Source organism: Bubalus bubalis, chromosome 23 (genome assembly GCF_019923935.1).
Source record: "Bubalus bubalis isolate 160015118507 breed Murrah chromosome 23, NDDB_SH_1, whole genome shotgun sequence".
NCBI lineage: Eukaryota > Metazoa > Chordata > Mammalia > Artiodactyla > Bovidae > Bubalus > Bubalus bubalis.
The window spans coordinates 13509160-14662592 of record NC_059179.1 but is presented as its reverse complement, the minus strand read 5'-3'; the positions used below and the strand labels follow the sequence as shown (position 1 = coordinate 14662592).

General features: G+C 39.9%; 10 protein-coding genes, 3 long non-coding RNA genes and 3 other non-coding genes across 46 annotated transcripts in view; 5 read left to right on the top strand and 11 right to left on the bottom strand.

Annotated features, from left to right (window-relative positions):
• Positions 1 to 118970, bottom strand: part of EXOC6 (exocyst complex component 6) — a 191561-nt gene extending 72591 nt beyond the window's left edge. The window contains exons 1-18 of one of the 8 annotated variants that reach the window (XM_025274102.3): positions 118768 to 118967; positions 66963 to 67134; positions 65653 to 65700; positions 65474 to 65564; positions 62758 to 62803; positions 57758 to 57962; positions 55227 to 55379; positions 52523 to 52591; positions 50579 to 50662; positions 44732 to 44778; positions 44491 to 44611; positions 42941 to 43012; positions 37949 to 38046; positions 35319 to 35424; positions 29584 to 29693; positions 20823 to 20934; positions 20161 to 20295; positions 9197 to 9376 (exon numbers count right to left, since the gene is read on the bottom strand). In XM_025274102.3, the coding sequence (XP_025129887.3) occupies positions 9197 to 9376; positions 20161 to 20295; positions 20823 to 20934; positions 29584 to 29693; positions 35319 to 35424; positions 37949 to 38046; positions 42941 to 43012; positions 44491 to 44611; positions 44732 to 44778; positions 50579 to 50662; positions 52523 to 52591; positions 55227 to 55379; positions 57758 to 57962; positions 62758 to 62803; positions 65474 to 65564; positions 65653 to 65700; positions 66963 to 67134; positions 118768 to 118883 (1965 nt within the window). In that variant the 5' untranslated portion in view covers positions 118884 to 118967. Of the gene's footprint in view, positions 1 to 9196; positions 9377 to 20160; positions 20296 to 20822; positions 20935 to 29583; positions 29694 to 35318; positions 35425 to 37948; positions 38047 to 42940; positions 43013 to 44490; positions 44612 to 44731; positions 44779 to 50578; positions 50663 to 52522; positions 52592 to 55226; positions 55380 to 57757; positions 57963 to 62757; positions 62804 to 65473; positions 65565 to 65652; positions 65701 to 66962; positions 67135 to 85584; positions 85729 to 105039; positions 105214 to 105514; positions 105667 to 118767 lie in introns of those variants that run through there. The other 7 variants (XM_006073686.4, XM_025274103.3, XM_006073685.4 and 4 more) reach the window with 7 other exon arrangements.
• Positions 118971 to 179256: 60286 nt separating this feature from the next.
• On the bottom strand, positions 179257 to 208234 carry LOC112581555. The gene is made up of 5 exons (XR_006547969.2): positions 207874 to 208234; positions 205847 to 205993; positions 201154 to 201284; positions 180411 to 180552; positions 179257 to 179710 (listed from the first exon to the last, which is right to left on the bottom strand). It is a non-coding gene; the product is annotated as an uncharacterized LOC112581555 (long non-coding RNA).
• Positions 208235 to 250465: 42231 nt separating this feature from the next.
• HHEX (hematopoietically expressed homeobox) lies at positions 250466 to 256335 on the bottom strand. The gene is made up of 4 exons (XM_006073688.4): positions 255899 to 256335; positions 253575 to 253753; positions 253369 to 253419; positions 250466 to 251564 (listed from the first exon to the last, which is right to left on the bottom strand). Exons 1-4 carry the CDS (start codon positions 256263 to 256265, stop codon positions 251346 to 251348), a joined length of 816 nt encoding a protein of 271 aa, XP_006073750.1. The 5' UTR covers positions 256266 to 256335; the 3' UTR covers positions 250466 to 251345.
• A 20221-nt stretch (positions 256336 to 276556) lies between these two features.
• On the bottom strand, positions 276557 to 323359 carry KIF11 (kinesin family member 11). The gene is made up of 22 exons (XM_006073689.4): positions 323011 to 323359; positions 316358 to 316490; positions 316031 to 316128; positions 315865 to 315943; positions 314603 to 314788; positions 314353 to 314477; positions 311723 to 311813; positions 310899 to 311141; positions 309502 to 309597; positions 303411 to 303499; positions 301863 to 301950; positions 300932 to 301120; positions 299790 to 299997; positions 298294 to 298466; positions 296299 to 296424; positions 294821 to 294979; positions 292342 to 292448; positions 285090 to 285369; positions 282364 to 282586; positions 280889 to 281037; positions 279906 to 280022; positions 276557 to 278008 (listed from the first exon to the last, which is right to left on the bottom strand). Exons 1-22 carry the CDS (start codon positions 323085 to 323087, stop codon positions 277877 to 277879), a joined length of 3168 nt encoding a protein of 1055 aa, XP_006073751.2. The 5' UTR covers positions 323088 to 323359; the 3' UTR covers positions 276557 to 277876.
• Positions 323360 to 349910: 26551 nt separating this feature from the next.
• IDE (insulin degrading enzyme) lies at positions 349911 to 445587 on the top strand. 9 transcript variants are annotated; one of them, XM_044935322.2, is made up of 27 exons: positions 349911 to 350050; positions 368289 to 368474; positions 374526 to 374704; positions 381087 to 381271; positions 383095 to 383302; positions 386389 to 386558; positions 399987 to 400109; positions 404993 to 405105; positions 405661 to 405823; positions 406530 to 406622; positions 407050 to 407141; positions 408062 to 408142; positions 409884 to 409987; positions 414721 to 414823; positions 416770 to 416892; positions 418776 to 418858; positions 422684 to 422828; positions 425289 to 425399; positions 426338 to 426458; positions 430640 to 430731; positions 431698 to 431809; positions 433449 to 433616; positions 435357 to 435629; positions 436602 to 436663; positions 441817 to 441889; positions 442592 to 442659; positions 443311 to 445587. In XM_044935322.2, exons 4-27 carry the CDS (start codon positions 381112 to 381114, stop codon positions 443404 to 443406), a joined length of 2937 nt encoding a protein of 978 aa, XP_044791257.1. In that variant the 5' UTR covers positions 349911 to 350050; positions 368289 to 368474; positions 374526 to 374704; positions 381087 to 381111; the 3' UTR covers positions 443407 to 445587. The 9 variants fall into 9 exon arrangements, with proteins under 9 accessions (XP_044791257.1, XP_044791258.1, XP_006073754.1 ...); XM_044935323.2 differs by lacking the exon at positions 374526 to 374704 and adding an exon at positions 369186 to 369248; XM_006073692.4 differs by lacking the exon at positions 374526 to 374704.
• Positions 445588 to 463180: 17593 nt separating this feature from the next.
• TRNAP-GGG lies at positions 463181 to 463252 on the bottom strand. The gene has a single exon. It is a non-coding gene; the product is annotated as a tRNA-Pro (tRNA).
• Positions 463253 to 496280: 33028 nt separating this feature from the next.
• Positions 496281 to 549257, bottom strand: MARCHF5 (membrane associated ring-CH-type finger 5). The gene is made up of 6 exons (XM_006073694.4): positions 549057 to 549257; positions 531605 to 531807; positions 504336 to 504466; positions 500451 to 500634; positions 500162 to 500328; positions 496281 to 499181 (listed from the first exon to the last, which is right to left on the bottom strand). Exons 1-6 carry the CDS (start codon positions 549089 to 549091, stop codon positions 499065 to 499067), a joined length of 837 nt encoding a protein of 278 aa, XP_006073756.1. The 5' UTR covers positions 549092 to 549257; the 3' UTR covers positions 496281 to 499064.
• A 31-nt stretch (positions 549258 to 549288) lies between these two features.
• Positions 549289 to 751419, top strand: CPEB3 (cytoplasmic polyadenylation element binding protein 3). 8 transcript variants are annotated; one of them, XM_025273915.3, is made up of 11 exons: positions 549289 to 549414; positions 600018 to 601030; positions 635090 to 635249; positions 642324 to 642380; positions 660516 to 660539; positions 673114 to 673281; positions 675013 to 675102; positions 695666 to 695784; positions 709465 to 709579; positions 718416 to 718597; positions 745696 to 751419. In XM_025273915.3, the coding sequence occupies exons 2-11, from the start codon at positions 600029 to 600031 to the stop codon at positions 745921 to 745923; spliced, it is 2145 nt and encodes a 714-aa protein (XP_025129700.1). In that variant the 5' UTR covers positions 549289 to 549414; positions 600018 to 600028; the 3' UTR covers positions 745924 to 751419. The 8 variants fall into 8 exon arrangements, with proteins under 8 accessions (XP_025129700.1, XP_006073759.1, XP_006073758.1 ...); XM_006073697.4 differs by lacking the exon at positions 549289 to 549414 and adding an exon at positions 549469 to 549657; XM_006073696.4 differs by lacking the exon at positions 549289 to 549414 and adding an exon at positions 596748 to 597184.
• Positions 672841 to 672913, top strand: TRNAG-CCC. Its single transcript has one exon. It is a non-coding gene; the product is annotated as a tRNA-Gly (tRNA).
• Positions 751420 to 751551: 132 nt separating the features above from the next.
• Positions 751552 to 891511, top strand: FGFBP3 (fibroblast growth factor binding protein 3). 5 transcript variants are annotated; one of them, XR_003106109.2, is made up of 3 exons: positions 752123 to 752259; positions 772197 to 772268; positions 777083 to 777446. XR_003106109.2 is itself a non-coding variant. In XM_044935423.1 (2 exons), the coding sequence occupies exons 1-2, from the start codon at positions 751979 to 751981 to the stop codon at positions 891296 to 891298; spliced, it is 969 nt and encodes a 322-aa protein (XP_044791358.1). In that variant the 5' UTR covers positions 751552 to 751978; the 3' UTR covers positions 891299 to 891440. The 5 variants fall into 5 exon arrangements, 2 of the variants coding, with proteins under 2 accessions (XP_044791358.1, XP_044791359.1); XR_006548107.1 differs by lacking the exon at positions 777083 to 777446 and adding an exon at positions 776337 to 776393; XR_006548106.1 differs by lacking the exon at positions 777083 to 777446 and adding an exon at positions 776334 to 776390.
• BTAF1 (B-TFIID TATA-box binding protein associated factor 1) lies at positions 785319 to 873781 on the bottom strand. 4 transcript variants are annotated; one of them, XM_044935419.1, is made up of 39 exons: positions 872569 to 873065; positions 859281 to 859404; positions 852765 to 852879; positions 850930 to 851076; positions 842559 to 842722; positions 839755 to 839891; positions 838072 to 838201; positions 837744 to 837812; positions 836637 to 836726; positions 835633 to 835728; positions 835319 to 835495; positions 834483 to 834623; positions 833530 to 833654; positions 830886 to 831006; positions 822383 to 822487; positions 820530 to 820679; positions 820106 to 820245; positions 819362 to 819536; positions 817839 to 818042; positions 811954 to 812380; positions 810497 to 810687; positions 808482 to 808635; positions 807956 to 808065; positions 806389 to 806590; positions 805126 to 805274; positions 801191 to 801343; positions 800853 to 800974; positions 800595 to 800762; positions 798794 to 798871; positions 798530 to 798659; positions 797248 to 797389; positions 796971 to 797101; positions 794551 to 794586; positions 794299 to 794424; positions 792767 to 792919; positions 790483 to 790694; positions 789117 to 789276; positions 788186 to 788356; positions 785319 to 786849 (listed from the first exon to the last, which is right to left on the bottom strand). In XM_044935419.1, exons 1-39 carry the CDS (start codon positions 872856 to 872858, stop codon positions 786706 to 786708), a joined length of 5859 nt encoding a protein of 1952 aa, XP_044791354.1. In that variant the 5' UTR covers positions 872859 to 873065; the 3' UTR covers positions 785319 to 786705. The 4 variants fall into 4 exon arrangements, 3 of the variants coding, with proteins under 3 accessions (XP_044791354.1, XP_025129942.2, XP_044791355.1); XM_025274157.2 differs by having other exon boundaries at positions 872691 to 872855; XM_044935420.1 differs by lacking the exon at positions 794551 to 794586 and having other exon boundaries at positions 872569 to 873062.
• Positions 891512 to 917017: 25506 nt separating the features above from the next.
• TNKS2 (tankyrase 2) lies at positions 917018 to 983581 on the bottom strand. 2 transcript variants are annotated; one of them, XM_025274180.3, is made up of 27 exons: positions 983069 to 983580; positions 965965 to 966189; positions 963149 to 963244; positions 961260 to 961296; positions 961018 to 961093; positions 960553 to 960647; positions 958968 to 959034; positions 957499 to 957685; positions 956345 to 956466; positions 953819 to 953910; positions 953652 to 953730; positions 950628 to 950799; positions 948529 to 948608; positions 945357 to 945502; positions 944486 to 944651; positions 943739 to 943958; positions 940944 to 941053; positions 940072 to 940260; positions 937763 to 938015; positions 936803 to 936885; positions 935285 to 935405; positions 931718 to 931815; positions 930803 to 930877; positions 928493 to 928598; positions 924219 to 924405; positions 920178 to 920334; positions 917018 to 919324 (listed from the first exon to the last, which is right to left on the bottom strand). In XM_025274180.3, exons 1-27 carry the CDS (start codon positions 983265 to 983267, stop codon positions 919262 to 919264), a joined length of 3501 nt encoding a protein of 1166 aa, XP_025129965.1. In that variant the 5' UTR covers positions 983268 to 983580; the 3' UTR covers positions 917018 to 919261. The 2 variants fall into 2 exon arrangements, with proteins under 2 accessions (XP_025129965.1, XP_025129966.1); XM_025274181.3 differs by lacking the exon at positions 940072 to 940260 and having other exon boundaries at positions 983069 to 983581.
• Positions 924495 to 924637, bottom strand: LOC112581687. Its single transcript, XR_003106306.1, has one exon. It is a non-coding gene; the product is annotated as a small nucleolar RNA SNORA79 (small nucleolar RNA).
• Positions 983582 to 1065310: 81729 nt separating the features above from the next.
• Positions 1065311 to 1070144, bottom strand: LOC123331357. Its single transcript, XR_006547938.2, has 3 exons — positions 1069988 to 1070144; positions 1068991 to 1069062; positions 1065311 to 1065798 (listed from the first exon to the last, which is right to left on the bottom strand). It is a non-coding gene; the product is annotated as an uncharacterized LOC123331357 (long non-coding RNA).
• Positions 1070145 to 1071112: 968 nt separating this feature from the next.
• On the bottom strand, positions 1071113 to 1078967 carry LOC123331356. Its single transcript, XR_006547937.2, has 2 exons — positions 1076851 to 1078967; positions 1071113 to 1073775 (listed from the first exon to the last, which is right to left on the bottom strand). It is a non-coding gene; the product is annotated as an uncharacterized LOC123331356 (long non-coding RNA).
• A 28933-nt stretch (positions 1078968 to 1107900) lies between these two features.
• PPP1R3C (protein phosphatase 1 regulatory subunit 3C) lies at positions 1107901 to 1112834 on the top strand. Its single transcript, XM_006053471.4, has 2 exons — positions 1107901 to 1108058; positions 1110363 to 1112834. The coding sequence occupies exons 1-2, from the start codon at positions 1108045 to 1108047 to the stop codon at positions 1111303 to 1111305; spliced, it is 957 nt and encodes a 318-aa protein (XP_006053533.4). The 5' UTR covers positions 1107901 to 1108044; the 3' UTR covers positions 1111306 to 1112834.
• Positions 1112835 to 1153433: the final 40599 nt, after the last annotated feature.

Here is a 1153433-nt window from a genome sequence, read left to right as displayed (position 1 = left end):
AAAACATGGTGAAATGGTAGTCTGGGGTGGGGGAGATGGGAAGGCTATTTTCCATCCCAAAGTCTTCTGGGATACCTGACCTACTACCATGTATGCATATTAACTGAAGCAAATTTAAAAAATAAACTTTATTTTTAAAATATTTTTTAAAAAACAATCTTCATTTTTAGTTCTATGAAATGAAATATATTAATTCTGTGAACTTCCAGATGTTCAAGCTGGTTTTAGAAAAGGCAGAGGAACCAGAGATCAAATTGCCAACATCCGCTGGATCATCGAAAAAGCAAGAGAGTTCCAGAAAAACATCTATTTCTGCTTTATTAACTATGCCAAAGCCTTGACTGTGTGGATCACAATAAACTGTGGAAAATTCTGAAAGAGATGGGAATACCAGACCACCTGACCTGCCTCTTGAGAAACCTGTACGCAGGTCAGGAAGCAACAGTTAGAACTGGACATGGAACAACACACTGGTTCCAAATACGAAAAGGAGTACATCAAGGCTGTATATTGTCACCCTGCTTATTTAACTTATATGCAGAGTACATCATGAGAAACGCTGGGCTGGAAGAAGCACAAGCTGGAATCAAGATTACCAGAAGAAATATCAATAACCTCAGATATGCAGATGACACCACCCTTATGGCAGAAAGTGAAGAGGAACTAAAAAGCCTCTTGATGAAAGTGGAAGAGGAGAGTGAAAAAGTTGGCTTAAAGCTCAACATTCAGAAAACGAAGATCATGGCATCTGGTCCCATCACTTCATGGGAAATAGATGGGGAAACAGTGGAAACTATGTCAGACTTTATTTTTCTGGGCTCCAAAATCACTGCAGATGGTGACTGCAGCCATGAAAATAAAAGACACTTACTCCTTGGAAGGAAAGTTATGACGAACCTAGACAGCATATTCAAAAGCAGAGACATTACTTTGCCAACAAAGGTCCGTCTAGTCAAGGCTATGGTTTTTCCAGTAGTCATGTATGGATGTGAGAGTTGGACTGTGAAGAAAGCAGAGCGCCGAAGAATTGATGCTTTTGAACTGCGGTGTTGGAGAAGACTCTTAAGAGTCCCTTGGACTGCAAGGAGATCCAACCAGTCCATTCTAAAGGAGATCAGTCCTGGGTGTTCTTTTGAAGGAATGATGCTAAAGCTGAAACTCCAGTACTTGGGACACCTCATGTGAAGAGTTGACTCATTGAAAAAGACTCTGATGCTGGGAGGGATTGGGGGCAGGAGGAAAAGGGGACGACAGAGGATGAGATGCCTGGATGGCATCACCGACTCTATGGACGTGAGTTTGAGGGAACTCTGGGAGTTGGTGATGGGCAGGGAGGCCTGGTGTGCTGCAATTCATGGGGTTGCAAAGAGTCGGACACAACTGAGCGACTGAATTGAAATGAACTGAATTAGCAAATTAATTCAGAGTCTGAATGATTTGTCAACTTACATAATGTTGGTTAACTGGAATAATCAGGCCTAGACTGTGAATCTCAGGATTTTCAATATAGTACTGCATCTCCAGAAAAAAATGCTTTAGAGTATGGTTTTAAAAGTTAGACACTATCCATTTCTATCTAAATCATGCACTTTCGTTCACTGGATATATATACTTATTTCTCACTTACAGAAAGCATAATGTTTTTTAAACTATTTATGGAAATTAAAAGTGCAAATTAAAAAGTTAGTGGCACCAGGTTCATTATTTACATATATCCCTTAGTGGTTGTAAATCAATAAAACATCTTTATTTTAACAAACACATCACTAGCATACATGAAAGAAAGAAATGGTAACTACTGTTTCCAGCGGATCACCGCTGGGTCTTTAGGTGGTACTGTATTCACAGTAAAAGATTACTGAGTTCCACTTGGCAGTCATGAATTACTAAATAACTGCAAGCTGTTCAACAATATCTTGTATTTATAGACTTGTAAGTGGTGAATGAATGCTGAATGCTTTTAAAAATTTAACACTGAATGGTTTTCAAATTTTCTAGCTAATATAAAATCTTATTTAAAAAACACAAAGCTTGCTTACAAGTTAGGCTTAAAAATAAGTGTTATAAATGCATTAGAAAAAGATGACTTGTAGAACACATGTCAAAAGGTTAACAGTAACTTTTCTTTTAAAAGATAAAAGAAGATAACTTTTTTTAAAAATTTTCTTCTTTACTGAGCAATAGTTTTTAACTGTCAGGAAAAAATTATCAGAAACAAGAAAGTTCACTTACATGTTTGAAACAGTAAACGTTGCTCATTTCAAGAGTACTGATTTGGGGATAAAATAATATTTATATCATTCAATAATCACACTTCACTGACATCAGCCAGCATCTGACCATCAGTCACTGTAATCACTGTAAGCAGTCAAGCTGTAACAATTATTCAAATAAATATACTTTATAGTGAGCATCTTTAACAATTAATGAAGAAGCTTTTAAAATGCTATATAATGCAAAAGCACAGAACTCAAAACTAAATAATACAAGCCAAAAATACAGGCATAAATACAAGAGAAAAAAAACTGTAATAATACTGAACTAAAACTAATACTATAAAAGGCCTTAAAACAACAGAGGAAGAAGGGAGAAGGAAAGATAAAATATTTATTAATAGGTGCTACTTTATGTCAAGCACCCTGCCAGCCGACTATTCTACACAAGATTTTATTTCATCCTCTGATAGTGCTATGGGTGACTGTGTTGAAGCTGAAACTCCAATACTTTGGCCACCTGATGCGAAGAGCTGACTCATTTGAAAAGACCCTGATGCTGGGAAAGCTTGAGGGCAGGAGGAGAAGGAGACGACAGAAGATGAGATGGTTGGACTGTGTCACCAACTCAAGGGACATGAGTTTGGGTGGGCTCCTGGAGTTGGTGATGGACAGGGAAGCCTGGCGTGCTGCAGTTCATGGGGTTGCAAAGAGTTGGACACAACTGAGCGACTGAACTGAACGGAACTGAACTAAAGTCCTATGGAGAAAATGGATTATGTCTATTTTGCAGAAGTAAAGGAGTTCAGAGAAGTTAAGCAACTTGCCAGGACTCCACAGCCAGGAAGTTAAAAATCTCAGGTTCAAACATAAGTCCTTCTAACTCTAAAGGCCACCCTGTGCTCTCTTCCCTTCATCACTCTGGTCCCTAAGAACAGTAACATATAAGGGGGCTTGACTCTGAGTCATTAAATGGTACGTTTCCTGAAGACAATATATTTAGCAGGGCAGTTTAACATTCTGGGTATGGGGAAATACCTGTCATTATTATAAATATTGATTTTTAAGTTACTGTTAATTCCTGTGGCCAGCAGAGAGCCTGGATTCTCTGCTAGAGCACAGGGAAATGCAGATGAGGAGATAATCTAACATGGAAGCAAGGCAACTCTTTACTTTTAGTCCTCCGCATAGGCTTGCTGGCTGATTCTTAAGAGAAACAGGTGAAGAAAGTAATATACCAGTTCTCTCAGCCATTCAACCACAGAGACTGGAGGCATTTAAAGTAGACATTATTGGTGACCTTCCAAATTCTACAGCTTCCTACCACAACCACAGGGTAGTAGAAAAGAGAAAAACAATAAAGTTCTTTCTCTGGGCTCCATCAGAACCATTATCATCCATTAAGTTCTATTGTTCTCATACCCTGTGAGAAGAGAACAAAATCCTATCGGGTGGATTATAACCCTTCTAGAATCAATGAAACCTTTACTAGGCAATGTGGTCAGCAACTACAAGTCATGACTCTCTTTGATGGGGAAAATATTATTTTCCCCATTGTTATGATGCAACAATCATAGGGACTGACAGAAAGTAAATAGGCAGTGAAGTTAAGAATGGAGCTTTTAAACTGACAGTCTTAGGTACATTTCAGAGATGGGGCGAGACAGTTATCTTTATCCTACAGGATCTACTTGTCTGTCCAATTACTTGCAATACTGGCCAATACTTGCACTATTTGAAAGAGTGACCCTTGGCTTCACAGCTCCCATTGACTCTAACTCATGGCACTGTTTATTAACCCTGTCAAAATCAAGAATCATGGAGCCAGAGCCAGCTCCCCCACATAATTTTTCATGGATAAATAATTCTACGTAAGCTGGTTGACTTTGGACTGACTGATTGTGAAGAACAAATACATTATGAAGATTCTTTTAGTTTGAGAGAGTCCAAAACTGGGCCCTCTCTCTATCTGGGTCCAAAGGTAACCTGAAGATGAGGAATTATTTTTAGCTTAAAACATTTAAATCAAAATGGCAGCTTATACATTGCCATATATTGCTTAGAAAAATAATGCATTTAATAACACTGTTTTTTGCTTGAAAGAACACAAACTGAATATTTTATACAATTTCAGCGTTTCAGAGAATTAATATACTCAGCCATAATAATCAATCTTGCTAAAATTTACCATAGCCAACCACTTAATATTTTTGCTTGGGAATTATGCTTTCAGCTCATCCCTTGAATAAGAATATACTGTTATTAGTACCATTTTTTCTTTTCCTAACTGTAAACCATAATTTTCTTATTTGGTCATGTCCTATATATTGTTGTTGTTGAATTTGTTGGTCTACATTTTATAAAAGTGAACTTTCCTTGCAGAAAAACCCATGTTAGATGACATAAAAATCCCAAATGGCACACACTCACCTAAAACTAGACAAAATATTGTAATAGATCAGGTGAGTGACAGGAGTCTGTCATTCTCAATGTCAGCAGAGTCTGTCCTATGAAAAAGCAGGATTTCCCTCTAGATGTCAGCCACCTGAGGCAAGGCATTTACCCCAAACATTTCTAATATATAATCTCTCTTAATCTCACCTGAGCTAGGCACAAAATCCTTACCCATCATCTCATGTCAACCTGTGAAGCACATGCTGCAACACAGAAACATGATGTGTATCTGTGTATATGTGCACACACGAACAACGTGTTTACTTGTGAGAACTGGTTTTGGCTGGAAGCACAGAGATTTGTACTGACAAGGTGAATTCAAATTAATTCAGTAACTATTTAATGCATACTTTTTTGAAATTGCTGTAATACTGTTTAGTTGCTCAGTCGTGTTCAATTCTTTGTGACCTCATGGACTGTAGCCCACAGGCTCCTCTGTTCATGGGATTCACCAGGCAAGAATACTGGCGTGGGTTGCCATTCCCTTCCCCAGGGGATCTTCCTGACCCAGGGATTGAACCCGGGTCTTCCACACTGCAAGCAGATCCTTTACCAACTGAGCTACTAGGGAGGTGGTATTAAAATTATATATATAATACACAGGTTCCCTTTTTCAACTCAAGAAATAGTGAGGAATATAGTATCAACCCTGGGTAAGCTTCTAAAAGCTCTTTGACACAGATCCACCATAAAAATCTCTTTAAGAAATTCTTCTATTTTTAAGCAATATCTTCCTTCAAATATTCTAACTGGCCCTTTGATAGAGAAAGAGATGGAGAGAATAACATCTTTTTTTTCTTTTCATTTTAAACAAGGAGATGGTTAGAGGCAGTTGGGTAGGCTTCAGATTTAACTTTTTTGTGTCCACCTATATCTTATTATGATATTAAAAAGGTCAAAATTTCTTCCTACTTTTTTTGTACAAAACTATTCCATTCACATTTTAACAGTAATTCTGTTAGTTTAGAGTATAACTAAAGAGAAAATGTGGATCACAACAAACTGTGGAAAATTTTGAAAGAGATGGGCATACCAGACCACCTGACCTGCCTCTTGAGAAACCTGTATGCAGGTCAGGAAGCAACAGTTAGAACTGGACATGGAACAACACACTGGTTCCAAATACGAAAAGGAGTATGTCAAGGCTGTATATTGTCCCCCTGCTTATTTAACTTATATGCAGAGTACATCATGAGAAATGCTGGGCTGGAAGAAGCACAAGCTGGAATCAAGATTACCAGAAGAAATATCAATAACCTCAGATACGCAGATGACACCACCCTTATGGCAGAAAGTGAAGAGGAACTAAAAAGCCTCTTGATGAAAGTGAAAGAGGAGAGTGAAAAAGTTGGCTTAAAGCTCAACATTCAGAAAACGAAGATCATGGCATCTGGTCCCATCACTTCATGGGAAATAGATGGGGAAACAGTGGAAACTGTGTCAGACTTTATTTTTCTGGGCTCCAAAATCACTGCAGATGGTGACTGCAGCCATGAAATTAAAGGACACTTACTCCTTGGAAGGAAAGTTATGACCAACCTAGATAGCATATTCAAAAGCAGAGACATTACTTTGCCGATAAAGTTCCATCTAGTCAAGGTTATGGTTTTTCCAGTGGTCATGTATGGATGTGAGATTTAGACTGTGAAGAAAGCTGAGTGCTGAAGAATTGATGCTTTTGAACTGTGGTGCTGGAGAAGACTCTTGAGAGTCCCTTGGACTGCAAGGAGATCCAACTAGTCCATCCTAAAGGAGACAAGTCCTGGATGTTCATTGGAAGAACTGATGCTGAGGCTGAAACTCCAATACTTTGGCCACCTCCTGTGAAGAGCTGACTCATTGGAAAAGACTGATGCTGGGAGGGATTGGAGGCAGGAGGAGAAGGGGACGACAGAGGATGTGATGGCTGGATGGCATCACCGACTGGATGCACATGAGTTTGGGTGAACTCCGGGAGTTGGTGATGGGCAGGGAGGCCTGGCATGCTGCAGTTCATGGGGTCACAAGAGTCGGACACGACTGAGTGACTGAACTGAACTGAATGAGAAAATGTGCATCCCACCATCATCTGTTTGGTCTTGTCTTTCTTTTTCTTTCTTTGGTAGTGCCACTAGTCTTGTGGGATCTTAGTTCTTCAACCAGTGATTGAACTGGCCCCACGGCAGTGAAAGCATGGACTCTTAAACACTGGATTGCCAGGGAATTCCCTTTGGATCCCTCACAGGAAGAATCCAGTGTTTCAGCCTACTCATACTCAAATGTCCCTGTCGTATCTTCTTAAGAAACATTTCATCAACATATTATTCAAGATGTAACTGAACTATGACTACATAATAGGATGGAGCAATGCTCCTATTTTAGTCTCTGGTCTACAAATACCCAATAATTTCTTGGCCTTTTCTAAAAGAAAAGTCACTGATCATACTGAAGTAGTTTCATGAAAACTATTTCTATTAGAGTTTATTTCTAGTTAAGAATATGTTGTCAGTTTCAGTGCTTTGTTTTGGCTTTGGTGGGAAGTGAGTTTTAAGTTATCTGGCTTAAAAAGTAAAACAAATTAAAGTTTCAAACAATTGACTAAAGAGGTATCATGATTCCTGATTTCAAACTATACTACAAAGCCACACTAATCAAAACATGGCATTGGTATAAAAATAGACACACAGAACAGTGGAGCAAAGTAGAGTCCAGGAATAAACCCACACATACATGGACAACTAATTTATAGCAAAGAAGCCAAGAATACACAATGGGGAAAGGAGAATCTCTTCAATAAACAGGGTTGGGAAAACTGGGCAGCCACATGCAAAAATATGGAACTAGACCACCATCATATACTACACATAAAAATTAACTCAAATCGATTAAAAACTTGAAATTGGACTTCCCTGGTGGTACAGTGGATGGGAGTCTGTCTGCCAAGGCAGGGGACACAGGTTTGATCTCTAGTGGGAAGATTCCACATGCCACAGAGCAACTACAGCCTGTACACCACAACTACTGAGCCCACACTCCAGATCCCATGAGCCACAACTACTGAGCCCATGTGTTGCAGCTACTAAAGCCTGAGTGCCTAGAGCCTATGCTCCACAACAAGAGAAGCCACCTCGATGAGAAGCCTGTGTACCACAAGGAAGAGTAGCCCCCACTCACGGCAACTAGAGAAAGCCCATGAGTAGCAACAAAGACGCAGCACAACCAAAAATACATAAATTAAAAAACTTAAAAAGACTTGAAATTATAAAGTTCCTATAAGAAAACATAGGAGGTAACCTCCCTGACATTGGTCTTAGCCACGTTTTTTTTTTTAGATCTGACTCCAAAGGTAAGAGAAATGAAAGCAAAAATAAACAAATGGGACTCCATGAAACTAAAAAACGTTTTCTGCACGGTGAAGGAAACCATCAACAAAATGAAAAAGCACCCCACCAAACAGGAATAGATTTTTTCAAATCATATACAATAGCAGTTAACATCCAAGCTGTATAATGAACTCAGATAATTCAACAACAAAAAACCAAAACAACTCAAGAACTGGGCAGAAGATCTGAACAGCCATTTCTCTAAAGACATTTTGCTGGCCATACAGATGGCCAGCAGGCACATGAAAAGATGTTCAACATCACTAACCATGAGGAAAATGCAAATCAAAACTTCAATGAGATATCACCTCATATCTATTAGAATGGCTATTATAAAAAACAAACAAACCAAAAACCCAGAAATAATAAGTACTGGAGAGAATGTGGAGAAAAGGGAACCCTCATATGCTGTTGGTGAGAATGTAAACTGGTGTAACCACTATGGAAAACAATATGGAGATTCCTCAAAAAATTAAGAGTAGAACTGCCATATGATCTAGCTATTTCAGTTGTGTATATTTATTTGAAGAAAAAGGAAAAATACTAATTTGAAAGTATATACACCACTATGATCACTGAAGCATAATTTACAATAGCCAAGATATGAGAACAACCTAAGTGTCCATGAATGGATAATGAAAATGTGCCATATATATGTATATATACAACAGAATGCTACATAGCTATAAAAAAAGGAAGGAAATCTTGCCATTTGCGACAACATGGATGGACCAGGAGGGTATTATGCTAAGTGAAATAAGTCAGATTGAGAAAGACAAATACCATAGGATTTCACTTTTATGTAGAATCAAACAAAACAAAAACAAACTCACAGATACACAGAACAGACTGGTGGTTACCAGAGGGTTAGGAGCTGGGGGAGGGTGAAGTAGATGGTAATTCGATCTATGATAGTGGTCACTGTAGTGTTCACAAATACCAATTAAATATAATGTTATACACCTGAAATTTATATGATGTTATATACCAATTTTAACTCAATAAAAAAAATAGCTAAATTAACATTTTTCACAAATTGATTTACAGAAAAGGAAATATTCAAACTAGGAAGTGGTTTAAACAAGTAAGCCTCCAACTAAAACTGAATTCTAAAATATATTTTAGTAAGCAAAATTATAACAATTTTTGGACATTTTTTATACTCACAGGCAAATGAGTAAACACTTGAAAGATGCTTCTCAAAAAATTAATAAGATCCATTAAATAACCACTAGCTCTTCCATCTGGCTCAGACATTGTCCAGTCATAATCAGCAAGCTGAACAAATTCATCAATTTTTTGATTAAGCTTGGTATATATTTCTCCCTCTGCTGCATGTCGGGCATCCTGACAGGATACAACAAAACAAAAAGTAAAAAACAAGTTACAGAATCAGGTGAAAAACAAAAGTTTTCTTAAAATTCCAAATTTTATTTTTTATATTTCTTTGGTTTAATATTTTAAACATTTATTCAAAATCCAACAAAACTGTAGGATTTCTGGTTGAAAGTACTCTATTTGACATCACTTTTTCCCCTAACTTCACTTTTACCTTTTTTGTCTTTATTTGGTAGTATAACTTATTAATTATCAATTCTGAACTGTTCTCACACCTCTAAGATCCTTAGGAGAAACAGAAACGGAAAACAAAAGTTGTTAAGAATGCAGACGACTTATATCCACTGACCCACTGAGGGAAACTAAGTTGGACTATCACATAAGAAATGAAATCATTACTGGTGTTTCAAGTAGAAGAGGCCCACCCCCCCACCCACTGCTCCCAAAAAGGTTAACTTCTCAAAACAAAAGAAATGGAGTGACCAAAAAAAGCAGAGTAAGAATACTCAAACATTTTCTGATGCATTAAAGCAACAAGAAAACTAGCAAAAATAGTCAAATCAATTTTTCCGGAGGTCTGGAAATTAATTCAAAACCTGCAGCAATTCAAGCAGCATCTACTCAAGAAAAACTGCTGAACCTTGGTATGGAAATAACTCTGTGATGTTTTAATGTACCCCTTTTCACTTTTCCTCACTAGCTCCAGGTTCACAGTATCCTTGAAAATCAATATCCCACAGTCAGTCAGTCAGTTCAGTCGCTCAGTCATGTCCGACTCTTTGCGACCCCATGAATCACAGCACGCCAGGCCTCCCTGTCCACCACCAATTCCTGGAGTCCACCTAAACCCATGTCCATCGAGTCGGTGACGCTATCCAACCATCTCATCTTCTGTCATCCCCTTCTCCTCCTGCCCTCATCTTTCCCAGCATCAGGGTCTTTTCAAATGAGTCACCTCTTCGCATCAGGTGGCCAAAGTACTGGAGTTTCAGCTTCAACATCAGTCCTTCCAATGAACAACCAGGACTGATCTCCTTTAGAATGGACTGGTTGGATCTCACTGGAGTCCAAGGGACTCTCAAGAGTCTTCTCCAACACCACAGTTCAAAAGCATCAATTCTTCAGCACTCAGCTTTCTTCACAGTCCAACTCTCACATCCACACATGACCACTGGAAAAACCATAGCCTTGACTAGACGGACCTTTGTTGGCAAAGTAATGTCTCTGCTTTTGAATATGCTATCTAGGTTGGTCATAACTTTCCTTCCAAGGAGTAAGCGTCTTTTAATTTCATGGCTGCAGTCACCATCTGCAGTGATTTGGGAGCCCCCCAAAATAAAGTCACCACTGTTTCCACATCTATTTGCCATGAAGTGATGGGACCGGATGCCATGATCTTAGTTTTCTGAATGTTGAGCTTTAAGCCAACTTTTTCACTCTCCTCTTTCACTTTCATCAAGAGGCTCTTTAGTTCTTCTTCACTATCTGCCATAAGGGTGGTGTCATCTGCATATCTGAGGTTATTGATATTTCTCCCGGCAATCTTGATTCCAGCTTGTGCTTCCTCCAGCCCAGCATTTCTCATGATGTACTCTGCATATAAGTTAAATAATCAGGGTGACAATATACAGCCTTGACGTACTCCTTTTCCTATTTGGAACCAGTGTGTTGTTCCATGTCCAGTTCTAACTGTTGCTTCCTGACCTGCGTACAGGTTTCTCAAGAGGCAGGTCAGGTGGTCTGGTATTCTCATCTCTTTCAGAATTTTCCACAGTTTATTGTGATCCACACAGTCAAAGGCTTGGGCATAGTCAATAAAGCAGAAATAGATGTTTTTCTGGAACTCTCTTGCTTTTTTGATGATCCACCGGATGTTGGCAATTTGGTCTCTGGTTCCTCTGCCTTTTCTAAAACCATCTTGAACATCTGGAAGTTCACGGTTCACATATTGCTGAAACCTGGCTTGGAGAATTTTGAGCATTACTTTCCTAGCCTGTGAGATGAGTGCAATTGTACGGTAGTTTGAGCGTTCCTTGGCATTGCCTTTCTTTGGGATTGGAATGAAAACTGACCTTTTCCAGTCCTGTGGCCACTGCTGAGTTTTCCAAATTTGCTGGCATACTGAGTGCAGCACTTTCACAGCATCATCTTTCAGGATTTGAAATAGCTCAACTGGAATTCCATCACCTCCACTACCTTTGTTCGTAGTGATGCTTTCTAAGGCCCACTTGACTTCACATTCCAGGCTGTCTGGCTCTAGGTGAGTGATCACACCATCATGATTATCTGGGTCATGAAGATCTTTTTTGTACAGTTCTTCTGTGTATGCTTGCCACCTCTTCTTAAGATCTTCTGCTTCTGTTAGGTCCATACCATTTCTGTCCTTTATTGAGCCCATCTTTGCATGAAATGTTCCCTTGGTATCTTTAATTTTCTTGAAGAGATCTCTAGTCTTTGCATTCTGTTGTTTTCCTCTATTTCTTTGCATTGATCACTGAGGAAGGCTTTCTTATCTCTCCTTGCTATTCTCTGGAACTCTGCATTCAAACGGGTATATCTTTCCTTTTCTCCTTTGCTTTTCACGTCCCTTCTTTTCACAGCTATTTGTAAGGCCTCCTCAGACAGCCATTTTGCTTTTTTGCATTTCTTTTTCTTGGGGGTGTTGTTGATTCCTGTCTCCTGTACAATGTCACGAACCTCATTCCATAGTTCATCAGGCACTCTGTCTATCAGATCTAGTCCCTTAAATCTATTTCTCACTTCCACTGTAAGGCATTTGATTTAGGTCATACCCGAATGGTCTAGTGGTTTCCCCCACTTTCTTCAATTTCAGTCTGAATTTGGCAATAAGGAGTTCATGATCCAAGCCACAGTCAGTTCCCAGTCTTGTTTTTGCTGACTGTATAGAGCTTCTCCATCTTTGGCTGCAAAGAATATAATCAATCTGATTTCACTTCTGACCATCTGGTGATGTCCATGTGTAGGGTCTTCTCTTGTGTTGTTGGAAGAGGGTGTTTGCTACGACCAGTGTGTTCTCTTGGCAGAACTCTATTAGCCTTTGCCCTGCTTCATTCTGTACTCCAAGGCCAAATTTGCCTGTTATTCCAGGTGTTTCTTGACATCCTACTTTTGTATTCCAGTCCCTTATAATGAAAATGACATCTTTTTGGGTGTTAGTTCTAGAAGGTTTTGTAGGGTTCATAGAACTGTTCAGCTTCTTCAGCATTACTGGTCAGGGCATAGACTTGGATTACCATGATATTGAATGACTTGCCTTGGAAACAAACAGAGATCATTCTGTCATTTTTGAGATTGCATCCAAGTACTGCATTTCGAACTCTTTTGTTGACTATGATGGCTACTCCATTTCTTCTAAGGGAACCTGCCCACTGTAGTAGATATAATGGTCATCTGAGTTAAATTCACCCATTCAAGTCCATCTTGATTCCTAGAATGTTCAGTTCACTGATTTCTAGAATGTTGATGTTCACCCTTGTCATCTCCTGTTTGACCCACATCAGTGGTAAAAACCTGTGTTGGCCTGTCAGCGGACACAGCAGGGGCAGAATGAGTTGGCACTCCTTTAAAGCCATATTCCCAGAGAATTATCATTATTTGATCTATCTGGTGATTCCCTGGAAGACTCCACTTGCAGAGATGTCTTTTACATGACCTAAAAACAGGATTGTTGAGAGCAAAAAGCCTTTTTCCTGGGAGCATCTGTTAAAAACAATTAGAGGCAATTGTGTAACATCACAGACACTTTAGGTGGCAGGTAACAACTAGGGTACACACTAAGTGAACCAAAAAGCTTAAAAGGAAAAACTGGGGAATGAAATGTCCATAGATGGGTTTGAAAAGCTCTGACATATTCCTGGGAAGCTAGAAGACTGTGTACATGTATAGGGCTGTGAACATACTCCAGAAAGACCTGAGAAAGCTCTAAGCTCTCATTTATAGCTGACCCTGAAGTTCTGTGCAAGAAGGATGTGAAGGTTAACGCAGAGGTGTCAAATGCCTGATTGCTGAAGGCATGCCCCAATAAATACAGAGAGTCCCTCAAAAAGACTGGGAGACTGATTGGTTCCAGATTTTTATGGAAATCTGTGTCCAATCATTAGCTGGTCACTAAGCTAACTAAGCAGAGACTTCAGTGGCCACAGATGACAAAAAATACAGACTTTACAGAATTAATTCAGAAAAGTCATGAAACAACCAACCACCTACCAGGAAGAAACAACAAACCTTGGAGAGAAAGGAGAATCTGATTATCAGAATTGCCACATTACAATATGACTTTATTTTTAATTTTCTTTGGCATATAATTGATTTGCAATGTTGTGTTAGTTTCAGATGTACAGCAAAGTAAATCAGTTATACATACATATCCACTTTTTTTTAAGATTCTTTTCCCATATAGGGCATTACAGAGTATTGAGTAGAGTTCCCTATGCTATAGAGTAGGTTCTAATTAGTTATCTATCGGAGTGTGCATATGTCAATCTCAATCAATATGTCAGTCTCAATCTCCCAGTTTTTCTCTCCCCCACTTATCCCCTGATAACCATAAGTTTGTTTTCCACATCTGTGATTCAACTTCTGTTTTGTAAATAAGTTCATTTGTACCCGCTTTTAAGGTTTCACATATATGTGATATCGTATGGTATTTATCTGTGTCTGACTTACTTCACTCAGTATGACAATCTCTAGATCCATCCATGTTACATTATTTTAAATGTCCAGATTTCAATAAAATTTGAAAGTTGCACAAAGAAACAAGAAAGTATGAGACACTGGACTTATAAGACAAAGGTTTTAAATCAGTCTTTAAAATAATCAAAGAACTAAAGGAAAATATGAGAACAATACCTGACAAAATTAACTATAAAGAGATACAAACTACTTGAAAATAAAGAACCTAATAGAAATTCTGTAGTTGAAAAATACAATAAATGAAACAAACAAAAAAAATCACTCCAGGAGTTCAACAGCACATCTGAGCAGGCAGAAGACAAAGACAATTTGATCAACAATATAAACCAACTAGGCCTAACAGACATCTACTGAACATTCAACATTAGCAGACCGTGCGTTAGTCTCAAATGAACATGGGACACTATCCACAACAGAGCAAATGTTAGGTCATAAAACAAACCTTTAAAGCAAGGTTCCCCAACCAGGCCATCTAGCAGGAAGTGAACAGCTGTGACCCTAAAATCGTCCACCTCCCACTTCACCCCATCCCCACCTGTGGAAAAGCTGTCTTTCATGAAAAAAGTCCCTGGTGCCAAAAAGCTAGGACTGGGGCTTTAAAAGACTGATATCATACAAAGTATGTTCTCTGACTACAATGGAATGGATATTTCTGGCAAAACTAATACTTATTGGAAATCCCCTGGTGGTCCAATGGTTGAGACTCCATGCTTTCACTGCTGAGGACACAGGTTCAATTTCTGGTCAGGGAACTAATATCCCACAAACCATACATCACGGCCAAAAAGCAAAACACACACACACAAAAACCTAATACTATTTAAATTCATGTCTTGACTAAGAGGAGACCTAAGTATCACTCACCATTATCAGTCACATACATTTGAACACAACTTAACCTAAGGTATCATTTGTATCATGTCCTATGAATTAAAGTGGTATAAAGACACTGAGACATCTTTCACCCTCAAGGATCTCACAATTCAGGAAGAGAATCAATATTACAAAACATGATCAGTGCTGCTGCTGCTGCTAAGTCGCGTCAGTCGTGTCCGACCCTGTGCGACCCCATAGATGGCAGCCCACCAGGCTCCGCCATCCCTGGGATTCTCCAGGCAAGAACACTGGAGTGGGCTGCCATTTCCTCTGCACGCTACTGAAGTTCAATCCCTTGGGTTGGGAAGATCCCCTGAAGAAGGGAATGGCTACCCACTCCAGTATTCTTGCGTGGAGAACTCCATGGAGAGAGGAGCTTGGCAGCCTACAGTCCACAGGGTTGTGAAGAGTCGGACACAACTGAGTGAAGAACATTTTCACTTTTATCAGAGGAATAAAACAAAGCAGGCTGAGGGACTTCCCTGGTGGTCCAATGGTTAAAACTCTGAGCTCCCCAAGCAGAGGCCTGAGTTCGATACATGGTTGGGGAACTAAGATCCCACATGCCTCTGGCCAAAAAACCAAAACATAAAACAGAAGCAGTATTGTTACAAATTCAGTAAAGGCTTTTTTTTAAAAAAAAAAGTCTGCATCAAAAAAATCTCAAAAAAAAAAAAAAAAAGAATAGAAGGAAAGAAGCACACAAAAAGATTTCATTATATCTTTTTTTTTGTATTTATACACTAGAATACACTGAGTTATTTGGTAAGATATTTCTAAAAAAATGATCACTAATGATCACTTACGAGAGTGTTAGGAAAATCAGTTTGGACTTCCTAGAGAGTAGTACTACAGTTGAAACCAAAACACTCTCAATCCTTATGATCTGATTAGAAAGTCAAGAACACATCAACTAACTCCTAAATTAAATTTTAAATGAATCAGCTTATAAACAAAGCAACTAATTTCTTCTTTGCTTCTTAAGGGACTTCCCAGGTAGCACAGTACTAAAGAATCTGCCTGCCAATGCAGGAGGTGTTAAGAGATGCAGGTATGATCCCTGGGTCAGGAAGATTCCCTGGAGTAGGAAATGACAACCTACTCCAGTATTCTTGCCTGGGGAATTTCATGGACAGAGGAGCCTGGCGGGGGTCCCAAAGAGTTGGACGTGAATGAGTGCACGCAGGCACATGTGTGTATGCGCGCACACACACACACACACACACACACACACACTGCTTGTTAAAGAAATAGTGCCCTCTGGAGGCAGAAACATATCTCACATAACTTTAGAACTTTTTAATTTCAATGTACAAAAATTAAGTGGTATCATACTATCAGCGGTTCTTGACCACAGATGTGTAACAAAATCACTCAAAGAACTGTTTTAAACATATATATGCACAAACTCCATGCTAGTCCTCATAGACTATAAGCATATGTGTTTTAAATAAAAGATAAGTAGTAATATCACTGAAAATTTTAGTAAACATCTATGATTTATCGTCTACTATCTTTTCTCCCTTCTTGGAAAAGTCTGCAAATATATTTTGGAAAAATCACTCTGCCCCCATTCACAGCTCTATTTGGTCTGGAGAGAACTGAATCTCTATCTAGTGCCAAGGATGGATACTGATGAGCTGATCATCCTCTTAACTCACAGGGAGTTCCACAGCAGCTAGCTATCTGCTTTTAGATGGATAGAGCATGAGGATATAAGGTTTAAAATTGTGACCTCGCAGCCGTTTTGCTACTAAAGAAGAAAACCTACAGCTGCCATTATAGGCTGAACACAAGGCCCAAACTACAAAAAGCGGAGTTAAAAATTAAAAGATGGAGGGACTCTGGACACTCAATTATACTTTAGGTTTTCCTAAGTTGTCATTCTCTGTATTTGCCTATTACCTATTACTCCAATTTTGGTGGCAGCAGTGTGGTCTGTGATTTCACTTCTCTGAAAGATCAAGGAAGAGTTGTTGATATTTTCACAATCTTCTCAGCTTTTCACTTGTCGGGACATAGCTCTTTACATGCCAGACTGGAAAAATGGAAGTCTGTGTTCATTTTTTAATTGAGCTATATCTATTTATAATTAGTGTCTGTATAAATTGTATATGTTTATATATGAATATTATTTTTTTAAGTGTTTTTTAGAATCCATGTACCATGCCCTTGCTCCACAGGAGGAAAATTTCAAGTCCTTAATCAAAGATAATTTACCACTATCACTGTAGCCATAATAAAAAAAAAAATTTGCTACATGCTCATCAACAGATTAAAAAAGGCAAACTGATGAAGATCACAAGCATATACCTTCTAGGCACTTACACCTGCAATCACTGCCAGGACTCAAAAGGAAAGAACTCTTCAGGGCGGCAGGTTGGAAATGCTTCATGGAGCAAAGTTAAAGAGCTCCGATGCCAAAGAAAAAGAATTGGGCCATTCCTCTACTACACAGATTAAAAGGGAACACTATTCCCGCTTTCCCCTCTGTTCTGATGCAAATCTTTCTAGTTAGAAGTCTTATATTAGCTTCAAGTAACTCTCAGTGTGGGTCCACGTTAATTTAAAAAAACTGCAGTACTGCTGAAGGGCAGGAACCGTTTATTTTATCACTCACAGATTTAGTACAATGAAAGGCAAGCTAACGAGACAGTCTACACAGTATTTCATAAAGTAAACAAATATATAAAATCACGCACTTTGTATATACATATGTGGGATTCTGGAGTATGGGTAATGGATGTATGGGTAAAAGGACCATGCATACAAGTGCTTATTTCTATAATCATTAAGTAACATAATAGGAATATGCTTGATCAGGCCATTGGACTGAAAAGAATTAGGCTGAAGAGGTTAACTAAGCAATCCAGCTAATGTCTGTAATCAAAACTGTACTTTAATCATCTACAGACTACTCACTATGAATGGAAATTCCCCCAATCTCCCTCAGGAATTCACTTTAATATTGATTTAACAATTCTCCCTGTTGAATTGCTTTCTTGTATCACAGTTTAAGATAAATAATTCCTCTTGAAACAGATCAAAGGCAGAACTGAAAACACTTAATCTTCACATATTGCGCTTGAAATAGCTCTTGCTTTTATATCATCAAACAGAAACGGTTTCCTAAGTTCTATGTGAAAATAAAAAATAAACAATAAAAAATAAGGATGCTCTACTATTTGTACAAGCTGAACTTGATTTCCTGATTTCCAAGAAAAGTCAAGGAGTATATCTTATGACAGTTGTACTTTCAGCTAAATATCTACAACTTAAGAACCACCGGCAATATGGACCAGAGCTAACACTTCTAAATTTCCTCCCAACAGGATGATTCTGAGAAGTATATGTAGTTCCAGGATTCCTTAATCTAAAGCATCATGTTCCAGTATCTGTAGCATTCTGACTTACAACTGGTAAGAAAAATTGCTTGACGATCCCTTGATCAATGCATTTCATGTTTTAATCAGAGTATAGGGTTAGCCTATTAAATATAATGCCAATCGTTAAATATGCTTACAATTCCAGTCCCCAGTAAATCCCTTCTTGACAGCATATGAGTAACACATGGACGTAAAGACAGAAAACAATAAAGAAAAAGGACTGTATAAAATCTAACATTGAAGCAAAGAATCAATCAGTCTGTGGATAAATAAATGTTCATAAACTTGTGGAATCTCCTTCTATATTATGGTACTTATTATATCATATTTTCAGGTGTATTTTTACAGTTTTCCCTCCTGAGCTCCTTGAAGGCAGGGATTTATTTCTCTATTTTCAGCACCTAACAGAGCGCTCAGAGCACAACAAATGGCACTGCGCTAAGTATCCCCTTTAATCCTCATAATAACTGTGTGACACAGATAATATATTACTACTCTAACTTTATAGATAATAAACCCAGGAGTCATTAAAATGAAAGAATGTGGCAAAGTCACACAGTAGTCTAACTCCAGAGTATATGCTTGCAATTACTGTACTATTTGCTGCTGTTCACTCAGTTATGTCCAACTCTTTGTGACCCCATGGACTGCAGCATCCCAGGCTTCCCTGTCCTTCACCTTCTTCTGGAGCTTGCTCAAACTCATGTCCATTGAGTCGGTGATGCCATCCAGCCATCTCATCCTCTGTCATCCCTTTCTCCTCCTACCTTCACCCTTTCCCAGAATCAGGGGCTTTTCCAGTGAGTCAGTTCTTAGTATCACGTAGCCAAAGTATTGGAGCTTCAGCGTCGGCATCAGTCCCTCCAATGAATATTTAGGATTGATTTCCTTTAGGATTGACTGGTTTGCTCTCCTTACAGTCCAAGGGACTCTCAAGAGCCTTCTCCAACACCACAGTTCAAAACTGAATAAATGAATGCCTGTTTTGTCCAGCTTCTATCTCAGTTGTAATAAATAATTTTATTAATTTGTCCACTCAGATATCATCTGCATTTGTGTCTTATGGATCAGGATGACTACATGTGCTTAAGAATCATCAGAGGAGCAAATTTGGGGCTCAGGCTGCTAATTTTAGGAAACTAAGGGTCTTCTCTTGACTTAACACTTTCAAAGTCTGATTACTGTTAACGTTAGTTATATCTAAATACAAGTATTCTGAATTTCTAAAATATAAGTGATTATACTATGATCTTAAGGGATAAACTGGGTAACTTATCATGACTTCCCAGGTGGCACAGTGGTAAAGAATCCACATGCCAATGAAGGAGATGCAAGGGACATGGGTTTGATCCCTGCATCTGGAAGATTCCCTGGAGAAGGAAATGGCAACCCACTCCAGTATTCTTGCCTGGGAAATCCCATGGAGAGAGGAGCCTGGCTGGCTATGGTCCATGGGGTCACAAAAAAGTCGGATATGACCAAGCGACTGCTGCTGCTGCTGCTAAATCGCTTCAGTCATGTCCAACTCTGTGCGACCCCATAGACGGAAGCCCACCAGGTTCCCCTGTCCCTGGGATTCTCCAGGCAAGAACACCAGAGTGGGTTGCCATTTCCTTCTCCAATGCATGAAACTGACAAGTGAAAGTGAAGTCGCTCAGTCGTGTCCAACTCCTAGCGACCCCATGGACTGCAGCCCACCAGGCTCCTCCGTCCATGGGATTTTCCAGGCAAGACTACTGGAGTGGGGTGCCATTGCCGTCTCCAAAATGTCTGCTTACAGTGACTGAAATAAAAACTTTTGGTCAGATTTTTACATACCTTAAAAGTAGAAAGTCCATAAAGTCTTGTGGTATGGACAGTTTCTTGAGAAATATTTGTAATGTTAGTTATAAAGTCCTCAAGGTATTTGCAGGCTTGTTCTAGGTGTGTGGTATTTATGATGATTTGCACTAGCTAGAAAATAGAAAATATCTTCAGTAAAATGCAGGTTACATGTATATACAAAGTCATTACATTTTTAAAAATAGGATTATTACTTTCAGCAACTGCACCATTTCTGCATAATTATAGCAGTATAGAATACAACTGATTATCTGATATCAAAAGCCTGCTACAAATACTGCTTATGAATGCTATCATTAAAAAAAATAGTCTATCAATTAAAAATAACTTTTCAAGATACTTTTTCAAATTTTATACATTCACAAAGTTAAAAAAGAGTATTTTCACTTCATGTAAAGTCTGACAAATATAAATCTCCATTTATCTTCTAACATCTTCAACTATCCACTATTCTCCATGTAAACCCTTTTCCCTCATATCACTTGAATTTACAAAGAGACTTTTGTTTTAAAACAAATCCACTTCTATCAATAAATTTACAATGAAAAGTTAGTTTTATAGGATGATGTTCAGCAATAAATTTATAATAACTGTTTCGTACAATGAAACATTTAGCTATAAATATCTTTTTAACCTACCTCTGTCAAACCTATATGAGGTTTTTTAATAAGATTCAGTAAACAGCTACTCAAAGTTCTGGTCAGCAGCAGATTTGTAGATTTTCTAAGCATATCATCTATTTCTGTTGAGCTAAAAACAAAGGTTGATATCATTAAGCTTTCCACAAGGGTTATAGTTAGTTAGTTTCCTAAATAATTTAATGCAATTTACTAAAGTAACTTGCTTCAATTTTTTAATATTGTTATATGAATTACAATCATTCATATTTATCAACTCACATATTTCAATTCAATTTAGTTTCATAAAAAGGATACTTGCCATAAATGAAAATGTTCATTTATAGAAAAATTTAATTGTATTCAATTAACTGTTACAGTAAAACCATAGGGTACTTAGTATAAGGAAATAAAACTATTCTTAAATTATGACTCCACTGTGTGACAGCCAATGACACTTTATATATGTGTATATAAAGACACTTTATATACACTATAGTTAAAATTATTTTTAAAATACAAATTGATGTGAACTGTCTGGATATAATTAATTGCTAGATTCAATTTTAATATAACTAAGCTATCCATTTCCACTGAGTTTCTTTTTTAAAGATTTAAAGAAATTAACTGCCTTACACTAGTTTTAATTTGGGAGAGGGGGGAACTAACCTTATGTTTCTTAGCATCCTAAACATTGCTAAAAAAGGACTAAAAAGACTATTTTCTTCTAACCACTAGGCCTTTAATTTAAGTAAATAATGATATATTTTTTTGGTATACAGCCTCATAACCAAAACAATTAAGCTGTGTCCTAGATCAAGTTTTCACAGTTTATGTACTACTGACATACATACAGGCTAGACAATTCTTTGTTGTAGGGCTGTCTTGTACCATTGAAAGATGTGTAGCAGCATCCCTGGCCTCCATCCGCCTGATGCAGGTAGCATTCTTTCCCCTAGTTGTGACAACCCAAAATGTCTCTAGATGGTATCAGATATACCTTGGGGGAAAAAACTGCCCCAACTGAGACTCACTGACTCAAATACAGTCTAACATTTTAATTTTAGCACCCTTTTACTTTTTATTAAAATATTACTCTTACAAATCTATGAAGCACAAATATTTACTAGTTTATATTAATATTTATTTTAAATATGCAAATAGAGCATGATTTGATAAATCACAGGTAATTTTCACTACTATCCTAATGTTCTCCATTTTAATGCAGGTATTCTTCAATTTCTGCCAACCCTAATTCTGGCAAACCTGAGGAGACTATGTCTCTCTGATTCTTTGTATCTAAAGTCAAGACTGCCCAGGCAATGTATATAATTTCAGTAGGGTTTCAGGGTTACACAGCAGCAAACTAACAGAAAACTCTAATCTATCAATAGTGTCCCTAGAACAAGCAACATACTCACGCTGATAAAAAGGAGGTGGTTGCCAACTCCTCTGGTTTCTTTTCTGACACACTCAAAATTATGCTTAAAGACACCCTGTATAGCATCCTTTTCAGATGAAAAGTTATCCATGACAGATAATGTCTTTTATTTCCCCTGAACTTCCTTGAATGCTGAATCAATACGTCTTTTTCTTCCATAAGTAAAAGCAGAGAAAGAAAACCTATCAGCACCTATGTCCTATTGGTACTGGTAAGATTTACCCAACAATCACCAGGATTTCCCCCACAAGGCTTTTATCCTAACTGAGCCAATTTTTCCCTTAACTTCATGTCTTTTGAGATTATAACTTGTACTCTTCCTAATTTTTAAATAGCATTTCACAGTAATTAAATCTTAATATACAATAAATCTCCTAAATTATGTTACAGCTTAACCTTTTATGAAAGCTGAAAATTTCTTAAAGGTCATATTAGATCCAGATGTTTCCTCTGCAACCAAATAATGGAGACTTTGGAGTTTCTTCATGAAGTCATTTCATTCACTGGCCCTGCTTTTATTCACATATAAAAAGAAACCCAAACATTTTTACTGTAAGAGCTCTAAAGCATCTTCTTGTTCTAAAAATTTAACTGCAAAATGTTTAAACATAATAAAAGAGCTTTAAACACACAAAGTTATTTTCCATAACTCTTTTACTGACAAATTAAAAAAAAAAGCAACTCCAGTAGCTCAATTTTAGGTCACAGATATAAATTTTTTAATAAAAATACATGTCAGAAAGCTGATAATCAAGAATAAATTTATATACTTTCATATTAACTATGCTGTTTCTGTATTCTAAGGTAGTTATTACTTCATTAACAAAATGAAAATAGACAATGTACTTAGTAAAGCTAATTTTTTAAAAACGTAAGCATAAATGCCTTGCAAGATGAATAACACAGTATCAGAGTTAATGAGAACTGAATACTGAAGTAACAAAATGACAATATTTTTATCAAGAGAAGGAAAAACTAGACAATGTTTCCTGCTGTAGCATTTATATACAACATTTACCTTTTAGAATACTAGGAGTTCATACATAAAAAGAATCAGAACTGAGGGGGAAGTAGGGAAGCTTTTGGGAAAATGACACATAATATTGTGACTAATGGCTTTTATCTTTGGTATTACAAATGCTGTAAAAAAATCAAATAACAATAGAAATCCACTGCCTCTCCTCTGTAAAGAAACAAAATAAAAGTTAATTCTACGATGCTAAATTTCTATACTTCCTACCAATTAACAATATCTTAACTAAGTATCAGTCCTGTATTTCAGGAATCAACAGATTAGATTAGATAATAAAAAATACTTGTCAGGATATACATATTATACATGATACCCAGTGTTAAAGTAATCTATATTTAAAGGAAAAATGAGGGGGACCAGTTTATAGATTCAGGATTGCAGCTTCAAGAATAATTCTACAATATAACATTTGAGCCAAGGTGTAGGATGACTGTTGAGATACTCCTTTTTTCTCCTTTTCACTTGCATACTTTACCCCAAAGTAAAAAATGAATGTATGCATCATTGTTTTCAAAGGTAACTATAACCAGAATCAATTTGAGTGTATATAAACAAAGTTAAGTCCACCCAAGTGTAAGTCAAATTCTTTTTTGTCCCTTAACTTTGTCATCTAATTATTCATAAATACTCTGATTTTAGGGCTCCTAAACACTTTTTTGAGTGTGTGGGTATGTGTGTGTGCCATGCCTTTCTATTAATTATACTGAATGAGTTTTACTAGATAATTCTTATATGGATAATTTCATATATGCATTTAAGATAAAGACAAATCTGATAAGCACAGATTTATCATAAATACCACAAAAGCGCCATCTACCAAGAGCATGATTAAAATAACAAAAAACCCAAAGAATATCTAAAATCATGATATTAAATTGATAAAAATTCACTTTATACATGGAAAATTATTCATATGAAACAATTCAGGTGAATCAAAGACAGTTATAAATTGTGCCAACTCAGGAGTGCAATAAAAATCTCTGAATCAAATAATGTAGCTGATGGCATTCAATTAATGAATATAAAATAATGCTAAACAGTTCATCTAAAGTCAATCTGGAATCATGATCTGTTGTTATGGTATCAGTGAAAATGAAAGTGAAAAGTCACTCAGTTGTGTCTGACTCTTTGTGACTCCATGAACTTACACAGTCCTGGGGACTATACAGTCCCCATGGACTATATATCTCCTCCTGGAGAAGGGAAAGGCTACCCATTCCAATCTTCTGGCCTGGAGAATGGACTATACAGTCCATGGAATTCTCCAGGCCAGAAGACTGGAATGGGTAGCCTTTCCCTTCTCCAGGAGATCTTCCCAACCCAGGGATTGAATCCAGGTCTCCCGCATTGCAGGTGGATTCTTTAACAGCTGAGCCACAAGGGAAGCCCCATGGTATCAGAATCACTACCAAATTGATTATATATTTCTAAAAATAGCTTGTTAACTACACTGATTCATAAAATGTGTGACTTCTGATATTGACGAGAGAAATTTGCATGGATAACTATCTTTTATAGCATGAAACATTTCTCATTGACATTCTGAATCTCTACTACAAAGTGATGTGGGGGAAAAAAAGACATATCATCAAATGATATGACAAAAACAAGGAAATCACTAGATATGAAAGAATCATTTGATTTGAGCAATCAAAAGATATGTTTTGTAATACACTTTGTGTTTTGAATTAAAATAGTAAATGCAAACATTTAATTGTGTTTATATTCTCTATGTTAGCATTTTGTTATATGAAGTTCTTTCTATCCCCAAATAGTGAATTGGGAGTTGAAATGCAAGTTTTTTATAGTCTTCATTCTGGAACAAATTCACATGACATACAGTAAAGCTAACAGGTGATTTAGTTATTATAATTTAGGTTTTCAAGTTCAAAAGATAGCACAAAAAAACCTGAGAATGTAACACTGTATTGTTTTAGTCGCTAAGTCGTGTCCACCTCTTTGCGACCCCATGGACCGTAGCCTACCAGGCTTCTCTGTTCATGGAATTTCCCAGGCAAGAGTACTGGAGTGGGCCACCATTTCCTTTTCCATGGGATCTTCCTGACCCAGGGATCGAACCCGCATCTCCTGTGGCTCCTGCACTGGCAGGCAGATTCTTTACCACTGAGCTACCAGGGAAACCCAGTGGTCTTTTTAGATATTTTAGATATTTAGATATATAGTGTATATAAGTCAGATGGTTCAGTGGTAAACAATCTGCCTGCCAATGCAGGAGCTGAAGGAGATGTAGGTTCGACCCCTGGGTTGGGAAGATCCCCTGGAAAAGGAAATGGCAACCCACTCCAGAATTCTTGCTTGGATAATCCCATGGACAGAGAAGCCTGGCAGGCTACAGTCCATGTGGTAGGTAGCAAGAGTCAGACAAGACTGAGTGACTGAACATACATGCAGGTATATATGTCAATCCCAATCTCCCAATTCATCCCACCCCCGACTTCTGCCCATGGTAACCATAACTTTGTTTTGTAATCTGTGCCTGTATTTCGGCTTTGCAAGTAAGCTCATCTGAATTATTTTTCTAGATTCCATATATAAGCAGTGTTGTATGGTATCTGTCTTTCTTTTTCTGACTTACTTCACTCTGTATGACAGTTTCTAGGTCCATCCATGTTGCTGCAAATGCCACTGTTTTCTTCCTTTTATGGCTGAGTAATATTTCATTATATATATGCACCATATCTTCTTTATCCACTCCTCTGTTGATGGACATTTAGGTTGCTTCCATGTCCTGACTATTGTAAATAATATTCCTAAACACTTTTTATATGTTTGTTCCTTTTCATCACTACTGATTCTACTTCAAGTCTTTCTTCATCTGTCTTGAGCCACTGCCTTTATCAATTCAACATGACTATTTCTTCATCCCCTCCAAACTACCATCCACATTGAGGCCAGAGTAAACTTTCTAAAGTATTCCTCCAATCATGTCATTTTTTAGTTTAAAATACTTCAACAGTTCCCCAAAGCCTGCAAATAAAATATAAACACTCCCAGCTCTAGTCCCACATCTGATACTGTAGTAATCCATCCTGTTTTATGCCTTATGTGCCTACCATGCGCCAAGCTACACTGAGTGCTCTATATACCTACATCACTTCATTTAATTCTTAAAATAAACTATGAGTTATTTCTCTCATTTTATAAATGAGGAAACTACAATTTGATTGCCCAAGGTCCTACTACAGTGTGAGTGTCAGCATCAAGACTCAAACTAAGATGTAAGTCTGAAGCTTATGTTCTTAACTACTACATTATACTGCCTGTTTTAGATTAGAACTTTTAAATGGAAAAAAAAAAAAAAGGAAAAAAAAATAGGTATAAATTTTGGCAGCTCTCAGACCATTAGAGCTCCACTATTGAAAACTACCATTGTAAAAAAGTTTGTAAAAAGTTTGTCATTCTGTTTCAATGAATACTCATTTGTATCCATTGTTTTCCAATGCTGAATGATAACAGTGTGTTATATTGTACAGTTCAGAGAATACGTTACTTCTAGTTAGTTTTATGATTGCGGTTATAAGCTAATGTCTTTAAAATATATCTTTAGAAACTACAGTATAAGAGGCTAGTAGAGTATAATGAGGCAGTGGTTCTTAGAGTACATCAGAATCCCCCAGAGAACTTGAGTAAAGCCAAGGGTCCCATCCTCAGTTTCTAATTCAGTAGGTCTGCTGCTGCTGCTGCTGCTAAGTCACTTCAGTCGTGTCCGACTCTGTGCGACCCCATGGACAGCAGCCCACCAGGCTCCCCCGTTCCTGGGATTCTCCAGGCAAGAACACTGGAGTGGGCTGCCATTTCCTTCTCCAATGCATGAAAGTGAAAAGTGAAAGTGAAGTCGCTCAGTCGTGTCCAAATCTTAGCGACCCCATGGACTGCAGCCCACCAGGCTCCTCTGTCCATGGGATTTTCCAGTCAAGAGTACTGGAGTGGGGTGTCATTGCCTTCTCCATCAGTAGGTCTAAGGCTGCATTTCCAGCATTTTCCCATGTGATGCTAAGGCTGCTGGTCTGGGGACTATACTTTGAGAGTCATTGGCTTGTGAGAAACACACACTACAGAGTGCTATGTATTAGGTATTTGTATTCCTTTCCTTTCCTTTGCTCTCTAACTCATATTCTCTCAGAACAAAAATTAAGAAATCTTTTAAAGAATCCCTATGCACAAAAAAAAAAAAGCAGTATAAGACCTAAAATCAGGTAACTCTTTTACCCTGGCAAAACACACATTTTATTTACTGTTTATTTACACATTGTTTAAATTCAAAATAGTGGTAGCTTACCATAAGAGACACACATACAACAAGAAAAAAACAACTGTCATTGACCTCACTGTTTTGGCCTGAAAAATAACCTATTTATTTGAACTGCCTTCATGCCTTTTTATGACTTAAAATTCAGAAGAGGTCCATACTGAAAATGATTATTGCTATTAAGTATATGAATTCAGAAAAGTGGATTTCAAAAAGGAAGACATGAAAGCTAGCATCACCACTCTCTCCTCCAGAGCATTCCCAATTACAAATATATTATATGACTATAATGCAGGGTCCATCTAGGTAGCCAGATATTTTCACTAATTTGGGAGTCAGAAGAACTGCTCCTTTATGACACATCTCATACTAGCTGGGTCGTTCTGGATGAGGATGATATAGCCTCTTTGAGTCTCAGTTTCCTTATGTGCAAAACAAGGATATCGCATTTCCCATATCTATAAATGTTGGGTATTGCCTTCATCACACCAGTTAAACGGTATTCTCTTTCCTATATAATTAATTTGGTTATAGGAACCAATAGATGCTTGTTGCTCTCCATTACTGAGCATGATACCAATTTGCTATTGCATTCTTTAGGTAGATACAGTGGCTCAGATGGTAAAGAATCTGCCTACAATGCAGGAGAACAGGTTCGATCTCTGGGTCAGGAAGATCCTCTGGAGAAGGGAATGACAACTCACTACAGTATTCTCACCTGGAGAACCCCATGGACACAGGACCCTGCTGGGCTACAGTACATGGGGTCACAAAGATTTGGACACGACTTAGTAACACTTTCATAGCATTATTTATTAATTCTCACTGATTTTGTTTGAATCTTAACTTTAAGCCTACTCAAGTAAAAACTATTAAGAATATTAGCTTTTTGACAAGTCAGTGAAATAAAGGAATATTATTTAGCCATTGGTAACCTGAGCAATAGAGAAACTAAAATAATTAAGATCTAAACAACTAGAGAAAAAATAGAAGAGATACTGGTAAAACAGATTTAACAACAAACATAAGGTGAGAACTTTATTTAGTCCCTGATTCAAACATACTAGCTAAAAACAGACATTTGGGTGACAATTTAGAAAATACTGATATGGGCTAGAGAACAGATACTATGGAATAGTATTAATTTTGTTAAGTGTGTTAAACAATAAAATGTCCTTATTGTTTTTAGAAACACTTAAGTAGTGAGAGATAAAATGCCATTATTTCTAGAGTTTGATTTAAAATAATTCAGCAAATAAAACAGCTTATTATGGAAAAAGCATTTATTATGGTTAAATCAAAATGCTGAAAATACAGGAGTTTCTTTTCCTATTACCTCTACTTTTATATATATTTGAAGATTTACATAATGAAATGTCCAAAAATATGTAGCATCAAATTTATATCAACCTAACCCTAAATGTCCAGAGAAGGCAATGGCACCCCACCCTAGTACTCTTGCCTAGAAAATCCCATGAACAGAGGAGCCTGCTAGGCTGCAGTCCATGAGGTCGCTAAGAGTCGGACACGACTGAGCGACTTAACTTTCATGCATTGGAGAAGGAAATGGCAACCCACTCCAGTGTTCTTGCCTGGAGAATCCCAGGGACGGGGGAGCCTGGTGGGCTGCCATCTATGGGGTCGCACAGAGTCGGACACGACTGAAGCGACTAAAAAAAAAAAACAAAAAAAAACCCCTAAATGCCACTAAAATGGGCTTGCCTGATGGCTTAGATGATTAAGAATCTGCATGCAATGTGGGAGACCTGGGTTCAATCCCTGGGTTGGGAACATCCCCGGGAGAAGGAAATGGCAACCCATTCCAGTATTCTTGCCTGGAGAATTCCATGGACAGAGGAGCCTGGCGGGCTACAGTCCATGGGGTCAGACACAACTGAACAACTAAAATTTTCCTTCTACTAAAATATATAAGCCTTCCAACATGGTACTAGTCCAATAAAGAGTCATGGCCTATAAACCAAATAATGTTTCACAAAAATAGCTTTGAAAAAGATACATTTCTCATTAGTAAACTTACCTCCGGTGTAGTGACTCTGAAAATTTAAGGCTGGCATAAATAAATTCTTTAACTTGAATATAAATATGAGGCACTGACTGAGACATGGGCAATTTCTTTGGGAAAGGTTGCTGTTGAAAGAAAAAAGAAGTTGATATTATTTCTGAAATTTTAGAAAAAGATATCCTAAACACCTCAAAAATGTAAAAATTAAATTTACTTCACATCTGAATTAATAGTTAATACCTGCATTTTAAAGTCTACTGTTATATTTCAATGTTATTTTTGAGATTTTAAGGAGAACCAAAATATTTCTGAAGAAAAAAATACGGCAATTTATCTGTTTCTTAAATCATATTATCAGACTTCTAACAAGCACAGAAAGCAGATAACAATACCTCTATGTGTTCTGATGATAAGTATCCTACAGAAGATACATAACTACCTGTTTCTTTGCAGCCATAACACAAGAGTCAGTTTGTTGTGAAAGTTATGGGCCAGGTTCCTGGCTTAGTGTCATCAAATAATTCTAAGACTCCCTTCATTTGTTTGAATTGATGTCAATTCAAGAAGATACCCATTTCATTCCATAACTCTTAGAATACCTTACAGCAGCTTTCTGACCTGTATACCATCAAACACCAGAATGCAGCTAATGGTTTACAGTGTGCTTCTTGGTTAAAATGCCTTAACAGCCAACATCCACTAGCAAATTCTCAGCCCTAAAAGGTAAAACTCTTGAGGATTTTTACTAAGAGCCCTCTATTTACACTTTATGAAATCTAATCTTTACTTTTATCTTCACATGAATTGCAACTTAGTTTACATCACTGAAAGTACTCTCACCAAGGTCACCAATGACCTGGTAAATGTTAAATCCATGTGAAATGCCGGGCTGGATGAAGCACAAGCTGGAATCAAGACTGCCAGGAGATATATCAATAACCTCAGATATGCAGATGACACCACCCTTATGGCAGAAGGTGAAGAAGAGCTAACAAGCCTCTTGATGAAAGTGAAAGAGGAAAGTGAAAAAGTTGTCTTAAAACTCAACATTCAGAAAACTAAGATCATCTGGTCCCATCACTTCATGGCAAATAGATGGGGAAACAATGGAAACAGTGAGAGACTTTATTTTGGGGGGCTCCAAAATCACTGCAGGTGGCAACTGCATCCATGAAATTAAAAGACACTTGCCACTGGGACGACCCAGAGGGATGGTATGGGGAGGGAGGAGGGTTCAGGATGGGAACACATGTATACCTGTGGCAGATTCATTTTGATATTTGGCAAAACTAATACAATTATGTAAAATTTAAAAATAAAATAAAATTAAAAAAAAATAATAATAATAATAAAAACATAAAAAAAAAAAAATAAAAGACACTTGCTCCTTGGAGGGAAAGCTATGATCAACCTAGACAGCATATTAAAAAGCAGAGACATTACTTTGCCAACAAAGGTCCATCTAGTCAAAGCTATGGCTTTCCAGTAGTCAGGTACGGATGTGAGATTTGAACTATAAAGGCTGAGCGCTGAAGAATCGATGCTTTTGAACTGCAGTGTTGGAGAAGACTCTTCAGAGTCCCTTGGACTGTAAGGAGATCCAACCAGTCCATCCTAAAGAAAATCAGTCCTGAACATTCACTGAAAGAACTGATGCTGAAGCTGAAACTCCTAATACTTTGGCCTTGGAAAAGCCCCTGATGCTGGAAAAGATTGAAAGCAGGAGGAGAAGGGGACGACACAGGATGAGATGGTTGGATGGCATCACCGGCTTGATGGACATGAGTTTGAGCAAGCTCCGGGAGTTGGTGATGGACAGGGAGGCCTGGCATGCTGCAGTCCATGGGGTCGCAAAGAGTTGGATATGACTGAGTGAACTGAACTGAATTGAACGAACTTTTTGTGTTAACTGATTTATCTGAAGAGTCTGACACAATGGGCCTCCTGCTTCTTAAATGACCTTTCCTTTTTTGGTATCTGTGACCTATACTGGTTTTCCTTTTATTTCTCTACCTTCTCTATATCTCCTCCTCTAGGTATGGTTCTATCCTATACCTTCTTTTCTTCTTCTTCTTTTATTTTATTTTATTTATTTATTTATATTTATTTATTTTTTTATTTTTTTTTTTTAAATTTACATAATTGTATTAGTTTTGCCAAATATCAAAATGAATCCGCCACAGGTATACATGTGTTCCCCATCCTGAACCCTCCTCCCTCCTCCCTCCCCATACCATCCCTCCCATACATACTGCCTTTGGATAATCTCACCTACTCTCATCATGTGAGAGCCAATATCTCCCAAACCCACAATCTCGGCCCAATCTTTCTCCTGAAGTCCAAATGTGTGTATTAAGATACCACTGAACACGTCCATTTAGCTGTAACATTTGAGACATTCTCAACAGATCTCAAAGTGAAATAATCATCCCTTCTTTCTAAATCTGCTACTCTTTTATTTCCTATATTAGTGAATGCTTCCACCATCCAATGCAGAACCCTGGCTAGCATACTTGCCCCTCTATCTTCATCATCCCAAATAAGCAAATGATAATCAACTTCTGTCATTCTTATCTCTTAAATATCTCAAATCAAATTCCACAGCTATAACTCCCACTCAGGTCACCAATTTCCCTTGCCAAAATTACCAAAACAATCTCCAAGCTAGTCTCCCCACCCTACTCTTCTCCTATCCATTCTCCACACATTAGTCACAGAGATCTTTCTAAAACACAAATCTGATTAAATATTTACTACTTGAAGACTGGTGGTGACTTACTATAGCTGTCAGAGTAAAGGCTAAACTTCCTAACACTGTATATAAGGTCTATTTATAGTCTGGCTGTTTCTACTTCATTTTTTGATCTTTATCTCTTGTACTTTATTACCTTGCCACTGATACTTTATACTACAGAATTACAGCTTTTTTCCCATTCTACTTCTCTTATCCTTAGCATGGTCAACTTCTATGAATTGTAATTTCCCGTTTATTTTATCTATTCCTTTCTTGGCTACAAGTTCCTTGACAGCAGAGATGGAAAAACTAGCACATGGCACAGTGTCCATTAAATAGGAGGTAAATGATAAACCCATAAATGAACATATGTATTCTTAGGTACCTCCAGCAGAAAGCAGCTTACAAAAAGTTGGTAGTAAAGACATTTGCAGAGAGCAGTCTCTCTCTAAAACTGGTAGGTTCAACCTTTCCAAATGTAGGGACTGAATTAGGAGGACTACAAAAATCAACTAAACAGCTGCCATTCTTTAAAGTCACTTTATAAACATGGAAGAGATAACTCACTTTCAATTAATGCTTTGCATAATAATGAACAATATTAACTATTTCAAAGACATTTCAACAAGAATTTATTTTAATGACATTAAAGATAAAATGAATATGTTCTTATTTTAGCCAAAGGGTACTAGTTAAATTAGCACAGCTATCTGCAAAAATAGATATTTTTGCATGTATGTTCAGTCTTACTTTTCTCACTTGGTATTTCCACTGAAAACAGTAACTCAAGTTATTTGAAAGATAATTTTATATCTTTTTAAACTATTTTAATTGAAAATTATACTTAAGTTAGGAAAAAATAAGTATATACACAAACAACCAAGAGACTACTACAAAATAAGTTATGGGATTTCTAAGTTATCACATTTAAATTTTCCATGTGGCTTCTGCCTTAGTGATAGTTGTTTTAATGACAAATAATACACAAACCAATGAATACAATTCCTAACAAATTTAATCCTAAAATACCGTGGGATGTACCCTACAAGCAAAGCCAAATATCCTTTTAACTATGAATCCATTTAAAATAGTTTAGTGTAATTAGTAGAGATATTAGAGATTATTTAATTCAAAATTCTCATTAGACAGATAAGGCACAAATGCCCAAACAGGGTAAGTCACTCGCCCATAGTAAGCCACAGACAGATCCGGCACATGAATCCAGACCAAATCCAGTGCTATTTTTGCTGTTGTTTAGTCACTAAGCCATGTCCGAATCTTTTGTGACCCCATGGGCTGCAGCCTGCCAGGCTCCCCTGTCCATTGGATTTCCCAGGCAAGAATCCTGGAGTAGATTGCATTTTCCTTCTCCATAGGATCTTCCTAACCCAGGGAACAGACCTGTGTCTCCTGCATTGGCAGGTGGATTCTTTATCACTGAGCCACCAGAGAAGCCTAGTATTCTCTTTACAGATGCTATATCCTGAACACATTTATTACCAATAACTAAAACTAAACCAAGCCATGAGATAGAGCATATTCTTATAATATTTCCTGACAAGGAACTTTGATTGGGGCTTCAAAAATACAGAAATAGAATAATTAATCTGCTCTTCTGTGTGTATTTAGAATACAATTAGGTATATGCAATGGCAGCATTAGCTATAATCTAAAAGCTATGCATTTAATTAATTGGTCCTATATTTAGTGACTATTACACATAATTTGGAACCAGTCTGTTGTTCCATGTCCAGTTCTAACCGTTTTATAGGGTCGCAGAGTTGGACACAACTGAGCGACTGAACTGAACACATAATTTGAAGCTGGAGCTCCAATACTCCGGCCACCTGATGCGAAGAAGTGACTCACTGGAAAAGACTCTGAAGCTGGAAAAGACTGAAGGCAAGAGGAGAAGGGGATGACAGAGGATGAGATGCTTGGATGGCATCACTGACTAGAGGGACATGAGTTTGAGCAAGCTCCAGGAGCTGATGATAGACAGGGAAGCCTGATGTGCTGCAGTCCCTGGAGTCACAAAGAGTCAGACACAACTGAGCAATTGAACTGAAATGACACATAATTTGCTTTGTCTATGTATAAATGAATATAACATAGAATTTTAATAAAAATTTATTATATTTACATAAAAATTTACAGTCACAATTCACACAACTCACTGAGAATTCACTCTTGTTCATTATGAAGGGATAAAAATATAGAAAAGAACTAAATTATAAAGTGTTGGAAAAATAACAAAAAAGATTAAGGGAAAATATCAAGAATGAAGAGAACTAAAAAGGTGATATGAGCAGGAAATATGATATCCTTTTCTCATAATATTTAATTCTACCCAGAGATACTGGATTGGTACAAGCATGTGTGTTTTTGCATGCATGCACACACACGGGCAATCAGGTATATTTACAGAATATTCTAATGCTGGAAGAAATTTCAGTATTTCAGCATTTCAGCAAAAGAAATTTCCTTTCTCTATCCTATCTTTTGTTCACATCCTGATTCCAAAAATATACATTCTTACTTCAGAAAAAAATCCAGATGACTATTACCTTCATACACCTCTTACTGAACCAAGACAAACTTTTTTATATGAGTACATTTCTAGAAAAAAAAATTAAAATTAAGATCTTTCACAGTAATGCAAATTTCATAGAAATTCTCTCTTTCCCTACAAAATTCTCTTATTCCTATAATCTACTCAACATGTTTAATTTGGAACCCACCCAACATTTGTAACACCTGCTCTGGGAATCCACCTAACATTTGGGACAACTGCTCCTAGTAGCCCCAGGAAAAGTCCCTTCTTAACCTCACTAAAATAACAGTAGTGGTAACATAATCTTTAAAAGTTAAAAAAAACATAATTAATTTTCTCAAATAACACAACAATAACAACAAAAGCCTCAAAAGAAGCTATTCTCACAATGTCAGGTTAATATAATATATTACTGATTAATTTATTTTGAAGAAAATTCTTGAAGTAAGAACAAAGTTGTACCTTTTCAAGGTCTGGATCTTGAAAGGGAAATTTACTTATGATTGCTCTATATTCCTCTTCACTAACAATAGGGATGGGGCTATAATTATCTTCTTCAAAAATGTCCCTGTTAAGAAAGAAGACAGAATTGAAAATTTAATATTAGAAAATACACCAAAAGAGTGCTATAGGACAATAAGAAAACCCAATAATTACAAAATAATTTTTTGTTTGTCAGTTAAGGGTATAAATAGGAAAACAGTGCCTAATCACTCAGAATTCTAAAATCCAGTATCAAATAAGTGTCTTTCAAAATTAACGTGTGATCCTCTTTCTACCTGTTTATTTTACATCCTTCAGTACTTCAATTCCTTAGAACAGTTCCCAACATGATATAGTCTGAATGAACTAACTACAACTAAAAACGAGATGAAGAGTATCCCAGTCATATTTCTTAACAGGAACAACTCTCAAGTTCCATGTCTTTTGTGTTCTCTTTCCAACTAGATCATAAGCTCCTTGAAGATGAAAACAATGTCTTTCATTTGTCTGTCTCTCACAATGCTGTACTTAGAAAAGCAGCTTTTACACTTAGTAAGGCAGACACATTTACTACTCACCAAACATCCATGTGCTTTCCTTGCAAACAGGCAGTCATATGACTAGTTTCAGCCACTGGACTGTGAACACAAGCTACATGTGTTGCTTTAAGTCTAAAGTATTTATGAGCTAACTGTGTGATCCTCTGTCCCATGGTGACAGGACAGACCCCCATGTTGAGAAAGTAGAATCACAAATGGCAAAAGCCTGAGTCGTGGACTACTAGACCCACTATAAACTTCTGTGTAAGTGAGAAATAAAATGCCTATGTTTATCCAATGAGATTTTGTGTACTTTTGTTAGTAGCTTAACTCAGCCTTACTAATATACCTGCTGTCCAATCAACTTCTTTATAATCAATAATTCAGTCTGATTAGTATTTCTTGAGCACCTATTATGTGCTAGTCTCTGGGCTAACTATAATGAAAACTCTCTACCCCCATGAAGATAAAAGCAAGATCTTCGTTCTCAAGCCTAATAGGAGAGAGAGATATGCAAATAGATTATGTTTATAATGATGTTATGCAGACAATAAATGAGGTACAAGTTTCAGATATAGGACAAAGGAAAAAAGCAACTAACTTTAACAGACTAGGTGGGGGATATCTCATGAGAAGTTTTACAGAGAAGCTATGGGCTGTGTAGGGGTTTTACAGATAAAACGAAACACTTCTAATGAGATTATGGGAGAATAGCATTTCCAAAGGATGGACCATAACGTGCAAAAACATAAGGCATGAAAAAGTACGACTGTGGGGAGGGGCTGAATAAAACCACAAGTATGCAGTATTACTGGAGTATAAAGTATGCAAGGGACATGGTTTAAAATAAGGCTGGGCAGGTGGACAAACTGAGACCCAGATTTTATCCTATAGGCAATGGAATATCATCTGAGGTTTTAGGCGGAGGAATATCATAGGAAGAATTTCACATAGTTGGAGGAAAAACAAAGAAAAAGACAATAATGAACAGAGAGAGGCCAGGTAGAAAGACTGAATGATCCAAATAAAGAGCGATGAGGATTTGAATTAAAGCTGTATTTGTGGAGGCAGAAAGGGAGTGGCAGAAACAGTTTTTAAGAAGTAGAATATATGGGACTTACAAATTAAATGAGGATTATGAGGGAAAGTATAATCCTAACGAATCTGTGGTTTCTAGATAAGGAAAATGGACAAATGATATATATCTCACCTCATCACAGACATCTGCAGAGGTAAGGAACATAAGAGAAGGATATGGTTTGGGCAGTACATAATGAATATCTAATTGATAAATGGCTCTGGCATCTTAATGAGAGGCTGGAAATAAGTCATGTACCTGTGGTGCAGCCATTGTGGAAAACAGAATAGAGGTTCCTCAAAATTATTTACCATATAATCCAGCAATTCCACTTCTGGGTATATGCCCAAAAGAACTGAAACAGGGACCCAAACAGGTAACTGTTTGTCAGAGTTCACAGTGGCATTATTCATTAATTGTCAAAAGGTGAAAACAACCCAAATATCCATAAGTAGATGAATGGATAAATAAAACATGATACACACAACGGAGTATTATTTAGCCTTAAAAAAGGAATGATATTCTGACACATACTACTACACCATGGATAAACCTTGAAGACATTATGCTTAGTGAAATAAACCAGACCAAAAAAACCAAACAAATTCAGACACAAAACCCAAACAATGTACAAACTACTTATATAAAGTAACTAGAGCAGTCAAATTCAAAGACAAAGTAGAATGGTGATTTCCAGGGATGGACCAGAAGAAAAAGAGGTTGGGAGGTACTGTTAAATTGGTACAGAGTTTCAGTTTAGGAAGATAAGAAAGTTCTGGAGATGAACAGTAGTGATGGTTTCAACAGTGTGAACATACTTAATGTCACTGAACTATACATTCATAAAAGGTTAAAATGGTCAATTTTAAGTTACACATATTTTACCACAATAAAAATATAATTATAAGCAATTTTACTGCTAAATGCAAAAACAATTACTTCATAATTCGGCAATTTTTTTCTTACATTAAGGTACCATGGCTTAGACTAACCTGAAAACTCCAGCCCATTTCTTAAGCAATGTTTCATTGTATTGATCTCTTATTTCAAATAAAAGGTCAAAAAGTCGATTCACTGGAAAACCATAACCCTAAAACACACACACACAAAGCAGATAAACAAGTAAAATAATTAAAGATATTCATTTTTAAAAGTTCAGAATACTAGAGAACTGTTGGAAGTGATCACTATATCAAATTGTATGCCATCTCAACAGTATGAGAAAAAGACGTCCTTTTGCCTTTCTACTAAGTTGCGCCAGTTAAAAAAAGAGTCTAGAAAGTTTTATGAAGCTGGAATTATTTTTCCATTTCTTCTCTCTCTTTTCAGTCTGGATTACATTGTTAACCTTAAAAAGTATTACAAGTCAGAATTGAAGGAAAAGTTCAAGATTACTGATCCACATAACTGCATCTTGGGAAGCAGTCTCTAAATAAGATAGAAGAAAAAAAGAGAATACATGCTATCTGAAACACTGTACTTTCAATTCAACGCTGACTTTGTAGTACAGGGAAAAATTATCAAATAGACACTCCAAAATTTTATTCCTTTGCAACTCCAAATCCACTGAAATCAAACCCATATTAGGACCAAACATTTCTGCTCACATCAGAGTTGTCCCTCTTCCCCTTCAAGGCTCACCTCTTCATCTTTGGTCTTAATACTATCTCCTCCTGAAGGAACTCTCCATGGATCAGCTACTCACTCTACTGCATTTTTAACTTCCACTACCTCCTTTCTCTTCACTAAATAAACTTGCTAAATTGCCTCCCATCTTTAAAACAAGAACAACTAAAGGAAACAAAAAAGCCCTCCTACAATTTTCTGTGCCCTGCAGCTGCCTCCTCTGTCCTTCCCTAGCCAAACCCACTACAATCTAATTCCCACCCCTATTCCTTTGTTGAAACTGCTGTCAATAATATCACGGAGTATCTCCTAAATAATTCTATGATCTCTCATTCTATCTTAGTTCTGTTTCTTCTGCTTTGAATTCTAACACCACTCTCTCTTTGTTCTCCTTTTATCTATGAGTAATCCTTCTGGATTCTTTTTCCTTCTATCTCCATTCTTCAATTTTTTCTTCTAGCTCTCTAGGGCAATTGTAAGTCAATTGACTTCAAACACTACATTCACTGACTATTCTCAATCTGTATCTCTAGCTAGACCTCTATAAATTCTAAATATTTAATTCCAACAGCTATTAGACATCTCCAGTCCACCAACAAGCACATTAAACTCATATCTTCCTACTAAACCAAGTGTTCTTCCTACTTCCTATTCCTGTTAATAGGTCTATCATCAATCCAATTTCTCAGGAAAGAAAACTAAATGTCATCTGCTGCTGCTGCTAAGTCGCTTCAGTCGTGTCTGACTCTGTGCGACCCCAGAGACGGCAGCCCACCAGGCTCCTCTGTCCCTGGGATTCTCCAGGCAAGAACACTGGAGTGGGTTGCCATTTCCTTCTCCAACGCATGAAAGTGAAAAGTGAAAGTGAAGTCGCTCAGTTGTCTAAATGCCCCCAAAACAAGTATCTAACCACTCATCAGATTCTTTTGATTTTACCTCCTTTACAAATTTCATTCAAACCTATCATTTTTCTCCATCATCTACTCCCTTTCTTTCTTCAGAAATCTTTCCAGTACCACTGTTTTATTTTAGGTCCTTAACATCCCCTGCCTAGATCACTGTAAAAGCTTTCTAAACTGAAATTCCAACCATCTGTCTCTCTCAACTCACTCTATTGCCAACTCATAAAATTATCATCTAAAAGTGCAAAGCTGATCATACCATTCCCCTAGAGGAGGCTTACTAAAGCCTCACAAAACATGCCACAATCTGGCTAAAACTACCTAATCAGTTTTTATTACCACTCTCTACCCTTCTTTGCTTACATTTAAACATTACAATTTCTAACATCACCAAGCTGGTCAGCCAGTTTCATGCCCATCATACTATTTGTTGTTGTCATTCAGTTGCCAAGTCACGTCCGACTCTTTGTGACCCTATGGACTGCAGCACACCAGGCTTCCCTATCCTTCACCATCTCTCGGAGTTTACCTAAGTTCATGTCCACTGAATCAGTGATGTCATCCAACCATCTCATTCCCTGTCGCCCTCTTCTCCTTCTGCCTTCAATCCTTCCCAGCATCAGGGTCTTTTCCAATGAGTCAGCTGTTTGCATCAGGGGGCCAAAGTACACCATACTATACTATGGTGAGACAGTATAGTCAGTTACCTATAACTGACACACGCTATTTGCCTGTCATTAATGCCTCTTCCTTCATATCTACTTGCTGAACTCACATTTCCTTCAAAATCCAGCTCACATTTCAACTTTCCATATAACCCTTCCCAACTCCTGGAATCAAAGTTATCATTCTATCTTCCAAGAGCCCAAAGTTCTTTAATATATTACTAAATTAGTATGTCTTATTATACATCTTATTTGTTTACAACTGAATTTCTTAAATCCAAGAATCTTTATGTCCCTATTGTTATACTGATTTATATATCTATATTATCTAGCTGTTAGCACATAGCAGGTGCTCAAAAAAGGTTAATGAATGAATTGATAAATGCTTGCTTTTCATTTGCTTAATAGGCAATAAGCAGAACTATGAACATGCTACGTTGTGTTTTGATTTTTCACTTTATTGTTTAGTTAGCTTTGTTTTAGGTGATGAAATAGTAACATTTTAAAAAGAAAAATTCCCTTAGGATGGTAAAGTGCCAATTTTTAAAATGAAATATTGTGCAATATGCTTTAAGATTAATTAGAAAAGATCATTCTTAATTCTCTCAACTTTTCAATTACTAAGTACAACTCAAAAAGCCAGCATTTATTTAATTCAATGTAAAATCTACCTAATAATCAGCTTGTCAATTTACAGTGAAATGAAAATAGGGCACGATTTCTAAATAAGCAAGAACTGATTTGTTTTCCTCAACTTTATTTCAAAGCAGTAAGATCAGAAAGGTATATTTACAATCCATCAATGTTACTTTTTTAATGCCTCTGTAACCTGAATATTGCCTACTACTCTTTGATTCTCTGCAGAGTTCCATGGAACCATACCAAATACTTAATCTAAAACCGAAATCTACAGTTGTACTCAAAATGCCAATTCAAGAACAGTTTGTATGGTTTTTAAAAGAGAGATAAAGAGTTTACACCAGAATATAAATCAATGCTGCTACTGATATCAATCAATGCTGCTATTGTTATCAAAAACAAAAACCAACTGAGCTAAATTTTGTACTTTAGTGACGTAGTTGATCTACATTCTGACAGAAATTTCTTTTCATTATTGATCCATAACAAACAATTTGTTGACCTGGGGTCCCCAGACCATATTTTGAGTAGCAATGCTTTGAGTAAATGAGGACAGCAAAACTCCAAGTTACTTAAAAATAGGCCCCAAATATTAAGGCAGTCTTTAATAAAACTTACTAAAGTTTTTTTGCAGAGAGATCAGTATTACAGGTACATTAGTCACAAAATTTATGAAAGAAAAAAAGTCCCAAATTATTCTGGTTTTATAATATAAGCTGTAAAAACTAATGAAGATATAAGGGAATAAAATAATTTACTAAATGAGCTTGTGGTATTATCTCCTTAGGTTTAAGAATAAAATAGATAACTATTATTCTAGGATAGACTCCTGTGATAAAACAAATAGTTTAGCATTTCCTAAAAGTAAAGGTCACTCAGTTGTATCCAACTCTTTGCGACCCCATGGATTATACAGTCCATGGAATTCTCCAGGACAGCATACTGGAGTGGGTAGCCTTTCCCTTCTCCAGGGGGATCTTCCTAACCCAGGGATCGAACCCAGGTCTCCGACATTACAGGCAGATTCTTTACCAACTAAGCCACAAGGGAAGCCCCAGCATTTCCTAAAGCACTTTATATGAACCTCTAGATCGAAAAGATACTCTAAGGGAAAAAAAAGATTTAAGAGTCAGATATGTTGGGAAAATGCTACATAATCACCTTACCTTTGGAAATGTATGCTATAAACTTGCTTCTAGTAGAAAAATCTCTTTTACTTCACTCCGCATTTTGTAAACATTTTTGACCATACAACTAGTATCACACTTTGGAAAACGTTGGTCTATATTTCACAAAAAGTTATTCCAGCTGTAACAATCCCGTAAATTTAAGCATGGTTGAAAACTTATCAACCAATCAAACATCTATCAATCAATCAAACATCAAAAATCCCATAAGTTTAAGCATGAAAACTTAATCAATTCTTTATTATCTGTGATCAAAAATGAGGGACAAGTTCAAAACTTTGATATTGATAACCACAAAGACAATGAGTTTTCAGACAATTCAGTTTTAATCTTATTTTAAAAAGAAAAAAACTCCAAAATGCAAAGTAAAGTGATCTGCTTACAGTCATAGCACACTTGAAACTAGGAAGGAAATGAGTACATACAGCTTTCAAACTAGCGTTTATTTTCATATACCGTATCACATTTAAAACTCAAAACACTTCTGAAAACTAGTAATTAATAAATTCACTTTCACAAATGAGGATCTGAAGTTCAGAAAACTTGTAAGCATACAATTAATCAACAGCAAAAGCTGAACATAAACTCGGGTCTTTGTGATTCCACAGCTCACGTTCACTATCCTCAGGCAGAACTTTAATATTCTAATTTCTAGTTCAGGGTTTTTCCCATTACATTGCGTACTTTTTTTTAACTGCAAAAATACTATATCTACTCCAACAGAATGACCAATATTTTAAAAGATGGTAATATTCCCTGATCTCTGTCCAAGCTTCATAATCAGGAAAGCAGTAGTATGAAAAGTTCTGCGTGATAGGAGAATATCAATACATAAGTAAACATTTGATTATTGCTAATTTACTACCATTAAGCCACAATACAAGAAATGAGTATGGTCTACACTATATTTTGAATAGTTTTATGTGCTCAAATAGCCATTAACTGAATATCAGATTATCACCCACCTGTAGAGTATCTGCAAATATTACAATGAGATTCTTCAGCTCCAGAACAAGATCAGGATCGGTGCAATAAGACTGGGAGAATGAAGGGTAAGTGGGGGTAGAAACAAACAAACACACACACACCAGAGTCACTTCGTTAAAAATTAAGAAATAAAACTTGAAAATTTTTCCTTAAATTTGCTTGACTTACAATAAATTTAAAGTCTTGATTATCAGATTCACATTTGACTTCCTCTATTCACTAAACAATTATTAGGGAAAGATCATGACATGACAAACCACTTTAGGTACTATATGAAAAGAAATTTTCCTGAGATTTGCACACACTTACTTTGGTCAAAGCAATGATGCTTGTATTTCCAAAAAAGTCTTTAGATTTTAAAGAACTAGTTATTTCAAATTGAAAAAATGGTTTATATTTCTACTTTTCAATTATTTATTTATTCTATTATAAAAGAGATGCAATCAATTATATTTTTCTAAGTGACAATTTAAGTATTTTCTTAGTAATCCATCAAAGGAAAATAATTTCAAAAGGATAGTGAAATTCACTCGTGTTCCCTTAATAGCATTTAGTAAGATTTTAAATATGATATATTGCATTTAATATAATATGATTTCATACACGATGTCATGAAATCAATAGGGAGCATACTACAATATTACATATTCATAGCTGGTCTGAATATAAACCATGATAAAATATACTGTTCTTTATTATATATGATAGAAAAAGTTGTAGTTCATTGGACAAATAGTGTACCCAGAATCTATGTCCCTGATAAGTAAAAATAAAATGTATTTATAATCTAAGTATCACTTAAACTAATAATATTTCTTCAAAATATTTTCAATCTCTATTCTCAATAATAAAATTTTAAATAACAGATTATAAAATTTTAAGTTTGGGGAGATTTTACTGAAGGCAAACTTCCAAAACTATCTTAAGAAAAAGTGCACACTAAGAAATTATTAATTTCACTAGTCCTTATAACATAATTTTTACTTCCACAAAAGGCATATTATAAAAATATTTTATCATTTTACCCTTCTTCAAAAAAAAGTTTGCATTACCTAAAGATTCACTACTCCAAATGAGTTTAAATTTTGACAACTGCACATTATTTTTAGGACATTTATAAGTGTACTACTGCAAATAAGCTATAAACATTGAAGAACAAGTTCTATTGAGTTTTAATGGTGGAGTTTATTTTGGAAACAAAGAATGTGGAATGATAATTAAAAACCCTTTCTTCATGGTGCTTTTCAGTGATCTAATGAAGAGGTCAGTTGAGACTAATGAGAACAGCATAATTCTCCATCTTCTATAATGCTGGACTTGAAAGTGTCTTCAGAAGCCCCAGTCAGTTGCAAAATCACAGCTCAATATTACCACACAAACAAAAGCCTAACATTACTGCCTCCAAATCTGACAATTTTCAAAAAAATGTAGAACTAATGAAGGTACAACTTTCTTTTGACACTATCCAATTCATAAGTTCTTGAAGTAACTGAATTAAAAATTTAGTAACATAAATTATCTAACTTACTGAATGAGCTCTAAGGACAGCAATTATCTTTGAGAGGGCCATGTTCCAAAGTTCATCAGTGTATGCCCTGGTTACTAATCCTTGGGTCACATGTAAAATGTGATCTTCCACCACAAAGAACCTAAAAACAGCAATTGCAAAATAACGAGTTGAAACAAAATTCAAACCTAAATAGAAAATAATTAGTTTTGACATTTAACACAGTATCAAAATAATATTTGTTGCCATATTAGATACATACCCTACAATTTGAGTGAAATATCTTCTATAGCCATCAACTGTTTCATGCTGTAAATGAAAAATAAAAATCAATTTAAAACAATAGATATCAGTAACATAAAAGTAGTTGCAAATCAGTACATTTGTTAACAAATATTTATTGAGAGTCTACTATAAGCATATATTTTAAGGCACAAGGGATACACTGGTAAATAACAAAAAGTCCTTACCCTCATGGAATTTGCATTCGAAAAGAGACAAAATAAGCAAATTAAAAAGTCAGAACCTTCGTCTCAGTAGGCTAATTCAATCCACTATCATCTCTCACTACGCCTATTACATCATTCTCATACCTAGCCTTCCAAGCTTTCAGGCTTGTTTCCTCAGTCTATTCTCCAGACAGCTGCCAGAACAATACTTTTCAAAATTAATCAAATAAATATATCGTTTCCTAAACACCTTCTAATGATTTTTTATCTGATTCATAATAAAAGTCAAATTCCTCTGAAATGGTCTACAATTTCCTATTGTTCATAATTTTAACAAAAAGAAAATATTTGATTATTTGAATTTCATAAAATATTTCAATTAAGTTCAAATATTGTATTTTATTTCATGAAAGTGATCAAAATTTTCAAACATCTGGATTTTTTTCAGGGAGGAGACTGTTACTACACTTTTGGCTTAAAAATACTATGATCAGGGAAGAGAGTCTACATGACACTAAAGTTGGATATGTCTTGATACCTGCTTTATAACATAGTATGTTGTCACATTTTACAGTGTTCAATATGTACTCTTAAAAAGTGTTTTTACAGGTGTGAAACAGAATTCTTTTTTTTTTTTTTGGCTGTGCTGCATGGCTTCTGGGATCTTAGTTCCTCAATCAGGGATCAACCTGGGCCCATGGCAGTGAAAGTACTGAGTCTTAACCACCGGACCACCAGTCTATTCAGTTCAGTTCAGGTCAGTCGCTCAGTCAGGTCCAACTCTTTGCGACCCCATGAACCGCAGCATGTCAGGCCTCCCTGTCCATCACCAACTCCCAGAGTTCACCCAAACTCATGTACATTGAGTCGGTGATGCCATCCAACCATCTCATCCTCTGTCGTCCCCTTCTCCTCCTGCCCTTAATCTTTCCCAGCATCAGGGTCTTTTCAAATGAGTCACCTCTTAGCATGAGGTGGCCAAAGTCCTGGAGTTTCAGCTTCAACGTCAGTCCTTCCAATGAACACCCAGGCCTGATCTCCTTTAGGATGGACTAGTCGGATCTCTTTGCAGTCCAAGGGACTCTCAAGAGTCTTCTCCAACACCACAGTTCAAAAGCATCAATTCTTCCACACTCAGCTTTCTTTATAGTCCAACTCTCACATCCATACATGACCACTGGAAAAACCATAGCCTTGACTAGACGGACCTTTGTAGACAAAGTAATGTCTCTGCTTTTGAATATGCTGTCTAGATTGGTCATAACTTTCCTTCCAAGGAGTAAGTGTCTTTTAATTTCATGGTTGCAATCACCATCTGCAGTGATTTTGGAGCCCCAAAAGATAAAGTCTGCCACTGTTTCCCCATCTATTTGCCATGAAGTGATGGGACCAGATGCCATGATCTTAGTTTCCTGAATGTTGAGCTTTAAGTCTATTAGATAAGCCTATTATTAAACATGTTCTGTATTCTTACTGCTATCCTGTCTAATGGCTTATAAGATACTGAAGCATCCACAATGCTTATGGATTTTTTAATTTACCCTTTTAGTTGCAGCAATTTTGCTTTAAATACTTTGAGTCAATGTTATCAAGTACTTATAGATTCAAATTAACATTTTTTATCAGCTCTAAGATGAATTTTTTATAACTTAAGCTTTTTAAATTATATTTAACTATATACTGTTTCTATTCTTCTAATTGTTACAGAAATTACATTATGCATACTTAAATAATCAAACTCTAAAATTAATTAATAACTTTATTCTTTTCTGGATAATTCCAAAACAGTTCAGTTTCAATAACTTCCTAATATTTATTCTATTCACCCTAATATTTATGCTATTGTTATTGTGCATTTTGACTCTATCTCGTTTTAAAGATAAGATTCTATCTTGTTTTAAATTCTATCCATAATACTGTATTAATATTATTTTCTATAGTCAACACAGGTTTATCCTCATATTTATACTTTCTTTGCTATTCATTTCTTTTAGAATCTCATTTTTTCCATTTGGCATCACTTTCTTTTTGACTACAGTCTTTTCTTTCCTTCTAAGGGCGTCTCGGTAACAAACTCTCCTCCTCTTTGTCTGAAAATGTCTTTGTCCTTGTTCCACTGAATAGAGAATCTCGGGTAGAAAGTTCTTTTCCTTCAGCATTGAAAATACTCCACTGTCTTGTTTACTTGAAAATAACCTCTTCTCTCTGGGTATTTTTAAGGTCTTCTCTTATCTTTGTTTTTAAAGTTAAATTTATTGTTATAATTTACATAAAGCAAATTTTACATATGAGAGTCCAATGAGTTTCAACAAATGTAGACATTTGTGAAACCACACCAAAATCAAGATAGAGAATATTTCTACCTCATAACAAAGTTCCCCTTATGCCCCTTTGTAGTGAATCACTCTGCCCAATCCCTAACCCTTCACCACTGATCCCATTCTATCTTATAGTTTTGCCTTTTCAAAAATGTCATATAACACAAATTACACTATATGTAATTTTTTTGTATCTGCATTTTTTCACTTCCAGTAATGCTTTTAAGATTTATCCATGTCAAGAGGATCCTGAGATACACCAAATATGGACTGTGAACCAGGCAAATCAAAATGACTGGTCAAAGGAAACCCAGAAGAAATGCCTGATATAAGTGATTTCAATTGCCATGAGACAGTGACTCAGGGACCCTCTCTGTGAGCTCACCTGTGTATCTATCCACACATACTATACTCCTTTTCCTCCTAATAAACACTTTACTTGTTTCAAAAAAAAAAAAAAAGATTTATCCATGTTATTGCATGTATCAGTTCCCTTTCTACTGCTAAGTATATAACATTCCATTAAGTAGAGATACAACAATTTGTTTATCTATTCACTACCTCATAGACATTTGGAATGTTTCTAGTTTCTGGTATTTATGAATAAAGTTACCATGCTGCTAAATCGCGTCAGTCGTGTCCAACTCTGTGCGACCCCACAGAAGGCAGCCCAACAGGTTCCCTCATCCCTGGGATTCTCCAGGCAAGAACACTGGAGTGGGCTGCCATTTCCTTCTCCAATGCATGAAAGTGAAAAGTGAAAGTGAAGTCACTCAGTCGTGCCCGACTCCCAGCAACCTCATGGACTGTAGTCCATCAGGCTCCTCCATCCATGGGATTCTCCAGGCAAGAGTACTGGAGTGGGAATAAGCCACTATGTAGATACATTTTCAATTCTTATGAGTAAAAACTTAGGAGTGGGATTTCTGGGCCATATGATAAGTATTTGCTTAACATTATAACAAATTGTCTAACTATTTTCCAAATAGTTACAATAGGTACAATAGTCATATCTATCAGAAGCATATGAGAGTTCAAGTTGCTCTCTGTGATATCGTCTAGATAATTTCTTCAGGTCAACTAAGAATTCATCAACTGTTAAAAGTTGTTCACAAATTTTTCATTTTGGCTCATATATCTTTACTAGGTGTTCTACTTGATTTTTTTCACATTTTTTTGGTAATTTCTTTATAGTTTATGGCTCCCTATTGAGAAAGGCAAGCTTTTCTTTCTTTAAATATAATAGTTATTTTATATAAAATACTGTTATTTTATATTCTATGCCTAATAACTCAAATATTGAAAGTCTTTTACAATTTATTTCTGTTGTCAATATTTCTAAAGATTCTCACTTGTTCAGTAATTAGTTCTGAGTATGAGTTGTTAATTTTCCTATTGAAACTTTAACTGTGGATATTCTTAACTTGGTATGAAGGTTCAGAGAAGATCTGCATTTGCTTCTAACAGACACCTGGAGACAACATCAAAATGCAACGACTTTAAATTTTCAGCCTGAGATTTTTTTGACGATCCAAGTAGAATGAAATTGGATTGCAAACACATGTTAAGAACTGCTTCTTATGAATTATTAGGGATTTTTTTCTTTGTTCACTCAGCACCAGGATTTGGGATAGGCAATTTTCTTTAGTATGTTTGGCAGAAGGACCTGAGAGATTTTGCAAGATGGCTTTCTCTCTAGGTCATTCCAATAATGAGCTATAATTCTTTGGAGTCTCAGCCTTGCAAAGGAGAGAATCTCTCATCACCCTCTTTGGGTGACTCTGGGCTTATGCCTCTATACTTCTACATCCTTAAAACTCATGCTTTCCCATTTAGCAGATTCCCCTTAGGGAAAAAGCTACATTTAGTGCTTCATTGGGGCTTTACCCCAGGGTTCAGTGGTAAAGAATCCACCTGCAATACAGGAACCACAGGAAACGCAGATTCAATCCCTGGGTCTGGAAGATCCCCTGGAGGAGGGCAAGGCAACCCACTCCAGTGTTCTTGCCTTGGAGAACCCCATGGACAGAGGAGCCTGGCAGGCTACAGTCCTTAGGATCGGACATGACTGAAGTGACTTAGAACCCACGCACAATGTTTCATTATGCCTGTCTGGATTTGTCTTCACTTAAGTTTTCCTGTTTTGTTTATCACAGAAGGCAATGGCACCCCACTCCAGTACTCTTGCCTGGAAAAACCCCATGGATGGAGGAGCCTGGTACGCTGCAGTCCATGGGGTCGCTAAGAGTCGGGCACGACTGAGCAACTTCACTTTCACTTTTCACTTTCATGCATTGGAGAAGGAAATGGCAACCCACTTCAGTGTTCTTGCCTGGAGAATCCCAGGGACAGAGGAGCTTAGTGGGCTGCCGTCTATATCTTACATTTAGGTGTACTGGGGTGTAAGTTACATCAGTAAAGCTCTTTTTCATGTGCTGCTTTTATGAGCTTCCACAAATGTATCTAGTCACATACGTATCACCATAACCAACATATAGAACAGTTTCACATTGACTTAGTAGTTTTTTTACATTATGGATTATTTTATTTCACTTTTTCCTTATTTTTCTACAGCAAATATGTCACAATTTTATAGCCAAAAAATACATGTATTCTTAAGAATGACTGATAAAAATCCCACAAACATAGCCCCTTCAGATTACTTATTTAGTCTCTGTCAGGACTATACTTTCCTATATGATCCTCAGTGCATGTAAAAGAATTTAAGATTTAAAAAAAAGTTTTATCCAGCATCTTTAGTTGTTTTTTTCAGTAGAATACTTAATTAAGGTACTCAGTCTACCATTGGAGAAGGCAACGGCACCCCACTCCAGTACTCTTGCCTGGAAAATCCCATGGACGGAGGAGCTCAGTAAGCTGCAGTACATGGGGTCGCTAAGAGTCGGACACGACTGAGTGACTTTACTTTCACTTTTCACTTTCATGCATTGGAGAAGGAAATGGCAACCCACTCTAGTATTCTTGCCTGGGAATCCCAGGGACAGAGGAGCCTAGTGGGCTGCCATCTATGGGGTCGCACAGAGTCGGACACGACTGAAGCGACTTAGCAGCAGCAGCAGTCTACCATACTGTCAGAAACTAATTACCACTCCCTGACATTTTATATTTATTGACTTTTCTTATTTATTTATAGTCTGTCTTCCCTATAGAATGTAAGCTCATGAGAGAAGGGACTCATCCATTTGAACTACTGCAACCTTCACACCTAAACCAATTACTGGAAGTGGTAGGTATTCAATAAATATTTTCAGTGGAATCCATGCTCTGAAGAAATTAAAGGGGTTAAAAACTGACAACAATTCAAAATTTCCATATACTTACCATATTTGACTGGGGTTGCAATACCAGTCTTGCCTGTTTCTTTCTTTGTTTTCGGTAATAATTTTCAAATGTTTCCTCATCACCCTAAAATAAAATCAGTAGCGTAATAAAAACACACATAACACAAACACATTTCTAAACAGATAACTTCTTTATTCCGTAAGGGTCATTTTTCAGTTTCTAACAACTAGAATTAAATGCGGAATGGTATTTCACATTGAATACCAAGAACAAGATTTTGGCATTATAGTTCATAGGCAGTTACCTTGTTTGGAGTCATGACAATTAAGAAAACTAAAGCCAAGTTCCCACTCCAGTACTCTTGCCTGGAGAATCCCATGGACGGAAGAGGCTGGGGGGCTACAGTCCACAGGGTCGCAAAGAGTCAGACACGACTGAGCGACTTCACTCACTCAAAGCCAAATTCAAACAATTTGATAGTTGCCCAACTTATCACTTAGGCTTTATACATTTTTGACTGACCAAAGAAAATACGGCTGTCAGTGAAGAAAACTAAGTAGGAAAATTAGGTATCAAGCCTCAACTTCTGAACATGTTGTATAAGAACTATGCCCTTAGGAGCCTATATATTTGGGAAACAGCTCTAGTGAATAACCTGTAAATGGGACTCCTTTGTGGTCTTAGATTGAATCTAATTATTTACTGACCAATAAGAAGAGTTTTTCTTGTAAGGAACCAAAACATTAAAAAATGATCAAACATGCATGAAGACCATACAAAATTAGGATTTAAGTAAAAAAAATAAAAAAACTATGCATAGCTCACCACAGGACAATATATTGTTTCTAACATGGTTTACCATTAATCTGCATCCAACAACAGCCAGGTATACATTATTCTTAAGTTTATATGGAACATTCTCCAAGATAAAGCATTGTGATGCCATAAAGACAAGCCTCAATAAATTTAAAAGGACTAGAATCATATAAAATATGATCTCTGATTTAATCAATGTGATTAAATTAGGAATCAGTAACAGAAGAACTTTATGGAAATTCACCAACATGAAGATTAAACTCCATCTTGGTGTTTAGTTATTTAAGCTAAATTAGTTATTTAACTCCATTAAATAACTAGTGAGTTAAAGAAGAAATCATAGGAAATTAGAAAATACTTTGAGATAAATGGAAACAAAAACACAATACATCAAAACTCAGAGACTGCAGCTAAATCAGAGGTTAGGAGGAAATTTACAGCTTTAAATGTCTAGGTTAAAAAAGAAGAGTAATTTCAATTAATATCTTAAACTTCTACCCACATGAAAGAAGTTGAACACAAAAGGCCACATATATGATGATTCCATTTATATGAAATACCCAGAATAGGCAAATTCACAGAGACAGAAAGTAAATTAGTGCTTGTTAGGGACTGAGGTGAGGGGAGAGTAAGGAGTGACTGCTAACACGTAAGGGGTTTCTTTTTGTACTAATAAAACGTCCGGAAACTATTTGTAATGGTTGCACATCCATGTGAATATGCTAAAATCACTAAACTATATATCTTAGAAAGGTAAATGTTTTGGTATATGAATTATATTAAAATAAAAGGATAATTGTTCAACCAAAAATGAAAACAATGTAGTCTGGCATAACAAATACATAAGTAACATATTTAAAAGTAACTGTGATACAACTGTACAGAGCCAAGAAGGAAGAAATGGAAAGTTCTTTTAAGTATACATGAAAAGTATACTTCAAAGTACATCATAAGTTAAAGAAAGAAGTAAATGCCTCACATGCAGTGGATACTTCACAAATAAACACTGCATGTAGATCTACAGCTCAATGAACTTGTAGTCAGCCTTTAGAAAAGCAGGCCTAAAATGCATACATGTCTTTTTAATAATATAAGTATATGCACCCACATGTGGGCACACACACACATGTACACATACACATATACACGTATATAAAAGATACTTACCAGAACAGAATAAATATGCAAACATTGGTAAACAGGGGAAAAATCAACAAGATCTTGTACAGTTAAGACCTGAAAAAATAAAACAAATTTTTAAAATTATAGGTCAAACTACTAGTCTACTGTTGAATAATACAAAGTTAAAATTAGACAAGAAGATTCATAGATTTCATGTAATAACATTTAGCAACCATACAAAGCATATAATAGAAACACAATGCCTTTTTATTATGTTTTGGCACCTGTTCATACCTTATTCTTTATATATTTATTATCATTGTTGATTATTTTAGGTTATAGGTCAATAAAGCAGGGACCCTATATATCTTTAACATGCTTAATAGATTATCAGAAAACTGCTATGGATAACTAGATATATAACTGCTGCTTCTGAAGAAGACAGTGCACAAATGTACAACTTAGTTACAGGTGAAGCTCCTTCGCTTATGCATCACTTAGCATTATTTCATCAAATTTAAGATATTATCACTTTTATTTTATGGAACACTAAAAAAGGAAAAAACACTACCACTTGAAACTATAATATCATCAATTTGAAGATGTATCCTGATTCTGAGACGTTAATATTTTTAAAGTACACTTTACAATGAAAGAAACAAAGTAACATAAAGTTTCCCAAACTTGTGAAATAAACTCTTTTTAAAGGAACACGTTTCTAGTCTTACAAATACTCCGAGTGAACTTAAATTATTTTTATTACAGTTACTTATTTGTGAAAATGAAAGAAATAAAATGTAGTAATAATTAAATAGATCTGAAAGAACAGGGAAACAACCAAGTTTCTCTTAGAGTATGGATTACGGGAAGGGGAAGATGGCAATGCTTCCAACAGTTGAAAGATACACAAAACAGATCCAGGAAAACTGAGATACAAAGACTAGACGGTTCATTTTCACCATTCTGAATTTCAAGGGAGAAAGGACAGAGATTCTTTGAATATTGATTAAGAAGAACAAAAAATCAGATTTTAAAAATGTTTATTTTATTCCAAGGGACCATTCAGGTCACATTAATTCCATATTAGAAAGACATTAAACCCTTTAAGGCAATTTATTTGTCTGTATATCAGACATCCACTATATATATAAATATATGTATATACATACATAAAATATTAACATACATATACACACACACTCATAAATACATACAGATTCACTTATCCTCAAGGCATATAATGCAAATGTACACATTGAACACTCAGTGGTTCCCACAACCACAGAGAAGCCATGCTATGCTATGCTAAGTCGCTTCAGTCATGTCCGACTCTGTGTGACCCCATAGACGGCAGCCCACCAGGCTCCCCCGTCCCTGGGATTCTCCAGGCAAGAACACTGGAGTCAGTTGCCATTTCCTTCTCCAATGCAGGAAAGTGAAAAGTGAAAGTGAAGTTGCTCAGTCATGTCCGACTCTTAGCGACCCCATGGACTGCAGCCTACCAGGCTCCTCCATCCATGGAATTTTCCAGGCAAGAGTACTGGAGTGGGGTGCCATTGCCTTCTCCGCAGAGAAGCCATGGACACATATATTTATATGGTTCCTTTTTAATCAATCAATTAAAAGTTCTTACTATACCCTAACAGAGTCCTTAAAAAAAGAATTTAAAATCTCATTGACAAGGCAAAACTTATAAACAATTGGGAATACTAGACTTCTTATGGTATTAACTAATTCAAAAGGAATTCAATGGAAAAGATAAAAAGTAGGCTCAACAGATGACTTTGTAGAAAGAATAAAAGAAGCACTAGACAAGGAATGAATTTGAACATACAGAATAAAAGAAAGAAAATATTTACAGACAATTTCAAGGTTTCTAGACTTAATAAAACTTTTTTAAGAAATTAAAAATTTAACTTTAATCATACTAAAATTTCTTTGTACTATCTCAGCACCAAACAAAGAAAAAAAGGTAGGGCATCCAGAATTAGTCTAACTGGCAAGGTTAAGCCCTCATGCAATTAAATGTTTGCCACAGGTAATTAAATTATGAGTGATCACTACAAAAAAAATTAAATTTATACTTTTACTGTTAATTATTGCAGAACACCTAGGTTAAACTATCTGTAGCCTACAAATATAATCTATATCTTATTTATGTTATATATAAGACATATGCTATGCTAATGCTAAATCACTTTAGTCGTGTCTGACTCTGTGCGACCCCACAGACGGCAGGCCACCAGGCTCCCCCGTCCCTGGGATTCTCCAGGCAAGAACACTGGAGTGGGTTGCCATTTCCTTCTCCAATGCATGAAAGTGAAAAGTGAAAGTGAAGTCACTCAGTCGTGTCCAACTCTTTGCGACCCCATGGACTGCAGCCTACCAGGCTCCTCCGTCCATGGGATTTTCCAGGCAAGAGTACTGGAGTGGGGTGCCATTGCCTTCTCCGATATAAGACATAATCTATATTTTATTATCCATATATTATATAGATAATCTATATCTGCCCACTATGCAATCTAACATTTTCAATGATTCTTTTGTTCTAATATCATTACAAACTGATCTACTTAAGTTCACATTACACATGGCAGGACTCACAGAGACATTACAACTCAAGCAGAAAAAAACCACCCAATAACAGATGAGGGAGGGACAAAGAAAAGAAAGTAAAAAGGGAAGAAAAGAAAGGAATGAAGGAACAGATAAAAACAAAAAAACAGAAAAAGAAACAAATTCCCATCACCTCCTCTTCATTCTCATCCTCTTCCTCAAATGCATGTTTCAATACAATTTCATTCCTTTCTTCTGGAATTCTATCATTTATATACATAGTCTTCCCAAATTTTACATTATTTTGCTTCTGCAGAGTAACAGTGAAGATTTTCTGCTGCTGTGCCTATTTGGGGAAAAGAAAAGTTCAGGTTATTTGAAAAAATATTGTGGTCAAAACTGGTTTAAGAATTTCTTCGTACTTTTTCATCTTTTTAATGTCTGGAGGTACAGGCTCCGGAATGATCTCCCATTTTTTATTCATGATTTATTTGTACCCTCCTTCTTTTTTCAAGAGTCTTGCAGGGGGTTATCAATTTTATTTGAAAAGGTTAAGAACCAATTTTCATCTTTGTTGATCCTCCCTACTGTACTTTGTTTTCTATTATACTGATTTCTTCTCTTGATTATTTCCTTTCACTTTCTTTTTTTCAATTCTACTTTATTATGGTAAGCACATTTAACATGAGATCTACTCTCTTAAATTTTTAAGTGTACATATTCAACGTGTATATCAATAATTTAATACATTATTGCTGATAGGTATAATAGTTACAGAAGACCTCTATAGCTTGTTCATCTTTTCTTTTTTAATGGGCACCCCATGCATCTTGTGGGACCTCAGTTCCCCGACCAGGGATAGAGGCCAGGCCCACAGCAGTGAAAGCCCAGAGTCCTAACCACTGGACCACCAGGGAATTCCCTAGACCATGTTCATTTCATTCTGAAACTATGTCTGTAGATGAGTAACTCATTCCCCTCTGGCAACCACCATCCCGCTCTTTGATTCAATGAATCTGACTAATGTATGCGCATGCATGCTCAGTTGTGTCTGACTCTTTGCAACCCCATGGATTGTAGCCCGCCAGGCTCTGCTGTCCATGATATTTCCCATGCACAAATGCTGGAGTGGGTTGCCATTTCCTACTACAGGAGGTCTTCTCAACTCAGGGATCAAACCTGTGTCTTGCATCTCCTGCATTGGCAGGCGGATACTTTACCACTGAGCCACTTAGGAAGCCTCAGGTCAACTAGTGATTCAATTATTTTAATGACCTTTGGTTTGGAGCACTGTCAAGATTTTATAAAAGAATTACCACTAATTCTTTTTTAAGAGGAAAACTAAAGACATAAACTTAACAACGCTAGAAAAATTTAAAAGATATGATATCATACTGGAACATACATAAAATATGCTGCCTTAACTCCAATGGATTATTTGTAGGAAAAAAAAATGTCTACTAACCTCACAGAAAACTATGATATCAAGTTGCAAGCTTATTTCATTTTCCACAGAAAGCATCCACAGTTTATGAACACTTGAAAGGCAGAAACTGTTATCCTACAACTGACTTACTTATTGACAAAAATGAGTATTCATACAGATTAATTGAGAAACCTTGTATTTTCTTTTATGCATTTTAGTGATACTTCACTATCAGAGCCTCATTATCAGAGATTGAAAAAACTATAGGATTAATTCCAGCATTTTTATCTCACTATTTAATGCCTAATTAATGTTTTGGTAGCTCTGACTGTAAAGAATCCAGCTGCAGTGCAGGAGACCCAGGTCTGATGCCTGGGTCAGGAAGATCCCCTGAGGAAGGAAATGGTACTTGATGCATATTAGTGGAACATTCCCTCTGTTGGGAGAGGTCAGACTGTAGCTACTCTGTTCCGTTAGCATGTAGAAAGTTTACCCACTGCCTCTTTATGGTGAATTTCCTCTAAGAGCTATGCTACTGTTACTCAGGCCTTTCTACTGTGATGCCCATGTACATCATGACCATGTACATCATGACCATGTACATCACAGAAATCTAGCTCTACCCTCACCTAAACCTGATGCTGGCTCTAGAGGCTTATGCTTAAGAAAATCATTGTCCCTTCTCACCCATTAACATCATTAACCTATCACTGGGGAAAAAAAAAATCAGAATTCTCTTTCTCCCTCTGTGCCCGAACTTATTTTGTCTATGATATTCAATTTTTGTAGTAAAAAATCATTTATTTAGAACATTGCTTCCAAACTCTGATGGCTCAGATGGTAAAAAGCGTCTGCCTACAATGCGGGAAGCCCGGGTTCAATCCCTGGGAAGATCCCCTGGAGAGGGATACGGCAACCCAATCCAGCATTCTTGCCTGGAAAATCCCATGGACTGAGGAGCCTGGTAGGCTACAGTCCATGGGGTCGCAAAGAGTTGGACATGACAGAGGAGCCTGGTGGGCTATAGTCCATGGGGTCATAATAGGCTTGTACACAACTTAGTGACTAAACAAAGTAAAGGATAAAATTGAAACAAGCATTTTATGTAAGTAAAAAAAAAAAGTAAATTTTGGATATATTCTATAACCTAGATTATTAAATACCATTAAATTAAAGTTTTCCTTTTAAAAAATGTACATATCTCCATAACTGAGTTACTTTGTTGAACAGCAGAGATTGACACAACATTGTAAATCAATTATATTTCAGTAAATAAATAAAGTTCTCTATATTCTCACCTGTTTCATTGCTGTTTCACCTATTTTGTCAGAATGTTTTCGAATGCTTTCCAAAAAGTCTTTGAGGTCAGACATGGAGATTTCTTTAATATCTTCACGGAGCTTAGGAAGATTTTCTATCATTAGCTGACAAAACCGGTACTGACTAACCCGGGGAAAATACACATTCTCTAATTGTTCCATAGTCTTTAGAGCTGAATAATATCTGTGAGAAGTTAAAAAGAACAATCTGTAAAGGTTCTTATTATATTTATTTTACAAGTAAGACCAAATAATCATTCCATCACTTCCATCCAAAAGGATACTGTTATAGCTAAGGTAAAGAAAATAACATTTACTTCTACATACTAATGACAAACTATAAACCATATGAAAAAGTTGCAGGAAGAAAATTCACTAACAAACAATTCTTTACTTCATTTCATCTAAATCTACAACATCCCAAGCATTATCATAGTCATAATATACATATCATATTAAATCATATCATATACATATATTAAATATATATGGATAATAGTTCCAAATTTTTAATTAAATTATTTGATATATGATTTCATGATATCTCTCTCATCCACATCTCCTACCATCAAAAAAGTACATAGTACAGACTTAAAGTAAAATACATTTAAGGAAATTAGAAGTATCACCTCACACTGTCAGAATGACCATCATCAACAATTCTACAAACAATAAATGCTGTAGAGGGTGTGGATAAAAGGGAACCTTCCCACATTGTTGGTGGGTTTGTAAACTGGTACAGACACTATGGAGAACAGTACAGAGGTTCCTTTAAAAACTAAAAATAGAGCTACCATATGATCCTGTAATCCCACTCCTGGGCATATATCCAGAGAACACCAAAACTTGAAAAGATACATGCACCCCAGTGTTCACAGTGGCACTATTCACAACAGCCAAGATGTGAAAGCAACCTAAATACTCATCAACAGAGGAATGGATAAAGAACATGTGGTACATATATAAAATGGAATATTACTCAGCTATTAAAAAGAATGAAATAATGCCATTTTCAGCAACATGGAGGAACCTAGAGTGTGTCACACTGAGTGAAGTATGTCAGACAAAGAAGAGAAATATTGTAGGACATCCCTTGTATGTGGAATCTAAAAAGAAATGATACAAATGAACTTATTTACACAATAGAACAGATTATCCACAGACATAGATAACAAACTTACAGTTGCCAGGGGAGAAGGGTGGGGGTAAGGGATAGTTAGGGAGTTTGGGACTGACATGTATACGCTGCTATATTTAAAATGGATAACCAACAAGGTCCTACTTTATATAGCACAGGGAACTCTGCACAACATTATAAGGCAGGATGGATGGGAGGGGAGTTTGGGGGAGAATGGATACATGTGTACATATGGCTAAGTCCCTTTGCTGAAACTACCGCAACACTGTTAATCGGCTGTATTCCAATATGGCAAGTAGATGGGGAAACAATGCAAACAGTGACAGATTTTATTTTCTTGGGCCCCAAAATCATCACAGATGGTGACTGCAGCCATGAAATTAAAAGACGCTTGCTCCTTGGAAGAAAAGCTATGACCAACCTAGACAGCGTATTAAAAAGCAGAGACATTACTTTGCCAACAAAGGTCCGTCTAGTCAAAGCTATGGTTTTTCCAGTAGTCATGTATGGATGTGAAAGTTGGACCATAAAGAAAGCTGAGTGCCAAAGAATTGATGCTTTTGAACTGTGGTGCTGAGGAAGACTCTTGAGAGTCCCTTGGACCGTAAGAAGACCAAACCATTCAATCCTAAAGAAAATCAATCCTGAATATTCATTGGAAGGGCTGATATTGAAGCTGAAGTTCCAACACTTTGGCCATCTGATGCGAAGAATGACTCATTAGAAAAGACCCTGATGCTGTGAAAGATTGAAGGTAGGAGGAGAAGGGGACGACAGAGGATGAGATGGCTGGATGGCATCACCGATTTGAAGGACATGAGTTTGAACAAGCTCTGGGAGTTGATGATGGACAGGGAGGCCTGGCATGCTGCAGTCCATGGGGTGGCAAAGAGTTGGACATGACTGAGCGACTGAACTGAACTGAACTGATAGCCCAATATAAAATAAAAAGCTTTAAAAAAAAAAAAGAATCAGAGATATTACACTAGAGCTTAAGATTTGAGATTCAATTTGGGAGTCACCCAAATATAAATCCAGATATTTTTTAAACAAATGTGAAGTGACAGTAACTAATAAAAAAACAATATTCATCACACCAAATACAACTGTGTGCTAGCTTGATTCTGTAGGTCACTTAATTTGCAACCTCCAGCTGATCAGTAGGAATAACATCTGCCTGTACCCAGTGTTTCATTACCCCATGTGGACACCCGTACTTATAAAAACATATGGCAGGGCACCATAAGCCCAAAAAAAGAGAAGTAGGGACTAAGTATCTAGTGAGATGACATACTGAATACATGTTTTCCGCTTTACTCCTTTTTGAAACACCAATAAAAAGATAATGAAGGGATTTTTTAAAAAGCATAAACCCACACAGATGAAGAGATAAGGAAAAGAGTACAATGAAATTTTAGAATCTGGAAAGTTGATAGACCTGAGACCTGAGAAAATGAATTCTAACTCAATAGAGGAAAACCAAGAATAACCTAATTTATCCCACAAAAACTCCAAAAGTATAGGAAGTGACAGGAATTTCACTATTTATGGATGCACAAGTGTCCAATAGAAAGGCTATTGTAAGGAATAGCCCTTACAAAACCCCCAAAAGAGGGCTAAAGTAAGGAGTACTGGTTAAAATGTGTTTAAGAAGCAGACCCTAGATTTTCTTCCTGACAAGCATCTAAACAACTGCCTTTTTCCATCTTGGCAAAATGCTAAACAGATCAAACCAAATAATTTCTAAAATGGGGGACACTACTCAAGGTTGAGGGCAATAATATGTTGCTGCTTAGTCTCTTAAGTCTTGTCCGATTCTTTTGCAACCTCATATACTGTAGCCCACCAGGTTCCTCTCTCCACTGGATTTCCCAGGCAAGAACATGGGAGCGGGTCACCATTTCCTTCTCCAGGGGATCATCTTGACCCAGGGATTGAACCTGTGTCTCTTGCATTGCAGACAGATTCTCTACCACTGAGCCACCTGGGAAAAGGATTAGTTGAGCCCATATATAGTAGATGCCCTCTTCTCCAATTCACAACCCAGAATACCAGAAGTCAGATCTTTACCCTTCAGAGAGGAGACAGGAGAAGTCTCCTCTAGAAAATCTAACCAGTCCTAGAAGAAACAACTCCAGATTCTAACATCACAAACTCCCCAACTAAAAGGGCCCGCTCCAGATAACTTTACAGTGAAACTCACAATAAACCAGTCCCACCCATATACCCAGAGCTTCCAATCAGTTTTTTATGTCCATTGCACTAGGCTCAGCTGTAAAGAATTTGTCTGCAATGCAGAAGACTCAGGAGTTGCAGTCTCAATCCCTGGGTCAGGAAGATCCCACGGAGGAGGAAATGGCAACCCACTCAAGTATTCTTGCCTAGAAAATCTCATGGACACAGGACCCTGGCAGGCTACAGTCTATAGGGTCGCACAGAGTTGGACATGACTGAGCACTCACACACACCATGCACTAAATATGAGCACTCACCAGGGAATCACCAGACATCTACTTAATAGCTGCAAAGAGAAAAACATACCTTTTCTTAAGCCATCCCCTTAAGCAAATGATCAAATTTAGGATAATCTAGAAATAATCTGATAGCACATGACTTCTGTTGCTTTAATATCATTTATGTTGTACTCTTACCAAAAACATTTAATCTGAATCTAAACATGATAAAATAAACAAATCCAAAATGCCCTGGTCTAAAACTAATCTGAACTCTTTCATGAAAAACAAAGCAAAGTGGGAAGGCTGTTCTAGATTACAGGGACAAAAAATATATAAAAGACATTTGGGGGACAAATGGGGAAATTTACATATAAGTATTAGATTATGAAATATCTGAAGAAATACATAATGCCCCAAGCTTGAAAATAGTGAAGCAACAGTAAATTTAGTTATTTAAAGACATAAATGTAAACACCAAAATAATTTCTTAAAAAATGGAAAAGTTTTTGACCCTAGGAAGAAGGACTAGTGAATGGCATGAAGGGAAGGTGATGTCTGGTCTTTCTTTTTTTGCAACAAACACACAGAACTATTAACTATTATTTAAAATAGGAGGATGTACAACTTTGATAGATAATATATAATATATTAATAATATATACATAAAAGACTCTTTCAGAATAGTTTGTGGGTCATGTATTAGGAAGGAATAAAATCATTCTACTAATTAGTACCAATTGATAAAGTCCAATAAAGTTCAATGCAAAGCATTACACAAAGCAGTACATATACAAATCTCTTGAGTATATATTTGCATATAATGTGCTGTGATAATTAAGTAGCTATTAATAAACAAGAAGTGATTATTTCTCTGTTTCAAGCATGTCTGATTCTGATTTTTCTACACAATTTAAAATTGTTCATCTTTAAAACATTTTAAACATAATTATATCTAATGCTCCTATGGCGATCCATAAACTAGTTTAAATCATCTTTCATCTGTCATGTATTCATGTGTATTATAAAACAGAACATGAACTACACAGTCCAGATTGTTAATATGTAACTACCCACACTTTGCTTTCACAAAATACACACTTAGCCTTTGACTGTATGCAACATTAACATGTTAATATTTTTGCATTCTTGTTCAGCTATCTGTCTTTCATCAGTATTATCAACCTTTGATATGTAAGGGCAAGCATCCAAAAATAAATGGCTAAGGATTGCTGTATTGAAAGACCCTGATTGGTAAATCGCATTAACAAAGAACAGTTAAACACAGAAAGCAAAACTTCAGATTATTCACTATAATTTACAGTCATTTTCTTTATGCTTTCAGTAATAGGAAAAAACCTCTTATTAAAAACAGGAAAGAAACTCACCTTTTTGTACTCATCTGTTCTTTTAGCTTACTGTACATTTCCAGCACTGCATTAAAAAAGAAAACTTATTTTAGCTTTCCAAATTAAAAAAGTTTGAAAGATGAAAATAAAGCAGGGAAGAGCATACTGTAAATTCAATAATTTTCTCTGTACTTTGATTTAGGCTTATATTTTCAAATAAAATTTTATACTTCAAGTAAATGAAAGCATTTTAATTTCTGCTTATATTGAACACTCTATTACATAAATTAATACATTATATCGAACTGGCAACACTTGCATAGGCTGACACCTAAAACTGAGACATCAACCTAGTAACAATTATCCTAATCAAAAACTTACTAATATTTCTTGCTGCAGTGGAAGGAGAAGTGTGGTCTTAGTTACTTGAGAGAGAAAGTTGAGCAATAGTGAGATTAACTGATTTTGATTCAATATACTAAATAAATAAGGTAACTGCTGTAGCTCATGAAACAAAATTTTACACCCAAATTCACAGAGAAAGAAAAATCTCAAAAGTTTACAGCACAGAGTAAATTATAATAAAGGCATAAAGAAACATAACAAAGTATCTTTGTTTATCATTTCCATCAAAGGCTCAGAAATGTAATTATTCAATAAAATTGTTATAAGCTTCAGCAAGAAGACACACTGCCACCAAAAAGGTCTCAATGCAACTATGCAGAGTACCACTCATCCTTAGTAGAATTTCGAGGTATAAAGCAGGTGAATTACTGTTAGATCATTAAGCTAGCTCACATTTTCCTAGACACGAGAGATAGACACATTTTTTTCCAGATTTTTTACACTCTTATGGCTACTCCCTAGGGGGTTTCAAGTTCACAAAAGATATTGTTTAATTGTCTGAAAAACCATAAAAACTGCAGTGGTGGCTATAATGAACCAGCCCTAACTCTGCAGACCCCATGTATATCTCTATCGAAGTCCCTTTATTGCAATGCAATATATCTCACATTTTCCATCCAAAGCATTAGAGTGAACACATAACCTAGGAAAAAGCCTAAAACTGCTGCTACAACTATAAACTTGCTTTGAAGTCTATTTTATCTCAACAATTCATGTAAATTTCACATCTACCTTATATTATTTCCATATTGTTTTCACATAAAAATAATACTTTCCCCAAAATAACTAACTACAACACCAGGAAAATTCATTGTTTACCCTGTGACTTCTTATATCCTCTCTTACCCCTCTTAATCTAAGGAGGAAGTTAGGCAATTATACAGTAATGGTTTGTTTGTCTTTATTCACATTAGATGGTAGGATCCTTCAGAGCTGGGACAACATCATTTTCAACTTTATATTTCTAATATCTACCATAATGCCTGACACAGAAAAGTATGTACGAGTGAATAATTAGATAGAAGGATGGATGGAGGGAAAGTGGTGGTTCTGGATGTGGCTATTAAGAACACAATGTTTACATGAACTCAGATTTCCTGTTCAGCCTTGAGAGTAAAGACAGTAGCAGTAAAAAACTCTTAACTTCTACTTCCCTTTATTTCTCTATTTCAAACAGCTCATTAGGGTTGAATAAGCTGAATTTACTCTTCCTCATTCCATGAGCACCCAATTTTTTTAGGCTTACTTCTTACAGTTCAAGGACAAAGCATTCAAACTTAAGAGGCTGCGTTCATGACTATTTCAGTGTATATGATGGTGGCAAAGAGGTATTATTAAGCATTATTATAAGGAACTAAGTTTCCAACCCTAAAATCTAACATAATAAGTAGATATTTTATTTACTCAAAGTTAATGTGCACATATCCCTGGTCCATCAGAAATTAAGATGAGCAGAACTTCAGTGACAATAAAAAAAAGAAACTTTATTCTTACAAGTCAGCAAATAATTTTTGTTTAGCTAATACAATATGCTAACAGATTATGTAATGTGTAGTCTAAGCTAAATTTACATTATGTGAATATTATACAAAGCACCTTATTCTATCTCCCTGGATATGGAGGTTCAGGTTCCTTCCTTACAAAAAAAAAGTTAAAAAATAGGACTCTGAGATGGATTTAGCTTACTATATTAAGAAAAAGAAGTCATCTACCTGTTTCCTTTTTTTGAACAGGGTATATGCAGGTAAAGAAAATACTGGCTAGTTTATTCAGAATTTATTTGCAATGTCGCAGTAGTATATGAGTCCTAACAGAGAGACCAGAAAACTCAGAAACCTAGTAAGTCAGTCTTCCCAAAACTTAGGAGGGAAAGGCAAGACTGAAAAAGGGAGAATATCTGGCACTTCTGTATGTTATCTAATAGTAAAATGAAATTGGGAGCAAAGACCAACTGCTTAAGTGACAAAAAGAAAACAGTGGAAAACTAGAGGTTTAAAAAAGTAGGCAAATTAGGAAAATGAAAGAAAATGGAATCAAAAGACACTCTCCATGGGAAAGTATTCTGCGGGGGGAAAGGAGGGGTTGGGGAGGGACAAAGGGCAAACTAGGCTGAAAGGGAATGAAAAGGTAGAGGCTGTTCTAGGAGACTGATGTGATAGACCATCAAATAGGCGCCTTATAATACGGAAAAAGATGAAAATGCAGGGAGTAAAGTAGATAGGAAGGAAAACCATGGGCATTGGGGGAATAAACACCACGTAATCTATAATTCCTATAATGAAGAATGATTAAACACCATTAAATTACAGTTTCACCAGGCTGAATGTTACACTGCAGATGTCTAGCTCACCTGGAAGGCATAACTGTAATTTTTCTACTACAGTTGTAATATTCCTCTGCTGAATTCTACATCGAATAATATCTTCTGTTTGGACTATCACCTTAAAGAGAAGAAATGCCCGTATTTAAAATGAACAGTTAAATTGCATCCACATATTGAATACACAAAAAAATAAATCATTTTCTCACCTCCTTTCCAGCATCTTGAAATCTTCGGTTGGTATCAGTAACTTGCACCTTAAAAATAATTTCACCTTAGTTAGACAAATATGCATAAAACTGCCCTGATGTAACTGCTCACCCTTGTAATCAGATCATGCTTCATGAGAAACTTAGAACAAAGAAATGCAAATTCAAATTAACTCTACAGCTTGAACTTGAACTTTTGATTGAAAAGGGCTTTTGTTAACTTCAATTACTTATGACAGTTCTTTTTAACAGATTCTGTGGCAAACTTCTCAAATTTAATCTAGATTTTTGAACTTTACTTGCTTCTCTAAGTCTGTCAAACAATTCAAATCACTGACCCAATTGACCAGTGGTCCCTTTTTGATAACTTCAATGAGGTCTATGTGCCATTCATTGTCTGTAGGAAATGGTGATTGCATTTTATGGTAATTAAACATTCATACTTTGCTGAATGCAAACACTGGGTGGTTGATTAACATCAAACACGGAAATCTCAATCCACAGCAACATTTTAATGCTGCAGGTGCAGGCAAAGCTCAACCTCAAATTTTCCCACATATTAAGTGACTCATTAGGTCATCATAGTAAGGAAGCACATTCTGGTTTATTAAAAATCTCATTAATTTCTGAACAATGATGCTCAGTGACCTCATTGATGCCGTATTTGGTCTCTTGTTATCTGAATATCCTTTATATAATGGTTTTCTAATCATAACCTTTGGTGAACCAGTGTCGTTCTGTCTGCTAAGCTCTCCAAATGTAAAGAAAGATAAATAGGACAATTCTTATAACTAAATACTTTATATTCTGACAGAACAAATCCAGGTCTTATTTCATAAATAATGTTTTAGCTGTGTGGTAGAAAAGGCAGACCAACTTGCTTTAAGAAAATTACACATTGCTATGAAGTGAAGAAAAAAAAAGTTTCACTATTATTAAATAATTTTGAAAACACAATCACTTATCATAAGTTTTTACAAATTTTCAGAAAATAGTTTTTTATCAAAAAATTGTACTCATTGTCACTTGAGAACTCTAAAACCCCAAATGAGGTCTTTCACTGTGCGAATTTTTTTAGTTTATTTCTTGTAAGGAAAGAAATCCTGTTAAGTCAATGCATTACCAAAAAAAGAGAGAGAGTGAGAGGTAACTCCTGTCATCAGCATAACAACTTTATTAATAAAGCATTCCCAAATATGTACACTAATCCACTTAAAAACAGTACATTTAATAATAATTTGTAAATATGCACTATAAATATGTAAGTGATTTGAGAGCAAAGGTAAATAGAATTTTAACATATTTCTTACCTTAAGTTTCTCTGCATCAGTCCTTACTTTAAGGAGTTCTGTTATAGCATCTACAAAACCCTGATGATGAAAATTACACATCTTTTCAATTTCCTTGTCATGATTACGGATACAAGCATCTAACTTTTCCATAAACTTCTTGTGTGCATTTGGTTGGTCATCATACACAGACCTGTAGAGACACAAAAAGAAAGCTATCATTAATTTCCCAGTTCACCAAAATTTCTTCATTAAGCTCAATCTCTACAAGAGCTGATACTTTAAAATAAAATCTCTGAACAAACAAACTAGGTTGTTAGTAATAACATCAGTAGAAACAGTTTGGAGAAGGCAATGGCACCCCACTCTAGTATTCCTGCCTGGAAAATCCCATGGATGGAGGAGCATGGAAGGCTGCAGTCCATGGGGTCGCTAAGGGTCGGACATGACTGAGCGACTTCACTTTCACTTTTCACTTTCACGCACTGGAGAAGGAAATGGCAACCCACTCCAGTGTTCTTGCCTGGAGAATCCCAGGGACGGGGGAGCCTGGTGGGCTTCCGTCTAATGGGGTCGCACAGAGTCGTACACGACTGAAGCGACTTAGCAGCAGCAGTAGCAGAAACAGTTTGGGTGAAAAATACTTAATTCCTTTTGAACATGTTAGTATTTAAAGAGCCACAAGCCCTCTAGATATATCACTAAATATCTGGAATTAAAGGTCTGAGATTTAAGAGATGAGCCTTCAACACACTAGTGCTCAAAAAAGAATCACTAACTGAATGATTAAGGAATGAATAAACAAACTTCTGCTTTCTACAGCATTTATTATGTGTCAGGACATATTCTGAGTGCTTTATATATTAACTCTTTAATCCTCACAACAAGCCTATAACATAGAAACTGTTATTACCCTCACTGACTTACAGATAAGTTACAGATTATGTAAACTGTCATAGATTCCACAACTAGCAAGTGACGGCTAGTTGCTAGTTGTGGAATGAACATGAACACCCACTCTGAATCCTGGTAATGTGGCTCCAGAGTTCATATTCTTTTTTTTTCTATTTTTTGGCCATGCCTCATGACTTGTGGGCTTCCCTGATAGCTCAGTTGGTCAAGAATCTGCCTGCAATGCAGGAGACCTCTGTTCAATTCCTGGGTCAGGAAGATCCCCTGGAGAAGGGATAGGCTACCCACTCCAGTATCACTGGGCTTTCCTTGTGGCTCAGCTGGTAAAATATCCACCTGCAATGCAGGAGACCTGAGTTCAATCCCTGGGTTGGAAAGATACCCTGGAGAAGAGAAAGGCTACCCACTTTAGTATTCTAACCTGGAGATTTACATGGACTATCCATGAGGTCTCAAAAAGTCTGACACAACTAAGTGACTTTCACATGACTTGTGGGATCTTAGCTCTCCAACCAGGGATCGAACTGGTGTCCTCTGCCATGGAAGTATGGTGTTTTAACCACTGGACCACCAGGGAAGTCAACAGAGTCCATACTCTTAAGTACAAGGCCACACTGCAGTCACCACAATGTTCTCTAAACACTGTGTTTACACTCCTACTGTATCTCAGGTCCTGTGGTCTTGACACCAAGGGACTTCCCCATCCACTATGCACAAAAGGATTAACCTTATCCAAAGAAACATTTGGGTCTTGCTCCCAACTCCTGGGCAGTTTAGCCTTCAGAATGTCCTGCCTGATAGATGCCTCTGTTTACTTGGACAATGCAAAATGGTCTAAGTGCTGGGAAAGACTGAAGGCAAAAGGAGAAGGGGGTGGCAGAGGATGAGAAGATTAGATAGTATCACCAACCAATGGACACAAATTTGAGCAAACTCCGGGAGACAGTGGAGGACAGAGGAGGCTGGCATGCTATAGTCCATGGGGCCGCAAAGAGTCAGAAATGGTTTAGCAATTGAACAACAATATGACTTACAATGTGATTTACAGTTAATGGGGGCAAGGGGCCACATGCGATGAGTTCTGGAGGGGCTGAAGACTAAGGTCAGCAATTCAAGCAGTCAGCCGTGTCTATGGAATCAACCCCCAGGAAAAACCCTGGACACCATAGCTTGGGAGAGCTTCTCTGGTTAATAATACTCCATATGTGTTACCATGCATCATCACTGGGGGAAATTAGTGCTGTCCACATGACTCCCGGAGGAAAAGACAACTGGAGCTCCCCGCTGGAACTCTCCTAGACCCCGCCTGACCTGCCTTTGCTTGTTGTTAATCTATATCCTTTTGTCATAGGAAATAGTAACTGTGAGTGTAACAGCTTTGCTAAATTCTATGAGTCCTCCTAGAAAATTAATGAACCTGAAAGCAATCTTGGGGACCTTCCAAAAATGTGCCCCCCATCTATTGCCCATTGTTGAGGTTCAGTTCAAGTCCCATTTCCTCCAGCAGGTCTTTTGCAATTATTTCCATGCCAAGTGAAGAAATGAGCTAGAACTAGGCTCTGATCTTGGATGTCTTCTCTTTTTTACCTATGCCAGTCTAAATCTCTTCTAGGCTTAACTTTAAATTCTATAAACATGGAAGGTGAAAGTGAAAGTCACTCAGTCCTGTCTGACTCTTTGCGACCCCATGGATTATAAGTCCATGGAATTCTCTTGGCCAGAATACTGGAGTGGGTAGCCTTTCCCTTCTCGAGAGCATCTTCCCAACCCAGGGATTGACCCCAGGTCTCCCAGATTGCAGGTGGATTCTTTACCAGCTGAGCCACAAGGGAAGCCCAAGAATACTGGAGTGGATAGCCTACCCCTTCTCCAGGGGCTCTTCCCAACCCAGGAATCGAACAAGGGTCTCCTGCGCTGCAGACGTATTCTTTACCGACTGAGCTATCAGGGAAGCCCAAACACTATATAAACACTGACACTTTCCAAATTTGTATTTCTGGTCCTGACCTCTCCTTCGACCTTCATACTCATGCATCTCTCCAATCAGATGTATGATAAGCATATCAACTATGGCCAAAATGAATTCCTATCTTCTTTCCCAAACCCTGGTCCTCCCATGGCCTTCCCTCATCTTAGTAAACTCCATTCTTCTAGTTGTTGAGGCAAAAAACCTTGAAATCACTCTTGACTCTTCTTTCTCTCGCCTCCCCACTAAAACAATCCAAACACATCTCACTGCTTCCCCACTGGTATCACCCTGGACTAAGCCATCAATGTGTGTTCCCTAGATTATTCCAGACAGCTTCCTAACCGGTCTCCTTGATTCCACCCTTATTTCCCTTCAGTCTGTACTCAACAAAGTAGACAAAATAATCCCACTAAAAATAAAGTCAAACCCCGTATCTTTCTTCTGCTCAAAACCCTTTTTCTTACAACAGCCTGTAAAGCCCTATGTAATCCTCCCCATGTTATCACAGTGACCTCATCTCCTAGTACTTACTCCACGCCAGCAGCACTGGCCTCCTTGTGTTCTGAAATGCACCAAGCACGCTCCTGTCCTGTCCTTTGCACATGCTGTTTCCTCTTCTGATCACATTTCTCACACATGGCTGCCTCCCTCAGGTTTTCTGGTCTCCTTGATGAAGCCCTTTCTGGCTACAATATCCACATTATAAACACACACACACACACACTATTCCCTTTCCTGCTTTTTTTTTTTTTCTAAAATGAAGGAATTCACTTTGTTACTGCATCACTCTTACCACTATTTAATATACTCTACTTCACACTTCTAGTTTTTATTTTTGCTCACTGGAATGTAAGCTGCAGGAAGGCAGACAGTTTTTGTCTGTTTTGCTCCCTGCTGTACAACCAGCCCTAGAATAGAGTCCCTAATGTAGCAGATGCTAAGAACTGATAGACAGACAGATGGACGAATGGATAGATGGAATTAAAAACATCACTTAGTAGCTGTTCAACCTCAGATAAGCCACACAAATTCTCTGAATCCAAATTCTCTCAAAAATAAAACAGATTAAAAAAGTATCTACATCAGAGAGTTATAAGGATTAAATTAGCAAACATATGAAAAATTCTTAGCACAATAACTGACACATAGCAAGTACTCAAAATACACAGGCTACTATCACAGAATGCACGTAAGAGTCAAACAAATCCCTGTTAAATAAGTGAACCATCTGCCGAACAATTAAGTATGGATAGCAATATCAAATACCTAACACTCAATTATCCATGCTGTAGGGGCTGACTACCAGTAACACCTGGCAATTGTATAGCGACTTTTGTAATTTTAAGGTCTAATGTTTCATTTGTTTCTTACACTGTACCACAGAAAATATCATTGCCTCCTTTTCACAAATGAGGAAGTAGGCCCAGAAATACTAAATGACTTGTTCAATGTCATTCCCAACTCATGCTTTTCCTACAATGAATATACATAGCTAACAAGAACTCTTAATTAAACTAACAACATTATCCCAAAGAAAAATTCGCGTTAGCTGACCTGCGTGCATGCTAAGTCGCTTCAGTATTGTCCTACTCTTTGCAACCCTATGGACTGTAGCGCACCAGGCTCCTCTGTTCATGGGATTCTCCAGGCAAGAATACTGGAGGGGGCTGCTGTGCCCTCCTTCAGGGGATCCTCCCCATCCAGAAATCAAATCCAAACCCAAGTCTTACGTCCCCTGCATTGGCAGGTGGGTTCTTTACCACTAGAACCACCTGAGAAGCCCCCAACTGACCTTGGTATGCTATAAACAAATTTTTATCTCATAATTGTGAACATGTGTTACATTTCTTTAAGTAATATATATATATTATATATATAAGCTTATACATATATAAGCTTTTCTAAGATTATTTTTTACGTATTTTAATAAAAGCTTGATATTTATCTGAATCAAAATATCAGTTAATAAACAGAATATGCAGAAAAAACTGGCTCTTTTTTTTTTTCCCCTATCACTGCTGTAGCAGTGTAGCAAAAAACTAGCAAGAGACATTTCAGGACTGCCCTGCTACAATGTCCCTCCAAAGGAAAGTTTGTGAGGTGATACTGTTACCTCTTTTAAAAAATGACAATAATATATAAATGGAAGAGAAACAATGGTTATTTCCCAGAAGTCTATTTTATTTTAGAAAGGTCTTTAAATGTACCCTTTAGTGTATTTTTCCAATTTAATCTCTAGAGTTTTAAAAACAAAACTACTGTCATTTTATAGTAATTCAGGACACTACCTGTGCATCTCTTATAGCATCTATTTATATATATGTATACACACACACACACACAAATGGTTATATATGCTGATATATGATATTTATATACATATATATGGGTATGCTGAAGCCGAAGCTCCAACACTTTGGCCACCTGACGAGACAAGCCGATTCATCAGAAAAGACCCTGATGCTGGGAGGAGAAGGGGTCGACAGAGGACAAGATGGCTGGATGGCATCATCAACTCCATGGACATGAGTCTGAGCAAGCTCTGGGAGTGACGGACAGAGAAGCCTTGAGTGCTGCAGTCCATGGGGTCGCAAAGAGCTGGACAGGACTGACAGGACTGAGCGACTGAACAACAACAATGGGTAAAATACATGTATTACAGCATATATATTAATATATTTAATAGCAGTATAATTATTATAGCAGGTGAACACTTTTTTTCCTACTGATGTTATTAGAATGTAGAAAAACAGTATCAGGACATATGTTATACCTATTCTCCATTAACAGAAAATCAAAGCCTGAAATGGGTGCACTATTCACATTCCATGCTTTGCGCTATTAGAATAGAACTGTAAATCCCAATACAGGAAATTAAAAAAAATTAAACAATTAGTATTGTGAATGAGAAGAGTAGGTCTCGATCTGCCTACTGATAAGTCTTAATCTTTCCTGATCCTTGGTAACTATCTACTCCTGAATACAAACTGCATCCCAAGCTGATACAACCACTTGTATCAACCACAATCCGTATCAATGAGATCATTCTGAGCAGAGTACACAGAAATCAGAAGTCAAGATAAAGAAATGTTCTAAATCACAGAAATCCGTTACATTTAAAGAAAGTATTGAGGGATCAAGCAAGTGCCAGAATGCAAACTTCATCCGAGTTCTCAGGTCTTTGATATTCTCAGGTCCTGAAAAGAACCCTAGAAAGTTCATAGTTCTGTCTTTCTCAATTTAATAGTTGCAGCACAAACCTAACCAAACACAAGTACTCACAAAGGCATTAATCAATACATGTAGTTGATTTAACTCTCTACCCACTGTGATGAATAGTAAGAAATAACTACTCTGACAGTAAAAAAGTGAAAGTGAAGTCGCTCAGTCGTGTCCGACTCTTAGTGACCCCATGGACTGCAGCCTACCAGGCTCCTCCGTCCATGGGATTTTCCAGGCAAGAGTACTGGAGTGGGGTGCCATTTCCTTCTCCAGAGGATCTTCCCAACCCAGGGATTGATCCCAGGTCTCCCGCATGGCAGGCAGATGCTTTACCATCTGAGCCACCAGGGAACTGCTCTAAACGTGTGCTAATAAAGCCAATAACAAATAGCTAAGTGAATAGAGACAGGAAGGGAGAAAAGGTGGATATGTATAAGAACACTGGGAAAAGGAAGAAAAGAAAAGCAATTTTTACTTTAAGAATTTTCACACAGCAAGAATTACCACTCTTTTCTCTGAAGGAATCTATGCTTAATTACAGATAATCTGGAAAGAAGGTGTAGGAGACAGATATGGAGAGAAGCAGCAGCAATTTCCCCCAGAGACTTGGTGGACTAACTGCTGCTGCTGCTGCTGCTGCTGCTAAGTCGTTTCAGTCGTGTCCGACTCTGTGCGACCCCATAGACGGAAGCCCACCAGGCTCCCCCGTCCCTGGGATTCTCCAGGCAAGAACACTGGAGTGGGTTGCCATTTCCTTTTTCAATGCGTGAAAGTGAAAAGTGAAAGTGAAGTCGCTCAGTCGTGTCCGACTCTTAGCAACCCCATGGACTACAGCCTACCAGGCTCCTCCATCCATGGGATTTTCCAGGCAAGAGTACTGGAGTGGGGTGCCATGCCTTCTCCGTAGTGGACTAAAGAGGAGTCATATTCCGCTTCTGGCTTAAGGTGGTAAAGATAGCCAAAAAAAAAAAAAAAAAACAGTTACACACGACCATGTTCTCACTATTAAGTGATTTACTACAGCTTAATGATGCTATAGATACTGTCAGCATCCCATTTTACAAATGTAGTTTGGAAATATTAAGATTTTAAGTCCAAAATCACAGAGTAGTGGGATCAATATTTAACCTTAGGTCTGCTGCTGCTGCTGCTAAGTCGCCTCAGTTGTGTCCGACTCTGTGCAACCCCATAGACGGCAGCCTACCAGGGTCTGCCGTCCCTGGGATTCTCCAGAAGCCCAGTGCTCTTAACCATTGTTTTAGACAGCCTCTCCAGTCAGAAATGGTGATAAGCACCATGAGAATGCAGAGAAGTTAGCAGCATAGAAACTAACCAGATCACCTTTGAAGATCAACAATTGAGAACGACTCAGTAGGGAATCCCTGATGTGCACTGGTGCACCCATCAGGTAAAATCATCTGATGAACAGAAAAAGGGGATGAGAAGTGAGGCATAGCTAATTGTTAGGCAGTATTAAATTACAAACGCAAGAAAATAAGGAGGAACAAAGTATGAAGAGAAAACTGAGGGCCCGGTACTTGGCTGACCTCAGCTGAAGGGGCTCTGAAAAACATATTTTTCTTTTTCCTTTTTATGTTTTTGAATGATAGTTACCATTCTTTGAAATTTTCACTTACAGGGCAAGAAGGAAATACCATTCAGCATTATTCATTCTCCAAATCCTAAACTGGTTAAGCAGTTGTATCCATCTAATGAGTGTGCTAGATATACTGCTGTTCTAAATTTTCAAGCAGTATACAATGTTAATGAAAATAAGCTTTTCTTCTTTCAAAATGTCTCCAGGATTTTATAATGTCTCTTGGCAAACCTAATCAAGTTCCTATAAATAAATACAGATATGACAAACCCAGAAAGAGTGAACATTAGAAAGTCAGTAAATTTTCCACTACCCTCATCCACTACGGTTGCAACTTAGTGCTCCATATATAGATAATGACTTCAGTATAAGAGTCCTGTCATCACTTCCAAAAGCTTAGCACAATAAAATCTAACTTCTGACAAAATGTAATGCTAGTCAGACAAAAATGCAGATATGAAATCAATTTAAAAGAGATGACTTTAAAACTTTGCGAAGAAAAACAAAGATAGACTCTGCTACACTATGATTTTATTTACATATTTTTAACTAGCAACTAGGAATGCATAAAAGCATTCCTATATATGTCATTTTTAAAAAGCTATGTTTTAAAAACATAGCTGAAAAACAATTTTTTGGTACACACTTTCCATCTTCATTATATCTAACCTATACCAAAGTGTGGAAATATGAGTTATCTCTTAGTATTTGATCACCCGATTTATTAGACTTATAGAATTTAAACAAGTAAATAAATGATACTTCTGAAATGTCTTCTTGAATTGTATGTATAGGGCTCCACCTAGTGGTAATAAAATAAATATAAGAAAACATGTCATTTAAATGTTAAAACTAGTTCTTTGAAAATTAACATTTGTATCATCAAATCAAATGTCCTAACAGAGGCATTCAAGCTACTTTGATTTTTTGGATAGATGTTACATTCTGTTATCAATTCACTATTTTTTTAGGAAAACATCTTTCTGAAGAAAAACAACAGTCACAAGGTACTGTGTGAAAAAGAACTCTTCTTATTACTAGTAACATTAGGGGTTTTTTGTCAAAAAGCATAAAAAAAGACCCTTATACTGTTCTCAGTATCTTTTCCTTTCATTGTATCTTCACTGAAAAAAAGATTATATCACTAACTGTAAAGGAAATCTATTTGTTTCCTGAGAAATGATTTTTTAAAATTTCTAGTAATAAAAAATTGCTTTTGCATACTTTTGACCATTCTATATTTTTCCAGTCCACAGGCATTTTTCTGTTCTCGCACCAATGTTTCAAATGGCATATCAAGTTTAATTTCTAAAATATGAGTCAATTTTGTATTTCTAGTAATTAGTATTCAAGATTTGGCATTTCATATTAATGAGATTATTTATGATACTTTTTCAGCAATTTCATATTTATATTGAATGTTTTTCATGTTCTAAGTACCAACCAAACTGATTAGTACTGAAATTTTGGTTACTATTAATAACTATAAAATATACTTTTCTAATATTAAACATATTTATGAAAATTAACCACCTTATGATTATCAGCTTTGGACAAATTAAGCATTCCTAAAAATGCTGCTGTGAAGACAATGGTAAACATAATACAGAAAAACTGACCAGAAATTTTCAAAAGCTATTAAAACCATCCTATCCAATTCCTATCCAATACAAGTTACTTGCTATCAATCTCAAAAATAGTTTTAAAAACAGGTTTTTGGTATATCAGCAAATTTGGTAAATTCAGCAATTGGTCATGCAACACACCAATCATCTGGCAATTAATTTCAGGCCAAGATTCAAAAATATTTCTTTTATAGAAGCACATGCTGAATTACTAGTGTAGGTTCTTTCAGAATGGGGTATATGTAAGCCCCAAGTATAAAAGGGCGGTTAAACACCAGTGAGATTTGACTTTGTCTCATCAGCAGTTCTGTGTGTCCACTGTATGGATCCTGGAAACTAGGAGAAGATACACTGAAGTACTCTTACCCAAAGGGCATGGTTTTGGTAATCTTAGGCTATGTAAATTGGAAATGTAATCTTATTTTTCAGTGGAGCAGTCTCTTCAAAGCCAGTTTATAACCCACTTGAAAAACCTGCAGCCAGAGTCAGAAATGCGGACTTGAAACACTGCAACTCTCTTCAACAGCCTTTAGAAACATTTAAGGTACCCAAAATTCCAGTAATATCCATTTGAGAAACAATGAGCTAAAATATTCCACAATAGCAAGTGAGTTATCATTGAGGAGAAAAGCCTCTTTTACACAAAGTCACATGATCTGGAATTCTTTTTTCAAAAAAAACAACGAATAGCAAAGACACCATGTCCCTATCTTAAATACAAAAAAGGATTGCTCAAAGTACCACTCTATCTTGGGGGAAAAAAATTTATACTACAGTCACTTAGCAATTTAGAACAGCAAGAAAGAAAATAGTCAATATAAGGTACCATGCTAAATGTTAGCACTCAACATTTTTCCAACCATTTCATCAAATATATCTAACATGAATAACAACTTTCCCATAACTTTCCCTGATTCTTTGTAATCCAGGTGGAATTAAGAAGGGAAACAGATAAAAAAACATTAACAGCAGGATAAAGATAAAGGAGAATTCTAATAATATTCATCAAACACCAGCCATGTACAACAGAAACTGAAAACTAAGTGCACAAAACAGGCATGGCACAGGTAACATTAATACAGAGGGCAGCTGCTCCCTAAATCATTAACATTTATCTGCACTGAGCCTAACTCTCCAAGGGGGCAGGAAAGGAAATATAGTTTTATAACATGGTTCCAAAATTCTTTAACACACCTTCCATTGAGAGGTAGGGTCTATATCCCCTTCCTTTGAATTTGGACAGGTTTATGATAACTTCAACCAATAGAACATAACTCAGGTAATAATATGTGATTCCAGAAGCTAGAAAGAAGCCATGCAACTTGCACACACACTCTGGAGAAAACTATCCATCACGTAAGAAATCTAACAATCCTAACAATGACATTCTGAAGGGGCCACATGTGGGCATGCCCAAATGACAGCCACCCCAACCGCCAGCAGCGTGAGCGAGCCAACACAGCTGTCTAGCCCAGCTGGGCCTCAGCTGATTTTGGCCCAACTAGCAACCAATATCTGACTGCAGCCACATTAAAGGCCCCAAGACACAACTGTAGAGGAATCTGTCTTCAGTCTTTTACAAAAGTTTTCAAGTACAAGAACAATCTGTTTGGACATCTGTATAAAGTATCTAAAACAGAATTAAATTCAAATATTTTCTAGAATAATTCCTTTTTTCACTATTTCTTTTTTCCTTTTGGCACTAATCCTTTTTGGCACTGTCCTTAACTTCTTTTTCCAACCCAGGATGCTTCTCCCTACAATATGCCTCAATCTTAAACTTCCTTCAAAATTCACCTCAAGCTAGTTCCTCTGGGATACTTTCATGAATACTGAATAATAACTGTCCCATGACCTCCTGCTTCCCTGGTGGCTCAGATGGTAAAGTGTCTGCCTGCAGTGCAGGAGACCTGGGTTTGATCCCTGGGTTGGGAAGATCCCCTGGAGAAGGAAAAGGCAACCGACTCCAGTACTCTTGCCTGGAAAATCCCATGGACAGAGGAGGCTGGTAGGTTACGGTCCATTGGATAGCAAAGAGTCAGATACAATGGAGCGACTTCACTTTCCATGACCTAGAATTTTCCCAGCGCTATTATATACAGTCTATAATACACTTTTATTTACTTGTATAATATATCAAATTTATTCTCCAATAACTTATTGCATGTTTTATTTTCTAAATTCCTTGAGAACTGAAGGTGTCTTCCACTTCCATACTCAGTTCATAAGTGCTGTGAGGATGCAAAGAACTGCATCTTAATGAACAGAAAAGGTTCACTAGAGGGCACTCTTCACCTAAAAGTAATCTCTAGAAATCCAATATATTTCTTTTCACTGTTGCATCAAAATATGGTATGAATCTAACATTCAACTTAATTAACAACTAAGTACTATGAAATCAAAATAAAAATAATATTTCCTCCTTTTCTGAATCTACTTTATCCTGTTATCTACTGCTTTAATATAATGGTTCAAAACAGAAGAACAAAAACAGACAAATGAATAGAGAGGCAAGAAATAAACCCACACACCTACAATCAATTAATCTATGATAAAGGAGGCAAGAATATACAATGGAAAAAAAAGCAGTCTCTTTAGCAAATAGTGTTGGGAAAGCGGGACAGCCACATGTAAATCAATTAAATTAGAACAAAGACTCCCTCACATCACATATAAAAATAAACTCACAATGGTTTAAAACCTAACTATAAGACACGATACTCATAAATCTCCTAGAAGAAAACTCAGGGAAAATATTCTCACATTTAAAACGTAGCAGTATTTTCTTGGATCAGCCTTTCAAGGCAAAAGAAATAAAAATAAATATAAACAAATGCTGCTGCTGCTAAGTCGCTTCAGTCGTGTCCGACTCTGTGTGACCCCATAGACGGCAGCCCATCACGCTCCACCGTCCCTGGGATTCTCCAGGCAGGAACACTGGAGTGGGTTGCCATTTCCTTCTCCAATGCATGAAAGTGAAAAGTGCAAGTGAAGTTGCTCAGTCGTGTCTGACTCTCCGCGACCCCATGGACTGCAGCCTACCAGGCTCCGTCGTCCATGGGATTTTCCAGGCAAGAGTACTGGAGTGGGGTGCCATTGCCTTCTCCGATAAACAAATGGAACCTAATCAAACTTAAAAGCTTCTGCACAGCAAAGGAAACCATCAGCAAAATGAAAAGACAAACTATGAAATGGGAGAAGATATTTGCAAATGATGCAATCGACAAGGGGCTAGTATCTAAAATATACAACTCAATATAAAAAAAAAAACAACCTTGTATACGAGACAGCAAAAGAGACACTGATGTATAGAACAGTCTTTGGACTCTGTGGGAGAGGGAGAGGGTGGGATGATTTGGGAGAATGGCATTGAAACATGTATAATATCATATATGAAACGAGTCGCCAGTCCAGGTTCGATGCACGATACTGGATGCTTGGGGCTGGTGCACTGGGACGACCCAGAGGGATGGTATAGGGAGGGAGGAGGGAGGAGGGTTCAGGATGGGGAACATGTGTATACCTGTGGCGGATGCATGTTGATATATGGCAAAACCAATACAATATTATAAAGTTAAAAATAAAATTAAATTTTTTAAAAAATGAAAAAAAAAAAAAACAATCAAAAAACGGGCAAAAGACCCAAATAAGTATTTCTCCAAAGAAGAAATACAGATGGCCAATAATCACATGAAAAAAATGTTCAACACTGCTAACTATTAGAGAAATGCACATCAAAACCACAATGAAGTATATCACTAGTCAGAATGTCTGTCATCAAAATGTCTACAAACAATAAATGCTGGAGAGGGTGTGGAAAAAAGGGAACCCTCTTACACTGTTGATGGTAATGTAAATTGGGAGCAACCACTATGGAGAACATTATGGAGACTGCTTAAAGAATGAAAATAGAAAAAAAAAAAAAAACAAAAACTAAAATAGAGCTACCAAGTGATCTAGCAATCCCACTCCTGGGCATACAGCCAGAAAAGACAGAAAACTCTAATTCAAAAGATACACGCACCTCAATGTTCACAGCAGCATTATTTACAATAGCCAAAACATGGGAACAACCCAAGTGCCCATCAACAGACCACTGGTTTAAGATGTTGTGTATATAACATATACAATGAAATATTAGTCATAAGAATGAAATATTGCCATTTCCAGCAACATGAATGGACCTAGAGGTTATCACACTAAATGAAGATAGAGAAAGATAAATAGTATATATCACTTATATGTGGAATCTAAAAAAAAACAAATGAATCTATATACAAAACAAATAAAGTCACAGACATAGAAAACAAACGTAAGGTTACTAAAAGGGAAAAGGAAGGGGGAGAAAGATAAATTTGGAGTATGGAATTGAAGATACAAACTATTATATATAAAACAGGTAAGAAACAAGGATTTACTGTATAACACAGAGAACTATATTCAATATCTGATAATAACATATAATGGAAAATAATGTGAAAATATATATATATAACTAATCACTTTATTATATACCTGAAACTTAACACAATATTGGAAATCAATTATACTTGAATTTTAAAACTGTTTAATTTTAAAAATAACAGAACAGAACCATAACCACCATAAAAATTTTCTGGCAACTCCAAGTTCCTATGGGAAGTATGGACAATCTAGTGTAGGATAAACTTTTATAGATTATATGGTGCCTGATATATCATAGGCACTCGGATATTAAAAGAACACACAGAAATTAAAGGTCACCTTAAAGTCACTGTTTGCATTTGTAGTAAATACGTAAGAATTTATATATTATATTGAAAACTGATGGGAAATTAGCACTGATTCATAAGTTAAGATCTAAAAAAACTAAGTATCAGTCAAATATAAATGAAAATTTATTTCACTTATCTTCTCCACCAGATTTGGAAAAATCCACAAATAGACAATTTTTATTATTTTCTCATGATAAACAAGTGTCTTATATATGAGGATAATGCTAAAATTACTGAATGAAAAACAATCGAAAATTTCTAACAGATTTGAGTTTTTAAAACTACCTCTGAACTATACAACATAAGTATTTTATGGGAAAAAACATGTCAAGTCAAGTTAATGTTTAAAAAATAAGTTTTGGAGGTCCTGGAAAAGATGTAAGTATATCCTGAAGTAAAAAAAAGAACTTTACCAAACTGCAGAAAATATTAAAAATGAAAGTCTGATGCAAATGAATTTCATGTGAGCTATCGAAGAAAGGATTCCAAAATTATGCACTTTAAAAATAAATATATTAATACATACTTAATTTTTATAATGCATTTTTCAAAAGACACTGTGCCAAATAAATGCAATTGAGAAATAATGTGGAAGAAAAGATAAAGATGGTAATCCTGATACAAGCCTGATCTTAACCCCTACTATTTATCCTGACCACAAAGTCCACTTCTGCTGGTCATTTCACAGCTTAGAAGAAAAAATGGAGAGAAGAGGTTGAGAAGAGCAATTCTGTGTCCACTCAAAAGCAGAATATAAATTAACAAAATTAAAAATAAAAATAATCTTTTACATTTGTACTGGTGCTTTGCAATCCACAAAGCAATTTTGCATACATCTTGTATTTGATCCCAAGAACCCTAGGGAAGCAGACAGGGCAACTGGTTTTATCTCTGCCTCACAGATGAAGGAAATGAGGCTCAGAGAAACTAAAGGATTTGCTCAACAGCAGGTGCTACAAAAGGCCAGAGCCAAGTATACAATTCAAGTCTTGAACTCACAAGGAGTGTTAGAGGATATTGCACAAAACAGAAAAGGAGCTCACTGCAAAAAAAAAATCACCATTCAGTAGATGAAATTCTTTATCTTAAATATGTCAGTAACATATTCATTACACATTTCCAGACTTTCTTTCTTATTACTATGGCAATGCCTCTATTAATGAATTCTCTTGAAATTAAGCTCCTTTAAAATGAAGTTGGCAATACTCAAACAACAACAACACATACACACACTCTCTTCACAAACCACACAAAGAATAGTGGCCTGCGTTCACATCCAGGCATGCAAAAACAGAAAACAAAACAACAAACAAACCATTATGCATGGATTCTATTAGGCCTAGTCTACCAAACTGAAAAGAACTAGCCCTTCTACTAAGAAAGGCTAAAAACAAACCTGATTTATGTTCTTTTTACTACAGGAATGAATGAATGAGGATAGAAATGATGAAAAAAGAGAAGGCAGAGAAAGATGGTGTCTTGTTTTTTCATCATTCAGAACTGAAAAAGGGCCTGACAAGGGTAAAAAGGTCAGTAATCTTTCTTGCATCAAGTGGTTTCCAGTCCTGGAGAGAACAAACCAGAAACTAGTCTTACTAAAGCTACTGGAGGCCTGTATTTTGGAACACAGAGGAATAAAGAACCTATATCTGACTCAGTACAAGTTTAAGAGAGAGGATCCTCCCTTCCTGAGTATAGTTCTGGTCACATTCCATACTGTTTCCAATCTTAATATAAACCTTCTTCCCTTTTTCCCCTTCTTCCCTTCTAAACATTTTTTAGTTAAAATTTAATTGTTTTTATATTGCAGCTTTCATTATTTGATAATCTAAGCCAGAAGGCAAAGGTTCAGAAGCCAAATAGCCTATGTTCTATATCTAGCTCACCACTTACTAAGTACCTAGAGTAAATGACCTAATCTATCTCTACCTCAGTTTCTTCATCTGCAAAATGGGTACCTCATTTGCTTCTTATGAAGATTAAATGAAATAACATAAACAAGTTTTTTAAACAGTGGCATATAGTAAATACTCAAAAATGTTAGCTGTTACATATTATTTGTGTGTGTCTGTGTGCTCAGTCATTCAGTCGTGCTTTCCAGGCAAGAATACTGGAACAGGTTGCCATTTCCTACTCCAGAGGATCTTCCTGACCCAGGGATCGAATCTGTATCCCCTGCATCTCCTTTACTGGCAGGTGCATTCTTTACCACTGAGCCATCTGGGAAGCCCTATTACCTATTATTTACTACTTGATTATTTTCACTTCCAGGAACAAAGATCCTAAGAAATTATTTTATTTCACAAAAAAATAAGAACCACCTAAATGTGCAACAATTAGAAGACAATCAAACAGAGAATTAAACTTCATTATCAACCATTTAATAAAATTCAACATTTAAAATGCTGAATATCATAACCAATAAATATTCAACAAGTAGCATGTTGTTTCTAATATTAAAAATGACTAGAGTTTTGATTATCCTTAAGCAGTAGGGAAAAAGTGATTTTTTTCTCCTATTCTATATATTCAAGTTTTCTATAATGAAGGTTCTTGTTTTTCATTAATTCAATGCAAAAAGTATTTACTGAGAGTCTATTGTACCCATGGCATTATGCTATGTAACAGAGTTGGAACTAATCAGGGATGCACGACAATAACAGGCCTCACCGACTATTAGATTAGGCCTAAATTTAAGACATTTACTTAAAGTATACAGGGAATTCCCTATGGTCCAGCAGTTAGGGCTGAATACTTTTGACTAGATGGCCCAGATTCAACCCCTGGTTGGGGAACTAAGATCCTGAAAGCTGTGCAACACAGCCATACAAGAAAGAAATAAAATATACATATTAAGACATACAACTAAATAACACGGTGTAGCATTCTTAAAAATCCATGCTATAAGAATTCAGACACAGAAAATAAACATATATGTGTGTATGTGTGTGTGTATATATAGTTATATACCTCCACAAAGAATGCAGTGCTCTGAGATGCCAAGATTTCATAAAGGAAATATGACCTAAGAAGGGAATTCCGTGATAGGTAGGAAATTGAGTAAGTGGAGAAATAAGGAGGAAGGAATTCAATCATGATAGACACAGCCAGGAAAAAAAGACAGCCTTGTGAAAAAGACAAACAGTTTAACTGATACAAAGGATACCTGCTGAACACGGTGGGAATTCTATTCTAACTCTTAGGAGTAGTTATTAATTTTTCTCTAGGCAGGGGTCTGGAAGTAGCAAGACCCTTCTCTGATTTTAATAAAAGTTAACAGATCTTCTCCTAGAAAAGTGCACAAACACAACTGCATGTATTCTTTGTCTCTGAAAACTACTGAGCATTCGCAAGGCTGGACGAGCAGTACAACCTCTTCTCATCACACTGCACTGCACCAGAGGTGAACTGAGTTAGTTCAGTCAGACACGTTCTTTCAGGAATTTTGAAGCAGAATTCAGAAACAGTCAGCTTATGACATACGGAAGCTGTATGTGGTCATCCTCCTGAAGGGCAAAGAGAAGCAGAGAAGGCCAGACCTCAGAGAATAAGGAAGACAGAGTGAAGCATGGAGAAACAGAAAGAAATATGGTCTTTTACTTCTTTGTTCCAGTCTTGTGAGAAGTATTTCTGTGGGATCCCCAGTAACTTTCTATTTTTTTTCTTTTCATTCTTTTTAAGTTAATTCAAGTTGGTTTGGTACTTAAAACTAAAACAAAAAATCCTTAACTAAGACATACATGCAGGTACACACCTACACACACAACTTCTTACAGTTACGAGGAGTTGACAAACCCCCTTATCTGACTAACATATTAGAGCATCTCCCAAATGAATAGGTTACAGGCATACCACAATAACAGTCATCTCAACCCTCATTCTAACTTTCTATTTGTGCCATGATATATAAAATGCTGGGAAGAGTATTTATTTCAAAATAATTCAGAAATAAAGGCGCAGTTTAAGTAAACAGATGTTTGTGGAAAAGAAAATGTCAAACAGGCCTCTAGAGTAAGAATAAAAAAACAATAATAATATAATGCCATCTAGCTTTTATACAACACTTTTAATTTCTTTAAAACTTCCACAATATTACATGGCCAAGCAAAGAACTCAGGATAAGTTAAATATCCTAAAATACCACTGTTGGGTATCTAAATCAAGTAGGTATCTTGTAGCTACAGAGTAACAGAACTTTAAGCAACTCCAGGAGTGTATAAACATAGAAATATATAAACAGAATTTAACTTCTTTCACCAAAGAATGCTAAAAAAGATTTCTTGTTCACAAAATATTCACTTTTCCCATTAAATATTTTATCTAGTTTGCTACATGCGCTCTTAGAACACTTTAGTAAATAATGTCCAGGTGCTTCCTTTAATTCAGTTGAAAGTATTCTGTCAAACAGTATTTTAAATGACAGAGCTGACATATCCTAATTTTTTTAAAAAAAGGACACACTCATATTTTAAAGGATCATACAACCAATCAAAGCATCAAGATCAAACACAGGCAAAAAATAAAGATGATTTTCTCTATATTTTTGATGTTATATTTTACTTGCCTTGTTTTCCTCTATGTGCAATTTCTCGAACTTGCTCTCACTAATAGTATCCTGTTTCCATGCTTAGGAAAGGGCCTAGTGCAGTCTGTTCCTTAACATTACTTCCTATAACTAGGACTGACATTCTGTAATACTGACATTAACACTCACTGAAATTCTGGTTAACAACACAGCACAACGATGATCGTTAATGGACATCCTTTATGGTGAAATCTGAATTGATAATCAGCTAACACAGATTTGCAATACACTTCCTCCTTCCTGTTTTTACACTCCTGACCAAGATGTCTCTTCCTGTTGACTTTTGTGCTACTTGGTAAAAAGCTAAAGATGAGAAATGGAAAACACCTGATACATATAAATTAAACTTCTCCTCTAGGGTAACAAACTGAATTGCTAAGTAATTTAATTCAAAAAGCTTAAGCAAGTAAGCAGATTAATGTATGCAGAGGTAGACTATTTCCCTAGAAAAATTTAGAAAATTCAACAAAAATATCAAACTGTCTATAGCAGATCTAAAGTGCAGTTTGCCTAATAACCTAAGATCTCTCATCTATATATGCTACCAAAGTCCTTTACAGCAGTTTTAATCTATGATTAAGGAGAAATTCACTTAAGACTGACTTCTCAGCAAAACAGCCAAAAACAAAACAACAAAAACCACCATTCATCATGGAAAACAAAACAGAAAATAAATTGAGCTTTATTCTTATAACCTGTATACTCTATGCTAAAAACTACAGTTCAAGATATAGATATAATATATATTATACCCAAAATATAATACCCAAAACTTTAGCAACAAATGTTCATAAAACAGAAACTCTAAGAGATATAAGAAGTGAGAGTAACAAATTAATAAAATGGGACAGTAACACAGTTCTCTCAGTTCAAGAAAGAAAGAAGACAGAACCGACCTATTTAATAGTCTGTGTAAAAATGAGAACTCAAATATAAAAAAGAATATGCTTTATATTTAAGAGTACATGAAACACTCATGAAAACTAACCATATATTAAGCCACAAATAGTAAAACCTCAATGAATTCCAAAGAATAGGATTAGTGAAAACAGATTTGCCTAACTGTAGTGAAATAAAATTAAAAGCCTTTTTTTTTTAAATAAAAAAGACTTCACATCTGGAAATTTTTAAAAAACATACTATTAAAAAAGCTGTTGGATCAAACTGAAAATATAACAATAAAGCAGAATTTCTTTAAAATAGCAATGAGGAAAAATATCAGAATATATGAAATACAGCAGGCACCAGAGAAAAATTAATAGCATTAAATAATTATCTCAATAAAACAAATGAATCAAGTACAAAACACAAAAAGCTAAAAAAAAATAAATCAGAAGAAATAAATCATTACATATAAAGGCAGAAAGGAATGACTTAGAAAATAAACTACTGAACTGAATAAATTCTGAGACAGATTTTTCTTTTTTTAAGTCAACAAAATAGATTAACTACTAACAAACCTAATTGAGGAAAAAAATGAGTGAAATCACAAATACTGTATTCTAAATCAGAACTGACAAGGGGGATAAAACAAGCCATCAAAAACTGAAGGAAATTTTAACATGAGACTACATTACACAACTCTACTCAAATAAATTTGAAGAGATGGATAATTCAAAAGAATACAATTTACTGACTCTCTAGACAAAGTGTAACACAAAACCAACTGTAACAGAAAAAACAAGAGAAATGAGTTAAGATGCTCATACAAGGAAAAAAAAGAGGCACCAGACCCAGTTGATTTCATCATGTAATTCTAACAAACCTTTAAAGATTAAATAATAATCAATGCTAATTATACTATTCTAAAGCACAGAAAAAGAAAGAAAACTTCTAATTTTATTTAATGAGATGAGCACAACATTGATTCAATGATGTGAGGAAAAGTGAAAGTCAAGTTGTTCAGTCGTGTCCCACTCTTTGAGACCCCATGGACTGTAGCCCACCAGGCTTCTCCGTCCATGGGATTTTCCAGGCCAAGAGTACCAGAGTGGGGAAACCGCACCAAAAAAACTAGACCATCTCACTTACGAATATCAGTGCAAAAAAAAAAAATCTTGAAAAGCATACGCACAAACAGAATTCAACGGCACACTAAAAGAGCAATTCACTATGACACAAATGTGATTTATTCTATGAAGACAAGACTATTTCAAAAACAATGCATTAATAAATTCAAGCATATTAATGTTATAATGGTATACAGCACATGAATAAACATGTAGACAACGAACAGGATAAAAAAAATCTGAGATAGACCCACTACATATAAAAATTTAGTAAATGATACCAGCAGCATCTGAAATCAATGTGAAAAAGATATACTTTTCAATAAGAAATGTTAAGATAGCTAGCTGGTTTGCCATATTAAAAAAAAGACAAAGGCACATCATACTCCAGGAAAATTCAAAAAGGATCAGAAATGTGAAAGTAAAAAATAAAATCATATGATTACCAAAAGAAAACATGAGTGGATTTCCCTATAACCTAGTAGCATGGAAAACTTTCAAGCAAAAAGGAAAGATTGATGAATTTTATTTTCATAAAAACTTTTGCAAGGCAAAAAAAAGACATTAGCATAGTAAAAGAGAAAACTTAAAAATATTTCCAACTAGTGGCAAGAATTGGAAAATATTTTGAATAATTTTGAAAATTTTGAAATATTTTGAATAATAGAAAACAATCACTAAATGTTCCATCCAGCACACCCTTCTAGATTATCTGTGGCTTTCACTGTCTTTGAACTATTTTACATTTCTGTAAATTGCTGGAAACTGATAGTGATGCAAGTTACTTTTGCCCATAGAAATGTAACACACTTTTATCAGTGGAATGCAATTGATTATTGCCCTGCAGATACTGACCAATTATATGCCTATTGATAAATCTATTTCAGCATTCTCATAGGCCAATATCATTCTTTTGCCATTGCCTTTGAAACATTTGTAACATATTACTGGTTCCCTCATTATTTAATAAGTTAAATAAAATCTTTGGAATGTATTAATTTACTACCTGTATGACTTCCCTGGTGGCTCAGACGGTAAAGCGTCTGCCTACAATGCAAGAGACCCAGGTTCAATCCCTGGATTGGGAAGATCTCCTGGAGAAGGAAATGGCAACCCACTCCAGTATTCTTGCCTGGAAAATCCCATGGACAGAGGAGCCTGGTAGGCTACAGTCCATGGGGTTGCAAAGAGTCGGACACGACTGAGCGACTTCACTTTCTTTCTTTCTTTCTTTCTTTCTTTCTTTCTTTCTTTCACTATCTGCATGCAGGGCATAATTTGATCATTTTTTAAAATTATCTTGTAATAGTTTCGGAGAGTTCATCAAAATTCCCAGTGGGCTCACCGGGCAGAAACAGGAAACTGCATTGCCAGAGATCTTCACCTCTGTGTGAGGTTTTTGGTGTTTTTTTTGGTTCCACAACCAGGGATCGATTTTGCAGTGAAAGTGCAGAATTCTAACTACTAGGCCACCAGGGAACTCTTCCTTTTTCTTTTTAGATATTTATTTATTTTGGCTGCACTGGGTCCTGGTTGCAGAACTCAGGCTCTTCACTGCCCCACAGCATGAGGGATCACTGAACTGGCATCCCCTGCATTGCAAAGCAGATTTTTAACCACTGGACCTCCAAAGAAGTCCTCCTGCTTTCGTTTTTAAAGGTCTCCTAGGAGGAAAACCCAAGTGGCAACATACATGTAACTTGACTGACTCCCTGTTTCTCTGAATTTGGTCTCATTTTCCTCTCTACAGACCATGGCATCGGGTCCCTTCAATTCATGGCAAAGAGAAGAGGAAAAAGTATGAAGTGTTGATAGATATTATTTTCTTGGGCTAAAAAATCACTGCGGACAGAAACTACAGCCATGAAATTAAAAGACGCTTGCTCCTCGGAAGGAAAGCTATGACACATCTATGTTTTTGTTTAGTCACCAAGTCATGTCCAGCTCTTCGTGTTCCCATAGACTGTGGCCTGCCAGGTCCCTCTATCCATGGGATTTCCCAGATTCAAACCCACATCTCTTGCTTGGCAGGTGGAGTTTTTCCACTGAGCCACCAGGGAAGGCCATGACAAACCTGGACAGCATATATTAAAAAGCAAAGACATCACTTTGCCAACAAAGGTCTGTACGATGAGTCAAAGCTGCTATTTTTCTAATAGTTATGTACAGATATGAGAGTTGGACCATAAAGAAGGCTGAATGCCAAAGAATTGATGCTTTTGAACTGTGGTGCTGGAGAAGACTCTTGAGAGTCCCTTGGACTGCAAGCATATCCAACCAGTCTATTCTGAAGGAGATCAACCCTGAATATTCATTGGAAGGATTGATGCTCCAATACTTTGGCCACCTGATGCAAAGAGGCAACTCATTAGAAAAGACCCTGATGCTGGGAAAAATTGAAGGCAGGAGAAGAAGGGGGACGACAGAGGATGAGATGGTTGGATGATATCACTGACTCAACGGACACGAGTTTGAGCAACCTCTAGGAGATGGTGAAGGACAGGGAAGCCTGATGTGCTGCAGTCCACGACAGAGCTAATGAACAACAGCAACGTTGAGTGGGAGGATTAGTCAAACTATTTTAGGGAAGGGGTGGAGATTTCCAGGCGCTGGGCCACCACCCATCTTCTGGTCTTTTGATAGTGCCCTAGAACTGTCATCCTGTTTATTTAACTTATATGCAGAATACATCGTGAGAAATGCTGGGCTGGAAGAAGCACAAGCTGGAATCAAGATTGCCAGGAGAAATATCAATAACCTCAGATATGCAGATGACACCACTCTTATGGCAGAAAGTGAAGAGGAACTCAAAAGCCTCTTGATGAAAGTGAAAGAGGAGAGTGAAAAAGTTGGCTTAAAGCTCAATATTCAGAAAACGAAGATCATGGCATCTGGTTCCATCACTTCATGGGAAATAGATGGGGAAACAGTGGAAACAGTGTCAGACTTTATTTTTTGGGGCTCCAAAATCACTGCAGATGGTGACTGCAGCCATGAAATTAAAAGACGCTTACTCCTTGGAAGAAAAGTTATGACCAACCTAGATAGCATATTCAAAAGCAGAGACATTACTTTGCCAACAAAGGTCCATCTAGTCAAGGCTATGGTTTTTCCTGTGGTCATGTATGGATGTGAGAGTTGGACTGTGAAGAAGGCTGAGCACCGAAAAATTGATGCTTTTGAACTGTGGTGTTGGAGACGACTCTTGAGAGTCCCTTGGACTGCAAGGAGATCCAACCAGTCCATTCTAAAGGAGATCAGTCCTGGGTGTTCTTTGGAAAGAACGATGCTAAAGCTGAAACTCCAGTACTTTGCCCACCTCATGCGAAGAGTTGACTCATTGGAAACGACTCTGATGCTGGGAGGGATTGGGGGCAGGAGGAAGAGGGGACGACAGAGGATGAGATGGCTGGATGGCATCGCCAACTCAATGGACGTGAGTTTGAGTGAACTCCGGGAGATGGTGATGGACAGGGAGGCCTGGGGTGCTGCAATTCATGGGGTCGCAAAGAGTCGGACATGACTGACCGACTGAACTGAACTGAACTGAACTAGAACCGTCATGGCACCTCTGGATGTGTCATTTAGCTTGCTAATTGAGGATCAAGGTCTAGTCAAAGTGACTTGTCTACCATCTTGGACCCCTTTGATTCTAATCAGCTTATGTTGTATCCTTGGGCTATGTCATGCTTTCAAAAGCTGTGTCCCGCCTCCTTCCCTCCTAGTTCAAAACTATGACCAAAGAAAATGAAAAATGACTTTTGACTGCGTGGCCACAGTATTCTTTAGACTCCAAAGAAAATAAATTAAAACTTTTTGGAAACTGTCCGACTAAGAGAAAATGCTTTTCTCCCCCTGTGCCTCGAGACCACGGCTCTCTGGGTCACTTATTTAGACCATCTCTAATTCCTGAAATTGAGGAGAGAAAAAAAAAGAAAAACAAGAAAAGAAGGCTTTAAAATTTTTTACTTATTCCAAATGTTATTATAAACTAATGAGTTTTATACTGTGATTACTGACTCATGACTAAGTCTGGGAAATGAAGCCATGAGATTTCATGATGTGTATGTTTGGGTGATAGTAGTTTAGTCTCTAAGTTGTGTCCAACTCTTGTGACCCCATGGATTTAGACCGCTGGGTTCTTCTGTCCATGGGATTTTTCAGGCAAGAATATTGGAGTGGGTTGCCATTGTCTTCTCAGAGGGATCTTCTCAACCCAGCAATCGAACCCAGGTCTCCTGCATTGCAGGTGATCTCTTGCCCTGCAGGCGGGTTCTTTACAGACTGAGCCACCAGGGAAGCCTTGTGTCTGTTTGGATATATGTATGTCTCAGAATGTGTCTTTGCCTTTGGACACTGTTGCATTTACATTAATTTGTAAAACAGCTCTATTTAATTGGCTTAAAGAAAAGCAGGCACTTAAAAATCAAACAATTCTAAATGCAAGAGACACTGAGCTATATGGTTTAACGTTTGCTTGTTGATATATGTGTATCAGTACTTTTGACCAGTCGTGCTAAGTCACTTCAGTTGTGTCTAATTCTTTGTGACCCTCTGGACTATAGCCCACCAGGCTCCTCTGTCTGTGGGATTCTCCAGGCAAGAATACTGGCCTGGGTTGCAATGCCCTCCTCCAGGGGATCTTCCCAACCCAGGGATAAACCCAAGACTTGCTTGGCAGGCAGGTTCTTTACCACTACAGAGCTCACATGAACAAAACCAGGGAAAGAAAGAAAGAAAGAGAAGTCGCTCAGTTGTGTCCAACTCTTTGCGACCCCATGGACTGTAGCCCACCAGGCTCCTCTGTCCATGGGATCCTCCAGGCAAGAATACTGGAGTGGGTTGCCATTTACTTCTCCAGGGGATCTTCCCAATCCAGGGATCAAACCCAGGTCTCCCACATGGCAGGCAGATGCTTTATCCTCTGAGCCACCAGGGAAGGGTTCCTTCCCTAAACCAAGGAATCCTTCCCTATTGCCTCAGGCTCTGCCTGTGGCACAATGTTAACTGAGATTCTGCCTTTTAGACTAGCCTTGTTACAGGTAAGCTCTATTTCATCTTCTGGGCTTCACTGGTGGCTCAGCTGGTAAAGAATCCACCTGCAATGCAGGAGAACTGGGTTTGATCCCTGGGTTGGGAAGATCCTGTGGTGAAGGGGTAAGGCTACCCACTCCAGTATTCTGGCCTGGAGAATTCCACGGACTCTACAGGCCATGGGGTCGCAGAGACACAGTGAGCAAATTTCACTTTCATCTTGTAACCAGGAGAAAGAGAAAGAATGGCTTTATTACTTTGCCAGGCAAATGGGGAACACAGCACCTCAAGAACTGTGCCCTCCTCCCTGGTGAATAGGGAGAGGTTATATAATCAGTCAGTTTACCAAGAAGAACCACAGAAAATGTGAAGAGTCCTCCTGTGATCAGAACAAACCTCAGAGACTGGCCTGAAAAACTAACACTGCACTCAAACACATATTTGTACATCATGTTCACAGCAGCATTCACAACAGTCAAAAGTTGGAAGCGATCTGAGCAAACAAATAATAGTTGAACAAAAAGTAGTATATATAAATACAATGAAACATTATCCAGCCTCAAAAAGGAAGGAAATTCTGACACAGCTACAACATGCATGCATGGACCTTGATGACATAACGTTAAGTGAGACAAGCCAGTCACAGAAGGACAATTATGATTCCACTTATATGAGGTATCTAAAGCAATCATATTCTAGAAAGTATGATGGTAGCTACAAGGGGCTGGTAGGAAGGGACAATGGGGAGTTACCATTTAAACGTGTACAGTTTCAGTTTGGAAAGATGAAAAAGTTCTGGAGATGGATGGTGGTGATGGTTGCAGAGCAATGTGAATGTACTTTATGACATGAATTGTACATTTAAAAAGATAAATTTTATGTTACATATATTTTACCACAATTTTTAAGTAACATTTAAAAGTCAAGACTGGGGAGATCAGGGGATTTAATTCACTAGAAAAATCATTAAGAAACTCCCCAGGCCAGAATACCGGAGTGGGTAGCCTTTCCCTCCTCCAGGGGATCGTCCTAACCCAGGGATCAAACCTAGGTCTCCCACATTACCGGTAGATTCTTTACCAGCTGAGCCACAAGGGAAGCTCATGAAATAGAAAGATAAATGAAAATTTTGTCCATTTATTCCTTCAAATTTACTATGTGTGATCTAATGTGTTCTAGCTGCTGGAGTGTATAGTAGATCCCTGGTGGTGCTATTCACCTCCCAACAGCTAAGGGCTCATAGCTACCCTCTTCTCTGGAGAAGCGGGAGGCACTCTGCCCAATAACGCCTGGGAAGGCATGTCCCCGCTGCCAGCACACACACTCTTGGGGCAGCCTGTAGCCAATGAAAGATTGCTGGAGGTGGGAGTAAAAGTTCAGCTTCAGTGCCTCAAAGTGCAACAACTTTGTGATATCATTCTAACTCCAGAGCTTCTCCTGGAATCAGGCTGAGGCTACACTTAAGCTTAACCCACAGATTTACTGATCTCTTCCCTATCCTACTTTCCTCACTCCTGCAAGTTTCACCCAAACATACTGCCTCAACAAATCACTTGTATAAGGGGGGCGGAAATCTACCACTGGAAAAGGGACCAAATTTAACTAAATCAGACTGTGAAACAACTTATGCCCCTGGATATTGTTGAAAACAATAAAGCAACCAGTCAGCAATTACTGGAGTCTAATATCTGAGTGTGACACCAAGATAGACAGACAACTTAACAGAGAGATCAGGGAAAGAGACAAAGAGAATTTTGCTAAAAACACTGTCATTCCAGAGTGACTATGTGCCAAGACTGTGCCCTCTGAGGAGCCACAGCAGAGACTTCACATTGTGAGGAAAATAAATACACTTTATTAAAATAGTACAGCCAAGCCATTAATTAACAAGCACAAAAATAAGCCCCAGAGGGTGGTAGGGTGGTGGTGGGTTTAAGTATCCAGAGTTAATATAATATACTGTCTATACTGTCTGAATTTTCCAGTTTTCAACCACAACAACAAATTATGAGATAGGCAAAGAAATAGGAGACTCTGACCTACACACAGGAAAAGAAACAGGCCCTGTGAGAGGGCCTAGCTGGTGGAGTTAACAAAGACTTCAAAGTACTATGTTCACAGAACTAAAGAACACCATGCTCAAAGCAGTGAAAGAAGGTATGATGGCAGTGTCTAATAAAATATTTGTGACACAGAGAGAGAAATTATAAAAACAACGAAGTTGAAATTCTGCAGTTGAAAAGTCAACAACAGAAAAGAAAACTCATCAAAGGATCTCAGCAGCAGATATAAATTGACAGAGGACAGACTACTTAAACACAGACCAACAGAAAAATGTAATCCAAGCAAGAGAGAAAAAAGCATGAAGGAAATGCACAGAGCTTCAGAAAAATGTGAACACCACTACACACACCAACATACACGTGATGGGAGTACCAAAGAAGAGAAAGAAGAAAGAATATTTAAAAAACAATGGCTAAAATTTCCCTAATTTGATGAAAAACATTAATTTAAACATCCAAGATAATCAATAAACTACAAGAAGAATAAACACAAAGAAATCCATTCCCAGACACAACACAGTAAAATAATGAAAGACAAAAGGAAAATCTTGGAAGCAACAAGGGGGTCGGATGGGGGGAAACCACACACAAGGGGATCCCACTGAGATTAACAGCTGACTTATCATCAGCAAAAATGCAGGCCAAAAGGCAATGGGATGATACATTCAAAGTGCTAAAAGAAAAAACTGCCAACCAAGAATCTTATAACAAAGCTCTCTCTAGAAAAATGACAGTAAAATAAGGACACTTGCAGATAAACAAAAGCTGAGAGAATTATTAACAGCAGACCAGTCCTAAAAGAAATATGAATGGAAGTCCTCCATAAGAGTGTGCCCAGATGGCAATGTGAACACACACACACACACAAACACCAGTAAGGATAACTATGTAACTATAAAAGACACTATAGTGACTTCCCTGGTGGTCTAATGGCTAAGACTCCACTTTTCACAATGGAGGGGGCCCAGGTTCTATCCCTAGTCAGGAAACTAGATCCTACATGCCACAATTAAAGATTTCACATATCAGGGCAAGTAAGACCTGCCACAGTCAAATACAAGATTTTTTTTAAGACAGTATAAATGCATCTTTCTTCCTTTACTGATTTAAAAAGCAACTGCAGAAGACAACATGTACATAACTTTACTGATAACAATATATATTTCAACTATAGAAATATATTTGAAAATAACAGCACAAATGTGGGAGCAAAGCTGTACTGGAATAAGAAAACAACACAACCAAAAACTCAGCATCAAATGAAGAGATTTATAAATGGTAAATAAGGCTAACATAACAAACTCTATAAATATACTTGTTCTCCTTCCCTCAGCTTCTTTGGAAAATAAAAAACTATATGTAGTAAGAATTATAACAATGTATTGTTGGATTTGTAACATATATAGATGTAAGATATAATAATAATAGCACAAAAGTGGGACTAGAGCTATGTTGTTACTGTTCAGTCACCCAGTTGTGCCCGACTCTTTGTGACTCCATGGACGCAGCAGGCCAGGCTTCCCTGTCCCTCACCATCTCCTGGAGTTTGCCCAAGTTCATGTCCATTACATCAATGAGGCCATCCAGTCACATCTCTTCCTCTGACGCCCTCTTCTTCTTCCCTCAGTCTTTCCCAGCATCAGGGACTTTTCCAATGAGTCAGCTGTCCACATCAGGTGACCAAAATACTGGAGCTTCAGCTTCAGTATCAGTCCTTCCAATGAGTATTCAGGGTTGATTTTTTTTTTAAGACTGACTGACTGGTTTGATCTTCCTGCTGTCAAGGGACTCTCAGCACCATAGTTCAAAGGCATCAATTCTTTGGCGCTCTACCATCTTTACAATCCAGCTCTCACACCTGTACATGTCTACTGAGAAGACCATAGCCTTGACTATATGGACATTTGTCAGCAGAGTGATGTCTCTGCTTTTCAACACACTGTCTAGGTGTGTCACGGCCTTCCTGCCAAGAAGCAATCATCTTCTGATTTCATGGCTGTAGTCACCATCTGCAGTGATTTTAGACCCCGCAGAAGAGGAAATCTGTCACTGCTTCCACCTTTTCCCCTTCCATCTGCCATGAAGTAATGGGGCCAGATGCCATGATCTTAGTTTTTTAATATTTGGTTTTAAGTTGCCTTTTTCACTCTCCTCCTTCATTCTCATCAAGAGGTTCTTTAGTTCCTCTCCACTTTCTGTCAACAGAGTGGTATCATCCACATATCTGAGGTTGTTGATGCTTCTCCCGCATATCTTGATTCCAGCTTATAACTCACCCAGTCTGGCATTTCTCATGATGTGTTCAGTGTATAAGTTAAACAAACAGGGTAACAACAGATAGCCCTATCATACTCCTTTCTCAGTCCTGAACCAATCAGTTGTTCCATACAGGGTTCTAACTGTTGCTTCCTGACCCACATACAGATTTCTCAGGAGGCAGGTAAGATGGTCTACATACCCATCTCTTTAAGAGCTTTCCACAGTTTGTTATGATCCACAAGGTCAAAGGTTTTAGCATAATTGAAACAGAGGTAGATGTTTTTCTGGAATTCCATTGCTTTCTCTGTGATCTAGAAAGTGTTGGCAATTTGATCTCTGATTCCTCTGCCTTTTCTAAACCCAGATGGGCCATCTCAAGGTTCTCGGTTCATATAGTGCTGAAGCCTAGCATGCAAGATTTTAAGTATGACTTTACTAGCATGGGAGACAAGTTCAACTGTCTGATGGTTTGAACATCCTTAAGTAATGCTTTCTTGGGAACTGGGATGAGAATTTACTTTTTCCAGTCCTGTGGCCACTGCTGGGTCTTCCAGATTTGCTGACATATTGAGTGCAACACTCTGACAGCATCATCTTTTAGAGTTTTGAATAGCTCCACTGAAATTCCATTGCATCCACTAGTTTTATTCACAGTAATGCTTCCTAAGGCCCACCTGACTCCACACTTCAGAATGTCTGGCTCTGGGTGACTGACCATACCATCACAGTTATCTGGTTCATTAAGATCTTTTTTGTACAGTTCCTCTGTGTATTCTTTCCATCTCTTCTTGATCTCTTCTGTTTCTACTAGGTCTCAACCGTTTCTGTCCTTTATTGTGCCCATCTTTACATGAAATGTTCCCTTGGTATTTCCAATTTCCCTGAAAGGATCTCTGGTCTTTCCCCTTCTATTGTTTTCCTCTATTTTTACTCATTGTTCATTGAAGAAGGCCTCTGAAATTAATTTAGAATTAATCTGAAACTGATTCTGAGAGCAACCACTAAGAAATCAATTGTTTAAATACTGGAAAAAATCATTAAAGTAACTAAAATATTACACTATAAAATATTCATTTAACAAAAAATAGAAAAAAAGGAACAGAGGAGAAAAAAAAAAAAACCAAGACATACAGTAAACAAAAAGTAAAATGACAGATACAAATCCAACTATATAAATATTAACATTCAACATGAATAGATGAAATAGTACAGACAAAAGTTAGAGATTATGGGCTTCCTTGGTAATTCAGTGATAAAGAATCCACCTGCCAATGCAGGAGACATGGGTTCAATCCCGAACCCAGGAAGATCCTACGTGCTGTGGAGCAACTATGCCCATGTGCCACAACCACGGAGCCTGTGCTCTAGAGGCCAGAACTGCAACTGCTGAGCCCACACACGCCCTAGAGCCTGTGCTCTGCAACAAGAGAAGCCACCACAGTGAGCAGCCTGCACACTTACAACTAGAGAGGAGCCCTCACTTGCCACAACTAGAGAAAAGCCTGTGAGGCAACGAATATCCAGCAGTCAAAAATAATAAAATAAATAAAGTTATATTTTTAAAAAGTCAGGTTATGAAACTGGATAAACAATATGCTCCAACAATATGCTATCTACAGGAGATACACTTTGGATTCAAGCACAAAAATAGGTTGAAAGTAAAAAGATAAAAAGAGACATACCATACAAAGAGCAACCAAAAGAAAGCTAGAGTAGATTTACTAATATCAGACAAAACAAACTTAAAAACAAGTCTAGAAGACTTTCCTGGTTGTCCAGTGGTTAAGACTTCACCTTCCAACGCAGGGGGTGAGGGTTCAATCCCTGGTCAGGTAGCTAAGATCCCACATGCCTCAGGGCCAAAAAAAAAAAACATAAAAAAACCAGAAGAAACACTGTAACAAATTCAATACAGACTTTAAAAACCAATTAAAAAATAAAATAAGTGTAGAGATAAAGAGGAACATTTTATAATGTAAAAGAGTCAATCAATCAAAAATATATAACAAGTATCACTATGAACAAAGCTAGTGCAGGTGATGGAATTCCAGTTAAGCTATTTCAAATCCTAAAAGATGATGCTATGAAAGTGATGCACTCAATATGCCAGCAAATTTGAAAAACTCAGTAGTGGCCACAGGACTGGAAAAGGTCTGTTTTCATTCCAATCCCAAAGAAAGGCAATGCCAAAGAATGCTCAAACTACCACACAATTGCACTCATCTCACACGCTAGTAAAGTAATGCTCAAAATTCTCCAAGCTAGGCTTTAACAGTATGTGAACAAAGAACTTCCAGATGTTCACTCTGGATTTAGAAAAGGCAGAGGAACCAGAGATCAAATTGCCAACATCTGCTGGATCATAGAAAAAGCAAGGGAATTCCAGAAAAACATCTACTTCTACTTCATTGACTATGCTAAATCCTTTGACTGTGTGAATCACAACAAACTGTATAAAATTCTTAAAGAGATGAGAATACCAGACCACCTGACCTGCCTCCTGAGTAACCTGTATGTAGATCAAGAAGTAACAATTAGAACCAGACATGGAACAATGAACTGGTTCCAAGCTGGGAAAGGAGTACATCAAGAGTGTATATTGTCACCCTGCTTATTTAACTTATATGCAGAATACATCATGTGAAATGCCGGGCTGGATAAAGCACAAGCTGAATCAAGATTGCCAGGAGAAATATCAATAACCTCAGATATGCAGATGATACCAACCCATGGCAGAAAGCAAAGAGGAGCTAAAGAGCCTCTTGATGAAAGAGGAGAGTGAGAAAGTTGGCTTAAAACTAAACATTAAAAAAACTAAGATCATGGCATCCAGTCCCATCACTACATGGCAAACAGATGGGGAAATAATGGAAACAGCGACACACTTTATTTTCTTGGGCTCCAAAATCACTCTGAATGGTGACTGCAGCCATGAAATTAAGACACTTTCTCCTTGAAAGTAAAGTTATGACAAACCTAGACAGCATATTCAAAAGCAGAGACATTACTTTGTCAACAAAGGTCTGTCTAGTCAAGGCTATGGTTTTTCCAGTAGTCATGTATGGATGTGACAGTTGGACCATAAAGAAGACTGCGCACTGAAGAATTGATGCCTTTGAACTGTGGTGTTGAAGAAGACCCTTGTGAGTCCCCTGGACTGCAAGGAGATCAAACCAGTCAATCCTGAAGGAAACCAACCCTGAATATTCATTAGAAGGACTAATGCTAAAGCTGAAGATCCAATACTTGGCCACCTGATGCAAAGAACTGACTCCTTAGAAAAGACCCTGGTGCTGGGAAAGACTGAAGGCAGGAGGAGAAGGGGGCAACAGAGGATGAGATGGTTGGATGGTATCACTGACTCAATGGATATGAGTTTGAGCAAGCTCAGGGAGATGGTGAAGGACAGGGAAGCCTGGCATGCTGCAGTCCTCAAAGCATCAGACACAAATGGGCGACTGAACAACAACAAATACACATTTATGGGCTTCCCCAATGCCTCAGCAGTAAAGAATCTACCTGCAATGCAGGAGACTCAGGAGATGCAGGTATGATCCCTGGGTAGGGAAGTTCCCCTGAGGAAGGAAATGGCAACCTACTCCAATATTCTTGTGTGAAAATCCCCATGGACAGAGGAGCCTAGTGGGCTAAGTCCAAAGGAGCACAAAGAGTCAGACACACTGAGCAAACACATGCACCTAAAAACAGAGCCCAAAATACATGAAGCAAAAACTACCCATTGCCCAATAATGGGCAGAACAACAAGTAGACGATCAAAAGGGAAGTAGAAGACCTGAACAACTATAACCTAATGAGACCTAAGAGACATCTATAGCATCTTCCACCCAATAACATCAGTATACACATTCTTCTGAAGTGAACATGTAACATTCTCCAGGACAGACCACATGTTAGGCTGTAAAACAAGCCTCAGTGAATTTAAAAGGATTGAAATCATACAAAATATGATCTCTGACCAAATACAACGAAATTACGCATTAGTAACAGAAAGGCATTTGAGAAATTCACAAATATGTTGAAATTTAACAACATACTTCTAAATAACCAATGACTCAAAGAACAAATCACAAAGGAAATTTAAAAAATACTTTGAAATGAATAAAAACAAAAACACACAATACCAAGACTTATGAGATCATGTTAAAGTTGATAAAATTGACAAACTTTTAGCTGGACTGACTAAGAAAAAGAGAGACACAAATTACTAAAATCAAGAGTAAAAAAGGGACTTTCCTGATGGTCCAGTGGTTAAGACTCTGATTCCCAATGCAAGAGGCCCAGGTTCAATCCCTAGTCAGGGAACTAGATTCCATATGCCACAACTAAGTCTCTCACAGCCAAAAAAAAATAATAAATAGAAAAGAGTAAAAAAAAAAAGTCAGTACCACCAGTCTTACAGAAATAAAAAAGGTTATAAGGGGATGCTATGAACAATTCTGTGATTCCTAGGTGGTTCAGTGTTAAAGAATCTGCCTGGCAAGCAAGAAATGTGGATTTGACCCCTGAGTCAGGAAGATCTCCTGGAGAAGGAAATGGCAACCCACTTCAGTATTCTTGCCTGGGAAATCCCATGGACAGAGAAGACTGGTGGGCTACAGTCCATGGGGTCACAAAAGACTCAGACTGAACACACACACACATGAACCATTTTATACTAACAACCTGATAACCTAGACAAAATGTACAAATTTCTAAAATGACACAAACTACCAAAACTGATGCAGTAAGAAGAGAAAATCAAAACAGACTTGTTATAACAAGAGACTGATCAATAATCAGAAACCTTCCAAGAAAGAAAAGCTAGATGGTTTTAGTGACAAATTCTACCATCTATTTAAAGAAAAATTAACACTATTCTTACACAAAGTCTTCCAAAAAGTGGGAGAATAGGGACACTCCTCACTCATTCTATCAGGCCAGCTTTACTCTGATATCAAAGCCAGCTGAAGACATCACAAAAAAAGAAAATTAGGTACCAATATCCCCTGTGAATACAGATGTAAAAACACTCAATAAAATATTAGCGAGCTGAATCCAACATGTTAAAAAGATTATACTCTATGACCATATGGGATTTATTACAGGAATGTAAGAGTGATTCAACATTACACACATATATACATAAATATGGTACACCACATATAGAGAAATAAAAACACATTCATCTCAATTGAGGAACACTAACCAATAATAAGGTATTACTCTCATACCAAAACTAAAGACGTCACCAGAAAATAAAAGACAAATAGCTCTTATGAATATACATGCAAAAATCCTAAACAAGATACTAACAAATGGAATCTGAGAAGACTCTTGAGAGTCCCTTGGACTGCAAGGAGATCCAACCAGTCCATTCTAAAGGAAATCAGTCCTGGGTGTTCATTGGAAGGACTGATGCTAAAGCTGAAACTCCAATACTTTGGCCACCTCATGCAAAGAGTTGACTCATTGGAAAAGACCCTGATCCTGAGAGGTATTGGGGGCAGGAGAAGGGGATGACAGAGGATGAGATGGCTGGATGGCATCACCGACTTGATTGACATGAGTTTGAGTAAACTCCGGGAGTTGGTGATGGACAGGGAGGCCTGGCGTGCTGCGATTCATGGGGTCACAAAGAGTCGGACACGACTGAGTGACTGAACTGAACATATAAAAAATGATTATACACTATGACCAAGTGGGATTAATTCCAAAAATGCAAGGTTGATTTATATCTGAAAATCAATTAATATAAAACACCATTGTGATACAATAAGGAACAAAATCCACACGATCATAATGGATGCAGAAAAAGCATCCGAAAAATTCAACACTCCTTCATAGTAAAAACACTTGACAAACTAGAAGGGAATAACCTCAACCTGAAAAACAGCATCTATGAAATTCCCACTGCAGTATACACAGAATGCAAGTTGTTTCACAACTTCACCAACACGTCGTATGGTCAGTCTTTTTAATCTTTATTTTTTACTTTTATTTTTATTTTTGACTGCACTTAGAGGCTTGCAGGGTCTAAGTTCCCTGACCAGGGACTGAACCCGGCCCAGCAGTGAAAGCACACAGTCCTAACCTCCAGACCACCAGGGAATTCCCTACATTTTTTTTTTTTTTACATTCTTGAAACATTTAAATTTTCCCATAATAAGTTTTTTTTTTTAATTTTAGTGTTAGCATTTCACTCAGTGAAACCTCAGGAATAAAAGAGCATTGGCTTAAACTCTGTTCAAGAGAAAGGACTGCTAGCAGTGCCTTACACGGGTGTGTGCAGGGCCTGCTTGCAAATGAGAGATGACAAGAGTATATATAGAGTAAGTATGAGTCAGTGTAGTTCACTAAAGAAACGAGTGTGGGTTTCAACAAAGTGAGTAGGTGATACAAATGTCACCAGCGAAACAGAATGATACCACCACCAATACATATATTCTATTTGTGTTACAAAAATCTCAGTGTACAGTTGACCCTGAAACAATGAGGGGATCGGGGCCGAGGACCTTTCATGAAGTGAAAAATCCACATATAACTTATTGTCCATAAAATGGGTTCTTCTATACCCCAGGTTCGGCATTTCCAGACGCAACCAACTGCGGATCCTGTAGTATCACAAAAATACGTTAAGTATGTATTTTTTCTATTTGGCCGAGCCACGAGGCTTTCCGGATCTTAGTTCCCCACACCAGGGGTCAACCGGGCCCCCAACTCCTCCCCCAGCGGTGAGAGTACAGAAGTTCCCACAGTTGTTGCTGTTTAGTCGCTAAGTTGTGTCTGACTCTTTTGTGACCCCATAGACTGTAGCCCACCAGGCTCCTCTGTCCACGGGATTTCCCAAGCAAGAATACTGGAGTGTGCTGTCATTTCCTTCTCGGGGATCATTTAGACCCAGGATCTTCCTCAACCGAGTCTCTTGCGTCTCCTGCATTGGCAGGCAGATTCTTTACCACTGTATTTACTATTAAAAAATTACAGGTATAAGTGAATTCACACAGTTCAAATCCATATTGTTCAAGTCAGCTGTAGTTAAAATTTTTTCTTCTAAATTAATTTCACCTGCTTTCAATGATCCCGCCTAGTACACTTTCTCAAGAAGAAGCACCTCTTTCCTAATCAATACTATTTTCAAAAATGGACTGTTGTAGTAAGTATACCACACACTATACTCCTTCAGTTTCACCATGCAGTGAGGAAAACAAAGCTTCCTTTAAATGTATGAGTTCAACTTTCATTAGCAAATGCAGTTTTTATAAAAAGTGTTATACTGAAAAATTAAGGAAATGCACTAATCATATTTATATCATAGAGGGACCTTCATGTGACAAAAATGTATCATGTACCTACTACATGCTTAGGCATACAGGAGTGAACAAATAGGCAAGGTCTCTAAATTCCCGGGCTTTCTGGGTATCTAAACACGTACCCCTCCCCTGTCTACAAATAAAAAAATCGAGGTCCAGAGAAGTTAAATGATTTGCCCACGACCGCACACTTCATCAGTGCTAAGACTAGTGTAAACCAAGAATCCAGTTCTCTGTAGTCTCAGGGCAAGGTGGATTTACTTTGTACTACAACCACAGGTCCACATAATGACAATAGCACAGTGAGTCCCAAGTTCCCTAAGTGAATAATAATTTCATTATCATCACACCGAAAAATGAAGCCTTATATTTAAAGAGCAGTCATTCTTGAAGAAAGTGGCTAACACTCTAATGGATCACTAGAGTGCCTGTAGGGCAATAGATAGTCTGGAATAGTCATTGTTCTTGTACTATTTTTAAACGGTGGAGATTCTTTTTAAAATAAACGGGGAAATGCATGCTAAATTAAACATTCGCAAATAAATAAAAGCTTCCCCGACTCCAGAGAGGCTTGCCGGGCGAGCGCACGGTCACGATCAGTCACATCAGCGCGTTCCTGAGCGCCAGCTCCTCCCCTCCCGCCCACGCTCCCTCCTCGCCCACTCTGGCGGCGCGGGAGTATAGAGAATGGTGCCGGCGACTCCCGCTCAATTTCAAGTCTCCCACGCCCTCAGCAGCCCAGCGCGCCAGCGTTTCGACCTGCGCGCGAGTCGGCACCTCTGTCCCGCCTTCTGCCGGCACTTCACCTTCGTCCCGGGCACGCCCGAGGCGGATCCGCCCTCAGCCCCGGAGCGTCGCGCGAGCCGGGAAGCCCCAAGCGCGTTCTCGAGACCCCAGGCCCCTGCCGGGGCAGGGCGGGGCGGGGCGTCGAAAACGGGGCGGTGCCTCGACTCCCGGGGTCACAGGCACCTTGGCAGCCACACCCTCCAGCTGCGCAGTGACAGCTCCCGCGGCTGAGGCGGGCCGCGCGGACAGGTGCAGTCGCCCGTGCCGCCCCGCCCCGGTCCCGGCTCAGGTCCTGGCCCGCTGCGCCTCGGCCCCCGCCCGGCCGCCCGCCTCCTCACGCACCACCTGTCGGGCCGCTTCGCGCGCGGCCGACGGCGGAAAACCCGCCAGCTTCCTGACGAGCGGCCGAAGGGGGCAGCCAGAGATCCCGAGAGGATGAGAGCTTTACCGGAGGGTGGGCCCCACGCAGGCGGTGTCTGTGCTCTGGATCTCCTGCAAGATCCGCTCGTGCTCTGGGACGGTGCCCGGACCTTCGCCGATCTCCGCCATCTTGGCTGGAAGCGGAGGAGCCGGCGAGGCGCGGCGCCGCGCGGACCGCGGGGGCGAGCAACCTGTGGCGCGAGCGCGAGGAGGCGGGGAAAGGGGCGGGGCGATCGGGGAAAGGGGCGGGGCGGGCGGCGCTGGGGCGCGTGGAAGGCCGCGCACGGGCGCGCGACCGGGTCACTGTCCCCACACCTGGGGGAGGCCCAGGTGCTGCCGGCCGCTGTGCGGAGTGGAAACGGGCCACCTCCAACTCTCGCCCGGTACTGGCCCCCCAGTTGCTGTCTAGTAATTGACCCTGCTTTAAAAGCATAGATCCCTGTATTCTGTGTTCAGACCCTGTTCTAGCATATGGGATTATTTCGTAATGAGGCAGATCGACAATAAAGGCTACGGGAATGTTTAACGAGGAGGCATTGGTGGTGGAGGGTCAGAGAAAGGAAAACTCAAGAAAAGCAAAATGGTATGTGGGAGTAAGATTTGTTTTAGGAATGAACCTAGAAGAACCCAGCTGGCGAACAAGGACGACCGCTCTGAGTGGATTCCTGTTCCTGCCCGCGGAAAGTTCACAGAGGCCAGTCTACTTGGAAATAAATTATAAGCGCCAGAAAAACTAAATGACGTAAAACAAAGACATTTTATGGCAAAGATACAAGAAATACCCAGTGCAGTGTGTGATTTCATGCCAAAGTCCTTGAATCCAAGTGCCCCCAAGTTGCTGTGGCTGGGATGAAGTGGGGAAGCCCTTGAGAGAAGTGGGCTTCAGAGAGATGGGAAGGACAAGCAGGTGCTTGGAAGAGTCTCGTTTATGGGACTGCTGAGTAAACCAGTTTGTCATGATCAAATCAGCGACTGAGGAAGATTAACCAGAAAGAGAGTACATAACCTAGCCCTGAGGGACAACTATTTTCTGGTCTCCGTTAATCCAGAGCTCAGCATGTCCCTTTGAATCAACCAAGCTCTTTATTATACAGCTGTGTAATTCACTCCAGAGAGCTTTTTCTAGAAGCTTTTACTACTTCCATCCTCCTTCTACAAAAATCCCGCCGAACAGTTAAAAGCATGACTTCCGAAGATGAGTGTGCTCAATTTAATCCCCTAGTCGTTCACTCTACAGCGGGTGACATTGTCAGAACCTAGTCCCTTTATAGTTAAGTTTCCCCATCTGAAAATGACCATGGTAGTGTCTACCTCATTTTGCTGTCCCATGTTGTGTTAGCTTTCTATGACTGCTGTAACAAATTATCACAAACTTAGCTTAAAACAATTCAAATTTATTATGGTTCTGTAGGCTAGAAGTCCAATACAGGTCTCACTGGGCTAAAAATAAGGTGGCAGCACAACAGTGTTCTTTCCAGAGGCACTAGGGCAGAATTTATTTGCTTATGCAATTCAGCTTCCAGAGGCCACCCACATTCTTTGGCTCATGGCCCCCTTCCTCAGTCTTTCAAGTCAGAAATTTTGCATCTCTCTGACCATTTTCCTATAGTCATATTTCCCTCTGACTCTGACCTAAGCCAGAAAAGATTTTCTGCTTTTAAGGACCCATGGCATTAGGTTTGACACAACTATAATTCTGGATAATCTTCTATCTCAAGGTCTTAACATTAGTCATACCTGCAATATCCCTTTTGTCATGTAAGGTAATATATTTACAGATTCCAAGGATTAGATTGTGGACATTTAGGGGGAACCATTATTCTGCCTATTGGGACCATAGTAAGGTCCCAATAAACTTTACTATCATATAAAAATGTCCTTCTTCCTATTAATCTGAAATTTCTGTCCTCCTTGGAAATTTCAACTCAAATTTAATCTCCTTCATAAAGATTTCCCTAAGGAATCAGGCGGCTCAGGGGTAAAGAATCCACCTGTCAATACAGGAGATGCAGGTTCGATCCCTGGGTCAGGAAGATCCCCTGGAAACAGAAATGGCTACCCACTCCAGTGTTCTTGCCTAGAGAATTCCATGGACAGAGGAGTCTGGCAGGCTATAGTCCATGGGGGTCACAAAAGAGCCAGATACAACTTAGCTACTAAGCAACAGCAACAAGAACTATTCCTTCTTGTTGCTGTTGCTTAGTTTAATTAATCCACAAAACCTTCTCACTGACTCTAGGTTGAAGTTAGCCCATTTACCCACTCTACCAACAACTGTTTTAATAGTGAGCACTTGTTTTGATTGGTTCTTTCTTATAATTTGAATTTTGTTTGTTTTTGTACAGTTGACACAGAACAGAAATACATGGCTGACTTCAGTGCAGGCTAACTTGAAAGACCAAAAAAGCTCTGCTACATCCACATGTTTATTCTACCAAGAAACCCTATCACAAGCCTGTTTCCACTGTCTTTTTTTTTTTTTTTTTTTTGACCATACTGGGCAGCATGTAGGATCTTAGTTCCCTAATCAGAGATCTAACTGACACCCCCGGCAGAGTCTCTTAACCACTGGACAGCCAGGGAAGTCCCTATTTCCACTGTCTTGATAGTACAAGAGAACCCAGATCTTCCCTGGGAAATCTCACTTCCTCAAGCTGTGAAAACATACAGAAAAAAAAATTTCCCAAGTCCACCAGCACTTTCATATCATGTTAAGGTCCTTAAGTTCAGAGATGCCCCCCTTTTGTTTTAGCTTTCCAATTTCTTATAGTTCCTCCTAGAGTTCTGCACGTGACTGAGAGAAAGCTGGAGGGGTCTTAAAACCAGACAATGCTGAAGTTCTGAAGCCACTGAAAAGAGTTCAGGATGACTTAGAAAGGGGTTCCAAACAGATCTGAGCCTAAGGCCAGAGTTTAATTAATCCATTATTGGTAACAATTAGAAATTAGAACAATATCAAATTGTAAAAAGTTAATTTCTTCAAACTTGATCTTTATACAGTTGACATTAAATATCACATCTTATAATGTGGTATATTCAGTTGCCTTGATAGAAATCTGCAACACAAACAGAAAAGGTTACCTCAAATTCCCTGAGGTTCACCATCAGAGTTTCACTGCAAGAAACTATACTTACGGGCTTTTGTTAGAGGGTATATAGTTTATATATATACATAAACTTCACCCATTCCTCTGGTTATTTAAAATTTTACTCTTGGGTCAAGTCAAATCCCTGTACCCAGACCCCAGCATTTTGGCCCTTCCCCCAATTGCTTTTTATTGAGTAGTAAGAAAAAAGAAACAAATTTTTTTCTTGGTAGACTGAGTCCTCAATTGCTGAGGCACCATCACCCAGTATTAGCACATCTGAGATGCAGGTTCAGCTCTTGAGAGGGAAAAATAAACCTTTTGAAAACTGAACCTGAAGCCAAACATAAGATCTGAGGACAAATTTTATGGTGTCCTACAAAGAGAACAGAGAGCCAGTTCTCTCTGCAGGAAAAGGCAGGCTATCTTAGATGATGAGCACGACCAGAATTCATTGCTCTAAAGAGTAAAGCAAGGTGAGGAGAGTGGGACATATGACAGAAGCCAGCTTCTTAACTTGGCGATCAGCTTCTAATGGGGCGTTTCATTTCAGTGTTCATTATCCAGACCTTTCCCTCTTCTCTTCTCCAACCCTGATGCAATCTATCCAAACCCAGCTCTAAATGCCCTTGCCCTGGGAAGCCAACCCTACTTACATACTCCTCACTCCTGACCTGTTTCAACACCTGCCCATAGGGATTACCTCAGCATTGAGTAGCAGTCTCTTCCCCTTAATTCAAGATGAAAGGAAGTCCATTTACCACGTCTTCTAAAACAGCTCTAGCTGGTTCCCTCTGTGACTTCTGGTAGATCCGTTAGTACTTGAAGTTTTTGGGTAAGAATTTAAAGTTTAATGTCCTAAATAGCTCAGTATGTAAATTTTAATTATGGACATAGATATAACATGCACATTAATGTGAAAAAAGGCCTAAAGTGCTACATATCTAGGGACTTCTCTGGTGGTCTAGTCAATGGATAAGAATCTGCCTTCCAGCGCAGGGGGTGTGAGTTTGATCCCTGGTTCGGGGAACTAAGATTCCATGTGCCACAGAGCAACCAAGTCTGCATATGGCAACTACTGAGCCCTGATGTCACAACTGGAGAGTCCATGCAACGAAAGACCCTGCATGATACCACAAAGAGCCTACACACCACAACTAAGACCTGATGCAGCCAAATAAATACATATTTTAAAAAATAAAGTGCTACATTTCTAAAAGTCTCCGAAATACAGAATTTCAGCTATAAACCAAAATAATCTTAATAGCTATTTACTGAGCACTATTTTCTAAGCCTTTTATATTATCTAATTTAACCCTTACTAATTCATAATTGTATTGGTAATTAAGTTAGTACTAATTTTACTAAAATCTAATTTCAGCCTTTGGGGTACTCTTGCTATTTCCAATTGAATTTGGAGAAACTGAGACTTAGAGAGATTAAATCACTTGTCCAAGGCCACATAGCTAGTGAGTTGGAGAAGATAGAGCTAATAAGCTGTTCTTGCTTTTCCTGTTAATAAAAAAGTCAGATAAGAAGACTGTTCTGATATTGTTTTACCCAAGGAATAAATGACTGTCAGTCTGGTCTGAGGAGGCTGGGGATAGTAGGGCACATTGGAAGACTGCACATGTTTGGTGAGTTATTTGGGGAGCAGTGGACATTGATTTCCAGAAATCCACCCAAAATTTCTCTTCAGGACTCCTGGGAGGGAAAAAATACCAGGAAGACTGACAGGGCAGGAGACGTACTCTGTGTCCAGTAGGAAACTAATCAGCAAAGTAAAGGTTTAATCTGTAAATAAAATCTTAGTCACTAAGAACTTATACTTTGAGCCACTTGTCTACAGACTAATAACCAACCTCGGGAAAGCCCCTCCCTCAGAAGGAGGCTATAGAATGTTGCTCCCCTGGTCTGGCATTTAAATGGGTTCAAATTCCGATTCATATCTTACTAAATGTGGGACCCTCTGTAAAAGAACTTAACTTGTCTTTGCTTCAGTTTCTTCAAGTGTGAATTGGGAGCAATAAAAGTCCCTGGATTACCAAGTGGTGTGGGGATTAAAGAAGATGTGCTCGTGTGTGCTTAGTCGCTCAGTTGCATCCAATTCCTTGTGATCCCACAGACTATAGCCCGCCAGGCTTCTCTGTCCATGGGATTCTCCAGGCAAGAATATTGGAGTAGGTTGCCATTTCCTCCTCCAGGGAAGCTTTGCAACCTAGAGACAAACCCACATTTCCTGCATCTCCTGCATTGGCAGGCAGATTCTTTACCATTGCATAATATAATATATCCTTTACCATCTATTAAGCAATCCACTCCGGTACTATTGCCTGGAAGATCCCATGGACAGAGGAGCCTGGTAGGCTACAGTCCAGGGGGTCGCAAAGAGTCGAACACGACTGAGCGACTTCACTTTCTTTCTTTCACCATCTATTATATTAAAGAAGATAATATATGTATAATGTTTAGTCCAGAGCTCATCCAACATGAAGCATTGGAGGTGAGGATTATCTGACATTTGTTATTCAACCAAAAAGCCCAGAATTTAGCTTCCTCTTTGGTAAAATAAAAATAAAAAACAGACACAATAATGTTCCTTTTTCTCTAATCATTAACAAAATAGCCTAATTTTTTATCAGAGCTCTCTGAACCTGAACTTCATTTTTTCTCTGAATTCTTGATTGGTGGAAACTGTCTGAAAGTTATTCTTATTGTGGAGAGGGAGCCAGGACCTTGTCTTTAGGTTAGACTCTTGGTTCTGGATCCACTTTAGTGAGCCTTCTGGATCTTGCTTCTAAGTCAAGTGCCTCTTTGTCGTCCTTGGAGACGATGCTCATCTTCTGAGACACACACCATGGTGGCCAACAAATCGTTGAGTCTGTCTTCATTTCCAGGCACAGGGACAATGTCTGTATTGTTCACCACCAGCCCAGTTACTATTTGTTAAATGAATAATCCACATGCAAATACTACTTCTCATGTTATAGTGTTGTAAAAGCATGTCTCATGAGGTAGGGTATATCTCCACAGAGAGTCCCTTCCTCATTCCTAGGAACCCCATATCAGACTTCCTGATCTTTAACCTCTTGAGAATTTGCTATTATCATTGAGATGTTTCTTAAAGAGTTTAAGAGCCTTTGCTACATAACTGCCGAACTTTATCAAAATGCAGAACACAGGGTAGTCTTTCTTGGCTCTAATCAATTAAGCCTTCCCTTTTAGCCACTCTTTGGAGAATGCCTTGACAACGTTCCTCCAGCGTCTACCTTGGTACAGTGACCCCAAGTGGCCACAGTCTGTAAGTGCAAGAGAATGTGAACAAAGCCCTGCCAGGTCTGGGAGGATTCCTTCCTGCTGCAAAACTGTGTCCAGGAATCTGTTCCATATCCCACAGGGGAGAACAATAGAAGGAAACCTGAAATTGAAGCCAAATAAAATCAGTTTTTATGAAATATGGGCTGGTCCTCAAAGAAGTTCAAAAGTAATTAGCCCCAGGTTCTCTTCATTCAACAGCTGCTTTTCTTCAAAGCTTGCTGTGTGCCAGGATCTGTGCTAAGCTTTCAGACAGAGCTGGCTCATCCGTGCGGGGCTGAAGAAGTTGCTCTTGGGTTAATACTCTGCCATCACCATCCTTTGGACAAGGGGGACTCCATCTTCATTTCGCATTGGTCCTGTAAATTATGTTACTAGTCCTGCCCTCAGAATGATGTCCAGAAAGCACCATTAACTTGCTCATCCCAAAGCTAAACATTTTAAAGTCCACTGAGCAATTAAAGAGCAATAATATTTCCTCTGAATTCCACTCTCTCTCTCTTTCGTCTTTTCCCAACAACCCCCAGCACTGGCTTATAATACCAACTATTTTCTCTTCTCTTTCCTCCTCATTGTTGCATGTTTTTTTAATTATTATTCCTCATCCTGTTCAGTGCAACATCTCCATTCCTCACTCTTTCCTCATTTAGCTTTCCTTCATTGCCTGTTGCCCTTTCTGCTTCTCCTCTCACTTGTCCTATTTTTTTTTCTCCTCTCAGCAAAAAGGATTTAGAAATGTAACTAATGTAATGAAATGATAATAACAGCTGATATTTACTCCCTGGCCACTTTTGTAAAATAGCATCCCTGGACCTCCCTATCCTTCACTCTGATTTGTTATTCTTCATAGAGTTTATTACTGGCTTTTAATTTATTTTTAGCTCTCTTCACTAAAATGTCAGCTCCCTGGGAGCAGGGAATTCCCTGATAGAGCAGGGACCATCTTTGACCACTGTCTGCCACATCGGAGATGCTCCATAAATATTTATTTACTGAATGAAGGACTGAGCATTGTATGGCTCATGTATGAGCCGCTACATTAAATACACTGTAAGCCTTCTAATAGTTCTATCTATAAGTATAGAGGCAAAATTTGAACTGGCTCCAGAGCCCATTCATTTAACTGTAAATAAATGAAACTGTCTCCCTGCTAGGAATACTTTGTTCTCAAAAAAAAAAAAAAAAAAAAATTTAACTTCTCTCTAGTGTTTCCCTGAAGATCAAGCCGCTAACAGAATCATTTAAGTATTCAGTGAAAATTTGGCAACTACATAGCCCACCGTCATCAGGAACCCCAGGCTTTCCTGGGGTGCTGCAGACATAGCAGCCCTCAGTCATAATTAGGCCCTCAGTTATTCCTAAACCGTTTCTTTGGATTCCATTTTATATCCACAACATTCGGCACACTACCCCACTCCCATAAGACAATTAGATGAGGTCATGATATTATATTAGCATCAAATATAAGCCTTAGTAAATAGGATTTTGAAAAAGGGATATCTCTCTCCCTTAAATATTTGCAACCAAAATAAAATTTACATTATTCAGTATTTCCCACCTGCCCAGAATTTCAAAATGTCATGAATGCTCATTTACTTCAACACTCAAAAGTATATATTACATTATGCTGAAATGTATATCCCAGTGTAAATTAAATATAATAATAATAATTGCTAACATTTATCAAGCATTTACAATGTGCTAGGCTGGTCTTGTGCTAAGCACTTCATATACATTAATCATTTGATATAGGTTTTATTATAATCCCCATTTTGTAGTTTTAGAAACTAAGGCCAAAATCAAACAACTAATAAATGTTATACCTTTGATCTTAATCAATGTATTTAATGAAATAAGACTTCTATGAAATCTTACGTTTCTGAAGATAAAAACAGCAAGAGCATCCTAGAATTCTACAGCTGAATATAACCAGTTATATTTTTTAGTGTGTCATCCTAAGATTTTATTGTGTTTAGGTTGTTGGTGTTTTGTTGTTGTTGTTGCTTTAATATTTCCTTTCCTAAAAGCATGTTATCTTCATTCTTAAAAACATTAAAGTCAAAGAAACTACAATATCCTGTTTGCTCTTAAACTGGTAAAACTCCACGCTCAGCTTTTGGAAAAGAGCCCAAGAGAGTCTGTGAGTACAAGTGTAAAACAATTATGTTATCATAAAACAATTGCAAAAATTTCTTCTGGTACGTCATCATGTACAATTCCCTTTTCCTCCTATTTTTCCCAGCCCTCAGCAGGGCTTTCTTTGGATACCTGCTCTTTTTCTACCTCCCACTAACATTGCACTTCTCTTCAATCTCGTTAATCTCAGTCTCAGCTCTCGCAAAAAATTTCTGAACTCAAATCGGTTCAGACATGTTACAATTTTAGGACCTGTTCTAGGAGGCTAACAACAGACGTGCAGGACCCCATGAGGCATCATGAGCCCAGGCTATATCCAGGTATGAGAGGATATCCATGGTGGGAGCAGGTCTGGCAGCTGGAAGTTCTAGCATAAATATGTCAGGGTCCTGCTACTGTGCTGTCCTAAACCACCCTCAACATGAGGATTCATATAACCACTACCAATGCACTGGAATTGATATACTAGTTGAAAACTATTAACTGTGCTCGTGCAGGGCAGCTGGTAATACTGGATAAGGCCCAACAAAGTACTAGACTTGTAGATTCTTAAAGCATGGCTCCAGACAGCCATTAAGCCTACCAGGGACACGCATGCCCCCTAGAGGGAGCAGCTGGCAAGGAGCTGGGCATGTCTAGGCCAAATGGAGCAACTGGAGTAAAAATCATAAAACCCAATGAGAAAATCTAGTGGAAATTACGATATGGTGGTAACATGATAAAAAACAGTGATGCCCAGGGCAAAAAGGATTAGGACAGCAAAACTAATTTCAGACCCCACCTGCTCATGAGTTTCAGCCTACCAAGAATCTGTCAGCCAGGAGATTTTGAATGCCCAAAGCAAAGCCAAGCTAGGACAACCCAGGCACTAGATGTAGATCTTTCTTTACATTTCTCTCTTCTCTTTGAAATTCAATCACTATCTGCATGTCTAACATCAAATACTGCTTCTCCACCAATTCAATTATTAGAGCTGCCTGATATGTCTTTATTGGGTATTTCATTGGCAATACAAATAAACCATGGAAAAATATAATGTCAGCTCCCCCTAAAACTATCTCTCCTTTAAACTTAATACTTCAGGCAGTGGTCTCATTTCACACATAGATGAAAACAAACACAGGATCTCAGGATCATCTGATCCTTTTCCACTTTTCCACCAAAACAGAAAGAAGACCAAAGGAGCTGACCCAAGAGCCCAGTGGGGAAGTCAGGCAGGAGATAGGATGGGCCACCTGGAGAAGCCTGCTCTTGGAGCAGCCTTGTATGAAATCAGGAGGTAGGGGGAAGGAAGCCTGGGCAGGTGGAAGAGATGATGGGCACTGACAGTGCTGGATGACTTGAGTCCCAGCCTCAGCAACTCGCTCACGACTGCTCAGTGGAGGAGACCCATTCTCTCAGATGATGGTGAGGCTGAGAGTGACCGGAAGGGCTGTGGAGCCATTTTTAAATGACACTAGTAGAACTCTTCTACGGGTTTGGAGTCCCTGAGGTCTCTGAGCTCACCCTGTTAGAGAAACAAACCCCTGATCTAACCCTGATCTGAACACTGACCTCAGAAACAAGGTGGGCAGGGAGATGAAGCTAACTAACAGTTTGGAATTTTACAACAGAAAATGTCTGTGGGAAAATGCCTTTCTTTTGTGACACGGAAAAAAAACTAGGAGAGCTCTAGGGTATTTTCTCTCCCTCAGTTTCCACGTACAGGGTTTCTCCCCTGCATTCCCAGCCCCATCTTCTCAATATCCTAACCTTCCCTTCACTGTCGCTCCACAAGGCCTCAGAGTAGGTCCTGTGAGTAGGTCAGAGTAGCCCTCCTGGTCAGTCTCCTTCCAGCCAAGCTCTTTTTCCACCCTCTCTGCCTTTAGAACTTGTAACTATTCAAATCTATTCAAATACTTCTGCCTTTTCTTATTCCCTGAAATGATGACTCTCTCTGGACTACCTTTTTTCCTTTGTCTTGTTAAGACTATCATTAGCTCAGAAGCTCATACAAATTAGTTCAATAAATATTTATCTAGCTACTGTGTGTCAAGTATGGTAGAAGCTTCTGCAGAGGATACTAAGATATAAATATATAGTGCCCTCAGGAATCTTTAGCCTGAAAATGGTTATAGCACAAAATACATGTGAGCCTACATACACCCAAATGAGTCAGAATAAATGCCCTGAATTCTTTGGGGCTTCAAAGGATGAAGCACTCACCTGTGGTTGATGAATCAGAGAGACTTCACAGAAGAAAGAATATTTGAGCTGTGCCTTGCAAGATGGGGCTGGATTTTGGCAGACAGAAGTAAGAGTGCAATTTAATAAAGAAATGGAACCATAAGAACCAGAAGGAAGAAAATCTCAGGGCATATTATCAAACAGTAAACACTCCAGTTTGGCCAAAATGGAAGTCCTGTCTTTATTTCCCAACCCTCATATTTGGCCACATGAGCTGACACGTTCTGTAAGAGGAGTGGACCAGAATAGTTGACATTGGAATATCAATAACATACATAGGGAAGTGCTGAAAGGCAAATGCCAGCCCAAGAAGTCTTCATCTCATCAATGATTACAGCAATTGTTTAGGAAAAGTAATTTTGGTGAATATTGTCTCAATTAAAGGTTTGTTGGGGGACTTCCCTGGCGGTCCAGTGGCTAAGACTCCATGCTCCCAATGCAGGGGGCCCAAGTTCGACCTCTGGTCAGGGACTAGATCCCACATGCCGCAACTAAAGATCCTGCGTGCCACAACGGAGACTGACGATCCCGCATGCCACAACTAAGACTCAGTACACAAGGTGGCTCAGATGGTAAATATCCACCTGCAGTGCAAGAGACATGGGTTCGATCCCTGGGTTGGAAAGCTCTCCTGCAGAAGAAAAGGCAACCCACTCCAGTATTCTTGCCTGGAGAATCCCATGGATAGAGAAGCCTGATGGGCCACAGTCCGTGAGGTCCCATAGAGTCAGAGCTCTTTGTGAAGCTAACAGTGGGCAGTCTAGATCCACTGGTGGTGACAGGCAGCACCTGGACAAAATATGTTTGCAGTGTCTGCTCTTGTGATGATGGGAGAGTGCTGTGACTGCCAGATCTAAACTGACCCTTTCCTTTAGGAGACCTAGTACAAGACCCAGGACATTTACCCTCAGAACAGAAGGTAGGACACATCCAAGAACCAAAACAGGAAGTCAGGTCCGGTACCACAGCAAGACTAGCTGATAGTTTCAAGGACGGATGAAGCCTGTAGATATTGGCCAGGGTTGAGAGACCAGGGGAGAGATGTAGAGAGGATCAGGGGTTGAAGACTAAGGGCTCTGAAGCAACAATGGCAGAGAGGCCACAGTAATTAACACATGCCCGGGCTTCCCTGGTGCCTCAGATGGTAAAGAGTCCACCTGCAATGCAAGAGACCCGGGTTCAAACCCTGGATCTGGAAGATCCCCTGGAGAAGGGAAAGGCTACTTACTCCAGTATTCTTGCCTGGAGAATTTCATGGACAGAGGAGCCTGGTGGGCTACAGTCCATGGGGTCACATAGAGTCAGTCACAGCTAACACTTTCACTTTTTCAGCCTCCCTTTATTCCCCTCTTGTGTTTCCCTTTGACTTCTGACCTAGCCACCAGGCAGATGCACAAGTTTTAGAAGGCGCTGGAACAGTATAAAGTATGTTCCACTTGGAAAAATTACCAAGTTTCCCATTAGCGAAAAGCTTTGGTTTTTTCTACCTGTTGAATAGGATAAAAAGCACCTGCCCTTATTCATGGATGTTCATGATGCTCAGATAAAGTGAAGGTATAAGTAACAGTTATAAATGGAGTTGTAATTATTTTTCTACTGTACCTACATATTGATAATTCAAGAATCAACCAATAAATACCAATAGCTTCCAATACCCCCAACCCTACCCTAGGCCCTTTGGAAAGATTCAGGATACATTTAATGCAAAATCAAATTTAAATTCAGATTTAAACCTATCTGCTCCTGGATCTTTCTGAGACTAAAAAGACAACACCAAAAAAATATCCTTTCACTTAATCTACAAATATTAGTCCACAAATATTTATTGGCTGTCCCTATCACAGTCAGAGATTGCCATCCTGTTCCCATACTGATAAGTGTCAGATATAAGCAGACAGTCAAAAAGAATGAAACTTTTTAAACTGCACATTTAACACAGAGGTATATAGTCTTTCATTTTAATTCTGTCCTTGAACTATGCAAATTAATCCCCATCTTACCAAAGACACTATTTTTTAAACTTATGTAGAAATAAAAAATACACCTCCGAGAGCACCCCATATACCCAAGAGCAGCAACAACACAAATAAGTATTCTGTGTTTTTTCCTACAACTCACATCCACATCCACTCAAATATAAATGAGTTTCAATGATACGACTAATCGTTCTCTGTATTTTTCACTAAGCAGTATTTTAGAGAAAACAAGTGAAACCTGATGTAAATAAGATGGGATATCTATTTGGAGTTGGCATGCAGCCCTTTTTGATCACTTGAAAGTCATTTCTATTTTTTAACCTTGTGGTGATGAATCATGAAACAAATATAATACAAACAATGTGGATAATTTATTCACCGTCATTTCTCTAAGGATAAAACTTTGAGATTAGGTGTATATAGAATTGCAATCATTTCTCAAAAATTATTTTTTACTGTTATAGAGAAAAGTATAAAAAGACATGAATAAGACTACTTTATCACCACCAAAGAAGAAACAGCAAAATATAAAGGAGCCCTACCTTAAAGTAGCTTCAATGGGCAGCTCAAAAGACTGAATCTCAGCCAGCACATTCTCATAGGTTTGATCTGGGTCTTCTTCCAACATTGCTCCTGATTTTCCAGCTGCAGACATCATATTTTTTTAATGTAAGACAGTACTTTATAAGAGAAATGTAGTTGTATTATAATTACGACAGGGTCTCTCTGTCCAACCAGAGTAGCAGCAAAAACTGAGCTCACTGTCTGACTTCATGCTATCAAAATCCTTGCTTCCAAGAATGTTGCACAGCTGTTGCTGTCTTGTCTCTACTTATAACATTTTACTTATTATTAACCTTGACACAGTTCAGAAAGTTCCTGCCTGATGCCTGCTGTATTTATTTACTTGTTTCTCAAATACAGTAACCGCAAACTTTGATAGGAATTAGAACAATTACACTCTAAAAAGTTATGAAAGACAATTGACTTGTTGGGGCACATATTTTAATGTTGTTTATGCTAAGTATGTGGAGAAGGAAATGGCAACCCACTCCAGTATTCTTGCCTGGAGAATCTCAGGGACAGAGGAGCCTGGTGGGCTGCCGTCTATGGGGTCACACAGAGTCTGACACGACTGAAGCGACTTAGCAGCAGCAGCAGCAGCATGCTAAGTATGTGATTAAAGTTATACTCTCAGTTATTCCTGCAACTCTACCCTTGTTCCCACGAACTCAAAAAAATAACAACAACAAGAAGAAAAAACAGTCCTCTCGGATCTGATTTTGAGGTCACTGGGCAAGCACTTTGGTCCCCCATCTCTTTCATTTCTCCACACTCTTCACTGCTGGGTGAAGTTCGACCATGATGGATCCATTCTTTTTTTTTTTTTTTTTTTGTCTCCTGTTCTAATACAAATGCTTCTGGAAGTGGTTGTATTTGATCCTTATCAGTTCCTTAGGCCTGACTGCGAGTGAGTTTGCTACATCCTTTTGATGGGAAGGGCACAAGCATGAAGATACCAGGAGGTTGAAGAGGGCTGGTTGCTGCTGAGAGGAAGAATGCATGCAAGAAGTAGAGGCCTAAAATATCAAGGGAAAATGTGGACAACAGATAGCCCCAGGTAGGCCTAAAAAAGTAAATAGGTACAAATTTCCCATTACACTTTGTGCCAGATCATCTTCAGTTCTGAGTTTAACCTCATGATTTCTTGTCCAGTACCACAGACTGAATATTTAAAAGAATGAACAGGTACTTTTCTAGTGGTTCAGTGGTTGAGTCCATGCTTCCACTGCAGGCAGCATGGGTTCACTCCCTGCTCAGGAAACCAAGATCCCGCATTCCACATGCCATGCAGCCAAAATAAATAAAGGGATGAGTCGTGACATTCTTCCATATGTGTCTATTTTTTTTTAAGTTTTTGTCAGATGTGAAAAGAAATTGAAATTCTTTCTCCTCAGAATGTACTGTTCATGTAATCACAAAGCATGTGTTATAAATTGCATCAGTTTTTCACTTCTCCCTACATCCATACCCTTGCCAGTGCCTCACCAAGTGTCCCTTAATGCTCCAAGACTTTGGGCCTAGCCCTGCAACTCCTGCTGGCCAATGATATATGAGCCGAAGTGGCAGTACTTGAGCTCTAAGCCTAGGCTTTGCAAACATGTTTCTCTTTGCCCTCTTACACCTCTGCTATTGCCTGAGAAAAACACGTCCTGGCTGGCTTGCTGGTCCAAGGAGGAGGAGAGGCACATGAAGCAGAGCCATCCCCATGGATCCACACAACTGCAGGAAGAAGTACATTTTCCCATCCAGCTGCAGCATCTGATACAGAGCTGCTCACCCCAGCCTGGGCCAGATCAGCCGTGCCCCACATCCCCACAGACACAGGAAGAACAACGAATGATGGGTCTTTGCAGCCACTAAATGATGGATTATATGAAGCAATAGCAAACCAATGCAGCATTCTTCACATCAATCCCACCAACAGGCTCAACTCTTAAACCCTAGTTTTCCTCCTTGGCAGAGTGGAAGAAATGCACCAGGAATATGTCATACACCATTTCCTCCAAGAGGAAGTAATCATGGCCTTCTTCAAGACTGACACAAAACAGTAACTTTCTGTCTGTGTTAAAATCATTTATACGGGGAGAATGGCATTGAAACATGTATAATATTATATATGAAACGAATCGCCAGTCCAGCTTCAATGCATGATACAGGATGCTTGGGGCTGGTGCACTGGGATGACCCAGAGGGATGGTATGGGGAGGGAGATGGGAGGGGGGTTCAGGATGGGGAACACGTGTATACCCGTGGTGGATTCATGTTGATGTATGGCAAAACCAATACAATATTGTAAAGTAATTAGCATCCAATTAAAATAAATAAATTTATATTTAAAAAAAAAGAAAAGAAAAGGAACAGAGCTTCTTAGGAAAAAAAAATCTTTATGTGCAAGGTTTTAAATTTATGGACTTCCCTGGTGGCTGACAGTAAAGCGTCTGCCTACAATGTAGGAGACTCGGGTTCGATCCCTGAATTAGGAAGATCCCCTGGAGAAGGAAATGGCACCCCACTCCAGTACTCTTGCCTGGAGAATCCCATGGATGGAGGAGCCTGGTAGGCTACAGTCCATGGGGTTGCAAAGAGTCGGACACGACTGAGCGACTTCACTTTCACTTTTCACTTTAAATTTATACCAGATTATCAGATTATCTAAAAGAAGAATGTCTATTTGATTTGTATTTGTATTTTTCATAACACTTAATGCATTACCCTGTAGGTGCTCAAGAAACGCTCACTGAATGAATGAAAGATGGACAGCAAAACTACAGGCTGAGAGGTAGTTCTGCCTTATGAGGATGTGTTTGGTCCAAATGATGCAAAAAGATGAGACTTCCAGATAGAATTGATCAGACTGTGAGAATACATAAACTCATGATGGGAAATCATTCTTGTCATGAGAATGTTGGTCATCACTTTATTATATTGTAGAGAATAAACACATAGGTAAGGCCACATACTCATGAACATATACCCATGATGACCTACCCAGCCTTAAGTATAGCATAGTTTAAAAATTGACTTTTATCCCCACATAATGCAAATTTTTATTTTTAAAATTTTCAAACTTACAGAAGAATTACAAGAAGAATATCATGAACAGTCAGATAACCTTCATCTGATTCATCCATTGTTAACATTTTGCTACATTTGCTTTCTCCTTTTCTCTTTGTTTACTCAAGGGGATTCGGTAATGTGGGCATATGCTTTTAATACAAATAGTGATAAAAGTGTGTTAATTTAAATAGAGTATTTTTAGAACAGTGTTACACTGTAAAGTAGTATAATTAACAAACCACAATAGCTTTGACTCATAGTTACTGCCCGACCCTGTTCCTACTGCATAGCGCTGTTATTCTCTTCCTGTAGAGCCAACCCCACCAGGAGACTCAACGTCTTCCTGGTTGCCTCCATCCGCCCTTCAGCTCTCCCCATACCTCCTCGACTCCCACCCGGCTCTCTTCTGCTCCTCCCACTTCGGTTAAGTGAATTTTTTCTCTGCCTCTTACTTTCTTGTAAGCCTTGTAAGACGTAGGCTACAACTTCCTGTTTCCACTGACTAAACCAGCATCTTCCTTTTATTCAAAACTTTCCTTGAGTGCCATTTCCTGCCGGAAGTCAGCACAGATTGAATGAACAGAAGAGAATCTCCTCCCAAGAGAAACAGTCAGGAAAACAACCTCCCCTATCCCATAGTGCTAACAACAAATTCACCAAATAAGGAAAAGAAAGGGAGGTAATGGAAAAATTTTAAACAGCCATATTCCAAGATACCCATAAAAGAGAATGGGGAGTATGACTGGAATGTTCCCAGTCTCAACCTTTAGCCCCACCTCCCAGCTGCAGCTCAGACTCTTCTACTACTCTCTGGAGTCAAGTCTGACCACTGACGGGAGACAAGTACGTAGCTCTACGCCAGTGACTCTCACTGGGTGATCCTGTCTTCTCCCAACCATAGGGTAATGCCTGCAGACATTTTTGACTGTCTCAAGCTGAAGGTGGGTTGGAATCCAGTGAGCAGAGGCTAGAGTTTCTGCTAAATGCACAGTACAGTCCCCTACAACAAAGAATTATCTAGCCCCAAATGCCAGTAGTGCTGAGGTTGGGAAATCAAGCTCCAACTGGATCTTGGGGACACACCACCAAGCTATGCCCTGATCCTGGGCCCCTTTGTAAGTATTTTTTTTCTTCTCTGTGACTGAGTCTTTGTTTTATTAATCTGCTAGGAACACTCTAGAATTAGAAACTGAGTCTTCTTTAAAAAGTAAGTTTATTATTAAAAAAGAAAAATCTCGGTCAGTTTTTTGCATCCCTCCCTAACCAAAACTGGAATCCCACCTCCTAACTCTGCATTGGAACCACCAATGGGAAACATTATGCTCATGGGTGTCATTGGCACAGGTGCCCCTTTTGCAATTTGCAGTCTCTCGGAAATACCTGGTAGCCTGGGGGCAAGGCAGGGGTGGCCGAAAGGTAGAAGGTACCCAAAAGAGGTGGACTAGCCTGACAATTCTCACCAAGAGAAATGGTTCTCAGTTCTCTTCAGAGCTGAAATCTGAGTTCCACCCTTTCACTCCTACTCCATTCTTTCCTGAAGAGGTAGTTTCCTCACCTTTATAGGTAATTCTTACACCTCTGTATGTTTTGATGGGTCCAGAAAAAAAAAAAGACTTGGCTACCTAGGAATAGAAGAGAATTTCATAATATAATAAAAGGAGTCTATCTAAAAAAAAAACCAACCCTGACCAGACTTCCCTGGTGGTGCAGTGTATAAGAATCTGCCTACCAATGCAAGGGACACAGATTCCATCCCTGGTCCGAGAAGATCCCACATGTGGTGGTACAACTCAGCCCATGTGCCACAACTACTGAGCCTCTGCTCTAGAGCCTAGGAGCCACAACTAGTGAGGCTCATGCACCTGGAGCCTGTGCTCTGCAGCAAGAGAAGTCCAGGCACTGAAACTAGAGAGCAGCCCCAGTTTGCAGCAACTAGAGAAAAGCCGGAGCAGCAACGAAGACCCAGCACAGCCAAAAATTAAATAAAACAAACAAGTCTCTTGGATTGCAAGGAGATCAAACCAGTCAATCCTAGAGGAAATCAACCCTGAATATCATTGGAGGGACTGATGCTGAGGCTAAAGCTCCAATACTTGGACCACATGATGGGAAGAGCCAACTCATTGGAAAAGTTCCTGATGCTGGGAAAGATGGAAGGCAGGAAGAGAAGGGGATGATAGAAGATGAGATGGTTGGATGGCATCACTGACTCAATGGACATGAGTTTGAGCAAGCTCTAGGAGATGGTGAAGGACAGGGAAGTCTGGCATGCTGCAGTCCATGGAGTACACGACTGAGTAACTGAAAACAGCAACAATACAAACAAACCTCGTTAACATCTTACTTGGTGACAAAATGTTAAACATTGGACTCCTCAGTTCAGGGAAACAACAATCATTAGCTCTATTTGAAACTGACCTGGAAGTCCTAGTGATAAGGCAAGATAAAGAAATAAAAGATATAAAGATTGGTAAGAAAGAAGAAAAACTGACATTTGCAGAATCCACGGTTGTATTATATAAATACAATAAATATCTAGGAAGCTGATGTGCTAACTAGGACTTGAGAGTCTATTGGGCCGCAACTGAAAGTGCTAACAGGATTTTAAAATATTAGGGAATGACACGGCCCAAGATTTCAGAAAGGCAGAATGAGGATTTCCGATCCCAGTGGAGCCAGAGGTCAGGATTGAGTTAGGGATCTATAAGATGAGCAAAAGCACAAGAAAATCTAGAGCAGCCTGGATGGGTGGGAACGCCTGAATGGTTACCTAGGATGACCTTTAGCTTTTGCAGGTACTTTATAAACTCGTCTGGCGTGGTGAGTGGATGGGCTAGCTTTTAGGGTCGGGGTGATGCCATAAGCTGCAGCAGCTCTTTGTATGTCATATACCACATAACTGACTTTCGCATCGGACTTGCTGCCTTACCATACACGTCTGACAGTGTAACTTGAAACACAGGAACACTGCCTAGGCATAAGACCTGTGCACAAGAATTTCCACTTCCTCCCCCATAAAACGCAACATGTGAGCGTCTAAACTCCACAACAGTGACTTGTGTTTATCTGTTCCTCCCTTCCCCTACCTGGTATCTTCTCTGCCCAGCAAAACATTCGTTCAATTTTAAAACTTCAAAAAAAAAAAACAAAACAAAACTTTAGCACTATTATTTTCAGGAGACTCTGAGCAACACGTTTTGTTACTTGAAAGGTAGTTTTTTAAGGAAAAATCTATGCCATCCAAAATAGTGTTTCCAGAAAGCCGTTCTACATATTTTTTCCTGCCATCTTCAAAATTCAGGATGTAAAATTTCATTACAAAAGGGATTTTGGTCCTTTAATGAATCTGTGTTTTCTCAATAAACTGTACTGGCTACTGTTCTTTAAAGGATAGTTTTTATCCTGGCTGTGCTGCACAGCTTACAGGATCTTAGTTCCCCAAGCAGGGATTGAACCGCAACCCTCAGCAGTGAGAACATGGAGTCCTAACCACAGGCCCTCCAGGGGATTTCCAAGAATAAAATTTCTGAGTAATTAAAAAAATTTTTTTAAATATTTTATAAATTTCTGATATAACTCATCATATTTTTCTGTTTATAAACTCATAGAAGAGACGGTGTTTCCATGAATATTGTATCATTACTGTTATCTGAACTTCTAACCCCTGGAACATGCCCTGGTTCTCTACATTTCAGAAACTTTATTGATACATGCTGCTTCCTTTATCTAGAATACCCTCCCTTTCTTCTATGGAACATGGAAATAATAACAGTATCACTGACCTCATATGGTTGTTGTAAAGATTACAAGGACCTTTTGAGCATGTTGACCTTTTGAGCATAGACTTTTGGGCCTTTATTAGGGAGAGCACTCTGGAGAGTGTTTGGCACATGAGTATCAGTATCAGCTGTTCCTGTCAGTACTCTTTCAAGGCCTTGTTCAAATGCCACCTGGTTGTGTAGAATGGTTGGCTACTTTCTCCCATAAGCCTTTTGAACATATTTTTCTGTTAAACACTTATCAACCTTATTGGACTATAAGCTCCACAAAAGCAAGGAATGTGCCTTATGGTTCTTTATATTCTGAGCATCTAGCAAGGTGTATGATGGTCCGGTATGAATGGAAGACTACAGTGGGAATGATGAATATAAACATGAGTAGCGTTTACTGCTTAATTAAATTGACGTTTTTCAATTTGACAAGGAAATTCTGGATTAATTGTTGTAACTAACTGTGATTATTCCTTTTCCTTTTCTTTATGCAAATCTGGGATTTCGTTAAGAAAAGGGAAAGCTAAAATCTCTCCTACCACCATTTTTCTGAGTTCTCAGTAAACATACTTGCAATGGTAGAAATAGTTTCCCCAAGTAAATACTTGAACCTTATACCTCTTATATTTGTTATGTGAGGGTGTTCTGATTGCAAAATTTTAGGGCACCGGTGTTGATCTTTTCCGGAGTACATCTTAAACGTTTTCATCCGGGCCGATAGAGAATCAACATCAGCAGTCCCTTTGTCACAGAGCTGAATTATGGCGCTACCTAGTGGTCAAATTTTGGCACAGATTTCGCTGAAACTGGCTCAGGCTCTTCTAGGTTTTAATTTTAGTTTTTACATTGGCAATTGTTAAATGTCATCAGAAATCACTAACTATCTTGCTCTGTTTTTCCTGGTGTTTCTGAAAACTGTTCTACCTGTCTTTTATCCTCCGTTCTTCTAGTTCAAACCTCTTCAGCAGAACTAAGAAAACATTCGGCAAGGTCGGTTATCAAGCTGCCAAAGTTAGCCCCTTTCTCCCTCAGAAAAACCTGGATCTTGACCGTCAGAATTCAGGACACAACTTTTCTGGGCTGTGATGTGAGAGGATAGGTCACCGTGTGCCCCGTCTGAGTCTACGCACGTCTGGCAGGCAGCCCGTGGCAAGTACACCCTTCTTGCACACATTCTTCTAAACAATCATCTCTTTTCCCTCTTTTGAAACCAAACAATTCCCTCAAAAATACGGTTTGAGGTATAAAATAGGAAATAGTACTGAGCAAGAGGAAATGTTTTGCTTTAAATACCAAAGCCATTTGTTTACATTAAGAAATAGTCTGCATTCAAAGCCCATAATTGAAAAGAAACATGAATCATCAATCACAAGGAGACTTCATAGATAAGAAATAGGTGCTGGCCTGAACAATTGTATTAAATATGAACAACACTTCTTGGCAGCTTTTGCTGAGTCATTTTTCAGGAAGTGGGCTGTCCAGAAAGATTTCTACAAGAGGAACAATTGACAATATTTTCATATTAATAACCTGCAGTGACTTTATTGTTCTCAAAACTTTTGTTAATAAATATTTTCCTGTTCAGCCAAAAAAAAAAAAATGAATCAAAAGACAAAGTTTAATCTGATTTATTTTTATATGTTTGGAATTCTTTTCTTCTGTAAGTGATATTAAATATATTTAAATAAGAGTTATAAAACATCCTCATTCATATAATATCAGGAAATATTTTATTCTGAATCTTTTTTTTTTTTAAAGCATACGTGCTGTAGTATATACTGGGCTCATTCCTTAGACTGATTCCAAATAATCATTTTGGATTCAAATTCCTTTCAAGGCAGTGGCCATGAAAGGTTTGAAGACTGAGAGTTCTCTCGGTTACCCTCCTCAGATAAGGGACAATCAGGGTGGGCTCCTGGAAGCCAACTAAAAGATTGGGCCATTCAAACAAAGTCCCCTCAGAAAACTCCAGTAAGACCAGAGAAGACAGACAGGGTCAGTGCATTCCCTGGAGACTCCCAAATATTTGTTGGTCCTGTGCGCCAGCACTGAGACTCTCTCTCTTAGTCTGTGACAAAGGGCTGAGGTCATCTGCCCACCAAGGGGACAGTAAATTGAAAAATAAGATCATTGTATGATTATGATTTTTTAGTATAAAAAATTATCATGCTTGTGGCCCTGACTTAACACAAATATATCTCCCGCAACCTGCCCCCACTCTTCCTGCCCCCACAGAAGCTCTGCTGAGAAAGCCTCCTCCCTTCACACGTGCAGTGTAGATTTCCTTCCATACTAGGTGATACACAAAGTGGTCCAGTAGCAGAACCAAAGCAGGTTTCTGTGTAGCCTAACAGTTGCATGCCCAGACTCCAGATCTGGATTTCCTGGGTTCAAATCCTACCTCTGCTAATTATCAACTATGTGACCTTGGGAACCTTCTGTGTCTTGAGTTTCCTTATAACCATAATAGACAAGCCCTTATTTCATAGATTTGCTGGAAAAATTAAATTAAATAATGCAAATAAGTTCTTCAGTACAGTGTTAGGAAAGTAAAAAAATTTAAAAAGCATTGTGGAAGCGTTAGTATTATGCCATTGCTTAATGAGGAACCATATTATAAACCACTGAAGATCATTTGTTTTTTTAAGTCAACTGTTTTATAATTTTGCTATAGTGAGTAGTATTGTTCTCCTATTTCCTTTATAATGGACAGGGGTAGATTTTCTCTGATGCTCAATGGTCAGAGTTTTGAAAATATCAGTGACCCATAAAGATGTTAGCAGACTACAATACTCTCGCCTGCTAAGTCATTTCATGCGACTTAGAGCTGTGTCTGACTTTTTACAACCCTATGGACTGTAGGCCGCCAGGCTCCTCTGTCCATGGGATTCGCCAGGCAAGAATATTGGAGTGGGTTGCCATGCCCCACTCCAGGGGATCTTCCCGACCCAGGGATCAAACCTGCATCTTACATCTCCTGCATTGGCAGATGGTTTCTTTACCAATAGCACCACTTGGGAAGCCCACAATACCCATATACCTAAATAAAGTTATTTCTTGTGTATTGATCTTTATGTTCTGTTAGTTTGCTCAGTTGCTCAGTCGTGCCCAACTCTTTAAGATCCTATGGACTATAGTCTAGGCTTCCCAAGTGGCGCTAGTGGTAAAGAACCCGCCTGACAATGCAGGAGACATAAGAGACATGGGTTGGATCCTTGGGTCAGGAAGATCCCCTGGAGAAGGACACGGCAACCCATTCCAGGATTCTTGCCTAGAGAATCCCATGGACAGAGGAGCCTGGTGGGCTGTGATCTATAAGATTGCAAAGAGTTGGACATGAATGAAGCAACTTAACACTCACACATGGACTGTAGCCCACCAGGCTCCTCTGTCCATGGGATTTTCCCTATCAAGAATACTGGAGTGGGTTGCCATTTCCTCCTCCAGGGGATCTTCCTGACCCAGAGACCAAAGCTGCATCTCCTGTGTCTCCTGCACTGAAGGTGAATTTTTTACTGCTGAGCCACTGGAAAAGCTCTCTGTTAATTTACTGATTATTAAAAAGAAAACTATATATTTAAGAACCTACTCTATACTAACCCCCTGAGAACTCCACAAGGAGTGGAGAAATTTCTCCTTTATTACAACCAGACTGAGAGTAGGGGTCTGGGAGTGAGATACCTCAGTCCACACCCAGGATGGCATGCACATCTGCTGGGAGAATTCCCCTTGGGGTTTCAGTGTCAGGCTTTGAATGCAGATGCTAGGCACTCCTAGACACTCAACTAGAGCCAGACATCCTGGATTATGAAGTCAAGTGGGCTGTAGGAAGCATCACTATGAACAAAGCTAGTGGAGGTGATGGAATTCCAGCTGAGTTATTTCAAATCCTAAAAATGATGCTGTTAAAGTGCTGCCCTCAATATGTCAGCAAATTTGGAAAACTCAGCAGTGGCCACAGGACTGGAAAAGGTCAGCTGTCATTCCAATCCCAAAGAAGGGCAATGCCAAAGTATGTTCAAACTTCCATACAATTGTGTTCCTTTCACATGCTAGCAAGGTAATGCTCAAAATCCTTCAAGCTAGGCTTCAGCAGTACGTCAACCAAGAACTTCCAGATGGACAAGTTTGGATTTAGAATAGGCAGAGAAACCAGAGATCAAATTGCCAACATACACTGGATCATAGAAAAAGCAAGGGAATTCAAGAAAAACATCTACTTCTGCTTCATTGTGTGAATCACAACAAACCATTAAAAAACTCTTAAAGAGATGGGACTATAGACCACCTTATCTTCCTAAGAAATCTCTATCAGGTCAAGAAGCAACAGTTAGAGCTAGACATGGAACAATGAACTGGTTCAAAATTGGGAAAGGACTTCATCAAGGCTGTATATTTTCACCCTGGTTGTTTAACTTACAGGCAGAGTATATCACATGAAATGCCGAGCTGGATCAAGCTGGAATCAAGATTGCTGGGAGAAATATCAACAACCTCAGATATGCACATGATACCACTCTAATGGCAGAAAGCAAAGAGGAACTAAAGAGTCTTTTGATGAAGGTGAAAGAGGAGAGTGAAAAAGCTGGTTTAAAACTTAACATTCAAAAAACTAAGATCATGGCATCTGGTCCCATCACTTCATGGAAAATAGGGAAAAATGGAAACAGTGACAGACTTTATTTTCTTGGGCTCCAAAATTACTGCAGACAGTGAGTGCAGGCATGGAATTAAAAGATACTTGCTCCTTAGAAGAAAAGCTATGACAAAAGCTAGAAAGCGTATTATAGGCAGAGCCATCACTTTGCCAACAAAGGTCCATATAGTTAAAGCTATGGTCTTTCCAGTAATAATGTACAGATGTGAGAGTTGGACCACAAAGAAGGCTGAGTGCTAAAGAATTGATGCTTTTGAACTGTGATGCTGCAGAAGACTCTTGAGAGTCCCTTGGATAACAAGGAGATCAAACCAATCAATCATCCTAAAGGAAATCAACCCTGAATATTCATTGGAAGGACTGATGCTGAAACTGAAGCTCCAGTACTTTGGCCTGATGTTACTCATTGGAAAAACCCTGATGCTAGTAAAGATTAAGGGCAGGAGGAGAAGGAGGCAATTGAGGATGAGATAGTTGAATGGCATCACTGACTCAATGGACATTAGTTTGGGCAAACTCTGGGAGATGGTGAAGCACAGGGAAGCCTGGTGTGCTGCAGTCCATGGGGTCGCAAAGAGTCTGACATGACTTAGTGACTGAACAACAACTGTCTATCTCCAGAGCTCATAACCACTATATGATACTGTCTTCCTTGCTCATTGAAGCTTCACAACCCAGGACCATCCCGTTTACCTGAATCTTAGAACCTTCCATTCTGTGGGCAGCCCCAGAGTTGATCACCTATTTGGTCTACCTTAGGCTCCTGGAGTTTATTTTTAGAGATAAAGAAATGAATCAAGATTAGAAAAAAAGAGAATTCCCAGCATCAGGGCAGTCCAGTGGTTAGGACTCCGAGCTTCTGCTGCTGAAGATCCAGGTTCAATCCCTGGTCAGAGAACTAAGATTCTGTGAGCCACATGGAACAGTCAAAAAAAAAAAAATTAGAAAAAGAACCCCAAATCCCAGGAAAGAATCTCAAAAGAAAAAGGACTAGATTAAATGCAATTTTACTGTTTCCTTTTCCACTTTGACATTCCCTAATGACCACTAAAGAAGGACTTCACTGCGAAGAAAGGGGAAAGCTGCCATTTTCTTGTGGTCTTCCTTCACACATCCCTGGCTTCTCCTTCTCAGCCTCCTTCTTAGGTTTCTTTTTGTCAGTCTGCCCCATAAATGTAGCTGTTTCGCAGGAATCTGTCATCAACTACATTTTCTTCATACACTAGACTCCAAGAGTTCATCTTCTGCTTGTATGTTGACAAATCCTAAATCTGAAGTCTTCAATTGCACATCTCTCCTAAGTTCCAAACTTCACTTCTAAAAACCTACATAACATCTCCACCAGAATATCGTGTCTCACTGGCATTTGACATTCAGCATGTCCCAAACTGAGCATACTAAACTTCTCTATCTTAGCCTATTTGAGCTGCTATAACAGAATACCATAGATTATGTGGCTTACACAACAAACATTTCTCCCAGTTTTAACGTCTGAGAAGTCCAAGATCAAAGCTAGCCTATCTTTGGGGTCTGGTAAGAGGTTACTTCCTGGTGCACTATGGCTGTCTTCTCTGTCTTCTCACCATGTCCTCATATGGTGGAGGGGAATAGGGAGCCCTCTGGAGTCTCTTTTGTAAGGATGCTAATCAAATTCCTGCAGGCTCCACTTTCATGATCTACTCTCTTCCCAAAACCCATGACATTGAGGATTAGGTTTCAACATATGAATTCTGACGGGACGCAAACATTTAGTCTACAGCACTCTCCTCCCACTGTAAGCCAATCTCCATACATCACACACCCATCTACTAATAACGATATTCTCAAAACAGATATTTTCAACCTACTCTTGCTCTCCAATCTTCGCCTATCTCTGATCCATTAGCTCTGAGCCTGGTAACCTCAGTTCCTTTGTATATATTGTTTCTTCTGTCTGGAATGCCTTTCCATCTGTCTACGTGGTGAAAAAATTTTTAAATATTCTCTAAGACTCAACATAAATAGCCCCCTTCTCAAAGCCATCCCAGGTCTCAGATTGTACTTCATATGGGACATAATTTGGACCCAGGAGACATACAGATTTTATGTCCAATATAAACTGTAAATTCTTTGAAGACCATCTCTGGCCTTATTTCCCTTGGTCCTATTCATGTTTGTAGTTCTCAGAGCACTTAGTTACAGGACCTCATACCCAGAATCCTCAACATATGTTTGCTAAAATAATCGATCAATGAATGCAGTAAAAAGGAATCATTGTGTTTTAAAGTGGTGAGCCATTTCCTCCTACACTCAATTCTTTGTCTTCAAATTTCCCATTACCTACTATCACTTTTCTGAATTGGTCACCACTCAGAAATTTTAATGTTGTAAACAGTCTACCTTGCAAAACATTTTGGAGTATATTTGGTTTATACGGCCTGACGCTATCTGGCCCCTTACAAGGACATCTATTGTAGAGTAAAAACCGAGCGAATGACTAATGTGAATTCCTTCACTTCAAACACACTATGATAAAAAGAAAAGTTTCCATTTATACCAGGTTTTGCAGGGCTGTGGTTCAGTAGGTGATCTGTATGCTTCCTTTTTACTTCCAAACACATGTGTTCCTTTGTTTCTCAGGAAGTAATCATCGTGTAGCCATGGAAATCAACGAGTGCAGAGGAAATGTTGCAGGGGAATAATGAAGCCAACTAACTCAACTCCACAAAAGCTGGTCACATCCTAAAATAATTAAAGTACAGCCATCCAAATGCTCTTAGAGGAAGTGTTAATCGGTGCTTGGTATTTTGACAATAACCTGTACAGTGTGTGAAAGCATTTCAAAAATTCTAAAGCATTTATAAAATGTAATATATTATCAAGATGAATGAACAAATATTAATTGAGTGACTACTATGAACTAGGCCCTTTCACAATATTCCTTCATTTTACCATCTCAACAGCTCTATGGAATAGCTATTTTGGATATTATTTCCATCTGTAGATTAAATAATAATAAAAAAATGTAGACTCTAAGAGGTTAAACGACCTGCCCAGAGACTTGTAAGAGACAGCACTTGAAGAAGCATGCTCTTTCCACCAATCAGAATTTATCTTAGAGATGACCAATCAGAATTCACCATAGAATGAATACTGTTCCAGCCCATGGCCTGAATCCTAAGATGGACTCAGCACGGAACAAATCACTTCCCAACCGATTTTGCACACTTGTGAGTAATATTCAACAGTTTCTTTCTCTTCTTAACGAGGCCTGGAATTCAGGCCTCAGAGGCCTTGGAGGTGGATTGTGATTTGGAGGTTTAAGACCTTTCAATAACAGGAAAGAACAAGACTATAAATTGCTTTCTTTTAAGGCATTTATAAGCCGACCAACATCTCAGAGGGCGGCAGAGGGTGAGATGGTTAGATAGCATCACTGACTCAAAGGATATGAATTTGAGCAACCTCCAGGAGATAGTGAAGGACAGAGAAGCCTGGCATGCTGCAGTCCATGGGGTCACAAAGAGTTAGACATGACTTAGCTGCTGAACAACACCAACCAGCACCTCAGCAGTAACATTCCAACACAATGGATGATTACTACTGCTTTTCTTATAGTAGATTTTGTAATGTCATAATCTTTTTAAAGATCCAAAGTTTGTGTTATACAGAAATTTGTCTTGAAATGATGTTTCAGAGGAAGGCATTGAGAATGCTAACAGTATTTTATTTATTTATTGCTAACAATATTTTAATCTTTATTTAAAATCTTAAAGTAATGGAACTTAGGGAAAACTTATGGACTCAGTCTCATAAGCCATACCTTGTAATTTATGCAAATTATATTATTAATTTAAGCCCTATACTGTATAGTATAAGTCTGTCATATTACTTAGGCTTCCTAGGTGGCTCAGTGGTAAAGAATCCACTTGCCAATGCAGGAGACGCAGAAGACTTGGGTTCAATCCCTGGGTCAGAAGATTCCCTGGAGAAGGAAATGGCAACCCACTCCAGTATTCATACCTAGAAAATTCTCACTCATTTTAAGACCAACCTATATAGTTCCCTGGAGAAGGAAATGGCAACCCACTCCAGTACTCTTACCTGGAGATTTCTATGGACAGAGGAGCCTGGCGGGCTATATAGTCCATGAGATCGCAAAGAATCAGACACAACTGTGTGACTTTCACTTTTCATATATATTTCAACACAGAAAAAATTCCCTCAGAAGTGCCAGAGGTACAACTCAATTCCAAAGCTTTAATCATGTCATTACTGATAGTGGTAGGAATGTGTTAGTTAAAACTTGGAGAAATTTTGCTTTATCATAAGCAGTCAATCACTGTCATTTACTGAGGGCCAGTTTTGTGCTTAGCACTGTTCTGCTGCTGAGAAGTCGCTTCAGTCGTGTCCGACTCTGTGCGACCCCATAGACGGCAGCCCACCAGGCTCCCCTGTCCCTGGGATTCTCCAGGCAAGAACACTGGAGTGGGTTGCCATTTGCTTCTCCAATGCATGAAAGTGAAAAGTGAAAGGGAAGTCGCTCAGTCGTCTGACTCTTCGAGACCCCATGGACTGCAGCCCACCAGGCTCCTCCATCCGTGGGATTCTCCAGGCAAGAGCACTGTGCTAGGTTCTGTAAAAGATACAGAAGAAATATGTGGCTGCCACTTATGACAGGATGAATTGGTAGAAATTATGTTGTTTCAAGTCACAGAAAAAGAGCCTTTTTCTGTGGCCTTTGTTCTCTTGTGTAAATGAGTCCAGAGAAGGACTAGGACAGTCCAGGGCTAGTGTGTGCATTTATCTGCATGATGTTGGGAAAGACAGAACAAAAGATATTTGCTCACAGTGCCATTTTGAAGGTAGTTATGATTCCATTAGAATGGAAAGAATGAGAATGGAGAGAGAGAAGGTATCTACATTAGCAGCCACCAAAGGCAACCAGGCAGAGGGACAGTAGAGCCCAGGCAAAAAGATCAAGGTCTTCAAAATGAAAGAACAGTTGAGTTTGAATCTCTGCTTTGCTACTTACTAGATACAATAGAAGCAGCAGGATCAACTAAAAGCTGGTTTGAACCAGCAAAGTAGTAGGGAGATGGGAGAAGTAGTCAGATTTTGAATCCATCTGAAGGTAGAACACATGGGATTTGCTAATGGATTAGAATGTGACATATTAGATAAAAAGGGAGTCAAGGGTGATGCCAGGATTATTTTTATTTAAGCATCTAGGAAAATGGAATTGGCACTTACTGAGAAGGGGAACTGGAGAAGGCAACGGCACCCCACTCCAGTACTGTTGCCTGGAAAATCCCATGGACTGAGGAGCCTGGTGGGCTGCAGTCCATGGAGTCGCGAAGAGTCAGACACGACTGAGCCACTTCCTTTCACTTTTCACTTTCATGCATTGGAGAAGGAAATGGCAACCCACTCCAGTGTTCTTGCCTGGAGAATCCCAGGGACAGGGGAGCCTGGTGGGCTGCCGTCTATGGGGTCACAGAGTCAGACACGACTGAAGTGACTTAGCAGCAGCAGCAGCAGCAGCAGAGAAGGGAAACAGTCTGGGAGGAGCAGTTTCCTGATGGCAGTGGCAGATCAGATGCTCAGATATTTATTAGACATCCTAGTGGAGATGTTAAGCTGGAAGTTGGGCATATGACCTGGAGCACAGGGAAGTATAGTATAGACTGGGGCTGCTGCTGCTAAGTCGCTTCAGTCGTGTCCGACTCTGTGCAACCCCATAGACGGCAGCCCACCAGGCTCCCCCGTCCCTGGGATTCTCCAGACAAGAACACTGGAGTGGGTTGCCATTTCCTTCTCCAATGCATGAAAGTGAAAAGTGAAAGTGAAGTCGCTCAGTCGTGTCCGACTCTTAGCAACCCCATGGACTGCAGCCTAATCAATATATGTGAGTGCTAAATTGCTTCAGTCGTGTCTGAGTCTTTGCAACCCTGTGGACTGTAGCCTGCCAGGCTCCTCTGTCCTTGGGATTTCCCAGGCAAGAATACTGGAGTGGGTTGCCATGCCATCCTCCAGGGAATCTTCCCGATCGGGGGATCAAACCTGCATCTCCTGCATTAGCAGGCTGGTTCTTTACTGCTAGCGCCACCTAGATACAGGGAGTATTTAAAGCCCTGAGATTAGATGAGATCATCAAGGCAATAAGTGTAGATGGAAAACAGAAGAGATCCTAGGATAGAATCCCTGGGCACTTCAACACAGAATGATCAACACTGGAGATCAAGAGATCTCCAACATTCAGTGATCTAGGAAACGGAAAGAATCAGCAAAGAGAATGAGAAGCAATGAAGTAAATGGGAAACCAGGAGTGTAGCGTGAAGCCCTATGATGGTGATATTTATTTGAGAAGGGAATGATTGTTTAAGATGTTGCTCATAGTTTAATTAAGATGAGCACTGAAAATCAACCACTGCATTTGCTGTGGTTGCCTTGTAAGAGTAGGCAGTCTCGTGCATTCATCAGTTATTAAGGCTAAAAGCCACATGTGTTTGGAATCTCATTAAGACTGTTTGTTACACAAGCAGCAAGGCTGCTCTCGCTCGAGTCCCACTCTTGCCTTGGGTATGGAAGGGAACCATCCGTCAGTACCTCTCCAGCCAGGCTCTTTAAACAAGAGCAACGAAGAACGATGGACTGTGCAAGAAATAAAAGAAAAAAAAAGCCCCAAATCAAACTTCTCAAGAGAATCATTCTTTTCTAGGGGGATGCCAGGACCCACTTTTTCCAGCCAGTATACGACAAATATATTCCCAAGCATCTTCATATCATTGGCTAACTTCACAAAAACATTGTGGAATCAAAAGAGCATTTAAACAAGTGCTGCTGAAATTCTCCTTTCTCTTTCCCTGCCAGTCACTGAAAACCAAGGTTTCTCTTAGTATCTAAATTGATGACTCCATAGTTAGGCATCTTCAACTTCCCTTATACAAGTCTCTTGTCAGGAGTTTAGAATTTTTAAACCTTATGTTTACTGAGCAATACAGGCCTGGAAAAGAAGAAATCATTAATCAATAGCCTTTTTTTTTTTTTCAATTTCTTTTTAAAAAAATCTCCCAGGACCAAATATGGGATCAGGAACAGGAATTCTGGGTAAATGTGAGTTTACTTGATTATAACAAAACCAGCAAGTATTGTGTTTTTCTTTCTTGAAACTTTTTTAAGGTCGTTGGAAAAGTTTAATCACCAAATGCTACTCCTTTTCTCCTTTTAAGTCGAGTCCTACAATACTTACAACACTTGCCACCCTTCACAAATCCCAGATCCTATAAAAGGTTGAACTTAGATTGTAAGGTAAAGATTTGCCATCAGAGAATGGAACTAAAATCAGAATGTCCCACTTCTGTGAGTTTAAGAAAAAGCCTTTAATGGTTCTTTTTAGTGTGGAGTTTGGGGTTGAGGAGTATTTAAAGCACTAAACTGTCTCTCCAGTATTTGAGGGGATTAGGTTTAGAGTTCATTGTGTTGACTGTCTTTTGAAAGATTAGATAGTTTAGTTAGGCTCCTACAGACCATGGAAATGTCTCAGTGTTTATTGACTGTCTGCAGTCATTATCAAAGACTCTAAAGACAATCGACACCTTGTAAACAGAAATCCCATTATTTTTGTGGTCCTGATAAGATTTACTGAGGATTTAATTTTTTTATGATTGACTGGCCAGTTAAAGATATTAATACAGTACAGGGAACTATGATAAATGAGTATGAATTCAGTCAACAGATTTGCCCTTTTATTTTGTTTGGAAACTACAATCTCCTCTTACTTGTATATCGTAGAAATAGTTTTCTGTATAGTGCTATGTTTAAAACTACTTAGGTATATTTGAATATGTTTTATGTATTTCTACTAATCCTTCAGTGATCTACAAGTGGATTTATGGTTTTAGAAAGATGACCCAAATCTTCCAGTATGTAGAAGAATTCCATGGATAGTGTATTAATTTAGTTTGGCTTATGTGTTGGAAGGTTTTGACCTGCATTTTTAAATGCTTTAATCAGAGACTTCTCTGGTGTTCCAGTGGTTAAAATCTGCCTTGCAATTAGGGGACATGGGTTTGATTTAAGATCTCACATGCAAGGGGGCAACTAAATCAGTCTGCCCCGACTAGACAGAAGCCCGAGTGCCCCAGTGAAGATCCTGCATGCCACAACTAAGACCCAAGGCAGAGAAAAAAATTTTAATAAATAAATATTAAAAAAAAATAAAGTGTTTTTTTATTTTATTAAAAAATAAAATGTGAGAAGTCAGGCAATATACATGTTGCATTTGACCACGGGTAAAAATCCATGGGATCAGCATTATTTTGATCTCTGATGGGCGAGGGGAGAACTCCTGTTCAAGCTTCCCTCCCCGCCCTCCAGTAAGATGTGTGCAAGATGGGAAAGGGTAAGAGAAGTAGGGTCTTCCTGGGGACCCATATGCAAGACTTCAAGAAAAGATGACTTCTACAACATTCGGCATTTAATGAAAGCAAGAAGGAGGCCAGTTGCAGGAAGTGTTGGAAGAAGGGTAAAGTTCAAGAAGAAAGCAGAAAGACAACTGTGATTAGACAGTTTTGCCTGGGAGCAGTGGAAAGTGTTCCCCGCCCCCCACCACCTTTGATTACTTCAGAATGAAACATAAATTACTTAACGCAGGACACAAAACCCTGACGATGAAACCCCAACACACCTTCACAGCCACAGCCCCAGCCTTTGATTCCAGCCGTCATGTCCCAGCCTTTGCTTTCACTGCACCCTGCTTCCTCACCTCTTCACCCTGAACACCCAAATGTCAGCTCTCCTGCCCTGCCTTTGCAGACTCCTGCAGACACCTCTCTCACTTGTTCCACTATATTCATGGATTTTTCTTTATTCCTTTGTGTGTCCAGCTTCCCCACATCTGTAAGCTGCGTGGGCAGGACTCATTCTTTCTTTACAACCCCAGAGTCCAGCATATATAGTATATGCTTAATACATGTGTAAGGAAGGAAGAAGGGAGACCTCTATCTATGCCTTTGCTTACACACCCGCCCCATTCTCTCTTCCAGTAGGAAGCTCATCCATCAGTCAAAAACCAACTGCTTTTTGAAGAGCCCCCTAACCAATGATCTCTCACTTCTTTAAACTCCCATAGCACCTCTGTGAGAATTACACAGTTGACACTCTACAAACTTGTGTCCTCAGCTTAGTTGTGTTTTTATATATATATGCCATTTCCCCAAGCATAATCAAAGAGCTCTTTGCAAGTCTTTAACTGCCTTGCATTATCCACAGCGCCTAGCGGTACCCTGCTTAGGGTCGCTTCCTACTTCGTGTTTGTTGAATAAGGAGGAGAGGGGAAAGGTCTGAAAAGTAGCCCAGGAGGGTGATTTTGAGAGGCACAGTGAAGGAGAAGCATACACGGGACAGCCCATGCCAAGACAGACGTCAAGCATAAGGAGCAGCAGGCAGACTGCCCCCCAATCCTCAAGGACCTCAAAAAGGAGACAAAGAAAGTCTACCAAGTGTTTAAGAAGGAGTGGGGGAGGGTAGGTATGCACTTAAGCCATGGCACTACAAATAGGAACAAATGTTCACTATTGATTGCTGGAGACAAACCAGGCAAGGAGAATGTTAGAACAACGAGAACTCACTGAGCACCAATTATGTGCTAAGTGTGTAACATGCATTTTTTTAAAACTTTTTTTTTTTTTTGGCCATCCTTCTAGGTTTGTGGGAACTTAGCTCCCTGACCAGAAATTGAACTCAGGCCACGCCACCACAGTGAAATCGCCAAGTCCTAAAAACTGGACGGTCAGGTAATTCCCTAAAACATCTTTATTGAGATAAAGTTCGCATAGCATATAACCCACCAATTTAAAGTGTATGATTTAATGGTTTTTAGTGTATCCATTGGAGAAGACAATGGCACCCCACTCCAGTACTCTTGCCTGGAAAATCCCATGGATGGAGGAGCCTGGTAGGCTTCAGACCATGGGGTCGCGAAGAGGCGGACACGACTGAGCAACTTCACTTTCACTTTTCTCTTTCATGCATTGGAGAAGGAAATGGCAACCCACTCCAGTGTTCTTGCCTGGAGAATCCCAGGGACAGGGGAGCCTGGTGGGCTGCCGTCTATGGGGTCGCACAGAGTCGGACACGACTGAAGCGACTTAGCAGCAGCAGTGTATCCACAGAGTTGTGCAACCAACAGCAAAATCAATTTTAGAAAATACACATCACCCCCAAAAGAAACACGGTTCCTATTAGTGGTCACTCCCCATTTCTCTTATACTGTCACCCCTTACTCCCATCCCAAATCCAGCCCTTGGCGACTGCTAATCTACATGCTCTTTCTATAGATTTGTCTGTTCTGGACATTTCGTGTATATGGATCATACTACATGTGGTGTTCTATGACTGACTTGTTTCACTTAGCCTGATGTTTTCAAGGTTCATCCCTGTTGCAGAGGATATGAGAACTTCATTGTTTTTATTGCCAAATAGTATTCCACTGGGTGGGTTTATGACATTTTATTTACCCATTCATTAGTTGATGGGTAGTTCAGTTGGTTCTCGACATACTTTCTTTCATTTATTCTTCCCAATACTCCTGGGAGGTAGGTATTAATGTCCTCATTTCACAGAGGAGTAAACTGTGGCTCAGAAAGGTCAAATACTCTGCCCCTTCATGTAATAATGGCACTGAGATTGAACTGAATCTGCCTGAGTCCAAAGCATCTATGCTTAATCACCACCTAGGGCAAACATTGTCAACAGAGGCAATTAACCATGCCAAATTCCAAAGACTCATAGAGATCACTGATGTTCCCCACCTTTCAAGCTCTCTCTCTCTCTCTCTCTCTCTCTATATATATATATATATATATATGTAGGTATGTACATATGTATCTAGCTATAAATTTTCAATGTGTTAATTGGGTGAAACAGCAGAAAGAATATGAGTTCTAGAGCTAGAAAACCTTGATTTTTGAATCCCACATACTAGATTTGGGACAGATTGTTTAAATTCTCTGAGCCTCAGTTTCCTCACCTCTAAAAATGCAGTTAATTTCTACTTTCTAGGGTAGTTGTGAAGATTAGATGAGCTGACAAATATAAAGTGCCTGACATGTAGTAGATAATCAAAATATGGTAGCTATTATTATCATTACTGTTTGCAGTGGTACCAAGAGCAAGTAAAATACACACCACACCATACTTACACACACACACACACACACACACACACACACACACAGACTTCCTTCATAGAGAGGAATCTGAGGAGACTGGGATATTTAGTAGTGAGAAATCCAGGCAGGAGTCTCCAGTGGTAGGCACACAAAGATAAGGGGTAAGAGCTCAGGTGAGAGGTCAGGGCTACAGATTTGGGGGTTATCAGCATGACGGTGAGGGTTGAAGCTGTGACAATTATTCAGGTAGAACTAGGCAGAAAATAAAAAAATGAGTCTAGTGTCTGAGCCTTGAGATGCCCACAATTATCTCCAGGAAAAGGAATAAGTAGTAGTATAGGGTATAGAAATAAGTGTTTGGAGGGGTTGTGGTTATACCAGAATTGCATTTAATTTTGAGAGCCAAAGGAGAAAATACATTTGAGGAAGGGATTCTTATAGAGGGAAGAAAGTTGAGAAGGTTACACTGTAGAAAGATTTGCAGTAATGAGATTAGGCAGTCAGGAAATCAGTGGTGACCTTCAGTGCTGAGCATCTGTCCATCTATCCATTCCTTCGTTGAGCATTCATTGACCACTCACAGTGCACCAGGCATGTTCTACACCCTTAAGAAACACATGGATACAACACAATCCCTTGCTGCACTGAGTGTGACACAAAACAGAAGGAAAGTTCAATGTTCTGTGACCCCTTTTGTCTATGAGTTGGGCCCAGCAGGGGAAGCTAGGTCTTCAGGGGACGAAGGTGATGGCTGGATAGAGAATTTAGCAAATCAGGAGGAAACTTAAGGGCATGTTAAAGGCAGGCTGGATGAAGGAGGGGGCTTTTTAAAGAAGGAATTTAAGGAGGCTAAAGAAGCAACCTTTGGGTTTACATAATTGACAAAAATGTTATCTGGAGGCTTCTCCTTCTCTCATTGGCTTAGAGTTGAGATATTGCTATACTGAATCTATCAATTTTTGAAACCCAGAGTGAATTTTTTAAAATTGACAGCACATTTCCAGTGCATGTATTAACAATTTTCCTCCAAAGATCTTCAAGGATCTCGAATGTTTTTCATCCCTGAACTTTTAATAAAATGGATCCTTCAGAAAAATGCTCTGTCTTTATCATTCAGTTCCAGTACCTTTTATCTGTTACAGAAACTGTAGACTCCTCCCCCTCCACACCCCCCAGCATCCAGTCCAAGTACCCTCATCTGTGGCCACACTTGTTATTTACCATTAAAACAAATAGACAAAGAACAGTGTATAAAAATCAATTCAAAAGTTATGAATAGGAAACAAAAAGCAAGCAGAATAAAAACAGAAATACTCAACTTAAGAAATAGTACCAGAAACCCAAAAATCAAAAGGAGAAAACCATGACATATTTATTATTACAGTAAAACAAGTTAATATGGAAAAAGTTAAATAAAAAAGTTTAAGGGTGAACTTAAATTTTTAAAAATGGAACAAACTGATACCACAAGAGTCAAGAAGCTTAATTATTGACAAGCTGAAGTAACAATAAAACTTAAAACTGGATAAGAAAACATTAGTAACATTAAAACAAAAAGACAATAGATTTTTTAAAATATAAGCAAAGGAAATAAAATTATAAGAATAAGCATAGAAAATGAGTGTAAGTTAAAATAGCAAAGAAGAGACCAAATTAAGAACCAAAATCTCAGACATAAAATCATATCAAAGGTAAAGTAGGTAAAATTAGTGAAAAGTAAAGAGAACTATAAATCAGAATGAAAAAATACACTGTAACTAAAAAATACAAATATTTTTAAGGCTAAGGTGTTAAAAATAAATGTTTATTAAGAATGAAACACTCATTTAAAGGGAAAAATTGACAATAATGTTCAATTCTAATGTAATCCTCTGGGTTAAAGGAAGCTACCTTCATGCTGGTTCCTGCTGAAGGGTGAAGGCAGAATCAACAGAATAAAAGCACAACAGGGTCTCTGTCCTCCACTGATGGTAACACAAATGCCATGTTCTTGGTTCCAAGGCAGCTGGAAGTGGTTAGGTCCCCAGGGACTCGCTGTTGTTCAGTCACTAGATCATGTCTGACTCTTTGCAACCCCATGGACCACAGCATGAAAGGCTTCCCTGTCCTTCACTATCTCTTGGAGTTTGCTCAAACTTATGTCTATTGAGTGGGTGATGCCATCCAACCATCTCCTCTTCCTTTCCTCCTGCTCTCAATCTTTCCCAGCATCAGGGTCTTTTCCAGTGAGTCAGATCTTCCAATCAGGTGGTCAAAGAATTAGAGCTTCAGCTTCAGATCAGTCCTTTCAATGAATATTCAGGCTTGATTCCCTTTAGGACTGACTGCTTTGATCTCCTTGCTGTCCAAGGGACTCTCAAGAATCTTCTCCAGCACCACAGTTCAAAAGCATCAAATCTTCGGTGCTCAGCCTTCTTTATGGTCCAACTCTTGCATCCATACATGACTACTGGAAAAATAATAGCTTTGACTATACAGACCTTTGTTGGCAAAATGATGTCTCTTGACTTTTAATATGCTGTCTAGGTTTGTCATAACTTTTCTCCCAAGGAGCAAGCATCTTTTAATTTCATGGTTTCTGTCACCATCTGAAGTGATTTTGGAGCCCAAGAAAATAAAATCCGTCACTGTTTCCACTTTTCCTTCATCTATTTGCCATGAAGTGATGGGACTGGATGCCAAGATCTTAGATTTTTGACTGCTGAGCCAGCTTTTTCACTTTCCTCTTGTCACCCTCATCAAGAGGCTCTTTAGTCTCTCTTCACTTTCTGCTATTAAAGTGGTATCTTGTGCATATCTGAGATTGTTGATATCCTCCCAACAATCTTGATTATAGCTTGTGATTCATCCAGCCCAGCATTTTGCATAATGTACTCTGCATATAAGTTAAATAAGCAGGGTGACAATATACAGCCTTGATATACTCCTTTCCCAATTTTGAACCAATCCATTGTACCATGTCCAGTTCTATTTTTTCCTTCTTGATCTGCATACAGGTTTTAGGTAAGGTGATCGGGTATTCCTTTCTCTTTAAGAATTTTCCACAGTTTGCTGTGATTCACACAGTCAAAGGCTGCAGCATAGTCAATGAATTAGAAGTAGATGTTTTTCTGGAACTCCCTTGCTTTTTCTATGATCCAGCGGATGTTGGCAATTTGATCTCTGGTTCCTTTGTCTTTTCGAAATCCAGCTTGTACATCTGGAAGTTCTCAGTTCACATACTGCTGAAGCCTAGCTTGAAGGATTTTGAGCATGACCTTGCTAGCATGTGAAAGGAGCACAATTGTACAGCATTTGGAACATTCTTTGGCAGTGTCTATCTTTGGGATTGGAATGAAAACAGACCTTTTCCAGTCCTGTCGCCACTGCTGAGTTTTCCAAATTTGCTGACATATTGAGGGCAGCACTTTAACAGCATCATCTTTTAGGATTTGAAAGAGCTCAGGTGGAATTCTATCACCTCCACTAGCTTTGTTTGTAGTAAAGCTTTCTAAGGCCCACTTTGTCTTCACACTCCCGGATGTCTGGCTCTAGGTGAGGAACCACACCATCATGGTTATCCAGGTCACTAAGACCTTTTTTGTATATTTCTTCTGTGTATTCTTGCCACCTCTTCTTAATCTCTTCCACTTTTTTAGGTCCTTGCCGTTTCTGTCCTTTATTGTGCCCATCTTTCCATGAAATATTCCCTTAGGATCTTCAATTTTCTTGAAGAAATTTCTGGTCTGCCATTCTATTGCTTTCCTCTATTTCTTTGCATTGTTCATTTAAGAAGGTTTTGTTACCTCTCCTTGCTATTGTCTGGAACTCTGCATTCAGTTGGGTATATCTTTCCCTTTCTCCTTTGCCTTTTGCTTCTCTGTTATTTGTAAGGCCTCCTTAGACAACCACTTTGCCTTCTTGCATTTCTTTTTCTTTGTGATGGTTTTGGTCACCACCTCCTGTACAATGTTAGGAACCTCCATCCATAGTTTTTCAGGCACTCTGTCTACCAGAGCTAATCCCTTAAATCTATTTGTCACCTCCACTGTGGATCAAATCAAATCATAAAGGACTTGATTTAGATCATATCTGAATGATCTAGCAGTTTTCCCTACTTTCTTCAATTTAAGCCTGAATTTTTTTTTAAGCCTTCAGTTCAGTTCAGCTCAGTCGCTCAGTCATGTCCGACTCTTTGCGACCCCGTGAACCGCAGCACGCCAGGCCTCCCTGTCCATCACCAACTCCCGGAGTCCACCCAAACCCATGTCCATTGTGTTGGTGATGCCATCCAGCCATCTCATCCTCTGTCGTCCCCTTCTCCTCCTGCCCTCAATCTTTCCCAGCATCAGGGTCTTTTCCAGTGAGCCAGCTCTCTGCATCAGGTGGCCAAAGTATTGGAGTTTCGGCTTCAACATCAGGCCCTCCGGTGAACACCCAGGACTGATCTCCTTTAGGATGGACTGGCTGGATCTCCTTGCAGTCCAAGGGACTCTTAAGAGTCTTTTCCAACACCACAGTTCAAAAACATCAATTCTTCTGCACTCAGCTTTCTTTATAGTCTAACTCTCACATCCATACATGACTACTGGAAAAACCATAGCCTTGACTAGATGGACCTTTGTTGGCAAAGTAATATCTCTGCTTTTTAATATGCAGTCTAGGTTGGTCATAACTTTCCTTCCAAGGAGCAAGCACCTTTTAATTTCATGGCTGCAATCACCATCCACAGTGATTTTGGAGCCCAGAAAAATAAAGTGAGCCACTGTTTCCACTGTTTCCCCATCTATTTGCCATAAAGTGATGGGACCAGATGCCATGATCTTCGTTTTCTGAATGTTGAGCTTTAAGCCAACTTTTTCACTCTCCTCTTTCACTTTCATCAAGAGGCTCTTTAGTTCCTCTTCACTTTCTGCCATAAGGGTGGTGTCATCTTTTAAGCCTTAATTTTGTAATAAAGAGCCGATAATCTGAGCCACAGTCAGCATCCGGTCTTGTTTTTGCTGACTCTATAGAGCTTCTCCATCTTTGGCTGCAAAGAATATAATCAATCTGATTTCAATATTGACCATCTGGGGATGTCCGTGTGTACAGTCATCTCTTGTGTTGTTGGAAGAGAATATTTGCTATGACCAGTTTTTTCTTTTGGCAAAACTCTGTTAGCCTTTGCCCTGATTCATTTTGTACTCCACAGCCAAACTTGCCTGTTACTCCAGGTATCTTGACTTCCTTCTTTTGCATTCCAATCCTCATATGATGAAAAGGACATCTTTTTTTGGTGTTAGTTCTAGAAGGTCTTGTAGGCCTTCATAGAATCATTCAACTTCAGCTTCTTCAGCATTCGTGGTTGGGGCATAAACTTGGATTGCTGTGATGTTGAGTGGTTTTCCTCGGAAACAAACTGAGATTATTCTGCTGTTTTTGAGATTGCATCCAAGTACTGCATTTCGGACTCTTGTTGACTATGAGGGCTACTCCATTTCTTCTAAGGGATTCTTGCCCAGTTAAATTGGCCTATTCCCATCCATTTTAGATCACCAATTCCTAAAATGTCAATGTTCACTCTTGCCATATCCTGCTTGACCACGTCGAATTTACATTGATTATGGACCTTGAGTCATGTATGGATGTGAGAGCTGGACCATAAAGAAAACTGAGAACCAGAGAATTGATTCTTTTGAACTGTGGTGTTGGAGAAGACTCTTGAGAGTTCCTTGGACTGTAAGGAGATAAAACCAGTCAATCCTAAAGGAAATCAGTCCTGAATATTCATTGGAAGGACTCATGCTGAAGCTGAAGCTCCAATACTTTGGCCACCTGATGCGAAGAGCTGACTCATTGGAAAAGACCCCGATCTGGGAAAGATTGAAGGCAGGAGGAGAAGGGGACGACAGAGGGTGAGATGGTTGGATGGCATCACCGACTTGGTGGACATGAGTTTGAGCAAGCTCTAGGAATTGGTGATGGACAGGGAAGCCTGGCGTGCTGCAGTCCATGGGGTTGCAAAGAGTCAGACATGACTGAGCGGCTAAACTGAACTGATGGACCTAACATTCCAGGTTCCTATGCAATGTTGTTCTTTACAACATTGGACTTCACTCTCACCACCAGACACATCCTCAACTGAGCATCATTTCCACTTGGCCCAGCCTCTTCATTCTTTCTGAAGCTATCTCTGATCTTCCCCAGTAGCATATTGGACTGTATCTTTGCTCTTCCCCAGTAGCATACTGGACACTTACCAACCCAGGGAGCTCATCTTCTGGTGTCATATCTTTCTGCCTTTTCATACTGTTCATGGGGTTCTTCTTACTAAATTATCTGTTGTTTTGGAAATGTATTTATTTTTCATGAGGTACATATGTTAACATGTAATGGCATTATTATTGTTATTTTTAAATAGATTAATAAACATTTAATTTTTTAAACAAAAAACAATCAGAATCCAAGCCTTTCAAACCTCCCACCCCACCATTACTGCCACCATCTCTACCACCAAGAATATTTCTGGTTGAGTAGGAATGAGGCTAGGAGTGCTCATTCTTAATAATTCTCTTGGGATGATTCTGATCCAGGTAGGTAGTCCTCAGACTATACTTTGGATAGGAGCTCTCTATAGTCCTTCATTCCCCAAAATATAAACAGGAAAAAAGGGAAGAGAAATACATTATTATAGAGTCAAGAAAGAGATTTCCAAATGGCATTTTGGTCTCTTCTGAGTAGATTTCAGAGTCAGTCAGGTGACCTCTCCAAAGACAAGTGTTTCAAGTTAATGCCTCAAAGTGTCATGGCTTCCTCACCTGTCCTTAAACCTGCCCCTCTGGCCGGGCATTTAGCTATGTTTGAACTCAGTGTTTCCTCTGGTAAAGCTTTCCCCCATTACAGTCACTTCTCAGAGGATTTATAACCTTCAAGGTAAAGGTCCCTGAAACAAACCCCGGAGGATGTTCCCCACCATAGACTCATTAAGAGCACTTCAGGTACCTTAATGTCCCCAGTCCTTGGATTTATTACAACATGATAAAGCCTCTTTTTAGAAAGCATACTCTTAGTTCCATTTATCCAGCAGGCTTTTCCAGAAGAGAGATTAGAAGTAAAATGATTTGAGATGGAATCAAAGAATTTTATCTTTTTAATTAGTATGTTAAACACAGGAACACCTAATACAAATATTTGACTCTGTGGTTGAGCGTTCGCTCTGAGGTCACCAAGGGAAATTTATAGGGAACTCTAAAGGCCTTCACAATAATTGTCTTGGGTTATGACTTCTCGAATTGCTCTTCATTGCCAATAGCACTGCATTTGGACATAAATAAAATTTGCTGAATTAGGGCACTGTTCTGGTTACAATGTTTAATCTTCACTTTAAATGAGCTGTGGTCATTGAAGGCTTTTTGTTTCATGGAAGAGGGTACCTTTACACTGGGTAAGCTCTTTTTATACAGCCTAATGACTCACTAATTTAAAATCCTTTCTGGATCAATGCCAGGCTGGTCTGGTCAACTTGGAGAGGGGAGGAAGCAGAAAACTGTTAAAAAAATATTTTAGGCTGGGAACTATAGTCAGTATTTTGTAATAACCTATATGAATCACTTTGCTATATAACTGAAACTAATACAACATTGTAAATCGACTATACTTCAATAACAAAATTTAATTTTAATCGACTACAATAACAAAATTTAATTTTAGAAATAAAAAACCAAGACAAAACAAAATTTTAGGTTAGTAAAATTCTACAATGCATCATTTATCATTAAACATTATGCAAATGATTCATTAACTGCTTTGGTGGGGAGGAAGAAATTACCAATCCCATACTCAAACAGTATCTGCTTTGCATGGAAATCCATGTCAAAAATGAGATTTACTACTTCATCACATGATGTGTTACACTGTGGGCTCCGGACTGTCTGTCTCTGATGTCCCAAATTTGTTCTTGCCTGAGGTGAGAGGCAGCCGTGCTGTGGAGAGAGCACAGGCAGAGGAACCTCCAAAACCAGGATAGGAAAGGGGACAAAAAGGAGAGAGGGAAAATCCCAGGAACAAGGAATAGGGTGTATGAGTGTATGGTCCATTTTAGAACACCTTTAAATGAACTTTTGCCTCTCTACTCAGTTTTTACTTAGGGCTATCTTTAAAGCCTGTGTTGGACAGAACCCTGAAACGGCTCCCTTTTACAACACACTCCTCCCGTATCACTCCAAAGATTACTGTCCCCCTGCACAGTATGTGAAAGTCTTTATTTCATCTTTGCATCTCCAACCTAAAACCCAGAGCCTGGTACATGGTCTATATTCATTAAAAGTTTGTTGAATGATGGACAGATGGATGGAGAGAATACAGAATCATCAATTTAACACATCTTTAAAGTATATATCTTCTTATGAAGGTATAGAGGACTGTTGGGCAATGTCATTAACATGTAAGGATTAAGTTAATTAAATACCTTGGAAGGAATTAAAGTGACAAAGAATTTGAGCAGAAAAGAGAGGAGAAGGCAGGCCTGGCTCAGGACATCAAAGAGCAGTCAGAAGCAAAATGAGAATTTCGTACACCTGGTGAACTGGAGTGAGGATGTAAAGAATCCCAGTGAATTTTCCAAACTGGAATCACACCAGTGTTCTGGCTGGAGGCTTTGTCTCTCTTGAACTTTAGGGAAATAATTTCCTTTCTATTCATCCTCCGCTCCAGTTTCAAGTCCCTGAAAAGCCTAACTATCCTCAAAGCAAATAGCCTAACTATTCTAGCAAAGAAACGTTTGTCAGACTTATTTTGAGCATATAGGGAGGGAGGATATGGGATGGTGTATCTCTGAGAGAGGGCTGGAAACAATCAAGACAGGCATCAGCAGTGGCCCTCAGCCATACAATGTGAACAACTTATTTGATTTCCCAGTTTCTGATAGACATGCCATCTTCGTCTCTGAAAATGATGCTACTTCACCACCATAAAGGTGACCATTGCAGGAATTCCATGGTGGTCCAGTGGTTACGACTCCGTGTTTCCACTGCAGGGGTCACAGTTTCAATGCCTGGCTGAGGAACTAAGATCCATGGGCTTCCCTGGAGGCTCAGCTGGTAAAGAATCTGCCTGCAGTTCAGGAGACCTGGGTTCGATCCCTGGGTTGGGAAGATCTCCTGGAGAAGGGAACGGCTACCCACTCCTGTATTCTGGCCTGGAGAATTTCATGGACTGTCCATGAATTTCATGGAATTCCATGGGGTTGCAAAGACTTAGACACAACTGAGCAACTTTTGCTTTCATACTGAGAGGAGCAGCCAAAAAAAAAAAGACCTTTGCAGTTATTGTTTCTCTAATAAAAACAACAGTAATTTAGAGCCTGTTCATTAATGGAGAAATGGTTAAATACATTATAGACTACTATACAACACTTTAAAATGAGGTTGATAAGTCTACCGATATGAAAAGTTCTCAAAACCATATTGTTAAATGAGAAAAGCTAATCTGGGTGGCCCCTTTACCTGGTTTTCCATTTTCAGCTTCCCTGGTTGCTCAGTCAGTAAAGTGTGGGAGACTTGGGTTCAGTCCCTGGGTCAGGAAGATCCTCTGGAGAAGGAAATGGCAACCCATTCCAGTAATCTTGCCTGGAGAATTCCATGGACAGAGGAGCCTGGTTGGGCTACAGTCCATGGGGTCCCAAAGAGTTGGACATGACTGAGTTACTAACACTTTCACTTTTCAATTGGGAAAAAGTATGCTGTTTCACCCATTTTTAAAAACCACACATGTCAACAATATATTTTGGATGTGTGCATATTTGTAAAATCAAACAAATAGACCTAGCAGTACCTCACTGCTCATGGTAGTTGATCCTGGAAAGGGGATTAGGACCAGTCAGAGGCAAATGGATCAAAGGTGACTTTTGCTTTATCTATATGGGTGCTGGGGGCAAAAGAAAAAAACCTCAAATTATGGCCTTCCCTCACATCTGGTGGGCCTCGCCTACTCCTGGCCTACTGGGTCATTATCTTCAAAGGCTAGAATCAGTGTATTTGCACTTTACAGAGTCTAACTCTCTGTTGTCCAGTACAGTTGCTACATGTGGTTATGAGCACTTGAAATGTGGTTAGTCCCAATCGCAATAGGTTGTAAGTCTAAAAATACAGGGATTGAACCCAGGTCTCTTGCACTGTAGGCAGATTCTTTACTATCTGAGCCACCAGGGAAGCCAAAAATATACACCAGGATTCAAAGACCTAGTACAGAAAAAAAAGTAAAATAGCTCCTTAATAATTTTGCATATTGATTATATGTTGAGATCATATGCTAAATATATTATTTAAATTAATTTTCTTGTTTCTTTTACTTTTAAAAATGTGACGACTTAAATTATACCATATGGCTTAATGTTACATTTCTATTGGACGGTGCTAGTCTAGGTGATGAAAATTTTAAACATGCCAATTACATGAATAAATTTATATTTGAAACATTTTTTTCTATCAAAGAAAACTTAGATCTATATTTTAGCAACTTTGAATCCATTTTGACTAGTTTGCATTCAAAAAGTACACCGAGTAGATATCTCCAGAACGTCATACTTCAGTTTCTCATTCTGTAAAAGAATCTACTTGTAAGATGACAGTGAGAATTAAAAGGGACTCCCTTTTTAAGATCCTTCATCTGACAATGCCTATATGTGAAGTCATCTTTAGGAGGAGGCCTAAACCAAATTATCCTCTTACTCCTCCCAGCTATTCAATGACCCTTGTAAGACCCAATAAATGTGAGTGCTCTTCTCCTCCTTCCTCAATTCAGCACTAAAAAGGCACTCATTCAACTATCAATTGCACCACGCAGATTTCTTAAATGATTTTTTTTTGAAGTTAACTCCACTTAATACATTATCTCTTTCAGGGTTTTTTCCTTCTGGATTTGTTTAAGCTTTTTCATCATACTCTTTCAAAATTAACACCTCATTCTCCAAGCAACCTCCTCCAAGCACCCGTCTCCTCCCCTCTGCCCACCCACTGTGTTGGCTGCAAATACAGGCTTCCTAGAAAACTAACTGCTTTATCCAGCTTTAGTGATTTGGACATAGCTGTTCATATTTGAATCACCATTTCCTTATATGTTCTAATTTCACTTTCAAGTTCTTTTTCCTTGGTTACTTGGTTCTCAAATTACAGATCACTTTTTTCCAGAACGATGGTAAAAGTAATTTTAGTACACGTTGTAGCAGTGAAGTATTTTCCCCGTCCTTTTTTATACAAGTAAGACTGCATGCTAAGTCATTTCAGTCATGTCTGACTCTGCAATCCTATGGACTGTAGCCCTTCAGGCTCCTCTGTCCATAGGATTTCTCCAGGCAAGAATACTGGAGTGGGTTGCCATTTCCTTCTCCAGAGGATCTTCCTGACCCAGGGACTGAACCCGTGTCTCTCTTGCATTGGCAGGCAGGTTCTTTACTACTAGTGCCACCAGGGAAGCCCAAGTAGTTATATACAAGTAGTTGAGCTTAAACTGTACATGCAAGATCTGTTCAATTCCCTTCAGGCAAATTAATCTTCTTTTTTTTCTAAAAAAAGTAATTGAGCCAGACTTTTTTTTCTTCTCTCTAACATAAACAAAAGTTTCTCCCTAACTCTCGGTTGATAGGGGACCTTAACAAAATAATGAAAAGTAACATTTACTTAGTCCTTATTATAAGCCATGCACTGTTCCCTGCACTTGACATTTAATATTTTTAACAATGATTCCCCAGCCTGTTCAAGAGGAAATCGCTGGGCAAAAGTACTAGTTCATTATCTTGTCTTTCTATTTGTTTTTTTTTTCTTTTGTGTACCCAGGCAAAACTCTGTCCCAGGTTTCACAATCCTTGGTTTTGAATATTCACACCCAAAGTCACTAATCTTTCTTGTTAACACCTTATAGTTTGGCCCTTGATTAATTCAATCAGTGATTCGCACTTCTACAATAAGTGTTAATCTCTCTTTTAAAATACCTCAAAGCTGGGCCCTTTGCTGAGGCTTTCTGCCCTAACCACATTATACAGGACAGGATTTCCCTATTGTGAGCGATATCTAGAAAGCATTTCCCATGCACACCACCAGCTTGGGAAAGGCCTGCTTCAAAGTCTGCTGGTACAGCTGAAGCCTGGAATTATAGGCTCAGGTTTGCATCCATCACATGCACTAAACTCCAACTGTGTATGACTCTTAAGTCTGTTCAAAGCAGCTGGCCAGATACTTCAACATCAAAAGTGAATAAACCTCCAGAGGGCACCCTCAGGATTCTGGGCCTGACAGAGCCCTGCTAGGCAGAGCTCTCTGTTTCCTAGCCGCCCAGATGTGTGAGACATAGAGCCTTCACAGAGCAGCCAGCACAGCCCCAAAGCCTCAGAGGGCAGGTGTGAAGGCTTCCAGCTCCCCAAGAGCAGTTCTCTCCCTGAATGGATGCGAACTAACAAGTAATTTGGGTGATTCACCCTATGCTGTCCTTTCTATTTCACAAGTGAGGATATGGGTTTACCTTAGAAAGTATCTGTCTGGTAAGTAGCAAGGCCTGGGAAGGGACCCCACGTGAAGAAGGACAAACAGAACAAGCTCACTTCTTCTTTTCCATGTAAAGGACAACAGCTTTGATCTTGGTTTCCTGGTGGGTGGTCACTTTCATTGGAGTGCTGCATTTTCAACACTTCATATGAAGGCAAACTTCTCCATGCTCCCCGCTACTTATAGACTCATAGGGGGTTTCTCTGAACTTGAAAGAGTGTTCTAAGAGATCTTTCCAACTAATTTGAATATTTTCCTTTATAGCAAAACAGCATTATAAAGCACAAAGATCAAGTGTAGTTTGGGGGCTGCTCAGGTGGCACAGTGGTAAAGAATCTGCCTGCTACTGCAGGAGACGTAAGAGGCACAAGATCGATCCCTGGGTCATGAAGATCCCCTGGAGTGGGAAATAGCAACCTGCTCCAGTATTCTTGCCTGAAAAATTTGATTAACAGAGGAGCCTGGTGGGCTACAGTCCATGGGGTTGCAAAGAGTCAGACACAACTGAAGTCACACCTTTAGGATACATTTGTGCATCGTTGGAGAAGACTCTTGAGAGTCCCTTGGACTGCAAGGAGATCCAACCAGTCCATTCTGAAGGAGATCAGCCCTGGGATTTCTTTGGAAGGAATGATGCTAAAGCTGAAACTCCAGTACTTTGGCCACCTCATGCAAAGAGTTGACTCATTGGAAAAGACTCTGATGCTGGGAGGGATTGGGGGCAGGAGGAGAAGGGGACGACAGAGGATGAGATGGCTGGATGGCATCACTGACTCAATGGACGTGAGTCTGGGTAAACTCTGGGAGTTGGTGATGGACAGGGAGGCCTGGTGTGCTGTGATTCATGCGGTCACAAAGAGTCAGACATGACCGAGCGACTGAACTGAACTGAACTGAACTGAACCCAATATTCCTACTCATGAACTCTTTGACATAGATGAAGCAAATACCTTCATTCCATTTCACAGATAAGGAGGTGGAAGCCAAAAGAGATCCACTGTCTGACCTAAACCACACAGCCACATTATTGAGTGGAAAGTGAAAGTGAAAGTCGCTCAGTCATGTCCAACTCTTTGTGACCCCATGGACCATACAGTCCAAGGAATTCTCCAGGCCAGAATACTGGAGTGGGTAGCCTTTCCCTTCTCCAGGGGATCTTCCCAACCCAGGGATCAAACCCAGGTCTCCCACATTGCAGGCGGATTCTTTACCAGCTGAGCCACAAGGGTGGAGTTGAGACCTAAACTCAGGTCTGCCCAGTTTACATGACAAGAACATAATCATTGAGTTTTACTGAGTTCTTCCTTAATCCATGGGATCAGATTTTGGTGTGAGGTAGTTATTAGCAGCAGACCAATGGTTAGAGTAAACAAATAGGTAAACAGTATAGCTGCTCTGGCATAAAGGGAGCATGTACTTCTCCATGGTCAAGTCAGGGGGTTGTGGGCAGCCGCCAGTAATGCAAAGACCCTTTGAACTGGGGTAGAGAGAGGTGAGAATCCCAAAGGAGCAGCCAAGGGCAATCATGAGTGAGAGTGTGTTCTCATTATGCTTTACCCTCACATTCTTGAGCCACTGAATAGTTCTTGAGCTTTAAATATGGGGTAGTGAAGGGCTTAATAAAACACAAGATTCCTTGTCCTACATATTCCTATGAATCAAAATCCATGAGAGTGACACCAGGGGATGCACATTTGAACAAGCTTCCCAGGGATGCTGAGCACGCTTGGAGAAGCAAGGGCAGACTGCAGGGCAGATCTGCAGGTGTGTGTGGCTTCCTGCAGCAAAGACAGCTCAGAATTGATTGAGAGCATATGGGCAATAAGAAAGCTTTTTCATGAGCTGAAACAGGAAAAGACAGGAATAAGAAGTATGAAAGTGCAAGGAACAAGTGTCCTGAGTTCTCCCAGAGATGGCTCCAGCACCACAGAGGTGCAGGCAAGGTCAGAGAGAGGACCTGGCTACCTGGGCATCTACTACCAAACTGAGACGGTGGAACAACTAACAGAGTCCTGCTGTGGTGGGCAGAGGAAGTGGACAAGAGAGGGCAACATCAAGGAAGAGACTTTTTTATATATTTTGTACCAAGTCTTTCATTCTAACTACCACCTACAAAGACACACAAAACATCAAAAAATATTTTTTTTTAACAGGAGCAATAGAAGTCTTTATACTTTAGGAAAAGGCGACTTCAGAAAGGATGTGCATACGTGATCATTTGTTGAGACAGGTAAGAGATGACAAGGCTCAGTATTATGCACTAAAGGAAGACATTTGTCAGAGGCAGACTGGAGACACTGGGGGTTATTTTGGAGGGCTATTAGGAAGACAAGACTACAGTTGATATCTTATATGCCCTCATGAAATCTCAGATCCCTCATCTGTAAAATGGGGATATACATTACTTCTGACATGGGACTGTTGAGAGAATTAAATGAGATAATGTATATAATAATGTGTATGATGAGTTTAACAGGCATATAGTAAGTGCTACTATTACAGCTTATGTCATAGGATTGTCAAGTAAACTAAGTGAAATAATGATTGCAAAACTCATGACAGAGCACCAGCATCTAGTAAATGTTCCATTAATGGTAACTAAAAATAGTAGTTTAAATTTTAAAATAACATTAGATAGTATAAGACAAAACTAGGAACAAAGAAAAGAGCAAGGACTAGAAAACAGTAACAAAGTGATCCAACTATATCAATAATCCCTTTAAAATGTCATTGGTATAAATACACCAATGAAAGCACAGAGAGATTGTCAGCGCAGATCAAAAAACAAGACCCAACTATATGCTGTCGACAAGAAATACACTTTAAAGACACAAATAGAATTAAAGTAAATGGATGGAGGAAGAACATACCACACTAATACTAATCATAAGAAAGAGTAGGCATATTGATTTCAGACAGAGCAAACTTCAAATTCAATCTGCTGGCAATGCAGGAGACTTGGGTTTGATCCCTGGGTCAGGAAGATCCTCTAGAGAAGGAAATGGCAGTCCACTCCAGTAATCTTGCCTGGAAAATCCCATGGACAGAAGAGCCTGGCTGGCTACAGGCCATGAGGTCGCAAAAGAGTTGGCACAACAGAGCGGCTAAACAATAGACTTCCAAGCAAGGACAGTTACGGGAGATAAAGAAAGGTATTACATAATGATAAAGGGGTCACTTCTCCAGGAAAACATAACGATCTTTAATGTGTGCGCATCTAACAATAGAGCATCCATCTACAAGACACAAACACTAACAGAACTGCAAGGAGAAATGGATGAATCCACAGTGATAGTTGGAAAGTTGAATGCCTCTATCAGAAATGGACAGATCCAGCAGGCAGAAAACCAATAAGCACATTCTGAACTCAACAATACCATCAACCAGCTGGATATACTCAACATCTATAGACAACTTCACCCAGCAATAACAGAACATACATTCTTCTCAAGCTCCATTGTGACATTTACCAAGATAGACCACATTCTGGGCCATAAAACAGACTTTAAAAAATTTAAAAGAAGGACTTTCCTGGTGATCCAGTGGCTAAGACTCCACACTCTCCATGCAGGGGACCCAGGTTTGATCCCTGGTTGGGGAACTAGATTCCACATGCCAAAACTAAAGATCCTGCATGTGGCAAGGGTCTGGGTGCCACAACTGAGACTTGGCAGTTGTAAGTCTTTATTTTAAAAAATAAATATTTATTTTTAATTTAAAAGGAGAAAAATCATACAATGTCTGCTCTTAGACACAATGGAAAGGAATTAGATTAGAAATAAATAACAAAAAGATAACTGGAAAATTCCAAAATACCTGCAGATTAAACAACACAATTATAAATTACACATGGGTCAAAGAAGAAATCTTAGAAGAAATTAATTTTTTAACTGAATGAAAATTAAAATACAACTTAGAATTTGTGAGATGCCATGAAAGCAGTGCTTAGTGGGAAACTTATAGCATTAAAAATACTAGAAAAGAAAATCTAAAATCAATAATCTAAGCTACCACCTTACAAAACTAGAAAAAGAAGAGCAAATTCAAATTAACTAGAAGAAAATAAGAATAAGAGAAGAAATCAATTAAATTGAAAATAGGAAATCAATAGAGAAAATCAATAAACCCAAAAGCTAGTTCTTTAAAAAGATCAATAAAATCCATAAATCATTAGCCAGGCTAAGAAAAAAAAAAAAAGACACAAGTTGTTAATCTAGAAATCGAGGATGTCACTACAAACCTCATGGGCATTGAAAGGATAATAAATGAATATTATGAACAATTCTTTGCCCACAAATCTGAGCCCATGTGCCACAACTAAGACCCAACACACCCAAAGAAAGACAGAACCTGATTTTAAAATGAGTAAAAGTCTAACGATACCTCCCTACAGAAGATACGGCAAATAACCGTACCTATGAAAAGATGCTCTTGCCTGGAGAATCCCAGGGACGGGGGAGCCTGGTGGGCTGCCGTCTGTGGGGTCGCATAGAGTCGGACACGACTGAAGCGACTTAGCAGCAGCAGCAGCAGCAGCATGAACATATGCTCAAAATAATGTATCACTTGCGAGCTGCAAATTAAAACAATGAGACGCTACTACAAACCTGTTTGAAAGGTCACAATCTAAAACTCTAGTGACATTAAATGCTGGTGAGGATACGGAGCAACAAGAACTCTCATTCGCTGCTGGTGGGAATGCAAAATGGTACAGACACTCTGGAGGACAGTTTGGCAGTTTCTTAACAAAACTAAATATATTCTTACCGTATGATCAAGCAGTTGTGTTCTTTGGTATTTGCCCAAATGAACTGAAAACTTATGTCCATACAAAAACCTGCCCATGAATGTTTATAGCAGCTTTATTCATAATTGCCAAAATGGAAGCCACCAGATTACCTTCACTAGGTGAATGGATAAACTGTGGTGCATGCAGATAATGAAATAGTATTCAGCACTAAAAAGAAATGAGCAGCTGAGGAGGCTATGCTTGTGTAGGGGCAGAGGGTATGAGAGATCTCCATACTTGCCACTCAGTGTTTTTGTGAACCTAAAACTGCTCTAAAATATAAAATCTATTTTCTTTTAAAAATAACAACATTAGATAAACAAAATGTCATAACACTTGGCCTTCTAAAATGGTTTCAAATTCCTACTGAAGATTTAAAAAAAATCCACGAGGACTTCCCTGGTGGTCCAGTGGTTAAGAATCCGCCTGCCAATGCAAGGGACACAGGTTCCATTCCTGGTCCAGGAAGATCTTCCATGCCACAGAGCAGCTGAGCCCATGCACCACAGCTACTGAGACCTCGCCTTCTAGAGCCTGTGCTCTGCAACAAGAGAAGCCACTGCAACGCGAACACCACTCACTGCAACTACAGCAACGAGAGAAAGCCCACGCGTAGTACCAATAAAGACCCTGCTGCTGCTGCTGCTGCTGCTAAGTCACTTCAGTCGTGTCCGACTCTGTGCGACCCCGTAGACGGCAGCCCACCAGGCTCCCCCATCCCTGGGATTCTCCAGGCAAGAACACTGGAGTGGGTTGCCATTGCCTTCTCCAAATAAAGACCCAGCACAGCCAAAACTAAAGAAATAAAAATAGAAACTTCTTTTAAAAAATTAAATAAAAAGATCCACATGGTGACCATGTTATAAAAGGAAAAAATTTAAGACCAATATTCCTAACTTTCGTGTCTAAAGGAATACTGGGGGGTAAAAACTAAAAGAAACAACTTTCAAAGCCCACAAGAGAACAGAGCACATGACACTGATTTTATTGAGAAAATGCTGGTCAAGCTAAGAAGAGAGATGATAAAGAGCAGCAGCAGCGGAGCAGAATCAATCTAGGTAATTATCGTGAGGCTGTGAGACTTTGCCCCACATCTTTGAGTTTTCTAAAAGGTCAAGAAACAGCAGTTCAGTAACATTGTTCTTGGTTGGAAAGGCAGATTCTCATAAAGTTAAGGAACGGAGGAGAGCTTTGAGAGGTCAGTCCTGAGTCTGGTGGTATTCAAAGGGCCTACTGGGGAAGAGTCTTCAATACAGAAAGAAGGGTTCTACCAAGGCTGTGGAGAGGTCAGAGGGGAGAGGAAGTTCCCCGAGGACTTCTCTTGGAAGAAGTTTTATTTTAATCTGTCTTGGAAGAAGAGAATATTTCTCCTCTCCCAGCCGGAGAAATATTGGTCTGAATGTTCTGACCTTGTTGAAGTAAGAGGCAGGAGAAAGAGAAACAAAGACTAGATGGGTACTTCTCCTCTTGTTTCCCTGAATATACTTTCATTTTCTCTTTTCTTCAGCCATTTATATTATAGAGTGCCTACCATGAGCTGGGGCTTCCCTGGTGGCTCAGACAGTAAAGAATCCACCTGCAGTGCAGAAGACCCAGCTTTGATCCCCAGGTCAGGAAGATCCCCTGCAGAAGGCAATGGCAACCCACTCCAGTATTCTTGGCTGGAGAATCTCATGGACAGAGGAACCCGGTGGGCTCCAGTGCATGGGACATGACTGAGCAACCAACACTTTCACTTCTTTACCATGAGCTAGGCTGTGTGGGCTAGGTGCTGGGAATGCAGCAATAAATGAAGTCCTTGCTCTCATAGAGGAAAACAATAATATAATAAATAGAAATGTATAATATATCAGGATATGAGAGGTGCTGTGAAGGAAAACCGGCGATGGAAATGGCAACCTATTCCAGTATCCTTGCCGGGATAATCCCATGGATAGAGGAGCCTGGTGGGCTAAGTCCATGGGGTAGCAAAGAGTCAGACACAACTATGTGACTGAGCACATGAAGGAAAATAAGGCAGGTAAATGATGGTGACTTCAGCCATGAAATTAAAAGCCACTTGCTCCTTGGAAGAAAAGCTATGACCAACCTAGACAGCATTTTGAAAAGCAGAGACATTGCCAACAAAGGTCTGTATAATCAAAGTTATGATTTCTCCAGTAGGTATGTATGGATGTGAGAGGTGGACCATAAAGAAGGCTGAGCGCAGAAGAATTGATGCTTTTGAACTGTGGTGCTGGAGAAGACTCTTGAGAGTCCCTTGGACTGCAAGGAGATCAAACCAGTCAATCCTAAAGAAATCAACTTGAATATTCATTGGAAGGACTGATGATGAAGCTGAAGCTCCAATACTTTGGCCACCTGATGCGAAGAGCTGACTCATTAGAAATGACCCTGATGCTGGGAGGAGAAGGGGACGACAGAGGATGAGATGGTTGGATGGCATCACCAACTCAATGGACATGAGTTTGAGCAAGCTATAGGAAATGGTGAAGGACGGGGAAGCCTGGTGTGCTGTGGTCCATGGGATTGCAAAGAGTCAGACACAGCTGAGTGACTGAACAACAACAACAAATGAATAGACAGTGATAAAGTACTGGGGTGCTGTTCTATATGAAGGAAGGTTTCTCTGAGAGGGTGGAGTCTGAGAGAGACTGACTGAAGGGGTTCGCAAATAGACTCAGCCATACCATTAATAGGAATGTGGTAAAATGTTTCTTGTGGTGCTGAATCTTCAAATATTATTGCACTGAAAAAGCGAAAATGTGGTACCCAACTGGAAAAGATAAAACTGGGGACAGGGAGACCAGGAAGTGACAAGCAGAAGAGGATGGTGAGTTTTGGTATCAGAAAAATGTGGGTTTGAATCCCTACCCTGCGGTGTGACCTTTATGAAGTTATTTAACCTCTTTAAGTCAGCCTCACTTTCCTCAGTCTGCAAAACAGGACAACTAAGGTGTCAACTTTCCCGGGTCATTATAAGAATCATAAGAATTCAATGAGATGATATATATGTATGTATACATGAATATATATTGACTATTAAGCCCAATGCCTTGTCATGTTGTAAACGTTTTTTAAATGATAGCTATTATTATTGACCAGGTGTTACAAATTGGTTAGTGTGTCATTTTCTTACTCAAAATAATTTTGGAACAAAGATTGACATACCTAAAAGGAAAGAAGGGTTTTAATCTAAGATTCGTGGATCTCTATGTCAAAAGTGTCCATGGATTGGCTTTTAAGAGGTCTGTGAATCCCTAAAACTGTGTAAAATTTGGGGAATATAAGTGTATTTTTCTGAAGAGTGTAGCTAGCTTTCATTACATTCTCACAGTAGACTAGTTTGACAAGCCACCATTTCCCTGTCTTTGTTGTTTGCCAGCTTTTTCTGTTTCAGATTATTCTAATTGTCTGATTACAGTGTGGTGGTTTTTTTGTTTTTTTTTTGTTTGTTGTTGTTTTTTTTTTTCCAGAATAATACAAGTTTGTAAAATGAACAAAATATATTTAAAGGTCTCTCTCCTTATTTTCTTATTAATTTAAAAACATTGTCTATTGGTGCTAACATTGTCTTTCATTCTACATTTTACTTGTTAGAGCTGGAAAGTGAGTTCTGATTCACTCTGAAATGTCTTAAAAGCTGCACTTTCTCCTTGGTTTGATTTTCTGATTCTGTGCTTAAAAGTCAGTGCTGCTTTGTCATATTCCTTATTATCTATACAATCTAATTTCCATTTTTCAGTGGAATTTTCTCTTATCTATCATTTGCTAGTACAGCTGAAACCCAGGTTATATGAGTAATACAACCTTTGAAAAAAAAGAAAGGAAATGAAACTATGCAGTTTGAGCCTAGTAACTGACAGCTTCACAATTGCAGGCAAGATTTAGAACTTACAAAATATTACTCTAAAATTTACATATTTATCAAAAACTACTACTACTACTAAGTCACTTCAGTCATGTCCGACTCTGTGCGACCCCATAGACGGCAGCCCAACAGGCTCCCCCATCCCTGGGATTCTCCAGGAAAGAACACTGGAGTGGGTTGCTATTTCCTTCTCCAATGCATGAAAGTGAAAAGTGAAAGTGAAGTCACTCAGTCGTATCCGACTCTTAGCGACCCCATGGACTGCAGCCCACCAGGCTCCTCTGTCCATGGGATTTTCCAGGCAAAAGTACTGGAGTGGGGTGCCAAACTGGTACACGTCAATTGCAACTTGAGGGAATGACACATTGTATTTTTATCTGCACACTGTTGGTTAGCTCATTTAATACATTGTCCATATAATGGACTGTCACTGGCTCCCTCAGGTTGTCTTCAAAGAGAAGATGACAATATTTGGTGTCTGATCCTCCTAAGAAAAGTGACTTAGTCAATATGTGTGCATGCGTGCTGAGTTGCTTTAGTTGTGTCTCTTTGCAACCCTATGGACTGTAGCCTTTCAGGCTCCTCTGTCCATGGGATTCTGGAGTGGGTTGCCATTTCCTTTTCCAAGGGATCTTCTCAACCCAGGTCTGAACCCGCATCTTTTACATCTTCTTCATTGGCAGGTGGGTTCTTTACCACTAGCGCCACCTTAAGACTCTTGATAGCAAAAACCACATCTACCTTTAATTGGACTATGCACAGAGAGAGAATTCATAAGCTCAAGCAACTAAAAAGTCTAGGAATCAATCTCTAGATTTAGACCCAGTTCAACCAGGGTCCCACACTATCAGGCCCTCTCTCCATCTGACTATTGCATCTCAGCAAGCCCCACACATGTGGGTATCCTGGTAGATCAAGACTTATGTTTCCGTATAGCCAGGACTCCCAGGCAAGGTTTCACTTCCTCAATAAGTCCAACGGAAGCTCTTGCAGGAATTAAGGGTGTCTTGTCCATCCTGCCTACACATGGCTTGTGAATGGGGATGCTCTAACCAATCTGCATGGGCTGAATATGGGAGAGACTGGATTTCCCTTGCCACTCAACATACATTTTCCCCAGCTGCCCACACAGAATTCTAATTACTCAGAAAGAACAGAGATCCTTTGATCTTAGGAAGAGCTTGCTGTTATCCTGACCTCTGGGGTTAATTATGATTAAAAATGTCACTCCTTTAGCCCTATTATTGGTCTAGGAGTAGCCATGATATCCAGTTCCAACCAATGAGAAATAAGCAGAAGCAAGCTGGGCGGAGCATTTTAGAAAGATTTGCTTTTCTAGAAAAAAGAGCTGGCATGATTCTTTTGCTCCTTTGCCCTTTACCCTTCTTTCTTCTTGGATTATGGATGCAATGCCAGGGAGGCAGCAACCATTTTGTGACTGTGAGAACAGCAATATGAGAATGCATACAAATACCCCCTAAGGGTGATAAGCCAGAAAAATAGAAATTTCCTGAGTCCTTGGTAGCTCCAGTGAACCCGTGGACTACCCCTGACTGTCAATCTCCAGACTTACTGTATGACACAAGAAACCCTTGTTTGTTTAAGCTACTGTTAGGTATATTTCCAATTACTTGTAATCAAACACAATTCTAACTGTTGCAGATGCTATGACCAGAAAAATAAATAGATGCTGGGCAGATAAAAATAATGAATTTTCACCAGAGATACTGAGACAGTGATAACCCAAGGCTGGACTTTTCCCTTTCTTCAAACAGGTAACAGGAAATCACTTCCTAAATGAAAAAAAGAGCAAGAAGAGGTAGAAAGACAATGCAGAAAGGAATATGGAAGGACCTCTCAGACTAAATTAGTCTTCCTTCCTTCTTCACTGAGAGTAGATAGGGTGACCTAGAGCGAATTGTAGTCAACTAGGTCTCAGTTTCCTCCTATGAAAAATGGGGACAGTGACTTCTACCTTTAGAATTAGGGTTTTTTTTTAAATTCCATACTTGCTTTTCAAAAGAGTTTATTAAAGCATAATGTAATATATATCACTAAAGAGGTGGTTCTTGTACCTATGAATCAGTGCAACTTGAACTTTTACACCTAGAAACCACACTCCTGATCACTAGTTACCAGCAGGAAACCTACAATATATTTCCTAACCACTATGTATACTCAATAGATAACACCTACCAGATGCTAAGTGTCAACTTCCCACATGATATCACTTTCATTCCAGGTTGGGATTTTTGTTGTTTTTTTTTCTTCCAATTTATCCCCAGCATATATAATAATTCTTAGTGTATACTGAGCACTCAATAAATAATTGTTGAACAGTTGAATGAATCTCTTACCTCATTAGGTTCTAGACTTTCTTCCTATTTGACCTTGCTATTTCCCTAAGCATGCTGAAATCTGTTCATTCCCTGAGGTTCACAGGAGGCGTAAAATTGTGAAATAAAGGGAAGGATGCTGACCTGAGTCACTTCAAGAGACGTGGTGACACACAGAAGTGGCACAGATGCCAGTTCAGCCCAGGTCACGTCAAAGGGACATGAGCCGAAGATTCAGCCATTCTGAATTGCCACATCTTTTTAAAACAGCACATAATAATAGCCTGCCACTGTGCTAATGGCATTACAGATATGATCTCATTTACTCTTTCCAACAATCCTCAAGGACAAGTACAGTGCACCCAGGAGTGCTCAGTCGTGTCCGACACTTTGCGACCCCATGGGCTGTAGCCCACCAGGCTCCTCTGTCCATGGAATTTCCCAGGCAAGAACACTGGAGTAGGTGGCCAATATTCCTACTCCAGGGGATCTTCCCCACCGAGGAATCCAACCCCTGTCTCCTGAGTCTCCTGCATTAGCGGGCGGATTTTTTACCACTGTGCCACCTGGGAAGCCAAGTGCTAAATTGCTTCAGTTGTGTCCACCTGTGCTGGAGTGGGCTGTCGTGTCTTCCTCCAGCAGATCTTCCTGATCCAGGGATCAAACTTGCATCCCTTACGTCTACCTGCATTGCAGGCAGGTTCTTAACCACTAGCGCCACCTGGGAAGCCAAGGACAGGTATAATCACTCCTATTTACAGATGAAGAAACTGGGATTTAGCGAAGATCCATCACCCAGATAGTGAGTAATGGAGCCAGCATTTAAATTCAAATCTGTCCAACTCCCAGAAAAATTCTCTGAATCATTGTGCCACATGACATTATCTGAAAGCCAAAGCCCCTGAATAAGAAATATGTCTGTACAGATGGGTCATGAAGTGCAAAACCAGCCAAATCTTCTAATCTTAGAGTAATCTTGGTGTGTAGGAGATAGCCAAGTTCCAAAGTTCATATCATTATTGATAGATGTCCAATACCATTGGTAACAGGCCTCCATTCAAAAAAAGGGACAGATGTTCCCCACTGACCTGTTATTTATTTTAAATATCACCCCTGTGAATAGCTTTTAGTCACATAATATCATAGTAGGTCATTGGAAATCAATAACATTCTACTTGGTTTTGGTTTATCCAAACATGGCAGGCAATTCAAATTTATTTCATATGATGTTCTTTGAAGAGAAAATGTTATTGAGTAAATTGGTGAGTGTGTCTTTGCCCAAAACCATAATGTTGAAAAAGCACTTCTTATGGTGTATCTGCAGAGAAGGCAATGGCACCCCACTCCAGTACTCTTGCCTGGAAAATCCCATGGACGGAGGAGCCTAGAAGGCTGCAGTCCATGGGATCGCTGAGGGTCAGACATGACTGAGCGACTTCACTTTCACTTTTCACTTTCATGCATTGGAGAAGGAAATGGCAACCCACTCCAGTGTTCTTGCCTGGAGAATCCCAGGGACGGGGGAGCCTGGTGGGCTGCAGTCTATGGGGTCGCACAGAGTTGGACACGACTGAAGCGACTTAGCAGCAGCAGCAGCATGGTGTATCTGGGCTTCCCAGGTGGTGCAGTGGTAAAGAATCCACCTGTCAATGCAGGAGATGCAGCCTTGATCTCTGGATCAGGAAGATGCCCCAGAGAAGGAAATGGCAACCCTCTCCAGTATTCTTGCCTGGGAAATCCCATGGACAGAGGAGCCTGGCGGGTTACAAGTCCATGGGGTCTCAAAAGAGTCGGACACAACTCAAGGACTAAATGACAACATGGTGTATTTATTTAGAGTACGTTGGAATGACGAGTCATTATACCAAAAGATAAAGAGTCATTGCCCATAAAGTGGTTCAACTTTTCAAGAGCTTTTATGATGAAAAGTCATTAATTGGGTGATCATTGTAGAACTCTGTACAATGAGCCTGCATGCTTCAAGTCCCCGGTTCAACTATGGGCCCATGGTCAATCTTGTTTCATCTATCCCCTCTCCCAGTTTTTCCCAGATTATTTTTGAAGCAAGTCTAGATCATATTTCATTTATAAGCCAGAATTATTTTTGGAAAAGAAAAATCCTAAGCTTTTAATATGTTACATGCAAATCATGGTGGAGTGAAGTTCCACAAGTATTCCCCAATATTACATAAACGTCCTGATAAAAAAAAGCTTTTCAAAAAAACAAAACAAAACAAAATCTTTCATAATAAGCATTCATAATTTAGACACAGTTTCAAAGTTCAACTCTTTCATATTAGCTTTGTGACTTTTGGCAAATTATATAACTTTTCTATAAGCCTCTGTTCCTTCATTCAAAAAATGGGGGCTGGGGACTTCCCTGGCAGTCCAGTGGTTAAGACTCTGCATTTCCACTGCAGGGGGCACAGGTTTGATCCCTGTTTGGGGAACTAAGATCCTATATGCTGCATGGTACAGCCAAAGAAAGAAAGTGGGAAGGGCTGGTAAAGATATTTCATAATGTGGTACTAAGCAAATAATACGTAATACACTTGGCACAGGCATAGTCTCATAAATACATAATAAAGGAAACTCTTTTCTTTTTTCAATGTCTGGCACAGAGCAAATGCTCAATAAAGTATTGCTTGCTGCTGCTGCTAAGTCACTTCAGTCATGTCCGACTCTGTGCGACCCCAGAGACGGCAGCCCACCAGGCTCCCCCATCCCTGGGATTCTCCAGGCAAGAACACTGGAGTGGGTTGCCATTGCCTTCTCCAATGCATGAAAGTGAAAGGTGAAAGTGAAGTCGCCCAGTCATGTCCGACTCCTAGCGACCCTGTGGACTGCAGCCTACCGGGCTCCTCCGGCCATGGGATTTGCCAGGCAAGTGTACTGCTTCAGTTCAGTTCAGTTGCTCAGTCGTGTCCGACTCTTTGCGACCCCATGAATCGCAGCACACCAGGCCTCCCTGTCCATCACCAACTCCTGGAGTTCACTGAGACTCACGTCCATCGAATTGGTGATGCCATCCAGCCATCTCATCCTCTGTCGCCCCCTTCTCCTCCTGCCCCCAATCCCTCCCAGCATCAGACTCTTTTCCAATGAGTCCACTCTTCACATGAGGTGGCCAAAGTACTGGAGTTTCAGCTTTAGCATCATTCCTTCCAAAGAAATCCCAGGGCTGATCTCCTTCAGAATGGACTGGTTGGATCTCCGTGCAGTCCAAAGGACTCTCAAGCATCTTCTCCAACACCACAGTTCAAAAGCATCAATTCTTTGGTGCTCAGCTTTCTTCATAGTCCAACTCTCACATCCATACATGACCACAGGAAAAACCATAGCCTTGACTAGACAGACCTTTGTTGGCAAAGTAATGTCTCTGCTTTTCAATATGCTATCTAGGTTGGTCATAACTTTTCTTCCAAGGAGTAAGCGTCTTTTAATTTCATGGCTACAGTCACCATCTGCAGTAATTTTGGAGCCCCAAAAAATAAAGTCTGACACTGTTTCCACTGTTTCCCCATCTATTTCCCATGAAGTGATGGGACCGGATACCATGATCTTCATTTTCTGAATGTTGAGCTTTAAGCCAACTTTTTCACTCTCCACTTTCACTTTCATCAAGAGGCTTTTTAGTTCCTCTTCCCCATACAGTTATTCATGACTGTGAGGGACTCCTGTGACATCTGATGGGCTTGCTGGTTTGGTTACCCATGCTTGGTAATACTGATGAGATTGTCTGACTCTAAATCTAGAAGTTTTTCCCAGGGATGGAACTTCCCTGGGCACAGCTAAGATGAACAATCCATTTCCTTCCCCTCATACCTTCAAGCTAGTTAAAAGTAGATAGAGCACAAAACCTAGGATAGAAAAACAGATTGAAGAAGAAAGAAGAATTCACCCAACTATATTCAAGCAAATGGAAGATCTAGAAATAGCTTCACATATTAAGCATGAGCAAGATTTTCAGAAACAGTATGGCAGCTATGCAAATATGTTGCAACAAAGAAATGAGGAAAAGTGCTCAATAAAACTGGAGCCTATTATACAGAGTGATGTAAGCCAGAAAGAAAAACACCAATACAGTATACTAACACATATATATGGAATTTAGAAAGATGGTAACAATAACCCTGTGTACGAGACAGCAAAAGAGACACTGATGTATAGAACAGTCTTATGGACTCTGTGGGAGAGGGAGAGGGTGGGAAGATTTGGGAGAATGGCATTGAAACATGTAAAATATCATGTATGAAACGAGTTGCCAGTCCAGGTTCGATGCACAATACTGGATGCTTGGGGCTAGTGCACTGGGACGACCCAGAGGGATGGTTATGGGGAGGGAGGAGGGAGGAGGGTTCAGGATGGGGAACACATGTATACCTGTGGTGGATTCATTTTGATATTTGACAAAACTAATACAATTATGTAAAGTTTAAAAATAAAATAAAATTTAAAAAAAAGATAGTGAAAAAAATAATGAGATTAAAAGGGAGGTGGAAGTTAAGGAAACAAATCAAAGGCTAAAATAATACTACTGAAGAACTATTAAGTAAATATAAACCATAGGTGAAATAATAGGCATTTGCTGAAAATTGAATCATTAATGCAATAAATAGGCTTCGGTTTTGTTTCTTAATGACTATGGTTAATAATTCAAAGACACTAAAGTAAATAGAAAGAAGATAATAGAAATGGAAGACAGATGAAACTGTCCAAATTAAAGATAACAGATGTCCCTGAAGTAGTAAACCTAACAAATCATACAGACATATTGTTTCAAGTTCTCAAAGAAAAAAATTTCCCCTAAATGAAGGAAAAATTAAGTCTGCATATTAAAGGAACTCACAAATTACAAGGGAAAAAAACCATATAGTACAAACAACACTGAGAACTGAACTTTAAGGATAAACAATTCTTAAGGAAAATAAGCAAGAAAAACAAGTCATTTGTAAGACTTTTGTTTTGTTTCCATAAGCCAAACAAGCTTCAAACCTTCCCTGGCCTTATTCATGCACGAATTACTGGAACATGCTTATAAAGATAAATTGTAATGCACCAGTAAAGGGAACAAGTTAACATCTCAAATGTGAAAGTAAGTTCAGGGAAAATAATACATGTAAATCCTTTTTGAAAAAAAAAATTCCAATGATGACTCAAAGGAGATAAATAGAGAAACCATGGCAAAAGACCTATGTCAAAAGACAAGGGAGCAATATCTACTAAATTATGAGAAAAAGAAAGTGTACCTGAAAATTTTTATATCAAGCCAGGCTATTTTTCAAGGTAACAAAATGGCATTCTCAAGACTACATACATTCAAGAGCTACTATACAGTCTTCTTGGCAGAGAGAAACGGTGGCAGGGAGGCTACTTGGTGATGAAATACACATGAGCCAGAGAGGAATTAAAATAAAGAACTCAAGGATGGAGAAGATATGATCAAAGACTGGTGCAGAGCATTGAATTCACTTACACACAGAACTAAGATTAAACAACTGTGGAAATTATGGTTACAAAACAATATAAATACTAAAAACCTTAACCACTAAAAAATAAAATGAATTAACTAAATTCAGCAGGGGAAAGGTGAGATAGAGGAATTTTCCTGTACTAATGTCCTCAGTTCTTCTGGGAGTACACCAAAGATGCTCTCAAAAATTGCAGCATGAAAGTGAAAAAAAAAAACCATAATGATGCAAAACTCTTAATGCTCATTTTAATCTTAGGAGTATCTTTAAAAACTTAATTTTCCTTGTGATAAACATTTATTTAAAGTTCAGCTGTTCCTTCAGTTTAATTTATTTTTCTTTTGTCAAATTGAAATAGGATTGGACTTAATATTGTTATCTAAAAATAGCACATCGGGAATGATCCCATTCCTAACTAGCAGTCTTTTTCTCGACCTGTACATAAGATGTGTGAAGTAATATTCTTTTATAACAAGGGTTAACGTCAGGTTTGAGGGTAATTTTTTACTTTTACCCTGTTCTTTGCTATCTTCATCTCCTTCCTCTACCTCCTCCTTCTTTTTGGAAATGAACTTGAATTCTCTTTACAAAAAAGCAATCAGTATTCTAAAAAGTAAAAGTGAACAGGGAAGATAGTTGGTCAATGCACAGACTCTCTGTCATGATTCACCTGCTTATGAGACCATAGATAAGATCTTAACAAACTTTGGTCACATTACACCTTGTAAATGGGAAACACCAGTTCCAGAGAAAATGCCAAGCAAGCAAATGATAGCAAAGATGATGATGGACAAAGACATGAGAAGGCAACTTGAGGAAGTGGACAAGCTTTGGTTTGGAATCAGAAGACCTGAGTTCTTTCTGTGGTTCAGACACTTCTGTGTTACTTTGGATAATCTCCATGCCATCTTGGTTATATTACTGAACTTTTCTAAGCACCAGGCCCAACATTACAATATATTCCCATTTTTCATGAAAAGGTGGGAATATGTGTTTTTAAGTACAATCAGATCAGATCAGTCGCTCAGTCATGTCCGACGCTTTGCGACCCATGAATCGCAGCACGCCAGGCCTCCCTGTCCATCACCAACCCCCGGAGTTCACTGAGACTCACGTCCATCGAGTCAGTGATGCCATCCAGCCATCTCATCCTCTGTCATCCCCTTCTCCTCTTGCCCCCAATCCCTCCCAGCATCAGAGTCTTTTCCAATGAACCAGCTCTTCGCATGAGGTGGACAAAGTTATGGAGTTTCAGCTTTAGCCTCATTCCTTCCAAAGAAATCCCAGGGCTGATCTCCTTCAGAATGGACTGGTTGGATCTCCTTGCAGTCCAAGGGACTCGCAAGCGTCTTCTCCAACACCACAGTTCAAAAGCATCAATTCTTCGGTGCTCAGCCTTCTTCACAGTCCAACTCTCACATCCATACATGACCACAGGAAAAACCATAGCCTTGACTAGACGAACCTTTGTTGGCAAAGTAATGTCTCTGCTTTTGAATATGCTATCTAGGTTGGTCATAACTTTCCTTCCAAGGAGTAAGCGTCTTTTAATTTCATGGCTGCAGTCACCATCTGTAGTGATTTTGGAGCCCAGAAAAATAAAGTCTGACACTGTTTCCACTGTTTCCCCACCTATTTCCCATGAAGTGGTGGGACTGGATGCCATGATCTTCGTTTTCTGAATGTTGAGGTTTAAGCCAACTTTTTCACTCTCCTCTTTCACTTTCTGCCATAAGGGTGGTGTCATCTGCATATCTGAGGTTATTGATATTTCTCCCGGCAATCTGGATTCCAGCTTGTGTTTCTTCCAGTCCAGCGTTTCTCATGATGTACTCTGCATGGAAGTTAAATAAGCAGAATGACAATATACAGCCTTGACGTACTCCTTTTCCTATTTGGAACCAGTCTGTTGTTCCATGTCCAGTTCTAACTCTTGCTTCCTGACCTGCATACAAATTTCTCAAGAGGCAGATCAGGTGGTCTGGTATTCCCATCTCTTTCAGAATTTTCCACAGTTTATTGTGATCCACACAGTCAAAGGCTTTGGCGTAGTCAATAAAGCAGAAATAGATGTTTTTCTGGAACTCTCTTGCTTTTTCCATGATCCAGCGGATGTTGGCAATTTGATCTCTGGTTCCTCTGCCTTTTCTAAAACCAGCTTGAACATCAGGAAGTTCATGGTTCACATATTGCTGAAGCCTGGCTTGGAGAATTTTGAGCATTCCTTTACTAGTGTGTGAGATGAGTACGATTGTGCGGTAGTTTGAGCATTCTTTGGCATTGCCTTTCTTTGGGATTGGAATGAAAACGGACCTTTTCCGGTCCTGTGGCCACTGCTGAGTTTTCCAAATTTGCTGGCATATTGAGTACAATATCATGATATTAAACACTGAAAACTAACCAAAATATTTTAAACACTTTTAGATTAAACAGAGTACATCTGAGGCCATATTTAACCCTGTGGGCTTACCAGTTGGTGACTAACAGTCACTGTTTACGTACTCGTCAGTGGACAAAGCTGGACCTAATGGAAGTGGTCCTACACACTTGTAAGAGCCAACTGTGTGATTCTTCCCAACTCTGTCAAGCTACCAGTGACATCACATTGGGGGCCTGAAATCAGCCATGGCTGCAGTATTTACACCATGGAAATAATAAAATGCTATAAATTTGTCCCCTTGCCCCTCACCATAGCTGGTTCTGAAACAGAATACCACTGCAGCTATCCGTCCCAGCTGATCCCATGGTTATTGTACTGTACATTAGAACTAGAAGAGGTTGAAGATGGCCTGCAAGAAAGGAAAAGTCAATCAAACTAGTTAAAGCTAACAGGAAGAATTTAATTTTTTTTAAAAAGGGTTAGGGTTGAATTGGAGAAGGAAATGGCAACCCACTCCAGTATTCTTGCCTGGAGAATCCCAGGGACGGAGGAGCCTGGTGGGCTGCCATCTATGGGGTCGCACAGAGTCGGACACGACTGAAGCGACTTAGCAGCAGGGTCAAACTACCACATCTTAGGGAAGCAAGGGTATGGTCTCCTGATTAAGAAAAGAGGAAACACAGATTTCCCTGGTGGTTAAGACCCCATGCTCCCAATTCAGGGGGCCTAGGTTTGATCCCTGGCCAGGGAACTGGATCCCACATGCACAACTAAGAGTTTGCATGCTGCAATGAAGATTGAAGATCTGGCATGCTTCAATAAGATCCGGCACAGCCAAATAAATCAAAATTTTTTAAAAAGAGGAAACAGGACTGGATGCCACAGAGTCCCTCTCTCTCCATCACTAGTTTTGGCCTCTTTCTTGGTGTTAGTTTCATTGTCTCTTAAAGCTTCTCCTTTCTGGCAAGAATCAAGGCTAGGGGTGGAAAAGAGAAGCACTTGCTCCCCAAAGGGCACAGGTCTGCTACTGGCACATGGGGCACCTTCTTCCTCTAGGGTGAGGGAGACCGACACCAGGGTGCACAGCAGCTTGGTAGGGAACAGAGGGTGGCTTACAGTCTTTGTGGGCCCTGGTCTAGGTGCCTGTGTACAGCGAACAACTTACACAGCTGTACATAATGGCCCCATATGAGCACATTCTCCAAAAGTGGTGCCTTTCAATAAACTTTAGCAAAGATGTTGATGTAACGGTGTTAAGTATGTGATGAAAAGGCAACAGGGAAGCAAGGATCATTTGGTTCAAAATAAAGTCAAAACCATTCATAATTAAACTTGGAAATCCATGAGAAGGAGGCTCCCCTCTCCTTCCCCCCTTTTTTAAAATAAACTTTCTCTTTGGGGATAATTTTATATTTAATAAAAATTGCAAAGATAGAGAGTTGCCTTCCCAAGAAATAGGTGACCCAGATGAAATGTATTTGTAAACTTTCTGAAACTTACAAAAGTATACACATATGATATTTACTTTCTATTTACTCCATTAGTTTTTTTTAAAAGGGTGGAAGTTAGCTTTAAAGTTCAGAATCTTATGCTAAGTTCGTTCAAAATTTATTTTGAAATATTTACTATGTGTGGATGTCTCCATTCATATCTCTACATAGGATCTTATATTGAAAATAAAGCCAAAGGAATAAAAAAAACTTAATTATGACAAAGACAGTTCAGTCATGGTCTTCTTTCATTGGACAAGGATTTCTTGATATGTCCCAAGCATATTAAGACAGAAAACATACAGTGATATGGGAAACAAGCTCCATCCTTACCCTAATGGACCTTCTAGATTAGTGGAGGAGACAGACAAAAGAAACAAAAGTCTAGAGGACACAGGAAAGGGACATAAGTCTGTGAAATGGCATGAATTGGTAGGACCTGTAACAAACTAAAAAGAGGGTGCACCGACTAAAAGTTTTTCAAGTTTAATTTTTTTTTTTTTTTTTTAAGTCAAAGCCAAAAAATCTACATGGGCCATTGAATGCATGTTTAGGTACATTAGGCTTATAGAGCATCTGAAACATTAAATGAGTATTTACACAAATAATTAAGAAGGAGAAGTAAAGAATGTTAAAAAAAAAAAAAAAAAATCTACAAGGGCCATGAGGAAGCATAGTAATGGCCCTTGACTACAATTCCTGAGGAAGTGTAACTTCCTGAAAGTTTAATAGGCGTGAGCTAGGCAGTAAGTACTGGGGGGAAATGATTTGTGATAAATGGAAGAATAGTAAGAGGGCACAGGATATTTGAGAGTTCAATGTGACTGAAGGCCAGAAAATGAGTGAGGGAAGTAGCAAGAGATGAGCTGAAGTTTCAGGGGTCAGATAATGAAAGACTGAATAGCCTGTGTTGGGAATTTTGAACTTATTCTAAAACTAACAGATCACTTATATGTGGAATCTAATAAAAAAAAAAAAAAGAAGGGGTACAAACGAACTTATTTACAAAACAGAAGTAGAGTCACAGTTTAGAAAACAAACTTATGGTTACCAAGGAGTAAGGTGGGGAGGGATAAATTGGAAGATTGGGATTGACATACACACACTACTATATATAAAATAGATAACTAATAAGGACCTGCTGTATCATATAGGGAAATCTACTCAGTACTCTGTAATGGCCTATATGGGAAAAGAATCTAAAAAATAAAAAAATAATGTGTATATGTATAATTGATTCACCTTGTTGTACACCTGAAATTAATACAACACTGTAAATCAACTATACTCCAATAAATTTTTTAAAATAAAAATAAATTTAGAAAAAGAAACTAATGGAATTTCACTAAAAGGTTGGAAACGAGACTGATTTGTTCTTGTTTGTATGGTTAAAAGGATACTCTGGTTGGAGTGTGCAGAACTGAATGGAGAGGGAGGTTAAGATTGGATGTAGTGGGGACAATCAGGATGATGTTGCAGTAGCTCAGGTAAGATAGGCTGGGCTTGGGCTAAGGGGTTGAAGCTTGGAATATAGACATTTTATCAGATGGGATTAGGAGCATCTGTGACAGAAAACTCCAAATTACAGTAACAAGGACACATAGATATTTATTTCTCTCTCACATAATTGAATACTGTACATCAGATCAGATCAGTCACTCAGTCATGTCCAACTCTTTGCGACCCCATGAATCGCAGCACCCCAGGCCTCCCTGTCCATCACCAACCCCCGGAGTTCACTCAACCTCACGTCCATCGAGTCAGTGATGCCATCCAGCCATCTCATCCTCTGTGTCCCCTTCTCCTCCTGCCCCCAATCCCTCCCAGCATCAGAGTCTTTTCCAATGAGTCAACTCTTCACATGAGGTGGACAAAGTACTGGAGTTTCAGCTTTAGCATCATTCCTTCCAAAGAAATCCCAGGGCTGATCTCCTTCAGAATGGACTGGTTGGATCTCCTTGCAGTCCAAGGGACTCGCAAGAGTTCTCCAACACCACAGTTCAAAAGCATCAATTCTTCGGTGCTCAGCCTTCTTCACAGTCCAACTCTCACATCCATACATGACCACAGGAAAAACCATAGCCTTGACTAGACAGACCTTTGTTGGCAAAGTAATGTCTCTGCTTTTGAATATGCTATCTAGGTTGGTCATAACTTTCCTTCCAAGGAGTAAGCGTCTTTTAATTTCATGGCTGCAGTCACCATCTGTAGTGATTTTGGAGCCCAGAAAAATGAAGTCTGACACTGTTTCCACTGTTTCCCCATCTATTTCCCATGAAGTGGTGGGACTGGATGCCATGATCTTCGTTTTCTGAATGTTGAGCTTTAAGCCAAGTTTTTCACTCTCCACTTTTACTTTCATCAAGAGGCTTTTGAGTTCCTCTTCACTTTCTGCCATAAGGGTGGTGTCATCTGCATATCTGAGGTTATTGATATTTCTCCCGGCAATCTGGATTCCAGCTTGTGTTTCTTCCAGTCCAGCATTTCTCATGATGTACTCTGCATGGAAGTTAAATAAGCAGAGTGACAATATACAGCCTTGACGTACTCCTTTTCCTATTTGGAACCAGTCTGTTGTTCCATGTCCAGTTCTAACTCTTGCTTCCTGACCTGCATACAAATTTCTCAAGAGGCAGATCAGGTGGTCTGGTATTCCCATCTCTTTCAGAATTTTCCACAGTTTATTGTGATCCACACAGTCAAAGGCTTTGGCATAGTCAATAAAGCAGAAATAGATGTTTTTCTGGAACTCTCTTGCTTTTTCCATGATCCAGCGGATGTTGGCAATTTGATCTCTGGTTCCTCTGCCTTTTCTAAAACCAGCTTGAACATCAGGAAGTTCATGGTTCACATATTGCTGAAGCCTGGCTTGGAGAATTTTGAGCATTACTTTACTAGCATGTGAGATGAGTGCAATCGTGCGGTAGTTTGAGGATTCTTTGGCATTGCCTTTCTTTGGGATTGGAATGAAAACTGACCTTTTCCAGTCCTGTGGCCACTGCTGAGTTCTTAAAATTAGATTGGTGGCTCCAAAATTAACAAGGACCAGATTCCTTCTATCATGCTTCTCAACATGATTTTCATCTCCTGATTCAAGACAGTTGCTCTAATTCCAGCCATTTTGCTATCATTCCAACCAACATAAATGAATAAGGGAGGAAAAATGGCATGTCCCCTCCCTTTAAGATCATTTCTAAAAATGATGTGACTCTTTTAGTTACAACTCAACATAGAACTTAGTCACATGACCCCATCCGGTTGCAAGGGGTACTTGAAATAAAATTATTATTCTAGAGACTACAGCCCATCTGAAAATCAAGTGTTCTATGACCAAGGATGAAAGGAACAACAAGCACTGGGGGATATTCAACATCTTCTGCAATAAAAGTAGGTAAAGGTGAGATATATTTTAGAAATAAAATTAACAGGATTTAAAGATAGATTTAATGGACGGGGGTGAGGAAAAGAGAAGAAACAAACCTAATTCCCATCTTTCTGACATAATCAGCTGGGTAAGTGGCAGCACCTTTCTGGAAGTAGAGAAATGAAAAAAGCAGCAGATTTGAAATAAAGAACAAGAATTAGCTGCTGGGACCATTACCACTCAGCCCTCAAAATTATTAAAGAAACAACCTAACAGTTACCTTGTATACCCTTTCAGAGATGTTCTATGTCCATACAGCCGCATGCATGTATAAGGGTGAATAATCTGTTTACTAACACACACATGTATGTTTACACATACTGTTTCCCCCCAAAATGATAGGTTTCAATCGCACCATTATATATTTTTAATTTTTTGCTTCATGCACCAACATAGATTTACAAATTTTTTTTTTGCATTTATCTTAAGTATGAAACTAAAAGTAGACTTAGAAGTTAAAACATACAATAATATTGAATTTTGTATTTACCTGTGTAGTTATCTTTACTGAAAATCTTTATCTCTTGGAAGGGCTTCAAGGTGGACCTGAGGAGTCCCTTTAACATTTCGTGTAAGGCAGGTGTTCTGTTAACAAATTCCCTCAGCTTTTGTTTTCCAGAACATCTTAATTTCTCCTCTAATCTTTAGGAGTAATTTTGGCAGACACAGAATTCTTGATTGACAGGTTTTTTCCCTCACCACTTCAAATATTGCCTCCCATTGCCTCTGTCTGAGATATTTGGCTATTAATCTTATTGAGAACCCTTTAAACATAATGAGTTTCTTTTCTCTTACTGTTTCCAAATTCTCTTTGTCTTTTGAAGTCTAATTATAGTGTATTTTGGTATCAACTTCTTTGGGTTTATCATACTTGGATTTAGTTGAGATTCTTGGATGTGTAGAGTCATCAAATTTGGAAAGTTTGTTGTCATTATTTCTTTAAGTAATATCTCTGCCCCCTTTCTCTCATCTCCTTCTGGGACTCTCAAAATGCCTATGTTGGTTGGCTTGATTTTACCCACAAATACCTTAGGCTCTGTTCACTTTTCTCTTTTTTTCTTTCTGTTCCTCAGTATGGATAATTTTAATTGTCTTATCTTTAAGTTCATGATTCTTTCTTCTCTCTGCTCAAATCGTCTATTGATTCCTCTAGGGAATTTTTCATCTTATTGTACTTTTCAGGTGCAGAATCTCTAGTCCATTTCTTTTTATAGTTTCTATCTATTGGTGTTTGTCATTGTGTTTGTATATCATTTTCCTGGTTTCTTTTAATTCTTTGTACATGATTTCCTTTAACTCTGAACACATTTAAGACTGTCAGTTTAAAGTCTTTGTCTAGGAACTCCTATGCTTGGTCTTCTTCATGGATGCTGCTGCTACTGCTGCTAAGTCGCTTCAGTCGTGTCCGACTCTGTGCAACCCCATAGACGCCAGCCCACCAGGCTCCCCCGTCCCTGGGATTCTCCAGGCAAGAACACTGGAGTGGGTTGCCATTTCCTTCTCCAATGCATGAAAGTGAAAAAATAAAGTGAAGTCGCTCAGTCGTGTCCGACTCCTAGCGACCCCATGGACTGCAGCCCACCAGGCCCCTCCATCCATGGGATTTTCCAGGCAAGAGTACTGGAGTGGGTTGCCATTGCCTTCTCCATCTTCGTGGAGAGTTTCTGTCAATTTATTTTTATCCTTTGAATGGGCCAGATTTCCTTGTATCTTTGTATAATTTGTGAGTTTTGTTGACAATTGTATATTTAAATTTTATAAATTGAGAAATCATATATTCTTTCTTCTCCAGGGTTTGCTGTTCTGATCGCTGAAGGCTGCAGTTGTCCATTTGTTTACTGACTTTTCAATTTATTGAAAAGTCCATTTATTTACTGAGAAGTAAATAAATTTCTATTTATTGACAAGTCCATTTATTTACTGATTTTTGTAGAGGCCATATTTCTTGTTGTGTATAGTTACTGAAGTCTCAGTTCCTTTGGCCATGTTCGTTAGTGCCTTGAAGAGATTTCCTTGATTCCAGGAGCTAAAACAAACAAACAAAAAATGAACACCTCTCCCCTTCTTTGTAGATTGGCTGTGTTGGGGCACTATTTTAACACTTAGTCAGGCTTCAAACAACTTTGCCATAGCTTTCACTTGCTACTTGCACTGAGCCTAAAGATATCCAGAAGTGATAGCTGAGGGTTTTCCAGGTCTTTGCTGAGGATGTGCCCTGCCTTGTACATATGTGTGGCCTTCTAAATTTATCAGTATATATGGGCTTCTTTGGAGAAGGCAACGGCACCCCACTCCAGTGCTCTTGCCTGGAAAATCCCATGGACGGAGGAGCCTGGTGGGCTGCAGTCCATGGGGTCGCGAAGAGTCAGACACAACTGAGCGACTTCACTTTGACTTTTCACTTTCATGCATTGGAGAAGGAAATGGCAGCCCACTCCAGTGTTCTTGCCTGGAGAATCCCAGGTGGGCTGCCGTCTATGGGGTCGTGGAGTCGGACACGACTGAGGCGACTTAGCAGCAGCATGGGCTTCTTTGAATATCCTAACTTCCCACAATAAGTCTCTCCTCAGCTTTTTCTCCCAGGCTTTAGGCAGTCTACTGTATGCCCCAATCACAGTCTTTTGTCTTAGGTAGCTGAGGGGTTTTTCTTCACCTTACATTGTTATAAGCAATATCCACCACCTTTCTGCCCCAAGTATGTTCTGAGTTAGGTGAAATAGACGTACCTTGTGTTGGTCCTCCAGGTAGCCTCCAGACAAGTTAGAACACATAAACATAATGATTTGAGTAAGGTCTGCTCTGCCTTCTTCAGAACCAGGGCCAAGTCTCCCACTGGAAACTCAGGTTGCTATCTTCAAGACTGCCACCCTATGAAGGAGGGAGTGGGGCAAGGGCAAGTAAAAATGCCACAAAAGTTTTCTACCACTTTTAAGTTAACTTTCTCTTGATTCAGCATTTACTTGGTTGCTCTGAAAATTTTTTTTACTATTTTCCAGAGTTCTGAAAAGGTTGGCTTTTAGTTTCTAAATGTTTTTGCTTCTGTGGAGGGATGGGTATTTGGAGCCTACACCATTTTGATGTTGTCATCTTTTAGTAAGCTTTTAAATTTTGAAATAATTTTAGACTTTAAAAACATTGCAAAAATAATACAAAGAATTCCTCTCTACAAGAGTGCTCTCATAGCTTCCCCAAATGTTAATATTGTTTATGATCACAGAACAATGATCAAAACCAAACCAAATTAATATTAATACAATATTAGCAAATCTACAGATCTTATACAAAGGTTTCCAATACCTCACTAATGATCTTTTCTAGATCCAGGATGGACTCCAGGATCATACATTATATTTTGTTTTCACGTCTTCCAAGTTTCCCCAGTCTAGGAGAGTTCCTTAATCTTTCTTTTTCTTTCATGACCTTGATATTTTTGAAAGGCACTTTCTAGTTACTCATAGACTGTCTTTCAGTGATTCTTCCCCCTGGCTAAATGTAGGTACCATCAGCCCTCTTTACCCTCAGGTTCTGTAACCATGGATTCAACCAATTATGGATCAAAAATATTTGAAAAAAATTCCAGAAAGTTCTGAACAGCAACTTTGCCATACACCAGCAATTGTTTAAATTGTATTACATATTATAAGTAATCTAGAGATGATTTATAGAATAGAGGAGGATGTGTGTAGGTACCATGCAAATATCACATCATTTTATATAAGGGGCTTAAGCATCCAAGGATTTTTATAACTATGGGAGATTTCCAGAACCAATCTCAAGCAGATACCAAGGGATGACTGTATGTACTTTCTAAAAGAACAACACAGAAGTGATGCTGTGCCCTTCTCATCACATGATATCAGGAAACACACGATGTCACTTGATATTGCAAAAATAGTTACAGAGTTTAGAGAGTTCCCCAGCTTCCCTTAATGTTAACATCTTACATAGCCAGGACATCTTTGTTAAATCTAAAATATTAACATCGGTACAATACTATTAACCGCTATTTACTTGGATTACCAGTTTTTCCACTGTCCTCTTTCTGTTCTAGGATATAATCCAGGAAACCACACTGCATTTAAAGGTAGCTCCTTTTTTATGTGATTACGCCCACACTAACTCACAGCACAAGAGTCCCACCCCTTCATTCGCCACATTAGAACCTTGATACACTAACAATATATGGTTACCAATGGCTACCAAGTTTCACTTCTCACATTCCCTCACCACAAGAGAGGAACTGCCCACATTTCTGTGGTTCAGATTCAAAAAACCTAAAGAAGAATTTTGATTGGATTGACTTATGATAAATGGCTTCCACTAATAGCCATGACTGAGAGAGGAGGGTCTCATGACACAACACAAGGTTGCTAGAGGCCCACCTTCATGAAGCAGAGCTGTTCTTGCAGAATGGGAACCATTGTAAACTGGGCAGTGACCTCAACTAGAATCCACCACATTAATTCGTTAACTGGTTCTAGTGACTAAATAGAACTAACTAGTGACTAACTTGGAGAAGGCAATGGCACCCCACTCCAGTACTCTTGCCTGGAAAATCCCATGGACGGAGGAGCCTGGTGGGCTGCAGTCCATGGGGTTGCAACTGAGTGACTTCACTTTCCCTTTTCACTTTCATGCATTGGAGAAGGAAATGGAAACCCACTCCAGTGTTCTTGCCTGGAGAATCCCAGGGACGGTGGAGCCTGGTGGGCTGCCGTCTATGGGGTTGCACAGAGTCGGACACGACGGAAGCAACTTAGCAGCAGCAGCAGCAGTGACTGACTAGTTCATTCAACTTGTTTCACAGATGAGGAAACTTAGTCTGAAAAGGTAAGTAACTTTCAGAGTCCCAGAGCTAGTCCTTGGTAAAAGGAGGGCTAATCCCAGGCCTCCTAACTCCTAGTTCTAGACTTAGTTTCTGTGTCTGTACAGTTACCATGATTTGGGTATTAATACCAAGAATCAAAGAATCTAAAATTAGAAGCAACCTCAAAGTTTATCAAACTCTTACTGATGCACCCATTTTCCAGTGTATCCAAGCAGGGATCCCAGGGAAACAAAAGCCTTTCCTATTTATTTTTCTCCAATATTGGGATTTCAAAGTAATATACATTCAGCAGCTTAGGATATAAACTGTTTTACTTATCAAAGAGTTGAGTGGGAAAGAGTACAAGGGAGAATGTTCATCAGCAGGCTTTGTTAAAAAACATGGGCTAAAACCATATAATGAAACACCATACAATCCATAAAATAAAACAAAAAGCTCTCTATATGTCAACACAGGAAGCTGTTTCATATACAGCATAAAGTGGAAAACCAAATTCAAGTAAAAGGTGTGAACAGTGCAAACCTATTTATGCAGGAGACAACAGGAACAGCAACTGTCAGCCTATTGTTAGCAGTTTCACCAATGATGGTGGAATTACAGAATATTTTTTATTTTCTTCACTATACTTTCCTATAGGTTTGAATTTCTGAACAATGAGCATGAACTTTTTCAGTTCCGAAAATATTATGCTAAGTGAAAGAAGTCAGACACCAAAAGTCATGTGGTGTACTATTTCATTTATATGAAATATCCAGAATAGACAAATCCACAGAGGCAGAAAGCAGATTAGTGGTTTCCAGAGGCTAGGGTGAGGGAAGATGGGAAGTGGTTGCTTAATGAATATGGGGTGATGGAAATGTTTTGGAACTAGATAAAAGTTGTGGTACTAACTGCTACTGATATGTAAACTTTTAAATGGTTATGTTATGTGAATTTTGCCTCAGCTTTTTTTTTTAATTCATTTTCTGAAGTGAGGAAATCTCAGTATTCATGTATTCTCTATTATGGGCTTTAAGTAAATAGCTTATCTATGCTATATCACTTATGCATTCATGCTGCATGCTAGATCCCTAAGTTTTGTCCAACTCTTTGCCACCCCATGGACTGTAGCCCAGCAAGCCCCTCTGTCCACAGGACTCTCCAGGCAAGAATACTAGAGTAGGTTGCCATTTTCTTCTCCATGGGATCTTTCCAACCCAGGGATGGAATCCGAGTCTGCTGCATTGGTAGGTGGATTCTTTACTTAATACTGAGCCAACTGGGAAGCCGCTATATCACTTAGTTATCTGTTAAATAGGAAGAGTTTATTCCTAGTTCCTTAAAAAACTAGGAATAAAACCACCATATGACCCAGAAATCCCACTCCCAGACACATACCCTGAGGAAACCCAAACTGAAAAAGACATGTATCCCGTTGTTCACTGCAGCACTGTTTACAATGGCTAAAGCACAAGAGCAACCTAGATGTCCATCGACAGATGAATGGATAAAGAAGCTGTCGTACATGTACACAATGGAAGCAGTCCTAATGAGGTGGATGAACCTAGAACCAATTATACAGAGTGAATTAAGTCAGAAAGAGAAAGATAAATATCGTATTCTAACGCATATATACAGAATCTAGAAAAATGGTACTGAAGAATTTATTTACAGGGCAGCCCTGGAGAAACAGACATAGAGAGTAGACTTATGGACATGGGGAGAGGGGAGGAGAGGGTGAGATATATGGAAAGAGTAACATGGAAACTTACCATATGTAAAATAGATAGCCAATGGGAATTTGCTGTATGGCTCAGGAAACTCAAACAGGGGCTCTGTATCAACCTAGAGGGGTGGGATGGGGAGGGAGATGGGAGGGAGGTTTAAAAGGGAGGGGATATATGTATACTTATGACTGATTCATGTTGAGGTTTGACAGAAAACAACATAAGTCTGTAAAGCAATTATCCTTCAATAAAAAATAAACAAATTAAAAAAAAAAAAGAGTTGAAGCAGCTGGTCTCTAAAACCCACTTAGGCTCTAACATGATGACTCTGGACACATCTAACTTACACGCATTCTCTTATAATTCAGAATAAGACTGCACAAGCTATTTTTTGGCAGATACATCACATTGTTGACCTAATATTAAGAGGAAAGAAGAGGCAAGCCATTACTTTCAAAGACTGTAAATGTAGAGATCATCCAGGTCTAATCATGACTAGCAAGAGATTACAAGAGGAGTGAAGGAGGGAGAAAGCCAGAGTGTAAAGGTAATGCCTTTACCTTTACATGTGTTAAGTATGTTTCATGGACTAGATGCCTTATGAATATGTTTATGTTTTCAAAGGCAATCCTCAGAAGAAAAAAATGAAGCTCAGAAAGGACAAATAAGTCACCCAGACCCACAACTAGTAACGGGCAGTGTGGTGTTGAAACTCAGGTCTATTTATACTCCAAAGTCTGTTTTCCTTCCACTTACTCTTGCTGTTTTACAAAAAGAAAAAGGACTCAAGGAAAATGACCTAGTGCTGCAGGCAAGGAAATGCAAAAGCAGACCAGAAAGAAAAGTGAAAAGGAAACAATTAATAAAAATCAAGGATTATCCCTGCGCTTGAGAGCGAATCTTTCTTGGGCCAGTTTCCATCCTGATATTTTGTCCAACTATAACAAACTATATTGTTTCATCATAATCTGCTAAAAATAAAGTTCTTCTGAATTTAAAGAATCTTCTACCTATATTTCCATGAAGGAAGTCTAAAGATATTATGCTGGATATTACTGGCTGGATATTATTTTGTCCTTTTATTTTATCAAAGAAAGGAGGTAATCAGAAAAAAAAAAAAGAGGTAAGCTCCAAACAGATAAAGGAGAGATAAAGAAAAAATCATAAGAATCAGTTAAAAGAATAAATGAAATTTGGAGCATAAAATATTTAAACAAAGCAAGTGTGCAAGTTATTAATCAAAGGCACTATCAAGTAATTTGAAGAAGCTGAGACTGTGAGGAAGCAGTAGAGACCGACTGTGGTCTTCCCAGCATAAGAAGTTGCTTGATAAAGGAAATTTAAAGCTTTGGGAAGTGGGAGCAAAACAAGTGTCAGACCCTCATTTGGAAAGGACACCAGACCACTTGCTGGTGAACAGTCACTTGGCAAAAATCAGGGAAGAGACAGTGGACAATCTGGCTGGTGAGTATGGAGGAAATAAATGCAACGGCTTCATAGGAAACCAAAGGAAGAAATGGAAAAGGGAAATGGAAAAGCCTGTTGGGATTCCCTGGTGGATCAGAGGGTAAAGCGTCTGCCTGCGATGCAGGAGACCCGAGTTCGATCTCTGGGTCAGGAAGATCCCCTGGAGAAGGAAATGGCAATCCACTCCAGTACTCTTGCCTGGAAAATTCCATGGAGGGAGGAGCCTGGTGGGCTACAGTCCATGGGGTTGCAAAGAGTCGGACACGACTGAATGACTTCACATCCAAGATACACTGTCAAAGAAAACATGTGAATTTCTGAAGAATAGGTAGGCATTCCATTCTCTTTTTTTTTTTTAAGTACAATACTTTAGATATGCACTAAAATAAATCTGGAATAGTATATAATAAAGAAATATTACTAAGAGGTTGATACAAGGGCCTTTAGTTTTAAACTTCATACATTTCTGTGTTTATAGGGTGTGTGTGTGTGCACGCATTTACTGCTTTTGCAATTAGAAAATTTTTTATTTTTAATCTTATCAATCTACAGAAGGGGCTGGTGTCCATTTGGCATTCACAACTATCCTAAGAGGGTTGTAGCCAAACATCCCAACTCTCCTCCTGGATAAAGGGGAGCCCAAGATGCTGAATCCAGCTTGAATTGTCTCCTGTAGGGGGCTTGAAGATGAAGTGGAACTGGCCCTATGGCTTCTAAGAGGAGTTCTGAGAGACAGCATCCAGGGACAAAAGCTAAAGAAACAGCCCAAGAGCTCACTCCAAGGGCCCAGACATGGAGGCAAAATCCACTGGATGGGAACCTTTGACACCTTCTCAAAGCCAGCCGCCCTGGCAACCCTGAAGTGATCCTCTAAACAACTGAGGCAAAATGTGGCTCACGGCATATTTTGCCAACTCAGGAGCTAAAAGGGAGGAAGCTATGAAGATAGGGAGACATCTGGGAATAACCAGAATGTAAAGCAGCAATAAAGCATTAGGCTTGATTCAATTTCATATTTAAAATGGTTTCAGATTTGTTAAAAGAAAAACACTCACTTTCTTCAAGTATAGCATTTTTTAGGTGTAAAGAAAAGAAAAGTAAGTGAAGTCGCTCAGTCGTGTCTGACTCTTTGCGGCCCCATGGACTGTAGCCTACCAGGCTCCTCTGTCCATGGGATTTTCCAGGTAAGAGTACTGGAGTGGGGTGCCATTTCCTTCTCCAAGGGATCTTCCTGACCCAGGGATCAAACCCAGGTCTCCCGCATTGTAGGCAGATGCTTTACCATCTGAGCCCCAGGGAAGTTTTAGGTGTAACTTAATTTCTTTCTAGTCATAGACCTGTGAAAATTTGCTTACTGCCTTGATGCAAATAACTTCAACAGTGCCTCATTATATTCCACTGACTTGGAGAGATTTTATAGTATCAAGGCCTGTCTCTTCCTTTGACATCTGATTTTGATAAACAAGCATCAAATTGGAGAGTGACTACAAAATGGTACCCCCAAACTTCTGAAGCATTGAGCTGGGGAAAAGAAGTTCACTTCATCATTTCCATCCCCCGAAAGCTGTTTGTCTGAAGCCTTTGGGGTAGTCAGCCATTTCTCAGCCCAGCAGAGCCAGGTGAGAAGACCTTTTTAGGCAAGGCATTAAAAGGAGTTGGCTGAGCAGATCTCAAAAACCTTGGTCAACAGGGCGGAGCCAACCCTGGGGGAGAAGTATTACTTCACAGTTGCATTGGCTTCCTGTGGCTGCCAATAGAGGCAGCATCTGGCAGCCAGCCCACCGCAGAGAAGAGGGAACTCCACGGAGAAGAAAATAGCAACAAGGCCCCAGAGGTGGAAGTGCAGCCTGAGAAACTTCAGCCAGCCCAGGACAGCTTTGCCAGCCCTGGCCATTCAGCAGGGCATGGCATACCCCTCCAGCTTTAAAATATGCACACCCTTCCTATGGGGACACATCCCACAAGTACTTTTCACATATTATTTAAATCAGGTCATTTATTCCATACCAAAAGGCTATTATTATCTGCATTTTTCAAATGGGAAAACCAAGGCTCAGAGAAGTAAAATAACCTGCCACAGGATGCACAACCAGGAAGTGGAGGAGACAGGATTCAAACTCCCCACATGGCGCACACCAAAGCCCAGACTCTGATGGTCACGATTTTAGAAGTCAAGTGAAAATCGAGATAGTAAGGTTAGTGCTGCCTCCAGCTGAATGGGAGCTATCTTGTCCTCCCTGGTAGGTAATATTTTGGGTTTTCCTTCCTTGCATACAACCAGGCAAATGACTGCAATTCTAAAAAGAGATAAATATAAAAACAAGAAGTGAAACCGTGCAGACACCTGAAACTCAACCATTTCTGCAAGCTTGAGCTAGGGGAGCTGCCACACAACAGAAATAGTTCTGTCCTGTTAGATAGGCTTTGTTTTGCTACATGGCTGCATATGCAGTGAAGTGATATCAAGTCCTGAGGGTCCACTCCTTTGATGAGTTAAACACACAAAGGCCTACATTTTGATGTAATCTGATAGCATGTAGTTAAGTCCTAGACAAACTGCAACTGTGAGGAAGTGATAAACCCAACTTCCTGCACAAAGCTGCCTGAGATAACACTTTCCATGGACTAGAAGAAAAAAAAGAGAGAGGCATGATTGCTACAGAATTTTAAAGGAACTCGTCCGTTCTTAACAAATAACCCCTTTTTCATATGGTCCCAGCAACATCTAAGCAAAACTGATTGCAGTCAGGTGACTGTGTAGTAATTTCACACATGACTTAACTCTGACTATTATTCATAGGCAAAAATCAATCACTAAAAATTCATTTGATTTTCTCTCTTAAGGATACTTTAGTTCAAACTTGAAATCTCAGGTCTTTTCTTGGCCAGGAGAATTTCCCTGCAGTTTAGCAAGAACTCAGATTGAGAAAATTGAGGTTGCATTAACTGGCTGGATGGTGTTCCCACTGAGTCATTAAAGAGGCCGATTCAGCTTGAATAAACATACACTGGGACAGTTGCCAACTTAGAAGGACCAATAACTAGTTCCACAATGCCAAAACAGGGTCAAAGTGACAGTTTTGCTAAGTGTTCTCATAGTGTGTCATATACAAACAACCAGAAAGAGCTGACGGTGCTGGGAATTTTCTGTGAGTGCATTCTTTCATTCACTAATTTTGCAAATATTTATTGAGTGCCTACCAGGTGCTAGGGAATACAACAGTGAACAACATAAACAGATAGCCCCTGCCTTCAAGGACTTTCCAGTCTAGTTAGGGAAGCAGATATTGAAGAAAACACACAAGTATAGACAAGTCACAAAGTATACTGAGTGCTCGGAAGAAAAATAGGGCACATTGATTTCAATTCAGATGATGAGGTCGGCAAAGACCGCCCTGGTGATGGGATATCTAGTCTTGAATCATCGAAGCAGACCAAGAGTGAATGAAGAGAGCTCCGGTAGAGAAAACAACCTATACAAGGGCTGGAAGAAAACAGCCTTCCTGAGCTGGGACACAGGCTGGTGTCTCTGGGGAACTAGGGGACGGCCTGTACGTCCAGAGTAAATCAAATGGGGAGAGAGAAGCCGTGATGCAACCCAGGAAAGTAAAGAGGACCCAGATCAGGTGGAGTGTTGTAGGGTATGTGAAAAAAAATTGGCTTTATTCTGAACACGTTGGGGAACATGCAGCGACACTTCTGGGCTCTAATAGTTGTCTGCTTCTGTCCTGTTTTGTTGGCGAGGATCTCAAAGAGAATGTAGCAGTAACATCCTTTAGGAAGAAAAATCAAGATAAAATTCTTACAAGTAATTTGGGGTATCAAAGCTATTCCCACAGGTTCATGCTGTTCACCAAGCCACAAACTGGGATGAAAAAAATATCAAGATGATAAAAAAAATTAACAAGTTATTGAATCACCTTTTGCTTTTTTTTATGATTTTAATATGACTGTGGAGTCACAGAGTTCTTACATATAGATAGGACCTTGGCAGTCATGTGGATCAGATCTCTTATTTCACAATGGAAGAAGCTAAAGCCTAAAAACTGACTTTGGAGAAATTCCTATGTTGAAGTCCTTGGGATGGGAACACTCAAGGACTCTTGAGAACCTCACCAGCCTGTTACCGCGGTTGTTGGATCTGGAATCCTCAGCTTCCAAAATGTAAAACCACTTTCAAGTTTTCCTTCTTGAAGTCTTCTCTTTTTTAAAAAAGTGATTATTTTATTTTTGGTTGCACTGGGTCTTTATTGCTGCTCACGGGCTTTTTCTAGTTGTGACGAGCAGGGGCTAGTTTTGGTGTGTGGGCTTCTCATGGTGGTGGCTTCTCTTGTTGTGGAGCACAGGCTCTAGGCACATGGGCTTTCAGAGTTGTACCACACAGGCTTAGTTGCTCCACAGCATGTGGGACCTTCCTGGACCAGGGATCATGTCCCCTGCATTGGCAGGTGGATGCTTATCCACTGTACCACCAGGGAAGTTGAAGTCTTCTTAATGTGTTGGTCCTCTTCTACACAGAATCAAGTGACTTAAAGAGTTTTAAGGCACAGATTAATAAAAGTACTGTTTCCTCCTCTCATGTGTATTTCCAAACCCTAACTCCTTGTGTCTATCTCTAAGCCCTTGGCTACATGACCCTCACCACCAGGGTTTTTGAAGTGCTGGATATGGTTAGAGATTTTCTTTTCATTATGAGGCTCCTGGTGAAGGATCCTGGTCTCCTTCAGGGGAAGGGGAAGAATTTGCTGATTTGAGACTGAATTAAGTAATTAAGAAAAGGATGTTCCCCCCAACACACCCCCCAGACAAGCAGACATTGTCTTTGCTCTTCTGACACCTTTCCAGGTTGGGGTTGATTGGACTCCTGCTACGTAGTATCTTGGGTTTCCCAGATGGCTCAGTGGTAAAGAATCCACTTATTAATGCAGGAGGCACAGAAGACACTGGTTCGATCCCTGGGCCAGGAGGATCCCCTAGAGGAGGAAAAGGCAACACGCTCCAGTATTCTTGCCTGGAAAATTCCATGGACAGAGAAGTCTGGCAGGCTACAGTCCACGGGGTCGCAAAGAGTCAGACACAACTGAGCACACATCATGAAGTAGCTTTCTGACCTTGGTAGAATTTCACTTAGTTGATCTCAGATAAAATCCTTTACCTCTTTGGGCCTCTACTGCCCTTCTGATGACCCCTGAGGCCCATGTATTTTCAATATTCTACACATTCAAGATAAATCAAAAAGAGTTTGGACTCTTGACAGAAAATGTCCTTAACACCTCCCTTTCTATAATAGGGTAGAAGGAAGGAAGGGGCAGGGGGCAGGGAGAGATGAGAGGCAATGAAGGAAGGGAGAGGAGGAAAAGAGGAAGGAAGAGAGGAATGAAATCATCAGTAAACAATTAAGGAAGGAAACAATATTCTGTGATGACCTATATGAGAAAAGAATCTTAAGAAGAATGAACATATGTATAACAATCACTTTGCTGTACACCTGAAATTAACACAACATTGTAAATCAACTATACTCCAATAAAATTAAAAAATAAACTTTTACAAAGCTCTGCTTTCCAAACCTCTCTGCATTCTTAATAGAAACATACTGGGCTTGAGTTGTGACTAGCTGTCAAAACAGAGCCCACTGGAGTTTACTAGGAGTCTCAGGCAGACTTTGACTCTGGATGTGGAGAATGTTTTGTGCGGCAGCAACTTCTGTTTAAGAAAGCAAATGAAGTTTCAGGAAAAAATATCATTAGAGGAGAATGATGGGTTTTTTCTTTTAAATGTGTAATATTTTACACTGTAAGGATTTTATGAACTGTTGACATTTATGAAAAGCATTTAGGCCAGAACCTGCTGCTGTTGTTCAGTCGCTTAAGCTGTGTCTGACACTTTGCAACCCCATGGACTGCAGCACACCAGGCTTCCCTGTCCTTCACTATTTCCTGGAGTTTGCTTAAATGCATGTTCATTGAGTTGGTGATGCCATCCAAACATCTCATCCTCTGTCGTTCCCTTCTCCTCCTGCCCTCACTCTTTCCCAGCATCGGAGTCTTTTCTAATGAGCCGGCTTTTTGCATCAGGTGGACAAAGTATTAGAGCTTCAGCTTCAGCATCAGTCCTTCCAATGAATATTCAGGATTGATTTCCTTTCGGATTGATTGGTTTTATATCCCTGCTGTCCAAGGGACTTTCAAGAGTCTTTTCAAAAAAAAAAAAAAAAAAAAGTGTCTTCTCCAACCACAGTTCAAAAGCATCCATTCTTTGGCCTTCAGTCATCTTTATGACCCAACTCTCATATCCATACGTGACTACTGGAAAAACCATAGTTTGATTATACAGACATTTGTCAGCAAAGTGATGTCTCTGATTTTTAACATGCTGTCTAGGTTTTTCATAGCTTTTCTTCCAAGGAGAAAGGATCTTTTAATTTCATGGCTGCAGTCACCATTTGCAGTGATTTTGGAGCCCAAGAAGGTAAAATCTGCCATTGTTGCCATTGTTTCCTCATCTATTTGCCATGAAGTGATGGGACTGGATGCCCTGATCTTAGTTTTCTGAATGCTGAGTTTTAAGACAGCTTTTTCACTCTCCTCTTTCACCCTCATTAAGAGGCTCTTTAGTTTCTTTTCACTTTCTGCCATTAGAGTGGTATCTTCTGCATATCTGAGGTTATTGATATTTCTCTTGGCAATCTTGATTCCAGCTTGTGAGTCATCCAGCTTGTCATTTTGCATGATGTACTCTACATATAGGTTAAATAAACAGGGTGACAATATACAGCCTTGACGTACTTCTTTCCCAATTTTGAACCAGTATTTGTTCCATGTCTGATTCTAATTGTTGCTTCTTATCCTGCATACAGGTTTCTCAGGAGACAGGTGAGATGGTCTGGTATTCCCATTTCTTTAAGAATATTTTTTTAAAAAGAATTTTGCACAGTTTGTTGTAATCCACAGAGTCAAAGTCTTTAGCATAGTCAATGAAGCAGAAGTAGATGTTTTCTTTCGAAATTCCCTCGCTTTTACTATGATCCAGTGGATGTTGGCAATTTGATCTCTGGTCCCTCTGTCTTTTCTAAATCCAGCTTGTACAACTGGAAGTTCTCAATTCACATATTGCTGAAGCCTAACTTGAAGGATTTGGAGCATCACCTTGCTAGTGTGTGAAATAATCACAATTGTTTCAACATTCTTGGGCATTGCCCTTCTTTTGGAATGGAATGAAAACTGAACTTTTCCTGTCCTGTGGCCACTGCTGAGTTTTCCAAATTTGCTGACATATTGAGGGCAGCACTTTAACAGCATCATCTTTTAGGATGTGAAATAGCTCAGCTAGAATTCCATCACCTCCACTAGCTTTGTTCATAGTAATGCTTCCTAAGGCCCACTTGACTTCACACTCCAGGATGTCTGGCTCTGGTGAGTGATCACACCATTGTGGTTATCCAGGTCAGTAAGACTTTTTGTGTAATTCTTCTGTGTGTTCTTGCCACCTCTTCTTAATCTCTTCCGCTTTTTTAGGTCCTTGCCTTTTTTAGGTCCTTTCTGTCCTTTATTGTGCCCATCTTTGCGTGTTCCCTTGGTATCTCCAATTTTCTTGAAGAGATCTCTAGTCTTTGCCATTCTATTGTTTTCCTCTATTTCTTTGCATTGTTCACTTAAGAAGGCTTTCTTATCTCTCCTTGTCTGGAACTCTGCATTCGGTTGGGTATATTTTTCCCTTTCTCCTTTGCCTTTTGCTTCTCAGCTGTTTGTAAGACCTCCTTAGACAACCAGTTTGCCTTCTTGCATTTCTTTTTCTTTGAGATGGTTTTGGTCGCCAACTTCTGTACAAAGTTAGGAACCTTCATCCATAGTTCTTCAGGCACTCTGTCTACCAGATCTAGTTCAGATCCTAGCACACAGCAAATGCTTGGTAAGTGTTGACCATAATTCATACGAAGAACAATTGCTGGTCCAGACATCAGAAAGTCATAGTCATGTGACCTTAAGGAAGTATCTCTGCCTCTCTAAGTTTGTTTTCTAACTTGTGAGACAAGTGGATAGGATTGAATTCAGTGGTTTATTGGGCTTCTCCAACTGGTATTCTCTAATTCCACTTTTAATGCCTCCCAGTCTGAACTGGGCATTGGTAACATTTTAATAAAAAGAACTTTTTTCTCACATCATATTATAAAGTACTTACATAACTTCACAGAACACTTCTCTTTCCTTCCCTAAGTTGGTGTTTTGGAGCATTAAAGTTAGAAAAGTAAATGAGATTAACATTTGCCTAAAGCAGCAGTCCCCAGCCTTTTCGGCACCAGGGACCAGTTTCGTAGAAGACAATTTTTCCCGTGGTCTAAGCGTGGACAGGGCAGTGGGGGCTGTTTTGTGACCATTCACGCACATTGCATTTCTCATGCACTTTATTTCTAGTATTATTACATCAGCACCACCCCAGGTCATCAGGCGTTAGATCCCGGAGGCTGGGGACTCTTGGCCTAAAGGACCATCAGGAGCAAATTTTAAGCAAATAATTAAAATATAAATCCTCTTAAGAAATGTCAAGTTAGGGAGATTGTTCCTATTACTGCACTGTGATATTTGGAAGACTATCAGTTTGCCCAAACTCTGTTGGCTCTTAACCCAATTATAATGTTCACTAAAGACTAAGTATTTCCTAAAACTGGATTCAAACACCCCTGGGAGGCTGTCATTTCCCTGAGGGCTTCTCTTCAAGTAAAACTATTTTTGCCTTTCCAAACTGAGTCAACACATCTGTTCTTACCTATCTTAAAAGCTTCATCAACTCAACAATTGTCCAAAAGGAAGACAGAAAAAAAAACCTATTGTGTAATGAAAATTTTTGGCAAATATTATGAAAACACATTCTTAAAACATCTCTCATTTCTGAGAAACAAAGTAAAACGTATGAATTGTTTTTTTTGTTTCATGACTAATAAAATGATTCATTGCTACAATGAGGTATTTCAACCATATCTACATAAAACAAGTGTGAATGTTCAATTGAAAAAATAACTCAATTAGAAAAATAAACTTTAAGTACCTCCTCTCTAAAAGGCATTGAACTTGGCCCCCCAAAATTAGGCAAGTTGGTCATATGCAATTTTAAGCTATTCGAGTGTCACTTGTAGATGCTGAACATTGGAAGTGTCTTTACAACACTTATCTATACTGTCCAATACAGTAATCACTAGCCATATATGGCTACTGAACACTTAAAGCATGGCTAGTCTTGAGATGGGCTTCCCTGGTGGCTCAGCTGGTAAAGAACCCATCTGCCAACACAGGAGACAAAAGAGATGAGGGTTCAGTGGAAACAGCAACACACTCCACTATTCTTGCCTGGAAAATCCCATGGACAGAGGAGCCTGGCTGACTACCGTCCTGGGGTTGCAAACAGTTGGGCACAACTGAACACACACACATGTAGTCTTAAGATGTGCTGTATGTATACAATTGACAGATTTAGAAGACTCAGGACAGAAACTTCCATGGTAGTGCAGTGGTTGAGTCAGTTTGCCAATGTACGGGACATGGGTTCAATCCCTGGTCCAGGAAGATCCTAAATATCATCGAGCAACTAAAAGCTCACAGGCCCCAGTTACTGAGCCACACTTCTAGAGCCTGCCGGCCTAGAGCCCGTGTTCCGCAGCAAGAGAAGCCGCCACAATGAGAAGCCTCCACACCACAAGAAGAGTAGCCCCTGCTCCCCACAGCTGGAGAAAGCCCAGGCAGCCGTGAAGACCCAGTGCAGCCAAAGTAATAATAAATAAACATAAATCAAAAACTTAGAACAAAAAAATTTTTACTGATTACTTATACAACAATTTTATACTGATGACTTATTGAAATGATACTATTTTGCATATATTAGGTGAAAAGAATACTGAATTAATCTCCCCTGTTTCTTTTTACCTTTTAGTGTGTCTATTAGAAAAATCTAAAATTATGTATAGAACATGTGTTTTTAGTTTACATTATATTTCTCTGAGTTGCTGCTGGCTTAGACTCTTGGCTTATTGTTTATTCTGAGGCTTAGAATCCACCTAAGAATTCTTAGTCATCAACGTTTCATTCTTATCCCAAGAAAGACTCTATCTAGTGTGGTCTTATGGGTGTGTTAACTAGAAGCTAAGTGCCTAAAAGTTCATCTGGAGAGATGCATATTTATTTAAATGAAAATATCTTCCTGTAAGGGACTGTGCGGTGCGGTGCCACCGCAATGGTTAAGAACCCATGCCTCCACTGAAGTGGGCAGGGGTATGATCCCTAGTCAGGGAACTAAGATCCCACATGCTGCACAGCACGGCCAAAGAAAAGAAACTATATTCATGTTAAATCAAGTAGGGGTAAAATGTTAAAAATAAACTAATATGATTAATGAAAAATATTATGTTACAATGAAAAGCGAATCATAATTAAAGAAATATATTATGAAAAGCACAGCAAATATTTTAAAGCTTTGTAATACTCAATATTGGTGCTGAGGAGAGGAAATCGGCATTTTCATATGCTATCTGTGGAAGTATAAATCGGCACAAGGTCTCTGGAGGGCAACCTAGCAACAGCTATCAAAATTTAAATGTGTATAACCTTCAATCCAGTATTTCCATCTCAAAAATTTTACCCTGCACTTATATTGACACATTTATGCAAATATGTATCACAAAGATTTCATAATAGCAAAAGACGGCAAATGATCTAAAGGTTCATAAACAGGGAACTGAATCAAAGCTTTAGTACATTCATATTTTGGAATACTGTGCTGCCAAAAAAAAATGATGGCAGTCTCAAAAGTAGTAGTAGTTGTTGTATAGTAGCAGTAAAAATTATAATATTAAGAAAGAGTAAATGCAACAGCACAATGCAAGAATTACTTATTTACTCAGAATTATCTGAGATTATATGTTCTGCCATCAGACAGTATGAAATTTTAAAATTTTAAAATAATTCATTAAATTGATTTATAGGAAAAAAGTTCTTTTTCTTGATCATCTGGATTTGAGGGACTAAGCATTTATACCTGCTCCATGTGCGTTTATAGCAGTCTTCCTGGAATCAGGATGGACGGGAGAGGTATAAGACTAGGAAGGCGTCTTATGAAAGAGACTGGCACATACATGTAATAAATGCTTATTACTGTCATCATTAATCATAATAATTGAAGTTAGAAGAGACGCAAACTAAACCAAGGAAATGATAGCAAGGGAAAAAAAAACAAGAAAATTAGCCATGCAGGGAGCTAGGAAAGAAGCAGAATTGGCAGGACTTGGAGACTGAACGTCTGTAAGCTAGAGCAAGCCTCCAGGATAATTTCCAGGGTAGGCCAGAGGAATCAGGTGGATGATGGAGCCCACCTCTGAGACAGGAAACTCAGAAGGAGCAGCTTTGAGGAAAAGATAAATTTAGTTGGGGATATTATAAATGTATGGTGCTGCTGCTAAGTCGCTTCAGTCGTGTCTGACTCTGTGCGACCCCATAGACGGCAGCCCACCAGGCTCCCCCGTCCCTGGGATTCTCCAGGCAAGAGTACAGGAGTGGGTTGCCATTTCCTTCTCCAATGCGTGAAAGTGAAAAGCGAAAGTGAAGTCACTCAGTCGTGTCCGACTCTTAGCAACCCCATGGACTGCAGCCTACCAGGCTCCTCTGTCCACGGGATTTTCCAGGCAAGAGTACTGGAGTGAGGTGCCATAAATCCCCAAACATGTCCACTGGGTAATTGGATCTGTCCTTCCATAATTAGTGGGAGAGGATTATTCTAGAGAATCACTGTTGGGTATCCTCACTGTAGTAATTAAAGCCGTGGGTTTGGATGGAGCTTCTCAGAGAGAGCTAAGGATGAGACCAAGGGATAACAATACTTAGAAGGTGTTATGAATTGAACTGTGTCTCCCCCCGCCCAACTCATCTATTGAAGTCTTAACCCCCAGTACCTCAGAGTATGACCTTATTTGGAACTAGGATCATTATAAATGTAATTAGTTAAGATGAGATCACTGGAGAGAAAAAAGCTAATCCAATATGACTGGTGTCCTTATAAAAAGGAGAAATCTGGATACAGAGCCATGCACACAGGGAGAATGCCACAAGACAGCAAAGGCAGAGATCAGGGTGATGTTTTCACAAGCCAAAGAACCAAATTTGTCAATGTATTGATCTCTGACTTCAAGCTGCTGGAAAACTGAGACAATGATTTTCTGTTGCTTAAGCCATCTAGTTCGCAATACTTTGTTTTGACAGCCCTAGAGAGTAAACACAGAGGTGAACGGAATGAAAAGCCTACAAAGGATACTAAGACAGTGAGGTCCAAAAAAGGAGGAAAACCAGGAAAGGACGGCCTTACCAAGCCAAGAACAGGAAAGAATTTCAAATGGAGATCTTGGTCAACAAAATTGAATGTTCCCAAGTCAAGCAGGGGGACAGAAAAGATGATGCCCAGCAAGACAACATGGAGGTCATTGGCAACCTTGGAAAGAACCATTCCAGTGGAGTAAAAGAGATGGAAGCCGGACTGTAGTGGAGTGAATAAGAAGTGAGGAAGAAATACAGATTTTCCCAAAGTTTGGGGAAGGAAAGAAGAGGATAGAAAGGAAGTTAAAGAGAGATCATTGGGTCACATTTTTTTTTTTTTTAGCTAACACACAAACTTTATGTCAATTCTACAGTTGACTTCTGCTGATTAATTCATCCCTTGTCATGTTACCAATGGGTAATTTCCTAATTAAAATGAGTTTATTTTTGAATGTGAAATGTGATCAACATTTTAATCCAAACTCAACATATTTTGACACACATATTTGAACCATTTACTACATCGTGCAAGATAGAAAGTTGATTAGAGCATCTTTACAGTCCTATGAAGAAAGTAAAGTACAATTCAGAAAAGTTATATCTTTACATTAACCAACAAAAGTTCAGCACTTGTACTTCACTGTCTTAGATCACTACAGGGTTTAGGGGTGATCTCTGTAGAAACAGATAATAAAAATGTCTTCTGCAATTGTGATTTTGTCCTTCACTGTTCAAGTAACATCATGTGTAATCCAGTCGCAAAATCTTTTTATTGGCAACATGTACATAAACCACTGCAAATTAAAAAAAAAAAATTGTACCCAGTCAGGCCTGACAAATTTTATAGACACTTCTAATCATTTCATTTTTACTAGTAAGTAACATTATTATTTTCTACTTCTATTCCTTTGTCAATGAGTAGAAAGAGTACATTCATACTTACAAACACACACAACATGATAAACCAGGATAAATGGCATTTGAAAAACTGTTACAAAAGGACTTGCCTGAAGTCATTTCATTCAATACAAATTAAAAAGATTTGGTACAGCTATTTGACAAGGACAGTGAGCCAGCAGAGAGGGAATAGATAGAAGGAGAAACAGAGATAGAGGTGAGGAGATGAGAGAGACAGGAGGAGGAGAAGGAGGAGGGACAGGTGGGAAGAGAGGAAGGGAGAGAGGGGAAGGGAGGACAGGAGAGGAGGAACAGGAAGGTGGGTGGAGAGAGAGAGATGATGGAGTAGCAGATAAAGAGGAGAGAGACAGAGAGGAAGGAAGAAGAGGAAGAGGAAAAGAAGGAGGGGGAATGAGAGAGAAGGAGAAGTAAAATGGGATGAGGGGAGGAGAGGGGGAAAGGAGAAAAGATCTTGAGGACTGCAGAGAAGCCATCCTGCTGCCTGGGCTGGCGCGGTTAGGGATAACCACATCACATGTCTAGATAACAGTGGCAGCAGGCCAGGGGCAGGGTCTGAGGTCCACGACTGGGAATGGTATTGTCAGAGGCAGTGGGACATGCCTTGGCATCCAGTGAGCAAGAGAAGCAGCAGCAGTGTCCTCATCTGCCTGATTTTGTAGCATGATTTTAACTACAGCCCTGGCTGCTACCCTTGTTTCTGCTTTTCTGAGCTCCTTTCCCAGCCTCTCTGGGAATTCTGGGAGCTGCCAGCTGTCTTTTGTGATCAATTTTTTTCCTATTTCAATCAACCTGAGTCAGCTTCTGTTGCTTATGACTAAGAACTTTGCCTGACTCCATTATGCATGATGCTGAGCACTCTGTAAGAATGAACCTATTTAATCCTCCCAACAAATCTCAGAGATAGAAGTATGTTAACATCTCCATCTGCCCAATGGGGAAACCAAGAAACTAAGAGTTTAAGATATTTGCCCTAAATCACTAAGCTACTAGACAGCACAGCCAGGCTCAAACCCAGACCTATTTGCTGCCAAAGCACTTAACCACTGCACTCTGCTGTCCTTTATTTATGCAAGCTCCATAATTACCACAACCACATGCCCTCTACACCATCTTGGAATGGTCAGATCCTCCAGGATGCTGAGATTGAGTTAGAAGTGCATGAGTTTACTGGGGAGAGGGAGGTGCCTATGAGAGTTAAAGGAGGAAGATGCAGAACAGGACAGGGAGAGCCTCAGATCACAACACAGGTCTAACAGAGTCTCAGCCCACTCCATGTGGAGTTTTGGAGCACAAAGACTACTCACTGGAGAAATTCCACATTTCTCAATCCCACAGAAAGAGCTAGGTCTGCCCCCACCATGCTCTGTCATTGGCTTGGGGCTGCTGAAATATATCGCAGCCCCAACTTGAAACTAGAGTGGATGCCAGGGGTGCAGCACTGGCTGCACTCCTCCCAGTGGAAAGTCAGGCTTTTGAAAAAAGAACTAATATCACCTCACACCGGTCAGAATGGCCATCATCAAAAAGTCTACAAACAATAAATCCTGAAGAGGGTGTGGAGAAAAGGGAATGCTCTTGCACTATTGGTGGGAATTTAAATTGATACAGCCACTATGGAAGATGGTATGGAGATTCCTTTAAAAAACTAGGAATAAAAGCAGACATAGAGAACACTTATGGACATGGGGAGAGGGGAGGAGAGGGTGAGATGTATGGAGAGAGTAACATGGAAACTTACATTACCATATGTAAAATAGATAGCCAAGGGGAATTTGCTGTATGTCTCAGGAAACTCAAAACAGGGGCTCTGTGTCAACCTAGAAGGGTGGGATAGAGAGGGAGATGGGAGGGAGGTTCAAAAGGGAGGGGATATGTGTATACCTATGGCTGACTCATGTTGACGTTTGACAAAAAAACAACAAAATTCTGTAAGCAATTATCCTACAATTAAAAAATAAATACATTTTAAAAATAAAAAGAACAGAGCAGCACACATACATTGTTGCCACACCTCCCACTCACTCCTTTTCTCTTGGAAATTTTCAAGGATTTAAAAACCTGTATTAAAGAACCTCATTCTGCTTTCCTTCCACATGGTTTGTATGGGGTTCAGGCTCCCATAGCACCCACTCTGACCTGAATCTACTTAATCTTAAATACATCAGAGATCCCAAGTCTTTAAATAAATATAAAGTAGCTGATCCTCAAATAATAATAAAATAGAAGTCCTTATTATTAGTTCACTAGCAAAACTTACCTGTTAGGTACCTCCGAGACCACATATCTCTTCTTCCAGTTTTGTACCAATTCTGGAAGAACCCCAGCAGTCCACACGTTGTGTGAATGGCCAGACAACTTCTCAAAATGGCCCTTTGCTGATGGGATAACCTAGCAGAATACAGTGAAACTGAGGCTTCAAGCGGCCATTCCTCAGTGTGACTGCCTGCCTTAGTGCCGGCGTGTCCGTGCTAGTGACTCCAAGTTTAAAGTAGAAAATAATCATTCCTTTTACAAATCTTTATTAATCACCTGTTAGGTGTCAGGCACTGTACTGGTGCTGATGGTACAGTGGTTGCAGTGATTTTAAAATGTGTCTAAAATTTTTTTTTCCAATCCTCACTTCAAATGATAGAGCTTAACTCTCCTTCCCTTGAGTATGAACCAGACTTGGTGACTCACTTCTAAGAAACAGAATGTGGTAACAGTGACCGTATGACTTCCGAGACCAGGTCATAAAAAGCAGTGGCTTCCTCCTTGCTCTCACTTGGGTCACTCACTCGGGGGAAAACCAGCTGCCGTTTCACGAGGACACTCAAGCAGCTCTATGGAAAGTTCCACATGGTGAGGAACTTGGGCCTCCAGCCAAAAGCCATGTGAGGGAGCCATCTTGGAAGTGGATCCTCCGGCGTCAATCAAGCCTCAGATGATTTAGCAACATCAGGATTGCAACTTCATGAGAGACCCCATAGTCTTCACAGACCTTCATAGCCACCCAGTAAGTCTACCCTGTAGTTCCCGATCCGTAGAAACTATGAAATAATAACTATTATTGTTCTAAGTCATCAAATTTTAGGGTGACTTGCATGCATCCTCAGTTGCTCAGTCATGTCTGACTCTTGGAGACCCCATGAAGTGTAGCCCACCAGACTCCCCTGTCCATGGAATTCTCCAGGCAAGAATACTGGAGTGGGTTGCCATTTCCTCCTCCAGGGGATCTTCCTAACCCAGGGATCGAACTTGCACCACCTGCATTGGCAGATGGATTCTTTACCACTGAGCCACTTGGCAAGCCCCTTCTGATTTGCTGTACAGAAATATACAGTGTAGACAAGACAAAATGATCCCTGTTCTCATTCTGGGAGCAGATGACAAACTATTTTTTCTTTCTTTTTTTAAAACTAAACTAATCGGAATATAGCCAATTAACAAAGTTGTGATAGCTTCAGGTGAACAGCAAAGGGACTCAGCCATACATATACATGTATCCATTCTCCCCCAAATTCCCCTCCCATCCAGGATTCCGCATAACATCAAGCAGTTCCCTGTGCTATACAGTAGGTCTTCACTGGTCATCCATTTTAAATATAGCAGTGTGTACATGTCCATGCCAAACTGCTTAACTATACCTTCCCTCCACCCTTTCCCCACATCCGGCAACCATAAGTTCGTTCTCTAAGTCTGTGAGTCTGTTTTGTAAATAAGCTTTCTTGTCTTTTTAGATTTCACATATAAGGGATGTCATACGATATTTATTCTTCTCTGACTTAATTCAATATGACAACCTCTAGGTCCATCCATGTTGCTGCAAATGACATTATTCTGATAACCCGTTATCACACAAATGTAGAAACAGTAGGAGGCACATCATGCCCAGCAAATCCACACAGGTGCTATGATTTCCCACCATATGCAACATGGGAAGATTTGTTATATTATCGTATTGATGGTGACTGGGATATCAATTTGGAGTCTATTTTGTCACCCAAAGGTATAGAACGTCTTCAATGCCATGGTCATCATAGATACTGTAGTAAAAACTGGAGGGGTCTGGAGCTATAACATATAGTGTGGATTCAGGTCAGAGAGAGTCTCACGGCAACCAAAACCCCACGCAAACCGTGGTGCAGAAGCCAAGACCCTCACAGAGAAAGCTTGTCTGAAAAAACTCCAAGAGATCTGAGAGAAGCAAAGAACTCCAGGAAGAGAGAGGCACAGAGAGAGCCTGACAACCACCCATCTCCTGGAAAGCAACTGGACTTCTCGATTACCTTCCAGGAGGTTTTCATATTTTTTTCAATAAATCTCCTTTAAAGCTAATGAGCTGAGTAGGTTCAGTCATAAGTTCAAACACTCTCCACCTCAGCCTCCTGGCCGGTGTCCCCTTTTCCGGTACCTGATTTCTCCAGTGCACCCTGCATGGAAAGCCAGAGGCATGATTATTGTTTCAACCCCTCAGCCTCGGGTCTTCCCCGGGGTCCAGTGGTTAAGAATCTGCCTTGCTACACAAGGGATGAGGTTTCCATCCCTGGTCCAGGAATAAGACCTGCTGCAGGGCCACAAAGCCTGCAGGCAACAACTAGAGAGCCCATGTGCCAAAGTGAAAGATCCCACGTGTCTTAACGAAGATTCTGTGTGCCACAACTAAGACCCGATGCAGCCAAATAAATAAATATTTTTTAAAATTGTTTATCAAAAAACAACAACAACAACAACACATAATCATCTCTTCAACATGCACACAAACCTTAGCCAGGTCTGCGCTCCTACAGTAAATCAGATTGGCATTTACTACCTTCCTCAATCTGGCTCCAACTCACCTTTTCATGGCTCCCCTACTTACACCCCCTCTCTAGAAAAACGGAACCCCTTGGAGCTCCCTCTTTGTGCATTGCTTTTCAGCCTCCAAACTTTCGGCCAGTCACCCTCTCCACCCAGAAGAAAGCCCATCCCTTCCGTCATGTACCTCACTCTATCCTGCTGCTAAGTCACTTCAGTCATTTCTGACTCTGTGCGACCCTGTAAACGGCAGCCCACCAGGCTCACCCATACCTGGGATTCTCCAGGCAAGAACACTGGAGTGGGTTGCCATTTCCTTCTCCAGTGCATGAAAATGAAAAGTGAAAGTGAAGTCACTCAGTCGTGTCCAACTCTTCACGACCCCATGGACTGCAGCCTACCAGGCTCCTCCGCCCATGGGATTTTCCAGGCAAGAGTACTGGAATGGGGTGCTGTTCTTAAATCCTCCGTGAAACAGTCTCTGATCCCTTCAGGTATACAGTGTTTCCTTTCCTCCTCTGAATACTTCATTTATGCCATTGGTAGGATACAAATCCTTTCCTGTCTATAATTATACATGTACGTAGCTCATCACCTCTATCACGTTATAAGCTTCCTGAGGATGAGAACAAGGTTATTTATCTTTATATCACATTGGTCCTGAGCCCCCTTCTCCTCTCCCTCTGTCCTCTCTTCTTCAATGATCTTATGATCTATAACTTCATCCACCATTTACATGCTGATGCCTCCAGCCCAGACCTTTCCTCACACTTGCCTATGTGACGTACCCATATGGTTATCTCAAGATCCCTCACATGCAACATGTTGGGGGAAAACTCATCACAATGTACCCCTCCCAACTCAAGCCTCCTTTAGGTTTCCTTTCTCAGCAAATGCCACCTACACCCAACCAACCATCAAATTCTGCAAGTCAGAATCTAGGAGTCTTCCTTGCAATCTTCCACCTGTCAATTTCTGTGTCAAACCCATCACCAGGTCTCATTGACTTTACTTCTCAAAGGTATTTAAATCCCACAGCTTTCCTTCATCTTCACTGCTATCCCCTAAATCCAAGCTATCTTTTACCTTACTCACCATCTTCCATCTGGTATCCTAACCAAACTCCCCACATTAACTACAGCCTCATATCACCAATTTATTCTAAGTCAAACAGATAGAACAGCATTTGAGTTTTTAAAGTTGAATCTGGACAGGTCATATTTAAAGGCTTAGGATGTCCAATGACTTTCCACTGTTCTTAGAGTAAAGACCAAGTCTGTAATTTAAGTGACAACAGGGCCCTGCATTATCTAGCCCATTTACCTCTCCAGCCTAATTTTGTGCTATTCTCTTCCTTTTTCTCAATATTTCAGTCACAGGGTACTACTTTCAGTTCCTCAAAAGGTGCCTTGCTCTCTGCAGCCCTGGGGCCTTTCCACTTGCTGTTTCTTTTTCTCACTCCATCTACCACCTTCGCCTAATAAACCCTTGAAAAGCCTTCTAGTCTCAGCTCAGACCTCAGCTGCTCAGAGAAGCCTCCCCAGACCAGATGTAGTCTCACATTCATATGTTCTCACTGTTCTCTGTATCTCCTTTCATTGTATCTAGATTGTTTTATAATTACAGATTTGTGTGATTATCTGAGGGCAGAAATCATGCCTGTTCTGCCCACTGTGACATTTCCAGCCCATAGACTGTAGAGAAGCTATTCAACAAAATTTGTTTTGAAAGGAAAGGAGGAAGGGAGAGATTCAAGTAAACACTGACAAAATCTGAAGAGACCAAAGCTTGGCAAAATATATTTATGATCTGGTACATTTGATTGCCAATATCTTTAAGATATGTTAAGTTTTTCTTGAAGCCTAAAAATTTCATATTTTAATCTTTTATATTTGCATCAGTTAGGATTTCATGAGGCTGAAAATAACTGACTATAGTACTTAACCAAATAGAGGTTTTCTTTTTCTCTCATAATAGAAGTTTTGAGGTAAGGCTGAGGTAGCTGTTTCAGGAAGTCAGCAAGGTCTCACACTCCTTTTAGCTTCTTTCTCTGACACTCCTGACTTTCTTCCTCAGAACTGAAAGCTAGGCTGCTTCCCTTCCAACATGGTATCCATACTCTAGGCAGAAAGAAGAAAAGTCAAAGACAAAATGCCTGTGCCAGTTGGACTCACCTCTTTTTATCAGGAGAACAATGGCTTCCTGGAAGCTCCGCACAGGAAAGTCCTACCTATGTCTCTGGTCAGACCTGGGTTGTGGCCACTGTAGCTTCAGAGGAGTCTTACAGAAGGTGCATGTTCTCCAACGGGCACACTGCTGCCCTAAACAGTACAGGAGATCTGTTAGTGAAGAATCTAGCTGGAGACTGGAGATTGTGAAGCCAACCAGGAGTGTCTGCCATACTACTGCCACAAACATCAAGATCACCTGGATTCCAAGGCTCTGACTCAGCCTCAGAATCCTAGATGAGAGCCATCTTTTTCAATTTAGAATTTTGAGCCAAGAGAAGCAGACTCTGCATATATGGCGCTAAGCCCTGCGGGGGAAAAAGTGAAAAATTCCATCAAATACAAGTTGTTTTATCTATTTAATCCTAAACGTGGAATAATCTTTCCTCCTTGAAATGTTATTCCATTTTAGAGACAAAGACTGTGTGTGTGTGTGTATATAATTTTAAAAATCAAATTTCATGAATTTCCTGATGGTTCAGTGGTTGAGACCCCGCACTTTCACTGCCGAGGGCCCAGGTTTGATCCCCAGTCGGGGAACTGGGAGCCCACAGGCCACACAGTGTGGACAACAACAACAAAATCAAAATCAAATCGTGATTAGTCAGTCATGTCCGACTCTGTGCAACCCCAGGACTGAAGCCCACCAGGCTCCTCTGTCCATGGGATTCTCCAGGCAAGAATGCTGGAGTGCGTTGCCATGCCCTTCTCCAGGGAATCTTCCCGACCCAGAGACTGAACCCAGGTCTCCTGAACTGAAGGCAATGCAGTCAAAATTTGAGCCTTCAGTTAAAGCCTGTTGCCACTAGGTGTTGCTCCTTCAGTCATAGAGTTTCATTCACACCCTTCAGGCAGATACTTGTTCAGCTACAGCAGGAGTAAATGAGACTCTCCACACAGCTACTAAGTGAAAAGTGTAGAATATGCATATAGTCAATATAGCTGTAGTTAAGAATTAGGAGATCAACAGTGGGGGAAGGAGAGGGTGGGATGAATTGAGAAAGTAGCATTGACATACATACACTGCCATGTGTAAAATAGCTGGTGGGATGCTGCTATATATCACAGGGAGTTAAGCCTGGTGCTCTGTGATGACCTAGAGGGGTGGGATGGGGAGGGGGATTGAAAGGGAGGCTCAAGAGGGAGGGGATAGTTATGACTGATTCACTTTGTTGTATGGCAGAAACCAACACAACATTCAAAGCAATTATCCTCCAATTAAAAAATTGTTTAATATATTTAAAAATTTTTTTTAAGAATTAGGAGATCAGAAGGCTATGTAAGAAGAATTAACAATACCAGGAATGCACAGAGTGATTGATCCATCATAGACAGAGTTCGGAATGAAGGTACCAGGGTGATTTGTGGGGACAGGTTTCCTCAACAAGGAAATGACAAGTTTGATGACTCAGAGGCAAAAAGAGATGACATATGGAACACAGGCAACAAGAATATTGCAAACAAGACATGCCTACTATATGGGCAACTATACGGGCATGTTTTTCAATTAGTTTCATTGCCTACTAATGCTTTTCAATTAGTTTCATTGCCTTTAATTAGTTAAATTCAACAAACATTTACTGACCATCATCTACATGCCAGAAATTCTGGGAAAGGCTAGTATTCTTCCCTACAAGAGAAGACAAAAGATTATTACTGTTCAGTGGATCTTTGGAGGGCACATATTCGACTTCCCCACTTAGAGATAGCGATATTAAGGTCCAGAAATATTAAGTGACTCCTTGTTGACACCTGTTAGTTAACAGAAAGCCATGGAAAGATCCAGGGTCCTTAGAACCTCACCCAAACAAAATTCTCAAGACCTGGAGGTCATGCCCTCACCACGGCAGTTTCTTACTTTCAGAGAGGATAAGGTTTTGTTATCGCTGATGTTGTTTTGTTTCTTTCTCACAACTGACTTACCATGTGCAAAGGAAAGCAATTCAAAACTTTTCCCTTATTCTCGAACTTACGTTATTTTTCTTCACCATCATCCAGCATATATCAGCTGAAACCTAGTTAAAAAGTCGTCTCTAGGAAGTCTGGGTGAACCCACCTCAGATCACTCTACTCTGCCCTGTCTTTCCCCCACATAGCTCTTCCTCTGGTTTCCCTCCCAGCCATTCAGCACTTCCATTCACACCAACCAGGTTAATCTGCATTTGCTAATTAATGATTTCAAGATGCTCTGATGTCATTTCAGAGGCTATGTTTTCCAATTACCTTTGTAAGCTCCAGAAAAGCAGAGGCAGTACTTCTCAAAAGCTAAAGGTTTGAAAAAAGAAAAACCTGGCTTACAACTGGAGCTCTGCCACTTACTCCGTACACTTTGGAAAATTAATTAACATCAATGAACCTCAAAGTCCCTGTGTGTTCAGGGAGGAAATATGCAAGGATTTAATGAGATAATGCACCACAAAGCACTGAGTGGTATAAACTGTACCCTGGTATAAAACCAGGGATCAATACATGTCTATTACCATTTTAAAAATGTGTTCCCACTCTCTCGTCTCTTCGAGGAATGCCTAACCTGTGTCATTTGTTAAATGTGGTTTCAAATCCTACCTCTTCCACTAATAGACTATATAACCTTGAGCAATTCCCATTACCTCTCTGAGCCTCCTGGAACAAAACCTGGCCTATGGGCCATATTCAGTATTTATTGACTGAATATGATAGTTTCCTTATTAATAACAGTGATAATAAATCCCACCTCACATGACTGTTACAGGAGTTAAATGAGATTACGTAAGAAAAATATCGGCTGTGTTCTCCTTCTTAAGTTTAACTGATGAACTGGTTACCTTGGAAGTTCAGTTCAGTCGCTCAGTCGTGTCTGACTCTTTGTGACCCCATGAACCGCAGCACACCAGGCCTCCCTGTCCATCACCAACTCCCAGAGTCCAACCAAACCCATGTCCATCGAGTCGGTGATGCCATCCAACCATCTCATCCTCTGTCATCCCCTTCTCCTCCTGCCCTCAATCTTTCCCACCCAGCATCAGGGTCTTTTCCAGTGAGTCAGCTCTTCGCATCAGGTGGCAAATACTGGAGTTTCAGCTTCAACATCAGTCCTTCCAGTGAACACCCAGGAGTGATCTCCTTTAGGATGGACTGGTTGGATCTCCTTGCAGTCCAAGGGACTCTCAAGAGTCTTCTCGAACATCACAGTTCAAAAGCATCAATTCTTCGGTGCTCAGCTTTCTTCACAGTCCAACTCTCACATCCATACATGACCACAGGAAAAACCATAGCCTTGACTAGACGAATCTTTGTTGGCAAAGTAATGTCTCTGCTTTTCAATATGCTGCTAGGTTGGTCATAACTTTCCTTTCAAGGAGCAAGCATCTTTTAATTTCATGGCTATAATCACCATCTGCAGTAATTTTGGAGCCCAGAAAAATAAAGTCAGCCACTGTTTCCATTGTTTCCCCATATTTGCCATGAAGTGATGGGACCGGATACCACGATCTTAGTTTTCTGAATGTTGGGCTTTAAGCCAACTTTTTCACTCTCCTCTTTCACTTTCATCAAGAGGCTTTTTAGTTCCTCTTCACTTTCTGCCATAAGGGTGGTGTCATCTGCCTATCTGAGGTTATTGATATTTCTCCCAGCAATCTTGATTCCAGCTTGTGCTTCTTCCAGCCTAGCGTTTCTCATGATGTACACTGCATATAAGTTAAATAAGCAGGGTGACAATACACAGCCTCGATGTACTCCTTTTCCTATTTGGAACCAGTCTGTTGTTCCATGTCCAGTTCTAACTGTTGCTTCCTGACCTGCATACAGGTTTCTCAAGAGGTGGGTCAGGTGCTCCAGTATTCCTAACCCTTTCAGAATTTTCCACTTTATTGTGATCCACACAGTCAAAGGCTTTGGCATAGTCAATAAAGCAGAAATAGATGTTTTTCTGGAACTCTCTTGCTTTTTCCATGATCCAGCAGATGTTGGCAATTTGATCTCTGGTTCCTCTGCCTTTTCTAAAACCAGCTTGAACATCTGGAAGTTCACGGTTCACGTATTGCTGAAGCCTGGCTTGGAGAATTTTGAGCATTACTTTACTAGCATGTGAGATGAGTGTAATTGTGCGGTAGTTTGAGCATTCTTTGGCATTGCCTTTCTTTGGGATTGGAATGAAAACTGACCTTTTGCAGTCCTGTGGCCACTGCTGAGTTTTCCAAATGTGCTGGCATATCAAGTGCAGCACTTTCACAGCATCATCTTTGAGGATTTGAAATAGCTCAACTGGAATTCCATCACCTCCACTAGCTTTGTTTGTAGTGATGCTTCCTAAGGCCCACCTGACTTCACATTCCAGGATGTCCAGCTCTAGGTGAGTGTGAGTGATCACACCATCATGATTATCTGGGTCGTGAAGATCTTTTTTGTACAGTTCTTCTGTGTATTCTTGCCTCCTCTTCTTAATATCTTCTGCTTCTGTTGCTGCTGCTGCTGCTAAGTCACTTCAGTCGTGTCCGACTCTGTATGACCCCATAGACGTCAGCCCAGCAGGCTCCCCCGTCCCTGGGATTCTCCAGGCAAGAACACTGGAGTGGGTTGCCATTTCCTTCTCCAATGCATGAAAGTGAAAAAGTGAAAGTGAAAGTGAAGTCGTGTCCGACTCTTAGCAACCCCATGGACTGCAGCCCACCAGGCTCCTCCATCCATGGGATTTTCCAGGCAAGAATACTGGAGAGGGGTGCCATTGCCTTCTCCACTGCTTCTGTTAGGTCCCTACCATTTCTGTCCTTTATTGAGCCCATCTTTGCATGACATGTTCCCTTGGTATCTCTAATTTTCTTGACGAGATCTCTAATCTTTCCCATTCTATTGTTTTCCTCTATTTCTTTGCAATGATCACTGAGGAAGGCTTTCTTATCTCTCCTTGCTATTCTTTGGAACTCTGCATTCAAATGCCTTGGAAGGGGACGGATTAATTGAGTGTTAGATCAAGAGTCTTTCATTTATGTGATGTTTTCTTACTTATCTATATTTTTAAATTTATTTCCCTGCTCTTGGAGGAGATGCAGTGAGGATACATAATACCTCTCCTATCCATCCAGGCCAACTGAGAAAGAAGACAAAGGTATAATCAAATGAGGTTCAAAGTATCCTGTTTGCTAAGCTAATATAGAGACTGTGACTTATATGGAACAAGGGGCCTCCTCATACTGAAACCCAAAGTTAGGCAGACCTCTATACCACTGGAGCACTGGACCACTGAAGGCCTCCCCACCCCCACCCCCCACAGGGAGCAGCTCAAACTGTGTAGAGTCTCCATGGGCAGGCTGCACCCCAAGGAAGGAATGTGAGAAAGAAGATGGGCCCTGCAGGTCCCTTCTCTCTCCTACTCAGGAAACTCGCTCCATTTCCCCAGGGGAGGAATGAAGGTGAAACAGAGACCAAGAGTGCTCTGGGAAAACCCCTCACCTTGGAAACAAAATGTAGGCAAGAAGTATTCTAAGCACTTGCTATTAACATGCTCTATATGCAAAATGGATTGTATCATCATCCTTAATTCCCCAGCAAGAATTTAGATGGTATATGAACAGTGGTTAAGAGGCAGGCTGCCTGATTTTGAATCCAGCCTCCGCTGCTTACTAGTTTTATGATCTTGAGCAAGTTATTTACCATCCTGAACCTCTGTCTTGTCATCTCTGAAATGCCAGCAAAATGGTACCTCCCTCACAGGATGGCCGTGATGATTAAATGAAAGTCTATAAAGGGCCTATAACAGTCAAAGGTGGGGACTTCCCTGGTGGTGCGGTGGTCAAGCATCCAACTTGCAACACAAGGGATGTGATAGCCATCCCTGGTTAGAGAACTAAAATCCCACAAGCTGCAGAGCAACTAAGCCCATGAGCTACAACTACCGAGCCCTCACGCCACAACTAGAGAGTCCATGCACCTCAATGAAAGATCCTACGTGATGCAACAAAATAAATATTAAAACAAAAACAGCAAGCATAAATGCAAAATAAATGTGAGTTATTATCACTGGTGAGTTTGTCTTATAAAAACTATGATTAAAAGTCCCTTAGATTAAAAGGTGAAATGAGATACCATGCTAGCCAACTGCAAATCAATTATCTTATTTGAACCCAAAGCAAAAAAATAATTGCAATCAACTCCTGATCATATTTGTGATCTTAGGACTATGAAAACCATCTCTCAGTGCCATTGTCTCCTGCTCACTTCCTATAGAATTACATTCTTCATCCTGTTAAACTGATTTCTTTGACTTCCTCAAATTCCATTACATACAACTTTCTTATCTTAGTCCTTATAAATTAATGTCCTTTCTTACGAACAACTATGAGGAAATTGTCAAAGAGAAAAATCCTCATGAGATGTTGCATACTCGTGTCAGGAGTTCTGCTGAGCAAAAAGGTTGGCAGAGATAAAAGGCCAGGGTTGGTTCAGGGCTCGTGGCGCAAGTGTGATTTGTGGTTATAACAACTAAGAAGAGTGGTCAGTGTGCAGTACTACCCAAGAAGGATCCCTGGTCGTCAGTTATGCATTATGAGGGTTGCAAGTATAAGGAAAACTGAGAAAGGCGTCTCCTCCAGTCTCCAACTTGGAGGAGACTGGAATATTTTATAGAAGTCTGAAATTTGTACAGTGGGTACCCAGGTCAGGATAGAGACCTCAAAGCTGATTAAACATCTCTTCTTCCACAACAAAGGAGTCGAAAAGATTGTGGTTATCTGTGCAGGTCTTGGAGTCAAATAGACCAGGGTCCAAGCTCCACTTTCACCACTTCTGTGCTATGTAACTTGGGTAACTCAAATGTCAGTGTTCTGGGCCCCACTGCTGGCTCAGTGGTAAAGAATCCGTCTGCCAATGCAAAAGACATGGGTTCAATCCCTGGTCTGGGAGGATCCCACATGCTCCAGAGCAACTAAGCCTGTGTGCCACAATTATTGAGCCTGTGCTCTAGAGCCCAGGAACTGCAACTTCTCAGCCCACGTGCTGCAACTATGGAAGCTCGCCTGCCTAGAGCCCGTGCTCCCCAACAAGAGAAGCCACCACGGTGAGAAGCACACCGCACCTACAGAGCGGCCCCTGTCTCTACAAACAGAGAAACTCCTGAGCAGCAGCGAAGACCCAGCACAGCCAAAAATAAATAAATAACATTATTTGTTTAAATATCAGTGTCCCTGTGTATAAAAATGAGATAATAATACCTACATTATTACATACATACCTCTGAAGAGAATTCAATAAAGCAACATATGTTAAATTCTTGGCAGATGACCTGCACATATCTGTGCTCACTAAAGTAAAGTTTTTAATACTATTATACACAACAGTAAAAAAGACGCTTACTCCTTGGAAGGAAAGTTATGACCAACCTAGATAGCATATTCAAAAGCAGAGACATTACTTTGTCAACAAAGGTCCATCTAGTCAAGGCTATGGATTTTCCAGTGGTCATGTATGGATGTGAGTGTTGGACTGTGAAGAAAGCTGAGCACCGAAGAATTGATGCTTTTGAACTGTGGTGTTGGAGAAGATTCTTGAGAGTCCCTTGGACTGCAAGGAGATCCAACCAGTCCATCCTAAAGGAGATCACTCCTGGGTGTTCTTTCGAAGGAATGATGCTAAAGCTCAAACTCAAGTACTTTGGCCACCTGATGCGAAGAGTTGACTCATTGGAAAAGACTCTGATGGGAAGGATTGGGGGCAGGAGGAAAAGGGGACGACAGAGGATGAGATGGCTGGATGGCATCACTGACTTGACGGACGTGAGTTTGAGTGAACTCCGGGAGTTGGTGATGGACAGGGAGGCCTGGCGTGCTGCAATTCATGGGCTCGCAAAGAGTCGGACATGACTGAGCGACTGAACTGAACTGAACCGAAACACAGATGGGGGTTAATATCCAAAATATATAAAGAACTCATACAATTCAATTAACAACAAAAAGCAAAAAAAAAAAAAAAAAAATCACAGTTTGATTAAAAATGAGCAGAGAAACTAAATAGACATTTTTCCAAAAAAGACATCCAAATGGCCAACAGACACATGAAAAATGCTGAATGTCTCTAATCATCAGGGAAATATGAATTAAAATTACAATATCACCCCAAACAAGCCAGTCTCCTAAAAACAGAAAGGATATGGCAGTTTTATTATTTTTTTCATCATTAGGATGAGACAATCAAGTTAATTCTAGAAATTAAGTACAAGAAAGAAACCACCTAAGGAATTCTCTGGTGGTCCAGTGCTTAGGCCTCAGCGCTTTCACTGTGGTGGCCTGGGTTCAATAGCTCCATGGGCATGGCCAAAAAAAGAAGAAGAAAGAAGGCACCTAAAAAGTATTACTAATTTTCCCATTATGTCCAGTTACATCTACAGGAAATAGTTTTTTTTTTTTCTTAATTGAAGGATCATTACTTTACAATGTTGTGTTGGATTCTGCTGTACAACAATGCAAATCAGCCATAATTTTACATATATCCCCTCCCTCTTGAGCCTCTCATAGAAGGAAATGGCAACCCACTCCAGTACTCTTGCCTGGAGAATCCCATGGACAGAGGAGCCTGGTGGGCTGCAGTCCATGGGGTCGCTAAGAGTCAGACACGACTGAGCGACTTCACCTTGACTTTTCACTTTCATGCATTGGAGAAGGAAATGGCAACCCACTCCAGTGTTCTTGCCTGGAGAATCCCAGGGACGGGGGAGCCTGGTGGGCTGCCGTCTCTGGGGTCGCACAGAGTCGGACACGACTGAAGCGACTTAGCAGCAGCAGGTCTAAATCAGAAAGAGAAAAGACAGGAAGTTTCTTAAGTCACAACATGTACCCTGCTAAGCTTTGCTTTTAACCAGTATGCACTTTTCCTACGTTGAACCAATACTTGCATTCTTTTCTGCCATCAAAACCTAAGGACTTTGGGTGAAATGGCGTGGTCAATATAGGCTCATCACATATACCACTCTGCTGGAGGATGTTGACAGTTCAGGAAACTATGCATATATGGGGACAGAGCGTATATAGGAAATCTCTACGACCTTCAGCTCAATTTTGCTGTGAATCTAAAATTGCTGTAAACAATAAAGTTTATTAAAAGAAAAAAACTAAAAGCACTTATAATTACATCAACTGAGTCAAGGGGGACATGGAAGACACAAACAGTGAATTTCACACAACATAAATTTGAAACAGCAGTTTCAACCATATCCCTTTCCATTCTTTTTCCAGTTCTACCAAGAAAACCACCTCGAGCTTATAAGCTGCCTTTCTGTGTCTGCAGAGGAGAAGCCTGGGAGAAGAAAAAGGCATCTCTTCCCCAGGACTGTGCAGCCTCAGGCCAGGGCCACTGCAAGGCAAGTAGGTCTCAGGCTAAATTCAGCTCCAACTGGCTTCCTCAATCAGGCACCTTTACACAGGGTACCAACTGTGCAACAGTCCACAGCATCCCTGATTAGCTATCAGAGAAATTGTGAACTACGTATCTCTCCCCTTCCTCTGTCGAGTCAGAGATGAGAGCAGTATCGCTTTAGATAGTCATGAAGCAGAAGGAAAGTCAAAAAGTGAAAGAGGATCCCAGAGCAGGAACCTCTGAATAATGGAGTTGACTCTTGAACTCTCCGCATCAGCTGCTCCATCTTACTTCTCTCATTCTAAACCCACAGCCTCAGTTGAAAACCAAGAGTGTATTTACATAGGATGGGTTCAACCACAAACTATTTGAATTAATGTTGAAGGACCTGACTTGACTCTGCTCCATGAGACCAGGGCCAGTATTTATTTTTTCTCACTATTGTCTCCCCAGCTTTTAACATGGTGCTTGGTAAATAAAAAAGGGCTCAATAAATATTTATTGGCAGAATTGCTGTTTTTTATAGGGGAATAATAAAGCCAATTGCTGCACTCCTTTCACATGCATGAGAGCATTTCCCTTACAGCTGAAGCACAATAAAAATGCTTTGAACATTTTTAAAGTCTATAGGTATGAAGAAGAAGAAAAGCAGGTGGGAGACAAGTGCATTGATGAAGTCTGCATCAGGCAGTTCGTGAGTTGAGAACCTGGGTTTTAGAGTCCCAGGTTAGAATCCCAGGTTTTCCATCTATTAAATAAGGGACCCTGCACAAAATGACTCAAACTGTCTCAACTTCTTCATCTCTGAAATAATGGGAATAATAATGCCCACCCAGCAGGGCTGTTGAGCAGATTAAAAGTCAGTGTATGTAAGAAACATCTAACCTGGTTACTGACACATAGTAAATGCTCAATAAATGGCAGTTATCATTAATTTTTTTGTGCCTTCAGAAAGCTAGGGGAAAAAAGAAAGTAAAAGGGAAAAATTATGCAAATGTGGCAAAATCTTGACAGCTGGTGAATCTAGGTGACGTGTACATAGGGGTTCAACATATCAGTCTTCCTACTTCTATGTAAGGGCTTCCTTGGTGGCTCGGTCAGTAAAGAATAGGCCTGCAATGTAGAAGACCAGAGTTCAATCCCTGGGTTCAGGGGGGACGATCCCCTGGAGAAGGAAATCGCAACCCACTCATCTGGAAAATTCCACGGGGTCGCAGGAGTCGGACATGACTTAGCGACTAAACCATCACCACTATTAGGTACATTTGACATTTTCCACAAATTTTTTTAAGTTAAAAAGCACAGGGGAGGTGGAGGGACAGGGGAAAAAAGCGGAAAGCACACAAAAGCACAACTGCTTCCAAACAAACCAAATATTCAGTCAAGACTTCATTTATCCCCTCAATAACTTGAGCACTGTGTGTGGGATATCAGGCACCCTCGTTGTGTGGGACGCTGGGGTCCCTGCCTTTCAGGGAGCTCATGGTCTAGCTGCAGGTGGACACTAAACACATAGTCACATAAACAGATATAGAAGCACAAGTTAAGAAAATGCTCCAAAGTGATCTAGCTGTGCTGAGAGGACAGTGAAGGACTCAGTTTAAAGAAGGAAGTCAGGAAGGCCCCTCTGAGGAAGTGGTATGTAAACGAAGACCTGAAGGAGCTTGGCTGGGCAAAACAAGGGGAGAGAAAAACCCAGGTGGAGTGGCCAGGTCAGAGGTCCCCAAACCATAAAGAAAGGTCCTGAGGCAGGCGTGGAGGCCAGTGTGACTGGAGCACAGAGCAAGAGCTTTCCTCAAGAGGAGACTGCAGAGCTGGGTGGGGCCTCGGATGACCTGTTAGAGCTTTGGGTCTCAGTTCTGCAAATCCTTGAAAGGGAATGACAGACTCAGCTCTCCGTTAAAAATATTCACCCTGGCCTCATGGAACAGAACAAAGGGGCCATATTTGTACACGCATGGAATCTCTCCAGATGAATACACCAGATGAAATCAGTGGTGGTGGCTATTTCTGGGGAAGGGAACTGAGAGATTAAAGAGGCTGAAGGGAGACAGTTTTTACCGTATGTGCCCTTTTGAACTATGGATGAATTTTCTATTAAAAAAGAAATCACACCAGTCAGATTGGAGATCATTAAAAAAAAGTCTACAAATAATAAATGCTAGAGACGGTGAGAACAGAACCCTCCTATGCTGTTGGTGGGAATGTAAATTAGCATGGCCACTACAGAGAACAGTGCAGAGGTCCCTTAAAAAAAACTAAAAATAGAGCTACCATGTGATCCAGCAATCCCACTCCAGGGCATATATCTGGAAAAGAGGAAAATTCTAATTTGAAAAGATATACGGCACCCCCAATGCTCACAGCAGCACTATTTACAACAGCCAAGACATGGAAGCAACCTAAATATCCATTAATGGATGAATGGATAAAGAAGATATATAGATATGTGTATATATATATATGTATGTATCTCCTACATCATTTATATCTAATCCATATTTCACAATGGAATATTCAGTTACTCAGCCATAAAAAAGAATGAAATAATGTCACTTGTAGCAACATGGGTGGACCTAGAGTTTATCACACTAAGTGAAGTAAGTCAGACAGAGAAAGATAAATATCATACACTATCACTTATATATGGAATCTAAAAAAAAAAGATACAATGATCTTATTTACAAGACAAACAGACTCACAGACACAGAAAACAAACTTATGGCTACCAAAGGAGAGAGGTACAGGGGAGGGATAAATTAGAAGTTTGGAATTAACAGATACACAGTACTATATATAAAGTGGATAAACAAAAAGCTACTGTACAGACAGGGAACTACATTTAATATCTTGCAATAACCTATAATGGAAACAAAATCTGAAAAAGAATACATATATATACATTAAAAAAAAAAAGGAAACACTTTGCTATACACCTAAAACTAAATCAACTATACTTCCATAAAAAAGTAATAATAAATAAAATGTTATAGGCTTATAAAAAGCACATCACACAATCATTTTAGGAGAAAAGCAGTTCCCACCCTCAAAAGGAAGACACATCTAAATCACACATCCTGGCACAGACACAGAGCATCACACACACATAGACACACAGCATCGGGTCACATGGGATTGGAGGGGAAGGCAGGCTGACAGCAGATTTCAGACCAAACAGGAGCTTTCCCAATGATGGTGTGACTTTATCTTTCCTCAGGCCTTCCAGTGGTGCAGGCTGTCAGAAGGCCCAGGAGGGGTAATTTCTAGCGAGAACCCTAGCGTTTAGAGAGTCTTTTCAGGCTGTGGTTCTTGAAGCACTACTCAGGAGAGACGGCCAGGTAAGCATGTTCAGGAATGCACGCACAGATGACTGGCTCCTGGAGCAGCCTCTGTAGGGGATGCAGGGTTATCAAAGGTCCTTGAGGGGCTTTGCTCCAGGCATGAGCAGAGTGTTTAGAGCGAGGCAGAGACGATGCCGGTAGTAAGTGGTAAAGTTAGGAGCTGACATTCTGCTCCCTGCAGGCTTATTAAAGCAGGCCCATGGCTGATACAAGAGGGTTGATTCAGTTAACTCTGGCGTTTACCATGGCCCCTCTTTTCCTCCCTCCTTCCCATCTTGTTCATCCCATCATTTGATTACAACTCACTTGAAGACTTGCTTTGCAACCTGCAAGAGTATGGTTCACAGTATGTAAACAGTGGATTCTGCTATGTGATGGGATTGTTGGCTATTTTTACAGTTTTCTCTCTTGTTTCTAATTTTTCTCCAGTAAACATGTTTACTTCTGTAGCATACAAGGGCGTGGGGATATCTTTTTCAATGTTTGCATACAATCTTACCCCCAGGACATTGGAAACTACAACTACCTCTTTGTGCTTTTCTATCAGAACTACAAAGTGAGCAAAAACAGACTTTGTAGGCCAGGTCCAGCGGTAGGTACTGCCAAGGCTCTGGACCTCTGTCTACACTTTCTTTTCTTTTTCATTTTTCTCACATTCTTCAAGGGTCAAAGGTTCAACTTATTTCTCGATTCTCCAACCCAGCATTCCCTGCCCCCACCCTATTCACCTAACACCTGCTAGCTGGGCACTCTCTTGAACCATATTCTTCACTTCAGCTGCATTTTTAAATTAACTTTCTAAACTGGGAAAGCAATACTCCACACCGCTAAGCAGAGGCAGTTTCACTAAGACAGATGGAAACAAAGAAATGGGACCACATTCACTTCATTATTTGCATAGGCCCAGACGCTGAAAGCTGGGGCCTCTAGAATCGGCCAAGTTGTTCTTACAACTCCTGAAAAGTCACCCCTCCTCCTGGTCCCCAGCCCCGTTCAGTGATCCTTCACCTGTCTGGGGCTGCAGCTGTATGACGAGGGGCCGAGTACCTGCCCCAGAGTCAGTCTGCCTAGGTTCAAACCCTCCTGCTTGCTGGTTCAGCTCCGGTTCAAGTAACTTGAACAAATCACTTCACTAAACCTCTATTTCCTCATCTGCAAAATGGGAACAACATCTGAGCTAAATAAGGTAGTGCGTGTGGTACCTAGGAAGCACTTAATAGTAGTGAATTATGTTTAATTTCAGCAATTTTACCACTTACTCCTGCTGCTTCTCAACCCATTTAAATTGCTACCATTTAGATGCCTATTTTTAATTAAAGAATATTCATTTCATCTCTGAATAACTGGGGGGATTTTTATCTCGATAGCCTCTGAGGCTTCACAAACCTAGGGGGAGAAAGAATTCCCTGGTTATTTGGCATGCTGTTACTGGACAGTTGCTCAGTGCAGGCTTCTGTGTGTGGAAGGAGGAGGAGGAAGAAGAGGAAAAGGGTGTGGGAGGAGGAGACATTGTAGACTGAAGGTCTTAGTGGATAGAGAACAGATGAAGGAACAGTCCAGGTGAAAAAGGGCCCCAGGAAGAATTCAGTGTTTCGTTGTGCCTTAAATAATATGATGAAACGAGGTCAGCAGAGTCAAAAGAGGTTATGTTCAAATTGTACATCTAGGACAATGGCTCTTAACTAAGGGCAGTTTTGTCCCCCAGGGGACATTGGGTAATGTCTGAAGACCTTTTTGATTGCCAAAAAGGAATGAGGGGACAGCTACTGGCACCTACTAGGTAGAGGCTAAACAACCCACAATTCACAGGACAGCTTCCACAACAAAGAATTTTCCAACCCAAAATGTCAACAGTACTGAGGTGGAAAAACCCAGATTGAGATTTCCACTTCTTGAGAGAAAAGCAGACTTGTCTTCCTCTATCTTTAAAAGATGAGTGCTCATTGAAGTCCTTACTCATGTTTTCAAATATTTTTATTCCTGAGGATAAGTCAGTGCTCTCAGGTTCAGCTCATCATAGCATCCTCCTTTCCTTTCATTGCTTCTGGGGCTCATCCTTGCTTACCTGTTGCCCTTACTCTACAAACCCTTCCTTCATTCCAAGAAAGGAAGCAAATATGCAGGAAGGCAGTAGCCACATGCGTTAATGATTACATGATATCACAATAAAATTCTGGGCCTGGTAGCCTTCTCATCAAGGCTTCTTTAGATAAGTCAAGACACTTCACCAGAATGGCTGCTGTCCAAGCAGATTACATTAAAAAGCTAGTAGCACATTACAAAAAAAAACCCAACTTATCAACATGATTAATCAGAAAGACTTTTACTGGCTGTTTGTTAATGCATTTCACCAAACAACTGAGGAATGTGACTGCTGGCTGTTGACCCTGGTAACCCAACACCACTATGCTGCGTTAAATTGATAAATTAGTTTAAAAGAATGTTTACCTCCCTTTACTGTATGACTCTACTCAGCGTCCTTTTATAAGAGGATGAGCCAGCTTCCAAGAGTCTAGTGTATAAGGCAAAGAAAGGACCACACAAACGAACTGAACTTATTGTGAATATATTGCCTAGTAGGCAGGAGGACTCAGCCACTCCAAAGCCCCTCGAAAAGGGGCCATATCCCTTCTTAGAAGCTGCCCCTCTACACATGTCCACTGAAGGAGAAAAACAAAGGTCTCCCCAGGAAGCCTTGAGCCTCTCAAGGGAAACTATGGCATGCCCTCCAATCACACTCCTTTTCTAGCTACTCAACTTTGGTGGCTAATTGAGATCTGAGAGGTACCATGCAAACACAAATGACATTCCAGACAATCAACCATCGCTGACCAGAAGTTTAAATAAACCGATCACTTGTTGGCATTTGTTAGAGTCAGCGAATGTGTGCAGCAAGGACTAAAGGCGTGGCTTAAGAGCTGAGGGTCTGAAAGTAGTTGGCACTAAGACTTAATGTCTTGATGGCTAACGAGAGTTGCTTATCGGTCATTTATTATGGCCATGTGCAAGGTACTTTCTCACCACTGGATCATTTAATCCTTGCAGCTAGGATTATTATATTCCCTTGATTTGCAGATGAGGAAATGGAGGATCTGAGAGGCTACACAGTCAGCCTTTGTCGGAAATATTTGGAGGCAGGGGTGAGAAAGACCTTTACCCTGGGGAGGGTCTTCAATGGGCAAAATTTGCCTTAGCACAGACTTGAATGAATGGCAGATGAGGCAAGGTGTAAAGGTCCAAGAGACTTGGAGAAGAGCCCTGGGAGAGAATGCAAGACATCTAAAGCTAACAAGGGAGCGGCTGGCTTGGGCTGGTTCAGGCCAGGATAGAACCAGTAGTCTGATTAGAAGACCCTCTGCAAGAGTCCAGAGCTCCAAAGTATGGGATGTAACCACTTGTGGCAAAAGGGTTCATTGTTAAATGTAAATCACTTTAAGAGAAGAATATTAGCTTTTCAGTTCAAGATGCATCATTTGGGTTGAAATCAAATGAGAAAAATCTGTTTGGTGCCCAGATCTGAGTTCAAGGGGCAATGTATGACTTTCTTCCTCCAATAAAACGCCCTCGCCAGTCTCTCTGCTCACAAGCATGGGTCTGACATACATGCTGTTTGGCTTACGAATAGAAGCAGGAATTGAAATTAAATCACATCAGGCCTTCATAACCTCAGGTCAGTCCCACAATAAGCCTGGGAGCCCTGGAAAAACAAGTCCTTGAGGAAGGGAGGCTCTGGATGGCTGAAGAACTTGAAAACAAGTAGAGTAGGGTGTAGAGGCGAAATCCCAACAGGAATTGAGGAGACATCACACATCTGGAGGACCACTGAATGCCATCTTGCCTGTTTCCCCATTTTTATCAGGGTCATGCCAGCTGTGATCCAATCAGCTGGCATTTGCAAATGATAGCTTAGCTTGTTGTTGTTAAATATTTCAAAAGCACAAGAAATTTAAGGAATACTCTAACAACCATGTATGCAACTGAACAAATATTGACGTTTTTTAGCCTAATTCCACAAGCTGTTTTTGTAAAAAGTGTTGGAAATGTGACTCCTCAGGGGGCTCTGGGGTAAATCGTTTAGAGAACAAGACCTTAGATGTCTTCCAAGGCAGTTCCACTGTACAAGTGAGGGGAAAAAAAGGAGGCCGGGGTGGTCACATGATTTAACCAAGCTCTGACATGTGCTCAGAGCCAAGCCTAGAACCAAGTCTCCTGACTCCCAGTCAGCACTCTTTCCCCTCTACCCACAGCCCACAGTCCTCCAGCTGTCTGCCTGCACCTCCCTCGGCCTTTTCAGAAGTCTCAGGCCCCACTCAAAATCTAGCTGCTCCTTTTTCCTTTTATTTATTTATTTAAAGTCAGTATAAAATTTATTGGCCTCTCATAAAGACTCTTTGAGGGTTTCCCTGGTGTCTCCAGTGGTAAAGAACCCACCTGCCAATGCAGGAGACACGGGTTCCATCATTGGTCTGGGAAGATCCTACATGCCGAGAAGAACTAAGCCCATGGGCTACAACTGAGCCTACAACTGTGCTCTAGAGCCCAGGAGCCACAAGTATGACGCCCTATGAGACCCTAGAGCCTATGCTCTGCAGCAAGAGAAGCCATAACAATGAGAAGCCTGAGCACCGCATCTAGAGAGTAGCCCCTGCTCACCACAACAAGAGAAAATTCCATGCAGCAACAGAGACCCGGCACAGTCAAAAATAAATAAATCAGTAAGATTATTTTTTTTTTTAATTTATAGAAAGACTCTTTGGAATAAGGTGAATTCATGACACACAAGTCAGAGAACAGTCAAGCTTCTTTCAGAAGTTATAACACAGTAACAATATCAACAACTAACACTTCCTAAGTGCTCACTCTGCCAAGCCCTCGGCCAACTGCTCGGTAGATACTGTCTATTTAACCTTCACATTAATACTCTGGGGTCATTGCCATGATTCTCATATTAGAGATGTGATAACTAAGGCTCTGAGATGTTAACTCACCCACAGGCACAGCTAGAAGCAGCTGGGACGCTAAAAACTGCCCACGCCACTGGGGCATGGGTGGAGCTGATGTGTTTTTCCAACCAGACTCCCCTAATCTTCTCTATTCCCCCATGACCTAAACCAACAGGATTCCCAAGCCCAATTGTGCACAAGAACCCCCTGGGAAATTTGTTAAAAATAATATGCACAGGCCCACCGCTCACCTACTGAATCAGAGTTCTAGTCTACAGCCCACAAATCTGTCTTACAACAACCTCCTCAGGTGCTGTTGCTGCTGGCACACACGGGGCTTGGGAAACTCTGCTGAAGGCTGTTGACTTTTCCAGCCAGTTGGAGCCAAAGAGTCTAGGCTGCAAGACCTCCTGCCCTTCTCTTCCCTTCACAGTGGGCTGCTTCTAGAGTTCCATGAGAGTGGGGCCGCTGTGTTGGGACAAGAGTCCTGGAAGGTGTCTGTTTGCTTTAGAAAATGTAGACATCTGGGCCCCCCTGCCACTTGCCTGCTGCCCAAAGGGAGAACTATTACATGCAAACAGAGATCAGGTGGCCAGGAAAGGAAGGGAGACAGCCATCACCAGCTGGCCCCATTCTCCTCTTTCTGAGGAGTCATTCAGGAGAAACCCTGGTTAGGCAGCTGTCCTCCTGCTGGGAGAGAAAGTTTTTCCCTTTGTATCCATCAGCTCATCTAATCGGTTGGTATCCAGCAGAGCCAGGGGTCAGGAAGTTCCCAAAAGCTTGGACGATATTGCTGAACTGACTTCACAGCATCCCAAGGAGGGTAGAGCAATGGAAGGCTGGCCACAGAAGGGGTGAGAGGCTGTCTGGTCACTTACCAAATGGGAAACTGAGGCCCAGGGAGGGAAACAGAGAGGAGATATCTGTATTTTGACCTGTGTTTATCTATGAGAAGATTCAACCTTAAAGAGATGTTGAGAGGCTCACCCTGAGTCAAACTGTCTTGCACTGGCAAGCAGGTGAGTCAATTCGTTAGTTAACTTCCCAAACAAGAACAGAATGGTGCCCTGGTTGATCGAACTAGCTTTCTGAACTATGAGCATTTCTCTCTTTGCCTGTCCCTCTGGTATAAATGATTAGGTAGGTTTGCAAAATATGACATTTATTTAACTTATATGCAGAGTACATCATGAGAAATGCTGGGCTGGAGGAAGCACAAGCTGGAATCAAGATTGCCGGGAGAAATATCAATAACCTCAGATATGCAGATGACACCACTCTTATGGCAGAAAGTGAAGAAGAACTAAAGAGCCTCTTGATGAAAGTGAAAGAGGAGAGTGAAAAAGTTGGCTTAAAGCTCAACATTCAGAAAACGAAGATCATGACATCTGGTCCCATCACTTCATGGCAAATAGATGGGGGGACAGTGGAAACAGTGGCTGATTTTATTTTTGGGGGCTCCAAAATCACTGTGATTTTGGATGGTGATTGCAGCCATGAAATTAAAAGACACTTCCTCCTTGGAAAGAAAGTTATGTCCAACCTAGACAGCATATTAGAAAGCAGAGACATTACTTTGTCAACAAAGATCCGTCTAGTCAAGGCTATGGTTTTTCCAGTGGTCATGTATGGATGTGAGAGTTGGACTGTGAAGAAAGCTGAGCGCCAAAGAATTGATGCTTTTGAACTGTGGTGCTGGAGAAGACTCTTGAGAGTCCCTTGGACTGCAAGGAGATCCAACCAGTCCATCCTAAAAGAGATCAGTCCTGGGTGTTCATTGGAAGAACGGATGTTAAAGCTGAAACTCCAGTACATTGGCCACCTGATGCAAAGAGCTGGATCATTGGAAAAGACCCTGATGCTGGGAAAGATTGAGGGCAGGAGGAGAAGGGGACGACAAAGGATGAGATGGCTGGATGGCATCACTGACTCGATGGACGTGAGTCTGAGTGAACTCCGGGAGTTGGTGATGGACAGGGAGGCCTGGCGAGCTGCGGTTCATGGGGTTGCAAAGAGTCGGACATGACTGAGCAACTGAATTGAACTGAACTGAACTTATGTCAGAGGAAAGTCATTGTCAGAACCCATTCTACATATATTCTACACTTCTTTCCTACATAAATCTTAGGCCTACATCTTGGATCGCAACTGGAGTACATGGTTGGGTCCCAGCACATGATGAATCCAAGGCCTGCCAAAACCTGGGACTTTGTAATCATTTCTCTTTTGGTCATTATCAGGTCCTTCAGGTCTGTTAGTTCCATCATCATGCAATCCAATCCCCCTTTCTTTTCCATTTTAAAATTGTGGACAAATCAAGTGCCACATAATTTCTTGCTATGCTGCAAAATCTTCAGTTTTCATAAAAATAATAACTGAACATTTTCTGTATACCAGGCACTGCCCCAAGCACTATACATGCCATATTTTATTGAAACTTGGTAACAACATTTTGAAGTACGTATTATCATTATTCTTACTTTATATGCCGAGAAACCCGAAATTCAGAGAAGCTCTGTGACTTGCCTTAGGTCGTTCAGCTGGGATTCAGATCAGGGAGATTTCCTACAGGACCCGCCCCTTCCCCATAGTGTTTCTCATAATTCTGGAAACAGGATTTGATATGTTAAGATCCATCTACTTTATAAACATTTCAATGGACATTTATTGAGTATCTTTGACAGGCACGGTCCCACGGTGTTTACAAAGGTGATCTGAGAGCTAGCCCTTCCTCTCACAGGTATTCAATTAATACAATCAAAGGTAGAAAGTCCTAAGGGCTACATTGGAAGCACAGATAAAGTGCAATAAAAATACACTAAGAAGGACAGTCAACAAGCAGGCAATAAGCAAGGACTTCCTGGAGGAGGTGGCTTAGGTAACCTCCTTGAAGGACAAATAATGTGTGATGTAGTGAGTGGTTTCAAATGCAACTTACTAGCTGCTCAGCTTCACCTATGGGCCCTGGTTTCCTCATCTGGCCGGGTGGAGGTAGTCGCATGGATCTCTCGGGGCTGTGCTGATTGTTGTGGGGCTAACGGATACAAAAGTCTAGAACAGCACACAGGAGGGGCTCACTCACGCTCTGTTCCCTTTTGGGTTCACTGAGTCATTTCAGAACTCACAAGCCAGAGGCCACTGTCCAACAAAGCCAAGTCTGTGTTCCTCTGAGAAAGTTCCTCTGTCCCTTCCTCTCACCAAGTCTCTGCTTCAGTCAAATGTTCAAAAGCAGCCACTTCAACTCACAACAGGGTTTGTAAAGGCAATGGGCACTGAAGCTTGACTGCAGTGGTGTGGCTGGGAGCTGCTGTAAGAGAACAAATGGACTGTTTATCAGCTTTCTATCTGTCCCTAACAAAACCATGTGAAATGAGGCATTAAACTCCCGGTTTTTAAAAAGATGACAAACATTGGCTAATTTACTGGAGTAGGACGTAGTGAGCTGAATGTTTAATTTTGCATTAAATCTATATCTAGCATTTTCATTAAAAAAGCAAAATGTAGACTCTATTGATGCTTCAGTGCCCATTTCCAATTAATGCTTAACATTTAAAACTGTGCATGAAATTGCAAATGTATCCGCAAACACATAAGAAGGACCGGACTAAGTGCCATGTGCTTACTCACAGCCAGCCATTTCTGAGGCCGCCAGTGGATTATTGCAGGGGTTATTTGCCCACACCTGCCTGGGCTGTGAATAGTTAATATCCCTGATTACTTAGTTAAATATCATTTTAGACTGAGAGACAGAGACAGGCATGGAAGAAATAGGGGACAATATAACTTGTGTAGTGAACAATGAAGTCATGATAGACTTCTTGATTCATGGTTGATAGTTCTAGGGTAATAAGGCTAGTATCCTGAAAAAGCTGTTAGCTTCCCTAATTATCACTCATGGCCACGTGGCCAAGTGACTAAGGAATAAAAAGGACCAAAGGTTTCAAAGTAAACATCATTATTTTTCAAAAAGAACTGATTTGTGCCATTGCCAGAACTAATAAAAAATGATTTCCCCATTATGAAATGAGAACTTTTACCTATTTTAAAAGTAATCTTAACTTCAATATGTCTTACATGCAGCTATGCAAACAGCTAGGAAGAACCTCTATAATATAAGGTAATTTCACTACTCAGAGTAACAAAAAGTAAATGCCATATAAGTGAAAAGTGATATACTCCAGAACTAGGAAGCAGGATAGTGTAATATTATGGAAGTAGATTTTGGAGTCAGACTTCTTGGGTTTAAATCCCAGTCTTTGCCAGCAATTACCAATTGGCACCACCTGAATAAGGAATGGAGGCGGGTTAATTCTTCAAAGGGAGTGAGTTGGGGCCCCAAAAGGAGAATTAAAAGGGATACATGGAGATGGGAACAACAGATGTCTAGGCTACTTCAAAGAATGATAATATAACTGAGGGGTGGAAAGCAGGGACTCTCAAATCTATAGGACAGACCAGGGTCAAAAAACTAATGTGTGTAAGTTAAGGCTAAAGATTTCATTTCAAACTAGCATGAGGGTCCATAAAATAGATTCCCAGCCAGCCCTACTATATAATAGCAGCTTCATATTCAAGGTGTACCCCCAGCACAGTGGGGATGGTGACTAGAAGCCAACAGAACAAGTTGTATAAATACAGGGTCCAGGAAGAGATTAATGATTGGTTTCAGATAGTGAAGTGGTGTGTGTCAGACTCTTCAGGAGAGCCAGAGGAATGATCTATAGACTTTCAGACATTGATTTTGACTTTGTGATTCATCTTTGTGTTTCATACATTCAGGTATTCCTCTGAAGTCATAGCACACAAGATCAGACACTATGACAGAGACCGATTTTGAGTGCCTCAACACCACTCAGCACCCTGTCAGGATGGCTTTTGGTTTTAGGAATACCCACAAGGACTCTGGCGCTACCTTGAGGAACTCTGCTTTCTATTGGGATTCCAGGTTTCCAGAGAATAAATTATGAATATCTAAGCCACTATTTTCCAAGTTACGTTCACATTATAGTCATTCTAAAGAAAATAATGAGTGCTACACAAGCAAAGTGTTCTCAGACCAAACAAATGTTAAGGATGCTTTGCTAAATAAGATTAAATTTACTTCTTTATTCTTCAGGACTTTTCAGAGCCTTTAAGATGTTAATGGACCATGTAAATATCCAAAAGAGAATAAGACACACTAAAGTTTGCAAGCTTATTTGATCTCAGAATCTTTTCTTCCCCATATCCACACTCTGTGTGGCTGGTATTTTTCTTACAATTGTTTTGGAAACTACTTTTCTAAGCTTGGAACTGAGAATTTCTACTTCTCAGTTAGAAAGCTTCTAGAGAATGTTGCTCCCATAATAACAAAAGGCATAAGCTACAACCCTAAAAATTTTCAGTCCACCAGAGAATGGAGCTGCAGAACAACCAAGGTAACTGAATTCCAAAGGATAACAAGCCCTTCTGAGGAGAGAAAAGACATATCAACTCTTTCTCATGGCAAATAATGGGAAGAATCAGTGATCATAAAATTGGGTAAGAATAAAAATTTTTAAAGGCTGAGTGTGGGCTAGCATGACAGTCAAGAATCTCTAAGCACTCCAGACACAAGAGAAATTCCTGCCAGCTTGTCATCTCTTTTCCATTAGTGTCTACTTGGTACCCATGAGAAAGACTGGAAGCAGACAGTAGACCCAAAAGATCCTTTTTCTTGGTAGTACAGTCCTACAGTATCTGCCAAGGTTTGAGGGCAGAGCAGGAGTACCTGGAGAAGTCCATTCATACCCCAAGCCCTAGTTTGGAGGACAAGGTGATGCTTGTCTGCTCCTGGAGGAGGGGCGAGAGATAGTCTTGTGTCTAGGAGTCAAAGCAGAAATCTGTTGGGTCCAAGATCCCCCACTAATTCAAAGCAGAGTTTAGTTGCTATGAGGGAAAGGGCAAGAAACCTGTCTGCGCTCTGAATCCAGAACTTAGTAGGAGGCGGAGTTCGTCTGTCACTGGGACTGAAATGTTGAAAAATCACTGCCCTGGTCAATTTTTTCATGTCAGTGAAAGGGTCAAGTCAGGGTAGAAGAGGACAGACTGGCTGGTTGGGAGGCTGGGGAGAGATAACAGTTTATCATAGTGGTTACTAAAGTGGTTACAAAGTGGTATACAGTGGTACAAAGTGGTACACAGTGGTTCCTAAAGGAAATCAATATTCATTGGAAGAACTGGTGCTGAAGCTGAAGCTCCAATACTTTGGTCACCTGATTTGAAGAGCTGACTCATTAAAAAAGACCCTGATGCTGGGCAAGATTAAGGACAGAAGTAGAAGGGGACAGCAGAAGATTGAAATGGTTAGATGGCATCACTGATTCAATGGACATGAGTATGAGCAAACTCCGGGAGACAGTGAAGGACAGGGAAGCCTGGTGTGCTGCAGTTCATGGGGTCGCAAGGAGTCGGACATGACTTATTGACTGAACAGCAACAACACAGTGGTTACTAGGCTGGGCTCTGAGGTCAGACGGACCTGGCTTGGGATCCGTGGCTACCATCTCACAGCCATGGGCACGTTATCCAAGGTCACTGAACTTTAGTTTCCTTATGTAATATAAGGATCAGAGTAATAGTATCTTCCCCAGAGAATTGTTGAGAAAACAGGCCACAGTGTCTGGCACAGGGAAAGCAATCCATGAAGGCTAGCTGTTGCTTTGATTACAGGAAGTGTTGGAAACTGATAAAGAGCTGTTGAGTATTAGTCTGCTAGCGCTGCCATAATAAAAATACCATAGACTGGGTGGCTTAAACAACAGATACTATTTTCTCACAGTTCTGGAAGCCAGAAGTGTGAGATCAGGTGCCACTATGGTCAGGCTCTGATGAGAGCCCTCTTCCTGATCTGCAGATGGCCCTCTTTATGCAGTGTCCTCACATGGCAGAGAGAGCAGAGACAGAGAGCTAACTCTCTAATGTCCCTTCTTCTAAGGTCAGTAATCCCATCATGAGGGCCCTACTCTTATGACCTTATCTACACCTATTTATCTCCCAAAGGCCCCATCTTCAAATACTATCACATTAGGGGTAAGAGCTTCAATACAGAAATTGGGGGAGAGGGCACAATTTAGTCCAAAGCAAGCTACAAAGGGCATTTTCTCAGTTGTAGTGGAAAGTCACTTTTACTTGACAATCATCTGGTTCCCTCTTTTCTGTTCACATCTGCCTAGTTTTCTACTAGAAATTCATTTAACCACTCTCAATCCTTGTGATTCAGGTGGGGCTGACCTCTCTCTATCCCTCCCTCTAAGGGCAGGGACAAGACCAAGACCTGGCTATTCCATCTCCAGGCTATGGTGATAAGTTCAGAGATAAATGCATGTTCACCAAGGCAGTCCAATGAGAGAAAGTCCCAGGACTTTTGATGGAACTGTTGGGGAACAGAACTACTTCTATCCCCTGAAGTCACTAAACCTAGAGTCTCTGACCATGAAGAAAGACTGCCTGAGATGGAAGCCTCTGTGTTTAGAGGAAAGAAGAGCTGAAAAATAATGATGGAATCATGAAGACATTGTTTGAATGCTAAACCATCAATTAATTTAACTGAATTAATCTCTTTATAATATGGAGTAAATCCAAGCATTTTTTTCTCAAATCAACTTGATATTAGGCCAAATTGAATCTTTATTATTTCACAACCTAAATGTCCATAGACAGGTGAATGGATAAAGAAGATGTGGTACATATATACAATGGGCTATTCAGTTCAGTTCAGTTCAGTCGCACAGTCGTATCCGACTCTTTGCAACCCCATGAATCACAGCACGCCAGGCCTCTCTGTCCATCACAAACTCCCAGAGTTTACTCAAACTCATGTCCATCGAGTTGGTGATGCCATCCAGCCATCTCATCCTTTGTCGTCCCCTTCTCCTCCTGCCCTCAATCCCTCCCAGCATCAGAGTCTTTTCCAATGAGTCAACTCTTCACATGAGGTGGCCAAAGTACTGGAGTTTCAGCTTTAGCATCAGTCCTTCCAATGAACACCCAGGACTGATCTTCTTTAGAATGGACTGGTTGGATCTCCTTGCAGTCCAAGGGACTCTCAAGAGTCTTCTCCAACACCACAGTTCAAAAGCATCAATTCTTCGGCGCTCAGCTTTCTTCACAGTCCAACTCTCACATCCATACATGACCACTGGAAAAACCATAGCCTTGACTAGACGGACCTTTGTTGGCAAAGTAAATGTCTCTGCTTTTTAATATGCTATCTAGGTTGGTCATAACTTTCCTTCCAAGGAGCAAGCATCTTTTAATTTCATGGCTGCAGTCACCATCTGCACTGATTTTGGAGCCCAGAAAAATAAAGTCTGACACTGTTTCCACTGTTTCCCCATCTATTTCCCATGAAGTGATGGGACCGGATACCATGATCTTCGTTTTCTGAATGTTGAGCTTTAAGCCAACTTTTTCACTCTCCTCTTTCACTTTCATCAAGAGGCTTTTTAGTTTCTCTTCACTTTCTGCCATAAGAGTGGTGTCATCTGCATATCTGAGGTTATTGATATTTCTCCCAGCAATCTTGATTCCAGCCTGTGCTTCTTCCAGCCCCACGTTTCTCATGATGTACTCTGCATATAAGTTAAATAAGCAGGGTGACAATATACAGCCTTGACGTACTCCTTTTCCTGTTTGGAACCATATATTACTCAACTATAAAAATGAATGAAATGGTGCCATTTGCAACAACATGGATGAACATGATTGTCATGCCAGGCAAAGTAAGTCAGAAAGAGAAAGATAAATATCATATTATGTCACTTATGTGGAATCTAAAATGTGACACAAAAGAACGTAGCCACAGAGAAGAAACAGACTCACAGACATAGAGAACAGACTTGTGGTTGTCAAGAGAGATGGGTGGAGAAAAGAAGGATCAAAAGTGTGGGATTAGCAGATGTAAGCCAGTATATATGAGATAATAAACATCCAGGTTCTACTTGTAGTGCAGGGAACTATGTTCAATATTCTGTGATAAACCATAATGGAGAGGAGTATGAAAAAAGAATGTGAGTGCGTCACTTTGCTCTGTAACAGAAGTTAGGATGGCAGTTTCGATAAACAACCCTTCAACTTAAAAAAAAAATTTTTTTTTCCTGCCCACATTGCACTGAATGTGGGATCTTAGTTCCCTGACCAGGGATCAAACCCATGTCCCCTGCAGTGGAAGCCTGGAGGCTTAACCACTGGACCACCAAGGAAGTCCCTTTAAAAATCTTTATTGTTTCAAACACACATCAAGAGAAAGACTTTGTGACCTCGAATTAGGCAGAGTTCTTAGACACAACATCTAAATTGTAAGCCTTAAAAGAAAAAAATTGATAAATTAGACTTTATCAAAATTCTAAAATTCTGTTCTATGAAAAAATACTGTTAAGAAAATGAAAAGACAAGACACAAACTGGGAAAAATATTTGCATGATGATGAAGGATTTCTATCCAAAATATATAAAGAATCTTCAAAGCTCAACACAGAAAAAACAAAGTATTTAAAATGGGGAAAAGATTTGAACTGACACTTCACCAAAAAAGATATACAAATGGAAAATAAGGACATGAAAAGATGTTCAACATTATTAGTCATGACAGAAATGCATATTCAAGCCACAATGAGATAGCACACTATTATAATGGCTCTTCTTTTTTTTTTTTAAACAATAGTAAGTGTTGGTAAGGACTGGGAGCAACAGGAATGCTCACAAACAGGTGGGAATGCAACATGACATAGCCACTATGGTGGACTGAATAAGTGTTTCTTCCTCCACCCACCAAAATTCACATTCACTCTGAACCTCAGAGTGTGACCTTATATGAGTAGGGTCTTTGTAGATAAAATTAGCTAAGATGTGGTTATAACTGATCAGTTGTTCAGTTGCTAAGTTATGTACAACTCTTTGCGAGCCCACGGGACTGCAGCACACCAGGCTTCCTTGTCCTTCATTATCTCCCGGAGTTTGCTCAAACTCGTGTCCATTGAGTTGGTGATACTATCTAACTGTCTCATCCTCCGTTACCTTCTGCCTTCAATTTTTCCCAGCAATAATTGATCAGAGTGGCCCTCTTGAAAAAAGAGGAGAGGACACAGAAAGACACATGAGAGAAGAAGATGATAGGAAGGACTAAGACAGAGATTGAAGTGATATAGCTGAAAGCCAGGGAATGGTCAGGACCACCAGGAGCTAGGAAGAGGCAAAGAAGGATTCTCCCCTAGAGTCTTCAAAAGGAGTATGGCCCTGCCAACCAATTTCAGGCTTCCAGGCTCCAGAACTGTGAAATAATCCATTTCTGTTGTTTTAGGCCACCAAGTTTGTGGTAATTCGTTACAACAGCTCTCAGAAAGTGAAAAACAGTTTGGCAGTTTCTCATTAAGTTAAACTCGCATTTATTATGTAACTCCAGAATTAAATTTACAATCACATAAAACCTTTTATGTGAACTGTTTATAGAAGCTTTACTTGTAAGTTCCCCAAACTGGAAACAATCCAAACATCCTTCAGGTGGTAAATGGATATGGCACATCCATACCATGGAATATCACTCAGCAGTAAGAGGAGCTAACTATTTCTAAAAGTTAAGAACATGGATGAATCAAAACTGCATTATGCTAAGTGAAAAAAGCCCCACTCAAAAGGCAACACACTATATGATTCCATTTATATGACATTCTAGAAAAGGAAAAACTATACAGAGAGCAAATTAGTGGATACCAGGGACTGGGGGTGAGAAGTGGGGCAGGAAGAGGAGGGAATTTTGGAGGGTGATGTAAACCCACTCCAGTACTCTTGCCTGGTAAATCCCATAGATGGAGGAGCCTGGAAGGCTGCAGTCCATGGGGTCGAGAAGAGTCGGACACAACTGAGCGACTTCACTTTCACTTTTCACTTTCATGTATTGGAGAAAGAAATGGCAACCCACTCCAGTGTTCTTGCCTGGAGAATCCCAGGGATCGGGGAGCCTGGTGGGCCGCCGTCTACGGGGTCGCACAGAGTCGGACACGACTGAAGCAACTTGGCAGCAGCAGCAGTAACTGTTCTCTATCCTGTGTGCTAGTGGTTATACAATGGTGTATTGTCAAAACACAGATGTATATGGCCAAGAGTGAATAATCTTACTGAATGTAAATAATAAATAAATATTACATCAAAGACATAGAAACAGCCTGCCAATACAGTATGCTTTGTGTATTTACTTTCAATGTCATACACATACATGATGGCAAAATCTTCATATTTGCTTTGACACATCTAAGGAGGCTAAGATTTTTTCAATAGCAATTCAGTTCAAGACACATGACTGAGTATCACCCATACTCAATAGTTTCCTGTCCTGTGAAGGAGAAGGACAGAATCTTAAGTATTGACAGTGTGGAAGGGTTTCAACAGGAACCACTTCTGAGCTGTTGTGGTAATAAATCAGATTTGTGTAATTTTCTCAAAATAGAAAATAACCTCACAACATCCATCTGAAAAAATAAGATCACAAAAAGAGGAAGACAGAGGAAGATGCAAAACTGAGCAGTTACAAACCTTAAAAATTAATTACTAAATATAAAAAAGAATAATGGATTTCAGTATATCTGTCCCATATAACCAGGCTAGCCTGACTGTGAGTTACCAAATGAGAAATGTTCATAGGACAGACAGATTTCTAGCCTTTTACTGAAAGAAAACAACGTCACTAAGCTACAGTGATCTTTCATCTTTGGCAGAAACAGTATGTGTAGTTCTTAAGAAAGTAGGCTCTGGAGTTCATTTTAGTTTTAATCCTATAACTACCACCAAATCTGTAGTCTTGGCCAAATCACTTAACCTGCAAAACGTGGATACTAATATTTACACTACAAAGTTGTCACAAATTACATAACATAATGTGTGCTAAAGTTTATAAAAGCATCCGGCATATAACAAACTCTCAGCCAAAATGATAATGAAAAAAAGAAAAAAGTTGAAAGAACCACATTTACCATTTTCAAAACTTAGCACAAAGCTACAATTACCAAAACAGTGTGATACCAGCACAAGGACAGACACATAGAAAAACGGAATAGAATTGAGAGCTCAGAAATACACCCATACATCTACGGCCAACTGCCCCTCCATGGGGTGCCAAGGCCACTCAATGGGGAAAGAATAATTTTTTCAACAAGTGGTGCCAGGAAAACTAGGTATCTACCTACAACAGAATGAAGTTGAACCCCTTCCTCACACCACATACAAAAATTAACTCAAAACATTAATGACTAAGATATTAAGAGCTAAAACTGTAAAACTCTTAAGGTAAACATAGAGATAAATCTTTATAACATTGGATTTGGCAATGAATTTTTAGATATGACATCAAAAGCATGAGCAACAAAAGAAAAAAATAGATTTGACTGCATCAAAATTTAAAATTTTTTTCTGCACATAGGACATTATCAAGAAAATGAAAAGACAGCCCACAGAATGGGAGAAAACATCTGCAAATCATACATCTGATAAAAAGCTCTAGTAAATGGCATAATTAGTTCATCCAGAATATGTAAAGAACTCTTACAGCTCAACAACAAAAAGACAAACAACCCAATTTATGGGAAAAGGACTTGAATAGACATTTTTTAAAAATATATAAATTATAAAAAAAAATAAAAATAATAAAAAATAAAAAATATATAAATTACAAACAAGCACATAAAAAGATGCTCAGCATCATCAGTCATTAGAGAAATGCAAATCAAAACCACAAGATGCCACTTCACACCGCAAGGATGGCTATAATAAAAAACAAAAAAGGAAAATAACAAGTACTGGTGAAGATGGAGAAATTGGAATCCTTATACATTGCTGGTGGGAATATAAAATGGTGCGGCCACTACGGTAAACATTTTGGCAGTTCCTTGAATAGTTATAGAATTACCATATGACCTAGAAATTCCACTCCTACATATATACCCAAAAGAATTAAAAGCAAGTACTCAAACAAACACATGAATACACATGTTCATAGTAGCGCCATTCACAATAACCAACAGGTAGAGACAACCCAAATATCTATCAACTGACAACTATAAAGAAATTGCAGTATATACACACAAAGAAATATTATTTAGCTACAAAAAGGAATGACATATTAATATATGTTACAACACAGATGAACCTCAAAAATGTTATTCTAAAGTTTTAGAGGCTAGACAAAAAGATTACATATTGTATTATTCTATTTATGTGAAATATCTACAAGCAATAAACCCACAGAGACAGAAAGCAGACTAGTGGGTACCAGGGGCTGGGGGCAAGGGAGAATAAGTGCTTGCTTAATGGGTACAGAGTTTTATTTCAGAACAATAAAAATGTTTTGGAACAGAATAAAGATGGTGGTTATAAAACACTGGGAATGTACTAAATGGCACTGAATTGTTCACTCTATAAAGATTAACTTCATGTTATGTGTCATTTGCCTCAATAAAAATTTGAGTATGAATTATATCTAGAAAATATTTAACTTTACTGAGAACATTAATGATGATTAGAAAAAAATGGAAAAAAATATAACCCTGCAGTAACTGTTAGCTATTTTCTTAAATCTAAGGTTTTGCCCAATACAACACTGAAATACTATAATTTAAAATATGAGTGGACTGGTAAGCAGGGCATCTGCTCTTCCATGTCAGAGGATTCAGATAGTGAGACACATAGTTCAGTTCAGTTCAGTTCAGTTCAGTCGCTCAGTCGTGTCTGACTCTTTGCGACCCCATGAATCACAGCACGCTAGGCCTCCCTGTCCATCACCAACTCCTGGAGTTCACTCAGACTCACATCCATCGAGTCGGTGATGCCACCCAGCCATCTCATCCTCTGTCGTCCCCTTCTCCTCCTGCCCTCAATCCCTCCCAGCATCAGAGTCTTTTCCAATGAGTCAACTCTTTGCATGAGGTGGCCAAAGTACTGGAGTTTCAGCTTTAGCATCAGTCCTTCCAAAGAAATCCCAGGGCTGATCTCCTTCAGAATGGACTGGTTGGATCTCCTTGCAGTCCCAAGGGACTCTCAAGAGTCTTCTCCAGCACCACAGTTCAAAAGCATCAATTCTTCGGCGCTCAGCCTTCTTCATAGTCCAACTCTCACATCCATACATGACCACAGGAAAAACCATAGCCTTGACTAGACAGACCATTGTTGGCAAAGTAATGTCTCTGCTTTTGAATATGCTATCTAGGTTGGTCATAACTTTCCTTCCAAGGAGTAAGCGTCTTTTAATTTCATGGCTGCAGTCACCATCTGTAGTGATTTTGGAGCCCAGAAAAATAAAGTCTGACACTGTTTCCCCATCTATTTCCCATGAAGTGCTGGGACCAGATGCCATGATCTTCATTTTCTGAATGTTGAGCTTTAAGCCAACTTTTTCACTCTCCTCTTTCACTTTCATCAAGAGGCTTTTTAGTTCCTCTTCACTTTCTGCCATAAGGGTGGTGTCATCTGCATATCTGAGGTTATTGATATTTCTCCCAGCAATCTTGATTCCAGCTTGTGTTTCTTCCAGTCCAGTGTTTCTCATGATGTACTCTGCATATAAGTTAAATAAGCAGGGTGACAATATACAGCCTTGACGTACTCCTTTTCCTATTTGGAACCAGTCTGTTGTTCCATGTCCAGTTCTAACTGTTGCTTCCTGACCTGCATACAGGTTTCTTAAGAGGCAGGTCAGGTGGTCTGGTATGCCCATCTCTTTCAGAATTTTCCACAGTTTATGGTGATCCACACAGTCAAAGGCTTTGGCATAGTCAATAAAGCAGAAATAGATGTTTTTCTGGAACTCTCTTGCTTTTTCAACGATCCAGCACACGTTGGCAATTTGATCTCTGGTTCCTCTGCTTTTCTAAAACCAGCTTGAACATCTGGAAGTTCACGGTTCACGTATTGCTGAAGCCTGGCTTGGAGAATTTTGAGCATTATTTTACTAGCATGTGAGATGAGTGCAATTGTGCGGTAGTTTGAGCATTCTTCGGCATTGCCTTTCTTTGGGATTGGAATGAAAACTGACCTTTTCCAGTCCTGTGGCCACTGCTGAGTTTTCCAAATTTGTTGGCATATTGAGTGCAGCACTTTCACAGCATCGTCTTTCAGGATTTGAAATAGCTCAACTGGAATTCTATCGCCTCCACTAGCTTTGTTCGTAGTGATGCTTCCTAAGGCCACTTGACTTCACATTCCAGGATGTCTGGGTCACACCATTGTGATCATCTGGGTCATGAAGATCTTTTTTGTACAGTTCTTCTGTGTATTCCTGCCACCTCTTCTTAATATCTTCTGCTTCTGTTAGGTCCTTATAAAGATTCCTAATTCTGGGGTTCTTCAATCTGGTGCTTCGTACGTTCTGACAGTCCTTTCATCTGTGGTATAACGGTAATGAGCAGGAAGACCTAGATAGAATTGAATGCTGCTGCTGCTGCTGCTGCTAAGTCGCTTCAGTCATGTCCGACTCTGTGCGACCCCATAGACAGCAGCCCACTAGGCTCCCCCATCCCTGGGATTCTCCAGGCAAGAATACTGGAGTGGGTTGCCATTTCCTTCTCCAATGCATGAAAGTGAAAAGTGAAAGTGAAGTTGCTCAGTTGTGTCCGACTCTTATCGACCTCATGGACTGCAGCCTACAAGGCTCCTCCATCCATGGGATTTTCCAGGCAAGAGTACTGGAGTGGGGTGCTGAATTGAATGCTAGTTATTGTCTATTCAAAAGTTGGACCACACCTTGGAAGGAGAAAGCTGACTATATACAAGGATGAGCAAGAGATCCTCTTCCTTCTGCTGCAAAATGCAAGTTCTATTCCTTATGGCCAGCCACAGATACATAAAGTACAGAAATGAAATTGTAAGAACACTGTATTAGTCCAGAAACCAACATATTTTTAGATATTTAATATAGGAAAAGGGCCAAAAAGCAAGGATTCTTGAATGAATTATTACTAAATATTGGTTAGATATTTGAGGGAAATTTTTAATTTGGTTCCTCATCTCATAGTTAGTGTTAGTTACTTAGTTGTGCCCGACTCTTTGCAACCCCATGGACAGTAACCCACCAGGCTTCTCTGTCCATGAAATTTTCCAGGCAAGAATACTGGCGTGGGTTGTCATTCCCTCCTCCAGCCTCATCTCATATTGTAGGACAAAATAAATTCCAAGTAGATTAAGAATTCAATGTAAAGGGCTTACCTGGTGGTTCAATGATAAAGAATCCTCAATGCAGGAGACACAGGTTCGATCCCTGATCCAGGAGGAGCCTACATGCCATGGAGCAACTAAGCCCGTGGGCCACAACTACTGAGTCTGTGCTCTAGAACCCAGGAGCCACAACTACTGAAACCCATGCACCCTAGAGCCTGTACTCCAACACAAGAGAAGCCACCGCAATGAGAAGCCTGTGTACCTCAACTGAAGAGCACCCCCCACTCTCTGCAACTAGAGAAAAGCCTGTGCAGCAACAGAGACTCAGCACAGTCAAAAAAATAAATAATTTTTTTAAAATAAAAAATAAATAAAAATTTTAAAAAGAATTCAATGTAGAAAGAAAGGGGGGTGGGGGAAGGATGGATAGGAAGAGACTTAGGGAAAATTTTTTTATTGTACTTGGATGCTTATTTGCTCTCTGAATGAGGAAAGACTTTCTAAGTTTAAGTGAAATAAAAGAAATCATAAAGAAGATACTGCTATATTTGACTACACAAAATTTTTCACATCAAAATTACAAGCATGTATTTTAGAAACAGAAACATTTCTGTAATAAATGAGACCAAAAGTCTCATCCTTCAACATAAAGAGTTTGAGTAAATCCATAGGAAAAGGACTAAGCTGCAAAGACTATGCTAAAGAAGAAAAGGAAATAAATAGCATATAAAATAATTTAATTTTTAATACTAAAAAACATAAAATTAATCTACCACTCTCCTCCTGTACTTAAAGATAAGAAAAATAGCACTCCCCCATTGGTGAAGGTGTGGTGAAACGAGCTTTGTTCTCCACTGATGTAAATTAATAGAACTTTCCCAGGAAACAATTTCACAATACTTATCAAATATTCATCCTCTCTATAAACATGCTCTAGAATGAATTAAACTGAAATGGATGTAAATTGAGCTCAACTTGGAAAATGTTATAACAACAAAATAATGTTACACAACCCCAAAACAAAAGAATTAACAAATATGCTGCCGCTGCTGCTGCTAAGTCGTTTCAGTCGTGTCCGACTCTGTGCGACCCCATAGACGGCAGCCCACCAGGCTCCCCCGTCCCTGGGATTCTCCAGGCAAGAACACTGGAGTGGGTTGCCAGTTCCTTCTCCAATGCATGAAAGTGAAAAGTGAAAGTGAAGTCGCTCAGTCATGTCTGACCCTTAGCGACCCCATGGGCTACAGCCTACCAGGCTCCTCCATCCATGGGATTTTTCAGGCAAGAGTACTGGAGTGGGTTGCCATTGCCTTCTCCTAAGAAATATGACATCACCACAAAAACATATACTATATTATGCAATCATTAAAATGACATCTATAAAAGAAAATACTTATATTTACATAAAATATTTTAGACACAAGAATGCCCAGTATAATCTCATTTATGATAGTGAATTGGCATAACTATGCAGATAAAAAATGCACATACCACACAAATCAGCAATTCCAACACTAGAAATTTGTCCTAGGTAATTTACAGCAGAAATTCTATGCATGCAAGGTATTTATTGTAGCATTGTATGTAACAGCAAAAGGCTGAAAACAACTTAATGGTACATCAAATCAGTTAGGATTCAGACATAAAATGAAATATAATCCAACCAGCCAAAAAAGAAAAGTAAAGAAAAGGTCTATGTATACTGATAAAGGACAATATTTAAGATCTTTCGCTGTGGAAAAAAGCAAAATCTAGAAAAGAATGAATAGTACATTAAGATTTGTATTGTACTGAAACAAAGGAGGAGTAGATACTTAACAAATGCGTTTGTATAAAAATATATACCATTGCCAAAGACCACCAAGGAAATCACTAAGAAATTGCCTCTGATAGTCAACTAGATGGCCGGGGCAGGGAGAGAGAGAAAAGGAGGGACACTTACTTTTGACTATATTACCTTTTCTACTATTTACATTTTTAACCATTCAAAAATAATTTTAAGATGAAAGATGTCAAAATTTAAAATTATGAAGCATATAAACTAGTGGGGAAAACGACTAAAGAAATTGTCCTAGAGTTTCCATAGACTTGAATCCCTAAATGGTGGGATCACAGGTGACAATTCTTTTTCTTCTGCACACTTTATTTTTCATTTACTTCACATTGAGAATGGATGGCTTTCATAACCAAGAAAAATTAACGTGGATTCAGATGATAGATTTTAAAAAGATCATATCCTGGTGCAGTCTCCTGAAGCCTATTTAATCCTTATGTAACTGGGAAACAGCCCTTATCTACAAGGCAGATGGTAGAAAACAAAACTGTCACAATTCCAGTAATAAAAACTGAAAGCAAAGTTGAATAAAAACTACTCAGATAACAGTAGAAGGGGTCTATGAAGATCCCAAGGCATTTTTTCAGCACTTTCCCTAATTTTCACTTCAAGAACTCTAATTTTCCTTTTTCTTTAAGAGGCACTTCACTGATCCAATCTGACTCTCCTCAACTGTACTTGAAGGATTTTTTTGGTTCCCAATAAAACAAAAGAAAGAGAAGGGGGAGCAAAGGGAGGAACTGCAGGGTCAGAGGAAGGAGGAGAGCTGGCCAGCCACGGCCCTGGCAGAGGTGGAATCACCTGCCTGATGCCAGGGGAGATGGGAAGGAAGTGGTGAGGAAGAGGTGATAGTTCTGGGTGCGGGGTGCCAGATTTGGCCCTTGTTCAGGACACTTTAATCGTCGTTCAAATCATACTACGTTGCGGGATGAAGTGGGCACAGGAGGCCCTGAATGAAAATGAGAGAAGAGGGCATTGGTGGGGGCAGTTCTGTAAACAGGTCTGCCCTAGTTGGTTATTTGTAAAAATATTATAACTACTGAGAGACTCTATGTCCAGAATTAAAATAAATTTGAGGTTCTTCTTTGCTCATTTGACTTGTTATTAGCTTTCTTATCATGAACAACCATGTGTAATAACATAAACAAATTAATCCTGGAAAGTTGTTTTTAGAAAAAACAATTTTTTTAGTTTAACTTCCCCGAGTGGAAAAACAGGTAGAAGCTTGGTTACTAATATTCCCAGCCCTCCTGATATGCAAAGATTTGCTGTCATTGTTTCTTGACAATGCCCCTGGTCTCTCTGCTTCTTTCCTTCCAATTACCTAGGAGTCTTGGTACTACAAATGGATTGTGTCTTTGGAAAAATAAGTGTCTAGCTATAATATGTGAACAGCATCATTGTTTTTAAGTGTTTGCAAACTTTGCAATTCAATTTTTAAGTTCAGATGAAGTATTTAAAATAGCATAGGGACTTCCCTGGAGGTCTAGCGGTTAAGACTCTGCACATCCAATGCCGGAGACATGGGTTCAATTCCTGGTCAGGGAACTAAGATCCAACATGCTGCATGGCATGGCCAAAGAGTAAAAATTTAAAAGAAAAAAAATTTTTAATTAGCAATAAAATTTTTTCATTAGTTTAAAAAAGCATATTTTATAAACATGATACTTTTTAACTTGTTGAAAAGTAAAACACCCTACAAATGTAAATATATTTTAATGTTCCATGTTCAGATGATAATGAATAATGACTAAAATTCAGAACAATATATTTTCCAGAAATTGCAGACTTAAATTCTCTGGTTACCACTAACATTGTGATTGTGTTTTTCTTAATGCCTGAAATACCATCTAATCAAGGGGCAGGTGCTTCAGGCAAAATCACATTTGGGAGATTTTAAAGCCCTTAATGAGATCAGGTAATTGCTTGGTGAAGCTAAAAATTTTACCTTCAATTAACTAATCAGAAGTACCATACATCATCTTAACTGTCGCACTCCCTTCCACCTACATACCATCAACTCAATATACGGGAGGCAGGTGTCTAAGAAACCACTTCCTCTAGACCTCTAAACCTGCACTCAAAGGCCATTTTTTAAACATTTATTGAATAAGTCTGCCCAATTTACAATTAATGGAAAGTCTGTAGCAATGCAGATTCCAGAAGCAGCTAAGGAAAGCCAAGACCTTGAAGCAGAATATGAAGCAAAAAACATTTTATGTTCCTTCTACATTTGTTTCTTTGCAAGTCATGAACTACTTTAAGAAAACATTTAAAAACATTTGCATTTCTTGCTTCCATTTGCTAAATGGATGATGCTGATAAAAAACAGTAGCAATAACAGACTACCCTCAAATAGTCTCCTTTTTCAGTAAAGGAGGTACATTTTAAATGAAACTCTTGATTGAAACTGAGAAGTGTGAATTGGAAATTGAAATGAAATCGCCAAATCTAAGGGAAGGATGGCCAATATAAACCCACAGAAGCACTTCCTCTTAAAATTCATGTCCGTAACAGGGTGAATATCTTCTTTCAGTGCTTGTTTAAGGCACTAAACAGACCTAAACACGTCCTCCCCAGCCCACGACCAAGCCCAGCAAAGACTCTCTCCTGTACTTGCAGCCCTCACTGTCTTTCTGCTGTGTGCCTGGAGCCATCCAGGGAAGCTATGTTTCTGATGGCCAAGGAATAGGAAATACAATGAGTGTGCAAGGCTTGGGGAGGGGGGCAATGTCTCCCCTTTCCATTGGGGAGGGCACGTGGTTTTCACTTTCATTCTGTAGTACAATATTCATAAAAGCTTACTGCATGAAAAACCCAGTGCTAGATGTTGGGGGCCCCATAGTAAGCCGTTGAGCTGCTCTACGTTCAGAGGCCCTTGTGGGACATGCATCAGTGGATCAGATGGAGAAATATAATGATACTAAACAGGTTATACAATGGGAACACCAAATAAAATGGGCCAGGGGTAGAATTTTAACATTTTGAAAAATATAAAGTGTATTTTACAATGCTCATTTCCCCAGAAAACTAGAAGGTGCTCCAGTTTATTAGCTTCTTGTGTAACAGAAAAATGTGCTATACACACAGAAACTGCACATCCCCTATACTGTGGGGTAATCCCTTCCAGAATTACTGCTGGACTTGAATTAAGGCAGAAAGAGTAAAATAAATGAAAACTCTCAACTATCTTCTTATAGCTAGAATTAGACTTGGCTTGATAGCTTCTCAAGGGTGAAGCAGTGAAGAAAGTCCACACACTGTAACTGCCTGGGGTGAGAAGTGATACCAGCTTGGTTGTTGTTTAGTCTCTAAATCATGTCCAACTCTTTTGCAACCCCATGGACTGTACACCGCCAGGCTCCTCTGCCCATGGGATTTCCCAGACAAGAATACTGGAGTGGGTTGCCATTTTCTTGTCCGAGGCACAACAGATTAAACGAGGAAGTCCACATTACAACACTGATTGGATAATAATTGAGGTCTTGGGCTTAACTTCTCAGTGACAGTTTCCTCATCAGGAAAACAGAGCAACAATAGCATCCACCTCAGAGGATCTTTGTGAGAATTAAATGATATAAGATATGTGAAGGACTCCTATAATATTTATGCTTATTTAGTAAGTGCTCAGTATATGTTCATTCATTCATTCAATCATTGAGCACTTACTACGGAGCACCTATTATGTGTCAGGCTGGAGATCAATAGCAGTAGACAAAACACAAAAATTCCTATGCTTGTGGTAATACCATCTCAATGAGAGACAAATAAGTGATAAATAAGTTGAAATATTATATCCATTTGTAATAAGGGAAATACAGAACAATAAATTGTGAGAGGGGAATAGGGAAGAGGGAGTTGTGATTTTAAATAGAAGGCCAGGGAAGGCCAAGCCTGAGGGAGGTGAGAGAACTAGCCAGGAGACAATCTGAGGAAGGAGAGTTCCAGATGGAACAAAGTGCGAAAGCAAAGAGATTCGTGTGACTGGAAGGGGAGAATGCAGTCCACAATCCCTTTTCCAAAATGCTGGAACCCAAACACCTCCAAAGATTCTAGTCTTACTTATTCCCTGACCTCCTTCCCTTTCAAATCTATGAACATAATTCTCTCTCTCCCTAGACCAGCCCTCCATTTACTTTTCTTTTTTTAATTCATTGATTTTTAACTGAAGGATAGTTGCTTTACAACATTGTATTGGCTTCTGCCGTACATCAACATGAATCAGCCATTAGATATACAGATGTCCCCTCCCTGTTGACCCTCTCTCCTACCTCCCACCCCATCCCACCCCTCTAGGATGTCACAGAGCTCTGGTTTGAGGTGCCTGAGTCATACGGCAAATTCCTACTGGCTATCTATTTAGATGGATGAACCTAGAGCCTATACAGAGTGAAATAAGTCAGAAAAACAAATATCGTATATTAAGCATATACAGGGAATCTAGAAAGATGGTACTGATGAATCTGTTTGCCTGCAGCAATGGAGATGAAAAGAGAGAACAGACTTATGGACCCAGGCGGGGGAAGGAGAGAGTGGGACAAATGGAGAGAGCAGCGTGAAAGCATATTCACTACCTCCATTTACTTTTCTCTGCGTTAGAACCTCTAGAAGCCTCTGCCAGGGCATCCTGTGTCTACACACTTTCTTGCACCATCTCCTGGGCAGCTCCACTGCCCACCCACCCTCCCCCAGGGCACAAATGCCTGACCCCTGAGGACACAAGTATTATCATTTTTTGATTATTATTATCACTATTATGGCTTTTCCTGGCTTAAAAAAAAAAAAAAGCTGAATTAAAACATCTGTCCTTGGAGGGATGAGGGCAATGTATCAGGACTCTGGCAACGATGCCCTAAAACTCAGGATTTCCACCTGAAAGCTGAAATTTTCTGTATTGGAAGAGAATCTTAATCCTGATTGTGAGGTCTGAAGAATTGAGACTGTTAATTTTCTGTTAATGGGGAAATAAACTGAATGAGGAACGGTAATCTTGAGATGGAGGAAGAGGGAATAAATAAAAAGAAGTGGAGGTGGAGAGGTGAGAAGGGATAGAGGACACAAACTGTAAAAGTAAACTGTAAACAAGTTTAATGGAGACAAAACTGAACAGGCATTTCTCAGTTCTGCAAGTTTCTACGAATGGTGGCTGGGGGACGGGGGCGAGGGGGGATACCGTTAATCCTTTCTTGTCCTACTGTTATGGAGTGCTGAGATTTTTTAATTTTTAAGATTGTGAATGATACCAAACTCTTCCAAATTAGAAAAAAAATAATTTTTAAAAAATGTTTTTTAAGTGAGAAATGATCTTACTAGCTGTCATCTGAAAATCGCTTGAAATTGGTAGTGACTTTTTTTTTTAGAAATAGCCACACACACGAGAAAGCGTTCGGACGCTTCCAAAACCTCTTAGCTATTGCCGGATGCGCCAAAGTCAAGATCCTTCGCAGACAGGAAATGCCTTTGCCAGGCCCAAGGTCTCCTCCCTGCGGCCCTCTCTATTGTCTGGAGAGATTTGTGTACATCCGACTGAAGAGGTTTCCCGCCTGCAACTGCGAATCAAAGAGCTGCCTCAAAAGAAGAGACTCAGTGGGGGCTTTCTAGCTTTTCTGGCTGACACCTGACGCCCACTGTGTGCCAGGTACTGATGCCTCCTCTCAGGTGAGCCGCTCACCTCCCCGAGGAACTGAGGCTGCGGATTCAGCCCAAGGCCCCCAGCCAGCAAGGGAGGTGGAGGGGATTCGACTGCCTTACTTCCATTCCTGCTCTTATCCGGTTGGGTAAGATTCCTGAGAAGGGTTCCCCACCGCTACGTCGGAAGGGGTAGACTACATCGGCTCTGTGGAGTTTAGATGTCAGATATTTTGGTAGGTGCGAGGAATTTCCAAAGTGTTTCTCATTTGGATTCAACAACAATATCCACAAAAACATATCAAGGGATAAAAATCAGGTTAGAGAGATTCCAGCTGGAATTTCATGAAACCCAAAGAGATGAAAAGTAAACGTTAGTACAATATCTGGTTGTTTTTACTACAAGATACTGAACTCCTAACTAATTAGAAGCATCCTGAGTGATTGTGTAGTTTTCCAAATTTTGTCCCATGTTGTCAGAATTCACATAAATATCACCTCCAGTCGCACATTTAGAGGATCATTGATCATTAGATTAAAAAAAAAAAATCAAAAGGGTCAGTTTTTGAGTTCCTGCCGCCTTCTACAAGGTAGTATAACTGGAATGGGAATTTGGGTAAGTTTGTTCTGTCCCCAGCTAAATGCATTTCCCCCAAGTCTAGATACATTTTCTTAAGTCTGTGCCCTGCCCCCATTAACTAAAATGAATATTCACAGCAATGAAACCACACACAAAAAAAGGTTGCCAGAAGTGTTGAAAGAGAATAGGTACTTTCACTATCAGAGATGGTTTCCTCTTTTCCCACAAGATGTCTTATCAGCTTTCACCCTGAGAAAACCATAAAAAGTAAGAAAAAGAAACCTTATGCAACAGTTCTCTAAATAAAATACTACACAGCAAGCTAGTCATCCCTAAAAGTGATGTTGTTTAAAGAGTCAAAGTACATCATCCAGCAAAATCAATATCCTATTAAGTTAGGAAGGGTTCTGAATATCAAAGACTGACAAACTGAATAACTTAAAGTATAAGTACATGACCCAGGGGATTAATCACACACTGTCATGATGAAATTAGGGCAATTCTTCCAATCATTAACGTTTTGCTTACAAAATGTGCTTTTCTGTTTGTCTTTCTGCTAAATGATAACCGTTTTCAAGTTGAATCTCCTGATAAAAAGAGTTAAAAACAAGACAGGAGTTGTGCTGTAAAGGTCATACATGCTGCTTCAACATGAAATAGCCAAAAGACAAACAAATGAAAAATGCCTGGATTGTAGGAAGAATTTGTAAATATTCATTGGCAATCTGCAATGGGACACTTTAGAAAATAGTTAATGCCAACCTGTGTCCTGAGAATACTGTACTTCCTTCACGTAACACACACTGGATTGTTAAAGACATACTTAGATTCAGAATAGGAGCAACCTTCAGAGAACTGGGAATAGCTTTAAATTGGAAAACGGCCTGGTTTCAGGGATTGTCTACTTTAAAATGAGTTTCACTTCTCAATTTTTGTAGTGTCAATCAATACATAAGCCTTTATTTCTCGGCTTGATAGTCACGATAGTTCTTCTCAAGAATAAATATTAACCAGAGGTTATCTCCAGGAGCGAAACACACACACACACACACACACTGATTTCAGGACTGCTTTAATTCAATATCAGGCCCACAAGCCTCCTGTTCTCCCCAAACTCTGATACAGTCAGTCCTCTTTTCAAATGAGACTGACTATGACCTTTGAAACTTGGATGAAACCTGTCAGGCAGGGTCAGGGAGCCTGGAACGTGACTGCTGAGGAGAAAAGACCCTCTGGCTGGATGTCTACTCTGGGCTCCAACACTGAGAACTGAGTTGGAAATTGGGAGGGTGGGGAAGGGCTGGTAGAGGTCATGTAGGTCAACTAGACCATCTTCATTCAACAGATGAAGAAACTGAGGCTGAGAACTAAATCTCCCACCGAAATCCTTAAGCTTCCAGGCCAATGCACACCCGTCTGCTTCAGAACCCAGGACAAATTTTCTCAGAAATTAAAATTCACAGGTAATTCCAAGGGCCTTCCTGCAATCTCAGGAGGCAAGAAGGTGTGACATCCCTAAATGCACTGACTTTTTCACTCTTCACCTGAGTGCTCATGTCTGGGGAGCCACAGCCCTGGTCAAGCCAGGCCAGGGGCAGAGTCACTCCTTCACAGGACCTCAGCCCAGAGGCATCCAAGTCCACAAAAACTAGAGACCTCCAAGGAGGATGAGGCTAGAGGAAGAGATTTCTGGCCTCTCCCCTCACAGATCTCTGGTCATCATTTTCCTGGAATGTCCGGAACCTGGTGGCTCAGTTAGGCAAGCAGCTGAACTGGCAATACCTGGGCCAGTGAGAAACCTCTGCTCACTCTTCTTCTCAGCCCCATACCCACCCTCAGCTCAGCACTTCCTTCCACCCCAGCTCACAATACCTCTTCCTCAGCCCTGCTCCTTCACCCTCGAAATGCCTCCCATTTTCCCTTTCCCTGCTCCTCAAAGCTGCCAGTCTCCTGCTCCGCAGGAACTGTCGGGAGGAGGGGAGCTGGAGAAAGGGCGAGGCGGGGATCACGAGTTTCACCTGCTTCTTCTTACAAGAAGTGCCTTAGAACCCCTGACCAGCAGCTTGGACAGCACCTGGGTACTTTTTAGAGGTAAATTTCCTGACCCATCCCCGACCTACTCAAATCAGAAAGTCTGGGGATGGGGTGGGCAATGAGTCCCAACAAGGTCCGCGGGAGATTCTGAAGCTCACTGAAGAGTGAGAACCGTTGTCTTGGCACACACTACTTTTCCCCCATCCCGCCTACCGGCCAAGGCCCCCCAGCCCTCTAAGCGGACCCCCAACCTGGATTCGGCCGCCAAGGGATGACGCATGTTGACTCAGGCCGGTCAAGGACGGCGGCCCCGCCGGCCCCGCGAGCCAAGCCGGCCCCGTGAGCCAAGGTGAATCGATGGTGCTCCGCTGCGGCGGCGGCGCAGCTGCTCTCCCCACCGCCTGGCGCGTCCAGGGCTCGGGTCCGCAGCGGGCCTTCCCTGCTGCTCCAGACACACACACACACACACTCACACTCACACTCAGCCCCCAGCGAACCCAGATGTGGGAAAGGCCCACATCTACCTTTCAGGTGCTTGCCACCGGTCGCCACCCAGAACCGCCTTCCCGAGACGCCAGAAGCCGAGAGACACACCGCCAGACGCTCCAGACGGACGCCCCTGCACCCGACCCCGCCCCAGCCCCAGCGCCCAGCCAAGCACCCCAGGCGCTGTAAGATAAGGGGTTGGGTTTGTTCAAATCCAAGAATGAGAGGTTCAACGAGGTCAGTTGTCCCACCAACGTATTTATTTTATAGACAAGTTACTCATTAAAAAAAAAAAAAACATTTTGGCCATTTTTTTTACAGTGAACAATTATATATACACACATTATACACATTGTTTAATATAAAACATATCTACAATCTACTTACATTTAATTAACCTGCTACTTCTAGTTCATCTGTGATTAAATTTAGTCACTGATGAGTCAGTTTCTCTGCTTGAACTGGACCTTACTATCCCCTTAACACCTCGGTCAAACAGGTACTGATAGCCCAAAACAAGCATTTAAAGATTATCAACTGTGTATATCTTTCTGACAAAAAGATACATACATCCCCCAGACAAGAACTCAGAGATAGCTTTGGATTTAAGGCAATACTATAAAAATGTAATGTATAAGTAAGTAACATTTTCTTTAAAATATTCCAAGACTGCCTGAATTGTGGGCCCCCTTTCCAAGGCATACCTCTGGATCTGGGATGCTCCTTTGCTTTTCCATTCAGTAGGATGTAGAAACCGATTATAGAAAAGTCATTCAAGAAGCTCCTATTAAAATCTTTAAAGTTATAACTTAAAAATTTAACCAAAAAGTTCAAAATTACTTTTTATAAATAGAAAAAACAATTTTTTTTTTTTTAAAAGGGGGTGAATTTAATCAGGGAAGAGTCCCTTTATCATACAATCTAAAATCGGTATATAAAACTATTTAAGTCAAAATTAAGGTTTCAATGTGAGTTTGTTATTTAGTCAGTGCACCGAATATTTTAGATTTCCAGAATACCAGAAAATTGATTCTCTCTCTCATACAGTTTTCAGGTTCATCCAAGGAGATTTCCTGTAGCAAATCCCAGTTTTCCGAACACACCAATGTCAGTGGTCATCATCCAGCATTAAAATAGCCTTTATCGCCCTCGATGTCCACTTCCTGATCAGAATCCTCTGAAATCTCTGATTCAAGGTCTTCCTGGGAGACAGGGGAGGGTGAACACTGAGAGCTATCCAAAGCACCTTTATTCTGTTCACTAGGCAAGTCTTGCCTCTGGTCACAAGAATTGTCCAAACTTTCCAGTTCTTCTTTTTTATTGTTTTGGGGGTTCTCCTAAAAGAAGAGGATGAAAAAGAGATTGGTCGGATGACGAAATATGGAGAAATGAGAGATATAAATCAAATGTTTTTTCATCTTCCATCATCTTTTTTAATTTTTAATTTATCAAGTGCTTTCAGGTATAATATATTTATTCAGAAAATACATATTTATGCTTCTTTCTCACTTGGAAGGTAAAGTTCCTGTCATATCAGAGAACAATTATACTCTTCTTGCCAGATAAAAACAACTAACCACAAATATAACTGAAAATGTGTTGTGTCAAATGAATACTTAACTCCAGCCCAGACCCATGGTATCAAGGTTCTTAAAAGTTTAGGAAGAAAAAGAAATCAGATCACTACAGATACACACTATCTTTATTCTTCAAATATTTAAACCTTGCCAACTGACAAAAGTCTTTTAGACATTTAAAAAATATGAATGCTAAATAATGCATTAAGGATAAAGTTTCAAAATTATTAGACTGAATTGTTTTTTATGCATTTTCTGGACTAAGTTTATAAACATATACACACATAAATATGTATAGCAAGTTACATAATCATGGCTAAGAAAAATGCAGAATTGGAAGAATGTTGCCAATTGAAAAGAGAGCTAACTATAATTTACTTAAAATCTGGAGGAAATTTCTTGAAAATATTCCCTTATTACACAGGAACGACTGTTTTAAAAGTCCCTGATAAACTACCTTTGACCAAGAACTAAATAAGTTAGTAAATTTTTAATCCTGTTTTTGTCTAAAATGCACATAAATACTAAAGAAAACTATGATATACTGCTAAAGTTTTTTTCCCCCTAAAACAAGACTATAGAATAATAGATTTACCAAGCTTACAACTATGTGGTAAGATACAAGGCTCAGATATTGAGAGGAAACTCGAAATTTTAAAAACTGTTTTAGAATAATGAAATTATGGGAATTTTATTTTTGTTTTAAAGTGTTTTTTGTAACATTATTGTTTTTAATGAAAAAGTTATGACTATTAAATTTGAAAATGCATACTGCTTTCAATTTCCCTATTCATTTCAAACAAATTTTATTTATTATAAACTATATAAACTGGTAAGTGAAAACTTCAGCATTTGTCAGATAACTTTGGAGAAAATATCAGATTAGAACATCAAAAACAAATCTTTAGCTCTAAGTCAACAGCTTCTTTAAAAACTGAATTAGCCTTTACTTTTTATCACATATTACGTAACAAGGTCACTGGAAGAAAAGACTGTCAGAAAGTTTAAGCTACTTTTCAAACAGGCTTGGATAGTCTCTTGCTGTTTTTATATTCATTTTAAGAGCTAGAATTAGAAGGAAAATAATTTTTAAACTCTTTGATATTAAATTCTTCTAAAAAACAGTGCAAACAAGACTTAAAGGTGTTTATTTCCTTATATTTACCCTTGAGCTCTGCCTGGTTTTATTATGGCTGTGTAAATAAAAGAAACAATTTTCTCCCAAAGATAACTGCTTAAGTCATTTACTGTCAATTACTTTATCTTTCCTGCGTTAATTAGATAAACAACATATGGGGTTTATAAAACAATTAGCTGGGAGTTTTACTAGCCAGTGTGTGAAAACCCAAGCATAATTGATATAGGAACTGCATTAGGTGCTTTTAGCATTACTGCCGCCTGAACAACTCATCCTGAACTTCAGCAGGACTATTTGCCTTTTTAATCAAGGTGAAGAGGTTAAATAGCCCCTCAAATGACTTTTGCATACAACCTACAACAGGCCCCGCATTGAGATAACATGGTAAAAATATTTATTTCCATAGAAACAGAACCATGTCAATACCTGTTTTAGTCTTCTCCATTTAGCCCGTCGATTCTGAAACCAGGTTTTGACCTACAGAAAAGACAGAAATAAAACTTGCCACAAGTCCAGAATCCCGAGGGACCTGGGAAGGCGGGGAGAAGTTCAGGAGCTTCCGAGTCCAACAGCTGCCGGTGGCCTCACTGTCTCCCTTCTGCCCCGAGACCCCGGCCCGCAGCGAGACTCACCTGCCTCTCACTAAGCTGCAGCATCTTGGCCAGCCGCTTCCTCTCGGGCGGGGAGAGGTATTTCTGGGTCTCAAACTTCTTCTCCAGCTCGATGGTCTGGTCATTGGAGAACCTCACCTGGCCGCCTTTCCTTTTATGCAGAGGTCTCTGCAAGAAAGGGCTCCAGAGCAGGGGTTTGCCTGCGGGCCAGAGCGTCTTGGTTAGAGGCGGCCCTGAAGCAGCCCGGCCCACCCGTAGACCAGCCTGCACTGGGCGAGGGGGTGACAAAGAAGGGGAAGGGAGGCTGCTGGGCACTCAATCAGACACATTCACATATACCCGTTGAGACACGGACCCAACAGGCTCCCACCAGTACACATCACACCTGGAGACACAGGAACATCCAAAGGCATACACCTACACTGCATACGCACGAAGATCACATTCATATGCCCACAGACCCACACAACCATCACACCCAGAGCCAGATACAATCATTTTGATTCCCCAAAGAACACTGACTACAGGCTGAGCTTAAAATACCATAACCTCTTTAACCAGTCGCTCTCAGAATGTATACACAACTAACTTTTTTAGCCTAGAAGACCTGCAGAGGGGTCCTCTCCCTTGGTGAACCAAACTTTCCAAAGAGCCGTGTGTGCGTTATGTTGGGGGGAGAGGGTCTGTCACACTAGCCAAAGCGTCGCTGCCAGGGGCAGGCGACCCGGCGACCAGGGAAGCCCTCCGGCTCAAGCGATGGGTGTCAGTGGAGCTTCCAATCCTGGCCGGAGGGCGCAGGCCCCCCTCTGATTTCACACCCGGCCGGCGGGGGCGGCCAGTTAAAGCCACCCCGTGGGCTATGGCAACATTTCCGTCAATGTGTTTCCTGTTGGTCTATCTCGAAAAACCCTTTGCTTCCTCCTGCGTAGTCCCGAGGAAACCCAGGGCGCGCTCTGTGAAAACGTTTGCCCCCAGGCTCGCCCGGCCGAGGGTCTCCCTCCGGCCCCAGCAGGTGAACAGAGCCACACCAGGCCTGCAGCATCATACCTTCGAGGATGGAATAAAAAAACACAATAACTTAAAAAAAAAAAAACACCACTAAAATATAATTCCCCCGAAAGTCTCTAGAGCGATGAGAAAGAAAGGTGGAGAACTGAGCGAGGGGCCACACCATAATAATGATGACACTAAAAAGTCAATTAATTAAAATGTCAGTTATCTCCAGGGTGCCTACATAAGCTGCCAATAACAGAGAGTAGACGTAAAAGCCTGGTGGGCCAAGGCAAGGAGTCGCGTTTTCTGTACCGGAGGCTTCAGAAGCCCGGAGGCCCCAAGGGCCACTGGGCGCGGATCACAGGTGGCTCATTTCTTAGGGCGCGCACTGAGGGTATATGTCCCTCAAACTTCGTTCGGCCAACGTGTCCGCGCTGCCCTCCCTACTCCAAAGACGGGTGGGTCAGTCAGTCCGTCTGCCCGTCGGTCTGCAGGTCTGCGCTAAACGCTTTGAAAGCGGGCAATGTTTTTTTGCGAGATTTTGCTTACGTCAGGATTCAGACTGGTGCAAAACAGCCTCAAAAAAAAAAAAAAAAAAAAAAAAAAAAAGGAAGCAACTGGTTATTTTAGCTGCCATAAAGTCACATCCCACACAGAGGAAATGAACAATATCAGAAAAACGGATCCCGGCTATCAGAAGTCGAGTGTTTCCTGAATTTGTCTGTATTGAGGATGTCGATAAAATAATCAGCAGCGTGCACTACTCCGGGGGAAGGGTCTGCTTCATGCAGCCAGGAAAACACTTAACAGCTTCTGAAACCAGATTTACTCCTATCGAGAACTCAAGATTTCCTGTATGAACGGAAAGGGTCAGGCTCTTTCACTGCACAAGCTTGTTGAACCAGGTCCAGCTCCGTAACCACCCGGGGCCCGACAGCTATCCCTGCCCCTCAGGGGCGGCCCGGGGCACCTTGGCACTGCCTTCCCGGTCCCTCCAGCTAAGGGAGCCTCCCAACCCCCGGAAGACAAGCGCCCCCAAGGCTCCTTCGGCCGCCGGCCGCCGGCCCCCGCGGCAGCGCCAGCGGTCTAGCTCTGGCCCGCGCGCCCCGACGCCTGCAAGGTGCAGGAAAACCAATCTGAGTCATGGTGCGGTCAGTCTGGGCTGCGCGCCGCCCGGGCCCGCGCCTCCGGTCCCCCGCGCACGCCCGGCAGCCGCTTTTCAATCGCTTTTGCCACAACTTTCTATTGCCTCCCCCTCCGCCCCCGCCGCCTCCAGGGCGCTGCCACCTGCCGAGTGGCGCCTTCCTCACCGCCGTCCCGGCTCGGCCCCGCCATGACCCCGGCCGCCTTACCCAGGGGGTCGTGGCGGAGCAGGGCGTGCGTGTAGTCGTTCACCGACCGCGGGAAGGGGTACAGAGGGCCCCCGAAGCCGCCGGGTCCGTAGGCGGCGGCCAGCGCGGCGGCGGAGTGGTGCGAGAAGGCGGGGTGGATCGGCGTGGGCTCGTACACCGGGGCCCGGTAGGAGGACACGAGGCTGGTGAAGGAGGAGTTGGGGGACGGCAGCGTGGGCGTGGGGGTGGGCGCGGCGGGCCCGCGACCCAGGATGTCCTCGATGTAGAACGGCGTCGGGTGCGCTGGCTGCAGCAGCGGCGTGGGCGCGTACAGCGGCACCCCCACGGCGCCCGCCGCCGTCGCCGGCCCGGGGTGCGGGTACTGCATGGCTGCGCCGCGCTCCGGCCCCTCGGAGAGCTGCCGGCCCGCGCCGCGACGCTACATTTATCCGCGCTCCGCGCTCCCGGCGATAGGCTCCGCCGGCCGCGGGGTGGGGCCGCGCTCTCTGGCCCCTTCCTGCCGCCGGGCCCTGCGGCCAATGGCGCGGAGCCCCGGGAGCCGCCTCCCGCCCCCACCCTTGGCCCGCCCCCGCCGGCCGAGCTCTCCGCCCCCGGGACGCGCTCGCTTGCTAGCCGCCTCTGAGCACCCGGCGCCCCGGTGTCCAGCCGCCGCCGACACTCGGGACTCAAAGCACCCTGGCCCGGGACGCCCTCGACGGAAGCCCAGTGCCGCGTCCGTCGAGCGAGGCGCGAGGCCAGCAGCTGCCTGCAAGGCGGACTCAGGCGGCCCTAGCTTCGGCGGGGAGGCATCTCCGCCGAAACTCGAGGGCACTGGTCTAGGCACGGGCCCGCGGTGGCGGCTACCGGCCCGAGCAAGGGGCTACTGGACTCGGGCCCCGCAGGCGTGGACGCCACTGGTCGGGCCGCGCCTTCGCCGGCTTGAGAGCACCCTCCCTTGTCGGCGCGCTCCCTGGAGTCACGGTAGCACTGGCTGTGGCCCCGGGCGTCTCCAGAGTGCTCGTAGTGGGAGAGTGCCCTGGGTTCCTGGGGGAGCTCCAGGGAGAGAGAGCCATGGCCCTTGCCTGCGTGCCTGTGGGTAAGGACGATTAGACATCAGGTGCTCCGGACTCAGGCCTCTCTAGCCCGCGTCATTCGGGGGCCCCAGAGACTCAACCACTTCCCCGGGGACGCTGGTAGAAGTCCCTTCGGGCAGGAATCAAGGGAAAGTCGGGGTCCTACGGCGCCTGGCAGGAGCTGTGCAGTCTTCTCTGACCTCATGCGGGCTGCTCCATGTCCCCGGTCCCCAGGTCCTGGGGGATCGCAGCTGCGCGCGGTCCCGCTTTCCCGTTTTGCACGTGTTTTCTATTGAAGCGGCGACGCTACCCGGTGTGGCCTCGGCTCTGTGCAGCTCCACTCGCCTGCGGGGCAAGGGGGCATTTTCTTGATTGACGCCCTCCCGCGGTTGTCACACCTCGCGGTGAGCGGTTTCTGCTAAGGTCCTCCGTCAGTCGTGGAATTGGAAGAAAGAAAAAAAAAAACTTCCCGGCTTTTTCTATTAAGAGTTTTTATTTACATCTTGGGATTATTTTTCCGACTGCAGCGGGACAGCACTAGGCAGAGTGGGCTGGAAGCCGGATGGCTTGAGTTCGAGTCTCAGTCCAAACTCTGTGTGTGTGTGTGTGTGTGTGAGCAACTACGGTATGCCAGCAGTGAACAGAACAGATGTGGGTCCAGTCCTCGCAGTGGCAGGAAACAAATTTTAAACAGTGACTTACGTCTGCGCTGGGAGAAGTAAGTGCACGATGACCAGAAACCTTGTAAGAGAGGACATCTCCTCCTTGGGGGAGGAAGATGAATTAAGGAAGGGAAAGGGTTCCCCAAGGAAGTGATGTTTGAAAAATGAGTAGGTGTCAAGGAACCCGGAGAGGAATTAACATTTCCAGTCCAGAGAGTATATTATTTGAGTGTTCTCAGTACAGCTTTTCAAGTCACCGTCCCTGAGTTTTTCTTATCTGAAACATTTAGCATTTAGCCTAAAGGTTTCTAATCTTTTGGGATTGGGATCCTAGGCATCTTTCAAAATCTGATGACAGACAAGAGCTACAATATGATAAAATGATAATCCAAAGTGATAATATGCTATCACTTCAGTTAAAACGTTGACAGAAGAATATTTATCTGCATCTTTGCTCTATTATAGAAACTATCTCTAGAAGGATACACAAAAACCTAGTAACATTGGCTGTCCATGAAGAGAGAGGTAGGGTTGGAGGGAGAATGTACTGTACGCTTTGTGACAGTTTGGAATTGGAGAATTGAACCGTGTAGATGTATATAAGTAGGTCCTTGAAGGAGTGGCTGATTCTAGGTTGGGGCAGGAAAATACAAGGTGAGCTCCAGGCATCTGGTACCAAAAACCACAGAAAGAAAACAGGAACCAGCTTGAAGGGTCTTCCATTGGCCAAATTTGGGGTCATTTAAGCATCAAAACTATGGATTAAAAGAGTTCATAGTATCACTGCCTATAGTGATACTCAAAGAGAGACAGAAAGGGATGGTAGATGGTAAAACTGGAAGAATGCTAGCTAACAAGTGATAAAAATCAGAAAAGTAATAATTCATTCAAGAATCACTGGACACCAAAACCATCAAGGGAAACATTGTTAAGGATGAGGATTTTCACAAGGTCTCAGTGTCACCCCAGATTGATCGGATTCTGGATTTTTTTAAGCTATAAAAGACATTTAGGAGGATAATGGGCAAAAACTGAATAGGAATTGTATGTTAGATGACATCATTAGTGTTCACTGTTTTAGATGTGATATTGGTATCACAGGTGAAATATCCTTATTCTGGGAGGTACAAGCTAAGGTACTGGGGTGTGAAGAGTCATGAAACCTGTAAGTTACTTTCAAATTGATACACAAGCATATATACATATATGTATATGTAAAGATGGAGATAAACCAAATTGAAAAATTATTCATTTGTGAATTTAAGTGAAGAGCATACAGATGTTCATTGTACTAGTTTCAGCTTCTCTGTAAGTTTGACCTTTTTGAATATAAAAAATTCTAAAAAGTATGATTTTTATTTAAAAATGAAAACACTCAAGTCTTTTTAAAAGGTAAAATTATTTAAATTATTTGTTAAATCTGCATACAAGTTTAGGTAGTGCATACCTCCTGGAAACCATCTGTGGAGGGCCATTTGCAAATCATTGGTCTCTCTGGGGTCTGGTTTGATGTTGTGTGCCCCCCAACCCTACCGCACCCCCACCCCACCCCACCCCCAAGTCATATTTCTCCTCCAAAGATGATGGAGAATTCAGGCAGGTGCTGGGAGACTGTGACATGAGGGGTGTGTTCTTCTGTACCAAGGTCAGAGATTGGATTTGGGGACAAAAAAAGAACAGTGGTTATGTTAAAGGACTTCAGAAGTTATGTTTGAGTCTTCAAAGATTGGGACCTCAGGAAACTAACCAGGTGACTGTGATTTAATATTTTGTCACAAAAATTTTCTCCCTCATCTTTGTTTTTCTCCTTTTTCCTGCCCCTTCTACCTAGCACATAATTGAGATTATTATTCCAATTCATTTAATGCCCTTACAGTAAATCACTAGTGAGCCTTCATTCTCCATCTTCATAAATAGTATGAGTTTATAGTTTATTCTGTACATGATTCAGCCACAAGTCAAAAAGATCTAGGTCTACAAGCATTCCAAAAATAAATATTAAAATACTAGGGAAATAATCACTAATATAGGAAAAGGAAGCATCATTCCTTTCTTTGATTTAGCCACAGATCCTGTGAGGTGATGGAGATCTTATAAGGCATTGGTATAACATTCCAACTCAGCTACATAATCCTAACCAGCAAATTGAAGCACTTAATTCTGTTAAGCTATATAACACCACCTCTTCTAAATCCAGTCGTCAGATCCATGTTCATTTCGCTATAGTTAAAAAAAAATTACAACCACATTTGTGAATGTCACATTCATTGAACTACATAATTTTTAATATCACTTGTGTAGGTTTTATAGTTTGTTTTATTGTTTTAAAAGTCATTTGGGGCTCTAAAAGAACTAGATTTTTCCAAAGTTGTCCTTATAATTTTTTTTCTCCCAGTCAGAACCAATAAAACAAAACTGTTGTAGCTATTTAATTCAAAATCTCTTGGAGTTTCAATATTTTTTCTCTGCTGGATACTAAAACCAATAAAGCTACATGAGATTTTAATTATATTCTGAATTTAAAAAGACTCTTTAAAATTTTGGCACCATTTATTTTAGTCACTACTATTGTGTGAGATACCAAACTTTGTAAGAAGAGAAGGTGGTTCTTACCTCTAGTTTATCTAATATCAGCTTTGGTAAAATTTTTGGAACTTATTTTCAATAATTAAATGTACATAGAAGTAAAACTTCAAATTAACTATACCTTGAGGGCACGAATGGATTTTGTATAACAATGTAATCCTGTTTTTGCTTACACTAAAAGTTTTATTATCTTCAGCCATTGAAATGACTAAATCATTTAGTAAGTCACATATTGAATCATTGTATTATATTTTATTTAAAATTTGACAATATCTAATTTGTGTTTTAGGGTTTTACTGACTTAAGAGATGCTACTATGATCAAAAGAAATATTTTGTCCTTGTCATGAGTGGGATCAGAGCTCTGGAATACACAGGCAACAGTCATCACGATGTTGCTTCAGTGGTGGTCACATTTCATACTCTCATGTACTTTACATAACACCATAATGTGGATAAATTTTACCAACCATTGAGCTTTGGGTGGAGCTTATGATATTTATTTGCTCCGTTTAAATAATGATGAATTCAATAACAAGACAGAGATCACTATTTTTTAAACGGGCAAAAGATCTGAATAAACGTTTCTCCAAAGAAGATACACAAATGGTCAATAAGCACTTGAAAAAATGTTCGATATCGTTGGTCATCAGGGAAATGCAAATGAAAACCACAATTAGATACCACTTTGTACGCAGTAGGATAGTTATAGTAATTTCTTTAAAAAAAAATAATGTTGGTAAGAATGTATAGACTTAGAACCCTATACGTTGCTGGTGGCTGTTTAAAATGAAGCCACAGCTGTGGAAAACAATCCGGGAGTTCCTGAAAAGGTTAAACAGAGTTACTGTATGACCCAGGAATTCCACTCCTAGGTATACATCCAAGAAATGAAAATGTCTGTCCATACAAAAACTTGTATACAAATGTTCACAGTAGAAATAGTCATGACAGCCAAAAAGAAACACACCAAATGTCCCCAAATGTCCACATACTGATGGATGAATAAATGCACGTCAAGCAATGGAATATTATTTGGTAATAAAAAGGAATGATGTACTGGTGGATGCTACAACATGGATGAACTTAAACATTTTGCTAAGAAGCCAGACACAAAAGGCCACATTTATGTTTATATGAAATGTCCAGAAAAGGCAAATCTGTACAGACAGAAAGTAGATTAGTGGTTGCCTAGGGCTAAGGAGAAGGCATTGGCACCCCACTCCAGTACTCTTGCCTGGAAAATCCCGTGGAGGGAGGAGCCTGGTAGGCTGCAGTCCATGAGGTCGCTAAGGGTCGGACAGGACTGAGCAACTTCACTTTCACTTTTCACTTTGATGCATTGGAGGAGGAAATGGCAACCCATTCCAGTGTTCTTGCCTGGAGAATCCCAGGGACGGGGGAGCCTGGTGGGCTGCCGTCTATGGGGTCGCACAGAGTCGGACACGACTGAAGCGACTTAGCAGCAGCAGGGCTAAGGAAGTTGGAGGTAAATGAAGGGTGACTGCTAATATGTACAGTTTCTTTTTGAGGTAGTGAAAATGTTCTAGAAGTTATTGTAGTGATAGTTATAAAACTTTGAGAATATCCAGAAAAGAAAATATTTAATGGGTGCATTATATGGTGTGAATTATATCTAAGTAGAGTTGTTGCATTATTTTTTTTTAATGATGAAAGAGTGTCACATGAAAGTCAGTAACGTGCCCTATAATCATTTTAACAAGAGCAATAATATCAGAAGTGACAGTTTGACATGTAATCGAAACTTATAGATATGCAGCTAAGCTCCCAGGCAGTAGTCCTGGAGAAAGAACCAGAAGTGATGAACCAGGACTCATGGTGTGTGGACCACGGGCCCTTTCTATTCAGTGCGCCAACCTTCTCCCCTGGCCCTGTGTTCCTTCATTTGCAGTCTTTCACCAGGCAGGTGCCCTTCTTTCTAATCACACCCTAGAAAGGAGAGAAAGAGGAATTTTATTACCAAGGAACCAAATAATCCAAAGAAAAAGTTAAAGCCATTTCAGACTCTGGTTCTGATTTTTTAAATTTTCATGAAATCATTTGAGATCTAATGGGCACAAAATTCCACTGTCCTTAACTCTAAGGAATACTCTAAAGATTGTTTTCTGAGACAAGGAAAAGGCAACAAATTTCATGATTCCCAGACCACAAAGGAGATGCAGGCCTTATTCAGCAGGACTGTGGGGATCATAGAGAAATCTTCAGTTCAGACAGGTGAAGTGGAAACATTTTGGAAATCCTAAGTGTGAGGATCACTGAGACCTGGGGTGGATGACCTCCTGGAAAATTAAGTGCCTCATGGTCAAGAAACTGTGAGCTGCCTACAGGCACTCATTCTCTTGCTTGGCAATGACCTCGTCTCAGATAAAACTTAATCTGGCTTCCCAAGGACACATTTTTTCCCCAGCTGTGAAATGGGCCTGAAATACTGAGTTGTTTCACACAACTCATCAAAGAAGTCTGAGACTATTAGGAGAGGTGGGGAATATCGATTATGCCAAGGTTTGACCTAAAAGGGAAATTCCTGCCTGAATTTATAGGTCCCAAGAAACTGTAACATCAGTAGCTTCGAAGGCAACTGCATGGTGGTGCAGACGTAGGAGTGGGAGTAAGAATGAGACTGGAAATGGCTTTAGGCTGTACTTTTGTACTTTTTGAATTGTGAACGCAGTTCCTGAAACTGTGTCTGGCATGTAGTAGGTGCTCAATAGATATTTTGAAAAGGGTGAATGGAGTCAAACAAACGTAATTTTTTAATTCGAGCTCTGCCATTTTTACTGTGAACTTTGATAAGTTTCTTAACCATTTTGGGGCTTCCCAGGTGGCAGTAGTGGTGAAGAACTCAGCTGCCAGTTCAGGAGACATGGGTTCGATCCCTGGGTTGGGACGATCCCTTGAAGGAGGGCATGGCAACCCATTCCAGTATTCTTGGCTGGAGAATCCCCATGAACAGAGGAGCCTGATGGGCCACAGTCCATAGGGTTGCAAAGAGTTGGAGACAACTGAAACAACTCAGCACACCCTGACCTGGTGCATTCTCAACCTCCTTCTGTCTGAAAGGAGTAGAATAAATGTTGCCTAGTACAAACACTAAGCAGTGAAGAACTTAGTTTAGCCCATCTTTCCTTCTCCCTCAGTGAACACAAGCGATTTTTGGTTGATTAATTTTTAACCTCATAAATTATGCAAAATACTATTTGCATGGCTTATGTTGAAGAAAAAGGGAATTGATAACAGAGGCAGGGCTATATATTTCCTAAATTGTTGCTAGTTGAGGAAAGATCATTTTGATTTGTTCCTCTTCTGAGTTCAGGATCCTGGTTTTTAGAACCTTGTATCACTCAGCCACTTAAGGTAAAAAGAGAAGAGTCATGTTGGAGACAGGGAAGAGGGAAGAAAAGAGAAGAGGGATTGAATGATTGAAGTGGAAGTAATGTAAGGGAATTCCCTGGCAGTCCAGTGGGTTAGGATTCCACACTTCCACTAAAGACGGCACAGGTTTGGACGTAAGATCCTGTATGCTGTGCAACAGGGCCAAAAATAAATAAATAATAATAATAATAAGTGGAAGTAGTATAAAAGAGGAAACAAGAACATGAATGCCAGGTTGATTTGGGGTACTGAACTTAATGAAATAGGATATAGTCCCCAAGACTGGAGAAGACTAATGGTTCCTAAAGAGCAGAAGCTCTATCTTGGTCATCCCTGTCTCCCGTCAGCATCCATCACTGTCCCTGGCCCCAGGATTGTGTCATCAAATATGGGTCACTGAGCATCACCCCAGCACTTCTAGGAGAAAGAACAGAGTTTGGCAGGCTGATAGCCCAACCTTGAGTACAAAACGGGTTTTCTGGGTTTCTAGGGAGAACAAGCAGAGGAACCAGAGATCAAATTGCCAACATCCGCTGGATTATCGAAAAAGCAAGAGAGTTCCAGAAAAACATTTATTTCTGCTTTATTGACTATGCCAAAGCCTTTGACTGTGTGGATCACAATAAACCGTGGAAAATTCTGAAAGAGATGGGAATGCCAGACCATGTGACCTGCCTCTTGAGAAACATGTATGCAGGTCAGGAAGCAACAGTTAGAACTGGACATGGAACAACAGACTGGTTCCAAATAGGGAAAGGAGTATGTCAAGGCTGTATATTGTCACCCTGCTTATTTAACTTATATGCAGACTACATCATGAGAAATGCTGGGCTGAAAGAAGCACAAGCTGGAATCAAGATTGCCAGGAGAAATATCAATAACGTCAGATATGCAGATGACACCACCCTTATGGCAGAAAGTTAAGAAGACCTAAAAAGCCTCTTGATGAAAGTGAAAGAGGAGAGTGAAAAAGTTGGCTTAAAGCTCATCATTCAGAAACGAAGATCATGGCATCCGGTCCCATCACTTCATGGCAAATAGATGGGGAAGCAGTGGAAACAGTGGCTGACTTTATTTTGGGGGGCTCCCAAATCACTGCAAATGGTTATTGCAGCCATGAAATTAAAAGATGCTTACTTTTTGGAAGGAAAGTTATGACGAACCTAGACAGCATATTAAAAAGCAGAGACATTACTTTGTCAACAAAGGTCTGTCTAGTCAAGGCTATGGTTTTTCCAGTGGTCATGTATGCATGTGAGAGTTGGACTATAAAGAAAGCTGAGTGCCGAAGAATTGATGCTTTTGAACTGTGATGTTGGAGAAGACTCTTGAGTGTCGCTTGGACTGCAAGGAGATCCAACCAGTCCATCCTAAAAGAGATCAGTCCTGGGTGTTCATTGGAAGGACTGATGTTGAAGCCGAAACTCCAGTACTCTGGCCACCTGATGCCAAGAACTGACTCATTGGAAAAGACCCTGATGCTGGGAAAGATTGAGGGCAGGAGGAGAAGGGGACGAAAGAGGATGACATGGTTGGATGGTATCACCAACTCAATAGACATGAATTTGGGTAGACTCTCGGAGTTGGTGATGGACAGGGAGGCCTGGTGTGCTGCGGTTTATGGGGTCATAAAGAGTCGGACACGAACTGAACTGAACTCTTTCAGTTCAGTGACTGAACTGAACTGAGGGAGAACAAACCTATTCTTTCTCTCTCAATAAGGAGGTGACCATCTGGATAGTCCAGAATATTTAGAGGGGATGAAGACAAAGAATACGGACAAGAGCAGCAGTCACAAGGGCAGCAGCAAATGCTGCAGCAGCTCTAGGTCAAGATGAAAAGCAGCATCTCCTAAACGTGGTGGCTCACGGCACTGAGCAGAGTTCGTGAGATCCTTCTCATTCATGGTCTTCAGGAGCGCTCACTGTGAAAGTAGAGCAGGAGGTCATCACACGTGGAGGTCCAGCCTTGAAGCTGATGGAAAACCAGCCACCAAATGACTATAGACTCAGGCTTCCCTGGTGGCTCAGTGGATGAGAATCCCCTGCCAATGTAGGAAACACGAGTTCAATCCCTGATCTGGGAAGATACCCCAAGCTGCGAAGGAACTAAGCCCATGCGCCACAACTACTGAGCCTGTGCTCTAGAGCCTGTGTGCCATGACTACTGAAGGCCGAGTGCCCTAGAACCTGTGCTCCACGACAAGAGAAGCCACCGCAATGAGAAGCTCATGCACTGCGACTAGAGAAAAGCCCGCACAGCAATGAAGACCCAGCACAGGCAAAAAAAAGTAAACATTAAAAAAAAAAATGACTCCAGGCTCATTATTTTCCACCTGATTATCCCTCTAAGGCTGGAAACCCAAGAAACTTTGCTACCTTTTGATAGTCCAGCAGATAGGTCACAACTTCATGTTATGGATGAGTTATTAGGCCCAGAGAAATCAAACAACTTGTCTAAAGGCTCAGAGCTGCTGCTCCTGCTGCTGCTGCTGCTGCTAAGTCGCTTCAGTCGTGTCTGACTCTTTGCGATCCCATAGACGGCAGCTCACCAGGCTCTCCCGTCCCTGGGATTCTCCAGGCAAGAACACTGGAGTGGGTTGCCAGTTCCTTCTCCAATGCATGAAAGTGAAAAGTGAAAGTGAAGTCGCTCAGTCGTGTCCGACTCCTAGCGACCCCATGGACTGCAGCCCACCAGGCTCCTCCGTCCACGGGATTTTCCAGGCAAGAGTACTGGAGTGGGGTGCCATTGCCTTCTCCGAAAGGCTCAGAGCTAATGCATAGCAAAGCAAGGATTTAATCTCAGAAATGATTCTTAAACAGGATCTTTCTGTGGCTCTATTGGTTAAGCAATTGTAGCAGGTGCAAGTACTGTTTTTAAATAAGTCCATAACTATTACTTTATTCCCTGGGTATGCAACCATTCCTGAGTGATCTGGAACATTAAAGTGAAAAACAGTAAGTCTCCTCAAAAGAAAAAAGGAGGGCAAGTTATTTCATTAAATCTAAATGTATAAGCAAGTATATATTGTCTATTATGCTCAAGACATAAGTACATACATATAGTATACACAAAATTATTAACCAGTTAGCTCAAATTTGATTTCTACTCTACTACCTTTTATTTTAAAAATTGCAATAATTGCACTGAGTTCAGTTCAGTCGCTCAGTCGTGTCCGACTCTTTTCGACCCCATGAATTGCAGCACGCCAGGCTTCCCTGTCCATCACCAACTCCCGGAGTTCACTCAGACTCATGTCCATTGAGTCGGTGATGCCATCCAGCCATCTCCTCCTCTGTCGTCCCCTTTTCCTCCTGCCCCCAATCCCTCCCAGCATCAGAGTCTTTTCCAATGAGTCAACTCTTCGCATGAGGTGGCCAAAGTACTGGAGTTTCAGCTGTAGCATTAGTTCTTCCAAAGAACACCCAGGACTGATCTCCTTCAGAATGGACTGGTTGGATCTTCTTGCAGTCCAAGGGACTCTCAAGAGTCTTTTCCAACACCACAGTTCAAAAGCAGCAATTCTTTGGCGCTCAGCTTTCTTCACAGTCCAACTCTCACATCCATACATGACCACAGGAAAAACCATAGCCTTGACTAGATGGACCTTTGTTGGCAAAGTAACGTCTCTGCTTTTGAATATGCTATCTGGTCATAACTTTCCTTTCAAGGAGGAAGCGTCTTTTAATTTCATGGCTGCAATCACCATCTGCAGTGATTTTGGAGCCCCCAAAAATAAAGTCTGACACTGTTTCCACTGTTTCCCCATCTATTTCCCATGAAGTGATGGGACCAGATGCCATGATCTTCATTTTCTGAATGTTGAGCTTTAAGCCAACTTTTTCACTCTCCTCTTTCACTTTCATCAAGAGGCTTTTTAGTTCCTCTTCACTTTCTGCCATAAGGGTGGTGTCATCTGCCTATCTGAGGTTATTGATATTTCTCCTGGCAATCTTGATTCCAGCTTGTGCTTCTTCCAGCCCAGCATTTCTCATGATGTAGTCTGCATATAAGTTAAATAAGCAGGGTGACAATATACAGCCTTGACATACTCCTTTCCCTATTTGGAACCAGTCTGTTGTTCCATGTCCAGTTCTAACTGTTGCTTCCTGACCTGCATACATGTTTCTCAAGAGGCAGGTCACATGGTCTGGCATTCCCATCTCTTTCAGAATTTTCCACAGTTTATTGTGATCCACACAGTCAAAGGCTTTGGCACTAGATTATTTCAAACCCTGGACTTTGAAATAATGGGCTTTCCTGGTGGCTCAGATGGTAAAGAATCTGCCTACAGTGTGGGAGACTGGGGCGTGATTCCTGGGTCGGAAAGATCCCCTGAAGAAAGGAATGCAACCCACTCCAGTATTCTTGCCTGGGGAATTCTGTGGACAGAGGAGCCTGGCAAGCTACAGTCCATGGGGTCGCAAAGAGCTGGACATGACTAAGTGACTTTCACTTAACTTCAAACTCCATATATTAAAAGTGTTTTGATTACATTTTAATTATCCAATATTTTATTTTAAATAAGTGAAAGATACTTTTTCATCCAAAGGATAGAAAACAGGCACATTATTTATCTTTATAGAAACTTCAAGAAAAGCTTATTAGTTTCATCAATTCATGGTCTATTCCCTTTGATAAAAAGAAAAATCAGAGTGATTTTAAAAGTTTATCTAACAAGTTAGAAGACGTTAACAGGAGACTATTGATTTTGCTCCCACCTAGGATGCAGAAAGCTGTAAAGACCATTGTTGTCACTCTAACAGGAAAAAATCTAGACAAACACAATCATAACTTTTCTGCACCAGTCAGAGAGCTGAGGTCTCAGGCCAGCCAAGCACTTTGAGAAAAAAGGACTTCCTATTGAGAGACAGGGAAGAGTGATAGCTGACCTGGGAGAAGGAGACACCAGATATCATGCAAGCAAGTAAGAAGAATTCAGCTAAAACATTTAACAAATTGACAAAGGTTTAAGAAGGCAATGGCACCCCACTCCAGTACTCTTGCCTGGAAAATCTCATGGACGGAGGAGCCTGGTAGGCTGCAGTCCATGGGGTCGCTGAGGGTCGGGCACGACTGAGCGACTTCACTTTCACTTTTCACTTTCATGCACTGGAGAAGGAAATGGCAACAGGCTCCAGTGTTCTTGCCTGGAGAATCCCAGGGACAGGGGAGCCTGTTGGGCTGTCGTCTATGGGGTCGCACAGAGTCGGACACGACTGAAGCGACTTAGCAGCAGCAGCAGCATGAAAGTACAGAACCCCTGGGAGCTGCAGACACAATGGAAATTTGTACCCACTACCAGGCTCTTCACAGACATTACAGGTGCTCAAGAAAAACAGAAACCCAGGGAGGAAATCAGAAGAAGCCTCTATTTGTGATGCAGGCTTGGAAAAGGAAGCAGCCACTACTACAAAAACAGGCATGAAGCTCTGACCAGAGACTTCTTCCTTACAGACCAAAGCCACAGGGAGAAGGGCAGCAAAAGTTGTGGCTCCTAGGGACACATGTGAAGACTGCTGGGCATGGGTGCTAAGTCGCTTCAGTTGTGTCCCACTCTTTGCGACCCTATGAACTGTAGTCTTCTAGGCTCTGCTCTCCATGGGATTCTCCAGGCAAAGATACTGGAGTGGGTTGCCATCCAGGAATTTACTGCTATCTCCTGCAATGGCAGGCGGGTTCTTTACCACTAGGGCCACATGGAAAGCCCACTATGATCAAGGTTTAAAAAAAAATTTTTTTTTACTCATAGAGGAAGGGCAGGAAACTCTCCTGCAAAGAGCCTGCCAAAGTTCCCAGCAGAGTTTGGCTACCCCAGAGAGGGACAGGATCACTGAGAAAGCCCAACTCTCCCAAGACCCAGGACACAGGGCCTGCTAGGACGAAGGCTGGACCTGGACAGCAGAAAACACTTCCCAACCCCCAGCTTCAGGCCAGCGAGACCCAAGAATGAAAAGAGAGTAGCACCTTCCCATGGCAGAAGTGCTCAGAAACCCTACACCGGTTCAGGCACACAGGGAAGGCTGAAAGCTGAGGGTGGAGAAAGAACATTGAGAAAAGCTCTCTAGCAACCTAGCTCCCACCCTAATCCAACCACTGAAAACCAAAGTTAAAGAGAAAACTTTGAAGGCAGCCAGAGAAAGAAGACATTAAATGCAGAAGAACAAAGATAAGAATTGCACATTAGGCTTCTTAACAGAAACTGTGCAAACCTGAGGATAATGCAGTGACATTTTTAATGTGCTGAAAGAAAATAACTGCCAACCCAGAATCACACACACGATGAAATATCTTTCCAAAATGAAGACAAAGAATATTTTAGAAAACAAAAGTGACAGAATTCATTACCAGCAGTCCTATACTGTAAGAAATATTAAAGCAAGCTCTTCAACAAGAGTGTATTAGACAATATGGTATCATACATAAAGGCAGATCTACAAAAATAAAGATCTCTGGAAATGGTTAAAATGAAAATAGACATTCTTTCTCTTATTTTTAATCTCTCCAAAGATTTTGAAGAGATTATTATCCAAATATCCAAAATAATTATCTTTCAAGATGAAATATAGTAACAGTGGATTGTGGTTTTATTGCAAATATAAGAGTAAAATGAAAAACACAGAAAAGATGAGAGAGAATAATTAGAAGTGTGCTGTTGTTAGGTTCTGAAGCTATATATGATTCAGTATAATTTTTTTGAGGGCAGACTATGATTAGTTCTATATATATATAGTAAGCCTTTGGAAAAAACTAAACAAAAGTTTTAATGGAGATAAAATGGACTCATAAAAACATTATTTCTAAAGGAGGTAGAAAAAAAAGAAAAAATAATAATTATTAAAGAAATGCAAATCAAAACTATAGTAAAGTATTACCTCACACTGATCAGAATGGCCATCATCAAAAAGTCTACATCATTAAGAAAGAGAAACCTGGAGTTATAAGTCAACTATACCTCAATTTTTAAATTAATTACTCTTTTAAAAAGGAAATAAAGAAAGCTAGAGTATCTACATTAATATAGAATAAGGAATGGGCTTCCTTGATGGCTCAGATAGTAAAGAATCTGCCTGCAATTCCAGAGACCTGGGTTCGATCCCTGTGTCAGGAAGATTCCCTGGAGAAGGGAATGACTACCCACCCCACTGGGCTTTGCAGGTGGCGATGCAGGAGACATAACAGACATGGGTTCAGTCCCTGGGTTGGGAAGAGCCCCTGGAGGAAGGCATGGTAACCCACTCCAATATTCTTGCCTGGAGAATCCCATGGGCAGAGGAGCCATGGGCTACAGTCCATAGGGTTGCAGAGTCAGACATCACTGAAGGGACTAACTCTTTCACTTTAAGGAATTCACCAAGAATAAAAAGGGACAATACTGATAAAGGTGTTGATTCATCAAGAAGTATAACAATTCTAAATATATATGTACTTCACAGCACAAGCGGCTCAGCTGGTAAAGAATCCACCTGCAATGTGGGAGACCTGGATTCGATCCCTGGGTTGGGAATATCCCCTGGAGAAGGGAAAGGCTACTCACTTCAGTATTCTGGCCTGGAGAATTCCATGGACTGTATTGTCCATGGGGTCGCAAAAAGTCACACACAACTGAGCAACTTTCACTTTCATAGTGCAAGTCCTAGAAGTAGAAAGAAAGAACTGAAAGGAGAAATTTTAAAATTTACGGTTAGAGAGTTCAACATTTTTTGTGTGTGTGAGGGGTGGGGGTGGGGGCTGCACTAAGTGCTTGTGGAATCTTAGTTCCCTGACCAGGTATCAAATCTGGGCCCTTGGCAGTGAAAGCACAGAATCTTAACCACTGGACCACCAGAGAATTTCTGAGACTTTAACATTTTAATTAGCAGAACAACTACACAGAAGATTAGTAATGTTATAGGAGACCTGCAACCCTATCAATCAACTTGGCCCTACTGACATTTACAGAAAAAATTTATCCAATGATAGAATATATTCAAATTTAATATTTAATATTTTCCTTAGACTTTACTTATCAAAGTCTAATATTAGAATCTTTACTACCTCCCTGATAATCAAAGAATCTTTGATTGTTTCAATTCCTCCTTTCTTCCATCTTATGTGTTATTCTTGAGGGTTTTAATTCCATATATATTTTAGACTCATAAAACACTGTTATTGTTTTACAGTGATAATTTACCTTTCTGATGCATTTATATTTTTTATTGTTCTTTATTCTTTCCTACATCTCTGAGATGCCATTTGATACCATTTTCTTTTTGCCTAAAGAACGCCCTTTAGTGTTTCCTTTAGTGCCAGATTGGTGATAACAAAAATCAATTTTCATTTCTTAGACACATAACATGCCTTTAATGCACCATCATTCCTAAAAAGTCTTTTCACTGTGGTGGCAATCACAGTTATTTTGCTTCAGCAGTTTAATTATTGTTTTTACTTCCTTATTTCATTTATCCTTTTAGCAGTTTGCCCGTAGTGTACCTAGGTGTGATTTTGCATTTGTCCTGTTCAGGATTATAAAGCTTCAGTCCTGTTCTCTCTTCTTCCTTGTAAGGCACTAATTATATACATGTTTAATCTCTTCACCATGTCCTGTTTCTTTCGTGTTTCTTATCCTTTCGTCTTGCTATGCTTCAGTGTAATGATTTTCGTCCAACCTATCATCCGCTTTTTTTAAAGTATGTATTTATTTGGCTGCATAATAATAAAGTATATACATTATTTGGGTCTTAGCTGCAGCATGCTGCTGCTACTGCTGCTAAGTTGCTTCAGTCGTGTCCGACTCTGTGTGACCCCATAGATGGCAGTCCACCAGGCTCCCCCGTCCCTGGGATTCTCCAGGCAAGAACACTGGAGTGGGTTGCCATTTCCTTCTCCAATGCATGAAAGTGAAAAGTGAAAGTGAAGTCGCTCAGTCGTGTCCGACTCTTAGCGACCCCATGGACTGCAGCCCACCAGGCTCCTCCATCCATGGGATTTTCCAGGCAAGAGTACTAGAGTGGGTTGCCATTGCCTTCTCCAACATATTGGATCTGATTCCCTGACCGGGGATCAGTCCCAGACCACCTGCACGGGGAGCACTAAGTCCCAGCCATTGGACCATCAGGGAAGTCCCTATCATCTACTTTTAAAAACTCTCTTAACGAGGTCTGTTCAGCAACTAAACCCATTCCCTGTGTTCATAATTTATTATATTTTTTCAGTTCTAGAATTTCTATCGATTCTTTGTAAAATAATTTTCATTCAAAATATTTCACTGTCTATAGATTCTTTAAATGTTAATCTTAAAATTATCTTGTTTGGCAACTCCATTAGCTTTAATTTCTGTAATTTGTTTCTGTTCTCTTTCCTGTTGATGTCCGGTCTCTTTGTATATTGGGCTTCCCTGATAGCTCGGTTGATAAAGAATCTGCCTGCAATGCAAGAGACCCCGGTTCGATTCCTGGGTCATGAGGATCCCCTGGAGAAGGGCTGTGCTACCCACTCCAGTATTCTTGGGCTTTCTTATGGCTCAGCTGGTAAAGAATCCACCTGCAATGCAGGAGACCTGGGTTCGATACCTGGGTATTCTGGCCTGGAGAATTCCATGGGCTGTATAGACCCGCAGAGTTGGACACGACTGAATGACTTTCACTTTTACTCTTTGTATACTGGATTATTTTTTGAAAGTGAAAGTGTTAGTCGCTCAGTCACGGCCAACTCTTTCAGTCGTGTCCAACTCTTTGTAACCCCATGGACTGTATCCCACTAGGCTCCTCTGTCCATGGAATTCTCCAAGTAAGAACACTGGAGTGGGTTGCCATTCCCTTTTCCAGGGGATCTTCCCAACTCAGGGATCAAACCTGGGTCTCCTGCATTGCAGGCAGATTCTTTACGGTTTGAGCCACCAGGGAAGCCCAGTTACTTTTAAAGGAGGGTAAACAGCTGTGTTTTATGGGCACACAATATATACAACATATGTTTAAATTGTCATGTTTCTTTAAGAACATTTTACTATCTGCTAATCAGTTCTACCTACAATATTAATGCCTTTATGATTCAAGTACTTCTTCTTTAATAGATGATAGGACTCGCTTTATATTTTGAATGGCTTTTATTCTCAGGTCAAAATCACATAAAATGAATAATTGTGAGAATTATTGTGGTGATTTTACAATGTATACAAATATCAAATTGTTGTACAATTAAACTAATATGTGCCAATTATACCTCAAAATTTTTAGTTAAAAAAAATAATTCCATGGCATTTAGTATATTCAGTGTTGTACGACCACCACATCTGCCTGGTTCCAACACATTTCCAACATCATAAAAGTCCACATTTGTTAAGCAATCACTCCCTTTCTCCCAAGTCAAAACAACCTTGGCATCTACCAATCTGCTTCTACGAATTTACCTATCCTGGATATTTCATACAAATGTAAACATACAACATATGAATTTTTGCATCTGACTTCTTTCACTTAGCAGCTTTTTTTTCAAGGTTTATCCACACAGTAGCAGGTATCAGCACTTCATTATTTTTATGGCTAATAATCCATTATGTTATTTTATCCATTTTGTTATATTGTTTATAGCATTTATAGTGCTAACATGAACATCTGTGTACAGATGTGTGTGGATAAATTTTTTCTTTTCTCTTGGAGAGCTATCTAGGAGTAGATTTGCTGGGTGAAATGGTAATTCTACGTTTATCTTGTTTAGGAACCACCAAGCTCTTTTTAAACAGTGCTTGACATTTTTCATTCTCACAAGCAGTATATGAGGGTTTCCACTCACCATCTTCACCAGCACTTATTTTGTTTTGGGTCGCACTGTGCATCAGGCAGGATCTTGGGTTCCCCAACCAGGGATCAAACCTGGGGCCCCCTGCAGTGAAAGTGCAGAGTCTTAGCCACTGGACCAACAGGGAAGTTATTTTTGTTGTTTTTGTTTTTGTTTTTTTGTTTTTACTACAGCTATTCTTGTGGATGTGAAGTGATATCTAACTGTGGTTTTAATTTGCATTTTCCTGAAGACTACTCTTGCTGCTTTCAAGATTCTGTTTGCAGTTTTAACAGTTCAGTTATAATGTGTCTTGTGGATCTGAGTTTATACTGTTTGGACTTGTTGAGCATCTTGGATATGCAGCTTTGAGTGTTTTAGCAAATCTAAGTTTTCAGCCATTATTTCTTCAAGTATTCTTTCTGCTCCTTTCTCTATCCTTCTGGTACTTCCTTTTTGCAAATGTTATCTTGTTATGCTCTACAGGTCTCTTAAATTCTATTTGTCCTTCATTCTTTTTCCCTCCTGATTCTCCAACTGGACAATTTCAATTGACTTAGCTTCAAGTTCACTGGCTTTCAATTGCCTGTTCATATATACTATTGGAAGCCTCTAGTGGTTTTTTTTCACTTCAGTTATTTTTCAGCTCCAGATTTGTATGGTTCCTTTTTACAGTTTCTTCACTGATATTTTCTATTTGTGGAGACAACTTAACTGGATTCCTTTAGCTCTGTGAGCATATTTGAGACAGTTGATTGAAAGTCCAAAGTTTATGCTCCCTCAGCAAGTTTGTTATTTTCTTCTGCGAATGAGCCATACTTTGCAAAATTCCCAGTTTGTTGTTGAAAACTGAACATTTGAATATCATGGTAAGTTTGGCAATCAGATTCTTCATGCCTCATGGTTTGTTTTTGTTCCTTGCTGTGGGCTGTAGCAGTTTAGTGACTTTTCTCAACTTTTTTTGTAAAGTCTCACTTGACTTTTCTTTGAAGACTTTTTTGCTTGTATTCAGCTAGTATTGACAGATTTCCTTGAATGCCGGTGGCAAAAATATATATAAGACAAGAATTAAAAGAAAACAAAAGGGGAAAAAACCTCCCCCTAGTCTTTGTAGAGTGGCTATATTGGAGCACTCCTTTAGTGCTTAGCTAGATCATTTTTAAATCTGCTTAGCCTTCACTTCCTACTTGTGCTGAGCTCAGTTCAGCCAGCAGTGAACACTTAAGTCTTCTCTGGTCTTCTCTAAGGATGCAACTTGCCCTAAACATAGATGGCTTTCTCAGTTCCCTAGTATACACTGTTGTTTTTGAATAGCCTGATTTCCCTAGGAAATCCTCTCCCATTATTTCCTCTCAGGCTTTGGGCACACCTTTATTTACCTCAACTGTAATCTTTTGCCAAACGTGGCAGCAGGTTATTTGCTTACAATATTTTCGAGAAATGCCTTCCATTTTTCAACCTGAGTTCAGTGTTAGCTGAAACAAAGGAAAGTCCCTTGCTTCACTCCTTCACGTTGGCCTAAACAGGTTTCAACAACTTTTTGAGATTAAAACTGCTTCAGCTTCTTCGGGACCAGGGAACAAGGTCCCTCTCTGAGAACCCTGGGCTGCTGCCTGCCTTCAAGACTACCACAGTGCTGGGAACGGGGATGGAGCAAGGGCAAGTAGAACACCAAAAGGCTTTCCTAATTCTTAGGTTACTTTGCTCCTGATGCGACATTTGCTTGGTTCTATAAACTTCTGTTTTTCCAAGTTATGACAAAATTATTTCTGAATGTTTTCATCTCTGAGGAGGAATGATGGGCCCTTGAAGCTACCTACTCTATTTTTGCTGAGGGTTACCTTTTGAGTGCTTCACAATGTATATTAAAATGTACCAAGTTAATTTAAGGCTCTAGATGTTAAAATTCTCCTGATTTATTTTGGCTTCTGTAGGCTGTTCAGCCAGCTGCATTAGCATTCCTAGATAAGCTTAAAACAGTTTGGGAATGAGATGGCTTAAAGCTGGACATCAGGCCCTGTGAGGGCTAATCTGTTTCTCATTCATCTCACACTAAGGTGTAGCCCTGTGGGGTGCAACAGAAAGCTGGGACGTTTACCAAGGCCTTTCTTCCTTGCTGGTACCTGTGCAGAAGTCTATTTTAGGAATTCTAATACAACTTGCTTAACTCTGTAAACCCACTGCAAAATAAGAAATAATGAGACAAGGAACTTAATGTAGAAATCAAATTTATTAATCATGGATTTACCAAGGGTAGCTTATTTTTATTAGATATTATTCATAGCTTGTATTGACATCTGATTTTGCAGAGAAATTATATGATCATTTTTATTAAGATAATTAATACTCTGCAAGGCAAATTGAGTTCCTTGAAGTAGCACGTTTTCTAATTCTCCAACAGGGCTTGGTTTTACTTAGTTATCAAAATCAAACCCTGAATTTCTACACTTAACTTGACGTGGGCACAAATTTATTCTTTGCATATATTCTAAGTGCTCTGGTTCTTCATGCTGAAACATCCCAACTTCCAGAAATTTGGCTGCTAGATCAAAAAAATATCAGGGACCTTCAATTAAGGGTTAAGATTTCAGCAGAGAAAAATATATACACACATATTTTATTATATACAAAGAACAACAAAAAGTTTCACCAAGTAAACAAAAGAATATAAATTACACTCATAATCAATAGCTTCAAAAAGCCCTTAAATCAGTGTGACCTTTTGCACAAGACATAGGCCTCAAAATGGGGTCACACAGCCATTAATCAGAACTCAGGGTTTTTCTCCCATAATAGCAATCTATATTCTGGAGAGAATGGCTTTTTGTGAACTCTGTAGGGGCTGATATGTTAGGCCTCAAAAAGGAATGAAATGCTTTTTCACATGTAGGGGTAAACAAAAATATTGATGGGATATTTCCAGGGTTATGTTTACTGTTGACAGTGATTTTAGAGATAACCACAGAAAAGTGTCAAAGATGTCTAGATAAAACTCTGGCTATCTCATAATAATAATGGACAGATACCATTTTCTAGCTCTACAAATGGTTTGGTGACAAATAAAAAGGGAGAAAGTGAGCTGAGAAAGCAGAATAAAAAAGTCTAGGGAAGGAGGCAAGGAAAAATAAACATAATTCAATCATAGTAAGAAAAGAAAGGATATGGCCTTCTAAGACCAAGTGCTGGTGATATTTACCTATATAAGTTCAAGCCTAAAAGAACACTGCAGCATCTATCTATCTGCTATTTAGTAATATACAAGAAAACACTTTTCATTTGTTCTGAAAGAGCTATTTTATATCAAAAGCTAGAAATACATATTTACTCCATGCAAATCCCAAATGAAATCTAACTTAACACAGAGGGAACTACAGCAATGACAGAAAAATAGGTAGTAAATTCAACTACATTTACAGTATTGCCTTGATATTTTCTACTCATTTTTAATCTACACACAAGGCTCAAGTTCTGGGGTTACAGGTTTTATTTTTCATTTTCCTTAAAAAGTAAAATTACCAATCCTCAAGTTAACTAAAAATTGTTCTGGGCTCGTAGAGGTAACCTGCTCTTCGTAACAGATTGCTCTATGATTTCTTCTACTTTAGACTTCTCCAATGGATTAGTGCCTCTGTTTTCTTTGTCTTTTCCATGTGATTTTTTATGCTGTGGATTTAAGGGAGAAAATTAAGTCAATATAAAGTAACATGTGACACATATTAATCATATTCTATTTTCAAAATTCTCTGGGTTATAGGGAAGAAATTAGGTGTGGAAAACTTTAGAAATACTCAGCACAAATTTGAGCCAACACTTTGCCTAGAAAGTAGAAATGAATGCCTTCTTATTTTATCACCAAGTGGGGGGTGTGTTTGAGAAAGAAATTTAACTTTATGTATGGTTTTCCAAAAAAATAATTACAGATTTTACTGTAGGGCCATGGTGATCAACACGGAGACTTTTGCCTCTCGGGACATTTGCTTATGTCTGAAGACATTTTTGGTTGTTAAAGCTAGAGGGGTACTACTGGCTTTCGGTGGATAGAAGCCAGGGAAGCTGCTAATGAATACCACATAATACACAGGGCAGGTCACCACAACAAAGAATTAGCCAGCCAGCTCAAAATGTCAATAGTGCTGCTGCTAGCAATCTTGCTCTAGGGAAACAAAGATGGGCTATTGTACAAAAATGGCAATTCTGGGACTTCCCTGGCAGTCCAGGGGTTCGGACTCTGTGCTTTCACTGCCAGGGCCAGGGTTCAATCCCTGGTCAGGGAGCTAAGATCCCACGGGCTGCAAGATGCAGCGCCCCCCACTCCAAAAAAAGAGGTAATTCTATTTTAAGCATAGATCTATAGGCTATCGCAAGATACTTTTTATTTAACCTATATTTTATCTTTTAAAAAACTTATTTCATGTTTCTCATTTGGGAATACTTCACTGGAATCCTTGTACTTGCCCTTAGAGAGCTTTAGGTAACTGATGACTTTTCTTATAGACCCACTCATCAATTCTTAGACAAATTGTAAAGCAGCTTTAGAGTTTCTAACCTAGAAAACTTCCCCAAATCAGATAGATATCAGAGAAAAAAGTAATTTCTGGACTTTAGCTAAAGGTCTAAAATCCAGTCCCAAGTCTTTTCTGGTACTGTAGGAACTTCCTTGCCGTAACTGAAGCACTAAGCCTGGCCTTCAGAACATCATATGCTGTAATAATGAAAGAATTTTCAAATAGGGATTAAGCAGTCACTTAAGTCCTCTTAACTTTCCCTCTTTTCTTAATTTTATAAGATAGAAGAGAGGGTTGAAAAATAGAAATATATCTAGCATTTTCTAATAGTAAAGAATAAAGCAAAAGGTAGGAAGATTTGGAGGATAAAATTGCCTTGATGCAGAGAGAGAGGAATTTAATGGAATCTGAGCTAGAATAGGAAATTCTTACTTCACAGACTCTGTCTAGGCTTATGCCTTTAAATGAGAGGGAAAGATTAGACAGTTGGGAGTGTCATACTCCCAAAAGGGGTGAAAAGCGGGAAGGAGAGGGCACAGGATGTAAATAAATGCTCAAGATCAAGGCAGGTGAGAAGTGCAGGCTACCTGGGGGAATAGTTAATAGGAGAAAAGCCTAAGGCAGGAGACTCAGTCATTAAACCGGAAAGGCATTCAGTCTCAATTTAAACATCTTAGCCTTCAAAGTCTTATTGTGGGCAGAGATAGGCTCCAGGACATCCACTTCGAAGGTGGAGGGAAGAGAGAAATGACTGCTTTTAGTATCATTCTGAGTATGGAGGAAATAGAAAAGGGGTAAGGATAACAACAGAAGATTACCAGCCAAGGATGGGAATAAGTCAAATTTTGCATTTATTTATCCTACCAAAAAAACCCTAACCAATTATCATACTTGTATAAATTCTTTAAACCAGAAAAGTTAACAAGCCATCCCAAAGGAATGACTAAAATACTTTTCCTGTTCCATCCATCAAGAGCAATGCCTTTATACTGAATAGCAAATAACAGATTTACGTTACATGTGGAAGGGTTATCTAACAAGATACAATCAGGTACCTGGAAAAATGGAACCCCACCACTTGATGAACAATCCAAACTAGTATCTACAGATGGCTCCTGAGTTAGAGGTTCTTCAACAGTGAGCACCAGAACCGCATTCTCTTCATCCAAGTCCTAAAAGAAGAAGCTAGATGAATTGATAAATTCCCAGGGCTCAAAAATCTTCACATGGTGGGGGTGAGGTTACAAAAAATCTTCACACAAGGCAGTTTTCTTCTTTGAAAAATAACACAATGTCCATTACTTAAAAGTTAAACCTCAACAAAATTAGCGGAACATCTACAAAATAATAAAAATAATTCCTGTTATGTTTTCACATAGAGAAGTACCTATAATAAAGTGTTAAATGTGATAATCTCAGAATAAAGAGATTATAGTTTACTTTTTACTTTCTTCTTTGTTACTTTCCAATTTCCCAACTTTTCTATAATTACTATAGGTAAACACACAGATTGTAGAGATTCTCTACATTCTACTTCCAGCTCCATCCTTGTGATTTGGGACAAGGTAATTCTTAGTTTCCTCACCTGTTAAACTGGGGATAGTACTAGCATTCACCTTATGGAGTTACTGAAAGAATTGACTAAGTAAATACATATGTAAAATGCTCAGAACAATGTCGAGCACATAATAAACACAACATAAACATCGTCTAGGGCTTCCCTGGTGGTCCAGTGGCTAGGAGTCTGTCTTGCAATGCAGGGACATGGGTGGATCCCTGGCTCAGGAAGCTCCTACATGCCAAGGAGCAACTAAGCCCACGTGCCCCAACTCTGGGACCACACGCCTAGAGCCCGGCTCTGCGACCAGAGGAGCCACCACCACTAGACAGCCTCTGACTGTCACAGCTAGAGAGAGCCCTCATGCGGCAGCGAAGACCTAGCACAGCCAAAATCAGTGATACAATAATAGATAAAGGTAGATTAAAAACAAAGCTTATGGGAGAATTCTAAAATTATGATGCCTAAAATAAATTTTACCTGACTGGTCTCTTTGTTGTTTTCTGAACAGTTTAGCGTTGTTAACAGCTCAGGCTGTTTCATTTTCAACTGATCAAGGAGCTGTTCACGTGGCTGGGTTCTCACCAGTGTTGATGGGTATACATAATTTTTCCTCTGTGGGGTTGTACCTTTAGTGGATATAAGTGGTAAAAATTGAAATGTGGCTTATGAGTAAGGTTTTTTTTTTAACTGAAAAATAATTGTTTTATAATATTGTGTTGGTTTCTGCCATACATCAACATCAATCAGTCATAGGTATACATATGTCCCCTCCCTCTTGAACTTCTCTCCCAGCATTTTTTTAATGCTAAAACTTATACTTCCCAGTAAGTCTTTGTCTTCCAAAAATATAAGCACTGCCATATATAAGAATCAATTTTGTTATCTGTCAGGCATATGTTGCTTAAAATATTTCCTAAATTGACAACTCAACCAATTGCAAGATCCAACCTATGCCAAAACATGAAATTTTCCCCCTACAGAAGATGTATTATAGGCTCTAAAAGGATTCAGAGTGTTCTGAAAAAGATGGCAACATTATTGGAATAAGATACAATTTTCTAAGCATGATCAGTTAGACAGGAATAATCATTTTACTGTAAATTTGGTGGAAAGTAAATATTAACCCAGTTACATTTCTTTATAATAATTCATGTTCTAATAATTTACATGGGCACTGGCCTTTTCACTTAACATCTATATTTCTAATTTCATTGGAAAATGGATAATAAATATCAAGAGTCTTGGGGGGAAAAATTAACTAGCATCCTTTAGTGCCATCTCCTTTTATAACTGCTAAAAAAAAAAAAAGACTTTAAAGTATAATTTACATACCACAAAATACACTCAATGACTTTTAGTAAATTTACAGTGTCACCACTACCGCAACCTAATGAATAACTCAATTACTCATCCTGTGTTAAACAGTTTTCAACATCCTGTGTTAAACCTTCTTTCATGAAGGCCTCCCTGAATACATTATAGCTTACACTGCCCTGACCTCCCCAAATGGTAATTCCTGATTGCCAATCTAAATGGTCCACGACAAAAGGAGAGGTGCACATAAAAAATGTACAGTGTGGTGAACCTTGCATTGAACTAGATTTATTTAATTACATTCCTCCACTTTTGGTATGAAAATGTCCTTTTATAGACAGTGCTAGATAGATGGTAGGCTTTCTTTTTGTGTTCTCTTAATAAAGCCAGTTGCCTGAATGTTTGTAAACTTTTACTGAATTATGATTGCCCAAGTTTCTGGGAGTATATGCCATGTATATCATCTAATGCTTGATTAAATCTACTTTAGGATTCCAGTTTTTCCATATTTGAATTAATCAGAGTGAGATGGTAAATCAGTGTCAGGGAATGGCAGGACCTAGTTTCTAGGAACAACTAGCACTGTATACAGTTGAATTCAACTTCAAAAATTTAATTCAATTTCCCTTTAAAAGTACCTGTTGAGATATCCAGTTTCAGATCCTGTTGTAGAAAGCAGTTAAGCTTATTCAAACCTATTTTTACTGTTTTATTAAGTTCTTGACTTCGTGTCATTAATTCTTCTTCATCAACAGTTATCTGACTGAGAAAAAAGTTTTGCTGGTTCTCATTAGCTGCTTTATGCCTACTTAATTGTTCAGTAATCTCTAAACTTGAAGTCTCACAGCCTTGGTTTACAACCTGTAAATGATGCAAATGAGATTTCATTACTAAGATCAAAGTTGCCAGTGCTTTATGCAACATTTTAACTTCTTACCTTGAAATTTTCCATAACAAAGGTTTTAGAAACACACATAAAAATATAAATAGTAATACTAATAATCCCTTTATATTCACTACCCAGCCTCACCGTTTATTACTACATGGATATAGATCCATTAAGACTGGCCAGTTCTGAAGCCAAGACAGTTCTGAAGCAATTTCTGTATCATTTTATCCTTTTACATCGGGTACTTCTCCAAGAGTTAAGAACTTTTTAAGACCACTCTCACATCTAAATGGCATCACCGACTCAAGGGACATGAGTTTCGGTACAGGAGTTGGTAATGGACAGGGAGGCCTGTCGTGCTGCAGTCTATGGGGTTGCAAAGAGTCTGACACGACTGAGCAACTGAACTGAACTGAACTCACATCTAAAAAATTTAGCGTTCCTTTTTTTATATCAAATGTCTAGTCTGTTTAAATTTCACAAGTTCTCTCATGTTTTTCAGACTTGTTTGAATCAGAATTCATCATTAGATTTGGTTGATATGTCTTAAGTAAGTGACTATATAATTTCTCATCAAAACTGAGATATTCTAAGAGTAAAAAGGGCCATTAATAATAATTACCCCAGTGCAATAAATATAAACAAGGACTATGGAGAAGGCAATGGCAACCCACTCCAGTACTCTTGCCTGGAAAATCTCATGGATGGAGGAGGAGTCTGGTAGGCTGCAGTCCATGAGGTCTCAAAGAGTCGGACACGACTGAGCTACTTCACTTTCACTTTTCACTTTCATGCATTGGAGAAGGAAATGGCAACCCACTCCAGTGTTCTTGCCTGGAGAATCCCAGGGACGGGGGAGCCTGGTGGGCTGCCGTCTCTGGGGTCGCACAGAGTCAGATATGACTGAAGTGACTTAGCAGCAGCAGCAGCAGCATCCTAGGCAAACCAGGGCTTAAGGCCCTCTAGGTCTGAACTCTCTTTTGATATAGGTTATCCATACTTTCTTCTTTGAAAGAAAATTTCATTGAAGAAACCAGGTATTTGTGCTCTACTGAATATCTCAATTATTAGATATGTTCAATTGCACCTCTGTCATTTTCACATGTTCATTTGTCCTCTGTATCTTCTACAAATTAGTTAGATCTAAAGGCTTGATCTAGACCAGGTTTTAACTTTTTGGCAAGAATATTTCATAGGTGGTACTGAAAGTACATAATGCCTGGTTGTGTCTCTCACGTTAAGATTAATCGGTGTGGGGAATTCCCTGGTCGTCCAGTGGTTAGGATGCAGTGCTTTCACTGGCAAGGGCCGAGGTTCAATCCCTGGTTGGGAAACTAAAATCCCACAAGCTGCATGGAAAAAAATCAGCCAGTGTGTTTGAGTATGGTCACCTTCTTAGTTATAAAGATCTCTCATCAGCTTTTGCTCAAATGGCGTACGCAGTCACTAATGTCCACAAGGATTATTTCACTAGGGTTTTGCAAGATGGTGATATCCTAATTCTATCATTTCTTCTGCATTTTACTAGCTGGAATTCTTCTTTGAAACACTTTTCGTCATCTACTACCCTGCTAAACCAAGACAGAGTTCTTTCAGGAAAGACAGATGACCTTTCAATTGTTTCCCTTCATTTACCACTTCTTAGAGAATAATTTACTGCTTCCCTAGCATGATCCAAAGGAGACTAATGAAATTTCTATGAATTTATCAATTTTAACATATTTGATATATCTTTACTGTAGCAATGGTTGCTCATGATGCTCAAATTGTACCACCTCCAAATAAGGGAGTGTCTCAGGTTGGCTCCTAAGTCTTTTTGAGACAATTCCATTCATCTTTAACAGCATCTTTACTTTCTGGTATGACAAGATCTATAGGCTCATCTGGTATATTTCCTGCTCCAAACCTGAAATTATCTATTTTTCTACTAGTCATGGTTCCTTTTTGTGAAAACAGGTTATATAGCTTAAAACACGTAAGTTCTTTTACCTAATTTCTAAGAATAGTAGTAAAATCCTTTCATTGCACAGAAGGAAAACCAAGGCACAAAGGGTTCATGCAAATGTTAAGTTCAAGCAAACCCACAAATCTATCAGATATCTTCTGAGTAACCAGAACAATATCCTAAATACTTAAAGCAATAGAAGGTTTGAATGTACCCAGACAAAAGTAAAAATCATTTATAAGTGAAAAGTATTATATACCAAAAGACAGCATGCTCTAAACCAAACTAACAAATCAAAAACCAAAGATAGATATAGGACAGATCAGACAAATGTTAAATCATCTGGAGATCTAGAAAACGTATATATGTGAAACAAGATCATGTATAAGCATACCAACTGTTATCCCTACAATTTTAAGTTATTCAGTATACTTTAGCATGTGTTTTGAAGCCAACTCTTAGCCAAGAATATAAAATTTTCTGATTATCACTGTTATCCCCAAAGGAGGTTCCAGTTACAAAGTAATTACCTTCAATAAATTCTGAAGTTCCTCTTGCCTTTTACTTAACCAAGATGCCCACTGTTCAGAAAAACAAAGTGTGCTTGTGTTCAGAGCCTCGCATCTCTGTTCAGTCTCTTTAGAAATTATTTCAAGGTTGCTACTGAGTTTATCACAGTGTTTCTTAGACTCTTCAACCAATTTTGTACCTTCTTGGTTAAAATGTCTGAGTTCCTCTGACAACTCTTCAAAATCAGCACAAAATTTTTCACTGTGAGAAGTTGTTTTGCTAATTATATCTTTAGATTTCCTATAGGAAAAGAGAATAACACTGTTAAAATGAAAAACTAAGACTCAAAGGATACATAACTTGCCCAAGATCACACAGCTCCAAAATGGAATATTCAAACCTCAGTAGTCTTATTCTAGAGTTCAAGTTCTTGTCTTTTCACAGCAGATTGATATCACATCTGTGACTAAATGACTTTTGAAAATATCTCTTTTCTTATAAAACCTTTTTCAGCCCTTTTCCAGATGTGACACTTTACTTCATACCTCTTATAATACTAACTATATGGTTATTAAAATGAACTCTGCCTAAGTATTTTACTCCTTCCAGGTTGCTCAGTGGTAAAGAATCTACCTGCAATGCAGGAGATGAGGGTTCAATCCCTGGGCTGGAAGGATCCCCTAGAGAAGGCAATGGCAACCTACTCCAGTATTCTTACCTGGAAAATCCCATAGACAGAGAAGCCTGGCGGGCTATAGTCCCAGGGGTTGCAAAAAGGCTGGATACAACTTTAGCAACTAAACAACCACTGAATTACGTTACTTAAGAACATCTCCTATTGCCTGTAGTCTCTAGTTTACAGTCCCTAAACTGTCCACAATCAGTTAAGTCATTCTGTTCTTAAGCAGTTTTGCCTTGTCTATGACACAAAATAAATAAAAAATAATAAATACTATAGAACAAAGTCAATTATAAAACTTTCTAATAATTAAAAGACAAGTATATTGAGGTGTGACAAATTATACATATAGAACATATAGTGCAATGTAACATAATGCTGATATGAAACTAATATCAAAATATATATTTAAAATTCATCAATGGCTTCCTTCTCTCCTTAAAGTTCCCTATAATATCAAAAGCATTCAAAGTCATCTCATAGGAGCAGAGTTAAACTTTGGGGAATGAAGGTTACCCTTTGGCAACCCACTCCAGTACTCTTGCCTGGAAAATCCCATGGATGGAGGAGCCTGGTAGGCTGCAGTCCGTGGGGTCGCTAAGAGTCGGACACGACTGAGCGACTTCCCTTTTACTTTTCACTTTCATGCACTGTAGAAGGAAATGGCAACCTGCTCCAGTGTTCTTGCCTGGAGAATCCCAGGGACAGGGGAGCCTGGTAGGCTGCAGTCCATGGGGTCGCTAAGGGTCGAACACGACTGAGTGACTTCACTTTCATCACTAGATGGTACACCATGTGAGCAAATCAAGTGGGGAAGCAAATGTGCCCAAAACCAAAGTTCAGCTACAGATAAAGTGGAAATAATTGAAAAAGGAAAAGAGAATTAAGTGGTAAGCTTACAGGTTATTGACACAAATCCATCCCCTCAAGGAATCACAACCCACTAGAAATAAAAAGTGGGGAAATGCTTCCTAGACTCAGAATCCAGAAAGAAGAGTTCAGAATGGAACATGTAATAATGAATAGGACCAACAACAGAACTGAAAAACTGATGACAGGAGTTAGTAGTAGGAGAGGTGACATCCAGAATTCTAGAGCTGCGTCATTCAATAGAAATATGAGTCATATACACAATTTAAAAATTTCTAGAAGCCATATTAAGAAAGAAAACAGATAAAGCAGAAGAACAATGTACTGGGTAAATATAGCATATGTATAAGTAAAATACATGAAAATAAAGCGTATGCGATAGGAAGGAGGAATTGGGAATATACTGTTAAGGTCCTTTCATTATACACGAAACAGCAAACTATTTGGAGGTGGATTAAAATCATTTTAAAATATATATTATTAATCTTAGGAAAACCAGTTTTAAAAAGTAATTTTAAAAGCATAAATGACAAGTCAATGGGAGATAAAATGAAAACATAAAGATGCTTGACTTAAATTAGGAAAGGAAAAAATGAAAACAAAACACAAATGATGCAACAAATAGAAAATGACAAAATGGTAGGTTTTAATCCAACCATACCAATATTTAAATGAGAATGGTCTAATCACAACAGATAAAAGCCATACATCGTTAGATTTGATTAAAAAAAAATAAGCAAGACCCAATTATATGCTGTTTATAAGAAATCCACTTTAAATATAAAGACTTACTTCAAAAGTAAAGAGATAGAGAAAGCTATATTATGCAAATAGCAGTCAATGGAAAACTGACATTTTTTGTATTGAAAGAAAGTGAAAGTGAAGTTGCTCAGTCCTGTGTGACTTTTTGCAGCCCCACAGACTGTAGCCTGCCAAGCTCCTCCGTCCATGGGATTTTCCAGGCAAGAAAACTGGAGTAGGTAGCCATTTCCTTCTCAGGGGATCTTCCTGACCCAGGAATCGAACCCAGGTCTCCTGCACTGTAGGCAGACTCTTTACCATCTGAGCCAGAAGATTTTGAATTAATTTCAGACAAAGTAGACTTCAGAACAATGAAAACTATCACAGATAAAAAGGGACTCTAGTAATACATAATGATAAAAGGTAAATTCTCCAAGATATATCAACCCTACTGTGTATGCATCTGCAACAGAGTATCACTTAAATGAGGCAAAAACCTGACAGAACTGAGAAGAGAAACAGACAAATCTACAATTAAAATCAATTTCAATACCCCTTTATTAGTAGAACAAGTAAACAGAAACTCAGTAAGGATATAGGTTACCTGAATGGCACTGCCAATTGTCCTAAATGACATGTTTAGAACACTATTCATCAAAAGCAGAATACAGATTTTTCTCATATAGGCAGCACAGGAATGAAGCATGCCATAATAAAACTACTGGGGCTCTGAAAAGTAAATTCTTATTGGAATCACAGCCCCAAAAGGGGGCCAAGACCTTCCCATTTAAAAAAGATTTAAATAGGGTTCTGAATCACCTAACATAATAAACAAAATGCTCAGGAAACAACTGAAAACCGCTCTGGAAAATCACACCTTGAATGTGTAAAGACAATAGGTACCAACACTGAGATAATTCAAATGTTAGAACAATTTCATAAGGATTTTAATCAACCATCATAAAAATGTTTTCAATGAGCAATTAAAATACATCTAGAAAACAGACAAAGAGAATCTTAACAAAGAAATAGAAGAGATTTTTAAAAAGAAGAAAAAGCAAATTATAAAACTGAAAAAAAGCAGTAATTGAAATAAAACATCTCACTGAATGGGTTCAACAGTAGATTAAACAGGACAAAAGAAGGGTCAGTGAGCATAAAGACAGATTATAAAATTTACTCAATCTTATCAAAGAGAAAATAGACTATATATCTATAGTCTCAGAGAACTATGGGACCACAATAAAAAAAGTAAAACTGAACATTTGTGTCATCAAAGTTCTAGAATCAGAGGAGAAAAAAATACAGTGCTGAAAAATGTTCAAAGACATAATGGAGGGAGTTCCCAGGTAGTCAAATGGTTAGGACTTGGTGCTGCCATGGCCTGCGGTTCAATCCCTGGTTGGAGAACTAAGATCCCACAAGCTGTGTGCCAAGGCCAAAAAAATCAATCGATCAATCTTGGTTTAAAAAAAAAAAGGATGAAAATTTCAAAGTCTGATAAAAGACATAAATCTACAGAGTCAAGAAGCTGCTGCTAAGTTGCTTCAGTCGTGTCTGACTTTTTGCAGTCCCATGGACCACAGCCCACCAGGCTCCTCCGTCAATGGGATTATCCAGGCAAGAATACTGAAGTGGATTGCCATGCCCTCTTCCAGGGGATGTTCCTGACCCAGGGATCAAACCCACATCTCTTACCAGTTCTTTACCACTAGCGCCACCTTCAAGATACTGAGCAAACCCAAAGATGATTAAATCAAAGAAATACCTAAGCAAACACAATATAATCAAACGTTTAAAAACTAAGGACAAAGAAAATATCTTGAAAGCAGGTACAGAGAAACTGCCTATACATGAAAAAGATTTGAATAACCGTGGATTTCTCATCTCTTGGAGACCAAAAGGAAATGAAACAACATATTCCAGGTGCTAAAAGAAAAGACTTGTCAACTCTGAATTCTACAGCCAGTGAAAATAAAATACTGTTCAGGAATTAAAGGAAAATCAAGATACTGTTAGACAAAGCAAAACAGCATTTGTGGGCAGCAGACCTACCCTAAAGACTAAAGGAAGTTCTCCAAACAGAAGAAAGCTTGAAACTTCAGGAAGGAACAATTTAATGGGCAAAAATAGGGGTAAATATCAGAATATTCTTATCCTTGTGAGTTTATAATATCTACAGGCAAAAATCTCGACAAACCCCACACCTTACACAAAAAATTAAAAACCAGATCATGAGGAATTCCCTGGCAGTCCAATGGTTAGGACTTGGTACTTTCACTGCCAAGGACTCAGATTTGATCCCTGGTCAGGGAACTAAATTACTGCAAGCCACGTGGTATGGCCAAATTTTTAAAAAAAAAAAACTCATGTATTTAAATCTTATATAAAACTGTAAAACTTCTAAAAGAAAACATAAGTGTGATTGAGCTATATGATAAGGATATGAGACTGGCAAGCAATGAACTATAAAGTAACATTAAACACTAATGCAGGAATCAGCAAACTTTTTCTTTAAAATCCAGATAGCAAATATTTTAGGCTTACAAGTAGTCTTTGATATACTCTTTGCGGTACAAAAGCAGCTAAATACAGCCAAAGGCAACACATAAACAAACTGGCAGATGGAGTAAACAAACATGGGTATGTCAATAAAATTATCTGCAGTAGCAGGCATCCAGCCCAGAGACAGAGTTTGCCAAGATCAGATCAGATCAGATCAGTCGCTCAGTCGTGCCCGGCTTTTTGCAACCCCATGAATTGCAGCATGCCAGGCCTCCCTGTCCATCACCAACTCCCGGAGTTCAATATATATTTACTAATTAGAGCAGGGTTTGGCAAACTACCCTGCTCTAATTAGTAAATATATATTTCATCACGAATATGAGTTAGAAATTGTTAAATTACTTAATGTGTATTCTAAAATTGAGCAAATATGTAAATACATTGTGGATGAAAGCCAAGTTTCTCACAGTCTGAAAAAGCAGCACAAATATGGACTGAAAAGATACTTATGTGCACATATATGCACACATTCACACATGTATTTCCAGCTATGTCCACCTGAGAAGCCTTAGAAGAAATGATACCCCAGTAGCAGTAAGAACATCTAGTGCCCAGATCTTGGTTGCTATTACTGTGACTTAGAGCTGGAGCTGAGAAAGTACAAGATTACTGGAACACCACGCTATGTGTCTGTCTGTCAGTTGCTCAGTTGTGTCTGATTCTTGGCGACCCCTCAAAAGAGACAGATCATATCAAAAGCACACAGAAGACAACTTGAAGAGGCTCTCACTAGTCAAAACTGGGACAGGGAGCTCCCTGACTGCCCAGTAGTTAGGGCTCCATGCTTCTACCGCACGGGACACAGGTTTGATCCCTCTTCAGGGAACTAAGATCTGACATGCCATGCTGCACAGCCAAAAAAAAAAAAAGATAATAACAAAACAAAAACTTGAGATAATTTGAGCATCAAAATGAAAAAAACAGTGGATTATAACCCAGAGGATAAAAGAATCCATGAGTACATGATAACATAAATGAATAAGAATAAATGGCAAGGGAAAGGGAAAGCTCTTCCTCTCAATAGAATGCCAGCTAACACATGTAGAAGGAATGACGGAATTAGAAAAAGATCATTTGACAACCACTATCATAATTATTTCAGATATACATATCAATGGATTCTAAGAAGAACAGGAGACTTATATAGTTTCAAAGTATCTCTCCTTAAGTTCTTTATTAATTGCAAAGGAACTTTACAGGGGAGGAATCTACAGGACAACACTATACCCAAATTATCAAAGTTAAACCTCTTGATATCTGAGATGCACTAAGAACACACTACTTTTGTGTTATTCTTGACAACTCCAACTAACCATGAAGGCCACCCCAAATAAGGGACACTCTACTAAATAAATACTCTATGCTCACGGAAAAAGAAAAGGCCATGAAAGACAAAGACTAAGTGACTGCTCTAGATTAAAGGAGACTCAAAGAGACATGACAAATGCAATGTGTGATTCTGAATTAAATCCTGGACCAGGAGGAAAATCCTTTTTTATTTTTTTCTTATAAAAAACATTAGTGAGAGAATTGGCAAAAATTGAATCAGGTATGTATATTAGATAACAGTAGTTCTCAATATTAATTTTCTAATTTAAAATAATTGTTACAATAGATAATAAGAACCTACTGTATACACAGGGAATTCTAGTTAATATTCTGTAATACTATACATGGGAAAAGACTCTAAAAAGAAATGGGATATAGGTATATGTTTAACTGATTCACTTTGCTGTATACTTGAAACTAACACAACATTGTAAATCAACTATATTCCAATAAAATTTTTAAAAATTTTTAAATAAAATAATTATTATATAAGACAGTATCTTATGTTTTTAGGATATACACTGAAGTATTTGGGGGAAAGTGGAGATTACAAAGACCATACTTATTCAGAAAATTATATATATATAGTATTATATGCTATATAATATATATATATCTGTATCCACTGTCATTCAAAAGATTGTTCATCTACAGGCAATATTATATAATACAACATACTAACTATATGGGCTTCCCTGGTGGCTCAGACGGTAAAGAATCCACCTGCAATGTAGGAGACCTAGGTTCGATCCCTGGGTTGGGAAGTTCCCCTGGAGAAGGGAACAGCTACTCACTCCAGTATTCTGGCCTGGAGAATTCTATGGACAGAGAAGCCTGGTGGGGTCACAAAGAGACATGACTGAGCAACTTTCACTTCACATCACTTCAACGTACTATATAATATTATATAATTATTTAATATAGTATATAATATTACAGAGAAAGGGGGAGAGAGGAAATGAGGATGATAAAATGAACATAATAAAATATATGAGAAAATGGGTTGATAGTATTTGTACTATTTAAACTTTTTATTCAGAAATAATTTCAGGGAGAGAAAAGCTAAAGCAAATTTAAAAACAGCTTACTGCTCTGTATTTTCTTGAACACTGCTAAGTGGTTTCTGGATGTTTTTACACTTTTCCTCCAAATCACAGTATCTCTCCTCCCAAAGATTGATTAACTGGTAAAGTTCCTGTAAGAAAGGTGCGGGGAGGGAAAAGATTGAAATTATAATGGTTAGACTTTTTACTCCATACTGACATAAAGTATTTTCCCATAGGTGAGAATGATTCACATTCCTGATAAGAGATCTTTAACTCCACCTCTCTGACAGAGGAAGGTAGTAGAAGTGATGCTGAAGGAATAATCATACTACAGGCACTTTTTAAAAAAACTAAATAATTAGCAAACTTTTAAATTAGCAAGCTATTTTAACTATAAGTAACAAGTTGCTTTCAGTGTACTTCAGAACTAACCAAACATACCAAAAAGAGAACCATTCTGACAGATACACATAGTTGCTTCTTAACTGATAACACTACTAGAAGGGAAAGTAATGCTGAAAATCTAATGAGTCAAGTAATCCAAAAATATTATCAACCAATATAGCTGAAACATTTTATAGAACCTAGTTGGATCATTTTAATGTTAAAAGAGCTTATCATTTTCTCAATGTGGCATCTTGAAACACATCTCTGAATAACACAACAGCTGACAATACACATTCAACATATTGATTTTGAATAAAATGTCAATATTTCTGCTGATCTCAAAGTAGAGGGAATGCAGGTATTAGATTTATCTACATGTAAACAGGTTTGTCAGTGCTAATCTCAAGTTCTAGAATATCTAAGAAACAGCTCAGTTAGTAAACCTGCTTCTTTTAAGCCAAGGAAGTCAAGTCACTCATGCTAAAATACTTTTCACATCATAGGTGTTCCTCAGAATATATACCTAAAAAGATCTAGGCAGGTTTAAGGCAAACACTCTATGAAGAGGTATAAGAAATTGCTGCAATTTCAAATTTCAAGAATATGTTCTAGAAACATTTAGAAAAGCTCCTTCAAAAATGGATTCCTTTCAGGCAGTATAATCCCCACCATAGCTATAAGGGGATCTAAATATTGTCAGATGTTCCCAAGGACTCAGTTTCCTCATCAGAAAACTGAGCTAGTAATAGAACCTGTATCTATGCTGGTGGGAGGAATAAATACATAGTGAGTTGCTCAATAAATGTTAACTATTACTTGTACGAATTTCAATATTAACCTTTTGTGTGAAAAGTTTTATGCTTATCAGTTAGGGAAACAATCTTATTTTAAAGTTTCTTTCTTTTCATTCCATCCAAGAGGGGTGTATTTGTTTTGGTTGGTTTGGTTTCTTTGGTCACAGTGAGCAGCTTGTGGGATCTTAGTTCCCTGGCCAGGGATAGAACAACCCGGGCCACAACAGTAAAAGCATGGCGTCCTAAGCACTATACACCAAAGAATTCTCTCAAGAGGTTATTAAATGATTACACATGATAATGGATGATTCACAAGCTTCATTCCATCTAGAACTTTACATGGCACCATAATTCAAGTTAGATATATTGCATAGGATGTGCCAACAATCATATTAGTAACCTAAAAACTCCATGACTTTGCTTGGGTGACCTCTTTAGCTGTGAACGCCAGGTCATAACATAGTAACTGTTAGTTCAACTACAATAAGCTTTCTGAAGACAAGGCCTTCTCCGCCCAAGCAGGCTGTAAATAAATTCCGAACCCAGCATCACCCTGAAGGAAATCTGACTTCACAATGTTGGGGTAGTTTACCAAAATGGCTTCAGAGTAGACTGTTTTTAAAAAGACACATTTATTCAGTGTCATGATCAGACTATTACATTTAGCAAACAACAGAATAGGCGCAAAAAAATAAAATCTACATTAAAACCCTCTGCTGGAATGCTTTACACTTTCCACAGAATAGAAACTAAAATAAACTGTTAACACAATTGGTCACAAATATAGTTCTCGAGTTTTTCTGCCCATACACATAAGTATTGTCTAAAACGTGTCTTCTTTGAGGCAGCTAGGCTCTGCCACCACCATTCTTGGCTGAGTTCATAAATCGATTGCATAAATCTAGCTCATGAATCTATCTATGCCTCTCCTGTCACTTCTCTGGCTCCCCTCTCCGGCTAAGCTTTGTCTCCTTCTGCCACTACTGCAGCTACTGTGCTGCTGGACTCACTCGAGGCACCTGGGTTATAACGCAGATACAAGTTCACTTTAAATGCGTTCATCATTTTCTTCTAATTGTATTCCCAATGCAATATTTCTGCAGCTTCAGCGTTCTTCTTGATATGAAGAAAGGACTGTCTTGTCTCACTGTGCTCTGAATGTAGCAAATCATCAAATATTAACTGATCAAGAGAAGTACTCTTATTTCACATTAATTACTGTTATAAGCAAAAGTGCTGACAGTATTTTCAGGTTTCTAATTTAGTTATCTAGCATTCAGTCTGTAACAGGGATCTAAAGATCATAAAGCTTTCTTTTTACACTCAAATCACCTATATACCTGTGATTGGATTTTCTTTGTTTTCTTCATGTCTTCAGTTAAGTTTTCACACAGCTTCTGTGATTCAGCCAAGGAAGAAACTGTATTTTCTTTTAGTTCATGTAGATTGTTACACAATGTACTAAGAAAGCCATCCATTTCCTTCTTCTGATCTTCTATCTTTGAAGAGAAAAAAATAATTTTTTTTCTTTCTTTTCTTAAATTAAAAAAAAATGTCCTAAGGGCTTCCCTGGTGGCTCAGTGGTAAAGAATCCACCTCCCAATGAAGGAAGACACAGATTCGATCCCGGATCCAGGAAGATTCCACAAGCTGCAGAGCAACTAAGCCTACAAGCCACTATTGAGCCTGTGCTCTAGAGCCCAGAAGCACAACTACTGAGCCAACACACTGCAATAACTGAAGCCCATGCACCCTAGAGCGTGTGCTCCAAAGGAAGAGAAGGTGCCATGATGCAAAGTCTACACACCACAACTAGAGCAGCCCTGCTCACTGCAACTAGAGAAAAAAGCTCTTGCAGTAACAAAGACATAGCACAGCCAAAAAAAAAATATTATTTTTTTAATGTTCTAAGTCTATTTTTTATTTTTACTTTTTTGAATACATATAAATTAGAAAAGGTAGAAAACAGTATTGCAGAGAAAAGTCCCTTCCTTTCCCCTCTAGCCCCTAGCACCCCAGTCCCACTCCCACCTCTGAGAGGTGATTATTACCATTTTTAAACACATCTAGAGGAGCCTGGTTGGCTGCAGTCCATGGGGTCGCTAAGAGTCGGATACGACTGAGCAACTTCCCTTTCACCTTTCACTTTCATGCATTGGAGAAGGAAATGGCAACCCACTCCAATGTTCTTGCCTGGAAAATCCCAGGGGCGGTGGATTTGGTGGGCTGCTGTCTATGGGGTCGCACAAAGTCGGACACGACTGCAGCGACTTAGCAGCCGCAGAGGTATTTTGGGGCTTCCCAGGTGGCCCTAGTCATAAAGAACCCAACTGATAATGCAGAAGATGTGAGTTCGATCCCTGGGTCAGGAAGATCCCCTGGAGGAGGGCATGGCAACCCACTCCAGTATTCTTGCCTGGAGAATTCCACTGACAGAGGAGCCTGGTGGGCTACAGTCCATAGGGTCGCCAAGAGCCAGACATGCACGCAGAGGTATTTTATTATCCATATTTAGGCAGGTATGCATACATATGTATATATAACCACATATGTACACACACACACCATATGATAGACTGCTATGTATGCTATGATTCTTGAAGATCACTTCCTCTCGTTTTTCTTAGCCATGATTCTGCAGACCACATCAATGGTCAGCATCCTGACCACAGCATCCTCTCTTCCTCCCTCCTCCAGATTCCTTCTCATAACCCACGGATTCTGCATGTAAACACTTCTCAACTAACAAGTCCTGGGTCCCTTGAATTCATGTGGAGTTTCTTCCTTAACAATTTGAGATAATAAGAATATTCATTACCTTATTAGCCACAATCGACAAAGTCTTGAAAATATTCTTCAGTTGACTATTGATTTCCAGTATAGATGCCACAGTGGGGGATAAAACTGTTCCCAGTGAACTGAGGAGGTCCGTCTGAAGTACATTCTGGTTTGAAAAATACACACACAACTCTTTAAAAAGGATATTTTCACTTACATAAATCTGGATAGTTAAATGATAATATCTTAAATACCCTGTTAACTAAACACATGTATATTAAAATCCTAAGTGTCCATTCTTTTTTTAAATAGTTTAAACACATTCTCTTTTTTATAGCCTACAGAGCCTATTACTAGAATTTATATTCATAAATCACTTAATCCTGCATATAGGAATTAAGAAATGGTCACTTTATGTACGATAAATTCTTAATAGTCTACTGTAACATAAGTCAGAAGAATTCAGAAGAGGGGAAAATGACAGTCATTTGATAAAATTTCAGCAATGCAACCAAAGAAAGGAAAAAAACACCTACAATATTATTTCAAAGAAATAAATTTCAAACAATTTTAGGTTACTAAGTCAAAAGGGCTGAAACCACATAGCCTTGAAAAGTAGGCTTTGGGTTGGAGGCATTTAAGTTTGAAGAACTCGTGACTTACATTCCATTGGATAAGAACTTGTCATGGTTCTGGTTCTTGTCAAGGTATATACAAAAGTTAGAAAGTATTGTAGATTGGAAATTTTTATAAAAAGAAGAAAAAAATTCTGAACTAAGCTCCTATTACTAGGGCAAGGATGAAGAACTATAACGAAATAATTAGTAAATGCTTAAAAGAGTACTGGTTTTCTTTGGAAAGAAGAGCTATCATACTAATTTCAACTCATTCTGTGGGAACAGCAATCACCTCTTCAGACTCAAGCTTGCTTATGACTTGGTAGGAAGACATCAATAAACAGAGACTACCATTTATTTAGTGAGTGAATCAATTTTCATACAGCAGAAACTAACAGAACATTGTAAAGCAATTATACTCCAATTTAAAAAAATTCCCAAAAAGTAAGTACCAGTGAGCATCTTTTAACTTTGTCAAATTTGGGTGACTAAAGAAATCTACCTAATAATGTCATGCAAGCACTGAATTTAGGCAGAATGTTGGCTAACATGAGCAGTATTTACTTGGAAAATGTTCAACAAATATTGTTAAACTCAGAAAGGGAGGCAGAGAGCCTTTACAGAGGGAAAAACCAAAGTAAGTTATATGGCCAAGAACTTCCTAGACAAATGATACAATTACAAAATGAAGGGTATAAAGAAATCAAGTGTGGAGAAGGTAAACAACATTGTGTAATTAGATGACTGGCTTCTAGAGAATTATGGGAAAAAGCCTCACAGTTACAGGCCAGAAGGACTTGATTACACATACTGGACCCCACAAATCGTTTTATAATAATATATAAATTGTTATATATGTTCCCCAAATTCTATAAGTCATTTTTCTTACACGTTTTTCTGTATTTCTGTAGTTTTAAAATTAACTACTTAATATACTTCAGGTTGGGTCAGTGTAACATTAGCATGACTCTTCCAGGACCCTTAAGAAAAGGATAACTGACCAATTTCTGAGCCAGCTAACAAGTCATAGGTCCCCTGAATTCATGTGAAGCTAAACCTACAACTCTTTTAAAAGGCATATGAACTCCTACACTCTATGTTACAGAATATAAGTGAAAAAAGTTTTGAAGGTTCTATATATGCTACTGGAAATTAATCTTTCTGGGAGGAAAAAAACAGTGAAGAGACCTGTCTTTAAAAATATCATTTGGCAAAACTAATACAATTATGTAAAGTTTAAAAATAAAATAAAATAAAAATAAAAAATAAAAGTAATGAAAGATGAAAAAAAAAATACATATAAACCTACTCTATTAAAGTAATCTGTTTACCACTGTGTCTAGTAAAGCTTAAGATGAAAGAAGAGCAGTTAACATTGTTTTTAGAGACTTATCAAATGTAATAAAAGATTTACTAACAATTAATCCCTGAAGTACAGTTTTACTTTCTGCTGCTAATGACTGTTCTTTCAATATCATATTAGAAATCTGAGAAACAAGTGTAGACACATTTTCTGGAATCAATGAGAGAGATCCAAGTGCTGTTGTAGTAATAGAGTCTAATGCAGAGACGCTGGAAGTCAGCAGGTTACCTACACCAAGAAGAAAAAAAGATGTAAATCTGGACATGAATATATTTAAACATAAATACAATCTTAGCAAAATTTATATCCCTGTTGTGGAAATTTGTAACAAATAAGCTTAAAATAATTGACTCACTACATAAGCATGGAATTATTTTAAACATAAATTATGTTCTATAGTATTCAGGAAGCACTTGGCACATCTGTAAGTGTATCAGACCTGAAACTGTACCTTAGTGTAAGAGTCAGAATAATCTAAAAATTAATCTGTAACTAAAAGTAATACACAGTATTACTGAAAATAAAAAAAGGTTAAAGAAGAGAAACTAGAAATCAATCAATAAATTTTTTAGTGGTTAGCTTAGAGTGACTAGACTCTAAGTGACCTTTTAAATTTTTCATGTCTACATCTTCCAAATTTTCTATAGTGAAAATAATACTTTAATATCAGTTTTGAAATTAGTCTCACACTAAACACGGTAAGACTGGAATAAGAAATGCTTGAACTAAAGATGGTACTGATGAATTATTTGCAGGGCAGCAAAGGAGACACAGATGTAGAGAACAGACTTATGGACATGGGTTGGGGGAGGAAGGAGAGGGTGAGATGTATGGAGAGTAACATGGAAAAATATTACCATAGGTAAAAATAAGATAGCCAATGGGAATTTGCTATATGACTCAGGGAACTCAAACAGGCGCTCTACAACAACCTAGAGCGGTGGAATGGGGAGGGAGATGGGAGGGAGGTTCAAGAGGAAGGGGACATATGTATACCGAGGTCTGTCTAGTCAAGGCTATGGTTTTTCCAGTGGTCATGTATGGATGTGAAAGTCGGACTGTGAAGAAAGCTGAGCGCCGAAGAACTGATGCTTTTGAACTGTGGTGTTGGAAAAGACTCTTGAGAGTCCCTTGGACTGCAAGGAGATCCAACCAGTCCATTCTAAAGGAGATCGGTCCTGGGTGTTCTTTGGAAGGACTGATGCTAAAGCTGAAACTCCAGTTCTTTGGCCACCTCATGCGAAGAGTTGACTCATTGGAAAAGACACTGATGCTTGGAGGGATTAGGGGCAGGAGGAGAAGGGGACAGAGGATGAGATGGCTGGATGGCATCATGGACTCGATGGACGTGAGTTTGAGTGAACTCCGGGAGTTGGTGATGGACAGGGAGGCCTGGCGTGCTGCAATTCATGGGGTCGCAAAGAGTTGGACACGACTGAGTGACTGAACTGAACTGATGGCTCATTCATGTTGATGTTTGGCAGAAACTAACAAAATTCTGTAAAGCAACTATCCTTCAATTAAAAAAAAAAAAGAAATGTTTGTACTTACCAAACAAGGTCTTATGAACTTCTAGCATGGCCTTTTGTTTCATGCTGCCATCCTTAATTAATTCTTCCATGTTATTAAATAGACTATTCAAGTTTTTGCCAAAAACATCTTGAGCTTCTGCGTTATGCTGATCAACTGCCTTCTTACGATCCAGTTTAGAATGGAGATCAAATACATCTTTTGTAGTTTCTTCAACTGTGTTAAGCAACTATATATGATTTTTAAAAATAAGTGTTGATAAGATGGATATGACAAAAGCAATCTAATGAAAATATCTGTGCTTCATTAAAGACTTCTAAAAAGAACTAGTAAATTTTATATATAGTATCAGAAGAAAATTTTAAATTCATGCCAATGTTTATTTCTCCTTCGCTAGCCATCTAGACAAGGAAAACTGACTTTCCAATCAATTTTAATAATTATTCTCCCTCACAAATGTTTCCCCAATATGTGTTACTAAGGCAGGAGACCCTGGTTCAATTCCTGGGTCAGGAAGATCCGCTGGAGAAGAGATAGGCTACCCACTCCAGTATTATTGGGCTTCCCTTGTGGCTCAGTTAGTAAAGAATCTGCCTGCAATGTGGGAGACCTGGGTTCGATCCTTGGGTTGGAAAGATCCCCTGCAGAAGGAAAAGGCTACCCACTCCAGTATTCTGGCCTGGAGAATTCCATGGACTGTACAGTCCATGGGGTCGCAAAGAGTTGGACATGATTGAATGACTTTCACTTTCATGTGTTACTAATTTCTGAAGGATACACCTAATAAAAAAGTGAGTACTTTCAACATCGTCCATCATTAGAAGATACTAAATTCTTGATGACTAGTTTCAACCATGACCACAGGTAAAGCAGTAGTACATTCTAAACATTCACAAAATATATTAAAGTCAGGTTCTATTTTCAAAACTTAAGGAATAGATTTTTCTTAAATAAGCATCTCCAGTAAAGAAAATCTAGATGAAATAGTAAAATAATGTTTCTTAAATGGACAGAAGTATCATTTGGAGTGAATAAACAGAATTTCACAATTTCTTAGCTTATGCTAAGAAAGTTACTTCTATGCTTTCTTATGCTTTCTAACTTTCTTATGCTAAGAAAGTTAACTTCTTTAACGCAACTTCAAATAAAAACAAAAGACAAACCCTGTTGGCAGCATCATGAAGTCTCTCCTCAGTAGTTTCCAAAGCCGAGGTGATATATTCTTCTTCAACAAGCTGTAATTTAGTTTCCTGCAAATGTCTTTGAGTGGTTTCAAGTTCCTGTGTCTTACTTTGCAGGTCAGATTTGCACTGGTTAAGTTCATTTTTACTATCCATAAACAATTCTGTAACCTACATATAACACATGAAACATTTTTGTTTTAGAATTAAAAAATGCCGAACTGGTCGCTGACACACCTGGCTAGTTTATAATACTAAAAGAACCAAACAAATTATTTCCATATAAAAGTTGTAACAAGTTACCAGGTAGGTTAGAACATTTCATATGGTAACTGGTTTCTTCCTATAACTGCTACTAGTACTGGTGGTCCAGTGGTTAGGACTCTGCGTGTCCAGTGCTATGGGCACAGGTTTGATCCCTGGTCAGGGAATTAAGATTCCGCAAGTCGTGGGGCACAGCCAACCAAACAAAAACAAGTAACAGGTCTAATGAAATGGTGTTAATTCTTCAGATTCCTTTCGACACTGCCAGTGCGAGGGTGGCACTGAAGGGTCAGGTCTCTCAGCCTTAGTTATTTATCTGGCTTCTCCCAACATCTGCCTTTTGTCACCTGATAAACATGTTGATGAAAATGTCTCAGCATTCACTATACAGCTTTCATATTAAATTATACAATTCAGTTAATTTCTTAAAATGCTGCATTAGTATGTGTCAAATTGAATAGCTTCTTCAAAAACGACTCACTTCTTCATTATCATTAATGATAAAAAAAACTGTGATATAACTTAATTTTAGTTTAGAGGTCAGCAAGAAAAAAAATCTTAAAGAAAAAATATCAGGTGCCTCACATTCTGATATTGCCTTTTAATATTTGCTTTTTACATGACAGTCAGTACAGTTTTGAATGCTTACCCTATTTAGCTCTTCCTCAACAGCAGCGATTTTTTCAACCAATTCTACAATTTGTTCTTCTTGAACAGTTAGTTTTCCACTCATAGCTCTAAAATAAAATTTAAAAGGATTTTAACAGTGAATATTGTTTCCTAATGCCTATAAAATTTACTCTAACACAACTTCGGCAGTTACATATCATCTCTATTATTTATCACTATCATGATAATGATGCCTAAGTATCAATAAGCAATAGATACAAAGTGCAAAAAACAAATATATTCTTTGTCTTAGGTTTATAAACAGACTGTTTTTCTTGTTTTTTCCATTTTGAAACTGAGAATCCCTACCAGTTACAGGGGAAAAAAACATGTATGTATATAAAATTTGAGAAGCTACAAAGGTGACAGAGGACAATAACCCACATAAAGCAGAGGTAGGGGATACTAGGTGTCTATAATCAGGAATATGAAGAATAATAAACCAGACAGGCATAATCCTGAAGAGGCTTGTGGTGTGAAAGCATCAGGTCTCACAGGAGGAAGGGGTAAGGGGCTAAAACCTGGAAAACTAAAGTATGTATACAGAGCAATTAAACCTCCTGGCCCCAGCACACAGACCCCAATACACACCCCAACACACATACCACTATCACACCACCACAAAAGTCCTCATAAGATAAACGATTCTTCTCTGCTGCTGCTGCTAAGTCACATTAGTCGTGTCTGACTCTGTGCAACCCCACAGGCAGCAGCCCACCAGGTTCCTCTGTCCCTGGGATTCTCCAGGCAAGAATACTGGAGTGGGTTGCCATTTCCTTCTCCAGTGCATGAAAGTGAAAAGTGAGAGTGAAGTCGCTCAGTCGTGTCCGACTCTTCGCGACCCCATGGACTGGAGTCTACCAGACTCCTCTGTCCATGGGATTTTCCAGGCAGGAGTACTGGAGTGGGGTGCCACTGCCTTCTCCGGATTCTTCTCTAGAGCACAGCTTCTCAGCTTTAGCACTACTGACATTTTGCACCAGACAATTCTGGTCTGCCCTAATGAGCCTCTGATTTCTTGTCAGTGTCAGAAGCGAGTGCTATCGTTGACATTCCTCTAGTTCCTTCATAACTACCAGCCATTTTCTATTCCACATTGTGCTTAAATGACAAAGAATTTTAAGAATGCAGATTTACTCAAACTATTTGCTAGAGATATTGATTAAAGGAAAAGATAAAGTTGAGGGGGTATAAGAAGAGAGTTCATTCTAACAGTCTTTTGTTAACTATATCAGTTCTTTATTGGAAATAGCTCTTCAAAGTAGATGAGCTATTTGAAATACTTTCCTACATTAAATGTACAAAAGGAATGCAACATTGTTATTAAATGAATGATATAGTTTAGATAAATAATTTTTAATTGACGTATAATTGACTTATAATATTACATTATTTTTGGGTGTACAACATAGTGATTTGACACTCTTATACATTACAAAATGATCACCACAACAACAGTACAATACTACTGACTATACTCCCTATGCTGTACATTCTTAGAAATTAATTTCCATAACCAAGGGCTTACCTAAAATTTTCTTCAGAAATGTACACTCCATTTTTTTCACGAGCTGCAGCAAGATCCCGTTTCAGACGCTCTATCTCTTCTGTATATTCCTATGAAAGAAGAATGTTGTGTCAGTTTAGCACTTCACTTTTTTTTCATTCAGTTTGGGGAAGATTTATAATAAATAAAACAAAATTAGCCCTCTTATCTTTTTTAAAGCATAAAAGTATGTGATTAAAAAGTCACAACCTTACTTTTCATTCAATATTAATATGGTTAGAATAAAGTCAATAGCTTTCATTCATTATAAAAATACAGGCTTCTGAAGAAAAAACAACCCCCAGTAGCCAGGTTGGTCTCCAAATCTCATTTCACACTAAAAGGAACCAGGGTGTCTTAGGGAAGTGTCTGACTCCAGGATTGGGGCAAGAAACATTCAAGAAGATCCTGGAACATCTTGTAAAACAAAATAGAAAGGAAGCTTAGGCCAACAAAAAAGACTCAAGAACCCACTGAAAGGGTACCCAACGGCCAGAGAAGGAACAATTTGAATGTCAGTGAGGTTATTAACTACAATTGTTAGCACAAATATTCTAAATCCATGAGTTTATAATGATGTTAAGAAAGTTGGGAAACCAACCCATTATTTTCCAAACTGTCAAAGGAAATGAATCAAGCATTTCTCCTGTCTTTCCTGAAAGAAGTATAGCCTTCAGGAGCTGAGGGAATATTGCTCTTTACAGAGTTAGTCCAGCAGTCAACTAAGGAAGAACAATTCGAAAATTATTATTATTTTGCAACCCTTAAAGAAGAACTAGTGGATCAGGTCATTTCAATATAATCAATCCCTTAACAAAAAAAGGGAAAGAACCAGATATTATGTGCTTCCAAGTGGGAGAATATGCCACCATTTATCAAGTATTTTGGCCAAAAATATATAAATAAGATAAAACCCGACTCTATCAAGCTTGAAAATCCAACTACTAATTTATGGCAATCCTTATTTGGATCCTAAAACAAAATATTAAAAGTCTACACTGAACAACTGGAATTTTAAACAAGGATTAAATATTTTATCATAATAAATTACTGTTAAATATTTTTAGATTTAATAATAGCAACAGGCTTCAAAAATTCAAGTTTCTAAAATAAAATGAATGCTTATAAAACAGCATGGACTTTAAAAAATCAGATCAGTTGCTTAGTCATGTCTGACTCTTTGCGACCCCATAATCGCAGCACACCAGGCCTCCCTGTCCATCACCAACTACTGGAGTTCACTCAGACTCATATCCATCGAGTCAGTGATGCCATCCAGCCATCTCATCCTCTGTCGTCCCCTTCTCCTCTTGCCCCTAATCCCTCCGAGCATCAGCGTCTTTTCCAATGAGTCAACTCTTCGAATGAGGTGGCCAAAGTACTGGAGTTTCAGCTTTAGCATCATTCCTTCCAAAGAAATCCCAGGGCTGATCTCCTTTAGAATGGACTGGTTGGATCTCCTTGCAGTCCAAGGGACTCTCAAGAGTCTTCTCCAACACCACAGTTCAAAAGCATCAATTCTTTGGCGCTCAGCTTTCTTCACAGTCCAACTCTCACATCCATACATGACCACAGGAAAAACCATAGCCTTGACTAGACGAACCTTTGTTGGCAAAGTAATGTCTCTGCTTTTGAATATGCTCTCTAGGTTGGTCATAACTTTCCTTCCAAGGAGTAAGCGTCTTTTAATTTCATGGCTGCAGTCACCATCTGTAGTGATTTTGGAGCCCAAAAAAATAAAGTCTGACACTGTTTCCACTGCTTCCCCATCTATTTCCCATGAAGTGATGGGACCGGATGCCATGATCTTCGTTTTCTGAATGTTGAGCTTTAAGCCAACTTTTTCACTCTCCACTTTCACTTTCATCAAGAGGCTTTTGAGTTCCTCTTCACTTTCTGCCATAAGGGTGGTGTCATCTGCATATCTGACGTTATTGATATTTCTCCCGGCAATCTTGATTCCAGTTTGTGTTTCTTCCAGTCCGGCGTTTCTCATGATGTACTCTGCATATAAGTTAAATAAGCAGGGTGACAATATACAGCCTCGACGTACTCCTTTTCCTATTTGGAACCAGTCTGTTGTTCCATGTCCAGTTCTAACTGTTGCTTCCTGACCTGCATACAGATTTCTCAATAGGCAGATCAGGTGGTCTGGTATACCCATCTCTTACAGAATTTTCCACAGTTTATTGTGATCCACACAGTCAAAGGCTTTGGCATAGTCAATAAAGCAGAAATAGATGTTTTTCTGGAACTCTCTTGCTTTTTCCATGATCCAGCGGATGTTGGCAATTTGATCTCTAGTTCCTCTGCCTTTTCTAAAACCAGCTTGAACATCAGGAAGTTCACGGGTCACATATTGCTGAAGCCTGGCTTGGAGAACTTTAAGCATTACTTTACCAGTGTGTGAGATGAGTGCAACTGTGTGGTAATTTGAGCATTCTTTGGCATTGCCTTTCTTTAGGATTGGAATGAAAACTGACCTTTTCCAGTCCTGTGGCCACTGCTAAGTTTTCCAAATTTGCTGGCATATTGAGTGCAGCACTTTCACAGCATCATCTTTCAGGATTTGGAATAGCTCAACTGGAATGCCATCACCTCCACTAGCTTTGTTCGTAGTGATGCTTTCTAAGGCCCACTGACTTCACATTCCAGGATGTCTGGCTCTAGGTCAGTGATTACACCATCGTGATTATCTGGGTCGTGAAGATCTTTTTTGTACAGTTCTTCTGTGTATTCTTGCCATCTCTTCTTAATATCTTCTGCTTCTGTTAGGTCTATACCATTTCTGTCCTTTATCGAGCCCATCTTTGCATGAAATGTTCCTTTGGTATCTCTGATTTTCTTGAAGAGATCTCTAGTCTTTCCCATTCTGTTGTTTTCCTCTATTTCTTTGCATTGATCGCTGAAGAAGGCTTTCTTATCTCTTCTTGCTATTCTTTGGAACTCTGCATTCAAATGTTTATATCTTTCCTTTTCTCCTCTGCTTTTCACTTCTCTTCTTTTCACAGCTATTTGTAAGGTCTCCCCAGACAGCCATTTCGCTTTTTTACATTTCTTTTCCATGGGGATGGTCTTGATCCCTGTCTCCTGTACAATGTCACGAACCTCATTCCATAGCTCATCAGGCACTCTATCTATCAGATCTAGGCCCTTAAACCATACTCACAGAAAACTAGTCAATCTAATCACACTAGGACCACAGCCTTGTCTAACTCAATGAAACTAAGCCATGCCCGTGGGGCAACCCAAGACGGGCGGGCGGGTCATGGTGGAGAGATCTGACAGAATGTGGTCCACTGGAGAAGGGAATGGCAAACCACTTCAGTATTCTTGCCTTGAGAACCCCATGAACAGTATGAAAAGGCAAAATGATAGGATACTGAAAGAGGAACTCCCCAGGTCAGTAGGTGCCCAATATGCTACTGGAGATCAGTGGAGAAATAACTCCAGAAAGAATGAAGGGATGGAGCCAAAGCAAAAAGAATACCCAGCTGTGGATGTGACTGGTGATAGAATCAAGGTCCGATGCTGTAAAGAGCAATATTGCATAGGAACCTGGAATGTCAGGTCCATGAATCAAGGCAAATTGGAAGTGGTCAAACAAGAGATGGCAAGAGTGAATGTCGACATTCTAGGAATCAGCGAAATGAAATGGACTGGAATGGGTGAATTTAACTCAGATGACCATTATATCTACTACTGCGGGCAGGAATCCCTCAGAAGAAATGGAGTGGCCATCATGGTCAACAAAAGAGTCCGAAATGCAGTACTGAGATGCAATCTCAAAAACGACAGAATGATCTCTGTTCGTTTCCAAGGGAAACCATTCAATATCACAGTAATCCAAATCTATGCCCCAACCAGTAACGCTGAAGAAGCTGAAGTTGAACGGTTCTATGAAGACCTACAAGACCTTTTAGAACTAACACCCAAAAAAGATGTCCTTTTCATTATAGGGGGCTGGAATGCAAAAGGAGGAAGTCAAGAAACACCTGGAGTAACAGGCAAATTTGGCCTTGGAATACGGAATGAAGCAGGGCAAAGACTAATAGAGTTTTGCCAAGAAAATGCACTGGTCATAACAAACACCCTCTTCCAACAACACAAGAGAAGACTCTATACATGGACATCACCAGATGGTCAACACCGAAATCAGATTGATTATATTCTTTGCAGCCAAAGATGGAGAAGCTCTATACAGTCAGCAAAAACAAGACCAGGAGCTGACTGTGGCTCAGACCATGAACTCCTTATTGCCAAATTCAGACTTAAATGGAAGAAAGTAGGGAAAACCACTAGACCATTCAGGTATGACCTAAATCAAATCCCTTTAAAAAATAATGAATATAAAAATCACTGTAGTGTTTCTCAGATCCTGACAATTTTGACACCCTTTATCAAGAAAGATTTGCTCATATAAGCTTCCTTTTAAATAGTCTTGATTCCAAGAGTTATTATAAAGCTACAGTAACTAAAACTGTGGTTATTAGTGAGCGACAGACATAAATCAATGCAACAGAATAGAAAGCCCAGCCATTTTGGAAAGCAACTTGGCAGTTCCTTAAAAAAAAAAAAAAAAAAAAGGAAACTTATATTCAATTACTATACAACACAACAATTATACTCTTGGGCAATTATCTCAGAAAAATGAAAATTTACATGTACACAAATTGCTATAAACAAATATGATCAAAGCAGTTTTATTTTCAATTGTGAAAAATTGAAATCAGCCCAAATGTCTCTCACAGGTGAATCTGACAACAAACTATGTGTGGTGTATACATGTGCCGTGCTGTGCTGTGCTTAGTCGCTCAGTTGCGTCTGACTCTTTGCTACCCCATGGACTGTAGCCCACCAGGCTCCTCTGTCCTTGGGGATTCTCCAGGCAAGACTACTGGAGTAGGTTGCCATGCCCTCCTCCAGGGGATCTTCCCAACCCAGGTATCGAACCCAGGTCTCCCACATTTCAGGTGAATTATTTAGTCTGAGCCACCAGGGAAGCCCAAGAATACTGGAGTAGGTAGCCTATTCCTTCTCCAGGGCACCTTCCTGACCCATGAATTGAACTGGGGTCTTCTGCACTGCAGGCGGGTGGTATATACATACCAAGGAATATTCCTCAGCATTAAAAAGTAAAGATCTATTGATATGCACCACTCAGGTTAACCTCCAGGGAATTATGCTGAGTGATAAAAGCAATCCCCAAAGTTTACATACTGCATGATTCCATTCAGTAACACTCTTAAAATGACAAACATTTAGAAAGAGAACAGATCATTGGATAACAAAGATTAGGGCGTGAGGTCAGAGTGGGAACGAAGTGATTATAAAAGGGCAATGAGGAATCGTTGCTGAGATGGGACTGTTCGGGACCTTGACTGTGGTAGTGTCTCCATGAACCTACACATAACAAAACTGTATAGAACTAACTAAACACACACATGAGTACCAGGAAAATTGAGGAATAAGACCAATGAATTGCTATTAACAGTGTCCCTACAGTGATTTTACTGTATAGTTTAATAAAATGTACAAAGGATCTCTCTGTATTACTTCTTTCAACTGCATGTGAATCTATAGTTGTCTCTATAGAAACAAAAAAAACCCCACTACCAATAAAAGGAAAAGACAAGCCAGACTGGGAGGAAATATTTACAAATTATTTCATAAAGGATAGTATGTATAAAATATGAACAATCCTTTACAACTTCATAAAAAGACAACCCAATTAAAAACTGGTAATTTAAATAGATATTTCACAAACGAAGATATACATATGGATAATAAGCATGTGAAAAGATGCTGACTATCACTATTAAGGAAATGCTAATTAAAACTGCACTGAAGTACCATTATACACTTAAATTTTACTGACTGGATAGCGCTTGTAAAGTCATCTATTAGTATTAGAAAAAGCATTTTAACACACAGGGCATTTAATTCAAGCCATTAAATGAAAAGCCTTATCAAAGGCAATTTAATAAATTTTTAAAAACAATTATCTATTTCAGTTCCTCATTTTCACATTTGTCAAACAAATTTATATTACTCCATTAAAATTCACAATTACCTTAATCAGAGCTTTCTTGGTGAGTTTCTGGTTAACCTCAGGCTTATTGAGTATGTTCTTTGCTCTATGAGCGTATTCCAATGTACTCAGAGTTTCCTGTGATGAAAAGAAAAGGCCAATTACTGAAGATATGAGAATAATGTAGTTCTGTTACCTAAAATGTACTATACAATAACATAATAATTTTTGGTTATATCTAATATAAACATTTACCCACTAATACTACTATATCCAACCTTTAAAAACAAGGAATGTTCTTGAAGCAACTATACTCCAATTAAGTAAATAAATAAGACAGAGTACTGTTTAAAACATCCTTATTTTTTACTCCTCAAGGTTCAGGGTCTTTAACTTTACTATAATTTAATCTAATAATTTTTTGCTTTAGTCTTAAGCTCTATTAAAAAGAAAACCTCAATGAATTTCATCAACTGATGAATAAACAAAATGTCCTATATCCATATTACTCACCCACAAAAAGGAATGAGTTCTGATACTTGCTGCAACATGGATGAACATTGAAAACATTATGCTAAGTGACAGAAGCCAGTCACAAAAGAACACTTAATGTGTGACTCCATTTATATAAAATATTCAGAATAGGCAAAGGCATAGATTAAAGAAAGTAGATTAATAGTGACCTAGGGCTAGAAATGGAAACTGATGGGGAGTGACTGCTAATAGGTTACAGAGTTTCCTTCTAGGATAAAAATGTTTAGATTTTGGTGACAGTTGCATAGCTCAATGAATATAGTACAATCACCTAATTATATACTTTCAATGGATGAATTTTATAGTATACAAATCATTTCTCAACAAAAATAGTTTTTAAAATGAAAGAGGAATTAAGAGACTTTATAAAAGCTTTTCTAATTCCATTTAAAGAGGATAATCCAGTAAAATTAAAGTAGATTTTACCATCTTTGTTGTTTCTCTTGGTTTTCCTACCTGTACCCCCACATCCAGCCCCATCTTTAGTGATCTCTAAGCAGCCTCTAAAGCACTAGTATTCGCTTAACCCACTTCTAAGGCCTCAATTAAACCATCCACTGCTAATGACCACTGCAATTATCTTTGAAGACTGGAAAAACACAACTAAGTAACTAGCTTTTTAAGATTGAAAACTGCCAGGAAGGAGAAAGACCATTTTTCAGTGGTGTTCTCCTCTGTGTCCACCACATACAATGTCTAGATTATTTTTACTGTAGCATAGAATGAATGAAGCTAATTAGTGAACTCTAAAAATATTACACATGATAGTTAGGGAATTCTCTGGCAGTCTAGTGTTTAGGACTCCAAATTTTCACTGCTAAGGGCCCAGGTTCAATCCCTTGTTGAAAACAAAGATCCCACAAACCACACAGCACAGCCAAAAAAAGTGATGGTTAAGACCTTACCTCCAGATTGAGAGATGCAGGAGAAACTGTTGCAATGATAGATGTTCTTGTACGTCCCCCAAGAGAGTCCTGGAGGATTCTAGTCAGTTTAGATTCTCGATAAGGAACATGAGGTGTTCTTTCTACAAGAGCAGTAATAACCCTTCCCAGAGTCAACAGGGACTGATTGATATTTCCAGCTTCCCGAGCTCTCTTATCAACTGCTCCAGAACGGCCAATGTTCTCACTGCCTGCAAGATCAACCTTGAATTTTAAAAATAAAAATAAGTCCTCAGTCTATGGATTTGGAATAGAAGACTTTCATTCTCATACTGTACATAAAGATATAAAATAGCCAGTAAAATAATTTTCTATTAAGTAACAACCCACTACAAAACCAATAACCCAGTGACTACAAAAGTACTGTCTCTAAATACACAATTTTCAAACTGCTCTATGAGGTGATAAAGAAGAAACAGTGGAACAGAACTACCATTTGACCTAGCAATCCCACTTCTGGGTATGTATGCAAAGAAAATGAAATCATTCTCTCAAAGAAATGTCTGCACTCCCACGTTCACTGCACTGTTAATGACAAACAAGGTATGGAAACAGCCTAAGTACCCACTGACAAATGAATAAAGATGTGACATGATGTGCATGCACACGCGCACACACACACACACACACACACACACACTCGAATATTATTCAGCATGAGAAAGGATATCTTGCTACATTGTACATTTTAAATACATAATTTTATTTGTCAGTTATACCTCAATAAAACTATAAAAAAAAACAAACCTGAAAGAATGAACAGTGGTATTACAGTTGATGCTTACCAAGTTCAACTTTCCAATTTTAACAAGCTCCTCTCCATCAACTGTAGTTTCTTTCATATGTATTGTAACAGAGAAAACTGAGTGGGATCGACTAGAAAACAAGACCAAGTTGCCCAATCATTATAATGCAAAACATTATTTGTTTTCTTTCTGTAACATAATGAAAACATCAAAGAAAGATCTAAATTCATCAGGGTAGAGAAACATAGTATCAGACAGGATATCAGTAAGATTTTGGAAGACAGTGGATAGATAGAATGATGCTAGGTTTTGGCTTTCTTCCTCCTGCTGCCTGCACAGAGGAAACCAATAATAAGCTACCTGAAAACAGCTTAAATGACTTAGAATCCTCAGGCACCTCTGAAAGCTGTATGTGGAATAATGTTTGAACAGCTGCCTGGTGTGTCAGAAGAGATGGCTTGCAACTGATCTAAGAACCACTTGAAATATCATTACCTTAAACTCAAACAGCATCAGGCAAGCCACCAGATCACTCCCCCTCAGTGTCAACTGTCCTAAAAGTACATTGCTCTGCCTTGAGAAGGTCACCAGAGACAGGTAGGTCCTTCCTCTGAACAGCACAAACAGTAAATAGCAGTGTTCACTGAAACATGACAAGTAATCACTGCTAGACTACAAGGTTTTCCAAAGTCCTTCTTAAGCTGTATACTGACACTCAACTTTTATCTTAGTGATATAAAAAACAATACAGACAACCAAAGACAGCATTCCTTTGTGTATCAATATCTGATGAAGAACATTATGTTTGTTAATGTCATTGATGGTTGGAATATGGTAATTTCTAATTTTCTCATTTGTACTTTTCACGTGACTTGGAAAATTTTATAAGTATCATTTTTACAAAATTATTTAAGTTATTTTAAATAACAGAAAAAGGGAGGGACAGAGGGAAAAATATAAACTATAGATTTGAATTATAAAATTAATCTCATGTTTTCCTACCATTATTTGCCCAGGAGATCAGTCCTGGGTGTTCACTGGAGGGACTGATGCTGAAGCTGAAACTCCAATACTTTGGCCACCTCATGCAAAGAGTTGACTCATTGGAAAAGACCCTGATGCTGGGAGGGATTGGGGGCAGGAGGAGAAGGGGACGACAGAGGATGAGATGGCTGGATGGCATCACCAACTCAGTGGACATGAGTTTGAGTAAGCTCTGGGAGTTGGTGATGGACAGGGAGGCCTGGCGTGCTGCGATTCATGGGGTCGCAAAGAGTTGGACACGACTGAGCAACTGAACTGAACTGAACTGAATTTAAGATAATAGGACTAATGCTATTAAGCATAAAAGTCAATTCTGATTTTGGAAAACTGAATCATGTTTCTTTTCTTTATCACATACATTGATAAGAAGATATCTTTACTGCAGCCTTCAGTGAAAATTAGGAAATTTTAAATTATTCAAATTTACAGAATAATGGGAATTTTATATTTCAGAGAAAAGTATTTAGAGAAAGAAAATTTCTTAAATTCCTTCTTCCAAAGTCTAAATCAAATGAAGTTATAAAGCAAACATTTAATTCAAGTGGAAACTTCATTCTATGATTTGTTTATAATTCCATTTTTAATGGAAAGCTATTACAGGAAATTTAATTTAAATTATAAAATCACCCATAATTCCATGATACTGATTACTTTCATGTTATGCTATTTTTCTTCTTTCTTTAAAAACACACATATTTATATACAGCTACAATTATAATTGTTATAGCATATTGTAGAAATGTCCGACTATAAGAGAGCAAGACCTCAAAGTCATTTTGCAGTTCAGGGAAAATGATATTCAAGTAAGTTTAACTACCTAAAGTAACATATTTAGTTAACTGCAGAACTGGAACTAAGCACAAATACCTAACTCCTAATCTACAACTCTTTCAATTACATTCTGATATTTCCTTCAAAGACGAGGAGAAAAAAAAAAAATCACCTCTGATTTGGTAAAGTGCATTTGTAGAGTCTGGGATTCATCTTATAAGGGATACTATCAAATATGCCTCTTTCTCCCCTTGAAAGCCTGTATTAGTGATCATGTGTATTCTATTAGTGACTATGTGTCTTCCTACATTAAAGTGAAGCCATTTGAGAAGAAAGAAGTCATGTTGTACAACCTAAATATATAAAATTTTGTCATTTATACCTTGATTCAGCTGGGGGGGAAAAAACAGGCCATTTGGTTTTCTTCTAATCTTTACTCAAATAAGGGATTTTCAAACTGTATTCTAAGTATCCTTAGGGGCTCCAGAAAAGTACTCTGGGCAAATCTCCTGAAGGCTGAAGAGGTAAGCCCCTGAGTATCCCACTGCCAAATCAACTACCCCAGCCACATTTTAATCAGGGCTCCCATGTATAATTTCATTTGGGAAAAGAAATCTTCTACTTAAAAAACAAGAATTCTGCTCAAGTTTAACTTGTCTTTGTCCTCTTTCCAACATTCTCCCAACACTGGTGCTCTCCTTATAAACCTCAAGCCAAGTGCCAAGGCAAGCAATCCAGCACACAATCTAGCTGTGTGACTCACACATCTTGACATGCCCCAATTTGATTTCCCAAGTTTGGATATTCTTCTTGAAAACCAAATGCAGCAGCAGGGGAAACAAGGGCTTTCTTACCTAGAGTAGGCATTCATCAGAGTTGCTGCGGTTGTCCTTTTTGCTGCCCCCTTCTCCAAAATTTGATAGACTTCATCCTTGTTGTGTACTGTGATTTCCTCTAAACCTTTGATTATCACTCCCCTCTGACCAAATATCAGAAGAGCACCCATTAAATTGGTTAAAAAGAAAAAAAACACATAAATATATATTTCTCAAAATATCACACATTAACATTTGGAGACATTTCATTGTCAAAGACTCAAGTTACCTTGTTACGGGGATCATCAAACATCTGCAGTCTCTCAGAAACATCAGAAGACGGATTAAGGAGATCAAAGAGCTCTTCATTATAGATTTCCAACAGCGACACTTTCACTGAAAATTCAGTACCGTTATCAGTAAGTTTCTCAAAAATTTGATGAAGAGTACGTGGAATTATACCAGCTAAAGGATCCTGAAATTATAATATTAATAAAGACTTAAAGAAAACCATTTACTGAAATAGTTAAAACACATATATAACAAGGGCCTCCTTTATAGTATATTTAAACATAAATATGTCAAAACAGGTTTAAAAAAAAATAAAAAAACTAACCTAATGTTAGAGAAGCCAAATCATTTACAAGCCATTTACAACAATCTGTTCAATAGCAATTATTCTTCCTTACACCTTCCACAAATCTGTCATTCCAGTCAGCTACTTCATGCCTGAGCATTATACAGAAACCAACTGAATCAAGCTCCTTATAAAGCCAAGTTCAATCATCCTTTCCAATTTTTCTCATGAGAACATAGAACCATTCTTTTAATCAGAAAAGTGGCTCATCTAACAGTATATTCCCTAATTCCGACATAAAACAAAGTTGTTTCTCAAATGTCTAATTATCCTTAATAAAACTTATGACTCTAAATTTTGAAACTGTGCTTTAAGCCTAGTCCATATTTTCTATGATTACAATTCCATAACACTATTACCCATGCATAAAGTAAGTTAATGCCCCAACCACTAGAAGAAAGGATCTACCTAAATGTTAGTAATTTGGAAAATATCAGTCATTAAACTCATTTAGGTTTAAACACATTTCTTTGTGAAATGTACTATGTGCTTTCTATAATCTTCAGCAATACAGTGATCTTAATTTTATACTCAAAGTCATCATTAATAAAGTACCACACTGCTCCCATGGTTGTGCTAACTTTACAAGACTCCCTCACTGCAAAGCCTTCCTCTTCAAGTCCTACTCACACTCCACTTTCCCACAATAGTCTGCTCCAACTCTCTGTCCCAAAGAGACCCTTCTCTCATCATCTAAGTGTACCATATGTATTGCTCCTCTCTCCCAGTAAGACTTTATGTTTCTTAAACAGAAGCCATTACATATACTTTAATATCATTATACTAATAGTTTATCCTAAATTCATGTTTGACATGGTACTCTGATCTATTTCAGACAGAGGCGTCCGACCAAGTTTTATTCTGCTGCACTTGAGCCACTTTAGAGACAGAAGTCTGATATAAACAATAAATACCTCCTCCCAAGTATACTCTTCATTAGGGGACCTTTCACCTTCCATTGTAAAGGTTTTTCCAGTGCCGGTTTGGCCATATCTGTCAAAATTAACAGAAGTGTTAAACAAAAAAAAATGATTACATGCATCTAAAACTTTTCATCAATTTGAAAAGTGTTTAACTCACGCAAAAATAGTGCAATTATAGCCCATAATAACTTCATCCAGAATTGGACAAACGACACTTCGGTAAACATCAATTTGTTTAGTATTTGCTCCAAAAACCTAGCCAAAAAACAAAAGGCATTTCTTAAAAAAAAAAAAAAAAAACTTCAAAATTACCTTAATAATTGTTTTTAATATATTAACTTATCCAGCCCACTAGAAACCATTTGACAACTCAAAGGATCAATTGCAATTTCTAACTATACCAGAACCTACAGAAAATATACATACGAGGATAATTTTACATTAGTGGATAATAAGAAGTAGCAGCACTTTAGGAAGTAAGTACCATATCAAAAGTGTATGTTTTCCTTGAGCTTTTGTCTGCCAGTCCTCCAGTTCGAACACTAACTTCTTTCCGCACATGATCACATTCTACTACCGAATGGGCATTAGCTTTCCGCTCTGCCAAATTAAATGGTCTGTAAAATGAAACACACAAGGTTATTCAAGAACTCTTTTTTTTTAAACTTTTTATTTTGTATTGGGGTATATATAACCAATTAAATCTGTTGTTATAGTTTCAGGTCAACAGCTAAGGGACTCAGCCATACATATGCTGCTAAGTCGCTTCAGTCGTGTCCGACTCTATGTGACCCTATAGACGGCAGCCCACCAGGCTCCTCCATCCATGGGATTTTCCAGGCAAGAGTACTGGAGTGGGGTGTCATCGCCCTCTCCGCAGCCATACATATAAATGTATCCATTCTCCCCCAAACTCCTCTCCTATCCAGGCTGCCACTTAACAGTAAGCAGAGTTCTATGTTCTTGTGCTTATCCATTTTAAATATAGCAATGAGTCCATGTCAATCCCCAACTCCCTAACTATCCCTTCTCCCCAGCAACCCTAAGTTTGTTCTCTAAGTCTATGAGTCTGTTTTGTAAGTAAGTTCACTTAAGAATTAAGAACTCTTAATTATCAGGTTACTGATGACATTTTTGTTAATATCTCAGACAAGAACAATGGGAAGTTTTAACCACACTGTTGGTGACAGAGATTAAATGGGGCCTAAATGACACTGCTAAAGCAGACAGCAGAATTTTAAGGGTTTCAATTGCCAGAAATAAAATTAGTTTAAAAAGTTTTGAAAGATATATACAATTCTGACAGTTTCTTGGAGTAGATGCTAAAAGAATTAATTTGTAAAAAAGGTGAAACTTATTTTTCAGAATTCTATTTCCAATGTTCCTAGAATCTGGCCAAGTTAGGTTATGATGTATTAGAAAGAACATGCCAAATTTGCATCCAAAATATTAACCTGCCAAGGGATAACTGGCACAAAATTAAAAATATATTAAAATAATGACTAATACATAGAGCGCTTACTACGTGCCAGGTACTCACTGTTCCAAGTGTTTCACATGTGTTAATTCAATCTGTCCTCAAGACACTGAGGTCTAGTGGGGAACATAAAACAAGTGATTTTAAGAGAGATGATGTTTAGTAAGGGGAAGTAAAAGGTGCTGTAGGAACTTACAGCAGAAACTTAATGGGGCCTTGATTAGGACAGAAAAGGATAGAGGAGGTGTGATGGGAAAGACTCCATGTGAAGTAAAATAAGATAAATGCCTCCTTAGGCATTTCAGTACAATGAGGACTCTTCATCCAGTCTGCCTGGGCAATGAAGCCCTTTGTGCCTGTCTCCTCATTTGAAAATTAAAAGGTTGGTAATAGCACCAACCTCAAAATGTAGGGAAACAAGTCCTATGTAATTTACTGTTTCCCCAGCGTCTACTACTCTGCTTAGCAGACACTCAAATATTAATAATATCTGTTACACTACACTGCTTAATAAATGTCATCCTTAGGGTAACGAAAAGGAAAGCTAAAAAGAACCACAGTCCACAGAGTAACATCCATAAGATACTGACATACTGAGCACAAATCTGAGCCAAAGGGAGAGGTACTCTTGCCCTGAGTTCACTTTTCCCATTCATTATCACATACTGTGACAGGAAATGCTAAATAGGAAGTTATCTTTCCCCTCATCACTAGACTAACCAAACTGCTGTTTATGTTAAGGATACCTCAATGTCCCTGTCATGCCCCACCCCCATGTTTGAAAACCACATTTGTGATCCTGAGAAATCTAACTCAGTAACTTCCAAGTAATATCTTGTCATGTTATCATTTGTTAAATGTACTGAAACCTAACAATGCACAAAACTCACAGTATCCAGAATTGCTCTCCTGTGGTTAAAGCTTTTCCAATTGGTCTAATCTCTCGTCAGGATGTGTGATTAAGTTACCAAATGAATACCATTCAAGTTATTTGGGCAAAGTAGTAGAAATGCCCACAAATCACACACTCCTAAAAGTTATCAAAGCTCCCACAAAGGAGCTTTAGGGACTGTTTTTAACTGCAATAAAGAGTACTGTCAACCAACTATTTTCCTATCCAGACTTCTTTAATTAGAAATTGCAAGGTTGCTGCTGATGACACTAGCAAAACCATCAATTGTAGTTGGCCTTCCCTGGTGGTCCAGACAGTAAAGAATCTGCCTGCAATGCAGGAGACCCGGGTTCAATTTCTGGGTGGGGAAGATACCCTGAAGAAGGGAATGGCTACTCACTCGAGTATTCTTGCCTGGAGATTTCCATGAACAGAGGAGCCTGGCCGGCTACAGTCTATGCAGTTGCAAAGAGTCATACACAACTAAGCGACTAACACTAATGCTTTCACTACAGTCATATTAAAACTCAAACAACCAAAACGGTAAAGAAAGACTGAAGATTAAAAAAAAAGTTCTAACCACTAAATTCATTCATTCACTCCATAAATATTCATATAGCTACTGTACAAGTAAAGAACATCATAAAGATTGTATTCATTGTAATAAAAAAACGAAGTCATCTCTTAAAATTTTGCTGATTTCTTAGGTTATCATAAAGATTGCATTCATTGTAATCAAAAACTGAAGTCATCTCTCTCAAAATTCTGCTGATCTCTTGGTGGTTTAGTTGCTAAGTCGTGTCCAACTCTTGTGACCCCACAGACTATAGCCTGCCAGGCTGCTCTGTCCATGAGATTCTCCAGGCAAGAATACTGGAGTGGGTTGCCATTTCCTTCTCCAGAGGATCTTCCGGACCCAGGGATCAAACCCAGGTCTCCTGCATTTTAGGCAGATTCTTTACCAACTGAGCTACTAAGGAACCCCTTAGGCTGATCTCTTAGGTTATCACAAACTGTTGCCATTAAAAGTTTAAAACTGGGAAAAAAAAAAAACAGACAAGATTATGTGACAGAAACCACATGTAATCTGAAAAGCCTAAAATATTTACTATGTGGGCCCTTTGAGAAAAGATTTAATAACCTTCAAGGCCATAAGTTGTTTATTTAGTAAAGTTTAAGGACACATGCAAAGAGGAAAACAACAGAATGGGAAAGACTAGAGATCTCTTCAAGAGAATTAGAGATCCCAAGGGAACATTTCATGCAAACATGGGCTCGATAAAGGACAGAAATGGTATGGACCTAACAGAAGGAGAAGAGATTAAGAAGAGGTGGCAGGAATACACAGAAGAACTGTACAAAAAAGATCTTCACGACCCAGATAATCACGATGGTGTGATCACTCACCTAGAGCCAGACATCCTGGAATGTGAAGTCAAGTGGGCCTTAGAAAGCATCACTACAAACAAAGCTAGTGGAGGTGGTGGAATTCCAGTTGAGCTATTCCAAATCCTGAAAGATGATGCTGTGAAAGTGCTGCACTCAATATGCCAGTAAACTTGGAAAACTCAGTAGTGGCCACAGGACTGGAAAAGGTCAGTTTTCATTCCAATCCCAAAGAAAGGCAATGCCAAAGAATGCTCAAACTACCGACCGCACAATTGCACTCATCTCACACGCTAGTAAAGTAATGCTCAAAATTCTCCAAGCCAGGCTTCAGCAATACGTGAACCATGAACTTCTGATGTTCAAGCTGGTTTTAGAAAAGGCAGAGGAACCAGAGACCAAATTGCCAATATCTGCTGAATCATCGAAAAAGCAAGAGAGTTCCAGAAAAACATCTATTTCTGCTTTATTGACTATGCCAAAGCCTTTGACTGTGTGGATCACAATAAACTGTGGAAAATTCTGAAAGAGATGAGCATACCAGACCACCTGACCTGCCTCTTGAGAAACCTGTATGCAGGTCAGGAAGCAACAGTTAGAACTGGACATGGAACAACAGACTGGTTCCAAATAGGAAAAGGAGTACATCAAGGCTGTATATTGTCACCCTGCTTATTTAACTTATATGCAGAGTACATCATGAGAAACGCTGGGCTGGAGGAAGCACAAGCTGGAATCAAGATTGGTGGGAGAAATATCAATAACGTCAGATATGCAGATGACACCACCCTTATGGCAGAAAGTGAAGAGGAACTAAAAGCCTCTTGATGAAAGTGAAAGAGGAGAGTGAAAAAGTTGGCTTAAAACTGAACATTCAGAAAACGAAGATCATGGCATCTGGTTCCATCACTTCATGGGAAATAGATGGGGAAACAGTGCAAACAGTGTCAGACTTTACTTTTTTGGGCTCCAAAATCACTGTAGATGGTGACTGCAGCCATGAAATTAAAAGACGCTTACTTCTTGGAAGGAAAGTTATGACCAACCTAGATAGCATATTAAAAAGTAGAGACATTACTTTGCCAACAAAGGTCTGTCTAGTCAAGGCTATGGTTTCTCCAGTAGTCATGTATGGATGTGAGAGTTGGACTGTGAAGAAAGCTGAGCACCGAAAAATTGATGCTTTTGAACTGTGGTGTTGGAGAAGACTCTTGAGAGTCCCTTGGACTGCAAGGAGATCCAACCAGTCCATTCTGAAGGAGATCAGCCCTGGGATTTCTTTGGAAGGACTGATGCTAAAGCTGAAACTCCAGTACTTTGGCCACCTCATTCGAAGAGTTGACTCATTGGAAAAGACTCTGATGCTGGGAGGGATTGGGGGCAGGAGGAAAAGGGGACGACAGAGGATGAGATGGCTGGATGGCATCACTGACTCGATGGACGTCAGTCTGAGTGAACTCCGGAGTTGGTGATGGACAGGGAAGCCTGGCGTGCTGCGATTAATGGGGTCGCAAAGAGATGGACACGACTGAGCGACTGAATTGAACTGAACCGAACTGAACTAAAGGACACATTGGGCTTCCCAGGTGGAGCAGTGGTAAAAGATGGCAGAGACACAGGTTCAATCTCTGGGTCAGGAAGATCCCCTGGAGAAGGAAATGGCAACCCACTCCAGTATTCTAGCCTGGGAAATCCCATGAAAAGAGGAGCCTGGTGGGCTACAGACAATGGGGTCGCAAAGATTCGGACACCATTGAGCACACACACACACCACCACCACACCAAGAACAGAAATCTTTGCAGTAGGAGGGCTATTTGAAAAAGAAAAGACTAATCTGAAGAGAAAAAGATCTTTTTATACTGAAGTTATTGTAAACATTGGACACTAAGCACTTGTCATTAACAATAAAATAAATCTCTTTTAAGTTAAGGCTTTAAATGTATGGAGGTAATAAACATGAAATTCAGGATAATGTTCAACTCTTAAGGTAGAAGAAAGGGATGTGGAGGGATACAGTGGGATTCTAGCTATAATGATTCTTCTGTTTCTAAACAAAGATGCTTGTTATATTCGTTATATTTTTTTTATAGGTCTGACCTATTTTTTAACTCACAATAAAAATGAAATTAAAGAAAATAAAGCCACATAGAAAAGGTAATACTGCCTGACTTAATTAAATGATCAAAATCATATAAAAATTTGTACTTGAATATTGGCTGGTTTTTTTACTCTTCAAGACAAGTAACTATTAACAGAGGCCAGAGAATGCAACCGGTAATTGGCTAGACTTCGGGTTACCACCAAGTGTCTTGTCAGGCACCTACTTTAGAGTTAGCTATTACCTTTGATATATACAACTCAAGCCACCAAAGCTGTGTAGGCAATAACCTAAGAAAGTTTGTTAATACACTTTTAAAATAACCTTTTAATTTTAGAATACGTTTGGATTTACAAAATAGTTTCTGAGAGTTGGTAGTTTTTAATATCACAGCAACAAAAATAGACACACAAAATACACAAATACCAGCAAACTGTGTAGGGTGTCTAAAAAGTCAAATCAATCCAATATTTGGTTAAGCAATAGATTGTACAAGTATGTTCTTCCTCTCCTGAAGTGAACTGAAGTGAAGTCGCTCAGTCGTGTCCGACTCTTTGCGACCCCATGGACTGTAGCCCACCAGGCTCCTCCATCCATGGGATTCTCCAGGCAAGAATACTGGAGTGCGTTGCCATTTCCTTCTGGGAAATGATGCAGAAACTAATCAGGAGACAGCTGAACACCTTCACCCACCCACTGGAAAATGTAGCACAGCTTTAGTTGTCTCCTTGATTTTTTAAAACATAAACTCATTCTACAACTTCAATTTTAAAAACAAAGATGTTTATTTGTTTACTAAGGATTAAGAAAATATTACTTCTAGAACAAAGTGAAGAGGTAAATGATTACTTTTTTAGAGATGATGGAGAGGATGGTAATAACAACTTAAGTGCTAAAACATCTGTTTAGTAGGTGTGCAGTCGTTTCCAAACTGATCAACTGCAAGGAGTGGCATACAGAATGACACCTAAATCTTTGCTGACAGTATTTTAAAAAAAAAAAACACATTTCACTAAAGAACAGCGACGAACTTCTCCTCAATAGCAGTTTAAACTATAAACTCAGATACAAATATCCTTTCTTCTGAAAACAAAACAAAACAAAATACTAATTTACTCCTCACAGAAACCTGGTGTCATTTTCTCGAACAGAACGCAGGAAACTAAGAAACAGGAAGGTCTGGTTCCTTCAGAAAATTGCCAACAAAATCCCTCTTCTCGGACCGCGCAGGAAAGAGCCCGGCAGCAAAGCCCAGGGCTCGGAACCCTGCAAGCTCGCCCTACCTGCATCGCACCACCACTTGGATGTTCTTCCCCTTTTCATCTTTCTTCTTCGCAGATGAATTCGGCTGAGACGCCATGACTGTCCCCTAAGAAGGCCGGGTCACGGACTCGCCTTGGGGCGTGGAGCAGCTCGGCGGCCGGCGCGGACCTAGGTGCCCTCCTCCCCTGCCGGGTGCTGGCGTGCCCGCGGAAACTGCTATCCACCAGTCACGGCCACCGTGACTGGCCGCGGCGTCTGCCCCGCACCAGTCCGAGCCTTGGAATCACAAACCTAGTCTCCGCCCGAAGCCCAGGAAACCGAGCAACGACTCGGCGCCTCAATTTGAAAAAGGAGCCGACCGGCCGGGCCAATGGCAGCGCTGGGGCGCAAAGCACCATGGGACGCGGTGTCGTCACCAGACCCCCGCCCCCGGGGCGTGGCCCGCGGGAAAGTAAATAGCTGGTCCGACGGTGCCAACTCTGGAACGTGTTGTCTTGTGGGAGACTCCCCGTGAGTAGTGTCACACTTCGACGTGGTCTTGCTCAAATTACACAACGTCTCTAGGCCAGAGTTTCCTCACTGTCTCACTGGTGAGGGTAAATAGTTTAGACTAGAACGACCCTGTAAGCGCTCGGGAAACCTAGCGGTTATTGTAAGTGATATTAGAGAATTGTAAGACAGTGCTGTGGAAGCACAGAAAAGAGAGGTCCAAAGCAAGCCCCTTTCTCGGAGGAAGCGTCCAGAATCGTCTTGAAGAATAATTAGGAAATGTTAAGACTAAAAAGGGCTTCCCTGGTAGCTCAGATGGTAAAGCGTCTGCCTACAATGCAGGAGACCCGGGTTCGAAAAGACACTGAATGTTACTTTATTCAGTATGAATTTATTCTTTGATTGATGAGAACTCGTCCTCGCCAAATGATTCCAAGCAAGAAAGCAAGGTCAGATTTGCGTTTTCCAACCACAGTCCTGCAGTAGCTGTTGCAGGCTCAATCTACGTGGCGCAGCATCCCGTAGGCATCTCAAGGAGGTTGCGCAAACGCCCACGGCCGTCAGCCTACAACTCCCGGCAGGCAACGCTACCCGGCTCCTCTGGCGCTCAGTAACCTCCGGCTTCCGTAGGAGTACTTTGGGCGTTTTGGCAGTGTTTGCGGTTACTCGACCAGATTAGATGTGGGTCACAGACCCCTGAAATAAAAGAATCATGGGCCTGTGCTATACTCGGCTCTGGGAACTTCCGTTTGGGACCATCCTTAGCCTACAGGAACCTAGATATCTTTGTAGTTTCCGAAGTGATGATGTGATGATGGCCAGATGGGGTGGAAATTTCGCAGGCCTCCTCAAGTGTTCCTCTGCTTATTAACCTACCTTCTTCCCCCAAGGAATCAACACATCTACAGCTTAGCCTTTCCTGGTGGCTCAGACGGTAAAGTGTCTGTCTACAATGTGAGAGACCTGGGTTCGATCCCTGGGTTAGGAGGATTCCCTGGAGAAGGAAATGGCAACCCACTCCAGTACTCTTGCCTTGAAAATCCCATAAATGGAGGAGCTTGGCGCAGGCTACTATCCGTGGGGTCGCAAAGAGTCGGAAACGACTAAGGACTTCACTTTCACGTTCACAGCTTAGATGAATGGTCATCTTATCCTGCATAGCCAGTTGTCTACGGATATCTCCTCTTAGATGGCTCACCAGCATCTAAATGGACCTATCCAAAATGAAACTCTTCACCCGAACCCCCCCTTACCTCCACCCAGATCTTTCTGGTTTAGACACATGGTTCTAACCAGACCTTTGATTCCTTTGTTCTCCTTGACCAATGCAGACCTGTTGGTTTTATCACTTCTGCCTACCACTCTAGTCCAAGTGTCTTTTATCTCCACCCTGAATAACTGTCCTTAATAACCTCCTTAACTGGTTTCTCTACTTCTGTTCTTTTCCATTCCCATCTGTTTTGCTTAGCAGAGGGCAGGCACTTTTTAAGAACAGAAGAGATCATGCTCTTCGTGTACTTTTAAACCTTATATTAGCTTTTCATTGTACTTGGGATAGAATCCAAACTTCTTACCATGTCCTGTACAGCCCTTGTCAAGAAGGGGGAAATTTTTAGGATAGGTAAACTATTTTGAGTTCTTACTGCTGGACTAATTATGAAATTGACGCAATACAGGTTACTGCTGCTAAGTCACTTAGTCGTGTCCGACTCTGTGCGACCCCATAGACGGCAGACCACCAGGCTCCCCCATCCCTGGGATTCTCCAGGCAAGAACCCTGGAGTGGGTTGCCATTTCCTCCTCCAATGCATGAAAGTGAAAAGTGAAAGTGAAGTCGCTCAGTCGTATCCGACTCTTAACGACCCCATGGATTGCAGCCTACCAGGCTCCTCCGTCCATGGGATTTTCCAGGCAAGAGTACTGGAGTGGGGTGCCGTAACAGGAGAAAAAAAACAACCTAAATTTTAATTGGAACAGAGGGAGGTCTCATAGAAATGGGATCTAGGAAGTGGCGAAGCAGGCAGTTTATAATTTTAGACAAAGAAGCAATAAATCTGTGAAAAATTGACAAGACAAACTCAGTTTTGGGTGCTCAATTAGTGAAGAATCTAAACAGTTTAGGTTTGGGGTAGCAAATTAAAGTAACAAGATTTGTTTAACTAGGCTTCTTGCCTGAATTCCCTGTCTCTGGCCAGAGGGTGTCCTTTTACTTCCAGATGCAGGGAGTGCACCTTTCCTGTGAGAGATTATTTCCTGCTCCTAGGGATACAGAGAGTCAAAGAGTCCCTCTAGCATTGGCCATTTCTTGAGTAACGTTAATTCCAAATTATCAAAATAACATTAAGGGACTGGCTCCTGAGAAATCTGTATGCAGGTCAAGAAGCAACAGTTAGAACTGGACATGGAACAGCCTGGTTCCAAACTGGGAAAGAAGTATGTCAAGGCTGTATATTGTCACCCTGCTTATTTAACTTATATGCAGAGTACATCATGAGAAATGCCAGGTTGGATGAAGCACAAGCTGGAATCAAGATTGCCAGGAGAAATATCAATAACCTCAGATATGCAAATGAGACCACCCTTAGGCAGAAAGCAAGAACTAAAGAGCCTCTTAATGAAAGTGAAAGAGGAGAGTGTAAGAGTTGGCTTAAAACTCAGCATTCGAAAAACTAAAATCATGGCATCGGTCCCATCACTTCATGGCAAATAGATGGGGAAACAATGGAAAGAGTGACAGACTTTAATTTTTTTTGGTGGTGGGGGCGGGCTCCAAAATCACTGCAGATGGTGACTGCAGCCATGAAATCAAAAGATGCTTGCTCCTTGGAAGAAAAGCTATGACCAACCTAGACAGCATATTCAAAAGCAGAGACATTACTTTGCCAACAAAGGTCCATGTAGTCAAAGCTATGGTTTTTCCAGTAGTCATATATGGATGTGACAGTTGGACCATAAAAAAAGCTGAGCACCAAAGACTTGATGCTTTTGAACTGTGGTGTTGGAGAAGACTCTTGAGAATCCCTTGGACTACAAGGAGATCAAACCAGTCAATTGTAAAGGAAATCAGTCCTGAATATTCGTTGGAAGGACTCATGCTGAAGCTAAACTCCAATACTTTGGCCACCTGATGCAAAGAAATGACTCATTGGAAAAGACCCTGATCCTGGGAAAGATTGAAGGCAGGAGGAGAAGGGAACAACAGGATGAGATGATTGGATGGCATCAGTCACTCAATGGTCATGAGTTTGAGTAAGTTCTGGGAGATGGTGAAGAACAGGGAAGCCTGATGTGCTTCAGTCCATGGGGTCACCGAACTTGGTGGTATAGTGATTAAGAATCTGTCTGCCAGTGAGGGGACACAAGTTCAATCCCTGGTCAAGGAAGATCCTGCATGCCTCAGAGCAGATAAGTCTGTAGACCACAACTACTGAAGCCCATGTGCCTAGAGCCTATGCTCCACAAGAGAAACCATCTCAATGAGAAGCCCACACGCTAGAGAGTAGCCCTCACTCCAGGAAACTAGAGAAAGCCTGCACCCTGCATACACCCGTGTATGCACACGTGCCTGCTAAGTTGCTTCAGTCATGTCTGACTCTTTGCGATCCCAAGGACTATAGCCTGCCAGCTTCCTCTGTCCATGGGATTCTCCAGGCAAGAATACTGGAGTGGGTTGCCCTGCCCTCCTCCAGGGGATCTATCCAACCCAGAGATGGAACCCAAGTCTCTCATGCCACCTCTATTGGCAGGCAGGTTCTTTACTACTAGTGCCATCTGGGAAGCCCAACAAAGACTCAGTGCAACCCCAAAAATTAATTAATTGATTGATTAAAAATATGGCACCAAGGTACATTTTGGGGCAGCCTACCATAGGCCCCAGCACCCTCATAATCTGACCTTGGCCTGCACAAACAGCTCCAGCCACTACCATGTTCCAGAGTTTCTAAGTTCTTTCCTCCAGCCATACCTTTGTATTTGTATATCTATACATCCAGACCTGTACCATCTCCCTACAGCCGTCTAGTTTGGCTCCTTGGATGCCTTATCCATTCTTACCTTTCAAATCTCAGCTCAACTTTCTCTTTAAAAAGGCCTTTCTTGACTATCCGATCTAAATATATAAACATTTCTCCTATAATTTTCTCTCAAGACCCTCTTTATTTCCTTCATAACTCTTACTACACTCTATAATTACATTACAGTATATTGTCTATCTACTTTTCTAGAATGTAACTTCTGTGATTGTTTTGTTCAATATTGTTTTCCCAGTATCTTGAATGGAGTCTTACACAAAGTGGTCACTAAATAAATGAGTGTGTGCGTGCATGCTAAGTTACTTCAGTCATGTCCGACTCCATGTGACCCTATGGACTGTAGCCCACCAGGCTCCTCTGTCCAATGGGTACCTGAAGGAAATTGCCTAACTTCTCCCAACCTTGGTTGCCTTATCTGCAAGATGGAGATAATAATGATTACTATTATTATAAGAATTAGAATAATAACATATATAAAGTACGTGGCATATGATAGGCCAAAAACTGTTCATTTCTTTTCCTTTTCTTTCTCATTCAGTCAGTTCAGTTCAGTCGCTCAGTCGTGTCCGACTCTTTGCAATCCCATGAATTGCAGCACATCAGGCCTCCCTGTCCATCACCAACTCCCAGAGTTTACCCAAACTCATGTCCATCGAGTCGGTGATGCCATCCAGCCATCTCATCCTCTGTCGTCCCCTTCTCTTGCCCCCAGTCCCTCCCAGCATCAGGGTCTTTTCCAATGAGTCAGCTCTTCTCATGAGGTGGCCAAAGTACTGGAGTTTCAGCTTCAGCGTCATTCCCTCCAAAGAAATCCCAGGACTGATCTCCTTTAGGATGGACTGGTTGGATCTCCTTGCAGTCCAAGGGACTCTCAAGCATCTTCTCCAACACCACAGTTCAAAAGGTAGACATCTAAACAATATTTAGGGAATTCTTGGTGGTCCAATGGTTGGGACTGGGCATTTTTACCGCTGAGGCCTGGTTAGATACCTGGTCCCAGAACTAAGTTCTCACAAGCTGCCCTGCATGGCCAAAAACAAAAACAGTGTTTATACTAGCAGTCGTTTGAGTTGACTCAAGAAATTAAAGAGTCTCCATTTGGTAATAGTTATAGCTGACATTTATCTAGGGTTCTCATGCGTCACACTATGAAATACTTTGTATGCACCATCTTATTTAATCTTCAGGACAACTTTTTGAAGCAGAAACTAGTATTTCTCACTATTTTATGAAAAAGAAGCCAAGTTAGCATATTTTCTATAGTCTACATCTAATAAGTAACAGAGAAGGACTTCAGAATTCATTCTGAGCCCAAATCCCAGATTGTTAACTGCTATCTCCCTCACCTAATTCACCTAGGTTTTCCATGTGGTCAGTGTGGTTAGTGTCCCTGCACCCCATTTTCACCATATGCTTATTGAGTTGCTTGTTTTGAGCCAGGCATTGTAGAAATAGGTTGAATTGTAGTTCCTGGCCTCAAGACTAAACCTAATGGAGATGGCTGGGATCTTACGGACATTTGTGAGAGTTTTGTTACACTAGGCAGGTTATTTTACACTGTCTCTGTAGAGCTCAACCTACTCAAACTAATCAACGCCTCTCTCTTGAAAATTTGCCCATGTTTAGAAATTATTTTTAATGCTCTTGAGGCCAGGGGCGATGGGCAGAAGGAGCTACCCCACGCCCCTAAGCCCGAGGCCAAGGGCGGCGGCGGGGAGGGGCAACCACAAGACCGAGGCCAGGGGCGGTGGCCGGGAGGACCAACCCCACGTCCAAGGAGCCGTGGCTGCGCGGGCGCAGGAGGGCCTAGAGGAGCTATCCCACGTTGAAGGTCAGGAAGGGCGGCGGTGAGGAGATATCCCTCGTCCAAGGTAAGGAGCAATGGTTGCGCTTTGCTGGAGCAGCCATGAAGAGATACCCCACGCCCAAGGTAAGAGAAACCCAAGTAAAATGGTAGGTGTTGCAAGAGGGCATCAGAGGGCAAACACACTGAAACCATACAGAAAACTAGTCAATCTAATCACACTAAGACCACAGCCTTGTCTAACTCAATGAAACTAAGCCATGCCTGTGGGGCAACCCATGGGAGGGTCATGGTGGAGAGATTTGACAGAATGTGGTCCACTGGAGAAGGGAATGGCAAACCACTTCAGTATTCTTGCCTTGAGAACCCCATGAACAGTATGAAAAGGCAAAATGATAGGATACTGAAAGAGAAACTCCCCAGGTCAGTAGGTGCCCAAAATGCTACCTCTTTACAGGTCCGATGCTGTAAAGAGCAATATTGCATAGGAACCTGGAATGTCAGGTCCATGAATCAAGGCAAATTGGAAGTGGTCAAACAAGAGATGGCAAGAGTGAATGTCGACATTCTAGGAATCAGCGAACTGAAATGGACTGGAATGGGTGAATTTAACTCAGATGACCATTATATCTACTACTGCGGGCAGGAATCCCTCAGAAGAAATGGTGGCCATCATGGTCAACAAAAGAGTCCGAAATGCAGTACTTGGATGCAATCTCAAAAACGACAGAATGATCTCTGTTCGTTTCCAAGGCAAACCATTCAATATCACAGTAATCCAAGTCTATGCCCCAACCAGTAATGCTGAAGAAGCTGAAGTTGAACGGTTCTATGAAGACCTACAAGACCTTTTAGAACTAACACCCAAAAAAGATGTCCTTTTCATTATAGGGGACTGGAATGCAAAAGGAGGAAGTCAAGAAACACCTGGAGTAACAGGCAAATTTGGCCTTGGAATACGGAATGAAGCAGGGCAAAGACTAATAGAGTTTTGCCAAGAAAATGCACTGGTCATAACAAACACCCTCTTCCAACAACACAAGAGAAGACTCTATACATGGACATCACCAGATGGTCAACACCGCAATCAGATTGATTATATTCTCTGCAGCCAAAGATGGAGAAGCTCTATACAGTCAGCAAAAACAAGACCAGGAGCTGACTGTGGCTCAGACCATGAACTCCTTATTGCCAAATTCAGACTTAAATGGAAGAAAGTAGGGAAAACCACTAGACCATTCAGGTATGACCTAAATCAAATCCCTTATGATTATATAGTGGAAGTGAGAAATAGATTTAAGGGCCTAGATCTGATAGATAGAGTGCCTGATGAACTATGGAATGAGGTTCGTGACATTGTACAGGAGACAGGGATCAAGACCATTCCCATAGAAAAGAAATGCAAAAAAAGCGAAATGGCTGTCTGGGGAGGCCTTACAAATAGCTGTGAAAAGAAGAGAAGTGAAAAGCAGAGGAGAAAAGGAAAGATATAAATATTTGAATGCAGAGTTCCAAAGAATAGCAAGAAGAGATAAGAAAGCCTTCTTCAGCGATCAATGCAAAGAAATAGAGGAAAACAACAGAATGGGAAAGACTAGGGATCTCTTCAAGAAAATCAGAGATACCAAAGGAACATTTCATGCAAAGATGGGCTCAGTAAAGGACAGAAATGATATGGACCTAACAGAAGGAGAAGATATTAAGAAGAGATGGCAAGAATACACAGAAGAACTGTACAAAAAAGATCTTCACGACCCAGATAATCACGATAGTGTGATCACTCACCTAGAGCCAGACATCCTGGAGTGTGAAGTCAAGTGGACCTTAGAAAGCATCACTACGAACAAAGCTAGTGGAGGTGATGGAATTCCAGTTGAGCTATTCCAAATCCTGAAAGATGATGCTGTGAAAGTGCTGCACTCCATATGCCAGCAAATTTGGAAAACTCAGCAGTGGCCACAGGACTGGAAAAGGTCAGTTTTCATTCCAATCCCAAAGAAAGGCAATGCCAAAGAATGCTCAAACTACTGACCGCACAACTGCACTCATCTCACACGCTAGTAAAGTAATGCTCAAAATTCTCCAAGCCAGGCTTCAGCAATTTGTGAACCGTGAACTTCCTGATGTTCAAGCTGGTTTTAGAAAAGGCAGAGGAACCAGAGACCAAATTGCCAACATCTGCTGGATCATGGAAAACGCAAGAGAGTTCCAGAAAAACATCTATTTCTGCTTTATTGACTATGCCAAAGCCTTTGACTGTGTGGATCACAATAAACTGTGGAAAATTCTGAAAGAGATGGGAATACCAGACCACCTGATCTGCCTATTGAGAAATCTGTATGCAGGTCAGGAAGCAACAGTTAGAACTGGACATGGAACAACAGACTGGTTCCAAATAGGAAAAGGAGTACATCAAGGCTGTATATTGTCACCCTGCTTATTTAACTTATATGCAGAGTACATCATGAGAAACACTGGGCTGGAAGAAGCACAAGCTGGAATCAAGATTGTCAGGAGAAATATCAATAACGTCAGATATGCAGATGACACCACCCTTATGGCAGAAAGTGAAGAGGAACTAAAAAGCCTCTTGATGAAAGTGAAAGAGGACAGTGAAAAAGTTGGCTTAAAGCTCAACATTCAGAAAACGAAGATCATGGCATCTGGCCCCATCACTTCATGGGAAATAGATGGGGAAACAGTGGAAACAGTGTCAGACTTTATCTTTTTGGGCTCCAAAATCACTGCAGATGGTGACTGCAGCCATGAAATTAAAAGACGCTTACTCCTTGGAAGAAAAGTTATGAACAACCTAGATAGCATATTGAAAAGCAGAGACATTATTTTGCCAACAAAGGTCTGTCTAGTCAAGGCTATGGTTTTTCCATTGATCATGTATGGATGCGCGAGTTGGACTGTGAAGAAAGCTGAGCACTGAAGAATTGATGCTTTTGAACTGTGGTGTTGGAGAAGACTCTTGAGAGTCCCTTGGACTGCAAGGAGATCCAACCAGTCCATTCTAAAGGAGATCAGTCCTGGGTGTTCTTTGGAAGGACTAATGCTAAAGCTGAAACTCCAGTACTTTGGCCACCTCATGTGAAGAGTTGACTCATTGGAAAAGACTCTGATGCTGGGAGGGATTGGGGGCAGGAGGAAAAGCGGATTATAGAGGATGAGATGGCTGGATGGCATCGCCGACTTGATGGACATGAGTTTGAGTGAACTCCGGGAGTTCGTGATGGACAGGGAGGCCTGGCGTACTGCAATTCATGGGGTCGCAAAGAGTCGGACACGACTGAGCGACTGAACTGAACTGAACTGAATTGGTACATAGAATTCCAGATTCTAAGTACTTTTATGTCAAGTTTTTTATTTTTTTGAGGGGGTGTATTAGCTTCCTACAGCTGCTGTAACAATTCACAGCAAACTTGTTGGTTTTAGAACAGAAACATTCTTTCACAGTTCTAGAGGCCAGAAGTCTGAACAGAGTTTCACTGGGTCAAAATCAAGGTGTCAGTAGGGCCAGAGTCTTGCTGGAGGCTCTCCAGGGAGAATCTGTTTCTTGTGCCTTCCAGCCTTCTGGCGGCTGCTAGCTTTCTGTTGCTTGTGGTACATCACTCCAGTACTCCCATGCTTTCTTCTCTATGTTAAATCTCCTTCTGTCTCTCTCTTATAAGGATACATGTGATTATGTTTAGGGACTACTTGAGTAATAGTCCAAAATCCCCTCATCTCAAGTTCCTGAATTTAATCACATCTGCAAAGTCCTTTTTTGTTTCATAAGGTGAGATTCAAAAGAATTAGGATGTGAATATCTTTGGGGATATAGTTATTCAACCTACAACAGGAAGGATATAATATAAGTCCCTTATTTATTCTGATGTTGTTCTGTTAAATGTCTTAGTGCTGATGAGGAATCTGAATTTATATTCTAATGGATTTTTTAAAGAGCTTTGGTTAGCCAATACAAAGATCCCAGGTAAGATTAAATGTAGTTATAGTCTGTGTTCTATCAAAAGTAGATTTCTCTTTCTGTGAGCTGCCATATGGGACTCTCTAGCTGTCAGTGGTTTTATTGTATAACCCATTTATATTCATCACAAACATAATCATCTAGTATTTGTGTAATTGTCTGGGTTGTATAACTTGAGTTATACTTGTGATAAGTCATAAAACATGGGTAGAGTAGGAGATAATGATTATTCATTAATTACATTCTCACTAATCACTTCAGAAGTAACAATGTTGGGCTTTGAAAAGCTCTTTCACTGATTAAAATAATCAATATTTGTTCTACAATCAGTATTTTGTCCACAATCAGTATTTTGTCCACAATCAGTAATTGTTCCACAAATACATTCAAAATCTCAGTGTGGAGCTATTACCTCACATATACTAGGATGGCTATATTTTTTTAGAAATGAATAATAACAACTGTAAGAATGTGGAGAAATAGGAATCCTCATACACTGCTGGCAGAAATGCAAAATGGTGTGGACACTTTGCAAAACAGTCTTGCAGTTCCTCAAAAGTTTACACAGAGTTACTGCATGACCCAGGAATTCCACTTCTAGGTATACACTCAGTAGATTTGAAAACAAATGTCCATGTAAAACTGTACACAAATGTTCAATTGCAGTGTTATTCAAAATAGTAAAAAAAAAAAAAAAAAAGTGGAAATAACCCACATGTCCATCCATTGATGAATGGATTTTTAAAAAATACGGTACATCTAAACAATGGAATATTTACTATTCTACAATAAACAGGAATAAAGTACTGATAGATGTTTCAATACAGATAAACCTTGAAAAGATTATGCTAAGTGAAAGAAGCTGGACACAAAAGACCACATTTTGTATGATTCCATTTATACAAAATGTTCAGAATAAGAAAATCCATAAGGACAGAAGGTATATTAGTGGTTACCAGGGTCTGAGGGAGGAGGACATAGTGGAGTGATGATTGCTGATTGGGTTTCTTCTGGGGGTGATTAAAATATTCTGGAGTTAGATAGTGGCGATGTTTGCACAACCTTGTTAATATACTTGAAACCACTAAATTATACACCTTTAAATGGCAAATGGTATGGTATGTAAATTATATCTCAGTAAAAAAATTCCTCAGCATGATTTTTGGTATTTGCAACAGAAGTACTTCTGCATCTTCTCTGCAGTGATTAATTTTTAAACACAAGATGTGCTTTTGGCAAAAATATAACTCTAGACATAGACTTACATACTTCACAAAGAAAGAATTTGTTGTGGATCACAGATGTAGATCGATTTTTGTTTTGTTTTGTTTTGTTTTGTCTTTTTGGCTGCACTACACAGCTTGTGGGATTCTAGTTCCCAAACCAGGGCTGAACCTGGCCCCCTGGCAGTGAAAGTGTGGAGTCCTAACCACTGGACCGCCAGGGAATTCCTTGTAGACTGATTTTTGATCCGTGGTTTGTTGAATCTAAGGATGTGAAACCCGTTGATATGGAGGACCACCTATATCATACCACTTTGTATCAGGAATGTGAACATCTACAGACTTTTATATCCATGAGAGTCCTGGGACCAACGCGTGTGAGAACTGATGGATGACTGTATATACCCAAAAACATTGAAAACTTACATCTGCACAGAAACCTGCAAGTGTATGTTTATACCAGCTTTATTCAAAACTGTCAGAACTTAGAAGCTGACAAGATGTCCTTTTCATAACTGCTATACCCAAAGATGTTAATACTGTTCAGTGGTAAAAAGAAATGAGCTATCAAGCCATGAGAAGACATCGAGAAAATTTAAATATGTGTTTCTAAAAGAAAGAAACCAATTTGAAAAAGCTTGACACTGAATAATTCCAACTATTTGACATTCTGGAAAGGCAAAACTATGGAGCCAGTAAAAAGATCAGTGTTGGCCAGGGTTTGGGGGAGATAAGGATGAATAGGCAGAGCACAGAGGACTTTTAGGGCCATGAAACTACTTTGTATTATTCTATAATGATGGATACACGTCATTATATTTGTCCAAATCCATAGGTTGTCCAACACCAAAAGTGAATTCTAATGTAAACTATGGACTTTGGGTAGTATTGATGTTTCAACATGGGTTTATCAATTGTAATAAATGTACTTTTCTTTTGGGGGATGTTGATAATAGGGCAAACCATGTACATGTACGGGTGAGGTGTGTTTAGGATAACTCAGAACCTTTCTCTCAATTTTCTTGTGAACCTAAAACTGCTCTCAAAGAATAGTTTTCAAAACCTTTAAAAAAAGTATCTTTGGTCATTTCACAGAGCTTTACTTTTATTGTTAAAATAAAGAAAAGCATATTAAATAGGCATCCTATTGTCCTAGTGCAGAATTATATTTTATTGAAATATAAGTCTGTGTTTTGTTCTCACTGTATTTTCTTCCAAGCAGGGAGCTAGGCCTTTTTGAAGAATAATTTAAGGATGGCAAGTGTTTGCTACTATCTTGGCCTTCCTACGTGAAACCTGTTGGAAGTTATTAGTAATCTGGAGAACTTACAGAGTTTATAAACCACCAGCTCATGAACATCTGGTTTTCCATAGTAATTAGTTTATACCTATGATTATTACTATAATTTTTATGTCCTTAAATTTTACTCTAATAACTATGATAGCAGATATGATTTTACAACCATGATTTTGAGTGGTATAAGAAATATCACATTACTTTATTTAAATGACATTAAATGTGAGTTCTGCTTCCACCTGGAAACGTCAACCTTGATTACTCTTGCAAGTTCTGCCACACAACTCACACTCTGGGATGTGCAAAGGCCCACGGGTTCACACAGAGAAAAACATGTGGGGAGAGCCCTCCACATTTTGGTTTATGAGTTACTTCTGATATGTCTATTGTGCAACTTACCTCTTAAGACTGGGAACTCTGCTGCTTTGGGGCCACCATTATGACAAGGGCATTGTTGCTCCAGAACTTTGAAGATAGTGTTTTCTAGGTTCTGCTACTGTTGAGAAGTCCAAAGTCATTCTGACTCCCGAACATTTGTTGGTGGCTTCTTTTTTCTCTCTCTCTGGAACCTTAATAATCAGCTCTCTCCCTTCAATGTGCTGAAATTCTGCAATAATCTGACTTGGTATGTGTCTATTTTCACCCACCAAACTGAGCATTTGGTGGATCCTTTCAGTCTGGCAATTCATTTCCTTCAGTTCTGGAAAATAATTTTGACGTATTCATTGAACATTTCTACTATGTGTGTGTGTTTTTTTCCCCTGTTCTTTTTCTTTTAATGTTATTATTTTTTAATTTTAATTGGAGGCTAATCACTTTACAATATTATATTGGTTTTGCCATACATCAACGTGAATCCTGTTCTTTTTTTTTTTTCCTGTTCTTTCTTAAATTCCTATATGCATATAATAGATTCTCATTACCTAGTGATAACTATTAGTATTTTTTAATGATGATTTTCTTTCTTTTTAAATATTTATTTACTTTTGGCTGTCATGTGCTGGGTCTTTGTTGCTGCAAGGGCTTTTCTCTAGTTGTGGTGAGTGGGTGAGCCTCTCTAGCTAGGGGGCTCGGGCTTCTCATTGCTGTAGCTTCTCTTGCTGCAGAGCACAGGCTCTAGAGTGCGTGGCCTTCAGTAGTTGTGGAGCATGGCCTTAGTTGCCCTGAGGCATGTGGGATCTTCCTGGACCAGGGATCAAACCTCTGTCTCCTCCACTGGCAGGCAGATTCTTTACCACTGAGCCACCAGGGAAGTCCTACTAATATTTTGATATATTTTTTCCAATATCTATACTTATATTTATAATAATCAAAATCATAGTTAAATATGCAATTTCACATCCTGAATTTTTATTTAACATAACTTGTTCTGCCAAGCTCTAAAAATGTCTTCATAAATATTTTTATTTGTATGACCTTTTAAGGCGCTTGAGCAACATCTATGCTATTCTTTACTGAATAATTTTGGGAGTAATTGACTTTAGCTATCATTTTCAATGGTTGCCAGAATCATGTTAGGGTTTTTATTTTTTTGGTAGCAGACTAGATCTTACCTGAGCCCCTGCAGTGGAAGTACGGAGTCTTAACCACTGGACCACCAGAAAAGGTTTAATTATTGTATGTCTATGGGGTATGAATGCCAAAGAGAACAAGAAAAAAGTCCTGAAGTGCTTAAGTATTGAGTGTCTCCAAACCAAAATTTGGTTACTATTTATAGTGCATTCTAGCAAAGATTAGTTGGAAGAGAAAGGGAAAGAAGTTTCCAGTACTCTTTCTGTCAAATTCCAGAACATTACAGACTCCTTCTTGTCCTGAACCTTTGTGTTTGATGTTTATACTGTCTAGAGTCTTTTCCCTCATCTGTTCCTATAATTGGCTCCCTCTTACCTTTCAAGTCTTAACTTGAATACCACTTCCTCAGAGAGTCTTTCCCCAAACTATTCTGTCTAAAGGAGACCCTTAAGCTCTCTAATGAAACTCCATTTCTTTCTTTCTCCACATAGCAAAAGGAGATGTTGAAATTTTATGCTTCATATTTCCCTTTATCAGCTGTACCTCAGGACTTTTTTCCTGGAGATAGGTGTACCAGAGAATTAGGGAATGCAAAGAGAAAAAACAATATTCAGTCTGTATAATATTCAAGCTAGGCTCTTAAAGGGAGGCCCTAAGAAGAAACCGAAGCAAGGCAGTAACAGAGAGAGAAACAGGTGACTGCCCCTCCACAACTTTCAACTCCTGAGTGGTACATTGGACGGACAGAAAGGGATGTAGAAGGAAGAAGCTAATGGAGGACAGGAACTGTTAAAACATGCACACATGCACACACACAAATCCCAGGAGAAAATCTGGTGGAGAGTTAGCCCAAGAAAAGGGCCACAGAAGCTGGCTCTCCAATGGCAGCTGCCTATGTAGTCCAAACCCTGAACCCCATGCTGTGAGCTTTTGTTGAGCATCCACCTAAACTGTCCCATGTGCACACTCAACAGCCCAGGACATGCATAAACCCCCTTAATATAAATGGTGAGATCTTTGTTACCTTCCTCGACCCAGAGAGGCAGTAGTGATGATGGAGGGAAAGTCCCAGAACTGTGATTTGGGTGGCACTGACAGCATGAAGATCCATCGTAGTTACGCTAACATTATTTTAATCACATTATATAGTTATATAAAGTATTAATTGACTTGTTTATCTCTCTTACTATCGTATCAACCCCAAAAGAATTGAAACCTGCTTGCTCTTTTCTCTGAGGTATCCTCAACATCTAAAGCAAAGCCTGGGCCTATATTTGTTGAATGGATAAATCAAGTACTCTTAACTATATAAAATATGACATAGATTTTTACGTTAATACTTTGAGTACTGTACATAAAGTAACTCAAACTTACCATTAAAGACTAGCAAGTAGGAGTTATTTAGGAAAACTTTTAACAAACTTTTAATTAATAAGCCACTGATCTATAAACATTTTTTAAAATTCATATTGTGTTTAGGTATTTTATTACCATACTACTGCACTTAAGACTAATATACATTATGAAAGTCTTTATGATGGAAAATTTTAAACATATACAGAATCCAAGAGAATAGCATTATTATATCCTCCAGACATCTATTGAGAGAGTCGTTTCCTAGGCAGGTTGATAAGAAGTCTAGGGGTCCCCAAGGAGAGAGGGGTCTGGAATTCTCAAGGACAAAGAAAGGACAAACCTTTTTTCCCCTCTACATTCCTTAGGATTATATAACAATAATGTATCCTGCCTGAGGACAATCTCTGGATTAAACCTTCTGGCCAATTGTTATCTTAAAATGTAAATTATGGGAGTAGGTCTGGTGAGGTCTTTACAACCTCCAGACATTCTTTGGATTCATTGGCGAGTATATAACTCCATTGCTAACACTAGCAAGAGGGTACTCTTTCTGTCCCCTTCTGATGCCTATGTCAGAAGCTTTCTCTATCTCCTTTATACTTTAATAGAACTTTATTACACAAAAGCTCTGAGTGATCAAGCCTTGTCTCTAGCCCCGGATTGAATTCTTCTCCTCTGGAGGCCAAGAATCCCGGCGTCTTTGTGTGGTTCAACAACAACCTTTCATCTTGGGGGCTTGTCCGGGATTCTTCAGGACAAGGTAAGGATGCTTGGAGCTCTAGTTCTGTTTTCCTAGCAAACACATTTTCTGCTGTACTTTACTAACTCTACAGTGTGCTTGTGTGAATGAATGAAACGCCCTGCTTGAAGCAAGTGAGGAGCCTTGCTCTGCAGTTCCGCAGTGACCTCATATGGCTTATGGCAGAAACCTGTCGGGGGTTTATACCGACCTGCCAATGCCAAGAGGCATTCAACATCTCCTTTGGGGACCGACCAGAAATGGGCAAAGCGTGTGGACTGAACTCTCCTTTCTTGGTCAAACTTTTCGGTCTCTTTGACCATTTCATAACTCTTTGGAAATTAGAAGTACAAACCTAATCTGTCACATCATAGACTTTCAAGGGACTTGTGATCTGTGCTGTTACTGTGTACTGTGACTTAGGTCCCAAACTTGGATTGGTAGTCAGGAAGCACCTAGCCTCGCTAAGAATCAAAAGTTCGGAAGTTAGATGGAGCTTTAGCTACAAGAGCATCTTTGAGGTTAAAGGTTACTCAGATTGGAGCTACAATGGGTTTTTTTCCTTTGGTAATGCTGGCTCTTAGTGGACCAGAAGAGGTTCTTATACTGGTGTGGTGATGCTTGGAAGGAACATCTCAGTTTTATGTTAGTATCGGTCTTATTGTGGTCAGGTATATACTCAGGGTTGTGCACAGGAACTCAGGTGACAAATGTTTCCACCAGCAGTCTTAGCCTGGGAGGCATTCTGGAAGGTTACTCTTATCGCACCCTGGGTGGCATCAGAGGCAAGCAAGATTTTGATGGTGAGGAGCTGGATGTCAGAAAGGGATGCCATCAGGTCTACCCCTGGTGCATCTCCACCCCATCTTGGTGGTAGAACCGGGAGGGACAAGTAGGTCGCCTGCGTTGGTAAGGGACAAACGAAAGCCTTGGTGTAAAGTCTGTCTACATCCTCATCTAGAGCAGGGAGGGACGCCTCCAGTAGAAAGATGGTGCTGATCGCTTTTTTTCCTCTCTTATAGATGGGAGCTAACAATTCCAGCCTCACTCGTTTGAACTGTATCCTGAAAAACTGGGATAGATTTGATCCCCAGGGCTTAACGAAGACACACCTGGTCTTCCTATGTGATACTTCGTGGCCACAGTATCCATTGGAGGATGGCGTTGGTGGCCGGTTGGAGGGTCTCTTAAGTATAATACTGTTTTACAATTAGACCGGTTCTGTAGAAAACAAGGGAAATGGGTAGAAGTAGCATATGTGTTGCCCTTTTTCTCTCTGCAAAATATGCCAGACTTGTGTCCTAAGGGTATAGATTTGGGTGTGACTCCTTCAGCTCCCTCCTGTTCTACTTTGCTAATGAGATGAGATGGAGGACAGGAGACAAAGAGATAAAGAAAAGCAGGTTTCTCCAATCTATCCCTGGGATCATACACGCAGAGCAGCCAGAGAGACTGAGGAACAGCCACACAAGCTGTTGCCTCTTCATGAAGCACCCACTGGATGCTATGAGAGTCTATGAAAGTTAATAAGCCTTTTTCTTATTAAGAAATACCAAAAATCAAGGAGGATCTGGGAGACTATTTAAAGGACCCAGAAAAATATATTAGAGCCTTTAAAGGTGTTACTCTGCTTTATGACCTTACTTGGAAGGATGTGATGTATATCTTGGGACAAATACTGACTCCTTTCTCAAAAACTTGAGTTTTGGGAAAAGTGGTTGCTTATGGAGATTAATGGTTTGGTAATGAATCAGTAGGGAAGAGGGAGGACGAGATAACTGCCCTCCCCACTGGGAATCAGGTGGTGCCAACTATAGAACCAGACTGGGAAAGGAAGATGGGATCAGAGTCATTTTGTCCTTTAGACTATGGCAAATTGACAAACATAGAATGAACAGGAGGAGAAGGAAGCTCCTGGTAAATTCCTAGATAGACTGAGAGAAGCCCTTTGCAGATTCACTGAGATTGATCCCGAAAGTGAAGAGGGAAAAGTGATCTTAAAGGATAGATTTCTCACTCAGTCAGCTCCAGATATCCGCCATGAAGTGAGTGAAGTGAAGTGAAGTCACTCATTTGTGTCCAGCTCTTTGCGACCCCATGGACTGTAGCCAACCAGGCTCCTCCGTCCATGGGATTCCGCCGTAAGCTATTAAAATGGGCGTATGGACCAAATCAGTCTTTAGATAATCTGTTAAAATTGGCTCAGACAGTTTATTATGGTAGGGAATATGAGGAAAAGAAAGGCAGAAAAAAGACAAAGGAACAGGCGGAAGCCCTCTCAATGGCTGAGAAATGTTCTTAAACAGCCTGAGAAAAATGCCCAGAGGGACCCAGGTGAAAAGGGATGGGCTTGCTATTACTGTGGAAAGGAGGGGCACTTCAAGCGGAATTGCCTTCAGGCATCTAAGCGCCCCCGGCTCCATGTCTGCAAAGGACCACACTGGAAGAGAGACTGCCCCCAGAGGCGTAGGTTTCAGGGGTCGGACTCTCAAGATAATCAGGACTGAAGGTGCCCAGGGGTCCCCACACAAGCTCCCGTCCTAATTACACCTGAGGAACCCCGGGTATTAATAACTGTGAGGGGTCAATCTGTCGATTTCCTTTTAGATACTGGGGCAACTTATGCCGTGCTTACTGAAGCCCCTGGCCCACTTTCTTCCCGATCTGCTTCCAAATGGCACTGTCTGGATGAGCCAAAAAATGGGCCTGATAATCTTTGTGAGCCTACTTCTGCTGGTTCCAAAAGTCCTGAGCCTGCCCTTTGATCCTCAAGACAATGTCCTCCTGTCTTGGGCTCACTCCTACACTGAATTCCACAATCAGTCTAACTGCTGAGTCTGCGGAGCGCTCCCCTCTTCATCAGTGGAAGGCTTCCCATGCTGGACATCTCCACTTTGAGGAAAAGACTTTCTCCAAGTCTGCGAATACCTTCAACAGCAATCATGTGATGCCTCTTCTTAAACTGATGACATCTAACAACCTTAAGATGGATTGATGTAACTATGGACATAATGTGACATTTCATTTTTATTTTAACTTGGTTTAATGACTATTTTGCCTTATGTCTGTAACTGTATAATGGGGTTTTCTATCTGAATGCAGAGTTCCAAAGAATAGCAAGAAGAGATAAGAAAGCCTTCCTCAGCGATCAATGCAAAGAAATAGAGGAAAACAATAGAATGGGAAAGACTAGAGATCTCTTCAAGAAAATTAGAGATACCAAGGGAACATTTCATGCAAACATGGGCTCGATAAAGGACAGAAATGGTATGGACCTAACAGAAGCAGAAGATATTAAGAAGAGGTGGCAAGAATACACAGAAGAACTTTACAAAAAAGATCTTCACGACCCAGATGACCAGGATGGTGTGATCACTCACCTAAAGCCAGACATCCTGGAATGTGAAGTCAAGTGGGCCTTAGAAAGCATCACTACGATCAAAGCTAGTGGAGGTGATGGAATTCCAATTGAGCTATTCCAAATCCTGAAAGATGATGCTGTGAAAGTGCTGCACTCAATATGCCAGTAAACTTGGAAAACTAAGCAGTGGCCACAGGACTGGAAAAATCAGTTTTCATTCCAATCCCAAAGAAAGGCAATGCCAAAGAATGCTCAAACGACCGCACAATTGCACTCATCTCACACGCTAGTAAAGTAATGCTCAAAATTCTCCAAGCCAGGCTTCAGCAATACGTGAACCGTGAACTTCTGATGTTCAAGCTGGTTTTAGAAAAGGCAGAGGAACCAGAGACCAAATTGCCAACATCTGCTGAATCATCGAAAAAGCAAGAAGAGTTCCAGAAAAACATCTATTTCTGCTTTATTGACTATGCCAAAGCCGTTGACTGTGTGGATCACAATGAACTGTGGAAAATTCTGAAGGAGATGGGAATACCAGACCACCTGATCTGCCTATTGAGAAACCTATATGCAGTCAGGAAGCAACAGTTAAAACTGGACATGGAACAACAGACTGGTTCCAAATAGGAAAAGGAGTACATCAAGGCTGTATATTGTCACCCTGCTTATTTAACTTATATGCAGAGTACATCATGAGAAACGCCGGGCTGGAAGAAGCACAAGCTGGAATCAAGATTGCCGGGAGAAATATCAATAACCTCAGATATGCAGATGACACCACCCTTATGGCAGAAAGTGAAGAGAACTAAAAAGCCTCTTGATGAAAGTGAAAGAGGACAGTGAAAAAGTTGGCTTAAAGCTCAACATTCAGAAAACGAAGCTCATGGCATCTGGTCCCATCACTTCATGGGAAATAGATGGGGAAACAGTGGAAACAGTGTCAGACTTTATCTTTTTGGGGCTCCAAAATCACTGCACATGGTGACTGCAGCCATGAAATTAAAAGACGCTTACTCCTTGGAAGGAAAGTTATGACCAACCTAGATGGCGTATTCAAAAGCAGAGACATTACTTTGCCAACAAAGGTCCATCTAGTCAAGGCTATGGTTTTTCCTGTGGTCATGTATGGATGTGAGAGTTGGACTGTGAAGAAAGCTGAGCGCTGAAGAATTGATGCTTTTGAACTGTGGTGTTGGAGAAGACTCTTGAGAGTCCCTTGGACTGCAAGGAGATCCAACCAGTCCATTCTAAAGGATATCAGTCCTGCGTGTTCTTTGGAAGGAATGATGCTAAAGCTGAAACTCCAGTACTTTGGCCACCTCATGCGAAGAGCTGACTCATTGGAAAAGACTCTGATGCTGGGAGGGATTGCAGGTGGGAGGAGAAGGGGACGACAGAAGATGAGATGGCTGGGTGGCATCACGGACTCGATGGACGTGAGTTTGGGTGAATTCCGGGAGTTTGTGATGGACAGGGAGGCCTGGCGTGCTGCAATTCATGGGGTCGCAAAGAGTCAGACACGACTGAGATTCTGAACTGAACTGAACTGAATTTATCCTGCCTGACGACAGTCTCTGGATTAAACCTTCTGGTTAACTCTGTTATCTTAAAATGTAAATTATGGAAGTAGGTCTGGTGAGGTCTTTACAACCTCCAGACATTCTTTGGATTCACTGGAGAGTATATAACTCCATTGCTAACACTAGCAAGGGGGTACTCCTTCTGCCCCCTTCTGATGCCTATGTCAGAAGCTTTCTCTATCTCCTTTGTACTTTAATAGAACTTTATTATACAAAAGCTCTGAGCAATCAAGCCTCGTGTCTGGCCCCGGATTGAATTCTTTTCCTCCAGAGGCCAAGAATCCTGGCATTTTTGCATGGTTCAGCAACAACCTTTCACTCTTATCTTGTTTCAATAATTATCAGTTCCTGACCGATATTTCCCCACTTCCCTCATCTTTCACTGAAGATGGAATTATTCTGAACCAAATCCTAGGCATGTATTATTTCAGTATGAATCTCAAAGGACTCTATAAAAAAAAAGAGCTGCTGTGACCAGCCACTAACATAGCCCCCAAAGTAAATTATTTAATATCATGAAAAATCTAGTCAGTGTTCTTAATTTTCTGATTATCTCATAAACACTTACTTTTCACAGTGGGTTTGTTCAAATCAGGATTTAAACAAGAACCAAGTATTTCATTTGGTTAATATGCCTCTTCTTGCTTTTCATTTTTAAAAAATTTATTTATTTTTGCTTTTCATTTTTGAAGATTTTATTGAAGTATATAAATCATAAGCTAAATTAATTTTTTAAAACTGAACACACTCATGTAAAACACACCCCACAAGTTCCTAGCATTCTCTTTCAGTCACTGCAGACCCCAGAGCAACCACCAACCTGATTTCTTTCTTTTTTTTTTTTTTTTTTTTTGAGAGTTATGGAATATTTTTATTCAGCAAACATTTGTGGATCTACTATGGGCAGCATGGAGACATTGTTCAAGGGAGCAATTCAAAGGTCAACTTTTCAAGCTTCTAAAGTCCTATCAGTCAGAAAGAAACTCAGGTGCAACCCTGTGAAGTGCACCCTGCTGGATGTGGATTCAGTGACCCTGAAGCACAGAACGTTTAACGTATGAATGGACCAAGCCCTGCTCTGTTGGTCTTATTTTTTCTGCGTGTGGCTGTGTCTTGGCTTCTGGATTAAGGCAGCCAGTGTAAGAGTCCAGTGAGAGTCCATTTACATCAGAAGTCCTCATTTCAAAGACTGGAATCTACCATTAAGCTGCTGCTGCTGCTGCTAAGTCGCTTCAGTCATGTCCGACTCTGTGCGACCCCATAGACGGCAGCCCACTAGGCTCCTCTGTCCCTGGGATTCTCCAGGCAAGAATACTGGAGTGGGCTGCCATTTCCTTCTCCAACAACCTGATTTCTAATATTATAGATTAGTTTTGTCTGGTTTTCAACAGGGCTTGAAAAAGCATGGACTCATATAGTTTATACTCTTTTGGGTCTGACTTCTTTCATCAGGTTTATTGAATTCATTCATATCATCCAGTATTCCAAAGTGTGACTATTCTGCAGTTTATTTTTACTATGCATTTTACTGTTGATGGCACTTGGATTGTTCCCAGTTGGGGACTGTTAATACTTAACGCTACTATGAATATTCTAGTACATGCATCTTCATGGATATATTTTCACATTTCTGATGAATATACAGCTAAAGCTGGAATTGCTGGGTCATAACATACACATATGTATAGCTTTTGTAGATACTAGTAAATGGTTTTCCATGCCTATTTGTCTGCCCTCATACCATTAACATATTATCTCAATTACTAAAGCTTAATAGTAACTTTTAATATTTGGTAGTGGGAATTTCCTGACAGTCCAGACATTAGGACTCTGTACTCTCACTGCTGAGGGCCTGGGTTCAATCCCTGTTCAAAGAACTAAGATTCCACAAGCCTTGTGGTACAGCAGGAAAAAAAAAAAAGGAAAGAAAAAAACAAGAAGAAAAGAAAAAATTTGGTAGTGTAAATGTTCCAGATTCTGTTTCAAGATTGGCTTGGGTATTCCTGGCCCTTTGCATTTTCATTTAAATTTTATAACAGCTTGTCATAGCTCACCAATTCCAACTCCCTTTTAATTCACAGGCTTCTCCTTCCTCTCTTTATTTTGCAATTTATTTGTAGAAGAAATAAATCATTTGTTGTATGATGTTCCGTTCAGTTCAGTTGCTCAGTTGTGTCCAACTCTTTGCCACCCCATGAATCGCAGCACGCCAGGCCTCCCTGTCCATCACCAACTCCCAGAGTTCACTCAGACTCATGTCCATCGAGTCAGTGATGCCATCCAGCCATCTCATCCTCTGTCGTCCCCTTCTCCTCCTGCCCCCAATCCCTCCCAGCATCAGTCTTTTCCAATGAGTTAACTCTTCGCATGAGGTGGCCAAAGTACTGGAGTGTCAGCTTTAGCATCTTTCCTTCCAAAGAAATCCCAGGGCTGATCTCCTTCAGAATGGACTGGTTGGATCTCTTTGCAGTCCAAGGGACTCTCAAGAGTCTTCTCCAACACCACAGTTCAAAAGCATCAATTCTTTGGTGCTCAGCTTTCTTCACAGTCCAACTCTCACATCCATACATGACCACAGGAAAAACCATAGCTTTGACTAGACGGACCTTTGTTGGCAAGGTAATGTCTCTGCTTTTGAATATGCTATCTAGGTTGGTCATAACCTTTCTTCCAAGGAGTAAGCGTCTTTTATTTTCATGGCCGCAATCACCATCTGCAGTGATTTTGGAGCCCCCAAAAATAAAGTCTGACACTTTGTGATGTTGCAAACATTCTAAACTTTGCCAATTATATCTTTATGGTGTGATTTAACAGATTTGTCCCCTGTATTTCGTATAAATTGTAGTTACACCTAGAGGCTTAATAAGATTCAGCAAACATGCATTTGACAAACATTGTGTAAGGATGTGCTTGCTGCCAGGCGAGATACAAAAATGACTAAGAAACCATTCCCAATCTTTTGCTTCTTACACATGTGGAAGATTAAGATTCAAGTAAGTGCCCTTAGGGAGTAGTTATTTCCAGTAGGGTATGTGAAGAATGGAACTGAAGGAAAGTTTTGTAAAGGCATTGCCTTTTCAGCAGGGGTTGAAAGAGCACTGACAAGTTCATATTGTTGTAAGCATCAGTTGGAGGTTTCCCAGGTGACTCAGTGGTAAAGAATCTGTCTGCCAATGCAGGAGATGGGAGTTCGATCCTTGGGTTGGGAAGATCTCCTGGAGAAGGAAATGGCAACAACCCACTCCAGCATTCTTGCCTGGGAAATCCCATGGACAGAGGAGCCTGCTGGGCTGCAGTCCATGTGGCTGCAAAACAGTCGGACACAACTGAGCAACTAAACAACAACAAAGCATCAGTTACCTGTGACAGTTGTGTGATTTGGAGTTGGTGAACAGGCAGGGGTTCTCCTTCCTCTCTTTATTTTGAGGCCAAAAGACATGGCTGTGTCCTAAACCCAGTAGCCTGTAAATGTTAACATTATTTGGAAAAAAGTGTCTTTGCAGATGTAATTAAGTTAAGGATGAGATAGGATCATCCTGGATTACCTTGCTGTGCCCTAAATCCAATGACAAATGTCCTATTAAGAGACCAAAGAAAAGACACACAGAGGAGAAGACAATGTAAAGATGCTTATTGGAGTAACAGGGCCTGAAGCCAAGGAGGTTGAAAGAGGCAAAGAACAGATTCTCCCCTAAGGCTGTAGGGAGTGCCACCCTGCCAACATCTTAATTTTGGCCTTCTGGCCTCCAGACTGTGAAAGAATACATTTCTGTTGTTTTAAGCCACTAAACTGGTGGTAATTTGTTATGGCAGCCACCAGAAACTAAAACAGATGGGCTGGAAGGAGAATGTAACATTGTGAAATTGTACCTTACAGCACTAGGAGGGCTTCCTCCTTTCTGCTACCTCAGTTTTCATCCCTCCCGGGTTTACCTTTAGCTGAAACTATATGGTAAAAAAAGATCCCCAAGAACCTCACTGATGAACTATCCACTTAAGGGATCCTTCTCCCGATTCCCCTTAGAAGCAATAATAGGATTCAGAACACTGTTTTTGGCTGCAGTCTCGGGTCTGCCACATCAGGAACCTAAAAGCACTTAAGTTAGGGAAGTGTCTGTGTTTGTGTTTCAGTCTCTCAGTTGCTTCCAACTCTTTGTGATCCCAAGGACTCTACCCCACTAGGCTCCTCTGTCCATGGAATTTTTCCAGGCAAGAATTCTGGAGCAGGCTATCCTTACCTCCTCCAGGGGATCTTCCCCACCCAGGGGAAGATCCTCCTCACCTCTCCTGCAGCTCCTGAACTGTCAGGATTCTTTCTTTTGCTGGGGGAAGGAGGGTGCGGGGGTCAGGGGGTGCTCTGTGCTGGGTCTTCACAGCTGAGCCAGCTTTTCTCTGGGTGGGGCAGGGGGTGGCGCTACTCTCTAGTTGCCGTCTGCGGTCTTATTGCAGTGGCTTCTCGTTGCAGAGCAAGGGGTCTAGGGCACCGTGGGCTCAGGAGTTGCCATTCCCGGGCTCTAGAGCACAGGCTCAATAGTTGTGACACTAGGGATTAGCTGCGCCCCAATATTCGTGATCCTCTCCCATCAGGGATGGAACCCATTTCTCCTGCATTGGCAGGCGATTCTTTGCCACTGGGTCACCTGGGAAGCCCCAAATTAGGGAATTGCTAGCCTTAATTGCTCTTTTCTTAAAAACACACACACACACACACACACACACACACACACACACACACAACCCTGTAAAATAACGTAAAGGAAAGTTAAATTCATAACAACAATTACCTTGTTCTTGGATGCAAAACATCATAAAGCCATGGAGAAAAAAGTCTTACAAATAGTGCCTGAAATACACCGAATACTAGTAGTACTACCCATACTTTTTTTTTTTTTTTAATGTAGTAGTAGTACAGAGTGGTAGTTTTTATTCTGGATTTGTAAATCCAGGAAGGCCTTGTTTTGCGGTGGCCGGTCCCATGTCCACCTAGGTCTTGAAAAGGTTGCTAGTTTCCCAGGGTGGAAACTCCCCCCAGGTCCCGGCCTCTCTCGGGGACTCTCGCGTTTAATTTCTCCCCAGTCCCCTACCCCACCGTCCACGTCCCCATCGCGCTCTAGAGGGAGCCCGAGGGCCGCGCGCCAGTCGCCGATTCATTTTGTTGGAGGTCGCCTCGCCGGCGGACCTTGTTCCAACACCTGCACCGCCGGGACCGACAGCCAATGGGGGCGCCTTCGCAAACATGGCCCCTTGTGCCCTCACAGTATTCGTGAGTCCCCTGCCCCCGGCTAACACAGACCAGATACACATAGCCGCTCTCACGCGTGAAACCGGCGTGACCCAGGAGGGTCCCTCCTCGCTCGGGGAGGCCTGGTGGCCCGGCTCCCGCAGCTCCCCGGCTACATTCCGTCCCTCCAGTCAGCCGGTGTCTTGGCCGCCCGCGGTTCCACGCCTTGTCGGGCTCCAGAGAAAACCCGGAGAGGCGGCCGCTCGGAGGCTCCCGGGAGGCGGCGCGGCGCGGCAGGCTGAGCATGCGCAGTGAGTGAGGCCGGCTCGGCGCAAGAAGGAAGCGTTCGCTGTGATCCCGGCGGCTTCGCTGGGGTATGCGGTACCGGCTAGCGTGGCTGCTGCACCCCGCGCTGCCCAGCACCTTCCGCTCGGTCCTCGGCGCCCGCCTGCCGCCCTCGGAGCGCCTCTGTGGGTAAGCCGAGCGGAGCGCCCGGGCCCTTGGGGCCCTCAGGTCACGGTGGTTTGGAGCTCGGGTTGCAAAGTGGTGATTCAGCACTTAAAGCCGCCGCTGCCGCCTCCCTTCACGCCGCGGATCCCGGCGGCCTGGGGCCCGGGCGGCCGCGCCAAGGCCGCCCGGGACCCGGAAGGGCGGCTCGCGGGGCGGCAGCGAGGAGCCTTGCCCGGGAGAGAAGGGCGTCCCTCAGGCGGTGAGGACGGACGGAGGCTGTGACCCGGGTCACCCGGCGTGTGTCACAAGTGCGGGGTGAGCGGGGCACGGGCGCGGACAGTCACCTCGGCCCGCTCCCGGGAGCCGCACCGGGCCGGGCCACTCTCGGGGGAAGTCTGCCTGTAAGGGGCCAGGAACCCGAGGCGGACTGTTCCTGGCCCTGGGGTAAAGGATACGAGTCTGGAGACCCCGCTTCTCACCTTCCTCTAAGCTCCGCTTTTTCCTGTGCGGACTGAGTTTCCACTCCCGTTTGGAAATGCCAGCCCTGGGAAGTGTAAAAGTTTGCTTGCCTCCGCCTTAGCGAGCAGCCGAGTGTTGGCTTTCCTGTGGGGGTACTGCGGGAGCCGAGAGACACCCTGGAAGCCTTTACAGTGGCTCCCCCGCTTTACACCTGAGACCACCGAGGCCCAGAGAGATTGTGTGATTTCCCCACAGATGCAGAGCATGTGGCAAAAACCAGGACTGGGACGCAGGTTTCTGCCATCCGGTGGCGTGCTGTCTCCACATGACTGTTCTGTGTATACTAGAAATTTTCAGCGTTGTAGCGAACGCTGAATAATACCCTTTACTGTGAATAAAGGGGAATTGCCAAAGATGGGCAGTATTGTCTTGCCCTACTTAGATACACTATTTGAACTCCTCCTCTGGTTTAAAAAATACCCTGAATCTACTAAATGCAGGGCACATTGATGATCCTCTGTGTAATGAACGTGGCCTGCCTTCAAAGTGATTGGAAAGGATTGAGATGCCACGAGAGTATAGCCAGTAAAAAGGGGTGTACTTGAGAGGGTCAGAAGACTGGGCAGTGTGTTTGAGGAGCACGATTGCGGGGCAAAGATGGGGCGGTCTGGGCTGGCCTTTGAAGGAACGGTGCGTGGGGATGAGTGTAATCTTTCCTGGGCGTGCAGGTTTGTCTGTGTTGGGAGCACAATGAGCAGATTAGTCAGAGCCTTAAAGAATTTCCTTCGGGGAATTAGGAGGAAACAAGTACTGTGCTATAAAAGTAGAATGATGTTAGCCTGGCCTTTGGATTTGAGTTGGGCTCTTTCTAGCGAATAAAAGGTAGGGAGCCCTTAAGAGTTTTTGAGGTGGGAAGGGATCTTCATGAAGACTGCTAGTTTAGGATTTAATTTGGTGGCTGTGTGCAGGATTGTAAGGGAGTTGAAACTGGTTGGGACTTAGTCTTTACTGCCTGAACTAGGAGAGCAATAATGGTTCTAAAGGAGGCCAAATGCAAATGAAGAATCTGTGGAACTTTTCCCTCTTCTGTTTCCCACTACACCACAGATTCCACTACAACATGCAGAAAGATCCCTGAGTTGAGAGAGGGAAGTGGGGATGCTGAACATAGGCAGGGTACCTCCCTGGGCCTCCTACGTGTAAGAACACTTCTTAAAATTATTGCTAATAGGTTCTACAGAATTTGTGATTTTTAAAGAAAGCATCAATTTTAAGTTTACACAACTACAAAGTTTGCAAGTTCTACTTATAATTCGATTTTCTTTGTTTTTTCTCCTCGTGTTCTTCACTTTCACTGATGAAGCCCAGGGCATGGGTTGAAGAACCAGAACTTCAAAATAAAGTGGTTTTCAGAGAGGGAAATTGGAGATTCAAAGCACAATCATTGAGATTATCCATCTAGAAAGCTTTTCACTAAAAATTACTGGCTGAGGCTAGTAAGGAAAATGCAGGTCCAATCAAAGGGGTCATGGTGTAGTTCTAGGAAGGAACATACTAACATCTGAAGTTATCATATATTTAAATCTTAAGAAAGGTAATCAATCCTACTTTGCATAATAGGAATGTGTTAAAAAATATGGTTATATAGCTGTTTCCTGGAAGAACTGGGATTTAACCCATGTCTGTATGGTGCCAGAGCATGAGCTCTGAACTGTTATTTTATTCTGCCTCTGAACTGTTGTAGTATTCGAGAAGACTCTTGAGAGTCCTTTGGACAGCAGGCAGATCAAACCAGTCAGTCCTAAAGGAAATCAACCCTGAATATTCCTTGGAAGGATTGATGCTGAAGCTCCAATACTTTGGCCACCTGATGCGAAGACCTGACTCATTGGAAAAGACCCTGATGCTGGGAAGGATTGAAGGCAGGTGGAGAAGGGGGCGACAGAGGAGGAGATGGTTGGATGGCAGCACTGACTCAATGGACATGAGTTTGACCAAACTCCAGGAGATGGTGAAGGACAGGGAAGCCTGGTGTGCTGCAGTCCTTGGGGTCTCAAAGAGTCGGACACTACTTAGCGACTGAACAACAATTGCCAACGTTTGGCCATTTCTTTTCTGTTCTAACCTCTTTAGAAAGAGGTCGTCTTAAGGCATTTGTATAAGATCAATTCATTTAGAAAGCAGCCTCATTGTTCCTTTTGTAGCCGTATTGGGTAAGTTGGGACTCTGCCAAATCATCTTAACCTGGGGGAACCTGCAGGTCTTAGCCCGGTCACTGGCAACCACTTGAAACACCTGAGCATCAATCATCTCACTTTACCAGTAGCTCTATTTGCATTTCTTTGTTCTACAGGTTTAAGAAACGGTGGTATGCCAGGTGGGACTACCTATTGAGATTCAGACTTTTAAACCACTTTCAACCAAAACAGTGGCTTTTTAACAGTTTAAAAGGACAGGATGCCCTTGAATATCTTTAGCCACACACTTAAAAAGTTACATTCTACTGCCTGCCTTCAAGGTTAGAGTTGGGGATGGTCTCATTAGGTAGTAATGTGGGGAGCAGAAACGCAGTATATGTTTCCTTGAGAATTGGCATCCTTTCCATTTTTTGTTTGGTATTTTAGTCTCCTAAACCAGGTACCACAGGCTCAGCCTACCTTTCAGCCAGGATGATAAGGCTAAAGCACTCTCCTTCCATAGCGTTAGCTCCTTTAAGGTATGCTGGGTTCTGGAGGCTTGGGTAGGGTATTCCTAATTAGCTTGTTTTTGCCCTCACTCTTTTCTGTCTGTTCATTCAGCCTTACTGAAGTATCAGTATTCTGTAGTGATCATTCATTGTGCTCAGTGCTGTGGGGATCCAGGGACAGCTGATAAATTCTGTCCTCAAGGAGCGTTCGGTCAAATTGGATTGAGTAGTTTCACTCCTTCACCTCTGACATTTTACAGAACATCTCTACTTTTGTATTCTGTTCCTTCTTTCAGTTTATTTTGAAAAGCAACTCAGTAATTATAACAGTATTCTTTTAAAATGGTACTTGTAAAATTCTTGTAGAGTTAAAAGCCATAACAGCTTTTATTCCTCCCAAAGAACTATGTATTAAGTATTTTCTCTTTGCCTATTAAGAATATGTTGCTTAAAAAGAAGTGTGACTCAACAAGCTGTTCCCTGAGGGAAGCTATCACACTGCCTGACTTTTATCCCATGAATGAATCAGTGGTCTTCCTTCAAAACTGGTTTTCTCTGTTGATTTTCCTAGTTTTGCATATGTTGGTGTCATCATTTCCCTAGTTTAGCTTGAAAATTGGAGTAATCTTTGAATCTCTTTCCCCTTCACTGCCTATTCCCAAGATCAGACTCTCGAATCTTTCATCCTAAAGTATCTTGGAGTAAACTTTATTATTCATCAGAATCGTAGTTCAGGCCATACTAAATCTTCTGTGACGTCTCACAGCTACGGGTTTTATAACTGATTTTTTTCCCAGCCTCCTGTCTATTAGTTGATCCTTATCGTCATATTAGTCCTACTAATATACCACTTTTCCCATGCTATTGACTTGTTTAGACACCACCAGTGGTTCTGCCCTATTTCAAGATGAAGTCCAAACTTCTTTTTTTTGCTTTAAATCCAAACTTCCTGACCCAGCATTTAAGCATCTCATAGCTGGCTTTAGCCCAACTTTTCCACCTAACTTCACTCGTCTCCAGTCAGACTCACTAATTCACTGATTCTTGGACGTGACATGTTCATAACTATTCTAGAATGCCCTTCCCTCTTTTCTTTATATGACTAAATCTCTCCTCCTTTTTAGACACTATAGAGGTCACATAGTTATCTTTCCTTTTTCTGAACTTAATGATTTTAAGATGTTTTGAAATATTCATTTGACATTTAACCATATACTGCCTCATTTATATACTCTTTTAATTGTTTAATATTATACATGTCAGAGTATATAGGATGAAAAAGAACAACAAAATGAATACTTGTGTACTCACCATCCAGTTAAGGAGATTTCAGTAACTTTGAAGCCCTCTGTGCTCACCTCCCATGAAGAGATGATGTTATCCTATATTTGGATAATCATTCCTTGATTTTTCTTTATTGTTTTAGTAATTTTAATATATCCCTTAACAGTGCATTGTTTTGTTTTGTCTGCTTTTGACCTTTATGGAAAAGTTTCTTCTCTGAGTTACTTCTTTTCGTTTAACTTTGTTTCTGAGATTTATGTGTTCAGTGTTGAAAGACAATCTTACGTGAATATGTCACTAATTATTTTTCTATTCTGTTGTTGATGGAGGTTTGGGTTTCTTTTTTTAAATTTCCTATCACAGTATGCGGTAGGCTTAACCCAGTGCCCAGTCCTCTCTGCCCACATTCACTAGGACGCTCATCCAGTCACACGTGCATGCTTTATCCCATTTGTGGCCGCTAACCGCATGTGCTTATTTAAATGTAAATTAACTAAAATGAACGATTCTGTTCCTTGATCACCCTGTCCACATTTCAAGTCATAAATGTCTTGTGGCTGCCATATGGAGCAGTGCAGATACGGAACATACCCATCATCACAGAAGTTTCATGAAACTGGCCTGATGTGTATTTGGACAATTGTCAAATATATATCTCTAGCCAGAACCTCTCCCCTGAATTTCAGATTGAGGTAATAAATTTCCCACTTGACATTTTCCTTTGGATGTCTGATATACATCCTAAACTGATCATACCCCAAACCTGTCTCCAAATCTTCTACCTCAAAACCTGCTCCTGCCACTGTTCTCTCCCTTATCTCAGTTAAAGACATCTCTGCTCTTCCACTTGTTTAGGACCAGCAACTTGGAATCATCCTAAACTACTTCTTTGTTCCCATGTCCCTTATCCAGTCAGCCTGTATATCCATATTTAGACTCTTCTCACTGCCTGCACCCTTTTACCCGAATTACTATAATAGCCTCTTAACTAGTTTCCTTGCTTCTGCACTTGCCATTCTCCATGTAGCCTGCTCTTGTCACCACTGGCAGCATGATCTTTCTGCCAAGTCATATATCTTTGCTAGGGAATATAGGAAAGTGTGTAGTTGATCCCCATTTTGTTCAGATTTAAAGTCCTTTTAATGGTCAAGAAAGTCCTGTGGGGTCTGGTCTTTCGATACCTCGCTGATCTTTTTCCCAAAATGCTCTCACCTCATCCAGTCACACCAGCCTCCTTGCTTCACTCCATCTTTCTCAGATTATTTGCACTGTTGTCCTGCCCAGAATGCTCGTGTACCAGTGAGATGACAGTGGGCTTCACAGAGAAAAAGGTATTTGAGCAAATGTCTTTGAAGGAAATATAAAATTTGGATGAACACAGAAGGGAAAGAGAGAGAATATTTTAGATAGAAGGAATGGTATTAGCAGAGGCTCAGAAGTATATTGTCCAGTTCACGGTATAATCAAGGGATGATGAGATTTTATCCTAAAGGAAATAGAGAGCTTCAGATCCTTTTGAATAGTAGAGTGACATATGTAAGCTGTGTTTTTGGATGATTAATCTGGCTGTTTTGGGAAGCACAGTTGAAATGCAGGCAGAGATCGACAAAGGATAAAGAAGTAGTGCAAATAACAAGGAAAGGAGAGTGTCTGCAGAAGATACGTGTGAAAGAAGATGCAGCAACTTTGATTGGGTATGGGAGGAGATGGAGGAGTCAAAGAGGCCTAAGAACTTGGGCCTGAGTAACTTTGAAATTAGCTAGGAGGGAGCACCATACATGCTAAGTCACTTCAGTTGTGTCCAGCTCTTTGCGACTCCAACTGTAGCCCGCCAGGCTCCTCTGTCCATGGAATTCTCCAGGCAAGAATACTGGAGTGGATTGCTACACCCTCCTCCAAGGGATCTTCCTGTCCCAGGGATCGAACCCGTGTCTGTTATGTCTCCTGCACTGGCAGCAGGTTCTTTACCACTAGCACCACCTGAGTGGGGCTTCCCAGGTGGCTCAGCGGTAAAGAATCTGCCTGCCAACTAGAAGATGCAGGTTCGATCGTTGTGTCAGGAAGATCCCCTGGAAAAGGAAATGGCAACCCACTCCAGTATTCTTGCCTAGAGAATCCCATGGACAGGGGAACCTGGTGGGCTACAGTCCATGGGGTCCCAAAGAGTCGGACATGACTTAGCAACTAAACAACCATTTATTTGTTGGATGAATTTGACAGGGACCTGGGCTTCTGGAAATAGGAAGCCCTAGTGATAAATGTTGGAGAAGGCAATGGCACCCTACTCCAGTACTCTTGCCTGGAAAATCCCATGGGCAGAGGAGCCTGGTAGGCTGCAGTCCATGGGGTCGCAAAGAGTCAGACACGACTGAGCAACATCACTTTCACTTTTCACTTTCATGCATTAGAGAAGGAAATGGCAACCCACTCCAGTGTTCTTGCCTGGAGAACCCCAGGGACGGGGGAGCCTGGAGGGCTGCCGTCTATGGGGTCGCACAGAGTCAGACACGACTGAAGAGACTTAGCAGCAGCAGCAGCAGTGATAAATGTAATTCAGCTTTTGCTTACAATTCGCCATTTCTGTACTCTAAATGTCAGTGTAGCCGGTAACTAGTATTTGTGTGTGTGTGTGTTTCTTATTATAAAGAAATTAGAGGCTGTAGTGTATTTCCAAGATTTCTTCCTGGTCTGAGTTATTCAAAGGGACAAAGTTGGCTTCAAAAGAAATAGGACATGAGACAGCACTGCTGCTGCTGCTGCTAAGTGGCTTCAGTCGTGTCCGACTCTGTGCGACCCCATAGACGGCAGCCCACCAGGCTCCCCCGTCCCTGGGATTCTCCAGGCAAGAACACTGGAGCGGGTTGCCATTTCCTTTTCCAATGCATGAAAGTGAAAAGTGAAAGTGAAGTCGCTCAGTCATGTCCGACTCCTAGAGACCCCATGGACCGCAAGCCCACCAGGCTCCTCCGTCCAAGGGATTTTCCAGGCAAGAGTACTGGAGTGGGGTGCCATTGCCTTCTCCATGAGACAGCACAGTGTGGTGGAAAAGAGCTCTACTTACAAAGGCTTAATTCAACTGGATTCTAGTCTTGGTTTGCCATGAGCTTGGCTGTGTGATTGTGGGTTGGACCTGATCATCTTTAAAGTTCCTGCTAACTACATGAATCTGAGACCTCATGTTGATAAAGCTCTAATCTCTGTTAGAACCTCAGAAGGAATTTTGCCTTGCTCTCTAGCCGTGCCTTGGAGAAGGCAATGGCAACCCACTCCAGTGTTCTTGCCTGGAGAATCCTAGGGACGGAGGAGCCTGGTGGGCTGCCGTCTATGGGGTCGCACAGAGTCGGACACGACTGAAGGGACTTAGCAGCAGCAGCAGCTAGCTGTGCCTTGGATCTGAGAATAAGCAGGTTCTCATAATCATTTGAAATCATCATGCTGGTATAATTGAATTGCTGGCAGTAGAGATTGTATTGTTTTATGAAGTGATGTATAATAAATAATATTCCTTTGACAACTCATATGTATCAGCATTTGTAATCAATTGGTGCTCTTAATTGTTTTAAAAGTATCTCTAGTTTCCTTTGTAGTATAACAGTAAAGTCTCAAGATCAGTTTATGAGGAAGGTAATAATGCCTTTTTTTGTATGTAATTTATTTTATTTTTAAAATTTTTATTGAAGTGTAGTTGCTTTACAGATAATACTTCTTATTTTGGAGATTTCTGTCACAGAAATCCAAGTTCACTTGCAACAGTAACTGGATAAAAAATGTCCAGCAATTCAGTGGCCAGCATAATGGGCCCTGCAACTCATTTTTTTTTTTTTTTTTTCTGTCTACAAAAGAAAATGGCTTGTGGGGCAAGCCTAGCATATAACTGACTTTCTTAAGGAATGAGCTTCTAGATTCAGTACTTGAACTGTTGATTTCTTTTTCTTTTTGAAGAGCACATGACATACTACATGCATGTTAAACATCAAACATCCTGGCTTTTAAGGAAAAATATAATGAATCTATTTAATAGCTCGTTTAAAAAATTTTATATTTATCGAAGTAATACAGGCAGTTTTTAAGAGTTTGATAGTACTAAAAGGTTTACAGCAAAAATTAGCAGTTCCCTTCTCTTACCCCGTCCCTTAATTTCTGTTCCCCATAGGCAACCACATTCAACTCTTTAAGCTTTTTATTTTGAATTTTATTTTAATATTTTCAAAGAATATGCTAATACTGTTATTCTTTGATTTCTTAATTTTAGAAATTATCTGTTGATTTGTTTTACAATAGATGGAGATTTAATTTTTTTTTTGGCCTCACCCTGAAGCTTGTAGGATCTTAGTTCCCCAACCAGAGATTGAACTTGGGCCCTTGTCAGTGAAAGCGCAGAGTCCTAACCACTGGACGGCCAGGGAATTCCCTAGATCAAGATTTAACTCTCTTCCCTTATCCATCCTTCTCACAAGTTATATCACAAATTTTGGATATAGTAGCCTTCTGTATTTACATTATTATGACTTTGCAAATATTATTCACTACCAGGCTAAATAGTGTTAAATTCTTTTTCTTGTTCATATTCTTTGTCGTTACCTTTTGTCAGTTTTTGTTTACCTATAATATTCCTGCTTCTCAGTTGCTCCCACAGCCACTTAGTACAATTTCCTACATGACCAAACTTATTAAATGATCTATTGATTCCATGTTTTTCCTTTGGAGGCTTTCCTTCTGGACACTGTCCCTTCAGCAGCAGTCTGGACTAGTTTTGCTCCAGGCCTTTAGCAAAGTGGTTGCCTGGAATTTCCCTTTGTTTCTCTCCTGTACGGTATCTATTTCCTGAATCTCATAATTTGTTCTATCTTGGTTTGCTTCTTCATTCAAAAGATACCTGGAGTATTTGAAACATGTATTCTAGTAACTACTTGAGAAAGAGAGCATGTACAAGATAACTTTTTAAAAGATCTAATGATTTCCTAAACTGAAAAGCATAGATCTGAGTTTTAGTATGAATCTACATATCTGTAGAATACATCTACAGAGATGAGAGAGGATCTGAATGGCTTTCACTCTTCCATCTGGCTCTAGAGTTGTAGAATTCTGAATACTTGAGAATTAAATGATTTTACAGATTATTTAGCAAATGATTAAAGCAACAAATTTTTGAAGAGACCCTTTGTGGAACTTTGACAAGAAAAGACGTAAAACTTTTTTTCTCCTTTCTTTCAATTGTTCTTTGCAGACTTCCACTATATTTATTTATTTTTAGCTTTATGAGATATAATTAACATACAGAATGGTGTAAGTCTTAGGTATACAGCATAATGATTTGACTTACATATATCTTTAAATGATTACTACAGTAAGTGTACTGAACATCCATCATTTCATATAAATCCAGAATTAAAGAAATAGGAAAGAATATTTTTCCTGTGATGTGAATGCTTAGGGTTTACTCTTAAAACTTTCACATATAGCAATCACTTCAATTCAGTCGCTCAGTCGTGTCTGACTCTTTGCGACCCCATGAACCGCAGCTTGCCAGGCCTCCCTGTCCATCACCAATTCCCGGAGTCCACCGAAACCCATGTCCATTGTGTTGGTGATGCCATCCAACCCATCTCATCCTCTCTTGTCCCCTTCTCCTCCTGCCTTCAATCTTTCCCAGCATCAGGGTCTTTTCCAATGAGTCAGCTCTCCACATCAGGTGGCCAAAGTATTGGAGTTTCAGCTTCAACATCAGTCCCTCCAATGAACACCCAGGACTGAACTCCTTAAGGATGGACTGGTTGGATCTCCTTGCAGTCCAAGGAACTCTCAAAAGTCTTCTCCAACACCACAGTTCAAAAGCATCAATTCTTTGGTGCTCAGCTTTCTTTATAGTCCAACTCTCACATCCATACATGACTACTGGAAAAACCATAGTCTTGACTAGATGGACCTTTGTTGGCAAAGTAATGTCTCTGCCTTTTAATATGCTGTCTAGGTTGGTCATAACTTTCCTTCCAAGGAGCAAGCGTCTTTTAATTTCATGGCTGCAATCACCATCCTCAGTGATTTTGGAGCCCAGAAAAATAAAATCAGCCACTGTTTCCACTGTTTTCCCATCTATTTGCCATAAAGTGATGGGATTGGATACCATGATCTTAGTTTTCTGAATGTTGAGCTTTAAGCCAGCTTTTTCACTCTCCTCTTTCACTTTCATCAAGAGGCTCTTTAGTTCCTCTTCACTTTCTGCCATAAGGGTGGTGTCATCTGCGTATCAGTTGTTACTGATATTTCTCCCAGCAGTCTTGATTCCAGCTTGTGCTTCCTCCAGCCCAGTGTTCCTCCTGATGTACTCTGCATATACGTTAAATAAGCAGGATGACAATATATAGCCTTAACATACTCCTTTTCCTATTTGGAACCAGTCTGTTGTTCCATGTCCAGTTCTAACTGTTGCTTCCTGACCTGCATACAGGTTTCTCAAGAGGCAGGTCAGGTGGTCTGGTATGCCCATCTCTTTCAGAATTTTCCACCTTTTATTGTGGAAAGGCTTTGGCATAGTCAATAAAGCAGAAATAGATGTTTTCTGGAACTCTCTCGCTTTTTCGATGATCCAGCAGATGTTGGCAATTTGATCTCTGGTTCCTCTGCCGTTTCTAAAACCAGCTTGAACATCTGGAAGTTCACGGTTCACATATTGCTGAAGCCTGGCTTGGAGAATTTTGAGCATTACCTTACTAGCATGTGAGATGAGTGCAATTGTGCGGTAGTTTGAGGATTCTTTGGCATTGCCTTTCTTTGGGATTGGAATGAAAACTGACCTTTTGCAGTCCTGTGGCCACTGCTGAGTTTTCCAAATTTGCTGGCATATTGAGTGCAGCACTTTCACAGCATCATCTTTCAGGATTTGAAATAGCTGAACTGGAATTCCATCACCTCCACTAGCTTTGTTTGCAGTGATATGCTTCCTAAGGCCCACCCGACTTTACATTCCAGGATGTCCGGCTCTAGGTGAGTGTGAGTGATCACACCATCGTGCTTATCTGGGTCGTGAAGATCTTTTTTGTAAAGTTTTTCTGTGTATTCTTGCCACCTCTTCTTAATATCTTCTGCTTCTGTTAGGTCCATACCATTTCTGTCCTTTATTGAGCCCATGTTTGCATGAAATGTTCCTTTGGTATCTCTAATTTTCTTGAAGAGATCTCTAGTCTTTCCCATTCTATTGTTTTCCTCTATTTCTTTGCATTGATAGCTGAGGAAGGCTTTCTTATTTCTCCTTGCTATTCTTTGGAACTCTGCATTCAAATGGGTATATCTTTCCTTTTCTCCTTTGCTTTTCACTTCTCTTCTTTTCACAGCTGTTTGTAGGGCCTCCTCAGACAGCCATTTTGCTTTTTTGTTTCTTTTTCTTGGGGATGGTCTTGCTCCCTGTCTCCTGTACAATGTCATAAACCTCCATCCATAGTTCATCAGGCACTCTGTCTACCAGATCTAGTCCCTTAAATCTATTTCTCACTTCCACTGTATAGTCATAAGGGATTTGATTTAGGTCCTACCTGAATGGTCTAGTGGTTTTCCCCAGTTTCTTAAATTTAAGTCTGAATTTGGCAATAAGGAGTTTATGCTCTGAGCCACAGTTTGCTCCCGGTCTTATTTTTGCTGACTGTGTAGAGCTTCTCCATCTTTGGCTGCAAAGGATATAATCAGTCTGATTTCAGTGTTGACCATCTGGTGATGTTCATGTGTAGCATAGAACAGTGTTAATTATATTTATCATGCTGTAAATTATACTCCTAGTACCCATTTATCTCATAACTGGAATGTGTACCTTTTGACTATCTTCATACAATTCCTCCTTCCCCCATCCCTCTGCCTCTAGTTACCACAAATCTGATCTCCTTATCTATAAGTTTGTTTGTTTTTGAAATGTAATTGATCTCAAACGCTGTTAGTTGCTGTTTCTCAACATTATAAATTGATATTTCTATACATTTTAAATGATCATCACAGTAAGTGTAGTTACCATCTCTCATTATACAAAGATAGTACATAATTATTGAGTATATTCCCCACACTGTACATTACATACCCATGACTCATTTATTTTACAACTGGGAATTTGTGCCTCTTAAATCTCCCTCACTTATCTCTCTTTTCCCCACCGACCTGTTTGTTCTCTATATCTGTGATTCTGTTTCTGATTGTTCATTTGTTTTGTTTTTAAGATTCCACATCCAAATGAGATCATATAGTATTTGTCTTTCTCTCTGACTTATTTTGCTTAATGTAATACTGTCTAGGTCCACCCATGTTGTTGCAAATGACAAGATTTTATTCTTTTTTATATAGTTGAGTGATATTCCATTGTGTGGGATATACACACACATATACATTTATTTCTCATATCTTCTTTATTCATCTATTGATGTGTACTTAGATTACTTCATAACTTGGCTATTGTAAATTGTTTTATAATGAAATGATACATTCAATAAGGGATTACTATCCAAAATGTAGAAAGAACTCATACAACTCAACATCAAAATATACAACCTGATCAAAAAATGGGCAGAGAATCTAATAGATACTTTTCCAAAGAAGACACAAAGATGGCCAACAGGCACATGAAAAGATGCTCATTGTCACTAATCATCAGGAATGCAAATCAGAACCACAATGAGGTATCACCTCAGATCTGTCAAGATGACTGTCATCAAAAAGGCAATAAAAAATGTTAGGATGTGGAGAAAAGACCCCTCATACACCGTTGGTGGAAATTAAATTGGTGTAGCCACTTTTAGCATCCACCAGTGGATCTTTGCAACACGTATTACTGTAGTTAATGGTAATTATTTCCCTCTTTATTTATTAATTAAAATTGTGTGAGAAATAACTTTCTCCCTCCTTCGTTCACTTATTTATTCATTTTTATCAGTATGGATTCAGATATTTGTTCTATTGGTTAACATTCACTGCTCCCATTATTTGTTACACAAATTGTTCTAGCTTTGGCCATTAGGAGCATCTTTGGGTTGGTTACTGTGTACTTTCAATAAGCTGCCATCTTTTTTGAGAACTTCTTTACTTCTGGCTCCACAAGATGTTTCAGGCTCATCTTGTATTTTCTTTGCCCTAGCCCTGAGGTCAACCTCTTGTTTCCTTTTGTTTGAAAATGATGTTTAAGGATCACAATCTGGGCATTAGATGTAGTTACAGTCACTGAGGTGTTACTGCTTTTAGTGGATAGTCTAGCTACCCCCATACATACACGTATTTATATTTCTAAATCTGTTAGTATCCCAAGTCATGAGTTTGTGTTGATATCTTTGATTCTGATTTAGTATTACAAAGCTTATTTTAGTCTTTTCTTTTTCCTTATTTAGAATTTCTTCTTCTGACATTAAGTATACTGAATTTCATTATCTACAATTTGTTTACTTATTTGATCAGTTCTGGTATACATACAAGGTACTTTCATAATTGCTAACCCATACCTCTGTAGGAAACACTTTTGATAACTATATCATAACATTTACATACAGTTCTTTCTATTTGTATCCAATCAAAATACTATTTCCCAATTAGTTGTTAGTTTATTTCTTTCCCACCCTTTTCAGTATAATTATGTTAATTTCTTATACAGCTAGTTTCTCTCTTTAGTATTTTTATTTTATTTTATTTAGTATTATTATTTTGCACATTCACATTGACTGATTTAATGGCTTGTTTTTATTGCAAAATATATATATATTATGACTTACCATTTTAACCATTTTTAAGTGTGCAGTTCAGTGGCACTAACTGTATCACATCAGTGTAATTACTTTGTTTGCAACCATCACAACCCTCCATCTCCAGAACTTTTTCATTTTCCCAAACTGAAACTCTATCCGACAGACTCCCAATTCCCCCTTCCCTTCAGCCCCTGGTGACCAGGATTCTGACTTCTGTCTCTGCCTCTGACTATATCACATGTAAGTGGAATCAGACAGTCTTTGTCTTTTTGTGACTAGTTTGCTTCACTTAACATAACGTCTTCAAGATTCATTCATGTTGAGATTGTGTAAACTGTACTTGTCAGAGTCCCTCTTGATAATATCAAGAGGAAATTCTTGATATTATCACTGCCACTAAGGGGCCCTGAGACGGGGACTCTTGACTTCTCTGCTCCTCTTGAACCAGAATAATTTTGTTTTATGAATTCTATAAGATTTCAGTAGAGGAAAGCATATTTTTTAAAAATAGTTTAAGAATCACATTATGAATAGTATTCAAGCCTCTATTTTAATACTTGGTGATCAGGTACTTCTAACAGGACCTGGTCAGTGAATGAACATGTTCTAACTGTTCATTAGTTACATAAGCGTTGGTAACTGTCCTTAGGCCTTCCACCATTAGACTTAGTTTTGCCTGCTGAGGCAACACAATGTGGGTTCACTCGTTTTCCTAACAGCCTTGAATATTTGAACATTGCTTTTATGGACTGGTGATGGTATTGTGAAAGAGTCCATTCTGATACAGATCCTTTGGGGACTGGGCCAGAATGCAGATAATTATTCTTTGGCTTGTGTTGCTTTTGGGATTCTGGAACCACAAGACCTGGACTCTGCCATTTACCTCTGTGTGACCTGGTAATCATTATTGCCCTATTCAAGCACTTCTCCTCAGCAGCAGAATGAGGACAATAATAATATTTATCTCACAAGTTTGTGGTGAGAATGAAATGAGGAAATGCATGTAGTGTGTATGTCTTCATCATATAGTTAAGTGTTCAGTGCATGCAAACTAATGACAATAACAATGCAACCAGTGCTATGAAGAGCAGAAGTGTTATGTATTTATTTTATTTTTGAATGCAACAGCAGGGCTATAATTTCAAAGTTGTAGGCAGCCACCTAGATGGGGCTTGACGGAGAAGTCTTTTTTTAAGTCTGTATCTAAATAGAATCAGTGTATTAAAAAACAGAGACATCACTTTGCAGACAAAGGTCCATATTGTCAAAGCTATGGTTTTTCCAGTAGTCATGTGTGGATGTGAGGGCTGGGCCATATAAAAGGCTGAGAACTGAAGAATTGATGCTTTCCAATTGTGGTGCCAGAGAAGACTCTTGAGAGTCCCTTGGGCTGCAGGATCAAACCAGTCAATCCTACAGGACGTCAGCCCTGAATATTCATTGGAAGGACTGATGCTGAAGCTCCAATACTTTGGCTACCTGATGTGAAGAGTTGACTCACTGGAAAAGGCCTTGATGCTGGAAAAGATTGATGGCAAAATGAGAAGGAGCGGCAGAGGATAAGATTAGATAGCATCACTGATTCAATGGACATGAATTTGTTCAGACTTCAGGAGATAGTGAAGGACAGGGGAGCCTGCCGGGCTATAGTCCATGGGGTCACAAAGGGTCAGACATGACTTAGCGACTGAACATCCACAGCAAACCCATTCAAGTCCACTGAGTTTTATCTCTTCAAAGATTCTTTCTTTACTGAGCTAAAAGTATTCAATACAAAGAATAAAGACGACTTAATAGTCTACTATCCAGAGATAGGACTTCCCTGGTAGCTCAGATGGTAAAGAATCCACCTGCAATGCAGGAGATGGTTCAATCCCTGGGTTTGGGAAGATGCCCTGGAGGAGGGCATGGCATCCAATCCAGTATTCTTGCCTGGAGAATCCCCATGGATAGAGCAGCCTGGCAGGCTGCAGTCCATGGGGTCGCAGAGTCGGACACGACTGAGACTAAGCACATCCATAGATAACCTTACTGAACGTTTCTGTGGGTATCATTCCAGGGATTTAGTCACTGTACATAAGTTAAGCATTTTAACTTAATGGAGTGGTTGAGAAGAGCATGGTGTTGTGATGTCTAAAGACTTGGGTTTGAATCTTGGTCTTTTTATTTAATGACTGTGTTGCTGCTGCTGTGGCTGCTAAGTCGCTTCAGTTGTGTCCGACTTTGTGCGACCCCATAGATGGCAGCCCACCAGGCTCCCCCATCACTGGGATTCTCCAGGCAAAAACTGTGTGGCCCTAGCCAAATAATGTGAATAATGGGATCTACCTAAGGGGTTTGTTAAAGGTATAATTCCCATAAAGAATTTGTACTGTGTAAAATATTGACTGAGCATCAGGAAGAGACTCCCAGTGCCCTGGCTATGCTTCTTTTAAGGCAGATCCTATTACTTGTGCCTTTTCATAGTGTTCATTGGGTTCAAATCGGGAAAGGAGTACGTCAAGGCTGTATGTTGTCACCCTGCTTATTTAACTTCTGTGCAGAGTGCATCATGTGAAATGCTGGGCTGGATGAAGCACAAGCTGGAATCAAGATTGCTGGGAGAGATATCAGTAACATCAGATATTGCGGATGACACCACCCTTATGGCAGAAAGCAAAGAACTAAAGAGCCTCTTGATGAAAGTGAAAGAGGAGAGTGAAAAAGTTGGCTTAAAGCTCAACATTCAGAAAACTAGATCATGGCATCCCATCCCATCACTTCATAGCAAATAGATGGGGAAACAATGGAAACAGTGAGAGACTTTATTTTGGGGACTCCAAAATCACTGCAGATGATGACTGCAGCCATGAAATTAAAAGACACTTACTCCTTGGACGAAAAGCTATGACCAACCTAGACAGCATATGAAAAAGCAGAGACATTACTTTGCCAACAAAGGTCCGTTTAGTCAAGGCTATGGTTTTTCCAGTAGTCATGTATGGATGTGAGAGTTGGACTATAAAGAAAGCTGAGTGCCGAAGGATTGATGCTTTTGAACTGTGGTGTTGGAGAAGACTCTTGAGAGTCCCTTGGACTGCAAGGAGATCCAACCAGTCCATCCTAAAGGAGATCAGTCCTGAATATTCATGGGAAGGACTGATCTTGAAGCTGAAACTCCAATACTTTGGTCACCTGATGTGAAGAACTGACTCACTGGAAAAGACCCTGATGCTGGGAAAAATTGAAGGTGGGAGGAGAAAGGGATAATAGAGGATAAAATGGCTGGATGGCATCACTGACCCGATGGACATGAGTTTGAGTGAGCTCCGGGAGTTGGTGATGGACAGGGAAGCCTGGTGTGCTGCAGTCCATGGGTTCACAAAGAGTCAGACAACTGAATGACTGAACTGAATTACTTGTACACTGGATTGCTCACTCAAGGACAAGGTTTCTACAGACTTCTCTCTTTCTCCTTCATAATCAGTGCCCCCCCCCCCCCTTCATTTAAGCCCTTTCTGATTTAGACCTTTAAAAATAAGTATGTGAGAGTTTAAGGCATAGAGTTTTTTGTGTTTTGATGAGGTTGTCTCCTGGTTTTAAGTGGATTAAATTGGTTGCAGTTACACATTGTTTTTGGATGATCAGGTCAGAACTATGAACTCGGTCTTTCATCCTTAGCACTGTTGACATTTTGGGTGGGGTAGTTTGGACATGAGCATTATCCTGTACATTGTAGAATACTTGGCAGCATCCCTTGCCATCCCTAGTTGCCAGTTGCAGCCTTCCACTGTGACAGTTCAGTTATGACACATTGCTGAATGTCTCCTTGGTGAGCAAGTGGTTCTGTTGAGAACCATTGATTATAAACAGTGGCTTGCCTATAGTGATTATAAAGGGATAATTATTTACCTGTTTTTCTGGTGGTCTTATAAGGTGACATCCTCTTACCAGGCTGTCAGGGAGATGACAATATACAGCTGGAATTTGCATGAACATCTGTTAAGAATGTTAATAATAACATGGTGGTCTATTAGCTTCTTACCACCCTAGGAACACAATAATGGTGATTATAAGGTTACCGTTTTGGGTGTCTACTATGTACCAGACACTGCCTGAGAGTCGTTTGTTTATATCTGTTGTACAGGAGAAAAGCTCTACAGGCTGTCCAAGGCTGATGCAGCTTTAGGGGCCTCTGTCAAGTTCGTGCACCCACATGAACATTTCACATGACCCTTGACCGGCAGTACCAGATGAGGCCCCGAAGCCCTGTTTGACCAATAAAGTGCAGTCGGATCCAGGATCTGAGCAGCAAAGGGGTCGTTTGGTAAAGGTGAGGGTATATAATTACTGAACACTGTCTGGAAGTGGTCACTGAGTCAGTATAAGCATAGAGAATCATACAGAGGCAGAGGACAGGTGAAGCTTTCTGAACCAGCATTATCTGAAGAAGGCAGGACTGTCTTTCTGTCAGATTCAGGGTGTACATCTTGGTGGAACTGAGTCCCCATGAGATACACCACTCTGTAGAATGTGAGTGTTTGTAGTTTGCTTTCCTCGGAAGGCTGTCTTGAGAGAATTAGTTAGTTACAGGTTATAACTCTTCCTGACTGATTTGAATTAATCTTTAGAGAACATGTAGGGATCTCTGAGCTGTCCGTCCTTTTCTGAGGAGGATGATCCATACGTAAGATTAATTCTGAGTTTGAAGAAGTGTTCACTTTATACAGTATCCTTTTCTGTTTGTTTTAAATTAAAGAACCCATCGAAGTAGTTGTTCAGTATAAATGTTGAAAATTATTGATAAGAGAATTTATTTATTCAAAGTTTAATCATTTTGCTTTTATTTGGATTGCACTTACTGCTTGTCACTATTCATTATTGGGAGTGTCAAATTTTATTTTTAAATCTTCTCTGGGGTCTAAAGTAATTACCAAAAGCTAGCTTTCAAAGCAGACATAGTGAGTAAGCATTTGTTAAAAAATGTAATATATTTTATTGTTGACTCTGTTAACTGATGTTGTGCTTTACCTCGATCTCCTAGTTGTTGTGGCCTAGATGACATCAACAGAAATAATTGTCTCAGGACACACCTGAGAAGGTTTAGGTAATTATTATGTTAATTGAACTATTATTTCTTATGGGCCTTCTTAGTTTAGCACCTGTTCCATACGGATAGCTACTTCTCAGTCTCAAGTGGTACTATTTCCAAGATGACTTTTGGTGATCTTTCCAGCCTTGAGTAATTCATGTATCTCCCTTCTCTTTTATTTTACTGTTTTATGGTATTTTAAAAAATTCTATTTTAGCTTTTAATTGAAATATATCATAAGTGTTCAGCTTGATGAATTTTAACAAACTGAATATACCTGTATAACCACCATGATCAGCATCTCTGAAGCACCACTCATTTTTTCTTCTATTCACTACCCCTTACCCTCAAGGGCAGCCACCATCCTGACATAAAGGCATAGCTTGATTTTACTTCTTGCACTTTAAGTGGGAGAAAAAAGTATTTACTCTTTAGCATCTAACTTAATTCACTCAACTTTGCATTGTGTGCTAGTTGCTCAGTTGTTTCTGACTCTTTACAACCCATGGACTATATGTAACCTGCCAGGCTCCTCTGTCCATGGGATTTTCCAGGCAACAATACTGGAGTAGGTTACCGTTTGCTTCTCCAGAGGATATTCCTGACCCAGGAATGGAATCCATGTCTCCTGTGTCTCCTGCATTGGCAGGTGGACTCTTTACCACTGTGCCATCAGGGAAGCCCAACCTTACATTAGTGAGATTTGTTCTTACTTTTTTGTTCTTCATTCTAGATTATTCGTTTTCACTGTTGTATGCTATTGTGTGAACATACTACAGTTTATCTGTTCATCGCTGATGGACATTTGATCTTTTCCAGTTTTGGCTCTTATAGATAGTATTGCCATGAACGTATACATGCATTTCTTTGGGGGCATATATCGAATACATGAATTGTTAGGTCATATTGTCAGTATATACTACACCATTCTTTGAAAATGGTTGTGCCAATTTGCATCCCCACTGGTAGTGTATAAGAGTTTGGATTACCCTCTGACTTCTCTGTCACTGGTATTTTTTAACCCTTTTCATTTTAGCCATTCTGGTTGGTATGTAGTGTTATCTTCGAAAATTTCCTCTGGCAAAAATCAGCTGTGAATTTGAGGCATCTTGAGGCTTTAATATGTCAAACCAAGCTCACGCACGTCCCAGAGCCTCGTTTGTTTCTCTTCCCCAAGTAGAGTCCTTCTTGAGTCAAGCATGATCTTTAGACTGTCCTCAGAATTAGCGGATACCTCCAGAGAAGAAAGGTGAGGATGCTCTGCTTACCTCAGAGGGCCCTCCCCTCTGGAACTGCAGTTCAGCCAATCCTCCCTGCTTCCACAACTCTCTAACATCTTTGGAAATACGATTTTGTAGTTTTTGTGGCTTTTTGTAGTTACTGAAGCTGAATTAGTTTGCCGTGACCTATTATATCCTACCCAGAAATGGAAATTGTCAGTAGGTTCTTGGGATTTTCTGTGTGCTCAACCATGTCACCTGTAATGTTAGTTTTTTTGCCCCTTCCTTTCTCATCTTTTTTTCCCCCCTTGCATTATCAGACTGGTCATAATTACCGGTACAGTGTTTAATAGATGAGGTGATAGTGGCATCTTATTGTAGGGATGGAAAATGAATACATTATTTTACCATTGAGTATGATAATTACTGTAGTTTTTCTTGATTTTTTTTTTTTTAAGATGAAGGGATTCTCTTCTATTTCTAGTTTGCTGACGTTTTAAAAAAAATATGAATGGCTATTGAATACTTTTTCTGCTTCTACCAAGATGATTACATGATTTTCTCCTTTTTTTCCCCTATTCCCATGGCTGAATGTATGCTTCTGAAAAATAAGTTACCCATAACCTTACCACATCTACTGTAATATTATCTTCATATTCCCTTTCATCCATGAGACAGTTCTATTCAGAGAGACAGCTCTCTTTAAACCTGCTGTACATTTAAGCCTGCCATACATCTTCCATTTTATTTTTCATTAGCAAAGCAGATAACATGGTTCTCAGCCCAGAGACCACTTTGACAGATTGGAAACATTCTTTCAGGCTCCCACCACTACCTATCTCTGTTGTATACAGGGAGGAATGAGTGAAAAACGGAAAATTTTCCTTAAAGCATTATTTTGATCTGTTTTAATTTTTTATTTCCTTGTTTTTATTATTTGGATTTTAAGGGAGGAGAATGCGGTCAGGGAGGGGCTGAGTGGGTGGTAACTGGGAGCTGGGGAAGAAAACTCCTTAGGATTTCCTTAAGCACCACCACCTGCTCCTCCCCTTCCCACGCTCCCTCTTTATAGTTCCAACTTTGCCACAAATCAATTGTGTGAATCCCCTTGGGCAAGTCACTTAATCACTGAGCTTTTGTTTCCTCATCTGGGATTGAAGAGAAAGGTTGTGAACAGCTGCTGTGATCTGCCACTTAGGGAGAAAGGAAAGATTGAATGAGCAGTTTATAAAGCATATAACACTTTCAAAATGCGAGTGGTTGTTAGGATTAGTTTTTTTTTTGTTTTGTTTTGTTTTAGGATTAGTTTTGTACAGTGGCATCTATCTCACATTTTCTAACAACGTGAAAGCTACCTGTTGAAAGAAGGATACTTGTAACACCCTAGGTCCCCAAACTACAACTGTAAGAAACCTGTAGTTCACTGTGGCAAGAGGTATTAAATGGAGGTTTTGTTCATTTGCTTAAACCTTCATAAACTCTCTATTAGCTTGTCACTTTGGGAATGAACAGCCATTGATATGTATGTACCAAAACTTGCTCCTTGTAAGGAAAGGTATGACAAACCTAAACACCATGTGTTAAAAAGCAGAGACATCACTTTGCTCACAAAGGTCCATATAGTCATTTTCTAGTAGTCATGTACAGATGTGGGAGTTGGACCATACAGAAGGCTGAGCACTGAAGAATCGATACTTTCAAATTGTGGTGCTGGAGAAAACTCTTGAGAGTCCCTTGGACTGCAAGGAGATCAAACCAGTCAATCCTAAAGGAAATCAACCCTGAATGTTCACTGGATGGACTGATGCTCGTGCTGAATGAAGCTCCAGTACTTTGGCCACCTGATGCAAAGAGCTGACTCACTGGAAAAGACTGGGATGCTAGGAAAGATTGAAGGCGGAGGGAGAAGGGGATGACAGAGGATGAGATGGTTGGATGGCACCACCAACTCCATGGACATGAGTTTGAGTAAGCTCTGAAAGCTGTTGATGGACAGGGAAGCCTGGAGTGTTGAGATCATGGGGTCGCAGAGTCAGACATGACTGAGCGACTGAACTGAACAAAACTGAAGATTCATTGACAGGATTTTAGTTTATACCCAGGTTTATGATCTCTGTGATGCATGAAGTAAGATACACTGGTCCTGTAACTGAAGAGCCATGGATGGTTCCCTGAGACGTTATTTTTTATATCAAGTAACATGAATAGTGTTGGGGGGGTATGTGGTCTTATAGTGAGACATCAAAGACTCATACCACCACTGGCTTGAAATTCTGTCTTACTAACCTCTGCCTTGAATGGGGAAGAAAGGGTGTTTGTGGGATGGTTCTGATTCCAGACATTTTCTCTCTGGGCACCTCCTTCACATTCAGGAGAGCCAAAGGTAAGCTTCATTTCCGCCTATGGTTTTGATAGTGGGTGGATGGATTCCACAGAAGGGAGGTTTTGATTTATAATCTATTAGCCCAATCATTTACTTGTTCAGGTTTATAGGTCATCCATTTAGAAGTTAGAAATGGATCAGGTCTAATTTTAAATACGTCTGGGTCTATGGGACTGGGTAGGGAGCAAACAGCAAAGTAAAATTGCTCAATCTTCTATTATATTGGCTGTGAAACACATAGAGATATGAGAGAAAAGGCTTTAAAGGGTCATTTGAATAAAAGATTATTTGCATAAAAGTTTTTCTTTTGGTATAGGGATTTTTAATTGATCTATTATATTTGGGAATTTATTTTTTGCAAACCTGCAATTTAGGACTACATAATAGACCATGATCTTGCAATGGAAGTCCTGGTTATAGTTCTGTTAACATCAACAGTTGTTGAATGCCTCACATTTTTTCTTCAGCACCATTCTCTTGCTCAGGTATTCTGTTCCTCTTATTTGGCATGCTTCTACTCACCTCCTCTCTTGCCTGTTTTCCATCCTAGAAAGGGTTAGATGCCCCTTTTATTATTCCCATAGTGCCTGAGGATAACTTAGTCCACACTAAAAAAATAATGACTTGTTTTCATCTTTGTCATAAGTCTGGGTTCCTTTAGAGCAAGGGCTCTTGTATCATCTTTGTAGCCAGCATATATGGTGTGATGTCTGGACCTTAACTGTTTGGACGTCAGGACACTGAGGTGGGAGAGGACTGGGAGTTAAGAGCTAAGTCCTAATTGTAACTTTTTGCCCTATGATCTTGGACAAGTGATCTTCAATTTCCTTACAAGTGGCTCACCTTGTTGTCTTGTTAAGATGCAGATTCTGGCTCAGTAGGTCTCTGGTGGTTTCCAAAATTTTGCATTTTAACAAGCGCCCAAGAAGAGCTAGTGCTGCCAGTTCAAGAACTACAGAAAACTAGACAACATTTAATGGCTTTTCCAGCTTTTACCATCTGTAATTTTAGTCATTGTTTTAAATTCTGAACAGAATTGCTAGATATGCTATAATTATTAAACATCTGTCCATCTCCAGTTTATCAGAATGCAAAACACTGACAATTCTCTGCCTTATTATGAAGTTGTAAGACAATGTCTCTAAAATTGAAGGTAATTTTACTACTCCCAAGATTTTGACTTTGACAGGTTAAAAATCAAATAGATGTCTGGAAAAGCATTTGAGTTAGCACCAGCTTGTCATCTAAATGTCGATACTTGCTTGTTTGCTCTTTGATGCATATTGGAGAACATTTGCAATAAATAAAATGCTAATGAGGGAGCTGAAATGGGTAGACATGTGACCTCCTGAGTATAAATACAGAGACAGGCAAGCTGTTGAGGAATTCATCATAAGAGGAGGAGTTCCTGATCATTTCCTTTAGTTCTCCAGAAGGTGAGGATCAAATTATTTTAAGACATATTGATAGAAATGCTTATAGGTAAAAGGCAGATTGTGTGTATTGAATATGGATTGCTGGGGATGGGGCTTGTTTGAAAACATTGCTACTGTTTCTTTTGAGTGTAACTTCCTCAAGAAGTCAGATATTTGACTTGGGAGCATTGCCAGATTAGAAATTTATAGCTCTGTTGATCTCATGTACAGATGTTGAAAAGTAGTTGGATTAATTTTTATTTTTGATTTACAGAAAAAACTCCACTTCGTCCACACCAGGAGTATTAAACAGGCATAGTTTCAGTGTCCAAATGAGTTATATATGTGCCTGGGATGGACTCTGATCACTTTTTTCCCCCTCTAACAAAATGAAAATCTGGACAAGAGAAATTAAACCCTGAGAAAAGTACAGAATGTAGCATATAATTGAGGGTGGGTATCTTAATTATGATGAAATTTTCACCTCCTACAGAATAAGACAATTTTTCCTACCAAAGTGACTTGTATTTCATTTCCTAACCATGGCTGCGGATTGGACAAAGTTTTAGAGCTTATTTATCACCCTCATCATTGCATTTTAATCATTTGTGACCCTTGGTTCCCCTAAACCTAACTAGCTGGGACAAGCACAGTAGAGGGATTTGGGTGTAAGCGGTGGCAGTGAAACCAAAATGAATAGCCTTTGGTTTTTGCTCCTGGAATTCCAGCCCTCTTCCTCCTCCTGGTGGGGCTTTATAGGAAGGAGCTTAGGCCTTCCCTGTGGTGCACGTGGAGCTTTTTTTACTGTTGCCTTTTAATGCTGTCCTTTTGGCTGGGGGTCTTAATGGAGGTTGCCTCATGGCTTATTTAATCTTAATGTTGCTGCTAGGTTGGAACACATTTTTGAGGTTGTAATGTATGTTGAACCCAAATTGAAGTTTTTGAAGCCAGCTGTGAACCAGAGGCATTTGCTGCAGTCCAAACAGATTGTCTTTTGGGAAATACCTTAACCAGGATTATTATTGTTGTGACCCTCTTTGGAGGCTTTAGATAGAACATTTTTTTTTTACCCTGAGAATTTCTTTTAACAACACAAAACCATTTTTAAAGACTTTACATTTAGACATTTTAATTTGTCTTTGGTATTGAATTTAAATAGCTTATGGCTAATGAAATAGGAGTTATTTAATATTATTATGTAATATATAATGTTAATATGGTATATGTAATATATAATATGTTAATACTGTATAATATATGTAATATATGTTTATATGCAATATATGTTACTATTATATAATATATGTAATATAAATATATAATGTAATATATAATATGATATACTATATGTAATAGATAATATAAATATATTATAATATATTACATATATAATATTATGCCTTTTCACTTCCAAATTGCTTTTGAATTTTTCATGGTGGCCTTATGACTCCAAAATGTTTGTATTATATTTTATGTTTTGTTTTTAAAGAAACTACTTTTTACTGTAAAATACGCAAGATTATTAATACTATAAAGTACTTTAAAAAAATCAGTATTATATATTTTTTAATTAATTTATTTATTTTACTTTACAATATTGTATTGGTTTTGCCATACATTGACTTGAATCCACCATGAGTGTACATGTGTTCCCCATCCTGAACCCCCTTCCCACCTCCCTCCCCATCCCATCCCTCTGGGTCATCTCAGTGCACCAGCCCTTGAGCACCCTGTATCATGCATCAAACCTGGACTGGCAATTCGCTTCACATATGATAATTTACATATTTCAGTGCCATTCTCCCATATCATCCCGCCCTCGCCCTCTCCCACAGAGTCCAAAAGACTGTTCAATACATCTGTGTCTCTTTTGTTGTCTCGCATAAAGGGTTATAGTTACCTTCTTTCTAAATTCCATATATATGCATTAGTATACTGTATTGGTGTTTTTCTTTCTGGCTTACTTCACTCTGTATAATAGGCTCCAGTTTCATCCACCTCATTAGAATTGATTCAAATGTATTCTTTTTAATGGCTGAGTATTAATCAGTATTATATTTTTATATATAAAGTGAAAGAGGAGAGTGAAAAAGTTGGCTTAAAACTCAGCATTCAGAAAACTAAGATCATGCATCCAGTCCCATCACTTCATGGCAAGTAGATGGGGAAACAATGGAAACAGTGAGAGACTTTATTTTGGGGGGCTACAAAATCACTGCAGATGGTGACTGCAGCCATGAAATTAAAAGACGTTTTCTCCTTGGAACAAAAGCTATGACCAACCTAGACAGCATGTGAAAAAGCAGAGACATTACTTTGCCAACAAAGGTTCATCTAGTCAAAGCTATGGTTTTTCCGGTAGTCATGTATGGATGTGAGAGTTGGAATGTAAAGAAAGCTGAGTGACGAAGAATTGATGCTTTTGAACTGTGGTGTTGGAGAAGACTCTTGAAAGTCCCCTGGACTGCAAGGAGATCCAACCTGTCAATCCTAAAGGAAATCAGTCCTGAATATTCATTGGAAAGACTGATGCTGAAGCTGAAACTCCAATACTTTGGCCACCTCACACGAAGAACTGACCCATTGGAAAAGATCCTGACGCTGGGAAAGATTGAAGGTGGGAGGAGAAGGGGACGACAGAGGATGAGATGGTAGATGGCATCACCACATGATGGATATGAGTTTGAGTAGGCTCCGGGAATTGGTGGTGGACAGGAAAGCCTGGTGTGCTGAAGTCCATGGGGTTGCAAAGAGTCAGGCATGACTGAGTGACTAAACTGAACTGAGCTGATGATGTATAGTATTGAGCTCCAGCATTCCAAATAGAAGATCTAGGGGACTTTAAAAAAATTTTTATATTGGAGTATAGTTGATTTGCAGAGACAGCAATGGCACCCCACTCCAGTACTCTTGCCTGGAAAATCCCATGGACGAAGGAGCCTGGTAGGCTGCAGTCCATGGGGTCGCTGAGGGTCGGACACGACTGAGCGACTTCACTTTCACTTTTCACTTTCATGCATTGGAGAAGGAAATGGCAACGCACTCCAGTGTTCTTGCCTGGAGAATCCCAGGGAAGGGGGAGCCTGGTGGGCTGCCGTCTATGGGGTTGCACAGAGTTGGACACGACTGAAGCGACTTAGCAGCAGCAGCATAGTTGATTTCCAGTGTTGTGTTAGTTTCAGGTATACAGCAGTGATTCAGTTATACACATACATATATCTATTCTTTTTCAGATCCTTTTCCCATATAGGTTGTTACAAAGCACTTAGTTCCCTGTGCTATACCATAGGTTAGGGGACATTCTTAATAAGAGTGAACCTCTTTGGTTTATCAGTTGTTACCCAGAAGACTAGTTACTGATGATTTCATAGAAAAAGATATTCTGATAAAAGCAAACTGGATTTTCCCTTCCTTAATCTCCAGAGATTTATAACGCCAAAAAAAAAAAAAAAAAAGAAAGAAATTTTTATCCAAAATTAGTTGCATGCCTGTTTATGTCCCCTTTGCTTTATCTTTATTATTTTTTTAGAAATTTTATTGTTTTTAATTTAGTTTTGGCTGTACTGGGTCATGTTGTGGCTCACAGGTTCTTTGTTGCCACGAGCAGGATTTCTCTAGTTGCAGAGAGTCGGGGCCACTCTCTAGCTGGGGTTCCCTTGTTGTGGAGCACAGTCTCTAGAACATGGGCTCAGTAGTTGTGGCACACAGGCTTAGCTGCCCCAAGGCACGTGGGATCTTCCCGGACCAGGGATCGAACCCAAGTCCCTTGCATTAGCAGGTGGATCCTTAACCACTAGACAAACAGGGAAGTCCTGATTTACCTTTAAATCTGGATGTCTGTCAGTTGTTAAGGGGCAGTTAGATCCATTTCTTTTGTGTTCCAGGTGAAAAGCAAATGTGTTAGCACAGGATCATTTTTTTCCTCTGTAGTTTTGGAAAATTTTTTTGCTTCATCTGATTTGTATTTTGACCTGCTCAATTTTGGTCTCTTAAGCAGTCCCCAGCATAGACAAAAATAGCGTTTATTCTTAATCTCAAAAACGTACATATTGCAAATTTGGAAAACCCCTTCACTGCACTCATACAAACTTGTGGGTGCAGAGAAGGGATGGGTCCCTTCCCATCACTGTAACTCCAGCCTTCGTCTAGAAGAAAGGAGAGGACTAGCAGCGAAAGGGAAGTTCTTTGTAAGAGAAATCATCTAACATGTCTGTTACGATCATTGAACTGTTCCTACTGTGGCATTCAACTCTTCAGCAGATTACAGAAATTTCTTGGGGTCCTTCCAGCTTTTCGTTTGTTTGTTTTTGTGTGTTTACTTTTGCTGCCTTCATAAGACAACCCAGGTCTCTTCTTTTTATTAGGCCTTCAGAGGGTTTTTCCCTCAGTGGTGTTGCTTCCTAGGTTCTGAGCAAGTGAATATCAGACCCGTGAGTTCCAGATCTACCCTGTCTCTGAATATCATAAGTTTGAGCACTGTTTTGGTTGACCCAATAATAATACTTTCTCAATTTATCACCTCACTTACTCTCATAGATACCCCTGAAGTATGTTGGAAAGCAGTTATTGGTATTTTAAAACTCTTCTAGGTCAGCACAGTAATCAACTTATGGCCCAATCCTGTCACAAATCCCCATTGATGTGTTCTAGATACAAATATGGCTCAACAAAAGCAATACTTTTACCATTTATCTGAAAGAATGATGGTTAAGATGGAGGAGACCAATGATTATACTCTATGGCTATAAAAAGTTTCCTCTAGAGTCTGGATCAAATGGCAGAGTAGGAATATCTTGAGCGCACCTCCTCCCATGGACACACCAAAACTGCAACTACATGTGGAACAACTGTCTTGAGAATGACTAAGGACTAGCAAGACAGATTTTCAGATTTGTTATATACTACGACTGAACTGAACTGAACTGAACCCCATGGTAGCCACAAACAAAAACCTATAGTATAATAGATACACAAAAAATAAAGAGAAAGGAATACAAACATAACCCTAAAGAACGTCATCAAATCACAAGGGAAAGGAATATGAGAATAAGAAAGGAACAGAGAAGAATTACAAAAACAACCAGAAAACAGTTAACAAAATGGCCATAAGTATATTGCTAAAAATAATTGCTTTAAATGTAAATGAACTAAATGCTCTAATCAAAAGACATAGGATGGCTAAGTGGATATAAAAAAAGACCCCATTTATATGCTGCCTGCAAGAGACTCACTTCAGATTTATACACACAGACTGAAAGTGAAGGGATGGAAAAAGATTTTATGCAAATAGAAATGTAAGAAAGCTGGATTAGCAAAATTTACAGTAGACAAAATAGGTTTTGAAACAAAGACTGTTACAAAAGACAAAAAAAGGACATTACAGTAAGTCCCCTACATACGAACCTTTAGTTACGTTTCCAACTTTCAAAGATGTGAACGTGCATTCACATATACAATCACGTAAGTTAGCTCACAGGTCTGGCTTACGCTGTCACGTGCTTGTATCCTCTACAAGTGGTTTTGCTTTTGTGTGCTTTACAGTGTGCGTGCTGAGTTGCTTCAGTCATGTCCAGCTCTTAGCAACCCTGTAGACTGTAGCCCACCAGGCTCCTCTGTCTATGGGATTCTCCAGGCAAGAATACTGGAGTGGGTTGCCCTTCCCTTTTCCAGGGGATCTTCCCTACCCAGGGATTGAACCCAAGTCTCTTACGTCTCCTGCACTGGCAGGCAAGTTGTTTACCACTAGCACCACCTGGGAAGCCCATTGTATAGTACTGTATAGAGAAAATAAGAACCACTGTTACTCTAAGTTAAAAAAGCAATTTGAACTTTTTTTTTCTGCATTGAAAGCTAGAATTGTTCATTTTATATTTGGATCTTAGTGTAACTTTTGGAATATGAATTTATAACTGAATCTTGAGATGTGAAACCATGAAATAAGAAATACTAATGAATCAATGTAAGAAGTGCCAATCATCACAAGACAGGTACAAAGAAATGTGAGCAAAAAACAACAACAAACAAGTGTTGGTGAAGATGTGGAGAAAAGGGAATCCTTTGGTGGGCTATAAATTGGAGCATGCACTACGGAGAACAGCATGGAAGTGTCTCAAAAAAATTAAAAGTAGAACTACCATGCAGTCTAGCAAATTCTGGGTATTTATCTAAAGAGTATGAGAACACTGATTTGAAAAATATTGGCAGTCCTATGTTCGTTGTGGCATTATTTTAGTAACTAAGATATGGAAGTAACCTAAGTGTTTGATGGATGAATGGCAAATGGCAAGGTTTCATTATTTTTCATGGCTGAATAATATTCCTGTGTGTGTATGTGTGTGTGAGGTGTGTACAGCATGGATGGACCTACAGGTGTATTATGCTAAGTGAAATAAGTCAGACAGAGAAAGACAGATACCATATGATTTCATTTATATGTGGAATCTAAAAACAAATCAAGTGAACAAACAAAACAGACTCATAGATGCAGAGGGAAAATCCTTGGTTTCTAGCAGAAAGAATGGAGAGGGAGTTGGGCAAAATTGGTGAAGGTGATTAAGAGGTATAAATTTCCAGTCATAAATAAGTCAATGGGAATGTGTGGAATGTAGTCAGTAATATTTAAGAACTTCGTCTTGTGACAGACAGTGACTAGACTTCCTGTGTGATCAGTGTGTAATGAGTCACTGTTGTGCACCTGACACTAGTATTGTATGTCAGGTGTACTTCGTTGCACACATTTTTTACTCTGATAATATATGTGTTTGCTTGTTACTCCTTGATCATTAAAACAAAAAGAAACCACAATCCAACAATTAATAAGTTTTTTTCTTTTCAGTTTCCAAAAAAAGACTTACAGCAAAATGAATAATCCAGCAATCAAGAGAATAGGAAATCATATCATCAAATCTCATGAAGACAAGCGAGAATACCGCGGACTTGAGCTGGCCAATGGGATCAAAGTACTTCTTGTCAGTGATCCAACAACAGATAAATCATCAGCAGCACTTGATGTACACATAGGTACAATTTAAAATTGTGAATTAAGCTTTGTTCAGCTTCATTGACCTCATGTTTACAGTTATTTGGACTCTCCATATTTATGCAGTGGAGACTTGGCAGTTACCAGTTTGATGTATGTGTGTACAGTAGCCCTGTACAGCTCTTGGTAATCTACAGTTGTCTATGTTAAATCACCCTGCCTTTACCAGGCTTCCTTGGTGGCTCACATGGTAAAGAATCCACCTGCAATGCGGAAGACCTGGGTTTGATCGCTAGGCTGGGAAGATCCCCTTAGAGGAGGCTTGACAACCCAGTTCAGTTTTCTTGCCTGGAGAATCCCCATGGACAGAAGAGCCTGATGGGCTACAGTCCACGGGGTCACAAAGAGTCGGACTCTACTGAGCGACTAAGCACACACACACCTTTACCAGGAATGTCATATTAGGTTTCCAGCAAAAGTGACTTAGCAGCAAGGAAATTCATTCCTATCCTTTACGGTAATAGTTCCACTGCCTTTACTTTCACATACACTTGATACACTAGGAGTAGCATATTTCCTAAATTCTTGTGTGCACTTTTCTTCCACATTTAATGCTGCTTTAATCAAGTTACTTCTAATCTATGTGTACATTTAGTTTTTTCCCTCTCTGAAAAACTTTTTTTTAATTCAATGGCATTTTAGAATTGGGGAAATAAGATAGTAACCATCGTTAAGTTGGACAAATGATTATCGTCACGCACAATTCAGTGTGCCTTGCAAATTGTCATCTAATTTGAAGTTGCTCAACTCTTAAGTGAAGTATATATACAAAAAGTGACTGAAACAAAATATTTCGCTCAACGTTTCCCAGCTAGTAGACCTGCTAACTTGTGCTCTTAGCACCACCTTATATTGTCTCCTTCAATAAAATATAAAAGCTAGAATTTTCTAGCTCTTATAAAACAGTGAATTCATCTCTTTCTCTCAGTGTGATGTGTGAGGACACTACTGTCCAGAGAGGCTAAGTATCTGCTGAAAGTCACCAAGTAACTGATGTCAATCTGATGATGACAGATTTTAATTTCCTGGGCTCCAGAATCACTGTGGACGGTGACTGCAGCCATGAAATTGAAAGACACTTGCTTCTTGATAGGAAAGCAATGACAAACCTAGATAGCATATTAAAAAGCAGAGATATCACTTTGCTGACAAAGGTTCATATAGTCCAGATAGTCAAAGCTTTGGTTTTTCCAGTAGTCATGTATGGATATTAGAGTTAGACCATAAAGAAGCCTGAGTGCTGAAGAATTGATGCTTTCGAATTGTGGTGCTGGAGAAGACTCGTGCGAGTCCCTTGGACAGCAAGGAGATCAATCCTAAAGGAAATCAACCCTGAATATTCGTTGGAAGGACTGTTGCTGAAGCTCCAATACTTTGGTTACGTGATGCAAAGAGCCAGCTCATTAGAAAAGACCTGATGCTGGAAAAGATTGAAGGCAAAAGGAGGAGGGGGCATCAGAGGATAAGATGGTTAGATAGCATCACCGACGCAATGGCCATGAATTTGAGCAAACTCTAGGAGATAGTGAAGGGGAGAGGGGAGCCTGGCATGCGTAACCCATAGGGTCGCAAAGAGTCAGACACAACTGAGCAGCTGAACAGCGACAACAAACTGATGTCAAAAGCTAGGGCTAGAATGTAAGTTGTACCATTTAGAGTAGCTTGTACTTAACTTTCTGTAATTATGGTTGGAGTTGCCATTGCTAACAGAAGTTCCAAATCACCTGTGATTCATCTGTCCTTGATATCTTTCAACATACAAAACAAATGATTTATTATATATATATTTTCCCTTCTCTTTCAGGTTCATTGTCAGATCCTCCAAATATTGCTGGCTTAAGTCATTTTTGTGAACATATGTTATTTTTGGGAACAAAGAAATACCCTAAAGAAAATGAATACAGCCAGTTTCTCAGTGAGCATGCAGGAAGTTCAAATGCCTTCACTAGTGGAGAGCATACCAATTACTATTTTGATGTTTCTCATGAACACCTAGAAGGTGCGCTAGACAGGTAATGCTGAAAATACCCTGTGAATTATCTCGCTTTGTTGAATTATCATGTTAATAACAATACTTACTATTTTTACAAAAATGTCTTCACAGCTTTATAGCTTAAACAAGATATTTTAGCCAGTATTTTGTTGTTGTTGTTGTTTTAACCAGTACTTTTTGACCCCTGGGTTTTATAAACAGAAAATAATGAGTGATGTTATATATTTACTTTGTAGTAGAGGAGAAATAATGACATGACTTTAAACCAGCTTTCAGGACTACAAAATGTTTTTTTGACCTATAAAATTTTCACCAGCCTTTCCCATTCTAACTGGTATTGCATATGAGGCATATGATGAAGAATAAACTGTACTCGTGTCATGAATATCTTTTCAAACATATTTCTGTTCCAGAATACAAGAACTTAAATATTCTGTTCTCCTTTATTTCCTCAGTCCTCAAGGATATTTAGTGGATACAGAATGTTTTGACCTGCTGTTTCAACCCTGGGGATATTTTGTGAAAGTATTTTCTGGAGCAGCCTCCATTAGGCTAATTAAATTTCTTGGTCAATTTTCTAAGCGGCTAACAGTATCTAATTTTTCATTATATCAGTGATTTGATTCATTGTTTGTTCAAAGTGTAATTTTTCCCTTGGTGAATTTTTATAGTTCTCTGTGTTACCAAGAAGGTGTAATTCTGCAGTGATTTTGATGGATCTATAATGAAGTTTGATTTCACAGTTTTTAATTCTCAGCTTTAATTGCTTATTTAAATTAATAGTCATTTTTTTTTCCAAACCTAATAGTTTGAATTTGTTCTGTAGCACAAAGAACATTAACAGAAGAACAAAGGCATGGGTTCAGGATACAGGACTGGGTCAGAGTAGTCTGTTTCTTACTTACTCTAGCTTATGTTTCAGTCTTTAGGCAGCAGCTTTGAGATGTAATCATTTTCTGTATGTATTCCCAAAAGACTTCCATTAATGAGTTCCTTGGGATCATACACCGAATTTAATTTCCTGCTTTACAAATGCCTCAGCAGATGTTCATATAATAGATCTCTGTACGATGGAGGATGTCTGTTACTTGGATCAGAGTGAAAAAAAAAAAAAAAAAAGGGCAACTTGTATAGGGCATCTTTTAAAAGTACTGATTGTACTGTGTCAGAACTATGATGTGGCTTTGTCCAGCTATGGTATGTAGCTATTAGGTACTTTTCCCAGCCTGAGTGTATTGAGGTAGGTGAAAGTGGTTAATATGTCCAGAATTATCTGTTTCCGTATATCATTAATTATAGGCTCCAGATAGAGTTTCCCTTCGGGTTGGTATGTGTACAGTACTTAGCACAGGACTGTATTCACTGTGTGCTTAAAATAATACCAAGTAATGGGAACAGCGTCTTTGATGGCTGCCCTGTGAGGTGCAATTGCTGAGACGTTTGTAAACCCAGGAGTCTCTGGGCCCACTGAATAGTAGTCCTGTTCAGACAGTCTCTGCCCTCAGTTTTATCTGAATTCTGGATGTTTTTTTTTTATAAGATGGGGTCTAAATTTAAGAATTACTATATGAAATCATGATTTAAATTGCAACCTGGTGTAAAAGAGTTAATTTATTAACTAAAGGACTCTTAGTTCAGCTTTGGTACTACTATTAAAGAACAACTTCAAGAAAAATATAGGTTACTTATGTTAAAGTTACATGCCATTTTATTTGTCAAACCACTGCTTTTAAATTTTAAAAATTCTCTTAATATTTCATAAAAGTCCTTGATTATATCTTAGTCAAACCACTGTCATATGTTTTTTATACTATTATTTTTTTCACTAATTATAAAGTTCTTAAGAAGGAAAAATATTCAAATAGAGCCTTTTAAATAGGTCACTTAGTTTGTCCTAAAATGCCTGAGTCTTAGTGAAATTGCACTTAAAACTAAATTTAATATTTATTGCCTGAGAACTATCAGCTGCGTTTTCCTTTCTTGGAGAATTAGCCATGTACAACAGAGATGTTTATAAACATCCCAAATTGCAAATCTTAAATAGATAGATTAGATTGCTGTTGTCTTATAAATCTGCCCCACTGTTTTGCAAGTCTGCCCTGACTTTTTATTGTTGTATTGTGATTTATATTAGGAAATATATATTTGGCCTTTGTCCCTTATCCTAGACAGTAGCTCCTGAAACTCTTGGAATTTCCTTAGTGTTGAGAGCCATAAAGTTGCATTTTGTTATTTTAATGAAGTGACTTTAGGAAAGTCCCTTGATAATTTGAGGCTAGGTGTTGGTTGCCAGGGGAACCACCCCTGTATTTAGAAGGTTGGAACTTTCAGTCCACAAGCTGGAGGTTGATTTCAGACACCAATGCCCAGTGATTTACTCAATTCTTTTGAAGTTTGGAGAGCCTACAGATTAGTGAACACGTGAAGATGTGGGGAGAGTGGCCTACCTAGAGGGCATAGAAGCTCCGTACCCTTCCCACATACTTTGCTTTACGCATCTCTTTCATCTAGCTGTTCTTGAATCATATCCTTTTATAATAAATTCAGTAATCTAGTAAGTAAAATGTTTCTCTGAGTCCTGTAGCTGATCTAGAATATTAATTGCACCCAAGGAGGTGGTTGTGGGAACCTCTGATCTATGATCTATGGCGGTTGGTCAGAAGCCCAGGTGACAACCTGGACCTGTGGTTGGTGTTTGAAGTTGGGGACAGAGGGGAAGGGGTGAGAGGGAGGGATGAGTCTTGTAGGACCTGTGAGATCTCATGATATCAATTGAGTTGAATTTTAGGATACCCAACTGGTGAATTGCTTGGTGATATGGTAACAACACATGGGAATTGTCAAAATCAGAGGTTAATCTTTTTATATTTTCACTAATTAGGTGACATATCTGGGGTAGAGTTCTCTGAATTTACATACGTGTAATATTATTTTTTTCTTATATTACTTAGAACTTATGTTCCTTTTCGCTTTGTAGCAGTTTTAGTTTTCTCTGATTCTGTAGAATTCCTATTTCCTAAGTTTCAAACATTTTTTAAAACATTTTTCTGAGGCCACTCTTAAAATAACAGCTTTCAAATTGTTAATTATGTTTCACACCCTTAGATTTGCACAGTTTTTCCTGTGCCCCTTGTTTGATGAGAGCTGCAAAGACAGAGAGGTGAATGCAGTTGATTCAGAACATGAGAAGAATGTGATGAACGATGCCTGGAGACTCTTTCAGCTGGAAAAAGCTACAGGGAATCCCAAACATCCCTTCAGTAAATTTGGAACAGGTTTGTCAGCAACGGCTTTAATGCATTAGTTCTCCTTAACCTCATTTAAACCATGGCCTCTTTGCCCAGTATTGTATTTTACAGTTTAGGATAGAAGATTGCAGAACTCCTTAGAGTTTGGAGCTGATAAGTGGTTGTTATATCATTGTTCCTCCCTGGCCTTTCTTTCTTTTTTTTTTAATAATGGTTTATTTGCTTGTGTCGGGTCTTGGTTGCATCATGCATGAGGATCTTCTGTTGCAGCAAACAGACTTCAGTTGTGGCGAGTCGACTCTGAAGCACAGAGACTTTGTTGCTCTGTGGCACGTGGGGTCTTGGTTCCCTGACCAGGGTCAAGCCTGCGTCCCCTGCATTGCAAGGCAGATTATTAGCCCCTGGGCCACTAGGGAAGTCCTGCCCTGGTATTTCTTAAACCATACCCCTACATGTATGTTGTTTGGCAGGTCTTTGGGGAAACACCTATATTTGACCTAAAAAAAGGGTTAAAGCTTAGGTATTTGAGCTTTGTGCAGAAGGTGATAGGTTAATGATAAGGAAGAGTAACAAAATATGAAACAAGTTTATTGGATAACAAGATATAAAATTAAATTTAGATTTTAGAAATAGTAAGAATGAAGTGGTAATCGTTCTTTTAACGGATGAGTAACATTTTGGCTAGTAGTTCAAAAAAAAAGATGTCAATAAGAGTTGGGCTCTTGGCATTGGATGTTTTTTTTTAATTGAAGTGTAGTCAATGTACAATATTATGTAATTTTCAGGTGTACAACAGAAGGATTCTGGCATTGGACTTTGAATGTAATATATGAAATGATATTCTCAAAATTGTAATAACAGTGGCCTAACCAGTTATTTAGCCCTCTAGAGGGTACCTCTGGCCATCCCATACGAATAGGGGTCTAGCTATTTCAGGAGCAGAGCAGTTAAGAGTTGTGAGTAGATATTAACCAGCATTTCAAGGAGAGGAGATAATAGAGCTCTTTATTCTGAATAAATGGGATGTCTACTTCAAGGGTTATTGAATCCCCTACTCCCATTGCCTCCGCCTCTACTATCTACAGATAGATAAATGCATGGCGTCTGCTTCAGGCCTGACTGTAGAAGACACACAAGGTCCCTGCTGTCAAAGTGCTGCAACATCCTAGTAGAAGATTAGACATGGGATGACAGGGAGTAGCATAAAATAAATTTGAAGATACCTGATTTTGTAATTGTACCCTTTTTCTTTATTCAGTTTTTCATTAAAAAGTACAGCTAAAATATTTAAATAATACAAAAGTATGTTTTAAAAAAACAAAAACTAAAAGTTGCCCTTTTCTTTATTGACTGTTGCCATTCCCACTTTACCAGATGTAATCATTGTGAAAGGTTGCTATGATTTTTAAAACACTGCTTTGGGGATTATAAAATAGCATAAAAAAAAAGATTGTTTAGTGTACTTAAATTTATGCTTATAAGTTTATTTTGGGGACTTTTGAAAAAGACTATGAAGCCAGCCTTCTTTCAGTTTGAATACCATTCCAATATATCCAGCAGCAACCAGGGAATTAGCATAGCAAAATAGGAGTCTATAAAAACTCCAATTAGAAGCAGCGATACTGTATTCTTTAGACTTGTAACACTTGGCACCTTGTATCTTTGCTAAGGTGAATATTGTGGTCCTTAAAATGTCTATGTAATGATTAATTTTCTGAAAAGTGGCTTTTATAGAGGACATGAGCATACATGGTATATCGAGGGAATATGAATTTAAAAACCAAATTTCAAAATCACTACATCCAATGACTGTTGTCCTTTAAATAGTCCCTTTGGCAGGTTAGGTGCTTCCACCAACAATGCTGCTATTGTCAGAACGTGTTAGAACTCTTTTTTGGGAGTTGCCTTCTTTAAAATGGTCTCACTGGTGATAAATCACAGTCAGCATAGTCAGGAAGCAGCCACAGATCTTCCAGAAATAAATCCAGTGAATAAGGTGAGCAGTATTGCCTCTGGTCACAAACACAAAACAATCGTAAGATATCTTAAGGTATCAGGAGTGATAAGTGAAGAAAAACATTGAATGGTCAATTATGTAGAGGTGGAATTTGGGAGCCTATTTGTTTTCATAACCTCTGATAAGGCTAGGCAGTTAGTCAACAAAGTATGAAGTAATATAAACAGCTGAGAGGTGAGTTAGCCAGACTTGGTACAAAAGTACAGAAAGTGTGATGTAAGGAATGCAAACACTAAGTTACCTGTTGATTTTAGAAATATAAACTAATGTTGAGCTTTTTTGGAGTAGAGGTTCTGTCCATTGTTAAGGTCACAGACAAGTTTGAAAATGTGATAAAAGCTGTAATAAATACCCTTACTTAAAGTTATTCTTTTCAGAACAAACCTTGTCAGAAATCATACTTAATTTACTTTTATTATTTTTTAGTAACTTCAGATGATTCTATGAATGTGGCCCATTTTGTCCATCTAGGGAATGTGGTTTATTTTAATATTAATAATACTTTAAAGCTAGGTGTTTTTAAATGAGCAAAGATCAAGCATTGTGTGCTTTTAAGAAAACCTTACAATAAAATGCTTGTCCTTAACAGTACTTTTTCATGTACTGAAAAAGTGGTCAGTGGCTTTCAAACTTTTCTTTATACAACCCACAGTACATTTTATTCATGGCACATGTAAGCCACTGGAACAAAAGTATTATCAAACATTACCTATCTTATATTTTCAGATGTAGTCTGGTACCCTCTGTTATATATATATATATATATATATATATATATATTTTTTTTTTTTTTTTTTTTAATTTAGGTCTTTCAATACGTTAAATTTATTTCCTCACAATCGAGTGGGTTCCACAGTTTAAGTAATTCAAAGTGATAGGCAGTCATTTCAGTAGACTCAAGAAAAGCATTTGTTAAAACACCTTCATGAACAAAGCAACAAAAAAGCACTCATTCATGAACAAAACAACAAAAAAACTCTTTTTGAGTTGATAAAGACTTATGTCAAACATGATTAATTCTGAAGTTTCAAAGAGATTTCTGTTGAAAGACAAAAACAAAGAAGAATACTTTCTAATCATTTTTTTTGTTCAGCTCTGCTATAGGTACCAGTCATTACAGGAAGTCAAGGGAAAAAACAAGTGATAAGTAAGAGGTTGAAAGGAAGAGAGAGAAAACTTCTTGCTTCCATATGATATGATTGCATAAAAAATTCAAGATCTTCAGATTAATCATCAAAAATAAGATAATTCACCACTGTTGTCAAAAGAAGAGAAGCACTAAAATTGCATTCTTGTATTTTGCGTGTGTGCTCAGTTGCTTCAGTTGTGTCTGACTCTTTTGTGACCCCTTGGACTGTAGCCTGCCAGGCTCTTCTGTCCATGGGCTTCTCCAGGCAAAAATACTGGAGTGGGTTACCATGGCCTTCTCCAGATTGAACCTGAGTCTCTTGAGTCTCCTGTATTAGCAGGCAAATTCTTTACCACTAGCGCCACCTGGGTAACCCCTTTTCTTGTATCGATAGTAATCAATTAGAAAAATACTACAGGAAATATTTCGTTCATAATATAAAAATAGCTATAAGGTATTTAGAAATAACACTAACAGAGGAGCAAGAAAAATATAATGGATGTAAAAGAATGCCTGAGTAAATGAGAAGATAAACCATGTTCATGGATGGGTAAACTCAATATTACAAGATACATTTCACCCTGAATTTATCTAAATTCAGTATTGTGCCATTTGAAAGCATGAGGTTTTTTTGTTTTTTTTCTTTTTAATAATCTTATAATCTGATTATAAATTAATATGAAAGAGTAAAGGGCCAAGAATAACTAAGATAATTTTGAAGAACAACAAAGAAGACACTACTTCTACCCGGTACCAAGACTTTAGTTGTTAAAGTAGTGAAATTGATGCAAAAGTATCTGAAGATAACAGTAGAACAGATTATGAACCCTAGAAGCATATCCACAAGTGTTTGGAAACTTAGACATAAGACAGAGGCACATGACAAATGAGTAAGGAAAGGGTGGACCTTTCAATGACTGGTGCAATCATGTAGAGATGAATAAAATTAGATCTCCTCTCACACCATGCACAAAAATAAATTCTAGGTTGATTGGACCTAATTATAGAAAAAAACTTTATATAACTTTTAGAAGAAAATATTTTTTAAAAAATATTAAGCTAGGAAAAGTGTTCTCAAGCATACATATCACAAACCATATTTTTAATGGTAAAGCATATATTTAGATATAAATTTGGTTACATTAAAACTTAAAATTTCTGTTCAGTACAGACACAAAAAAGACAAGCACATACACAGTAAAAATGTTTGCAAAGCAGTATAGCAGATAAGAACGTCTGTAAGTAAGTAAGTAAAAGATAAAAACTTCTGTAAGTAAGTAAGTGAAAGATAAAAGCAGTTCATTAGAGAAAGAGAAATAGGCAAAGGCTATTTAGAGTCAGTTCCTTTGTTTGAAAGTCATTTTTGTAGTTATGTGCTAAATCTGTCTCCACACACGTGTCTTCATTGACTGCCTATGTGATCTCTCTAGCCTCAGACTTCAGCCAGGAATCCCACCTCCCAGTAGCAGATTCCTCTGTGATGTAAAGCTTGTACTCTGATGGCGAGCTGTGCTGAGGTTGAATCATTGTTCTACCACTGAGCAGCCAAGAGTGGGCCAGTTTCTTAACTTCTGTAAGCCTCAGTTTCCTCCCATGTCTGGTTGGTATAAAGTGGTTAGCCAAAAGTCTGGTCCTAATGGTACTCAGTAAATGAGAGGTTCTATAATTACAGTATGATAGAGGATCAGTGACATAGTGGTTAAGAATCCTCCTGCCAATGTAGGAGATGCAGGTTCAATCGCTGGGTCAGGAAGATCCCCTTGGAGGAGGAAATGGCAACCCACTCCAGTAATCTTGCCAAAAAGAATCCCATGGACAGAGGAGCTTGGTGGGCTACAAGTCCATGGGTTCATAAAGAGTCAAACATGACTGAGCAACAGAGCACACACACACAGCTGTGAAAAATAGCAAAATTTTAAAAAAGTCTTTGCCATGAAGTTGTGAGGGGCAGCCACAACTTGATGCAGTGGGTTTGATGCAGTGATTGTAGGACAGTGTTATTAGAGAAATGTACTCCTGTTCTCTTTTTAAGCTGAACCACTGATTGGTGATAACATTCCCTTTGCCCCTTCATTTGTCACTCACATACACCTTTAGTTATAGTTCCACAGTTGCTGATAAATTTTATGCCTTTTCTCTGCCCTGTTGCCTTAAAAAAATTTTTTTTCTCTGCCTCTCCATGAAATAAAAGCAGAAGCAGTTGAATTTTTTAAAGTTGTTTGGAACAGGAAAGGAAAATTTTAGTTCTGATTATTCTTAGTGATCTGTTTTTCTAAACCTAACCCAACAGACACTGTGGGAGCAATTGGGTTTAGTCAGTCAGCAAAGGAAATAGAAAAAAATCAGGATGTGGGTGAGGGAAACAAAACAGGCACTCCTTAATGGAAAGAAAGACAAAGTGGGAGGGCACCTGGAAATAGAGGGTGGGGCTGTACCTAGATACAGGTGATGTTTTTCTGTCTTAATTGTTAAGTGACAATTATGCTTTGTAGCACATACCACAAAGGATTATAGGAATCTGAGTACGGTATTATACATATGCTCAGATTCTCTCTTTCTCTGTTGACAAGTAATTTTTTAAAGGTCTTCTACATGTAAAGTGCATTAGAAAATGCAAAGAAGTGTAAATCAATGTCTTTGCACTAAAGGTACTTTTAGTTTAGTTGGATAGGCAAGTCAAACTCAGAATTTCACTGGAGTATAATCTCTTGATTGATTTTCTCTTCTTATTTCCTCCTTGCCAATTTTTACTGAGTGCTGCACTAAGCACTTTGCCTGGATTATTTAACTTAATTCTCACAATATCCCCAGTAGGTACATGCCCTTATTATTTCTATCTTATAGATGAGTGAACTAAGACTTTAGAGAAGTAATTAAATTGCTTAGGGTCACTCAGCTTTTGATTGCTAGAGCCAGGTCTGGTGCCCTTAACCACTGTACTATTCCTCCTGCTTTATGATTGCCTAGAAATAAATTCTCCAGGATCTCAGAGGAGGTGCAAGTTGAATTTTCCTGAAGGGTGGGTAGGATTGTCTTAAGAAGAGGAAGAGTCACTCTTAGAAGAAAAGGAAAAGGAACTATTATTTATTGTATGAGCATTAAGTGCCACCCACTGGGCAGGCGTTTTACCTAATATGATTTCACTTAACCTTCACCACAGTACTGAAATTTTCATCATCCGTTTGACAGATGCCAAAATTAATGCTGACAGAATAAGTAGACCAAAGTTTCATAGGCTTGTGGGGGATACAGGGCGGAGGGAAAAGAGGGAGGCTGGTAGTAGAAGTGTCTGTAGGTTATGGGATTCAGTATCAGGTCAGCCTGAACTTCAAGTCTGTGTTTCTTGTGATAATGGTAGTGAAAGTGAAAGTCGCTCAGTCGCATCCAGTTCTTGGCGACCCCATGGACTGTACAGTCCATGAAGTTCTCCAGGCCAGAATACTGGAGTGGGTAACCTTTCCCTTCTCCAGGGGGTCTTTGCAACGCAGGGATTGAACCCAGGTCTCCCACATTGCAGATGGATTCTTGACCAGCAGAGCCACAAGGGAAGCCCAAGAATACTGCAGTGGGTAGTCTATCCCTTCTCCAGTGGATCTTCCCAACCCAGGAATCGAGATAATGTTAGGTTGACCCACAAAATCATGATGAGAGGCAAAGACCAAGGAGTGAGCCCAGTGTCATTTGGAGAGCCTGAGTTAGAGAAGTTTGGCCGTAATAAAGGATGCTTTTGTAGGAAGGAGTAGGGAAATGGATTAGAACCAAAAAATATTATGAAATATCAACCAGAAGGTAGTTGAACACCTCATGATACACTGGGATGATGATAATGACACAAAATTTAGACCCCAGTAAAAGTTACTTACTTTTTTCTCCATTTCGTCTCTCCATTCCTTTCTAAGTGAACAATTTGGAACATATAAAAGTAGACAAAATATTGTTAAGAACCCTGCGTATACATCACTTTGCCCCTGACCAGTCCTGTCTGACCCACATTCCCAGTCACCATCTTCCATTATTTTGAAGAGATCCCAGACATCATTTTATTCGCACATATTTCAATATATGTCTGTAAAGATAATGACTTTTTAAAAAACATGGTAAAAGTACCATTATCATTAATATCACCAACTATGCAGGCAGTGTTCAAATTTCTAGTTGTCTAATGAAAGTTTTAATTTTTAAAATTTATTTGAATTAGGATCCACTTAAGTTTCAAATAGTCTATTAGTTTCAAATAGTCATCTCTCTCCTCTACTCCCTCCCTTTGACTCCCTGGAATTTATTTATTGAAAATCAGGATGTTTGTTATGTAGGACTTTTCATAGCCTAGCTTTTGCTGATTGCATTCCCAGGAACATAGTTTAATATATTACTCTTTCTTCTGTATTCCCACAAGTTGGCAGTTGGATATAGAGGCCTGATTAGATTCATGTTTATCTGTTTTTGAAGAAGGCTTCATAGATGGTGATGTGTTCTTTCGTTGGGGGGCATATAATGTCTAGTTTGCTCTCTGTTTATGTTGATAACAACCGTCCTCAAATGCATCACCCCTGTAATTTTAATTCTGTTACTTTTTCTCATATTGATTTGCTTGAGTACTACTATAAAAAGAAAATCTCCTTTTCTGCTATTTGGCTCCCCAGCGGTACAGTTATAGAAAAAAGCAAGATAAATGTTTGATTCATTCCCTTTATTTACCAGTTTGCAAAATATTGAGTTGGTTCCCTGGCATCTTTGAATGATGACTAATTTATTTATTTTTTTTAGTATCATGATAATTCATAGATATAAAAATATTTGATATGGTTTAGACTGCTTAATCATTTATTAGTCTCCAGGTTTTTCCATGGCTTTTGTTAGTACCTTTTTTTTTCCCCTTGCTAGGAAATGTGTCTATGGAAAACTAGAAATTTAAGTGTACAGTTGCTTTATTGTGGCGTTTAAGAGGCTTTCACTTCAAGTCCCCTTTCTTTAGTAACTCATGTCTCACACTTGCATGTCCTTACCCAGATGCAGAAGAATTATCCTTTTTAATTTTTTAGGAAAATTGATAGATATCCAAAGACTTTGGTTTCTTCCAGGATTTTTAGAAGATTTCTATAGCAAGAAGAAAGAGATTTTTTTTAATCTTTAAAAAAAAAAAAGATTATAATAATTCCAAGTAACTAACTGTAGATATATTAAACTAACCTTCAGGATCTTGGGTTTTCAGAGAACAGTTCAGAGTTTCATGGTTATAACTAACAAATAGACTTTTCCTTGAGAACCTATGAGACATATAGTTGGAGACAACTTTGATTTCTCAAGCATATTTCTAAAACTTCAAACTCAGTCTTTCCCACAGAGTGTAAGAATTATTTGGCTGGCTTTAGAATTTTCCAGGAAAATGCATTCTGTTTACTTGAAAATCAGCACTCATATACATTAGTACTGAGTTTGTAAGCCTTTTTTTAAAAAATAGGATTTATAGTTCATGTGAAGAACTGGAGAAGGAAATGGCAACTTACTTCATTATTCTTGCCTGGGAAATCCCATGGACAGAGGAACCTGGTGGGTCATAGTCCATGTAGTTGCAGTCAAACACAACTGAGTGAGTGAGCACACGTAGTTCTTGTAATGAAAATATAGAATAAAATTTACTGATCTTACAATATACAAAACCCTCTTCAATATCCGTTAATCACTTTTCATAAACTTCATAGCAACCCAAGTTCCTGTTAAGTAATTATTGTCTGATAGATGCTATGCTGAGCCGTAGCACAGATAATTCATTTAATCCTCATAGCAATCCTGTGAGATTGGTTCTCATGATTCTTATTTATGAGTAAGAAAAGTGGAGCTTAGAGAGGTAAAGAAACTTGCCTGTGCCTCACAGCTAGTGTCAGGGTTTGACCCTTTTTCTTAACAACTGGGCATGTATCCATGTTGAGATATTTGTAGACTTTTCCAGGGTTGCTTAATTAGAAGATGATGGAGTCAGGATGAGAAACCCTGAATCTCCCAATCTCCAAGCCAGTGCTCTCTCCTAGCAGGCCCAGAGTGGAGGCCCCAGTGAGTCAGCAACCCTGACAGCCTCAGTCTTCTGCTGGAGCTTACTCTTATGGTGACAGAGCCAGAAAGGTAGGATTCAAGATTTATGTAGCAGCATTTTAATTTGATAGAAGTGTCCCTGCTGACTTAGTGCTAAATGAGGACAATATATGTGTAGAGACTGAACTGGTATTTGTTATCCCAGCCATATTCACATTGCTGTCCACATACAGATTCTTAGGCAGAGGAAGGTTATCTGGACCATTTACAGAGCTTTCTTCCCTACTTTAATGACACGGATCCTATGCTGTATTCAGAAGCCAGAACCTCCTACAATTCAAATCATAATAAAAGTAGCTTCAACTGGTTGTCTATTTTGTGCTATACATCAAGTATTATATTCATTTCTTTAATGTTTTTACAGATTTATTATTTGTCATAAAAGAGATTAGTACAAAAGCTTTGCCCAGGTCATTCTTTACACACTACTTGAAGAAACAGAACATTTCAAGTACAGTTTGAGCATCTGTTGCACAATTCCCTAATTGCATTTTCCTCCCTGCTCCCAAGTGATAACATTGCTAAGTCATGCATTTATTTCTAAGCAATGTGTTGTATAGTTTTTTAGTTTTATAAAAACGGTATTTTGTAACTAATCTCTACCACTTGTATTTTTTCATTTAATGTATATTTGTAGGAGTTATCCATATTGGTGAATGTGTTTCTGATAAATTTTTTTTGCTGCTTTCTGAAAAATGTATTGAATACATTACTATTCTTTGTCCTTTTTCCTATTGATTCAATAGTGCTGCTATAAGCATTCTTACACATGTTTTCTTGTACACAGAGTTCTCTAGGGTTATAGGAGTGAAACTCTGGGAGTAGAATTACTGTGTATTAGGATATGTACATCTTTAGATTGCACAGATATTGCCAAATTGTTTCTTACAGTAGTTGATCCAGTTTGCACTCCCTTATGCAGCATCTGAGTTCTCGTTTCACCACACTGCTTGGTATCATCAGACTTTTATTCTATTAATTGGTTGTTAAATATTAGTCTTACACTTTTTTGCACCTTTTCTTTTTTTAATTTGGTGTAAGTCTACCAATGTCTGGACAGCAGATTGAGCCTAAGGAAGTCTTGTTCAAGGTCATGTAACCAGAAGACGATTGACCCTGGATTAGCTGATAGCTCTGCTCACACCAAAGCAGTGCTTGTTCGTCTGCACCCCTGCCTGGGGATGACGGCTCTGATAGCATTAAGTATTCTCTGTGTTATGTCCTGCTTCTCTGTTCATTTCCTCAGCTATTTCTTGAGAACTTCCACTAGCTAGCCTTCTTGTTTTTAAAAAACCTTTTAAAAAGGTTTAATAAAAGGGCTAATCAACTTAATAACTAGCCTGACTCTTTGGCCCATTTACTCCTAGTATTCATGTTTTTCTGTCAATGTATTAAGAGCTGACTGTCTGACCCCAGGAGAGTCATAGTGGAGACCATTTCCTCTTTCTAATTCAGGAGCGTCTTAGGATACAGGACTGGCATTCTGGGCTGTGTTCCCAAATGGACCAGAGTTCCCTTCTATCATTACATAATAGAAAGCCTGGAAACATCTAGGTAGCAAATAAATGAATATGTGGATTTCACAGAATGGAATCTTTGTGGCTAAAAGCCACTCCTCAGAGCAAATGTGATTGAGTCTCTATTTAGCCGTTTGGCCAGAGATGCAGAATCACTAGATTTTTGTGCCTTAGGTGAGCCAGGTTGCTGTTTACAAAATAGCCCCTTTGGCTCATTTTTCTTTTAATTTGTTGTTGAAATATTAATATAATAAATATACTGAAAAGTGTGTGTGGCTCTGATAAATTATTGTGGTTATTTTACTTTTGCTGCTATTTGAAAAATCTATTGAATAAATATACTGCTCTTATTTATATACAGCTCATTGAATTTTCAAAAACCTCAGCAGACCACACCAGTCAAGAAACAGATTACCAACACCTTTTTGTACCCGTCGGTAGTCATTATCCACCTACCCAAGGATCACATCTATTCTGACTTTTTATGGCTAAGATTAGTTCAGCCTGTTTTTATGTTTTATATAAATAATACAGTGTTTCCATGTCTTGTGTCTGGCTTCTCGCATTAAACCTGAAAGTTGTGAAATTCCTCCACACTGTTGCATATTAACAGTGGGTTATTCATTCTTTTTACAGTATAGTATTCTGTTGTGGTCCTCTGGCTCTTTTTACTATGGCATTGTAAGTATTTTTCCAGTGATACATATCTTAGTGTATTCAGGGTATGTTCGCGGTTTATCTTTGTGTTGGTTTTCGTTTTTTTTTAATCTCTGTTTTTATTTTTAAAATATTTATTTATTTGGCTGTTCTGGGTTTCAGTTGTGGCTTGCAGGATCTTAGATCTTCATTGTGGCATGTGGGATCTAGTTCCCTGACCCAGGATTGAACCTAGGCCCCCTGCATTTTGAGCACGGAGTCTTAGCCACTGGACCAACAGGAAAGTCCCTATCTCTGTGTTCTTAAATGAACCTAAAGATAAAGGGTAGGGATTAGAATGGTAAGATATTCAGGTATATTAAAATCAAAGCAGAATGAGCTAGAATCAGTCAACCTGAAAGAATTTTAAGTTCTAGACAGAGGCCATACCCTTTGTCTTTACATATTTTGATTTGAAGTTTTGTTTTAAAAACCAATATATTGACCAGATTGTGAATAGGCACATCAGATCACACTTGACACTGAAAATGTGATTTCTGTCTAACGCTATCACACTTACAGTCTTGAAATAAAACGTGATTTCTCCAAGCTTGGGTGTTCCAGTGTGTTGATTTTAATGCACATATTGTAAGAATCTGTGCTTTGCAGTGTAAATGAGTAATGAAGCTCTAGGGCCTAGTCCCTCTAGAACCTTCATTTTAGTAAAAAAGGGAGGCATATACTCAAATTTCACCTTAATATGAGAGAACTTTTAACCATTACCCAGAAAAGGAGCTTCTTGTTGTTGTTGTTGTTGTCCTTTTCTTTCTGTCTTTCTCTCAGGAGTTAGGACTCTGGATACTTTTTAGATCATCTGGATCCCTGAAGTAGAATAAGGGGATGTTTTAGGACCTCAAGTAGAGCAGATCTGGAGTGGAACTGGATCTTCCTTGAAACTGAGAAGAACCTGTAAATTTGATTTTAGCAGGCTGCTGCCAGTGAATATGAGTACATTTGATTGCTTTCTAACTATGAAAAGGTTACTGAGTACTTGCTGGACTGTTTCTTGCACACTCCACTAGATCTGTTGATTGAAGCATTCAGGACATGAATCTTGGCTAAGAGTACAATGCAGCTCTTCAAGGATAAAGACTGGATCTGAGAACGCCATCTGGTGGCTCTCTCTGGATCCTAGTTTAATGAAAGAGAGATTCTCTAAATGCCAGTTCATCAGCCATTATAATAACCCAAGGAGGGGAAAACATGTCGAGAATATGTTCTGCCAGGAGCCCATTTAGTAGTATAAGTGGGAACAATAGAAGTTACTATACTGGATTTTAAGGTATTTCTAGTCAAGATTCCATTTTTAGAGAGATACCAATTACTGAAATTCCACCTCCCAGCCTTTAAATGGCAAGATCTTTATTAGAAATGTAGTACTTAGAGAGTTTGACTATTTGCTCTTGACATGCACATTTTATCCTAATTGAATTAGTTATTAAATTTCATAATAGATCTCATAGTGGTACTCTGTATACATCGCTTGAGACTTAAAAGAATAGCATTGCATCCTATTTTTACCAGTCTAGATCAAATTCATGAGAATTCACATCACAAATTTAATGCTTCAGCCAAGAATAGTACATTTCTTTCCACAAGTAACTTGGCAAGTTCCGAAAAGATCCCTCCGTGACTATGTTCAATTAATTTTGGAGCTACCTAGGGAATTGGAAATTAAAGTAAGTGTGAATGGAGGCCATGTGGACCTCATTTTTGTCTTATAAGTGCTCATGATACCTACCACCTCATAGGAATTTTAAGAACTATGATTTTTATAAAGCATTTCAAGTTCCAGAGGGAAAGCTCTAAGATAAAATTTAACTAGTTTGTTCTATACTGTCCTGTTTATCCAGGTTATGGTCAAACATACTTGACTAATCATTATGAATGTGTTTGTTTGGACTCTGTTTTTTAAGTTTACCTTAAAGCAATGTTAGTAATAATTATGAAGCTCTAAAATTCACGTATTTTGCTTTTTCTTAGAAATGTTTTTCATTCCTTTTTAGGTAACAAATATACTCTAGAGACTAGACCGAACCAAGAAGGCATTGATGTAAGACAAGAGCTCCTGAAATTCCATTCTACTTATTATTCATCGAACTTAATGGCTATTTGTGTTTTAGGTCGAGGTAAGAAATCTTAAAATTTTTTCATAGAATTGGATTATCTGATTTTCCATTTTGACTTTTTCAAAGTATTGGGAGAAAGATATAAGATGTTTCCTATTATCTGTTTAGAGGCTTTGCAGATGACCTTCTTGGAGAAAATGTGGAGGGGAATTTGTTTTTAACTCACTGTGTTCTAAAAAGAAGCTTGTTCAGTTGCTCAGTTGTGTCTGACTCTTTGCGACCCCATGGATTGCAGCATGCCAGGCTTCCCTGTCCTTCATCTCCCGGAGCTTGCTAAACTCAGTCCATTGAGTCGGTGATGCCATCCAACCATCTCATCCTCTGCCATCCCCATCTTCTCCTGCCTTCAATCTTTCCCAGCAACAGGGTCTTTTCTAATGAATTGGCTCTTCTCATCAGGTGGTCAGAGTATTGGAGCTTCAGCTTAGGAGATTTTAAATGGAGACCTGAGGAAAAAACAGATTAATATCAGTCGTTGGAAGTTGAAGCTTCCCTGGTGACTCAGATGGTGAAGCGCCTGCCTGCAATGCAGGAGTCCCAGGTTTGATCCCTGGGTTGGGAAGATCCCCTGGAGAAGGAAATGGCAACCCACTACAGTACTCTTGCCTGGAAAATCCCATGGACAGAGGAGCCTGGTAGGCTACAGTCCATGGGGTTGCAAAGAGTCAGACGCGACTGAGCGACTTCACTTTCACTTTTTTTGGTGCTCTACACATATAAAGGCAAGAAAAGGAAGTATAAAGGACAAGATTGAGAGATTTGACCTTATAAAATTCAGAAAACTAAAAAATCAAAAGGCAGATGATTATAAACTAGGAAAACTATGAGAAAGCAACAAATATTTGATTCTAAAAGTGCAAATTAATGATAATATGTTGTTTCCTCTATTAAATTACCATAATCTTGGTTTGGATTTTGTTTTAACTAATACCTATTATGAAGAGAGGTATTCTTTTGTGTTTGTTGTGTATACAATTTATGCAATTCCTCCACACTTTACAGAGGAGAATTTAAGATGCATCACCCTTAAAAAATACATTTTTACGTCTAGAAGTGCAGTCTAAGGAAATCATCAGAGTTGTTCAAACAGGTGATGTACAAGGATGTTTCAGTATAGTATTTACTAGTAAAAAGTTAGATGCAAGCTAAATGTTCATTAATAGGAGATTAATAGTGATCTTATAGCTATATCATAGAACATCTTACAGAAAATAGCATCCCTTCTCTCACTTTCTCACCTCCCAGATGCTTTATTGTTCTTTAAAACATTTATCAAACATTTATCTTTAAAAATTATCACACATTTAATATTTAAAGAAATATTAAATATTCTTTATTGTCTGCTGCACCAAGAATATAAGAATATAAGTCACTTGAGAAGAGAAACTGTTTTGTTCACTGATTTGTCTGGGTTAGTGCTTGGTACATCATAGGTACTCAGTAAATAAATATTGAATGAATAAATAGTTTTATGACAGTGTATTAATAGCATGGGAAATATTCTTAATGTATTAAATAGAAAACAAAAGCACTCTATAAAAATGCTATGTGCTATATGATCCCATTTGGGGATTTCTTAAAAACTCTAATAGACATAAATGGGAGACATAAGACAATGTAGAAGAACATACCAGAAATGTAATAATGTGCTATAGTAGTTAAGAGTTCATGCTCTAGAGTCTGAGAGCTTGGGTTTGAATTCCTAACACACCACCTACCCGAGGTGTGGCTGTGAGCTAACAAAATTACTTCTGTTCCCTGCTCTTCAGTTTTTGCATTGTTAAGATGGAAGTGGTACCTCATATCTGTTGTGAGGTTTAATTGAGATAATGCAGAAAAAGTGCATAGTACCTGGTGACACCCCAAATACTCCATATATGGTAGCTGTTTGTAGCATTCCATAATCATGAGATTGTAGGAGACTTTTGTTTTCTTTTTTTTTTCTTCTTTTGTTTTTCTAAGTTTTCTAAATTGGCAACTGTTACTTTTGTAGGTAGAAAATAAGCGCCTATGTTTATTTTAACTTGATAATAGAATGAGGATATAAAATGGGTCCAAGGAAAAGGCTAAAAAAAAAAAGTGTGTGTTCTGTGTTCTTTCTAAAGATAGGTAAGTCTGTGGAGTGTAAAAACAAAAAAATAACTTGGTATTTAGAGCCTAGTCCTGGGAATAGGTTTCTAAGCGTATTTTTGTTCATGTCCTCCTGAGATAAAACATGATTTCAGTAAGCACTTACTGGGCAAGTGATAATGACAACAGATGACTCAGACATGAACCCTGCCCTCAGTGTTCTTGGTTTAGTGGAAGTGACAGAGCCAGCATCTGAAAGAAACAAAGAGTTTCTTTGTTCCAGTTTGGTCTCCCTGTGTGACCTGAGTTCTGTGCTCAGCTGAGTGGATTTGATGACAGGTCTGGGAGAGGTGTCCTTACAGTACAGGGGTGTGTGGAAGAAACAGGATCTCTTAGAGGATTAAGAGATAGTCTGCTCCTTCTTCTAGGAGGAGGGAAGAGGAAGAGTAACCAGGTGGCAGAATCTCTGTCACAAAGGGACAAAAAAGTTTTTCTCTGTTTTCCCATGAGGCCCTCTCTCTAGTTGCTGCTGCTGCTGCTAAGTCGCTTCAGTCGTGTCCGACTCTGTGCGACCCCATGGACTGCAGCCTACCAGGCTTCTCCGTCCATGGGATTCTCCAGGCAAGAACACTGGAGTGGGGTGCCATTTCCTTCTCCATCTCTCTAGTTGTGGCAGCACCAATTACCTGGACACTTGACAAATAGGTAGCTGTCAAGTGGAGACCCTAGGATGGCCAAGTCCTGGGAGTGTAAAGATGAATGGGACTCAGTTCCCTGATTTCTGGTAGCTCACAGCCTAATGGTGAAGACAGACTTTGCTTTATGGTACAATTGCCTTACCTTTAAAAAGCTACACGGTGAATTTGTGCTTTGAAAAGGAAAGGCATTCCCTAGTAGAATCTTGTGTCAAGGGCCCCACTGTCATCAGCATTTCAGGTTGACAAATCATTGTTGGCCACCCTGCTTGTTTCCAGTTACATGTCCCATCTGTCTGTCTCTTTATGTCAGATGTCTCTGACATCTTTCACTCAAGATACACCCACTTCACTCCTGAGTTCACTTGTCATGTAACAGGCAGCCACAGGCTGGGCCTTTTATTTGGCTCTGGACATGTTAAAGTTCTTCATACAAGTCCAAAAAATTGAAGTAAAAATGCATATGTTTTATAAATAAGGTGCACATACCCACATTCATAGACCTAAAAGAGAACTTCACACTATATATATATATATATATACACACACACACACACACACACATACAATTGTCAAATAGTGATTAAGTGTTTTTTACAGAGTTCATGGAGAAGTTCAAAATGGGTCATAGAATATCAAGGGAAATTTCTTATTTGATTCAAATGCTTTCTGACAGTAATAAGTGATGAATGTTTATACCATTTATAAATAACCTATTTTTGAGGAGACAGAATCAAGGTGAGTGGTTATCTTGTTTATAAAAAGATAACCTTTTCCACTTTTTTTCTTTTTAGAATAATAGTAACATGTATGCATAGAAGAAAATTTGTCCCATACAGAAATACATAAAAATGGAAATCAATTCTTCCTCCTCATCTCACTTTATGAGCACTGTGCCCTCTTCAAAGATAGTCAACTAAATCATTTTTTGTTATACTTCCAAAAGTAGAATTTCATTAATAGATTTAGATTGATGTATATCTGTTAAAAATTAAATGAGATTATACTACATGACATTGAAATTTGTAGTTTTCACTTAACAGAAATTTGAGATATTTTCATGTCAGCCCATACACATCTCCCTGTCATTGATGACTACCTAAAATTCCAATGTAGAGATGTCTAATAGCATGTACACATTGATAGATGACTGAAAGTCACTTGCAGTTTTTATTGTTTTTATAAAAACGATACTGCAGTGAACATCTCATCTATATAACTTTATAAACTTTGCAAATACAATTCTCTATAAAAAATATAGATAGATGATAACATAGAAGAATTTCATACACATGGCTGTATAATCTTACCAACAATTACAAATCTTTGCTTGAGTTTGACAGAGTGTGATATAGAATCATATAATGTTAGACCTTGGAAGAGACTTGTGATCACCCTCTCCAGCTTTCATGTTTCATAGAACCTGGAGTGCTTAACCAGTTTGTCTAAATGCTCTTTTGACATAATTTGTTGCTATTAGAGTTGGGTTAGAATCAAAGTCCTCTGATCCCCTCACCCAGGATTCTTCTCACCATTTTATACTATTTTCCCACAAAATCAGTTACTTAAAGATGCTAACATTTGACTTTTAATAATAGGTTTAGACTGTTAAAAAGTTAATGTTATTGTCTATCAGCCAGTGGTTTAGTATGTTTCTGTTGGAAATTGTAGATAAAATAGTCAGTTTCCAAATGCCACTAATTATTCTATTATTGTTTCTAATGTTTATTTTTAAACTATTTCAAGATAATATTTGTAAAATAGTTTTTTAAACTATAAAGAGGCAGACATTTCTGAGGTATAATCGTTATCAATATTTCATAGCTACAGAAGTTATACAGGTTCTGGTAGGGTTTAACTGAATGCTTCAACTTATCAGATGGAGTTTTTAAAGAATTCCTAGGCTTTCCTTTTAGTAATCCTGAAATTTTTCAGGAAATCCTAAGGTCCTCCCCACCAGTGTTACTGAGATATAATTAAAATATAACATTGTATAAATTTAAGGTATACAACATAATGATTTTATATAGGTACATATATAATCCTAAGGTTTTAAATACTACCCACTAGGTGTTATGATTAGTTTAAGTTCTGTTTCTGTTGTCTGTTTTCTTGTAGAATCTTTAGATGACTTGACTAATCTGGTGGTAAAGTTATTTTCTGAAGTAGAGAACAAAAATGTCCCGTTGCCAGAATTTCCTGAACATCCTTTCCAAGAAGAACATCTTAAAGTAAGTGCATGTATTGCTAGTATTTTTTTTTTCTGTTTTAAATTTATGGATATAATATATGCTAGTTTGCCAAAGAGTACATAGAACATTTTAGAGGTTTCATTATTTATATGGTTTTTTATATTTGTCTGGGTAGTCATATGAAATCAGTTTCACATATACTAGAGACATGTATCACCAAAAAGGTAACAATACGTTCTGATCTTTTCATGCTAAAAGTAGTTTTGGGAGCTATAACCTTGGCAGACTGTAGAAGCTGTTAAGCAGTGCCAGAAGGCAAGCATCCAAAAGCACTGAGCCACATGGTCCAGGGGACCAAACATGGACCGCATACCTGTAATGAAATCGCACTAAGAAAGAGCCCGGGTCATTTATTTCTGTTTGGTCAGTGTGATTTTCTCTGGCAATTGATTCTCTCCTCAATTTGGGATTCCTCTGAAAATCAGGGTGGTTGTTGTTTATTTTAAATCAGTATTCTAAATAGTTTGTAAATTTTTTTTTTTCAGTAGGATTTATACATAGCTAATCTTTTGTGGTTTGTTTTTTTCCCCCCAGCAACTTTACAAAATAGTACCCATTAAGGATATTAGGAATCTTTATGTGACATTTCCCATACCTGACCTTCAGAAATACTACAAATCAAATCCCGGTCATTATCTCGGTCATCTCATTGGGCATGAAGGTCCTGGAAGTCTGTTATCAGAACTTAAATCAAAGGGTGAGTCTCTTGGGTCCCAGCTTATGAAGGTAGTACCGCATCTCCATCATTTTTTTTTTTTTTAACTCTGGCTCTCATTTCTCCTAAATATTTCCCTGTGAAGGGATATTTTCAGATGAGACTATTTAGAGTTTATGGGAGAGTGAGGTGATGGTTGTTAATATGCTTTTGTTTTTTCTTTGGGGTTTTTGTTTTTGTCTTTTTTCATAATTTGTTTTACCTTTTTGGTATTGAGCAGTGAAGTTTAAATATTTCAAAAAATATTCTGGCCCATGTTTTAAATAAGATAGAGGTTAAAAAAAGTAAATCTCATATTGTATATTATTTACCATCTCTATGAAATGAGCTGAAACATTTATCTACTCTTATCCATCAAATCCATCAAATGGTGTATTAATACTAGGATCAGTCAGTAGATTTCCAAGGTTCCTCTCCACTTAGACTCTGTATATAGCACTTAAGCACAGTAGTCTACTCTTGATTTGGGAAATGATTTGAGGAGTCCCAAGAAAAACTCCCAACCCCAAAAATTCCTTGAATCTTTTGCAGTGCCTGAAACTGCTTTTCTGAACTGATTTTTGCCCAGTCTTTTCTGCAGAATGCCCTTCTAGTCTCTTGGGAATGTATAGAATTAATTTTTAGAAAAAAATTCCTTGTCTTAAAAGAAGACACAAGCAATCACGTTGATTTCCTTTGAATGTTACAGGCTGGGTAAATACTCTTGTTGGTGGGCAAAAGGAAGGAGCCCGAGGTTTTATGTTTTTTATCATTAATGTGGACTTGACTGAGGAAGGATTATGTAAGTATTGGCCATTTTTGAATGAAAATTGATTTTTTATGATTAACTTTTATTAACTTATTTATGCTCTGGATCTGTTTTTTTGTTGTAAAGCTATAAAGACTTTAATTCATACCGTTTTATCTGTTGTAACTTGGCCTCCATTTCATGGGTGATTTTCCTTCCTTAACAACTAATCATTATGTTGCACTTATAAAATGTGTACTTGACTTTTTAGTTACTCATTTATTACCCCAAAGTCCCTTCTGTCACAAATCCCAGATCTTGGAAGGCCATGTATGTGGGACCCTAAACCTAGTCACAGGGAGGTGAGAAGTCCATTTCTAAGGGGGACCATTTCTCCTTACCTGACTTACCTTAGGAATAAGCTCCTTGCTTTGAAGGATTTGAAGACTGAATGTTTTTTAAGTGTGCACTTTTTTTGCAGTACATGTTGAGGATATAATTTTGCACATGTTTCAATACATTCAGAAGTTACGAGCAGAAGGACCTCAAGAATGGGTTTTCCAAGAGTGCAAGGTACTTTCTTTCACCAAAATTTTTCTTATGGAAAGTTTTCAAGAAACAAGTATATGTGAGTTTAAGGCCCAGTGAAATTTTTTAAGTTCTTATTGTTCCTAATTTAAACTCTAAAATTTTGAAATGCATAGTAGCTTTAGTTAAGGCCTAGTCTTAACTAGTCTGATTGGTTACCTGATGCACAATTAAGGGTTAAGGCATCAAGTAGCCTCTTTTTAGGAGGAAAAGGAAAGAAACAAATAGATTGATTTTCTGTCCCTGAGAAGAAAGCCAGGAGTTTCTTGAGCTTTTATGTATCAGTGTTTACTCCAGTTCTCTGTCTGAAGCTGTATCTAAAATTTGTATTGAACTCTCAAAGAAACAGTGAATTGTTATATATATTATTGTGTTCTTAAAAGTGATTTTATTGTTGTATGTAGGGAAAAGCCTGTCCTTTTCTTGCTTTCTTTCTTTCTTTGCATAAAACAAAAGGTATTTGTCTTTTAAATTTTTAAAGGCTTCTTTTAAGAGTTTTTTTTTTTTTAACATCTGCTTTAAGATCTATTCAAGACTGAAATGTATTTTGTTTAAAGGTATAATCTCTGTGAAACTTAGGACAGTAACTTCTAATCAGGCTACAGTTCTCTGAAAGGGTCAGTAAAATCATCATCTATGCAACTGATGAATCTCACAGGGTTCCTTCACAGTTTTCCTGATTCTTTGACTAATAGTTTCAACAGTTTAGCCTATAGAATCATGTTCTATATTTGTTATTTTCATTCGTGTTCTGTACATTTCTAAATCAAGCATAGCCATTTTTCCAGAAAGTGATAGTTATATATGGAGGAAAATAGGAGGCAAGCCAATCCCCACCGCCAAGGAAAAAAGTATTTCTAAATAACAGGTAACTTATGTCTAATTGGATTAATTTTTCATTTTAGGACTTGAATGCTGTTGCTTTTAGGTTTAAAGATAAAGAGAGACCACGGGGTTATACCTCTAAGATTGCAGGAATATTACATGTAAGTTGATTGTTATTTTACTCTATACTTTGGCACATAGAGTGTTTCAGTGATCCTGTATATGTTACTTTCAGTACTATACAAATCATAAAAATTGAAGCTACAGTGTAAAACTTTAGACTTTGTAGCAACTAGTAAACTCTGATGTGAAGACATATTTAAAATCTTAATTTTCATCATCCTGAAAATCATCATCTGTAATATTTTCATTACATAGACATCATGCTTACTGGTTTTAAATATTTTTCAGTTCTACTATGTGTCATGTGCTACTTATGTAAAAGCTATAAATCACCCACTTTTCCCTGTTTCCATTGCTGTCACCCTAATATGAGCTACCTTCATTTCTTACCTGGATTACCATCATAGACTCTTAGCTGAGTTCGTGTTTGCCGTCTCCCTAGCTTTAGTGTTTTTTCCCTGCCTCAATGATCTTTTGAAAACCCAAATCAGATTATTTCAGTCCTCTGTGTCAAGACTTTCAGTGGTTTCCCGTCAGAGTTGAAATAGATCTAAATTTTTACCTGACCCATAACGACATCTGACTCCAGCCTCTCTCTGACAGAATTCCATATCACTCCCCCTCCCACCTCTCTCATTCCCATTCCACACCAGCTATCCTGGCTCTTTGTCTAATCTTTAAGCGTTTAGTTTTTTCTTCCCTCTCAGGGCCCTGTCATTTGATGTTTTTTTCTGCCTGGAACACTTACAGTCTTTGCATAGCTAGGTTCTTCTCGTTTGGGTCTCCACTCAGATGTCTCTGCTTTAGAGACACCTTCCCTGACCTCTCAATCATGACCTTGCCCCTTTTAAATTTTCTTTATAGCATCTTATCAGTATAATGACAGTATTTGTTTATTGTCCACCTCCCTCCCAGTTAGAGGACTTCCCTGGTAGCTCAGACGGTAAAGCGTCTGCCTACAATGTGGGAAACCTGGGTTCAATCCCTGGGTTGGGAAGATCTCCTGGAGAAGGAAATGGCAACCCGCTCCAGTATTCTTGCCTGGAAAATCCCATAGACAGAGGAGCCTGGTAGGCTGCAGTCCATGGGGTTGCAAAGAGTCGGACAAGACTGAGCGACATCACTTTCCTCCCAGTTAGAACATGAGCTCTTTATAGAACAGGGACGTCATCTGTCTTACCTACCATTGTACCCACAGCAGCACCTAGAACAGTGCCTGGCACAGAGTAGGGTGTTCATTACATACTTGTTGAACGAATGAATCAGTCTGTCTCAGTAAGTTCCCCTTACAAAAAAGCTTCTTCCACATTATTTTTCTTTAGTAACTAAAAATATAAGCCATTTTTCCTCCATAACAACTTTGTAAATGCTTGTCTGATTTCATTCATAGAAGTTAAAGAAAAAATTCTATTAAAATATATATACTTTATATTAAGAATCCTATAGATGCCAGCGTTTAATCACCAAATTTCTTTTAATCGACACTCAATTTTTAGCTAGAGGTATTACTTGTTCCCTGAAAAAATGTACTTTTGTTCTCTGTAATGTAAATTATTTGGGGATTAACTGTAAAATTATCCCACAATATGAAATTGCTTAAAGTGTGGTAAGAGAAAGAAAAGATTCAGAAATCTTTACAATGAAATAAAATTTAATTGGAGGGAAGAGTGGGGTGTAAAATAGAGGATTTTATGTGTTAAAGATCTGTTTGCTTTAATAAGTTAAACTGTATCGTAGCCTTACACATTTTACTTTTGTATTTATTTTCCTTTTAAAAAGTATTATCCCCTAGAAGAAGTGCTCACAGCTGAATATTTACTGGAAGAATTTAGACCAGATTTAATAGAGATGGTTCTCGATAAACTCAGACCAGAAAATGTCCGGTGAGTCACTACAGATTTTACTGTTACATACTAGATTTTCAGTGATAGTTGGAATCTGAAAATTTGAAATTGTGAATAAAATGCTTTTAAACTTTTTATCAAGCATGATTACAAAAGTAGAGAGAATCAGTATAATGAACCAATACCAAACTTCAGCAATCAGTACATGGCTAGCCTTTTTGATCTTTACCCACACTTCTTCATTCACCCTTCCTCCAGTCTTGATTATTTTAAGTCTGTATCTTGAAAACATGAAGATTCTTTAAAAAAAAAAAAATAATAATCATAATTTCATTATGAATAAGATATAATAATAGATTGTCTTAATCTGGCTTCATCCTAACTCTAACTCCCAAAGGGTCAGCTCATTTATCTTGTTTTATAAGCAAGTGAGGACACCCTCTGTTTTTTTAAGTGAAAGTAAGGATTACAGTCTCAATGCTCCTGACTGGCCAGTGGTTAATCAGGAAACCAAAAATTGGAGGAGCTGTTAGGCTAACAAATATTTCTATTAGAGGAGGATCAGCCCTAAAGAGCTTATGAGCTACCACACGATATTTCTGCCTTAAAATTGAATTTCATCTATATTTTCTAAAAGTCAAGAATAAAAGGTATACATTTGATTGGCGCATATTTTGCATTTTTTATTTTTCTCCCCTTTTGAGCACACATTTCCAGAATTCTGGGAACTTGGTGATTGAGTAAACATGTTTTTTGGACCAGTCATTTTATGAGTAAAATCAACAATCTGATAGAACTTTTTGAAAAAATCTAATGACAAAACCGTTCTATCAGTCATTTTCCTAGTTACCATTGTTTGAACTTTTCCAGACATATCCTAGCAACAAACAGTAGAGAGATTAAATTAAAAGAAATATTATTGGTGGTTATACAAAATCGGTACATGTGGTAAAATGACATAAAACTATACACACACATTGTACCAACAACAATTTCCTGGTTTTGATATTATAATAGGTAAAATGTAACCATTGAGGAAAACTGGGTAAAGAGGATACAGGACCTCCCTGTACTATTTTTGCAACTTCCTAACTATAGAAATATGTAACTATATCAAAATAAAACATTAAAAAAATTTTAAAGTATTTACAATAGCAACAAAAGCATAAAATATTTAGGAATTAATTTAATCAAAGATAAACAAGATCTCTGCACAAAAAACTATAAAACAATGCCAAGAGATATTTAAAGACCTTGTTCATAGATTAGGAGACTTGATTTTATTAAAATATCCATCCTCTCCAGTTTGATTCACAGATTCAATGTAATCACAATCAAAGTCTTAGTAGGCTTTTTTCCTTAAGTTATTGGTAAGCTGATTCCAGAATTCATATGGATCTACAAAGGACCTAGATTACTTGGAACACTTCTACACAGAAAAAGAACAGTTGGAGGACTAACACTGCCAGATCTGAAAGCTTACCCTAATGCCATAGTACTTAAGATGCTTATAGTACTGTCATAAAGACAGACACATAAATCATTGATTTTTGTGCCTAGATTTTTGTGCCTTTTTTCTTCCTTTGTTGTGTATCTTTAAAAAATATGATTTAATATCTTGATATTGTAGAATTCTACTAGTAAGAGGATAGAATTTATCTAGTTGAATCCCTTTTAAAAAGTGATGAAACTGAATCCTGGAGACTTGCCTAATTTAGATCTTAACTGTGATTTTGGCAAGATCTCAAAGAGAGTCATGGTATCAACCAGAATTTGTTTCTGATGGCCAGGTCTGTGCAGTTCCTACTAATTCTTTTTTAAATTGGTCACAGTTACCTGTGAAGCCTCTTCTCATTATCGGCTATCTTCCCTCTTTTCTGTCTCAGGGATTATTTGCAAAGGTGTCATGAGAATTCGTCCCTTGGGAATGATATTGCCTTTTAATGTCTATAGATTAATAATGTCAAGATTATTTCTGAATGGGTCCCATCAGCAGTGGCAGCTATTCTTTCCTCTGAACACTTCTAAGTGGCTGACTTGAACTCACCAGTCAGCATTCATTCTAGCCCACTGTTTCTTTTTCTTAGTATTGTAAGTTTCAGTATGAAACTAAAGGATCATTTTCTCTCATATTTCCAAGGATCCTATTAGTACCATGTGCTGTGCTGTGCTGAGTTGCTAAGTTGTGTCCGACTCTTTGGGACTCCATGGTCTGTAGCCCGCCAGGTTCCTCTGTCCATGGGGATTCTCCAGGCAAGAATACTGGAGTGGATTGCCATGCCCCCCTCTGTTAGTACTGTAGCAGTAGCCAATGCTTTGTAGATGAAATTAAAGAATAGCATTGCCCTCCTCCCCCACTAGGAAAAAACTCATCGAGACTAGGTTTGTTTTTATTATTATTAGCATAATTAGGTTTCCAGCAGATAGTCTAAGGTGCTGCAGTGTCCATGCCAGTTTTTCTCAGTTGTCTGCAGTTAAACATACTGTAGCTCTCTGTGGGGTACCTCAGTTACTGTGCCTTTTTTCTCCTAATTGAGGTCCTCTTGTGCTTCCACACTCTGATTTGTAGATTTCTGTATGTTTGACATGTGTCTAATCTGTCTCTTCTGTTATTTCCCCTTCATAATTTGTTTGAAAATATATACATACTCTATCATTTTATTTCAGTTTTTAATTCCTCGATGATACGCTAACTCTTGGTCTCTCTTTTTGTTAGGCCAATATTTGGTATTTACCTAGATTGAGGAGCCTCATGGTAACATTTCACCTGTTACCCATACACTTTACTTTGGTGTCTAACTATGCAAATTTCTCAGGATTGTACCTAGTGAATTGCCCTTCTCCCCCTTTTTTAACTTCCTTGTCAACCTACATTGTCTGCTTCTTTCTGTGTCATATAGTCATCCTCCAGAACATTTGGCAGCTTTCCCTGAGTTTTTTCACTTTCTCTCTCAGAACTGAGTTTAAAGTTTCCTTGTTCCAGAAGGCAAGTCCACTGCTGAATGAATGCTCCAGTCTTCATAAGTTGTAATCAATGCCTTGTTCATTATTCTGATGCATGGGGCTGTCATTCAGGGAAATCACAGCCATCTGTGTAATAAACTTTTCAAAATCAAGCATCTCATGGAAGAGAAGATGGGAATACCACCTCTCTACCATCCAATTCTACTTCCTAACACATATTTTTAGGTGTCTTCCTAAGAATTAATCCATTCATTCTTTGAGAAATCAGCAGGAGTGGAAGCAGTTTCTATGACTGAGTCTTAGCTGGCTCTGTCATGTATTGAGTGAATGTCCTTAAGAAACATGACGTACTCTTCATGTGGCCATGTGAGCTCTATATACATCACACGTACCCCTCATAAGGGATTCTCAAATTGCCAGCATGAATACAGTATCCGAACTCTTTCATCTGTCAGACCCTTGGATTCTTCTGTGTATTTCTGTGGAACATATTCTTATTTAGCATGTTTTCTAGAACAGATAGTGGTCAGTGGCAGCTAGACCAGATCAGGAATACTGTAAACTAGAAGATTAAGTCAGTCATTCTCACAGACAGGTGAGTCAGATTGCTTGTAATATTTACCCTGAAGCAAGTGAGAAGGCCAAGTCCAACTAGGCAGGTAGACTATTTTATCTAGAATGAATAAGAAGTAGACGGTGGTTCTGACGGTCAGGCACTGGAGTTGAGGCAATCCAGTGATGGGCAGGTGTTTAGAACACAGAGACTAGGATTCTGAAAATGAATGGGTGTTCAGTAGAGGGGAGTTTTGATTGAAAGGAGTGGACTTTGAGCCGTGAGACTGACATTCAGAGACTGGAACCTAACCTCTGGGAGGATAAGTGAGAACAAGCAAGAATAGACATGAACCTAGTTGTCTGAACTGGGACATAAAGAAGCGAAACCAATAACAGGACTGACTACATAGCAAGCCTTCCGAGCTGTTGGCCTAGCACTCTACTGACACAGTTCAAAAGCACTGCTCCCAGTCTGGCGTTGAGCCAGCTAGTCAGAGTGAAGTGATTCTAACTTTGATAATTAAAAGGCAGCAGCCTTCCCTAGGACAGGAGCTCCACTGGTACAGAGCTTCTTCTGCTTCTTTGCTTATAATCTTCTGACATTTTACCTCTGCCTTCCCTCCCTAAACTGTTTTTCCCCCTTCTCATTTCTCTTCTGTGAAGTTCCTACTAGCCCATCAGAGAAAGAAATGTTTTTCTTGGTCCTATCCCCATCTACCCTGGCAGCAGGAAGGCCAGTGTAAATGTAATACATACAGTTAATTGATGGTAGTGTCTGGCAGAAAAAAAAACAAAAGAGTACAAATTAGCAAGTTACAATGAAAGAATGTTTTTAGTTTTTTTGGTTTTCTGAATGAGCCAACAAGTTTTCTTAGCCATTTTTGTAACCTTGGGCCTAGGAAGGAGTATTTTGTTGTGCTTTTTCAAAGACTATTTTTCAACTGACCTTTGTTCCTTTTTTTTTTCCCTAGCTACTCTTCTTTTAAGATTCTAGTCAATAGCATTCATAATAAGAATCTTTTTTGCAAGCAGTTTTTCACACCCAAAATGATGGGCTATAATCAAAGGGTAACAGAGACTGTGATCAGAGACTGCTGTACATACATAGCCATTTCACCTAAGCCTCATAGAACTTACTTGGTCTTAGAAGCCCAACACATTCTTGGACATTTATTCATATTTTCATGAGTCAGATTCTATAAATTTATATATACAACATGAATTTATAGATTTTTTTTTCCATCTATTTCTAGGGTTGCAATAGTTTCCAAATCTTTTGAAGGAAAAACTGATTGCACAGAAGAGTGGTACGGAACCCAGTACAAACAAGAAGCTATACCAGATGAAGTCATTAAGGTAGGGTTAGCCCATCTGTGAAGAAGCCCGATGTGTGAGGGACACGCAAGAACATGAGCTCCCTGGATCAACCAATTCCCTGCCCAGAGTGTGGAGAGTCGTGGCCCAGCACTGTCTGTACCCTCCCAAGAGGCGTAAACAGGAAGGTAGAGAGCTGGAGCATAGGATTTACATGAAGAAATGACACTATAGCCATCTTCTCACATGTCTGTCAGACCAGCAGGGCTGTCAGACAGACTTCAGCCTCACGCAGTCAAAGATCATTGGAGTTCAAAGTCCACAGGGATGCACAGGCACCAAGACGGGCAGGAAGAGATGGAAACAGGGAACCTGAAAAACAGATGCGAGGGTTTCTGAGAGCTCATGACCTTGCTCTGAACACACATGGGAAGCAGTTTCTGGGATTCATACTGTCTTCACCTTAGGAGGGGCTATATTTTATGCCTCATATTGTATTATTGCTCTTTTTGTCAACATAGGATCGTCACAGTTTGTTTCAAAACAGGTATGTGTAGTAAATAGTATGTTGCTGGTGTTATACATCAGGAGTCAGGATTTTGTTTGTGAGTCTTACCTACTTGTCTAGTACTTTTTCTTTTTTGGTTTTCATTGGCTATGTAGCTTTGAGATTGTGTCCTTTCTTCATGGGAAGACATCAGAAAGCCTTGCTCTAACTAAATACTAGTTAAACTTTAACAATAGACATTTCTTAAAGGTAGCAGGGTAATGATGAAATAGAAAAAAGAATAAGAAAGAAAGTTGTTACTGATACTTCTCTGACATAGTCACAGTACAGGAGAAAATGAGTGAAAATGTGCATCTTACTAAGCTGTGAGGGTAGCTGATCTCCCAGGGGTTAGTGCTGGGTGTGAACTAACCCCAAAACAAGAGAAAACCCCTGTTCACCAAATTCTGACCATGACAAACCTACCCCAAATGGAAATTAAAACAAATTGATCTGGAAGCTCAGCGGTGAAATTACTTGCTGAGTGCTTACCATTCCCTATGATTCAGCCATTCTGGAGACTTAAGTTGCTACTAATAAATAATGTGGTCAACTTCCTCACCATCACAGTGCCAAAAGATCCAGATGCAGGAACCAAAATAGAACTGCAAGAGCTGCACAGTTCTGCGACATCAACTGGAGACCAGATTACTGAGCCTAGAAGCACTGGCAGTTGGTTGCTTTTTTTTTTTTTTTTTTTCAATAATAAAAAGTCTCTACAAAAAAAAAAATAATAATAATAATAAAAAGTCTTACAAGTCAGAATTCATCAGTTGTGGCCTGATCAGTCTCACTTAGCTTTTGGAAGTAGCCCATGGAACAGACCCAGCCTGCAGGTTGGGACAATCCTATTCTACAGTTAAGCTGACTTAAATCTCAGCTTTGTCATTAACCCTAGGCTTGAAATACTGGTCCACTTGGAAATTCACATGGTCATCGGGGAGAGGAGTTGGCCAGGCTTCAGAAGTGAAGTAAAAGAAACGCTCTTTAACCCAGTTTTCAAGCCACACATGCAAGTAACTTAGTATAGCTGCAAGTTTAACTCTTAGACTAACCACCGGTTGTCTGGCAGTTGTGGAAGTATGTCTCTGTGCAGGTTATTCTCCAGTTCTCTAAAGAGCTAGAGCAGATGTGATCTTCATACGTTAGCCTCTGCGTTCCATAGTCTCTGATTGTTCCTTCATGTCGGCTGATCATTTTAGAGATGTATAAAGAAGAAAGATAGATAAGTGTAAAACCTTGATTAGTTCCAGAGATTCCAACTCAAGTTTCATGAAAAGTCATTGCTAGATTTTGGAAGTAGCCTCTATATAGGGTGGCAAAGAATGCTGACATTTATTCCCTTTATTGTTTGCCTGGATATTAAGCAAAGTGAGTGTTTTAAACCCTTAAATCAGATTCTAATCACTTTTGTTTGTGTATTTTTTCACTCTTCATCCAGAAATGGCAAAATGCTGATCTGAATGGGAAATTTAAACTTCCAACGAAGAACGAATTTATTCCTACAAATTTTGAAATTTTATCATTAGAAAAAGAAGCAACGCCATACCCTTCTCTTATTAAGGTAATATGTTAGAATCAGTGATATTAAAGTTAGGGGACAGACCTATTACTTGGAGGGGACTAGAGCAATGGTTTCTTGCATTTGGTACTATATTGATTTAGGGGGCTCCCACCCCAGAGATAACAGAAGAGTTGCAGAGATAATAACTAAAAAAAATATTAAAAGGCTAAAAATGTCAAAATAAACAAAACTGCTGTAGAGCATAGACTCTAGGGAATTGTTTGCTTTGCAGAAAATAAAGTAGTAAATCTGGACTATAATTCGTGTGTTAAAATATATAACTCAATGTTGAAAGCCCTTTTTCCGTGTTCACTGAAGACCCAATAAGGAAGTAGACTTATGCTGCATCATGAAAGTTAAAGATAAGAAAGAATCTCTAAAGCCTGGAAGAGAGCATATCCAGGGGAAGCTGTTGGATTTCCTGCCCTTATAAACAATTCTTTCTCATTTTGAAAGAGTGGCTGTATGAAGTTGATGGAGTTTAAAGTCCGTGGAATGAATGATTGAGAAGGGGGTTTTCTTTCTCCAGATGTTCTTGTCATGTCATTATTTCACACCTTGGGTAGATTGTGTGGGAAAATGGATCAAATTATTACGGCACATCCTCTTTTCTAAACTTTAAAACTAACTCTTTATAAACTTACTTCCATAGACAAACATCTTTCTTTCCCTTCAAAAGACCTAACATTAAGTCATTGAGACAAAAGTTAGTGTTTAGGACTATGAAATTTATCTCAAGTAACTAGATTATTAGTGAGATAGTCACTTTTCTTTTAAAAATTACATTTTTATGAGTTAAAGGTTGGGTTATTCAAAGAGAAAGCTTATTTACTTTTCCTAATTTTTTGTGTGTTTTAAATAGGCCATCTTAGCATAAAATAAGGAGAACACTAAACCATTTATGTCTCTTCTCAGAGTTTCAAGATAGTTTCAAGTGAACTCGAAGACTATATAATCTGGTATGAATGAGTGAGTGGAGAGTTGAGGGAGTGGCTTATTTATTCATCCTTGGCTGTATTAGTTATCCATTGCTGTATAACAAATTACTCTTAACATTCAGCAGCTTAAAACCACAAACATTTATTTTTTCTCATGCAGCTTCCAAGGGACAGGAATCTGGAAGTAGCTCTGTTGGGTAGTTCTGGCTCAGGGTCTCCCACGAGAGAGATGGTTAAGCTGTTGGATGGAGCTTTGGTCGACTGAAGGCCCAACTAGGGCTGGAGAAGTCTCTTGCAAGTTCAGTTGTGTGGTTTGGGGAAGATCTTAGTTCTTCACTACATGGGCTTCTCCACGGAGTTGCTTGACACAGCAGCTGGCTTCCCCTAAAATGTGAGATCCAAGAGGGAAAATGAGTGATCGAGATGGAAGCCACAGTCTTTTATAATCTAATCCCAGAAGTATCATACCATCACATCTTCCGTATTCTGTTGGTCCGACAGAGACCAGCCCTGGTCTAGTGCAGGAGAGAGGACCACACAAGGGTGTGAATTCCTGCGGGCTGGGATCCATGTGGCCCACGCTGGAGGCTGGCTGCCTCATACCCGCCCCCCAGGGACTCCTGCATCTGCCTCCTAGTTTCGAGAAGGATAGGGGCAGGATAGTTGGTGTTGGTTTCTCCTGTCTGTCTCTTCCTCCACTGGGTCCCCATCTCTTTGACCCAGGGTGAGATAAGAGGGTAATTTCTCTCTGCTGCTAGAGTTACCAGTCATCTTCTCCAGCTTCCCATCCGATGTCTCTTGGAGAGTGCTTCAGAGCCACGGGACAGTAGCCTCTCCAGAACAAAACTCAGCTGTTGCCTCTGTCCTCCTCTTGAAGAGGATTTGATTGAAGATTTTTGTCAAATGTGCCTATATTTCCCTAAATATATTGTGTTTCCATCACAGGATACAGCTATGAGCAAACTCTGGTTCAAACAAGATGATAAGTTTTTCTTGCCCAAGGCCTGTCTCAACTTTGAATTTTTCAGGTATGTAAAATGAATCTAGCTACAAAGCTTCCTATAAAAATCAACATTTCTAAAAGTTTTCTTTGCTTCCTTAAGTACCTATGTCTGGAAATAAAAGGAATTAGAATTATTTAGCATAGACCAGGAAAGGCTGCATCTTCTGTTAAATGGTATTTTAGGAGCCAAGGTTGTTAATTCTTCCTTTCTTTTGAGGAGTACACTCTTCAACTGAAATGATTTATGTTAGCTCTTAGGAGGATCTTCCTAACCTTGAGGATTTTGAATCTGGGAAGGCTGTAGATTCACCAGAAGTTCACTGAAAAAAAATGAAATAATCCAGGGTGGTTTTTTGTTATGGTTTTGGTTTTGTATTCCTAGAGCTTGCCCAGAAAAAGAGGTAGTAGTTATTAAATGATCTTGAGTCCCTTCCAGTCCTTTAATTGTCTGGAGCCCTTAGATATTGCATTCTCTATTTCTGACTTGGTAGAAGATGTTTAGTAAAATTTATGAATAATGCTACTGTTGCAGTGATCCTTCAATATAAATCTTTAGTTCTTCTCTGTCTTCTTTATTTGTGTGATAATATTATCATTCAATTCACATTTTACTCTGAGTCTGTACTCTGTAATTTTATATTTCTAAAATTCAGTGGTCTGTTTATTTTTTTTTTTTAAACCCCTATCATCATCTAATAATGTTCACTATGATGATCAACTTTTTCATTAATTTTTGTTTGATTTGCTTGGCATGAAATTAAAGCTGAGATATGTTTTAAATGTTTCAGAAGAAGGAAAAAGAATCTCTAAGTAGAATGTTAATAGTTCACCAACAAGTATGTTGAGGTTGTAGAGATAGCAGCATTGTTTATTTATAGCGTGAGATTCATAGATTATCTAGAGCTGCACAGAGATTATTGCTTTTTTTTTTTTAATATCAAACCTGGACTTTCTGATTATGGCTTACTATTGGCAGAAAATATTACAAAGCTGGTTTTAGTTTTTGATAGTTAAAAGTGATATTTTTTAACACTCTAAGCAGCTTGCCACACTTTGCCATTTGGCTTCAGAATATCTTTTGAGAGACCATTTGACATTTTTGCATTCTCTAAGGAAATGGCAACCCACTCCAGTGTTCTTGCCTAGAGAATCCCAGGGATAGGGGAGCCTGGTGGGCTGCCGTCTGTGGGGTCGCACAGAGTCGGACACGACTGAGGGAACTTAGCAGCAGTAGCAGCATAGTTCTCAGGATTAAAAATGTCTGCTTCTCACCAATCCGTCTTGGTGTTCTGGTCCCTCTAGAGGTAAACACTGTTAGGTTTCTTGTACATTCTTATAGAAATTTTCTGTTTGTATGTATCCTTTTATTTATTTTTTTTAAAAAAAAAAAAAAAAACAACTAACTTTATTAGCTTTAAAAGCAAAACTGTTACCATTAATCACAAAGATTTCCCCCAAAATTACATTCTGCTTTTGTCACCTTGACAAGACAAGGAATGTTTAAATGTCCTCAAAATACAGAAGAGCTGAAGTTGACAAATAACACAGTACAACACACTACGAATCGCCACTGTAAGCACACTGAAATGTGGAATACACACCTGTGAATTATCGGCCAGTTTTTGGAAGTACAGTAACATCCACTACAGATGATAGTAGCAGAAAGGTAACGTCCCCCAAAATGTAACAGAAGGTCAGACATTTGCAGATAAAATAATAAATCTGACTCCTCGGTTCAGTTAACACAGAAGTGAAATGGTGGAGAAACATTTCTTGAACTTGGAGGCTACGCACAGTATGCTGCTGCTGCTGCTGCTAAGTCGCTTCAGTCGTGTCCGACTCTGTGCGACCCCATAGACGGCAGCCCACCAGGCTCCCCCGTCCCTGGGATTCTCCAGGCAAGAACACTGGAGTGGGTTGCCATTTCCTTCTCCTGTATGTATCCTTTTAATCTTTTCAGAAATAGGATAGTATCATGCATACATATAGTTTTTAAAACTCTGTGACCCATATTTAAGCACACAACATCTGGTTACAAAATAACATGTTTTAAATTAACAAGTGAACCAGGATTTAAGCATTCCACCGGAATCATGTTCTGTTTTAAAAGTTCGTTTAGGACTCTCTCCAGTTCACCAGCAAGGCTGGTGTTTCAGAACACTTCTTGGAATTGTGTTCTGAGCTTTAGCCCTATGGCTTTGAACTCCCAGATCTGGCTTTTCACTTCTACCTATGGGTGGAGGTGGGGACAAGCCCTCTTGAGGATTCTCTCCTGTTTTGGTGCTTTGCTTTTGTGAGTTGTGCCAGTAAGGTTTCTGAACTGCTATTTGCCTAAAGAAGGAAATTGTCATTGTGTATAATAAATACTTAAAAAATGAAATGACAGAGTACTATTTAGATTTGCCAGGTGGAGAATGTTTGTATAGCTTTATGATTTTCTCTTTGGTATTAATTTCTCTGGGGCTAAGCATTTTACCCCTATTTTTACTTCATTATCAGCTTTTGATGAAATTGTTGCTTTGCTCTCAGTGCCTTGGTTATATTTACCGTGCTATGGATAAAATGAAACTTATAATTTGCTGCCAGACAAACTAAGCCAAGAGACTGCCTCGGGTCCTTTGCACTGGCTGTTTCCTCAGACTGGAAAGTTCTCCACTGAGATATCCCCAGAAGCTTGCTCCTTTGCTTCTCAGATACAGATGTCACCTTATCAAAGAGGCCTTGATGAGCAATTTTATAGAAATCAGTAATCTTCCTGTCCTACCTATCACTCCTTTTCCTCTTACCCTGCATAATTTTTCTCCATAACACCATCAGCACCTGATGTATCATATTTAAATGTGTTATTTGCCTCCTCCAACTAGACTCTAAACTCTGTGAGGTCAGGGACTCTGCCTGACTTGTTCCTTCTTTATCTCCAGTACCTAGAGGAGTGTGTAACATCGTAGTAAGAATATAGTACATGTTTGTTGAATGAAGGAACCTTTTACTTGCTTGTCATAAAGGTAAGCAGTGTCACATAGTCAGATGAATAGATCATTTGAGTTAAATCCAAATCCTAACTCTGTTGCTACCAGACCAGGTGACATGAGGAAAATGATCTTTCTTATTTGAGAAATGAAGATTTAAAATTAGGTGGTCTCTGCAGTCTTGCACTCTGTAATTGTTTCCTCTCTCTTGTTGCTGTTTCTCACTTAAAAATTTCCCTGTTTTATATTTTAAAAATTTCCTATGTTAATATTTTTTTCCTGGTTCTGGCTGCAATTATATGATGGATATTATCTATTCCTTTACTGACAGTGTTCTAGTCTGTTGGTTTAGGTGGAAGCTCAGAGATACGCTAACATTTTCACAGGTGTCAGTTTTTCTCTTTCAAGTCTCAGTTTGTCTCTTTGAAGTTTATGTAATCATAGCACAAAGTTCTCAGTCTCATCCTTCTGTCCACCGTGAGTATGTATGGCTTGCTTAGAGGAAGAAAGAGGATGTGCAGATGCTGTGTCAGTCAGCTGTCGGCCATGCCTTTTCCTACCAGCCTAAACGTAGACATGCATTTTGCCCTGTTCCTACTCCTCACCTACCCTGTGTTTCTAACTTGTCAGTTCTACCATGCCATCTGGGGTAATAATTCCTTTTCCCTCTTCACTACTACCAGTACCCATGGCATATTTCAAGCTTCTTTGTTAGACATCTTGTTGTTGTTGTTGTTTTTACTCATGAGAAGAGACAGATTCAAGAATTCAAAGCGTATCTTCAGGAAGTTGTTTTAACCAGTTCCTTGATCCATCTCGAAAGGCCGTATCACATTGGGAAGTAATAAATCAGCTATTTTACTGTCAACATTTTCTTCCAGCCCATTTGCTTATGTGGACCCCTTGCACTGTAACATGGCCTATTTGTACCTTGAGCTCCTCAAAGACTCACTCAACGAGTATGCATATGCAGCAGAGCTAGCAGGCTTGAGCTATGACCTCCAAAATACCATCTATGGGATGTATGTAAGTACCCACGTCTTAGAGCCTTCCACTCATCAACATTTTTTATATTGATTTGATGGAAGCATTTTTGATTGAGGGTATGAGTTTAATTTCTTTTTAAAAAATCTTTGTGGCTAATCATATTTTCTTATCATTTAATTTTTAAGTTAGCTCTTAAGCACTCAGCAATACACCATTCATATTATGCAAATTTTCCTTGATTTCTTTTTTTTTGAACATCTCTCATCAGATCATCATATTTTTCTCCTCAAAACAAAATTGGACCCTGATTTAGGTTTAGATATCACCGATTCTATATCTGAAGTCTTGGTCTTTGACAATAGAGAATGAAGTCTTTGTAAAAGAGAAGGTTGGCTTATACTATTTCCCTAGAAATTCAGATCATGAGGCTGCATATTCATACTCTTCAGTCATGTTTCTTCATTACCATGCCACTGCTTGAGGTATCAAAGCATTTCTTTTGTTTTTCTTTTTGTTAGTCGCTACATTTATGCTGATCCTCTCCATTGCAACATGACATACCTGTTTATCAGGTTATTGAAGGATGATTTAAAAGAGTATACATATGCAGCACGCCTCTCAGGTTTGAGCTATGGCATTGCATCAGGAATGAATGCAATACTTGTAAGTAAAATGAAAACCAAAGAAAAGGCGTCACACCCGTTTAAGCATTATGTTGAGCTTGGGAAAACTATTAACTTCTGCATTTTAAACCAAGAAGATTGATGGTTTTTTCCTTGCACCTTTTTAATGATTGGAGAACTCAAGTTAGTATTAGTTCCACTAACAAACGATTTAGTAGAGTTTAGTGCGTTTTGTGAACATGTATGTATGCTACATTTATTCGCATGCTCTTCTGCTTGAAACATTTAACATATTAAACCTGAAAGCATGTTGTTCTCCCATGTATTTGAGTATATTTTCATCTGTAAGCGGAAGACACCTGTAGTTGCTGTCGTGGTGCTCAGTTTTACTTAAAGCTTCTTTGTTGTTGTTTTTCTTTCTGTTGACAGTAGTAATAAGTCCCTGTGTTCAAACACATCTGACATTTTTATTTAATTTATTTTGTAGCATTAACTACTTTTAAATGTGTTTTAAAATAAGGATTATTAAATGCATCACAAGAAGTAACTAGATCCTTTCTATTGAAATCATTTCTCTTATGTTTCCAAACTTATACCTCATTTCCAAATTAACACCCTTCTCCTGGCACACATTCATCTTCACTTTTCTTGAAAATGTATGCTTCCATAAAAACTAAAATGAGAGCATGTGCTGTGTGCTCTAATTCTATACAGAAGGTCTTAGGTTTTTTAAATTTTATTTGCAGTGACTTTTTTTTCCTTCACACAAGTAACTTTTCTGGTAGTTTCTGTTTAATGTATAAGAATGTATCTAACTTAACCATTCTCAGAGACCAGGGAAATTTGGAGCCCGGAGAACAAAGTAAAATTCAAATAGGGAAGTAGTACTCTGTGGCTTGCTTTTCTGTTGACTTTTAGTAGCATGTTACCATTCAGTTAATCATTTCCATTTGTGACAGATGGGCCTCCTGCTAGTTGTCAGTCTAGTTCCCACAGTTCCTGATGTGCTCTCCATGGTCAGTGACCTTCACTCTTGCTGAGGTTCTTGCCTATCAGTTTTCATCAGGTAGAGACTTGCAGAGATACTCTAGTCGCAGCGTATCCCTACTGCTGTGGGTGCCACCATGTGGCAGCATAACAGTAGGGATTAGGCTTTCCCTACTTTGCAAAATGTTATGGTTTCAGAGACTGTTAAATTGTCCTCAGGCAAAATCCAGGTGGTACATACCGGGTATCCTTACTTCACCTCTGTTTTGCCACTGGCTTTTGGTGCATCAGCAGAACTCCTTAAACAAGCAAGTGGTATGGCATATGGACCCTTATTGGGCAGCTCAGAGCAGGAAAAGTGGCAAAACGCCACATAAGACAAAACTGGGACTGCCTGATTTCTTAAAAGATGATTTTTAAAAAATATTTAACTATAAATGCTTTGGGGGCATATCTCATAGTTTGCTAGATAACATTCCCCTATGATGTTTACCTTCTTAACACACCAATAAAAACCTTAAGCCTGCCATTCCTTAGAAATTCTTTTAGAACGTTAAGCTTGAAATACTTTGTGTAATTAATGTGATTTAATGAGAACTTGAATTTTGATGAGACAGTGCATGCTGCCATAGTTTGGCACCAGGTAAGTTTTCTTGTTATTGTTTTTGTTTAGGAAAAGCAAAAATATGCTTTTGGGTCTTAGTAAATAAAGATGGTTAATGTTATCTTCCTAAATGTTAAGCTATATTTATGAGAAAGGAATTTCATTAAAATTGTTTTATTTTTATTTTGATACACCTGGTTTGGGGACTTCCTAAATGTTTAAAAGTCAAATTTAAGTTGTTTCATGGTATTTTTAGATTTTTAATATCCTGAACTCTTTCTGTAGCTCTCGGTGAAAGGTTACAATGACAAGCAGCCAATTTTGCTAAAGAAGATCATTGAGAAAATGGCTACCTTTGAGATTGATGAAAAAAGATTTGAAATTATCAAAGAGGCAGTAAGTTTTCTGAACTTATTTTTATTTTTTTAATTCATCAGGTAATATTGCCATGTTATGAACATTTTTGAGAAAGAGGTGAGGAGGAAAAGAAGCATTCATAACTCTGTGTCAGTCATTTCATCCTATCTTTGCTAGATCCTATATTTTTCCCAGAAAGAAAGCCTGGGAGAGTCTAGTAAACACCTGGCCCCCTTCTCTGTAGGGCCTAAGAGCTAGGACAGCACTTTCTTTCAGAAGGGAAACTGAGGTAGACCTAGTAGCTTTCAGGGACTCCTTGAAGATTTTAAGATTTCAACCCCTATTTAAGAAGAAACTTGATTCTACAGGCTGGGACTTCAGCGTGACATGATAGCCTTGTCACATTAGGGCAGACTATTTAGGCTTGATGTGTCTTCCACTTAAATTCAACTCATGGCTGGCCCAGTAGTGGATATATGGGATGTATAGCTGCTTTAAAAGCCAAACTATGACCTTCATTGTACACCCAGAGAAATTATCATCAATTTTCAAATGAAGATTCAGTAGTGTGTATATATATATATATACACACACACACACACAGCCATATTTCTTGATTAGGCTTTGGGGGTGACCTTGTAGTGAAGAATTAGAGGATGCCAAGAGATGGAGGCCCTGAAAACTGGGGATAGCTTCTGAGGGATGAATGAGGTCCCACAGTCAAGGCTGTACATGTGAAGGAAGTACATGTCCAATGCTGGGGGTAAGGGAGCAGGCTAGACAAAGGGAAAGCATGCTCTTTAAGGATCAGAGGGGAATTTGTCTAATCACATAACTTCAAAAAGGAGGAAGAAGCCAATATCCCACATCCTAGTAGCACATAATTTATGCAAATTGAAGTTTGATTATAGCTGCTCTTTTGAAATGATTTTAAAAGGATGGGATAAAATTAACAGACCCCTGTCTTCCTTCACTAGTATATGCGATCTCTTAACAATTTCCGAGCTGAACAGCCTCATCAACACGCCATGTACTACCTCCGCTTGCTGATGACTGAAGTGGCCTGGACTAAAGATGAATTAAAAGAAGCCTTGGATGGTGAGACTCTTTCTACTTATAGCTTGATGCTTTCTTCATTGTTTTCTAAAATCAGTTTGGTGTATGCTATTACCTGCTGTTTATGCTTTCTAATAACTTATAGTTCCATTAAAGAAGCCAACTGTGTATACTTTCTTTCTTTTCTTTTTTTTAACAAAAACAGTGGTAGCCTTTGAAGTGGCTTTTGTATTCAGGCAGTTTAACCACATTTGCTGTTTTCAACATGGACCCACAACATTTAGTTACTACTGTTCATAGATTTCTGCAAATGACAGTGTTTTGACCCAAGAATTTACCTTGTTAATATTGAAGTTTTCAGAAAAGGAAAAAAGGACTGAGCTTAAAAGCCTTATCACATAGAAAGAATGCTTCAGCATCTGTAGATCTATTCAGTTTGGTAAAAAATGGAAACTATGTAAATTAGCCTAAAGAGTCTTTTGTTGCTTTTTTTCCTAAAATCTTAAATCTAATTTTCAGAGGTTTTGCCTGAAAGTCCTAGATTCCTCAAGGGCAGTGAATTATGCCTTCCGTTTGTTCTTTTTATTTAGTATTTATATTATGCCCTCAGTGTGTGTCTAATGAATGTCTCTTCAATGGAATGAAATTACTTTCAGGGTTTTACTGGAAAGAATGTAGACTGATATCATCCTTTATTGTTGTTTTATCTTTTCCACTTCTCAGCATTGCTCTACCAATTAATCTTCCTTCCTACATGCTCAGTAATAAGAAAAAAGAATACTGTTGAATTTTTAATTATCTTTTATGACAAATCCTTACTTATTATGTATCACTGTGCCTTTGATGTCTTCAGTGACAAGTCAAGAGCAAAGTATTGAAGGTCATTATTTTATTGGTTGCCTCAGGCACTGGGTAGGCATATAGATTATTAAGTTCATTAACTAGAACAGCATTTACTGACTGCCTGCGCACCAGGTACCAGACTGCAGGTGCTTGAGATTGAAAAATGATCAGTTAGGTGTAGGTGGGGTTTCTTGGATCAAGGCACTCCAGTCTAGTAGCAAAGCATAAATGTAAGCAGGTTATTTTTGTAGAGGCAAAGGGACTGCTGGGAGGGTCTAGTGAAAGGGCCTTCTAGGGCAGTGCAGTGGAGTGGAATGCATATGGACTTTGGAATTAGGCCAAGATTCAAATGCAGCTTTGCCGCTTACTAGCTTAATGACTTTGGACAAGAAATTTAAACTCTCTTAAGTTTAGTATCTTCACCTTTTCCCGCCTTGGCCACTGTGCAGCTTGTGGCCTGACCAGGGATTGAACCTGGGCCCTTGGCAATGAGAGTATGCAATCCTAACTACTCAACTGCCAAGGAATTCCAGTTTTCTCGCTTTTAAAATGGGAATAATAGCATATAATTTACAGTTTATAACATCTATAAAGTGCCTGATGCATACATACATAGTAAGCACTTGTTAATTCCCTTCCTATGTTTGTCTTTAAATTTTAATCACTAGCATTAGCATCCATTGTAGCATTTATTAGCATAGTGTCCTAACGGAAAAGGAACAACTCTTCTTTACTGAAGTTCAGTTCAGTTCAGTCGCTCAGTCGTGTCCGACTCTTTGCGACCCCATGAACTGCAGCACGCCAAAGCCTCCCTATCCATCACCAACTCCTGGAGTTTACCCAAACTCATGTCCATTGTGTCGGTGATGGCCATCTAACCATCTAACGCCAAATTAGTGGATAAAAGTTAAGTAAGGACAAGATATTTCTATAGTCTCGAAGTATTTCCTCCAAAATAAGTATTATAATTATAATGGGAAAAGTAGGCATTGGTGGGGTGGCTTTTCCTAGTTGCTTGAAAAGTATACATTAGTTACTTAATTACAACCAAAAGATTAAAGTGGTTCAGGACTTACAGGACAGACATCTGGCACACAACATCATAATGAGGTGATCAATGTTTTCATCATCTGTATTACAGCATATCAGCATCATGTGCCCCGATGTGAGAAAGACACATTACCTCTCGGGTGTTCTTCTTAGGAGTACATAAATCCAATTTAATAATTGAATTATTAAAGCCCCAATAAAGGTCATTCTGTAAAACGAGCAGTACTGCTCAAAAATCTTAAGGTTGTGAAATACAAAGAGAGACCAAGGCACTGTTAAGGATGGGAGGAAACTAAGGACTCATGACAACTAAATGCAGGGTAGGATCGTGGATTAAATCCTGGAACAGAAAAGGGTTCAGTTCAGTCGCTCAGTCGTGTCCAACTCTTTGCAACCCCATGAACCACAGCACACCAGGCCTCCCTGTCCATCACTAACTCCCGGAGTTCACCCAAACTCATGTCCACTGAGTTGGTGATGCCATCTAATCATCTCATCCTCTGTCGTCCCCTTCTCCTCCTGCCCTCAATCTTTGCCAACATCAGGGTCTTTTTCAATGAGTCAACTCTTCGCATCAGGTGGCCAAAGTATTGGAGTTTCAGCTTCCACATCAGTCCTTCCAATGAACACCCAGGACTGATCTCCTTTAGGATGAACTGGTTGGATCTCCTTGCAGCCCAAGGGACTCTTTAAGAGTCTTTTCCAACACCACTAGTTCAAAAGGGTTCAGTTCCGTTCAGTTCAGTCACTCAGTAGTGTCTGACTCTTTGCGACCCCATGAATCGCAGCACACCAGGCCTCCCTGTCCATCACCAACTCCTGGAGTTCACTCAAACTCATGTCCATCGAGTCAATGATGCCGTCCAGCCATCTCATCCTCTGTTGTCCCCTTCTCCTCCTGCCCCCAGTCCCTCCCAGCATCAGGGTCTTTTCCAATGAGTCAGCTGTTTACATGAGGTGGCCAAAGTACTGGAGTTTCAGCTTTAGCATCATTCCTTCCAAAGAACACCCAGGACTGATCTCCTTTAGAATGGACTGGTTGGATCTCCTTGCAGTCCAAGGAACTCTCAATTGTCTTCTCCAACACCACAGTTCAAAAGCATCAATTCTTCAGTGCTCAGCTTTCTTTATAGTCCAACTCTCACATCCATACATGACTACTGGAAAAACCATAGCCTTGACTAGATGGACCTTTGTTGGCAAAGTAATGTCTCTGCTTTTGAATATGCCATCTAGGTTGGTCATAACTTTCCTTCCAAGGAGTAAGCATCTTGTAATTTCATGGCCACAATCACCATCTGCAGTGAATTTGGAGCCCAAAAAAATAAAATCTGACACTGTTTCCACTGTTTCCCCATCTATTTCCCATGAAGTGATGGGACCAGATGCCATGATCTTCGTTTTCTGAATGTTGAGCTTTAAGCCAACTTTTTCACTCTCCACTTTCACCTTCATCAAGAGGCTTTTGAGTTCCTCTTCACTTTCTGCCATAAGGGTGGTGTCATCTGCATATCTGGGGTTATTGATATTTCTCCCAGCAATCTTGATTCCAGCTTGTGTTTCTTCCAGTCCAGCATTTCTCATGATGTACTCTGCATATAAGCTAAATAAGCAGGGTGACAGTATACAGCCTTGACGTACTCCTTTTCCTATTTGGACCCAGTCTGTTGTTCCATGTCCAGTTTTAACTGTTGCTTCCTGACCTGCATATAGGCTTCTCAAGAGGCAGGTCAGGTGGTCTGGTATTCCCATCTCTTTCAGAATTTTCCACAGTTTTTTGTGATCCACACAGTCAAGGCTTTGGCATAGTCAATAAAGCAGAAATAGATGTTTTTCTGGAACTCTCTTGCCTTTTCTATGATCCAGCAGATGTTAGCAATTTGATCTCTGGTTCCTCTGCCTTTTCTAAAACCAACTTGAACATCTGGAAGTTCACGGTTCACATATTGCTGAAGCCTGGCTTGGAGAATTTTGAGCATTACTTTACTAGCGTGTGAGATGAGTGCAATTGTGTAGTAGTTTGAGCATTCTTTGGCATTGCCTTTCTTTTGGATTGGAATGAAAACTGTTACTAGTGGAAAAACTGAAATCCAAATAAAGTAGATTTTTTAGTTAATAGTATTGTCCTAGTGTTAACTTCTTAGATTTGATCAGCATCCTATGGTAGTGAAAAATGTTAACGTTAGAGAAAACTGGGTGAAGGGTATGTAGGAACTCCCTATACTATTTTTGCAACTCTTCTGTAAGTCTCAAGTTATCTCAGAGTTTTTTTTTTTTTTAAAAAAAAGACCTCATAGGTAGAGCTTACAATTTCTTACGCCTGTTTGCAGATGTCACCCTTCCTCGCCTTAAGGCCTTCATACCTCAACTCCTGTCACGGCTGCATATTGAAGCCCTTCTCCATGGAAATATAACAAAGCAGGTGGGTGATTGAGGTTTTAGCAATGTTTTATAGATCATTGCAACAGAAATTTTACCCTATTTGATTTAAGACTACTGACTAACCACCACAGTATGGCTATATACACATTAGTGTTGACTCGGCCTTCTCTGCCCTCTGCAGGAAGGTAGGGGAGGGTATACAAAGAGTTGAATGATCCTGGTTAACTGTGGACCTACTTTCACGGCTGCCTTCTCTGTTGTCTGCCTCGTGCGGTCACTGGAGGAAATGGGAATAATGGTCCCTACTCTAGAACAGCAGGACTGTATAGTGGATAAGAGCACATAATGTGGAATCAGCCCGGATTCAAATCCTGACTCAGCCAGTTACAAGTTATGTAATCTTCTGAAAGCGTCTTAACCTCTCTATGCTCAGTTTCTTTATCAGTATATTATGTACAAGGATTAAAGTAAATAGTACATTCCAAGTGTTTAGCACATGGAAAGCTAAACAGAATTTAGAATTTCCACGGTAGTCTGTCTCAAGAGCCCATACTCTCTGCCACTCCACTATTTTGTCTCCAGAATAATATGCCAAGGTCAGGTGCTGTTATGTGGCTGAGAAAGGATTCTTCCCTGTGTCAATTTTATTCAGAATAAAGCCTCATGCTTACCTCTTTTGCTTTGCTACAACCCCAAATATCTGTGGTGAGGGCCATTCACTTGAGACCAACTTTTCATCAGCGATACCGCTCCAACATCGAGATTGGTGCCGATGATTGTCTGGGTCTTTCTTTCTCCTCACTACCACCTTACTGACTCTGTTGCAAATCAACAAGTTCAGTTTTTATCTATTTGAGCAGGATCAAATGTACTTAAGGTTTTAAAAATCCACTTTGATAAAGTTGGTTAGTTTATTTCACACACATGTTGTTTTCATATTGCATGGGCTGCTGTCTAGTCAAGATACATTTGTGGTTTTGTAATGTGCCATGACCTGCCTTTCTAGGCTGCATTAGGAATAATGCAGATGGTTGAAGACACCCTTATTGAACATGCTCATACGAAACCACTTCTTCCAAGTCAGCTCGTTCGGTACAGAGAAGTTCAGCTCCCAGACAGTAAGTGGAAATGTTCTATCTTTGGGAATGGACTGCTTTGACATAATATTGTGTGTGATTACAGGTGGGTTGAAGTCACTTGGATGATCAAATATAATTTTATGGTAAAGATCTGCTGGGACTCTCTACTAATTTATAACTAAAAATAGATAATTCTGCAAGAAAATTATCTATAGGAGGGCCAAAGAGGTGAAATTGGAGGCAGGCAATTATTTTGATGAGAATGATCCTGAAAGTGACTGGTAATTGAGTGTAGAAGAGTGAAGAAGTGAAAAATCACAAAACTAAAAAAGTATTGACTGGGAAGCATGTAATAAAATTTATTTATAAAAAATGGAAATTAGAATTAGGAGCCCATAGGAATTGACATAAAGAATTGATGATAATATATGGGAGTTTTCAGTGTTGGGTTACTTTTGCATTAACAGTGGTTTCTTTTGATATAGAACTCATTAAGCATTATTTTCAATGTTGTTCAGAATTGTATAGTGGAAAGTATATTCGACCAGTGATGAGAAGCATTGGGTTTTTTCCCTTAAACTTTTTTCTAAAAGTAATTGCTTCCTCTTCTGACCTCCCAGCACAGGTTTTCTGAACCTTCCTTCTTTAAGCTACTCAGCACTTCTCTCACATTGGGATTGAAGTGCATCTCCATCTCCCTTGGTAGGCTGTACGTTTCTTAAGGCTGGGGTCTGTGTCTGGCTCACTTGAGTAGCTGCTAAAGCATTACCTCAGAATCTCTTTGTTGAATGCTCCAAGACACCTTGAGCACAGTGCTACTATTCTGCATAGCCAGTCGTCACAGACTGGGTAATGGCTCATTTTGAACTTAAGCTTCTTCCTCAGTCACTACAGCATGGCAGAGAGGAAGAGTCAGAAACTGCCGTTCAAAAACCATTGAACGTGGTAATCAGGCAATTACTAAACACTGTATTTGCTTAGTCACATTTACTGCTCATGAAATAGTTATCAGATCATAAAGCATGGCCATCTGTTTATAACTTTGATGAAGTACTTGATCAGCATATCTCAGCTCTCCATCATCCAACTGTATGTCCTTGGATAAGTTGCTCACTTCTCAGGGTCTCAGTTTCTTCATCTCTGAAGTGAGATGTCAGACTGAGGCATCTCTACGCATTGTACACGTATGTATAAATTTGTGAATTGACCTTCAGCGTGGGTGTTGGTAAACAATATTGAATTGAATGCTAAATAGATAATGGCCCAACTAATGGTTTAAACAATTGTTTTGCATGGTTATTAAAACATAGGTTGTATTTCTATTGAGCTTATTGTAGATATTAGCTAGTTCTAATTTAATGTGTACACTGCATTGTAAATTTCATTAACTATGATCTCAATTAGCATTTAATTTTACTTAGTCATAACGTGGGTCTTTTACAAGTGTTTTGCCCTTTAAAGTCATTGAATGTTTATGAGGACCTCCCAAGTACAGATAACTGTATTAGGATTCCCTTGGGTAAGTTGAGTTTCACATTCTTAATGAATTAATTGCAGTTTGGAACTGCCAAAAGACACCAACCAAACTGAACAACTTCATACAGACAAACAAAACAGTAAGTTTGTTTAAAACCTAAAGAAGTTTTGAACATGTTGCTCTCTTATTGAAACTTCCTAGGAGGATGGTTTGTGTATCAGCAGAGGAATGAAGTCCACAATAACTGTGGCATTGAGATATACTACCAAACCGACATGCAGAGCACGTCAGAGAACATGTTTCTGGAGCTCTTCTGTCAGATCATCTCCGAGCCTTGCTTCAACACCCTGCGCACCAAGGAGCAACTGGGTGAGTGGGCAGCGGGGCGCAGCAGGACACCTCACTCCTTGAGGAACAGCTGTCGTCCTCGAGAACATCCGCCACATGTACAGCCCCCTGTCATGATGCCTGTGGGGACTCCACTTCTAGAAGATAAGCAGTTACTATCTCATGGACAGTAGAGCAGTTCTTAAGGAGATGATGTGTGTTTACATCACATACATGTCTATATAGAGGTCATTTTGGGTGGGGGAAAAGGATGCTAAGGGCAGGCTGTTGCGGGTGACAATGTGGGAAGCAAGCCACCAGAGAAGCTTGCTGCTGCTGCTAAGTCACTTCAGTCACGTCCGACTCTGTGCGACCCCATAGACGGCAGCCCACCAGGCTCCCCCGTCCCTGGGATTCTCCAGGCAAGAGCACTGGAGTGGGTTGCCATTTCCTTCTCCAATCCTTGAAAGTGAAAAGTGAAAGTGAAGTTGCTCTGTCGTGCCCGACTCTTAGCGACCCCATGGACTGCAGCCTACCAGGCTCCTCCGTCCCATGGGATTTTCCAGGCAAGAGTACTGGAGTGGGTTGCCATTGCCTTCTCCGCCAGAGAAGCTTAGATTAAAAAAAGATTGTTACTTTAAGAGACTCACCCAAATCCTTTTTCATTGGTTGTTCAAAGCACATTACTGGGGCTTGCTCTTTTTGATCAAATTTTCCAGGATCTCCAAGGCTTTTAACAGTGCCTAAAACTGCCCGAAACATTTCCTCAAAAGACACTTACTTGACTTCTTCTTTGGGTTCCTTAAGAGGTCACGTATTTTTTATTCATCTTTATATCCCAAGCCTGGGGCACATAGAAGATACACATAGAAGAAGTCACAATAAGTGTCTTTTGAGGAAATGTTTCGGGCAGTTTTAGGCACTGTTAAAAGCCTTGGAAATCCTGGAAAATTTGATCAAAAAGAGCAAGCCCCAGTAATGTGCTTTGAACAACCAATGAAAAAGGATTTGGGTGAGTCTCTTAAAGTAACAACCTTTTTTTAAATTACCACCATGATAGATGCTGAACTGCAAAAATGGATAAGTTTTGGATGGTCTTTCCCTTCATGAAACTCACAATCTCATCAGGAAGGCAGACCTGTAAGGAATAATTGTAGTACAGTGTGGCAAATGCTACTAAGAGTGTTCAAACTCTAAAGGCGATGCTGAAGGTAGTGAGGTGTGGTTCAGGGGAGAGCAGAGGAGGCAAGCCACAGGTGCGTTCAGGAAAGATACAGATGGGAGGTAGCAGAGGAGCTCACAGTGGGAGATGACCTTCAGTTACTTGGTCTCTAAAGATTTGCAGCCTGAATGAAGTCGATCCAGGGGTAGGTTATCTAACAAGAAATGCAATAGTGAAGGCAAGTTCACATAAGGAACTTGGATGTGAAAGGAAACCAAGCTAGGTCAATGGTTAGGGGATGAAATGAGTCCAGCATTTCATAGAGATGAGAATAACTTTAACATGGATCGAAGGGAATTAACTGACAGACAGTGAGGCACTTGGGAATGTTGAATAATGAATAGGGGTTTGTGACCTCCAACTCTCCAACTGTTCTTCAGAGAGCTTGTCTGCCCTGTCCTTAGGAACTGAAGATATTTTCATTGCTGATTTCCTCAGAGGTGATTAATATAAAGTCCTAAAGTAGATTGTATTTGCTCTGACAGGATAATTTTTGGAAGATTAAAAGTGACCCACGTCTGAGACGCCATGGTCCTGACTGGCTGGTGTTTGTGTTTCAGGCTATATCGTCTTCAGCGGGCCACGCCGAGCCAACGGCATTCAGGGCTTACGGTTTATCATCCAGTCAGAAAAGCCACCTCACTACCTAGAAAGCAGAGTGGAAGCTTTCTTAATTACCATGGAAAAGTCCATAGAGGACATGACAGAAGAGGCCTTCCAAAAACACATCCAAGCATTAGCAATCCGTCGACTAGACAAACCAAAGAAGCTATCTGCAGAGTGTGCTAAATATTGGGGGGAGATCATCTCCCAGCAGTACAATTTTGACAGAGGTAAGGCATGATCAGGGCCCCCACATTCATGGCATGGAAGTGAAACATTTGAGGGGATTGATGCCATTCTGCAAAATGGTATTCATTTCATAGGTGATGTTTCAGGACAGTTTGGGATGAGGTGGTAGCACTTCCAAAGGACTTATGGTTAATGTAACAACAATTTCCTGTTAGAAACTTTTTTTTCCCTCTCTCTCTCAAACTAGAGCTGAATCTATCTGTATCTCATCACAATGCACTAATAGTAAATCTGATTTCACTTTATTCAGAATGCCTCTGAGACTCTGAGCACAGATATGTAGGCATCTATTTCTCATAGCTCTAAACAGAAAATGTGCAGATTGAACTCTCTTAAGACAAGTGCAGTCCTAGCGGCACCAGGGTTCAAACATCTGCCTTTAAGGATCTCCCCAGATTTGTCAGTGCTTTTAGATTTGGAAGAGCTGTACTCCCCAAAGTCTCCTGCTTCTCAGGGTCCTTTACCTTAGAGCAGAGATTAACTTCAGCTACACTTGAAGTCAGAAGGGTTGGGTCGTGTTCTCATTCTGACACAGACAAGCCAAAGATCTCGGCCAGGTTGCCTTTTTAGGGCCTCCGTTTCCTTACCTGTAATTTTTCTAGCAGTTGGGTTCATTGTTAATGATAATAGTAACTACCAATTACTGAGCATTTGCCCTGGTATTATGTGATTGTCAGTTAGGTGGTTTTTATACCCAATTTCCAGATGAAGAAACTGAGGCTCGGGAAACCTGAAATGACTAGACCAGGAACCAACAGCTCACCCATAGAGAGCCAGGGTATCCTCTTACTTTTTACTTGAAATTTTTTCCCTTACTACTTGCAGGAACAATTGATCACTCAAAAAGATGGATATTTAAGGGTGTTGGAGTGAAGAATATTGTCATTTAGTGTAGTATTCTGGGCTGCTTAAAATGGAAATATTAATAAATTCTTGTTTGATTTCTTTTTCAGATAATATAGAAGTTGCCTATTTGAAGACACTTACCAAGGAAGATATTATCAAATTCTATAAGGTAAATTCACTTTACATATTTGGACTTTGACCAGTAAGAAAATGTTACATGCTTTGTGTTATGTGTTGCCACTTTGAACCCATTCAGGCAGGACTTATGAAGGCATTTTTATGGATTTAAGTATTTTCGAGACATTACTATTAGGAAAAAGAGACAGTCCCTATTGAACTCAGTACTGTTTTCCTCTCCGTCTGGACCAAGGACTATGGTGGCCCTTCCCAGCTTCCAGACCCACCTACTTAGGTCACCCTCGTTTTTTTCTCTCTGTTCCCCACACCAACCCACAGAGAGCGTTGGTGAGCTTATCATGGGAAGAAAGAGCAAAGAAAGAAAGCAAATAGAACTTGAGAATCAGGGTCTTTTCCAGTCTCTGCCAACTAGATCTTCTCCACTGATTTAGGTGTCACTGAGGAGCCTGGTGGGCCACTTTCCATGTGGTCACAAAGAGTCGGAGACAATTGAAGCGACTTAGTATGTACACATGGCTCCTTTTAAAAATAAATGACCACTCGCCTTTTTTTTCCCCAAAGCACTTAATTCCTTTTTTATTTTTTGAAATTTAACTCACATACCACACAATCATTTATGTAAAATGTGTAATTCAATGGTTTTTAGTATATTCATAGTCACCCATTAGTCAAAAGGTATAACCATAATCACCTAACAATTTTGAAACATTTTCTCACCCCAAAAAGAAACCCCAAAGCCTTTAGCAATCGCCTCTCTCCTCTTCTTTGCTTCTGTTAGTTTCAGGTATACAGTAAAGTGATTCAGTTATTCTTTTTCATATTCGTTTACATTACAGGTTAACTGATTATAGTTCCCTCTGCTATACAGTAGGATCTTAATTGTTTGTCTAGTATATATATATAGTAATTTATATCTGCTAATTCCACACTAGAGATCTTGTAAGTTTTAAGTGCCTAATAAAGTTTTTCAGGAGAAAAGAGAGGTACTGCCATTAAAGTTATCCCAGTTCTGCTCTAAGAGGTTTATACCGTCTAAATTTTCCCCACCGTAACAGAATTTATAGAAAAGTAGCATAAATTTTAAATGGGCATAGAATGTGTGTAATAACCATGCTAAGCGCAGAGATTAAAAATTTATGTAGCAGTAGAGCTGTACCTAGGAGAAGGCAGTGGCACCCCACTCCAGTGTTCTTGCCTGGAAAATCCCACGGACAGAGGAGCCTGGTAGGCTGCAGTCCATGGGGTCACTAAGAGTCGGACACGACTGAGCGACTTCATTTTCACTTTTCACTCTCATGCATTGGAGAAGGAAATGGCAACCCACTCCAGTGTTCTTGCCTGGAGAATCCCAGGAACGGGGGAGCCTGGTGGGCTGCCGTCTATGGGGTCTCACAGTCGGACACGACTGAAGTGACTTAGCAGCAGCAGCAGCAGAGCTGTACCTAAAGGGTTACATATAATTGTTTGTAATGTACTGGGGCATCTAATTTATGTAAAATACTTTTACGTCTATTTTTTAGGGCAAGGAACAAAATTCTACTCTGTAATTAGAATAGTGCCTTAGAATTATACCCTACCTAGCATCCTGAGCCACATCTCCTGGTTCATACCTGATTTATTAGACACCACGTTTTTCATCAGGAGTTCAGTCCTGCCTTGTGCTGACATCTCTGGAAAGGATAGTATCTGCTTTTCAAGGTCATTTTTCAGGGGTATATCTTAGCTGTCAATACAAGAGTCGTATTTGCAGTTCTCATGAGAGTGACTTTGTGAAATTAGTTGTGCAGTGAAGGCTAATTATTTCTAATCCCCTGCTGTTGGTGCTGTGTGGGAGAGTAAGGAAAAGCAAACGACTCCTGAGTTGGAAGTGCTGATAGTTCCACAGAGGAAAGGGTGACTTTGCACCATCTACCAGTTATTGTACCTGTTCTCCCCGCCAGAGCCTGTGCAAAACAACAAGGCTCCTGCTCTCTGTATGTGCAAACAGATATTCATACAGCCAGTAACACCTTAGCAAGAAGAAAGAAAGGAGCAATTTTAGGTTCACAATTTGACAGTAAATGATGGTATTCTGAATGTACCTTTCTCAGAATGGGATCTGAGCCATTTTTGACTGTGGAAATGGCTGACTGGTCAAGTTACCATCATCTTTATCTCCCTTGTATTGTGTAGAACAAAACGACTCTCATCTAAATGACTCTTGCTCTTTTGCAGTGATAGTCTTTTAAAAAACATATATTTTGACAAGAGGCTAGGCCTGTAAACGGATAGTACATATCTGGAAAACCTGTGTACCTTCCACTCAGTTTTGCTGTGAACCCAAAGTGCTTTAAAAAACGGATAGTGCATATCTGGAAAACCTGTGTTCCTTCCACTCAGTTTTGCTGTGAACCCAAACTGCTTTTAAAAATAAAATCTATTAAAATATCTGTATATGTGTGTGTGTGTATGTATGTAGTAAAAACACACATAATTAAAAAATAAAAACTATATAAAATAAGATTCTGTTCTGATATATTGGGTTGGCCAAAAAATTTGTATGGATTTTCCCATAACATCTTATGCTTTTCGTCCAACTCAGTATAACCGCAGGTAGTCTTTGTGTCCGTGAAGAGAGGTGCGGTAGGACTGTGAGGGAGAGTTGGGTGTGGGAGCAGGGCTCCGGGACACCTGTCGGCTGCCAGGCAGAAAGCCGTCCCGAGCCCTGCTCAGAACGGCCGGCTTCAGTCCGTGGTCTGTGGGGCAGGAGCAGGAGCATATGGCCCCTGAGCACAGACTCAGGGCTCAGCTCCATCACCAGCTAGCTAGCTTTGTGACCCTGGCCAAATTCTATAAGCTTCCTTATTTATGAAATAGAGATTAATTGGAGTATTCATTGAAATGAGGTATGTAAAGAGATTGGCACTTAGCATTTATTAAATAGTCTCTATTGTTGTTATCACTTTATTAGTAATACTCAACCTTAGGGTTTTTAAATAGTTTAATCAGAATGCTTCAAATGAGAGTATGTTTTCCTCCTTGATGTTATAAAGTAGCTATTGTGATTGACTTACTATTTAAGACTGTTACACTTGGTGAGGTTGGTTACTTGTTCTCATTTTGCCTGTAAAAGAGGGTGCTCCCGTTCAGCACTTTTTGGTTCCTAAGATGTTTATTAGTTACGTGTGTTCAAAAAGCATGATAACCTAATATACTGTGATGTTTCCAAAAGAAATGAAGATTGGTCTTTCCTTCCACAGATTCAATTATTTGAAATTACAAGTGGTACCTCATTATTGATTTTGTGAAAATAAGTTATGACTTTCTTGTCTTAAAAAGTGAGAGTATTTATTACCGAGCTTACACTAAATCCCGAACAAGGTTTCCCTGATACACTTGTGTTCTGTAAGATACTAATGGGGTACCTAGAAAAAGTTTTGTGACCTTATAAGTTTGAGAATGACTCTTCTTTATTCTCATTCTTGGGGAATCACAGAGCATGTTAGCTTTTTAAAAAATTCTAAGAGGGACTTAGAATTTTCCACAAATTCTAGAAGACCACAGGGACTTCCCTGGTGGTCCAGTGGCTAAGATTCTGCACTTCCACTGCATGGGGCATGGGCTCAGTCCCTAGTTGAGGATCTTAAGATCCTGCATACCATGCAATGCAGCAAAAAAAAAAGTTCTAGGAACCCCATAGTAAAGATTTATTTAGCCCAATATTTGTTTAGTTTTGATTAACAAAATATTTCCTAAACTGATTTCACTATGGACACTTTATGTTGTTGTTGTTCAAAATACCTATAAATATCTCTTGGGACTCTAGTGTTCCTTAGAAAAGAGTTTGCAAGAAAATGCAATTGGTTGGTTTTTAGAAAAATGCGGATTGTCCAAAGTTGGTCAGGAAATTGAACAGTCTGAAACTGAAGAGGATGTTCTGTAACCGATATAGGTTAAGAGGGCAATGAGGGTTTGGGTGAAAAGAGATCAAGACTGCATCTTTGGGGTGGGATGGGGTAGGAGTGGAAGGGAGGCTCAGGAGGGAGGGAACATATGCATATACCTATGGCTGATTCATGTTGATGTATGGCAGAAACCAACATGATATTTTAAAGTAATTATCCTCCAATTAAATAAATTTAAATTAAAAAAAGAAAGAATATATCTTTGGAAGCAAACTTTACTCCAGTAAGATGCTCTCAGATGAGACAAACCAGGGCTGAGCTCCTTAAAGAGGCTGTTCTGCCAGCTTTGCTATGCAACTTCAGCAAGGCTTCCATTGCAGCTGCACAGGACCAGGCTTACAATAACTGTTCCGTAAATAACTGTGAGTCAGTCTGACTTTGCTGCTAGTCTCTTCCTCTGAGGATACAAAACATTATTTCTGGCTGAGGCATCAGGGGAAGCTTCATCACAACTTGAGTCTTCCTTTTGGAAAAGACATAAATATGGCCTATCATTAAGGGAAGAGTGAGGAGACACTTCCCCAAAGGATCCTTCTGCCAGCGTACCGTTCCTGGCATTCTTGGTAATGACTGAAGGGAGTCCCTCCAGGCAATGTGGTGGAATTGAGAGAACAAGCATACATACCTCACTTCTGGCCCCGTCTCCTTATGAGTTGTGTGGCTCAGCAAGTTGTTACGCCTGGGTCTTAGAGTCTGAGTCTCTAGAATTGGAATCATGGTGATGCTTAGCTTAAGAAAACCAAGTGGTCTAACATAGGAAAGAGGCTGATACAAGGCGACAGTCAAGAGATGTTAGTTCTCTTCTCTTCTGGTAGGGGAGAAGCTGCAGCAGTGCCCTGGTGCAGAACCTGGGGAGGTTCCTGGGGAGCAGGCATTGTGGTCATCCCTTAACTGAGCTCAGGCCGTTGTCTCTGCACACACCTCAGATCACTGGGTGCAGCCCTGGTCACACCCTGATGAGTACTAGGCTGGGTTTTTAATCCCAGTCCAGGTGCTTATTACCCATAGGAGCATGAGCACTCCAGTTTACTCAATGTACGATGGGGTTAAGAATAATTCCTGCCTGCCCTCCTAATGTTTGTAGAGTTTACATGAAATGCTGTAAGTGAGGGGAAAGAAAGGGACGCAGCTTTTCTGTTTCTGACTATGTGCAGGATGACTCTTTTTGGGCGTAAGACAGCACCTCATTTTAAGTTCCCTGGTGGTGCAAAAGGGTGACCTTGCTCTTCTTTCCACCCAGGAAATGTTGGCGGTAGATGCCCCGAGGAGACATAAGGTATCCGTCCATGTTCTTGCCAGAGAAATGGATTCTTGTAAGTACTGAGAATTGACTTTTTAAAAGGGTGTCTTTAGGCACATGATAGCTATCCCATGCCATAGCCACATCCCTTAGAGAGCACCAGGAAGTAAAGGGGTGCAGAGGGGGAGCTACCTGGAGACAGGGCCTGCTCTATCAAGGCAAAAATAAGGGGAAAAGGGAAACGAGGCCGTGAAGGGGAGAGCCGGCACCAGATGGCACAGTGCTGAGCTGGCCACAGCTGTCGGAGAACACGGCTGTGCTGGTAGGACATCTCCAAAGGAGCGATGTGGAGCCGCTGCAGGTGGGGAGGGAGGTGAGCAGTCCATCTGCTCAGTTCTTCCCATCTCCTGTCTCTGACTGGCTTGGCTGATGACTCCCCCGACTTTCTTGGTGGTTTTACTGGGTCCTTCTGGGTGGCCAGAGCCTCAGAGACCAGTGAGGTCAAAGCTGGGCAGTAAAGCACTACAGCCAAGGCTGTTCAAGCACAGTGAGGTCCTGAACCATGACGGGGGACCTTCTGGACAGGAGGCCGGACAAGCTGTCAGGCCTTGGGAGCACACAGCCTGAAAGGACCTGAGAGGCACATGAACTGGGCCTGAGGCAGTTTTTTAGTGAGCTGAGTCTGGTTTGGTTTGGTTTTGTTTGTTTGCTCTTGTGTACAAATAGCAGTGAGTGCAAAGCAGTAAACCTTTCTTTTTTTTTTTTTTTTAAATAGGTCCTGTGGTTGGAGAGTTCCCATGTCAAAATGATATAAATTTGTCACAAGCACCAGCCTTGCCACAAGTAAGAAACATAAATGTCGTGTTAGCTTGCACTGTTAAAGGACTTCCTACTTAAAAGGAGCTTGTTCACCAGGACACGTAAGACCCAGAGGTTTCAGGCCACCAGGTATCGGGGCATGTACTTCAGGTCCCCTTAAAGGCCAGGCTGCCATTTCTTCACTGTTCATCTGGGAAGACTAGTGACTTTGCCCTTGTCGGCCTCATCTACTAGCTTGAACAGTTGTGTTACTCTGCAGTGAGTCATCTCCAGCCACATTTGTCCCCACATTTTCCTTGGCGCTTGTGCATTTTGATCATTTTGAACAGTTGGCATTTACTTGGAAGAGGAGGAAGCTGGTAGTGTAAGCAGGCCCTTGCCAGGTGGGCACACTGGCCTCTGCCACTCCACCCAGGCCACAGTCCTGAGCCCTTGGTGTGCCTGACCTTGAGCACGTAGGGGAAGCCAGAAGTCTTCCCTCTGACCCAGAGACCCACTGGGAACTCTCACCATAGGTCTGCATAGACCCTCTGACCCTACTGATCCAGGAAGAGAGTCAGCAGATATAATATGCAATACATGGTGCAGAAACTAGTGTGTATATGCAAAAATAAAGTTTATATCCTGTTCAGTCTGTTTAAATACACTAAGAGAAAACTGTTTTTTTTTTTGCAGCCTGAAGTGATTCAGAACATGACTGAGTTCAAGCGTGGTTTGCCACTGTTCCCCCTTGTGAAACCGCATATTAACTTCATGGCTGCAAAACTCTGAAGATTCCCCATGGGCGGGAAAGTGCAAGTGGATGCATTCCTGAGTCTTCCAAGGGCTAGGAAAACCATCTTGGCCACTTGAATAGTTTCTTGTTCACTATTAGAGAGACACAGAGGAAAAAAAGAAAAAAAAAAAAAAAACTTGTCAAATGTCATTATGTAGAAATATTAAAAATCCAGAGTAATTAAATTACAAAATCTTATAGATGTAGAATATTTTTAAAATACATGCCTCTTAAATATTTTAAAAGTTTTCATTACTAAGAGAAATGTCCCTTATATAACTACTTTAAATGATGAATGATATTCCTATAGAATCTTCCTTCCTTATTCTGTAAAATAGTCACTTGTCAGAAGAAAAATATGTTAGCTTTTTTCTAAAAGCCTCCTAAGTTGACAGAAAAGACTTCAAAATATATAGAAAGGTGATACATTTTTAAAAATTGATTCTCAAGTTTGCTTTCTACTTAATAGTTTCATGTAAATAATGGAGAACATTACATTTGGAAGATAATGAACAAAGCAATGTAATTTTCTTTTATTAGTGAAATTGCTGATTAAGGCATGGTTTTAATCTTTTTATAAAATTTGAACATGTTTTTTATTCAAACGAGTAAAATGCTGGAAAACTCTAGAATACCCTACTTATTTACAGTGCTAGAAATACAGACTTACGTGGCATCAATTTTGTCCCAAACTGAATTTCTCAGGATTACTGTGACTTGTTTCTTTCTGATTGAAGCATATTGACATTCTTGTTCATCGTTGGTTTGCAGTGTTCCATCAGTGTCCCTTTTTTCCCCATCAATACATTGCTCTATTTATTTAACTTCAGATCCCACTGAGTGTGTGACATGCTTTTCCAACATCAGCTGCTCTAAATGTCTGTAACTTTTTACTATGGCGAAATCGCAGGCAGTATTCCAACCAAAATATCTGTCCCGTTGTGAATATAAAAGGCAGCGTGTACAAAGACACCTTTTTGGGGGTACAAAAAGGAAAGCCTTGGACTCTTAAATAGTGTGATCTCCAAAGAGACACTAAATCCCCGTTTTGCTCCCAGTCTAATATTGCCTTAAGTGTTAAGTTGTTTTTTGAATATATACATACAAACACACAGATGATGACTGGAGTGAGCTTTTAAAAAATATCTTCTCTTCATGAGATACAATTATAGATGAACTTGTTACTGTATATTTGGCAGCCATTTTGAAGCATTTACTGTTACTAAGACTTCCAGGGAAACTGGAAACACACAGGCACTAGTAGCAGTAAGTGGGCCTGTCGTTGACTAACTCAGGCGAAGGAAGGAGTGGTATTTTCCAGGGACATTTCGCCTCCATGTGGTTGATTTGCCAGGACTGCTTTCTGTAGAGTCACGTCTCTTTCACATCTTAAGTTTCACATTTGCCATTTTTCCAAATAATCTGAATTTGGGGCAAGAATGATCATCACAGTCGTGGAGGCTGCTTTTGAAAGCGGGGCTCCATTTCTCCTGTCAGGTAAATGTGGTGCTGTAGCTGTCTTTTTACCCCTACCTTCAAGAGCTTCCTTGTACGAAGCTTGTCTTTGTGCATCAGAAGGTGTGTGAGTCACCATCACTCCCTTCTGGTTTTATGCATTTGTAGACTATGCAGCTTTTCATCAAACTGCAAATATATATGAGAGGGATCAAAAATGAGTCCTGAGTGTATATATCTACCACTGGAAGAGTAAATAACCCACCTAAACCTTTTCTGTGGAAAATTATGTGCTATTGGGTAACTTAGCTCTTTACAAAAAAAGTAGGGGGTGAAGTTTGAGTGTCATTTTTATGGGAAAGTCACGTGAAGAGCTCTGAAGGGCATCCCAGGGAGTCTCCAGGAAAGTGAGGTTGCTGGTGAGTGTGCTCCAGTGTTGTCTGCTGTCCACGTAGGACCTCCAGCCACTGTTGGCTCACTCAGGCTGACTTACACATTCAGCTAAATAGGTCCAAATTGTAGTCCATGAGCAATAATAGACTACCTGGACGCTGCTCTTTCCTCAGTGTAAAGGAGATTTGTGAAACACATTCAGGTGTCTGTTACCCATGACTTTTTAAAAAGTCTTTTTCACGAGTTGATGTGGAAGAGAGCATGTGACACAGCCAGTAGGTGGTGGAGTGCTAGGGTAATCCTGTTTACAATAAATTGCCTGATTTTCACCTCTGGAGTTTGCATTTGTATTATTTTTACAGTTTTCAGTGGCCGATCCTCAACCTGCCTCTCAACATCCCGATTTGACAATGTTTCTTGCTTTTTCGTTGTTCCTAATGCAAAAAGCAGTGGGTTTGGGGGTTTTCTTTAAAGTGAATCTAGGTAAAAGTGATTTACTGTTACCTCTTGAGTCCATTTCACAGTCTTAAGAGCAGATCACTCTGGTAAAATAGAAATCTTGATGTTAGAGGCTGAACTCCTTGCTGTGAGTGTTGTCATTGACCCCAGATCCAGAAAGATTTGTCCTGGGCATTATAGGGAGGAAAATTTTAAAGGTAGAAAAAAAATCTCTCTCCTCTACAGCTAGGTTTCTGCATCTTCCTGCCACACCTTGTCCGATCCCTGGCTTCTTACTAAATGGTCAAAATAATCTTTCTACTCAGGTGGTTACCAGCTGGCTCAACAGGGCTTTTCAAGAGGAACTCTGCTTGTTAGTCAGTTTCCAACCTAGGACAGTAGAGCATGGCACACAGTTGGCTTTGTGCCCAGGAAGACACGGCTGCAGTATCCGAGGGCTGCAAGCCACCCCAGGCTTTGTGAGTTGGTGCAGTTTCCCCTCTCTCATGATGCAGTGTGTGTAGGGAATCACCTGGTCTCCTCCCCATGATTGCAGAATGTTTATAGTGGAAACCAAGGATTCTCATATACGCACCTTCCCTTGTAAGGGTGTTCCTGCCCTCTAAACCCCATAGGCTCCTGGATCCCTAGTATTCTGTGCTGCCCGTCTGATGTTCATTCATTGACCTTGTCAGCCTGAGCATGGAACACTCCATGGTGTCTTGTGGCAAAGTTTATTAGTGGTATGAATTGCTACTTTTCTCTCTTCAAAGACAACAACAGCATTTTGAATAGTTCATACCCTAAATTAACATTAACTGACATTGTAAAGCACTTTATAGACTATAGACCACCCTCACAGACATCTCCCACAGTCGATCTTCCACAGTAATCTTGTTGAAATGGGAGGATGGTGATTAAAATCATCATCATCCTCATCCCAGGTTTTCAGAGGTGAAAATAGGCTCAGAAAATTTGAACAGTTTGCCCAGGACTGTATGGGAAGCACAGATTCAAACCTCCACTCAGATCTTTAAACGCTAGTTATTGTTCCATGTGGATTTCTTATAATAATAGGTGGGTGGTGTTCAGTTGCTGAGTCACTTCTAACTCTGAAACCCCATGAACTGCAGCACGCCAGGCTTCCCTGTCCTCCACTATCTCCCAGCATTTGCTAAAACTCGGATCTTGAATCACTAGTTCTCATTGTTCTATGGGGATTTCCTGTAATAATAGGTACCAAGTCTATTAAGGTACCTGAGGAACAAAGTAGAAAGGTGGTTACCTTTACACTTGTATGAAGCTTTATTTTTTTCACAGATAACCTCCTTAGTCTCCCAACCTTCGCCTGTTTCGAAGGGAGTAAAACCAGGTCTCAGGGTCTGTGTGGCTGTCCTCCCGTCCAGCCTGTGTCATTTCCCCTCTACTGGGCTCCCCTGTGGCCAGGTAACCACCACAGCATGCAGGGTCTCCCTCCCTCTTGGAGTTAATCCAGACCCACACCTCCTGACCTGCCCTTAACTTAAGTTCTCCTTCCTTTCGCCCCTGGAGTGATGAGAAGACCTGGAATCCTTCAGGAAATTCTGAACAAGGATTATGAAGAAGAGTCAAGTTCACCTGTAATGCACCACTCCAAGACAGCCATGGGTTTTTGGTTTGTTCGTTTTTTTCTTTTTTTTTTTTTTTGCATTGTTACTTTGCAGTCTTTTCCTCGTGCATGTAGACTGGGGTCATATATTCAGTGTTATGACTTTTCCCTTCCATTGTCTATCTATATTGGATAATCTTGGGAAAATTGTGATATCTGTTGTTGTCGTTGTTGAGTTTTTCATGTCTTATACTGTAGCTTGTTTATCTGATCCTCTTTGTGGGATGTTTAGGGTGTTTTCAAACTTTGATCCATGATAAAACTCCTTGTGCAGAGTTTGTGTGTGGTTTTCTGGTTATTTATTTACATCACTGGGTTGTGGAATATGAATATATCATTTAACTTATTTTTGGAAAAATTTTAAATTTAGAGAAAAGTTGAAAAAATAGTACAGTGCCCTCCCTACTGTATTCACCAGTTTAATCACATTTTCTGCACGCATTGCTCCCTCCCTCCCTCTCTTTCATCAGGTTGCAGATGTCATGGCTCCTCACCTAAATACCTGATCAAGTTTCTCCTAGTAACACAGTTGTGTAGTCAGGAACTGGGCCTCACCCAGAGGTAGGTCTGGGTCGTGTCGTCTTTGTTTAGATGTTCAATTCAGTTCAGTTCAGTCGCTCAGTCGTGTCCGACTCTTTGCGAGCCCATGAATTGCAGCACACCAGGCCTCCCTGTCCATCACCAACTCCCGGAGTTCACTCAGACTCACGTCCATTGAGTCGGTGATGCCATCCAGCCATCTCATCCTCTGTCGTCCCCTTCTACTCCTGCCCCCAATCCCTCCCAGCATCAGTGTTTAGATGTTACATACAAGCAAATATGACAACTTAGATGAAAGAAGTACATATCTTGAAAGAGACAAATGACCAAAACAGACATGAAAAGAAATAGAAAATGTGAATATTCCTTTAATCTGTCTTAAAATGAATTAATCCCTTTTCCACGAAGTTCCAAACCCAGATGGCTTCAATGGTAAGTTCTATCAGACATTTAAGGGTGAAATTTTAGTAATCTTATATTTTAGAAAACAAGAGGGAACACTTTTATGAGGTCAGCATTACCCTTCTACCAACCTCAAAAGAAAAAAAAATCCAAAAAAGATATTTCAAGTATAGAAAGCTCCAAACTGATTACCCTTTTAAAAGAGTCCTGAAAGGCTTAAACAAAATGTTAGCAACTTGAATCCAGTGATGTATAAAAGAATATACAGTTGATTTGCAAGTACTATATCAACATTACATGGTAATGGGGTTCTCCCAGGAATGCAAGGTTGGTACAATATTTGAAAATCGATTATGAGTAATAGTAGTTACCATAGTGACACAATTAAGGAGTAAAAACCACATAATCATTTCAATAGGTAGACTAAAAGCATTTTCCTAACATCTCTCATTAAACAGGAATAGAAGGGAACTTCCTCAAGCTAAAGGGAATTTAAAGAGACCTACTGGTGACATAACACGTAAGGATAATATATTGATGAGTACTTTGACCCTAAGAGATGCACCAAGATGAGGATGTGTGTTCTCACTACTTTTTTCAAACTTGTAAATGAGGTTCTGGTCAGCACAACAGAGATTGGGAAGAATGAAGCAAAACCATTCACAGATGGCATGAGCACACACCAAAATAACTCTCAGGACTACAAAGTGCTACTACGAATAACTCAATTAACAAGGTTGCAGGAAATAAATCAACAAGTCAGTTTTATGTCAACAAATCAATTTATGCCATCTACAAAATTGTAAGAGCACCAAAAAAGTATTTAGGGGCAAAATGTTTTTAAATGTGAAGGACCTGTACGCTGAAAGCCTCAAAACATTGCTAAAGGAAAGACCCTAATAAAAGTACAAATGCATCATACTCATGGATTATAGGGCAGTATTTATAAGATACACATTCTCCATTGAGCTATAGATTCTAGAGAAGTGCTTGTCAGAATTCCCACAGGCTTTGGGGGGCAGACATGTACAGGCTGATTTTAAATTTTGCCTGGACATACAAAGAACCCTGAATAGCTAAAGTACATCTAAAGAACAAATTTATCCTTCCTAATTATATGCAACTATAATCCAGCTAGTGAGTCCTGGCCTAAGATTGACATATAGATCAAAGGAAAAGAGTCCAGAGAAAGAGCCCTACGTTGATTTCAAATGATTTTTGACAAAAGCATTGTGGTATTTGATGGGGAAGAGTAGGCTTTTCAACAAATGGATCAAAAACACTGATCCATTTCCCTTATTGGGGGGAAAAAAGTGAACCTTAACCTTTATCTCACAGTATGTACAGAATTAACTCAAAAAGGACTACAGATTTAAAGATTAAAAACTTAAACTGTAAAAGTTCTACAGGGAAACATAGAAAATCTTTTCAAAGTTTGGTAGGCAAACATTTCTTAAGATACAAAAGTCACTAACCATCCAAGGGAAAAAAATGGACATATTGAAGTTTTTCAAGTTTGAAACTGTCTTCAGAAGACACCATTAAGACAAGAAAATTAAAAAATGGCAAGCTGCTGACTGGGAGGAAATACATAAATGAGACAGAGGAGTTCTATGTAAGAATATACGAAAAACCTCATAAGACAAAAATGTTGGGAAAGAGTTCAGTAGATGCTTCATTCAAAGATATGGTCAACAAGCACATGAGATACTCAACATCATGAGTCATCAGGGAAATGCAAACTAAAGCCAACAGGAGGAAGGTCAGCAATTACCTGGAGACGGAGGTCAGGAGATGGGCTCAAAGGACATATGGAAACTTTTTTAGAGAAGACGCAGCCACCTTCTCAGTGATTGGGTAAGTCTGTCCTGTCTTGGTTGATGACTCTTGAGTTTTACTCAGTGGTTGGTAAACTCCTTGCTATATAAGGAGTAGGTTTTTCTTGAACTTAAGATGGTTCGTGAAAGTGGCTCAGTCATGTCCAACTCTTTGTGACCCCGTGGACCATACAATCCATGGAATTCTCCAAACCAGAACACTGGAGTGGGTAGCCTTTCCCTTCTCCAGGGGGTCTTCCCAGCCCGGGGATAGAACTCAGGTCTCCTGCATTGCAGGTGGATTCTTTACTAGCTGAGCCACAAAAAAGGTACCTGAATTCCCAGTTGGAAGACACTGGAAAGGCTGCTCAGTTGAATTGCACTGAGAAAACTGCACAGTTTGCAAGACCTGGAAAGGTTTGGACCGGGTACTTAGGTAAGTTAACCTGGTTTCTTTCCTTGATTGGGTGCTTTGAGTTTATTGGAATAAAAGTGAAGATAACATGAGAACTTTTAGCTCCGAAAATAGAGTCAAAATGCTTCTCCCAGCTGGTTACAGCTTTCTCGGGTTTCCCCACTCCTTAATGAGTGAAGACACGTTCATCTGGGCTCCACAGATAACAATAGGCCCCCCAGTGCTCTGAGCACCCATGTTGGTTTTAGTCTGCTGGAGTTGAGAAACCCAGACACCTTTCCAGGAGGAACTTGCATTATCTCCCTGAGCCTTTAAAACATAAATATCTTATCTGATCTTCTTAGGCATCTTGCTCTATGTTTTGAGAGCTTGGTTTGTTGATCAGTGAGAAAACTCTTCTTGGTCTCTGTAGTCTGGAAGGTACTCCTATGGTGTACATTTGGAAGCCCGTTGAGTAGACTAGGATTCTGAACAGTCTCTGACTGGCCCTTCTAGCTCTCAGGGGAGTTTATCATAAGGGATCCCAATCCATAAAGGGCCTTTATCAGGTCAACTTTCATTGCATCCACCAGTATAATAAGGGCCTTTACTTTGATTATTTTTGCAAATAAACTTTCTAGATCCTGTGAGGGCTGCATCCTTTGCACAATCTTATGAGGACATCTTTCATGCCTTATTTAAGACCCTACTCCTCAATGGCTATGATGGATCCTTTAAACTGGAAAAAACTTAAACTGATAAAATTTTAGAGAACTGTGTTTGTAAACAGCCATTTTATTGGTAGCTATGGAAAGACCATAGATTAATTTTGCCTGCTTTGAGCTTTATATAAATGAAAATTTAAAAATATTCTTTGCTTGTGCCTGACTTAGTGCAAAATTTCATGTTAGATTACCCATTTATCATGTATGTAGCTATAGTTTTTTTCCACTTTCATTGTTATACAGAATTCCATTGTATGACTATATCACCATTTATTCATTCTACTGTTGAAGGACATTTAGGCTTCCAGTTTTTGGTTATTTATAAATAATGCCATAAATGTTCTTAAACATGTCTTTGGGTACACACTTATATGCCTTTCTGGGGGTCAACCTGGGAGTGCAATTGCTGTGTCATAGATATCCATGTGTCTCCAACTTCAGGAGATGCCATCTGTCATACCCCTCCCCCCCCCCCACCAGTGGAGGCATAATTTTGCGAGTTGCAATTTTTCCCCATCACTTAGCGTTGTTAGTCTTTTCAACTTTTACCATTCTGATGGGTGTGGCAGGTGAATACTTTGTAGTTTTAATTTGTATTTCTTTGTATACTTAATGAAGATGAGCTATGTTTTGTATAGTTACTATTTCAATATTCCCTTTTAAGAAGTCTCCTGTTTTGTTTTTTGTACTGCCAGTCTTTTGCTTAGTGAGTCCTAAGAGCTGATCTGAGTTCTTTCGTCAGTTACGTTAATTGCAAATATTATTTATCACTCCCCAGCTTGCCTTTTTACTCTTTCAGGAGCTTGTATTTCCCTAGTTGTTTTTGGTGAGGGTGCAGAACCATCTGGTCAACCATTGTGAGAGGCAGAACTTGATCTTATTTTAATAACTAAAACCAATCTATTGTCAGTGGGAATTTGAGAAAGTTTTTTGGCAAAGATTGCAAGTTGAGAAAGAAGCCAATTCTGGCAATATAAGATTTAATGAGCAAAAAGATGCAGGGAAAATCAGGGTCTGTGTGCCCCTGAGCTACTTACTCTAGGGCTCTGTATTCTTAGGCAAATGTTTGTACTCATGGGAAGGGGGAATACTCATTTTAATAAGTGAATTATGTGAGAAAATATGTGAGAAAGTTTTTGGTAAACACATAGTGTATCAAAATCAGGCTGAAATTACTTGACAGTTTTGCCCTGGGACCAGTCTGAGTGAGTGAGTGAGTGAGAGAGAGAGAGAGAGAGAGAGTGTGTGTGTGTGTGTGTAGCGCGCTGCTGCTGCTGCTAAGTCGCTTCAGTCGTGTCCAACTCTGTGCGACCCCATAGAGGCCGCCCACCAGGCTCCCCCGTCCCTGGGATTCTCCAGGCAAGAACACTAGAGTGGGTTGCCATTTCCTTCTCCAACGCATGAAAGTGAAAAGTGAAAGTGAAGTCGCTCAGTCATGTCTGACTCTTAGCGACCCCATGGACTGCAGCCTACCAGGCTCCTCCATCCATGGGATTTTCCAGGCAAGAGTACTGGAGTGGGGAGCGCGCAGGTTCAGCATATATTGGGATTATTGCACCACTGGACATCCTGAATTAAAACCGGGCCTGAGAATTAACGCTGATGTTGCAAAGATACATTTATCCACCAGAGGGAGACAAAGCACTTGTCTGTGAAAAAGTCCATCCATAAAACCCCAGCTGCATCAGTTCTATTTTTATGCAATGTGCCAAGCAGGCACAAATATGGAAAGACAGGCAAAATTGTCCTCGGTATTGTTGCTTGCCAACCAAAGAAATTCTTGCCAGCACTGGCAAAAATTCTTGGAACTAACTTAAGACATAACATGTGGAGAAAAATGTCTCTTATTCACCCAGAACTAGCATCTATTTAGAAATATTTTCAATTCCTTTTCTAGCTCACTTTTGACATCAAAACTGAAAATAAAAAAGGGTGGGTAATGTCTTTCATATATTACAGAGTGGAAATTTTTGAAATAAGATTACTCTAAGAATTATGCAAATAGAAATCAACATCAGCATAAGTAAATTAGCTTAAGATATGTTCACAGGATTTTAGGAAATATGCAGACATAATGAACACTCATTTCTAAATGTAAAAGACTTGATTGGCAATTCTCAGCTTTCATTTCACCCATCTCCTTCCAAGCTTTATCATAGAAGCTATAAAAGCTACAATCTTGATCTCTGCCCCCTTTTAGGTGCAGGTGGTCAATGAGATGCAGGTAGAAACCACTAGGGAGGACTTCCATTCTGAGATGAAATTGTAAGACTTAGTACAGGAAATTTCTTTTCTCCTTTGTTCCCCCTCCTCCTGCCCCATCTTCCTGGGGACACAAAACTTGGAGGTGGGATAACCATCCCTGTCCACGAGATGACAAGTGTGAGGATAAAGCCAGTGTAACTAATTATGTCAGAGAGGACAGGCAGGAGGAACCTGGATCCCTCCTTGATGAGCATTATCTGAAGCAAAACCTGAAGTCTGACATGTCATTTGGTTATAGAGCGAATATTTTCAACAGACTGGTACTAGGAAAGTCAGGAAGTCCCGTCACCCTACCAGACATAGCCTGTGATTCCTTCAAGGTCAGCACCAGGTTAAAGTACACAGACCCTGCTGTGACTGAACACACGGTCAACAAAACAAATAGTAAACCAAGTAGTGATAGAAAACAGGTATTTGTATCAACACAGGCCTAATTTGGCCTTAAGGACGGACAGACAACAAACAAAGGTATCTAACTGGAAAAGGAAATGGAAAAGAGTAAGATTTCTACATTTTGATTAAGCAGAGTAGCAATTTCCTATTTCATGTCCAGGATATTGAGAATAATTGCTGTTCCATGGTCTGGTGCAGGGAGATTTCATGGAACAGAATTATCTGAAAATCAAGGGTTGTTTAAAGAACTGGGGAGAACAGAGTAGGGTGAGATATTATATGATGTCATATGATGTCTCCCTGGAAAGGTCGTGAAGGTGTGGGTGGCTTCTCCCTGGAACCGTCATACGCCTGCTCCATGAACTGCCAGGGGACAGTGAAGCTGCACTTCCAGACAGCAAGAAGTAGAAGGAAGTAAATCCTTTCAAATGTTGAACTTTATCAGGGCCTGCTCCTAATGCTCTTCTCACTTTCAGGCTTTCATTAAATGCTGGTAACTCTCAAATCCTCATCTCCAAAGCAAATCTTCTGAGTTTCAGACTCATTTCCAACTGCCACCTGGATGTTTGCACAGTCTGTCAAACTCACCATGTCCAAAAAGGAACCCCTTAAAATATCTTTTCTTCCTGTGTATTCCCTTTCCCATTCTGTATATTTTTTGGACAGTTTTTATTCAGTGCTGACTACGTGTCTCTCACTTTGCTACTGCTAGTGGTATAAGGAAGAGCAAAACCAGACATGGTTCTGCTCCACTGCATTTTCAGCCTAGAGAGACAGACCACCACTAAATAAGTAAGCACACAGATAATTACATATTTCAGTCCATCTTGTGATGGCAAAGGAATGGACACCAGAGGAAAGTTAGCAGGGGAACTTCGAATTAGGCAGAAAATAGGGTGACCACCCCGTCACCCGGGGTGTCGTCGTCTCCTTCCCCTCTCTTACCATTCACATACAACCAATCAAAACGTTTTGCCTATTTGACGTCCTAAATATGTCTCAAGCCCATCTCCTCTTTCCCTTCCTCGTTATCCTAGCTGAGACTCTATCTTCCATGTGGTATCATACAGATTACCTTTTTTATTTCAATGGAATAAAACTAGAAATAGAAGAAAAATCGAAAACTCACAAATATTTGGAAATTAAACAACATACACTTAAATAATCGATGGGTCAAGGAAGCAATCACAAGGGAAATGAGACTAGCATGAGAAAAATGGAAATAAAAATACAACATATCAAAAACTATGAGATACAGCCAAAGCAGTGCTAGGCGGGAAACTTATAGCTGTAAAGGCATACAATAATAATTCAGAAAGCTTTCAAATCAATCGTTTACATTAAATGGCTAGAAAAAGAGGAGAAAACTGAACCCAAAGGTAACAGAAAAGAAAAAAAGATTAGAGAAACAATAAAGAATAGAGAAAATGAGCAATATCTAAATTTGGTTTTCTAAAAAGATCAACAGAATTTGTGAGCATGTGTTAATAATACTCGGAGAAGGCAATGGCAAGCCACTCCAGTACTCTTGCCTAGAAAATCCCACGGACGGAGGAGCCTGGTAGGCTGCAGTCCATGGGGTCCCGAAGAGCTGGATCCAACTGAGTGACTTCACTTTCACTTTTCACTTTCACACACTGGAGAAGGAAATGGTATACTCCTCTATTGTTATTTTAATGTCTGTGGGATAAGTAGTGATGGCCCTTATTTCATGTCTGATATTAACAATTTGTGTCTTCTCTTTCTCGGTTAGCCTGGCTAGAGGTTTATCAGTTTTAATGATCTTTCAAAAAACCATTTTTGGTTTCCTTGATTTTCTCTATTGATTTCCTATATCCAGTTTCATTGCTCTTTGCCCTCATTTTTATTCTTTCTTCTATTTAGTTTGGATTTAGTCTTCTAGTTTACTAAGGTGGAGGTTTAGGTTTTAGATCTTTTCTTTTCTTTTTTTTTTTTTAGATCTTTCTTTTCTAATACATGCCTTCAGTGCTATATATTTTCCATATTGTTAGTATCGCTTTTACTGGTCCTACCAGTTTTTATAAGTTGTATTCTCATTTAGTTCATAAAATTTTTTAAAATTTCTCTTGAGACTTGTTTTTTTACTCATGTATCAACTATATTATTTAATTTTCTGCTATTTGGAGGTTTACCAGCTATCTTTCTGTTTTGATTTCTAGTTTAATTCCACTGTGGTGCAGAGTATACTCTATATTTCTGTTGTTTTGAATTTGTTAAAGTCCCTGTTCTGCCCCAGAATGTAGTCTTAGTGAATGTTCCATGCGAGCCTGATAAAGATATATATTCTGCATTTGTTGGGATGAAGTAATCTATAGATGTCGACAGATACAATCGATGATAGTGCTCTTCGTGTCAGCTACATCTTTACTGATTTCGTGCGTGCTGGATCTGTCCATTTCTTATAGAGGGGTGTTGGAATCACAATGGACTGGTTTATTTCTCCTTGTAATTCTATCCATCTTTGCCTCACAAATTTTGACTCTGTTGTTAGGTCCATTCCTATTAAACACTGTTACGGCTTCTTGGGGAATCGACCCTTTTATCATTATGTATGTCCCTTATTTATCCCTGATTATTTTCTTTGCCCGGTTCTGCAGCAGGAAGGCCCGAGCTCACCCTCGGCGGATTCGCCTCTGAAAACTCTCCACCGCTTGTGAAAGGGACCTGCAGCCCCACTGTGTGAGGTTGTTTTAGACGACCTGCTGTTACCTGCAGAAGAACAACCAGAAACTGTCCCGAAATGTCTCGAGTTGCTGTCAGCATCCTGGGCCTTCTCCGTGTCCACATCCTCCCGCTCAATGGCTCTCGCCTTGGTGAACCGTCTCCGGGGTGAAACCCTTTGCTCTTCTCCGAGCTCCTCGCGTTCTGCAGTTTGGTCACAGAGTCGAAGCTCTTCCCACCCTCAGTGGGCAACTTTTAAGTGAATTTGTCGTGGTCATAGTCTCTCCTGGTGCTTCAGTGCCTCCCAAGCTCTGCCGGGCTCCGTGGTCCGAGTCCCTGTAGCTGGGGCTCAAAGCGCGGCCGGCGGACCCGGGTGAGGCCGGAGGGCAGTAAACGCTCGGCCGCTCCGCAGTCCCGCCGCTCGCGCCGTCGGGGCCGTTAAGGATGTTGATTCGTTACCAAACTGCCGGCTGGGAAGCTGGTCACGATTCAAACATCATCAGAGATCATTCAAGCATTGGCAGGAGGAATGGTTCTTACTTTGGTATCCACCTTACAATTCATTTAATGTTTGGGAGAGGGTAATTTTTTTTTTTAAATGTATTCTCTTACCAAAAAGTGAGACTAATTTCTAGGGCTTCAGTCGTGTCTGACTGTGCGATCCTGTAGACGGCAGCCCACCAGGCTCCCTCGTCCCTGGGATTCTCCAGGCAAGAACACTGGAGTGGGTTGCCATTTCCTTCTCCAATGCATGAAAGTGAAAAGTGAAAGTGAAGTCGCTCAGTCGTGTCCGATCCTTAGCGACCCCATGGACTGCAGCCTACCATGCTCCGCTGTCCATGGGATTTTCCAGGCAAGAGTACTGGAATGGGGTGCCATTGTCTGCTTAGACTTTGGGGCCCAGCAAATGGGTTTGAATTATGGTCAGATATTAATCAGTTGTGCGATCTTAACCCCAATTGCTTTCTAAAGGATTGTTCAGTTAAGCCTGCAAAGGACAGTTGGATCTTGGTGAATAACTGGGTTATCAACTTCATCGGAGGGTCACTCAAGTTTAGCTGCTCTTCAACATGTCATTTCTTTGTTGGAGCAAAGCAACACATTCTTTGGGTCTGGTATGTCTGTTGAAAGTAATTTACCTCCTGAATTTAGTTTACATACATAAATAACACATGTCATTGTAAAAAATTCAAAACATGCAATAATGAGCAGAAAGAAGAAGGTAAAGGTAGCCTGAGAGCTGTTCCCTAAATTAACTCCCAGTATTCAGGGATCCCAGTGGGCAAGAGGCTCACACTGTTGGTATATCGATTCTCACTTGTTTCCCTGCTTTCAGCACAGCTTTAGCACCTCCAGGGGAGGCTGGGGCCCCCGAGTCCAGAGCTTTGCTGAATGAGCATCTCCAGGGAGTAAACCTCCAGTCTTCAGCCAGTGGCAAGGGGATATAGAATCCAGCCACTCTGGGTTCAGACTTCCCTTGACTCCCCCAGTTTTCCACCCACCTGATCACGATGGGGGGCCTGACCAGGGATTGAACCCAGGCCACCTTCACTGGGAGGGCAGAGTCTTAGCCACTGGACCATCAGGAAAGTGCCATTCTGTTGGTTCCTGCCATACATCAACATGAATCAGCCATAGGTATATGTATGTCCCCTCCCCCTTGAGGCTCCCTCCCACTGCCAAAATTGCCAGTGGAAATTTGCTGTGTGACACAGGGAGCTCAAATCCAGTGCTCTGAGCTTCTAGACTCTTATTGCTGTTGTCTCCCTGCCGCTTTTATTTTTCTTTACGGTTGAACTTTTAATTGAATCTGTTTACTCTTATTTCAGTGGAGTTATAAGAGGGAGTAGAGATAAGTTTTTTGTTCATTTTTTGATGATTACTGGGAGCTATCATAAAATTCTCACATACATTTTAGGTACTATTTAAATTTAATCTAGTGTCCTAGAATCTGTTGAGCTGAGTAACTGCTTTGTGTGTGTATGTGTGTGTGTGTGTGTGTGTGTGTGTGTATTGAGAATAAGTGCTAGACAAATGTTTAATTGATCCTAGTTTTGTACTATTATCATAATTAATCACAAATGTAATCTTCTTTGCTCCTTTTCCTTCATATTTTATAAATAGTTGTTTTAAAATCTATTCTTTCGCACATTGGCCTTAAATCTATGTCAAAGTTTCTTCCTTTCCAAGAACAAGTAGAACCTGCCTTGCCTGGAATGTAAAAGTTTTTCAAAATACAATAGGACCTTGACCTTTTTTGTTAAATATGCTTTTGTCCCAGGTACACATATTAAGAAAAATTAAACATTAAAAGCTAAGAAAAATTATAAAGAAACTGAAATTTAATAAAGCTTTTGCAGATGAAGGATTATAAAAATCTATGATCATTTCTCCATTTATTTTCTATTTCTTTCTGTTATGAATTAAAAGTACTCTCACATAAGTCCATTTATGTCTATAGTCCAAACAGAATTAACAAATGTTAAGTGCCAATTTCATTCAAATATTTGTTTATCCTAGATTCTCTTGGGTGCAAATGACAGAAACTCATCTCAAACTAACTGGCTGAAAGGTTATTTATTTCTTTGAATACCTGGGAGTTTCAAGGATTTATTCAGCTCCAGTTATAACTGGATCAAATGGGGTGTCAAATGATGTTGTCCGGATTCAAGTGTTATATCTATCACAAACATTGTTTTATAAAAATTTTATCAGGCTGTTGACAATAATATTTAAACAAATATCCAAGCAAGTGTTTCATTTGAGGTGGTTCCCTCAGAAGAGTAATTTTTCTCTTGGGTTTTCCTTCTAGTCGTGTGGATTAGAGCCACAGGGTGAAATCAGTCTGGTAATTTTATAATCAGTTCATTCACTGTTCCCCATCTGATCTACTTTCTCTGTGGACACTTGTGTATTGCACCCTGCAGTCCCTTGAATGTCTGAGCTTTCCCCAGCCTTATCAGCCATAGTGGGGTGGAGAGGTTGCTTCAGCCTGTGGGAGATGAAAATGCCAAACTCTTGCTTTCCTGATAAGACATAAGTCAGCCAATGTCAGTTCTCTGTGAAGACTCCCCCCAAATTCTCCCCATTCTTCTCAGATTAAAAGTTATTTATAGAGAACTAAAGTTTTCCCCCTCAAAACATTCTCTTATTCCTAGGAGAAACTAAGTGCAGGAGGATGCTGGGAGAGGAGGGGCCACTTGCTGGGATCTCCCAGTCCCCACCCCAGTTGGGAACAAAGCGAGGCTTTCTTGGACCCCTCGGAGCAAAAGAGGGAGTGGAGGGAAGGGGAGTGCTTGGTCTAGATAAGGGGTGTGATGCCAGCACCAGCCGGCACCCACAGCCTGCACCCTACACCAGCTGCAGGGGTAGCAAGAGGGGTCCACTCTGCCTAGTCTGTCCCCCAGTCCATGAACAGGCAATACTGCCAGGAAGGGATGGCTGGGAGACAGAGAGATGAGGCAGTGATTGGGAGGAACTAGCTGTGACCCAGATCGCGGTGGACCCAGGGACACGATGGGCAAGAGGGTGGTGGGTAGTGGTGCTTTCAGAGAAAGGCTCTCCTAGATGGAGATGCTCAGTGTCCCTGTCACCAGGGAGGCCCACAGCCCAGGGGACCCCAGGGGGCCCCAAGGTCTCTGCAGCCCTCCACACTCCAGGTCCCAGAGGGTGGTGGGGAAGGCGATGGCACAGACCTGACAAGGGGGACAAACACCCTTGCACAGCACCTTGTGGAGAAACATCTGCTCTGGGGAAGGATGGGGGCTCAGGGCTTAGGGTGGAGGAGGCCAGAGCCCCTACCCTTTACTTCTGCAGCCCGAGGCCCAGGGTCAGTGGGTGGGTGGGGGCAGGTTGCACCGGTGGTTTGCTTGAAGGAGAAGTTGAGGGGAGCAAATAGATTAGAAGTGAGCCTGGGAAGGCTGGACAGAGAACTCTCCAACCCAGTCCAAGCCCCTCCCAGGAAACCCCACAATCAGTCTCCATGGTCCCAGTGGAGCAGAGAGGGGAGGCAGCCACTGGCCACCAGCCTCTAATCCATGCACTCCCAGCCTTCCCTTTCCACCTGGGAGCATGCCCCCGCCCTGCCAGCCTGGGCTCCCCGCCAAACCTGAGTGATAGTGATGACCCCATTGACTGACCAGCTGAGTAAACAGCTGTGTGTTCTCACTGGAGTTGCCCGTGTTCATCTTACAGAGCTTTGCACTCAGTGGAAGAGAAGAGGGGATCATGGCAGGAGCAAGGCTCCAAGGAAACACTGGCTGAGGTTTGGTCCAGGCGTGTGAGCGTGGCCTCAGCTCAGAGCAGCCCTTTCTCTGGTCCCCGGGGGTGGATCTGGAAGCAATGCTCCAGGCAGGCCATGGAGATGCTTCGACTGTACCAGCAGCTACTCCCTTGGAGCAGCGCCCGGCCCGCATCATCTCCTGTCCCTGCATCATCTTCTGTATCTGCATTATTTCCTGTATCCACTTTGTCTCCTGTGCCTGCATTGTCTTCTGTCCCCGCATCATCTCCTCTCTCTCGAAGCAGCTTGTGGTCTCCATCCTCCACCTGCAGTGTACTGGGCACAGCTCACTGTTTTATCACTGCCTCCGCTGCCCACCACCTGGCGGTGGAGTGTCTTCCTCTGTCTTTGCTTTCAGGTTCATTCACAGTCCTCTGGCAAACCTCAATTTCTTCCCACAGATTTGAACTTGAACTTCCTGGAGAAGCTCCATGGGGAGAGACTGGGGTCTCACTTCATTGCACAAACCTGGGGTTTGACACCTGTGAGGCCACCCCTGTGGGCAGAGTTCCCTTTGGACAGACCCAGGGCTCCACTCCAGCTGCTGACTTTGCAGGGAGAGGGGTGAACATGGGGACAGGCTGAGGCTGTGCTGATTTGTGCTGGTGGAGAGGGTGCTGTTGGCAGGGGACGGGGGGTGGGGTGGGGGGGGGTGGGGGGTGGTGTTCTTCCATGCAGGCAGCTGGCTGTGCTGTGGTCCTCCGCCCTCCGGATCTGCCTACCTCCTCTGAATGCTCTAAGTAGCAGCTTAGAGGTGAGGATGCACTGCTTGCAGTTGGTGGGGACCCTATCCCCTCACACAGTGGGTGGGGAAGGAAGGCTGCTGTTGGTTAGATCGGCTGAGGGCTGAGGCTTCAGCGTGATCCAGCAGCCCTCCAGCTCAGATCTCCTATAACCCAGGGGGGATACTGGAACATTGCCACCTGTTTCTGGCCTATCAGCGAGTCCTGGATCTCCATCTCCAGGTGTAACCATGGATGCCATGAAGTCAGTCTGCCCAGAGTCCTTATAGTCAGAGAGTGGCTCCATGTAGAGCTTTAGTTCCTCATATCCATGACCCACAATGATCCATGGATCCTTCACAATTTGCTCTTATTTCTTACTGAGAATCAGAGATTTTTTAAACAGCTTTTCATCCCATAACCATCCATCCAGAAGTGAACCTAATGTATTCTGTTCTAGTACCCTTCTGGCAGCTCCTTGAAGTTCTGTCCGTCAAAAGGCAGGAATCCATCGCACTGTGGCCAGGATAACTTCCTGTGGTTCTTACCTATGAGAGTTCCAGGGCAGCATGAGGGGGACCACCCCAGAAGGTGTCCAGCTTGTTGTAAAAGGCGAATTTGTTGTTGAAGAAGTTAAAGTCTGATGTTTGTGTTCACATCCAAGAGCAGATTTTCTTCTTGTAAATGTTTGTGGACAGCACCCTCCTGGTGACCAGTCACACGGAGCACACTGCTGGCGGACTCTGCCTTCAGCCTCTCTGCTTTCCTACTGCCCTGAGCCACGGGTGCTCACACACCTCTCCTCCACTAGCATCCTCTGAGCAAGGCGGGGAGTTTCCTCAGCCTCTGTCACTTGAGAGGTTTCACTTTGTTGGGATGATCCAAGCCCTCATGGTTCCTGCTTTGTGGACTGTCTCCGGAGGCTGGAAGAGTTCTGTGCAGTCTCATCAGCAGTCTTCATGGCTGTCGCCTTCCCAGCCGGGGCGTGCTGGAGCCTAGCCTCCCTTGCCGATGGTCTCGAGGGTCTGGAGCATACCATGCGAATCCGAGTGTCTCCTCAGCAGAGACGGCTCAGAGGCCCCTCAGCACGGTGGACTTACTGCTGTGCTTGGAGTCGAGGTGTCCTAACGCCAGCTTACGTTTGGGAAGAGCTGATGAGAAGCTCGGCCCAAATTAAAGCAGTTCAAAATTCACCCCATGAACTGGTCTTTATGGCGAATGAAAACACGATGCCAGAGAAGGATAAAATGGAACAAAAAGCAAATAGAAATAAACGATTTAAAAAGAAAAACTGAGGGAAAAGAAAAAACGATAAAAGTAAAAATTGAATCTAAAGAAGTGAGAAAATAATATAGGGGGAAAAAATAAAACCCCCAAACCAAAATAAACCAAATGCCAAGGAGGAAACAAGCTGACTTTGGTCAAACTCCCTGGGGTCACTGAAAAGCAGCTTATTGAACAGAAGGACTGATAAACTGGTCCTAAGTGAAGTCGCTCAGCCGTGTCCGACTCTTTGCGACCCCATGGACTGTAGCCTACCAGGCTCCTCCCTCCATGGGATTCTCCAGGGGCAAGAGTACTGGAGTGGGTTGCCATTACCTTCTCCAGGGGATCTTCCCAACCCAGGGATCGAACCTGGGTCTCCCGCATCCCAGGCAGACGCTTTAACCTCTGAGCCACCAGGGAAGCTGGTCCTAACCAGGTGCTTATTTGAAATTCTTAGAATTCTGAAACAATAGCTCCTTATGAGGGCGTAGGAAGAAATAGACCTATCAATAGGTTTGGGGAAAGTCCACAGTGATTTTCTCATTTTTTGATCTCAGGTTGAGAGCTATTACTCTTTTTTTTTTAAGCGAGGCCCCCACATGCCTTTTGTTTATATGAGTTATGCTGTCTGTATCTTGTTAGAAATGAAAACCTGTAGGATGTTTCAGTGCCTCTTTGTTTCTAGTTTGAAAAGTTGTAATTTTGGTTTTAAAATTGGTTTTAAAAAGAGCTCATGATGCCTACACTTAAAATATTCAATTTCTTTTTCTTTAAACTCAAAATGATGGCTCTCAAAACAATGCCATAACCTAACTAGCATCATGATGGTGTTTGAAACTGTTCTGTTGTATAATATGGAGTGTATGTGTGTGTGTGCTCAGTCGAGTCCGACTCTGTGAGTAAGGTACATTATTAACATCTATTAGGGAAGATAGTTCTTAGACTTTATTTACAGTCTTGCCCAGTTCTTAGATTCCCCCCTCCTGTGAGCCAGAGAGCTCCCTGTGATGGTTTCAGCAGCTTTAAACATAGGGGTTGCATCTGTGAGTTGAGAAAGCATGTCGTCGTCTTTTTTTAAGCCCCAAATGCACAGTGTTCTGTGTCCCTCTGATGCAGCATGAAACGGGTAGGGGTGGCTGGGTGTTTTCACCGGTAGTTCAGAGGAGGGAACTGAGGCACTCCGGCATGATTTTTTTTTTAAATGTTTATTGACTCTAATACAGATACTGAAAAGTAAATTATACACATTATCAGTGGTGATGATCAATGGTGGCTGCTTACAAATTTAACTCTTCTACTTAGCCTGCATCCAGATCAAGAAACAGGTTGTCATCAGCTCCTCTCCCCTCCCACAAGCTCTTATCCAGTCACTTTCTCCAGTGGTAACCACTACTGCGTCTTCTAACAGCACAGATTAGGTTTGCTTGTTTCTGAACTTACATAACTGGAATCACATAGTGTTAGGCCCTTTGTGCCTGCTTCCTTTGCTCGCTGTTTTTATGAGATTCTTTAGTTTGTTATTCTCAATACTCTAGACTAGCCCATTGTCCATTTTGCTGTCACTGGGCATTTGGATAGTTCTTGGTTTGGGCTGTTAAGGAACAGTGCTGCTCTGAACATGCTTTTCCAGTGTCCAGTGAATATTTACATGGCTTTCTGTTGGATATATACCGGGAAATGGGATGGATTGCTTAAGAGGGCTGCATGTTTTTTAGTTTAGGTAGACACCATGTGTGCCAGTTTACATACCCACCAGCAGTGTATGAGAGCTCTGTTTCCTCTCTAATACCTAGCATTGCCTGCCTTTTATGGGAATGTGAAGGTGTAGCATTGTGGTTTTAATTTGCATTTCCCTAATGCCTAATTAAACAGAACACCTTTTCCTCTGCTGATTGGCCATAACTTTCTCTGTAAAGTGCCAGCTCAAGTCTTTTGCCAGTTTTTCTATGAAGTTGACTGCGCTATCCCTCAGTGTTTTGTGTGTATTCTTACATAATTTGGGTGTGAATTCCCTGTTGAATAGGGCTCTGTATGCATTTCCTCTCCTCCTCATCCATCTCTGAACTCTCTGATGTGACCTCCTACTATTTTACTCATTGATCACCCCTTTGCAGCAGTTGGCTTTTTATGCTTTGAACATGCCATACCCAGCACTCTCCCACCTCAGGGCTCCCATTTCTGCTTGGAATGTTCTAGAGAACCACATAAATCTCTTCCCTGTCTCCTTCAAGTCTTTTCTCCACTGTAACCTTACTGAGGTCTTCCTGGATTTGCTTTTTGGTCTTGCAATACCTCTTACACATCCTATCTGTTAGCCCTGTCCACTTAAAGAACAACCAACCAACCAAAAAACCCGCAAAAAATCGTACTTTGTACTAACAAAGTGTTCAAATACACACTGAATTAGAACAATATAAAGGTCTTTCTTTGCATATCTTAGCATCCAACATCAGTAATTAGCAACATTTTATAATTTTATTTTATCCATAAGTACTTTAGCCTGCATTGTTAATAGATAAGTACCTTTATTTTGGGAAAACATAGTTACTGTGCCCTCATCGAATGTAACAAAACTAACAGTATATAATAGCAGTCCACATTCAAACTTCACAATTGTTACAGTGAAGTTTGAATCAAATGCACACATACAAATTACATGCATCACTTTAAATTATTCAAAATATTTATTTTACACATTTAGTGCTTATTATCTACCTCTCCCATTGGAATATCAACTCTATAGGAATGAGATTTTTGTCTGTCCTTTGCTGCATCTTCAACACCTAAAACTGTTATTGGCACATAGCTGGGCTTGAATAAATGTTTGTCGAATGAATGAATGAATGAATGAAGTTGACAACAATCTAAGGGCCCAAGGAGTTTGTCAGCATAGTCAGATCTGTTTGTTTTCCAGCTCTAAAACTTTAGGCAACTTTCTGGGCTTCAATTTTCTTATCAGTAAAAAAGTACCAAACATCAGCTTTGCAGGGTTGTTGTGAGAATTTAACAAAATATGTGTACAGTGTTTGGCACCTAGCACACACACGGTATAGATATTTTTATTTTTTATTGCAACTCCCTTTTGTTGTTTTTCAGTCTCTGTCTTGTCCAACTCTTTGTGACCCTATGGACTGCAGCATGCCAGGCTTCCCTGTCCTTCACTGTCGCCTGGAGTTTGCTCAAACTCATGCCCATTGAGTCAGTGATGCCATCCAACCATCTTATCCTCTGTTGCCCCTTCTCCTCAAGCCCTCAATCTTTCCCAGCATCAGGGTCTTTTCCAGTCAAGTCAGCTCTTCACATCAGGTGGCCAAAATATTGGAGCTTTAGCTTCAACATCAGTCCTTCCAGTGAATATTCAGGGTTGATTTCCTTTACAATTGACTGGTTTGATCTCCTTGCTGCCCAAGGGACTCTCAAGAGTCTTCTCCAGCACCACAGTTCAAAAGCATCAATTCTTCCGTGCTCAGCCTTTTTTATGGCTCCCGAGATGTCACAGACGTAAGGTGTGTAGTGAAGATCTTGGCCTTACCCAAACTGGTCTGGTCTTTGTCCCTGGTTCCTGGGAGGAAACATTTAAACCCCTGAAATTTCCCAAGTGATGGGAGTGTCTTTGTTATTCTTGGTGGGCCCCTTAGCTCATACCTGATAGTTTATGCTAATGAGATGACTCAGGCCAAGTGATATCAGTCTGACCTCCAGGGAGTTGGGTGGGGCTGGAATCTAAGTTCAGTCCCATGGACAATAAATCAATGACTCATGCTTATGGGATGAAGCCCCAGTAAAACCTCAGAACACTGAAGCTTGACTGAGTTTCCCTGGTTGACCACACTCCATGCATATTCTGTACATTAATATCAACACCAGGAGTATCAGGCATTCTGAGGACAATAGAAGCTTTGCATTGGGAACCCTCCCATACTCTTACGTCTGTATCTATTCTTCTGGCTAATTTCGATCTCTGTCCTTTCCCAGAAATAAACTGTAACTGTGAGTATAACATCTTTCAGTGAGTTCTGTGATTCCTGGCAGCAATTACTCAACCTGGACTTGCAGTTGGTATCAAGGGAGGCAGGACCCCTGGGTTCTGGCCCAGGCTCAGTACCTGGATGGCTGTGTGAACTGGCAAGAGACATAAGGAAACTTTTAGAGGTGCTGGCTATGTTTGTTACCTTAATTTTGGTGATGGTTTTGCAGGTATACGCATATGTTCAAACTCATTAAATTGTATGCATTACACATGTGCGATTTTTATACATCTCAAATATACCTCAATAAAATTTTTTTTTTAAGTCAGTAGTTCCTGGTACTGCTGCTGCTGCTGCTAAGTCTCTTCAGTCGTGTCCGACTCTGTGTGACCCCATAGACGGCAGCCCACCAGGCTCCTCCGTCCCTGGGATTCTCCAGGCAAGAACACTGGAGTGGGTTGCCATTTCCTTCTCCAATGCATGAAAGTGAAAAGTGAAAGTGAAGTCTCTCAGTCGTGTCCCACTCTTAGCGACCCCATGGACAGAAGCCCACCAGGCTCCTCCATCCATGGGATTTTCCAGGCAAGAGTACTGGAGTGGGGTGCCATCACCTTCTCCGAGTTCATGGTACAGGTGGAGTCAATCCTTTTCAGCACAGCAGTATGCTGTGGGCTTTGATTAAATTGGCCTGTTGGTTCATAGGAAACCCGTGAAGCCAGTTTCGATTTCTGTAGCGTTGGGGGGACAAGGGAGGCTGCTGGAGAGGATCCTGGAGTTCAGGGAGCAGACGCTTAGGAATGAAAGGAAGCCCCACTCTCACTCCAGTCTCTGAGCCTGTGCTCTGGTTCTACATTCTGCCTCTGGAGGTCTGCTAGAGGTAAGTGCTGCTCTGAGGGCCCTAAAAGTAGCTGGTGGCCTAGACTTCTGGAAACTCATTTCCCAAGCGCACTTTCTCCCTGTACTTCCTGTCTCTCCCACAGTTCCTGGGTCAAGGAATCACCATTGCCTCAGGGTACATCCCTGACTCAGGCTCAAGAATTGCCAAACTGTTTTCTTGAGAGGGCATTGAGAAGGAGAAGAAAGTATCTGGCATTTTAATAGGATCCCTCTGGTGGCTAGCCTGCCAGGGGGAAAAACAGAAGCAGTGACACCAGTCAAGAGGTGAAAAATGTTGAGAGTTTGGACTGGGGCTTGGGTCAGCCGGTGCCAGCAGTGTGGTGAGATGTGGTTGGATTCTGGATGGTATTTAAAAGGTAGAGACAGCAGGATTTGCTGATGGGTTAGATGTGGGGAGTAAAAGAAAAAGTCTTCCCCTAAGCATAACAACTTCCATGTTGTCTCAAATGGCAAAAAAATTTATAGCTGAGTAATATTCTATTGAATACACACACTTCATCTTTACCCATTGGTCTATTGCTGGGCACTAAGTTTGCAGTCCATGGGGTCGCAAAGAGCTGGACATGGCTGAGCCGCTCAAGTTTTCTTCCATATTGGGTATTGTAAATAATGCTGCAACAAGTATTGGGATGTATGTATCTTTTCAAAATAGTGTTTTCATTTTCTTTGGGTAAATATCCAGGAGTGGAATTTTTTTTAAAAAAAGCAAACAAACTAATAGAACAGAAATAGATTCAGAGATACAGAGAACAAACTGGTGATCGATCACCGGAGGGGAAGGAATGGGGGACAGGAGTGAAACAGGTGAAAGGCATTAAGAGTTACAAACTTTGAGTTATAAAATAAATAAGTCACAGGGATATAATAATAAAAAAACAGGAAAAAAAACAGCACAGGATATTTAGTCAATATTTTATAATAACTTTGTATGGTGTTTAATCCATAAAAATATTGAATCACTATGACTCATTGGAAAAGACTCTGATGCTGGGAGGGGTTGGGGGCAGGAGGAGAAGGGGATGACAGAGGATGAGATGGCTGGATGGCATCACCGACTTGATGGACGTGAGTTTGAGTGAAGTCTGGGAGTTGGTGATGGACAGGGAGGCCTGGCATGCTGCGATTCATGGGGTCGCAAAGAGTCGGACACGACTGAGCGATTGAACTGAACTGAGCTGAACTGATGTTGTACCACCTGAAACCAATATAATGTTGTACGTCAATTGTACTTTAGTTAAAAAGAAAGGCTTCAAGGGACTGTGGTTAAGTAGTTAAGATTCCTTGCTTCCACTACAGGGGGTGTGGCTTTGATCCATATTTTGGGAGCTAAGATCCCCCCTGCATGCTGAGAGATGTGGTCAAAAGATAAATAAAATTTAAAAACATATTTTTAAAATAGGCTTCAAGATTTTGGGGCTGAACAACTGAAAGTGCAGAAATTAACAGAGATTGGGATGAGGGGAGAGGAAGGTAAAGAGCTCAGGATGCTGGATTGAAAACCCAGAAGTCAAAGTTGTGATACCAGTTCTGCTGCACTAATCACAGCTCTTACTGACCACTTGTGTAGATACCAGGCCACGTTTGAAGCTCTTGACACACATCACCTCATTCCCCCCCAGCAGCCTGTGAGGTAGATTTCATCACTCCTGTTTTGCAGATGACATGAAGTGGGCTCTGAGGGGCTAAGTGATTTGCTGCCCAGGGTCACAGAGTAAAAAAGCCAGGACTCAAACCCAGCCTAACTCCAGAGCCCGCACTTGCCAGCAGACATGAAGCTGCCTCCAGAATCCTGCCTCCGCTGGCTGGGCCTGATTCTGTAACTGTCCCTCTCCCTGTCTGACGGGACATTTAGTGCTGACACCCAGTGCCCTGGTTTTGAGATTTGGCTGCAAATGAAAGCAGGACACAGGAAGTGCCAAGATGACCCACATCCTCAGCTTGAGAACATTGTGATATTTTATGAATGGGTCCTTCCAAAGTATGGTTTGAACACCTAGTTAAATAATAATTCATTCTTTGGTATGAGACATTTTGAATGATAGACTCTAATGGAATAATATTATTACTTGTGAATTGGAACATTCCATTAAATGTGACATAATATTCTTTTCCATTGTCCCCAGCTTTCTCCTTTGGGGGACCAGGAAGTGGTGGGGAAACCTTACTTTCTATGGAAAGCAGAGTTTCCCAAGCCCCTCACATGAATTTTTTTTTTTAATTAAAAGTCAACCCCTTTACTATTTTTTCCTGTATGTATTATGCCTTGCTTATTTACTGACTTCTTTTGTGTTAAACAAATACTGTATCATTCTAATTCTTTTGCTGATTTTTTTTTTTCTATTGATTTTAAGCTATATTTCTTTGGATTAATTTCTTGATGATTGCTCTAGGATAGTGGTTCTTGACTAAGGTGATTTCCCACCTCCAGCCATCTGAAAAGAATTTATTTAGAGACATTTTTATCTGCCACAAGTGAGAGTAGGAGTATTTTGCTGGGATGAGGCACAGATGCTGCTAAACTCCTACAATGCGAAGGACAGCCCACCACAACAATTATCTGACCCAAAATGTCAGCAGTGCCAAGATTACAGTTCACATCTTAATGTATCACAGGTATTCGAGGTTAATACTGACTTGATTCAGGTAAAATACATAAACTTTGTTCCAATAAAGCAACATTTCTTTCCCCTCCTTTGTGCTAAGGTCATATTTATATGTTAGGAATCCAACAATACAGTGTTAGAATTTTTATGCATTTTTGCATTTCTTGAATAGTTTTGAGATATAATTTATGTCCCATAAAATCCGCATGTTCAAAGTGCACAAGTCAATGGTTTCTATTATGCAATCACATTTTATAAGAAATTAACAGAACTGAGAAGTATTCATATTTAAAAGAAAAGTGAAAGTGAAGTTGCTCAGTCGAGTCCGACTCTTTGCGACCCCGTGGACTTTGGCCTACCAGGCTCCTCCGTCCATGGGGTTCTCCAGGCAAGAATACTGGAGTGGGTTGCCATTTCGTTCCCCAGGGAATCTTCTGTTTTTAATTTGCCTGTATGTTTAACATTTTCCGGGCACTTCATTTAAACTTGTGAATTCAAATTTCTATCCGTGTCATTTTCTGTCCCCCTGATGGACTTTAGTCTTTCTTCCTTTATTGATATGTATTTATTTGGCTGCCTTCTGACTTGGTTGCAAGGCACAACCTTCACTCCCGCACGTGGGACCTTTCGTGGCGGCGCGGCCGCTCTTTGTTGCGCATGCGGGCTTCGCACTAGTGGCGCGCTTGCTCAGTAATTGTGCCCCACCCCCACCCCCGGGCTCTAGAGAGCGAGGTCTCGGTGCTTGCCTGCGGCTGGCTTAGCTTCCTCGTGGTACGTTGAATCTTTAGTTCCCCGACTAGGGTTTGAACCTACCTCCCTTGCACTGGAAGGTGGCTTCTTAACCGTTGGATCACCAGGGAAGTCCCTGGTATTTCTTAAAAGGTTGGTCTGCTAGCAACAAGTTCTCTTAGATTTTGTCTATATGGAAACATCTTTTTTTTCTTCATTTTTAAAGGATGATGTTGCTGATTCTATAATTATTTTTTGACTTTTTTTTTTTTTTTTTTTAGTTCTCTATGCCATTTCACTGCCTTTTGGACTTCTTTCTGACCGCAAATTATTAATATATTTTGGTATTGTGGTTCCTCTGTACACAGTAACTTTTCTGTTGCTATTTTCACCATTTTCTCTTTGTTTTGGCTTTTAGGCATGTGTGTTGGCATGATGTATCTAGGTATGGATTCTTTGTGTTTTGTTATTTGAGGTTTGTTGAGCTTTTCATGAAATCTGAAACGTTTTTGGCTATTTTTTCAAATATTTGCAATGTCTCTTTCTCCCCTCTACTTCTGGAACTCTCTTTCCATGTTAATTGGCTTGCTTGATATCCTTTCACAGGTCTTTGGGGTGCTATTCATTTTTCTTCATTCTTTTTATTTTTCCCTCTTTATTCATCAGATTGGCTAATTTCTCCTGAACTATCTATCCTTCAGGCTGGCTGATTCTGATTCTGCCTTCTGTCCTTTCAAATCCATTGTTGAGCCTATCCAGTGAAGGAAATTTTTCATTTTGATTGTTTTTCTCTTCTACTTTTCTACTCTAGAATCTCCACTTGTTTTGCTGTAGTCTAGTTGATATTTTCTCTGAGATTCTTGATTTACTGAATTATTGTCATATTTTCCTTTAGTTCTTTAATGATTTCCATGAGTTATTTGGGCATATTTAAAGTGGTGCTGGAGAAGACTCTTGTGAGTCCCTTGGACTGCTAGGAGAGCCAAACAATCCATCCTAAAGGAGACCAGTCCTGGGTGTTCATTGGAAGGACTGATGCTGAGGCTGAAACTCCAGTAGTTTGGCCACCTCATGTGAAGAGTTGACTCATTGGAAAAGACGCTGATGCTAGGAGGGATTGGGGGCAGGAGGAGAAGGGGACGACAGAGGATGAGATGGCTGGATGGCATCACCGACTCGATGCACATGAGTTTGGGTGAATTCCGGGAGTTGGTGATGGACAGGAAGGCCTGGCGTGCTGTGATTCATGGGGCCGCAAATAGTTGGATATGACTGAGCGACTGAACTGAACTGAAAATAGTTGCTTTAAGGGAGCACCCTTCAGAGCTTTCTGAAAGATTGTCTCCTGAGTTATAATCTTCAGGTTGGCTCAAATCAAAATTTCCATTTCTTTCTTCCAAACAAAACAAAACAAAAAAACTCCCAAAACAGTTGCTTTGAAACCTTTATCTGCTAAAATCAGTGTCTGGGCTCATTCAGAGTCTGTTTCAATAGAGAGGTTTTTTTCCTTTGTGTGGACCATACTTTCCTGTTTCTTTGTGTGTGTCATAGATTTTTGTCGAAAGCTAAAGAAAATTCAGTATTATATATTCTGTAGCACCTAGAGATTCTGATTTCTTTTCCTGAGGGCTTCTTTTAGTTTTTTTCTTTGTTTGTTCTTTTTTTGGTTTGACTTAACCTGCACAATCTGTCTTCCTCTCAGTGTATAGCAGTTGATGTCTCTGCTCAGTATTTTTATTCTTATTTTTATTTCTAGCCTGACTTCCTAAGGGAAACTCTGTGTCAACATAGCTAAGTAGTCAGCCAATGATTCTGGCAGAGATTGTGTTTAAATAGCTTGGGCCCAAAACATTTTTACCCTTCTCTGATGGCTCTGTGAGTGGGGTAAGGAGGGCATTCAAAGTTCAGGCAGTTCTCAAGTCGGCTGTAAATTGGCCGTGGCTTTTACATTTCCCTGGGCCCTCCTGTGTCTCCCTAAACATGTGTGTAGCTTTCCAGTCAGCCGGAGATACGTGGAAAGCATATTTAGGCCTTCACTCTTGAGAGTCCCTTGGACTGCAAGGAGATCCAACCAGTCCATTCTGAAGGAGATCAGCCCTGGGATTTCTTTGGAAGGAATGATGCTGAAGCTGAAACTCCAGTACTTTGGCCACCTCATGCGAAGAGTTGACTCATTGGAAAAGACTCTGATGCTGGGAGGGATTGGGGGCAAGAGGAGAAGGGGACAACAGAGGATGAGATGGCTGGATGGCATCACCAACTCGATGGACGTGAGTCTGGGTGAACTCCGGGAGTTGGTGATGGACAGGGAGGCCTGGCGTGCTGCAATTCATGGGGTCACAAAGAGTCGGACATGACTGAGTGACTGATCTGATCTGATCTGATTGCCCTGTCTCTTCCAGAGTCTTCCTGTTGAACCTCTGGCTGATCCACTGCTCACCCTACCTGGGACCACAGCCCCAGGCCAGCAAGCCACAGGCTTTGTGTGTTCCTTGATTCCCTGGAGAACGAAATAGCAACCCACTCCAGTACTCTTGCCTTGAAAATCCCATGGACGGAGGAGCTTGGTGCAGGCTACTATCCATGGGGTCACAAAGAGTCGGGCACGACTGAGCGACTTCACTTCACTTTCCTACTGGGCATGGTGCTTTCTGACAATGCTACCAAGCATGGATGTGGGTTTTTTATTTTTTTTTTGGCTACTCTGGGTTTTTGTTGTTTTGTGTGGGCTTTCTCTAATTGCAGCGAGTGGGGGCTACTCTCTGTCGAGGTGCACAAGTTTCTTGTTGCAATGGCTTCTCTTGTGGAGCAGCGTATAGGCTCGTGGGCTTCGGTAGTTGCAGCGCTCGGGCTCAGTAGTTGGGCATACAGACTTAGCTGCCCCACAGCTTATGGAATCTTCCCTGACCAAGGTCAAACCTGTGTCCTCTGCATTGGCAGGTGGATGCTTATCTACTGTGCCGCCAGGGAAATCCTCAAGCACGGACTTTTCACTCAAGTTTGCTGCTACTTGCAGCCAGCCTGTGGTTTCCCATTCCTGTCCTGCCCTCGTAAACCAGCTGCGCCTAACCTACCAAGCAGGGTGTGGAATGGAAGCCGTCCTGGTCAAGGAGGCTGCAGGCTCCTATTGTTCTTACACAAAGTTGCAGCAAATTCCTTAGGAATAAACATCTCTCCGTTTGTTATTTGCACTCGGTTGATCTACCATCCAGAGCCTTGAAATGGTTTGATTTTGATAATTTTCTCCGTTTTTGTTTTTTTTCCCTTGTGTTTGGTGAGAAAATATTTGCCTGCCTCTTCATACTGTCATAACCGAAAGTCTCATTTCTGCACATGTTAAAGATTTTAATATCTGTGGTCAAACTTCTCTCCAAGAGGCTTCTGTTGCACCACGGGTGCGTGCTAAGTTGCTTCAGTTGTGTCTGACTCCTTGCGACCCCATGTACTATAGCCTGCCAGGCTCCTCTGTCCATGGGATTCTCTAGGCAAGAATACTGGAGTGAGTTGCCATGCCCTCCTCCAGGGGATCTTCCTGACCCAGGGATTGAACCCACATCTCTTATGTCTCCTACATTGAAAGGCAGGTTCTTTACTACTAGCGCCACCTGAGAAGCCCCACTTGTACCAGTTAGATTCAAAAGCAGAAGGAGACAGACTTGTATCTTTTATCTTGGTCCTAGTTATCCAGACATCGCCTAACACTAAAGAGGACTCCTTTGCTGGTGTTAGTAATAAAACTCATGCTCTTTAATGGCAGAATTGTTAGGCATTTGGTGTGTTTCAAAGCATGGTGAAAGTGAAAATGAAATCGCTCAGTTGCATCTGACTCTTTGCGACCCTGTGGACTGAAGCCTACCAGGCTCCTCCATCCATGGGATTTTCCAGGCAAGAGTACTGGAGTGGGGTGCCATTGCCTTCTCCAATGGGCTGGAATGGGTGAATTTAATTCAGATAACCATTATATCTACTACTGTTGGCAAGAATCTCTTAGAAGAAATGGAATAACCCTCAGAGTCAACGAAAGAGACTGAAATACAGTACATGGGTGCAGTGTCAAAAATGACAGAATGATCTCTGTTCATTTCCAAGATAAACCATTCAATATCACAGTTATTCAAGTCTGTGCCCCAACCACTAATGCCAAAGAAGCTGAAGTTGAATGGTTCTATGAAGACCTTCTAGAACTAACATGAGTATTGTTGTAATACTGCTAGTAATCTCCTGACCTCTCTGATTATCTCACTAATGATCTTTTCCTGGCCCAGGATCAAATCTAGGATACTGTATTTAGTTTTCATGTTCCCTTATATTTTTCTGGTCTTGGAGAGTTTCTCAGTTTTGTTTTCTGGTTTTGTATTTCATGACCTTGACACCTTTGAAGAGCACTGTCCAGTAATTTAGAGAATATTTCTCAATTGGGGTTTATAAAATGTTTCGTTACGGCTAAATTCAGGTTCTGCATTTAACAGGCTGCCACGAAAGTGATGTGTTCTTGTCTTTGCACCGTATTGAGAGGCATAGGATGCTGTATTACATTACCGGTGATGCTGACTGTGAACAGTTGAGGTGTCTGCCTTATTTCTCCACTGTAAAGTTTGTGTTTTCCCTTTTGCAGTTAATATGTATCTTAGGAGAGCTACTTTGAGACAGTGTAAACATGCTGTTTTTAATCATACATTTGCCCATGATTTTGGCATTCATCAGTGATCCTTGTTTGTAACAGTTTTTACTATGTTATTTGCCAAGTGGTGATTTTCTATATTTCAGTCCTTCCTTGTAGTTTAATTTAATTGGAATTCTACTCTAAGGAAGAGTTTTCCCTTTTCCTATATTTTAAAGCGTATTCAACTATTTATATCATCAAGGGTTTATTCATTTTACTGTGGTCAATAATTCATCATTGTCATTATTTTGTTACTCAAACTATAACAGACTGGGCCATTAGGAGCTCTTTCATGTTGCCTACCGACTGATTCTTTGTTCTAAGTCCCCTAATAATTTTGAATAATAATTAGAATAATTTAAATTTACACTTCATTCTTTCTAAAGCAATTTCATATTTATTGTCATATGATCTTTATGATGAGGCTTTTTATTATTTCTGCAAAAAAAGGAATTCATTGTTTGCCCAACCAAGCCTCATCAAGGACAGATCTGCATATACCTACCCCCAACCACAGTCCTAGACCAGGGGTGGATATCTTACTCAAACAGCCAACTCAAAGGCCAGCTAATAGCTTGTTACTTACTGTATCATTGCCCTGACAGATATGAAATGGTCAACCCAATGTCTTCTCTTGGAGTTGATTTAAGAGATTGGAAAGTCAGAGTCAGTTGTTGGGCATGCAAACAGGAAAGAAGAATGGAGGACACAGAGAGAACTTGCAGAAACCATCCAAGAGATACACCCACACTGCCCCTGAGAGAGACAGGCGGAAGTTCCCATGAAGCCCTGCAGCACCTCTTGTCCTGTGCTTGGCTTCTGTGTCAGCTCTCCCCCTTCCCACTCAGTATCAGCACAGACACTTTTTACCTGGGTTGTCCTGAGTCAGCTTCGATATTTTGTACCCAGGGGTAGAATAATCCCCATTTGAAAGTGGAAAGCCAGGCTCAAGATGTGAAGCATCTTGCCCTGATTCCTGCAGCTGACTGGCTACAGAACTAGAAACTGAGTCCCTACCTGCTGCTCCATTCTCACCAGATTTCCAAAATGACTTTCAAGGGAGGTATTTTAGAGGACACTTTTAAAGTTCTGGTTATGTTTCTCTAGCCCAGAATAGAATAAGGAAACAAGAAAGGGATGGTGGCCCATGCTCACCTGAGGAATTTCCCTCAACTAAATCTCAGTATAAATGTCCTTCTCTCCCAAAGGACAACCATGGGTCATATTGATTATCAAAGGTCAAAGAAAGAAATTTGGTTTTAGAGATTTGATAGGTCCCAAATAATTCGATACTGGTGATCTGGCCAGAGAAATGTTTTGACTTTTAGTATTTCCAAAGCTTGTCTCCCTAAATAGGATCAAAGTCAATGGAACCTGGTTCCTGCCAGCCAGCCCTGTTGCTCGTGGGTCAGGGCAGGCTGCAGTGAGGTGTATCTTCATTCCTAGGGCATGGCGTGAGCTGCAGTTCACCTCTTCCAGCTTCCCACATAGGATCAAGGAGCACCATTACAAAACAAAACAGACAAAAAAGAGATGACAGTAGCAAGTCATGGGCCCAAAGAGGTTCTGAGCCCTTAATAATCATCACCAGCCCCATCCATACTAAGGAAAAAGTAGAGACCACCTGATCTGCCTCTTGAGAAATTTGTATGCAGGTCAGGAAGCAACAGTTAGAACTGGACATGGAACAACAGACTGGTTCCAAATAGGAAAAGGAGTACATCAAGGCTGTATATTGTCACCCTGTTTATTTAACTTATATGCAGAGTACATCATGAGAAACGCTGGATTGGAAGAAACACAAGCTGGAATGAAGATTGCCGGGAGAAATATCAATAACCTCAGATATGCAGATGACACCACCCTTATGGCAGAAAGTGAAGAGGAACTCAAAAGCCTCTTGATGAAAGTGAAAGTGGAGAGTGAAAAACTTGGCTTAAAGCTCAACATTCAGAAAACGAAGATCATGGCATCTGGTCCCATCACTTCATGGGAAATAGATGGGGAAACAGTGGAAACAGTGTCAGACTTTATTTTTCTGGGCCCCAAAATCACTACAGATGGTGACTGCAGCCATGAAATTAAAAGACGCTTGCTCCTTGGAAGGAAAGTTATGACCAACCTAGATAGCATATTCAAAAGCAGAGACATTACTTTGCCAACAAAGGTTCGTCTAGTCAAGGCTATGGTTTTTCCTGTGGTCATGTATGGATGTGAGAGTTGGACTGTGAAGAAGGATGAGTGTAACATAATACTCTAATACACCACAACTTTGCCCTAATACTTTTGCTCAGAGTTACTGGCTTTCAAGCCATTTCTAATGATCATTGCCAGATGCCTAGATCTGTTTGTCCTGCATTCTGATCTAGCATCCCTGTTCCTATAAATGGTTTCCTTTCATGTTTTACCCTGACTTTTCAGATCTCCCCAGTGCTCTTGCTTCCAGACCGTCTCCTCATGTCTAATTACCTCTGTCCTGGAATCTCTGTCAGGCAGTTCTCCCTTCTTCGGTAATGCAGACATTAACCCACTTCAACATCCACTAATTAAACTTTTTTTTCCTGCCCCAGCCAGATAGGAATACTCTCAAAGTCATGTGGAGGGGATTCAGGCATCTTTGTCATGCTTCCCTACTCCCGTATGTACTTCCTACTTGGGAAAAATGAGGCTCTGGTCTGAAAACTGCTGGGTGTTCTTCCTTCCTGAAAACCTTTTGATCTTTCAGTGTATATTTTGTTATTGATTTAAAACTCCTGGGAGTGTAAGCATCATGTATGTCCCCCACCCCTCAGTGCCATTAGAGGGGGCAAAGACTGAGCCCAGTGTGCTGATAGAGGGGTTCCTACTGCCCCAGCTCCTCAGAGGGGACACGCATAATAAATGTCAGAGAAAAAGTTGAGTGAGATAACTGCGAAAACCATATAGCATAAACCAAAGATATGAGGGACAGGGTAAAAGTAACAAGGTTTTAGAGATAGGAAGTAAAAACAAAATCTGTGAACACTTTAGCAACACAACCTAGGATGTCTCTACTGGGGGTGTACTGACATTGGTCCACTCTGGTCCCAAGTCCACCCATGCTTCTGACTCTCCTCCAGTCAAGTGATCTTTAGGCTGTGGTTGTTTGAGGGTCTATCCTTAGTAACTGATTATTTGGAAACATTGTCCAAATCGGAGTCATTCTTATTCCTGGCAACTTTTCAGCATCTTTTCCTTATTCTCGCTCTGGCCCCAGCTTTTCTCTCCCATACTGCCTCTTCTCTCATTTGGTTCAGAATTCATGGGAGAGAATTCTCTGGACAGGATGTTTAAGAGTCACCACCAGAGTTCTAAGAAATGTTAGATTTGGTTACAAGTGACAGAAGCCCAATCAAAACTGGCTTAAGCAATAACAGGAATATATTACCCCTGAAAAGTCCAGGGGAATTTCAGAATCCAGGACCACTTGATTTAGAGGTTCCAACAAGATGATTTGGACAGTCTCTACCTCTCAGCTCTACCAGCCTTTGGGTTGGCTCCATTATAAGAACCAGGGTGCATTTCTAGAAGACTGCAGAGTAAATCCTCATGGAGGGAGGGAAAAAAAGCCATAGGTGCCTGCTGCATAGGCTTAGGAGCAATAAGCATATGCTAGCAGAGTGATTTCCAAACAGGATAATCTGACTATCAGATTCATCTGGTCTCTGGTGTTTTTTTTTTTTTTTTTGGATGCAGAGACCCACTGAGTTAGAATATCTGGGTGTGGGGTTTTGAAATCAGTACGTTTATCTACCTTCCCCATTAACAGATTTGTAGCTAGGTTGAGAATTACTGCTGCAACACGTAACTGTGCTTCAGGACCAAGGATAGCGGCCCATGTGTCTTTCTATTACCAGGATCAGTGTGGGCTTGCTGTGCTCTTGCAAGAGACACCTGGGTAGAAAGAGGGGCAGGGCTCCAGAAAGGAGGGGTGGGGGAGTCTCCAAAGAGGCCTCTCCTATATAAGTGCCTCGTCAAGGCAATCCCAGATGAAGGAATGTGAAGCTGCCCTTCTTTGCCATTCCAGTGCTTGCATCCTGCTTTTTCTGTCCCAGAGCCTTTGTGCTGGCAAAGCCAAGCGCTTCCTTGGCCTTTGACACCTGCATCCAAGGCCCTACAAAATTTAATCTTTATTATTCCTTTTATATAGCAGTAAATCTATAGCAGTTTCCTGTGAAAGAGGCACCACTGAGAAATAGGAATGCAGCTGTTGTCTTAACATTCCATCTTTGTCCATAAAGTTGTGTAAGAGGGGGAAAAGGTTTTCATTTTAACATATATTGGCTTTAAAAGATCAATGATGTTACAGATGTCATCAGCTCCAAGAAATCTGTTCTAGAGTGAAAAATCTTGTCCTGCTACCAACAGGACTGTCTGTCCACACGTCTCTTGAGGATGGATAGGAGGCAGACTGATGGAGAGCATCCTGAGCTGGAACCCTGGGGATGCCTTTTATGGCTCTCCTAAAGTCCATTCCTCTTCCTTCTCTGAGCAACACCCCAGATTTCCTTTGGAAGAATCACCTCTTCCCCAAGGGAAAGTTGATCAGAGATGAGGTGTTCTTTAGGTGGTCTGCCCACTGCTTCCCAGACTGTAGCATGCACAGAAACAGGGAATCTCTTAAAAAGCAGATCCAGATTTGGGAGGTCCAGAATGAGGCCTGAAATACTGCATTTCTTGCAAGTTCCCAGATGTTGAAGCTGCTGGCCCATGGGCCTATTCTCAAGCATTTGGCTATCGAATCCTTCCAGATGCCAGAACCAGAACCTGAGTATTGAAGAACTTGGACTTGCTTCCTGTCCCTGCCTCATGTTACCTGCAAAATCCTGCTTGTTTCTTATCCAGGCTCTCCAGATACCCCTCCCACCCTGTGAGCTCCCAACATCCCTGCTTCCAAATCCTCTTTACTTCCGGCAGCCTTGGTTTCTGAGAGATGCCAACCAGAAACCCTAAACAATGTTTAGGGCCTCAGTTTTCTAAGCTATAGAAGAGGGACACTAATCTCTAGTGGGAAGGTATTCATGATATTAAATGACCAAGATGCAGGCCCCACCCTGAGTGAGATGCTGCCAGTCCCCCAGAGCCCCTGAGCAGAAGCCCCGCCAGACACCCTCAAGGCTCTTCCCTCAGCCAGCCACTGCTTAGGTCCAGTGGCATTTAGGATGCAAGAACAAAGGAAGCTATTAAAACTTTCAGCTAAGAGATTGCTTTTTCTAATTACCAGTTAATGTCATCCCTTCTGGGCCTCAGAAGGCCTGTTTATTCTTATTTAAAATGCAAATTGTTCAGATTGTCTCATGTAACTAGCTTAATGTAAAAGGCTTCACACCCTAAAATAGTTTAATTAACCGACTTGTCAGGTAGAGTAAGTATCATTAACTGGTAATGATATAATTTTTCTTAATCACTAATTACTAAATACTGTTTTCTCAATTTACTCTGTTTTTTGCTTTCTTGAGAATGATGATAATTAGAATGATAGTGACTATTTATTAATCTTATTGATGATAAAAATTAAGAACCAATATTTAATGAGTACTTAGGTGTGCCAAGCAATAAGCATTGTATGTGTGAACTCAGTCGCTAAATCGTGTCTGACTCTTTGTGACCCCATGGACTGTAGCCCGCCAGGCTTCTCTGACCATGGGATTGTCCAGACAAGAATACTGGAACAGGTTGCCACTTCCTTCTCCAGGGAATCTTCCTTACTCAGGGATGGAATCTGAGTCTCTCTCGTCTCCTGCATTGGCAGGTGGATTTACCACTGAGCCACCTGGGAAGGCCCCTGTGATAATACAGAGTGTTATAATTCTCACTTTAGAGCTGAGGAAATTGAGGTACGAAGGAGTTTGGTAACTTGCTCAAGATACAGAGTGGTGGAATTGGAACTGGTATCAATCTAGGCAGAATCTATCCTGGTAACCACTGTGAAGTGAAGTGAAGTCGCTCAGTCGTGTCCGACTCTTTGTGACCCCATGGACTGTAGCCCACCAGTCTCCTCCGTCCATGGGATTCTCCAGGCAAGAATACTGGAGTGGGGTGCCATTTCCTTCTCCAGGGGATCTTCCCAACCCAGGGATCGAACCCTGGTCTCCCGCATGGCAGGCAGATGCTTTATCCTCTGAGCCACCAGGGATTAATCGGTAACCACTGTATCAGACTTCAGAAATGCTTGCACAAATGTGTAAAAAGGAAACAGCCAAAATGGATTGGGTACATAGGACTGGTATATCCAATACCGTTGAACACTATGCAAGTATTAAATAGCCAAGACAGAGTTACATGAATAGACATGGGGAAAAGCCCAAGATATATTGTTTGTGAAAGATAGTATGTTACAGGATAGGTTTATTATATTAAAAACAAAAATCACATAGATGTCTTGATGTGTGTGTGCTCAGTTGCTCAGTCATGTCCAACTCTTTGTGACCCCATGAACTGTAGCTCTTCTGCCCATGGGACTTGCCAGGTAAGAATACTGGAGTAAGTTGCCATTTCTTCCTCCAGGGGATCTTCCTGACCCAGGGATTGAAACTGCATCTCTTGCATTAGCAGGCAGATTCTTTACCGCTGTGCCACCTGGGAAGCCTGATGTCTTAATATCTATGTAGAAAAAAAGGAAGATGTATAAAGTATATCTATAAAGGAAGATATACACCAAACTAATTCTAAAAATTAGAATGTGGAAGGGAGAAAATTTTCACTTTAAATTTTGACATGCATTTTTATCAATTGAAGATTTTTACAGCAAGCACATAATATTTAGGACATTAAGAAAACAGGAAAAAAAATTGCTCTATAGAAAAAAAAACCCTGTTAACATTTTTATCAAAGGAATGTATTAATTTTATAATGTTAAAAACACACAAAAATGTACATTTTGCAAAAGGATTTTCCCTTGGTAAGGAAATGGAGAAATCCATAGCATCTTGTCATTAGAATCCTAGTTGCAATTTTCCCCTGTAACACAATTCCTTACTCCCAGTATTAGTGTTATTTAGAAGGTGGTACTTCATTTCCTAAAAACCACCCTACAGTTGAGATGAACTGTGCTGGGTGTTTAGGGATTGGCTGCTTTTTCAATTGGAATCTTTCACTGGGGCCTGGACTTCAAAACAAAGAGAAACAAAATCCCCTAAGACTGAGATATGGTTTTTCCTGGTTTACACATAGTTGATGGTACCTGAGGAATGCTCAGCAAAACATAGTTATCAGTCTTAAAGACCTCTCTGAGTTATTTTTAAAAGATATGATGGAAAGATAAAAAATGGAGAGATGCTAGTTACATGTGGGAAACGGGGTTGAGAATATGCTATGTTGACCTAAAACAAATGGACCACAGGTTATTATTTCTCCAGCAAAAATGGGTTTATTTGAGGTCAGGAAAGAATTGTAATCTGGGGTCAGCAACGGAGTGCAAGTGCCCCCACAAGAGCAGAAAGAGAAGCTTTTACAGAGGAGTGAGTAGGAGGGCTGTGTAAGGACACCACAGCCTTGCACTGGGTGAGTTGTTGCCGGGAAACAAGGGACGAGTCTTCCTTCTTCCTGTTGAGCCCACTACCATCCAGACATGAGAGCTCACCATTCTGGTCTCCTTACTCTATTTTGTTTAAGGTTTCTGGTTATTAATTTGTATTTTGTTTTGTTTTTTACAGATTCGATTGAAGTGTTTACAAAAAACACATGGTATTTAGAAAACTAGGAAAGAATTGGGATAGGGCAGACTTTAACTTCTTATTTTGTCCTTTTATGTTTGATTTTTTATAAATCATAACATACAATACTGTTATAATACTTTATTTAAAAATGATACATTGTTCATGTGGTGTTTCTTGAATGTGTAGTATTGGGGGAATTTTCTTAGACCATTTCTAAGTTGACATTACGAAGTGTTTTCTGATTGAAAAAAATGGAATTTGGCCATTTCTACAATGCTTCACAATTTTAGACAGTGACTACCTTCCACAGGATGTGTCAGATTTGGGAATTTCCAAAGACAGCCCAACACTGGTGGAGAGAGTAGAATGCGAAAGAATTTCCTCCTGGCACTTCTGCGTTCAGAACTGAGCAAGCCTATACTAGTGCCTGGTAAATATGGCATGTTAAGGAGCACGTTCTCCAAGCGACAGTTTTGGCAGAATTGTAACCACATAAAGGACTGGATAAGCAATTTGAACTGGAGTCCCAGGAAAAGTCAGCTCCCTGAGAGCAGGGCCCTCTGTACTGATCTGTGTGGCCCCAGTCACCTGGCCTGGAGCTTGTCCTTCACAAAGAATGAAGGGTAGACAGGTACCATGTAGAAAATCTACCCACCATGCAGACTCGCAGACAGACTTGACTTCTCATCTTGATGCAACTGTTTTTTAGTTTGTTGGTCTTGGCTGAGTTACTTCACTTCACTCAGCCCCCATTTCCTGCCCTATAAAATGGTCATAATCATAATTATACTTAGTTCTCAGGACTTTAGATTTAATGAAGTAATGTGTGTAAATTGCTTAGTGGAGTGCCTTACACATGGTTAGCAATCAATAAATGGTAGCTTTAAAATTGTTTTTCTCCTTTAGATTTCCAAGTTTTGTTTTATTAAAAAGAATTTTTTTTTTTTTTTTTTTGGCCATGCTGAATAGGTTGCAGGGTCTTAGTTCCATGACCAGAGATTGAACCTGTATCTCCCCCCACAGTGGAAGTGCAGCATCCTAACCACTGGACCACCAGGGAATTCCCTAGACTTCTAGTTTAAGGATGAGAATAGAAGACCTTTTTAGCCTTTCCAACTCTTGGAAATCACTCCAGAACCAAACAAAAGCAAACCAATGAGGGATAAAAACAAACTATATCTTTGATGAAATTGTAAATCCCAACTACTCCAGTCAAAAAGCAGATAATGGAGTGGGAACTAACCAAGTAGAGGCAAGGTAAAAACACAAGTCCCCAGAGAAGAGAACTACTGAGACTGGAGTCATATACCTCAGAAGGCGGGGTGAAAGCAAGTTAGTTTGAGTGTTTTCAAAGAGCATTTAGACAAAATCACCTCCAACAATCAAGCAAGACTCACTCCTTCACTCCCACAGGATACCAGAGGTGTATTCTTTGGAGAAATTGAACCTGAGAAGTTGAGAACTTAAGAGCAGTAAGCATGAGGAGGGCAGCAGTTGAGGGCTAGCCTGAAAATGAGAGTAGCAGAGGACAGATGCCGTCACTGGTCAGGGAGAGCCCTAGTCCCCCTGCCTGCTCTCACCTGCGGCTTGTCTATTCACCCCTGACAGTAGGTGGCAGGGCTGTTTGGGGAGAACACTGAGTGGCTTGAAAACACTGCCTGGAATATTAGATTGGGTTATTTTTCCCTGGTGGCTCAGATGGTAAAGAATCCACCTGCAATGCACCTCGGTTCTATCCCTGGGTTGGGAAAATCCCCTGGAGGAGGGCATGGCAACCTACTCCAGTATTCTTGCCTGGAGAATCCTTGTGGACAGAGGTTATCCCCCCAGGAAAAGTTGGCTCTCTATCTTTTCACTACACAGTGAAGCGCACCAATTAACAAGCATTTCTCATCCCTCCAGAGCTCCCACTCAGCTGTTTAGTGCAGTGTTTTTAAATATGAAAGGATAACCAAGGATCACCAGGCTCTCAAGGAAAAGAGCTCAGAGGAAACAAGGCAATGCACAGAGTAAAAGAAAACATTAAAAAAAAAAAATAAAACTAATAATATTCTGAGAAGATATTACATCCACAAGCCAAGGTCAAGGACAGGATGCTATTGCTAGATGGAAAATTTAGAGAATAATTAAGAGCTCTTAGAAATTCAAAACAGGATAGTCAGAATGAAAATTGCAACAGAAGGGTTGAAAGTTAAAGTCAAGTAACTCTTGAAAAAGTGTTGGATCATCAAAGGGAGAACATAAGAAAATTAAAGTATTGATTCAGGAAATTAAATATCTGACTAATAGAAATAGCCAAAAAAAAAAAAAAAAAAAGGCAAGAAAAGAGATCAAATGAAGGGGAGAAAATTATCAAGAAACAATTTAACGAAATTCCCAATAAGCAAAAAGAATGAATCTTATGATTGAAAGCACCCACTAAGTATTCATCACATGGTCACAAAGTTTCAGAATACCAGAGATAAAGAGAAGTTCCTAAAAACATTTAGAGAAAATGCAGGTCATGGTTGAAGGACCAGGATTAAATGGCATTGGCCTTCTCAACAGCAGCATTAGAAGCAAAACACAATGAAGTAATGCTTTAAAGTTCTGCAGGAAAATCATTTTTCTTTTCTTTTTTTTTTTTAACCATATCTGGATTTATTTTGAATAAGTTTTATGTTTTATCATTTATTCACATGGAGGAAAATCATTTCTGAGCCAGAATTCTTTCAGTCAAGTGTAAGAGCAGAATATATTTTAAAACATACAAAGTTTTGAAACTTCCATAGTAGTCCAGGGGTTAAGAATCCACTTTCCAATGTAGGAGATGCAAGTTCCATGCCTGGTCAGGGGAGCTAAGATCCCACATGTTGCGGGGCTACTGAACCTGAGCCCCACAGCTACTAAGCCCGTACGCTCTGGAGCCCACAGGCCACAGTGAAAGATCCCACATACCTAAATAAGACCCAATGCAGCCACAAATAAGTAAATATTTAAAAAATAAAACCTACCAAGTTTCAAAAAAACTTTCTTGGTGCAAGAGTATGTATTCAGAGAGAGGGAGAGAAAGAAGACCAAAACAAAAGATAAAAGAAGAAATAAGACCAGAAAAGGAAAAAGGAATCCAGTATCAGGACCGCCTCAATGGAGATTTCATGTGAACTAGAGAACAATCCCCCTTTTGTAAGGATAAATTAGGAAAAAAATATCCCCTCTGGGCAGTTGCAGCTGCCAGAATACCCAGCTTGTTAAGCCAAGGGTAGACTAGATTTCTACTTTGCCCCATCAGTTCAGTTCAGTCACTCAGTCATGTCTGACTTTTTGTGACCCCATGGACTGCATCACGTCAGGCCTCCATGTGCATCCCCAAGTCCCAGAGTTTACCCAAACTTATGTCCATTGAGTTGGTGATGCCATCCAACCATCTTATCCATCCCCTTCTCCTCTTGCCTTCAGTCTTCCCCAGCATCAAGGTCTTTTCAAATGAGTCAGTTCTTCACATCAGGTGGCCAAAATATTGGAGTTTCAGCTTCAGCATCAGTCCTTCCAATGAATATTCAGGACTGATTTCCTTTAGGATGGACTGGTTGGATCTCCTGGCAGTCCAAGGGACTCTCAAGAGTCTTCTTCAACACCACAGTTCAAAAGCTTCAATTCTTCGATGCTCAGCTTTCTTTATAGTCCAACTCTCACATCCATACATGATGACTGGAAAAACCATAGCTTTGACTAGACAGACCCTTGTTGGCAAAGTAATGTCTCTGCTTTTTCACATGCTGTCTGGGATGTTCATAGCTATTCTTCCAAGGAGCAAGCATCTTTCAGTTTCATGGCTGCAGTCACCATCTGCAGTGATTTTGGAGCCCAAGCAAATAAAGTGTGTCACTTTTTCCGTTGTTTCCCCATCTATTTGCCATGAAGTGATGGGACTCGATGCCATGATCTTAATTGTCTGAATGTTGAGTGTTAAGCCAACTTTTTCACTCTCCTCTTTCACTTTCATCAAGAGGCTCTCTAGTTCTTTGCTTTCTGCTGTAAGGGTGGTGTCATCTGCATATCTGAGGTTATTGATATTTCTCCCGGCGATCTTGATTCCAGCTTGTGCTTCATCCAGTCCAGCATTTCTCATGATGTACTCTGTGTATAAGTTAAATAAGCAGGGTGACAATATACAGCCTTGATGTACTTCTTTCCCGATCTGGAACTGGTTTCCTGATTTGCCCCATCAGCTAGGCACAAACTGAGGCAGCTCTGTCAGCAAGGAGGAGAACTGAAGTCCTGTGATTTCGGTCACGACAAACCTAGTCAGCAAGTCCTACAGTTTGGAGCAGGAAGACAAAAGGCTTCAGGAGAAAAGTATCTAGAAAAAAATGGAACTAATATATTAGAATGCAAAATACTATTGATAGTTATGTGGTCGATAGTATTGGATTGGGGAAAATTTTTTAATAAAAACATACAGGGTTAATCAGATTTTTTAAAAAAAGAAGCTAATTGTGACCTAGAGGGAAAAATGAAGAGATAATAGGAAAAAAGGTGTGGCTTCAACATTAAGCAATTTCCTAATACTGTGACATAACTAGATGTTGGAGAAATGGGGAGATGGGAAAATAAGTTTGCTGGCCTTTTGAGAGAGCTAATTCCTACACAGTAGAGTAAGAAATCAATAGATAATGGTGGGGAAAAAAAAAGGATAAAACAAGAAATGACTGGAAATGTATTATTTGGAAATATATAGATAGATGCTCGGGGAAGTACCTGAAATTGTTGAGGCTATATCTTAGGGAGTGAAATTTGGAGATTTGGTGTTTACTTTTGGTGTCACTTTGATGAAAATAAAAATGAAATTTAATAGATTTTCATGGGTGTCCCTGGAGGTCCAGTGGTTAGGACTCAGTGCTTTCACCGCCATGGCCCGAGTTTGCTTTCTTGTTGGGGAGCTAACATCCTGCAAGGCTCACAGGGCTGCTAGATAGGTAGGTAGGTAGATGAATTTTCAGGTATGAAAAAGCTGCACATGAATAGAAGTACTTGAAAATTTTAATTAAAAAATTATTTGGGTGCACAGGTCTTAGTTGAGGTGTTGCTGCATGTGGGATCTTTAGTTGCAGCAAGTGAACTCTTATTTGCAGGATGTAGGATCTAGTTCCTGACCAAGGATCAAACCCAGGCCCCCTGCATGGGGAGTGCAGTGTCCATTTAGCCACTGGACCACCAGGAAAGTCCCAGAAATTTTAATTTTTAATCAAAGGACCTAGAATTGTCAGGTCAAATTCAATGCAGTTGTTCTCACCAAGGCTTTAGGCAAATAAGATGTTAATAGAAGTTGGTCCTTGGCATCAGCACTTCATGCCTTCTACTTTTTGACAGCTCAGTAATTCCTGGAACTGTAGAGAAGGCTCCTGTGGACCATGGGGTGTCTAAATGTCCCCCTCCCCTAGAATCCCGTATCTGTAGAAGCTGCAAAAGAGACGCACTGACCAGGGTCTAGTCCTATTTCTTTTTATTAACCGTTGAGCCTTGCGGAAGCCCATAAGATCACTGGAGCTCATTATCTACTACTGCATGAAAAATCATCCTCGAGATTTCTCAGAGGAATTGTAAAATTGTTTAAATTGCATTTGTTGAAAATGATAAACATAGCACTGGTGTGTAATGTATGAAAAGAGAAAAACTTTTATAAGTATGAGTCTGCTTTGGCTATTAAGAACTCATTTTGAGGTTGAAGAAAGTGAGTCACTCAGTCATGTCCGACTCTTTGAGACCCCATGGACTGTAGCCCACCAGGCTCCTCTGTCCATGGGATTTTCCAGGCAAGATTACTAATGGGTAGCCATCCCCTTCTCCAGCGGATCTTCCTGATCCAGGGATTAAAACCTGGTCTCCTAATTTGCAGGCAGATTCTTTACCCTCTGAGCCACCAGGGAGGCTAAGTTGTGTTATTTCTAACCACAATTTAAAAAAGCACTTTTTGGAGCTATAGAGAGTACTTTGGTGAGAAGCTTTGAAAAGAAATAACCATCATTAAGACCTCATAAAAAGAGGGATGTCAAACTGGTTAAAATTTTGCATAAAAGTTTATGGTCTTGATTAATTACTGTAAGAAGAAGAAAAATGAGATGGCTGGATGGCATCACTGACTTGATGGACCTGAGTCTGAGTGAACTCCGGAAGTTGGTGATGGACAGGGAGGCCTGGCGTGCTGCGATTCATGAGCTCGAAAAGAGTCAGACATGACTGAGCGACTGAACTGAACTGAACTGAATTGACATGGAATTACACAGCCAAACAAATGATGACAAGCAGCTGCTGCTGAAGAACAGGGTACAGCGAAGCCTTCACAACCTCTTAGAAATCAGGTAGATTAAATGAATGGCTGTATGAACTAGAAGTAAGAGCTTTCTTATACAAATAGACTGCAAGCTCCATGAGGGCAGGACTCCTGTTTTATTTCATTCATTGCTGTTGCATACAGGGTAGTCATACAGCAGTTATCGATTGGAATAAATGAAATGCACTGTTTGCTATGAATGCTTATCTTTTCTGATTCAGTAATATAACTATAGGCCTTTAATTATATGTATAGTAATAAATTTCTATGTATATGTGAGGAAATAGAATTATGATTTGAATTATCACTATCCAAATAACTCAAAGTTGGGGTTGCTTGATTATTCAGCCCAAACCCTCAAATTCTTGCCCGTTACTAACACTCTTTTATAGCAGCCTGGGGGCTGAGGTAGCACATTTGGCTGAACTTCAACAACCTTTGTTAAGAACTACATCACGGTGAAGAGATACTATTACTGTATACCCACCAGTATGGCTAAAATTAGAGACTATTGACAGATGTCAGAATACATTTGTCTCTTGTGAGGGATGTCTTAACTGGGAAGAGGGCATTTTCTCAGGAGACAGAAATGTTCTGTATGGAGTTGATGTGGTCACACAGGGGAATACAGGTGATCTTTGAACAACATGGGCTTGAACTTTGTGGGTTGACTTACATGTAGATTTCTTTTCAATGAGTTATGTGTATAAAGGCCCACTGTGTTGTTACCTTTAAAACTGTTTTACTATATAAAATTAAACCCAAAAAACCTCACATAAAATCATTGACATGTGGGAGATGTCACAGTCTTGAAGAATCAACAAATAGAGTAGGCAGAGAGAAGAGAGGAGACCATTTAGGGCACTTACCCTCCATGTTCTCATCTGCTAACTGGGTAGAATAAAGAGTGTAGATAAATAGAAAACAAGTACAACTGGAATCGGCTCACAGGTGAGTCATCTCAACAAAAAACAGTCGAAATTGTCCCTCTTCTGCCCTGAAGACTCAAGCACTTGCTCTCCTCTGTCCTTGAAGACCAGTTAACTGAAAAGTGTTCATAAGTAGGCAGATGGTAGAATGCCCATTTATTAAGTTATGGTGAGAATTACAGTTCTCATGTGGATAAACTAGAATACCTGTGACCTCATAATCAGCACATTCTCACCTAGTGACTAAGCAGCAGGGAAAGATGAAGGGATCATTTTATTAATTCACCATGGGTGCCATCAAGGCCAGGATAGGACTCCAAAGATGCAGGGAGCATCTCCTGTAGTCTGGTCTCTGTGGGCAACAGAGAGTTGTCTGGTGGACATGGCATTAGGGCAAGAGGAGCTGAATAGCTCCAAAGTGTGTTGGCTTCAGGGTGAGGGACCTTTATGCCTCCTCACCATAGGGATGTACTTAACGGCTGAGCCAGAAATGCTCGAGGTCCACCCTCTAAGATGCCTCACACCAGTATCTAATGGTTGTCCCTGTGCGTCTCAGTTATTTGTTGTTACATAACAAATCACTTCATTTAGCTTTACTGGCAATTTCATGTGTCAGGAATTCGGGCAGGAAGTGTTTAGCCAAGTAATTTGTCTGTGATCCACATGGCGTTAACTGGGGCAGGGCTGGGGCAGGCTGGGGTTGGAGGATTCATTTTCAAGTTGGCTCCACTCACATGTCTTCCTCACCCTCCTCTCTCCATGATACCATCTCAAATTACGTATATATTCATATATATTCTATACACGCGTACTCAGGCACTTCAGTTGTGTGACTCTTTGCAATCCTATGGACTTCAGCCTGCCAGGCTCCTCTATCCATTGGATTCTCCAGGAGAGAATACTGGAGTCAGTCCCCATGTCCTCCTTCAGGGGATCTTCCTGGTCCAGGGATTGAACCTGCATCTCTTATGTCTCCTGCACTGTCACATGGGTTCTTTACCACTAGACATGGGAAGCCCCATATGTTGTATATACATAATATATTCATATATATATTATATATATTCAATATCTCCATCTATTTGAAGATGTTGAATAGGAAATACCTGTTGGAAACTTATGGGTGTAATTTGGGCTGGAGATACAAATTTGGGGATTATTACCGTATGGCTATTGGTAGATCATGTGATGGATGGTCAGTAGTCTGGATGAGTTCACTTAGGGAATGTAAATGAAAAAAGTTCAAGACTGAGCCCTGGGGCTCTTCAAATGTTGGAGATAAATTAGACTTAATGAAAGAGACTGGAAATGAGCAGTCAGTGAGGTAGGAAGACAATCAGGATTGTGGTACCCCAAAGCCAAATGGAAAAAAATTGTTTTTGCAACTTCCCTGACAGTCCAGTGGTTAAGACTCTGTGCTTACATTGCTGGAGGTGTGGGACTGATCCCTGGTTGGGGGACTAATATCCCACATGCTGTGAGATGTGGCCAAAAAAAAAAACCACCAAAAACCAAAAACTGTTTTAAGACTGAAGCTAAGACTGTCAAATACTTTATATAAATTAAATGAAGTGACCATTGGATTGATCACTGGATTTAGCAATGAGATAATTGGTGACCTTGATTAGAGTAGTTTTGGTGAAGTGTGAGATGTCATGGGTAAAAACACAATTGGAGTAGGTTCAAAAGAGAAAAGGCCCAAATGTCGATCAGTGGGAGAATGGATAAGCCATATGTGATTTTATCTGTGCAATGGATTACTATTTAGCCATAAAAAGGAATGAAGTACTGAAACGTACTATATCTCTTTTTAAAATTGAAGTATAGATGATTTACCGGAGAAGGCAATGGCACCCCACTCCTGTACTCTTGCCTGGAAAATCCCATGGACGGAGGAGCCTGGAGGGCTGCAGTCCATGGGGTTGCTGAGGGTCGGACAGGAGTGAGCGACTTCACTTTCACTTTTCACTTTCATTCATTGGAGAAGGAAATGGCAACCCACTCCAGTGTTCTTGCCTGGAGAATCCCAGGGATGGGGGAACCTGGTGGGCTGCCGTCTCTGGGGTCGCACAGAGTCGGACATGACTGAAGCAACTTAGCAGCAGCAGCAACATAGATGATTTACAATGTTTCAGGTGTATAGCAAAGTGATTCAGTTATACATATATATATATATATATATATATATATATATATATATATTTACAGATTCTTTTTTATAATGTATTACAAGATACTGAATATAGTTCCCTGTGCTTATAGTAGGTCCTTATTATTATCTACCTAGTAATTTATATATTGTGCATCTGTTAATCCCAAATTGCTAATTCATCCTTCCCTCTTTCCTCTTTGATAACCATTAGTTTGTTTTTTGGCATATGCTCTGCTGAAACGAGCACAATGATATCTGTTTGTTTTCTGTGTCTGTGAGCATATTTGTTTTGTAATTAAGTTCATTCGTGTTATTTTATAAGATTCTACATATAAATGATATGTTTGTCTGTCTTTGACTTAACTTCACTTAGTATGATAACGTCTAAGCTCTACCACATCTTCTTAAACCAGTCATCTGTTTTTGGGCATTTGGATTTTTTCCATGTCATGGCTATTGTAAATAGTGCTGCTATGAACATTGGGGTGCAGTGTTTTTTTGAATTAGAGTTTTTATCTTTTTTTGGATATTTGCTCAGGAGTGGCATTGCTGGGTTATTGGTAGCTCATTTTAGTTTTTTAAGGAACCTCCATACTGTTTTCCATAGTGCCGGTACCAATTTACATTCCCACCAACAGTGTAGGAAGGTTCCCTTTTCTCTGCACCCTCTCCAGCATGTATTATTTGTAGACTTTCTGATGATAGCCATTCTGACCGGTGTGAGGTGATACCTCATTGTGGTTTTGTGTTTCTCTAATAATTAGTGATGCTGAGCATTTTTTCATCTGCGTGTTGATCATCTGTGTGTTGTCTTTTTTGAAGAAATATCTATTTAGGTCTTCTGTCCATGTTTTATTTGGTTGCTTGTTTTTTGATATTGAGTTGTATGAGCTGTTCGTATACACTGTACTTGTGTCATATGTAATGAGATATTAACCCTCATTATTGTTTTAATTTGGATACTTATTACGTGTCTGTTAGTAGCTCAGTCATATCCGATTCTTTGCGACCCCACAGACTGTAGCCCACCAGGCTCCTCTGTTCATGGAATTCTCCAGGCAAGAATACTGGAGTGGGTTGCTATTCCCTTCGCAGGTGATCTTCCCAACCCAGGGATTGAACCCAGGTCTCCTGCATTTCAGGCAGATTCTTTATAGTCTGAGCCACCAAGGAAACAATACTATGAATCAAGCTGAATACCTTTTTATATATTTCAATATACTTTATATATATATATATATATTTTATAATCTGATGATATATTGTGATTATTTAAAAAATTGAGTTTTGTTTATTGATTCAAGATTTTACATGTAAATGAAATTAGTTCTATATGAGTTTGGGCTTTCAGGTGGTTCAGTGGTAAAGAATCCACCTGTCAACGCAGGAGATGAGGGTTTGATCCCTGGATAGGGAAGAATCCTCTGGAGGAGCAAGTCACAACCCACTCCAGTATTCTTGCCTGGAGAATCCCATGGACAGAGGAGCTTGGTGGGCTACAGTGCATGGGTCAGAGTCAGACATGGCTGAGCACAGCAGCCTGTGCGGAAGTCAGGTTGTGACCTTCAGGCCTCACCTGCCCCACCAACCAACTCCAGCCTGCCCTCTGGCAAGCTCCTCCACTGCTCCTGATACAGTTCCCCGCCCTCCCCACCAATGCCTTCTTCAAAGAGGCCTGAGTCTCAGCCGTGCAGGAGTGGAGAGGGGTGCTTAGTTACCTTACTGTCCATTCTTATTCAGCCTAGAGGCAGTGGCTCTTTTTTATTTTTTTCCCCCTGGGGTTTTTATTGCCCTGCTACTTTAAGTCCTTTTTTCCTCTTTGAGTATTTTGTGACCACCAGGCTCCTCTGTCCATGGGATTTACCAGGCAAGAATACTAGAGTAGGTTTCTATTACCTTTTCCAGGGGATCTTCCTGACCCAGGGATCAAACCCTGGTCTCCTGCAATTGGCGGCAGATTCTTTACCATCTGAAATACAAGCGAAGCCATTTACTTCCCACTTGTTAACAGACAATTCACCCTATTACATTTTCCCTGCTCAAATAACTGGTTTGATGTCTACTTCCTGACTGGACCCTGACTGATGTATATTTAAGGACAGTACATCTTCTAAGGTTTCAAAGTATTCAACAGTGGCTCATAAATGCTGTTAATTGTGGAATAAACAAAACTAAAAACAACCACCACCCCACCCCCCCCAAAACGGATCTCACATTCTTGTGGAGGTGGTATCATAAGACTAAGGAAGATCTGTAGTATAGACTCTTAAAGCATCTCAAAGCAGGTTTATTTCTCATTTACCCCAAGATAGTGCCTGGTTCATACAGGTGCTCAACAAACATCCGGTGAAGCAGGATATGTTGTTGACATACAGTAAACTTGGTGGGTGGTTAGCAGTAAGATAAATCCACATGGGGTTGACCAGAACAGTCAAGCCTCTGCCAGAGTCTTTTACATTCAGCTGCAAACACATCTCTTCCCCTTGCTCTTTGTTCCAGGAAGGCGATTAAACAAGACATTTCATCACTCCACCATTTCTAATGGGTATGTGGGTGGCAGGTAGCAGAGAACAGGCAACCTTGAGATCGCAGGGAACCAAATAAAGGTTATGGGCAAAAACCCCTCTCAATTGGCACAATTGGCAAAGAGATCAAGCCAGTCAATCCTAAAGGAAGTCAGTCCTAATATTCATTGGAAGGACTGATGCAGAAGTTGAAGATCCAACACTTTGGCCACCTGATGGGAAAAGCGGACTCATTGGAAAACACCCTGAGGCTGGGAAAGATTGAAGGCAGGAGGAGGAGGAGATGACAGAGGATGAGATAATTGGATGGCATCACTGACTCAATGAATATGAATTTGAGCAAACTCCAGGAGACAGTGAAGGACAGGGAAGCCTGGCCTGCTGCAGTCCATGGGGTCGCAGAGTCGGACACTACTGAGCGACTGAACAACAAATTGGCATAGATTTAGTTTCTCTGTGTATCAAAGTGTTCTCACTTAATTCTCACAATAACCCAGGAGATAGGTTTTATAATCTTCACCTTATTGATGAGATCATCTGAAAGGTAATTTACCCTACAATTAATTATCAACTAGAATATGCATCCAGGACTGACTCTTTGAAGTTTCTTGGGTAGTCTGTCTCTCAGATGGTGGCAGTGAAGTGATTTAGACACAATTCCTATGGAGGGGAGTATCTGATGTACTCATTCTAGAAGATTCTCATCTTCATGGCATAAGACCACCCACAGATCTCATCTAATCATAGTCCAAGTGGCTCTGAGGGTGGGTGAGGGGGGGTTTCATTTTAAAAATTAGAGCATACTTGGAATTTAGGCTGGCTTGTTTATAAAATTAAGATAAATTTCTTTATAGTTCTCAAAAAATACAGATTACTTGTATTAAGAGCAAATGTCACTAGTATCTCAATTACTATAATTTAAAAAGAATTAAGTAGGTATGGAATAAACAAATTATGTTTTGGAAGTTGTTCAACAGACAAAGTACACCTAGAGAACATAAAAATTCTTTATTTAACCTAATCCAGCCAGTGTTGAGATAGTCTATGTTAAAAACAAGACATTTTAAAAAATTACAGCACAGTTAGCAAGGCAGTGACTAATTAAGTCAGTTTAATTTTATATTCTTCACAGTCATTTGATAATCATGTAATGATGAACAATATTTTCTGCCACTTTTGAGATAAGTTAATTTCTGCAAACAAGAGAATTCTACTAGTTGTCACTGAATTTTATAAAAGAGGTTGAAAACATTAACATTTATAGAAATAACACAGTAAAGCAATGTGAAAATAAATTGGAAAACACAAATATACCCACCCATCCCCAACGTCTAGAGCATTCCTTTAGTCTGTCCCCTGGTGTTTCTCTTACCACCTCATTCCCTCTTCCTAGAGTTCAGCAACTGAGACACTGCTACTCTGCAGGGGCTATTCTGAGTTTAGTTAAAGTGCCTCTGTTCCTTTAATTTCTCAGTTAATCCTAGAAACAGTCTTCTGAAATAAAGTATTACTCATATTTCAGAGATGAAGAAAACCGTGGCTAAGAGGTAAGTTGCTTGATCAAAGTCATACCTATAATTATTAAAAGCAGAATTAGGATTTCAACCCAGGCCCACCCAACTTTAGTTAGCCTACGATTTTGTTGCTTCAGGGTGGTGTGGGCCACTTTCTGAAGAGACTGGTACATGGTACTTCTTGAGCTAAGGCTCTTTAGATTTCCAAATTTTCCATCCCGAGGCTGAGGCTCCTCCAGTCCCCAGGCACTTGCAATTCCCCCCAGAGCCCTAGAAACTTCTTCTCCCTACCCTCAAAGGATTCGAGTTGCTCCTCTGGCCTCACAAGCCCTGATGCCAAACAAACCCAAGCAGTTACTCCCCCATTTGGGGCATATAGTATTAAATGGAGAACTATGTGCTTGTATAACTTTAGTAAAGTCTGCTAAAAGCTGTTCTATATAACAAAATTATGCAGGAAATATCCAGTCTTTTCATATCAAAAATTAAAGAAAAGCCAATATATTTTATAATTATAGCTAATAATCTGCTATTTTTATATATAATCACAGATTTTTATATTTCCCCTTCAGAACTGTAGCAGGGTTCTTAATAAGGCTGTCATTCAAATATCCCCTTCCTAAGTAAATACAGCTTTGAATGTTCAATAGTCATTCACATAAATTTCATGTTATTACTCAAAATTAAGACATTCATACTATAGAAAGGTACCAGTCTTAAATTACTAAATTAGCATACATCATTGCAATCTAACAAGCTCAATCTATATTTGCTACAATCCTAAAGAAAAGTGGCCACTTAATCGTTAAGGGGGAACATTCATATTGTCATGCATTAGATACTGTGAATTAGAAAATAAATAGGGTTTTTGGAACTATCTTTAAAAAATTTAATATTAATTCCTGAAAATAACTCCAAGACCATTCAGATTGCTGAACATTAAAAGGGCCACTACTGAACAGCTTAAATAACTGCTTTTGAAAAATGAATATAAAACTAGTTATACAGTGATTATTAAGGTGCTAGCCTCCTCAATATGACAAGCAATTTAAATTTAAAAACAATAGTATTTTTTTTTCCTCATAATAATCTCACAAAAACAATGACCTTAGTATTTGCTCAAGACTTCTTGTTTTCATAATTATTCCTCACTGACTGGTATAAAAACAAAGAGCTCAAGGCCTCACCTTGGTTTACTCACTGCTGGTTTTCTGTCTGTTGAAATTAGACTGTAAACTACATAAAAGCAAGAACCAAGTCTGTTGTGTTCACCACTGTATCCCACACAGCACTTTGCATAATGCCTGGGCAAGCAGGAGGTGACCAACAAATACCTGAATAACTGAATCGATGAGAGAGGAGAGTAAAATAACTATTGATTTTCTGTAAATCGTTCTCTGTGCTCAAACTACTATAAACTGTCAGTTCTATTTTCTAGAAATACGAATTAAAAAACTTTCTCCAGTGATGGAAGGACCTGATGTCTGTGTCTCTGTGTCAGTTTGTCTGTCTCTCTCTCTCACACACACACACACATACACACGCACGCACACAGTAATTAAGACTGCATGAGTCAAAATTACATCATGAACTATGAGATGTCAACATTATATAAATAAAATTTAATAGTGAAAAAGTGATCTGGAAGCCCTGTGAATTTTTACCCTACACATTTTGGAGGACATCACATGGGTTAAGAAAAACACAACAAAATTGCATTTGTTCAGATAATCATTTGAATGTTTACATACATTTTTGGTTTGTTAATTATTTATAACTAATTTACATTTCCTCATATTAACATATACTTCTGCTTAGCTTGTAATCAAATTATGCCAGTGAGAAAAATCCTCACAGTACCTTCATTGAGTTGCTAATTCTAAGAAAACACTGAACATGAACATGTACAAAAGAGGCATTTGAATAAAACAGCATGTGTATTTTTAAATATTTGCACAGTTTGATCTTTACATTTCTGTCTTGAGGAAAATATGAACAAAACTCAGGTTCACCATGCTAAGATAATGGTTCAGATGACCGCCATGAAAGGAGTACATACAAAACAAGGAAAACAAATCACATCCTTAGGTTCCGTGATTACTGAGAGGGTTTCCCCTGCCCTAAGTGCTTTATTATATTTCTTAAAAATATGAGAGCAGCAGCTTATTACAAGTCTCCATTACTGTGCATCAATGATGGAATCAGAACGACACAACAGACTCCTAAGAATGGGAGGACTGCAGAACAACAAGAAGTCGCAGTTTTATGCTTCTTCTTGCTCTGGGTAATTTAGGATTTTGCGGTGTGCCTGACGTAAATATTGCTGCTGTTTGAAGTAAACCTTGAATGCTCCTTTAATGGCAACAAAAGCAATTCCACCCTAAAATAAAAAGAAAAATTAGCTCTTTATAATGCAATTTATAGAAAACAAAAATCATTTTACTTATATCACAAACGACATTGTCATTGTTGCTAATTCAGATAGCTGCAAATGAAACAGTACTTTTTCTTTTTTTTAATCAGAGAGTGAACTAGGGAGACAGACACTGCGGGTAATATGTCAGTGAAAAAAAGTGAGTGTCAGTTGCTCAGATATGTTCGACTCTTTGCGACCCCATGGACCTCTGTCCATGGAATTCTCCAGACAAGAATACTGGAGTGGGTTGCCATTTTCTTCTCCAGGGGATCTTCCTGACCCAGGGATCAAACCCAGGTTTCTTGCACTGCGGAGATTCTAAAGGCAGATTCTTTACCATCTGAACCACCGGGAAGCCCAACAGGTCAGAGATGCCTCTATCATCTCTGAGTAATCTTCCTTCTACTTAGTTCTAAGGCTCAGGCATTATATGCAGGCTACCTCCAGAGAGAAGTGGGAATAATAATAGTGACATCAAACAACACAATGGCTTATTTATTACTCTGTGCTAACATTTCAAATTTATGATCTCATTTAACCCTCATAATAATTCTGAAGTAGCTACCACGACTATTTCCATTCTACAAGCACAGAGAAGTCAAGCAATTTTATTTAGGTTTCTCAGCAAGGCAATGTCTCTGATAGCATTTGAACTGGGCAGTCTGACCCTAGAGCAGAAGCTCTTCACCAGTATCTTTTGGGAGTAATGATTTGTGCCTAACTGAGGAGAGAAATCACCCACAGCATAGTTCCAGAAGACCAGAGCTACTATAGTGGATCCTCTTTTTGTTGCTGTTGGATGACAAGTGGGGATCAAATAGAGGCTTAAGGCACAGAGCAATAGTATAAATATATAGTCCCATTCTTTTTTTTTTTTAAAACAAATATATAGTGCATTCTCTTTGTATAGTCACTTGAAAAAAGTAGTATTAAAACCACCTTACCAAGATTGTCCTTTGTAAATTAGAGTTAACACTACTGAACATTAGTTTACCAACTATTGTCGCAATAGTAGGAAAAACAAGGGCTCCACACAAAATTCGGGTGGCAGAGACATGATCTGCTAAAGGATTAGCCTCAGCTGGAATTCGAGGAACAGGACAACCAATCCCTAGAGAAAAAGATGGAGGGTATTAGTGCTAATAAATCAGAAGCTAAAATATCTTTGCATGGTAGGATTCATCCACAAGATTAATTTGGTATGTTCAGTACCACCATAATTTAGGGCCTTACCTGGGAATATACTGTTCAAAATTTGTAGTTTATTTGAGTATTTGCGCCAGAGTCTAAGCACATAGTCCTCCCAGCGAATCATCTTGCCTAGTATCAGCATGACAGGAATAGTAGGAAGTCCAATTAAAAGGAATAAAGGATCAGCTCTCTCCATAACATCCAGACCTTCTTTATGGCCTACAACCTGAGAAACAGACAGCGTTTGCTCCAATCATTACCTTGTCTAATGAAGGGTTACATTCTTGAGTGCAATTCATTTTAGAGAAAACTACTAAATTTAGAAACAAAAAGTTTAAAAAAATAAACCAAAGCTGTTTCATATTAAATTGGAATAAAAGATTTAAAACCCACATTGATTACATTTCAATGGAGGGAAGGGGATTTCTGCTTCTTGCTTATGTTCCTCTTGTTTAATTTGGTTAGCTTGGGTTATAATTTTAGGTTCTCATGTATCTTCCCAAGAGCATCTGTTTTCCTGCTCTTCCTACCAGGAGGTAAGCACAGCCAGCCAAGGGGTGGGACTAGTCTTCAGGAGATGGCCTGAAACCTCATTTCTCTTTGGCTTTCTCCCTGCTCATTGGGATCGAGTGTAATTTCTCTGGCTGGCTAAATGCCGGCTCTACAGACCAAACTCAAAAATGCAATTCCAAGGTCTAGATTTGAGGGCATGCAATAGGAGGTCCAGTTTTGGCTATAGGTTCCAGTCACTTTTTCTAATCCAGGAACCCAAGGGTGCCTTTGTATCAGGTTGTAAAGCTAAAACAATCCTTTTCCTCTCATCTGGGTCTTGGGGTAATTTCTCAGTTGTTTTAAGATCTGAGAAGGCAGGAAGGACATGATTAATTCTCATCTGTGAATCTCCATACTTGCCCTCCTGGTAGAATTCTTTTTACTTGCTCATCAGTCTTGACTTTACATGTCTCTCAACATGGCCATACTGTTGGTGAATGTCTTACTTTTAACTAGAATACGTCCCTGGATTCTCTTTCACAGGTCTCAAATGACCTTCCTTTAGCCAAAAGTCCCAACTGCTCACAAATTAAATATATTTCTCTGAGGGATTATTCTTGGCAGTTATGACAGGGGAGACTATTTCAGAATTTCGGGGTTTGAGGGCATTCGGATGTCATAGGTTGATATGAGGACAGTATTATGAAGGATTCTATATAGTTTTTCTGTATACACTTGAGGGTTAAACTGTGAAGAAAGAACTGTTGATACAGACAATCTATATCTTTATCTGTGTATATCTCTGAGAAGGATAAGGGAAAAGGAAGGAAATGCAAGGAGAGAAGGGAAGAAAGAAGGTAGGGAAGACTAAAAGCCCTACAGACAACATTTACTTGGGAAAACAAACTCATGAAAAAAAGTAAATGGGATCTTTTTTTTTTTAAATGAGATGTCCTTTATGTCAGCTATTATAGCAGATTTGTTTTTAAGGTGGACTTCAAGATGTGAAATAAGGAAGCTGACAATGATCAGGGCAAACTGAAATTCTCGGCAACAGATCTGATTCAGGTGGAAATAGTTTATGAAACCATGTGGAGCGGACCAAAGTGGGCATTATTAAAGCTTCAGCCCAGACTTGTGTACATGACTGATTTATTTAACCAAGATGTAACATTGAAGAGTAGGGACCAGCCTCTTCCACATGGTCAAAACCCATGGTGTCAGTATCTAATTATCTTCTGTGTCTCCAGGTAGAGCTGCCCTAAAGTGAATTAGTCTGGTTCACAATATTTCATAAACACATATCCCACACATTGAGGGCAAAGTGGATTAGCCCAGACTCTCCTTACCTATAATGCTTGCTCCATGACACCATTTTTTATATCATTTTATTATTTTCAACATTATGATCACTTTATAACTAAATGTGATTTAAATACTTCTGGAGTGTTAGCAAATAAATTCAGAAAACTAAAAAAATTCCTTTGTTGGGTTAGATTTTTTTTTTTAGAATTTAGGTTTTAAAAATATAAAGCAGAGTGTGTATTCAGGTATGGACTATATATAGTAAAGGAAAATTTATTACTCATGGGTATCAGTAAAAATCTTCTAAACAGGTGTCTAAGGATGAGGAAATAAAAAAGGAAATAGGGCAAATAGTGAGAAAAGTCCATTTTCCCATGTGTGCTCAAGAGGCATGCTTTGTGCATTAAGTTGAGGCTGACCAGTACATGCATACTCACATGCATTCATTCAACTGAATATTGATTATGTGCCAGACACAGAACTCGGTGCTGGGAAATAAAAAGTGAACTAAAGAGACATCTTTTGGAGGTGACAGACAATCAACTCAAACAAGTGTACAAACATAAATGTTAAGGAACTAGGATAGTATAACACCTGCAGTGTCATACTACCTGCTACCACAGGTCAGAGTCAAGGGCAATAAATGAAAGCTGAATTAAGCAATGAGGCTGATTTAACTTTGGTCAAAACGAAACCAGCAAACCTTGTGTAGAATCATGTACATTCTGGTTTTATGCCCTAAGATGGAAAAAGAGATTATTTTCAAGACTTAAATTTTGAGGTTAGATTCAGGAATGATAGAATGCCTTTGCTAAGAATTTCTTCTCCATATATAAAATCAAGGCCTATGGAATTGTAGGTTTAGAGAAACTGTAGGCTAGTCTCCATAGTCAGCTAGGCCTGCAGTTAATCAAAACTTAAAAGCTAAGAGTTTTAATTAAGGCTTGATCCTTTAAAGCACCTCCTATAGAACCCTACTTTGAAACAGTAGGATGGAACAGTGATGAACTAAAAGGTCTTCTTAGCATTAAAGATAATTAAATGTAACATAATTAAGAACAGTCAATCCTGTGGGGGTTCTACGCTAGAGGCAGATTGGTTGGATTGACAGAATGAAGTTAAAGAAAACAAGAGGCTCCGCTAGCCATCCAGGTATGATGGGGGTGGGGTGGGGGAATGACAGTAGGTCAGGCATTAAAGACAGTGGAAAGGAAGCCACAGATGTTAAGACATATCAAAATAGAAACTGCTTGGACTTGGTCAGCAAGTCCAAACAGAAAGAGTTAAAAATAAAGGTAATCCTAAGAATGTAGGCTATTTATTGAGTAGATGGGAAAATAACTGTAGGGATCAAAGACATAGGAAATTATAACAGGGAATAAATTTAGGCTTCAAACTGAGGAAAAGACAAGTTTGATTTCAATAATACTGAGTGTGAAGTCACAAGAAGTCATTTAAGGAGAAAGGCCATGCTGCTGTTATAGGACTGATTTTATGAAAATATTAAGATGAAAGACATAAATCTGAACACAAAACTCATGGGTAAGATAGGTAGAAATCTTTATGGAAAAGGTATAAAGAGAGAAGAGTCAAGGGTTTGGGACTACATAAATCTTGAAATTTAAGTCTCTAATTTCTATCAACAATGATTGTAGCATTGTTTTGTAATAGCAAAAAACTAGAAGTAACTAAATGACTAATTAACAAGAGACTGGTTGTTGAACTGTTGAAATTCTATACAAACAATGCTATTCAGATTTCTCCATAATTTGTGAAAAGATCTGTAAAATTCACTGTTTTTGGAAAAAGAGGGATTCAGCTCTAATGTTTTCTTTTGCGAGGCAAAGAATAGTGTGTGTGGGAGAACATATTTTTTTCTTACATATGCACAAATAAAGTCTGGAAGAAGGTTTGGGTTAGGCAGTGGCTACCTGGGGAGAGGGGAACCTGGGTAAGTGAAGGAAAGGAGTAAGAAAACTTTCCCCTAGAGAGCTTTTTATATATTTTCTTATTTTTAAGCCATGAGAATATTATTACTTGGTCAAAATAATAATTTTTAAAACTCCTAACAAAAATCTATTTAATAGATCTTCATATCAAAAGTAACGTCATCTGACAGAATAAAAGGACCTGCATGACTGTCACCGCTCCGTAAGTCACAGCTGTCCAATAGATGGAGCCAACCATTATTCCTGCTGCAGCAAAGGGGCAGGCTTTCGAGATCAGTCTATCTGCAAGATCCAAGACGTAAACAACTGGACCTATAATATAAAGAAAACAAAGTTTCAACAAAAGACAGATTTTTAAAAAAGACTTGTTCAGTACCCACAGATACAAAATATTTTTATGAAGTTGAATGCACTGATGCTTTAGAAATAACTTTTATTATAACAGTTATAAATGTTGTAAATATAATGGGAACCTAGATTTAACAGATTTAGAATTTCTCAGTCATTTGCATGAATAGCTAAGTTTCACTTCCTAAACCCTAGGAAAGAGCCTCTTCAAATTTTTATCTTTAATAGTAAACCTGCTGCTGCTGCTGCTGCTAAGTCGCTTCAGTCGTGTCTGACTCTGTGTGACCCCATAGATGGCAGCCCACCAGGCTCCCCCGTCCCTGGGATTCTCCAGGCAAGAGCACTGGAGTGGGTTGCCATTTCCTTCTCCAATGCGTGAAAGTGAAAAGTGAAAGGGAAGTCACTCAGTCGTGTCCGACTCTTAGCGACCCCATGGACTGCAGCCTACCAGGCTCCTCCATCCATGGGATTTTCCAGGCAAGAGTACTGGAGTGGGGGTGCCATTGCCTTCTCCGAATAGTAAACCTAGTAAACCTAAAATTAAAGCCTCAAACACAGCTGCTTTTTATAAAGGAAAATAGTTCTCTTGTTTCTCTTAATGACACTGAAGACTATACAATGACATAGCATTTCTACCTGTTCTCCATAAACAGTTCCTGGCCACAGTTAGATTCTATAGCATTTGGTAAGAGTGTCACTTTTTTGACTTCACTTACTACTTCCTTGATAGTGCGTGAAGGTAACCAAGGCTATTTTCCTGTAGTTACACAAGTCTATTTTACTTTGATATCCAATTTAGTTGAGCGTTATTCTCTAACAAACAACTTGTAATGATCATGCCACTTTTTGTGGCATTCTAACAGCTGGATGTGCCAATTATACTTCAATTATTATGTGTTTACTAAGCGAACTTTGGTTACTACCTCCTCTGGCAGTTATCTGGAATAACTACACTTGGAGGAAGTATAATAACTACCATTAAGCCTGATATAATTTAGCTCCAGAATCTCCTAGAATAGCAGAAAAGCCTCAGAACTGATTTAGAGCAAGGCCTAAAGAACTGAATATCTAAGTTTAACTAAGGTATCATAAAAATATTGACTTAGTAATCATATTTGTTGAATGCTCTCTATGTACAATGTACTTAAGACCTTTTCTCAGAAATGTTTAAGAGCTGTATCTACCCCTGAGGGCTTGCAATCTATAAGAGGATGCTGTATACAAAGCCAATATATTTTTCAGTGTACGAAGAAATTCACATAGCAATATGATGATAAAATCACTACAAGAACAAGTATCCATCTACGGAGCTCTACTTTATAGTTCCTGATTTTTGGAGCCAGTAATATCACTCATCACTGTATACAGAGGGACCATATTGTGAAGAAGAAAGGACACTAGGAGAGATGTCAAAGGGACCTATGATTTAAATTCAGCATATAAACTTACTATTGTCAAAGTCTAACTTACATAACATTTAAAATCATGACAAGTTATCTTCTGGGACCAAAGAGAAAAAGTAAGCCTAGTGCAGTGCATACTGACTCTATATTCTACGTGAAAGCAGGCACTGTATGACATATTACATGTATCATTAATCTCATAATGTAGGGTTTAACCCTTAAAACACACAAATTTGCTGGGTTAAGTTTGTAATTCACTCAGAAGGTGCAATTAAAAAAATTTTAGTGAGTCTTCAAAGATTCCTGAAATGCTAGTACCAAAAGTTAAAGCCAATGGGTAAACATGAAACCTCAAAACTTCAGCTTTCATATTCTCTACTGATAATTCTTTAATCAGAAAATTGAAACCACAAGAGAACAACTAGAGACTCTTTACAGCACATTTCCACCTACCAACATCACATATCCTATCTGAAGTCAGTCCCTTCACTTTAGATCCCATCCCCTCACCAACTCAAAGACATGGCTCCAGCAATTCACTCCTTCCCTCCTACAGCATTTCTCCCCTACCCTTTATTGGATTATTGTCATCAAACATGTTATTATTTCTTTTACTTAAAAAACAAACCACCTCTTTTCTCGATCCTTTCTCCCACTGCTCCATTTATTTGCTCCCTTTACAGCAAAGTTACTCAAAAGACTTTCCAGTTTCCATTTTTTCTCCTTCAATCCTCTCTTGAACTCACTCCATCAAAATTGCTCCTCAAGGTCACTGACAAGCTACACAAGCTAAACCCAGTGGTCTAACCTCAGCCTTCCTCTTATTTGGCCTACCGCCAACATCTGACAGATGTTCCCCTTTTCCCAATATATGGTTCTTCATAGCATCTCCAGGACTTCACCATCTCTTTGTTTTCTTTCTATTTCACCAGTCACTAACTTTTCAGTCTCCTTTCCTGGTTCCTCTTTTTCTTGGCCTCAGTGAGGCCCATCCTGTGAACTTCTACTTCATCATACTCCGTATTTGATTACTCAGCTCTACTTTTCTTTTTCCCAAAGCATCTATCACTTAACATACTCTAATTTCCTTATTAATTGTTTCCACCTACTAGAATAGGGGCTGAGAAACTATGACCCATGGGCTGAATCCACCTTGCTGTTTTTGTAAATAATGTTTTATTGCAACATGGTGACATGCAAAGCCTACAAAACAGTTAATTGACTCTTGAACAACACGAGTTTGAACTGCATGGATCCACTAAGATTTTTTTCAACAGCAAATACTACAGTTCTATATAACCCTCTATTGGTTGACTCCGTGGATTCGGAGGGATATGGAGGAGCTGTGGATAGACGACTATAAGTTTACATGTGGACTTTCCATCACACAGAGGGTTGGCAACCCTTCCCCGTACACTGTTTAAGGGTCAGATGTATTTACTGTTTTTTTTTTTTTTTAAACAGAAAAAGTGTTCTGGCTCCTGAACTAGAACACAAGATCCAAAGTGAAAGCAACCTTTTTATTTTGCTTATTGATGAATCCCAAATTCCTATGATTCTCAAAAATTTGCTTAACTTTCTACTGAGGTACTTATTTTAAACTATGATATGAAAATCTCTAGGTCTTCCTTTTTCATTATTTTGTATGAAGCCCAAGTGATGAGACTTATTTTCTACACAGTCACAATCAAAATGTATTAGAAGGTATTTTATCTGCTTCCAACTGACCTTCTCCCACCCCCTATCTTTTCAAAAAGGGTGCTTGGAAAGATCTACTGATGGAGCAAAGTAATAGGTCATTTAGATGAAAACATAGTTCCTAAAAAGTAATCCATCACTACCAATTTTATCTGCTATGGACACGGACAGTATAGAGATGTCTGAATTCTTTCCTTTAAATATCTCAGAAGGTTTCAACACAGTAAGCTCGGTTTTCAATTTTCTTCTGAATCATTAGATATGAATTCTTTCTGTACAAACTAAACAAACAAATCCTCATATTTCCTTCTGGAAATTTTTTACTCATCCCTTGTGTCATATGCAACAGATATGCTGGATTAAATGAAGACACTAGCTGCATTTTATAATTCCTATTTCCAGTTTTTCTGACAAAATTCTGTCTAGGCTTTTGTCTTAAGTTTTTTTTTGCCTAAACCTCTCAAGTCTCTTCCAGGCAGACTAGTCCAAGATTAGTTTAGTATTTTAAAGGAGAATAAATGCCTAGTGGTAAACATTACCACAGAAATATAAACTGCCAGGTATTTATTTCTGACAGCTAAAGATTATCTAGGAATATCTTATTTGATGAATAAGAATAATCACCAAAATCCTCCGGATGCAGGCCCTCAATACTACTTTTCTTATTAGGAAGCTTATCATGTGTTACTATGCCATGACTGCAGGTCATAAAAGGAAAACTGTAACAGTCAATAGATGTTCTCATTGTTAAGATTACAGTGCAAACAGTTGCAGGAAATGAGGAAAGCCAGGACTCTTGCCCTTGAAAACCTCAATTCTAATGGAGAGGAAGAAGTATGACTAAATGTAAATCACAAGTTAAATATGTAAGGGCATAAAAAAGTTTTAGTATTTTAAGAAGGCATTAATGAATTTTTAATACCTCAGTTGGCTTCATCACTTATGTTTCCAACAGTACTGTATTTACACAATGAATGGCAATTGGAGAAGCTATGTATAAATATAAGTTTTGAAAATTCAACAATTTAATTGTTGAATAAAAGGTCACTAGGGAAACATGGAATTAAAAGAAAATCTATTGTGAATTCTTTTGTACAATAAAGCTATAAAGCTTTTGTAAAGTAAATAACTATACCTAATGTTTTGGGTAAGTTCAGATTTTCACATTTCAGATTTGAGTAACATCAATCAGTGAGCTGAGAACTATTGGGGAAACTCCTAAGTCCATGTCTACTGAAAAGAAATAATCAGTTTTATCTGGCAGACACTGCAAAAGTAGATATATTGTAATTGCTGTGTTGTGATTTAAATTCAAGTCTATGTATGCATGGTTATTAAATTTATGAATTAATGACTGAAGGACAGGTAATACTTAGTGTTCAAAATCTCCGGGCACTGTTTACAGTCATACCCAGAATTCCCAGGCCCTTTCTTGGGGAAGAAAGGTATCCTCAAAAATATCTCTGACCAATTCTTGAAAAATGATTTCTAAAAGCTGCCAGAGTGCTAAAGATCCTAACACAAAACATAATTTAATGCTTCACAAGGTAACCTTTTATAAGCTCCTGAGAAGGGAACAGCTTCCATGAACTCCAAGGTTTCTATTAAGTAGCCAAATTTATAAGAGAGATTGCAGAGAATTAGCTTTGATCCAGATCCAACTCAAATGCCAATGCTAAGCCAAATTATCAACCCCACTCTCAGGTTCAGAAGTATCCAGAATTGCAGATTTTGGAGGCCACCAGGAGTCTTAACAATATAGTTCTAAAATTCTTTCCTTGCACACTATTTCCGGAATTACTGCCCCTGCTTTGATTAAATCTGTGTGAAAATCCAACTTCCCAATGAAAACTAACCTCAGCTGATAGAAGTGGACTGACTGCTCTACCCCGCCCTGTTCATGTTTCATGAAGCTGCCTTTACACACTACCCCACAAGTGCACTTACCCCTTTGCTTGTGCATAGTGTTAGTACTTTATGTTCTTGTTCAATGTTTGTTCAGTTGTCTCAGTATCCTTTATGTCTGTCCATGTCAGCATCATCTTAGATTGAAAACTTCCCAGGGGGCAGGGGCCATGTCTGTTTAACTCGTTTTGTACAGTGCCTAGGATAGAACCATGTACAGATAGGTGCTTAAAAAATGCTCTTTAATGATGACTGGTAGCACTCTCAGGGACTCCCTAAGCTCCAGCTATCTTCAGCACATGGTACTTGGCAGTACATCAGGGCACTCTGGCCTGTTCTACAGGGCATTAGAATGCAATGGCACAGGAGGCTAGCTGCAGCACTCTGTGGCAAGTATTTGACTCTACCCATTGTTAAGAAACAACTTAATATCACAACCACCAATTCAACTAAGAGTTAAAATACGTGGGAATTTTGATGGAATAGTAAAGAGCTTTAACTCTTTCTCTAGCGTTCATCTGTTTCCAACATTAACACGCCAGAGGCTAGGTCTAAGAGCCTCAGACAAGCTTATGTAAGTTTCATCTTTAATTGCTCTGCTTGTAGGGTGAGATGTTACTATTTTTTTAATGTAAAAACAAACATCCTGCAAACTCAGGCTGTAAGTTCCTTTGCCTAATAACAAGAAGTTAGTCATTAGATTGTAAACAGAAGGGTTATGTTTTGGACAATTATTTATTGAACCAAACTAATAATAATTGACCCCAAATCCCTCAAAATAAGCAACACTGAATAAAAGATTCAGAGTCAAAGGAGATGAGTACCATGTCTCAGTGTGTGTGTGTGTGTGTGTATAGGTATGTGTGAATATATATAGTGTATGACCAAGAAAAGTAACTAAAGATCATCAAAGTAGTTCAAAGTACATAGTTTGTGCCAAGGGAAAGCTTCAATTTGTCTTCATTAGAATAGAACAGCCCATAGAATATATGAGGGCTATAAAGTCAACTACTAAGTACTTATTAAGCACCTATTGTACACATAGAATTTTACTATGCATTAAAATGTAAACAAAATTTAATACACTAGCCTCTGCCTCCAAGGAGCTACAATCTAGTTAGGGACAAACAATAAATACACATTAAACAACTAGAAAACTTAATAGAAAACTGACAAATTTAAGATAGTATCATACAAACTATACAGATACATGTCAACAAAATTTTAAGATTATAGAGAGGGTAAGGATACAAAGAGTTTTGTATGTATGTATGTATTTAGTAATCAACAGAAGTAAATCTTGACCTTGAAGTCTTTGATCTGAAAAGTCTATGCTAAAAGACCTTCTAACTAGAGATAAAAGATTGTATTCAAAGGGTTTATATATTTTTTAAAAAGCTAGTATGCTATCAAGAGTTAACTGATAGAAAGTTGGTCGGATCTTTGAAAACATGACACAACAGGTAGGAAGCCTCTGGTGAGAGACATGCTAAAATGAATACGATCTTTTAGGAAAACTAAGAAAATTTAAAGTCAGAATAAGCCAGAATAGAATCCACAAGATTTTGTATCCAAAGTAAGTATAAAAAAAGAGAGAAAGCATCAATCTTTATCTCTATATTAAAGCAGCTTAACATAAAAGAGAGATGAGTTAAAAATGATAAATATTAAACCTAATTAGAGAAAAAATGTTTGGTCAGCTTTCAGGAGAAACCATGCCTGAAGGATTATTCTTTGAATTTCAAACTTAAAAGTTGAAAAAGTTAAGTCATGATACAAGAAAGACCACTACCAATTATCATTAATACATAAAAACAGATGGCAATATTAATTATGCACACACTACATATATGCCAAGGAACTATTACATATTCTTTTTTCTTCTTTAAACATACATATATTTTAAAAATTATCCATGATGGGAATATAGTTTTATTAATAAGAAAAACTACTTTCTAGAGAATAACAAAAGGTTATCATAAAATTCAGGTAATCATACCCCAAGGAAGGCCAACCTGACATTACTGTTTCATTTTCTTTTCCCCTTTATATGAGAAACTCACAGTAGGCTTCTTAGGAGGCAAAATAACAAGTTGGGTGTGGATTCAGTAGGGTCTACTGTGTGAAGTATGACAAAATGCTATCTCTGGACCTTAATTTCTACATATGTAATGATAATGAAAATAATATCTACTTCAGAGTTTTTCTGAAAAATTAATGCATATAAAACTCAATACAGGACATAATGTTACACTGTAATAATGTCAGGTATTAGTTCTTTCAAAAACAGCATACTAAGTATAACAGAACTCTGGAATAGAGGTATAATCCAAGACAGATGTTTGAGGAAAAATTTATGGAATAAGGCTCTGGTATAAAAATAGACTGTTTCAGGAAAATCTTAGGTAAGAAATAAAGGACAGATCTTTTTTGCCTTAAGGTCTAGGACAAGGAGGAAGAAGGAAATTCATGGAGCCAAGAAATCTGGGAATGGAGAAAGAGAAGACACTAGACTATAATTAGTAATTATGTCAAAAAAATTTTAAGATTCTGTAATTGTGTTTTGGACCTATAATTAGCTACCTGTATTTATACATAGTGTACACCCAAAAAGGTTTATCCTGTTGGAAGATACTTATTAAAACAAATTTATATTTAAATCTTAGGGAACAAGACTAGAAGTGGTCCAGCAATAAATACAAGAAATCCTTACTTTGAAGGTATACTAGTCATCTGCTTCATAAGAGGGTATATGAATGAGGGCCAAAGAAGATGTAATGAGACAGCTAACTACAAACTTTAACACTAGAAGGTACTCAAAGACTGAATCATTATGGAGTAGGATTTTGGTTTTTAAATTCTGTCATTTTGATCATCCATAGGAGTTTAGATATAAAGCAAAGTTTTAAAAAATAAACACTTCTCTAATGGCCAAGTGTAAATATTACCAGAAACTCTTAATTATATTTATATGAAGAAAGTACTTGAATTCTTAAGTCTAAACTGGTTTTCAAGTAATGAAATAAGACAACAATATATTTTATGAGAGCAGTCAGGTGTAAATGGCTTGGATTATTAATAGAGGGCTGTGTGGTTAGAGGAAACAGTATAGACTATTCTTAGAGAGTAACTGATAGCTTAGAAAAACATTAAAAATGTAAAATTCTCATTAAATTGAAGCCATGAAAAACTTCTTTAAATTTGGGGAAAATTTATTTAATGTATATTTAGTACCCTGTTTCAAACAGCATTCTTTTTTGCTTTCCAATGGTTTAGCCACCTCATTCATAAAGAAATGTTAAGTTAAAACTGTGAAATAAAAACTTTTCTTATCTAATAGATTATACTGACAAACTAAAACATTAGCCCATCTATTGGCAGAGCTCTAGGTGAACAGGTAGACTCATCCATTGCTGGTCCATGTAAAATAGTATCGTTCCTATGGAGGGGAATTGGGTAATACCCAGCAAAGTCTATGTGCGGTTCACACTCTGACTTAGCAATCCTTTCTCAGTTCATCTTTAATAAGTATTCTCAGCTAACAAACACACAAAAAAGGAGAATTACAATATCATTCTTCTGTACCATCTAATGAAATAATAGATCTAGAGGCAGTGAATGAAAAAATTATCAGTCAATGCTAAAACAGTAGGTGGAAGCTGACAGGGAACACTACTGGATGGATCAGGTGATAACACCTGTGTCCACTGATCAGTCTTATTAAAAAAAAAAAAAAAAAAAGACAACTACACATTTTTTCCAACTTTACTGAGATATTACTGAAACATAACATATACAAGTTGAAGGTTTAGAATGCAATAGTTTGATAATATATATTGAGAAATGATTACCACAATAAGGTTAGTTAAAACCTCAATCCTCTTGCATAATTAACATTTTTGTGGTGGTAACACTTATGATCTACTCTCTTAACCTTCATTTATATAATAAATGTCATATATAATAAATATATGACATATATAATAAATTATGTCACCATACCATACATTGATCCTTAGAACTGATTCAGCTTTTATTTTTTTTCTGGGCTAAGTTCTTGGGTAAAATAGTCCAGATGACATTTTAATTTTAGCAACTAAATATGTTAAAAATAAATCAGGTGAGTTATGTATTAATTTAGGTTTCTCTACTGCCTCTTAGTTTTTAAATACTCATCTTAGAAAAATAAACCATTGGTTAATTCTATTGGCATTTACTTCTGTTAGGTCACTAGCATATTCCGAGAAAGTATTCTCTTTAAAAATTTCAACCACAAATTAAAGGTATTAGCTACTCCAGTGCTTGCTCTAAGCCCTATGTCCAGGTCTCTTCTCAGTTCTAAGCACATAGCTGAAGTTCAATAGATGTTTATAGCTGGGCTAATATTTATATCTGAGGGACTTCCCTGGAGGTCCAGCAGGGGTTTGATCCCTGGCCAGGGAACTAAGATCCCACATACAGCACAGCACAGCACAAAATAAGTATAATAATAATAATAATATTTAGATCTGAAAGGCTGACCGTGTGAAAAAGAGGTCATTAATAGGTAAGAACTTATATATGCCATCTTATCAGTTGTTTCCTGGTTGTTCTGTAGTTGCTATGTTCCTTTCTTCTGCTCTTGCTGCCTTCCTTTGTACATGAATGGTTTTCTGTATTGGTATGCTTTGACTGTCTTCTTCTTATCTTTCCTGATTCTACTTTAGGTTTCTACTACATGGTTACCATGAGGCTTACATAAAATATAAATGTTACAGTCTATCTTATGCTGGTAACAGCTTAACTTTGATTGCATACAAAACTCTATCCTTTACTCCGCTTTTCTGTTTTTGATGTTACAGTTTATCTTTTTAAATATTGTGTATTTATTTAGGAATTGTCTTTTACACTTTATACCAGGGACGGGGGAGCCTGGTGGGCGGCCGTCTATGGGGTCGCACAGAGTCGGACACGACTGAAGCGACTTAGCATAGCATAGCATAGAGTTAAGTATTAACACTCTACCATGTTACAATATTAGAGTATTCTGAATTTGACTACATATTTACTTTAGCAATCTGTTGAAAATATATGGTTATACGTTTTCATGTTACTAATTATCATCTTTCAGCATGAAGACCTCCTTTCAGCATTTCTTGTAAGGAAGGGCTGCTGCTGCTGCTAAGTCGCTTCAGTCATGTCCGACTCTGTGCGACCCCAGAGACGGCAGCCCACCAGGCTCCCCATCCCTGGGATTCTCCAGGCAAGAACACTAGAGTGGGTTGCCATGATTCAGCTTTTAAATGGAAATTTGTACCCCTTGACCATATCTCCCATTATTTCCCAACCACCAGTCCCAACAATTCTATTTGAATTTGGGTATTTTAGAGTCCACATCTGAGTGAGAACATACAGTATTTTCTTTCTCTGACTTCTTTTGCTTAACACAATGACCTTAAGATCCAGCCATGTTGTTGCAAAAGCAGCATTTCCTTTTTTTTCTTAAATGGCTGAATATTCTACTGCATACACACACACACGTTTTCTTCATCATCTGTTGATGGACCTTTAGGCTGCTTCCATATCTTGGCTATTGTGAAGAATGCTGCAGTGAATGTGGGGGTGTAGGTTCTCTCTTCCACACAGTGATTTAATTCCTTCAGATAGATACTCAGAAGTGGGATTGCTGGATCACATGATAGTTAAAAGAATATATATTTTTTAGTAATCTCCATAGTTTTCCATAGTGGCTGTACCAATTTATATTCCCACTAACAGTGCACACACTATCCTTTTCTTCACAACCTTGTTAACATTTTTTGTCTTTTTGTTAACAGTCATTCTCACAGGCATGAAGCAACACTCACATTTCATTTCCCTGATGATTAGTGATGCTGAGTATCTTTTCATACATCAGTTGACCATTTGTATGTCTTATACGGAAAATTTTCAAAATCTTCATCCATTTTTAAATCAGATTGTATGTGGGTTTTGTTTTTGGATGTTGAGTTGTATGGGGGCTTGCTTCCCTGATGGCTCAGAGGGTAAAGAATCTGCCTGTAATGTATGAGATGAGGGTTCGATCCCTGGGTTGGGAATATCCCCTGGAAGGGGAAGTAGCAATCCAATCCAGTATTCTTACCTGAAAAACCTCATGGACAGAGGAACCTGGTGGACTACAGTCCAAAGGGTTGCAGAGTCAGACATGACTAACCATGCACACATACATACATTGAGTTCTATGAATCTCTTATATATTTTGGATAGTAATCCCCTATCAGATAGATGCTTTAGGATGATTTACAAATACTTTCTCATTCCATGGTTTATCTTTCTATTTTGCTGTTTCTTTTTGCTGTGGAGAAATCTGTTTGATATAGTCCAATTTGCTTATTTTTGTTTCTGTTGCTTATGAAGAAAAAATCCAAAAAATAATTATCCAACAAATAATTATAATGATATAATGGATATCCAATTATTCAAAAAAATAACTGCCAAGACCAATGTCAAGGAAACTTTCTGATGTTTTATTCTTGAACTTTCACACTTTCTGGTCTTAAATTTAAATCTCTAGGAACTTCCCTGGTGGTCCAGAGGTTAAGAATCCATCTTCCAATGCAGGGGACATGGGTTTGATCCCTGGTTGTGGAACTAGGATCCTACATGCTGTGGAGCAAATAAGTCCACAAGCTGCAGTGAAGAGCCAGTGAAGACAGAAAAAGCAATTGAACCTCTAATCCATTTTGAGTTACCATGTTGCTTTACAATAGCCTTGTAATAAAGTTTAGATCAGTAAATATGATGCCACCTGCTCTGTTCTTCTTTCTCAGGACTGCTTTGGCTATTTAGGATCTTTTGAATTTCCATACAGTTTTAGGATTAATTTCTCTACTTCTGTGAAAAATGCCCTTGAACCTGAAGGGATTACATTGACAATACAGATGCCTTTGGGTAGTATGGACATTTTAACAGTATTAATTGTTCCAATCCATGAACAACAGATAGCTTTCCACTCATTTGTGTCTTCTTTATTTTTTGAAATGGAGATTTAAAACAAAAATTTTAAATTCTCTTTGGCTGTGCTGGGTCTTCATCGCTGTGTGGGCTTTTCTCCAGCTGCGGCGAGTGGGGGCTTCTCTGCAGTTGCAGTGCACGGGCTTCTCATTGCGGTGGCTTCTCTTGTGGTGCACGGGCTTCAGCAGCTGCAGCAAGTGGGCTTACTTCTTTCTTTTCAATTCAGATGTCTTTATTTCTTTTTCTTGACTAACTGTTCTGGGTAGGACTTCTAGTATTATGTTAAATAGGAGTGGTGAGCACAGACACCCCTCTCTTGATCCTGATATTAGTGGGTATGTTGCATATGATATTAGCTGTGGGTTTGTCAAATACAGCTTTTATTATGTTGAGGTACACCCTTCTACTTCCCTGGTGGCTCAGATGGTAAAGCGTCTGCCTACAATGCAGGAGACCTGAGTTCAATCCCTGGGTCGGGAAGATCTCCTGGAGAAGGAAATGGCATCCCACTCCAGTATTCTTGCCTGGAAAATCCCATGGACAGAGCAGCCTGGCAGGCTACAGTCCATGGGGAACGCAACGAGTCGGACATGACTGAGCGACTTCACTTTCACTTTCCACCCTTTTATACCCAATTTGTTGGGAGTTTTTATCATGAAAGGATGTTGGATTCTGTCAAATACTTTTCTGCATCCACTGAGATACAAAGATTTTATCTTTCATTCTATTAATGTGGTATACCACACTGATTGATATGCAGATACTGAAACATCCTTACACCTCAGGGATAAATCCCACTTGATCATGGTGTACGATCTTTCAAAATGCTGTTGAATTTGGTTTGTTAATATTTTGTTGTGAATTTTTACATCTGTATTGATCAAGGATATTGGCTTGTAGTTTTCTTAAAGTGTATCTGGCTTTGGTATAGGGTAATGCTGGCTTCATAAAATGAGTTTGGGAATCCCTCCTCTTTAATTTTAAAGAGTTTGAGAAGGATTGGTACTAATTCTTCTGTAAAGAATTCACCAGTGAAACCATCTAGTCCTGGTCTTTTCTTTGTTGGGAGCTTTATAATCTCCTTACTTTTTATTGGTCTGTTCACATTTTTTATTTTTCATGATTCATTTTTTGTACGTTTTGTGGTTCTAAGAATTTATCTTTACTTTTAGTTTATCCAATTTGTGGCATACAGCTGCTCACAGTACTTTCTTAGCACATTATTGACCAGAGATGTATTAAGTCTTGTTACCTGAAGGTTATTGACCAGATTTGTTTCTATATTTACTTACATAACAAACTGTTGGTCACAGGCATTAGTTTCTGTAAAAATCCCCCGGTTAATATTGTGTTAAGATCCTTTGTATTCTGGAAGTATCAGTTATAATGTTTCCTCTTTGAAAGACAACTACACATATGTACCTCATGTTGTGATGTAAAAGAAGTACACAGAAACATCTATGAAATATTCTTGAAAAAAAAAATCACAGCAACCCCATCGATGAGATCTAACTAGTATATAAGAAATGCAAGGAATAAAGCAATATATTACTGACATATTCTTGGTTTGGGTAATAACAAAACCCCCAAATGGGAAATTCCTGATGACAGATGATCTTTTTATTCAATGAAAAAATTATAAGGAAAGGTAAAATACTCAGTTTTACAAGTCACACTATGTCTTGGGTCCATACAAAGCCAGAGTTTACCTTCAAACCCTCAAAAGGGTTATATAAACCCTGGATGAAAGGGTAATAAGCTAGAAAAAAAATCCACAGGACAATAAAATGAGCCAACAAAGAAAACTTTGTCTTATTTTCAAAAGATGGAAAGTACAATGAGGAGGAGAGTTTCTTCTAAGAATCTGTAAACATAGTCAATTAACATGCTGATTTCAGGTTAGAAATCTGTCTGTGCTATGGGAGAAAACCCAAACTCATATTAAAGTGATCCCATATTAGCAACATCCCTTGGCATCTACCAACAGCAAATGCAAATCAGTCTAGAGTTTCTTCACCTTCAGGATATGCATAGCCTACAAATATACAGTTCCCTCTTAAGAGAAATAAAGCATCATAGGCAAGAGCCAGAAGAAAACAAATCAGGCTACCAAAGGCTAAATAATGGAACTATCAATCTGATCATAAAAAAATAATAAACTAGCAAATAATTCTAAATGAACAAGAAGCGAGAGACTATTAAAAAAATGATCAGGCACATTTAAGAAACAATTAGAACTTATAGTGGGAACTGTACCTCCCCCCGATCAGACACTGCTCAAGAAAGAATCTGAGAAAAGGGTAACTGTTATGAAGAAATTATAATGCTACAACAAGAGACCAAAAGATGAAAAACACAGAAGAGACATGAAAAATAAAATGTCTAACAGAACTCTCATCAGAGTTCTAGAATATGAGAACAGAGAGAATGTGGGAGAAGCAATATTTGAAGAGGCAAAGCTAAGACTTTTCAAAGATAGTCACTTAAAAGGAAAGTAAGACATAAAACTTAGTAACAAGTACAGGGGAAAATTTAGTATGAGAGGAAAAACCATTTCAATCCAGATGATGATCAACTAAAGGAAAAGAGAAAAAAGGAGAAATAGAATGCATTAAATTTGGTAGTAAAAATCCAACTATATGAGTATCACAGTAAGTGTAAAAAAGAATTCAGAAGAGTTGAAAATAAAAGGATGAGAGAAGATAAACAAATGCAACAACATAAAAAAAAAAAAGCTGGCATGAGAGTGGGAAAAACAGTGAATAAACCTGACAAACACAACCTTACTGAGATGATCAAGGTCAGTATCACAGGTGATAGGTAACATTGATAGTAAGTGCCAGGTAACATGATGAAAATGGTACTTCATCTCTGTGGTCTTGTACCCTAAAACTCATATCATAACCCCAGTAGATGATGGAAAAACATGAGATAGATCCTGACTGGGATATTATATAAAACATGTAATCAGTATTCCTCAAAACTATCAAGGTCACCAAAAACAAGGAAAGTCTGAGAAACGGTTACAGTCAAGAGGAGCATTAAGGAGACATGATTAAATGTAATGTAATTTCCTGAACAGGAACCTGGAACAGAATACAGACATTAGGGAAAAATTAAGAAAACCTGAATAAAGTATGGGCTTCAGTTAATAATAATAGCAGTACTGGTGCATTAATTGTATTAGGTTGGTGCAAAAGTAACTGCAGTTTTGCACTGTTGAACTTTGCCATTTGATATTAGAATACATTCTTATATAAATGTGGTTATATTATACATCATTTTAATGTGCATATCTCACTTTGTTTTTCTTGCTAATGACTTATTACTTGCTGTGTATGTTTATTTTAGACTATGGAAATAATGTTAGACAAAAAGCAAATTCAAGCGATTTTCTTATTTGAGTTCAAAACGGGTTGTAAACCAGCAGAGACCACTCACAACATCAACACATTTGGCCCAGGAACTGCTAAAGAATGTACAGTGCAGTGGTGGTTCAAAAAGAGAGATCGAGAGCCTTGAAGATGAAGAGGGTAGTGGTCAGCCATCAGAAGTTGACAATGACCAACTGAGAGCACCATTGAAGCTGAGCCTCTTAAAACTACACGAGAAGTTGCCGAAGAACTCAATGTTGACCACTCTACAGTCTTTCGGTATTTGAAGCAAACTGGAAAGGAGAAAAAGCTCAGTAAGTGGGTGCCTCATGAGCTGACTGAAAATTTAAAAAAAATAATTGTTCTGAAGAGTCATCTTCTCTTATTCTATGCAACAACAACAAGCCTTTTCTCAATTAGGTTGTAACATGTGATGAAAAATGGATTTTACACAATGATAGCTGGTGACGACCAGCTCAGTGGTTGGACACTACAGAAATAAATGTTTCTTACTGGCAAAAATGTGTTGATTGTAATGGCTCCTATTTTGATTAATAAAGATGTGTTTGAATCTAGTTATAATGATTTAAAATTCACAGTTTTAAACCACAATTACGTTTGCACCAACCTAATAACAAAATCACTGCAGATGGTGATTGCAGCCATAAAATTAAAAGATGCTTACGCCTTGGAAGGAAAGTTATGACCAATTAGATAGCATATTAAAAAGCAGAGACATTACTTTGCCAACAAAGGTTCGTCTAGTCAAGGCTATGGTTTTTCCAGTGGTCATGTATGGATGCGAGAGTTGGACTGTGAAGAAAGCTGAGCGCCGAAGAATTGATGCTTTTGAACTGTGATGTTGGAGAAGACTCTTGAGAGTCCCTTGGACTGGAAGGAGATCCAACCAGTCTATCCTAAAGGAGATCAGTCCTGGGTGTTCATTGGAAGGACTGTTGCTAAAGCTGAAACTCCAGTACTTTGGCCATCTGATGCGAAGAGTTGACTCATTGGAAAAGACCCTGATGCTGGTAGGGATTGGGGGCAGGAGGAGAAGGGGACGACAGAGGATGAGATGGCTGGATGGCATCATCAACTCTATGGAGATGAGTTTGAGTAGACTCTGGGAGTTGGTGATGGACAGCGAGGCCTGGCGTGCTGTGATTCATGGGGTCACAAAGAGTCAGACTGAGAGACTGAACTGAACTGAATAATAAATGTACCATAATACATAAAGTGTTAATAACAGAGGAAAACTACATACGGTATATATGCAAGCTCTCCATACTATCTTTGCAACTTTTCTGTAAATCAAAAATTGTCCTAAAATAACAACAAATCAATTTTAAAAAAGCTGGTGTAACTATATTTTCATTCTAGAGTTGGCCCTCCATATCCAAGGGTTCTGCATCTGTGTATTCAACCATCTGCACATGGAAAATATCTGGGGCAAAAAATTCCCCAAATCAAAACTCAAATTTGCTGCATAATGGCAACTATTTACTTACCATTTATTTTGTATTAGATATTTTGAGTAATCTAGAGATGATTTAAAGAATATAGTAGAATGTACATCAATTGTATATAAATACTATGCCATTTTTTCCCACTCCAGTACTCTTGCCTGGAAAATCCATGGGCGGAGGAGCCTGGTAGGCTGCCGTCTATGGGGTCGCACAGAGTCGGACATGACTGAAGTGACTTAGCATAGCAGAGCATGCCATTTTTTAAAAAGGGACTTGAGCACCCATGGATTTTGGTTTCTGCAGGGGTCCTGGAACCAACCTCCTATGGATACCAAGGGGCAACTACATTATCATATCTATATTATATATAAGACAAAAAAATTCTTATAGACAAAAACAGTCCTTAATGATAAAAAGTTGAAATCACCAGGGTATTTGATTTCTAAACCTGAGTGAGGGATAGGTAAATGAATGACAGTTTATTAGTCATTATTCCTCATATGTATTTATGATATATTCTTTCTCAGCAAATGAAATTTTATCATTAAAAAAATACCCGAGTGAACATTCTGCTGAGTTTTGATAAATGCTAAGGCAGCAGATATAATTAATTCTGTATATTGATAGCAGCATGTTGGCAAAGGCAATGAAAAAGCAGGCATTCCAATATACTGTTGGGAAGATTAAATAGACATAATCTCTACAAAAGCCAGTTTGATGGTATCTATTAATGTTATAACTGCACATACTCTTTGATTTACAGCTATTCCACTCTAGTCAGTTATCTTACAGAAATATTTGCACATGTAAAATTATTTTACACAGCTGTTTATGACAGCACTTTTTGTCGTAGTAAAAGATTATACAACAAAGTCTGTATGTCCATCGTTAGGAGCCTGGTTATATAATCATACATCTATGTAACAATACTATACAACTACAAAGAGAAAGAAAGCTCTTTATACACTAATATAAAAGCTCTTTAAACACTAATATAAAAGCTCTTAATACACTAATATCTACCATATATTGCTAAGAAAAAAAAAAGCAAGCATAGAACATGACGTATAATATACTAGTCTAAAACCTGTTGTGCTCCATGTAATCATGTGTTCCATATTCTGTTTGCCTCTCCAAGTTTACTCCTCCTCTTTCTCCACCCTGCTTTGTATATTGGACCAAACAAACTGCATCCTCTAGGTAGTAACCTTGCCCACTTCCTTCTCATGTGTTCAAACAATGAGTGGAATGGCTAGGAAATCAGAGTATGGTAAAAGTGTTAAGGCAATTTCCCCACCCTGGCACCTTGGTTGTATGCAGCCTGCCTTTCTCTAAGAGCACAGGTCCTGTTGAGCAGCCAAAGCTCTTGTCAAGTTCTGTTAACAGATCCCCTGCCTTATACCTTCAGACCTAGGAATGTAAATGGTTTTCATAGTTGCCAGTCACTGAATATTTCTCTATCGCTTTTGTTCCTTTAATTCTACCCTAATGTTTATAGATTGTGTGCGTGTGTGTGTGTGTGTATGTTTAGGGAGGAAGGGGAAAAGAAGGCAGGCATGGGATGGGGAGAGAAAGAGAAAGACAAGGGAGAGAACAAGAAATGAGAAGGAAGGGGAAGAAAGGATAAGAAAGAAAAAGAGAAGCACTTTGGAATGGAACATCAGAGACCTATAACAGCGGTTGCCGCCAAGGAAGGAAATTTATGTGGCATTGTGGTTGGTGGACATGGTAAAAAGACTTTTCATTAAATACCCTACTTTGAATCTTGGTCCATGTAAATGTATTATCTAGAAGGAAAATACATACTTTGATTCCAATAGCATCAAATCACAGAAAATCTTTGTTTACATATACAAAATGTAATTATTAACATTATCTCAAATTAATGCAAATTCCCAGTCTGTCTATTGTTATGGTATATGAAACTACTACTTATCCATATAAGGCCTGATAACTGACTCACTGACTCCAAGTAACATAAAATTCAGCAATTTAAAATCCTGGCTCCTTACATGCTAGAAACCCATGCACTTCCATTAAAAAAATATGCTGAGTCTGTTTTCTTAACTGTAGAATAAGGACAATATCTACTGTGAGAGCTAATACAATCAGCATAGTGCCTGGCAAATAGTCAGGGTCTGTTAGTAAGTGACAGTTACTGATATCACTGTTAATATTATTAAAAGAAAACATTATAAAATAAAATAGTAATAACTATTTATTTTATTTGCTAGATTCTCTAGGAAAGTTTTCTCCCAGGAATCATTCCTATCATCCCTAGAGAATAAGCTTTACAGGCTACCTAACATTTAACAACCAGTTTTTGAGGGTATTGTTAGTTATCTTCAACTCTACACAGAAGTTTGAATTAATGCTTAGTTGAGAACAATAAAATACAGAAATAGAAAACAAAGCTGTAATAAAAATTAAATTGAAACTAATCTAAGAATTTACATAAAAGAGTGGAAGTGGCCACACTGATATCAGTTGAAATCAACTTTAAGACAAAAATTGTTACTAGAAACAAAGGACATTTTATAAGTAAAAGGGAGAGTCCATCAGAAAAACATAACAAATTAGGAACATTTATGCACCTAACAATAGAGTGTAAAATAAAATAAAAATGGACAGAACTGGAGAAACAGACAATTCAACAATAGCTTAGACTTTAATAGCTCACTTTTAATGATGAATAGGTAAAAGATCAACAAGGAAACAGAAGACTTCAAAAATATATGAGTCAACTAGATATTTATATCACACTCTACCACAACCACCAACAGAATATACTTCTTCTTAAGTGTACATGGAATATTTGCCAGGATAAAGCTTGCTAGAACATAAAACAAGCCTTAATCATTTAAAAGAACAGATATCAAAGTATGTTCTTTGATCACAATGGAATTAAATTAGAATCAATAAAAGAACGGCATTTGGGAAATTTACAAATATGTTAAAATTAAACCACACACTCCTAAATAATCAGCAGGTCAAAGAAGAAATCCAAATATTGCTTAGAGAAATTTATAGATGTAAATGACTACATTAAAAAACAAGAAAGGTCAAGAGAATGAAAAGATAAACTACAGACTGGGATAAAAATATTTGCAAAAGATATTCCTGATAAAGAACTGTTATCCAAAAGATAGAACATTTAAAATTCAACAATAGGGAAAAAATGATCAAAAGACATTACCAATTATGACATCTTAGCAAAGAAGATATGACTGCTAATAAGCATATGAAAAGACATTTAATATCTACATCATTAGGGAACGGCAAATTCAAACAATACGATATAAATGGCTAAAATCCCCAAAATGGAAAACAGTAAGTGCTGACAAGGATATAGAGAAACAGGAACTTATTGCTGGTCAGAATGCAAAATGTACAGCCATTCTGAAATATAATTTGGTAGTTTCTCACAAAATTAAAAATACTCTTACCATATGATCCAGCAATTACTCTGTTATTTACCTAAATAAGCTGAAAATATATGTCCACACAAAAACTTGTACATAGCTGTGTACTACAGCTTTATCTGTAATTGCCAAAACCTGGAAGCAACAAAATGTCCTTCAGTAGGTGAATGGAAAAATAAGCTGTGATATGTCCAGATAGTGGGATATTATTCAGTGCTCACAAGAAATGAATTATCTAACTATAAAGGGAATACAGAAACTAAGGCTACATACCGTATGATTCCAACTACATGACATCCTGAAAAAGGCATATGAAAACAGTGAAAAGATCAGTGGTTGTCATGGTTTAGGGAAGAGGATGGGATGAATAATAGATGGATTTTCAGTGCAGTGAAAATACTATGTATTATACTATAATAGTGGACACACATCATTATATATTTGTCCACACCCATAGAGTGTACAATACCAAGAGTGAACCCTAATGTAAACTTTAGACTTTGGGTAGTAATGTGTCAGTATAGCTTCATCAGTTGTAAAAATGTATCACCCTGGTGAAACACGTTAATTAATGCAGGAGGCTAAAACCCATGGACAGAGAAGCCTGGTTACAGTCCACAGGGTCACAAAAGAATTGGGACATGAAGTGACTGAGCACACATGCATGTACGGAGGCAGGGAGTATATGGGGTATTTTTGTACCTTCCTCTCAATTTTCCTGTGAACTGTTCTAAAATGCAATGTCTGTTTTAAAAAAGATCTCAAACCCTTAATCTATCCTTATACTTTAAGATACTAGAAAAAGAAAATCAAATTAAACCCAAACCAAGTAGAAAGAAATAATAAAGACTAAAGTGGAAATAAATGAAATAGAAAGAGAGGAAAAAAAAAAAACCTGTAAGTTCGTTCTTTGAAAAGATCAACAAAATTAACAAATCTTTAGCTAGACTGACCAAGAAAAAAGAGGTAAGAGTCATATTACTAAAATAAAGTCATGAATGAAAGAGGGGACATTAATATTAACCTTACAGAAATTAAAAAATGAAAAGGTCAGGACCAGATGGATTCACTATCACCTAACATTTAAAGAATTAACACCAATCCTTCACAATTTCCTTCCCAAAAATATGAGAGAAAAGATCACTTCCCAACTCATTTTATGAGACCAGTATCACCTAGTTCTTGAACCACTGAGAAAAAGGAAAAAAAAAAATTACAGACCAGTATCTACAGACAGAAAAATTCTCAAAATACTAGCAAACCAAACCCAGCAATATCTAAAATGGATTATACATCAATATCAAGTAGAATTTATCCCGAAAGGCAACACTGGTTAATGCAATATACCATATATCAGTAGCATAAAGGACAAAAACTACATGATCACTTCTATAGACTCAGAAAAGACATCTGACAAAATATAACACCCTATCATGGTAAAAAACATTCAACAAACTAGAAGGGAAAATCTTCAATTTGATAGAAATTATCTATGAAAAACCCAGAGATAACATACTTCATGGTAAAAGACTGTTTTTGCTCTAAGATCAAAAATAAGATAAAGATGTCCTTACCACTTGCATTTAACACTGTTCTGGAGTTTGCAGCCAGGGCAACCGTGCTGTGCTATGCTTAGCTGCTCAGTCATGTCCCACTCTTTGTGACCGCATGGACTATAGCCTGCCATGCTCTTCTGTCCATGGGGATTCACCAGGCAAGAATACTGGAGTGGGTTGCCATACCCTCCTCCAGGGACTCTTCCCAACCCAGGGATAGAACCCAGGTCTCCTGCATTGCAGGTGGATTCTTTACCGTCTGAGCCACCAGGGAAGCTCAGGGTAGCTAGGCAAGGGAATGAAATAAAAGCAGCTAGATTGGAAAAGATGAAGCAAAACTGTTTCTATTCACAGATGACATGATATTATATATAGGAAATCCTAAGCAACGCACTAAAATACTATTAGAACTATAAAATGAGAACAGCATGGTTACAGGATATGAGATAAAAATACAAAAATCAACTGTATACTACACACTTGCAATAAGCAATCTGAAAATAAAATTAACAACTGCATTGAAAATACCATCAAAAAGAATGATAGAAATAAATTTAACAAAACAAAATTTGGGGAGTAAGGTATAGACTACTAGGTATAAAATAACCTATAAGGATACAACATGGAATACAGCCAATATTTTATAACTATAAATAGAGAATAACCCTTAAAAGTCATGAATCACTATACTGTATATCTGTAACTTATACACTGTAGTGTAGCAACTATATGTCAATCATAAAAAAAAAAACACCAAAATCCTTTACTTAAAAAAAAAAGGAATGAATGAAATACTTATGAATAAGTTTAACAAATGAAGAGACCTGTACACCACAAACATACTGTCCCTGGATCCTTTTTGTTTAGCTAAACAAAGTAACTATCTGGTCTTAAGCTGCATATAAATATTTTATTATTTTTTGAAATATTTTAACAGAAGACAAATTTTTCTCAGCTGGTGTTCTTTTCCTGTTTTAATTCTATGCTTCTTAACTTTAACATGCACATAAACTAATGATTCTATGAAAACGCAGATTATTAATTTTAACTAGGGGTGGAGCTAATGTTCTTCATTCTTTTAATTAACTCAGTTAGCTGCAACCAGCCTTAGCTGTGGCACATGGGATCTTTGATAAGGCATGTGGGATCTAGTTCCCTGACCAGGGATTGAACCCCGGCCCCCTGCATTGGGAGCATGGAGTCTTAGCCACTGTATCACCAGGGAATTCACCAGGTTTTTCATCCTTAACAGCTCTCAGATGATTTTAATGTTGCTGGTTCTGAGACCATATTTTGAGTAGTTTTTAAGTGCCTGTAGTTACACACAACTGTCCTGATTCACTAGAAAAAAGCGAATAATGAGAGGAGTGAAAGTCGGAGGGACCGTCTCTAAGTTTTCCATAGCCAGGTACCAAACATTCCCTATGGACAATTAAGAACAGACATTTGCCACCATCCTTCCATTCTGGTCACCACTAAGTACCAGAAAAGATGCAGACTTTGGCTAGCTAGTCAAATAGACTGCGGCTAAATCCATATGAAAACTCTTTTTTTAATACCTGCTACACAAAGACCATCTCATAGGATGTTAACCATCAGCTCTTCCTCTCTGCATCTTTTCTCTTGTCTCTTATTCCTGCTTTTGGCCAGTGTCTCCTAAGTGTCTTTGGGGGACCAATGGTGGTCCCTGGCAATCATCTGGTTTACTACAGACAATTTGGTTTTAAAAAAAAGTGATAAAAGCTTTGATCACAAACATTTCATAAATTGAAAAGATTAATTATGACTTTCAAGGAAATTCTTTTAGGTTCTTAACTGTTATGTTCCAAGGGTCACATATGCTTCACAAGGTTAAGAAGAGACTGACTGTTTCAGCTAACAAACTTCGACATCATGAGTTGTTTACACTGGCTAAATATATTACTTTGTTGTTGTTCTTATCAGTGTGTTAAGTCTCTAATTTAAGTAATAAATACCTCAAAAGCATTCACTGAAGAGTAGAAGTGATGAAAACATATTTGACTCGAAATGATAAATAGTATGATCTTACAGAGTGAAAACAGTAGGATCTTAGAGTGGGCTGTGACCAGTGAATTACAAGTTATTAGTCTGTACTAGGGGACCTCCTTCGGAGAAGGCAATGGCACCCCACTCCAGTACTCTTGCCTGGAAGATCTCATGGGCAGAGGAGCCTGGTAGGCTGCAGTCCATGGGGTCGCTAAGAGTCGGACACGACTAAGTAACTTCACTTTCACTTTTCACTTTCATGCATTGGAGAAGGAAATGGCAACCCACTCCAGTGTTCTTGCCTGGAGAATCCCAGGGATGGGGGAGCCTGGTGGGCTGCCATCTCTGGGATCGCGCAGAGTCGGACACGACTGAAGCGGCTTAGCAGCAGCAGCAGCAGCAGCAGCAGGGGACCTCCTTATTCCCATCACAGCAAAATACATTTTGAAACAGGGTCTAAATCATTATAAAACAGTAATAAGAAGCCACTGAAGTCTTCAAATAATTTTCAACCACTCTGGTAAACCAACTGACACCTGCATTACAAATTTTGTCACTGACAGCAAAGATTAAAAACTGTAAAGAAACTTTAACTTATTTTAACAAAATCAAGTGTAACTACAGTCAGCTGCAAAATTAACGACAAATATGCTCAGAAAGAAAACAATCTACTGGTATATTTCTGTATCAGTTGACACTGCTGCTGCTGCTGCTGCTGAGTCGCTTCAGTCGTGTCCGACTCTGCACGACCCCATAGATGGCAGCCCACCAGGCTCCTCCGTCCCTGGGATTCTCCAGGCAAGAACACTGGAGTGGGTTGCCATTTCCTTCTCCAATGCATGAAAGTGAAAAGTGAAAGTGAAGTCGCTCAGTCATGTCCGACTCAGCGACCCCATGGACTGCAGCCTACGAGGCTCCTCCGTCCATGGGATTTTCCAGGCAAGAGTACTGGAGTGGGTCGCCATTGCCTTCTCCTATCAGATGACACAATTGGACATTATATAATAGGTGTCATATTCAGTGAGTAAGAACAGTTAGTATCATAGGTGTATGATCTTAAATATTTTGTTTTATGACTATAAGAAACCACTAGTATTCAAAGTATGAACCAACCCTTGGCATATATATATAAACTGTAAATAATGAAATAAAACTTTAATTCTGATTATCAATGAAAATATGCTTTAGAGAAGGGATTTTCTTATAACCAACAATTATCTTTGAACCTTAACTTGAAAACATACACTAGGATCAACATAGCCAAAAGCACTAGTCGTGTGTACTCAGGAACATTATGGCACCTAAAAGTCAATTCATACAAGGCTTCATTCACAGGCAACAGCTGGAGTTTGACACTTAAATTTTCCATTGAGTCTGTTAAAGATTGCATAGAAAATTGTGAATATATATTCAACCGCAGCCCCTGAGCAGATATCCTTGGCATGTTATGTCAGGAAAAAAGAAGTAAGCACAACTCTCTGATTTTTTATCTTGTCAGGAGGAAAGATGCTACCAAAAGCTATTCAAATGAAGGATATACATTTCTACTCCATGACACCGATAAGGTCAGTAAAAACTTTCTGTGATTATCTGTGGCTTACTCAAGTGGCAGATCTCTGTGAGACATATAGTATAGTGAATAGCTTGAACCCATCATAGCTGAAATTTTTCAGGATAAAATACAAAGACCAAATCATGATACACACAGCTTAACCATAGTTTGACTTTTCCAACATCTAGCCATGCTCTATCCTTGTTGTAGAATGAACGGGTGTCTTATTATTAGTATACTTAGAAAAATTTATTCAGTTACCACACTAGACCTAAAAAAATGTATTTCCTAGAATTGAAATACACCAGAAGGACAGATTTACCCGGTGCCACTTTCCAAACTGAAATATTCAACTTCATTGCTGAGTGCCATACATTTGTCAACTCAGACATTGTAGGTAGTTTTCAGTGAGAATTCTTGCAATAATTTTGGTATTCATCGATCTGAATATCCAAAACATCTAGAAGAATCATCCTATACTTGCTGCTGAAAATATTCAACAATCTATAGTTGAAAAGTGGGATTATCTGATTTAGCAGAACTAATAAGAAGGACAAGAAACTGCAGCTTTGACTTCAGTGAGCCAGGTATCAATGTGGTGAAAGACGGCAGCAGTAACTGCTTTTCATGATGTTTAAAAGACCCATCAATGAGATCCACAAATGCTAAATGTCCAAAAAATGGTACTTTCTCTACTACACTATTTTTCTTTCATAGAAAACTATCACTTCTTCCTATGCATTATGTTAGAGAAATATAGACAACTATGGATACTTTGATTGCCCTTATTATTAATCTTCTCACATTAGAAAAGCACTTCATCATCTGCATTTATATAGCTGCATTAAAAAAAAAGGGTCTGATTTCAATATGTATAGCACCTAGAAAAAAATAACATATCTAATAATTTCCAATTTCTCCTTGAAACATTCCTCCACAAAGTCATTTTTTCCTTCGGACCTTCCGAAAAACCAAACTGCTTTCAAACACTTCTTGATTGTAGTCAAGGATGATATTAAAAATGTTTAATAACATTTTTATTATATGGCACAGCATAACCACCAGAGAGAATGACACCAGTTCATAATCACATGGCTGTATTGAAACATGCTAACTAAATATCAGTGTTAGTTATAGCTTCCTTTAAACATTCTGCTACACTTATTTCAACTCTAGCCTCATTCTCAAAGACTATTGGTTATTTCTTGCCAGCCAATTCACAGAAAAAGGAAAGTAGTTTTCACGAAAGACAGCCATATAAATTGGATTCCAAAGATGAATTTAACACTGCATTTTATTAAATATTTAATGTCCTTACTTTTATTCCTTAATATAAAAATTAAGAAGAGTAAGTATTAGAACAACTATTGTTTTCTTTCTCCCACACTATTGGTTTCCAGAGAATGAGGCTCCTTAGCTTTTTATTATAGTTGTGTTACTTGATTTTATCTACATAATTAGATATCCAAGTTCTTTATCCGTCAACCAAATGAAAACATTTAATACACAAATGGATAATTTGGGAATATATTAAGGATAAGGTAAACTGTTAGCAAAACAAATAAATATCTGACATTTAGATATAAAACAGAAATGGAATAGAGAAACTCACAAAAAAGCAAAGAGATGAATTACTTAAAGACAAACCTAGGATCTTAAAGAGTCACATACAATGTAAGAACACGATATATATATATATCTGTGTTGGTTTTAGGGATCTTCTTACCCAACTTTGGAAAAACTATTAAGTATTCAGCATTGCACTGAGGACATGCCACTCTGGCTGTACTGTTTCCTCTTTGTTTTTCATCCACCCAGCGCTGTAGACAAGCCTGGTGAACCCATTTTGTAGATCCTCTGCATCTGCATGGTCTCACCCATTCAGCTGTTCTATCATCTTCATCAGTGGCAAAACACACCCAGCAACTTCTGTAAATTAAGAGAGAAAACAATGATATTATCATTAACACTCCAGCCTCCTCTTCACTGCAGCTCCACTTAATGGGATGAACCTACTATGTTATATTATAGAACCTTTAATTCTATATTAAAAGACTGAGGGGAAAAATAACCAACACATTTCCAGTAGAGTAGCTTCTCCTTTTTTCTGTTTTTTCCTTGTGGGCTTCCCTGGTGGCTCAGAGGTTAAAGCATTTGCCTGCAATGTGGGAGACCTGGGTTGGATCCCTGGGTCGGGAAGATTCCCCTGGAGAAGGAAATGGCAACCCACTCCAGTGCTCTTGCCTGGAGAATGCCATGGATGGAGGAACCTGGGGGGCTACAGTCCACAGGGTCGCAAAGAGTTGGACACGACTGAGTGACTTCACTCTCTTATGTTCTGCAGAGTCTTGTGTTTTCTGAATTTTGTTTTTACATAACTTCCTCAATCTTTCTAGAAAATTTTCACCTTCTCTACTGAACCAGAATGCAGAGACAATCCTCAAGCTGCTTTTATAAGACCTAATAATTCTTGAGGAGTGGTAAGTACAGGAATATGTGAAATTCAGTGTATCTCCCATTTCAACAACATTAATCTCTTAACCTCTTGAACTTGGAGAACAGAAGTATTACACAAATGATTTCACATATGGTCTCATTCAATTTTCACCAGAGATAGAGAAAAAACCCAGTCATTTCTCTTTCTGGTAAAGTATGACTATAAGAGAGTAAGATGATTAAATTTAAAAGCACAAAGGAAAGAATAGATGAAGACATCAGGATAAATTGTTTTTGGATAGTAAGATGATACATTTGGGCTTACATGTTTCCATTATAGGTATGAGTGGCTTTCCTTTTTTTCTGGGAATTAAATTATATTTATTATATTTGAAACCTAGAAGTCTCAAGTCTGGGATGCCTATATTATAAAAAGAATCTTTATTGAGATGGTTAATTTTTAAACTTTTTCCCATTTTGCTCTTAAGGGTACTTCATGAACTCTAATTTGTTCTTGTGGAATTAGGTTGCAATTCCTTATTTTTTCCTCCCAATTAACACAAGTTTTGACATCTATTTCCATTAGGGCAAATATTACAATTTAACTCAATGACATCATTCACTCCCTTCTACTACCACTGCACAAGAGGAAAACAACTGCTAATTAAAGCTTGTCACCTACTGTGCACTTTTCACTTAATTAGATAAGTTGGCTTCTGTTACAACAACTAGCTTAACTATGCTCAGTGGGAAAGACTTATATAGTCAGGTACTGTAGATAAGTCTCCAGTCTTTGTAGATCAACATGAATTTTAATCACATGCACCAATTAAGACTTCTTAGAATAGGGGGAAAAAACTGAACTGAATACATGGTAACAATATCCAAAATTATGTTTTTACTTAGCTTTCAAAACCAGTCAGATTTCACATGACCTACCTAGGTAAAACTGGAGTGGGGTAGCATTTGTTTGAGCATGCTTGACCCTCTGACTCACCTCAGCCAAGCTGTCTGGGCCCTCGTGCTATCTTATGGTTAAACAGAAATGTCTCCTCCTTCAGTTCATTTTTTTTAACTTTATTATGGTAAAATATACACAACATAAAACTGAATACTTAAACCATTTTTAAGACTACAATTCAGTAGCACTAAGTCATTTACACTGCTGTCCAACCATCACTACTACCTGTGATTTGACTGGGTTTCAACCTAGTTTTTTTCATAGAATTTCAGTTGATAAGTATAGAGCAAATAGGCCAGTTATTTGTGGTATTAGGATATATATTTCCCCATAACCAAGGTAATTTTGTAAATATATTTGTATATTGCTGACGGAATGAAATGTATTATTTTGGTAACAAAATATAGGCAGAAATATCTAGAAACTAGACTTCTAGGTTCTTGTAAGTTTTTCATATCAATGATGGAACACATACGTAGCTAAATTAAACTGAATCTTAAATTAAGCCAATTTCCAGTCATCAGGAAAAAACAAAATGTAAAAGTATTAATTAGGCTGAACCAAATGAAACTGCCTATATTTATGTGTTTTAACATTTATTTAAATGGAAGTTTCATACATCAATATAATATGCTATGCTACGCTATGCTAAGTCACTTCAGTCGTGTCCGACTCTGTGCGACCCCATAGATGGCAGCCCACCAGGTTCCCCCGTCCCTGGGATTCTCCAGGCAAGAACACTGGAGTGGGCTGCCATTTCCTCCTCAAATGCATGAAAGTGAAAAGTGAAAGTGAAGTCGCTCAGTCGTGTCCGACTCTTCGCGACCCCATGGACTGCAGCCTACCAGGCTCCTCCAGCCATGGGATTTTCCAGGCAAGAGTACTGGAGTGGGGTGCCATTGCCTTCTCCGTTGTATAGCTATAATCCCTACAAATTCTGAATAAGAATAAGCCTATTTCTGTACCACCACCCCCCTCAAGTAATATGAAAAATTTCAAACTTAAAAAAAAAAAATGAAAAACTGGTGAATACCCATATTCCTAACACCCAGATTCTATCATTTTGCTACATATTCTTTCACCAATCTTATTTTTTGATGCATTTCAAAGTTTCAGACATTAGTGCACTTCACCCCTAAACACATTTACAGTTTTACTTTTTAGAAGGTACTCAGGTGACATTTAAAAGAGGCACTTCTGGATTTTTTTCTAATTTTACGGCTATGGTAGATAAGATCGTTGAACAATGATTTACAGTGAACTTATTAGGTACATTGTTTAATTCATAGTGATAGTATACAGCTTAAAAATTTGGATTTTTAAGCTAATGCTCATTAGAGGTTAACTGAAATTATCCTATAGAGGGGATATTTAAAAAAAGAACCCTTATTGATAACAATATGCCCAAAAGGTTTGCTGATTTTCAACATCTACCAACTTACCACACACATTTTCCATTTATTCTAATCACTTAACATTACGTCCGATGATGGTCATCTGAGATCAAATAGTATTGCCCACAATATGTAAACTTATAATAATACCACCAAATTACTGCATCTAAAAATTATAATTTAGATGCAAATAAGTATGAAATGAAGACTTATAACTTAATAGTACAAAACAAGCAAGCAGCTGAAAACTAAAGAAAGTGCCAGTAACATACACTGTGCATTCACTGACTCCATGTAGTTTCACTGGTTCCATGAAGCTGCATAAACAAAATAAATGGAAGATTGTACCTATCTGGAAAACTCTGTAATTTAATTTGGGCTACATCTAGTAGATTTAAGATACTTAAAGTTCCAGTGAAATTACCACAGGTATAACCTTCCCTATTTTAAGAAGAAGGAAGGATCAATCTGGATAGACCAGAGAAGGCTTCAGGAAGGCGTGACTGTAGAAATTTGCAGGGGTAAGTGATTTTATCATAGGGATTCTCAAAACAAAGTTCTCTGAGACCAGCAGTTCAGAACCACTAGGAAACCTGCGAATTCTCTGGCTCTACTCCAGACCTAGTAAATAAGAAACTCAAGAGGAAGAGGGCCTAGAAATCTGTGTTTTAACAAACCCTCGAGGTGATGTGATATTAAATAAAGTTTGGGAACCGCTAGTACAGAAAAATGGCAGGTTAAAAAAAAGTAAAGAGACTGCAGAAAGCAAACTGTGTGAAAGGGATAATTATTGGACTTAAGGTAGAAATAATAGCTTCTGATGACTACATATTTTTAATATAAATAACAGTACAGAAAATGTTAAGTTCTAAATAATTTATTAACTGATATACCACCTTAATAGGTTTATGAGTTTAACCTACATGATATGGAAAGAACATTAGTCTGTGAAATAAGGGCCAGGTATGTGGGAAATTAACTTAAAGAGTATAAAAATGGTCACATGGGCAGACAGCCTATAAGAAAGTTATTAGTCTTTAGGGGTGGAAATGAGGGGAGGGAACAATATGGTATAGAAATCTTTTCTTCCTTCACTAAAAAAAAACTTATAATAGTCTGACCAGGAATATCACCTAAGAAGGTTTTATAATTATGGTTTCACTCTTTGCTTCCCTATACCCTACTCCCTCCTTGATGCAATCTATTTCAGCTATTTATTCCCCAATTCCTTTCCTTCTTCCATTTAAGGAGAAAAGAGGTTGCCTGAAAATGATGGGTTTATAGTTCCTCAAGATCTTAGGAGAGTAGAAATTTGTGGTTTAATGTACAGCATGATTTCTCTTTTTTAGGAGCAAAAAGTATCCCACACTTTTTAAGGAAAACCACTCTTCCCTCCAGCATCAGCCATGTGTGCGGTTTATTTAGGCAGTTAGTCCCACACCCCCAGCTCCAGGAAGAGTAGTCCTTAGATTGGTTTAAGGGGAGTATCCCACATCCTAGATTACAGTGACGAGTTTGGGCCCATAAAGCTGGTTTTATTAGAGTGAACTTCAGAATTTTTGCTGGGAAAGTTGGTACACAGACTTTCTTTTCCACTGGGCTTGAAGGCAGGAAAAATGAGGAGCTAAATGAGAGTGTGAGGCTTTGCTGCCAGGAAAGCCACAACGTGGAGCCTAAAGAACCCAGAGGAAGCGAAAAGATAGAAACTGATGACTGTCTGAGACATGGATCAAGCTGTGCTTAAAGCTAAATATACCCTTGCACTGTTCACTTACATAAACCCATAGGTTGTTTTTTTTTTTTTTCCTGGTTTAACCTGTTTGGGGCAGATCTTTCAGGTGTAACCCAAACAATCTTGTTATAGACTGTGAGAAATTGGAAATAAAGAGATAGCCCTGAACAATTATATGATGTGAATTCCTAAACAGCTTTTATAATAACACACAGGTATTTCTGTCAATGGCTTTATTTCCTACTGACCAGACTTGAGCAGGAAAGACTTAAATAAATTTGATTTCCACTGCCAAGTACTCTGAGTTGTGCAAATTTTTCTGTTTCTCACACAGAGCAAAAATACGCTCCTGATTCTGGCTATTAGATCAGGTCATTTCTTAGATAGAAACAGCCAACAAAGATAAAACCAAACACTTTGAAATTAAAAACTCTTACTGACAGCACTATAATATTTCCACTGTAGGATCAATTTAACTATAATTCTACTTTAAGTTATATTTTAATGTTATAATTTATGGGATGGCAATTTTAATACCCTTAAAAGTAAGAACAACTGCTCTGAGGCACACCTCCTCTCCTCCCTACCCCCCTCCCCCATTATTATCTTAATAAATTTGAGCATTGGATTTTAATGATTAAAAAAAAAGCGAGAACTGGCTATTTGCCATTTCAAAAGAAGAAGCCAAAAACCTTTCAAGTCCACACCCAAGGAGAGGTTGTAATTTCTGACAAAACTCTAATTAAGAGCTTCTCTTTGAGTCATTTCCTACCCTTGTTCTCTTTAATCCTCCATCTCTCAGAAAGCAGCGATCAGTGTGATGTACAAGCATCATCTGAGAACTTGCTAGAAACGCAGATTTTCAGGTCCCACCACAGACCTGCAGAATCAGAAACTCTAATGGGACCCAACATTACATTTAAAAAATTGTTTTATTTTAAATTTCTTCAAAAATTATTTTTCTTTTTTGATTGTGGTAGAACATATAAAATTTCCATCTTAACTACCTTTAAGTGCACAATTCAGTGGTATTAAACACATTTACAGGTTATGCTACCATTACCACCACCCATCCCCATATAACTCTTTTCATCTGGTAAAACAAATTCTGTTCTTATTAAACTCCCCAAGCCCCTGACAGTTACCCTTATATTTTCTGTCTTTATAACTGACTAGTCTAAGAACCTCACACAAGTGGAATCATCCAGTATTTGTCTTTTTATGTCTTCCAGGTTCATCCACATTGTAGCAGATAATATTGCAGATTATCTTTCCTTTTTGAGGCTGAATACTATTCTATTGTATGTATACATACCACATTTGCTCATCTCAGTCATAGATACTAGGGCTGCTTCCAGGTTTAGTTATTGTGAATAATGCTGTTATGAACCTGGGTGTACAAATATTTCTTTGTGATCCTGTTTTTAATTTTTTTTGGATATATACCCAGAAGTGAAATTGTTAAATCATATAGTATTTCTATTTTTAACTTTTTGAGGAGTCATCAATGTTGTATTTTAACAAACCCTTCAGGTGATTGATTGTGAGACCTAAAGTTTGAGAAGCTCTGCTTTGGCCATTCTTCCTTTTTCCATATTTCTTCCCTTTGTCAATTTTCTCAACTCACCATAATATACAAATTAAATCTGATTTTACATTCAATGTAAACACTTTTAAGCTATTTGGTTTTTAATTTAAATAGTAAACAAAATGCTTCAGATCTTTTTTTATTCTAAAGGAAAAAAGCTAGCTAAATTTGGGAAAAAGATTTTGTGAGTTCAGGATATTCTAACTGGTTAAAGAATTTGGGCTTTGGAGCCAGATTGTTTGAGTCCAAATTCCCTACTTACTGCTTATTTTAGGTTTAATGACAATCTCTTTCAGAACTTCTTTAAGTCAGGGGGTTCTTAATCTGGGGTCCACATAAAATTTATGGGGTTAGTAAATTTGGATGGGGAAAAAATTACATTTTTAACATTTTCACTAATCACTGAATGATATTCAATTTTCTTTCAATTATGAATCTAAGTAAATCATAGTAATATTAGCAGTACAGCAATTAGAAATTAGCACAGTGACCAGTAATTTTCATATTATAGCTGTCCAGATCCCCAAATAACATTTAACCCATCACTAATCTGAAATTAATTATCAGAGTCACCAATAATAGATCTTGCATTTGTGTTAAAGCTCCTATTACTATATCAGATTTTTAATATTTTTCAGGTGTGTTTCTACATAATTGGTTCATTTCTGACCTACCTATTTTGTTTTACTCTTTCAAAACATTCTGAGAAGGAACTCATATGCATAACTAAACTTCCAAAGTAGTTCTCAGGATAAAAAAAGGTTTTATGTTAAAATTCCCTATGGTAGAACCTCCCCTACTCTGTTGGTGGGAATTAAACTGGTGCAGCCACTATGGAAAACAGTATAGAGGGTCTGCAAAAAACTAAGAACAGAGTTGACGTATGATCCAGGAATCCCACTCCTGGGTATGTATCCTGACAAAACCATAATTCAAAAAAGATACATGTACCCTTATGTTCATAAGCAGCACTATTTACAATAGCCAAGACATGGAAATAACATAAATGTCTACTGACAGATGAATGGATGAAGATGTGGTATGTGCACACATGTACACGGACACACACACACACACACACCCCCACACCCAACAGAATAGTTTCTCACTGGCACATAAATTGACTAGTATGGTTATCTAATGAATACTATTCAGCCATAAAAAATGAAATAATACCATTTGCAGCAACATGGATGGACCGAGATGATCATACTAAGTAAGTCAGAAAGAGATAGACAAATACCATAACAGCATCACTTACGTGTGGAATCTAAAATGACACAAATGAATTTACCTATAAAAAAAGTAGAAACAGACTCACAGACATAGAGAACAGACTTGTGGTTGCCAAGTGGGGAGGGATGCATCAGGAGTCTGGGACTAGCAGATGCAAACTGATATATATTCAGAAAGGATAAGCAGTAAGATCCTACTGTATAGGATGGGGAACTATGTTCAGTACTCTGTGATAAGCCAGAGCAGAGAAGAATAAGGACACTGTATGTTGGTGTGTGGCTCAGTCACTCTGCTGAACATCAGAAATTAACACAACATTGTAAATTAACTATACTTCAATAAAGTAAATTAAAAAAAGATTCTCTATTGTAAAGGATTAAACAAGTGATCTTGAAACAGCTTAATTGCCTGGCATATATATAAGCACCAATTGAACAGTAGCAATAATGGCACGGATAGACAAGAAAGATGCTATCAACTTTATAACTATGCCTAGATTTTATGGAGGCATTTTCTTACCTAAATTAGCTCATAAAGTAGATCTGCCTGGCATCCTGGTATTCAGTGGGAAAGTCCTGGATTCCTAATCATTCTTTAGTTTTTCAGTAGGCCAACACCATTGCATAAGACATTCATTCAAATCCATAATTCACTTTCTTCCATCCTTCTTTTTCTTCCACTATGTTTTGTAAATGCTACTTGCTTGCTGATATCAGCAATTTACACTCACAATTTATAATACTTCCACACCTTTCTGCCAGCCAAGCTGAGGCTCATTGGTTTACAGACTAAAAAAAGGTCTAGGAATTATCACAACTGGTTCAGAGATCAAAGAACAAATCACTATTATACTATGAAGACATGAGAAAGAACTAAAGTAGACAATCTAAAGTCTATTACTTATTCCTTAAAATAAATGTATGGCCTTATTGGTACTGGTAATATCACTGATCTGCATAACATGCCTCTCTCTATTTAAAAAAAAAAAGTTAATTCTATGTGATTTTAAATTTAAATTCAAACATTTTCCAATTGTAAATCCTTCTTGATAGCAAAACTTATGAACAGTTTGAGAAATACATATCTAGTTTGTCTTAAATCTAAGTGTATTCAAGATTTCTCTGAGATTAACTTGAATGTACTAAGTATGTTCACTATTTGATGTCAGAAGAAATACATTTAAGGAACTTACAGTCTAGTTAAGGAACAAATATATGCATAGAACAATCACATAAAAACAGCCACACAGAACATTAAGTGTCCAGCTAATACAGAAATGTGATGATGACCATAAGAAACACAGGATGAAATAGCTGAGAATGTTTCATGAAAAGGCAGAACTACAATTGAGATGACAATTAGGGAATGAAAAGAGTAAGGCTATCTGAAGTAAGAATAACAGCATAACCATGCTTAGAGACAGAAATGAGCATATGGCCATGGACCATGAGAAAACGAATGTAGTTGGAGCAGAAAAGTTTTAAAATAAAGCTAGATATTACAAACCAGTTGGGAAAGGATGGATGACAAAGGTAACCTACCTCATAGGGTTCATATGTGACTAAACCAGTTTATATGGTTAATTATTTAAAAAGTAGATGGGGAAAAAAGGGGAGCAAACTTTATTTATCAATAGAATCTTTTTTCACTGGCACATAAATTAACTAGAATGGTTATCTAATAAAACAGCTGACAGTAAAGTCTATCTTTGCAGATTTAGACTGCAGGTGTTTATCTTGGATTATCAGAAAGATTTGGAAAATCTGCCCTAGAGATTACTTTGATAAAAAATGGAGGGTAGCAGAACAGAAGAGTTCCAGAATACAGGAGTGAGAGCAATGAAACAGGCTTTGAATTGTTATTGTTGTATTATACATGGTGCCTTACCAATGTATTTGCATGAGTGTTTTAAGGAAAGAGAACATGTTCTTAATTCAAAACATGTTTAGTGAACCATGCTCTGGTTAATGCAAGGAATGCCTAAATTTAACAATGGAAAAAAACTGCAAACTGCTTGCTTTGTCTCAGGATTAAAAGTATCACATCCCATGTATTCTTAAGCAAAAACTATACCATCAAGGCTAAAAACCCCTTTATATGTCTGTCCACCCAAGTGGAATGGAAGTTAAAAGTATCTGAATTTATCAAAGAGCTACCACAATTATTAATACATTATGAAAGAGGGGAAGAGAAATATACCACAGTGAAAGCAATCATTTATTGAGCATATACTCATGCCATGCTCTTTATCTCTGATCTTCATAAAGTCTGCAAACATAATTATTTCCCCCCTTAAATAAGGAAACAAAAGCCCAGAAAGGTTAAACAGCCTGCCCAAGGCTTCATGGTTAAATAGAAAGGCATGAATGCAACCTAGGCCTCAACTCTAAAACATCAGATTTTTATAAATTATATGCCATTAAAAAAAAAATCAGCTTTTTTCACTGCACCATGCTGCCTTACGGATAGTGTATTCTGAGAAAATTTTCCATTTCTCATTTTTAAGGAAATTATAGTTAGTGCAAGTCATTATGTGTTTCATTTTTGCTAGGGTACTTTTAAGCAGCCATAAGGAGCTTTCACTAGAAATCTAAACCTCTTCCAGTGTACCCTAATGTGCCATATAAATGTTACCACCTCACATCTTATAACTATGGCATATAAGGAGCTGGGAGGCATGTATGTATATATGGTATGTAAAGAACTGCTACTACAAGAGTCTGGAGAAGAGTGGGAAATATTTCTGGCTGATATAGTCAGAAAAGCTTTATAAATGAGGCAGAAACTAAACTGGATCTTGAAGAGTGAGTAGAATTTTGAAAGACAAGATGCTGAAAAGAATACAGGACACTGTGCATATCAAGCTGGCCTGGGCAAAAGATGTATACTCACGTACTCACTTTTAAACAGAAGCAGAGCTTTAAGAAGGCAGCTAGTGCCAGCAATGTACTCTGTGTCTTAAACATAATAGAGAGCATAGACTATGTAGGGTCTTGAAGGCCAAGTTAAAAACTTTTGAACTTAAGCTTAGTAAGCAATTAAAAAAATACAGGTTTTGAACGAATGCGATATTTTAAAAATGGTGCTTCAGCAAGATTATTCTAAGCACTGATATGCCATACGTAGTGAAAAGACAGCGTGATTCAACAGTGTTGCCAATGTATATTCCCCTTCTCAAGAAATGGAACAGTTTCTGTTCTCAGTGAACTCCCACTTGAATGTGCATGGTGGCAGTGATAAAGGCTCTGAGACACGGGATTGATGCATTAAAAAAAATTACAATTCAGAGTGATGTACTATAATGAATTTTATTGAAATAGAGATTCTATGGAAATTTTGGAAGAAGTAACTCACTGCCTGAAGGAGATGTACAGTGCTTCAAAGTGATATTTGAGCTGAATTCTAAAGATGGTTCAGAGTCAGCCAGGTGTCAAAAGGGAGGAAGGACTCTAAAGCAAAAAATAAGATGTACAGCAGGATATATTCAGAGGACAATGAAGTGCAGAAGAGTATGGTTAAAGCAGGTTAGGGCTGGATTGGATTAATAGAGCTAAGTCTCTTCACAAAGTCTTGAAAGTTTAGAATTTATCCTATTGGTAATGTAGAGACTGGCATGTTTTAAAGCATGGGAATGACATGATTATATTTGTGCTCTGGCCAATTCTGGTACCACTCTGTAAGTCAAACTGGAAGAGAAAAACTGGAGTCTGATAAAAAAGAATCTATAGTATTTGATAAGCAGGTGGATTTAGAGGGGGACAAAAGCAAAAAGCAAAAAAAAGATGTAGGTTTTACGGCTGGTGGATTAGAAGAATGGGCCAGAAATTGGGAAGTCAAGATAAGTAAAAAGCAGGGAAATAGCAGTTGTTTAGTTTTAGACAGGTGAAGACACTAGTAATACTATGTATACACAAATGGAAATGTCTACTGGGCAGCTGGAAAGCAGACACTAAAATGTGGGAAAGAGGTCAAGAATAAAAACATACATTTGGGAGTCACTCAAAGCTGAAAGTGAGATAGTAAGTGATAAAACTATGTGTACTTTTCGAAGAATAAGTGCTGAGAATTGAACCATACTTAAGTGATTGAAGAGAGTAAGGATAAGGTGACATGTAAGAGGGGGAAAAAGTAAGACACAAATAATGTAGTAGACTAGAACACACTTTCAAGTTAGGGAGTGGAGGTCACCAGTTTCAGCTTCATTACATATATGTCAAGGACATGAGGACAAAGAAAAAAAGTCATTAGGTTTACTGATTAAGAAATTATTAGTAACATTTAATATACTTTTAGTAGAGCTATGGATAAGAAAGGTGGATGAAAGTCAAATTATAACGAGGTATTAAGAATCTAAATGTTACTACAGTAGTTCAGTTCAGTTGCTCAGTCATGTCTGACTCTTTGCGACCCAATGGACTGCAGCACGCCAGACCTCCCAACTCCTGGAGTTTACTCAAACTCATGTCCACAGAGTCAGTGATGCCATCCAACCATCTCATCCTCTGTCGTCCCCTTTTCCTCCCACCTTCAATCTTTCCCAGCATCAGGGTCTTTTCACATGAGTCAGTTCCTCGTATCAGGTGGCCAAAGTATTGGAGTTTCAGCTTCAACATGAGTCCTTCCAATGAACATTCAGGACTGATTTCCTTTAGGTTGGACTGGTTGGATCTCCTTGCAGTCCAAGGGGCTCTCAAGAGTCTTCTCCAATACCACAGTTCAAAAGCGTCAATTCTTCGGTGCTCAGCTTTCTTTATAGTCCAACTCTCACATCCATACATGACTACTGGAAAAACCATAGCCGTGACTAGACAGACCTTCGTTGGTAAAGCAATGTCTCTGCTTTTTAATATGCTGTCTAGGTTGGTCATAACTTTTCTTTCAAGGAGTAAGTGTCTTTTAATTTCATGGCTGCAGTCACCATCTGCAGTGATTCTGGAGCCCCAAAAAATAAAGTCTCTCACTGTTTCCCCATCTATTTGCCATGAAGTGATGGGAACGAATGCCATGATCTTAGTTTTCTGAATGTTGAGCTTTAAGTCCACTTTTTCACTCTCCTCTTTCACTTTCATCAAGAGGCTCTTTAGTTCTTCTTCACTTTCTGCCATAAGGGTGGTGTCATCTGCATATCTGACGTTATTGATATTTCTCCCAGCAATCTTGATTCCAGCTTGTGCTTCTTCCAGCCCAGCATTTCTCATGATATACTCTGCATATATGTTAAATAAGCAGGGTGACACTATACAGCCTGACGTACTCCTTTTGCTATTTGGAACCAGTCTGTTGTTCCGTGTCCAGTTCTAACTGTTGCTTCCTGACTTGTATACAGGTTTCTTAGGAGGCAGGTCAGGTGGTCTGGTATTCCTATCTCTTTCAGAATTTTCCAGTTTATTGTGATCCAGACAGTCAAAGGCTTTGGCATAGTCAATAAAGCAGAAACAGATGTTTTTCTGGAACTCTCTTACTTTTTCTATGATCCATACTACGAGTATCCATACTCATGCTACAAGTAGTATGTTAATACAATAGATTCTATATGTACACTCTTTAATTGCTGAATATCACAGAACTCAGTATTTAAAAAAGTAAATTGTAGACTGATATATTTAAATTTTAGAAACAAAAACAGAACTGTGAATTACATATAGTATATATAAAAGCATTACACAAAGACTGGAAAAACATAAACCCACTTATGATAGTGGACTGGGGATGGGAGAAGATATGGGACTGGGGGATAATGGCCAAAGGGGACTTTATCTGTAATGTTTCTGCTTTTATATAGAGAGGGAAGCAAATACAACTAATTGCTAATGGTTCTTAACTCCAGGTATTGTTCTGTAAATGTCAAAATGGCATTGTAATATGATTGAGGAAAGATGCCAAAGAGAATGAGAAGCTGCTTTAGTGGAAGCTCGAGACGGTTTATAACTCAGAAGGAATATACAGCTCAGTCCTCTGAAGACATCTACAACCTCTAAAGGCATGTCCATGTGGTCGGTAACATCCTGTGAGAGGGGGTTCTAACTCACTTGCTACTGCAGGAGGCCTCTGGGGAGCGGATTATTCTTCCATTGTTCTTCCCATCTGACTGTTCTGGGGACACTGACTCCGTTCCTTGCCTACTCTCCTTGTGCAATTAAGTGATGCAAAACAACCTCAACAAATTCCTAAGTGTTCAACATGAAAGGGGTACACAAAAGTCAAGTTTCCAGAAGCATCTCTCACCAGGCTTTAAACCTGAGGTCCATTCCTGCAGTTTGTTTATAGTATTCTTTGTATTCTCTATACATTTAATCCTCATTTTGAGAAGTAAAAGAGAAAATGAGAAAGTATAATGGTGACAGAATAGGCATAACAGACTTCTTAAAAAAGTATGGCAATGAAGGGAAGGAAGAGAAAATAAGATTCAGAGAGCCTGATATAAAGGGTTTGAATTTATGAATGGTTATAATTTCAGGGCAATGATTTGTGACCCCCAGTCATTCATGACATTAGAAAACCACCCCCTTTCCACCACTCTCAATTTAAAGGGTTCAAATGATAAATTTACATAAAACAGCTGCTTACTGTTTATAAAAATAAAAGGAATCAAAATATATATCTATATATACTCTTTCCAGCTGCAAATATGGCAAGAATAAAAGTTATTAAGATAAACAATTGCTAAACTAGATTTACTTATTCACAAAGGACAAGCAATTGAACTTCAGCTCTTAGTAAGCTGCTATTAATTAAAAAACCGTGACAGACTGAATGTATAAACTGAACATACCATCATATTTGTAAATATAATCTTTATCTTATTTGACATTTGTGGAACACAAACCTCACTAGAATTAAAGCTCCACACGAGCATTTCTGCTTATGTTCACTACCACCATATACTGAGGGCTTAGAATGGTACTGGGCAAATGGATCAATATTTATCAAATCAATTCAATGAATACAAATTTAATAAACTATTAAAATATACCTAATCTTAACCCAGAAGCGAAACAATATATGTTATATACATTTCCTTAATCTTCTCAAGGATAGAACTTGTACTGAAGAAATAAACATAAAGGCAAGTTTCTGAAGTAAATTCTGTCGCTCAAAAATTGCCACACAAAGACCAAGCTAGGAGGGAGCCAAATTCAAGCAAGAATTCTGGGTCCTAACAGGTTGACATATTTTAGTCTCTTGAACTTGTCAGTATTCCTCAAAAGAACCCATCAAGTATCTTTGTGTTCAACTTGCAGGGGGGATAGCCCAGATTAAGATGATAGTAAACAGAAAGGAGATGGGCGAGGGGTGTGTGTGTGTAAATTGCTAATTGATTGGTTACATTAGAATTTTTTTTTTTAAATATTGACTTATTTGGCTGCATTGGGTCTTAGCCCAATGCACACAGGCTTCTCACTAGTTCCGGCATTCAGGCTTTGTTGCCCTGCGGCATGTGGGATCTTAAGTTTCCCCAACAGAGATCAAACACACGTCCCCTGCGTTGGAAGGCAAACTCCCAATCACTGCACCACCAGGGAAACCCCAGTTACACCAGAATCTTAAGTACCTTCTGTGTGCCGAACATACGAATAGCATTTTATTGTTGTATAAAGTACTTATACAGAGAGACTGTACAAGAACAACAACAAAGTACTTATATTTGTTCTCATTTATACAGTCCTGTAAGGTAGGACATTACAATTTTTTAAAAGATGATGTAGAACCTCAGAATTTAAATGCAAAGTCATATAGCCAGTAAGTGGCAAAACGAGAATTTCAAGATTTCTGTCCAAGCTTACCTCACTAAAAAGTACTATCCCTTATGATGAAATAATCACTTAGGGTTTAGGGTTGTGGGAATTCCCTGGTGGTCCAGTGGTTAGGAATCTGCTTCCACTGCAGGAAGCCCAGATTCAATCCCTAGTTGGGGAACTAAGATCCCTCAAGCCATGTGGCACTACCAAAAAAAAAAAAAAAAAAAACAAAAACAAACCAAAACCCTTTAAAAGTGATTTTCAACCACAACAAACGTCTGAAAAGCTTTTGAAAATACCCATGCTCAGGCCCTATTCTCCAGAAATCTGTGAACTAATTGGTCGTGGGCAGAGTCAGGCATCCATCCATATGTTAAAATACTCCTCAGGTGATTCCAACAAGGGGCCAGGTTGCAAAATGACCTTTGAATATCATCTTAAGAGATATGTCAAAAAGGCAGAGAAGATGAGCGAAGCCAGTATTATAGTCACCTGTTTCAGTATATGCTGCCAGAATTTCCAAGTTTCTGTTGAGACAATTGTAAACGTCTTGCTGGCACTCCTTGGGTTTTTTACTTTTATGGAAATCTCCAAAGAGTGTATGAAAGCCAGATCAGCTTTTGGACACAAAAGTCAACTACATAAAAGTGAAAGCAGCAGGCCCTCAGAGGGGGTAAAAATTAATTACGAAATATCCAGCACCAAAATAGGGTCTCTGATTGGAATTGGCAGTGGCAGAAAATGGTCTCCTCGGGGCATACTTCAGTTGTCCTGCGTAATTTGCAAGTATGGTAAATTATTAGACCACTACACAACTGTGAAGAATGACAAAAAAGTTCATGCATTTGTTCATAAAAGTATTTACTGATGACTTACTTTGTACAGGGGGTTGTAGAAATTGAAATAATGACTTCTACCTTCCAGGAGCTTGTAAACTACTTATTAAAAAAGGGAGTAGTCAATACAACTTGACCTGAATGCTCTCCTAGAACAAGGGCTGGATTAATCACCGGGCCACCCCAACTGAAAAAAGTCAGTACCATGATTTCTATCAACTTAGACGTCTCAAAATTCTAAGCTCCAAAGGAAATGTCTGTCACTCTGGAAGAAGAGGTACTCGAGTGATTTGTGTTCTGGGTGTGATCCAAGCATAATTTCATTGGGTATAATTTCATTTAAGGGAGCCTCTTCATTTAACACTTTCCAGTTGGATTTGTTCTCAGTATAGAGCTATACCACACGCTGAACTGGGTGGCCAGTGGTCTACTGAGAGTTGTAGGCAACGAAAACATACATGAGCCAATAGCAGTGGCGTTGCCAGGAAGTTATGTCCTTAGTGGAAATTGTGGAGTAAGGGTCTCCAGAAACTCGTGGTAGAACCCAGAGACTAGAATTTCAACAGCAGAGGGCTCTGCAGCCGATTTCACAGAAAGTTTTACCCACCGGAGCCCCCACAGGATGAAACTTTCTCAGGGAACTCAACGCATGGTAAACTACGCGAAATTATTTGTTCAGGTAAAATACGCTAAATTATATGTCTGTTTCCCATAACCTCTACTCTGGTCTGATCGTTGAAGTCCTTTGCTTATACTCTTGACCTTATAGTTTGGGTTTGGGGATGCGGAGGAAGGAAGTTTGCCTATGAAGCTTTCCAAACGAATGCTTATTTTTCCTTGGCTTTTGGAAACAGTTAAAATTGGAGGAGGATCACTCAGAAAATTAGTTCGGCTCTTCTTGCCAGTGACATCTCGGACAAACACGTTACAACACAGTTTGGGGGGAGGGGAGGAGGAGAGTGAGAAAAAGAAAACTAATTCTCTGGGTTCATACAAGCCCCTCTCACTTCGCAAAGGCGTCCCGACGAAACTAGACGCCACTCCTTAACTAAGTTTCGCTTTAAGTCTACGCACTCAGGCCGCCCGCTCCGTCCTCCCGCAAGTACGGACTCCAAACTTTCGGCCCCTCGCCCGGCCCCCAGGCCGTAGAACTCCTCTCGGCACGCCGGGCTCCGCTCCGAAGAGCCCCGAGGCCGGGCGCGGCAGGGCCGGAACAAGGGTCAGCGGCTCGCGTCCTCCCCAAAGGCTGCCCGTACCTGTCCAGCATCTGCTGTAGGGCTTGGTCCGGCATCTTCGGCGGAGCCGGCGAACTCGCCTCTCCGGTGAGCCCGGTCAGGGCCGGGCCCAGGACAATAGCACTGAGAGGCGGCGGAGTAGGCCTCAGTCCGGCGGCAGCCGCGAACCCGCCACCCAGCTTCCCGGGGCGGCTCCGCGAACCCGGCGGTGGCGGTGCGCGGCCCGCGGGCGTCCGGAGGAGGCGGTGGGGAGCGAGGAGGAGGAGCCTAGGGCGGGGAGACGGCGATCGCGGCCGGGGTTCCTGCCCGTCGGCCCGGGGTTCCGGTCCATGGACCGCGGGCGCCGAGTTGCTGCCGGCGGAGGAGCTACCTCTGTGAGGTAAGAGTCACCGCCTCCGTGCGCGCTGGGGTCACGACGCAAGGCGGCCCAGAGCAGCCTGGGAGATGTAGTCCTCGGACTGTCCCCACTAGAGGCTGCACAGCCCGCCCGGACCACCGCCGCAGCGCCTGCCGCCGCCCGGCCGGCGCCCTCCCCGTTTCCTTCCTCCAGGGGGAAAAATGTCCTGCGGGCCGCTTTCCAGGAAGCAGCAGGATGTGCCGCTCCACTGTCAGTAGCATCAAGGTCAGCTCTCCCTGCCTGTTTTCTCTCAGCTCTGGTGCTCAGGTGGGACCGAGCCAGGTGAGGGGTGGGATCTAAAGGGCCATTTCTCGTCAGGGTCTCCAGTCCCGGCCACGGCGTCAGGGTGGGCCGTGGCGGGGGTGGGAGTGGCAGAAAGCGTCTTCGGAAGCCCTCAGCGCTGCGGCCAGCCTCTGCGGCGTCTGAGCCCATTTTGGGGAGTTACACAACCCCCGCAAGGGGTCGGATGCTCTAGTGCGTGAGGTTATTCCTGAGGGGTCGGGAGGGCAGGGGCTGCCTTGACCAGATGGTTCCCACCCAAACCAGTGTATCTTTCTCAGGGCGGGGGGAGAGGGGTGGGGTGTGTGTGCGTGTGTGTCGGGGGAAGATTATTCCCTCCCTCTCTAGGAACCTTCTAAAATGTGCCTGGGCTTTCAAGGGCTCGCCGATAGTCTCCAAATGGAACATGGTCGTGAATAAACAGCTCTTGCTTACTCAGCTGTGGGTTGTCAGGGGTGTTTGTTTCTCTGTCTGCTGCTGGTCAGTGTTAACCAGTTCTAGTCGCCTTGACACCTTCAAGCAGGTGGATGTGTGTGGAGAGAGATCAAAAGGAAAAAATCATAAATCGCTCATTGAGTTACTCTCTGACGCTCTAGGGGCAGCTTTGGCGGGAGGAAAAGAACTGTTGGCTAAAAGGAAGGCGTCTTTTGGACGACCTGTGGCGTTCTCTAGTGCTATGATTGGTAGAACGTTTGGTAGTTTTCCCCTGATTATGCCTAATTTCTGCCGCAAGATGTTTGATTTTTCTTTACATTAAAATGTGTTTTTAAAGCTCTTTTAATTTTTACGCAGAATTTTGCAATCAGCTTTTAATTTCTTGCTTACAGTCTGCTTCCTGAATATATTTGAACTAGAGTGTACATCGCCAGGAAGAAAAATAAAAATAACATGTGACCAGAAGTTATTTGGCCTCTGATTTCTGAAAGATGCTTTTATGAAAGACTTTGGGAATTTACATGACTAATTATAATTAATGCTTTACCCTTTTCTCATTAAATGAGAAGCAGGCCCATGACAGGGGAGGGAAATAAGTAATTTATTAAGGCATTTGAGATTTCAAATTCCTATTTATTACTACTCCTACTGAGTAAGTCTTCTTTTACTGTGTGTTTATCTGTTAAAGCAATTGTCAGCCAGAAGGAGATGGATACATACATTCTGCTCAAAAAACAGAATTTTATTCTAGCATATTGATTACATAGGTTAGAGCAGACTCCATTTAATTTTATGACTTACATTAAAAGGAATTTTCATCTCATCTTAGAATTTCTGTTTGAACTTCAAACTGGAAAGTAATGTGGTATAGTTCTATTGCTAGGAAAGTGGTGTGTAGATTATCCTTTTTTAAAAAATTATATTAGCATTTTCATGAAAATTCTGCTTCCTGGCTGTCTCAAAATCCTTTGAAATAGGAAAAAAACTTTGTTACTCACTTTAAGACTGATTAGGGAAAAATGAAGCAATTAGCACCTGACCTAGTAATCCCACTCCTTGGTATCTACCCAAGAGGAATAAAGATATATATCTACACCAAGACTTGTATGCCAACATTCATAGCAGCATTATTCCTAGTAGCCAAAAAGTGGAAACAACCCAAGTATCCATCAACTGATGAATGGATAAACTAGTAAATCCGCCTGTACAGTAAATACGCCTGCAATGCAGGAGACACAGTTTTGATACCTGAGTCCGGATGATCCACTGGAGAAGGAAATGGCAACCTACTTCATTATTCTTGCCTGGAGAATCCCATGGACAGAGGAACCTGGGGGGAGCTACAATCCGTAGGGTTGCAAACAGTCGGACATGACTGAAGGGACTGAGCATGTACACATGCATGCCCAAAATGTTATTAGCTGACAACAAGGAATGAAATTCTAATACATGTGACAATATGGATAAATCTTGAAAACATATTAAGTGAAAGGAGCTAGTCACGAAACACCACATATTGTATGATTCCATGTATATTAAATGTTAAGAATAAATTCATTGAGACAAAGTAGATTAGTGGTTGCCAAAAGCTGGAGGGGCTGGAGAGAAATGGAGAGAGATTGCTAAAGGGCATGATGTTTCTTTTGGGGTTGATGAAAATGTTCCAGGGTTAGAGTGGTGATGACTATACAGCTTTGTAAATTATATTGCAAAAATAATATCAAACAAATTTAGATTCTGGTGATGGTGACACAAATCTGTAAATAGACTTAAAAATTTTAATATGAGTTAATTTTATAGTATGTAAATTGTTGTTGTTTGGTTGCTAAGTTATGTCCAACTCTTTTACAATCCCATGGACTATGGCCCATCAGGCTCTTCTGTCCTTAAAATTTTCCAGGCAAGAATACTGGAGTGGGTTGCCATTTCCTACTCCAGGGTATCTTCCCATCGCACGGATCGAACCTCTGTCTCTTGGGTCTTGTGCATCTCCGGCATTGGCAGGCAGATTCTTTGCCATTAGCCCCACTGTTTGTCAACTTTATTTTCCTTGGCTTTAGGATTTTTAAGTTAGAATAACTGGAATCATAATATTCTGTAACCTGCAATGTGGATTCAACCTGCAGTTTATCAGCAAATTTGGCAATTGACAATTCTCCTTGGAGGACACCTGAATATTTTATATTATTTCTTTGGAATATCTCTAGGATCCCTTGGCAGACAGTTCAAAACAAGTGTCAGGTGAGAACATTAAAGTAATATACTACTTTAAATTTCCTGTAGTTCTATACTCAGGTATTTCTAAATCCATTACAAAATTATTAATACATTTCATAACTCTTTAGGATAACTCTACATTATCGATCCTAATCCTCCAAGGTTGGGAGAATCTTTAAATATTTTCAGTAGATTAATTTCTATTTTAAAACATAACACTGAGGAAAATATTTTTGTGTTCATGCTATTAATCTCTTGGTTAAATATCATTTACCATAAATCTTTAACTCTATGTAAAATAGGTAAGTGCATTTCAACTTTTTATTTGGAGGGGGTCAAACTGAGATCTAAGCAATTAAGAACTTTTTCTTCAAAATCTAAGCAATTAAGAACTTTTTCTTCAAAATCAGAATAGAGTTATCCTAAAGAGTTATGAAATGTATTAATAATTTTGTAATGGATTTAGAAATACCTGAGTATAGAACTACAGGAAATTTAAAGTAGTATATTACTTTAATGTTCTCACCTGACACTTGTTTTGAACTGTCTGCCAAGGGATCCTAGAGATATTCCAAAGAAATAATATAAAATATTCAGGCGTCCTCCAAGGAGAATTGTCAATTGCCAAATTTGCTGATAAACTGCAGGTTGAATCCACATTGCAGGTTACAGAATATTATTCATTAATTTATTTAGCAGGCATTTACAGAGTATTTATGATGTGCTTGGGTACTCTAGTCACAAATTAACCAATGACTACCCTTTAAGAGCAAAGGAAAGCTATGACAAACCTAGACAATGTGTTGAAAAGCAGAGACATTACTTTGCTGACAAAGGTCCATATAGTCAAGGCTGTGGTCTTCCAAGTGGTCATATGCAGTTGTGAGAGCTGGACCGTAAAGAAGGCAAAGCACCAAAGAATTGATGCCTTCAAACTGTGGTGCTGGAGAAGACTTCTGAGAGTCCCTTGGACAACAAGGAGACCAAACCAGTCAATATTATGGGAAATCAACCCTGAATACTCATTGGAAGGACTGACGCTGAGGCTGAGGCTCCAGGATTTTGGCTACCTGATGCAAAGAGCCCACTCATTGGGAAAGACCCTGATGCTGGGAAAGATTGAGGGGAGAAGGAAAAGAGGGCATCAGAGAATGAGATGGCTGGATGTCATCACTGATGCAATGGACATGAATTTGGGCAAACTTCAGGAGATGGTGAGGGACAGGGAGGCCTGGTGTGCTTCAGTCCATAGGGTCACAAAGAGTCGGACACGACTAGATGACTGAACAACCACAGAGAACATACAAACTACCTAACGATACTTATGTTTAAAAAAGTAACCAGACCACTTACATGTGAAATACTACATGAGGATACATGGCAGTGTATGATGAAGTGCCAAGTGAGTGGCCTAGAAATACAAAGTGAGGTAGCAGTTTAGAAGACACTGTTGTGGGTTGGTGAATTAGAGAACTTTGTGAAACAAGGGAAATTTAGGCTCTACCTTGTAGCAAGAGGAGGAATTAGATAGGTAGAGAGGTGGAAAAGGATTTTGGGTTTAGATAAGGATGAAAAGATGTGGAGAGGAATTAACCTCTGTAAATGGCACTGTACATCTCTGTTGAGCAAGAGTGAAAAATATGGTTGGTTGGTTAAGTATGGAATAGTTAAAAGGCCTGCTGCTAAGTCACTTCAGTCGTGTCCGACTCAGTGCGACCCCATAGATGGCAGCCCACCAGGCTCCTCCGTCCCTGGGATTCTCCAGGCAAGAACACTGGAGTGGGTTGCCATTTCCTTCTCCAATACATGAAAGTGAAAAGTGAAAGTGAAGTCACTCAGTCGTGTCCGACTCTTCACAACCCCACGGACTGCAGCCCACCAGGCTCCTCCACCCATGGGATTTTCCAGGCAAGAGTACTGGAGTGGGGTGCCGTTGCCTTCTCCAGTTAAAAGGCCTTGAAGCCATTAATTCTTTTGACAAGTATTTTTTGAACAAGCAATATTTATGTGACAGGCACTAATCCAGGTACTGAAGATACTACTGGACAAAGACATAGCAACCCACTCCAGTATTCTTGCCTGATCCCCCGGACAGCGGAGCCTGTCGGACTATAGTCCATGGGGTCACAAAGAGTAAGACATGACTTAGCAACTAAACAACAACAACTAAGCCAGGCGCTGGAGGTACAATTCTGAGAAAAACAAGCACAGTTCCTACCTTTGTAGAGTTTACTCTTTATCGAGGGAAAGAGAGAGAATCATGTAAAGACAGTTTTTAGTTTGCAAATGTAGTATGTGATGTTATTAGAGATAATAGCTAGGATTTTGACCTAAACAGGGTGATCAGAAATTTTTTTCTCAGAAAGTGCCCATCATGCTAAAGCCTGAGGAAGAGCAAGAGTTAATCGAACAAAGGGAGGAAGGAAGAGCATCACAGACCAAGGAACAGCTTGTGCAAATACCCTGAGAAGGAAGAGTCTTGTGATAAAGAATAGAAATGGAAACAAAAAGGGGGCTTGGGGCAAAATGGGACCAGAAAGGTCAGTCAAGTGACAGACTCTGAAGAGCTTTATAAGCCAATTTAAGGAATTTTGCCTTTATCCTAGAAGTCTCTGGGAAGAGGAGTTTAGACATTCTGTAGGAAATGGAGAGTTAACTTGTGGTGGTTCCCAAACCTGCTATGAATCAGAGAATTTACCCTGGAAATTCTGGTGCATGTGCCTTGTAGTTGTCCCCCTAAGTGATTACTAGGCCAGTGGTGTCTCTGCAGAAATACCATGTGGTTGAGAGCCTCAGCTCAAACCTACATTTGAATCTTAGCATTGCCACTCAGGGGCTCAGCAGTTTTGGGTGGGTTACTGAAGAAGCCACAGTTTCCTCATCTTCAGGAGAATTACAGAAACTACCTCACTGAGTTATGGGGAGGATTAAATGAGAAAATCCATTTAAATTGTTCAGGACAATGTTGGCACATAGTTAAGAACTCCATTGATATTAGCTTTTAATTATTACTAAAAATTCTCAAGTCAAGGTAACAGTGATTTAGGGGGATTAATTTTGCAGTGGTATGCAGAGTGGGTTGGGAACAAAGGCAAGTTAGGACTGGCCTAGGTTTCAGTAACTTAGCCATGGTCTGTAACTATTTTAGAAGTTTGCTTTAACACAGCTATAAGTTCTTGAAGAGCCTTATATAGGCTAAGTAGTTTTCAAATAGATAATGTTCTTGGGCCTCTTAAAGGACTTGTATAGGGACACCTTGATCTCCAGAATATATTTTACTGAGCATCTATAGGATTTGTTTGAATTGATCTTTTCTTAATTCTGGACAGAGGCTTCACTGGGCACTTAGGACAGTCTAAAACCTGTCTGTCTTCATTTGTTATGCAGAGAATAGAATTTTAACATTTTATATCAACTCTAGTGAAAAAGATATTTACAAAAGGTGATTGATTTTACAAAAAAAATCATCATCCATTAATTAGTCTTCTCTTCCTCCTCATAAATACTGTGGAAGAACCATTACTCTTCACTGTCCTTGCTTATACTCCTCTCTCAGGGTCAGGTGTCCCTTGGATAAGTCAGCGGTGTGTCAAGAGTAGGTAAAAATCACAGGATGACACACCACATCTTCCTTCTTGTATCTTGTTCCAGGAGAATCAATTTTATGAGAAAATATATATATAAAGAATTATATTCTTCTTTTAAATAAACAGATGTCATAGAGCAGCAGTTCTGCTAATAGTTGTCTTAGAGAAAGACATGTTACATGATTGAGCTGCAAGGTGAACCAGCCACTCAGTTTTTACCTGAAAGACTATTTCTACCTGAAAGACTAACAGTAAACATTTTAAACTTTTGTGCTGTTAAGAAAATGAAAAGACTTTCACTCATTTAAGAATGGGAAAAATTTTTTGGAAATTATATATCTGAAAAATGACATATCTAGAACATATAAAGATTTCTTGTAACACAACAATAGAAAGGCAAATAACTCAATTAGAAAATGGACAAAGGATCTGAGTAGATATTTCTTCAAGATATACAAATGACCAGTAAGCACCTGAAGGAGATGCTCACCAATATTGGTCATTAGGGAAATGGAAATCAAAACCACAATGAAATACTACATCACTCTCCCTAGGATGGCTATAATAAAAAAGATGAATAATAAATGATTAGTGGGTGAGTGTTGGTGAGAAGTGAGGAAAGAAGCTCTAGCACACTGCTGATTGGAAGGTAAAATGGTGTAGCCGTTTTGGAGAACAATCTGGGACTTCTTCAAAAAGTTAAACATAATGTTTCCATTTAACCTAGCAGTTCTAGCCCCAGGTATATGCCTAAGAGAAATGAAAACTTATATCAGCACTAAAAACTTGTACACAAATGCTCATAGCAGCATTATTCATCATAGCCACAAAGTGTAGCAATCTAAATGCTTATCATTTATGGATAGGGAAAATGTGTCCATACAGTGGAATATTATTCAACAGTAAGGGATGAATTACTGTTACATGCTATAGCATGGACAAACCTAGAAAATACTGTGCTAAGTGAAATAAGCCAGTCCAAAAGAAAACATATTCTATGATCCCATTTAAATGAAGTGTTCAGAATAGGTAAGTCTGTAGAGGCAGAGAGTAGATTAAATGGTTGCTGACAATTGAGGGAGCTGGAGTTTTGAGGAGTGACCATTCTGAAGAAGATCAGCCCTGGGATTTCTTTGGAAGGAATGATGCTAAAGCTGAAACTCCAGTACCTTGGCCACCTCATGCGAAGAGTTGACTCATTGGAAAAGACTGATGCTGGGAGGGATTGGGGGCAAGAGGAGAAGGGGACGACAGAGGATGAGATGGCTGGATGGCATCACTGACTCGATGGACGTGAGTCTGAATGAACTCCGGGAGTTGGTGATGGACAGGGAGGCCTGGCGTGCTGCGATTCATGGGGTCGCAAAGAGTTGGACACGACTGAGCAACTGATCTGATCTGAACTAAAGTGTGCAGGGATGTGCACCTATTTTTGAGGTGATGAATATATGCTAAAATTGATTGTAATGATGATTGCACAACTCTGAATATATTAAAAGTCACTTAAGTGTACATTTTAAATGGGTGAATTATTTGGTGTTTGACTTGTATTTCCCTAAAGTTGTTGTTTAACATTGTTGTTGTTCAGTTACCAAGTCGTATCTGACTCTTTGTGACCCCATGGGCTGCAGCACGCCAGGCTGCCCTATCCTTCACTATCTCCCTTGAGGTTGCTCAGATTCATGTCCGTTGAGTCAATGATGTCATCTAACCATCTTATCCTCTGTTACTTCTCTTGCCCTCAATCTTTCTCAGCATCAGGGTCTTTTCAAATGAGTCAGTTCTTCGCATCAGGTGGCCAAAGTATTGGAGCTTCAGCTTCAACATCAGTCCTTACAATGAATTTTCAGGCTTGATATCCTTTAGGATTGACTGGTTTGATTTCCTTGCAGTCCAGGGGACTCTCAAGAGTCTTCTCCAACACCACGGTTTGAAAACATTAATTCTTTGGTGCTCAGCCTTCTTTGTGGTCCAACTCTCATATCCATACATGACTACTGGAAAAACCATAGCTTTAACCATATGGACCTTTGTCGGTAAGGTGATGTCTTTGCTTTTTAATGCACTACCTAGGTTTATCATAGCTTTTCTTCCAAGAGCAAACATCTTTAATTTCATGGCTTTAATTTCAGTCACCATCTGCAGTGATTTTGGAGCCCAAGAAATAAAATCTGCCACTGTTTCCAGTTTTTCCCCATTTATTTGCCATGAAGTGATGGGACCAGATGCCATGATCTTCATTTTTTGAATGTTGAGTTCTAAGCCAGTTTTTTCCCTCTCCTCTTTCACTTTCATCAAGAGGCTCTTCAGTTCCTCTTCACTTTCTGCCATAAGGGTGGTGTCATTTGCATATCTGAGGTTACTGATATTTCTCCTGGCAATCTTGATTCCAGCTTGTGCTCCATCCAGCCTGGCATTTCACATGATGTGCTTTACATAGAAATTAAATAATCAGGTGACAATATGCAGCCTTGATGTACTCCTTTCCCAATTTGGAACCAGTCTGTTGTTCCATGTTCAATTGGAACGTTGTTCCAACGTTCTAACTGTTGCTTCTTGACCTGCATGCAGTTTTCTCAGATCAGATCAGTCGCTCAGTCGTGTCTGACTCTTTGTGACCCCATGAATTGCAGCACGCCAGGCCTTCCTGTCCATCACCAACTCCCGGAGTTCACTCAGACTCACGTCCATCGAGTCAGTGATGCCATCCAGCCATCTCATCCTCTGTCGTCCCCTTCTCCTCCTGCCCCCAATCCCTCCCAGCATCAGAGTCTTTTCCAATGAGACAACTCTTCGCATGAGGTGGCCAAGGTACTGGAGTTTCAGCTTTAGCATCATTCCTTCCAAAGAAATCCCAGGGCTGATCTCCTTCAGAATGGACTGGTTGGATCTCCTGGCAGTCCAAGGGACTCTCAAGAGTCTTCTCCAACACCACAGTTCAAAAGCATCAATTCTTCGGCGCTCAGCCTTCTTCATAGTCCAACTCTCACATCCATACATGACCACAGGAAAAACCATAGCCTTGACTAGACCAACCTTTGTTGGCAAAGTAATGTCTCTGCTTTTGAATATGCTATCTAGGTTGGTCATAACTTTCCTTCCAAGGAGTAAGCGTCTTTTAATTTCATGGCTGCAGTCACCATCTGTAGTGATTTTGGAGCCCAGAAAAATAAAGTCTGATACTGTTTCCACTGTTTCCCCATCTATTTCCCATGAAGTGATGGGACCGGATGCCATGATCTTCGTTTTCTGAATGTTGAGCTTTAAGCCAACTTTTTCACTCTCCACTTTCACTTTCATCAAGAGGCTTTTGAGTTCCTCTTCACTTTCTGCCATAAGGGTGGTGTCATCTGCATATCGGAGGTTATTGATATTTCTCCCAGCAATCTTGATTCCAGTTTGTGTTTCTTCCAGTCCAGGGTTTCTCATGATGTACTCTGCATATAAGTTAAATAAACGGTGACAATATACAGCTTTGATGTACTCCTTTTCCTATTTGGAACCAGTCTGTTGTTCCATGTCCAGTTCTAACTGTTGCTTCCTGACCTGCATACAAATTTCTCAAGAGGCAGATCAGGTAGTCTGGTATTCCCATCTCTTTCAGAATTTTCCACAGTTTATTGTGATCCACACAGTCAAAGGCTTTGGCGTAGTCAATAAAGCAGAAATAGATGTTTTTCTGGAACTCTCTTGCTTTTTCTATGATCCAGCGGATGTTGGCAATCCTCAGGAGGCAGGTAAAGTGGTCGAATTTAAGAATTTTCCTTAAGAACTTTTAAGAATTTTAAGATTCTTAAAGAATGTCTTTAAGACTTTTCTACATTCTGTTGTGATCCACATAGTCAAAGACTTCAGCGTAGTCAATGAAGCATAAGTAGATTTTTTTGGAATTCCCTTGCTTTTTCTATGATACAGTGGATGTTGGCAATTTGATCTCTGGTTCCTCTGCCTTTTCTAAATCCAGCTTGTACATCTGGAAGTTCTTGGTTCACATACTGCTAAAGCCTAGTTTGAAGCATCTTGAGAATAATCTTGCTGGCATGGGAAATGAGTGCAGTAGTGCGGTATTTGAACATTTTTTGGCATTGCCTTTCTTTGGGATTGGAATGAAAACCTTTACTAGTCCTGTGGCCATGGCTGTTTTCCAGATTTGCTGGCATATTGAGTGCAGCACTTTAACAGCATTATCGTTTAGGATTTGAAATAGTTCACCTGAATTCCATCACCTCCACTAGTTTTGTTCATAGCGATGCTTCCTAAGGCCTCTTAACTTCACAGGGACATGCCCTTTCGTTGCTCCACATAGCTGGAGGACACGCCTGGCACCTTATTTGTCTCACTGCTGGTCCTCCGGAGTGTGTAAACCTTCACTGGGTGCTGGGTGTTGATCAATGTACCGCCCTCGGGCCTGGACAAAGGCCCTGTTGGAGTTGCTGACAAGGCGGGTCTGGGGAAGGCTGGAGCCGGTCGATGTTGGAGGATGCCCAGGAATGGAGAGCTCCCTGGTCTCACCTGGCTGCCCTGGGCCTGATCCGCCGCCCAGATGAATTATGATGGGCCACACCACTCAGTGTGCAGCCACCAGGCTGTTTAACATAACAACAGGTGAACACTCTGAAATCCATTGTTAGTTGACTGATTTAATAACTTAGGACCTATCAATAGAACGTAATATTATATAGCTGAGCTATTTCTATGTAGGCCATAATGAAAAGTTGGCAGAGATGTAGTATTCAGCAGTTAGGACTTTTTTGTTCCACAGAAATCACCTCTAGCTAATTCAGTCCCCTTTGGGGACATTTGTTAATGTCTGGAGACTTTTTTGATAGTTACACTAAGGATGCTCTTTGCATCCAACAAGTTGAGATCAGGGATTCTGCTGAACATACTGTAAGGTACAGAACAGCCCTTCACAGCAAAGATAATGTAGCTTAAGATGTCAACAGTGCTGAGGGTAAGAAGTGCTGAGCTAACTTAAGCAAAAGGCAATTTATTGGAAGGAATTGGGTGAGCTCACAGGACTGAAAGTAAGGCAGGAGAACCAGGCTGGAAGCAGTCAGGTAGCAGCCACTACAGACCACCTTCTTGCAGAAACATTCCATGCTCTCATATGGGTTCAGCTCCCTCCAACTGTTTGTATTCTGCTCACAGATCAAAATCTGAGGAGGGAACATCTAATCAGTCTTCCTTGCCACTTGGCTAAAGGCAGGCAGTGTACCTTGAGTGGCGGCAATTCCTCAAAAGGAAGTCCATGCGTTAGCAAGCGCTTATTGAACATACGGTTACGGTTTCATGTACTGTCTAGGTGCTGGGAACAGAGGAGAACAAAAGAGACAAAAATGCTCTTATGGAGCTTATGTTCTTAGGATGCTAAATCAGGGAAAAATCTTGAAGTAATAGCTTAAAGAAGGTTGAGTATTTGCCAAACACTAAGGCCAATAAAAAGACACATAGGACTTTTTTTTTTTAAGTATTACCTCTGGATAGTGAAACTGAATATCGGAAGAGGAACCTACTTTTCATTTTATTCCCTTTGGATGTTTTCATTTTTGCCAGGAACCTGTATTTTATAGTTAAAATTTTTGAAATTAAATTGAAAAAATACTTGATGCAGGTGAAGGATGAGTGAAGACTTTTAAAAAGTCATAATATGGGGGGTTCCCTGGTGATCTAGTGGTTAGGATTCTGGGCTTTCACTGTCATGGCCTGGGTTCAGTCCCTGGTCAAGAACTGAGATGCCTCAAGCTGTGTGGTCAAAAAATGTCACAATATTCTGATGGTTCTGTTTATTATGGAAAAACAGAAAGAAAGAGAAAATCTGACAGCAAAGTGCAGCCTGTTATCACTCAACAAATATTTGTTGAACACATACCTGCTTTAGGTCCTTTTTGGATAAGGTATAGTGTAAGTAAATAAACCATCAAGCAGCAGCCATGTGTGAGCCACTCTGTGAGGTGCTGCATCTAGGAGGGTATTGAAATTTGAAAAAGATCTGAGAGCTGCTCTCAACGAGTGCTTGTTGGCATCTACTTACGGAACACCTAATATGTGGACCCTTTACACACATTATCCCAAATCCTAACAGTGACCTTAACAGATAGATGACTGTGTCTCTTGTATCACACAGAAGAGCGTGAACATTGGGAAGATGAAGTCATAGCAAATAAGTGGCAATAGCTGACTTTTGAATCCAGAGACATCTGACTTCACTGGAGAACAGTGTATGAGTATCAGTTCAGTTCAGTTCAGTCGCTCAGTTGTGTCCAACTCTTTGCAACCCCATGAACCGCAGCACGCCAGGCCTCCCTAAACCATCACCAGCTCCCGGAGTCCACCCAAACCCATGTCCCTCAAGTCGGTGATGCCATCCAACTCTCTCATCCCCTGTCGTCCCCTTCTCCTCCTGCCCTCAATCTTTCCCAGCATCAGGGTCTTTTCCAGTGAGTCAGCTCTTCGCATCAGGTGGCCAAAGTATTGGAGTTTCAGCTTCAACATCAGTCCTTCCAATGAACACCCAGGACTGATCTCCTTTAGGATGGACTGGTTAGATTTCCTTGTAGTCCAAGAGACTCTCAATAGTCTTCTCCAACACCACAGTTCAAATAGCTGACTTTTGAATCCAGAGACCTCTGACTCCATTGGAGAACAGAGTATGAGTATACAAATAGTGAAATAACAAGTAAAGAAGAAAGTGACTGATTGCAAGAGCAATCACAGATCCACCTATGATTAATCTTTGAAAAATTTCACAGATAGGTATCGCAGAAGCTCAGAGAAGGGAAAAGAAGTAGCTGCATGTTGGAGTGGTCTGGGCAGGCTTCCTAGTGGAGGAGTAAGAACTGGGTCTTGAAGGAGGAGTATATGGATGTGTAAAAAGGCAGTGTGTGAGTTTTTAGTAAATGCCTGCTTGAGTCTAGAAACATTTCACTTAATCCCCGTGGTTCCATTTGCGAGGTGAGGAAACAGAGGCCTCCTCTTAGCCTCACTCCCCTGCAAGCAATAGGCAATTCATAGGCATTAATTTTTGGCAGTTTGATGGGTGTGAAGTGAAATTTCATTGTTATGGTCAAATGTTTACTTCTATCTTATAGCTTCTGGGTTTTATCTCTTGGGTAAGATGAACTAATGATGGAAGAGAAAGTGTACGTAATATACTAAAAGACCAGGATATGCTCTTTGGGGAGAATAGATATTCAGCATAAGTAGTTTTCTTCTATTAAAGCTTTTATGAATGTATTATAACTAATTTGATACCCTACAGCTGAAATCTCAACTTGATAAGTCTGAGAAAGTTCACCTATTTGTTTTATTCAGCATCATTTCTTGAGCTCCAACTGTGTACCAGGCACTGTAGAAAATATTGGAGACACAAAGATGTGAATGATATTTGTGTGTTCTTGTCATCAGGTTGTTTACAATTTAATGAAGAGACAGATTGTCATATGTTTACAATACATGGAAATCTGTGAAATCTAGGAGTCCTCCTCCAGTCATCCTTCTCCCTCACCTCATCCCCTACCCTTCAGTCAGTCATCAGGTATGCTCCGTTTATCTCCTAAATGCTTCTCGAATCCATTTCTTTGTTTCCATTGTCCCTCCCTTCACCCCAGTCCAGTTGCCAGTCATCTCTTACTTGGACTAGTCTCATTATCGGTCTCCCCACCTATGCCTTCATCCCGCTTCAACTGATTTGAAAATTGACCTCTCCAGTTACTTTTTCTTCCTTTGATTCCCAAGCAGAATGACTTGTTTAGAAATGTAGAACTGATCATGTTACCTGCTTGAAATCCTCTGGCCTGTTTAAATCCTGGAGAGAAGGAGCCAGTAGAAAGCATAAATTTAGCGATTTGGAGAAAAGGGGAGTAATCCATAAATTATGCCTTTTAAGCTTCATGAGGGCAGGACAGGACCCTACCTGTTTTGTTCACTCTTGTACCCCCCGTTCCTTGCACAGAGCCTGGCCCTTGGCAGGTGTTCAGTAAATATTTAGTGAATTTTTAAAAGGGAGAGACACTTCTAAGGCTAGAATGAATACCGAGATGTTTGGAATCGGAAGTATCAGTACAAACTCTTGATTTTATAGATACAGATACATAGATAAACACACACAGATATGTGCATACATACTCTTTTGGCTGTATCTGCTGGTAGGGCCTAAGGCATTTACCTCCCCAAACCAATGAATATATCTAATGTCTCTAATACAGGCAACAAGGGTTCTTTGGAGAAATTGCTAATTCTAGACTGGTAGAAAAAATACATCAACCTGGAACATCCACAGTGCCAGAAAGTAGGGATGTGCTCAAAAGATGACAGGGCTATGTCAAAAGGGCCTAGGTGTCAACTTGATGGGGCCCCAGTGGCCAAATCAGGGACATTTTTAATAACCTTATAAATCATAATGAATTATAACCTATAGAATAAAATATGAATCTGTGAGTCTATGCTGATAAAAATAAATGAATAAATCAGGGGAGAAGGAAAAATTCTTCCTTATAGTGGCATTCCAGATAATTAAAAGGGTTGATGAAAATAGCAAATCACCACTTGCAAACACTACAGGAATAACAGATACAGGCAAGAATCATTGATGGATGCTAAAATTAATGGGTAAAAATATGTTGATAAATAGGATGTTTGCATAGTCAGAAAGTATCTTCCCAAAGATAGTTAAGTAAAAAGGAAAAAACAGTAGCTTTATAGTGGAGAAATCTGGCAGGCAGTACCTTAACCAAGTGATCAAAGTTATCATCACCACCATGGGTCATGTCCACATAACCTTTCTTTTGAAAGGATGCATGTGATTTCTGTGATATTATTGCCAAAAATGCATGATATGAATTTGATCATGAAGAAACATCAGATACACCAAAGTTGAGGATCATTCTACCAAGTAACTGGCTAGTGCTTTTCAAAAGTGTCAAGGTCAGGGCTTTCCTGGCATTCCAGTGGTTAAGACTCCATGCTTCCACTACAGGGGGCACAGGTTCGATCCCTGGTTGGGAAGCTAGGACCCCACATGCTGTGCCTTGTAGTAAAAAAAAAAAGTGTCAGGGTTATGAAAGACAAAGACTGAGGAACTGTCCCATATTTAAGGAGATATGATAACTAAATGCAGTATGTGATTTTCAGTTGGATTCTGAAAAGGGGCATTAGTTGGCTAGCTGGTAAGATGTGGATCGGAAATAATAATAATAATAATTATTATTATTTTTAGACTGCATTAACTTTATTTTTTTAGTTTAAAGCACAGGTTGTTTTCTTGCAAAACCAACTGAAGCTAGTGATAATATATATTATTTCTTGTCATTGGTTTGATGTCTAAAAGATATTTTTCCAAAAGTAAATAAACATAATAGGGGAAGTTTAGGCATTATTCTAAAAGGAAATCCAGTAGTTTATATCAATTAAGCAAAAAAATGAATAGTTCTGGAAAAACATACATGAAATTTAAACAATTATTATTGATTAATATCTGACACAGTGACTTTAAAAAAATTAATTAATTTTAATTGGAGAATAATTACTTTACAATATTGTGACAGTTTTTGGCATATATCAACATGAATCGGCCACAGGTGTACATGAATGGCCCCCCCTCCTCAACCCCCCTCCCTAGACTGTAAATTAGATAATAGTATCTAATTAACACTGAATCAGTGTTAGTTTTCTGATTTTGATAATTATACTGAGGTAATTTAAGATGTGAGCATTTGGAGAATGTGGGTGAAAAGTGTAGGGAATTTTTTTTTGCAACATTTTTGTGATTCTGAAATTATTTTAAAATGAAACATTAAAAGTAAAAAAACACCCTGTTTCTAATGGTTTCATATTGCCCTTGCTTACTTTCTCTTGCTTAACTTTACTCCCCAACACCTTCCTCTGCTTCACAAATGAACCCTGAGCTCTAGCATACTGGCTACTGGCTTTCTTCTTTAGTTCCTGAACATACCATGCTTCCTCCTCTTCAGATCCTGACGGTAAGAAGCATAGTATTCTCTTTGCATGAAGCATGCTTCTTGTGAACTTTATCCTTTAAGGTTCATCTTATTTACTCTAGAAAACCCATCTCTGACCCCCTAGTTCAGGTCCCAGCATTATGTAGTTTCATAACATCAGTTACTTTTTCATTGCATTTTTATCACAGCTGCCATGAAATTGTTTATCATGGAATTTACTATTTAAAGTCCTTCTCATTCACTAGAAATTCACATTCATGAGAGATGGCGGAATTGTCTTTTTTTGCTCAATGTTATTTTCCTGGTGCCTTACACAGTGGCTATTTTGAGTAATTAATGCAAGTCATGCAATGGAACATCCCCCCTCCCCCACCCCCAAAAAACACAACTTGGATGAAATTGGGCATAGGAGATGTTTGAGGAAATGAAGGTGGGGACCAGAATTGTTGTCAGTGACAAAAAAGTAGAGATGGAGGTGTCTTATCACGGAAGGTGCCATAGAACTTGATAAGGGAGGAGCAAGAGTCAAAAATGACTGGTTTAATCATCAACTCATAAAGGTACACAGTTGAAATGACACTTGAGTCACTTTTCCAGCAGTAGTTTTTGACAGTGTGTTCCTAAACACTTGAACATGAAGTCTCTGTATTTAGTAAAAAAATACTTTATGTGGTAAAATATTGTTTTATGTGACAAATACCAATTGGCATGCTAATTAGTGTATTTGGTATACTAAAACTGCTAATAAAAGACTAGTCACTAGTCCAGATTAAGGGTAAACTACACATTGACTTTTAAAGCCATCGTATTTTAAAAAGCATGGAAAGAATTTCACTGATACTTTATTATGTTGGTTCTAAGTTGAAATATATTTAGGACATACTGGATTACATAAAATATACTATTAAAATTTATTTCACCTGTTTCTATTTTGTAAACTTATTTAATGTAGCTAGAAAACTTACAGAATTATATATGTGGCTGCAAAAAAAAAAAAGTACTATATCAGTTCAGTTTAGTCGCTCAGTTGTGTCCGACTCTTTGCGACCCCATGAACCGCAGCACGCCAGGCCTCCCTAACCATCACCAACTGCCAGAGTGCACCCAAACCCATGTCCATTGTGTCAGTGATGCTATTCAACCATCTCATCTTCTGTCGTCCCCTTCTCCTCCTGCCCTCAATCTTTCCCAGTATCAGGGTCTTCTCAATGAGTCAGCACTTCACATCAGGTGGCCAAAGTATTGGAGTTTCAGCTTTAGCATCAGTCCTTCCAATGAACACCCAGGACTGATCTCCTTTAGGATGGACTGGTTGGATCTCCTTGCAGTCCAAGGAGCTCTGAAGAGTCTTCTCCAACACCACAGTTCAAAAGCATCAATTCTTTGGCGCTCAGCTTTCTTTATAGTCCAACTCTCACATCCATACATAGTCATGGTAAAATACTATGTGCCTTGATAAATATTAAATGATAGAAATGACCATATGAGAATACTGGAGTGTTCCTTTGCAGTAGGTACTGTGGTGTTCCAACCCAGGGCCTCTCTTCATCCCTCAGCTGCTGGGAATTTTAGCTCCTGATGGTGAAAAGCTTTGTTTTTGCTGGGTGTTGCCTTTGGTTGCAGAGAACTGCCTCTCTTTAGGTTATCCTCTCAGAGGCCCACGGCCAGTGACCGGCTGATTTAGGATGCAAAGACCCAGCCTCCTTGCCTCGTTTGAAGACAAGTCTGAGGGACCCATCCCAGCTACCACAGGTATTGGCTGAGTTACAACCACTTTGCAATCAGTGACTCTCTGACTCTCCTGATCATCCTCATTTCAATGCAGATGTATTTGCCAGTTTCGTCCTGCCTCAGTAAATCACTTCCTTGAAAAACTTGGTCTCAGAATCTATCTCCAAGGAATCTAACCTATGACACTATCTAATTAGTCTTCTCCCCCAAATATACACCAAAAGTGCCCAAATTAAATGTACACTTTGAAGAATTTTCAAAAACTCAGCTTCATTTTTATCAGAGAAAGAATAAGAAAATGAGTTTGGATAGAGTGAGAACCACCTACATTTACAGCTTCCTCACGGAGAAGCAATGGCACCCCACTCCAGTACTCTTGCCTGAAAAATCCCATGGACAGAGGAGCCTGGAAGGCTGCAGTCCATGGGGTCGCTAGGAGTCGGACACGATTGAGCAACTTCACTTTCACTTTTCACTTTCATGCATTGGAGAAGGAAATGGCAGCCCACTCCAGTGTTCTTGCCTGGAGAATCCCAGGGACGGGGGAGCCTGGTGGGCTGCCGTCTGTGGGGTCACATAGAGTCGGACATGACTGAAGTGACTTAGCAGCAGCAGCATGGTACAGGGAAGTTGGAAGTTTCTTGGATTTTAAAAGAGCAAATAGTTTTGCTCTTTTGGTTGACTGCAGTGCACTCTGAAATGAGAGGAACATTCTCAGTATGCTTCATTTAAATGAAACAAGGAAAATAATGAGTATCAGGGACCAGAGGAGAAATGGAATCATTTCACTAGAGGAAATGGTTCAGAGAGAGAGGGGAAATGATGATCTTCCTGAAAGTCAAGTATCTATAAATCAAACATGTCAAAATATTGCTAAAACTTTGAGTAACCAAGATTTTTCTGTTAATCAAGCTCTTTATAGTACTTTTGATTTTAAAGTAAAATTTCAAGAATTATTCCATGTTTTTGTTTATCCATAATAAATAGAGCTTTCATCGAGAGTGTTTAGTTCCCCTTCTGTTCAATTCTTTCTGTCTCTTCACATCACCACCCTTGTTCCCTCCTGCCTGAGTGATACAATAGCTGGCCTCCTAATCAACTCTCTCTCTGTTTCTACTCTTAGCCCCACCAGAGTGTTTTTCACACACAACTACGATGGCCTTTTAAAAGTATAAATCAGATTATGCCACTGCCCTGCTTAAACCTCTCCAGAGGATTCCCATCACACTTGGAAAAAACAAATCCAAAATCTTAATTTAGCCTAAAAGGCACTGCACCATATGGCTCCTGACTGCCTCTCAGACCTCATCTCGTACCACTTGCTCCTTGTTTACTTGTTCTCTGGCTACAATAGATTAGATGTTCCTCTAAAGTAGGGGTCAGAAAACTAAGAGGGGCCAAATTTTGTTGGAAGCCTATTTTTATACTGGCAGGGAACTAAGAAGGGGTTTTACATTTTTAAAGGATTGTAAAACAACTTACAACAACAGGAACAAAAACAAAGAAGAATATGTAACATGAGACCTTATGTGACTTGCAAAGCCTAAAATATTTGCTATGTGGCCCGGTTACAGAAAAGGTTTGCCAACTTCTGCTTTAAAGGCTTATTCCTCCTGCATTAAGATCTTCACATTAACTGGTTTCTTTGTGTCCTCCACTACCAGTCTTCACATGGCTGAAAGAGAAAGTGTTGCTCAGTTGTGTCCAACTCTTTGTGACCCCATGGACTGTAGCCTGCCAGGCTCTTCTGTCCATGGGATTGTGCAGGCAATACTGGAGTGGGTAGCCATTCTCTCCTCCAGGGGATCTTCCCGACCTAGGGATCGAATCCAGATCTTCCGCATTGCAGGCAGATTCTTGACTGAGCTACCAAGAAGTCCTTTTAATTTAGGTGTGAACTTAATTCAGGTGTTACCTCACATTTGAGACTTTTCAGTCAGTTCAGTCGCTCAGTTGCGACCCTATGGGCTGCAGGACGCCAGGCTTCCTTATCCATCACCAACTCCTGGAGCTTGCTCAAACTCATGTCCATTGAGTCAGTGATGCCCTCCAACTATCTCATCCTCTGTCATACCCTTCTCCTCCTGCCGTCAATCTTTCCCAGCATCAGGGTCTTTTCTAATGAGTCAGCTCTTCACATCAGGTGGCCGAAGTATTGGAGTTTCAGCTTTAGCATCAGTCCTTCCAATGAATATTCAGGACTGATTTCCTTTAGGATAGATTGGTTGGATCTCATTGAAGTCCAAGGGACACTCAAGAGTCTTCTCCAACATCACAGTTCAAAAGCATCAATTCTTCGGCACTCAGCTTTCTTTATGGTCCAACTCTCACATCCATACATGACTACTGGAAAAACCATAGCTTTGACTAGATGGACTTTTGTCAGTAAAGTGATGTCTCTGCTTTTTAATACGCTGTCTAGGTTTGTTGTAGGTTTTCTTCCAAGGAGCAAGCATTTTTAAATTTCATGGCTGCAGTCACCATCTGCAGTGATTTTGGACCCAAGAAAATACACTCTGTTACTGTTTCCATTGTTTCCCCATCTATTTGCCATGAAATGATGGACTGGATGCCATGATCTCAGTGTTTTGAATGTTGAGTTTTAAGCCAGCTTTTTCACTCTCCTCTTTCAGGTTCATCAAGAGGCTTTTTAGTTCCTCTTTGCTTTCTGCCAAAAGGGTGGAGTCATCTGCATATCTAAGGTTATTGATATTTCTCTGGGCAATTTTGATTCAAACTTTAGCTTTATCCAGCCTGGCATTTCACATGATGTATTCTGCATACAAGTTAAATAAGCAGGGTGATAATATACAGTCTTGACGTACTTTTTTCCCAATTTGGAACCAAATTCTCCAATTTGAGGCTTTTAATGACTACCTAATATAAATACTGTACCAGTCCCTTAATCACATCACCTTTTTTGTTCTTTAAGCACTTATCTGGTATTTCTTATTAATTTTTATTTTTTCAATAACCATTTCTCCCATGTAGAAATATCTTTTCTCTCTCATATATTACTTTTGAGTATTCTTGACCTTGCATTTTAGATGAAAGAGAGGGATAGTAAATACTGGGAGCCTATTGCATAGCTGGTGCTTAGAAAATGTGCTGAATGAATGAACTTCCAGATTATTTCTGCATATGAAGTTTAGAGCTTGTGCTTTCTTTTTTGTCCTCTCTGGGAGGACCTACAAGTCAAATTGCAATGAAGAGCCACTTTAGAAAGGAGAGGCCAAACAGTGCCTCTCCCTTAAGAGAACAGATATACTTCTCTTTTCCTTTTCCTTGCTTTGCCTAGGAGAGCCCATTGATAGAAGAGTGGGAGATTCTCCCCAAAGGGGTGTCTCAAGGACATCTTATTTTAAGAAGAAAAAAAAAGAGGAAAAAAGTTTCTTCTTTCATTGTTTTAATTTTTGAGAAGAAATTTTTAGAATGGTAACACTAGTCAAGGTCACATTCTCTAGAAACCTCTGAGGCCTTTGGGAGAAGGGTTTAGATAGGGCCCCTGTTTGAGAAATGAATTTAACACAATGAGGAGCCAGGCCTGCGCTCAAAAGAGAAGCTGAGAACAACGTGAATAGGGCTTGTTCTAAGTGATCAGGTACATTGCAGGAAGATAAAGGCCCAATAAGCACAGGTCCTGGATTTTTCTGGAGTTTAATTATTTCAGATGATCAGGCCACCTGTTTTGACTTTTGGTTGAAAAAATATGGTGACTAAAACAATCAGATCAGATCAGATCAGATCAGTCGCTCAGTCATGTCCGACTCTTTGCGACCCCATGTATCGCAGCACGCCAGGCCTCCCTGTCCATCACCAACTCCCCGAGTTCACTCAGACTCACGTCCATCGAGTCAGTGATGCCATCCAGCCATCTCATCCTCTGTTGTCCCCTTCTCCTCCTGCCCCCAATCCCTCCCAGCATCAGAGTCTTTTCCAATGAGTCAACTCTTCGCATGAGGTGGCCAAAGTACTGGAGTTTCAGCTTCAGCATCATTCCTTCCAAAGAAATCCCAGGGCCGATCTCCTTCAGAATGGACTGGTTGGATCTCCTTGCAGACCAAGGGACTCTCAAGAGTCTTCTCCAACAGTTCAAAAGCATCAATTCTTCGGCGCTCAGCCTTCTTCACAGTCCAACTCTCGCATCCGTACATGACCACAGGAAGAATCATAGCCTTGACTAGATGGACCTTTGTTGGCAAAGTAATGTCTCTGCTTTTGAATATGCTATCTAGGTTGGTCATAACTTTCCTTCCAAGGAGTAAGCGTCTTTTAATTTCATGGCTGCAGTCACCATCTGTAGTGATTTTGAAGCCCAGAAAAATAAAGTCTGACACTGTTTCCACTGTCTCCCCATCTATTTTCCATGAAGTGGTGGGACCGGATGCCATGATCTTTGTTTTCTGAATGTTGAGCTTTAAGCCAACTTTTTCACTCTCCACTTTCACTTTCATCAAGAGGCTTTTGAGTTCCTCTTCACTTTCTGCCATAAGGATGGTGTCATCTGCGTATCTGAGGTTATTAATATTTCTCCCAGCAATCTTGATTCCAGCTTGTGTTTCTTCCAGTCCAGCATTTCTCATGATGTACTCTGCATATAAGTTAAATAAACAGGGTGACAATTTACAGCCTTGACGAACTCCTTTTCCTATTTGGAACCAGTCTGTTGTTGCATGTCCAGTTCTAACTGTTGCTTCCTGACCTGCATACAGGTTTCTCAAGAGGCAGATCAGATGGTCTGGTATTCCCATCTCTTGAAGAATTTTCCACAGTTTATTGTGATCCACACAGTCAAAGGCTTTGGCATAGTCAATAAAGCAGAAATAGATGTTTTTCTGGAACTCTTGCTTTTTCTATGATCCAGCGGATGTTGGCAATTTGATCTCTGGTTCCTCTGCCTTTTCTTAAACCAGCCTGAACATCAGGAAGTTCACGGTTCACATATTGCTGAAGCCTGGCTTGGAGAATTTTGAGCATTACTTTACTAGCGTGTGAGATGAACAATGGGAGGCAGTAATTGTAAAGAAAATGTGGGCATTGTCCTCTGGGCATGTCAAGATGTGAGGGATAAGAACTTAAGATGTGAGGGATAAGCTTAAGCTTTAGAACTTGAGGTCTGGAGTCAAAATAGACCTGAGCTTATTCATCCACTAGGCTTCCCAGTTTTAGTGGTAAAGAATCCGCCTGCCAGTGCAGGAGACAGAGGAGATGTGGGTTCGATCCATGGGTTGGGAAGATCTGGAGAAGGAAAAGGCAATCCACTCCAGTATTCTTGCCTGGAGAATCCATGGACAGAGGAAGCTGGCTGGCTACAGTTTGTGGGGTTGCAAAGAGTCAGACATGACTGAGTGACTAAGCACATCATGTAAATAAGTGATCAGATAGTATAAACATCATCATCACCAGATGGTGAAAAAATTCTCTGAAACTAGGTGTTGAAACTAATAATAATTTAAAAAATCTGTACTCTCTAGCAGTTTAAGGATATATAACATTGATTTCTGCTTCCATAAGTAGGAACTCAAGATATGGAAAGAGGTAAGGTAAGAAATGTCTGGATAGCAAGATCATTGTTGTTAGAAGCAGCATGGGCTTTACACAACTTGTTTGACTCTCCGTATTAAGTGGAAAGGAGACAAGGAAATCTGTCTGTGTGTAGATCTTCCAGATAAACCCATCTGCTTGTCAGTGTTAGCTTTGGATTTCATACATTGACCTCTATTACTTTACAGTTTATTAAAAATGCCCTTGTACTTGCTAATATAATTCTGATTAGTTAGGTTGGGCAGCTGTTATTATCTCTGTTTTATTCTAGAGGAATCAAAGACTGAGAAATTAAGAACATAGGTTTTAGAGTCATATTGCTAGGGTTTTATTCCTGGTTCTTCCACTTCCCAACAGTGTAACCTAGGGTGAGTTACCTGAATTCCCCCAGAGCCTCAGTATCTTTGCCTGTGAAGTGGAAGTAATGAAGTTATATACCTCTTAGGATTGTATGAAGTTAGTCATTATGTAAACAAAGTACAGGCAAATAGTATGTGCTCAGTGAATATTTGTAATTGTTATCTCCCAGGGCCAGGCAGCTAATAAATGGCAATGCTAGTCTCTAAATTTAGATAATTGGATTTCATACTGCATGACTTTTCTACACACCACCTCCCATAATATTAATAAAGCTGACTCTCTGCCACTGTGATGATGTATGATGCATAACATTAGGACAGGTGGTCTAATTTGCTTTTCCAAAAGTGGTAGGAGATCCATCTAAAGTGTCCCTTTTGGTACAGTTGGCACACATATCTGTTTCTCGGCTTCCTCAATAACAGGACAGCTGTGGCTTCAGGACAGAGATACACCAAAAAGCTTGGGACTTTGTTGGAGCAAAGTGCTAAGGATACCAGTCTGCCACATGAGAAGTCAGAGACAGCCTACATTAAACTGAAACAATGGGAGACTTATAGTATAGTTGAAAATGCATGCTAACTAGTAAGTTGGAAGACTTGAATTCTAATCTTAGATCCACCACTTATAACTGTATCTTGTGACATCTTTGAGCCTGGGTTTCCACTTCTTTATTTATTATTTATTTTTCTAGCTTTATTGAGATATAATTGACACTCACATATTTAACATAGGGATCCCAGTAGTCACCTTTGGTGCTCTCACCTGTTCATACAGTTTCTTTGTGGAAATGAAGAAAAGGTGCCTTTTCCTCTAGGCAGATAAAGGTCTGCCACTATGAGTCATGAGCCTGGCGAGCAGAGCCTGTGGGAGATTTCAGTCTCCACTAGCCTCCTTGGCCAGCTTTCTGGTGCACTGCAAAAGCAAACACGAGGGCCCTGTTAGTGCTATTTCTCCACAGCAAATGAGATAATAAGTTGGAGTCTGGTAAAGTCTAATCCCCTCTGTGAATGTAAGGCATTGATATCACACAGTTTCAGATACCAGGATCTAGGGGTGACGTGGGTAGAAACATTGACCATTGCCCTTCCCTTTGGTTCTGGTGATCCTGGTGACTCATTAACTTGTACAACACCTGCTGCATACCTGTATAGAGACCATGGCCAAGAAAGATTTTGTCCATGGTTTTCAGGCCTGAACTAGCCTTATTCTCTAGATCTAAGACTGAAATCAGTTATTTTGATGATTCATCCTCTTGGGAGCAATCATGTTGTTTTTAGAACACTCTGGAGGGGGACTAGGTCCTGCCCATAGATGGAATCTGCAATCTTTTGGTTAGAATTTATCTTTGGTCCTCAGGCAAAGGTCATTGAATAAAAGTTTTGAGTCAAGGGGAGAAAGGAAAGTTGTTCAGTCGCTCAGTTGTGTGCAACTCTTTGTGACCCCATGGACTGCAGGATGCCAGGCTTCCCTGTCCTTCACTATCTCCCAGAGCTTGCTTGAACTCATGCCCATTGAGTCAATAATGCCATCCAAGCACTCTCATCCTCTTTTTCCCCCTTCTCCTGCCCTCAATCTTTCCTATCATCAGGATCTTTTTCAATAAGTCAGCTCTTCGCATTAGGTGGCCCAAGTATGGGAGATTCACCTTCAGCTTCAGTCCTTCCAATGAATACTCAGGATTGATTTCGTTTAGGATTGACTGGTTTGATCTCACTGCAGTCCAAGGGACTCTCAAGAGTCTTCTCCAACACCACAGTTCAAAAGCATCAATTTTTCAACATGCAGCCTTCTTTTAGTCAGTGCAAATCTCACATGACTACTGGAAAAACCATAGCTTTGACTATATGGACCTTTATCAGTAAAGGGATGTCTCTGCGCTTTAATACACTGTCTAAGTTTGTTGTAGCTTTTCTTCCAAGGAGCAAGCATTTTTAGATTTCATGGATGCAGACACCATCTGCAGTGATTTTGGAGCCCAAGAAAATACACTCTGTTACTGTTTTCATTGTTTCCCCATCGGTTTACCATGAAGTGATGGGACTGGATGCCATGATCTCAGTTTTTTGAATGTTGAGTTTTAAGACAGCTTTTTCCCCCTCCTCTTTCAACTTCATCAAGAGGCTTTTTAGTTCCTCTTTGCTTTCTGCCAAAAGGGTGGAGTCATCTGCATATCCGAGGTTATTGATATTTCTCCCGGCAGTTTTGATTACAGCTTGAGCTTCATTTAGCCTGGCATTTCACATGATGTACTCTGCATACAAGTTAAATAAAGAGGGTAACTATATACAGCTTTGACATACTCTTTTCCCAATTTTGAACCAGTCCATTGTTCCATGTCCAGTTCTAACTATTGCATCTTGACCTGCATACAGGTTGCTTAGGAGGCAAGTAACTTCGTCTGATATTCCCATCTGTTTAAGAATTTTCCACAGTTATTGTGATCCACACAGTCAAAGGTTTTTATCGCACTCAATTAAGCAGGAATAGATGTTTTTCTGGAACTCCCTTGCTTTTTCCATGATCCAACGGATGTTGGCAATTTGATCTCTGGTTCTTCTACCTTTTCTAAATCCAACTTCTATGTCTAGAAGTTCTCAGTTCACATACTGGCTTGAAACATTTTGAGCATTACCTTGTTCACATGTGAAATAAATGCAATTGTGTGGTAGTTTGAACATTCTTTGGCATTGCCTTTCTTTGGGATTGGAATGAAAACTGACCTTTTCCAGTCCTGTGGCCACTGCTGAGTTTTCCATATTTGCTGGCATAATGACTGCAGCACTTTCACAGCATCATCATCCAGGATTTGAAATAGCTCAGCTGGAATTCCATCACCTCCACTAGCTTTGTTTGTAGTGATGCTTCCTAAGGCCCACTTGACTTCACATGATAGGATGCTTGACTCTAGGTGAGTGATCACACCATCGTGGTTATCTGGGTCATTAAGATCCTTTTTGTAGTTTTTCTGTGTATTCTTGCCAGTTCTTCTTAATATCTTCTGCTTCTGTTAGGTCTATACTGTTTCTGTCCTTTATTGTGCCCATCTCTGCATGAAATGTTCCCTTGGTATCTCTAGCTTTCTTGAGAAAATGTCTAGTCTTTCCCATTCTGTTGTTTTCCTCTATTTCTTTGCATCGTTCACTTATGAAGGGTTTCTTATCTCTCCTTGCTATTCTTTGGAACTCTGCATTTAGATGGGTATATCCTTCCTGTTTTTCCTTTGCATTTTGCTTCTCTCCTTTTCTCAGTTATTTGTAAGGCCTTCTCAGACAACCATTTTTGCCTTTTTGCATTTTTTTTTCTTGGGGATTGTTTTGATCACTGCCTCCTGTACAATTTTATGAACCTCTGTCCATAGTTCTTCAGGTACTCTGTCTATTAGAGCTAATCCCTTGAATCTATTTGTCACTTCCACTGTATAGTCATAAGGAATTTGATTTAGGTCATATCTGAATGGCTGAGTGGTTTTCCCTACTTGTTTCAGTTTAAGTCTGAATTTTGCAATGAGTTCATGACCCACAGTCAGTTCCATGTCTTGTTTTTGCTGGACTATCTAGAGCTTCTCCATCTTTGGCTGAAAGAAATGTAATCAATCTGATTTCAGTATTGTCCATCTGGTGATGTCCACTTGTAGATTCATCTCTTGTGTTGTTGGAAGAGGTTCATTGAATAAAACTTTGTGTCAAAGGGAGAAAGGAAACTTGCTGAACCATAATTTACTTTCTCTTCACACCTCTGAAGCCCAAACTATTTGCTTGGCTGTTTATATCAAGTAGGACAAGAAACAAAATGTGGTCCTCTGGAGAAGGGAATGGCAAACCACTTTAGTATTCTTGCCTTGAGAACCCCATGAACAGTATGAAAAAGCAAAAAGATAGGACAGTAAAAGATGAACTCCCCAGGTCGGTAGGTGCCCCATATGCTACTGGAGATCAGTGGAGAAATAACTACAGAAAGAATGAAGAGATGGAGCCAAAGTAACAATACCACCCAACTGTGGATGTGACTGGTGATGGAAGTAAGGTCTGATGCTGTAAAGAGCAGTATTGCATAGGAACCTGGAATGTTAGGTCCATGAATCAAGGCAACTTGGAAGCGGTCAAACAGGAGATGGCAAGAGTGAACATTGACATTTTAGGAATCAGCGAACGAAAATGGACTGGAATGGATGAATTTAACTCAGGTAACCATTATATCCGGAAAAGGCAATGGCACCCCACTCCAGTACTCTTGCCTGGAAAATCCCATGGATGGGGGAGCCTGGTAGGCTGCAGTCCATGGGGTCACTAAGAGTTGGACACGACTGAGCGACTTCACTTTCACTTTTCACTTTCTTGCATTGGAGAAGGAAATGGCAACCCACTCCAGTGTTCTTGCCTGGAGAATCCCGGGGGCAGGGGAGCCTGGTGGGCTGCTGTCTATGGGGTCGCACAGAGTCGGACACGACTGAAGCGACTTAGCAGCAGCAGCAACCATTATATCTACTGCTGTGGGCAAGAATCCCGAAGAAGAAATGGAGTAGCCATCATAGTCAACAGAAGAGTCTGAAATGCAGTACTTGGATGCAATCTCAAAAACGACAGAATAATCTCTGATCGTTTCCAAGGCAAACTATTCAGTATCACAGTAATCCAAGTCTATGCCCCAACGAGTAATGCTGAAGAGTTGAACAGTTCTATGAAGACCTACAAGACCTTCTAGAACTAACACCCAAAAAAGATGTCCTTTTTATTATAGGGGACTGGAATGCAAAAGTAAGAAGTCAAGAAATACCTGGAGTAACAGGCAAATTTGCCCTTGGAGTACAGAATGAAGCAGGGCAAAGGTTAGTGGAGTTCTGCCAAGAGAACGCACTGGTCATAGCAAACACCCTCTTGCAACAACACGAGAAGACTCTACACATGGACATCACCAGATGGTCAATACCAAAATCAGATTGATTATATTCTTTGCAGCCAAAGATGGAGAACCTCTGTAAAGTGAGCACAAACAAGACCAGGAGCTGACTGTGGCTCAGATCATGAACTCCTTATTGCCAACTTCAGACAAATTGAAGAAAGTAGGGAAAACCACTAGACTATTCAGGTATGACCTAAATAAAATCCCTTATGATTACATAGTGGAAGTGACAAACAGATTCAAGGGATTAGATCTAACAGACAGAGTGCCTGAAGAAATATGGATGGAGGTTCCTGACATTGTACAGGAGGCAGGGATTAAGACCATTTCCAGGAAAAGAAATGCAAAAAGGCAAATTGGTTGTCTGAAGAGGCCTTACAAATAGCTGTGAAAAGAAGCGAAAGGCAAAGGAGGAAAGGAAAGATATACCCATCTGAAAGCAGAGTTCCAAAAATAGTAAGGAGAGATAAGAAAGCCTTCCTCAGCGATTAATGCAAAGAAATAAAGAAAAACAATAGAATGAGAAAGGCTAGAGATCATTCAAGAAAATTAGCGATACCAGGGGAATGTTTCATGCAGAGATGGGCACAATAAAGGACAGAAATGGTATGGACGTAACAGAAGCAGAAGATATTAAGAAGAGATGGCAAGAATACACAGAAGAACTGTACAAAAAAGATCTTCACGACCCAGATAATCATGAGAGTGTGATCACTCACCTAGAAACAGACATCCTGGAAGTCGAGTGGGCCTTAGGAAGCATCACTACAAACAAAGCTAGTGGAGACGATGGAATTCCAGTTCAAATCCTAAGATGATGCTGTGAAAGTGCTGCACTCAATATGCCAGCAAATTTGGAAAACTCAGCAGTGGCCGCAGGACTGGAAAAGGTCCGTTTTTACTCCAATCCCAAAGAAAGGCAATGCCAAAGAATGCTCAAACTACTGCAACAATTGCACCCATCTCACATGCTAGCAAAGTAATGCTCAAAATTCTCCAAGCAAGCCTTCAGCAGTACATGAACCATGAACTTCCAGATGTTGAAGCTGGATTTAGAAAAGGCAGAGCAACCAGATATCAAATTGCCAACATCCATTGGATTATCGAAAAAGCAAGAGAGTTCCAGAAGAAATCTACTTCTGCTTTATGTGACTATGCCAAAGCCTTTATGGTGTGGATCACAACAAACTGTGGAAAATTCTTAAAGAGATGGGAATACAGACTACCTGACCTGCCTCCTGAGAAATATGTATGGAGGTCAGGAAACAGCAGTTAGAACTGGACATGATACAACAGACTGGTTCCAAGTAGGGAAAGGAGTACGTCAAGGCTGTATATTGTCACCCTGCTTGTTTAACTTATATGCAGAGTACATCATGAGAAACGCTGGGCTGGATAAGCACAAGCTGGAATCAAGATTTCTGGGAGAAATGTCAATAACTTCAGATATGCAGATAACACCACCCTTATGGTAGAAAGTGAAGAGGAACTGAAGAGCCTCTTGATGAAAGTGAAAGGAGAGTGAAAAAGCTGGCTTAAAACTCAACATTCAAAAAATGAAGATCATGGCATCTGGTCCCATCACTTCATGACAAATAGATGGGGAAGCAATGGAAACAGTGAGAGACTTTATTTTTCTGAGCTTCAAAATCACTGCAGATGGTGACTGCAGCCATGAAATTAAAAGACGCTTGCTCCTTGGAAGAAAAGCGAAGATCAACCTAGATAGCATATTAAAAAGCAGAGACATTACTTTGCCAACAAAGGTCTGTCTAGTGAAAGCTATGGTTTTTCCAGAAGTCATGTATGGATGTGACAGATGGACTATAAAGTAAGCTGAGCACAGAAGAATTGATGCTTTTGAACTGTGGTATTGGAGAAGAGTCTTGAAATCAGTCCTGAATATTCATTGGAAGAACTGATGTTGAAGCTGAAACTCCAATACTTTGGTCACCTGTTGCGAAGAACTAACTTATTTGAAAAGACCCTGCTGCTGGGAAAGATTGAAGGTGGGAGGAGAAGGGGAGGACAGAGGATGAGATGGTTGGATGGCATCACAGACTCAATGGGCATGGGTTTGGGTGGACTCCGGGAGTTAGTGATGGACAGGGAGGCCTGGTGTCCTGCAGTCCATGGGGTCACCAAGAGTTGGACTCGACTGAGCAACTGGAATGAACTGAATTGAGGACAAGAAACTCTGCTTGTATGAGTCACTAATCAGAAGACAATTTAGAGTCAGACAAACCTGAAATTAAGTCTTAGTTCAAACTAATTTTGTTACCTCGGACAGGTAAATCACCTTTCTAATTTTCCATTTTCTTGTCTCAAATTAGGGACAATAACAGTACTTACTGCATAGATTTATTACATGGGTAAATGAACTAATAAGTAGAAAGCATTTGGCACACTATGTATGTGCCATAAATGTTACCTCTTATTCCACGGCTCCCTGCAAGAGACTGTCTTTGAGGGAGAACAGAGGCATGAGTTCTAGTGCCTTCCCTTAAAAAACTTAAGAGTTCTGGTTGAGGAGTTAACATAATTATATCAGAAAAGGTAAATAGAAACTCACACACATGAAAAATGCACAGCTATAAATGTGTGGTACAGATAAATGCTCTTTTTAGGAACTGGTGTTTGAACTCAGCCCCTGAGAAAGGTAAAATTAGGATAAGTAGAGAGGGTGAGAAGGGTATACCATATGGGACCAGTAGCATCAGTAGGGTTCAGTAGACATATTTATCTGGAGAAGCTGGGATTAGAAGGGGAGAGTTCTAAATACTAAGGTAAATGTTTGCTCTTGCCCAATAGATAACTATGAGTGATGTGGTGAAACTTGAACATAAAATTGTCCAGCAGGCAATTAGAATGCTCTTGGGAAAATGCTTAAAGCTGTAGCTAAACCTTTGGGGATGGAGGTTGAAATTGTGGAAGCTGGTGATACTTTTGCAACAGCTCCTTGAAAGGTGCCTGTTGACTCCAGTCTAATGAGGGCAACTTGTGAACAGCATTTAAAATGAAATGGTGAAGCTGTCAGGAGATTTGAAGAACAACTTAAAAAGATTAGGTAGGGTTTGCATTTTTGAAGTCTTCTGAAAGAGCTCATGGCCTTTCACAATAATATTTTAAAATGAAAAATTTTAAAATAAAATGGCAGTTATTTTAGGGGGAGAAGAAATAACTCATATAAAGATTAATTATATTTTCTGAAATCATTCTGCAAGTTTTGCAGTCTCCAGAAGGTTCTTGTAAGTGAGTTACCATGACAAAAGGACGAAAATGATCGGTTGATTGAAGGAAGGTGCGTGCATGCTCCATTGCTCAGTTGTGTCCAACTCTTTGCCACCCTGTGGACTGTAGCTGGCCAGGCTCCTCTGTCCATGGGATGAAGTAAGATATGCTGTATCAAAAATAGTTTGTAGAGGAGAGTACCTTATGATTAGGAGGCTCAATTTGCCACTGGATAAAATCTAAAAATAGTTTGGGTCGGTTTTTTAAGAAAACAAATTTAGTTCCTGTTTATGTTTACAAGTTTTGATGCATAAAACTTTTTATGTAAAATATCTTGGTCTGCTGCTGCTGCTAAGTCGCTTCAGTCGTGTCCGACTCTGTGTGACCCCATAGACGGCAGCCCACCAGGCTCCCCCGTCCCTGGGATTCTCCAGGCAAGAATACTAGAGTGGGTTACCATTTCCTTCTCCAGTGCATTAAGGTGAAAAGTGAAAGTGAAGTCGCTCAAGTCATGTCTGACTCTTAGCGACCCCATGGACTGCAGCCTACCAGGCTCCTCCATCCATGGGATTTTCCAGGCAAGAGTACTGGAGTGGGGTGCCATTGCCTTCTCCGATATCTTGGTCTACTGAACATTATTCAGACCCAAGGTGAACATGGGTACTTGAAATATTTATGAATATAAGGTTTTTTTTAAAATTGAAATATAATTGCATATAATATTATATTACTTTCATGTGTACAACATAATGGTTTGATATGTGATCATTGCAAAATGAAAACACTACAATAAATCTAGTTAACATTCATCATCACTAATAGTTACAAATTTTTTTTTCTTGTGATGGGAACTTTAAAGATCTATTCTCTTAGCTACTTTCAAACATACATTACAGTATTATTACAAACATATAATTATTACAAACATATAATACATTTGTGTGACTGATTTATAACTAGAGGTTTGTACCTTTTGGCAACCTCCATGAATATTAGGTTTTAGATTTAGTACGGTTGAAGTCTAGAAACATAGGGAACATAGATGAAGTCTGCTCATCTTTTTTTCTCTAATGGAATACACATGCTGTTTCTAAGTCATCTCTGATTCTTGGTGACCCCATGGACTGTAGCTCACCAGGCTCCTCTGTCTATGGGATTTTCCAAGCAAGAATACTGGAGTGGGTTGCCATCTCCTCCTCCAAGGCATCTTGATGACCCAGGGATTGAACCCACGTCTCCTGCTTCTCCTGCATTGGCAGGTGGAGTCTTTACCACTGAGCCATCTGGAAACACACACGTACACATTTACATGTCATTCTTTGAAATGAAATCTCCAACAAACATAGGATGTAAGTACATAACCATATCTTTACTATTTATCATCACATGAAATTATGATAAAGAAGAATGACGAAGTAGTAAACGTATTAGGATGCTGAAAGAGACTTAATCTTATTTGGTAAATCAAGAGTAGAGACATCTTTCTACATTAGGTTATTATCAGAACAATAACTATATTGTTCTTTTTTGTATCAGTTCAGTTCAGTTCAGTCGCTCAGTCCTGTGTCGGACTCTTTGAAACCCTATGGACTGCATACACTATTCATATACTGTTTTCATATTAGAAGGTTAATTCTTCAGGAAATACAAACTGCTGAAGCTTAAAAATTTTGCTAATACATATCAGATGCTTTAATGTTATGCCTTTCATCAAGTCCGGATTTCTTTAGAAATATAGCTTTAAGGAAACAAAAGTTTGGAAAATAATGAAAATTTAGAAACAAATGTCCTACAACAGGAGAAAGGGTAAATTAATTCCACCAAATTTTAGTATGAAATATCTTCATTAAACATTAAATAGCGTGTCTTTAAACTAGTGTTTTTGAAATGCCTTTAATGGCAAGAGAATTTGGCTTCATCTAAAGTTAAGGAAGTACTTTCAGTTTCTAAATTGTTAAGTACAGTATATTTTCTCCTTTGATTTATCTCTACATTACAGGCCTAGAGCCTGAATTCCAAAGATGAAAATGGTCCTGATCCTGGAGCTTTTGGAGGAAAGACAGATGTGTAAACAGATAGTACTCAAATATGAAGAATATTATAATAGAGATATGTGTGTGGGATGGAGGTGTATATAAAGAAAGGAATGGGCAGTTTTGCTTACATGATTAGGGTCAGCTCTCTTGGGTGAGTAGGAGCAGGTTTTCAAGAGGTACAAAGGTATTTCAGACAGAAGGAATATGTGCATAGGCATTATACTACACGGCACAATCCATCCAGGGACCTGTAGCAGTAGTTTGGTATGGCTGGGAATAAGAGTAGAAGATTCAGGTTGTATTGTATCCTCTTGGCAAGGGAAAAGTAATTAGAGTTTTAGAAAGGGGCATAAAATGGTAAAACTGTGAATGATTACTCAGGCTTTAGTGTGGAGGCCACATTTGAAAGAGTACTTATGAGAGACATTCCCTAGAGAAGAAAATGGCAACCCACTCCAGTATTCTTGCCTGGAAAATCCCACGGACAGAGGAGCCTGGCAGGCTACAGTCTGTGGGGTCACAAAGAGTTGGACAGGACTGAGCAGCTGAGCACAGCAATGAGAGACATTAGGATGTTACTGCCATAGTTTAGGTGAAACAAAGTGCTGCCTGCGAATGCAGAGGGGGAAATGGTAAGCAGAAATTTGAAAGTGAAAGTTGCTCAGTCGTGTCTGACTCTTTGCAACCCCGTGGACTATACAGCCCATGGAATTCTCCAGGCCACAATACTGGAGTGGGTAGCCTTTCCCTCCTCCAAGGGATCTTCCCAACCCAGGGATTGAACCCAAGTCTCCCACATTGCAGGCGGATTCTTTACCAGCTGAGCCACAAGGGAAGCAGAAATTTAGAAGGCAAAATTAACGAGTTTTAGTGACCAATCCCTAATAACTCAGTTGGCAATGCAGGAGACCCTGATTCGATTCCTGGGTTGGGAAGATCCCCTGGAGAAGGGATAGGCTACCCATTCCAGTATTCTTGGGCTTCCCTTGTGGAATCAGTCCTGAATATTCATTGGAAGGACTGATGCTAAAGCTGAAACTCCAATACTTTGGCCACCTGATACGAAAAACTGACTCATTGGAAGAGACCTTGATGCTGGGAAAGATTGAAGGCAGAAGGAGAAAGAGATGACGGAGGATGAGATGGTTGGATGACATCAGTGACTCGATGGACCTGAGTTTGAGCAAGCTCTGGGAGTTGGTGATGGACAGGGAAGCCTGGTGTGCTGCAGTCCATGGGGTCCCAAAGAGTTGGATAGGACTGAGTGACTGAACTGAATTGAACTGAATCCAGTCCAGTATTCTTGGACTTCCCTTGTGGCTCAGCTGGTGTAGAATCTACCTGCAATGTGGGAGACCTGGGTTTGATCCCTGGGTTGGAAAGATCCCCTGGAGAAGGGAAGGGCTACCCACTCCAGTATTCTGGCCTGGAGAATTTCATGGACTACACAGTCCATGGGGTCTCAAAGAGTTGGACAGAATTGCAGCCATGAAATTAAAAGATGCTTATTCCTTGGAAGGAAAGTTACGACCAACCTAGATAGCATATTCAAAAGCAGAGACATTACTTTGCCAACAAAGGTCCGTCTAGTCAAGGCTATGGTTTTTCCAGTGGTCATGTATGGATGTGAGAGTTGGACTATGAAGAAAGCTGAGCACTGAAGAATTGATGCTTTTGAACTGTGGTGTTGGAGAAGAAGACTCTTGAGAGCCCCTTGGACTGCAAGGAGATCCAACCAGTCCATTCTAAAGGAGATCGGTCCTGGGTGTTCATTGGAAGGACTGATGCTGAAGCTGAAACTCCAGTACTTTGGCCACCTCATGCAAAGAGTTGACTCATTGGAAAAGATCCTGATGCTGGGAGGGATTGGGGGCAGGAGGAGAAGGGGACAACAGAGGATGAGATGGCTGGATGGCATCACCGACTTGATGGACGTGAGTTTGAGTGAACTCCGGGAGATGGTGATGGACAGGGAGGCCTGGTGTGCTGCGATTCATGGGGTCAAAAAGAGTCGGATATGACTGAGTGATTGAACTGAACTGAACTGAGTGACTTTCACTAGTGACCAGTTGGACTTGTCCATCAGTGAGGTGGAAGAAAAAGGACGAAATCATGTCCAGATTCTTAACTTGATTGACTACATGGATGGTGGTATCATTTAACAGGATTTAGATAAGAGAAGTGCTATAGGATCCTATACAAGTTATTGCTTAAATAGTGGTTTGGAGCTTTGTAAAAAGATTTATTCTGGAAACCTAGATACTGGTGAACTCAGTTTTCCAGGTCATGAATGTAACACTTTATTTTGGAGAGAGCAGAATTAGGAGAACTCTCGGGGAAACTGTATTTAGAGGCCAAGAGAACTGAGAATAAACTTCAGAAGTGAAGAACCAGGAGAGCAGTATCTTCAAAGACAATGGAATATTGTATTAGTTTGCTACTTCTCTGTAACAAATTACCACAAGCTTAATGGCTTAAGGAAACTCCATTCATTTATTAATTTATAGTTCTTTATGACTGGGGTTCTCTGTTTAGGGTGTCAGATTCACTTTCAGGTTCATTCTTCTTGTTGGCTGAATTGCCTTTGCAGGACTAGGGTTCCTATTTTCCTTCTAGCTTGGAATCCTTGGAGGGCCACCTTAGAATTCTGCCTACTACAAGAGTGTTATGAAGGATAAATGGCAAATAAAATAAAAATTGAAAAGTTGTCAGTTGGTCATTGATGAGTAAGACCAATAGCCAGAGCAATTTTTGTAGGATGGTAGGGCAGAAGCTAGATGCAGTAAATTTAGGGAGTCAACTGGAAGTCAAAGGAAGTAAAGCTTGGATTTAGAGGTTTCTTTTTAGTATCTTCTCTGGAACGGAAAGGAGAAGCCTGGACATAATTAACTAATGAAATGGATCTCAAGGAAACAAGATAGAATGAACTCTAGACTACAGATGGAGGGATTAATGTGGACTTGTAGGGGAACTCAGTTTCTTTTGAGGTAGGAGGAAAGCAAGTATGAGTGGGGATATGGGTAAGTTTGTAAAGAGGGAGGGAGGCAGCTGAGAAATTGGGGAAGTTACTGCATAATATCCTCAGTTTTTCCGTAGAGGTTAGAGACAGGGTTAATAAAAAGCAGGTGAAGTTTTGGAATTGCTACTTTGCAGCTAGGTTTTTTCATAAAATTGTTGAATGAATGAGTGAACAAACTTAAACCTAATGGACAGAGAGGCAAGAAGCATAAAGAACCCCAGGTGCTCTTCAGAGTGCCCACCAAACCACACCAGAGTCACTTGGCTTCCTTTTGCTCCCTTTCTCTTGTTCCATTCTCAAACTTACTCTGATCTAGAATTGCTTAACAAGTCCTTCCTAGATGCTCTGGACTTCCTGCATGTAAATTGCCTTAGTCTATAACAATCTTAGAAGTTTTCTAGATGACTTAGGGGATATCTTATTTATCATAGTTGACCAGAATGATTTTTCCTTCCTTAGACTGTGAGGCCTTTGAAGTCAAGGGATTTGTGCTTGTGCGTGCGCATGTGTGTGTGTGTGTGTGTGTGTGTGTGTGTGTGTGTGTGCCTCTAATACTGGTCTGGTACATAGGAATCCTCCCTCCCTCCACTGGCCCCCCAGTTTATTTCTCTAGCTTCCGTGACCCAGACTTAAGGCTCCCCTTCCTACTTGGCCAGATTTTGCTGTTTTCGACTCTCCCTTAGAGAAGATAGTTAACCTTTGCAAATACATGTATATGTTTTATACATTTAAAGAAAGTAGAACAAAAAATGGGCTTTCCTGGTGGGTCAGGACAGTAAAGAATCTGCCTGCAATGCAGGAGACCCAGGTTCAATCCTCAGTTAGGAAGATCCCCTGGAGAAGGGAATGGTTATCCACTCCAGTATTCTTGCCTAGAGAATCCTATGGACAGAGGAGCCTGATGGGCTACAGTCCATAGGGTTGCAAAGAATGGGACACAATTGAACAACTAACACTTTCACTTTCATAACAGAGAGACAGAATTTTCCAAATTTTTAAAGTAAATACACATGTGTAACAGAATGTATCACCAGTATCCCTGCGGCCCCCTTTTATATCCCCCATAAATCATTATTTTTCTGCAAAAGTTACCAGCATATTATCTTCTGGACCCATAAATTAGTTTTATTAGAACTTTATATAAGCGGAATCATATATATTCTTACATGGCAGACTTCTTTCCCTCACATTGCATTCATGCAGTTCATCTAGGTTGTTCTATAAAGTTGGAGTCTATTCATTATCTTTGCCTTATGATATTCCATTATATGATTCTATCATGATTTATTTATTCAGTCTGCTGTAAATGGATATTTGGGTTGTTTTGGGTTTGGGCTGTTATGAATAATGTTGTTTTGAGCATGTCTTTTGCAGACCATCTGTTGCCATGTTTATTATGTATATATCTAGATGCAGAATTGCTGGGTCATAAGGTGTGTGGAATGGGCAAATTTAATTCAGATGACCGTTATATCTACTACTGTGGACAAGAATGCCTTAGAAGAAGTGGAGTAGCCCTCTGAGTCAGCAAATGAGTCTGAAATGTAGCTCTGGGTGCAATCTCAAAAACGACAGAATGATCTTGGTTCGTTTCCAAGGCAAGTCATTTAGTATCACAATAATCTAAGTCTATGCCCCAACCACTAATGCTGAAGAAGCTGAAGTTGAACAATTCTATGAAGACCTACAAGATTTCTAGAACTAACACCAAAGAAGGATGTCCTTTTCATCATAGGAGACTGGAATGCAGAAGTAGGAAGTCAAGAGATACCTGGAGTAACAGGGAAGTTTGGCCTTAGAATACAAAAAGAAGCAGGACAAAGGCTAACAGTTTTGCCAAGAGAATGCACTGGTCATACCAAAGCACCCTCTTCCAACACAAGAGACAATTCTACACATGGACATCACCAGATGGTCAATACCGAAATCAGACTGATTTTATTCTTTGTAGCCAAAGATGGAGAATCTCTATAGTCAGCAAAAACAAGACAGGGAGCTGACTGTGGCTCAGATCATGAACTCCTTATTGCCAAATTCAGACTGAAATTGAAGAAAATAGGGAAAACCACTCAGCCATTCAGGTATGACCTAAATCAAATCCCTTACAATTACAGAGTGGAAGTGACAAACAGATTCAAGGGATTAGATCTGACAGAGTACCTGAAGGACTATGGAAGAAGGTTCATAACATTGTACAGGAGGTGGTGATCAAAACCATCCCCAAGAAAAAAAATGCAAAAAGGTTGTCTGAGGAGGCCTTACAAATAGCTGAGAAAAGAGTAGCAAAGGCAAAGGAGAAAAGGAAAGATATACCCATCTGAATTCAGTGTTCCAAAGAATAGCAAGGAGATAAGAAAGCCTTTTTAAGTGAACAATGAAAAGAAATAGAGGAAAACAACAGAATGGGAAAGACTAGAGATCTCTTCAAGAAAATTAGAGATAACAAGGGAACATTTCATGCAGAGATGGGCACAATAAAGGACAGAAATGGTATGGATGTAACAGAAGCTAAAGATATTAAGAGGTGACAAGAATACACAGAACCATGATGGTGTGATCACTCACCTAGAGCCAGACATCCTGGAGTGTGAAGTCAAGGAGGTTGTAGGAAGCATCACTATGAACAAAGCTAGTGGAGGTGATGGAATTCCAGGTGAGCTATTTCAAATCCTAAAAGTTGATGCTGTCAAAGTGCTGCATTCAATATGCCAGCAAATTTAGAAGACTCACAATGGCCACAGGACTGGAAAAGGTCAGTTTTCATTCCATTCCCTAAGAAGGGCAATGCCAAAGAATGTTTAAACTGCCACACAATTACACTTATTTCACATACTAGCAAAGTAATGCTCAAAATCTTTCAAGCTATAAGCACTTCAACAGTATGTGAACCGAGAACTTCTAGATATAGAAGCTGGATTTAGAAAAGGCAGAGAAACCAGAGATCAAATTGCCAACATCCGTTGAATCATAGATTAGCAAGAGAATTCCAGAAAAACATCTATTCCTGCTTCATTGACTGTGCTAAAGCCTTTGGCTGTGTGGATCCCAACAAACTGTGGAAAATTCTTAAACAGATGGGAATATCAGATGACCTTACTTGCCACCTGAGAAACCTGTATGCAGGTCAAGAAACAACAGCTAAAACCAGACATGGAACAATAGACTCATTCAAAATTGGGAAAGGAGTACGTCAAGGCTGTATACTGTCACCCTGCTTATTTAACTTGTATACAGAGTACACCATGTGAAATGCCAGACTGGAGGAAGCACAAGCTGGAATCAAGATTGCCAGGAGAAATATCAATAACTTCAGGTATGCAGTTGACACCACCCTTATGGCAGAAAGCAAAGAGGAACTAAAGAGCCTCTTGATGAAGGTGAAAGAAGAAAGTGAAAAAGCTGGCTTAAATCTCAACTTTCAAAAAATGAAGATCATGGCATCTGGTCCCTTCACTTCATTGCAAATAGATGGGGAAACAATGGAAACAGTAACAGAGTGTATTTTCTTGGGCTCCAAAATCACTGCGGACTGTGACTTCGGCCATGAAATTAAAAGATGCTTACTTCTTGGAAGAAAAGCTATGACAGACCTAGACATTAGGTTAAATTATTAAAAAGCAGAGACATTACTTTGCTGGCAATGAGCTGTATAGTGAAAGCTATGGTTTTTCCAGTAATCATATATGGATGTGAGGAGAACTGGACAATAAAAAAGCTGAAGACTGAAGAATTGATGCTTTCGAACTGTGGTGCTGGAGAAGACTCTTGAGAGTCCCTTAGATTGCAAGGAAACCAAACCAGTCAATCCCAAAAGAAATTAGTACTGAATATTCATTGGAAGGACTGATGCTGAAGCTGAAGCTCCAATACTTTGGCCACCTGATGGGAAGAGCCGATTCATTGGAAAAGACCCTGATGCTGCGAAAGGTTGAAGGCAGGAAAAGAAGAGACAACAGAGCATGAGGTGGTTGGATGGCATCACTGACTCAATGGACTTGAGTTTGAGCAAGCTCCAGGAGATAGTGGAGGACAGGGAAGCCTGCTGTGCTGCAGTCCATGGGCTTGCAGAGTCGGACACGACTGAGTTGACTGAACAAGAACAAGAAAGTTGTGTGGACATTTGCTTTAATAGATCCTAGTAAGTAGTTTTGCAGTGTAGTTGTAAAGTTAAATTCAATTATACTTCCATCAGCAGTGTTTGAGAATGAGTTGCCTTACATCCTTGCAAATATATGGTAGTTGTGTCTTTTCCAGTTTTTGCTATTTTGGTTGTATTTTGTATTTCTTTGGTGACAAGTGACGTAGAGCACATTTTCATATGCTTTTTGAACATTTGAGTATCTTTTGTTGAAGTCTCTTGCCCATTTTTCTTTGGGATGTTCACACTGTTATTAATTTGTAAGAGTTCTTCATGTATTTGAATTATAATTATTTTGAATATTGCATATATTTCTCCCTTTCTTTGATTTTTCACTCTGACTTTTGGTAAACAGATGTTCTTAATTAGTTTAGTTTATTAAATTTTTCCTTTATATTTGTTGCTTTTGTGACCTGTTGAAGAAATTTTTGCCTACTCTAATGTCATGAAAATATTCTCATATGTACTTTTAAAGACTTTCTTGTTTACCTTTTTCATTTAGACCTACAATCCATCTGGAATTGATTTTTGTGTATGGTGTGATAAGGATGAAGGTCTCTTTTTTGCCATATGGATATTCAGTTGACTCCAATATCCTTTATTGAAAAGACCATCCTTTCACCACTGCAGTGTTACTGTTTTCAGAAATCTGGTCACCATGTTACAAGAAGGGGGACCCCGTTCAGGGCCTTAGAGTGGGCTCTAGTGTAACACTCGGAAATGAATTGCCTGAGGAAATACGTGTGCTTACAAAGCAAGAGCCTTTATTGGTAAAGGGTGCCTGAGTGGAGAGCAGGAGGATAAGGGAACCCTGGAGAATTTACTCTGCCATGAGGCTTGTAGTCTTCTGTTTTATGATTAGTTTCCGGTTTGTCTATGACCAGTCATCTCTGGTCTGTAGTCAGACTCAGGGTCCTTCCTGGTGGCACACTGATCTTTCAGCCAGGATGGGTTCCAGCACAAAGGATTCTGGGATATTGGTTCTCTCCTCACTCTTTTGGCCCCTCCCGAATTCTGGCTAGTTTTTGGAGGCAGAACCATGTTACTTATTGGGACCTCTTGTTGTGGACATGATCTTCGTTTTCTGAATGTTGAGCTTTAAGCCAACTTTTTCACTCTCCACTTCCACTTTCATCAAGAGGCCTTTGAGTTCCTCTTCACTTTCTGCCATAAGGGTGGTGTCATCTGCATATCTGAGGTTATTGATATTTCTCCCGGCAATCTTGATTCCAGCTTGTGTTTCTTCCAGTCCAGCGTTTCTCATGATGTACTCTGCATGTAAGTTAAATAAACAGGGTGACAATACACAGCCTTGACGTACTCCTTTTCCTATTTGGAATCAGTCTGTTGTTCCATGTCCAGTTCTAACCGTTGCTTCCTGACCTGCATACAGATTTCTCAAGAGGCAGGTCAGGTGGTCTGGTATTCCCATCTCTTGAAGAATTTTCCACAGTTTATTGTGATCCACACAGTCAAAGGCTTTGGCATAGTCAATAAAGCAGAAATAGATGTTTTTCTGGAATTCTCTTGCTAGTCTATGATTCAACGGATGTTGGCAATTTGATCTCTGGTTCCTCTGCCTTTTCTAAAACCAGTTTGAACGTCAGGAAGTTCACGGTTCACGTATTGCTGAAACCTGGCTTGGAGAATTTTGAGCATTACTTTACTAGCGTGTGAGATGAGTGCAATTGTGCGGTAGTTTGAGCATTCTTTGGCATTGTCTTTCTTTGGGATTGCAATGAAAACTGACCTTTTCCAGTCCTGTGGCCACTGCTGAGTTTTCCAAATTTGCTGGCATATTGAGTGCAACACTTTCACAGCATCATCTTTCAGGATTTGGAATAGCTCAACTGGAATGCCATCACCTCCACTAGCTTTGTTCATAGTGATGCTTTCTAAGGCCCACTTGACTTCACATTCCAGGATGTCTGGCTCTAGGTCAGTGATCACATCATCGTGATTATCTGGGTCGTGAAGATCTTTTTTGTATAGTTCTTCTGTGTATTCTTGCCATCTCTTCTTAATATCTTCTGCTTCTGTTAGGTCCATACCATTTCTGTCCTTTATCGAGCCCATCTTTGCATGAAATGTTCCTTTGGTATCTCTGATTTGATCTCTAGTCTTTCCCATTCTGTTGTTTTCCTCTATTTCTTTGCATTGATCGCTGAAGAAGGCTTTCTTATCTCTTCTTGCTATTCTTTGGAACTCTGCATTCAGATGTTTATATCTTTCCTTTTCTCCTTTGCTTTTCGCTTCTCTTCTTTTCACAGCTATTTGTAAGGCCTCCCCAGACAGCCATTTTGCATTTCTTTTCCATGGGGATGGTCTTGATCCCTGTCTCCTGTACAGTGTCACAAACCTCATTCCATAGTTCATCAGGCACTCTATCTATCAGATCTAGGCCCTTAAATCTATTTCTCACTTCCACTGTATAATCATAAGGGATTTGATTTAAGTCATACCTGAATGGTCTAGTGGTTTTCCCTACTTTCTTCAATTTAAGTCTGAATTTGGCAATAAGGAGTTCATGGTCTGAGCCACAGTCAGCTCCTGGTCTTATTTTTGCTGACTGTATAGAGCTTCTCCATCTTTGGCTGCAAAGAATATAATCAATCTGATTTCGGTGTTGACCATCTGGTGATGTCCATGTATAGAGTCTTCTCTTGTGTTGTTGGAAGAGGGAAATATATGGGGTCAGACTTTATTTTTCTGGGCTCCAAAATCACTGCAGATGGTGACTGCAGCCATGAAATTAAAAGACACTTACTCCTTGGAAGGAAAGTTATGACCAACCTAGATAGCATGTTCAAAAGCAGAGACATTACTTTGCCGACAAAGGTTCGTCTAGTCAAGGCTATGGTTTTTCCTGTGGTCATGTATGGATGTGAGAGTGGGACTATGAAGAAGGCTGAGCGCTGAAGAGTTGATGCTTTTGAACTGTGGTGTTGGAGAAGACTCTTGAGAGTCCCTTGGACTGCAAGGAGATCCAACCAGTCCATTCTGAAGGAGATCAGCCCTGGGATTTCTTTGGAAGGAATGATGCTAAAGCTGAAACTCCAGTACTTTGGCCACCTCATGTGAAGAGTTGACTCATTGGAAAAGACTCTGATGCTGGGAGGGATTGGGGGCAGGAGGAGAAGGGAACGACAGAGGGTGAGATGGCTGGATGGCATCACTGACTCGATGGACATGAGTCTGAGTGAACTCCCGGAGTTGGTGTTGGATGGGGAGGCGTGGCGTGCTGCGATTCATGGGGTCGTAAAGAGTCGGACACGACTGAGTGACTGATCTGATCTGATCTGTTTTGGACAACTCAGGCAAGCAGTTATCATCATGGCCAAGACAAATGGTTAGGTCAACAGTTCCCTAAGAACTATACATTTGTGGATCTGTTTCTGGACTTTTTGGTCCATTTGTCTATTTGCTTATCCTTGTGCCAGTAACCAAACAATCTAATTACTATTGCTTCATAATAAATCCTGATATCTAGTAATATAAGTCCCTCTAAGTTTTTTTTTTTCACCTAGGTATTGTTGGCATCGTTGCCCTTTGCATACAATTGTAAATTTAATTCAACAAATATTTACTGGATACCTATTTATTATGTCCTAGGCACAGTGATATATGTTGGGAATATAGCTGTTAATAAGATAGGCGTGGTCCTTCCTTTAGTTGGAGAAGCCACTCACATAGAGATGAGAAGAGGGCCTATGATAGAGTCCTGAGGAACTCAATACTTAAAGTCAGCAAAGAAGACTGAGAGAGAGCATGAGTGTGCATATAGGGGCAAGCGAGTAATACCCCAAAGGTAAGAAAACCAACAAAGAACAACCTGAAGAAAGACAAGGGAAGAAGGTATATCTAGAAAGTGTGGTCAATGTTGCTGCAAGGTCAAGCAAGATAAGACTAACAAAACATCCTTTGGACTTAGCTCTGATTGTCTCTTGCTATAATGAAGCAGTTTCTGTAGGGGGCAGGGTGAGTGTCTTTATTAGATTGCAAACTCTTTGGTAGGAACAAAGTTCCTCGTTTAATTAGTGCTTAATAAATATTATTGCATGATGATCATCCAATGATCTATATACTACTGAGCATCCTAAGGGCCAAAATGGTTATCTATTTTATACCACTTCGCATTCTTGCTGCTGATGAAAAAGTAATTGCTCTTTTAATGTAAATGGAGAATAATTTAATACTTAACTCAAACCTTGGCTCTTTTAGATAATCCAAAACCATACGTCATCCATCCATTCATTCATCTATTTATTCATTTATCTGGCAAGTATACATGGAGCAACCACCAACTACTCAGGACTCATGAGAACTGTATTGGAGATGTAAGTAGGAAAATAAAGGAAAAAAGGAAGCCTGGAAAGATGTATTTGACCCAGGTATAGCTCAATGAATTAACTTTGCAATAATTGCAAAAATCTCTATTTTTAGAGCTTTCCATGATTATTCAAAAGGAGTCTGTGGTTAAGCTTTGTGACTTAAAGACAAAATTTTAGGAAGTGCTTCCTTTTTGGTTAAATAAAAAACAAGGGTTCAGGAGAGAAGGTCTTTTTTGGGAGTCCTCCTATAATTTATTGTTTGCTTGGTACATATTTATACCTTGGTATACTGGAAAAGGTCAGTTTTCATTGCAATCCCAAAGAAAGACAATGCCAAAGAATTTGGCATATTAATTTTAAATAATCTTTAAAAATCTATTTCTTAAAACAAGTCTTTATATGACTTTTATGAGGGAACTTTTGTTTTTTTAAATATTCAAGTACTTGAAAATGTAGAAGTTTGGTAGATTAGGGAAGTCTTCAGGAGTAAGATTAACTGAGTTCATCCTTACAGACTCTGGAATTAATATGGTAAGTATAACACGTTGGCGGAGGAAAAGTTTTCTTTAGAAAGATAGAGGAAGGAAAAAAAAATGGGGAATATACAGTAAGTTCATAGTAGGAATAAGAGGACCATTTATTTAGTTCTTTTAAAAAGAGCTTGTAGTAGATTGATTCAAAATGATTTTTTCATCTTAAATTGTTTTATTTTTTCCCTTGGAAATAAGTAGAAATAAAGACTACTGACTGCTGCAAATTGGTAGTCTCTGATAATACTACTTTAGTTCTAATTGGTGAAGAGGGGAAATAGAGAATTAAGATAGTTTTAAATGATGTCTGACATTTTTAATTCTTAGTTCAATCAGCACAGTCATCAAGTGACTTTATTCTGAACCCCTTGCATGAATGGCATTGAACCAAATCCCACAAGAGATAATACTTTCTGCCTATGTGAGCAAACTGGTAGTTGAAGTATTGCTCTCAGAAGCTATAGATAATACCAGTTGATGTTAAGATGTTGTGAGATTCCAGCCTTGGGGTAATGAGGTTAAGATAGGAAAAATGTACATCAGGGGGAAAAAAGTTTTAAAAGAAACTATATCTACTTTCTGCCTTGAATAAAGATGTCACTGTCCTATGCAGTGAAACAATAAACATGTCAAATTATTTTTTTAATATTTAACTAAAACAGTTTTAGTTTTAAAGAGTTGAATTTTATTTGATTGATCATTGTATGAATAATGCAAAGTAAACTTTCATTTTGACAAGTAAAATAAGGAGGTGTATGATTTAGAGCGTATCAAGTAGAATCTTGAAATAAGTGAAAATCAAATAGAAATCTTGGTGGATAGATAATGTCCAAAATTTATGACTGAAACCTATCTTTAACCTGACCTTCAAGAGTTAATATCATATTTCATATTAAGATACTTTTCATTTTATAATATTACATGTATTTAAGTATGGTCAGATTTTAAGTATCTTTCCTTAGTAGTCCATCTCCTCCCTTCTTTATTCTTCCCCACCCCACCTCTTTTGGTGTGGTTGGGTTCCTTCTGCTGGCTACCCAGTCATTACCATTCTAATACCATTTAAGGTAGCTCCGCTGGGTTTATTTATTTGAGTCCTGTAATCCAGTTTCTCTTTTAACCTGGCTTCCTAAATCAGTTGACAAACCGGTTTATTTTTCTCGTAACAACTCGTGATTTAGATTGGTTAGGAAGATAAAATGTAATCCGGCACAACCTCTTTCCCTTGGAATCAGTATTTGAAAGGCTTCCTCCTTTCGTGGCTGAGCGTGCTTAAATCGGGCAGAGTACCTAGTGAAGGACTTCAGCCCCCACAGTTCCCTGTGTGCGCATGCCCTCTCTTCTTACAGTTGTCAAAGTGCTTTTGCCAGAGCGGTCACATAATCAACCTGAAAGAAGAAAATAAATACTGTACACTTTTTAATTTTATCGATCCTTAAAAACTGGACCCTCAAAGGTAACTGCTGCTAAGAATTTGTTACTTGAGATTGGGGGATTGCATGTAAAGGAAGATCTATTGTGTGTGTGGTGGGGGGAGGGGAAGGAGGTATCTATTTCCCGGACTTTGCTAGTAAATAAGAAAAAAGAAAAAAAAAAAACTAACAAAAACCCACCTAAACGAATAGACTGTACAAACAGTTACTGACATTGCATGTTAATTTTGTAAATGTTATTTTAATCTATTGCTTATCTTTTGTTGAAAAGGGTCTTATTTATTAAAGATGGGTCTTGACCTTGACAGAGTGAATTTATGCAGAAAGTGAAATTAATGTCTTTAAGAAATGTTAAGAAGAGAAATGAGTGTTCCTAGTATGATAAAAAATTTTAAATTTAATATATTAATATTACTTATAGCCTTAAAATAGTCTGAGTCTAGCTTAGTTTGTGGCTTTTTTTTGCTATAGGACAGCATTAATTTTTCCACTATAAACATGTAGTTTGAACTGAAGGCATTAACAGAAGGCATTGATACTAGCATCAGAAAAGCTGAGTGATATTAAAATTATAATCAAATGCATATTTCAGCCATGATGATATGGCTATTGTAAAGACAATTCTAGCCCACTGGGAGAGACTCAAATCCCAGATTATAATGGTTTACTGCAGCACTGCTTAAACCAAGTATAAAAATGTCTCTTTCTATGTCCATTTTCTTTGGCAACAATAGAACTTTGTGTTGCTGTGAATCCAAGCTCTCCTTGCCTCTTTGTCATATTTACAGTACTGATCAAAGTCATTATTTTAGACCAAGGAAATTAAGGAACACAAAACCAATCTTAAATAGGTTTTATTGGTAGTAGTTGGCCATTTGTGATGTGTATTATACTGGGTTGGGTTCTTTTGGAGGGGTGGGTTGGGGAGGGAGGAGTTAAGGTGGCTGTGAAGCTTTTCCTTGAGCCCACTATTTTGTCTATGTATGAAACTTTAGAATGAGATATTAATCATTTTGAAGATACTCTTCAATAAAATAGAACTACTTTTAATCCCATTTCTTAGTCTGACATATTTTGTTTAATAGTTAAGAGCAGTAGCAAATCCATTTCCCAACACATTTATTTTACAGCAGTTATTATCGTGAGAATATCCAAAGGCAGAACTTCTGTGTGTATCTGAATGCCATTTTAGGAGTGTTCTGAGAAAGATGCTTCTCCGAGTATCTGAGTTAATTAACTGTATTAAATATATTAATAACTTTGTTGCAAGTATACTGAATCACCATCTAAAAATAATTATGTATTTGGTCATATGCACCTTGAACATTTCAAAATACTTGTTTTCAGGGTCTCGGCACTGTAATATTCATATATTTAAAGCAATTAACATGTTCTAAAGGACAAACGAACTCAGTGATAACTATGGGTATGGAAATCTCCTGGTTTTGAGCGATTACTATTTTCATCCTTGAATGATTAAACAGGCTGTATGGCAGAGGTGAATATAGCCCTTCTATGCGAAATGGAAAATACCATACACTCCTTATATGGCTAAATGAAGCAGTGATGGCAATGCACTATAATTACAATGTATGAGAATTTGCGACTTTGTACTGTGCTATTTTTAACACGTTAGCTAGCATATGGTAATTCAGGGTCTTCAAACCATAATCTTTCACTGTTAATACTAGTGATAAGAGAATAGGTTCTAAATTTGCCAAAGTCTTGTGACCAAGGCAGCAGCAGGAGGATTCAAAAAATGAAAAATCTGGCAACCCCAATATTATCTTGACTTCATACTTAAATCTGAGGGATTTTTTTAAAGCCCCACCCCCACCTCATCTCATAGACAGTCCCCCGTCCCCCTCCCTCCTTTCTCTCTCCTTCTTCCTCCCTCCCTCCCTCCGCGTGTCTCTCTCCCTCTCTCTCTCTCTCTCTCTCTCTGACCTCAAATCCAACGAGAACATTTCTTCACTCTGCAGAGAAATTCTCAGGCTCCTGTTGAGACCTGAACTACTGAGATGCCAAGAAATCTCTTGTGAGGCAGAATTGGAAACGAGAACATTGGAGAATAAGAAAAACAACAACAAAAAAACCCAAAAAACACCCATCTAATCCTTAGAGTAACAAGAAGCAAGGACTTGCAAATGTTGCAGTAGATTTTTACCTCTTTTAAAAGGATTTTTTTTTTTTAATGTCTCCTAACAAAATGGAGTAGCTGCAGCTACTGGGAGGCCAGAGAATGGTTGTGCAGATGAGTCCTCCTAACAAATGCCAAGGATTTCCTCCCTCGTGGTTCGCTGCGGCTAAATGAAACAATTATCGAGGCAAGAAGGCAGTTTGCTAATCAAGGGGGATAAGACTACTGTTTCTTTAAACTGCCCGAGCGGGGAAGGGGGAAGAAAGGGTCGTGTGTGGTGTCTTTTTAACCTTGCTGAAGGACGCAGCTGTATTTATTGACGTATGCAAATAGCTGGGGGAGGGTGGTGCTTGGGAAAAAACAGGAACCAGAATCAGTTTCTCATTGCAGGGTGAACGCTCTGAGTTCCGGTGAAGGGGAAAGAGACGTGGCGAAATTGCTGTCTTTCTGTCTTATAAGCACCTCTCTTACTAATACAGAACAGGAACCTAGACATCAGAAAGGGTGAAGACGCTCTCACAGTATTTTTAGAGACCTTGCACGAGCTCCCCCACCCCAGCCCGACCTGTTCTTCTAAATGGGAGATTATGGATTTGCATTGCAATTGGCTAGTAGCGGTGGCACTGGATTTTCGCAACTAAAACACCCGCCCGCTCCAGCAAGCAGCATTAACGAACACACTGACAATAACGCGTTTCTCTTTTTTCCCATTTCAGCTGCGCAAACCATGCAGGATGATTTACTGATGGACAAAAGCAAAACCCAGCCCCAGCCCCAGCAGCAGCGGCAGCAGCAGCAGCAGCCCCAGCCCGAGCCCAGCACCGCCGAAGCCCCGTCCACGCCCCTGTCCTCAGAGACCCCCAAGCCGGAGGACAGCAGCGCAGTGCCGGCCCTCAGCCCCGCCGCGGCCCCGCCGGCCCCTAACGGCCCCGACAAGATGCAGATGGAATCGCCGCTCCTGCCGGGCTTGGGTTTCCATCAGCCCCCTCAGCAGCCGCCGCCACCGCCGCAGGAGCCCGCGGCGCCGGGCGCGTCTCTGTCGCCGTCCTTCGGCAGCACCTGGTCCACGGGCACCACGAACGCGGTAGAGGACAGCTTCTTCCAGGGGATCACCCCAGTCAACGGGACCATGCTCTTCCAGAACTTCCCGCACCACGTCAACCCAGTCTTCGGAGGCACCTTCTCCCCGCAGATTGGTCTGGCGCAGACCCAGCACCACCAGCAGCCGCCGCCGCCCGCGCCGCAGCCAGCGCAACCCGCGCAGCCCCCGCAGGCGCAGCCCTCGCAGCAGCGCCGCTCGCCTGCCAGCCCCAGCCAGGCTCCCTACGCGCAGAGGGGCGCCACGGCGGCGTACGGTCACCAGCCCATCATGACTAGCAAGCCGTCCTCGTCCTCGGCCGCCGCCGCCGTAGCTGCCGCCGCCGCCGCCTCGTCCGCGTCGTCCAGCTGGAACACGCACCAGAGCGTGAACGCCGCCTGGAGCGCGCCGTCCAACCCGTGGGGCGGCCTGCAGGCGGGCAGGGACCCTCGCCGGGCGGTCGGCGTGGGCGTGGGCGTGGGCGTCGGGGTGCCCTCGCCCCTCAACCCCATCTCGCCGCTCAAAAAGCCCTTCTCCAGCAACGTGATCGCGCCGCCCAAGTTCCCCCGCGCGGCCCCGCTCACCTCCAAGTCCTGGATGGAGGATAACGCTTTCCGGACCGATAATGGTAACAATCTGTTGCCATTTCAGGTAATGCTCCGGTGCACCTGTATACGCTTTCCTTCCACTCCGCTCCCTTTTCCCTGTCTTCCCTGCCATTTAATCGGCCATTGATTGTGGTTCTTAAAAAAAGGCAGCGTTTGCCAACTCCCCTGCCCTTTTCCGAAGCCTTTAGTTCACTGGGGGTATTCCACTAAGGGGACAAGGGTGGGGGAAGCGTTGTGACTGCTCGAGGAATCTTATTTATGCACCCTGACGAGATAGAAAGGGGCCTTTTTCTTTTAGCCTATTTTTTCTCTCCGTCGTGCTTGTGCCTCTTCTTTTGACCTTCTTTGACAGGAAAAGCTGCAAGTGTATGGCAAGGTGCCGGCATAGTCCCAGGCTGAGTAGGCTGAGTGAGATTCCTGTCATTTTCAGTGGCTGCACATTTCACGTTATGCAATCCCGGGCTCAGGGTGTCTCCGGAAAGCCGTCCACTCCCAAACCACCCTGGCCCTACTCTTCAAGGGGTTAACAGCCCTGGAGTGGTGCTATTTCAGACAGTTGCACATGCTCAATTAAACTAATGTGAACACATGTGTTTATGTCTCGCTAAGGTGCTGGCATCATTAATAGCAATCAGCATATTGCCCCTGCCGGGAAAATTAGAGTGTGAGATTCCAATAAACACTGGAACTGTTATCAGGAACCAAGATGGAAGAGTGGAAATTCTAGGAGTAACCCTTTCCATGTTATCTAGGACTTAGAAATTGTTTTGTTTTGTTTTTAATCCAGAGGCTAGAGACAATAGGACGCGACCTTCAGAGCCATATTGCAATGGAGTCTATTTGCTAGCTAGCACTGAAATATTTAAAGCTGCAGTGTCCTTCAGTTGGGTTATTTAAGAAGACAGTGCAGATCAATTACACTATTTGAAACTGGGCAAAGTGAAAGTCTTGCAACTTTAATGAAAAATGAGCCTTGTGTCTTGGTGTTAAATGCCAGTGAAAAACTCAGGAAGTGCCCCAGACAAAAAGGTTGAATGGAGTGTCCTTATTCTGTACTTGCTTTCTGATCCAGTGCGTGGCCACATCAGTTGGCAGTGTGCTGGACATCTTGAATTGGAAAGGGTGGTGAGGGTGAGGATTCACTGGAGGCCTTTGTTCTCAGGAAAACATTCATCCTTCACTTACAAACTGATTTGTCCATAGGCTTCCAGGCTTGGTTAAAAAAGAAAGAAGGAGCGAGGGCGGCTCTGGATAAGACCCAGCTTGGATCTTTGGATCCAAGGAAATGAAACAGAAATCCTTTGAGCATTGCTGAAAAATGGCAGAATTGACATTTGACCGAGTTAGTTTAAAGCATCAGGTGCAGTTGGAGCCTTATTTTATTGCTCTTTACATTTCAGATGTGATGTTTGGCGTGGCTCCCATCCGTGAAGGAGGAGGTAGGGATATTAAGAAGCACATGATGCTGCAAGCTAGAGCAAGAATTTTTAACCTCCTCAGTTCAAGGGGGTCCCTGACACCCATAAATTATGTGTATGAGAATTTTTAATGAGACAATCTTACCAGATTTTTACAGGATCGCTTCAGGGATGGAAGAGTCCAATTTCTCTATGTGCTTATTTGTGTGTGTGTGTGTTGGAGGGCTAGACAGGCAGGCTGCTTTTGATAGGATAGCCCCTCTTTTTCTAACAGTCTCTCTTTTTATTCTGATGCGCTCTACCCAAATCTAGTTTTAGAAGATAACCTAAAATCTAACAGAGAGATTTCGGGCCTGGAAGCTGATAGTGTAGACATTAGCTATCTTTTTCTAAGAGTAGAATCTGAATACAACTAGGTTTTGATTAATTATTTCCAGAAATGGGGACTAGGGAGAGATTAAATCCATAAAATTTCCCCCAAACTGATATTGACAAGTAATGTGTGGATTGCCAGTTGTTTCTCAGCAAAGCATTTACCAGCCATGCTAATAAGAGCCAGATGGACTGGATTGAGTTTGGATTCTTGTTTTTTCATCCCTGGTAGTGCTATTGAGTAGGGAAAGATGGCCAAAAGATTTGTAGGAGGAGAGATTTGATTGAAAATTGAGCTTTATAAATTTGGCCTTAGGAAGAATTACATGGACTTTATGTCTCTCTCTCTCTCTTTTTAAAAACTATTTAAAATGGAGCTTTAGGGTTTTGAAGCAATATTAGAACCAGAGTAGGAGTAACCTGGCTGTGTTTTGGCTTGAAATGGTATCATATTAGGTTTCTATTGATAAATATATCAAGTTTAAAAAGACAAAAATACCTTGAGTCTTGAGTGCAGAAATTTACATGTTTGTGTATGTATTTGAATCATTTTTCTACAAAAAGAAAATGTCTTAAGTAGTTCTTAATGACTTATTAAAAAATTATTTTGATAAATAGGACTTTTTTCTTTAAATCTAGGAGTTTATTTCATAGAATACCAACTTAATTTGTTTTTATTCCACAGACTGTTTAAGCTAAAAGGGGCTTTCAATAGTGATCTACACTAATGTATCTTAATATTAAAAAAAAAAAAAAATCCATATCTCCTGCCCATTCCCAACAGTGCTGGTTCACTCTTTCGCCAACTAATAAAATAATTTTTGGAACTTTTCTTCTGTGGTTTATATTGTGAAAGCAGTCACTGTATTTGAATGTGATTTTTCAAACTATGCATGCTTTCTATGCCCTTCTCTTAATTCTAACAAAGTTGATTGCTTTCTCTGCTTTAGGGTGGCTCCTTCCTTAGGGATTACTTGTATCTAGAAGCCACCTCGTTTCTATAAATAAGGAAACTGAGGTCCTGAGAGGTAGCATGGCATAACTAAGGTACTGGTGCTTTGGTTAATTTTGTTGATGTGTGTTCTTAACTTCCCTGTAGCACTAGTCTTGTCAGGTACAATTCATTTTAACATCAGGCTCTCTTTAGGCTCCATTCAAAGGGACTTACTTATGGAACTATCTCATGAGGTTCTCTGGCTGGCTTTTAGTGCTGTACCACCCACCATCAGAGCTCAAGAGCAGTGAGTTACCCCGCCTGGAGTATTATACTATGCTTCATTCTCTTATTTATGTAAGAAAGAGAAGCCTAGGTTTGTAAAAGGACTAGAAGCAGAGGTATTTTCTATATGTAATGAATTTGGGCTTAGATAACCGTTGTTGTCCAGAGACATTTAGAAGCGACTTTTGGGAGCACCTGTTCCACTACTCAGCTCATTTTCCAGAAGAGGAAATGAAAGTTCAAATGGCTTCCTCAAGTTCAGGTGGGTAGTTTCTATCAGAAGCAGATTTTGGAGGCAGATTGCTAGGTTCACATCTTAACTCTGCCAGTTCCTAGCCTTGTAATCTTGAGTAAATTGTGTATACATGTTGATCCTCAAGTTCATCATCTGTAAAATGGGAATAATGATAATTACTTGCTTCATAGGAATTCAGTGAGAAGCTACATATGAAGTGCTTAGCACAATTTTTGGCTCATAGTAAAGTACCTTATAAATGTTGAATTATGATTATTGCTAATCGTCATGGTGACCAGAGGCTTTGTATGATCTTATCATAGTGTGGATTACTGCTTTTTCATCCTGTGCAATCTGAAAAACCCCAAACTTCTGTGAAATGTTAGTCTTTTTTTCATCTGTCTGAAGGTACTCTCTGGTTGCTGTAACAATGAGGTGATCGCCCACTTACCTATGAGCGAGGCCCTTTGCTAAGCACTTCATATGTAGTTTCTTTTTGGAACTCCTTTAAAGTAGAGGATTATGATTAGCCTCATTATCCTGACAAAGAAATGGAGGGTTAGTGCGTTTATATTATTTCCTCACAGTCACATAGCCAGTAACTGGCAGAGTTGGGATTTGAACCCAGGAGATCTGCCTCCAGAGCCTGTGGAGGTGTATAACCTCCAGGACATCAGGTAACCATGCAGGAGACTGAGCAGCATCTGTATTTGACATTATGATATAGTCTGGAAATCATGTTGGTAAAATATTTTTGTATAGTGAGAAACAGAGGAAGAAAAATACAGTGCCCATCCATATGCTACCATTTAGATTCAACAGTAATCAAAATTTTCCCTATTTACGTATTTACTTATTCTGTGTATTTTTGAATTTGTATTTTTGGGAAAAAATTCAAATTATATTCTTCTTTCTCTCCGCATTTTTTATCTTTATCCCACCCATATTTTTCTATCTCAGATTGAGAACAACTCTATAGATTTTATATTTTCTGGCATAAATCTACTTAAATGTAATTTAGTGTTAATTGTGCTGGTGGGTTGTCTATAACAGAGAAAGAAATTCCTTACATTAATTCATGGGAATATAAATTATTAAAAAAAATATGCCTATGCATAATAAATTTTGAAGAAACATCAATATTTTCAACCTACCTATTCTCCTTTTATTTTTGAAACTGTCTTTTCAGGAGGTAAACTGTCTAGTGTATTCTTGATTTTGAGTAAAGATAGTATGTATGGCCTAGCTTTAAAGCTAGAGACCTTTCTATAGTTGGTTTCTTAACTACTGCTCTAATGCAAAACCACTTAAAGTCCACCCAATTCCACAAATTGTTTCAGAACTTATTATGGTATGGTTAATATGTATGCCTGAAAAGCTTCAGTATCTATATTCTATGTAAAAGAGGCATTGGTTAGAAAATATTGGAAGATTTTCTATACTACTGAAAACATTAATATATAAACTGTATACTTTAAAATTGCATGTAGAAAAGGACTTAGCTTTAAACTCTTCATGACCTTGTAGCAAGTTGATATAAAAATATGCTCTCAGAATTGTAATGAGTTTAGATATCCTCTAAGACATAATTTTCTACTTAAATAGCTTTCTCCACTGGTTGGCCTATTTTGCTGTCTTCCAAGGGCTGCATAAGGGGTAATGCTTATCCACTTGGAGGGTGTCATTGCTTAGATAGTTTTTGTAGTGTTTTGATCTGCAAGTGTCAAAAGAATGTGCTTACTACAATATGAAAAATTTGATGAAGCCTTGTGGATTTTACTGAGGAAGGGAATGGAGGGGAATATAGAGTAGTGGACAACCTTTGAAGTTTGGAATGAGGAAAACTCTGGTTGAAGCCCCAGCTCTGTCACTGGTGATTAGAATCAAGTCATTTATCCAATGATTTCTTTTTCCAAAAGTCTGCAAAAATGGAAAGAGAGCCTGTATTTTGGGTTTCTTTTATGAGAAAATGTATACAGGTGTCCAGAAAATTACATACTGGTATGGCAGAGACATTACTTTGCCAACAAAGGTCTGTCTAGTTAAGGCTATGGTTTTTCCAGTGGTCATGTATGGATGTGAGAGTTGGACTGTGAAGAAAGCTGAGTGCCAAAGAATTGATGCTTTTGAACTGTGGTGTTGGAGAAGACTCCTGAGAGTCCGTTGGACTGCAAGGAGATCCAACCAGTCCATTCTGAAGGAGATCAGCCCTGGGTGTTCTTTGGAGGGAATGAAGCTAAAGCTGAAGCTCCAGTACTTTGGCCACCTCATGTGAAGAGTTGACTCATTGGAAAAGACTCTGATGCTGGGAGGGATTGAGGGCAGGAGGAGAAGGGGACGACAGAGGATGAGATGGCTGGATGGCATCACCGACTCAATGGACATGAGTTTGAGTGAACTCCGGGAGTTGGTGATGGACAGGGAGGCCTGGTGTGCTGCGATTCATGGGGTCGCAAAGAGTCGGACACGACTGAGCGACTGAACTGAACTGAACTGATGGCTCTTAAATGGCACTGGTAACTAGAGACATTTTGAGTTTAATAGAAGACATGCTTGTTGATAGCCAGTAGTCCAGGGTTAAATGCTAGTGGGCATCTGGAAGCGGAAAGGGCCTAGAAAGATGAGTCCAGCAGCGACAGAAGAGCAATGAAAGGCTGTGTGTGTGTTATGCTGACTACCTGTCCTAGAAGCCAGTCATGGTGCTCTGAAGGTGCTCTGACTTATGTCACAAGGATGGTGTGTATTTGTAACTACCTGCTTCTTCTGTGGCTAAGTTACCAATGCAAATGTGAGATTTTGGTTGTTCTGGAGCCCCAAAGGCTCTGATCTGAAGCTTCTCACCACTACCCTGAAGACCACGCCAGCCTCTGTAGGGAGCAGGATAGTTATGAGAAAGAGAATTCAGTATAGATACCCACGTTGGGTCTTGAGAGTTGAGGATTATATCCTAGCTACAGCTTCAAAGGTGCTTTCCTGGAGAGATCACTGTGCTTGCAGTAGTAGCCGGCTTCATAGCGAATTTTCCGCAGTTGGTTCTTATACCTTGTAGGTGGCTTGTTCTGCGGGCATCTGTTATGCTTCAGTCCTGTTACATTTAGTTTTCATATGCTTCGGTGTTCATTACAAGTGCTAGGCATGTAAACTTCTTAATGTGAAACCATTGTAATGTTTTGACCTAATTTGATGTAGGGAAGTACTAGTGAATTAAAATAATACAATAAATTAGCATATTAGAATCAAGACCACTTTCTTTCCAGAAACACTATTACATAATCCTCAGAAATAATGACTGATATTAAACGTTGTTAGCAGTCTTCAGAGTTAGAGAATCAGAAATGGGCACCAAAGAGCCTTTATCTCATTTGAAGTGATCATAGAATAAATGTACACAGAGGGAAAGAAATGTTGTGTACTGATATTGTTTGGATAAGACTTGTACAGCCAAATATCTTCATTCCTCAAGTGTTCAAACTTATTTCAAAGGCAAGGTCAAGCACAGGAGGAAAAACTTAACTCCCTATCTTTAGGAATTCAGTGCAGTGAATTAAATGGCCAGTGTGACCAACTGAACCAGCATCTAGAAGTTCATGAGCGCCTGACATAGGTGCTCACTAAATGAATGAATAAACATTTAAATACAAGTTGCTATAGTTTTGTCCTTTCTACAATACCACATGTTTAGCATTTTCAAGACAACTTCTCCACTATAGCATTTCTCTACAAGGTGTTCATAGCATATGAAAACATAGGCAAATGTACAGAATGTCATAAAGGATATCTTCACATAGTTTCTAGGCTGTGACTCTGTTTGCAGGTTTGGCATGCTAAGAAGTAAGCAAGGGTCTTGCTTTGACATAAGAAATTTTGGCAACCAATACAGGGTAACGTTAACTTGTATCCTATGAGCTAAGTTTTTCTTTACTTCTTCACTATTAATCAACTCATTCTTTTGGAGTTAACTGACCCTGTCATGGTGATCATGTTTTATTCTTGTCTTCCCAAGTAAAGTTATAAATATTTGAAATGACCAGAATGAGCGTCAGAATACATATTAAGGTGACAATTCTTTGGTCTAAGAGGTTGACAGAGAAGTAGATTATAGTCAGCCCGTTCATCTAGTCATTCATTTGAAGATTGTGAGGTTGGAAAGCAGAGATGTAAGGGGCAAAAGACATTCTATCTTAGGTATATGGTAGAGTTTGGGGACTAGCTAAGGATTTAAATACTTCAGAGGAAACATTTTAGTGATCTGACATTCTAACCCCCTAAGTCCAGGAGACCTAGTTCTTAGGTTTCAGATAGCCAGCAGTTAAAAAGGACAAGAAGTGAATGTGCTCAGAAGCACCTCTCTTTTGCAATCTGTTGTGGAAATTTTCCTTTCCTCTTTTGGACTAGAGACATATAAACTAGATATGCAGGGGATTAAAAATAGTGAAGACCAGTAAGGTTTATGAGTAAAGATTGTGGGGAAAGGCGGAGAGACAATTTTTGGACCATGAATCCATTATTTATGTGTTTGCATTTGATTTTATGGGTAAACTATTCAATTCTTTGCCACGTTGTTATTTAAAGTGATTGTAATCAATGGTAGAATCCTGTGTTCAGATTAACAGCCTATGCAGTATTTTTGTTAATCACATATCTATTACAGAATTCCCTGATCAAAGGGATGGGATTTGTATTAAGTTTCTTTTGGCATCTTTGTTCATAGTCATAATCCATGTACTCCAGCTTGTGGGTGTTGTATTATTTTTGATGTTGTCTCCAAACAGATTCAGCTAACAAATACAGGGGACCCTGCATGTCAAGCACTGGCCTCACCCTTTTCACATAAACTATTTTATTTAATCCTTATACATTCTTGTGAATTAGGGATCATCCTCCTCCTAAGACTCAGACTATCACCGGACTAGTAAGGTGACAGAGGAGGTCTTTTGACTCTATGTCCAGTTCTCATTTTACTACACCTGCTTGTCTGTTACCACTTAACGCTCTTTCAGTGTGCCTTTGATATTTCACCCTTTCCCCAGAAATTCCATGATTCCCCTCATCCCTCATTTCCTATAAGCCCTCCTTACTCACTGAAATGAGATGAGGTTTTTGTTTGTTTCCCCACACTAGAATGTAGGTTCCACAAAGCCAAGGACCTTTTTCACTGTTGTGTTTTTGGGGTTGTAACGGTACCTGGGATATTTTAGGCACATGGTAAATATTTGTTGAATGATTCACATTTACAAGTGATTGATAAGATATTTATTGGTCATTTGCATGTAGTTGGCAATGTAAGAGCAATTTCATCTTATAAAGATTTAACTGGCTGCTACCCGAGGTCAGGCACTGCGGATTAAAGCTGAGCCGTATCCTGTCCTCACCCAACTCTCTGACAAACGTGAGCTAAAAAATAGGATGGTAAGTTTTATAATGGGGTGATATCACATAACAAAGAGAATGTGTGGTTGAATCAGAGGAAGGACACATTAAATTGTGGAGAGGGTATAAGGGGTGGGCTGGAAAGGCTCTACGAAAGTCTTTTGTAGTTAAAAATATTTTCAAATGTTTTCTGATTTTGAGAGTAATACATGTTCATTATAAACTTGAGGGAAAAAGAGTGGCCATCATTCTTTCACCCAGAAACAATTATTCTTAAAGTTTTGGTGCATTTTCTAATAATTCTGTCTTTAATGTATTATATGTATAGTATATTTTATATGGTTGAGATGATTTTATTGTAAATACTTTTATTTCCATATTTTTTAGCGTTTCATACTATTAAATTTATAAACTTTTTTAAATTATTGCATAATAGTCCATCACAGGAATCCCTTGCAGTTTAACAAATTATATTTGTATTTGGAGGATTTCACTTTTCAGTTTTTAACTGTTAAACATAATGATGTCATGAACATCTTTGGGCATTTAAAATTTTTATATAGAGGTGAGTGGATAGGATTCCATAGACAGACCAGGACATCATGGTTGGCATTGCAGCAAAGATTTATTTTAAGCAGAGGGAAAAACAGAGTCACAGGAAAACACATGCACACACACACACACACACATACACACACACACACACACACACCATGGTATATTGAGGAAGCAGAAGATTCAGCATAGTGGTGACGCTAGTGGGAGATGAGGCTGGAGATGTAGGTAGGGTCAGATCACAAAGGACATTCCAGCATTTCTGTGCCTTCATCTTTTTTCAATGGGAACACTGAAGGATTTTTAAGCTGAGAAAGCCATTGCAAGGCTTTAATCTGGGCAGTGAAGTGATCAATCTTTGTTTCAGAAAGATTATTCTGGGATATGGATGCAGGAACTATACATAAGCAGGGAAACCAGTTAACATGTAAGGACCTAAAGTGATTGAGAGGAAGCCACAGACTTGAGGAGTGAGTTAGGAGACCAACTGGAGGAGTGGTGATTGCTTGGATGTGGGTAATAAAGGAGAAGGAGGCGTTTAGAATGACTGTTCAAGTTTTGGTTAGGCAGCTGGGAAGGATGATTTAGAGGTGAAAAGGCTTAATAGTGGCAGATTAGAATTTTCATGACTCATAAACCCAGGTGGGTTTAGAGTGAAGGAACTTCAGGAGGGAAAGGTATGTGTTGGGAATATTTGAGCAAGTGATTTGACATTTCTTATCCACCCATGCTTTTGTGTGACTCTTAATGCATGGGAAGAAGGCCTTATTAAGATAGATTACTTTGTGAACTACTTATTAGAACATGAAATCCTAGAGAAGAAATAACTACCGTTCTAAGTCAAGAGCTTTTTCTGATTCTAGTCTTGATTTTTTTTTTTTTTTAATGGTATTCTGAGAATTAGAATATGTGTTAGCCGAGTAGTCATCTTGTTTATGGGTTACAGCTAGGCATCACAAAAGCTATAAGGAATTGCTAACCAATTGATCTTAGGGGAGAGGAACAAGAATTAAGAGAAGCGGGCCCGGGCATCCTTTATTACTTAAGTTGAATAAACTCACTTGAGAGGTCAGTATATGTTATTAGCCAGACTGAAATATCACTAATAAGGTCTTAGCAAAGTTGAGATTAGATCTTATGGAATTTAGCTCTTCTGTACTAATAAAATGCTTAGTTTTTAAAATGGGCGCAAACATGATGAAATGTTTTGAAGTTTAAGATCCATAGAGCCACAGAGAGATGAGCTCTCTGAGAGGCTGAAGGAGATATGGGGACAGGGTATAAGATCCACCAGAATTGTGTGTTTATTTATTTGTATTTCTAGGGAGAGAAGTGGGCTTTAACATCCATTAAATTTCCAAAGGAATGCATAACCTGAAAATGATTAAGAATCACAGATGTAGAATAAAAGCGATGTCAAGGCACCCAATACACCTTTAAAAGATGAAAACTTAGGCATCTCGTAAACTTTTATCTTTCTCCCTCATCATAGCTCAAAGGAATTTTCCCTAACTATAATTTGAGGACTTTCTAAATAGAAGCGATCTAACTCCTCTTTTATCTAGCTTTTTCTGGGGCACTCAAATTAACTTTTCATCATAATTTTTGGGCATTTATTTAATTGGTTTATATATATTAAATCACATACTTACAATGACACTAACATTAGAAAGATTAGGGGACAAACTCATCATTTCTAGGTGGACTTGTAAGTAACCTGGTAGGACAGAAGTTTGTGGGCTTATTGATCACTGGTGTTGAATATACTATGGGCTCTTTTTTTTAATTGGAAAGGTGGAACTTGTGGGTAAATCTGGAAAGTAAATTAAGCAAAGCTTCAACTATAGTAGATGCTCATGTATTGAATAAATAAATGGACTAGAAGTCTTTTCATCTGTTTTTGTTTTCTATTTTTTCCTTTTTTCTTTGGACTAGAAATTTTTTATTCAAAAGAGGGCTGTTGATCCATTTCTAGTTCAGTTAGAAATACTGCATGCAGAAATTGCAAATATATGTGACCTCCTTTCCTCAGAGAAATATTTCCCTTCCCATTTGTGTCTTTGTTGTTGCTTTTCCTACTTTTATAACCTACTGAAGAGAATAGAGAGTAGACTAGAGGTGGTAGTGGTGGTTTGGTTGCTAAATCGTTGTCCGACTCTTGCAACCCCATGGACTATAGCCCTCCAGGTTCCTCTGTCCTTGGGATTTTCCAGGCAAGAATACTAAAGTGGGTTGCCATTTCCTTCTCCAGGGCATCTTCCCAACCCAGGAATTGAAACCTGGTCTCCTGTATTGCAGGCAGATTCTTTACCGACTGAGCTAGAGGAGAGGGTGAAAATTGGAAATTTAGACAGGTAGAGGAGCAGTTGTCCTAAATCTCAATGATAGACCTGCAAGATACCAAGAGATCTTACATTTTTCATGTAGAAACAATGTTGCCTGTATGATACAACATTATATGTTGTTGTTGTTTAGCTTTGTAACCAATTAACTACTTAAACCAGAAAGACTGTTTTGCTAGTTTGCTTGTTTGGGAAGGGAGTTGCTGGGTTTTGTTGTTGTTTGTTTTTAATGGGACAGTTTAAATTGAAGCTTTACCAGGCACTTCATTGCCATCATGTTCACTCAGAGTTCAAAAGGTATCTGAGGGGGGAGAAAAAGCTTAAAAATAGTTGTATCTTAAGCTGCAAAAACATAGTCGGAATACTTTGCATCATTTACAATGCTGATGAAACATTATTTTGCAGTGTTTGTCAAATTAAATTTTGTGTTGATTTTAAGCAGAATAAAGACAGACTAATGTGCTAATGTTTCAGGCTGTTGCAAAGTGTAAAACTTGGTAAATGGAAAATTTTAAACCCTACTTTCAAAGGCTTTATAAATTTAGCATTTTAGAGGATTTGGGACTGGGTGGGGAGATTGATTTTATCATTTTGACTTTGAATTCCTCAACATTCCAAAGCCATGAGCTCATCTGAAGGTAGCAAAATTATTTAGTTAACATTTTAGAGTTTACTGCCTACTTCCTGCTTATTTGCCAGAGTAGGTGATTCCATTTGACCTATCCACTTTGATGTGATCTAGCATATAAAATGTTATTCCAGTGCAGCTGTTTTAAAGTTGATGAATCATCCAGGTATAACACAAGATTTTCATTTAAAAATACAGTGGGATATTTGATATTCTAATTCAGGCCTAAATTCTGTTAAATGTGAAATATAGAAGGGGATTTAAAGGATATTATAGTTTCATTTCAAAAATGTAAGGCCTGGAGTGAGGAGAAAAGGAAGAAGAATCTCTTGATGGTGAAGGTATTCCGTACACTGAGGGTTATAATGGAGTACTGAAGCAGACAAGGGAGTTGAAGTGACACATTCTCTTAGCGGGATATGAATAATAGAGAATGTATTGAATACTGAGACGTCAAAGGACATTGAAAGACATTGAAGAAGATTTCAGCGAAGAGGACAAAGCAAGGTAAAAGGATGCTTCAGCTTTTGTTACAATAATTAAATATTCAAAAAGGCAGCCACTTTATCCTATCCAGGAAGTTAAGCAATTGCCCATTTTATATTCGTTTTATGCAAGCAAGCCATAGGCAAGTAAGCTGACATCAGGGATTTATATTAAAAAATTTCTTCTAGGGAATGTCAGAAGCAAGTTCAAAACCCAGTTTTTTAATCTCCTGTGGCATGATCATAATATTCATGATGCCTCTAAGACAGTTCGTTTGTTCTAAACCATCAAAGAAAGATAGACCGTGTGTTCAGCATAATTTGCATTGTGTATATTATTAATGATCTAGTCTAATGACTTCACACAATAGTCAGAATTGTAAAAAGATGGGTTATGTAGAAAAGATATGTTCTATAGATCTGTATTCTGTAGAAAAAGCTGTAGAAACTATGCTGTGTAAAATTCTTATATACTCTTATATATTTTCTCTTTATTATAAATCTATAGAAATTCACATATATGTGGCAATGCTGTTAATTGGAGTTTGAATTCAGTATTTACAAAGTTCAGACTATGTTCTTGGACTGGTGTTAGGTCCTAAGGATGACTCAAATTATCTGAATCCTATCTCTAGGAACTAACATACATGCAATGGAGCTTAATATAAAAAGCAAAGACCAGATAGTGTGATGTGCTAGTTGCCATGAAAGGCCAAGTAGGGGCAAGAATAATTTGGCCTAGAAGTTTTCTTTTTTAAGTGATAGGGAGTTCCTTGGTGATCCAGTGGCTGAGACTCTATACTTTCACTGCTGAGGGCTTAAGTTTAACCCCTGATCAGAGAACTAATATCTCCCAAGCTGTGTGGCCAAAAAAGAAAAAAAAAATTTTTTTTTATTTTAAAAGTGATTGTGTTAGTGTCCCTGTAGCTCCATTTTAAAGGATAAATAGAATTTGATTCAATAGCATGGAAATCCAAACTAAGGAAAGAAAAATGAGCTATCAACAGGCTTATTGAAAAGACTTTTCTGATGAGAGCTGGAAACTTTTAGGTCTTACTGAGAGATAAGGATGGATTGGTTGTTCCTTAGGATTATACATAAATAAATATTTTATTTACTAGATTCCACTTGGTTTTAAAAAGCATATAAGAGAACTTAGATTAGAAGTAGAAGAGATAAAGGATGCCTTTCTTTAGGAAAATGGAGCAGAGAATTAGACTAATACTGAAGATGCTTATCATGATGGTGACAGTTTTGAATGTCTGGCTGTAGAGAGCAGGGTTGTCCTGCAGACACTGGGGAGGCCTGAAGGACTAATATGAGAGCAGTGGCACAATAAAAATATGTTTTTAGAAAGATAAGGCAGATGGTTTGAAGAAATGTGTGTGCCTGCCACAGTGCAGCCTGGAGGCAGGGAGGCTGGTGAGAAGGCATGAAAATCTTGGGTTTAGCGAAATGGCAACCCACTCCAGTGTTCTTGCCTGGAGAATCCCAGGGACGGGGGAGCCTTCTATGGGGTCGCACAGAGTTGGACACGACTGAAGTGACTTAGCAGCAGCAGCAGCAGGGAGGTTTATCCTATCACCAAATCTCGGGAGATATTTCTGGTCACATCACTTCATGGCAAAGAGAAGGTGAAACAATGGAAACAGTGAAAGGCTTTATTTCTTGGGCTCTAAAATCACTGCAGATGGTGACTGCAGCCTTGAAATTAAAAGACACTTGCTCCTTGGAAGAAAAACTATGACAAACCTAGACAGTGTATTAAAAAGCAGAGACATTGCTGACCACAAAAGCTATGGTTTTTCCAGTAGTTGTGTATGGATATGAAAGTTGGACCATAAAGAAGGTTGAGCACAAAAGAATTGATGCTTTCAAACTGTGGTATTGGAGAAGACTCTTGAGAGTCCCTTGGACTGCAAGGAGATCCAACCAGTCAGTCCTAAAGGAAATAGGTCCTGAATATTCATTGGAAGGACTGATGCTGAAGCTGAAGCTCCAATAGTTTGGCTGCCTGATACGAAGATCCGACTCATTGAAAAAGACCCTGATGATGGGAAAGATTGAAGGCAGGAGAAGGGGATGACAGAAGACAAAATGGTTGGATGGTATCACTGATTTAATGGACATGAGTTCGAGCAAGCTCTGGAAAATGGTGAAGGACAGGGAAGCCTGGCGTACTGCAGTCCATGGGGTCGCAAAGAGTCGGACACAACTGAGCGACTGAACTAAACTGAATTTCTCCCCACTGTTTATTCTGAAATATCAATATATAGAAAAATTCAAAAACACTAATGCATCGTTTCACAAATAATCCAAGGTGAGCTCTATTATGACTACTTCCCAGGCCAAGAATCAGATGAAAACCAGTCCATCAAGGGAGGTATAACTGGGAAACCTTACAAAGGGAAATATGTCAGGAGTGCTGATGGATGGGGTTGAGGAATTGGAGTACAAGATTCTTCTGAGTGGTTATGCTTAAAACAGTATCTACGTTATGCTTTTCTCCTCTCCTCTTTCTCTTTCCCTTCATGGCTTTACCCCAGCTAAAATGTGGTGACAATGTATTTTCCATAACATTCTCTACAGAGGTCCCTATCCATTAAAAGGATTGAGGAAGAGGATGGCCTTGCCCCCTTCTCTTTGGCACTTGCAGAATTTTGCCACCTTCTGTCTGAATTTTATCATTTGGAGCTTAAGAAATCAAAATTGCTGTTGCTGTTTTCTTCTTTAACTCCCGACAGGGATATTTTCACTTCTTGAATTCCTGTCCCCAAATAGGGTGAGTGTTATGTTGCTCAAGGGCTGTTCAAGTAAAGATGAGCCGCAGGCATGGAGTTAAAAGTGAAAATGCAGAACTGATGTAAGGTCAGGTCCTGGCATTGAATGAGGGTGTCTCTTCATGCTATAGTGTTTCCTGTAACACCTTCTGTTGCTCTTCCTTTACAGAATTCACAAAAGGGTCATCTTAGGTGTTCAGCAATTTATGTTGGCTCACTGTAGATTGTAGACTTGAAGGCAGGCTGGAAAACAGGGTCTCTGCTTATAATTTTTTGAGCTTTTTGAACACATCTCTCCTTATTACATATGTGTGTACACATATAGACACACATCCTGTGGAGACATTTTGAATAGACCATTTAATTATGAAGTGGTATTAGTGATCTAAAATAAAAGTAAAAATTTCTCTTTGGTTTTAGAATACTGTTTTCTCAGTGGTCATTCTTAATCATTCTTCATTTGTTAATATGGATTTGATTTGAGTATTCGTTGAGAGTGGGGAAATAAGAAACTTGTTGAAAATGAAAGTAAAACTGTGAGATTGTTGTTCATCATATTAATAAATCAAGTAAACGTATTTTTGTCATAAATGCATAGTTCCCAAGTTAAGATTTTTATTCTGATGTTCTGTAGTTAGGTTGCCATAAGATTTGGAGGGTATCTGATGTCTGTATTTATTAAGAAAATCTTCTAATTTACTGATGTGGAGAACTCTGAGGAAGTTTCCTCAGAAGAAAATAGTTAACCTTTGGGTGGGATGGGTGATTATTTTGCAGTAAGTGGGAATGTGTTGCTTGAGATTAGTATGTGTGCAATGGTGAAAAGTTGAAAATTGAGTCTTATGTATGGTTTTCTGTTTAGCAATTTGAGGGTGTATTTAGCTTTTCATAAATACGGCTTATTTAAGTGGCTATGATTCTGGAGTTTAAATGTTGCCATTGAAGGGAATCAAAATGGCACAATGTAATTCACAACGTAATTCACTCTGTACTGGGCAGACTTGGTGGACGTCAACTAACTTGCCACATTATAATCAGCTCTAAACTAGGGGGTTTATCCTGGCCTTTGGACTTTAAATTGGTGTTTTACTGAGTTCTAAGACTGAGAGGGCTTTCCTGGTGGTTCAGTTGATGAAGTGTCCACCTGCAATGCAGGAGACCGGTGTTTGATCCTTGGGTCAGGAAGATCCTCTCGAGAAGGAAATGGCAATCCACTCCAGTACTCTTGCATGGGAAATCTCAGGGCCAGAGGAGCCTGGCAGGCGACAGTCCAATGGGGTTGCAAAAGAATCAGCCATGGCTTAGTGACTAAACTACCAAGACTGAAAGAAAAGTAGAGATGGCCACATTTGTTTTGTTTCTTCCTTAAAACTCCACTCTTGTACAAAACAAGAAAATAATAAGGATTCTACAGTCTGAAACTTTAGATGATGTTTCCAGCCTTTTTATGAGACTCAGAAACCTCAATAAAACTGATAACAGTATACCTGTTGTCTAATTTAATGTTACATACTCCATCCTACTCTATAGCAGGAACTTTAGTGCCCATGTGATCTGCTCTTTCACTTTTCCAGAAAAAGGTAGATTGCTACAAGTGTGGATTTCAATTTAGATAATTTAAATCACTAGACAGAACAACCTATATATGAGTACTTTTTTCTGACTGTTCCTGTTACACCTCCTCAGTATGACTTATTGCATTTTACAACTCTTAATTCATTGACTTTGTTAACGCCACATAAAGAGACCACCAAGGAAACCAGTTGATCATACAAAGCCAGATTTCCTAAACTTGCTGAGCCAGCACCATCTTGACAGTCTCATGAGTGTCTTGAAAGTGGGGGAGTTAGTATACATAAGTAAGTTTTGGAGGCTGAGGTTAGTTCATTAACCTCAGTTATGCAGATGACACCACCCTTACGGCAGAAAGCAAAGAAGAACTAGAGAGCCTCTTGATGAAAGTGTAAGAGAAGAGTGAAAAAGTTGTCTTAAAATTCAACATTCAGAAAACTTAAGATCGTGGTATCCGGTCCCATCACTTCATGGCAAATAGATGGGGAAACAATGGAAACAGTGAGAGACTTTATTTTTTTATTAAAAAATTAAAAGACACTTGCTCCTTGGAAGAAAAGCTGTGACCAACCTAGACAGCATATGAAAAAGCAGAAACATTACTTTGCCAGCAAAGGTCCGTCTAGTCAAGGCTATGGTTTTTCCAGTGGTCATGTATGGATATGAGAGTTGGACTATAAGGAAAACTGAGTGCCGAAGAATTGATGCTTTTTGAACTGTGGTGTTGGAGAAGACTCTTGAGAGTCTTTTGGACTGCAAGGAGATCCAACCAGTCCATCTTAAAGGAAATCAGTCCTGAATATTCATTGGAAGGACTGATGTTGAAGCTGAAACTCCAGTACTTTGGCCACCTGATCAAAAGAACTAACTCATTGGAAAAGACCCTGATGCTGGGAAAGATTGAAGGTGAGAGGAGAAGGGGACGACAGAGGAGGAGATGGTTGGATGGCACCGCCGATTCTAAGCCCCAGGAGTTGGTGATGGAAGGGAAGCCTGGCGTGCTGCAGTCCATGGGGTCGCAAAGAGTTGGTCATGACTAAGCGACTGAACTGACTGAGTTTAGTAATAGGGTGGTTTTAGGTCAGAAATTAGCATAGCTTGGGCAAGGATTGGTTACATTTGTAAACTAGTCTAGTTTCCGGAATAGTGATTTTAACTTTGGAATATAGGAATTCAAGCTGAGTTGCCATTAAATCTGTCTGTAGCTGCACTGCCCAAAGAAATGGACTGCAAGGCACATAGGATAATTGTCAGTTTTCTAGTGGCATATTTAAAAAGTAAAAAGAAACAAGTGACATTAATTTTAGTAATGTATCCAAAATATCATTTCAACATGTTACCAATATAAGAATTACTAACAATGTATTTTACATCCTTCTTTTCATACTATATTGCAAAATCTAGGATGTGGTTTTCCACCTACAACACATCTCAATTTGTTCTAGCAACATTTCAGTTACTCTGTAGACTCATGCGGGTAGGGGCTACCATATTGGACATTGCAAATATATAGTCTTAGAACAAATGGGTCTGAGTGAACTGATGATTAAAGCAGTTTTGTTTTAGTTTGTGCTTTATGTCATGATTTGGCACAGTATATCTGTACTACAAACCATAGTATAGTTTTTTCCCCCCACAGGGCACCTGATTGTTTTTCTTTCTCTTTTTTATTTTTTAAATTATGAAAACATGATAACACATTTACAGGAGGCTTGGAAAATACAGAACAAAACTGCATTTAATTCCACTACATATTAGAATTTTTTAAGTAGATAAATTAAAAATTTTATATAGTTTTATAACTTGTGATTTCTATTTTATTTCTTACTTTTATGCATAAATCTATGGTTTCCATTAGCATGCCATCATTAAAACAACATATAGAGAGATACAATATATAATTTACAAAGAAAATATAAGAGGTTTTTAACATGCTTGACAGACTGTCTACTAGGCTAAGTCTTTGTTTCCATCAGGTAGAATGTTTCGTCAGATTTTCTAAAGCTGGTATTTTGAGCAACAGATATTTCCCAGAAATGACTAAAGGCATATATTGTACTGACACTGTTTCTGTTAATTTTATGTGGTGCTTTCTTTATAGTTGACAAAGACATTTTACATGCATTCTTGTTGTCACTAAAAATATTCGTAGATATTATCTTTGAGCTTTTATATTTACATTTTGAATGAAATAGTTTTCATATAGGATAGATGAGTTGTCAACAAAATTATTCAAATGAAAAGTAGTTTTGGAAGCACCGTATATCTTGAGGTTTTGTTCATCTCTACGATTTTTCCAAGTGACTAACAGATTGTTCAGTAGTTTAGGTATTAGTCAAAGAGTGTGTGTGTGTGTGTGTGTGAGGAGAGGACTGTATGTGGGTATGTGTGTACATAATATTTTCCCTCCTTTCTTTTGATCTCCAGCAGTTTCCGTCTTCTGTTATTTCAAAATAATTACTGTAGGTTTTTCATGTGCCAACTATATAGAGAGAGGGGGCTTCCCAGATGACACTAGCGGTAAAGAACCCACCTGCTAATGCAGGAGACATAAGAGACTCAGATTCCATCCCTGGGTCAGGGAAGATCCCCTGGAGGAGGACATGGCAAGCCACTCCAGTATTCTTACCTGGAGGATCCCAAGGACAGAGGAGCCTGGGGGGCTACAGTCCACAGGGTCGCAAAGAGTCGGACACTGCTGAAGTGACAGCACACGGGCATGCATGTAGAGAGAGATGTATGTATATGTATTCACTTCCACTTGAATGCAATTTATTATCTGCCACTTGCCTCTTTCATAATTCCATAGTTTGTAGCCTGTAAATCATGCCTTACTTTTACCTGAGTTCATCATTACTTCATGAAAAAGGAATTAAGGTTCATTCTGAAATGCCATACCATGTTATATGACACCTTCACTTCCCTAGGTGATGACAGAGACAAATAATACTCATTTGTTTATTTATTTCACATTTGCTTGGTGCTACATTCGGTTGCATAGTCTACTAAGTGTTTTGCTGATATCTTCATAGCATCCATGTAAGGTAGGTGTTATTGTTATTCTCATTTTTCATATGAGGAAACTGATTCACAGGGAGGTTAAGTAGCTTGCCATTTCTATTGAAATGTGAGTGCTTTTCGATGTGTTGTGATTTACAGATTTTTACTTTTGCCTATCTACAGAGCAGCAGAGTGTTACCATTCTGGCTGCCATTGGTCATCCCAATGAAAAGACTGATTTTCTTTCTTTTTGGCCCTGCCACCCACTCCAGTATTCTTTCCTGGAGAATCCCACGGACATAGGAGCCTGGTGGGCTACAGTCCATGGGGTTGCAAAGAGTGGGACACGACTGAGCGACTCACCCACACACACACACACACACACACACATGCTTGCGAGATCTTAGTTTCTTGACCAGGAGTTGAACCTAGGCCATGGCGGTGAAAGTGCTGAGTCCTAACCACTGAACCCCCAGGGAATCCCCAAGACTGATTATCGTTGTATGAATAGTGAGTTCTTTCTGCTTTTTCCTTTTTAGTTCTTCTTGGCTTTTCTTTCTTTATTCCTTTCTCAACTTGTGCCTTGAAATCCATCTTTTGAGTCTTTGCTTTTGGAATACTGTACATACCTCGTAGTCTCGTTGAATGAGGATAATCAGAACAGCCAGTCCACTTGCTTGTTCTTTCTTCTGTCTCCAGAAGCTATATTATATTCTAGTGACATAGAGTTCATGGAAAGAATAATATCTATGTATTTATACACAAACATGTATTTGTGGTTGTGTATTTATTTATGTCCACATGTAAATTTTTTTACATTGGTATCTCAGTTTTTAGGCTGTCAAATTCCCACCAGATTTTGGAAATAAAAGTAATTTTCGTGAATTGAGTCAGTTTAAGACTCTCCGAATGTCTTCACCTTAAAACAAGGTCTTACTTTAACTACTTTTAAAAAGCAAGTTAAGTGAAAAATTTTCACTTAAAAGTAAACACTTCCCTCAAAGTAGTGTTTGAAACACAAGTTGAAGTAAAACATTAGGGTTTTTTCAGTCATCTAATAGATGTGGGAAAGATTTAAAATTATAGACAGAAAAAAACCACTTTAGAATTATTCATATTTTTGCTTTCTTTTGTTTCTGTAGGATTCAGCTTAATGAATAAAAAACAATAATATAAAAAGGTACAACTCTTTTTCATACAAATACCACTCCACACCAGGAATGATTGAAAAATAATGGCTAGATAATAACAGAAATGAAAATTATTAACTAGGAGTGATTACCCACCTAGACACAGAAGAGCACATAGTTTTAAAGCTTAGAATTGCCTGGGTTTGGCTCCTATCTCAGATACTTTCTGTTTGATGTCTTTTTGCCTCAGTTTCCAATAAAACAAGATAATAGTATTTATTTCCATAGACTCTTTCTCTTATGAGAAAAAAATGAGATGAAACATGTAAAGTGCTTAAAACAGTACTGGGCACATAGCCAGTGTTGATCAGTTCTGCAAGTATTTAATTCCAGGAGTTTTTGTTAGCCCTGTTGCTGGTTTAATAAGACGACAACGTTCTGGGATATGTTGAAATGGTATTGGGTGTGCTAAGTAGGTCTCAAAAGAATACCCTAATGAAGTTCAGATGAGCTGAGGTGTGGGAAGATGCTTTCAGGGATGTAAAGTACTCTGTAAATAAAAGGTAACAGGAGGAAATCAGATTACTTGTTGCTTTAGGATGCTAGTGAATAACTATTTGCAGATCTGACTTAACAGATAAAGGTAATACTCTCCTCCAGATCCCCAAAGTTGAATACCAGGGAAAAGATTTAAGGCCACAAAAAAAATAGTCTTTAAAATAAACTTGGACTCTTTTGTGGTAGAATATTATTCTGAAGTTGGGCACATTCACACACAAATTAACCTTATACTGTGCTGGACAAATGGTTTCCAAAGCTGTATCCTTAATGTTAATAGTATTTACAAATGAGTCTTATCTGTTTATAGCCTATAGCATATATTTCCTTTGAAGAATCTCTTTGGGTCCTTCCAGATTTCTTGAGGAAGTTGGACCCAGATGTCTGTGCAGGTCTCTGTGCCTCTGGCCTTCTTTTTCTGGAAACATTTTTGATGTCTCTGTCATTTGTGCTCCCATAATTCCAAGCACATAGCTCTGTCATTGTGCTTACCTCATTATATGGTAATTATCTGTAAGTGAGACAGCTGGCTTCTTATGGACAGGCTGTGCCTCACTTAACTTCTTAATCTTTAATGCTTGACATATTAAAGTTTTTAATAAATGCATGTGGAATAAATGAAGAAAAACAGCCCTCAGCACACTTGACAAAATCTTGTTAGCACTAACATTTAAAGCTGTTCTTCTAAAAAATATTCTGTGATGTAGATATTTTGGAAATTCTGACTGAACTTCCCTTAATCTAAATTATTGCATTTTACTGTATAATCTCTAAAGTACCTTAGAGGAGCATTACAAGAATGATATGGGCTTCATTTTGAACTAAAATTTTTTTTTTAACCTTCCAAATACCAAATATTTTAATAAATATAGATGCTTTGCATTTTGGATACTTTAACAAGTTCACGTTAAATGTGATAACATCTAAATGGAAGATTAGGCTGAGGATTTATAGATGTTCTTTTCTTCCTGGAATTCTTACATAACAAATAATTTTTTGTGTGTGGTTAGCCTTCTCCAAGAATACCTGATTTGTATTGAGAACTGAATTTAATATTTAGTTTCCTCATCTGTAAAATAGAGATTATAATATCTACCTCATAGGAAAATTGTGAAGATTAAATAACCCCAGTAAAGTACTGAGCACAGGGTCTGGCACATATTAATTATCCATTATATGGTAGCTGTGACCTAATAAATTCTACAAGACTTGTAATGAAAACCAGTATACCCATCCATTTCCCTCTCTCTAGAGATAGATTGGAAGCTATTTTTGTAAATCAGAATTTTATGTCAGAGCCAGTGATCATAAAGGGGGAGTAAGCCTTTTCAAATTCAAAAAGAATACATTTTAAAAATGGTTAAGACAGAGCTTTTAACTATACTTATCCTTATATTTGTTGTTACTTAATCTGTTTTTATTATAGGTCTCATCTTGACTCGAATGAGATTGTACAGTAAACTGGAGAAGCAGGGTTTTGGGGGATTTGTTTTCCCTCCTTCCATTAGAAGAGAGGGGTTTGGAAACAGAAAGCATACTGCGCTTCTCTTCCTCTGGTTCCAGTCCATCAACGTGGGGTGAATTTTCTTGGTACTCACCAGGTTCCCTGCTTAAAAATAAACACACAGCACATTGGTGACATCTCCAGTGGTGGCTGGGGAGTGACAGCAAAAAGCTAGAGTCCATAGCCCTTAATCTACGTGGACGCTGGGCACGGCATCATCTATTGGTTTCTGAAGGGGAGAAGAACCCTAAACAGGTGCTAGCCCAAATTGGCAGAGTTGTTGCTTTGTTGTTTTCATTGCCGTAGGACTATTTGCATTAAAGCAGCTGTATTTTGCTGACCAGTTTTTAAATACAGGGATCAAAGGATAACAAGGGGCCAGAACAGAAGCATTCACGTCGCGGCCCCTGTCAGATTCTGGTGAATCTGTGAATTCTGCTGTCACTTCACCTAACCGTTGGAGCCAAACAGTTGAACAGCAGCAGAGCATGTTTTGGTGTGTATGTGTTATGAATGTAGATATATTTTATGGCCTAGTAGTGCTTTTAGGTAGATGCTGGAGCATATCATTCTTAAAAGGTTGTACATGGGATAAGCTGGGTCACTGAAAGTCACGGTACTATCATTATAAGACTGGAATCTCTGGGATTAAAAAAGAAAAAACTGGTCAGAAACAATAGGAGACATGAAAAGGTGCTGTGGTTGAGGGTTTCCGGAGGAACATTAAAGACATCTTTATAAACGGAAATGAAGGGACTTCCCTGGCCGTCCAGTGGTTAAGACTCCACGCTTCCACTGCAGTGGGCATGGGTTTGATTTGATCCCTTGTCGGGGAACTAAGATCCCACATGCCACGAAGTACAGCCAAAAAATGAAGTAGAAATGATACATACTGTGACAATGGATGGCATTAGTTATATGACTGGCAGTGGGGTTGCCTTTTGAATTTCACTACTGTGTGATTTCGATTTAATTACCTGGATCCTTCAGTGGCTCCTAAATGGAACATACTTTGCCTTCTTCAGTCATAGCTCAAGGAGTTGTTAGGACTTAGGTGCTGTGACCAAACTAGGTGATTTTCAGGCTGTATCATAATTCCTATTCAAATCTTAGGAAGGCTTTTTTCTTTTTTTAAATAATAGTTTTATTGAGATATAATTCATAAACCAAGAAATTCATTCACCCATTGAGTATATTTACTAAATTGTGTGTCAGTCATTACTATCTAATTTTAGAATATTTTCATCATGGCCAAAAGAAACCTGTATCCATGAGCAGTCACTCCCGACTTCCCTCCCGACTCTCCTAGCCCTAGGCCATAACCAGTCTACTTTTCTGTCTCTGGATAATTTGCCTGTTTTGGACGTCTTCTATAATTGGAATTATACAACATGTGATTCTTAGTGACTGGCTTCTTTCACTCATCATAGTATTTTTAAGTTGTGCCCATGTTAGAGAACATCAGTATTTCATTTTTTTGTTGCTGAATAATATTCCACTTGGTGGGTATTTGCATAGTTTCCAGTTTTTGGAAATTGTAAGTAAAGTTGTTTTATAAAGTTTTGTGAGCATTTATGTACAGATTTTTGTATGGACATGTGTTTTTGTTCCCAAATTGTTTTTCCAAAGTGGCAGTAACATTTTGCATTCCCACCGGCAATTTATGAGAGTTGTTGCATGTCCTAGTCAGCATTTGGAATTGTCAGGATGTTTTGTTTGTTTGTTCGGGTTTTAGCCTCTCTAATAGGTATGTGGTTCTTTGTTAGTTTTAAATGAAAATCTTGCAGTATGAAGCCATTGGGAGGATGATTTAAATGTAAAGCAGTCATTTACTGAATGCCTGTTATATGCCAGGCCCTCTACTGGGTGGTGAAAATATGGAGAAATAAGTTATCTCTCTGCTCCCATGGAAGTTATAGTTTATTAAGGATAACAGGCATTAGTGTAGATTATCTGGAGTTAAGATGTTGGTGTCGGGAACACCAGTAGAATCCAACAATACCTGGAAATGGTCAGTTTTGTGGATGGATTCTGACATTTATGGTCAGTAACAAGAAAACAATATAGAGAGTATATGTACCTTTGCATAATATTCTAAGATAGGTTTTGGTTGTGAAGGTCAAGCTCCTCTTACATTGTCATGTCTAATAATCAGCTACTTGGGATAATATTCTGCCGCCTAACACTTTTGGGACAACATCAGCTAGTCACATATGCACAATAACCAGGAAAAGGGGAACTTTAATTTTCGGAGTTCCTTGGACCCTGCTCTTCTGACCTCTCTAGTTACTGCTTTCCCTTTCTGTGTCCTTTCTAGGTCTGACTTTCTGCCTTTTACCTAGCACACTGCTAAACTGTATAATCACTCCTTTTAAAAGTGCTTATGTACTTAGCTCTGAGCTGTTTACCACAGTCAGAAGTGGTAGCAATAGGCATTTGTACTTTTTGTCCAGTTGACCCCGTCAGTATTTACCCAGCTAGATCTGGCCTCAAAGTGAATGTCATTTATGGTGAATAACATTCTAAGAGCCATGTTTCCCTGTGTCTGATAAACTGGGCCTCTTACCACATCTTATGGTAAACCAGTGAGGAGAGCCGTGCAGGAAGATTGGGTGGCAGGGAACAGGACGAGATGAGGTGAAACTCCTGGGTTGTCCCGCAAGTTGTCATGCTCATCTCATTTTTGCGCATCTCTCAAGCAAGTCAAACTATCCTTTTTGCTCTTATACAGTAAGGAAAAAATATGATCTGATGAAAAGTTTGAGTGGTTGGAATTAGTCATCCTTATGAAGAAAAGGATGAGAAAGCTTTGATTTCTTTATGTACGGCTGTGTTGCAGGTTCTTGAGAATTTCTTGCATGGAGAATTGAATTGACAATAATGTTAAAGATTATTAAAATTCATAGCAGGTGCTGGGATCAATTATTTTTTTCTGAAGATAGGAAAGTGAGAGAGATCTCAACTTTGTAAGGACTTCAGGTTGGATAAAAGGTTCATCTGCTTGCTGTTGAGTGACTGAGGAAGAGTCTACAATCACATTTTCAAGAGGGCTACAAATATGATAATCTCATTTGAGATGGTTAAAATTGACTGAAGGACTTGATACCTACTGAAGATGAGATGAAAATCTACATTTGAAAAGTATTTTTTTTTCTCTTCCTCATAGATTAGTGACATTGATTTTCCTTTATGTGAGAAAGGTTTTAATCTTTGGGCAAATGTTTATCAAGCAGCTTGGTACTATAGTAAAGTTCAGTTTGATATAGGGACCTCATGCTTTTGATACGTTCTGACATATAACAGCGGTATTGGTTTAGAACTATAAATTCCTAGACTTCTACTTTGTGATAAATAGAAATTTTATATTACTACTCACCTAATTGTTTCCTATCCCTGTCTAATATTTGTTATGAAATGTTCTGTTTGTTCTTTCTGGTACTCTTAAGCATATTCTATGCTTGAGATTACTACATGCTGATCTTTAGCATGTATTGCCTCTTGGATTTTTACTCAGGGCTGTCAGATTCCATAGATCCTTACGTTTCATTAGTAGTGGTGTCCTTCATAGAAACCAGGGGTCAGGAAACCATTGTGCCAAAGTAGCCAAGATCTGTCTAGTCAAAGCTGTGGTTTTTCCAGTAGTCATGTATGGATGTGAGAGTTGGACCATAAAGAAGGTTAAGAGCAAAAGAATTGATGCTTTCGAACTGTGGTGCTGGAGAAGACTCTTGAAAGTCTCTTGGACTGCAGGGAGATCAAACCAGTCCATCCTAAAGGAGATCAGTCCTGAATATTCATTGGAAGCACTGATGCTGAAGCTCCAATACTTTGGCCACCTGATGTGAAGAACTGACTCCTTGGAAAAGACCCTGATGCTGGGAAAGATTGAAGGCAGGAGGAGAAGGGGACTACAGAGGATGAGATGGTTGGATGGCATCACCGACTCAATGGACATGAGTTTGAGCAAGCCCTGGGAGTTGGTGATGAACAGGGAAGCCTGGCGTGCTGTAGTCCATGGGGTCGCAAAGAGTTGGACATGACTGAGCGACTGAACTGAACTGAGACAAAGTATGGAGGAAATGTATTTAAAGGACCAGAAAAGAAATTTTGAGAAACTGAGGGATAGGGAAAAGAATCTCAAAATCAGAAATTATTTTATAGACTGTACACTGGGATGATCACTTGATGCTTTTAACATGCTCACTATGCATTTACCTTGTAGGAGGTATGTGTGTATAGTTGGGGAGGGGAGAGGCAAGAACAGATATTAAAAGGGACCTATCTCAGAAGCCACCTGATGTGAAGAGCCGACTCATTAGAAAAGACCCTGATGCTGGGATAGATTGAAGGCAGGAGGAGAAGGGGATGACAGAAAATGAGATAGTTGGATGGCATCACCAACTCAATGAACATGAGTTTGAGCGAGCTCTGGGAGATGGTGAAGGACAGGGAAGCCTGGTGTGCTGGAGTCTATGGGATCACAAAGAGTCAGACATGACTGAGTGACTAAACAACATCTCAGAAGCACAGTATTGATCAAAGAAAGTAAATAGCAAGATAGCATGGATATTTTCACATTTAACAAAAAATAGAAAAATAATATGTTTTCTATGTATATATGTGTGTGAATTTTAAAAAGTCTGACAGAATATATGCCAGATGTATGTAGTGGTCTTAGAGAGTTTTAAAAAGGCAGGAGGATTGGCAGTTTTTGCTTTTTCTGTAATATATTGTGTGTGTGTGTGTGTTTGAGAAGAATATATTCATATTTTTAATTATGTAATTAAATATCCATTTAAGAACAGGTAAAGCATATTCATTACCCTTAAACAATGTTTATAGGATAGGACAGGGAATTGAGATAGTTTCAAATAATGTAAACTGCTCAGATAATAAAAGCAGTATGGTAGAAATTCAGAAATGGCTAGTTTTGTGGGTTCTTGCTTATGAGTTGAATGCCCTTAACCTTGAAATATTTTATCCTACGTATGTTGGAGCCCTATGATAAATAGAAACACCTCCTTCAGGAATTCCTCCTCTTTCTTTGATATCATTTCACAACCCTATTTATCCTTTGCTAGCCCTTTCAGACACCTGTCCTCCTTTTGATTTTTGATCTTGTCTCTGCCCCATTGCTCCCAGCCAAGCTCCCGTTGTTCACGGGACTCATGGCAATTGATCAGTGTAGAGCATTGGAGCATTACTGGTGTGAACTTGAAAGTCACAGATCTGGGTTCACATCCTGATTTCTGACCAGCTTTGTGACTTTGAATAGTTATATAACCATGATTAATTTTATCATGTGGTTCCAGAGCTGCTTTTTTTTTTTTTTTTTTCCCCAAATGCTCTCTTGCCCCTTGCAGCTTTGACTTTGTATCTCTAGGAGAGGAAGTGTCTGGGGATAAACCAGAAAGATTTGGAAAGGGTCCTGGATTTCTCTCCCAAGAAAAAGGCAAGTAAATGAAATCGGGCTGGTAGAGGCTTACCTGAGGTTGTCCTGGAGGGTAGATCAAACTTCCTCTTGAATTTAACTAGTTGTCAGTAGAACCAGGGTCATTGACCAAGGGCAAGTGAAGGTTAGGTTGCCTGTGTGGGAGAGTGGGATCAAAGAGTCCTCTCTGTGATTGTGTCAGGATTCGGTGGAGGTGGGTGTTTGTGAAAAAGATTTAAGGTGGAGGGAGTAGGAGGAAGTCAGGGAAGCGGTACAGGGAGTCCTGGTTCTGCCTTGTAACCTTGAGCCAGCTGCTTCTGTCTCCAAGATTTAATTGCTTAATTTATAAAATGGGGTAAAAGCTACCTACCTCACAGAGTTGTGAGGGAATACATTTAGCATTTTTAGAACAGTGTCAGGCACACATTAAGTACTTGGTAAGTGTATTAACATGAAGTCAAGCGAGGGGAAGAAGGAGAGCAGGCCTGATGAACTGCAGAGTGAGGGTGGGCTGCCTCTGTGTACATCTAACTGATAACATCTGTCCTTCCTTATCTCTGGAGAAAAGAGTCAGTAATGGGAAACATTATTTATACATGTACTAATACATCCTGATATGTTTGCTTGTTAAAAACAAGCTTTAAAAGGTGTTTTCCCTATTTGTTACTCCCTATACCTGGAAAAAGAGCTAATGGGAGAAAAAGACTTTATGTGATTATTTGCCATTTGTCACCTCTGTTAAATGATAAATTGTGGTCTGATTTTCTCTGTGCATAATTTCTGATGAATTTCAATTCAGATTTTTTAGTTTTTCTATCTTTTTTGTTCCTGGTTAATCAGTTAATTCAGCAATGTTTACTACTTATAAAACTAAGAAGAGTGAATCGTATGTAAATATAAATTGATGAGGCATAGATAGAATTAATTTTAGTGAGAAAGTAAGTCTCTTAGCACTTACTGACATTTGTTCAATTAAGAAGCCGATGCAAATTGCACTGCGCATTTCACTTGTTTCATCTGTTGAGCACTAATATTCCAATATTAGTACAGATTTCAGTATTAGTACAACAAGGTACAGATGCCTCGTTGTACTTTCCCATCTAGTACTGAAAACAGCCATAAAAAGAGAATTCTTTTCACTGCCATTTTATAAATGTAGATGATCAAGGCTTAGACTTGTTCAGAATGACATGCCAGCAAGTGGCAGAGCCAGAATTTGAAAATCAGATGTCTGATTTCAAAGTCTGTTCTTTCAAAAACTAGGTCACCAACTGCTTCTCTCACCCACAATCAATTAAGAGACTACAAAGCTGACCCTTGTCAAAGTGACCCAGCTTGTTTATTTCTTGCTGCTCTCTAGTCTCTCCCCTCACTTTACTGTCCCATTGTAGTGATCAGATTCATGGGTATAAAGGCTTAACTTGAAGAATCATCCAGTCTGGTGGCTCTCAAATCTAGCCAGTCATAAGAATCACCAGGACATTAATTTCTTTTTTAAAAAAATTGTTTATTTTTGATCGCTGTGTCTTCATTGCTGTGCACGGGCTTTCTCTAGTTGTGGCGAGTGGGGGCTACTCTTTGTTGTGGTGCCTGGGCTTCTCATTGCGTTGGCTTCTCTTGTTGTGGAGCTCAGATTCTAGGCACACAGGCTTCAGTAGTTGTACACTGAACTCAGTAGTTATGGCTCCGTAGTTATGGCTCACAGTCTCTAGAGTGCAAGGCCAGTAGTAGTGGCGCGTGGCCTTAGTTGCTCTGCAGCATGTGGAACATTCGAGGACCAGGGATCAAACCCGTGTCCCCTGCATTGGCAGGCAGATTCTTATCCACTGTACCCACCAGCAAAGTTCCATTCATTTCTTTTTAAATTATAATTAAGTTGCTTTTAGCCAGAGCCCAGGAACCTGCATTTTAACCATTCTGCATGTGAGTTTAACAATCTGGCAGGTTGGGAACAATTTCAGATACGTGACTCCTTCTCCAGATGTCTGCTGCAGTTTTCCTGACAGGCAGTCATCTAATATCCGATAGTCCTCTGACAGAAACTCACTGCCACCTTGCCAGGAAGGTCATTTCATTGGTAATTAGATGCAATGCTATGCTTCCGTAGAACTTTCGTTTACCATCCCATATAGCTTAGATCAACTTCTTTGGACCTATTTTTATACTTCTTAAGTATTGGTTTGGAGGTCAGATCCAGGTTTGAATCTTCTCTGAACCTTACCTTCCTTGTGTAAAATGAATATGTTATCTACCTTGAAGAATCATATGAAGAATTAAATGAAAAAAAAAAAAAATACACTGTCCTAGCTGGAAAGATTCTAAAATGCCTTCAAACAGCTATTTTTTTTTTAATAGTTCCTTCACCTCATCAGCCTTTTTGGAAGTAGTGCCACATCTTCAGGGTTCTAGTTAGAAGTGTGGATACATATAATAGAAGGCTCTTAGACACAATCTGGGATTGTCAGTGCCAGAAATAGTCTGTCCTTTTGACTCCTCCTCAGCATACGTTTTTACTTCTTGCTTTGGGCAAAGAATATGATGGTTATTATTTTGGGTACAGATAAACTTGCATTTCTGAAAATTAAGCTTTACTCCATAAATAATTGGAGTTTCCACTGATAACTTGAACCCAAAGCAAAACAAATAATCAGCAGCAAGATTATAAAGGCAAAAGAAGGGACCTTCTTAAATTATATATGGACCAAAATGGAGAACCAAAGAAAGTATTTCATGTCTCTTTCTTATCCATTAGTGCACAACTAACTGCTGAGTGTTAAAAAGGAAAAAAATGGAGTGTAGGCAGAAAAGGGTGGGAGGGCAGCAGTAAAGCAAGAAATGTTGGACTTCCCTGGTGGCTCAGTGGTGAAGAATCAGCTTGTCAATGCAGAAGACACAGGTTTGATCCTTGATTTGGGAAGATCTCCACTAAGATCTACCTCTTGGTGGAGAAACCAAGCCCGTACACCACAACTGCTGAGCCTGTACTCTGGAGCCTGGGAGCTGCAACTGCTGAGCTCACATGCCACAGCTATTGGAGCCCGAGTGCTCTAGAGTCCGTCCTTCTCAAGAGAAGCCACTACAATAAGCCCGTGCACTGCAGCTACAGAGTAGCCCCCACTCTCTACAACTAGAGAAGAGCCCATGCAGCAGCAAAGACCTGCTGCTACTGCTGCTGCCGCCAAGTCGCTTCAGTCGTGTCCAACTCTGTGCGACCCCATAAATAGCAGCCCACCAGGCCCTGCCGTCCCTGGGATTATTCTCCAGGCTAGAACACTGGAGTGGGTTGCCATTTCCTTCTCCATTGCGTGAAAGTGAAAAGTGAAAGTGAAGTCGCTCAGTCGCATCTGACTCATAGCGACCCCATGGACTGCAGCCTACCAGGCTCCTCCATCCATGGGGTTTTCTAGGCAAGAGTACTGGAGTGGCTTGCCATTGCCTTCTCCGAGCAAAGACCTAGCACAGCCAAAAATGAATAAGTAAATAAAATTGTTAAAAAGCAAAGAAATGACGCATGCTAGCTCTTTGACAAATACAAAGTGAGTAAAAAGAATACTTAACTTATTTCACCCTAATCTTCCCAGGTAAGATCCCATTTTGCCAATGAGAATACTAAAGACATCAAGAATAAATGAAGACAAGCTTAATTGCTGGTTAAATGACAGGTCTGGATTTAAGACACGATTTTATAGAATGTGGTTTGAAAAAGAACTATACACACACAAATATATGTCTGTTTTGTTTTTTTTTGACTGCACCGCATGGCATGGGGGATCGTAGTTTCCTGGCCAGGGATCGAACCCATTTCTCCTGCATTGTAAATACAGAGTCTTAACCACTGGACTGCTAGGGAAGCCCCTGTATGTTCTTTAAGAAGTAGATGTGACTTAGTTTTCATTGTACTTTTTACATTCCTTTGTTAAAACACCTGTCATACTCTTAATTTAACTGGTTATGTCTCCCTCTACTAATTACTTGCAAACGGACTAGGTTATAACATTAATCTCTGAATCACCAGGGCCTGGCCCTCAGCTTGGGCGTTAAAGGTTTGTAAGAATGAAATTTCTCTCTGTAGCGTCTGAAAATATCTGTGCCCTCTACCTCATATGTGAATTTAAAAAGACATCCATGCCCTTCTTAATGTGTGAGTTAAAAACAAGTATTGGATTGGAAGAGGTATTATAAATAATCTAGTTCAATCCTCTCACTTGTATAAAGGAAGAAATTTCAGGCGCAGACTGGAGCGGTAGATAATGATGTCCAGAAGCCCCTCGTTGATTGTAGTTGTTCTGGCAGTTTTGCTTCTGGTTCTCAGTTTAGGGCTCTTCTTGGGTCCTGCGGCCAAACTTATTGCATTCATTCATTCAGTAACCCTCTGGGTTCCCACTTTATGCTCAGTGCTGAGGAAATGCCACCTTCCTTTCTGCCTCCATGGATAGGTATATGGCTATACTTTCCAGAAACCAGAAAGAAACAGCTTCCCAAGATTTTAAGACTGAAGCTGGAAAATGATGACTGTAGCTGAGATTTTTACCTAGTGTATCCCTTTTTGCTCGTCTAGGCAGTCATTTTGTTATTCTGTTGCTCAAAGGGGAGGATAAGTGATCATTTGCAAAGCTGGATAAACTCTTCAGGACCCTGAAAATAATCTCTCATTGCTGTAGTTTGATTTGGTGTGGTTGTTGAGGTTTATGACTGTATTGCTTTTCTTTTAACAAAAGCAAACTAAATCTGTTCTGTAGTATTAAGTTAGGCCATGAACCACACTTCCTTTTAGGCTCATACTACTAAAAATAATTTGTAGGTGATGGTCTCCTATGGGCTTAAATGAAACACAGTAGAACAGTTATTTTCTTCACTTAGTTTGTGTTGGTTCTCTGTTTTCAAAATGTTGTTGAATCTAACATCATGAAAACACACAACCTTGGGTTAAAGGGTTTTTCATGTAGTGTTTTTCAAAAGGTAGTTTTAGTACACATTCTAATTTTTATAAAGTATATCTAATGTATGGAACTTAGTAATAATTATTAAAGATGCCCAATATGATTAATTACATTGAAACTATAGCCTTCTTTTGATTTTTTAGGGAAATGTTTCCATTTGTAGACCGAGTTCTTAGTGTCTTTCTTTAGGGAAAAAAAATCTCTATTCATTTGAATAGAACATTCATTTGATAGTAGAGGCAAAGGGTGAAGGGTTGAAGGCAAAGTCGACTCACTTGACTCTTTTTTGAATTTACTTTTTTTAGTTCATTTGAGAGAAAATCTGTCTGAAGTAGTGGGGCATATACATTAAAGAATAATTAGGGAAAAGGATACAACTTAATTAATTATGAAAAGATATTAAACTTCATGTTGTCAAGTCATTATTCTTAATGAAAAGAATGACCGTGTTATTAAAACTACCTTGAGTCCTGATTCATGTCATTAATCCATGGCAAGAAGCAAATGATATGGTTATTAATTTTATGAAGTAATTTTATGTATTATTTTGTTTTTATTTTTAGGACCGGAGTAGGCCCTATGACACTTTTAACTTGCACTCGTTGGAGAACTCCTTAATGGATATGATAAGGACAGATCATGAGCCTCTGAAAGGTAAACACTACCCTCCCAGTGGCCCACCAATGAGTTTCGCTGATATAATGTGGAGGAATCATTTTGCAGGTTAGGAATATTCATATGTGCATTCCTTGCTTGGTGTTTTAAACAAAAATCAGCTTTTTATTAATTGTGTTTTGTTTTTCTTTTTTGTTTTTGTTTGTTTGCTTCTGTAAAGCATTGTGGAATGTATTTAAAGTTGATTTTTTTTTTAAACCTGGGTTCAGCTACCTACCATAATCACGGTTGACTGCTTTAATCATAATGTCTGGCAGAAGCATGTGCTGGGTAGCTGAGGTTGTGGTTTATAGCATGAGACCAGAAGCCAAGTTTTCTGGGCTTTGTGTATTTGAAATCCTTGGCCGAACCTGGATTAATTCATTTAAATCCACGTCTACTACAAGGAAGTATGAGATTTAATCTCCAAAGGCTCTGCCAGAAAACTTTGTAGAAAAGGGTTTTATGAAAATACAGTCACTTTCCTAGTGTAGGAAGTATCAGTACGTAGACTTTAAGAGCAGGTAGTGACACTTTGCATTCTCTAAGGCTAAACACAGGGAAAATGTTTTGAGTTAAATGTAAGGCATAAAGTCCCAAGGTCAGCAATATTAGGATTTCCTATTTTTAGAGCCCATGTAAATTCAGGAGAGGGGATGATATTACATTCATGATTACAGATAGTTCTTGTTATGGATTATAGGAATTCTTGGGGGCATTATGATATTTTAAAATAGTAAAATAGAATTTTTCTGTGGAAATAGCCATTGTACTTGGGTTGAGAGCCTAACTATCTGAAAACTGGAAGAGTTAGCCACAGGGACACTCATCTTGTGTGAACCCTTATGTCCTCTAGAGTTGTGAGGAATCTGATCCCCTCTGGTTCTTTGCAGGCTCTTATATAGGATATGACTGACTGGGAACGTGATAGTCATTTCCTCACGCCACACCAAAAATCTATTTCATCATTTTCTTGTCACACTCAGGATTTTCTGCTGCTTTCCTCAATTTCTAGTGAAAAGAAAGTAGTTAACAGGCTGTGAAGAAAATAAAAGATTTTGACAAAAGCTATATTTTAAGGCCTTCAGAAGTAGGAAAAAAACTGCCTCTCATTTTGTCATTGTTATATTTAGTCACTGTTACCACATCTTTCTTCAGTAAAGATTAGGTACATGGTAATTTTACTTAGAAGTGAGAATGGTGTTAAAAACACACACACACACATAATATTCACAGACTGTTTTGTGTTTTTAGTATCTTCTAAGGCTACATTTGTCGTCCTTCTCTACCAGAACAGCTGTAAGCCCATCCTGTTATTCTAAAGAAGTCAGCCCTTGTTCTTTACGCGTGTCTGTCTTATCTTGGTCTGTATTCTTCTAGCAATAAAAGATTATGAAAGGATGTTAGATTATGGTCTCTAAAATAATTTTCTAGAGTTTTGTGATATTGATTAAGCAGGAGCTGTCGTGCTTTGTTGAGAGTAGCACTGCTAAAGTGCATGGAGGGTGCCTTACTGTGGGACAGGGTAAATACCTTATTCCACTTGTGGGGCCCCCCCCTTTTTTAAATTTTTAATTGGAGAGTAATTGCTTTACAATATTGTGTTGGTTTCTGCCATACATCATTGTGAATCAGTCATAACTATACATACATACATACATACATATATATATCCCCTCTCTCTTAAACCTCCCTCCCCCCGGCCCCAACTCTGGGGCCCTTTTTTCTTATCTGTCCAGCTACCTCTGCATAAATTTCTCCAGTACACTTGCAAATGTGAGGTTTCATCTGTAAAAGGCTTTTGAATTGTACTTTAAGATACAGTATGACCTAAGAAGTTGGAAGGCATTTAATATGTGCATTTTTACAGTCTCAATATGGTTACAGCTTCATTCCACTCACAGTGATTCCCTGTGAATGATCTGCTTCCCATGGTCAGTTACGTTACCATGTTACTGTCCCCTAGTTAGGGTGTTTGAACTGCCTGCTTCCTTTTTCCAACTGGGAGACTTTTCCATTTGGTTATAGCACCATATGTTTGATCCTTATTACTTCTAAAAACGTAATTATGATGCCAGCATTTTAAGGGAAAGATTTTCAGTAATTTTTTACTTTAAAAATGGAGCACAGTATAATAACTAAAAGATAATTTAAAAATAAGAGAAACATTGTGATGGTGTATCTTTTTTCCCCCTGCATAATAAACACTCTATTTATCTGGTCTTTATAATTTATTAATAGACCTTCACTTTGGACTCTTAGGTTGTTTTTAGCTTTTTCTCCATTATAGGTAATGCTGCCATGGATGAATTCTTGCATGTAGTTTTTTCTTTAAGGTAAATTCATAGAGAGGGTCTCTGGGTCAAAAAATGGCAATATCTAGATGAATCGAGCTTTAAGAGAAAGGTGATAGGCTAGGGTACCTATCATGTGGCTTCTGTATGAGTCTGTCCAAAAACACTGCTCCTTATCTATCCTTTTCTTCCTCCTGCCATTAATATCCTCTTTTACTTGAAGACTATTTTGAGGGTTTCTAAATTCAAGTTAGAGAGTCATTGGTTTTTTGTGCGCTTATTTGTTTTGGTGTTTTGCTCTGGATTTCGGTTTTCTTTAGAAAAAAATACATTCTCGCTCATTGTAAGACATTCAAATGGTATGTAAAAAGACAAAAGAAAAGTGAAAAAACACCTGAACCTTACTACCTAGAGATAACAAAGATTATTATTTTTTTTAACATTTTCCCAAACATTTTATATTCTCTCTATAGGGTATGAGGTATTTCAACTCAGCCTTTCTGATTTTGCAGCCATTCAAACCTGGGTAATAAAGTAAACCTTTTTATCTCTACAGAATTTACTTCTTCTAGCTAGGCTGCAGCTAAATGTTAAAGGCTTTCAAATGCAAGCTGTCAAAATTGTGTCTTTGCCATAGATGCAAGTAGTGATTACTGAAGGATAAGCATTCTGTCATTATAAAAAACTACCTAAAGGAGAAAGAAAAACAATCCTCCTAAGTTTTATTGGCTTTCCAAAATTTTTTATCTGAATAGTGTAAAAAAATATATAATTAAGTAGGATATCACATTCCTGCAAAATGGAAGTACTTCATGATGTACATAAAGTAAACATGATGAAAATAAGTGCACAGTGATATTTCATTGTAAAAATGTTTTCAATAAGAAATCCTTTTATTCAACTTTTCTCTTGAATCGGGGGGGAAAAGGATAAGTGAGGCCTTAGTAGAAAGAGTAGTTCTCTGTCCTCTTTTCTAGTGGACATAGGGAATGCTAACTCTTCTCCTGACTATGAGAATTAGAGGGATTTCTGGCATCAGAGAGTTATGATTAGAGGTAAGGGAAAGGTTCATCCCTGTACCCTCTTGAGTTGCTACCAATGAAGAGGCTTTACCTAGCTACTGGGGAAACCCCTCTGAAAACTCAGGGACGTTAGGTTTGATTATTCATACCCTCTCTTGGGATTTTTATTCAAAGAGGACTAAGTGATGTGAGAGAAGAAGAATAGGAAAAAACCAACAACCGTGCGCTGGGCAGGGCAGGTAACATTATGAAGTCCCCTCAGCCTGGCTGGTGTAGCACAAGCAGGCACCATGGCAAGAAAACAGCAAGGAATCACCTTCCTCTCATCCCACTTAGTCTGCATGTTGTGACAGAGGAGTAAGCTTGGCTGGCTATTTGGGGGTAGTGCCTGATGAAACATTTAGCATTACACAGCCTTTACAGAACATTGACTCCATTTCTGAAATGTTGAGGTCACCTTGTTTTAGAAAAAGTGCACCTTCGTTATGTTTAGTTGATTCAGAAAAGTATACGGTCTCTTTACTTACTTGAATTACTGCTCCAGTTCTGTTTTTGTACTACCTCCCTTTGGCCCATATCAGTCCGTCTTGTATAAAAGTTAGCTGATTGCAGAAACTGTTAGGGCACAGGCTCTAAGTTAGCAAGAAGTGATAGTTTCTGTTCTACACAGAAGGGAAGACAATACATAGAAGTTGAGTGATTTTTTTTTTTTTAAGTAGGTAACTCCCATTAATTTGTCCAGTGATCCTTTTAGTATAGCACTATAATCACCTGAGAGTAAGAAAAAGATTAAGGGTACTTAATCCTGGGTATACCTCTGCAAATTTCTGGCTTTAATTGTTCTACCGTACAGCCTGAAATGAGGAAATGTAGGCACAAAGGAATTGATAACGTACCCAAAATTATTCACTACTGGTATGCAAAGAAACTAGGATTTGACCTCAGGTTGAACCTCATTTCTTTTGCTTTGTGGTTCTTTGAAACATATTTTAAATGTTATAGTACCATACTTTTATAATTTTCCCTTAAAAGGGATTTGAAGCACCATTTTATTGTATTCTTACCTAATGCATTATTTTATCTTATAGATACTTTTTCTGAGACACTGTCTCTTCAACTTTATTGGGAAAATTGGTAGGAAATAGAATCCAATAGAATGTGCATTGTCTTATAATGTTTTCTGTTACATTCTGTTACATAAAGGTCTCGAAAGGACTTGACTTTTTAGAACATATGGGAATGATTAGAGAAAGATACAGCAGTTGTTCCCTATCTCATAACGGTATTGCAGAAGTGCAGAGGTGACTTTCATAATCAATTATGAAATAACAAAAATTCCAGTTTTTACTTTGGACTTACAGAAGTATAGGTTTAGTTTGACTCTGAAACTTTAAATAACAGTAGAGACAGTTTTTTATAACTAGCATCTTAAATATGAATATGAATTGAGCTTACGAGCCTGTGATGTTTACAGTCTGAATAACTGTATTCTCCAACCCTATTCTCCAACCTTGCTCCCTTCCTCTCCCACCCCCATTTATCAGGCCTTATGCAGTGGGGAAAGTGGGACACAGTCTCAGGTTTCCACAGCATCATTTAACTCAGTAAAACCAAGTATGCCTTCCAGTTTTCGAAACCTTATATTTTACACTATACTTAAAAGATAGCTAGCTGACAAGAACAATTTAAAAATAGCAGACCATGGACAGGTGACAAAATGTCACGCTGGCAGCACCAGACTGCATTAACGAAAGTCACCAGATGTCGCACACTTGATTCTATTTTCACAGCTGATTAAACAGCAGTATTTGTTGGACAAAGGGAAGAAAAAAGAAATGGCCTCATCTGAGTTTGGAGTCAGTTTTTCTTTTGCTTTTGATTTTTTCTCTCTCCTTCAAAATCCCAAATAACCATAAAACTTAAGGCAGGCAGTATATTAAATTTAAAGAATATTATAAAATAAACCTCATTTTAGATAAGAAACCTTTACACGTATATACTCCTAAACTGGCAGACTATAAATCAAAATGCTAACAGAGCTTGTCTTTAGTTGATGATCTTGTTTTTTTTTTACTTTTCTGTATTGTGTGATTTTCTCCAATGAAAATGTATTTTATAATCTAGACATTAATTTTTGAAGAGGTAGAGAAAGTAGCTTAAAGAAGCCATAAGCAGTTCACTAAAAAGGATTTGCATATTGTTGGGAAAAAATTATAGATTACATTTAAGTAATTGATTATGATGGATTTGACACTGAACTGGAGTTTCTCATAAAATCTTTAGTGGATGATCTTGATCTAGAGATCATTAAAGTGACCTCGAATTGGCCAACAGTAGTAGGAAGGATACCAGGAAGGGCAAAAATTTTCTTCTTTTCAGCAAGTAGTGATACTTTCATTTACAAAACATTGCCTAAGGCTCTTGTTTTGCTACATCTTTAGAAAGATTGAATTGGAAGTAATCAGTGTAGAGGACGATAATTAGAATCAAACTACAGATTTTCCTTTCAGCTTCATCTTTCCAGGCTGAAAAGTTTTAAGACCTGATGGAAAGAGTATAAAAAGGATCCAACTTCTGGAGGACTACAGAGAGGGGCGCCCCTTAATGTTAGGGAACATAAGGAGTTCCAGAAACATAAAAACTATTTTTTGATGCAGTAGTAATAAACTACACAATTCTTTACCATAAATGATTGTAGCACAAGAAATAGAAGTTGAATGAGCTAAATCTGGGCTTGCTTGGTTTTCTTGATAGCCCTTTATAGTTATGAAAACATTTAGGGAACATCCCTGCTTTATGGGAACATACCATTATCTGAATATTTCTAGGTCAGAGATTGAGAGACCGTCTCAAATGCACACTTTTCTTAAATTCTGATTGGCAGTGTTTGGATTTTTTTAGGGCAGATTTTTCAGTGACTGGTTGTTTGTTAAGTTTGAATACCTCAGAATATGATAAGTAAATCACATCCACCTCCTTTTCCCCAAATAATTAATACATCTTCCACTCTTAAACCCCTGAGGCTATTAGTTAAAACATTTGATTCAGCCTTGGCATCTTATAGACCAGAGAGTAAATATTTTAGGCCTATGGGCCATATGGTTTCTGTTGCACATTATTCTTTGTTTTTTAAATTTTGTGTTTGTTTTTACAACTCTTTATAAAAATGATTCTTCGCTTGACGGCATACAGTATACAAAAACAAGCATCTAGTCCCCAGTTACTGTAAGGACAAAGGTCTGGACAAGTATTATGTCCAAGGTCATCTAACTAGTTAGTGATAGGGGCAGCACAGGAACCCTAAATTTTTTGGCCAGTAATTGTTCCCCACTATATCTGTTACTTAAATTTACATCTTTCTTCTGCTTGCCATTCTGATCATTATGTTGCATTTTGAGCTGCTTTGAAATGTTTGTCTTTGAATTCTCTCTAAGCTTCAAGTTTATATACTTCTTTGAATTCATTATTTTGCTGCTTGAATTTGAAGGGCAGTGTAAATTGTTTAAATAAAATGTGTAATCCAGGGAGTTGGCATGTTTAAATTGGAATGCGGGAGATGCGTTAAAATTTCCTATTATAATGGAAGCTTCTTTTTTGTTTTGGTTTATTTTATTTGTTGCTATTGAGACTTTGGCTTTGTTTTAAGATTTTTCATGTGTGTTTTATGACTTGATTTAAAACTGCTGTAACTGCTGTGGCCTTTGATAGCATTGTTTATAGTTTAATCTGTTTTAGTTTTTTGTAATGTTCATATTGTGCAATATATTTGTGATTATATTTAAACATTCTTTTCTGTGTGCTTAAAACAGAATTGTTTTATTTTTTAGGACGCATGGGAATAAATTTCCATCATCCAGGAACAGATAATATTATGGCACTTAACAGTAAGTCTCCATATGAAAAATTCTGTAAAATTAGCAATCGACAGATGTAATTTCCACTTTCTCAGTTGTTCATTACATTTCAGCCTGCCACTGACTGCAGTGAAGACCATTATTTTATATCAGTGGCTTTCAGAGTATGTTCTCAAAGTGTGATCCATGGACCATCAACATCAGCATCATTTTGGAACTTAGTAAATATGCAAAATCTCAGTCCCCACTGCAGATCTTCAAAATCAGAAACTTTAAGGATGAGGCCCAGAAATCTGTGTATTACTAAGTTCTGTAGGTGATTCTGATGCAGGCTAAAGTTTGAGAACTGCTACTGTATACAAGGGACTGAAAAATTACAGTCCTGGGAGCCACATCTGGCCCCCTGCCTGTTTTTGTAAATGGTTTCATTGAAACAGCCACACCCATTCATTTATGGATTGTCTATGGCTACTAGTGTTCTACAATGGCAGAACCAAAACTACACTAAACTATTGTCTGGCCCTTTACGGAGAACTTTGCTGACCTCTGCTGTGTACTGTTGCAGTGGGGGAAGGAAGGAGGGCAGGACGAAGGTGGGAGATGAAAGGAGAGAGGGACTGGGCTAGACAGTATGAATAAATAGATCAACTTATTGTAACTCAGAATTTTCTCATTGTGGTAGATAGCCAACTGGAATTCAAACTGGCTACCAGGAGTCCCCCATTAGTGGACTTTGCATAGGAATGGTCAGTAGCTTTGCTGCTTAGTGATAGTTTTGTCAGTATAGTTGTTGGATTGAGCTCTGGAACATCAGAGCCTCATTAGCCAGAAAGTTGTTGTATTAAATAATACTTCAAGAAATACCTGGCTGGCATCAACTCTCCTTCCTAGTGCCTATGGACCTAATAGCTTTGCAGAAGAACAGTCCCTAAGTGGAACTTGTCCCTTGTCCAAAGGACAATACAAGCCATTGAATCCCTCAGGATATAAGTTTTCTTTTCCATCAAATGAGTGATATCAGGTTGTCTCCTCTCATCCTCCCTGACATACAAGCTGACTCTCAACACACAAGGAGGACATACTGGGTCAATCTACTGTTGTCTACAACATTACCTCTTCTCTTCTTGCTTGAGTAAGGATGGTGAAATGCCATTGGTGTTCCTTGGAGCATATTTAGGTTATCTCTAAAATATATATTCCATATTTCTCTTGGTTCTGACATGTAGCCTGCCTTCCAAGGAGCACTGCTGAGAACCACTGGCATTATTTGATAAGGCGGGTCCTAATTCGTTCCATGCATTTGTTCTAAATAGCTACTATCTCCTCTTTTCAGGGGTCTTGAAAACAATGAAAATTCCAGGCTATCCCCCTCTATTTTTTAATTTCTAGAAGAAAGGTCACTTTACAGTTAGATTCTGCTACCTCTAACTTTTTTCCTAGAAGTAAGTATTTTAGGGTGAGGATTAATAAACATGCTTAGCTTGCTGAACTACAGCAATTTTGTGAACCTTTGTGAGAGCACTTCAGTTAGAGGATGGGATTTAGAATTGAATGTAAAGGGAAAGAACAGTATGATAGTGTATCTGCTTGAAGGAATACGTGTGTATTTTAGAAAAGACCTAATTTGCCACGGTATAAGTCTTCTTCTGCAAGAGGGAGAGGATAATAATTTATGATTTTCTGTGTAAAAAATGAAGCTAAAGGACACTTTTCTTTTTAAAAGGTTTTGATTCTCTTTGATTTGATTCTCTTTAATCTCTGCTTTTAAACAAGAGATTTCATTTCTGTTCTTTCCACTTTGTACATGTTGTTTAAATCCCCTGTTTAGCCTTGAAATTTCCTCATCTCTAAGAGAAGGAGACTGAATTAGGTCATCTTAATGATTGCTTTCAGAATGAAGATTCTGTGATGCTGTAATATTTTTTAAAGTACCAGAAGGGTCACTTTGTCAATATCTGTATTGAATGTTGATGAATTATGCATATTTACAACATTATGGCAGATACCAGAGCACATCCATCTTCAAATGACTATGGGTACTGCCCTGTAGGCTCCTGAGAGTAAACCATAAACACAAGCAGGGTTTGACATTTGCATTACTGTCAGTTTGCTTTCAAAGTTGACTTCAACTTGAAATGATCAGAATAAACAAAATATTCTCCTTGGTAGATACTTATGAGGTCTATAGGTTTTGACAGATTTGCTGTGATAAACCTTTTTTTCCCCTTGTATAGTTGGACCCAGCCCACCTGGTAACTTGTATATAACATGCACAAACACACCTGTGTATTTTTTGTCTTCCCTTTTATGCCTACAATTTGTCAGCCTGGCAGTTACTGTCCTGTGACTGGTCTGTACTTATTTTCCCTCAACCTTCATGTAGGTGAGGTCACAAATCACACTGAGATGAGGTCACAGATCAGTAAATCTTTATTAATTCAGAATTTGTGATTATTCAAAGAGGCTGGGTTGGAGTTGAACTATATTTTCAGGCCAGAATAGACTGGCTAAGAAAATTAAAGAGAGTTTAATCAATGGTTAAACTTTTTAAAAAAGGAAATGTGAGTCAGTGGTAGTGTTTTTTTATTACCCCTTTTTGCTATGCAAAATTGATGCTTCCCAGCTCTGTTCGTAACGCTGCCATTTGCTATATCTTCAGAAAATCTCCCATTCTTTTACTTTCCTGATCTTGCTCAAACCCAACACTCTCCTGAAGGTACCATGTTGTCAGGTTTCCTGACTTGAGGAGACAGAGAGAGGTGTCCTGGTGAGCATTTTCATATCTCATTTCCACTCCCCAGCTTTTAATAGGCCAGTTTCCCATTTGGGGGATATTCCTAGTGCATGTCTTCCAGCTATACCTTCCTCTCAGAATCACCACTGCCAATGCCATCTAGAAGCCAGAAAATGGAGCTTGGGAGAAGAGGGTAGCCATAGAAAACAGTAAACCAGTAGACATTTAGAGTGTGGAAAGACTGGCAATATTTGTGGAATGCCAGAGAGTCTCCTGAGTTTTCCTATTCAAGACCATGAATCGGGACTTCCCTGGTGGTCTGGTGGTTAAGAATCCACCTTATAATGCAGGGGAGGATGCAGGTTCGAACCCTGGTCAGGGAGCCAGTATCCCACATGATGCAGGGTAACTGAGCCCATGCCCATGTGACACAACTAGAGAGCCTGTGTGCCACAACCAAGACCCAATGCAGCCAAGAAAATAAATAAATAAAAATTAAAACAAACAAACAATGAATCTAGTAAGAATTAGCAGACTAACCACTGGGGAGGAAACTTAAGAGACACATCTAAATTTTGGCTGGTCCCCAAAATAATAGTCCTCAACTATCAGAGAACTAACTACAGAAGCAGAGATGGGAAGATTCTGATCCATCGGTAAGTTCTGCCACTTGTCTGCTATTTCCAAAATGTAGTTAGTTTTGAAACAATATGCCCCTGCCTTTTAAGCTGTTCATGTATTTTTTTCTTAGTTTTTTAGTCTCTCTTTTCATCCTCTTTGCCCTTACACCAAAAACACTAGACGTTTGCATAATGTAGTTTTATTTTTCTTTCTTTAGAAGGAGGGAGACTACTGAGAGTGCTTCCAGCTATATATGTAGTAGTTCTATTAGCCATATTTTTTTCTAACACTTAACTGTAGCTTGTGTGTTTTCTTTGGTGTGTTTGTGTGTGTGTGTGTGTGTGTGTGATTACACTCTAGGTATAGAGTTGAGTTTAGCAGTTATGGATTTATAGGGGATTGATACCTGCCTTGATGCTTTTTCCTGTGTTATGATGATCCTCAGAAAAGGATATTGGTGCCTTCATCATCAGTCAAATGAATCAAAGTTATGTTCAAATTAAGGTTCAAAACCAGAATTCCAGGTGCTGTGATTTACTCGAGGAAAATCACTGCAGATCACTGCCAAGTATATCCACTTTGTTCCTTTTGACTGGTCAGCTCCTCTTCTTTCAGGTAGAGAACCAGCTTGGAAAAACAATGAAATACCAGAAAGATGCCAGATGAGTACATTAGAAACGGGAAATAGTATGGCTTGGTGGTGGTTTAGTCAGTCAGTCATGTCTGACTCTTGAGACCCCATGGACTGTAGCCTGCCAGGCTCCTCTGTCCATGGGATTCTCCAGGCAAGAATACTGGAATGTGTTGCCCCTTCCTTCTCTGTAGTATGGCTTAAGGGACAGTAACACTTAGCTTCAGGGATGTACCTTCCAAGCACGCTAGGAGGCTTGTGAAACATGGAGATGGAGCAATAAATTAGCATAGTCAAGAAAAACATGTCTAGAATCAGACAGATCTGGTCCCACCTTCTATAAGCTGTGTGACTTTGGGGCCACATTCTTATCTTCTCTGGCTCTGGTTTCTTCACCTGTAAAATGGAGATCATGATCACTAGAGCGGCTGTATATAAATCTTTTAAAGTTTAGCGTAGCCGCCTTGTAGATGATGCTCTGGTGAACTGCTGTTGTGATTGCTTGCATCAGCTTTATGGCTGCCTTTTAGGATTTCCTTTTCTTTGCATGTTAGACTTCCAAAACATATCTTACGTTGGTTGTACTTAAATGTTTTCCTAACGGAATTTAAGGCAGCACACCTACAAGTCACTCACAGGCTAGAGTGGCTGTCCTGGAGAGTACTACATCTCTTTTTGTGTGAATCTTTTTTTCTGCATGAAATGCTACCTGCCTCTGTCCCCTGACTGAAACATGCAGCTTCCTTGGAGCTTAGAGTTGCTACATCTTTCATGATGTTTGGCACTTTCAAAGGTGCTATACAGTGATATTTGGAATGTAAAATGGGATAGCTATTTTAGACAGCAGTTTGGCAGTTTCTTAAAAAGTTAAACATAACACACCTACCATAGGATACAGCAGATCTATCTTAGAATTGACTGATGTCCACACAAAGGCGTGTATGTGAATGTTTAAAGTAGGATTATTCTTAATAGCTAAAATTAAAAATAATGCATATGTCCCTCAACTGGAGAATGGATAAACAAATTGTGGTATATTCACACAGTAGAGTTTTATTTAGCAATAAAGAGGAACAAATTATTGATTCATTCAGCAACATGAATGACTCAAAATAGGCTGAAATTTTAAAACTAGAATAATGTTACATTCTAGAAAGTGAACACTAATATATGGTGAGAGAAAATACAGCAGCTTTAAGAATATTTTGAAGTAATATCATCCCCCTTTTTTCAGAGAACAAAACTGAGGGCTTAGATCTTAGAGGAGTCATATGATAGGGATGGCTTCTAGTTGGCAAGTCTGTGAATCTCCTAAGTATCTCTTTAGTTAAACCAACAAAAAGACAGTTATGATACTCTGAGTACCTCATTATTTTTGTGAGATTTAGATGACGTTAGGCACATGTACAAATAAGGTATTAATATTGCTACGTTTGGAAAGTAGAGGGCATAGTCTTATTTAGAGTAGAGGGCTTTTTTTTTTTTTTTAAGACAATAGCTCTGTAATGTAACATAGGTTCAGTTTTATCTAAATTAAAATTTTTCATGCCATTCATTGTTTGATGTTTCTCACCTCGTGACTAGAGTCTGTTCCCGGTTTTAAGAGGTGAATAAGAAATTTGAAGTGTCACTTCCCTTCTGACAGGGAGAAATCATTGTTTGCCATCACTCTTCCTTATCAAACTTTTGAAAACACTGATAAATTGAGGCATCCCATAATAAAACCTTGGATGTTTGAAGAACTAAATTAATATATTTACAAAAAAAAACAAAACATTGATCTGCTTGAGAAACTCTGAGGTCCTGTATGGCTAACACGTTACACGGCTGACACACCAAGAAGCCTGGAGCTTAAGATTATGCTGCCTTCCGCTTTGTCCTCGTTATTAATGCCTTGACAATATTTTTGAAGACTCTGCCTCTATTTCTACTTGAACTGAGGGCTGCCAGCGCATTTGTTGAATCAAAAGGGCAATGTAAAAGGGTTTTGGTATGAACTTTTTGCCAGGCAGACTCCTCTTCCCCCTCCCTTTCATTCTCTGTTGGGAGTGATCTCCTTGGGGAGCAGCTCAGCTGAGAGGAAGTGGCAGAGAGGGAGCGGATGCTTTGATGCTAAAGTGGGAATAAAGCCAGGTTTGCTAGGATTTCAGATGGAATTTTCCAAAATTTGAAGAGTACATTGTATTTCTGCTCACCATGAGTGGATCTAAGTAGTGTTTTTTTTTTTTTTTTTTAAGCAGAGTAATAAGATAGTGAAGGAATTATTTTGAGATTCTCAAAGATATTGTCTTTGAGTATTTTGAACTTTTAAAAGACCAGATCCCTGTTTCTAGCTGAACAGATTTAGAAATAAAATTAGTATATAATTGTGGAATGAATATATTATAAATGATGACTGATTTAAAAAGCAGACTAGTAATCAGAAGGACATGCAATGATCTATATGTCTTAAGCGTTCAGAATTCACACTGTTTTGCATAGATGCTGCACATGAACGTGGTAGGGACCTAAGGACGTTGTTGTTTTATTTTGACCTTCTCATTTAACAAATGGGGAAGCTGAGTTCGAGACTATATGGTTGGATGCCAATGCTCCTGCTTTCTCAATTTGCCCCATCCTCTCCTTACGTAGGAAGCTGCTGTATAGGCATAGGGGGCTCAACTGGTTGCTCAAGGGGTAGAACAGGGTGGAGGGTGGGGGAGAGGTTCAAGAGAGGATTTATTGAGCATATATTTATTTATGAGGCATCAGGGATATACATATGTCCCTTCTCAAATTTATTGAGAAGGGACATATGTACACTTATTTTTGCTGATTCATGTTGTGTGGTAGAAGCCAACATGATATTGTAAAGCAATTATCCTCCCAATTAAAAAAAAAAGACTATGAATTGGCTAGGGTGACATGATGGAGCTAGAACCATCTGCCTTCAGGTTGAAGATGATAAACTTTGCTTTAAATAATTCATTGTTAAAAGTGGTTATATTATTTTTATACTAGTTTAACACAAACACACAAATTCAGTGCCTCTGGGAGAATATTACTTGTCACTTCGTTTATGCCCTGAATGCTCAATAAATCCTCTTTTCCCAAAACCTAGAGTGATATAGCTGGTCTACATGGCCTGGCATTAAATATTGTAAAGAAGTGAAGTCTGAAATATTCTTGACTTACTTTGCTGGATTTTGGACGAAGTTCTCTCTGTGTGTAAATATGTCGCAAGTATCAGGATTTGGGTGCTCTAAATGAATAATAAAGATTCAGGAAACTGAAAATTTACCTGCTTTCCCCTGTGGATTTCCCTGTTTGCTTCCTGCACTTGTGTCAGCAGTAGAACCTGGACTTCTCTTTTATAACACTCATCACCCTTGCAGTTAACTATTTAATGTTGGTGTTTCACTTTAATATGTATGCTTTCAAGAGGGCAGAGACTGGCTTCTATTCATAGCTGTTTGTTGGCTTCCAGCGCAGTGCCCAGTCCATGGAGTAGGTACTAAGTCTGGGAGACTGGAAGAGAGGGAATGATATATCAGTTGTTCAGTTGCTCAGTTGTGTCTGACTCTTTGTGACCCCATGGACTGCAGCATGCCAGGCTTCCCTGTCCTTCGCCCTGTCCTTCACCATCTCCCAGAGCTTGCTCAAACTCATGTCCATTGAGTCGGTGATGCCATCTTGTCCTCTGTCATCCCCTTCTCCTCCTGCCTTCGGTCTTTCCCAGCATCAGGGTCTTTTCTAATGAGGCAGCTCTTTGCATCAGGTGGCCAAAGTATTGGAGTTTCAGCTTCAGCATCAGTCCTCCCAGTGAATATTCAGGATTGACTGATTTGATCTCCTTGCAGTCCACGGGACTCTCAAGTGTCTTCTCTAACACCACAATTCAAAGACATCAGTTATTCGGTGCTCAGCTTTCTTTGTGTCCCAACTCTCACATCCATACATGACTACTGGAAAAACCATAACTAGACGGACCTTTGTAGGTAAAGTAATATCTCTGCTTCTCAATATGCTGTCTAAGTTTGTCATAGCTTTTTTTCCAAGGAGAAATCATCTTTTAATTTCATGGCTGCAGTCATGATATTGCAGAGAGACTGCGAAAAGCACAGTAGAACAGCCTTAGAGAATATCTAGTCCATCGTAATTTCTTCCTAAAGATTTGCATTAACGTGGACTTGCCTGGTGGTCCAGTGGTTAAGAATTGCCTTCCAATGCAGGGAACAGGGGTTCAATCCCTGGTCCAGGAAGCTTCCACATACCGCAGGGCAGCTGAGCCTGTGCACCGCAACTGCTGAAGCTCACGTGCACTGCAACAGGAGAAACCGCTGCAGTGAGAAGCTTGCACACCACAACTAGAGAAAGCATGCACAATGAAGACCCCACACAGCCAAAAATAAATAAATAAAAACATTGCTTAAAAAAAGAAAATATTTTTAAAAAAAGATATAACTGTTCCTTTTGGAAGATGGTACTGACATGTATGGATCTAGCAATTAACAGTTCATAGAGTGCTTTCACAGACCTCTCTCTGCCTTTGAAATGCTTTAAATGGTTTGCAAGACATAGTCAAAATTTCATGTTTCACTCCAGAATTATTCTCCTATCCAAGCGAAATATGGCTCTGTGATAGAGCAGTCGATGCAACTTATTGCAGGTTTTAAGAGAAAATTGGAGACTTCAAAGGATTTTCTAGATTTCAGCACATTTTAGGAATGCCCTGTGATGTCTCCTTCTGCTGTTGGGGCCCGTTGATAGAAAACAGAGAATTGTGGTCATTCCTTTCTTCATTGCATCCTTGTTTTAAACAAGGCAGTGTCTTCATTTTCTGGAACTTGCTGATGTCATGCCACCAGCAAATAGCCATCGATGTCTTAGACACACAGATTGTTCTGCTAACCAGTCCTTTAATCCAAAAAGAGCAATGACTTCTGTCCTTTTGGGTTTTTCCGGAAAGATCACTCAGGTTTCCTTTAGTAGCAATTAACTGAATAATGCTTTATTGATGGTAGAGAATTAGTGCATTTCTGAAAATGATCACTTTTACTTTCAGAACATAGCCTCCCTTGTTAGTGGCAAGAATTTTAACACATTGTCACTTAAGCCTCTGGTATATGTAGACTGTGAGTCTGAGACTTGAACAAAGACTTGGTATGCAGATGATCTGGAGAGAAAATTTATTACCTGAAACTTTGCCTTCTCTTCTCTGTTAGTCTCCATGCCTGCACATACCTTTGTTATATGACTGAAGTTGTGGTTACTGTTGTCTTGTTGTTTTTCCAGACAAATGTAGTGGGAATAATGCAGTTTGGAAGGACCAGGCAGATCTGGGCTTAAATTCTGGACCCATCACGTATTTGTTTCCTTGGCAAAGTTGCCTGTGTTTTTTTTTTTAAATGGACATGTTAATCCCTTCTTTACTAACAATAAGGTTAAGTGTGCAGTGTTTGATTACAAAACCTGGAAAGAAATATGCACCTAACAGATGTTAGTCTCTTATCTTCCCTCTTCTACCCATTTACCCCCCTCTTTTTCCTTTTGAGTTAGCAGTAATTCTTAATCTTGCCTCTACAATCAAAATGGAACCAAAGGTGGCACCAGGAAGGGGAATGAGCTTTTCTCTGTGGTGCCAGAGTTCTTTCCACATTCTCACGTCTGTTCCTTTCCATGACTTTCTTCCATGAAGGAACCCCCCTGCCCACTTGAGAGGAGCCTTGTTTGTAGGGAGGAGCCAAAGAGGCTGAATAAGGGGCCTGGATACAGCAGCAGCTGTTTTTTTCCACCCTCTCCTCCCTCTATAAATTTCCTACATTATCTGGGGATTCAGACGTGTAGGATTGGCAAGTGTTGGCTATCCTGAACAGTCTAAAAGTTAAGTGAGTAAAAGAGGCTTCATGAGATTTTGGCATAGTGAAGATGCTTTATTGGCAGCATATGCCAGATATTTGGGTGCATGCCCTATGCATTTTCAGGCCTGACTTTGACAGACTGGTCTGTGTTAAATATAAAATACTCTGGTATGTGATTAGGATCCTCAGAACTTTGCTCGATTTTGTGGCTTTGGGAGAGGTCAGTTCGTGTGCCATTTAGCAATGTGCTGCTGAAATTAAAAGGAAGGTGGTAGTAGTTACTCCCGTGGAAAGCTCGTAGGCCACAAGTGTGAGGGTGCAGGGGCGCCAGCTGATGCCAGCTCATGTGCATGTCCACGCCCTCTAACCATGACGGCAGTGACGTGCAGAGATTGTTTACCTCCTAGGTTTGTTTCCACAGAAATCTCATCAGGTGATCAAATTTTAAATGACCTTTCTCTTTCAGTGAGAAGTTTAAGACATGGACCTGGAAGTTCTGAAGTGATTACTTTGCTAGCATGTCACTTATTGAGAGGTTTAATTAGTAACCTGTTTGGTAAATGTAGTTTAGACATTAATACGAGGTGTGCATGGACACTGAAGGATGGTATAGTGAAGCCTTGAATTGACCATTTTGGACAAGATAGGAAAAATAATAGTGGATAGAAATGGAAAGGGGAGTTAGGAGTTCCCTAGGAAGCAGAGAAGAATAGATGTTAAGATGTGGGTATCTGGATCCTTATGTTAACTGGATAAGTGATTATATTATAATGATACTGTCAGAAGAATAGTTGAATTGGTGTGACTGGAATATATGAGTCTGATGTGTGGAATAGTGGGAATGAGGATCTGAGGGGTGATCAGAGGTCAGATGATGAAGGGCTTTGGTATTTGTTCTCCTGAGAAGCCTGGACAGACAAGTGTTGTCTTACTGGAAAATTAGGTTTATCTGAAGGGGGATGTTAAGGGTGATGTGGGGTATGGAAAACGGTTTCTTATGAAAAATAGCTAACTAAAAGGAGATGAACTAATGATCCTGAAATAAGGGGCTGGTGTCTGTGGTTAAGAATAGTAGTGAGGCAAGTATAAGAAAGAACTTTCTAACTAGAAAGAATTGTCCTGCCATGGAGCATAAGTCTTCAGTTTTCAGTTATGTTCTCTGGAACCCCTGCACCTGAGGAGATACTTTAAGGACCACTATGAGGAGGAATATCTAAGAGCTGGGGCTCCGAATCCCTATACTGCGTCACCCTGAACAACTGTGTTCAGGGAACAGATGTATTTGTTACGGTTCATTTGTTGGAGGAGAGAGGATTCTGCTAATACTTAGAAAAAAGCTTGGGGGAAAAATGACTCAAGAGACTGAAGTGAGCCTCATTTTTTTTTTTTTTTAACCTTAGCTCTTTTTCTTTTACATTAATTTTATTTTGGGCTGTGTTGAGTGTTCATTGCTGCTCAGGCTTTCTCTGGTTGTGGCTGAGCGGGGGCTACTGTCTGGTCACGGTGTGGGGGCTTCTCATTGGGGTGATTTCTCTTGTTGCGGAGCACAGGCTCCAGGACACAGGCTTGGTAGTTGTAGCACATGGGCTTAGCTGCTCCTGGGCATGTGGGATCTTTCTGGATCAGGGATCGAACCCGTGTCTCCTGCATTGGCAGATGGATTCTTTACCACTGAGCCACTAGGGAAGCCCATCAAGAATACCTTGATGAAGTTATTCTAGCAGAACCAGGGAGAATATCTTAGTGTTATAGAAGTAATTCCTGTTTTGTTTGGAAGGTTGCTTAAAGATCTGTAAGTTTCCTATAACATTTTGTAAGCAATGAGACAGAATATTATGGTAGTAATAGTGCAAAGTGCAGTAGCTCAGTCGTGTCCGACTCTTTGCGACCCCGTGGACTGTAGCCCACGAGGCTCCTCTGTCCATGGGATTCTCCAGGCAAGAATACAGGAGTGGGTTGCCATTTCCTTCTCCAGGGGATCTTCCCAACCCAGGGATCAAACCCGGGTCTCCCGCATATTAGTAGTGAAAATTTGAGTGAGATGTTTCTTTTTATTAACCTTGGATTATGAGAGGAGCTGGAGAGCTGCAATCCATGGAGTTGCAAACGAGTTGGACAAGACTTAGCGACTAAACAACAGCATAATACTAAGAGCAAACTCTTGAAGGATGAGAAATTTGTGGAAATCCTAAAAGGAATTTCTGTGTATTTTCAAGGACTGTACAGGTTTGAAATGCTGGCTGTTTGATCTTGGTGGTTAGGAATAAAAGCTTTGCAAATGTCCATTGACTGATGTATTACTTTACTAGGGATACTATAACAAAATATCATAGACTGGGGGCTTAAATAGAAGAAATCTGTTTTCTTGCAGTTCTGGAGACTGCTGGTCCAAAATCTAGGTGTTGGCAGGGTGGTTTTCCCTGAGGCCTTTCTCCTTGGCTAGCAGATGGCTGCCTTCTTGCTGTGACTTCACATGGCCTTAACTCTGTGCATGGGTGCCCTTAGTATCTCCTCCTCTTAAAAGGACAGCAGCACTTGTGGATTAGGACTTACCTTTATGGCCTTATTCAACTTATTTATCTTTCTAAAGACCCTGTCTTCAAATATAGTCCTAGTTAGGGCTTCAACCCTTGAATTTTAGGGTGAATGGATTTCAGTTTCTAACAACTCATAAATGGATCAGTTGTAGTATTTCCATACTATGGAATATTGCTCAGCAATAAAGAGAAACAAAACACATGTAATACCATATATAAATCTCAAAAACATTATGCTAAAGAAAGGAAGTCAAACACATTGATTTCCATTTATATGCAGTTGTATAAAGGGCAGACAAAACTAAGAAAGTAAATTAATGGTTGCCAGGGCCCATGGTTCAGGGGATAAGATCAATAGCCAAAGGGCACAAGGAAATGTTTTAGGGAGATGAATTGTTCTGTATCTTAATTATGATGGTACAAGTTACATGGCTGTATATGATTACCAAAATGGATCAAACTGTAAACTTACAGTGGAGGAGTTTTATTGAATATAAGTAATACTTCAACTTAAAAGAGAAAAAGAATAAATGCTTTAGAGCCAGTGTGAACCTGAATTCCGTCCCAGCCCTGATGTTTATGTAGCTGAATAACCTGGACCAGTCATTCTCTTTGGGCCTCAGTTTGCCCATCTGGAAATATACATTATGGTAGTTGCTTTGGCAATTAGAACATAAGCATTTAGCATATAGTGCCTGGATCACAGTAAATTATTAGGTTGTTATATGGTATTTCTTTTCCTTTATGAAGTATGTAAGCAACACTAGTATTATACTTGCCAGTTATTAGTGTTATTTTTTGAAAAGATTTTTTTCTGAGAAAAATGGGTAAGAGTTAAAGAGAAAAGGGTAGGAAGAAGGGATTTTGAAACATGCAAATACTTTATGGGAATGTAGCAGATGAAAATGTATCCCATCCCTTCAGGCATCATTTTAGCTGCTAAGTTTATGATAAGTTGATCTTTTCAGTTATAAATGGCCAGATTTGAAAGTTACTGAGCTAAAACTCTTACCTGCCATTATAAAGACAAAGATAGAGGCAGTGCATTCATGGGACAAACTCCATCACTCCTGCTCTTTGGGAATTTACAGCCTTAACTAGGAAAAGGGGGATATTTTTGTATAACTTTAAGATCCTAATCCATCTTAGGTAGAATTTTTTTGCATGACTAGTACTTAGATGGAAGCTGAAAGGGAGAGACCATTAGATGTTCTAATAGAATTTAATTTTGAATTTTGAAATGGTATTAAAAAATAAGTTTACAGGGTGTTCTTAGAAACTGATTTTATTGCAAGTAAAGGAATTAACAGTTTGTCCTATAGTCAACAGTTTTGACAGATATTTCCAAGACAGTTAGTAAAATGTTGTGTTAAGATCTTTGTATCTTGTTTGTTTTCCTAAGTATAGCATCTCAGGGACTCTGCTTAAGTTCCTGAAATGGGTGCGTGCTACTTTGATCCACAAAAGAAAGAAGCTAGAGCTCTCTCCTACCGCCTCATGTCATGCACAAGTGTTTTTGAACCTCTATAGTTGAATCTGTGTATGATGTTACTTTGCTACAGAAACTTCAGCAACTTTGGATAAACCATGTAGATGAAGATTTAGTTTAGATTTTAAAATCAGATCACAGGTTTTCCTTAGAGAATCATGTGTGTAAGCGCAGCCGTTTCAAACCTGGTGCGGCCCAAGTCTTAAGGAGTAACAGACGGTCCGTTTTATAGCAGAGCCTCCTGTGCCTAACAGAGCACCATGCTGTTAACATGAGGGTGCCATTCACAGCATTATGCCATTAACGTGAGGGTGCCGTTCACAACGCACTGGTCATTGATCATGTAAACTTATTTTTAGAGTAACTGGCACATCCCGTATCCCATAGTACATGCACCCTTTTATATTTATTGTGATGGATTGCAAAATACGTTTTTTTCAGTTTTGGATTATTCAGGTTTATGCTTTGAAGACTACAAAAATTTAACATTTTGGGCTTTCTACGTTAATCTTTTATCCCAGGGAATTGGTCTGAAATGTTTGTACTGTTTTTTTTAATTGAAGTGTAATTATATACCAAACAATGTACAGACCATAAATATATACGTAGCCTGATGTATTGTCACAAACTTAACACAAATTAACCCATGCCTAGCTCAGTACCCCAGAACCCCACCTCAGGTTTCCTTCCAGTTAATACCCCTAGCCAAAGGTAACCACTACCTTGACTTCTAGAAACTGAATGTAGCTTTTTAAAATGAGGTCTAAAGTTGTTTAATACATGCTGCTGCTGCTGCTAAGTCGCTTCAGTCGTGTCCGACTCTGTGCGACCCCATAGACAGCAGCCCATCAGGCTCCACCATCCCTGAGATTCTCCAGGCAAGAACACTGGAGTGGGTTGCCATTTCCTTCTCCAGTTTAAAACATACGAACAGTAAAAGAATTTTATCTGTAATGGTGATGATTGCTAATAAAGAATTAAAGTTTTTGGAGGAAGTAGATAGGACTTTGAAAATGTATCATATCTTGTCATATCTGATATAAATTTACACTTTCATAGACTACATTACTAACATAGAATACTGAACAGTCACATTACTTCCTTTATTTCTATGTGGGATTGTTTTATGCTGGCTCATGTTAGGTTTATGTGTTCAATACTCTTTCTTGTTTAAAGCTATATTTGTTCTCAGGGGAAGCACTGCTGCTGTGCTCCCAAATTTCTCTCCTTGGTGTTCTTTTCATTACCTCTCCCTTAGGGAAGAGTTTGACTCTAATTAGTCTATTTGCAAATAGCCCTTATGAGCAAATTTTTAATCACCAACACAGGTGGCCTACATTAAGAAGGCCATCATGACGTGCATTACTCCTTCCTTTGATTGCACATATAGCTAACAAGCCACATTTGCTGAATACTAGCTTGATATAGAGCTTTCTGCCCAGTGCATTAGAGAGTATTAAAAGAAGCATAACAGTGAACTTTTCCTCTGGGAATTGAACAGTATAGTGAGGTGGTTGAAAGTGTGGACTCTGGAGCCAGAGTGCTTAATTCATATTTCAACTCCACCACTTCCTAGCTGTGTGATTTTAGGCAAGATACTTAATTTTGTGTCCCATTTTCCTCATCTGTAAGAAAAGAGCAAAAGAATACTTATGTCATAAAGTTGTGGAGTATATTAAATGATATTAAAATATGTTAAGCATTTTGAATTATTCACACACATAGTAAAAACTCATTAAGTTTTAGCAATTACAATAAAAATTACCACAGATATCATAGGTAAACTGTTGAAATTGGGACCAGGGTAGCAATAATTATTCCACAGTGCATGATTAAAGCAAATTGAAGCATCTCAGATCACTGCTTTAAATTGGCTTGATCCAACCAGTCCACCCTAAAGGAAATCAGTCCTGAACATTCATTGGAAGGACTGATGCTGAAGCTGAAACTCCAATACTTTGGCCACCTGATATGAAGAACTGATTCATTTGAAAAGACCCTGATGCTGGGGAAGATTGAAGGTGGAAGGAGAAGGGGCCGACAGAGGATGCGATGGTTGGATGGCATCACCAACTCAATGGACATGAGTTTGAGTAAACTCTGGGAGTTGGTGATGGACAGGGAGGCCTGGCGTGCTGCAGTCTATGGGGTCGCAAAGAGTTGGACACATCTGAGCAACTGAGCTGAACTGATTCCATGTGCCGTCTTTGCCTCCATGTTATCAGAGTGTCCAGACTGATAGGAGGCAATTTACTGTTCATATCAGTAAATGGAAAAAGAGAAGAATCTGTAAAAATCATGAACCGTTTAAAGAAACTTTGTTTAAAACTCCCAAGTATTTGTGAAATACCGATCTATTTTTGCAGTTTCAATGTGCGAGATAAATAAAACCTCTTTCAAGGTAAAACAAAAACAAAAAACTCCCAAGTATGTCTTTTGCAACTCTTCCCTGTCCCCAATTCAGGATGCTCTTCCCCTCCCCCTTGACTGTCTGGTTCTATTCACTTTGTGTTCTCTATTACCTGAATGTTTAGCAGTTAAGGACTTAAGTGAACAGCATTTTCATTTATCTTTCAGGGATGTTAAAGCCTGATGAGTCATTTGTACCTTAGTATCATAATCAAATTCTTTTTCATTGAGTATCTGGCCAGAAATCAGATAGAATGAAAGAATGGGAATGTATTATTTGGGAGAGAAATGAGTAATTCTGAAATACAAAATGTTTTATTTCCTCTCTAAATAGAGGTTTTATAGTGAGGAGTGCTGGGCAGCATGACATCACTGGGGAGGGGAGAAAGGAGAAAGAAATAAGTGGTAGGACGTCAAAACTTATTATCCTCTCTCTGGTTTAAGTGTTGTCCATTAGTGTTAATTTACCCATGTTATTTATTATAAGTGAAGTAGGCTTTGGGAGGAACCGAGCTAGGAAACTACCATTTACTACACATTCTGTGGGAAGATGAATTCCAGGTTCCAAATAATGAAAAGTATTAATGTTCCTAAAATTTTTTTTTAGAATGCGTTCCGCTTGTAAGTAATGTAAACAGTAAACGCAATGTAAATTCAGAAGAGGTATTTTTCATTGAAAGTTAAAGCGATGACAGATTTAGGGGGAGTATGTAGAGTTTGAATAATCCTTTTAATCTGGCTAACCCTTTTTAATATTTGTGTCATGGGAAAGTGAAAAGGCCAAAAGTGTGTTGATGAGGGTGAGTATGGCGTCTGAAGAAAAATGGGAACTGGAAGAAGATGAGGTTAGCAACTGGTATTTCAACTTTCTAGCTGAAAAGTCTGAATTCTTTTCCTAGGAGAGAAGTAGTTCTCTTTAGTTCTGCCTTATGCTATAAGTGTAACCCAAATTATCCTTGGTTTTTTTTTTTTTTTTTGGTTTAAAGTTAATATGATAACATTTCATGCTTTTAAAAAATGGATTAAATAGAGTTCTCATTTAAGTTTTACTGAATGTGGGGTTTCAAATTTGAAAAGCTTTCCACTTTGAAAGTCATTTTAGATGACAGGATCCCCTGGTAGTATATGTATGATGACAGTCTAGCTCTGTTAAACATTGTAACAATGTACTTTGTGGGCCTTGAGTTTTGAAGGGGAAGATAATCTTTAAAGTACTCTATTCTTAAGTATGGGATGTACCCATGCCTCCTTTCTGCTTTTTCCATTCATTTTCTAGATGAAAAAATATTGTTTCCTACACCTGTAATACTGTATGGAAAGTAAATGAGGAGGCTTAGAGAAAACTTACAGTAACACATTCTGTAAAGCAACAGCTAATTGTAAAATTTTTATGCAGTTTTCAGGGCAGACTGTGAAGTGTTTGTGTGTGTGTGTGTGTGTGTGTGTGTGTGTGTGTGTGAAGAAATTTAGAATGACCACCATACACCACAGTTTTTACTTATTTAGGATGAATGTTTTTTTCTTCAAAGTGATGTCTGGTGGTAGTACATAGTACGAATGAAGATTTAGAAATCAGAAGATAATTTTACAGAACTCTATTTATCTATATCTGATATAGATAATGGGCCACAATATAAATCCTTATAAGATTTGTTAAACTTAAGCATCCATTATATCCTTTCCAGTGGCTTCCACATCCAGTTGAATTTCTCTTTAAGACTGTGATTTAACTTGTGCTTCATAAAGGTTTTTTTTTTTAATATAATATGTCTGTAGTCAAGTTGAACAGTATCTCCAGATTAATTCTGAGAATACTTAGAAAAGGTTTGTGTGAATATTTTTTTATTTCTAAATTCAGCATTTTGATACAAATACCCATGGTTTTCTTCTGTGTTTACATGCAGCCAGGAGCTATGGGCGAAGACGAGGTAAAATTTTTTTAATGAGATCTTTTGCTTGCCAAATTGTGAGTAAATATGAGTGTGTGTGTGTGTGTGTGTGTTTATACTCGTGTGTGTAAAACAATAATTATGGTGTGTTATGATGTTCTAGCTTAATTATTTTAGTGAAATAATTCTCTTATCTCTTTTGTTATAATTATTTTTCAATGTTAGTTGGTAATTTGTTCTTCTAATCCCGATAAAGACATAGCAAAGACTATTTCTAACTGGAAGTTTGTGTTATATGGTTTATTGTGAATGATCTTAAGGGAATAAAGGCCAAGCATATGTATTTTGTTGTTGTTCTGTCCTCACTGTTCTTTTCATAGTACTTAGAAGTTAGGCTTTAGAGGGCAATTCTTGATCTTAGTAGATTGACTGGTGAGTTTTTTCTGTGTCACATCCAAAGACAGATTTACCTTGAAGCTAAATGAAGCTTGAGTTTCAGGTACCCTCACTTTCAGGGGATCCGTTCCAAGTTTTCTACTTTATCTTTGTTTTCTTTTCTTAAAGAGAGGTCCTTTACTTATATAGGCTCTAAGGTCCATAAAACTTGCATTCTCTCCTGTCCACACCCAAGCAAAGTAATATTGCTTTCATTTGTGTATTGCTATAATCTTTCTAAAGCATTTTCATATCTGTAATTTGTTAAATAATATTACAAAGTAGGTAGGGTAAGCCTAATATAGTAGAAAGGTATGAAATTCAGGGTCAAAAACTTAGGTTGGAATCACTGCTTTATCACTAACGTTTGGTATCCTCATCTATAAGTTATGAAGTAATAAAATAAACCTTGTCCAACTTCAAGAATGTTAATTAGTTAGGCATCCCTGGTGGTCTAGTGGTTGGGACTGTGGTTTCCATTGCTGGGGCCCTGGGTTCAATCCCAGGTCAGGAACTAAAAAAAAAATTTTTTTTAAGAATGTTAAGTTAGTGAATTAAAGTATAAAAAATGAAAGAGGAAAACTTATCCATATAAACTAAACTAAAAGCATTCCACAGATGCCGGTTGCTTGGTACTCATTTGCAAAAGCTGGGAGAGATGAAGTAATTTGCTTTGTGATCTCAAGTTAAAGTCAGAGCCAAGACCGGAACCTTTGTCTTTTGGCTGCTTGTTGGGTGATGTTTATCATTCATCAAGCTGTCTCTGACTCTGTAGATGAGTCCTGAAGAGAAGATAATAATATTAAATTGATAGTATTTATTCCACAGTAAATATTTGTTGAATAGGTGCATATCAGCAGGACTCCATATGTATTTGAGTTACCACTGAAGCATTCTTTCATGGTGGAATCACATAGTCAGTTTTGTTTTCACATGATGGTGAAGAAAAACATTTGTATAGTTGGTTATTTTTTAATTATGACAAGACCATTTAACATTTTTTCCTCTTATAATTTAAAAATTTCAAGTGTAGAAAATAGTATTACTATAATTATTATGTAACATATTTTTTTTCTTGGTGCTAAGAAATTGATTGCTCTCAGGGAAAGAATAGAGAAGGAAAGCATCTCAGGGGCAGATAACAGAGACTGTTCTCATCTTAGGCACTGGTCAGTCCCCAGATCTTGTCAGTATATTTCCTCTAGTTTCTCAGGCCTTCCCCGTCCCTTTCCATTCTGTTGTTTCATCTTTCTGAAACTGTTTTGTCTTTCTTACCCTCTTTCTCCATTCAGGAACTCCATCATCTGACTTCTCCTTGTTTAACCAGCCTCATCATCTTCCATTTTTCCTATCTCACCTTCGCCTTGACGAACCCTTGTACTTTCCCACTGTCTAGCCATTGCAAGTACTGTCCACCCTTCCTCTCATTTACTTAACTAAAACCTATCTTTAGTTCATGCATTCAAGCCTGACTCAAGCCTTACCCCGTCCAGGAAGACTTTCCCGGCAGCCTTACAGGCCATGTTTTCCTCTGTTTCTGTTGGCTTACTTTCCTTCTGCCTTTTCTGTACGTCCTCATTCTTCAACGGGAGATAAGTTCTTTGAGGACAGTTGTCTCATGTGCCTTACACTGTGACCTACATATAGTTAGCACTTACTGAATGCTTATTGATGAGGATTGTTTTGAAGTCAGACCCCATGTCTATGCAGACCAGAATCTGACTTTGTATTTTTTAATTTTTATATACTTAAAAATCATAGTATATTAAATACTAGGCATCAAGAATATAAGATCACCTATAGTTTCTCAACTCCTGAGAAAATAATTACTCTTCCTAGTTCCGTGTTACCTTCCCCATCTTTATTTGTAAGGTTTGACTTAATCGTGTTCAGAAGCCATGATACCTGTCCATCAAGTGCTAAGCTAAACACTGCCTAGAATGACTTGGTTACTGCTCTGTAGACGTCTGCAGTTTGATAGTTGTAGATGAAGAAGATAATGACAGAAATGTGTGTGTGTGTCTGCGCATACACACACACACACGTGCGTGACAGAAAAAGTGTGACAGAGCACTGAAATACTTGAGTGTTGACTTTCTGTAATGAGAAAAGAACAGCCAGTAATTTTTTGATCCCTGCTTTTATTTAGTCTTCTGTTCCCAAAACCGAAAAAGAAGAAACGTCATCTTTTAAAAATGTGGTAACGTAGTCATACAGGATGGGGCAGGTATACCTCATATTTACTCTCGTTTTCTGAAATACACTCATCTGGACCAACATTACATGGTATAAATTTGATGATCTGGCCAATTTCCTCACACTTGTTTATTTGTATGATCAAGGATTGTATTAATGCTTGATTTCTTTCCTGTAAACAAAATTTAGGATTTCCCCTAAAAGCATAAAAAGTAAACTTGCTGATGTGTGTTGGCTGTAACTTATATTCTATGTTTTACATACATGTTGGTAAACATTTTAGGAATAGAGGGCAGAGGGAATTATCTGTGACAGTTTCAAGATCTGTCCGCAAAATTTAGGCCAGTGAAACCTTCCATCTTTTCTGATAAAACCTGGAAAGGCTTCCTGGAACAGGTAGAATTTCAAGAACTCTTTGGATGATGGAAAAGGAATAGGAAGTGAAGCACTCCAGGTATCTGATTCAACGTAAAAGAAAGCTCTGAGGTGAGACTGGCATGGCCAGATGCTTGGAGCATGTGCCTGTGAGTGTATGCAGTGGGGGCCAGCTGGAGAGGAGAACTTGGCAGTGAGATGATCTGTGCTACCCTGATGAATGGTTTTTGACACAGATACTGTCGGGCTTTAGGAGCAGGGTTTCATGATACAAGTAATGAAGACAGGAGAAAATTTGGACATTGGTTGACAGCTTGGATGGGCCATCAGGTATTGGAGGGTAGACTTTGGCAAATCAAGTGCCTCCAGTAGTACAGTTGAAGCAGTAGCCGTTGGAAAGAACAATTAGGTGTGAAAGAATAGGATTTGAAACTGAATATTGATTGTACCCCCTGGACTATAACCCGCCAGGATCCTCTGTCCATGGAATGCTCTAGGCAAGAATACCAGAGTGGGTAGCCATTTCCTTCTCCTGGTGGTCTTCCCGACCCAGGGATCTAACCCAGGTTTCATGCATTGCAGGTAAATTCTTTACTGTCTGAGCAACTGGGGAAGCCCCAGTTGTATATAAAAAATTTAAATATTCAATTGTATTTCCCATTGATTCCCACTTGTACTTTAGAGATGTGTTCCAGTAGACAAATGTTGATTTCCCTTGTGGAATCAGAATGACAGCAAAGAATCTTAACATTTTTCTTCCATAGTGTTCTGACTTTCACAAGCTTTTATATGTGTTTTCCCATACAGCTGCAGCCCCTGTTAGAAACTAGCCTAATAGCTGGTGTTATATGTGATATTTACCTACACATTTTACAGCACACTTGATTAAAATATATGTTGTGTTTTCATCTCATACGAGTTTTTATGGTCTCTGGGAGACTTTTGTCCATATGCAGAGATGTTGGCTATGCCAGTGCTCTTGATGTTTAACAGAATTTCTTAGTTAAAGAGCAACAAGGAAAATATGAAAGATCTTTTTAAGTAATGTGAATGAGCAAATGGAAAGAATGATTGGAGTTACTTTACTATTGGATTTACTGTGGATTGGTGTTACTATTGTAAAATGTAGTTCTGTGTATACTTAATCTATAAAAATCTATTGAAATTAATGGATGATTTAGTCAATAACAAAGGTTCTAAGAATCCAATAAAACAAACTTGTGTATGAACTTGGTGTCATCTTTCTGCCAAAAGCCTGACCAAGGGAGGAGAGATCAGCTGTATCAGTGAGACCATGGTAAACATGATATCCTGCTAATTCAAACCGGGTTGTGCGAGCTTTCTTGTCTAGAGGAATGGATGGTTCCAGAGTGAAACATGGACAGCTGAAGAAATATCTGACTGTTCATAGCTATGGTATCTGAAGTATTACTGCTTATAGTAATAGGAAACTATGAGCACAGGAGATGGTGAGTGGAATAAGATCACTATTTTTTCGCTTTTGCAAAGAAGTTGGTCTGGAAGGAACCTACATTGATTATGAAGGAGGGGTTCTGGACTGTCTACCTTAATTTCATTAAATGTTTGTGTGCCCACTGTGGGTCAGATGGTGTGCTAGACCCGAGCTGTCTCTCTTCTGAGTGTTCACTCTAGTGGAGGAGAGAGAGATGATACATTTTTATATTCAAACAAATATTTTTATACTCAAAAGTTTTGTTAAGTACTAGGAAGGAAGAACGGAGAAGGCAATGCCATCCCACTCCAGTACTCTTGCCTGGAAAATCCCATGGGCGGAGGAGCCTGGTAGGCTGCAGTCCATGGGGTCACTAGGAGTCGGACACAACTGAGCGACTTCACTTTCACTTTTCACTTTCATGCATTGGAGAAGGAAATGACAACCCACTCCAGTGTTCTTGCCTGGAGAATCCCAGGGACAGGGGAGCCTGGTGGGCTGCCGTCTATGGGGTCGCTGAGGGTCGGACATGACTGAGCGACTTCACTTTCACTTTTTACTTTTGTGCATTGGAGAAAGAAATGGCAACCCACTCCAGTGTTCTTGCCTGGAGAATCCCAGGGACGGGGGAGCCTGGTGGGCCGCCGTCTATGGGGTCGCTGAGGGTCGGACATGACTGAGCGACTTCACTTGCACTTTTCACTTTTGTGCATTGGAAAAAGAAATGGCAACCCACTCCAGTGTTCTTGCCTGAAGAATCACAGGGACGGGGGAGCCTGGTGGGCCGCCGTCTATGGGGTCGCTGAGGGTCGGACACGACTGAGCGACTTCACTTTCACTTTTCACTTTCATGCATTGGAGAAGGAAATGACAACCCACTCCAGTGTTCTTGCCTGGAGAATCCCAGGGACAGGGGAGCCTGGTGGGCTGCTGTTTACAGGGTCTCACAGAGTCGGACACGACTGAAATGACTTAGCAGCAGCAGGAAGGAAGAATGGGAGGATCCTTTAAAGGAGGATGGTTTGCTCTGAAGAGATGTTGTTTAAACTCAGACCCTAAGGATGGAAAGACAAGATGGAAAGTCTGGAAACATTTATTTATCTTTAAGTAAATATTTTATTTTGGAAATTTCCACATACACAAAAGTAGAATTGTTTAATGAACTATACATTCATCACTTAGCTTCAATGATTATCAACATTTTTGCCTATCTTATTTCTTATATTCCCCTTCCTTTTTTCCTTTAGAATATTTTAAAGGAAATTCCAGACATCAAAATACAACTGTTTTAAGAGGCTTGAAGTGTAGTACTGATGAATGTTTACAACATTGATAAACCTTGAAAACATTATGCCAAGTGAAAGAAGGCAATTACAAAAGACCACATATTGGATGGTTCCCTTTTATGAAATGTCCAGAATAAGCAAATCTGTTGAGACAGAAAGTAGACTAGTGGTTGCCTAGGGCTAAGAGGGTTCCAGGAAAATGGGGAGTGACTGCTAATGGGTTAAAAGGATGAATTGTATAATAAGTGAATTATTTTTTAATAAAGTATTAAAAAAGGGTAGTGGTGAAGGGGAGAGGAGCTTGAGGCAAGAAAGGACTTTGTGTTTTTGAGGAAGTATCAATAAATAGAGCCCAGAATGGCTGAGCTTGGTAGGAGAGAAGCGGGGTGTATTAATATGAGGTTGGAGGAAGAAAGGAAATCTGATCTCAATGGGCTTTAGCTCCTGGTAAGGATTTTGAATTTGATCCAGGTATAAGAGGAAATCTATGAATGTTTTAAAGCAGGGTCAAGTGATCAGATTTATGTTTTTAAAAGAGCACTCTGGCTTTTGTTTGGAGTGAGAGGAGAGGTAGGTTGTCTAGTTCAAAATGATGGTAATCGTCTAGGCAAGAGAAGATGATGTTTTAAGATAGGGTAACGCAGTGGAGTTGGAGAGAAGTGAACAATTGGAAGCTACATTCTGGGGACAGACTCAACCCTTTCTAATGGCGTTAGACCAAGGAATTGAATATGGAGAGCAAATAAGAAGGAAGGCTCAAAAATGGTGTTCAGGTTCTAGCTTGAACACTTGAGTGAAGTGTGATGCCACATATCAAAATAAGACTGAGCAAGAATAGGCTTCAGGTAGAGGTTGAGTTCATTTATAAATACATTAAGGTTGTGATGCTTAAGAGATAACCACATAGTAATATCAAGTAAGATGTATTTTTATCTATTTGTATTCTAATATTAGGGTTTTATGTAAGATTTTTGTGTAATCAAAGGCATGCTGCTACCCTCAGAGATGGGAAAACCTATCATCTAGTTCAAATCTCTCATTATGAAAACAAAACTCAGATAAGTGATATGTTTTATCCAGGGTCACAGAATAAAGCCGAGGCTAAAACTTGACTATCTTGACTTATAGGCAGCTTTTTTTTCCCTCTGCCTAATAAGCCATATGAAATGCCTCATAAGCCATTTACTAAAACATCCCCAGAGTAATTCATTTCTGAGTTCTTTCCAAAACTAAGAGGAAAAGCTTCAGGTTTGGAGTGGGAATATTGGGTGAAGAGTGCCCTGGAGCTGCTGGATTGACAGCAGAGATGAGGGAGCTCAGAGGGGAGGTCCGAGCAGCTTTGGCAGCACAGCATGGCCAGTGGGCTGCCATTGTGCTTCTTAACTGAAAATAGATTTCAGAAAACCAGACCATTGGTGGAAGAGAGAGCCAAATGGCCAAAGTGCAACAATTAAGAAGTATTTCTCCTGCTTTTGCTGACTTATTGAGTATGAATATTTTACGTGAAAGTCTGAGATTCTAAAGCAGATTTATATGCTAGGTACATAAGCATATAAGTTTTGGTAAGTAACATGACTTACTTAAAATGTTTTGCTCGTGGGAAATGCTTTTATTAAAGAAAAGAAACATGTCAGAGAACTACTAGTGTTAGTGAAGTGGGACCTCTCATGGGACACAATTTGGGTACAGCCTCTTAAGTTTCAGTTTCTGGTAGCACGTGTCCAGAAACTTAAATTATACCAGTCTTCCCAGGGACTGTTTGTCGTGAGGGAATGATTTATGTCAACCAGATGAATGCCTGGACAGACTAGAATGCCAGTGTTTCAACTTATCATGGAGATGGATGTAATAGAAATAAAACTTCAGTGACTGGTTATTTATCTAGTAGTTGAAGTTACCTTTTCATAATAATTAATTAATTAATAGAACAGTCCTTCAGGAGCTTATAATCGGAGCACAGGGAAATAAATTGTTTTCAGGATCTGGAAAGATCAGATGAGCCATTCTGTTCCACAGAGTCATCCCAGCAGTATGATAAAATCCTCCTCTCTCCTTTTGGTTTGCCCTGGGAAATGCAACGGATTCTTAATCTACCCTTCTGTCTTTTAAATGCTTCCTGCAGACTGACTGTTTTGTTCTGACAGGACTTGAGGCAGTCATGTTACAGTAAGGTGGACTAGATTATAGATTTTATATTCCATTCCTGAAGATACTTTTCTTAACTTGATTGAACCTGCATGTTTCCCAAGGCTCTGTACACTTCACACAATGTCTCTCTTAGTTGCTGTTTGCTACAGACAGATCATCTGCTTTTCAGTGGTTCTTAAATTGGAGCATAGGAGTCGCTGGTGAAATTTGTTAAAAGTGCCGATTTTCAAGTTTGACCTCTTTGATTCAGATTTAGTAGATCTGGGGACTGAGTTTATTCTTAGGTCTTACCTACAGTTAGAGAAACATCATATATGTGTGAATTCTTAGCAGTTTCATTTCCAGGGGCAAATTCTTTCCTGAAGTCTATGATACTCTATGTGCGAAGACAGAAATTTACTTTCAAAACCCTGGAAAGTTTCTTAAGTACCCTTAACCAATTTTTAAAACAGATCAAATTTTTGCAGTTAATTCTTGCTTTTATTTATTTCTTTTTGCCAAAATACTCTGGGGAAGCTGTGGTTATGTTGGCTACACAGAAAGAAACTTCTCTCTGTTCCAGCATATCTTGAACATCTGCTGCTTCTCCTAGCTGCTCTGGTTCAAGACTTCCTCATCTCCCAGGTGGACAAGTCCCAGATTTCTTCAGAATTGCACCCCATCTGTCCTCTCTCTGGGTGCACATTGTTAATGGAGGTGATGGTAGCTGTTGCTGGATTTGGGGTAGAGGGAAGAACATGGTCAGGTTGTGACAGGAGGAAGATGGATTAGATGGGAATATCAGTCCCTAGGGAGTGAGTATGTTTTTTTTTGTTTTTAAAGAAAAGCTAGTATTAGAATGAAATAGCAAATTTTGAAAATGTGGAAATTTGCTTTTACAAGATAGAGTGTAATATGTAATGTTTGAACAATCAGAAGCAAGAGAAGAGGTCTCAGTCTTCTGGGAACAGGATCCCAGAAGGATCCTCAAACCCATCTATTGTGTTCCAACATTTATTTATTTGCACATGGTATTTTCCTTTCTTGTCTGCTGCCTCACTGTTAACACTTATTGAATACCTATTTTGTATGCCCTTATTAGGATGTGAAAATATAGTGGTGAACAAGATTAAATTGGTCCTTGTCCTAACAGAGCTTACAGTTTCATGGGGTAGGGGAACGAGATACCAAGTTAAAACCCATATGATACCATAATGGTAACTAGGGAAAAAAAATGTTAGGAAAAAGTGCTGTAAATGGATGGGAAAGGGCATCTATTCTAATCTAGAAGGTCAGGAAAGTTCCAGTTGAGTTTCACTGACTTTTTAGCCTAGACCTGAAGAATCAATAGGACTTAATTAGAAAACTGGGGAGTTGAGAGGAGGGTGTTTGTTTTGGGTGGGCGAACACCTTTTCCTTAAGGCCTGAGGCAGGGAAGAATAACAGAACTATCTAAGGAGGCCTGTGTCATTGGAGGTTAGTGAACCAGAGGGAGAGGCAGCAACTCTTAATGTAGGAGTTGGGTGGGCGAACACCTTTTCCTTAAGGCCTGAGGCAGGGAAGAATAACAGAAATATCTAAGGAGGCCTGTGTCATTGGAGGTTAGTGAACCAGAGGGAGAGGCAGCAACTCTTAATGTAGGAGGGTTAGGCAGAGGCCTTACAGTTTACAGAGACATTTTTGTACTTTATCCCCAAATTAGGGGGATGTGGCAAAGAGTGTGGTCATGTTCAGATTAATATTGGAAAATGGTAACCTTGGCTGTTTTGTAGAGAAAGCATTGTGGAGTACAAGGTAGGAATTAGCAGATTGAGTAAGTTATTATATAGACTCTTGAGACTGTTAGTTCAGGGGAGAGATGATGGCAGTATGGACCAGGGTGTTAGGACTGAAGGTAGAGAGAACTGAATGAAGAATTATTTTGTAGCATGAGTTGGTAGGACTTAGTGAGAGATGGATTAGATGTGGAATATGAAAGAAAGGGATGTCAGGATTGACTCCTAGATTTCATGATTGAATTGAATGCGAATAATAGTTATTTTCATTGAGATTGTAGGAATGTTAGAGAAGCAGGCTTGGTGGGAAAGATAAGAGCTGTTTTGAAAGTTCTTTCTCTATGGATTCTTATTCTTCATGTTTGAAACTGTAACTCCCACAAGATTCTGCTCAAAATTGCTCTTCTGTGAAGTCATTCTGAAGCTCCTTGAACCCCCTGCCCCTACCATTTTCCATAGAGCAGTAAATTGTGCCTTGTATCATTTCGTAAAGTCTTCTCTTAGTATTTCTGTCTCTATTTGATAATTGGGCTTCCCAGGTGGCTCAGTGGTAAAGAATCGGCCTGCCAATGCAGGAAACTTGGGTTCGTTCCTTGGGTCAGGAAGATCTCCTGGAGGAGGAAATGGCAACTCACTCCAGTATTTTTGCCTGGGAAATCCCATGGACAGAGGAACTGTCCATGGGGTCCAAGGAATTGGATACGACTGAGCATGTATGCATGGACGCATTTGATAATTTATGTGCTTGCTTTCTCTCTCCCCAGACTTGATTTCTTGGGCAGGGACTACCAAATAGCTCTTACTTTTCTGATGTTCTCCAAATGTGGATAAACAATTCTACAAGTGTTTTCCACTGAGTTACATAGTATGTTAAGATTTCCTTTATCTTAAATTCAGGTAATACTAGATTAAGTTATTTTACTACAGAACTTTCCCCAATCTTTGTATTCTAATATGGCTTGTGAATCTCTGGGAAGGGCATAACGTGTGTAGTATTTTCCAATATTATTTAGTTCTCCCAACCTCTCCCCCACCAGACTTTGTTTTCTGAGCATCTCATGTTACTGTTGTTGAGTGTAGGAGTTGGTGATAGGAACAAAGGTGGGAAATGCTGGTTTGGATGTACGCTTGTCACAGCAGGGACATAGTTCACTGAGTGTGGACTGCATGAAAAGCAAACCCGATGACCACGGGTGAACATCTCTGGGAGTCTTTGGGAAGCTTGTTTTGCCTGTAGTTGTTGCAGATCTGGTTCTTTTACTCCCACTGAACAAAACAGACATCAGGGGATGAGAATTTACTGTCTCTTGTTTGCCCTTGCCAGGCTAAAAAAGCTAGGTGACATGAAGTGACAAATTGTGTTCTGTTTCTTTGTAGCTTAGCTGGGAAGAGTGGAGCAAAAAATTCTTTGGTCCTTTTATTTATGAACTCTCAACATCAAAACAGTGCCTTTCTTATACCACCTGGGTTGTTCATAAAATAAACAGACTTATATTAGTAACTTTTTTTTTAATAAAAGAAATAAATTTTTAGTATTTTTCTAAGGCTATTTATATTCTGTTTTAGAGAGTTGGCTATAGTGATGCAGAACCTAGGTCTCAGGGAAATATAGAGTGGAGAGACTAAATGAGAAAGACAGTGTCCTTTTTTTGAAAAGTGTATGAATTTATTTTAGAGGGGAGTTTTTCTCATGTTTCAAAAGTTAGAAAGTTCAAGATAATTCATTTTTAGAGTAGAACCTAATGGAAAGTTTTACCAGGAACTCACTGACTCAAACTGGAAAAAATACATATATTTTTTAAACTTAAATTTTATTTTGTAATGCCAGATGGCACTATTGTGTTGTATTTATTAACAGATTTTAACTTCTGGCATCTTCCTAATCGTCATGTGGAGAGGGTAGGGGCCTTTGGTTCTCAGACTATAGAGTTAACAATGGAAATCATTTTTTTGAGTGATATAAAATACAGCTTAGATTAGTCACAACCACATCTACATCTGTATATCCACATCTTAATTTATATGTTTTCATTCACTTGTCCCACCTTTTATTATTGTACATGTTCATTTCCAAATGGGAGTAGCTTGGAATGGCAGGGACAAATTGATCATTTTTAGTCCTGCTCTCAGCTTCTGTCATCAGTTTAATATTCCCCCGCCTATGAGGGCCAGTTTTTAGAACTGAACCTCTGAGGTTACCATAAAGAGCAATCAAAATCTGTGAATAAAGATTTATCTTATTCTTCCCTTTAAGAAATGCCTGGGTAAAGGAAAAGTGATTGCCGAATATGCTTAGCAGCAGAGATAGGGGCTGTATGAGTAAAATGTAGTGATATTTTTTAGCAGCAAAAAACAGCTGCGGTTTTTTATGCTTCTTGCTTAGTATCCATCCGGTCACTTCTGTGCTGTACATACCTTTACACAAAAAATGATGCTGTACATGGAACTCTGGTCAATGCTATGTAGCAGCCTAGGTGGGAGGGGGGTGGGGTGTGGGCGAGAATGGATACACATATATGTATGGCTGAATCCCTTTGTTGTTCACCCGAAACTATCACTACATTGTTAAGCGGCCATACCTCAATACAAAATAAACAAGTTTTTTTTTTTTTTTAAATTGATGCTATAAAGTTGTCTAGACATGGTAATCTGCAGTTGCTTATTCTATTGAAAAAAATCACTGTTATGGGACTTCCCTGGTAGTCTAGTGGCTAAGACTCTGCACTCCCAATGCAGGGGGCCTGGGTTCAATCCCTGGTTAGGGAACTAGATTCCACATGCCGAAACTAAAGATCAAAGAACCTGCATGCCCAGCACAGCCAAATAAATAAATACTTAAAAAAAAAAAAAAATCACAGTTTAGGATGTATTTTTTGGAATGCTTCACTCTGTGCTTTGGCTCCTAATAAAACACGTGTTGTCCAGGAAACTACTTTTAACCATAGAAACTCCCGCATTTTTTTCAGGTCGATCTTCTCTCTTTCCCTTTGAAGATGCCTTCCTGGACGACAGTCACGGCGATCAGTCTTTGTCATCTGGCTTAAGTTCTCCCACTCGCTGTCAGAACGGGGAGCGAGTAGAGCGCTACTCTAGAAAGGTGTTTGTTGGAGGCCTTCCTCCTGATATCGATGAAGGTACCGTGCACTCACTAATGGCTTAATGAAGGCCAGGGTTATTACTCGTGTGATCTGACCCTACCTCTCCTCTCGAAGACAGCTTTAGGACTTTCATGTCTTAGTGTCAGGAGATGAGGATGCTCAATAGATGGAAAAGAAAGGGATTGTGCACCTCTGGTCTGCTCTTCAGACATGGCAGTCTCCAAACAGCTTCTCATTTCCTTGTTATTAATTTTGGGTCACATTTTTAAATGATAATGAGAGCTAATATTTACGAAACTCTTCCAGTAAGCCCATTGTGTGCTAAGTGCTTTATATTATCTCGTTTAAACTCCACAGCTCTCCTCTAAGTCATCTCCTGCCAACTCCATTTTGTAGATGAGGAAACTAAGGATCAGAGAGAAACAGTTATGTAACTAGTGGTGCAGTTGGAACCAAAATCCATCTGATTCCAGAACTTTGTTCCTATCCATCACACCATGCCATTTCATATTTTAATGTAGATACCTGTTAATGAAATAACCCCTCTTGCCTTTGAAAGAATTGAGGCTAATTAGAATATTTCTTAATAATATGTTTGAGATACTAGCAATCCAAAAGTGAGTTTCACTAGTGCCTAAAGCTGGTCAACACATAGCAGGTTGTCAGTAAATATTTGTTGAATAGAAGAATGAAATAGAATTGTGACAGAGTTAACTCAAGGGAAGAAAGCAACTCTAGTTCTAGTAGCCTTTGGATCTGCTTTAAAATGTTGTTAAAACAATTGTTTTGCCAGTGTTATTCAAGCTATAACATTTCTCTTAATTTATCATGATTTTCTTTTCTTCATAATGAGAGAAATGGTTTTACTTTAGGCTTACTGCTTTGAAGTTGTACACAGCTGAAGGCTCATTTTTCTCTAAACTATTCTTTTACTAGTGTTAATCTCATCTATAGAGATACCTGTTAATGAAAAACCCCTTGGATTTTTCTTTAAGACAAAGTTTTTGGTCATGGCTGTTGTTTAGTCGCTCAGTCATGTCTGACTCATTGCAACCCCATGGACTGCAGCACACCAGGCTTCCCTGTCCTGAGAGAGTGGCAACTTAAACCTGATTAGGAGCTCAGTTACAACCTTCTGCTTTGAATCAAAAGTCAGAAGGTAAAGATAAGTCTGTTAAGCTATAACTTTTGAAATGTTTTCTTTATAGGATGTGTGGTAGATATGTGTAAGAGAAAGAGGCCATTGGCTTTTAGTTTTTTCTTATCCTTAAGTCACTTATTGTCCCTGCTCCTCACCAAAAGAATAGTATCTATTTCTAAAAGAATCTTATATCAATAATAATAATCTGAGATTAATAGTCTCAGAGATTACTTCACATAAGTAGAAATATATTTTAAATATTTTGTGTATTTTGCCTTTTTTTCCTAAAAACAGAGAACATTCCTATTTTTACAGTCCCCTTTTTGTTTGATAGAGTAGTCACCTTTGCTAATGTCAGATTTTTTTTTCTTCCAGATTCTTTATATCAGGCTTACTGAAAGTGAAGGGAAGTGAATTAATAGCTTGAAACACGTTCTGCATGGTTGATAGTAGATAACCAAATGTACCCCCTAACAGTGGTATTTCACTTAATAAATTTGACTTCTGTAAAGAATGCTTTAGAAAACAGCTCTCAAAAAACATTTTCAAATAAAAAGATATGTTTGATGCTATTCTGTCTGCAGTATTTTTTTCTCTTCTGCTAACATTCCTTCTTTGTTTTGTAGATGAGATCACTGCCAGCTTTCGCAGGTTTGGACCTCTTGTGGTAGACTGGCCTCACAAAGCTGAAAGCAAGTCGTATTTTCCTCCTAAAGGTAATGCGCTTAAAATGTCTGCACTGTTCGCCGGTTGGAGAACTAGCGTGATAGTTCAATAAAATGCATCATTTTAACTCTGGAAATAGCTTTTGACTTTCCCCCCCATTAAGAAATCATTTTAATGTTGATTGTCTTGGAGACTGTTCCCCCAGGAGCATACTGATTGTTTCAGGGCATCTACTTTTATTGACAATGAGATCCTGGGAGTCTGCTGTGAGGGAGCCTTGGCTAACTTTTCATTAATTGAAAGAAAAGATCTAGGGTTTTGAGGATTGTCAACAATGGAGAAGATTATTTTGAATAAAATTTTATTTGTAGCCCTAGCCCTGTAGTTTTATAGATCTTATAAAACCCCAAACTTGGAACAGCTAGTGACAGAAGAAGAATGACATTATGTCAAATTACCTTTATCCATGACTGTGTCTTAAGTGACTTAGCCTGGTGATGGGTAGAGGGCAAAGTAGCATGACCTTGCTTCCCTTTCCATGACCTTGCTTTCCTTACTTTTGGTAGGCTTTTTTGATGGTTTATGAGGGCATGAAAATATATCACTTTGTTTATAGTTTATCATTTTGTGGAATCTAGGGAACTTTTCTGATGGTATTAATTCTGGGTATGTTCCTACATTTTTATTGAAGAGTGTTTTGAGCTACAGAGAAAGTTTTCTTCTTGTGTTATGGTCTGTATGTTTTAAGGATGTCCTTCATCTCTAAGGAATTGGGCTTTGATGTGTATTATTGTGTAACAATACTCACCACAAGAAGATGGAGTCTAAATACCTGTCCTTCCTGTGCCTTGTACAGGAATCGAATTATAGCTTAGCCTAGGAATGGCAGGAGGCTTCCTTTTATCTCTGGTTTATTAGATTTGTCACCTGTACTTCTCCCCACTGTATTTCTATGAAAATAATTTATTCACTAAATATAAGGTTATTTGTTTGCTTTTAACTTTCTTCTGTTAATCCTCTCCAGTAATTTTTTAAAATTAAAAATAAATTTTATGTTAGTCTAAAAAGATAAAAATCATCATGCTGATTATTTCAGTGAAGAAATGTATTCACTTTGTGGTGCATATATTGACACTAAAGAAATATTTAAAACATGTTTTTAACAATGCTTAATGGTTCGTTGAGTCAGAATCCTGGTATTTCAGTGAATGAATGAGTTCATCTCACTGCACTGCATGTAATACACTCTATAAAGTCACATGTATAAAAAGATGTTCCTGAGAGTACTAGTTGCACATGTGAATGAAGGCAGCATCATTTTAGGGAAAGAATGTATCCATCATGCTGTGGTGCGTGTGATACACTCTATAAAATGACATGTATAAAAGATACCTTCCCTTTGCCTCCCGGAGACTGAGTATGTATTTATTCTTGAAATTAAATTTCAAATACATCTTATAAACAACCAACAATATTGTGCTTTAGACATGTGTAAGAGATATTTTTAAGAGTGCTAGTTGAAAAAAAATCATTCTGAGAAGGTTATAAAAATGATTCTGGGATAAAAGGTGCAGAATGATCATTGTGAAAAATAAAAATGAAAATAAGCACATCTATGATCATGTCCAAAGAAAATTAACCCAAATATACCTCTGTCAGAGATGATCACTGTATACATTTTATTAAATATCTTTCTTATATCTCTTTATGAATACATACATTTATATGAAATTTAAAATTTTACATAATTGGGATCACAGTATATATGCTAATATTTAATAACCTTCATTTCCCCCCAGCAATGTCAGCATCTTTCTATAAGAAACTTACATTATCCTTAATGACCTTGTTTTATTTAGTAAGTCCTATTGAAAGAGGAGAGTGAAAAAGTTGGCTTAAAGCTCAACATTCAGAAAACGAAGATCATGGCTTCTGGTCCCAGCACTTCATGGGAAATAGATGGGGAAACAGTGGAAACAGTCTCAGACTTTATTTTTTAGGGCTCCAAAATCACTGCAGATGGTGATTGCAGCCATGAAATTGAAAGATGCTTACTCCTTGGAAGGAAAGTTATGACCAACCTAGATAGCATATTGAAAAGCAGAGACATTACTTTGCCAACAAAGGTCCGTCTAGTCAAGGCTATGGTTTTTCCAGTGGTCATGTGTGGATGTGAGAGTTGGACTGTGAAGAAAGCTGAGCGCCAAAGAATTGATGCTTTTGAACTGTGGTATTGAAGAAGACTCTTGAAAGTCCCTTGGACTGCAGGGAGATCCAACCAGTCCCTTCTAAAGGAGATGGGTCCTGGGTGTTCATTGGAAGATCAGATCAGATCAGATCAGATCAGTCGCTCAGTCGTGTCGGACTGCTAAAGCTGAAATTCTAATACTTTGGCCACCTCATGCGAAGAGTTGACTCATTGGAAAAGACTCTGATGCTGGGAGGGATTGGGGGCAGGAGGAGAAGGACGACAGAGGATGAGATGGCTGATGGCATCACCAACTCGACGGACATGAGTTTGAGTGAGCTCCGGGAGTTGGTGATGGACAGGGAGGCCTGGCGTGCTGCTATTCATGGGGTCACAAAGAGTCAGACATGACCGAGTGACTGAACTGAACTAAATTGAGGACATTTAAGTTGCTTTCAGTTGTTTTTTCTCATGGATGCTGCTTCAGTGAATATCCTTGTGCCTTCATTTTTTTGCTTTTTTCTAATGACATCTTAGGGTGAATTTGCAAAAGTGAGGTACATATTTATACATACTGCCAAGCTTCCCTTAACAAATCATACACATTTATATTCCACTGCTGCTGCTGCTGAGTCACTTCAGTCGTGTCCGACTCTGTGCCACCCCATAGACGGCAGCCCACCAGGCTCTCCCATCCCTGGGATTCTCCAGGCAAGAACACTGGAGTGGGTTGCCATTTCCTTTTCCATTGCATGAAAGTGAAAAGTGCAAGTGAAGTCGCTCAGTCATGTCCGACTCTTAGCGACCCCATGGACTGGTAGTACCTAATTTGTGAAACTTTGTTCTGTTGACGGTCGGAAGATATGGCTCTTTTTCAATGTTTGCCAATCTGAATGGTTAAAATAGCATCCTTTCTGGCATTTTGAATTTATTATTTTACTTTATTTCATTGACATTTCATTTCTGTCTGGGATTGATAATGGAGTAAGGAACAAGATCCACCTTTGTTTTTCCAGGTAGTATGCCAGCTGTCCCAGCTGTCATTTATTGACAGTTCCTTTTTTTCCTTATTGATTTGAATCATTAGAATTCAGTATTGGTTGAAAGGTCATCTCTCTTGTTTCTCTACACTGAATTTCAAAGACTTATTTTTTAAAAAGGTAAAGGATTTCATTAGTAATTTTGTTTACATGTTACAATGATATTTTTTTTGATATATTGGATTAAAATATATTAAAATTAACTTCACCTGTTTCTGATTTTTAGCTTTTTAAATGTAGATATTGGAAAATTTTAAATTACATATGTGACTCATATTTATTGGGCAGCACACCTGCAGAACATGAGTCAACAAACTCTCTTTGTTTAGCCTGTGAGCTCAGGATGGTTTTTATATTTTCAAGTGTTGTAAAAACACATACACAGAGAAGAATAGGTAATAGAGACTATATGTGGCCCTCAAATCTCTTTGCAGAAAGTTTATTGACTTCTGTAGCCCAGAGAATTGTTTACCTTCTGAGACATCCAGTGACAAAGGAGGCATTTATTTCAGAGGAAGTCTATGTAGACATAACTGATTATTAAATTTCGTTCTTCTGTTGGAGATGATCACTGTAAATGTAACAGTGAAAATAAGCATATATATGGTCATACAGTCTTTACCCACTGGTCAGTTGTGTCCAATAAAGTAAAACAGAGTAAGTCATTGTTGACGTATGTTTTTGGTACAGGGACTATCAGTTCCCTTCAAGTCTTCTCTTTTCCAAGCTAAATATTTTCACATCTCTACTCATATTTTATGCATAATGGACCACCATTATTCTTGTCTGCCTTTTTGGTACATGTGTCATCTCCACAACATCCCGCTTAAATTTGTCTCTGAGAGTTAAAGAGAAAACATTTGTGTTGGTATGAGCAGTATAGAGCTCAGCAGCTCTGTGAACTCTCCATGGTTTGGGTGCCCTTCCTATTTAACAGCACAATAACATAGAATTATAGGACATTAGAGAAGTTGCCCTTATTTTACGACTGAGGTTAAGTGTTGAGATGGACTAGTGAGAGCCAGGCCAAGCAGAGAATCTGGATCCCCTGATTCTGGTCCTCAGGCTTGCATCCTCAGAGAGCAGCTTGCCTCTCTGGTGATTTTGGGGTCAAGGAGGAGAAATAATTATTAAACTTTTGGCTCCTGTTGTGTTTTGCTCTCAGCCAAAGTCTGAAGGTTGACCTATTTTGGAAGGACCTAAAGAAATTTGGTGTTAGTCCAAGGTTGAAGTAACTTTGAGATTCCATGCCCATTGCTTTGAACACTGGGGACACCTAAGTAGTTTATTCCAAACTGTTTTGTGCCTTGTTAATAATGCCCCCTCGTGCTGTTTCTGCTTTTCTTTGAATTCCTCAGGTTTTAATTCAGGTCAGTGCTTTTTTGGTAATACTCCTCTTGTCAGTTATACTTTTCTTAGGTCCCTGCAGCTTGGCCATTAGGCACATTTCTTTGGCTTTATGCTTTAGGCTTATGTGTACATAAGAGGAAAATAAGAACCATACACTATGAAGTCCTTCTGTTTTTTTCTCAGAACATGTGTGCCTAGTGAAATAAACAGAATCATTCATGTATCCGGCAGGTATGCCTGTACAGATTTGGAGTACAGTTTGTCAAACCATGGCCATTTCATTGAACTATGGAGAGCTTAATATCTATGTAAAGAATCAGCGACCGCATACGTCAGCTGTCTCCTAAGTGTTGTTGGGCCAACAGAGTGAGAGGGGATGGAGACTGGGGTTCTCAACAGCACAAAGCCACTGAGGCATTTGATCACCTCTTTGAGGATATGCAGAACCCTTTGGAACAGTTTGTGGGCCACAAGCAGGTCATTGCTTGGTGTTCTCCAGAGCACCTCTGAGAACATGGAAGGAAGAAAGCATGGAAGGCATATTGTGTCTTCATGATGTGTTCTCAGACCTTCTGAACTTTAGAGTCCTCTGGGGGAAATCATAAAATAACACAGTTACAAACTATAATAGTTCTCTGAAGGAAAAATGGAGAATGCAGTGACTTTTAAAAAGAGGACTTCAATTTAGACTGAGGATATAGAGTTTCTTTGAGAAAACAGGGATTAGGTAGAACGATTATTGAAGAGTTAGCTAGAAAGTGTAGGGAAGCAATTTTCAACCAGAGGAATACCATGTGGGAAATAGTAAGAAAAGGGCTGTATTTCCTTTGATGAAATGAAGGAAGTGTGGTTGGAATGTTGTGATGAAGGAGAAAATGATGCAAAAGAAAGCCTTGGAAAGAAATACAGTTTTTTTTCCCCTTCCCTCAATTGCTCTAGTCTCCCAGAGAGAGTAGATATAAAGGCATTTCTGTGGTGTTTGGGGTGAAGACAGAATGGAGTTGGGTCAAATAGAAATATCAATTTAACATACTTCCAATTAGTTACTGATAAAACTAAAGCAAAGTCTTGCTCTGTGTTTTCTGCATTTGGCTCTTGATGAGGAAAAGAGATTCAGCTAATCAGAATATTGAGGAATTTTCCTGACATTGCATCCTCATGCTTTTTAGTTCTGAAATAGCAGAGTTGAAATCGTGAGTGCTGGAAAGAGAGGTTCTCCCAAATGTTAGCACATGAACCAATCCCTGCATTCAAATAAAATGCTAATCAACATCACTACGTAGGTAGCTTGGGTGCTAAGGTAATTCGAAGATAGTTACTACAAGTGGATGGTGAGAGAACAGAATAAGTGCGATAGAGGGCCTGCATCCCGGTGCAGATGATCACCGGGATTGAGATTATCAATCCATCTAATATTTGTTGCCCGTCTGTCTGTGGAAGAATCTATACTCTCTGGCCTTGCGGGGCATCTAGAGAAGAAACCATTCTTGTTTTTGAGAAGACTGCAGTTTTTCAGAGGAGACGTGAGAACACAGATGTGAGACATTAAGTAATGGTAAAGACCATGAATTTGGGCACTAGACTTGCTGGGCTACCCCACCTCTTAGTTGTATGACCTTAAGCATGATGTTTAGCCTTTCTGTTCCTTAGTTGCACCACCTGTAAAAGAGAGGTAATATGAGTATCTACTTCATAAAGTTGTGATGAGGACTAAAATGGATGAATCCATGTGTAGTACTTAAAATCATCCTGGCATACAGTAGGTTTATGAGTGATGTTATTTTTATTAAAGAAAATACAGATCAACTTATGGTTAATGACAAATGAGTAAAAAAAAATCCTAGGCATCCAGAGGAGGAATAGATTATCATGGGCTGGGGACTTCCCTGGTGGTGCAGGGGTTAAGACTTCACACTTCCATGGCAGGGGCACAGGTGGGCTGTTCAAGACCTGAGTCTTAAAAGCTAGACAGGGATAAAAGAGGTAAGATAATGATAATTATTCTGGGGGCTAGAATAATTATAATTAGGATGGCAAATGTTTATTAAGGACTTGTTGTCAGCTAGGCAGTGAGTGGGTTACTATTTTCTGTGCTTAATCTTATTTTAAACTCCACAAGATAGGCACCCTTATTAGCCCCATTTTAAAGAGTAAGAAATCAGAAGAGTGTAATTTGTTCACCATCACGTGTTAAATAATAGGCCCACTGAACGGGAGAATCGGCACTGTTGAATGTAGGACAGTCAACAGAGAGAAAACCAGTTTGGTGTGGTGCTGATCTGATTAAAAACATGCCGAGTTTGGTATGTTCTCACATCTTATCTGAGAGGAAATTCCTCACGGGCACTTGACATTGTGGCTGGGGAGTTTGGGAAGAGTTTGAAGCTGGAGGTACACATCTCTTGAGAGTCAACTTTATAGAGAGGAGGGAGAAGAAAGTGAAAAGCCATGAGTAAGTTCTGTCAGGAACCAGAAAGAAAGAGGACATGGCAATAGAGATGAAGCGGAGTGAAGGACTGGCGTTGTGTCTGTGACCATGGCGGCTAAAGGAAAGAAGCTTCAAGCAACAACAGTCAGCACCAGCAGATACGCCAGGGTTACTGAGCAGTCCTTCATGGAGTAGAGATGCGTGTGGCTGTCTTGTCAAGTACAGGAGCATAGTCATTTCTGTTGTTACCCTAATCCTAGGCCTTAGTGTTGTAATGCAGTAGAGAGCACTGTGTTTTGCAGTGAGTAAGTGTTATTCTATAAGGGAAAGAATAATTCTGCCTCCCCAGCAGAGCCACTGGCATCGTTTTTGTTTCCATCCAGTCTTTATTCATATATATCTTTTTTGTGGGAGTATAATAATAGCAGAGATACAGTTTTTTATTCTCCTTCCTCCCATGTTTCTGCTTAATTTTCTTATTTTTTAAGTGGCTGCCTCACCTATTATTACACCATAATTTACTTGCTTGTTGGTCATGTAGGCTATTATAAATAATGCTTCTGTTAATATATCCTTTCATATGGTTCTTCTTTAGGATAAATTTGCAGCAGAAGCTTAACCAGAGTTGAAAGAAATGAAAGTCCTAATGACTCCGGATTTGATATCACATGGCTTCCCAAAGCAATTTTCTTTATGAAGTTTATGCTAATTTGGACATCTGCAGCACATTTTTTTGCTTAGTTTTAAGTCAGATGAATGGTACATTGCAGTTGTGGCCTTACCTTTTTGTCTATGTGTTTGGAATGTAATGGACCCCTAGAGAAGCCAGAAAGCACATTGATCTGACTCTTGTACTTGAAGTTTAAACCTTTTCCTCTTGGGTCCTCTTCGTCTGTTGAATCTTGGGTATTTTTTGACATCATCTCCGGTCATTTTCTGCCTTACCTTCTCTGGCCACACTGACTCCTTTGCTCTTCCTTGAGGTACACAAAGTCTTCTCAGGGTCTTAGTCTTTTGTCTGAAACTTCCTTTTGTCTGAAACCGTCTTGCCCCAGATTTCTAAATGGATTGCTCCTCTCTTCCCATAGACAGACTCTGCTGAAATGTCACCTTCACAGAGAGATCTTTCCTGACTTCCGTATCTCAAATAGCAGCCCCTCTCTTCTCTTGCTCTCTAGTCCTCACTCTCATTTTATTTTTATTTTCCACCCTCATTATTTATTTTTCCTTGTGATAAGGTATACTTATCACAACCTGAAAAAAAAATTGTATGTGTTTTTTGTTTTCCAGCTTGGAGTGTAAATTTGATAAGACCAGGGATTTTGTTCTCTGCTCTATGCTCAGTACCTTACACACCTGCGTCAGTGGCTGGCCCTCAGATATTTGCTCAATGAGTGGATTTTATCTTTGCAAATGATGAGTTCATTACTTGTGCAGAGAGAAGCAGAGTCCATCTGATGTTAGAGCTGCCCTGAAGAGCATCTCATTCTAATCCAACCTTTATTTTAAGTTGGGACTCAAAGACGTGATGTGTCTTTTGCTAAGAGCACACAGCTCTTATTAGACAGACTTGAACCTGGCTGACCAGTAGTATATACTATTTCACCTGGTGAATTATCAAAAAAAGTAGTTTTTGTTTTGCTAGGGTGTGTAATTTGTGGGAAAGGTAAATAGACCTAAAGTATATAGTCTGATAACTTATGCTCTTATTTGGAAGGCTGGATTTTATATAAAACTTAGCAACTTAAGCTATATGATCCATGGTCAAACTTTCATAGCTATTTAAAACTGAAAGTGATCCTTGGCTTTTTCCTGAGTTCTTCTCTTCTGTTGGTCACACTTAACTAGCTGAGGGTATTTCCAAAGAGTTGGTTTAGGTGAAGGCTGTAGGTCTGAGCTGCCCTTTAGCTGTAGCTTAACCAGAGGATTCTGCCTCTTGGGTGATGCCACGCTGTTTCTGCACATGAGTGCATTGCTCTGTAGGCAAGGTCTTTGACTGAAAGGATCAGAGAGTTCTCTTGTGCTACTTCAAATTAAGGTTATGGTTATGAGGAACAAGGAAAGCCCCAAAATAGGAGCCATGATACAACCAGGTGTCATGGAGACTGTGCTCGGGGGTGGCAGGCTGCAGGGATTTGAACAGTAGGCACTATTAATTCTTCCTTATAATGTTCCGCATTATCATGAGTCAGCTCTACTCTGCATATGTGCTCCTTTCTGTGCTTCTAGGGGGCAAATTAATTTCATATTTCTAGTTGGAGTCCGGAGAGAGGGAATCTGATCAGTTCAGTTCATCTTTTAGCCCCTTGCTGTGACATAGGCCATCCTGATGGTAGTGACCTTAGAATCCTTGCTGCTGCTGCTGCTGTCGCTTCAGTCGTGTCCGACTCTCTGTGACCCCATAGACGGCAGCCCAGCAGGCTCCCCCGTCCCTGGGATTCTCCAGGCAAGAACACTGGAGTGGGCTGCCATTTCCTTCTCCAGTGCATGAAAGTGAAAAGTCAAAGTGAAGTCACTCAGTCGCGTCCGACTCTGTGCGACCCCATGGACTGCAGCCCACCAGGCTCCTCTGTCCATGGGATTTTCCATGCAAGAGTACTGGAGTGGGTTGCCATTGCCTTCTCCGTAGAATCCTTGAGTGCTTAATAAAAAATAAAACAAAGCAAAAGGCATAGTTCTGCTTCCTTGAGCATGGTGCTGTGCATGTGGGAAGATTAGGTTGGGCAGAGCAAACTTTTGTGACAGTAAATGTGTTTCTCATAACCTCCCTCATCACCTCTTGGGAGAATAGCCCACATCCAAAGTTGCTATTACTGGGGCGACAAAAAAAGTCTGCCTACCCTCAGCCTCTGCCCCTGGTTCTGTACCAAGCAGCTGCTCCCCATGCTGCCAACAGTCTCACCTCCTGTGGTGGGGCTGAGGCCAGGGAGACGAGTTGGCATCTCCTGGGCAGTGAGCACAGCTGCACTACCCCTGCTGGCAGAGACCTCTGGGGCAAAGGCAAGGCCAGCAGCCAGCTGCAGATGTTGAACAGGCAGTTGGCCACATGGCTCTGAAAGTGTGTTGAGACGTCGGTGGTGCTGGCATCCTCAGCCCACACTAAAGCCAGCGTCGGCCCCAGCAGTTCAGGTGCACAGCCAGGTAGACGGAACAGTGACAGTCAGGCATATTTATGCAGGAGTGACCCATGGGCCTTGCTCTCTGACGCTTGCCCACTTTGGATAAAGTATGTACTTCTAAGCAGCATTTCTGCTGATCGTGTATTTTCTCCACACTGGTCAAGCCGACTTAACTGCTAGTCCTTGTGACCAAGGTCATGCAGTCGTGGAAGTTTACACAATACCAACATAGTTTGTGAACCTGGCATAAACCCGGCCACGTAGGATTCACATTGACTTTGAGCTGACTAGCTAAGCAGCTGCTGTTTAAGGAATAGGAAAGAGAGCTGTCCTTGAAAAGGGCAAAATAGGTCATTGTGAAGCTGCAGTGGGCTGGACTCACAGCATCTCATTCCTTTTTCCTTCAGTTTGTCTAAATCTGGCTTTTGAAAGGAAAGTTTTCAAACTTCACATTTTTTTTTTCCTTGTAGCGTAACTTGGATGGAAATAATTCAGTGTTGTTTTAGGCCCAGATTCCAAGTTTTTCCACCTTCTGAGTTACATAAACTGATCAAGTTGGGAACCTAATGGAGTTTTAGCCTGTACTTAACCTTTTGCAGTTTGTAAGCTTTTGAGTAATACTTGGCCTTTTTTTTTTTTTTTAAGCACAGTTCCTGGCTTATAAAACTCATAGTCTTTGATGAATTATGAACCTTTTTTTAATATTTAATTGATAGAATTTTCATTCTCAGGATGAATTTTCTTATAAAAAATATGGAAATTGCAGAGCAGCAGGAGTGGGCTTTTTGTTCTGTTTTGTCCTGTTTTGACAGATGGAGCAGTTATATTGTTGCTTTTAACAGCCTAGCACACCCTCAGTTTAAACTGTTCTATTAAATACCTCTTTCTTTTGCATTATATTACAGATGTAAGAGTTAGTGTTTGATTTTAAAACATGAATAATTTGAGAGGCTGTATAGAAAGAAACAGGCAGTAGGAATGTACAGACCATGGAACAAAGCCAAGTAGCCACTTGAATAACAGAGACACCGTACCTTCTGTCTTAGCAGGACCTGTCGTGCTATCCCCAGGCAGAGGTGCTGGGAAGGGACAATGTTTTTTAAATTTGGAGAAGCCAGAGTTAAGTCCGATGAGAACTTTGTTTTGGAGACAGTGAAATGTAGGAACCCAAATGCCAGGTGCAAATTTGGTAGGCTGAGGCAGAGAGAATGTTTTAGAAGAGGGTGTGGCTTGGCACAGGACTTGCTGACAGGAGTTGGGGTAGGGCTAAGACCGTGAGCCAGCGAGCCCAAGAGAGGATGTGTCATTTGAAAGAGTTCAGAATGGGAAGCTGACTGGGAGGATCTCGGGAATCATCTTGAAAGCTGAGAGCACAGACTTGGGTTGTCTTCCAAAATAGAACGGATAGACTTCATCTTGAGAAAGGGAAGCCGTGACACTAAGAAAACCTCTTGGCAGCAGCGTTAAGAAGTCATCAGAGCAGTGTTAAAGTGCACGGAGGAGAAATTAGATTGTCAAAGTTCAGGCAGGGTACAAGCAGGGTCGGACTAAAGCTTCATCTGCAGGGAAGTGTCTCCTGGGTTACAGTGGAGAATTTGCCAATTGTCTAATGAGACAGAACAACAAGCAGTGGGGCAGGAACTAGATATTTGTGGACTCAGTCGTGGGCACCAGCAGTTACCAGCTAGATGACCTTGAGCAAGTTATTTAATCCCTGAACCTCAGTTTACTCAACTGAATTAATACTATTTATTATTATTAAAAGGATTATATGAGACAGTGTACATATGCATCAGTTTCATAGAGGTTAAATAATATTAGTGTCCTTCCCCCAGTTAAAAATATGTTGCTCAGTAAAAATAAAACTGCCCAACTAGTTTGACCAGTTCCTTCCCACACCCCTAGTCTGATCTCAGTTTTCTTGGTCAGGTGCTTGTTGGAACTGACTGTGACTAGAACTGACAGATTTGGCAGACTTCACAAGGACCTCTTTATATAGGGAATGTGTGGTTATGTAAACACAACAGACTTTAAGCCCGAATGCCCCAGGTCACTGCCCTGGACTGCAGGACTTTACTAAGAACACAGGAAGCAGACTGCCAGTTCTGAGGTGGTTCACTACCCATCAGACTTTTCTTGTCCACTCTCCCCTTCCTCCACACCTCCTGCCAAGCAGCAAGCCCACCAAGCAACGGTTACTAGTGTAATAGAAAACACAAAACAGGCTTGAACCAAAATGTTCTCCCCTCAGCTCTTTGTAGCAAAGATAGCCAAAGAACTATGTTTGGTTCCAAATCTCAGGGAAGTGTTTAGGAATCCATGGGCAGTACCTGCTGAGCCATCTCTGCATCTTAATTAGGCTAAATCCTTCCCTTGGAATGTCCTCCTCCAGTTTTTCATGGAAGACTTGTCTCCTATGCTACCACCGACAGAAGGTCTTCCCTGGTTTCTTCCTCCATGTCTTCTTCACTGAAAGATCTGTCTTCCTTCTATGAAGTCCAACTTTTTAAAATACATTTTAGAAAATACTTCTAAGAGTCCTGAATGCATTGTTCCTAGGTTGGAGTTTTCTTGATACTTATTCTTCATGATCTTCATGTACTGGTTTATAAATTTCTGGAGTACAAGGATTTGCTCATGCTAGAATTCCCCTGCATTGCCCAGGGTGCATAGTGAGTGTTCAGTACATCTTGGAGATCAGATGTTCTCATGCAAGATGGGGATGGATAAGGAATCCACTTCAGAGATCTGCCATGCTCTCCAGGCAGCAGGCAGGTGGGTGATGAACTGCTTCATCCTTTCTCACCTGCCACCCCCAATCACATACTCTTAACTAATAAACTCTATTCCCTGGTTTCCAAAGAAGTCAATCCTTTGACCCTTCCAAGTCTTGGCCTGTGCTGTTTCCTGAACTTGGACTGCCCTGCCTTCCTAGAAAAGCAATTATCCTCCAGCCCAGATATGCCCTTTACAGTATGGCTTTCCTGATGTTTGGGCCTCTCTGCTACATTTGTTTCTCCTCAGTGTTTTCTTTGATATAACCCCAATCTTAACAATTTTCTTGTGTTCCTTAGTCACTTATTTACAGGCTGAGTTTCTCCAGGGCAGGATTTCTTTCTTGGCTTATTTATCATCATAGCTTTAGTGCCTAGTATCCTACCTTGAAACTCCTAAACATTTTGGGTTCTGTTGAATTGAATCCAAAGGCAAAGACTCCTGAAGCAAACCAAGTAGGTCCTCTGACCTGAAAGCCAAGGTCAGGGAGAATGTTTGGAGCAGACTCCCTGTGCCAAAAACGTCTGAACTCACACAGCTCTGGCTGGAGAGGTGTCCTTCAGGTCTCTCTAGAAAGGTCACAGGAAATCAGGGAGCCTGGGTTCTGTGCAGGGTGTGAGCTCTCTCTCTGTCCAGACCTTGGATCCTTCCTTCTGGTACTGATTTCCTCTCACCAGAAACTGGCCTGCCCTGGTCGGTCACCATTTTCCGAATGCAGCTGCAGCTCAGGGCACAGCTGTGCAAGTTGGAATTGTTTTCAAACCATTGTAGTTGATAACTTAAACATATAAATCACTAAGAACATTAGTTGATTTTAAGAAATGTTAGGTCTTTCAAAAAATCACACACTTCTTTAGAGATTGAGAGAGTATATTACCTCTTTGCCAGAAGGACCTTGTGGTTCTAGTTTTTTTCCACAAATTTTTATTTCGAAAAATGTCAAAGCCTACAAAAAGTATAAAAGTACAGTGAATGCCTATATAGCCTTCCTCTAAATTTACAAGTTGTTAGCATTTTGCTTCGTTTGCTTTTTCTTTTTTCATGTCAGTATGTGTAAGTGTATGTATGTGAAAGTGTTAGTTGCTCATTTGTGTCCAAGTTTGCAATCCTGTGGGCTATAGCCTGCCAGGCTCCTCTGTCCATAGAATTCTCCAGTCAAGAATACTAGAGTGGGTTGCCGTTCCCTTTTCCAGGGGATCTTCCTGACCCAGGGATCAAACCTGGGTCTCCTGCCTTGCAGGCAGATTCTTTACTGGCTGAGCCACCAGGGAAGCCTGTGTATGTATATCCACCTATATTTATTTATTCGTTTCTGGCTTCTCTGGGTCTTCCTTGCTGTGTGGGCTTTCTCTAGTTGCGGAGACCTGAGGCTGCTCTCCAGGCGCCATGTGTGGGCTTCTCGTTGCAGTGGCTTTACGGGGCACGGGCTTTAGGGTGCACAGGCTTCAGTAGTTGTGGCTCATGGGCTTAGTTGTTCCACAACATGTGGACTCTTGCTGGATCAGGGATCAAACCCATGTCTCCTGCACTGGTCAGTGGATTCTTTACCACTGAGCCACCAGGAAAGCCCCTGTGTTTTTTGATGAATCGTTCGAGAGTAAATTGTAGACATTAAGACTGTCACCTCTAAATACTTCCCCATATCTTCTGAGAGCAAGAGGTATCCAGCTTGTTCTAGTCATGTCCTTTAGAGTTTTTTCTTTTTAAAAAAAAATCCAAGATCCGGTCAAAGTGTAGCCATACATTTAGTTGTCATATCTCTTTAGTCTTCTATAATTTAGATAGTTTCCTAGGCCTTTTGTCTTTTGTGTCTTTTGGTGGGCTCATGTTGGATGCTCTGTGGACTATCACTTAATTTGAATGATCGGTTATTTCCTTATAATGAGACGCAGGGGAAACACTGTTAGCAGTGACATGCTGCGCCAAGGACATAATACGAGAGGCACATTAAGGTCAGTCGGCCCTGTTGTTGGTGACGCTCAGTGTGATCATTTGGTTATGGTGTTGTCGGCCAGGTTCTTCCTTTGTGAAAGAACCTTTTTGTCCCTTTGCAAATACTAATTAATCTTTGAAGTGATACCTTAAGATTGCATGAGTACCTTGTATCTCCTCCCAAACTTACACAATGGTTTTAACATCCACTGAAGATTCTTGCGTAAGTTGATGATTACTGTGAGGATGAGGTTCATTTTATTAAAATCTAATTTAGTGAGATCTGCTGTTTAACTCCCTCAAGAGCCTTCATTCTAAATATGTTACCTAAAAATACATTGAAAACCGATAAGTCTTTACTAAATATGAAAATTTGATTGACCTAAATAAAACTAAACTTCTTCTGATTATTTTGAAATTCATTGTTTTAACTCTTCTTAATAAAGGTTTTTTTTTGTTTTTTTTTGTTTTTTTTTGTTTTTCTAGCTGAGATTGTTTGGTTTTATAAGCTCTTCTTAATCCAGTTTTTGTGGGCTCTAGGATGGATGTATCTGCATAGACCTTAAATTGTAGGACTAAAGCACAGGTGACCACTTCCTGCCACTAAACCACTGTCAAATGATCACTGTCACAAAAGTGACAAATAATAAATAGGCAAGTACTTGTTTGCTAATGGTATTAAAATATTTATGTCATCAATTTTAGGTGAGACAGTACAAGTTAATGGATAAAGAATGAGGCCAATGGAAGCTGACCTAAATTTCAATCCCAAATTTAATCTCTAGATTTTAATCTGAGGTATCCCATAACTTCTCAGAGCTTCAGTTTTCCTCATCTGTAAAATGGTAATAATAACAACAACTGTATTTACTTCAGAATTACTGTGAGGTAAAGTGTTTATTTTTAGCAAAGCGGATCCTGTATTGTAAGCACTTAATACCTGGTGTTTGTGGTGGTAAAGTTGATGGTCACTGTTACTTGTGCTAGGGATCAAATATAAAAAAATGTAACATGAAAAATTATGTATTCAGGAACTTAGGAAGCTTTGTTTTTGAAAGGTAGCCAAGGACATTTTGGAGGTTGTGGTAATGTGTTCTCGGGTGTTAAGGGGGAAAATTTTTTTAATTTATCCTTCAAAAGCCTGGCCAAACAAAATGGAATTATCCCCTTAAGTCCGTGCCCTCATGCCATACCTGTTTCCCCAGAGAAGTGCATTGGGCAGTTCAGGCTTGTCCCCAAATCCCTCACAGTCCTCCTCTTCCTCCCCAGCCTCTTTGGCCCTAGTGGGAAAGCAAGCCGTTTCCTGCCACCCGTTCTGCCCATAACGCAGGGTGGGGATGGTGACCATGCCAGGAGTTCCTCCTGCTTCCTCAGAGCCCAGATTTCCACCCACAGACTGGCTCTGAGTTGAGGGCCTCCCATAGCTCATCACACTTCATAGGTACTTGGGTAAGAAGGTCACCATTTATGAAACTTGAATTTTATAATCCTATAATCTCTTGGCTGGCTCAGATGGCACGGGAAGATGGAGGGAGTTATAATTTTGAGGCCAAGTGTTTTTTTCTTAACACCTTTCAAACCAAACTAACAGAAGAACCTGCCATCATTGTGACAGTTTCAGGAGCTTGATTTTTAGGTATAATAGGCTTTTATTTAAAGACTGTATTAAAATCAACAAATAGTACCATATTGGATCATTCTGTCTCCTGATAAAACTGGCTAATGATATACGAAAGCAAATATTCAGTTACCTTATTGTTTGTTTACAGTAATATTCAAGCTGTTATTCAAAAACCTTTAAGGTTTTCCTTTAGTATCTAGATTACTTCCCTTTATTCACCAAATGCTTACAAATGCAAAGAAGAGAGTGTATCTCATTCATTTGAACTCTGATTTTTATAATGAGACCATATGCAGGACTCAGTTTAATTTTACATATCACAGGGACTTCCCTGGTGGTCCAGTGGCTAGGACTCCCTGCTCCCAATGTAGGGGGACCAGGTTCGATCCCTGATTAGGGAACTAGATCCCACAGGCCACAGCTAAGACCTGGAACAGCCAAAATAAATAAATATTTAAAACAGTTTACATAACACAAAAATAACTGAAAATGCAATAAACAAAAAATTGACACTTGCACAATATCCTAGTTTTCAAAGCACCTTACATATGTCATCTACAGAGATGACTCTGTAAGATAAGCAGGACAAATAACTAGTTTCTTCATTTTACAGATAAAAGAGACAAGATTCCTAAACTTTAGCATTCTAGTTCATGATTTCACCACTTAACTGGGTATTGGAACAGTCACCATCAAACAAGTCACTTAATCACTCTTCAGGTTTCTTTTTTTTCTTTCTTTCTTTCTGGTTGCTCTGGGTCTTCGTTGCTGTGTGGGGGCTACTCTTCATTAGGGTGCAGAGGCTTCTCATTGCAATGGCCTCTCTTGCTGCTGTGGAGCACGGTATATGGTGGGACTCAGGCTCCAGTAGTTACCTTTCAAGGGCTCTAGAGCATGGGCTTAGTCCTTGTGGCACTGGGGCTTAGCTGCTCAGCAGCGCGTGGAATCGTCCAGACCAAGGATCAAACCTGCGTCCTCTGCATTGGCAGGCAGATTCTTATCCACTGTACCACCAGAGAAGTCCCTCTTCAAGTTTCTTTAACTGTAAAACAATTTAAAGTAATGCTTGCCTCACAGAGTGTTGTGAAGATGAAACAAGTTAACACACTTAAGGCACTTAGAAACAGCACCTGGTGCATAGCAGATGCTCAATAAATGTTAGCTGCTATTATTACTACACAGCTAGTAAGTGTGAGGACTAGGACCCCAGTCCAGGCATGCTGACTCCCTAATCCAGAGCTCTGTCTCCAGTACCATGTGGAATTTGCCTTTTAGTAAATCATTGATTTAATTTCCATCTCATGTTGCCCTTATCATTCTTGAAGGCATCTTTTTCTGCTTTGTTTGCTTTGACCTCGAATTTCTGAAGATCAAAAAGGGAATGAGTTTGAAGTTTTCTTCCTTCCTGATTTTTTTTAATCCTCTGACTTCTGTTGTCATCTGGGTTTGGTTGACCTTGAGGTATCAGAAGGTGTTTTAGTAGGTGAACGTCTCATGAAGTTGTTCTCATGGGTTTGTTGGGGTTTCCCTGAGTTTTACTTTAGTTGAAAGGCCTGGGGTAGGAGGCAGGGTTGGATGCACTTGAGTTACACCCCTTCTCTGTGGTGCTAAGGGAATGTCTGAGAGTAGCATTACTGAGAGTAGCAGCTTCAGGGAGTAGAGATAATTTGTTGTAAAAGAGCCATTCTGAAGAAATCGGTAAAGTATTATGGCATATTCTCTGGGAAAGGAAAAGAAGTTATAGATCTTTTTCTTGGTAATAACATTTGTAGCAGGCTTTTACTTGTGATTCCCAGTTGTTTTTACCCTGTCCACCACCAGTGTTGACATTTATGGCTGTGAAATAGGCCTGAGTGAAAAACCTGTGCACTCTTGTGGTAGCTACTCAGCTGCTATGGGGCGATACCCTCCCTTTCCTCTGATGCCCAAGTTGAACCCAGTGTGGGATGTGATGCAGAAGATTGTAGGAGGCAGGCAGCAGTGTACAGGAAAGGTGCAGCCAGCTCCATGGCCCTGCAGAGGCAAGGAGCTAGCTCAGCTAGCGCACTGAGCTGTCCATCCCTAGGCCTTTTTGATGTGCCTGCTGCATTTACTGTGCGCAGACAGGGTCCTCTCCAAAAACAGGATGTTCAGTATGCCTCTCAGGATCTTTATGGAAGATTTGCACCAAGATTTAACTTGGTGAGGCAGGAGATTTGAGAAGACGTGCCGAGACCTCCTCTCTGTGATCTTTGCATTTTTTAACCCACTGACCTTTAATACTGTCCTTGGCAAGTTTAATTAATGTTCTCACATGAAATGAAAACACTGAACTTTTAATAGATTCCCTGGGGCTTGGTAATCATTTGATATTATTTCCAAAAGATAGAGGGTATGAAGAAATGATGTATTATCCTTTCTGGTTTTTCAGTTAAGTTCTCTTGTTCTTGCCTGGCCACCTGCTGAATTCTTTAGCCCATCCAGCCTCGAAGCGAAGCCCAGGAAACAACTCTGGGTCCTGCCACGCCGGCAGTCTCGTTCTTGTGACTCCATACACATTCCTGTGGGCTTGGTGCTTTCCCTTGCGTCCTGTCGTCTGCCTGTTGCGTTGGCCACTCCTGGTGTGCTGCCTCATGGTTGATCTTTCTCCTGTTGTGTTTGCTTGGATGCTCTGTATCGTAGATGAGGAGTTGGAGGAGAAGATAAAGAGCACCCATTATTCATTGTCCACGGCCGCTGTCATCACATGCTGCTCACGTCTAGGCCAGGCGATGAGCCTCTCTGATGTGTGAGAAGCTTCTGAGTGTGGTTGTTCTTATCCTTCTTCACCACTTACATCTTTCCGGCCCTCAGAGTGCCAGGGCAGGGCCTTATTTCTGATGATTTCCTTTGAGGTCACTAGCAGGACGGGGAGTAGAGGTGACAGCTGAGAGACTTAGCAAAGCTAAAGGGATTGTAGAGAGGTCAGACAGTTGAACTCAAACTTAGATTAACTCATGATGGACCTTTGCTTAGCTGCCAATGTGGCAGCATGTGCCCAGAGCTCGCCCCTTCAACACCTATTGTCCTCTTGGACGTCTTTGCTGATTCTCTCAAGTCAGCTTCCTTGCTTGTCTGGGCTCCCACAGTACTTTATATTTCCATTTATCTCCCTCAGCTTTGTAGCAAGTAGTTAATTGTTTTAAAGTCTGTTTCTTCTACCATGTAAGTCTCCAGACAGCTGGAACTTAGTCTAGTTTCTCTCACTATTCCTCATAATCCGTAGATTGTGTGTCATTTGTAACAGTTGCTCAGTAAATCTTACCGAATGGGACAAAGCTCAGCATGTCCATGGACATCCTGCAGCTCATGTCCGTGTTTGCAGATCATGTACTCAGCTGTGAGGCAGGAGAATATCCTTGAAGAAACAGAGCATCACCATCAGATATGACATATAAAGACAACACTAGCCTATTGTTGAGCTTCTTTTTTTTTTTTTTTTTGACAACTTTGGTTGAGATATAATTCTCAGTTCACCCATTTAAAACGTACGGTTCAGTGGTTTCCAGTATGTTAACAGAGTTATGCAGTCACCAGCATAATCAATTTTAGCAGATTTTCATCATTCCCAGAAGAAACACAGTATCTATTCCCTCCACTCCCCCAGCCCTGGACGGTAGACCACTAATCTATTTTTGTCTCTATAGATTTGCCTGTACTGGGCATTCCATAAAATACATAGTATTTTGTGCTTGGCTCCTTTCAGTTAGCATAGTGTCTTCAGCATACATCCAGGTTGAAGCACGTGTCAAGCCTAGAGCTTTATGGAAATTGGAGGCCGGGTGATGCTTGTTTCAAGAGCGGCTGTGGCTCAGGCCAGAGGTGAACCTCTTGTTGTTGAGTCACTAAGTTGTGTCCAACCCTCGTTAAAGTTGACCAAACCTATATAATGAAAACTCCATAGATGTGACTTGAACTTGCTTCCCTGAGTCATTTTAGAAATCAAGGTAAAATATATGAGTATCTAATAGAGTGCCTGGCACATGAGGGTCTCAGGGACTATTTCTTCCCTGTGTCCCACTTCAGGTTCTTAGGTTTTAGTAAGAACTTACCAAAGTGAAACAATAGATGAGTTTTTAGTTGGTACTTGGAGTTTAATTTACTGATTCCTCCCCCCACCCTTTTGTTTTTGTCTCCCCAAGGCTATGCCTTTCTGCTGTTCCAGGAGGAGAGCTCGGTACAAGCTTTGATAGACGCCTGCCTAGAGGAAGACGGGAAACTGTACCTGTGTGTGTCAAGCCCCACCATCAAGGATAAACCAGTAAGTAACGTGCAGCCAGCTGTTGCTTTTCCAGAGCATGTATACAATCAGAATAGCTGGTCACCTTCCCCTTGTCATGAAAATGCTGGGAACTAGGATCCTCTTAGCCAGGGTGACCTCGCTATGCTGTAGTGCTGGACTGTTGCTGACGGGGAACTAATAACAAATTTCTCAGTTTTGGGTTTTATACCTTTGAGACTACGTGTAAACAAATGTGCCCTTGTCTTTCACTTTACAGTTCTTTTAAGCTAATTCCTATTGAGAAACTCTGAATTGAGGTAAATAATGCCCTTAGTGGTTTTGGCAGCTGGTTTCTGTCATTATTTCAGATCAAGGGCAGGAGTGATTTATTTATTTTTTAAAAATAAAAGATCATAATCTTCGATGTTTATGTGCCTTTGAATGCAAAGCTTTGTGCTGGGTGGTACCCACAGCTGGCTAAATAGAGCCTTCTGGGCTAGGGGCTTACACTCTAGAGTGGATAGCTTCAAACAGAGAAGGGGAGGGGAAAGATGGAGAACATGGACCCAAAGCCATAAAGAACACACACTTCTACAGAATTTGTGGTTGAGTCTGTGGTTTCTGAGCCAAAGAGTGTGAGTGAATAAGTCACTGGGTGAGAAAGGAAGACTACTTCCTTTCTCCTGACAGAGGGGATATCAGTGGAAAAGAGGCAAGACTGTTCAGGGTGGAAGAAAAAACCTGAATAATACAGCAGAAGTAGACTCCAGGAGGTGAGGAGGGATAGGGAGGTCTGGCGTGCTGCAGTCCACTGGGTCTCAAAGAGTCGGTCACGACTTGGTGACTAAACAACAACTACAGTGATCCCTGAGGAGGTTGGGAGAGGAGTGAGACTTGTGTGTCAAGGCCTGACACTCAGAGTGGGAAATAGAGTAAAAACAGTAGCGTGGATTAAGGGGCAAGGCACATATTTACCATGGGCCCTGCAGCATCCCCTGTAAGGCTTAACCAGAGATGTGGGCTTGGTTAACAGCAAGGTTTACTCTCAGAAACACGTATGGGGAAGGAGTTGTGGTCAGATGTAAAGCTCCCAGTTTGAGTCTTGATTCTAGCATTTAAATATCTGCTTGACTGCATAGTCACCTAATCCTTGCTGCGACTTGGTTTCCTCACTGATAAAATGAGAAGACCAATAGTTCCTCTCTGGGATGTTGAGAGGCTCAGATAAGAGGAAAAAGTATGTAAAAGCATCTGATGAGGTTGGGTACTTGCCCAAACAGCGCTGCTAGTCCTACATGGTGCTAGAGGACTGGGGAGAGCGAGATCAGAGCTTATCTACTGACAACATCTTTTGAAAATCATGGTGACTCTAAAACAGGGTTTATAATTGTTTGCAGAAGAATGAAGCCAGGACTGGCCATCTCTAAGTGGGAAAAGGCAGCATGTAAAGCCGAAGAGCGAGTTACTAAGGAAAGGGAACCCTGGGTCATGTCACAATGATTGATGCAGAAGAAGAGGCAAGGATTTTAGCAAGTTTGAAAGTACCTCTGTAATTTCCAATTTCTAGGGCCATTATCCAGTTTCTATAACAGCAGTAAACAACATTGGATAGGGTAGCTATTCAGGTAGCCATACAGAAAAACCGTAGAAAATAGTAGGTTGGGAAAAAGAGTAGGGGGCCTTTGTTAACTTTGGTCTTAATTTAAACAGCATGGAGAGGCTGTGTTGAGGGAGACATGGAGGCTGACTGGAATGGGAGTGTGTTTCTTCTGAGATAATAATAAGAAAGCTGCAGTAACTTGTAAACCTATTTGGAGTAATATGAAATTAGACAGACTGAGCGCAATTTGGCAGGGTCAGATGTCAGGGGGAAATGGTCACCCTTCAGAGAGTCTGCCTCTGACACGTCAGTGGAAGAGGTGTGAGGGTGAGCTTGGCAGTGTTAAGGTGGGGTTGGTTGTACACTGTACAAGGGGATTTGAGAGGTGTTTGTATCTATCAAATGACAGAGAGCTAGAGGTACATATTGAGAGAGTTATACCCATAGGAGGTGAAGAAACTGTTGGATTGAGGGGAGGAGCCTGGAGATGAGCAGATGGAGCTTGTGTACCTTAGCAGGGCCGTGTCCCTGGCTGTGCGGGAGGAGATGGATCGTGTGCTTGGCCAGGGAAAGCTCACACCAGGACTGGATGTCCCTGTGAGAGGGGATGAGCAGAGATGGTATGGAGGCAGCACCATTACTGTTGAATATTTTCATGCCAAACATGCATATTACCCTTGGTATGAAGGACTTTTGAAATTAAATAGTGTAATTATCTGCTTTGGAAATGTTTATAGGGAAACTAACTTCCATTGTTTGTGTCTCTACGAATTTCTTCCTTATTGCAGTTTCCGTTTTCTGAGCTCAAATGAAGCAGTTTTATTGGAGCTTGGTGAGTTCTGAACGGTGGCCGCCGATCACGTATTTCTTTGACCCAGGCATACTCAGAATTTCCAGCGTAAGCAATTTAAATAAAACTTAGCATGGGAAACATGGAAGTCCCCAAATGCCTGTAATTCTAATGAACTGGATCCCATTTTGGGTTCCGGCTCTTTGGCTCCATTTTTGAAACCTTCTCTTTCTTGGCTTTAGCTCCGCATCTTCCACTCCCAGCCTTATTTGGCCACATTTCCCCCCATTTGCACCCGCCTCCCCCTGCCCAGATTTCAGTACATTCCATCTCATCTTGGTTGCTCCCACAGAAAGTGAGAGCTGGGTTGAACCTTTGGGAGTAAATGAGGACCTGGGCAATAGCTTGAGGTAAGGTCAGCTTCTAGAGGTCACTCACCAGACCAGAGCTGTGACTCTCTCCTGCTTTTCCTACTTTTTAGCTTGGCCGCCTTTCAGGTTCTTAGTGCCCTCATTCTGTTGTTTAGTTCTCTCCAGTCCTCCCTGAATTTCTCCTTAGAAATATATACCATGTTCCAGAGTGATCTCACAGATTTTCTATCCTTGCCCTCTCCCTTCTCCGCAAATCAGCCTCCCGCTTCCTTTGTGTGGATTAGGTTAATCAAATGGTTTTCCTAATACAGTGCCTGATAAAAAGCTTTCCCCTTACTTACCCTTTCTAAGATTGTGTTTGTTTTTTAACTCAAATGAATCTATAATTAGTGGATTTCAGGTAGTTCTATTTCTGGTCAGTGATTACCTTTCATTAAATGACTCCACTCAGACTACTCTATATATAGGTCTGATCCTGAAAGATGGCAAAAGAAACTGTATTTATGGCCTGATAATTGACTGCTCAGTCTTTTTTTTTTTATAGTTTTTTTGGAGTATAGTTGATTTACAATGTTGTATTAGTATCAGGAGTATAGCAAAGTGAATCAGTTATACATATACATATATTCACTCTTCTCAGATTCTTTGCCCATGTAGTCCATTACAGAGTATTGAGTAGAGGATCCCTCAGTCTTAAAGAATGAAAGACAAATTGGCAAGAGCAGGAGTAATTGCACAGTCTCTAGATTTGTGTTTGTCCTTCCCCTCCTCTGGCATGAGCAGTTCCATAGCTCACGTGTCCCAGGCATCCCAGAGGACAGCTGTGTCCTTGTCTGTGCTTCCGGTGAAGCAGGCAGACACTGTGACAGTGGTCCCTCTTGTTACGGGGACTCTACTTTTTGAATGTATAAACAGGCTGATCCTGAAGGTTCAAGACAGCCGACTGATAGCAGAAGAAACCTAGGAGGGTCTGACAGATGGAGGGGCTGAAAACAGGAACCCTGCAAAGGAGGTGAGGAGGACGACGTCATGGTTCTTAACTTCTGGAACACTTTGGCCAGAGATATGGGATAGCAAACACCAAAGGAGTGTCAGAGAAGTTTCTTAATTCTTCCTCCTTAAAATTTATAGCACAATCACAATTTATAAATATCCTAAAACATGACGGATCAACATTGCTATATATTTTTAAAACTGTCTTACCAAACTGATGTGTGCTTATGTAAGGCCAGTTCTTCAGGTTATTGTTCAGGCCATCCACTTAAAACTAGAAAGACAAAAATTGAAAAACAAATGGTGGAGAAAGGAAACTGGAAATAGAAGCTGGTTTATTTCTTTAATTTTTAATTCTACCTAATCTATCGTTCCAGTGTCTCCTACCCCCATTTATATATCAGAGGAACCTCTAGAATTTTTTAGTCACTTTTTTAAGTTACAAAAACAACCGGGATTATTTTGCCTAGGATTTAAGACTTTTCTAGTCTAACTTCAAATTTTTTTCCAACCTTAACTTTTTCTGCTTTCCTCCTGAACCCCATATTCCAATCAACTAAAGTATTTCTGCCCCCATTTCAATTTCTAATTCCTACCCTTATTTTCAGACTCCTCTCAAATGTCATCTCTTTTATGAAGCCTTCTCTGATCACTGCACCATCCTATAGTGAATCATACCTTCTATTATAGCTATCTCCAGCCCACATATAAATTTAAAAAATGCTGTGCCCTCCTTTTTCCCTTCAAACCATATTTGAATGCCTACTAGGGACAAGGCCTTAGTATTGGTTACTGTGAATCAGAATACTTTGAATCAGACATAAAAACAAGTGTTTAAAAGCTTAATAGTATAATGAGTAGATTAAAAAAAAGTGTGTAAAAAAAAAGTGTGTAAATACACAAATTTATAGAGCCTGGTGCATAAAACGTTCTCAAATATTTGTCAAAGTAATAAAAATAATGACTACGATGAAGATAAAATGTAGATTAATTATTTTGAACAATTCATAGGTACCATGAGTGATGAAAGAAAGCTTCTTGGATGAAGTGTCACTTAAATGGGGCTTTGAAGGATGAAGGGAGTTTGGAGATTGACCAGAAGTGTGGAGATGTCGGGGAATAGACATTTTGGAGAAACTTAACAGTACGAACACAGAAATGAGAAATTGTGTGGTATGAATGCAGAACACTTCAGATGGAACACCAATGTATGAAGGGAATAGAGGGAAATTTAATTGGGAAATCTTGATTGATGGCCTTAGTCCTTGGGTTTTGGTATATTTGCTCAAACTCTTTCATTCCCCACCTACTACTTCCTGAGACAATAACAATAATTTTATCGTGACTCAATCAAATCTGGTTTTGTGTACTATCTCAACCTTGGAAATCTTCAGCACTCTGATCTTGATTTATTTATTTGTTCCTTGGGTCCTCAGGGTAAATTCCTGATTTGGGCACCTCCCATCATAAGAATTTCTCCAAAGAAAGAATTCCTCCTCTAAACTGAGAGAAATACCTCCTATTCATAAGTCCTTTTTTTTTTTTTTTTTTTCCCTCCCTGAATCTCTGAATTTGCAAAGGGGTCCAAAGTTTCGTAGTGCTTAAGTCTTTGGAAGTTGTTATTCCTTTCTAGAAAAGCCTAAAAGATGCTGCAGTTCCAGTGTACAAGATGGTAACCAGGGGATGAAATAGCCAACCCCATCCCCTAAAGGACTGTGTTCAGTGTTTTCCAAAGTGTGTTCTGAAGAACACTTGTCTCATCGCACACTGATCTCTTGAAAGGATCACTGACAGAAGAAGGTTTGCTCTTAATAATAACAGGTGTTGCTTACTGGGCACTTCTGTAGATTTTATATCCACTTTCTCCTTTAATTAAAGATTCCATAGCCAAGAACATTTGGGAAACATTGATATATTAAAGTTCTGAGGAGTTTTGCAATAAATAAATGTGTGTAAGATTGTTTAACCCAGCATATTATATACCTCTCTGGGGATTATACTTGTGAAGATTCTGGTGGAATTAGTATTCCGTGAAGCTCGCTCAAAGAGTAGGCTTCGTCCCAGGAAAAACTTAGGTAACTTGAGCTTTTATGTGTACATTCCTCTCAAGAGTTTTAGTGAACAGCATGCCAGGGACAACATCCTTGCCCTAGCACCATGGAGCTGAAAATACACATTTATGTAGACATTGGACAAAATTGTCTGGCTGCAGAGTACGAGTGCCTGAGGCTATGAACCTAGAAGTTAAAATAGCTGACTCTAGTGCCAGCTTCATTGTTAAATCATTTTCGAGCTTTTCCAACTGCTAGTTCTGTTAGTAGCTTTAAGAAGAGTCTATGGGTCATTTCTTAATGCATTGAGAACAGGCCATATGAGATTGGAAAGGAGAGAAATTAATCGCTCACAAATAAAAATGTATTTTGACTTTTGAAGGAAACTCTTGCAAAGCAGAGCTGGTGGCCAGTGGCCTGGAGGACAGGGAGCCTTGCAGGCACAGGACATCATTGCAGCAGAAAGAGAGACTTGGGGTCAGAGAAACCTGTTGCAGTCCTGAGTTGGTTTCACACTGACAGATTTCTTTGTCTTTAAAGGAGGGATAATTTTATAGCATAACAGTTATGGTGAGTTTCAATGTGACGGTGTGTGTAAAATGCCTAGCACAGTGGGGCAGTGTATGCTCAAAAGTGCTAGTTTCTCCTTTCTTTCAAAAGGAAATCATCTGTTATGCTTATACTTTCTAAGTGATGTGGGAACATCAGAAGTGGTGACAAGCACTAGGTAATTCTGATCACTGAGTGGGTCCCCTGGTGGCATCAGAAATTTTCACAAATTAGGCCCAAGCCCTGGGGCACCCACTAGTGAGCGGACGTACAATAATTCCATGTCTCTGGAAGGTAGCTTTTGGTGGAGTGAGCAGAGTGATCAGGCAGCTATAGAGGGACAGCTGCTGGACAGGTTCTTACAGCACCACTGTCTGCCCCTTGGGAAAACCTTCATTAATTCACCATTATACTGAAGAGCTCAGAGCACGCACTAAGGCTTGGCTACTGTGCTGAGCAGTCGGAACCCACACAGAGAAGTGGTCTCAGCCTTAGAGGCCCCTGGAGTCCAATGGAGAGAAGTAGCCATGTAACAGTAAGTGGAGTAAGGAGTCAAGGTGCTATGATGGAAGTATTATAGACAGTAGTTGGGCAGGGGAGCCGAACAGCAAAGTGATCAGGAGTCCCTGGGGGCTTCCCTGGTGGCTCAGATGGTAAAGAATCTGCCTGCAATGCAGGAGACCCAGGTTCAGTCCCTGCGTTGGGAAGATCTCCTGGAGAAGGGCATGGCAACCCAGTCCAGTATTCTTGCCTGGAGAACTCCATGGACAGAGGAGCCTGGAGAGCTATAGTCCATGGGGGTCTCAAAGAGTTGGACTCAACTGAGTGACTAACACACATGTAGGTGTTCCTGAGGGAGTCTGCAAAACCTTTAGCGGGAAGGTATTTCCTTGAATCTTATGAATGTTAAGTCCAGATATTAATCATATCATCTAATTGATAATGGCTATATTATATCAAGTATAGAGCAAGAAGGTGTACATTACCATTTTGGGGGCACAGTTTATGCATGCTCTATTTTTGTACTGGGTGCCCTTATGAAACAGTATACAGAGTGCAGTTGAATTGTTCAGCAGTAACTGAAGGTCCCAGTGGAGCCTGTGGTTTTTGTGCATCAGGCTGTGCAGCTTGGCAAAGATGGCAGCAGTTTCCGTCTTGTACCTGCACTATTTCCTGATACTGCTGGTGGGCCTGGGAGCATCCTAGGAGAGTGTAAGAGAATTTCCTGGGATTACTTTTGGGTTCCTGTCTAGGAAGAAGCCTGGCTATTTTGCTGAGGTTCTCCAGGGCTGGCAACCTGTTGGTGTCTGAGGAATAATCTTCATTTGCTTTGAGTCCCAGTGGAGTTCTGCCTGGTGGCCCCAGACCTGCCCAGAGTATGGGAGTCATATCAAGGCCAATGACTCTGAGCAGCTATTAAGTCCTTTCTGGCCACTTAACTGTAGAAGATACAGGAAGGGCATTTCCTTTTCCTCTCCATTGGGTGGAGGACAGTATTTGAGAATAAGAGGTAGCACCGAAACTCCTCAAAGGTGGCTGAGCTGTTTGTTAGGGCATTTGTGGTGAAAATTAGGTTGAGATAAGATACCAAATACGAAAATACTTTGAAGAGTCTTAACCACAATTATTGCCGTTATGACTCTTTAGTTTTATAGTGGTCATAATAATAAAACAACCCCTTGCACCGTGGATGAGATAAAGATGCCTCACAAACCACAGACTAGCTTATCTGTGATACTATGGGGCACTCCAGTCATTCTCTGAGGTCTGTGATGCTTAAAATAGAACTGCTGACAGCTGGGGTGGGTTCGGGTTCATTACCACTACAGCTGAGCTGTTGCAGCTGTATGTCCACAGACCTAGGTTTAGCTGACTCATCCTGGCTGTCAGAAGAGCTGGGATGCTGCTTACTGGGGAGAGCAGTCCTGATGGTTCTGTGCTGTTGTTTTCTGATTCATGTCTATTAAAAGGATTGTAGGATTATGGAGAGAAAAATGGAGACATTTTCCTAAAGAGCTTGAGTAGGAGTTTGAAGGGAATTGAAAAGAGGAAAAAGGAAATGGGGCTGGGTTGGGGGGATGCTGAAATATAAACTTTATGGGTAATTTGTGGGAAAGAGAATAAATGGCCTGAAAGAAGGGTTTGGTCAGGTAATTTCCTAAACTGACCACCAGGTTGCACTGTTGACTCTGAACAGTTTGGTTGCACTTTGGCGATGCCTTGAGCCCCGCAAATGAAAAGGAAGGCACCACACAGTAGAACCGTTCAAGTGGTAGGTATTTGTAACCTAAGGAGAGGACCAGAGCAGGTATAGGATGAGATGTGCAAAGTGAGCTCAAGATAACATTATTTATTGGTAGTGTGTGCTTAGTCACACAGTTGTGTCTGACTTTTTGCAACCCCCATGGACTATAGCCCACCAAGGTCATGTCTAAATTCTAAATAGTGGTCTGAACTGAGAGAGTTCCAGAGCTATAGGGAGACTTGGTCATGAACTTGAAGCCCTAAGACTTGTGTTTAAAACTGTTCTTGCTAAAACTGTTCTTATCCTGTTATTAAAGATACTATAGAAATGCATTTTTTATTTAACTTAGAGGCTTTTGCAAATTTTCAATGGCATTTCCTTTTTAGGAAATATTGTTATAGCATCCTATCAAAATAAATGAACTGCATTATATTTCTTAAGTTTTTTCCCCTAGAACTTAGCCTAATCTTATCCCTATTAATGACTCTGTTTTAAATAAAATGAAATTTAAGTTATTAGGTTGGTACAAACATAATTGTGCTTGCAGACTGTGAATTTTAAATCATTATAACTAGGTTTAAGCACATCTTTATTAATCAAAACAGGAACCATTACAGTCAACACATTTTTTGCCAATGAGAAATAAATTTGCTTATTCCTATACAATAAAAATCCATGCTTCGGGATTCACTGAACTCTGGGAAAGCATTTTCTGCCTCCTGCTGGTTGTAGAGGTGTTTTCCCTGCAAAAAGTTGCCAAGTTGTTTGAAGAAGTGGTAGTTGATTGGGAAGAGGTCAGGTGAATATAGTGGATGAGGCAAAACTTTGTAGCCCAATTCGTTCAACTTCTGAAGTGTTGGCGTGTGACGTGCATTCAGGCATTGGGCGCTCTCTATTGACCAGTGCTGGCTGCAGGCATTGCACTTTTCAGTCCATCTCGTCAACTGCTGAGCATACTTTTCAGATGTAATGGTTTTGCCAGGATTCAGAAAGCTTGTAGTGGATCAGACTGGCAGCAAACCACCAAACAGTGACCATGACCTTTTTTTGGTTCAAGTTTGGCTTTGGGAAGTGCTTTGGAGCTTCTTCTCAGTCCAGCCACTGAACTGGTCATCACCGCCTGTCATATAAAATCCACTTTTCATCACACATCAATCGAGAAATGGTTCGTCGTTGTTGCATACAATAGAAGAAGACGACACTTCAAAAACGACAATTTTTTTGATTTCCGGTCAGCTCATGAGGTACCCACTAATAGAGCCTTTTCACTTTTCTAATTTGCTTCAAATACTGAATGAGCATAGAATGTATAATTGTAAGAGGATCAGCTTTGATGATTGCTCTCAATTGGTCATTGTTAACTTCCGATGGCCAGCCACTATGCTCCTCATTTTCAAGGCTCTCATCTCCTTTGCAAAATTTCTTGAATCACCACTACACTGTACGTTCGTTAGCAGTTCCTGAGACAAATGCATTGTTCATTTTGCAAGTTGTCTCCACTGCTTTACGACCCATTTTGAACTCAGTACCAACTGTTGCTGTTATGTATTAAGTTGTTTTAGATTTCTTGAAAGCTGTTGAAGTCATTTTATGGTATAAATTCATATATTTATGCTATCAATCTTTATGTTTGGTTTTTGCCTTTATCCTTAAAAAGATTTTGCCTTTGGAGATAAATAGTTATACAAAGCCAATTATTAAATCAGAAGATAAAAATTTAGAAGACTAATAATTCAGCTAGAAGGTTTATGGTCCTTACCAGAACTTCCATCAGAATACATGCTTAAAAAAGGAACTGAAACTCAGGGAAAACCATTTTTGTATTAATATTTTCTCTCATAAGTGCTTATGGAACAAAACATTCCTTCGTGAACTGTGTGGTAACTAAACCTTTCTAACCAGAGATCACAGGCTGGAGCCCACAGAAATGATCTGGCCTGCAGTTAATTTTGTCTAGCCTGTACAAGTGACTTTCACATTTGAATGAATTCCCAACATTCAGAAATCTTGGAGTTTCACATAAAAATCTGAATTTCTAGCTATTTTTGAGAAATGGAAAAGTCTGACAATACATTCGCAAATGATAAATACTAGCTGAGAGAAGTGTCTGCTTCCTTTAAAAGGAGTGGTTTAACACAGCTGTATTTAAAATAGATAACCAACAAGGGCCTACTGTATAGCACAGGGAACTCAGCTCAATATTCTATAACAACCTAAATGGGGAGAGAATTTGAAAAAGAATAGATACACGCATATATGTATAACTGAATCACTTTGCTGTATACCTGAAACTAATACAACATTGTTCATCAACTATAATATAAAACAAAATAAAAGGAGTGATTTACTCTATAGCATCACTGCCTGCCTACTAACTATTGTCCTGGTAACCCTACATGTTTATGCTACCTGTGCGGCCCTGCAGAGGTTCTGTGTTGTGTGACCCTTGCTGTAAGGCTGTGGCATGGCCAGAGGGCTCGTGGGTGCTGTCTGCCAGGTAGCCTCTTCCTGGAGTCACCTCTGTAACCAAATGTGATCAGGTTTCTTCCGGAAGTGGTGTTGGAACCATGTCAGTTTCATTTAAAGTAATCTTCACCATTCTGGTGACAGCCTTATCTTTTCCTTAGGTTGTTAAGGCTTTTACTGCCCAGCGTATATAGCCTGTTTGACAACATAGTAGAAGAATTGTTATACAAAGACATACACACACACACACAGAGTAATCACTGTGGATGTAAAAGTTGTTTTGGCAGCGGAAATTTGTGTTGAATTAAGATAGAGGTCTAATTTCAACATTTCTCAAAAAATTATTAAAGAAATAAAGACAGTAAAAAGTTATTTTATTTATACTGTATTCCTTTCTACAAAATATTTGAGTCAGCTTACAAAGTATGGGACTGAAAGAGTAGAGAAACCTATGTGTTTGTGTGTGTGTGTGTATGTGTATGTGTGTCTTGGGACCAGAGAATTTATTCAAAGAGTAAGTCAGAAAGATAGAACATGAATATTAGACCCTGATGTCTGAGAATAAACCTTAGAAGATGGAGAACATTCCTGAGTAAGAATGGTCTTATATTTCAGAAAGAAACTAAAGTGTGAATGAAACTTCTCAGTGCAAACAATACCACAGTATTTCTTGCTTAGCACGTAGAGTGTGCTGATGTTGGCCTGTGTTGACATTTCTCTGAATTTGCAGTGGCGTGAGCTTTGAGGAGCTGTTTTGTGATGGCAGCTGGGAAATGTGGGTTTTGTGAATACAGTTAATCATTACTGTCTCCCTAGTCTTCTTCCTGTATTTTTCCCAAGAATAGGGTAAGGGAATGGGTTGTGTGTGATGTAATGAAGGGGTGGGGAGGGTGTTAGAGGGAAGAAGAGGCAGCAGTCAAGCCTCTCAGCAGGCGGATTTGAGATCTGCAGAATTCTTTGAAGCAACAGCAACCTCCAGCTATTGTATGAGGCGTCATTTTCTGTACTTCTGATTAAATGAAAGCAGAACACTATGGATATTACACATGAATTGTTTTTATTTGTGAGCCATATGATTGAACTTAATTATCATAAAGTAAATAGAATTACCAGATCCTGAAGCTACCTTAACTACTTTATTAGGGATGAGACTAGAAGAAAAAAGGGCTCTGTACAGAAAAAGATTTGCCCTGTCTTTTGTGTGTTGACATTAGAATGCTTTTTCTTGGTGTCAGGAAATTGTGTTTTTAATTAAACATTAATAATGAGCCCTCATGAAAGCATTTGAAAGTTACGTTTTATTGTATTGGTGAATCTGTCTTTGTGGTAAATATCAAGGGATTGATAATTTAGACAAACAGACCAAATTTTACAAGGAAAGAACTAGATTTTCTTTTCCCCCCATGTGGAGATTTTATGGCTTCCAGTAACTGCTGAAGGCAACTGTGTCATAAAAGCTCCAAAAGCTGTGTGGGGGGTAAATTTTGTAACAGTTGTAACGAATGTGTAGCCTGTTTCTAATGAGCAGTGCCAGTCTTGGAGTTGATTCAAGGTGTTTTGAAAGTGTCATTGGCAGATTTATCTTTCAAATAGAAGAACTACTGGATATATAAGGCAAGCCACATAAAAAATTGTCATATATATTTCCTTGCATTAAGTGTTGATGGTTGAGCAATGCGAAAGTGAAACATTTTGTTGATACTAAGGAAGTTAAAATTCAGCTGTTTTGTTCCCTATCCTAATCAATGAGTTGAAAGGAGAGGCATTTTCCTTAAAAACCAGTACTTTTTTCTTCGCTTTGACAACGGGCCTGCTTGAGCATGTGGCCAACTGAGCGTGTGGCCAGGTGGTTTTCAGGCCTTGCTGAAACTGGCCTTTCTGTATGAGAGGGTTTTTTGGTGGTTGTTTTATTTTAAGCTATTCTCTGATAGTTATGAATTGAAAGGAATATGTTTTAAGGTTACGATTCTGGTGAAATACTTTATACGATAAGGATAGCGTAGTATAAACTATGGGCAGGGAGTCAGAGTCCCAGTGAAGAGATATTACCAACTAGAAAGAAATATGTCATAGAGATTTCTTTTCTTACTCTTCGAAAATTTACTTGAATTTCTAGACTTACCTTTATTTTACTGGACTTATTTAGGAAAATCAGATCAACCAAAAGTAGATAACTCTGTGACCTTCAGTATTTGATATTGCTGGTAATTGTGTGCTAACTTGATAAGTGTTAAACTGTGTTAAATCATATTGCTGAAAGATAAATGTTTTCATTTTAGGGGGTGATAATTTAAAACCCAGACATATAGATAATTTTTAGAAAATATTCTAAAAGTTCCTGTTCCCTCTTTAGGTGAGCTCTTAAAAAGCTAAGTGCTATAATGTGACAGGTTATGAACAGTTTAACGTGTTAAAATGGATCTTATTCAAAACCCAGACTCTTATCTATAAAAGACTACCCTTTTTTAAAACCACAGGTGGTTTCTGAAGGTTTCACAGCATATGTCTAGAGATTACATTAACTAATAACTGGATTTTGTTTGGGTTGTGTATGTTGTACAATGCACAAATCAGTGGGTTTATCTTTAGTCACCTTATTCTCATTTGGGGTTAATGGAAATGAAGTAAGGACCAAGTAAACGACTTTTTTTCAGGTGCAAATTCGACCATGGAACCTAAGTGACAGTGACTTTGTAATGGATGGTTCACAGCCTTTGGACCCCAGAAAAACTATCTTTGTTGGGGGAGTTCCACGACCCCTTCGAGCTGGTGAGTGGAAATAGTAACACCACAACAACAAAACCAACAACAACAACAACAATCCCCAATGTGTTTAGTCTTCAGTGTTTTCTAGGCTTCTGGTCAGCTATACACAATCTCCATAAAGAAGGCCGTCATATCACTTCCACTGAGCTGACCCTTAAATGTTTTCTGCCAAGATGTTGTATTTTCTTATGCCGCAAGAGTGAATTTCATTAAGCTGGTATTTCAGAGGGTTGGATTCTAATTAGTGATTCCCTGTTCAACCAATTATTTAAGAAATAAAAACAGTGCATTTGGCAGTGTGCATTGTTGGCCAGTTAGTATTGTTACGTATAACAGGAAAAGAACCCCGTCAGAAAGCTGTCCAGTGAAGCTGTGTGCACTTGCTGACAAACCTGACCACTGCTAGAAACTGTGTCACTGAAGATCAGACTGAACTCTTCCCAAGCAAAACGGATTCCTGGTTTTTTCTTACATACTTTATGTATTTGAGCATCTTTAATTTGACTTCATGAAAGCGCCCCTGTTTTTTGTTTTTTAAGTTCCTTTCCAATGATTAAATAATTGTGCCTGCTGGAATTGGGCAGTATCTTAATTGACTGGGCCACCAAAGACAAATCTAATCGCTTGTTAGATCAGTATGATTGCCTGTGGAGTATAGTAAAATTATTTGTGAGAACAAAGTTTATAAAGAGCTTTAAAATAGCTGAGTTTATTTTTTTAATCTAAGATGAAAAAATAAGCTAGCCATTGCCACTGTGGTAGCAAAGGGCAGTGTTATCTCATGTTAGTGTAAACAAGTGGACTCAAGTATTCTACTTAAAAAGTAAAAGAAAAAGCAGAGATCATTAAAGCAAGCTGTGAAACAGCTCTGCGACTTTCGTGACTTCATTCTGAATGTTCCTCAACTTTTCTAATGCATTTATTCAAATCTCAACTCCAAGCTACTGCTAAAAGTTTAGGTCTCTATAAAAATGTATTCATAATTCCATTTTGAAAGACCTTAAAACAAATTAATTATGACTGGAGTTTATAATTTTATGGTATTTCAGAAAGTCAGGTGTCTTGAGTCTTTTTCTCATCCTAGTGGCAAACTTGCCCAAAGAAAGAAAGCAGAGCAGCAGAGATGCTTCCCCCTTCATCTGCCATCAGAATAAAGTCTAAGCAGGGCCAACTCAAACGTGAACAGCATTATGAGATGAGGGCCAATGCAACCCTTTGTTTCTAAAGAGCTTGTGCTTTAAAAAAAAAAAAAAAAAAAAGTGTGAGTAGGGGCGCTGTGTAATATTCCTGGCTTTTTCTAACTGGTGATATGTTTAGGAGTGGAGAGGGAGAAAAATCCCCTTTCATAGTCTTTAAACTGCAAATATATTCTAAAAAAAAGAAAAAGGATATTCCTTGCTAGTATTCTCGCTGTTCTTTTTTGCAACTAAAGACAAACACAAAGTTTTAATATCTTAGCCCTTTCCCTTTTTTCTTAGATGGGAATCTGAAAAAAAAGTATTCTGAAAGAAAAGTTCCTGCAGTTGTAAAAATAACAAAACTGACTTTAATCTCATGTCTGTTTTAAGTCACAGATACAATAGTTTATAACTAAATTGCCTTTTTAAACATTATTCATCCTTTATTCTTTCTGTTTAAATTATTTGAAAGGGTAGATATGGACCTGTATTTGTGATAATCTGTTTTTCACTGTTCTATGATCACACTAACAGCAGAAGACAGGAAACCCAAGATGCTGAATTGTATTTTTTTTTTTAACATTCTGTGTCTGTAAGATGATACATGTTCTCGGGTTAAACAGGAATTATATTTAGTTATCTAGTCAGAAACTGGACTTTGTGTTCCCTGCCTAGATAATGCATGTTTTATAAATTTCAAAGTTTGTTTTTTTTTTAAGTAAACTAATTTCTTTTGGTTTAAAATTTTGTTTTTGTCATTGTTGGATATTAATCTGTAGTCACTTAGTCTAATGAAGGTTCCCCCATGCCAGCACCTCCTATAAATGTAGCTAGTTTCTAGAAGGCTAAACAATCTACATTAGCGTCCTGGAATTTTACTCTATCCAAGACTTCCAGATTGGAGGCCGAGTATTCTGGATGGAAAGAGTTAACATCTTTAGCTTTTATCCCCGTGCATAGAATTGAATTTCTTTGGAACACACTGAGCTTTGTGGACCGGTGTGTGTCTTGGAATAGAAGACTGTTTTTAAAAGAATTCAGTTTGACTTTGCTAGACAATCGTAAATTGAATACAGTGCAGTTCACTCAAACAGCAAACATGTATTGAGCACGCAGTGTGTTACTGGCACTGAGAAAGTGCACGTCATGCCACTCTTGCAGAACAGGTCATCGCCTGTAAAGTCAAAGATTTCAGAATGGACTAATAGAATACCAACCCAATTAATTGAATACTAAATTATTTTCCTTAACATAATATTCTCAATTTTTGGTTTTTAAATATTTCAGGGCATTTTTTCCCCAGGAGTATTGTGGTTTGAATTCTGGGAAGTCTTGGAACTATTTTAGGCACTATATAGAAGATGATCTTAAACTAGGTATTAGTGCTGGTGCTCAACAAGTGCGATTTTGTGTGTCCAGATTGATTTTCACCTTATCCTGGGCCATAAATGGTCCTTTAGCACATTACAGTGAATAAAGCATTATCACTCAAGAATTATCCTTTTGGATCTCATAAGGTTTTTTGTCTTTGATATTTTCCCATTGTAAGACAGGGACCATTATCACTAATAAATGATAATATAGTCCTTTATCACTTAAGTAGAAATGCACAAACACTTCTGAAGATACAAGGCAACCTGTTTTAAGTGGATTGCCTTGACTGAGTTTAGGTTGTTCCTTCTGATCTTTTGACAAGCGTGACTTTTAAAAATTCAGGTTGGAAAAAAAGTCAGGGGCCTAGAAAAATTAGCCTGAAAGTGGGAAAATATCGATGGAAAATCTCGATGAGTTTACCCAAAGTTGGATTGCCTGATTGTTGCCTTTTCTAGGTCAAATAATTTCTACTGTCTCTTGTCTCTCCCTCCCATCACTCCTGTCAGTGACAGTGGCAGGCCAGGGATGGTTTGCCTGAAGTCTCCTGCTGATTCTAGATCTTGCTTTCCTTCCATTTCCTGTCTCTCTCCACCCCCACACTAGGAAAGGCTGTGGGTAGACTCGCCATGCCACCATGTGGCTAAAGTGTACATATTCTTCAGAGAGTCAGTACGAGGAAAGAGGTGGTCCATCTCTCTTGTCTGTCTCTCCTCCTGCTACCACCTGGACATGCAAGAGCATATTGCCACTCTTCATTCACATGTTGTAAGCAACATGTCTCAGTGCAGAAATCTCCCTGTTGCATATCCCTATGGCATGAGAACCTTTCCTGACAGCATGTCTTTGCTCTGATAGCAAGTAAGTGCCAGGCTTGGGAGTTTTGAGGAGAGACCACCAGGAAAGAGTGGAAAAGGAAGGATCTGGTCCCTGTACTCTCCCCTGGTTTGTAACCATAAGTATCTTCTGACTCGAGCTTCTGGGCCTAGACATCTCATTTGGGGGCTGCCTGAGTAATCCAGCTTTGGGAGCCACGCATTTCCAACTTTGATCAGGCTTTAAAAACCCTCGGTCTTCCTTTCTTGTTAGAGGCATCTGTGAGCTGTTCCTCCGCTTTATGACTTCCTCCTGACAGTTTATCTGACCAGGTCCTGCAGAAAAGATCAGTCTTGAGTTCCTGGAGCCTGCCAATTGCCTATCATCTTTGGATCTCTCACCTTCTTAACTATTGTTCTGATGAGTCTCTCCTGTCTTTTTCTCCCTAATATTCTGCTATGGATCCTGATATTTTCTTCTCCTCATTCTGCCCTGCCTCCCTCGACCCCAACTGTTGTGAGGATGGTTTTCTATGGAAATTCTAGAGGAAAACATTTTTTTGAGGTAAATATTCACTAATGTATGGCATACATCTAGAGAACATGATGAATTTTTCTAAGAGCATTTATTCCACACATTCTGTGCAAACATTCTGGTAGGGCACACATATTAGGAATCACATCCTGATTTGTGATTTAGGAAAGAGGAGTATTATAACCATATCCTTTTTGTTCAGTGAAGTGGTAGCAGACAGAAATCATCTTATGTCAAATTGGGCAGCACTAGAAGCTTTTTCTTTCACCCAGTCCCAAGTTCAGAACGAGTTGTCTCAGATAAACTCCAGAATTGGCATACTGACTTAATTCACTGCACTGCCCTTAAGATTAAGGATTTTCTAATGTTGATTGGTGTTTGTGAGCTCCCTCCTCTAGGAAAGCACACCCTCACCCGCAGCTGATGTCAAAGGTTGCCATATCAGTGGCAGTTTGAATAACATTAACTTAAAGCTTAAGACTGGGATGAACTGGTGCTTATGGAGCAGAAACCAGGCCAAGTTAATGTTAAGCAAAGATTTATGAGTTAAGCAAATGTTAAAGAAAAACAACCCTTGGACAAAACAAAACATTTGAACGCTGCTCTGTGCCCAACAGTATGCCCAGAGTTCTCATATATGTTTAATCCTCATGAAAACCTTCTGAGGTTGTAAGTGGTAGACTTTTCATCATAGAGATAAGGAAACAGAGTTCAAAGGGGGTGATTAGTCAAGACCACAACAATAAAAAAGCTAAGGCTCAAACTCAGATCTCCAGACTTCAAGTCTGGGACTCTTTACACAGAAGGAAGCTGCTTTATCAGGCTGAGATCTGAGATTCTGTCTCCATAACAGTAATAACAGTCAGCCTGGTACCAGCTCGATTTAATCAACTTAAATACTCTTACCGCTAAGACTTAGTTGGTTGTTCATACCATTTATTTGAAAATATTCATAACTTCCCATACCTCATGCAGAGTGGAAGCTTATGAGCATTTCCTCTACTGAAGATACGTGAACGGCTTTTGTGATCCAACTCGGCAATTGTAAACTCAGAAAGTTCACCTTCGAGTTGAATTTTCCTTTCTTTCAGAAGTGCAAGCCTCTTTGTCACCCTGAGGTGCCTTATGCCTCTTTCCTGTCTGCTTTGTTATTTCCAAAGAGGAGAAATGGAGCTTCTGGATTCATGATTTAAAATCTGAAAAGATGGACGTGTTGGTATTTCCCTCAGGAACCCTCATTCCTGCTCTGTCCCATTTGGCTCTCATAGTATCTTGGACTTCTACATTGCCTTAGGCTAACTTTGAAATCTAATTAAACCTTAGGAACAGGACCCTGGGGTGGGGCAGTATGGGAGAGTTATCATGATTTTCTTTCTGTTGAGCTGATCCCTTTCAGATCTTTATGAAGAATTGGGAGCAAAACAAGTTGGGGTTCAGATTCACCTCCAGGGCATGGTCACCACAACCCAGAGGAATTCACGGACATACTATACGCTACATACAACTGCAGAATTTTTGTTTCCTCTCTAGTCTGGGACAAGAGCCAGTGTGTAGGTGAGACTTATAGTAGTGTACTGTTCTCACGGAACAATTGTTTATGAGCTGACTTGAGTTATCATAAGAGCATAGAACATCTTAACCAAAGTACAGAATGCCCTTGGATATGGCTACCAGAACTCGTAATTTCCCACCCCTGTGGTGACCAGACAGACCCTGTTAACACTGTCTGGATGGGAAAGAAAAAAGAGAAGTGGTTTAGAGACATCTGACTTCCTCACAGACTCTGTCTATGCCTGCTGTCACCTCTATCTGTCTGAATTTCAACCTCTGGGACCCTCATCTTCCTCAGGTTAAATGTTAAGAACGTGCTCCTGGGAGATAACGCTGTCCTTGTCATCTACAGAGGATGGTTTCCCATGAGGATTCACTGTCGTACATTTAGTAGGTGGTTTGACTACATTTTCCAGATAAGACATATCCTTGATCAAAGACTCACATTTCAAGAGCAGGATGGAGTTCATAATGTATAGGTAGATCCGTGAAGGTTTTAGTTGACTTTTACCAGATCCTTACTGCTTTTCTCCTGTTTTTCTCTCTTCCTCCCGAGTAGTTAAAATGGTAGCCCTCTTGCTGGCTCAGCTTCCTCCTCATTCAGAGGAAGAGAATTTATATGGAACTTTCCTACATTAACTGATAATGCTCACTGTAAAGAATCCTTTAAAACCTAGCCTCTCTGAGTAGTTGTATATTATGACATCTGTAGGTGAATTTGTATCTTCCATATAAAAAGTATTTTCAGATTAGAATTTTGTAGGACTTTAGGAAAGCTTGCTTTGTGTTCGCTAGTTACCTACGTAGTAGATGAATTAAATTACTCTTTTTTTTAATGTTGTTTTTTACCAACTGGTTACTTTTCTCAGTAATTAGAAATGCTGTTTAGTACTTAAGTAACATCCCGCTGTCCTTTGAGCCCAGCATGAGTTTAGGCAGCAGGAAGTACACTTTTAATGAGGACTTGCTGACTGAGTAAGGACCAAATACAAACAGCAGTTGTTGAGTTATTATTTACTTTTCTTCAAGGATCATCAGACTGTTGAGGTTTTTGTAGCTAAAATATAGGTTAAGGTAGAGAAATGAGTAGTCTTTATATTCTTCCCCCCAAAAAACTTTCTGTAGTCACCTTGGATTCTTTCTTCTAGCTTCTCAATAAATTGTCCTTCACTTGAGTAAGACTTCATTGGCTCAAATGCCTGCAGGCTCTTGGGTGGCCAAGAAAATGAGTGCACATAAGCTTCTAAGTGGAAATTGTTAATTTATATAATTTTCATAAAAGCATAAGTGGATGAGGGTTTCTTTTCTCCTGTCAGAACTGCTTAACTGCCAGTAGCATCAGCCATGACTGAATCTTTGGGCCGAGAAGATGATTTTCCAACAGCCAGATTCACAAAGTGCTTGTGGAAGGTGCTGTCTCTGGCATCTGTGGATCCCTAAAGTTCCTTTGGAGACCAAGATGCCGTAGAACCTCTGGTTACAGTAGTTCTTGTCTTCAGCTGGAGCTTCAAGCTCTCTTTCTAAATTAGACACTTTCTTGAGTCCTTTCTAAGGGTAGGAGACAAGCTCATTCAATCCTTTGCCAACATTCGTCTCGGGTTCAATCCCTGGGTTGGGAAGATCCCCTGGAAAAGGAAATGGCAACCTACTCCAGTATTCTTTATTCTTGCCTGGGAAATCCCATGGAAAGAGGAGGCTGGTGGGCTCCAGTCTATGGGGTCACCAAAGAGTTGGACACGACTTAACAACTAAACAGGGACATGACTCTTACTGCACTGTTTAAATGAATGTGATTTCTGGATCCTGCCCCAAGACCGAAGTCAGGGTCCACTTGGGTTCTAATCAGCAATATTTCTTTGACTGATATGACTCAGTGATTCTGATCATAATGGGATCATTGGGGTAGCTTTCTGCTCTTCTGTCTTTAAAAGCACTTATTCTCTGGCTTAATTACTGCTAGCTTATTTACTCATCTTCTGAAAATTACCTGTTGGTTGTTAAGTCATTCTTCCTATTAGAAACAGAAGCTTAGAAATCAACTACCAGTATTAAGCAGTCTGGTTTGAAGAAGTCAGATAGAAAGACAGCCTTTCTTTCACAGCAACATAACTTTGTTACTGCCTCAGCAGCTGCCTGTTATAGGGACCAGAAGTACATGGCTTTCCTTCTGTTCACAGAAATCTGGTGGCGTTCTTGCATTATTAAGCCCTTCAGCCCTTGAACCTGCTGCAGAGCTCTCCTGCCACTCCAGCCTGTGCAGCTCTCTTTCTCCCCAGATACTGATTCCTGTGTAGCTCAGCTGTCTGGGGGCCTTTGCACACTGGCTGTGGCCCAGGTCTTCATCTGTCTTCCCTGTCCGCTCCTTTCCAAATACCAAGTGTAGGTATTTGAGGAAGTGGGTTCTTGAGTCATTCCCTAGGAGTAGGGCTAAGTCTTTTGGACTTAAAATCATGTGACTGGCCTGAAAGGAATGTTCATACCTGGAGGAGATGCCATCCAGTATCAAGTAAACAATTAACTTCAGGCAGTTTGGATCCAGGTAAGTAACTGCTGTATGTCTCTCCATGGTACCTTTTGATGAGGACAGTTGTAGAATATCAGACCTTTGGAATGTCCAGTTTCCAAATGCTTCTGTCCAGGTGTTTTGCAGATATACCAAAGAGCTCTAGTGAAGACTGCAGACCAGACCTCTGGATTTATAGCAGGGTACAGGATGGGTGTGCTTTTACTGCCTTTGTGGCAGCTTAGTGTTTCCTGGTAATTATAAGCACTCAATAAATGTTTATTGCTGCTATTATCATTTTTAGCATTGTTATTTAGAATTTAGTGTGAGAAATTAGTGTGCAGATTCCTCAATTGAAATAAACTCTAAAAATCTTTTATTTTTTAAAAAATTGTGGAGAGTTATTTCTAGGCTGTAAACATATTGCCTTTAGAATTAATTCTTTCTATAGCTTAATCTTAATTTAGTAGTGTGACTTTAGTAATTGCTTTCAGCCCTAGGGGTCAGTAAGTAGACTGTTGATTAACTTGTTAGGGCACCTGAAATGCTTTGCCTGCCCAGGGTCCACTCTAGTGGACTAAGCAGTTAGAAATTAGAAAGGAGGGTTGCTGATAGATCATTTCTTTTATACTGTTGCTGAAGTTCTCATTATGTAAATTTGTGTGTGTGTGTAAATTCTTTCTTTCTTTTTTCATTTTGTTTTCAAATATCCTATGAGGAGCTCCCCTTCTTGAGTTCTAAGACTGGTGTGGACACTCTTCATGATACTTAACATGGGTTTTCCATTTCTTAGTTACACTGCATGATTCTTCCATATAGTCCTTCCTTCTCCTGGACAAGAGACCCTTCTAAACATTTATACCAAATGGTATTTATTTTCTTGCAGTTGAACTGGCAATGATCATGGACCGTTTATATGGTGGTGTCTGCTATGCTGGCATTGATACAGACCCTGAGCTGAAGTACCCCAAAGGTGCCGGCCGTGTGGCATTCTCCAATCAGCAGAGTTACATCGCAGCCATCAGCGCTCGCTTCGTGCAGCTCCAACACAATGACATTGACAAACGGGTAAGCAACTGCTTGGGGTATCATTGCTATGGGAAAGAAATGAAAGTTATTCCATGGGCCCTGGGGAGAAAATCACCTTATGTGGTATTAGTCCATGAGTCCATCTAGGCTGCCTGAAAAAGAGAGTACCCTTGGTATTTAAGGCGTTAATGAACTTTCTGTTTCATCCATCCCTGGGGCGATGTTACACTTAACGAAAGTAATGCTGCACAATTTAATGAAGCAAACCAGTGCTGTTTAAAAGATGATGCCAGGACTTCCCTGCTGGTCCAGTGGCTAAGACTCAGCACTCCCAGTGCAGGGGACCTAGGTTCCACCCCTGGTTAGGGAACTAGATGCCACATGCCACAACTGAAGATCCCGTGTGCTGCAAGGAGATCCTGGCGCAGCCAAATAAATAAATAAATATTTTTGAAAAAAAGATGATGCCAACAGCACAGTATCAAAGATTGAGAGCCTGTTTGACCCATGTGGTCCTCTTAAAACAAAGAACTTGAACTAACATTTAATGTTAACATTCAGGAGTATACATAAAAATTTGAAGTTCCCATTTCTCTTAAACTTGCAAGATCATATGCTATGCTATGCTAAGTCACTTCAGTCGTGTCCGACTCTGTGTGACCCCATAGAGGGCAGCCCACCAGGCTCCCCCGTCCCTGGGATTCTCCAGGCAAGAACACTGGAGTGGGTTGCCATTTCCTTCTCCAGTGCATGAAAGTGAAACGTGAAAGGGAAGTCGCTCAGTCGTGTCTGACTCTTCGCAACCCCATGGACTGCAGCCTATGTGATAGCAATTGCTGGAGCTGTTGTTAACAGTAGCTGCTTGCTGTCCCCTCTAGTCCCCTCTCCAACTCTCTGTCTTTCTCCTGCTCATAGCAAATAGACAGATCCGTTACCTGTCTCCTTGCTCATTGACGTTGCCTGCCTGGCCAGTCGAGGCACTCAGATTTGCTGTCATCCAAACAGGAGACAGTAGAGCTGGAGAGCATTGGTGTGCTCAGTTGGGTTTTGGGACAGACGCAAGTTTAAATCCTTAAACCCCAGTTCTGCCACTGTTTGGAAGCTTGGGGGACTAGAAGGAGTTAGGAGCTAATCTGAGACCTGATTGATAGAGTAATGGAGCAAGGGGGAAAACATCAAGCCTTGGACACCTCCATATGCAATTGTTCAATGGCTGTTAATGCTTCCAGTCAAGGCTGTTTTGGGGGCATACACTGGATGGGAATAAATAAAGTAGTAAATGTGTTTTCTTACCAGGTGTCAACTCCTGTCTGTGGTTGACTAACTGGTTTTGTGTAGCAGACCTAAGTGTGTTAGGAGGTGAAAGTTTCAATGGGTGATGGATTTTTTTAAAGTCAATAAGATAACATTTTCTTTAAGACATAGATCAAATTACAAAAGCCAGTGCTTAAAATAAAGTCTATTTGCTACGTCTCTGGGATCCTTAAAAGTAAGTAGTGGTGGTTCATTTTTTAATTAAAATGAATGATTGTTTTACAAAACTGTGAAACACTCTAAATCAGTGGAAAGTCAGGGGTGATAAAGATTCAACTCCATTCCTAGTTTTGAAGCGCCCACAGCACCCCTTTGGTAGCAGTAATTCCCCTACAGACTGTGAGCTCCGCAAAGCTGGGCATGGTGTCTGCCTCATTCTCTGCTTCCCCACTGCTTGATGTGTAGATACAGTTGTTGTTTAGTCACTCAGTCGTGTCTGATTTTTTGCGACCTGTGGACTGTATCCCACCAGGCTCCTCTGTCCATGGGATTTCCCAGGCAAGAATACTGGAGTGGTTTACCATTAACTTCTCCAGGTGTAGATACAGGAGGTGCTTGGTAAACCTTTGTTGGATTGACAAATGGTGCTCTGTGGAGGGTTCTATTAACTTCTGCTGCTGGTGGAGTTGCTTGTGCCTGTATGTTTGTGAATCTAAAACCCCAGATGCCATTACATTTAGATTGCTGTTGCCCCTGTCACTGGTGAATCCCAGGCAATAAACTTAACCTGAAAAGTGCTTGTATTCTCATCTGTATCCAAGTAGCTTTCTTTTTGTTCCCCTCTGAAGCCAGAAGGTGTGAAACTGCTCAGGAGGTAGGTCCTAAGGATGATAAAAGAAGATTCCACTTTTCCTTTGCCCCCACCCTAACAACCTCCTGTCTTACTCCTTCGTTAGAAGGAAGTGCATTTACTCCAGGGTTTATGGTATTCTTTGAACTCCTTTAAGAATCTGGAAAATTCAGGCACTATTTGTTTTATTGCCTACTTCTGCTCTCACCTTTGCGATACTTATGCCCTCAGCATTGATTCCCACAAGACTTAGACCTAGGTAAAGAGGAAAGAAGTGACGTTTCTGTTGTTAGCATAATCACAGGCCATGCTATAGAAAAGTGTTTGGCTCATCAAACTTCTCAGGAACGCCATTGACTCTTTCTGCTCTTTGCATTTGAGTTACCTATACCCTCCATACCTTAGGATGGTCCTTGATAAACATTTAGGGTAGCAGCCAGTTGTAATAGAAGGAGTATGGAGTTTGGAGCCAGAACAGATCCTAGTACATTTAAACCTCTGCTGCACCAATCACCAGACCTCTGGTGACCCCAAACAAGTTACTTACTGCCCAGAGTCTTGGGTCCTCATCTGTAACTCCTGGGGAAAGTCTGAAGATTAAATGGGATTTGAAGATTGAACATCCAGAGTCATATGGCAGTTAAGATGTTTGCCTGGCACTTGCTGATTTAACAGTATTCATCTTGCTGGAAGTGTACTTACACTGATGTTGTTAATATTAAATGGCTTGAATTTTATCATTGCTCTGCTGAAGATGCAGTGAAAAGTTACGCTGGTTAGTGAAAAGAGCCCTGGGCAGAGTCAGATGGCTGGGTCTAGATGTGGTCCTGTTCCCAGCGGGCTGTGTGATTTTGAGCAGGTCACTTAAAGTCTGAGCTTCAGAATAAGGACAATAATAGTAATAGCTTTGTGTACCCCACTAGATTGTTGAGAAGCCCAGAAGAGATACTGAAAGAGAAAGCAGTATATACAGTGTGACTCACTGGACAGGTGTATAGTGGGACTGTTGCGATGCCACATGGTGTCAAAAGGGATCTGTTGGTTCCTTCAGTGCCCTGGAATGAGAATCATGTGAGTGGGAAAACTGAAAATTACTGCAAGTGATGGATTCCCTTCTCTCCCTGTCTCCCAGCTCCATCTTCATGCTCTTTGTTCGCGCTGACCAAGGTGCAGACCATATTCTTTACTGTGAGAGATGGAGGCCAGCTTCTGTCTTGAGTGGGGCTCCTTTTCACTGGTTTTCTGTGAATACTGTACTCTCTTCCCCCAAACATTACTCTTTCCTCTCATTTTCTTCTTGCTTTGAACATAGCCGGCAATACCTTTGAGCTTCCCTGGTGGCTCAGACAGTAAAGAATCTGCCTGCAGGAGACTCTTGGTCAGGAAGATCCCCTGGAGAAAGAAATAGCAACCCACTCTAGAATTCTTGCCTGGAGAACTCCATGGACAGAAAGCCTGGTGGGCTGCAGTCCATGGGGTTGCAAACAGTTGGACACAACTGAGTAACTAACACTTTCATTTTCAGCAATACCTTATTTTGTTGCCTATGGTACTCTGAGTCTCTGTTAACTGCACCCTTTGCTGTAGAAGCTTTTTTAGGTTGATTTCACTTTTATGTTTATGTGTCTTCTAAAGGTTGATTTGAGCTTTCCATAGAGTTCCTATTTTATAAATAAGCAACATTAGTATTTCCTTAGGTTAGGCCATTTTTCCTTGCCTGGGAATATAAAATATGCCAATATGCAACAGTTATAGAAACCATCACTCCTGTAACTTCTGACACGCTCATCTCTACTGTCATCTTACTCATCCATGTCACCATCTTTAGGCAAGTTCAGTTCAGGTCAGTCGCTCAGTCGTGTCTGACTCTTTGCAACCCCATGAACCGCAGCACGCCAGGCCTCCCTGTCCATCACCAACTGCCAGAGTCTACCCAAACCCATGTCCATTGAGTCGGTGATGCCATCCAACCATCTCATCCTTTGTCATCCCCTTTTCCTCCTGCCCTCAATCTTTCCCAGCATCAGGGTCTTTTCCAGTGAGTCAGCTTTTCATATCAGGTGGCCAAAGTATTGGAGTTTCAGCTTCAACATCAGTCCTTCCAATGGACACCCAAGACTGATCTCCTTTAGGATGGACTGGTTGGATCTCCTCGCAGTCCAACGGACTCTCAAGAGTCTTCTCTAACACCACAGTTCAAAAGCATCAGTTCTTCTGTGCTCAGCTTTCTTTATAGTCCAACTCTCACATCCATACCTGACCACTGGAAAAACCATAGCCTTGACTAGACGGACCTTTAATGTCTCTGCTTTTCAATATGCTGTCTAGATTGGTCATAACTTTTCTTCCAAGGAGTAAGCGTCTTTTAATTTCATGGCTGCAGTCACCATCTGCAGTGATTTTAGAGCCCCCCAAAATAAAGTCTGTCACTGTTTCCACTGTTTCCCCATCTCTTTGCCATGAAGTGATGGGACCAGATGCCATAATCTTCGTTTTCTGAATGTTGAGCTTTAAGCCAACTTTTTCACCCTCCTCTTTCACTTTCAACAAGAGGCTCTTTAGTTCTTCTTCACTTGCTGCCACAAGGGTGGTGTCATCTGAATTTCTGAGGTTACTGATATTTCTCCCAGCAATCTTGATTCCAGCTTGTGATTCATCCAGCCCAGCATTTCTCATATAATGTACTCTGCATATAAGTTAAATAAGCAGGGTAACAATATACAGCCTTGACGTACTCCTTTTCCTATTTGGAACCAGTCTGTTGTTCCATGTCCAGTTCTAACTGTTGCTTCCTGACCTGCATACAGGTTTCTCAAGAGGCAGGTCAGGTGGTCTGGTATTCCCATCTCTTTCAGAATTTTCCACAGTTTCTTGTGATCCACACAGTCAAAGGCTTTGGCATAGTCAATAAAGCAGAAATAGATGTTTTTCTGAAACTCTCTTGCTTTTTCGATGATCTGGCGGATGTTGGCAATTTGATCTCTGGTTCCTCTTCCTTTTCTAAAACCAGCGTGAACATCTGGAAGTTCACGGTTCACATATTGCTGAAGCCTGGCTTGGAGAATTTTGAGCATCACTTTACTAGCATGTGAGATGAGTGCAATTGTGCAGTAGTTTGAGCATTCTTTGGCATTGCCTTTCTTTGGGATTGGAATGAAAACTGACCTTTTCCAGTCCTGTGGCCACTGCTGAGTTTTCCAAATTTGCTGACATATTGAGTGCAGCAGTTTCACAGCATCATCTTTCAGGATTTGAAGGAGCTCAACTGGAATTCCATCACCTCCACTAGCTTTGTTTGTAGTGATGCTTCCTAAGGCCAACTTGACTTTACATCAGGATGTCTGGCTCTAGGTGAGTGTGAGTTATCACACCATCGTGATTTTCTGGGTTGTGAAGATCTTTTTTGTACAGTTCTTCTGTGTATTCTTGCCACCTCTTCTTAATATCTTCTGCTTCTGTTAGGTCCCTACCATTTCTGTCCTTTATTGAGCCCTTCTTTGCATGAGATGTTCCCTTAGTGTTTCTCATTTTCTTGAAGAGATCTCTAGTCTCTCCCATTCTATTGTCTTCCTCTATTTCTTTTGAATTGATCTCTGAGGAAGGCTTTCTCACTCCTTGCTATTCTTTGGAACTCTGCATTCAGATGCTTATATCTTTCCTTTTCTCCTTTGCTTTTGGCTTCTCTTCTTTTCACAGCTATTTATAAGGCCTCCTAACACAGCCATTTTGCTTTTTTTGCATTTCTTTTCTTGGGGATGGTCTTGATTCCTGTCTCCTGTACAGTGTCATGAACCTCCATCCATAGTTCATCAAGCAGTCTATCAGATCTAGTCCCTTAAATCTGTTTCTCACTTCCATTGTATAGTCATAAGGGATTTGATTTAGGTCATACCTGAATGGTCTAGTGGTTTCCCCCACTTTCTTCAATTTAAGTCTGAATTTGGCAATAAGGAGTTCATGATCTGAGCCACAGTCAGCTCCTGGTCTTGTTTTTGCTGACTGTATAGAGCTTCTCCATCTTTGGCTGCAAGGGATATAATCAGTCTGATTTCGGTGTTGACCATTTGGTGATGTCCCTGTGTAGAGTCTTTGCTTGTGTTGTTGGAAGCGGGTGTTTGCTATGACCAGTACATTCTCTTGGCAGAACTCTGTTAGCCTTTGTCCTTTTTCGTTCTGTACTCCAAGGCCAAATTTGCCTGTTACCCCAGGTGTTATCTTGACTTCCTACTTTTGCATTCCAGTCCCCTATGATGAAAAGGATATCTTTTTGGGGTGTTTGTTCTAAAAGGTCTTGTAGGTCTTCATAGAACCATTCAACTTCAGCTTCTTCAGCGTTACTGGTTGGGGCATAGACTTGGATTACCATGATATTGAATGGTTTGCCTTGGAAATGAACAGAGATCATTCTGTCATTTTTGAGATTGCATCTAAGTACTGCATTTTGTACTCTTTTGTTGACCATGATGGCTACTCCATTTCTTCTAAGGGATTTCTGCCCACAGTAGTAGATATAATGGTCATCTGAATCAAATTCACCCATTCCTGTCCATTTTAGTTCACTGATTCCTAAAATGTCAATGTTCACTCTTGCCATCTCCTGTTTGACCACTTCCAATTTACCGTGATTCATGGACCTCACATTCCAGGTTCCACTGCAATATTGCTCTTTACAGCATCGGACCTTGTTTCTATCACCAGTCACATCCACAACTGGGTGTTGTTTTTGCTTTGGTTCCATCCCTTCATTCTTTCTGGAGTTATTTCTCCACTGATTTCCAGTAGCATATGGGGCACCTACTGACCTGGGGAGTTCATCTTTCAGTGTCTTATCTTTTTGCCTTTTCATACTGTTAATGGGGTTCTCAAGGCAAGAATACTGAAATGGTTTGCCATTCCCTTCTCCAGTGGACCACATTCTATCAGACCTCTCCACCATGACCCGTCCATCTTGGGTGACCCCACACAGCATAGATTAGTTTCATTGAGTTAGACAAGACTGTGGTCCGTGTGATCAGATTGGCTAGTTGTCTGTGACTGTGGTTTCAGTCTGTCTGCCCTCTGATGCCCTCTCTCAGTGCCTACTGTCTAACTTGGGTTTCTCTTACCTTGGATGTGGGGTATCTCTTCACCTTTTAGGCAAAAGATGGTTTTTAAAATTTTTAATGTAAGACTTTTAAATTTAAAAGGCAAGAGGTGGTTTTTTAAATTTTTAAGGTAAGACTTTTAAATTTAAAAGGTAAGACTTTATACCTTTTTGAAGTATAATTCATATACTATACAAATCCAGCACCACAGTTTGAAGGGATCATTAGAGGCAGGGAATCCTACTTATTAACCTGTGCTCTTCAAAGTCACAGTAACAAGGTAGGCTGGGCTGTTGGCAAATTTCTGCCCCCTGCTATGTGTTAATTAAGGTCCCCCAAGAATATGTCACCTGTTGTAGTGGGCTGATAAATCTACACATCAGCAAGCTTTATGCCACATTTGCACAGCAGTGAGAAGACTCCAGAGGCGAAAGAAACTCTAAATGGTGGTTCTTTACAGCAGAGTTCCCCACCATCCAGGCCATGGACCAGTACCTCCTGTCATATCAGCAGTGGCATTAAATTAGAAACAAAATGCACAATAAATGTAATGTATTTGAATCATCCGAAAAGTATCCCCCTCACCTCAGTCCATGGAACAATTAACTTCTACAAAACGGGTCCCCGATGCCAAAAGGGATGGCGACCACTGTCTTACAGATCAAGACTGCTGCCATGATCTTGACTCTGCCACTGTGCCAGAGGTCTGAATGGGAGTACTTTGCACATGGGTGACACTCAGTAAGTGTGTAGAATAAATTAGGATGATACATGAGGGAGCAGGGACTGGGAGTAACCATGGAAGGCTGTCAGTGGTACTGGAGTGAGTCACTGTCATCTCTCACCTGGACATCTACAGTTGGTTCCTCATTGGTCTCCCCAGTTCAACTTTAGCCCATCTCCAATTCATTCTTTACATTAAAAACTAAAGCACTTTGGGCTTCCCTGGTGGTTCAGTGGTAAAGAATCTGCCCGCCAGTGCAGGGGACCTGGGTTTGATCCCTGTCTGGGAAGATCCCACATGCTGCACAGCAACTAAGCCCGTGATCCACAACTACTGCGCCTGTGCTCTAGAGCCCTGGAACTGCAGTCACTGAGCCTGCACGCCGCAGCTCCTGAAGCCTGCTCACCCTAGAGCCCATGCTCTGTGACGAGAGAGGCCACTGCCGTGAGAAGCCCATTCCCTACTAGAGAGTAGCCCTGCTCAGCACAACTAGAGAAAAGCCCACGCGGCAACAAAGACCCAGCACAGCAAAAAAAAAAAAAAATCTAAAGCAGTCTTTAAAAAATCATGATTTAAATCACATCTTTCCCTCTTTTAAACCTTTTGATTGTGTTCTACTGCCCTTAGGTTCGAGGTCAAAGTCAATTAACACTGCCTACATGACCCTCCGTATACTACATACTGCCTCTGCTTCAGCTCCTGTTTCCTCATCTGGGTCTTTCTCGTGTTTTACAAGGTGATTATGGACAGTTACCTCTCCCTGCCTAAAACCCACTTTTCCTTATTTGTGACAATTTTAGGAGTCCTTTCTTCAGTGGCGTTTACAGCTTTCCCATAGATCATTGTCATAATCCCATCTGTTATTCCTTTGTGGCATTCAGTACCTCTATAATGAAGCACATAATGATTTTCCTAAAGGAAATCAAATCTAAATAGTCATTGGAAGGACTGATGCTGAAGCTGAAGCTCCAGGACTTCAGCCATCTGATGTGAAGAGCCAACTCATTGGAAAAAAAACCCCTGATGCTGGGAAAGATTGAAAGCAAAAGAAGAATGGAATGGCAGAGGATACGATGATAAGATAACATCACCGACTCAATGGACATGAATTTAAGTAAACTCTGGGAGATAGTAGAGGACAGAGGAGCCTGGCTTGCTACAGTCTATGGGGTTGCAAAGAGTCAGACAGGACTTAACAACTGAACAACAAAAAGGAAGCAATGCTTTGTTCAATGTCCATCTATGTATGGCAACCCACTCCAGTATTCTTGCCTGGAGAATCCCATGGATGGAGGAGCTTGGTGGGCTACAGTCCATGGGTCGCAAAGAGTCAGACACGACTGAGCAACTTCACTCAGTCGCTTCCAGACCGTACAATCAGTGAGGGCAATGATTGTGTCTCTTGTATTAACTCCTGGGTACTCAAAAAGTGACACACAGTGGACCCACATTAATTAATTATATTTGAGTGAATGAATGAGTCGTTGAATGAATGAATGCTGATGACTTGAGAGCTTCCTTTGGCGTGTCCAACTGTCCACCAGAGGGCACTCTGCACAGCTTTCTTTTTTTACTTAGTTAAGTGCATTCACTTGAATTAATAAAGATGTTTAGGTTTTGCTGTTTGCATATCAAAAAGTATTCTTTAACACTTATAGTCCATTAAAGGTGGAATTTAACTTGGGCATGACCTCATCTAACCCGGTTTATTTACAGCAGATGAGAGCCTAGGAGAGGCTTGGAGACAGACTCTCAAGACACCTGTCATTAATTGACATGAGAGCTGCCTCTGTTCATGGAACTCCCTTCCCAAACCTTGCTGTTCATCGAGGATCTACTGTTTCTTTAACCCCACTTCTTTCTTTTCATACAAACCAGGGTAGGAACTCCTGAATTGTATTATAGGTACTTTAGTTTTATATGTGTTTCCATAGTTCATGTAACTTTTCAGCTGAACATACACTGCACAGAGCAGGACACATCTGGAGTCTGCTCTCAGGGTTTGCCAGTATGTCTATAAGTTATTTTGAACATTAACAAAAGGAGTTTGAAATTTTGTGTTGCAGCTGTCTTGCTTTTATTTTTTGTGTTGTCTTCATGTAAACCTTTTTTCAAGTCACTATGAGCCAATGCAGTTCCACTGGACTGTAACATTTAGTGAAACCGGCATTTTCGCTGTCATAATGACCCTTGTTATTGATCATTATTATAAATGAGACAAATGCAATTCATGCTTCAGTTTTTACTTCAAAGGAGATGTTAATAATAGCTTGAAAAAAGTCCTTTAAGGCTTATATTTATGCATACTTTATGGCTAAATGTTTACCAGTTATCGACCAATTGGTTATTTGTCCCTATGGCAACAATATCAAGGTAGTATGATACCCAGCACAGGGTTCTCAGCCTTTTTTCGCCTTGGCATACACTCTTATGGGTAACAGAGGCTCCCTAAAGCTAACAGCGGGTATTTATGTATCTAAGGGGGAAGGTGCACCTCACACCCACTCCTGTCCTCACCACCCACAGAACCACGCTATAGTGAAAAAGTGTCCTGGCTTGGAAATTGGGAGATCTGTTTATACTCCTGTCTCTTCTCCCAGTCACAGTGTGACCTTGGGCAAGTTACTTTACATTTTAGAGGCTTTATTTTAATGATTTTACTGTCCCAGGATAGTAAGAACAGCTAGCCTAAAATCTTTAGGTTTATTACACCGATAAACAGTGAAGGTGAAGAAGTGCTCTGGAAAGTTACGAGGCTATACAGATGTTGATTAATACTGTTGCTGAACCTGGCCTGTTTGAACAGAGCTTTTATCTCCTAAGCATATGTCCAAGGCTAACAGTTAATTCTTTTTTTCTTTTAAAGTTCCTGCTCAGTTCCACTAAGAATCTTTAATATAAGGATAATGAAATAGTTGAAGTTGACACTAAAAAAAAAAATTTAACAAAAGTGACAATCTACAGACAGACTGGTTAGATGTTAGTCAAGACATGCATGTAGACACCAAAGATATAAATACCTGGATGCATTTTCTATTTAAAGGATTGGAGGTTTTTCCTCTTTTTAGTCTAGAAAGAGGTATTTCTATCAGCATCTTTTCTCTGATAATACAATGATTTTGAGCCTGAAATTGTGTAGTGTTAGGATTAAGTTTTACTTACGTTCTTTTGAACAGTGTTTCTGTGAAAAACCAGGACAGTTTAAAGTGTTTAAGTACAACAAGGGCAAAAGAGGGCACCTGTACCCATTCTGTCTGTTTTAATGGTATTTTTAGAAGTGATGCCAAATGAGCACTTAAGATTTGAAAGCTCTGCTAAATCCAGTTTTCTTTGTAACTCAAGTCTAGGTCACTTACATATGAAAGATTCTGCAGTGTGAAAAATGAGACCATTAGAAAATGGGCAGTCTTTTTACATGGCCATTTTTCTGCCTTTTGTCTATTCTCCATGGTCCTGAGAAATTTGTAAGGATAGAATCATTTGAGTCTCCCTTAATCTAACAAAAACATATGATTTGATTTATGTGAACTATTTCTTTATAAAAATCTCAGGGATCCCCGCCCCCCCCCCCCACTCAGCTGTTGTTTAGTACCACTTGATCACGTTGTTGCCTCAGAATTTAAAAGTCAAAATGTTTATAACTTGAAATACATCATGCAGTTGACATTGAGTATCATTTACCAACTCGATCTGTAGAGCCTTTTTACTAGTAGAAAGGATACTAGACTAGAATCAGCTAATCTGAAGTTTAGTCTTAACTATACTTACTGTATACCTTGAAGGAAGGACATGCGTGTATGTGTGTTAAAGTGGTTTTGAAGGCTGTAAAGCACTCTGTCAATATACAGTCACACTGATAACACATTAATTTACATGAAATCATAAATGACTAGTATTTGAGCTCTTCTGGAAGATCATTAGACATCTGGTTGGAATTTCACATGATAAAAAGAGTTAAATATTTCAGGCAAGGTAAGGGTAAAGTTGGTTAGTTATTTGAGTTTTTGAAAGAGGAGGAGGAATTCTCAGTAGGAAGGTCTTCCCTGCCCAGGAATCTATCCCTAAAATTAGTTCTTAAAATCATCATTTTGTACATTGTTCATAAAACATGAATCCATTGTATTTTTAATATTTATTTTACCAAAAGAAATCCTTTTCTGAGTCAAATGGGTTTGGAAATGCTTTCTTAAAGGACGTTAACTAGGCCGGTTTACTCTGGGACTTCTTGGAGTCTTTTATATACTAATCTTCATAGTGAACACACCCGAGAAGGAAACAATATGCAGTTTTTCACAAATGTTTTGATCATAGAACTCTTCTAAAATGTATCATCTTTTGGGAATAATGTTCTAGGGAACCCAGTTGAGTAATTACAGTATTTTCAGCTTCTTTTCTTTCATGCTCAAATTTAAAAGTTTAATAAACAATTGATTGTTTTTCCTTGGCTCTTTTTCCAAGTTTGTTCCACACACATATAGTTTCTTTCCTTGTTTTCTTATTGTGGTGACAGAACACATGAGATCTACCCTCTTAACAAATCTCTACGTGTGTGGTACAGTACTGTTAACTGTAAGCCCAGTATTTTACTGAACAGATCCCTAGAACATTTTCATCTTGTACAACTGAAACTTTATATGCTTTGAACTGCAACTCCCCAGTTCCCCTTGCCCCCAGTCTCTGGCAGCCACCTTTCCACTTTCTGCTTTCTCTGAGTTTGACTACGTACGTAACTCATATAAATCAGTATTTGGAATCATTCAGTATTTGTTCTTTTGTGACTGGCTTATTTCACTTAGCATGTTGTCCTTCAAGTTCACCATGTTGTCACATGTGAAAGGAGTTCCTTCCTTGTTAATTCTGAATAATATACCACTTTATGTATATACTACATTTTCTGTGTCCATTCATCTGTAAGTATACATTTCAGTTGCTCCCACACTTTGGCTGTTATTAATGCCGCAGTGAATATAATATGCAAATATCTCTTCACGATCCTGTTTTCAGTTCTCTTAACTACCCAGAAATGGGATTGCTGGATGGATATCTTTGATCTACAAAGGTTGGGGTTGGGCAGGCAAACAGCAGCTGCATATTCAAGGATGCTGGGGAGGGCACTGACAGTGTGATCAATATTCCCTTTAGTATTTCTAGTTTTTCATCTTTTGATTATTTGAGATTATCTATTGTATCTTTCTTATATGTAGTCCCTATACAAAAAGGGAAAATAGTTTTGAAATCAGTATCCCATGAGAGTTGGACCACAGAGAAGGCTGAGTGCCAAAAAATTGATGCTTTCAAACCGTGGTGCTGGAGAAGACTCTTGAGAGTCCCTTGGATAAGCAAGGAGATCAAACAAGTCAATACTAAAGGAAATCAACCCTGAATATTCATTAGAAGGACTACTGCTGAAGCTGAGGCTCCAGCGCTTTGGCCACCTGACACGAAGAGCCAACTCACTGGGAAAGACCCTGATGCTGGGGAAGATTGGGAGCAGGAGGAAAAAGGGTTGACAGAGGATGAGATGGTTGGATGGCATCACCAATTCAATGGACTTGAGTTTGCGCAAACTCCGGGAGGTAGTAAAGGACAGGAAGCCTGGCATGCTGCAGTCCATGGGGTCACAAAGAGTCAAACACAGCTGAGTGACTTAACAGCAACAATACCATTGGGAAATAATGTTCTTTGCCTCTATTTTAGTTTAGTGGAGAGGACCTGGGAATCTGACTTTGTTAGCTAATTTGGAGCTTTCTGATACTTTTATTTAAGGAACATTGTGATAGTTAAGCCATAGCACAGGAATATTTGCTTTCAGTAGCTTATTTTCCAAATAGCCAATTTTTTATTTAATCAGATGTTATCCACTGCACCTTTCTTTGCAAGCACTTCAAGTTCTTCACATGTTTAATCATTTTTTCTCTCTTCACCTAAAAACACATTGGGCCTAATTTTAGCTAAAGACTGTCAAAGGCTTTGTATTTTTAGCCTTCATGAAGATTAATCTGACCCAGTAACCATACTAACACAGTGCTGATAATACTACGCCTTGTCCCTGGCCACAGCTGGGATAGATGAGATAACTCAACACGAAAGAAGTGAAGGCTCTGACAATCTGTTCCCAGACTATGTCAGCTTCTAACCATAGTCTGGAACTCCCACAACCCAGCCTTCAATTTTCTGCTGTTACTGGTTCTTGCCTTGATCTGGCTTTAAAGTCTCCCAGCAGTAGCTGTAGCTATGTTTGATTTGACCCTTTGAGAGGAAGCAATACCCAGGAGTGAGTTCAAACATTGTCTGAAATAATACCACATGGGCTTATTTTGAAGCACTAGGAGTCTCAGAACCTTTGACTAGAAAGTTTTTTAAATAGAGTTTGGGTCATCTAAAGAGAGAGAAATAATTCCTCTTCTCTGAACTGCGTGGGACATTTTTGTCTTGTCTCTCCTTCTGTGGTCTCAACCCCTCATCTCTTCTGTCCTTCACACTCTTTTTGTGTCTTCTACCATGGAATTGTGATCATTTTTAATATAACTGTTTAGAGTGATTAAATGTTCTTCTTTCCTTCCCATATTTGAGTATAGAGGTTGTTTATGAGATTATTAATGGAAAAAAGACAGCCACCATTTTTTAAAGTATTTACCTCACTAAGACATTCAAGTTCTTTGACCCCATAAGACAGGGGTATCAGTCAGTCAGCAGTTTCTTGATGAGTGCTTCTTCTTCTTTGGAAGAGCTGGCCCAAACCTCTAATATAGTAGGGGAAACTGATGCCTGCAAGGTTATGATATAGCCAGTTAATGGATAGAGCCAGAGGGCTCTGCACTTCTACATCCTGTAGGGTTGAGGGGGTGGTGATGCCATGGCAGTCATGCATTTCACAGATCTTTAATGACTTTCTTAACCTTTGTTCTCCACACTGGGAGATTTATATTGGGCTGATTTATATTCTCGCCTCCAGCCCCACTCTCAAGCAGCATGGAAGAAAACCAGAGTAGAGAGTGAATCTATGGATTGTGTAGGATTTTGTCAGCTGGACCTTCTTTGTTTCATGGAAAAAGTTATGTTAAGGCCAAACAGAACGCTGACAGATCTCTGTGTGCTCTGTAGACATACACAGCATAGGTGTCAGCATTCGCACACGTAAGTATGTCTAGTGGTGGGACGCGTACAAAGATATTTTAAAACCGTTCGTCCCCTAGCACTTAAAAATATGAAAAATGGTCAGTCCCATCCTTTGAAAAGGGAAAGAGAAGATAAAATCTAACCCATTTCTGCTATGTTTTCCTTCAGTTTAGTTCAGTTCAGTTGCTCAGTTGTGTCTGACTCTTCGCGACCCCATGAATTGCAGCACACCAGGATTTTGGAGCCGCAAAAAATAAAGTCTGACACTGTTTCCACTGTTTCCCCATCTATTTGCCATGAAGTGATGGGACCAGATGCCATGATCTTCGTTTTCTGAATGTTGAGCTTTAAGCCAACTTTTTCACTCTCCTCTTTCACTTTCAACAAGAGGCATTTTAGTTCCTCTTCACTTTCTTCCATAAGGGTGGTGTCATCTGCATATTTGAGGTTATTGATATTTCTCCCAGCAATCTTGATTCCAGCTTGTGCTTCTTCCAGCCCAGCATTTCTCACGATGTACTCTGCATAGAAGTTAAATAAGCATAGTGACAATATACAGCCTTGACGTATATTGCTATTTGGAACCAGTCTGTTGTTCCATGTCCAGTTCTAACTGTTGCTTCCTGACCTGCATACAGGTTTCTCAAGAGGCAGGTCAGGTGGTCTGGTATTCCCATCTCATTTTCCTTTACCCCATATTTCTACTAAAATTACTAACTGTGAATCTGCTCTATCTGGAAGGTTGTGGGTAAGTTTGTTGCTAAGGAAAAGCTATTTTCACGTTGCTGCCTTAATTTCCTAGGCATCTGTTGTCTACTTTCAGAACAGCAGGATTCCAGTTCATAGTCAGTTAAAAAACTAAAAATTTATCTTTAAACATTCTCAGTATTACCTGCCAGTGGAGGAGTTTCTTTAGCAACTCTTAAGACACTGTGTGTAGTGGGGAGGATGGTAACGAGGTTATTGTGGATTTTAGACCTGGAAAGATGTATTCTGTGACACATGCCAAGAAGATTAGGAGCACATTATGTTTAAAGCTTTGGTTGTTGCTATTGTTAAGTCACTAAGTGGTATCTGACTCCTTTGTGACCCCATGGACTTTAGCCTGCCAGACTTCTCTGTATACCAAATAAAACGGTCTTTCCAGGAAGCATCGTGCTCCAGATGATAAGAAATGGCCTACCTGACTTCTGGGCAGGCCTTCCAAGACAGTTATCCCGATTAAATTATACCTTATTCCTCTTCACTTGGCCTCTCTCTCCAGTTTGTCCACTCTGACTCCATTATCTGAAATCACTGCTGCTCCTTCTCTACTAGACACCTGTAAACAAGCCTTACCTTCCTTGGGATGGCTGAGTATCTGACAGACTTAATTTGTTTTTTCCTGTCACCAAAGGGCAGACTGCAGCAGGGTCCATCCTGTAACTGTTCTTAACATAACCTTTAACACATAATTCAAGCTGAGCCTGACCTTGGCTAATGCGTTCTTTCTCATTTCTGCAGCCTTTCAAGTCCAAGGAGAGAGAACTCTGGACCTGTTATTTATGGTCTCCCTGGGTATCACCTCTTTGCTACCAAGAGCTATTAGTCATTGCTTTATTTACTTTGGGAGGTCATTTTGTTGACTGATATCAAGACTACAGACTGAAATATTTTCCCTAGTTTGTTAGCACAGCAGCATTAGCACTGAGATCAGTTTATTAGTAAAGTATGGCTTCCTCCCATCTATATCATCCTGCATATATTATTCCCCTTGTCCATCTTCCTATAGCCATTTATCCAGCATCCCACATCAGTGTTCCTTGTCCTTAATAGTTACCTCTCATCAATAAGTTGCACATGTTCTTCAGCATCCTTGGGCGTGCTCATCTCCATTAGGTGTGTGTATGAACTCGAGCATTTCTCTCTGCTGGTAGTTTTCATTTCCTGGTCCTATAAACCTTTTTGAACAAGAAGATCAGCTTGGTGATTTGATTGGCTCTGTGTCCGGCTCTAGTATTTAAACTTTAATGGTAGTGTAGATCAGTAATATGATTCCAATATACCCAATATGATTCCAGCAGGTGGGTGTCTCCAAAATGCCATAGCTTAATGATACCTTAATGGTGATTTAGGTGGTTAACAGAGAAACCTGTTTTTATCTTACTTAAAGTTTAATTTAAATTTTATTTTATTTTGGAGGATAGTTGATTTACAGTGTTGGAGAAGGAAATGGCAGTCCACTACAGTATTCTTGCCTGGAAAATCCCATGGACAGAGGAGGCTGGCAGGCTACAGTCCATGGCGTCGCAGAGAGTCAGACATGACTGAGCATGCACACACATGCACACACATTGCTGATTTACAGTGCTGAGTTAGTTTCAGGTGTACAGCAAAGTGATTCAGTTATATATACATCTGTTCTTTTTCTGTTTTTCTTTTAATAGGTATGTGTTGTGTATTGGCGAAAAATAGAATTTAGATAGTCAAGTAAAACATCAAGTAATAGTACAGATGGTGTTTGGACATGGCAAACACTGCAGATGGTTGGGAATGCCTTCAAGAAGCTCTCAAATAGACCATAAACTGTTTTGAGGGAGAACTATGTCTTATTCTCCATTATATTTCAATGTTTAATACAGTGGCATACAAGGAATAAGTGGTCATTTAGTCGCTGAGTCCAGTTCTTACGACCTCATGGACTATAGTCCACCAGGCTCCTCTCTCCATAGGATTTCCCAGGCAAGAATACTCGAGTGGGTTGCCATTTCCTTCTCCAGGGGATCTTGACCCAGGGATTGAATCTGGGTCTCCTGCACTTGCAGGCAGATTCTTTACCAACTGAGCTACCAGGGAAGCCAAAATAGCCTAGGTGCTCCATAAATATTCATCAAATAAATTAATCCATTTGGGTGAAAATAATTACTCTTCTTTAACTTAAGGACCACCTAACTACCAATGTCCTTCATGCAGCTACTTCTCTTTGTTGATACATATTGTCAGAGATACCATGTAACTGGTACCCTTTGAGAGGTTATGGTGGTCCAAAAGTCACATCCTTTACTTTTCAGCTTTATTCAGAGTCTTATTTAATGTACTAGTCTCAGAGAATGTGATTATCTAGCTTTTAATCCAGTTTAAAAATTATTTGAAGTTGCAAAATTATAAAAGGTCTTTGAAAGGTATTATTAACAGTGGTAGCAGGCAGACACATTTTGAAGGAGGTGACAGAAAAACTGTCCACTGCATTGTCTTACCTGCAAGACACCCTTTACCTTACTGTAAAGGACGTTGGTAGTACCCTTTGCTTGAGAGGGGAAAGAGTAGATAGTACATTTTAGGAAGAGTTATGACAAAAAATATCAAAATTCAAGATGTCTAGCACCGAAAAGGAAAAATGTCTGCTTCATGGAAAAGTAACTTATGAGAAATCTGTTATTCCTTAAAGAAGTTGATTAAGGCATCAGTATGTGCCTGTGCCTGGTGCCTCTGGACTGATAGGGCTTTCTGACACATCTTTGAGTATTGTGTTTACTGGATCCCTCAAACCCCCATGTGGTGAAGAATATTGGTGCCACGCTCAGCTGGAAGCCTGAATACACAGAAAGGTGCAGTTCAGTTCAGTTCAGTTGCTCAGTCATGTCCGACTCTTTGCAACCCCATGGACTGCAGCACACCAGGCTTCCCTGTCCATCACCAACTCTAGGAGTTGATCCCATGGATCACAGTCTTGTCTAACTCAATGAAACTACGAGCCATGCTGTGTAGGGCCACCCAAGATGGACAAGTCATGGTGGAGAGCTCTGACAAAATGTGGTCCACTGGAGAAGGGAATGGCAAACCACTTCAGTGTTCTTACCTCGAGAGTCCCATGAACAGTATGAAAAGGCAAAAAGATAGGACACTGAAAGATGAACTCCCCAGGTCAGCAGGTGCCCAATAATGCTATGGAAGGTGCAGTTTATTCATACTGCATTTTCAAGTATCAGCACGAATGTATTACTTGACCTAATGTTTGTTTAGTGTTCTTCAGTTTGCAGTAGGTGTTTGTATCCATCATTCCACTAGATCCTAATATCCCCCTGCTATTGAAATCCCTTCAAATGAAGCACTGCTACTGCTACCGCTAAGTCGCTTCAGTCATGTCCGACTCTGTGCGACCCCATAGACAGCAGCCCACCAGGCTCCCCTCGCTGGGATTCTCCAGGCAAGAACACTGGAGTGGGCTGCCATTTCCTTCTCCAATGCATGAAAGTGAAAAGTGAAAGTGAAGTCGCTCAGTCGTGTCCAACTCCTAGCGACCCCATGGACTGCAGCCTACCAGGCTCCTCCATCCATGGGATTTTCCAGGCAGGAGTACTGGAGTGGGGTGACATTGCCTTCTCCCAAATGAAGCACTAATTCAGTCTTTTTTGTAACTGTGTGATAGTCCATGGGGTAGATGTACCACATTGTATTTAACCATTTCCCTATGAAATGGAGAGCTTCCCTGGTGGCTCAGTGGTAAAGAATCTGCCTACAATGCAGGAGATGCAGGTTCTATCCCTGGATCAGGAAGATCTTCCCTGGAGAAGGAAATGGCGAGCTACTCCAGTATTCTTGCCTGGAAAATCCTGTAGACAGAGGACCCTGGTGGGCTACAGTCCATGGGGTTGCAAAAGAGTTGGACCCAACTTAGTGACTAAACTACCACCTATTCCTTGCATGCCATTGTATTAAGAATTGAAATAGTCTCCTAGGTATAAAAGCCCCTCTGTATCCCCTGTTTCTTGTTTGTAGAAAGAGGCTTTAGTCTCCTAGGCCTTCCCTGAGTTCCATGGAGCAGACTCAAGCAATTACTAATTAGAGGAGTGAGGGAATGCAGTCAAGAAAGTACAGTTCAGTGATAAAACAGGGTCCTAGTTCCTCCTCAAGGGAAAGCACAACAATATGATGCATCTTCGAGTTGTTCAGCAAGAACTAAGACCTCCCCTGTCCTGGCCCCGGCCCCCAGGTGGAGGATGGTGACTACATGCTGACCACAAGCTGGTTGGAGCCAAGTTGATAATTAAGACTCCTGAAACACCACCTTGTTACCTCACTACTGACCAACCAGAAAAAGGTCATGCCCCCTGCAGCCCTCACCTCAAATGTTACCTTTTAAAGCCCTTCCCTTAAAGCCATCAAAGAGTTCTGGTCTTTTCAGCATGAGCTTCCCGGTCTCCTTGTTGGGCCCTGCAACAAACGCTTTACGTTCCTTCACCACAGCCTGGTTGTCAGTGAATTGGCTTTGCTGTATGGTGGGCAGGCAGACCCAAGTTTGGTTCCATAACACTAGAATTTCTGAACACTGAAGATAAAAAGAAAACATTGCATGTTTCCATGTGAAAGAGCTCGTTACTATCTCCTGCAAACAGAAGAAAAAAGAAAACTGGCATCAGAGTTTTCATATGCAGCACTGGGAGCTTGAACATCAAGGAATACTATCAATCAGTCTGAGAGAAAAGGATAAGACCCCCAAATCCTTTATCTAGTCAAGATATCATTTCTTTGTCAGGAGACTTGTAAGTTTTTAAAATTTGGAAATCCAATAAAGGAAAGGACTGTAACCTTGGGGGAAAAAAAGAAGACTTAGAAGAACATTAGCAGCTTTATGCTATTCTAGGAAAAAAGGGAGAAAATAGTCACAGTTTGAACAAAAATTGTAAATTATTTGTAATGAAACAAACCATAAAGATAGGATCCACATAAAGAAATACTTAAATGTAGAAAATTGATGATACTCTTATAAAAAAGATTAGAAACCTAGACGCTTCAGAAGGAAATAAATATATTAGACTATGTAGAAATAAAATACATTTAAATGGCAAAGATGCCCTGAAAAAAGTCAACAGGCAAATTATGGATTTGGAAAAAAAATTAATAGATTATTATTTATACCATACAAATAGCTGTTATAAATTGGCAAGAAAAAGACATACAACATAGTGGTATACTGGATAAAAGATAATTCACATTAAGAATTCATAGGCAATCCACCTAAAAAGATGTTCAGGTTTCTTTGTAGTCAGGAAGAAGAAAATTAATGTCATTTTATTCTCATCTGGAGACCATTTAAAAGAGGTGATAACTACTTATCACTTGCTGATAGAAATGTGAATTGCTGCAACCCTTTAAAGAGGCAAACTAGCAAATTCTTCAAAATGTTTCAAATTCTTCAAAATTCTTCAAAATACTCATTTTGAAGAGTATTGGGTACTCTTTGACCCAATAATCCTACTGCTGGTTGTCATTAATGTCATAATCCCAATGCTTAGAAGTAAAACCACAGATATGAGAACATATGAAAGGTATGTTTATTGCAGAATTGCCAATAGAAGCAAAAATCTAAAAAAACAAAGTAACTGTACACATACGGGTGTTACCCAGCCGAACTTGGATCCCCTCACCCATGGCAAAGTAAAGCCAATTCACTGATGCTGGCTTATAGTGAAGTGTTTGTTGCAGGACCAGTAAAGGATAATGGGCAGTTCATGCTCCAAAGACCTGAACTCCCTATGGCTTTCAGGGAAGGGCTTTCTTTGAAAGGCAGCATTTGGGGTGAGGGTTGCAGGGGACATGACTTTCTTCTGTTTGGTTGGTGATGAGGTAACAGGGTGGTGTCTCAAGAATCTTAATCATTAACCTTCTAGTTCCAACCAGTCTGGGGTCTGTATACTTATGGTCAGCATGTAGTCACCACCTTCCTCCTGGCTGAGGGTCTTAGTTCCTGCAGAATAGCTCAAAGATACGTGTCAACTGGGACTCTTACTTCTTGACTGTTTTTTCTTTGTTTCTGTATTTCCTCACTCCCCTAATTAGTAACTGCTTGAATCTGTTCTTTGGAGCTTCGGGAAGGAGACTAAAGCCTTTTTGTACAAACAAGAAACAAGGAACACAGAGAGGCTTTTTCACCAAAAGAGCCCCACACAGTCCTGCTCCATTGCAGTCCCCCCCCTCTTTTTTTTTGATACTCCTCCATCCTGAGAGGAACAGGAGTTAGGACAGGAAAGAATATAAAGTTTAGATAGAGAGGATAATCATAACTGGACAGGGGGAGTAGGTTTTAGGGGAACTTGGTTTCAATATCTGGGATACACCTCGGGGTGTGTTTTTTCTAGACTGGACCTGGTGGAGTTTTTGATATGCAACTCCAGGACTCTCGTCATCTAATTACATTTCCTCACTTTTTCCCCCTTCTTATTTTTAATGTCTTAATAATAGACATTTAATAATATTTTATATAATATTTTTTACAATAATAATTTTTTACAATACAATTTTTACAATAATATTTTATATAAATAAAATAACCATTATTTATAATGTCTTAATAATAAAAGAGTGTTGTTCCATCACAGTCATGTCTGACTCTTTGAGACCCCATGAACTGCAGCACACCAGGCTTCTTTGTCCTTCGAGAATAGTGTAATGAACCCCATCATAGTTAGAACAGTTATCAACATACAAGGTTCCTGCCATTCAGTTTGAATCATTATCGACTTGTGACCAGTCTTGTTTCATCTACACCTCTGCCTACTTTCCCACTTTCACTCTAGATGATTTTGAAGCAGATCCCAGAGATCATATAATTTTTCATACTGAAATAATTCAGTATGTATCTCTAAAAGGTTCTCTAAAAAACAAAACTGGAGTACAAGGTTTTCTTTGGGTGGTGAAAGTGTTTTGGAACCATACACAGGTGGTGGTTACACAACATTGTGACTGTATTGAATGCCCCTAGACTGTTCACTTTGAAATGGTTAATTCTTTATGACTTTAACCTCAATTAAAAAAAAATTAATTTAAGCTCTTAAAAATAACTGAAGGACAGAAGCCCCCATATAACCACAACGTCACTTTTACACCTGAACAAAAGTAACATTAATGTATACATATAAAAAACTGGAAAGTGCCCTCACTCAAGTATTCTCCTTAAGTACTGTTCACGTGTGTATATATTACAAAGGGCTGTCGTCCCATTCACCTCAGGCAGCTTTTTTTTTTTGCCGAGTGTGTATTCTCTTTGTTCAGACCTCCTCTCTCTTACTGCTGGATCCTCTTTCTGGGCTTTTTGGGGCTCAGATCTGGTTGCTGGAGCACCCTGAGTGCAGGTGTCTACCTGGTGATAGATGCAGAGCAGCCCTCAGCTCTTGGACTGCAGGTGGAAAAGCTGACTACTTCCAATTCCTGGCACGCCTTGCCTATGAGTAGTCCTCCCACCTCGGACAGAGAGCACTCAGTCCATCCCTTCGCTCCTTGGCCTCCAAGTGCAGGGAGCTCAGTCCAGCTCATATACACTCTAATGAGCCTGCAGCTCCCTTCCCCCCAGGAGCCCACTGTCTCTGCAGACCACATTCTTCCACAGATCTACCACCATCCTGTCTTGCTCCAGGACTCTGTCCTCAGGGTGCTTGAAGATAAGGAAAGATGCTGACCAAGGCAGGACTATAGACAGAAAATGCCAGAGGAGCAAAATGGAGTATTAAGTTCAAAGGAGAAGGAGGAGTTCCCTGTGGGACAGAAATAGCTAAGGAAGGTCAGCCTATAGTTAATTTTCAACAAGGTTGCTGAGACCATTCAATGGGTAAAGAATAGTCTCTTCAACAAATGGTCCTGGGGCACCTGGATGTCCACATGCTAAAGAATGAAGTTGGGCCCTGGTCTCACACTGTATACAAAACTAATTCAAAATTGATTAACCTAAATATGGGAGCTAAAGCCATTAAATTCTTAGAAGAAAACATAGGGCCAAATCTTCCTGACCTTGGATTTGGCAGTGGATTCTTAGCTATGACATCAAGAAGAGGAACAGCAAAAGAAAAAAATAAATTGGATGTCTTCAAAATTAAACTTTTTCGTTTAATTAAAGAACGTTTTCAAAAAAGTGAAGTACAACCTACAAATTAGAAGAAAATATTTGCAAACCATATATCTGATAGGGACTTCCCTAGTGGTTCAGTGGTTCAGAATCTGCCTTCCAATGAGGGGACCCAGGTTTGATCCCTGGTCAGGGAACTAAGATCCCACATGCTTTGGGGTAACGAGGCCCACATGCCGCAGCCACTGAGCCATGCGCTCTAGAGCCTGAGCACTACAACTGGAGAAGCCTGTGTGCCACGGTGAAGACCCAGCACATCCCCCTTCCCCCACAATCATGTTTGATAAAAGTCTAGTATCTAGCACTTATAAAGAAACTCTTTAAGCTCAACAATCCAATTTTTAAAACAGGCAAAGGGCTTGAATAGACCTTTCTTCAAATGTGTAAAATGCCAACAAGAATATGAAAAGATGCTCAGCATCATTAGTCAGTAGGGAAATGCAAATCAAAACCACAGTGAGACACCTCTTCACACCTCTTTTGTGATAACTTTAGTCACAAAGATGGAAAACAAGTGTTGGTGAGTATACAGGAAAATTGAAGCCCTCGTACATTGTTGGTGGGAATGTAAAATGGTACAGCTGCTGTGGAAAACAATTTAGCAGTTCCTCAAAAAGCTGATCACAGAGTTGCCATATGCCCCAGCAGATCAACTCCTAAGTACATACTGAAAACAATTGAAAACAAGTATTCAAATAAACATATGTGTACATACATTCATAGCAGCATCATTCAAGATAGCCAAAAGGTAGAAGCAACCCAAATGTCCATCGATGAATGAATACATAAACAAAACACTATGTATATATCTACATACACATATATCCACACACAGTGGAATATTATTCAGTCATAAAAAGGAATGAAATATTGCTGCATGCTACAACATGGATACACCCCAAAACATTATGATAAGTTAAAGAAGCCAGACACCAAATGTCACGGTTTTGTGATTCCATTTTTATAAAATATCCAAAATAGGTAAATCGGCAGAGACAGAAAGCAGAGAGGTTGTCACCAGGGGCTGGGGAGGGAGAGAAGGTTGGGGTAACTGCTTAGTGGGCTACAGGCTTCCTTTCCGGGTGATGAAATGTTTTGGGACTAAGTAGAGGTGGTGGTTGTCCAATGTTGTGAATGTAATCTAAGCCAGTGCATCGTTCACTCTAAGATTGTTAATTTTATGTCTAGAAAGAAAGAGAAAGGAAAGACTGGACTTCATTGAGTATGTGAAATTGTTGGGTGGATTGAGCACTTAAGCAGGAAAGAAAGTGTGGATAAAATAGAGAGCAGGTTGCGTTGGAGTTGGGAACTAGGTGGGAGGGAGACTGGGGCAGATCACGAAGGCTGTGACTTACACTGGAGTCACAGGAGACAGGGAGCACCTGTTACACGGAGGCAGCTGGGCTACTCTTGAAGGCAGGGGAGAAGCTGAAGGGCTTTTGACTAGATGAGGGACACCGAGAAGGCAGATGATTGAAATGCTCACGTGGACACAGGAGAATTGAACCAGGGAAGGCCTGGAGCTTGGTGGCCAGTGCCCAGGTCATCGGCATTGGTCACATCAGGTGCCTGTTGTGGGTGAGACTAGAGCGGAAGCAGGAGTGACAGTGATGCTTAACTAGGGCTTATGCCATGCCAGGCACTGTTCTGTGTGCTTGATGTGGTTCAGCTCACTTGCTCCTCACAGGAGCTCTTCTTTTCCTCCAGGATACAGATGAGGAAACAGAGGCCCAGAGTGCCTGAGTAGCCTGCACAAGTAGTAATGTGGCCTAGATCTGAACCAGACAGATGACCTCAGAGCCACGACAGTTTTAATTATGATGGAGAGATGAATGTGAGATTTTTTTTTTTTGAAGCCCACTCACTAAGCTGTCAGGTTGAGGAGGGGAAGAGAAGGGAACTGGAGCCAGAGTGAATCCCCCTGGGTAACCAAAGGGCTGAGACAGGTCATCTCCAGTGGGCCTTCGAGCAAAAATCCCTGGCTGGCTGAGGACCGGTGACTTGAGCTCATGGTTAGAGACAGAACTCCAGAGGAGGCCGGTGGAGGGGCCTTTAGAAAAGAAGGACCAGGAACACAGGAATCCAGTCCCAGCAGCCCTCACGTCCCCGTTCATCCCACCCTGTCCCCTGCAGCCTCGGGGTACCCTGCCCCAGACCCTGCTGGAACCTCCTGGCCGTGTCCAGAGGCAGCTCAACCCGTCAGGCAGTTGGCTCATATCAGAAAAAACATGGGTCCCCGTCTCCACGTGGCCACGGAGCTTGCTTGCTCTTGCCCAGAATGGCTCTGAGGTTGGCGTGAGGAAGAGCCTGATCACACAGAGACTTGCCTCCTTCCTACTTATTTCTAACATTCACCATGAAAACATGAATGGCATTCCCTGACTGAGGTTCTAGGAAGAGAACATGGGGGAAAACTGGGGTAACTTTTGTTCTTCCTCTCTTCTAGTTTTTATATAATACAGCATTGCTTCATTTAGAATAAAATGCCCCCTGCAGGACTGTGGTGAAAAGTCCTCTATTGAAGCTTCCAGTCTTGGAGGGAGATTAAGGCAATAAAATCTAAAACTAAAACAGCCTCAATCATTATAGTAGTTTCTTAATATCCCCCTTGTCCTCCTTTCCCTCTGGTCCATTGTAAACAGTACTGAGAGAGGTTAGTGTTTTGAAAGCTTGTGTTTAAAATGTCAAAGCCCAGAGCCCCATTGGTCACCCTTTAGCCGGGCTTGCCGGCCTCGAGGGGGACTTCCCCTCCACCCAGCTCCTGCCATTTGCCTGCTTTGGGGCTTTGTCCTCTCTGGTTCCTCCCCCTGAAACACTGTTGCCTGTCACACATTGCCAGGTGCTGCCGGCCTTCAGGATTCAGCTCACGTGCTTTTCCACACACTTCCTCTCTTAATCCTCACCAGCACTCTGATGCAGACCCTGTAATGCCCATACAGCTACGCAGATATGTGTGTGTCTGTGTATCACTGTTAAACCTGCTTTACAGACCCACAGATGGAGCCAACAGGAGCACGGAGAGAGGTTAAGGATTTACCTATCATCACACAACTAGCACATCAAGGAGCAGATCCCAAAGCCCGTACACTCAGCCACTGCTGATAACCAGCTGAGTTCAACACTGAGCCTGACTGAGACATGTTAAGCTACGTTGTAAGCTCTCGAGAGAAAGAAATGTGAGGAAGCTTTTCTAAAACCTTTTTTCCTGTCTTTCCTCTTTGGGTCCAGGTGGAAGTGAAGCCATATGTGCTGGATGATCAGATGTGTGATGAGTGCCAGGGCACACGCTGTGGTGGGAAGTTTGCCCCGTTCTTCTGTGCCAACGTCACCTGTCTGCAGTATTACTGCGAATACTGCTGGGCGAGCATACATTCCCGCGCCGGGCGGGAATTCCACAAACCGCTGGTGAAGGAGGGAGGCGACCGCCCTCGCCACGTTCCGTTCCGCTGGAGCTGAGCCCAGGGCAGACCCAGCCACAAGTACTGGAGTAGATAACAAGGAGGGAAAAGAGAGGGCACTGCCTCAGGGCTTACAGTGTTCTGGAAATCTGTGCATTTGTTCTCGATTTTTAAAGAAGAAATGGGTCTTTTTATTATTATTATTATTTACAGTCATATTACTGAACTCAGTGTCCAGTATAACGCAGAATTGCAGAGTGTATAACGGTACTGATTTGCACTTTGATTCTCACCTTTGTCTGCTTGGTACCTTGATTCCTTACACCTGATTTGTCACTTGTAGACTGCCATTCTCATCAGCGGCCATCAGGTTGATGTCTGTGATTTTTTTGTTTATTTGTTTGTTGTTGTTGTTGTGTTGTTGTTGTTCTGATCGTTTTTGAACTGGAGCATGCACTTATTTTCAGAAACTTAGAGAATCGCCCCTAGGAGAAGACTTACCAAAGGTAATACTCATGAGTAGGTGGCAGATGTAGCAAAAACTTCACAACAATTCAGCAATCATTAGTTGGGGTCATTTAGAGTAAGGATAACCCTTAATGAAAATAAGCCTTTAGTTGCTCTCTATTTTGACATGTAAGGATACCTCATAAGCTGAATCTTTATTTTTCCTTCATGTTTGATTTTTGTTTTGCTGAGGATTTTGGTTAGATCTTTTAGTGTTACGTAAATTTATGCTGCAATAGCTTTTGCTGCTATTAAAATGGTATTATTAATACCATAATACTCTATTCAGGCTAAGGTATCAATTACAAAAAACCCAACAACACACTTTTGTGATTTAGGGATAGAATCAGCTGCCGAAAAGAGATCAGAATAGACTTGAGAAAGCTTCAAAGGAAGGTCACTATTTCTGACTGCATGTTTACTTAATCAGGTTGCTGCATGCAATAAATTTTATATCCGATGTCTAGTATAAAACCTTCCCACAATGCACAAATTAAGACTCTATATAAGCTATAAAATACTGATTTTTAAAGAAAAAATTTTTTTCATTCAAGGAAATGGTAATTGACTGGAGGAAGGCATGCCTCAATAAATGGAATGCTTCTGAAATTAGGAAGAGCCCATAACAGAATGACCTATATTACAACCAATATAAAACCTAGGTGTAGGATATTCTTAAAGCAAATTTGTGGATGGTAGATGAAGTACTTTGCGGTGCTCTGTTATATATTGTGCAATTTATTTTATATAGTAAAGTGATTATGTCTAACTGTGATCAAACTTTAACTGTTTAAAGCCTCTGTGTCAGACATTAACGAACTTGACAGTTCATAACTGGTATATTATTAACTAACACATGAGCTCTTAGTTGCAATCTCCTAGTGCTTGCACCATTTTACATAGCTTCAGACCTTGTCCAGAAAACCAAAGAGCTCATCTTAGCTTACAAACACTAGGAATATATACAGTATATAGAGATAAATTGTCAATTGACAAACTAGGCACATTTTAAGAAAGTTGTGTGATCGTGATGCTAAAGAAATGTCTGGACAAACTAAGATGGCCTGAGCAGGGTTGGTTGTCTGGGTGAGAAATTAACTACTTAATTCCCTGGATTTATCCTGTAAAGCTTGAATAGAATTCAGACCTGCTAGTACTACCATGGACATTTTTTTAGCATTCACTCTTGGGCTGCAGATAGTAATATATAAACACATAATGATTATGAGACTGTGTAAGTCTTTTTTTAAATCTTCTTCCTATGTTTTGGAATTCTGGGGACAATCTGACTGGATGTGACACTGCAGAATAGATGTAAGTCGCTGTATTTATGTGCTGTGATGTCCTTGTACTGTCTTAAGTTAACAGCGCTTTGTTTTGTTTTGTTTCTTCAGTGTTTAGTTGCAATTACCAGCTCTCAAACTATAGTTTGTTTTCAAAAAGAAAAAAAACGAAATAGTTTTTTACTGGATTAAAAATGCTTATTAGAATTCTCCCCATTTGAGGTTACCTCTGGGCTTTTTGGTAATACTTGCTTTTTTCCAGCCCAGCTGTGGTTTTCTGTTTGTTTTTTTTCTATGTTTGTGGTTTTTTTCATCTGTACAAGAAATTTTGTTATGCACTACTACTTTTTGTATTCTAGACAGTTTTCAAAAGTTGGCTGAAGATTTTTTTGTTTGTTTGTTTTTAAGGAAAAAGGCATGCTTTCTGACTGACATGATCTTTTGCAATACCTCAATTTTGAAATATAGGAAAGAAAATGATATTTTCTAAGTAAGTTTATTCAGAAAAATATATATTAATTTAATTCTGCAAGAAAAATGATTTAACAGATGGGTAACTTTATTTTTTTCATGCTTATTTGTGTTTTTGAAAATGAAGAAGTTAGAGCTTTATAACTATAATATTAAAGATCATATCTAACCTACAGAAATCTACCTAATTATGTGAAAGAAGCAAAACTTTTTGAAGAAGCACCCCTCTTTCATGTACTAAAGTAACACTGAGATTTAAAAAAAAATGCTGGAAGATTGTACAGCATAAAGCTGACGTGAAGGCGAAAAAACATTGTCATGAAGAATAGGTTACAAAAAATAAACTCCATTTGGTGCTGAAAGTTGTGAATAGGTGGTGGAAACTACTTTCCCTTAATTTGTATATTTATAATCAAGCGTTGATTGTGCACGACTGACCAGGATTGTGAAAGAGTTCTTCTGTTTGTATTTTTTTAAAGAGAACTTTTTTTAGTTTATTAAATTATAACATGTTCCCTTTTGTTTTGTAAATAAATGTGCCCCCAAGTTGTTAATGTTATATTAAAAGAGAGGGTCCTTCGAAAAAAATTATTTTTTAAAAACACAGAGGTGTTCTGACCTGCAACTTAATGGGAAGCCCCCGGGTATCACAGGTCCTGCTGTGGCCTTTCCTTGATGTGACACTTGAACTAGTCGATTTTTTGAAGGCTATAACCTAACCTCGACTATTTGTTGTTATGTGCAATACTGTTTGTACTGTTTGTATAAAAAATAGAAAAAAAAAAGAAAAGAAAAAAGGCATAAATCTTTATTGCAGATTTATTTTCATTGCAAACTTTAGACATTGTGATTCACTGAAATCATTTTTCTACTGTCAAATATGTACCTTTTCTTCATGCTGGTATTTTTTCAATAGTAATGTAGCCTTTGTACTGAGACAAATTTTCATTGTTATTTTTAGAAAGATTTTTTGCTAAGAAAAAAATTAAACATATTTACATATTTTTCATTTTATTTCGTATTTTCTTTAAGGAGTGCTTTCTCAATCATTAATAGAGTTGTTTCTGGGAGGGACTTTCATATCTGGTCAATGTCATAATATTATTTTGTATTTTTACTTGGAATAAATTAATTTTATGATGCTAATTCTTTAAAAGTTTATTTTTTTCATTTTCAGTTATTTTTGAAGCTAAAACCTTTGTAATATTGTTACTAAAGTGTCTAGTTTTTTGAAATGCAAAGCTTTATGTATTAACTTGCTGATGTGGTTTACAATAGTGTGACAACGATGAAAATGGTTGGTTATGTAAAGTGATTGGAAAATGTAATGGATAATTGGGTAATAAAATGACAGAATGAGCAGAACATGTGAGATTTTGACAAGCCTTTTCCTTTATTACAGTGGTTTAGTGTAAGACTAGGGATGTCACAGTACAGTTCTCTGGGGATGTCACAGTGGATTTATACAACACCAGGTGCAGCCAGATCTGTGGCCCTGATGATGAAGTCACCCGTTACTGAGATACCACCAGGTTGAGAACCTGGCCAGGTCAACAGAGTGGTTCATTGCTTTCCCCCCTCTAACTCTTCATTCTGTCATGTGTGTGTGAGAGAGAGAGAATCTGCCGCTGACCGCTGTCCACGTATGAGACAGCACCGTTCACCAGGCCACATCTTTGCCTTGTGTTCACAGTGGTGACGTCTGAGAGTGAGAGGAAGTCTCTGAGAGGACCAGCCCTCTGGGGGGCTAGACTTGGATCTCAGTGTCTTGCGCAAGTGGCCTCCCGAGCACATGGGTGACCTGGCGAGGCGGCACACTCGGAGGTCACCACTGTACACGGACAGCCTCAGGCTTCGTCTTTCTCCACTCCCCACCCCCCACCCCAGCCCCGCCTGCTCCCTGTTAATGGAGGCCCCTGTTTGTCCCTTATTGTGGCAACACATCCGGCCACTCTGAGCATGATCTGTCTGCCCTCCTGCTTCTTTTCCAGCACCCAAACTCACCTTGAAGCTGTGCTGTTAAGGCAGCGTGTCATTGTCATGGCACCTAAAATTAAACAAAAATCATACAACTGCAAAACTGGTGTTGCGTAAACAGAACATCCTATGACTTGCTCTAGACAGAGGGTGTGCTTCTCCCAGTCCTTGATGGCTTCCTCCAGGGCCCTTGTCAAGGAAGCACGGTTATCAATGACTCAGAGAAACACATGTCCAGAGTTGGCTCTTGGGTATGCTCTATGTATTCAGTTTTGTAAATAATATATAGATTAGATCAAGTTGTGATGTAAAATTTTAACGAATTGGATACTACTGGTTGGAATTTTACATTAACTACAAATAAGTGATTAGGAACAGAAGAAAAGAAATTGGAAAAATTTGTTTAGTGCTATAAAGATTATGCTTAGATTTCTGCCTATATCTTGTGTTTTATAGCTTGTTAGTGAGGCATGGGCTAATGCAGAATGTACTGCATTTATGCAATTAGCAAATAACTGCTAGTTTTCATTTTTATCTATTATATTAGCAACAAAATGGCATTTAACTGGGTAAAGCTCCTACCTAAATATTTGAGTATTGTGACATCTCTACTTGCAAGGTTTGAGTGAAAGATTAGTCACAGATTAGTGAAAAAAAGTTATCTTTTTGTTAAAACTGGCTTATTTGTATGAATTGTTGCTTTTTCACCAGTTTGTATGGTATGTCATCTAACATTTTCTGTTTTTTTTTTTATAATAACCAAACTTCTCTATCTCAGCTGCAATAGTGTTCCATTTTACCACAGAGTATTTTATAATTAATGCTGTTGACTTTATACCCCAAAAGGGTCAAGAAATGGATATGTAATTTGGGGGTGTTTCGATTTGTATGACAATGAAGTTAATCACAACAAGTAGAAAACCTGGGTGCTAATACAGGACAACTGCTCTTTTTCTTTTCTGGATATAGTTCTGTTGGGGTATAAAGTATTAGGTATTTGTATTTTTGCTGTCAAAATAATGGACATAAATTTTAGAGTGTTCACAGCTAAGATCTCTGTATTTGTTTTTCAACTAACAACTAATTTTAAATGTATTGTATCTTTTATTACCTGTTCTCTTAGATTGTTTTTGCTAGTAACCCTTACTCAGCTTCCGCCTTTGGGGCTTGGACTGATAATTGCTTGTGTGGAACTGCAGTACTGTGACTAACCATGGAGCTCAATGCAGCTATTGCTTACAAATGCTTAAACTTTGTAGTTTGGACTTCTTTTTTTTTCTGTAATAACAACTTATTAAATCTAGTTGTATGAAGTACTGACACTTGTCATCCTTTGCACTTGCTGAGGAGTCGCTTGGAGTATATGGATTGCGTCTGGGGACATCTGCACACTCCAGCTTGCTTGATGAGCTTTTTTAGGGGGAGGGGGGACAAACTCCTTTACAGCAGGTTCAATACAGCAACATTCAAATTTTTAATGACGTGAACAACACTCGTTTAAAAAAAAAATAAGTGTATTTGAAACAGGAAGGTGTTTGTTGACACAAGTAAGTGTGTATGCAAGATTTTAAGGTGCAAGTGGGCTTTCATGCCAGCGCTTGCCACGGGAAACCAATTTTCAAAATCAAAACCAAGAACGTCAATGAAAACGTAAGTACGCCCCCTTCTGTTTTAATTTTTACGCTAGGCTCTCAGGGATCCTCTCGGAAAATGGGTCTTTTTACAATCCTGTAGTGACTTTGGACATGCCAGAAGCTCTCTTGTAGGCACTAACTTCGATCCTTGTAGAAAACGGACCCCGAGTGCCCGCACGAAAGAATCCCCCGGGCGCTTTTATAACATTCAGGTGCCAGCGTCCCAACCCCGAGCCGTTCAATGGTGAGGTGTGGGATCCGGCGCAGGTGGTTTCCGTCCCAAGAGCCTCGGGCGCCCGAGGGGGCGGGGCCGGCGCCAAGCAGCGCCCCGCCTCTCGGGGTGTCCCGGCTCCGCCCTCCAGCCGCTCGGCTTCGCAGGGGAGCTGGCCGGGCGGTGCGGGGCTGCCAGGCTCCCTGGCGGGCCTCCCCGGCCCTCCTCGAGCCCCTTCCCGCTGCTGGTCCCCAGAACCGGCTCCAGACTGCCCTTCCCCGGTGGTCCCCGCGCGTGGCGGCGTCCCGCAGGTAAGCTAACCCGCGACTCATGCTCGCTCCCACCCGCCGCCCCCGGGGCTTCGGGCTTCGGGCGCTGTGGCTTCAGCAACCGCCCCCCCGAGCGGCAGTCTGCGTCCCGAGGCCTGAAGCTCGTGCGGGAGGCCCCGGGTTCAGCACAGCCGCGTCTGCGGACTCCATCGACCATTTGGAGCTCTGTGACTGTACCTTGTGCAGCCCCTTCCGAAAGGGGGAGAGGATTACTGTTCCAGGTCCCTTTTACGCTTCGTTTTCCAAAAATATATTATGCCCTAAACAACAAATGGAATCCTATTTTCAGAATGTTAGTCTGCTTTGGGCCCCATCTCCTGGCATAACGATTCTGGGATCCTGGCTCGGAGGCGGCGTAGGTAAATGAACGGTGCTGAGATGACAATCAGCTGGCTATTTCCAGGAGAAGCCGGGAGGCCTGGCGTTTCTGGGGCGTGTGGTTGGAAGCGACGGTTCTGAAGCAGCCCCCTTGGCTGGACGCTAACTAAGACCTTGTCGAGGGGACAGACCCTGCCTGCTGAGAAGGCTGGGGTTATGTCTAAAGTACCTGCTTTACAGAAAGAAAAAACCTTACACGCAAGCGCTGATGGACACAGCTTAAAAATTGTACCAGACCCACGGCACGTTGGGTCACTTGGACACTTAAATTGGAAGACAATATATTTTTAACCAGAGCAGGTGTACTAAATAGGTTCATGATTACTCATGAGATGAGGGGAGTCCGAATTGAGGAGTCCTGTTCTTGAAAGGACTGTTGGGAAGGAAAACTGTTGGCTCTAATTTAGGCTCAGTGATTAGAAGCCTGTGAGTTAACTGGCAAAAGACAGATTAACAGGAGAAAAAGCATAGCTTGTTCATATGCACTTAAATCCAGCAAAGAAGTGGTCCCTCCAAATTAGAGGTAGATTTTATAATCTAATTTAATAGGGGAAAGGAAGGGGGAGAAAAGGAATTCTATGGGAAGATCAAATGGTTTCTTTTTTAACTCAGCTTTCCAATGCAATTGTTTCTTAATTTGAAAATTAAGATAGACTATAGTTGATTTACGTTATTAGTTTCAGTGTACAATATAGGGATTCAGTATTTTTATAGATTTAGGGAAGACGGGTTTTTAGGGGAATAAATGGAAGCTAAAAAAGTTTGTTAAATGTTTGTTTATGCAGGTGCAAGCGTTTTCTGTGTTCTTTGGTGAGTGCAACTCCCCAGGAGAGAGCACTGATTGATTACAGCCTCACTCTCAGAATCTTCTGCCTTGAGTCAGATAAGGGAAGCTTTGAAAATGCTTCTTTTGCATCTGTTGAATTTCAGATGTCTTAAGTTTAAAATAATTTTCGCATCAACTCTGGGAGTCCAAGGGGTCCTCACAAATAAATGGCTGGAATGACTCACTAGGACAGGTAGCTAAGTTACCTGTGTCCTGTCCCATTACATAGTATTGTGAAGGGAACAACATTCCAAGTCTGGGCATTGTTTGTGTTTAGATAAAGACAAACATGTGTAACTGTACCTGTGTAACTGTGTGTACCTTCACCTTGGTATTTAATTCTGGCCCACGTTGTCATGGCGTTTTCTTTGCTGATTCTGGTGGAATCTTTGGTTAAGATGGTTTTGAGCTGAACTGCTAATGCTAAGTATAAGGGAAACATTCCAGCTTGTCATGTTCACCAGAGGCCTGACTCCCTGGTTAAGTTCTGGTCCTTAAGGCAGGAAGTTATCTTGTGCATCTGGTCTCTCCTTTCAAAAGGGCCCTTCTGCTCAGTTTCACTACTCTACATTACGAGCAAAAAAACCACAGTTCCAACACATACCCACAAGAAGGACTAACATTTAAAAGACCCAAACTATTAAGTATCAAGAAGAATCTAATTGAGTTCTGATAGAGAGGTATAAAGTGGTACAACCATATTAGAAAACTGTTTACAAGGGTTGAATGTGACTGTCTTCTCACTCATGGGCACAAGCCCAACAGAGATGTATAGCATGTTCCCAAGACACTATGAGAAAGGCAGAGTTATTCCTACAGCCCCCGTCTGGAGGCTCTCCACATGACCTGCACGTTCGAATGGATACAAATGGAACACTGTATAACAGCATAAGAATGAAAATCTACAATTGTAGGCCACAGACTCAGTGTTGATCAAAATCAACCAGACGAGGAGTACATAACCTATGACTCCCATGTATATAAACGGGAAAGGAATAACTGAAACGGGGCATGGAGTTGGCTGCGGGGTTGTGGTAACTCTCTTGATCTGGTGTTGCATACAGGGTGTGTGCAGTTCGTGAAAGTTCACTGAGCCATACACTGAGATCTGTGCACTTCTCTGTGTTTCAGTGGAGCATTAAAACAAAAAGCGGGGGCTCTGCGAAAGGTAAAAGCTGATGCTTGGCACAAATGCAGTTCTTTCCAGGCAACCTTCCTACCCCCTGGACCGGATTTCTCTTCTGGCTGGATTTCTCTTCTGGCTGTCGCTGCTACCAGGAGCCCATCCATACTGGCCTGCTTTCCCAATCACCCAAACCTCAACCTCCCTGCTCCCCATCTTCCTCCCTCCCATCTCTAGGCTCCCTTCCACTCTTCCTTAAGCTTACCAACACCCAGGAGGATTTGTTTTCATTTAGTCAATTAGGAAAGAGAGGTGGAAGAGAGAAATGGAGTTTAAAAACCTCCATCCACTAGTCTCTGCAGTTGATGGTTGAGCCTCAGACATTGAAAGTCATTTAATCTCACACGTACATATGCTGACTGACTTACATGCAGTCTTGTTTAACATGCAAGATCTGTTGACCCCAATTCCACATTTATGTAGCCTGATTGACATTTTTTAATACTTATTTATTTTTTTTGGGGGGGGGGTCTTAGTTGCAGGGCACAGGCTTAGTTGCCTTGCAGTGTGTGGGAACCTAGTTCCCCCACCAGGATCGAACCCATGTCCCCTGCATCGGAAGGCAGATTCTTAATCATTCGACCACCAGCAAGTCCCTTGATTGACTTTTTAACATTATACTTTTATTTTTAGATACATGTAGATTCAGATACTGTTGTAAGAAATAAGAGATCCCATGTATTCTTTACCCAGTTTTCCTGTACCATCTTGCAAAACTGTATTAAATATTATGCCCAAAACACTGACATTGATATGCACAAAATGAAAAGCATTTCCATCACCATAAGAACACCCACTGTCTTCCCTCTCCCATCCTCCTAAATCCATGGCGATGACTTATCTGTTCTCTGTAACTTTCTCATTTCAAGAATGGAATATAGGGAATTCCCTGGTGGTCCAGTGGTTAAGACTCCATGCTTCCACTTCAGGGCAGCACAGGTTTGATCCCTGGTCAGGGAATTAAGATCCCGCATGCAGCGTGCTGCTCAGCCAGAAAAAAAAAAAAAAAGAATGGAAACATACAGTGTATAACCTTTGGGACTGGCTTTTTTCAATCATAATTCTCTAGAGATTCATCTTGGTTGTTGTATTTATCAGTAGTTTGTTCCTTTTGATTCAGTTCAGTCACATCCATATCTTTGCAGCCCCATGGACTGCAGCACGCCAGGCCTCCCTGTAACCAACTCCCAGAGCTTACTCAAGCTCATGCCCATTGAGTCCAACCTCCTCATCCTCTGTTGTCCCCTTCTCCTCCTGCCTTCAGTCTTTCCCAGCATCAGGGTCTTTTCAAATGAGTCACCTCTTCGCATCAGGTGGCCAAAGTATTGGAGTTTCAGCCTCAATATCAGTCCTTCCAATGAATATTCAGGACTGATTTCCTTTAGGATAGACTGGTTGGGTCTCCTTGCAAAGTCCAAGGGACTGTCAAGAGTCTTCTCCAACACCACAGTTCAAAAGCATCAATTCTTCGGCGCTCAGCCTTCATGGCATGGATGCACCATGGTTCGTTTAACCACTTGTTCAAAGGACATCTGAATTGATTCTAGCCTCAGACTATGAGAGATAAAGCTTCTGTAAACATTCACGTACAGGTTTTCGTGTGGACATGTCTTCGTTTTCTCTGGGGTAAATGCCCAGGAGTGCAGTCACAGGGTCGTATGGTATTTTCATGTTTACTTTTGGAGAAACTATCAAAATGTTTTCTAGAGTCCAGTGTACCTTTTTACACATTAACCGAAATGTGTGAGGATCCAGTTTCTCTGTATCCGGGATTTGGTTTTGTCGCTGCCTTTCAGCTTAGCCATTCTGATGTGTGCGCACTCGCAGCCCATCATCGTTTTAGTTTGCGTTTCCCTAGCGGCTAATGATGTTGACCATTTTTCATGCGCACATTTGTCATCTCTGTGTCCTCTTCAGTGAAACGTCTCTGTTGTTGCCCATTTTCTAATTGGTTTGGGGCTTTTTATCATGTGGTTGTTTTTTTTTTTAATAATTTTTTATTCACTTTACTTGATCAAGTAGTACAGAGCTGCCATACACCCCTTTCAGTCCTCTCCCCTCAGGTTGCCGCTATTAATACTTTGCCCCTATTAATACCTTCGAGTGGTATGTTTGTTTCGGTTGATCAGCCAATATTGATAAATTATTAACTAAAGTCCACAGTTTGTTAGGATTTATTCTTTTTTTAATTTACTTTCATTGATGGATAGTTGAACTAGTTTTGTTAATTACTTCTATACAGCAAAGTGACCCAGTCATACATATTCTTTTCCATTATGCTTTGTCATAGAATATTGAATATACTATGCAGTAGGACCTTGTTTATCCATTCTATATGTGTGTGTGAGTGTGTGTGTGTATAGGGTTTACTTTTATGTTGTACATGTCTATGGATTTTGACAAATGCATGATGTCATGCGTCCAGCATTATAGTATCATGTGGAGTGATTTCACTGCCCTGAAATTTCCACGAGCTTCGCCTGCCCCCTTGCAGTCACTCTTCTATTTACTCTCTGTGTAGTTTCAGCCTTTTGCGAAAAATCAGTGTAGTTGGAATCATACAGTATGTAGCCTTTTCAGACTGGCTTCTTGCACTTAGTAATATGCATTTCAGTTTTCTCCAAGCCTTCTCATGGCTTCAGAGTTCATTTCTTTTTAGTGCTAAATAATATTCCATTGTCTGGATGTAGATTCTTTCACCTGCTGAAGGACATCTTGGTTACTTCCTGTTTTGGCAGTTATAAATAGAGCTGCTATAAATGTGTAGGTTTTTGTATGGACATGAGTTTTCAACTAATTTGGGTAAACACCTGTGAGCACAGATGCTGGCTGGATCGTATGATAAACATATGCTTAGCTTTGTAAGAGACTGCCAGGCCGTCTTCCAAGGTGACTGCACCATTTTGCACCCCCACCAGAAATGACTTCCTGTTGCCCTACATCCTTCTCAGCATTTGGTTCCATCAGTGTTTTGGCTTTTAGCTCTTTTAAAAGGTGTGTAGTGGCATCTCAGTGCTTTAATTCATAGTTCTCTGATGATATATGAGGTTGCTTGTTGTGTGCTTATTTGCCATCTGTATTATCATTGATTTGAAGTCTGTTGAGTTCTTTAGCCTATTTTTTACATCATTTTCTTATTGTTGAGTTTTTAGAATTCTTTGTGTATATTAGTTATAGGTCCTTTATATGTTTTGGAGATAAAGTTCAACTTATCAATTTTGTCTTTCATGAACCATGCTTTTCATGTTGTATCTAAAAATTCCCAACCCGTAAGTCATCTATGGTATTTTCTGGAAGTTCTATACATTTGTTTTTAACATTTATATCTGTGATCTACTTGGAGTTAATTTTTGTGAAAGGTGTAAGGTTTGTGTCTAAATTCACTTCTTTGCATGTGGATGTCCAGATGTTCCAGCACCATTTGTTGAAAAAACCACCTTTTATCCATTAAATTGCCTTTGCTGCTTTGTGAAAGATCGGTTGGCTGCGTTTATGAGCGTCTATTTTGGGGCTATATATTTTGTTTCATCAGCTTCCCAGGTGGCTCATTTGTAAAGAATCCAGCTGCAAGGCAGGAGATGTGGGTTCAATCCCTGGATTGGGAAGATTCCCGGAGAAGGAGATGGCAACCCACTCCAGTAGTCTTGCCTGGGAAATCCCATGGCGGGCTACGTCCATGGTGTACCAAAGAACTGGACGTTCTGCTCCATTGTTCTATTTGTCTGTTTTTTGGCCGGCACTACACGTCTTGATTACCGTAGTACTGTATTAAAGTCAGGTGGTGTCAGTCTCACAACTTGGTTCCTTTTCAGTGTTGTGTTGGATATTGTAGATTCTTTCCTTTTATATACAAACTGTAGAATCAGTTTATCAGGATCCACAGAATAACTTTCTGGCATCTGGGTTGGGACTGCATTGAATCTGTAGATCAGCTCGGGAAGAACTGATATCTTTAATAGTTGAGTCTTCTTATGGATAAATATGAAATAGCTCTCCATTTTTTACTTTTCCTTTCTTTTTTTAGAATATGTAATTTTCCTCATATAAATCTTGCACATATAGTTTAGATTTATACCTAAGCATTTCAAGGTGGTAAGGTTGATGTATAGAAAAGCAATGAACTTTTTATTTTTTAGCCTTATATCCTGAAACCTTGTTATATAATCTCTCACAAATTCCAGGGTTTTTTGTTTGGTCAATTCTTTGAGGTTTTCTGCATAGACGACCCAAGGACAGTTTGATGTCTTCCTTCCCATTATTCCTTTTCTTTTCATATTGTTTTAGCTAGGACTTCCAATATAATAGTGAACAGGAATGGTGAGAAAAAGACATCTTTACCTTGTTTCCGGTCTTAGGGGGAAAGCATCTAGAGTATTAGCCTTAAGTATGATGTAAGCTGTAGTTTTTTCATAACTGTTCTTTATCGAGATGAGAAAGTTCCTCTCTATTGCTGATTTTTGTATTGAATAGGTGTTGGGTTTTGCCAAATGTCTTTCCTAAATCTATTGAGATGATGATACAGTTTTTCTTGATTTTTAAGTAGTGAACCAGCCTTTTATACTTGGAATAAGTCCCACTTGGCCATGGTGTATATAATTTTGTTTGTACATAATTGGATTTGATTTGCTAATATTTTGTTGGAGATTTTACATCTGTGTTCATGAAAGATACTGGTCTACAGTTTTGCTTTCTCATAATGCCTTTATTTGATTTTATATTAGAGTAATGCTCTCCTCATAGAATGAGTTGGGATATGTTTCTTATGCTTCTGATTTCTGAAAGACATTGTGGAGAATTGATGTCATTCCTTCCTTCAGTGTTTGGTTGAATTCATTAGTGAAACCACCTGAGTCTGGTGCTTTCTATTTTAGAAAGTTATTAACAGTTGATTCAGTTTCTTTAATAGATGTAGGTCTATTCAGATTATCTGTTTTTCCTTGTGTGAGTTTTAGTAGATTGTACCTTTCAAGGAATTGGTCTGTTTCATGTAAATTATCAAATTTATGGGCATAGAGATAGAGTTGTTCACAATCCTTTATTAACCTTTTAATGTTCATAGACTCAGTGCTGGTGGGCTCTCCTTCACTTGTGATATTAGTCATCAATGCCTTCTCTCTCTTTTTTTTTGCTTTTGGTTAGCCTAGCTGGGTATAGGTTTATCAATTTTATTGATCTTTTCAAAGAACCAACATTTTTGGTTTCATTTTCTCTATCTTCCTGTTTTCTATGTCATTGATTTTTTGCTCTCATTTTTAATTTATTTAAAAACTGTTATTGATGTATGGTTGATTTACAATGTTGTGTTAATTCTTCTGTAATGCAAAAATGGCTCAGTTATGTAAGTATATGCACACACACACGTATGTATAATCTTTCTATTACGGCTTGTCACATGCTGTTGAATGTGGTTCCCTGTGCTATACTGTAGGACCGTGTTGTTTATCCATCCTATAGATAATAGTTAGGCTCTGCTCATCTCAAACTCTCAGTCTTCCCCTCCCCTCCCTGTCCCGCTGCCCCCGGCCTTGGCAACCACACATCTGTTCTCTGTGAGTCTGTTTTGCAGATATGTTGACTTGTATCATATTTTAGATTCTACATATAAGTGATATCATTTGGTTTTTGTCTTTCTCTTTTTAACTTCCTTCACTCAGTATGATGATCTCTAGGTCCATTCATGTTGCTGCAAATAGAATTATTGCATTCTTTTGATGCAGTCGTATTCCATTGTTTACATGCACCACATCTTCTTTATCCATTCATCTGTCAATGGACATTTAGGTTTCCATGTCGTGGCTATTGTAAATAGTGCTGCTATGAACATAGGAGTAGATGTGTCTTTTCAAATGTAGTTTTTTCTGGGTATATGCCCAGGAAAGGGATTCTTGGGTCATATGGCAACTCTAGTTTTTTGAGGAACCTCCACATTGGCTCCACCAATTAACATTCTGGAGATCCAACCAGTCCATTCTGAAGGAGATCAGCCCTGGGATTTCTTTGGAAGGAATGATGCTAAAGCTGAAACTCCAGTACTTTGGCCACCTCATGCAAAGAGTTGACTCATTGGAAAAGACTCTGATGCTGGGAGGGATTGGGGGCAGGAGGAAAAGGGGACGACAGAGGATGAGATGGCTGGATGGCATCACTGACTCGATGGACGTGAGTCTGAGTGAACTCCTGGAGTTGGTGATGGACAGGGAGGCCTGGCGTGCTGCGATTCATGGGGTCGCAGAGAGTTGGACACGACTGAGCAACTGAACTGAACTAAACCACAGTGTAAGAGGGTTCCCTTTTCTTCACATCCTCTCCAGCATTTGTTATTTGTAGACTTTTCAATGATGGCCCTTCTCACTGATGTGAAGCTGTGTCTCGTTGCATTTCTCTAATTATTAGTGATGTCAAGCATCTTTTCATATGCTTTTTGGCCATCTGTGTTTCTTCTTTGGAAAAATGTCTATTTGGGTCTTCTCATTTTCCAATTGGGTTGTTTGTTGTTGTTATTGAGTTGTATGAACTATTTGTATATTTTGGATATTAAGCCCTTGTCAGTCACATCATTTGCAAATAATTTCTTCCATTCAATAGGTTTTCTTTTCATAGAAAAGATGGTTTTTATGTTTTCCTTTGCTGTGCAAAAGCTTGTAAGTTTGATTAGGTTCCATTTGCTTATTTTTGTTTTTATTTCTATTGCTTTGGGAGACAGACCTAAGAAAACATTAGTACAATCTATGTCAGATAACTTTTTGCCTGTGTTTTCTTCTAGGAGTTTTATGGTGTCGTGTCTTATGTTTAAGTCTTTAGGCCATTTTGAGTCTATTCCTGTGTATGATGAGACTTCATTGATTTTCATGCAGCAGTCCAACTTTCCCAACACCACTTGCTGAAGACACTTTCTTTTCTCCATTGTATATTCTTGCCTCCTTTGTTGAAGATAAATTGACTGTGGGCATGTGGGCTCTCTGTTTATTTCTGGGCACTCTGTTCTGTCCCATAGATTTGTAGGTCTGTTTTTGTGCTATTACCACGCTGTTTTGATTACCATAGCTTTGTATTAGGTGTGTGCAAACATAACTGTGGTTGTGGACCATGAATTTTAAATCACTACACCTAGGCTCAAGCACATCTTTATTGATCAAAATAGGAACCATTACAATCAACACACTTTTGCCAAAAGAAATGTTTGTTTATTCCTGTAGCATAAAAACCCATGCCTCAGGATTCAACGAACTCCTCAAAAGCGTTTTCTGCCTCCCGCTGGTTGGGGAAGGGTTTTCCCTGCAAAAAGTTGTCAAGATGCTTGAAGAAGTGATAGTTGGTTGGCGAGAGGTCAAGTGAATATGATGGATGAGGCAATATTTTGTAGCCCAATTCGTTCAACTTTGGAGGCGTTGGCTGTGTGGCGTGCAGCTGGCGTTGCCGTGGAGAAGAGCCGGGTCCCTTTTGTTGGCCAGTGCTCGCTGCAGGCATTGCCGTCGTTGGTGCAGCTCATCAGTCTGCTGAGCACACTTCTCAGATGTAATGGTTTTGCCAGGATTCAGAAAGCTCTAGTGAATCAGACAGGCAGCAACCACCAAACAGTGACCATGAACTTTTTTGGGTGCAGCTTTGACTTTGGGAAGTGCATTGGAGCTTCTTCTCATTTCCGAACACTGAGCTGGTCATCTCTGGTTGTCATTGTATAAAATCTGTTTTTCATCAACGTCACAATCCAGTTGAGAAATGGTTCGTTGTTGCATAGAATAAGAATGTGTGTGTGTGTGTTAGTCTCTTAGTCATTTTCAGCTCTTTGCAACCCCATGGATGGTAGCCCACCAGGCTGCTCTGTCCATGGAATTCTCCAGGCAAGGATACTGGAGTGGGTTGCCATTTCCCACTCCAAAATAAGAGAAGCACTTCAAAATGACCCTTTTAAATTCCCAGTCAGCTAAGGAGGCACCCACTTACCAGTCTTTTTCACCCTTACAGTTTGCTTCAATGCCAAGCACTGCAGAATGGCTGCTGTTGAGTTCTTCAGCTTGTCATGTAGCTGTAAGAGGCTCAGCCTCAGTGATGGCTCTCAGTTGCTCATTGTCAGCATCTGATGGCTGGCCTCTGCACTCCTTATCTTCAAAGCTCTCGTCTCTTTTGCAGAACTTCTTGAACCACCACTGGACTGTACGTTCATTAGCAGTTCCTAGGCCAGATGCATTGTTGATGTTACAAGTTGTTTTTGCTGCTTTATGACCCATTTTGAACTCAAATAAGAAAATCACTTGTATTATCTTTTTGTCTAATATCATTTCCATAATCTAAAATACATATAAAATAAATAGCAAGTAATAAGTCATTAGCAAAAAAACAAAATGAAAAATAGGCATTAAAATGATGTATAACACAACCACATTTAAGAGTGGATTCCAGTATCACATGGCAAAGTTCAACAATGCAAAACCGCAGTTACTTTTGCACCAGTCTAATAGTGTTGTCTGAAGTCTGGGAGGGTTATGCCTCCTGCTTTGTTCTTTCTCCTCAGGGTTGCTCTGCCATTTCTGGGTCTTTTAGGTTGTGGTTGTTCAATCGCCAAGTCGTGTCTAACTCTTCGCGACCCCATGGCCTGCAGCACACCAGGCCTTCTGGTCCCTCACCATCTCCCAGAGTTCGCCCTAGTTGATATCCATTGAATTGGTGATGCCATCCAACCGTCTCATCCTCTGTCGCCCTCTTCTCCTCCTGCCTTCAGTCTTTCCCAGCATCAGGGTCTTTTCTAATGAGTCAGCTGTTTGCATCGGAGTTGGAGCTTCAGCTCCACGTATTGGAACTTCAGCTTCAGCATCAGTCCTTCCAATGAATATTCAGGGTTGATTTCCTGTAGGATTGACTGGTTTGATCTTGCTTTCCAAGGGACTCTGAAGAGTCTTCTCCAGCACCAAAATTTGAAAGCATCAGTTCTTTGGTGCTCAGCCTTCTTTATTGTCCAAGTCTCACATCTGTACATAACTGCTGGAAAGACAGTAGCTTTGACTATACGGACCTTTATTGGCAAAGCGATGTCTCTGCTTTTTAACTCACTGCCTAGGTTTGTCATAGTTTTCCTGCCAAGAAGCAGCCATCTGCTAGTTTCATGGCTGCAGTCACCATCCACAGCGATTTTAGACCCAAGAAGTGCAACTCTGTCACTGCTTCCACCTGTTCCCCTTCAGTTTGCCATGAAGTGATGTTACCGGATGCCAAGATCTTAGTTTTTTGATATCAAGTTTTAAGCCAGCTTTTTCACTTTCCTCCTTCACCCTCATCAAAAGGCTTTTTAGTTCCCCTTTGCTTTCTGCCATTAAAGTGGTATCATATGCATATCTGAGGTTGTAGATATTTTTCCTGGCAGTCTTAATTCCAGCTTGTAACTCATCCAGCCCAGCATTTCGCATCATGTGCTCTGCACATAAGTTAAATAAGCAGAGCAACAATAAACAGCTTTATCGTACTCCTTTTTCAATCTTGAAACAGTCAATTGTCCCATACAGGGTTCTAACTGTTATATCTTGACTCACATTCAGGCTTCTCAGGAGACAGGTAAGATGGTCTGGTAGTTCCATCTCTTTATAAGTTTTCCATAGTTCTTTATTATCCACACAGGCAAAAGCTTTAGCGTAATCACTGAAACAGAGGTAGATGTTTTTTTAGAATTCCCTTGCTTTCTGATGGGAATGATTCTGTGAATGTTGGCAATTTGATCTCTGCTTCTTCTGCCTTTTCTAAACCCAGCTTGGACATCTGGAAGTTCTAAGTTCATGTAATGCTGAAGCCTAGCTTGGAGGATTTTAAGCATGACCTTACTAACGTGGGACATGGGTGCAGTTGTCCGGTGGTTTGAACATTCTTTAATACTGCTCTTTTGGGGAATTGGGATGAGGATTGACCTTTTCCCGTCCTGTGGCCACTGGTGGGTTTTCCAAATTTGCTGACATATTGAGTGCAGCACTTTAATAGCATCATCTTTTAGAATTTTAAATAGTTCTGCTGGAATTCCACTGCCTCCACTAACTGTATTGGCAGCAGTACTTCCTAAGACCCACTCCACACTCCAGACTATCTGGCTCTAGGTGAGAGACCACACCACTGTAGTTATTCGTGTCATTAAGACCTTCATTGTACAGTTCTTCTGTGTGTTCTTTCCATTTCTTCTTGATCTCTTCTGCTTCCATTAGGTCTGTACTGTTTCTGTCCTTTACTGCGCCCATCTTTGGAGGGAACGTTCCTTTGTTATTTCCGGTCTTTTTGAAGAGATCTGTAGCCTCACCTTTTCTGTTGTTTTCCTCTATTTCTTTGCATTGTTCATTGAAGAAGGCCTTCTTGTCTCTGCCTGTTACCCTCTGGAACTCTGCATTTAGTTGGGCACACCTTTCCCTTTCTCTGTTGCTTTTTGCTTCTCTTCTTTCCTCAGCTATTTGTAAAACCCCTCAGATGACCGCATTGCCTTCTTGCATTTCTTTTTCTTTGGGGAGGTTTTGTTCACTGCCTCCTGTACAGTATTATGCACCTCTAGCCATAGTTCTTCAGGCACTCTGTCTGCTAGATCTAATCCCTTGAATCTATTCATCACCTCTGCTATATATTCATAGGGGATTTAAGTCATAACCGAAGGGCCTAGTGGTTTTCCCTGCTTTCTTGAGTTTAAGCCTGAAGTTGGCTATGAGGAGCTAATGATCTGAGTCACAGTCAGCTCCAGGTCTTGTTTTTGGTGGCTATATACAGCTTCTCCATCCTCGGCTTCAAAGGATGTAATCAATCTGATTTTTGTATTGACCATTTGGTGATGTCCATGTGTAAAGTCATCTCTTGTGTTGTTGAAAAAGGGTGTTTGTTATGACCAGTGCGCTCTCTTGGCAGAATTCTGTTAGCCTTTGCCCTGCTTCATTTCGTACTCCATGGCCAGACTTGCCTGTTACTCCAGGTATCTCTTGACTTCCTACTTTTGCATTCCAGTCCATCTTTATTTGGTGTTAGTTCTAGAAGGTCTTGTAGGTCATCATAGAACTGTGCAACTTCAGCTTCTTCAGCATTACTGGTTGGGGCATAGACTTGGATTACTGTGATATTGAATGGTTTGCCTTGGAAACAAATCGAGATCATACTGTCATTTTTGATACGGCACCCAAGTACTGCATTTTGGACTCTTTTGTTGTCTATGAGGGTTACTCCATTTCTTCTAAGGGATTCTTGCCCACAGTAGTAGATACAATGGTCATCCAAATTAAGTTCACCCATCCTGTCATTTTTAGTTCACTGATTCCTAAGATGTTGATGTTTACTCTTGCCGTCTCCTGCTTGACCACATCCAGTTTACCTGGATTCATGGATCTAACATTCCAGGTTCCTATGCAATTGTGTTGTTACAGCATTGGATTTTACTTTTGTCACCAAACAATCCACAACTGGGCGTCGTTTCCGCTTTGGCCCAGCCTCTTCCTTCTTTCTGGAGCTCTTCCCCAGTAGCATATTGGACACCTTCTGACCTGGGGGCTCATCTTTTGGTGTCATATCTTTTTGCCTTTTTCTACAGTTCATGGGGTTCTCACAGCTATTATACTGGAGTGTTTCCCCATTCCCACCTCCAGTGGATCACACTTGGTCAGAACGCTCCACTTTGACCCTTCCACTGGGTGGCCCAACACAGCGTGGCTCATAGCTTCATTGAATTACACAAGCCATTTTGCCACGACAAGGCAGTGATCCGTGAAGGGGTGGGTAATTTATGGTTCCAAATAACTTTTAAAATTATTTGTTCTAATTCTGTGAAAAATGACATCGGTAATTTGATAGGGATTGGATCAAATCTGTTGATTGCTTTGGGTAGTATTAGCATTTTAACAATATTCTTCCAATCCAAGAGCATGGTATGTCTTTCCATTTTCTTTGAATCATGTTTAACATCCTTTATTAATATTTTATAGTTCTCAGCATAGAAGTCTTTCACCTCCTTGGTGAGGTTTATTCCTGAGTGTTTTTTTTTTTTTGGATGCAGTTTTAAAAGAGGTTATTTACATTCTCTTTCTGATATTTTATTGTTAGTGTAAAAAAATGTAACCAATTTCTGTATGTTAATCTTGTATCCTGCTAGCTTGTTGAATTTATCAGGGTTTTTCTGTATATAGTATGTTGTCTGCATATAATAACAGTTTTACCTCTTTCCTACCAATTTGTGTACCTTTTATTTATTTTTTGTCTACTTGCTGAGGCTAAGACTTCCAATACTATGTTGAAGACAGTGGGCATCCTTGTCTTGTTCCAGATTTTACCATTGAGTATTCAATTGGCTGTGGGTTTGTCATAAATAGTTTTTATTATATTGAGATATATATATTATATTATATTATAATTATATTATATTGTTCCCTCTATACCTACGTTGTTTGTTTTTATCAGGAATGGATGCTGAGTTTTATCAAGTGCTTTTTCTGTATTTATTGGGATGATCTTGCGGCTTTCTCCTTCCTTTTGTTTATGTGGAGTATCACACTGAACCATCCTTGTGACCCAGGGATGAATCCAGCTGGTCGTGGTGTATATCTGTTTCTATGTGTTGTTGGATTTGGCTTCCTTTTATTTCGTTGAGAATTTTTGCATCTATATTCATCAAAGATACTGGCCTGCAATTTTATTTTTTGTGTCTTTGTCTGGTTTTGGTATCAGCATGATGGTGACTTCATTTTTCCTTCTGCCTGTATTAGGTTTATTTACTTTTCTTTCTCTAGTTTACTAAAGTGAAAGCTTAAGTTTTGATTTTAGATCTTTTGTCATTTGTAATATAAAATATTATAAGGATAATTTGTATTTTCATTTAGTTCAAAATATTAATTTGATTTCTCGAGACTTTTTCCTTTGCCCCATGTGTTATTTATAAATATGTTGTGTAATCTCCAAATATTTTTTGAATTTTCCAACTATCTTCTGTTGATTACCAGTTTAATTCCATTGTGATCTGAGAGCATACTTTGTATGGTATTTGTTCTTTTAAGTTTGTTGAAGTGTGTGTTATGGCCCAGAATATGGCCTGTCCTGGTCAATAAATAATCCATGTCAGTTTGAGAAATACATACATTCTGCTGCTGTTTTTGTTCAGTCGCTCAGTTGTGTCCAACTCTTTGCAACCCCATGGACTGCAGCACACCAGGCTTCCCTGTCCATCACCAACTCCGGAGTTTGCTCAAACTCATGTCCATTGAGTCGGTGATGCCATCCAGCCATCTCATCCTCTCTTGTCCTCTTCTCCTCCTGCCTGCATCAGTGTCTTTTCCAATGAATCAGTTCTTTGCATCAGGTGGTCAAAGTATTGGAGCTTGAGCTTCAGCTTCAGCATCAGTCCTTCCAGTGAATATTCAAGGTTGATTTCCTTTTGGATAGACTGGTTGGATCTCCTCACAGTCCAAGGGACTTGCAAGAGTTTTCTCCAGCACCACAGTTCAAAGGCATCAATTCTTCGGTGCTCAGCCTTTTTTTGTTGTCTAGCTCTCACATCTGTACACGACTACTGGAAAAACCATAGCTTTGACTATATGGACCTTTGTTGGCAAAGTAATGTCTCTGCTTTTTAACACACTTTCTAGGTTTGTCATAGCTTTTCTTCCAAGGAGTAAATGTCTTTTAATTTCGTGGCTGCATGAAAAGTGCAGTCTACACTTTAAAGTCACTGTCTGCAGTGATTTTGGAGCCCAGGAAAATAAAATCTGTCACTTTTTCCCTTTTTCCCCGTCTGTTTGCCATGAGGTGCTGGGACCAGATGCCATGATCTTCGTTTTTTGAATGTTGAGTTTTAGGCCAACTTTTTCACTCTCCTCTTTTACCTTCATCAAGAGGCTCTTTAATTCCTCTTTACTTTCTGCCATTAGGGTGGTGTCATCTGCATATCTGAGGATATTGATATTTCTCCAGGCAGTCTTGATTCCAGCTTGTGCTTCATCCAGCCCTGCATTTTGCATGATGTGCTCTGCATGTAAGATAAATAAGCAGGGCGACAATATACAGCCTTGATGTACTCCTCTCCTGATTTGGAACCAGTCCATTGTTCCATGTCTGGTTCTCATTGTTGCTTTTCTCAGGAGGCAGGTAAGGTGGTCTGGTATTCCCATCTCTTAAAGAATTTTCCACAGTTTGTTTTGATCTACACAAAGACTTAAGCATAGTTGATGAAGCAGAAGTAGATGTTTTCCTGGAATTCTGTTGCTTTTTCTATGATCCAAAGGATGTTGGCGATTCGATCTCTGGTTCTGCTCCCTTTTCTGAATCCAGCTTGTACATCTGGAAGTTCTCGGTTCACATGCCATTGAAGCCTAGCTTTAAAGATCTTGAGCATTACTTTGCTAATGTAGAGATGAGTGCAGTTGTGCGGTAGTTTGAGCATTCTTTGGCATTGCCTTTCTTTGGGATTGGAATGAAAACTGACCTTTTCAAAAGTCCTGTGGCCACTGCTGAGTTTTCCAAATTTGCTGGCATATTGAGTGCAGCACTTTCACAGCATCATCTTTCAGGATTTGAAATAGCTCAGCTGGAATTCCATCACTGCCACTGGCTTTGTTTGTAGTGATGCTTCCTAAGGCCCACTTGACTTCACATTCCAGGATGTCTGGCTCTGGGTGAGTGATCACACCATCGTGGTTACCCGGGTCATTAAGATCTTTTTTCTGTAGTTCTTCTGTGTATTGTTGCCATCTCTTCTTAGTATCTTCTGCCTCTGTTAGGTCCCATTCTACTATATCCTCACTGAGTTTTTGCCTGCGGGATCTTTCAGTTGATGGAGATGTGGCGACGCCTCCAGCTGTAACCGTGGATTTGTCTGTTTCTCCTTTCAGTTCTGTCAGTTTTTGTCTCAAGCATTTGGATGGTCTGTCGTTAGAGCCATGTCCTAAGCATAGTTATGTCTTCTTGGAGACTTGGTTCATTTATCATTTATGTAACACCCCTTTCTTTTGTGGATAATTTTCCTTATTCTGAAGGTTGTTGTGTCTAAAATTACTGTAACTACTACAGCTTTCTTTTTTATTGTTTATTTGGTTTTGGTTGTGCTGAAACTTCGTTGCTGCATGCAGGCTTTCTCTGGCTGCACTGAGCAAGGGCTATTCTTGGTTGCAGAGGCCGGGCTTCCCATGGCTGGTGGCTTCTCGTTGCGGAGCTCTGTCTCTGGGACATGCGGACTCAGAAGCCGTGGTGCGTGGGGCTTAAATGCTTCACAGCATGTGGGGTCTTCCTAAACCAAGGATTGAACGCATGTCCGCTGCATTCATAGGCAGATTCCTATCCACTGCGCCACCAGGGAAGTCCCATATTACAGCTTTCTTTTGATTTGTGTTAGCATGATGTATCTTTCTTCATCTCTACTTTAAAAAATTTCTTATTTAATTGTGGTTAAAAAAAATAAACCCACATAACACAGCACTGCCCCCTGAACCATTTCTAAGTGTTCAAGCAGTATTAAGTATATTCATTGTTGTGCAGTGGATACTGAAACCTCTTTCTTCCTGTAAACCTGTAACTCTGTACACATTAAGCAACAACTCCCCACTTTCTTCCTCCCCAGCCCCTGACAGCCACCGTTCTGCTCTCTGTTTCTATGATGTTAACTACTCTAGGTGTTTCATTTACGTGGACTCATAGTTGTTTTTTTTTTTTTTTAATGACTGACTTGCTTCACTTAGCATAGAATCTTTCATCCATATTGTAGCATATGTCAAAATATCCTTTTTTTTTAAGCTGGGTAATAGTCCATTGTTTGTCGGTACCAGAGTTTATCCATTCGTCCATCTATTGACGCATACTTGGGTTGCTTCTCCCTCTTGGCTGTCATGCATAATGTTGCTATCAAAATGGGTGTGCAGCTGTCTCTTGAAGATTCTGCTTTTAGTTTTATTGGATACTCAGAAGTGTTTTTGCTAGATCAAGTAGTGATTATATCTTTAAATTTTTGATGACTCACTATGCTGTTTTCAGTGGTGGGTGCAGCATCTTACACTCCCACCGCCAGAGTTCACAGTTTCCAGTTTCTCCACATTCTTGTTAATATTTGTTTCCTGCTGTGCTTTGTTTTTATAATAACTACCCTAATGAGTGTGAGGTGATTCCATCCCTTTACTTCTTTCCAATCTATATCTTTTTATTTAAAGTGGGTCTCATGTAGATAACATATAATTGGGGCTCATTTCTCTCTCTCTTTCTACCTTTTAATTGGTGTATTTAGGTAATTTACACTTAGTGATTTTTGATGTAGTTGAATCAGTATCAGTCATATTTATAGCTGTTTATTATACATTGCTCTCATTTTTTGACTTCTTTTAAAATTTCCTCTTTTTCTGCCTTCTATGCATTTATCGAGTAAATCATAAGATTCCATTTTCTCTTATTTCTTAGAACTTCAATTGTACTTCTGTTACAATTTTTTTATTACTAGTGGCTCTAGGATTTGCAGTTTGCATTTATACTAATCTAAGTCCACTTTCACTTCTCTGTCCATGGAATTCTCCAGGCCAGAATACTGGAGTGGGTAGCCGTTCCCTTCTCCAGGGGATCTTCCCAACCCAGGTCTCCTGCATTCAGGCGGATTATGTACCATCTGAGCCACAAGGGAAGCCTCATGGGTAATGCAGTCACTTTATAATGGTGCATTTCCAGTTCCTCCTTCTTGTCCCTATAGCGTGGCTTTCATTCATTCCACTATATATAAGCTATAATCATCAAATACATTGTTGCTATTATTTTGAATAGTTACTACTAGATTAAGAATTTTGAAACTAAAGATTTTATTTTACTTCTCTTCCTTTCATGTTCTTCCTTTGTATATGTAGACCTGAGTTTCTGACCGTTGTCATTTCCCCTCTCTCTGAAGAATTTCTTTTAATACTCCATGCAAGCAAGGCAGGTTCGCTGGTGAAAAATTCCCTCAGTTTTTGTCTGAGAAACTCCTTATTGCTCCATTTTTGAAGGATAATTTTGCTTGATACAGACTTGTAAGTTGGTGGGTTTTTTTCTTTTACCATTTTAAATATTTTACTGCACTCTGTACTTGTTTGCATGGTTTGTGAAGACAAGTCCAATGTAATTTTTATTGTTTCTCCATAGGGAAGGTCTTTTTGGCTTCTGGCTTCTTTCAAAAACTTTCGTCTTTGACTGTCCACACTTTGGCTATGATATGCCTGGGTGTAGATTCGGGGTGAGGGAAACTTTCGTCTTTGATTGTCCACACTTTAGATATGATACGCCTGGGTGTAGATTCGGGGTGAGGGGGTGTTTCTTCTGCTTGATTGTCCATACTTTGGATATGGTATGCCTGGGTGTAGATTCAGGCTGAGGGGGTGTTTCTTCTGCTTGGTGTTTGCTGAGCTTCCTGGGTCTGTGGTTTGCTTTGTGAGGATAATTTTGGAAAATTCTCAATCATTATTAGTTAAAATATTTCTTTTGCTCCTTCCTCTGTCTCTCCTTCTGCTATTCCATTACACGTTACACCATAATTGTTTCTTAATTCTTGAATAGTGTGTCGTTTTCATTTTTTTTTTCCTCTTTGCATTTCAGTTTGGGAAGTTTTTATGGACATATCTTCAAATTCACTGACTCAGTGTCAAGTCCACTGTGAGCCCACCAAAGGTACTTTTCATTTCTGTTACGGTGTTTTTGACTTCTAGCATTTTCTTTTTAAAAACATTTTTATTGTTTTAAAAACATTTTTATTGCAGTATAGTTGCTTTACAATGTTGTGTTAATCTGCTGGACAGCAGAATGACTTTCTATATGTACATACGTGTGTGTGTGGGTGTATACACACATTCTTTTTCGTATTCTTTTGCAGTATGGTTCATCACAGAATATAAATATAGTTCTCTATGCTGTGCTGTAGGACCTTGGTGTTTATCCATTCTATATATGGTAGTTGGCATCTGCTAATCCCAGACTCCCACTCCGTCCCTCTCCTTCCCTTTCTCCCCCTCAGCAACCACACTTCTGTTCTCCATGTCTGTGAGTCTGTTTTATAGATAAGTTCATTTGTGTCTTTTTTAAAATTCCACGAGTGACATCTTAACGGTATTTGGCTTTTTGTGTGTGACTGACTTCGCTTAGAATAATCATCTCTAGGTCCATCTGTGTTGCTGCAAATGGCATTACTGCATTCTCTTTTATGACTGAATAGTATTCCACTATCTCTACGTACCACATTTTCTTTATCCATTCACCTGTCAATGGACGTTCGTCCAAATAATATAGGTTGTTTCCGTGTCTTGGTTGTTGAAGGCAGTATTGCTATGAACATTTGTTGGTGTTGCTCAGTCGCTAAGTCACGTCTGACTCTTTATGACCCATGCACTTTAGCAGGCTAGGCTCCTCTGTTCGCCACCGTCTCCTGGAGTTCGCTCAGGTCCATGTCCATTGAGCCGGCGATGCTGGATATTGTTTCCATTTTGGCCCAGCCACTTCATTCTTTCTGGAGCTGTAAATGCCCGCCACTCTTCCCCAGAGCATATTGGACACTTTCCGACCTGGGGGGCTCATCTTCTGACGTCATAGCTTTGTGTTGTTTCACACTGTCCGTGGGGTTCTCCAGGTAAGAATACTGCAGTGGATTGCCATTTCCTTCTCCAGTGGACCACGCTTTGTCAGAACTCTTCAGTGTGACCCATCTGTCTTGGGTGGCCCTGCCAGGCATGGCTCATAGCTTCACTGAGTTTGCAAGCCCCTTCACCACAACAAGGCTGTGATCCATGAAGGGGGCTATTAACATAGGGGTGCATTATCTTTTCAGATTATAGTTTTGTCTTAGTATATGCCCAGGAATGGGATTGCAGGATCATATAGCAACTCCTGTTTTTTGAGGAAAACTCCTTGCTGTTTTCCATAGTGGCTACACCAATTTACATTTGGCTCAGCAGGTAAAGAATCCACCAGCAATACAGGAAACACAGGAGATGTGGGTCAATCCCTGGGTCAGGTAGATCCCCTGGAGTAGGAAATGGCAACAACCCCCTCCAGCATTCTTGCCTGAAAAATCCTATGGACAGAGGAGCCCGAGGGGCTGTACAGTCCAGAGGTTTGCAGAGTTGGGACACAGATGAGTGACTAAACAGTATAAGAGGGTTCTCTTTTTTTCTCCACACCCTCTCCAGCATTTTTGTAGACTAATTTTTTAGTTCTTTTTTCAAAAAAGTATTATTTTATTCATTTATTTATTTTTGATGGTGCTGGGTCTTTGTTGCTGTGCTCCGGCTTTCTCTGGTTCTGGCGAGCGCTAGTTTCAATGCCCAGGACTCTCCCTGTGGTGGTTTCTCCTGTTGCTGAGCATGGGCTCTAAGGTGCATGGTCTTTAGTAGTCGCAGCGCACGGGCTCAGTGCCCGGAGGCATGTGTCATCTTCCCAGACCAGGGATCAAACCCATGTTCGCTGCATTAGCAGGTGGATCCTTAACCACCGGACCACCAGAGAACTCCACCCGTTTTTTAGTTGGTTGTGTGTGTGTTGTTACTGAGTTATATGAGCTGTTTGTGTATTTTGAAAATTGAACCCTGTTGGTCGCATCATTTAAATATTTTCTCCCATATATATGCGTTAGTATACTGTATTGGTGTTTTTCTTTCTGGCTTACTTCACTCTGTATAATAGGCTCCAGTTTCATCCACCTCATTAGAACTGATTCAAATGTATTCTTTTTAATGGCTGAGTTCCATTGTGTATATGTACCACAGCTTTCTTATCCATTCATCTGCTGATGGGCATCTAGGTTGCTTCCATGTCCTGGCTATTATAAACAGTGCTGCGATGAACATTGGGGTACACGTGTCTCTTTCCTTTCTGGTTTCCTCAGTGTGTATGCCCAGCAGTGGGATTGCTGGATCATAAGGCAGTTCTATTTACAGTTTTTTAAGGACGCATATATATGGAATTTAGAAAGATGGTAACAATAACCCTATGTATGAGACAGCAAAAGAGAGACTGATGTATAGAACAGTCTTATGGACTCGGTGAGAGAGGGAGAGGGTGGGAAGATTTGGGAGAATGGCATTGAAACATGTAAAATGTCATGTGTGAAACGAGTTGCCAGTCCAGGTTCGATGCACGATGCTGGATGCTTGGGGCTGGTGCACTGGGACGACCCAGAGGGATGGAATGGGGAGGGAGGACGGAGGAGGGTTCAGGATGGGGAACGCATGTATACCTGTGGCAGATTCATTTTGATATTTGGCAAAACTAATACAATTATGTAAAGTTTAAAAATAAAATAAAATTAAAAAAAAAAATTTTCTCCCAGGGAAGTAGGTGAACAGGCCTTTTAGCGTGAGGTTTTCTGTCTGGCTGGCTGTTGGGCTCTCTTCAATGTTTGTTGTAGGGTTGGCGGCTTCAATTTCCTCTAGTATCCTTGTCTTTGTCTCCCCTCTTTCCTTTGGGTTATCTTTTCAGTTTGTTTATGGTTTTCTTTGCTGTACAAAGGCTTGTAAGTTTGACTAGGTTCCATTTGTTAATTTTTGCTTTTATTTCTATTGCTTTGGGAAACTGACTTAAGGAAACATTGGTACAATTTATGTTAGAGAATGTTTTGCCTATGTTCTCTTATAAGGGTTTTATGGTGTCATGTCTTATGTGTAAGTCTTTAAGCCATTTTGAGTTTATTTTTGTGTATGGCATGGGGGCGTGTTCTAATTTCATTGGTTTGCATGCAGGTGTCCAACTTTCCCAACACAAATTGCTGAAAAGACTGTCTTTTCTCCATGGTATGTTCTTGCCTCCTTTGCTGAAAAGACTGTCTTTTCTCTGTTGTGTATTTTTGCCTCCTTTGTTGAAGATTAATGGACTGCAGGTGTGTGGGCTGTCTGTTTCTGAGCTCTCTGTTCTATTCCATGATCTGTATGTCTGTTCTTGTGCCAGTGCCACGCTGGTTTGATTACTGTAGCTTTGTAGTATTTTCTGAAGTCTGGGAGGGTTATGCCTCCTGCTTTGCTCTTTTTCCTCAGGATTGTTTCGGCAATTCTGGATCTTTTATGTTCCACCTAAATTTTAGGATTATTTGTTCTAGTTCTGTGGAAAATGTTATGGGTAATTTGATAGGAATCTCATTAAATATATAATTGCTTTGGGTACTATGGCCATTGGGCTTCCCTGGTCACTCAGATGGCAAAGAATCTGCCTGCAATGCAGGAGACCTGAGTTTGATCCCTGGGTTGGGAAGATCCCTGGAAAAAGGAATGGCAACCCACTCCAGTATTCTCACCTGGGAAATCTCATGGACAGAGGAGCTTGGTCAGCTACAGTCCATGAGGTTGCAAAGAGTTGGACATGACTGAGCAGCTAAGCAGCAGCAGTGTGGCCACTAAATTTATAATATGATAATTCCAAAGTCTGATAATGATGCTTGCTTTGTCTCCAAATTGTGTTGTTTCTTGCCTTAGCCTGTCTGTAATTTTTTGTTGAAAGCTGCACATGACATATTGGGAAATAGGTAAATAAGCTCTTACTGTCAGATTTTATCTATTTGAGTGGAAACAGTGGCTGATTTTATTTTGGAGGGGGGGGGCTCCAAAATCACTGCAGATGGTGACTGCAGCCATGAAATTAAAAGATGCTTACTCCTTGAAAGGAAAGTTATGACCAATCTAGACAGCATATTAAAAAGTAGAGACATTACTTTGTTAACAAAGATCCATCTAATCAAGGCTATGGTTTTTCCAGTAGTCATGTATGGATGTGAGAGTTGGACTATAAAGAAAGCTGAGCACCCAAAGAATTGATGCTTTTGAACTGTGGTGTTGGAGAAGACTCTTGAGAGTCCCTTGGACTGTGAGGAGATCCAACCAGTCCATTCTGAAGGAGATCAGCCCTGGGATTTCTTTGGAAGGAATGATGCTAAAGCTGAAACTCCAGTACTTTGGCCACCTCATGCGAAGAGTTGACTCATTGGAAAAGACTCTGATGCTGGGAGGGATTGGGGGCAGGAGGAGAAGGGGACGGCAGAGGATGAGATGGCTGGATGGCATCACTGACTCCATGGACGTGAGTCTGAGTGAACTCCGGGAGCTGGTGATGGACAGGGAGGCCTGGCGTGCTGCGGTTCATGGGGTCGCAGAGTCGGACGCGACTGAGCGACTGAACTGAACTGGGCTCTGTTTAGTGTTTGCTGTAGTTGTAGGTGTTGGTGGCTTCAGTTTCCTCGAGTGTTCTTGTTTTTGTCTCTCCTCTTTCCTTTGGGTTTCCCTAGAAACTATCTTCTAAAAAAGTTTTTGGACTTCCCTGCAGTCCCGTGGTTAAAAATCCATGCTTCCGCTGCAGGAGGCATGGGTGTGACCCCTGGTCTGGGAACTAAGATCCCATATGCCATGTGGTATGGCCAAAGAAACCCAAAAACAATTTTTTGAGATAAATTTCATATATAGTTAACCGATTTTAAGTGTGCAATTCAGTTATTTTTTATATATTCACAGATACGGCAACCATCACCAGTCAACATTACAGCATTTTCATCACAGAGAAATCTGACCCCATTCCCTGTCGCCCACCTGACACCACTCTCCCAGCCTTAACAGTCACTAATTTTCTTTCTATCCCTATATAGTTCCCCTTTCTGAGGTTTCGCACGAGTGGAATCATGTACTGTGTGGTCCTCCGTGACTGAGCTCTTTCACTGAGGAAAATGTTTTCAGGGTTCATCCCTAGTGTCACACGTATCAGTACTTTATTCACTTTTATGGCCAAAAATACCATTTATCAAATGTATCCATTTGTCAGTTAATGGGCATTTGTGTGGTTTGCACCCTTTGTCTATTATAAATAAAGCTGCTATAAACATTTGTGTACAAGTTTTTTGTGTGAACATCTTTCATTACACTCAGGTATATAACTCGGAATGGGATTGGTTTAACTTTTTAAAAAACAGCCAAACTGTTTTCCAAAGTGGCCATACGCTTTGCTGTGCATCTTCATCAACAGTTCGTATTGTCTGGCTTTAAAATTGTGACTTCTTCTCGTAGGGGTGTACTTGGAGTGGACAGACCACCACACACTGTTGGAAAAGACCCTCAACATCTTTCATGCGCTTATTTATCTTCAGTGCGTCTAATTTGGTGATGTGCCTGTTCAGATCTTTTGCTTGTTTTTAAATTGGGTTGCTTACTGAGTTTTAGAAGTTCTTTATGTGTTCTTGATATGCTCAAGATATCAGCCTGATATCAGGTATGGGATTTGGAAGTATTTTCTCTCATGCTGTGACTCTTCATTCTTTCTAGTGTCTTTCAAATCGTGGAAGTTCTTAATTTTTTCCAAAGTACAACTTTTAAAAAACAATTATTTTTGGCTGCACTGGGTCTTTGTTGTGGCAAGCAAGGGCTACTCTTCATCGTAGAGCGGGCTTCTCCTCGCGGTGGCTTCTCCTGGTGTAGGACACAGGCTCCGGGGCACGTTGTCCTCAGCAGCTGCAGCTCTCGGGCTCTAGAACCTGCTCTCAGTGGTGGTGGTGGTACGTGGCTTAGTTGCTCCATGGCACCTGGATCTTCCCGCACCAGGGATCAAACCTTGGTCCCCTGCATTGGCAGGCAGACTCCCGACCACTGGACCACTAGGGAAGTTCGACTTAGTTTTTCTTCCATGGATCATGCTTTTGGTATCATTTCTAAGAATGCTTCACCCAAGCCAACATCACAGTTTTTCTCTGATGTTTTCTGTTTCTACAGGAGTTAATCAGCTTTAGGTTTATTATGTTTGTCCATGATTAACTTTGAATTAAATTTTGCACAAGACGTAAGGTATGTTTGGAGTTGTGAGGATTTTTTTTTTTTAGCATATGGACACAATTTTTGAAAAGATTGTCTTCTCCATTGAATTGCTTTAGCATCTTTGTAGAAAATCAATTGGTAATTTATTATATAGAATTTTAGTGTCATTTTTTGTAGGCAATCAATTCTGTTCCAGTAATTTGTCTTTATGCCAGTACGACACTCTATTGATTACTTTTACAGTAAGCTTTAAAATCTGGCAGTTTAAGTCTTCCGGCTGTTTCCTTTTTCATAGTTGTTTTTTATCATTGTGGCTCTTTTGCCTTTCTAAGTTTTATTTTGGCTGTGCTGGGTCTGTTACCGCACACAAGCTTCTCTCGCTGTGGGGCCGCTCTCTGGTTGCAGCGCTTGGGCTTCTCGCTGCAGGGGCTTCTCTTGTGGAGCCTGGGCTCTGGGGCACACACGCTTCAGTACCTGTGGCTCGTGGCCTTAGTCGCTCCACGCCATGTGGGATCTTCCCAGACCAGGGATGGAGCCCATGTGTCTCCTGCATTAGCAGGCGAATTCCTGACCACTGAGCCTCCAGGGACACCCTCCTTTGCCTTTCTATATAAATTTTAGAGTCTGTTTTATTTCTACAAAATGTTCTCCTGGAATATTGATTGGAATTGCTTTGTGCCTATAGACCTATATGGAGAAAACTGCAATCTTAACAGTTTTGAATCCATGAATGTAATGTACATCTCTATTTTTTAAGAACTTTTTTATTTCTTTCATGAGCATTTTGTAGTTTTCAGCACACAAACCTTTTAAATATTTTCTAAGGCTTGTTTTATGGACTTTAGTGCTATCATATAAATGTTTAAAAATTTCAATTTCCAATTTTTTATTGCCAAACGTATAGAAATACATTTTAATTTCTGTATGTTGACTTTGTATCCTGAGAACTTCCTGAACTCAATTCTAGTAGCTTTTCTTGTAGATTGTTTGGAATTTTCTACATAGACAATCATTGTAAATCAGAAGTTGTGTATCTTATTTTCTGATGTGTGTGCTTTGTTTTTTTTATTGCCATATTACACAAGGAAGGGCCTCAAACATATTTTTGATCGATCTTTATGCCAATACTACACTGTCTTCAATAGGAGTGGAGAACGTAAAGACTGTATATGTGATTTTAATTTTTTAAAAATTTGCTGGGACTTGCATTATGACTCAGCGTATGGTCAGTTTTAGTGAATGTTACACATAAGCTTCCAAAGAATGTATTCTGCAGTTCTGTCAGTTGTCATGTTTATTAACTGTATTATTCAAATTACTTATACACTGCTGCCTTTTTTGGGAGTGGGAGGGTCTGCTTATTCTACTGAAGGAGGTGTGTTAAGACCTCTTAATATTCCTTGTCCATTTCCTTTGAAGTAGTTGTCTATTTGTCCTTTATGGATTTTGAGGTGTATATCAATTTGGAGTTGTTCTAACTTCCTGGTTAACTGAAATCACTTTATCATTATGAGATACCTGTCTTTACTCCAAATAGTTTCTGCCTCGAGGTCTACTTGTGAGGTTAATGTGACTCTGTGAGCTGTTGGCTTATGTATCCTCTCCCTCCTCACTGGTTTTTAAGCTTCTCCCATTGTGTTTGGTACAGAGTTCAGTTCAGTCGCTCAGTTGTGTCCAACTCTTTGCAACCCCATGGACTGCAGCATGCCAGGCCTCCCTGTCCATCACCAACTCCGGGAGCTTACTCAAACTCACGTCCATTCAGTCAGTGATGCCATCCAACCATCTCATCCTCTGTTGTCCCCTTTTCCTCTCACCTTCAGTCTTTCCCAGCATCAGGGTCTTTTCAAATGAGTTGGTTCTTCGCATCAGGTGGCCGAAGTATTGGAGTTTCAGCTTCAACATCAGTCCTTCCAGTGAATATTCAGGACTGATATCCTTTAGGATTGACTAGTTGGATCTCCTTGCAGTCCAAGGGACTCTCAAGAGTCTTCTCCAACACCACAGTTCAAAAGCATCAATTCTTCAGCACTCAGCTTTCTTTATAGTCCAACTCTCACATCCATACCTGACCACTGGAATAACCATAGCCTTGGCTAGACGGACCTTTGTTGGCAAAGTAGTATCTCTGCTTTTTAATATGCTGTCTAGGTTGGTCATAACTCTTCTTCCAAGCAGCAAGCATCTTTCAATTTCATGGCTGCAATCACCATCTGCAGTGATTTTGGAGCCCAAGAAAATAAAGTATGTCACTGTTTCCATTGTTTCCCCATCTATTTGCCATAAAGTGATGGGACCGGATGCCCTGATCTTAGTTTTCTGAGTGTTGAGTTTTATGCGAACTTTTTCACTCTCCTCTTTCACTTTCATCAAGATGCTCTTTAGTTCTTCTTCACTTTCTGCCATAAGGGTGGTGTCATCTGCATATCTGAGGTTACTGGTATTTCTTCCAGCAATCATGATTCCACCAGTTTGTGCTTCATCCAGCCCAGCATTTTGCATGATGTACTCTGCATATAAATTAAATAAGCAGGGTGACAGAAAACAGCCTTGATGTACTCCTTTCCCGATTTGGAACCTGTCTGTTGTTCCAAGTCCAGTTCTAATTGTTGCTTCTTGACCTGTATACAGATTTCTCAGGAGGCAGGAAGGTGATTTGATATTCCCATCTCTTGAAGATTTTCTCACAGTTTGTGGTGATCCACACAGTCAGAGGCTTTGGCATAGTCAATAAAGCAGAAGTAGAATTTTTTTTTTATGGAACTCTCTTGCTTTTTCGATGATCCAGTGGATGTTGGCAATTTGATCTCTGGTTCCTCTGCCTTTTCTGAATCCAGCTTGAACATCTGGAAGTTCACGGTTCACTTACTGTTGAAGCCTGGCTTGAAGAATTTTGAGCAGTACTTTGCTAGAGTGTGAGATGAGTGCAATTGTGCAGTAGTTTGAACATTCTTTGGCATTGCCTTTCTTTGGGATTGGAATGAAAACTGACCTTTTCCAGTCCTGTGGCCACTGCTGAGTTTTCCAAATTTGCTGCCATATTGAGTGCAACACTTTCACAGTATCATCTTTCAGGATTTGGAATAGCTCAACTGGAATTCTATCCCCTCCACTAGCTTTGTTCGTAGTGATGCTTCCCACTTGACTTCGCATTCCAGGATGTCTGGCTTTAGACGAGTGATTACACTGTCATGGTTATCTGGGTCATGAAGATCTTTATTGTATTATTCTTCTGTGTATTCTTGCCACCTCTTCTTAATATCTTCTACTTCTGTTAGGTCCATGCCATTTCTGTCCTTTATTGTGCCCATCTTTGCATGAAATGTTCCCCTGGTATCTCTAATTTTCTTGAAGAGATCTCTAGTCTTTCCCATTCTATTGTTTTCCTCTTTCTTTGTGTTGATCAGTTAGGAAGGCTTTCTTATCTCTGTTATTCTTTGGAACTCTGCGTTCAAATGGGTATATCTTTCCTTTTACCTTTCGCAAAAGGAACCGTGCTGCCAAATGGGTATATCTTTTCCTGTGCCTTTCGCTTCTCATCTTTTCCCAGCTATTTGTAAGGCGTCCTCAGACAACCATTTTGCCTTTTTTCCATTTTTCTTGGGGATGGTATTGATCCCTGCTTCCTGTAAAATGTCACGAACCTCCGTCCATAGTTCTTCTGGCCCTCTATTAGATCTGATCCCTTGAATCTGTTAGTCACTTCCACCGTATAATCGTAAGGGATTTGCTTTAGGTCATACCTGTATGGTCTAGTGGTTTTCCCTACTTTCTTCAATTTAAGTCTGAATTTGGCAATAAGGAGTTCATGATCTGAGTCACAGCCAGCTCCCGGTCTTGTTTTGGCTGACCGTATAGAGTTTCTCCATCTTTGACTGCAAAGAATATAATCAATCTGATTTTGGTATTGACCATCTGGTGATGTCCATGTGTAGAGTCTTCTCTTGTGCTGTTGGAAGAGGGTGTTTGCTATGACCAGTGTGTTCTCTTGGCAGAACTCTATTAGCCTTTGCTCTGCTACATTTTGTGTTCCAAGGCCAAATTTACCTGTTACTCTAGGTATCTGTTGATACCTATTTTTGCATTCTAGTCCCCTATAATGAAAAGGACATCTTTTTTGGGGGTGTTAGTTCTAGGTCTTGTAGGTCTTCACAGAACTGTTCAGCTTCTTCAGCGTGCCTGGTTGGGGCATAGACTTGGATTACTGTGATATTCTTGAATGGTTTGTCTTGGCAACGAACAAACATCCTTCTGTCGTTTTTGTGATTGCATCCAAGTACTGCGTTTTGGACTCTCTCGTTGATTATGAGGGCTACTCCATTTCCTCTAAGGGATTCTTGCCCACAGTAGTAGATATAATGGTCCTCTGAGTTAAATTCACCTATTCCAGTCCATTTTAGTTCACTGATTCCTAAAATCGATGTCCACTCTCCTGTTTGATGTCATCTCCTCTTTGGCCACTTACAATTTACCTTGATTCATGGACCTAACATTCCAGGTTCCTATGCAGTATTGTTCTTTACAGCATTGGACTTTACTTCCATCACCAGAGTAGGACATAATCAATGTGTTGTTCATATGAATGTCACTCAGTTTTTTATTTTTCAAATGTGAAATAACAATGTATGTGATTTATTTGTATATATCAAATAAGTGTTTCATTTTTGCCTGTTTTTAGTATATATAAATAGACTTGACTATACATATTATTTTTGCATTCAACCTCAAGTTTTTGAGACTTATCCATGTTATACTCATTGGTTTTTCCCTGCTGTATAGTACTTCACTATATAAATAATACTGCAGGAGATCTCATTCGGTCCCACACGTCTTACAAATACTGCCTTCCCCAAATTTATTTCCAGGTTGACCTTTCCTTTAAGTCAGCATCTCTACTTTTGATACAAGGATCTCAATTTAACAACCAAAAGATAATTCTTGATTTCCTACTCTCCCCTTTCCCAATCTGTTCCTTTTTCAGTGTTCCGTATCTCCTCATGACACCATTTACCCAGCTCTGCAAGAACCAAAACGGAGATGGAGACACATTTGGTTTTATTTTTTTTCCACCCAGATCTGTTTTGTATTATTATTATTTGCAGTAACATCAAACCATCCATTTACAAATTTTCTGGTCTGCAGTCAGCTGGAGACTCAGGTCTGATACCTGGTGTCGGGAGGAAATGGCAACCCACTCCAGTATTCTTGCCTGGGAAATCCCATGGACAGAGGGGTCTGTCCATCTACAGTTTACGGAGTCACAAGAGAGTAAGACATGACTTTGCGACTGAATGACGACAACAGCAATCAGTAGCATATATACGTCAATCCCAGTCTCCCGGTGCTCCCCTCCCCTATCCTCCTTGGTATCTGTGTATTTGTTCTCTACATCTCTATTTTTGCTTTGCAAATAAGATCATCTGTACCATTTTTCTAGACTCCACATATATGTGTTAATATACAGCATCTGTTTTTCTGACTTCACCGTGCATGACACTCTCTAGGTCCATCCATGTCTCTACTAATGACTGAATTTTGTCCCTTTTTTATGGCTGAGTGATATACCATTATATAAATGCACCACATCTTCTTTATCCTTTCCTCTGTTTACGGACATTTAGGTTGCTACCATGTCCTGGCTATTGTGGATATTGTTGCAGTGAACACTGGCGTACCTGTGTCTTATTGAATTCTACTCTTCTCTGTGTATATGCCCAGTAATAGGATTGCTGGTTCATATGGTAGTTCTATTTTTAATTTTTTAAGGAACCTCCATACTGTTTTCCATCAGTTTACACTCCCACTAAGAAGGTTCCCTTCTCTCCTTACCCTCTCCAGCATTTATTGTTTGCAGATTTTTTGATGAGTGTTTTACCAGTGTGAGGTGACATCTCACTGAAGTTTGGGTTGCATTTCTCCAAACATTAGCAACGTAGGCGTCTCTTCATGTGTGTTGGCCATCAGTATGTCATCTTTGGAAAAATGTCCACTTAGGTCTTCCACGCTTTTTTTTTTTTCTTTTGATGGGGCTGGTTTGTTTTTTCTTTCTATATTGAGCTACATGAACTGCTTGTGTATTTTAGACATTAATCATTTGTCAGTTGCTTTGTTTGCAAATATTTTCTCCCATTCTAAGGGTTGTCTTTTTGTCGTATAGTTTCCTTTGCTGTGCAAAAGCTTTTAAGTTTAATTAGGTCCTATTTATTTTTGTTTTTATTTTCATTATGCTTAAGTGGGTCAAAAAAGATCTTGCTGTGATTTATATTACCGTGTTCTGCCTATGGTTTCCTTTAAGAGTTTTATAGTGTCTGGCCTTACATTCAGGTCTTTAATCCATTCAGAGTTTATTTCTGTCTGTGGTACTAGGGAATGTTCTAATATCATTCTTCATGTAGCTGTCCAGCTTTCCCAGCCACTGGACCAGCAGGTAAGTCCCAAGAGGCAGTTTTTGATGTCTGACACTGACTTGTTGGATGGCAAATATTTTCTGTTAATTGGCACAAGTGAAGTTTTCGCTTTATAGCCTCACACTGTCTACTCGGGCACTTCATAACACATGCTCCTACAGTCAGTTTGGATGCTGCCAGCAAGTGTTCTGGGAAATTGGGGAGGTCTATCTTTAATCAGGACGTGTAAGACTGTGCTGAGATTAAGGAACTGGAACAGTGCTTTTTTTTTTTTTTCCTGTAATTTCTATTATGTTCTTATAGTCTCCCCACTTTTGCCTCTAAGTGGTCACATTCCCAAACAGCTTACTATGTGCTGTACAGAATGGATGTTCTATGTACAGTCAGGAATTTCCTTTTGGTTTTCTATTGAATTTGACATAACTCTCAATAATGAAAAAAATAACCATTAGAAAGAAAAAAGATTTTTTTTTTTTAGGATGTATCTAATCTTTTGCTTTTTCTAGTGATCATTTCCTACAAATAACACACAGTTACACATATTTTGCAGTTAAATCTTTTTTTTATTCTCTTGTGGAATGCTATGTTTAATGTTACAGTATGGTTGTCAAAGCTACTGAAATGTGACACATGTCCATGTCTAAATGCTGCAGAACAGTATAACAACAAAGTTATTTTACAGCTGAGGTCTGATGGTTTTTAAACCGATGCCTATGTGTATGGCCAGCCACAAACCTGGGGGATGTCTATTTCCTGTACATGTATATACAAATATATCCATACATATTTATATACACACAGGCATGTATTAATTTATGTGTGAAATTTATAAAATTATATATATACACATACATGCATATCTATATACATATACCCACCCTTGCTATTGAGCTCACTTTTCTAACACTAATCAGCTTCATGCCCAATTATTGCTGCCCAGTATAACTACATGATTTTAGTGCCAATACCAAGCACCTTTTCAGATGCAGGACAGGTATGCCTGTGCATATAGATATGTGTATTTATGTATGTTTGTGTATATAAAGGAATCATTTCTCCCTTTTATGCTTCAGTCATGCATTACTACAATAAACAGTCTTTTCACCATAGATTTTGAAATTCTAAACAGTGTAAAATCTACTTCTGGAAAACTGTATATGTTCATAGTTACAAAAAATATATTATATATATGATTGAAACCTATTGAGTACATATGTTCTCTGAATCTGGCTATATCCTAGCCCTTAGATAAATTAAAAAACACCCTCTTAACAGGATGTTATGATAGGCTTAAATAGAACATTACTTGTATTTAGAATAGTTGATAATATTTTAAAAGTTGACAAAATGATGTTAAAGATTTGAAAAACACTATGCCTCTGCATTAAATATATAAACGTTTCCCACAAGGGCCTGGTTCAATTCATTCTAAGATTCTCATGTTCCAAGCGTAACCAATAATTGTAGTCATTATTCTTAAAATTATGGCTCATTAAGGCTTTTATACAAAAAAAAGCCCTAGTTTTAATCATTTATAAAAAACAAGTTCTATTTAAAAGAAAAAATGTACATGAACACTGAAGTACTCGTGGATATTATTGTACAAAGTGTGACTATGTAAAGACAGGCGGCTCGTTCCCTGTAAGGACACCCATGGTAGCACATGTAAACCTGGCTTGGTTCCTCTGCTCTGCGCTATTCAGCGTGTAAAATTTAAACCATTTTTCACATTAACATTTAAATTTAATACAGTGCAAATGTTTGAGAATAACTTGTTCCCCCCAGTGAAACAAGGACCAGCGTTATGCTGAATATTCTTCAGATCTATTTACAAATTGAGCTAAAAGTTCACCATAAACTTTGAACTTTGCTGAATATCAGCAGAAATGTTACTGAACTAGCAGCAATTGCATTTAAAATATTCGATAGTTACTTGAGAGAATGCATAAAGTTTTCCAGGCTGTACTCTGAATCATACTGCTCTTGATCCCAAAGGTCGCTCAGGTTTTCAAGAATCGATCGCATACTTGTTTTGCCAGAAGTAGAGGCCTCAGCTTTTTCTGCTTTGCCATCCTTGAATTGGAAGAAAGATAAAATGGAAAATTTCAAAAATTTTATTTTTCTTTAAAATACCGCACTTATTTCTAAGACAGCACTTTTTCAACAGAGTTGAAAACACTTCCAAATGTGGGGAAGCTAATGATCTCGTATTATTTTCCACTGCCCTAATAATTTACCATTTTATGCTTTTTATTTGAGAAGAATTTTAAGACCATTGCAAAGAACTCATTGTTAACTGTGTCACTTTGGGCTCTATCATTCTTCCTCCCTGTATATATATTACAAAATTAGATATACATCAGCCTTTCCCCAAACCAATTCAGAGTAAGTTGTAGATATTATTTATGTCCCTTTACCCCAAGAACAAGGACACTCTTATATAACAGAGTACAAAGCACAATAATCAAGATCTCATATATTCAGATTTTGCTAGTAAGATGGTTTACGGCAACAGCTCTTGCTTCCCTGGAAGACCCCTTGAGCCCAGTTCTGCTCGCTGAAAGAAGTCACCCATAAGAATATTCTAATGAAATAAAAATACATTTGAAGCAATCCATGTTTCTTTGAGCCTTTTTTCTAGGTTACACAGATCTTGTTCTCTCTACCTTACATGACAGGCTTAAGGAACCTTTGTCCATTTTGGCTACCTTTTGGGGACTAATTTGTTACTGTTGCAAATGCCACACCTAAGTGTGGCTTAACATACAGAGGGAAACTACTTTCTCTAAAATTTGGACCTGATAACCCTGTTATTATAGCTGGCTTAATTGCATTATATAAAGCCATCTCTTACCATAATTTATACTGAGTGTACAGTTGATTTTCTGAACCTACACAGGACTTTAAATCAACCCTATTCGTTTTACATTATTAAACCGACAGTATTTCCAGCTGGTGTATTCTTTGCTAATGCTTATTTTCTATCAGTTCTGTCATCCACAATAACAAAAATACCTATTATCTTCATACTTTTGTGGTAATATAGGCATTGTTATCCTGCCAAGACTGAAGACGCCCAGAGAAGTTAATTTGCTTCGAGTCACCAGTTAGTTAACTGGAGGCAGGGCAAGGAATGGAGAGTCAGGTCTAGCTGACTTGAGATAGTTCCTACCTGTAAAGGACAGCTAAGCAAAGAAAACCCAGGGAGCACGCTAGAGCCATCAATCAGAAACTCCAAACTTCAAACATCCCCTAGTATCCGAGAGTTTTATCTGGACATCAAAAATGCCCTCAAAGGGTTATCTAGTTGATACTAAAGTGAACACCTTTGCTGCCCCTTTTAATACTTTTATCAAGTACTGCCAGGAAGTCTGAACACATAAATACAAAAATTGTATAAGTTCTTTACCTTATCAAGAGTAAACAGATCAAGGAGTTGATCTGTCCCCATACTCTGCAAACTAGAATTCTCTTGGCTAATAACAGTATTTGCTATGTTCATCTTGAATTTCTGCAAACCCATTATTTTCTCTTCCAGTGTTCCTCTGGTTATCAATCGGTACACATTAACCACACGTTTCTGAATGAGAAAAAGAAGTTAAGCAACTGTAGTGTTCTTGCCTGGAGAATCCCAGGGACAGGGGAGCCTGGTGGGCTGCCATCTATGGGGTCGCATAGAGTCGGACATGACTGAAGTGACTTAGCAACAGCAGCAGCACAAAGAAATAGATAAGCTTTGAGATTCACCAAATCAGAGGGATTTGTATGCTTGTTTTAGGTACTTGGGAGAAGGCAGTGGCAACCCACTCCAGTACTCTTGCCTGGCAAATCCCATGGACGGAGGAGCCTGGTAGGCTGCAGTCCATGGGGTCGCTAGGAGTCGGACACGACTGAGCGACTTCACTTTCACTTTTCACTTTCATGCACTGGAGACGGAAATGGCAACCCACTCCAGTGTTCTTGCCTGGAGAATCCCAGGGATGGGGGAGCCTGGTGGGCTGCTGTCTATGGGGTCGCACAGAGTCGGACACAACTGAAGTGACTTAGCAGTTTAGGTACTTGACTACTACTGAATTAGGATTGCAGGTTTTTTAAAAATCTGTGCCCAAGACCTTAAAATGTTTGCAATCACAGAATATGAGGAATGGATAGTATACCACGTTTTCTTGGCCCAAGCACCTCATTTAATGTGTGAGAGAGTTGTGCAACAAAATCAAGTGACTCACCTAATGTCACAACACTTATTAACATAAAAATAGGAACTCAAACCAAGACTTTGTCTTTTGGGGGAAGTACTGTCCCCAGTGAGCCAGTTAATGCCTGTGAGCGCTGACTTTCACCTGCCCAATGCGATGCGCCCGGTCCATGGCTTGTAGATCACGCATGGGATTCCAGTCATGCTCCACAAATACCACCGTATCAGCGCCTGTTAAGTTAAGCCCCAGGCCACCAACATGAGTTGTAAGTAAAAGAACATCTATGGATGGATCATTGTTAAACCTAAAAACATAGATATTAAAAAATAAAATTAGTACATTGCTTCCTAAAGTTCCAATAACAGACACTTAAAAGTTTAATGAATGTTAAAGAGCACAAATAAGAACATTGCTTTATAAATCCATGATACAGCCATTTCTGTGACCACTAAAGTTGAGACTACCTTCTTTTAAATATACATAACATCTTTAGTAGTAGAAAAAAGGTATTCTATAACATGTTAGAAATTTCATACCTAGCAATTAAGTCCAATTGCAAAATGTACTTGAGTAATTTTCAAAAATGGAACACTAAGACAAAACCCAAGTATGAACCTTTAACATATGGAGACAGAACAGTGTGGGAAAAGGTCAGATCAGTCAGGGAAGGCAGAAGATTAGGGTGGTAAGGGTTGCTAAAATCATACTAGTCCTAGAAGATATTGACAACATCTAGTAGCTTCTAGGAAAAAGAAAAACTAACATTACCAAGCTATTATTTATTACTGACTGAGACAAACACCGGGCTTTACTTTATATGCTTTATATTATTTGTTACAGTAACTCTATAAGGATATTACTATTTGAAAGAGACCCAGGCTGTGTGGATAATAAACATTAGTGCCCAAGAGAACACTGCTTTGATGGTGGAGTTAGGAGTCAAACCTGGTTTTAAGTCCCTTCCTAGGTCTCTGTTTTGTGCCTTAAGATCTCTTAGGAATGTCTGTTAAAAATGCTTTGAAGTCAGCAGCCTGCATGACAGATCCTAGGAATCTGCATTTTAAAAAATGAACCACGGAAATTTCTAAAGCAGACCACATACAAGAAACACTGCACTCAAGAGACTGCTTCCAAGCCAGGTCAGCTTCCGTCTTGTTCTCAGTGCAGATGGAGAGATGAGGATAAAGGTCATAGTGAAGCCACCTGTTTGCCACCTCTTACCCCAACCACCAAATACAGATGAAGGGGAAACAGTTACCTCTCTGTTTTGATGCCTTAAACTTCTTTCATGCCCATTAGGATGCTTTCCTAATAGAGTTCTTTCCCCCTAGCTAAACAAACTACTCAATTACATTTCTGCACTTCTGTATTTTAAAGATTTACTTGGGTTGAATTATATAATAAAACACATTTTCAGATATTTAGTCAAAGTAGCTCGTGGGCAAACTTCTATGTGAGTAATAGTAATAGACTGACTATAACTTATTTATGAGTTTCAGAAGACACTTACCGTGAAACAATGGAATGCCTCTGACCAGGAGGTATGCTACCATCCAATCTCAAGTAGGTGACAGAGGGTAAATGAGGTTTGAGAAGATCATGCTCCACTATATCAAGCATGCTTTTAAGTTGACAGAAGATCAGTATCCTGTGCTGGGCTACTACAGACTCTGTGCCACTCTCGGAAGTACTGCCATTTCCCAAACCACAGTCCAACAGCAACTTGAAGAAAGAATCACTTGTTATATACAGGTGTCCCATAAAAGTAGGCAATCAATCTCACTGAAATAAATGCTTCTCTTTGTGGTGAGAAAAGGTTAACTTACCTGTGACCTGAAAAACAGGTTAGCATTCTGGGCTATCGTTATATAATATTTTCTACTCTAGCCCATGTGAAATCAACACTCTTCATCCATTAATTATTCTCAATAAAACTTAAGCCAGAAAAGCTATAAAACCTAAAACAATAACTGAAGTCCAGATTTTAAAAAGGTTTTTCTTTTAAGGGTAGATAAACTAAAAGCTGAGTTTTGCAATAAGGAGCTCAGTCTGTGATATGATGTACTTACTACAAGTGATACGAGCAAAATGGCAGAGTAAGCAGTTTCTAGAAAAATAAATTCAAATGGTCCACAAGACCATACATTATAATCAGAGTGATAATCACAGTGACAAAAAGAGAAATCGTGAAAACACCAAGGGAAAAGTGACTCCCACCACCCCTGCACCGCATGATTTGTGGGATCTTAAGTTTCCTGGTCAGGGATCAAACCCAGGCCCTGGCAGTGAAAGTGCTGAGTCCTAACCACTGGACCACCAGGGAATGCCCAGAAGTGACTTCATGTGAAAGGGATTCTCAATGAGATTAACACCTGTTTTCTCATCAGAAGCCATGGAGGTCATCATTATCAAGAAAGTGAAAAGAATCTATAGAATTGGAGAAAGTATTTGCAAATTATATATCTGATAAAGGCTTAACACCTAGAATATAAACTCCTAAAACTCAACCAAAAGAAACAGTCCAATGAAAAAAATAGTTGAAAGACTTCAACAGGTATTTCTCCAAAGAAGATATGTCTTAAGCACATGAAAAAAAAACCATTATTAGTCATTAGGGAAAACTAATCAAATCAACAATGTGACACCATCTCATACCTACAGTGATGGTTAAATTAGAAAAAGGAAAATCTTGGGGAGGATGTAGAGCAGTCAGAACCCTGGCATATGGCTTGCAATGTAAACGTTACAGCCACTGTGGAAAGGTTTGGTAGTTCCTTCAAAAGTTAACCACAGAATAACTATGTAATCCAGCAGTTTCACTCTCATATCTATACCTAAAGAACTCAAACAGATACTTGTAATGTTCACTGCAGCATTATTCACAATAGCCAGAGGTGGAAGCAACCCAAGTGTCCATCAGCACATGACTGGAGAAACGAAACGTGGCTTGCTGCGCTGTGCTTAGTGTGTCTGACTCTGTGAGCCCATGCACCCTAGCCTCCAGGCTCTTCTGTCCAGGGGGTTCTCTAGGCAAGAGTACTGGACTGGGTTGCTATGCCCTTCTCCAGGGGACCGTCCTGAACCAGAGATGGAACCCTGGTCTCCTGCACCGCAGGTCGATTCTTTACCATCTGAGCCAGCAGGGAAGCCCAGAACGTGGCGGTGGTGGCTGTACCAGCAACAATAGAGGAATATTACTTGGCCATAAAAACGAAGTGCTGATGTATGCTGTGACGTGAAGAAAACCTGGAAATAAGTAAAGCTAGCCAACCACCAAAGAACAAACATGTGATCCCATGAAATATTTAGAACAGGTATATTCACACAGACCAAGTCGATTAGAGGTTCCCAGGGTTATAGAAAGTAAAGTGGGAAGTTACTGCTGAATAGGTAGAGTTTCAGGCCTTCCCTGGTAGCTGGGTGGTTAAGACTGCTCACTCCCTATGCAGGGGGCACGGGTTCAATCTAAGATCCTGCGTGCTGCATGGTACAGCCAAAAATAAATAAATATAGGTACAGAGTTTCTATCTGGATGATGGGAAAATTCTGGAATAGTGGTGATGGGTACATAACACTGAATGTAATTAATGCCACAGAATTCTACATTTCAAAAACAGTTAAAGTGGCATTTGTTATACTTTACCACAATTTTTTAAAAAGCTGTATCAAAAATTTAACAAACCAAATTTTTGAAAATGGTAAACACATCAGTAATCTTTTAGAAAAGCACATTTACCTACTGTTACTGATCAGGAATGTACAACACACATCTAACACTTAAAAGACGTACTTACTTGTTTCAAAGCTGAGAGTTTAGGGGCATGCTGAATATCATGGAGAGAAGAATTCTGAGCTGCAAGTTTTTCAGTAGTACTCTTGAACTCTGGATGCTGAGGTGTTAAGACTAATGCTGGATGGTTGCACAGTTTACGTAAGTACTGTAATGCCTTTAAGAGAGAAAAAAGTATATGTAAGTCTCCTTCACATGACACAAATATTTGTTATCTTAGTGTCTTTTCCTGTGCTACTGCATCTGTCTAGAATGCCTTTCTTACGACTCCTATTTATTCTTAAAGAACCAGTTCAAATATCTTATTTGTGATGTCTTCATCTGTACTTCTTGTGCAATTTGTGTTTACTTCTGTGATAGAATTTATAACATATAAATTGTACAGTGATGTCTATCTTCCCCACTAGACCAATGACCTTCTCATGACAGAAAGTCTTATTAGCTCCTATAGCTAACCCTTTTGAACTGAAAGTGCCTTATAATGTTGCTAGAGGATTCTAGAATTAGACATCATTTCCTAAAGGAAGGTTCGTCAAACATTAGTGAGTATGAAAACTTCATACGACCCTCTTAAATCTGTAAATCTCTCCCCTCTACACAGTATTTTGATTCAACAGGTCTGGTGGTGGGACAGGGAGGGTGGAACTGTGTAGTTGTGTTTGAGAGTCAGGTCTTGTTTCCTCTGACTCAGCCATACCCTTGTCTTTTGTCATTTACTTGGCCTCTGATTTGGGTCTCACTTTTGTTTGGCACATAGATTTGCATCAGTAAGCTACATTGCTGGGCACTATGATAAAACTGGGAGAGGTATGAGCTTTCAGAATCACCTTTTCCTGATTCTATCTTTAAAAATGCTGTAGTATTTTAATATCTTCATATCTTGGTGACAAGGCAGGGTTGGGAGATATTCTACAGTGGAATATTTCAAAAGGGAAAAAAAATGAGTTGACACTTTCTCTTTTTTCTCATTCATCATCTGTCTCAGGACTTCTGCACTGTATGTAATGTCTCTGCCTGGAATAATTTCCTCCCACGAATCTACATGCCTCAACCTTCATTCAGATCTTTGCTCAAATGTCACCTCCTCAGTACATCCCTGATCACCCTGTTGAAAAACTACAACCTACCCTGACTCCTATACTGTATAAGCCCATAGTTGATTTTCTTTTACATGATACATGTTTTTTATTATATTTTTCACCCCTAGGGTCTTGTTCACTGCTTTAATTAACCCCTGAGGTTAGAAAAATTACTGCCTTGTGGTAGGTATTCAAATATTTTTTGAATAGGAAACAAAAATTCTCTATTTTAAAACTCTTCATGTAATAACATATTGCAGTTTTCACTTTAGTTTTAATATTAAATTACCTATTACTAATTACAAACATGAAAATTAATTTGGCTCTTTTACCTATTTTCAAGAATGTATACACAAAATTGAAAAAATTAGATAAACCCATATTTCAATGTTTCATATAAACATTGCTGTCCTGAAGAGCATTCTTTAACATTTAAAAAGTGGGCTATAATATGTACCTGGAATACATGACCTGTAGCTTTAAGCTTTGGTTTTTCGGTTTCTTCAGAAAGTGCAGCTGAAGAAACTGTTTCATCAACATCGCACTTGGCACGAGACTTAGCAAAATCCTCATAGAGCTGAACCTGTAAATTCCCCCACAAAAACAGTAAGCATATTTTTTTCAATTGTTCAAAACATGACTAGAAAAGGCCAGTAAGAACAGCAATGTAAATCAGCCCTCATCAAAGAAAATGAATTACATAACCTACTTGAATATAGATGATCCACTGCATCGTGGTAGATTCCTTTTAAATTACATTTAGAAAACAAGTTTAACACATTGTTCAGCTGCTAAAATATTTTTTAAAAAATTGTCAAATAATCCTAAATTAAATTTTTCCACTCTATTCATGAAGTTAAATAAGTTACCGATAAAAGAGAACCTGAACCCTTATAAGTAAATGAGGAAATCTTCCTTAAGTGACGTTACATGGTCAAGACCCTAACAGGTATGTTTCAAAAGACCAAGTTTTAAAAAAGATACTAACCGCAGAACCCACACCAAGTTTAAAGTACTTCCTTATGAGTCTGGGTTCCTGCCTTGTATATGTTAAAACAATGAGAAAGGGAAGAAATCTATAGTGCTGAAGAACAGAAGTCACAGAATAAAAACCTGTAGGTGCAAAACAAACCCAGATGTCACTTCCCTCTGCAGCTCCCTTCCTCCAGACTACTTAAATGTGTTTTATGCTGATGTTATAATACCACTATAATATCTCAGGTTTTTTCATATGGCACCTTTTCTTTATCATACTTACTTTAAAGTCATCTCATTACCTCTAAAATTTTTCTTTCAAGAAATATTAATCCGATTTTTACAAACAAGGGATGGAGGCCGAGAAATGATGTAGTTGATATCACGGAGCTCTTAGCATTTAAATTGGTGTTTTGTCCACAAAACTGAAGTTGGATAGATAAATACTAAAAGGTTAACTGTCTATATACTGGAGGGGAAAGGAGCTATTTTGCAGATACGTCTGTGCATCTTTTATTCATTTGAACCATACTAAATCATAGAAAGTGAAGTGCATAGAAAGTGAAGTGAAGTGAAGTTGCTCAGTCGTGTCCGACTCTTTGTGACCCCATGGACTGTAGCCTACTACACTCCTCCGTCCATGGGATTTTCCAGGCAAGAGTACTGGAGTGGGTTGCCATTTCCTTCTCCAGAAGGAAAGTGAAGAGGAACTAAAAAGCCTCTTGATGAAAGTGAAAGAGGAGAGTGAAAAAGTTGGCTTAAAGCTCAACATTCAGAAAACTAAGATCATGGCATCTGGTCCCATCACTTCATGGCAAATAGATGGGGAAACAGTGGAAACAGTGACAGACTTTTTTTTTGGGGGGGGGGGGGGGGCTCCAAAACCACTGCAGATGGTGACTGCAGCCATGAAATTAAAAGACGCTTACTCCTTAGAAGGAAAGTTATGACCAACCTAGATAGCATATTAAAAAGCAGAGATATTAGTTAACAAAGGTCCGTCTAGTCAAGGCTATGGTTTTTCCTGTGGTCATGTATGGATGTGAGAGTTGGACTGTGTAGAAAGCTGAGCACCAAAGAATTGATGCTTTTGAACTGTGGTGTTGGAGAAGACTCTTGAGAGCCCCTTGGACTTCAAGGAGATCCAACCAGTCCATTCTAAAGGAGATCAGTCCTGGGTGTTCATTGGAAGGACTGATGCTAAAGCTGAAACTCCAATACTTTGGCCACCTCATGTGATGAGTTGACTCATTGGAAAAGATGCTGATGCTGGGAGGGACTGGGGGCAGGAGGAGAAGGGGACGACAGAGGATGATGGCTGGATGGCATCACTGACTCGATGGACGTGAGTTTGAGTGAACTCCAGGAGACAGTGATGGACAGGGAAGCCTGGCATGCTGCGATTCATGGGGTCGCAAAGAGTTGGACACGACTGAGCGACTGAACTGAACTGAAATCATCTGATACTGAAACAGACTGATGCTTACTAACCTAGAACACAACGTAAACATTCAAAGAGAAGATTCTGTTTATAGGCCGTATTTTACTAAGACAAGAGATAGCTTCCCCTTACAAAAATACCACACACACACACAAATACTACACAAGGAAAGGCATACCATTAACGCCTTTGACAATGGTCTCTATGTACAAAATCAGAACTGGGCAGATGCCAATACTTCTCTTGAAAATTTACTGGCAATACTTTAGAAGAGATGAGGTCCCACTTCCCAACTCAGCCCTGATGTATACACCTATAATGCTGCTGTAAGGAAAAGACATCACAGGCAGACTTCTGGCCCTAAAAACACTGGCTTACTTCTTTATCACTTGCTTACTTCTTACTGCATCATTTTAATGTTCCAACTTTTTCAATTAACTTGAGACGTATAATAAAGCAATTATGACAGTAGATTTTGTATTAATGCTGTGTTGAAAATGCACAAACCCAAATGTGTACTTGTATACCCAAACATTCATTTAGGTTTTATCTACACCTGTTTGAAACAGAATATTCCTGAAGTCTAAGGAAATAGAAGCTAGATTAGAGCAATAAAACCAAAGGCTAAATCCCTTTACTCACTACTTTTGTGACTTACTCAAAGCATTCTAGTAATAAACAGCATCAACAACCACAATCGCCAGATTCCTAACCTGGAGAGGACTGAGAGTACAGTAATAGTCTTGAATAATTTTGGGTGGCAGATCCTGTAAAACATCTTCTTTCATTCTTCTCAAAAGAAATGGCAGGACCTGGCGGTGCAGTGCATCCATTGCAAGAACACCTGTTAGTAATTATTAACAGAATTAATTTTATTCTATTTATTATTCTTATTAATTTCTCTAATAATAAAATTTAATGACTTCCCCCAAATTAGATATAAATTAGATTCACTTGCATGGAATATACAATGGTATCTCTTTTTCCTACCTGCTTCTTGTTCTCGACTGGAGCTTCGAGCATCCCTACTTGCTAATATAGGTTTACCATACCGAGCAGCAAACTGGCGTTCAGTCCCCAAAAATCCTGGCATGAGGAAATCAAATAATGACCACAGCTCCAAAACGTTGTTCTGAATATAAGAAAGGAACACCAGTTATCTTGTGTGCTAGGATTATTTCCTTAAACTTAAAAATGGAACAATAATGAAAGCCCACTGTAATGACATAGATGAGAAAGATTATCACTATATTTCTGGATATGAGTCTATATTTTACTGTGTAAAATTTGGAGAAAATACTGTATCCTATTTAGAGGAACTTTCAAGTCTTTTCCACCACAATAAGCCTTGGTCCACAGTATTTAAATCTTTTTGGTCGGTTCTATCAAGTAGTAAATAGAGCAGAAAGATGAATACGTTTCTGGTTTTTTTGAGACTAAGATTAACAGCAAGATTTAAGAAATTTGGCCATCACCACCATTTATTCAACGCAGGAAAACCTAGAAGAGTTTGGTTATAGGTCATGTCTACCCAGTACTTATGGGTCATGAGAAAAGGTAAAGGTTCTTTCCAACTCTACTTGGGAGTTTCACAAAACAAAAACCAAAAAAAAAAAAAACACCCCCCCACACTTTTCCATTTTAGATGCTTTCCCAGTATGTGTGCATCCTAAGGTACCATCCTATCTGTTTACCCCTTCCAGAAGCCCTTCTCACCCTGCTTAAGCTCTGGCTCACCGTGGTGGGTTGCCTTCCTGCAGTGAAACCCTTCTAATTGCACTTGAGCTTTGCCTTCTGACTCATGGGCTGCTGCTACTAAGTCGCTTCAGTCGCGTCCGACTCTGTGTGACCCCAGAGACGGCAGCCCACCAGGCTCTACCGTCCCTGGGATTCTCCAGGCAAGAACACTGGAGTGGGTTGCCATTTCCTTCTCCAAGGCATGAAAGTGAAAAGTGAAAGTGAAGTCGCTCAGTCGTCTCTGACTCTTCGCGACCCCATGGACTACAGCCTTCCAGGCTCCTCCGTCCATGGGATTTTCCAGGCACGAGTACTGGAGTGGCGTGCCATCGCCTTCTCCGGACTCATGGGCTACTACAGCCTAAAATCACATTTTAAATATGAGATTTAAAACTGGATTTGCTCAGATACTGCTACATACCAAATGAGCCATTATAAAAGCACGATAATTACTGGAAATTATTCCAAAAACTAAAAAAAAACCTCTTCTTTAATTCACTGTCAAATGCCAAGTAAAGAAAAGGTAAAGAATTACCTGGATTGGTGTTCCAGAAAGAATAATCCTATAATTAGCAGTCAGTTGTTTTACTGCTTTCGACAATTTTGTTTTTCCGTTTTTGATGACATGGCCTTCATCAAGAATACAGTAGTTAAACTTAATATTTCTAAGGAAGAATAAACAAAAAATGTTAGCATCTTTTACTACATGTCAGGAACAATATGAAGAGTCTTTGAGGCAGAAAGATACAATTCTCTCTGAATTTGACACTGTTTTCCTTTAAAAAATTTTAATTCTTACCTAAAGAAATCTATGTCATTTCTCACAACATCATAGGAAGCCACTATGAGATTGTGCCTTTTGACCTGGTGCTGTAACCTGCATTTAAAAATAAGCAAGATTAGAAAATGGAGAACCTGCCAAGTTTGTAATACACTTTCAAAGTGGAAAGCACAGATGCCATTGTAGAAAGTGATTTCAATCTGCCTACCAAACCCAATATTCCTTTCTGCTTACTCTACATTCATGACCCTGCTACCTGAAGGCCATTCTCCTTACAACTTGGTCGTGTGGCCCTAACTCAGTTGATTAGAAAAGAGGTGAGTACCTGACTCACAATGTGAAGGTCATTTTATTTGCCAAAACCTCTTCCTTGGAGGCACTATTCCTTCAGCATTCCATGTTGTGCTAGGGGCCGAGCACAAGCCATCAATCACATGTCCCCATAATCACCAAAGAGGTGAAGCAGTTTAATCAGATCAAGCCATTCACAATATTTTATTCCCCAATCATGGAGGCTGGTTTGGGGACATGACGCAATCAAGGCCGGCCAGTCTCAGAGACTATCTCTGTTCATTACAGTTGCCAAGCTAGGAGAATGTAGGCCTAAGACTGCCCATGACCTTTTATCTATACCAATAGCAGACAAAAGTCCAGTAGAGACTAACAGAACAAGCTATGCATGGGGAAGAACAGTAATTTAGATGTACCTGAAGCAAGAATTCACCCCAAGATGCTCAGTATAATTAATGAATTTCCTGTTTGCTTAAGCTAGTCTCATTTGAGTTTCTACCACTTATAAATGGATGAATTCCTTTACAGTAAATTCTTTAAGAGTACAAGCTCTTGAGCTGCCTGTGTTCAAATCTTCATTTAATTACACCTAGTGACCTTCTATTTAATTAGCTGAGTGATCTTCTTCCCAGGCCCCATGTCTTAAGACTCCTTATCTGCAAATTGGGAACAATAATAGTACCCATACCTCATAAGGTAATTAAGAGAATACATGGTATTACATAAATGTAAATAAAACTGCCTAGAATATCTAATGCCTGACCAGTAAGTGCTCAGTATATGTTAGCTATTAATTCACAGAAGGGCAGCAAATCTACAGACTAATCAGTAATCTGTGACTATCCAAGCTTTAAAAGACAAACTGGAAGTAATGATACACCACTCTTCAACGCCTGTATTTAGGAACAGAGATGTATTAATAGAACTATAGTGTTCTATGGGATCAGGGCAGCTAAAGCAAGCCACTGTGCACCAAAAGCACTTTTGGGGAGAGGGAAGAAGGAAGAGGTAGCTCTTAGGGAAAGTGCATAGAAAATGAAGAAATAACAGATGCTCCTAGGAGATGCTATGATCACAAGACTTTAGGAAAGGCAACAAAAACGGTTTTGGTTCTTGATAGTTTCCTAGCTCCAAAAACTTAAGAGCCTAATTGATTGTTGACAGTGGTTAATGTCCTTACACTTTGTATTTATTTTATGGTTTATTTGGCTATGCCATGTTTTAGCTGTGGTTTTTAATTACAGCACATGGGATCTAGTTCACCAACCAGAGATTGAACCCAGGCCCCCTGCACTGGGAGCACAGAGTTTTAGCTACTGGACCATCAAGGAAGTTCCGAAACTTCTTAAATTTTGATGAGTCTCACTGATTATATTTTTAATACGTTCATTTACTTTTCTTAAATAAGTTAAAGTAAGTTTCTATGTCTGACCGCCAAAAAGGTAACTAGAATTCATTTTTAATAAATTTTATTCTTCCAAACTACTTAAAGCAAAGATTAAACATTTTCTGGTTGTACAGTTCTTACCTTATTCTTTCAGTAGGAGGTCCAGTGTAATGCAGTGGATTGAGATATTCTCTGGAGCAAAATTTACCTACTTCATCCACCCAATGACCTGTTAATGTTGGTGGACAAACCACCAAGGAAGGAAGTGGCATACATTCTGCCAATTTTGATCTTGCATATTCCTGGGCCCTTTACAACAGCAAAACACAATGAATTAACCAGCTTGTTTATATTGCTCAGCATCTGAAAGCCTTGTGTTAACATAACATTTAAAATTACCTGTGACAGTGATCTCCTGCTAGAATACAGATGGACTGTAAAGTCTTCCCTAAACCCATGTCATCACACAGAATTCCATGAAGCTTATACTTATTAAGAAATGCTAACCAGTTCACACCATCCTGAAACGTTGGGAGAAAGAGAAAAATGGTAAATGTGAACAGATCATAAAAATATTTTTCTGTAAAGAACATGTTTACAAAGACCAAAGGCAGGGAGAAATAAATGGATACAAGACACCAAACACAAGAATTTTAATTATTAAATCAATCTTTAAATTCTTCAAGGTACATTTAAAAGGAATAATCAGTATTTGTAAGATAAGTATAAAACTTTACCTGTTGATATTTTCTGAGTTCAGCATTGATTGGTACTGGAATCTTATAATTTTCTAACTTTTTCCCATCTAACAATTGCTCCAAAAAGTGTCTTTCCTTGGCTTTCAATTGGATTAATTCTTCTGACATATTTGGAGGGTCCGGAATGCCTGCCTAAAATTATTTTTTAAGTGTATTAAAATGATTTGCTACCCACACACACACACGCACACACATATATATGCAAAGAAAAACCAATTCAAAAATAGTATCATTTTAGTGACTGGAAGACAAATATTTAAGACTTCGGTATTAAAAGCACTATATAATGAGATTATTAAATAAGCACATCTAAGCTATTTTAATAACACAGCTACAACTTATTTTTTCCATACCATGTGTTACTTGATAATGACAAAATTGTACTGTTTAAGTGGAATGCTGTTACTATAGAGCCTCTTAATTTTAGTGTTGATGGTTGCCCAGGGTACTGGTTCTAAATATGTGGTCTGCAGACCCCTCAGGATTTCTAAGACCTTTTCACAGGGTTACTGACTGCAGCTATTTCATAACAAAGGATAAGACATTGTCTGCTTTTTTCACTGTGTTGACTTTTGCTCTGATGCACAAAAGTAATGGTGGGCAAGACTGCTTCTGCCTCAGAAAGAATCAAGGCAGTGACAACAAGTATCGGGCAGTCACTATTACTTGCTGCCATGCACCAGCCTTTTTTTAAAACAAGCTGGTTTCACTTAAGAATGTCACTGAAGCAGTAAAAATAATTTTATTAAACCTCAACCTTTGAATGGCACATCTTTTTTTAACATTCTGTGCAACAAAATATGAAGTATTCCATAAAGCATTTCTGCTGTATACCATGCATACTGAAATACAAAATATTTAGGAAAAGCACTTGTTACCATGCATACTGAAATACAAAATATTTAGGAAAAGCACTTGTAAGATTTCTTAAAATTGTGAGTTGACCTAGCTGTTTTTTACAGAATGAGTTTACTTGAATGGACTGACAAACTATGGTTATTTTGACTTGAGTATTTGGCAGATTATTTTCTTTAAAAAATTTGGTCACTTCAAGGAAAATGAGTGGCACAACTTGTTGTCAGTGATAAAATGCAAGCTGTCAAAAGCAACTTAGCACTGCAGGTGCTTCCCAATATTTAAAAATTTTCTGTTGGTGATACTAATGAGTCTTTTTTGTTACTATATACTGATATGAATCAACCTTTTAAAAGATTTACATAACTCAGCGAGCCAGTGTTCTCCAAATGACCAATGCATGTTACAAAGCATGTATCTGTAAAAGGTCTATTCAAAAGTCTAATGGATTTATTCTTTAAATGAATTAATAAATCTTTTTCCACTTTTCACTTTTAATTTCTACTACAGAAAATATAAACAAAAATTCTTTGGGGTCTTTAATTTTTAAGAGTGTAAAGAGGTACAGAGACCAAAAAGTTTGAGAACTACTGCCCTATGATTAAGAAATTAGTTCCCCAACCAGGGATCGAACCTGTCCCCTCTGCAGTGGAAGCTCAGAGTCCTAAACACTGGACCACCAAGGAATTCCCTCAAAAGGTTTTAGAATTAACAACTTAATCAAGATAGAAACTAACATTTTAACACATTCAATATCCTAATGATAACTATCAAAACAAGGCCTTTCAAGTGCTTTACATGGAAGTAACAAATCTTCAGGCATTTATCCTCATGGACCTTTTAATAAATAACAACCAGATATAAGGCCGTACTTCCCGGGCGGCACTATGGGTAAAGGACCTGCCTGCCAACGCAAGAGAAATAAGAGATGCAAGTTTGATCCCGGGTTGGGAAGATCCCCTGGAAGAAGAAATGGCAACCCACTCCAGTATTCTTGCCTGGAGAATCCCATGGGCAGAGAAGCCTGGCGGGCTACAGTCCATAGGACCACAAAGAGTTGGACATGACTAAAGTGACTCAGCATAAGGCCATACAATGAGGTACAATTCCTAACAATGATTAGGATTCATAAATATTGTACAGTGCCAGGAACTCTTCCATTGGTATCTTCCTCACTCCAATTCCTATAAACGCAGCAAGAGTTACTAACAGTGCAAGGAATAAAAGCTTCTGTCCAACCCACTGCTTGATAGTCCCAGAATCCTTGAAAGAAAAGCACATGGTTCTTCTTATGAAAATGTAACAGTGAATCAAGATCAAGTGGACTAGCAATTAACCTGCGGGACATTCTTGTTTCTACTGCTGTGTCTTCAAATTCACAGCATCTAATCTGTCATTAATCCTACCCAGTGTGTTTTTACTTGTAATTGTATCTTTCAACTCAAGAAGTTCAATGTGGGTTGTTCTTATTTCTTCCATTTCACTCTTTATTACATTCATGCTTTCCCTCTACCTTCTTGAACATATGGAGCATATTTTAATGACCTTGTATACCAGTTCTATTATCTGGGTCATTTCAGGGTCTGCTTCTATTGACTGACTTTTCTCCTGGGTAACTTCTTTTTTCTTCCTCTGGCCACACCACATGGCTAGTGGGATCTCAGTTTCCCACCTAGGGATTGAACCCTGGTCATGGCAGTGAAAGCCTAGAATCCTAACCACTAGGCCACTAGGGAATTCCCTCTGGTTAATTTTTTGATGTGTGCTAAATATCCTAAGTTTTATGCTGTTAGGTGCTGAACTCGTGGGGGTTAAATATTTTATTTTTTAAATTTTTTCTGGGATGTAGTTAAATATCTGAAACCAATTCAATCCTTTAAGGCTTGCTTTTTTTAGGCTTTGCTAATGTGGGTTCAAATCTTCTTGCAAGGGTTAATTTGGCCCCATTACTCAGGCATTGTACTTCTGAAGCCTGTACTCAGTACCCTATGGTTAAGTCCTTTGACTCAGCTTTTTTTTTTTTTTTTTTTTTTTTTTACCAGATATAGTCAAACTCTTCCCCCTGCTGAGAGACTGTTCCAAAGTATTATGCTCATACTTTTCTAGTAGAAATATAAAATGGTACACTTTTCTGGGAAAACAATTTGACAGTTTCTTAAGAAGTTAAACATCATATGACCCAGTAATTCCATTCCTAAATGTGTGCTCAAAAGAAAGAAAAGCAGGGACTTCCCTGGTGGTCCAGTGGTTAAGAATCTGCACTTCCACTGAAGGGGGCACGGGTTTGATCCCTAGTCAGGGAACTAAGATCCCATGTGCCTCACAGAGAAATCAAAAAGAGAGGGGAAAAAAAAAAAAGCTTACACCCAAATACTTTATAAGTGCATGCTCACAGCAGCATTACTCATAATAGCCAAATGTCCATCAACTGATGAATGGATAAACAAAATGTGGTATTCTAGTGTATTATCTGGCCTAAAAAGGAACTACTGGACACATACTACAGAATGGGTGAAATGCATATATACTTATTTCTTGAATTACAAAAATCCCATAAAAATACATTAAGTGGCTAAGTGACAGGGTCCTGGCTTTTCTCTTGCTTCAAGCCACTTCTATTTCCTGCATTGGCCACATATATTATTTCTGTCCTGTAAGTATACTCCAAAATTGTTCAACTTCAGCCTTGCATTCTGCTTTCTCCATAATCCAACAGGCATATCATTTGCTTTTTACACTTTCAGTTACCATCTCTCAAATTTACCTTTCATGTAAACTCCAGAACAGAATCTTAGATATTACTGGGATACTCAGGAACACAATTTATTTCTAGAATAGCATCTAGAAATTTAGCATCACCTAAAGAATTATCATTCTTTTACGAACCATAGTTTTATTTAAAAGTGTTAAAGAAAATTACCTATTAAAACATAAAAGTCTTAACACTTATAATGTAAACATATTCATCTTTTTAAAAAACTTGTTCTTTAAAAGGTGTTACAATTATTATGAAGTTATTGAAAACATTAAGTTCATAAACCAAGTTACCATCAACTTACCTCAAGTGGCATGAGTCTAATTAGTGTTGCAAAGCACTGTGTAGCCATGAATCTTACGCTGTCCGTCTGATCACTCATCCTTCCCAACACAGGCACAACTAAGAGTACAATGTATGGAACGATTCCAACATCCAGTTGTTCCATTACACCTGAGGAAGTTACTAAGGAAATTTCTAACTGGTTCCAGGGTAGATGTTTTCATAAACAAACTGATACACCAAGACTGTGACTTCTAAAACAGTTCCTCATTGCTTCCCTGTATTATGAGGGACTGACTATCCCTCAAGGTCTATGATTCAATTATAACAGCATTTATACAGGGTTACTCTTTTGTAAAAACTATGTAACTTTCTCAAGATTAAGAAGATGATTTTTTTCATCTGAGGAATGCTGAAGGAAATCTTTACTAAGATTTTTTTTCCATAGAGGAATTCCTACAAGTTTCTAGAACTCACATATCAAAATAAATTGATTTACATTGCAAGCAAGGGAGCACAACTAAGTGTCAAAAATTAATTCCAATTTTCCCACCAGGATCCTAACAACCCTGAGCTGGAGACAGCAGGTCCAGTGAGTTCAATCCCATAATCTTTAGCATTTCTTTAGCTACAGTTTCTACTGGTTTGCTCTCTATCCATCTTTCTTGCTCTTAGACCAAAATATCCTTTAGGTATTTTGAGTTAAACAATATTCATGGATATCATACCCTTGGTAAAAAGCTTGTCTGTATATTTCTAGTTAATTAATCATTTTGCCAGACAATCAATGAACAAAGCAAACATAGTAAATTTATAAGTATCTGATTAATACTGGGTTGGCCAAAAAAAGTAGCATAGCATCATATAGAAAAAGCCAAATGCACTTTTTTGGCCAACCTCATATTTAAAAACATACTGACTATAAATTTTTTGCTTATAAAAAGATCTCTTAAAATTACTTCTTCAATTTTTTGTGTGAATATTATAATAAAATGTAAATACAGGTATAATATAATGCAATAAAAATAACACTTCAAAATAAAATGTAAAAAAGTAGTTTTCTTTTTTGGAACAAGGCAGGTTGTGTGCACATTTGTTTTTGGTGCTGGGTTTTTTTCGGCTTGTTCTCCTCCCACCCCACAATCCTGACTTGGCTTGCTCAGCAGTGAAAGTGTGGAGTCCTAACCACTGGACTGCCCTGTACATATCTGAATAAATTTTATTTTAGTCACTCTTAAATAAAGCAAATATAATTTGAGTAGTTTGTCAAAGTGAAAAAGGATACAGGCAAGTGCTTCAATTGCACCCTCTTGTTTGATATTGTCGTCAATTGCTCCCAGCCATGGAAGAACCTTCTCCAAAAATATATTCATTGTTTCCATGGTAGCTATTTTGCTCATGACGCCCACACAACGAGCAGCCATGTGCCTCACTGCAGTGCTGGGATACTGAAGGCACATGTAAAGATGAGGCAAATGCAGTACCAACTAAAAACAAAAAGACAAGTCAGAAGACTCATTAGGGAATCTCATGTTTAAACTATAATGGCCCTTACTCAGAGGTTCTCAATATTCCAAGTGATGCTAAATCCAAGAATTATCTCCAGTTACCTTAAAACATTGTCAGCACATACTCAATAAAAATTTAATCTAAATCTACATTATTATAATGCTTTTAAAAAGAATAGATGGATGCAGAACTTCTCCCCTATTGAATATTCTCTTAAGCATCAGGGAACACTCAATACTTTCCAAAATTCGCAGGGAACACATCAAAGGCACTTGCACGATTCTCCTACTGAGGCTGGGAAAATGACACTACACATCATCAGCCCCCTCCAAATCTGGCTGAGGTTTAAGTACATACTTTGTATTCACTGGGTTGGGTGATCCTGATTTTGTTCTAGGCACCATACCCTGGTAGTTATTTTCCACTTTAACTTCCTGGCTTTCCATATGCAATATAATCACAAGAGCACAACATATCCCATTATTAAATGTCTGATGCACAGAAGCCAGGATTAATGTTGATGAGAGTCAGGTACTTCCTCAACAAACTAGCCTTACAGTTCAACTGAATGCATCCTGTTTGATCATGGAGGGTGAGCACTTACAGATGAATTCTGTCCTTCTTTACTAATGATAAATTCCCAAAATTTAACAAGTAAAAGAATATGCTTTATTACTAGATAAACAGAAGAATTTCCCTCTACTCTCTCCTATATGAATAGAGAATTGACGCTAGCACCCTTTATGATGTTATAAATTGCAAAGCTTCCTATTACAGTCACATGGAAAGAATAATGTCAATACTTTATTCAGTGGAAAAACCAGATAATTAATTCTCTGGTCTATGTTCCTCCTCCCTCTATTCTAATTTTTTGGTGAGAGATATTTTAATAGTTAAAAAATAAACCCATGTTCTATCTTTGCCACTGACTAGTTTCATCTCAGAGAGGTAAGTTCCTCCTACCATTACATTTATCTAGGGAAAAGATTTTATCACCTGTATTCTTCTGTTCCTGGACTATATTATTAAGATGGTACAGATGAACAGGGATGCAGCTTTCTTTTGTGTTTGCAGCTGGCTTCAGGTCATCAGAGCCCTGTTCCTACTGCCCTGTATTCTAAGCTCTCAGAGTGGGTTTTCTCTTCATTCATGCACCCAGCTCTGCCTCAAAGCCTGGAAGAGTTAAGTTGTCAGGAAAAGAAGGAATCTAGTTATAGCATCTAAAAGAAAATGAAATCATAAGGGATGACATCATAGTTGCACTTTTCATTCAAGCCTTAAGTCTTTCTAATAAGACTACTCGTTTTATTAGGAAAAAAACTACACTTGCATTAGTTAGTTACCAGGGGATGAAGCTCAGAATCCATCGACACTGCTGCTGTTTCAAAAACTTGCAGAGAATTCACCAGTTCTTGGGCAGGGCCATCTCCCTTTTCCAAGAGGGACTTTCCATCTATTAAGATACATTGATTTAAGTGCATATTACATTACACATAGTTTTTCAAAATCCAGAGCTTACAAAAAGTCTTAGCACCCCCCAGCTACTGTGGGAGAATCTCTTTTGCTTTATAATGTAAAATGAAATACAACACCCTTAATTTAACTGCTGAGGTGCTACTCCTAAAGAACTAAAGAAGCTTAATATAATGATCCATTTCAAATCTCTTTCTAAATACATAACAGGAAAAGTAAAAAGCAAGAAAAGTATACAAAATGACATGAAAATAATGTTTTTACCAACCTTCTATTTAAAAACTTACCAGCTGGCCTGGGATAAACAGGCACAGGCACTGTTATTTTATAAAGACATATGTAATAGATATACACTGAAATCTGTTTAAATCCCAACTTGGAAAAATATGTACACACCAAAATTATGTATGTCGATTGTATTCCTCAGTGGGCCAACCATTGCATCCCAGAGATGTGGCAACTTCACTGCCATTTCACCACCAAAATGCTTCACTATAGTTGTCAAGGCAAACTCAGCTCCTCTCCGTTGTACCAAGTAAGGCTTCTGGGCCTAAAAATTAAATGTTAGGTGAAAACAAGATTTCAGAAAAAAGTATAATGCTTTCAAAATGTTATTAAGAGAATTTAAAAATCAGTGTTAAGAATTCAGTGTTACCAATTACTGGACATGTTATAACTATAAAACACCTCTCAATAAATTTACATAGGCATAAAATCCTGAGCTAGATTTTTACATCCAAAATAAAATACTTTTCGGGGGCTGGAGAAAAGAAATAGAAGAATACGTGCTGTTTCTAGAGACAGTCCTAAGTGACATGTTTTTTTCTTCTTTCTACCCGAAAGAAACTTACCATGACCTGCCCTTATTTATATTTGCTTAAGGGATAGCATGGCTTCCCTGATAGCTCAGTTGGTGAAGAATCTGCCTGCAATGCAGGAGACACTGGTTTGATTCCTGGGTCAGGAAGATTCCGTGGAGAAGGGATATGCTGCCCACTCCAGTATTCTTGGGCTTCCCCTGTGACTCAGCTGGTATAGAATCTGCCTGCAATGCGGGAGACCTGGATTCGATCCCTGGGTTGGGAAGATCCCCTGAAGAAGGGAAAGGCTACCCACTTCAGTATTCTGGCCTGGAGAATTCCATGTATTGTATAGTCCACGAGGAGGTTGCAAAGAGTCGAACATAACCGAGTGACTTTCACTTTCAAGGGATAGAATATAAGCATCTGTTTAATTTAATAAGATTAATATAACCTCATACTTAGCAGTAATTTCATTAATAATTAAATACAAAAAAAGTCCCCCCAGAAAGATACAATTATATTTTTAAGTGAAGGAACTATGCAAATCATCAAAGTATACATTTTTTATTAAAATTAACATGAAAATAATATAGTTAGTGAAAAAGTCTTCATTCACAGACTATTTTAAAAGGAATATAGACAATAAGATTTTGGTTTAAAAAAACAAACTTAAAATAGGCCTATACTTTACAGAAATATATTAAACACATGTCTTTTAGCACTGATAGTGTATTGCTCAACTCAGGAAAGTTCCTATGTCTTGCAACCAGTAGAGCTACCTAGAGAATTCCATTGTTAAAAATGTGACTGTAAGATTTTTTCAAAACCAGTTAAAAAACATTTTTTTTTTTTTTTCAGCCACACAGCAGTGTGAGATCTCAGTTCCCTGACCAGGGATCAAACCTGCACTGGAAGCATGCAGTCTTAACCACTGGACCGCCAGAAGTCCCACCAGGGAAGTCCCACCAAGCTTTTTTTAAATTGTCTTTAAAAACTGTACTGTAGAACAAGTAGATCAATGAAATAGAATAGAAAGCCCAAGGAGATCCTTACATATAAGAAAGCAGGATATATAACAGAGGAGCATTCATCATCAACCAGGGACGAAAAGATTCAATGGTGGGATAACTGGTTGTTCCTATGGGCAAATAAATTTAGATCCCTACCTCACATCACACAATTAATAAATTTCAAGTTGACTAAAAGGTAACAAGTTATCTGACATTATAAACGTATCCTCTGAATATCAACAGGAATTCCCTAACACTGCTAAGACTGAGAAAAGTTAGCTTTCACGATTACTTAACATCTCCATAGTCACTGTTACAGGAGTGAATTAGTTCATATTTATGAATGACTTATACACCCACTATGGAGAGGGTTTCTTGCTAGGAAGATAATCAGAAAACTAAATTGGTAAAAATAAGAAGCTTGAGAAATTTGAAGTTTGTAGTTTTTCTGAACTCTGTTGCTGGAGTACTCCAAAAAGTTATTAGCCCCAGTTCATTCACTTAAAAATATTCTAGAAGCTGATATGACAATTTAGCTCTCAATCTGTAAGAAATTTTGTTTTAAAATGAAAGTATTCAAAGAAGAAAAACTATTTACCTCATCAAGTTCAACAAGGAGGTTTCCACTACCTCCTGCAGGAAGATCTGCTATTTGAGCTTTGACAGCTTTGGGGGTAGGACCTCGCCTACTTGTGATAGCAAAAGCAGCTTTCTGATGCCGATAGAGTGTAATTATACCCCGGTGCTTGGTGACAGTATGATGCATTCCATCTTTTTCAGAGTTGGATCCTATTAAGGAAAAAAGTCAAATAATCCTTAAACCATAATACATGTGACCAAATGTTTCCTGCTCCAAAAGATACAACACATTTTAAAATTGTCTTTTAAGCCTCAATTTTTATAGGCCAATGATATTTTCTCTAGACAATGAAATGATCACAAAAATCAGTAATTTGCAACATTAAGTTAAACATTTTGATATCTGCATAGGACCATATTTAATACAACCAAGGTTGCATAATCCTCTTAACAACCAGAAATATCAAATGCAAGGCTGACTGTACCTCATTCTGTTAAAAGTACATTAATTCTTTAAAAATGAGTTAGTTTCCAGGCATAAAAAAACACATTAAAAAATACTGCAAGTAACTTCTCTTTTAAAAAAAAAAAGTCTATGCTGCTGCTAAGTCACTTCAGTCTTGTCCGACTCTGTGCGACCCCATAGACAGCAGCCCACCAGGCTCCCCCGTCCCTGGGATTCTCCAGGCAAGAATACTGGAGTGGGTTGCCATTTCCTTCTCCAATGCGTGAAAGTGAAAAGTGAAAATGAAGTCACTCAAGTCATTTCTGACTCTTAGTCACCCCATGGACTGCAGCCTACCAGGCTCCTCTGTCCATAGGATTTTCTAGGCAAGAGTACTGGAGTGGGGTGCCATTGCCTTCTCCGAGTAACCATGAATTCAGAAACACCAACCAATGCAAAATATTGTTGACTCAACTAGCCCTCAGGGAGGGGGATGGGAGGAAATTAGGACTAAGGCATGTGACAAAACATTGGTCCTTGAGACTAGACTACAAAGAGCAGTTACTACTTTACATATAAATTTTCTGGAGGAAAACAGAAAAGCTGTTTAAACACTATTTGATAACAGAGTCTACTTATCTCATAAGACATGTACTACATTAGAGAAAACAATTTTATAATAAAGGAAGAACTTTCAATCACCATTGGATGCAGTTAAGTTTTCAAGCCCTGTTAACAATAAACCCTATAATGATGATCTTGAAAGAGAAGTTAAGGGTTAATACCTGTCTTATAGGATTTAGTCATCTTAAATGTGAGAACTTAAAGTCCTCAAAGATATCAGGTCTTTTATAAAAAACTTATGAGTTAAAGAGGGCTGTGATTTTATTAGCAATAAGTGCAAATTCTCTCAAAATGGTAAAAAGCTCCAACATAAACTGGATTTTGCTTAAATTATACCTGTAGATAACTGTAAACAAATTGAAATGGTTAATTCTTTCTGTACCCCAAATAAAGGTTTAGATATATACCTTTAGAATTTTCCTGGCCACTTTGTGTTGGTACTGGACATGTGACAGAAGGAGTTAGATATGGGTCCACACAAAGTGAGCTACAGAGATTTTTAATAATTTTTGAATTGGGACAGGGAGTCCTTGTTGTGCACTGCTGAAGTAGTTTGGCCATCCATTGAGCTGCGTAGTTCTGCACTAGCGTATTCTCTTCTTTTTTAATTGTCTCCATTAATGGTTTTATAATAGGATTTAATTTCTCCGGCAGTTGCTGCAAGCTCACAACTGCACATGCAGCAAAAGTATGCACTCTCAACTGCAACACTTGCCACTCCTGGTTGGTCTCTGTAACTGTCATTTGGACCTGCTGTCGTTTACTATCTAACTGCTGTAATACTTGAGGATTTAAATTGAAGGATGATGTGACTTCATTAAAAACAGTAGTGACCTATTAAAGAGAGAAATCAAGAATCATTAATGACATCAACCCCAAGTAGCCTGTAAATTCTTAAAGGGAAGACAGCAGCTTTCTGTTTCAACTGTAAATTCTACAATATCTAGTACATTTTAGTATTCAGTAAACTAAATGTCTGAAACCTTCCAAGTAAACTTTATTTTAATCTGACTTAACATTGTATTATACTTTTTTAAGAAAGACACAATCTCTTCAGAGACTTCTTATATTTAGTAAGTTTGAGTGAAAAATCAACACATAATACCCACATAGTACTTTGGTGAAATAACACTGTGAGCAAATATAAATCAATTCTTTGAGAATGGTATAACAGTTAATTCTTTAATTACCAAGAACTGCTTGAAGCTACGACTGTGGCATCAGACTACTTTACAAGCTCCATTAAAAGACTGTTCATTGTATCTTTTTAAAACAACCTAATGAGATGTAACTCACATACAGTACACTCAAAGTGTACAGTTCAATGGGTTTTACTATATTCAGAATTGTACAATCATCACCACAATTTTAGAACATTCATCTCCAAAATGAAACTCAATACCTATTAGTAGTAACACCTCATTCCTCCATCCTATGTAACCACTTATCTACATTCTATCTTCACAGATTTGCCTATTCTGGACATTTTCATATAAACTAATGTATAATCTTTTATGACCAGATTCTTTCATTTAGCATCTTTAAAGGTTCACTGATGTTTTAGCATGTATAATTACTTCATTCCTTTTTTTGGCTAAATAATATTATACTACATGGATATACCATATTGCATTCTTCCATTCATTAGCTGATGAATGGTTGGGTTGGTTCCACCTTAGTTAATATTACAAATAATGTTGCTAAGAACATTTATGTACAAAATTTTGTGTGCACTTGTTTTTTAAATTACCATTTAAAGATAGTATGATGGCTTGCTGCTGCTGCTGCTAAGTCGCTTCAGTCGTGTCTGACTCTGTGCGACCCCATAGACGGCAGCCCACCAGGCTCTGCCGTCCCTGGGATTCTCCAGGCAAGAACACTGGAGTGGGTTGCCATTTCCTTCTCCAATGCATGAAAGTGAAAAGTGAAAGTGAAGTCACTCAGTCGTGTCCGACTCTTAGCGACCCCATGGACTGCAGCCCACCAGGCTCCTCCATCCATGGGATTTTCCAGGCAAGAGTACTGGAGTGGGGTGCCATTGCCTTCTCCAAGTATGATGGCTTACATAACAAAAATAGTCTTCTTGTTTGATAAATAACTGGAATCATAAAAAGGCTCTATAAATAGATCCAATCTGATCAATGTTGGTCAGAAAAGTCTGTAACATTAAAGAACCTATCTTTTTAAAAATGGATAACCCAATTTTTCAGACTTAGAAATGATCAACTTTCTTATGGGCAAGACTGATAATGCCAGACTTTTATTATGAGAAGCACAACAGACACACAGATAAGATGTTCTTCTATCACTAAAACTATGAAAGACTTTAAGATCTTTTATCACTATAAAATATGAAAGACTTTAAATTGAGCTTTATCTGCTTGATTGTGTCTGCTCTCTACAAAGAAACATGATCATATACCACTTCTAGCTTATATTCTCCACTTTGCTTTGTCTGTTTTATGTGTTCAAGCTCTGCATAAGATTATTTGAAACAGGGTTTCACTACTAAAAGTTTAAAAACACTGTCCTAAATACACTATGCTTCTGTCAATTTTCAATGATTATAGGCAGCTTAGGTAAAGCTTTCCAATTTCCATTCATTCATTCAGTCAACGAATATTTAATGAGTAATACTAAAACATGAGTAAAACCAATGTCTTTATACACTCAAAAAATGTGGAGACTAATGTGGGAGACACACAGGTAAACAAAGACAATACAGCATGAAACTAAGGTAAGTGCAAGTTGCTGTGGGAGCCCAAGGGCAGCTTACCTCTTCTCAGATGACAAAAGCAATGAAAGCTTGTTAGAGGCAGTTACACTTATGCTAGGTTTTTAAACAATAGTTAAGTCTGGAGTTATGAGGACATCTTGGAAAAAAAAGCTGAGGTAGTGCGTGGAAGTCGAGGCCACTGTTCAAGGAACTGACAGCAGTCATCACGGCTTAAGCACAGGGCTTAGATGAAAGAACGTCAAGAAATGAACTTGGGATGAGCATAGAGGGTTGAGGGTAGGGAATTTCTGGCAAAGGGAAGAGGATTTCAGACATGGAAGAGAGAATAAGTGAAGCACAGAAAGTGAACAAGGGTGGTGTACTTTTGCAAGAGAAAAACTAACTAGGCTTAAGTGGAGGAAGTTTGAGAAATAATGAGAAAAGAGATGGGGAGTTTAGAGGTGGTGTTGAAAGAAAGGAAAAAACCAAAATCAAGGAGAAAGAAAATAATGTTTTTAAGTAGGGGAGGGATGTGTTCAGAATGGCGCTAAGAACTTCACTCGTCTGGCACAGCAGGCAGGGTGAAATGAACCCGAGACTGCCTGGAGCCTGAGAGATGAGTCAGGACCTAGTCATAAAATACTAAGGCCTTTGACTGGGTTGCAGTGATGGAAACAGAGAAAGAACAAACACATGAAACTTTCTGAAAGGAAATAACAAGATTTGAGACTGTGGATAAAAAGGGCTATTTTCTGTTAGAAAATAAATTCCAGTTTTGGTGGTGTTAAGTTTGAAATGACAGTGAGATATCCAAACAAAAATGCCTAACTGAAGAACATAAAAGATCAAGAGAAGACAGTACAGCCCATGGATAAGAACTAAATTATGCAAATGGTGAGAGACAAAGCCTGTATCTGGCAGGTAAGAGAAAAATAGGAATGCAAAGAAAGATACAAAGAACAACTCTTAGCCAGGGCCAAGATTAATCTTTTAAAACTGTTCTTCCCTCAAATATGCTCTTCTGGAGACTCTGATATCCTAGGTTAAAACCACTGGACTAAGGAAGTTGATGAAACAGAACAGTAGTTCCACTAGGGACTAAGAGATCTGAATAAGAAAAGCTTTAAAAGGCCATGTAATAGCTGTAAAAAAATCTTGTCAGAAACACTAAAAAGGGACCCCAGACCTTAAAGAAAATTTGAGATTTTATTCTAAGAAAGCAAAACATGGGGAAGGGGAGGCAAAAAGGAGAAATTATATAAAAACAATAAAGAAGACTAGAGCAATTTTAGCTTTTTCTCACAGGTGAAAGAAACCAAAAACAATTTCAACTATATTGTGTGTGTGTTTTTTTTTTAAATAAGAAAGGGGGATAAGAAATGAAATATGCTCCTTCACAGGATTAACTCAAGTAAAGTAGCCGAACTTCTGATTCTATAACTCAGGAAGAACTGTTTCACACTACCTAACCTCAAAGACTCACTAAATACAAAGACACAGCAATGCAAACACCGCTCCTGGCACACAGAGACAAACAATGAACAAATCGAGCCAGGCACAGAGCCGCACATCCATTTCCAATAAGTTTTGACAAAGGAAGCAAAACAATACGATGGAAAAAGGAAAATCTTTTCAATAAATGACAGTGAAAAAATTAGGTATCTATATGAAACAATGCAGTCTCTATTTAGCACTATACATAAACGTAAATATGGATGATTAAACATAAAAACTACAATGCTTTAGAAGAAAATGTGTGTGAATACCTTCGTCACTTGGAAACAAGAAAAGGTACCTTAGATCACAGAACACAATAACCATAAAAGAAAACAACTGATAAACGAGACTTCATCAAACTTAAAAATACCTGCTCATTCAAAGACAAAGCAAGCCTCATATTGGGAGAAAATGTTCTGAAAGCATCTATATGATAAGGATTGGTATCCAAAATATATAAAAAAAACTCCTACAACTCAATAATAAAAAGAGAACCTAATTAAAAATAGACAAGAGCTGAAAACACATTTTGGAAAGGAAGATCAACAAATGGTGAATAAGACACAAAAAAGTTTTACACTTATTAGTCATCAAGGAAATGCCAAGTTAAAACCACAATGCCACTGTCACACAACCACCAGAAAGGCAAAAATTACAAAGAGTGACCATCACCAACTGTTGGTGATGATGTGGAGCAACCAAAACTCTCATATATTGCTGATTAGAAGGTAAAATGATATAGCCACTTTTGGGAAACTGCAATTTTTTATAAAACTAAATAAACATCTCAGCCTATGACCCAGCAATGCTACTATGTATTTACCCAAGAGAAATGAAAACATGTCTTAAAAAAACTTATACAAAAATGTTTATAGCAGCTCTGTTCATAACAGCTAAAAACTTGGAGCAGCCCAAGTGTTCATCAGGAGAAGGGCTTACACTTAATGTGGCATGTTTATACAATGAAAGAAAACTCAGCAATACAAAAGAATGAACTACTGATACATGTAACATCACAGATGATTTTAAAAAACATCATGCTGAAAAAGATCCTTACATTGAACAGCACAGAGTGTATGGTTCCATTTATATGATATTCAAGAACAGGCAAAAGTAATCTATGATGCATGAGAAACCAGAACTAGCGTTCTCTGAGGGCAGGAGATTGACTGGGAAGTGGGTATGGTACTGGCTGTATCTTGACAGAGGTTTGGGTTTCAAAGGTATACATTTCTGTTAAAATTCATCATATATTCCATTGAAGATTTGTACAATTCATAGAACATAAGTTTTACCTCAAAGAAAGAGCAAATAACCATAAAAACTAAATTTTAGTTAATGACACAAGAAAGAGCAAAAAAAGGGAAAACCCTGAATTTTAGTTGAGGTGTACTGATAGCTGTCTGCGACTTATTTAGAAATACATCAAAAATATGGATTAATGGTTGCATATTGCAATTAATACATATATGATAAAGCAAATTTAGTAAAGTGTTAACTGGAATCTAGTTGGTAGGTATATGAGTATTATTTGTATAATTCTCTTATGTTTGAATGTTTTCACTGTAAGTTAGGAAGGGGGAGGAGAAATACTCAGAAACATTTTTCCCCCCATACTCTGCCAGTCTTAGGCAAAACTGAGAAATGACAAAAGGCAACAGCTTTTGCTAATAAAGGTGTATTGGTTTGTCAAAGCTTTTTTTTTTAAAAATCCCTTCCCCATTCTCTTGTTTGAAGAAAAGTCAATACAATGAAATAACCTTTCCAAAGGGAATTTAATTCCATTAAAATTTCCACCTAATTACTCTTACTTTATTCTGAATATATGATAGGCTGCTGCTGCTGCTGCTAAGTCGCTTCAGTCGTGTCCCCATAGACGGCAGCCCACCAGGCTCCCCCGTCCCTGGGATTCTCCAGGCAAGAACACTGAAGTGGGTTGCCATTTCCTTCTCCAATATGATAGGCTACCAAGCCACAAATAGATTCAACAAATTAAGTGTTTTTGTGGTAAACATGACATTGGCAAATTTCTTATCTTATTTCATGCTCTAAAATTAAGAAAGTCACTTCTCTACTCACCAGGTCATTAGCTTGATCAATTGTAAAAACGTTGTTGTTTACTCTATTACCAACTTCAATATGTGCATCAGCTAATGATGAAATAAGCTGTTTACACTCATTTTGCATTCGTGTAAATGGAATGGCAATTTCATCATAATACAAATGTTCTGAAAGGGTATCAAGCAAACGTGGCTGCACAGCTAGGGTAACAGCTCTACACTCCTAAAATGTAACAGACAACAAATATTCAGGGCAAATACGTAAATGTAATTCTAGAAATGCATAATCTTCACTTGCAAACTACCAAGTCTAAATTTCTATTGTTTTTGAATCTATATTCTGTTATCTCCCAGAACATAGTTAGTTTCACAGAGAAAAGGTAACACACCCAAACTACTCTAAAATTTTAATATGAATGACTACAGAACATGCACATGGAACTATTACAATTTCATTAAATTTTCCACCTAATTACTCTTACTGTATTCTGAATTTATTCCAAGACAGATTTAAAAATATACAACTGTAAAAAGAAATCAGTCAGAAAAGAACACTTAGCATGCACTAAAAAATGTTATTTAAAAACTCATTAGATTTCTTAACAATTGAACCCATAGTTTCACATGCCATACTGTAGAAATGGATATATAATTTAAAAGCTACTCACCTGCCCCCAAATTTAACTAACCCTTCCCACTCTCTCTGGTTGTTGCCTGCCCCAACCAGAGGGGGAATGACCTCAGTGGTGAGCCATGAGGGATTCTGTGGGATCTGGGTGATCAGCCTGGGCTTCACAGAGTAAGTCCAGAGAAGCTCTGTGAGGGTCCAGAAACCGAACTGTCAACACTTGCTGCTGAGTCTGAGAGGCACAAAAACACAGCATCACTGCCTCTCCAGCACACCACGTCCTGCCTAAAAACAGATGAGCCTTGCTTCTTTCCAGAGGCAAAGCTGGGGTTTCAGTTGCAATAGAGCATGGCTCAATTACTTTTAGACACAGCTTTGACAAACTGTTAAGAGGCAGTAACAAGCAACTCTCACAGCAAGTGCAGACAGTTAAATTTCCAGAATTCCAGTCAATGGAATAAACAAAGCCAGCAGGAAGTTTCTTTGATTTACAGAAGCAAGTCTTACACAAAATCAATACATCTTACTAGAAGTTAAAAATTAAAGGGGCTGCAAGGGAATGGTTTATTTGGAAATACAAAGATTTGGGTTTAAATGTGCTGATTTTATTCTTCCTGTGACCAAAAATCTGCCCTTGCTACTACTCATACAAATGGACTTCTAGCTCTCAAAGCCTCTTATGTTTTGTAGTTCTCAGGTACAAAACTGGGGGTTCTAAGAAAAAAGGCTAGGGTTAAAGGCAAATGAGAGAGAAACAATGTTTCAGTATAACTTGCAATACTTTTCTATAAATGTTCAATTTTTTAACAGAGAAAATTTTCACTTTTCTGTTTGTAAAATACAATGAAAATAATCCTAATAGCTAATGGAACCTAGTTTAGATTGTCTTCATTTATTTGGGGGCAAAATCTTACCTTCTGTAAAGCAGCCCATTCACAGATTACCAAAGCTACACTAATTCTCTGTAAGGCAGATTTGGAGTTCAAATGGAAGAGTAGTAACTGGCCAAGGGATTCTGCTGGTTTAATTTCTTGGGTTACCACATTTACACTTGGATCACAAATACAGCAACAAAGGGCTCCTAACAGCCTAGGAGGGAAAAAAAAGACGTTACTATAAAAATTACTTTATAAAAAAGTTTCCCCTACTGAAGCTATAACTTTTCCCAGGGAAGACTTAACTCCTATCTTATCTTCATTAAAAAAAAATACAAATTCTTGGAGAAGGAAGTGGCAAACCACTCCAGTATTTTTGCCTGGGAAATCCCATGGACAGAGGAGCCTGGAGGGCAACAGCTCATGGAGTCACAAAGAGTCAAACATGACTTAGCAACTAAAACAACAAAACGAACAAAGGAGATTTTCAGACCTGAAAACACAGTTATGTGGCCTAGCTGTTCAAATTTTGTTGTGGACTGTGCAACTGTTCGGCTGCCTTCCCAAACAAATTTTAGTATCTGCCATTTAAGATGACTTCACCTAAGCTTAAAGTATATGTGCACCAAAAAATTACAAATCTTGGTTTTAAAACTTCAAAAGAATGAAAAATGTTTTCTTACTTTTTAATTTTTTTCTTACTCTAGTATGATGGAGGAAGGATTGACAGACACATGGGAGGAATCTTTTGGTTAAATGACTTTTGAATTTATGTATACTCACTTGGCGGCCATCATTCTGGCCCGCATAACAACAAAGTCCCTGGTGGCGGGGTCTTCCATGACGGTGTCGGCACCTGCAATGTACTCCTGAAGCGCTTTACTCTGGCTTTGGCCCTGGCGCACCTTACCACCTGTTTTTTCCTAAGTGAATAAGGGAGGAAAATAATAATTAAAGATTTACCATTAAAATTTAACAGACAACATAAAAAATAATCTCATTTGTTACAATTCCACTAGAATACAGTTCTTTCACAAAACTTTAATGGATAAAAATTACTATGCATTTTGTCAAGGTGCCAATAATTTTTCTTTCTGTTACAATAATAATATCACACTTATAATAAAGCAATACAGATTTCTTAACAGTTACTGTATTAATAATTATAAGCTGAACATACAAATACATTATGTTCCTCTACACTTACTTTGGCTCTAGCTTTTACTTCCAGCAACATATTTAAATCAATAGGTAAATGAGAAGGCTGCATCATTAAGCAAAGCCATGCAGCCATCCATGGACAAGCAGCTGCTACCACATACTGAACTGAAGCCTTGCTCAACAATTCCATCCAAACCTGCAGAATGAGAAGGGAACAAGAAAATGAAATTTTTCTAGCAAGGTCTAATAAAACCTAATACTTTTAGTGATATTGAATTGAAAAAAAAAAGTAGGAAATAGCACAAAAATTAATTTAAAAATTCAACATATAGGCTTACTTTGAAATACTGTTTTAGGGTAGAGAAGTTTGTATACTAAAAAAAAGTAATACAAAAGAAAGTTTTTTAAAAAAGAATACAAAGTGTTTTCCTCAGTATTTTATGAAAATCATTTTTTAAAATACCCATAAAAAAGTTATCAAAATTTCAGTAAATATCTGGAATCCTTTAATTTGTATCATAAAGCTCTACATGCATTCCTATATTCAATACATGCTTCAATATAAAACAGCTCCTGCTAAATTTAGAAAAGTAATACCCTTAGTATATGCTAGAGTAATATCCTAGTAATATCCAATATATCAGAGTAATGAAAGTTACTCAATTGTGTCCAACTCTTTGTGACCCCATGGACTTTACAGTCCATGGAATTCTCCAGGCCAAAATACTGGAGTGGGTAGCCTTTCCCTTCTCCAGGGGATCTTCCCAACCCAGGGATAGAACTCAGGTCTCCCACATTGCAGGCGAATTCTTTACCAGCTGAGCCACAAAGGAAGCCCAAGAATACCGGAGTGGGTAGCCTATCCGTTCTTCAGGAGATTTTCCCGACCCAGGAATCAAACCGGGGTCTCCTGCATTGCAGGTGGATTCTTTACCAACTGAGCTATGAGAGAAGCCATATCAGAGTAATATACTAGAGTAATATCCTAGTATAAATTAAAAACAATGTAAATCCTGATTCATGATCCTACTCAATAAAGCACTTAAAAAAAATAATTTTATTTATTTATTTATGGTCGTGCTGGGTCCTTGGTGCTGCAGGGGCTTCTCACTGCAGTGGCTTCTCTTGTTGCAGCGCAGGGCTCTAGAGCACTCAGGCTCAGCAGCTGCGGCTCCCAGGCTCTAGGGTACAGGCTCAGTTGTGGCACATAGGCTTAGCAGCTCAGAGGCATGTGGGATGCTTCCTGATCAGAGGTGGATTCTTTACCAGCGTGCCACCAGCACTTTTCTTGATGCCTAACATTAAATGGGCTAGGGCCAGCATGTAGAAACACCACCAATGTTAACCCACAGCTGTTAACAAGGAGCCACTTCAGAGGCCAATGATTCAAGACTACGTTAACAGATATTAAAGGTACAACAGTGCTATTTCCTCCCATAAATATTATTAAACATATCAAGTGGCTATTCTTTATAGGTTCCAACACATATGACCAATATTCCTAAATAAAAGGAAAAAGTACAAGTCTAAATTATGACTGTAACAGACTCTATATATTACCAATAAATCTCAAAAGATACTCTTTAGGACAGATAAACATCCTGATAGAAAGCAAAATAAGTGATGGAAAAAAGTTGTCTTTTCTTCATTTTTTATTTTCTGTATTGAGGCTATGAAGAAAGTGCTTAACACACCTGCCTAATGGGTCACACAACTAACCAGGACTTAACCATTATAATCCATAAAAAGTCTATTTCCTTGATCTCCAGACTATTAAAATGTCTCGGATGATTTCTAATTTCTTAAATCCCTGATCAACAACTGTACAGAATTATGAAAAAAATTTTTTACATCTACCAAGGTACTGGGAAAAGGAGTACAGATATATTCACCACATACCTTGTGAATGAGGTCCAGAATTTCCTGGCTGCTTTCTAAAACACAAAACTGAAATATGTGTCGAAGCATATCAGGAAGGATGGGTGTAAGCCAAGATGAAGAGTTCTAAAAAAAGCAAAATCAAAATTATAACATAATTCTGCAGCGCTAGCTTATTTTAAAAGTTTTAAGTCAAGTAACAGAAGTACTACCATGAAAAGACTGTTATGACTTCATAAAAAACGTTCAACTGGTGATACATTTTGACAAGATTCTGAGCAAAAACACTGTGTTATTCCAATGATTTGGAGAAATTAAATGGCATACAGTCTCTAGGAACCTGGAGAAAGTCTGATTATGATTAACAACACTGAATTTTGCTTCTAATAAACTGAAATCATCCTGTATATGGGAGCAAGCTCTAACCAGCGACATCTCTTTGGTTTCATTGTGTATCACTGCTCTGTCAGGGAAATTTGATAAATGATCACACTACAGTTGTGCTAGATAATCAGCTTAAGTTGTATGTGCTCATCATTAATGCAAGGAAAGAACGGTGAGATGATATCCAATCTAGAAAATTCAACTTTGAGTTCACTACAAAATTAAAGCCAAAGTTCCTAATTTATTTGGGTTAAGGACCCTCTGAAAATCAGGGAAAGACTATGCACAATCTTCTCTTAGAAAAATACATTTATATACATACTTATGTATAATATTTTGCTTTCCGCTTCAGGGATTTCCTTAAGCTCAGGTTTAAAACCTCAATCTAAGGAATTTCTCAACAAATCAAAAGCCCATCCAAATCAAGCAATCAAATGGTGCTTAACTAAATCCACTGTGTGCTCAGAATTGTAGAAAAGGAATCTCATGTTGTCTACTGTACAAATTACAAGCTCGCTGAGTAAGAACTAAAAATTTTATTAACTAGTTCACAGTACTTAACATCACATCCTTCCACAATTTAAAAAAAATAAAAACTATGTTGTCTGGAAGAAAGCTGAGCACAGAAGAATTGATGCTTTTGAACTGTGGTGTTGGAGAGGACTCTTGAGAGTCCCTTGGACTGCAAGGAGATCCAACCAGTCCATCCTAAAGGAGATCAGTCCTGGGTCTGGAAGGACTGATATTGAAGCTGAAACTCCAATACTTTGGCCACCTGATACAAAGAGCTGACTCATCTGAAAAGACCCTGATGCTGGAAAAGATTGACGGCAGGAGGAGAAGGGGATGACAGAGGATGAGATGGTTGGATGGCATCACCGACTCAATGGACATGAGTTTGAGTAAACTCTGGGAGTTGGTGATGGACAGGGAGGCCTGGCATGCTGCAGTTCACAGGGTCGCAAACAGTTGGACACGAGTGAGCAACTGAACTGAACTGTCTGGAAGACACTGAAGAGAAATTTGGAAAATGTTTAACTGAATTTCCAGAAAGTGAGAAGGTCTAGGGATAATGTATAACTCAGAAAGCTACCTATAGTTCTCTTGCCAGTAGGAAACCAATAACCCTGGTCTTCTTTTTTTCACGTTTCTCAAAATGGCTTGAAAGAAATTTAAAACAGACTGCAAAATCATCAGCTGGGGGGAGCCTACTCAGGGACAGGGGATGCCTTAAAGAACTACTTTTCATTGAAAGGGAAAGGGACATTGGAAAGAAGAAAAGTTCTCCTTTCCTCAGCAGAGAACAGGCACAATTAGGAAAGCTGTAATAGCACTAAGCAAATAATTTAATGTTACTCTCCAATAATTTCTTCTCATTTCCCCCTACCATATTTACCAGTTCTCTTAATCCACCCCTAACCTCATCACTGGAAATCAAAACAGTTGCTTGTAGATCCCAAAGCCATACCTATAGATGAAGATTCCCCCCCCCAATATTAATAAATAGTGAATGTAATATAAATTGTAGTAGTCTTCTCAGGCTATAAACTTTGTTACTCTAGTAAATTCTACTTTATAATTATTTAAAAAAACAACCAAAGGAATAAATGAATGAAAGAACACAGGGTGTTTTTACGGTAGAGAAACTATTCTGTAAGATCTAATAATGGAAAGATCATCACACATCTGTGAAAATCAGTAAAATGAACATGTAACATCAAGAGTGAAGCCAAGGGAACTCCCTGGAGGTCCAGTGGTTAGGACAGTGCTTTCACTGCCTAGGGCCGGGATTCAATTCCTGGTCAGGAAACTAAGATCCTGTAAGCTATGTGGCACAGCCCAGAAAAAAAGTGAAGCCTAATATAACTACGGATTGGTTGATAATGACATGTCAACGTTCGTTCACTAACTGTAACATTCTGGTGTGCGATGTTGATGGTGGGAACAGCTATGTGGGGGAGGTAGGAGGTATACGGATGGGCACTCTGTATTTTCTGTTTAATTTTGCTTTATAAAGTCAAGTCAATAAATAAAGAGGAAAATAAAATTTAAAAAATAAAGAGAAACCAAAAGCCCAACCAAACAAAAAATCCAACCCAGAATATGCAGGTCACTATCATCACAGGAATGAGGATTTTTAAAAATGCAGATTTCTCCAGCAATACAACATAAAGTCTGCCTAGCAGAAAATACAAGTTACAAAATAAAGCTGAGAAAACAGCTAAGGCTATTCTATCTGAACAATTGTGCAAGCATCTCCTTTTAGTTATTGTTACAAAAAGTTACATGCTTCAGCTCACTGTTAGTATTTTCTCCAAAAATCATTAAGTACAATTTGGCCAATCCAGAAACACCCTGCCTCTTGCAAATCTGAAAGTTGGTTTACCTGTTTTCATAAATTTTGTGCCTGTCTTCCAGGAGACACTGACTTAGGCAGGTAACCTAATGTTGCTTTTTATTTACAGGTTTATTAAACTGAACTGGTTAGGAGTGGGGTACAGTGAGGGGTACAATACTTTAAACTGCTTACAAATTAACCACGTTGGGATTTCCCATCCCAGAATTTTAAAAAATAGTCAGTGGACTTCTAGTATGCTACTAACTAGGAGTCTCCTAGTCACAAATTTCCCTTCTAATCTTAGGCAAAGTCTGGAAAGTTTTGATGACTTCAGTAGTAGTCTGCTGCAGCTGCTGCTGCTAAGTCGCTTCAGTCGTGTCCGACTCTGTGCGACCCCACAGACGGCAGCCCAGTAGGCTCCTCTGTCCCTGGGATTCTCCAGGCAAGAATACTGAAGTGGGTTGCCACTTCTTTCTCCAATGTATGAAACTGAAAGTGAAGTCGCTCAATCATGCCGGATTTTTAGCAACCCCATGGCCTGCAGCCTACCAGGCTCCTCTGTCCATGGGATTTTCCAGGCAAGAATACTGGGGTGGGGTGCCATTGCCTTCTCCTCAGTAGTAGTCTAGCAGAGTATAATCCATATTACAGAAAAATTCCTACCACAGACTGTTTACTTTACCAGGTTTAAATTAACTATAAGCTATACTACAACAACTCAAGTTATAAGTGAATTCACGTTTTAAGAGGGCTTTAAAAAATATTTTGGTTTATGTTAAATAATTGACACAGTATTAGCATTTTATGTTATTTTTATAATGAGGGTCAGATGGAGGGGTGGGCATCTGTGGGAATACTCAGGGGAATGCCTGATACTTATTTAGTGTAAAGAGAATGGGGCAGTCTCTGTACAGCTCCTTTATTCAGACTGGTGTTCCTGCCTTCACTCTGCCTTTGTGGAACTCAGAATAAGGAACACTGATGACAAGCAAAAATAAGACCGTTTGACATGTCACTATATTTACAAAATCAAGGTGAAACTTTTGGCCATCTACATCCCCTTGTGCTCAGTCCTTCAGCCAGACCAGTTTCCTTTCCCTTCCTCTTTAGTGCCATCATGCTCACTCCTGTATATGTTCTTCCTCTGTTACCCTGCTCTTCACCTGGTAAATTCCATTCATCTTTCAGGTCTCAGTTTCAACTGTACTTTCAGAAAGACACTTCCTTGACCTTTACTCATCTCACTAGTAGGGATCCAGCAGCACCACCTTCTTCCCCTACCAGACCCTTCCCTCAATATGTAATGATGGCTTTATAAAATGGCCACTATGTAATTATAAGGGCCTGTTTAGTTGTCTTCTTCTGTCTTGCTTACCTTCCTGTTTTAAGCTCTACAGAAGGAAACAGAACTTTTCTCTTACCAATCAGTATCTAGAAAATTGTAGGCACTAAAATAACTGTTGAACAAATCTACCTTGATTATGAGAATAATCAAAGTCACAAGGAATAGCTGGTAATATGGAAAATTTCCCACAATTGTAGGATTGCAGTAAATCCCTAACTGGAAAAATTGGCATCTTAAGTGGGATAAGATCTTGCCAGCACCATTTTGCTATGCCCCCTCTTTTATCTTCCCACAAGCACACCCATAAAGTGTGTAGATGTCGGCAGGGAAGGGGGAGGGGGGAGCAGCAATCTGATTATCATTTACCATGAACACCTGATTCATGTCAGTAGGTATCATCATTTCTATCTCCATATCAAATGATATGGGGTTGCAAGGAAGAAAATCTGGAAAGAAGCTACATCAAAGTTATGAATCATACTGAGTTCTCAGCTCCTCTACTAATTTGGTCTGAAATCCTATTTTGGCCCACTGCCAAAAAACAAAACCCAATTCTATAATTAGACAACTTGTAACGCCTTGTTTTATTTGTCCAACCAATATTTATTGAAAGTTAGATAAATATTTAAACTTTGCTCTCTTTTCATACCTTTATAAAATCTGACCAATACCTGATTATGCTTATGTTCTCAAATGCCAAAGTCTCAGTCAGCTCTGTTTTTTTGGTCTTTATTCCCTTCTCTAAATATGCATACAGTAAATTTTCTTACATCCTGGACTAAATATGCCCCCAAATTCCAACTCAATCTCATGTATATCTTCATGCTAAATTTGTAAGCATCATGCTAATGCTTGCCTTTCAAATAAAAATCAATACTTTTATGTACTAACATTTTCAATGACTCAGAAGGTGACTCTGATGCAAAGAGAATGGAAAAGCTTATCCAGTCAACAAAATATGGCTAAACTAGAGGTTAATGTCCAGAATATATTTTCCTAGTTGAAAGAAGAGACGTCGCTCAGTCATGTCCGACTCTTTGCGACCCCATGGACTGTAGCCCACCAGGCTCCTCTGTCCATGGGATTCTCCAGGCAAGAATACTGGAGTGGGTTACCATTTCCTTCTCCAGGGGATCTTCCCAACCCAGGGATCAAACCCGGGTCTCCCGCATGGCAGGCAGATGCTTTATCCTCTGAGCCACCAGGGAAGGGTTCCTAAGTTGAGTTCTGACTAAAACCACTATTAAATATAGTGGTTATGAACACTAATTAATCTAGACATTCCAGTAAAGTAATTTACAGATAAACATATACATTCATATATAAACTTGCATGAATAAATACAGTCTATAGAAAGCAAAATCAAGTAATGCTCTACATGAGAAGAGAACCTAAAAAAATGAATAGATACGTATGATTCATTTTGCTGCATAGCAGAAGCTCACACATGATAAATCAACTAAACTCCAATAAAAACTTTTTTAAAAAAGGAAAAACAAATGATAAACTACTTCACTTTGTCAAGCTCTTAGTTCAGCCCCCCCCAAAAAAAGTTACATCCTGATTTTAAGTCATTGCTGCTGCTGCTAAGTCGTTTCAGTCGTGTCCAACTCTATGCGATGCCATGGACTGCAGCCTACCAGGCTCCTCCATCCATGGGATTTTCCGGGCAACAGTACTGGAGTGGGGTGCCATTGCCTTCTCCTTTTAAGTCATTACCAAATAAAATTAATTTGGTTTGCCTAAGAGTTCTTATTTCATACTCCCTGAGAAGCCAGACTTGCTAATACTTTCACATGTTAACATCAGAGATAAAAGCACAGAGATTAAACAATTTATCTTCAAAGATGCCAAAGTATGTCATAAAAGAGTCTAATACAAATGAGATTTCGGGAATTTCCTGGCAGTCCAGTGGTTAGGACTTCATGCTTCAACTGCCCAGGGCCCAGATTCCATCCCTGGTCAAGGAATTAGGATCCTCCAAGCCATGTGGTGCAGGCAAATAAATTTTTTAAAAAAGAGAATTTATAAATAACTTATTAACTGTGGTTCTATACAAAAACATTTTAGAGACAAGCATATATGCATACATACTTATGATGGGATAAGTTGTAAGATTCAGGCTATCTTCCTTATAAAGTCTTATGGTTTTGCAAAACAAAACAAAATTACTAAAGATAAGCATATGAAAAGATGTTCAACATCATATATCATTAGAGAACTTCAAGTTTAAACTATAGTGAGATATCACTACACACTTATTAGAAAGGCTAAAATCAACAACACTGACAACATGAATTGCTGGGGGGAGGATATATGGCAACAGAAACTCCTAATTCATTGATGGTGGAAATGTAAACTGGTACAGACATTTTTGGAAGACGTTTTCTTATAAAATTAAATATATTCTTAGCATATGATCCAGCAATTGTGTGCTTTAGTATTTACCCAAGTGCACTGAAAACTATGCCCATACCAAAACCGGCACACAAATGTTTAAAACTTCATTCAAACTGATAAAAACAGAAAGAAATGAAAATATCCTTTAACAGGTGAATATATGAACTGTGTCACATCCATACAATGCAATATTACAAAGTGATAAAAAGAAATTAACTATCAACTTATAAAAAAGACATGGAGAAACCTTAATTTTGTAATGCTAAATGAAACAGAAGCCACTATTAAAAGGCAATATACTACATGTGTGTGTGGCTCAGTCGTTTCCAACTCTTTGCCACCCCATGGACTGCAGCCTGCCAGGCTCCCCTGTCCACGGAATTCTCCAGGCAAGAATACTGGAATGGGTAGCCATTTCCTTCTCCAGGGGATCTTTCCAACCCAGGGATCAAACCCAAGTTTCCTGCATTGCAGGCAGATTTTTTATCATCTGAGCCACCAGGGAAGCCCACATACTACATAACTCCAACTATGTGGTATTCTGGAAAAGGGAAAAGTATGAGAACAATATAAAGAGTAGTGGTTGCTAAGGTTTTGAAGGGAGGAAAGTGGAAATGCACAGGTGCAGCACAGGCATTTTTTAGCACAGTGAAACTATTCCTTATGATACTCTCATGGGGAGCACATACCACTGTACATATGTCAACCCACAGAATCTACACTATAAGGAGTAATTCCTCGTGTAAACTGTGGGCTTTAGTTAATAACATACCAATACTGGTTCATCAACTGCAACAAATGCACTACACTAATGCATGTTAGCTAAAGGGGAAACTGTGCATATGGGTAGGGGCATATGGAACTATGGACTTTTTGCTCAGCTTTTCTGTAAACCTAAAATTGCTCCTAAAAGTAAAGTGTATTAAAAAAAAAACAACAAAAAAAAAAACAACATGAAGGGAAGAAATTTGATAATTTTGACAGGTCTATCTAAAGTGAATTTAAGAATATTTACATCAAAAACACTTAGGCAAAACTCACAAAACCAAAAAAAAATAATAATAATAATAATAATGTGAAAACTCAGAACCCATGCCTGATCAACTAAGCATTATATTAATAAAATGGACATGATAGTTTTTTCTTAGAAGATTCTGATCAGACAAAAAAGATAATGCAAAAGGAAATTTACAAATGTTGATTCATGGTAGTGCAACACAATACCGTGCTATAAATTAAAGTAGGTCTACATGGAATATTCCTAATTCACATAGGAATGCATGGTTGATGAACACACAAGAGACATTTATCCACAGTATTAATATATAGTCTAAAAGAAAATTAACCATTGTTTTTTAAAGACCACTGGCTCAAACTGCAGCACCTGTAAGTAACAGCATAAGAAATGGATTCCTTATGATGTTTCCCTAAATTCTAGTATTTTGTTTGACCTTTAGGTCTATTTTTAAAACAGGAATGTGAAGCCTTTTACAGACAGGGCAAGGATTACTCAGCTCATAACAGATTTCTATTTACACAGTGATATTACCTGAAGGTTCTCTGTAGGCATTTCAATGTGTTACTCCTTGGAAATAAAATGCTCTTAAGACTGAGTATTCCTTAAAAGGAAGTAAGTGCCTAGCAATTGTATTATCAGTCTTTTCAAGTCACACTGCAGAGCTTCACAGGTAGCTTTCTAACCTGGGATGGTTTTTGCCAACCATCCAACTGTCAACCATACAGAGCAGGCAAAGAATGAATAACATGATCTTTGACAGGAAGGGATGATTTAATCTTTGGTTCAACAAAAACTTACTGAGAGCCACCTTGTGTTAAGCAATATTCCATGGGCAGGGAATACAATCTACAACAGTATTAAAATACTTCTGCCCTTATGATGATTATATTTTTATGTATCTACATAGTCAACATATCAATTTTACTAGCCCTAGCATTCTCCTTATCTTTATGTGAAGCAAGGGTAACCTGGTGGTCAGATTGATCTTACAAAATTAATCTCTAAAAATTTCAAGATTACTGTAGTTATTAGTTCTTACCTGGTCTTGTGTTGATAATAAAGTGAACAGAGTCTCCAAGGCCGCTCTTCGAACTGATGATATAGTGTGATGCAAAAAAGGCCAGACACGTGGAACTAAAACTGTGAGTGACTGCTGAATACTAATAAAGAAGACACAGATTAATCTTATTCATCCTTAGTTGAAATTCTGTTGAAACATCATCTAAATATCATTTCCTTATGGACCTAGCAACTTTTTTGATGAATAAATTCTAAAAAGACAATACAATTTTCCTATGAACACTTGCTTAACACCCTCATACAAAACTGTTATTGTAACACCAGAATAGAACAAATGCAGTCATAAAGAGTAGCAGAAACATTAACATGAGGTTATTCTGTGGCACTAATACCATAAATCACCTCTATCAAATTAGAACTTTTCAATATAACTGCATTTATTCTCAGTCTGTTCTCACTCAGGAAAATGGGACATGTATCTTAGCTGATAGTCAGCCTACACAAAAATCAGGATTGTTAATCCTTACTCCTTTCCTACTATTAACTCCAACGGGTAACCAATAGGTGCACAGAATTTATATCCCCCTTTGAGGCCATCTCTATCACATATCAAAAGAAGCAAGAGATGGTAATGGTAGTAGCTTTGGAATTTATTATCCTAAACTAGCATTACTAAATTTTATGGCAAACTCAAGTTATCTTCCTTCTCACAGATTAGATTTTAAATGTGAAAGCAAGCAAAGGCACGAGTTGGCTAACAACTTGGACCATAGGATTCCTGTCACATCCATGAGTCATTTATAAAAGTCACCTCAAATTAGCAAATTATTTATAAGTAGCATTTGAAATATATACCTCGAAAGAAAAAGACATGAGGAAAAAAGAATATGTCAGTGTAATTATCTGTTCTTTTGGCTCCTCTCAGGAGGTCCATCTTTTAATGATATTTTCATTACTTGCAGATTTAAATGAACGTCGCCTTTTACATTTATTTACACATCTAGTAAATTTACTTATAAAATTACAACTTAAATACATGCACACACAGACATAAAACAGACTCAAATATGAAAAAGCATTATAGCAGGTCTTGTTAATAGTGTAACTCTTCATGCTCCAAATACATGCTGCATTTCTTCTTACATAAGCTGGAAAGTATCTGCCAAATATCACAACATATGAAGCAAATTTTCTAAGGCAATTTTGAAAAAAAAAAAAAAAAGATCAAAAACTACATTATTTCACACTGAATTAACAGAATTTTCACTACATTCTTTGATTTTGTTTTTACATTATCTAGCTTTTCCAACACTGTCCACTTGATTATATACATACATTTTTTAAGTCCAAAGCCTTTATTTTTTAGGGCAAGTGCAAACAAACCAAGGCTCACAGTTCAAGTTCACTCTACATGAGTTTTTAAATAAAGTTTTATAGGATTACAGGTACGTTCATTCCTTTATGTAGTATCTACAACCGCTTTTGTGCTACACAGACAGAGTTGAGTAGCTTTGACAGAGACCATATGGCCACAAAGCCAAAGCCTCACTATCTGGACAGAAAAAGTTTGCCAACCCCTAACAATAATTAAGAATTCTTGCATTTTGCAGCTTGAGAAGGGCTTTCACACAGATTAACTCATTTAACCCTTATACCAATGAAAGTGTCTGAAAATTAGGAAACACCATATATGCACTACCATTTCAATTTTTCTCTTCACTTTATAGGCACTTATTTTGCTATTCCAATTTTGGGTTGTCCCACTAGCCTAAATTTAACATTGAAGGACGACCGCAGGTCAGTATTATCTGAAACATTCTCTCCCTTCCTGATAAGTGATTATTGAAATCAAGAAAATATTTATTTGTGAAACATGAAAAACATGTGTGATGTTTTTCACACATCAATGATTTTCATTGGAAACAGATTTACTCACAGAATCAGAAATCATTTATAATCACAATTATATAAACATTCATTGACTACACTTACTAGCCTAAGAAGAGTAATTAATTTTCTCATCTAATTTTTTTTCCTGTATCTCCAAGGGTATTAATATTTAGGAGCCAGTCTAAAAGGCAGGGAATACATTAATTAGCTAAGCTTCATTTAAGATATCAAGACAGTAAAATAAATGACACTAAATTTTTGGTTTACGTCTTTGCTTTACCCATTCTCTGCTTTTGAACATTATATTACATTATTATGTATTCCCTTCCTGTTAAGTGATTATTGAAATCAAGAAAATAATTTCTTTGTGAACATCACAAAGAAAATGCTTACAGAGTAGCAAAATTTGGAAATGTAAAACTGATGTTCACTGATAATTCTATTAACCAGTCACAAAGGCTACAAAATTCTATAGTCTAGAGCTAGAGGTGAAAATAAAATGGATAACTGTTTATCTAAAGTTAACTATCATAGGATGAACAAGTTGAATGATTATATAATGGAATTAACCCAAGAATATAGCCTCTCTAAGTTTCTGCCCCCAAAGAGCTGGTGGCTAGAGAATGAAGAAGAAAAGTCCTCCTGAAAATAACTGTCTTTGGCATCCCCTACTTACAGTGCTGTTCTAAAAGATTCTAGACTATCATATTTTTAATTATCTGGAACTGTATGTAAACACTTTCTACTTTATTCCATTGAATAGAAATAATTACCTGCATTGTTGAACCTGAGGATAAGTTAACAAGGATGACAGAAGAGTCATAATACTATTTGTTGAAGCTGTTAGATCATCTAGTTCCAGAAGAGCATCCCATAATGTATTTATAATGAAAGGTACCTATAAGATCAGTTATCAAAAAAACGGTTATTAATTTTGCAAGAAATATTCACCAGCCATGCCAAACTGTATTTCAGGAGTCACTACTGATTCAATAACATATACAACCCCAATGACCTTGGATAATCCCAGTTCTCAGTAAAATTAAGGAGGAAACATTATTCGTCTTCAACAATTCTCTACCCTTCTTTTTAATGCCACTCAGCTCTACTTTGGCATTTACCTTTCTAGCAAGGTTCATAATGGATGGAGAATTCAAGAAATAAGATATCCCAACTGTATTTTCCATAAAAAAAAAAAAATCATAAACTTTGAAAACAATACAGCTTACACATACATGTCAGGACCCTCTGAGCAATTTTAATCTAGTTAAAACGTTCTTAATCATCATGAAAAGACAAATTTAGTTTCTGAGCTTTCGAAGTACTCTCAAATACACATGTTCTGGTTTTAACAATAGAGGGAAATCAGATGGACCTTAAAAAAATCAGATGGGCATTTCAAAAATGAAAACATAATAAAAAATCAAAAGTCAAAATCAAAACAAGCAAAAATCTCATTTGCCTAAAAACCAGGAATGAAATGAACAAGGAATGGTTACTTTCTTTTTAAGGAAGTTCTCCACATATTCTGTACATGAAAGGGAAAGATAAAAAGACACAATTCACTCTTCCCAAGAATATATATATCAAGATCTTATGCACCAGAGGGCTGACATAAGAAAAATGGAGATGTTAAAAAAAAAAAAAACCAACCTCATTGTTTTTTCTAACACGCTACACAACAAATGTAAAAGGCTCTATAGGAAAAAAATGCAAAAATATTTACTTTTTGTGTCTGAAGATACACAAGGCTTTCTACCACAGGTACTAATGATGCTGCAGCAACAGCTCTGACATCATCATCAAGATCCTGGAGTCCTTCAATTATTCTAGTTAAAACTTTAGGCAATAAAGTATTAATTACATCCTATAAAAGAGTATACCAAAACAGATTAATTTCTATAGTACAAGTGATGTGCTTAAAAAATCTTTTATTAAATTAACATACAAAAGTATAAATTTCAATATTTAGTTTAAAAGAATCATGTAAACAGAAATGAAAAGTGTCATTAGATGACTATGTAATTAATCTCATTTGAAAAAGAACATAATAGTATTAATACTTCATTATTCAATGTGACTTGAAACATCAGAACATGTTTTCAAGGCAGGAACATGAATTCCCACTGTGAATACACATACATATATACTCCTATGCTAGAACCTGAACTTCTATCTCAATCACTGACAACCAAAGGGAATATGAGAGAAAAGAAAAAAGAAAATCATCTCTTCCTGCTTCTCATTACTCCAACCTACCCTCTTTTCAATTGCCCCAACAGTCAGCCCCCAAAGGTTACTCCTGTGATCATACACTAGAAATCTCACTGAGAATTGGTCTTGCTATGAAACAGAAACAGGTTTCCAAGCATAATTCTCTTTTAATTCATACTTAAATTGTTAGTAGCATCACCTGTCTCTATAATACTACCTCAAGAAAGCAAATCTTGAAGGACTGGCTTATCTGTAACACTAAGAATCTAGAGCCAGTTCATTTAATTAATGAGAATAAACTAAGGGGAAAAACTCTCCCATACATGCTTCAAAAACTGAAGTGTTTACCTGACGAACTGCCAAAGCATACTTTATTCCTAGCAGACCACCATGTCTAACTTCCCACTGTTCTTGTGTAAGTAATTTAAGCAGCACATCCACAGTCTTATGAACTCCTGTTTCATTCATGTGTTTTAACACCACACCTAACGTTTGAGCACAAGTTTCACGAACCGGTGCCACAACCTAAAAATGAGAAAGCAAGAAAATTCACATTTGCAAAAAAATATATACATATACATACATACATACATATATACATATATATATATATTTTAAGAATCTGAAATCTGATTGGGTAAAGCCTCCCTTAGGATACTTACTTCATCAGAAACAAAGTCTCCAAATCTGTCTAAAGCGAACACACAAAGGAGTCTAATAACCAAGTCTTCCAACCACTCTTGATGCTGTTGAATCATCTGTTAAAATTATCATTTTAATAACACATTAAAACATATTAGGTCCAAAAACCAAAACTAAACTATTACAGCAAACTAAAACAAAACACTGGGACAGATTATTTTAACTGTAGGAACAATAACCAAACTATGGAATAGTCCCAATTACTACCTTCAATATTAACCACATCTTCTTTGATGATTATTTATTTGGATATACTGTACCAAAATCTAAAAAATTCATGAATTCTATTATTTTACTTGCACTCCCAGAGAAACTGAGAAACCACTTAAGGTTGCTGTAATATCAACTACTTCTATTCAGTTCGGTTCAGTCGCTCAGTTGTGTCCGACTGTTTGCAACCACATGGACTGCAGCACGCCAGGCTTCCCAGTCCATCACCAACTCCCAGAGCTTGCTCAAACTCATGTCCATCAAGTCAAAGATGCCATCCAACCATCTCATCCTCTGTCGTCCCCTTCTCCTCCAGCCCTCAATCTTTCCCAGCATCAGGGTCTTTTCCGGTGAGTCAGTTCTTCACATCAGGTGGCCAAAGTATCTATTATCTAGCCTATTACTACCACCTCCATGTTACACCAGTCACATTGCTTACTGACCTTTAAACAATACTCTCATTCATCTCACTCTACATTCTAATCCATTACACCCTGCTCAAATATGAGTGCTTCTACATACTTTTCCACTCAATATTTCTGAACATCTTTCCCTTGAACTCATTCTTTCTCTATCTATAATACAAATAAACCTCTTCCGAATTTTTTAACCTTTTTCCTTATGTTCACCCCTCCATATTTCTTACTATTTACTTCTCATTTCTACTTCATGGCACATGCTCTGCTACTTTCCTGAGAAAGAGGATATCTACTGAAATCTGATGATAATTTTGATTTACTACACTTACACTTACCTCTTCTAAAGTGCTATCTCCCATTTTACCACCACTTTTCCCATGAGCTTTAAGGATTTCCCTAAGTCCAGTGCCTGCACCATGTCGAACCTAAAAAGAACCCAGAAGCAAATATCAAAGGTTAAATGCTTAAGAAACAGTGTTTAACTTTTCTTCAATATGAAAAAGGGATACTAGATTTTTAAGAAATTGGAACAAACTGAGTGGGACTTCACAAGAATGTGTTTTTCTTCTACTATCCAAGAAGAATTACATATATTTATCTCACAAGTTTGATTATATGGATTTTATTTTTTTAAAAGGCAAAAAATAGCTATTCTGAGTTCTGTCTGAGATACTAATCTGCTCGGCTGTCATTCCTCTACTCTCTACTTGCATTCAGCATTATCTACAGCAAAGGAGAGAAAAGAAGCATCATATAATGTTCCTTATAGTCCAAACACCAATATTTTAGAAATAAATACATCAAAACTAAGGTTCAAAGCCATGAGTGTTAAACATCAAAGGAAGACAATTTAAATAAAATGTCTCATGACTAACACTTTATTGTAGCCCTGAAGCTTCTGCAGTGTCATCTGGGAGGGGGAAACACGCCACCGACACTGCCCCCACTTACTAAAGGCCCCATTCGAGTTAAAATGTGAACAGCTTTGAACAGAAATTCATCTGGGAGCAGAAAGCTAAAGGCAAAGCTAAAGCTAAAAGGTATTCCAAAACAGTGTTTTAAAATTACTCAGAGACCAACCAAAGACTCTTTTGAGACTACCAACCCTCAATTTCAACCAGAAGAACTTCACTTTCATCTCTTCTACATACTGAGGGCTGTTCAAGATCTTTTTTTTTTTTTTTTCCAAGATCTTTTTTGAAGAAATATTTCTGAGGCTAAGCTACCACTTGCAAACTACTGGTCTTAATCAAAACTGTCCACTTTCAAAGGAAGTTTTTTACTTACAGAGATATGCAACTCTTTATGAAGTGCCCTGACAAGTGGTTCTGAGAGGGACATAGGGGAAAAATAAGGACTCTGACAAGACAGATTATGATTGATATAGTTTCTATCATTAGCAAAGAAAAGAGTTGAGAGAAATTGTAATGAAGAAATCCTACCTCCCAGGAGGGATTAAAAAGGTCATTGCAAAGTTCTTCACAAAAGCTTTCCAAAGGCCATTCATTTGTCTGAATAAGAAAAACCAAATTAATATTACTTTAAAAGATCTATTTTATGCCAATAATTTAAGTGTATTTATTTGTAGGACTAACAATAATAGTCAGGTTTTTAAATAATCAAAAAATTTTACTAACAAAAAGTACTTTGATTTTTAATAACAAAATTTCTCAATTAACAGATTATTATATTATATACCATCTACTAACACATTAGTATGAAAAAATTATAAATGATTTCAAAGGATGCTTCAGGGTATTTCAGTAGTACCTCTTCAATTAAGGGAGAGCTGTCTGGAATATTATCAATCAGAACTTTGGAATCAACTGCAGACTGATTAATAACAACATTTGATGTCTTTCGTCTCTTTTCTTCTGGTTCCCCATCTGTGCTATCATTGCTTAAAAAAAAAAAAAAAAAAGGTCACCATTTATTTAAAAGAACTGAATACAGAACACTGTGAACCACAATGAATGTAAGAAAGTAAAGACTGTTTACCCACAGAGCTCTTTCCTACAACAGAATTTGGTAAATAATCCTGGATTATTACCTACTATTTGGCTTAGCCCTCAGCCAAAAAAAATATGATGTAATATAGTGACAGTTCTCACCTTACAAAAGTAGCAGTCTTAACTTGTAGCCCTCAGGCCATCTCTCTGAATTCACTCTCTAATACTCTTACTTCTGTCTACTCATGCCAGCCATACAACCTTTCTGTTTCTTGAATATTACATGATTCAGGTATTTATACTTGTTCCCTTTACCTGGAATGCACTCCCCTTGGAAGATTGTCAATCCTTGTTCAGAGCTCGTAATTATTATGGGAAAAAAAAAAAAAAAAATCTGCATATATGGATCTTCCTGGGGAAGTTGTCCTAGTCTCTAGTAACAGTAAATACGCTCTCTGACAATTGAGCAAAACAATCCAAACGGTACTCCACAGCTAAAGGCAATGTCATCAAAATGTTTTTGGAAATCAAGCAGACCAAGATTTAAGTTAACCAACATCACTGTTTTAAATAAGCAAAAAAATGGATCATTATTAGAGAAATGTAAATCAAAACTACAATGAGGTATCACCTCACACCAGTCAGAATGGCCATCATCAAAAAAGTCTACAAACAATAAATGTTGGAGATGATATGGAGAAAAGGGAACCTCCTTGCACTGTTGGTGGGAATGTAAGTTGATACACCCACTAAGGAGAACAGTATGGAGAGTCCTTAAAAAATTAGGAATAACTACCATATGGCCCAGCAATCTCACTACTGGGCAAATACTCTGAGAAAATGAGAGTTCAAAAATACACATGTACTCCAATGTTCACTGCAGTACCATTTACAAAAGCCAGGACATGGAAGCAACCTAGATGTCTATTGACAGATGAATATAAAGTTGTTGCATATATATATGCACACATAAAATGGAATATTACTCAGCCATAAAAAGAGACAGATATGAGTCAGTTGTAGTAAGGTGGATGAACCTAGAGCCTATTATACAGAGTGAAATAAGTCAGAGAAAAACAAGTATCATATACTAATGCACATATATGGAATCTAAAAAATCATACTGATAAACTTACCTGCAGAGAAGGAATGGAGATACAGATGTAGAGAACAGATTTATGGACACAGCAGGGGAAGGGGAGGGTGAATACAAACTGAGGAAGTAGCACTGACATATTTACACTACCATACGTAAAACAGCGTTTAACATGCGGAGCCTAGCCTGGCACTCTGTGACGACCTAGAGGGGTGGGATGGGGGTGAGGTGGGAGGTAGGCTCAAAAGAGAGGGGACACACACACACAGTTATGACTGATTCACACTGTTGTATGGCAGAAAACAACACAATATTATAAAGCAATTATCCTCCAATTAAAAAAAAATTAATTAAATAAAATGGTATAACTAAAATACATACATAAATGAGCAAAAAAAGGATTACTACCTCTTCTCATTCGTTTCTACTGCATCCCTGGATCTCTGTTTTGCAAATAATTTGGCCATTCTTTTAGCTTTGTTCTTTTGTCTATTGCTCATTCCTGTTCGAAACTCTGAGTCAATCAGTTCAGCGGCCTGGAGAGTCTAAAAGAATAAAAGAATGTGCAGTTTGAACTTCTGAAGTTAAAATATATACCCACAGTCACAGCCTCAGAAGAGGACTAAAGTCTTTAAGTTTCACTATAAACAAACTGATTACATTCTTCTTTGACCGATTTATGCTATTCTGCTGTATAGCTGTACCATAATTTCACTCTCTTCTTCCTTCTTCCCTATTCTTCCAGTTGCCAGGAAAAGCTCATGTGTTTCTTAACTTTATGTCATAGATGTGGCAAAAATGTATGATCCTGACTCCAGTGAGGACTCTGAAGAGGTGAAACTTTAAAAAAAACATAATATAATCTAAAAGTTGTAAGCATGTTAGTCGCTGAAGTCACTCAGTCATGCCCCACTCTTTGTGACCCCATGGACTGTAGCCCACCAGGTTCCTCTATCTGTGAGATTTTCCAGGCAAGGATACTGGAGTGGTTTGCCATCTCCTTCTCCAGGAGATATTCCCGACCCAGGATTGAACCCGGGTCTCTTGGACTGCAGGCAGATTCTTTACCAACTGAGCTACCAGGGAAGCCGTAATGTAAGCATAAAGAATGTCAATATTTAAAAAAATTGTTATCATCTTCTACTGAAAAAATAAAAGTAACTATAGCCATAAGTAACTGGCTTCCCAGATGGCTCAGCAGGCAGGATTCTGCAGCAATGCAGGAGACACAGGAGACCAGGGTTCAATCCCTGGGTTGGGAAGATCCCCTGGAGTAGGAAATGGCAACCCACTCCACTATTCTTGCCTGGAAAATTATATGGACAGAGGAGTCTGGCAGGCTACAGTCCAAGGAGTCACAAAGGGTCGGACACAACTAAGAATGAAGACCTGATAAGTAACTGGTCTTTCCCTCTTAACCACTCATTGCATACCACTTTTGCTCCTTCTTCCATTCATAGGAGACACTATTAAGGCTGTGAATAAAAATGCTTTAATACAAGCCTAAAAATCCTTCTGCCCTTAACTGATTTAAAATTCAATTGAAATGTACATTACCACAACCAGTCAGGGTCACTGGTTCGGGCGCCCTGCTACAGACTTGGTCCAGGGACCACTAGCATATGTACAAGGCAATGGAGCAGTGATGAACACTATAATACAACAATAAACCTCAGCAACTCTTCCCAAAGGTCCCTGACACCTAAAGCCAACCAAATTTGGATTCTGCCAAATTTGCTGCTGCCATCTCCTTTCCAATTATTCTGTCTCTAGCCTATTTTCTCTAATACACCTATTAATTTCCCTACACAATATCCAATTACCACACTGTGATCACGTTTGTTTTCATTTATTTTATTCTATTGTTTTTGATTTATATCTTATGCTTCAGTTCATACTCCATCTTTCTGTTCTTTCATGTGTTTGTTATTATATTTTCTGCCTCTTTATACTCTTCCCTCCAGAATCCACTCTTTTTTCTTTGTCTACAAAAGTCCCATCATCATCACACACTCCTCAATGCTAAAAAACTTACTTACAAATCCTAATGATTTAGAGGACAACTAGAATAATGGCAAATAGAACCATTCTCTACTTAAGCAAAAGGAAAGGCCAAGGGAATGAGAAGACATGGGTCTCATGTAAAGCAGGCCAAGAAGAGCACTAAATCCCCTGAAAGGTACTATTTCACATGTATGTACATTCTTCTGAGGAGAGCGAGCCAGAGCTTTTACTGGAGCTTATGAAGATTTTAATGTATAAAAAAAGAAGCACACAGGCATCCACTGGGAATTGGAAAAACAGAAACAGGAAAAATACAGAGCAAAATTATGGTACAGCCATATAAACAGAAAGAAGTTATCAAAAAACAAGGTAATCAGTCTGTATATATGGACGGGTATGGATGCATGCTCAGTCATGTCTGACTCTTTATGACCCCGTGGACTGCAGTCTGCCAGGCTCCTCTGTCCGTGGAATTTTCTAGGTAAGAATTCTAGAGTGGGTTACCATTTCCTGCTCCAGGGGATCTTCCTGATGCAGGGATCAAACCCATGTCTCCTGTGTCTCCTGCACTGGCAGATGGATTCTTTACCACTGTGTTTCACTGTGGAAGCCCACACATACAGGCAGACATGGCTTAAAAAGGACTTGTGCATACACAGAAAGTTTCAGGGAAAAAAAGACAAATAATTTTTAAAGGGTTGCTGTGAGACACAGGGAAATGTGTGCCCATCATTTACCAGAAGGATGCTTACTTCATATCACAGGTCCTTCTGCACTGTTTGCAAGTTTTCATCATGTTTGCTCTTTCTCAAAAGAATCAGCTCTAAGATTTCCAGTATCAGTATATCTAACTATGATAGCCCTTACTATCTCCTACCCTCTGAAATATTTTTTTTTTCTTCATTGAAGAATAAAGGAAAGAGCAACTGGTGCAACTATGATTTCTCAACACCAATGTCTCCTGAAAGGTCTACCACGGCTTTTATCTAATAGTCTAGCACCTATGAGGCAGGCAGAGGCTACCTTCTACCTCTTCAGAATCTATCACTAGAAATTCAACTTATGGAGATAGAAAATTATGGTGACACTAAGCAACAATGAGCAGAAATAAGGAACGCTTTTTTTTTTTTAATTGCAATTGCATAGCAAAATAAAAGCAAATCGCCTGTATTATTACTTGCAGTCAGACAACCAAAGGTTTTACCTACAGGTTGTTTGTTTACAAGGGCTGCTGAAGTTGGGGTATAATCCAAATCTTCATCATTAAAGAGCTCTTCAGTGCTCATTCCAATCGCTTCTCCCATATTAAGGCCAAGTTTTTTCTGTAACAGCTTTCGTTGGCGTGCTATCCTCTCCTTAGGATCCACTTCACCTTTAAACAAAAAAGAAATATATTTTCTTCAAATCAGTTAAGAAGCTTTCTAATACATGAAGATCAAACTCGATTAAATTAAAAACATTTTTTTAACTATTAGAACACCTCTCTTGATAATAAAACAAACCATACTACTCACAATCTCTGAACATGTCATAAACTTTATTATCTAATAGAGTAAATATTTTACTGAGTCTTGGAAAATAGCATTCTAGCTAACAAAAACACTCTAAGAGTAATATCACTCACTGATGTTACCCCACTGCCCTACTGTCAATTATCAAATATATATAAAATAAGATCTATTCCTAGGAAGATAAACCAATCTTATTATTTTATAGCTACCCTTTGTACATTCTCCGAAATATCTAGCCAGGCTTTAAAAAAAAAAAAAATCTAGACTCTATTTGACAGAAAAGATCTCAACAAATACATGCTTATTCCAAGTGTGGCCTTTATAGTCCTCTATTTAGTTATCTATTTGATACCCCAAATAAAAGACAAAGGCATAAAAGTAGATTTTGAATGTTCCAAGTAAAATCCCTCAATATTTCAATAGAAAATAGATCAAAAGGTATCATTTTAAAAATAAAAATTTGGGCTTAAAATATTTAAGCTGCAAGATATGGTTCTATCATTAGTTTCCAATAACAGCTGACCAAGTTCTTTTGGACTACCCCTCCAAGGATAACAAACAAATTCTTGCTAAAAAAAAAAAGTAAACGACTACCTGAAGGCACTGGAAAGAGAACAAAAGTAGGCATATACTTGGAGGAGTTATCAGTGCCTGGAAGAAAGCATGGCATTAAGTGACTTTCCCATTTTTGAACCTTTTTAGCCTGAAGGTAGACCCAGTCTACGATATGTTGGGCAGTCATGTCCTACATTTAAAAGTTGTGCAAAAACCCAGTATGTCTGGCTTGAAGAACTAGAGGAAAGAGTCAGGAACAGCATAACTATTGGAAATTAACTAAAAATAGAGAGAGAAAAAACCCAGAAAGAAGAGAACCGGACAGAAAGCCAAATCTCTGGATGATCTCTGAAATATGCACGGACAGCACAGACTCCAAATAGTTCAAATAAAGCTAAAAATTGAACTGAGATTTGAATTGTTGCCCACCACAAATGAGATTGAGTTTGCAATTTGAGTTTCATCAAATTAAATACCTATTAAAACAAGCAAGCAAAAACAACCAAACTAAACCAAACAAATCAAAACACTGAAGAATATAACAGACTCTAGCCTGCAGTATAACCATTTACAATATGAGAAATACAATCCAAAATAACTGACATACAAAGAATCAAGAAAATGTAACCCAACCCAAAAGAAAGCCAGTTAATAGAGGTCAATTCTTAAATCACCTAGATGTTGGAACTGGAAGACAAAATTTTTAAGCAACTAATATAACAATATTCAATGTAAAGGAAGATACTGTCACAATAATGAGAAGATAGGATACCTCATTATAGAAACAGAAACTATTTTAAAAAACAGAATCATATACTTGAAAAGGGTGACTTATATGTGCAAAATATGCCAGTTTTTTTTTTAAAGTAAGTCTGGAACTAAACAATACTTGAAACTTTTAAATCAACAAATGTGCTTAACAACTTAATTGAGATAACAGGACAAAGTATAAGTGAATTCAAAGGTAAAGTTATACAAAGTCCCTCATCTAAAGAACAGGGAAGGGGAGGAAGATTTGAATAAACAAACGACTTAAATATAAAAATAACAAAATAATTCTACTAACATCAAAAGCAAAACTTAAGAATTTATATTTCGGAAACTACAAAATATTAGTTTAAGAAATTAAAGATCTCAATAAACAGAAGAACATTCTATGTTAATGGATCAGAATACCTAACAGTAAGACAGTAGTACTTCTCAAATTGATATACAGATTCAAAACAACTTCTATCAAAATATCGGCTGGTTTTTCACAGACACTGACAAACTGATCTTAAAATTCATACAGAAATGCAAGAGACCAAGAATATCCAAAATAATCCTGAAAAAGAACAACAAAGTTGGAGGGTCATACTTTTTGATTTTAAAAATTACTTCTAGAAAGCGACAGTGATCAAGACAATGAAATACTGACACAGACATCAATCAAATACAGTTGAGAGTTCAGAAATAAGACTACATGTCTGCAGACAAGGGTGCAAAAACAATGCAATGGAGAAAAAAAGAATCTTTTCAACAAATGGTGTTGTCTAACAGGATAGCCACATATAAAAAAATGATATTGGGGACTTCCTTGGTGGTACGGTGTTTAAAAATCCACCTGCCATGAAGGGGATACCAATTCGATCCCTGGCCCAGGAAAATTCCACATGCCACAGGGCAACTAAAGCTCACAAGCCAAAACTACTAAGCCCACGTGATACAACTACTAAAGTCCATGCACTCGGAGCCTGTGCTCTGCAACAAGTGACGCCACCACAGTGACAAGCCTGTGCACCACAGCAGAGCAGCCCCCACTCACATCTAGAGAAAACCTCTGCCCAACAAGGAAGACCCAGTGCAACCAAAGAAATAATTAACAACCAAAAAAAAAACCCTCAAAAAGAAAAAAAAAAATTGTTAAGACTCTTAACCCCACAACATACAAAAATAAGCTCAAAATAGATCAAATACCTAACAGTAAGAGTTAAACTATAAAACTCTTAGAGAAAACAAAGGGATAAATATGACCTCAGATTTGGCAAAAACTTCTAACGTATGGTATCAACAAGCTTGAGAAACAAAAGGAAAAAGATAAACAGGATTTCATTAAAATTAAAAACTTTATGCTTCGAAGGTCAGGAAAGTGAAAAGATAATGCACAGAATGGGAGGAAATATCTGTCAATCATTTATTAGATAAGACATTTATATACAGAATATATAAAGAACTCTTATACCTCATTAATAAAAGAACAGATATTCCACTTAAAAATGGGCAAACAACATGAATAGACAACTCTACAAAGAAAGATATATAGAAATGGTCAATAAACACATGAATATATGTTCAACATCATTAGTCATCAGAAAAATGCAAATCAAAAGTACAATGAGGTATCACTTTATAGTCACTGGTATAGATATAGTCAAAATCAGTGAATAATAAGCAAACATTGGCAAGGATGTGGAGAAATTGGAACATTTGTATCCTGTTAGAGGAATGTGAAATGGTGAAGCCAGTTTGGAGAACAGTCTGGCAGTTTCTCAAATAGTAAAACAGTTACCACAAGACCCAGCAAGTCCATTCTTAGGAATCTACATCAGTTCAGTTCAGTCGCTGAGTCAAGTCCGACTCTTTGCAACCCCATAGACTACAGCACGCCAGGCTTCCCTGTCCATCATCACCTCCCAGAGCTTGCTCAAACTCATGTCCATCAAGTTGGTGATGCCATCCAACCATCTCATCCTGTCATCCCCTTCTCCTCCTGCCTTCAATCTTTCCCAGCAACAGTCTTTTCTAATGAATCAATTCTTCGCATCAGGTGGCCAAAGTATTGGGGCTTCAGGTTCAGCATCAGTCCTTCCAATGAACATTCAGGACTGATTTCCTTTAGGATGGACTGGTTGGATCTTCTTGCAGTCTAAGGGGCTCTCAAGAGTCTTCTCTAACACCACAGTTCAAAAGCATCAATTCTTCTGCATTCAGCTTTCTTTGTAGTCCAACTCTCACATCCATACATGACTACTGGAAAAACCATAGCCTTGACTAGACGGACCTTTGTTGACAAAGTAATGTCTCTGTTTTTTAATATGCTGTCTAGGTTGGTCATAACTTTCCTTCCAAGGAGTAAGCATCTTTTAATTTCATGACTACAGTCACCATCTGCCATGATTTTGGAGCCCAAGAAAATAAAGTCTTTCACTGTTTGCATTGTTTCCCCATCAATTTGTCATGAAGTGATGGGACTGGATGCCATGATCTTATTTTTTTTTGAACACTTAGTTTTAAGCCAGCTTTTTCACTCTCCTCTTTCACTTTCATCAAGAGGCTCTTTAGTTCCTCTTCGCTTTCTGCCATAAAGGTGGTGTCATCTGCATATCTGAGGTTATTGATATTTCTCCCAGCAATCTTAATTTCAGCTTGTGCTTCATCCAGCCCAGCGTTTCACATGATGTACTCTGCATACAAGTTAAATAAGCAGGGTGACGATATATAGAACTGACATACACCTTTCCCAATTTTACAATCCATTGTTCCATGTCCGGTTCTAACTGTTGTTTCTTGACCTATATACATATTTCTCAGGAGGCAGATAAGGTGGTCTGGTATTCCCATCTCTTTAAGAATTTTTCACAGTTTGTTGTGATCTGCACAGTCAAAGGACCATGATATCTACTAGTGTGGTAAGTATCCCTTAGAAGAAATGGAGTAGCCCTCATAGTCAACAAAAGGTATTTACATAGAAGAAATGAAAACATACATGTACAAAAATCTGTACATGAACATTTATTACAGCATTACATAAAAGCCAAAAAGGCAGGAACAACCCAAATGTCTTCAAACAATGAATGAATACACAAAATGTTATATTCATATAATGGAATGTTATTCAGCCAGAAAATGAAATAATTTTTTACTTATTAGTTTGGCTGCTACCAAAAAATCAAAATAACAACAGCTGATAAAGTTATGTGGAGAAATTGAAAACCTCATAGACTGTTGGTGAGAATGCAAAATGAAATAGGCACTATGGAGAACAATATGGCAGTTCTTAAAAAAAAAAAAAAGGATCAAAAATAGAATTACCATATGATCCTATAATTTCACTTCTGGGCATAGACCCAAAAGAACTGGAAGCAGGAATTTCAATAGATATTTGCATGTCTGTGTTCACAGCAGCATTATTCACAATAACCAAAAGGTAGAAGCAACCCAAGTGCCTAATGACAAATGAATCGATAAACAAAACATGGTGTAAACATACACCGGAATTATTATTCAGCCTTATTAAAAAGGAAGGAAATTCTGACACATACAATACAGATAAACACAAAAGGAGATTCAGTTCAGTTTAGTCGCGCAGTCGTGTCCAACTCTTTGTGACCCCATGAACCGCAGTAGGCCAGGCCTCCCTGTCCATCACCAACTCCCGGAGTCCGCCCAAACTCATGTCCATTGTGTCAGTGATGCCATCCAACCATCTCATCCTCTGTCATCCCCTTCTACTCCTGCCCTCAATCTTTTCCAGCATCAGGCTTTTCCAGTGAGTCAGCTCTCCACATCAGGTGGCCAAAGTATTGGAGCTTCAGCTTCAACATCATTCCCTCCAAAGAACACCCAGGGCTGATCTCCTTCAGAATGGACTGGTTGGATCATCTCGCAGTCCAAGGGACTCTCAAGAGTCTTTTCCAACACCACAGTTCAAAAGCATCAATTCTTCGGTGCTCGGCTTTCTTTATAGTCCAACTCTCACATCCATACATGACCACTGGAAAAACCATAGCCTTGACTAGATGGACCTTTGTTGGCAAAGTAATGTCTCTGCTTTTGAATATGCTGTCTAGGTTGGTCATAACTTTCCTTCCAAGGAGTAAGCATCTTTTAATTTCAGGGCTGCAATCACCATCTGCAGTGATTTTGGAGCCCAGAAAAATAAAGTCAGACACTCTTTCCCCATCTATTTGCCATGAAGTGATGGGACTGGATGCCATGATCTTAGTTTTCTGAATGTTGAGCTTTAAGCCAACTTTTTCATTTTATTCTTTCACTTTCATCAAGAGGCTCTTTAGTTCCTCTTCACTTTCTGCCATAAGGGTGGTGTCATCTGCACATCTGAGGTTATTGCTATTTCTCCCGGCAATCTTGATTCCAGCATGTGCTTCCTCCAGCCCAGCGTTTCTCATGATGTACTCTGCATATAAGTTAAATAAGCAGGGTGACAATATACAGCCTTGACGTACTCCTTTTCCTATTGGGAACCAGTCTGTTGTTCCATTATGTTAAGTGGAAGGAGATTATGTTAAGTGAAGAAAGTCAGTCACAAAAGGATAAATACCATAGATTTCACTCAGATGAAGTACCCCGAGTAGTCAAATTCAAAGACAGAAAGTAAAACAGTGATTGCCGGCTTGGGGCAGGGGGTTTGAGGGGAGAAAGGGATGGGAATTATTGTTTAATGGGTATAAGGTTTCATTCTGCAAGATGAAAAGAGTTCTGGAGATTGGCTGCACAACAATATGAATGTACTTAATACTACTGAGCTATACACTTAAAAATGATTAAGATGGTAAATTTTATGTTATCTATATTTGATCAAAATTAAAAACAGATATACCCTATAACAGTAATAAATACTATTTAGGAAAAAAAAATCTAAACAGTACTAACATGTGCACTACAATATAGATAAATGTTGGAAAAATTCTGCTAAGTAAAAAGAAGTCAGACACAAAAGACTACATACGATTCCATTTATATGAAATGCCCATAATAGGCAAATCTATAGATAAAGGAAATAAATTAATGGTTCCTTAGGGCTGGGAAGAAAAAGGAGGGGTGTAGGGGAATAGGAGTGTGATAAAGGATATGGAGTTTCTTCCTGAGGTAGTGACAATGTTCTAAAATACACAAAACTGTAAATATATTAAAACTCAGTGAATTGTACACTTTTAAAATGGGTGATTTATGTGGTATGGGAATTATACCTCTCTATAGCTATAGTAAAAAAAAAAAAAAAAAAAAAATTAAGGCTGCTCTCCTCAGAGGGAAAAACACTAGGCATCCAACGTGAAAACTTCTGGATCATAAATTCAGTACACTCACAAAGAGCTCCAAATCAGTCCTCTCATTTCAGGGAAAGTTTACTGCGGAAAATAATCAACACAACTGCAAAGGAAACAGACTGGCACCTATGCTAATCATGTACGTGTAATTTATAAATATGTAGAGATCAACACAGATGAACAGACATTTCAAGAAAACCTAATTAGAGGGTTTTAATGAGCACTTTTCGTCACGCTATGACTTATCAGCATTAAAAACTGAGTTATGGGGGAAAAAACTGAATTCTAAAAAAATTGGGGTTCCCAATCCTGCTTACATATCAGTCATCTGTGGGGTTTTTTCATTTAATATACGATTTCCCAGAACTCTCCACAGATGTATTAAATCAGCATCTTTAAGACACGTCCCAAGAACACTTTCTTTTTTAGTGACAAAAGTCACACTGACTTTTTTCCCTAGATAAGGCCCAATAATCTCTCATGATGTTTATGGGAACACTACTAAGACTGGTAAACTAATTAGTAAACTTAGAGATAACTTTTTTCAAATTGTAAAGTTTTTGAAGACTTCTACTTCCCTTATTTAAAAAAAACTATGCTTTTCTGGAACTTAAGCAAATTCTCCTCTTTATTCTCTCCATAAATAACTACACTAGATTTTTCAATAGAAAGAGTATTAGGCAAGAGGAAATGAATATCTGACTTTTTTTTTTTAAGATGAACAAACTGAAGATCATTTCATTAACCTCGCTAGATAGATAACCTTTGACTAATGATTAATTAGCAACAAAACAAAACAGTGTTCTGTTTTGGTTTAAGTCAAAAAAGCAATTTATTTACTTACAGAAATCCATTAAAAACATCAAGGTTTTTTCCACTCAAGGCATCAATCTTGAATGGCCAAAACATTTATTTTATATCCAGATGGATTCTGTAAGTTTAAAGATAATGGGACAATTATCTAAGACTTATTTTTCATTTTTGCTTTGGTCATTAGCATCAGTAGATCCAATTACTTAAATATTTAAAACATGATAAAAAGAACTGTCATAGTCTCTAAATTTCAAGAATTCTGAAAACATTACCACAATTTGTGCTAATCCTGGATTTTAAAATCTATTCAACTAAAGCTCTCAGGTACCACTTTACAATTTCTATACTGAAATACTAAAATATTAATATGTATGCTGACATACTAATATCTATTAATGATGCATATATATATGTGTGTGTGTGTGTATATATATAGCACATATTCAGTTAAGGGATGAAAAATATTCCTATTTGTTTTAGACAAAGTGCTCCTGGTCACCTTCCCTATGCCCCACATCTCAAACTGCAAACTTCCGTGAATTTACATTTCATGGCATCTGTTAGGTTTTATATGACAGTAACATAGCACACCAAGTAACAAACTGATTTGAACGCACATTTCAGACTGTTTTTTCTACAGGACTATTACATACCTGATTTTTCATCTTGTACTTCAAATTCTGCACCAGCAGATCCCAAAAGTGATGCCCCATGTTGTAACAATCTACATATATCAAATCTGTCAAAATTCAATCGATCTGTAGTAGATGAGTCTTCCATAGCACTTTCTGAAGTAGTTTCTAGATGAGGTTTAAAAACATTCAATTTGATTATACAGCCAAAGTGCAGAATGAAAGAAAATAGCATTACTTTAGGTGAGTGGGTAGTATTTTAAGAAAAGTAAAATGTGGAGGAAGTAGAAAAGCTATTGTGGATTTATTTATGATCAGTTCTTATTTATGAAAAAACTATTTAGCAGATGGCTCCCTTTCTACAAACTATCAGAATGTTAGTGGGTATGTAACTTTCTGACTACACAAGCACAATATTACATGAAGAAATGTATCCCCATGTTGAAATATGTATATTAAAAATCATCTGTTAAACAGTTGAAAGATAAAGGTAATTTATCACAGTGATAAATTGAAAGATAAACATATTCATATAAATTTTCATAAATAACACTAATGAGCATCATTACTCCCTATACCTAGGAATATCTAAGACATAAAGGAACTACTCAATCAATAGGACCCATTTCTCATAATATAAGCAAATTACAATCTCCTGGCAAACTGCTAAAATCAAATATCTATCTGGGGCCTAAACTATTTATAAAATGTTCTGTATTCCTCCCAAAAAGGTTATGCCATTGTAAAATTTTATACATACTATAAATTGTTCACTGACAATAGTTTGTTTAGCTGGTCACTTGTGTATAAGTCTCCACAAACTGAAGTATAATTGCTAAACTGAAAGGGAACTGCTATGAATTTCTTAATGTTTTCTAATGATGGCAATATATTTGATACTAATGATACTATATATTTTAATGCTAGTGTAACTAATTTAAAGCTTTTCTGCAGGGTGGAATTCTCTGGCAGTCCAATGGTTAAGACTCCATGTAGTCAATGCAATGGGCTTGGGTTCAATTCCTAGTGGGGGAACTAAGATTTCATTAACAAGGTTGTGCTGAACGGGAAAAAAAAAAAAAAAGTTTTTCTGAAAAGAATTTAAGTCCTAGTATCTCTGTATACCAAAATAAGCAGGGGTAATAAGTCGGAAAGAAAATGGCTCTTTTCTAAAACAATTTGTAACTTCTTCTGGTTATGTATTTCTTTCGATGAGAGAAGACAGACTAACACAATCCCTCAAAATAATAGGTGGAGCAAATTAAAAATTTTAGATGAGTTACAACAGGATAAAACTCGTATTACTAAAAGTGACTTGAAAATGAAATACAGTTACACTATATTAAATCCTCACTTAATTAAAATGTGTAACTTTATAAATTTGTAAAAGCATACATTCAAGTGTCATATATAATAGGCAGTCAGAAAAAAAGTAATTTCCACTAAAAGACATCTAAAAGGCATAACAGGACTAAACACTGACCTTTCCAAATATCCACACATAACTGTGCTTATTAAATTTAGTAAAGTACCCTATTCTCACAGCAACAAGCAAAATTTGACTGTTTTAAATATAAAATATTTATACTTAATTGATTTCATTTTTTAGGGCATAAATTCTTGAGGGAAGTAATAATCTCTGCAAATCAACCATATTGTAGAATTAATAATTTAAAATATGTATGAGCAGAGATTGTCTAGTACAATTTTTAAAACATGGTGAAAAAGCACCTTGTTCAATTTTATTTCCTGACAAGATTGCACCTAAAAGTATGAAAATTCAGCCTTTAAAAGTGGAATTACTAAAACAAAATGCATAGTTTTTACTACACACTACTTTTTCCTCTTAAAAGCACCTTGTTTGGTTCTTGGCACGGGATTCCATTCAGGTACATTTTTCACTATAGCTTCAACAGCTTGTCCTGCTGCAATCCGAGTATCCCAATTTGTACTTCTTAAATATATCAACACCTTAAAAAATTGTAAAACAAAAGTTACACACCAAAAAAATATTGTTTGTTCAAATAGTCAAAAGAGAGGAACATAAATATATTTATTAATTTCTAATTTAGCAGCTCTCAAATTTATACAAAACACTTTGCAATTATTAAAATCATTTATAAGATTTTCTACCAGTCACAAGAAATATCACTACACTTTAAAGAAAGGAAACAGGGAGGGGACGTCCCTTGTGATCCAGTGGTTAAGAATCTGCTTTCCAATGTAGCGGGATGCAGGTTCAATCCCTGGTTGGGGAACTAAGATCCCACATGCCATGGGGCGACTAAACCCTCGAGCTGCAACTACTGAGTCCCTGTACCACAACTAGAGAGAAGCCCGAGCATCACAATGAAAGATCCCAAATGCCACAACTAAGACTGGACACAGCCAAAAATAAAGACAGTTAATTAACTTTTTTTAAAAAAGGAAACAGGAAACTTAATAAATAAAAGAATGCTTAAACGAATTTAAAAAATGTTTTTAGCATACTAAAAAGCAAAGTGCATATTAGTCATTAAGTCCCTTTACTTAATGCCAAGAGTTATAAAACCATTAGAAAAGATAAGTAAGTACAGCAAGAGAGCAAGATATAAGACCAATACGTTGTACAAAAATCCACTGTATTTTTTTTATAGTTTCCACAATCTGAAAATGAAATTAAGAAAATATCATTTATAATAGTATCAAAAAGTATAAAATACTTAAGAATAAATTTAACCAAAAAAGTGCAAGACTTGTATACTGAAGACTAAAAAAAAAAAGAATTCAAAATACTATTGAAAGAAATTAAAGAAGACCCAAATAAACAACACCTCATATTCAAGGATTAGAAGACTTAATATTATTAGCATAGTAATACCCTCTAAACTGAATACGGATTCAACACAATTTTTATCAAAATCCCAGCTTTTTTTTTTTGGCAGAAATAGACAAGTTGATCTTAAAATTTATATGTAAATTTAAGGTGCCCAGAATCACCAAAACAATCTTGAAAAAGAATAATAAAGTTGGCAGATTCATAGTTTTTTATTTCAAAGCTTACTACAAAGCAACAATGATCAAGACAGTGCGGTAACAGCAGGACAGATGCACCGATCAATGGAGAAGAATTTAGTTCAAATATAATACTATGTGTCTATGGTCAACCAATTTTCAACAACAGTGTCAAGATAATTCAATGGGGAAAAAAGGATCTTTTCAATAAATGGTGCTACAGCAACAAAATAATGACTTAAAATCCCTACTTCATGGTTTCTCTGGTGGCTCAACGGTAAAGAATCTGCTTGCCAATGCATGAGACACAGGTTTGATCCCTGATCCAGGAAGATCCCACATGCCTCAGAGCAACCAAGCCTGTGTGCCACAACTGTTGAGTCTGTGCTCTAGAGCCAGGGAGCACAAATACTGAGCCCACATGCCACATACTACTGAAGCCTGAGCACCTAGGGTCTGCACTCCACAAGAGAAGCCACCGCAACGGCAAGCCTGTGCACCCCAATAAAGAGTAACCCCCAACCACTGCAACCAGAAAAAAGCCCGTGCAGCAATGAAGAACCCAACACAGCCAAAAATAAATAAAATCATTTAAAAAAAAATAAAATAAAATCCCTACTTCACACCGGACACAAAAACTAACTCAAAATACACCAAGCGCCTAAAAATAAGAACTAAAACTATAAAACTGTTAGAAGAAAACATGGGGATAAACCTCTGTAACCTTGGATAAGGCAAAGGTTTCTTAGAGACGATCTCCAGAGCACACAAGTCACGTGTTTAAAAAAGATAAAGTCAACTTCATTGTAACTAATAACTTTTGTGCTTCAAAGGATACCATTAAGAAAGTGAAGACAACCTCAAGACTAGCAGAATGAATTTGCAAACCCCATATCTGATAAGGGGCTTGTATCTAAAATGTATAAAGAATCTTTGATCTCATCAATAAAAGAACAAATATCACACTTAAAAATGGTCAAAGGATCTGAATAGACAGATCCTCAAAGAAGATATAGTAATGGTCAATAAACAAATGAAAAGACATTCAACATCATTAGTCATATGAAAATGCAAATCAAAACTATAGTATCACTAATCACACTGGTATGAATATAAACAGTCAGTTAATAGTTATGTGCTGGAGACTTCCCTGTTAGTACAGTGGTTAATAATTTGCCTGCCAGGAGACACAAGTTCGATCCCTGGTCCAGGATGACTCCCCATGCCGTGGAGCAACTCAGCTTGTGTGCCACGACTACTGAGCCTGCGTTCTAGGGCCTGAGAGCTGCAACTACTGAAGCCTTCACACTCTGGAGCCTGTGCTCTGCACCAAGAGAAGCCACTACAATGAGAAGCCCGCACACCACAACCAGAGAGTGGTCCCTGCTTGCTGCAATTAGAGAAAGCCCACATGCAGCAACAGAGACCCAGCACAGCCAAAAAGACATAAACAAAATTAAAAAAAAAAAAAAGTACTGACAAAGATACGAAGAAATCAGACCTCTCATACATGCTGTTGGGAATGTAATATGGTGTAACATGCCTTCCAGTTTGGAAGGCAGTCTGGCAGTTCCTCATAAAGTTAAACACAGTTACCATATGACCCAGCAATTCTACTCTCTAGTATACACCCATGTATGAAAACATACATCCATACAAAAGCTTGCACACAAATTTTCATAGCAGCATTATTTAAAACAGGGCAAAAAGTAGAAACAACTAAAATGTCCATCAACTGATAAAGAAATAAATAAAATGTGGTATATCCAAAATTATCCATACCCATACAAAGAACGGTATTTGGCAATAAAAAAAATGAAAAACGAAACATGCAAAAACAAAGAAGGCTTCCCAGGTGGCGCTAGTGGTAATGAACTTGCCTGCTAATGCAGGAGACATAAAGAGACATGGGTTTTGATCCCTGGATTGGGTAGATCCCCTGGGGCAAGGCATGGCAACTCACTCCAGCATTCTTTCCTGGAGAACCCCAGGGACAGTAGCCTAGGAGGCTACAGTCCATTGGGGTGCAAAGAGCTGCACACGACTGAAGTGACTTAGCACACACAATATGAAAGAACCTTGAAAATAACATTTAAGTGAAAAAACAATCACAAAATACCACATATTTAATATAAAATGTTCAAAACAGGCAGATAAACAGAGTAGATTAGTGGTTGCCTAGGACTGAGTATGGAAGGGAGAGTGATAGTGAGTGATTGGTAATAGGCATGAGGTTTCTTTTGAGGGAGACAAAAATGTTTCAGGGCTTCCCCAATGGCTCAGTGGTTAAGAATCTGCCTGTAAAGCAAGAGCCACGGGTTTAGCCACTGGGTAGGGAAGATCCCCTGGAGGAGGGTATGGTAACCCACTCCAGTATTCTTGCCTGGAGAATCCAAGGGAAAGAGCACCCTAGTGGGCTACAGTCCATAGGGTTGCCAAGAGTTGGACACGACTGAAGTGACTTAGCACACAAAAATGTTTTAAAATTAGATCGTGGTGACATTTGCATGTATCTGTGGATATACTAAAAATCACTGAATTGCACACTTTATCTGGATGAATTACAAGGTATATAAAATCTATTCAATAAAGCTATTTTTCACAAAAATAAAACCGAAAGCAACAGGAAAACACTGAGGGCAGAGAGGGGATAGGAGATGAGAAAAGTGCTAAAAACAAACTTTGCCTCTTTCAGAATTATCTGATGGCAGTCATATGGTGGGGTCTGAGTTAAGGAGGACAGAACTCACTTGGAAGGCTGGAAACTTTTTCTCAGTTCAGCAAAGGTTAGTCTTATTCATTGTTTCCAGTCTCAGTTCATTCAGTCCTCCATCTCTTCCCTTGGGATGAGAAGAAATGGGTGCCTCTCTATCCCCACATCTAACACATGAGTACAGTACTGTCAAATGTGCATCTTTCTTCAATCTGAGAACATGGAACCTGTAGGTGTCAAATCACTCTCTCTCCATCTACGTCTTGGTTAGAAAGTTCTGATAGTATATAAGTGAGGAGTGTGCTGGAGAGAGAGTTGCTGTTCGTCCCCATGACAGGAACAATAGAGGGCAGATTTGTGTAGGATGACAAGGGCTTAGAACTCCTACTCATAGGAATCAGTTCAGTTCAGTTCAGTCACTCAGTCGTGTCTGACTCTTTGCAACCCCATGAATCGCAGCACGCCAAGCCTCCCTGTTCATCACCAACTCCCGGAGTTCACTAAGACTCATGTCCATCGAGTCAATGATGCCATCCAGCCATCTCATCCTCTGTCGTCCCCTTCTCCTCCTGCCCCCAGTCCCTCCCAGCATCAGAGTCTTTTCCAATAAGTCAACTCTTCACATGAGGTGGCCAAAGTACCGGAGTTTCAGCTTTAGCATCATTCCCTCCAAAGAAATTCCAGGGCTGATCTCCTTCAGAATTGACTCGTTGGATCTCCTTGCAGTCCAAGGGACTCTCAAGAGTCTTCTCCAACACCATAGTTCAAAAGGATCAATTCTTCGGTGCTCAGCCTTCTTCACAGTCCAACTTTCACATCCATACATGACCACTGGAAAAACCATAGCCTTGACTAGACGGACTTTCGTTGGCAAAGTAATGTCTCTGCTTTTGAATATGCTATCTAGGTTGGTCATAACTTTCCTTCCAAGGAGTAAGCATCTTTTAATTTCATGGCTGCAGTCACCATCTGCAGTGATTTTGGAGCCCAAAACAATAAAGTCTGACACTGTTTCCCCATCTATTTCCCATGAAATGATGGGACCGGATGCCATGATTTTTGTTTTCTGAATGTTGAGCTTTAAGCCAACTTTTTCACTCTCCTCTTTCACTTTCATCAAGAGGCTTTTGAGTTCCTCTTCACTTTCTGCCATAAGGGTGGTATCATCTGCATATCTGAGGTTACTGATATTTCTCCCAGCAATCTTGATTCCAGCTTGTGTTTCTTCCAGTCCAGCGTTTCTCATGATGTACTCTGCATAGAAGTTAAATGAGCAGGGTGACAATATGCAGCCTTGACGTACTCCTTTTCGTATTTGGAACCAGTCTGTTGTTCCATGTCCAGTTCTAACTGTTGCTTCCTGACCTGCATACAGATTTCTCAAGAGGCAGATCAGATGGTCTGGTATTCCCATCTCTTGAAGAATTTTCCACAGTTTATTGTGATCCACACAGTCAAAGGCTTTGGCATAGTCAATAAAGCAGAAATAGATGTTTTTCTGGAACTCTCTTGCTTTTTCCATGATCCAGTGGATGTTGGCAATTTGATCTCTGGTTCCTCTGCCTTTTCTAAAACCAGCTTAAACATCAGGAAGTTCATGGTTCATATATTGCTGAAGCCTGGCTTGGAGAATTTTGAGCATTACTTTACTAGCGTGTGAGATGAGTGCAATTGTGCGGTAGTTTGAGCATTCTTTGGCATTGCGTTTCTTTGGGATTGGAATGAAAACTGACCTTTTCCAGTCCCTGATTCATAGGAATCAGGGAGGGACACATCAGAACTAGAGGAGGAGATAAAGACTGGTGGGAATAGAGGTATCTTGGGTCTTCCAATATTTGGGTTATCATATTGCTTCCCATCCCATCTGCTATCCACTGCCCCCATTCCCACTAAACACACATACCAAGCACTCCTGTTTTTATTTTGCATGCCAGAGAATTAAATACATGGAATTTGCTGCTTACTATCCCTGGGTTGGGAAGATCCCCTGGAGTAGGAAATGGTAACCTGCTCCAGTATTCTTGCCTGGAAAATTCCACAGAGGAGCCTAGTGGGCTGCAGTCCATGGGGTCACAAAGAGTCGGATATGACTGAGCAGAGCACATCATACAGTCACACTTCTACAAGCCCACAGGAATCAGTAAAAATAAAGCAACTGCTTAGGGAAAGAACATGGGCTAGGATTGTGAAAACACTTATTCACCCAAGGAGAAAGCCTCCACTTTCAAAGAGCTAATAACTAAGAATGTAATGACAAGTAGCTTCTCATATATTTCCACCATTACCCATGAGTACTCATCCATTTGAAGACTGTCAACTGATGTAATTATTAGCTGCTAAGAACAAGTTAGACCACTAACAAACTAGATTAACAACTTAGTTCATTACCACATTGCATGAGATTCAAATTTGTACCACAGGCCAAAGGTTCTTTATTGTCAAATCCCTTTGACAATAAAACTTGACATAAAAAACAAAGTACTTTAAACCTTATGACAAAAAAATAGTAAAAAATTTTAAATATTTGGGAAAATACTGGACTTATTTAATGAATTTGAAGACCACAAATTGTCACTAATAAGATAACTTCCTTCTCTTTTATGTTTTTACCCATGGATAAATTTCTACAACTGTATTATACTAAAAGAGAAAATAGAGTGCTTACTTTAGATAATAGATTATTCAGTTCATGGGGATGAAGCTTCACCACTTCTCCAAGTTGCTGTGCAGCAGCTTTTCTTGTAACTGGAGTAGTGCCAGTATCCAGCAAGATAAAAAGACGGTCAAGCCTAAAATAATAAAAATATAATGGTTATTCTGAAATGTTTCCTCATATATGTTTGAGTCAATAAATGTACATATTCAGCATTTATGAAGAAAGAGCTATGGCAGAGCTGTAGGAGATAAACTAATCTACTCCTAAGGAACTTGCTATGGAGGTGGAGTGAGTGGGTAAGGCAAGTACACAAATAATTAGATTATAGGGTATAATATAGGAATTGTACATGCATATACATGTCCAATAAGCACATGTCAGAAAAGGAGAAAGTGCTTTGAGAAGATGGAATGGAAGCAATAAATACTATATCCCCAACTGTATAATACTAAAAGGGCTTTCTAAAAGAAATGGTGTATGAGTTGGACCTTAATGGTAGCAAAAAAACTCAGTACTGGTGAAAGTGAGGCAGTAAAAGGGAAAAAGGGGAGAAACATATGGAAGAGGGAATAAGAAACAGCAGTAAGACAAAGGAGGCTATATTTAGAGAAGTGAGTAACACAGTCTGGTTGTAATTCGGGGTACACTTAAGAGAATAGTAGAAGATGTAGCTACAAAAGCAGCTAGACAGACCTATTGTGGACACCCTTGAATTATAGCTCAGCCATGAAAGACTCTGATCAGGAAAGACATGGGGGCTTCCCTGGTGACTCAGTGGTAAAGAACCTGCCTGCCAATGCAGGAGACAGGGGTTCCATCCCTGATCTGGCAAGATCCCACATGCTGAGGACAAACGAAGCCCATGAGCCACAACTATTGAGCCTGTGCTTTAGCGCTGGGGAGTTACAACTTCTGAGTCCACACGCTCCAACTACTGAAGCCCTTGCGCCCTACAGCCCTGGTTCCACAGCAAAGAAATCACCACCACGAGAAGCCCACGCACCACAGCAAGGAGCCTGCACACCACAGCTAGAGAGGAGCCCCTGCTCACTGCATCCACAGAAAAGCCCACTCAGAAAGGAAGACCCATCACAGCCAAAAACAAATAAAATTATTTTTAAAAAAACAAAGTCATGGGACTGGAGCTATGCTTCAGGAAGGTTAGTCTTGCAGCAGGGTGAAGCATCAAGTAAAAAGAAAACTTTTATGAGAACTTTTAGACCTGAACTACAATCATGGTTACAAGACTAGAAAGAAGTTCGGGAAAATGCTGCAGAATTACCATGGTAATGTCAAGGAAATGAAAAGATTCTAAGACTCTGAATCTTAGAAATGAAGATGTCATTAAAGAAATGGGAAGAACTAGTGGAGGAAATGTTTCTGAGGAAAGATGATGAGTTTTTTAATGGCCGGGTCAGGAAAGCTAGGGGAAAGCAAAAAGAACAGTTGGAATAGAGATCTGATGTTCAGAAGAAAGTTGAGATGAAAGGTATACAGATAAATGAGTCATTTGTATAGAAGTGACAGGATGGCAATAAGATCTCTGAGGAAACAGTTTGTAAAAGACAAACACCATTATGGGCCAGAGCCACAGCACCACGATTCAAATCCCAGTTCTGACGTTTATACAATAGATACTTTGGAATAAAATCACAATGTCTTACACCTGGAATAAGTGGGGGAAATGGAAAACTGTGTCACTTTGTTTCTGGGATACAGGAAAATCCTAAGATTTAAAAAAGAGAAAGAAACCAGTAACCACTACCAGCTGTCCATGGGTCATATAGGTCTAGCCCTTCCACCACAGTGTTAATCAGGTTCAATGAGGCAAATGGATACCACAGGTAAAGAAAGGAAGGCAGTCTCATATACAGAATAAATGGGTATTCATACAAGATGAAGGATGAAAAGGGGCAAGGTGATATTGTGCCCCAATCCTATATGAGGGGAGATTTCGAGAACAAACCTTTAAATCTCATCTAATGAGGAAGAGAAAGCAAGCAAGGTCCCAAAGTTAAGCATGAATATTAAGTATTAATAAACCGCAAAGAGGCTCATCTTTTACCTCTGGGATTATTTTTCTTTTACAAAGAGCTAAAAAATTAGAAAGCAAAGCTATAAAATCCCTTTATAACAAAATATAGGGGTCACATGAAATAAGCAGGGTCTTTTCTTCTTTTGGAGGGGGTTGTTGCTGTTTAGTCATTGAGTCCGACTCGTATAACCCTATGAACCGTAGAACTGCTGGGTTCCTCTGTCCATGGGATTTTCCACAAAGAATTCTGGAGTGGTCTTTTCCTTCTCCAGGGGATCTTCCCAACCCATGTATTGAACTCACATCTTTTCCTGCATTGGCAGGCAGATTCTCTACCAATGAGCCACCTGGGAAGCTCTTTGGAGGGGGCAGTATTTATCAAACTAGCCAGTCACTAATAAACACAAAATCATTGTAACTACTAAAAATATATATATAAAGATACACACACACACACATACATATATATACACACACACACACACACACAACTGGGCTTCCCTTGTGGCTCAGCTGGTTAAGAATCCGCCTGCAGTGCAGAAGACCTGAGTTCGATCCCTGGGTTGGGAAGATCCCCTGGAGAAGGAAAAGGCTACCCACTCCAGTATTTTGGCCTGGAGAATTCCATGGAGTGTACAGTCCATGAGGTCACAAAGAGTCAGACATGACTGAGCAACTTTCACATACATGCAACCAAAGTAAGTCTTTTTCAGTCAAGAAGGCAAAGGGTACCATGAAAACTTTTCAACTGACTCAAAATAAAACACTAAGAGGCAAGGTTCAAATTTTACAGTTAAGGGTATTATGGAGGCCATATTGTAAACAAAATATGAGGTAATTAAAGCCAGTGACATAAAGAAAAAAAGAGTAATACAACACAATTTTTGCTTCCTATATACTGAATGGCACACAGAGTGATTATAAAGAAATTAATTACGAAAAAAACACTGTGCATAGACACACCCCACCTTCTGACATAATATTTTTCCTTATCCATCCAAGGCTGCCTAAATACTTGCCTTCACCCATTTACTCTTCAGGCTTTGTGACAGGATTTGGTGAAGAATGACTCAGAGATAATGAGACAGAAGGGAGGAAAAGAATCTTCTGACAGTGGTTTTCATAAAATTCTAACACTAAGTCAGATCCCAAATCCTTTTCTCATAAAACTACCTCCCTCATACATCCCATACATAACTCTAGAATGCTCTTTGATGTATTTTCATCTTTATAACTGATTGTGATGTTAAAGCTACTGAAACTGTCTCTGAAACTTCACAACAAATATATGCCTATTGCCAGGACTGATTTTGAATGCCTCTGCTCAATGAAAAGAAATATGCAAAAAGAAAATTTAATATCTATGAACAATTTTCTATCAAGGCAAATAAATATTCATTTTAAATCTATATTCTATGCCAAGCAAAATTATCAAAAATTAAATGTTTTATTATAAAAATTATGTCTTAAGTCATATTTATGCAACAACGGACTTATATCTGTATATGATGCATGTATTCTTTATAATAATATAAACTGTATGTGTACAGTTTACATAAATCCAGGACCTTCCTACAGGAAAAGTTGCAAAATGGTAGAACTAGACTGGAAGTCAGGAGATCTTTAAAAGTATTACTTTTGTCACTTGTTAGAAGGCTTAGAGAAGAAACCCACTTAACTTCACTTAAGCTCTTATTTTACAGGGTAAAATTAGATTTAGTCATATTTCATAGCTTCACATCACTGCAACTGTTAATAGTTTTTTCCCCTCTTATATACCATGTTTGTCATATCTTTGATTTATTTGATGCAAAGTTCCTTAGATTGCACCTCTGGATGGATTTCAACTACTGGATCAGCCAAAAAGTTCATTTGAGTTTTTCTGTACCATCTTACAGAAAAACTGAAACTTTTTAACCAGCCCAATACTTCATAACTCCTTTTCAGTGATGGAGTTCCTGCTTTTGTGATGAAAAGCAAAAGCTGGCTGCAAAATGAATACTTTAAGGAAGTGACAATACTAACCGGTTTGTAAGTCTATGTATAAATAGTTAAATTGAGTTTTCCAAGTCCCCCAACCCCTGCCAATTTTCCTCAAGTCCCAATTGCCATTATCTATTCCTTAAAAATGAATGGACTGAGTAGATCCCTAGGTTATTAGAATACAAACTATCTCGTCTCACTTATTACCTTTAAGGGTCTTTATACTCATCCTTTCAATTTCAGATGAAGAGACAGTCCTTGTTTTTCTTCAAGACTTGCATAATGTCTCACCATTTTCTTGATACCATCTCCTTCTACCCTCATTCAATTATCCTTTCTCTGATATCTTACATCACTGCCTTATTAATCTACTCCCTTCTGTCTTCAAATATACAGAGGTCCATCTTTATTAAGATAAACCTCTTGACCTCCATCTTCTAAAACACTCTTTCTGCTGCCAAGCATCTTGAACAAGTGTTTTAAATCACTTCTTTTATCTTCTCACCACATACATTTTAATCCCTATAAATCAAGTTTCTATCCTTCTCTACTACTGAAATAGCACACCTGAAGGTCACCAAGGAACTTCTAAGCTCTAAAACCAATGGCTTTGTTTTTTGTAAATCCAATTTTCATGATTCTTCTGTGACATCTGATTTCAGTATGTACCCCATTCTTAAAATGCTTTCCTTCCTAAGTTTTCAGAACATTCTATTACCCTGTTCTTCTCTGATCTCTTAATTCTTTCCATGGTTTCCCTATTCTTAACACTCTTAATAAGAACATTCTCCCAAATTCAATCCTTGGCTGTCCATCTCTCATCAGTTTCTCCTGTAGGAAACTGTAATTTGTTTAAACTATAACACAGAACAAATAATCCCCAAATCTAGCCCATCTGGGAGCTCAAGTGCAAACTTTCAACTGCCTGATGAGCAAAACTCCATAAGATCTCAATGCTAAGTTTACTTCCTAGAACACCCTGTGATCAAATTATTACCTTATTCTAAAACTTTCAATGGCTCACCCTTACCTACCAGGTAGTAATCAAAAACAAGAAAGTATCTCCCAAACAAGGGCCATTTTGGTTTCCACAATTTTGTCTGTTTTTTCTACTTGGAATGTCTTCTCTTGGTCCAATTCTTCAGCTCACTCCCACCCATTCAGACTTAGTTCAAGTTCTTTACTTTCTTGACACCATCTCATGGACTACTACACAATTACATCCTCTTCTAAAATCCACAGGGATTCTCATTTTGCATAACCATTTTGGCATTTATTATGCATTTTTGTGTCTTTACATTAATTTGTCACATGTTGTCTTATGCTTATTAGGCTTCACCTTCTTCAATGATTCCTTTTGTCCCCCCCAATATTGTGCAAAGTGTCTTTGCACAGAATTCAAATATTTGTTGAGTACCTGGTATTTACTGTAATTAAAATTATAGATAAAGAAAAATTCAAGTTTCTTAGGGACAGGTTGAAGCACCATTTTTAAACAAAGAGAGTACTATATATTTTTTTGCTTCCTTTGAGAAATATCCTTAATCTGTCATAGCTATACTACACAAAAACAAGTTATAAAAATAACAGAAGTGATGCTAAAGCAACGTTTCAGTAAGTAAAAAGATGAGTACAGCAGTACTTTAGCAATCTGAACATCAGGCAGTTATGGCTGCTGCAAAGAGCATGATGAAAACAACTGGGCAGTAGGCACTGTATTCCTTCAATAATTTCTACCCTTCCTAAACCTTCCTTGAGTCCTCTGTGGACACATACTCCTGCCCAAAGACCTTCTACTCCTCTAACTTAATGCTGAATTTGCCTCACAACCACACAGTTCCTTCTGCCTCTCCTTTCTTCAAAGCCTTATACCCCAACACCATGTCATGTCACCTCCGCTCCCTCACCAGTCAACTGCCCTGAGGGTAGATCAGCTCATCCTCTCATCCAATTCCAGACCTGTCTATTCTCACCTCTCCCACCTTGTGAAAGTCAGATATGACTCCCTGAATAGAAGAATGGAGACACAAGAATGCTTCTTTGGTGCTCTTGACTCAAAGCCCCTTTTGGACTTTTTCATTCTTCTCTCCAGGATAACAGATTAGATGCCACACAAAAGGAACAACAAAGGGATAAGCAGACCGGGATCTCACAAGAGGGCAATGTGACCTATTACACCAGGATAGCCAACTATGAGGCAAGCAGGGTAAGCACGGGTCAGGACACAAAGGAAAAGACTGGTTTAATGAACAGGTAGGGGAGAGGGAAAGGGTATGAGACAGAGACAGTATTATGCTGGAGGGCAGACAGGGCCCTTGATGAAGGAGAGGTTTGAAGGAAGCCAGGTGATCAAAAGAAAAAGAAAGTTAAAAGAAGAGCTGACTGAGGAACACAGTACTTACCACAATACTTCTTTTGGCTAAAGCTTATGTAGCATAACAGCTAACAGTAAAAAAAATGCTACTCTTCATTCTCCAAAGGATAGACAAATGGAGGAAAGGAGGTAATAGATGGCAAGCGGAACAGAAGATACCAGAGACTGTAGAAGAATAAATTAAATAAAACATGGTGCAATTACATTTGACAGTATCCACTGATGATATTAAAAAACAACAATCATGGCATCTGGTCTCATCATTTCATGGCAAATAGATGGGAAAACAATGGAAACAGTGACACATTTATTTTCTTGGGCTCCAAAATCACTGCAGATGGCAACTGCAGCCATGAAATTAAAAGACGCTTGCTCCTTGCAAGAAAATCTATGACAAACCTAGACAGTGTATTAAAAAGCAGAGACATCATTTTGAAACAAAAGTCTGTATAGTCAACGCTATGGTTTTTCCAGTAGTTATGTATGGATGTGAGAGTTAGACCCTAAAGAAGGTTGAGCATCAAAGAATTGATAATTCTGAATTGTAGTGTTGGAGAAGACTCTTGAGAGTCCCTTGGACTGCAAAGATCAAACCAGTCAATCCTAAAGGAAATCAGTCCTGAATATTCATTGGAAGGACTGATGTTGAAACTGAAGCTCCAATACTTTGGCCACCTGATGCAAAGAGCCAACTCATTAGAAAACACCCTGATGCTGAGAAAGATTGAAGGCAGGAGGAGAAGGGGACAAAAGAGGACAAGATGGTTGGATGGCATCACCGAGCAATGGACATAAGTTTGAGCAAGCTCAGGGAGATGGTGAAGGACAGGGAAGCCTGGCATGGTGCAGTCCATGGGGTCACAAAGAATCGGACAAGACTGAGCAACTGAACAACAACAATTGGTTATGAATCTATTGATGATGATAATCTGGCCCATTTTCAATTGGATTTTACTTCAGAGAAATAACTATAAAAGACATGATCCATGTTTATTTTATAAACCTGTGATTTCAGAAAACTGCTCTAAAGACTGCCTAGAGGGAAGAGGGGAATGAGAAGATAGGTGTGTGGGATTAACAGATACAAACTACTATGCTGCTGCTGCTGCTAAGTTGCCTCAGTTGTGTCCGACTCTGTGCGACCCCATAGACGGCAGCCCACCAGGCTCCCCCATCCCTGGGATTCTCCAGGCAAGAACACTGGAGTGGGTTGCCATTTCCTTCTCCAATGCATGAAAGTGAAAAGTGAAAGTGAAGTCGCTCAGTCGTGTCCGACTCCTAGCGACCCCATGGACTACAGCCTACAGTCCACGAGGCTCCTCCGTCCATGGGATTTTCCAGGCAAGAGTACTGGAGTGGGGTGCCATTGCTTTCTCCAAAAATTAATTATACTTCAAATTAAAACAGAAAATGTGGTTTAAAAAAACTGGCTGTTAGAAAAAGGAAAGTACATTGAGTTTGTAGAGGTTATGCTGGCAACTATAATTTAACTTCTCTTCAGCTGTTTGTATTATCATAATTCAAAAAGAATATAAAAAGAAATAATATGCATGCTGAACTATAAAAATGTCCTAGACTACTACTTCAACACCAATAAACAAATATATATTGCATTTCCGCTATTTGAGGATGGAAAAAGAAAGTGTTTAAAATATAACTTTTGCAATCTATTTCCAATCTCAGTATTCTCTGAATAAATTTAATCACTCTAAAAAAATTATGGAAGGTCAACTGAAATAATACATCAGAGATGGCTTTGTAATTGTAAGTAAAAGGGAATCATCAGTCAAGTTTGTCCATTTTGTCATGCATTTTTTACATTTACTATGTGAGGCTTTTCTTTTCTGTGTTACTTAGGGAATAAGAACATAAATATCTGGTATCAACACTGTGCTTAGTCCTACATAACATTATTAAGCAAGCAAGTTATGATCAAAAGAAATGTCTTTTAAGAAATTGCCTAGACTTATGTTTTAAAATGTATGCCTTCAAGTTCCTACTGTGGGTTATTTGAAACTATGTTAATGCTAGAAGAAAGTAGATTAATTTGAAATGCCACAAAGAACACTGAGAACAGACATGAAGAAGTGAAACAACACCAAAGCCAGATGCGAGGGCAGGTGTGTGTTATTTACATTCCCGCCCCCCCACGGCCCCACCCCAGTACAGGAACTCCATGAGAATGGGAAATCCATTTTTATTCTCTGCTGTATCTCCAGCACCTGGAACACAGAAAGCACTCTGTAAATACTTGTTAAATGAGTGCTGAAAAGGACAGCCAAGGTGCGTTATTTCCTTCAGGACACTTTTTTTCCCCTAACCTCTGCCTCTTGTATGACTTTATCTTAAACATAAAAATCTAGATTTTTCAGGGGAAAAAAAATGTTTAGTGGATTAAAACTTCATTTGAAAGTGCACATTTTAAAATGGTTAAAATGGTGAATTATTAGGTGGATACTACTTTGAGAAACAGACTAAAGAAACAGGGAGGAATTTAACCAAAGGGATTAAAATGGAGACACTTATGTAATGCCTCCTCTACCTTTTCTAGCTTTTGGTCCCCATTTTTAAAGTACAAAATATTCAATATATTACAATTTACAACAGTGTCTTCTGTCAATCTCATAATGGATAGAAATTAGTAATAATGGAGGAATAGGCCTAACAAACAAAAAACACCTGTGCTCTCCCACAGGTAAGATCATTTTCCCTGTCAAGAGCAAGGACCCCCCACATGAAGAAACTTCCCTTTACTGTGCAGAAAAGGTCACTGAAACAATGTTTCTCTGAAGCATCAGCAGTGCTGACAAAGCATTAACACAACACAGCAAAGTTCTGCTCACATGTAGCAATTTGTTTCTTCCATAAGAGGGTATGTTCAGAATCTTTTCTGAACACAGCATCATTTTTAAACTCCAAAGATGTGCGTCACAGACTTAAGGTATGGCTTCTAAAACAGTCAAGTTGTAACTATTAGACATGACCTTTATAGCAAAGATCACTGATGGAAAATTCTGTAAATTATATTTTTACATTCTCTGTATATGATCAAGGAAACACTAAATTCATAATAGCTAATCGATGCATAACAACAACCAACTGTGGTATAAACAGGCAAAGGTATCAAAAATAATCTTTTAAAAAATTAAGCTGTGGAACCCAACATTGTTACAGATTCACCCACCACCTTCTGTAATGAACATAACTTTTAACAATACCTCTAACATTACCTTTACTGTTGGTGGCTCAGCTTCAATTAGTGACAGATGATACAGGGAGAAAGGCTTACAAAACAACACAGTATTCAAATATTTAATAATTATGATTTAAATTGCTTGCAAACAACACTGAAAGCCTGTAATATATACTAATTTGTTGGGTTTTTTTTTTTTTTTTTTTTTTTGCTGAGATTGACGTTATCAGAGCAAGTCAAGTAGCTAGTGAGTGAGTCTGGCTGACTTTCCAGCATTCACTTATTAAGGGCAACATTGTTCTTTCACATGTGTATACTCTTTTACTAGGGGTCTAAAAGAGTCATACATTTTTAGTAGTATTTCACTGCATTTTATGGGAGAACTTCAAATGCTATCATTGTATTTGCAATTTTAGAGTCACAAAGATTTGTAGGGTTTTTTGAGGGGTGGGGTAGGTGTTTGTGGCAAGATTTAACTCACCCATAGGGGATCAAGAGTTGACCATACATTTTACCATTTGCTACATTCTTATAATTCAAAGTACTACATTAAAACTAAGCCTTTATAAAGGCTATGTGTGGGACTTCCCTGGTGGTCCAGCAGTTATGAATCTGACTGCCAATACTGAGGACACGAGTTCCATCTTGGGTCTGGGAAGATTCCAGATACCTTGGAGCCATCTAAGCACGTGGGCCGCAACAAGAGAAGCCACTGCAATAAGAAGCCTGCACACCACAACTAGAGAAAGGCTGCTTGCAGCAACGAAGATCCTATGCAGCCAAAAACAAAATGAATAATAATTTTTAAAAAACTAAGTGGAGTCTAAAAATTTTGAGTACAGAAAATGCAGTTACATTATATCCAATTTGCATTATAAAAGACCATGCTATCACAGAATTGTACTAGACTATAAATTTATAAAACTAGTTCTGACAATATTTATTGTTTTTTAAATTATAATTCTGGTCAATATTCAAAACTATAATGAAAGTTTTTCTCTCTTAGGGAAATCTGTAAAACTCAGAAGCACTTCCTGAAAAACACCAGAAATACTCTACAAAAGTTACAGAAAAATCATGACAGGAATTAAACAAGAAAACAATCACCCATTTTTTAAAAAGTGTATTGAGCACCTATGAGAAAAGGCACTCTCCTGGGGAAAGAAGGAGTAAAGACATTCACTTCTCTCACAGAGCTAATGTTAAGTCAAGCAAGAAAGCGAACAATTAAACAATCACAAAGTATGATAAATATGACTGGCAAGACAGTATCTCACCAGCTGAGATGAAGTAATACCAGAGAAGGCTTCCCAAAGTGACACATGTATAGGCTTAGGGTTTAGATCTAAAAACTAAGGTTGGGTAGGAGGAGAAGGTAGGAATTAATGTTCCAGAGATTAAGATAGGAATTAATGTTTTAGAGACTAGGAGGTGAAAAAGAACAAAGATTCAGATTGAAGAGGGAGAGAGAGAGAGACTCAAACAACTTGACAAGATAACGCTTAAAATGGTAAAGCAGGAACCAGATCACAAATGATCTGGTAAGATGTGTTTGTTACAAAATCTGTCCTTTATCTTAAGGCAACAGAAAACGAAAAGGTTTTAAACAGAAAAAAAAAAAAAAAGGCTACATTAAAATTAACATTAGCAAAGAAGCAAAGAATAAATTAGAAAGAGACACCAATGGAGGCAGGAAGAGCAGAATGGCTGCTGTGACAGGTGTCTTGGATTAGAGATGATGGTGGTATGGAGTAGGACTCTGATAAATGGCGTGGGAAGAAAAGATTGGCCAGAGAAGATTAGAAAGGTAGAACTGACAAGATTGGATCTGGGGACTGGCTAGACTGGGGGAAAGGAAGGGAGGGCAAAGTCAAATATTATTCCTGGATCTTTGGATCTGGATTTCTGAACTTAACATTTCCCTCCTATTGGAAATATTTAAAGGTTATAAAAACATTACCATTTCTTTTCAGTCACACACTGATACAAACAGTGCAAAAAATATTTTAGATTTGATTCTCGCAAATGATTTTTATCTCTTCAACCATTTTCAACCTATTCTACAATAAAATATGAAAATGAGTCTGTATGTATATGTGGTTATTCATGTCCGACTCTTTGCGACCCATGGACTATTGTCCGCCAGGCACCTTGTATCCATGGGGATTCTGCAGGCAAGAATACTGGAATGCATTGCCATGCCCTCTTCCAGAGGATCTTCTCAACTCAGGGATCAAACCCAGGTCTCCTGCATTGTAAGCAGACTCTTTACTGTCTGAGCCATGAGGGAAGCTCAAATGAGTCTGTATTTCACACCAAGAAGAGAAAGGAAATTTAGTTCATAAACGTGTGCTCAGTGCATGGCAAAGGTCAGTTTAAAATTAAAGTCCGTTATTCAAAGTGAATCCTCTTATGAAAAAGTCAAGGACTGGTAGTATTCCCAAATCAGAAAGTGTCTCAAAAGTGTTTTCCATGAACCTACTGTATTATCAAAATAAGCCCAGGACTAGCTCTTTTATAAAACCATGACAAGTTTTCTTTTTAAAGTAGAATTTAACAGAATTCTGGCAAGCTAAATTAAAAAGATCTACAGAAAAAAAGAGCACCACCCTTTGAAATCCAATGTCAAGTACAAAAAGCAGCTGCTTTGAAAACTCATTTCATTCAGAAATGTAGGTGCCCTAAACTTCTGTAAATAGATTTGCATTAGTCAAGCAGATTAGGTGCTCTTTAAACTTTCATTTTTTTCTCTATTTTATACATCACAAAATAAGAATTTCCTCACACTGAATGGAATCAAATAATCTATGAAATAAAAATTAGATGCCCCCTATTACAGGTACCTCACAACCCCTCACACTCAACTGTATTGGGTTTCTCCCACACACTTTCTCATCAGTTATCTAGGGAATCTATGAGGTATGGGTTATCCTTTTGCTTGCAAAATAGGAATCTGTTCAATTAACTCTGAAAAATGAACAAAAACTATGTTTTCTGAACTGTCATCATTTTTCCCTTTCAGTCTATATGGTAGAAGGACCCATTTCTCATGAAAACTAACAAACTTGGTGAACCCTTCTGTCTTCTATCAGAGGGGCTACCCCCTACTTACACGTATCAATGTCCACTAACGTCAAGGTTCTGACAAAATGTACTCCCCACCCCAGTCTCTCATATTGGAGAAAAAGACTTTCCTGCTACCCATACAAAGAAATGTCTTGCTGGTCTCCCTATAGTCTCCTATACTTTCCTAACGAGGGGCCATCACTTTAAAATAATTTAAGATTCGTGATACATCTTTCACGCCTTGGTTAAAGAAGATGATACTAATACAATAATTTGCTAAAGATTACAAAGCTGACGACTGAATGTGTACTGCCAAACAAAACGAAAAATTATAATGTAAGAAAGAAGCACTCAGGAAAAACATATCCCTAGAGCCGTAAACACAAATTTTAACATAATTAGAAGGTCACTTAGATAACTGTAACTCAAAGTCTCCCCGACTTCGTCAGTTACTACCAAGTTTTCCCGTGAAATGGAGGTTAGGGATCGGCCTTAGAATACTAAGAAAGCGAAAAGATTCTCCTAGCACTGAAAGAGGGAAGAGAAACCAGAGAACAGAAACATGGTGAGGAAAGAGAAAAACTAGCTCTAACGTGCCAAACGGTCTATTCAGCAAGAAAAAGACATTCCTCCACGGGTTACTTACGTGGAGTAACCCGAGTCCAAAGCCCCGCTGACTGAGGGGCGAACTGCGGAGTCTAGGCAGGAAGGAGCCCGAGCCCAGTGACAATGGGAACCTCCTGTTAGCTCTGGAGGAATTAGACCCACCTGGAGACCGCCATGGCCGGGCGCCGGCGGTTCGGAGCTCCCCGCGAGCGACGAGCCGCGCAGCCGAGGCGCTAGTTTCCAGAGAGCTGAGCGACGCAGGCCCAGGCCGCGGAACAGAGGGGAGCGGCCGGTGCGGCGCGGAACGTCCCGGCGCGGGCCCTCGGGCATCTGCCCTGCCGCCTACCCGAGCTCTTCCCCGCCGCGGCCCGGAAGCAGGGGGTCTCAGACAGCGGCGGAGGCGGCAGTGCTCCGACCCGCACGACTTCAAACCGGGGGCCCCCAGCCCCGCTCTTTGCTGACGCAGGCGTCGGCACGCCGGACTGAGCGTCAGCGCGCCGGAAGTGACGTCAGCTCACCGCGTGGTGCTCCGCTCTGCTGTTGAGCCGAAGGAGTACGAGCTGCTGCGGCCTGGCGGCACGAGCTGCCAAAAGGCTGTTTGTGCTCTTCCGGAGGGGGTCGTTAAGTCTTCAAGGACTTCATTTTTATAGAAAGAAAAAAGTCGATCTAGCCGAGACTCTCAGAGTTCAAAACCTTTACTTCTACTTCTTCATCGCCCCGATTCTCATCTCACCAGACTGCTCGTAGAGAAAACAGAATCCACAGGTCCATAAGATGCTCTAGTCCAGATGGCGATCGATCCCAGTGGGAGGGTGAAATCCACAAAGGTGTGCAACGGCAGTGAAGACACGGCTCAAATGTTTGCCATGTAACCGCCGTATGTTCTGCATAGGTATTAGAGGGAAGAACTGCCAACCATTTTGCAAAGTTTGGTATCTTAATTGTTTAGGTTGTTGGTAACATCATTTTCTCAACCGTGTTTGAGAACTGTCAGCCGTTTGTGTCTTTTTTGCTGTGTAGCTAGCTGTTCAGTCTCTTAATTTGTTAGGTTTTCAAACGTTCTCTGTCACCTAGTGCATGCCCTTATCACCTTAAACTTGATTTTTATGATAGTAGTCAAAGTAATATTTCTCCAGCTTCTTCAATTGAGCCCATCTTAAAGGTCTCCAGCAGATGAATCTTCAAGAAACACTGCTTTCATCGAGTCACTCCTCTGCTTATAAAACTTGTCCATTGGCTTGTCATTACCTGAAAGAAGCTTTGCCTCAGCCCCTGAGTCTTTTTCATCCATAAAATAAAGACTAATGAGAAGTACTATAGAAATAAAATGAGGTCATGCGGCTAGAAGAGCTTCCAAGAGTTTATAAAGTGTAAAGGGAAAGAAATTTAAAAACCTATGTGCTATACATTTGGCATGCATTATCTCATATAATTTGTAGGCTAATCCTGTAAAGTAAGTTTTAATCTTCATTTTATAGGTTAGAAAACTAAGCTCAGGAAGATTAAGAAATTTGCCCAAGAGCCAAGCTACTAGTAATATATACTGTTCATTCTTAAACAAATACTAATTTGGCCCCTGTTCTATGCCAAACACTGTTAGGCACTATTTATACTATTAGGCAAAAACTGATGTTTAAATGCCTTCATATTTCACCAGCTCCTCCCACCTGCCTTCTCAGTTCATCTACCACCACTGAAACTAACAAGCAGGTACATTTACTGATCATACACTACATTAATTTATTCAGCCAAAATTAAGTACCTACCACATGCTAAACTCTATACTAGAGATTAGGACTTCACAAGAAACCAAAACAGATAAGGTGCCCACTGTAGTTGAACTTACATTCTAATGGAAGGAAAGAGAGTGAACAAGTAAATGAGAAAATATCATGTTTATATGCTATGTAAAACAGAATGATAGGATAGAGAGCATGATTAGAGACTCCAAACTGGGTAATTAGGGAAAAACCAAGGAGGAGCTTAATCTGAGGCCTGACTAACAGGAGGGAGTCTTCCAGGTAGGGGATACACCTCAGGTAAAAACCTAAAAGAAGCTGGCTATCTTGGAGAACAAGATGGGAGAGGTAGAAAGGCGCCATTGTAAGGAATTTGGATTTTTGTCTAGCAGTAGTGAAGTAGGAGGTAGAAAGGCCCAGGTTAGACATTTACAACTGGCCTCCTGTTTGCATCTCATGGGATACGAAGAAGTGGGTTTCAGACTGGATACTTAAAACTAGCCTCTTCTTTACATTTCCTGAGACAAGATAGAGGGGCTCTAGTTGAGGAATTTACAATCAGCCTCTTCTTTGCTCTCCAAAATGGAAGTAACAACAGAAACAGGATAAATAACCAGTCTTTCTCTCTTGTAAATACCTCAAGGTAATAGTCGTGGCAATTAAAGTGAAGTGAAGTAGCTCAGTCGTGTCCTACTCTTTGCGACCCCATGGACTGTAGCACACCAGGCTCCTCCCTCCATGGGATTCTCCAGGCAAGAGTACTGGAGTGGGTTGCCATTTCCTTCTCCAGGGCATCTTCCTGACCCAGGGGTCGAACCCGGGTCTCCCACATTCCAGGCAGATGCTTTAACCTCTGAGCCAAGTCGTGGCAATAGTCAAGGTAATAATCATGGCAAGGACAGTTCAGTTCAGTCGCTCAGTTGTGTCCAACTCTGTGACCCCATGGACTGCAGCAAGCCAGGCTTCCGTGTCCATCAACACCTCCCGGAGCTTGCTCAAACTCACGTCCCTCGAGTTGGTGATGCCATTCAACCATCTCATCCTCTGTCGTCCCCTTCTCCTCCTGCCTTCAATCTTTCCCAGCATCAGGGTCTTTTCCAAGGAGTCAGTTCTTCACATCAAGTGGCCAAAGTACTGGAACTTTAGCTTCAGCAACAGTCCTTCCAATGAATATTCAGAACTGATTTCCTTCAGGATTGACTGGTTTGATCTTGCAGTCCAAGGGACTCTCAAGAGTCTTCTCCAACACCACAGTTCAAAAGCCTCAATTCTTTGGTGCTCGGCTTTCTTTATAGTCCAACTCTCACATCCATACATGACTATTGGAAAAACCGTAGCTTTGACTATATGGACCTTTGTCAGCAAAGTAATTTCTCTGCTTTTTAGTATGCTGTCTAGGTTAGTCAGCCTTCTTCGAAGGAGCAAGCGTCTTTTAATTTCATGGATCAGTCACCATCTGCAGTGATTTTGAAGTCCAAGAAAATAAAGTCTGTCACTGTTTCCATTGTTTCCCCATTTGCCATGAAGTGATGGGACTGGATGCCATGATCTTAGTTTTTTGTTGTTTTAAGCCAGCTTTTTCACTCTCCTCTTTAACTTTCATCAAGAGGCTCTTTAGTTCTTTGCTTTCTGCCCTAAGGGTTGTGTCATCTGCATATCTGAGGTTATTGATATTTCTGGCAATCTTGATTCCAGCTTGTGCTTCATTCAGCCCATGGCAAGGACAAACAAGGACAAAACCCTGTTTGAGTAAAGGATTAAGGGATCTCCATTCCCCTATTTTGGGGACAAGGGAGACACTACATATGTGCAGAAAGGCTCACTGGGGTCAAAAGTCAGGGGATAATTCCAGGCCATAATGAGTCTTGCTCCTCCCAGAAGCCTACACTTTGAGGACCATCTTGGTTGAGGGGTGCGTGCACACCTCAGGGGAAGGTCCTGAGACAGATTAACCCATGGGGGGTGGGGGAACAAAGCAAGATGATTGGCCTGAAGGAAGACAAAGACCTGGAAAACTGTCCCCTAAAGGATTTAAACTTCCCAAAGGCACGAATCTGAGTTTGCCCATACATTTCTTTTCAAATAAACTTTTTACTTACTCTTTATCTTCTTCTGCCTTCTTGCCTGAATTCATTCTTTATTAGGCAGGCAAGGACTAGGGGCTCTAGCCCTAACTGCTGGCCCCTGTGGTCCAGTGGTTAGGACTCCCAGTCTGGGAAACTAAGATCTTGCTTCCAGCTACTGCGCGCTCAAGTTGCCAATTACTGCTGCATGCATTTGAAATCAATAGAAGTCATAGGAGGGTTTTAAGCATGGGAGTAAAATGATCTAATACGCATTAAAAAAAAAACCCTTACTCTTTAATATCCAAGAGGTAATTAGATACGATATGTAGTTCTAAACGTGTTACAGACTGGTAAGGCATAGTGTAATAAATATATTGAAGTCAGAATAGCTTGTTTTTAAATCCTTCCTCACCACAATTAATAGTTGTGTATCCAGGGAAGTTGTATAACCTTCTAAGCTTCAACTGCTTCTTCTGGAAAATGGGGACAATAATAGCACCTTATAGGGTTGTTCAGTTCAGTCACTCAGTCGTGTCTGATTCCTTGCGACCCCATGGACAGCAGCACGCCAGGCCTCCCTGTCCATCACCAACTCCCGGAGTCCACTCAAACTCATGTTCATTGAGTCAGTGATGCCATCCAACCATCTCATCCTCTGTCGTCCCCTTCTCCTCCTGCCTTCAGTTTTTCCCAACATCAGGGTCTTTTCAAATGAGTCAGTTCTTCACATCAGGTGGCCAAAGTATTGGAGTTTCAGCTTCAACATCAGTCCTTTAGGATGGACTGGTTGGATCTCCTTGCAGTCCAAGGGACTCTCAAGAGTCTTCTCCAACACCACAGTTCAAAAGCATCAATTCTTCAGAGCTCAGATTTCTTTATGGTCCAACTCTCACATCCATGCATGACTACTTGAAAAACCATAGCCTTGACTAGATGGACCTTTGTTGGCAAAGCAATGTCTCTGCTTTTTAATATTCTGTCTAGGTTGGTCATAACTTTCCTTCCAAGGAGTAAGCGTCTTTTAATTTCATGGATGCAGTCTGCAGTGACACTGTTTCCATTGTTTCCCCATCTATTTGCCATGAAGTGATGGGACTGGATGCCATGATCTTCGTTTTCTGAATGTTGAGCTTTAAGCCAACTTTTTCACTCTCCTCTTTCACGCTCATCAAGAGGCTCTTTACTTCTTCTTCACTTTCTGCCATAAGGGTGGTGTCATCTGCCAATATCTGAGGTTATTGGCCAAGGTTTAAAGGAAATAATGAATATAAAGCATTTAGTTCAGTTCAGTTCAGTCACTCAGTCGTGTCCGACTCTTTGCGACCCCATGAATCGCAGCACGCCAGGCCTCCCTGTCCATCACCATCTCCCAGAGTTCACAAGTGACTATAACTTTAAGCACTCAAAAATGTTATTAACTCCATTGAGTAAACTTTTTGTTAACTATGCAACCTTAAGCAAATGACTTAAATTCTATGTCTCAATTTCCTCAGCTGTGAAATGGGGATAAAAATAGTACTAGTACACAACCTTTGGGGTTTGGTAGCTCAGTGGTAAAGAATCCGTGTTCCAAGGCAGGAGTTGCAGGTTCGATCCCTGGGTCGGGAAGATCCCCTAGAAAAGGAAATGGCAACCCACTCCATTATCTTGCCTGGGAAACCCATGGACAGAGGAACCTGGTGGGCTACAAGTCCACAGGGTTGCAAAAAAACATGACTTAGCAGCGACTAAACAACAACAACACAACCTTTATCTGAGACCTTGGTTAAACGGTTTTCTGAATTTAGAATGTTTTAGATTTTGAAAAGTAATCTAATGCATATACCTTGTCACACCCCAAAAGCTTCTAGGGCCACACCCAATAGTCAAGTACATTTACAGTTCTGCAGCAAAATGTATGAATAGCCATACTAAGAGGACTAAAGAAGAGACTCTATATAACTGCATGGCAGGGACTTTCCTGGTGGGCCAGTGGGTAAGACCCTGTGCTTCCAATGCAGAGGGCATGGGTTCCATGGGGAACTAAAATCTCACATCTCACATGCCATAAGGAACAGCCAAAATGTAAATAAATAGAAAATATCTTTAAAAAACAACAACATAAATAAATAAATAGCTGCATGGAAGTTTAGGTCAGGTTTTGCTCCCAAATGAATTTTTTTAAAGTATCATGTTCATGCGTTTTTCAATTCCACAATTGTAAATAATGGATCATGAACCTGTACTTTATAAAGTAGTTGTAAGGATCAAATGAGTTGATACGTGATATGCTTAAAAAATACTAAGTGGTAAATAAATTTTAGCTATTTTTTTTTTTTTTTTTTATCACCAGAAAGGTGGCTTCGAAGAGCAACGGCAAAAGAACTATTAAATAAAGAATGCTGGACCATTGGCTCTCCATGTGGAGGGGAAAATCAAATCCCTACTTCATTATCATATCATATGATATGATATATCATATCATAAATCTTAGATGGATTAAAGTTCTGAAATTGAAAGCACAGCTTGGAAACTATTAGGAGGCTATGTTGAATATTTTTACCTCAGGGTAGAAAAGGATATCTTAATGCACAAAAAGTACTTAACAATCAGGAAAAAAAAAACAAAAACAAAAACATAAACTTGAACTGACTAAACTGTAAAACTTGTATATTGCAAAAGAAAAGTATCCAAGGGAAGGGGGAGGAAGACTGGCTTTCCTTGAATCTCTTTTAAGATCAGGGAAAAACTTTCCCAGAAGCTGACTGCAAACATGGACAAAGCATACAGAATTGTGTCGTACCTGAAACTAAACCAACCTCTGGCAACGGGGACGGAGTTATCCTTAGACCATCCAGGAGATGACAGTGGAGTCAGCTTCCCCTGAGATAACAGCTCTTCTGGAAAGATGAGCTGGAAAGATGGCTCCTTTGCTACCAGGTGTCATACATCCAAAGAGAAGAGGGAAACGGAGGGGTGCTTGCTTCAAGAAAGCAGAAAGCTTCCACCAATTCTTAATAGAATTATATCTCATGACCAGAACTGTCTTATATGGCCACCATGACTTCAGGGAATTCTAGGAAGATAGTGGAATGATACTTCCATAAACGTTATACTTCCCATATGATCAAAGAGACTTTGATATGAATATTAGAGTATAAAGTGTCCAGTTGTATTATTTAGACTATTATGTCAAAGTCATTAGATTTACAATTACATTGTTGTCTCATGCTAAAAACAAAAATATATTTTAGATAGATTAATAGGTTAAATTTTCAAAATAAAAATTTAATATGTAAAACACATAAATACTAAATTTTATGCATAAAATAGCAAATGAAAGGTGATATGGATGAGAACTATGCCTTTCTGTAGTCAAGTGAGAGAAGAGCAATTGTGAATGGAGGTGGAAAGTGACAACCTGCACAGCACCCAACCACAGGCCTAGACCCAGGACTGCTCGAAATAAACATATGGAGGAAAGCACACATATGGAGGTTGAAGATCTTGAAAGTGAGTTTTAAAAATATCAACTTAGGCCTAAAAACTTCTTGAAAAGTTTTCAGTATTCTCAGGAGTACACACACGGCAGTTTAAAGATCACCACTCTAGGGAACACTCCTGTACACAAGATCTTGTTCACTGCAGCGTTATTTATTCAGAAAACCTGTGTTCTAAATCACTTCAGTCGTGTCCCAACTCTTTGCAATCCTATGGACTGTAGCCCATCAGGCTCCTCTGTCCATGGGATTCTCCAGGCAAGAATACCGGTTGCCATACCCTCCTCCAGGGGATCTTCCCAACTTAGGGATCGAACCCTCATCTCCTATGTCTCCTGCACTGGCACGAGCGCCACCTGGGAAGCCCATACTTTGCAGAGTGGTATCCAAATCATTTGGAAAGCTAATGTGCTTTGAACGTCTCATTAATTATCACCAGGCAATTGTTTTGACTTTTGAGGGACACATATGCTGCTTCCAAGAATCTCCTCTGCTTCTTTTCTTTCTTCATCCTCCTAATACAGCCTGTACATCTTGTCAAGAAAGATTTACAGTAAGCAGAGTCTGTTGCATAAAACTGTATTGATAATAATATTCATGGAAATGACCTAAATGTCCATCAGCAGAGTGATGGCTAAATTGCATGTGATATAGTTGTATGACTGGATACCAAGAACAGCAATTAGATAACCAGATCTGCATATACCAATATGGACAAAGCTTAAAACCATAAGCTGAATTTTAAAAAGCATGCTGCAGAACAATCTATCATATGATTTCTATAAATTCTAAAAACTATATTTACAAAGCTACACTGTATTTTCAAATTATGAATTATTTCCAACATACAGAAAAATACAGCAAATAAATCCCCATATGTACACACTGCTCAAGTTGAACAAATGTTAATATTTTACCATATTTGCATCAAATAAATTTTCAAGAAACTAAAGGTGTGACTGAGGTCTTTTACTCCTTTCTAATCACGTTCCCCTCCCTCCCTTCCCAGAAATGACTGTTACTCTAAAGTTCGTGTGTGTACTTCCTGCCCATGTTTTTGTAATTTTGCCACATATATGTATATCCATTAACAATAAAAGTATAATTTATAAGCTTGCTTTCATTACTTAACATTGTTTCCAAGATTGATTGCATCATATAAAAACCCATAGCTTATTCATTTCTCCACTGATTGACATTTAGGTTTTTCCAATTTTTCATTATTATAAATGAAGACACAATGACTGTACTTGACATTAGTTTTACATACATGCATAGACAAGTATAAAATTTTTACAAGTGGATTGTAAGAATACACTCCAAACTTATGATAAAATGCTGATTACCCCTGGGTGGAAGTAGGGTGGGGAGCAAAATGAAATTTGTGAAGGGTAATGGAAATGTAAGAATTACATGACCTTTGTTTCCTTTAAAAAATCATGTAACACAAATCTGAAAAGATACTAATATACATTAATTTTAACTATAGGAATGATAGTTTTAATGGTAATTTCAAAATAGTTTTATTTCCTATTTCTATTTTCTCCAACATTTATCATGGAATTTTTTTAAAAATACAGAAAAGTTGAAGAAAATTATGCAGTCAACACTCATATAACTGCCACCTAGATTCTACAATTAATATTTTACTATATTTTCTTTCTCATATAACTCTAATACTCATTTCTGTCTATTCATATCATCCATATTAATTTTTTACATGTTTGAAAATAAGTTGCAAATATATTTCACCCCTAAACCCTTCAGCATGGATATAAACAATTTGGGTTTAATAATTGTTTAGAAGCTTGGGGTTGTTCTTTGGTAAATTTTTCATACAATGAAATATACAAATCTTAAATGTAACCCAAGCCTCTATCAAGATATAGTGTATTGCCAAAACCCCAGAAGTTTTTTTTTTTAATCCCTTCCTGGTCAATACAAGCCTCACTCATGCCCTAGAGACAGCCCTGTTCGGATCTTTTCCCACCATTGATTAGTTTTGCTTGTTCTTGGAATTTATATAGATGCAGAACTTAAAATAGACATGGTGGCTCAGCCGGTAAAGAATGTGCCTGCAATTTGGGAAACATGGGTTCGATCCCTGGGTTGGGAAGATCCCCTGGAGAAGGCAAAGGCTACCCACTCCAGTATTCTAACCTGGAGAATTCCATGGACTGTGTAGTCCATGGTGTCACAAAGAGTCAGACATGACTGAGCAACTTTCACTTTTAATATGGGCTCTTTTGTGTTTGGCTTCATTTGCTCAACATTATAGTTTTGAGATTAATCTGCTTAAAAATCCCTTTTATGTATCAAAGGATACTATGAACAGAGTAAAAATGCAAGCCACAAAATGGGAGAAAATATCTGCATAGTGTATCTATAAGAGGTTAATATCTAGAATACATAAGGAACTTCTACAACTCAATAACAACAAAAAACAATCTGATTGAGAAACAAAGGATTTGAATAGACATTTCTACAAAGAAGATACACACAGATGGCCAAGAAGCACATGGGAAGATGCTCAACATCACTAATCATCAGAGAAATGTAAATTAAAATTACTTCACTCCCAGCAGAGTGGCTATTATAAAACACACATGCAAACACACACAAGATAACAAACAAAAAAAAGTAAATAACAAGTATTGGAAAAGATTTTGGAGAAATTGGGACCCTTGTGCCCTGTTGGTTGGAATGTAAAATGGTGCAGCCACTATAGGAAACAGTTCAGAGTTTCCTAAAAAAGCTAAAAAAAAAAAAAAATTAACCTATGATCCAGGAATTCCACTTCTGGGTAGATGACCAAAAGAACTGAAAGTAGAAATTCAGACAAATATTTGTACACACATATTCATAGGAGCATTATTCACAATAGCGAAAAGGTAGAAGCAACCAAAGTGTCCATCAGCTGATGAATGCATGAGCAAAATGTGGATTATACATATGATGGAATATTATTCAGCCTTAAAAAGGAAGGAAATCTTGACACACGCTACTACGTCGATGAAACCTAAAGAAGTCAGACTAAGTGAAATATGCTAGTCACAAAAGGACAAATGCCTCTAGCCACAACTAGAGAAGCCCGCATGCCACAATGAAGACCCAGCAGAGCCAAAATAAAAACAAAACCCAACAAACTAAAGGACAAATGCTGTATGATTCCACTTGCATGAAGTACCTAGAGTAGTGAATTCATGGAGACAGAAAGGAGAATGAAGGTTGCAGGGGGAGGAGGAAGGGAGGAATGAGGAGTCAGCATTTAATGGGTACAGAATTTCAGTTTTGGAAGAAGAAAAAAGTCCTGGAGCTGGATGGTGGTGATGGTTGCACAACAGTGTGAATGTACCCAATGTCACTGAATTGTACACTTGAAATGGTTTAAATTGTTAAATTTTGTGTTTTGTGTATTTAATGACAATTTACAAGAAATTACCCCTTTCTAACATGGCAGAGCACATCTATGTGCCCCGTCTGTTCGTCAGGCAATGTTTCTGACAGGAAGAGTGGTCTCAGATATCTATTTCCCTTAATAATTAGGACTTTTCAGTAACAGACTTTTCATTGTAATTAGTGAAAAATGTCACAAGATGTCACTCTTTAGCTGAAAAATTATTCCTATTTGCTTCAGTAGTCAGTAACTATAAGTAATGCCAGCTGCTGCCGCTGCTGCTGCTAAGTCGCTTCAGTCGTGTCCGACTCTGTGCGACCCCATAGAGGGGAGCCCACTGGGCTCCCCCGTCCCTAGGATTCTCCAGGCAAGAACACTGGAGTGGGTTGCCATTTCCTTCTCCAATGCATGAATGTGAAAAGTGAAAGTGATAAAAGCCTGTATATAGTACTTTGCTTATACAAATAATATTTTCTGGGAAAGAGAATCCATTTTACAGCTGTGAAATGGATTAATAAGCTACTCTGTTTATAAAATCTATATTAATATTTCTTAACTTCATTGATACTAATTGTTTTTCAGTTTACACTGAATTGGTGTAATCAAGAACGAACTAACTTTGCAAGTGAGAGTAGTGAAATGCAAAGGTGAAATGTAAAGATCTTTCATCATTTATAAAGTCAGGTGGCTTCTGGCTTTAATACTAAATGATGTGTGACATTGGGTAAGTCCTTTAACCTCTCTCATTTCACCAGAGTGGTAGAAATGTCTTTCCTTAGGTCAACATACAACCCTGGATGTTTACTTTGTGCAAAAACATATATAAACACATTCTATACTAAAATATTCTGATTTTTATAGTAGTAGCTGACTGTGGCTCAGATGATGAACTCCTTATTACCAAATTCAGACTGAAATTGAAGAAAGTAGGGAAAACCACTAGATCATTCAGGTATGACCTAAATCAAATCCCTTATGATTATACAGTGGAAGTGAGAAATAGATTTAAGGGCCTAGATCTGATAGATAGAGTGCCTGATGAACTATGGAATGAGGTTCGTGACACTGTACAGGAAACAGGGAACAAGACCATCCCCATGGAAAACAAATGCAAAAAAGCAAAATGTCTGTCTGGGGAGGCCTTACAAATAGCTGTGAAAAGAAGAGAAGCCAAAAGCAAAGGAGAAAAGGAAAGATATAAGCATCTGAATGCAGAGTTCCAAAGAATAGCAAGGAGAGATAAGAAAGCCTTCCTCAGTGATCAATGCAAAGAAATAGAGGAAAACAACAGAATGGGAAAGACTAGAGATCTCCTCAAGAAAATTAGAGATACCAAGGGAACATTTCATGCAAAGATGGGCTCGATAAAGGACCGAAATGGTATGGACCTAACAGAAGCAGAAGATATTACGAGGTGGCAAGAATACACAGAAGAACTGTACAAAAAGAGCTTCATGACCCAGATAATCACGATGATGTGATCACTCACCTAGAGCCAGACATCCTGGAATGTGAAGTCAAGTGGGCCTTAGAAAGCATCACTACGAACAAAGCTAGTGGAGGTGATGGAATTCCAGTTGAGCTCCTTCAAATCCTGAAAGACGATGCTGTGAAAGTGCTGCACTCAACATGCCAGCAAATTTGGAAAACTCACCAGTGGCCACAGGACTGGAAAAGGTCAGTTTTCATTCCAATCCCAAAGAAAGGCAATGCCAAAGAATGCTCAAACTACCGCACAATTGCACTCATCTCACATGCTAGTAAAGTAATGCTCAAAATTCTCCAAGCCAGGCTTCAGCAATACATGAACTGTGAACTTCCTGATGTTTAAGCTGGTTTTAGAAAAGGCAGAGGAACCAGAGATCAAATTGCCAACATCCGCTGGATCATGGAAAAAGCAAGAGAGTTCCAGAAAAACATCTACTTCTGCTTTATTGACTATGCCAAAGCCTTTGACTGTGTGGATCACAATAAACTGTGGAAAATTCTTCAAGAGATGGGAATACCAGACCACCTGACCTGCCTCTTGAGAAATCTGTATGCAGGTCAGGAAGCAACAGTTAGAACTGGACATGGAACAACAGACTGGTTCCAAATAGGAAAAGGAGTTCGTCAAGGCTGTATATTGTCACCCTGCTCATTTAACTTCTATGCAGAGTACATCATGAGAAACGCTGGACTCGAAGAAGCACAGGCTGGAATCAAGATTGCTGGGAGAAATATCAATAACCTCAGATATGCAGATGACACCACCCTTATGGCAGAAAGTGAAGAGGAACTCAAAAGCCTCTTGATGAAAGTGAAAGACGAGAGTGAAAAAGTTGGCTTAAAGCTCAACATTTAGAAAACGAAGATCATGGCATCTGGTCCTGTCACTTCATGGGAAATAGATGGGGAAACAGTGGAAACCGTGTCAGACTTTATTGTTTTGGGCTTCCAAATCACGGCAGACTGTGACTGCAGCCATGAAATTAAAAGACACTTACTCCTTGGAAGGAAAGTTATGACCAACCTGCTACTGCTAAGTCACTTCAGTCGATTCCAACTCTGTGTGACCCCATAGACAACAGCCCACCAGGCTCCCCCCGTCCCTGGGATTCTCCAGGTAAGAACACTGGCATGGGTTGCCATTTCCTTCTCCAATGCATGAAACTGAAAAGTGAAAGTGAAGTCACTCAGTCGTGTCTGACTGCTAGTGACCCCATGGACTGCAGCCTACCAAGCTCCTCCGTCCATGGGATTTTCCAGGCAAGAGTACTGGAGTGGGGTGCCATTGCCTTCTCCAATGACCAACCTAGATAGTATATTAAAAAGAAGACCTTTGCCAACAAAGGTCCGTCTAGTCAAGGCTATGGTTTTTCCTGTGGTCACGTATGGACGTGAGAGTTGGACTGTGAAGAAGGCTGAGTGCTGAAGAATTGATGCTTTTGAACTGTGGTGTTGGAGAAGACTCTTGAGAGTCCCTTGGACTGCAAGGAGGTCCAACCAGTCCATTCTGAAGGAGATCAGCCCTGGGATTTCTTTGGAGGGAATGATGCTAAAGCTGAAACTCCAGTGCTTTGGCCACCTCATGCGAAGGGTTGACTTATTGGAAAAGACTCTGATGCTGGGAGGGATTGGGGGCAGGAGGAGAAGGGGACGACAGAGGATGAGATGGCTGGATGGCATCACCGACTCTATGGACGTGAGTCTGAGTGAACTCCGGGAGTTGGTGATGGACAGGGAGGCCTGGCGTGCTGCAATTCATGGGGTCGCAAAGAGTCGGACACGACCGAGCGACTGAACTGAACTGAACTGAATCAAATTGCAACTGTTGAGATATAATACCAGTGGGAGTTCAGTAACAGAAAATACTGTCCACAAGAAGACATTAGGAAGTATAATGAGATTTCTTGACCTCCTGAAGGTGTATTTCAGGAAAATACTTACTTGTATCATACCATTAGTCAGAGGTATAAACTCTTGAATTAAAAAATATCACATGTATTACTGAGAACAGTTTTTAAAAGATAATGGAGTATCCTGAAATGTAGAAAAAAGTGCTTTGTTTAAATGTAAATATTTTTAAGATTCAAGAACATGTTAATTCTTAATATGTACACCTACGGCTGATTCATGTTGAGGTTTGACAGAAAACAACAAAATTCTATAAAGCAATTGTCCTTCAATTAAAAAATCAATAAATTAAAAAAATAAAGATTGGAGAAGGAAAAAAAAGAACATGTTAATTCTTAAAGATTAATCATTTGAATTGGTATTATACTATAATAACAATTTTTTAAACTTAAATGCAAAAAAGCAAAGTGGCTGTCTGAAGAGGCCTTACAAATAGCTGTGAAAAGAAGAGAAGCCAAAAGCAAAGGAGAAAAGGAAAGATATAAGCATCTGAATGCAGAGTTCCAAAGAATAGCAAGGAGAGATAAGAAAGCCTTCCTCAGTGATCAATGCAAAGAAATAGAGGAAAACAACAGAATGGGAAAGACTAGAGATCTCCTCAAGAAAATTAGAGATACCAAGGGAACATTTCATGCAAAGATGGGCTCGATAAAGGACAGAAATGGTATGGACCTAACAGAAGCAGAAGATATTAAGAAGAGGTGGCAAGAATACACAGAAGAACTGTACAAAAAGAGCTTCACGACCCAGATAATCACGATGGTGTGATCACTCACCTAGAGCCAGACATCCTGGAATGTGAAGTCCAGTGGGCCTTAGAAAGCATCACTACGAACAAAGCTAGTGGAGGAGATGGAATTCCAGTTGAGCTTCTTCAAATCCTGAAAGACGATGCTGTGAAAGTGCTGCACTCAACATGCCAGCAAATTTGGAAAACTCACCAGTGGCCACAGGACTGGAAAAGGTCAGTTTTCATTCCAATCCCAAAGAAAGGCAATGCCAAAGAATGCTCAAACTACCGCACAATTGCACTCATCTCACATGCTAGTAAAGTAATGCTCAAAATTCTCCAAGCCAGGCTTCAGCAATACATGAACTGTGAACTTCCTGATGTTTAAGCTGGTTTTAGAAAAGGCAGAGGAACCAGAGATCAAATTGCCAACATCCGCTGGATCATGGAAAAAGCAAGAGAGTTCCAGAAAAACATCTACTTCTGCTTTATTGACTATGCCAAAGCCTTTGACTGTGTGGATCACAATAAACTGTGGAAAATTCTTCAAGAGATGGGAATACCAGACCACCTGACCTGCCTCTTGAGAAATCTGTATGCAGGTCAGGAAGCAACAGTTAGAACTGGACATGGAACAACAGACTGGTTCCAAATAGGAAAAGGAGTTCGTCAAGGCTGTATATTGTCACCCTGCTCATTTAACTTCTATGCAGAGTACATCATGAGAAACGCTGGACTCGAAGAAGCACAGGCTGGAATCAAGATTGCTGGGAGAAATATCAATAACCTCAGATATGCAGATGACACCACCCTTATGGCAGAAAGTGAAGAGGAACTCAAAAGCCTCTTGATGAAAGTGAAAGAGGAGAGTGAAAAAGTTGGCTTAAAGCTCAACATTCAGAAAACGAAGATCATGGCATCTGGTCCTGTCACTTCATGGGAAATAGATGGGGAAACAGTGGAAACAGTGTCAGGCTTTATTGTTTTGGGCTCCAAAATCACTGCAGATGGTGACTGCAGCCATGAAATTAAAAGATGCTTACTCCTTGGAAGGAAAGTTATGACCAACCTAGATAGTATATTAAAAAGAAGACCTTTGCCAACAAAGGTCCATCTAGTCAAGGCTATGGTTTTTCCTGTGGTCACGTATGGATGTGAGAGTTGGACTGTGATGAAAGTTGAGTGCTGAAGAATTGATGCTTTTGAACTGTGGTGTTGGAGAAGTCTCTTGAGAGTCCCTTGGACTGCACAGAGATCCAACCAGTCCATCCTAAAGGAGATCAGTCCTGGGTGTTCTTTGGAAGGACTGATGCTAAAGCTGAAACTCCAGTGCTTTGGCCACCTCACGCGAAGGGTTGACTCATTAGAAAAGACTCTGATGCTGGGAGGGATTGGGGGCAGGAGGAAAAGGGGACGACAGAGGATGAGATGGCTGGATGGCATCACCGACTCGATGGACATGAGTTTGAGAGAACTCCAGGAGTTGGTGATGGACAGGGAGGCCTGGTGTGCTGCGATTCATGGGGTCACAAAGAGTCGGACACGACTGAGCGACTTAACTGAACTGAACTGAAACTTCTAATTTCTGTAAGAAGTTAAGTTTGATTTATAATACCTAAAAATAATCAAAAGATCAATGCTCACTCCTGGGTGAAATGCTGGACAATATAAGTCAATAAACTAGGATATTACATTTTTATCAGTAGTAACAGTTATTAGGACTAATATTATTAGGATGAGAAAAATTATTTGAAATTGTGGGTGAAAATAAAGAACTCAGAATGATATAAAAATCAGAGTGTAAATAGTCCCCAGTTTAGGCTGTTTACAGTTTTTTGCTTCATTTTATTTAACTCTTAAAACTCAGATCTTTCTGTTTTACCTTTCATTTCCAAATGATTAAATATGTAAAAGGAGAGGGGGTATATAGTAGGTAAAGTGTACAGGTTGCTTTTTGTGGTCATAAAAATGTTGCAAAATTAACTGTAGTGATCATTGCACCTGTGAATATATTAAAAACCATTGAACTTTACACTTTAAATGGGTGAACTGTATAAAAGGGCTTCCCTGGTAGCTCAGACAGTAAAGAATCTGCCTGCAGTTTGGGAGACCTGGGTTTGATCTCTGGGTTGGGAAGATCTCCTGGAGGAGGGCATGGCAACCCTCTCTAGTATTCTTGCCTGGAGAATCCCCATGGACAGAGAAGCCTGGCAGTCTGTAGGTGGCAAAAAGTCGGACACGACTGAGCTACTAAGCACAACAAAATGGTAAATAAAGTTATTAAATGATGAAGGAAGCACTATTCAAACATTTTTTTCTATTACTGCAAATATAGGTATGAATGCCTATTTTTAAAAGAGTACTGAGAACAACTGATTTGGAGGGAGGGATAAATTGGAAGTATGGGATTAACAGATGCACACTACTGTATATGAAATAGATATACAACAAGGGTTTACTGTAGATCACAGGGAACTATATTCAATCTCTGGTAATAAACTATAATGGAAAAGAGTTTTTATAAGGAATATTGCTATATATGTATAACTGAGTTACTTTGCTGTACACCTGAAATTAACACAGTATTGTAAATCAACAATAATTCAATTAAAATAAATAACAGTTCAAGTAAGAAAAAATATGTAAGAGGAAAGAAAAGAATGACGTTAAAATTCGGGTGATTAAACCCTGGAATCAAAAAAGATTTATATTTCATGATATATCATCACTTCCATCATACGTGTGTGTGTGTGTGTGTGTGTGTGTGTGTGGCGCGGTGATGGGAAATCTCCCAGTGAAAGAGAAGTTTGGGAGGGGCGTAGTGGGGGAGGCCCCTTCTGTTGCATTGATAACACGTTCATTCACTGGGAGTCGGCTAAAACAGACTAATCCTTCACGCAGTAATTCGCTTCACCTTAATAAGGCCCTGCCACCTCTCCCAGAATTCGGTAAGTTCAAAGTGCAGGAAAAGTGCATTTTTCCAAAGAATAATTTGAAACGATTTTGTATATAATTACTGGAGGGTGGGAATGGGTGAAGGTGGTAATTACCAGGCGTCGCTTTGCTATAGTATTTGCACTGGGGAGATAATCTCAATGCGCAAATAGTTTCAAAAAGATTGTTTAGCTAGTAATTGTTTTTTTCTCAGGAAAACTTTTCAGAAGGGCCTTTCCAAGCTGCTGCTGCCCCCTGGAAACCAGCGCCCAGGGAGTCTGGGGAGGCGGGTTGGCAGATGCCTGTACTCTGTCAGTAGCCGTCTCTGCCTCTGTCCCCAGGACCAAAGGATGCTGCTCTCCTGGCCCCGCTACCGCTGAAGCGCCCAGGGGTCCCTGGAGAGCCGACCTGAGCGCAGAAACCGCAAGCCATGAGTCCTCTGAGGCGGCGAGCGTCGCTCTCACTTCTGCTGCTGCTGGGCGGCTGCCTCCTCGCGGCCGCCGGGAGAAAGCAGGGGGCGGCCGGCGTCGCGGCCGAGTCGGCTTCGGGCTCCGCCGGCGGCTCCTCCGGCCGCTTTGTCAGCCCCGAGCGGCACACGTGCAGCTGGCAGCTCCTGCCGCCCGCCCCAGGGCCCGAAGCCGGCAGCGAGCTAGCGCTGCGCTGCCAAGACCCGGACGGGGCGCGCCACCGATGCGCCTACCGCGGAGAGCCCGGGCGCTGCGCTGTCTACGCCGCCCGCCGCTCGCACTACTGGAAGCAGGTGCTGAGCGGGCTGCGCAGGAAGCGGCGGCCCTGCCACGACCCGGCGCCGCTCAAGGCCCGCCTGTGCGCCGGCAAGAAGGGCCGTGGCGCGGAGCTGCGCCTGGTACCCCAGGCACTCCCGGTCGTCAGCCCCAAGGCGGCGGCGGGCTTAACCCGGGACCCCAAGCCCCGGGCCGGGAGCCGGGGGCAGCCCCGAGAGCCCGCGCTCGGCCCCGTGGCAGGGGCCCCGCCTCCCCCGAGCGCGCCGCCCAAAGGGAAGCCCTCTGAGCAGAAGCCCAAAGCGGGCAAGAGGAAGGCGGCCTGGGACCCAGACGAGGAGCGACCACTGGGGACCGGGCCTGATCCCGATGGGCTGGACGAGAACGCGAAGCTCACGGACACCTACTGTGCTGAGAAGTGGCACTCCCTCTGCAACTTCTTCGTCAATTTCTGGAATGGCTGAGGATGCGGGCCTGGGGAAGCCTGGGGAAGAGGGGTGGGGGGCGGGGGGGGGGGGGTCTATATCCAGCCAGGGAGGGAAAACTAAGGGCATCCTAGTTCAGGAGATGCAGGAGAGTGAGGGAAGAGTCCCCGTTCTAGAAGGGGACTGGGGGGTAGAGTGGGGGTGGGGGGCTTGGGATGGGAGTGTAAAGGGTATGGACAGTCCCTGAGACAGCAGAGAAGGTAAAAATTATTGAGTCGAGCCTGATTAAGAGCAGAAGAAACAGTGGAAACAGACGTAAGTAGGCATACCTTAAATATACAAAAACTGTAGACTGGGGAGAAAGATGGGTACAGAGAGAGGCTGAAAAAAGGAAGTGGGGAAAAGTGACTAAAATGATGTGACTCCTGTGGGAAGCAGGATACAAAGTACACTATTTAATACATTTATACTACAATTGATAACCTGAGCCAGACTGATATTCAGTGTCTTCTCATCTACTCATCTACTTGACTGACAAGATTACCAACTTTTTTCTCTTTAGGAATTAGAATGAACTTGGGTGCTGTCTCCAGTCATAGATGATCCCTAGAGGGATCAAAGCCAATGGGAGCTCAAAATTAACTCCAGTGAAAAGATTTTCCAGATGATTTGCCTCTGAATTCTTTTAGAAGTATTGCTTTTAAACTGAGTGATGCCCGGTATTCTGAAACTTCCCCATTAACCTTCCAAATTCAGAAGTGAATTATAGAAGTTGGTTTTAAAAAACAATTCTCTTTGATCGTGTTTTTAAAAACAGCTAAAATGTAAGCACACATCTCAGAATGGAAGTCATATCTCTGTTTCATGTAATTGTTAACATATTCCATTTTAAATAAGATGTAATAATAGACTTTGCACACATTAGGTGCTCAATAAAAATTGTATGGCTAGATTTAAAGAACTGGCAGGACAATGGAAATTTTGATTGCATTGGATCTAGTTCTGACTAAACCTTGAAGTTGTAAGTTCCTAAAAATATCTTGAATTGTTGGGGGAAGACAAGAAGTAAGAAGTCTGCATAAGGGAAAAATCACACACTGGCAAACCTGGGCCCTATCATTCCTTTTGCCCTGCATGTAGTTATAGCATTTTTCTGCTCTTCCTCCCTTCCTCCCAATTGGGATTTGTTGCCAGCATTGAAAATTAAATAATTTCATATAAAAAGCCAGATGTTTGCATTCTTGTGTAAAATTAGATCTGACAACATTCGACACACCTTTCTACATGGCAACATGATGCTGAAGTTGGCTGCCCTCTTTAGATTATTTTCCTGAAGATTTATTTCATTACTTTGGGCTGTGGTGGATCTTCGTTGCTGCCCACAAGCTTTCTCTAGCTGAGTCTAGCAGGGGCTACTTTTCGTTGTGGTTCAAGGGCTTCTTACTCTAGTGGCTTCTGTTGTTGCAGAGCAGGGGCTCTAGGGTGCAGGAGTGTGGGCTTCAGTAGTTGCTGCAAGTGGGCTCAATAGTTTTGGCTCCCAGGCTCTAGAACAAGGGCTCAGTAGTTGTGGTGCCTGGGCTTAGCTGCTCTGCAGCATGTGGGATCTTTCCAGACCAGTGATCAAACCTGGTGTCCCTTGCATTGCAAGGTGGATTCTTAACCACTGGACCACCAGGGAAGCCCTTAGATATATTTTCCTGAGTTTTTCCACTGCTCCTGCACATCTTATCAGTTGACTTTATTCATTCATATTATAGGGCTCAACCTGAGACATTTGAGCCACCACCAGATAGAAGGGTTTTTGGCTGACCTGTTCTTCTCACCTCCTACCCTTTAAAACAATCGTAAATCCAACAATCTGACAGATACTGAATATCTCCTGAACTTCTCCCTCCTTGAACAGCCCCTAGAAAACTAGGGGCTGTAAACGTTTACCTGTTCTGTACATTCTTCACACAGTTAGCAAAACATTGAGATTGATGAGATGTCTTTCAATGACAGCCACTTGAAAGGAGATGAGAATGTTTCTGCTTTTGGAGGCTTGGGGACCACAGCTGCCCTCCCAGCTCCATGGCTCTCTTACAACTTCAAAGAGCAGTTCTCCTTACTTCCTGCCGGACGCTTATGGACTTCAGAGCTTTGATGAACTTACCGCAAGTTTGTCCCTCCTGTGACCTCTGACTCACCACATTCAAACTCTTCCTCATTTCAATTGTTAAAACAGGCTCCAAAGCTCTCCTTTCCCTTTTGTAAAGCAAGACAGCTACTTCAGCCATATTAAAATTATTCAGTGGTCATTATATACAGACAACAGCAGAACTAAGATAATGTAAAGTGCCATTAATAATGACTAGCCAAGGCAAAATACCTTGGGCTTCCCTGGTGGCTCAGACGGTAAAGAATCTGCCTGCAGTGCAGGAGACTTGGGTTCGATCTCTGGGTTGGGAAGATCCCCTGGAGAAGGAAATGGCAACCCACTCCAGTATTCTTGCTTGGAGGATCCCATGGACAGAGTAGCCTGGGGGGTTGCAAAGAGTTGGGACACGATTAAGTGACTAGCACACACACATAAGGTAAAATACCTAAGAATAAACTCAATGAAAAAATATGCAAGAGCTACATGTAGAACACAGAAATACACCTGAGGGCAGAACAGAAAGACCTGAGTAAATTAAAACATACATGGATTGTGATTATGACTATTATTTTTTTTTTTTTTTAATTTATTTTTATTTTTATTTTATTTTATTTTTTTTTTAAATTTTATTTTATTTTTAAACTTTACATAACTGTATTAGTTTTGCCAAATATCAAAATGAATCCGCCACAGGTATACATGTGTTCCCCATCCTGAACCCTCCTCCCTCCTCCCTCCCCATTCCATCCCTCTGGGTCGTCCCAGTGCACCAATACAGTATACTAACGCATATATATGGAATTTAGAAAGATGGTAACAATAACCCTGTGTACGAGACAGCAAAAGAGACACTGATGTATAGAACAGTCTTTTGGACTCTGTGGGAGAGGGAGAGGGTGGGAAGATTTGGGAGAATGGCATTGAAACATGTAAAATATCATGTATGAAATGAGTTGCCAGTCCAGGTTCGATGCACGATACTGGATACTTGGGGATTATGACTATTATTAAAGAAGGCTTAATATTAAAAAATGTCAACTAATCTACACATTTAAACACGATAACAACAAAATGCCAAAAGGATTTTGTGGTGTGAGAACTGGGTAGACTGATTCTAAAGTTCCAAAGGAAAATCAAAATGAATTTGGGGACTAGACAGGTGCAGGGTTGTATGTTTCAGAGAGGAAGAGAAGAAAAGAATGCTTTCATTAAGGGCACAACTTGAAATGGCTAAATACAGAATCTCCCGAAGGACTGTCAGTAGCACAGTGCAAAACAATGTAAATGACGTGAGGGCACTGTTTCTAGGTAACCACAGGGACTCTCCTCCATAAAAGGCCAGAAACTACCGACCAGCGCTTCAGTTGACAGTTGCCGCCTTTGAGCTGGGTGGTCACGTGATCCTGGCCGCGCTGAGGACCCTAAACCTTTGATCCGTCTGTTCTTTTGTTCCCACACATAATGATCACAATGAGGATGATTCTTCTCCACATGGAGACAGGGAGAGGGCCCTTATGCATTGATTTTAAGATGTAGGTAGAGAGGTTGAAGGGAAGAAGACTAGTGTGGGATCCCCAGAAGGGTGAGAGGTCACAGTTTACATTTAATCAAGTGTCAGTACTCCTTGGGAATGTCACAGGATTAAATATTTCCCAGCATTTAGAGGCAGCTCTTTACCTTCTCTCTCTTCTCCCTTCTGATTATTGGTCAAGGCTTGGGAGGGCCCTCAATTATATTTAAAAAGGCAAAGCAAAAGAACACACAACACAACAGAACACACACACACACACACACACAGGATTGGAGTACTTTGAAAACTTATTGCTGGCAGTGTGCCTCAGAGGAGGAAGCTGGTTAGGACAGTCACATCTTTTATTCCTGAGCTCACAACAACAGTCTCCACCATGTGGGTAGGCAACCAGCTTCTTAGATGGCTTTGGATATTCCTGCAAAGCCCTGTTAAAATCCACAACATAAACCCTCAGTAAAATCTGGAGGGTGAAATCACTTTGAGTAACTGTGAGTGGCTGGCACCTACACCGTTATAAACACTTGGAGTGAATCACTAAGAATGAAGGAGGACCTCGGTGCAATGTGACAGCATGCTTGCCTGGAAGCTGGTTGGCTGGCTTAGGAAGGCTGCGGGCGGACCGAAGTTGGGAGAGCTGAAGTTATTTGCGGGAGGGATAATTCGCCTCATAGGACCAGATGGTAGCATGTAAGAGGGCAGGGGCTGGAAGTGACCAGCAGGGCCATTTGACTGCAGCCTCAAAATCTGGCTACTGTTTAATGGTAAATTTGTTCAAAATAGTAGAGGAGGCCTTCTCTTTTAATTGCCACGAAGTTTCATTTGCCATTTAAATAATAACTATAGTTTAACATCAATGATCTTCTTGAATTTTGAAAATAACTTAGACATAACCATTTAGACAGGCTGCTGCTGCTAAGTTGCTTCAGTCATGTCCAACTCTGTGCAACCCTGTAGATGGCAGCCCATCAGGTTCCTCCATCCCTGGGATTCTGGAGTGGGTTGCCATTTCCAGGACTGGTGTGTTATTTTGGTAATGAATGCCTGTTCACAAAATTCTGTATCAATAGCATAAAAGTTTCTTTGTTTATCATTCTATTGTTTTATCTCAAAGTTTGCCATTAGATCCTAATTGAAATTCATAGTCTTTCCTGGTCCTTGCTAAATACTGAAAGTGAGAGCTCATTTCTAAGAGTGAGAAGGGTTAATGAGTTTGTGAACTTGCGTTGGTGGCCGGTTCCCAAGTCTGAACCCTGCATGTGTTGGGGAACAAAGGTTGCTTGTTAACCTCCCAGGTGAACAGCTGGTGGGGATCAAAGGCACCCTGCACTGTGTGCTTTTGCTCAAACCGACTTCCCACTTAACCCCTAGGAAAAGAGTCCTGCTAGGTCCCCAGGGAGCGGTGCTAAACCCAGAAGCACATCTGAAGGAAGGTCTGTCCCACTAGAATTTCTTTGGAAATGTGCCAGGGGAGGCTATGGGGGTAAGGAATTGGTTCTCAGAGCTGTGAAAACAGGGATGGGAATACGAGGATTATTTAGGCAGAGACATCACACCAAGTAGCATTTCCCTCTTTAGGTCCTCCTCCAACAGTTGCAGAGTCTGGAGCAGGAGTTCCAGTGGAGGGAAGTCCACTTACTGTATGCTGAATAGTAAATAATCATGACACAAGCTAGTAAATAGTCTATCCTCTTGTCTCAACTATACCTTTGAACAACAAAAAATTTAAATATATACATATGAAAACTATAATTTTTATATGATTGAAAGTTGGTAAATATCAAAGAAAATGAATTCACATATATGTGGGACTTCCTGGTGGTCCAGTGGTTAAGACTCTGTGCTTCCACTGCAGGGACACAGGTTCAATTCCTGATCGGGGAACTAAGATTTCCACATGCCGAATAGCAGGGCTAAAACAAAACAAAACAAAAAGGTACTTCCTTGGTGGTCCAGTGTTTAAGACTCTGTGCTTCCAATGCAAGGGGTGCAGGTTCCATCCCTGGTTGGGGAACTAAGATCCTACATGCCATGCCAAGAAAATATTTTTTAAAAAATTAAGGTTAAAAAATGTAATGCAAGGAACATGTTCATGCTGGAAAAGTGTAATTGTCATTTTCAAGGATCCTTACTCCCCCCCGCCCCCAAAAGTTCCAGAGGTCTCCTCTTTTTCATCTAGCTTGCTGACTTCATGGATGCAATTTTATCAGGTAATAGTCCAAAATAGCATTTGAGGTTTTGATTTGTGATGTAAAAGGGATAATTCTTTTAAATTTTTAATTGGTTTGATTAGTCATTACTTCTGCACTTAGTAGTTAAATATTCATTAAAGAATTTATATATATTTTTTCACATTATGTATGGTCTTAACCTACAGTTTAGGGTTTAAAAAAATAAACAGATCACTCTGAAAATGTTCTATTTCCTTTTTTCCTTCAGTTTTTTTCCTGCTATGAGTTCCATTTGGATATTTTCTCTCACAATCTTGACTAGTAATTCATTCTCAGTGATCTAAGGGATTAAAAAATAAAGTGTAATATGGATAAACAACAAGGACCTACCGTAGAGCATAAGGAGCTATGGTCAAGGTCCACAGTGCACTGTTGAGCACAGTGCACACATTTCAACTCCAGAAAAATGCCAGGGAGGTTGAAAATAATAACAACTGTATAACATAATTACTGTAAAAAGAAAAAGCAAACGCAAAACATGACATTTTACTGGATTTTGGATTTTTAAAAAATTTAGTTAAAAGGTATTTTGTGAACAATTGAGAAATTTTAAATATGGCCTCTATTTTAAGTGGCATTATTGAAGCAGAGTTAATTATCTTAGGTGTGATAACAGTATTGTGGTTATGAAGAAAAATGTCCTTATGCCAATTCCTTCATGTGAATTATTTCAGGGCAAAATGTTAGATCTGAAATTGTAAGTAATTCAGGAGACAGAAACCTCTATGCAGATATATGATAAAGCTAATGGCAAAATGCTAACAAATGATGAATGCAGATGAAGGGTAGAGAAACGTTCATTTGTCTTGTATTACATTTTCAACTTTTCTAACCCTAACCCTAATCTAGCCCCATGATTATCTTAAAATGTTTTCTAAATTATTTGAATTGCAGTGAGAAAATGTGGCCCTGAGAAATATATCTATGGTGATTAAATGATGAGAGTGGGGGAAAAAAGAAGGCAACACTAAAAGAGCCACGAGTATATCTAGAGGAAAATAAATTTGGCAAACCAAAGTACCGCGCATGGTCCTTGGGAGCGAGGGATGCTCCACACCCCGGGTGACATATTGTGCGCGCCTGGGAATGCTCCACCGCGGGCGCGCACAGGGTTAACTGCAGGCCGAGGGGCCCGTGCATCCTATGCCCGCCCACATTCCGCCACTGAATGGAGGCGATGGTCTGATTCCGGTGGGGTGATGTCGCCGCTCCGCATACAACCTTCCCACTGGCCAGGCCCCCAGCCCCTCCCGGGGCCGACCCTGCGCTCCGCAGTCACGTTATCTTCACCACCATTCACGAGGCCCGACGGGGGTTACAAAGCAGGACATTAAGAAGTCTGAGGACGTCGTCGCAGAATCTAGAAATGCTGGGCTAGAGACGTGGAGACAATTACCGGGGTTCTGAAGGCCCCCGTCGTCGACCAACCTAGTAATCTAACCCCTTCCGTGATGTGACAGCGGGTCCTGTGTTTGCAGATCTGTTCCTTTGTCTGAATTTTGGAAAGAAAGCGTGTTACAATTTGAGAAATGTGTGCGTGCGCACCCTTTCATTAAGTCCCTATGAACCAAACAAAAGGGACCTTTCTCGATTTGCCCTTGTCTAACTTTATAGAGCACATCTCATAAACTTAAAAAATAACAGAACCGGTTTTTAAGTCTAGAGAGACCTAAATGAAAATAAAATATTATGTTCATATATCATGCTCCACCAAATCTAATAATTATTCTTTTTGTAATAACTGCATTTTTGATACCTTCAGCTGGTTATATTTCCTAAAATATTTTATAGAATATATAAAACATAAAATAACGTGAATGCTTCATTTTTATCACCTATCCAACAACCATGAAAACTAGAGGAAGTATGATTAAGTGGGCAATACAAAGTGACATTTATTATCACTAGAGAAAGTAAACTGGCATGTACAGAACGAGTAAAATGAAATGTCCAAATAGAAAATTAATTCACTCCTTCAACTAGTACTTAGAGAACCCATAATGCCCCAGGCCCTGGCGATTCAAGAGTGTGTGGGACACCCTTGCCCTTCAGAATCTCCCAGTATTCCTGAGGAAGAGCACTGAATGAGGGGGCCAGAATTATGAGAGTTAAGTACCAGGTGCTGCAGGAGCCCATGGGAGGGACATACAACTGGGTCAGGCTCACGGATGTGTGTGGAGGTGACAGAAAGGGGGAATCAGTGAAGGCTCCCTGGAGGAAGAAATACTGAGCTGAAATCTGAAGAATGAAGTAGGGCCTATGGTTCCCTAACTTTGTGGACAATAGACTCACCTGGGGAGGGACTTCCCTGGTGGTCCAGAGGCTGACTTCAGGCTCCCAACACAGGGGGCCAGGTTCCATGCCTAGTCAGGAAATTAGAGTTCATATGCTGCAACTAAGTATCTCACATGCCTCAACTAAGACCCAGAGCAGCCCCTCGAACCCTCCATACCAATAAAAAAAAAAAAGAGTCATCTGGGGAGCTTCATAAAATCCCTGTTGCCAAGGTCACACTCCTATTAAATCAGAATGTCTAGGGGTGAGAACCTGGCAACAGTGTTTTTAGCAAGTATTTTAAAAGCCAGGTAACCCCAACATACAGCAAAGTTGTGGGAATTACTAAGACAGATGGAGGGAAGTTGACATTTTTCAGTTTCCTGAAGGAAAACGTTTGCCCAGCAGGCATGTAGTAGTTGTCAGTCATTGTTCTTGCTTCCAGATTCTCCTCTATACCGCCTGCCTCTAGTACACATTTCAGGAAATGTTTATTGAAGTTGGAGAAAAAGCCAATCAAAATCTGGATGTATAAGAAAATCAGGCACTCCAAAAGAATGCCAGCTGTCATTCCTTAGGGTCTGAAACTTACAATGGTAGGTCCCCCCCTAAAGACAAGGTAAAATGCAGCATTCTGACAATTGGGGGGAAATGTGTAACTGTCACTTCATAGGCAATGGCGACCCACGCCAGTATTCATGCCTGGAAAATCCCATGGACGGAAGAGCCTGGCAGGCTACAGTCCACGGTGTCACAAAGAATCAGACACGACTGAGTGATTTCAGGCAACAGTTGGGCTTCCCTGGTGGCTCAGAATCCACATGCAATGCAGGAGACCTAGGTTTGATCCCTGGGTAAGGAAGATCTCCTAGAGAAGAACATGGCAACCCACTCCAGTATTCTTGTCTGGAGAATCTCATGGACAGAGGAGCCTGGTGGCCTACAATCAGTGGGGCTGCAAAGAGTCAGACCCGACTGAGCAACTAACACTTTGACTTCAGACAAGTTACAGGATTACTGTTTCTATCTTGAAAATGGCTGTCCCCTTTTTACTAAAAAAAGCACCACGTCTGCTGTTATGGGTACATCAATCATGAACTGTCAAGAAAAACCTGAGGAGGCCACCACTGGAAATAATATTCCTCCAAGTGAGTGGAGGTAAACCATGCGGAGCAGAAGCTAGGGCTCTTCCACTCAGGGGCCACTTTCTCTGCCCACTGCTCTAGGAGCAGGATTTGCCCATCAAGCTGTCCTAGCTAAGCATTCTCTGAGATGCTATTCTACCTGGGCATGAAATACCCTCTTGGAATTTACCTCTTGTTATATAAATGACTTGGAAACGAACAGAGATCAAACCAGTCAATTCTAAAGGAAATCAGTCCTGAATAGTCATTGCAAGGACTGATGCTGAAACTGAAACGCCAATATTTTGGCCACCTGATGTGAAGAACTGACTCATTGGAAAAGACCCTGATGCTGGGAAAGACTGAAGGTGGGAGGAGAAGGGGATGACAGAGGATGAGATGGTTGGATGGCATCACTGACTCGATGGGCTGAGTTTGAGTAAGCTCTGGGAGTTGGTGACAAACAGGGAAGCCTGGTGTGCTACAGTCCATGGGGTCGAAAACAGTCAGACATGACTGAGTGACTGAACTGACTGACTGATATAAGTGGCTGTTCCATGCCTGCATGCTGTGCCTGTGTGCTCAGTTGCATGGGACTCTTTGAAACTCCACTGCACTGTAGCCTGCCAGGCTACTCTGTCCATGGGATTTCCCAGGCAAGAATACTGGAGTGGGTAGCCATTCCCTTCTCCAGGGGATCTTTCTGACCCAGGGATCTGACCCAGGGATCGAACCTGGATCTCTTGCATTAGCAGGTGGAATCTTTACTACTGAGCCGTCTGGGGAGCCCAGGGCACTTTAAAAGGGAGGGGGAAAGAAAGCCGCTTGTAATCCAGACTGAGGCAGGTGGCGTTTTCAGTAGATCAGTTACCACAGAATATGAACCTTTTTTTTTTTTCTTCCTGAGAGGCTGGGTCAACCTAGATAGCATATTGAAAAGCAGAGACATTACTTTGCCAACAAAGGTCCGTCTAGTCAAGGCTATGGTTTTTCCAGTGGTCGTGTATGGATGTGAGAGTTGGACTGTGAAGAAAGTTGAGCACCGAAGAATTGATGCTTTTGAACTGTGGTGTTGGAGAAGACTCTTGAGAGTCCCTTGGACTGCGAGGAGATCCAACCAGTCCATTCTGAAGGAGATCAGCCCTGGGATTTCTTTGGAAGGAATGATGCTAAAGCTGAAACTCCAGTACTTTGGCCACCTCAAGCGAAGACCTGACTCATTGGAAAGACTCTGATGCTGGGAGGGATTGGGGGCAGGAGGAGAAGGGGATGACAGAGGATGAGATGGCTGGATGGCATCACTGACTCGATGGATGTGAGTCTGAGTAAACTCTGGGAGTTGGTGATGGACAGGGAGGCCTGGCATGCTGCGATTCATGGGTTCACAGAGTCGGACACGACTGAGCGACTGAAATGAACTGAAATGAAGGGCTGGGTGCTATTCCAGTCCCCACCCCTCCCTCCTCCAAGTACTGGTTGCAACTGTGTCCCCATGGGATTAACAATGCCTGTGACCTAGATTCAAGTCACAAAGGTGCTCCTCAATCAGGGCTGGGAATGGTCTGGAGAGAGCACTCTTTTCATTAGTTGTCCCATACGTGATGCAATAAACAGACCAAGTCTCTGAAACCAATCAATCAGCATAAATCTGTGCAAAGTGGAAGCTGACCTGGAATGAAGCCAGTTCCAGGCAAAGCCCATGGACAGGGAAGGAGAAGGAATGGAGGAAAACAAGTGTGGATTTTGCAGCAGGCTTCCCAAGGGTAGCTGGGAGCTGTTGCTAAGCCCTGAAAATCAATCAGGCTCTTCCAAAGATCTTTTTTCTCTTGAGCACAGTGAGGGAACGCCTCCTCCCGTTTATATGCAGTCTATAATCTGCCAAGTGTTTTCATTGACATGACCTCATCTGAGCCTCACAGCCACCCTGTGAGGTTGGCAGGGCACACATGATCTTCCGCCCCCCCTCTTCCTGCTGCCCACAATTAAGACTGTGAGAAACTAAGGCTTAGGGTGAGTGCCCTGTAGGGAACAGCTGCCCCTGAACCTGTCTGACTTACAGTGCTCTTTCTACTCACTGTATTCAGTACCATTAGTATTGGGTAGCAGGCTCACCATCAGTAGCTCTTTTTAAACCACCCTCAGATCTCATGAAAAATAACGGATTTTTAGACCTCACTTGGATCTTCCCAAAATCACCATCTGGGGCAGCACTGGGAAGACTATTTTTAACCTGCAGATTGCCCCGGTGATTCTGCTAAGAATCACTTTTGGTAGCTTGTCACCCAGACAAGATCCAGGAGGGTTTCACTTTGGTTTGCAGTTCCTGTGAGCTCTTGAGTCTAGTCCTTAGCCTTGCACCACAAATTAAACAGTTCATGGTTTAAAATGAATGAACCTATAAAAATTACTCTTTGGCTTCCCCCTCCTTTTTCCCAGCATGGCCATTATGGTTTTGGTTCTGGGCCGGAACAACTTTTTTAAAGAAGGCAGCCCTTTGGCCTCCCTGCATCCTTTCAAACAGTGATTTGCATAAAATCCAAGGCAGCATCTCTTTCCTCTAGCATCCTAGTCTTCAGAACTGCCCCATGCTATTTATCCCCCTTTCTCCTACCTACCGCCCTTACTCAATTCTCATCAATCTTCCCTGGGCCTTCCCCTGACTGCTGGAGCCACCAGAGCTCTGATTTACAGCACAATTCCGTGCTTGAAATTATAGGAAAGCATAAGCACAGCTCTATACATGGGTGTCTGTCTCAACAGTTCCCTAGGCTTGGCCAGCTTTTCTCAATTGCAAACTCTTAACTGGCCCCACACCCCACTTCCCTCATACAGATGACATCCCAAGTCCTTCAAGGGATAAATCATTGCCTTTCATACTGAATCAGTCTTCTCAAACTCAATGTTGGCTGAGCCAGCCCCTAATCCTTGTTAAAACCCCCAGATACCCTGGTCACCTATCATGTGCCATCTTCGCCTGCTTCCTCCAGGTATCTTCCAAACTTGGCTCAAATTGTCCGTCTAGTCAAAGCTATGGTTTTCCCGCAGTCGTGTACAGATGTGAGAGTTGGACCATAAAGAAAGCTGAATGCCGAAGAACTGATGCTTTTGAACTGTGGTGTTGGAGAAGACTCTTGAGAGTCCCTTGGACTGCAAGATAAATGATCCTAAAGGAATCAGTGAATCCTAAAGGAAATCAGTCCTGAATATTCACTGGAGGGACTGATGCTGAAACTGAAACTCCAACACTTTGGCCACCTGATGCGAAGAACTGACACTGGGAAAGACCCTGATGCTGGGTAAGATTGAAGGCAGGAGGAGGGGACAACAGAGGATGAGATGGTTGGATGGCACCATGGACTTGATGGACATGAGTCTGAGCAAGCTCCAGGAGATGGTCACGCACAGGGAGGCCTGGTGTGCTGCAGTCCATGGAGTCGCAAAGAGTCAGACACGACTGAGCGACTGAACTGTACTGGGCCTCAGAACCTTCAGCATCCCCCCAAAAATCCACTCAGGCCTTGAATCAATGAACTCCCAGGGATACCACTACACTCACCTTGAACATACGTCCATGGCACTGGGCAGGATGCTGGAAGACAGTCATGAATAACACTGACGTGGTTCCTGTCTATATGGAGTTGGTAGCCAATTTGGAAAGGCAATTGAACAAGGGATCAAACATCGTGGCTGTCAACTCTGGATGCACATTAGATCAGGGCTTATTCATGAGATGGGATGAAATATCTTGGTGGCAGTCCTGGGGAATCAAGTATTCTCCAAGCTTAACTCACAGGGTTATTCTCATAGCATTTCCTGCCGTCCATCCACTCCTTAGAGGGCTCCTGTGGAATTTCAACTACACAGATAACCTTCTACCACCCACTCCTTGTCTCTATGACTGGGGCCTGAATGGGTATGTGGTGCTGCGATGATGACCGTAGTCAGTGGGTCTCACAGTGCAGAATATCACTCCCTGCACACTCTCACCAGTGGGCAGCTCTGAAGACTTCAGAAGGCAAATGAAGAACTGTGAATGAGGATTTTCCTTTGACCTTTATTTGCGGAAGTGGGGGCTAATGCTTTTATTATCTGTATTGGGGTCTGATCAGGTCAAAAGAGAAAAACACATGGGAACTAGCGTCAGAACAATGAAATACATACAGCTGACAAATATTTAACTCCCTTTCCTCATCTATAAAATGAGATCATTATAGATAAAACCTCAAGGTCTGCTATGAAAATTAATGGTTATTTCAGTAAAAAGTCTGTTATGTAACACCACACAATAAGTGGCATTTATTATTTCTTTTAATCTCTGAAAAGGCTGGAAAATGCTGTTTTATGATTCACAGATCTACAAATAAATCTCCAGAGAGGTTGTACCAATGCACACTCCCATCTGCAGTCCACACGAATACCTATTTTTAGCTCCTCCACCACAGAACATCATTCTTAAAAAGTTGACAATTTGATAGAAAAAACTGATATAAAGTTATTTTAACTTTCATTCATTTTATTAACTTTCATTTTATTAATCCTAGTGAACTTTTTCCCATCATATTTCTATTTTGTCTATTTTTTACATATAAAATTAAACATTTTAAACGTAATCGTGTCTTTTGATTTACAACTTTTGCTTTTATGCTTGAGATTATATATTCACCTTTATCACCTTTTAGTTCTATTTCTCAAAAGTATTTTTTAGATCCACATGGAATTTATTCTAGACTATGATGTAAAATATCTAACTTAATTTTTCCTTAAATAGTTAATTTCTTCTACTAGGAAGATATCATTCATTCTATATAATTCTATATAATTCATTCTTTCCCTATTGATTGGAAATACCATTTTCATTCTTTGGATAACTTTAACCATCTCTTCTTATAATAACAGCACATATTTTAATTATCATAGCCTTATAGAATTTTAGTATCAGGTAGTGTGAATTCACAGGGGAAAATCTTGATACTGCATATTGTTTGTGTGTAACACACTTGTTTGTGCACACTGTCGCCTCAAGTAAAACATACTACTTTGGGTAATGCAACCTAAGTTGAGATACTTTATATGATGAAACAAGATGCAGCCATTAAAAAGCTTTTCCAAGAGTTGTACTTTGGCTATAACATTAAAAGATTCAGGTTAAATAATATGATCTGACTTTATTAAAACCAACAAATTACCTGTCTATATGCATAGAAAACATTGTAAATAAACACACTAAAATGTTAGTGGCAAGCTGTTTATAATAGGATGACAGACAATTTTTAGCTGTATCTTAGCTGTATCTTTCAGCCTTTCCCAAATTTTCTACAGTGAATGTGCTTTACTGTTACAAGCAAAACAATTAGTAATTAAAATTTCTGAAATGTTTTAAGGTCCACGCCCAGTACTGGTCAGGAAGGTTGGAGTCATCAGTCCCCTCACCCGAACCCCCAGACGATACTGGCTCTTTCTCTCCGGAGGGAGTCATGGATGAGTATCCAGCCCTGAAAGAGCTCCACCTCTTGATCAGAGAGATGCTGCCATTACAACACCTTAAATGCCAAATAGCATCTAAAATCTCCCCATGACCCTTTGTATTGCCAGCTGGGAGAGGGCCGTGGGTGTCACCTCCTACTCCCCTCTCTGAACCCCACCCCGGAGGGCTGGGGGGACACAGAGATGGTGCACGGCATCAGGGAGGTATGCGAATGCTGGCGTGTCTCTGACCTTCGAATACTATCAGGAATGCTTAGGGTGTTAATTTGACCATGTTTCACAGCTCATAAATCTACTTGGGGGCAAAGCTGAGCTGCCAGATGCCATCAAGCAAAATGCCTTCTGAGGTTGGCAGTTGGAGTAAAACAGCCCGGACAGTGCCTCAATAAAGTCCAATAAAGAGCTTTGTATGTGGCGGACTGGAAAGTAGTGTCTCATGTTTTGACACAAAGGAACAAAACTGTGGGAAATATGCACTTCTGATTATCTGGACTGGTGGTCTCCCCTACGCCCCGCCTGCCCACTGAGCCATGATCCTCATTCATTCACTATTCTTTGCACACAAGATGGATCTATCTTGTTCCCAAACAACTGCCTGCAGAGACTCCTGTCAGATTATTTAATCCCTGTCAGTAAATACAAACTAATTTTGCTACAAGGGAATCTGCTAGCCTTTTTATATTGAAATCTACTAAACATCAGGGAGGTCATTTCTGTCTAGATTCATTCTCCCTTTATTTAGTGGTCAGAACAGAAACATTCTCCTCTTTCTGGGACAGAACATTGCCCCAGAAGAGATCCCCCTATTTTCTCTTAACAAAGGTAGGGAAGAAACTAATAAATCACTTTCAACCTCCAGATTACAGCTTCATCTAGAATCCATCTATTCCTCCAACTGGTCAGTTCACAATTGGGTAAAAACATCCTTTCCAGTATCTGTTTCAAGAGGGGAGGCAATGAGGCAAGCAGTTAGAATTTCAATTTCCTTCTAGGTTCAAGCCTCTCTGAAGGTATGCTGGCACAGTTTTCTGCCTTCAGAGTCATAAAGCTCCTCTGACAGATTCTGCACATCAACTAGGGTGAGGAGGAGAGCTGGTTCCAGGAAAGGCACACAGCAGTTAATTCCGCTGAAACTTACAAAGTACCAGCAAAGACCTATCTGCTCTGCGTCTCCACACGATAGAGGCAACCAGTGATATTTCCAGAACCTAGATGAGAAACTCCTGTCTCCCCTGGGCTGATTTACTGGCTGCCAAGAGCACAGCATCTTTGGAGGGTTACAGAAAACAGGTGAAAGGAAATCGGAAAAAACTTACCAGCCATGGTTTTGGGCAAGTTTAACTCTGGAGCTCCAGTTCCCTTCATGTGGGATTATCTGGTTTATGATACAGACATTTAATACATGGTTAATTGTGGTTACTGATAGAACTGATGGTGAGTTGATAACTGTGATTTTTGGTATTATTATGGGTGGTAAATTTAAAAAATGATAACTATGATTATTGGTGTTGTTAGTAATGGATTTGATAAATAACTTGTTATTGTTGCTGCTGCTAATGCCACTACTAGCCATTTCTTCATATAAGGGTGCATGCTAAGCCACTTCAGTCGGGTCTGACTCTGTGTGGCCCTACAGACTAGTATGCCAGGCTCCTCTGTCCATGGGATTCTCCAGGCAAGAGTAGTGGAGCGGATTGCCATGGCCGCCTCCAGGAGATCTTGACTGAGGGAGTGAACCTGCATTGGCAAGTGGGTTCTTTACCACTAGTGCCACCTGGGGAGCCCCTCATTTAATGGTGAGTAGGCTTGAGAAGGGAATGGCAATTTACTCTGCTGCTGCTAAGTCGTTTCAGTCATGTCTGACTCTGTGCAAGCCCATAGACAGCAGACCACCAGGCTCCCCCGTCCCTGGATTCTCCAGGCAAGAACACTGGAGTGGGTTGCCATTTCCTTCTCCAATGCATGAAAGTGAAAAGTGAAAGTGAAGTCGCTCAGTCGTGTCCAACTCTTTGCGACCCCATGGACTGTAGCCTACCAGGTTCCACTGTCCATGGGATTTTCCAGGCAAGAGTACTGGAGTGGGCTGCCATTTCCTTCTCCAGGCAACTCACTCTAGTATTCTTTTTTTTAAATAAAGTCTTTACTGAATTTGTTACAATATTGTTTTTTTTTTTTTTTTTAATGTTTGGTTTTTTGGCCCCAAGGCATGTGGTATCTTAGCTCCACCATCAGGGATCAAAACCTCAACCGCTCGCTACACTTAAGGCAAAACCTTAACTACTGAACTGCCTGGGATGTTCCCACTCCAGTATTCTTGCCTGGAGAATTCCATGGACAGAGGAGCCTGGCAGCCTACAGTCCATAAGGTCACATAAGAGTCAGACATGACTGAGCAACTAATGCACACACAATACAGACTTAAAAGAATGAGTGAAGATCATATAAGCCAATTCACTCACTTAACAACTGTTTATTGAGCACATCTATGTGCCAGGGACTGTTTGAGGCACTGGTGCTACATCGATGGAATCCACCCTTGTGAAGTTTACGTTTCAGTGTGGGGAGACCAGGAATAAATGTTAATTACATCATCTAGAATGTCAGTTTAATAGGGAAAACTAGGCAATGGCACCCCACTCCAGTCCTCTTGCCTGGAAAATCCCATGGACACAGGAGCCTGGTAGGCTGCAGTCCATGGGGTCTTGAAGAGTCGGACACGACTGAGTGACTTCACTTTCACTTTCCACTTTCATGCATTGGAGAAGGAAATGGCAACCCACTCCAGTGTTCTTGCCTGGAGAATCCCAGGGATGGCAGAGCCTGGTGGGCTGCAGTCTATGGGGTCGCACAGAGTTGGACACGACTGAAGTGACTTAGTACTAGCAGTAGTAGAGCAGGGCAAGGAGGATGTGGAGTGAGTTGGGGGAGAAGGGGGAGTGTGCAGTGGCATTCCAAATAATGTGGTTCTGGAGAAACTTCCCGAAAAGGTGACATCTGAACAACCAGGAAATGGGGGAAATGAATCATGGAGAATGCTGGGGAAGAGCATTTGAGTTACAAAACAGTCCCTGCCAAGGATCTGAGGGTGGGGACACCCACACTAAGAAGACTGGAGTGGCCAGGAATAGAGTGGGAAACAGCAGCACAGGGGCGCAGCAGCAGGTCGCCAAGCGTCAAGCTGGGCATTTTAAGGACTTCAGCTTTTTACTCTGTGAAATGGGGAGGCACTGCAGTTTTGTGACATAGTTGACTTATGCTTCAACAGGATCTTTGTGGCTCCCGAACTGGAAGACAAAGAGATGTGGGGGTGGGGTTAGGGAGAGGCTGCTAGCGGACAAGGGTGAAAAAGCAGGGAGGCCAACTGAGTTGAAGTAGGCAGTGAGGGGAAGAGGACTTACAACTAGAAGAATGGAAAGGACTTTCATTATGAAGACTAATGGCAGAGCAGGTTTGAGGAATTTTTTAAATTAATCTTTATTGGAGTATAGTTGCTTTACAATGTTGTTAGTTTCTGCTGTACAGCAAAGTGAATCAGTTACACGTATTCATATAGCCCCTCTTCCTTGGCTTTCCTTTCCATTTAGGTCACTACAGAACACTGAGTTCCCTGTACTGTACAGTAGGTTCCCATTAGTTGTCTATTTTATACATAGTAGAGGGCACCCCACTCCAGTACTCTTGCCTGGAAAATCCCATGGATGGAGGAGCCTGGTAGGCTGCAGTCCATGGGGTCGCTAAGAGTCGGGCACGACAGAGCGACTTCCCTTTCACTTTTCACTTTCGTGCATTGGAGAAGGAAATGGCATCCCACTCCAGTGTCCTTGCCTAGAGAATCCCAGGGACAAGGGAGCCTGGTGGGCTGCTGTCTATGGGGTCACACAGTCGGACACGACTGAAGCAACTTAGCAATAGCAACTTGCTATCCACATAGTTCTGAACCTTTTCTTTTTTCCACTCCATAATCTATCTTGATCAGTACATGTAGGTCTGGCTCATTCTCTTCATGATTCCAGACATTCTAGTATACGGATGCACTGTAATTTAACCAGTCCCCTACTGATGGAGAGATGAGCTTTTCATAACTTTGTCTTTCCAAGTAATGCCGCAATGTATTTCCTTATCACAGGTCCTGTTACTCAAAGGGTAAACCCATTTAAAATTTGGACAAGTATTGCTCAATTTTCCTTCTAGATGTTGTTTCTCGATGAAGCGAGACATATTCTCCGCCACCAGTGGACTCTACTAGTTGCTCTCAGCATCCTTCTGTACCCACTGGTAACTAGCTGCTGGCCCCAATCCCAAGTGCTCTTTTTCTCCCAGGCTCTGGTTCCTCCACAACTTCCCCAAATCCAGCAACTAAAGGACTAACACCAGGCAGAAGCAGCAGTTTTGTCTGTTGACTGGCCAGTGCCTCAGTATTAAATACTTTGAATATTCCTCCCTGATTACTAGTAGGAGGTGAAAATTGGTATCACAGTATATAGTTAAGCTGTATCTCTCTTTTGTAAATGCTGTTTTAATTTTCTTAATACTGCTCATTTTCTATTAGGTTGTTGGTGTTGATTCCTGATTTTCAAACATTTAATGTTAAGTAAGAAAATTCCCTGAATGCTGTAAACATTTCTTACATTCTGCCATTTATCTTTTAACTTCGTTTGCAGACAAAACTTGAGAAGTTGGACTTAATCTCTCTCTCCAGAACTTCTGGATTTTGTTATAACTGAAAGGCATTGCTATACCAACACTGTCCTATGTTTTTCTTCTTGTAATTTTGTAGTTTTATTTTTCTATCATTATATACTTGACTCAACTGAAAAGTATTTCGATGTAAGAAACAAGGGTCCAACTTATTTTGTCCAGATGGGTGCCAAGACAATTATCTTTGCCACAGTTTCACAATATCCTACCTTTACCATATACTGTAGGTTTCAGACCATTTCTGGATGCTGTATTTCATTTCAGTGATTGGTTTATGTGCCAGTATTACTGTTTTAATAAGTTTTAAAATATTTTAGTAAGTGATACGGCTAGCAGCCTTTCAGAAATCTTCTCAGCAACTTTTTATAAGAATCCTTGTTACATTTCCTTTCCCATAGTAGCTTTAGAATCAGTGTGCATAGTTCCCCACCCTTTCCCTCAAAAGGGTTATGTTATTTTTTAAATTAATTTTGGAGTCTAGTTGATTTACAATGTTGTGTTAGTTTCTGCTGTACAGACAAGTTAACCAGTTATACATATTTGTGAAGTGAAAGTCAAAGTGACTTAGTTGTGTCCGACTCTTTGCAACCCCATGGACTGTAAACCATGGAATTCTCCATGCCAGAATACTCGAGTGGGTAGCTTTTCCCTTCTCCAGGGGATCTTCCCAACCCAGGGATCGAACCCAGGTCTCCTGCACTGCAGGCGGATTCTTTATCAGCTGAGCCACACAAAGGAAGCCCAAGAATACTGGAGTTGGTATCCATTCTTTTTTTGATTCCATTTCCATATAGGTCATTACAGGGTACTGAGTAGAGGTCCCTGTGTTATACAGTAGGTTCTTATCATTAACAGTTATCTATTTTATATATAGTAATGTGTGTATGTAAATCCAGTATGTTATTGACATCGACATTGAAGTCGCTCAGTCGTGTCCAACTCTTTGCGACCCCATGGACTGTAGCCTACCAGGCTCATCTGTCCATGAAATTTTCCAGGCAAGAATACTGGAGTGGGTTGCCATTTCCTTCTCCAGGAGATCTTCCCGACCCAGGGATCAAACCCAGGTCTCCCACATTGTAGGCAGACGCTTTACCGTCTGAACCACCAGGGAAGTCATAATATGTTATTAGGTCATGGCAAATGTATATACTTATTTAAGGAGAACCAAAATCATTATAATACTAAACTTTTCTGCCCAGGAATGGCATATAGTATTCTATTTGTGCCAGTCTTATTTTATTCCTACATAACATTATTTTCGGAGAAGGCGATGGCACCCCACTCCAGTACTCTTGCCTGGAAAATCCCATGGGACGGAGGAGCCTGGTAGGCTGCAGTCCATGGGGTCGCTAAGAGTCGGGCACGACAGAGCAACTTCACTTTCACTTTTCACTGTCATGCATTGGAGAAGGAAATGGCAACCCACGCCAGTGTTCTTGCCTGGAGAATCCCAGGGACGGGGGAGCCAGGTAGGCTGCCGTCTATGGGGTCGCACAGAGTCGGACATGACTGAAATGACTTAGCAGCAGCAACATTATTTTAGTTTCCTCTTTATATACCCAGAAGTAGACTCCTTCATTTTACTGGTAATGTCAATTGTTTTTCAAAGCACTCAGACCCACAGCAGTAAGATACCAACATCCTCTAATACTTGCATTGTCAAATTTTTTATTTTTGTCAATTTCAGCAGGTGTAAAATGATATTACATGTTACCTAATTTGAATTTCCCTGATTACCAATACGTCTAAGCATTTTTTTGATGTGCTCAGTAGCCACTAGGGTCGCCCATTTGGAGAAATGCCTGTTTTTAACTCACTTTTTCTGTAGTTTAATATATTCTGGATATGAATCCTTTGCCCTTTAAATGTACTGCAAATATTTTCTCCCACTTTGTGACCTGCCTCTTTATAGAAATCGTTTGATAACAAGGATGTTCTTAATTTTAACACAGTCAAACTTTTAATCTTTTCTTTTAGGATGACATCTTCTTTGAAGCTCAGTTAAAAGCTCTTTGTTATCCCCAATCAGGAAGTCTTCTGTATTTTCTTAACATTTAAAATACTTTGATTTTCTTATCAAGCCCTATATAAAATCCACCTGGAACTGATTTTGTGTATGCATCTAGATATACATTTTTTCCCATATGCATAACCAGTTGTTTCATAACAATTTACTGAACAGTTCCTTCTTCCCCCATGATCTGTAATGCTACCTCTGGTGTATATAAAAATCCCATTTATTCTCTGTTCAGTTCGTTAGATGAGTATGTCCCTGTACCATTATTATGCTTAATTACTACAGCCTTAATGCTATTCTTGACCTCTGGTCCTCCTGTTTTTGTTTTTTCTCTTCAGGAAGGTCCTGCCCAGTCTTAGCCCTTTACAGATTATTTCTTACTCATTCTAGATTCTTTCATACGTTTTGGGAGAGAAAAAAGTATGTCACTTAAGGTCCCCATTTTTGTTGTTCTTTTACCTTTCTTCCCCCACCTTTCCAGTCCTATTTCTACTTTAAGTGATTACAGTCCTGCTAGAAAACTCATAAAGAATAAAAGAATATACAGTAAAAAGTGTCTTTAACAAACTCTGTCCCCTGGTACCCAGGTGTCCTCCCAATAGTTTGTGTGTATCCTGCAGGCATTTTATGCATAAAGCAGCTAATGTATATTGTCCTTTTTCCTATTTTATACAAATGAGAATAACAAATCAAACACAGTTGCCAACTTCTTGCTTCTTCATTTATTGTATCTTGAAGATTGTTCTGTATCAGTTAATAAAGTTCTTCTCGTTTTACACAAGTGTAATTTCAGTCTGTTTAGCCATTTCTTTGTTCACCATGCTTCTTGCAGTTCATTCCTTCCTTTCTGGATTCAACTGCCTTTTTTCCTTAACAACAACCCTGAGCTCATACAGCAAAATCTGAAAATGTGTTTTTCAGCCTCTCTTTTGAATGCTAACTTATCTCTGTATAGAATTCAAGGCTATCACCCATTCATCATTTATAACTTATCTTGTTTCCTTCTGGTCCATACTGCTGCCATTGAGAAAGCCTGCTACCAGTGCAATTATTCCTTTGCAGGTAATGTCTTTTTAGTTGCTTTTAGATTTTTCTCGTCTTTTGCAATTGTACTGTAAGTCTAGAAGCATACTTGTTTTTATTCACCACTTTAAATATTTGTTATGTCTTTTCATTTGAAGATCTATATCTCTTTTATAAATTCTGAAAAAAAAAAACAAAAATCTTCAAACCTCTTCCCTCCCCTATTCTTTATGTTGGATCTTCTCATCCTGTTCTCCGAGCTTCTTAGCTTTTTCCTATTTCCCATCCCTTCCTCTGTTATAACTGGGTACCTTCTTGATTTATCTTCTAGTTTACCAGTTCTCTCTTCACATATGCCCAATCTGTGGTTTAATCTGTCCACCAAGCTCTTACTTTCACTAATCGCACATTCTGTAGTTCCAAAAGACTTAAGTTTTTCAAACCTACTCTGCCTTTTTTCAGTGTCATCTTTCCTAATGCTTTTTGTATTTTCCTCTCCCAGTCAACCATTTTAAATATTCTTATTCCACAGTTATCCTATATTAAGTTTTGGGGGTGCTAAACCTCTAAGGTTGTTATCTGCTGACTTGTACTCACAATAGACTGTTCTGGACGTCTGATCCTCTGAGCGGAGTTTGTTTCTTCTGTACTGTAACAATATGATGCAGATAAGATTGTGGGTATGTATTCTTTCCCCAACCAGGCTGCTGTACTGTCTGTGTGCTTTTGTGAGTCATTTTCTAACTAAGATCTTCAGCCACCTAGTGACATACATACCTCACATTTTGAGCTTCTTAAGGTTTCATCTGAACAAAGATTGAAAAAAAGGTTTTCATCTGAACCAGTGGCCAATCAACTTTGCTTGTTTTAAAATTCTATGTTCATGGGGAGGGAGGAGGGAGGAGGGTTCAGGATGGGGAACACATGTATACCTGTGGTGGATTCATTGTGATATTTGGCAAAACTAATACAATTATGTAAAGTTTAAAAATAAAATAAAATAAAAATAAAATAAAATAAAATAAAATTCTATGTTCGGGAGGGAGGAGGGTTCAGGATGGGGAACACATGTATACCTGTGGTGGATTCATTCTGATATTTGGCAAAACTAATACAATTATGTAAAGTTTAAAAATAAAATAAAATTAAAAAAAAGAATCCACCTGCCAATACAGGAAATGTGTGCTAAATAAAAATCAATGTTAATAATTTGACATTAAATCTGAATAAAAAAAATAATAATAAAATAAAATTCTATGTTCTGTGGCCCCATGACAAGTGAAAAAACCCAACCAGTGGTCCTGGGAATTCAGGGAAATAATAATATAATTACAATAACCAGCTTTTGCCAGTCACAGTACTTACTAGCACATACAGAAAATCATTTAGTTTCCTCAACAAACCTATAAGTACTGTAATTTGTTCAAGGTTGTACAGTTGGCATGGACTAGGCTAAAATTCAAATCCACATTCATCTGACTCTAGAGCCCAATCACTTAATAACTCTTTTCACTCAAGTAAAACTTATTTGAGGAACTATTATGTGTCAGCATGTGCTAAGTGATGGGTCTAAGTGGTAAACCAAACAGATTATTTTTCTTCTACTTTTCAAATTATCTGTGAGGGACTAGAGTTTCTGTTTTCTTCTTAATTTCCAATCTGTTGCAGACCAAAATCTTAGGTAAAGAAATTTAAGGGACTTCCCTGCTGCTCCAGTGGTTAAGACTCTGTGCTCCCAATGCAGGAGGCATGGGTTCATTTCCTGGTTAGGGAACTAAGATCTTATATGCTGCATGGTGTGGCCTTTAAGAAAAAAAAAGAAAGAAATTTAAAACATTGCATCAATGTCAAACTGCCATCAAAGTTTCCTCTCAATTTGTGTTTTCATCTCTCCATGGGCTGGAAACAAACAGGCTGCAGGCCAGCCCCAACTACAGGTCACTTTCACGCAGCACTGCTCTACAGTGTACTGGCAGACCATCTGGAGGGCTTTGTGCACTTTTGTGATGGTGATGATAACAATTGTGGATGGGTAACAAAGTGGAGAAGACACTTCTGACAATGATGGCTTGTATGTGGACACCAAGAACCTTCTAAGAAGCTATAATTAAGATTTTAGGTCACAGTCTTCCTCAGCTAGTAAAGCATGAGGAGGAGGAGGTGGGTACAGGTTCAGTAGGCTAACTTTATACAAATCTGACAGTTCTCCTGGTGAAGAATGTATACCGCCACTTGCTTCCTCTGTTACTCTACTCCTCTAATAAGACAGGACAGTAGGAAAAGGGCCAGTCAGGAATACTAATCACAAAAGCTCAGGGAAATTTATTGCAAATTTTCTTTTCTCATCAACATGCAAAGGATCGCACATGCTTAGGAACTAGCACGCGGACACGTTAACATTATCCCAACTCAAGCAGTAAGAAAGCTGCTGAAGAGTATTTCAAAGCTAAATGACTTATGAGCTACTTGCACCACTATTCTCTTATTATAGAAAGCAGGGAGCTGATCATACACGCAGACATTTAGCATAATGAAATCTAAAATAAATGTACCTTATTATAATTTTTCTTTTAAGAGTAATAAATACCCCTAACTTTAAGGTTTGTAAACTCATAAATTTTCTATGCCTCTTTATAAGTTAAGACAGATTTCCCGGGGGTATTCCCTGGTGGTCCAGGGGTCAGGACTCTGCTCTCTCACTGCTGAGGGCCTGGGTTCAATCCCTGGTTGGAGAATTAAAATCCTGCAAGCTGTACAGCATGGCAAAAAAAAAAACAAAAAAACCCCTAGATTTTCCAGGAAAAAGCTTGAAGGTTTGCCAAAACTTATGTTGGGTGGACTAAATGTCTAAAAGCATATGACAGCTACTTTCATCTTAAAGCATCTGAGGAGGTATGGTCACAGTGTTCAGTATTTCAAATTTTAAACTGCAGTGTCTATCACTAGTAGACTCAAAACTACATTATTTTCCTGCAATTGTGGTTTATTGTAATCTTAATTCATTTTTTTCAAAGACCATTCAATACATTTATACTATTCCAGTAATTACCATGCTACCAAGAAAAACAAGTGAACAGTTTATTAAGAATTAAATGAGGGTATGGAATGTGATACAGTACAAGACACTCAAGATGGATACAATAGTACTACTCACACACAAAGTTAAATCTCTTTAAAAAAATCAGAAGACAAAAGAAAAAGCAATTCCATCATCATAAAGTATTTCATGCAAAAACTTCAAAGAAATCCCCAGTCCCCACCCCCCACCCCTAAGCTCCTAACAAAAAGCTATCTGAAATATGCCATGCTAACATATTAACCACAATATAATCATTCATAGAAAAGCAACACACTAATTAAGAAATGAATTAGATGAAACAACACAGGCTGCAAAATCGTAAACTCATAGACCACGATGATTTTACATGATAAGCAATTTCAGATTCACTCATAGGGTGAGCAATACGAGCTAAATGTTGAGAGAGAAGGTATGTAAATATAAACTCCACTAACTCATCTCATTATCTTCTAATTATAAAACCTGGAAGCTTCCAGAACCTGAAAAATTATATAAAATTTGGCATACTCCATTTGTGTTCCAAGAAACGACTTTAGGATCGTATTTGCAATTATTAGAGAGCTGTATAAAAAGCACTTTATGGTCAGGAATTGACCTCTTAAATAATGATCACAATTTACATTAATAGAAACAACTCCAGATATGCATTTACTGTGAATAACTCTTACTCAAGATAAGAAACATGATTTTCTAGCACTTTATGTACAAATTACTGCAAAGGCCCAGTTAATTTAGAGACTGAATAAAATGTAAAATAAATGTGAATTGGTACAGAGAGTGAATAGGAACAGCCTCATTAACAGAGGTTTAAGTGGGTAGCAATCTTGCCTTGACTTCCAAGAGAACGAAAGTCAACAGATTGCCAAGCTGTAACTCATGTCTCTGTACCAAGATGCGTTAGCATATTTCATGGAAAAGTAGTTTTACCTTAAAAAGTAGGAATGGCATTTTATGGGACGGTATTCCCCTCCACAGCTGCCAAACAAGCCTGGTCACCAGGCGATGCACAGAGTGTATTTTCAAGTGGGTGTAACATGTCACAATGAGGCAACCCAGAAGCGGAAGCACCCATCTCATGGCACCTGCCTATTCAGCAGGCCAGGAGAGAACTGGGACACCCACGTGTCATGGTTTTGGGTTGAGCTTACCTATGGTGTATAAACTGGTTATACACGAAACAGTAAGGCCAAAGAAAAAGAACAGGAGAAAAACTACCCACTCCCATCTGCTATTTTTTTCCCTTTAAATTTAAGGTAATTAGAACAGATTCGAAAAATTTCAGGATTACCCTTCCCACATCTGAAATTCAACCTCCTATTTACATTCCATGAAAACAACACTATAATTGTTCTCTAAAAAACAGAAGCTCTTGCTCTAATTTTCACAAAATAACATGAGAAAACTTTTCCATGTGAAACCCAGAGTGTGAGGCTTGTAAAGAAGTGTCTGTAATAATCAGGACCGTGATAGTTAAGAGCTCTTTGGAATGTGTGTTACACATACAAAGTTATCACAAATTAAACTCCCAGAGTATTTATGAAACAAGTTCTTAAATGGGAAAGATTATTGATGAGAGATAAATGCTTCCATCAGCAAATTAAATCTGAGGGATCAATCTTTCCCAAGTGACAAGGTGTCTGCTAATAATTCAACACAGCCTCTGGAATCAAACGTCAAAGATCACTCAATCACGATGATTCAAGATGAAGTACAGATGAGCAGTACATATGAAAAAATCTGTAAACCGCTGCCATTCTACAACAGTAGATTTATATTACAAAGCAATGTAAATAAATATTGGGCTAGTACAAAAGCTCTTATTTACAGTTTTACAAATGAAACTGTATTCAGTGTAAATGCTGTGTTTTGAAGAACACAGTACTATATTAGTAAAATGAGTTCTGTTGAGGGGAATTACAGTTTCTGTTAGAATCAATGTATAATGTATAAAAGATTCAAGTTAACTCTGTTTATAATTTAGTACAGACAAACCCAGTTTAACCTGGAATGGCATCTGTTAAAGTGCTGAAAAACAGGAAATATTTAGAAAACACTGTACATTATTAAAGCTTTATCAAGTCAGAATGTTAAAACCCTTTCACATTTTTAACCTTTTGCCACAGGGTTGTGGACAAGATGATTTTTCTCAGCAAAGGAGTAAAACTTACGAGGCCACCAGCTGCTTAGATGATTTTAGGTTCGGTGGTGCTAGTTTCCTAAAACAACTATTTACCCATCAACCATACCTTCAGGCCTTACAATCTGGTAAGTAATTAAATATTCAGGATAAGCCTGGAAGAGAAAGATTAATTCAAAAATTGGTAAATAAATTTTTTGAATGGAGACTTATTCTAAGGATTCCTTATCTTTAGGGAAGAAGCTCTAAATTAGTGTCGCAGATCAGAATCAAAGGGCCTCTTCTCGAAACAGCTTTACGTGACTGCAATCCCTTCGATTCTCAATCAGCAGGTCTAGGATGACTACTGAGCATGTGTTTGTCTTTAGGAATTGAGGTTATCCTGATACATATCCCCAGTACATAATGTTGCTCTAGAGATGCTTCTGACTGCATCTATGCCACTAAGAGGAAGGGGAATTACACATTTCTTTGCTACAGAGAGGTTAACTATTAAAATAAATATAGGATTCTAATTAATTATATTTTACAGAAGCTTAAAAAAAATTCAGAATAGCTGGCAAAATCTGAATAAGGTCTGTAGGTTAGATTTACTACACCAATGATATTTTCCTGATTTTAACAATTTTAAGACAATGTCCTTAAAATTTAGGTGTATTTAGGAAATACACCCTGAAGTATTTAAGTGTAAAGGAAGATGCTTATACCTTACTTCCAAGCTGCTCGGTGGGGGGGAGGGGGGGGAGGGGAGGACATACACATATAGTAGGGAGAACATGATAAAGGAGAGAGAAAGCTAAAGTATTAACATTTTGAATATCTGGGTAAAGGGTCTAAGGGAATTCTCTTTACTATTATTGCAACTTTAAGTCTGAAATAATTTACAAACAGAAGTTAAAAAGAAATCCAGTTTGTAAGGCACTCTACCTTGTTAATTTAAAAGATTAGTAAAAGGTTAAAGTATAGCTCTAAAGTATTGCTGAAAACGAACAAATAAAACTGAATTACCTGCTCTCCTCTGTAAATAACATATTCAGCTAATGCTAGGCCATTTACACTGGGTCGGCCAGTGACTGAGTGATGGCCTGGAGGAGAATGCGCCATTTTCATTGCACTGAACTGCAGGAAAGACTTTCCCAAGGTTACACGGCAAAAGAGCAGCTGCCTGTAACACATGAAAAGGAAAAGATTTCCCTGAGACAAGGCCATACAGGACAGTTTTATTTATGTACACTATATAAGCTTTTGAATGCATTTATACTTAAACACAATTGTTTTCACCATTTTACCCTTTAAAGAGTTTTTAAAGAATATCTTCTACTGCTCTCACTAATGAAATAATTTGTCACTTTAATCCTCATTGTAACTATAAAATACTATCTTAGAGAGATTATAATAATCTTTCAGATAAGATCAGATCAGATCAGTCGCTCAGTCATGTCCAACTCTTTGTGACCCCATGAATCGCAGCACGCCAGGCCTCCCTGTCCATCACCAACTCCTGGAGTTCAAGGAGACTCACGTCCATCGAGTCAGTGATGCCATCCAGCCATGTCATCTTCTGCCGTCCCCTTCTCCTCCTGCCCCCAATCCCTCCCAGCATCAGAGTCTTTTCCAACGAGTCAACTCTTCGCATGAGGTGGCCAAAGTACTGGAGTTTCAGCTTCAGCATCAGTCCTTCCAAAGAAATCCCAGGCCTGATCTCCTTCAGAATGGACTGGTTGGATCTCCTTGCAGTCCAAGGGACTCTCAAGAGTCTTCTCCAACACCACAGTTCAAAAGCATCAATTCTTCGGTGCTCGGCTTTCTTTATAGTCCATGTATGGTCACATCCATACACGATCACTGGAAAAACCACAGCCTTGACTAGAAGGACCTTTGTTGACAAAGTAATGTCTCTGCTTTTTAATATGCTGTCTAGGTTGGTCATAACTTTCCTTCCAAGGAGTAAGCGTCTTTTAATTTCATGGCTGACAGACACCATCTGCAGTGATTTTGGAGCCCAGAAAAATAAAGTCTGACACTGTTTCCACTGTTCCCCCATCTATTTCCCATGAAGTGGTGGGACCAGATGCCATGATCTTCGTTTTCTGAATGTTGAGTTTTAAGCCAACTTTTTCACTCTCCACTTTCACTTTCATCAAGAGGCTTTTGGGTTCCTCTTCACTTTCTGCCATAAGGGTGGTGTTATCTGCATATCTGAGGTTATTGATATTTCTCCCGGCAATCTTGATTCCAGTTTGTGTTTCTTCCAGTCCAGCGTTTCTCATGATGTACTCTTCAGAGAAGTTAAATGAGCAGGGTGACAATATACAGCCTTGACGAACTCCTTTTCCTATTTGGAACCAGTCTGTTGTTCCATGTCCAGTTCTAACTGTTGCTTCCTGACCTGCATACAAATTTCTCAAGAGGCAGGTCAGGTGGTCTGGTATTCCCATCTCTTTCAGAATTTTCCACAGTTTATTGTGATCCACACAGTCAAAGGCTTTGGCATAGTCAATAAAGCAGAAATAGATGTTTTTCTGGAACTTTCTTGCTTTTTCCATGATCCAGCTGATGTTGGCAATTTGATCTCTGGTTCCTCTGCCTTTTCTAAAACCAGCTTGAACATCAGGAAGTTCACGGTTCACATATTGCTGAAGCCTGGCTTGGAGAATTTTGAGCATTACTTTACTAGCGTGTGAGATGAGTGCAATTGTGCGGTAGTTTGAGCATTCTTTGGCATTGCCTTTCTTTGGGACTGGAATGAAAACTGACCTTTTCCAGTCCTGTGGCCACTGCTGAGTTTTCCAAATTTGTGATACTGACTCTGCCATCCTGCTTGTATCCCAGCAAAAGCACAAATCATAGCCCAAGTGAGGAGGAGGAGGTTTTAAGGGACTTCCATGAAGTTCATGTCTTACAAAGTTGAACATTTATCCAGATAAGTCCTATTGATTCCACTTTCAAAATGTATCTTTCCTCTAAATTCTACTGTCACTATTAAGGCCAAATTGCCCAAATTTTCACCCAGACTATAACAATGGCCTCTGAGCTACCTTTTCTGTTTTTACTCTAATAAATTATTTTCCATCTAAGCTACTGGTGATTTAGGGAAAAAACAAACAGCAAAAACCATAAATCAGATGACACTAGTTTTCTACTTAAAACCTTTTAGAGACTGTTCACTGTGCCTAAAAGAAAACCCACATTTCTTATAATGATACCAAATTCTCCAACTTTACTTTGTGTTCATTACACCTAGACACATTAGTTTTTCTTCCTGCAGGCCAAACTTTCTTGCCCCAAGGCCATCAGACACGCTGTTTCTTTTACCATCTAGAATGATATGTTCTACCACTCTTCAACTGGCTAATAGTCATTTTTCAAGTTTAGCTGAAATGTTTCTTCTTCAAATATGTCTTTCCTCACCAGAAGTTTAGGTTGTATTACTTTCTCACTCCCCAAGGGCATATGATTGGCCTTCCCTAGGTCCAAAACGAACTTTTTGTTATTTCACTGTTTCTCTCTCTAATCTACTTTTCTTTCTACAGGAGAAAAGGAGATTTGGTGGCCTGATGATTCTGTCTTCAAAGAAGATAGGCTACATTTTTTATTCTAAATATGCTCTTTGCAAATTTTCTTAGCATTTCTAATACATTTTCTATTATAGTCACAATCAATCCATGATAATTCAGCATACAGAAATCTTAATTAATAAATTTATTTCCAGACATACAAGCATTGTACTTCAAAGACAACTGAGAAGAGGTACTAGAACACTGCTTACTATTAATAGTCAGAACTATTTAGCCTCCAGATGATATATGACAAGTAAAGATAGCAGTGTTCAATTTACAGACTCTCAAGAAATTACAAGCCTCCTAGCCATTCCAACCTATGATCTAAAATAGAAGTGGGTGGGAGGTCATCCCCAGGAGGTCTGGCTTTAGACACCTACACGAGTCTAAGTTTAGGAGGAAAACAGTAAGAACAAAACATAAACAGTCTTTGTCTCCCTTTAGGACTTCAGGCCTTCACTTTGGCAGCCCTTCAAAATCAGCTGGGAAGCTTTTAAAAATCCCATGCCCAGACCAGACCCCCAAGTGAGACTCTCTTGAGGGTAGGACACAGTCATTAGTAGTTTTTAAAGCCCCTCAGGTAATTCCACTGAGCTGCCATAGCTGAGAACTACTGCTCTAGGGTTTCTAGATCTGTGATCAGAAGCTTCAGCATCCCCTAGGAACTTGGTAAAAATGCAAGTTCTACTGCCCTAGCCCCAGACCTACTATATCAATAATTCAGGAGGTGTGGCATAGGAGTTTGTGTTTTAATAAGCCCTCTAGGTGATTCTGAACTTGCTAATGTTTGATAGCTACTGTTCTAGGTCTTTATAAGTAGTGCTCTAACCACAGAATAAATTTCAGTAATTAATCTTACTTGATTTTTAAAATGGTGAAGATTATTTACCTACAAGGATTTTATCAACTAGGGCCAAGTCATTTGAATGATTTTAATAACTAAGTTCCACTAGGGTAACTAAAAGTAGGAAAAAAAGAAGTACAAAGTAATTCTTTGATAATGTGCTTTCTAAAAGGACTGACATGCTGATATGCTTTATTATAACTTTTTTCTGAGTAGTAATATCACAAATTGACAATTAAAATCATACCACAGTGGAGGAGAGATTCTCTCATCCATTACCATGAAATGATTAGGTGTAGCAAATAATGCCATTTTATTAATAGCATTTGAATAGATTTTTAAACAGTCCACAATAAAACTCTTTCGTGCCCAGCAATATTTTCTACTCCATATTCTGAAAGCACTGTGTGTTCCAATGATTGAATGATGTGAACAGATCAAATGCTTGTAACTGTGCTTGGCTCTTACAGACCATTTAAAAAACATCAGCTACTATTAGAACCAGTGAGAGGACCAAAGCAACCTGAACTGTGCCTCACTTGGATTCCTAGAGTGGTCCAAGATAATGTCTTACCTGAAAATTTCAATATGGAACCAGTTCTTATCTGATTCTTATCAAAATAAATGAGAAAAGTGATCTCTTACCTGTGGCAGATGTAACAAGATCTGTCTTTATGTACTGGACATCCAGTACCTCCTCCAATTCCATATACATACTGATTGCTTTTGGAAGAGTTTTCAGCAAAATAGATCCCAGCTCCAAACATGCCGCCTATGTAGGCATGCCTTTCATCAAAGCCTTTATGGATGATTGCATTCACAAAGGGAGACCCTAAAAATACATATAAATAGGTAACATTTTTAAATCACAAGTAAAGGAATAAAAGCTAAAGCGTCTTAGAAGTTAAATTCTTTTTCTTCAATTGTTTGACTCCACAAAAATCAGAAGGCACTACAGCCAACCCATTCCCATGGTGCCCTGAGTGAAAACAAGTCAGCTTAGATATATGATGGACTAAAATCCCACTACTTAAGGCTCCAAGCAGTGAGAGGAACAGACATCAGAAGAAGTTAAATTCTGAATTAACATACATATATCACCACCATGATAAGCAAAACCGAAACACAACTGTCAGCTGGCTCACTACTTTAGAATAGTTATTTTAGAAGAATTGCTAATGTGAATGAATGTTTCTAACAGGGTGGTGGTTCGGATGCCAAAGTGAGGACACATACAGATTCAACTAGGAAAAACGTACAGATCACCTGAAAGAAACATCAATGCTAGAGTTATCAAATTCCTGGCTCCAAATTCACACCAACCCAGAATCAAGAGTCTCATAATTGACGTCCTATGGCCAGGCTGAACGCAACTAGGTCATGCAATGACACCCACATCCGTGTACTTTTCCTAGATACCCTAAGTGGCTACAGTGATCTTTTCAAGTTCATGCTTTTCTTTACACTTCTCTCCTATTCTTCCTCTTCTCTGCCTTTATCACTTGCTAGTACCAGATTCCATCTGCAAATGTGGTGTGTTCCTTCATTCCCTACATATTGACTTCTTTCTCCTCCTTCCTTGCATGCATGCCAAAAAGGAGCTCAGCCAAAGACCAGGAGGTACTAAGTATGGAGATCAGGTCAGGGAGGGCAGTGAGGATGGGGCTTGGGAAAAGCCAATATGACACAGCTAAGTGATTCATCAAGATTAGTGTCCCTTTTCATTTAATAAAGGGACAAGGGAAATACACCGAATTTCGCTTTACAGAAATACTAAAGAACAGAATAACTCACTTGAATTAACTTGGAAAAACCATTTCTATTATAAAATAGAAAAAGTCATACATTACAACCCTTAAGTCAATACATAAATAAATACCATGTTCTGTGGCAAGATTTTATCGTGACAATCTTTATGGTGTTGAAATGAGAAGTACCATTTAGATATTATATACTAATTCAGTCTGCTATAGCCATTCTTCCAGGGGATTGTGAAATTTAAATACTGTATTTTATAGAACTTTACCAAGTCTCTAAAAATTTTTTGCAATCAAAGCCAACTGAAGGAACACATTGGAACTATCATGGGTAATGTGTTTAAAGACTTGATAAACACTACATTAATATCTATATTCATCTTTTCTATAAACTTGAAAGATCAACCACCACCACCTGCCATGTTGCAACATAAATAGGAAGTTTCAAAAATGACAAGTAATGGTGCTCAGTAAAACTTCTCAGAAAACTCCACAGGTTCAATGACAATTATCTTTTTGCACCCTGGACACTTAGAAGCACAGTCACAAGAGGATGTACATATTCTTCTGAGGCAATTTTCAGATCCTCCTTTAATTCAATCAACCAGTTAAAAGTAACACACATCAATTTTCCAGAGTAACCCTAACACACAAAATCAACTACATACATACATACATACATACATCAGTTCAGTTCAGTTCAGTCGCTCAGTTGTGTCCGACTCTTTGCGACCCCATGAATTGCAGCACGCTGGGCATCCCTGTCCATCACCAACTCCTGGAGTCCACCCAAACACATGTCCAGAGTCGGTGATGCTATCCAACCATCTTATCCTCTGTTGTCCCCTTCTCCTCCTGCCCTCAATCTTTCCCAGCATCAGTGTCTTTTCAAATAAGTCAGTTCTTCGCATGAGATAGCCAAAGTATTGGAGTTTCAGCTTCAACACCAGTCCTTCCAATGAACACCCAGGACTGATCTCCTTTAGGATGGACTGGTTGGATCTCCTTGCAGTCCAAGGGACTCTCAAGAGTCTTCTCCAACACCACAGTTCAAAAGCATCAATTCTTCGGTGCTCGGCTTTCTTTATAGTCCATGTATGGTCACATCCATACACGATCACTGGAAAAACCACAGCCTTGACTAGAAGGACCTTTGTTGACAAAGTAATGTCTCTGCTTTTTAATATGCTGTCTAGGTTGGTCATAACTTTCCTTCCAAGGAGTAAGCGTCTTTTAATTTCATGGCTGCAATCACCATCTGCAGTGATTTTGGAGCCCAGAAAAATGAAGTCTGACACTGTTTCCACTGTTCCCCCATCTATTTCCCATGAAGTGGTGGGACCAGATGCCATGATCTTCGTTTTCTGAATGTTGAGCTTTAAGCCAACTTTGTCACTCTCATCAAGAGGCTCTTTAGTTCTTCTTCACCTTCTGCCATAAAGGTGATGTCATCTGCCTATCTGAGGTTATTGATATTTCTCCCGGCAATCTTGATTCCAGCTTGTCCTTCTTCCTCCAGCCCAGCATTTCTCATGATGTACTCTGCATAGAAGTTAAATAAGCAGGGTGACAATACACAGCCTGACGTACTCCTTTTCCTATTTGGAACCAGTCTGTTGTTCCATGTCCAGTTCTAACTGTTGCTTCTTGATCTGCATATAGGTTTCTCGAGAGGCAGGTCAGGTGGTCTGGTATTCCCATCTCTTGAAGAATTTTCCACAGTTTATTGTGATCCACACAGTCAAAGGCTTTGACATAGTCAATAAAGCAGAAATAGATGTTTTTCTGGAACTCTCTTGCTTTTTCCATGATCCAGCAGATATTGGCAATTTGATCTCTGGTTCCTCTGCCTTTTCTAAAACCAGCTTGAACATCTGGAAGTTGATGGTTCACGTATTGCTGAAGCCTGGCTTGGAGAATTTTAGGCATCACTTTACTAGCGTGTGAGATGAGTGCAATTGTGCAGTAGTTTGAGCATTCTTTGGCATTGCCTTTCTTTGGGATTGGAATGAAAACTGAACTATTCCAGTGCTGTGGCCACTGATGAGTCTTCCAAATTTGCTGGCCTGTTGAGTGCAGCCTTTCACAGCATCATCTTTCAGGATTTGAAATAGCTCAACAGGAATTCCACCACCTCCACTAGCTTTGTTTGTAGTGATGCTTCCTAAGGCCCACTTGACTTCACATTCCAGGATGTCTGGCTCTAGGTGAGTGATCACACCATCGTGATTATCTGGGTCGTGAAGATCTTTTTTGTACAGTTCTTCTGTGTATTCTTGCCACCTCTTCTTAATATCTGCTGCTTCTGTTAGGTCCCTACCATTTCTATCCTTTATTGAGCCCATCTTTGTATGAAATACAGTCAGCAAAAACAAGACCAGTAGCTGACTGTGGCTCAGATCATGAACTTCTTATTGCAAATTCAGACTGAAATTTAAGAAAGTGGAGAAAACCACTAGACCATTCAGGTATAGCTTAAATCAAATCCCTTATGACTATACAGTGGAAGGGAGAAATAGATTTAAGGGACTAGATCTGATAGAGAGAGTGCCTGATGAACTACGGACGGAGGTTAGTGACATTATACAGGAGACAGGCAGGAAGACCATCCCCAAGAAAAAGAAATGCAAAAAAGCAAAATGGCTGTCTGAGGAGGGCTTACAAACAGCTGTGAAAAGAAGAGAAGTGAAAAGCAAAGGAGAAAAGGAAAGATATACCCATTTGAATGCAGAGTCCCAAAGAATAACAAGGAGAGATAAGAAAGCCTTCCTCAGTGATCAATGCAAAGAAATAGAGGAAAACAACAGAATGGGAAAGACTAGAGAGCTCTTCAAGAAAATTAGAGATACCAAGGGAACATTTCATGCAAAGATGGGCTCAATAAAGGACATACATATATACATATATATATAAAGAGAAAATATGATTAGTCAGTATTATCATTTCTATACTTTTTCTATTATGGTAATCTTATTTATAAACTATATCCATTCAAAACATACAAATCAGAAGTTTGAAGACACAAATATAAATGCAAAGATTTACAGAAATAATGTTTGTTTTTTAGAAAATGATATGAGAAATATACAGATTCATTATTATTTCAAACCTGACAAAAAATGTGGAGGAGGATGATGGCAGGTAGGGGGAGAGGAATCTTACCATGAAATAGCATTCTTTCATTTGCATGGTTGTGGTTTTCTTCAGAAACTTCTTTTCTCCTATGAGTGTATCTTTCCCATAGTTTCTTGTTACAAACTTTCTGAATCTATAAAAAGAAAGCAGCAAAATAAAAATCTCTGGATCACAATAATTACTTACCTACTTGTTAATCTTAACCAAAAATGGGCCACATAGGACCAGAAGAGAGGCAAAACTTTTCTCTGAAATATAAATTACGTATTATTTTTAGTCAACTAAAAAACTCTGTCACAACCATAAAGATGAAAATATATGTACATTTTAGAAATCAAAAACTACAGATGAGAAAAAGTTACATATGGCTATATGTAAAGGTCAAGAGTACTATCAATTGATTAAAATACTTCTATTCTCACTTTAGAATTATTACTAAAACATCTCCAAATCAGACATACTGAGTTCTATATGGAAGTGTAAGAAAGAAAATAGTGTAAGAAAGAAAATACTGTCTTTCCCCCAACTGCTTTTTCTGGCTCAAAGTACCATCTGTTTTTAATTAAAATATTTGATATAGCCACACCAAACAATCACCCCCCTACCCCCCACCTCCACCCCCCCCCCCCCCCACACACACACACACACACACTCCCTAATATTTCCTCTATTCTTCCCTATCCCTCCAATTCCTAAAACTTTTGTTTGGAGAAAAGTTTTAAGATGGATGCTGGTTTCGCTAGGAGTATTTCTAAGTCAAAACTCACAATCCTAGTGCTGCTTTTCAGCTGTATTGAAGGGTGCTACAGCCCCCTGCTGGTCCCAGAACACATCTGGGAGCTGATGGTTTTAGTCTAGGTTCAAATTAACTCAAAATACCATCAAAGACATAATCAAAGCACACAGACTGGCATAAACAGAGCTCATTCATGTTTTTTAAAAAAGGAAACAAAAACAAAAGTTTTATCAGTGAAAACACTTGTATTAGATATTGTACTAAAATATCTTTCTAGAGAAAGAAAACAGCATACCTCCCAAATTCAGTAACTCTAGAAATCAAACCCATATTCTGTTCCTCGCCCTCACCCTTAACAAACCTTTGCATATTTTGTTACTGGTTGCACACAAAATGCCCTTGACTAACATCTACCTATAATAGGAATAATTATTTGTTATAGTAATTATTATTATACATGTGTTCATGAAAAGAAAACTCAAGATGTCACTCAGGTCATACCATGATACGAACTAATGAAATACACCTCCTGAAATAACCCTTGCACCTGAATAATGTGTACTTATTTTATGTCATCTTATTTCTAAATAGTAAGAACATAACGATCTTGATGAATAACTCTAAAATATGAGATCTATTGGTATACTCAGAATAGTGTATTATTGTGAGACAGTAATATAACACAACTGAAAGATTACATACTATTCACCTTTCAGATTAAAATTTAGGTATCAGAGATACTTGCCACATTATAACTCTAAATCTTATAATGATTAAGAATAATTAACAGAAAATCATTATGCATCTCAAGTAGAGTATACAGTTTGGTTGCCATACAGCTTTTAAAAACACCAAGCAAATTAGCAAAGCTGAAAAGGCCCTGAGAAGAGTACCTGATATTAGTAAGAGTCAGTGCTCTCTTTAACGTATTTTTTTCAATGACTATTTCTGGAAAGATGAAAGGTACAGAGGGAGTGCTACTAAAATTACCACAAGATGGTATTATGTGTGAGGACTCACAGAAACCTGGAACAGACACAATTAGGACAGACCAGAAACAAACCAACCATGGTGTAACTGTAAAGATGGGAGTCCTTCCATGAGCCACAAAAAATTCAAAAGTACTGGAAAAAAGTCAGCAAGAGTACCTTAACAGTAGTGTCCATATTTAAAATCCTAAGCCTACAGGATTTATCATCCAAGAATGAGAAGTCATAAAGCTTACTAACAATGGAATGCTTATTCTAATCCATAATAGATTCCTTAATTTGTCGTATTTGCTGAATGTCAACAGTTAAGATAATCATGTATCTTGCCATTTAAACTTATTTAAGTTTAAAGATTAAACTTAAATAATCTTTAAGTTTAGAGATTATTTAAAGCATAATCTCTAGACTTAAATATGTTAACAGGCTGAACTAGTAGTTAGTACAGAGACTGAGGACCTTAACTGCCAAGGACACATTCCTTCCCAAAATACGCCTGATGCCACAGGAAGGACTTACTGGGCCGCACACATGACGTTCTTTTGAGAGTTAATCATGGTTTCAGGCTTCTGAAAACTATGGTCACAGTGAACTTTATTTTCACTGACTTATTACCTTGAGAATATTGTATCTGTTGAAGATCCCACCTGCGTGACCTCCATCTCTGTGCTCTCGGACTGTACTCTGCATCTGATGGAAACACATTTCAAAAATATGTGCATTAGCTTGTAATTCTTTTCTGATTTAGGGAACACAGTTCTTGACTCATGTGACTCTTAAGACAAATTAGGTTTTTAATATTTTTGTTGTTTAAGGAATGAGTTCTATAAGTTTGCAAGAACTACTTTCAAGAGACAGTGCATAGTTGATACAATGAATCCAAAAATACCTATAGGTGAAAATTATATAATGCAAACTACTGGACAGAAGGCAATAAGCAAATGCACAGGTGAGCCAAACACAAAGCCAACCAGCTGGCACACTAACAAACAAAACCAAACCAATGATATATCTGCTCCCATTCGTTTTGCTCTCATAAAGCACAATTTATATTTCACTGAGAGTTGGGAGTTTCCTGAGATTTACTAAGCCTCACTCAACTTTGTGTCTCTGTGCTCAGCTCACACATACAGGGTATGGTGTTCTTCAAAGCGCCAGGTGCCATTTTAAGGCTTTGGTGGATACAAGAGTTTTATGGAAAGAAAGTTAGAAATACATTTCCTAGATAAGTAGCATCCACATGTTCTGGGTCTTGTCTAAGATACAGGGCTTTGCAATTGCCTTCATGAAGGAAGGGAATATTAGCAACCTCTTCTGCAACAGAACTCTGTATATTAATTGTAATGCTGAACCAAATTATTACAATTAAAGCTTACTGAGATAGTATATCTTAAATGCTGATTTTGTAAGTTTTCAGGTGGTAGAGTGAGGAACAATTAAAAACTCCTGCTACATACATGTTCAAATAGATCTGGGAACTTCTGGGAAATTCAGCTGCTGACCCGACATTTATATGGTGTATGAACATACCTCTTCCTCCACAGACTGAAACTCTTTATCTTCAGCAGACAGATCAATGAGAATTGTTCCACTTCCAGAGGTGTTCAGAGTTAAGTATGGGTTAAGACCTATCAAAGGAAATTTGAAGGTTAAAAAAAACTTGCCAGAATCCTCCTCCCTGCCCCCAGTCCACAATAAACATCAACCCAATACAACCCCCCAATTTATCTGATGCTTATTACTAGTTCTTACAAGTTTTTTATTTGGGGACAGTTTAGATTTATAGGAAAGCTGAGAGCACCGGGAATTCCTGTGTGCCCTCACTCCACTCTCTAAAGTCATCATCAGGAACATTAATGTTCCCATTTTATACAGTCACAGCACACTTATCAAAATTAAGTAAATTACAGACTTTATGTGGATTTTACCAGTTGCTCCCCACTAATGTCCTTTTAGTTTTCCAGGATCCAAACCAGAAAATTACACTGCATTTAGATGACTATTTTATTGACCTTACAAGTGATAAGGGTTTTGTAAGAATAGTTTCGAAAATCTGTTCTTTATCTCCTATGTGTCATGTTTTCTTCTTCAAATCATTTCCTTTATTAACTAAGCAGCCCTTTCAGCATTTGATCCCTGTATTTTTTGTAAAACTGAGAAGAAACTAGCATGGCCACAGATAATTTTAAATTATCCAAGAATGAGAAGTCATAAAGCTTACAAACGATGGAATGCTTATATTAACCCATAATAGATTCACTTCAGCAATGAATTTATCCTATTTTCTGAATGTCAACAGTTAAGATCATATATACTTTCGTATTTTTACTCTCACAAAAGCTTTTAAAATGGAATCTTACACAGGATTTTCTAATTTCTTTGTTGTATCTATTAACACAACTCTCCTGTAATCTCTCCAAGATCTCCAGAGCTCCACTGTTTTCTCAGGTAGGACTCAAGTCCTTTTTTGTTGTTGCTCAGTCACTAGGTCATGTCTGACTCTTTGCATGACCCATGGACTGCAGCATGCCAGGGTTCCCTGTCCTTCACTATCTCCCTCTCCTGGAGTTTGCTCAAACTCATGTACACTGAGTCAGTGATGCCATCCAACCATCTCATCCTCTGTCATCCACTTCTCCTCTTGCCTTCAATTCTTCCCAGCATTAGGGTCTTTTCTAGTGAGTCAGCTCTTCACATCAGATGGCCAAAGTATTGGAGCTTCAGCTTCAGCACCATTCCTTCCAATGAATATTCAGGGTTGACTTCCTTTAGGACTGACAGGCTTGATCTCCTTGCTGTCCAAGGGACACTCAAGAGTCTTCTGCAGCACCACAGTTTGAAAGCATCAATTCTTTGGCTATCAGCCTTCTTCACAGTTCAACTTTCACATTCATATATGACTACTGGAAAAACCATAGCTTTGACTATATGCACCTTTGTTGGCAGTGATGTCTCTGCTTTTTAATACACTGTCTAGGTTTGTCATAGCTATTCTTTCAAAGAGCAAGCATCTTTTACTTTCATGACTACAGTCACTGTCCATAGTGATTTTGGAGCCCAAGAAAATGAAATCTGACACTGTTTCCACATTTACCCCATTTATTTGCCATAAAGTGATAGGAATGGATGCCATGATCTTCATTTTTTGAATGCTGAGTTTTAAGCCAGCTTTTTCGCTCTTCTCTTTCACCTTCATCAAGAGGCACTTTAGTTCTTCTTCACTTTCTGCCATTTAAAGTAGTATCATCTGCATATCTGAGGTTGCTGACATTTCTCCCAGCAATCTTGATTCCAGTTTGTGATTCATCCAGCCTGGCATTTCACATGATATACTCTACATATAAGTCCTCTGCTGCTGAGTTAATGCATGGCAGTTTCTCTCTGGAGACTAAGAACACTGTTCTGGTCTGAATAACAGAGCTATCACAAACATGCCAAACCCTAATAACAATGTATAGGTATGGCTGCATTATAATATCTACGGGAAGTATGACAACTATACAGAGGAGGACATTTTATAGAAAAAACACTTAACAGAATAAAGTCTGTGATAGACACTGGACTAAGGCATCTTTGAACGTCCCAAGAAGATACTCATAAGTGCTGAAAGATCAGAACATGTAATCTGTTGACTTGATGCACTGAATAGCAGCTAAGCTGTTAAGTCAGCAAGGTAAGAGACAGTCAGAATGTTTGCCACTGGTTCTAATTTGCAAACTGGGTATAATGCCGGTATTATACAGACTCCTAGCTGCAAATGGAGATAAGGCAGGTGGTAACTTTATGCAGAAAAGTGACCCTGATGTGCTAGACCAGACACAGTCATTCTGTGCTGCTGTGGTGTTTCTCCTCCACGTAGGAATCAATGTTCCTACTCAATGCAGCTGGATGTCATCAGAACGACCAGAGGGCCAAAGGCGGCAGGGAGGGACGTACCTCTGCCACTTGGAAGCAGTGTATCTGTTTCTATCATTGTTTCCTGAGCCTTTAAACAGACTTAACTGCCTCCCTACCAGGTTCACAGTGTTTTCTAGTAGAGGCACAATGGCAGTCCAAAACTGAGGGTTCCAGTTCTTCTTCATACTAACATTTCAAAAAGCATCGAGTCTGCCCTCTTCTTTATCTTATAAAATTCTATCTTCTATACTAGCAACGTCTAAGACTATCTCACATTTTAAACGCTTTGCCCTAGTTCCTATCAGGCAAATAAAGTGCATCTACCTTTAATCAATCCCAATCCAGAATTTCAGTTTAAAGCATTCCTTAGCTTGAATCACAGAACTTTCAAAGTTCTCTTTTTGTTCCTCAAGAGATAGACCGTATCCTGGATAGCATACATTCTTTCCTCAAAATTCCCTCAGTTTTGCTAATGGAGGTTTGTCTTTAACCTCAGTTGTACAGGCAGGTCTTCAACTATAGGATGCTTCTAATCTCAGGGTACATCACTCCCTCAGTTGAACAAGAAACTTAAAATGTGGTTCTGACAACTAAAATAACTCATCTTTTATACCAAGACCTGATATACAGGAAGTGTGAACATTTGCAGAACAAATGCAATTTGCATTTTCCTTATGTATCAACATTCAAGAGAAATAAAATATTATTCAACTTTGTTTTACTACGTTTCCTTAGTTGCAACATTATTGTTTCCTTGTACTTTTACAGTAAGTGTTTAAAATGTAACTATTTACAGCAAAAGAGATTTACAACATTATTTTATGGGCAGGCCTGAACACCTGGCCGTTACCTGTTATGTTACCATATGAGATATCCAAGTTTCAGATCTTTTAGAACCATATAATTTTTGAGCTACAATAACTTCAGAAATGAGTGAATGGAAATAATAGAAAAAACTTCAGAGCTAAAATAACACCCATATTTCTGAATGGCCCAGACACTTCACTTAGGTTCACAGAGCTAAAGGTAGCAGTTCAGGAAGCCTAACAGTGGCAGATTTAAGATTTGACTCCAGGTTTCCCGAATCCTCATTAGTATTCTTCTTATCAAGCGGACTATTACAGATTTTAAAATTATCCTTGAGGGCTGTCTTTATGCAAGCTGTTAAACTGACGATAGCAATGACTTAAAATGAAATACCTTGTTGTCCAGAGATAAGTCTCTCAACTCCTTTAATTAGTTTGTGTCTATGTCCATAAGCATTGATTCCAATCTCTTTCAACTCCTTGTGTCCCATCTCAACTAATACATCCAACGTGATCTTATAAAAGAGAATGAAACTGTTTAGAAGACTTGTTTGGAAGACATTCATATATTGGTGTTCTCACAATGTTATTAGACATATATTTATTTCAAATTACTTCTGAACACAACATAGAAATGAAAGCATACCAGCTATTAAACTAAAACTGAAAAGTTGCAGTTAATTAAACAAAAGTTGAATCAAGAACTAACCAAAAACATCATTATTTTCATTTAGTATTTGAACCTGAGTAGAATTAAACTGCAAAACAAAAATACATTTTCAAATTAACCACATTTAGGTGCGCTATTTTATCTCTTCCACTATCACTTTATACCCACCTATTAATACAATGTCTTAATGTAATGTTCCTACAGATTCTGCACTATGTTACCTGATAACTTCAGCATCACTGTTTAAACTAACCCTTTTAACCCTGAATATATGATTCCCATTTTGTGAAACTGAAGGCATTCTTTAAAATCCTGTATTATTTGCAAACCTTTCATGAAGCTTTCTTTGAATAGTCCAGCTTGTAATAACTCTTTCTTAGAATTTCTATGCCAAAAACTTAATTCTTCATATGTTCTTGCTATGCTCCGTAACTAGATTAAAATTCCTTAGAGGTACAAGTCTACAAAAATTACATTTTCTGAACTCAAAAAATCAGTAAATGTATTCTGACAGAAAACTTAAATTAGGACTATTCAAGAAAAGCCCAGATACATAGTTTGTGGAGAAGGCAATGGCACCCCACTCCAGTACTCTTGCCTGGAAAATCCCATGGACGGAGGAGCCTGGTAGGCTGCAGTCCATGGGGTCGCTAGGAGTCAGACATGACTGAGCAACTTCACTTTCACTTTCCACTTTCATGCATTGGAGAAGGAAATGGCAACCCACTCCAGTGTTCTTGCCTGGAGAATCCCAGGGATGGGGGAGTCTGGTGGGCTGCCGTCTCTGGGGTCGCACAGAGTCGGACACGACTGATGTGACTTAGCAGCAGCAGCAGAGTCTGTGTGTCTATATAGCTTCCCAAAGTGGTTAGCAACGTGTCAGGCTTAGAGTGGGTAGTGATTGATGTAAGAGAACTGAACAAACTGAGGTCAAGGATAACTTATCTTTAAGAAACGCATAAGCTAGATTTATTCAAGAAAGCTATTTTGTTACCACACAAGAAACACTTTTTATGTGCTAATAAACTAAACATAACTTAGTGAGTAAACAACAAGAGCAACAAACTGAATGGGAAAAAAACAAGCCAAATTAGAAGAGGGATTGATTTCCAGTCCTTACAAAAAACGCACATCCTTTTCAGTCCTCAATATGTCGAATGGTTCAGGGCATTTCAAAAGTTTCTATTTTTCCCTTGAGGTTCCCCAAAACAGCAAACCAAGTGAAACAACTCATGAAGTTACCTGTTCTCGCTCAAATATATCCATTAGGTGTTCAAGCCCAAGATTTCTTACAAATTGAGTTATGCTAAAATCTATTCCTGGAACTGGAAAATAAAAAAAACAACAAAGAATTTCACATCGGAATAATGTGTATCAACATTAGAACAGCCAAGTTTTGTGATATTGTATGCACAAAGAATATAAAGATGAAACAAAATGTAACAGCCATCACAATATAATATTAAACTTAACATCAAAATTACAAAGAGGACTTCCATGGTGGTCCAGTGGTTAAGACTCTGCACTCCCAATGCAGGGGCCACAGGTTCAATCCCTAGTCAGGGAACTAAGAGCCCATATATGTGCTGCCATACCAAAAAAAGAAGTGAAAAAAGGTATAAAATTTCATCATTAGAAGAAAGGGCTAACCAAGGAGGCACTCACATGTTACAAAGAAATCTTTTCTTTTTTAAAAATTTATGTTTAATTGTATCTTTAAAATAAGTTTCCATACAGCTTAAACTAATATAATATGTCAATTATACCTGAATGTAAAAACGAAGTTTCCCTATCTTAGGGTAAAGAGACTGTAGGTATATGTGTCTTTTTTTTCTTTTTTGGCAGCACCATGTGGCTAGCGGGATCTTAGTTACCCAATTAGGGACTGAAACAAGGCCCATGGCAGTGAAACTGTCAAGTCCTAATCACTGGACTACCACAGAATTCCTTTCCTTTAAAACAAAAAAACCCTCAAAATTATAATACACTGGAAGAGATAAATAAAGGCATAGTACTCAACCAAAAGGATTTCTATAGCTTTCAAAAAGGTTGTTTACATCTAAAGAGTAGGTTAACATTAGAACCTCATCAAGTCTGAACGTAGAGGGAGAAAGTTTCATTAGAATTCCAATAATAATATTAAAAATGACTTTTCAGCAATCCAATATCAGTTATTTTGGCTGATATTGGCTGATATCTCACCTTCCTTTTTCTCCAAACTGGAAGCACCCTCTGTTCCACTTGAACTGACTACTGAAGATAGCTCAGAAAAACTGCCAGACAAATTGTCGAGACTGCTGGCTGCAGAAAGGCTTGATGGGCTGGATGGACCTGAAGACAGAGCATCTGCGGTGGCTGCTGGGCTTCTCATGCCATTGAGCACTTGAGGTTTATAACACGAAGGCAGAGCTGAAGGGGGCATGGCTGCTGTCAGGAGAGCACTGACATCATCTGCCTGGAGTAGATGTCAGATAGAGATGAAATCCGCAGTAAGCAGGTTGTAAAACTCTACTATACCCAACAGAATGCATTAAAAAAAAAAAAAGACAAAACCCTAGCAGATTTGCACTAGAATTGCTTATATAAAAATGATTATTTTAAAAAGTGAAGCAAATAAGTGATATTCAGCTAAACTGTTATTAAATGTAAAACATAATATAGAACATATACTCTGAGGCATACAAAATAGAAGTTTAAGATGTGGCAAAGCAAGAAAAAAAAATCCTAAGACATCATGATTGAAAAGTACTGAAATTAATTTTAGAAATATAAACTTTAAAAAGTAAGATCTGAAAACTTTTAAAGGCATTCTGAAGTAATTCGATCTATGTAGAACTTTAGCAAACAGAATGATGGTTGATTTTTTTGGGAAAAATTTCAGCAACATATTTGTTTCTCAAAATCGAACATTTGGAAGGGTAGGGAACAAGGATATAGTTTTAATCAAATATGCCAGAATGGAAAAAATCCCCAAATTTACTGGTATATTAATTTAATTAGTAACAAATACTATTCTTTCGGTTGCTCAGTGGTAAAGAATCTGCCTGGCAAGCAGGAGACGTGGATTCAATCCCTGGGTTGGGAATATCCCCTGGAGAAGGAAATGGAACCCACTCCAGTATTCTTGCTTGGGAAATCCCATAGACAGAGGAGCCTGGTGGGCTATAGTCCATAGGGTCCCAAAAGAGTCAGACATGACTTAGCAATTAAACAACTATTCTTTTACAATGCTCAATTAAGACACCAAGTAATTAACATTCAGCAAGAAGTAATCAGGACTTGTTTTCATGGCTTGTCAATTATACTGCCTTTTCAATCCTCATCTTCTTTCCCTGAATCTGAGGACTCCCATGACACTCATAGTTGGTATGTAACATTTAAAAATAATAATAGCACAATTTATTGGATGCCTCTTATGTACCTGAGAGCATGAGGTACATCCCCTCATTTAATTCTCACATTAACCAAATACATTTTACCTCCATTTACAGATTAGGTAACTGAGGCTTTGAGGTTAAGCAACCTGCAAAACCATACAACTGTTAAGTGGTAGAGCTAAAATTATAAGGCAGGTCTGTTTGACTCTAAAGCCCAAGCATGTTCTCTAGGGCACCCTGTTTCAATGTCACTTAATTATATCTAGTGGACTAACACATGGGTGGACTGAATTAAAAAAAGTTCACTTCTAAGTTAGCTTGGAACTGGAAGGACATTTCCCTTAAGAAATAATCCTGCAAATACAGTTGAGCTGTCAGCCTGCTTAGAAAATTCTATCCAACCAGCTGAACTAAATTTCAGTTTCTCAATGTAACTTGCAACCGTGGAATCTCTCGGTAGAAAGCAATCTGCAAGACAGACTCTCCTTCTCCATCTCAAGAAGAATTTCCTCTCCCTTTCCCTCTGCTGCTCTGGGTCAGTGTCCTCAGTGGCAGAGGCGAGAGAGGCACCTGAGTCACAGTGGCAACAGCAGAGGCTGGAGGCCACAATGGAGACACCGATAGCAATTTTCTCAGGAGAGGAAATGGAAAAAGGACTTCCCACAGAAAACTGGAGGAACAAACTTGTTTCATGAACGGTTTTGGCGGGGTATGCAATAAAACCTTTGAGATGAGACAGTGTTTGGACGGAAGAAAATCTCTATAAACCAGGCTCTGCAGCTGCATGCTGAAGGCAATGCTCCCAGCTGGGTGGTTCATAAAGACCCCCGGGCCCATACTATCTTGTGCCCCTTGAACGGCGTTCATGAAGCACCTTGCCTGCTTGTTTCCCAACTAATGTAAGCAGTATGCCTTATACTTCTTTTTCCCATTTCTAAAAGTACTCAGCTTACAATAACTGATAATTCTACTATTTACTTATTATATTTTAATACCAAAGAGATCCAAAATTTAAACCAAGCTAAACGCCAGATTTTGCCACATTCACCAAAAAGACATTTTATATATGTATACCAAGGGAATTTTCAAAACGTCAGGAAAGCACTGAGATTTTTCAAAAATCCCATCACTTACTGAAACTAAATCTAAAGGTGTTTGTCCTTCCTGATTTTTAAGAGTTGGATCAGCTCCATGGGCCAATAATAACGCACAAAGCTGTGTTCGTCCCTTCTGGGCTGCCTCGTGCAAAGGTGTGAAAGCCCATTTGTCCGTAGCATTGACACACGCATTATATTTTATTAGCAAAGCTGCTACATCTACATGCTGTAGAAGAAAATAAACCTGTTATAGTCTGAATTATTACTTTATTATATTGTAGTTCTTAAAAAGACACTAGCTACACTCTAGAAATGAAAAACTGTGTTTTTTCTCCATCAAAATTTATGGGCTACTGATTAGAAATTACAGTAGTAGACATTCATATAACTTGAGAAAATATCTAGAAAATAGATAATACTACACAGAAAGAAACTAAACTAATGGAACTTTAACAATATCTCATTTAAGTGTTATAACTGCTAAACATCAATTTATAAACCTGCAGCCTTTCTTAATTAATCAACTGAAGCTGGTCAATACTGATGATTAATATTCAAGGCTATTAAATATAAGTCAGAAACAATGCATCTGATCTCAACAGATTTGTATGACCCCAGTGGATTTTCTGGGTACCAACAAATAAACAAAATCACTAACATCTCACTGAAAATAAGAGATGTGTGCTGAGGAAGGTAAAATAACAGAAGACAAAACGTCCATGTCAGACAGCAAGCTCCCCGCAAGCTACAACAGCCCGAGAATGGAAACTTAGAGGTTATTTACTCTTTAGCGCTCATATTTACTTCTCTGTAAAATGAGAAAGTCAAACTAAATTTCCTTTGCATTGTAACACTGATTTTCACTGAGAAAACTGCCGGCATTTTAAAAGCTAACATGAAAGAACTTACGCCGTAAGATGCTGCATTGTGTAAAGGAATAAGTCCTCCTTTGTCCTGAGCATTCACATCAGCTCCATGTTGTAGGAGATACTCCGCAACTTCTAAATTATTATAACCAGCTAATTCAGGAAAGAAGTAAAATTACTTTTACTTGTTAATATAAAAATAGCTACATATATGTATATATCTATTTCTAAAAGATAGGATTTTTAAAATAAGAGATTTTATAGAAATCTGAAATTCTCCAATGGAATCTATTAAAGATTTAGCTTATGAAAAAAAATTGCCCACTGGCCTCAAGTTGGAAATTTTCAGTGATGAAATTCATTTCTTTCTGAGATTCTAAAGTTATATTGGTTGATTTACTTAAATAGCTCCTTTTAAAACCTTCTTACCAAAGTCCCTGCCTTCATGGTTATTGTATATACAACTTCCTGAACTCAGGTAAATGGTCTCAAGGCTGCAAGCAAAAGGTATCCAATCATACAAAAGCGAAGTTAGGAACAGAAGTGGCTGGCAGAGCAGAAGACAACATATCAGTGGGTCTCAGGGTCCCATTTCCTCAGAAGATCACAAAGACATGCTTTTTGCCAGAGAGAATGTAAGTGTACACATCTCTACGGGCAGCAGAATCTACTGCTGCTAAAGCCATGAAGTAGTAAAACTGAGTATTTTATAAATGTACTATAATGCCCCAGCTGTCATCTTGGGAACCGACAGCTATCTTAGTACATGTTCTTGGTAAAAAAAAAAAAGATGTATTGATATATTGTATCTGACACATAATCATAGTTTGAAAGCAAATCTGGAATTTAACTTTGCCAACATAAAATCAGCTGTCACTTGAAACTTTAAAATCGTTCAAAATATATAATTCATTCACTTTTACTGCAGTTTTCAGCCTTTTGCTGAGACATCTATAGCAAAAAAAAAAAAAAAAAAAAATTTTCAGTAAGATCAAGAAAAACAAAACTACCGTAAGCTAAATACACCAAATCCTAAAGTCCTTCCATGTCTCTAGGCATAATACTACGTAAGTGAGAAACGTTCTGTGTGTACAATGTATTTGTCACTTACAAAGATAACACAGACTTACAAAGTAATAGTGTTCTAGATAAGCTACCATTCAAAGCCTAATGTAAATAATTATGCACAGCACCTTCCAAATCTGAGATCAGGCCACATTTTGTCTTACATGGACTACTAACTCCTGATTGCCAGAGGAAGAAAAGTCTTACCTCACTTTGTTAGTATTTGTGGTTTATCATTTCCAAAATGCTCTAAAAGACACAGAGATGGAGTAATTCTTTCCCTTGGCCTGTGGGGTCCAAACTCACATGGGGTCATAATTTAAAGGTCTAAACCACAAACACTAAAATGATCTCTTATGGGACTTAGCTGGTGGAAATGGCTGGGACTCTGTGCTTCCATTGCAGGGGGCCCGGGTTTTATACCTGGTTGGGAAACTAAGATCCTGCATGCCACGCCAGGCATGGCTAAAAAATAAACAAAAATTCCCTAGGAACATAGTTGCTCACAATGTGAGACTGAAAGGAAATGAGAGAAGAGTACTTCCTACATTACACAAAGTGGCAGAAACACCTGCATTCCTTTTTTCTCTTTTTAAACCATGTATATTTATATTAATCTGTATGGGTCAAACATGCCTATGATGCAACTCCACTAAAAGACTAGTAGCTCAGTGATTTTAATGACCCATTCCCTAGCAACTTTTTCTTCTTTTTTTAAAGGTATATGAATTTTTATTTAAAAATTATCATTATTTTTTGGCCACGAGGCTTGTGGGATCTTAGTTCTCTGATCTGGGACGGAACCCATGCCCCTGCAGTGGAAGCACAGAGTCTTAACCTCTAGACTGCCAGGGAAGTCCTGCTAGCACCTTCAATGCAGCTCAGAAAGCTGTACTGAAATCACAGTGCTGCACTTCATGCAGTGAAGACAAAGACAGACTGTGCCAGTTCCATGAGTGAAAACTCAGAACAAAAGTTAGATACTCAACTATATCCCCCAAATTTCATATGGTGAAGCCCTAATCATTAGTACCTTAGAATGTGACTGTACTTGAAGATAAGGCCTTTTAAGAGGTAATTCAGTTAAAACAAGGCCATGAGGGTCAGCCCTAATTCAATGTGACTGCTGTCCTTGTAAGAGGAGAAGTTAGGACACAGAGACACCAGGGATGCACATATACACAGAAAAGGCCATGTGAGGACTCAGAGAGAAGGTGGCCATCTGCAAGCCAAGGACTGAGGCCTCAGTAAAAACCAATCCTGCCAACATTTCCAAAGCTGAGAAAATACATTTCTGTTGTTTAAGCCACCTACTCTGTGGTAATTTGTTAAGGCAGGCCTTACAAACTAATACAAAAAATAACAAGAATTTTATGTAACTTTTGGAAGTGTAAAGACTTTTTCTGCTTCTGTTTAACAACTATCAGAAGAATGGAAAATTTTAACTTTCCATCAGGAAGGCTGACTCAAGCAGGCATGTTTTTAAAGCTTCCACAGCGAAAACACATTCACCAAAGATGATTCAAACAAGATGATGACCTGGAATAAAGGTTCTAAAGCACATGGAGACTAGCAAAGCCGCTTCCAATTATTCTCACTGAATGTAAATTGCTATACTAAAGAGAGCATGGCCCTGTACAAACACTCTAGTGTATAACGGTATTAGAAGACACCTGATTCAAATCTTTCAAATTTACTTACAGGAAATATTTTACTCAGGTAAAATGAATCTTAGATGTGCCAGCCTAAATCTGTGACACTTCATTCACCTACCTGCTAAATGTAAGGGTGTTGAATGTCGGCCTTGCGTATCACGGCAGTTTACATTATCTGGTGAAGACAGCTTCTTTACTCTGGCCAAACAGCCCTTCTTGGCAGCATCCAATAAAGCTGCATCTCCCCGAAGCAGATCCTGAATGTCTGTATCTCCTTCTTTCACCAGATCCAAAGGAGTGTTTCCATCTCTGTTCTTCTTTGTGGGGTCTGCACCATGCTGGGCATGTGAAAAACAGAAAGGGAAGATTTAGCTTAAGTTTGCCTTTGGATAACGAGAAAATAGTCAATCTATTTTATACAGACACTTAAAGGTTAACATGACTATTAATAATGCTTAATACACAAAAAATTACAATAAAAAATAGACACTTAAATATTACTGAGCTTTAATAATACAAGAATATAACCAGAATTTTAAATTACATTCAAAACAAAGTAGTATTTCATTAAAAATTACCTTTCACATATGCTATTTTGTTTTCACAAACATTTCAATGTTTGTATAAGGTATAAATTTAACTGCAGTCTTGTTTTTACTGTAAAATACCTACAGATACCAACATACTATCAATTTCATTAGCGCTAAATAAACCTGGCTTATAATGTTCATGACATTTATTCTGAAGTCTAGGTACACAATTAGAGTTTTGCTTCCTATCCCTTTACTATTAAAGTTTGGAGCTACAAGTAATATAATAAACATATTCTACATTATATACCCTGTCCATAAATACTTAAATATACCTGAAGCAGAAGTTTGCAAATTTCATATTTTCCTTTGGCTGCAGCTTCATGTAAAGGTGTAAATTTCCATAAGTCAGCTACATTAACTACTGCTCCATGCTTAACAAGAAGCTCTGCAACTTCATAATGTCCATAAGAACATGCATTGTGCAAAGGTACAAGGCCTCTGAAATGAAAAGTTAAATAAAAAACACAACACAAAGATATATTTTAATTTAAATAATTACACAGAGATGATAAATTTATTGACTTATAAAGAAATTTTACTGATTTTAATTTATAGAACATAAATTTATTGTAAGCAGAAATGGAATTACTTTGACAGGGGCAGAGAGGAAATTTTTAAAATATTTAAAATTGCAGAGACCATAACAAGCATCTATTTTGCAATATCTAGGGTTAAGAATTATATATTTTTATTTAATTTTTTTTTCTCTTTTGGCCACATATCAGTTTATGGGATTTTAGTTCCCTGACCAGGGACTGAGTTGAACCTAGGGCCATGGCAGTGAGAACCACTGAACCAACAGGGGATTCCCAAGAAGTATTTTTTTTTTTTTTAATTAATATAAACTGGAAGAAATCAAGTATCCTCAATGCAAACTATTTACTACATTAAAAATCAGTATCACACTACTGTTGCAATCTCCTTGGCTATTATAAAATAACAAGGCATTAAGCAACTAAGTCTTCATAAAAATACTTGATAAAAATCATAAAATCTTAACTGAAATTAAGAAGTATATTTAAGCCAATGTTGGAGAACAGACTTGTCTGAAAATAAAAGAACCACCGTCTCATAAAAATGCCTTCAGGCTTTCCTAGGAAGGTCAGACGGGGGCACAGAGGCGCAGCGATGGCTGGTACTTGCCCTTTGTCTTTAGCGTGCACGTCAGCCCCGTGCTGCAGCAGGTACTCCACCACAGACACCCGGTTATAGCCAGCTGCGAAATGGAGCGGTGTAGACTGACGCCCTTCAATGTCTCTGCAGTTGACACTCTGAACAGTACACAATTTCTGTAGGATGCAAGACACATGATGCTGTATATTCTGACTTCTTGTTTTCATTCATCTAGTAGAAATTTCAAATGCCTGATTTATTTTGTCTCATCAAATTTCTCAGACACTCTCTGCTATTTATTCTTATTTCATTTTGTCCTTTATTGGCAATCCCTCTGGTCCTCTTTTCTGTAATCATCTTCTTTCGCTAAAGCTAGTGGGTAAATTTTATTATTACGATTACTACTGTTTACATAAAGGTAATGTAAGTACCAGTTAGCAACAGTAATTTCCATTTTGTAGCAAATATATATACAGATACACGGGATCACAGAAGCATTGGCATCACCTGGGAACTTGTTAAAAACTCAGATTCTCAGACGCTCTGACCTACTGAATCAGAATCTGTATTCTGACATGATCTCCAGGTGATCTGTAAACACATTAAAAGTCTGAGGAGTACTGTTCTATAACAGTGGTTCTCAAATTTTCATGTGCATTGGGTCCAGTCTCCAGATGTCTGGGACTGGGCCTGAGAAGTTGCATTTCTAACAAGCTCCCATATATTGCTGATGCTGACTGTCAAGGAATTACACCTAGAGAATTATACTGTACTATATGGAATGAATGAATGAATAGAATGCTATTAGTTATGTACCATCCTTGGAAGAATTAAGAAGTTACTCTCAAGTTTTTATGTTTTTTTGGTTGTTGTTGTTTAGATGAGGAAGCCTGACTGAGAGAAGCTGTAACACTCAAAATACTCAAGGGTATTTTGCATGAAAAGTATGAATATTTGAGGAAAGAAAGCAGCACAGATAATAAATCATGGTGTTTAAAAATCCCTTCTCTTTTTTATTAGCCTACCCTAAAAGCAGAGATAAGCTAAGCCTAATAAACCAAAGGAGCCAGGGATCAGTGGTTTTACCTCAACAGGTTTAATAACAGGTCTGATAAAGCTATTCAGTGGCTTTCCACATGAGAGCCTGTTAGATACACACATTCAGTGTTCTATCACTGAGAAAGGGTGTTTTGTGGGTCTAAAGTCGGCTCTAGGGAATAAGTATTTTCAACACGTGTAAAGTGCTGCTGCTAGATTCAGTAGTTATCACTGGCCACTCTAACTCCCTAGCTCTCAAGTTTAATTTTGTCCATTCAGAGAAGTTTTCTAATAGTAGGTATCTAAGTATCTAGCCTGACAGCTCACCAGTAAACAAACACAACCAAGCACATAATTAAGTGTTCACTGGGAAATATGCAGGTGGTACTGCAGGGACAGAAAGCCTGATGGAGATAAATTTCCACTGAGTGACTTTATAAGTAGAGGTAAGGGAAGACAGCCTAATGCCTATCACAGGGAGAGAAGAAGGTCCTCCTCAATTAAATGGCATTATTTCATTCTCTAAGTTCAATTCCTGCACCCAGTCTTATCCTCATTTCATCTGTTTCTTCCTATAGTCTTCTTTTATCTTTATGAAAACAAAGTCTGGTTTTTAATAGTAGGTGTACTGAACATAGTTTTACGCTCTTTAATATATGTAAATGGATGAGCATTACAATTTTTTATCACCACCTCCACCCAACACACATAAAAATCAGCTGCCTGACTTTAACTCTATGTGCCCATCTAACACAACTTATCATTTCCTCCAAGAACAAACAGCTCACTATGCTTGAGTGTTCTGTTTTTCTATAAGTCATTCATTAGCCAGTAAGAGAAACAAGTCAAATAATAAAACTGCATAATAGCATTTTTCTTTCAAAACAATGAAATCTGAAGTTACCTGGAGATGACTGTACTATCTACACAGATAAAGCAGGAGGAAAAGAGCACATGGACTTTTAAAATCAACTTTCAGAAATCTCTTGATTTAAAAGCACAGTGAATAAATATCCTCAGAGCTCAAGTTCTGATGAGACCATCATTCACAACGTTTCATTCTCAAGAAATCTAAAATTTACTTTGTGGAGTAGGTCTGTTCAGGATTAAGAACACCATAGAGAGATACAGTGAAACTGCTTCAAATGGAGACCTCTGCCATGAATCAAATCAGTAATTTTAGCTTTTAATAAAACTTATTACCTATCAATGCTCCCTCAAATAGAACCAAGCATTTTTTTCAAAGTCTGTTGTGGGAGGAGGACACAACAGGGCTTCTTCCCTCCTACTAGCTTTGGAAATTGAAATTAACATTGTTTTACTAAAGAATTATTTAATCATGAAACATGCTGAGTTAATTTTAATTTATATTAGTTGACTTGAAAAACAGTCTTGCTCTTTCAAAATTTCAATCTTCTGGATTAAATACCTGGATATACTAATATAGTTTCTGTCGGAACAGGAATATCTGGTATAGGCAGTAAGACATTACATATGATTATATATCACATAAATACATATGTATTACAGTAAAAGCAAAATTTGAGGAAAGGTTATTCTATGGAAGAACATTATAGGAGATGGGCCACAGAAGGGCTCAGGATTGCTCTTCTGAAAAAGAAAAAAACATTTCAATCCAGATAAATTGAGGATTATTGGGAGACAGTGGCTCTGAAAAGTGGTGACACTGTGTTATTATTACATTTAAGCACTGGGTCCTCACAGAGGTAGAGGAGGCAAAGAAATCACAATAAACATACAGACAGAGGGATACACTGTTTAGTTTTCTTCCCTTCCTGCTTTATGTATCATGTGTAAACAAGAAGAGACAATAATTCATATAGTTCATTCTTTTAAAGGGACAAATGAATAGGTTCTTTAAACAAAATGCATTCCCATAAACACGTCATTATCTAAATTTATAACCGTGACATATTTACCAAGATGCGTGTGATACTAGTTTCTTTCATTACTCAATGATCCTTATTTGCAGAGCGGAACTAATTAGCATTATTTACTTTTTAAAACAATGCACATATAAATAACTAGATTTTTTTATTTTAACAGTACAAATAACTAGACTTTTTCATTTTAACAGTACGGATTCATTAACACTGTCAAAGTAAAAACCCAATGTTAAAAAAACCATAAGATCATGTCTTACTTTTACAGTTTCTACATCTCCAGCCTTTGCAGCTTCCAGCAACTGTCTGTCTGCCTCAGAATTACCTAATGGGATACCCTCTAAAAAAAAAAGAAAGAAAGAGAAGGAAAGAGTGATTAACTTCTACTTGGAAGATGGGACCAAGTTTTAAGGGAGGCATCTTATTTCAGAGTACAGTTCCTTTTACAGTTTGATGGCAATTGTATAGGAAATCTCCATAGTAGTACGGGAAAAGCAGTATAAATTTTTTTGAATCACATATGTGAAATGTATATAGATATGAATAATAACTATAAAATGAGATTTAAGCAATATAATGGAATATAAAATAGATAACAAAAGATTACTCTATAATGAAGTCAGTGACTGGTGGTAAAGTATTAAATAAGGAGAGCAACAGCTAGACATCTACCCATGGTTCTGCCACTGACTAGCTATCTGAATTGGAACAAGTCACTTGAACTTTCTGGGCCTCAGATTGTTTCAGTTCTAAAAAGACAGACGTTGGATTAGAAACAAGTGAAGTTATTTTCAGGTCTGAAACTCTATGTTTTTATAGCTCATTTTAAATCTCATAAGAAAGGAAGAAAACATATACCTTGTATCTTAGAACAAATAAACTTCAGATAGGTTAAACCTTAAAAATATTTTTATAAATAGGTGAATATTTATCTTGAAATAGAAAAGCATCCTAAAGCAGTACATCAAAGGCAGAACCAAAAAAATATCTGATTTGGAAAAATATCTGTCAGACAACAACATAGCATGAACAAAATTACAGGCAAAGAAAAAATTGTAAAAAATATTGCAGCATGCACCGTGGAAATGCAAATTAAAATGATATACTGGGCTTTTCTTTCATCCATTAGTGGAAAAAGAGCAAATGAAGGAGTTACACTGTCAATATTTCTATAATTTGCATTTTAAAAAGCACCTATTATTTCTGTAATACAAACATACACACACACTCACCCAAGGAAATTATTAAGAATCATAATATCTGGAGCTAACAAGGAAAACAGGTCCTGTCATACACTATTAAAAGGAATGTAAAATGGTACATAACAGCTTTTCTAGGAGATGATTTAACAATTATGTTAACCTTGACTCGGAAATTCCACTTAAAGAAACTCATGGAAAGGTAATGTATAGCATTAGCATAAAATTAGGAAGACTGTCAACGTCCATCACTAGGTACCTGAACAGAACTAATGCTATTACCCTCAACTCTGACACTGAAACAAATGCTTGGTAAATGGGAAAGTAAAGGCAATTTTGAGAGCAGTCTTGTAGTTCAGAATTTTAGAAGTTCCCAGGAGATCTTATTAATCTGCCTTCGTCTATTCAAGCAGTGTTTTTCTCAAAATGTGGCTTCTAAACCACAGGCATACGGATCATCAAGAGGGACTATTAAAGGTACAAAACGCTTGGTCTGTTACATTTCTTCTCATTTGAGCTCTGAGGTGTCAAAGACGTTCTATTAATTTCTAGTAAAATACAGACATGTAGGCAAAGACACTTTGAAATTATGGGACCAGATTTATTTTATTTATCTTTAATTGGAAGGGACCAGATTTCTAGGCTGAAATGTTTAACCTACGCCAAATGTGTAGATATTGAATATAAATTGATTTGATTTTTAAATGCAATGAATATCAGTGTATTCAAACATAAGTCAAATAGTTGGTTACCTTGTACAGATTCTATATGCCTTATATGAAGGATCTAGAAAAGAGTGAAGAGGCAGGACTGGTCTCTAGAGTATTATTTATAGCTCTGGTTGCTCTACTGGAGATATCTACCCTTTTCAGTTTTCCTCTCTTTAAAAAGAAATAGCAACTATTATATCTCACTCTTAAAACCTTTCTAGATAAAAACTTAAGAGCCAGCTATTTACTCAGCAAAGATCAGTAGCAAACACTACTGGGAAAAACTTATTAAAGACTTAACAACATGTGGGCATTGACTACAATGAGCTGATCAAGGAGAAGTAACAGCCAATAATTTTGAAAATTTTTCTTTTTACTACCAACTCCAAATGATAAATGAAAAAATTTAAAAGTTAATTGAAAAAATAATTTCATTGAAGTATTCAATACCTTGAAGAAGTTGCTGCACATTTTCATTTCCCATCTGTAAGGCAGTGAAGCCCTGAAGGGATATAATGTTGGGGTCACACCCATAGCTCAGGAGTAAGCGGCAGGTTTGCAGATGACCACAATGTGCAGCTCTGTGCAGAGAAGTCTGACCGAGATTATCCAGAGCATTAACCTTAACAATCAGAAAAAATGGAAATTAGCCTGTGGTATAAAATTTAAAATCCTCTAATTATGGGTTCAGGTTCAACACCTGTTATTAACTTAAAAATGCTCAAGTATTCTCTTATAAAGACTATTATCCAGTGGCAAAGAAAGTATTTTCTCTCAAATTTAGAGTACAAATTCACCAATTCATGAAGGCTGACATCAGGAGACCCAATTTTGGATTAAAAGTTTAAGATGTTGAATAATAGTTGTGTTTAGCATTAAAGCACTCATAGATTCATCACATTTATAGACACTGCCTAAAGTCTAATGCATATATTTTTAAGGATCACTGAGGTGCAGAAATGTAGAGACTAACCCCAAGATAACAGATAACAAAGTCAGACACTAAATTAGCATTAAAATACTTAATCTTCTATCTTATCATTTAAAATACAATCTGTACAAAGACACTACAGTATATTCACACAATGGAATATTCTCAGCAATAAAAAGAATTATTGTTACTGCTGAATCTCCAAAACATTAACCTGAGTGAAAAAAAGTTTGACCCAGAAGAGTCAATGAATACTGTACGATCTCATGGACATGAAGGTCCAAAGTGGCAAATCAATCTACTGTAGAAAAAATCAAAATGGTTGTTGCCTCTAGGCAAGGAGACTGCCTTGGATGGGACACTGTCTCTGCCATGTGGTTATGTTCTCTATCTTCAAGAGTTTTGGTTACACAGGTGTTTGCATTAGGCAAAATTCAGTAAATGTACATTTAAGAGCTGTATATTTCATTGTATGTAAATTCCACATCCAAACAAAAACTACAAACAAATACTGACCTCTAGTTGATGCCTACTAAAAGAATTTAGGGAGGTGTGTATAGTAACTTGCAAATTACTTTGAAGTGTGTCAAAAAATGTAAGATACTGATAAGAGGGAAAAATTGATGGATATGTAAGAAAACAGTATGGTAAAAAGCTAGTGGTAGAATTTATATGTCGAGTATATAGTTATACTCTGTAAAACTCTCTCAACTTGGCTGTATTTTTGAAAAATTTCATAGTAATAATTTAAAAAATCATCTGTAAGACCCCTTCTATCTCATTCCCAACCCACCAACTCCCTCCCCTGCCACCCTGGAAAATAATTCTTCAAAACGTAACTGAAAAATAAAATTCCTCAGTAATTATGTGACCACTAGTGTGTTTTAAGACACTATCCAATTCACATTCATGGAACTGGAGAACATCTGAACAGGATTATATAGTAAGACTTTCTCAATAATTCTAAAAGTAACCTACAAAAAGCTAGTCTCCATGCTTACAGAATCAGAAAAATCAACTTAAAATGCTCAGAGCAACTAATCTATTTATTCATGAACTCACATTCACTGAAACGTGAACTATATCCACTTGAAAACTTTATTTGGGTGCCATTCTGTGTCAATGTTAGGGGACCAACTTGTCCTAGTTTGGCTGGGATATTTCTGGTTTTAGCACTTAAAGTCCTGTGTTCCCAGAAATCCCTCAGTTTGGGGATTAGGATGGTTGGTCACCCTAGCCAAGATTGTTTCATTGAGTTATACAACTCAAATTTAATATGCATCAGATAGTCTTCAAGTAACACACCACATGTAAGAAAAGAAGCAATCAACAAAAAGTTATAGAACAGACAGACAAATGAGATATGCCAAGCAGTCAAGCAGAAATAAACTTTATTTTTTTAATACTTTACAACAGGAAAGATTGAAATTATACATTATCAAGAATTCCCCCAAATAAGAGAGAAATTATTAGGACACTGAAAGGCAACATTAAAAAAACTGAAGAATTTGAAGTGGTTCCTTGAGTGGAAATCCAAGAAAGGACAGCTTAGAAAATCGTTCTGCAAAGTTCACTTAGAGAAGAGCCAGCTCAAGTCTATTATATAATGTATTTCTACCACGATTTTGTTTGAAGAAGACAAGGATCTGTGGCTAAGAAAACTGTGAAAACTGTTGAATTAAATGACTGTTATCTCTTCCAATCTGGGATGCTATGTGTATTGTTTATTGAGAAATTTTTTTTAAAGTTCCTGTGTAAGAAATGATGACTTTTAGCCTTGATGAAAACCTAACTATTCCATGAATACAACGCTTTATCTTCTTTAAGTCTACTTGACTTTTTTGGCGGTACAGCTGATATATGATATTATCTAAGCTCACGGTGCCCAACACAGTGACATCAGCTTGACTTTAAACTTAAGTATACTGTTTCTATAAACAGAAAAACCATATTCTCCTAATAAAAAGTATAACTCTTATAAAGAAAACATTTCTCTCCTGAATGCTCTGGAGTGAATGACTTTTGTGATTCATTTAAAAAAAAATGCTTTTTGTCCAAGTGCCAACTATGGAACAGCAGCTTCACAATCTGAAGAGCTATCTTTTTAGTCAACTTATTTAAGTAACTTATTTCCTTCTGTTCCATGTTCTCTGGCAGAAATAACAGAGGGTAAGAGACAGTGTGGCTGGGGTAAATAATAGGAATTATCATGGTAAGCAAGGAACAGAAGACACCAGAAGAGAATTCCAGAATAAATATGTCTGGCTAGGGATACTTTTAAGAGTGTACTGTTAGAAAAAGAATAACTTGACCAGTGAGGTGTGGTTAACAGGAAGGGTGAAGGAAGGATATACAGGAATAATGTTTCTTTGAGTAAATCCACAGCTTTTCTAGCAAAAAGATACAGAAAAAAGTATCTGCAGAACTATTTTGAGGGAAAAACTAATACTTAGGAGAGAGTAAATAGTTTAGGAAATCAGGCATTTTATCTACAAAATCAGAAACTCACTGGATTACCAAAAATTACCAAAAATGAAGTATACCTTTGCTTCATGTTTCACCACTACTTCGACAACATCGTTATGAGCTTTCTCAGAAGCCACGTGCAGAGGAGTCAAGAATCTTAAAGAGAAAAAGTCAGCCGGACAATGAATGTATTTTCCAGAAAACAAAAGAGTCAATAATTTTTAATTATTAAAAGCAAACTTACTCTTTCGTCTTTTCATTGATGTTGGCTCCTTTTCTTAGCAACAGTTCACATATTTGCTTTCTTTTGGGATATGGAGATGCAGCAGCACAATGCTAGATAATTTAAATTGAAGCATTAATCAAGGACTATACAACTGATTTTTAAGAATATTCGTGTATCCAACCAAAAATAATCAAGATGTTAGTTATTTCATGTCTTTGTTTCACTTTTGACTTAACTTTGCTCTTCAAAGACTTTCTATTGGCTAGAATGTGCAATGATTACCAAATTCAGACAGGGCCTGAAAATCCTATTTACCAGGTGATGTGTTATTAAATATTTTGATCAAGCTTTATAGTTGCCCTACATCTCTGCAAAAGCTACCACTGCTGTGATGAAAACCTTAAACTGTGATCAACAGTCCTTTCAAAACTGTTCCCAAAGAGCATGGTGTTTATGTTATTTTTTAAAGGTTAATAAAACACTCCAAATGTCAGGATTTCTTTAATGAAGAAATACCACAGCGTTTGTCAGCTCTGGATTCTGCTTGGTAAAAACACTGATGGAATCGCTGACAAACTAGGTGGTATTTCTTTCTTTCTTTCTCAATGAGTTGCTCTAGCAGAATAAGGACCCTGGATTACCTGTTTGGTAAAACTGGTGGTGGAAATTGATACAGTCTGAGCTGGAGGCTTCAGGATCTATGTTTATGATGCATCAAGGAGGAAGGGAGACAGGAGGTAGGGATTCGCCAGTCATAAACCCAGTAAAACTCTCATAGTCATGTCCCAGATCTTTATCTCCCCAACATCCAGGATTATACTCATACACAACAGGTGTTCAATAAATGTCAGTGAGTAAATGACTTAATCAATGTATGAATGTTAAGTTAAAACTGAAACCTGAGAATTCATGGAATACAACTTCTGGATAACTGTCAAGGTAACTTGCACATACATCTAAACACAGTATACATGGATGTGTCTGATTTTAACTTGTTGCTAATTACAAAGCTTATCTGATCTTCATGGCTTTGCTTCAGATTCATTCTGATACTGTTGCTGTCACCAAACTCATTCCCTTGCCCTTAATAACATCATTTCCAATTGGTGAATACAGCTCTTTTGGTGTGTTTTGAATCATCATCCCAGGACATCTATCAGGATGGCACAGAGAATGGAAAATAGTTTATATTCAAGAATTCTTGAGCTTATCCATTTCAAATTGCACCCTTTCTCTTCAGCCTCATCCTTTTACGGGCAGGGCCTGGGACCTCGAAACTCAGAAGACACTGCCTCTGCAATACAACGTCTACCAACAGTTAATTCCTTGCATTCTAAGGCTAATCACAAAAATGAGCAGTTTAATGGTAGAAAGCTTAAGGGGAAACAAAATGCAGAATTAATTCTCCAGACTGGAAAATTTCCCATGTCAGTTTTTCCAAATTTCCCTGTACCATCTTGATACTGTTATGATTTAAATTTTGCACTGGCATTTCTTATCAGTCTGCAACTACGCTATTTTTTTTTTTACCATGGATTTTTTTTTTTTTTTTGGTAAAGTAGCAAAAAGGCCTAAAATGCTTTATAGATAGGTTCCTACATAAACTTCATGCCCTATATCATGGCATAAGGATGAACATTAGCCATAAAACGTGAGGAAGCTACAATTAAATCTTCCCCAAAGACATTAAGTTACTTATTGTCATCTTCCCTCATTGAAAGTACATTCTGCGACTCACAAAGCTTTGCTCCTTTTAAATTTCTACTTCTAAAGTAGCCTCTGATTACCACATTCTCCTTCTGATCTTCTAACACTTATCTTTAGTCACTTCCATTTTTTTCTTACTGCTTTTCCATACACTGCCCAGTTCTCATCTACATTGTTACAGAACCACAGAGCTGACATTACCTCCATTAGGAAAACTGCCTCTACTCACAGATACTTTATTCACAAGTATAAAGGGGACATATACAGACTTAGATCTAATTTTGAAAAAAAAAAAAAAAAATACAATAACAAAAGGAGAACCAGGTGGTTTTTATCTTGATGGTAAGATTAACTTTTCAATCATAAACACTTATTATGCTTTTTATAAAAAAGCAAATGAGATATGATTATAATAGAAAAGTCACATGTAATATACGCCACTATGTGATAAAATGTTTGTCTAGAAGGAAGCACAAATGAACAACTGTATTGCCTTCTGAGGGGACGTGTTAGTTGCTCAGTTGTGTCCAACTCTTTGCGACCCCATGGACTGTGGCCCACCAGGCTCCTCTGTCCATGGAATTCTCAAGGCAAGAATACTGGAGTGGGTTGCCATTGAGGGGATGAGGTTGTCTGTTTTTCTGTATTGTTTGAAATATTTTCTTTATATATCCAGAGGCACTAATTCTTAAAAAGCACAGATTTTTAGAACAATACTATTATTAAAAGTAGGACATTATGTCAGTTATCTGGTATCACCAAAAGAAGCAGGGCATTATGATTAACTTAGAATGTTTTTGGCTATTTCATTTTAAAGACTTAAATCTGAAATATTACCAATGCTGTTTCATGTGTTTGAGGATGCTTAAAGTTCACCATTTCCAGAGAGAGATGTTTTTTGATTCGTGTAACATCAGCTTCCCGTGCAGCTTGAAGCAAGGAGTGGCCTTTAAATTCATCTAGATGAAGAAGAAGCATTTAAATTGGCATAAGAATGATCAAATTTATGAAACTTACCTTATAAAAGAGACATAGTATTTTTCTTGAACTTATTTTCAAAATTATCTACCAAAGTTGCCAGACTGAAGCTCGAAAGATAGTCTCCAAATATAACCCTTGGAAAGGGAGATAATAGCACTCCAGTGCCCCTTGGTTATGACTCAATTCATTCCCATGAGTATACAAGATGGCCAATTCAAAGTCTATTTTGGTCTGGTATACGGATTATTGCAATATATTCCCAGAGCAGAGTTGTGAGAATTTTCCAAAAGTATAGAATTTTTCTCAGTAAAGAAACAAAAGAAAAGGAGATCACAGTCCCCATATTAACATTATAGCAAGAGCAGATGGTTATGCTCACAAACTGGGGATTAGACAAGCTGGATATTTCTAAGAGCCACCTAGAAATGAGGCATTTTCTCAAGATTCCTCTCTTTTATTCATCAGTCTTGTGAAACTACCCATTCTCCTTTATTATTCCAGAATAATTCCAGTTTAACACAAGTTTCCTATTCATGTATAGTAATATATACCTGAATTAGGTGGCTATTTCTCACCACTATCTCTACTTCAGTTATAGACAGAAAAGCACAGAATTGTCCAGATACCAAAGAATATTAGATGGTCCATTCTGGGGACTATGTTTACAAGATAGAAATCCTACAAGTAACACCTAAAAACTTCATGACAGATAACTAGGAAGTCACATCAAAGATAGGAACAAAACTCAAATTTTTCTTTCCAAATGCCTAGCATCTGTAAGACGAACACAAAAAGCATTTGCCTTGAAAAAAGCAAATACAAATATACTTTCCTTTCATAGCATCTTAAGAGTAAGTGATTAAATATGCTAGTAAGAACGATACATACCCATGGCTAAGGAAAATAGCCTATGATTTAAAAATTCCTCCCCTCCAAAAAAATCCAAGAAATAAAACGTTTTAGGTTACTGGTATAAGAGTTTAGCTGAACATTCATCATTTTATACTTACATGCTAACCTTTCTTTTAACTGTGGTGTGGGAGCCAAGTCTATAGCGCTTTTGTTGTGACAATTCAGCAGTGTTGGATCTGCGCCGTAACTCAGGAGAAGAGAACACACTTCAACCCTGTTCTTGGAAGCAGCCTCATGGAGAGGAGTGAACTGCCACAAGTCCATTGCATTTACGCAGGCACCATGCTGGTGGTGGGGCGGGTAAAGCATATATTTAGTGCTCAACTTTTAAGACAACTTAGAATATTAGTACTGTGTAATTTACATCATGCCAGCTTAAAAAGGTTATGTCCCCAAAGGTTACTTCTCAAACCAGTTACTTCAAAGAGAGAATACATTTCTCTCTCATAGAAAAAGAGTCACTAGTTGCTAAGCCTACCCACAAGTGCCTGTTTAACTCTTTTATTGTTAAAAAACAGTTACAAATGATACTTCAGATTTAATAAGAACTATTTTTTCCTTTTCTGAGATATACTTTATATATGGCAAAATACATAGTTCTTAAGTATATAGTTTGATGAGTTTTGACAAATGTATATATCCATGAGACCATCAGGCTTCTCTGGGGGCTCAGCTGGTAAAGAATCCACATGCAATGTGGGAGACCTGCCATCTATCTGATGCTTCATTTTTATCCACAATAACATTGCAAACATTCTGTTGAGTTCAATTCAGTTTTACAATAAGCAAAAGCATTAGTATTAAATGTATAATAATATTAGGGTCACGTTTATAAAGGCTTATGGACCACTTAGAGTATCTAATTACTATAATTGTTTCTGTGGGAAAATATATTTAGTGGTAGCACATGCCCAAGAGGAAGCATAGAGGTGTTGGAAACAAAGGTCCTTCCCATGACAGCTGCTGACAAAATGAGGAAAAGTTTCAAAGGCAGAATGGGTGCAGAAAGAAGACTAAAGAATATGGTCAAATACATATGTAGAGATTAGGGGACAAAAAAAACGAGTATGAGTAACATCCTTGAATCCACTCTCAAAAAGAGTATGTAGCCTCTATTCTCATCCAACAGGGAGCAAAACAAGAAGCTTTTTGCCAGTTCCAGGAACCTGTCCATCAAACAATAGCCACCCATCGTTCTACCCAGTATACTGGAAGAAGTGAAGTTTACCAAGTAAGCCTGTTTCAACACACCTAGGCAGGCCCTGCAAATCTAACTAGTGGTTGTAAAAATATATGGTTCACTAAAAGTTGCTTTCTGGTATTTTCAAGAACTTTGAACTGCACTTTTAGCTACAAATTAAAAGAACCACTTAGTCTGACATTCACAAAACAGGAAAGCTATTTTATATAAAGACTTGCAGTGTTTTAAAAATCTCAGTCAAATGACCTATCAATAATCCACATTTTATAATGATTATAAATACTTCTTCTATATCTACCAAGCACTAAAAACACAAAGAAAAACATATACAAATACACACTGTAAGAAAAGTATATAAGAACTAACCTTGACCAGAAGTTCAGTTACTTCATAATGACCATAGGAACAGGCATTGTGCAGGGGTACCAGATCACTACAATAAGAGAAGGGAAAAACCCTGCGTTATTACAGATTCCCTATGCTTTAGCTTATATATTAAATTTAAATAGCAAATGGCTTATGTCACCTTCTGGGCTTCCCTTGTGGCTCAGCTGGTAAAGAATCTGCCTGCAATGCGGGAGACCTGGGTTCAATCCCTGAGCTGGGAAGATTCCCTGGAGAAGGGAAAGGCCACCGACACCAGTATTCTGGCTTACAGACACCAGTATTCTGGCTTATAGAATTCCAAGGACTATATGTATAGTCCATGGGGTCGCAAAGAGTAGGACATGACTGAGCGACTTTCACTGACTTCTGTATCTTTTCCAAACTCAGAACTCAAACACTGGGTCTTCTTTGAAACTTTTTCTTTTAAAGATTCTGTAAAGTAAACTGCTATATTCCTTAACGTAAACCCAATTCCTTCATGATGGCAATAGAGGAAGAATTTTCTGAACAGGAAGGTACAATAGAACCTTAAAATCCTGACGTATCTTTAAGTTGCTCCACTTTGGGAATCACTCACTAATCACCACAGACATCACCATGATGTCCTTTGTTAAGAGATGACCACTCATGGCTAAGTCTTTCTGATTCTATCAGAACTCTCCATCAAGTCTCACAGCTTTCCTCACCATTTTGATTATATGATTTCTTACCTGAGCCCTATCTACTAGCTAACGCCACCTGAGTTTCCATCATCATCTCATAAAACCAAGACTTCCAAAGTGAACTCAATGGTTTCCCCCACAAACAAATTGCCTGGATTTCAGTATGTGTACCATTGGGTCTCATGCATTGGGCTTCAGAATATGAAATGTAATAGTCTCATTTATTCTATCTCATCACATCCAGATATCCAACATATCTTACGCATTCTTACACTGTAACATCTCCTGCATCTCTGCCTTCTTTCCATTTCCATTTCCCCCCCCACCACTACTGCAGATCTCACTACGCCTGAACCCCTATAATGCTCACGCTCATGTTCTTTTTGCCTCTAGTCTCCTTCTTCGATCTATTCAACACATTGCTGCCATAGTGCGTTTCTCCAAACTCCTCTTTTAGAAAAATCATTCCCCTTGCTTAAGATCCTTCAATTCTCTTGCACAGAGTGATGTTTCCTAAACTCTCTGTTTTCTTGAACTGAGTCCAGGTGAAGGATCACCTTCCACGGAAAGATTTCTCAACCACTGCACCCAGCACTGAGCATTCTCTCCTAAAATCTCCTATAAGTACTAGCCCTTTCTATTTATCACCTCACACTTACTAGAGAACTTACGTTGTTAGGTGTCTTTTCATGCCTCCTAAAACATAGTATAAGCCCTATGGGTGGTGGCCTTAATGGTTTATAATTCCCTGTTCTCTCAGAGCAATCTGCATATTACAAAAGCTCAATAAATGTTTTATGCTGTTTAGTAAAAAATATGATTCTTACAAGATTATGACACAGATTATCATGAGGACAGAAACATTTAAAAAATTCTCATTTTTGTTGAAATGCTTGATTTACCCTTTATCTTTAGCATGCACATCAGCTCCATGTTGCAGCAACAGCTGTACAATCTTTACTCTGTTGTAACCTGCTGCCAAATGCAATGGAGTTGACTGAAATATTAAACAGACAAATCAGTGAAATTCAATAGCGGAAAATATACATATATAAAGATAAAAATCCAAATATAAAACCAGAAATTGAGAAAAAACTCTATAACTTACTTTATAACTTATTACTATCTAAATGATAGTAATAATTTGGTTTTATAAAATCCAACATATACACCAAAGCACAGTATACAAGTTTGTAAGTTCACTATTGCAAACAGGAAGCTAACTAAACATTTATTATAAACAAAGTTTTACTAAGATTAAGAATTAACAGAAATTATTGCTTAAAAGGAGAATTTTCAGCAAATGTTTTACGTTAAAAGACAAACATAATTTCATGCTGTACAAAATTAGTTGCAAAAGGAACTACCTTTCTGCCGTCGCTTGCGTGACAGCTGACATTTAGCGGCGTGAGCAGAGCCATCATTCTCCCCTCGCTGCCACTCCTAGCACACAGAAAAGTGTATTAGCAATGTGCTTTCTTCATCACATCCTATTTGGAGACATGTATGTGACCATTAAAAATTCATTCTCTTTTGGAGTTTGCTTATTGTAAAATAAAATGATTAAAATTATATGGTAAAATATTTACGGTACATATTTATAACACACCTGGCACTTTCCAAGAGTTCATCCTTCTTATATTCACCTGTGAATCAGAAGAAGAGCACAAAATTTTTAAAAAATTAATTACAAAACTAGTATCAGTTTTATGCATAAAAATGCTCATTGACCTATGTTTAAAGTACAAAAATTTGGAAATAAATTCAAGTAAACGGAAAGTGGCTAATCAATAGAATACACTTCAGTTTAAAATATTTCTATGAAGAACATGGAATACCTTTGCTATGAAAGTGAAGAAAAAAGATTCAATGTTATATAATGAAACATGACTACAACTATATGAAAACAATATACACAGTAAGAGCAAAGCCAAGAAGGAAATAAATCAAAATTTTAGCAAAGTGTGTCTTAGGGGATTGGCTGTGGGTGAAAGTTTCATTTTCTTTTTACCCCTCAAATTTCCTAAAACCAGTATTATTTAACAGACAAAATGCCTCCACAACTTCATTCAAAATCAAAACAGAACAAAATCCATATAAAAATGTAACAGTATCACAGAAATTTATAAATAAAATTAAAATCAGGACTAAATATAAACTCTTTATGCCTATAGCTTTTATATTTACCAATGAAAACAAGCAAAAACTTTAAAATCAATATAATTTAAATTAACATAATAGTGTTTATTGATTCACTTAAACAAAACCCAAACTGGTGTCCACAATATGAATTGTATACTGATTGCTGTGCAAGGCTTTTTTGGTGCCCCAAGATTAAAAAAAAAAAAAAAAAAAAAAGGCAAATAGGGAATAGCATGGAACAGGGAAGGAAGAAATAAACTTTGAATTGTCAGTTACAGTAATAGCTCACTTTTGTAGAACTTTTTGGGGGGACTAGTCTAAATTTTCTCAGTAATACCAAAAGAAATATCACAAAGCCCAAGCTCAAAAGCTTACAGCAGAGCCCCTCGGGCTCTTGACTATTAGACATAATTTTAATGGTGATCACACAGTAAATAAGAGTCCAAAAAATAATATAGCAGAGAGATGCTTCAGAGGAAATCTCTGTTAAGGGAGAAATGTGTGAAAGTGAAGTCATTCAGTCGTGTCTGACTCTTTGAGACCCCATGGACTATACAGCCTACCAGGCTCCTCTGTCCATGGGATTTTCCACGCAATAGTCCTGGAGTGGATTGCCATTTCCTTCTCCAGGGGATCTTCCCAACCCAGGGATTGAACCCCGGTCTCCTGCATTGTAGACAGACGCTTTACCGTCTGAGCCAAAGGTGAAAGTGTTAGTCCCTTAGTCCTGTCCAACTCTTTACGACCCCATGGACTGCAGCCCATCAGGCTCCTCTGTCCATGGAATTCTTCAGGCAAGAATACTGGGGTGGGTTGCTATTTCCTTCTCCAGATCTTCCTGACCCAGGAATCGAACCGGGGTCTCTGGCATTGCAGGCAGATTCTTTACCATCTGAGCCACCAGGGAAGCTCATATTACTACTCAAAAAAGCCTGACAGTCTAAAATAAACCTAAACCAGGGGACGACAGTCTTATATATCTTAACAGGTTCCCAGAACATCAATATGTCCCAGCAGAATACAATAATTGCCATTCTTCAAGGTTTTGAAATTGGTGGGCCCAGAATCTTGTTTGAAAACGCAAGAGAATGATTAGTAACACATGATTATCTACTACCTCTGGCCCCAGTAAAGGTAGGAATCACAAAATTTAAAAGCTAAATAAGAAAAAAAAAAGCTTTATTTTTCTTAGACAAGAATCACATGTCAACTATTCAAATATAGAAAATAGCAACTAAACTGACACTATTGTAATAATCTAATCGAGATCATTAACTACAAGAAACTGAATGTCTATCTAGGAAGCTCGTGTGTTATACTGTTCCCAGAAGACCCAAAGAGAGCTTGCAGACTTACCAGTCAGCACTGCTTTGGCAGACGGGTCTGCTAAATCCAATGCTGTCCTTCCATCTGTATTTCGAATGGTTGGCTCAGCTCCATGCTGTAAGAGCACTGCAAAACAGAAACACTATCTTTCAAAATGGTAATTCTGACAATATGATTTTAGTAAATCATTTTCTCAAAAATTTTGGTTCCTACCAGGGAAGCCCTAAGACGTCTCAAAGTTATTTTAAGACTTTATATATCCTGATAGTAGAAAAATGCTGTATTTTAAAGATAAAACTATATAAAATATTCCATTATTTCATGTATTGCTATGCTAAGTCACTTCAGTCATGTCCGACTCTGTGTGACTCCATAGACGGCAGCCCACCAGGCTTCCCTGTCCCTGGGATTCTCCAGGCAAGAACACTGGAATGGGTTGCCATTTCCTTCTCCAAAGCATGAAAGTGAAAAAAGAAAGTGAAGTCGCTCAGTCGTGTCCGACTCTTCGCGACCCCATGGACTGCAGCCCACCAGGCTCCTCCGTCCATGGGATTTTCCAGGCAGGAGTACTGGAGGGGGGTGCCATTGCCTTCTCCGATTTCATGTATTAAGACACATTAAATATCTGTCTGCTGAGTTTAACGTCAGATTCTCCTCTGTTAAACAAATGCCCAAGGACAGATAAAGAATTAAAAGGCAAGTTTACTTGAAAGCTTGTTTTCTGTTTTCTCATACCAAATGAACACTGCCCAAGTCAGAAAGATTGCTCATAATAACAAAAATGAAATTTCTAAAGCTATGAATAGCCGAAGAATAGGGATTTGTGGAATTTGAGAAAGAAGAAAGGAAGAAAAGGAGACAGAAAGGAAGGAAGAGAGGAAGGGAGGGAGGATAAGAGAAAACTACTCTGTAGGGTTAATGAATCCCCAATCAAAACTTTCCACATTATAACTCAAAACACGTTAAAAAGAGAAGAGCTGTGCTACACTCTGTACATGTTATTTGACTATATAAAGATACTCCAGCACACTCTATAAAAAAAGCTGGGGAAAGACAGGCGAATACACGCAGAAAGGGAAGCTCAGCTACTGTGCATTCCACTGTACTATCTCTAACAGTAATGTCCAACAGAAAAAAAACGTGAGCCACATATGTAATTTAAAATTTTATAGCATCCAGATTATAAAAACAAAAAGAGGATAATTTTAACATGTCTTATTTAAGCCAATATACCCCAAATATTGCTACTTCAATATGTACATTAATACTGCAGTCCATACAAAATTGAGGTAACTTTGTATTCCTTTTATTCATACAAAGTCTTTGAAATCTGGTATGTATTTTCCCCTTACAGTACATCTCAGTTTGAACTAGCCACATTACAAGATTTCAACTACCACACCGGACGTGTGTACGTATGTGCTAAGTCACTCAGTCATGTCTGACTCTTCATGACCTCATGGACTATAGCCCTCCACGCTCCTCTGTCCATGGGATTCTCCAGGCAGGAATACTGGAGTGTGTTGCCACGCCCTCCTCCAGGGGATCTTTCCGACCTAGTGATCAAACCTGTATCTCTTATGTCTTCTGCACTGGCAAGCAGGTTCCTTTCCTCTAGTGCCACCCGGGAAGCCCAGACTAGACAGTGCAGATACATAACTATATTTGAAAAACTCTATATTACTAAAACTAAGTATTAATAGGCCTGAAACTCACATAACAGAAAAGGATTCTGAGCAGAGGACAGATAACACAAAAAATAAAAGCAAACAAAAAAACATAACACATAGAAAAGGAGAACTGGACAGACGTTACTAGGTAATCTTTTTCTTATCTTTATAAATTACCTAACCTAATTCAAACTAAGCTCATGACTTTCATATAAAGTGATTTAAGGTTGGGTTGGAGGGGAGAGAGAACAAAATAGGTTCCCTAGACCTTTCCTAGTGCACAGACCTGGCTTTCTGTCTGTCTCAAGGATTTAAAATGTCCCTGTTTTGCATCAGGACATAGAAGGTAGCAGAGTCCGAAATTTCTGACTCTTTAGGCTCAGCAAAGTCAATACTGGGTTAATGACTATTTTCAAATAAGCAGCCTTCTCACATGTAACTTTCTGTCAGTGATTAACCTGTTAGGCAAATCCTATTTCATTAAAGTATCCTACATGATTGACAATTTTTTCTCCAAACACTTCTTTACTTACGCTGCCATTTCTCCTCTCCTACAACCATCCTAGTTCATGCCTTCATCATTCTTCATTTGTGTTATTCTACAGCTTCCTAACTAGTCTTCTTAATGTCATGCTTTCCACTCAGCCCTCTACCAAATCACTTTCTAAATATACTGCTCTCATCACATTGTCCCCTCCTTAAGTTATCAATGATTCCATACTATCCACACAATAATATAAAGCTCCTTAATCTGGAATTCAAAGCTCCTTATAAAGTAGTCAATACCCTTCCCTTTTGAACCTTTCTCCCCAGTACTTCCGAGGAAGACTGATAAAGGAGTGACTCAACTCTAGCCCATGCACTGCACTATTATCTTCTAACACTCTCTGTTCACTTCCACCATGCTGTCATCTGGTTCTTTGTGGGTATCAGTCTCAAGAGAATCCACATTTCCAAAGAAGAGAAATTCTGTACTACTCTATCATCTAAAAATTTTAAGCACAGTACCACATTCAAAAAGATACTCAGTAAACAGTGACTAGGTTAATCATTAAGTGTTCTTAAATATTTAAATTCAGTCTGGCAAAATTTGATCACGTTAACAAATAAATTCAATTTAGATTCAGAATAGTTACAAACTATTTCTGAAAAATTCTGGAATGTAAACAGTCTTACCAATGCAGACATCAATCTTTCCTTTAATTGCAGCTTCATGGAGAGGAGTATAATTCCAATTATCACGAGCATTTGGGTCTGCACCATGTCGCAAAAGGAGGTTGACCACTTCAGCATGACCAAAAGAGCATGCATTATGAAGAGGAATAAGCCCCCCATCATCACGAGCTTGGACGTTCGCGCCATTCTGAAGCAAATATTCAACTACATCTTTCCGACCAAAACCTAGAAGAAAATAAATTATCCACATTTAAGTTCTCCAAAGAAAATATATCAAGATAGAAGCAATAAATACATGTCATACTAAAGTGTTTTTGGATGCAAAACATTAACAGATACAAAAATTCATTGATGAAATACATCACTAACTAATCTTAATGAGAAAGCCAAAGGTAGTACTCAAAGGAAGTACAAAGGTAGTACGCATTAGGTAGTACTATTACTAACTTCAGAGGAAGGTTATGTAATTAGTGACTGAAAGCCTGAAGTTCAAATGTTTACCACTCTACAATAGCATTCCTAACTGCAAATAACGAGTTCTGCATATTTTGTTATGCATACATTTTCAAGTATTCAGAGTATATACTAACCAACTCTTGCTAGACTCCCTTTCCCACATCCCATCTCATAAAACGTTTCTACTGAATTGGGGGACCATGAGAAAGCAACAGAAAGTTTGTACTGAAGACCAAGAGAGGTGATACTGGGCAAAAGTGTGACATGAGGTATCTTCGAAGGAGCGCCTACTCTGCCACTTGCACAACACAAGCAACCCTGCCTAGTAAGAGGCCTCCTTTAAAAACCCATGCGACTTCCCCCCAAAGAAGTCTGACAACTCATTTATATTGGTTTACAGGTTTAGTACCAATGACTTTCAATCTCTTACATATAATAGCACCTAAAATCTTTTTACAATTAATTGTTAAAGGAAAAGGACTTCAGATATATGTTAAAGCAGATGGGAAGAATATATGAGTATTGGGAGAGAGAGAGAGAAGACCGTTTCACTCTCATCCGAAATTTTACCAGAATATTCTTACAACCATCAAGACTATAAGACCAAAATGGAGTTGAAAGAGAAAGCAAAAACATATAATCTTTCCAAGGGGTACATCTGGGACTGGCCTGGCTGTAGCTGAGGGAAGAGTTAGATGACTGTAGAGATTAACTGTTTTGTTTTGTCTAAATATTGCTAAGCTCTATGTCAGAGACATGGGTATCTTTGATTCCCCCAATTCTCAATCTCTGACTCTTCCTATCCTCAGTTCAGTTCAGTTGCTCAGATGTGTCTCTTTGCAACCCAATGAACCACAGCACGCCAGACCTCTCTGTCCATCACCAACTCCCAGAGTCCACCCAAACCCATGTCCATAGAGTCAGTGATGCCATCCAACCATCTCATCCTCTGTTGTCCCCTTCTCCTCCTGCCCTCAATCTTTCCCAGCATCAGAGTCTTTTCCAATGAGTCAGCTCTCCGCATCAGGTGGCCAAAGTATTGGAGTTTCAGCTTCAACATCAGTCCTTTCAATGAACACCCAGGACTGATGTCCTATCCTCAAAGAGCTTACAATTTACGATGTGGAAAAACAATTAGAACTAGTAATTTCAGTATACTGTAACTCATAAAAGAGGTATATATAAAAATGCTACTACAGCTCAAAGAAGAGACTATCTAAATTAGTGGAAAGCAGAGAACAGGAAAGACAGTCCCAGAGAAGAGTCCAGTGATGACACCTGAGCTGAAGGCTTACATTAAAAATGAAGAGATCACTAGGAGAATGAAGAGAGAAGAAAGGTGAGAAGGGAAGAAAGGTTAGGAGAAAAGGGGGAGTGGGAAGAAGTTAGTACAAGCAGAAGAAACAAAATGTACACAAGTGTGAAAGAGCAAATCATTCACAGTAGCTAGGACACAGAATGCCCAAGTAGGCAGAAGTCAGAAAAGGAAGAATCTTTTAAGTCACACTAAGGTGGTATCTGGATTTTGTCCTACAGACTATAGTGTTTCTCAAGCTGCTTTCAGGCAATAGACTTAAAGGAAATCTTTTTTTGCCTAGGAAAAAAACTGAGACATAATTAACATATAAGATTTTATTAGTTTCAGGTGTATAACATAATGATATGATCTGTATATACTGCATGCATGCATGCATACTAAGTCGCTTCAGTCATGTCCAACTCTGTGCAACCCCATGGACAGCAGCCCACCAGGCTCCTCTGTCCATGGAATTCTCCAGGCAAGAGTACTGCAGTGGGTTGCCATTTCCTTCTTCATGTATATACTGTAAAATGAACACAATAATCTAGTTAACATTACCACCACATATAGGTATTTTTTCTTGTGATGAGATCTACTCTCTTAGCAACTTTCAAATATATAATGCAGTATTATTGACTATAGTCTTCATGCTGTATATTACATCCCCAGGACTTAACTTCACATAGCTTAATACCATTCATGCTATTACAAATGGTAAGATATCGTATTTTCCCAGCTGAATTATACTCCATCGTGTATATATACCGCAATTTCTTTATCCATTCATACCTTGACAGGCACTTAGGTTTTTCCCCATGTCTTAGCTTTTGTAACTAATGTTGCAACGGCACTATTTACAATAGCCAAGACATGGAAGCAACTTAAATGTCCATGGACAGAGGAATGGATAAGACAAATATCAGGTATCACGTCTATCTAAAATATGGTACGACAGTGAAAGACAGAGCAGTCTGGAATGCTCACTGGGGTTGCAAAGAACTGGACACAACTTAGCGATTGAACAACAACAAAAATATGATACAAATGAACTTATTTACAAGACAGAAACAGACTCACAGACAAAGAAAACAATGTATGGTTACCAAAAGGGAACTGAGGGATCAGTAAATTAGGAGCTTGGGGTTAGCAGATACAAACTAATATTTATAAAATAGATAATTATCAGGGACCTATTATATAGCACAGGGACTATATTCAATGTCTTGTAATAAATTATAATGGAAAAACAATATGAAAAAGAATTTATACACATACACACAAAACCAAATCACTGTGCAGTACACCAGGAACTAGCACAACACTATAAATTAACTATACTTCAATTTTAAAAAACAGGAAGAAAAGAAAAAATGCTGCAGTGAATATGGAGGTGCATAAGCCTTTCTGAGTTAACACTTCTAATGAAATCTTATATAAAATCCCAGTATGTGTCTTGTTTGTTGCAAAAATACCCAATGCCTGGTACACAGTTGGCACTCATAGAGTTGCAAATTAACTGAATTCAATTTAAAGTAATACTATTCAGAAGAATCTGCCTTCTTCTCCTTTACAAAGACCCAAACGAAATTTTCCTTCTACTTCAGAGGCATCTCAAAGAAATAGTATGAAAAACACCACTGTAAAATATGAATGGTCACTGAAGACAAGCAAATTGCCTAATAAATATACTTTAAAACCTTGTTTTGCATCTGCCTTTTAAAAAAGCTAATAATATCCTACAAATCAACTCCAATAGCCACACATTTTATTGATTGCAAGTATCAAAATTAAACTAGTTTTAGGGCATCACCAATGCAATGGACATGAACTTGGGCAAACTGGGAGATGGTGAGGGACAGGAAAGCCTGGCGTGCTGCAGTCCATGGGGTCGCAAGGACCGTCACTGGGCAACTGAACAAAAAAAAAAAAACAACCAATTTTAAAACTAGTTCCTTTCTCATGAATCTTCTTCCAGATGTGCTGACATATTGAATGCAACACCTTGACGGCATCCTCCTTTAGGGTTTTGAAGAGTTCTGCTGGAATTCCGTCGCATCCATTAGCTTTATTAACAGCAGTGCTTCTTCAGGCCCACTCGACTGCACTGTCCAGAATGCCTTGTTCTGGGTGGCTGACCACACCATCGTAGTAATCTAGTTCATTTAAATCTTTTTTGTGCAGTTCTTCCATGTATTCTTTCCATCTCTTCAGCATCTACTAAGTCTCTACCGTTTCTATCCTTTATTTTGCCCATCTTTGGGTAAAATGTTCCCTTGATATCTCCCATTTTCCTGACGAGCTCTCTAGTCTTTCTTCTGTTGTTTTCTTTTAGTTTTATACACTGTTCATTGAAGAAGGCCTTCTTGTCTCTCCATGCTGTTCTTTGGAAATCAGCGTTTAATGGGATATACCTTTCCCTTTCTCCCTTGTTTTTTTCTCTTCTCTTCTCTTCAGCTATCTGTAAGGCCTCCTCAGATAGCCACTTTGCCTTTTTGCTTATCTTTTTCTTTGGGATGGTTTTGCTTGCTGCCTCCTGTAGAGCATTACGGACCTCCATCCATAGTTCTTCAGCCACACTACTTACAAGTTCTAATCCCTTGAATCTATTCATTACCTCCACTGCTGGAAGAGTGGCCACAGGATTGGAAAAGGTCAATCCTCATCCTAATTCCCCAAAAAGGGCAGTACCAAAGAATGCACTCACCCTCAGACAATTGCACTCATCTCCCATGTTAGCAAGGTCATGCTTAAACCCTTGCGTGCTAGGCTTCAGCATTATGCAAACCAAGAACTTCCAGATGTCCACGCTGGGTTTAGAAAAGGAAGAGGAACCAGAGATCAAATTGGCAACATTCACTAGATCACAGAGAAAGCTAGGCAATTTCCAGACCAACATCTACCTCTATTTCATTGACTGCGCCAGAGCCTTTGACTGTGTGGATTGTAATAAACTGTGAAAAGCTCTTAAAGAGACAGGAATACCAGACCATCTCACCTGTCTCCTGAGAAACCTGTATGTGAGTCAAGAAGCAACAGTTAGAACCCTATATGGAACATGAGTGGTTCAAGATCGAAAAAGGGAGTATGACAGAGCTGTCTGCTGTCGCTCTGTTTGTTTAATCGATATGCTGAACACATCATGCGAAATGCCAGGCTGGATGCATTACAAGCTGCAATCAAGATAGGAGGGAGAAACATCAACAACCTCAGATATGGGATGATACCACTCTAATGGCAGAAAGCGAAGAGGAACTAAAGAGCCTCTTGATGAGGGTGAAGGAGGACAGTGAAAAAGTCAGCTTAAAATTAAATATTAAAAGAACTAAGATCATGGCATCTGGTCCCATTACTTCATGGCAAATAGAGGGGGGAAGAGGTGGAAGCAGTGACAGATTTCCTCTTCTTGAGCTCTAAAATCACTGTGGATGGTGACTGCAGCCATGAAATCAGAAGACGTTTGCCTCTTAGCAGGAAAGCTACGACAAACCTAGACAGTGTGCTGAAAAGCAGAGACGTTACTCTGCCAGCCAAGGGCTGGACAGTCAAGGCTATGGTCTTCCCAGTGGTCACACATGGTTATGGGAGTTGAATAGTAAGGAAGGCAGAGTGCCAAATAATTGATCCTTCCAACTTTGGTGCTGGAGAAGACTACTCAGAGTCCCTTGGACAGCAAGGAGATAAAACCAATCTTAAGGGAAATCAACCCTGAATACTCGCAGGAAGGACTGATGTTAAAGCGGAAACTCCAGTATTTTGGTCACCTGATGGGAACAGCTGACTCATTGGAAAAGTCCCTGATGCTGGGAAAGATTGAGGGCAGAAAGATAAGAGGGCATCAGAGGATGAGATGGCTGGCTGGATGGCATCACCGATGCAATGGACATAAGCTTGGGCAAATTTCGGGAGATGCTGAGGGACAGGAAGGCCTGGTGTTGCAAAGTATTGGAAACGGCTGGGTGACTGAACAACAATCAAAATTAAACTAGTTTCTTTCTCATGAATAGTTGGGTTGTTTCTAATCTTTTCCTACTACATACAATGTTGCCAGGAGTAACTAAAGAGAAGAGAAAACTGACAGTATCTGGCAACTTCTTTAATTTGGGGAAAGAAGATGACAATCAGATATCTAAAATATAAAGGAAAACAGGATGTTTCCTAAGATAAGATTATTTGTTTTTGGAAATGCTTAAATATTTTTGGACATCTGTTTGAGGAACAAATGTCCAATAAGTAGAAGGTTCTGTGTATTTCTAACTAAGGAAATTAGTATGAACTAACAACTGACATTTTGAAGTCTTGACCGTAAAGATGGTGTTCAAAGCCATGCAAGAAAATGAAGCTGACTAGAGGGCGCTAGTTTTCTGTTCTGTTGAAAGAAGTATGTTTCTTAGCAAAGATCAATCCCTTCTCATCTTACACTTTCTCACCTTCTCAAGTCCTTTCTCACCTTCTCAAGGTATTCCCATCCACATCAATCTCTCCCTCTCCACCAGATCATTCCCAACAGTATGTAAACATGTTCTATATGTTCCATTTTATTAAAAATATTCTCCTTGAATTCACATGTCCATTTCTCTGCTCCCCTGCATATTCAAACCTCTAGGAAAGTGAAAGTGAAGTCACTCAGTTGTATCCAACTCTCTGGGACACCATGGACGGTAGCCTACCAGGCTCCTCCATCCGTGGGATTTTCCAGGCAAGAATACTGGAGTGGGTTGCCATTTCCTTCTCCAGGGGATCTTCCCAACCCAAGGATCGAACCCGGGTCTCCTGCATTGTAGGCAGATGCTTTACCGTCTGAACCACCAGGGAAACCCTACAGACTGTCCCCAATTCTCTATTTCACATTTACTCCTCTTCCAAATCCAGTCTGGCTTCTTCTTTATGACTGCTTTCATTGAGGCCACCTACAACCTCCATGTTGCCAAACCCAAAGGACACATGTCTGTTCTCATTTGACTAGATCTCTCAGCAACATTTGGCAACTGACTCGACAATTGACTAATCCCTCTCTTGTGAAGAGTATCTCTGAGTTTCCATGACATCACACCTTTCTGGTTTTCCTGCCTCATCTGTTCATTTAACAAACGATCAGGGAGGGATCTCCCTGGTAGTCCAGTGGTTAAGACTTCACTTTCCAATGCAGGGGGTGCAAGTTTGATCCCTGGTTGGGGAGCTTAGATCCCACAAGCCTTGAAGCCAAACAAAAACAAAATGAAAAACAAAAATAATATCGGGACAAATTCAATCAAGACTTAAACAAACAAAAAAAGAAACCAAATGATCAGGGAATCAACCACGTGATGACATTTTTCGGGGTGCCTCTGACTTACTAGTGTACTGCTGCTGCTGCTAAGTCGCTTCAGTCGTGTCCGACTCTGTGCGACCCCATAGACAGCAGCCCACCAGGCTCCCCCGTCCCTGGGATTCTCCAGGCAAGAACACTGGAGTGGGTTGCCAGTTCCTTCTCCAATGCATGAAAGTGAAAAGTGAAAGTGAAGTCGCTCAGTCATGTCTGACTCTTAGCGACCCCATGGACTGCAGCCCACCAGGCTCCTCTGTCCTTGGGATTTTCCAGGAAAGAGTACTGGAGTGGGGTGCCATTGCCTTCTCTGTACTAGTGTACAGAACAGACCAAATATCTGCCTTTGAGGAACTTCCATGGAGGTGGAGGAGATGAACAATAAATGCACAAAGTAAGTATGTTAAAAGGTAATTAGAAAAAGAGGAGAATAAGAAGTGATCAGGGATTTCCTCGTGGCTCAGTGGTAAAGAATCAGACTGTCAATGCAGAAGACACAAGTTCAATCCCTGATCCAGAAGGTCCCACATGCTGTGGAGCAACTAAGCCCATTGGCTACAACCATTGAGCCTGTGCTCTAGAGCACAAAAGCTGCAACTACTGGAGCCCAAGGGCCCTGGAGCCCGTGCTCTGCAAACAGTCACCGCAATAAGAAGCCTGGAAAAAAAAAAAAAAGAAGCCTGAGTATCACAACTAGAGAAAGGCCCGAGCAGCAATGAAGATCCAGCAAAAAAAAAAAAAAAAAAAAAAAAGGTGACCAGAGTGTGTACATGGAGGGGGTCATAAAGTAGAACAGTGAGGTCACCACAGGCCTTGCTGAGATGGTGACATCTGACCCAAGACTTGACGGAGAGAGAACTAGCCCTACTGACCGACAGTCAGAAGGCTAGAATAAATGGAGCTGAATGAGAAAGGGGTAGCAGAATAGGAGGTGAGGTTAGAAGTAACGAGGACCAGCCACAGAGGCCTGAGGATTACAGAATTCACTGTAAGAGTTCTGGCTTTTTTACTGTGGAAGAAGGGAGTGTCATCGTAGGATTCTGAGTTGGTAAATTACATGACATGACGTATCTGAAAATTGCCCTCTGGCTGTTGGGTTGAGACAAGATTTAAGGGGGTTCAGGTTAGAAACCAATGCAAGATCATGGTAGTTTGGACCATAATGTGGTGGCACCTGTCAGAGTATTAAGTGGCAGATTCTGGGCACTCTGAAGGTACAGCCACCATAGTTTGCTCTCAGAATGGATGTGGGGTGAGGGTAAGGGTGAGAGGGTGAGGAGGTTAAGAGAAGGTGGGGGCAAGGGAGGAGTCACGGCTGACTCCAAGGTTTTTGGACTAAGGAATGGAGGAGTGGGGTTAGCATCAACTGAGACAGGATGTGGCAGCAGATGAGAAATGTCAAGTTTCGGACATGTCCTACCTCCGTAGGGGCTTCTTGCTTATTCCACCTGATTTTTAAATGCTGGGGTTCCTCAAGACTCAGTTCTCTTCCCTCTTTTCCCCTCATCTTCTCCTATGGCTTTAAATACCACCTAGATACATGAAGGCAATGGCACCCCACTCCAGTACTCTTGCCTGGAAAATCCCATGGCCGGAGGGCCTGGTGGGCTGTAGTCCATGGGGTCGCTAAGAGTCGGACACGACTGAGAGACTTCACTTTCACTTTAGATACATGACCTGCAAACTGAAATCTGCAGTCTAGATTTTTCACCTGAATTCCAGACTGTTTACTAGACATATCTCCACCTGGGTATTTCAAAGGCATCTCAAACTCAACACGTTCCCTAACTTCTCTTCATTCCACTGACACTGCCCAACCACCCCGCCACCTCCCGGGCCACTGTCTCCAGCCTGAACCACTGCAAAAGTCTCCTTAATTGGGCTTCACATTTTCACTGTCCCCAGCGATCTTTTAAAAACAATCCTCATATCATACCCCCATTTAAAGTAATTCATTGGCTTCCCACTGACACTCTTAGAATAAAATTCAATCATGCTACCATGGCCTACAAAGCCTGCTGCCTGAATTGGCCATTACCTACTTCTCTAACTTCATTTCAAACCACTTTTCCCTTTCTGAACCATGATTCCCTTTCTTTCAGTTCATCAAGTGTGCCAGCCTTACTTTAGTATATGCTGCCTGTCTGCTTGGCCGCATCCTCCCTTGTTCTTTGCATTTCTATTCGCTGTCTAATGTCTCCACCTTAAAGAGGCCACCCCTGATCATTCTATCTAAAGCGGTCCATTCTGTACAGTCATACAATCAATGCAGTTGGTTTCCCCCTCTCCTCCGTTAGAACTCAAGCTCCAGAAAATACACAGGGGTTTTCGTCTTTGCTATTCACAGCAGTATCCTCTGGTACTTATTAAAACATATAATTACTTTTCAGTACTAATCTCCTGAACTCCATAACGGGAGGGTCAACGTCTATCTTAATACATCCCTACTTCCCCAGTGTCCTGCACACTGCCTGGCACACAGCAACAAAAAAAATTTGTTTATATTTGCTGAAAAAATGCATCATGGTACAAGAAAAGGAGACTGAGAAGTAAAACTTAGAAAGACTAGCACTGCAAAGGCCAAGAGGGAAAACTTCCAGGAAGAAAGGTCTCTGACCCAAATATTCCTTGTCACAGCCTGGGCACTGCTGATCACACTGTCCTCCCAAGTGAGCCGCCCCCAGCTGCCCCAATCAGTGGTTCTGCTATTTCGGCCACGCAGCATCCACCTGGAAGAAACGCTTTTATTAAAGACTTCAGTTGGAGAGTAAGAGAAAAAGAATCAGAATAAAGAAAAGTTAGTAAAGTTATCTCTTTCTTTGCAAAGTTACTTGGTGTACTCAAGGACCTTGAGAAGGATCACTATTTCTTCAGTGGTAATGTTGTCTGAAGTAGTCAAAATGGTGACTCACAGAGTAACTTCCCAAAAAAGGGGTGTGAAGTGGCCACAGAAATAGCTATAGCAGAACATCTAGTTGTTCTATGTGATAGTGTCAGGAAGCTATCTGTTACAAAGGATTAGTGATCAAGCTGAACAAAGGTCAAGAGTAGCCTTTTGCTAAAATACCACTGAGAAAAGAAGATAGTTGTTTCTAACCAGAGTTAACGAGAGAATCAATACTGATGTGTTTGATTAAATACTGAAATTGAAGTTTTAGCTAGGGAGGAGATATGAGGAGAAAGGGTTAAGGTGATTTTATCTACATAATTACCAACAGTCCAAGACGCAGATGAGGACTTTCACCTCAACAACTGTATCAACATGATTTCCTAGCCATTAAGAGATCTGAAACCCATCTGGAGACTGACAGAGAGATCAGCATGTTTTCCAATCACAGTGTAAGGACTACAATAGGTATATAGAGGTCATGCTGCTATTCTGAGAATAGATAAGAGTCTGAGATTTAGAGTGTTGGAAGTCACTTCTTGACGTGAAAGGAATTATTTAGAAGGGGTCAGTAGGGAGCTATTTCAAATTTTAAAATCTACTTTTGGAAGTTTGGTGAAATGTTTAGATTTAAGTGGCTTCCCAAACTCTAAGAGCTAATCTCTGACACAATCCCCATTCTTACAGTCTCAAGAATAATTCAAAGCATTTCTGTTATGTACTCATTTTTTGAAGAAAAAACAGTTTTCCAAGGTATGTTCTGATCACGCTCTCACTGGCCAGGTAAAACATGAATAGGCATATCCTTAGAGTCGATACCCAGCTCCATTATCCTAAGGATCTCTTTACAAAGGAATCAGAAGCCTACAGTCAGTGGTTACGGCTGCTCAGGATACACTGTGATTTTATTTTACAATTATGTAATAGCACTCATCTTCAAACATGAAAATCCTGATGAAATCATACACTGAGTTTGAATACACTATAGAGCCCCGACAGTGAAACAAAACAGGCTTACTTGGAAACTAAATTTGCTGATCAATAAAATGGCCGGCAAGATGTCCTGTTCATTTCTGTTCATTGGACAAGGCCAGTACTGGTTATATAGGAGGACTTGATAAACATTTATTTAGTGTATAGCTGATACTTTGGCTGGAACAGTAAGCAAACAACCTCCACAGAAAATATGAAGTTAATGATTTGTGACAACTAAGAAAGCAGTCTATTCAATTTCCCTTTTGTTTCATTACTATCCAGATGCCATCAGTTTCTGCAGTCCAGGAACTGTCTGGCCAACCATGACTACTGTTAACAGTATCATATTTTCCTGCTATACTGGAAACATGCTTTCATCTGAATGGTTTCCAAAAAGTTGTGAAGCACTGGAAGTTGCTAGAGAGAAACCAACTTAGACTCTTAGGAAGTTTCATTGAGAGCCCCCATCTCTCCCTTTTTACAGCCTGAAGATAGAATGAGCCACTGATGATGCAGCTGGTCCAATATGCAACGACAGTATGTGTTGCCAACTCAAGGCGTCACACAGAGCTTTGTCAGAAGGAAACATTAAAAAACAGAAAATATCAACAAATGCCATGAAAGAGAGAAGGCTCCTGCGATCCAGAAGATGGGAATGTCTAATCAAGCAGCCTTCAGCTTGACTTAACACAGCCAGGACTCTTGTCAGATTTTTTAAAGGCTATCATTTTATACTTCTCACTTACTATTATTAGATTGGTTCAAATTAATTGCAGTTTTACATTGTTGATTTTTGCCATTTGATAGTAGAATACATTCTTAAATAAATGTGGTTATGTTATACATTGTTTCAATGCACATTTCTTCTTTTATGTTTTTTTGCTAATGACTTACTACTTGCTGGTTATTTTATATTTACTTTAGACTATAGAAATGATGTTAGACAAAAAACTAATTTGAGTAATTTTTTTATTCAAGTTCAACACGGGTCTGGGTCATAAAGCAGCGGGGACAACTCAAAACATCAACTATGCCTTCAGCCCAAGAACTACAGGGCAGTGGTGGTTCAAGAGGTTTTGCTAAGGAGGCCAGGGCCTTGAGGATGAGGAGCGCAGTGGCCAGCCACCAGAAGCGGACAACGACCAAGAAGCTGATCCTTTTACAACTACACAAGAAGCTGCCAAACAACTCAACGTCAATCACTCTACGGCTGTTTGGTATTTGAAGCAAATCGGAAAGATGAAAAAAAAAGTGGGTGCCTCATGAGCTGACTGCAAATAAAAAACAACCCACCATTGTGAGGAGTTTTCTTCTCTTACTCTACTCAAAAACAAAGAACCATTTCTCAATCAGACTGAAAAAGTGGGATTTTATATAAAAACCAGAAATGACCAGCTCAGTGACTGGACTGAGAAGCAGCTCCAAAGCACTTCCCAAAGCCAAACTTGCACTCCCAAAAAAGTCATGGTCACTGTTTCATGGTCTGCTGCCCATCTAATCCACTACAGCTTTCTGAAACCATTACATCTGGGAAGTATGCTCATCAAATCAATGAGATGCACCAAAAACTGCAATGCCTGCAGCCGGCACTGGTCAATAGAAAGGGTGCAATTCTTCTCCATGACAACGCCTGACCGTACCTCACACAACCAACGCTTCAAAAGTTGAATGAATTGGGCTACAAAGTTTTGCCTCATCCGCCATATCCACCTGATCTCTTGCCAACTGATTACCACTTCTTCAAGCATCTCAACAACTTTTTGCAGGGAAAACACTTCCACAATCAGTAGGAAGCAGAAAATGCTTTCCAAAAGCTCATCAAAACCCTAAGTATGGATTTTTACACTACAGGAATAAACTTATTTCTCATTGGCAAAAATGAGTTGATTGTAATGGTTCCTATTTTTATTAATAAACATGTGTTTGAGCCTCGTTATGATGATTTAAATTTCATGGCCCCAAACCACAATTACTTTTGTACCCACCTAATAACTTAACTTGACTAAGATCCAGAAAGAAGTACTTCCTGCATGTGTTTGTTGACAATGAGGAATACATAGGAGAAGGCTTTGTCTAGTTCAACTTGGGACAAATAGTCTGGTCAGAGTAGGAGAAACTTTGGAAAGGATCCCATGGCCTCTGGGGTGATGAAAGTCTGACAATCTGAATGCAGAAATATTGAAACAAGCACTCCAAACTGGTTGCTACTGAAGTCTACTGCCTACCTCTAAATCCACCAACAGCTGAGGAAAAAGATGTAACTCAAGTCTTGATAATATACTATAACAAGAGATCTGGTAGTAAAAAAAAATATTCTGAAGTCTTAAATAGACTGGTCTTTGATACAGGGGTTTTCTACCGATACAGGATTTAATTATCCCCCACAGCAAAAAACAATCCTGAAAACAGTCTATAATTCTAGCCCTAGGTAAGAAATGGGGGTACTTTTTGTGGATCTCCCATAATTATGATGTTGGCCTACAGCCAAAAGAGGGAAATGCTTTTGAAACTTTAATGGAGGGCTTCCATAGCACCACTTTGGGAAAGGGTATCAGTGGTAACCACAAAAGCTATTACATCTTTGGCAGCTGAAAGTAAAAGCGTCAGTTGCTCAGTGTGTCTGACTCTCAACAACCCCGTGGACTGTAGCCTGCCAGGCTTCTCTGTTCATGGAATTTTCCAGGCAAGAATACTGGAGTGGGTAGCCGTTCCCTTCTCCAGAGGATCTTCCCGCCCCAGGGATCGAACCTGGGTCTCCTGCATTGCAGGCGGATTCTTTACCATCTGAGCCACCAAGGAAGCCACTGGGCAGCTACGTTATTAACATCTTCAATTGGAGAAATCATTTCACTTTCTTATACAAGTCAGATTCTGACCTACCAGTCCAACTGCCTTCCCTATACAGAAATCCTTTCCATACCTCTCAAAGGTGGCAATTCAACCACTGTAAGGAGACTCCCAGCCAATCCCACAGTTGAGTAGATTGTTAAAGGCAGTCTGACTCCACGTAACCTTTCACCTACTAGCCCCTAGCTTTGACTGCAAAGGCCACACAAGTCATATCCTCTCACTTTGTGTACTTGACTTCTTCCACATATGTGGATGGCAACATTGTTTAGCCTTAGTCTTCTTTTCTCTCTAAAAAAAGTAGGTTTCCTATCAGTTGATTGTATAATAAATTCCAGGTGCTCTAGTTCACACTTGGTGTGGGGGAGTGGGAAACCTTATATGCAATTCATATACATACTTTATACATAATTGAATGTAGCACCTGAAGTACATGGCTGAGTAGCATACTGTAAATACAGAAAAGTAACATACTAAGTACAAAACAAAAGTTACTTTGTTTAACTATAACTCTAACAATGCAAATTATTTTTCAACTTGTCTTCTCCAACTACAACTATATACATACATATATATCATCTCTTTCTACCATCTCTATACCTGAATTCTTTGAACTGAATGCTATTTTACATTTTTTTCCCATTGAACAATTCTCTGCACATCTTAAAGAATATTTAATATTCTCAAGCCAGAGAATTCTGTTCTCCTGTTCTAAGATTCCTGAGAATGCTGTGTATTTCTTTCTTTGGCTATGATGGACAAAAAGATAACGTTCTCCCAAAGATTCTGGCCCTCTTCATTTTTTCAGAAGCAAGTTCAGAGAAGCAATATCCTTTACTGAAACCTGCTTGTTTTCTAGGGGATTATACTGTCAAGAATTTCAGATGTTACTGCTTTTAGCAAAATTAGAGCTGCAGCTTTACTACCACCAACTTGCCTCTACAAGTTTCGTAATGTGTCACAAAAAACTCATTCACACCCTGTGTGTGTGTGTTGGGGGGAGGGGATAGGTAAGGGGCTGGTGGCAGGGGGACTGAAGAGGAAACTTCTGACTAGCAGTGACTTCTTGAAGCATACTTATTTAAGAAATGGAATCTAGTCTGATAATAGAAAAGTTACTGTTTATCTGATTATTTTTTCCATTTGACACAAGAACTTAACTCCTTTAGGGCTAGCAATTATTCTTTAAATGAACTAAATATTTTAGATGAAAAGACAGACCAAATTCTCTAAACTGTTCTATAGTGATTCATTTTCCTTTGCACCAATCTCTCATTCCTGTTCTCTGGAATTGAAACAAAAAGACAAAATCATACCTACCCACCTCCCATAAAATGTCCAAGTTTTAATTGGCTTAAAAAAAAAGGTTCCCCTACAGCTTACCCTATAATGCACAAACACGGGACACTGCTCGGTCAGGCAGTTATATAATCCCACCTACACTGAACTTCCAATGACATGCTGACGTGCATGTTACCATAACTAATAACTCACTACTACAGAGAGTTTATAAAATATATTCTCCACATATTAAGAAAAAGTGCAGCTGGATGCATTTATTTCAAAATTTGAGTAAGAAGGTTCTCTCTCATTAATCTTAAGTAATAATTCAGACTGAAATTTACAGAGTTAATTAAAGTTTTTTATATACCTGGGTTTAAATGCAGAGCTTTAAAACTCTGGTTTAATATAGATCATTAGTAATTTTTATTACTTTCTTTTATACCTCAAATTCTTAATCTTATAACCTGTACCTGATAATTTGGGTAAATTGTGAGGCGTAACTGGTTCCTAAAATAAGTTTTCCATTTCAGTTTGAACAAACCACAGAGTTTTCCACTTCAGTTTGGCAAAAAGTGCTTTGATCTTGGGACAGAGCTCAGGGTGGGATGGTTGGGAGGAAAAAGGTTAATAGGAAGCTAATCCATAACCTTAAGTCTCTAAATATTACTATTTTCAGATATGAACTCATTAATACAACAAATTCTTGAAAGGTAGCAACTAAGATCTTTGGTTATTTTTATCCCACAGATCAAGCAAACAGAATCTGAGTAACACTACCCTTTGGATTATGTATCAGTAGGTTATGACAGTTTCCCAAATCAGTTGCTTAAATGTTGACTACATGGACAAGCAGGACAATTCAAATTAAGAGACAGCGGTGATCATCAAAATTTTAGGCAAAACTAGCTAAACCTGAGATTAGACTTTAGTATTCTTCTCTTCCCTTTCCACTGCCCACAGGCTGTTTCTAGTTCTCCCACCAATGGTCCTCCAAACCTTCTCCCTTAAAAAGTTCCTCAATGGGAACCCAACAAATTTGTAATTGATGGAGAAAGCATACTTTCCAGTAATATTTACATTCTAAATCAGGTGCAGGTTAAGACAAACACATTTCCCACTGAAAGCGTAAAAGCAATGCTTCTGAACAAGGAAATCTTTCTTACGTTTCTCGGCTCATCATTACAGAGTGCAATCACAATCCTTCTTCCAAGAGAAAAGTATAAATGCTTCACAGAAATAAGCTGTGTCCCATCTCTAGCTTTTATATTCTTCAATTAAATTTAATACACCTATCAAAAATGAACCTAGTAAACATATATAAAAATGTGTATGTGTGTAATTCAAACGATCTAAATCTCAGGATGAGGCGAGATAACTTCCAATTTAAAATCTAGACCCAAACTAGAGTCCCCGCACCATCTTTGTGGCATTATACTACTCTCCATCCCAACTTGTGTCTGGCAGAGACTACCCGCACGCATCCCGCACCCAGCCTAAGTCAGACCTCAGTTCTTCCAAACTTGACTATTTCCAGTTTGTCTCCAGAAACTTGCCAATGACTGCTACCCAGGTAAACCCATTAATGCTAATGTGTCAATGAACCATTAAGCTGATCCTCCTAAATTACATCCCTGCATTTGACAAAAGCCTCAAGAACGTCACACAAAGGATTTTCAAGAGTTATAGTGGAAAGTGCAAGAAAGATAGGTTTGGAAGATAACTGGCCCTTAAAAATCACAAGGTCTACTTCGTCCCCTACTCTTTCTAGCCTGTAGAGGCCTTTTAGGGTAGTAAGACCGGAAGTGGGTACAGGTATTGTCGAAACAAAACAAAGCAAAAAAAACCCACAACAACTTCCAGTGACTGTGGCACATTCACCCCCTAAAACCTAGGGGACTCCTCACCTCCCATTCGACGACATCAAGAGAACCGGGACCGAAGTCCCAGGGGGAAGGGCCGGGGGGAAAGGAGCACTGTATCTGGATTCGGGCCTGCGAACCCGAGTGCGCAGGTGGGGTCTGGGGCGAGGCAAGGAGGCGCTGGCCTCGCTTACCTGCGGCGAAGTGGAGCGGGGTGGACTTCCTGCCCGCCGTGTCGCGGCTGTTCACCTTCTCGGGCGTCACCAGCCTCTTAACTCGCTCCACGTCCCCGTTGCGGCAAGCCTCGAACAGCTCGCGGGCGGCCGGCTCCACGGCCTCGGCAGCAGCGCCCGCGCAGGCCGCGCCCCCGCCGGCGCAGCGGCGGCCCGACATTATTCTGGCCGCCGCCGCCGCCAGCAGCAGCACCAGCAACGGCAGCAGGAGCCCCGGCCCCGCGAGCAGGAGGGCGAGGCCCCCCGGAGGAGACGCGCTCAGGGCCCGGGCCGCTCGGCTCCCTGCTGTCACCGGGCACGGCGCAGTCCCATGGCCGCGCCACCTCGCATCCCTCGATCGGCCTCGCGACCCCTGACTGCCCCGCCGCGACGGAGGCACCGAGAACCCGCCGTTCGAGCTCAGAAGCGACGCGGCGGCGGAAGCTGGCAAGGCCCCTCCCGCCAGCTCCGCTGAGCCCTGGGAGCGCACGTGACGTCGCGCCGCGCGTGCGCAGTGGTGGTAGGCAGGCCGGACAGGTTTTGGCCAGCGGGCCGCGCGGAGGGGTTTGTGGGAAATGTTAGGCGAGAGCCTCTAGCTGCGGGTGGAGTAGGGGCTTCGTTCTTCCGCCATCTTTGTGGTGGGTTTTGCTGAAGTTGAATGTTCTGCTTAATGTTTTTATAAAAAGAATGGATTCTTAATCTGAATTTCCTTATTGCACAGAAAAGAACCTTTGAAAGTTTCCCCCCAATTTTGGATGTTATTTTGGACTTCTTACTGTAGACGTTTTCCATGTTTTCAGCTTCCACAACCCCTTTGTCCTGGGGGTTTCTCCCTGCCACTCTTTCCTTCCCCGCAAGTGCCGTTTTGTTTTTTGTGAGCCACTTCTCAGAAATGAATGAGTTGCCCCAAGATAATGTGAAGAAAATTAGGAAAGCATTGGAAGTTTGTTCCAATTCTAAATTAATGGTTGAGAGGTATGGCTTACATGAATTACTGTTTCCATAGTTAATAGCTTAGGACTAAAGGACCCATCATGAGTCTATATTATGCTGACTTGGCCGAAGTGTGGATATACTGGGTATACACATCGCTGACAAAGTTTAATGAATTGTGATTTCTTTTCTTTTTGCCGTGAAAGCAAGAAAAGCACATAATTAACTCTCACGCCTAAGGTAGTGATACAGCTGTTCATGATCATTCCCTACCCTATGCCCTGGTCTTAAGAAACTTTAAAACTATGGTTACATACATGTGGAAAAGACCCTGAAGCTGGGAAAAATTGAAGCAAAAGGATAAGGTGGCGGCAGAAGATGTGATGGTTAGATAGCATCACCAACTCAATAGACATGAGTTTGAGCAAACTCCAGGAAATAGTGCAGGACAGAGGAGCCTGTCATGCTGGAGTCCTGGGGTTGCAAAGAGTTGGACAGGGCTTAGCAACTGAACAACAAATGGTTACCTAAACGGGTACATGTGACCCTTGGCATGCAGACAAGCATCTTCCCCACCCCTCCACCCCTCCCCTGTGTTGTCTTAACTTCTTAACCTGTTTTTTTTTTTCTTTTCAAATTCAGTGTTTGTTCGTTTGTTTGGGAACATCAACTCACTATTGTGTTAAAAGATAGAGGCTTTACATGGATGGGGCATTTTTATAAATGTGTAAATTACATAATTATATATGCACATGATAAGTATAGATTTAAATTATGTTGCATAATAAGTATCTGTGAATCCACCTAAAGAACTGGTACACCACCAATGGTATTGAATCTATCATTTTTCTTCCATCTTTCATCTACTTACCAAGTGTATTCCCTAATTTTCTTATTCTCTAATTATTAATTTGTAGTTATTAATCCCTTACAATGTGGGTATTCCTCAGCAGCATATTGTTCACCTTTACTTGTTCTTGAGCTTTCTAAACATATCAGTCTATGAGGTCTTTTTTCACTTGTGATGCTTGTAAGTCTCATGCAGTCATTATTGTTTTCTAGAGTTGTCTTGTGAATATACCACAGACTTACAAGTCTACTGGTCATTTGCTTTGTTTCCAAGTTTTGTTGTAAAGTACTACAAACATTTGTATACATTCTCCTGGTACATATGTGCAAGTATTTAAAATGAGAAGTGTTTGAACTTTTGGACCACTATTCATAGCATAAGAAAGGTGATTGCTGTATTCAACCAGTAAACATGCTCACATATATAAAACAAAAGTTACACGAAATAATGAAATGATATTTACCTCTTCAATGTTTACAAAAATGCTAGTTATGACTCCCAGTTAACTGATCACAGAAAACACAAATGAGTGGTGACAAAAGGTTTGAAAAACACTGCAGGAGTAGGAATGGACTACCCATGAGAGCAGTCACTCAATCATAGGCAGCAAATGCTCACTTTACAAAATAAAGCCAAATTGTTTTCCAAAGAGATTGTTTATAATGTACATGGCTACCAGGAGAGTGTAGGAGTTTTTAAAATCTCTGTCTTCATTAACCCTTGGTATTGTAGGACTGGGCTTCACTAAGCTCAGTTGGTAAAGAATCCGCCTGCAATACAGGAGACCCTGGTTCAATTCCTGGATCAAGAAGATCCACTGGAGAAGGGATAGACTACCCACTTTAGTATTCTTAGGCTTCTCTTGTGGCTCAGCTGGTAAGAATCCAACTGCAATGCGGGAGACGTGGGTTTGATCCCTGGTTTGGGAAGATCCCCTGGAGAAGGGAAAGGCTACCCACTCCAGTATTCTGGCCTGGAGAATTCTATGGACTGTAAAGTCCATGGGGTCACAAAGAGTTGGACACGACTGAGCAACTTTCACTTTCATTGTCTGATTAATTTTTCCATATAGTGAGTGTAAGTGGTATCGCAAAGAAATGTTAGTCGTCATTTTTTAAAAATACAGAATTTCTAAATTTCTGTTCAGTTCACTTCAGTCGCTCAGTCATGTCCGACTCTTCGTGACCCCATGAATCGCAGCATACCAGGCCTCTCTGTCCATCACCAACTCCCAGAGTTCACTCAGACTCACGTCTATCGAGTCAGTGATGCCATCCAGCCATCTCATCCTCTGTCGTCCCCTTCTCCTCCTGCCCCCAATCCCTCCCAGCATCAGAGTCTTTTCCAATTAGTAAACTCTTCGCATGAGGTAGCCAAAGGACTGGAGTTTCAGCTTTAGCTTCATTCCTTCCAAAGAAATCCCAGGGCTGATCTCCTTCAGAATGGACTGGTTGGATCTCCTTGCAGTCCAAGGGACTCTCAAGAGTCTTCTCCAACACCACAGTTCAAAGGCATCAATCCTTGGGCACTCAGCTTTCTTCACAGTCCAACTCTCACATCCATACAGGACCACTGGTAAAACCATAGCCTTGACTAGACGGACCTTTGTTGGCAAAGTAATATCTCTGCTTTTTAATATGCTATCTAGGTTGGTCATAACTTTTCTTCCAAGGAGTAAGCGTCTTTTAATTTCATGGCTGCAGTTACCATCTGCAGTGATTTTGGAGCCTAAAAAAATAAAGTCTGACACTGTTTCCACTGTTTCCCCATCTATTTCCCATGAAGTGATGGGACCAGATGCCATGATCTTCGTTTTCTGAATGTTGAGTTTTAAGCCAACTTTTTCACTCTCCTCTTTCACCTTCATCAAGAGGCTTTTTAGTTCTTCTTCACTTTCTGCTGTAAGGGTGGTGTCATCTGCATATCTGAGGTTATTGATATTTCTCCGGGCAATCTTGATTCCAGCTTGTGCTTCTTCCACATGAAACTAAGCCATGCCCTGTGGGGCCACCCAAGACGGGTGGGTCACGGTGGAGAGATCTGACAGAATGTGGTCCACTGGAGAAGGGAATGGCAAACCACTTCAGTATTCTTGCCTTGAGAACCCCGTGAACAGTATGAAAAAATTTCTGTTAAGGAAATGCAAATCAAAACCACAGCAAAATATTGCAACACCCTGATAAGGATAATTCAGTTCAGTTCAGTCGCTCAGTCATGTCTGACTCTTTGTGACCCCATGGACTACAGCACGCCAGGCCTCGCAGTCCATCACCAACTCCCGGAGTTTACTCAAACTCATGTCCATTGAGTCCGTGATGCCATCCAACCATCTCATGCTCTGTCGTCCTCTTCTCCTCCTGCCTTCAATCTTTCCCAGCATCAGGGTCTTTCCAGATGAGTCAGTTCTTCACATCAGATGGCCAAAGTATTGGAGTTTCAACTTCAACATCAGTCCTTCCAATGAACACCCAGGACTGATCTCCCTTAGGATGGACTGGTTGGATCTCCTTGCAGTCCAAGGGACTTTCAAGAGTCTTCTCCAACACCACAGTTAAAAAGCATCAATTCTTCGGCGCTCAGCTTTCTTTATACTCCAATTCTCACATCCATACATGACCACTGGAAATACCATAGCCTTGATTAGATGGAACCTTGTTGGCAATGTAATGTCTCTGGTTTTTAATACGCTGTCTAGGTTGGTCATAACTTTCCTTCCAAGGAGTCAGCGTCTTTTAATTTCATGGCTGCAGTCACCATCTGCAGTGATTTTGGAGCCCCAAAACATAAAATCAGCCACTGTTTCCCATCTATTTGCCGTGAAGTGATGGGACCACATGCCATGATCTTAGTTTTCTGAATGTTGAGCTTTAAGCCAACTTTTTCACTCTCCCCTTTCACTTTCATCAAGAGGCTCTTTAGTTCTTCTTCACTTTCTGCCATAGTTCAGTTCAGTCTCTCAGTCGTGTCCGAATCTTTGCAAACCCATGAATCGCAGCATGCCAGGCCTCCCTGTCCATCACCAACTCCTGGAGTTCACCCAAACTCATGTGCATCGAGTTGGTGATGCCATCCAACCATCTCATGCTCTGTCGTCCCCTTCTCCTCCTGCCTTCAATCTTTCCCAGCATCAGGGTCTTTTCCAGTGAGTCAACTCTTCTCATGAGGTGCCAAAGTATTGGAGTTTCATTTTCAGCATCAGTCCTTCCAATGAACACCCAGGACTGGTCTCCTTTAGGATGGACTGGTTGGATCTCCTTACAGTCCAGGGGACTCTCAAGAGTCTTCTCCAACACCACAGTTCAAAAGCATCAATTCTTTGGCCCTCAGCTTTCTTTATGGTCCAATTCTCACATCCGTACATGACCACTGGAAAAACCATAGCCTTGACTAGATGGGCCTTTGCTGGCAAAGTAATATCTCTGCTTTTTAATATGCTATCTAGGTTGGTCATAACTTTCCTTCCAAGGAGTCAGCGTCTTTTAATTTCATGGCTGCAATCACCATCTGCAGTGAGTTTGGAGCTCAAAAAAATAAAGTTTGACACTGTTTCCACTGTTTCCCCATCTATTTCCCATGAAGTGATGGGACCAGATGCCATGATCTTAGTTTTCTGAATGTTGAGCTTTAAGCCAACTTTTTCACTCTCCTCTTTCACTTTCATCAAGAGGCTTTTGAGTTCCTCTTCACTTTCTGCCATAAAGGTGGTATCATCTGCATATCTGAGGTTATTGATATTTCTCCCGGCAATCTTGATTCCAGCTTGTGTTTCTTCCAGTCCAGCGTTTCTCATGATGTACTCTGCATATATGTTAAATAAGCAAGGTGACAATATACAGCCTTGACGTACTCCTTTTCCTATTTGGAACCAGTCTGTTGTTCCATGTCCAGTTCTGAGTGTTGCTTCCTAACCTGCATACAGGTTTCTCAAGAGGCAGCTCAGGTGTTCTGGTATTCCCATCTCTTGAAGAATGTTCCACAGTTTATTGTGATCCACACAGTCAAAGGCTTTGGCATAGTTAGTAAAGCAGAAATAGATGTTTTTCTGAAACTTGTGCTTTTTCGATGATCCCGCAGATGTTGGCAATTTGATCCCTGGTTCCTCTGCCTTTTCTAAAACTAGCTTGAACATCTGGAAGTTCAAGGTTCATGTATTGCTGAAGCCTGGCTTGGAGAATTTTGAGCGTTAGTTTACTAGCATGTGAGAAGAGTGCAATTGTGCGGTAGTTTGAGCCTTCTTTGGCATTGCCTTTCTTATGGATTGGAATGAAAACTGACCTTTTCCAGTCCTGTAGCCACTGCTGAGTTTTTCAAATTTGCTGGCATATTGAGTGCAGCATTTCACAGCATCATCTTTTAGGATTTGAAATAGCTCAACTGGAATTCCATCACCTCCACTAGCTTTGTTTGTAGTGATGCTTCCTAAGGCCCACTTGACTTCACATTCCAGGATGTCTGGCTCTAGGTGAGTGATCACACCTTTGTGATTTCGCCATGCAGCAGATAACGATGATTATTATGAAACAAATCCAAAGAGCGAAAACCAAAATAAGAAGTGTTAGTGAGGACGTGAAGAATTGGAACCCTTGTGCACTGCTGGTGTGACTGTAAAATGGTGTAACTGCTAAGGAAAACAGCATGACATTTCCTCAAAAAATTTTAAATTGAATTACAATGTGATCCAGGAATTCTACTTCTGGGCCTATGCACAGAAGAACTGACAGCAGGGTCTTGAACAGATATTTACACACCTATGTTCATAATAGCAATATTCACAATAGCCAAGAGGAGGAAGCAACCGAAATGTCCATGAACAGATGCATGGATAAACAAAATGTGGTGTTTATGTACAAGAAAATACAATTCAGCTTTAAAAAAAGGAAACCTGTTATATGCTATGTCAGGGATGAACTTTGAGGACATTATGCTAAGTGAAATAAGCCAGTCACAAAAAGACAAAGACTATATGATTTCACTTATACAAGGTATAGGAGTTTGTTAGGGCTGCCATAATAAAATACCACAGAGTGGGTAGCCTAAACCCAGAAATTTATTTTCTACCCTTTTTGAGGCTGGAAGAATTTTTAAGTGCATCTTAGAAAAAAGCCTAGATAGCCTTGAAGAGATGGTTGGTAGAAAAAGAAGTAAAACATAATTCTGATGAATGTCCAAAAGGAAGAGAACCCTATAGAGAAAGCTTCTCTTCTCTTAGGGCATACAAATATCACTAACAGAATGTTATTAGAAACATGAATAATAGAATAGTTCTGGTGAGGTCCCGGACATAAATGAGGAATGTGTTATTGAACACTATAGGAAAGGTAATCCTTATAATAAAGCGACAACAAACTTGGCTGAATTACATTCTGCTATTGAGTGACAATAATTTATAAGAGATGAACTTGGGGCTACCCTGGTGGCTTAGTGGTGAAAAGTCTGCCTGTCAATGCAGGAGACGTGGGTTCAGTCCCTGGTCTGAGAGGATCCTAGCTGCCATGGGGTGACTAAGCTGGTACGCCACAACAACTGAGCCTACACTCTAGAGCACAGGAGCTGCAACTGCTGGAGCTTGCATGCCCTAGAGCCTGTGCTCCGCAACAAGAGAAGTCACAGCAATGAGAAGTCTGCACACTGCAAGTAGATGGTAGCCCCCACTTGCAACTAGAGGAAAAACCCGTGCAGCAACAAAGACCCAGCACAGCCAAAAAAGAATAAATAAATAAATAAAATTTTAAAAAGAAAAAGAAAACATTTTTTTAAAAAGAGGTGAACATGAGTAGATTTCCAAGCAATACATAGAAAGTGGAGACTGGTTTCACCTTTTCACTTACAGTAAAATAAGAGAGGGGCTTCCCGGGTGGCTCAGCAGGTAAAGAATCCTGCAATGCAGGAGACATGAGTTCGATTCCCTGGGTTGGGAAGATCCCCTGGAGGAGGGCATGGCAACCCACTTCACTATTCTTGCCTGGAGAATCCCATGGATAGAAGAACCTGGTGGGCTACAGTCCATAGGGTCACAAAGAGTCAGACACAACTGAAATGACTTAGCATGCATACACGCAAAATAAGAGAAGATGTAAACTTGAGAAATAAAAGGTTAAGGAAAACAAAACCTGAAAATGATGAATTGGAAAATTCTTAGTCTACCCAGATAGCATACTCTGGAATAGGGCCAAGGGTGTGAGTGGACCACACTTTGCTATAGCAATCAGGTGTCTGTGACTTATGGATCTTATCAACCATTTCAGCAGCAACCAGCAATAGAGACAAGGTTATCCAGGAACCCTTGTGTCTGATGGATTCTCTTGACACTCATGGAAGACTGACAAGGTTTTGGAGAATTTTGCACCAACAGAAACACTGCCAGCCTGGACAGAAGGGGACAGAGACAGGATGAATGGAGGAAGAATGCCTCTGAGAGCAGAGCTGTGAATGCAGAGGCCAGAGAGGGTGGGCTGCCACCTAAGAGGGCTGAGAGTACAGAACATCAAGCCACAAAGGATTATTCTTAAGCCTTGAAACCTAATATAATTTGTCTTTCTGGGCGGTGAACTGTTTTAGAAAGGTAATCTGTGTACTCCTAATGTATTTTTTTTCCCCTAGTTTAGGAATGGGAATTTCTACCCCATGACTGTTGCGTCATTGTATTTTGAAAGCAGACAGTTTGTTTTCTAGTTTCATGGGTCTGTGGACAGAAAAGGATTTTGTCCTGTGATGGACCATACCCAGAGTGTCACCCATATCTGATTTAGATGACAAGATTTGGAATCATTATGAGTTGACAATATTTTGGATTTAGATATAATGTTACAATGAGTTAAGACTTTGGGATGGGTGAATGTATTTTGTACACAGGATGGATGTAAGTTCAGGGGGAACCACACGACAGACTATACTGATATTGTCCCCTCTAAACTCATGTCCATTTTCAACCTCAGAATGTGACCTAATTTGGAAATAGGGTCTTTGCTAATGTGATTAAGTTGAGGTCATATTGGATTAGGATAGGCCCTAAATACAATCACTTAAGTCCTTACAAGAAAAGATGAGGACACGCAGACACAGACGTCCTTCATGGCTGTAGTTGAAGAGGCAGTTGAAGAGTAAACTTTTCTTGGGGACTACGTAGTTTTCTCAGCCTGCTTGCAGCTATGTAAACTCAAAGACTGTAAGGTTGAAGACTAGAAGAGTCAATGCTTTTTTGCTGTTGCTTTTTAGTTGCTAAGTGTCTGGCTCTTATGTGATCCCAGGCAAGAATACTGGAGTGGGTTGCCATTTCCTTCTCCAGGGGATCTTCCTGACCCAGGAATTGAACCCATGTCTCCTGCTTGGTAAGCAGATTCTTAGCCACTGAGCCATCTGGGAAGCTCCTTCAATGTATTTTTAGTAGATTCTATTTTTAACTCTGTTTTTGGTTCTAGACAGATAATTCCTTCCAAAGCATTATAGGTTTCTGGTCAATTTGCTTCTAGCCAATTCCCTGGGCCTGTAACCACAGATATTTCTTTCACAGACGTAATTCTCAATCTTAATTTAATTTTTGCTTCCTTGATGCAATGCCTCTTTCTCTTAATATAATTACAGCTACATTAAGGCCATAAGGCTTGAGAAGGAGAGCCACCATCTTAATTTATTCTCTGCTACCTGGCCAAGTCTTACCTTGGTTCCATAAGAGTTTCCTCAATCCTATTTCCTTCTGTCTAGCTTTTGTAACCCTCCTAGGCCCCATATTCTGGGTTCTTTTTATTCATTTTTATTTCTGCTTGAAATTAGCTAATTTTTACCTGAGATCATTTTGTTTTCTAATAACTCGCTAAATATAATCAGTAAGAACTGTAACATTCAGTTAACTTTTTGTTTTCCCAATGCCTTCCCCTAAGCTATGGGGTTTGTCTTTCAAGTTATCTCAGACAGTAGTTTACCAAATATTTTGCTATTGTTTATGTGTATGTGTGTTAGTTGCTCAGTTTTGTCCTACTCTTTGCAACCCCATGGACTGTAACCCACCAGGCTCCCCTGTCCATGGAATTATCCAAGCCAAAATACTGGAGTGGGTAGCCATTCCCTTCTCCAGGGGATCTTCCTGACCTAGGGTTTGAACCCAGGTCTCCTGCATTGCAGGCAGATTCTTTACCATCTGAGCCACCAGGGATCCCACCATTGCATGAATGGGATATCCACTCCCCCCAAATCATAGTATTTTCCTCACTACCTCTCCATATTTAAGCCAATGCCATACAATTTAGATTTTCTTTTACAACACCCAACTTCCAGGTTCTAACTTCTGTATTCATCAGTGATACAAAACAACCAAAATTGCGGTGGCTTAATAGAAATTTATTTCTTACACACATAAATTCTATGTGATTAGGCTGTATGGTGGAGAAAGGAATGGCAATCCACTCCAGTAGTCTTGCCTGGAGAATTCCATGGACGGAGAAGCCTTGGTGGGCTATTGTTCATGGGGTTGCAAAAAGTCGGACACAACTGAGTGACTAATACACACAGGCTGTACGGAGGGAAGGTCTTTTCCCCAACATGGTCATTCAGGGATCCAGGGTAATAGAAATTAGAAATTCTGACTTTACATTGAGTTTCTTCTAAGGTTGCCCTTAGCTAGTTTGAATTGAGATGTGCCATAAACCTAAAATACATCTGCATAAATGTATTTCATTAATATTACATGTTAAAATGAAAATATTTTGATATATTCGGTTAAAGAACATTTATCATTAAAATTCATTTACCCAGTTTCTATTTTACTTTTAAAATGTGGTTACTAGAAAATTTAAAACAACAGACTTACCACTTTATATTGATCAGAATGACAGAAGTAGGAAGTTCGATGTGGGATGATATGGAGAAACCAGAAACCAGAATCCTCTTGCACTGCTGATATCATATGGAACTTGTTCAGTTTTTACTGGGGCACAGTCATGCCCACTCATTTATGGCTTGTCCATGGTTGCTTTTGTACGTGTGTGCGTGCTAACTTGCTTCAGTTGTGTCTGACTCATTGCAACCCTATGGACTGTAGCCTGCCAGGCTCCTCTGTCCATGGGATTCTCTTACTATAACAGAATTGAGTAGTTGTAACAGTCTGATTCCCAAAACCTAAAATATTGAGTATCTGGGTTTTTACAGGAAAAGCTTGCTGACCACTGGCCTAGTTGGTAAAACCTTGTTGTTGTTGACATTACAAATATCTTCTGCAAATGGGATCCCTGCGTGTTTAACTTTTCTATGGTTTTCTTATTTTAAAAAATCTTTTATTTTAATGTAGTCAGATCCTTTCATTTTTACCTTAAGATTTGTGCTTTTCGGGCCTTTTTAAACAAGTTTTTCCACTCTCAACGATCACAGAGATATACTCCTTCATTCTCTTTGCATTTCACACTTAGGCCTTTGATCAATATCAAATTTACCTTTTAAAACATTGATGTGAAATTATTATCAAAATTAATAGGATAAACTATTTTCCCAACAGCATGTATTAAATAATCCATTTCTTCCACTGCATTGTGGTATAACCTAAAATTCCGATTTCATTCCATAATCTTATGCAAGTTCTACGTTTCCGTTGCCTCTTCCGTAAAATGATGATTAATAATAGCACTTACCTCATGAGGTGACTGGGGTAAGTAATTAATTGTGTTGTTACAACTAAAGCACTTAGAACAGTACCTGGTAAATAAAAAGTCTGTGGTAAGTATTGGTTATTACTATTTGTGTTAGCTCTTTCTGTGATATGTGTATCTGTGTGTGTGTGTTTCATGGCAGGTGGCAGATATACAAGAGAAGCCAAGCCATGAAACTCATGGAAAGCCTTTGCTCATGTCACATTCACTCACATTCCATTGACCAAAGCAAGTCCTCTGGCCAAATCAGTGAAAGAAAGTGAAAGTGTTAGTCACTCAGTTATGTCTGACTCTTGTGACCCCATGGACTGTAGCCTGCCAGGTTCCTCTGCGGGATTTCCCAGGCAAGAATACTGGAGTGGGTTGTTATTTCCTCCTCCAGGGGATCTTCATGACCCAGGGATTGAACCCACATCTCCTGCAGCTCCTGCATTAGCAGGCAGAGTCTTTACCACCGAGCCATCTGGGAAGCCCCAGTGAAATTCTAAGTAAGTAAGTAAGTGTTAGTTGCTCAGTCATGTCTGACTCTTTGCGACCACCCCATGGACTGCAGCCCACCAGGCTCCTCTGTCCATGAGATTTTCCAGGCAAGGATACTGGATTGGGTTGCCATTTCCTTCTCCAGGGGATCTTTCCAACCCAGGGATCGAACCCAGGTCTTCTGCACTGCAGGCAGATTCTTTGCTGACTGAGCTACAAGGGTAGTCCAATGAAACTATGACAGGGGCCAAAATAAAAGGAAGAATTGTGACAATATTGTCTTCGATATATTCTTGTTAGTTTCAAAATTCCCATATATCCATGGTCTGTTTTTTAATTTCAGTTCTCTTTCAATGGTCTATTCCTGCAATAGAAGCAGCTGCTTTTATTATTGTAACTGTGTAATATACTTTCATATCTTGTAGGTTAACTTTCCTTCTCTTTTCTTTTATAAAACTGATTTTTCTATATGTGGAATTAATTGTTCTACATATATATTGGGGCTTCTCAGGTGGCGCTAGTGATGAAGAACCCACTTGCCAATGCAAGAGACTCAGGAGACGTGGGTTCAATCCTTGGGTTGGGAAGATCCCCTGGAGGAGGGCATGGCAACCCACTCCAGTATTCATGCCTGGAGAATGCCATGGACAGAGGAAGCTGGCGGGCTATGAAAATGTTTGTTTCCTCAAAAATTCTGGAATTCTAATTAAAATAGCTTTTATTGATTAATGATTGGGGAAAGACTGACATTTATGATGTGAATTAAGATGAGAGATTGATGTATACTCATTAGATCATCAGATAATATTAGAAGCAGATGGAAATACCAGGAAACTGTTTATCGTGGAATGGTACAATGCTGCTGTTCTAGAGAGCAGACTGTCAATATTCAATAAAGTTAAATATGTGTATATGCTATGGTGTAGCAGTTCCTTTCAGGAGTTTTTACCTAATGCACAAATAGACATGCTCAGGATGTTCTCTGCAGTTGCTCATGGTAGCCAAGAGCTGGAGACAACTTACATGTCCTTCATAAAGGAATAGATAAGGAAAATATATAAGCATATGATTGAATATGATGTGATGACCAGAAGTGAACTGAATTTTCATAGAGCAACATGGATAGACCTCATAAACAAGATTGTACAAAAACTGAAAAAGAATGCAGTTGATAGCATAGTTTCGTGTTTGTAATTTAAGAAATACACAAAATAATACCACATATTTTCAAGGATGATACATGTATGAAAAGTAGACCGTAAGGCCATACATTATGTTAATACATAAGGGACAGAACTTATGATGTAGAAACAAAATAGAATTGGAGACTGGGGACAGAAATAAGGGAAAAAGAGAATAAATACATTAAAAATGTTAATTAGGCTTAACTTAGATGGATAATGATAACTTGCCATAAAAGTAATATTAATTCAATTCTATATCCCTGAGGTAAAAAAAGAAACCTCTGTTAATAGTTTACTAAGGTATAACACTTTTGGAAGTATTCTATTTTTGTTTTATAAATAGTTTATTTATACCAATATGAATAAAATTAACATTTTCCTTTTTTTTTGAACACTGAGTACCAACTGTATAATTTATTTATTTTCCATTTCCATGAAAACCTTGCCAAATTCTCTTTTTGCTTCAATCTTGAATAAAGTTTGCTTTCAATGTCCTTTATTAATTACATGTTTGTTTTTTATTTTGTATATTTATTTTTCTTACTTGTTTCTTGAGAAAATAGTCCAATGGAAATTTCTATTAATTAATTTAAATTCACATTTTGCCAAAGGACACACTAATTACTATATAGTTAATATTTAGAGACCATCATATACCTGATTTAAAAAAGAGAGAGAGAAACACTATTTTATTGAGCAATCCAACTTTCTAAAGCATAATCAGTAGCTTCACTGAAGGGGAAGCTCTTAAACTCTGTGGTTAGAGCTTCTACTTTTAGCATGATAGAGTAACTTTGGCAGAAAGCATGCATTCTTTCTTTTTATGGCATAATTTTACTGTAATTTATTTCATAGAATTTCTATTGATAGAATTGATTGCTCTTTTTTGTTCAACTTCATTTCTCTTACATTTCATTTTTTAAAAATTAATTTTAATTGAAGGATAATTACTTTACAATATTGTGATGGTTTTTGCCATACATCGAAAAATGCATTCTTTTAGAACAACTAGAGAGAAGTTGGATAAAATAGCAACAACAAATGAAATCTTTTTATGGGTATTGGGAAAGCTGCTAAGCGAACTTAGAACTTGAGAGGTCAAGATTCTGGAGAGGGAAAAACCATGGAGAGTTGAACTGACATTGTGCAGATGTGTTTTTCCAAGGGATATTTCACAATTCTGGTCTCAGGGAATGTGGCTGAATGTGCAATAAAAGTCTTGGGCAAAGAACAGCTGCTGCAAGGCCGAGAAACCAACCGTCTGAGCATTTGGTAATCCTGTGCATCTAAAGAAACAAGTTAGAGCTGGAAGGGGCAGAAACTGAATCCAACTGGTCAGGGTTTTTGTTTTTTTTTTAAAGCATTTTGTTGAATTCTGAAGCTGTGAAGTATAGGAGGCTAAGAAGCTGGGCAGAAGGTTTCTGTGGAGTTTCTGACTGCCCTAGGCTACTCAGCAGTCAAGGATTAGAGTTCGAGGGAGCTCTGATGGATGGCTATGTTTCCCCCAGTCCTGTGGTAGTTCTGTAATCAAATTCTGCCAACCTTCCAAGTCAGATTCCCTGGGGATTCCCAGTCGCTTTGCCGGATCCCCAGGTTGAGAAGTCTGATGTGGGGCCTAGAACCTTACCAACAGTGTGAGAACTTCTTTGGTATAATTGTTCTCCAATTTGTGAGTCACTTACCTGGCAGCTCTATGGTAGGTCTACTGGCCCTATGGTAGGTCTACTGGCAGCTTCCTCCAAGACGTCTTATGCCACACGCTGTGCCTCCCAGGCCCGCTGCTGCCAGTGCCCCTGTCCCAGCAGCAGGCCACTACTGACCCATGCCTCTGCAGGAGACTCTCAAACACTCACGCAGGTCTGGCTCAGTCTCTTGTGGGGTCACTTCTCCTTTCCCCTGGGTCCTGGTGTGCCCATGGGTTTGTTTGTGCTCTCCAAAAGTCTCTGGCGAGTTTGGGGCTTGATTTTAACCTGATTGTGGCTCCCTTACCATCTCATTGTGACTTTTTTGTCCTTGGACCTGGGGTATCTTTTTTTGGTGGGTTCCAACATCTTCCTGTTGATGATTGTTCAGCAATCATTGTGATTTTAGTGTTCTCACAGGAGAAGATGAGGGCACATTCTTGATATATATTTCACATGCTAGCAAAGTAATGTTCAAAATCCTTCAAGCTAGGTTTCAACAGTATGTGAACCAAAAACTTCCAGATGTACAAGATGGATTTAGAAAAAACAGAGGAACCAGAGATCAAATTGCCAGCATCACTGGATCATAGAAAAAGCTAGGGAATTTCAGAATAACATGTCCTTCTACTTCACTGACTATGCTAAATCATTTGACTGTGTGGATCATGACAAAATGTGGAAAATTCTTAAAGAGATGGGAATACCAGACCACCTGACCTGCCTCCTGAGAAAACTGTATGCAGGTCAAGAAGCAACAGTTAGAACCGGACATGGAACAACAGACTGGTCCAAAACTGGAAAAGGAGTACCTCGAAGCTGTATATTGTCACCCTGCTTACTTTACTTATATGCAGAGTACATCATGTGAAATGCTGGGCTGGATGAATCACAAGCTCGAGTCAAGATTCCCAGGAGAAATATCAGCAACCTCAGATATGCAGATGATACCACTTTAACAGCAGGAAGCAAAGAGGAACTAAAGAGCCTCTTGATGGAGGTGAAAGAGGAGAGTAAAAAAAGCTGGCTTAAAACTCAACATTCAAAAAATGGAGATCATGGCTTTCAGTCTCATCACTTCATGGCAAATAGGTGGGGAAAAAATGGGAAGAGTGGCAGATTTTGTTTTCTTGGGCTCCAGAATCAGTGTGGACAGTCACTGCAGCCATGAAATTAAAAGACACTCCTTGGAAGAAAAGCTATGACAAACCTAGACAGCATATTAAAAAGCAGAGACGTCACTTTGCTGACAAAGGTCCATATGGTCGAAGCTATGGTTTTTCCAGTAGTCATGTACACATGTGAGAGCTGGACCATAAAGAAGGCTGGGCACTGAAGAATTGATGCTTTCAAATTGTGGTGCTGGAGAAGACTCTTGAGAGTCCCTTGGACAGCAAGGAGATGAAACCAGTCAATGAAATTAATGGAAATTTGGCTTGGAATTCAATGCTGAATGGAAATGGAAGGACTGATATTGAAGCAGAAGCTCCAATACTTTGGCCACCTGATGCCAAGAACCAACTCACTGGAAAAGACACTGATGCTGGGCCTCAGTTTGAGGGCAGGAGGAAAAGGGGGAAACAGAGGATGAGATGGCTGGATGGCATCACTGACTCGATGGATGTGAGTCTGAGTGAACTCCGGGAGTTGGTGATGGACAGGAAGGCCTGGCATGCTGCAATTCATGGGGTCGCAAAGAGTCGGACACGACTGAGCGACTGAACTGAACTGAACTGAACTGATGGGACTGTATGCCATGATCTTAGTTTTCTGAATGTTGAGCTTTAAGCCAACTTTGTCACTCTCCTCTTTCACTTTCATCAAGAGGCTTTTGAGTTCTTCTTCACTTTCTGCCATAAGGGTGGTGTCATCTGCATATCTGAGGTTATTGATATTTCTCCAGGAAATCTTGATTCCAGCTTGTGCTTCCTCCAGCCCAGCGTTTCTCATGATGTACTCTGCATAGAAGTTCAATAAGCAGGGTGACAGTATACAGCCTTGATGTACTCCTTTTCCTATTTGGAACCAGTCTGTTGTTCCATGTCCAGTTCTAACTGTTGCTTCCTGACCTGCATACAGGTTTCTCAAGAGGCAGCTCAGCTGTTCTGGTATTCCTATCTCTTGAAGAATGTTCCACAGTTTATTGTGATCCACACAGTCAAAGGCTTTGGCATAGTAAATAAAGCAGAAATAGATGTTTTTCTGGAACTCTCTTGCTTTTTCGATGATCCAGCAGATGTTGGCAATTTGATCTCTAGTTCCTCTGCCTTTTCTAAAACCAGGTTGAACATCTGGAAGTTCACGATTCATGTACTGCTGAACATATAGGACATAGTACATAGGTCTAAAACATATATAACTATAGTTCCATCAGACTAAGGAAAAAAGCAAATGCTCCAAGATGGAAAAGAAAATGCAAGAAAAAAGTGAAAGGCAGTGAAAAAGCTAAGCATATGGATAAATGAATGGATTATGGGTGTATAAAACAATAGCAATGTTCTTTACAATTGAAAATGTGTGGAATTAAATCCATGATAACAATAATACAACAGACAGGAAATGGTAAATTGAGTTAAAGTGTTCTAAAGTCTTAGCATTGTCAGGGAAATAATAAAAGTAATAATTAATTTTAGGCTGTGTTGTGGGCTAAATTGTGTTTCTCCAAAAAGATATGTTGAAATGCTCACCCCAGATACTCAGAATGTGATATTATTTGGAAATAGGGTCATTGGAGAACTATGAGTGAAATAGAGATAAGGTCATACTGGAGTTGGTAGGATCCTAGTCTAATATAGTATCCTTATAAGAAAACAGCCATGTGAAGACCCAGAGCCATGAGAAGAATGTCATATGAAGATGTAGGTAAAGATTGGAATGATATATCTACAAATCAAGGAATGCCAAGGATTGCTGGCTATCACCAGAATCTAGAGGAGAGGCATGGAATAGTTCTCCCTCAGAGCCTTCAGAAAGAATCAACCCTTCTGGCACCTTCATTTTTAGACTTCTAGACTCCAGAACGATGACAGAATACATTTTTGTTGTTTTAAGCCATCTAGGTTGTAGTACTTTATTATGGCAGCCCTAGGAACCTAGTGCGTACTGTAATAAATTACAATATTTAGGCTAACCACTAAAAGAATAGCTTAAAAGTAAAAATAACTAATCGATGGAAAATAATATAGCATTGCTTGACTAAACCAAAAGAAAATAAGAAATGAAAGATAAAAACCACCTGGGTGCTATGTAAAACAGCAAAACAAACCTACAAAAGTAGAGGAGTACATAAAAAGAGCAGAAATAATTAAATTTATAACTAATGCACAATAGAGAAAACCAACAAAAAGTTAGATCTTTTGAATCAAGCTTGGAATTTCAGCAACTCTGTGAATTCTGTTGTTTCTTAAGATGGGGAAAGCATAGAACTAAGTTGGGAGATGACGTCAAGAGATATATGGGGTATGTTAGATGTGATAAGTTGAAGAAGGCAACGGCACCCCACTCCAGTACTCTTGCCTGGAAAATCCCATGGACCCAGGAGCCTGGTAGGCTGCAGTCCATGGGGTCGCTAAGAGTCGGACACGACTGAGCGACTTCACTTTCACTTTTCACTTTCATGCATTGGAGAAGGAAATGGCAACCCACTCCAGTGTTCTTGCCTGGAGAATCCCAGGGACGGGGGAGCCTGGTGGGCTGCCGTCTATGGGGTCGCACAGAGTCGGACATGACTGAAGTGACTTAGCGGCGGCAGCAGCAGCAGATGTGATAAGTTATAGAAGACATCATTATATTATGTATTAATTATTGAGTACATTTAATTACATTATATATAAATGAACTAAAGGTTCCAGTGAAAAGATTGTCAGATTGGATAGGAAGCAAAATCCAATTATATGCTGCTTAAAAGAAATACACCTTGGTATAAGAACACAGAAAATGTGAAATTAAAAGAATTAAAAATAATTAATGAAAACTGATGTAGCTATATCAATATCAGACAAGAACACATTACAGCAAGAAACTTTACTAGGAATAAAGAGAAACAGTAATAATTTTAAAGAGATGAATCCTTCAGGAAAATACAATTTTAGATTTATGTCAGACTTTATTTTTTTGGGCTCCAAAATCACTGCAGATGGTGACTGCAGCCATGAAATTAAAAGACACTTACTCCTTGGAAGAAAAGTTATGACCAACCTAGATAGCACATTAAAAAGCAGAGACATTACTTTGCCAACAAAGGTCCGTCTAGTCAAGGCTATGGTTTTTCCAGTGGTCATGTATGGATGTGAGAGTTGGACTGTGAAGAAAGCTGAGCACCAGAGAATTGATGCTTTTGAACTGTGGTGTTGGAAAAGACTCTTGAGAGTCCCTTGGACTGCAAGGAGATCCAGCCAGTCCGTTCTGAAGGAGATCAGCCCTGGGATTTCTTTGGAAGGAAGGATGCTAAAGCTGAAACTACAGTACTTTGGCCACCTCATGCGAAGAGTTGACTCATTGGAAAAGACTCTGATGCTGGGAGGGATTGGGGGCAGGAGGAGAAGGGGACGACAGAGGATGCGATGGCTGGATGGCATCACTGACTCGATGGACCTGAGTCTCAGTGAACTCCGGGAGTTGATGATGGACAGAGAGGCCTGGCGTGCTGCAATTCATGGGGTCGCAAAGAGCTGGACACGACTGAGCGACTGAACTGAACTGAACTGATACTCAATAAGATGGCTTCAAAGTATCTGAAGCAAAAATTTGACAGAACTAAAATACAAAACAGCACAATCCATAGTCACAGTGAAATACCTTAACAGGGATCTCTCAATATCGGTTAGAACAAGCAGACACAATATCAGTAAGTATATAATGTGATTAACAAAACAACTAACATACATAGAACATTACACATGACAACATAACACACATTCATTTCAAATGCATTTGGAACATTTATCAAAACTGACCATATGCTGGATTATAAAGCATACCTTATAAAAATTTCAAAGGTTTGAAATAAAACAGAGTGTTTTCTTTGACCATAGTGAATTCAATTATAAATAAGAAACTGTTAACTACAGAAACCCCTACTTTAAGAAATTAAACAATATAATTCTAAATAAATCATGGATCAAATAAAAATCATAATGGAAACTAGTATTTTGAATTGACTGATAATGAAAATATTACATGTTACTACCCGTGGCTACTACTAAACTATGCTTATAGGGAAATATATAATTTTAAATAATCAGAAAAGAAAGACTGAAAATGAACAATCTAAATATTTATCTTGAAAAATTGGGAAAAAACAGCAAAACAAACCTACGAAAGTAGAAGAGTACATAAAGATAAGAGCAGAAATAATTAAATTTATAACTAATGCACAGTAGAGAAAACCAACAGAGCAAAAAGTTAGATCTTTTGAATCAAGCTTGGAATTTCAGCAACTCTGTGAATTCTGGTGTTTCTTAAGATGGGGAGAGCATAGAACTAAGTTGGGAGACGACGTCAAGAGATATATGGGGTATGTTAGATGTGATATAGGTATCTGATATCTGTGGAGAGATACCAAGTGTGCAGTTGTTTGTAAAAGACCAGGGCTCCAGAGAGAGGTAGGACTGCAGATCCAGATTCGTGAGTCAGCAGCACATGATGGACCGAAACCACTCACCGAGAAGGCACACAGATGAAGGGATGAGAGACCAGCAGCCCCAGGCAGCCTTGAAGAGGGAAAAAAACACCAAGTGAGATTGGAGAGAAATAGATAAGGAAGTGGGGAAAAAAGGTTATTTTGAGAAATATCTGCTATGTCAAAAATGAATAAGATGAGAACAGGGACATGACCATGGGGTGTGACAATATAGAGTTTATATGAGATACTGACAAGTATTGTCCTGAATTGGAGAAAGCATGGGCCACTGGTAATCCTAGAAGTAAAAGTTATTTTATCATAAATTAATCACATTAAAAAATAGTTGGATCTTTGAAAAGACTAGTAAATTTGACAGACCTCTTTCAAGATAAGTCAAGGAAGAAAAAAGAGAAAACACAAAATTTAAATATCAGGAATAAAATAAATTCCTACAGATCTTATAAACATTAAAAATATATAAGATGATGTATACACGTTGTATAGTCTCACGTCTAAACAAGTTGATTCGATAATTTAAAACCTTCCAATAAAGAAGTCTTCAGGCCCACATGGCCTTATGGGTGAATTCTCCCAAATATTTAACAAAGAAATATTATTTTATACAACTCTTCCAGGGAAGAGAAAAAGATGGAACACTTCTAAGTTACTTTAAATGGAAAAAAAAAAGTGAACTGAATTGACCTTAATTGAAAAATACAAATCAGGGCTTCCTTGGTGGTCCAGGGGTTGGGAATGCGCCTGCCAATGCCAGGCACGCAAGTTAGATCCCTGATCCAGGAAGATTCCACATGCCATGGGGCAGCTAAGCCCATGGGCTACAACTAATGAGCCCATGCTCTGCAACAAGAAAAGTCACCTCAATGAGAAACCCTCGCACTGCAACGAAGAGTAGCCCCTGCTTGCCACAACTGGAGAAACCCTGTGTGCAGCAACAAAAATAGAGATAAATAAGTGCAGCCAAAACTAAATAATAAAATACGAATAAATAGAATTACAAATCATTATTCAAAGAAATTTAAAATGACCAAATGACTAGAAGTCAATACCATGTTCATGAATTGGAAGACTCAATTTATAAAAATGTTGTCTCAATCAGGGATCAATCGGAAAAGCAGAATCACTAAGATGATGAATAAATACACATATATTATATATACACACATGTGTATCTATGTTTATGTGTATATATGTGAGATTTGTTGTAGATATTTGACCTTGCATGATGTGGAAGCTGAGTAAAGAGTCTCTGTAAAGCTGTTGTCTTTGTGTCTCATGCTGGACCATGAAATCTCTATGGAAGAAGGGAGGATGTCTATAAGTGGGTAGAACAAGGACAAGCTGGAACCCACGAGGACACGTGTGAGCTCAGCTCTTTCTGCCTCTAACCTCGATGTGGGCATCCCGTAGGAGATACTGGTGCCCACTGCCAAGGAGTCAGAGAAGCTGAAAGAGGATTCAGAGGAAGTTAGAGTAATCACAGGCTGAACGGCTGTTTCCACCCCAACAAAGTGAGCCAAGAGATAAGTGGTATTGTGCATGAGCTCTAACAATGCCCACTCTGGAATTTTGAACATGAAAAATATGACTGCTTCACTTCTGCTCTCCAAGTCTCAGGCCAAAAAAAAAGTCTCCTGTGGCTCTCTCCCACCAAAAAGCAAAGCAATCAGGGAAGGGAATTCTGGGAGATATACTTTTTTCTTTAAAAACTTTTTAAAATTGGAACAGTTGATTTACAATGTTGTGTTAGTTTCAGGTGTACAGCAATGTGAATCAGTTTATACATATATATATATACACACAGACATATATATATGTATATGTGTATACACACACACACACACACACACACATATATCCACTCTCTTTAGATTCTTTCTTTTCCCATATATGGCATTACAGTGAAAGTGAAAGTCACTCAGTCATGTCTGACTCTTTTCGACCCCATGGACTATACAGTCCATGGAATTCTCCAGGCCAGAATACTGGAGTGGGTAGCCTTTCCCTTCTCCAGGGGATCTTCCCAACCCAGGGATCAAACCCAGGTCTCTCACATTGCAGGCAGATTCTTTACCGGCTGAGCCACAAGAGAAGCCCAAGAACACTGGAGTGGGTAGCCTATCCCTTCTCCAGCAGATCTTTCCAACCCAGGAATCGAACCAGGGTCTCCTGCATTGCAGGTGGATTCTTTATCAACTGAATTTTCAGGGAAGCCCTATGCCGTTACAGACTTACATGTAAAAGAATGAAACCAGAATACTCCCCAACACCACACCCAAAACAAACTCACAATGGACCGAAGACCCAAGTGTAAGGCTGGATACCACAACACTCCTAGAGGAAAACATAGGCAGAATACTCTGACATAAATTGCAGCAAGATTTACTTTATACTTTATTTTGTATTGGGGGTATAGCTGATTAACAAACAATGTTGTGACAGTTTCAGGTGAATAGTAAAGGGATTCAGCCTTACATATATCCATGGGAGATGTACTTTTTGTTTACAAATACATTGACATATGTAGTTCAGTTCGGTTCAGTCACTTAGTCGTGTCCAACTCTTTGCAACCCAATGAACTGCAGCACACCAGGCCTCCCTGTCCATCACCAACTCCTGGAGTCCACCCAAACTCATATCCATTGAGTCGGTGATGCCATCCAACCATCTCATCCTCTGTCATCCCCTTCTCCTTCTGCCCTCAATCTTTCCCAGCATCAGGGTCTTTTCCAATGAGTCAACGCTTCAGATCAGATGGCCAAAGTACTGGAGTTTCACCTTCAACATCAGTCCTTCCAAAGAACACCATCTCCTTTAGGATGGACTGGTTGGATCTCCTTCCAGTCCAAGGGAATCCCAAGAGTCCTCTCCAACACCACAGTTCAAAAGCATCAATTCTTCAGCGCTCAGCTTTCTTTATAGTCCAACTCTCACATCCATACATGACCACTGGAAAAACCATAGCCTTGACTAGATGGACATTTGTGGACAAAGTGATGTCTCTGTTTTTTAATATGCTGTCTAGGTTGGTCATAACTTTCCTTCCAAGGAGTAAGTGTCTTTTAATTTCATGGCTACAATCGCCATCTGCAGTGATTTTGGAGCCCCGAAAAATAAAGTCTGACACTGTTTCCACTGTTTCCCCATCTATTTGCCATGAAGTGATGGGACTGGATGCCATGATCTTAGTTTTCTGAATGTTGAGCTTTAAGCCAACTTTGTCACTCTCCTCTTTCACTTTCATCAAGAGGATCTTTAGTTCTTCTTCACTTTCTGCCATAAGGGTGGTGTCATCTGCATATCTGAGGTTATTGATATTTCTCCTGGCAATCTTGATTCCAGCTTGTGCTTCCTCCAGCCCAGCATTTCTCATGATGTACTCTGCATAGAAGTTAAATAAGCAGGGTGACAATATACAGCCTTGATGTACTCCTTTTCCTATTTGGAACCAGTCTATTGCTCTATGTCCAGTTCATGTTGCTTCCTGACCTGCATACAGGTTTCTCAAGAGGCAGGTCAGGTGTTCTGGTATTACCATCTCTTTCAGAATTTTCTGAATCACAGTTTATTGTGATCCACACAGTCAAAGGCTTTGGCATAGTCAATAAAGCAGAAATAGATGTTTACTGGAACTCTCTTGCTTTTTCGATGATCCAGTGGATGTTGGCAATTTGATCTCTGGTTCCTCTGCCTTTTCTAAAACCAGCTTGAACATCTGGAAGTTCACAGTTTGTATTGCTGAAGCCTGGCTTGGAGAATTTTGAGCATTACTTTATTCACGTGTGAGATGAGTGCAATTGTGCGGTCGTTTGAGCATTCTTTGGCATTGCCTTTCTTTGGGATTGAAATGAAAACTGACCTTTTCCAGTCCTGTGGCCACTGCTGAGTTTTATATATATACAATGGAATATTACTCAGCCATTATAGAGAATGAAATAATGCCATCTGCAGCAACATGGATGGACCTAGAGATTGTCATACTGAGTGAAATAAGACATACAGAAGAGGAGAAATATCATTTAGCATCACTAATATGTAGAATCTAAAAAGAAATGATACAAATGAACTTACTTACAAAACAGAAAGAGACCACAGAATTAGAGTATGAACTTATGGTTGCCTGGGAGAAGGATGGGGGAAAGGGATAAGTTAGGGAGTTTGGGATGGACATGCACACACTGCTATAGTTAAAATGGGTAGCCAACAAGGACCTACTGTATAGGACATGGAACTCTTCTCAATGTTATGTGGCAGCCTGGATGGAAGGAGAGTTTGGGGGAGAATGGATATATGTATATGTATGGCTGAATTCCTTTGCTGTTAACCTGAAACTATCACAATATTGCTAATTGGCTATACTCCAATATAAAATAAAAGTTAAAAAAAAATAAAGCCACCAAAGATATCAGTTTTCTCCCAAACTGACTTATTGATTTAATCCAATTCCAAAAACAATCCCAGTAGCTGTTTTTATTCTCTCTGTAGAAATTGACAAGTTGACTCTAAAATTTATCTGCAAATGTAAAAGACCAAGAGCAGTCAATAGAACCTTGAAGAAGAAAAACAAGGCTTGGGGACTTATACTACCAGTTATCAAGACTTGTTTTATTGTTACAATAATGAAGATAGTGGGCCCAAGGAGAGAAAAATAGAAAGATGAAAGAGAATAGAAAGTCCAGAAATAAACATACACACATATATACCTAATGTATATATTATATATACATACATATCTACAGATACACACACACACACACACATAGAGTCAAAGAATTGATGCTTTTGAATTGTGTGCTGGAAAAGACTCTTGAGAGTCCCTTGGACTGCAAGGAAATCAAACCAGTCAATTCTGAAGGCTATCAATCCTGAATATTCATTGGAAGGACTGATGCTGAAGCTGAAGCTCCAATACTTTGGCCACCTGATGTGAAGAGCTGACTCATTGGAAAAGACCCCGGTGCAGGAAAAGACTAAGGGCTGGAGGACAAAGGGATGACAGAGGCTGGGACGGTTAAGATAGCCTCACTGACTCAATTAATGTGAATTTGAGCCAACTTTGGGAGATGCTGAGAGACAGGGGAGCCTGTTATGCTGCAGTCCATGGGGTTGCAGAGAGTTGGACATGACTTAGCGACTGAACAATAACAATGACAAAGACATATACAGTTTGTGACAAAGACAAAATTATTGTACAATAGTGAAATGATGGTCATTTTAATAAATGTTGTGGGGACAACTTGATATCCATGTGGAAAACGGAGTTTTTGTCCCTTCGTGACACCATACACAAAAAGCAACTGCAGATAGATTGTATCTAAATGTAAATAGTTAAATAATAAATCTCCAAGAAGAAATCATAGAATAATGTATTCATGAATTTGGAATAGGCAAAGAATTTTAAAACCAGGACTCCAAGAATGTGTTAACCATAAAGAAAAAAAAATGACGAATTAGATTTTGTTCATCAATGATTATTGAGACAGTAAAAAGTTAAACCCCAGAATGGGAAGAGATGATTACAATATATTTGTATCTGACCACTGATTTGACAAGCCTCAGATGTATAAAGAACTCATGCAAATTAATTTTTAAAACGACAATAGGGCTTCCCTGTTGGCTCAGTGATGAAGAGTCCACCTGCCAGTGTGGGAGACATGGGTTTAACTACAGATGGTGACTGCAGCCATGAAATTAAAAGACGCTTGCTCCTTGGAAGAAAAGTTACGACCAACCTAGATAGCACATTAAAAAGCAGAGACATTACTTTGCCAACAAAGGTCCGTCTAGTCAAGGCTATGGTTTTTCCAGTGGTCATGTATGGATGTGAGAGTTTGACTGTGAAGAAAGCTGAGTGCTGAAGAATTGATGCTTTTGAACTGTGGTGTTGGAGAAGACTCTTGAGAGTCCCTTGGACTGCAAGGAGATCCAACCAGTCCATCCTAAAGGAGATCAGTCCTGGGATTTCTTTGGAGGGAATGATGCTAAAGCTGACACTCCAGTACTTTGGCCACCTCATGCGAAGAGTTGACTCATTGGAAAAGACTCTGATGCTGGGAGGGATTGGGGGCAGGAGGAGAAGGGGACGACAGAGGATGCGATGGCTGGATGGCATCACTGACTCGATGGACGTGAGTCTGAGTGAACTCCGGGAGTTGGTGATAGACAGGGAGGCCTGGCGTGCTGCAATTCATGGGGTCGCAAAGAGTCGGACACGATTGAGCGACTAAACTGAACTGAACTGATTCAACAAGCCTCAGATGTATAAAGAACTCATGCAAATTAATTTTTAAAACGACAATAGGGCTTCCTTGTTGGCTCAGTGATGAAGAGTCCACCTGCCAGTGTGGGAGACACGGGTTTAGCCCCTGATCTGGGAGGATCCCACGTGCTGCAGAGCAACTATGCCCATTTGCCACAACTGTTGAGCCTATGCTCTAGAGCCTGCACATCACAACTACTGAGCCCGAGTGCTGCAACTTACTGAGGCCCCTGTGCCTAGAGCCTGGGCTTTGGTAGCTAAAGAAGTAACAGCAATGAGAAGCCCGTGCACTACATCCAGGGAGTAGTCCCCGTTTTCCGCAGCTAGAGAAAAGCCCATGCAGCAACGAAGACCCAGCACAGCCAAAAATAAATAAAATAAAATGATATAAAAAACTATAGAGAAATGAAAAAAAAAAAAAAAGATTGGAACATTCTTAACCCATAAGCATATAAATAGTTTCATTAGGAAATGCAGTTTAAAATCACAATGAGATATCACCCATCAGAATGGCTTCAATATAAAAGGACTAACTACCAAATGCTGGGGAGGAACTAGAACATGGAAGCGCTTATATCTTGCTGGTGAGAGTGTAGATTAGCACAACCATTTTAGTAAACTGGCATTGTCTTTCAAAGCTGACCATATGCAAATCCCATGACATATGCAAATCTCACTTCTAGGTAGATACTTACCCCAAGAAATGCATTGTCATTCAAGAACTGAATAGAAGCTCTATTCATAATAGTTTCAAGCAGAGGGACTTCACTTTCACACAGTATCTTAGGTTCAATTAGAAAAAAGAAAAAAATTTCAACTAGCAACAAACAAAATTTCTGTATTTTTTAAAAAGCGTATCATGTTTTTAACATTTACTGACTTTTTCCAAAGTGGGGGCTAAAAAAATGGAATCATAGAAGCTTTGTATTATTGAATCTACTAAATGGCTATGTATATAGTTCTCTGTAAAAGGTAGGCTTTAAAATTTGCAAATTGCTGCAAGTGGGCATGGATGGCTCTTACAGTTCTTGGTAAAGACAGCCACCTAGTGGAAATAGCTTTACTCATTTTTTAAAGCCTGAAATATGAACCTTAGCTATGGTTTTTCCTGCGGTCATGTATGGATGTGAGAGTTGGACTGTGAAGAAGGCTGAGCGCCGAAGAATTGATGCTTTTGAAATGTGGTGTTAGAGAAGACTCTTGAGAGTCCCTTGGACTGCAAGGAGATCCAACCAGTCCATTCTGAAGGAGATCAGCCCTGGGATTTCTTTGGAGGGAATGATGCTAAAGCTGAAACTCCAGTACTTTGGCCACCTCATGCGAAGAGTTTACTCATTGGAAAAGACTCTGATGCTGGGAGGGATTGGGGGCAGGAGGAGAAGGGGACGACAGACGATGCGATGGCTGGATGACATCACTGACTCCATGGACGTGAGTCTGAGTGAACTCCGGGAGTTGGTGATGGACAGGGAGGCGTGGCGTGCTGCGATTCATGGGGTCGCAAAGAGTCGGACACGACTGAGCGACTGATCTGATCTGATGAACCTTGGCCGCCGCCCCAGACATCGGGTGCGGGGTAGCTCCTCTCGGCCGCCGCCCCTGACCTCCCGCTCAGGGTTGCTCCTCTCGGCCACGCTGGTGCGCCGTCGCAGCCGCTGCGCTCCTGCTAGACAGCATATTAAAAAGCAGAGACATTACTTTGCCAACAAAGGTCCGTCTAGTCAAGGCTATGATTTTTCCAGAGGTCATGTATGGATGTGAGAGTTGGACTATAAAGAAAACTGAGCGCCGAAGAATTGATGCTTTTGAACTGTGGTGTTGGAGAAGACTCTTGAGAGTCCCTTGGGCTGCAAGGAGATCTAACCAGTCCATCCTAAGGGAGATCAGTCCAGGGTGTTCATTGGAAGGACTGATGTTGAAGCTGAAACTCCAACACTTTGGCCACCTAATGCGGAGAGCTGACTCACTGGAAAAGACCCTGATGCTGGGAAAGATTGAGGGCAGGAGGGGAAGGGGACGACAGAGGATGAGATGGTTGGATGGCATCATCGACTCAATGGATATGGGTTTGGGTGGACTCCGGGAGTTGGTGATGGACAGGGAGGCCTGGTGTGCTGCGGTTCGTGGGGTCGCAGAGTCGGACACGACTGAGCGACTGAACTGAACTGAATGAACCTTGGGGCTGATTAAAGAATCCGCCTGCAATGCAGGAGACCTGGGTTCAATCCCTGGGTTGGTTGGGAAGATCCTCTGGAGCATTGTGCTATCCTCTGGAGAAGGGAAAGGCTACCCACTCCAGTATTCTGACCTGGAGAATTCCGTGGACTGTATAATCCATGGGGTTGCAAAGGGTCAGACACGACTGAGTGACTTTCACTTTCACTTTCTGAAGAAGGAAATGGCAACCCACTCAAGTATTCTTGCCTGGGAAATCCCATGGACAGAGGAGCCTGGCAGGCTATAGCCCATGGGGTCAAAAAAGAGTTGGACATGACTTAGCGGCACTAACATGAACCTTTAGCCCAACTGCAAAATGTGATGCTGGTTTGAGGCTTAAAAACAAATATTAAAAAGTATTCAGATGCTTTCTGATCTTATGTCCACTTCCTATATGAGCTGGGGGAGAGAAGGCAAGTTGTGGGGTAGGGAGAGAAACTGATCCTTTGTATATGGTCCAGGGAATAGAGTGCCATTAGAATAGAGAGCCATAAGACCCAAATATACATTGCTTTGAGCGGCACTGAATGCTCTTTCAAGGAACAGGAAGAAGACAATTTTTCAGGATGGCAGGAAGTTTCACAATGATAGCTAAAAAATGAGCACCTAGTGGTGATGTCAGAAGTTCAGTTAGCTAGTAGTCATTAACCCCGTGAGAGTTCCAGGATGAGTGAGTATTCTTGTAGGCTGATGACTTAAAAAACAAAAGCATTATGCTATACTAGATGTGGGCCTTCCCTGGTGGCTCAGATGGTAAAGAATCTGCCTGCAATACAGGAGACCTGGGTTTGATCCCTGCATGGGGAAGATCCCTTGGAGAAAGGAGTGGCAACCCACTTCAGTATTCTTGCCTGGAGAATTCCATGGACAGAGGAGCCTGGTGGACTACAGTCCATGGGGTCACAAAGAGTTGGACACAATTGAGTGACTAACACACACACACACACACACACACACACACACGTACCAGATTCACCCCAAAGGCTCCAGTTCTGAGAAGGAATGGTATATGGTAGAGTGTGAATTAAGGGTGAGAAGACTTGAGGTTAGTCTGCTTCTGTGTAAAGTTGACATGACTCTTCTCATTTGACTTATCTAAATTAGTTTTCTTATTTATAAAAATAGGTTAGTATAGTAATAATACCCACTCCCATGACTCATACATTGAGAAAAATCATCAAATTTAGCCTTAAAATCTATTAGTATTAAAAATAAGGCATATTGAAATTATTGATAATAATCTCTGATTGGCTTGATCATGGATGACTGGAATTATAGGTTGTTATATGCACATATTCTCTTTTTTTACTCTTTATTTTCTTCTAAATTAGAAGATGCTAATTTATAATTATAAGTCATCAGAAGTGGGAACAAATGTTTGCTGACTTTATCAGATAGTTTTGAATTTGAGGGTTGAACAGAGATCCAAAAATATAGGAGAGACTTTTCTCGGAACAGCACATTTGGTTCTTTTCTCGGTCAGATGCTAACGTTTCAAATGTTTCAAACACTTGCATGTCTAATAACACACTCTTTTACTGTATGAGGCTCTAAGAAATATTTCTTGATAATCTGTTGCAACATCTGGTTATAGTTTTAAAATATACCCCCAATAGACCATAGATTTCTTTCTTTGAGGAGAAAAAAGAATCAAGGATTGGCAGAATGAAAATCTTGACTTTGTATCATTTTCACTACAATTCAGATTTCTTGTGAAACCTCAGTACCGTAACTCCAGCATTATAAACAACACCTTAAAATGAAAGTTTCTGGCAAGTTAAAATACTAGGCATGTTTCTGAGATATGCAGCTTAAGGAAGCCATCTGAAACCTTAAAAAATGTAGTTCACTAGTATTATCGGAATCTAGACCAAAATTTTATTCTCAGTCTTCGTTTTATATTCTCAGTCTTCATTTTAAACACTTGTGTGATCAGTTGGCAAACTTTAGCATGAAAAAAGTTTTATTCTCTAAAATATCTCTTCTCATTGCAAACTTGAAGTAACATTCATTAGCTGCCCTTGTTCCTTGGCACAATTGCCACTATTTTCTTCAACACTGAGTGAAGACCCCCAGGTATATGTAGATTTCCTGTTGTGCTGTGGATCTGAGTTTAGATGCTGCTTCTTTTATTTGCATAGCAACACATCCCTTGCTCTAATATAGCTGGTACTCCATCATTAATAAACCCAGCATACATTTTCCATTTCATATCACAGATGCACAAAATAGTTTCTTCCCCTGCAGCATGCATTTTCTGCATTAAATGCATAAAGGCATCATGTGCATCTCTACATATAAAGTTAAGAGGTGATTCATAATTTCAGTGGTTTTGAGCAAATGCAGAGTGAAGTCATCTTCTAAACTGGATATGTGATACTAATTGCCTTCCATAGCTGTATTCCAGATATTCAGAATTCAAGTGTTATTTGATAAATAAATTTTTCTAAATGCTTTCTAAGAGAAAAGTATCAATTTTATTGATATGGCTCTTAGTACAAACACTGTACTAATACTATAACATAACTTGTTACTATGAGAAATGAAATTTTGAATGTTTCTTTAATTTTGCCTTCCTTTTTTTGCCTCTAGCAACCAAACTCCTCAATTTAAAGCTGGGAAGCATTATTTGGTGCATACTTAGCTTACTAAAGAGATTGTGGTATTTTAATTGAAAAGACCCTAATATTTCCATGGCAGGAATGATTTGACAAGTTTTCAAAACATGCAATGTTCTGGAGACTAAGACAATAATTCTAATAAGAAAATGTGCAAAGGATAAGAACATGAGTTGTCTAACTTACAATGTAGGAAACTCTAGCAAGCAAATGAAGAAATGCTTTGTTATTCACTATGTCGTTTCCGACTCTTTGTGACCCTCTGGATTGTAGCACATCAGGCTTCCCTGTCCTTCACTATCTCCTGGAGTTTTCTCAAATTCATGTCTGTTGAGTCAGTGATGCTCTCTAACCATCTCATCCTCTGCTGCCCCCTTCTTATCCTGCCCTCAATCTTTCCCAGCATCAGGGTCTTTTCCAATGAGTCAGCTCTTCAAATCAGGTGGCCAAAGTATTGGATCTTCAGTTTCAGCATCAGTCCTTCCAGTGAATATTCAGGGTTGATTTCCTTTAGGGTTGACTGGTTTGATTTCCTTGCAGTCCAAAGGACTCTCAAGCATCTTCTCCAGCACCACAATTCAAAAGCATAGGTTCTTTGGTATTCTTTAGGGTTCAACTCTCATAACTTTGAGGAGAACATGACTACTGGAACTTTGACATCACTGTGCTGACAAAGTGATGCCTCTGCTTTTTAATACACTGTCTAGGTTTGTCATAGTTTTCAAGGAGCAAGTGTTTTTTAATTTCATGGCTGCAGTCACCATCAGCAGTGACTTTGGAGCCTAAGAAAATAAAATCAGTTATTGCTTCTACTTTCCTCCTTCCTATTTTCCATATAATGCATGTATAAGAAGTACTTAACTGCATCAATAATCAGAGAAATTAAAACAGTGAAATATCAGTTTCCATTTATTAGAAAGCTATATCAGGCCAAGCTTGGAGTTACAGGAACTCTCAGGTACTGCTGGAACCAGTATACAGGAGTAATCCACCAGTACTTGATAAAATTAAAAGTTATGCATCTTAGTATATAGCAGTTCTGTTCCTGGGCATGCATGCTGAGGAAATCCCACATAGGTAAATGTGGGAACTCATATAAAATTTTTAATTTCAGCATTATTTGTACTGGTAGGTGTACATTAAGGGTCCATTCCTAAACTGGTCAACCACTTGTAAAAGAAAGAAACTAGAACACTTCCTAACACCATACACAGAAATAAACTCAAAATGGATTAAAGATCTAAATGTAAGACCAGAAACTATAAAACTCCTAGAGGAGAACATAGGCAAAACACTCTCCGACATACAACACAGCAGGATCCTCTATGACCCACCTCCCAGAGCAATGGAAATAAAAGCAAAAATAAACAAATGGGACCTAATTAAACTTAAAAGCTTCTGCACAACAAAAGAAACTATAAGCAAGGTGAAAAGACAGCCTTCAGAATGGGAGAAAATAATAGCAAACAAAGCAACTGACAAAGAATTAATCTCAAAAATATACAAGCAGCTCCTGCAGCTCAATTCCAGAAAAATAAAAGACCGAATTAAAAAATGGGCCAAAGAACTAAACAGACATTTCTCCAAAGAAGACATACAGATGGCTAACAGACACATGAAAAGATGCTCAGCATCACTCATTATCAGAGAAATGCAAATCAAAACCACAATGAGGTACCATTTCACGCCAGTCAGAATGGCTGCTATCAAAAAGTCTACAACAATAAATGCTGGAGAGGGTGTGGAGAAAAGGGAACCCTCTTACACTGTTGGTGGGAATGCAAACTAGTACAGCTACTATGGAGAACAGTGTGGAGATTCCTTAAAAACTGGAAATAGAACTGCCATACAACCCAGCAATCCCACTGCTGGGCATACACACCGAGGAAACCAGAATTGAAAGAGACATGTGTACCCCAATGTTCATCACAGCACTGTTTACAATAGCCGGGACATGGAAGCAACCTAGATGTCCATCAGCACATGAATTGATAAGAAAGCTGTGGTACATATACACAATGGAGTATTACTCAGCTATTAAAAAGAATGCATTTGAATCAGTCCTAATCAGGTGGATGAAACTGGAGCCTATTATACACAGTGAAGTAAGTCAGAAAGAAAAACACCAATACAGTATATTAATGCATATTATGGAACTTAGAAAGATGGTAATGATGACCCTATATGCGAGACAGCAAAAGAGACACAGATATAAAGAACAGTCTTTTGGACCCTGTGGGAGAAGGCGAGAGTGGGATGATTTGAGAGAATAGCATTGAAATATGTATATTATCATATGTGAAATAGATCACCAGTCCAGATTCAATGCATGAGACAGGGTGCTCAGGGCTGGTGCACTGGGATGACCCTGAGGGATGGGATGGGGAGGGAGGTGGGAGGGGGGTTCAGGAAGGGGGAACACATGTACACCCATGGCTGATTCATGTCAATGTATGGCAAAACCACTGCAATATTATAAAGTAATTAGCCTCCAATTAAAATAAATTAATTGATTTTAAAAAAAGATAGAAAATTTAAGAAAATGCTATCATAAAAAAAAAGTCCATTCCTGGGAAAGTGGCTGGGTACGTGGTTCCACATCAGAGAAACAAGGTAATAAGCAGAAACAGCTAAGCACATTTATACATGCTAATGTAGAGGAACTTAAAAATCACAGTGTAGAGTGGAAAAAATAAAAGAAATGGAAAGATGTAGCAAAATACTATTTAGATAAATCAAAATGATCTTTATACAAAGATAATGGAATGTAATTATCATTTACACAAAATGATATATTTTGTAAGTGCACTTAAGAATCAAAAAGATACTCTTTCAACTCATTGGCATGGTTGCCTCTGGGGGGATAAAGGAGAAAGGCATGAGGAAAGGGGGTTAAAGGAAATAAATAAAATAAGGGCAAGGCCTTGAACAGACCGGTGATGATAATGTACCACAAAGTGAAGAATAGGATTAACTCAACCCTGTACACCTGGGGCATCCATTACACCCTCCCACCTCCTCAAAAACAAACAAACAAACAAACAAACAAAGACTTATGATTAAAAAAAAGGTCTGCACCCTTTCATTATGTCTTAGCTTTGCATGTATATCTCATGTCTTCAGATAGAGTTGTTCCAAGTAAGTTTGCGCAGACCCAACAGAAAATCTTGCTTTTAAATTTGTCTTTGAAGAGGAATTGTGAAGGACTAATAGTTAATAGATTTTATGCCTTTCCCAAACCACAATAAGAAGAAATAAGAAAAAACTCCTCCAAGCCAAAACCAAAAGAAAATTAAATAAAAATAGAATGAGATATATAATACTATTTATAGAAATAAAATTACTTTCACACAAAACAATATATTTTGCAACAGCACTTACAAACAGAAAGATACTCATTCAATCATTGTTGGAGAGGAGGGGAAGCGGTGTCCCCATATATCCCTGTGCTGTGCTGTGCTTAGTCATTCAGTTGTATTCAACTCTTTGTGACCACATGGTCTGTGGACTGCCAGGCTTCTCTGTCCATGGGGATTCTTCAGGCAAAAACACTGGAGCGGGTTGCCATGTCCTCCTCCAGGGAATATTTCCAACCCAGGGATCAAACCCAGGTCTCCTGCATTGCAGGCATATTCCTTACCATCTGAGCCACCAGGGAAGCCCAAGAATACTGAAATAGGTAGCCTATCCCTTCTCCAGGGGATCTTCCCCACCCAGGAATTGAACCGGAGTCTCCTGCATTGCAGGCGGATTCTTTGCCAGCTGAGCTACCAGGGAAGCTCCCCATACATCCCTACTGGCTCACAATAGTAAGACTGTCTAGAGATGGGGAGAGGGTCAAAGGAAAGTCACCAGATTCTAGGCGCTGAAATAGATATTTCATATAGATTCTCTCATTTAATTCTTATACCAGCTCTGTGGAATAGGTTATTATTTCTATTTTACAAAAAAAGAAAACTGAGACCCAGAAATCATTCAAGGTGTCACGTAACTCTTGAGTGGTAGAATTGGGACTCAAATCTTGATTAATTCTGAGAAAACACTTAATCAAAATCATGGGCATGCTTGAATCTGTTTGGCTTAATCCTCACACTAGACAGCCATGGCTTAAATAATATAGATACCAGCGAAAGCTATTTATTGTTGCTGTAGCTTGATATATTATATTATATCCTCCTGAGATCCTAAGGAAAAATCAAGCCTAGAATCTCAAGAGTAACTTAACTTGTAATTAGAAGCATTTAGTTTTTCAACTCTCCCAGCTTTGTGGTATTTTTCCATGGCCTTTTAAAACAAATTTGTTACTCTTTAACTGTTAAAAATAGAAAATCCAGTGATTTGTACATATCATTGCTGCAATCAAGTTAAGATCTTGCTCTCTAGCTAGTTACTCACTAGGTAGAGCATATGATAATCAGACATTTGACATTGGAATTGATTGAAATTTGGGCTCTGATTACCTATTAAACTCATGTCATTGAATTCAGCAGATAAAAGTTTATAGTAGTTCATATTTATTATCTTATCATAACTTGATATTTAAAGACTACGAGTATGCAACCTTCCAAAACAGAAGTTTCCTGAGAAAAAAATTTACATTTCTCCTTAAAACACTTTATGAAATGAAATAAAAGTTGCTCAGTTGTGTCCAACTCTTTGTGACTCCATGGACTGTAGCCCGCCAGGCTCCTCTGTCCATGGGATTCTCCAGGCAAGAACACTGGAGTGGGTTGCCATTCCCTTCTCCAGGGGATGTTCCTGACCCAGGGATTGAACCTGGGTCCCCTGCATTTCGGGCAGATTCTTTACCCTCTGAGCTACCAAAGAACCCAAAACACTTTATAGTGAATATGAAATACATCTATACTCTGATTTATAAAGAAATAAATGATCTGTTGAGTCAAATTTTATTCATATCCAGTTGTAATATACTGACCTTAAAAATCTCAAGTATAGATTACTCACAATTCAGTTTTTATTTTAAAATTTCTGTTGTTCAGGAGGAAGACAGGAAAAAGGAGCCAGAGAACAGAAAAGGGAAAATGGGAAACGCAGTAATGACTGGTGACCAAAAAAAGTTGTTTTTGTTTTGTTTTAAACTGAGAAGGGAAATTAAACAGGCCAAAAGGAGAAGTAAAAATCTGAATGACTTGCCATTGTTAAGGGGAAGGAATGGAGTATGAATTTGTTTTTCTTGGCTACAAAAAATATTTTAAAAAATGAAGTGTGTTGGTGGATGTGTGGGTACAAAGTGAGAAACAATTAGAAGTTTGACTTTTTGTGTTGGAAGCTTTATTTCCAAGGCTACAAGCTCTTCCTGGAAGAGCTTATTTGTATGTTCCCTGCCACAGACACCGGCTAATGACTACAATAAAGAAATAGTGTCCACATTTGGAGGAGAAGATGGTCTTCCTTTTACATCATAGACTGACACCATTTTAAAATTAGGGTGCCAAAGTTCCTACTCCCTTCCCTTTGGAATTTTTGGAGGTGGCTGGCCTTGATTTCCAGACAGAGAGGGAGCAGGATAGCTCATTAATGCTGACGTGCAGGGAGACGCAGGTTGGCTGCCCACTTCTGTCACTAAGGCAGGGAGTAAGACTGTCATAGGCAGCAAGGAGGTAGGCGTGGGATGGCGATCAATTTTGGTATGGCATAGATGCAATTGGTTGCTGGTCAATATTCTGATTTAAAACATGCATTTTTGATTTGGTGATTGGGGTAGAAGTGGTGCTGGGTGAAGGAGGAGGAGTGGGCCTGGGGGGCTCTTCCTTTGCCTGTTAGGCCAGACTTTGCAAGGTTAAAATTGGTAGAGTCCTACAGAACTTCCCAAAGGAGGGTCTTCATTTATTGATGCTGATTATAGTATCTTGCTTTCTAAATTAGCCCAGGATTTATCTTTGACCCAGTAGATTGTTGGTAACTCTTGAAACATAAAGCATTTATGTTCAAACACTCATCTGCACCTCGGTCATGTAAACTGGTAGGTCAAGGGTGTGTACTTTTTTCATTCAAACAAGTGTTCATTGCATTCTCACTGTTCTAGCTGTGATGTGGGAGACGGGAAAAAAAGTTTAATGCATTCTAAGGATTTACCTGTGAGCAGTGATCTCTGAGTATAATAAGAGAGGTAAGCTACAACTTAAGTAGAACAGTTTACAATACAAACAAATACATACGTATTTAAGAGAAAACTTGGATCTACAGATTTTAAAAATTAATTCAAAAAAGACTCCACTGTAGTCTGGAAAGGTTACTTGGAGAAGGTTAGATTTTGACTTGCGGAAGGGATGGAGACAGATTTAGAGAGGAGGAGAGAAAATGCATTCTAAATGGTCAAGGCCTGATTCAACCTTTATAAGAAAATTTATGATGCATGTATATCATATACAATTTAAAAACAATTCTAAAACTGTAAGCACAAAACATGCATGCATGATGAAATTAAACAGTTTATTCCATTTTTCTGGTTGCAAAATTCTGGATAAATTCATTATGGTTGATTTTCTCTCTCCTTTGCTTTGCTAGTGTTTTAAAGACCCACTTGCTTTGTCTATTACATTATCCACCAATTTGGAATGGGGAGATCATGGCTTAGATGTAATAAAGAATAGGAGAAGAGTAAGGAGAGTTTGTTCTTATCTATTTGTTTTTGAGTGGGAAGATTTAAATTAAGAAAGAGTAGGACATAATTTCAATTTATTGTGATTGAATTTTAAAATCATTGAATGCTGCTGCTGCTACTGCTGCTAAGTCACTTCAGTCATGTCTGACTCTGTGCGACCCCATAGACGGCAGCCCACCAGGCTCCCCCATCCCTGAGATTCTCCAGGCAAGAATACTGGAGTGGGTTGCCATTTCCTTCTCCAAAGCATGAAAGTGAAAAGTGAAAGTGAAGTCGCTCAGTCGTGTCTGACTCTTAGCGACCCCATGGACTGCAGCCTGCCAGGCTCCTCCGTCCATGGGATTTTCCAGGCAAGCGTACTGGAGTGGGGTGCCATCGCCTTCTCTACATTGAATGCTAACTAATATTATTTGATAGGTTATGAGAAGTCATTAAAGGTTTTACTGTGTGATGGCGTGAAATCACACCACAGTCACACTGAAAGCAGTGACTTAGTTAATGATCTTTAAGTATTAGTGGCAGGTTCACATAAAGACAGATTGGAGGAAGTTGAGACTAGGTAATGAGTGGGGAAGATTTGAAAATACATATGTATATTTGCTTCTTTATCCTTCCTGTAATTCACTCCACTTCCAGGATTATTTCACCCATGTTAGCTGAGTTTATTGTTCCCTTTCCTCTCTCCCTCTTTCCTTGTTTTCTTATCCAGACTGTTCTACATAAAAGAAAAACACATTTGTCCTCACAAACTCATTCATAAAATAATGGAAAGAATTAGATTTCATTTGGTTGTTAATAAAGGAAAACCTAACTAACAATAGCCTAAATTGTAAGAACATCTGTGGTTTCCTTAGTAAGAGCACTGGACGCAGGCAGTTACAGGCTTATGCACTGGCTCAGTGATGTCACCAGGACCGAGGTTTTCCTGTCTTTCCGTTGTATTATTCTCATTGAGTTTCCTTTTAGCCTTCATGCCTCTCGCTTCAGTGTCAGAACCTAGCTGCCACAGCTCTGAGCATTATATCTTCAGATCCATATTCTAAGAAGGAAGGAAGAGACAGGTACAAATATTAGTTGCTTGTAAGACTCAGACTTTTTATTTAAGATGGGAAATATTTTAGTTAATTTTCCCCTCCCTTGAAAAAAAAGCAGATGACATGTTTACTATGTAACAGTCTACGCCAAAGTGGAATAGGGTTAGCATGACTGGTTTAGGAAAATCGTGATTCATTGTTGGGGACTGGGATAGATCAACAACTCTATAGTTGAAAAAAAAAATATCAGGGTTTTATTGTTATGGAAATGAGGTATGAGGGTTAAGTGATGGATGGACAACAAACTGTATGTCATAATTATTAACTTAGAAAAAGTAGAAGATATGGTAAAGAATGGTAATAGAGGATAACTCAAATTTGGGCAGAGGTCTATGGGAAATTTATTAATTTTACAAATACAATGACTGAGTTCCTACAACATGTCAGACACATTTTTAGATGCTGAAGATAGTTGTAAATAGAATAGTGTGTGTAAGTGTTGGAAAGACAATAAAGAAACCAATTCATATCAATGATGAAGTCGGGTTGTAATATGTGCAATGCAGTAAGAAGTATAGGCAGTCTGATTGGATGATGATTGAGTAAAAACCCTAATCAATGAAGGAAAGATATATCTGACAGAAGAGTGTTCCAGGAAGGACTTCCCTGGTGGTTCAGTGGTTGGGAATCCACCTGCCATTTTGGGGAATGCAAGTTCAACCTCTGGTCTGAGAGGATTCCACATGCTGCAGGGCAGCTGGGGTTGTGTGTCACAACTACTGAGCCACAACTACTGAGTGCGTGCTCTAGAGCCCACAGATTGCAACTCCTGAGCCCATGCACCCCAGAACCTGTGCTCTGCAACAAGAGAAGCTACCACAACGAGAAGCCCTTGCACAGTAACGAGAGCAGTCCCCACTCGCTGCAACTAGAGAAAGTTGCAGCCACAAAAATCCAGAGCAGCCCAAAAAAAAAAAATAAATAAAAATAGAGTGTTCCTGGGAAAGAGAACACCAAATAGGAAGGCCCTAATGAGGAACATGCTTGACATGTTTGAGTAACAGCAAGGAGGTCAGCAGAGTGAGCATGTAGGAGAGTGGTGGACGTGGATATTGATGAGATAGCTAGAAGTCAGACCATACAAGGCCTTGTAGATTATGGTAAGGAGTTCGTATTTTATTCTATTTAAAGATGTTGGAAGGCTTTGGGCAAACGAGTAGTATGATGAGCTTTGCATTTTTAAAAACGTAACTTCAGAGAGGTTCTTGGGAAAATAGATTGTAGGGGGCAAGGATGGAGGCGGAGACTTTGGCAGTGGCTCAGGCAATAGACCATGCTGACTTAGATGAGGAGAGCAGTGGTGGAGGTGGCGACAAATAGATTTGGAATATAGTGTGGAAGTGGAGCAAGCCGAATTTGCTAATAGATCAAACATGGGATGTGGAAGAGAGGAGTCAGACTCCCAGTTTTTGATGTAAGCGATTGGGAGAATGGAGAAGGCTTCTTCAGCCAAAACTGTTCTTTTAGGAGCTGAGAAAGTAATTATTTCGTGTTCCTAGCTTCTGTACTGAAGGAAACCGGGAAGAAAAAGTAGAGAGGAATGCCAAGTGAGCCAACCTGGGATGCCTGCAACAGTGTTATTATAAAAAATGGGGCATGCGATACCATTGCTGATTGAGTTTGTATTGGCATGTTCCAGGCTCCCCTTCGCATTTTCTCTTTGTTCTCAGGCACATCTTTACTTGGTCAGTGCCCATTAAGGCCTCCCTCATTTTCATTTTGTGATTTAAGCCCTGTGTCTACTTTGAGGTTGCTGAGTATGCTTTACCCAAGCAATTGATTTCTGGATACTTTCAAGGCTGTTCTTCTGAAAAAGCCAATCGACTATGTAGAAAATTAGGCGCTCTTGTCTTACATAACCATTGATTTTTTTTTTAACCTGAAATTTTGTTGACACAGATGGCACTGACACTGTCTTTGAAGCTATTTTAGAGAAACTGGTTTTTTAATTTCTCCTCCATTGGTAAGAGATAGAGTAAAATCTGTAGTATTTTCAGTGGCAAAGTGTGATTCTGGGGCAAGTAGTAGGTCATTTTAGAATTTTGTCTTCCTTATGTGTTTTCCACATTGAAAAGGATTAGTTTAAGAAGGTAGGAACAGATATCCTCTCACCTTCCTAGGGAGTGGGAACAATTTGAGCAGGTTCTTAATTCATTCTCTAACATTGACTCCAGCCATGAAATTAAAAGACGCTTACTCCTTGGAAGGAAAGTTATTACCAACCTAGATAGCATATTCAAAAGCAGAGACATTACTTTGCCAACAAAGTTCCATCTAGTCAAGGCTATGGTTTTTCCTGTGGTCATGTATGGATGTGAGAGTTGGACTGTGAAGAAGGCTGAGCGCCAAAGAATTGATGCTCTTGAACTGTGGTGTTGGAGAAGACTCTTGAGAGTCCCTTGGACTGCAAGGAGATCCAACCAGTCCATTCTGAAGGAGATCAGCCCTGGGATTTCCTTGGAGGGAATGATGCTGAAGCTGAAACTCCAGTACTTTGGCCACCTCATGTGAAAAGTTGACTCATCGGAAAAGACTCTGGTGCTGGGAGGGATTGGGGGCAGGAGGAGAAGGGGACAACAGAGGATGAGATGGCTGGATGGCATCACTGACTCGATGGACATGAGTTTGAGTGAACTCCGGGAGTTGGTGATGGACAGGGAGGCCTGGCGTGCTGCGATTCTTGGGGTCGCAAAGAGTCGGACATGACTGAGCGACTGAGCCGGACTGAACTGAACATTAACTGGCCCTAATCGTGTGAGCTGGATCATTTGGCTAAGTGAGGAAAGCAGTGTTCCACTTAGAGGGATTAACATGCGTGAAGGCTCAGGAGCGACATGGAGCATTGGCTCATTTAATAACCCCAACAAAAGACTTCCTTGGTGGTCCAGTGGTTAAGAATCCACCTGCCAATGCAGCAGATATGGGTTCAATCCCTGGTCTGGGAAGATTCCACATGCCACAGGGCAACTGGGCCCATGCATGTGGGCACTTAGAGCCCGCATGCCACAACTACTGCAGCCCATGATCCCTGGAGCCCATTTTTCTGTAACAAGAGAAGCCACTGCAATGAGAATCTTACACAATGCAACGAGAGAGGAGCTCCTACTCCCTCCCCCAAGCCTCATCACAACTACAGAAAGCCTGCACCCAGCAACGAAGACCCAGCGCAGCCAAAAATAATAAATAAAATAAATGAAAGTAAAGAAAAAGAATCCAAAAGAAGTTCAGTGAGGCTGTTTTTCAGTGTGATTATAGGTATAGTACTTGGTGGTGAACAGGGAAGCCTGTGTTGAAATCAATTGGTGTGGTGGAGCAGAGAGGGTGGTTGAGAAGGGAGTTATAGAAGCGAGGCTTGAGCCAATGATTCGTGTATTCATTAATCCAGTTGTTGGAAAAAACCCAAGATCATGTGCCAGGTGCTGGCAGAGTGCTGAATATAGAAAAGTGATGAGCCAAACAAGTATTCCCTGGCACCTATTCTCATGCAGGTTAAGATCTGGTTTAGTGGGAAAATATACTAGAAATAATCATATAAATAGATTCATAACAAACCAAGGTAAACTAGACAAAGGCAAAGTACAAGATGGTATACTGCTGCTGCTGCTGCTGCTAAGTCGCTTCAGTCGTGTCCGACTCTGTGTGACCCCATAGACGGCAGCCCACCAGGCTCCCCCAACCCTGGGATTCTCCAGGCAAGAACACTGGTGTGGGTTGCCATTTCCTTCTCCAATGCATGAAAGTGAAAAGTGAAAGTGAAGACACTCAGTCACGTCCAACTCTTCACAACCCCATGGACTGCAGCCCACCAGGCTCCTCCATCCATGGGATTTCCCAGGCAAGAGTACTGGAGGGGGTTGCCATTGCCTTCTCCAGATGGTATACTAGAGAGACCTAATTTATTTTTTTATTTTTTAAAACTTTTTAATAAAGCTTTTTATTTTGTTTTGGAGTACAGCCAATTAGCAACCTTGTGACAGTCTCAGGTGGACAGCAAAGGGACTCAGCTGTACATATACAAGCATTCATTCTCTTCCCAATTCCCCTCCCATCCAGGATGCCACATAAAACAGAGCTCCTTGTGCTAAACAGAAGGTCCTTGTTGGTTATACATTTTAAATATCACAGAGTGTACATGTTGATCCCAAACTCCCTATGTTTTCCCCCATCCCCCCACCCCCCTAGCAACCATAAGTTCATTTAGAGAGATCTAATTGAGGTTGAGGGAGGTGGTGGTCTGTGAAAGCCTCTTTGAAGGAATGACATTTAACCCGAGACCCTGAAGGATAAGTAAGAGATAGACTGGCAAAGAGCCAGTTCAGTAGAGAGAAAAACACAAGTGAATTTCCTGAAGTGGGAAGTTGTGATACATTTGAGGACTTGAAAGAAGAAGAGAGTGGCTAGAGGAGAAAAAGACATTGAAAAGGATATGAGATGAAGCCTAAAATGTACAAGAAGCCAGGTTGTGTAGAATCATTGTGGGGACTTTTGATTTTTTACACTTATTTTAATAGGAAGCCACTGAAGAGTTTGGATTATATATTTCAAGAATATTTTTTCCTGGCCTTTGTGTGATGAATAGATTGGGAGGGGCAAGAGTCAAAGTGAGATCAGTCGAAATCTACAAAAGTAGTCAAGAAGGGAAACAGAGGTGGCATGGATGGGGCCCAATACTCAGCAGAAGAAGATGGGTTTAAGATATATTTTGGAGGCAGAATCAGCTAGAGTTGGTGAAGTTAGATTTGGGGAGTAAGGAAGAGGGAAATAACAGTCATAACTTGCAAGTTTCTGGTTGGAGTTATTGGTTTAAAGGAGGTGTCATTTACTGAGAGGTAGAGCAACAAGCTTGGATGGAGGAGGTTTAGAAAGAATGAGTTCTGTTTTGGACATTAGTAACTGTGAGAGACTCATGAGATATCCAAGGGGCGATATGAGTCTAGAGGTCAGGATAGAAACCTGCTTTGGAGATAAAAATCTGGGGTTTGATAGCAGAGAGTTGAAATTGGAATAAACGATAATGGGTGCGATCATCCATTATAAGTGAAAAGACCTCCAAAGAGAGGTCTGGAATAACTCCACACTCTTTAGTAAGGAGGAAGAGAAGGGAAGGCTATCCAAGAGGAGACCTAGATAGAGCAAGCAGGGAAGTAAGAAACTAAGGAGGTGAAGTTTCATGGAATCGGAAGAGAAGGGTGTTTCAACATGGAGGATATGGTCAATTGAGAGGCTGAATACGATCAGGATTGATAGGGATCTATGGAATTTGGCATCCTGAGTATGAAAAAATTTATTAGAGTGGGTCAGCAAAGCGGGAAGATGGAAGGAGATTGAAAAGTGAATGGAAGACACTGAAGTGGATCCAGTTGGTAGACATGATCTCAAATGAAATTATTGTCTTTAAAAGTAGGAAAGCAAGGGCTTACCTGCTAGCTCAGTGGTAAAGAACCCACCTGCCAATGCAGGAGACATGAGTTCCATCCCTGGTCTGAGAAGATCCCACATGCTGCAGAGCCTCTAAACCCATGCATCACAGCTACTGAGCCTGTGCTCCAGAGCCTGGAAGCCACAGCTACTGAGCCTGCATGCCACGACTACTGAAGCCCATGAGCCCTAGAGCCCATGCTCCATAACAAGAGCCGCCCGTGCAGAGTAAGAAGTGCACAGAAGCCTGTGTACTGCAGTAAGCCTGTGCACAGAACTAGAGAGTAGCCCCCTGCTCTCTGCAACTACAGAGCCCACACAGCAATGAAGACCCAGCACAGCCCAGATAAATTAATAAATATTTTTTTAAAAAGTAGGAAAGCAAGGTTACCAGGGCAGTTATTGGGATTTCTGGGCCATGTGAGATTGCTGGTGACTAATTTAAAGGGAGATGAGTCCGTGCAATTGTGTGATATTCCCAGCTACACCAGCTGCTTGGGAGCAGCCTAGGGATGGGGGGGGGGAGGGTCTTGGCTGGGGTTTTGCCGGGTGAGATGTTTGCCTGCACAGGTGAGTGGAGAGGGCAAGAGTTGGTGGAGATGTGGGGGTTTAGGATAACAGGGTGGGAAGGAATGAGAATTCTAAGCCAAAGAAACAGACATAGGGTAGAGGAGGTGTTGCAACAGGTGAGGCTTGAAAGCTTTGAATGGAGGTATGAAAATTGTCACCTTCTCTTTTGTAGACTTTCTTTTCATGCCCTTTTTGCACTCATCATTGTCCTTTAAATATTAATAATATGAATCTTTTGCTTGTCTTTTGTACATAGTTCTGTTTTTGTGTACATTTTCATTTAGTTTTATTTGTGGTCAGTAGAAATTACATTTTTAAACGTTAAATTAATGCATCTTTTTCAGACTCTCCCCTCCCAAGCTCCCTGTGGAAATTATAAAGTCCTTTCCTTCAGAGAGTGTGTAAATTTTAATTTCTATTTCCATTTCTTAAAGTTTTATTTTTGAACACGCAGTTTTTATATAGTCTGTGTATAGCGAAGGTCTAAATGAAGCTTTTGAATAAAAGCAATGGCACTATTTTTGACTAATTCCTTCCTACATTCTTTATTATCTATTGAATTTATATTCATAGAAATATATGTGTATACATGTGTGTATTTCTAGGTTATCTGTCCTGACACATTTCGGTAAATAGACATTCTGATATTTTTTTGGATGTCTCTACCTATGTCTCAGTCTAAATTTATACCTGCGTGCACACACACATATGGAGATTTAAACAGGTTCATACTGTAGGGCTGTGTATCAGTCAGAGCTCTGCTAGGAAACCACACTCAAGGGGGTTATTAAAGGGACTTTAACAAAGGGAGCTTTTACAGAGGTGCTGGGCCAGGGTTAGAGGAACCAGCAGGTACAATGCCTCTGCTGCTGGCTGCTGCTAAGTCGCTTCAGTTGTGTCCGACTCTGTGCGACCCCATGACTGCAGCCCATCAGGTTCCCCCGTCCCTGGGATTTTCCAGGCAAGAACACTGAAACGGGTTGCCATTTCCTTCTCCAATGCATGAAAGTGAAAAGTGAAAGTGAAGTCGCTCTGTCGTGTCTGACTCTTAGCGACCCCATGGACTGCAGCCTACCAGGCTCCTCGGTCCATGGAATTTTCCAAGCAAGAGTACTGGAGTGGGGTGCCATCTCAGGAAAACTTTTCCACCTTAGGCCTCTGGGGCTTGAGTCTGAGGAGGAAGCTGTTCCTGGAACCTGCTGGGAGCTGTACTGTGAGAGAAGGATCATCCAACAGGTACTGTGGCCTCAGGAACAGAAACAGCATGGCAAACCACGGCCCAAATGCGAAAAATAAACATTCCCATCTCTCTCTTGCTTCCTGTCTCTTGCTGATGCCTCCTCCCATTGGTTAAACGCAACGCAAAGTCACTTTTGCAAATATTTACTATTATTATGCTTCGATACTATCTTTCTTTGATCATTTGACAGGTGGAAATGTCTTTACCTTATTATTTTAATATGCATTTCTCAGGTCAATAGAAATGTTGTATTTGTTCTTTGTCTATTCATCATTTGTATTTCTTAAAGATGCACTGTTTGAAATCGACTCATAGACATGGCAGACAAATTAAAGATTATCAAAATGGAAAGAGGGAAAGGGATAAATTAGGAGTTTTAGGGATTAACGGATACAAACTACTATATATAAAATAGATAATCAACAGAGACCTACTGTATAGCACAGGGAACTCTACTCAATATTCTGTAATAAGCTGTATGGGAAAAGAAACTGGAACAGGATGGATGTATGTATATGTATAACTAGGTCACTTTGCTGTACACCTAAAACTAACACAACATTATAAATCAACTATCCCTCAATTATAAAAAAATGCACTGTTTATAATTTTGCATGTTTTCCTGTGAAACACATTATTTTTTTAGGATTCTTTTATATTTGAGTAACACTTTTTTCTGGAGAAGGCAATGGCACCCCACTCTTGCCTGGAAAATCCCATGGATGGAGGAGCCTGGTGGGCCACAGTCCATGGGGTCGCTAAGAGTCGGACAAGACTCAGCGACTTCACTTTCACTTTTCACTTTCCTGCATTGGAGAAGGCAATGGCAACCTACTCCAGTGTTCTTGCCTGGAGAATCCCAAGGACGGGGGAGCCTGGTGGGCTTCTGTCTATGGGGTCGCATAGAGTCGGACACGACTGAAGTGCCTTAGCAGCAGCAGCAACACTTTTTTCTGTCTTATTAAATTTTTCTCCTCACACTTTGTCTTTTCTTTGTGTGTGTGTGTGTTTCTGTTAGAAATCCATGTAAAGGGATTTTTTTGGTGGTACCAGTTTTCATATTTCATGTTTTGACTTCTTTTGATTTGTGTTTAGAGTATTATTTAATTTGATTTGAGATGCTACAATCATCATATTTGGGTCTTTTTCTGGGTTTTAAATTCTGTTTCACTGATCTATGTATGAGTCCCCAAATTTCAGCCCAACATTTACATTATTGTGGTTTCTTAAGCAGATTTTGTTGGCTTGTTGGACAGGTTACCTTTCACCAATATTCCTTCTATATTGTCCTGTTTTTTTTCTTGTATGCTTATTCTTGCAGATGAAATTTTGAATCACGTCAAATTGGAAGGGAATTCTGTTGGTGATTTTATTTTCATTGTGTTGCTTTGGATTAATTTCTACAGAATTGACGTCTTACCACAGAAACACAACACATCTTGCAGTTTTGCAGGTCTCCTTTATGCCCCTTGGTAAATACTTGTTTTCTTTATATTAGACCTGTATGTTTATTTTAAATATATGCTGAAATATTTTATAATATATGAAAACCATTATTTTGGTATGTTTGCAACCAACCACCAACTTATTGGAATTTCTTCCACTAGTGCTTCATTTGAGAAGGCAATGGCAACTCACTCCAGTACTCTTGCCTGGAAAATCCCAGGGATGGAGGAGCCTGGTGGGCTGCAGTCCATGGGGTAGCTAGGAGTCCAACACGACTGAGCGACTTCACTTTCACTTTTCACTTTCATGCATTGGAGAAGGAAATGGCAACCCACTTCAGTAGTCTTGCCTGGAGAATCCCAGGGATGGGGGAGCCTGGTGGGCTGCCGTTTATGGGGTCACACAGAGTCGGACATGACTGAAGTGACTTAGCAGCAGCAGCAGCATTTCATTTATTTCTGTAAATTCTGGTAGAAAACCAGTTCATCTATTACAAACAATGACCTATCACCTCTTTTTGAATATTTGTATCTCTTATTCATTTTACTTATCTAATTCTACTAGTTTATTTAATTCTACTAGACTTTATGGACTATGCCAAATCCTTTGACTGTGTGGATCACAATAAACTGGAAAATTCTGAAAGAGATGGGATTACCAGACCACCTGACCTGCCTCTTGAGAAACCTGTATGCAGGTCAGAAGGCAACAGTTAGAACTGGACATGGAACAACAACTGGTTCCAAGTAGGAAAAGGAGTACGTCAAGGCTGTATATTGTCACCCTGCTTATTTAACTTCTATGCAGAGTACATCATGAGAAACGCTGGGCTGGAGGAAGCACAAGCTGGAATCAAGATTTCCGGGGGAAATATTAATAACCTCAGATATGCAGATGATACCATCCTTATGGCAGAAAGTGAAGAAGAACTAAAGAGCCTCCTGATGAAAGTGAAAGTGGAGAGTGAAAAAGTTGGCTTAAAGCTCAACATTCAAAAAACTAAGATCATGGCGTCCAGTCCCATCACTTCATGGCAAATAGATGGGGAAACAGTGGAAACAGTGGCTGACTTTATTTTACTGGGCTCCAAAGTCACTGCGAATGGTGACTGCAGCCATGAAATTAAAAGATGCTTACTCCTTGGAAGGAAAGTTATGACCAACCTAGATAGCATATTCGGAGAAGGCAATGGCACCCCACTCCAGTACTCTTGCCTGGAAAATCCCATGGACGGAGGAGCCTGGTAGGCTGCAGTCCATTGGGTCGCTAAGAGTCGGACATGACTGAGCGACTTCCCTTTCACTTTTCACTTTCATGCATTGGAGAAGGAAATAGCAATCCACTCCAGTGTTCTTGCCTGGAGAATCCCAGGGATGGGGGAGCCTGGTGGGCTTCCATCTATGGGGTCGCACAGAGTCGGACACGACTGAAGTGACTTAGCAGATAGCATATTAAAAAGCAGAGACATTACTTTGTCCACAAAGGTCCGTCTAGTCAAGGCTATCATTTTTCCAGTGGTCATGTATGGATGTGAGAGTTGGACTATAAAGAAAACTGAGTGCCAAAGAATTGATGCTTTTGAACTGTGGTGTTGGAGAAGACTCTTGAGAGTCCCTTGGACTCCACGGAGATCTAACCAGTCCGTCCTAAGGAAGATCAGTCCTGGGTGTTCATTGGAAGTACTGATGTTGAAGCTGAAACTCCAATACTTTGGCCACCTGATGCAGAGAGTTGACTCATTGGAAAAGACCCTGATGTTGGGAAAGATTGAGGGCAGGAGGAGAAGGGGACGACAGAGGATGAGATGGTTGGATGGCATCACTGACTCAGTGGATATGGGTTTGAGTGAACTCTGGGAGTTGGTGATGCACAGGGAGGCCTGGCATGCTGCGGTTCATGGGGTCACAAAGAGTCAGACTGAGCGACTGAAATGAACTGAATTCTACTAGTTAGAAATGCCAGATTAATTAAAAGAAACTATAAAGGTAGTAATAGTGGGCATTCTTGGCTTTATAGGAAACCATCTAGTATTTTATCACTAATACTATTTTGGATATCAGTGTGAGAGCCTTTTAAAAACTCATTGTATGGAATATTTATGAAATTCTCCTAGAATAAAAAAATCAGGCTCTAAAAGTCTTAACTGAAAATTTAAATGTCCCTAATTAATATAATTTAGGGACTTCTCTGACTCTTCTGGTGGTGCAGATGGTAAAGAATCTGCCTGCAGTGCAGGAGACTCAGGTTTGATCCCTGGGTCAGGAAAATCCTCTGGAGAAGGGAATGGCTACCCACTTCAGTATTCTTGCCTGGAGAATTCCAGGGACAGAGGAGCCTGGCAGGCAACAGTCCATGGGGTCACAAAGAGTTGGACTCAACTGAGTAACTAACACTTCACTTCACTTTAAGGACTTGCCTGGCTGTCCAGTGGCTTAGACTCTGTGCTCACAGTATAGGGGGTCCAGGTTCTATCCCTGGTCAGGGAACTAGATCCCGAATAACGAAACTAAGAGTTCACGTGCTGCAGTGAAGATTGGAGATCGCACATGCAGCAATTAAGACCTGGTGTAGTCAAATAAATAAATGAATATTAAAATGTGAAAAATTAATTTAGCATATAAATACTTTTAAATATTATATAGTCTTTGCATTAATTGAATAAAGCTTACATGGTTAAAATATTTGAAAATATACTGCTGAATTAAAATTGTCAACGTTTTCTTTAGGACTTTAAAAACAGCTTTTTAAAGGCACAATTGATATACACTAAACTGCACCTACGTAAAGCTTAGCATCTGATAGGTTTTGACATATGCACACAACTGTGAAAGCACTGTCCCAATCAAGCTCCGAAGTTCCTCACGCCCACTTGCAACCTTCCACTCTCTCCCCGTCCCTGACCCCTCCACATCCTCCCACACCCTATCCCTGGGCAGTTCATTGTTTTGCTTTCTGTCACCATAGATTAATTTCCATTTTCTAAAACTTTATATAAATGAAATTATACAGTGGGAATTTATTTTAGGGGGTTTACTTGTTTCAGATAGCAAGGTTATTTTGAGCTACACATATTGATATTATAGTTTATTCCTTATTATTGTTGAATAGTAGTCGATTGTGTAGTTATCCGCCTTGTGTTTATGCATTCACCTCTTAGTGGACATGTGGATTGTTGTTAGTTTTTTGTCATTACAAATAAAGTTGCTTTGAACATTTGTGTTCAAGTCTTTGTGTGGACATATATTTTCATTTCTCTAGGAGTAGAGTTGGAATAGCTGGCTCCTAGGGTAGATTTTTCCACTGTTTCCCCATCTATTTCCCATGAAGTGATGGAACCAGATGCTGTGATCTTCGTTTTCTGAATGTTGAGTTTTAAGCCAGCTTTTTCACTCTCCTCTTTCACTTTCATCAAGAGGCTCTTTAGTTCCTCTTCACTTTCTGCCATAAGGGTGGTGTCATCTGCATATCTGAGGTTATTGATACTTCTCCCGGAAATCTTGATTCCAGCTTGTGCTTCTTCCAGTCCAGCGTTTCTCATGATGTACTCTGCACAGAAGTTAAATAGGCAGGGTGACAATATACAGCCTTGATGTACTCCTTTTCCTATTAGGAACCAGTCTGTTGTTCTATGTCCAGTTCTAACTGTTGCTTCCTGACCTGCATATAGGTTTCTCAAGAGGGAGGTCAGGTGGTCTGGTAATTCCATCTCTTTCAGAATTTTCCACAGTTTATTGTGATCCACACAGTCAAAGGCTTTGGCATAGTCAATAAAGCAGAAATAGATGTTTTTCTGGAACTCTCTTGCAGCAGATGGTGATTGCAGCCATGAAATTAAAAGACGCTGACTCCTTGGAAGGAAAGTTATGACCAACCTAGATAGCACATTCAAAAGCAGAGTCATTACTTTGCCAACAAAGGTCTATCTAGTCAAGACTATGGTTTTTCCAGTAGTCATGTATAGATGTGAGAGTTGGACTGTGAAGAAAGCTGAGCGCTGAAGAATTGATGCTTTTGAACTGTGGTATTGGAGAAGACTCTTGAGAGTCCCTTGGACTGCAAGGAGATCCAACCAGTCCATTCTAAAGGAGATCAGTCCTGGGTGTTCTTTGGAAGGAATGATGCTAAAGCTGAAACTCCAGTACTTTGGCCACCTCATGCGAAGTGTTGACTCATTGGAAATGACTGTGATGCTGGGAGGGATTGGGGGCATGAGGAAAAGGGGACGACAGAGGATGAGATGGCTGGATGGCATCACCGACTTGATGGATGTGAGTTTGAGTGAACTCCGGGAGTTGGTGATGGTCAGGGAGGCCTGGCGTGCTGCGATTCATGGGCTCGCAAAGAGTCAGACACGACTGAGTGACTGAACTGAACTGACTGAGGGTAGATTTGCTTTGCCTTTTGCTTAGTTTTAGTACTTTGGCCTGAAATATTTTAAATAGAGAGTGAAGTTGAAAAGACTTTCTGTGTCCACGTTTATTGCTGTTGTTAGTCCTTTAAGTTATGTCCAACTCTTTTGTGGTTCCATGGATCATAAAAGAGAGCCTGTAATTCCACCAGGCTCCTCTGTCCATGGGATTTGCCAGGCAAGAATGTTGGAGTGGGTTGCCATTTCCTTCTTCAGGGAATCGTCTGTTCCAGGGATCAAACCCACGTCTTCTGCATTGGCAGGAGGATTCTTTACCACTGAACCACCAGGAAAGCATCCGCCTTCATAGACACTATAAAATTGCATCATTGATATTTTATGCCCTTGTTTTATCAGATGTCTATCAATCTACCTTTTTTTGATGCATCACAAAGTAACTTGCCGTTACCAATACAATTCGCCCTAAATATTTCAGTAAGCATATCATATTAAATACTTGTTTACTGATTTTTCTTATGATACAATATCTATATACAATGAAATGTCCACAAAATTCTATCTTTGCTGAGTTTTGACAAATGCATGTACTAGTGTAACCCAAACCCAGATAAAGCTATAGGACACATCCGGTATCCCAGAAGGTTACTCATGATTGTGCTTAGTCAATCCCCACCTCTGCTTCACCCAGAACAAGAACTTTTATACAATGCCGGTAAGAATCTAAAACAGTACAACCACTCTGGGAGACGTTCTGGCAAAACCTTATGAAAGGAAACATAACACTTACATTATGATCCACGTACATAATTCCTATGCATTTACCCAAGAGAAATGAAAATGTGGTTCACAGAAAGCTGTATAAGAACATTCATAGCTTTACTCATAAGAGCCCCAACCTGGAAACGGCCCAGGTGTTCATCCATAAGGGGCTGGATAAACAAACTATGGTTTATTCACACAACTGAATACTGCTCAGCTGTAAAAAGGAAAGAACCACTGACATATACAATAATACAGATAAATTTCAAAGGCACTGTGATGAGTGAAAGAAGCTTTATACAAAATGGTTCATATGGTGCAATTTCATTTAGATGAAATTCTAGAACAGACAAAATTATCTCTAGTGGAAAAACTGAGAAGAATTTTTTTTTTTGAGAACAAGCCAATTTTCTAAAATGGCAGGTGCTACTTAGCATTTCCTTCAGCATTATATGAGAATTCCAGTTCCTTCACATCCTTGCTAACACTCGGTACAGTCAGACTTCTGAATTTCAGCTATTCTAATGTATATATAGTGATATCTCATTGTGGTTTTAATTTCCATTTCCATAATGACCAGTGATACTGAACATATGTTTTTTTCTTGAACATCTTTTTATGTGCTTATTTGCCATTCATATATCTTTAACAGTGACATGTCTGTTTAAATATTTTTATCCACTAAAAAAAAAAATTGGTTTATTTGTTTTCTTGCTGTTGAATTTTGAGAGTTCTTATATATTCTGGATATAAATCTTTTATCAGGTATATGCTTTACAAATAATTTCTTTTTGTCTGTGGTTTGTTTTTTTCATTTCTTAACAGTATCTTTTGTAGAATAAATGTTTAATTCTGATGAAGTCTAATTTATCAATTTTTTCTTTTATGGATTGTGTCTTTATGTCATACTTGAAAAAAATCTTTGCCCAAACCGAGGTCACAAAGACATTCTTCTATGTTTTCTCCTTAAAGTTTTATTCTTTTAGGTTTTACATTTAGGTCTATGATCCATTTTGAGTTAATCTTTGTATATGGTACAAAGTATGATCAGTTGTTGTTGCTGTTCCTTTTTTTTTTTTTTTTTTTTGCATAGAGGTATTCAAGGTTTCCAGTAACATTTGTTGAAAAGACGATTCTTTGGACAATCTTCTAAAACTCTTACTCTGAATTTTAATCTATCTGCTTATATTTCAATGTCCTTTACTGTCCTGTGAGTCCCTCCAAGGTTGTAGTTCTGATGCCCATCTTGAACTAGAAGTCCTTGACTCCAGGCTTGACTTAATATTTTTTAAAAAATATTTATTTATGTATTCATTTGGCTTCCCTGGGTGTTAGTTGAGGCATGTGGGATCTAGCTCCCTGATCAGAGATTGAACCTTGGCCCCCTGCATTGGGAGCATGGAGTCCTAGGCACTGGACCACCAGGGAAGTCCCTTAACTTCTTTTTGGGTACTCCATTCTCCACATGGATACTCAGGCATCTTTCTAAAATGCAAATCCAATCCTGGCTCTCTCCAAAGACTTTAATCATTTGATGTCCTTATTTGTGTGCAGTATACTATTCCTGACCACCAAACCTCATTGGCACTCTAGCCATTCTGAAAAAATAGCCCTTTCTTGATGCTTCACTTTTGCACAGGATCTTCTTTCCTTCTGGATGCCTTTTGACTTTTTCTCCCCCTTAAAAAACTCCTCCTAACTCCAGCTCAATTTTGATCCAGCTTAAATGTATTTCTAGGATGAAACCTCCTCACTTCCCTCAGAGACAGTAAGTTTTTTCTTTTCTGTGTTCTCACAGTATATCTCTTTGGTGGTGGTTAAGACAGAGATCTCTTCTTAAATTAGCTATGTGACCTTTGGGGAGTTAACCTCCTAAAACCTCACTTCATAGGGTTGTTGTGAGAATTACATGAGATTAACTCATGTAAATAGTTATATAGTATCTGGCACAGTAGGGGCTTCCTAGGTGGCTTGGTGGGTAAAGAATCTGCCTGCAGTGCAGGAGACACAGGAGATGGGGATTTGATCCCTGAATCAGGAACATCCCCTAGAAAAGGGAATGGCTACCCACTCCAGTATGCTTGCCTGGAGAATCCCCTGGACAGAGGAACCTGGAGGGCTACACAGAGTTGGACACAACTGAAGTGACTTAGCTCACAGACCTGGCACATAGACACTTGGTAAATGTTCGCTTCAATATTATTCTGAATTTTAATCTATCTGCTTATATTTCTATGTCCTTCATTGTCCTATGAGTCCCTCCAAGGTAGAGGCTCTGTCTTTTTCACCTTTGTATCCTCTAATGCCTAGCACAGTTCCTTAACCATCATGCTATATGAATGATTACTTCCCTACACATTACACTTCTGTGTTTGGGGAAGCAGTCTTTAATAACCCCAAACTCCTACTTTCCCTTAATTATATCTCAGTGAATGTGAAAGTTTTGAATAAGTAAGAGTTGACATTGGTTTTTAAAAAATTACAGCTTACTTAAAAATCTGTAGTTCTTCCAGAATTCAGTGGCTTAAATTTAGATTTGCTGTCCTCAAAACAGCTGGAACTGTTTATTTTCCATTTTAAACATGTAATTTATGGTAAAATATACAATTAAATACTTGGAAAAATGCAACATGGCTTATTTAATTATTGGCATGAATAGATCTGGCACTTCATAATAATATAGCAACAGTAGAGAAGACAGCATTTTGATGAAAGAGAATATTTTGATAAAAACTATAAATACATATACAGCTCTTCCCATAAGAAAATGAAACACTATTTGGGGTGACTAATTTTTAAAACAGCAGTGTTGCGTTTAGGATAAGCTGCCTATACTCTTTTATTCATATTAAAAAATAATGAAGATAATTACAATAGGAACAATAGCTGCTATGTGATATATGCCTACTATATGCCAGAGATTGAGGGAGTATTTTGCATTTGTTAATTTTTGTTATCAAAATAGCCTAGCAAGGCATATATTATTTCTGTTTAACATATGAAGAAACAGGCTTAGAGGGTGTATTAGTTTTTCATGGCTGCTGTAACAAATGACCACAAAGTTGGTTGCTTGAAACAACAGAGATATATCCTATCAAGATGTATTGTCTCATGGTTCAGAGGCTGGAAGCCTGCATTCAAGATCCCAGCAGGACTGGTTCCTTTGGGAAGTTCCAGGAGAGCATCTGCTCCTTGTCTCTTCCAGCTTCAAACTGCCATTGCATCCTTTGGCTTGTGGCTGCATCACTCCAATCTCTACCTCCATTTTCATACTGCTTTTTCATCTTTGTATGGCATCTACTCTCCCTCTGATTTTCTCTTTAAGGGCACTTGTGGTGGCGTCTGGGGCCCACTTGGATATCAGGGTAAACTCCTCATTTCAAGATCCTTAATTAATCACACCTGCACAAACTTGATCATATAAAGTAACATCCTCAGGTTCTAGATATTAGGTTACAGGTATGTCTTAGGAGCCATTATCTGCTCATCACAACAGGGTTAAGTAATCTAATCAAAATTCATACTTAGTAAGTGGTAGTTATGAGAGATAAACCTAAGTACAAACTTCAGAGTTTGTACTGTATACTATTTTAAAAAGGAGGCATTTGGAAGATAACAGTCTTCTCAGGAAATGGTAGTGGTTGGGCAGAAGAGTTCAGACCCGGGGATTCATACCACAGGAGGGAAGGCTGCGTAGGCATCTACCTTCTCTCAGCATCACTTTCTTCATTTAAAATGGTGACTCTCCAGAGAATGGATGTATGGAAACCAGGGGGAAGGGGGAGGTGGGATGAGCTGGGAGATCGGGATTGACATATATACACTACAATGTATAACACAGATAACTACTGGGAGCCGGCATATTGCATATTGAGTGCATATTGCATATTGAGTGCAGCACTTTCCACAGCATCATCTTTCAGGATCTGGAATAGCTCAACTAGAATTCTATCACTGCCGGGAGCAGGAGCTCCGCCCATGGCAAAGGTCATGAGGAAGGAGGCTCGGCATACGCAAAGGTGGGATCGAGCCTCAGGAGTCCCCCTGGAAATTCTCGAGCATCTACCCCCGAACCAGAGTCTGCCTACTTTTTGCTTTGTGCTCTCACCAACACCTCTGACTTCACAGGGGGGCTGTCCCCCACTGCCTCTCTCTGAAAAAAGAGTTAGCTTACAGCTCCAGTTAATAATTCCTGGGTGTGACAGTGTTTCAACCTACAAACTCCTTTGGAAATCCTCTAGCCTGCCTGAATAGGTTTTTCTGGCCACATGTGATTGTTCAGAGCCTCCCAACTGTGAGAGGTAGGAGATGTTCTAAACTGTCTAAACACAGATTCCTTTGAGTAGTTAAAAGATTGATTAGACATTGTATTGGTGAAGGGTTTTTCACTTATTGGGCCAATGTTTGCTGCTAAGTCTCCATACTCCTTACCTACTGTGTCCTTGGCAGTGTATTGATTGATATAATGGGTGTATAGAAATGTAAGTAGTATCCTCAATGTTTGTAACCTTGGACCCTTGAGTTAATTCTTTTCTTGATTGAGCCCACCTCACCTTTGCCCTATAGGAATGCAGCTTTGTCCAATGCTTTTTTGGAGGCTGGTGACTGACTTTGGAATAATCACCTGTAGAGAAAAATAAGTTTCTTAAAATGTTAACAGGCCTCCTGGCCAGAAGATGATGTAAATCACCTGAACTTTTGCATATGATAAGTTTGAAAGCCTGGCTTCGATTAGAACCAGGAACTGCTGTCCTTGCATGACTCCACCCCTTCCCCCATTATCCTCTATGCACAACTTAAGGTATAAAAACTACTTTGGAAAACAAAGTGCAGGCCTTGTTCACCGAAACTTGGTCTCCCCATGTCGCTCTCTCTCTCAAAATTCTGGCTGAGTCTCCATCTGGAGCGCGGAACCCGCCATGCTTACTAATTATGCCTGGGCTTCTAAGATCCGACCAGGGAGGCCTCAGTGTCTCCTCTCCTTCAGGAGAACGGAAGGACGCCTGCAGCCTACATAAGTGGTGCAAACTTCTTGTCTTGAAGTTTTATTGGTCTCCCGCGTAAACCAAGCTACTCAGCCTCTTTTCTCCACTGAATTTTCCTACTGAGCTATCCTCATTCTATTACTCTTTATATCCTTAATTAACATTTAATTAAGCAGTTGTTTCCTGATCCTCGCCTATGCCGTCTCTCCTTCGAATACCCTGGATCAGCTGGGGCAGGACCCCGGCAGATAACTAATGAGTACCTGGGCTTCCCTGGTGGCTCAGTGGTTATAAAGTGGCTTGCCAGCAATGCTGGAGATGTGGATTCAATCCCTGCATCAGGAAGATCCCCAGTAGAAGGAAATAGCAACCCACTCCAGTATTTCTGCATGGGAAATCCCATGAACAGAAGCCTGATGGGCTGCAGTCCATGGAGTCACAGTCAGACACAACTGAGCGACTAAGCAACAACAAATGAGAACCTACTGTATCGCACAGGAAACTTGACTCAGTGCTCCGTGGAGACCTAAATGGGAAGGAAATCCAAAAAGAAGGGATATATGTATATATGTGTGTGTGTGTGTGTGTGTGTGTGTGTATAGCTGAGTCAGTTTTGCTCTATGGCAGAAACTAACATAACATTGTAAAGCAATTGTACTTCAATAAAAATTAATTTAAAAAATAAAACAAAATGATGACTCTCTAGAACAAGGTCTCTTGTGGGGTCACTGCTCCTTTCTCCTGGGTCCTGGTGCACACAAGTTTCTGTTTGTGCCCTCCAAGAGTCTGTTTCCCCAGTCCTGTGTACGTTCTGGTGGCTCTATGGTGGGGTTAATGGCGACCTCCTCCAAGAGGGTTTATGCCATACTCGGGTTTGTGCATCCAGAGCCCCTGCCCCTGAGGCAGTCCACTGCTGACTGTCCCTCCACAGGAGACACTCAAACACAGTTCTGGCTCAGTCTCTGTGGGGTCTCTGGGTCCTGGTGCACACAAGATTTGTTTGAGCCGTCTGAGCATCTCTGGTGGCTATGGGGTTTGATTCTAAATATGATTTTGCCCCTCCTACCATCTTTCTGGGGCTTCTCCTTTGCCCTTGATGTGGAGTATCTCCTCACAGTTTCTCAAGTACCGTGCAGCCACTTCACAACCCAGATAATCATGATGGTGTGATCACTCACCTGGAGCCAGACATCTTAGAATGTGAAGTCAAGTGGGCCTTAGGAAGCATCACTAAGAACAAAGCTAGTGGAAGTCATGGAATTCCAGTTGAGGAATTTTGAATCCTAAAAGATGATGCTGTGAAAGTGCTGCACTCAATATGTCAGCAAATTTGGAAAATTCAGCAGTGGCCACAGGACTGGAAAAGGTCAGTTTTCATTCTAATCCCAAAGAAAGGCAATGTCAAAGAATGCTCAAACTACCACACAATTGCACTCATCTCACACACTAGTAAAGTAATGCTCAAAATTCTCCAAGCCAGGCTTCAACAGTATGTGAATTGTGAATTTCCAGATGTTCAAGCTGGATTTAGAAAAGGCAGAGGAACCAGAGATCAAATTGCCAACATCTGCTGGATCATCGAAAAAGCAAGAGAGTTCCAGAAAAACATCTACTTCTGCTTTATTGACTATGCCAAAGCCTTTGACTGTGTGGATCACAACAATTGGAAAATTCTTAAAGAGATGGGAATACCAGACCACCTGTCCTGACTGTTGAGAAATCTGTATGCAGGTCAGGAAGCAACAGTTAGAACTGGACATGGAACAACAGACTGGTTCCAAATCAGGAAAGGAGTACATCAAGGAGTACATATTGTCACCCTGTTTATTTAACTTATATGCAGAGTACATTATGAAAAAAGCTGGGCTGGAAGAAGCACAAGCTGGAATCAAGATTGCCGGGAGAAATATCAGTAACCTCAGATATGCAGATGACACCACACTTGTGGCAGAAAGTGAAGAACTAAAGAGCTTCTTGATGAAAGTGAAAGAGGAGAGTGAAAAAGTTGGCTTAAAGCTCAATATTCAGAAAACTAAGATCATGGCATCTGGTCCCATCACTTCATGGCAAATAGATGGGGAAACAATGGAAACAGTGGCAGACTTTATTTTTGGGGCTCCAAAATCACTGCAGATGGTGACTACATCCATGAAATTAAAAGATGCTTGCTCCTTGGAAGAAAAGTTATGACCAACCTAGACAACATATTAAAAAGCAGAGACATTACTTAGCTAACAAAGGTTCACCTAGTCAAAGCTATGGTTTTTCCAGTAGTCATGTATGGATGTGAAAGTTGGACTATAAATAAAGCTGAACACCAAAGAATTGATGCTTTTCAACTGTGGTGTTAGAGAAGACTCTTGATAGTCCCTTGGACTGCAAGGAGATCCAACCAGTCCATTCTACAGGAAATCCGTCCTGAATATTCATTGGAAGGACTGATGCTGAAGCTGAAACTCCAATACTTAGGCCACCTGCTGGGAAGAACTGAATCACTAGCAAAGACCCTGATGCTGGGAAAGATTGGAAGAGGGAGGAGAAGGGGATGACAGAGAATGAGATTGTGGGATGTCATCACCAACTCAATGGACATGAGATTGAGTAAACTCGGGGAGTTGGTGATGGACAGGGAGGCCTGGTGTGTGGCAGTCCATGGGGTTGCAAAGAGTTGGACATGGCTGAGTAATTGAACTGAACTGAACTGAACTAGAACAAGGGGGTGACTGCAGGTGCCTAGTACAGGTGACTGCAGCACAGGAGATGGCTAGGGTCTCTGGGGAGACCCCCTGGATCTTACACTCGGGGTCTTCATAAAACAGCCAAGTGCCAGGAAGGCTGCGCAGGTTTCTCAGTTTTGGGAGGCGGGCACTGTTTGTACCCAGGAGGGCTGGGAGTTACAGAGATGCTCTTGGAACTGTGGTAGCTGAAATGATCCCACGACGTAGACTGTTTTCCTCCCCATTCCCATTTTCTGTCTTCTATGGAGAAAGGATGTCTCAAAGGCCAGAACTGCTTCATAGGCTGGAGAAAAATTCTGTCAAGGACGAAGACACTATGATTGTTTCCTAATGTCTGGTTTGGATTATGAATTAAGCCAGTGACTATGAAACAGATTTTTTTTTTCTTCTTTAATGCAAGAAGGCTACACAGATCCTAAAGGGTATCTTATGGCCTGATTATCATCTTGGCCTGTCTAGCAGACCTACTATTATAAACACCTCAAATATAGACTCCTTTTAATGTTTTAAAGTAACCAGTGTCACAACTGCCAGGATAAGTAGTTAAAAAAAACCACATTGTGTAGAAAATGAAAATATGTCAAATTATATTAAGTACTACGTAGAGGGCAATATATATTAAGTACCACATAGATGGAAATAGTCAAAGGAAAGTAACATGATGTGAAAATCACGGCTGTCAGCTCTAGATAATGTCAGCTTTAGATAATGGGAAGTTTAAAAAAAAGCCTGGAAAAAGGTACATACACTGTATATAAAATAATAGTGCCACCAAAACATGCCTCTCCCCTTCCCTGACAGGAAAGGAAAGGTCAAAATTAAGTGGAAAAGTCATTGCTACACAGAAAGTCACTGGGGGAGAAAAGAAGGGAGGCAATTTTTTCTTTTGCTATTTCTGTGGACTAATTATTTTGGATCAGTCATTCCTGTTCAGGATGATTTTCATGCCTCAAACTGAAGATATTTCAGAAAATTTGATATTTAACTTTTACCATCTGAAGGCTGTACCAAAGAACATATATAAGAATAAAACCATGGGACCAATATGTGAGTTTTTAATATTTCAACATTTGTATAGTAATTAAAACCTTTGGATAATTATGGACATATTCCCTCCCCAACATTTTATTATAAATGCTTTAAAAGATGTAAAAAAGTTGGAAGAATTATATAGTAAATAACCATATATCCATCATTTTGATCAGGAGCTGGCAAACTACAGTCCCTGGGTCAAATCCAGTTGCTTGCCTGTTTTTGTAAATAAAATTTTATCAGAACAGCTGTGCTGATTGTGTGTATTAGTCGCTCAGTTGGGTCTGACTCTTTGCGACCCCATGGACTGTACAGGCTCCTCTGTCCAAGGGATTCTCCAGGAAAGAATACTGGAGTGGGTTGCCATGCCCTCCTCCAGGGGACCTTCCCAACCCAAGGATCGAACCTGGGTATCCTACATTGCAGGCAGATTCTTTACTGACCAACCCACCAGTGCTCATTCAGTTCAGTTCAGTCACTCAGTTGTGTCTGACTCTTTGAGACCCATGGACTGCAGCGTGCCAGGCTTCCCTGTCCATCACCAACTCCCGGAGCCTGCTCAAACTCATGCCCATTGAGTCAGTGATGCCATCCAACCATCTCATCCTCTGTCATCCCCTTCTCCTCCCGCCTTCAATCTTTCCCAGCATCGGGGTCTTTTCCAATGAGTCAGCTCTTTGCATCAGGTGGCCAAAGTGCTCATTAGTTCACGTATTGCTTCTGGCTGTTTTTGCATTACAATAGCGGAGGTGAGTCATTGCAATGAGGATTACAAAGCCTAAGTACTTACTATCTGACTCTTTACAGAAAAAGTTTACCAACCCCTGATTTAAATAACATGGCTGTTAACATGTTGTTGTATTAGCTTTATCGTCTATCTAGCCATTCACCCACCTTATTGTCAAAGGAAAAAAGGACAAAATGGTCATTGGTGGTCAGATTCATGTCTCAAATAGTTAAGGACTATTACTAAAGTTTCCAAAAGAAAAAACTAATTTAGAAAGAAAAAAAATCACTTAATTTTGTTATTTGGCATTGTAATTAGGCTTATTCTCAGCCATCATGTAGATAAACTCAGTTATAATGCTAGATATAAAAATCAGATTAACTGAATTTTACTGTATTTTTTGTTGAATCATACCAGCTGATTTAGGTTTTGATGTCTCAAAATATATTACTGGGTAGTTTGTTTGTTTGTTTTTAAAATCAAGGCAGTATTTGTATTCTGAGAGGAAAACTTCCTCAAAATAGTTGAGTAAAAACTATTTTTTTCAGTCTTTATAGTGGAACTATATACTGCTGCCTAGCTGTTAATGAAATCATGTGTAGTTACTGCTAAGTCACTTCAGTCGTGTCCGACTCTGTGCGACCCCATAGACGGCAGCCCACCAGGCTCCCCCTTCCCTGGGATTCTCCAGGCAAGAACACTGGAGTGGGTTGCCATTTCCTTCTCCAATGCATGAAAGTGAAAGGTGAAAGTGAAGTCGCTCAGTCGTGTCCGACTCTCAGCGACCCCATGGACTGCAGCCTACCAGGCTCCTCTGTCCATGGGATTTTCCAGGCAAGAGTACTGGAGTGGGGTGCCACTGCCTTCTCCATAGGATTGTTACTATTTGTGCATTAAAGTCTACAAACACTATTTATTGAGTCTTTTCTATGCCTTGGACAGTTAGAGCTCTAGGTACTTTAGGAAATGTGAGGATGAATCAAAGATTCTGTCCTCCAAGCACTATATGATATCTCTTATATGTGGAATGTAAATTATGACCCAAATGAACGTATCTGTGAAACAGAAACAGACTCACAGACATGGAGAACGAAGCTGTGGTTGTCAAGGGGGAGGGAGACATAGGGATTGGGAGTTTGGGATTAGCAGATGGAAACATATAATTTGGATAAACAACAAGGTCCACTGTATGTAGCATGAGAATTATATTCAATATCTTGATAAACTACAATGGAGAAGAATATGAAAAAGAACATATGGTGGACTCTTCAGTGTCTGACCCACCAGGGAAGCCCCATATGTATGTATAACTGTATATATATATATATATATATATATACACACACACACACACACACACATATATATATGTATTTGCTGTACAGTAGAAATTAACACAATATTGTAAATCAACTATACTTCAATAAAGTAAATTATAAAAAAGATTATGTCCTCGAAGAAAACATTAACTCAAAAAGATAACTGCATCTCCATGCTCATAGCAGCATTATTTAAAATAGCCAAGACATAGAGATACTTTGTGTCCATCCATTGGGAGAATAGATAAGGAAGTTGTGAGTGGAATAGTGGAATATTATTCATCCACAGAAGTGAGGAAATTATGCCATTTGCAACAACATGGATGGACTCGAAGGCATTATACTAAGTGAAATAAGTTAGAGAAAGACAACTACTGTATGATCTCACATACAAATGTGAAATCTAAAAAAAAAAAAGAACAAAAGAAACCTATCAAACTCATAGAAAAGAGATCAGATTTGTGATCACTAGAGGTGGTATCAGGACAAGAGAAACTGGAGGAAGGAGAAGGCAATGGCACCCCACTCCAGTACTCTTGCCTGGAAAATCCCATGAATGGAGGAGCCTGGTAGGCTGCAGTCCATGGGGTCGCTGAGAGTCGGACACGACTGAGTGACTTCACTTTCACTTTTCACTCTCATGCATTGGAGAAGGAAATGGCAACCCACTCCAGTGTTCTTGTCTGGAGAATCCCAGGGAAGGGGGAGCCTGGTGGGCTGCCGTCTATGGGGTCGCACAGAGTTGGACACGACTGAAGCGACTTAGCAGCAGCAGCAGCAGCAGGTCAAAAAGTACAAACTTCCAGTTACAAGCTAAGTCCTTGGGATGTCATGATGACTATAGTTGACCCTGCTATACTATGTATGGGAAACTTGTTAAGAGAATAGATCCTAAGGGTTCTCATTACAAGAAGAAATTTTTTTCATTTCTTTTTATCCTATCCATATGGGATGATGGATATTAACTAAATCTTTTGTGGTAATCATTTCACAATACAATGTAAATCATATTATCATGCTGTATATCTTAAACTTACACAGTGATATAGATCAATTATTTTTCAATAAAGTGAGGGAAAAAAATCCTGTTCTTAAGGCATATACCTGAGTATGGTAGATGGGACATGGACACAATTGTCAACAGAGTGGGAAGTGTTTGATGTTGTAAGAATGTAGTAAGTTCTGTGAGAGAGCAGAGGAAGGTGCTATTTGGCATATTTTTCTCCCAATAAGGTGATATCCTGAAGGAAATGACATTCTATTTCGATCATTATAGACTGATGACATTTGAAGCAGGAAGTGAAGGGCTGTCTTTGAAAAGCAAGTTGGGAGATTGTATGAAAGCCCCAAACTGCATTTGGCTTTCTGACAGAGTAGGCAAAGCTGGTGAACTTTGAACAAACTTATGAAACCCATCTAGGCTTTTCATTATCATTGGTTTCCAGTGACTTGCAATCAAGAGACAACTTTTAGTAAAACAAACAATAATCTTATGAAATTGTGGTTTACTGGAGGGCAGTTGCTAATCATTCTCTTCCTGCTAGCACATCAGCCAATTTGGTTCTTGGCAGGGATACAATTTAACAACCATTTCCCATATAGTATACAGGCTTGAATGAGTTAATGCAACTCCTCAGTAAAGAAACTTCTATGACTGTATCTTAAGGAAATAATAAAAAGTGTAACCAAATATTTAAATATGCTGATAATCATTATGTGCGTGCGGGCTCAGTTGCTCTCATCGCATCTGACTCTTTGTGACCTGTGGACTGAAGCCCGCCAGGCTCCTCTGTCCATGGGATTGTCCAGGCAAGAATACTGGAGTGGATTGCTATTCCCTCTTCCAGGGGATCTTTCTGACCAGGGTTCAAACTCATGTCTGCCTGCTTCTTTCCTTCATTGTAGGGGGATTCTTTACCCACTGAGCCACCTGGGAAGCCCAATCATCATAGTATTATTTACATAAAACAATGAAAAATATGTCCATCTTCAAAATAGAGTGTTAAATTATGATACTTCAGTGAGATAATATGCAGGTCCTAAAAATTAAGACTTTTTGGGTGAATTTTTAATGGAACAGGAGGTGGTAATTATCTAATGCTTTAAGATAAACACACAAAAAGGCAGTTTATAAAATTTTATATATAACATATTGTCAATTTTGGATTCACTGCTTACTTTCAACAAAGGAACTTCAGCCAGGGAAATGCACCAAAGTGATTTGAGAAATGGAAACACCATTTTTTGATAAGAATTTTGCTAAGATAATGCATGCTTTCTACTTAACAGGAAACTTTATAAAAATATCTATTTTCTGGGTTCTGGGGATAGGGCTTACTAAGATAGCCTGTATTACCTTCTTTCCTCACTCTAAGCACATATAAACATAGGGGAAAATATTGCAACAAAAAATTTAAATGCAATACTCAAGCTCAAAATAAAGAATTCCCTGGGAGCCAAAACCAAAGAAGAAAGGAAAAACCAGAAGTAAACTTCGAGGTCTGATGCTGCAATGCCTCAGAAAGATATTGGTCTGGAAACAGACCAAAGGGACTAGGAACCGGGGACTTAATATTTATGTTCTTTGGAGGACAGAGGGGTGGCCTTGGACTTTTGTAAGAGGGGAAACCAGATCTCAGAGCTCTCCTTAGAGATAACACTTCTAATGACCTTGAAATGTGTGAGCTATACAGTTCAGATCACTTACCTTTATTTGTCTTGTCTACAGGGATGCCGGGAATCCTGTAATTAAACGACTAGAAGCTGGAGTCAAACGGCTGCCGGCTCAAGGCAGCAGCACTGGTGTTGCCGTAGGACAGTGTGACTCTGAGAGCCCTCAGAGATTAAAGCCATCATCCCTCCCTCCCTCTCTTCTTCCTTCCTTCCTTCTGCCCTGATACATTCGTTGGACAACGATGCTGTGCTAGGCATGAGGACTAACACACACAGGGCCCACTTCAAGAAACTCAGAATTTAGGAGGGAAAATAACACCACGATGGACGGAGAGTAAGGAGGTTAGTGATAATCTCTATACTCTGGGTTGGGCTGCCAGATTTGGCAAAATAAAAATATCAGATTTGTTATAATTTAGTTAAGCTTTAGTTTCAGATAATGATGTAATATTTGGAACATACTTATCCTGAAAATTATATATTGTTTATCTGAAATTCAGATTTAACTGGGCAGTCTTATTTTATCTGGCAACTCTAATTCTAGGGCACGTGGGCCTTTGTCTAGGCAATGTCTTGGCTGGTAAACTGTTCACATTTGCCCTGGGAAAGAGAAAGCAAGGTGTGGTGGTCTTTTCCTTTTAGAAATTTCTGGTCAAGTCAAATCCCTGAGTGATATTTGACCTGCCTGATGAAATCCAGACATAGATGTTGGTCATCTTAAAATCTAACCACTACCCAGAAACACTAGCATTTTTTAGTCAACAGGTAGAGATCTGTTGATCAGCCTGAAGTATAAAATTTTAGGAGAGACAGCACAAGAGCTAGCAGCAAAGCGTATGGGACTGTAACACTAAAGCACAAGTCTACGGATAGTGGGCAACAGTTTTTAGGGTGTGTCAAAGGTAAGGGTGTATCTTCTACTCTGGAAGAGTCTTGTAATTAAAGCTTAAATATGTTTATTCAAAGAGTTCTAAGGACTGGCAATTCGTGAGGAATATATTGATGAAGTGATGGGTAAGAAATCAAGTTTAGAATCCAATATCTGTTTTTCTTTACAATATTTGTTTTTTGAGAGACATCTCCTAACTTCGCAAATTATCATAGCTACCCCCAAAATGATGACAATCATAAAAATACCCACTTCCTATTGATATTCACTATGCTGTAGGCAGTGTGGCAAGCGTTTTATGTCCCTTATTCCATCTAAAGCTTACAATGTTATGAAGTAGGCTCTGTTACTCCAACACAGAAATGAGGAGACTAGGGGCCATCCTCAGAGCAGGGAGATCTTCCCATAGGGACACCATAGGAAATGGTGACCTTGGACTTGAATCCAGACATTGGTCTCTCACTTTGCATTCTGGGTTTTACCTATTTGACTGAGTCAGTGATCCAGTTGCGTTAGTGGGTTGTGGGAGGACGCCCCCAAAAACATGCAGGTGAAGTCCTTCTCGGGACTAAAGAGAGTGGATATTTTTGCTGTTAATACCTGTGGATTCTTCCTTTGTGGGGAACTATTTGTATTCTGAGAAGACATTGGATAAGAGTGCACTGATCACAATGAATTTAAGGTCCTCAAAATGTGTAGTTTTTAGACTCTCCAAATGACCTGTACTTTAACGAAGCTTTCTAGATTTACATAATTGAAAATTTTAAGAAAACAAATGAAACCCAGCACTCATTAAGCCATTGTGTTCATTTGGTTATGTCCGTTCCTCAGTGGGGTTTGCCCTCCTTTTAAAGGTTCTTCTCTTGGGTAGCACCCTGGGGAATCTGTCCTCATGGATAAGGAAGTGTTCTGCCAGCATATCTCATTTCCTTCTTCCCAATGATATCAGTCCCCTGCTCTTGCACCACCCTGATGCTTCATTAAGCTGAATTCAAAGAAAGTTTTGAAGGACAAGTGTATAAAAGAGTAACCCATTTGGAAAACTTCAGGCATAGACTTCTCCAAGAACTATCTCAATGTGCAACATAACAAAGTAAAATCAAACAAGCACAAAAAATGTGGGAATTTTTCTAAAAGACTTATTGGTCATCAAATACATTTTTTTTCATGTCATCACACATACAATTTGTTCATATAGTCAAGTCAGTCAACAGTACCAGCCACTGTTCTAGGTGCTGGTATTTACCAGTGAGCAAAACAAGGCCCCTGCTCTAATGGAGATTATATTGTAATTGGGGCAGACAGAAAGGAAGCAAAATGAATAAGAAAATTACATGGAATGTTCCATGGTGATAAGTGGGATGGAAAGAAAGCACAGAGTAGGGGTATGGATGTTGCAGTTTTAAATAGGATGCTCAGGGAAAGCCTGGAGGAAATGAGGGAACCAGCCATGTGGATGTCTTGGGGAAGAGTATTCTAGATAGAGGGAACAGCAAATATAAAATCTGAGTAAAGAATCTATGATGGTTAAAAAAAATCAATGAATTCAGAGCATTCATAACCAAAAGCCTTGTTTTACACTTTTCCCACAGTCCCACTGCTCGAAGGCAACTATACTATTTCTTTCCAATTGTTTCTGTTTTAAGTTATATTACTACTTCCAGCTCTCTAATTTACATGCTCATGTAATTCCATCTTCATTTATCAACTTTAAATGTTACATGTTAACCCCCTGCATCAGATGAAGATTTAGCTCACCCCATCCTACCTTTCCTCTTTGCTCCTTCCAATATTTGATAGATACACATGAGTTTTTAGTTATGACATTACTTACCATTAAAATTTTAATATATAATACTTAAACCTCTATTTATGGCTCGATCGATTTGGGAAAGAACAAGTGAAATCGGGACGTGTAGACAGAACCATGAGATTGGGCAAAGGTCACAAGTCTGGATATTGGCTCAAAGTCCAGAGGCTTTGTAGAGGCACATGGAGTGCAAAGCCAGTCAGAATCTAGATCATGGACAGATGATGAAATGTGACATTGGTCAAGGTGCAGAGATTAAGAGGAGGAAGTAAAAGTGTATCTGGGGCTTGTGAGGGGGAACCTATTCATGGGAAGATTAGAGTTTAAGGGCAAGAAGTGTCTGAGTATCTGGAGTGACTGAGGCACTAGGCAATCTTTCATGAGCAGAGTAGTCGTCCCTTCATGGCAGGATGCTAGTTGTTTGCGGGTGCCCTATGCCACTCATTTATTCGATCCGAGATCCCATATCTACTTCCTCTGCTCTGCTCTAAATCCCAGCAGGACTGCCTAGCAGGGAGTGTTTCTCAAGCTTCCTTGCCAATTGGTTTTTGTCTATGATTCATAGATGGAGAGCCCAGGAGGGAGACTGGAGAAAAAAGAAAAGGAGAAGCCCAGGTCTTTTACTGGGGGTGTCTTGAGTTTCCAGTTTCTGCTCTGTTGCTCTGACTTCTGGATTTTGATAATATGGTAGAACAACTTCCTGCTGTTGTGAGTTTCTGGGTTATCTCATTGTCCTGCACCTAGCTTCTCAGTTTTTCCAACACTTTTATAACTGGTTCCCTGCATCCCTGTATCAAACCATCTGGCAGGAGCTCCATTTTCCTGAGAGAAGTTTGACTAATACATGCTCTAAAGTATTGAAGAGACTTTCCTAGTACTGAGTTAATTTCATTGATTCCTGATTAGTAAATGAAGAGTAATGGATTTTAGGAAGATTCCTAGTTTTTTAAGCTTAAATTTGACTTTCCTCCCTTTGAGTGGCATTTTTTTTCACACATGATTTTGTCTAGCATCGGACAAGAGGCTGGATATAGAATTAATGGAAGAGACAGGATATAGTAATGCAATTCTGTATCATGTCTCTTCACTTAATACTGTATTGTGAGCCTTACCCGTTTGTTATTGGGATTAGCACAATATAATGACTGTATAGTATCCCACCATGGGGAACTCCACCATGGGGAAAATTGTAGAGTGTTAATTTGGTTTTGCAGTTCTTTTATGGATCAGTGTGTAAGATGATGCAGGAGAGGTAAGAGAAACCAGTTTGATCCCTGGGTCAGGAAGACCCCTGGAGGAGGGCATGGCAACCCACTCCAGTATTCTTGCCTGGAAAATCCCATCGACAGAGGAGCCTGGCAGGCTACCGTCCATAGTGTCGCAAAGAGCTGGACATGACTGAAATGACTTCACACATAAACATGTGAAAATGATGACACAGCTTAACACGTTTCTCAGTGATGTGGAAGAGGCTTCCACTGATGTGCTGCTGCTGCTAAGTCGCTTCAGTCATGTCCGACTCTGTGTGACCCCATAGACGGCAGCCCACCAGTGTGCAGGATGTACAAATAATAAGCTAGAGGTGATCCATTGAAGAGATGTCTGGCTGACTGTGCTGTGTGCTTGGGTGGGCACGTGATGAATGATCAGCAGTCAGCCTGGATGGGAGACTGCTCATGACTGGGGTTCTGTGACTCAAGGGACTGTCATGATGGCTATTCCAGGACAGATGCTGCTCATGGAATCTCTTTGCCTGGATTTACTTTCTCCAAATTTCTTCTATGAATTCTCCATTAACACCCAGATGTCTGCGGTGACATCCATTCTCTGTGCATCTAGGAATGCAATTTCTTAAAAAAAATTTTTTTTAATTTTTTATTTATTTTCGGACTGTGCAGCACATGGAGTCTTAGTTCCCTAACCATGGATTGAACCCACACCCCCTGCATTGGAAGGATAGATTCTTAACCACTGGACTGCCAGGGAAGTCCCCAGGAATATAGTTTCTTGTTACTCATTGTTATGGTGATCTGTGTCCCTACCCTTCACTTCCCATGTTGAAACCCTAACCTCCAGAGCCTCAGAACTGTGACTGTGTTTGGAGATGAGGCCTTTAAAGCAGTAAAGAAGTTAAAATGGGGTTGTTAGGGTGCATTCTAATTCAATAGGTCTGATGTCCTTATAAGAAGGAGAGGTTAGAAAGCAGACAACACAGACAGAGAGCTGGCCCCGGGAGGACACAGAGAGAAGGTGGCCATCTGTAAGCCAGGGAGAGAGGCATTAGGAGAAACAAACCTGTTGACCCTGTGACCCTGGACTCCTAGCCTCCAGAATTGTGAAGAAATAAATTTCTGTTGTTTAAGTTGCCCGTGTCTGGTGTTTTGTTATGGCAGCCCTAGCAAGACCAGCACACTTGTGGGAGAGAGGACTAATGAATGGGTCAGGTGAGGAGCTGAGGGGCAGCAGAGCTTGATCCCCATCTCTTCCCCCACCCCTCAGTTCAGTTCAGTCGCTCAGTCATGTCCGACTCTTTGCGACCCCATGAATTGCAGCATGCCAGGCCTCCCTGTCCATCACCAACTCCCGGAGTTCACTCAAACTCATGTCCATCGAGTCAGTGACGCCATCCAGCCATCTCATCCTCTGTTGTCCCCTTCTCCTCCTGCCCCCAATCCCTCCCAGCATCAGTCTTTTCCAATGAGTCAACTCTTCACATCAGGTGGCCAAAGTATTGGAGTTTCAGCTTCAGCATCAGTCCTCCCAATGAACACTCAGGACTGGTCTCCTTTAGGATGGACTGGTTGGATCTCCTTGCAGTCCAAGGGACTCTCAAGAGTCTTCTCCAACACCACAGTTCAGAAGCATCAATTCTTTGGTGCTCAGCTTTCTTCACAGTCCAACTCTCACATCCATACATGACCACTGGAAAAACCTTAGCCTTGACTAGACAGACCTTTGTGGACAAAGTAATGTCTCTGCTTTTGAATATGCCATCTAGTTTGGTCATAACTTTCCTTCCAAGGAGTAAGCGTCTTTTAATTTTATGGTTGCAGTCACCATCTGCACTGATTTTGGAGCCCCCCAAAATAAAATCTGACACTGTTTCCACTGTTTCCCCATCTATTTCCCATGAAGTGATGGGACCAGATGCCATGATCTTAGTTTTCTGAATGTTGAGCTTTAAGCCAAGTTTTTCACTCTCCTCTTTCACTTTCATCAAGAGGCTAGTTCCTCTTCACTTTCTGCCACAAGGGTGGTGTCATCTGTATATCTGAGGTTATTGATATTTCTCCTGGCAATCTTGATTCCAGCTTGTGCTTCTTCCAGCCCAGCGTTTCTCATGATGTACTCTGCATAGAAGTTTAATAAGCAGGGTGACAATATACAGCCTTGACGTACTCCTTTTCCTATTTGGAACCAGTGTGTTGTTCTGTGTCCAGTTCTAACTGTTGCTTCCTGATCTGCATATAGGTTTCTCAAGAGGCAGGTCAGGTGGTCTGGTATTCCCATCTCTTGAAGAATTTTCCACAGTTTATTGTGATCCACACAGTCAAAGGCTTTGGCATAGTCAATAAAGCAGAATATAAAGCAGTATTTTTTTCCCTGATGTGGAGCATTTTAAAAGTCTTTATTGAATTTGTTACAATACTGCTTCTGTTTTGTGTTTTGGTTTTTTGGCCATTAGGCATGTGGGATCTTAGCACCCCCAACCAGGGATTGAACCCATGTTCCTTGCATTGGAAGTTGTTGCTAGTTGCTCAGTTGTGTCTGACTTTTTGAGTCCCTATGGACTGTAGCCCACCAGGCTCTTCTGTCTATGGAATTTTCCATGCAAGAATACTAGAGTGGGTTGCTGTTTCTTTCTCCAGGGGATCTTCCCAACATAGTGATTGAACCTGGGTCTCCTGCATCACAGGCAGATTCTTTACAGTCTGAACCACCAGGGAAGCCCCTTGCATCAGAAGGTGAAGTCTTAACTGGACCACCAGTGAAGTCCTTAAAACAGCATTTGGACAAGATGATCCATAGGCAAGCTCCCTTTTAGTGTCGGTCTTCTAAGATATGGCACATCATTCAATAATTCTGTTGGTTATTTCTCACTTAGAGGAAGGCAACAGCTTCGTAATAGAGTTAACTTCTCCCTGGTCCATCCTCCGAGGGCAGTTTTCGCATATCTGATCATACTACATTAACTCTTCAGTGCTGTCCATCCCCTTCAGTGTGAAGCCTCAGCACCTAAGCCCAGCACATAAGACTCTTCCTCTCCTGGCCCAAGCCCCTCACCCACCAGCTCTGTTGCATTCCAACCTGCCTTCTGGTCACACCAGACTTTGTATAGGTCCCCAAAGTGTCATGCATGCTCACGTTCTGTGCCTCTGCCTAGAACATTCCAGCTTCTTGGCTACTCATTTTTTTTATTACTTTATTTTGAAAACTCTGCTGAGTGCTGGAGAAGACAATGACAACTCAGTCCAGTACTCTTGCCTGGAAAATCCCATGGATGGAGGAGCCTTGTAGGCCGCAGTCCATGGGGTCGCTAAGAGTCGGACACGACTGAGTGATTCACACACCGCTGAGTGCTAAATGTCCACCTTTACAATAAACAAGTTCACTAATGACAACTCACACTAAAATAAAACACATTTCTGATATTGGCTGCTCATCTTTAAAGACTAGCCCAGCCACTGTTTCTTTCTTGGAAGCCTTCTCTGACCCATCTGGCTTCTCCTCCATCCTCACTCCCTTTTGGGCTAAGCATCAGTGTGAAAAGTGAAAGTGTTAGTTATTCAGTCATGTCCAACTCTTTGTGACCCTTTGGACTGTAGTCCACCAGGCTCCTCCATCCATGGGATTTCCCAGACAAGAAGACTGGAGTGGGTTGCCGTTCCTTTCTCGAGGGGATCTTCCTGACCCAGGGATCGAATCCAGGTCTCCAGCATTGCAGGCAGATTCTTTACTGTCTGAGCCACCAGGGAAGCCTAAGCATCAATGGGTCCCCTTTTCTCGATCAAAGCCTGATCATATCCTTGAATAAAAGGGACCTCTAATATTTTGGGCACACACTAAGGAGTCTTTGGAAACAATGCTGACAGTGATAAGAAATAGGTCATATGGGGGGCCTCTAAATTGAAAGGGGTGGGATTACTTGTTGGAAATTTGGCCTAAAATCAAGTTTAAAGAGCATACAAGCCAGAAGAGAAAATAAGAGATTGAGCTAGGAAACAAGAAGAGAGCAGAATTCCTATCAATTTACCAAGATGTTTTTGCTCATTGTTGAGGGCATGGCTTAGTGCCAGACAGGGAGTGGGACTTGCACCGAGAGGTCACTATTCAGAGCATCAGCAGCCGGTTAGGAATGATCTTGGCCTCTTCTCCCCTCTTCTCTTGGGAAGCTGGAGACTAGAAGAGACACTGGAAGGGTCAGCCTCTTAGCTGTGGGTCAAACGGGCTCAAGGCTGCTGGAGGAAGCGATTCTGATCCGAGCTTCATGAGCTCCTAATCCAAGGTTTGCAACAAAACAAGGGGATCTGAGGTAGATATTAGAAGTTGGAACAAGTGGCCTTGGGGTTAAATTATGGAAATAGACAGGGCAGGACAGTCTGGAGACCCAAGTTCAATTTCTGCATCTGCCACTGTTAGTTTGATGATGTTGGACAATTTAAACTTCTTGAAACTTTGTTTTCTGTAACATGAGAATGCTAGTAACCATATTTTGCCTACTTCTCAAGATTGTTATATCAAATGAAAAATATCAGTGAAAGAGCTTTGCAAACGCAGACACCTGAGCATGAGAGAGGCGTTATAAATGAGGTTCCTTCCTGCGGGGCAGGCACTGGTCGTGGCCTTCCTGGGCTGCAGGGGCAAGTGGGCAGGAGCTGCTCCTGGCCAGGGGAGGACGTGGGCAGATTTTGGCAAAGGATATTGGCAACAAAACTGGGTTTTCTATCATTTCTGACCACCCTTCTCAAGAATGACCTAATGGTGCTGGAAAAAGTCCAGGGAAGAACTGAGTGATGAAGGGAAGGGAAGAACTTTTGGGAGAAGATATGTGGAGGAGATAAGGAGTCTCCCACAGAGGGAGATAAAGCCTGAGAAGCTAGAAGCACTATTTAACCCAGCAGTGGTAGAATAGAATCAAGCAGTAAATAGGTTAAGTTCAAGAAGGATTTAGATATTCACGGATGATAAAGTTGACTACTGAGCAACTTTGGGGGTGTTTATGGTAAATCACCACCATGAAGTCACTATCATGAGGGCTCCCCTTAAAATTACTTTAAAAAAATCTCTCTTGAGACTAGGGTTGGATAGCTGCTATATCTGATATCTATTTTTTTGATTAAAATTTTTCAACTTAAAACTTTTGCTAACTGTTTGAAAAATGGAGGCATAGTTAATTTACAATGTTGTGTTAGTTTCAGGGACACAGAAAAGTGATTCAATTACTTTTATCAGATTCTTCTCCATTGTACGTTGTTACAAGATATAGAATATAGTTCCCTGTGCTATATAGGTGCTTGTTGTTTATTTCAAATTTAGTATTGTGTATATGTTAACCCTCAAATCCTAATTTATCTTCACTACCCACTGCCATCCCCTTTAGTAACCATAAGTTTGTTTTCTGACAGCTCTTTTCAGCTCTCTTTGTTAAAGAATTGAGTAGAGAAGCACTGAAAAGTGTTTTTCTTGCTAAGGGGCCTTCTCTGCAGCGCTCAGTGCACCTGTAGCCACTGGTGCCATGCCTCTAATTCCTGCTGAGTCCTCTGCACAAAAAGGAATACGTCACCTCCTTCCTGATGTACCCCGGTGCCTGGCACAGCTCCCGGCATGCACTGGTGCTGCATCCGTGTGGTAAACTGAATGCTGTTTTCCCAAGAGTTACTGATGGAGTTCTTCTTCAGAGGAGCTGTTGTTTTAGGACCTTGGTCTGAGCCAATGGAAGTGTTCTACAATTTCACACAGAGCTGTCAGGGCTGAAATCTGGTCTGTAAGGTTTGTCTTGGACCATCCACACTACCCACTCAGGCCAGCCTGCCTCGGTCTGCTCCATGTCTGACTCAAACGATCAGGTTTCTGCTTTCTTCTGCTCTGTTTGTGGTTATGGAGCCTCTGCTTTCTGCTTGTGAGCAGAGGTAACCCTCTAAGTTGATGGCCTGTCTCCTTGGATTCCTTTCTTAGCCATCTTATTTCTTAGGTCTGGCCATCCGCACATTTCCTCCTTAGATAACTCTGGCCCCACGCCCAGGCTTTGAGGGGCTGCCTTCTCTCTGGCCTTGAGGGGTTTGGTTCCAGGGGCTCCAACGTGTCTATGAGAAGAAAATTAGCAGAACAGAAGTCCTTCCCTCCTCTTTGCCTGAAAAAGGAGTTGTCTTGGGGACATATACGTCCTTGATGAGGCAGTTGGGGGCTTCGAGAATGGCCCTTAACCTGTATCACATGCTGCCCATCCCACAGCATAGCCACAGCCAAGAACATAGCCTTTAGCTCCCAGTCTAGCCTCATGTGTATAGGTCCCAGCAAGAGCTATGAAAGTTGAGGGCCTTTGGGGCACCATTGTCCTGGGGCAGTGGGAGCAGAACTTTTTGGTGTTCTCATCAACAGAGCCAAGAGGCTGCCCAAAATTGTTCAGTCCTACAGGGAGCCGCACATGTGAAAGCTGTGATGGGCTCCTGGCCCACATGCCCCCATGAAAGACTGCTCTTGGCAAAGGGTGGAGAAGGAGGTGCAGACTGGAGCAGGGCCTCCTTGTGATCCAACTGCTTCAAGGAAGCTGGGTCTGGACCATGGCCTATGCCTTGGCCGGGAGCGAGGCTGTTCCATAAAGGCCTGGCAGAGCCTCTCTAGGGTGAGCTGGCATGGGCCCTGAGGCTTTGGTGGGGAGGTTGGCCACTGTCTGTACTTACTCATTGCTTCGCACACCAACACTGCTCCCACTACAGCCCTGAGCAGCCATGTCTGAGTCAGTTGGGGCTGCTCTACTGCTCACTGGGTGGCTGAAACAACATTTATTTCTTACAGATCTGGAGCCAGGGAAGTCCAAGATCAAGATCCTGTCTGGTGAGGCTCACTTCCTAGTTTGCAGACAGTCACTTTCTTGTTGTGTCCTCACGTGGTGGAGAGCAGAGGGAGAACACTAACCCCATTCATGATGACCCCATCCTTAGGGCCTAAATTACCCCCCAAAGTCTCCACCTTCTAATACTATCACATTGGGGGTAGGCCAGGATTTCAACACAGGAGTTTTGGGGGGATATATATACATCCACTCTCTAGCAAGCCCTTGGGCAAAGCACCCAGGTTGCTCACCAGGATTCGTGCAGCACTAGGAACACATCATAGCCCTGGGCCTCAAGAAGCTGCCTCTCTGAGGGACTTGAGGTGAACGTTTATTAAGCGTTTCCTCTATGCTGTAGCAGGGTTTCCTGAATTTAGTACTTTGACTAAGATAAGCACTACTATCCTCCATTTCACAGCTGAGAAAACTGAGGCACAGATATCCTGAATCAGGACAATTCCTTCCAACAAACAAGGAGTATGAAGCTTGGGAGAGTGGGGTCTCAGTGGGGCCCTGCCTAGGATGTGCAGTCCAATAGTGAAGAGCATGGGCTGACTATTCAAATTCCATCTCTGCCTTCCACTAGCAGCATGACATAATCTCAGACCCTTAGTTCTCTGAAAGCTCCCATCTTTCCTAATCCCAATGCAGAATACTCTCTGTTTTCAGTTCTCAGATCTGGCTGTGCATTTATGAATTAACTTGCATCCTGCTCTTGTAGACTTTACCAGGCTTCTAGACGCATCCCATTCGTATGCTTCCCTATGGATGCCCATCACTATGTCCTGAATTTATGGGTAATTCAAGAACAGGATCATCCAAAAGGAAACAAAGGGAGTTATGCCCTTACCTTTTGGGGTAACTTCTCTATCAATGCTTTCATGTCCTCACATCTCCCAGTAGGAGGTGCTGATGCTCTCAATTTGTAGCCATAGTTTATCACTGAGCTCGGTGTGAAATTAACACTCCTGCCATAAGCCTGTGATGTATTATCTATAGATTAAGTCCTAAAAGTGAAAGTGAAAGTTAAGGCGCTCAGTCGTGTCCGACTCTTTGCGACCCTGTGGACTGTAGCCCACCAGGCTCCTCCATCCATGGGATTCTCCAGGCAAGAATACTGGAGTGGGTTGCCATTTCCTTCTCCAGGGGATCTTCCCAACCCAGGGATCGAACCTAGGTTTCCCACATTGCAGGCAGATGCTTTAACCTCTGAGCCAGTCCTAGGCACCTAAATATACACCAAGGTAGAAAGCTCTCCCTATGTCATGCTCTAGTTCATTAACAGAGTCCAAAAGGAATGACAGAATGTTATCTGTTCTTAGTAACCTGTATCCAGCTTCAAATGTATAACAGGTGTCTCATGTCATAAGAGAGACACATTCATTCATTCAACCAAGCAATAATAGAGACTACTCTGTGAGATACAAAGAGATGGTCCCTGGATACAAATGATTTACTTGATATAGAAGACACAAAATTTTACAAAAATCCTTTAAGAGAAGTAAGAGTACCACAGAAATTTAGATTACTTCCAGTTGTGGTGATCTAGGACAGTTTCATGGGTGAGGCAACAGGTGAGTTGAATCTTAAGGGATGAGCATTCAGGAGGCAAGGATTCCAGGAGATAGAAAACTTGTAGGAGGGACAAAGCAAAAGTGGATCTGATCAGAGTGAAGGAAGGCGGGAATTAAGCCTGGAAAGATGGTAGGTGGACCACATAGGGCAAAGATCTAAACAAAAACGTGAGGATTCAGCTTAACTTTTGCCATGACTATTGGATATCATGAGGATGTATTAATATTTGCTCTAGCCAGAAGTCCTCTGGAAGGCAGCACAGAGGATCAAGTCTATATCTTTCCAGAGGAGATATCTCACAGAGACTACTGTTGGAAAGCAAGTAAGTAGAGAGCAGATTAAAATCTCCAGTTAAGTCATCAAATAAGACATAAGTGTGTGTGTTGGGGGTGGGGGGATGGACTTTAAGCTGAAGTTTTCTGTAATTTGCCCATTAACTTTGTGCTGACCCAATTTGATGTAGGTTGAGCAGCTAAGGAGTGGGGTGAAGATGGAGACCAGGGGCCCTGGCCAAACATCAGCACGATCTTAATTAAATGTTATACTGAAAAACAGTGGCTAATTGCAGACAGTTACAGTGGCTTTGCCCAGACGGTTTCTACTAACACAAATCTTAAACTACTGCAGTCTGTAGGGCAATTATAATTATTTTTACACTTTTAGATTTCAATTTGATTTTAAGTTCTCTAGGGTTGATAGACTGGGCAGAAATAATGCAACAACTCATTAAAATGTATAATGAAAGTGGAGACTAGCCTAGCCTTGCTTAGTAAGCTAGGCTATGTACCTAAATGTTAATTAAAATGATTTATCATGGGGCTTCCCTGGTAGTTCAGTGGTAAAGAACCTACTTGCCGATGCAGGAGACATGGATTGGAGCCTTGATCTGGGAAGATCCCACAGGCCACAGAGCAACTAAGCCCATGTGCCACGACTACTGAGAGCGTGTGTTCTAGAGCCCAGGAGTTGCAACTCCTGAAGCCCCCATATCCCACAGCCTGTGCTCCACAACCAGAGAAGTCACCACAATGAGAAACCCATGCACTGCAACGAGAGTAGCCCCCACTCTCTACAACTAGGGAAAAGCCTGCACAGCAACGAAGATCCAGCACAGTAAAAATGTAAATAAATAAATAAAATGATTGTAAAAATGATTTATCAGATCAGGAGAGAGATGCTAGAAAGATAAGAAAGTGCCAGAAAGATAAGAAAGATTTTCTGATTTCCGTGCTCACAAAAACTACCCAGGGTGCTTTGCAGACACAAATACATAAAATGAGAAATTGATCTCTATGACACTAAATGAAATGTTAGAAGGAGTGGCTGACAAACAGGGGATTTTCACTTAGTCATCCATCTCCCCATGTGTTCCCTGGGAAAAACAGGGGAACTTCTTTATATAATGGTTTTTGTTTTTACTGTGACTAGATGAAAAACCATAGCATATTAAAACTAGATCATCTGATATCTCATTCATTCATTCATTAAATGATTTTTTTTTTTTTTTTTGAGTGCTGACAGGAACCAGGTTCTGGGTTTACAATGAGGCTTCAGATGGACAAAAGGGGCTTACAGTCTAGTGAACAGTGCAGACTAAGGGCAAGTAAAAAGAGAGAATAACTACAAACTATGTTATGAAAGAGTCCAATAGTGGGCTGAAACAGAGGAGAACGAGGAAACTTACATGGAGGAGGAGCTCAGAAAGGGAACTGAGGTGCAGCAAAATGGAGGGACCTGTCCAGGGTCACCAGATGGTCAGGGGTGAGGCCAGAGCCACAGTCTCCTGGCTCCAGGGATCTTTGGACTATGCCACGTGCTGTCTGCTCTGACATGGAACCTGCCTTCTATTCTTTAGCATCTGTGGGGATACTGGATGATTTCTTGGCTAGTTGCTAAAGTACATGGAAGGCTGAGTAGTGGGAAAAGGAGAGGGTCACAGACTAGAGGTGTGCTACAGACTGCTAGAGGTTTCCAAAAAGCTCACAGAGGGGACGCTGCAAACTTTTAGAGGTCATTGCCCTGTCCAGGAGAAGACCTGTCATGTGATGTAATTCTTAACAATGGAACATGAGTGAGAGTGTATAGAGGGTGGGGTGGGGGCTTCCTGCCTTTTCTCCCATCTCCATGGCAACTGCCTGAGGGCCTCTTTCCACCGGTTTCCTCCTGCTGCTTTAGGTAGGGGCTGTTTGTCAGCCTTTGGATGAAGTATCAGGTAAAATCAGAGTGAATGAGGCCTCAGCTCAAGCGAAGTACCAGTATGAATAGAAGGATTAGATTGAAAAAGAGAAATTTCAAGCCTATAACATTTTGCAAAAGAAGAAATTGTGTTTTCAATACTGACGGGCTAGTGCAGTATTCTCTAATGATGGGATTTCCATTAACGATTATAGTAACTTTGCATATGGTAGCTGAAAAAAATGCAGTGACTGAATCCAGTCTTACTGCGGTTTCTGGCCCACGCCATTCATTACTTCACTCATTTGCTCAACAAGACTTTCTTGCTAATGAGTAGGCATTTGAACTGGGTGGATCCTGGAGGCAGAAATCTGGAAAAAAGGATGTCGGTGCCCTGTAAGGGACTCGTGCCCAGTGGCATCAGCCTTGTTCTGGCTGGAGCAAGATTGCAAAGTTTACTAACCTCTTTCTCTTTAGAGGTTAATGGGCAAAATTTGGATGAATTTCAAGGTTCCTGATAATGAGGATGATGATACCGGCCCTCATTGATTGAACACTTGCTCTGTGCCAGACCTTGTTCTAAGCTCTTTGTGGCTATTGAGAGAATAAACGTTATGCTTAATTTTATACAAGGCTGTAACTGTAAAAATGGGATTTGAGCCCAACCAGACACTGTGCTGATGACATCTTTCAACCTGCTGGGCTAACAGAATATTCAGAATTCCTGGAGAAACTGGGAAAGCGTCACATTTTTAAGAGCAAAACTTTGGAAAGTACAGAGAAACCAACTTAATTTTTTCCTACAGTATGCTTGAACCCCTTCTGAGGAGCTAGCTTCTGTGGAGGGCAGGCCCCCTGAGTTTTCCGGTTATTTGTAGATAAGGAAAGGCTTTCTAGTTACTGGTTGTCACAAACATATATCACTTCAAAAATAAAAGTATCCATAAAATTGAGTTGCCATATGATATAGCAATCTCACTCCTGGAATATATCCAGGAAAACTTTAATTCAAAAAGATACATGAATGTGTTCGCAGAAGCATTATTCACAATAGCCAAGACATGGAACTAGCCTAAATATCCATCGACAGATGAATCAAGACTATGTACAATGTACTATTATTCAGCCATAAAAAGAATAAAATAATGCCACTTGCAGCAACATGGATGGACCTAGAGGTTATCATACTAAGTGAAATAAGCTGGAAAGAGAAAGACAAATACCATATAATATCATTTATATGTGGAATCTAAAGTTCGACACAAATGAACTTATCTATGAAACAGAAACAGAATCATGAGATCATAGAGGAACAGATGGGTGGTTGCCAAGGGGGAGGGGTTAGGGGAAAGGACGCAGTAGGCAGTTGGGGTTAGCAATGCAACCTGGTATATATAGAGTGGATAAACAACAAGGTCCTTCTGTATTGAACAGGGAACTATATTTAATATCCTGTGATAAATCATACTGCAAAAGATATGAAAAAGGATGTATATATATATGTGTGACTGAATCACTTTGTTGTACAGCATAAATTAACATGACAATGTAAATCAACTGTACTTCAATAAAATAAATTTTAAAAAGAATAAAAGTATCTAGTCATGGTTGTTAGTTAAAACTCTAAATTTCATTCGAAGTTCTTTCTGGAAGCTCCAGATTGTGCCAGGCCTGGAAGCTGTAGTGTTGGCTTCTTCTTGGAAGCTGATGTTTTTTCTTAAAGCATTTGAGGGCAACAAAGGGATAGAGGATTAGGAGTCAGACTGGCACCGGAAATCCTAAAGATGGCAGGACAGCCTCACTGGCTTGTTCACATAGGCATCTGTCTCTGATCACAGTTGCCCTGATGGGGGACAGGCGTGTCTCAAGGCTCTGCTGGGAGTGTAATTTGTTGCTAACAGTCCCCCAAAAGGATGTCAACCCAGCAGATATAATCTAAGAAGCCAGAGTAAAAAGGAAATCAAGTGTAATGGTGAAAATGCTCTAAAACCCCTCTATACTCTCCATCTTCACATGAAGCTGTGTGTGTGTGTGCATGCCTATGAACATGCATGCAATTCTACATTTGTCCTATGGCTCCTGCTAACTTTCAATTCTGAAGATAAACATGCATTAGAGTTAGCTCAGAAACACCTAGTTCTTTGTCTTTTTCAAATATTTATGAAGAATTCCAGGTAGTGCCCACAAATTTTCAAGCATTATGAGTCCCATTGTAAGCGCTCAGTAAATATATTCACTAAATCAACTAATGCACAGGAAGTTTGCTCAAAGGCAGGAAGTTGATAATGGGCTGGATGGCATTTAGGGACCCTGCCTTTACTCCTGTGTCTTGCTGCCTCTGCTGCTGCTGCTGCTAAGTCGCTTCAGTCGTGTCCGACTCTGTGCGACCCCAGAGATGGCAGCCCACCAGGCTCCCCTGTCCCTGGGATTCTCCAGGCAAGAACACTGGAGTGGGTTGCCATTTCCTTCTCCAATACATGAAAGTGAAAAGTGAAAGTGAAGTCGCTCAGTTGTGTCCGACTCTTAGCGACCCCATGGACCAGGCTCCTCTGTCCATGGGATTTTCCAGGCAAGAGTACTGGAGTGGGGTGCCATTGCCTTCTCCGTTGCTGCCTCTATCCCTCAGCTTTCTTTACTTGGCTACATCAATACCTGTGCACCCTTAGAGGTTGCCTGTGAATGTCAGCTCCTATAACTGCACGATGAAAAATGCCCTTTTCCAGGCTCATCCAGCTTGCATACAGGCCAAGATCTGCTGTACAAAACACACTGTAATAGTGAGTTGTTTGCATTTCATGGCTGCTGTTCTGGGCTCTTGTGTCTCATGCATCTCTGTTCACACAGTGCCCAGCACAGGGCCTTCCCAGGGAGGGTTAGTGATGGGTTTGAGTGAATAAATCCTACTGTCCATTCATCAGGTACTAACTGTACACAGTGTCTCCCTCTAGCTGACTCGGGGACTCTGTTTCTGATAAATTTCTGCCATCTTTTCATTCTGTAGGTAGGTTAGACCTTGCATTGGGCAACACCTCCCGACACCTTGGCTGGGTGCCTGGCATGGCCCCCCTGTGTTGCCACTCCGTTGGAGAGACTGGGACAGAATCAGAGCTCTCAGGGGCCTTGGCATCACCAATTATTAGATACAGAGAAGTTCTCTTGATCCCTAGTTTGAGAATTTGAGTTAAGGAGCTGATTCATATAAAATTGTATTCTGCAGCATAGAGGAAGGCCCACTCATGGGGCTTCCAAAATCCTTGTCCAGAAATTGTATTGTTTTTCTCTTGAGTAGGAGCAATCTTCACGAAGAAGACAAGCTGTTGCTGGTCTGACCTGAGCCCTTTTAGAAAGTCTGGGGTGCTTCCATTTTTAGAGACTTTTGAGTTATTAATTAACAATGAAATGCCAAGAGTTTCCAGGCAAAGAGGTGAATGCTTTCAACCCATAGAACGGCAATATGATTGCACCATTACCAAGGATCTATTTTTTAAAAACAATGACTTCATAATATAGTAGTGGAGTGTAGGGATCCTGGAGCTCAGACAGCCTGAGTTCAAATCCTAGCATTGTGCTCTCATGAGTTGTGTGACCTTGGGTGTGTTATTTGGTCTTTCCATACCTCAGTTTCTAGTCTATACAAATGGGCATAGTTTTTAAGATTTTTGTGAAGATTAGATGTAAGTCTTACATAAGTACCTAGACTCATAATGGTATGCTCTATATACATATCAGTCATTGGTATCATCTTAGTGCACTCTACACTATGTCATCTAGCAAGAGGATGCTAATTTAAAGTTTCATCTTAAACATCATTTTTGTGCACTCTTGTGAGGGGATCACTGCATATATTTCTCTTGCAGATCATTTCAAAATTCTAAATTTGAAGACCTTTGTGGATGAGGCCTGGGCCAGCTGGTCTCTCGATGCCCCTTGTGAAGTGGCTGCCTGCCCCTGCTTCTGAGTGTGGTAGGTATCCCACTGAAAACATTCCCTCCTCATCCCTAGTGGTGCACACCCAGCCTCAGGACTAGGGTTATTGCCAGGCTTCCATAATGACAATTTAGTGACTGGGGGCTGGTGGGCAGTGGGGCCAGGCAGATGCATCGGTGGTTGGATTCAATTAATTAATTGTTTGGCTGACCACAGGGTGCGGCTCTTGAAAGAACAGCTGCTGTTCTTTCTCTGGCTCAAGTTAAAGTGCTCGCTTTTCCAGTTGGCATGGAACAAGTTCTCCACTACTAATAAACTCACTGGCACAATGCAAAGAGCCCTGGTGCCAGTACTTGGAGTACCTGGGGAGGGCTGGGCGAATCTTCTTCCCTAATTATCATTCTGACTGTCACCATCCAACTAGAGTGATGTGCACTCACTGCCTGCATACCGTATAGGATTTACTGTCACCTAACACTTCCTGTTGCTGTTCTAGCAAGAGGCTAGTATGTAGGAAGAGTCGTCCAAGTGGCCTGGAGGCTGAGAGAGTGGGCACCCTGACTTCTGAGGTCACACTGAGCTGTGCAGTGACCTTGACAATGGCCCCACCATTATCAGGGCTCAAATGCTGACACCAAGGCCCTGTATTAGATGCCTGCCCTGCAACCTTCTGAATCTTGGCCATGTTCCAGTGCCACCAATTATCTCTTGCCTAGCAGCAGGGAGGTGGCAGTCTCCATGCAGAGGAGTGGGTTGGCTGCTTGGCACTTCTGGGCAGGGCTACGAAATCCCCACCACTCTTCCCAGTAGCAGGGGAAGTGGCACCTTGGGAGCTTGAAGGCATGAAGTGCCAATGAGAGGAAGGAGCTTATTTTCAGATAAACATTCCAAATCATTCCAATGGCTGTAAGCAGACATTTTAAACCAAAGCCTTCTGGGACTCTGGCTGGCACCATTTGCCACCAGCTGGCATGCCATTACCTTTCCCCTCCAGGCGTGGTCACCTGGTGGGGTTTGAGCGTGGGATGCCCATTATTTTCCTGGTTTTTCTTCCTGCAGGAAAAATGACCCATGTCAGTATCATGTCTGTGTGCCTTGTATTTCTCACACGCTTTGCCTGAAGTGAGCAAAGTGCATTACCCACCACCCAGAGAGGAACAGCATTTGCTGGGTCCTTAGTCCATGTGGTCATCTAGCTGAGAACACCCTATCACTGAGCCCTAGTCCCCAGACTTAAGACCTCACTTCTTCTCAGCTCCAGTCCTGGCTCCTGCTTGAATCTGTGTTCCAAAGGATTCATTTCCCAACTGAGGATTGTCCACAGGTACATCCCAAGAGGGACAGAAAAAGGCATGCATGTTTAGTGAGCCAGGTTAGCTTCCCAAATGGGGTCAAAGATTCCTTGCAGGTTCCTATGAGTCTAGATTCAGACAAGTTGTTATTCAAAAAAATTGCAACAGTTATTTGATGCACAGTGTTAGAGCAGGAAGGGTCAGAGAGCTCACCCAGGGAACAGCATCTTCGAGATCTTTCTAAGCTACAACCATTTGCGGGCACTCACCATTTAATGCAGGGCACTCCTCATTTTTAAAAAGGCTTCAAGCTCCCCAGAGCTCTCCAGGTGATCTAGGCATCGAAGTGCCAGACCTTCGTGATGTGGCTCCCACCCACTGCAGTGACCTCACCTTCTCCCCATATTTCTACCACATCACGCTGCTTCAGGTTCTCCCAGAATGCCCCGGGCTTTTTCTCGGCACCCTGTCATCCCCTACTCAGATTTTCCCCCAGACACTTTTTAAGTTTTAGGACTTTCTCGGTCATCACCTCCTCCAGGAAGCTTCCCTTCCTCCCTCGGCCCTGATCAAGTGCCCTCTCCTGTGCTCCCCTGTGCCCCAGTGCTCCCACACTGGCCCGCATAGGCCCTTGCCTCATATACTTCTTTCAGGAGCCCTGGGGCCATCTAGAGGGGAGGGCTCACCTTTTCCCATCTGTGTAGCTTCCCTGGGCTGAATCAGTTCACTTCAGTTCAGTCGCTCAGTTGTATCCGACTCTTTGCAACCCCGTGGACTGCAGCACGCCAGGCCTCCCTGTCCATCACCAACTCTTGGAGCTTGCTCAAACTCATGTCCATCGAGTTAGTGATGCCATCCAACCATCTCATCCTCTGTCGCCTCCTCCTCCTTCTGCCTTCAATCTTTCCCAGCATCAGGGTCTTTTCCAAGGAGTCAGTTCTTCACATCAGGTGGCCAAAGTTTCGGAGTTTCAGCTTCAGCGAGTCCTGGACTGAATAAATGAGTGAAATAACTTTCCCTACAGACCTATTGAAAAGTTTTTAAGCACACTCATATTTATTACTTCCTGTGTGTCAGTTTCGGGGTTGGGGAAAAAATGTAGTACCTAAGCACTGTACCTGTAAAAGTCCTTGGAACACTGGGAAAGGTCTCGTGGGATTTTTTTCCCCCTGTGATAAGCCTTTTGTATTACCAGATGGTTATTGATTGTTTTTCTTTATTGCACACTAGGTGGTGGTCATGTAGTCATTCAGTTGTGTCTGACTCTTGCGGCCCCATGAACTGTAGCCCGCTAGGCTCCTCTGTCCATGGGATTCTCCAGGCAAGAAAACTGGAGTAGATTGTTATTTCCTTCTCCAGGGGATCTTCCCAACCCAAGGATTGAACCTGGGTCTCCTGCATTGCAGGCGGAATCTTTACTGACTGGGCCACGGGGAAAGGCACCAGGGATGTACACCGGGAGGAGTACATTATGATTACAGATGTTTAGAATGCCTGCTAGGGTATATTTCGGGCTTCCCTTATGGCTCAGCCGGTAAAGAATCCACCTGCAATGCGGGACACCTGGGTTCGATTCTGGGTTGGGAAGATCCCCTGGAGAAGGGAAAGGCTACTCACTCCAGTATTCAGGCCTGGAGAATTCCATGGGGTCACAAAGAGTTGGACACAACTGAGTGACTTTCACTTCACTCTCAGTTTAGGGCATATTACCCTAGTGTTTGGATTGGGGCTTGAACCACATTAGTATCAGAAATCCCTTGTTATTGGGTAAATATAACAGTTATAGCTAATTTCAGTTACATGTAACAGAAAGCACCTTATACCATTATTTATTCCTTAAACCACCTTAGAGTTACTTATTCCTGTCTCATATAAAAGAAGCCTGGAAGTTGGCTGGCATCTTCCATTTCCAAGCAGTGAGACCTTGGTTAAGTTAATAACTTCTAAACCCTTCAGATAACTGTAAATTAAAAATAATGTTGTCGTAGTGCTTTTGTGAAACTCGCATGTGATAGGCCCTGGCCTTGCTCTGAATAAGTATTCAATAAATGTTAGAAAAAACAAAACTACTTTATTTCTGCTAGCTGTTTGCTCTATCAGTGCCTCTTTAGATATGCTGCTTTTTAGTAGCATTGAGAAACTTCCAGAGGATGTATAGTTTCAGATGTTAGCTCCATGCATCCCTGCGCTACCATTTTTGTTAACATTTGTTTTAAACACTGAGGTGAACCCTGACACTGCAATATTCTCCTGTCCTCAGAGACTCTTGTAGAGGCAATGCTTCTTGTGGAGAAGATATTGCAAGAGTCAGAATGTGGCTCAGTTGCCATGCTGCTTATACATTTAGGTAGCACAGAAAAAAATTAAGATGAATCATGCAGAAGAAATCACAGTTTTTGACTTAAGCCTACTTTGAGCTCAGAATGTTAATAACTTGCATGCAATGAATATAACCCCCTAAATACAATAGTTGATGAATTACTTTATATGTACATTTTAAATGCAACATATTTGCGACCCCATGGACTGTAGCCCACTAGGCTTTTCTGTACATGGAATTCTCCAGGCAAGAATACTGGAGTCAGTAGCCATTTCCTTCTCCAGGGGATCTTTCTGACCCAGGGATCAGACCCAGGTCTCCTGCATTGCAGGGAGATTCTTTACTGTTTATGGTCCAAGCTGCCAGGGAAGCCCAAATACAACAGTTGATGAATTACTTTATATACACACTTTAAATGCAACATATTTAGTTATGATTGGGAAGTAGCCTTAAACTATTTTTTGTTGTTGTTTTTTTAGCAACTGAAAGATATAAAACAGTTACAAGTGGAAAGACTACTGCAACTGCCCTGTAATTTTTAGCCCATAACCAAACCACAGAAGTCTCAAGATACTTAGAAAAATACAAAACAACAGTTTTCAAGTTAAGAATTGTATGCTTTGGGTGGGGAGGTGGGAATAACTGCTTTGGCTTAAAATACTCAACAGTTCGGACTCATCACAGTTAGAAGACAGCAGCTCCTAAGGCGATCTGCATCTAAAGAGGGAAATCCAGCCAGGAAGCAAACTGATTCCTCACTCACATCTTCACACCGTTCAGCTGAAGATGGTCCCATTAGAAGCTGTTGAGGCCATTTTTAACATTTCATAAGGGAAATCATTTGGTAATATGAATGAAGTTTTCATCTTCTTATCTGGGATGAATGATAACTTATGAAACGTCTTTCCCTTTTTATTTTTAAAATATTTTAGAGATATTTAAAAAAATGTGGACCATTTAAAGTTTTTATTGAATTTGTTATAATATTGCTTCTGTTTTGTTTTGGTTTTTTGGCAGCGAGGTATGGGAATCTTAGCTCCCTGACCAGGAATCAACCCCACACCTCCTGCGTCGGGAGGCAAAGTCTTAACAACTGGACTGTCAAGGAAGCCCCATGTTTTCCCCTTTTAAAACATAAGCATCTGTATCCCAACCCAAAACAGACACCTTTCTGTGTCATCTACAGCCCACCAGTCCAGAGCCGGGGGAGCAGAAAGAGTGGAGGGTACTACAATCACAGATGTGTGATTTTTCCTGGTATGCTAATATCATGTTAATTTTCATTTAACACATCATTCCTCTGAATGCATGGGGCACAACACACTGGAAGACTGCAGGCAGGGAACACGGAGGAGGCACTCACTCTCTCTTGTTTCTCAGGAACCCAGGCTCGTCCAGCATGGAATTATAAGTGACCCCATCATCTGTGTCTGTGGGGAGGCTTCTGTCATGCATGGACCACGCCTCACTGGACACCCTGAGTCTCCTGGGGGGATTCTGTTGCCTCCATCATCCTGGCATTGGCTGCAGTTCTGGTCCAGACAGCCAGCACAGCTTCCTGGCTGAAGTGATTTCCACAGTAGTACTCGCTCCCTCAGTGAGAGCGGGAGATCCTTTAGTGCGGGCTCCCTCCTCAGGGGCACGAGTGTCTGCCAGTCAGTGTCTTCCGACCACATCTTTTACTTAGACCTTTCTGGAGACGGTTCCCCTTAGTCCATCGTTGATTTTCTTTATGAGTGTCTGGATCTTGGCTTCCTTTGCTGGGATGGGAATATTCTTTTGGGGAAGCACATTCAGAGAGTTGCTGATAATGCGGCCAGCCTCTGCTCAGCTGTCTGTCACTGACACCAGGCCCCACCGTGTCTCCTGCACGGAGTTTAGAGAGTAATGGAGGACGAGGTATCTTCTTCAGAGGTTTTAGGCTCTCACTGCGTGTTGCATTCTCTTGTGGACTGGAGCCTCGTCACCCCTCACAGACAGTTCTCATTTGATCCCCTTCCAGGAGGTTCTCCGTGAAGCTGAGGCGCTGGCTTGCTTGAAGCCAGGTGTTTCTCTCCAGCTTTTACTGACAACAGATTTGAATTTGAGAATCACGTGTTCTTCACCCAGCTTCTCTATGGGGTTTCACTCTTGGCCTTTTGCCTTCTCCATCATCTGAAAAAGAGTTGAGATATGCAAAAAGAAAATTCTTCTGACTTCTGGCTCGAGTTTGTTCTAAAAGTCTCCTTGCGCTTCATTTCACGCAAAGGTATTCTCAAACCTGCCATTCTTAAAAAGGATGTATATTTAGTTTAGACTTAATAGAAATGTAATAAGTCAGATGTTTTACCCTAGGTAGATCCATTTTTACATCCTGAGAGTGCTAAAGTGATGACAAAAATAGCTGGACAGGTGTGAGAGCCCTCACAGGGAGCTGATTTTTAGGGGAATTGGCTTAAAGTGATGTTCCTCATCTCCTAAAGTGCTTTGCAGAGTGCTCAGAACAGCTGACTCACATTTTTACTGATTGAATCTTGCTGGGATAAGGGTATAAATTTGAGTTTAAATTCAGTACTTCTGTTGACTTTGTAACACTGGAGTTGTGTCCCATTTTCCCTCCTATGTATGGACCAGACTCTACCAATAAGGCCACATCTAGCAAAGATGGTTTATGAAGCCATCCAGACCTGGATTCAGATCCTGGTTTCACCATTTCCTTGCTATGTGATCTTGGACAAGTCACTTAACATTTCTTAAATTTCCTTATTTATAGAAAGGGATTGTTGTAAGCATTGAAAAGAATAAATATTAATACTTAACATAAGGCCAGTTAAAGTAAGCACTCGATTTATTATTAGTTTTATTTTGTTCTAAAAATGCACACTGCACCTGTTCCTCTTTCCGAGGGATCTCCACCTGTGACATGTTTACAAGCCAGGGATGCACGGGTGGGCATGTGAGTTAGGTATGATGAGTTAAGGTCAGCCTGCTGCTGCTACTGCTGCTAAGTCGCTTCAGTCGTGTCTGACTCTGTGCAACCCCAGAGATGGCAGCCCACCAGGCTCTGCCGTCCCTGGGATTCTCCAGACAAGAACACTGGAGTGGGTTGCCATTTCCTTCTCCAATGCATGAAAGTGAAATGTGAAAGGGAAGTCGCTCAGTCATGTCCGACTCTTAGTGACCCCATGGACTGCAGCCCACCAGACTTCTCCATCCATGGGATTTTCCAGGCAAGAGTACTGGAGTGGGGTGCCATTGCCTTCTCCGAAGGTCAGCCTATCAGCTGTATAAATAACATGGCCTTAAACGCGGTTCAGGTTTTTTTCTCTCCCACTTTAAAGTTGGAACATAGGCTCTGCTCTATGAAGTCCCCAGAATCTGGGTTCCTAGGCTGTTGTGAAGTCTCCATTGCCAAGGTCATCTTATGGTAATACAGTGGGTGGCAATAATTCCAGACATAAGGTTTTCATTCCAGACACCGGGAAGAAGGAGGTGAAGATGGGAAAAGAGTGACGCCAGCTCTTGCTTCAAGAAGGTTCCTGGAATGTGCTGCATAAATTCATGTTTACATTTCAGTGACCAAAAAGTAGTTTCACAACTTCACCTAGCTGCAAGGGAGAATGCAGTCTTTATTCTGGGTGGCCACAGGTCTGGCTAAAATTGCCATTTCTATGGAACAGGAGGAAGATGGATACTTGGGAGCAATTGCTGTCTGGAGAGGGAGCCACTCTCAGGGGCAGCAGACTGGGGAGAGTCTTGGGAGTCTGATGGAGTTTGATGGCTCAAGGGGAAATAATTATTAGAAGTAGTTGGTGCTGATAAGATCAAAGGCAAATCCAATTTATCAAGAAAAGGTCATCTGGAATTACTCTGCCCATTGGGGGAAAGTGAAAGTGGCTCAGTTGTGTCTAACTCTTTGTGTGTCTGACTCTTTGCGAACCCATGGACGAATTCTCCAAGCCAGAATACTGGAGTGGGTAGCCTTTCCCTTCTCCAGGGGATCTTCCCAACCCAGGGATCAAATCCAGGTCTCCCGCATTGCAGGCGGATTCTTTACCAGCTGAGCCACAAGGGAAGCCCTAGCCATATGTGACTATCGAGCATTTGAGATGTGCTATGATATACTCCCTGGACTTCCAAGATAGTGTAAGAAAAGAATGTAAAATATCTGTTTTTTTTTTTTTTTTAACAGTGGCTATATATTGCAGTGATATTTATATACTGGATTAAATAAATATATTAAAAGTACCTTCATCTGCTTAGTTTTACTTTTAAAATTTAAAGTTCTATCTGTGGCTCACATTATTTTTGATGGGAAGCAATGATCTGGAATATCCCACATCTGAGTCTGTCTCCTCAGAAAGGAGATTCTACATAGTACTGAGAGGGATGGTTTCCTGAATGTTGAAATGCATGATGAATTCTCTAACCTGGGGTTCAGAGAGCAAGATTTCAGTACCAGGGCTGGAAGCGTCATCCAAGGGAAGTGGACAAGCCCTTCCCAGGCCTGTCCCCACAGGGGACAGATCTAAATGTCACCACCCTCTAAGAGCATTCAGGTGACCTCCACCTCGTGCTGTGGTTCTGGTTCTGGGAACCGTTCTGTAATTCCATGTTCAGATGACCTTTGGGGTTTCTGTGACTACTTCCACAGAGTGAGAAACTGACTAGTTAGCCAAGTGATGTGCTTGGGAGGGGTGATATTTCTGAACTTCAGCTTAAAAGATTGGAAGGTTAATGATGAAGGAGTGCATTTGCCACTAGAGATGCTTTGCATTTTTATTTCTCTCCCGGTCAAAGATCCCCCTCTAACTAAGTCAGTGGTTTTCAAATATGTTCTGTGGGACCCACAGCTTCAGCATCATCTAGGAACTTGTAAGAGATGTAAATTCTTAGGCCTCACCCCAGATCTAATTAATGAATCAGAAACTGGGGGTGTGGTCCAGCATTCAGTGTTTTGATGAGCCCTACAGATAATCCTGATACTAGCTAAAGTTTGAGAAACATTAAAGTGATAGTTTTCTTAGCAAATAAATCTTTATCCTCAAGATGTACCCAGTAGTTTTTTTTTTTTTAAAGGCTCATCCGGTTTAATATGTCTTGAAAGGGAATGCAGGGATCATTTTTAGGTTTATAAATAAATGTGATATCATATTTCTCACAGGTTTTGGAATGAGTAAAACTTGGAAAAAATCATAAATGTAAGTGTCTGGAGGCAGTTCTTTTGGGGAAAGAGTTTCCTTAGCTTACCTCTTCCAGACCTCACTGCTGAGCCCCATTCACTGGATCTTGCCTGGTCCTTCCTGACTGCTTGCTGTCTCTGCTTGCCATCTCTCATTCCAACTCCCGTCTCTGAGTGGTGTTCTTTATCTTCCCAGACAGCTGCTCTCACTTCCCCACTTCTAATCATTGTGAGCAGTTTCATCTTGTAAGACTTTCTCCCACTCCTGGGCTCTTTTTTTTTTTTTTTCACTCCTAGGCTTAATAAGCCTGTGCTCAACTCTGTGTGCGTGCGTGGAAGTTGCTTCAGTCCTGTTTGACTCTTTGTGACCCTATGGACTGTAGTTTGCCAGACTCCTCTTTCCATAGGATTCTCCAGACAAGGATACTGGAATGGGTTTCCATGACTTCCTCCAGGGCATCTTCCCGACCTAGGGATCAAACCCACATCTCTTATGTCTCCTGCTTTGGTAGGCGAGTTCTTTACCACTAGCACCACCTGGGAAGTCAGTGATCGACTGCAGAAATCCAAATCTGGTTCTTCTCCCCGGGCACAGATTCTACTATTCCATTCTTGAAATCTGATGCATAATGACAGTTTCAGCCAGCAGCACTGAGGAGAATGTGTGGGCCCTTCCATCACTGAACTCTTGGGAACCTGCAAAGACGCCAGGCACGAGGGCAGTGGGCCAACCTCTTTGTTTACTGAGCAGCAGCCGCCCATTGATTCCACCCCAGGGGACTGACCATTGCCCCCAGGAACTCTGAGTGCTCTTGGTTTTCCTTTAACTGCTGATAAAAAGTCATGGCTCAGATGCAGGCCCTCCCCTCAGCAGATCCTCTGAACCCTGGGGGGCAAAGATTAGATGGGACAGGGCGAGGATATTACTGGATCTGAAAACAGATGCTTTGCCCTTTCCAGCTCCTGCATAGGCAGGCATCATACAATATGTATGGAGCTTTAGAGCTTACAAGACACCTCAAGTTTCATCCTTTACAATGCATTCCACCTCTTTGAGAGGGGAGCAAAGAGTTCTACAGTTGAGATAACAGATCTGGAAGGTTGCCATCTTTCCCTAAGTGACTCAAACAAGAAAAAGCAAAGTTGGATTTACAGCCAGGTTTTATTGCAACTTGACGTTTAGTTTACTGACTCCTTGCTAAAAGGATAAAATCCGACACTAAAAAACCTCATGGAACAATCTTAATGCCTTTATTCAGTGAAGATTTGACACAACATATGCATTTATGGACATCACACTTGAGTTCAGTTTACAAGTGGCAGTCACATCGATTGCTTTACTGGTGTCTATAATGACCATATGTAGAGGCTTTCACGGTTCTTGTTCTACAGTTGAGAAAAAACTCAAACTCAAGGAGGATGGGTAAACTGCTCAAGGTTACATGGCCTGCGTGTCATCCAGTCCTTTTCACAGCAGAACTTTGTTCACTACGTTCACTCCTGTTTGCTGTGAATTCTAAACTGCAAAGAAAGGAGGCGAATGCAGGAAGGCAGGCATTCCCAAGTCATTTCTGCCTAGAGATACAGTTGCTTGGGCTTCTTCCACCCCTTCCATGAACTCTCTGAGGAGCTACAAGTGGGAGCAAATGCTCCTGACTGACCAAGGCTGGGAAACACTGTACCATGGCAGGATATGTGCAGAGTACTGCAATTTATTGCCTGTAACGCCTCAATTTTTTGGTGGTTGTTTCCTTTTTTGGATGTTTTAGGTGGGTTTTGGGGGAAGGAGGTCATTGAGAAAACTTGACCACTAGATCTCTCTCTTTGACCACATGGCTTGTAGTCTCTTTGTTCCCTGACCAGGGATTGAATCCAGGCCCTTGGCAGTGAGAGCTTGGAGTCCTAACCACTGGACCACCAGGAAATTCCTTTGACCACCAAATCTTTTAGTTTATTCTTAAAGCACAATTTTCTAACCAAATGAGGTTTGGCTTCCCTAGATAGTATCAGGGACTGTAATTAAATTTCATCTGGTGAAACACTAACCTGGTTAAGATAATTCTAGATTCAAGTTCCATCCTCAGTGGGATAGCTTTCTTTTCCATCTTCCAAATTCTGTGTAGTTCTAAGAGTCACAGTTCTTTTGAAAATAGACATCAATTGTTAAGTTGGTTCTTAAATATTCCTCATTAGGGATTCCCATTGTCAGAAGACTCTAGAATCTTCAACCACCATCAGCATCATCTGCGAGTTGGAAATGCACACCCTCAGACTCTGTCTCAGGTGTACTGAACCAGAATCTGCATTCGACAAGACACCCTGTGATTCACATGGACATTAACATCTGAGAAGCACTGGTTTGGGATGCCTTTTCTGTTAGTCGTAGTTACAACCTACTGAGTATCCACTATCTCTCAAGGGAGGTAACTTTAAATTTTAAAAATCTAGTCCTCATAACTCTGCTGGGAAAGGATTATTTTCCTTAGTCTACAAAAGAGGAAACTGGCTCTGAGAGATTTACGCTTGCCTAATTAGTTGTTAGCTAATGACTGAGATGGAATTAAGACCATGTCTGTCTACTCTTTCCTAGAACACTTGGCTTAATATATTTTTCTCTCCCTTCTCCAGACTTGTCAATCAAGCCAGGTTTCCCCCCCCTCACAATCTCTCCAGGTCTTTTTCAAGGCATCATGGTGAAGAAACAAGCAATAGATAAAAAAACAAAAAAAATTGTATGTCAAACTTTTGTGGGTAAAAATTCTATTAACAAAATTAAAAGTGAAAGTCACTCAGTCGTGTCCAACTCTTTGTGACCCCACAGACTATACAGTTAATAGAATTCTCCAGGCCAGAATACTGGAGTGGGTAGCCTTTTCCTTCTCCAGAGGATCTTCCAAACCCAGGATTGAACCCAGGTCTCCCGCATTGCAGGTGGATTCTTTACCAGCTGAGCCACAAGGGAAACCCAACAATATTGGAGTGGGTGGCCTATCCCTTTGCTAGCAGATTTTCTCGACTCAGAAATTGACCCAGGGTCTCCTGCATTGCAGGCAGATTCTTTACCAACTGAGCTATCAGTGAAGCCCAACAAAATGAAAAATCTGGCACAAATAGATATTTTTGGAAATATATTTGTAACATACATGACAAAAATGTTAATGACTCTAACTTAAAAAAAAATTTTATAACTCAATGAAAGTACTTTGGTAGAAAAGATAGAGGAAAAAAATAGAAAAAGGACCAATAAACATGAAAAAGTTTAACTTCTCTAGTAATCAAAAGTATAAAAATGGAAATATTTTTCCATCCCCCAAATTAGCAAAGGAGTAAAAGATAAAATCCAGTGTAAGTGAGAATGGGAGACAATAGATTCTCAACTATTTCTATTATTAAAAGTGATGTTTAGAAGAATATTTAATGAAAAGGAATAATGGGTACCATATATTAGTGAATAAGAAAGACATATGGAAAATGTATTAAAAATCCTGTTATTTTAAGGTGAAAAAATTTTCTATACTCTCTATAGAAAAAAAACTCAGGATAATAAACACCAAAATGTTAACAAGGTTTAATTTTGAATAGAAAATAGCCCTCACTGTTTTTAAAATGGAAGTTTCCCGTCTTCAAAGAGGGGCAAAGATCAGATGCTTGTAACTTAAACTTTAATTTCTCTATAAAAAAACTTAGTAGAAGAAGGGAAAATTGAGTGACTGCTGACTGATTTTTCTCTTAGGGACAGTTCACTTCCAGTTAAAATTTTAATTACTGGTTCATTATTATCAATAAGCAATCATGCCTGGAAGGATGGGGCTCCTCTATTAATAAAATATGAAACTTTATTCCTAGTTGAAAATAAATAAATAAAATTAAGCATCGGACAAATGTACCTGAAGAGTATTAAACAACCTGCAGCTCAATCCTGAAAATTAACCATATGATAGTTTCTTTTACTGTCAGGCCAAGTTCTATGGTATTCTCCCTACAAGAATGCTGTCTATGGCATGCTCCTCCCTCTCCCCATTTCATTCAGCTATCTTCATCACCTTCTCAAAGGGATCCTCAGTAATCCACTCATGAAATGAACAAAGAAACTTTCTTCCAAACTGTTTATATCTCCTTATCCTACTTAGCTTTTCTTCATAGCACTCATCTTCAGCTTTGCCTAATTGTTATAAATGAAAAATTATACTTAACTGTTTATCCTCTCCCCTCCCCACTAAAATGTAAGTTCCCTGAGGACAGGGACATTGTCCACTGTATTCTCCACTCTGTCTCCAGAACCTAGTGAGATGACTGGCATAGTGGATACTCATTAAATATTTGTTGATTGAATAAATATGAAAAGAACTGAGCCTTATGTGAGTGTCACTCCATCCAAGAAGCATTTTGTAACCTGGGTATGCTGGGGTGGCTTTGGAAACCCAGCACTGAAGACAATGGGGTGCTTTGTTTAGACAATTCGCCTGTACCTGGAAGATAGCCCCAAACTTTGTTGCAACCACTAATTTATACTTGTTGCAACCAACAAATATAAAAGCAAACATAATTAAAAATATAGGTAACAAGACACCTTTTCTATACCTGACCAGGGATTTTATTGTTACTGTTTAGTAGACTTGGGGCAAAAAGAGAGATGCAGCTGAAGCCTTTTTCCTGTAAAAGGAAAAAAAGCCACTAGTTGCTGCCAGGAACAGTAATGCAATCGCAATTTAGTATTTGGAAAGTTTTCACCTAGGAAATCAGAGCTTTTTTTAGTTTTTTTCTTTTCTTTTCTGAAGTTTTCTTTTTTTAATTGATGGACTTTCTTTTTCAGAGCGGTTTTAAGTTTATAGAAAAATTGAGCAGAAAGCATGGCGTCCCTATATCCCCCGTTCTCAGTTTCCTTTATTGTTAACACCTCACACTGACATGGTGCATTTGTCACAACGGATGAACCAATATTGATGGATTATTAGTAACTAACATCCACAGCTTACATTAGGGTTCACTCTTTGTGTTGTACATTCTATAGGTTTAGCCAAATGATAATAATTTTTAAAAAAGTGATTCTTGTACGTGGGAGAGGAGTTGAAAGAAGTAAATAACAGAAAATTGAGGGCAGTATATTGTTTATCTAATTCTTCCTTCTGTCTCCAAGTCCAAAACTAGACTAAAAGTTCTAAAAGTCCATACACTCATGAATGAATGAATGAAACAGATTGTGGTACACCCATATGATGGAATACTATTCTGCAATAAAAAGGAACAAACTACTGAAACATGCAACAGCATGGATGAATTTAAAAAGCAATATGTAGAGTGATATGGCCATCTACAAAACCTGCAGACTGTACGACTTTAGAACATGATATTCTGCTCAGCAGAACAAAGCCTCATGCTTTGTGACTAAGTTTCTAGTCACTTGCAACTTAAAATTATAGTAAATAGCATCCAATAAAAAAACCACTAGGCATTTCAAGGAGAAGAAAAATGTGACCTGTGACCAGGGGGAAAAGCACTCAGTAGAAGTAGATCCAGAAACGATAGGGATGATAAAAAGAGCAAAGATATCGAAACCACTAATATAAATATGTTCCAGTATTTGAAGGAAAACATGAGGATAGTGAGAAGAGAAACTGAAGATACAAAAAGAACAACAAATAGAACCTCTAGAGATGAAAAATACGATACCTGAAATGAAAGATTCACTAGAGGGATTAACACGATGTTAAACATTGCAGAACAGAAGATTATCACTTAAGTGATTAAGTGCTGGTGAGGATATGGAGGAAAGAGAACCTTTGTGCACTTTTGGTGGGAAAATAAATTAGTGTAGACACTGAGGAAAACAGTATAGAGGATCCTCAAAAAATTAAAAATAGACTACCGTATAATTGAGGAATTTCACTTCTGGATGTTTTTGCAAAGAAAACAAAAACACAAATTTTCAACATTATTCAGAATAGCCAAGGTAGTGTGTGTGTATACACACACACACACACACACACACACACATATATATATGTATAACTACACTATTTAGTATATATATGTGTTAAGCCATATATATATGTTTATTTAGCCATAAAAAGAATGATATCTTGACATTTGTGATAACATGGATGGACCTTGAGTGTATTATGCTGAATAAAATTAATCAAAGACAAATACCATATGATTTCATTCATATGTGGAATCTAAAAAATAAAACAAGTGAACGAACACAATAAAACAGAAATATATCCGTAGATACAGAGAACAAACAGGTGGTAGCCAGAGGAAAGGGGCATGGGGAAGATGAGTAAAATAGGTGAGGGAGATGAACAGGTACCACTTCCAGTCAAAATGAATGGAATCACAGGGATGAAATAACCAGCATAGGAAATATAATCAAGAATATTATAATAACTGAATGGTGACAGATCGTAACTATCCTTATCGTGGTGATCATTTTGTAATGTATGGAAATATACAAATACAAATTGTAAATCATTATGTTGGATCTAACAGATCGATAGTGGTATATGGATAATAATTTAAAAAGGCATAGATTAAAAGTAAAATGATTAAAAAAGATATGCCATGAAAAAGCTTATCATAAGAAAGCTTCAGTGGCTATGTCAATATCACTATTAGACACAGTAAACTTCAAAACAAGGACAAGGTATCTACAAAGATAGAGCAAACTGTATCCTGAATGGTATGTAGGTACCCGTTTTAGCTTCCCTAATTTCTGTGTGATTCCCTCTCCTTTCTAGAAGCTATATGGGTGTCTCATGGCATCCACAGGATGTCTCATTGGATCACAGGCTTGTCTGATTCATACATACTGTCTGTGGTGTTGACGTCACTCCCCCTCCGGTTGTGACTCATGCTCTTGATTTGATCTGCCCCTGGTCTGTTGCACACTCTCCTGGGGCTGCTGCCTCTGCAGCCTGCTTCCTGCCCTTTGCTCTGGAAACTCTAGCTGATCACCAGCAGAACATTGCCACCATTGCTGTCTCATTCAGGGCAGGTTCTCACAATTTCACTCAACGACGGATGGACTAGGAAATGACTTCTTTTTGGAATTAGGTTCTGTTAGAGGGGTGGCATAGCAAGGTAGCGTGGTGCCATAACTCTTTTAGTGTTATACATTCCCTCCCATGTAGGGTGCTGGAGAGGGATGAGTACAAGTACCAGCTGCCATGCCATGCCTGAAATCATTTCTCCCCTCTCACCTCAGGTCCTCTTGCCAAGACCAACACATGAGGTTTGACTCTTTCTTTTCTTATGGTGGATTTTCTTCTGGGGACCCCCACAATTCCCTCCCTTATTGTGATTTGGCCCCTGTGGGTCCCCGACCCTCATCACCCCACTCACAACAATGCCCACTGTCCATGCCTTTGTGTGCCTGACACCATCGGACTTCATTTCCTAGGAGTCCCACTTAATCTGATTGATGCAAATAGTTCGCAGACTCAAGTTCCATTTACATTTCATCAGAACGTTCAGTTGTAAAAATATGAACTCACTGAGCACATTCACTTGGGCTGTGGCATGGGACCATCTAGAAGTGAATTCTGAATGGCCGGGGAGATGGGTCCCTATTTAAAATTTCCTGAGACAAGACACAAAACAAGTAATGTAAAAAACTGGTTAATAACTTCTTATTGGTCATATACAGCAAGGCTCTCCAGGTGGACAATCAGAAGGCAAATGCAGGCTATCAGCTTGAGTCTCTCACAAAATGTGGTTGTGAGAACCATTTATGACTAGTTCTGTTCTTGGAACTTATTCCAAACAAGGCTCTGGCCATTCTGCCCACATGATCCCTTAGGTGAGGAAGGAGAGGCCACCTGAGCATAAAACTGACCCCGTGATCATTTGATTTGGCCAGCCTTGTAATGGGGACTTGAGGATGTTTGTCCTGAGGAGAAGCCCTCAATTTCTATGGCCTTCTTCTTGCAAACACCAACCTCACTCCTAATTGATTTTTCACACAATCTGGATTTCAAAAGTATGGTCAAAAAAGTGTTATTATATAAAATAATCCTGCTGTTTATAATTTGGAGTTCAGCCTAGTGGATCTGGTGCATTTTGTCACTATGCTTAGCAAAGTCATCAGGGAGTGTGCTTGGTGTAGAGAATGAGTGTGAACTTTATCTGTAAAATGGGATTATGGTTAACACCTGCTCATGGGGTTGTTGTAAGAATTATAAGCATTCACATACATGTGAGTTACTAGGTACATGCTCCCTGCTCAAGGCCTTCAAAGGCATGTTATTATCCACAGCAGAAAGTTCAAACTTAAACTTTTCTTTTTCTGGCTGCACCATGCAGCTTGCGAGATCTTAGTTCCTCTACCAAGGACAGAACCCTGGACCTGGCAGTGAAAGCACCATGTCCTAATCACTGGACTGCCAGGGAATTCCAGGAAAGTTCAAATCTCTTAGGGCAGCTTTTAAGGATCCTTAGTGATCTAACTCGGAGAAGGCAATGGCACCCTACTCCAGTACTCTTCCTGGAGAATTCCATGGATGGAGGAGCCTGGTAGGCTACAGTCCATGGGGTCGCTAAGAGTCGGACACGACTGAGCGACTTCCCTTTCACTTTTCACTTTCATGCATTGGAGGAGGAAATGGCAACCCACTCCAGTGTTCTTGCCTGGAGAATCCCAGGGATGGGGCAGCCTGGTGGGCTGCTGTCTCTGGGGTTGCACAGAGTCAGACACGACTGACACGACTTAGCAGCAGCAGCAGCAGTGATCTAACTTCATGTACACTCTTCTCCCTTACTTTAAGTGATCTACTTAATACAAACACGTACATCCTGCAACTCTGTCCCTTAAATTCCTCTGGCTCCTTTGTCTGAAACATCCTCTTTCCCCATCTCTGCCAAGTCCTAGCTTTCCTCTGTGACCAAGGTCACATGCTTCGGGAAGCCTTTTCCCATTGCCTCAGCAGAGGGAACAGGTTTTCCTCTTATTCTCAGATCACTCTACCCGGATCTCCCTCACAACGCCCCTACTTTCTAATTTTTAACTTAGTAATTTACATACATGTTTCAACTCTGGGAGAGTCTAAAGGGTAGGATCTGAGAATAGTTCATTTTGAATATAGAGTCATCCCTGGCCCTTAGTTTGCTTAGATCAGGGACTAAATACATGTTTTATGAGTGAAAGGATTAAAGAGAGTTTATACTTGGTGTCAGGTGCCTGAAATTTGGGTGTTCATGACTATCAGCTTACGTGTTTCTCTCCACTGTTTAGGACATGTGTGTCCATTGCTAATTCACTAAGGAATGGGGGATTCCTCTCCTGACCAAGGACATTTGACCAGAAGTTGGATTAAAAGTCCCATCTGCCTTTAGGGAACTATGAGTCTATTGTTTGCAGAGATGCCAGCATGACAGCCCTGAGTCATCTTTGGTATTCAGAGATAGAAGTCTACATGGATGTGAGTAGAACCAAATCATTGCAGCTGATAGATTAATCTGTGCCATTCCAGAATTAACAATGTAGTGCCCAGAATCCTTGGCTCTTTCCTAATCCAACTTCCCAATGTGTATTTGAGTTTCTGGGCAATAGAATGACAGAAACTTTTCATTGGAATGGAACTTTCTTGTGTTGAATCCAGCCTCCCACACAAAGCACACAATCTTCAGCATCCCAGACACACCTTCTAGGCTTCGCCTGAGCACGTCCAGTGAGCAAACTCTCACTAGTTTTCCAGTCCATTGTTGGAAAGCTGAGTTGTTAGAAAGTTTTCTCTTATGTTGAACCAAACTTTGTGACTTTTTATGATAAAGTCACTTTTTATGAAATAGTCACCATCAGTCCTATTTCAGCTTTGGAGCAACAGAAAAGTCTTCATTCTCTTCTACATGTGAACTTCACAGATTAAAAAAAAAATGTGTCTTGAGAATTCTGAGTCTTCCCAGCACAAACTCTTCTAGCTCCTTGAACAACATGTAGAATAATCGTCTTGTCCTCTTCTAGATTTCCTTGTTGGCAATGACCCTCTGAAAATGTAGTGCACGCCATATAGTACACTTACTTAAAATTTGCACATTTAATCATAACTACCATTTACTGCTTAGACACCTTACTATGAATGCTTTAAATGTGTCATCTTATTTAATCCCCATAATGTCCCATGCAGATAGTTCTTAAAACTTTTATTTTATAGATAAGGACTGTTATTATTAATAGACTCAAGATCACAGGGCAGTATCGAGCAGAGCTGAGTGTGACAGCTTCACACTCACAACCCTCCCTCCACAACTATGATACCTTTTATTACCCCTAAAGCTACTTCTAGTAAACAGAAATCCAATTCCTTTTTTTCCTCCTGTTCTGCAGTGTTCAGTTCAGTTCAGATCAGTCGCTCAGCCTTCTTTACAGTCCAACTCTCACATCCATACGTGACCACTGGAAAAACCATAGCCTTGACTAGACGGACCTTTGTTGGCAAAGTAATATCTCTGCTTTTGAATATGCTGTCTAGGTTGGTCATAACTTTCCTTCCGAGGAGTAAGCGTCTTTTAATTTCATGGCTGCATCACCATCTGTGCTGATTTTGGAGTCCCCAAAAATAAAGTCTGACACTGTTTCCACTGTTTCCCCATCTATTTCCCATGAAGTGATGGGACCAGATGCTATGATCTTCGTTTTCTGAATGTTGAGCTTTAAGCCAACTTTTCACTCTCCACTTTCACTTTCATCAAGAGGCTTTTTAGTTCCTCTTCACTTTCTGCCATAAGGGTGCTGTCATCTGCATATCTGAGGTGATTGATATTTCTCCTGGCAATCTTGATTCCAGCTTGTGCTTCTTCCAGCCCAGCATTTCTCATGATGTACTCTACATAGAAGTTAAATAAGCAGGGTGACAATATACAGCCTTGACGTACTCCTTTTCCTATTTGGAACCAGTCTGTTTTTCCATGTCCAGTTCTAACTGTTGCTTCCTGACCTGCATACAGATTTCTCAAGAGGCAGGTCAGATGGTCTGGTAATCCCATCTCTTTCAGAATTTTCCACAGTTTATTGTGATCCACACAAAGGCTTTGGCATAGCCAATAAAACAGAAATAGATGTTTTTCTGAAATGGTCTTGCTTTTTTGATGATCCGGATGTTGGCCATTTGATCTCTGGTTCCTCTGCCTTTTCTAAAACCAGCTCGAATATCAGGAAGTTCACGGTTCACGTGTTGCTGAAGCCTGGCTTGGAGAATTATGAGCATTCTGCAGTGTACATGGTCCCTATGTTTTAGTAGAATATGATCCAGAGACTCTGCTGAGAGAAAACTGGCTCTACCCTGGGTGGAGAGCCCAGCCATGTGGTCTCAGCAAACACTGATGGACTCTGTCACTCCCCAGCAGTGGCTGAGTTCCTTGGTGGCATGCTGTAGGCATTCTGGTGTTCATTTGTTAAATATTTTGTAAGTGCTTACTTGGAGCAAGGACTTGTTAGGAAATTCCTGTGGAGGAACCATGGGCAGGTGCTTTTGGGGATTATCGACAGAGAATCAGACCCAGGTTGCCATTATAGTCTATTACACAAAGATGAAACATGCTAACCAACAACCATATGAAACAGAGGGCTGTGATGCTATTCGAGATGTATTTCAGTGCCTCAGATTTCAGAGGAGGGAGAAGTTGTTTTCAAGAGTGTGGGAAATCTGGCAAAGTTTTGTGGAGGTCACATTTTAGCAAGTATCTTATTCTCTATTCTTTAGTTTCATACTCTAAAGGTGACATTAAAATTTTAACTCACAGGGTTGTTATAAGAGTTGAACAAAACAATTTAAAGGATTGTTTAGCACATGGCCTGTCATTTCATGTTACCCATAAAGTTTATGATTATATAAGAAGCCTCATTAATTGGGATCAAACACAGGGTTTCTGAAGTCATGCAGGCCTGGGATCAAGTCCAGTGTGATATGGCTGTGGGCACTTAATTTTTATGAGCTTCGGATTCCTCATCCGTAAAGTGGGGGTGAATGACAGCCCTACTTCATACCTAGGTGGATTACATGAGTGAACGCTGGCAACTCAGTGCTGGGAAAAGAGTAAGTTCTCGGAAATTGTTAGCTGTGATTATCTTTGGAACTGGACTTTGTGAGATACGTAGGATTTGGGTGAGAGTTTTTCCTGTGGTCATGTATGGATGTGAGAGTTGGACTGTGAAGAAGGCTGAGCGCCGAAGAATTGATGCTTTTAAACTGTGGTGTTGGAGAAGACTCTTGAGAGTCCCTTGGACTGCAAGGAGATCCAACCAGTCCATTCTGAAGGAGATCAGCCCTGGGTGTTCTTTTGAGGGAATGATGCTAAAGCTGAAACTCCAGTACTTTGGGGATTGGGGGCAGGAGGAGAAGGGGACAGAGGATGAGATGGCTGGATGGCATCACCAACTCGATGGATGTGAGTCTTAGTGAACTCCGGGAGTTGGTGATGGACAGGGAGGCCTGGCATGCTGCGATTCATGGGGTCGCAAAGAATCAGACACAACTGAGCGACTGATCTGATCTGATCTGATCTGAAGAACTCATTGCTTTCCTGGTGGCTCAGATGGTAAAGAGTCTGCCTGCAATGCAGGAGACCCAGGTTTGACCCCTAGGTTGGGAAGAAACTCTGGAGAAGGGAATGGCTAACCACTCCCACTCCAGTATTCTTTTTTTTTTTTTAAATTAATTTATTTATTTTAATTGGAAGCTAATTACTTTACAATATTGTGGTGGGTTTTCCCATACATTGCCATGAATCAGCCATGGGTGTACATGTGTTCCCCATCCTGAAGCCCCCTCCCACCTCCCTCCCCATCCCATCCCTCTGGGTTGTCCCAGTGCACCAGCTTTGAGTGCCCTCTTTCATACATTGAACTTGGACTGGTCATCTATTTCACATATGGTAATACACATGTTTCAGTGCTATTCTCTCCAATCATCCCACCCTCGCCTTCTCCCACAGAGTCCAAAAGTCTGTTCTTTATATCTGTGTCTCTTTTGCTGTCTCCGCATATAGGGTCATCATTACCATCTTTCTAAATCCCATATATATACATTAATACACTGTATTGGTGGTTTTCTTTCTGACTTACTTCACTCTGTATAATAGGCTCCAGATTCATCCACCTCATTAGAACTGATTCAACCACTCCAGTATTCTTGCCTGGAGAATTCTATGGACAGAGGAGCCTGATGGGCTACAATCCGTGGTGTTGCAAAGAGTCGGACACAACTGGGTGACTAAGAGCATTTCAGACAGAGTGTATCAGGTGAAAGGGACACTGTCACTTCAGCTGGGCCATAGAAAGGGGGTGAACGGAAGAAAGGAGATCAGTGACCAGGGCCGGGTGGTCTTGGCAGCTGGAATGAAGAGTCTGAGGTCTATTCTCTACTCAATGAGGCCTTGCAGTCGCAGTAACATGCATTGTGTTAAAGATCTTGCTCAACTTTCATTGCTCCCTAGCTCCCCCTAGTACCATGTCCTTCCTCTCTATGTCAGTTCAGTTCAGTTCAGTTCAGTCGCTCAGTTGTGTCCGACTCTTTGCGACCCCACGAATTGCAGCACGCCAGGTCTCCCTGTCCATCACCATTTCCCGGAGTTCACTCAAACTCACGTCCATCGAGTTGGTGATGCCATCCAGCCATCTCATCCTCTGTCGTCCCCCTTTCCTCCTGCCCCCAATCCCTCCCAGCATCAGAGTCTTTTCCAATGAGTCAACTCTTCGCATGAGGTGGCCAAAGTACCGGAGTTTCAGCTTTAGCATCATTCCTTCCAAAGAACACCCAGGACTGATCTCCTTTAGAATGGACTGGTTGGATCTCCTTGCAGTCCAAGGGACTCTCAAGAGTCTTCTCCAACACCACAGTTCAAAAGCATCAATTCTTCGGTGCTCAGCCTTCTTTACAGTCCAACTCTCACATCCATACATGACCAAAGGAAAAACCATAGCCTTGACTAGACGGACCTTTGTTGGGACAGTAATGTCTCTGCTTTTTAATATGCTATCTAGGTTGGTCATAACTTTTCTTCCAAGGAGTAAGCGTCTTTTAATTTCATGGCTGCAATCACCATCTGTGCTGATTTTGGAGCCCCCAAAAATAAAGTCTGACACTGTTTCCACTGTTTCCCCATCTATTTCCCATAAAGTGATGGGACCAGATGCCATGATCTTTGTTTTCTGAATGTTGAGCTTTAAGCCAACTTTTCACTCTCCTCTTTAACTCTCATCAAGAGGCTTTTTAGTTCCTCTTCACTTTCTGCCATAAGGGTGGTGTCATCTGCATATCTGAGGTGATTGATATTTCTCCTGGCAATCTTGATTCCAGCTTGTGCTTCTTCCAGCCCAGCGTTTCTCATGATGTGCTCTGCATAGAAGTTAAATAAGCAGGGTGACAATATACAGCCTTGACGGAGTCCTTTTCCTATTTGGAACCAGTCTGTTGTTGCATGTCCAGTTCTAACTGTTGCTTCCTGACCTGCATACAGATTTCTCAAGAGTCAGAGCAGGTGGTCTGGTATTCCCATCTCTTTCAGAATTTTCCACAGTTTATTGTGATCCACACAGTCAAAGGCTTTGGCATAGTCAATAAAGCAGAAATAGATGTTTTTCTGGAACTCTCTTGTTTTTTTTTTTGATGATCCAGCGGATGTTGGCAATTTGATCTCTGGTTCCTCTGCCTTTTCTAAAACCAGCTTGAACATCAGGAAGTTCACGGTTCACGTGTTGCTGAAGCCTGGCTTGGAGAATTTTGAGCATTACTTTACTAGCGTGTGAGATGAGTGCAATTGTGTGGTAGTTTGAGCATTCTTTGGCATTGCCTTTCTTTGGGATTGGAATGAAAACTGACCTTTTCCAGCCCTGTGGCCACTGCTGAGTTTTCCAAATTTGCTGACATATTGAGTGCAGCACTTTCACAGCATCATCTTTCAGGATTTGAAATAGATCAATTGGAATTCCATCACCTCCACTAGCTTTGTTCGTAGTGATGCTTTCTAAGGCCCACTTGACTTCACAGTCCAAGATGTCTGGCTCTAGGTGAGTGATCTTACCATCGTGATTATCTGGGTCGTGAAGCTCTTTTTGTACAGTTCTGTGTATTCTTGCCACCTCTTCTTAATATCTTCTGCTTCTGTTAGGTCCATACCATTTCAGTCCTTTATCGAGCCCATCTTTTGATTATATTCTTTGCAGCCAAAGATGGAGAAGCTCTATACAGTCAGCAAAAACAAGACCGGGAGCTGACTGTGGCTCAGAGCAAATTCAGACTTAAATTGAAGAGAGTAGGGAAAACCACTAGACCATTCAGGTATGACCTAAATCAAATCTCTTATGATTATACAGTGGAAGTGAGAAATCGATTTAAGGGACTAGATCTGATAGATAGAGTGCCTGATGAACTATGGACTGAGGTTTGTGACATTGTACAGGAGACAGGGATCAAGACCATCGCCATGGAAAAGAAATGCAAAAAAGCAAAATGGCTGTCTGGGGAGGCCTTACAAATAGCTGTGAAAAGAAGAGAACCAAAAGCAAAGGAGAAAAGGAAAGATATAAGCATCTGAATGCAGAGTTCCAAAGAATAGCAAGAAGAGATAAGAAAGCCTTCCTCAGTGATCAATGCAAAGAAATAGAGGAAAACAACAGAATGGAAAAGACTAGAGATCTCTTTAAGAAAATTAGAGATACCAACTGAACATTTCATGCAAAGATGGGCTCAATAAAGGACAGAAATGGTATGGGCCTCTCTCTGTAGCCAGTCTCAAAACATTCCACTCTGGGCCATCATTTGCCCTCTTCGTGGCTGTACTTGCCTCCTAACTGGACTCCTTCCTTCTACTCTTGCAACTCCACTCAACTGTTCTCTATATACCAGCTGTTAGAGTGGTTTCTAAAAATGTGAACTTCACTACCTACCTCATCTGCTTAAACCCCCTCAGTGACTTTCAGGTCATTTAGGGCAAAATCCAAGTCCTTACCATAATTAAAAATCCTCTGTGTGATCTAGCCTTTCATTTAGCCTTTCTATCAGTCAGCATTCTGACAGGAAAATATCATAAATTAAAATGGGTAACAATGAGTTTTTAATAAAGAGGCCGTTTACAAGGGCATGGACAGGATTTGAAGAACCAAACATGAGATGGTGCAGTTCTCTAAGGACAATGACTTGGTGAATGGTTACCTCTTCTTTGTCTGAAGGACAAGTGGAGTGAGCCCTTGTAGAACTGATGAAATAGCTTCATGCAGAGGTGACCTGATGGAAGTCATGGCCCCAGGTAGAGGGTCAAAGCCAACCACAGCCAACTGTCAGGAAGTGAGGAAATAAATACTTTAATTTCATTCTCCTCTCACCCTCTACTCTCCTGCCAGTGCCTTGCCTTGATCAGCCTGAAGCTGGGAGGCATGAAAGCCCATTGGTGGAGTCCCTATAGGTGAGCTTCTCTAGACACCTAGGAGGTTGCAAGACTGTGGTAAGTCCATCTGGAGGGGCGACCAGAAGTCTTGGTGTAGTTTTCTAGGGAATCTTGTATCTCACATATGCCATTTCCTTTCATCTCCTCATGCCCAGCCCTGCACCTAGCAATGTCTGCTCTTCCCTCTACTCTCATCCTGAGTATCACTAACTCAGAGAAGAAGTCTTTCTTGACTTATCCCAGGTTAGGCCATGCCCCTTATCACAAGCTTTCACTGTACCCTGTAGCTATCTTTTGCATGTACATTAAAATTGCATAATAATTAATTGTTCAATTATATGGTTAAGAAGTCTCTTAGGTTGGGAAAATAGAATCCAGTACAGTGGGCTCCATAGTAGAAGCCTGATACAAATTTGTTGAAAAGTTGAATACTTAATACCCACCTTGTCCAGTCTTCAAATTTCTCCTTGTATGCAACCCAATTTTGACTAGAATAAGTCTTGCTCATGTTACCTGTGAATCTGTCATATTAATGAACCAATGAGACAACAGGATATTTCAACAGGTATCTTTGAGTATCTACAAAGTTTTAGACATTGATAAGTGTAAGGGAAACAGAGATGGGTAACATTTGGTACCTGACCTCAGGAGTTCATAGTTTAATAGGGGAAACAGTGATATAAACAAATAAATATCAAACAGTGTTACAAAAGCTCTTCTGATTATCCATGCAAATTTTTCCTCCAGAGTACAGAGCATTCTGTTTCTATCTCTAGGATCGGGGGAAATTTAACATTGGACATTTGAGTTGGGCCCTGAAGGATGAATGAGGTTCGGCCAAGTGAAGGTGTTCCTGGAAGAGGGGACATAAGGAAAAAACACAGAATGTGGCACATCGAGGCAGGAACTTGCATGATCTATGTCATTTCCACAATTAGAGGTGTACCCTAGTCAGCAGAATTTTCCAGGAGGTTTTAAAAGTAATGGTCATCTTATACAAGTGACATAGTGAGGGACAAAAGCAAGGAGGCATTGGAAGGCAGAGGAGGAATGGGAGGTTTGGAGGTCCATGCAGAACAGGGCAAGGTGGACAATGACCACATGTAGCAAGGGTGAATGGAAGGATGACAGATGGTTTCACAGATAGTAAAATAATTTCAAGGAGTTATTGCTTTGAAAAACTGAAGTCTACACCCATCCTTGCCCTGATGTCTGACTCGTGATCTGAAAAGAGATCTGCCATGTTCCAGAACAACGTGTGCTTTTCCTGAGTTTCCTAAGGCTGGGGCATTGGATGCCTTGGTTGGCACTGGTCTTGGTACTTTTGAAATAACATTTCCCCCTGACTGCCAACTTAATAGTACACTATCTTCATTTAAGACTTTTGTCAGCAACTTCTCTCTAGGCTGTTTCTGAAAAACATCTTTTGACAACTCATATTCTTGCCACCTGCTGATTCACCAAATTCAGATTGCTTCAGTGTCATCTTCTAATTTTCTATATTTGTGCAGAATTCCAAAGCCAGTAGCCATTTTTATTAATTAATGTATCCAACTGACCCAATGGGCATGCAGTGTTTGTGCCAGGGATTATGCCAAATGCTGGAGATACAAAGATGTATCAAATATTCTCCTGGCCCTCAGGGAGCTTACCAGCTAGCAGAGGAGACAAATGCAATACCAATTTTTATGGCACTGAGAGCCTAGGTCTTAATTGTTTTCACCACAGAAAAGGAACGATAATTTTGTAATGACATATAGGTGTTAGCTAATGCTACAGTGGCATTTATATACAAAATATGAATGTAACAGATCAACACATTGTGCACCTTAAACTTATAAATGTTATGTGTCAATTATATAGAATAAGTACATGAAGAAACTTAATTACAAATTGAAAAAAAGAAAAGAAAAACTGTGTCAACTTTTTTCAGCATTTTGCAATAGGGTTCAAATTTTATTAACTTTAAAAAATCTCCTGTAATGTTCTTCCACTAAGCACATATTTCTCCTTTAAAAAAATTGTGAGATCTGGTGATGTTTCATTCTCAAATTATACATCAAATTTCCCATGAGATAAATTTGTTTTAGTCTTCTATAGACTTATCTGTGATAGGCAACAATTTTCATCTTAGATAATAAAATAGAAATTGTGGAGTCTTATTATTCCACTGAATATTTTGAAAAAGAATGGAATCTCTTTTCTTTTTTGGACGCTTACACAACAGGCAATTATTAATATTCTAAAGATAACCATCATTACTTAAAAATAAAAGATTTTCAAAATAATGAAGATAACCTAGAGATCTCTTTCTATAGGTTATTGCCAACCAAAGCAGCCTGAACACTTTTTAAATAAAAGTATATGGCAAGTGAAATGATAATCACAAGGTTTTATGAGTATCCAGAGGAGGGTCCCTAAGGCTGGAGGAAGAGCAATGGATAGTATCTTGGGGAGATGGCATTTGAGTTGGACCTCAAAAGAGGAAGAGGTATCATTCGAGCCACGGTGACTGGAGGAAGGGCAGTCCAGTCAGATGAACACCACATGAACACAAACAGAGCTAGGGAATGACAAATGGGGATAGGTTGTTACTGCTTTAGACTCAAGGCCTGCCTCTTGTGGCCTTCCCTGAACTGAAGCCTCCTGGCTCACTCAGGGATTTCTTTTCTGCCCAGTTTTGTGCTACCAAGAAGGAAGCTGAGTTTGGTGCAAGCAAAACAGGCTTTTATTCAACAGCCAAAGAATGGAGAAGGGGAGCTCAATCTTTTAAAAGCACCTTCTCCCCAGGGGAGGGAAGTAAGGGAATTTTAAGGGCCAGGAGGCCGCAGGTCACCAGGGCTCTAGGAAAGTGGTGGAAGTTGCTCAGTCATGTCTGACTCTTTGCGACCCCCTGGGTGGTAGCCCCCCAGGGTGCTTTGTCCATGGGATTTCCCAGGCAAGAATACCTGAGTGGGTTGCCACCCTCTTCTCCAGGGGATCTTCCTGATCCAGAGATCAAACCCAGGTCTCTTGCATTACAGGCAGATTCTTTACCATCTGAGCCACCAGAGACGCCCAGGGCTCTAGGAAAGGGGCAGAGATATTCAGGGACGCTGGGGCATGTGCAGTCCTTCAGCCTTATTTGCACATGGCACAAATTGTGCCTGGCAGAGTATAAAGACCCACTTTGGGTGGAGATCTTAGCATGCCAATGAAACAAAGGTAACTCTTGGACACCTGGAGGTCTCATCTGCCTACAGGCACATTCTAATGGTCAGATCAGAGCTGGTTCCGGGTGATGGAGCACTGTATATCTCTCAAAGCATATACAGTTGCAAAGCATCTCTGCCAAACACCAGGTAGTACTTTTGAAACAAACATAGAGATAAATCAGAGCAAGTATCCTTCAGTGCTCAGGGGTTGGTATGGAAACACAGATAAGTCAAGGCTAGGAAATCCATGACCTTTAGCCTACTCTGCCTGCCATCTTGGATCTAGCTGGTTCAGTCTGGTTTCATTGACCACGTTTGTGGCATCCTGTTGATAAAACACAACTAGCCTGTATGGTTAAAAAAACAGTTTTTGTGCATGAGGCCTGGGCTGCTTAGCATGGATGACAAGAGTGAGTGAGATGGGAAGGATAGGGAGGGTTGTGAATGCCAGCAGTTTGTTTGTTTTGGGTAGATTTAGATTATGGGTTGGAGAAGGCAATGGCACCCCACTCCAGTACTCTTGCCTGGAAAATCCCAGGGACAGAGGAGCCTGGTAGGCTGCAGTCCATGGGGTCGATGGGAGTCGGACACGACTGAGCGACTTCACTTTCACTTTTCACTTTCATGCATTGGAGAAGGAAATGGCAACCCACTCCAGTGTTCTTGCCTGGAGAATCCCAGGGACGGGGGAGCCTGGTGGGCTGCAGTCTATGGGGTCGCACAGAGTCGGACACGACTGAAGCGACTTAGCAGCAGCAGCAGCAGCAGATTATGGGTGGCCATTGTAGGACCTTGTGATCAAGGCTCCATTCTAGGCATCTTGATGGTTGTGAGAAAGCTTCATTTGAGTGACACAGTATAGGGTGGGAAAGGCGGGAAAGGCCAGTTAGAAGGCTATTACAACAATCCAAGTGAGAATGATGAGTGGGAAAGAGAATGTGGCTTTTTTTTTTTTTTAATTTATTTGGCTGCACAGGGTCTTTATTGCAGCATGTGGGATCTTGTTCCCCAACCAGGGATCCAACCCAGGCCCCTGCATTGGGAGCACAGACTCTTAGCCACTGGACAACCAGAGAAGTTCCCGAGACTGTGGCTTTTGAGATGCATGAAGAAGGTGAAAGCAGGCAGGACTTGGTGACTGATTAAATATGAAAGTGAGGAAGAGAGAACAGAGTGCTCAAGTTCAGATCCTAGTTAACACCTGCGAATGAACCAGCCGATGACTATGATAAAGAGTTTGCACGTGAAGTTAGATCTTGGCAGTGAAGCCTGATTCCATCACTTGATGGCTGTGAACACTACTGTAGTCATTCAGTCTCCCTGAGTGTTTCCCCACCTGTTAGAGGGAATAATAATAGGGTTGGCTTCAAAGGGATTTAATGAGGACTCAATGAAATAAAGGGTGTGAAAGCATTTAAAAAAGTTGAAAGGACTATCACAGGCAAAATGTTATTGCTCAAATGCTGCCCCTGTATTCTTTACAATCAAACCTTGCATTTCTGTTTGTAGCTTGCAAAATAAGAACCTCTTCCAAAATCAACCATCAAATTCAGTTCAGTTCAATTCAGTCGCTCAGTCGTGTCCAACTCTTTGCGACCCCATGAATTGCAGCACGCCAGGCCTCCCTGTCCATCACTATCTCCCGGAGTTCACTCAAACTCACATCCATTTAGTCGGTGATGCCATCCAGCCATCTTATCCTCTGTCGTCCCCTGTTCCTCCTGCCCACAATCCCTCCCAGTATCAGAGTCTTTTCCAATGAGTCAACTCTTTGCATGAGGTGACCAGAGTACTGGAGTTTCAGCTTTAGCATCAGTCCTTCCAAAGAACACCCAGGGCTGATCTCCTTTAGAATGGATTGGTTGGATCTCCTTGCAGTCCAAGGGACTCTCAAGAGTCTTCTCCAACACCACAGTTCAAAAGCATCAATTCTTCGGCGCTCAGCCTTCTTCACAGTCCAACTCTCACATCCATACATGACCACTGGAAAAACCATAGCCTTGACTAGACGGACCTTTGTTGGCAAAGTAATGTCTCTGCTTTTCAATATGCTGTCTAGGTTGGTCATAACTTTTCTTCTAAGGAGTAAGCATCTTTTAATTTCATGGCTGCAGTCACCAACTGCAGTGATTTTGGAGCCCCCCAAAATAAAGTCTGACACTGTTTCCACTGTTTCCCCATCTACTTCCCATGAAATGCTGGGACCAGATGCCATGATCTTCATTTTCTGAATGTTGAGCTTTAAGCCAACTTTTTCACTGTCCTCTTTCACTTTCATCAAGAGGCTTTTTAGTTCCTCTTCACTTTCTGCCATAAGGGTGGTGTCATCTGCATATCTGAGGTGATTGATATTTCTCCTGGCAATCTTGATTCCAGCTTGTGCTTCTTCCAGCCCAGCGTTTCTTATGATGTACTCTGCATAGAAGTTAAATAAGCAGGGTGACAATATACAGCCTTGACGGAGTCCTTTTCCTATTTGGAACCAGTCTGTTGTTCCATGTCCAGTTCTAACTGTTGCTTCCTGACCTGCATACAGGTTTCTCAAGAGGCAGGTCAGGTGGTCTGGTATTACCATCTCTTTCAGAATTTTCCACAGTTTATTGTGATCCACACAGTCAAAGGCTTTGGCATAGTCAATAAAGCAGAAATAGATGTTTTTCTGGAACTCTCTTGCTTTTTCGATGATCCAGCAGATATTGGCCATTTGATCTCTGGTTCCTCTGCCTTTTCTAAAACCATAGAGAAGACTAATTCCATAAGTAGTGTCAAAACTTTGGATTTGGGAGTGGGGCAGGAGGGAAGCCATCATCTTTTGTTCTCTTTTAAGCAGTAATCCTCTGTTTTTCTTTTTAATGATACTTAATTTAAAAGAGGCATTATAGAGACTTCCCTGGCTGTTCAATGGTTAGGACCCACTGCTTCCATTGCAGGGGGAATGGGTTCAACCCCTGTTAGAGAAAATAAGATCCTACAAGCTGCATGGCATGGCCAAAATAGGGTACTTATTCTTTTATTTTTTTAAAAGATGACTTGTATTATTAACAATATTGTAGCCAGTGATTATATCATAAAATACATGGAAGGACTTAAAAGAAAGCTGAATATGCAGCTTGTTATTAATAATCTTAATTTTCTTTTTTCTGTCACTTCTTATGAAAGAAAAAAAAATACTTCCCTTTTAATCACTGATTATTTGGGCTCCAAAGCTCTGTGACAAGAAGAGTTCAATTTTGTATATAGGAAGGCAAGACCTTTTTTGCCCAACATTATCACATACAGGGGGTGGTTTTTTGATAGGAGAAATGAGGGAATTTTGAAGTGTTTTGTCCACTTATTGGTGACCTTAAATAATTGCCAGTTTTACTAAATGACAAAAGTTTCACAGTTGTTCCTTTAAAGAAATGTTAATACCTTAAGGGAGTAAACAAGGATTGGAGAAAGTTGGCTTTGAAATGTGTTTTTGAAGTGTGGTTGGCACTTAAGAGGATTTACTATACTTCAGACAAAATATTAAAGCCCTAGTGAAATTAGTTGTCTCAGTAGGATGTGAGCAATTATTCACCTTCTCCAACTTCCCCCAGCTGGAACTTTCCACAAGTCTGAGGGGGCACTAAACAGAATTATCTGATAGACACTAAGCCCTGCCTTAGACCATATCTGCTTTTTCTCTCTGTGGTTCAGGAAGACAATACAGCATAGGGTCTAAAGAGTTTTGAACATCCATTGGAAAAAGTGGTTATGAATAGTTATGTCCAGAGTTGGGGGTGGGGGTGGTGTGATGTGCTTGTGTCTATGCCTGGCGAGTGGATGGGTAGAGAAATTTAATTTTGTCCTGCAAGAAAGGAAGTATTGTGTTACCTTATAAAAGAGGGATCTGTTTTCAGTTTGGTTTCCTTCTGCCAAAACTCCTCTAATAGCCAGAGATGATAGTGGAGTCCAAAAACCAGTTTACAGAGTAGAAAAATACCTGTCTTTAGACAGATTGGCCTGGTGTAGAGTGGTTAGAGAGGAGCTGCATCTCATAGGTTTTGTGTGCTAAGTCACGTCAGTCGTGGCTGACTCTTTGTGACCCTATGGACTGTAGCCTGCCAGCCTCCTCTGTCCATGGGATTCTCTAGGCAAGAATACTGGAGTGGGTTGCCATGCCCTCCTCCAGGGGATCTTCCCGACCCAGGGATCCAATTTGTGTCTCTGATGTCTTCTGCACTGGCAGATGGGTTCTTTTTACCAACGCCACCTGGGAAGCCCACATAGGCTTTGAGTTTGCAACAAAGAATCAGAATGCAAATTCACAATGATTCAGAATGCTAAGATTTAGTAAAAATATTGGGCTGAAACTGAAGGAGGGTATCTTGGCCCAGACAGAGCCATGAGAACAAGTGCAGAGCATCAGACCCACCCAGGATGACGAACCCAGTTGGCCAGGCCCAGGAAGGGTCTTCTCCAGAGAAGAGGGACTGGAGGTGGAGAAGAGGACAGAATTTTAGAGTGTTCATTGTGTCATTTCTCTCCTACTGACTGGATTCACTGACTATCCCAATACTTTTTTTCTTTCCCATAAGTCAGGTTAACTCTCCAAGTAACAAAAATTACAGTATCCAGAGCATGTTGAACCAGCAGTCCCATTGGAGAATTCCCTATGGAGGCACCATATCATCAAGCACTTTTATCCCTCTCCACAGAGGCATGAATTGAATTCCTGTATGCATATTTCCATTCCACCTCCCACCCCACAGTGGACAGCCAGTTGTCTACTTATTAAATAATCCATTTTTCCTCTTTCCTTATTAGATATGCTCCCCTGGATCATATATTAAATTCTCATAAGTAATTAGGTCTCTGTTTGGACTCTGATCTCACTGATCTGATTTCTTTATTCACACATCAATACTAATTTTTTTTAACACTCTAAATTTGTAACAAATTTTAAGCTGATAGGGCTGCTACATCCTCATTATTCTTTTTCAAAATATTCCTTCTTCCCAATTTAATCCGCCAGACTGGAAGAAACACAAGCTGGAATCAAGATTGCCGGGAGAAATATCAATAACCTCAGATATGCAGATGACACCACCGTTATGGCAGAAAGTGAAGAGGAACTAAAAAGCCTCTGGATGAAAGTGAAAGTGGAGAGTGAAAAAGTTGGCTTAAAGCTCAACATTCAGAAAACGAAGATCATGGCATCCGGTCCCATCACTTCATGGGAAATAGATGGGGAAACAGTGGAAACAGTGTCAGACTTAATTTTTCTGGGCTCCAAAATCACTACAGATGGTGACTGCAGCCATGAAATTAAAAGACGCTTACTCCTTGGAAGGAAAGTTATGACCAAACTAGATAACATATTCAAAAACAGAGACATTACTTTGCCAACAAAGGTCCGTCTAGTCAAGGCTAAGCGCCGAAGAATTGATGCTTTTGAACTGTGGTGTTGGAGAAGACTCTTGAGAGTCCCTTGGACAGCAAGGAGATCCAACCAGTCCATTCTGAAGGAGATCAGCCCTGGGATTTCTTTGGAAGGAATGATGCTAAAGCTGAAACTCCAGTACTTTGGCCACCTCATGCGAAGAGTTGATTCATTGGAAAAGACCCTGATGCTGGGAGGGATTGTGGGCAGGAGGAAAAGGGGACGACAGAGGATGAGATGGCTGGATGGCATCACTGACTCGATGGATGTGAGTCTCAGTGAACTCCGGGAGTTGGTGATGGACAGGGAGGCCTGGCGTGCTGCGATTCATGGGGTTGCAAAGAGTCGGACACGACTGAGCGACTGATCTGATCTGATCTGATGTTGATATTTCCTATGAACTTTAGTACATTTGGGGTGGTTCCAGTTTGTTCTCATTGCTCTGTCTGGGCCAAGATACCCTCCTTTAGTTTCAGTCCAACATTTTTACTACATCTTAGCATTCTGAATCATTGTGAATTTGCATTCTGATTCTTTGTTGCAAACTCAAAGCCTATGGGGGCTTCCAAGGAGGCATTGGTAGAAAGAGCCCATCTTGTCTATCTTCCTTAATATTCATAAGGGCTTTTAAAAAGCCCTTCTGTGGTGGTTTAAAGTTTTCTTCATAGGTCCTTTCTAACTTCCTAATCCTTCAATAAATATGGAGAAACTGCAAAAACTTAAAGATGAAACTGGCAAGGTGAGAAGATGATTTCACCTCTACAGTAAGATTATTATTTCTTTGCTAATTTCATTTTGTATCACTCACATCTCTAATTTTGTTCAAGATAGTCCAGGGGATTAAAAAAAAAAAAAGGTAACCTTAGGATTTTTCTGGTGGTCCAGTCTACCTGCCAATGCAGGGGACAAGGGCTCAGTCCCTGCTCTGGGAAGAGTCCATATGTTGTTGGACAACTAAGCCTGTGTGTCTCAACTTCTGAGTCTGCTCTCTGGAGCCCTTGAGCCACAGCTATTGAAGCCTATGAGGCTTAGAGCCCAAGCTCCTCAGTGAAGAGTAGCCCCTGTTCGCTGCAACTACAGAAAACCCACATGAAGCAGCGAAGACCCCAAAATAAGTAAATAAATAATGAAAAGTTAAAAAAAGCTAATTTTAAAAAGTCTCTCTCCTTTTGTTCTTCCCTGTAATTCTCCCAGCTAGAATCCTCACCTCTTGCAAACTGCTCTCCTTATTGTTACCTCGCATGTCCTGGTCCCCATTGGCCATCCTGACCCCTGAAGGCCTCTCCTTTCTCTAAAGTCCCAAAGCACACATTGCAAAGGTTCATTACATTCACATTACCCATTTACCACTCAGACAACTTGGTATGGTTACCGGTCTTTTTACCTGTCTGTCTTTCTTCCCAAAAGATTATTGGAAAGGTCAAGTGTATCATCCTTTTTTGTTCTCCTTCCCCCCTCCTTCTTCATCTCACCTGAGATACCCCACAGGTCTCAGGTGAGGTCTTGCACTTTCTTTAACCACTTACTTTTGGTAGCAGCAATTGTGCATTCACCGCAGCACCCAGATTGTTCTCCTACTGGGATGTTCTAAAAGTAGAGATTTTTTTAAACTTAAAAAGAATCCAGGAAGTGAAAATGATGCTTGAATATCCTTTCAGTGCAAACAGAATGGCCAATAGTATAGTCTACTCACCATCTGGAGAAGAGAATGGCAACCCACTCCAGTATACTTGCCTGGAGAATTCCATGGATGGAGGTGCCTGGTGGGTTACAGTCCATGGGGTCCTAATGAGTTGGATATGTTGAGTGACTAACACTACTACTATTATAGTTACTCAGCAATACTTTACTTCCTTCTCTTATCCTCTGGGAATATGTGCTTTGAGTAGAATGGTGAGCTGCTGGTACCATTTCAACTGTGATGGCATTTACTCTCTCATTGATTGAGCCGTTCAGCTGGATTCTCGTCTAAATGCCCCAAAGATGATACTCCAGTCCAGTTAACTTCTTCGCATTTCCCAAGCCTCACTTCCTCCTTAAAAATTCCACAGATATTCCCCAGGGAGCCCTCCTTTTTCTGAATCTCTCTGGCCTTCTACAGACCATCTTTTTGGTCTTGGTGGTTACCAGTATGGTGCTTGTCTTTTTTCAGAGCAACTCACACTTGGAGTGTGGACTCTAGAGGGTTTTGAAACCTGGTCTTGCCCCGTCTACTAGCTACATGATCTTGGACAAGTTACTTAAACTCCCCAGGTCCCCTCAGTTTCCTCATCTTGAAATATGGATAATCAACATGGTTTCAACCTCCTAGGATTCTTATAAATATTACATGAGTTAATATTTATTTGTAAAGTGCTTAAAACAGTCCCTGACCCAAAGTAAACTTTCCATAAGTGTCTGTTTTTCTTTTTTTAAATTATACTCCTTCACCTAATATTGGTGTGCCCATCCAATGTGGCTAAAGAAGACAGGAGTCAATGTAAGAGAGAGCTTACTATTCAGAGTCACGTGAACTGGCTTCTCTTTTCTCTTCAAAATGGAAATCTCAGTTCTTTTCATGAAAATGAGCAGTTCTCAACCTCACTGCCTCTACAGGGCAGGGCTTGAAGATCAGTTATGAGGTTCATCCTGTTACTACTGAGTACTAGCATCTTAATAACTGTAAAGTATATTCAAGAACCTTCTTCACTGGGCATTGAAAAAAAGGGCAAGTTTGGAGAAAATGAGTTGACTGGCTGGGACTCCCTGTCCCTGTTTCCCATCTCTGGTAATATGTTGGACAGATGGTGGAAGAGACCCGGTTGTCACACATCATCAGCCCCTTGCTTTGTAGGACCTTAATATGTTCCCTGGGTATTTAATGAGTTTAAATTTGGTTTTCTATAATAAAGATTGTAGCATTCTCAAGGTCAAGGGGCTGTGACTTATGAGTCCTTGTAACCCCTGGCCTGGCACTGCACAGATCAAGAAGCCCTCATCAATAGATTCATTGTTTAAACTGGTAGGACAAAGCAGTGTTTGGATGCTGTTAAACTGCAGTTGGAGAAAAATTACAAGTAACTATAAACCTTCCCACAATTCCTAATCTACTGTGTCTTTATTGGTGCAACTCACAACTAAGAATGCTGATTCCATTCCAGTCCCTCTCATCACAATGAAGTGCAGTAAAACCCTGGAAGGAGATACATATGAAGGACCTGATTCTGCTAGTTGAGATAAGTCAGATACAGAAAGACAAATATTCACATATGAGATCATATATATATGGACTATAAAAAAGCTAACCTCATAGAAACAGAGTCAAATGGTGGTTACCAGGGGTTTAGGGTATAGGGAAAATGAGGAGATGGTCACAGAGTAAACTTCTAGGAATCTAATGTACCACATGGTTAATAATGCTGTTTTATTATACACTTTAAAGCTGCTAAGAGAATATATCTCAAATGTTCTTACCATAAAGAAGAAATGGTAATTATGTGACTTGATGGTGGTAATCATTTTGCAATACATCAAATTAATACTATGTATACTCTAAACCTACATAATGTTGTATATCAATTACATTTCAGTAAATATGAGGTGAGGGGAGGGGAGAGAAGTGGGAGGCTTGGATCATCCAGTTTAGAAGTTAACTGAGTGTTGACTCTTCTTTGGAGACAGCCCTTTTTTTAAAAAATATAAATTTATTTATTTTAATTGGAGGCTAATTACTTTACAATATTGTATTGGTTTTGCCATACATTGACATGGCTCGGGGCTGGTGCACTGGGATGATCCAGAGGGACGGGATGGGGAGGGAGGTGGAAGGGGAGTTCAGGATGGGGAACACATGTACACCCGTGGTGGATTCATGGCAATGGAGACAGCCCTGTATCCCTGATTTTTAAGTTCTGAATAGTGGCTTTCATGGCATCAGTCAGCACCAGGGGGCAGAAGAGAAAGCAGTTTGAATGGAAAGAAGCCCAAACTCAAAAGGACTGTTAGTAAATGGTGTAAGCATATCAAAGCCTCCAACACAGTTCTTAGCACCTAGTAGGTAAGCTATATATGTTAGCTGAATCTGAAAGTCTTAAGTCATTTAATGATGATTTCTCAATTACAGAAAAAGTCCAGGTTCACTGTAGAAAAAATAAAAAATACAGAGAAGCAAAATGACAAAAACGTGAAAAGTGAAAGTTGCTCAGTTCGTTCTTATTAGTGGCTTCAGTCACGTCCAACTCTTTGCGACCCCGTGGACTGTATAGTGCATGGAATTCTCCAGGCCAGATACTAAAGTGGGTAGCCATTCCCTTCTCCAGAGTATCTTCCCAATGCAGGGATCGAACCCAGGTCTCCCACACTGCAGGCGGCTTCTTTATCATCCGAGCCACCAGGGAAGCCCACAAAATGAGAAATAAAATTTTAATTATTCATAATATCTCTATTGCCCCAAATTAAGCACTGTTAACGTTTCAGTCGAGTATATTCTCTTTTCCATATATGCATGTCTTACCCCTAAAGATGGGATCACAATTTATTTTTCTTAGTTCATGTTTCTCTGCAACTGTAATTGGTAGTATCTACTCTTTAGCTCAACATAGTGTGGTTGAACACATACCAAGCACTTTGCTGAGTTTTCTTATCTGCACAGTTTCATTTAATCCTCAGAGCAATTTCACTATCTCCATTTTACTGATGAGGGAGTTGAAGCTCAAACTTGTCTAGATTTGGAAGTGTCAAACCCAAACCGTACCCCTTCAGCTAGTTTTGGCTGGGCTGAGAAACTAGAAAATCTGCTTTTAGTTGGATGTTTCCTTTAAAAAATCAAGCCCAAGGGATAAATAACTGCCCCAGTGATACTCAGTTTCTTTTGCTTTAACCACACCATTTTAACACTTGGCTGCTGCTCCACAGTGATTTTAAAGACACAGGGATTTTTGTACATTTTACATTGTATATTCTCTACATTTTAATGGACTACTGGATAACTAAATTGAGAGCAGAGCAAGGCCATGGATTTTATATAAACAATTCCTACTCAACTTAGAAATTTAATTTTATGGTTGTAACTGATGGTCTAAAAACTCCCCAAACTAAACAAAATTATGAAACCTCGCTGAGAGTAACTGGCCTGGGAGAGTCATGAAACTTACAGTGTGATAGTTTGACATTTTGGTTTTCACATCACTGCCAGAGGACGTCAGAACCGAGTGGAGGGATTTGGGTTGACCACTGGCTCTGCGGGCTGACCCACCACATGAGCAAAAGAAGCCTTTTCATTTCTGGCTTTAGTTTTCTCTTCCAGGGAGAAAAAGCTGAAGAATAGATTGAAATACAAAGTGCCTTTTAATGAAATGCTGCCTCATTGTCTTATAATAGGGCTAACACGGACTGCCGGTGGCTCAGATGGTAAAGAATCTGCCTGCAAAGCAGGAGACCCGGGTTCAATCCCTGGATCAGGAAGATCCCCTGGAGAAGGGCATGGCAACCCACTCCAGTATTCTTGCCTGGGAAATCCCAAGGACAGAGGAGCCTGGCGGGCTACAGTCCATGGGATCTTAAAGAGTCGGACAGGGCTGAAGCGATTAATACTAACACGCTTTATTAACAATATTAGTTAGAGAAGGAATGTACTGTGTGGTGCATTTGTGGGTTCACCCTAACCCCAAAATATGCAGTCAACTTCTGATTGCTCAGGGCAAGGAAAGGGAGATGAGCCAATGCACCAAGCAATGAACAAGATAAACATTTCAAAAATATAAATATAAGCGCGCACACACATCCCATTCCCCCACCGCCACCCCTCCACGCGTCCCCGGGACGATCCACAGTGTCCTGCGCTCAGATAACTGTATACAGAAGCCTCGCGAGTGAAAGACACCTCCTCCCTGAAGCCCCGCTGTGTTGGCGCTCCGCGCGGGAGGAGGTTTGCTGTTTTCCCTCCTGGCCTGCACCCGCTACTTGCACTACGCGATTGCCTCCACGCCTCCTCGCCCGGGGTTCCCGTTACTCTACCCCGGCCAGCTGGCCTGGGGTCCCAGAGCGCCCGCAGCTCCCAGCGAACCCTGCACCACGGCAGTCACGTCCCGGGCAAGGGCTCGCGCCCCAGCTGAGCGCTGGTTGGTTGCGCCGTCGAGCCCGCGGCCCGGCGATTGGCCCTGGCAGTCGGCTCACGTGGTCCCGAGCAGTTAAGCTGCCTCCTGGGGGCCGCACCCGCGATCTGCCGGAGCTGCGGCCACACGGGGACTACCGGGAGACGGGTGTGAACTCTCGCAAACCGCGGAGTGCCGCCGCCCCTCTGCCTGATGAGCTGCACCAGGTAGGTTCCCTGAAGATTTTCCGACCCGGAGCTCAGGGAGCGCGCAGCTGTCGGGAGGCTGGGATGCGTTTTCCTGCTGTCATGCCCGCCCGGGAGACCCCAGGGGAGGGCGGGTTGACAGGCTGCTGACTTGAATCTGGCGCCAGGGAGGCCTTAGAGGTGTGAAGATTTGCTCTGAGCATCTTAGGCAGAGCTGATTTCGGTAAACGGCATCTTAAACTAGAAACTGTCTTAACGTGAGTCAGCTTTAGTTCTGATTCCCTCGTGGATTCTAACCGTATCTCTTGGTCCCGCACAGATGTCGTGGGAAGAGCACTCAGATTGCTGGTTGGGTAGTTTACCTTTGGGAAAAACTAACGATGGACGATGTTCACTTTCCTTGGTCCTCTTTCTTTCTTCTGACGGTTTGCCATAGCAAAGCTAGTCTCAGATTTTGAGCAAATGATTATTTTTAAACTTTTGGGCCAGACTTAACATTCCAGGGAAATCGCCATATCCTGAAACTGTCTTTCTATAAGTGCAAAATGTGAAAATACAGAACAAACCCCCAAACAAACAAAAAAACCTACCCTAAAAACTACTTAAATAGCTTCTTTAGACATAACTTAGAAGACTTCTCTAAAATTTCTGCCTGTTAACTATTATTAGACCAATAAATATAGCTTTCTCTCTCATTTGTTTGTTCTAAGTTTGTAGGTCTCCCAGAAAAATCCTAGGGCTAATAAAATGAATTCTCAAAATGTTCTTTTATTATCCATCTTATGATAATGACCATTTGCCTATGTGCTTAGAGCTGCTGGGAAGACAGTTACTAAAGCAAGAATGAGAAATGTCACATACAGTATACACACACTTCTTATCTGAAGGCTAGGATAGGGGAAAAATGTCCATAAGTTTGGCAATGTATACTCAGGGCTAAAGGCCAGAAAAAATATCTTTCTTGATGGACACTTCATGGCCTAATATTTATGAGCATAGTTATGTTTAAATTTTAAATAGCTTTATTATCTTTCTGGTTATAAATATCCATTGCCAGAACATTTGAAAATACCAAAAAAGTACAAAGGCAAAAATAGATCACCTATCACCCGAAGATAATTGTTAACTTTTTGTTGTGCTTCCTATTAGACTTTTCAACATTTATAAGTTCATATATATGTGTTTTATATCTATAAAACACATATATTATATATGTGTTTTATAAATATTATTATATATTATATATATATATATTGAAATTACCCTATTTTCAGGTTTGGCTTTGCCAGTGACTCAGCGGTAAAGAATCTGCCTGCAATGCAGGAGACATGGGTTCGATCCCAGGGTTGTGAAGATTCCCGGAGAAGGAAATGGCAAACCACTCCAGTATTCTTGCCTGGAAAATCCCATGGACAGAGGAGCCTGGTGGGCTATAGTCCATGGGGTCACAAAAGAGTCTGACATGACTGAGTGACTAAATAATGACAATAATTTTCAGATCATCAGCTTTTCCCACTTAAATGTGGACTTGACATGGATGTCTTTTTGTGTGGAATACAGATTATGTAAAGTTTTTTTTTTAATTCATAAATGGCTGCCTTGCACTTGAGTGGGTTATTTGTGTAAAATGAGGAAGAGCATGGTAATGAAAGTGCAGAGAGAATCCTCTAATTTACTCTTTCTAGTCTTTTGCTCTCAAAGCCCTTTGCTGTTTTTATTCTTTCTTTTAAAATGGATTATGGTTCCAGAGAAGTGTAATTAATTCAATAGCAAAATCATCAAAGCAGTTGAGGGAGTGCGGTCTGGAACTTTGATTCTAGAACCTGTCTGGTCATTAGCTTACCTGGGAAGCTTTAAGAACATATATACATTCTTGTCCCCATCCCCAGGGCTTCTGCGTTAAGGGCTCTAAGTCCAAGGATTCTGCATTGCAGAAAAAGGAAGAAATCCAACCTGCTAGGCCATGGTGGGGGCTTCTGTGTTGGCTCAGACAGTAAGGAACCTGCCTGAAAACAGACAGGTTTAAGAACTGGTGCTCCAGAACAGAGCAAATGGTTTTAGAGCTGTATTAGAGTTGATCCTATCCAAATCTTTTATTTCTCAGATGGAGAAACTGGGACACCAAGAGTTTTAACCCATGGCCTATAGCCAGTGAAGGGTAATGCCAAACGTAAGATGCAGCTCTTGTCACCTAAGCCTTCATGCCTTTACTTCATGTGAGAACACTGTGCTGTCTGTAATAGCCAACAAACATAGTGCAGATACTTGGGAGCAGGGGAAGTGCATTCCAGGTGCAGATGGTAACCCCTCTTCTTTCTATTCCAGAATGATCCAGGTCTTAGATCCACGGCCTCTGACAAGTTCGGTCATGCCTGTGGATGTCGCTGTGAGGCTCTGCTTGGCTCATTCCCCACCTCTGAAGAGCTTCCTGAGCCCTTATGATGATTTCCAACGAAGACATTTTGTGAACAAATTAAAGCCCCTGAAGTCGTGTCTCAACATAAAACAGGAAGCCAGAGCACAGGACAACTGGAAGCCTTCACACAACCAAGCCAAGAAGCGGGTGGTGTTTGCGGACTCTAAGGGCCTCTCCCTCACTGCCATCCACGTCTTCTCAGACCTTCCAGAGGAGCCCGTGTGGGATCTCCAGTTTGACCTCTTGGACCTGAATGATATCTCCTCAGGCTTAAAGCTCCATGAGGAGAAGAACCTGATTCTGGATTTCCCTCAGCCTTCAGCTGACTACTTAAGTTTTCGGAACCACTTCCAGAAGAACTCTGTCTGCCTGGAGAACTGCTCTTTGCAGGAGCGAACAGTGACGGGGACTGTGAAGGTGAAGAACATGAGCTTTGAGAAGAAGGTTCAGATCCGGATCACTTTTGACTCCTGGCAGAGCTACAACGATGTGGACTGTGCCTACATGAAAAATGTGTACGGTGGCTCGGAGAGTGACACCTTCTCGTTTGCCATTGACCTACCCTCCGTCATCCCCACGAAGGAGAAAATTGAGTTCTGTGTCGCCTACCATGCTAATGGGCAGGTCTTCTGGGACAACAACGAGGGTCAGAATTACAGAATCGTCCATGCACAGTGGAAGCCTGACGGGGTGCAGACGCAGATGGCAGCCCAGGACTGTGCCTTCCACCAGGCGCCACCCCCCAAGGCCGAGCTGGAGTCGACAGTCTTTGGCAGCCCAAGGCTGGCCAGTGGGCTCTTCCCAGAATGGCAGAGCTGGGGGAGGATGGAGAACTTGGCCTCTTACCGATGAATGAAGCAACCTGGTGACCAGTCTTGACCTTACTCCCCCATGTAATTCTAGGTCTGTGTTGCTCAATCTTAGGAAGGCGTTGCTACTTTCCTTCAGTAGGTTTAGGTTGGAGCTTTTGAGACCTGGCTACAAAAAAAAGATAGCCCCTTGAGAATTTAGTGTGGGGGGAGGTTTGTATGGACAACACTGCCCAGTGTTGCTGAGGAGGATCAAGTTACAGCCTGGAACCCTATTTTTATAAAAGTAATATTCTGTCTATACCCTTTTGTCCTTCCCTCTCAATTCACTGGCTTTCATCTTGGGCAAGGAAGGGTTGAGGAAGGACAGTGGATGGTGATGGAAAGCTGTGTTAATGGTATGAGGAATGTCTGAAAAGTATACACAAAGGGCTCTTCAGCTCAGGTCAGAGTAGGAGCAGGAGGTCTGATACTTAACTGTTGGTGAGAAAATGAAGGTTATTTTGTTTTTTTAAGTTGGTTTTACAGGTTCCTCCTGGGGAAGTAATTTGTTGGGGGGAGAAAAAGACCCATTCTAGGTATTCTGGGGAAGAAGAACCCAAACAAACTTTAGGGGTATTGGGTGGTTATTGGGGAAAGGTGAATTATAACTCTGGAGAATCAGATTTTACATGAAGCCTTTCTGTTCAAATGTGACTCATCAAAAAACATGATTTAGGGAAAGCTTAAGCACATCTGGCTTTGCAGTCCTAGTGGGATAAGTGACCTTACCTGTGGCCCAGGTATTATGCTTGGGTTCTCAGTGTAGATGCTGCCTAATCCAAAAAAACCATGCCATCATCATTGGCCAGCAACTGGTAGGGACTCTATGTCATGTCAAGGATCACTCTCTGCAAGTGCCTTGATAAACCAGAATGTTGTAGTTGCTTAACCCAAGTATCTGAAGGGTCATCTGATAACTCATGAGTGTCTGACCTCATCAGAACGTCCCCTGTGTTTGCTGGCATTCCTCCTGCGACACTGTTGTATCTTCAAGAGTGTTGTCAGTGCACACAACTCGCATCCTTCATATTGAAGGTGACTCGTTTTTCTGCCACACTTTATTGATGTGATATTGGAAGTGAAGACTGACACTGATTCTCAATTCAAGAATCCAGTATCTTGCACATAAAAGTAGCCATTTCTTGCCTATATTCTTCTTGTTATTTTAAGTCTTCCTACCAATTTCTTGAAAGTCAACATTTTTTTTTTAATGGCTGTGAATTGTTTTGGGGGTGTTGTAATATACTTTGTTTTGGACTGTGCATAAATCCATTCTGTAAGATCTTCAGAACAGGAGCCTCTCAATGTTCCCTTCTATCATCATGTACATCCGTTGAAAGGTGTTCTGAGAATGCAGTTAATTTTAACACGTGTGATATGCCATGCTGGAAAAGTTATTGGAATAACTCTGCTCTGACAGTATTTGAGGTTTGGCTAGCACCCACAATTTTTCTACTCTAAATATTTCACTCTTCTGTAGCTATCCTCTGTGAACTTCTCACTTCAAAAATAAAAGTGTTTGATATAAGATCTGATAATGTTTTCTTTCTCAAAGTCTCAGTTAGTTAAATAAGAAACCATCAACTGAGATTCTCTTGTTTTGTTTAATTGAGTAAGGTTAGTTTGGACCAGGAATTGGATCCGCCTGAAGGTATTCACAAGGTCCCAGTCTCATTAGTGAGAATTTCTACCTTCTGACCATTGGGGCTGGGCTCTAGGGGCAGTGACTTGGGCTGCTGGGACTTTCCCCATCTGCGCTGACTGCTCATCACACACTCTCAGTTTTATCTTGGGGGCCGTTTCTTGGCTTGACGTCGGGGAGGGGATGGTGTGGGAAGGGCTGGAGCAGCTACTCTCTCCTGAGTTCCAGCTCCTTTGTGAAAGGGCAAAGCTTGGAGCTGCAGGGAGGGTGTGTGTCGCAGGCAGCGGGCATCAGTCCCAGACTGAGGGGAGGCTCAGCTCCTCGGGGTGGGAAGCAGCAGGTCCAGGAAACAAAGTCGTAGTTCCAGTTCTTGCCTAAAACTCCAGAAAGGGCTTCTGCACAGTGTCTCTTAAGGGGGAATAACCAACCTTCTAGAAAGGCCGAATGATGAAAAACAAATTCTATCATAACATTTTCTTCATCAGAAGTTGTGAACTATAGGCTTACAGGCTGTATCTGGCTGCAGACATTTTTTCCTCTTCTAAAGAATGTTTTAAATTATGAAAGTATGATAACAAATTTACAGGAGACTATAGAACAAATTTACATATAGTTCCACTATATATTATAATTATTCTTGAAGTTGATTAAGATTTTTAGTTGGAGTTTTAATATCAAACTCTCAAAAATTAATAGAATGAATAAACAGAAAAGTAGAAGGATATATGACACCCCACTCCAGTACTCTTGCCTGGAAAATCCCATGGACAGAGAAGCCTGGTGGGCTGCAGTCCACAAGGTCGATAAGAGTCGGACACGACTGAGCAACTTCACTTTCACTTTTCACTTTCATGCATTGGAGAAGGAAATGGCAACCCACTCCAGTGTTCTTGCATGGAGAATCCCAGGGACGGGGAAGCCTTGGGGAGTCTATGGGGTCGCACAGAGTTGGACACGACTGAAGCGATTTAGCAGCAGCAACAGAAGCAGAAGGGTATAGTATCTCTGAAAATGGCTGCAGATTTTTTTTGGGCACAGGTTGATTTTTTGTTTCTTTCTCTTTTTTTTTTTTTTTAAGAGAATTTATTGCCAAGAGCAGGCCATCAGCAGGCTACATTAAAAAAAAAAATCTGAATTTCCTTTTAGCTCAAAATATTGCAAGGTCTTTCCTCACGGTGACCGTCACCTGGAGTTGAGTTCAGCTGCCTCCGTTGGATGGGCTTTACCTGCTTTTTTTGTCACCCCTGCTTCATTCTTTCATGCTGTCCCCCTACCTCTGTAAGCACTGGAGTTCATCACCCATATTTTGTTTCCTCTGGCTCTCTACTGGGTTAGGTGAAGACCACTCTCTTACCATAGGATGGAGAAAAGTTAAATATCAGTCTGACGGGGACCTTGAAAACTGTAGGATGCATATGTCCGCCTTTATAAGAGAAATTCAGATTCAGAGAGGGGAAGTGACTTGTTTGAGGTCCTGTGGCAGGTTGAGTCGGCCTGGAACAGTGACTTGTAGGTTGGACAGTGATTTTTTGTTTTGTTTTTTTAGTATTTTTACTACTTTTCTTTTTTAAATCAAAGTTTTTATTATTGAGGGCAGTGACTTTTTGCCTAGTGTTTTCCTTCACATTTCTTTCTTGAAGTCTTCCCTGAAGACCCTCCTTTCCTAGCGACCCCCTTTCTTTTTTTAATTAAATTCTTTTTATTGGAGTGTAGTTTATTTACACTGCTGTGTTAGTTTCTGCTGTACAGCAAAGTGAATCAGTTATACATGTATCCACTCTTTTTTGGGTTCTTTTTCAATACAGTTCATTAGAGAGTATCGAGTAGAGTTTTCTGTGCTATTCAGTAGTCCTTATTGTGCGTGTACTCAGTCACATCTGATTATTTGTGATCCTTTGGACTGTAGCCCACCAGGCTCCACTGTTCATGGGATTTCTTCAGGCAAGAATACTGGAATCAGTTGCAATTTCTTTTTCCAGGGGACGTTTCTGACCCAGGGATCAAACCTGAATCTCCTGCATTGGCAGGTGGATTCTTTGCCACTAAGCATTGGGGAAGCCCCTAGGTCCTTATTCGTTATCTATAATATTTTACATACTATTGTATGCGTATGTCAGTCCCAATCTCCCAGTTTATCCCTCCCCACCCCTTACCCCGCTGGTAACCATAAGTTTGTTTATTACATCTGTGACTCTATTTCTGTTTTGTAAATAAGTTCATTTGAACAATTATTTTAGATTCCTCAGCACCCCTATATTGTCAAAATCTCCACTGTGTTTTTCTGGTAAGCCTTTTAGCCTCCTGCCCTTGGCAGCTTTGAAATTTGACAAATATCTTGAGTGGAAAATGAGCTGAGTGTCAGATTCGGTCTTCTACACACCCTCTCACCAGAATATTGACGTAGTCTGAACTCAAATTTTCTTTTTTTTTTTTCCAGCTTCTTGAAGCCATCTGTCAATGTCATTGGTATTCTTCCAAAGCAAAGTTCAGGTTTTCATTTTCTTGTCCAGAATCAGCAAATACATCCAGGTACAAGCAGCTGCAGTGTGTCAGTTCAACTTAGCCATAAAGTCTGGTTGTTTTAGTAACTTTCCAGTGCTTTTAAACAATTTGTTGGTATTTCTCCCTAGATTGTCTTATTCATCTTCATGTTAGTACTTGTCTGCCTCAAGCTATTCTATCATATTCAAAAGTGATAATATATCTTATCTTTGATTCTCTCTGTAGAATTTCTCCTTATTCCAAGTCCCTGATTGTCTCAGCAATAGCTCAATGCTTTCAAACTTTTAGTTGTTGTATTTTATAGAACTTTTCTAGTTGTTCTCATCCAGAGCATTAGTCTACTGCCAGCTCTTCTCTCTTAACCTTATACAGTTCAGTGCCTCATCCTATGTAAATCTCTTCTAGAAATCTAAGGGTAGGGAATAATTATACTTTGTTATTGTAAAAATGGAAGAATATAACCAAGATCCTAGCCTGGATAGAAAGCTATTTTACCGTTGTCCTCCAGAAGCATTTTGGAGATTGTTCTAATACCTAAGAAAGTGCTTCATAGGAGACCCAAAGTTATACTCTGTGCAACATGGCTGAGAATGGCTTTGAAAATGTGAAAAATAAATATAAAGTCTAGATTATTCCCCACCAAAATTCCCCCAATAAAAAACGCTCAGAAGTGCTAGATAAAATATTTTCTAACTGTGTTATCAAAGCACTGCTGAGCTGGGAAGAAAGTAAAGTGAGTTAGTCGTTCCATCATGTCCCATTCTTTGTGACCCCATGGACTGTAGCCCACCAGACTCCTCTGTCCATAGAATTCTTCAGGCAAGAATACTGGAGTGGGTAGCCATTCCCTTCTCCAGGGGATCTTCCCGACCCAAGGGTCAGAACCATGGTCTCCTGCATCACAGGCAGATTCTTTACTATTTGAGCCACCGGGGAATAACTTCCTTAGTCCTCTAAACAAAAAGCAAAAGCAGAACTCTAGGAAGGTCAACGGCTGGCAGCTGTCCTGAAGTCGCTTGTTAACCCTTAGGTGACCAACGCTGCTTTTTTTTGACATCTATGGCTGCTTTGAGGATGGAAGATGCAGATTAAGGTGGTGATGGGGTCACAGTGACTAGCATAGCCAGAGCCAAGAAAGGATAGACCTTTGGTAAGAAAAGGATAAAACCCTCTTGCAAAGAAATTCAACTAAGAAAGATGCCTCTATCTCTGGGTAGAGGGGGAAAAAAACCTCCTCTTAAAATTCGTAACCACAATCTGGTCCTCACATGGATTTGCAATCTGAATTCACATTCCTGTGTTCTGAAAAACCTCAAGCAGAAAATTTATTTTAAAATGGCTTCTGGTTGCAGTACCCACAGATTCTTATTAGAAGCAAATGTAAGTGCTCTGTGTAAGAGTGTATCTTCAAACATAAGCCCACAGAATTTTCATCAAACATGAATTCACATCCAGTGAAATAAAAAGACAAATTTTTGACAAGATGTATGAAGATAAAAATGAGAATGCTAAAAAATTTGGGATTTAAAAAATGTCATAAGCATACATAGCAAATACATAACTAAAAATTAATATAAAGCCATTAGGAACAATTTTATACTAATAAATCTTGAAACAGATAAAACAGATGCATTTCTAGAAAAATGTGTTATTTCAAAATAATCTCAGAAATACAAAATCTGGCTAGTCCTATAAATATTTAAGATTAGTAGTTTAAAATCCATTTATAAGTAAAATACAAGGCCTAGATATCTTTTGCAGGTGGGTTGCATCAAACATTCAGGAATCAAATATTTCTAATCTTATTTAAAATATTCTGCAGTATATATAAAAAATGAAGGAACATTCCCTGACATATGTTAAGTTACCATAACTTTGACACTGAAACTTTATAAAGACAGTATAGGAAAGAATAACAACTTCACTTATAAATAGATGGAAAATTTTATAAACAATAAATTATTAAAAATTAATCCAAAATATATAAAAAGGTAATGTATTATAATCAGGTTGAGAATATTCTAAGAAGGCAAGATTGGTTCAATACTAGAACATCAACTACTATAATTTGCCACATAAACAGATTAAAGGAATAAAAACATGATCAAATAATAGATACCAAAAAATGTTTAGAAATTTTATACCATTAATAAAAACAACAACTACTACTACTACTCAAACTAGGAAGAAAGGGAAACTTCCCTGGGTCGCAAAGATCCCCTGGAGGAAGAAACAGCTGCCCACTCCAGTATTCTTGCCTGGAGAATTCCATGGACAGAGAAGCCTGGCAGGCTACAGTTCATGGGGTCGTCAGACACAACTGAGCGACTAACACTTTCACTTTCTTTAATTTGAAAAAATGATATTGACTAAAAATAAGAACAATTAAAATCTACCACAAACTTCACACTCAGGTAAGGGTTGACACGACTTTTAAGATTTGATCCTCTATCACCACCTCTTTCAAATACTGCTCCAGAAATCTGAGCCAGTGAAGTAAAGTAAGAAAGAAGTAAAAATGGAATTGGAAGGAAAGAAAGTATATTATTTGCAGCTAATATGTTTGTCTGAATAGAAGAGCCAAAAGAGTCTACTAGTGAATTATTAGAATAAGTGGAGAATTTAGCAGTCGGTTATTGTATATAAGACTGTGAAAGCCTACAAGACATCCCCAGAAAGCCCCACCTTCTGGGTTTCACTCTAGGGTAGTCTCCTCCCAGGGATCCAACCCAGGTCTCCACATTGCAGGCAGAGTCTTTACCGTCTGAGCCACCAGGGAAGCCCTAAACTATTGTCTGCTACTGCTAAGTCGCTTCAGTCGTGTCCGACTCTGTGCGACCCCAGAGACGGCAGCCCACCAGGCTTCCCATCCCTGGGATTCTCCAGGCAAGAACACTGGAGTGGGTTGCCATTTCCTTCTCCAATGCATGAAAGTGAAAAGTGAAAGTGAAGTCGCTCAGTCTAGCGACCCCATGGACTGCAGCTTACCAGGCTCCTCCATCCATGTGATTTTCTAGGCAAAAGTACTGGAGTGGGGTGCCATTGCCTTCTCCGAAACTATAGTTTCCTCCCATATTATACTAGAGTTGCTCTGTGACCAATAGAATATAGCAGAAATCGTGATATGGCACTTCCAGGATTAGGTTACAAAAGATACCGTGGCTTTCATCTTAGTGGTCCCCTCTCTCTCTCTTCCTCTCTCCCTCTCCTCCTCTCCACCCCCCTCCTTCCTCCTCTCTCCCCTTTTCTTCCCCTCCCTCTTCCCCTCTGTCTCTCTCTTTTTTATTTTCTTTTCAAAGTTTTTTGGTGGAGGTTACTGATGATCTTGTCCCTATGTAACCCTTAAGAGTAATAAGTTGGCAATATCTGGGTTTTGAAAGTGATGTTTTCCCAGGCCCTTTAGGATGTGGTTTGAATTCATGATAAAGGACCCTCTTTATACATTTTCCCCCCCTACACTTTTGAGATGCCAGATGGTGTCAAATTGAGTGGAAGTTTTCTTTGTGTCTTCATTGCTGCTGCAGAAATGAAAATAAAAACTGAATCCTTGGGTGTTTTTGTTAAGGACCAGCTATTTTCTCGGAGAAGGCAATGGCACTCCACTCCAGTACTCTTGCTTGGAAAATCCCATGGATGGAGGAGCCTGTTAGACTGCAATCCATGGGGTTGCTAAGAGTCGGACACGACCAAGCGACTTCACTTTCACTTTTCACTTTCCTGCATTGGAGAAGGAAATGGCAACCCACTCCAGTGTTCTTGCCTGGAGAATCCCAGGGACGGGGGAGCCTGGTGGGCTGCCGTCTATGGGGTCGCACAGAGTCGGACACGACTGAAGTGACTTAGCATAACATAGCATTTTCTAGGTTATTTGTGCTTATACCTGAGGTTCTAGGTGACAAAAAGGCTGATCCTATTTAACCTGGCAAACACCCTCCCTTAACATTCTACATGGCACTCTTGCTGGTACCGCCACCTACAGCTACAGGCACCCACATCGCTGTGCCTTTCTGATTCCTAGCACAGTCTCCCGGTCCTTATTTACCTACATTAAGAGTTTGTCAAACCCTGGCAGAGAGAGGCACCTCCCATCTTGGGATCAGTTCCGACTATAATATATCATCATCTAGTTTCAGTGTGCTTGGAAACAATGATCAGGCTGAATTTGCCATTACAGCAACAAAAAATACAGGTGCTGCGTATCACGGAGGGATACAGTCATTAAGATACCCTCAGGGACTCCTGGCTATTTGGTTCCAACTTCTCAGAGCTCCTTTACTGAAGTCGCTGTTACTGGATCTAGGTGTTAACAGCTTCTTACTCATATGGGTCCACTGAGTCGGAGGAGCTGGTGAGTCACATGCTTATTATACCTGCTCCTCCAGCAGATATTTCATCCTGGACATTTATAATGCTGACCAGATTCACAGTAACTAAAAATGGCTGTAACCTGAGACAAACACAGACTTAAATGTTCAGTATGTACACTGTTGGATGATGCAACTTTCAAAATTAATCTTTGGGTATACCCTAGTTAATACTCTATAAACTGCTTGTTCTTACATCTGCCTGGGGATGTGTGATACACACCCTCTCCTTTGGACGCTGACCATTAGGTCACATGGCATCAACCCTAGCATATAACGGGAATTGCCGCTTTTTTGCTACCAAAGTCTTGGCTGGCAACTGAAAAAAATGGAAATGAATTCCCAAAGTAACCATGTTGTTGGTGGTGTTGCTTTAGTTGCTAAGTTGTGTTGGACTCTTGCAACCCCATGGACTGTAGCTGGCCAGGCTCCTCTGTCCATGGGATTTCCCAGGCAAGAATACTGGATTGGATTGCCACTCCCTTCTCCAGGGAATCTTCCCAACCCAAGGATCAAACCTGGGTCTCCTGCATTGCAGGCAGTCTCTGAATTGATGGAGCCACCAGGGAATCCCTAACTGTGTTGATAAAAAAAGTAAATGTGTTAGTCGCTCCCTGGTGGCTCAGACGGTAAAGCGTCTGCCTGCAATGTGGGAGACCTGGGTTCAATTCCTGGGTCGGGAAGATCCCCTGGAGAAGGAAATGGCAATCCACTGCAGCACTCTTGCCTGGAAAATCCCATGGACAGAGGAGCCTGATAGGCTACAGTCCATGGGGTCACAAAGAGTAGGACATGACTGAGCGACTTCACTTCACGTTAGTTGCTCAGTCATGTCTAACTCTCTGTGACCCCATGGACTGCAGCCTGCCAGGCTCTTCTGTCCACGGAATTCTCCAGGCAAGAACACTGGAGTGGGTAGCCATTCCCTTCTCGAGGGAATCTTCCCAATTTAGGGACTGAACACACATCTCCCACATTGCAGGCAGATTCTTTACTGTCTGAACCATGTTGGTAGCAGACAACAAACGTTCTGTGTGCTTTTTGTTTTTATTTTTTGGCCAGCATGTGGCATGGGGGATCTTAGTTCTGCAACCAGGGATAGACCCTATAACCTCTTTGTTAGAAGTACGGAGTCTTAACCACTGGACCACCAAGGAAGTCTGTCTATGTATACATTTAAATTCTTTTCACGACCACTGTCATTATCATAAAATTGTTTTTCTTCTTAGGGCCTTATATTGGAAGTAAGTTATTTAATGCCATTCAAGTTGTCATTATGCTTCTGAGGCCATTGCAGGTAGATGTGAGTACTGGATGGCTGTGATTAAGATCTGCTAGGAAGATAAATTCTCTTATTTCTCAAAAGCTCATTTTGTTTTTCCAATTTCCAAAGTCTTACCTCTCATCAAAAAAGGTTTCATTTTTACCTATATATAATAATTATTAAATTTTAGCTAAGGGGCCTGAGACAGAGATAAACCAAGTACTGGGGAAGGTGAAGTGGACAGAGAAGGTGATTCTGCTCTTTTAGCCTATCAGGACATGTGAAAATGATGGTCCCCCTGGCTCAATGGAGGTTTTGTGAAGTATGGGAGGAAGATTATGTTTTTGCACGTACTGAGTTAGAGGTGACAGTGGATCCACCATTATTATGGATAATTGGTGATGCAGATGAGTTTAGAGCTGGACATACAAATTTGTGGAGAAGGGAAGAAAGTTCTCTAGGGCATATTCTTCCTTCCAACTCCTGTCCACTTGCCCCAGTTATACTTTCTTGTTCTCTACTAACAAGGGCATTATACTGCCTTGGCCCCTCTGCCCTCAGCCCCTGCACTTTGGAAGGTCCTTCTCTGACCCTCTTCTGACTGTAGCTCTTCCCATACAGTGAGCAATTCCTGAGGCCAAGGGGGTGTGCCCACCTTGAACCTCTGCTCATCTCCCTTCTAGACTATGCTCACGGTGCCCCTGGACCCTGGAATGGAGTTCCCAACTGAGCCCACCTCCAGGGCCCTGCTCTGCTCGCCTCTGCTCTGAGTGAGTCTTCCTGAGGGTGGTGGTTGCACCCTTGGTCCTGAGAGGTGGCTGTCTGGATGGGGTGGGGGAGTTCACGTGGACAAGGCTTGTGGGCTAGAGTGTCCACTGCATAAAGATGAGGTCCCCAGTGTGGCAGGATGAAGTCAGGATGGCAAGAGAAGGGAGCTGGCTGGGCTGGGGCCTCCAACTGCATCCTTGCCCTGGGCCCTGTGAATCTTGGAAGCCTTTAACTCCACTTAATCTTTCACATTCCAGTTCTTTAGTTCCTTAAGAAGAATCAGAACCTTCCTTTTGATGTTTATTCACTGCTCTTTTCCTGTGTGCATGCTGCAGAGAGAGCTCAGGTGTGTGCTCCGTGATAGGGCAAACCCAGCCACGTCTTTTCTACCCGTCTTTGCTCCCGTGCCCTTCCCTGCTCTGATTCTTTGTTTCATCTGCCCTCAAACTCATTTCTTAGAAGGTGGAATGGGGCAGGATGCTGTCAGATACAAGGGGGCAAAAAGAGGAGCTCACAGGGCCGTGGATTGGTGCCAATCTCTGTAGAGTTTTACAAGTTTGCCTTGAGTGGGGAGCAGGGACCCTGTCCTCGGGTGATATTGCAGACAAAGTGGACAACTTTGGTCTCAGACTCTTTTGCAGACAAGCAGCATGTCCTGAAGAAGCAGGGGACTCCTTGAGGACTCCTGACCAGACACCAGGAGAGGAGACGGTTGCAGGGCTGACTTTACTGTTAGGGCTGCTGTGAAGGGGACAGAGCTCCTGCAGGGCTTTAGCTCCTGGAAGTTAACAACAACTTTTTTGATCTTGAGGGAATTAGCAACTTAGGACTCTGTATGTATGCATTGTATTAAATGTCTAAGGCAACTTTTCTAGGTCTGCCATGTAATGTGATACAAGTACAATCTGCCTACATCAGACTTTGGAGAAATTTTACTGTAGGGAGGATAGAGTGACTAACTCATTGTTCCTCTTGCCTTCTTTTGACTTTTTGGCTGACGGTCCCCTCATCCTTCGTGACAATGCTTAAGTGTCCCCTCCTCAGAGTGGTCGCTCTGACTACCCCCTCTCAGATAGGTATTCCTGAGTATTCTCCAACATTTGTTATTTTATCAGCTGTTGTTGAGTGTCTATGAAGTATTTGGATCCCTCAATCCATGTCCTCATGAAATTTATAGTAACTGAGCATGTATTAATGTGCCAGGTACTGTTAACAGGGTTATTTGTGTTTTCTTATCTAATCCTATGAGGTGGATACTATTATACCCCCGTTTCACATGTGAAGAAGCTGAGGCACAGGGAAGGTAAGTAACCTGGCAAGGGCACACAGTTAAAAAGAGGCAGACCTGGGATTTTGCCCAAGCTGATTCCAGCACATGAACATCTCCTCTCATGGTGTGTGCTGGTGTGTTCAGTTGCCTCTGACTCTTTGCAGCTCCGTGGACCACCGCCTGCTCGGCTCCTTTGTCCATGGGATTTCCCAGGCAAGAATACTGGGAAAGGTTGCCATGCCCTCCTCCAGGGATCTTCCCAATCCAGGAATCAAACTTGCATCTCTTACATCCCCTACATTGGCAGGTGGATTCTTTACCACTAGCACCATCTGGGAAGCTGTCCTCTCATGGTACCCTCTTCTTTCTTTCATCCCGCATCTCACAATTGTAATTTTATCTGAAATTGGATGTTGAATGAGACCTTTCTGTTGTCTTAGAATGGCTGCCAAGGCTCACGGGTGACACAAAAGGTCTGAAGCTCACTCTGTTTCTAAAGAGAGCTCCCAACCAATTTTCAGCAATTGAGGTGGCAGAACTGGCCCTCATACCATCTACTCTTCCCCTGTCTTGGGTCTATGAGGAAAAGGCTGAGCTCGAGGAGAGGGTGGGGATCCTCAAAGTCAGCTTGAGGGAGAGCAGAGCTCCTGGTGAGAACAGCCTCCTGGGGAAGGGACAGCATGCCTCCTCCCGCCTCTGAGTCAAGGGAGAGACGGGGGTGTGCTCTGGGAATTGCTAGTGTCCTATTCCCTGGCTGGACATCTGCTTGAGCAGCAGTACTGCTATCTGGCTGTGTCTGTTTGTGTCCCACGGGAAGATATATTGATGAGAAAAGGCAGGGCTGAAAGGATGGCCTTGGGGCAAGGTCTCTCCTAGGGCTTGGCAGGATGTCTGACTTTCCCATGGGTCAGAAGGACATCAGGAAGGTACTGACCTCCAAGCCAGGATGGCCAGCCTTTGGATGAGGGTGCCTCCAGCAACAAGGGTCTGTGAGGTGGGCTCTAGGTGGCAAGGGCCAGGGAGTGGGGAGGAAGAACTCAAGGCTTTCTGCCCCTTCTGGCCAAGCCCCTCCAGCAGCAAGTCCTGGCTGCTCAGGGAGGGCAGAGGGCTTTCAATCAGATATGAGGTGGGAGTTTACATTGGCCCAGACTAAATTTCAATAACCAAAAGTGACAGGAAGCAGTGGAATCTGCCTGAGATATTTTAAAGGGTGCAATGATGGAGGGAGATAATTTGCCCCAGCTGAGAACAAATTAAAACTACTGTTGGGAAAAAATGAAAACTAGGTCATGTTTCTTCTCTGTTGATTTAGAACTTCTTGGTGAACTAGTATACATATTTAACTGTGTGTTGGTTTATGGGCTGTCTCCCCTAACTAGACTGTGGTCTCTGTGAGGGCAGGACTTGTCTGTCTTCATTACTGTTCCATTCACAATACCTAGCACAGAGTCTGGCAGGATAAATGTGCATTGAAGTGAAGAGTAAAAGATGTCACTGGAGGCCTGGGGAAGTTTAATCGGTTGTTGATCCTGGCATTCCAGAAGACTGGCTAGATCTATCCTCTCCTCCCTCCAGTAGATGCTCTGCAATCTTGGATACGAAAGGATTCTTAGTAAGAGGACCTCAGCACAGGAGCTGAGAACACGGGTATTATAGTCATATACATCTAGGTTCAGAACTCAGCACCCACACTCTCCACTTAGGGTCTCAGCCAAGTAACATAACATCAGAGCTTCCTCATTGACAAAATGCCTGTGTCATATTGACAACTCAGGATTGTTACGGAATTTAAGTGAGATCATGCATGTCAAGCACTTGTGTACAGTGCTTGCAACAGAGCAAATGTTTACTAGATTGTGGCTCTATTAGGGGCATGCAAATAACGGTTTAAGATAGATGTGGCCTGAACCGGGTGACTGAGTGGTAAAGAGTCTTCCTGCCAATGCAAGAGACTTGGGTTTGATCCCTGGGTTGGGAAGATCCCCTGGAGAAGGAAATGGCAATCCACTCCAGTATTCTTGCCTGAAAAATCCCATGGACGGAGGAGCCTTGCGGGCTACAGTCCATGGCCTGGCAAAGGAGTCAGACACGACTGAGTGCACATGCACACATGAAGCCTGAACCGTAGGGGAGTCTTCTGAGTAGCATGACCTGAAACTGGTCGTATTAAGACTCAGAACTTGGCGAGTGGGGGGCGTGGGGTGCCCATGATTCCATGTGTGGGACTTCCAGGACCTTTGAAAGCATGTGATGCAGGAATCAGGTGAGGATTACGTGTGGGAAAGGGCTTTGCAAAGCCTGAAGTGGGGAACAGTGTGAACACTGCAAGAGTTAATAGTGGGCTGCAGGCAGGCTCAGGGGCTTATTGTTTATTTATAGGAAGGCCTTGGGGAGGCAGAGGAGAGGAGGGAAAGAAAAGAATGTGTGTCTGTGCAGGCGTGTGTGTGTGTGTGTGTGTGTGTGTGTGTGTAGACAGAGAGAGAGGGAGGGAGGGGAGAGAGAGAGAGAGGAGAGAAACTTCTGGGCTTTCATTTAACATGTGCACTCTGCCTTCTCTCTTGTCCCCTCTGCAGTCCCTTTCCTCCCAGCTGTCACAGTGCCATGTCCTCTGGCCAGTCCTGTCTGGACACCCTGTCTGACCTTGAACTATCTCTCAATCCTTCTGGGTGTTGCCTCAGCCAGCCAGGGAGAGCCTGGTCCTGGCAGAGGCTGTGTTGAAAATAATTCACTCTGAAAGCCAGGCTTGTTCTCTTCAAAGGGTGAAGCAAGCTAGACAGAAGAGATGAGGGAGTTCCCCCCAACCCCCACTCCCTCACAAGCCCTCTCTTGGAACCTACCCTTGCCCTCCCTGGGATGACCTCTGTCCTTAATGAAATGGGAGAAACAGAACAGCAAGGCTTGTTTCCTTTCCAAATGAAAAGATGGACACCCTGAAGTGCATTTTAAATGCTCTCTGGCAAGTGTGGGGTGACTGGGGGAGGGGAGGAGGCTGACTTGCCCTCTTTCTGCCAGTTCTCTGGGAACCTAGCCCATCCGTATTTCTTCATAAAACTTGAAGGGCAGTGTATCATTGTGGGAGAGATACTGCAGTTTCTCCAAACAGAAACCTATCCCTTCTTAAGGGCCTTCATTTATAAGGTCAGTTGTGTTCATTGAACATGTGAGTATTTAGAGAGATGGAAATTGATCAGGAGCACCAAAGAAGTTTCAGGTTGGGAAGGACCTCTGCTCTACTGCAGGGCTTATGTCTGGAACAGTGGGGGAAAAAGAGGAAGGCTTAACATGTTGGGAATTTCATGGAGTTCAATGAAAGTTGAATGAAACCCTGGTTGGGAATGGCTTCTTGGGTAGAGGGATATGAAGTTTGACTGCAATTTGGACAGAGAGGAATAGAGACGGTGTTCCAGAAGGGCACCAAGAACAAAGGCAGGAAGTGGCAGTAACCATGCGGTGGTGGGAAAGCAGAGAGAGAAACGTGCCTGGCCATACGGCTGGGGGCTGCCATCAGATGAGGTGCAGTGAATGATGGAGGCTGAAGAAAGCCATCCTTTTCTATCTCCAGATAAGAGGGAGATAGAGTGAAGTTTATCTTTACATGAAGCAATGCAATGAGAGCAGATGGTTAGAAAATTTGATGAGGGTGGCTCAGGGAGAGAGACAGGAGGTAGAAAGTTCAGTTGGGAAAGCCATTGTTATAGACCAGGTGAGGAGGGACAAGAACCTAGGCTGGGATGGGCGGCGAGCCTGATTGGATGTGAGGGGAGCAAGGCAATCTCAGCCCTTCTGAGAGAGATGCTTCTGTGGCCTCTGAATGCAGAATGGGAAGAGGCTCTTGGCTGGGCTGGCTTGGCCATCGTTGTCTAGTTAATGGCAAGTGTATCTGCTCACACAAGTGACTCGTGCTACAGAGCTGGGTGCACCAATGCTCCCGGTGCCACTAATCAGCTTGGGGAAGGGCATAACATTTGTTTCTAGTTGTTTGTTTTGTGGTTGGCAGTAAGGTGAAGACTTGAAGGTCAGTGGGCATGCTTTCTATTTGGCTTAGTGAATGGGTTTTTGATTCTTCATGGGAAATCCAATTTCGCAGAATTTCCATTGCAGACTCTTCCTTTAGACAGGAGATGTATTTATCAGCCTTCTTTAGTGAGCCTATAACTGAATGATGATGATTTCTGAGCAATCAAAATGAAGAATTTGCACGGAAGTTTATGTTTTATAAAGAGACATCTTCCTCAAAGACTTCCTGACTTAATTTAAAAAACCTGCATATGGTTTGTCTTTGAGGTTTTCCTCATATTGGAGTAGATAGGGCATCCAAATTGGGGACTAAGCTAAAAAGATGCTGAGTCTTGGGGGCCAAAGTGAGAGAGATGCTAGAGTGAGAGGGAAAGGCTGAAGATGTGGGAAGAGAAAATTTGGATTTCTCAGGTCCCTGAGGTGGCATTTACTGACCATTAGCTGGAGCCCCACTGTCGGATAGACTGAACAGGAGTCTGCCAACCAGCTGACTTCACCATCGCAGTGCAGAGGGGAAGAAAGTAAAAAGGAGGTTAAGAGACAGTGCAAGGCAAACACAGCTAGGTTTGTTACCCTGAGTCTATGAGTCTTTTACCTATGGCAAAGAGGCAAAGCTACCTGCAGCCTTTAATACTTTACTGAGAATTATTTTCAACCAAAGACTCAGTTGCTTATTTCTCAGCTATGTTAGGGCTTCTCTGGTGGCTCAGCAGTAAAGAATTAGTCTGCAATGTAGGAGACCTGGGTTTGATTCTTGGGTTGGGAAGATCCTCTGGAGAAGGGAATGGCAACCCAATCGAGTATTCTTGCCTGGGAAATCCCATGGACAGAGGAGCCTGGCTGGCTACAGTCCATAGGGTTGCAAGAGTCAAACACAACTTAGCAACTAACGCACCACCACTACCAACTTGGTTACTTTTGGAGTTTGTTTCCATTTTTTCAGCTGCCAGCCAAGACTTTGGTAGCAACAAAGCAGTGATTCCCATCACATGCTAAGGTTGATGCCGTGTGACCTAATGGTCAGCGTCCAAAGGGGAGGGAGTGTATTACAAATCCCCAGGCAGACATGAGAGCAAGCAGTTTATAGACTATGGACTAGGATATATCCAAAGATAAATTACAGTCCATGGGGTCGCAAAAGAGTCAGATGCAACTTAGTGACTAAGCGATAACAGCAACAACAGCTGTGTTCAGTTAAATGAGAGAACGGAATCTTGTATGGGGCAGGGGAAGTAGGGAGATGAACAGTAAGAAGTATCAATAGCAGGCAAATCGTGATGAATGGTCAGAGGAACTTTGGAACTACAGGAGGGCGGTGGTTACCTCCACTGTGCCTAAGGGGCCATTAGCATTGGAATTTAACTAACATTTATTGAGGACCTTTTGTGACCTAACAGCCTTATTTATTCCTTACAACAGCCCTGTAAGTAAAATTCAAATGATTCCCATCTTATAACTAAGGAAACTAAGGTTCAGAGAGGGTAAGTCATTTTCTCAAAGTCACACAGCTTGTCCTGTATGCAGGGTTGGGATACAGAAGTCCACTGCTCTTTTCAATGAGACTCTGGGCAGGATCAGTCCAAAGGGGTTTCCAGGCTGGGAAGTTGTGTTTGTCGTGTTTCTAAGTGCTCACGTGGGTTTTTAGTGCTTTAATCTAGAGCCCTTTTGCTCACCCCTTTCTTTAGTAAAGAGTGGGCCTTGTTAATATACAAAAGTCACAAGTCAGATTTTCTTTGGCCTCTCAGACAGAGAGCTCAGCTGGTTGGTTTGGTTTTATTTTGTCTTGTTCTTAAGGATAAAGAGAAACAAAACAATACCTGTGGCGGATTCATTTTGATATTTGGCAAATCTAATACAGTTATGTTAAGTTTAAAAATAAAATAAAATAAAAAAAAATAAAAAATAAAAAAAAAAAAAAAAAAAAAAAAGAGAAACAAAACGCAATGAAAATAAACAGAGTAGGAAGTTTAGATAGATTTCTCACTGTTTCTTCCCTACCCCCAGTTCGTATTTCTTTACTTTTTCTGGGCCTTTATACAAGGCGGTGGTGGGGAAAGGATTTGCTGCTGGAGGGGAATAGAACTACACCCTCCTTCTCCCGCTCCCGCTGTCTCCTCCCCTCTCTCTTCTTTTTTCCTTTCCTTTCTCTTTCCTCGGGCTTCCTTCCTGCACAGGTGGAAATGGTCTCTCTTTGTGGGTGAGGAAAAGAGACTGTGGGTTTGGCTGAATATTTTTATCTGTGACCTGGTGATGGAATAAAAGGAGCCTTGAGTCGAGGGTATTTTGTAGATGAGATGAACAACTCCTTAGAAGAGGGGCTCTGCAGAGCTCTGTGACAACCTAGGGGGTGGGATGGGGGTAGGGTAGAAGGGAGGCTCAAGAGAGAGGGAATGAGTGAGTGAGTGAGTGAGTGAAAGTCGCTCAGTTGTGTCCGACTCTTTGTGACCCCATAGGCTATATAGTCCATGGAATTCTCCAGGCCAGTATACTGGAGTGGGTAGCCTTTCCCTTCTCCAGGGGAATCTTCCCAACCCAGGGATCAAACCCAGGTCACCCACATTGCAGGCAGATTCTTTACCAGCTGAGCCACAAGGGAAGCCTGGGAGAGGGGATATATGTATCTTATGGCTGATTTATATTGTTGTATGGCAGAAACCAATATAACATTGTAAAGCAATATCCTCCAGTAAAAAATAAATTAAAAAAAAAAAAAAAAAAAAAAGAAGAGGGATCTGAACTCCAGTGAGCTTCCTCAGTGGCTCAGATGGTCAAGAATCTGCCTCCAATGCAGGATACTGGGGTTCCATCCTGGGTTGGAAAGATTCCCCAGAGAAGGAAATGGCAATCCACTCCAGTATTCTTTCCTGGAGAATTCCATGGATTGAGGAGCCTGGCGGGCTACAGTCCATGGGGTTGCAAAGAGTTAGACGCGACTGAGCAGCTGACATTTTCTGAACCCCAATAATCATCAGTCAGGCACCAACAGTTTTCAGAGCTTTGATATGCTGTTTAAGCCCTGGAGATAAATGGGAACCAATGGACACAGGGCTTGTAATCTGCTCAGGGAGTCATCTCAGGCAGCCCTGAGAAAACGGGGACTGGAGGAGAAGCCTGGAGAGGCTCCCCCAGCCTGAATGGAGGAGGCAGAGGAGGAGGAGGAGGAAAGCAACTGTGGGGAAGGAAGAATTCCATGAAGGCAGACCCCAGGCACTGGCCCCAGGCCAGAAGTATAGGACCCCGAATTGGGGAGGCAAAGCAGCTGAGCATCGGAAGTCAGACAGGCTAGTATCGAAGTCCAGGCCTGTCTTTACAAGCTGGGTGAAGCTGCGTAAGCTGTTTACCCTTTCGAGCCTCATTTCCCTCATCTATAAAATGAAGCTGAATCTGTACTCATCCTATTAGTCTGTTGTGAAAACTAATGGTAAATTGCTGATCTCAGAACTTGGCCTTCAACAATCAATATTTAAATGGCCAGACCTTGTCTAACAGAGAAAAGTCGACCTTTCTATTTTCCTTAATGCATGAGGCTGTATAGAAAGCAGAAGACTGAGCTGAGGCATAAAGGAATCACTTCTCTTTAGAGGATTCAGCGGGGAGATTAACAATCAGCTTTGGAGAAATTCTTCTCATTTCCTAAGATTTCTGTCTTCTTATGAACACACTAACAAGCAAAACTCAAATGTCTCAAAGGGCAACTGTAAACACGATCATTCCTTGGTCCAGAGAAATCTTTCCTTTTGAAATTGTTTCAGCCTGCATGCCTGTGCTGGACCACTGGATATGTCTTCTTACAATTTCGTGTCCTTTGCCACGTGCCAGAATTACATGAGAATTGAATGTTTCTTAGCAGATTCTTTGCTCTATCTGAAGAACAAGAGAACCTTCTGCCAGTAGACCTCACAGCTGCATGTATGATTTATTTTCACTGTCACTGGTCCTGAAGCCTGGGCTTCTTATTGATTTTTAAGTAAGTTTATTTTCACAAAATCAGTATGAGTGTGATGGGATCTGATAAGGCCTCCCTACAAGAAAGAACAACACTCTGAAGTCTGAGTTCCTTTTAGAAATCCTTGGCTCTAAATCAAAGTTGGAGGCATATTTATATTTGGGGCTTAAAAGGACCAACTGAGACTTGGTAAATAAGCAAATGAACATGGAACTGGACCTAAGGAGGAGAATTGCAGCTTTGATAAATGGCACCCTGATTTGGAAGAGAGAGGCCTTTATTCCAACACCATCGAAGCCAAGTACTTTGGGCTGGAGGATTTGCAATAGGTTCCCAAGCAGACCACACAAACCAGGGTTCTGAATGGCAAAGGATCCTTTCATTTACCACTAAATTAACCCCTTATCAAAATGGGGCCAGCTTCTGAAAGAAGGTTTTCATATTGAAAAGAGAATTTACTTGCAAGAACTTGTCAAATCTATTGTGTAATTCTGAAGAATTTGCCCCTTAAAGTCAATGTTTCTGGTATTTGAGTTAATCTCGCAGTGCCTTAAAGAAGGATTCAACTTCTTTTTATTCTTTTTTGATCTGGAATTTTGGAGAAGCCCCAGTGCTTCTGGAATGTGTTTGACATTTTCAATTTAAATACATTATTTATCTTCTCTGCTCTGGAGGTAACAGTACAATCTTGTACAAGTAACAGCCACCCGTATTATAAACAGCTATTTGTGCTCATTGTGGCTCCAAAGAAGGAATGAGTTGAAATGGATTAACTCAAGGTATGCAGGCCTGGCAGCTTTCTTGTTTGTCGATTATTAATCAAGGGGAGGGTGTTTTCCTGCTTTGGGTTGCAGCCCATTCTCCAACTTCTGTGTAGGGCGAGGGGAGGGGTGGTGGTGATTGACAGCCACAGATAGTAACTTCCTGTGCGTCTAAGAGCCGCTGAGTGCTGAGTGTGTGGACCCTAGGGATTCACAAGTAAGTAGAAACAGGTACAATCTAATAGAGCGCCTAGAAATAAATAATCAACTAGTCCTTTTTGTTAATTGAGATAAAATTGATAGATTAGTCTCCAATGTGCAATATAATAATTTAATATTTGTGTATATTGTAAACTTTAGTTACCATCTGTATGGTCAACTAATCTTTGACATGGGAGTCAGGAATATGCAATAGGGAAAGGATGGTTTCTTCAATAAATGGTGTTAGGAAAACTGGATGTGCACATGTGAATCCTTATACCATCCACAAAAATTAGCTTGAAACGGATTAAAGACTTAAAGACTCGAGACCATAAAGCTCCTAGAATAAAACATGGGAAAAAAGCTCCTTGACATTGATCTTGTAATTTTTTTTTTTTTTAGATATGAAAGCACAGGCACCCAAAGCACAGGCAACAAAAGCAAAAATAAACAAACAGGGCTACCTCAAGCTAAAAAGCTTCTGAAGTGCAAAGGAAACAGCAAAATGAAAAGACAACCTATGGAATGTGAGAAAATATTTGTAAGGCATATCTGATAAGAGTTTAATATCCAAAATATATAAGGAATTCATACAACTCAATAGCAAAACACACACACACACACACACACACACAACAAACCCAATTAAAGAATGGGCGAAGGGTCTGAATTGGCAATTTTCCAAAGACATACAAATGGCCAATAGACACATGAAAGGTGTCCAGTGTTGCTAATGATCAGGGAAATGCAAATCAAAGTCACAATGGGATATCACTTCACATCTCTCAGGATGGCTATTATTATGAAGACAAAAGACAAGTGTTAGAGAGGGTTTGGAGAAAAGGGAACCTTTGTGCACTGTTAGTGAGAATGTAAATTGGTGTACTTATATGGAAAACATGGAGAAGGAAATGGCTGCACACTCCTGAAAAATCCCGTGGATTGAAGAGCTTGGTGGGCTACTGTCCAAAGTGTCGCAGAGTCAGACATGACTGAGTGACTAAACACACACAGACATATTGAAAACAATATGGAGGCTTCTCAAAAGATCAGAACTACTCTACAATTCAATAATCCCACTTCCGGGTATATATACCAATGGAAGGAAATCGCTACCTTCACGAAAGAACTTGTGAAACCCACTCCCTTTCTGGGGCAAAACCTTCATGGGCCTGACCCTTTTTGTGATTTGAGTGATTCGAGGGGCATCATTGCAGTTGAGAGTTGTCTGTCTGTTTATTCTCTATGATACCCAGCTTGAACACAGTTGACCAACTTTTGGCATAGGAGGCTAAGTTTCTCAGTGAAAAACAAGAAAGTTCCTCCAATCCAAATAGAACTTGCCTTGGGTTGCCAAGATCTGGGTTGAGAATTCAGATCCTGTTTACGAGGGGCCATACCACCAGATTGTAAATAGTGGGTAGTTCCTTCCAGGGGGTCTTGGACAGCTGCTAAGACCCTTGCTATGTCCATGACCAATTCTGGCCACAGGGCAGGGGTGAACAAATGCTCTGCAGCCCTCAGGCAAATGCTCAGTGAGCAAACACCATGCTGGGGGACAGTGGTAGCAGGAATGTTCAAAGGTTCACATTTATCTTTGCACAGCTTTCTCAATGCACTTTCCAGACTGTGATTTTATTTCCAATATGACCTGGCAGACAGAGCAGGTAGAGATTGCTGACCCGCTTTTCCGTGATGTGATGAAATGGTACCATCTCTTTGTCTGGTTACCTTAGGTTGAATGGCAAGAAGGGGGGTGCACTGCTGTGAAAGTGGGTTGCTGCTGCTGCTGCTGCTAAGTCGCTTCAGTCGTGTCTGATTCTGTGCGACCTCATAGATGGCAGCCCACCAGGCTTCCACGTCCCTGGGATTCTCCAGGCAAGAATACTGGAGTGGGTTGCCATTTCCTTCTCTGGAAAGTGGGTTGAGTGGGCTGTAATTCTTGCTCCACCCCTTACTAGCTGAGTGACCCTTGATAAGTTACCTCAGTTCTGTGAGCCTCAATTTCCATATCTGTGATAATAACCTTGAATGTTTGAAGTGAGGATTACATGTAGCTCAGTGTCTGTCATCTAGCAGGTGCTTAAAAAAAATGGCGGTGATTTTTGGCCATTACTGTAGCGGACATGCCTTGGGGTGCTGCCTAACCACAGAATCCTCCTCAGGTGGTTGCTTTCACCACAACCTTTGATGAGGTGTCTGGCAGAGGTGCTAGGTTTGTGCTGTGTGAGTTAATCTGGTGAAGGAAGATTGCCTAACCCAGGATGGACTCGAAATCTTCTGGAAATTTGGAATTGGAACAATGAGGACCTGTGCCATAGAGCTGTGGGGCATTGAGTTGAAGGAGCATGTAGTCTTGGGTACAAAGGCAACCAGAATGACTACTGTACAGGCTGAGGTGGTGGCAGAGGAAGCCCTTTAGTGGAGAGAAAGGGGCGAGTGAGCAGAGGTACATGGAGAAGAGATGGGTCAAGACTGAGCCACAGCTAATATCCTGTCTATTTCCACGAAGGCAGGTGGATTGCATGCTGCCCGTGGATTTTAAGGGACCTGAATGAGTCAGTCTCACTTCTTTTGGGTGGGCTTGAGTGGGTATCTGATCCTTGTTATGAGAAAATAAATTATGAGAACCAAACAGATGAACAAATGGAGGCTCTGAGAGCTACAGTGAGTTGGTGAGCTCATTCTACTGCTTTTTGCTGCCTCGTAAAATTCCTTATCTGGCAAGTATGGTTGTTACCATGGTGACTCTCTTATCTCAGCAGCTACCTGGGAATCTGTTGAGGTGGCTTGGGGAAGGAGGAGGGCCCTGTCAGGGCAGACATGGTGCTAATCCAGCCTTTCCCCTTGCTGACTTCTGCTTTCTCTCCATGTTCCATGCCACTGCTCTCCAGGCTCAGCTCAGAGTCAGGAAAGTGTTTTCCTCCTCGAGCTGGTCCGTGGCTCTCAGTGGCCTCACTGTCTATATTTTTATGGATCCCAGGAGGTCTGGTTGGACTTGACTCCCACTCAATGAAATTATCTATCTCGGAAGTCTGACCTTTTGATGCTGACTGTGGCCTAAAGTAGGTATTCTGGGACCTGAATGTAAAGAAAACTCTGGGACAGTGTTCCTGAGGCTGAAGTTAGAACTCACCATGGGCGTCTTGGGGGCTGGAGTGTTGAGGGTGTCTGAGTACCACTTCAGTGGCACTTGCCTGTCACATGGGCCAGAATGTTGAGCATTCCCATGTGGGTTGGCTGGAACTGTACTTCCCCAATTTAAGGGCATCAAAGGGCTGGTTACATCAGAATCACAGGGCTGCTTGTTAATATCCACATCCCTCAGTCTTTTTTTCTGATTCACGATGTCCAGGATGCAGCTTGGGAAACTCTAGTTTTAACAAGTATCTGATGGTTCTTATCATCAGCCAGGGAGATGGGTAGATGGCTTTTTCGCTGTCAATTTATGAGTTCCTGAAATGTCCTGCCACAACCAAACACTATGCACAAAAACTTCTGTAGTCTAATCCCCTACCCTTATTAACAGACTCTGTTCTGGGTGAATTATATGCCTGCAATATTCATGTACTGAAGTCTTACCCCCTAGAACCTCACAATGTGACCTTGTTTGGAAATAGGATTGTTGCAGATGTATTTAGTTAAGATGAGGTCATCTTGAAGTAGGGTGGCCCTTCATCCAGTAAAGCTAGTACCCTGATTAAAAAGGGGGAAATCTGGACAGAAATAGACACGTCCAGAGGCAGGATGATGTGAACACACAGAAGAAGAATACCAGTAAATTACGCTGTCACAAATCAAGGAGCATCAGGGCTACAAGAGGCTGGAAGAGGCAGGGAAAGATTCTCCTCCTACAGATTTCTGAAGGAGCGTGGCCTTGCCAACAACTTGATTTCAGACTTCCAGCCTCCAAAATTGTGGAACGATTCCACTGTTCTAAGCCCCCTAGTTTATGGCACTCTGTTATGGCAGCCCTAGGAAATTTAACACAGATGCTTTTAATTTTTTCATTTTTAATACCAGCTACTGTCCACTTCATTCCTCTGTGTTGCTCAGTCTTTGGGTGTGAAAAAGATTCCATAAGGCCAGGGTCGAGCCTCTGGGAATGCCCTTGTGATGAGGGTGGAGTGTTTAGAGAGCAAGAAGTCTTCATTCCTGTGAGGAATGTGACGGAGCCCCGTGAAGAAGAGAGAAGTAAAAAACGGTAGTGTAGAACATTTACTCCTTCTTATGAATCTGACCAGATGTTTTCAGCAGCCAAATATCTGTCAACAAATGCTGAGTCTTGACATTTGCAGTGGGTGTTTGTAGGAAGGAGAAGGCACTTTATGTCTGTGTCCAGTTAAATTCATAGCACAGAGATTAACAGCAGGGCTCTGGAGCCAGACTGCTGGAATTTGGATCCTACTGGCTGTGTGGTTTTGGGTAGGTCTAGGGTCCTCAACCGGAGAAGGCAATGGCAACACACTCCAGTACTCTTGCCTGGAAAATCCCATGGATGGAGGAGCCTGGTAGGCTTCAGTCCATGGGGTCGCTGAGTCAGACATGACTGAGTGACTTCACTTTTCACTTTTCACTTTTCACTTTCATGCATTGGAGAAGGAAATGGCAACCCACTCCAGCGTTCTTGCCTGGAGAATCCCAGGGACGGCGGACCCTGGTAGGCTGCCGTCTATGGGGTCACACAGAGTCGGACATGACTGATGTGACTTAGCAGCAGCAGCAGCAGGGTCCTCAACATTTTATGCATGGGAATCACCTGCTGGGCTTGTTGAAGTTCATTGCTGGCCCCACCCCCAGAGTTTCTGATTCAGTAGGTCTGGGATGGGGCCTGAGAATGGTCATTTCTAACAAATTTCTAGGTGATGTGAATGCAGCTGGTCCAGAGACAACACTCTGAGAAGTGCTGACTTCGTTTCTCTAAGCCTCTGTTTCCTCATCAAGTAAAATAGAGTCCATGATATTCTTAAATGACAGAGTTTTTGTGAGGATTGGGGTGATGGATGTAAAGCACTTAGCACATAGCTATGTATAGAGCTAGGTAAAGTTTAGTGATCATTTGCTGTTATCATAATGAGTTGAAGCCCTCTTCTATGCTTGCTTGTGAAGTCACGTCAAGATTAAGGAGAAAACATATTAGAAGGAAAAATATGAGGATGTTTCAGTCAGGAAGCATGCAAAGGTAATTTTAGATGGGGTGCAGGGAAATGTCACCTCTTCTTAGGGTTATCAGGGAGGTACCTTTTCCTCCTGAAACTGAGGGATGCCTGTTGCCAGTCTGAGGTTGCATCTTCTAGCTCTGCCGGCATCGGGACCTAGATGAGGCATTTGGTGCTTGCATGCCAAGTTGCTCAGTCATGGCCAGCTCTGTGCAATCCGGGCTCCTCTGTCCATGGGGTTCTCCAGGCAAGGATACTGGAGTGGGTTGAGGCCTTTGGTAGAGGTAGGGTTAGAAGGAGGGAGGAGGGTTTGGGTACCACCCTCTGGCTCATGAAGCAGCGAGCACTGACTGCCATGCTCAGGAGTTTGGGAGCATCGCCCTGCCCAGGCCTGCAGCTGGCAGCCTCGGATCCTCCACGCAGGGCCCTGCCCATCCATTCAGAAAACATTTCGTGCTCTGCTCCCTTTCCCACACTCCCAGCTGAAGACAATGATTGTCTTGGTGTTGGAGCGTCAAGTGTTGGGGCCTTTCAGAAGCACCGCATATGTTTGTCTTGTATCTCCTCCAGCTTGGGCTGAGCACAGAGGAATGGGATGTGAGTGGGCTAGCCTTCCTAACTCAATATGACATCCTGGCACGGAGTCTTCTCATTAGCACGAGTCTTGGGATTTCAGCTTCAGAAGCAAGACAGTTTATGTCAATAAACAATGCTTTGTCTCTGGGATTCTGGCCCCATCAGAAGGCTGGGGGCTCTGGTCGGGAGCCGCTGGCTTGTTGCTAAGGTGTTTGGAGCTGATCCAAGGTCACATTTTTCAGGGTGGTGGAGAATAGTTAATGATTACAAAGCTCTGAAAATGTATATGCTGGCTTCTTTCCAACACTACTTAAAAACAATTACCAAGAGGAGGCTATTTCTGTTTTTTTGTTTTTTTTTTTTGCTTTTGTGGTAGTTGAACTTGGAGGGTAAAACTGAAGTTCCTTTTTTCATGTGTGAATTGGTGAAATTCAACATAGTGAATCACTTCTCGAGCACTTACTACACGCAAAGGAAAACTCTGAGGGAGCAGGAAGGGCAAGTAAGACTCTTCCAGTTTCTTGGAGAGGGATGTACCTGGATGAAGAAGTTGTGATGTGAACGTACAGGGAAAGGCAGCTGACATCGGAGAGAGGAGATATAAAGATTTCTTGTTTTCTGTTTCCATGTTTTAAAGTTTTTCTTTGCCCCAAACAGGAGTCTTTTCCCTTAACTACTACCTGTCTTCCCCTGCTATAGGACCACTTGAGCATCTTGGAAAATATTTCACGACAGTTCCTAGTAGTGTCTCTTTAAAGCAAATTGTCTCTGAGTTACACACCCTCCTTGTGGCTCAGCTGGTAAAGAATCCGCCTGCCATGCAGGAGACCTGGGTTCAATCCCTGGGTTGGGAAGATCCCCTGGAGAAGGGAAAGGCTATGCACTCCAGTATTCTAGCCTGGAAAATTCCGTGGACTGTATAGTCCAAGGGGTCACAAAGAGTCAGACACGACTGAGTGACTTTCACTTTTCACTTTCACTTACCTACCCTCCTCACCCTCACCCCACTCCCCCAAATTCTAGTTTGGCTGTATGAACAGATTCACCATGTAAGTTGACAGGAAACTTCTTTTTTTTCTTGGCTGCTTAGGTGTGGTCATTTCCTCTCTAGTACTTCCTCCCGAATGGGTTTTATTTGCATATGTACTTACTGTCTCTCCCATTAGAATGTATACTTCCTGTGAGCAGGGTCTTTCTCAGATGAGTCTGTCTTGGCAGCCAAATTGAAAAGGCCAATATGAAATTATGGGGGCAATTATCTAGCACCTTATTCACTAAATATAAATTTACTAATACTTGTGTATATACTCTGTAGCTAAATATTACTTAGTACAAATAAGAGCAGGCCTGTTTTATAGTTCTGCACTGTGGGAAGTCAACTCATAACTTACCACTGTCTCCCCGATTTTATGAGATAACCCTGGCTAGAAATAGCTTTTTAAAAATAGGCTTAACAGAGCTAAACATAATCTTTACCATACAATACAGCAATTGTGCTCCTAGGTATCTATCCAAGTGAACTAAAAACTTTTGCCCACACAGAAACCTGCAAACAAATGTTTATAGCAGCTCTATGCATTCCTGACAAAAATCAGAAGCAATCAAGATATCCTTCAATAGGTGAATACATAAATAAACTTTGATACATCCATACAATGGAATGTTATTCAGCGGTAAAAAGAAATGCACTATCGAGCTACAAAAGACATGGAGGAAACTTAAATGCCTAATGCTAAGTGAAAGAAACTAGTCCAAAAAAGTTACACACTATATGATTTCAACTATATGTCATTCTGGAAAAGGCAAAACTGTAGAGGCAGTAAAAAGATCAGTGGCTGCCTGAAGTTAGGAGAAAGGGAGGAGGAATTTTAGGGCGAATCACAGGGCATTTTTAGGGCAGTGAAACTATTTTGCCTGATACTGTGATAGTAGATGCATAACAGTATGCATTTGTCAAAACCCATAGAACCATACAACATAGAGAGTGAATCCAATTATAATCTGCGGGCTTAAATTAATAATCATGCATCAATATTGTATAATGAATTATAGCACATGTACTGTACCAACACAAGATGTTAATAACAGGAAAAAGCATGTATGCAGTGGGGTAGGAGGAGGGAGTATATGGTACTTCCTGTTAAATTTTTCTGTAAACTAAAACTGCTCCAAGATATAAAGCCTATTAATTAAAAAGCTCAGCTTAATCAAATTAACCAAATAATTTATTCAGTTACTCATCTTTTATTTTCAACAACATTAATTAAGCACCTAGTCTGTTTCAGTCATGTGGGTCATCACTCTGTGGCACATGTGGGATCATCTAGTGACACTCACCCACAAACAGTTCCAATGGCACTGTTAACAGAAACTCAGTTCTCTAAAAGGTTGAAATGGATAACGGCAAGAATTATGGCAAGAATCAATAAAACACCCGAAAGTGTTTCCCAACTTTTGAAGATGAAAGAGGTCCCAACTTTTAAAGATGAAATCGAAGGCTACAAGTCCTTTCTAGGATCCACACCCCCAAAGGATAATAATATTTAGAACTCAGGAATGTTTGCATGTGAGAATGTAACTGGAGAAAACCTCTGCTGATGTGGTTCAGATGGTTAAAAAAATCTGCCTGTAATGCAGGAAACTAAGGTTCGATCCCTGTGTCAGGAAGATCCTCTGTCAACCCACTCCAGTATTCTTGCCTGGGAAATCCCATGGACAGAGGAGCCATAGTGTCACAAAGAGGAAGACACGACTGAGCTTCTAACACTCACCCAATAATGATATTCAGGAGGAAAATTATGGGGAATTCAAGCTTAAGCAATAATAGGTTCATTCATTTTTCTAAATAAAAGTCAAACAACTTGAGTACCCCCCTTCCACTCCTCAGGTAGAGGAGAAACCCAACATCAGTCACTAGTGGCTGCCCTATCCTGTCCATTGGCTGGTACAAGACCCCCGGTTCTGGGAAAATGTTATAGACTGTAACTCATGGTAGTGCTACTGCTGCATCATCACTTCTTTTGCTTCCCAGTGTGGATGTCTAGTGCTATGGTCTTCTGCCATTTGCCCAAGACTGCTTCTTGGAAGGGACTTCCGGCTGATCTGACTGTATTCTCCCTTGCAGATCTTAAGCCTTTTACTGACCATAGGCACCCTCTTCACAGCTTAAGGCTGCTGTGCTTTGTGTCCAGCCCCCAGAGACATCTGGCAGTCACCTCCTGTCCAAGGGCAGGCCTCTTTGGCACACTGCGTGGGAGCAGGGTATATATCCTTGCCTCTCAGATACTCCCCACTTCTCTGCCCACCACGCTCTCCCCTCCAGGAACTTCACTTGCTTTTCCTTCACGAGTCTGCTACCATATTGTTTCAGCCTGGTCTATATCTCAACAGAAAACAAAGATCCCTGAACTCTCCCTCAGAGAATCTCCTAAAGGGAGATGGAAGACAGCAATAGGGGGAAAGTGCTTTTCTTTTTTTCCTGGAGCACCTCCAAAATATTATACATTTCCCAATGGGGCTATCCTACAATTGCTACCAGTAAAGAATTTAGCTAACTTTATTTCAAAACAAAATCACTTTTCATGAACTAAATATCAACCCCTGCCAGACCTCAGGCTCCTGGCCCTGGGCCTTCAGAAGATGCCTCATTACACCACATATCCCATTGACAGCAGAGTCTCATCGACCTGGAGATAAATCCAAAGTCAGCAAAAAATGTTAAAAGCTGACATGATCAAAATTCCCTATGACTCTGCATGAGGAAACTAACCCTTTGCAGAATTTCACTTAGTCCATCACAGAGACCATGCTTCCTAGTATTTGGATGTATCATCCTTTCTTTGGAAGAGTACCAGATGAATTGGTTGGTTTGCATTTAGAGGTCATGGTGCATGAAAAATACCTACCTTTAAGCACAGCAATCACCCTTAATGTTATTTGATGCTCTCTCTAAGGGAGGTCTGAGGGGACCTAGTCTCTGAGGGACAGCTGACCTCCTGCCTCTATGCACTCAGGGGCATGTGCTCAAGGGGTACAATGACTGATGGGGTCAAAGGCACCACTTTTATTGCTCTCTCTCCTCTCTTTGTCCTTTTCCCTCTGTCTCCACCTACATTCTCCCAAGTGGGTTTAGCTGTCTTTGGGTATGAAAGGACTCCACTATACTATAAACTCCTGCTTGCTCTGTGCCAGGCCTGGAGCGGGTCAGACAAGCCTTGCCCTGTCGGTCAGCTTCCTGGTCTCTCTGACCCTCCTGTTGGCAGTCTCTGTAGGCTGCCATCTTGGATTGTTCTTTGGTGGCTCTTGCTGGGGTTTTTTCATTCCTGAACTTGACTACATACTTTTCCTTCAGTCTAGAATGGATTTGGGGATCCGTTGTGCCTTTGGGTAACCTGACTTTGGCCCAGCCTCCATTTGGAGGCCATGGCATTTCAGGGCTGGTGCCAGTAGCTGGGAGGGCCTTGCTCTGCAGTGATGTAATAGGAGATCTGTTTTGTCCCAGTCTCCCGGGCCCATTCTCACCAACATTTTTAGAGATAGAAACCCTTCCATATATTTCGCACAAGTTCCTGCCTCAGCGTGAGCCCTTCTTTGCTGAGCACAATTTCTGAGGTACTTAATGGTTAGATGCTCTTTGCTTCTGTGTTTGTTTGTTTGTTTTTGGCTGTGTCATGCAACATGTGGAATCTTAGTTCCCTGATCAGGGATCAAACCTATGCCTCCTGCAGTGAAAGCAAGGACCCTTAACCACTGGAGTGCTAGGGCAGTCCCTAAATACCCGTTGCTTCTTGTAAGCAAGAACAGTGAGGAAAAAAGAGCTTTGCCTCAAGACAGAATATTGGCTCTGCCTTTGATGTGTGACCAGGAAAAAATTTCTTAGTCTCTCTGAACATCTCTTAAGACCCTGCTGTAAAACCTACCTTGCAGTTATCGAATTGTGTTACCTTCCTTGGAGGTTATTGTGAGGAATAGAGTTATACAAAAGTGCACATAGATGGTTAACAACGGTTAGCTCTTCTTTTTTTTGGTTTCTTTTGGCCATGCCATGTGGCATGTGGTATCTTCTCCACCCACAGATCAAACTAGTGCCCTCTGCATTGGGAGTGTATAGTCTTAACCACTGGACCACTAGGGAAGTCAACAACTGTTAGCTCTTACTATCACTTATCACTTTCTCAGATGGACTCAGTGCATTGTGGGATGGCTGAAGCCCTTTCTTCTCTTTCTTTGTAGAGCTAAATCTGTTTTGCTTCAGACTGAGGTAAAGTACACGCCTGGGCTTAGGTCCCCACTCTGCCACTCACTTGATGTGAGACTTGGGTGGGCCTTTTGTCTCTCTCAGCTGCAGTTTTCTTACTTCTAAAGTGAGGGGAATAATATCTGTGCTGTGCTGTGCTAAGTCACTTCCGTCGTGTCCGACTCTGCGACACTATGGAATGCCAGGCTCCTCTGTCCATGTGATTCTCCAGGCAAGAATACTGGAGTCAGTTCCATGCCCTCCTCCAGGGAATCATCCCTTCCCAGGGACTGAATTCCTGTCTCTTATGTCTCATGCAGTGGCAGGTGGGTTCTTACCGCTAGTGCCACCTGGCAAGCCCAATGATATCTACTCTTTATAATTATTTGGAGAGTCAGAAGGGAAGTAGGTTAAATGGCCAACACAGTGCTTGGGTCAAATCTTCTTCCCTGATATTGAGTACACACTTCTCTCCTTTCAAATCATAGGTTCTTTGTGGGCAGGGACACATTTGAGCGACTCCCAGCCCCAGTGCCAGCACAAAGAAGGGCCTCAGCAGCCAGTAATGGAAAAAATGAACAAGTCTTCTTTCCCTGGTTCTCAGGAGACTTGGTTTGAAGTCTGTAACATTAAGGTCTCATAGCAATTGAAAAGATAAACAACCCCAGAATAGGTTCCTACACATTAAATAGGGCAACATTCAAATGGATCATGATAGAAAAAAACAATAATTTCAACTATATTCTATAAAGGAAGGCTCATAGGACATGGTTCACGTAAGGAAAACACTCTGGAAAGTTGTGCCAGGGATTTCAAGCTGAAGGAAATACATTCATCGTAAGAATATTACATTGTTTGTGCTCAGTCATGTCCGACTGTTTGCAACCCGAGGGACTGTAGCCTGCCAGGCTTCTCTCTGTGGGATTTTTCAGGCAAAAATACTGGAGTGGGTTGCCATTTCCTCCTCTGGGGGGTCTTCCCAACGCAGGGATCTAACCTACGCCTCTTATGTCTCCAGGATTGCAGGCAGAGTCTTTTACCACTAAATCATTGGGGGAAACCCTAAAATATATGTGTGTGTGTGTGCTAAGTCACTTCAGTCATGTCTGACTCTTTGTGACCCTATGGACTGTAGCCCGCCAGGCTCCTTTGTCCATGGGGATTCTCCAGGCAAGAATAATGGAGTGGGTTGCCATGCCTCCACTAGGGGGGCTTCCCAGTTGAACCCACGTCTCCTGCAGCTCCTGCATTGCAGGTGGATTCTTTACTGTTGAACCACCAGGGAAGCCCAAAATATTATATATGGTCTGCTAAAAGATGTTTTTGAACCAAAGACAGTGTCTTAAGTAAAAATACTGTGATCACAGCACCCCTGTAAATGTTACTCAGGGACTCAGTTTCCCTTATTCCTACGGCTGGATTAGTCCATGAGGCCACATGCACTTTGACAAGATGTCTGTCTATCTTATCCTTAAAGATAGGGGAAAAGACACTAGTATTTTAAGCGGGAGCGGGCCATGATCTGATTTATGCTTTTTACAGCCCAGACTTTTTCTCATTTTACTCCTGCCACCATCTGTTCTTCATCCTGCCTTTTGTGCTTTATCTCCTCTTGGTTTTTCTTTCTACAGGGTCCCCTCTTGCTCTGGCCTGCGTCAATTGCTCCCTTCTCTGAGCTCACTGGGTTTGCTGGGATCTTCATTGCACTCTGCTCTGGGACATGCATACTATAATTACCTAGTGAATTCGTTCATTCAGCAAGCATGTATTGGACAGCTGCTGGGTGTTAAGTGCTAGAGACAAGGAGATGGTAGGACAGACCTCTGCTCCCCAATAGCCTGTAATCTGGAGGGCCCGGCAGCTACATAAACAAATCCCTGGAGACTAGGGTAAGCCCTTGATAAGCACTGCAGTGTTTCATGGGACCCAAGATAAGGTGGCAGGGAGACTAGGCGGGGTGGGGTGAGCTAGGGGAGACTTCCTCGTGAAAGGAGGTTGGACTGGGAATGAGGGTAGTGAGATGGGGTGCAGAGGGCTGGGGTAATCAAAGGATGGGGCAGAAATTGGATGGTGAGGACTTGAACATGTAACGGAAGGCTGAGAAGAACAGCTAGGAAAACAGACAAGAAGGAAACATGATGGGAAACAAACAACACAGCACCCAGGATGCCTGTCTTCTGTGGGTGAGGGCGGGGTGGGACGCTTGTTGTTGAGCTGGTGACCGCTCCTATGTGGGCTTCATTGATTTCCTCACTGAAATGCCACACTACAGGGAGCAGAACTGACCAGGTCTCTGCCTTCAGAGCCTGCAGAAGCCTAGCTGGTGGCCAGGTCAATAATACAGGATGATGAGTACTGGGTGCTATGGGAGTCACTAGGAAAGAGCCTGAACCAGCTCTCAGGGCCCAGGAGAGGCTTCCTGGAAGTGGTGTTCCCTGGTCAGCTCCCCTGAGTTGGGCTCTGTGGGGTTGAGCAGGTAGGGAGGGGGTGAGCAAGGTGTGTGCATAGAGAGATCATGATGGCCCACCTTTCCCATGAGTCCTGCAGGCCCAAGAAGCCAAGCCCCAGGCCCAGGCTGGAGCAAGAGGATGGGAAGTAGACTGGAACAGGGCTGCAGAGCACTGCTGGCTGCTCTGTGGTCTTCCCGGCCGTCCCCCTGGAACATGGGCTGATCTGCAAACACAGCAAGTTAGGTCAAATATGTGCGGTTAGGCCCTGGTTCCGCCAACCCAGCTCACTAAGCAAATGCAAAATATTTTTTTTCTCTTTTCTTCCTAAATGAAATCTTCTCTGGGCGCATAATTTATAGAACTCCAGCAAACTGCAGTTTGGCTTTCTTCCCAAGAAAGGAAAACATTTCAGATTTTCCGCACACCCACCCCATCCTGCTGGCTGCCTGCCAAGACTTCCCAGCAGGGCGGGGGCAGGGCTGCCGCAGTTCTGGAGAAAGGGAGGGAGGTCCTGCAGCCCAGGGGCATCGTGGGCAGCAATTTCGGGGGCGGACGCAGCACTGGTGCAGGGGTGGGGGTGGGGATTCGTTCATACAAGTGTGAGAGGGTGGAAATTGGTGTGTGATGGGGGGCAGCCAGGAAACCATGCAGACAGCAAGGCTGCTAAGAGCCACCCTGGGACCAGCAGACCCAGGAATCAGTGTTTACAAAGCACCATCTCAACTCGTGTGAGTCTCCCAGCAACTACATGAGGTTGCTGGTGAGGACTTGTGTGTAATGATGTGTGTACATCGTTACACACATCATTATGATTCCCATATAACTGATGAATTGCTAACAGAGTGAGCAGGTAACTTGAAATCAGCCTGACCCACGTTAGATCCCACCTTTGCCAGTGAGTGTCGGTGGGTAAGTTGAGAACCCTCCTGCAGCCTCATCTGTCTGGTGGGGACAATGGAAGTACTTCCCCTAAGGGGCTGTGTGAGGGTTAAATGAGATACTGCCTCCGAGGAGCCCACCCCAGGCCTGGCCCCCAGCAGATGCTCTGTTGTTTCAATAATGGCTAAGAGGTTTCCTGACTCCTGTAGGCTGGGACGGTGACCCAGGGGTTCTGCCTCCTCAGCCCTTTATGGTGCCTGCCACTTGTGTGCGCCTCGAGCCAGTTCATTCCAGAGCTGCGGCAGCAAGCTCTCCTGGCTCAGAGATCTCTGCTGAGACCTGAGGAGTCCTTAAGTCCAGTAGGTCAGTCCTTAAATCCATATGCTGGCCATGTTCTGTGGGAGCAAATAGCTCGAGAAACTGCATAGCTCGTGAAACTTAAGCTGCAGAACATGAGCCCCAGTTCATGATCGGCCTGTTTCCTCTTATAGTCAAGGGCAAGCGTCCAAATCCCCCTTCATTTATCACTGTCATTGCTGCTCAGAAAGGTCAGCCTGCGTTCCTCTCACTTCTAGCCACTTGGCTCTGAGCAGTGATTCTGACTTAAGAGGCGCTGGGCCTTGCACGTAGTAGGCATTCTCAGACCTTTGCAGAGAGGTGGTCAGGCTGTGCCCTCTGTCATTGGCTAGAGGTCTGTATTATTATAGCATGTGTGAAAAACAGCATGTCCTCATCTGGGCCAACTCAGTGCCTGTGAGTTATAGACCCAGATTATTTCCCCATGGAAAATTCTACAACTTATATAACTGTTCTCTCAGGCTGGCACCCTCTTCCCCTGTGGCTGGCTCTTCCTGTTCAGTTCTCAGCCTAAATGTGGCTTCCATATGAGCCTCATCTGACTGTCCCACTGAAAGGGGTTCTCCTTGACCCACCCAAACCACTGTCTATCTCATCATCGTTCTGAATCCTTTACGTGGTCCTCACTGGAGCGATTTGTTTATTGTCTTCCTGACTAGAATGTAAGCTCCATGAGAGCAGAACCGAGTCTGTCTTGGTTATCATGGTGGTTCTAGCGTCTGGCATACAGTTGAGCTCAGTAGTTGTGTGTTTAATGGGGAGATGAAACAAGTTCAAGATCATGGGGTCCAACGCCTTCATTTTGCAGACAAGTGTGAGGCTTAGAGGGGTTAAGATGACTGACGTCACGTTTGCTTGTGCCAGGCACCCCTCCCATGAGCTTTCCCTTCCAGTAAGGTCTTCCTTAATTCTCAAGAGTCTCTGGAAACAATACATGGTAATGCTTTGCCTTTCTATCTAGAAAGAAGGACTATTTCCTGTTTCTGAATAGCTACAGTGCCAAAAATATGTGGTGTGCGTTCCAATAAGCCAGAGGACAGTTTGCTCACTTGGGCTGAAAATGGAAAACACACAGATGCACATGCAAACACCCTGACAAGATATTCAAATAGGCTAACACGGGAGTAAGGAATGATCATAGAATATGATGTCATCCTGTCGGGTGTCAGCTAGCCGGGGAAATCCCGTCACTGCCTGCGTCACATTTGGTGTGTCAGAGGACACGCTTTTCCCTTTAGAACCCGGAGGAAGAGCAGAGGGCTACGAAGACAGTGTGGACTTGTGGGCTGGCAGCTTCCTCAGAGAGTGTGATTCGAGGGTGAACTCTGAAGAGGGGTGTGAAGCATCCAGCCAACACCGGCTTAGTCAGGGCTGGTTGTGTTATCATCCCCAAAGATGGATTATTCTAGCTGAGGACTCACTTGCTTCCATGTTTCACAGACTCCCACTGGCTTTCTCATATTTATTCCAGCGAAGATGACAGGAAATGACTCACACCATGCAGCAGAATGAGCCAGCGTGCTAGCTCTGGTAAAAGGTTATGCAGAGCTGTAAGAAGTTAACAATAATGATTATTATAACAGCCACTACTTCATTTATGTTACACTGTCTGTGTCCCAGGCAATGTGCTAAGGGCTTAGGTATATTATCTCATTCAGTTGTATAAGGCTGGAACTATTTTTGTCCTGCTTAACACATAGGAAACAACCACTCGATCCTATGAAGAAGGAGCTATTTTTACTCCTATTTTACGAATGAAAAAGAATTTGATGAAGTCAAGTGGCTTGGCCACGGTTACTCAACTGGGCAGGGACACAGTCAGAATTCTAACTGTAGCATATGGTATGAGTGCAAAAGTGATATAAGCTGCAAAAAGTGATATAGTGGGGGAGGAGTAACATGAGGTAGAGGTTTAAGAGGTGCAAACTATTATGTATAAAATAAATAAACTGCACAGGTATATTGTACAACACAGGGAATATCACCAATATTTTATAAGAACTTTAAATGGACTATAGCCTTTACTAGTTGTGAATCACTGTGTCATACACCTGAAACTTGTATATTACACATCAGTTAAGAAAAACTGCTTTAATGACCTAGGCGGATGAAGGTGATGGCTAAGGTAAATTAGAGGGGTAGTGTTTTGGTAACCAGCAGTTGCCCACATTGTCTCTAGCCTCTTGCTTTCGGTAATTGACTATAACACATATCTACCGAGAATTCACAGGTATATTTTTAGAAATTAAAGGAAGTGAGTTTTAAGAGAAGGCACAGTTATAATGTCATTACTGTCCTAGTCATGAGGATGCCAGGCAGATCCAGGATTTGGACTTGAACCTGTAATCAGTATGATTAGGGTTGGCTTCAGGAGATAGAAAACACAAAATAATGTTTCCAACCCTCAAGGCTTTATTCTCTCACGTAATACTGGTTGTGGCAGTTACAAGAGGTCATCAGGCACTCAGACTCTTTCCACATCTCTGGTCCATCATTCTTAGGGTGAAGTTCTCGCCCCAAAGTCCAAGAAGGGTGCTGGAGAGCCACCACGACATCTGTGTCCCAGACGGCCAAATAGAAGCAGCAGGAGAAAGTGTTCCCTCTCCCCTTTAAAGGATAAAATGGGATGTTAATATCCTTTGTATTACTTTCCTCTTTTCTTTCTCCCTCCTCCCAAATACCCAGCACAGATGCTCAAAGTTCATCTGAGAGACTACTATATTTCAAATTTAGTCTTTGGATATCAGTGCTCAATAAATGTTTGTTTCTGATGATGGGAATATATGATCCACTTTGCATTCTAGCTTCTAGGTCAGGCACTGCGACTCCCAGTGCCCTACAGGGCTAGATGGGAGCTGATGAATGGATAAAGTAGTCTGGTGTAAGGAGAATGAGTCGTGACAATTGTAAGCTAGAGGACACAACCCCTGTGAAAGCAAGCATTGCTAGTCAGCTCTGCCAAATTATGCTCAGGTGAAATACAGATTCTATGTTGCCAGCTCTTCCATAATTTGATAGAACCTGAAAAAAATCTGTATTTTAATGTTAAATATGATTTTTAAATATTAGGCCATTATTATGTGTCTGTTGGGTTGGAAGCATATGTATATGCATGCTCAGTTGTGTCCAACTCTTTTCGACCCCATGGACCATAGCCTGCCAGGCTCCTCTTTCCATGGGATTTTCCAGACAAGAATACTGGACGAAGTTGCCATTTCCTCCTCCAGGGGATCTTCTCAACCCAGGGATAGAACTATGTCTTGGATTTCCTGCACAGGCAGGCAAATTGTTTACCACTAATGGATCTTGATCTCAAATTTTGTATCTGATTAATTTAGCAGAATCTGGAATATAATGGGTACTCAACATTTGTGGAATAAGTTTTTCCAATTGCTTTCTTCCTCCCAGAAGACTGAGTGAAACATCCAGAACTATTAGAAGACTAAAGCATATATGTCTTTGTCATTTACATGTTAGTTGTTTCAGAGTTTTATTTCTCTATGTGTGTTATCCATCACATCTGCCTCTTCCTTTTTAAGGAGAGTTCCCCAAAGTTCCACATGATACTGTCACTTTGTCTCACTGGATAAAACACAGTTACATTACTAGGAACTGGGAAATCAAGTCTTTTAGCTGGGTGGCAGTTGCTCAGCTAAAAACTTGGGTTCTCGTACTAAAGACGAAGGGGGAAAGGATACCTGCAGTCTCTTCCTCATGCCTCTGAAGAGAGAATTTTGGAGCACTGGAGCTGGCAGGTCATCAGATTCTATTCTGTAGTAAATATCATGAATTATAGGATGTCAGAGATAGTAGTGGTCTTAAAGGCTTCTGGTCTAACGCATTCATTTTATACATAAGACATTTGAAGACTGGAGTAGCAAATGGATTAACCCAGGGTCACGTGATAAAAGAAGCTGTCCTTCTAATTCCGTCTTGTACCCAGTGTCTTCGCCAGCTTATGTTGATGTCCAGATCCCCACATTCAGCCTCATTGATTCCTCCCTGCCATTGTGATGCACCCAGACTCTCTCATCCTACCCCACACTGTCTGAACTCAGCAGCTTCTCACCCTCGTTCCTAATCAAATCTCCACTGCTGTCTTTCTCAGTCCCTCCAGCCCAAGGTTCGATTCCTGGGTTGGGAAGATCTGCTGGAGAGCTGATAGGCTACGCACTCCAGTATTCTTGGGCTTCCTTTGTGGCTCAGCTAGTAAAGAATCTGCCTGCAAAAACACCAATACAGTATACTAATGCATATATATGGAATTTAGAAAGATGGTAACGATGACCCTATATGAGAGACAGCAAAAGAGACACAGATGTAAAGAACAGTCTTTTGGACTCTGGGAGAAGGCGAGGGCGGGATGATTTGAGAGGGTAGCGTTGAAACGTGTATATTATCATATGTGAAGTGGATTGCTGGTCCAGTTTCGATGCATGAGACAGGGTGCTCAGGGCTGGTGCACTGGGATGACCCTGGGGCATGGGATGGGGAGGGAGATGGGAGCGGGGTTCTGAGTGAACACATGTGCATCCGTGGCTGATTCGTGTCGATGTTTGGCAAAAAACACTACAAATATTGTAATTAGCCTCCATTTAAAATAAATAAATTAATTAAAAAATCAAAACAACAACAAAAAAGAAAACTGGAAGAAAAAAAAAAAAAAAGAACCTGCGTGCAATGTGGGAGATCTGGGTTGTATCCCTGGGTTTGGAAGATACCCTGGAGAAGAGAAAGGCTACCAACTCCAGTATTCTGGCCTGGAGAATTCCATGGACTCTATAGTCCATTGGGTAGCAAAGAGTCGGACATGAGAGAGCCGCGTTCACTTTCACTTCCAGCCCTAGGATGGCTCATGGCTTTTATTATAGGGAGGAAGTGGTGTTGATTGGTAGAGGTGTTCAGGGACAGTCTCCCATGGACATTTTGAGGGCTCAAAAGTGTAAAATTCACCAGGTTTGACTAATGAGGTCTGCTGCAATTGTTGCTCAAGCAATGGAGACTTTTGGAATAAGATTTTTTTTTTAACCTCAGCCCTGGTTTCTTTTGCTTTAGGAGTGAGGAAGAAACCTTCTTCATGGGCATTTTCACCAGGTGTCTGACACACATGAGTGACAGGCCTGTTCCTAAAGTTGGCTGAAACTCCTGCCGTTGCAGCCCTCAGGATGGGGGTAGGTGGCGGTGTGACTTCTCATGTATCAGAAGCTCAAGGCCATTTATCACCTGGGGCATGGACTCCAACCGGCCAATGGGGCGGGCCCATCTGATTCTGTCTTGCATCAGAAAGATAACTCTTATCATTGCTCCACAAACTGATCTTACAAAAATAGATGGGCTTGGGCTGTGACCAGTGCTCTGGAGTTACCAAAGCAGGGAGGTTCTAGTGCCAGCATTGGCATAGGCCACATGCTAAATATGTCCCGTCCGCAGGGACAAGGACAGTGGCAGGGAGCACACCGGCCACATGGTGCTTCCCAGTCACAAGGGCAGAAACCCCAAACACTCTGCTCTCCAAGTCCGTTCCTGAACCTGGCTCGGGCCCTAGCTCAGAATAGACGCCCTGGCTCCTGGCCAGCTGTCCTCCTTGTGGTCTCCAGATAAGATATCACATGTCACACACCCTGGTGAACATGTGGGCATCCAGGGGAGGAGGTGTCAGGGCTTCTGGGCTCGTCTTGAGAGAACTGTTTGGATCAGGGAGGGCACGACTTCCTGCCTCATGGACTGTGGGGAAGCAGTATGGCCTTGAGCTGCAGGGGCCTGGAAGTGGGGCTGGGAGTGGCCCCCTCCCCCGTAAATCCATAGAAGGTGCCAATCTGAATCACTCCTAAGCAGAACCACGGGCTGCTGACTTGCACTTGGTCAAAGATGCCGATGCTTTTCCTAGTACTTCATTTCTCTGAACAGCATACATCTGTTAGCCAGCTCAGTTTAAGTTTTAATTATACCAATATTTCATTATAACATTTTTATTGTAAAAATCTTCAAACAATACAGAAGTTGGTTGAGAAAAAAAATGAGAATTTCCCTTTTCCCTTCTCTCCTTTTAATTCTACCTTTGTTCCCAGGAGTAACTGTGGTCAACAGTTTGATATGTATCTTCCCTAGTTTTCCATATGCACACTGTACAATACACCAAAACAGCTGCAACACACACACACACACACACAATACAGTGTAGTATAAAAGTTTACAAGCAGTCACTCTAAGGTTGCCTGTGTTCAGAGAGCTGTATATCATTGGGCACATTACTTCATTTTTCTGTGCCCTGGTTTCTTCCTCTGTTTAAAAAAAAAAAAAAGGATAACATTGGTCTCTATAGAGTTGTTGTGAGCATTAAATGTTGATGCTTTTAAAATGGTGACTAACACAGAAAAAGGACTTGTTTTATTAATACTTATGCAAATCGGGGAGATCATATTAGTTATCTATCACTGAATAACAAAGTACAACAAAATTTAGTGGCATATGATAACCAACATATATCATCTCACAGTTTGAATCTGACTGTGCCAGGCAGTTTTAGCCAGCTACCTGCCATCCCTGCCCTCTCTCTACCTGCTATGGTTTTGTTTAGTTCTTCTGACAACCCTGGTTTTGTTTAGGATGCAATGGCCTAGTCTAAGAGGTTGAGTCATGATTAATCAAAGTCCTTCACTGTCATTCCGTTCTCCAGATGCTCACATTTCCAGCCTCCCTGACAGCTAGGGCTGGTTCAGGTGATCATTTTGGCCAAT

Bases quoted from the DNA above. Each gene is read 5' to 3' on its own strand.
- HHEX (XM_006073688.4), bottom strand. From the start codon at position 256,265: ATGCAGTACCCGCACCCCGGGCCGGCGACGGCGGCGGGCGCCGTGGGG. The intron at 253,420-253,574 runs GTGAGTCTCGCT...TCTTTTCTGTAG, and splicing joins TGCAGCTTAGTGAGAGGCAG to GTCAAAACCTGGTTTCAGAA. The intron at 251,565-253,368 runs GTATTGACATGG...CTCTTCTTTTAG, and splicing joins AATGGAGAAGACTAAAACAG to GAGAACCCCCAAAACAATAA.
- KIF11 (XM_006073689.4), bottom strand. From the start codon at position 323,087: ATGGCGTCTCAGCCGAATTCATCTGCGAAGAAGAAAGATGAAAAGGGG. The intron at 316,491-323,010 runs GTAGGGCGAGCT...TTCATTTTACAG, and splicing joins CAAGTGGTGGTGCGATGCAG to ACCATTTAATTTGGCAGAGC. The intron at 315,944-316,030 runs GTGAGTTAAACA...TAATTTTGACAG, and splicing joins TATAATTGCACTATTTTTGC to ATATGGCCAAACCGGCACTG.
- IDE (XM_006073691.4), top strand. From the start codon at position 349,953: ATGCGGTACCGGCTAGCGTGGCTGCTGCACCCCGCGCTGCCCAGCACC. The intron at 407,142-408,061 runs GTACTTTCTTTC...TTTTCATTTTAG, and splicing joins GGGTTTTCCAAGAGTGCAAG to GACTTGAATGCTGTTGCTTT. The intron at 414,824-416,769 runs GTAGGGTTAGCC...CTCTTCATCCAG, and splicing joins TACCAGATGAAGTCATTAAG to AAATGGCAAAATGCTGATCT.
- MARCHF5 (XM_006073694.4), bottom strand. From the start codon at position 549,091: ATGCCGGACCAAGCCCTACAGCAGATGCTGGACAG. The intron at 500,329-500,450 runs GTAAGGCCCTAA...CTTTTTCTCTAG, and splicing joins TTTGAACAGTATATTCCCAG to GGATTGGTTGTCCTGTTCCT. The intron at 499,182-500,161 runs GTAAGGTGGTTT...TTTTTATTTTAG, and splicing joins ATTTACAAAGGACAATCTTG to GGTGGAATTGCTTTTGTTGC.
- CPEB3 (XM_025273909.3), top strand. From the start codon at position 599,879: ATGGGAGATTATGGATTTGCATTGCAATTGGCTAGTAGCGGTGGCACT. The intron at 675,103-695,665 runs GTAATGCGCTTA...TGTCTCCCCAAG, and splicing joins GTCGTATTTTCCTCCTAAAG to GCTATGCCTTTCTGCTGTTC. The intron at 695,785-709,464 runs GTAAGTAACGTG...ACTTTTTTTCAG, and splicing joins CCACCATCAAGGATAAACCA to GTGCAAATTCGACCATGGAA.
- FGFBP3 (XM_044935423.1), top strand. From the start codon at position 751,979: ATGGTGAGGTGTGGGATCCGGCGCAGGTGGTTTCCGTCCCAAGAGCCT. The intron at 752,260-890,610 runs GTAAGCTAACCC...CTCTGTCCCCAG, and splicing joins CGCGTGGCGGCGTCCCGCAG to GACCAAAGGATGCTGCTCTC.
- BTAF1 (XM_044935419.1), bottom strand. From the start codon at position 872,858: ATGCCCGAGGGCCCGCGCCGGGACGTTCCGCGCCGCACCGGCCGCTCC. The intron at 835,496-835,632 runs GTAAGTATCCTA...TCTCATTTTTAG, and splicing joins GAGACTTTGTTTCTGATGAA to GTTGTGGCACCGGTTCGTGA. The intron at 812,381-817,838 runs GTGAGTAGAGAA...TCTCTTTAATAG, and splicing joins TTGATCAAGCTAATGACCTG to GTCACTACTGTTTTTAATGA.
- TNKS2 (XM_025274180.3), bottom strand. From the start codon at position 983,267: ATGTCGGGCCGCCGCTGCGCCGGCGGGGGCGCGGCCTGCGCGGGCGCT. The intron at 966,190-983,068 runs GTAAGCGAGGCC...ATTTTCTTCTAG, and splicing joins CCCGCTCCACTTCGCCGCAG to GTTTTGGTCGGAAAGATGTA. The intron at 943,959-944,485 runs GTATATTTAAGT...TCACATGCCCAG, and splicing joins TTTGCAAACTTCTGCTTCAG to CATGGTGCAGACCCCACAAA.